The 1,057,635-nt window shown below is 50.9% G+C and overlaps 438 protein-coding genes across 438 annotated transcripts in view; 201 read left to right on the forward strand and 237 right to left on the reverse strand.

Annotated features, from left to right (window-relative positions):
- Positions 1 to 6,016: 6,016 nt before the first annotated feature.
- Positions 6,017 to 7,214, reverse strand: N7515_005912 (thioredoxin-like protein 1; the record flags this gene model as incomplete). Its single annotated transcript, XM_056666656.1, has 3 exons — positions 6,017 to 6,791; positions 6,890 to 7,037; positions 7,139 to 7,214. 3 exons carry the CDS (start codon positions 7,212 to 7,214, stop codon positions 6,017 to 6,019), a joined length of 999 nt encoding a protein of 332 aa, XP_056520252.1.
- Positions 7,215 to 8,146: 932 nt separating this feature from the next.
- On the reverse strand, positions 8,147 to 8,737 carry N7515_005913 (uncharacterized protein; the record flags this gene model as incomplete). The annotated part of the gene is made up of 1 exon (XM_056666657.1): positions 8,147 to 8,737. The coding sequence occupies one exon, from the start codon at positions 8,735 to 8,737 to the stop codon at positions 8,147 to 8,149; it is 591 nt and encodes a 196-aa protein (XP_056520253.1).
- A 681-nt stretch (positions 8,738 to 9,418) lies between these two features.
- Positions 9,419 to 10,573, reverse strand: N7515_005914 (peroxidase; the record flags this gene model as incomplete). The annotated part of the gene is made up of 2 exons (XM_056666658.1): positions 9,419 to 10,156; positions 10,217 to 10,573. 2 exons carry the CDS (start codon positions 10,571 to 10,573, stop codon positions 9,419 to 9,421), a joined length of 1,095 nt encoding a protein of 364 aa, XP_056520254.1.
- A 2,003-nt stretch (positions 10,574 to 12,576) lies between these two features.
- On the forward strand, positions 12,577 to 15,119 carry N7515_005915 (uncharacterized protein; the record flags this gene model as incomplete). Its single annotated transcript, XM_056666659.1, has 4 exons — positions 12,577 to 12,691; positions 12,750 to 12,766; positions 12,829 to 12,939; positions 12,999 to 15,119. The coding sequence occupies 4 exons, from the start codon at positions 12,577 to 12,579 to the stop codon at positions 15,117 to 15,119; spliced, it is 2,364 nt and encodes a 787-aa protein (XP_056520255.1).
- A 531-nt stretch (positions 15,120 to 15,650) lies between these two features.
- gpi10 (putative glycosylphosphatidylinositol-alpha 1,2 mannosyltransferase) lies at positions 15,651 to 18,204 on the reverse strand (the record flags this gene model as incomplete). Its single annotated transcript, XM_056666660.1, has 6 exons — positions 15,651 to 17,076; positions 17,130 to 17,276; positions 17,328 to 17,530; positions 17,605 to 17,835; positions 17,894 to 18,157; positions 18,202 to 18,204. 6 exons carry the CDS (start codon positions 18,202 to 18,204, stop codon positions 15,651 to 15,653), a joined length of 2,274 nt encoding a protein of 757 aa, XP_056520256.1.
- Positions 18,205 to 19,794: 1,590 nt separating this feature from the next.
- Positions 19,795 to 21,302, forward strand: car2 (ornithine-oxo-acid transaminase; the record flags this gene model as incomplete). Its single annotated transcript, XM_056666661.1, has 3 exons — positions 19,795 to 20,262; positions 20,353 to 21,054; positions 21,117 to 21,302. The coding sequence occupies 3 exons, from the start codon at positions 19,795 to 19,797 to the stop codon at positions 21,300 to 21,302; spliced, it is 1,356 nt and encodes a 451-aa protein (XP_056520257.1).
- An 809-nt stretch (positions 21,303 to 22,111) lies between these two features.
- On the reverse strand, positions 22,112 to 22,561 carry N7515_005918 (flavin-dependent quinone reductase; the record flags this gene model as incomplete). Its single annotated transcript, XM_056666662.1, has 1 exon — positions 22,112 to 22,561. The coding sequence occupies one exon, from the start codon at positions 22,559 to 22,561 to the stop codon at positions 22,112 to 22,114; it is 450 nt and encodes a 149-aa protein (XP_056520258.1).
- A 613-nt stretch (positions 22,562 to 23,174) lies between these two features.
- On the reverse strand, positions 23,175 to 23,918 carry N7515_005919 (uncharacterized protein; the record flags this gene model as incomplete). Its single annotated transcript, XM_056666663.1, has 1 exon — positions 23,175 to 23,918. The coding sequence occupies one exon, from the start codon at positions 23,916 to 23,918 to the stop codon at positions 23,175 to 23,177; it is 744 nt and encodes a 247-aa protein (XP_056520259.1).
- A 456-nt stretch (positions 23,919 to 24,374) lies between these two features.
- N7515_005920 (putative protein kinase) lies at positions 24,375 to 25,850 on the reverse strand (the record flags this gene model as incomplete). Its single annotated transcript, XM_056666664.1, has 5 exons — positions 24,375 to 24,553; positions 24,623 to 24,788; positions 24,841 to 25,142; positions 25,199 to 25,533; positions 25,606 to 25,850. The coding sequence occupies 5 exons, from the start codon at positions 25,848 to 25,850 to the stop codon at positions 24,375 to 24,377; spliced, it is 1,227 nt and encodes a 408-aa protein (XP_056520260.1).
- A 519-nt stretch (positions 25,851 to 26,369) lies between these two features.
- On the reverse strand, positions 26,370 to 26,916 carry N7515_005921 (uncharacterized protein; the record flags this gene model as incomplete). Its single annotated transcript, XM_056666665.1, has 3 exons — positions 26,370 to 26,423; positions 26,479 to 26,712; positions 26,788 to 26,916. The coding sequence occupies 3 exons, from the start codon at positions 26,914 to 26,916 to the stop codon at positions 26,370 to 26,372; spliced, it is 417 nt and encodes a 138-aa protein (XP_056520261.1).
- Positions 26,917 to 27,940: 1,024 nt separating this feature from the next.
- Positions 27,941 to 29,308, reverse strand: N7515_005922 (uncharacterized protein; the record flags this gene model as incomplete). Its single annotated transcript, XM_056666666.1, has 1 exon — positions 27,941 to 29,308. One exon carries the CDS (start codon positions 29,306 to 29,308, stop codon positions 27,941 to 27,943), a length of 1,368 nt encoding a protein of 455 aa, XP_056520262.1.
- Positions 29,309 to 29,585: 277 nt separating this feature from the next.
- Positions 29,586 to 29,825, forward strand: N7515_005923 (uncharacterized protein; the record flags this gene model as incomplete). Its single annotated transcript, XM_056666667.1, has 1 exon — positions 29,586 to 29,825. The coding sequence occupies one exon, from the start codon at positions 29,586 to 29,588 to the stop codon at positions 29,823 to 29,825; it is 240 nt and encodes a 79-aa protein (XP_056520263.1).
- A 65-nt stretch (positions 29,826 to 29,890) lies between these two features.
- On the forward strand, positions 29,891 to 30,430 carry N7515_005924 (uncharacterized protein; the record flags this gene model as incomplete). Its single annotated transcript, XM_056666668.1, has 1 exon — positions 29,891 to 30,430. One exon carries the CDS (start codon positions 29,891 to 29,893, stop codon positions 30,428 to 30,430), a length of 540 nt encoding a protein of 179 aa, XP_056520264.1.
- A 6-nt stretch (positions 30,431 to 30,436) lies between these two features.
- Positions 30,437 to 30,989, forward strand: N7515_005925 (uncharacterized protein; the record flags this gene model as incomplete). Its single annotated transcript, XM_056666669.1, has 2 exons — positions 30,437 to 30,618; positions 30,761 to 30,989. 2 exons carry the CDS (start codon positions 30,437 to 30,439, stop codon positions 30,987 to 30,989), a joined length of 411 nt encoding a protein of 136 aa, XP_056520265.1.
- Positions 30,990 to 32,015: 1,026 nt separating this feature from the next.
- On the forward strand, positions 32,016 to 33,593 carry N7515_005926 (transferase family protein; the record flags this gene model as incomplete). The annotated part of the gene is made up of 1 exon (XM_056666670.1): positions 32,016 to 33,593. One exon carries the CDS (start codon positions 32,016 to 32,018, stop codon positions 33,591 to 33,593), a length of 1,578 nt encoding a protein of 525 aa, XP_056520266.1.
- Positions 33,594 to 34,323: 730 nt separating this feature from the next.
- N7515_005927 (glycoside hydrolase family 47 protein) lies at positions 34,324 to 36,147 on the reverse strand (the record flags this gene model as incomplete). The annotated part of the gene is made up of 1 exon (XM_056666671.1): positions 34,324 to 36,147. The coding sequence occupies one exon, from the start codon at positions 36,145 to 36,147 to the stop codon at positions 34,324 to 34,326; it is 1,824 nt and encodes a 607-aa protein (XP_056520267.1).
- Positions 36,148 to 36,574: 427 nt separating this feature from the next.
- Positions 36,575 to 37,312, reverse strand: N7515_005928 (EXPERA domain-containing protein; the record flags this gene model as incomplete). Its single annotated transcript, XM_056666672.1, has 1 exon — positions 36,575 to 37,312. One exon carries the CDS (start codon positions 37,310 to 37,312, stop codon positions 36,575 to 36,577), a length of 738 nt encoding a protein of 245 aa, XP_056520268.1.
- A 1,070-nt stretch (positions 37,313 to 38,382) lies between these two features.
- Positions 38,383 to 41,797, forward strand: N7515_005929 (uncharacterized protein; the record flags this gene model as incomplete). Its single annotated transcript, XM_056666673.1, has 6 exons — positions 38,383 to 38,807; positions 38,864 to 39,611; positions 39,662 to 39,874; positions 39,923 to 40,280; positions 40,329 to 41,690; positions 41,742 to 41,797. 6 exons carry the CDS (start codon positions 38,383 to 38,385, stop codon positions 41,795 to 41,797), a joined length of 3,162 nt encoding a protein of 1,053 aa, XP_056520269.1.
- A 224-nt stretch (positions 41,798 to 42,021) lies between these two features.
- On the reverse strand, positions 42,022 to 44,145 carry N7515_005930 (uncharacterized protein; the record flags this gene model as incomplete). Its single annotated transcript, XM_056666674.1, has 5 exons — positions 42,022 to 42,802; positions 42,868 to 43,095; positions 43,144 to 43,625; positions 43,688 to 43,897; positions 43,954 to 44,145. 5 exons carry the CDS (start codon positions 44,143 to 44,145, stop codon positions 42,022 to 42,024), a joined length of 1,893 nt encoding a protein of 630 aa, XP_056520270.1.
- A 472-nt stretch (positions 44,146 to 44,617) lies between these two features.
- N7515_005931 (uncharacterized protein) lies at positions 44,618 to 48,370 on the reverse strand (the record flags this gene model as incomplete). The annotated part of the gene is made up of 1 exon (XM_056666675.1): positions 44,618 to 48,370. The coding sequence occupies one exon, from the start codon at positions 48,368 to 48,370 to the stop codon at positions 44,618 to 44,620; it is 3,753 nt and encodes a 1,250-aa protein (XP_056520271.1).
- A 1,271-nt stretch (positions 48,371 to 49,641) lies between these two features.
- N7515_005932 (uncharacterized protein) lies at positions 49,642 to 50,121 on the reverse strand (the record flags this gene model as incomplete). Its single annotated transcript, XM_056666676.1, has 1 exon — positions 49,642 to 50,121. One exon carries the CDS (start codon positions 50,119 to 50,121, stop codon positions 49,642 to 49,644), a length of 480 nt encoding a protein of 159 aa, XP_056520272.1.
- A 3,151-nt stretch (positions 50,122 to 53,272) lies between these two features.
- On the reverse strand, positions 53,273 to 53,899 carry N7515_005933 (uncharacterized protein; the record flags this gene model as incomplete). Its single annotated transcript, XM_056666677.1, has 1 exon — positions 53,273 to 53,899. The coding sequence occupies one exon, from the start codon at positions 53,897 to 53,899 to the stop codon at positions 53,273 to 53,275; it is 627 nt and encodes a 208-aa protein (XP_056520273.1).
- Positions 53,900 to 55,447: 1,548 nt separating this feature from the next.
- N7515_005934 (uncharacterized protein) lies at positions 55,448 to 56,099 on the reverse strand (the record flags this gene model as incomplete). The annotated part of the gene is made up of 2 exons (XM_056666678.1): positions 55,448 to 55,536; positions 55,703 to 56,099. 2 exons carry the CDS (start codon positions 56,097 to 56,099, stop codon positions 55,448 to 55,450), a joined length of 486 nt encoding a protein of 161 aa, XP_056520274.1.
- A 4,563-nt stretch (positions 56,100 to 60,662) lies between these two features.
- On the forward strand, positions 60,663 to 61,286 carry N7515_005935 (uncharacterized protein; the record flags this gene model as incomplete). The annotated part of the gene is made up of 1 exon (XM_056666679.1): positions 60,663 to 61,286. The coding sequence occupies one exon, from the start codon at positions 60,663 to 60,665 to the stop codon at positions 61,284 to 61,286; it is 624 nt and encodes a 207-aa protein (XP_056520275.1).
- Positions 61,287 to 61,707: 421 nt separating this feature from the next.
- N7515_005936 (mitochondrial 54S ribosomal protein mL60) lies at positions 61,708 to 62,197 on the reverse strand (the record flags this gene model as incomplete). The annotated part of the gene is made up of 3 exons (XM_056666680.1): positions 61,708 to 61,760; positions 61,855 to 62,085; positions 62,167 to 62,197. 3 exons carry the CDS (start codon positions 62,195 to 62,197, stop codon positions 61,708 to 61,710), a joined length of 315 nt encoding a protein of 104 aa, XP_056520276.1.
- A 977-nt stretch (positions 62,198 to 63,174) lies between these two features.
- On the forward strand, positions 63,175 to 63,966 carry N7515_005937 (tafazzin; the record flags this gene model as incomplete). Its single annotated transcript, XM_056666681.1, has 1 exon — positions 63,175 to 63,966. One exon carries the CDS (start codon positions 63,175 to 63,177, stop codon positions 63,964 to 63,966), a length of 792 nt encoding a protein of 263 aa, XP_056520277.1.
- A 730-nt stretch (positions 63,967 to 64,696) lies between these two features.
- On the forward strand, positions 64,697 to 66,325 carry N7515_005938 (uncharacterized protein; the record flags this gene model as incomplete). The annotated part of the gene is made up of 1 exon (XM_056666682.1): positions 64,697 to 66,325. One exon carries the CDS (start codon positions 64,697 to 64,699, stop codon positions 66,323 to 66,325), a length of 1,629 nt encoding a protein of 542 aa, XP_056520278.1.
- Positions 66,326 to 66,486: 161 nt separating this feature from the next.
- Positions 66,487 to 68,480, reverse strand: dbp9 (ATP-dependent DNA/RNA helicase; the record flags this gene model as incomplete). The annotated part of the gene is made up of 4 exons (XM_056666683.1): positions 66,487 to 67,564; positions 67,618 to 68,096; positions 68,157 to 68,233; positions 68,288 to 68,480. 4 exons carry the CDS (start codon positions 68,478 to 68,480, stop codon positions 66,487 to 66,489), a joined length of 1,827 nt encoding a protein of 608 aa, XP_056520279.1.
- A 322-nt stretch (positions 68,481 to 68,802) lies between these two features.
- N7515_005940 (uncharacterized protein) lies at positions 68,803 to 70,349 on the reverse strand (the record flags this gene model as incomplete). Its single annotated transcript, XM_056666684.1, has 7 exons — positions 68,803 to 69,100; positions 69,160 to 69,323; positions 69,387 to 69,427; positions 69,500 to 69,569; positions 69,624 to 70,092; positions 70,153 to 70,222; positions 70,280 to 70,349. 7 exons carry the CDS (start codon positions 70,347 to 70,349, stop codon positions 68,803 to 68,805), a joined length of 1,182 nt encoding a protein of 393 aa, XP_056520280.1.
- A 1,873-nt stretch (positions 70,350 to 72,222) lies between these two features.
- On the reverse strand, positions 72,223 to 73,389 carry N7515_005941 (uncharacterized protein; the record flags this gene model as incomplete). The annotated part of the gene is made up of 1 exon (XM_056666685.1): positions 72,223 to 73,389. The coding sequence occupies one exon, from the start codon at positions 73,387 to 73,389 to the stop codon at positions 72,223 to 72,225; it is 1,167 nt and encodes a 388-aa protein (XP_056520281.1).
- A 1,450-nt stretch (positions 73,390 to 74,839) lies between these two features.
- On the reverse strand, positions 74,840 to 76,783 carry N7515_005942 (uncharacterized protein; the record flags this gene model as incomplete). The annotated part of the gene is made up of 1 exon (XM_056666686.1): positions 74,840 to 76,783. The coding sequence occupies one exon, from the start codon at positions 76,781 to 76,783 to the stop codon at positions 74,840 to 74,842; it is 1,944 nt and encodes a 647-aa protein (XP_056520282.1).
- A 3,205-nt stretch (positions 76,784 to 79,988) lies between these two features.
- N7515_005943 (putative ABC transporter) lies at positions 79,989 to 82,298 on the reverse strand (the record flags this gene model as incomplete). Its single annotated transcript, XM_056666687.1, has 8 exons — positions 79,989 to 80,231; positions 80,308 to 80,585; positions 80,637 to 80,790; positions 80,846 to 80,925; positions 80,977 to 81,433; positions 81,488 to 81,746; positions 81,812 to 82,052; positions 82,112 to 82,298. 8 exons carry the CDS (start codon positions 82,296 to 82,298, stop codon positions 79,989 to 79,991), a joined length of 1,899 nt encoding a protein of 632 aa, XP_056520283.1.
- Positions 82,299 to 83,171: 873 nt separating this feature from the next.
- On the reverse strand, positions 83,172 to 85,454 carry N7515_005944 (arginine--tRNA ligase; the record flags this gene model as incomplete). The annotated part of the gene is made up of 3 exons (XM_056666688.1): positions 83,172 to 83,640; positions 83,708 to 85,002; positions 85,095 to 85,454. The coding sequence occupies 3 exons, from the start codon at positions 85,452 to 85,454 to the stop codon at positions 83,172 to 83,174; spliced, it is 2,124 nt and encodes a 707-aa protein (XP_056520284.1).
- A 644-nt stretch (positions 85,455 to 86,098) lies between these two features.
- N7515_005945 (phosphatidylinositol phosphate kinase family protein) lies at positions 86,099 to 87,179 on the forward strand (the record flags this gene model as incomplete). The annotated part of the gene is made up of 2 exons (XM_056666689.1): positions 86,099 to 86,371; positions 86,427 to 87,179. 2 exons carry the CDS (start codon positions 86,099 to 86,101, stop codon positions 87,177 to 87,179), a joined length of 1,026 nt encoding a protein of 341 aa, XP_056520285.1.
- Positions 87,180 to 87,607: 428 nt separating this feature from the next.
- N7515_005946 (cytochrome b5 reductase family protein) lies at positions 87,608 to 88,708 on the reverse strand (the record flags this gene model as incomplete). Its single annotated transcript, XM_056666690.1, has 4 exons — positions 87,608 to 87,757; positions 87,817 to 88,442; positions 88,512 to 88,645; positions 88,704 to 88,708. The coding sequence occupies 4 exons, from the start codon at positions 88,706 to 88,708 to the stop codon at positions 87,608 to 87,610; spliced, it is 915 nt and encodes a 304-aa protein (XP_056520286.1).
- A 239-nt stretch (positions 88,709 to 88,947) lies between these two features.
- Positions 88,948 to 89,701, forward strand: N7515_005947 (GIG1 family protein; the record flags this gene model as incomplete). The annotated part of the gene is made up of 2 exons (XM_056666691.1): positions 88,948 to 89,083; positions 89,154 to 89,701. The coding sequence occupies 2 exons, from the start codon at positions 88,948 to 88,950 to the stop codon at positions 89,699 to 89,701; spliced, it is 684 nt and encodes a 227-aa protein (XP_056520287.1).
- Positions 89,702 to 90,190: 489 nt separating this feature from the next.
- N7515_005948 (chromosome segregation protein SMC) lies at positions 90,191 to 94,015 on the reverse strand (the record flags this gene model as incomplete). The annotated part of the gene is made up of 5 exons (XM_056666692.1): positions 90,191 to 90,483; positions 90,539 to 92,436; positions 92,491 to 93,701; positions 93,752 to 93,911; positions 93,978 to 94,015. The coding sequence occupies 5 exons, from the start codon at positions 94,013 to 94,015 to the stop codon at positions 90,191 to 90,193; spliced, it is 3,600 nt and encodes a 1,199-aa protein (XP_056520288.1).
- Positions 94,016 to 94,335: 320 nt separating this feature from the next.
- On the forward strand, positions 94,336 to 96,033 carry N7515_005949 (serine/threonine-protein kinase RIO1; the record flags this gene model as incomplete). Its single annotated transcript, XM_056666693.1, has 1 exon — positions 94,336 to 96,033. One exon carries the CDS (start codon positions 94,336 to 94,338, stop codon positions 96,031 to 96,033), a length of 1,698 nt encoding a protein of 565 aa, XP_056520289.1.
- Positions 96,034 to 96,941: 908 nt separating this feature from the next.
- Positions 96,942 to 98,600, reverse strand: N7515_005950 (autophagy-related protein 17; the record flags this gene model as incomplete). The annotated part of the gene is made up of 1 exon (XM_056666694.1): positions 96,942 to 98,600. The coding sequence occupies one exon, from the start codon at positions 98,598 to 98,600 to the stop codon at positions 96,942 to 96,944; it is 1,659 nt and encodes a 552-aa protein (XP_056520290.1).
- Positions 98,601 to 99,734: 1,134 nt separating this feature from the next.
- On the forward strand, positions 99,735 to 101,753 carry N7515_005951 (F-box/WD repeat-containing protein; the record flags this gene model as incomplete). The annotated part of the gene is made up of 1 exon (XM_056666695.1): positions 99,735 to 101,753. One exon carries the CDS (start codon positions 99,735 to 99,737, stop codon positions 101,751 to 101,753), a length of 2,019 nt encoding a protein of 672 aa, XP_056520291.1.
- Positions 101,754 to 104,343: 2,590 nt separating this feature from the next.
- N7515_005952 (putative ubiquitin-specific protease UBP12) lies at positions 104,344 to 108,907 on the forward strand (the record flags this gene model as incomplete). The annotated part of the gene is made up of 4 exons (XM_056666696.1): positions 104,344 to 104,357; positions 104,421 to 106,270; positions 106,330 to 108,312; positions 108,372 to 108,907. The coding sequence occupies 4 exons, from the start codon at positions 104,344 to 104,346 to the stop codon at positions 108,905 to 108,907; spliced, it is 4,383 nt and encodes a 1,460-aa protein (XP_056520292.1).
- A 585-nt stretch (positions 108,908 to 109,492) lies between these two features.
- Positions 109,493 to 110,473, forward strand: N7515_005953 (uncharacterized protein; the record flags this gene model as incomplete). Its single annotated transcript, XM_056666697.1, has 1 exon — positions 109,493 to 110,473. The coding sequence occupies one exon, from the start codon at positions 109,493 to 109,495 to the stop codon at positions 110,471 to 110,473; it is 981 nt and encodes a 326-aa protein (XP_056520293.1).
- Positions 110,474 to 111,208: 735 nt separating this feature from the next.
- On the forward strand, positions 111,209 to 113,388 carry N7515_005954 (PX and BAR domain-containing protein; the record flags this gene model as incomplete). Its single annotated transcript, XM_056666698.1, has 6 exons — positions 111,209 to 111,302; positions 111,366 to 111,637; positions 111,688 to 111,954; positions 112,011 to 113,066; positions 113,125 to 113,238; positions 113,293 to 113,388. 6 exons carry the CDS (start codon positions 111,209 to 111,211, stop codon positions 113,386 to 113,388), a joined length of 1,899 nt encoding a protein of 632 aa, XP_056520294.1.
- An 861-nt stretch (positions 113,389 to 114,249) lies between these two features.
- N7515_005955 (putative endo-arabinanase) lies at positions 114,250 to 115,688 on the forward strand (the record flags this gene model as incomplete). The annotated part of the gene is made up of 4 exons (XM_056666699.1): positions 114,250 to 115,211; positions 115,273 to 115,451; positions 115,507 to 115,535; positions 115,626 to 115,688. 4 exons carry the CDS (start codon positions 114,250 to 114,252, stop codon positions 115,686 to 115,688), a joined length of 1,233 nt encoding a protein of 410 aa, XP_056520295.1.
- Positions 115,689 to 116,345: 657 nt separating this feature from the next.
- N7515_005956 (uncharacterized protein) lies at positions 116,346 to 117,287 on the reverse strand (the record flags this gene model as incomplete). The annotated part of the gene is made up of 1 exon (XM_056666700.1): positions 116,346 to 117,287. One exon carries the CDS (start codon positions 117,285 to 117,287, stop codon positions 116,346 to 116,348), a length of 942 nt encoding a protein of 313 aa, XP_056520296.1.
- A 919-nt stretch (positions 117,288 to 118,206) lies between these two features.
- N7515_005957 (Armadillo-like helical) lies at positions 118,207 to 123,518 on the reverse strand (the record flags this gene model as incomplete). The annotated part of the gene is made up of 8 exons (XM_056666701.1): positions 118,207 to 119,028; positions 119,090 to 119,718; positions 119,766 to 119,906; positions 119,960 to 121,014; positions 121,066 to 121,299; positions 121,350 to 122,328; positions 122,380 to 123,308; positions 123,367 to 123,518. The coding sequence occupies 8 exons, from the start codon at positions 123,516 to 123,518 to the stop codon at positions 118,207 to 118,209; spliced, it is 4,941 nt and encodes a 1,646-aa protein (XP_056520297.1).
- A 323-nt stretch (positions 123,519 to 123,841) lies between these two features.
- Positions 123,842 to 124,513, forward strand: N7515_005958 (protein transporter TIM23; the record flags this gene model as incomplete). Its single annotated transcript, XM_056666702.1, has 2 exons — positions 123,842 to 124,435; positions 124,490 to 124,513. The coding sequence occupies 2 exons, from the start codon at positions 123,842 to 123,844 to the stop codon at positions 124,511 to 124,513; spliced, it is 618 nt and encodes a 205-aa protein (XP_056520298.1).
- A 1,824-nt stretch (positions 124,514 to 126,337) lies between these two features.
- N7515_005959 (uncharacterized protein) lies at positions 126,338 to 127,564 on the reverse strand (the record flags this gene model as incomplete). The annotated part of the gene is made up of 5 exons (XM_056666703.1): positions 126,338 to 126,903; positions 126,975 to 127,079; positions 127,131 to 127,173; positions 127,222 to 127,333; positions 127,383 to 127,564. 5 exons carry the CDS (start codon positions 127,562 to 127,564, stop codon positions 126,338 to 126,340), a joined length of 1,008 nt encoding a protein of 335 aa, XP_056520299.1.
- A 2,807-nt stretch (positions 127,565 to 130,371) lies between these two features.
- N7515_005960 (putative protein kinase) lies at positions 130,372 to 132,365 on the forward strand (the record flags this gene model as incomplete). Its single annotated transcript, XM_056666704.1, has 2 exons — positions 130,372 to 131,755; positions 131,818 to 132,365. 2 exons carry the CDS (start codon positions 130,372 to 130,374, stop codon positions 132,363 to 132,365), a joined length of 1,932 nt encoding a protein of 643 aa, XP_056520300.1.
- Positions 132,366 to 133,331: 966 nt separating this feature from the next.
- N7515_005961 (oxidoreductase, short-chain dehydrogenase/reductase family) lies at positions 133,332 to 134,578 on the forward strand (the record flags this gene model as incomplete). The annotated part of the gene is made up of 7 exons (XM_056666705.1): positions 133,332 to 133,393; positions 133,454 to 133,573; positions 133,639 to 133,839; positions 133,897 to 134,061; positions 134,116 to 134,259; positions 134,326 to 134,480; positions 134,541 to 134,578. The coding sequence occupies 7 exons, from the start codon at positions 133,332 to 133,334 to the stop codon at positions 134,576 to 134,578; spliced, it is 885 nt and encodes a 294-aa protein (XP_056520301.1).
- A 1,008-nt stretch (positions 134,579 to 135,586) lies between these two features.
- N7515_005962 (J domain-containing protein) lies at positions 135,587 to 137,207 on the forward strand (the record flags this gene model as incomplete). The annotated part of the gene is made up of 2 exons (XM_056666706.1): positions 135,587 to 135,745; positions 135,813 to 137,207. The coding sequence occupies 2 exons, from the start codon at positions 135,587 to 135,589 to the stop codon at positions 137,205 to 137,207; spliced, it is 1,554 nt and encodes a 517-aa protein (XP_056520302.1).
- A 3,570-nt stretch (positions 137,208 to 140,777) lies between these two features.
- N7515_005963 (lipase family protein) lies at positions 140,778 to 142,542 on the forward strand (the record flags this gene model as incomplete). Its single annotated transcript, XM_056666707.1, has 3 exons — positions 140,778 to 141,306; positions 141,360 to 141,504; positions 141,561 to 142,542. 3 exons carry the CDS (start codon positions 140,778 to 140,780, stop codon positions 142,540 to 142,542), a joined length of 1,656 nt encoding a protein of 551 aa, XP_056520303.1.
- Positions 142,543 to 142,942: 400 nt separating this feature from the next.
- N7515_005964 (uncharacterized protein) lies at positions 142,943 to 143,236 on the forward strand (the record flags this gene model as incomplete). The annotated part of the gene is made up of 1 exon (XM_056666708.1): positions 142,943 to 143,236. One exon carries the CDS (start codon positions 142,943 to 142,945, stop codon positions 143,234 to 143,236), a length of 294 nt encoding a protein of 97 aa, XP_056520304.1.
- A 111-nt stretch (positions 143,237 to 143,347) lies between these two features.
- On the reverse strand, positions 143,348 to 144,456 carry N7515_005965 (lysophosphatidic acid acyltransferase LOA1; the record flags this gene model as incomplete). The annotated part of the gene is made up of 2 exons (XM_056666709.1): positions 143,348 to 144,363; positions 144,426 to 144,456. 2 exons carry the CDS (start codon positions 144,454 to 144,456, stop codon positions 143,348 to 143,350), a joined length of 1,047 nt encoding a protein of 348 aa, XP_056520305.1.
- Positions 144,457 to 144,849: 393 nt separating this feature from the next.
- Positions 144,850 to 146,649, reverse strand: N7515_005966 (putative MFS transporter; the record flags this gene model as incomplete). Its single annotated transcript, XM_056666710.1, has 3 exons — positions 144,850 to 145,882; positions 145,947 to 146,193; positions 146,247 to 146,649. The coding sequence occupies 3 exons, from the start codon at positions 146,647 to 146,649 to the stop codon at positions 144,850 to 144,852; spliced, it is 1,683 nt and encodes a 560-aa protein (XP_056520306.1).
- A 364-nt stretch (positions 146,650 to 147,013) lies between these two features.
- Positions 147,014 to 148,270, reverse strand: N7515_005967 (uncharacterized protein; the record flags this gene model as incomplete). The annotated part of the gene is made up of 1 exon (XM_056666711.1): positions 147,014 to 148,270. One exon carries the CDS (start codon positions 148,268 to 148,270, stop codon positions 147,014 to 147,016), a length of 1,257 nt encoding a protein of 418 aa, XP_056520307.1.
- A 472-nt stretch (positions 148,271 to 148,742) lies between these two features.
- nctA (negative cofactor 2 transcription regulator complex subunit BUR6) lies at positions 148,743 to 150,853 on the reverse strand (the record flags this gene model as incomplete). Its single annotated transcript, XM_056666712.1, has 3 exons — positions 148,743 to 149,398; positions 150,055 to 150,303; positions 150,394 to 150,853. 3 exons carry the CDS (start codon positions 150,851 to 150,853, stop codon positions 148,743 to 148,745), a joined length of 1,365 nt encoding a protein of 454 aa, XP_056520308.1.
- Positions 150,854 to 151,602: 749 nt separating this feature from the next.
- N7515_005969 (RING finger protein) lies at positions 151,603 to 154,436 on the forward strand (the record flags this gene model as incomplete). Its single annotated transcript, XM_056666713.1, has 6 exons — positions 151,603 to 151,643; positions 151,704 to 151,813; positions 151,880 to 152,265; positions 152,331 to 152,574; positions 152,630 to 153,416; positions 153,482 to 154,436. The coding sequence occupies 6 exons, from the start codon at positions 151,603 to 151,605 to the stop codon at positions 154,434 to 154,436; spliced, it is 2,523 nt and encodes an 840-aa protein (XP_056520309.1).
- Positions 154,437 to 155,037: 601 nt separating this feature from the next.
- Positions 155,038 to 155,923, reverse strand: N7515_005970 (uncharacterized protein; the record flags this gene model as incomplete). The annotated part of the gene is made up of 2 exons (XM_056666714.1): positions 155,038 to 155,715; positions 155,846 to 155,923. 2 exons carry the CDS (start codon positions 155,921 to 155,923, stop codon positions 155,038 to 155,040), a joined length of 756 nt encoding a protein of 251 aa, XP_056520310.1.
- Positions 155,924 to 156,401: 478 nt separating this feature from the next.
- On the reverse strand, positions 156,402 to 156,781 carry N7515_005971 (uncharacterized protein; the record flags this gene model as incomplete). The annotated part of the gene is made up of 3 exons (XM_056666715.1): positions 156,402 to 156,527; positions 156,579 to 156,609; positions 156,684 to 156,781. 3 exons carry the CDS (start codon positions 156,779 to 156,781, stop codon positions 156,402 to 156,404), a joined length of 255 nt encoding a protein of 84 aa, XP_056520311.1.
- A 2,261-nt stretch (positions 156,782 to 159,042) lies between these two features.
- N7515_005972 (uncharacterized protein) lies at positions 159,043 to 160,340 on the forward strand (the record flags this gene model as incomplete). Its single annotated transcript, XM_056666716.1, has 3 exons — positions 159,043 to 159,165; positions 159,233 to 159,578; positions 159,628 to 160,340. 3 exons carry the CDS (start codon positions 159,043 to 159,045, stop codon positions 160,338 to 160,340), a joined length of 1,182 nt encoding a protein of 393 aa, XP_056520312.1.
- A 562-nt stretch (positions 160,341 to 160,902) lies between these two features.
- On the reverse strand, positions 160,903 to 163,128 carry N7515_005973 (coronin; the record flags this gene model as incomplete). Its single annotated transcript, XM_056666717.1, has 9 exons — positions 160,903 to 161,082; positions 161,142 to 161,874; positions 161,925 to 162,386; positions 162,439 to 162,542; positions 162,593 to 162,641; positions 162,699 to 162,841; positions 162,909 to 162,968; positions 163,018 to 163,046; positions 163,095 to 163,128. 9 exons carry the CDS (start codon positions 163,126 to 163,128, stop codon positions 160,903 to 160,905), a joined length of 1,794 nt encoding a protein of 597 aa, XP_056520313.1.
- Positions 163,129 to 163,749: 621 nt separating this feature from the next.
- Positions 163,750 to 166,723, forward strand: N7515_005974 (putative kinesin family protein (KlpA); the record flags this gene model as incomplete). Its single annotated transcript, XM_056666718.1, has 4 exons — positions 163,750 to 163,767; positions 163,824 to 164,874; positions 164,929 to 166,493; positions 166,547 to 166,723. 4 exons carry the CDS (start codon positions 163,750 to 163,752, stop codon positions 166,721 to 166,723), a joined length of 2,811 nt encoding a protein of 936 aa, XP_056520314.1.
- A 257-nt stretch (positions 166,724 to 166,980) lies between these two features.
- On the reverse strand, positions 166,981 to 167,880 carry N7515_005975 (alpha/beta fold hydrolase; the record flags this gene model as incomplete). The annotated part of the gene is made up of 1 exon (XM_056666719.1): positions 166,981 to 167,880. The coding sequence occupies one exon, from the start codon at positions 167,878 to 167,880 to the stop codon at positions 166,981 to 166,983; it is 900 nt and encodes a 299-aa protein (XP_056520315.1).
- A 152-nt stretch (positions 167,881 to 168,032) lies between these two features.
- Positions 168,033 to 169,674, reverse strand: N7515_005976 (translation initiation factor eIF-2B subunit family protein; the record flags this gene model as incomplete). The annotated part of the gene is made up of 2 exons (XM_056666720.1): positions 168,033 to 169,494; positions 169,553 to 169,674. The coding sequence occupies 2 exons, from the start codon at positions 169,672 to 169,674 to the stop codon at positions 168,033 to 168,035; spliced, it is 1,584 nt and encodes a 527-aa protein (XP_056520316.1).
- A 306-nt stretch (positions 169,675 to 169,980) lies between these two features.
- On the forward strand, positions 169,981 to 170,558 carry N7515_005977 (GFA family protein; the record flags this gene model as incomplete). The annotated part of the gene is made up of 4 exons (XM_056666721.1): positions 169,981 to 170,088; positions 170,138 to 170,299; positions 170,354 to 170,474; positions 170,527 to 170,558. The coding sequence occupies 4 exons, from the start codon at positions 169,981 to 169,983 to the stop codon at positions 170,556 to 170,558; spliced, it is 423 nt and encodes a 140-aa protein (XP_056520317.1).
- Positions 170,559 to 170,620: 62 nt separating this feature from the next.
- N7515_005978 (phosphoribulokinase/uridine kinase family protein) lies at positions 170,621 to 171,331 on the reverse strand (the record flags this gene model as incomplete). Its single annotated transcript, XM_056666722.1, has 1 exon — positions 170,621 to 171,331. The coding sequence occupies one exon, from the start codon at positions 171,329 to 171,331 to the stop codon at positions 170,621 to 170,623; it is 711 nt and encodes a 236-aa protein (XP_056520318.1).
- Positions 171,332 to 172,882: 1,551 nt separating this feature from the next.
- N7515_005979 (uncharacterized protein) lies at positions 172,883 to 173,512 on the forward strand (the record flags this gene model as incomplete). Its single annotated transcript, XM_056666723.1, has 2 exons — positions 172,883 to 173,113; positions 173,171 to 173,512. 2 exons carry the CDS (start codon positions 172,883 to 172,885, stop codon positions 173,510 to 173,512), a joined length of 573 nt encoding a protein of 190 aa, XP_056520319.1.
- Positions 173,513 to 174,421: 909 nt separating this feature from the next.
- Positions 174,422 to 175,416, reverse strand: N7515_005980 (RTA1 domain-containing protein; the record flags this gene model as incomplete). The annotated part of the gene is made up of 3 exons (XM_056666724.1): positions 174,422 to 174,897; positions 174,963 to 175,211; positions 175,263 to 175,416. The coding sequence occupies 3 exons, from the start codon at positions 175,414 to 175,416 to the stop codon at positions 174,422 to 174,424; spliced, it is 879 nt and encodes a 292-aa protein (XP_056520320.1).
- A 751-nt stretch (positions 175,417 to 176,167) lies between these two features.
- On the forward strand, positions 176,168 to 177,166 carry N7515_005981 (RTA1 domain-containing protein; the record flags this gene model as incomplete). The annotated part of the gene is made up of 3 exons (XM_056666725.1): positions 176,168 to 176,315; positions 176,379 to 176,627; positions 176,697 to 177,166. 3 exons carry the CDS (start codon positions 176,168 to 176,170, stop codon positions 177,164 to 177,166), a joined length of 867 nt encoding a protein of 288 aa, XP_056520321.1.
- Positions 177,167 to 177,815: 649 nt separating this feature from the next.
- N7515_005982 (RNA-directed DNA polymerase from transposon X-element) lies at positions 177,816 to 178,286 on the reverse strand (the record flags this gene model as incomplete). The annotated part of the gene is made up of 1 exon (XM_056666726.1): positions 177,816 to 178,286. The coding sequence occupies one exon, from the start codon at positions 178,284 to 178,286 to the stop codon at positions 177,816 to 177,818; it is 471 nt and encodes a 156-aa protein (XP_056520322.1).
- A 2,672-nt stretch (positions 178,287 to 180,958) lies between these two features.
- On the forward strand, positions 180,959 to 182,761 carry eng2 (putative GPI anchored endo-1,3(4)-beta-glucanase; the record flags this gene model as incomplete). Its single annotated transcript, XM_056666727.1, has 1 exon — positions 180,959 to 182,761. The coding sequence occupies one exon, from the start codon at positions 180,959 to 180,961 to the stop codon at positions 182,759 to 182,761; it is 1,803 nt and encodes a 600-aa protein (XP_056520323.1).
- Positions 182,762 to 183,002: 241 nt separating this feature from the next.
- On the reverse strand, positions 183,003 to 186,315 carry N7515_005984 (uncharacterized protein; the record flags this gene model as incomplete). Its single annotated transcript, XM_056666728.1, has 4 exons — positions 183,003 to 184,133; positions 184,188 to 185,211; positions 185,264 to 186,003; positions 186,058 to 186,315. The coding sequence occupies 4 exons, from the start codon at positions 186,313 to 186,315 to the stop codon at positions 183,003 to 183,005; spliced, it is 3,153 nt and encodes a 1,050-aa protein (XP_056520324.1).
- Positions 186,316 to 188,343: 2,028 nt separating this feature from the next.
- On the reverse strand, positions 188,344 to 189,414 carry N7515_005985 (uncharacterized protein; the record flags this gene model as incomplete). The annotated part of the gene is made up of 1 exon (XM_056666729.1): positions 188,344 to 189,414. The coding sequence occupies one exon, from the start codon at positions 189,412 to 189,414 to the stop codon at positions 188,344 to 188,346; it is 1,071 nt and encodes a 356-aa protein (XP_056520325.1).
- Positions 189,415 to 189,998: 584 nt separating this feature from the next.
- N7515_005986 (uncharacterized protein) lies at positions 189,999 to 191,368 on the forward strand (the record flags this gene model as incomplete). The annotated part of the gene is made up of 4 exons (XM_056666730.1): positions 189,999 to 190,169; positions 190,217 to 190,352; positions 190,416 to 190,539; positions 190,606 to 191,368. The coding sequence occupies 4 exons, from the start codon at positions 189,999 to 190,001 to the stop codon at positions 191,366 to 191,368; spliced, it is 1,194 nt and encodes a 397-aa protein (XP_056520326.1).
- Positions 191,369 to 191,588: 220 nt separating this feature from the next.
- On the reverse strand, positions 191,589 to 193,753 carry N7515_005987 (putative glucokinase regulator family protein; the record flags this gene model as incomplete). Its single annotated transcript, XM_056666731.1, has 4 exons — positions 191,589 to 192,513; positions 192,568 to 192,962; positions 193,010 to 193,463; positions 193,521 to 193,753. The coding sequence occupies 4 exons, from the start codon at positions 193,751 to 193,753 to the stop codon at positions 191,589 to 191,591; spliced, it is 2,007 nt and encodes a 668-aa protein (XP_056520327.1).
- A 716-nt stretch (positions 193,754 to 194,469) lies between these two features.
- N7515_005988 (putative MFS transporter) lies at positions 194,470 to 196,011 on the forward strand (the record flags this gene model as incomplete). Its single annotated transcript, XM_056666732.1, has 3 exons — positions 194,470 to 194,613; positions 194,670 to 194,877; positions 194,936 to 196,011. 3 exons carry the CDS (start codon positions 194,470 to 194,472, stop codon positions 196,009 to 196,011), a joined length of 1,428 nt encoding a protein of 475 aa, XP_056520328.1.
- Positions 196,012 to 196,243: 232 nt separating this feature from the next.
- N7515_005989 (uncharacterized protein) lies at positions 196,244 to 196,987 on the reverse strand (the record flags this gene model as incomplete). Its single annotated transcript, XM_056666733.1, has 2 exons — positions 196,244 to 196,638; positions 196,708 to 196,987. The coding sequence occupies 2 exons, from the start codon at positions 196,985 to 196,987 to the stop codon at positions 196,244 to 196,246; spliced, it is 675 nt and encodes a 224-aa protein (XP_056520329.1).
- Positions 196,988 to 198,913: 1,926 nt separating this feature from the next.
- On the forward strand, positions 198,914 to 199,675 carry N7515_005990 (uncharacterized protein; the record flags this gene model as incomplete). Its single annotated transcript, XM_056666734.1, has 1 exon — positions 198,914 to 199,675. The coding sequence occupies one exon, from the start codon at positions 198,914 to 198,916 to the stop codon at positions 199,673 to 199,675; it is 762 nt and encodes a 253-aa protein (XP_056520330.1).
- A 736-nt stretch (positions 199,676 to 200,411) lies between these two features.
- On the forward strand, positions 200,412 to 204,316 carry N7515_005991 (DUF3433 domain-containing protein; the record flags this gene model as incomplete). The annotated part of the gene is made up of 3 exons (XM_056666735.1): positions 200,412 to 200,454; positions 200,498 to 202,363; positions 202,437 to 204,316. 3 exons carry the CDS (start codon positions 200,412 to 200,414, stop codon positions 204,314 to 204,316), a joined length of 3,789 nt encoding a protein of 1,262 aa, XP_056520331.1.
- A 256-nt stretch (positions 204,317 to 204,572) lies between these two features.
- Positions 204,573 to 205,751, reverse strand: N7515_005992 (ketopantoate reductase family protein; the record flags this gene model as incomplete). Its single annotated transcript, XM_056666736.1, has 5 exons — positions 204,573 to 205,145; positions 205,201 to 205,397; positions 205,451 to 205,505; positions 205,561 to 205,654; positions 205,711 to 205,751. 5 exons carry the CDS (start codon positions 205,749 to 205,751, stop codon positions 204,573 to 204,575), a joined length of 960 nt encoding a protein of 319 aa, XP_056520332.1.
- Positions 205,752 to 206,101: 350 nt separating this feature from the next.
- N7515_005993 (mandelate racemase/muconate lactonizing enzyme family protein) lies at positions 206,102 to 207,367 on the forward strand (the record flags this gene model as incomplete). Its single annotated transcript, XM_056666737.1, has 3 exons — positions 206,102 to 206,277; positions 206,333 to 206,554; positions 206,614 to 207,367. 3 exons carry the CDS (start codon positions 206,102 to 206,104, stop codon positions 207,365 to 207,367), a joined length of 1,152 nt encoding a protein of 383 aa, XP_056520333.1.
- A 592-nt stretch (positions 207,368 to 207,959) lies between these two features.
- Positions 207,960 to 208,661, forward strand: N7515_005994 (uncharacterized protein; the record flags this gene model as incomplete). The annotated part of the gene is made up of 2 exons (XM_056666738.1): positions 207,960 to 208,079; positions 208,128 to 208,661. 2 exons carry the CDS (start codon positions 207,960 to 207,962, stop codon positions 208,659 to 208,661), a joined length of 654 nt encoding a protein of 217 aa, XP_056520334.1.
- Positions 208,662 to 208,918: 257 nt separating this feature from the next.
- On the reverse strand, positions 208,919 to 210,953 carry N7515_005995 (glycoside hydrolase family 71 protein; the record flags this gene model as incomplete). The annotated part of the gene is made up of 5 exons (XM_056666739.1): positions 208,919 to 209,373; positions 209,430 to 209,887; positions 209,951 to 210,176; positions 210,226 to 210,757; positions 210,813 to 210,953. 5 exons carry the CDS (start codon positions 210,951 to 210,953, stop codon positions 208,919 to 208,921), a joined length of 1,812 nt encoding a protein of 603 aa, XP_056520335.1.
- Positions 210,954 to 213,178: 2,225 nt separating this feature from the next.
- On the reverse strand, positions 213,179 to 213,772 carry N7515_005996 (uncharacterized protein; the record flags this gene model as incomplete). The annotated part of the gene is made up of 1 exon (XM_056666740.1): positions 213,179 to 213,772. The coding sequence occupies one exon, from the start codon at positions 213,770 to 213,772 to the stop codon at positions 213,179 to 213,181; it is 594 nt and encodes a 197-aa protein (XP_056520336.1).
- A 540-nt stretch (positions 213,773 to 214,312) lies between these two features.
- N7515_005997 (Winged helix-turn-helix transcription repressor DNA-binding) lies at positions 214,313 to 214,528 on the reverse strand (the record flags this gene model as incomplete). Its single annotated transcript, XM_056666741.1, has 2 exons — positions 214,313 to 214,419; positions 214,453 to 214,528. 2 exons carry the CDS (start codon positions 214,526 to 214,528, stop codon positions 214,313 to 214,315), a joined length of 183 nt encoding a protein of 60 aa, XP_056520337.1.
- A 260-nt stretch (positions 214,529 to 214,788) lies between these two features.
- N7515_005998 (uncharacterized protein) lies at positions 214,789 to 215,508 on the reverse strand (the record flags this gene model as incomplete). Its single annotated transcript, XM_056666742.1, has 3 exons — positions 214,789 to 215,160; positions 215,227 to 215,322; positions 215,380 to 215,508. The coding sequence occupies 3 exons, from the start codon at positions 215,506 to 215,508 to the stop codon at positions 214,789 to 214,791; spliced, it is 597 nt and encodes a 198-aa protein (XP_056520338.1).
- A 1,150-nt stretch (positions 215,509 to 216,658) lies between these two features.
- N7515_005999 (CIA30 family protein) lies at positions 216,659 to 217,385 on the reverse strand (the record flags this gene model as incomplete). The annotated part of the gene is made up of 2 exons (XM_056666743.1): positions 216,659 to 216,845; positions 216,901 to 217,385. The coding sequence occupies 2 exons, from the start codon at positions 217,383 to 217,385 to the stop codon at positions 216,659 to 216,661; spliced, it is 672 nt and encodes a 223-aa protein (XP_056520339.1).
- Positions 217,386 to 217,709: 324 nt separating this feature from the next.
- Positions 217,710 to 219,569, reverse strand: N7515_006000 (MFS transporter; the record flags this gene model as incomplete). Its single annotated transcript, XM_056666744.1, has 4 exons — positions 217,710 to 217,956; positions 218,012 to 218,143; positions 218,203 to 219,189; positions 219,259 to 219,569. 4 exons carry the CDS (start codon positions 219,567 to 219,569, stop codon positions 217,710 to 217,712), a joined length of 1,677 nt encoding a protein of 558 aa, XP_056520340.1.
- Positions 219,570 to 220,279: 710 nt separating this feature from the next.
- On the reverse strand, positions 220,280 to 221,658 carry N7515_006001 (Pyridoxal phosphate-dependent transferase major region subdomain 1; the record flags this gene model as incomplete). Its single annotated transcript, XM_056666745.1, has 2 exons — positions 220,280 to 221,517; positions 221,565 to 221,658. 2 exons carry the CDS (start codon positions 221,656 to 221,658, stop codon positions 220,280 to 220,282), a joined length of 1,332 nt encoding a protein of 443 aa, XP_056520341.1.
- Positions 221,659 to 222,197: 539 nt separating this feature from the next.
- Positions 222,198 to 223,988, forward strand: N7515_006002 (Amino acid/polyamine transporter I; the record flags this gene model as incomplete). The annotated part of the gene is made up of 1 exon (XM_056666746.1): positions 222,198 to 223,988. One exon carries the CDS (start codon positions 222,198 to 222,200, stop codon positions 223,986 to 223,988), a length of 1,791 nt encoding a protein of 596 aa, XP_056520342.1.
- A 1,633-nt stretch (positions 223,989 to 225,621) lies between these two features.
- On the reverse strand, positions 225,622 to 226,716 carry N7515_006003 (uncharacterized protein; the record flags this gene model as incomplete). The annotated part of the gene is made up of 1 exon (XM_056666747.1): positions 225,622 to 226,716. The coding sequence occupies one exon, from the start codon at positions 226,714 to 226,716 to the stop codon at positions 225,622 to 225,624; it is 1,095 nt and encodes a 364-aa protein (XP_056520343.1).
- A 1,011-nt stretch (positions 226,717 to 227,727) lies between these two features.
- Positions 227,728 to 228,906, forward strand: N7515_006004 (uncharacterized protein; the record flags this gene model as incomplete). Its single annotated transcript, XM_056666748.1, has 1 exon — positions 227,728 to 228,906. The coding sequence occupies one exon, from the start codon at positions 227,728 to 227,730 to the stop codon at positions 228,904 to 228,906; it is 1,179 nt and encodes a 392-aa protein (XP_056520344.1).
- A 388-nt stretch (positions 228,907 to 229,294) lies between these two features.
- N7515_006005 (putative glycosyl hydrolase) lies at positions 229,295 to 232,041 on the reverse strand (the record flags this gene model as incomplete). The annotated part of the gene is made up of 2 exons (XM_056666749.1): positions 229,295 to 230,704; positions 230,764 to 232,041. 2 exons carry the CDS (start codon positions 232,039 to 232,041, stop codon positions 229,295 to 229,297), a joined length of 2,688 nt encoding a protein of 895 aa, XP_056520345.1.
- Positions 232,042 to 233,795: 1,754 nt separating this feature from the next.
- Positions 233,796 to 235,285, forward strand: N7515_006006 (glycoside hydrolase family 76 protein; the record flags this gene model as incomplete). Its single annotated transcript, XM_056666750.1, has 3 exons — positions 233,796 to 233,904; positions 233,960 to 234,663; positions 234,716 to 235,285. The coding sequence occupies 3 exons, from the start codon at positions 233,796 to 233,798 to the stop codon at positions 235,283 to 235,285; spliced, it is 1,383 nt and encodes a 460-aa protein (XP_056520346.1).
- A 499-nt stretch (positions 235,286 to 235,784) lies between these two features.
- N7515_006007 (zinc-dependent alcohol dehydrogenase) lies at positions 235,785 to 237,004 on the forward strand (the record flags this gene model as incomplete). The annotated part of the gene is made up of 3 exons (XM_056666751.1): positions 235,785 to 235,905; positions 235,967 to 236,257; positions 236,313 to 237,004. The coding sequence occupies 3 exons, from the start codon at positions 235,785 to 235,787 to the stop codon at positions 237,002 to 237,004; spliced, it is 1,104 nt and encodes a 367-aa protein (XP_056520347.1).
- Positions 237,005 to 238,237: 1,233 nt separating this feature from the next.
- N7515_006008 (glycoside hydrolase family 1 protein) lies at positions 238,238 to 240,104 on the forward strand (the record flags this gene model as incomplete). Its single annotated transcript, XM_056666752.1, has 4 exons — positions 238,238 to 238,435; positions 238,502 to 238,924; positions 238,984 to 239,124; positions 239,184 to 240,104. The coding sequence occupies 4 exons, from the start codon at positions 238,238 to 238,240 to the stop codon at positions 240,102 to 240,104; spliced, it is 1,683 nt and encodes a 560-aa protein (XP_056520348.1).
- Positions 240,105 to 240,294: 190 nt separating this feature from the next.
- On the reverse strand, positions 240,295 to 241,236 carry N7515_006009 (SDR family oxidoreductase; the record flags this gene model as incomplete). Its single annotated transcript, XM_056666753.1, has 4 exons — positions 240,295 to 240,480; positions 240,536 to 240,692; positions 240,756 to 240,863; positions 240,926 to 241,236. The coding sequence occupies 4 exons, from the start codon at positions 241,234 to 241,236 to the stop codon at positions 240,295 to 240,297; spliced, it is 762 nt and encodes a 253-aa protein (XP_056520349.1).
- Positions 241,237 to 241,885: 649 nt separating this feature from the next.
- Positions 241,886 to 243,931, forward strand: N7515_006010 (mediator of RNA polymerase II transcription subunit 17; the record flags this gene model as incomplete). The annotated part of the gene is made up of 3 exons (XM_056666754.1): positions 241,886 to 242,157; positions 242,214 to 242,599; positions 242,661 to 243,931. 3 exons carry the CDS (start codon positions 241,886 to 241,888, stop codon positions 243,929 to 243,931), a joined length of 1,929 nt encoding a protein of 642 aa, XP_056520350.1.
- A 415-nt stretch (positions 243,932 to 244,346) lies between these two features.
- N7515_006011 (NAD(P)/FAD-dependent oxidoreductase) lies at positions 244,347 to 245,968 on the reverse strand (the record flags this gene model as incomplete). Its single annotated transcript, XM_056666755.1, has 3 exons — positions 244,347 to 245,234; positions 245,310 to 245,854; positions 245,911 to 245,968. The coding sequence occupies 3 exons, from the start codon at positions 245,966 to 245,968 to the stop codon at positions 244,347 to 244,349; spliced, it is 1,491 nt and encodes a 496-aa protein (XP_056520351.1).
- Positions 245,969 to 246,649: 681 nt separating this feature from the next.
- On the forward strand, positions 246,650 to 246,988 carry N7515_006012 (uncharacterized protein; the record flags this gene model as incomplete). The annotated part of the gene is made up of 2 exons (XM_056666756.1): positions 246,650 to 246,764; positions 246,816 to 246,988. 2 exons carry the CDS (start codon positions 246,650 to 246,652, stop codon positions 246,986 to 246,988), a joined length of 288 nt encoding a protein of 95 aa, XP_056520352.1.
- A 255-nt stretch (positions 246,989 to 247,243) lies between these two features.
- On the reverse strand, positions 247,244 to 247,507 carry N7515_006013 (uncharacterized protein; the record flags this gene model as incomplete). Its single annotated transcript, XM_056666757.1, has 1 exon — positions 247,244 to 247,507. One exon carries the CDS (start codon positions 247,505 to 247,507, stop codon positions 247,244 to 247,246), a length of 264 nt encoding a protein of 87 aa, XP_056520353.1.
- Positions 247,508 to 248,287: 780 nt separating this feature from the next.
- N7515_006014 (ATP-dependent 6-phosphofructokinase) lies at positions 248,288 to 250,761 on the forward strand (the record flags this gene model as incomplete). Its single annotated transcript, XM_056666758.1, has 3 exons — positions 248,288 to 249,028; positions 249,088 to 249,549; positions 249,610 to 250,761. 3 exons carry the CDS (start codon positions 248,288 to 248,290, stop codon positions 250,759 to 250,761), a joined length of 2,355 nt encoding a protein of 784 aa, XP_056520354.1.
- A 602-nt stretch (positions 250,762 to 251,363) lies between these two features.
- Positions 251,364 to 252,942, reverse strand: isn1 (IMP 5'-nucleotidase ISN1; the record flags this gene model as incomplete). The annotated part of the gene is made up of 7 exons (XM_056666759.1): positions 251,364 to 251,456; positions 251,517 to 252,451; positions 252,515 to 252,662; positions 252,719 to 252,733; positions 252,786 to 252,806; positions 252,857 to 252,867; positions 252,933 to 252,942. 7 exons carry the CDS (start codon positions 252,940 to 252,942, stop codon positions 251,364 to 251,366), a joined length of 1,233 nt encoding a protein of 410 aa, XP_056520355.1.
- A 549-nt stretch (positions 252,943 to 253,491) lies between these two features.
- On the reverse strand, positions 253,492 to 253,888 carry N7515_006016 (uncharacterized protein; the record flags this gene model as incomplete). Its single annotated transcript, XM_056666760.1, has 2 exons — positions 253,492 to 253,671; positions 253,862 to 253,888. The coding sequence occupies 2 exons, from the start codon at positions 253,886 to 253,888 to the stop codon at positions 253,492 to 253,494; spliced, it is 207 nt and encodes a 68-aa protein (XP_056520356.1).
- Positions 253,889 to 254,429: 541 nt separating this feature from the next.
- Positions 254,430 to 256,331, reverse strand: N7515_006017 (uncharacterized protein; the record flags this gene model as incomplete). Its single annotated transcript, XM_056666761.1, has 1 exon — positions 254,430 to 256,331. One exon carries the CDS (start codon positions 256,329 to 256,331, stop codon positions 254,430 to 254,432), a length of 1,902 nt encoding a protein of 633 aa, XP_056520357.1.
- Positions 256,332 to 256,928: 597 nt separating this feature from the next.
- On the reverse strand, positions 256,929 to 257,918 carry N7515_006018 (uncharacterized protein; the record flags this gene model as incomplete). Its single annotated transcript, XM_056666762.1, has 1 exon — positions 256,929 to 257,918. The coding sequence occupies one exon, from the start codon at positions 257,916 to 257,918 to the stop codon at positions 256,929 to 256,931; it is 990 nt and encodes a 329-aa protein (XP_056520358.1).
- Positions 257,919 to 259,299: 1,381 nt separating this feature from the next.
- On the reverse strand, positions 259,300 to 261,087 carry N7515_006019 (fungal specific transcription factor domain-containing protein; the record flags this gene model as incomplete). Its single annotated transcript, XM_056666763.1, has 1 exon — positions 259,300 to 261,087. One exon carries the CDS (start codon positions 261,085 to 261,087, stop codon positions 259,300 to 259,302), a length of 1,788 nt encoding a protein of 595 aa, XP_056520359.1.
- A 1,575-nt stretch (positions 261,088 to 262,662) lies between these two features.
- N7515_006020 (uncharacterized protein) lies at positions 262,663 to 263,306 on the forward strand (the record flags this gene model as incomplete). The annotated part of the gene is given in 2 exon segments (XM_056666764.1): positions 262,663 to 263,145; positions 263,160 to 263,306. The coding sequence occupies 2 exon segments, from the start codon at positions 262,663 to 262,665 to the stop codon at positions 263,304 to 263,306; spliced, it is 630 nt and encodes a 209-aa protein (XP_056520360.1).
- A 206-nt stretch (positions 263,307 to 263,512) lies between these two features.
- On the reverse strand, positions 263,513 to 265,350 carry N7515_006021 (putative MFS quinate transporter; the record flags this gene model as incomplete). Its single annotated transcript, XM_056666765.1, has 4 exons — positions 263,513 to 264,592; positions 264,644 to 264,772; positions 264,823 to 265,012; positions 265,073 to 265,350. The coding sequence occupies 4 exons, from the start codon at positions 265,348 to 265,350 to the stop codon at positions 263,513 to 263,515; spliced, it is 1,677 nt and encodes a 558-aa protein (XP_056520361.1).
- Positions 265,351 to 266,637: 1,287 nt separating this feature from the next.
- Positions 266,638 to 268,366, reverse strand: N7515_006022 (uncharacterized protein; the record flags this gene model as incomplete). The annotated part of the gene is made up of 4 exons (XM_056666766.1): positions 266,638 to 267,056; positions 267,119 to 267,750; positions 267,805 to 268,045; positions 268,117 to 268,366. 4 exons carry the CDS (start codon positions 268,364 to 268,366, stop codon positions 266,638 to 266,640), a joined length of 1,542 nt encoding a protein of 513 aa, XP_056520362.1.
- A 1,592-nt stretch (positions 268,367 to 269,958) lies between these two features.
- N7515_006023 (uncharacterized protein) lies at positions 269,959 to 271,685 on the reverse strand (the record flags this gene model as incomplete). The annotated part of the gene is made up of 5 exons (XM_056666767.1): positions 269,959 to 270,377; positions 270,437 to 271,068; positions 271,122 to 271,362; positions 271,434 to 271,589; positions 271,649 to 271,685. The coding sequence occupies 5 exons, from the start codon at positions 271,683 to 271,685 to the stop codon at positions 269,959 to 269,961; spliced, it is 1,485 nt and encodes a 494-aa protein (XP_056520363.1).
- A 1,318-nt stretch (positions 271,686 to 273,003) lies between these two features.
- N7515_006024 (Zn(II)2Cys6 transcription factor) lies at positions 273,004 to 275,352 on the forward strand (the record flags this gene model as incomplete). The annotated part of the gene is made up of 6 exons (XM_056666768.1): positions 273,004 to 273,101; positions 273,156 to 273,914; positions 273,950 to 274,120; positions 274,179 to 274,477; positions 274,527 to 274,750; positions 274,801 to 275,352. The coding sequence occupies 6 exons, from the start codon at positions 273,004 to 273,006 to the stop codon at positions 275,350 to 275,352; spliced, it is 2,103 nt and encodes a 700-aa protein (XP_056520364.1).
- A 2,361-nt stretch (positions 275,353 to 277,713) lies between these two features.
- Positions 277,714 to 278,719, forward strand: N7515_006025 (5'/3'-nucleotidase SurE; the record flags this gene model as incomplete). The annotated part of the gene is made up of 3 exons (XM_056666769.1): positions 277,714 to 277,882; positions 277,943 to 278,037; positions 278,099 to 278,719. The coding sequence occupies 3 exons, from the start codon at positions 277,714 to 277,716 to the stop codon at positions 278,717 to 278,719; spliced, it is 885 nt and encodes a 294-aa protein (XP_056520365.1).
- A 203-nt stretch (positions 278,720 to 278,922) lies between these two features.
- On the reverse strand, positions 278,923 to 280,164 carry N7515_006026 (putative endo-1,4-beta-glucanase; the record flags this gene model as incomplete). Its single annotated transcript, XM_056666770.1, has 4 exons — positions 278,923 to 279,267; positions 279,326 to 279,500; positions 279,554 to 279,908; positions 279,963 to 280,164. The coding sequence occupies 4 exons, from the start codon at positions 280,162 to 280,164 to the stop codon at positions 278,923 to 278,925; spliced, it is 1,077 nt and encodes a 358-aa protein (XP_056520366.1).
- Positions 280,165 to 281,396: 1,232 nt separating this feature from the next.
- Positions 281,397 to 283,274, reverse strand: N7515_006027 (uncharacterized protein; the record flags this gene model as incomplete). The annotated part of the gene is made up of 5 exons (XM_056666771.1): positions 281,397 to 281,638; positions 281,692 to 281,903; positions 281,962 to 282,480; positions 282,537 to 282,814; positions 282,882 to 283,274. The coding sequence occupies 5 exons, from the start codon at positions 283,272 to 283,274 to the stop codon at positions 281,397 to 281,399; spliced, it is 1,644 nt and encodes a 547-aa protein (XP_056520367.1).
- A 670-nt stretch (positions 283,275 to 283,944) lies between these two features.
- On the forward strand, positions 283,945 to 285,048 carry N7515_006028 (glycoside hydrolase family 88/105 protein; the record flags this gene model as incomplete). The annotated part of the gene is made up of 1 exon (XM_056666772.1): positions 283,945 to 285,048. The coding sequence occupies one exon, from the start codon at positions 283,945 to 283,947 to the stop codon at positions 285,046 to 285,048; it is 1,104 nt and encodes a 367-aa protein (XP_056520368.1).
- Positions 285,049 to 285,181: 133 nt separating this feature from the next.
- Positions 285,182 to 286,784, reverse strand: N7515_006029 (amidohydrolase; the record flags this gene model as incomplete). Its single annotated transcript, XM_056666773.1, has 5 exons — positions 285,182 to 285,691; positions 285,752 to 285,806; positions 285,856 to 286,062; positions 286,112 to 286,356; positions 286,413 to 286,784. 5 exons carry the CDS (start codon positions 286,782 to 286,784, stop codon positions 285,182 to 285,184), a joined length of 1,389 nt encoding a protein of 462 aa, XP_056520369.1.
- A 358-nt stretch (positions 286,785 to 287,142) lies between these two features.
- N7515_006030 (aldehyde dehydrogenase family protein) lies at positions 287,143 to 288,649 on the reverse strand (the record flags this gene model as incomplete). The annotated part of the gene is made up of 2 exons (XM_056666774.1): positions 287,143 to 288,549; positions 288,608 to 288,649. 2 exons carry the CDS (start codon positions 288,647 to 288,649, stop codon positions 287,143 to 287,145), a joined length of 1,449 nt encoding a protein of 482 aa, XP_056520370.1.
- A 1,622-nt stretch (positions 288,650 to 290,271) lies between these two features.
- On the forward strand, positions 290,272 to 290,715 carry N7515_006031 (uncharacterized protein; the record flags this gene model as incomplete). The annotated part of the gene is made up of 2 exons (XM_056666775.1): positions 290,272 to 290,586; positions 290,650 to 290,715. 2 exons carry the CDS (start codon positions 290,272 to 290,274, stop codon positions 290,713 to 290,715), a joined length of 381 nt encoding a protein of 126 aa, XP_056520371.1.
- A 372-nt stretch (positions 290,716 to 291,087) lies between these two features.
- On the forward strand, positions 291,088 to 293,522 carry N7515_006032 (uncharacterized protein; the record flags this gene model as incomplete). The annotated part of the gene is made up of 5 exons (XM_056666776.1): positions 291,088 to 291,637; positions 291,710 to 291,957; positions 292,339 to 292,429; positions 292,520 to 292,574; positions 292,634 to 293,522. 5 exons carry the CDS (start codon positions 291,088 to 291,090, stop codon positions 293,520 to 293,522), a joined length of 1,833 nt encoding a protein of 610 aa, XP_056520372.1.
- A 212-nt stretch (positions 293,523 to 293,734) lies between these two features.
- N7515_006033 (putative RNA helicase/RNAse III) lies at positions 293,735 to 298,229 on the reverse strand (the record flags this gene model as incomplete). The annotated part of the gene is made up of 9 exons (XM_056666777.1): positions 293,735 to 296,246; positions 296,320 to 296,676; positions 296,737 to 297,286; positions 297,357 to 297,385; positions 297,436 to 297,583; positions 297,636 to 297,888; positions 297,941 to 297,992; positions 298,046 to 298,074; positions 298,128 to 298,229. The coding sequence occupies 9 exons, from the start codon at positions 298,227 to 298,229 to the stop codon at positions 293,735 to 293,737; spliced, it is 4,032 nt and encodes a 1,343-aa protein (XP_056520373.1).
- Positions 298,230 to 298,833: 604 nt separating this feature from the next.
- N7515_006034 (uncharacterized protein) lies at positions 298,834 to 300,845 on the reverse strand (the record flags this gene model as incomplete). The annotated part of the gene is made up of 7 exons (XM_056666778.1): positions 298,834 to 299,067; positions 299,132 to 299,373; positions 299,437 to 299,911; positions 299,961 to 300,172; positions 300,229 to 300,318; positions 300,370 to 300,613; positions 300,675 to 300,845. The coding sequence occupies 7 exons, from the start codon at positions 300,843 to 300,845 to the stop codon at positions 298,834 to 298,836; spliced, it is 1,668 nt and encodes a 555-aa protein (XP_056520374.1).
- Positions 300,846 to 302,968: 2,123 nt separating this feature from the next.
- cat2 (bifunctional catalase-peroxidase Cat2) lies at positions 302,969 to 305,375 on the forward strand (the record flags this gene model as incomplete). The annotated part of the gene is made up of 3 exons (XM_056666779.1): positions 302,969 to 303,398; positions 303,463 to 303,500; positions 303,558 to 305,375. 3 exons carry the CDS (start codon positions 302,969 to 302,971, stop codon positions 305,373 to 305,375), a joined length of 2,286 nt encoding a protein of 761 aa, XP_056520375.1.
- Positions 305,376 to 305,825: 450 nt separating this feature from the next.
- N7515_006036 (Monooxygenase FAD-binding) lies at positions 305,826 to 307,073 on the forward strand (the record flags this gene model as incomplete). The annotated part of the gene is made up of 1 exon (XM_056666780.1): positions 305,826 to 307,073. The coding sequence occupies one exon, from the start codon at positions 305,826 to 305,828 to the stop codon at positions 307,071 to 307,073; it is 1,248 nt and encodes a 415-aa protein (XP_056520376.1).
- A 1,089-nt stretch (positions 307,074 to 308,162) lies between these two features.
- Positions 308,163 to 309,242, forward strand: N7515_006037 (uncharacterized protein; the record flags this gene model as incomplete). Its single annotated transcript, XM_056666781.1, has 1 exon — positions 308,163 to 309,242. One exon carries the CDS (start codon positions 308,163 to 308,165, stop codon positions 309,240 to 309,242), a length of 1,080 nt encoding a protein of 359 aa, XP_056520377.1.
- Positions 309,243 to 310,044: 802 nt separating this feature from the next.
- Positions 310,045 to 314,455, reverse strand: fphA (putative sensor histidine kinase/response regulator; the record flags this gene model as incomplete). Its single annotated transcript, XM_056666782.1, has 3 exons — positions 310,045 to 311,898; positions 311,962 to 312,059; positions 312,121 to 314,455. The coding sequence occupies 3 exons, from the start codon at positions 314,453 to 314,455 to the stop codon at positions 310,045 to 310,047; spliced, it is 4,287 nt and encodes a 1,428-aa protein (XP_056520378.1).
- A 1,362-nt stretch (positions 314,456 to 315,817) lies between these two features.
- Positions 315,818 to 316,417, reverse strand: N7515_006039 (uncharacterized protein; the record flags this gene model as incomplete). The annotated part of the gene is made up of 1 exon (XM_056666783.1): positions 315,818 to 316,417. The coding sequence occupies one exon, from the start codon at positions 316,415 to 316,417 to the stop codon at positions 315,818 to 315,820; it is 600 nt and encodes a 199-aa protein (XP_056520379.1).
- A 590-nt stretch (positions 316,418 to 317,007) lies between these two features.
- Positions 317,008 to 318,003, reverse strand: N7515_006040 (uncharacterized protein; the record flags this gene model as incomplete). Its single annotated transcript, XM_056666784.1, has 1 exon — positions 317,008 to 318,003. One exon carries the CDS (start codon positions 318,001 to 318,003, stop codon positions 317,008 to 317,010), a length of 996 nt encoding a protein of 331 aa, XP_056520380.1.
- Positions 318,004 to 319,101: 1,098 nt separating this feature from the next.
- Positions 319,102 to 319,822, forward strand: N7515_006041 (uncharacterized protein; the record flags this gene model as incomplete). The annotated part of the gene is made up of 2 exons (XM_056666785.1): positions 319,102 to 319,336; positions 319,461 to 319,822. 2 exons carry the CDS (start codon positions 319,102 to 319,104, stop codon positions 319,820 to 319,822), a joined length of 597 nt encoding a protein of 198 aa, XP_056520381.1.
- A 621-nt stretch (positions 319,823 to 320,443) lies between these two features.
- Positions 320,444 to 321,731, reverse strand: N7515_006042 (uncharacterized protein; the record flags this gene model as incomplete). Its single annotated transcript, XM_056666786.1, has 4 exons — positions 320,444 to 320,941; positions 320,992 to 321,260; positions 321,447 to 321,462; positions 321,678 to 321,731. The coding sequence occupies 4 exons, from the start codon at positions 321,729 to 321,731 to the stop codon at positions 320,444 to 320,446; spliced, it is 837 nt and encodes a 278-aa protein (XP_056520382.1).
- A 797-nt stretch (positions 321,732 to 322,528) lies between these two features.
- On the reverse strand, positions 322,529 to 324,965 carry N7515_006043 (anoctamin family protein; the record flags this gene model as incomplete). The annotated part of the gene is made up of 5 exons (XM_056666787.1): positions 322,529 to 323,785; positions 323,838 to 324,269; positions 324,323 to 324,611; positions 324,678 to 324,831; positions 324,887 to 324,965. 5 exons carry the CDS (start codon positions 324,963 to 324,965, stop codon positions 322,529 to 322,531), a joined length of 2,211 nt encoding a protein of 736 aa, XP_056520383.1.
- A 460-nt stretch (positions 324,966 to 325,425) lies between these two features.
- Positions 325,426 to 326,022, reverse strand: N7515_006044 (GNAT family N-acetyltransferase; the record flags this gene model as incomplete). The annotated part of the gene is made up of 2 exons (XM_056666788.1): positions 325,426 to 325,910; positions 325,983 to 326,022. 2 exons carry the CDS (start codon positions 326,020 to 326,022, stop codon positions 325,426 to 325,428), a joined length of 525 nt encoding a protein of 174 aa, XP_056520384.1.
- Positions 326,023 to 326,478: 456 nt separating this feature from the next.
- On the reverse strand, positions 326,479 to 330,203 carry N7515_006045 (putative vesicle-mediated transport protein (Imh1); the record flags this gene model as incomplete). The annotated part of the gene is made up of 4 exons (XM_056666789.1): positions 326,479 to 326,521; positions 326,581 to 329,530; positions 329,583 to 330,006; positions 330,072 to 330,203. The coding sequence occupies 4 exons, from the start codon at positions 330,201 to 330,203 to the stop codon at positions 326,479 to 326,481; spliced, it is 3,549 nt and encodes a 1,182-aa protein (XP_056520385.1).
- Positions 330,204 to 331,310: 1,107 nt separating this feature from the next.
- Positions 331,311 to 335,929, forward strand: nte1 (lysophospholipase; the record flags this gene model as incomplete). The annotated part of the gene is made up of 2 exons (XM_056666790.1): positions 331,311 to 331,597; positions 331,660 to 335,929. The coding sequence occupies 2 exons, from the start codon at positions 331,311 to 331,313 to the stop codon at positions 335,927 to 335,929; spliced, it is 4,557 nt and encodes a 1,518-aa protein (XP_056520386.1).
- Positions 335,930 to 336,465: 536 nt separating this feature from the next.
- Positions 336,466 to 337,214, reverse strand: N7515_006047 (MARVEL domain-containing protein; the record flags this gene model as incomplete). Its single annotated transcript, XM_056666791.1, has 4 exons — positions 336,466 to 336,628; positions 336,702 to 336,824; positions 336,890 to 336,993; positions 337,068 to 337,214. 4 exons carry the CDS (start codon positions 337,212 to 337,214, stop codon positions 336,466 to 336,468), a joined length of 537 nt encoding a protein of 178 aa, XP_056520387.1.
- A 1,564-nt stretch (positions 337,215 to 338,778) lies between these two features.
- Positions 338,779 to 341,221, reverse strand: N7515_006048 (actin-related protein ARP5; the record flags this gene model as incomplete). Its single annotated transcript, XM_056666792.1, has 4 exons — positions 338,779 to 339,585; positions 339,652 to 340,592; positions 340,646 to 340,966; positions 341,026 to 341,221. 4 exons carry the CDS (start codon positions 341,219 to 341,221, stop codon positions 338,779 to 338,781), a joined length of 2,265 nt encoding a protein of 754 aa, XP_056520388.1.
- A 1,127-nt stretch (positions 341,222 to 342,348) lies between these two features.
- Positions 342,349 to 342,903, forward strand: N7515_006049 (uncharacterized protein; the record flags this gene model as incomplete). The annotated part of the gene is made up of 1 exon (XM_056666793.1): positions 342,349 to 342,903. The coding sequence occupies one exon, from the start codon at positions 342,349 to 342,351 to the stop codon at positions 342,901 to 342,903; it is 555 nt and encodes a 184-aa protein (XP_056520389.1).
- A 954-nt stretch (positions 342,904 to 343,857) lies between these two features.
- N7515_006050 (uncharacterized protein) lies at positions 343,858 to 344,554 on the forward strand (the record flags this gene model as incomplete). Its single annotated transcript, XM_056666794.1, has 5 exons — positions 343,858 to 343,888; positions 343,981 to 344,007; positions 344,077 to 344,125; positions 344,190 to 344,205; positions 344,258 to 344,554. The coding sequence occupies 5 exons, from the start codon at positions 343,858 to 343,860 to the stop codon at positions 344,552 to 344,554; spliced, it is 420 nt and encodes a 139-aa protein (XP_056520390.1).
- Positions 344,555 to 345,068: 514 nt separating this feature from the next.
- Positions 345,069 to 345,894, reverse strand: pfy1 (profilin; the record flags this gene model as incomplete). The annotated part of the gene is made up of 5 exons (XM_056666795.1): positions 345,069 to 345,200; positions 345,310 to 345,444; positions 345,533 to 345,617; positions 345,759 to 345,774; positions 345,867 to 345,894. The coding sequence occupies 5 exons, from the start codon at positions 345,892 to 345,894 to the stop codon at positions 345,069 to 345,071; spliced, it is 396 nt and encodes a 131-aa protein (XP_056520391.1).
- A 980-nt stretch (positions 345,895 to 346,874) lies between these two features.
- On the reverse strand, positions 346,875 to 347,384 carry N7515_006052 (uncharacterized protein; the record flags this gene model as incomplete). Its single annotated transcript, XM_056666796.1, has 1 exon — positions 346,875 to 347,384. The coding sequence occupies one exon, from the start codon at positions 347,382 to 347,384 to the stop codon at positions 346,875 to 346,877; it is 510 nt and encodes a 169-aa protein (XP_056520392.1).
- A 1,912-nt stretch (positions 347,385 to 349,296) lies between these two features.
- Positions 349,297 to 351,197, forward strand: N7515_006053 (uncharacterized protein; the record flags this gene model as incomplete). The annotated part of the gene is made up of 2 exons (XM_056666797.1): positions 349,297 to 350,118; positions 350,172 to 351,197. The coding sequence occupies 2 exons, from the start codon at positions 349,297 to 349,299 to the stop codon at positions 351,195 to 351,197; spliced, it is 1,848 nt and encodes a 615-aa protein (XP_056520393.1).
- Positions 351,198 to 351,476: 279 nt separating this feature from the next.
- On the reverse strand, positions 351,477 to 357,500 carry N7515_006054 (RNA helicase SLH1; the record flags this gene model as incomplete). The annotated part of the gene is made up of 1 exon (XM_056666798.1): positions 351,477 to 357,500. The coding sequence occupies one exon, from the start codon at positions 357,498 to 357,500 to the stop codon at positions 351,477 to 351,479; it is 6,024 nt and encodes a 2,007-aa protein (XP_056520394.1).
- A 426-nt stretch (positions 357,501 to 357,926) lies between these two features.
- N7515_006055 (palmitoyltransferase YKT6) lies at positions 357,927 to 358,850 on the forward strand (the record flags this gene model as incomplete). The annotated part of the gene is made up of 7 exons (XM_056666799.1): positions 357,927 to 357,947; positions 358,019 to 358,077; positions 358,135 to 358,158; positions 358,248 to 358,434; positions 358,496 to 358,618; positions 358,670 to 358,762; positions 358,815 to 358,850. 7 exons carry the CDS (start codon positions 357,927 to 357,929, stop codon positions 358,848 to 358,850), a joined length of 543 nt encoding a protein of 180 aa, XP_056520395.1.
- An 804-nt stretch (positions 358,851 to 359,654) lies between these two features.
- Positions 359,655 to 361,359, reverse strand: N7515_006056 (uncharacterized protein; the record flags this gene model as incomplete). Its single annotated transcript, XM_056666800.1, has 3 exons — positions 359,655 to 360,066; positions 360,125 to 361,093; positions 361,157 to 361,359. The coding sequence occupies 3 exons, from the start codon at positions 361,357 to 361,359 to the stop codon at positions 359,655 to 359,657; spliced, it is 1,584 nt and encodes a 527-aa protein (XP_056520396.1).
- Positions 361,360 to 362,281: 922 nt separating this feature from the next.
- Positions 362,282 to 363,730, reverse strand: N7515_006057 (uncharacterized protein; the record flags this gene model as incomplete). Its single annotated transcript, XM_056666801.1, has 1 exon — positions 362,282 to 363,730. The coding sequence occupies one exon, from the start codon at positions 363,728 to 363,730 to the stop codon at positions 362,282 to 362,284; it is 1,449 nt and encodes a 482-aa protein (XP_056520397.1).
- Positions 363,731 to 364,909: 1,179 nt separating this feature from the next.
- On the forward strand, positions 364,910 to 366,376 carry N7515_006058 (FAD-binding oxidoreductase; the record flags this gene model as incomplete). The annotated part of the gene is made up of 1 exon (XM_056666802.1): positions 364,910 to 366,376. The coding sequence occupies one exon, from the start codon at positions 364,910 to 364,912 to the stop codon at positions 366,374 to 366,376; it is 1,467 nt and encodes a 488-aa protein (XP_056520398.1).
- Positions 366,377 to 366,896: 520 nt separating this feature from the next.
- On the reverse strand, positions 366,897 to 367,301 carry N7515_006059 (uncharacterized protein; the record flags this gene model as incomplete). The annotated part of the gene is made up of 1 exon (XM_056666803.1): positions 366,897 to 367,301. The coding sequence occupies one exon, from the start codon at positions 367,299 to 367,301 to the stop codon at positions 366,897 to 366,899; it is 405 nt and encodes a 134-aa protein (XP_056520399.1).
- Positions 367,302 to 368,090: 789 nt separating this feature from the next.
- On the reverse strand, positions 368,091 to 370,431 carry N7515_006060 (sodium:solute symporter family protein; the record flags this gene model as incomplete). Its single annotated transcript, XM_056666804.1, has 4 exons — positions 368,091 to 369,398; positions 369,505 to 369,782; positions 369,832 to 370,093; positions 370,144 to 370,431. 4 exons carry the CDS (start codon positions 370,429 to 370,431, stop codon positions 368,091 to 368,093), a joined length of 2,136 nt encoding a protein of 711 aa, XP_056520400.1.
- A 689-nt stretch (positions 370,432 to 371,120) lies between these two features.
- On the forward strand, positions 371,121 to 372,569 carry N7515_006061 (LLM class flavin-dependent oxidoreductase; the record flags this gene model as incomplete). Its single annotated transcript, XM_056666805.1, has 1 exon — positions 371,121 to 372,569. The coding sequence occupies one exon, from the start codon at positions 371,121 to 371,123 to the stop codon at positions 372,567 to 372,569; it is 1,449 nt and encodes a 482-aa protein (XP_056520401.1).
- A 294-nt stretch (positions 372,570 to 372,863) lies between these two features.
- Positions 372,864 to 373,454, reverse strand: N7515_006062 (uncharacterized protein; the record flags this gene model as incomplete). The annotated part of the gene is made up of 2 exons (XM_056666806.1): positions 372,864 to 373,280; positions 373,338 to 373,454. The coding sequence occupies 2 exons, from the start codon at positions 373,452 to 373,454 to the stop codon at positions 372,864 to 372,866; spliced, it is 534 nt and encodes a 177-aa protein (XP_056520402.1).
- Positions 373,455 to 374,456: 1,002 nt separating this feature from the next.
- On the forward strand, positions 374,457 to 375,197 carry N7515_006063 (uncharacterized protein; the record flags this gene model as incomplete). Its single annotated transcript, XM_056666807.1, has 1 exon — positions 374,457 to 375,197. One exon carries the CDS (start codon positions 374,457 to 374,459, stop codon positions 375,195 to 375,197), a length of 741 nt encoding a protein of 246 aa, XP_056520403.1.
- A 593-nt stretch (positions 375,198 to 375,790) lies between these two features.
- On the reverse strand, positions 375,791 to 376,720 carry N7515_006064 (uncharacterized protein; the record flags this gene model as incomplete). Its single annotated transcript, XM_056666808.1, has 1 exon — positions 375,791 to 376,720. The coding sequence occupies one exon, from the start codon at positions 376,718 to 376,720 to the stop codon at positions 375,791 to 375,793; it is 930 nt and encodes a 309-aa protein (XP_056520404.1).
- Positions 376,721 to 377,056: 336 nt separating this feature from the next.
- N7515_006065 (zinc-binding alcohol dehydrogenase family protein) lies at positions 377,057 to 378,162 on the reverse strand (the record flags this gene model as incomplete). Its single annotated transcript, XM_056666809.1, has 2 exons — positions 377,057 to 377,757; positions 377,826 to 378,162. The coding sequence occupies 2 exons, from the start codon at positions 378,160 to 378,162 to the stop codon at positions 377,057 to 377,059; spliced, it is 1,038 nt and encodes a 345-aa protein (XP_056520405.1).
- Positions 378,163 to 378,642: 480 nt separating this feature from the next.
- N7515_006066 (Oxoglutarate/iron-dependent dioxygenase) lies at positions 378,643 to 379,788 on the forward strand (the record flags this gene model as incomplete). The annotated part of the gene is made up of 1 exon (XM_056666810.1): positions 378,643 to 379,788. One exon carries the CDS (start codon positions 378,643 to 378,645, stop codon positions 379,786 to 379,788), a length of 1,146 nt encoding a protein of 381 aa, XP_056520406.1.
- A 422-nt stretch (positions 379,789 to 380,210) lies between these two features.
- N7515_006067 (DUF3431 domain-containing protein) lies at positions 380,211 to 381,273 on the reverse strand (the record flags this gene model as incomplete). The annotated part of the gene is made up of 3 exons (XM_056666811.1): positions 380,211 to 380,271; positions 380,329 to 380,898; positions 380,960 to 381,273. 3 exons carry the CDS (start codon positions 381,271 to 381,273, stop codon positions 380,211 to 380,213), a joined length of 945 nt encoding a protein of 314 aa, XP_056520407.1.
- Positions 381,274 to 382,682: 1,409 nt separating this feature from the next.
- N7515_006068 (uncharacterized protein) lies at positions 382,683 to 384,491 on the reverse strand (the record flags this gene model as incomplete). The annotated part of the gene is made up of 3 exons (XM_056666812.1): positions 382,683 to 383,320; positions 383,379 to 384,383; positions 384,446 to 384,491. The coding sequence occupies 3 exons, from the start codon at positions 384,489 to 384,491 to the stop codon at positions 382,683 to 382,685; spliced, it is 1,689 nt and encodes a 562-aa protein (XP_056520408.1).
- Positions 384,492 to 385,448: 957 nt separating this feature from the next.
- Positions 385,449 to 386,680, reverse strand: N7515_006069 (Rab family GTPase; the record flags this gene model as incomplete). Its single annotated transcript, XM_056666813.1, has 2 exons — positions 385,449 to 386,132; positions 386,306 to 386,680. The coding sequence occupies 2 exons, from the start codon at positions 386,678 to 386,680 to the stop codon at positions 385,449 to 385,451; spliced, it is 1,059 nt and encodes a 352-aa protein (XP_056520409.1).
- Positions 386,681 to 387,713: 1,033 nt separating this feature from the next.
- Positions 387,714 to 389,393, reverse strand: N7515_006070 (putative MFS monosaccharide transporter; the record flags this gene model as incomplete). Its single annotated transcript, XM_056666814.1, has 3 exons — positions 387,714 to 387,766; positions 387,816 to 389,246; positions 389,300 to 389,393. The coding sequence occupies 3 exons, from the start codon at positions 389,391 to 389,393 to the stop codon at positions 387,714 to 387,716; spliced, it is 1,578 nt and encodes a 525-aa protein (XP_056520410.1).
- A 2,905-nt stretch (positions 389,394 to 392,298) lies between these two features.
- On the forward strand, positions 392,299 to 393,912 carry N7515_006071 (L-lactate dehydrogenase (cytochrome); the record flags this gene model as incomplete). The annotated part of the gene is made up of 3 exons (XM_056666815.1): positions 392,299 to 392,407; positions 392,470 to 392,783; positions 392,836 to 393,912. 3 exons carry the CDS (start codon positions 392,299 to 392,301, stop codon positions 393,910 to 393,912), a joined length of 1,500 nt encoding a protein of 499 aa, XP_056520411.1.
- Positions 393,913 to 394,246: 334 nt separating this feature from the next.
- N7515_006072 (metallophosphatase domain-containing protein) lies at positions 394,247 to 395,353 on the reverse strand (the record flags this gene model as incomplete). Its single annotated transcript, XM_056666816.1, has 1 exon — positions 394,247 to 395,353. The coding sequence occupies one exon, from the start codon at positions 395,351 to 395,353 to the stop codon at positions 394,247 to 394,249; it is 1,107 nt and encodes a 368-aa protein (XP_056520412.1).
- An 830-nt stretch (positions 395,354 to 396,183) lies between these two features.
- On the forward strand, positions 396,184 to 398,170 carry N7515_006073 (serine/threonine-protein kinase; the record flags this gene model as incomplete). Its single annotated transcript, XM_056666817.1, has 5 exons — positions 396,184 to 396,353; positions 396,411 to 397,231; positions 397,291 to 397,375; positions 397,444 to 397,681; positions 397,733 to 398,170. The coding sequence occupies 5 exons, from the start codon at positions 396,184 to 396,186 to the stop codon at positions 398,168 to 398,170; spliced, it is 1,752 nt and encodes a 583-aa protein (XP_056520413.1).
- Positions 398,171 to 398,730: 560 nt separating this feature from the next.
- On the reverse strand, positions 398,731 to 399,290 carry N7515_006074 (MGMT family protein; the record flags this gene model as incomplete). The annotated part of the gene is made up of 3 exons (XM_056666818.1): positions 398,731 to 398,947; positions 398,991 to 399,117; positions 399,176 to 399,290. 3 exons carry the CDS (start codon positions 399,288 to 399,290, stop codon positions 398,731 to 398,733), a joined length of 459 nt encoding a protein of 152 aa, XP_056520414.1.
- A 240-nt stretch (positions 399,291 to 399,530) lies between these two features.
- Positions 399,531 to 400,544, forward strand: cwc26 (putative cell cycle control protein (Cwf26); the record flags this gene model as incomplete). Its single annotated transcript, XM_056666819.1, has 1 exon — positions 399,531 to 400,544. The coding sequence occupies one exon, from the start codon at positions 399,531 to 399,533 to the stop codon at positions 400,542 to 400,544; it is 1,014 nt and encodes a 337-aa protein (XP_056520415.1).
- A 437-nt stretch (positions 400,545 to 400,981) lies between these two features.
- N7515_006076 (putative nuclear envelope protein Brr6) lies at positions 400,982 to 402,440 on the forward strand (the record flags this gene model as incomplete). Its single annotated transcript, XM_056666820.1, has 4 exons — positions 400,982 to 401,090; positions 401,163 to 401,745; positions 401,925 to 402,072; positions 402,126 to 402,440. 4 exons carry the CDS (start codon positions 400,982 to 400,984, stop codon positions 402,438 to 402,440), a joined length of 1,155 nt encoding a protein of 384 aa, XP_056520416.1.
- An 866-nt stretch (positions 402,441 to 403,306) lies between these two features.
- On the forward strand, positions 403,307 to 404,398 carry N7515_006077 (uncharacterized protein; the record flags this gene model as incomplete). Its single annotated transcript, XM_056666821.1, has 1 exon — positions 403,307 to 404,398. The coding sequence occupies one exon, from the start codon at positions 403,307 to 403,309 to the stop codon at positions 404,396 to 404,398; it is 1,092 nt and encodes a 363-aa protein (XP_056520417.1).
- A 782-nt stretch (positions 404,399 to 405,180) lies between these two features.
- N7515_006078 (trehalose-6-phosphate synthase) lies at positions 405,181 to 406,823 on the forward strand (the record flags this gene model as incomplete). The annotated part of the gene is made up of 5 exons (XM_056666822.1): positions 405,181 to 405,472; positions 405,516 to 405,885; positions 405,941 to 406,314; positions 406,361 to 406,703; positions 406,754 to 406,823. The coding sequence occupies 5 exons, from the start codon at positions 405,181 to 405,183 to the stop codon at positions 406,821 to 406,823; spliced, it is 1,449 nt and encodes a 482-aa protein (XP_056520418.1).
- A 3,128-nt stretch (positions 406,824 to 409,951) lies between these two features.
- N7515_006079 (amino acid permease) lies at positions 409,952 to 412,198 on the forward strand (the record flags this gene model as incomplete). Its single annotated transcript, XM_056666823.1, has 9 exons — positions 409,952 to 410,138; positions 410,191 to 410,302; positions 410,356 to 410,482; positions 410,539 to 410,696; positions 410,749 to 410,928; positions 410,983 to 411,077; positions 411,131 to 411,502; positions 411,552 to 411,927; positions 411,979 to 412,198. 9 exons carry the CDS (start codon positions 409,952 to 409,954, stop codon positions 412,196 to 412,198), a joined length of 1,827 nt encoding a protein of 608 aa, XP_056520419.1.
- A 712-nt stretch (positions 412,199 to 412,910) lies between these two features.
- On the forward strand, positions 412,911 to 413,350 carry N7515_006080 (extracellular guanyl-specific ribonuclease RntA; the record flags this gene model as incomplete). The annotated part of the gene is made up of 2 exons (XM_056666824.1): positions 412,911 to 412,925; positions 412,979 to 413,350. The coding sequence occupies 2 exons, from the start codon at positions 412,911 to 412,913 to the stop codon at positions 413,348 to 413,350; spliced, it is 387 nt and encodes a 128-aa protein (XP_056520420.1).
- A 1,953-nt stretch (positions 413,351 to 415,303) lies between these two features.
- On the reverse strand, positions 415,304 to 416,425 carry N7515_006081 (uncharacterized protein; the record flags this gene model as incomplete). Its single annotated transcript, XM_056666825.1, has 1 exon — positions 415,304 to 416,425. One exon carries the CDS (start codon positions 416,423 to 416,425, stop codon positions 415,304 to 415,306), a length of 1,122 nt encoding a protein of 373 aa, XP_056520421.1.
- A 1,056-nt stretch (positions 416,426 to 417,481) lies between these two features.
- Positions 417,482 to 418,585, forward strand: N7515_006082 (uncharacterized protein; the record flags this gene model as incomplete). The annotated part of the gene is made up of 2 exons (XM_056666826.1): positions 417,482 to 418,015; positions 418,085 to 418,585. 2 exons carry the CDS (start codon positions 417,482 to 417,484, stop codon positions 418,583 to 418,585), a joined length of 1,035 nt encoding a protein of 344 aa, XP_056520422.1.
- Positions 418,586 to 419,472: 887 nt separating this feature from the next.
- On the forward strand, positions 419,473 to 420,000 carry N7515_006083 (class I SAM-dependent methyltransferase; the record flags this gene model as incomplete). The annotated part of the gene is made up of 1 exon (XM_056666827.1): positions 419,473 to 420,000. The coding sequence occupies one exon, from the start codon at positions 419,473 to 419,475 to the stop codon at positions 419,998 to 420,000; it is 528 nt and encodes a 175-aa protein (XP_056520423.1).
- A 445-nt stretch (positions 420,001 to 420,445) lies between these two features.
- Positions 420,446 to 421,232, reverse strand: N7515_006084 (WW domain protein; the record flags this gene model as incomplete). Its single annotated transcript, XM_056666828.1, has 3 exons — positions 420,446 to 420,540; positions 420,624 to 420,810; positions 420,831 to 421,232. 3 exons carry the CDS (start codon positions 421,230 to 421,232, stop codon positions 420,446 to 420,448), a joined length of 684 nt encoding a protein of 227 aa, XP_056520424.1.
- A 1,397-nt stretch (positions 421,233 to 422,629) lies between these two features.
- On the reverse strand, positions 422,630 to 424,904 carry N7515_006085 (uncharacterized protein; the record flags this gene model as incomplete). The annotated part of the gene is made up of 3 exons (XM_056666829.1): positions 422,630 to 422,693; positions 422,754 to 422,940; positions 422,996 to 424,904. 3 exons carry the CDS (start codon positions 424,902 to 424,904, stop codon positions 422,630 to 422,632), a joined length of 2,160 nt encoding a protein of 719 aa, XP_056520425.1.
- A 4,281-nt stretch (positions 424,905 to 429,185) lies between these two features.
- On the forward strand, positions 429,186 to 431,624 carry N7515_006086 (anoctamin family protein; the record flags this gene model as incomplete). Its single annotated transcript, XM_056666830.1, has 4 exons — positions 429,186 to 429,279; positions 429,339 to 429,492; positions 429,559 to 429,853; positions 429,918 to 431,624. The coding sequence occupies 4 exons, from the start codon at positions 429,186 to 429,188 to the stop codon at positions 431,622 to 431,624; spliced, it is 2,250 nt and encodes a 749-aa protein (XP_056520426.1).
- A 739-nt stretch (positions 431,625 to 432,363) lies between these two features.
- N7515_006087 (uncharacterized protein) lies at positions 432,364 to 433,980 on the forward strand (the record flags this gene model as incomplete). The annotated part of the gene is made up of 1 exon (XM_056666831.1): positions 432,364 to 433,980. The coding sequence occupies one exon, from the start codon at positions 432,364 to 432,366 to the stop codon at positions 433,978 to 433,980; it is 1,617 nt and encodes a 538-aa protein (XP_056520427.1).
- A 394-nt stretch (positions 433,981 to 434,374) lies between these two features.
- N7515_006088 (nucleobase cation symporter-1 family protein) lies at positions 434,375 to 436,217 on the reverse strand (the record flags this gene model as incomplete). Its single annotated transcript, XM_056666832.1, has 3 exons — positions 434,375 to 435,862; positions 435,926 to 436,029; positions 436,091 to 436,217. 3 exons carry the CDS (start codon positions 436,215 to 436,217, stop codon positions 434,375 to 434,377), a joined length of 1,719 nt encoding a protein of 572 aa, XP_056520428.1.
- An 857-nt stretch (positions 436,218 to 437,074) lies between these two features.
- Positions 437,075 to 438,211, forward strand: N7515_006089 (TauD/TfdA family dioxygenase; the record flags this gene model as incomplete). Its single annotated transcript, XM_056666833.1, has 1 exon — positions 437,075 to 438,211. One exon carries the CDS (start codon positions 437,075 to 437,077, stop codon positions 438,209 to 438,211), a length of 1,137 nt encoding a protein of 378 aa, XP_056520429.1.
- A 1,406-nt stretch (positions 438,212 to 439,617) lies between these two features.
- On the reverse strand, positions 439,618 to 440,843 carry N7515_006090 (isocitrate lyase/PEP mutase family protein; the record flags this gene model as incomplete). The annotated part of the gene is made up of 6 exons (XM_056666834.1): positions 439,618 to 439,818; positions 439,874 to 439,948; positions 440,007 to 440,108; positions 440,169 to 440,295; positions 440,363 to 440,640; positions 440,694 to 440,843. The coding sequence occupies 6 exons, from the start codon at positions 440,841 to 440,843 to the stop codon at positions 439,618 to 439,620; spliced, it is 933 nt and encodes a 310-aa protein (XP_056520430.1).
- Positions 440,844 to 441,308: 465 nt separating this feature from the next.
- N7515_006091 (Zn(II)2Cys6 transcription factor) lies at positions 441,309 to 443,555 on the forward strand (the record flags this gene model as incomplete). The annotated part of the gene is made up of 4 exons (XM_056666835.1): positions 441,309 to 441,437; positions 441,497 to 441,591; positions 441,641 to 442,241; positions 442,308 to 443,555. The coding sequence occupies 4 exons, from the start codon at positions 441,309 to 441,311 to the stop codon at positions 443,553 to 443,555; spliced, it is 2,073 nt and encodes a 690-aa protein (XP_056520431.1).
- A 496-nt stretch (positions 443,556 to 444,051) lies between these two features.
- N7515_006092 (uncharacterized protein) lies at positions 444,052 to 445,178 on the reverse strand (the record flags this gene model as incomplete). Its single annotated transcript, XM_056666836.1, has 3 exons — positions 444,052 to 444,366; positions 444,433 to 445,000; positions 445,057 to 445,178. 3 exons carry the CDS (start codon positions 445,176 to 445,178, stop codon positions 444,052 to 444,054), a joined length of 1,005 nt encoding a protein of 334 aa, XP_056520432.1.
- Positions 445,179 to 445,615: 437 nt separating this feature from the next.
- N7515_006093 (Amidase) lies at positions 445,616 to 447,294 on the forward strand (the record flags this gene model as incomplete). Its single annotated transcript, XM_056666837.1, has 3 exons — positions 445,616 to 445,751; positions 445,817 to 446,817; positions 446,872 to 447,294. 3 exons carry the CDS (start codon positions 445,616 to 445,618, stop codon positions 447,292 to 447,294), a joined length of 1,560 nt encoding a protein of 519 aa, XP_056520433.1.
- A 448-nt stretch (positions 447,295 to 447,742) lies between these two features.
- Positions 447,743 to 447,925, reverse strand: N7515_006094 (uncharacterized protein; the record flags this gene model as incomplete). Its single annotated transcript, XM_056666838.1, has 1 exon — positions 447,743 to 447,925. The coding sequence occupies one exon, from the start codon at positions 447,923 to 447,925 to the stop codon at positions 447,743 to 447,745; it is 183 nt and encodes a 60-aa protein (XP_056520434.1).
- A 692-nt stretch (positions 447,926 to 448,617) lies between these two features.
- On the reverse strand, positions 448,618 to 451,122 carry N7515_006095 (threonine/serine exporter family protein; the record flags this gene model as incomplete). Its single annotated transcript, XM_056666839.1, has 1 exon — positions 448,618 to 451,122. The coding sequence occupies one exon, from the start codon at positions 451,120 to 451,122 to the stop codon at positions 448,618 to 448,620; it is 2,505 nt and encodes an 834-aa protein (XP_056520435.1).
- A 2,418-nt stretch (positions 451,123 to 453,540) lies between these two features.
- Positions 453,541 to 456,625, forward strand: N7515_006096 (glycoside hydrolase family 55 protein; the record flags this gene model as incomplete). The annotated part of the gene is made up of 3 exons (XM_056666840.1): positions 453,541 to 454,235; positions 454,289 to 454,937; positions 454,997 to 456,625. 3 exons carry the CDS (start codon positions 453,541 to 453,543, stop codon positions 456,623 to 456,625), a joined length of 2,973 nt encoding a protein of 990 aa, XP_056520436.1.
- A 1,224-nt stretch (positions 456,626 to 457,849) lies between these two features.
- Positions 457,850 to 458,335, forward strand: N7515_006097 (putative GPI anchored protein; the record flags this gene model as incomplete). The annotated part of the gene is made up of 1 exon (XM_056666841.1): positions 457,850 to 458,335. The coding sequence occupies one exon, from the start codon at positions 457,850 to 457,852 to the stop codon at positions 458,333 to 458,335; it is 486 nt and encodes a 161-aa protein (XP_056520437.1).
- Positions 458,336 to 458,692: 357 nt separating this feature from the next.
- On the reverse strand, positions 458,693 to 460,653 carry N7515_006098 (putative GABA permease (Uga4); the record flags this gene model as incomplete). The annotated part of the gene is made up of 6 exons (XM_056666842.1): positions 458,693 to 458,895; positions 458,970 to 459,971; positions 460,037 to 460,184; positions 460,239 to 460,286; positions 460,351 to 460,496; positions 460,563 to 460,653. 6 exons carry the CDS (start codon positions 460,651 to 460,653, stop codon positions 458,693 to 458,695), a joined length of 1,638 nt encoding a protein of 545 aa, XP_056520438.1.
- A 740-nt stretch (positions 460,654 to 461,393) lies between these two features.
- Positions 461,394 to 462,511, reverse strand: N7515_006099 (uncharacterized protein; the record flags this gene model as incomplete). Its single annotated transcript, XM_056666843.1, has 3 exons — positions 461,394 to 461,770; positions 461,829 to 462,129; positions 462,182 to 462,511. Coding segments are annotated over 3 exons (1,008 nt in total), but the record flags the coding sequence as incomplete, so codon positions are not given.
- A 1,378-nt stretch (positions 462,512 to 463,889) lies between these two features.
- On the forward strand, positions 463,890 to 465,149 carry fhpA (flavohemoprotein; the record flags this gene model as incomplete). Its single annotated transcript, XM_056666844.1, has 1 exon — positions 463,890 to 465,149. The coding sequence occupies one exon, from the start codon at positions 463,890 to 463,892 to the stop codon at positions 465,147 to 465,149; it is 1,260 nt and encodes a 419-aa protein (XP_056520440.1).
- Positions 465,150 to 466,111: 962 nt separating this feature from the next.
- N7515_006101 (uncharacterized protein) lies at positions 466,112 to 467,113 on the forward strand (the record flags this gene model as incomplete). Its single annotated transcript, XM_056666845.1, has 2 exons — positions 466,112 to 466,384; positions 466,442 to 467,113. The coding sequence occupies 2 exons, from the start codon at positions 466,112 to 466,114 to the stop codon at positions 467,111 to 467,113; spliced, it is 945 nt and encodes a 314-aa protein (XP_056520441.1).
- Positions 467,114 to 469,159: 2,046 nt separating this feature from the next.
- Positions 469,160 to 470,111, forward strand: N7515_006102 (basic helix-loop-helix domain-containing protein; the record flags this gene model as incomplete). The annotated part of the gene is made up of 3 exons (XM_056666846.1): positions 469,160 to 469,474; positions 469,528 to 469,537; positions 469,606 to 470,111. The coding sequence occupies 3 exons, from the start codon at positions 469,160 to 469,162 to the stop codon at positions 470,109 to 470,111; spliced, it is 831 nt and encodes a 276-aa protein (XP_056520442.1).
- A 2,487-nt stretch (positions 470,112 to 472,598) lies between these two features.
- Positions 472,599 to 474,301, forward strand: N7515_006103 (putative amino acid permease family protein; the record flags this gene model as incomplete). The annotated part of the gene is made up of 2 exons (XM_056666847.1): positions 472,599 to 472,761; positions 472,821 to 474,301. The coding sequence occupies 2 exons, from the start codon at positions 472,599 to 472,601 to the stop codon at positions 474,299 to 474,301; spliced, it is 1,644 nt and encodes a 547-aa protein (XP_056520443.1).
- A 1,506-nt stretch (positions 474,302 to 475,807) lies between these two features.
- N7515_006104 (S53 family peptidase) lies at positions 475,808 to 477,725 on the forward strand (the record flags this gene model as incomplete). The annotated part of the gene is made up of 3 exons (XM_056666848.1): positions 475,808 to 475,916; positions 475,971 to 476,941; positions 477,000 to 477,725. The coding sequence occupies 3 exons, from the start codon at positions 475,808 to 475,810 to the stop codon at positions 477,723 to 477,725; spliced, it is 1,806 nt and encodes a 601-aa protein (XP_056520444.1).
- Positions 477,726 to 477,935: 210 nt separating this feature from the next.
- N7515_006105 (uncharacterized protein) lies at positions 477,936 to 479,045 on the reverse strand (the record flags this gene model as incomplete). Its single annotated transcript, XM_056666849.1, has 4 exons — positions 477,936 to 478,351; positions 478,426 to 478,533; positions 478,617 to 478,929; positions 478,995 to 479,045. The coding sequence occupies 4 exons, from the start codon at positions 479,043 to 479,045 to the stop codon at positions 477,936 to 477,938; spliced, it is 888 nt and encodes a 295-aa protein (XP_056520445.1).
- Positions 479,046 to 479,645: 600 nt separating this feature from the next.
- N7515_006106 (uncharacterized protein) lies at positions 479,646 to 480,107 on the reverse strand (the record flags this gene model as incomplete). Its single annotated transcript, XM_056666850.1, has 1 exon — positions 479,646 to 480,107. One exon carries the CDS (start codon positions 480,105 to 480,107, stop codon positions 479,646 to 479,648), a length of 462 nt encoding a protein of 153 aa, XP_056520446.1.
- A 527-nt stretch (positions 480,108 to 480,634) lies between these two features.
- Positions 480,635 to 482,821, reverse strand: N7515_006107 (uncharacterized protein; the record flags this gene model as incomplete). Its single annotated transcript, XM_056666851.1, has 9 exons — positions 480,635 to 480,958; positions 481,019 to 481,104; positions 481,164 to 481,453; positions 481,540 to 481,595; positions 481,650 to 482,045; positions 482,102 to 482,179; positions 482,237 to 482,509; positions 482,563 to 482,615; positions 482,677 to 482,821. 9 exons carry the CDS (start codon positions 482,819 to 482,821, stop codon positions 480,635 to 480,637), a joined length of 1,701 nt encoding a protein of 566 aa, XP_056520447.1.
- A 1,944-nt stretch (positions 482,822 to 484,765) lies between these two features.
- N7515_006108 (uncharacterized protein) lies at positions 484,766 to 485,887 on the reverse strand (the record flags this gene model as incomplete). Its single annotated transcript, XM_056666852.1, has 1 exon — positions 484,766 to 485,887. One exon carries the CDS (start codon positions 485,885 to 485,887, stop codon positions 484,766 to 484,768), a length of 1,122 nt encoding a protein of 373 aa, XP_056520448.1.
- Positions 485,888 to 486,356: 469 nt separating this feature from the next.
- Positions 486,357 to 487,080, reverse strand: N7515_006109 (ankyrin repeat domain-containing protein; the record flags this gene model as incomplete). The annotated part of the gene is made up of 2 exons (XM_056666853.1): positions 486,357 to 486,654; positions 486,713 to 487,080. 2 exons carry the CDS (start codon positions 487,078 to 487,080, stop codon positions 486,357 to 486,359), a joined length of 666 nt encoding a protein of 221 aa, XP_056520449.1.
- Positions 487,081 to 487,624: 544 nt separating this feature from the next.
- On the reverse strand, positions 487,625 to 488,245 carry N7515_006110 (uncharacterized protein; the record flags this gene model as incomplete). The annotated part of the gene is made up of 1 exon (XM_056666854.1): positions 487,625 to 488,245. The coding sequence occupies one exon, from the start codon at positions 488,243 to 488,245 to the stop codon at positions 487,625 to 487,627; it is 621 nt and encodes a 206-aa protein (XP_056520450.1).
- A 47-nt stretch (positions 488,246 to 488,292) lies between these two features.
- Positions 488,293 to 488,635, reverse strand: N7515_006111 (uncharacterized protein; the record flags this gene model as incomplete). Its single annotated transcript, XM_056666855.1, has 2 exons — positions 488,293 to 488,494; positions 488,520 to 488,635. The coding sequence occupies 2 exons, from the start codon at positions 488,633 to 488,635 to the stop codon at positions 488,293 to 488,295; spliced, it is 318 nt and encodes a 105-aa protein (XP_056520451.1).
- Positions 488,636 to 489,638: 1,003 nt separating this feature from the next.
- phoD (phosphate:H+ symporter) lies at positions 489,639 to 491,416 on the reverse strand (the record flags this gene model as incomplete). Its single annotated transcript, XM_056666856.1, has 3 exons — positions 489,639 to 490,339; positions 490,389 to 490,879; positions 490,932 to 491,416. 3 exons carry the CDS (start codon positions 491,414 to 491,416, stop codon positions 489,639 to 489,641), a joined length of 1,677 nt encoding a protein of 558 aa, XP_056520452.1.
- Positions 491,417 to 492,411: 995 nt separating this feature from the next.
- Positions 492,412 to 493,874, reverse strand: N7515_006113 (SNG1 family protein; the record flags this gene model as incomplete). The annotated part of the gene is made up of 3 exons (XM_056666857.1): positions 492,412 to 492,560; positions 492,617 to 493,699; positions 493,757 to 493,874. 3 exons carry the CDS (start codon positions 493,872 to 493,874, stop codon positions 492,412 to 492,414), a joined length of 1,350 nt encoding a protein of 449 aa, XP_056520453.1.
- A 909-nt stretch (positions 493,875 to 494,783) lies between these two features.
- On the reverse strand, positions 494,784 to 495,155 carry N7515_006114 (uncharacterized protein; the record flags this gene model as incomplete). Its single annotated transcript, XM_056666858.1, has 1 exon — positions 494,784 to 495,155. One exon carries the CDS (start codon positions 495,153 to 495,155, stop codon positions 494,784 to 494,786), a length of 372 nt encoding a protein of 123 aa, XP_056520454.1.
- Positions 495,156 to 496,581: 1,426 nt separating this feature from the next.
- Positions 496,582 to 497,583, forward strand: N7515_006115 (PQ-loop repeat-containing protein; the record flags this gene model as incomplete). The annotated part of the gene is made up of 5 exons (XM_056666859.1): positions 496,582 to 496,626; positions 496,677 to 496,694; positions 496,754 to 496,957; positions 497,014 to 497,287; positions 497,339 to 497,583. 5 exons carry the CDS (start codon positions 496,582 to 496,584, stop codon positions 497,581 to 497,583), a joined length of 786 nt encoding a protein of 261 aa, XP_056520455.1.
- A 552-nt stretch (positions 497,584 to 498,135) lies between these two features.
- Positions 498,136 to 499,388, reverse strand: erg6 (sterol 24-C-methyltransferase; the record flags this gene model as incomplete). Its single annotated transcript, XM_056666860.1, has 3 exons — positions 498,136 to 499,030; positions 499,085 to 499,119; positions 499,179 to 499,388. The coding sequence occupies 3 exons, from the start codon at positions 499,386 to 499,388 to the stop codon at positions 498,136 to 498,138; spliced, it is 1,140 nt and encodes a 379-aa protein (XP_056520456.1).
- Positions 499,389 to 499,869: 481 nt separating this feature from the next.
- On the forward strand, positions 499,870 to 501,076 carry slt11 (Pre-mRNA-splicing factor ECM2; the record flags this gene model as incomplete). Its single annotated transcript, XM_056666861.1, has 2 exons — positions 499,870 to 500,007; positions 500,063 to 501,076. 2 exons carry the CDS (start codon positions 499,870 to 499,872, stop codon positions 501,074 to 501,076), a joined length of 1,152 nt encoding a protein of 383 aa, XP_056520457.1.
- A 327-nt stretch (positions 501,077 to 501,403) lies between these two features.
- Positions 501,404 to 501,898, reverse strand: N7515_006118 (LYR motif-containing protein; the record flags this gene model as incomplete). The annotated part of the gene is made up of 3 exons (XM_056666862.1): positions 501,404 to 501,498; positions 501,584 to 501,760; positions 501,823 to 501,898. 3 exons carry the CDS (start codon positions 501,896 to 501,898, stop codon positions 501,404 to 501,406), a joined length of 348 nt encoding a protein of 115 aa, XP_056520458.1.
- Positions 501,899 to 502,274: 376 nt separating this feature from the next.
- N7515_006119 (putative ribosome associated DnaJ chaperone Zuotin) lies at positions 502,275 to 503,728 on the forward strand (the record flags this gene model as incomplete). Its single annotated transcript, XM_056666863.1, has 3 exons — positions 502,275 to 502,427; positions 502,489 to 502,629; positions 502,682 to 503,728. The coding sequence occupies 3 exons, from the start codon at positions 502,275 to 502,277 to the stop codon at positions 503,726 to 503,728; spliced, it is 1,341 nt and encodes a 446-aa protein (XP_056520459.1).
- Positions 503,729 to 504,822: 1,094 nt separating this feature from the next.
- N7515_006120 (putative acid phosphatase) lies at positions 504,823 to 506,173 on the forward strand (the record flags this gene model as incomplete). The annotated part of the gene is made up of 3 exons (XM_056666864.1): positions 504,823 to 505,005; positions 505,058 to 506,080; positions 506,135 to 506,173. 3 exons carry the CDS (start codon positions 504,823 to 504,825, stop codon positions 506,171 to 506,173), a joined length of 1,245 nt encoding a protein of 414 aa, XP_056520460.1.
- A 924-nt stretch (positions 506,174 to 507,097) lies between these two features.
- On the reverse strand, positions 507,098 to 507,349 carry N7515_006121 (uncharacterized protein; the record flags this gene model as incomplete). The annotated part of the gene is made up of 1 exon (XM_056666865.1): positions 507,098 to 507,349. One exon carries the CDS (start codon positions 507,347 to 507,349, stop codon positions 507,098 to 507,100), a length of 252 nt encoding a protein of 83 aa, XP_056520461.1.
- A 2,022-nt stretch (positions 507,350 to 509,371) lies between these two features.
- Positions 509,372 to 510,985, forward strand: N7515_006122 (uncharacterized protein; the record flags this gene model as incomplete). The annotated part of the gene is made up of 1 exon (XM_056666866.1): positions 509,372 to 510,985. The coding sequence occupies one exon, from the start codon at positions 509,372 to 509,374 to the stop codon at positions 510,983 to 510,985; it is 1,614 nt and encodes a 537-aa protein (XP_056520462.1).
- An 841-nt stretch (positions 510,986 to 511,826) lies between these two features.
- N7515_006123 (MFS transporter) lies at positions 511,827 to 513,704 on the reverse strand (the record flags this gene model as incomplete). Its single annotated transcript, XM_056666867.1, has 3 exons — positions 511,827 to 512,834; positions 512,912 to 513,301; positions 513,351 to 513,704. 3 exons carry the CDS (start codon positions 513,702 to 513,704, stop codon positions 511,827 to 511,829), a joined length of 1,752 nt encoding a protein of 583 aa, XP_056520463.1.
- A 1,163-nt stretch (positions 513,705 to 514,867) lies between these two features.
- On the reverse strand, positions 514,868 to 516,940 carry N7515_006124 (catalase; the record flags this gene model as incomplete). The annotated part of the gene is made up of 7 exons (XM_056666868.1): positions 514,868 to 515,593; positions 515,649 to 515,916; positions 515,976 to 516,065; positions 516,118 to 516,242; positions 516,293 to 516,454; positions 516,509 to 516,567; positions 516,622 to 516,940. 7 exons carry the CDS (start codon positions 516,938 to 516,940, stop codon positions 514,868 to 514,870), a joined length of 1,749 nt encoding a protein of 582 aa, XP_056520464.1.
- A 1,094-nt stretch (positions 516,941 to 518,034) lies between these two features.
- On the forward strand, positions 518,035 to 520,482 carry N7515_006125 (aconitate hydratase ACO2; the record flags this gene model as incomplete). Its single annotated transcript, XM_056666869.1, has 3 exons — positions 518,035 to 518,079; positions 518,132 to 518,611; positions 518,632 to 520,482. 3 exons carry the CDS (start codon positions 518,035 to 518,037, stop codon positions 520,480 to 520,482), a joined length of 2,376 nt encoding a protein of 791 aa, XP_056520465.1.
- Positions 520,483 to 521,189: 707 nt separating this feature from the next.
- On the reverse strand, positions 521,190 to 523,519 carry crzA (putative C2H2 transcription factor Crz1; the record flags this gene model as incomplete). The annotated part of the gene is made up of 2 exons (XM_056666870.1): positions 521,190 to 522,205; positions 522,259 to 523,519. 2 exons carry the CDS (start codon positions 523,517 to 523,519, stop codon positions 521,190 to 521,192), a joined length of 2,277 nt encoding a protein of 758 aa, XP_056520466.1.
- A 970-nt stretch (positions 523,520 to 524,489) lies between these two features.
- On the reverse strand, positions 524,490 to 525,618 carry N7515_006127 (uncharacterized protein; the record flags this gene model as incomplete). The annotated part of the gene is made up of 2 exons (XM_056666871.1): positions 524,490 to 525,221; positions 525,289 to 525,618. 2 exons carry the CDS (start codon positions 525,616 to 525,618, stop codon positions 524,490 to 524,492), a joined length of 1,062 nt encoding a protein of 353 aa, XP_056520467.1.
- Positions 525,619 to 526,794: 1,176 nt separating this feature from the next.
- N7515_006128 (putative serine/threonine protein kinase) lies at positions 526,795 to 530,355 on the reverse strand (the record flags this gene model as incomplete). The annotated part of the gene is made up of 1 exon (XM_056666872.1): positions 526,795 to 530,355. One exon carries the CDS (start codon positions 530,353 to 530,355, stop codon positions 526,795 to 526,797), a length of 3,561 nt encoding a protein of 1,186 aa, XP_056520468.1.
- A 3,329-nt stretch (positions 530,356 to 533,684) lies between these two features.
- On the reverse strand, positions 533,685 to 534,179 carry N7515_006129 (GNAT family N-acetyltransferase; the record flags this gene model as incomplete). Its single annotated transcript, XM_056666873.1, has 1 exon — positions 533,685 to 534,179. One exon carries the CDS (start codon positions 534,177 to 534,179, stop codon positions 533,685 to 533,687), a length of 495 nt encoding a protein of 164 aa, XP_056520469.1.
- A 2,776-nt stretch (positions 534,180 to 536,955) lies between these two features.
- N7515_006130 (uncharacterized protein) lies at positions 536,956 to 539,784 on the forward strand (the record flags this gene model as incomplete). The annotated part of the gene is made up of 1 exon (XM_056666874.1): positions 536,956 to 539,784. One exon carries the CDS (start codon positions 536,956 to 536,958, stop codon positions 539,782 to 539,784), a length of 2,829 nt encoding a protein of 942 aa, XP_056520470.1.
- A 531-nt stretch (positions 539,785 to 540,315) lies between these two features.
- On the reverse strand, positions 540,316 to 541,662 carry N7515_006131 (bifunctional chorismate synthase/riboflavin reductase [NAD(P)H] ARO2; the record flags this gene model as incomplete). The annotated part of the gene is made up of 3 exons (XM_056666875.1): positions 540,316 to 541,148; positions 541,216 to 541,577; positions 541,628 to 541,662. 3 exons carry the CDS (start codon positions 541,660 to 541,662, stop codon positions 540,316 to 540,318), a joined length of 1,230 nt encoding a protein of 409 aa, XP_056520471.1.
- Positions 541,663 to 541,908: 246 nt separating this feature from the next.
- Positions 541,909 to 543,234, forward strand: N7515_006132 (putative lipoate--protein ligase; the record flags this gene model as incomplete). The annotated part of the gene is made up of 1 exon (XM_056666876.1): positions 541,909 to 543,234. One exon carries the CDS (start codon positions 541,909 to 541,911, stop codon positions 543,232 to 543,234), a length of 1,326 nt encoding a protein of 441 aa, XP_056520472.1.
- Positions 543,235 to 543,753: 519 nt separating this feature from the next.
- On the forward strand, positions 543,754 to 545,855 carry N7515_006133 (glycoside hydrolase family 154 protein; the record flags this gene model as incomplete). Its single annotated transcript, XM_056666877.1, has 3 exons — positions 543,754 to 544,235; positions 544,311 to 544,609; positions 544,696 to 545,855. 3 exons carry the CDS (start codon positions 543,754 to 543,756, stop codon positions 545,853 to 545,855), a joined length of 1,941 nt encoding a protein of 646 aa, XP_056520473.1.
- Positions 545,856 to 546,567: 712 nt separating this feature from the next.
- N7515_006134 (sugar porter family MFS transporter) lies at positions 546,568 to 548,611 on the forward strand (the record flags this gene model as incomplete). Its single annotated transcript, XM_056666878.1, has 8 exons — positions 546,568 to 546,663; positions 546,724 to 546,800; positions 546,863 to 547,087; positions 547,148 to 547,692; positions 547,746 to 547,753; positions 547,833 to 548,263; positions 548,326 to 548,399; positions 548,460 to 548,611. 8 exons carry the CDS (start codon positions 546,568 to 546,570, stop codon positions 548,609 to 548,611), a joined length of 1,608 nt encoding a protein of 535 aa, XP_056520474.1.
- Positions 548,612 to 549,091: 480 nt separating this feature from the next.
- On the reverse strand, positions 549,092 to 551,869 carry N7515_006135 (uncharacterized protein; the record flags this gene model as incomplete). The annotated part of the gene is made up of 3 exons (XM_056666879.1): positions 549,092 to 550,750; positions 550,801 to 551,693; positions 551,737 to 551,869. 3 exons carry the CDS (start codon positions 551,867 to 551,869, stop codon positions 549,092 to 549,094), a joined length of 2,685 nt encoding a protein of 894 aa, XP_056520475.1.
- Positions 551,870 to 552,167: 298 nt separating this feature from the next.
- On the forward strand, positions 552,168 to 553,043 carry N7515_006136 (glycosyltransferase family protein; the record flags this gene model as incomplete). The annotated part of the gene is made up of 2 exons (XM_056666880.1): positions 552,168 to 552,257; positions 552,312 to 553,043. The coding sequence occupies 2 exons, from the start codon at positions 552,168 to 552,170 to the stop codon at positions 553,041 to 553,043; spliced, it is 822 nt and encodes a 273-aa protein (XP_056520476.1).
- A 607-nt stretch (positions 553,044 to 553,650) lies between these two features.
- Positions 553,651 to 554,870, forward strand: N7515_006137 (SDR family NAD(P)-dependent oxidoreductase; the record flags this gene model as incomplete). The annotated part of the gene is made up of 9 exons (XM_056666881.1): positions 553,651 to 553,700; positions 553,765 to 553,909; positions 553,971 to 554,057; positions 554,107 to 554,277; positions 554,337 to 554,388; positions 554,447 to 554,535; positions 554,588 to 554,650; positions 554,710 to 554,788; positions 554,848 to 554,870. The coding sequence occupies 9 exons, from the start codon at positions 553,651 to 553,653 to the stop codon at positions 554,868 to 554,870; spliced, it is 759 nt and encodes a 252-aa protein (XP_056520477.1).
- A 68-nt stretch (positions 554,871 to 554,938) lies between these two features.
- On the reverse strand, positions 554,939 to 556,289 carry N7515_006138 (methionyl-tRNA formyltransferase; the record flags this gene model as incomplete). The annotated part of the gene is made up of 4 exons (XM_056666882.1): positions 554,939 to 555,671; positions 555,729 to 555,856; positions 555,904 to 555,974; positions 556,031 to 556,289. The coding sequence occupies 4 exons, from the start codon at positions 556,287 to 556,289 to the stop codon at positions 554,939 to 554,941; spliced, it is 1,191 nt and encodes a 396-aa protein (XP_056520478.1).
- Positions 556,290 to 556,610: 321 nt separating this feature from the next.
- Positions 556,611 to 559,167, forward strand: N7515_006139 (uncharacterized protein; the record flags this gene model as incomplete). The annotated part of the gene is made up of 4 exons (XM_056666883.1): positions 556,611 to 556,858; positions 556,914 to 557,007; positions 557,058 to 558,299; positions 558,352 to 559,167. 4 exons carry the CDS (start codon positions 556,611 to 556,613, stop codon positions 559,165 to 559,167), a joined length of 2,400 nt encoding a protein of 799 aa, XP_056520479.1.
- An 854-nt stretch (positions 559,168 to 560,021) lies between these two features.
- rho1 (Rho family GTPase RHO1) lies at positions 560,022 to 560,974 on the reverse strand (the record flags this gene model as incomplete). The annotated part of the gene is made up of 5 exons (XM_056666884.1): positions 560,022 to 560,186; positions 560,241 to 560,375; positions 560,463 to 560,660; positions 560,789 to 560,816; positions 560,907 to 560,974. The coding sequence occupies 5 exons, from the start codon at positions 560,972 to 560,974 to the stop codon at positions 560,022 to 560,024; spliced, it is 594 nt and encodes a 197-aa protein (XP_056520480.1).
- A 2,778-nt stretch (positions 560,975 to 563,752) lies between these two features.
- N7515_006141 (mitochondrial 54S ribosomal protein uL24m) lies at positions 563,753 to 564,925 on the forward strand (the record flags this gene model as incomplete). The annotated part of the gene is made up of 2 exons (XM_056666885.1): positions 563,753 to 564,169; positions 564,248 to 564,925. The coding sequence occupies 2 exons, from the start codon at positions 563,753 to 563,755 to the stop codon at positions 564,923 to 564,925; spliced, it is 1,095 nt and encodes a 364-aa protein (XP_056520481.1).
- A 288-nt stretch (positions 564,926 to 565,213) lies between these two features.
- rtt106 (putative negative regulator of DNA transposition (Rtt106)) lies at positions 565,214 to 566,821 on the forward strand (the record flags this gene model as incomplete). Its single annotated transcript, XM_056666886.1, has 4 exons — positions 565,214 to 565,316; positions 565,402 to 565,749; positions 565,809 to 566,165; positions 566,256 to 566,821. The coding sequence occupies 4 exons, from the start codon at positions 565,214 to 565,216 to the stop codon at positions 566,819 to 566,821; spliced, it is 1,374 nt and encodes a 457-aa protein (XP_056520482.1).
- A 1,319-nt stretch (positions 566,822 to 568,140) lies between these two features.
- N7515_006143 (casein kinase I) lies at positions 568,141 to 569,704 on the forward strand (the record flags this gene model as incomplete). Its single annotated transcript, XM_056666887.1, has 5 exons — positions 568,141 to 568,269; positions 568,325 to 568,394; positions 568,459 to 568,607; positions 568,660 to 569,065; positions 569,121 to 569,704. The coding sequence occupies 5 exons, from the start codon at positions 568,141 to 568,143 to the stop codon at positions 569,702 to 569,704; spliced, it is 1,338 nt and encodes a 445-aa protein (XP_056520483.1).
- A 7,954-nt stretch (positions 569,705 to 577,658) lies between these two features.
- Positions 577,659 to 578,732, forward strand: N7515_006144 (regulator of G-protein signaling domain-containing protein; the record flags this gene model as incomplete). Its single annotated transcript, XM_056666888.1, has 1 exon — positions 577,659 to 578,732. The coding sequence occupies one exon, from the start codon at positions 577,659 to 577,661 to the stop codon at positions 578,730 to 578,732; it is 1,074 nt and encodes a 357-aa protein (XP_056520484.1).
- A 1,064-nt stretch (positions 578,733 to 579,796) lies between these two features.
- N7515_006145 (RUS1 family protein) lies at positions 579,797 to 581,906 on the reverse strand (the record flags this gene model as incomplete). Its single annotated transcript, XM_056666889.1, has 6 exons — positions 579,797 to 580,534; positions 580,591 to 580,635; positions 580,708 to 581,048; positions 581,111 to 581,174; positions 581,371 to 581,460; positions 581,781 to 581,906. The coding sequence occupies 6 exons, from the start codon at positions 581,904 to 581,906 to the stop codon at positions 579,797 to 579,799; spliced, it is 1,404 nt and encodes a 467-aa protein (XP_056520485.1).
- A 764-nt stretch (positions 581,907 to 582,670) lies between these two features.
- Positions 582,671 to 583,093, reverse strand: N7515_006146 (alpha-ketoglutarate dehydrogenase subunit KGD4; the record flags this gene model as incomplete). Its single annotated transcript, XM_056666890.1, has 2 exons — positions 582,671 to 582,954; positions 583,018 to 583,093. 2 exons carry the CDS (start codon positions 583,091 to 583,093, stop codon positions 582,671 to 582,673), a joined length of 360 nt encoding a protein of 119 aa, XP_056520486.1.
- Positions 583,094 to 584,100: 1,007 nt separating this feature from the next.
- On the forward strand, positions 584,101 to 584,968 carry N7515_006147 (mediator of RNA polymerase II transcription subunit 18; the record flags this gene model as incomplete). Its single annotated transcript, XM_056666891.1, has 2 exons — positions 584,101 to 584,591; positions 584,650 to 584,968. 2 exons carry the CDS (start codon positions 584,101 to 584,103, stop codon positions 584,966 to 584,968), a joined length of 810 nt encoding a protein of 269 aa, XP_056520487.1.
- Positions 584,969 to 585,360: 392 nt separating this feature from the next.
- Positions 585,361 to 587,188, forward strand: N7515_006148 (putative DNA 3'-phosphatase Tpp1; the record flags this gene model as incomplete). Its single annotated transcript, XM_056666892.1, has 9 exons — positions 585,361 to 585,451; positions 585,505 to 585,662; positions 585,738 to 585,850; positions 585,909 to 586,214; positions 586,268 to 586,395; positions 586,498 to 586,634; positions 586,687 to 586,747; positions 586,818 to 586,963; positions 587,024 to 587,188. 9 exons carry the CDS (start codon positions 585,361 to 585,363, stop codon positions 587,186 to 587,188), a joined length of 1,305 nt encoding a protein of 434 aa, XP_056520488.1.
- Positions 587,189 to 588,654: 1,466 nt separating this feature from the next.
- N7515_006149 (uncharacterized protein) lies at positions 588,655 to 590,198 on the reverse strand (the record flags this gene model as incomplete). Its single annotated transcript, XM_056666893.1, has 2 exons — positions 588,655 to 589,850; positions 589,916 to 590,198. 2 exons carry the CDS (start codon positions 590,196 to 590,198, stop codon positions 588,655 to 588,657), a joined length of 1,479 nt encoding a protein of 492 aa, XP_056520489.1.
- A 1,344-nt stretch (positions 590,199 to 591,542) lies between these two features.
- Positions 591,543 to 591,868, reverse strand: N7515_006150 (uncharacterized protein; the record flags this gene model as incomplete). Its single annotated transcript, XM_056666894.1, has 2 exons — positions 591,543 to 591,695; positions 591,812 to 591,868. The coding sequence occupies 2 exons, from the start codon at positions 591,866 to 591,868 to the stop codon at positions 591,543 to 591,545; spliced, it is 210 nt and encodes a 69-aa protein (XP_056520490.1).
- A 792-nt stretch (positions 591,869 to 592,660) lies between these two features.
- N7515_006151 (putative NRPS-like enzyme) lies at positions 592,661 to 596,006 on the reverse strand (the record flags this gene model as incomplete). The annotated part of the gene is made up of 4 exons (XM_056666895.1): positions 592,661 to 593,053; positions 593,173 to 595,346; positions 595,397 to 595,664; positions 595,728 to 596,006. 4 exons carry the CDS (start codon positions 596,004 to 596,006, stop codon positions 592,661 to 592,663), a joined length of 3,114 nt encoding a protein of 1,037 aa, XP_056520491.1.
- Positions 596,007 to 597,640: 1,634 nt separating this feature from the next.
- Positions 597,641 to 598,966, forward strand: N7515_006152 (M20 family metallopeptidase; the record flags this gene model as incomplete). Its single annotated transcript, XM_056666896.1, has 1 exon — positions 597,641 to 598,966. The coding sequence occupies one exon, from the start codon at positions 597,641 to 597,643 to the stop codon at positions 598,964 to 598,966; it is 1,326 nt and encodes a 441-aa protein (XP_056520492.1).
- A 966-nt stretch (positions 598,967 to 599,932) lies between these two features.
- Positions 599,933 to 600,454, reverse strand: N7515_006153 (uncharacterized protein; the record flags this gene model as incomplete). The annotated part of the gene is made up of 1 exon (XM_056666897.1): positions 599,933 to 600,454. One exon carries the CDS (start codon positions 600,452 to 600,454, stop codon positions 599,933 to 599,935), a length of 522 nt encoding a protein of 173 aa, XP_056520493.1.
- A 119-nt stretch (positions 600,455 to 600,573) lies between these two features.
- N7515_006154 (uncharacterized protein) lies at positions 600,574 to 600,855 on the forward strand (the record flags this gene model as incomplete). Its single annotated transcript, XM_056666898.1, has 1 exon — positions 600,574 to 600,855. The coding sequence occupies one exon, from the start codon at positions 600,574 to 600,576 to the stop codon at positions 600,853 to 600,855; it is 282 nt and encodes a 93-aa protein (XP_056520494.1).
- A 400-nt stretch (positions 600,856 to 601,255) lies between these two features.
- N7515_006155 (glycoside hydrolase family 47 protein) lies at positions 601,256 to 603,422 on the reverse strand (the record flags this gene model as incomplete). Its single annotated transcript, XM_056666899.1, has 3 exons — positions 601,256 to 602,214; positions 602,270 to 602,914; positions 602,969 to 603,422. The coding sequence occupies 3 exons, from the start codon at positions 603,420 to 603,422 to the stop codon at positions 601,256 to 601,258; spliced, it is 2,058 nt and encodes a 685-aa protein (XP_056520495.1).
- An 816-nt stretch (positions 603,423 to 604,238) lies between these two features.
- rpt4 (proteasome regulatory particle base subunit RPT4) lies at positions 604,239 to 605,591 on the reverse strand (the record flags this gene model as incomplete). Its single annotated transcript, XM_056666900.1, has 4 exons — positions 604,239 to 604,359; positions 604,413 to 604,869; positions 604,932 to 605,318; positions 605,384 to 605,591. 4 exons carry the CDS (start codon positions 605,589 to 605,591, stop codon positions 604,239 to 604,241), a joined length of 1,173 nt encoding a protein of 390 aa, XP_056520496.1.
- Positions 605,592 to 607,466: 1,875 nt separating this feature from the next.
- On the forward strand, positions 607,467 to 608,981 carry aspf22 (enolase acuN; the record flags this gene model as incomplete). Its single annotated transcript, XM_056666901.1, has 4 exons — positions 607,467 to 607,590; positions 607,658 to 607,714; positions 607,790 to 608,129; positions 608,186 to 608,981. The coding sequence occupies 4 exons, from the start codon at positions 607,467 to 607,469 to the stop codon at positions 608,979 to 608,981; spliced, it is 1,317 nt and encodes a 438-aa protein (XP_056520497.1).
- A 386-nt stretch (positions 608,982 to 609,367) lies between these two features.
- Positions 609,368 to 610,321, forward strand: N7515_006158 (eukaryotic translation initiation factor 3 subunit J; the record flags this gene model as incomplete). Its single annotated transcript, XM_056666902.1, has 3 exons — positions 609,368 to 609,386; positions 609,482 to 609,558; positions 609,623 to 610,321. 3 exons carry the CDS (start codon positions 609,368 to 609,370, stop codon positions 610,319 to 610,321), a joined length of 795 nt encoding a protein of 264 aa, XP_056520498.1.
- Positions 610,322 to 610,513: 192 nt separating this feature from the next.
- Positions 610,514 to 611,065, forward strand: N7515_006159 (uncharacterized protein; the record flags this gene model as incomplete). Its single annotated transcript, XM_056666903.1, has 2 exons — positions 610,514 to 610,559; positions 610,674 to 611,065. The coding sequence occupies 2 exons, from the start codon at positions 610,514 to 610,516 to the stop codon at positions 611,063 to 611,065; spliced, it is 438 nt and encodes a 145-aa protein (XP_056520499.1).
- Positions 611,066 to 613,651: 2,586 nt separating this feature from the next.
- On the reverse strand, positions 613,652 to 614,880 carry N7515_006160 (14-3-3 adaptor artA-like protein; the record flags this gene model as incomplete). Its single annotated transcript, XM_056666904.1, has 7 exons — positions 613,652 to 614,029; positions 614,109 to 614,196; positions 614,262 to 614,536; positions 614,606 to 614,617; positions 614,677 to 614,696; positions 614,759 to 614,805; positions 614,867 to 614,880. The coding sequence occupies 7 exons, from the start codon at positions 614,878 to 614,880 to the stop codon at positions 613,652 to 613,654; spliced, it is 834 nt and encodes a 277-aa protein (XP_056520500.1).
- Positions 614,881 to 617,410: 2,530 nt separating this feature from the next.
- On the forward strand, positions 617,411 to 620,676 carry N7515_006161 (calcium-transporting ATPase; the record flags this gene model as incomplete). The annotated part of the gene is made up of 5 exons (XM_056666905.1): positions 617,411 to 617,528; positions 617,585 to 617,742; positions 617,823 to 620,138; positions 620,191 to 620,513; positions 620,571 to 620,676. 5 exons carry the CDS (start codon positions 617,411 to 617,413, stop codon positions 620,674 to 620,676), a joined length of 3,021 nt encoding a protein of 1,006 aa, XP_056520501.1.
- Positions 620,677 to 621,665: 989 nt separating this feature from the next.
- Positions 621,666 to 623,453, forward strand: N7515_006162 (putative l-fucose permease; the record flags this gene model as incomplete). The annotated part of the gene is made up of 6 exons (XM_056666906.1): positions 621,666 to 621,800; positions 621,852 to 621,952; positions 622,057 to 622,274; positions 622,361 to 622,705; positions 622,778 to 623,214; positions 623,280 to 623,453. The coding sequence occupies 6 exons, from the start codon at positions 621,666 to 621,668 to the stop codon at positions 623,451 to 623,453; spliced, it is 1,410 nt and encodes a 469-aa protein (XP_056520502.1).
- Positions 623,454 to 624,002: 549 nt separating this feature from the next.
- N7515_006163 (non-specific serine/threonine protein kinase) lies at positions 624,003 to 626,885 on the reverse strand (the record flags this gene model as incomplete). Its single annotated transcript, XM_056666907.1, has 5 exons — positions 624,003 to 626,302; positions 626,361 to 626,508; positions 626,559 to 626,676; positions 626,731 to 626,759; positions 626,835 to 626,885. The coding sequence occupies 5 exons, from the start codon at positions 626,883 to 626,885 to the stop codon at positions 624,003 to 624,005; spliced, it is 2,646 nt and encodes an 881-aa protein (XP_056520503.1).
- A 769-nt stretch (positions 626,886 to 627,654) lies between these two features.
- cdc43 (protein geranylgeranyltransferase type I subunit CDC43) lies at positions 627,655 to 629,086 on the reverse strand (the record flags this gene model as incomplete). The annotated part of the gene is made up of 4 exons (XM_056666908.1): positions 627,655 to 627,951; positions 628,000 to 628,334; positions 628,383 to 628,428; positions 628,490 to 629,086. The coding sequence occupies 4 exons, from the start codon at positions 629,084 to 629,086 to the stop codon at positions 627,655 to 627,657; spliced, it is 1,275 nt and encodes a 424-aa protein (XP_056520504.1).
- Positions 629,048 to 630,147, forward strand: N7515_006165 (uncharacterized protein; the record flags this gene model as incomplete). The annotated part of the gene is made up of 4 exons (XM_056666909.1): positions 629,048 to 629,081; positions 629,192 to 629,478; positions 629,579 to 630,001; positions 630,076 to 630,147. The coding sequence occupies 4 exons, from the start codon at positions 629,048 to 629,050 to the stop codon at positions 630,145 to 630,147; spliced, it is 816 nt and encodes a 271-aa protein (XP_056520505.1).
- A 242-nt stretch (positions 630,148 to 630,389) lies between these two features.
- Positions 630,390 to 631,105, reverse strand: N7515_006166 (CFEM domain-containing protein; the record flags this gene model as incomplete). Its single annotated transcript, XM_056666910.1, has 3 exons — positions 630,390 to 630,721; positions 630,821 to 630,950; positions 631,022 to 631,105. The coding sequence occupies 3 exons, from the start codon at positions 631,103 to 631,105 to the stop codon at positions 630,390 to 630,392; spliced, it is 546 nt and encodes a 181-aa protein (XP_056520506.1).
- A 558-nt stretch (positions 631,106 to 631,663) lies between these two features.
- Positions 631,664 to 632,263, reverse strand: N7515_006167 (nuclear transcription factor Y subunit beta; the record flags this gene model as incomplete). Its single annotated transcript, XM_056666911.1, has 1 exon — positions 631,664 to 632,263. The coding sequence occupies one exon, from the start codon at positions 632,261 to 632,263 to the stop codon at positions 631,664 to 631,666; it is 600 nt and encodes a 199-aa protein (XP_056520507.1).
- A 1,114-nt stretch (positions 632,264 to 633,377) lies between these two features.
- N7515_006168 (putative MFS transporter) lies at positions 633,378 to 635,407 on the forward strand (the record flags this gene model as incomplete). The annotated part of the gene is made up of 7 exons (XM_056666912.1): positions 633,378 to 633,420; positions 633,486 to 633,622; positions 633,697 to 634,086; positions 634,145 to 634,597; positions 634,646 to 635,054; positions 635,109 to 635,276; positions 635,337 to 635,407. The coding sequence occupies 7 exons, from the start codon at positions 633,378 to 633,380 to the stop codon at positions 635,405 to 635,407; spliced, it is 1,671 nt and encodes a 556-aa protein (XP_056520508.1).
- A 1,013-nt stretch (positions 635,408 to 636,420) lies between these two features.
- Positions 636,421 to 639,226, forward strand: N7515_006169 (uncharacterized protein; the record flags this gene model as incomplete). The annotated part of the gene is made up of 3 exons (XM_056666913.1): positions 636,421 to 636,469; positions 636,533 to 636,616; positions 636,684 to 639,226. The coding sequence occupies 3 exons, from the start codon at positions 636,421 to 636,423 to the stop codon at positions 639,224 to 639,226; spliced, it is 2,676 nt and encodes an 891-aa protein (XP_056520509.1).
- Positions 639,227 to 639,937: 711 nt separating this feature from the next.
- Positions 639,938 to 641,353, reverse strand: N7515_006170 (uncharacterized protein; the record flags this gene model as incomplete). Its single annotated transcript, XM_056666914.1, has 1 exon — positions 639,938 to 641,353. One exon carries the CDS (start codon positions 641,351 to 641,353, stop codon positions 639,938 to 639,940), a length of 1,416 nt encoding a protein of 471 aa, XP_056520510.1.
- A 384-nt stretch (positions 641,354 to 641,737) lies between these two features.
- Positions 641,738 to 644,584, reverse strand: N7515_006171 (uncharacterized protein; the record flags this gene model as incomplete). Its single annotated transcript, XM_056666915.1, has 2 exons — positions 641,738 to 644,242; positions 644,318 to 644,584. The coding sequence occupies 2 exons, from the start codon at positions 644,582 to 644,584 to the stop codon at positions 641,738 to 641,740; spliced, it is 2,772 nt and encodes a 923-aa protein (XP_056520511.1).
- Positions 644,585 to 645,136: 552 nt separating this feature from the next.
- Positions 645,137 to 648,087, forward strand: N7515_006172 (glycoside hydrolase family 35 protein; the record flags this gene model as incomplete). The annotated part of the gene is made up of 4 exons (XM_056666916.1): positions 645,137 to 645,371; positions 645,427 to 646,503; positions 646,572 to 647,070; positions 647,124 to 648,087. 4 exons carry the CDS (start codon positions 645,137 to 645,139, stop codon positions 648,085 to 648,087), a joined length of 2,775 nt encoding a protein of 924 aa, XP_056520512.1.
- A 585-nt stretch (positions 648,088 to 648,672) lies between these two features.
- Positions 648,673 to 649,652, forward strand: nscB (metallo-beta-lactamase type thioesterase nscB; the record flags this gene model as incomplete). Its single annotated transcript, XM_056666917.1, has 2 exons — positions 648,673 to 648,882; positions 648,957 to 649,652. 2 exons carry the CDS (start codon positions 648,673 to 648,675, stop codon positions 649,650 to 649,652), a joined length of 906 nt encoding a protein of 301 aa, XP_056520513.1.
- Positions 649,653 to 650,312: 660 nt separating this feature from the next.
- sha1 (putative calmodulin-binding protein Sha1) lies at positions 650,313 to 651,191 on the forward strand (the record flags this gene model as incomplete). Its single annotated transcript, XM_056666918.1, has 1 exon — positions 650,313 to 651,191. One exon carries the CDS (start codon positions 650,313 to 650,315, stop codon positions 651,189 to 651,191), a length of 879 nt encoding a protein of 292 aa, XP_056520514.1.
- A 423-nt stretch (positions 651,192 to 651,614) lies between these two features.
- Positions 651,615 to 652,834, forward strand: N7515_006175 (tyrosine-protein phosphatase; the record flags this gene model as incomplete). The annotated part of the gene is made up of 4 exons (XM_056666919.1): positions 651,615 to 651,721; positions 651,788 to 651,946; positions 652,020 to 652,241; positions 652,342 to 652,834. 4 exons carry the CDS (start codon positions 651,615 to 651,617, stop codon positions 652,832 to 652,834), a joined length of 981 nt encoding a protein of 326 aa, XP_056520515.1.
- A 2,106-nt stretch (positions 652,835 to 654,940) lies between these two features.
- N7515_006176 (Frag1/DRAM/Sfk1 family protein) lies at positions 654,941 to 655,765 on the reverse strand (the record flags this gene model as incomplete). The annotated part of the gene is made up of 3 exons (XM_056666920.1): positions 654,941 to 655,361; positions 655,418 to 655,687; positions 655,743 to 655,765. 3 exons carry the CDS (start codon positions 655,763 to 655,765, stop codon positions 654,941 to 654,943), a joined length of 714 nt encoding a protein of 237 aa, XP_056520516.1.
- A 1,350-nt stretch (positions 655,766 to 657,115) lies between these two features.
- Positions 657,116 to 658,318, reverse strand: N7515_006177 (uncharacterized protein; the record flags this gene model as incomplete). The annotated part of the gene is made up of 1 exon (XM_056666921.1): positions 657,116 to 658,318. The coding sequence occupies one exon, from the start codon at positions 658,316 to 658,318 to the stop codon at positions 657,116 to 657,118; it is 1,203 nt and encodes a 400-aa protein (XP_056520517.1).
- A 26-nt stretch (positions 658,319 to 658,344) lies between these two features.
- N7515_006178 (putative COPII vesicles protein Yip3) lies at positions 658,345 to 658,863 on the reverse strand (the record flags this gene model as incomplete). The annotated part of the gene is made up of 1 exon (XM_056666922.1): positions 658,345 to 658,863. The coding sequence occupies one exon, from the start codon at positions 658,861 to 658,863 to the stop codon at positions 658,345 to 658,347; it is 519 nt and encodes a 172-aa protein (XP_056520518.1).
- A 654-nt stretch (positions 658,864 to 659,517) lies between these two features.
- N7515_006179 (uncharacterized protein) lies at positions 659,518 to 660,875 on the forward strand (the record flags this gene model as incomplete). Its single annotated transcript, XM_056666923.1, has 3 exons — positions 659,518 to 659,587; positions 659,645 to 659,710; positions 659,788 to 660,875. 3 exons carry the CDS (start codon positions 659,518 to 659,520, stop codon positions 660,873 to 660,875), a joined length of 1,224 nt encoding a protein of 407 aa, XP_056520519.1.
- A 719-nt stretch (positions 660,876 to 661,594) lies between these two features.
- On the reverse strand, positions 661,595 to 662,116 carry N7515_006180 (uncharacterized protein; the record flags this gene model as incomplete). Its single annotated transcript, XM_056666924.1, has 1 exon — positions 661,595 to 662,116. The coding sequence occupies one exon, from the start codon at positions 662,114 to 662,116 to the stop codon at positions 661,595 to 661,597; it is 522 nt and encodes a 173-aa protein (XP_056520520.1).
- Positions 662,117 to 662,941: 825 nt separating this feature from the next.
- N7515_006181 (putative DnaJ chaperone (Caj1)) lies at positions 662,942 to 663,745 on the forward strand (the record flags this gene model as incomplete). Its single annotated transcript, XM_056666925.1, has 4 exons — positions 662,942 to 662,948; positions 663,007 to 663,018; positions 663,079 to 663,139; positions 663,190 to 663,745. The coding sequence occupies 4 exons, from the start codon at positions 662,942 to 662,944 to the stop codon at positions 663,743 to 663,745; spliced, it is 636 nt and encodes a 211-aa protein (XP_056520521.1).
- Positions 663,746 to 664,338: 593 nt separating this feature from the next.
- Positions 664,339 to 665,401, forward strand: sec53 (phosphomannomutase SEC53; the record flags this gene model as incomplete). Its single annotated transcript, XM_056666926.1, has 5 exons — positions 664,339 to 664,440; positions 664,496 to 664,558; positions 664,618 to 664,934; positions 665,017 to 665,091; positions 665,152 to 665,401. 5 exons carry the CDS (start codon positions 664,339 to 664,341, stop codon positions 665,399 to 665,401), a joined length of 807 nt encoding a protein of 268 aa, XP_056520522.1.
- Positions 665,402 to 665,740: 339 nt separating this feature from the next.
- On the forward strand, positions 665,741 to 666,795 carry N7515_006183 (CCDC90 family protein; the record flags this gene model as incomplete). Its single annotated transcript, XM_056666927.1, has 3 exons — positions 665,741 to 666,269; positions 666,341 to 666,674; positions 666,738 to 666,795. The coding sequence occupies 3 exons, from the start codon at positions 665,741 to 665,743 to the stop codon at positions 666,793 to 666,795; spliced, it is 921 nt and encodes a 306-aa protein (XP_056520523.1).
- Positions 666,796 to 667,493: 698 nt separating this feature from the next.
- On the forward strand, positions 667,494 to 669,389 carry N7515_006184 (uncharacterized protein; the record flags this gene model as incomplete). Its single annotated transcript, XM_056666928.1, has 2 exons — positions 667,494 to 667,731; positions 667,789 to 669,389. The coding sequence occupies 2 exons, from the start codon at positions 667,494 to 667,496 to the stop codon at positions 669,387 to 669,389; spliced, it is 1,839 nt and encodes a 612-aa protein (XP_056520524.1).
- A 61-nt stretch (positions 669,390 to 669,450) lies between these two features.
- On the reverse strand, positions 669,451 to 671,750 carry N7515_006185 (uncharacterized protein; the record flags this gene model as incomplete). The annotated part of the gene is made up of 8 exons (XM_056666929.1): positions 669,451 to 669,515; positions 669,605 to 669,846; positions 670,207 to 670,482; positions 670,548 to 670,961; positions 671,346 to 671,385; positions 671,436 to 671,484; positions 671,539 to 671,619; positions 671,685 to 671,750. 8 exons carry the CDS (start codon positions 671,748 to 671,750, stop codon positions 669,451 to 669,453), a joined length of 1,233 nt encoding a protein of 410 aa, XP_056520525.1.
- A 634-nt stretch (positions 671,751 to 672,384) lies between these two features.
- Positions 672,385 to 673,884, forward strand: N7515_006186 (BCS1 and AAA domain-containing protein; the record flags this gene model as incomplete). Its single annotated transcript, XM_056666930.1, has 1 exon — positions 672,385 to 673,884. One exon carries the CDS (start codon positions 672,385 to 672,387, stop codon positions 673,882 to 673,884), a length of 1,500 nt encoding a protein of 499 aa, XP_056520526.1.
- Positions 673,885 to 674,220: 336 nt separating this feature from the next.
- On the forward strand, positions 674,221 to 678,927 carry N7515_006187 (uncharacterized protein; the record flags this gene model as incomplete). The annotated part of the gene is made up of 5 exons (XM_056666931.1): positions 674,221 to 674,254; positions 674,325 to 674,509; positions 674,570 to 677,816; positions 677,873 to 678,330; positions 678,388 to 678,927. The coding sequence occupies 5 exons, from the start codon at positions 674,221 to 674,223 to the stop codon at positions 678,925 to 678,927; spliced, it is 4,464 nt and encodes a 1,487-aa protein (XP_056520527.1).
- A 444-nt stretch (positions 678,928 to 679,371) lies between these two features.
- On the forward strand, positions 679,372 to 685,166 carry N7515_006188 (ECM29 family proteasome component; the record flags this gene model as incomplete). The annotated part of the gene is made up of 3 exons (XM_056666932.1): positions 679,372 to 684,288; positions 684,416 to 684,689; positions 684,775 to 685,166. 3 exons carry the CDS (start codon positions 679,372 to 679,374, stop codon positions 685,164 to 685,166), a joined length of 5,583 nt encoding a protein of 1,860 aa, XP_056520528.1.
- A 1,742-nt stretch (positions 685,167 to 686,908) lies between these two features.
- N7515_006189 (uncharacterized protein) lies at positions 686,909 to 688,941 on the forward strand (the record flags this gene model as incomplete). Its single annotated transcript, XM_056666933.1, has 3 exons — positions 686,909 to 686,948; positions 687,008 to 687,645; positions 687,697 to 688,941. The coding sequence occupies 3 exons, from the start codon at positions 686,909 to 686,911 to the stop codon at positions 688,939 to 688,941; spliced, it is 1,923 nt and encodes a 640-aa protein (XP_056520529.1).
- Positions 688,942 to 689,605: 664 nt separating this feature from the next.
- Positions 689,606 to 693,467, forward strand: N7515_006190 (WW domain protein; the record flags this gene model as incomplete). The annotated part of the gene is made up of 3 exons (XM_056666934.1): positions 689,606 to 692,187; positions 692,250 to 692,856; positions 692,922 to 693,467. 3 exons carry the CDS (start codon positions 689,606 to 689,608, stop codon positions 693,465 to 693,467), a joined length of 3,735 nt encoding a protein of 1,244 aa, XP_056520530.1.
- Positions 693,468 to 693,840: 373 nt separating this feature from the next.
- On the reverse strand, positions 693,841 to 695,128 carry N7515_006191 (lipase family protein; the record flags this gene model as incomplete). The annotated part of the gene is made up of 2 exons (XM_056666935.1): positions 693,841 to 694,830; positions 694,907 to 695,128. 2 exons carry the CDS (start codon positions 695,126 to 695,128, stop codon positions 693,841 to 693,843), a joined length of 1,212 nt encoding a protein of 403 aa, XP_056520531.1.
- A 540-nt stretch (positions 695,129 to 695,668) lies between these two features.
- N7515_006192 (WD40 repeat domain-containing protein) lies at positions 695,669 to 696,928 on the reverse strand (the record flags this gene model as incomplete). The annotated part of the gene is made up of 4 exons (XM_056666936.1): positions 695,669 to 695,709; positions 695,765 to 696,002; positions 696,057 to 696,643; positions 696,706 to 696,928. The coding sequence occupies 4 exons, from the start codon at positions 696,926 to 696,928 to the stop codon at positions 695,669 to 695,671; spliced, it is 1,089 nt and encodes a 362-aa protein (XP_056520532.1).
- A 264-nt stretch (positions 696,929 to 697,192) lies between these two features.
- N7515_006193 (U2 snRNP complex subunit MSL1) lies at positions 697,193 to 697,868 on the forward strand (the record flags this gene model as incomplete). The annotated part of the gene is made up of 3 exons (XM_056666937.1): positions 697,193 to 697,266; positions 697,325 to 697,541; positions 697,599 to 697,868. The coding sequence occupies 3 exons, from the start codon at positions 697,193 to 697,195 to the stop codon at positions 697,866 to 697,868; spliced, it is 561 nt and encodes a 186-aa protein (XP_056520533.1).
- A 2,232-nt stretch (positions 697,869 to 700,100) lies between these two features.
- On the forward strand, positions 700,101 to 702,038 carry N7515_006194 (uncharacterized protein; the record flags this gene model as incomplete). Its single annotated transcript, XM_056666938.1, has 1 exon — positions 700,101 to 702,038. One exon carries the CDS (start codon positions 700,101 to 700,103, stop codon positions 702,036 to 702,038), a length of 1,938 nt encoding a protein of 645 aa, XP_056520534.1.
- A 741-nt stretch (positions 702,039 to 702,779) lies between these two features.
- On the reverse strand, positions 702,780 to 703,415 carry N7515_006195 (Hsp20/alpha crystallin family protein; the record flags this gene model as incomplete). The annotated part of the gene is made up of 1 exon (XM_056666939.1): positions 702,780 to 703,415. One exon carries the CDS (start codon positions 703,413 to 703,415, stop codon positions 702,780 to 702,782), a length of 636 nt encoding a protein of 211 aa, XP_056520535.1.
- A 743-nt stretch (positions 703,416 to 704,158) lies between these two features.
- On the reverse strand, positions 704,159 to 704,550 carry N7515_006196 (succinate dehydrogenase assembly factor 1; the record flags this gene model as incomplete). The annotated part of the gene is made up of 3 exons (XM_056666940.1): positions 704,159 to 704,282; positions 704,386 to 704,417; positions 704,470 to 704,550. 3 exons carry the CDS (start codon positions 704,548 to 704,550, stop codon positions 704,159 to 704,161), a joined length of 237 nt encoding a protein of 78 aa, XP_056520536.1.
- A 183-nt stretch (positions 704,551 to 704,733) lies between these two features.
- N7515_006197 (fumarylacetoacetate hydrolase family protein) lies at positions 704,734 to 705,726 on the forward strand (the record flags this gene model as incomplete). Its single annotated transcript, XM_056666941.1, has 3 exons — positions 704,734 to 704,748; positions 704,812 to 705,533; positions 705,594 to 705,726. The coding sequence occupies 3 exons, from the start codon at positions 704,734 to 704,736 to the stop codon at positions 705,724 to 705,726; spliced, it is 870 nt and encodes a 289-aa protein (XP_056520537.1).
- A 190-nt stretch (positions 705,727 to 705,916) lies between these two features.
- pre4 (proteasome core particle subunit beta 7) lies at positions 705,917 to 706,829 on the reverse strand (the record flags this gene model as incomplete). Its single annotated transcript, XM_056666942.1, has 3 exons — positions 705,917 to 706,521; positions 706,599 to 706,746; positions 706,800 to 706,829. 3 exons carry the CDS (start codon positions 706,827 to 706,829, stop codon positions 705,917 to 705,919), a joined length of 783 nt encoding a protein of 260 aa, XP_056520538.1.
- A 459-nt stretch (positions 706,830 to 707,288) lies between these two features.
- On the forward strand, positions 707,289 to 707,960 carry N7515_006199 (uncharacterized protein; the record flags this gene model as incomplete). Its single annotated transcript, XM_056666943.1, has 1 exon — positions 707,289 to 707,960. The coding sequence occupies one exon, from the start codon at positions 707,289 to 707,291 to the stop codon at positions 707,958 to 707,960; it is 672 nt and encodes a 223-aa protein (XP_056520539.1).
- A 401-nt stretch (positions 707,961 to 708,361) lies between these two features.
- Positions 708,362 to 709,145, reverse strand: N7515_006200 (HCNGP domain-containing protein; the record flags this gene model as incomplete). Its single annotated transcript, XM_056666944.1, has 3 exons — positions 708,362 to 708,906; positions 708,967 to 709,015; positions 709,071 to 709,145. The coding sequence occupies 3 exons, from the start codon at positions 709,143 to 709,145 to the stop codon at positions 708,362 to 708,364; spliced, it is 669 nt and encodes a 222-aa protein (XP_056520540.1).
- A 360-nt stretch (positions 709,146 to 709,505) lies between these two features.
- Positions 709,506 to 710,345, forward strand: prs3 (proteasome core particle subunit beta 6; the record flags this gene model as incomplete). The annotated part of the gene is made up of 2 exons (XM_056666945.1): positions 709,506 to 709,603; positions 709,658 to 710,345. 2 exons carry the CDS (start codon positions 709,506 to 709,508, stop codon positions 710,343 to 710,345), a joined length of 786 nt encoding a protein of 261 aa, XP_056520541.1.
- A 215-nt stretch (positions 710,346 to 710,560) lies between these two features.
- N7515_006202 (pre-rRNA-processing protein PNO1) lies at positions 710,561 to 711,439 on the reverse strand (the record flags this gene model as incomplete). Its single annotated transcript, XM_056666946.1, has 3 exons — positions 710,561 to 710,617; positions 710,673 to 711,313; positions 711,370 to 711,439. 3 exons carry the CDS (start codon positions 711,437 to 711,439, stop codon positions 710,561 to 710,563), a joined length of 768 nt encoding a protein of 255 aa, XP_056520542.1.
- A 268-nt stretch (positions 711,440 to 711,707) lies between these two features.
- On the forward strand, positions 711,708 to 713,902 carry N7515_006203 (mitochondrial distribution and morphology protein; the record flags this gene model as incomplete). Its single annotated transcript, XM_056666947.1, has 3 exons — positions 711,708 to 712,452; positions 712,507 to 713,708; positions 713,771 to 713,902. The coding sequence occupies 3 exons, from the start codon at positions 711,708 to 711,710 to the stop codon at positions 713,900 to 713,902; spliced, it is 2,079 nt and encodes a 692-aa protein (XP_056520543.1).
- Positions 713,903 to 714,801: 899 nt separating this feature from the next.
- On the forward strand, positions 714,802 to 718,934 carry N7515_006204 (GTPase-activating protein BEM3; the record flags this gene model as incomplete). Its single annotated transcript, XM_056666948.1, has 3 exons — positions 714,802 to 718,192; positions 718,246 to 718,854; positions 718,909 to 718,934. The coding sequence occupies 3 exons, from the start codon at positions 714,802 to 714,804 to the stop codon at positions 718,932 to 718,934; spliced, it is 4,026 nt and encodes a 1,341-aa protein (XP_056520544.1).
- Positions 718,935 to 719,377: 443 nt separating this feature from the next.
- On the reverse strand, positions 719,378 to 720,112 carry N7515_006205 (uncharacterized protein; the record flags this gene model as incomplete). The annotated part of the gene is made up of 2 exons (XM_056666949.1): positions 719,378 to 719,985; positions 720,043 to 720,112. 2 exons carry the CDS (start codon positions 720,110 to 720,112, stop codon positions 719,378 to 719,380), a joined length of 678 nt encoding a protein of 225 aa, XP_056520545.1.
- A 221-nt stretch (positions 720,113 to 720,333) lies between these two features.
- Positions 720,334 to 721,238, forward strand: N7515_006206 (18S rRNA methyltransferase BUD23; the record flags this gene model as incomplete). Its single annotated transcript, XM_056666950.1, has 2 exons — positions 720,334 to 720,356; positions 720,422 to 721,238. 2 exons carry the CDS (start codon positions 720,334 to 720,336, stop codon positions 721,236 to 721,238), a joined length of 840 nt encoding a protein of 279 aa, XP_056520546.1.
- A 501-nt stretch (positions 721,239 to 721,739) lies between these two features.
- On the reverse strand, positions 721,740 to 723,193 carry N7515_006207 (isocitrate dehydrogenase (NAD(+)) IDH1; the record flags this gene model as incomplete). The annotated part of the gene is made up of 5 exons (XM_056666951.1): positions 721,740 to 721,827; positions 721,905 to 722,808; positions 722,877 to 722,951; positions 723,014 to 723,071; positions 723,164 to 723,193. The coding sequence occupies 5 exons, from the start codon at positions 723,191 to 723,193 to the stop codon at positions 721,740 to 721,742; spliced, it is 1,155 nt and encodes a 384-aa protein (XP_056520547.1).
- A 767-nt stretch (positions 723,194 to 723,960) lies between these two features.
- N7515_006208 (mating alpha-pheromone PpgA) lies at positions 723,961 to 724,314 on the forward strand (the record flags this gene model as incomplete). Its single annotated transcript, XM_056666952.1, has 1 exon — positions 723,961 to 724,314. The coding sequence occupies one exon, from the start codon at positions 723,961 to 723,963 to the stop codon at positions 724,312 to 724,314; it is 354 nt and encodes a 117-aa protein (XP_056520548.1).
- A 700-nt stretch (positions 724,315 to 725,014) lies between these two features.
- Positions 725,015 to 725,806, reverse strand: N7515_006209 (uncharacterized protein; the record flags this gene model as incomplete). Its single annotated transcript, XM_056666953.1, has 1 exon — positions 725,015 to 725,806. One exon carries the CDS (start codon positions 725,804 to 725,806, stop codon positions 725,015 to 725,017), a length of 792 nt encoding a protein of 263 aa, XP_056520549.1.
- Positions 725,807 to 726,360: 554 nt separating this feature from the next.
- On the forward strand, positions 726,361 to 727,563 carry N7515_006210 (proteasome core particle subunit alpha 7; the record flags this gene model as incomplete). Its single annotated transcript, XM_056666954.1, has 5 exons — positions 726,361 to 726,363; positions 726,432 to 726,497; positions 726,567 to 726,725; positions 726,848 to 727,174; positions 727,237 to 727,563. The coding sequence occupies 5 exons, from the start codon at positions 726,361 to 726,363 to the stop codon at positions 727,561 to 727,563; spliced, it is 882 nt and encodes a 293-aa protein (XP_056520550.1).
- A 164-nt stretch (positions 727,564 to 727,727) lies between these two features.
- On the reverse strand, positions 727,728 to 728,443 carry N7515_006211 (lumazine synthase RIB4; the record flags this gene model as incomplete). Its single annotated transcript, XM_056666955.1, has 3 exons — positions 727,728 to 728,127; positions 728,183 to 728,348; positions 728,401 to 728,443. 3 exons carry the CDS (start codon positions 728,441 to 728,443, stop codon positions 727,728 to 727,730), a joined length of 609 nt encoding a protein of 202 aa, XP_056520551.1.
- A 359-nt stretch (positions 728,444 to 728,802) lies between these two features.
- Positions 728,803 to 731,130, reverse strand: gfa1 (glutamine--fructose-6-phosphate transaminase (isomerizing) GFA1; the record flags this gene model as incomplete). The annotated part of the gene is made up of 5 exons (XM_056666956.1): positions 728,803 to 729,023; positions 729,081 to 730,636; positions 730,711 to 730,942; positions 731,002 to 731,072; positions 731,126 to 731,130. 5 exons carry the CDS (start codon positions 731,128 to 731,130, stop codon positions 728,803 to 728,805), a joined length of 2,085 nt encoding a protein of 694 aa, XP_056520552.1.
- A 2,022-nt stretch (positions 731,131 to 733,152) lies between these two features.
- set1 (histone methyltransferase SET1) lies at positions 733,153 to 736,832 on the forward strand (the record flags this gene model as incomplete). Its single annotated transcript, XM_056666957.1, has 2 exons — positions 733,153 to 736,672; positions 736,729 to 736,832. The coding sequence occupies 2 exons, from the start codon at positions 733,153 to 733,155 to the stop codon at positions 736,830 to 736,832; spliced, it is 3,624 nt and encodes a 1,207-aa protein (XP_056520553.1).
- Positions 736,833 to 737,226: 394 nt separating this feature from the next.
- On the reverse strand, positions 737,227 to 737,767 carry N7515_006214 (RNA methylation protein TRM112; the record flags this gene model as incomplete). Its single annotated transcript, XM_056666958.1, has 3 exons — positions 737,227 to 737,231; positions 737,305 to 737,494; positions 737,582 to 737,767. The coding sequence occupies 3 exons, from the start codon at positions 737,765 to 737,767 to the stop codon at positions 737,227 to 737,229; spliced, it is 381 nt and encodes a 126-aa protein (XP_056520554.1).
- Positions 737,768 to 738,359: 592 nt separating this feature from the next.
- N7515_006215 (uncharacterized protein) lies at positions 738,360 to 739,286 on the reverse strand (the record flags this gene model as incomplete). Its single annotated transcript, XM_056666959.1, has 1 exon — positions 738,360 to 739,286. The coding sequence occupies one exon, from the start codon at positions 739,284 to 739,286 to the stop codon at positions 738,360 to 738,362; it is 927 nt and encodes a 308-aa protein (XP_056520555.1).
- A 643-nt stretch (positions 739,287 to 739,929) lies between these two features.
- N7515_006216 (U4/U6-U5 snRNP complex subunit LSM6) lies at positions 739,930 to 740,230 on the forward strand (the record flags this gene model as incomplete). The annotated part of the gene is made up of 2 exons (XM_056666960.1): positions 739,930 to 740,035; positions 740,088 to 740,230. The coding sequence occupies 2 exons, from the start codon at positions 739,930 to 739,932 to the stop codon at positions 740,228 to 740,230; spliced, it is 249 nt and encodes an 82-aa protein (XP_056520556.1).
- Positions 740,231 to 740,817: 587 nt separating this feature from the next.
- Positions 740,818 to 741,645, reverse strand: N7515_006217 (uncharacterized protein; the record flags this gene model as incomplete). The annotated part of the gene is made up of 2 exons (XM_056666961.1): positions 740,818 to 741,070; positions 741,332 to 741,645. 2 exons carry the CDS (start codon positions 741,643 to 741,645, stop codon positions 740,818 to 740,820), a joined length of 567 nt encoding a protein of 188 aa, XP_056520557.1.
- Positions 741,646 to 742,809: 1,164 nt separating this feature from the next.
- Positions 742,810 to 744,020, forward strand: N7515_006218 (S-methyl-5-thioribose-1-phosphate isomerase; the record flags this gene model as incomplete). The annotated part of the gene is made up of 2 exons (XM_056666962.1): positions 742,810 to 743,333; positions 743,393 to 744,020. The coding sequence occupies 2 exons, from the start codon at positions 742,810 to 742,812 to the stop codon at positions 744,018 to 744,020; spliced, it is 1,152 nt and encodes a 383-aa protein (XP_056520558.1).
- On the reverse strand, positions 743,984 to 744,407 carry N7515_006219 (uncharacterized protein; the record flags this gene model as incomplete). Its single annotated transcript, XM_056666963.1, has 3 exons — positions 743,984 to 744,188; positions 744,249 to 744,268; positions 744,372 to 744,407. The coding sequence occupies 3 exons, from the start codon at positions 744,405 to 744,407 to the stop codon at positions 743,984 to 743,986; spliced, it is 261 nt and encodes an 86-aa protein (XP_056520559.1).
- A 234-nt stretch (positions 744,408 to 744,641) lies between these two features.
- N7515_006220 (rRNA-processing FCF1 family protein) lies at positions 744,642 to 745,389 on the forward strand (the record flags this gene model as incomplete). The annotated part of the gene is made up of 4 exons (XM_056666964.1): positions 744,642 to 744,712; positions 744,768 to 744,830; positions 744,896 to 745,252; positions 745,308 to 745,389. 4 exons carry the CDS (start codon positions 744,642 to 744,644, stop codon positions 745,387 to 745,389), a joined length of 573 nt encoding a protein of 190 aa, XP_056520560.1.
- Positions 745,390 to 745,850: 461 nt separating this feature from the next.
- On the reverse strand, positions 745,851 to 747,164 carry N7515_006221 (uncharacterized protein; the record flags this gene model as incomplete). The annotated part of the gene is made up of 1 exon (XM_056666965.1): positions 745,851 to 747,164. The coding sequence occupies one exon, from the start codon at positions 747,162 to 747,164 to the stop codon at positions 745,851 to 745,853; it is 1,314 nt and encodes a 437-aa protein (XP_056520561.1).
- Positions 747,165 to 748,030: 866 nt separating this feature from the next.
- Positions 748,031 to 750,731, reverse strand: N7515_006222 (rRNA-processing protein UTP21; the record flags this gene model as incomplete). The annotated part of the gene is made up of 4 exons (XM_056666966.1): positions 748,031 to 748,636; positions 748,694 to 749,332; positions 749,388 to 749,645; positions 749,697 to 750,731. 4 exons carry the CDS (start codon positions 750,729 to 750,731, stop codon positions 748,031 to 748,033), a joined length of 2,538 nt encoding a protein of 845 aa, XP_056520562.1.
- A 1,366-nt stretch (positions 750,732 to 752,097) lies between these two features.
- Positions 752,098 to 756,046, forward strand: N7515_006223 (inositol polyphosphate kinase VIP1; the record flags this gene model as incomplete). The annotated part of the gene is made up of 3 exons (XM_056666967.1): positions 752,098 to 754,498; positions 754,566 to 755,880; positions 755,938 to 756,046. The coding sequence occupies 3 exons, from the start codon at positions 752,098 to 752,100 to the stop codon at positions 756,044 to 756,046; spliced, it is 3,825 nt and encodes a 1,274-aa protein (XP_056520563.1).
- A 560-nt stretch (positions 756,047 to 756,606) lies between these two features.
- On the forward strand, positions 756,607 to 757,929 carry N7515_006224 (diacylglycerol/lipid kinase family protein; the record flags this gene model as incomplete). Its single annotated transcript, XM_056666968.1, has 1 exon — positions 756,607 to 757,929. One exon carries the CDS (start codon positions 756,607 to 756,609, stop codon positions 757,927 to 757,929), a length of 1,323 nt encoding a protein of 440 aa, XP_056520564.1.
- An 81-nt stretch (positions 757,930 to 758,010) lies between these two features.
- On the forward strand, positions 758,011 to 761,277 carry N7515_006225 (lipase ROG1 family protein; the record flags this gene model as incomplete). The annotated part of the gene is made up of 3 exons (XM_056666969.1): positions 758,011 to 758,149; positions 758,214 to 758,370; positions 758,442 to 761,277. The coding sequence occupies 3 exons, from the start codon at positions 758,011 to 758,013 to the stop codon at positions 761,275 to 761,277; spliced, it is 3,132 nt and encodes a 1,043-aa protein (XP_056520565.1).
- Positions 761,278 to 761,408: 131 nt separating this feature from the next.
- Positions 761,409 to 762,393, reverse strand: N7515_006226 (inositol monophosphatase family protein; the record flags this gene model as incomplete). Its single annotated transcript, XM_056666970.1, has 3 exons — positions 761,409 to 762,087; positions 762,147 to 762,228; positions 762,276 to 762,393. 3 exons carry the CDS (start codon positions 762,391 to 762,393, stop codon positions 761,409 to 761,411), a joined length of 879 nt encoding a protein of 292 aa, XP_056520566.1.
- Positions 762,394 to 762,774: 381 nt separating this feature from the next.
- Positions 762,775 to 767,462, forward strand: N7515_006227 (Oligopeptide transporter OPT superfamily; the record flags this gene model as incomplete). The annotated part of the gene is made up of 11 exons (XM_056666971.1): positions 762,775 to 762,795; positions 762,844 to 762,889; positions 762,941 to 763,044; positions 763,095 to 763,208; positions 763,264 to 764,048; positions 764,202 to 765,001; positions 765,053 to 765,405; positions 765,455 to 765,814; positions 765,865 to 766,018; positions 766,065 to 766,563; positions 766,616 to 767,462. 11 exons carry the CDS (start codon positions 762,775 to 762,777, stop codon positions 767,460 to 767,462), a joined length of 4,083 nt encoding a protein of 1,360 aa, XP_056520567.1.
- A 645-nt stretch (positions 767,463 to 768,107) lies between these two features.
- Positions 768,108 to 770,347, forward strand: N7515_006228 (transcription factor IIF subunit TFG1; the record flags this gene model as incomplete). The annotated part of the gene is made up of 4 exons (XM_056666972.1): positions 768,108 to 769,445; positions 769,495 to 769,779; positions 769,830 to 770,058; positions 770,118 to 770,347. 4 exons carry the CDS (start codon positions 768,108 to 768,110, stop codon positions 770,345 to 770,347), a joined length of 2,082 nt encoding a protein of 693 aa, XP_056520568.1.
- Positions 770,348 to 770,786: 439 nt separating this feature from the next.
- Positions 770,787 to 776,469, reverse strand: N7515_006229 (trifunctional fatty acid synthase subunit FAS2; the record flags this gene model as incomplete). The annotated part of the gene is made up of 3 exons (XM_056666973.1): positions 770,787 to 770,897; positions 770,954 to 775,896; positions 775,950 to 776,469. The coding sequence occupies 3 exons, from the start codon at positions 776,467 to 776,469 to the stop codon at positions 770,787 to 770,789; spliced, it is 5,574 nt and encodes a 1,857-aa protein (XP_056520569.1).
- A 1,219-nt stretch (positions 776,470 to 777,688) lies between these two features.
- N7515_006230 (tetrafunctional fatty acid synthase subunit FAS1) lies at positions 777,689 to 783,937 on the forward strand (the record flags this gene model as incomplete). Its single annotated transcript, XM_056666974.1, has 1 exon — positions 777,689 to 783,937. One exon carries the CDS (start codon positions 777,689 to 777,691, stop codon positions 783,935 to 783,937), a length of 6,249 nt encoding a protein of 2,082 aa, XP_056520570.1.
- Positions 783,938 to 784,221: 284 nt separating this feature from the next.
- Positions 784,222 to 786,348, reverse strand: N7515_006231 (tRNA (guanine26-N2)-dimethyltransferase; the record flags this gene model as incomplete). Its single annotated transcript, XM_056666975.1, has 1 exon — positions 784,222 to 786,348. The coding sequence occupies one exon, from the start codon at positions 786,346 to 786,348 to the stop codon at positions 784,222 to 784,224; it is 2,127 nt and encodes a 708-aa protein (XP_056520571.1).
- A 365-nt stretch (positions 786,349 to 786,713) lies between these two features.
- On the reverse strand, positions 786,714 to 787,751 carry N7515_006232 (MCP1 family protein; the record flags this gene model as incomplete). Its single annotated transcript, XM_056666976.1, has 2 exons — positions 786,714 to 787,492; positions 787,553 to 787,751. The coding sequence occupies 2 exons, from the start codon at positions 787,749 to 787,751 to the stop codon at positions 786,714 to 786,716; spliced, it is 978 nt and encodes a 325-aa protein (XP_056520572.1).
- A 293-nt stretch (positions 787,752 to 788,044) lies between these two features.
- On the forward strand, positions 788,045 to 788,723 carry N7515_006233 (putative C2H2 finger domain protein; the record flags this gene model as incomplete). Its single annotated transcript, XM_056666977.1, has 3 exons — positions 788,045 to 788,053; positions 788,100 to 788,126; positions 788,178 to 788,723. The coding sequence occupies 3 exons, from the start codon at positions 788,045 to 788,047 to the stop codon at positions 788,721 to 788,723; spliced, it is 582 nt and encodes a 193-aa protein (XP_056520573.1).
- Positions 788,724 to 789,018: 295 nt separating this feature from the next.
- N7515_006234 (pyruvate dehydrogenase (acetyl-transferring) subunit E1 beta) lies at positions 789,019 to 790,337 on the reverse strand (the record flags this gene model as incomplete). The annotated part of the gene is made up of 4 exons (XM_056666978.1): positions 789,019 to 789,490; positions 789,543 to 789,829; positions 789,894 to 790,017; positions 790,090 to 790,337. The coding sequence occupies 4 exons, from the start codon at positions 790,335 to 790,337 to the stop codon at positions 789,019 to 789,021; spliced, it is 1,131 nt and encodes a 376-aa protein (XP_056520574.1).
- A 389-nt stretch (positions 790,338 to 790,726) lies between these two features.
- Positions 790,727 to 792,549, forward strand: N7515_006235 (metallophosphoesterase family protein; the record flags this gene model as incomplete). The annotated part of the gene is made up of 2 exons (XM_056666979.1): positions 790,727 to 790,881; positions 790,929 to 792,549. 2 exons carry the CDS (start codon positions 790,727 to 790,729, stop codon positions 792,547 to 792,549), a joined length of 1,776 nt encoding a protein of 591 aa, XP_056520575.1.
- Positions 792,550 to 792,675: 126 nt separating this feature from the next.
- On the reverse strand, positions 792,676 to 793,941 carry N7515_006236 (enoyl-[acyl-carrier-protein] reductase; the record flags this gene model as incomplete). Its single annotated transcript, XM_056666980.1, has 2 exons — positions 792,676 to 793,717; positions 793,769 to 793,941. The coding sequence occupies 2 exons, from the start codon at positions 793,939 to 793,941 to the stop codon at positions 792,676 to 792,678; spliced, it is 1,215 nt and encodes a 404-aa protein (XP_056520576.1).
- Positions 793,942 to 794,260: 319 nt separating this feature from the next.
- On the forward strand, positions 794,261 to 795,924 carry N7515_006237 (glutamyl-tRNA(Gln) amidotransferase subunit HER2; the record flags this gene model as incomplete). The annotated part of the gene is made up of 4 exons (XM_056666981.1): positions 794,261 to 794,396; positions 794,450 to 794,774; positions 794,824 to 794,999; positions 795,059 to 795,924. 4 exons carry the CDS (start codon positions 794,261 to 794,263, stop codon positions 795,922 to 795,924), a joined length of 1,503 nt encoding a protein of 500 aa, XP_056520577.1.
- A 115-nt stretch (positions 795,925 to 796,039) lies between these two features.
- On the reverse strand, positions 796,040 to 797,836 carry N7515_006238 (SPRY domain-containing protein; the record flags this gene model as incomplete). The annotated part of the gene is made up of 1 exon (XM_056666982.1): positions 796,040 to 797,836. One exon carries the CDS (start codon positions 797,834 to 797,836, stop codon positions 796,040 to 796,042), a length of 1,797 nt encoding a protein of 598 aa, XP_056520578.1.
- A 492-nt stretch (positions 797,837 to 798,328) lies between these two features.
- On the forward strand, positions 798,329 to 799,923 carry N7515_006239 (snoRNA-binding rRNA-processing protein ENP1; the record flags this gene model as incomplete). Its single annotated transcript, XM_056666983.1, has 3 exons — positions 798,329 to 798,700; positions 798,752 to 798,999; positions 799,053 to 799,923. 3 exons carry the CDS (start codon positions 798,329 to 798,331, stop codon positions 799,921 to 799,923), a joined length of 1,491 nt encoding a protein of 496 aa, XP_056520579.1.
- A 1,331-nt stretch (positions 799,924 to 801,254) lies between these two features.
- On the forward strand, positions 801,255 to 802,588 carry hacA (transcription factor HAC1; the record flags this gene model as incomplete). The annotated part of the gene is made up of 2 exons (XM_056666984.1): positions 801,255 to 801,454; positions 801,517 to 802,588. The coding sequence occupies 2 exons, from the start codon at positions 801,255 to 801,257 to the stop codon at positions 802,586 to 802,588; spliced, it is 1,272 nt and encodes a 423-aa protein (XP_056520580.1).
- A 319-nt stretch (positions 802,589 to 802,907) lies between these two features.
- Positions 802,908 to 803,625, forward strand: N7515_006241 (putative SNF7 family protein Fti1/Did2; the record flags this gene model as incomplete). Its single annotated transcript, XM_056666985.1, has 2 exons — positions 802,908 to 802,952; positions 803,041 to 803,625. 2 exons carry the CDS (start codon positions 802,908 to 802,910, stop codon positions 803,623 to 803,625), a joined length of 630 nt encoding a protein of 209 aa, XP_056520581.1.
- Positions 803,626 to 804,520: 895 nt separating this feature from the next.
- On the forward strand, positions 804,521 to 805,821 carry N7515_006242 (uncharacterized protein; the record flags this gene model as incomplete). Its single annotated transcript, XM_056666986.1, has 2 exons — positions 804,521 to 804,934; positions 804,997 to 805,821. The coding sequence occupies 2 exons, from the start codon at positions 804,521 to 804,523 to the stop codon at positions 805,819 to 805,821; spliced, it is 1,239 nt and encodes a 412-aa protein (XP_056520582.1).
- A 469-nt stretch (positions 805,822 to 806,290) lies between these two features.
- Positions 806,291 to 807,463, reverse strand: N7515_006243 (uncharacterized protein; the record flags this gene model as incomplete). The annotated part of the gene is made up of 2 exons (XM_056666987.1): positions 806,291 to 806,967; positions 807,094 to 807,463. 2 exons carry the CDS (start codon positions 807,461 to 807,463, stop codon positions 806,291 to 806,293), a joined length of 1,047 nt encoding a protein of 348 aa, XP_056520583.1.
- Positions 807,464 to 807,932: 469 nt separating this feature from the next.
- On the forward strand, positions 807,933 to 810,427 carry N7515_006244 (Zn(II)2Cys6 transcription factor; the record flags this gene model as incomplete). Its single annotated transcript, XM_056666988.1, has 7 exons — positions 807,933 to 808,120; positions 808,168 to 808,653; positions 808,707 to 809,231; positions 809,284 to 809,422; positions 809,468 to 809,544; positions 809,600 to 809,673; positions 809,730 to 810,427. 7 exons carry the CDS (start codon positions 807,933 to 807,935, stop codon positions 810,425 to 810,427), a joined length of 2,187 nt encoding a protein of 728 aa, XP_056520584.1.
- Positions 810,428 to 810,936: 509 nt separating this feature from the next.
- On the forward strand, positions 810,937 to 812,886 carry N7515_006245 (3-oxoacid CoA-transferase; the record flags this gene model as incomplete). The annotated part of the gene is made up of 7 exons (XM_056666989.1): positions 810,937 to 811,216; positions 811,268 to 811,552; positions 811,607 to 811,793; positions 811,847 to 812,222; positions 812,272 to 812,303; positions 812,362 to 812,701; positions 812,752 to 812,886. 7 exons carry the CDS (start codon positions 810,937 to 810,939, stop codon positions 812,884 to 812,886), a joined length of 1,635 nt encoding a protein of 544 aa, XP_056520585.1.
- A 429-nt stretch (positions 812,887 to 813,315) lies between these two features.
- On the reverse strand, positions 813,316 to 815,257 carry N7515_006246 (uncharacterized protein; the record flags this gene model as incomplete). The annotated part of the gene is made up of 10 exons (XM_056666990.1): positions 813,316 to 813,433; positions 813,484 to 813,568; positions 813,626 to 813,895; positions 813,951 to 814,047; positions 814,100 to 814,229; positions 814,282 to 814,412; positions 814,464 to 814,643; positions 814,699 to 814,873; positions 814,923 to 815,078; positions 815,130 to 815,257. 10 exons carry the CDS (start codon positions 815,255 to 815,257, stop codon positions 813,316 to 813,318), a joined length of 1,470 nt encoding a protein of 489 aa, XP_056520586.1.
- A 622-nt stretch (positions 815,258 to 815,879) lies between these two features.
- Positions 815,880 to 816,822, forward strand: N7515_006247 (uncharacterized protein; the record flags this gene model as incomplete). The annotated part of the gene is made up of 2 exons (XM_056666991.1): positions 815,880 to 816,083; positions 816,136 to 816,822. The coding sequence occupies 2 exons, from the start codon at positions 815,880 to 815,882 to the stop codon at positions 816,820 to 816,822; spliced, it is 891 nt and encodes a 296-aa protein (XP_056520587.1).
- Positions 816,823 to 817,385: 563 nt separating this feature from the next.
- Positions 817,386 to 818,012, forward strand: N7515_006248 (uncharacterized protein; the record flags this gene model as incomplete). Its single annotated transcript, XM_056666992.1, has 1 exon — positions 817,386 to 818,012. One exon carries the CDS (start codon positions 817,386 to 817,388, stop codon positions 818,010 to 818,012), a length of 627 nt encoding a protein of 208 aa, XP_056520588.1.
- A 400-nt stretch (positions 818,013 to 818,412) lies between these two features.
- N7515_006249 (putative cytochrome b5 reductase) lies at positions 818,413 to 819,892 on the reverse strand (the record flags this gene model as incomplete). The annotated part of the gene is made up of 2 exons (XM_056666993.1): positions 818,413 to 819,710; positions 819,763 to 819,892. The coding sequence occupies 2 exons, from the start codon at positions 819,890 to 819,892 to the stop codon at positions 818,413 to 818,415; spliced, it is 1,428 nt and encodes a 475-aa protein (XP_056520589.1).
- Positions 819,893 to 820,452: 560 nt separating this feature from the next.
- Positions 820,453 to 822,289, forward strand: N7515_006250 (cytochrome P450; the record flags this gene model as incomplete). The annotated part of the gene is made up of 3 exons (XM_056666994.1): positions 820,453 to 820,642; positions 820,693 to 821,529; positions 821,583 to 822,289. The coding sequence occupies 3 exons, from the start codon at positions 820,453 to 820,455 to the stop codon at positions 822,287 to 822,289; spliced, it is 1,734 nt and encodes a 577-aa protein (XP_056520590.1).
- Positions 822,290 to 822,535: 246 nt separating this feature from the next.
- On the forward strand, positions 822,536 to 824,079 carry N7515_006251 (putative MFS transporter; the record flags this gene model as incomplete). Its single annotated transcript, XM_056666995.1, has 4 exons — positions 822,536 to 822,927; positions 822,981 to 823,448; positions 823,498 to 823,639; positions 823,690 to 824,079. 4 exons carry the CDS (start codon positions 822,536 to 822,538, stop codon positions 824,077 to 824,079), a joined length of 1,392 nt encoding a protein of 463 aa, XP_056520591.1.
- A 376-nt stretch (positions 824,080 to 824,455) lies between these two features.
- Positions 824,456 to 825,343, reverse strand: N7515_006252 (uncharacterized protein; the record flags this gene model as incomplete). The annotated part of the gene is made up of 1 exon (XM_056666996.1): positions 824,456 to 825,343. One exon carries the CDS (start codon positions 825,341 to 825,343, stop codon positions 824,456 to 824,458), a length of 888 nt encoding a protein of 295 aa, XP_056520592.1.
- Positions 825,344 to 825,886: 543 nt separating this feature from the next.
- On the reverse strand, positions 825,887 to 827,158 carry N7515_006253 (uncharacterized protein; the record flags this gene model as incomplete). The annotated part of the gene is made up of 1 exon (XM_056666997.1): positions 825,887 to 827,158. The coding sequence occupies one exon, from the start codon at positions 827,156 to 827,158 to the stop codon at positions 825,887 to 825,889; it is 1,272 nt and encodes a 423-aa protein (XP_056520593.1).
- A 437-nt stretch (positions 827,159 to 827,595) lies between these two features.
- On the reverse strand, positions 827,596 to 829,183 carry N7515_006254 (dienelactone hydrolase; the record flags this gene model as incomplete). The annotated part of the gene is made up of 3 exons (XM_056666998.1): positions 827,596 to 828,377; positions 828,429 to 828,866; positions 828,934 to 829,183. 3 exons carry the CDS (start codon positions 829,181 to 829,183, stop codon positions 827,596 to 827,598), a joined length of 1,470 nt encoding a protein of 489 aa, XP_056520594.1.
- Positions 829,184 to 834,223: 5,040 nt separating this feature from the next.
- Positions 834,224 to 835,921, forward strand: N7515_006255 (F-box protein; the record flags this gene model as incomplete). Its single annotated transcript, XM_056666999.1, has 1 exon — positions 834,224 to 835,921. One exon carries the CDS (start codon positions 834,224 to 834,226, stop codon positions 835,919 to 835,921), a length of 1,698 nt encoding a protein of 565 aa, XP_056520595.1.
- A 595-nt stretch (positions 835,922 to 836,516) lies between these two features.
- N7515_006256 (uncharacterized protein) lies at positions 836,517 to 838,838 on the forward strand (the record flags this gene model as incomplete). The annotated part of the gene is made up of 1 exon (XM_056667000.1): positions 836,517 to 838,838. The coding sequence occupies one exon, from the start codon at positions 836,517 to 836,519 to the stop codon at positions 838,836 to 838,838; it is 2,322 nt and encodes a 773-aa protein (XP_056520596.1).
- An 810-nt stretch (positions 838,839 to 839,648) lies between these two features.
- N7515_006257 (serine hydrolase domain-containing protein) lies at positions 839,649 to 840,944 on the forward strand (the record flags this gene model as incomplete). Its single annotated transcript, XM_056667001.1, has 1 exon — positions 839,649 to 840,944. The coding sequence occupies one exon, from the start codon at positions 839,649 to 839,651 to the stop codon at positions 840,942 to 840,944; it is 1,296 nt and encodes a 431-aa protein (XP_056520597.1).
- A 187-nt stretch (positions 840,945 to 841,131) lies between these two features.
- N7515_006258 (uncharacterized protein) lies at positions 841,132 to 841,878 on the reverse strand (the record flags this gene model as incomplete). The annotated part of the gene is made up of 1 exon (XM_056667002.1): positions 841,132 to 841,878. One exon carries the CDS (start codon positions 841,876 to 841,878, stop codon positions 841,132 to 841,134), a length of 747 nt encoding a protein of 248 aa, XP_056520598.1.
- Positions 841,879 to 842,659: 781 nt separating this feature from the next.
- On the forward strand, positions 842,660 to 843,728 carry N7515_006259 (DUF1769 domain-containing protein; the record flags this gene model as incomplete). The annotated part of the gene is made up of 3 exons (XM_056667003.1): positions 842,660 to 842,825; positions 842,882 to 843,400; positions 843,466 to 843,728. The coding sequence occupies 3 exons, from the start codon at positions 842,660 to 842,662 to the stop codon at positions 843,726 to 843,728; spliced, it is 948 nt and encodes a 315-aa protein (XP_056520599.1).
- A 160-nt stretch (positions 843,729 to 843,888) lies between these two features.
- On the reverse strand, positions 843,889 to 845,167 carry lysB (homoisocitrate dehydrogenase lysB; the record flags this gene model as incomplete). The annotated part of the gene is made up of 4 exons (XM_056667004.1): positions 843,889 to 844,729; positions 844,793 to 844,962; positions 845,031 to 845,071; positions 845,137 to 845,167. The coding sequence occupies 4 exons, from the start codon at positions 845,165 to 845,167 to the stop codon at positions 843,889 to 843,891; spliced, it is 1,083 nt and encodes a 360-aa protein (XP_056520600.1).
- A 1,082-nt stretch (positions 845,168 to 846,249) lies between these two features.
- Positions 846,250 to 848,331, forward strand: N7515_006261 (uncharacterized protein; the record flags this gene model as incomplete). The annotated part of the gene is made up of 1 exon (XM_056667005.1): positions 846,250 to 848,331. One exon carries the CDS (start codon positions 846,250 to 846,252, stop codon positions 848,329 to 848,331), a length of 2,082 nt encoding a protein of 693 aa, XP_056520601.1.
- Positions 848,332 to 848,820: 489 nt separating this feature from the next.
- Positions 848,821 to 850,422, reverse strand: N7515_006262 (uncharacterized protein; the record flags this gene model as incomplete). Its single annotated transcript, XM_056667006.1, has 2 exons — positions 848,821 to 850,318; positions 850,385 to 850,422. The coding sequence occupies 2 exons, from the start codon at positions 850,420 to 850,422 to the stop codon at positions 848,821 to 848,823; spliced, it is 1,536 nt and encodes a 511-aa protein (XP_056520602.1).
- Positions 850,423 to 850,932: 510 nt separating this feature from the next.
- Positions 850,933 to 851,445, forward strand: N7515_006263 (mitochondrial 37S ribosomal protein uS8m; the record flags this gene model as incomplete). The annotated part of the gene is made up of 1 exon (XM_056667007.1): positions 850,933 to 851,445. One exon carries the CDS (start codon positions 850,933 to 850,935, stop codon positions 851,443 to 851,445), a length of 513 nt encoding a protein of 170 aa, XP_056520603.1.
- Positions 851,446 to 852,634: 1,189 nt separating this feature from the next.
- N7515_006264 (uncharacterized protein) lies at positions 852,635 to 853,430 on the forward strand (the record flags this gene model as incomplete). Its single annotated transcript, XM_056667008.1, has 2 exons — positions 852,635 to 852,727; positions 852,774 to 853,430. 2 exons carry the CDS (start codon positions 852,635 to 852,637, stop codon positions 853,428 to 853,430), a joined length of 750 nt encoding a protein of 249 aa, XP_056520604.1.
- A 207-nt stretch (positions 853,431 to 853,637) lies between these two features.
- Positions 853,638 to 854,823, forward strand: N7515_006265 (uncharacterized protein; the record flags this gene model as incomplete). Its single annotated transcript, XM_056667009.1, has 2 exons — positions 853,638 to 854,111; positions 854,194 to 854,823. 2 exons carry the CDS (start codon positions 853,638 to 853,640, stop codon positions 854,821 to 854,823), a joined length of 1,104 nt encoding a protein of 367 aa, XP_056520605.1.
- A 1,570-nt stretch (positions 854,824 to 856,393) lies between these two features.
- Positions 856,394 to 857,254, forward strand: N7515_006266 (uncharacterized protein; the record flags this gene model as incomplete). Its single annotated transcript, XM_056667010.1, has 1 exon — positions 856,394 to 857,254. The coding sequence occupies one exon, from the start codon at positions 856,394 to 856,396 to the stop codon at positions 857,252 to 857,254; it is 861 nt and encodes a 286-aa protein (XP_056520606.1).
- A 1,307-nt stretch (positions 857,255 to 858,561) lies between these two features.
- N7515_006267 (EF hand domain protein) lies at positions 858,562 to 861,924 on the reverse strand (the record flags this gene model as incomplete). Its single annotated transcript, XM_056667011.1, has 1 exon — positions 858,562 to 861,924. The coding sequence occupies one exon, from the start codon at positions 861,922 to 861,924 to the stop codon at positions 858,562 to 858,564; it is 3,363 nt and encodes a 1,120-aa protein (XP_056520607.1).
- Positions 861,925 to 862,547: 623 nt separating this feature from the next.
- On the reverse strand, positions 862,548 to 864,428 carry N7515_006268 (putative MFS multidrug transporter; the record flags this gene model as incomplete). Its single annotated transcript, XM_056667012.1, has 5 exons — positions 862,548 to 862,891; positions 862,943 to 863,616; positions 863,671 to 863,849; positions 863,907 to 864,164; positions 864,234 to 864,428. 5 exons carry the CDS (start codon positions 864,426 to 864,428, stop codon positions 862,548 to 862,550), a joined length of 1,650 nt encoding a protein of 549 aa, XP_056520608.1.
- A 419-nt stretch (positions 864,429 to 864,847) lies between these two features.
- Positions 864,848 to 866,163, reverse strand: N7515_006269 (methionine aminopeptidase MAP1; the record flags this gene model as incomplete). The annotated part of the gene is made up of 3 exons (XM_056667013.1): positions 864,848 to 865,492; positions 865,548 to 865,946; positions 866,029 to 866,163. The coding sequence occupies 3 exons, from the start codon at positions 866,161 to 866,163 to the stop codon at positions 864,848 to 864,850; spliced, it is 1,179 nt and encodes a 392-aa protein (XP_056520609.1).
- A 356-nt stretch (positions 866,164 to 866,519) lies between these two features.
- On the forward strand, positions 866,520 to 868,423 carry bna4 (kynurenine 3-monooxygenase; the record flags this gene model as incomplete). Its single annotated transcript, XM_056667014.1, has 3 exons — positions 866,520 to 866,634; positions 866,929 to 867,143; positions 867,218 to 868,423. The coding sequence occupies 3 exons, from the start codon at positions 866,520 to 866,522 to the stop codon at positions 868,421 to 868,423; spliced, it is 1,536 nt and encodes a 511-aa protein (XP_056520610.1).
- Positions 868,424 to 868,682: 259 nt separating this feature from the next.
- On the reverse strand, positions 868,683 to 870,521 carry N7515_006271 (WD40 repeat domain-containing protein; the record flags this gene model as incomplete). Its single annotated transcript, XM_056667015.1, has 2 exons — positions 868,683 to 870,317; positions 870,405 to 870,521. 2 exons carry the CDS (start codon positions 870,519 to 870,521, stop codon positions 868,683 to 868,685), a joined length of 1,752 nt encoding a protein of 583 aa, XP_056520611.1.
- Positions 870,522 to 871,267: 746 nt separating this feature from the next.
- On the reverse strand, positions 871,268 to 871,889 carry N7515_006272 (cornichon family protein; the record flags this gene model as incomplete). The annotated part of the gene is made up of 4 exons (XM_056667016.1): positions 871,268 to 871,360; positions 871,424 to 871,490; positions 871,548 to 871,703; positions 871,786 to 871,889. The coding sequence occupies 4 exons, from the start codon at positions 871,887 to 871,889 to the stop codon at positions 871,268 to 871,270; spliced, it is 420 nt and encodes a 139-aa protein (XP_056520612.1).
- Positions 871,890 to 872,701: 812 nt separating this feature from the next.
- N7515_006273 (putative ATP-dependent permease ADP1) lies at positions 872,702 to 876,036 on the reverse strand (the record flags this gene model as incomplete). The annotated part of the gene is made up of 2 exons (XM_056667017.1): positions 872,702 to 872,938; positions 872,992 to 876,036. The coding sequence occupies 2 exons, from the start codon at positions 876,034 to 876,036 to the stop codon at positions 872,702 to 872,704; spliced, it is 3,282 nt and encodes a 1,093-aa protein (XP_056520613.1).
- An 861-nt stretch (positions 876,037 to 876,897) lies between these two features.
- Positions 876,898 to 878,265, forward strand: N7515_006274 (putative aminotransferase; the record flags this gene model as incomplete). Its single annotated transcript, XM_056667018.1, has 3 exons — positions 876,898 to 876,930; positions 877,007 to 877,470; positions 877,530 to 878,265. 3 exons carry the CDS (start codon positions 876,898 to 876,900, stop codon positions 878,263 to 878,265), a joined length of 1,233 nt encoding a protein of 410 aa, XP_056520614.1.
- An 816-nt stretch (positions 878,266 to 879,081) lies between these two features.
- Positions 879,082 to 881,157, forward strand: N7515_006275 (uncharacterized protein; the record flags this gene model as incomplete). Its single annotated transcript, XM_056667019.1, has 3 exons — positions 879,082 to 879,094; positions 879,153 to 879,937; positions 879,994 to 881,157. The coding sequence occupies 3 exons, from the start codon at positions 879,082 to 879,084 to the stop codon at positions 881,155 to 881,157; spliced, it is 1,962 nt and encodes a 653-aa protein (XP_056520615.1).
- A 253-nt stretch (positions 881,158 to 881,410) lies between these two features.
- Positions 881,411 to 882,622, reverse strand: N7515_006276 (HNH endonuclease signature motif containing protein; the record flags this gene model as incomplete). Its single annotated transcript, XM_056667020.1, has 3 exons — positions 881,411 to 881,731; positions 881,785 to 882,230; positions 882,286 to 882,622. 3 exons carry the CDS (start codon positions 882,620 to 882,622, stop codon positions 881,411 to 881,413), a joined length of 1,104 nt encoding a protein of 367 aa, XP_056520616.1.
- A 1,284-nt stretch (positions 882,623 to 883,906) lies between these two features.
- Positions 883,907 to 884,943, reverse strand: N7515_006277 (aldo/keto reductase family protein; the record flags this gene model as incomplete). Its single annotated transcript, XM_056667021.1, has 2 exons — positions 883,907 to 884,581; positions 884,647 to 884,943. 2 exons carry the CDS (start codon positions 884,941 to 884,943, stop codon positions 883,907 to 883,909), a joined length of 972 nt encoding a protein of 323 aa, XP_056520617.1.
- A 1,583-nt stretch (positions 884,944 to 886,526) lies between these two features.
- N7515_006278 (hydroxyacyl-thioester dehydratase HTD2) lies at positions 886,527 to 887,670 on the forward strand (the record flags this gene model as incomplete). Its single annotated transcript, XM_056667022.1, has 2 exons — positions 886,527 to 887,131; positions 887,190 to 887,670. 2 exons carry the CDS (start codon positions 886,527 to 886,529, stop codon positions 887,668 to 887,670), a joined length of 1,086 nt encoding a protein of 361 aa, XP_056520618.1.
- A 292-nt stretch (positions 887,671 to 887,962) lies between these two features.
- N7515_006279 (putative C6 transcription factor) lies at positions 887,963 to 890,502 on the forward strand (the record flags this gene model as incomplete). The annotated part of the gene is made up of 6 exons (XM_056667023.1): positions 887,963 to 888,054; positions 888,103 to 888,466; positions 888,538 to 888,751; positions 888,804 to 890,075; positions 890,129 to 890,310; positions 890,362 to 890,502. 6 exons carry the CDS (start codon positions 887,963 to 887,965, stop codon positions 890,500 to 890,502), a joined length of 2,265 nt encoding a protein of 754 aa, XP_056520619.1.
- A 305-nt stretch (positions 890,503 to 890,807) lies between these two features.
- Positions 890,808 to 891,611, forward strand: N7515_006280 (ubiquinone-binding COQ10-like protein; the record flags this gene model as incomplete). Its single annotated transcript, XM_056667024.1, has 1 exon — positions 890,808 to 891,611. One exon carries the CDS (start codon positions 890,808 to 890,810, stop codon positions 891,609 to 891,611), a length of 804 nt encoding a protein of 267 aa, XP_056520620.1.
- Positions 891,612 to 891,852: 241 nt separating this feature from the next.
- On the reverse strand, positions 891,853 to 892,970 carry sod4 (mitochondrial 37S ribosomal protein mS42; the record flags this gene model as incomplete). Its single annotated transcript, XM_056667025.1, has 4 exons — positions 891,853 to 892,383; positions 892,447 to 892,571; positions 892,678 to 892,858; positions 892,911 to 892,970. The coding sequence occupies 4 exons, from the start codon at positions 892,968 to 892,970 to the stop codon at positions 891,853 to 891,855; spliced, it is 897 nt and encodes a 298-aa protein (XP_056520621.1).
- A 614-nt stretch (positions 892,971 to 893,584) lies between these two features.
- On the forward strand, positions 893,585 to 894,823 carry N7515_006282 (uncharacterized protein; the record flags this gene model as incomplete). The annotated part of the gene is made up of 1 exon (XM_056667026.1): positions 893,585 to 894,823. The coding sequence occupies one exon, from the start codon at positions 893,585 to 893,587 to the stop codon at positions 894,821 to 894,823; it is 1,239 nt and encodes a 412-aa protein (XP_056520622.1).
- Positions 894,824 to 895,116: 293 nt separating this feature from the next.
- PIG-S (GPI-anchored transamidase GPI17) lies at positions 895,117 to 896,866 on the reverse strand (the record flags this gene model as incomplete). The annotated part of the gene is made up of 2 exons (XM_056667027.1): positions 895,117 to 896,577; positions 896,630 to 896,866. 2 exons carry the CDS (start codon positions 896,864 to 896,866, stop codon positions 895,117 to 895,119), a joined length of 1,698 nt encoding a protein of 565 aa, XP_056520623.1.
- A 434-nt stretch (positions 896,867 to 897,300) lies between these two features.
- On the reverse strand, positions 897,301 to 898,054 carry N7515_006284 (uncharacterized protein; the record flags this gene model as incomplete). The annotated part of the gene is made up of 3 exons (XM_056667028.1): positions 897,301 to 897,342; positions 897,397 to 897,640; positions 897,699 to 898,054. The coding sequence occupies 3 exons, from the start codon at positions 898,052 to 898,054 to the stop codon at positions 897,301 to 897,303; spliced, it is 642 nt and encodes a 213-aa protein (XP_056520624.1).
- Positions 898,055 to 898,462: 408 nt separating this feature from the next.
- N7515_006285 (hemolysin III family protein) lies at positions 898,463 to 900,031 on the forward strand (the record flags this gene model as incomplete). Its single annotated transcript, XM_056667029.1, has 2 exons — positions 898,463 to 898,645; positions 898,712 to 900,031. The coding sequence occupies 2 exons, from the start codon at positions 898,463 to 898,465 to the stop codon at positions 900,029 to 900,031; spliced, it is 1,503 nt and encodes a 500-aa protein (XP_056520625.1).
- A 4,428-nt stretch (positions 900,032 to 904,459) lies between these two features.
- On the reverse strand, positions 904,460 to 907,138 carry N7515_006286 (uncharacterized protein; the record flags this gene model as incomplete). The annotated part of the gene is made up of 2 exons (XM_056667030.1): positions 904,460 to 906,144; positions 906,310 to 907,138. 2 exons carry the CDS (start codon positions 907,136 to 907,138, stop codon positions 904,460 to 904,462), a joined length of 2,514 nt encoding a protein of 837 aa, XP_056520626.1.
- Positions 907,139 to 907,619: 481 nt separating this feature from the next.
- Positions 907,620 to 908,768, reverse strand: N7515_006287 (tRNA(Thr) (cytosine(32)-N(3))-methyltransferase; the record flags this gene model as incomplete). Its single annotated transcript, XM_056667031.1, has 1 exon — positions 907,620 to 908,768. One exon carries the CDS (start codon positions 908,766 to 908,768, stop codon positions 907,620 to 907,622), a length of 1,149 nt encoding a protein of 382 aa, XP_056520627.1.
- A 993-nt stretch (positions 908,769 to 909,761) lies between these two features.
- On the forward strand, positions 909,762 to 910,445 carry N7515_006288 (uncharacterized protein; the record flags this gene model as incomplete). The annotated part of the gene is made up of 1 exon (XM_056667032.1): positions 909,762 to 910,445. The coding sequence occupies one exon, from the start codon at positions 909,762 to 909,764 to the stop codon at positions 910,443 to 910,445; it is 684 nt and encodes a 227-aa protein (XP_056520628.1).
- Positions 910,446 to 911,058: 613 nt separating this feature from the next.
- On the reverse strand, positions 911,059 to 912,646 carry N7515_006289 (Zn(II)2Cys6 transcription factor domain-containing protein; the record flags this gene model as incomplete). The annotated part of the gene is made up of 3 exons (XM_056667033.1): positions 911,059 to 911,919; positions 911,965 to 912,336; positions 912,389 to 912,646. Coding segments are annotated over 3 exons (1,491 nt in total), but the record flags the coding sequence as incomplete, so codon positions are not given.
- A 544-nt stretch (positions 912,647 to 913,190) lies between these two features.
- Positions 913,191 to 914,006, reverse strand: N7515_006290 (NudC domain-containing protein; the record flags this gene model as incomplete). The annotated part of the gene is made up of 3 exons (XM_056667034.1): positions 913,191 to 913,222; positions 913,328 to 913,649; positions 913,761 to 914,006. 3 exons carry the CDS (start codon positions 914,004 to 914,006, stop codon positions 913,191 to 913,193), a joined length of 600 nt encoding a protein of 199 aa, XP_056520630.1.
- Positions 914,007 to 915,226: 1,220 nt separating this feature from the next.
- N7515_006291 (uncharacterized protein) lies at positions 915,227 to 915,451 on the reverse strand (the record flags this gene model as incomplete). Its single annotated transcript, XM_056667035.1, has 2 exons — positions 915,227 to 915,270; positions 915,322 to 915,451. 2 exons carry the CDS (start codon positions 915,449 to 915,451, stop codon positions 915,227 to 915,229), a joined length of 174 nt encoding a protein of 57 aa, XP_056520631.1.
- A 2,443-nt stretch (positions 915,452 to 917,894) lies between these two features.
- Positions 917,895 to 920,489, reverse strand: N7515_006292 (uncharacterized protein; the record flags this gene model as incomplete). Its single annotated transcript, XM_056667036.1, has 1 exon — positions 917,895 to 920,489. One exon carries the CDS (start codon positions 920,487 to 920,489, stop codon positions 917,895 to 917,897), a length of 2,595 nt encoding a protein of 864 aa, XP_056520632.1.
- A 604-nt stretch (positions 920,490 to 921,093) lies between these two features.
- Positions 921,094 to 922,803, reverse strand: N7515_006293 (2-(3-amino-3-carboxypropyl)histidine synthase subunit 1/2; the record flags this gene model as incomplete). The annotated part of the gene is made up of 1 exon (XM_056667037.1): positions 921,094 to 922,803. One exon carries the CDS (start codon positions 922,801 to 922,803, stop codon positions 921,094 to 921,096), a length of 1,710 nt encoding a protein of 569 aa, XP_056520633.1.
- Positions 922,804 to 923,043: 240 nt separating this feature from the next.
- Positions 923,044 to 924,180, reverse strand: N7515_006294 (maleylacetate reductase; the record flags this gene model as incomplete). Its single annotated transcript, XM_056667038.1, has 2 exons — positions 923,044 to 923,591; positions 923,655 to 924,180. 2 exons carry the CDS (start codon positions 924,178 to 924,180, stop codon positions 923,044 to 923,046), a joined length of 1,074 nt encoding a protein of 357 aa, XP_056520634.1.
- A 478-nt stretch (positions 924,181 to 924,658) lies between these two features.
- Positions 924,659 to 925,957, reverse strand: N7515_006295 (WD40 repeat domain-containing protein; the record flags this gene model as incomplete). Its single annotated transcript, XM_056667039.1, has 2 exons — positions 924,659 to 925,520; positions 925,602 to 925,957. The coding sequence occupies 2 exons, from the start codon at positions 925,955 to 925,957 to the stop codon at positions 924,659 to 924,661; spliced, it is 1,218 nt and encodes a 405-aa protein (XP_056520635.1).
- Positions 925,958 to 926,413: 456 nt separating this feature from the next.
- N7515_006296 (glycoside hydrolase family 7 protein) lies at positions 926,414 to 927,902 on the reverse strand (the record flags this gene model as incomplete). The annotated part of the gene is made up of 3 exons (XM_056667040.1): positions 926,414 to 927,178; positions 927,244 to 927,627; positions 927,687 to 927,902. 3 exons carry the CDS (start codon positions 927,900 to 927,902, stop codon positions 926,414 to 926,416), a joined length of 1,365 nt encoding a protein of 454 aa, XP_056520636.1.
- A 2,694-nt stretch (positions 927,903 to 930,596) lies between these two features.
- On the forward strand, positions 930,597 to 931,874 carry N7515_006297 (alpha/beta hydrolase; the record flags this gene model as incomplete). The annotated part of the gene is made up of 2 exons (XM_056667041.1): positions 930,597 to 931,000; positions 931,061 to 931,874. The coding sequence occupies 2 exons, from the start codon at positions 930,597 to 930,599 to the stop codon at positions 931,872 to 931,874; spliced, it is 1,218 nt and encodes a 405-aa protein (XP_056520637.1).
- A 167-nt stretch (positions 931,875 to 932,041) lies between these two features.
- On the reverse strand, positions 932,042 to 932,344 carry N7515_006298 (uncharacterized protein; the record flags this gene model as incomplete). The annotated part of the gene is made up of 2 exons (XM_056667042.1): positions 932,042 to 932,255; positions 932,316 to 932,344. The coding sequence occupies 2 exons, from the start codon at positions 932,342 to 932,344 to the stop codon at positions 932,042 to 932,044; spliced, it is 243 nt and encodes an 80-aa protein (XP_056520638.1).
- Positions 932,345 to 935,562: 3,218 nt separating this feature from the next.
- On the reverse strand, positions 935,563 to 937,661 carry N7515_006299 (transient receptor potential ion channel family protein; the record flags this gene model as incomplete). The annotated part of the gene is made up of 2 exons (XM_056667043.1): positions 935,563 to 937,190; positions 937,277 to 937,661. 2 exons carry the CDS (start codon positions 937,659 to 937,661, stop codon positions 935,563 to 935,565), a joined length of 2,013 nt encoding a protein of 670 aa, XP_056520639.1.
- A 1,429-nt stretch (positions 937,662 to 939,090) lies between these two features.
- On the forward strand, positions 939,091 to 940,047 carry N7515_006300 (alpha/beta hydrolase; the record flags this gene model as incomplete). The annotated part of the gene is made up of 1 exon (XM_056667044.1): positions 939,091 to 940,047. The coding sequence occupies one exon, from the start codon at positions 939,091 to 939,093 to the stop codon at positions 940,045 to 940,047; it is 957 nt and encodes a 318-aa protein (XP_056520640.1).
- A 547-nt stretch (positions 940,048 to 940,594) lies between these two features.
- On the reverse strand, positions 940,595 to 942,427 carry N7515_006301 (sugar porter family MFS transporter; the record flags this gene model as incomplete). Its single annotated transcript, XM_056667045.1, has 4 exons — positions 940,595 to 940,975; positions 941,033 to 941,338; positions 941,410 to 941,814; positions 941,891 to 942,427. The coding sequence occupies 4 exons, from the start codon at positions 942,425 to 942,427 to the stop codon at positions 940,595 to 940,597; spliced, it is 1,629 nt and encodes a 542-aa protein (XP_056520641.1).
- Positions 942,428 to 944,446: 2,019 nt separating this feature from the next.
- On the forward strand, positions 944,447 to 946,354 carry N7515_006302 (uncharacterized protein; the record flags this gene model as incomplete). The annotated part of the gene is made up of 2 exons (XM_056667046.1): positions 944,447 to 945,068; positions 945,120 to 946,354. The coding sequence occupies 2 exons, from the start codon at positions 944,447 to 944,449 to the stop codon at positions 946,352 to 946,354; spliced, it is 1,857 nt and encodes a 618-aa protein (XP_056520642.1).
- A 235-nt stretch (positions 946,355 to 946,589) lies between these two features.
- N7515_006303 (uncharacterized protein) lies at positions 946,590 to 947,573 on the reverse strand (the record flags this gene model as incomplete). The annotated part of the gene is made up of 2 exons (XM_056667047.1): positions 946,590 to 947,433; positions 947,518 to 947,573. The coding sequence occupies 2 exons, from the start codon at positions 947,571 to 947,573 to the stop codon at positions 946,590 to 946,592; spliced, it is 900 nt and encodes a 299-aa protein (XP_056520643.1).
- Positions 947,574 to 949,254: 1,681 nt separating this feature from the next.
- On the reverse strand, positions 949,255 to 949,659 carry N7515_006304 (uncharacterized protein; the record flags this gene model as incomplete). The annotated part of the gene is made up of 2 exons (XM_056667048.1): positions 949,255 to 949,370; positions 949,440 to 949,659. 2 exons carry the CDS (start codon positions 949,657 to 949,659, stop codon positions 949,255 to 949,257), a joined length of 336 nt encoding a protein of 111 aa, XP_056520644.1.
- Positions 949,660 to 950,638: 979 nt separating this feature from the next.
- Positions 950,639 to 951,376, reverse strand: N7515_006305 (uncharacterized protein; the record flags this gene model as incomplete). Its single annotated transcript, XM_056667049.1, has 1 exon — positions 950,639 to 951,376. The coding sequence occupies one exon, from the start codon at positions 951,374 to 951,376 to the stop codon at positions 950,639 to 950,641; it is 738 nt and encodes a 245-aa protein (XP_056520645.1).
- A 1,202-nt stretch (positions 951,377 to 952,578) lies between these two features.
- On the forward strand, positions 952,579 to 954,216 carry N7515_006306 (FAD-dependent oxidoreductase; the record flags this gene model as incomplete). The annotated part of the gene is made up of 3 exons (XM_056667050.1): positions 952,579 to 953,731; positions 953,809 to 954,061; positions 954,120 to 954,216. 3 exons carry the CDS (start codon positions 952,579 to 952,581, stop codon positions 954,214 to 954,216), a joined length of 1,503 nt encoding a protein of 500 aa, XP_056520646.1.
- A 1,331-nt stretch (positions 954,217 to 955,547) lies between these two features.
- Positions 955,548 to 955,739, forward strand: N7515_006307 (uncharacterized protein; the record flags this gene model as incomplete). Its single annotated transcript, XM_056667051.1, has 1 exon — positions 955,548 to 955,739. One exon carries the CDS (start codon positions 955,548 to 955,550, stop codon positions 955,737 to 955,739), a length of 192 nt encoding a protein of 63 aa, XP_056520647.1.
- Positions 955,740 to 955,771: 32 nt separating this feature from the next.
- Positions 955,772 to 956,335, reverse strand: N7515_006308 (C6 zinc finger domain-containing protein; the record flags this gene model as incomplete). The annotated part of the gene is made up of 2 exons (XM_056667052.1): positions 955,772 to 955,944; positions 956,026 to 956,335. The coding sequence occupies 2 exons, from the start codon at positions 956,333 to 956,335 to the stop codon at positions 955,772 to 955,774; spliced, it is 483 nt and encodes a 160-aa protein (XP_056520648.1).
- A 1,331-nt stretch (positions 956,336 to 957,666) lies between these two features.
- On the forward strand, positions 957,667 to 958,074 carry N7515_006309 (cupin domain-containing protein; the record flags this gene model as incomplete). Its single annotated transcript, XM_056667053.1, has 1 exon — positions 957,667 to 958,074. One exon carries the CDS (start codon positions 957,667 to 957,669, stop codon positions 958,072 to 958,074), a length of 408 nt encoding a protein of 135 aa, XP_056520649.1.
- A 366-nt stretch (positions 958,075 to 958,440) lies between these two features.
- optD (uncharacterized protein) lies at positions 958,441 to 960,878 on the reverse strand (the record flags this gene model as incomplete). Its single annotated transcript, XM_056667054.1, has 3 exons — positions 958,441 to 958,736; positions 958,803 to 960,653; positions 960,716 to 960,878. 3 exons carry the CDS (start codon positions 960,876 to 960,878, stop codon positions 958,441 to 958,443), a joined length of 2,310 nt encoding a protein of 769 aa, XP_056520650.1.
- A 770-nt stretch (positions 960,879 to 961,648) lies between these two features.
- Positions 961,649 to 962,734, reverse strand: N7515_006311 (uncharacterized protein; the record flags this gene model as incomplete). The annotated part of the gene is made up of 2 exons (XM_056667055.1): positions 961,649 to 962,210; positions 962,382 to 962,734. The coding sequence occupies 2 exons, from the start codon at positions 962,732 to 962,734 to the stop codon at positions 961,649 to 961,651; spliced, it is 915 nt and encodes a 304-aa protein (XP_056520651.1).
- An 883-nt stretch (positions 962,735 to 963,617) lies between these two features.
- Positions 963,618 to 964,475, forward strand: N7515_006312 (type 1 glutamine amidotransferase; the record flags this gene model as incomplete). The annotated part of the gene is made up of 1 exon (XM_056667056.1): positions 963,618 to 964,475. The coding sequence occupies one exon, from the start codon at positions 963,618 to 963,620 to the stop codon at positions 964,473 to 964,475; it is 858 nt and encodes a 285-aa protein (XP_056520652.1).
- Positions 964,476 to 964,760: 285 nt separating this feature from the next.
- Positions 964,761 to 966,080, forward strand: N7515_006313 (sterol desaturase family protein; the record flags this gene model as incomplete). The annotated part of the gene is made up of 5 exons (XM_056667057.1): positions 964,761 to 964,791; positions 964,843 to 964,942; positions 965,036 to 965,276; positions 965,356 to 965,441; positions 965,522 to 966,080. The coding sequence occupies 5 exons, from the start codon at positions 964,761 to 964,763 to the stop codon at positions 966,078 to 966,080; spliced, it is 1,017 nt and encodes a 338-aa protein (XP_056520653.1).
- Positions 966,081 to 966,783: 703 nt separating this feature from the next.
- Positions 966,784 to 967,620, reverse strand: N7515_006314 (uncharacterized protein; the record flags this gene model as incomplete). Its single annotated transcript, XM_056667058.1, has 1 exon — positions 966,784 to 967,620. The coding sequence occupies one exon, from the start codon at positions 967,618 to 967,620 to the stop codon at positions 966,784 to 966,786; it is 837 nt and encodes a 278-aa protein (XP_056520654.1).
- A 1,347-nt stretch (positions 967,621 to 968,967) lies between these two features.
- On the reverse strand, positions 968,968 to 970,576 carry N7515_006315 (uncharacterized protein; the record flags this gene model as incomplete). The annotated part of the gene is made up of 2 exons (XM_056667059.1): positions 968,968 to 970,080; positions 970,124 to 970,576. The coding sequence occupies 2 exons, from the start codon at positions 970,574 to 970,576 to the stop codon at positions 968,968 to 968,970; spliced, it is 1,566 nt and encodes a 521-aa protein (XP_056520655.1).
- Positions 970,577 to 970,851: 275 nt separating this feature from the next.
- On the forward strand, positions 970,852 to 971,867 carry N7515_006316 (uncharacterized protein; the record flags this gene model as incomplete). The annotated part of the gene is made up of 2 exons (XM_056667060.1): positions 970,852 to 971,016; positions 971,076 to 971,867. 2 exons carry the CDS (start codon positions 970,852 to 970,854, stop codon positions 971,865 to 971,867), a joined length of 957 nt encoding a protein of 318 aa, XP_056520656.1.
- Positions 971,868 to 972,274: 407 nt separating this feature from the next.
- On the reverse strand, positions 972,275 to 972,688 carry N7515_006317 (uncharacterized protein; the record flags this gene model as incomplete). The annotated part of the gene is made up of 1 exon (XM_056667061.1): positions 972,275 to 972,688. One exon carries the CDS (start codon positions 972,686 to 972,688, stop codon positions 972,275 to 972,277), a length of 414 nt encoding a protein of 137 aa, XP_056520657.1.
- A 1,460-nt stretch (positions 972,689 to 974,148) lies between these two features.
- N7515_006318 (GNAT family N-acetyltransferase) lies at positions 974,149 to 975,062 on the forward strand (the record flags this gene model as incomplete). Its single annotated transcript, XM_056667062.1, has 3 exons — positions 974,149 to 974,265; positions 974,398 to 974,958; positions 975,024 to 975,062. The coding sequence occupies 3 exons, from the start codon at positions 974,149 to 974,151 to the stop codon at positions 975,060 to 975,062; spliced, it is 717 nt and encodes a 238-aa protein (XP_056520658.1).
- Positions 975,063 to 975,263: 201 nt separating this feature from the next.
- On the reverse strand, positions 975,264 to 976,899 carry zrfC (putative ZIP Zinc transporter; the record flags this gene model as incomplete). The annotated part of the gene is made up of 4 exons (XM_056667063.1): positions 975,264 to 976,049; positions 976,111 to 976,351; positions 976,411 to 976,614; positions 976,673 to 976,899. 4 exons carry the CDS (start codon positions 976,897 to 976,899, stop codon positions 975,264 to 975,266), a joined length of 1,458 nt encoding a protein of 485 aa, XP_056520659.1.
- Positions 976,900 to 977,575: 676 nt separating this feature from the next.
- aspf2 (major allergen Asp F2) lies at positions 977,576 to 978,578 on the forward strand (the record flags this gene model as incomplete). The annotated part of the gene is made up of 3 exons (XM_056667064.1): positions 977,576 to 977,966; positions 978,023 to 978,486; positions 978,537 to 978,578. 3 exons carry the CDS (start codon positions 977,576 to 977,578, stop codon positions 978,576 to 978,578), a joined length of 897 nt encoding a protein of 298 aa, XP_056520660.1.
- A 1,530-nt stretch (positions 978,579 to 980,108) lies between these two features.
- On the forward strand, positions 980,109 to 981,365 carry N7515_006321 (aminoglycoside phosphotransferase family protein; the record flags this gene model as incomplete). Its single annotated transcript, XM_056667065.1, has 1 exon — positions 980,109 to 981,365. The coding sequence occupies one exon, from the start codon at positions 980,109 to 980,111 to the stop codon at positions 981,363 to 981,365; it is 1,257 nt and encodes a 418-aa protein (XP_056520661.1).
- A 1,384-nt stretch (positions 981,366 to 982,749) lies between these two features.
- N7515_006322 (retrotransposon gag protein) lies at positions 982,750 to 984,096 on the reverse strand (the record flags this gene model as incomplete). The annotated part of the gene is made up of 1 exon (XM_056667066.1): positions 982,750 to 984,096. The coding sequence occupies one exon, from the start codon at positions 984,094 to 984,096 to the stop codon at positions 982,750 to 982,752; it is 1,347 nt and encodes a 448-aa protein (XP_056520662.1).
- Positions 984,097 to 986,988: 2,892 nt separating this feature from the next.
- On the reverse strand, positions 986,989 to 987,226 carry N7515_006323 (uncharacterized protein; the record flags this gene model as incomplete). The annotated part of the gene is made up of 2 exons (XM_056667067.1): positions 986,989 to 987,053; positions 987,076 to 987,226. 2 exons carry the CDS (start codon positions 987,224 to 987,226, stop codon positions 986,989 to 986,991), a joined length of 216 nt encoding a protein of 71 aa, XP_056520663.1.
- Positions 987,227 to 988,959: 1,733 nt separating this feature from the next.
- On the forward strand, positions 988,960 to 991,481 carry CweA (uncharacterized protein; the record flags this gene model as incomplete). The annotated part of the gene is made up of 2 exons (XM_056667068.1): positions 988,960 to 989,031; positions 989,082 to 991,481. The coding sequence occupies 2 exons, from the start codon at positions 988,960 to 988,962 to the stop codon at positions 991,479 to 991,481; spliced, it is 2,472 nt and encodes an 823-aa protein (XP_056520664.1).
- Positions 991,482 to 992,249: 768 nt separating this feature from the next.
- On the forward strand, positions 992,250 to 992,636 carry N7515_006325 (uncharacterized protein; the record flags this gene model as incomplete). Its single annotated transcript, XM_056667069.1, has 1 exon — positions 992,250 to 992,636. One exon carries the CDS (start codon positions 992,250 to 992,252, stop codon positions 992,634 to 992,636), a length of 387 nt encoding a protein of 128 aa, XP_056520665.1.
- A 205-nt stretch (positions 992,637 to 992,841) lies between these two features.
- On the reverse strand, positions 992,842 to 994,404 carry N7515_006326 (WD repeat protein; the record flags this gene model as incomplete). Its single annotated transcript, XM_056667070.1, has 3 exons — positions 992,842 to 994,060; positions 994,112 to 994,296; positions 994,369 to 994,404. 3 exons carry the CDS (start codon positions 994,402 to 994,404, stop codon positions 992,842 to 992,844), a joined length of 1,440 nt encoding a protein of 479 aa, XP_056520666.1.
- A 151-nt stretch (positions 994,405 to 994,555) lies between these two features.
- Positions 994,556 to 995,297, forward strand: N7515_006327 (uncharacterized protein; the record flags this gene model as incomplete). Its single annotated transcript, XM_056667071.1, has 2 exons — positions 994,556 to 994,682; positions 994,738 to 995,297. The coding sequence occupies 2 exons, from the start codon at positions 994,556 to 994,558 to the stop codon at positions 995,295 to 995,297; spliced, it is 687 nt and encodes a 228-aa protein (XP_056520667.1).
- Positions 995,298 to 995,933: 636 nt separating this feature from the next.
- Positions 995,934 to 996,896, reverse strand: N7515_006328 (putative FacC-like extracellular signaling protein; the record flags this gene model as incomplete). The annotated part of the gene is made up of 1 exon (XM_056667072.1): positions 995,934 to 996,896. One exon carries the CDS (start codon positions 996,894 to 996,896, stop codon positions 995,934 to 995,936), a length of 963 nt encoding a protein of 320 aa, XP_056520668.1.
- Positions 996,897 to 997,427: 531 nt separating this feature from the next.
- On the reverse strand, positions 997,428 to 998,158 carry N7515_006329 (uncharacterized protein; the record flags this gene model as incomplete). Its single annotated transcript, XM_056667073.1, has 2 exons — positions 997,428 to 997,976; positions 998,084 to 998,158. 2 exons carry the CDS (start codon positions 998,156 to 998,158, stop codon positions 997,428 to 997,430), a joined length of 624 nt encoding a protein of 207 aa, XP_056520669.1.
- A 779-nt stretch (positions 998,159 to 998,937) lies between these two features.
- N7515_006330 (phosphatase PAP2 family protein) lies at positions 998,938 to 1,000,550 on the reverse strand (the record flags this gene model as incomplete). The annotated part of the gene is made up of 4 exons (XM_056667074.1): positions 998,938 to 999,671; positions 999,832 to 1,000,322; positions 1,000,384 to 1,000,410; positions 1,000,465 to 1,000,550. 4 exons carry the CDS (start codon positions 1,000,548 to 1,000,550, stop codon positions 998,938 to 998,940), a joined length of 1,338 nt encoding a protein of 445 aa, XP_056520670.1.
- A 2,147-nt stretch (positions 1,000,551 to 1,002,697) lies between these two features.
- Positions 1,002,698 to 1,003,528, reverse strand: N7515_006331 (uncharacterized protein; the record flags this gene model as incomplete). The annotated part of the gene is made up of 1 exon (XM_056667075.1): positions 1,002,698 to 1,003,528. One exon carries the CDS (start codon positions 1,003,526 to 1,003,528, stop codon positions 1,002,698 to 1,002,700), a length of 831 nt encoding a protein of 276 aa, XP_056520671.1.
- A 1,656-nt stretch (positions 1,003,529 to 1,005,184) lies between these two features.
- On the reverse strand, positions 1,005,185 to 1,006,972 carry N7515_006332 (putative GPI anchored cell wall protein; the record flags this gene model as incomplete). Its single annotated transcript, XM_056667076.1, has 3 exons — positions 1,005,185 to 1,005,212; positions 1,005,266 to 1,006,679; positions 1,006,741 to 1,006,972. 3 exons carry the CDS (start codon positions 1,006,970 to 1,006,972, stop codon positions 1,005,185 to 1,005,187), a joined length of 1,674 nt encoding a protein of 557 aa, XP_056520672.1.
- Positions 1,006,973 to 1,009,700: 2,728 nt separating this feature from the next.
- N7515_006333 (uncharacterized protein) lies at positions 1,009,701 to 1,011,020 on the reverse strand (the record flags this gene model as incomplete). The annotated part of the gene is made up of 2 exons (XM_056667077.1): positions 1,009,701 to 1,010,906; positions 1,010,961 to 1,011,020. The coding sequence occupies 2 exons, from the start codon at positions 1,011,018 to 1,011,020 to the stop codon at positions 1,009,701 to 1,009,703; spliced, it is 1,266 nt and encodes a 421-aa protein (XP_056520673.1).
- A 3,253-nt stretch (positions 1,011,021 to 1,014,273) lies between these two features.
- N7515_006334 (glycoside hydrolase family 64 protein) lies at positions 1,014,274 to 1,015,536 on the forward strand (the record flags this gene model as incomplete). The annotated part of the gene is made up of 1 exon (XM_056667078.1): positions 1,014,274 to 1,015,536. The coding sequence occupies one exon, from the start codon at positions 1,014,274 to 1,014,276 to the stop codon at positions 1,015,534 to 1,015,536; it is 1,263 nt and encodes a 420-aa protein (XP_056520674.1).
- Positions 1,015,537 to 1,015,760: 224 nt separating this feature from the next.
- On the reverse strand, positions 1,015,761 to 1,016,587 carry N7515_006335 (alpha/beta hydrolase; the record flags this gene model as incomplete). Its single annotated transcript, XM_056667079.1, has 2 exons — positions 1,015,761 to 1,016,105; positions 1,016,189 to 1,016,587. 2 exons carry the CDS (start codon positions 1,016,585 to 1,016,587, stop codon positions 1,015,761 to 1,015,763), a joined length of 744 nt encoding a protein of 247 aa, XP_056520675.1.
- Positions 1,016,588 to 1,016,872: 285 nt separating this feature from the next.
- On the reverse strand, positions 1,016,873 to 1,021,169 carry N7515_006336 (ABC transporter ATP-binding protein; the record flags this gene model as incomplete). The annotated part of the gene is made up of 4 exons (XM_056667080.1): positions 1,016,873 to 1,017,930; positions 1,017,978 to 1,019,946; positions 1,020,006 to 1,020,669; positions 1,020,724 to 1,021,169. 4 exons carry the CDS (start codon positions 1,021,167 to 1,021,169, stop codon positions 1,016,873 to 1,016,875), a joined length of 4,137 nt encoding a protein of 1,378 aa, XP_056520676.1.
- An 803-nt stretch (positions 1,021,170 to 1,021,972) lies between these two features.
- On the reverse strand, positions 1,021,973 to 1,022,599 carry N7515_006337 (polysaccharide biosynthesis domain-containing protein; the record flags this gene model as incomplete). Its single annotated transcript, XM_056667081.1, has 4 exons — positions 1,021,973 to 1,022,030; positions 1,022,084 to 1,022,402; positions 1,022,474 to 1,022,498; positions 1,022,555 to 1,022,599. The coding sequence occupies 4 exons, from the start codon at positions 1,022,597 to 1,022,599 to the stop codon at positions 1,021,973 to 1,021,975; spliced, it is 447 nt and encodes a 148-aa protein (XP_056520677.1).
- A 427-nt stretch (positions 1,022,600 to 1,023,026) lies between these two features.
- Positions 1,023,027 to 1,024,762, reverse strand: N7515_006338 (synembryn; the record flags this gene model as incomplete). Its single annotated transcript, XM_056667082.1, has 7 exons — positions 1,023,027 to 1,023,126; positions 1,023,180 to 1,024,018; positions 1,024,070 to 1,024,189; positions 1,024,239 to 1,024,397; positions 1,024,459 to 1,024,535; positions 1,024,593 to 1,024,667; positions 1,024,735 to 1,024,762. 7 exons carry the CDS (start codon positions 1,024,760 to 1,024,762, stop codon positions 1,023,027 to 1,023,029), a joined length of 1,398 nt encoding a protein of 465 aa, XP_056520678.1.
- A 737-nt stretch (positions 1,024,763 to 1,025,499) lies between these two features.
- Positions 1,025,500 to 1,030,668, forward strand: N7515_006339 (uncharacterized protein; the record flags this gene model as incomplete). Its single annotated transcript, XM_056667083.1, has 1 exon — positions 1,025,500 to 1,030,668. One exon carries the CDS (start codon positions 1,025,500 to 1,025,502, stop codon positions 1,030,666 to 1,030,668), a length of 5,169 nt encoding a protein of 1,722 aa, XP_056520679.1.
- A 428-nt stretch (positions 1,030,669 to 1,031,096) lies between these two features.
- On the forward strand, positions 1,031,097 to 1,032,179 carry N7515_006340 (D-hexose-6-phosphate mutarotase; the record flags this gene model as incomplete). Its single annotated transcript, XM_056667084.1, has 3 exons — positions 1,031,097 to 1,031,339; positions 1,031,402 to 1,031,731; positions 1,031,796 to 1,032,179. 3 exons carry the CDS (start codon positions 1,031,097 to 1,031,099, stop codon positions 1,032,177 to 1,032,179), a joined length of 957 nt encoding a protein of 318 aa, XP_056520680.1.
- Positions 1,032,180 to 1,032,446: 267 nt separating this feature from the next.
- Positions 1,032,447 to 1,034,209, reverse strand: N7515_006341 (putative choline transport protein; the record flags this gene model as incomplete). Its single annotated transcript, XM_056667085.1, has 3 exons — positions 1,032,447 to 1,033,285; positions 1,033,344 to 1,033,972; positions 1,034,031 to 1,034,209. 3 exons carry the CDS (start codon positions 1,034,207 to 1,034,209, stop codon positions 1,032,447 to 1,032,449), a joined length of 1,647 nt encoding a protein of 548 aa, XP_056520681.1.
- Positions 1,034,210 to 1,037,847: 3,638 nt separating this feature from the next.
- Positions 1,037,848 to 1,039,255, forward strand: N7515_006342 (uncharacterized protein; the record flags this gene model as incomplete). Its single annotated transcript, XM_056667086.1, has 4 exons — positions 1,037,848 to 1,037,936; positions 1,037,988 to 1,038,031; positions 1,038,085 to 1,038,113; positions 1,038,164 to 1,039,255. The coding sequence occupies 4 exons, from the start codon at positions 1,037,848 to 1,037,850 to the stop codon at positions 1,039,253 to 1,039,255; spliced, it is 1,254 nt and encodes a 417-aa protein (XP_056520682.1).
- Positions 1,039,256 to 1,040,369: 1,114 nt separating this feature from the next.
- N7515_006343 (uncharacterized protein) lies at positions 1,040,370 to 1,041,377 on the reverse strand (the record flags this gene model as incomplete). The annotated part of the gene is made up of 1 exon (XM_056667087.1): positions 1,040,370 to 1,041,377. The coding sequence occupies one exon, from the start codon at positions 1,041,375 to 1,041,377 to the stop codon at positions 1,040,370 to 1,040,372; it is 1,008 nt and encodes a 335-aa protein (XP_056520683.1).
- A 1,731-nt stretch (positions 1,041,378 to 1,043,108) lies between these two features.
- On the forward strand, positions 1,043,109 to 1,045,093 carry N7515_006344 (putative MFS multidrug transporter; the record flags this gene model as incomplete). Its single annotated transcript, XM_056667088.1, has 3 exons — positions 1,043,109 to 1,043,827; positions 1,043,882 to 1,044,128; positions 1,044,191 to 1,045,093. The coding sequence occupies 3 exons, from the start codon at positions 1,043,109 to 1,043,111 to the stop codon at positions 1,045,091 to 1,045,093; spliced, it is 1,869 nt and encodes a 622-aa protein (XP_056520684.1).
- Positions 1,045,094 to 1,045,265: 172 nt separating this feature from the next.
- Positions 1,045,266 to 1,045,736, reverse strand: N7515_006345 (uncharacterized protein; the record flags this gene model as incomplete). Its single annotated transcript, XM_056667089.1, has 2 exons — positions 1,045,266 to 1,045,376; positions 1,045,434 to 1,045,736. The coding sequence occupies 2 exons, from the start codon at positions 1,045,734 to 1,045,736 to the stop codon at positions 1,045,266 to 1,045,268; spliced, it is 414 nt and encodes a 137-aa protein (XP_056520685.1).
- Positions 1,045,737 to 1,046,146: 410 nt separating this feature from the next.
- N7515_006346 (uncharacterized protein) lies at positions 1,046,147 to 1,046,857 on the reverse strand (the record flags this gene model as incomplete). Its single annotated transcript, XM_056667090.1, has 1 exon — positions 1,046,147 to 1,046,857. One exon carries the CDS (start codon positions 1,046,855 to 1,046,857, stop codon positions 1,046,147 to 1,046,149), a length of 711 nt encoding a protein of 236 aa, XP_056520686.1.
- A 1,066-nt stretch (positions 1,046,858 to 1,047,923) lies between these two features.
- On the forward strand, positions 1,047,924 to 1,049,587 carry N7515_006347 (3-deoxy-7-phosphoheptulonate synthase class II; the record flags this gene model as incomplete). The annotated part of the gene is made up of 6 exons (XM_056667091.1): positions 1,047,924 to 1,047,945; positions 1,048,008 to 1,048,117; positions 1,048,175 to 1,048,238; positions 1,048,296 to 1,048,388; positions 1,048,443 to 1,048,494; positions 1,048,552 to 1,049,587. The coding sequence occupies 6 exons, from the start codon at positions 1,047,924 to 1,047,926 to the stop codon at positions 1,049,585 to 1,049,587; spliced, it is 1,377 nt and encodes a 458-aa protein (XP_056520687.1).
- Positions 1,049,588 to 1,050,195: 608 nt separating this feature from the next.
- On the reverse strand, positions 1,050,196 to 1,054,998 carry N7515_006348 (uncharacterized protein; the record flags this gene model as incomplete). Its single annotated transcript, XM_056667092.1, has 3 exons — positions 1,050,196 to 1,050,754; positions 1,050,810 to 1,054,700; positions 1,054,760 to 1,054,998. The coding sequence occupies 3 exons, from the start codon at positions 1,054,996 to 1,054,998 to the stop codon at positions 1,050,196 to 1,050,198; spliced, it is 4,689 nt and encodes a 1,562-aa protein (XP_056520688.1).
- A 927-nt stretch (positions 1,054,999 to 1,055,925) lies between these two features.
- N7515_006349 (lysophospholipase family protein) overlaps positions 1,055,926 to 1,057,635 on the reverse strand; it is a gene marked incomplete at both ends in the record, with an annotated part of 2,106 nt that continues 396 nt past the window's right edge. The window contains 2 exons of the mRNA XM_056667093.1: positions 1,055,926 to 1,057,123; positions 1,057,178 to 1,057,635. The exon at positions 1,057,178 to 1,057,635 is cut by the window's right edge and continues 209 nt beyond it. Coding sequence (XP_056520689.1) covers positions 1,055,926 to 1,057,123; positions 1,057,178 to 1,057,635 — 1,656 coding nt within the window. The remainder of the gene's footprint in view (positions 1,057,124 to 1,057,177) is intronic.

Below are 1,057,635 nucleotides of genomic sequence, written 5' to 3' on the forward strand. Positions count from 1 at the left end.
CAAAAATCGACCTATCCATCTGTCATGGTTGACCCCGGACCCTGTGTATGCATAGCATTGGATTAGGTCTGTCCCGGGTGTGAGAGACCGAAAGGCACCCGCTGCAAGGGTTTGAGTAGCTGCATGTCGCAACAGCTCCGAAGGGCCGTTATGGGATCTCCCATGCATTGGTGGGCTTACTCGTCGAGTCCACACCGGGAATTTGACCAGACATAACCCCGGTCACAGGCTTTATCTATCCAACAAACCCACCTTCTGTAATCTACAATGCAGAGAATGAGGAACTCAATTGAAACGAAACGACGCCACCGGAGTGCGAGTTTTGGATAGATCAGACTGGATGAGACTTTGCATTCACGAATGTCACAAAGAGATGTGGAGCTATGGGCGGATCTCCAGGGAATCCGCGGCCGTCTGTTCTCCATACACTTTGCCTGCCAACGGCTCTTGGCAGAAGGTTTGTAGGGATTATCTGGGTATCGACTGGATTTGATCCTTCACATGGAAACGCCGAGGCTTTACTGCGGATTTTAAGGTGCAATGTCTCCGTACTTTGTACATACTTGAAAGACGAACTGCTTAATTTTGTATGGCGACTTCGAGGAGAACTCGGCTGTATTTCCACTACCGAGGACAAAATACCTAAACGAATTCAATTAATCAACTGAATCATCTACGACGCCATTGGGGAAAGGTCCATGATTTATTCCAACTCATTCCTTTCATGTCCCCAAGGATGGGGCAGGTCGAGTCGCCGACTCTCAAACCCAGCCACCCAGACCGACTATCTCCAAGATGCCCTTATCGCTGCCTCCATGCCCTATCACTCCTCGTCCGAAGGGGTTTAATGGCGTTATTAAACCCCGAATCCAAGTTCAACTTGGAGCCCGGAGACTGTGAAATGGACTTTCAACCCGTCCCCGAAGCCTAGTCGAGTCCATGTACATTGGTTCGGGCAGTTCGCCATGACGTATCCAAAGAAAAAAGGCCACGTTCTACAACCGTACTTAGCTCCGTACTTAGCTCTGAAGCTCAAGCCGCTAAAAAGAACCTAACGGAAAAGCATCTCGACGGCAACCTTATTGCGTATTGACATACACGCAGATCTCCAATCCCCCAAACCAACACTGGAATAGACTTGTGGGGGAGCATACCTCTAGTACCAGAGTGACTAGAGAGCTCTAATTTCCAAAAGGAAATGGTGCGATGCGCAACTCCGGGATTTGGGTTAGATTCGTAATTTGCCTCTATCGGGCCCTTCCGCACGTTGACAAGGCTAATTCTGAAACACCCTCCAGTTCACCTGTATCTGGGGCAGACTGGGGCACAGAACACGCGTTTTTGCCATTTTGGAGTCTGCGATTGGCACTAGTCTTGCGCCAGGTCTTGGCGTGGGACTTTTATTCGTTCTTTTTTTCCCCTTACCGAGCTTCGAGTTTCGAGATGGGACTCTGGACCCCACAACTGCCTTTTTGGGAACGTGGGATTATTGTCAATGGTTACAGGCTTTGCGGAGCTCATACTTTCGGGCACTTTTTGGTGTTGCCCTTTTTGTTTTCTTTCGCTGTGGACTTGCTTGGATTGGGAGGGCACTGGCCTCAAGATGGCCTGTTAGGGATATAGGTAACATGGGCGGGAGAATGGGATGCGTGGGGGTCCACAAGGAATATGCAGTACAGCGATCACTTTTGTGTGAACGTCTCTACGATAGTAAAGTGGCATTGTCGAGTAAAGTTCGAAGGTTGTAGACGGATCCTGTCAGATCGAACGTCAAGTTTCATATCTCGAACATGGTCTCAGTTCGGTTGTCTCATGCGACCGTTGCCATACTAGAGATGATACAGACTAGGGCTATCCGCGACAGCGAAACAGATCTAAGACGCTCGGACATTAGAAACACACTGCCACCACCTCTCTGTTGGTTTTGCGCACAGGACGCCTACTTCTACAACACGTTCCCTCAAACGGCGTCTTGGTCCGAACATCCAGTCAAGCAAATTTAATCTCAATCCCAAAGGTCCTCGGCGCACATGTCTCGGCCCAATCAGGTTACATTCGCTTTTCCACGGGTCAGAAAGCGAAATGCGGGGGAAATCTCGTTCTAACTCAGTTTCACAGCATCATCCGAAAGATATCGAGGTAAATCATCAATTTTACTGGTTCTGGGTATCAGTACGGCTCCATATTGTACTGTACCACTTTCTCATATTGCGCTATCTCTGTAACTGCTAACTACTCCGTACTCGGTAGCTAAATTACTCCCCGTATAGTCAATTATTGCACTTCGTAGGTACCAACATGTCTCCAATAGGAACCGGTGAATACGGTGAATACTCCGTACAGAAAGTCAATTCGCCACTAGCCTCGACTTAGCATACTGTGTACTACGCACGTGATTCAGATAAGTTCCCTCGGTATCCCCAATACTCCGGACTCCAGAAAATCACAATCCTGGAGCTCATTCACTGGCTACAACTCCCGAGAACACTAGACCAAGTATGTATTTAGTTCCTGATCGTCCATTAACCTTCAATTGATCAACAGTACTATGTATCACTACCTCTCCAGAGTTGAACTACACAAATCGAGATAGTTGCCATGGAGCTGGTGGTTAACGTTCCGATGAGCCCATCGACGCAATTGCAATACCTCCGTTTACCTACCTGGAACACCCGAAATTCCAACCGATAAGCGATCGCAATAGACGCGAACTAACCTTCGAAGCGAGCCAGAGGACCAACCTGGCTTGAAAGAACGTGAGCAGCAGTTCACTTCAGGCAAGATCTGCAGACTGCCGCCCATCGGACGAGACTCCACTCGTTATCATCTCGGGCTTCAATTCCCCATTCTCTCGCCTCCCACTATCCCAGATCCAGACAACGCAAAACTAACATAACCAATGGAACTTTCTCGATGCACGTTCTCAGTTCTCCCCGTGCCGCAATCTTCAGCGGAAGTTTGCTGTTCAAGCTCGAACTACTGTATCATTGAACGCCATTCAGGCATAGTGCGTGAACACCATCCCCACTCGAATCCACCGACGGAATGGATCGGCCTCCGGTGAGCCCGCAAATTAGAGCAAATCAGAACAAATGAAGGCTCCACGATCCTGCGAGAAAAAAATAATACAAGATAGCGTGTTGTTTGTGGAAGCATTGGAAAATGCGGAGATGCACTAATCAGCCCGTCGTGGAATCGAGATACATTAGGGCCGACGAATTCGTTCCTCTCACCAACCAGAGAGCTAAGTGCTTCTCAGTGCCGTTCTCTTTCATTCCTGTGGATGTTTAAGTTCAAATTCCATCGCACTAAACCCCAACTTCGACTTGGGCTACCCGATTCCTTGGCTCGGGGACCATTCCTCCAACACTGGACGCCGTCCAATTATCAGTCTGTTCCTGGGAGATAAAGTGGGTCGCGAGAGATATTGGAAGATCCTCCGACTTCGTATCTGTTCGGATATGAATCTGTGGTACGAATGGAGTCTGCCGTCCAAAGACTCTCCAGAATGCTGTGGACTGTGGTTCCCAAAGTCTTTATCTGATACAACCTTAGATGGTTTAAGTTCTGATGTCATTGGAAATCGATATGGCGGAATGCTCCCGAAGTTCATTGTTATCTCCATACTGTGTATTGTACGACATTCATCGTAAGTTGTAAAGATCATCCCCAGTGGCAACGAATCCATTAGTTAGTATCTGACGAGCCTGGCGATTATGTATTAGGGTCTTGCCCCGTAGGGAAAATAAATTCCGTACCTTGCATGCAAATTGTATTCGGATGTGCAAACCTTCTCCAGGAAGAACCGCGCACAGAGGGAATCCATGAAAATCGATCCCCACCGCGACTTCGCCAGAACCTCCCCAGTCCCCAGCAACCGCGCCAATTCCCATAGCCTACACCCCGAGTCCCCGACAAGCATAGCGCCTAACACAAAATATTACCCGGGGGCCCCGGGGCTATCAGGATCGACGGACGGCTCCATCTTCTCATAAGATAGCGTCTGCCAGCCCGCAGCTAAAAACCAAGGAAGTGGCTCTACCAACGTTCAACCCAGCCCGCTTCAATCTGAGATCGACCCGCGCGGTTAGTCTGTACGTAACGAAAATTTCAGATTTGCTTTCCTTCCGTTGATGGTGACAGATTCGGGGATATGGGTCTGGGGAGCGATATCGCGGTGGCTGGAGGGGCTCGGTTTCGTACCATGGTTTGACTTCGGAGACTGAAACCACCGACTGAACTGGGATGAAACCTGGCGATAGCATCGTTCAATTGAGGACTACAACATACATATGTCTTCGCGGAAACCGATAAAATTCAGCTCGTACTGATGTCTCGGCTTGTCCTGGCTTGAGTGTCATGGACCTTGGTCTGGCCAGCTGGACTTAGCCTGCCTCTTTCCAGTCTAGGATGCCACTTCACCGGTGGATACGGATACACCGTCTGGCTGCAGATGCCGTCGGTGCAACCCGCATCAGACGGTGCTTGCTTGTCTTGGGCTTGGCTGGAGCGGGTCGAAGTCTCTGCAACGGAACAACTGTTCCAAGACATCAGTCCATGGAGGACCTTAAGAGACAACGAGCTGCATCGTACGATGTGCGTGTTAGGCCAGGCCAATGCCGTTGAAACTGCCGTCTACCACCGTTCTTGCTGCCCAAAACCTCTCATGCCCACACATAACAATTGTCTTATGTTCACCGTGGAGCCCGAGCTTGGGTCTTGACAAGGCGCACGCGTACTTGGCGATGTTTCAATAATTTCTCGTGATCAAGGATATTTCGTGAAGTGGGTTTTACAGTGTCTGAGAAACATCGACGGCTCCAGCCAGATTTGATTACGCAAATACATGCGTGCGAAGAGCTCCTTCAGCTCTATCTACGGGTTGCAGGTGGGAAGCTTCGTGGCCATACAACTAATGATGGGCCACGAGACGGCCAAATGAGCATCCAACGACCAGCCGGTGCGGCTATCAGGGCGGAAGTGGTGCCATCCATCACAGCTCCGCCGGACCCTAGTGTTCGGATTCAATCGACAATTCTTGCCTCACAATCTTCGACATCATCTGATGTTGGTGTGGTTCAGCATGGCAGTGCTTCAGTCGGCCTTGGCCCCTTGTTTCTCCAACGAAGAGTTCGTGGACCAGCTACGTCCAATGGATGCACAGTTTGACACCGCATACGCAAAGCGCGATCAATATGCCTTCCCCGACCACAATAACAAATCTGCTCGAGAACTTGGATGCAAGAAACTTCAAAATCTCATCCCGTTGGTAATAGCCAGAGCTCGCCCTGCTTTTGCAGGCCCAGCCAACCCAGAACAAAGCAGAAATAAACAACATTGGCCTCAGGAATGGTGTAAGTGAGATCAATCTCCATAAGGAGTCATCCTCTTCCTATCATAGAATCCATATTTATCATCATCGACCATAATATGGAAGGAAAAAAAGAAAAGGAAGGAGAGGAGAAAAGGTCATGCAGTTGGAAAAAAAAAAAAAGCTCGCTTACATAACTTTTTCTGGAATCGGAAAAGTTTCTCTGTGCGCCGGATTCTTTCTGTTCGGAAAAAGGAAAGACCGATAGACAGCATAAAAAGGAAATCTCTTCCAGCACCTTTCCTCTTTTTTCTTTTCTTCTTCGTGCGGCGGCGCAACTCGATAACCCGTGTTGCCTGGACATCTACGGCCATTAGTCTGGCTTTCAGTGATGTACCCCAGGTGTCAGTTGCGCCACAGACGAAGGGAATTGCACATTGATTCTTACTTTATGGGTCTTTCTGATAACTCAAGGATGAGACCTTTTGGTTTGGGATCAAACATACTATTTTATACCACTATGGTTATTTAGTCTAGACACAAATTGAAATCTATGGACACTTGAAAACTTCTTGGTTATCATTGAGTATTGTAGCATTAAGCAACACAATATGCCAGTATCCACGCTCTGACAAAAATCTTTGATCATCAGGCCATTTGAAAGTAGTATCTCCCAAGGCTTATTTTCTCCAGTATCTATGCTGTTTACTCGCCAGGCTCGTCGCCAATCTTCTCCAACACGCCCATGGATCGGTTCGGGCCCGCCTCGCCAATAATGCGAACGCGGTCAACGCGCAACTTCTCGCTGTCCCCGTCCCCATCAACAAAGAACAAGACCAGCGAAGTCACGTTCTGGAAATTGACAAAACGCAGATTGACAGTCGCGGTCCCAGTTTTTGCGTCCCAGTCACCAGGCTTGATTTCCACCTTCTGCACGGGAGGGATACCATCCGCCTCGTCGAAACCAAGCACATGAGAAGTATTCTTATACAGGTGCAAGTTGCGAGGCCGCATGGGTGTCTCGTCATCGTCGGCGTCCGCATCCGAAGGAGGCAAGGAGGTAATTTGAATGGAATGAACCTTCAGCATCGAGTTGAATGGGATGTACAGCATCAGCTGCTCGTCGGTGTCGCTCTCAACCCAGTCAGCCTGGCCCGCGGCCTTTTCCTTGCCCTTGCCTGATAGTGCGGAAGGCTTCGGAGCGCTGAAAAGAGTACGAGGCTCCGCGGTAGCCGTGTCCCGGTTCAGCAGCTCCATCATCTTGAAGTCAACTTGGTCTGTGACGTCGCTGTAGCCCTTGGCCACTGTACCGCCGATCCAGTACTCGCCGGAGCCGCTTGCTTCGCCGGACCCTGCTGCGTCGTCGGATTGGCTTGCTTCGGAGGCGAGCTTCTGCACGACCTGGTTCAGCTGTGCGGGGTTGGCGCCCTTGACGCTTTGGTTCACGCGGCCATTCTTGAAGACGATGAAGGTCGGCATTCTAGAGGCAGTCGTTAGTTAACGGGTAGTGTAGACGAGTATGGGGGACCGGAGGTGTGGTCTGGGCTAGTTCTCAAAAATTTGGATCGATGGACGTACGCTGTAACGCCGTAAGCTTGCGCGAGGTCTTTTTGGTTGTCGACATTGATCTTGGTGAACGTGATTTGGTTCGGGCGGGAGAGCTGGGTCGCCAGCGCGTTATACGCAGGTGCGATAGCTTTGCATGGTCCACACCAGTCGGCGTAAACTATTCAGATACCCAGCAAAGGTCAGCGATAGCTCTGGTGCTTCGGAGGGGAAGACAGGGTCCCGGCGGGGCAGATTCGCGCCGCGGCGGCAGGTACTTACAGTCGGCGACAACAAGACGAGAGGAGGTGAGGAGAGAGGAGAATTGCTCCTTTGATGAGATCTCAACGACAGACATGATGAGGTTGGGAGGGGGAGAGGGGACGAGGGTAGAAGAGGAGCAAAATATGTGAGGTTGTGTTTTGCTACCTCCGAATATGTCATCAGCCCCTCCGGATAAGCAACCATATCAAACACGCTAGATAGAACGCATAGAATGCACCACTGCTATGTAATTGGTTCTTTGTTCGGTTTTGGCAACATTTTTACGTTCCTCGGCAGTTTAATATTTGTTCCGATGTATGGAACTGAATGTCTCAACAGCCGCTATTCCATGGCATCATTGTAGTGGAGGTCTCCAGTGCGATCGATATATATCCCGCTAGATTAGGTCCCACCTGCTGCCCGATTGCCATGGCGAAGCTCTGACCTCAGGTATGACGATGGATCTGAGTCCATTCTATCAGGTAGGTGCATTTAATCTTCTCAAGTCTTCATGTATCCAAGTCGTCAACTTAATGTAAGAGATAGTGGGCCAAGTAGCTACACGGGACAGCCATCTGTCTCTGCATTCTAATTTCTATGTACAAGGAGAAGCAATTCCGGACAGGTTGGCAAGAGACCAGAATCAAAATTACCGTGGAATGTCTGTATCGTGATACACCGAGAGGGAGACGGTACCCAGAGCGGCAACACTCCGTGGTATTGGGTCTTGGTTTGACTGCGTCGCAAGATCTGACAGTGTTGACATGCACAGTCCACAATCGAGTGATGGCGACACAGCATGCAATGCTGAGACCGAGCTCGGGACAAGCACAGTCAAGCGACAAAGACATTGAATGAGCCTTGCGCACCGTTGGCGCGCCTAAGCAGACCAATCCAGCCAGACATGGCGGCGCGGGGGTGTCATTGCACAGCGACAACACATAAACGCTGTACAGCTGGACGAGGAAATCAAGCCGAGGGAGAATGATCTCCAAGGAAGTAAAGACGACTCAGTAAGCCATCTCTTCAACCCTCGCCGGCATCCACGGCAAACAAAACCTTCAACCAGAGACTGCACCCACGACATCCGATGATAATCTCGCCATGCTCAGCCTCTCTCTCCAGATCCTCCTCATTGACCAGAAATCCCCGCTCGTCACCACACCGACACCCGCGGTACCAGCAATCGCCGGCTTCCGCCTCTTCACAGGCAAGATCCTCCAAATCCACAACCTCTAGCCCAGTATGGAAAACATCGCCGGTTTTCTCCCGCTCTGCAACCTTGAGCCTGTCTAAGCGAAGAGAGCGGTCATATTCAGCGCGAAGGACAGGGTCGGACAGGGTTTTGTAGGCGGTGGTGATCTGGTCGATGGTATACGGTTGTCGCGAGGTGTCGTCCGATCTGGCAAGGAAAGAATTCGGAGTAGATGTAGAGGTAGTCGGTCCGTTTAACCCAGTCTCCCGTGCGACGGCACCCGCCTTGTCAGGGTGGTGTTTGAGCAATGCTTTATGGTAGGAAAGCTTGATCTGCTGCTTCGAGAGGACCGTTGACGAAGACCCAGTGAAGGGCAGCGACAGGATTTCATAGAAATCAACACTGCAAGCCGTCCTCGTCATGTCGATGTACGATTCCCCCCCTCCTGTCCTGTCGGCGGTGTCTGGTTGGTTGCGCTGTTTTCGGTGACTCGAGTTTTCGACCGGCCAGTCGGTCACTCGGACGTACGCGCCAAGTTGCAGTGGTAACGCCCCGAAGGTTACAAAGAGGTCCAACCGCGCGCGTCCCAAGAAATAAGCGTGAGGATCCGAGGTCTGGGGGTACGGGGTAGCCAGAAAACGGGGTTGGGTGAACCTTGTGGGAAGTTCGCGATCACTTAAAATGGCGGGTCGCCCTCGCGCGCCACTTTTGAGTGGGAGCCTTCCGGACCCATGTTGATAACTCTGATAAGAGAGATTTGGTTAAACCCGTGCTTCTATTCTCCGCTCTCATTGTCTTTTTCATACTCTGATCATACACATCTCGTCTATCATGCGCTATGAGACTTGTTTATCCTGAAGCCACCCGATCAGCTTTGTCGAACCAACTCAGGGTCCCGACGGTTCCATGACTTCCAACCCGAGGCGATGTTTACTGTGTACATGATGCAATTACAGCAAGAGCTACACGTGCACGAGAATATGGAAGGAAATCTAATGTCTCATTTAAAAACAAAAAGGAATCTCAGTGAGTAATGACTCGGATATCAAGACAGCTATACGAAATGAAAGACACGAATACAAAGCAGCTTTTGAGCAATATCCTTACTCAGAAGCCTTGAAGACGAAGCGTTCCTCGGTCTGGAAAGGCACACCGAGCTCAAGGAGCTTGACAAAGACATCAGAGAACTCCTTGAAGAAGACCTCGCTGTCCTTGCCATAGCGCTCGACGTGCTTCTTGAAGGCCTTGTCCTTGATCAGAGCCATATCAGTGGGCAACATCATGAGAGTGGAAGTGGTCTTGTCAGTGAACTGAACAGGGCCGTTCCACTTCTTCTGGGTCCACTTCTCCTCAATAAGCAGACGGAAGAACTCGTTGCTGAACACAGTGGGGCTGAAGTTCCAGGGACCGTCGAAACCGGAGCGGTCAGTGTGGCAGCGGCCGAGGGCGTGGGCGCCAATCAGGGCAACCATCTCACGGTCATCAAAGCCCATGCGGGAGAAGATGTCGCGGATGTGACGGTGATCCTTGGCGGCATCGGGGAGACGGCCGTCGGGAGTGCAGGCGGCGACCTCCTTGTCAGCACGGCCGGGTCTCCAGGGAATGGTGGGTCCACCCAGCTCCTGGATGGCACAGGCACCAGCGAGAGTCCACAGATCGGAGTAGGTGATCCAGGGGAACTGTTCCTTGATGGGCTCGAGGAAGTCGCGGGCAGTCTTGAGACCAGCGTTGGCGCCGTGGTCGGACTCGGGGGCGAATCTCATGGTGGCACCGTTGCTGCCACCAGTGCCGGTCTCCTTGTCATAGGTACCGCTGGCGTGCCATGCGAGACGAACGAGGACCTATTGAAAGAGAACGTCTCAGCGATTGATCATAACATTGAACAGAACAATTGCACTTACGGGACCATAGCTGCCGTCATCATAGTCGGTCTCGTCTGCCAGACGCTTAGCAACAGCGTCGTACACCTTCTGGTAGTCGGCCTGGGTGGGGACGAAAGGGCCCTTGGGGGTCGATTCGCTGTTCAGGTACAAGTACGCGCCGCCAGCACCGAGGGCACCGAGACCGAGAGCCCAGATGGCAAAGGAAGAGCCGGACTTCTCAGAGCCAGCCTCTGAAGCATATCCGCGGCGAGAAGAAGCACGGAGACCGTTGGCGGGGATGGCGAAACGGGTGCTGCGCGCAGCAGGACGGAGAGAGGAGGTGACCGGAGTCGAGCGCAGGAAGGCGCGAGACGCATTTCGGGCAACGGAAGCCATTGTGAGAGAATGTACAAGTGTCTAACGGGGGGTGTACGAAGGGAAAGAAGGAATGTAGAGGTCAAGGTACAGGTACAGCTGGGGAGGAAAGGGAAAAACCGGGGGGCATTTGTACTTTGCCCGGACAACCCTGGGGCCAATACTTTCGGTACATCGTACAGAAGCAGATGGAATCATGGCCAATCAAGGGGGGGCGCATATGCCAATTACCTCGGCGTTTTCGAGCCATGTCCGCATATTGGTACACTACACCATCCAATCTGTCAGATCCCCAGACTTTCATTTCTCCGTGGTCTGCCTTATAGAATACTTGGAATTGTCGCAGTCATAAAGGGTTACCTCAAGCGGTCTTCTTACTTTTAATTGACCTGAAAATATAGTTCAACGCCCTCTATTCTTGTGTTTCCCGGCGTAAATTTGAAGTCCTCGGGGAAGAATTAATAACAGCTAAGCCCTGTTTGGTCAGTGATGACCCACTCTCCGGCTCGGCGCAGGGCTGCTGACAAGGCCGACCAGTCTGGCTCTTAAGGTCTGATAGCGGCAATTCAACACTGGGGATATGGGACACACATGTCTGGGCTAGATCTCTAGATCTGTAATCAAAAGCCAGATAAGCGATTGATACTGCGAGTTTGGGACTCTTATGTCTGATTCACTGGGATTGGTTCAAATATCCATGGTTTAGAATTTCGATCTCCAATGAGACAACAATGAGATAGATACCACGGAGTACTTCTTAAATCTTAAGGCTACGGTTGTCAATCTGTAATCGATGCTGCGTTGTATCTACATGCAGGGCATACCTGAAATGTGATAAGAACTTTCATGGAAGCCCTGCAATTTTCTCAACAGTTAACTAGGCCTTCATCTTGAGGCCGCATCTTCTCCTACGACATAAGACGTGTAGCCTGACAATGGACCAGAAACTACCATGGACGAGACTTGGAAAAGTGTTTGAAGCAAGAGAATTGAGAGAAATAAAATTGGTTTATTGGATGTCCGTCGTAAAAAAGTCCTGCAGTTCAATAGATGTGAACACCAGGGTGGAGTAGACGCAGCTCTGCTAAAAACTGTTTGGTTTTGATATTCCACGAACGAACGATTAAAAAATCACCCAAGAGACGTCGATGCCATGATTAGGCACCTCGCGGGTTATGTGGTTTGCAAGTTTGCTTCTAAAATCTGACTGTTGGTTACAAGTCATCGACAATCCCCGACATTAAAGGATTGGATGCTCGAAGTTCCAACACTCGAGGATTATGAAGGAAAAAGAAAGTGGGAAGTGAAAGGTTTTTATCTTCTGCTGCAGGGCACGTGAGTTGGCACTAGTGTGGTCACATGACCATGTCCTTTTGTATCCGAAAATTTCACGCATTTGGAGATTTTTCTTCTTTACACTTTTCCGAACGCATAATCAACCGCCAATTCCTCATTCATAGGATGGTTGGTCATATTGGCGTACTAGAAGATATTCCTGGCTATCATGATGACTTCTCGACGGCTCCGAAAGGCTTTCGGCCTCTAGGCGCATTGGTAGATGCGAGTCAATGGTGTCCGGACATGCCTACTATTTCCATTCAATAACTACATCAATATATCACTATCAAACAACTTGCTATTGTCTCTCTAAAGCATTGTAAGAACAGTACAAGCGCCTGTGTCTTCTAGACGCATTCTAGAAGACGGTTGCGGACCACTCAACATGGAGCTACCTATCGAATCACTCAGGAACGGGGAAGACACAGCATGAGGAAAGCTGTCTTCACCTTCACTCGACGAACGATTGCTTTTAATCTCCCAAATAGATCGTACTTAGTATATTCATACTCTACGCCACATCAGATTTCCCATTCGGCATGATCTGCCCCTCGGACGTCAACCCGTCAACCTGAACTTCTCCGCCCCCCCGGAAACTTGGATTCTTCCCCTATTTCACTCATTCTCTCTTTATATTTCCACTCCTTTTTTTGTATACATTCTTTTCTTGTAATTACATTTGCATCATGCCTACTGGCATTAGCAAGCGCCAGCAGGCGCGGAATGAGAAGACACTGGCGGAGCTGATCCGCACCGTTCCTGGCAATGACCGTTGTGCCGATTGCGATGCCTTGACCCCAGGTTCGTCTCCAGAGACCTCCACAATTGATCGCAACCACTAATCTTGATGTGATTATAGGATGGGCAAGCTGGAACGTACGTCCTCCCCTTATTTCGCCTTCGATCGGATCCAAAAACTGACTGCTCGTCTCCGACAGATGGGCATCTTCCTTTGCATGCGTTGCGCCGCACTACACCGAAAGCTGGGCACACATATTTCCAAGGTCAAGTCCTTGACTATGGATACGTGGACATCGGAGCAGGTTGATGTACGTGTGAATAGACTCCCTATACCAGCAGCGAACTGACAAGGTGGGCTTTCATATAGAACATGAAATCGCACGGCAACATTTTAATGAACAAGATGAACAACCCCCGGGGAATCAAGCCGGCAATTCCCACCGACGTTGACGAGGCCGATGCGTGTATGGAACGTTTCATACGCCAGAAGTATCAACACCGCTCATTGGAAAGTGGAAAGCCAAAGCCCCCGAGCAGGGAGGATTCGAGTTATTCAAACTACTCCAACCCTAGGCCCATGTCACCCCCGGAGTCAAGGAAGAGTGACATTAACATCTCACCTGAGGGATCTCCTCCCCCGCTCCCGCCAAAGTCTGGCAAGTTCTTCAAGTTCGGTCTGCGATCTTCATCCTCCACCTCGAACCTTCGTCGATTTGGTGGCAAGTCCAAGGCGCCTTCACCAGCCTCGGACAAGGGAACCTGGTCACCACCGCCACTGCCAACTAGGAGAACGACGGGTCTTGGTGCGCCTGTCGCCGATGTGACAACGAATTCTTTCGAAGCGAAAATGGCGGCCTTGCAGGACATGGGTTTCACCAATGACCGCCGAAATGAAATGGTTCTGAAGGGACTTCACGAGGATTTGGACCGAGCAGTTGAAACATTGGTCAGATTGGGAGAAGGGAGCAACCCTGTGTCGAGATCTAGGACCCCAGCCGGGACAAGCACAGCTGCACCCGCAGTGACCCCGAAACCCGAGACGCCCAAGAACCCATTCCCTGTGAAGACCGACAACACATTCCCCGAGGTCTCCAACAATCCATTTGACCGGGCAGTATCAAATCCCATCCCACAGCAATCGCAAACACAGCAGCCGCAGAACGCCTCGTACAATCCATTCGATCGACCAAACCCGACGCCGGCATCCGCACAGCCTTTGGAATCATCGTTCCAGAACCTGCAGGTTTCCCAGCCGTTGTTCCCTCACTCTACTGGTGGATATCCCAACCAGGCACGCTCCATTCAACAGTCTGCATATCAACAGCCCTATACGCCCCCACCTACGTCGACATTCTCACCAACTCCCTTTGTTTCGTCGCCTCAGCCATTGGACAACAGTTACAATCCCTTCGACCAGGCAGCGCCGCAGCCACAGGGTGGCTATGCTGGTCAGACATATCCCAACCCGAGTGCGCCGCAGACGAATCCCTTCTTTACCAGTGTGCCACAAAACCAGTCCATGCAGCCGCAACAACAGCAAATGACTCCCTCTATGCCTCAACGCGCGGATACCATGCCGGTCATGTCATCCGCCTCACCATTCGGTACCTCGCCATTTGCGTCCGCTCCTTCGTATCAAGGCCAGCAGCAACAGCAGCAGCAACAACAGTCAGCCAACGGTCTTGGATCTTATAATCCCTACAACCAGGGATCGACACAGAACGCCCCCCAGAACACAGGCGGCTACTCCAGCCAATTCCATTCCCACCTGCAACCGCAGCAGCCACTCACTCATCAGCCCACGGGCATGGATAAAAAAAGCATTCTTTCATTGTACAATATGGGATCTGCACAGTCTAATATCCCAACCATCCCCGAACACCCTCAACAACCCCAGCCCCCTGCGATGAACCCTTATTCCCAAACAAATAACCCATACCAAACCATATCTCAGCCTCAACAAGCTCCAAACTTCCAACAGCAGAGCCAGCCTCAGCAAGCAAACTTCCAAACCCAAACCCAGAACCAGCAACCTTTCCAACCGCAACCACAGCAAACCGCCGCCCAGCCCACAACATCCAACAACCCATTCTTCGGCACACCCTCAACAGGAACCAACACCGCCCCAACAGGCAGCGGCTCCGGTCTTGCCGCGCAAGCAGGCATCAGCCCGTACCAACAGCAACAATCCTCAGGACTAGGCATTACAAACAGCCAACCGACTGGACCCGCTCCAACTACTGCAACGAACAACAGTTCTCCATTTTCCGGAATGAGCAGTCCTCCGTTCACAGGAGCGAACAACCTCCCATTTGCAGGAGCCAACAGCTCCCCTTTTGCGGGAGGGAAGTCTCCGTTCTCGGGCCCGCCTCCTACAAACTCGTACCCGAGACCGCATATGAGTCAGCCGAGTATCGATGTCGGCGGGCTTCAGAATGGGCGGCATAGCCCTGATGCATTTGCTAGTTTGAGTGCCAGGCATGGTTGAAGTATATTCATGGGACTTGGTTTTTTCGGGTGATTTTTTTTTGGACTTTTGGAAATAGATAGACACAGCAATGTGATTATGGACAGGACTTTGCATTGTTCTATTATCTAGGTTGTCTTTTTGGCTTCTACCTACTGCCATGGATATAGAACCTAGGCGAAGATGTGAAGCTTGGTGTCACTTACGTGCATGCATGGAGTTATCTGACCTCATTGTCTAGATATCTCTTTCCTTGCTATTATATCACTGTACAGTTTGTTCTGTTGATCGTTCCTGTATACAAATGAACTCTTTGGTGTATTAGCGAGTCAAAATGGTACATAACCTTCGATTATTATTACATCAGAGCTTCTAAATGCATCACAGATAATTCCAGACAGATGACGAAGTGGTATAAGCAGTAAGAAAATGTGAAACGGCAGTGTATCCAAGAAGATAGGGACAAGATGGAAGGAACTGGGAGAAAGAACGTGTGAAGAAGGGAAGGTGAGAATCAATCAATCAAAAAAACATCGAGATAACCGCAATGTATCAAGACCAAAGCTCCGCTTCCGTAGGCCGCCTCTTACGACCCTGCAACCACCCAGGAACCCAATCCCCAACCCAAGAAGGGACCCAACTTGTTTTCCTCGGCGACAGCCTAGCCAGGAAATTCTCCCAACGCGAGCGGCGCCGCCAAGGCCAGTAAATGGACGATTTCGGTGCCGGGGCGAAAAACGACTGCACCGAGCGTTGCCACGACTGCAGCGTCGAGGTCGAAGGAGTCGAAGACCAAGGCATAGAAGAGACGAGGGCGTTCCATCCGCGCGTGGGGACGTGAGCCTCTTTCTTGAAGGATTCGACAATCCGATCAAATTGCCTGTCGCGAGATTGCTGCACTCGGCGCTGGGTCTCAGAGCGCCAGGAGTCTTGCTCGGAGGTGTCGAGACACCAGACTACGATGTCGCCGCGACGGCGCCAGTCGTCGTGCCAGGCAGTGTTGAAGGTGCGCCAGCATTCGCCGTAGGAGGAGCCGCGGAGGAGGGGACGGAGGGTTGGTTCGAGTTGGGCGAAGAAGATGAGGTAGTCGGGCCATTCGTGTTGGGCGGGTTGGTTGGGGGGCTTGGATAAGTGGGAGTAGGCGGGGGTGGAGTAGCTGGGTCTTCGGGGAAGATGGCGTAGTCCACCGGCCATGTTCTGGTGCAGGAATTGGGATGGGTCGTTGTAGAATTGGTCGGCTTCGTCGAGGTATAGGGCTTTTTGGGTTGCGTTGAGGTCGATTGGTGGCTCGCAGGAGAGGGCCCAGGCGTTTATTGATGGGTAGACTAGGTGGGAACGCCAGGGAGTACTGTGGCAAGGCATCAAGAAGCCTGCAGTGATGCCGGTCTCGGAGACTGTGTTTGATGCTTTGTTTGTTGGTGCCGAGTGGACGTTGTGTTGAACGCGGAGGTAGGAGAGAACACTAAGGGGTCCTGATGCATGGTAGACAGTGGTGTACACCGCAATAAACACGTTCACGAGCACGGCAAAAATGAGAATCAATCTGCGCGGGGTTTCACGTGGGTATGCCAGCGGATTGAAGGCTGGGTAGAAATATTGCACCAAAGGCGGCGCGGCTAGGATGTGCAGAGAGGGCAACAGTGGGTAAATGAAGCGCACCTCCTTGTGTGAGATCAAAGAGAGGACTAATGGCATTACGAGGCAGACTGTCGCCAATTGCACTCGGATTGCCACCTGTACTCTGTCACCCACCTGGGAGTGCGTAGTCAAGGTTCGGTATAAGCCCCAAACTGCAAAAGGCAACAGCGTGGTGAGTAAGAGCGGATAGCCCTGTGAGATGTAGTAGTGCCAGTCATTACTGCCATAGAAGACAGCCAGTGACTGCGCGATATTGAAGTACAAGAACCTGAGCGGCGGGAACGTCCAGAATCCATAGAACAGACGGTCCGCGATGGAAGATACTGCGAGGACTGCCGACCTGCCAGACCAAAAAGTCAGCTGGTCCTTTACTGTGAAATAAATACGACTTACCCGCAAACCACAGCGTCACCAATTAGGACTCTGCGCTGGGCCCAAGAAGTCCGAAGCCAAGCAAAACTGGCCAAAGTTATCCAAATGAGGAGATTAGTCGGCCGCAAGATGCACGCGAGCGCCGCCAGCGGCAGACATCGATGAAGGCTGCAATAAAGCGTCAGCGACTGCTACCATCAACTTGGGATCCAGTCATACCGAGATACCACCCTCCGATCAGAATCCGTGCCTCTCTTTTGACTGCCAGTGCCCTTGTCACGGCTACCGTCGGTTGTAGAGGCTACCGACCATTTCCATGGCCATAGCTCTAGGGCAACAATGGTAATCGTCGTCTCCGCACAGTTTGACAGCGTCCTAGTCGAGCAGAACCATTGCCAAGGATTCAGGACTGTCGCGGCCAGCTGTTGAACAATTAACACGAGCTCTTTCCCACCCACTCAAGGGCAAACATGATCCACAGCACAGAACCACATACCGTTGCCCATGATCCACGGGAATCGTTTCCATAGACGCGAATAGCGAGCTTCCAAGTGTAGAAATCGCCGATTGCCGCCACAACGGCTTGCGCTATCTTCGGAGCGGCAATCAGAAGCTCGGCGCGCGCGGCGGGGGAGACGTCGAGAGCGGAGGCGAAGAAATCAGCGGCTTTATAAAGAGCGGCGAAGAAGAGAGGATGTAGAGAGGATCGTAGTTGGTGTCGCCATTCCTAGAAGCAACGTGAGGTTAGACTAAGATATGTGTCGCACGCGATCGCATTCACTCACCCATGTCACCCAGGCCCCTTGGTCCTGACCGAACGCGGTCTGCCAAGCTGGTTCCAGTGACTGGAAGTATTCATCGGGTTGGAAAAAGGTCCGAAGGACGAAAGCGTTGACCAGACGAAAGGCGATGAGGTAGAGGAGGACCTTTCGAGTTGGTGGGGGGTCGTATTGAGGCGCGCGGCGACGTGGTGAACTAGGAGTACTAGGAGTAGACATGATCAAGGCTGAGATAGTTGCAGGTCCTTTTTCATTCCCTCGTACATTGCGCTCGAGGGCTCATAAAGACTGAGCTTGTAAGGGTGGGCGCATACCATGAACAAAGGAGAGGGCGCGGAAGAGGATCTCCCAACTCCGACGCGAAGGGGTTTGAGCTATTTCGACCTCGAGTCATGTGTTTTTATCTCATTCAAGTAGAAGGATTTATTTGATTTACTTGCTGAGGGTATAAATCAGATTCTCTTGAGTTACAAGTAAGTCTTAACTGCGTACTTGTCTATACTTGCATCTTGACATCATGTCTGACCTAGCTATCTTCCGTTTTAGTGTTCACCCCATGCCGCTTTTCTGCACGTGGCATAGCTCCATACTTAGTGAGACTTGGCCGGACATTCAGTCATCGAAACTGTTTCGGCTACTTCGATCTCCTTGTATATACACAAGCCGGCATTAATGATACTATAAAGAATGTCCGTAATCTCTCCCGACGTTCCTTGTCAGAAAACCCATAAGCCATAGAGAAGATAGAGCGGATGGCGCTTCACCCCCATGGAACGTAAATGCAGGCCGAGCAAGAATGAAAACGGAGGACTATCAAGGCAGTATCTTCATGATCTGTCATAGCAAGACTGGAAACATCTTGCATGTCGAGGAGCAAAGGCCGATGCGACAATGACAGATCATAAACATACTGCCCTGATAATCCTCACGTTTCATCCTTGCTGGGCCTGCATTTACATTCTATGTGGTGGAAGCGCCATACCCTTGGGATCTTGTGCAGGGCAGTGACCACTTCGTTCTGCTCGTATATTGCCTCAGATGGCTTCGTGTCCGGTAAGCGGCCGACCTGGCATTTTTCTCTTCCGGCGGTGCAGTCACTAGGTGATATATGGAGATTCGCACACGTGTTCTCGAGACGTTGCAGAGAGATATTGAAAAGTAATGGCAGAATATTGATATTGTCCGTCACATGACTCCTTGTTGCCAGTTCCAACAGAAGGCGTACCTGAACAAAATTGTCGAGTTGGTTGGTACTTGGTAAGTTAAGGGGCCCCGCCTTTTAACACAACAAGTGTGCGGATAACACATTTAACACAACCGAGTGATCACGTGATGGGACGGAGCATGAGCTCATAAAGCAGCATGAGCATCATAAAGCGGCGGCAGCCTACAGTAGAGGAAGGCCCGGGGAAGAGACTTTATCCTGTTATAGACAGTGGCCAGTGCATATTAATTCACGTCCTTCAATAACCGAACTATGACGTTGGATTTCTACCCTCTCCTTTGTACACGACCCTTGAGATGATCTGAATTAGACCAATAGTTCAATTCTTTTAAATGGCATAACCCTAGACAGCCTCACGAAGGAACGAATCAAAGCGAGTGGATATCTAAGTGAATGGGGACGTGCAGGTTAATCCTGCGTATAGGGAACAACATCGGCACGACCTGTACTTAGCGGACAAGAGGGTGATTGGGTCTAACACTTAACGGCATAGCTGGAAACTTTTCTCTTTTCCTCCTTACTTATAAGATGCTCTTCATTCTTTCTTCTTTCTTCTTAGAACTTTTTTCTCTAAACTTCTTCCTCAATTCCAAAATACATCTTCTCACTTCCTAAGTTCCCCCCGGTTGTCGATCCCGCTTCTTCCCCAATTTCCTTGAACTAGTGCTCCCCGCATTCCACCATGGCGACTAACGGGTCTTTCTCCCCCTATCACGCTGCCTCTTCGGCAGAGGCTATGGACTCTGAGAAGCAGTATGCTGCCCATAACTATCACCCCCTTCCTGTTGTCTTTGCCCGGGCTCAAGGCACTTCGGTCTGGGATCCCGAAGGCCGTCACTATCTTGACTTCCTCTCCGCCTACTCCGCCGTGAACCAAGGCCACTGCCACCCCAAATTGGTAGCCGCACTGGTAGACCAAGCTTCGCGGGTGACTCTGAGCTCCCGCGCATTTTACAACGATGTTTTCCCTCGCTTTGCTAAGTTCGTGACCGAGTACTTTGGCTTTGATATGGTTCTGCCCATGAACACCGGCGCCGAGGCTGTGGAGACCGGTATCAAGATTGCCCGCAAGTGGGGATACAAAGTGAAGGGTATCCCGGAAAATAAAGCCATCGTTTTGAGCGCAGAGAATAACTTCCATGGACGTACGGTAAGTGATTGTGACCCCCCTACTTCCCCTCCCCGTGACCCCCCTGTAACACCACATGGAGGTACATTAGTGGCTAACCCCTTGCATTAGTTCGCCGCCATCTCCCTATCTTCCGACCCCGAGTCACGCGAACACTACGGACCTTATCTGCCCGGTATCGGATGCACGATCCCGGGGACCGAGAAGCCCATTGCATACAACGATAAGGTTGCTCTACGCGAGGCATTCGAGGCTGCCGGCCCGAACCTGGCCGCTTTCCTCGTCGAACCCATCCAGGGCGAGGCAGGTATCGTGGTCCCAGACCCGGAGTACCTGCAGGAAGCCCGGGCACTCTGCGACAAGCACAATGTGCTGCTGATCTGCGACGAGATCCAGACTGGTATTGCACGCACCGGCAAACTGCTCTGCCACGAGTGGAGCGGAATCAAGCCTGACTTGGTCTTGCTCGGTAAGGCCATTTCGGGCGGTATGTACCCGGTCTCATGTGTGCTGGGAAGCAAGGACGTCATGCTCACGATCGAGCCTGGTACCCATGGCTCGACATACGGTGGAAACCCACTTGGCTGTGCGGTTGCCATTCGCGCTCTCGAAGTCGTGCAGGAGGAGAATATGGTCGAACGTGCGGAGGAGCTCGGTCACATCTTCCGGGATGGGCTGTTGGCTATTAAGAGCCCGCTCATCCAGACGGTGCGTGGAAAGGGCCTGCTCAATGCTATTGTCATCGACGAGTCCAAGACAAATGGACACACTGCTTGGGATTTGTGCATGTTGATGAAGGAGAAGGGATTGCTGGTATGTTTCCGAGAGCCCTGCTCGTCGACTTTGTTTCACGGATCACTGACTTACTTTACCAGGCCAAACCCACTCATCAAAACATTATCCGTCTTGCCCCTCCGCTCGTTATCACCGAGGAGGAGATTCAAAAGTCCCTTGAGATCATCAAGGAGGCTGTGGCAGAACTTCCGGGCCTCAAGGGCGCGTCTGAGGACCAAGTCATCCCTCCCCCAGAGAAAAAGGTCAAGATCACTCTTGAGAACTAGACGCCAGTTAAAAATTACCCGAATATCCAATCGTGGGGAGGTCTATTGCAACCGCAATCCCACAAGTCGCGGAAGGGAATCTACGGATTTGCATTTGTGCTACGGCAGCCGCATCTGGCTTCCAGGGAGCAGAATAAGCCTTGGAGATGGAAGCTCTGGCAATACGCTGTCCAAACTGACTGCCTCGGAGGAGAAAGAGGGAGGAAGAACAGCGGAGCTACCCCCGTATGTACTACTTGTGTCGCGATCTATTCATCCGTTCTAGGACCTGGGGTCCTGGTACCACGTGGTCCAACAGTTAGATGTAGGCATGAATAAAATCATATTCAATCTTATGACCTCATATAATGCCTTGTGCCTTCCACATGATCGTTCTTTCCCTAACTCTTTGGACTTCCAACTTCCAAGCCCTAAGCCATTGATCAGATGCCCAATTTAGGAAGCTACGACTCTCCCCCTCATTCCCCGCACACTGATAGCTATTACACAGGAGATTCTGTATCAGAGCTCCATCATCCATGAGCGGAAAAATCAGACACCATATTCCATCCAGTGTGGTTATGTACACGGTAGTCCCAGTATCTTACACAGAAAGCTTCACACCTTATCCAACTCACAAACCAACTCCATCCCCAAATTCCTCATCATCCCCTCAATCCCCGCCTCCCCCCACCCAACAAAATCCCTCTCATCCAACGGCACCTTCTCCTCCTCCTCCGACAAACCCCCAACCGGCAACCCCGTAAATTTAACCGGCAACGCAGGCGCCGTACCAACAACCCTCATCCGAAGCCCCGTCAAAACCCCCCTCAGATGTTCCGCCGCCTTCCCCCCCCCCTCCCCCCATAAGAGACAATCCCCGCCGGCTTCCCCTTCCACTCATGAAACAGATAATCCAGTGCATTCTTCAGACTCGCGGGAATACTCCAGTTATACTGCGGCGTGACAAAGATGAATGCGTCGTACTGGCGCACAAGCTCTGACCAGGCGCGCGTGTGCGCTTTGCTGTAGTGCGGCGTTGGGTCGGTTGCGGGTAGGCTGGCGGGGATGACGCTTTCGTCGTACAGGGGGAGTGATTGTTTTGCTAGGTCGAGTATTTCGAAGACTATGTGTCGCGGGTTTGTGTCGGGCGTTTCGAGCGGGGTTGTTGGTAGGGTTGGGTCGGTGGTGAGGACGTCATAGACGTATTGGGTTATTGTTGGGTTGAGGCGTGGGCGCCGGGTGCTGCTGGTTACGATGGCGATGCGTTTGGGTGGCATTCTACTTGGATTGCGGGTATTCCGTATTCGTGTGGGAATATGGGGGTTTGGAAGAATTGTAATGGTAAGGATGGTTTTCGTGACTTGGTGGTCCGGTAGTTGGAGCTCGGAGCTCGGCGGAGATAAGGAACCTAACTTATACTTTCATCGAGATCGAGTCTTAAATTGTGGGGAAATTTGAGTCATTCTGCGTCATTGTTGATTGTTTGGAAGGGTTTAGACTTGGTTGGTATATGTATCGCCTACTAGGTAGAAGAATATCCCTGTGTTGAGTAGTGCAGATCAATTGACATGATATCGTGCACAGGATCTATGCATTCGACCTCTTTTCTAGGTAGCCTGTTCTAAAAAGCCTGAGCATTAACGCAATATCCTCGTATCACCACAATGGAACTGTTATATTTTGAAGCTATAATTTCTCTGGCAGACTTGGACAACACTTGTCAACAGCCTAACAGGTTAGAGCCGGAGGACAGCGGATTGATGGAGATATCAAACACGCTTGGTCCATCTGGATCGAAATGGAGTAACAAAAATATAAGAGAGAGCCTTCCCGCCGTGAGGACACCCCCTTCCTCTTCCCTTCCAAGAAAACAACTGACTATACATCCAATCAAGCACAATTCATGAAACAATGAGTGAACCCCTGAGTGCCCAGAGCATCCAAAGCTGGATCCGGTCTCCTTAGCCAGTCAGCGAGCATATTGGTACAATGATCAACATGCTCCAGATCCCCAAGCATATTATCCAGACGATCACCACGCATATGAACATCATGACCTCTCCGCAAAAGATACAGACAATGAACCAAGTGCTCACGGGTAGCAGTCCAATAATGGCCAGGGTTATCGCCGACTTCAGTATAATCCTTCATCTGACGCGTAGCCGCCTCATCATAGTAATAGACGAACGGCTTGCCGTTGTTGAAATGCGCGAATTCGTGCGTGTAGTCATTCGGGCATTGTTTGTGCAGCCAGCAGCCGGCAAGAGGGTCGTAGGCGCACCCGAGCTTTCTGGCCTCTTCGGTCGAGTTCCCGCATGAGTACCTTACGCGTGGAGCGGGTGGTAGACACTGTCGCTGGCCCTTCATTGACGCGGGATAGGCCAGCGATGAAGATGATGAGTCTTTCATGACTAGGACTTGGCGGAAGGGTTCCACGGTGAGGGCTGCGATCACGGCGAGGACTAGGAGCATCACCACTGTGAGGAGGCCGGTGATGGTGATTGCTGCTAGGTTCCTCTTGAGGAATTGCTGGATTCCCTGACGAGGGGGTCGGTTCGTGACTGTGGTGTCGCTGTCGCCGTCAGCATCTACCCCCGAGACGGGCTCGTAGTCGCGGGTGAAAGGTTTGTCCATTCTGACAGAACTAACGAGTGACGATGGGAGGTGATTCTGTGAGATGGAGGAGGAGAGGGAAATCTCCTCCCCTGAAAAGATGTGTCGGTGGCATGATGCTTATTGAGGAACGGGATTGCAGTCTTATTCACGTCCGTGTTGAGACAAAGAGTCGACGAGGAGATGACCTCTATAGACAGTCCGGTCGGATATCAATAAGACCTGGACAGGATTAACCAATCATTATTTGATCAGAGGCTAGAGCCGGTTTCCGATGGATAGTCTGAAGATGAGTGGCGGGGATATAGTTGCCCGCAAGACAAAGAAAGCCAACCCGCCACAACCCGACCCCTTCCCAATTCCTCGGCTTTGGGTAACAAAGAAATGTTCACTGGAGACGTGATGCGGATTGACACGTCCTAGGGTTTGCTTGTGATGGTGGTGCAATCTGAAGGGCAGTTATTTATCTAACTCTGCTTATATCCGTATCCACTCGTCCTGTTCGAGTTCCTTAGCAGAGCTTCGCTTTTCCGGCTCCCATTGTAGCATTTTTCGCACTAGACGGAGAAACATCTCTTTGTCCTCTCCCTCGAGACTAGTCTCTCTTTGCTCGAGCGGGATGTGTTCTCCTACTAATTCTCCGGCGAGCAAATCGCCTAGAATAGCAGAAATCGTCAATAATTGACACTTCCTATGAATAGCAAAATGGTAGATAGATGAAGTACCTTTCTGTGAAAAGAACTTCTGGGTATGAACCCCCCTGGCAAGTAAGGTTGGCGGTGGCGGACCGAGTAGGCGTATCATTTCGGCGAGATGAGCCCGACTTCTATAGGTCTGAAACTCTGGGTCCTGGCCGCTAAACAGCGACCCTCCTTCGTAAAGGTTCCAAATCTGACAAGGTAAGTCTAGGCACCTTTTGTATCAGAAGTATCGGCTTTCTTACCACACATCCCACATTCCATATATCCACGCTATATGACCATGGAACTTGTAAGATCACTTCCGGTGCTCGATAAATATCCGGCTGAACGTCTTCCGAGTGCTCTTCGTCACCCACCACAGCCGAGCCAAAATCGCAGAGGATAGGCGCACCTACGTTTTTAGGCACTCTGAGATCGCGGGAGGTATATATTGTTCTTCCATCTAACTCCTTCCTAGGACAGGGGCTTTGGAGCTCGCTATCTTCAAAATCACTGAAAACGGAATCATCATCAATGCTGAACATAAGGTTATCTGCTTTGATATCTGATATATTGATAAGCAAATGATCGAGCTCAACACCAGGAAGAGGGGAACCGCACCAGTATGGATGATCTTGCATTCTGTATGCAGATAGTCTAGTGCAAGAAATAGACGATGAAGTGTCACTGCCAGTATTACTGTAGGTAATCTCTGTACTGGGTTGCGGTGTAGAAAAGCCAACATACTCTCCCACAGTGGAGGATGCACGAGACATCGATGTGTGTCTTCAGGCCCGCTGACGTCAAAGGAGTCCAGTAAAGATCTGACATATTTGCGACCTGGATGTCTCTTGGGAGCCCCTTCGATACGTTTGTATATCTTCAACTCGTCGTCTAGTTGCTGCCCCATCGATGTGGACTTGGTGAAAATCTTGAGAGCAACATAGCGACGATAGCTGTATTTTTAGTTAGCGAAGGAGCTGTGAGAAGTAAATGGAAATGTGAGGATGCCAGTGGTGTCCTCTTACTCCATGTCGCGTGCGAGCCAAACGGTTGAACTGGCTCCAAATCCCAGTTTTCCCACAACTTGGTACCGGTCCTTGAGTATTTCTCCGATTCGAGTAGGATAATACCGGCCCGCAATATAGCCCGGAATGGTTTCCTCCTCGATTGCTTGGCTTGTTGATATCTTGATGAAATTCTGATTGGTGAAGTTGAGAGGTGTCCATCTTCGTCCAAGCCGGGGCAAGGACCGAAGAAAAGACGCCAACATTTCCGACTCCGAGACGAGGGCCAGTTGTTGTGCTTTACGTTCGGAATAGGGTTGGGGAGCGGGTATCAGGACCTTAAGGGGTGGAGCTAAATGATCACAGCCGGGAGATCGACAGTCAGGTGATCACCTTCCACCCTCGAATGCGAGTGTAGAGCCACCAACAAGCGCTAGCTCGGCGCTTATGAATTGCTATTTTTAGATGCTGTACGTGAATACTATCATTTTTATGGCAACTTCGATTTTGGAGAGGCATGAACAACTAGTTAGCTCTATCAAGATCACCATTCGATGGCACATAGGCCGTGCCAACTGGCGAATTCTAACCAACTGGCGAACTCCAAGAGCCCAGCAACTGTGTACAAGTTTCAAATGTTCATCAACAAAATCACCTTTAATCAGAGTCACAGTCGCACCCAAAAATTCACAAACAGAAAAAAAGTCATGTACAGAGAGAATAAAAAAAGCAAATATACGAAGTCATCTCGAGACCAACTTCCAACCCAGAGCGGAGACCCACATCTAGACAACGAAGACAGTCTGGTTGAGAGATTCCAAAAATGCAAAAGGACCAGCCTGAAATCCAATTGTTAGCAACTGCACCTCACACAACCGTTGTGGATCTACTTACACCAACCAGAGCCGCATGAGCAACATTGATCTGACTCTTGCCGGCAGCAGCCGACGACGGCACCCTGACAGTGAAGTTCTCATAAGGGGGCTGGCTGCTCTCATGGTACACGGGCTTGAAAGGGCCACTGTAAAGGATTGTTCCGAGGACCTCATCTGCGTCTCTGCACGGCGAGGAAGCACATGAGGTAATACCGATTGCGACGCCCATTTCCTTGGAAGGGGTTAGGGAGTTCTGGATATTGGGTTAGTTTAACGAAGCGCGGTGATGATTGACATAGGCCATGTCTGCAGGTTGACTGGAACTTACGGGACGTTGGACTTGAACGACGACGTCCTTGCCGGAGTGGATTTTTTGGCCTGCGGTGGGGAGTCCGATCATGGCACGCTGGGCAAATGCAGAGACGATGAAGAGGGCGATGGAGATGAGGAACTTCATTTTGATTGTTGTCAAAATATCTTTATGGGTAAGGAGGAGGTTTTTAGAAGGGGAACAGGTTGTAGGGTAGTGAAATGCAAAATAATCTAAAATAGTTTGATGTCGATAGAAAGTTGTTAAGAGTGCGATGGGTCCATGGTATTTATGTTCTCAATGTTTGGATGGACCATCTGCACCTTTAGCCCTAGCAGCGAGCCCTTGGATCTACAATCATCGAAGCAGTATGAGTGGTCCAGGCTGTACAAGTCTCAGATACAGGATTAGAATTAATGCTAAGCCACGGATAGCCGCCTGACGCTAATGAAGATCGGGTAAGGTACGGTGTAGATCAGGCCAATTATTGTGGGGTCGCCTTGCAGATCAAACCTTCGATAAGCAAGCTGACTGGCTCCGGAGGTCTCACTTTGACCCTTGGGAACCTCGACCCTTGGAACCTCGGTCATGATTCCCTCTCGGTAGTCAGATTTGATCTCAAACCTGCCCAAACAGGTTGCCTTTTTGCCGATATTCGAAGGCCTATGTCTTGGGTGGTATGATGGCTCGGACCATCTAGACTGGCTGTCTGCCAACATTGAAAGTCCAATACAATCTTCAAGATAGAGTACTGCGTAATTCCTGGCGCAGTGAAACAAGGCCTCCCATTTCCATTTACCTAACCCCCTGAGGCTCTAGTTAGATGATGGTTAAAATAGATCGGACAATAGCAAATCACTGATGGAGCTTGCTGGTTTTTGATCCTTAAGGTTGCCCCACTGCCGGGGCCACTGGTAAGTGCCTTGAATCTTGACTGCGCTTATCCTCCGAAAAGTAGGAGGTACAAACTTGAGCTCGAGTCATTCAATCCTTATGAGTACTACAGCTACTGTGCGCGCATAAGTCATACTAGTTAACTTTCAGACTATTCATGCATTCAAAGTTATCAAGTGAGTGGTGAATTGGTGGGGAAAATATCATACATGCGAGGGCCAATGCTCAGCAAAGAAGATGACCCTCGTGGAAAAGGATGCCTCTCATGTCTGGGTTTTCATCTCTTCTTCCTGTCCTTCTGATGACTTCCACCCTTCTTTCTTCCATCCTTCTTGCTTTTATCCATTCTTTCAGTCTGCTTTGCGCTGGAATTTCGTGGAAGGAGCGGACAATCCTCCATAGAATGCTTGGTCAGAATGTGGTGAATAGGGCAGTAATACTTGAGTCCCCCCTCAGCGGGTGGTGCCTTGGTCTTCGCAGGTTGAGGATCCCATGTCGATGGAGGGTGGCCGAGTCGACGAGCCTCGTGTTTAAGAAAATCCCTGTATGTCTCTTCCATAACAGAAGCTGCCAAGGGTCTGTCCATGGGAACATGAAGGGAAGCTACCCACTCGCGAGCTGCAGGGTTGGCGGAGACGGCAGAGAGGAATTGGTTGAAGACAATGATGTCCGGGAGAGTTGAATATCCAAATACCAAACGCACCTCTCCGAGAGCTTCATGCCACCTAGTCAAGAATGTCTCCGGCAATATCGAAGCGCCGTAGGCAACCCGAGTCCAATCCGTGTATCGCCTATGAGCGATGTGACAAGGGCGCGTCGCGGTTTGATAGATATTGTGGGGGTCAATTGTAGTCGGATGAGTGGCAGCAAGGCCAGGGGGCGCTGCAGGGACCACATGCTGCGGGCCAACCGACCAAGAAGGAGAAACACCGCAAGGAACAGGGACAGTTGGCAGGGGAGGGGACGTATACTGCGGGCCGATCGGGGGAGCAGACGGAAGAGGGGGACGCAGATCATGAGTAGGTTTTGCTGGTGGTGGAGATGGTGCCAATGAGTCAGGGCTCTCCGGGTCGGGCGTCCATAGACGAGGGACCATTGCGTTAAAGTCAAGTTCACAAGTACCGATTTGGGAAAGCTCAACCTTGGGAGCTCTGGCTTGAGGGGCTCTGATGGGTGGAGCATCAACTTGAGCAGTTCTGGTCTGCTGGGTCAAAATGGGATACTGACCAGCACCATACTGAGTAGCCCCATACTGAGTGGCTCCATATTGCGAGGTGCCATGCTGAGAGGCGCCAATGTCAGTGCCATAGGCAGCATATCCTAGCTGTCGTGGCGCGAGGTGCGGAGACGACGAGTACACCAATGGAGTAGGGCCGATTGGCTGGGTATCGAGATATTGATAGCCATGATAAAGCCCAGGCGTTTGAGATTGAGGTTGCACAACGCATTGGGAGTCCATTGATGCAGATGGAATTCGAGAAGGGGCCAGACCAGGCGGATGAACCAGATGGCGCTGCGAGTGGGGTACGAATGGAGGAGGTAGGGTCCGAAGACCACGGGGGAATAATCGGGAGGAATTCCGGCGTGCCGGCATGTTTTGCACCAGCTCCTCTGGATGAGAATCTTCCCCGTGGGTTTGAGACATGGTGTTGTTTGGAAAGGTCTTCAAGGATTGCTGGTTGACCAGGTTAAATGTCAAGGGACTGAAGAGCTGCGAGATTGCGAGTTGAGCAACGATGAGGAAATGTGAGGCAAAGAGGGTGAAGGAAAGACAAGTAAACAAAACGTTTGAAATATCTGGTGCACGGGACTGTTTGCGTAGACCGCTCGGTCCTGTCTTTAGACGTATTGCCTATGCTCGTCCCCATACCAGCTCATAGAGTGAAGTCATGCGACATCGAAGCCCGACGCACACAGAAAGTATGCCACGCACTATTCCGCCAATATGTCCGGCCTATCGGTCCCAATGCCAGCACATCGTCACCAATAACCCAGTTAACGCCAGCATCGTTGTCGCTGCCAGCGACGTCGTCGCCAATAACCCGGTTAACGCCAACGTCATCGTCGCCAGCAATGTCTTTGGCACTAACAACGTCCACATCGACTTCCGCAAAACCGACGTCCGCAACCCTGATATCAACGTGAATGAGCTCGAGTTTTGACGCTCGAAGCTTGGCGTCTCGAAATCTTCCGCGTATTGGGCCCCGCACCTCCGGCGACACATCGGATGGCCCACCAACTCCTGAATGACTTGCCGCCCCCAAGCTCCAGTCCGATTGGAGAGCCAGGTCCCACCGTTCCCACCTCAGTCCATCGTGGTGCTGGTCAGTATCCCATTTTGACCCAGCAGACCAGAACTGCTCAAGTTGATGCTTCACCCATCAGAGCCCCTCAAGTCAGGGCTCCCAAGGTTGAGCTTCCCCAAATCGATACTTGTGCACTTGACTTTAACGCAATGGTCCCTCGTCTATGGACGCCTGGCCCGTTGAGCCCTCACTCATTGGCACCATCTCCACCACCGGCAGAACCTACTCATGATCTGCGTCCCCCTCTTCCGTCTGCTCCTCCGATCGGCCCGCAGCATACGTCGCCTCCCCTGGCAACTGCTCCTGTTTCTTGCGGTGTTTCTCCTTCTAGGTCGGTGGGCCCGCAGCATGTGGTCCCTGCAGCGCCACCTGGCCTTGCTGCCACTCATCCGACTACAATCGATCCCCACAATATCTATCAAACCGCGACGCGCCCTTGCCACATTGCTCATAGGCGATAGACGAAAATGTGGGGTCTACCCGTACCGCTGGTCCCGGGCTCGTGCCTGGTCCCGGAAACGACTCCAACGGACCGAGTGAGCACCCACGCCGCGCCAGGATCTCGAGGCCTTTCTATCATCTCCGCGAGTGGCTCAGTTGTCAATGACTTCCACTTGAGTCAGCGCCAACGCCGCCAAAGAACCATCTCGTGCTTCCCACCCACAACGAGCTGCAACAGTCCCCCGCCCCGGAGCACGATGACCATGGCCACGGATATCGTTTCTCTGGCTGCGCAAGTGGCACGGAATACTTCACTGATCAGGCCAGTTGCCGCATTGACTCCCTTTCAGTTCCTCACTCACCGAGGCCGACAACCCCAGTCTCTCGCCTGCTCTCCTTCGGTCCATGAGCTCATTCGAGGGGATGTATCCGGAATTCTTTGCTATGCGTACCGCTGATTGGGCCAGACAAATCGCGGAACAAGCCGAGGAAAACGCACAGGATGCCGCGGACTTTGAGCGTACTGACCAAACCCAGGACAGGGAGTCCAGCAACCAAGTACTGCGACACGGTACTTAGGCTGGGGAAAGAAGTGAGATCACGAAGCCCATTGCTGAATTTGAGACTCTGAAGGAGTTAGGCCGTTCCTGGTCCGTCCTTGATACCCGAGTCATGCGCGTTTCGTTCACCTATCGGTCTCAAATGGGACTTCGAATGGAAGTTCCTTATTCGCATCATGGTCGTTCTCGCAGGCAGTCAGTCGGCAATGGAAGTCTATTTCGATGATTCAAAAGCCCATCAGCATTTCCGTCACGTGGGTAGATGTAGACGACCAAAACAAGGCTTTGGCTTGGGGTGATGGTACTTTGATCAGTGTGAACGTGATGAACAACTTACTGTGTACGCTGTTGGGTAGGCATTGTGGCGAGAGCCTACTGCAGTGGAACAGGAGGGGAAAAGTGAGAGAGTTGTGTTTGGAAGAGTGATCAAACTCCCAAAATATTGAGATGCGAAGAGCGCGAAGGCGGTCTGAAGTCGCAGACAGGACCATGGGAGGACTGCAGATCATGAGATAGTACTACACAGTACACAGTACTAGTAGTCTAGTAGTCTAGTACTAGCGCGAAGTTGAAGCGCGTCACGTTTGCGGGGCTGCGGGGGCCGATAGCCCTGGGCGATGAGTGGATAACCTTCCAAAGTCTCCTTGGCAACCTCGTCCCGGAATAGGGTTATTCCGGTCACCCCCCTTGGCGCGTATCTTCGTTGTGTCTTCGGGGCAACCTCGACTCGAACATAAACCTATTATCTACAGGGCTAGCTGTACGGAGTACCATGAGGCATCTAATCTCAACCTCATTTCGGCCTTTTTAGATGCGTTCATTGCTTTGCCAACTTCATTCTACTTCCAGCAAAGTCCGACAAACTCAGCATTACCGCATCTGATTTCTAGCTGGACTTGGCGCGCGGCTGACCCACGATGACCCACGATGATCCACGATGACACACATTGACTCATGAGAATCTCAAAAGGATAAAAGCAGCAGGACGTGTCTAGTAAGACTTACAGAAAATTAATATACATATATACATTGCCAACATTGGAAGATGGCCACTATCGATTCTACAAGTACAAGGCTGCAACCAGCTCAACCCTCTACCCCCACATCAACACCCCTGTCCATCCTTGATGCCACAGTTGCACGGTTCACGCCAACAGGAGCAATTTGGTTCTTTGACCAGAAGCCTGCACACCTGGGCCAGAAGATCCTGCTCGAGCATTTGCAGAGTTCCTTCGCTGAGACTCTATCAAAATTTCCTCATTGGGCAGGCCAACTGCAATGGGCACCAGTCAATCCCAAAGGAAATCACACCGAACGGTTCAATCGCCCAGTGGTTGTATACGGAACCGACAACGACCCCGGTGTGGAATGGAGAGTGGTCGAACATCATCTCCGAGCAGATGAAATCATCCCCACAGCCGAAGAGCGGGCTTCATCTACCGCTGGTTCCCAGCCCAGAGCGTGGGTAGGCGATGACTTCAATCAGCAATCTTTTATATCGCCCAACCCATTGGCACTTGAGAATCTGCGCGACTATGCTGGTCTGCCGGGTATGCAGGTCCAAATAACACTTCTTCGGGGCGGGGGCTACGCCATCGGAATCAAGCTTGCGCACTGTCTAGCGGACGCGCAATCGTTGATGGTATTCGTGCATCTATGGGCATACAACAGCAAAAAGCAATTTGGTCATGAGTCCGGAACCCCACTGCTGGGCGAACCAGTGTTCGATCCCGCGTTGCTGGACAGCTGCGCTGCTGGTGACATAGACGGTCCCGAGCCCGACCAAGCCATCGTCCAAGCCGCGCACAAATTACCTTTACATCGATATAGCTGGTGGGATACTGCCGTCGAGGGTTACCCTGCATTTTGCATACCCACTACAGAGAACTCCAAACCACCACCCGAAATTCTCGAGCAAACGCGCGTTGCCCCGTCAGAGCCAGCACCCTGGCTTTCATGGGATCTCTCCCGACCGGTCAGCCACACGCTACTTCACTTCACCGGTACAGAGCTTCGCCAGTTCCAAGCCCATGCCCTCGAAAGTCCGGGGTGTCGACGTGACATCTCCCGACTGGACGCTCTACTGGCGCACATGTGGATATCGATCACGCGAGCACGCGGACTTACAGATTCCTCTGACCCTGTGTACCTCGACCTGAGTCTCGGGGCACGACAGCGTGTATCTCCCACTCTTCCGGATACCTTTATCGGATCACCACTGTTTCTAACTCACGTGGGCGGCCCCGCTGCCTTGACATGTAAGCAAACGCTCGGCGAGACAGCCAGTCGGATCCGCGAGACGATGAGTGGGTTCACGGCAGATGCTGTGGGTGCGATGCTGCATGATGCTGCGCATGAGGTATCGCCGCAGCGGCTGTGGCAGGCGTTCTTGGGATCACAGCATACGATTGTCACCTCGTGGTTGCGGTTGCGGCTGCATGAGGTTGACTTTGTGGGCGGGGCTAAGCCGCGGTATACCCATGCTGTTATGCCTAAGATGGATGGGTGTGTTCAGGTTATGGATAGCGCGATTGGAGATGGTGGTATGGATGTTGCGCTCTATCTAGATGGGGAAGCTACGAGGCGGTTGCTCGATGCAGGTGGTGACTGTCGTGGACCGTGACATAGGAGACTTGGTCCGTACGTGTATAATCCAACCTATTCGATGAAACATGCGGGGGTGGTAACTTGATTTGTGTCCACATATTCCTCACTATCTGCCATCTTCTCCGCTCATTCAAGCCAATGTATATACGAAGACGCATACGATATTATTCAGAGCACTCTACAGTTCCACCGTAGATCTCCTCCTCTCAGCTCCTTTGGTCTGATGATGTGCTAGGTGGTATCTGCTGATTCGAGCCGGCGGAGCCGTGTGCTCTGAGGCACACAGCCTTGGAGCGTTCCCCTCCTCACTAGTTAACTGTGAGATAGATGGTTCTTCACGAAGAACGCAACAAGCCAGTCAGATAAAGGGAGGTTGCAAGATAGACAAGTGGAATGAAGGCTTTGCTGAGGACTTCTGGAGTTCCCAATGGAAGCTTTTCAGCTCCAGGCATTTATCGAATCATCATCCTGTCTCTCGGCAGTGACTGTGTGATGATACATATGGATTTCCAAGGACCTTCTTGAAGGGGCAGAGATGGTTTGAGCTATTTGGATCGATCCCTTCTGAAATAATGTCAATACCTCGACTCCCGGAACACTTTGGCTAACCATAACGCCTTTCTGTGATACCATAAATCTCATACAATACAGCCATGAACGATCGTGCCACGCAGCCCAAACGCGTTCATGTATCAGAAAAGATAGAAAATCGAGAGCGGTACTCAAGGCTTCCCGATATGGGCATATCATTTTGCCTTTGGCCATCGCAACGGATGTCCTCCAGCATTGAAGACAAACTCATCCAGACTGATTAGTTCGGGAGAGCTGAACATGAGATAAAAATATTTGAGCGTCTGTGACATCCAAACGCTATCCATCGAGTCTTCAAGAACCGGCTGGCTGCCTTCAACCATAACATCCGTGATGGCTGCATTGCCATTCTGCGTCTGCGTGGCATTTTGCATTGCCTGAAAAATGTCCCAGGCTGTATCCAGTAGATCTTCACGGCCAGTAATGCGGTATAGGAAAAACATGCCCTCGATTGCTTCCGACCGTAGGTTGTATACAGTATCTCGTATGCCAGTAAAGCCCTTGGGCAGGTTATGGTCCTTGATAAAAGCGTCGACGCTGAGATACGGCTTACGTTCCGGCTCGAGACTGTATGCATTTTTCCAGACTTCTTGCTTCCAGAGGCGCTCGGTCCATGGACATTCTGCCTCCGAAGCACACGGAACCGCACTAAAGGCTTCGGGCATGATCCCCATCGGCGACACTTGGTGTGCCCAGATGCAGCCGTCGACCAACCTATGTGCAATGTCTCGGTGGATGGGAATGTTGAGTAGTGCACCTCCCAGGGCAAACATTCCACCCACAAAGCAAGATCCGTAATGCATCTGCGGCTCCAGCCATGTCCGCGGCATCTCTTTTTCTCTCTTGGTGGTTCGCACAGTACCAGTGAGGAGAACTCTTCTGCCCTCGGGATTCATTGGTCGAAAGACATTGTGACCTGCAGCTGCGAGCGTGACATTCTCATACATCTTGTGATACATAGACGTCTGACCACCTAGCAATGCGTGCGCTCCAGGTAATGACTTGTACAAAGAGTTGGCTTCGGCGCCCAATGAAAAGACATCGCCGTCAAAAAGCTCTGCCCTAGCGTTCACCCGTACAGGCCACAGACCTGCAAGCTGGGTGGCTTTCTGTTGCCTGTAGAATACATCCATGACTCGTTGGGCCGCGTCGAAGTATTTCGGATCACCAGTGATTTGGGATAGCCTTGTGAACTCCAAAATGAAAGAACCCAGCTCTCCGCTGAGAACACTCTCCTCTGCAAGCTGCTCTTCACGGCGAAGAGCCCTGTGTGGGTCCCAATGGATGATGGGCATCCTATTGGGTGTATCGAAGGCAGCGTAAAGCATATCCCCTAGTTCAATAGCCTTTCCCAGCAGTATCGGGTCAGCACTAAGATCGAATGCTGCCACAAGGCCTCCAAGTAACTGGATATTGACTTTATGCGTATTGATCACGGGCGACTTGGGTTTGTGAAATTTGATACGTGCAACCGCAGCCACGGCCTTCTTGAATTCATCGTGCATCCCCATAATCCACAAGGTGTCAAGATTGTCAACCAGTGTAGCGCCCCACCCGCCAAGTTCATTTCTGCGAGTGCCACTGATAGGTGCAAGCTCATCCGCCGCCCAAGCTAGCGACTGGTATGACTTCCAACATCGTCCGAATGCTTCTTTGACAGCTGATTGTCTGCTGGCTTGGCGCCCCAGTGTGGACTGGAATACCTTGGAGCTTGCCGACTGGACCTTAGGTAGCGTCTGGGGTAGCGCGCGTAAATTCTGGGATTCGGTGACTGGATACCGGACAGCCAGGTTTCTCCACCGAGTATTCGGGTAGATTTTACCCATCAGATTGGCATGTGTGGCATCCTGGACTCCGGATTTATGGGCCAAGGACGAGGTGGGTGGAAGGGCTTTTGGTGTGTGATGGTATCGGAAGAGCAGAAGCAACAGGAAAACTCCGAGGCATACGCCTAAAAGTTGACGTTGGCGCCGGCTCATGACGTTGTGTTACGAGTCCACCTGCATGTTCGATGTTGACGATGTCCTGATTGTTTTGGAGAGAAGTTGAGACGGTCAGAAGGCGACGTGTCACAGGAGTCACAAGGTTTCCCGCGAAGCTCTCTACACAACACTCATCAGCGTCCTCTTCAGCTCGAAGACCAACCATTCACTACCTCGTCGGAACCCATCTACGATGAACTCAGCCGTGCTCCGGGAAGGAAATTTCCGGTTTCTTCTATTACTCGCTTCAATTTCCAACGTTGTAATAAGAGGATTCCAATCATCATGATAACAGATATCTCAAATATGCAGGGAACTATTGAGGTTTCTCAAATGCACCGCAGTGTCCACATATGTCAACATAAATTCATCTGAATAGGTCCAAAAACACCAAATCTCAAAAGTTTCCCAGATATACAGAAAATCACTGGTTCTTGCGCTCATTGCGGGTCTCCGCTGCCACAAAGGCACCACGCAGCTCCTTAAACGCCTCCGACAAGACCCACAGAGGGATAAAGACCCAGAGGGTGTTGAAGAAGAACAAGTAGAGCCAGAGGTAGACTGGATCCTCGGTAGCCAGCGATGAGCTACCAGACAGCCACTCGGGCGCGAAGGTCATGAATCCGCCATATAATTCCGCCGTGGCGAGCGCAGTTGCAGCAAACCACAGAGTCGCCTTGAAACCACCACGGGACTTGGCACTGATCTTCTCATTGGAGGAACGGCACAGTAGATAACAGATGTAAATGGCAGCTGGGCCACCGAGGAAAACAGTCAACAACTCCAGCGAGATGACAGTCAAATCGGACCCACCCCAGCGGCGGTCCGCCTTTGCGTATTCCTGCCACAGGCGCGAGGTGGGCCTAGTTCCGTAGGCAGCGCCATAGACACGAGTCGGATCGTTGAGGAAGTATGGCTCTGGGGCATTGATGCCGGCTGCGACGGCGGCGTAGCTGAAGAAGCACTCGTAGAGGAAGGAGCCTTCCATGAAGAGGTGGGTGAGAGCATCGTAGGCGTGCCAGAAGAAGAGGATACGGTCACGTGTCTTGTGTGCTGGAATAAGTGCCTTGCTCAGAGCGTAGGCAATTGGCATGAAGGAGAGAGAGATTGCGATGCAGAGGACTGTTGGAGCATCCAGTGTGAAGGACGCGGTGGACGACATGGTGGATATGAGATGGAGGTCGAGTGTGGCGGGATGTGAGAGTAGACAAGCTTGAAGCTGTCTCGGCCTAGTAGGATTGATGGTTTTTATATGTGCCTCAGGCTTTGCAGCTCTGATTCACAGCTGGATGAGCTGTTTGATGAAGCTGTTTGACAGGGGAAAAGGAATTTGGGGGCAATCAATATTATTGCCTGCCTCAGGCACAAAGTGGGTCCCAGTGGGTCCGCGATATGTGATGAACAGCTTCATGCAGTCCGATTGCACTTCTATAATTACTTCAGGAGCTCTCCTTTGTCTCCCTTAACACAAGCTGTGTCACGCCCTTGCAGCCCATGACATATACAACGCTCGGTGCTTCAAATCAGGTACCTCAGCCTCCCTAATCTACCCTGACCGCGGAATGCGGGGGATAATTGGGCTACGAGTCTACGACACTACACCGGGTCCACAACCTGACCGCACTTCGGAGAGGCGAATATTATCAATATCGTTGCTATGATTGATTCGGCTCTTGTTTGTTACGATGTGCCCCAGTCGGATGTCCCTCCTACTCCTCAAACGCCACTCCTTAAAACGAAGTTCTTTGTTTGCTGTAGCACACACAGCCTAGTGATATTCAAACAAAGATAGGCCTGAAGACGCCTGTCTATATACATTCTCCACTCACGGTCATTTCTATTCTTGCTAGGGTTCAGCCAATAGCTTCACAGCCACTCTGTGTGCATGCTGTGTCATTGGCTGACTCGAGAAATGACCAAAGGCGGTTGGGCATGTCTATTCAATGGTCGATTCCACGCCAGCCTGGCATTGGCTGAGCTTTCTGGGCAAAATACCTTAGAGGCTGTCTTTTACATGGCTCCCTGGCCTTGCGAATGAACTGATCGTCGGTTGTTGTTGGTTGCTCAAGCAATGCTTTGTTATATTAATGCCGTCCCCTGTGTGGACCGTCTGAAAGGCATTCTGCTCTACCAGACTTCGTTATTACTACTGGGGAGGCTTTCTTTCCCTGACTATTTTGATCATACTTTCCAGTTTCACTCAAGTTTCTCGAGTTGATCCTGTTGTTGAACATGCCTTCAAGCTTGGGGATGGTGGATGTCCCGGCCCTCACCAAGGTGACATGGGACATACATAGCCAATGCCAACTTATGGCTAGGGGCGCTCCTAGTGGGTTCAAGAAGCTAGTCGCTGAGCTGGGCCTGTTGCAAGGCACTTTGCGGGCCTTAGCCGACAAGATGAACGCTAATACATCATTCTTCGAGGACATGGACGAAGGCCGAAGACAGACCCTCCAAAGATCACTCAGTGCTTGTTTTGCAACATTGCAACGACTGAGAGACATCCTTGTCCGGTTCAAAGGATCCGAAATGGGCGATGGAAAGGGCCTATGGCAAAAGATCAGATGGGTGACACAGCGGACCCACATTGAGGATATCAGATCCAAGGTCATGGTGCACAACTGCAATCTGAGCCTGTGTATGAGCACGATTGGGAAGTCAGTATTCCTCACTTGTCGCAAGTTAAACCACACGTTCTGACTGGTCCTTTTAGTGCCTCCCTTGCTCGTATAGAGAAGGCAATGGATAAGGCGATGAAAGAGGATGAGCAGATTGTTCTCAGTACAGAAGCATCGCCTGTTCGGGAAACAGACTCCGTCGTGTCGCCGATGAGCCCTAATGTCGTGGAGCTACCTGCCAACAACGAGGAAGACTGCGAGATTGATATAATCCAGGAAGTTCGCACCGGAATATCGGAGCTTCCCAGTAACAGAGACTCCGTGGGCAGCGGTAGCGAAGCCAAACACACGTCCACAGCCGCTGAATCGGTGATACCAGAATCTGATGTGTCAGTCTTTGACGGGTCCTCGCCAACTTCATGGCTGTCCTTGAATGCCTCGCCATCCTTGCCTGTAAAGAGTGGATACAATCATTCTAGAATGCGCAGTGAGCAGCTTCTCTTTGGCGGCTCAATCGACGGTCGGACATTCGATGGTGGAATATTGGCAAATGACTCTGATATGGAGGGGAAGGAAGTCATGACCCACTCAAGAGCCTACTCTGATACCGGCTGTGGTCATCCAAACGTGATGGAAGCTATGACATCCGCCATGCACCATTTGCGTGATGTCCGGCTCCAGGAGCAGATCTCGAGGCCAATCCGGTTTGAGCCACAGAACCGATTGCATAAACCAGCCGCCGAGATACTGAAAGCATTTGAGGCATCGGTGAATGATGAATTGCAAATAAGGAGATTGGTCACAAGAGACTGGCTTCGAGTGGCGACTTGGTGGTTATTAAAGGTGATATCCCCCGGAAATGCAGGTTGATAATTACTGATGATAAATCAAAGGCCCGCGCGACTCTGGCAAATTGCAACAGACACAACTACGTTAGTGCCCGTGGCAGTCTCAGTCCCTCGATGGAATCGATGTCAAGTGGCCATCAAGCCTATGTTGACCTCCTCAAAGCTTCGTATATTCTATATGAAGTTGTTCTGAAGCACGAAGCCTCCATTGCTTTTCTGGTTGATGAAGAGCACAAGTCAATAGTAGAACTTTCTGAGGTTGGTCTTTTCATTCCCATCCATCATTCTCTCACTCATTCTATCTAGAGTGTCAACGAGGAGCTCTCCCAATACACTTCTGTCGACATCCCCGATTCTTCGACCCTGATCGCTCAAACCCTTGCTATTTGGGAGCCCATGCAGCCAGAAGAAAGTCTGGATAGCGGCATCGATGACCTTGATCTCGATAATTTACGCTGGATTGCCGTCGACCAAGAGGATGCAGGGAGCGAACAGGAAAAGGTGCTCTATCGTACATTTGTCAACGCCGGCATAGGAGGTAAAAAATCTCGCATGCGCTCCAAGGCTGCTCCGTACATGCTATTACTAGCAACGCGGGAACGCGAAAGCGAGCCGAAGATCGTTCTCTGTAACCAAAGTGGTACACTCTGCCTTGAACGAAACTGTACGTGATGATACCGACATGCTGTTCCATGACACTGACAGATGATAGTCACACAAGATGATCTCCCGCCTCTCATGCAGCTATCAAATGCGAATCTGACTGGCTTTTCTGGCGCCCGAATTTCAGAGCCCGTTCCATTCAAGTTCCAGGACGTGAGCGTTTCGATCTCGTTCCAATTTGAAGCAGATCTTGCGCAATTCATCAACATTCCTGAAGCTTACTTCGGTGCCGTGTGGCAAAGGGAGCCGGTCGATACAGCAGAGTTTAGCGAAAGCGTCGTTTTCAAAAGCTCGGTGGATTTTTTCGAGCAACTGAACACGCCAACCATGAAACCACTAAACCCGCCTGTCATGGTCAGATCCTGCGAGGTGCGCATACTGGAACGCTCTTTCGGTGAGGCTTGGCGATCTATCCGACGCCTGGTCATCACCTCCTCCGCCGCGGAGAAGATACCGGGAACTATGGAATTCTTCATGCCTCTCAGTGGAGTCCAGGTCAACCGGGGGGATAAGTCCCGCCAGGTGCTACTGCAATGGTCCGACACGTGCCAAGCGCGCTCTGACAAGACAGATGGCAACTATAACACCTTGCACTCTTACATCTATGATGACACTGCTCCAAATATCGGTACCGGTATACAATTCCGCACATCTCAAGGAGCAAAGGATTTTGAAAAAGCCATATTGAAATTGAGCTTCCCTCCGGACTTCTCCTGGTCACAGCCCAGTACGTCAGGTCTCGTCTACGATGTCATAGATTCCGGCACCGAGCACAAGCGATACAAGGCTATAATGGTATTCCGCAACCGAACATCATGGCGATATTCAGAATTGTTTTTCATCTACCGCGATGCCGACTATACATATGACCACTCTTCAAGGAGCATTCAATTCCCGCGCATCTACTACACAGACTATATCTCAACCCACGTTGACCAGCTCTACCACCCAGAGACAGCCGTCACATTCTCGCACTGTGAAAAAAAGACCAGCCAGACTACTATCGAATTCAGCAACGACGCTACAGCCCGTTCCTTCCTCGGCTCTCTCTCGCCCCTGTATGAACTCCTCTACTCCCGACGTATCCAATCTCTGTCCACAAAGGGCAACTCGCTGCTCGGTCTTCAGAAATCCCGCAAAGGCACCGCCGAGATCCAACTATGGCGTCGTGGTTCGACCTTCCAGCTTGCCGCACGGTGGGATGACACGGTCCCGGATAGGTGGCTTACCATGGCTATTCCGTCGGAGTTCATTGACTCTTCAAAGGAGGATACTCGTGTCACTCTTCCGCGTCTACCGTATCTTCGGGGGATGACGCTTGATATGATGACTATTCTGGCTAGAAGCCCGAAGAATGTGAATGTCAAAAACAAGGAAGGGGCTATCTCGATCTCGTTTCAAGAGAGTAAAGGTCAGCCATTGTCTGTAATGATTTGGTGGTCGTGATACTAACAGACTATAGATCGTGAAGAATTTTTGGTCGTATTGCGAGGGCAGCCGTTGCCGAAATTCATGTAGTAGGCTTACATCTTCTTTTTTGAGTCATCGGTACATAATACACACCCTCCTCTCTCGTGCACGACTCTGATGATTCGCACTCGAGCCATCATGCCGCTATGAATGAATTGATTCCATACTGTCCACCGTATATAGGCTTATCACGCATGTTGATGTGTACTTGTGTGCTATCAAGATATCGATGATATACCTCCTCTTCAACACTGCTCAAGTAGTATCGCAAATCACCGACTCTCCCAAAACTGCGCATCCATAGCAACCAACCGATTGAACAACTGATTCCGGGACCTCATCCCAGTAAGATGATAAAACTGTTCCGGCTCATCACCACGAACAACCAACCCATCAGCCGCCTCCTTACTCCCAGCCGTCAACTCAACAATCAACTTCCCCTTCCAACCAAGTCCCTCCGTCTTCTTCAGCTCCTTGATCTCAGTAACAGGGATCTGGAAAAGCACAGAGCCCTTCTTCCGACTCTCGAGCCGAAGATCATCCAATCCACTGGACTGATACGTAGTAAAGTACAAGATAGGAGGCTCCTTCGACGAATCGATAACGGCCGCGCCTCTCTTACGCTCAAACTTTGCATCGAATTTCAAAGGCCCAAACGGCGTTGCCGCAAAGTGTCGCTGCTGCAGCATTCCGATCAGGTTCTTGGTATGTGCTGAACCGGCGATTGCCATTGCGCGGTCGAAGGCGATGTGGCCTTTGATTGCTGTTGCAATTGTGCGGCGGAAGAACTTGAGGAACTTGAAGATAAATTTCTTCTTCGGGGGGTTTGGTTCCAACGGGGTACCGTCGGAGTTTGTTGATTTGAGATCCGAGGAACCCTGTACACTGAGGTCTGTCGAGCTCCCTGTCTGGGTCTTTTTGCGGCGGATTGGCCATAACGGCCCGTCGTCGGAGGGCGATGGGGCGGGTGGTAGTGGTGAGGAGTTGATCTCGCCGATTCGGAGGAGTGTCAACGTTAGCTGCGCGTTGTTGGGAACGCCAGCTAGTAGGGTCCTATATCATGGGTAAGAGGGCGAGCGAGAAAACCATACATGGGGGAGGATGGGAGCTTTTCGTACTTCTGTAAGTCGAGATGGTCTTTCCAGTTTGGTACTTTGTTGTTCAGCAGATCTAAGGTGAAGGTGAAGATGGGATCGCCGAAGAATCCGAGTCCGACCGCGAATCCGACGAGCTTGATGATCAAGTAACTAGAGATGAATGGTGTCACGAGAGATATCACTGTGAAAATGCTTGCGAGGCGCAGTCTAGACGTAACCAGAAAGAATGGCGGAGTTGGGGAAAGGATGCTATCCCATCGTTAGCAATGCTTCCACGAGGATTGTAAATACACTCACTTGGCGAACTTCTCATAAATATCAGTGATATCGCTCAAAATGCGCAAAACGCTATCCGTTGCATGTGCAACCTTCTTTTTCATAGGCTTCTTGGTCTTGTCCTCGGGTGCATCGCCGGTTGGGGTTTCCGCGGCGGTCTCCGCGGCCTGTATGCCATCGGTAATGGCATGTCTGTCGGGACCTTCTTCAGTCACAGTTTGACCATACTTAGCCGCCGCGCTCTCCATGGCCACGGCGGCAAAGCTGTCAACGAGATTCTTGGCCTCTTGTTCAGCGGCTTCGCCCTTGTGATTCTCAGGGGCACCCGTCAGGCTATCTTCGGATTCAGTCTGTGCCCCTGTAACATTGCTTGCATTTGGATCTTTTGTCTTTGCAAGACCGGGGAATAGTAGTACTCGAACAGGCGGGACCATTATCAGGGCTACGACAAGACCCAATATAGTTGGGACTAAGAGGTCCACAGCCCAAGCAACAAAATAGCCCTGCAGAGTATTAACATATTGACATCTAGAATAAGATTCTCATGGCTGTGGCAGATACATACTGCGCAGAAAATCGTAGTCCGAGTCGGCTCCTTCCATGATCGCAGTCGAGTAATATGGCGGAAAAGCTCAGTCACGCCGACGACAACAGAGATATAAAACCTCTCAAGCGTCATGCGCATCTTCTCCGGTGGAAACTGCTCATTTTCCGTGCGGTTGAGATCTAGATTCAAGGAAGCGGTATCATGAACCGCTTTCACATGGTAGATTTGCTAGTCACATGTCAGCGATTGTTCTCGATATACCTGAGCAATGGGGCCAGCCTAACCTTATTAAATCGCCGGATCAGCATAAACAGATCCTCGTTTGACAGGCCCTGCGCAAGGGTCTCATCTACTACCCGCGACGATGCCTTCCATTGCGTGCCTGGCGGCCGTCTCGGACTCAGTGTCTGCAAAGGCCCGGTCTCCTCGGGGTCCTGGGCTGTATCATGTTCCTCATCATTAAACTCCCCCGGCATTTCTGATCCATGGCTCATCTTCTGTGGTTATTCTTGATATAACCACGCTGATGAGAGAAGCTTGGTATTGCTTACCAGTGGACGTCGAGCAACCCGAGAGTGTGGGGTAGATGACGTAATTCCTTGGCTATTTTTAAGCTTGAAAATTAAGCCGATCAGGCACAAAACAGGCACAAACAGGCCACGTGTAGAGGCTAAATACGAATACGAGTAGAAAGGTACGGAGTACTGTGTAGAATAACATCAATGCTTTATGTCTTAACTACACAGTACATGACGATTCTGACGGATAACGACAGTTCCTACGTCCGGTCACACACTAACGAGACTACTCTGTAAATGTAAATCTGTCCACTTATTACCACTTATTCATGAGCAGGCTGAGATTACCAGCTACATCCACAGCAGTTTGGACTTTGAACAGTCTCATATTTTCATAATACTAAGTAAAACAAGCATGAAGCCAACCGCACTATTCAGCTCCCACGTCTTCGGTCTGCAAGATCTTCATGTACTCAACGAAGTTCTTCTCCGCCGCGATCGACCAAGGCTTTTGTCCATGTACATTGGTTTGGTGTACCAGCTCGGGGGCTTTTTCCAAGAAAAGTGACATCGTTTCCTGAATTTCAAACGATCCAGACATACTGTGGGAGGCTTGAACATCCGCCAGGTAATGCAGTACGTTGTTTCCCTCGTTATCTACAGCACGCAGATCTGCACCGCGCTCGTACAGGGTCATAGCACGTGTAGGGTCATCTTCCTTCCACAGTGCCGGCCCAATCTTTCCACCACGAAGTGGATATGCCGGCACTGTGCAGGCATACGAGTCTGTCCCAATGTTACAGCTCGCCGCTGCCAGCAGCAGCGTTCTACCTGAAGGGTCGCGTCGTTCAAGATCGAGATCAGCTAGCTCTAGCCAGGGTTGAATGATGCCTCCGCCGGCGAAGATCTCGTGTAGAATAAGTTGGTTCTCATGGCAAGGCAAAAATGCATCAGCCCCACGTTCCATCAGGAACTTGATCATTCTGCAGGCATGGTCACGGCTGTTGGCTTCGTTGAAAGGCAGCATTGAGATATAGTGGATAGGACGCAGGACGGCTGTGGCGTCCCACACGATCTTTTGGACACGTTGTGTGTGCCAATGCTCCTGTTCATTGGATAGAACCGTGGTGTTGCAGTCCAGGTCCATCTCGAGGAGAGCGGAGACCACGTCGATGTTGAAGCTTGACAAGGCTTGGAACAGTTCCATGGGGTGGTCCTGATTTGGATACGCACCATACTCAATCAGTAGTTCGAATAGTTTGGTATCATGTGCCGACATGGCCAGCGGGGTATAGCCACATGTCGCGGTGATATTGGGATCAGCACCGGCCTCAAGCAATATTTGGGTAATTTCAAGCTGGCGGTGGCCGCCTAGCTCTCCCCGTGAGACTGCATTGCATAAGGGTGTCTTTCCTGTGACATTGCGTGCATTTGGATCGGCCCCATGTTGTAGAAGGTACCGAATGGCTGGCTCATACCACCAGTGTGTACCATGAGCCAGCTGGTGAAGGATTGTGTCACCCGGCTTGTAATGCCGTGCTAATGCCATCTTTGACTGGTAGTAAACCCTGGGTTTGTCGACCATATCCGGTTCGAATCTTATGTTGACATCCGCACCAAAAAGTTCGACCATAACCTGGATGACATCTAGGTTGGGCAGGTCTCGCTGACCAGCTGTCAAAAGATATGGCGTCAGCTTGCCACGTCGATGGTTGGTGGTGTCGTTTATCCAGTTTCCAGGCATCAAACTGCCAATTCGAGCAAAGAGCTCCGAGAATCCCCATCGCCCAAGAGACGTCATGATCGCTGGCATGGAGGATTTGTCCTCAATGAGAGCATAGCTCTTTTCCAGAACTTCTGCAACTTCGTGGTGGTAGCCACGCAGTATCATTGGGAGCACATTGGTCTCAGAGACGTACTTCTTGAACTCTTTCTCAAAAAGACCCGGAAGGTGCTGAGAGCGCAGCAGAAGACATTGTGTCTCAAGTGAGAGAATATCATTCGTACCCATATTCATCTCTCTTAATGATCTGTCCATCTCCACAGCCATTTCCTCATTCCCCTTGGAAACTGCATGGTACATGGGGCCCACGCCAAAACCCTCTTTGAATGCGAGAGCTCCATGAGACGCCATTGATCGCACTATTCGTCCCACTCCAATAGTCGCACTTTCGGACGTGATTTCTCCTTTCCAGCCCAAGCTTTTGGGATTCCCGCGCCTCCTTTTGTTGCCTGCCGTGGGCATTTTTGGCCGGCGATCATCATCTCCTAAAATTCCGGCCGCAGAATATGTGTTCATCATGTTTTCTTGATCGTCCGCAGCTTCCCAGAGCTGATCTTCCGTGATAGAGTCGGCACATGCATCTAGAGGAGTCCGATTATGCTTGTCCTCAATGCTGACATCTGCGCCATGTGCGAGGAGGAGCTTCACTGTCTCCAGTTGTCCGGAGCGGCAGGCGATATGCAATGGCGTTCTGCCATCTGTCGAGGTAGCATTGATCGTTGAACTCAGGTTGTCGGAGTCGTAGTGGTCTAACAACAGCCCGACCACGTTGCTTTGTCGCGCGGTTGACGCAATATGCAGCAGGTTACGGCCATCCTTTGTGCAAGTGGTGATATCGGCCCCGCGGGCGATCAGCTTGCCGGTCAGGAGCTCCGATACTGTGGCAGCAAGATGTATGGGACGTATTCCCTGGTAATCACTCGCGTTGAGAGATATATCAAGCCCCGCGTCCAAAAGAAGGTCGATAGCACATTTGCCTCCCTCTGCGAGAGCTGCGAATAAATTATCCGACGACTGACTGCACAGCATATGCAAAGGTGTACGACCTCGGAAGTTGGGAAGCGTCGGAGAGACTCCCAATGTGATCAGCTGTAACATGGACAAGAGAACCGTGTCTTCGCTGATGGTAGCAAAGTTCGCTGCAATACGATGCAGGAATGTGTCCCCTTCGTGATTGGCGAGATTCGGGTCCGCTCCAAGGGAAAGTAAGAACTCCAAGTTCTCAGGACGGAATGTATATGGCTCAACCAGATATGACAATGCGCCATTGCCCTTGTAGTCCTGTGCGTTGATGTCGGCTCCGCGACTGATTAGGCATTGAATGAGCTCGCGACCATTCCAGTCCAGGTGTCCACGCATGGTGTTCGTGAGAAGCGTGCCTCCACGAGAGTCTTTAGCCTCAATGTCTGCACCAGCTGCGCATAGAATGTCCAAAATTTTCGGCAGGGCCTCTCTGGATGCCTGAACCATGTGAATAGCCTGTCGTCCTTCGTGATTCCTATGGTTCGGGTCCACTCCGAGCTTCAACAGTTCCGCAACAGTCTTGTCCTCGAGACGGAACTTCGAGACTGCAACATGAAGCAGTGTGTTTCCTTTGCCATCGGTCATCGACCAATCCGAGACAAATGGACGGAACAACGAAAGATCGCCCAATTGGCATTTGGACGCAAAAGCATGTAAGGGAGTATGGCCATCTTCGCGGCGAACAATGTCCAGGCGGGCGCCATGCTCCATGAGCGCTTGAAACCACTCTGGATGGTCTAGAGGATGGTGGAAGAAATGCGCAGCCGTGCCTCCCCGGTCTTCTGCGATGTTCGGGTCTGCTCCATGTTGCAATAGGAAGGATATCAGAGGGACTTCGTTGTGTGCGGCGAGCAGAAGCGCAGTATTCCCGTGGGCGTCTCGTGCATTGATATCACACCCAGCATCTAGCAGCAACTGCATTAACTCTTCGTAGCGAGGCAGGTCATCGAGCTTCTGATATGGGCGCAGGCTGTCTACCACTCCATGGAGAGGTGTGAATGCTGGGAGTTTGTCTCGTCTATTTTTGGACCTGATCGTGACGTCTGCACCATTCTGAAGCAGAATTTTGACAATTTCCAACTCGGCCTTTGATGCGGCCACAAATAATGGCGTATTCCCGTCCGTTGTCGCGTTGACATCGCATCGCCCGGTCCCGAGAAGAGCCTCAACGATTTTACTTTTGCCTGATTGACAGGCTCGACACAGAGCCGCTGTCATATCTTCGGGGCCTGTCGTGGCAGCCAATTGGCGTACCTGATCCACATCTTCTGCATCAACTGCGGTGTGGATCGGTGGAAGAGGTGATCCATCCCGGGATTCATCGTCGTCCCCAAATACCCCAGGCATTGTACCACGGAGAGAAGCAAAGAAGTCCATGATGGCCGAAGAACTGTCGGGGGTCAAACTGGGCCGGCGCGATGTCTTAAATATCGCCTAGCTTTAGCCCCGATCTAGGCTCCCGTGGCCAAGGCACAAGCCACATCCTCGCACCATGACGAATGGGGCAGTTCTGCCTGGATTCGATACCACATGTTGATAGATTTTGAAGCGTGTTTTATTGAAGGCCCGGGCTGAAGGATGATTGCAGATTTCCTGATGTCTTAACATTGGATGTTTCGATGGACACACACCATGGGATGAAAAGTTGCATCCGCAACTCTCAACTTCGGACCGATATATATCTCCGAACTTGAGTTTATCTTTAGGTTGGAACGCCTCAACAGACAGAACCCACCTAATAGTCGGCATAACAGTTAATACAGATGTGAATAGAAATCTATGAATGCATCGAGACCGTTGGAAAATAAAAAATTATACGCTGCGCTGAGTAAAAACTGCCAGAAAATATCGGCAAAAAGCAAAAAGAAATCTCTCCCTCGGGGAATCGAACCCCGGTCTCCCGCGCTTATCGGTTTTAATGACAAGCGGAAATCATCACCACTAGACCAAGGAAGATAAGATGGCTGAGTTACTGCTCGGCCACTTGGCTGGTTGATGGACTATGTGGCCATTTCTGACAATATAAGCCAACTTTTAACGACACTACAAATTTATGAATCGGTGCTCGACCTAAGATGAAGAATATAATATGTAAGGCTTATCTGTACTGATGGAGTCGCCTCTGATACAAATAATTTATTGGTAAAGATATGAATTCACAACTAGTAGCTGAGGCTATTCCCAAGGTCCGTTCGCACATGAACGAGTTGGAAATAAAACCGCGCTTATCCATAGAAAGAGACAGGAACATTCAACACATTTCAAAATATAGGAACTAACGAAGCATTCAAGATCCCGAAGGCGTATGATAAGCGACCGGCGAGATCTCAAGTTCGGCGATCACGTACAGGGAGGCCAAAGAGTCAGGAGTCAAGTTGAAGATGAGGTAGATCAAAGACAACTGGGAATCCACATATAGTTATGTCAAAGAACTGCATCGAAACATTCCTGCGATGAAGCCCGCACCGGGCAGACCAGAGCCTTGAAGCAAAAAAGCTTCAACCGTGGCGAATCGAATTTCTGATTCTCGCCGAAGGGCTGGAATGGGCGGCATCATATGAGATGTAGTTATGCCGTGAACAGGCCAGAGTCGACCGCAAAGGAGTTCCAAAATTTGGTGGTATTCGAGATGGCAGAGGAGCAGGTATTCAGCTCTCCTTATCCTGGTTGCGGAGCCTGTCGAGGCTGCCACGGACAGTATCGCGAACACTGAAACCGCCGAATAGCCAGTCATTCGAATGGCGTCCATAGTGGTTGACGGTACCACTGTAGCGCTTGTAGTCACCGCTGTTACTGCGGGTCGGAGTGGGAGCACGCTTAATGTGGTCCTGCTTGGGGGATTGCGGCGAGGACATGCTTGGAGACATTTGGGTGGGGCTGGTTGAGGTGTAGCTTTGGTCCGGGAAGTATGAAGCGTCGGGATTGCTCCGTGGGATATCTCGAGGCTGCGACATTGTGTCCTGGTAGGGTCGTGGGATGTCGATTGGAGCAGGAGACTTGGATCGGAAAAGCTTTGAAAGTTTAGAGTGTTTCTTCTCCTGGGAGCACTGCGTAATGCGAGAAGTAATGGAGGTAGTTGATGTTTGGGAGAAAGATCTTTTAGGGTAGTCGTTGGATTGACTGTGCATCACTAGGATAGATATGAGTTGAAGATAAAAAGCGAAAACAAAGAGCCTGAGGAACGGGGTTATTTATGTTCCAGACATTGCACTCGACAGGTAGCCTCCCATCTCCTGTGATCGTCCTAGGGCCCGTAGGGCAAACCAATCAGAAGGCAGGAGGAAGCAGCTATGATGCAGTCGAACACGGACAAAGACATGCGAAAGGAGTAGCCTAGTGAAGGCACCCCCAATCAAACTCATGACACATGACTGTCAACCAACGGGAATCAACAAAACGAGCCCGAAGGTTCCACTGTTAAGGTTTAGCGTGATTCATGGGTGTGTCGGTGAGATTCCCTGGTTTGGAGCGCGGAAGTGCCCTATCGCCCGGCCTCCAGCCAATCAGAGACAATGTTTATCTTGGAGCCTCCTCGTCCCGCGTTTTGGACCCCGCAGATTCACCGCAACGTCTCGACGTCTGTGTGTTCCCATCTCCCATACTCGAACTGACACGTCGACACCTGGGCCATTCCATCGGCCCGAATGTGCATATACGCAGTACTGCGTACACAGTCATTCAGATATCCGGTCATTCCAGAACAACACATCCAACTCTCCAACGCCAAATACATACGGAGTACGGAGTACATTGAGTCCCTTCGTGGAATATGACTCCACTCGCACGCCCAAGTGGGTCACTCTAGTTGGCCAATGTCCGCGGGGCCAGGACAATAAGACAGCGGAATACGCATTCTTGTGAGACCAGCCCTACGTGTGCTCCCCGTTCATTTCTCTTCGCCAATCAAACACGTTCAAATAGCTTTCTAGCGTCCTTCTAGAATTCCGTGCTAACCGAGGGTCTCGGCACACATGTCTCAGTGAGTCACTTGGCCCCCACAAATCCGTCAGCCAAGGATACACGGCTGGAAGCAAGCTGTACACGCTGCACTCACGGCACGCCAGTTCCGATCAGGAATGGGTTGAGGGCTTGTGCAAACAAAACGCTTAAAATGTGATGTGTCGAATCGTCCTATCCCACAGGGCACTCGATTGGCTATGAGCCTATGGCGTAGCGGCATTACGCGTCCATTAACTACCCCGTTTCCCCCTCTTTCCCTTCTTCTCTTAGAATATACAGTCTCTACTCTCTACCATCTATTTCTCCAGACAATTGAATCAATCTCTTTCGTCTCATATATTCTTCTTCTTGTGTAGCAGAACTTCGACATCCCCCCGAATTTCTCTCTTTGCTGATTGCCGCCGAGTGTGTGTCTTATCACTGGTTTCAGGCGACTCAGCAGGACTCTTTCCTCCATCACAAAATATCCGAGTCTGACAGTAAATGTCGATGAAATGGATGAAATGGATCGAGGAGATCAGTGCATGGTAGTTGCGTGCTGTGACGTACTGCAAGCTGTTTCCCGTTAACGTCTCGTTCGCGTGGTGGACGCAGATCTTCGTTGCGGGTTCAACTGTAGATCTTTTGGAAATCCTCCGTGTCTCAAAGATACCGTCACAACACGCAACTACCACACACTGATATCCTCGATCCATTTCATTTCGATCCATTTCATCCACAGCTACCTTGGCCTGAATCAATTGACGTTTGCTTTGGAAGCGCAAACCCTGTCCACTTAACTGTGTACACAGAACCTAGCTGGTGATACCAACATCTTCTGACTTGTACTCGACCCTAAAACTACGCCATGATTCAATTGCAAACCACTGAACTTGTTCATCCGACTTACAATGCTGCTACGCGGCTACGCCTACGTCCGGATTTTCCTACCCTCAATTCGATCTGGTGCTTGCTTGGTTTTTTCTCCTCCCTCGACATCCATGGTCGAGCTTTCCCGGTCGCCTGCGGTGAGTCTCTTCCCGACGAAATTGACTCCGATTGACAGTCTCAATATCCCGTCGACAGGGTAATGTATTGCGAATATTCTCCTATATGTCATCCTGTCTTTCATTCTTCCTCTCAGAACCCCGAAGACAACCAGCATGGGAATGTCGCAGGACATCCTTCGACGTACTTTCGACGGTTGACTCGGTGACCGGCGCGCTGCTTCGAACGTGATCTCTTAATCTCCCATGACTTGACAGGCGCATGGAGCGTGTCCAGGACCGAGGATCGCGAACAACGTAGATCCATGGTCTGCAGCGAGTTCCCGCAATGGTTGGAATGCCTCAAAGCAGGAAACGATCACGACCAATATTATACTACCGAAGCTGAGTTGCTGGCCTTGTCTGAAGCTGGCAGGTCCCTTTTCATGCGGAGGTGACTTTTCGAAACAATCGATATCAATACTGGTCATCCTGTCTCCCTGCAGTTTGACAACAAGCAGACCATCGGCCTTGTTACTAAACAATTACCACAACTACGCACTAAGCTACGACACGTTGACATTCACAATCACTGGCTTCGTCAAGAAGTGCAAGCCGGGGTAATCCCCATGGGTATTTTAGGGTATTGTATACGATTCGATACCATGTCCATCCTTTTATTCCTGATACACCCCCTCCGCAAGATACATCAGGATTTGCTGCCAAATGAGTGGCTGATCTTCAATGTCTCTCATCTCATTGACAAGCTCAACTGAAGCTCAACCGTCCATTTGGCAGTCAAATACTCATGTATCTGGGAGAACTCCAACATTGAATAGTTCTATGAGGAATATCTGGTCTTCACTAGGCTATATACCAAGGCGTTGACACTGATATGGTAGCAACCGACGGATGCTCTTATTTACCGCAATGAACCGACTATAACGTCAACCACATTCCCGCAGACGAGAGTACAAGCCGGAGAGAAATGCCCGTTTACCTTGGTTCGTACTGACGAGATTATATCAGTGGACGTACTGGATCATCCTCTAAGACCTGGGTGTGACTAATGCCTGCCACCGCTTCCATCTCCACGGTCACGATGTCCACATCCTACCTAGCCGAAGTCTACGGACTACGAACTTGGACTCTATACCTTTTCTGCATCTACCCAACGAGCGTGATATCCATGCTGTGACCATCATCGGACCAGTGTATAATTTGATTTGTAGCTTGTCACCAAAGCGCAAAAGGAAAGACGCTCCGGCTTTTCGAAATCACTCATATCAAGCCAAATATAAAGCCAGACGCAAACCCAAACCAACCAACCATGAAACAAATAATAAAAGAGCAATCACTCCTCATGTTCCTTCACCGTCCAAAGCGCAGCACTCGGTTCCCTCCACGCCCGCGGCTGCTCAGAATGACGCCTCCGATGCCGTCTCTCGCTCAGAACGCTCGGAATCCTCGCGGCATCAACAACCTCCCCAGCTAGTCTATCTCCACCAGACCCCCCAACAAAGTCCTGTTTTATTCCCTGCAACATCACCCAACCACTGCCAGTAGCCACATAATTCCGACCTGACCCCGTAACCGAAGGCACACCAACCAGAGACCTCGACTTAATCATAGGCGGCCGACGTGTCAACCGCCGCAACACACCCCAATAAGCAATCCTAGTCTGCCCCGTCGACCCCGACAGAGCAATCTGGTCGGTTCCGGTTCGCGCCTTATTCGACCGAAACCAAAGCCGAGATACCCTCTTCGGTTGTCGGGTTAGTTCTGGCATCCCCATGTCGTCGCAGAGTAGCTCGTTTTGTCTGACGCTTGCAGCTGTCTGGAAGGACGGCGCGATGTAGCGCGCGGGACCGGCGTCTGGCTTTGAGACGTGGATATCTAGGTTGTGTGGCTGACGCATGCACAATTCTGAGCCGCAGTGCGGCCATGTGTGGTGTCTTCTGTGGTGGCGTTGTTGTGGCATTTCTTGGCTTAGCTGTCTAAGCGATGGAAGGCGCGAGGTTTGTATTTATTGGAGGAAACGATATGGGTAAAGGCTTTTATCCTGTCTCCATGATGTGCACGTAGGGGTTGGAGATGATGTCAATATCCGCTGTTCAGGTTAGAAATAGGATCGGAATGACTCGCGGGAAATGGCTTTATAAAGCCTCTTAGTACGGGCAAGGCTGGGCTATGCATTGCCAGACACCTTGCCCGGGTGACTGCTCGGATGAACCCTCATTTGCAGAAGGAGATGACCAAGGTATGTAAATTTTTGCAAGTCAGGGAGCTGGGAGGTGTGATTCGCTGTTTGGTTGATTAGTAGATCAAGGAGGAAACATAGCCGAGAGATGATAAGACACAGGAAGAAATCTGGTGCTAGTGCCCCTGTGCTGAGCTGCGGTCCACACCAATGATGAGAGCAAGTGATTCCTTTTAAGATATCATTCTGCACTAGATGATCTACAAGCGGGGGGAAAATGCAGGTGATCTATTAAACTGACTTAGCTGGTCACAGAGGACGGCCCGCATGTCCCATGACAGCTTGACGGGTCTGACCAATGATGGACCTTTGTACTTGAATCTATGATTTGGGCAATTTAGTAGCAAAATGGGCTCTGATATTATGTTTTCTGAAGTACCCCAAGCTTTTAATGATCGGTGAGGATTTGTAGCACTTTGAGTGCAAGTACTGCATACCTCGATTTGAGAGCGTTGTACATACTGCACGTAAGTACTCAATACTTAGTTATAGCTCTACATCCGGTCATAACTTCATACCTCAGGGTCTCATGTATAGAGTAACCACTGCCCATACTGTCGGGTGTATTCGGGAAAACAATCATAATGACTTCTTGCTAGGTCGATCTTCTACGCAGCACTAGAAGTACGTAAACCTATATGGAGCCTGCTCTAGCAGGACCAAATGGTCCAATGGAAATATATTGGAATAGCCGTTGGACCAAAGAAAGGCGTGTCATTCTCTAGATGATCGACGATATTTGTGTGCTAATTGCTTTGCTCAAAGACTGGGTATGTGGGTCTGGTGCCTGAACTCTGAAGACTTGCGGTTTCTCATTTGGGTAAAGAGAGTCGCGATATGCAACGTAATCTTCACGACTTCCCTCTGATAGAAGCATGGCAAGTCGTTTAAGCCGTCAAAGCCTGAAATAACCTTACTGACTCAAGATGGACTTTTATTGTCCGATAATTTCCTTGCCCCCGATCAGATCGATCCATCGTACGTACAATTTCTGGGCCTCGATCAACTGGTTAGGGTAAACGTTTCCCCGGTTGCTAGTTAGCGAAAAATATGGAATGGAGAAGAGAAAAGTGGACATGTACGGAGTAGCGGAAAAGGAATCCGGTTGTACTCCGCATTAGATTGCATTTCTCCAAGGAAACCTCGCTAACCTCCACTTTTCTTCTCGTATACCCAAGCCAACAAAATGCCCGACAACAACGCCGGAGAGCCCCTAGGAGAAAAAAAAAAAAAGGAAGATAAGCACAAAGAATACTGTTCATCTATCGATCATGCACGCTGCCAAGTCGCAATATCGGCTACAGAGATATCGAGATTCTCAGCCGTTAGCTGCTGGAGTCGAGCTACTTGGGTGGGACCTAGAGATTTGGACTGTCAGCGTAGTCCGAAACGGGACAGCGAGCGCCTGGGCATGAAGCTAAGAAGAAGAGAACCAGACAATAAAAGAGGGGCAGAACCAAACGGGTAAATGCGCGCAGAATCAGATGGACAGAAAAGAGGGAAAAGAAAAAGGGTTTGACCCACTTGGCCGTTGGGCAGTTGCACCGGCGTGCACATCGATAACCGCCGAATCCACAAACTCCTTGGTGACGACGCCATTTACCGAGGCTGCGCTGAGCATCACTCGCAGACGGTACTTTCCTGGCTGCGAGATGGTGAGCGGACTGAGTTTTGCGTATCCACTCATTGCATTTCCGGCTCGACTGCGCACGCTTGCAGTGAGACTGCCTCCGAGACCGACAGCGGCTGCCGTACCGGATTCGTTGCGGAGGGAGGCGCTGACGACGAGGTGCTGCACATTCTGAGCGGGTGCCCCGATTGGATTCACGGCGATGATTACTGGGAGTGTGAAAGGGACGTTGGGTTGGGCGGCCGTTGGAGGTGTGATATCGAAGGACAGTGTGAACTCGGGGCTAGCCATCTTCTTTGCTGGTTGACAGTTTGGTGCTTTGGGATGGTAGAGTCGGGCTGGAACGGTTTGTAATTCAAGGGTTTCACCACTCGAGGACTTGGACTGGTAAGTAATGGACGAGGTTGATTGAGAATGCAATTGAATAAGACCTCGAAAGATAAGAAACAAAAGATAGGGAGCCCGGTGAATCGGTGAAGATCAGGATGTTGTCTGAGAATGATGGAGACTGGACCAAGAGTCAACATGGCTGTAGCCAGAGCTTCATATACCTCGCGACACGCGCCGAGAACCAACAAACGTTTGATCCATAACCCAACTAGGCCGTGGCCCATGGATGGGGTCCGGGTCTATCGCCACAGTCCAGAAGTACGAGATTAGCTCCAGCGATGATCTGTGATCAGGAACCCGGGACGGCCAAGGCAACCACAATATCCTCCAGAACTACATTTGTGAGCTCAGTAGATAGAACTATCCCTCGGTATGGTGAATGATCCTTGCCGCAGCACGTTCTGGTAGAGAGAACCGCACAGTGGGGCAGATCATTGAATAGCTCAATGCTTCAAGCCTGTTTGGGAATGATCGATGGGTACGCGTCCTGGCAAAACAGTGTCGAGAGCAGGTAAGCGATCTGTGAGATCGACTATGCTTTTGCAGGAGATCTGGAGTTAGCGTTGGGATCGACCCCAGTGTTCCTTTACGACATGGGTCCGTCCCACTTTCCTACAAGTAAAGCTTCTGACTTGGTCCCTCTTCGCGCCAACTCAGATCGCCACGAGGGCCCCTAGGAAGACCTGACAAATGTGACAGGGAAACGGCTTGGCATGCATGAATACCGTTCATGTGCGGGGCTGGGATCGATATAAGTGGGGATACCGGACTCGCAAGGCTATGGGGTCATGATTTTGAGTGTCATCCTTTCATTTCAATAGTTCCGTGCACGGATCAAGCAGTGAAACCAGCCCATCATTGCGAGGTAACTACTCCGTATCGAGTCCTCAATTTTTGTCATTTGGCAACTGGTATTCTGGCCGACCCTTCCTTTTGGCTGTGGCGTGCACTAGTATGCAAGTATCTCATCACGGCTATGGTAGATTTGCTATGCAGTAGATCGAGGTGCCCATTTCAACTAAACCAAATTGAGACATGATCTCCGAGTCGGGTTAAGGGATAAGAGCAGACCGCAATGTCTCTTTTGCATGGTCTCACCCCTTCACACAGGAGCTGTAAGCCACACCCTAACGGTGAAGTGTGGCGCTCTACATAGGAGTTGAGTGGGCATCAAGTCACTGGAACACCGGGCCGGGATCTTCGACTGCAAACCCCGAAGCCCCATTATTTAAAGGAATCAGGATTCCGAAGCCCCATTGCAAACAACAAGGTTCCTTCCCCTTTCGAGAGATATTGAACTTTTCAGAAGTTCTTGTCGTAATGGGGCCCAATGGGCACTCAAGGGCCAGTGGGCCCCTAAAAGCCGGCGCTGGAGTAAAGAGTGAGACTCACTAGCCACATCTTGACAGCCTGCAGGTTCAGCCTCACCAGGTCAGGAGTCGAGACTCGACCCAGTTTAAGCAGGATCCTAGCGGAGATCCCAGGTGCGCGTGTTCGGTAAGATTCAGATCCGGGATGGACTCCAAAAGGAGAGTAAGCTTCGACTTTCGACCAAGATCCTGTGTGACCCGATTGCATCTTGTTTAAGGCTGGGCGATCGTCCCGCCGATCTCATCAATAACCTTGGAACTCAGATCGGTCTGTGCTCACGCCACTTCGGCCGAAATATTAAAAAATGCGAGGGAATGTCAGAAGATGCGGAAAAACGCGAGATTGGTTGATTTTGGAGAGCTGTGGATATTTTTCGTTAGTCGATCACGGAACTCCTGCAAGCACCCACAGAACCATGTGGCATCTCAAGTGATAGGAGGTGTCGTATCTGCGAAATCTGCGAACCAGGCATCTGCGGTCGAGCCTGACCAGAGGAGAAAGATCATCATGACGATAGTATGATAGAATGATGTATCCAGCATAGAGTCTGAATATGCAGATTCGGAGCCCAACAAAATGCAAAAGGAAGTCACGACCTTGTTTTGGGTTTCCCAAAGTCAATAGTGCACAGCCACTGTGTCAGCCGCAGGTGGCTTGGCGTGTGGCTCCTTTATGCTAGATCTGCAAGGAGTGGCTGCGGTGTGGCTGTGGATCTGTTTGTTTCCTAATCGGGTAAGTGACTTCCGATCGAGAGTACCCAGTACCAGTACCCTGGCACGAACACCGCTGATCCATTCAGCTTGATTTTTCCAATTGGCTCGGAGCTTGAATTATCATCCGACACCGACATGTGAAGATTTGGAATCGGATTATTGCGACTGACGAGTTCGACATGTCATTTTCAATCTCATTCTCTGATATCAAAGCCATCAGCATTGGGGGTTTGCAGTCTGGTTCCCAAGATGTTTTGCCACCAGAGACGGGATAAGGCATCTAGACTTCTCCAGGGCTTCTAATTGCATCTGGCAACAGCGGGATAGAGGCATAGGTCATCTGCCCAGATAATGGCCAGATTGACGTTCTAAGTCTTCTGACCTTCCTTCTCCGTTCGCCCCTCGAGATCTAGATCCACCTTCCTTCGCTGTTTTCTCCTTTCCTTCTTTACCTGGAAGCTTCCTTCTCATTCATGATTCCCAGTAAGACCGAGGAGAGTCTGTTATTGAGTCTACCTACTAGAGTTATGGAACCCGAAGAATTGCAGAACCACGAGGGCTATATAGTGACTTGTCGCCACAATTGGATTGGCAAATCCACCTTGATAGACACATTGGCAGATTCAAGTAACTTGTAGGCAAAATGATGTAAACAGATGATATCAAAGCAATGAATGGCAGGGAAGCCTCGATCGTAACCTGCTACTTCCTTGTTTCTCCGGCTTCCAACTCTTCGCTTGCACGCCACAAGACGAGAGTACAGACGACACGATATGCCATTCATTTTTAACTCTGGCGAGTATATTCAGGCTTCCACTTGATGGCGCCAGTGACTACTCGACAATATCACTCCCTCGCACCAGGCGTCCCTCATCACCCGAAACGACCACCGAACACACCAGTCAAAGTCGACAAGTCGATTGACCCAAAAGTATTTGGCGAGCTCCTAGCCGGAACGGTCATTATATTTATACTTGGAGTCTTGTTCTGGAAGATCGGCGGGTTCATCAGACGATTCAATCGAGCCAAGGTGCTGAGAGTCGGCAAAGACACTCGCATCCGATACGCACGCACATGGTATGGCTGGGTCACCCGAGCCACGCACGAGAGAAACAAGAGAGTAATCCGTGATTTCTTGGTTCGAGTCCGAGAGTTATTGCCGTGGCACTCTGCACAAGATGACTATAGTTGGATATGGTGGGATCCGGGCGACGTGGAGAAACAAAAGCGCCGCCGGCGGCCGAAAGGAATACTACGTTGGTTGCCAGAGTGCTTCAAGAGCTATGATGATTATCCGACTGCCGATGACATTTGGAATCCTTGTTCTCGAGTGAGGTGTCATGGAGCACTGGAAGACAGCATGTCAGCGCCTGAACCTATTCATGTACCGGATATCGTCCAGCACCAAGAGTCACCTGACAGGACGAGACCTAATACGACGGGGACAGTCGGGCCCCGGCCACCCACTATCATAAATAAGCCGGTCATCACTCGTTCGATTCTAGAAGAAATATTCAGGGACCCGTTACAGCCACATAACAGCAGCTCTAACCATATACCTCTGTTCAATTCTCGCGGGAATGCAGCAAGGCCCACCACGCGCGAACCGATGCCGTTCACGTATGTTCAATCCTTGCCAACTCGACAAAACCAGTCCTACCAACTACGAAAATCGATCCCGTGGTCGTATAGTGAGAGAGGCCAACCAATTCCATGCCAAATCCAATCTGTTCTGCGATTTGCGAGATCTCAGTGTGAGATAGCAAAGCCCAGCCGCTCAATTCGGATCAAGGAGTCAAAACAACTTCATCGATATGGTCATGGACGTAGATACCGTGGATGGTCAGCAAGGATGCAGATCGAGCGAGACCGAGCGCTCTGTGACAACATCGGTGATTCTTCCGGGCCTCCTGGGACGCCAATGACCGACTTGTTGGCCAGCTATATTTCTGACCCGGGCTCTTCTCTTCGTGGCGATTCGCGGCGGCAGAGAAACAGCACTGAAATTTGTTTGCGGATCTCTGAGGACAGAACATCTTTCAAATCCAGACTCATCGTTGGGAATCAGGTTCTGTTATCAAATGAACAACACATATATAGCAGGACGATCCAATGGTATTCAGCCCCAGCGAGGGGTCATTACCAGGGAAAAGACACAATCCCAAAGACAAGGCCAGCGTTGTATGATGAATGGCGATCCACATACGGCCCCAATCTTTCAGCCTCCTCTCGCCATGGAAAAAGGCCACGAACGGACGTTACTCGCTCTTCCGCAGAGAAAAGGAAGCTGAAAGGCAGGAATTCCGCGGATGACTTGAGTGATTGGGAGCTCAGAATGCTGGAAAGGCTTGATCGCAAATTGGTGTGGCTTTTTAACGAAATGACTCCTGGACAAAAGCCATATCATTTCGCCTTGCTTGCCAACCACTGGCTGAACAAAGAGACATGGCTCGTAATTGATCCCGTATCCAGGGTTTCTAACGATGCACGCCGCAAGTGGGGAGATCCCCGATTCAACGTTCCTTATCCATCGCCTGATTGGAGTCCTAGACCAAAGTATCCAGTTGCCAGACGCAAACGAGCGCAGAGACCTCGCATCGACTCCTGGCGGGCCGCAGTGAACAAGCAGAGAAAGATATCTGGGGTGCGAGATGCGATCCGCACCGTTACACTGTATGATGAGTCGGCTGAGGAACCACCTGATGGTCACATTGACCCTGGCTGCTGGGCTTTGCCAAAACCACCTCAAGGATTTGAGATGTCCACTGCACAGAAGAACGCCTGGTACGAAGGAGGTGCGGGCTGGCAAGAAACGCTTGAGGATTGGCAGCATGTCCATCGAGGGTACCGTGTTCAAAAAGCCCTCCACGAAGGCCGGGTCAATCGGGGCAAGCTGAAGGAAGTGGCGTCTCGAGTCAACAGATGCTGTCGTACTGCTTCGGGGAAGTTGATCCCAAACCATGATGCCAAAAAAAGAAAAGTCTCGAACCCCCTTGTCTCATGAATTCTATTCAACCGATCATTCCTCTGAACACCATTCCCTTGTTCCTCTCGTTGTTCCCTTCGCGCTCCTTCCTATAACCCAACAATGTCTTCGCACTCATTCAAAAGATCACCGAGATCTCATCACTTCTTGTGTCATACGCTCATTACCACAATATTCGTCCTACATATCATTAGTACATTCCACATACCCCGGCAAGAGCATGAAGGAGTATAGTCAAAATGCATTCAATTGAAAGCCTGATCTAAGCGCTGGGGTAATAATGGAAAATTGTAAGCCATCATCATCTTCAGATAGCCGCGCTGCAATTCCAAAAAGCCAAAACTCCGGTAGTCCATATGTTGTTTTTCGCTCCGACAACTCCCCCGCTGGAGTCGAGATTCGGATGTATAGTACATGCGCAGGGGAGAAAAAAATCCGCCTAGAAACCGGGAGGGTTGACACGTTGGCTGACACGAGTCCACTTGGGCAGCTCTGAAAGTGAAAAGAAGCGGTTAGTTCACCTGACCAGATGCAGTGATGACAAACGGTATCATCGTAAATTGACCAAGCAGGACTGGAAACATACTGTGAATGCTCTTCCGGTAGCTCTTCTCCTTCTTATCGAACAGAGTGTACTTGTCCTTGGGCAGCATTTCCTCCTCGCGCGGCATCTCCGCAAACCACCGGTTCACGGCCTTGGATGTCTGGCCATTGCGCTCGAGAGCGGCGCTGACAGTGTCGACGACCCGATCCACGGAGCGCAGGCGCTTGCGCTGTCGGGCCTTCTGGGGGGGAGGAGAGGCGCCACGGGGTCTTCCTGTTATTCGGAGGAATTGTCAGTTGAATGTTCGGAGAATACAGTGTATTAGTTGGCAGCAAGATACGCACCAGAGAAGACCGCCGAATAGTGCTTGGGTTGATTTGAACATTGCTGGTTGGTGTTGCTGTCAGGGTGTAGCCGGGGAGAAAATCATGCTCGGAGTCGGGAGTGTAGTTGGTCCGTGCGCGGGATATAGAAAAGCAACAGACGAAATGTTCGGTCTTATGGCCGAATAACTTAAGATATTAGGGCTTCTGAGGTAAGTGACCGAAGTATGGAAGTCAGTTGCATATATTGAGTATTCAATACTCATTTCAACAAATGCTGATTCGCTAGAGTGCTGATTTGGTCTATCTGGTTTAACCCCAACCAAAATCATGTGATTCCGAGAACCACGATTCCCAAGGACGCGACAAATTGACAATCTTCAAAAACTTCATTTGAGTCAATTGCACCTGGTTCTTGGTGAACAGTCACTTTCCCAAGCTTTTACTAGCTTGTGCAAAGCTCCTTCCTGTTCATGGATTGCGCATAGCACTCTTACCTAACCCATCATGGATTCGAGCGTAACAGCGGAATCCCCGTCCCTCCCTTGGAGGGCTCTCTCCAACGTTACGATATGGGGAGTGGCAGGCTTGTGTCGCGGTTTTCTTTCGGCTCTGTCTCATGCAGAGTGCCATGGAAAGGAAGCGTTCACGGAACTGTTGGACTCTCGCCGTGACGTTTCCCGACGGACGCGAGGATTGATTACAGGTATGCCATGACGAAGTACAGTACCAGACAGACCAATTGCTAAGATCTTTGTTTTGGATAGTTTCCAACCATATCAGCGTGTACGTGTCTCTAAAACTTCCAGATCGCGACAACCTATACTACAGACGTGGTGGCTGACATTGCCTCGGGATACTAGAATGGACGACCCAATAATATGGGGAATACTGCCTATGCGATTCTGGAACAAACGGTGGTCATTTGGAAGCCATGATATTTGCTATCAGACGAGGTATCTACAAGCCACGCTTGAAGCTTCCATTGATCGGGTTACTCACCGGAAATAATCACAGACCACTATCTCTGTTCTTCGCCATGGGACAAGTCCTACCCACTCACCGTTCCGCGCATTCTATCTTTGGTGGCTTAGCCCAGCCCGCTATGACCGAGGCTGTTCGCTTGTTATCGAAGGGTCCGTTCCCCGTTGACCACCACCGCGCCCTACCAGAAATGCAGCGTTGGAGCCTGCAGAACGTCTGCGTCGATCCTTTCTCGGACCTCGAAGTCGCGTACACAACCAACGGTCACGATGCGCACTTAGCACCTTCGGCATACTCCTGCAACTCGCATTCCTGGGTGCATATCTTCCCCGAAGGCAAGATCCACCAATCACCACGCAAGACCATGCGCTATTTCAAGTGGGGAATTGCGCGGCTCATCTTAGAACCCAAAGAGTGCCCGGATGTGGTTCCAATGTGGATTGAGGGCCTCGACGATGTCATGCATGAGAGTCGGGAATTCCCGCGTTTCCTTCCCAGGCCTGGCAAACGGATCAGCGTCACCTTTGGTTCAAAGGTGGAGTCTGATGCTGTATTTGGCGACATGCGCTCCCGGTGGCAGAAGCTGAAGGCGCGCATCGAAAAGAGCGATCCTAGTTCCCGAGATCTGCCCGTCGGTGTGCTCAGTGATGAGTTGTTGAATGATAAAGAAGCCGTCGAGCTGCGCAAGGAGGTCACTTTGAAGATCAGGAACCTTGTCTTGGATGTTCGCCGGTCGCGTGGATTGCCTGACGAGGATCCCAAGGAAGGCCTCGTTGAGACTTGGCTGGAAGAGGGCGCCAAGCGCGAGGGCCATATGAAGGACGATTCCTGGGTGCGGGATATCTAAGCCATTCAAAAATGTAAATAGATTGTACAGTATTGTATTGCATAGACTTGATTATGAGCAACAGTGAGCTATGAGCATGAACCTACGTTCCTATGTCTGTGTTGCTTGTCTACTCCTTTGAGTAAGTATTAGCACCACAAATGGGCTGTGGTCACTATCAACCAATCATTAAATTCAACTTGAATACATTCCGCTATCAACAAACCACAAGTTCGTTCATTTCAAGTACACCGTGGGTGACTCGATCGGAGCTAAACGCAGCAACGCGAGGACTCACTGGGGAAGTCTGGAAGGAAAATTCAGATTCACACACAAAGGAACCAACTGGTACCCATCGCATCTTGGGAACAGCAGTACTTGTAGTTACGTTACGCGCAAATTGGTTCCTTTGTGGGCAAATCCGAATTTGAGATCCGCATTGCTGCGTTTAGCATTCTTGGAGCGTAGAGAACGAAAGTCGACCGGTAGAACGTCGAAATCAAATGTGTATTTGACATCCGGTATTTCAGAAATGCGAGTGAGGGCGAGTTAAGGTCTGAGTATCCTACAGAGAATGAAAAGAGGAAACGTACGGAGTAAACAAAAAAAGACTTTAAAGCATGCATTGAGGCGGTGACAATAACCCAGCAGTACCAAGGCGGTAAACTGTGTTTATCATCAAATCTAGAGCGATAAGCGTCATAACGCGGGGCTTTCAACTCATTCCTTCAATTCCGCACTTCGGCCGCAGATGCCCAAAAAGCACCAGCGGTTTCACGCAAAGCCAGAAAGCCCCGCACATCACAGTCTCGCGCCATCTGTGTCTCGCCAGCATGGCGGGTCTGGAGTCCGGGGCACCGGCTCCGCGTCAACGACAGCATCAGTTAACGACCTGATCAGTCACCTTCGCCGTACGCAAATCCCCAGTCCATCCTCGGATGATCCTCCGAGATCTCAGAGCGCTCAGCGTTCGTTTGTCATTCCACGATCTGTTCATCCGTCGCTTAGAGGGCTACTCGAGCTCCCCGAAACTCGACCACCGCGACCTCGCCCCGGCGTTCGTCGCACTGTATTCGGTGTTCGCCCGTCTCGACCAACTGTTGGTCCTCCGCCGCCGGCGAGCTGGCTCACCCGGAGCAACGATGCGGCATCAGAGCAAGACTTGTGTGGGCGGACACCGGGGACCTCGGAAGAGAGTATTCACCGGCTGAATCGGCTTCAGAGGCCTATGTTCCCGGGCCGGAAGAGTCTGGTGCACATTTTGCTGAAATCGATGGCTTTGAATTGGTGCTGGCATGTTGAATATGACGGCCCGTTCCTGTCTCAACTTCCAAATCACATAAAGGAGCTGTTGATGAGTTACATAGCCGTTTACTCAAGAAACTCGTCTCTAGCGGGTCATATGAAAGGACTAAAGCCGATATTCCTGACCCAACGGGATGAGGACCAGCTGGCCAGGGACAACCCAGACTTTGACGAGTCGAGGGGCGTCAATGGCGATTTTAGAATTCGTCAATTAGACCTGGGAAATGCTCTGGGGAACTGGATAGGCCTTAGACAGCTCTCACACGAATTGACCCTCCACACAAGCCCAGCCGTGGGTGTTTCAAGCCATGAGATACAGGAGGACGTCCCAGCCTCATGGGATGAAGAAGTACGTGACATGGATGAGGAAGGCATGCCTGGTGATATCTCGAGTCCCTCAATACCTAGGGCTGTCACCCAGACCCTGCGGTTCCCCGAGCTGCGTGCCTTATCTCTAGCACACCCCAAGCCTAGTGCCGCCAGCTGGTCCGCTCTACTCAATCTCCTGGTACACCTACCAACACTTACCCATCTCTCACTTGCACACTGGCCTATGCCAACTCGGAATCCAAGCGCTGTCCGCACCCGCATTCGCGACCCGGTAAAGCCTCTCCTGACCTCAGATGCCTTTGATAACAATTGGGCCGAGGCTGCAAGTACCCTTCGCCAGCTGTCTCGCTCGACATACTGCCTGAAATGGTTAGATCTTGAGGGCTGCGGCGACTGGCTACCGGCTTTGAAATGGGTTGGGAAAGATCCAGATGGCACGCCGTACCGCCCTGAAACTGTTGGCCCAGAGTGGAATGGGTCATGGAGAGATGTTGAATGGCTCGGGATTGGCCCTGGGTTTTTCGATTTGACAGAACCGAACGATCCGTTTCATGTGTCGGAGCCAGAGACGGGTTCTTCTCTTCATGCACGTCACCTTCAAATTGCTCGAGATGTATCGAGGCATATTCGGCAAATAAGAAGCGGAAAGAAATGGCTTGAGTTTGATTTCGGACTAGGACTAGAACAGGTTGAACCTGAGATAGTTGTGCCTCCTGGTGGTCCAGCATTCTCGGTCTACCCGTGAGGTTATGCACCCATATACCAGGCAACAGGTGGGTGCCTGGTTTACAAACAATACATACAAGTAGACATAGACCAGAAAATGCAAATTGAAACTATTTTGATTCATATATGACTGTACAATGGTATCCGGACCAAAACGCCCGCAGAATTTAGACTATGTACCTATTTTTTCGACCGATTAAACGTCTTCAGGGGATCAACCTTTCCACCAGTCTTCCCACGAGCACGGTTGCGATCTCTGGCCTTGCGAATGCGATTCTGCTTCGACTTCGAGAACCCAACGTACCCGACATTCTCCTTCGAGATACCCTTACGCCCCTTGGTGGGCATCAAGTAATCAGGAACATGCTTGAGATGCGCCTGGACACGCGCAGCACGCAGCTCGCCGTCATGGCGCAACTGGCGCAACTCTTCGGGATTCTCCTCGAAATGGCGCTTGAGTTTCTCGCTCTTGATCAGTTCCTGGCGGATCTCACGTCCACGTGCTTCTTGCACTGCGAGTCTGGTCACCGAGCGCAGGGCATCGGTCATACGGTAGCGGAAGGCGTCGACTTGTTTCATCTCAAAGTGGTAAGGCTTGACTTCGTGGCCGAGTTTGGTTTGGCGCTTGATGATCTTGGCGAGAACGGTTTCGTCGTGCTTTGTGCTGGGGATGGAGGTGGGGCGATGCTTGCCGTGTTGATCGGCGGGGATGACGAAGGAGAGAGCCATTCCTGCTTTGCCGGCGCGGCCGGTACGTCCGATGCGGTGGGTGTAGGATTTGGAGCTGGTGGGGAGGTCGAAGTTGAGGACGCAGGCGACGTTTTGGAAATCGATGCCGCGGGCAATACTGTAGTCCTTCTCTTTGCTGGTCATCTTGCGGCGCTTCTGTGGTTGCTTCTTTTCCTTTCCTTCTTCGGCAACTGCCTCCTCGTCCTCGCTGCTTCCCATCTCTTCCTTGGCTTCTTCCTCTGCTTCCTTGGCCTCGCGTGTCTTCTTCTTAGACACACCGAGTACTTCTTGCTCGTCGGCTGCGACAATGATATCGTAAACGCCCTTGTTGAACTCTTCGACCACGTGGATTCGTGAATTGATAGGCAGTTCTGAGTTGAGGACACAGCTCTTCAAGCCGAACTGTTCGAGGAAGAGCTTGACACGGTAGCATCGGTCCACATCGGCCACGAAAATAATGACCTTGCCCTTGATAAGTTGTAATTTGAAGATGACGTAAGTAAGAAGGAATTTCTCGTCTTCGGCGCATCTGTTAGGCTTGAGTTAGCAATTGCTAGAGCGAAGCGCGGCAGAGTGTCTTACCGAACGATGAACTGGCTAACGCCGGCACCTTTCTCTTCCTTCTCCTCCAGCTTCAGGATCACAGGGTTCCGGCAGTACAAATCCTTCAATGTGTCCACCTCAGAAGTGAGTGTAGCACTCATCAAGAATGTCTGCGCTCCTCGCGGGATGGCCTTGGCAAGCGCATTGATTTCTTCATCGTATCCGTATGACAACACCAGGTCTGCTTCGTCGATAACCAAGTGGGTGATTTTGTCCAATGTCAAAGCGGAGTTGTTGACATTGCTGTAAACTCGGGTGGGGGTCGACACAACAATATCCGGGAAATCAGCCAGCATTGAGCGCTGAACTTCATCGGACACCTTCTGTGTCAAGTTGATGGATCGAATATCCTTTCCGCAGAAACTGGCGAAAGACGTGATGACTTTTTGAACCTGTTCTGCAAGCTCGCGCGTGGGGACAAGGATAAGAGCAGTTGTGGCTTTTGAAGAGGGGTCGGTCTGTTTGGGATTAGCTTCATCCTCATCAGATCGGAATAATAATTGCAAGAGGGCACGTACAGCCTTCTGTTGGAGGATGGCTTGCAGTATTGGGAGGACATAGGCGGCGGTTTTTCCAGAACCAGTTTTCGCACGGGCTGATTCTGTTAGCGATTGATTTCTGAGAATCTGTATGAATGTCCCTCACTCACCGAGAATATCCTTTCCTTCCAGCGCAAGTGGGATTGCCTTTGACTGTACAAGAGTGGGCTTGGTGAACTTTTCCTTGATCAGAGCTTGGCGCAATCGGGGGTCGAGATTAAGAGCTTCAAAGTCAAGTTCTCCCTCCTCAGCGGCAGGGGCCTCGGGGGATGGGACATCGTTTGCGTCCAACTTGCGTTTCATTGTGATTGTGATAAGACGTTTGCTTGATCGAGTCTTGGGAAGTTGAAACTTTTTTGGGAAATTTTGTCGGGCGGTGAGATTGTCCCGGGCGGTGAGTTTGAAAGATTTCAGGTTGACAGTAATTATGGATGCCTCAGGCGACCAATATTATGAACTACAGTCTACAATCAAGCTTCACTTCATTCAATGGCTGCCATGCAGTCCATGCTTGCTACGGAAACCTCTTGTCTAGTCTTGGGACTGATATGTGGATATTCTGATAATTTGAATTGAATAAATTAACATGGAAGTGTATACAAGAACCTCGTTGAGTCGCACTAAATCACAAAAACTCACTTCGAGCATATTCAAGGAATCTCAGTCTTGATGCTTCCGAGATCTTGCCTACAGGAAAGACTTTGACGTTGTGCTCGACAGTATAGATCTTGCCGAAGTTAACCCGAGACATACAATCCAGCTTCGAGTCGAACTTGGCCGGTACAACCTCCAAGGGCTCTTTCACCATCCGGGGCTCACCCCGCTGAACCCGGGGCTTATCGCCTCGCATATGAATAATAGCATGCTTGTTGCGGTCGATGCCGGCTTTAGCGACACCTTGTCCGCCGTAGGTAAGGACTGGTCTAAAAAGGGATCAGTATCTTATTGACACAAGCGAGGTCAACTGGATTCGGACACGTACACACACCAACAGCAGCCTCTCTGCTCTTTCACGACTATCATGCGGCGGATGCTACTGTATATGGGCTCTTGGAACTTGCCCTTGGTGAATGGACTTGCTTGGGCTTTCTCGCTGAGAATGGTTCCATTTGAGCCGGCATTTTCATGCCAGAGCATTGCGAAGACCTATGTAATATCGGTCATTAATATTGTTTCTGGGAACTGAGACGCTTGGAGATGTGAGCATACCTTGCCGACTTTGAAATACTTGCTGGCTTGTCTCGTATACCCTGATTGGAGGAATTAATTGATCAGTACATTGTGCCAACCATGCAGTGAAAATGTTTTCGTCTATTACTTACGAGGATCCAGCGTCTCACGATTGCAACCACTGCCAGTGATCACGTATGATGGCTCCAATGACGATTTTTGCTAGTTTCAAGTCAGTCAACTAACCAATATAATGGACAAAAGGCTAGTACTCACCACCTTCATCTCATACCTCTGACGTAGATCACCGGGAATGGGGTCATTTCGATGACTAGAACTGCTAGCCTTGTGGGCTAGCACCATTGCCGAGGCTGGCTGATCCGCAAGACTCTCGATGCTGATCTGCGACATGGACGCATCACTTGACTCACTTCTGGACGAGGATGTGGTATCGCTACCCTCGGATACGCTGGCGCGACCTGCTTTGCGCCCTGTTCGCTCTTGGAGGTAGATACCACTATCCACACGATGAACATTGGCGAGCTTCTGGTGCCCAGCATCTGGCAATCGGGAATTGCTTTCCCTTTGATCCTTGGGATACCCAGTGCTGTGACCCTGCCGGCCAGGCCGCTGTGCGTCTGGTCGACTTGCATGGCGGCCTACCCCGGGAAATGGGGCCCGATGTCCGTATGCATCGTTGGGCTTAGAGGATGTGGGTGTCGAGGGGCTTTGGCGCACCGGGATGCTATAGTCAAACACATTAGATCCCCGAACATTCTCACAATTAAAGAGTGGATCCAATTACCTCGAACCTTGAACTGTGGTCGCAGCGGTCCATGAGCCACCTGACTGGTCCCATGTATAATAGAGATTCCCTTCGATCCGAGTCAGCTATAGGGTATCCTCCTTGATATAGGGCTGTGATTACTCACCAGAGGAATCATTCAGAGACCGGATCCATCTGTTGTATTCAAGGTTGAATTCCTGGAGTGTCAGAGCCATGACTGTTACATATCTGTTATTCAAGATAAACCAGGAGAGATCAGATTGACACAGTCAAGGCCTTGGGGGAGGGCTCTATAAAGACTTTATCGGATTGCAATCCGGTTCAGGAACCAACAGTTATGTCTCGCGGCTCGGTCCGTCAATTGCCACATGTTGCTCCGAGCTCGATATGCATGGCGCGTATCCATGAATGAAGTTGGTTTATGTCAAGCGCCTACTCGCCGGAGTCGCGGGAGAGAGGTTTTGCAACTAGCACATGATCTGCCGGTCATCGGAGGATTCCAATAGATCCCCAGTTTGATGTGAACAAAATCTGCCCGTGCGTGATCTACATGGATTACAATGGGCGTACAGCTGCATTTCATGCGTCTGTGGGTGACCAACCAAACCACAAATTTGACACAAGCGCAGGCGCTAATTCACAGAGGAGATAGCGGAGAAATGGCCATTGGATGGATTTGAGCATCGAGTCTGTGATATCTTTCTCTCACAACACCCTTGGAAGAAGGGTCAGTTTACGAAGGGACAATGCCCCCTCGTTTTACTTCGAAAGTGTCCGGTTATCAACGGCATTGCCCTGGAGATTCAACTTTGATCACGTACCTGACAGGGTCCTGCTTACCAACACTTCTGTATGTTGGTACCTGCGTCCGTTCGTGCGAGATGTGATAGACGACTATACTGCAAGACTCATATAGTGACATCTCTGGCCAGGGGTCACACGGACTCACCCCATCGCGGGGCAGTTGGCTATATCAATCTGCATTATCATCGAAGCTCGTCACGATATCACTGATGTAGCCGCCAATCACCCCAGATTCCTTGACCAACAACAGAATTGAAGTCTGCCTTCCCAACTGTTGCATAAGTTCATGCGCTGCTCCATCTCCAAACCCATGGCAGGATGAGACACAATGTGATGGAAGAACATTGAGCTGCGCAACATCCGAGACTCTGCAACACGACCACGACCCCCACTTTCTTCAGAGGGTGCATTCCCAAAAGCAATATACACAGCGCCCAACTTTTGGCTCTGCTAGACCTGAGATAACAGATAATAGGGAAGGATAAACATGTCACGGGAAGCGAGCAGTGGCCCCCACGAAACCCATTGAGTTGGGAGGGTTATCAACTATCACATTCACCCGATTCATGTAGCACCCTTACCTGTTGACTCTCCCAAGTCTGCCCCGCTAATAAACCAACCAGTCGGCCTCACACTCCTGCGCCGCCCCCTGAGCCAATCCCCGTGATCAATGCCAAGGTGGCGTAACTTCTAAGGGGGAGCCCTATGCCTCAGCAAATCGCTATCGGATCCGAGAGATGCGGCACATGGTGCGGCACGTGGTACGGCAAAGACGGGTGCGAGGGAGACTATTTACGGACTGCATTGCGGAGCAACTAGAATCTCCTAACTATCGACAACCTACGCGCAGGACATTCTCGCAGCCGTCAATCGCACCATCGACAAGCTCCAACATGTCACTGTGTCCTATTTCGCCCTTGAGAACAAGAATAACGGACAGGAAAACGAATTGGCGCAGCAGGATTATAATTCCAACACGCGTCTGGAAAGGCTACAGGCCAATATCAAATCACAAAGTAACTCATTAGCGCAGCTCCAACTCATTGACTTGAACGATCCGCCTTGCTTCGAAATTCAGTCAATTCACATCATAATTCTGTTCATTATTTACATGATCCAAACAAGTTCCCATATTCATACCCGTAAGCCTATCGGCAGAAAGCCAGAAAGTATCGCTGATCCCATTTCCCAAAAAGAAATAAAAACACATTCAACATTCAAAACCAGATCCCAAACATCAAGTTGGACATATGATACGTCAGGGGTCCAAAACGCAGTCATAACTCAGGAGTACTCTGTCTCGCCCTCACTATCACTCAGACTATCACGGCGGCTTCTTCGTCCGTCGCGGCGGTATCCCTTCGTCAAGCCCGGAATCGGGTGCTTGTAACTCTTGGTACCAGAGTCCTCAGTGTCAACATTAGAGTACTGGTACTCAGCACGAGAGCCCACAGACGAGAGATCCAGCGGCTCCGTGAAGTGGCCGGGAGGCACGCGGCGCTCACGGTGCTTGCGGGGGCTGCTAGTACGCGACGACGGGGCGGATGGCGGAGCATGGGCACCACGCTCACGACGGCGGTTGTGGCGACGAGTGGATGGATCACGAATTCTTGGCTCTCCGGTGACTTGGCTGATGACATCCTCGCTGCCTTCAGTGAATGAAAACCCAGAGGGATCGCGACGCGGCTGATGACGTGGCTGCTCGTAGGCAAAGTCCTGCGATTGACTCATCTCACTCTGGTAATAGGTGGTAGGTGGCGCGGAAGTGTCGTAGTCGCTGCCGTGGTAAGTTCCGTCGGCTTCGCGGTTCATACCGCCAATGCGAGCAGGCTTCTCTTCCCGGTAGGCGCGCACATCGGCATCGTCTGCGCCTTCCCATTGCGCGTGCTTGTTGCGTTGTAGGAGCTTTTCTTTGGCGGTTTCTCTGAACCGCTTGCGTCGTGGTTTTTCGTTGGTAACGGTCGTCGCTGTTTCGGTGTAGGTTCCATCTGTGTACGAGTACCCGTCGTCTGTGTAGCCTTTGCCAACGACACTTCCGCCACCAAGTCGAGTACTCTTGGTGGCGTTACTCAGAGTCCGACCATCGGGTCCTTTTCGTCGTAGAACTGTGGATTTGTAGTCATCCCAGTCGCCCTTGCGCCAGACGAACCCGCCGTTCTTGGCCCAAAAGAAGAACCAGATTCCTCCCAACACAAAAACTAGTCCGATGATGGCGAACAAGGCCATCAGGCCTTGCATCTTGATGCTGTGTGGATCGACCGTGCCTTGGCCATAGGTTGGTTTATGGGATTTTGTTGTGGTCTCTGCGCGGGGCAAGAGGGTGCGGGTTATGAGATTCACGGAAGGCGTTGTGTCTGCGGTATCGTCAATGCCAGCATCCCGAACATAAAGCCCAGCAGCTGCGGATGCTGGAACGTCGGGTGAAGCATCGGTCGGCCAGACTGGAGGCATGATGAGATTAGAGTGGTCAAGAGCACGCGGCTCAAGACGAGACTCACTAGTTGAAAATTAGTACATCGGATGCCATCAACGTTGGGAATTCAGAGTCGTGAACTCACATTAAAGCAAGTAATCCGCACCAGATCTAGATAGAGATCGCCCTTTGACACGATGGAATGTGGTCGTGGAATGTGGGTAGAAAACGTGGAAGATGGGGCAGCACAGAGTCTAGATGGGTGTTAATAAAATATGAAGAATAAAGAGATGGGAAATCACCCACCAAGTTATGATCAGACGTAATTCCCTGTACGAAATTGAGGAGGTTGGAAGAGAGGCTGGGAACTGTGTTTACGCTGATCGTTGTCACGGGCAACCCGCTTACATCAACCCCCACACTGGCCCGGGGCCACCCGTGGATCCGTGGGTCGATCTAGTTATAAAAAGAGTTTTGTTACAACTTGAAATCAACGTCAACATATCTACAGCTGAAAGCATGGCGCATCAGAGATTGAGGTTCTTAGTGTATCAATTATTTCAAGATTTGAAGTTAACAAAAGCCTCCCGCTCAAGATAAGCTCTAATCAGCAGTCCTTCACAGTCAAAATCTGTGATCACGCCCAGACAGCTTGCGGGGTATCAAAACCAACAATCAGCAAAAGCAGAGAGGAAGCAAGTATCAAGACCAATGAATGCGGAAGCAGAAATAAAAAAGCAACCAAATTGCCAGGTTGAATGGGAACAATACAAAGCCAAGATATCCTACGAGGCACAGTCCATGAGGGACAACCAGAGACCAACAAAACACGTAAAGTCGTAGTAGATATGGCCAAAGAAAAAGATGACCCGTTGAGACATGACAAGTAAACAGACATGGGTATAATCTCTCTCCGCCACTCGGAATCGCGAACAAAGTAACCGGGAGAAAGACACAGGCCCAATGACAAGAAAGGCTATACATGAAACGCTGACAAAAAGGGAGACATCAGAAAGTAAAGCACATCAGACTTGTCATTCCAGGTCATCAGAATCGTACAATCATATCGCCATAACAGACAGATCAATAGGGCGTCGTGCCCGACCGTTTTGCCCAAGCACACAAAAAATATAAAAGAAAATCGAAACAGCAGTTGCAATTGAAATCACACACAAAAAGTCCTCCCAGTTAAGCAAGACCCGTGGGCAATAAGGCGGATCTAGACTTCACGACAAAGTCCAGCCTGTTCCAAAGTCGCCCAACGGTTTCTCACTTTAGGTAAAAATACCATCTTTTCTTTTGGGTTCCGGCCACAACCCGATCCTGAAGAGACCACCAAAGCAATCGAAACTTTTGACAAACGAACCAGGCCCAGCACAAATGGCTATGCAGACACAGAATAGAATCACAACAGATATACGTAACCAAAATGAAAAACGGAAAGAAACCGAAAATAAGCACAAGATCTAACGAGGTGGGAAAGCAAGATCAATGGTAGCGGGTACCTCCGTAGGCTGACTGGCTGTTTCGGCGAATAGATCGCTCCGACCGCCTGTCCTCCCGAGGACGCCGCACATCTTCAAGCTCCCGGCGGCTGGAGCCACCCGTATAATCAGAACCGGTGCCGTTCACATACTGCTTGGGAGGCCGCGGGCCGCCGATGTTCAATCGTACAGCCCCAGTCTGCCCAGACCGAATGTTAATAGACTTTCCAGCGACTGCTTCTTGTGTAAATCCAATTTGAAATCCGTTCAACGTAAGGGTCATGTTCTTGTCGTCTTCCTTCCGCGAGCCTGTGCCACTGCCATGGCTGCTCCGGCTTTTCTGGCTGCTGCTCTCGCTCCCGTTGCGGTGAGACGCTTTAGTAGGGAGCAAGGCCTCTGCAGAAAGAGGCAGTGCAGTAGCTGATGCTCGGCCAGAGCGAGCTGCCTGGTAGTCTTCAGCCTCGCGTTCGCGGTCTTCAAGGTCCACGCCGGCGTTGGATGGTTCATCGTAATAGTATTCGGTTGGCTTCCGCCGCCGCGAGCTCGCCACGGCCACCTGAGCAGACCGTCGATCGTCCTGGTAAGACGTAGATCGTCGGTGATCTCGTAGGCTGTGGGTTCTCTCCAGCTGTGGGGCGTCCCTTGACAGGCGACGATGTGCCCGATCCTGAACTACCGGCAAGGCCCCCGCAAGCTCGGACATATCCATGCGGTCTGCATCTCTGTCCATGCCTCGGTCCATCCCTCTGGATGGACGACGCTGCGAGTGAATTATACCGGCGGTTGTATGCACTTTGCGTGGTGGGTCTGGCCGCTCTGGCCGCGTTGCCTGGTGAATCTGCGGGGCAGTTCTGGGCTTGGGCCTGGGCTTGGCTCCCGGGGGTGGCATACGATAATAGTCCTCATCGTATTCCTGGTGCCTTGGGGGAGGTCGCTCGTGGGTATCCCGCGAAGAATAACGTTCCAGAGGCGGCTCATCCTCATGCCATGGGAAATAATCTCCGGAGTCCATCGGTGGAGGTGGTGGGGGCCCGTAGATCGAGGAAGACCGACGGCGTGACGATGGTTCCCGGGACTGGGATCGCTCTCGTGGATAATCCGAGGGAGGGTAATCCGAGACTGATGGTGCGTAGTAGGAGGAGGCTCCATATGGCGACGAGGAATACTGCTGCATGTATGCCGAGTTGGCGGGTGGAGGGCCATATTCATGCGGCTGGTACATCGGGGGCAGCATTGGAGAGCCCATTCCATGTGGCATCCCGTGAAAGCTCATGGGGCGTCCGTTTGAGTGGTAATTGTGATAGGAGTGGGAGCGACTCGGTCGACCAGAATGACTGACGTGGATGCTCTCTATGGCGCCGCCGGGATATCGAGCAGTGTGCGGGGACGAGGAGTATTCTGGGACGGGGGGTCGTGACGGTGGATAGTAGGAATAGTCACTTTGTCGATGATCAACCGGGGTGGATGAATGGTATTGAGTGGTGGCGTAGTCGTAGTAGTTGTCGTGATATTGGTGGGTGCGGGAAGGTTCTCGTCGATGAGACTTGGACGACGACCGGGGCACATGAGCATGATGGGCAGCGCCCGGATAGGCACCAACCATCGTCTCCTCCGGCAGTCTAGATCGTTCTTTGTCCTTTCGTTCTCTGGTCGAACTTTTCCTGGTGAGGTCGGAACGTCTGGGGGTGTCCAGCTTAAGAGGGATCGGTGGGCTCCTTCCGCCTGAAGGAGCAGATTGGGTGCTGTCAAGCGTAGCGGCGGTGCGACTAGAATAACCTGAGTCACTGGCGCCGTCGATCAGCGGCTCCTGGAATCTTTCCAACCTGGAGGATATTTTGGCAGCTGAATTGGCAGCAATATTGGCAGACAGCCTAGTGGCGGGTAGAGCAGCGTTGCGTTCTTCGTCGTAATCCTCGACGCAGGCAGGCCGGGGGCCCTTACTGGCCATTATGTGGGCTGCAAGGCGATCGGGTGTCTAACGTAAAAAAATAAAAAATCAGGGTTGGTCCCCTTCCGACAAGGGCGACGTGGGTGGCTCCCACAGGGCTCCAGAAGATGGTGGACTTACAGGAAGCTAATGGTCCTCTTTGACAATGAGTCAGAATAGATATTATTCTTGCCCCTCTCAACCCTGTTCTGGATCTGTTCGGAACGGGCTTCTCTTTTCTTCTCCCCAGTGCCCAACCCAAGCGGGCCACTCAGACAAGTAAGCGGACCTGCCGATCGCAGCGGGCGATGGCAGGCAACGGACAACCGGTTCTGTCAAGCGGATAGAGCAAGATGGTACTTTTCAGATCGCAATGTCTCCATCGAAATTGGTGGGAATGTCAGGCTAAGAGTCGGGCGGAAGCGTTGGGTCAAAGAAAGAGATGGAAAAAAAAGTCGAAAATGGCCTCTCTGGCAGACGATGAATGGTGGAGCGCACTGCAGGTGCAGAGGTTGGGTTGAGAATTTAAGGTCCTCTGCCTGACGGTCTTAGAACCCAGTGGGGAGAGTGGAGTCGATGGGCAGCGATAAAAAAAAGAAGTGAGGGGTCGTTCTGAGATATGGAATCTCGACAGAGAATGGGAGGAAGGTAGAGAGAAGCTCTAAGAAAGAGGGATCTAGAGAAAGAAAGAGAGAGAGAGGAAGAGAGGAAGAGAAAGAGTAAACACCCGAAGGTTAGCAAAAAAGAAATAAAAAAAACCTAGGGAAAAGGAAAAATCATAGGTCTCACGAAGAGGCTCTCGGTACCCAACGTAAAAGGGTAGAAAAAAAAAAAAGAACAAAGTGGGGGATAGCGTCATCCGTTTATCGATTTAGTCTCTTTAGAATTATGTATGGTACCTGGGAATACTTCGATTGTATGTATCTCTCTGCTTTTTCTGTGTACATACTTCCTTTTAAGCTCGGGACCCGCTGGAGGGGAAATCCTTGGTTTTGGCTACTGGGATCCATGGTTGGTCTCTCTGCTCTTATTCTTATTTTACTGTGTACTGTTGTTGTGTTACATCCTACTTTGGATTTACTTTGACTTCTTTTCTGTTTGTAGTTTTCTTTTTCTATCCCGTGTCTGAATTGGTTTTTGTGCTGGTTACCTATGTCGCATTCCTATTTCTCCCTAATACCTTTGAGTTGGTAACGCCCAACCATGTTTGCGGCCCAATGATCGCCTCCACCGTGAAGGGTCTTCCTTGTTAATTGAAAAAGGATGCCTCCCTCTGGCAAAATTCGGTTATTTCTTTCCCAAGGGGCAATTCTACTTCCTCTTTTCCTTGAACTGCTGTGTGTTCCTATTACCCTATTCTATACGTTGGTCAATGCAGGCAGGGCCTCAAATACAATGACAATGTATCTGGTACACACAAAAAGTCGGTGGGGATGACAGCCTGTAAACAGGCTACAACTCAACACTGCGAAAGTGACTCCTGCTCTTTTCATCTACTATGTAGGCAGACATCTGTATGTAGGAACGAGCAAGTCTAGCAGAATTGCCACTGTGGAGTGAGGCAGCTTTACTTTGCCGTGAATACCGCAGACGTCAAACGGCACTAGAGGCAAAAGAGGGACTGAGCACTGCATGGCATTCGTCGTCAGAGACCCCTCGTCCATGTGGCAGGCTATCTTTGGGCCTTTCCCTTCTCCGCGTGCAGCACATCTTTCGACCGTGACTCATACTGGTGAGAAACCTGGGAGCAGAATGTGCAATTGATTTACAGACGTTTACAGACGATGTATCTGTACAAGTTTATAAGTATTCTTATACATGGGCTAAGTATTGTTTTCACTGGTGGTGAACTATATAGCCGGAACCTTCTATCGGGAAGCACTGGTTAGATCGGTATGACTTGCAGCACGGACGGTCTATCACCTACCAGTGTGGAATCCTTCACATCCCTTGCGTCCTAAAATCCAGAAGTGTGTTGGATTGTCTTTTAGCACGTGCGGGGATAGTATCAGAACCAAGGCTGACACTAGAACAACCGTTGACTTCAGCTGTGCAATTTAGTCTATGATAACCAAATATCCCGACCATTTGATATCCTAAGCCGATCAAAATAGTAGCACGGGCCGTAGTGGATATTTCTCAAAGAGGCTGAAGAATATCACATTTAGGAAAAAGGCTCCGCTCCAAATGTAACTAAGGATCTCCATGCGGCTCCAGTAGCTCCAGTAATTGTGCCGTGTTCAAGATGTACAACGCACTAATGTATACATTTGACGGGCACGATCATAAACCTTAGCATCCAGTCTAGGAGTACTAGAATATGCTGTACGCATCGGGCCATATTTCAATTGTCGCATGGCAAATCCACTTCCAATAAGCTTTGCTCGCATATCCAGTTTACACGAGCACGCTCTCATGACAAGATTCAATGTCCTTGATTCATTGATTCCCCTCCCTCGGGATAATGGGAGACTAAATAAAGGTCAAAGACCTGCCCCCTTGCGTCGCTCTACAAGATGAGATCGGCTCTTTAAGGAAGAGCTGTTCACCGCTCTTTGGTGATTGCCGATAAATGCTACGGCGACAGTCATGAATGGAGAGAAATCAGCCCGAACCTATTGCATTATTGCATATTCGGATGAAGAGGCCACTGATGGAGCTTTGAGTGGGTATAGCGGGAAGAGAAGCGTCGGAAACATTATGGAAGTTTCGTATACATTCTGTGTACATGACCTGCATGTTGATCCTATTTCCCGATTTGGCTAGCTATGAGCTATGCTTTGCTAGGTAGTTGTATCCTGTAAATAGACGTTTTCTTGGGAGGTCGCTGTCGCCATATGCCTAGCTAGACCACGACCTCGGGACATGAGGTGAGTAATTCGAATCGTCTGGGGTGGTACAACAGACAATATCCATATAGCCAAGTATTCCTGTGATTGGCCTTTCGAGACTGGCATGTTACCTACTGGAATGCTAACCTTGCTAGGCTTAGGTTTAGTTATAGCGTCTGGTCAGAGTATCAGGCGCATTGTCGCTGTTCTCACGGATAAGACTTTCTGATATGACAATTGCAGCCTTCCAAGGAAATACTTTCTAGTTCCGTCTATCTGTTTATTTCTAGCCAATCTGATGTACAAAAGTTTTACTAGCATGTGTGCCCCCACTCCAATCCATGCCCATTATACTCAGGGAAGTCTCTCCAATGCTATAGCAGCCCTTCAGCCTGCTAAGTCTTGCGCACATAGAGAGCAATCCATCCCAAGAGTCGATACACCGCAATGATGCCCACCAGAATACCAACCCATTTGCCCGTCCGACCAGTGGGATATCCATACAACTCCAGCACCCCAGTTCCCTTGATAAGACACTGATCCGCCAACTCAGTATCATACATGCAATGACAGCCGGTACCGCAAGAGTAATTCCGCTGAGCAAATTCGTTCACCATCATACCCTGGAAGACATAAGCCTGTACCAACAACCGAATCCGTTAGCCATCAGTCTGACAAAAAGAAAAACTTGTGATCGAGGTGGGTCAGCCATACCTGGTAATTGATGTAGTGGAACACATATTTCCAGAACGGATTGAGGATAGTCGGGGGGACCAAAAACCCTCCGACGCTCATCCAGAGTCCATTCGCGAATGCGACAATCGCCAAGGAGATGACGAAGTTTGGGAATATCGATGTCACGAGGACGACTAGGGACTCGGCGCACACGAGGTCAAGGAATAGCCACATCATCCATGTGAAGAAGGCCTCTGCTGTCGGTTGGAAATTCGAGAGCCAGTATGACACGATAGAGAAGAGGAGGGATATCGCGACTTGGATCGGTTAGAGGGTGGACATGTGAGTGGGGAGGAGTGTGTACGTACATAGGAAGGGAAGTCCAATGAGGAAGTTCGAGACTATGAATGGGGTCGCACCATAGAGACCGTTGGCTCGCTCTTTCGTGAAGGTTGCGCGGTCTTCTAGGAACGCGGGTACGTATGCTACTGCCATGAAGGACATGAAAGCAGACCCAAAGAACTATATGCATGTCAGTTTTGGTATTCAGTGAATCTGGAATATAGGTTTCACTCACGATAGCGTTGATAAACGGCTGGATGTATTCCTGCGATGGATGTAGACGTAGCCACACTGTACCCATCATGATAGCCAGGCCTGTGACATATTAGCGCCTGCGAACTTTCAAGAATGCACGGTGAATCTTACCAAGATACATCACGATCCGGATTCCATAGGCGACGACATCGCGGTAGGACTTGATGAATGAGCGGTGCAGCAGAGCCGAGGTAACCGCAAGGGTACTGGCTCGAGCCCTTTGGCCCATAGAGTCCTTTTTCGCTGGTTTCTCCGCCGAGCTGACTCGCTCAGATACTTGTCTCGACACCGCGTTTGCCTCACCTGAGTCTTCCCAGGCAGACTGAATGGCACTGACTCGGTCGACAGCCAACTCCTTCGAATGGTTGAAATCAGAACTGACTATATCCAAGAGGAACTCAGCCGGGTTGGTGTTCGCCGCGATGGGATAACCGATGCCACCGAAGTAGCCCTCCACAGCTGGGATTGGTCCGAAATAGCATGTCTGTCCAGCCGAAAGAAGAAGTAGCTTATCAAAGAGCTGGAATGTCGTCGTCGACGGTTGGTGGATGCTCGCAATAATGATGAGCTGTTATGAAGATGGTTAGGATCAGCGTATAATATCATGCAGACATGGACGTACGTTATTGGCTTGTGCAAGCTCCTTCACATATGAGATCACCTCGTAACTAGCAGTTGAGTCCAGACCACTGGTAGGCTCATCCAGAAACAGAATACTCGGATTGGTGATGAGCTGACTAGCAACACTCACTCGCCGTTTCTGGCCACCACTAATACCCTTGCGAATGGGGGTGCCAACCAGGGTGTTCGCCTGTTTCTGAATACCGAATGCCTCCAGAAGTGTGCGGATTCGATCCATGCGCTCACGTTTCGATACCGTACTGTTTGAAAAGGGCAATAGTCAGTATCGGGTGGTGGTTGCGGCTCTGATTGTAACATGACATACCTGGGTAACGAGAGGTCCGCGGCGAACTTCAACGTCTCCTGCACCGTCAAAGAGCCTATCAATGCATCTTCCTGCTCCACATAGGAGGTCACCTGCTGGAAGGTCCGCGAGTCGATCTGTGTATCATTCACGTAGGTCTCCCCATAAACCTTCGCCCCAGATGATACAGCGCGTCGAGCGAGCACGTTAAGAAGTGTCGTCTTGCCACAGCCCGAAGGACCCATCAGAGCAACGAGCTCCCCTGTATACCGAGCATGAATAACAAACACTTGATATAGACTAAGGACAGGGATAACTCACCACCTTGCACATCGCCGCTGATGCCATTGAGCAAATCTCGTTGCTTTTTCGTCTCACGATCCTTGACAGTAACCGTCAAGCCCTGCCATGAGAAGTTCTGAACCGTGTGGTTCCTCAGAAACTGACCGCTGTCATTACGTTCCAGGTCCAGGGTCCTGGATACGTCCGAGGTTGAAGGGACGCTCATGATGCAAGATAATGTAGACGAATGATGAATACGAGAGAATTGGAATCCAGTCGACCCAGGTCCATGTTCGCGGGCTCAGGTTTTATAATTTCAATCAAATCCATACTCTATGCACGGGGACCACGTATCCCCGTTCGAGAAGGGTCTGCATTAGACCAGACCTACGGAGCTTACACATCCATCTTCAGACTCTGCACGGTGACCATCTGTGATGGACCTACGGCGATTACTTACCCCTGGCCGGGATCGACAAGTCACGGTGACCACCACCTACATCTGTTCGGAATATCAGTCCGAGGTCCCCGACAATGATAGATGCCGCCGGGAACCTTTTAAAGTTAGGGCTTTCGACCTTATCGAGGACAGAAAGTTGTAATTGGGCCCGGGCTGACGTCAGAAAATATGGTCCCCCCATGGTCCCCGGTCCCGAGGTCGCCGCCACGCATCGGACGAGTCTTGATAGATAGACATGTTCAATCGGCGATTGAAGATCAACCCAGAATGGGTGGCTTAGAACCACAGTGCCTGTCCTGGTTCCCCGTGAAGGTATGTGGATACACGTCAAGGCAAACCCCGATTCTCTCGGCTTGTCCCATTTTTCAGCTATGGCATTCTTCGGAAAAGCAACGAGAAAAAGGCAAAAAAAGGAAGAAAAAGAGAAGAAACCTGCAAGCTGAGGAAAACAAGCCCGGTGATAGTGATAGAAAAATCTTAAACCCATTTTATTTGTCCCGCTCTTGGCGCCGAATGCAACTAAAATAAAATCAAGGTATACCAGAGACACTACAGATGTGGTCTTTGAAGAATAAGTCCGAACGGACAGCACCACACCGGAAGGTGAAGAAACTAAAGAACATGAACCGTATTTACATACTAGAGGCATCCGGTTAGTGCGTGCATATTTTTGGGGATAAGGAGAAGTACTAACCGCTCAACGGGGCTGAGGCCGAGAACCCGCATGCCGTTGTTCAGGACCTGGCGAGCCGCGGCATAGAGAGCCATACGCGCCTGCTTGACATCGGGCTCGCTGCCAATAACCTTGAGCACATCGTAGCTAGAGCTCAGCATATGTGTCATGCGGAACAGGTAGCTGAGGACGGTGATCGGCTCGAGAGTCTTGGCGGTTTGCAAGAGTACATCGGGCCACTGGGCCAACAGACGGACAAGGTCAAGCGCATGCTGCTCGGTCAAGAGATCGAAGTTGGCGTTGACCAACTCGTTGACATCCAACTCGGACTTGCGAGCCATCGAGCACAGACGAGCGTGAGCGTACTGCAGGTATGGGCCGGTGTCACCCTCGAAGGATGTCATGGCATCAAGGTTGAAGTCATAGCCGTTAACACTGGAAGTGAACATATTAGTAAAGGTCCAACAAAACTACACGAGGAAAAGAAATAGTCGCCACATACCGCTTGCCAGTCATGTCTTGCACCATAACGGAGGTGATACCCAGAATGTCGGCAGTCTTCTCAGGATCCTCGACCTGAGCGTACTTCACCTCGTTCTTCTTCATGACCTCGTGCATCTTGTCACCAACATCACGCAAGATGTCATCCAAGAACTTGACGGTGCCCTTACGGGTGCTCATACCACGGACCATACCGAAGTTGATGTGCTGGCAGCGGGAAGCCAGGTCCTTGTGGCCCATAAGTTCGGTAACCTTGAAGAGCTGAGCAAGGTGGAGATCCTGCTGGGCAGCAACGACGTAGATCATCTTATCGAAGTGGTATTCCTGATCACGCTCAGTGATGGCACCGATATCGCGGGTCAGGTAAAGAGGAGTGCCATCCTTGCGGACAATGATAGCCTTGCCAAGCTTCTTGGCACCGTGCTTGGTGAAGTCCACAATCACAGCACCCTCGGACTGCTCGGAAACACCAGCCTTCTCCATAAGCTTGTAGGCCTCACTCATGCTCTCAGACTTGATTTGAGACTCGCCGGAGTAGACATCGAAGTCGATGTTGAGACGGGCATAAGTTTGCTTGTACTTCTCAATGCTGAGATCACGGAACTTGCGCCAGAGAGCAAGAGCCTCGGGGTCACTGTCCTCCATGCTCTTGAAGTAGCGACGGGCCTTCTCGTCCTCGCTCACATCCACAAGCTTGGCAAGCTGTGCCTCCAGATCAGTAACGTCCTCGCTCTTCTCCTTCTTCGCCTTGATCTGCTCCTTCAGCTCCTTGATCGGTCCCTCCTGCTCGCTGACCAGACGGTTGACCTTGACGTAGACATCGAACAGATGGTTGATAGGGTCCTTGACAAGAGCCTCCTCGTTACCGAAGTATTTGAAGCCGTTGGCCAGTAGACCGTACTGCTTACCCCAGTCACCCAGGTAGTTCATCTTAATCACATTCCACCCCATGACTGTGTAGATGTTTGCGAGGAAACCACCGATGATAGTACTGCGCAGGTGACCAGCGTGGAAGGGCTTGGCGATGTTGGGCGACGAGAACTCGATGATGATTTTCTTCTGGCCCTTTGAGGGGTCGGACGGGTCCTTTTGACCCTGGTTGCCATTCGTTCCATAGGCAGCCTTCTCCTTCAGGATACGACCAAGAACGGTGCTGGTCAATGGCTGGCGCTTGCAGAAGAATTGGAGATGAGGACCAAGCGCAACCGGGGGCTGAATGAGGTTGGACTCGGGGAACTTGGAGGCAAGCTCTTTAGCAAGCTCGATCGGGTTCTGTTTGATCTGAAGAGAGGCAACCTAATCACACCCACCAGGCATTGTTAGTTTTCAGGTCGTTATCATCGAGTGCAATATGCGAAGTGCGTAGCTTGGTATGCGCCGCCACGTACCGGCAATGAAAGATCACCCTGGTCCAAAGTCTTGGTCCATGCAATGCGCGAATAGATCTTCTGAGCATCAATGCCAGCGGCCTTGCCCAGCTCCACCGCGATATGCTCACGGTAGATGTCCATTGGGTTCAGTGTCGGGAAGCAGCCGGTGAACTGAGACGTCTGTGCCGTGGATTGGAGGGTGAGGGCCTCAACAGAGGCGGGGAGGGAAGCCGCGGACGCCATGATTGAGGAAAGTGATCGCGATTTACTAAAGGAGGCGCGAGGTATCAAAGACAAAGAGACCGAAGGTTTAGAGGGGCAACGCAACGGAGAAAAAAAGGCTGTGAACCGCCGGGCCCCGCTTAGACAATGACCCATAAAGAGGGGGAAATCGCTCGGTCTCTTTTTTTGCCCTTTTCATTTTCATTTTCTTATGGTGCTGCTCTGACTCAGAAGGCGGTGGGTCAGCGGTGAGTCACGTGGCTATATCAGATTACCAGATCTATGAACCATAGTTATGGGAATAGTTAATCCTTCTTATTGTTTGAGGATTATTGAAACGATTCTAGGTCTCAATACTTTCTGTATTCCTTTATTCATGGGGTAAAATGGCGAATAATTTTATTACAATAATCCTAGGTGATAACGAAACACTGCTTTTTATAGTTCCGCAACGGACATGAATCACATGATCTAGAATCTACACAGTAAGTCAGTTATATAGCCTGTTGACAATAATTCAATCCCGTATAGCAAGGCAGAAATGCGCTCTTAGAGCCGATCTCCTTCTACTCAGTATGTGAGTTCTCCCGAGATTGCCAAGATCAGATGCCTGTCATGTGCCGCATAACTAACGGGCCAATTGTAACTCACCATATCCTATGTGACGTCATCCCTCCCAACCTTATTCCTGAATTGATATCAAGATTCAAGTGCGTAGCTCCTTTGTTTATTCTCTTCGCATACTTGGAATTCAACACTTACTAACTACACAGTACTGTTACTGTCTGTCAGTACATGCAATGGGAGAAAGTAAACGGGAATTGGCCCTTACCAAATCCATTCAGTCTGCGTTGACGCGCGACTTGGACCGCTTCAGAAAGTCTTTCTTCGGAAGGCTTCTGGCTTTCTTCTCAGTACGCCGCATCAAGCTTACTCGTCATGAGAAGGAGCTTTTTGATCGACTCCGCCGGGATGTGTGGAAATTTGACCCCGACCAGTATCAAGGGAGCTTTCATACAACGAGGGGCAAGTCACCTTTGAAACCGGTGGGCGACCTAGGTTACTCAGGCTCGGTAAGCAATATGATGGAAAACAGTAACTCTACGACCACGCCCTAACAGTTGATAGACATTCTTCACAACTCTGGATGGTCATTTGCTCGTCAAAAGTCTACCACGGCACTTCGAATATTCGTTTTTCGAACATGACCTTCTTGAGCCCTACTTCGAGTACATGTCTCAGCACCCAGACTCATTACTAGTCTGGATAACGGACTACCTGATAGCTCCTTACACCACTCTTGGAACACTTTTAGGCTGGACTCCAGCTCATCACATCGTCATGGAGAACACTCTCTGCGGCAGAGACGATGATCCGGCTGCTCAACAATGGGAGACATACGACTTGAAACCGATTGATTACTTTGTTCCCGAACGAGATCTGATTCCCGATGCACTAGTGAGCGAGGGCACCCTCGACAGGCTGGCAGATAGCTTTAACGACAAACTCCATCTCCGGCGTGCAGACTATGAGGCATTCTGGCAAATGATCCAAGAAGATACAAAGTTCCTACGGGAGGCGAATGTGGTTGACTATTCGCTGTTTCTCGTACGAATACCGGCCTCTTCAAAGCCTGCGATTCGCGGGAGGTCAAGCCCTTGGCGAGCAGGGATGCCCTCTGCTGATGGTAAGTGGAAGTATCGTGTCGCGGTACTCGATTTCTTCTGGGCTCGACACAAACTCCAGCCGCAGGTGCTTTCTGGTGCTGTACAGACTTTCAATGTTGTTGGAAGACAAGGCCCTATGACTATTACTACGACGGCGAGGGAATATCGTGCGAACTTTCTCGCTATGATTTCGGAGATGATTGAAGTGCATTGAGTTCGGTAGTTATCCTTCTGTTGTGTATTGCTTATTGTTCAATCTATGCAAAGCAATGTGGTGCTCTTTCCTCTCTGCTAAGGAGTCAGGTTGCTAATTGGGAAGCCGAAAATGGTCCACGAACTCAGTGCTGTGGGTGATTCAATGGAATAGGTATGCGTAGTCTATCTAACATTGTTCATTGTTCTTCGAAAAGGGTATTAATTAGATCCAAACAGAGATATCACGCGTGCAAGCCCCGAGGAACGTCTTTAAATCCTTTGACATAGGCTGTTGTCTATAGACATATCTAACCAGGCCAATAATAAGTTATACACCAAAATATAAACGCTTCCGACCGAGACAAGGCAATTCTCCATGAGCAAAACTACACGGAAACATAGCGGAGGCCCGTGCGAAAACCACACTTTTCATTCGTAACAAATCCCTTAGAAGCAGAAGACCTGGTCCTCGAGCTTGCTGACAGGACGCGCCTTGGTGAATCCGAGAGACTCGGTGGCTTTCTTCATAGCGCTGATCATGGGAGGAGGGCCACACAGGAGGATCTTGACATCGGCAGCGGGTGCGGGGAGGCGCTCCTGTAGGAAAACTCTAATTAATACCGAGGTACCACAGCCAGGAACGTGAAAAAACATACCTTGATCATGTCGGGGGTGACGAAGCCGACACCGCCGGTCCAGCCCGCAGGGGGGTTGTTGAGAACGTAGTAGACGCGGAATCCGTCATCCTCCTTTTCCAACTGCTCGAGCTGATCACGGAGCAGGATGTCCTCAGGGTTGACGTTGGCGAAGATCAGGTCGACCTTGGTGGTGTCGTTGCCACCGTTGCGGGGACGGTTACGGATGATGGCCTTGATAACCTGCAGCATGGGGGTGATACCAGTGCCACCGGCGATCATACCGATGTGGCGACACATGTTGGGGGTGTAGACCATGGCGCCCTTGGGCCCGCGGACCTTCAATTTGTCGCCAATCTTCAGGGTGGTCAGGTACTTGGAGATGTTACCCTGGGGGTAAGCCTTGACGAGCAGATCGAAGTAGCCAGCCTCGTTGTCGGAGGAAATGGGAGTGTAAGAGCGGACAACCTCCTTGGGCTGACCCTCAATGGTAGCGGCGAGAGAGATGTGCTGACCGATGGGGAGGCCGAGGATATCGGTGGGACGGGGGAGGGCAAAACGGTAGATGGCGACATTGTGGGAGATCTCGTTCTTCTCCTTGAGGACGAAGTTCTGGAACTCGGTAGGGTTCAACACTTTGCGAGGCTCTGCGATCAAACACGGGGTCAGTTCAGTTCTTCGGGCTCTATCGCCACGCAGACAAAGATTTCACGCACTGTTGTTGAGGGCCAAGTAACCGGCCAGAAGACCAGCAACGGCGATCGCATAGGGGACAAATTCAGGCTTGACAGCGTAGACACCTGCGATGAGCAGGGCCGAGGGCACGAGGGCCTTGCCGATGTTGGCGAGACTTGGAAAGGGTTAGCCATTGGCCGAGATCGGAGAGTTGGGGAAGAACGTCAACTCACCTCATGATGACAGGACTATAATTGAACGAGAAAGGTCGAGTGTAAGGAAAGGAAAGAAAGAAGAGAAGAGCGAGATAAAAAAGAAGAGGGGACGGGCCTCGGGCGTTCCGCCCAATGGAAACACCCACTTTGGGGCCGATTTCCCCGACTTTTCGTGTTATCGCATGTTTACTCTTCATTTGAACGTCTTGAACTTGTCTGGCTATTCCCTTTTTAGGGTAAAAGAATAGAAATTCATTACAAAATGACTAAAACGACTAAAACGACTGAAATACCTACAATCCCTGCCTTCAATTTAACCGACCTGGACCGTAAACTCCTGGCCATGACCGACGAGGAGTTCGTCCACCATGACTGGGAAGAACTGAAAAGCATCATCGGTGAGTCTTATTGACACCATAACTCCCATCCGGTAACAAGGCCCCATCTCATCCCATACGTTCATAATAGCACGAAACGATCTCGGGGCACTCAAACGGAAGCCCTCCGATCTGCGCCGATACCTGGCCTGGACACAAGAGACCAAAGCCCAATATGGCTCGATCATGAATTACATTTGCCAGCGGCGATTACGGTGGGATTTACCGCAGAGCGGAACTAGCTCGGCGTTGGACAAGCAAAGCGGGCCTATGGCGGCTTTCAAGAACCCGCGTCCCTTTGCCGACCCGGAAGACTACAAGATCCTCCGCAATGACTGGCCATACGGTCTTACCCCGGGCATTTCACATCTCATCGTGTGGTTGCGTACGCCGATTCCCGTGAAATCTGGGGAAGGCCATTTGACTGAGGAATCGCGCGAAATGATCAATGAGTTTGTTCGAAGGACTTTCGTGGATAGGCTGGCCCAGGATCCTCACAGATTTCCGGATCCTGCCTCCCATGTGCTGTGGTTCAAGAATTGGGTTGGGTTGCAGAGTGTGAGGGCTTTGGAACATGTCCATATCTTGGTCCGCGATGTTCCTGAGGATATTCTCTTCGAGTGGTCGTCCGAACATTAGGTTATGGCTTATGCCCACCAGTTGGCCGGACGGCTTTGCCTCTTTCGTCAGGTTTCTATTTTTAGCGGCATCCAACATTGCATGAGATCAAGTCGTAGCGTTATATAGAGTCCCGGTCTTTAATCTTTATAGTCAGATACATCAAATGCTGCAATCCGTCTTTTGGAAACCGGGAGATGTGTTGGTGCGCTTGGTACGATTATCCCCACCCCCACCAAAACTCCGCTTTCAGCTCGTGGCTCGTGGCTCGTGGCCACCATGTGCTCTGGACCCATACTCAATCTTGATCCGTGCGTAGCTTGGAAGAGCCAGGCAACGTAGCAGCCCGGACAATTCTACGTCGAGGAGGTACACAGGTTTACGTTACAAAGATCATGATAGATAAAATAGCATAAAGAAGAAGTTAGGTATCAGAACACGCCAGCCAGCCTCTCCATAGAGGGAAGATTGAATACAATATACAAAAGAGAGCACACACGAGCAACGCAACTACGTCTTCTGCTCTTCCACGAACTTCAGAGCCTCTTCTCTTGAAACGACATCGATGGTACTGGCCTTCTGCCGGAAGCTTACACCGTAGCACTTCTCGGCCACATGCAACATCTCAGGTCGGAAGGTAGTGCAGATGAACTGTCCGTTGGTCGAGTCGGAGATAGACTTGAGCATCTGTGCAACAGCGGTACGATACTGCGCATCCAGATTGGCATCGATCTCATCGAACAAGTAGAAAGGCGCAGGATCACAAGCCTGGATGGCGAAGACGAGTGCGAGGGCACAAAGACCTATCGTAGGATGGTTAGCATGACATGATACACGGATCTAGGCTAGAATGCTTACTCTTTTGTCCACCACTCAGCTGTTGAATACGCTGCTGGTCATCGTGCTTGCTATTAAAGCTCACGCTGATGCCAACGCCGACGTAATTCTCGACACTTTGCCGAGCTTGCTCGTCGTCGGAGTCAACGTCGTCATCGGTCCGGGCAGCACGGTCGGTCTTTCGCTGAATGATAAGACGACCGCGACCGGCTGGAACAAGCTTTTCGAAGACGTTGTGGAACTCTTTAGAGACCTGCTTGAATGTCCGCTCAATGGCTTCATCTTTGCGTTGATCGAGAACAGCGATGAGGTCATCGATGGACTTTTGCGACGCATCCAGCTCGGACCGACGGGTTGTCAGAGTCTCACGTTGCTTGGTGAAACTGTTGTACTGTTCGAAAGCTTTCTTGTTGACATGAGAATACTTCTTGAGAGCCTCGTTTGTCTTGTGCAGCTTTTTGACAACAGTGTTGGAGTCGGTGTTTTGGTATTTGGTGAACGCTTCGTCCGGAAGGACTCCGAGGGCGCGAATGTTGGCTGCACATTCAGCACCCTGCTTGGTTAGTGCGGCCTTCTTTTGCATGCTCTTCTCCATACGGCGTTGGTGCTTCTCGATAGATCGAGCGAGCTCTTCGATCTCCCGCCGGGTCTCCGCGTTACGCTGTTGCAATCCCAAAACCCGAGCATTACCTTCCTCAATCGAAACGTCAACCTCCTTCAGCCGTGCATTCAGCTTCTCCAAAGCCTGACTAATGCGTTTCACCTCACGCTGTGTCTCCTTCAGGTTGCCCTGGACTTCCTCATCGGCAATGTCAAGGTCCCGGTTCAGGAGTTGATCAAGGCGAGGGTTGAGGTTCTCTCGAAGCTCAACTTCCAGCACCGATTTGCGTGCCTCCAGCTCGCTGCGCTGACTCGAAAGCTCTTGGTACTGGCGGCGCAGGTCTTGCACTGTGCTGCTCAAGGTCTCCAATTGAGCTTCCTCTTCCGTGGTGAGGGCTTTCTGGAAAGGCGATGATAATTCGGCCTGGAAAGCATTGACCTGATCATTCAATGCCGCAAGATTAGACTCCACATTCCGCAGAGCGCGTCGCTTGGCTTCGAGGTTGTCGTTCTTTTGTTGGAGAAGATCACGCTTGGCTCTCAACTCCTGTCGCAGAGGCCCACTGCTGTTCTGAACCTGATGCCTCTGTTGCTCGAGCTTTTGCAGTTCACCGACGGCCTTTGTGATCAGTTGGTCAAGTGCTTCCAACTCTTTTCGAATTTCTGTGCCCCGGTTTTTCTTAATTTCGTACTCATCTCGCCACTTTCCTAGACCCTTGACGGCTTCCAGTCGTGACTGACGGGAGTCATGGTAACCACCGGTAAGAGCACCACGCTTGTCTGACCGATCACCCTCGGGAGTGATAGCATTGACACCGTGACTGCGAGCGTATTGCGAGGCAACTTGCAGGTTAGGGCAAATGATGGTTTTGCCGAACACGTGCTGGAAGGCTCTCTCATATGCTGGGTCGTACTGCAACTTATCGATCATGGGGATTGTGTCACTAGCACGGGGCATGACCATCGGCCTAGTGCGAAGACGGTTTAGAGGCATGAAAGTCACACGGCCAGCCTTCTCCTTCTGCAGGTACTCGAGAACAGTTGTTGCAGTTTCATCGGTGTCGACAACGTAGTGGAAGAGACTCTGGCCAGCGGTTACTTCGACAGCGGTACGATACCTGTCGCTGACATCGAAAAGTTCAGCCAAAGTACCATAAACCCCTTCAAGGTTATGCTGGCGCACAATTCGGCGCACTGCAGCAATTCCGCGACTGGTGTTGTTATCCATCATGTGTGAGAGGTTGCGCTCCGCACGGTCCACCTCCTGGGATGCATTGGAAAGCACCGAGTCGAGCTTTGCCTCCTCTCTCCAGAGTTCCCTGTGAACATATTAGTGTCTGGTCTTGAACATAGGGATTCGAAGAAAAACTGACTTTCTCTGGTCCATTAAACGATCCCGTTCATCCTTAGCATCTTGAACTAGTTGATCTACCGAGTGCATTGTATCGCCTCGTCCATCGATCTGTTGGCGCAAGCGTTCAGTCTCCGGCTCCAAAGCAGCAATCTCGGCTTCCAGGTCCTTGATGTCGTCCTGGGTCTGGGAGATCACACTCTGCACCGTTTTGATAGAGCTTTGGCTTTCGCGGACTTCCAGGTTGAGCCACTTGTCTCGTTCGGACTGGTTTTTGAACCTTGAGTTCCGGCCCTGCTTTGCATACAGACGCTGACGCGATGTCTCGGCATCCATCAATTGCGACTTGGCAGTATCTTCCTGATCCTTCAAGGCATTGAAGCGCGGGAGGATCTCCTGGTATTCAGCCTCGCGCTCGGCAATAGCGGTTTGAACAGAGCTGAGGTCGGCGTCGTATCGTGACTTCAGTGCCTGAGCGGCAGCCTGATTGTCGGAAAGAGACTTGGCCTGCAATTCGTACTGAGCCAGAGTTTTGGATGCTTCACGGCGCTCATCCTCTAGTTGGGCCTTGTCAACCTTTAGGAACTCAATTTGTTGTCGGCATTCCGCGATCTCAGCATCAATCTGGGCCATGGCTTTCTCGCCTTCAACAAACTGATCACGATTGTTGTCGGCATCCTCAACTCCATTCTGTCGCCGCTCTTCGATCTCATTGAGAACCTTGCCGATTTCCTGTTGTTCGAGTGAGTAGATGGTGTATTCTAAACAGCGGCGTTCCTTGTCTTTCTCTTGGAAGCTTCGAAGCTCGTCCTTTTCTTCCTCAAGTTCGGCAAGTCGTTCATTGATGTAGTCCAGGAGTTCATCGATCTTCGCGCGTTTGCTATTGGTCTCGTTCATGATTTTCAGAGACTCCGATCGACGAGCTTCGTAGACCTGGGTACCGGCAACTTCCTTGAGTAGGACCAGACGCTCCGAATCCTTCATATTAGTCAAAGCAGTGACTCGACCTTGCGGGACAATATAGTAAGGATTGGATCGAGAGAAACCGGCCGACTCGAGCAAGTTCATAACATCGTTCTTGGTGGCATTTTTGCGATCGAGGGTGTATTCGTCCTTCTTGATGCCGATAGTACGACGGAGGACGACCTCAGGTTTGCCGGTAGGGAATCGATCGTCGGAGTTGTCGAAGATAATCTCCACGTAGGCGGACATCACAGCTGAACCGGAACCTTCCTACGTTGCGTCAATGAATCTGTACATCAGAGCAATGTCAAAACACGTACGTGCAAGAGGGCTTGTCGCTCCTCCCTTCCGAGGTGGGTATATGCATCGCTAAGAACGAAGCGGATGGCCGCAAAGAAGTTACTCTTGCCGGAACCATTGCGGCCAACAATAACGTTGTGTTTAGGGGAAAATGGCTCAATGACCGTTTGGTCCTTGTAGCTATATTGCATCCGGCGTCAGCTTTGTGTTCAACCCGGAGTAATCGAGAATAGTGATGTGGTATACCTCTTGAAGCCTTGGATAATGATCTGCTTGACATACATCTTGAGAACACACGCGCGACGCGAGAATCAATTAGAGCACCGCGGCACAACGCGCCTGGCGCAAGATGAGAGAGACGTATAATATGCCACAAGGATGAAAGCAAGTAGATCTCTCCAGTAATGAACAAATAATAGCCGAGGGGTATCGTGGGTGTGTTGCGAAACCGTGATTGACTACGCGAGGAACGAAATCAGCGCGTCTCGTTGGGCGCGGGGTTCTGCCGGGCGGTGACCCTATTTTTGGGTCACAGAAAAAAAAAGATTCCTTGAGGACGGCGAACGCATTCATATCTTCATTTTCTCAACATTGAAGTTCCAAAATGGCTTCAAACAGGGATATCATCCAGACACCTGGCATCGCCGATGGCATCGCGCCGTCGCACACTTACGTGCCCAACGAAGGCTACGTGAACACCGATAATGCAGACTCCGCTGAGGCGGGGCAATATCTGCCCGATGACCAGGAAGAGGATGAGGACGAGGAGTACTACGACGACATTTTCGACGAAGAATTGGATCGCGAAGACATTCTTTCATCCGATAACAGTGATCTTACCAAAGCCTACAACCGCCAACGCCGAATCAACGACCTCGCTGCCGATTCCAATGCGCCGAGATGGACCTACCCCAAAACGAACACCCAGAAGCCTACCGTGAATACATCTGCGTCCATCGATGACCAGGTCAAGTCTCTCACTCGTCATGCTGCGAAGATCAAGTTGGACGATCAGCAGGCTGGCATTTCAGGCCACAGCGGCAAGGGTGGAGATAAGGCAGACCGAGCCACGTCGGAACAAGTGCTGGATCCCCGTACGCGAATGCTTCTTCTACAGATGATCAACAGAGGCCTTGTATCTGAGATTCACGGATGTCTGTCGACCGGAAAGGAAGCCAACGTCTACCATGCCATGTCTATCTCGCAAGATGATGAGGAGGCTGCCCCGCTGCACCGTGCGATCAAGGTTTACAAGACTAGTATCCTGGTGTTCAAGGATCGCGATAAGTACGTGACTGGAGAGTTCCGTTTCCGTCAAGGATACAACAAGAGTAACAACCGCGCCATGGTCAAACTCTGGGCCGAGAAGGAGATGCGAAACCTGCGACGAATTTATGCTTCCGGCATTCCCTGCCCGGAGCCGATCTTCCTTCGTCTGCACGTTCTCGTCATGGGATTCATCGGTAGCTCTAAGGGTCTGGGCGCACCGCGCCTCAAGGATGTGGAATTCAATATCCCTGAACCCGAGACTCGCTGGCGTGCTCTGTATATGGAATTGCTGGGCTACATGCGTGTTATGTACCAGACCTGTCGTCTGGTGCACGCCGATCTTAGCGAGTACAACATCTTGTACCACAAGGAACGTCTCTATATCATCGATGTCAGTCAAAGTGTTGAGCACGACCACCCGCGCAGTCTGGAATTCTTGCGCATGGATATCAAGAACGTCAGCGACTTCTTCCGCCGAAAGAACGTAACGGTTCTCTCCGAGCGAACTGTGTACCAATTTATCATCTCCCCCGAAGGGCCGACTGATGTCACGGCTGGAAACGAGGAGATGACCAACGCAATTGAGAAGCTCCTCGTTGCCCGCGAGGAGGGTAACGATGAGCAGCACGAGGCAGAGGATGCCGACACTGCTGTGTTCCGTCAACAATATATTCCCCAGACACTAGAGCAAGTGTACGATGTCGAGCGTGATGTCGAACGCATTCGCGATGGCGAAGGTGCCGATCTGGTCTACGGAGATCTGCTGGCTAGCAAAAAGAAGCCCACCGATGTTGAGGAGGACTCTGAGTCCGATGCAAGCGGCGGTGTCTCAGTCTCAGGATCTGATTCGGATGAAGAAGAGATAGATCCATTCGCGCCCAAGCCGCCACGCGGAAAGCGTTTCGAAGACAAGGACTCCAAACGCGACCACAAGGCAAAGGTGAAGGAAGAGAAGCGTGAGAAGCGGGCGAACAAGATGCCGAAGCATCTGAAGAAGAAACTTATTTCTACATCTGCGAGAAAGAAGAGATGAGCTCGTCTATCTTTTTGGCCTTATCTTTCTTTGCATGTGCACGGGTTGAGAACTCTTTTATGTTCTTCTCAACGGCCCTGTTCCTTCCCAACTACGTGCCTTCCCTGTCGTTGCTGGTCGCAAGATCACAAGCTCGCTCAACAAAGAAAAATGGCACTATGGCTCAAGGTCCTTTCAGCCGAAAAACCATCTGTGTGGTCCACACTGATATCTACTCAGTGATCCTGAGCATGAGCGCCCTCGAAAAGCGGCGGCAGCCTAGATAGGAAAGGCTTCACCCGGCAGACATTGTCCTGTCTATATAGCTGCATGTACGGAAGGAGCATTGGGCATATGATACCTTGGTCCATACTTGATAAAATGGGAAAATACAGCGAATGAATATATGCGATGCAATGCGGACCGCCTACTAGGTAGATCCATGTAGCAATTCTTCCATTTAGATAGACTTCTATATGTTCATACCTAGAGGTGTTCACATGGAACTTATTTCAACAGTCAATATTGGTATAACATGGAACCTATCAGAGCTCTCTTTGGAAATCACCCCAATCCGTCCTCACCCCACGAATCCCCCACAAAGGCAGCCAACAGTGCGTACGTCGCCGAGTGAGTGAGAGTATGCATCTGGAGGCCGGCACCAAGCTGGGGAGTTATGAGATGAGTATGACAGAAGGTCAGACCTATTGGGTTTTCATCATTTAGGTTGCACGCCACGGACCAATATGTTAGTGAAAGGCGGCCCTTCAAAGGCCTCAGATCCAATTTGCATCATAATTACAAATGGCACGAGAATATGAGGACGAAGAGGCCAATCAGAACGCCAGGAACGCTGGGATAAGTATGGCGAATCAAGGGTATAGGAGAAAATGAAGAAATGCCAGCCTCTGACACGTGCACAGGAGGTATCAAGCCGGGTGAATTCCGGAGGCAGCCTTGTTTCGTGCTTTGACCCTTGCGTAAGCTTGCTCAATGAGGTCCCTTGGTAGGTCGGGAATATGTTCTCCTTTGGCACTATTGTCTGAGACACCCGCCTTGGCAAGCCGTGTGTACTCGTGCGAATCGGGTTCCTCCGCTGCATTGTCAGGATTACCATCTAGGTGACCCCCTGGGAGGCGGGAGAATTGCACCTGCATTGGCGCTAGGCCAACACCAGGCCATATGTCAGAAGGGAGGAAGTCGCCTTGCTCGACACGGAATGTTTCACGAGCAGCAGCATCTTCATCATGAAGCTGATCTAGTTTCTGCCGGGTGTCTCGAAGTACTTTCTCCACGCGTTGGCGGACATGACGCCGACGTGCTACCTCGAGAATGAGGCTATCATAAGCATTGAGGAAACCGTCGTATAGGGAGTGAAGATCAGAGAGTTCTGCAAGGCCAGACTGGATGCGGTCATTCTCCTCGTGCCAAACACGGGTGAAATTATGTGCCTGGGAAATGTAACGGGGTAGACGGGTTGAGGCGAGTGATGATAGGTGGGTGTGAACTTCTATAGTAGCCTTGGAGATGAACAGCAGCGTATCTCGTTGGGCCTGCACCTGTTCGAAGATGGATTCCATCTCATTGATCCGATCTTGAATTTCCATGACCACATCATCCGCTTCTGGGGCATCCTTGATAAGAACAGCCACCATCTCCTGGTATTCCGCGTCTGTCATTGGGTCAAGCGGGGCGTTCAAATTGGCGTTGATCTCTGCTCCGATATTTGGCATCCCATCATTGCTCCCATCTACCCCGGTGGGCATATCACCGGTGATAGACCGCGCAACTGCGCCTCCACCATCTGTGTGCTTCACCGCGGTAACACATAGATCGAAATGTCTCACAAGAGCCTCTAGCAAAACAGCCATCTCTTGAGCATGTGCCTCTAGTGATTGGATCTGACCCGGCATGGACGACAGGGCGAAAAGTCCGGAATCTGATGTAGAAGACGAGGAAGATGTGATCGACACCCGGGATGACGCCAACTTCGTGGCGGTGTGGTAGTGACGAAGCGACTGTCTGGTAGCTTGCAGTTCGTCATCAAATTCACGGTTTGACGTGTCCAATTCGGCTCTCGCCGCGTTAGTGCGGTCGATAGACGCTTTCAAAGAGGCGTGGAGCTCCTCAACGCCCCGCTCGTCAACAAAGTCATGCAACGTCTTCTGCTCTTCATCACCGGGTCTGAATGAACCGTGAACGATTGTCCCACGCAGCAGATCTAACGTGGTCTTGAGCCGAGCATCAGCATCATCCAGCTTTTTGAGGGCCACTGAGAACCCATCACGACCTCGGTATGATATTTGTTCGACCTCGGTACGGATGTCATATAAAAGCCGCAGCTGGCCACTCAAACCTCGCCGTAAGAAGCCTGTCCGCGAGCACACGACGACACTCTGCTCCAGGGCGGAGTGTGACGCAGTAACTATTTCGTTAGCTCGCCAGACATGGTTGATAGATGTCAGCGAGCGTTTGGCTCCCAGCAAATATGATATCAAAGTGTCAACCTGGGGCAATGACTTCTGGTCCCCGGAGTCTGGCCCGGTCTGAGGGCGAATAGACGACAGAGAGGACTGGGATGACGCCATCCTCAAATGCAATGAAGCCTGTTAATGAGCACCCGGAGTGAGATAAGAAGGATCAGAAGCTGACAAAGGGATGGTTTTATTTTCAGGTCGAGTTGAACGTGAGATTCCTACGAGGAAAGGGGTGATCACACCACTTTCACTTGGCAAAGCTCCAGAACACTTCAGTATAGGCCCTAGTTTTGGCTAATCCAGATTATCGGCATCGTGAACAAAAGTGAGGTTGTGAAGAGCTGGCAAAGATAAGGTTGAGCTGCGCTCCGCAAGGTAGATCAAGTAGAAGCACGAGCCCCAAGAGAGAAATGATTTGCGGCAGAAAGAGTAGTTGGAGAATGGCTCTTATCAGTACTCTCACTACTGATTATGGAGCCGTTCTCGGTCGAGAGCTTGGGTTAAACCCGGTGAGCCGTTCACTGGAGTTTATCGCCCTGATTGTGGTAACAAGCTGGGGGTAGTGGAGCTGTTAGATTAAGTGGCGGTGTGAGGAGCTGTTGAACAGAACTCGATCCATCAGAAAGTTATAAACTCCCCAATTTGACTCCAGTGAGATTCGACAAGGGCGAATTAGCCTGTAGGAAGCGCAGGAAAGGGTCTGGGTGATGTGCGAGAGGGCGGAGATGGCGCCATGCGGGTCAGTCACGTGCCTCACCGCCCGGATCACGAATTCGCCGCTCTGTCGCAGTTGCGCAATGGACCCCCAATCATCGATGGCGATATCTGCGACACATACGGATTGTGCAATTCTTTTCAATCGGTATTCCTCTCTATAAAAAAAACGACTCATCAGCCTCATCCGTACCTTCTTCTTCATCCTTGATGTCATTCTATATCCTCACTTGATCCCGTTGCATAATCTTTCTCTGAGGGTACTCAGATCTACAGCGTTTGATAACCGTCGCCCCTCCTCTCGACTTTCCGATTCTGGCCTATCTTCTCAGGCTCCTTCCTCATTGCGATCAACATTTTGACACCTTGCTTGTTCTGTTCCCTTTCATATACCGAGCCTACGCCGAGAACGACAGTTACGAGCCGACTGGCCCCCATCGCAGTGGAAAGACAGACGTGATTGTCACTCCGCCGAGCGACATCCTTCCTCCCCTCCTCCACATTGCGCAACGTCAAATAGAATCAGTCATCATGACTGATAAACCAGGATCCCCATATACCCAGCAGGGTGTGGTTGTGGCAAGTGCGGAGGTCGGTGCCAATGCCGACTCAAACCGCCCTCTGCCGCGCCAGGACAGCCGACTTCCGACACAAACTCTGGAAGAACTTGCGAGGCAAAATGTGGCACCATTTCTCGAAAAATATCAGCCGCGACAGTATGCGCCTTTGCGCTCGCAGATTCTGAGTCCATCCGAGCAGCGCCCGGCGAATGCCAGTTACTGCTACCGTCACCAGCCTGACAAAAAGTGCGGTAGACGCCAAGCCGATGAACAATCTATGACCCAGCTGCAGTCCGAGCTGAACATCCTCCCTCAAAGTGATCAACAGGGGATCGCCCATGTGTGGTCTCTCTTCTCTGCGGCCCCGGCAAAACAACGAACTCTCATGCTCCAGGGAATTTTGGCGCAGTGCTGCTTTCCCCAACTCTCCTACATCTCTGCCAGTGTCCGTGAACTCATCCGAATTGACTTCCTCGCTGCCCTCCCTCCAGAGCTATCATTCAAAATCCTTCGCTATCTCGACACGGCTTCATTGTGTCGCGCAGCTCAAGTTTCTCCTCGATGGAGAGCTCTCGCTGATGATGATGTGGTCTGGCACCGGATGTGCGAGCAGCATATTCGCCGAAAGTGCAACAAGTGTGGATGGGGTCTCCCTCTTTTAGACCGCAAGCGCTTGCGCGAAGCCAAGCGCGAGATTGAGTTGCGCGCGACTAACTGGGGAAATAACGAGCCTGCCGTTGGATCCAGTGAAGCCACTATCGTTGAATCCTGCTCCACCGTTGAACCTGCAGCGAATAACAAGCGCAAGATGGGATCCGACGACAAAGCCTTCGCCCTGGCAAAGCGCCATTGTACATCACCTCAATCACCTGAAGACGACGAAGGTTACTTCAAGACCCGCTATCGTCCCTGGAAAGAGGTCTACCGTGATCGATTCGTTGTCGGTATGAATTGGAAGCACAAACGGTGCTCTGTCAAAGTGTTCAAAGGACACAGAGACAGCGTCATGTGCCTCCAGTTTGAGGACAATATCCTGATGACTGGCTCATATGATGCTACTGTTAAGATTTGGGATACAGACACCGGTGAAGAGCTGCGGACTCTCAAAGGTCACCAAGCTGGAGTGCGGTGTCTTCAGTTTGATGACACGAAGCTAATCACTGGCAGTCTGGATCGCAGCATTAGAGTTTGGAACTGGCGCACAGGGGAATGTATCTCCAAGTACAATGGTCACGCCGAAGCAGTAATTGCTTTACACTTTGATTGTACTCTCCTCGCGTCTGCATCCGTCGATCGCACTGTCAAGATTTGGAACTTCAAGGACAAGTCCACCTTCGTTCTTCCTCATCCACAGGGGGTCAACGCTGTCAAAATCGACTCGATCTCGCGGACAGTCCTGACTGCTTGCGACGATGGTGCCGCTCGCTTGTGGGATCTGGATACAAAGACTTGCATTCGCGTCTTCCACAACCACATTGGAGCCGTCCAGCAAGTTGTGCCTTTGCCTCGGGAGATTGAACTCGAGAATCACCTCGCCGACTGTGAGAATGATCACGTCAGCACTTCTTCCCAAAACGGGGACAATATTCTAAGCACACTATCTCCACTTCTGGAGGCGAAGAGTCTCTCTCTTCAGCCCTCAGCATTCGGCCCCTCTTTCGACGAGGACGAAGGCCGCATGGAACCTCCGCGCTACATCATCACCAGTGGCGTGGATGCCACTATCCGATTGTGGGAAACGAGCACTGGAAGATGTCTTCGTACATTCTTTGGGCATCTGGAAGGCATCTGGGGTCTTTCTGCGGATACCTTGCGAATCGCCTCCGCTGGCATGGATCGCATGGTCAAGATCTGGGACCCCCGCGTGCCCACCTGCCAGGACACCTACGAAGGTCACAGTGCAGCCGTCAACTGCATTGGCCTTAGCGACAGCCGCTTCATCACAGGCGGTGATGACTACCAAGTCCGCATGTACGATTTCCGGGCCTAGTGTGGTCAGTATCTTTGTTCCCTCCCTCCTTTCCCTCTTTTCTCGTGCATGCCAAATACGCATTGTTCGACCATGATTCTTTTTTTTTCTTTTGCTCTTCATGATTGTGCAATACGGCGTTTGATTGCGGGCGCCCTTTACTTTACATACCTATTTGCATCTTCGGTCGATGGATGGATACCCTGGCGCATTCGGAAACAGTGGTGGTGTTACAAATATATGTTGGACTTGGAACAGGTTCCAACTAACTGCATTACAGGCGCCGCTGGATTTTACTTCTACGCAGTGGTCTGTCTTTGTACCTATACCTAAAGTACCTCTCTGTTTTCATAGGATCTTTAATGAATTTGAATGAACGAAAATCCTCTCCTACTTGACAGTCATCATGACGTAGGTAGTGTCTTTTTACGAAGCTCTACACGGCTACCTACTGTACTCCAGCTGTGTAGTTAGTGGCAGAACTGCGCCAGTGGGGTTACAGATCATAGGTTGCACCCTCCGCAGAAGTCCATAGAGGATGGGTGCGTTGGGTCACTATGGGTCACGAAGTTGGGTGATAGAAAAGAAGAAAAGGATGAAAGCGTTTAAGGAAAAAGACTTTTCTCCTACGTGCACGCATCCAACCCTAAATAGGAAGGCGCGACACTTGCACTTTCCTCGAAGAGGAAGACCTACAGCTACTTACCACGGAATGAAGACACGAGTTAACCTTGATTTCTCTAGTTTCTGAACAATTAAACCTTAAACTATCAATAGCCATGGATTCAAATAACTATCCAGCACATCACTGCACAATGCACATTGTATGGAGTAACAGTCACAAAGAAGACAGACAGCAATATGCTGCTTATGCCTAGCAGATGTAGAGCATCGGGCAAAACTCGTTGCGCTAGCTATTCCATCTAAGAAAGTCAAAGCGGACACATTAAGAGACAGAATACAAAGGCAGCAAGAATGAATCAACATTGTCTATCTTCACATAATCGTGCTCCAGCACAACATACTGCTTTCCTACGTAGTTCGCCCCCAATCCCTTGTACACATTTTAAGTTCGTTTTCTATCTCATTGTCATCCTTTTCATTTTGTCGTTGCTGGCCCTTGACATGGTCTCCCTCACGTCCTCTGACTTGGGTCCCAACTCCCAAGTCAATCCCCGAATCCTACCTGCTGGCTTTCATACAAGCGGCAACCCAGACTGGGAGTTGGCACATCAAGGGCTGCAGGGTATCTCCCAGCTTATTACACTCTGCTACAGTAATTCATAGTACTGAGATCTCGAACTAAAATGGCAATGTCTGATTACTTTCTTTTTCTCTTTTAGTCTTAAGTTATGACTTTCTCTTCTCATATAATGGTATCTAGCCCAGCATCTCTGGAGAGGCAGTCCATTCTTGCAATGAGACACGGAATTTTTACAATGAATTGTGTTATCTAATGAAGCCATTCTCTCCTGTAGCTTCTGTCAGAACCCGCACTCGGGGTTTACCAGACCATTCAGCCAACTGATGTTATTGCCGGAGTCGACTCAAACTGGGGAGGATTAAGCATATGACTTCAACCCTTATGCACATAAACAGGGGCCCGAAGGCAACCTATATGCTACATGTAATGTCCGGTGTGCGTGCATCGACTCCGCACACACACCTTCCGGTAGTTTCTTCAAAAGGGTTTGAGCCCTCATAGCTCCCCGTCTACTGTGCTTATCATCGTCAAGATGACTGACCGCAACGGAGGCGGGCACTCTCCTCCTACTTACGTTTTATCAGGGCGCGCCTTGATCAAACTGAAACACTCTCATTGGTCAACCCGTTCTATGCTACTTTCTAGTTTACCATCCAAACGTAACTTCCCTCGTCTATAATATCATCCCATCTTCTCACACCTCCTGCAAAACCCTATAGTCTGTCAATGTTCACGTCGAGGCCGTGGACTGTCAACTGACTTGTCATTGCATCTAGCCCAGCTAGTCTGGAGAAGCGGCAAATTCTAGCAATGAGCTATAATGTTCTAGCTTACAATAATCAATTGCTTTTCTGAATAGGGCTCTATTACCCATCTCAATTTATTCAGACTAATCTAGCTGTCTCGGTCATATGAAACAGTCAGTTCAACCACGCGAAGACCACATTTTCACTCGTGCATCAATTGATTGTTCTCATCAATAAGGCTCAATGAAACTAGAGTTGCTTGGTTGATTATGGACTTTCATGAATTGATTTTCCCTCATGCAACGGCATAGGTGGTTATGGGATGGCTAGAATAGAACGACAAACGACAATGAGAATAAACACCATCCCACCAACAGTACAGCTGGGATCTCCATTGAGATGCCAATACAAAGACAATAGCTATTGTCAATCAATCAGTCCCATTCACGAATGGCGCTCACTGCGCGAAATCCCACGAATAGCCCTACTTCTGGAGTATATAACCGTGCTGCATTCCTCCAATGTTCACACTTCTTCTTCTCCATAACACTTTCGATACTGCTTCAAGCTTGATAAGTTCAAACTATCAATCTTCAAAGTTGATACTTCGTTCTCGTCTCTCAATTCGCTGCTGTCTTCTCTGGTGCTGGTTCGCCGAGTAATGTATGTGCCTATGTGGATAGGGTTCCGTTCCGCTCGGAAAAAAGAAAAAAATTCCTAACTTGGATTTTCTGCCAGTCAAATTCCGATCACACATTCCTTTTACTTCCATCGAAAGGAAGTAAAGGGTGTTTGTTCTGATCCCATTTCCTTCTTTTTTTCCCGGTTGCCCCGAGCTGCTGCACGAGGTGCGCAGCTCATCGTCACGACGTCGTCTCCAAAGCGCCGAAAGATCTCGCCCGAACCCTGCATCAGCCCTGGCCGTCGGGCTCGACGTCAGGGCCGCTCTGAACCACCGTTTTCACGCCACGGTTCCTCATCGTCTCGTCGCTCAAAGAGTTTGTCGCTTTCCCCACCATCGTACGTTCCTGCGCATCTGCGGTTTCAGTCCGGAAGTCCGCCTGGCCGCTACCTGATCCCCGCAATCGCGACCTCCGATATGCCCTCCGACGCTCAAGCGGGCACACCTCCGAAGGATGGTCGCTCTCCTTCGCCAGGTGAAAAGCGCCCAGTGTCGGAGATCGTGGATTCGGATCCCGAAGGTGGGGTGAGCACAACTGCCTTCACTAGCAGCCTGCGCAACGGTGTCACTTCCCGCGCACACCACAAACATCAAGCATACCGTATTTATGGCAGTGATGGCGCAGATGACTATTCGCCTTCGGCCAATGAGGAGTCTGCACCGGGATCACCCAAACACGATGAAATCCCAACCGTGCATGAGCAGGTTGCGCAGGTGAATGCGCTGATGAAAGCGCCCTTGGAGAAAGGACAAAAGGGTTATGTGGTGTCCATGTTATGGCTGAAGCAAGTGCTTGCTCGCACTACGTCTCCTGCAGATCACGCACTCAAAGCATCTTTGGAGGCTGACATTGGTCCTGTCAGTAACCTGAACATCATGCTCGACACCGACCAAGCCCTCCCTGCCTTAAAAGATGAATGTGGCGAAAGATTTGTGCCGCTGCAACCTGATTTGCAAGATTCTGTTGACTTCAGGATTATTCCACAGGAGGGTTGGGAACTCATCAAGCAGTGGTATGGCATTGATGAAAACTCGCCAGTAATCATCAGGTATGCCCGCAACGTCAACCCAGCTGGCGAAGCTGAAAAAGTGGAATACGAGATCTATCCACCTGTTCACACAATTTTCAAATTATTCAACCCCGCGGCAGGCACCACACCGAGTGTTCTTAGAGAGCGCAACAAGTCGGCGGTGAGAATATTAACGAGCCGCTACGCGAACTTCCAGAAATGGCTGAAGGATGCCAAAGAACAGGCTGGCATCGATATGTCCACCAAGGTTCGAGTTTGGAACATCCTCCAACTCCCAAGCAGCACAAAGGCATCCGCCTCAACTAGTCCCGCTGTCTCCCGCACTCAGTCGCCAGCCCCTCCCTTCGCTCTTACCCCCAATCCAACCGATAAATTGCTTTTCGACTTGAACACCTTCCTCGAGCTCACGGAAGGTACTCACCGTGTGTCGCTAGGACACATCAAAGATCAAACGAATAATGCCAACTACAATGGTCATATGACCCTGGGTATCGCGGGCCTGGAAGCTGCCAGGTATCTCATTCTTGAGGAGCAGGTGGGCGGCCCCAAAGGTGGGGAATGGATATCTGAGGTTTCTGCCAAAACCCTCAAGAGCCTGGGTATTCCGGTCGTGCAGCCGGACAGTGACATCGCCCCCAAAGCCGCTGTTCGCAAACACCCTTCTCCCGAACTCCCTGCCGCTAAGGCTGCGACCAAGGCCTCAAATTCCAGCGGCACCCCTGAGTCGGAACCCGATCCAGTTAGGTCAATCATTACTCGAGGTCGGAAAAACGGAAAGGTTGTTGCGGGACTGAATAATTTAGGTAACACGTGTTACATGAATTCGGCCTTGCAGTGTGTTCGGAGCGTGGAGGAATTGTCTTACTACTTCCTCAGTATGTATTTGTCATGCTGGTTGGGTGCGAGGTCTTTCGGCGCTAACTGAAATTTGCAGGTAATCAATACAAACGACACCTAAACCCAGACAATGTGCTCTCGTGCGATGGTGTCATGGCGAAACAGTACGCCGAACTTCTCAAGGAGATGTTCCAACCAAACGGGGCTGCCAACCCAAAAGCGTTCAAGGGAGCCCTTGGTGTTTACCGTCGAGATTTCCGTGGTTACGGCCAGCAAGACAGCCAAGAATTTGTCATGTTCCTCCTGGACGCACTGTCCGAGGATCTTAGCCGTATTGTTGGCAAGAAGCCGACTACTACCGTCCCAGATTCAACGGATGAAATGATCAACGATCGCAAGGCCCTTGAAGCATTCGGCCAGACATGTTGGGATCTCTACGAGTCCCGCAACGCCTCTGTTATCACAGACCTGTTTGCCGGCATGTACAAGTCAACGTTGGTTTGTCACAGTTGTGAAAAGACCAGCATCATTATGGACCCTTTCACGATGGTGTCTGTGCCGGTTTCAGACGGTGCGGATTTCCGTGATCAATCAATCATCTTCTCGCCCCTCGATGGGCCACCCGTGAAATTGAACGTACGCCTCAATGTTCATGACACATTGAAGGCCTGGAAGGATTTTGTCGCCACGAAGATGGGTATTGAGGGGGAAAGAATTTTCGCGGCGGAGACTCATGATCACTCTTTCTGGCGCCATCTCACCACGGATAATGCTAGTTGGTCCAGCCTTCACATTAGTTCGAGTGATGTCGTTGTGTTCTTTGATTTGGGCCCTCTTCCGGCGTCCACACAATCCGCTGACTCAACCTCTGCTAAAGAGGATGGAATAATTGTGCCGATATTCCACCGCAGGCTTGTTCCGCAGGACGACAAAAGACCTCGTAAGCTTTTCGGCGCGCCGTCTCTAATCCGTCTCACTGCCGAAGAATCCCGGAGTCTTGAGAAGATTTACCACAAGATTCTGGGTCAGGTCAATAACATGACCACTCTTGATATCTATGATGTCGAGGAGAGCGCATCTGACGACTCGGAGACGGTTGTGACTAACGAGGATGATGTGCGCTCCGCAGATTCCTGTATCAAAACATCGTCTGTTGAAGGCGAAGACATTGTCAATGTTTCCGTGCAGAGCAGCGAAAATCCTAAGCCTGTCGAGGAAAACACATCCCAGCATCCTCTGTCTGGCAAGATCTCTGCCAACCTGTTGGCACTCTTCGTCTTGAAGGTTATGAGCACCACCGCTCATATTCCTGATGGACGTGACATAGATCGTACGAAAGACTACACCCCCCTTACCTCTCGGATGACCTCTCCACCGGCTTCTAGGAAGGTATGTGTGGTTCATCTTCGATTTCCTTCATTTCCGCTTGCTAACATCCGCCAGGGATCCGACAATTCGTCCAACGCGTCGGCAGATGCCAACAGTGGTGGCGACGATACGGATGACTCGGAATCCGGTTCCAGCATGCCGCTTCTTCGCCAAGGTGACGCCGTCTTGCTTGACTGGACCCCCGATGCCGTTGATGCCCTTTTCGGCGGCCGGGCACATGACCCCTCGGAGGTCCGAGGTCGCCTTACTACTCACAAGGACTCACCAAACCTCGACCTCACTCGCGTTAGAAAACAATGGCAGCTCAAGGGGCCAGTCTCTCTTGACCAATGCCTGGACTACTTCAGCAAAGAAGAAGTCCTTAGTGCAGGGGACAGCTGGTATTGTCCTCGGTGCAAGAAGCACGTATCCGTGACCAAAAAGTTGGAGCTGTGGAAAACGCCAGACATGCTAATCTTCCAACTCAAACGCTTCAGCGCTTCCGCAACCGGGAGCACCAACAAGATCAGAACACTAGTCGATTTCCCTCTCGAAGGACTGGATTTGAGCAATCGGGTCGTAGGACCTAACGACGGAAAGACTGCTGTTTACGATCTGATTGCCATCGACCGCCACCATGGTTCTCTGCATGGTGGCCATTACACAGCCTACATTAAGGACTTCATCTCGGGCAAGTGGCTTGTGGCTGATGGTTCGTTCTCCAATCCCCGTGTCTCCGACCAGCCAGTTCAATACTAACTCCTACCTCAGACAGCAGTATCCGTCATGTAAGAGAGGATAGGCTCGTCGACGAGAGTGCCTATCTGCTCTTTTACCGTCGTCGGTCCGATCGTCCACTTGGTAGCTCAGAACTGCGCGCGCTGGTCCAATCTTACCAAAAAAGCCCCGAAAGCGATGGTGAGAGTTCTGCTGGCTCCAGCAGCGCGGAGAGTTCCGCCGGCCCCAGCAGCCCCCGGCGTTCCCTGTCACCGTCATCCGATAGTAGCCAGACCGGAGCAGAACAGACTCCGCGAGTGAGCCGAGGGCAGGATTCCCTCGGCAACGATCTGTACTCTTCCTCGGAGGAGAGTTCTGAGAGCTCCGAAGAGGATGACGATGACAACGATGAGACAGAAGATTTGGAGACCACCAATGACGATTTGGAGACCACCAATGACGATTTGGGTAGCCAACGTTCGTCGGCTGAGCCCGTGGACGTTCAGCATGAGCTCACTCCTGGGCGGGAGGAGGATGAATCCTCCGATGAACTCCCTGTTGTTGAACTCCATGTTGAGGAGTCGGAGTAGGCTGGGGGCCAAAAAAAACTGTCTTTTTTTGTTCACTTGTTAATATCCTTATCAATCATGAAGTGAATGAAAGTTATTATTATTATCAAACTGACGTCCATGTAAGGGTAACCTAGGCCACGATCATCCTACTTCGCACATAACAGAAGGGTGTTAGACACCTCCTCAGGTCCCCTGCCTCTACCTTTCCTCTGAGAATATAGCGTAAAGAGCCATGTCAGATTCTCCACATCTCCAGCTAGGAACCCATATGCAGCATATCGTTGAAGGTGTCTGACTTCTTTGTGGCTGTTCATACAAAGTGCATTGATGCGGATATTTGTTGGATATGGATGGTTTAGTTACTTAGCAACTGAAGAACTCAAGGCCTTGGATTGATGTCAGATGATCCTATGATCCCGTGGTAAAAAGCTGTAGGTCTTCGTCTTCGAGGGAAAGTGTAGGTGTCGCGCCTTCCGTTTAGGGTTGGGTGCGTACACATAACAGAGAAATCTTGTTATTGCGACGGATTAATCCTTTCCGAGCTCCTCAATCTCGTATCTCCACGCACCATAAACACGTGAAGCCACGAACTACGTCATCGATATGTCTGACTGTATCAGTCCCAAGTGTTATGCCGACATTGCTCGGGAGAAATCTCCCAGTACTTCCGCTTCGCGCATCGAAAGCCCTGAAAACCGGTCGGGGAGCCCACGCGTCGACACCCACCGCGTCGTCACTGGCAGCGTTGGCAACGCCAACCGCGACGTCGTTGCCAACAACCCAATCAACGCCAGCCTCACCGACGTCAGCAGCACCAGTGCCGCGAACGCCAACGATGCCAACGCCGACGCGGACACCGACACCGACACCCGTCATATCACCGCGAGGGACCTCGAGCTTCTGTGGCTTGAGTCTGCGTGTGTCGTGATCTTCTGCGAGTTTGGCCACGAAGAATCCGTGTCATTTCGGAGGAGATACTATGCTGAAAATAATATCACACCTCCGAGCCCCTGTCCGATTAAAGAGCCTGATCCCACCGGGCCCCCCTCAGTCCATCCGCAACCTGGCGCCTTAGGTGAAAGCGAGATCAGCTCGCTTGACATTGGTCCCGAGATTGGGACTGACAATCCGCCCACACCGCCGTCTCTGCGCGGGTCCACTTTGACAAGTCTCTCCCACAACGTGGACTTTGCCCGTACCGCGGGACCTGAGCTCGTGTCTGGTCCCGGAGACGACTCCAACGGACCAAGTGAGCACCAACGCCTCGAGAGCGAGACCACTCTCGTGTTCCCCGCCCACGACGAGCTGCGCCAGCCTCCCGACCCGGAGCATGATGACCATGGTTGCGGAGATCGTTTCTCCGACTGCGAAAATGGCACTGAATATTTCAGTGAGGAGTCGAGCCGACGCATTTACTCGCTCTCAGTTCCAAACTCGCCCACGCCGAGAACCGCAGTGTCTCGCCCTGCTCTCTTTCGCTCCATGAGCTCATTCGGGGGCATGGATCCAGAATTTTTCGCCATGCGTACCGCTCATCAGACAAGACAAACCGGGGAACGAACGGAAAAGGAGTCCAGCAGCTAAGTACTGCGCCACAGTACTTAGAATGGGGGGGGGGAGGGGGGCGAAGAGAATCCAAGCCCGTTGTAGCATTTGAGACTCTGAGGTAATCAACTCCTTCCTGGTCCGGTCCTTGATATCCTCGTCATGCCCGTATTTTGCACCTATGATCTCAAGCGAGAATTCTAATGGAAGATTCCCCATCCCCCATCACATACATCATGATAGTTTTTGAGTGTCTTGTTATTTTTTCCGCTGTGAGCACGAAGTCCTCTGATGTATCATGTCCGCCTCACTTTCAAGCTAGCAGTGAGCTGGCTTCAGAGAATGTACTTTCCTTGACCCAGTTAGCAATGGATGTCAATTTCTATCTCCATGACTCAAAATCTCATTGGAAGAAGACTATGTCTGTCACGTAGCAAGGTGTAGACGACCAGAAACAAGACTTTGAATCTTTGACCTGAGTCCTGATGCTATGGTCAGAGTGAATGTATACTAACGTCGGAATGAGCCTTGGGACATCTTGATAGAAGTGCGTGGCCTCTCCGCGGCGGCGCATCGAGGTCTCGGCGTGGGAGAGAGGAGCGTGGGACAAGTACTAGTTACTAAGAGCGGCCAAGCCCCTTACATGACGTAATCGGTAACACCGCCTTGCACCAGCCACACCACGACTTCCCCCCCGCAGATCCCCAGGCACAGCTTCTCCAGCTCAGTTTCCGGCGCTGGAAAGTTGGCTTTGTCGAGCTGTTATCCTTCATCATGTGGAACGACGAAGATAACAATCCCTACGGGGCCTTTGATCAGCACCAGTCCGGCCTGTCCGACTCCCTACATTCAGCCGCACTCTCCCCTCGTGAGTATTCCGCGCGATTCTCACTTTAACGCTTCTGCCTTTTGAACCATCCTCTCACATCAGCTAGCCATGTACGAACAGGATTCCACCCCCCATCCAGCCGCGGTTCCACTAGTGGCCCTCCGGATTATATCACCAACCCCGAGGATCTCAGCGATCCCGAGGACGAGGCCGTGTATGGTGCCGCCAGTCGGCAATATCCTCGGAAGAGCGTCTATGACAGCCGCATTGAGCAGATACTCTATGAGAACCCAGAGATGCCAATCCTAATTACTGATGCTGGGAAGAACCATGAAGGCGGCGGAAGCTTCATAGTATACACTATCCGGACTGCGGTATGAGTATGGTGTCCGGCAGAGAACTGTGCAATACTGAGTGATGATAGGATCTGGAAGTACGCCGTCGGTATTCCGAATTCGCATCATTGCGTCAAACCCTGGTCAACCTGCATCCCACCTTGGTCATTCCGCCAATTCCCGAGAAGCACAGCATGGCGGACTATGCAGCCAAGCCCACGCGGGCCAAAGATGACGCTGCCATTATCGATCTTCGAAAACGTATGCTCAGTGTGTTCCTTAATCGGTGTAGGCGCATGAAGGAGGTGCGCGAGGACGGAGTGTGGTGGAGATTCCTAGATCCGAACGTGAGCTGGGTGAGTTCAAGTTAGACTGTGTTGATTTCTGATTTCAACAACTAACACTAGCTTAGAGTGAGGTCTTGAGCTCCCACCCCGCAGCATCCGTCCCAAAGAATAACCTTAAAGCGCCCCCTCTCGATCCCGCCAACCCCACCCCAGCTCATGGCTGGCTCCCGATTCCATCTGCGTCGGCAAAGCTCAAGCCCACTAGTGGGGTGACCACATCTACTGGAGCTGCGGCATCACCCACGTCGCCGAGCGAGACAGAACAACCCTCATTCCCAGGACCGGATGTCCTTGGGCGGTTCCCTCCCGAGTCGCGCAAACTCAGTGAGCAAGAATTGGATCCTTATTTCAATAACTTCGAAGCGTCTACCCGGGAGCTAGAGCTACTATTACAGGGAAATATTGAGAAAGTCAACCGACGGACTCTTTCGCATTTGTCTTCATTATCAGCGGATCTCATGGAGTTGGGTGCGCGTTACAACGGGTTTTCTCTATCTGAGCAATCACCCACGGTGGCTGCTGCTATTGAGCGGATTGGCCAGGCTGCGGATACCTCTTATATCGAGACCGAAGAATTATCCTCAGCCTTGAGCGCAAGCTTTGCAGAGCCCATGCGAGAGAGTGCCCAGTTTGCTAGTGTGGTTCGCGGAGTTCTCCGATACAGAGTGCTCAAACGAGTACAACAAGAAATGACTCGCGACGAGTTGTCGAAGAAAAAGACACTGTTAGACTCCCTTGAGCGCAGTGAAATCGAAGCCAGGCGCATCGAGCAGTATCTCAACCGTACCGGCTCCCAAACTGGCGGCACGAAGCCGCGGTCTCTGTCAACCTCATCAGCCGTTAGCAGCGAAAGTGGCGGTCACGGAGCCTCTGGTGACTCGGACTTCCCACCTACTCATGACAACCCTGTCAGCCCCTCGCCTTCGTCGTACGTCGGAGGATCCAAGAGGGCCGACCCGTTGACACCAGCTTCTCCGGCTCATCGGAAGTCGGCAAGCGGGAACTTCGTCACGAATAAGATATTCGGTCGCATCAGCCATGCTATTCACGGTTTTGCGGATGTGGACCCGGAACGCACGCGTCGGGACCAGATTGGAAAGACAAAAGAAAGCTTGATTCAGGTATGTAGACCGTGGAGTCGAAGTTTCAGATGTTCCCAGAACTAATCACGATGCTTAGTTGGAGCAAGCATTAGACGTTTCCGAGAAGGACGTCAAAGATGCCAGTGCAGGTGTTCTTCAGGATCTCAAACGCTTCCAGAAGGACAAAGAAGCTGATCTGCGGCGGTACATGGTATGCGGCCCCACATGGATTTCTCTCATTTCCAGGCTAATTGGAGGTATTTAGATCGCATATGCTCGTTGCCACTTGGACTGGGCGCGGAAGAATCTGGAGACATGGACCGAAGCCAAGGATGAAGTGGATAAGATCGTGGCTCGGTAGATTATATTCTTATCCTGATGTTTTTTTTTTTTTTTGCACAGGCTTGAGCCTGATTGAGCTCGGCGCTGGCGTTAAGCGGGATATCTTTTTACTGTTTCTTTGACTTGTTACTTAGCTGAACATCCCAACCCTGACATCTTCAATTTTACCCCTAGACGAGTCTAGGCCATTGAAAATAGAAAGTAGAAGCCCTAGAGAGCAAAATTGGTCAGCCCTAGAGGGTTACAGGCATAGTAAGACCTCTGCCCTAGGGGCCTTGCCAATGTCTCAGGGGAATGTCAAGAACAAGAAAGCCTGAGGACACCAAAATGTGTCAAACACGTCAAACCCGTTCCCATCAGCCTTGATAGGAGTCGCCGAGTCGCTATATTTTGAACACGGAAGCCAACCGCATTCTTCGAAGACTGACCCACCGGCCGATCCGTGCCGAAGGGGAAAAGTGGATAGATCGCCAGGAACTGCAACCGATCAACCTCAACACCACAGACACTCCTTGCTTGATGTCAAAGTTAGAGCCAACTTACAGCTCGCAGGGTTCTATGCAGTATCTATCTGCCTAATTGCTAGGAAGTCTGACAATTGGTGACATTCATTGATCCTCGTGCCATCCTTGTCGTTTCCATTGCGCCCAAGACCAACACTCTGTGTTACCGTGTATCTCTCGCAATACAAGGAACGATTCCCTGGCATTCCGTACCTTGCAGGCATATCCAATGATGTATCTCTCTGGGTGATAAGCAGTGGACCAAGCTGCATCCCTCTTGCCCCTCGGCGTGTTCCGCATCACCAACTCCACCCTGTCGGAGGGTGGCAACGCCGTGCGTCCACCGAAAACGATGAGTACCTGGATCCATTGCAAGGATGATCGTCAGGGCCGCTCACTTATCATGGTCGGGGGTGCCGCCTTCTGGGCACGACACTCGACCGTGGCTTCTTCGACCTTTCTGGCAACAAATCCCTCGACGCTGGATCAAGATGCTTGCTCTCCTCGGCTTATTGTGTTTCATCTCCGTTTGTCTCGGCTTGAGTATAAATCAAAGAGATCAAGCATTCGCAAATGGTCGAAAGCTGCAAGATCTCGGAAATGACCAGGCTGTGAGCCATTTCCCTCCTTCTCGGCAGACACATCAAACTACGCACGATCCTACAATCCTGCGCGTAGGAGATGAATATTATCTTTACCATGTCGGCGAACACATCTTCATCCACACGGCTCCCAGTATGGCTGGTCCATGGAAACGTGTCGGTACTCTTCTCGATGCCAACAGTGTGATCCCGAAGGGTGATCGTGCTGCACCCTGGGCCCCGACCGTGATCACCGTCGACGGTACATACTATTGCTATTACAGTGTTAGCAAAGCCGGTTGTCGCGACAGTGCCATTGGCGTGGCTACTTCCAACTCTCCCGGCCCGGGCAACTGGCACGATCACGGGATCGTCATCCAAACCGGCACGGGAAATGGATCGGATATCCACCCATACACCGTGTCAAATGCCATTGACCCCAGTACATTGATCACACCCGAAGGAGACGCCCTTTTGACATATGGAAGCTACTGGAACGGAATTTTCCAAATCCCGCTCGGCAAAGACCTCCTCTCGCCAAGAAGCACTACCGATCCCGACGCTCGCCAGTTGGCGTGGGAGCCGAAATCTCTCGGCATGCCGAACAGATTGGCAAACACCATCTGCGGCGACCCGACCGGTCCCCACGCCATCGAAGGCGCTTTCATCTCGTATAATGCCGGTTGGTATTATCTTTGGTATAGCCATGGGTTCTGCTGCAACCTAAAGGAAGACAACCTACCGCCTGCCGGTCAAGAGTAAGCACAAGTGCCTGTTTCCACCTGATAATACATTTGATCTCAACTCATACGAAAACAGATATTCCATTCGCGTCGGAAGATCCAATAGTCCCCGCGGCCCATTCACCGATAAATCAGGCACAGACCTCGTCAAAGGCGGCGGTGAACTCGTCTATGGCTCCAATGGAGATACCTACGCTCCCGGCGGGCAAGGTGTCCTCCGCGACGGCGATACCGACGTGCTTTACTACCACTATCGTGAGTTCCTGTATCCCCCAAATTATTCTTCAAATCAATACTGACCTCATCACAGTGAACAAGACCGTTGGCATCGCATTCCAGGTAAGCATCCACACCACTCCTGAGCACGCTTGTGGATTATCCCTTTCACTGTATCCGCGAATTTGATCCGACCTAATACGTTCCCTATAGGATGCTCTACTTGGCTTCAATCCTCTGAAATATGTCGATGGATGGCCTGTCGCTCAGGCTTGATCGCAATTCTCGCGTGTCTCATTCCTACCATTTCTTCGACTTCATCCGACCTTTATAGATCTTGAAGTTTGCATATATGCGCGCTGTCGTCTGTCGATATTTGATAGACCGTTTCTTTGTTTTCGTTTTTGAGGTCATTCGCACCTCATTGCTTATAAGTGTTCCTTGTTCTGTTGGAGTTTTGTCTATGCATTTTGTGGCGTACGGGCCTTGGAGTATACATTTATCTGTGCCTTGGGTTATGCTTGTCTGTCTATGGATGATGCGATTAGTGTGTTGCTAATATAGATAGTCGCGAATGCACATAATCTTCCAATACCTTCAGACAGGTTCCAACTCAATTTGAAGGTTTGAGCTAAGTATCATCATCAATCATGATTTCTCCACCACCGACAACCCTCATACCTCGTCGATATGATTCCCTCGATTCTCCCTCAGCCTTGATCTTAATTTTCTTTTCTTTTCATATCTGATGCAAGACCGTACCTGGGCAACTGTCTCATTGGAATAGAGTTTAAAATTGCATGGCATTTCATTAAGAAAACACGACGGTACAATAAATTCCAATACTAGGCTGTATAAGTCTGCATAGATGAACCCGGTGTTCGAGTAGATACTTTAACAAATACCTCATGTCAGCAGAATCATTCTCTGAATTCACCACCACTGTGGATCCTCTTTCCGGGCTGTATCGTTGTTATCTCCCCAGCCTGTATCGTAGTCGCCGCGGCCTACAGGCGAGGTCCTGTATGCGGGGCTTCGTCCACGGTAGCCGCGTTCCGGACTGCCATGATTTTCTCGGGCGCGAGAAGTCCCCATGGCTTCCGCCACCTGCTGCCTCAAGGATCCGTCTGTCTCCCACTTGGCATTCTCCTTCCACTTTGGCTCGTACCACTTCTCATCTGGATCCCTAGACGAGCTGCCCCAGCCGTGCTGTTTGTCTTCACCGTCGTCCCAGGCTCCCATAGCAGCAAGACCATAAGTAGACCCGGCGTCTGACTGTGCTCTCCCTGCTTGATCCGGTGATTTATCACAGTTGCTCCCTTTGCCCCATAGTAGCCCCGAACTTTCAGCGAGGCTTGGGGCTGGACTTGATCGATCCCACGGTGACTCCCACCCCACTCGCCGCGAGGACGCGTTGAGGGAGTTGGCTCTTTTGTTACGATTCTTCTTCGGCCGTAGGTTTGGTTCATCACCCCAGCCCTGATCACTGGCCTCATGCTCAGGGGAGGCTCTCTTGTAACGATCTTCCTTCAGCCATGGATTTGGTTCCTCATTACAGTCATTAGCGTGACTGTGGTGTTGGCCGTGCCATTGTCCTGTTATCCCGCCACCAGGGTGTCGTTCGTCTGGCCACGGTTGAGAGTTGGGCTGGTGCTCCTGGCCTTCATCATTCTTATTCTCTTTCTTGTTCTTCTGTTCTTTCCCTTTTTTGGTATTGTTGCTATTCCACTGCTGGTTCTCACTCTGCACGTTTTGTTGATTGTTTTCATTCTGCTCAATCTTCTCCATTTGCATCCGCCTTTTCTGTATTGCACGTTGCTTCCGTCGCTGCCGTTTCGATTCGGGGTTCGGCTGCTGGTTTGCCGTCCTAGGCATCTCAGGATTTGGCTGGCTTGGTTCTGGGTGTAGAGGCGTATATTCCTGGGTCACCCTGAATCTGGGCTGGCAGGGCCGTGTTCGCGGGTAATGTTGGCTCATGAAGCTAGGGTTCAGGCTTGACAGTGTTCGTCAGAGCCTTGGTACTTCCTATGTTTGGAATGCCGAGGGTGAACATACGCACGCATCGGATAGGATATTACCGGCTCCTTGTGACGGACCCATCCCCGGGCAGTGAAAGAGGTTCCAGAGATAGGATATTGGTGTCCATTCCTCGGCTCGTAGTTGGCTTCCTCACGGTCATGGTCCCTTCTGAGAAAGATTTGGGTTTGTTGATGCACCTTACTCAGATGTGATCGATACCAAATCCAATAGAGCCACCCACCGAGAGGAACAGCAAGGGAAACCATCAGGAGAACCGCGATAAGGATGTTGTTCTTCATGGTGGGACAAGCGTAGGAACGCAGTGGCTCGAGTTGATGGATCGGGATTGCGGGTTGTGCAGAATCAATGAGAGTGAGCACTGGAGGGATTGGAGATATGGGTGAATCACGTTGAGCCAAGTCAAGACGATATGGAGTTCAAACGAAGGTGGAGTATGAGGACTGTTGGACTCGAACGTCAACGATGAGATGTGTAATGACGTGGAATGAACGACAACACGTGGAACGTGATGGCTGAAGGATAAAAGAAGAACACAAAAGGAAGGAGAGAGGATGAAGAAGGAAGAAGGAAGGAAGGAAGGAAGGAAGGAAGAGATGACGAAAAAGAAACAACACACCAAAAGCAAAAAGGCAAGAGCGTGTAAGAAGAGGAAGGAGCGATGCAAATGGCGAAAGTTGCCAAAAGAGGAAAGTACATTGGAGTCTATTTGGCTACATACACTTGCTACTTATCTTGTATAACACCCGTAGAGATCTCACTTTTCCAATGCTGTCTGTATTCTCGACAGCCAATCCCCATGAACAGCTGATAGCCTACCAGCAGTCAGAAGAGATTGTAACAATTCCCGGAAAACCTCCGGCTCTATGGGAAGGCTCTCTGGTGCTGGGAGGTTCCTCGATCCCAGAGCAGATGAGATGACAATAACACGGAAACCGAGGGTGAATATCTCGGGTTTCGAGACCCAGCCAATGAGTCCATCTGATTCCGCCCCAGAACCGACCAAAGAACAGATATATGATAATCCATCGAAGGCCCAGGAGGCCATCTCGCGAATGGGGATCTGAGTGTGCATAGAGGGAGCTAGACGCAACAGAGCCCGAGACCAAAGTTCGACTTCGCGTACATCATCAATGAAGAGATTCTGTTTCTCCTCCACGAAGAGGACAGTGCTTTCCTGCCTATGCTCTGTGATTTGGTCTGACACAGAGATGAGGCGGCTTCGTTCGTCAGAGTCACTGATCCTTGATTCTTGGCCGGTCAAATACTTAAGCACGCGGTGCCCGAGAAGGGCAGATTCGAAGTAATTATCGATGACAAAGTCGGCAAGAAGGGCACCTGCATTGAGAGGTGCCAGGGCCACATCGGCATCCGGCGAGACAGAGGAGTGTGACAATACCCAAGAGGCGGTTGAGGCAGCAATGTCACGAATCTCATCATCGTCATCATTGAGCATATCATAAAGAGCGAGATATACATCTAGCAGCACCGTGTCCGTGCGTGGCTGGGCACCCGAGGGTCGAAGAGTCCGTGAGAAGCTACCGACGGATACGGCTGCGGCGAACCGGGTAGTGAATTCCTGAATGTCAAACACATTAGCCAGTCACAGGATTAACAAGTACAAGTGCCTTAGAACTCACTGTTTCTTCGCTCAAAGCTGAGCGCAGCTTGATAGTCCAAGTGTGGATATCGCCTTCGAATGAGGACGAAGATTCCTTAGCAGAGAAGCGGATAGCCAACAGACAGCCTCCAAGTCGGAGCTCAGCATCAGTTGCCTCTCGATTCCAGGTCGTGATATCTGTCTGGGGCTGGAAGCTATCTGAGATGGCCTCCCATGGAAGATCCATGCCTAACACAATATCGAATTGTGATGGTATCAAGACCTCCAGGATAGATGCGAGATTGGATGCAGCCATAGTCTTCACATCAGGTCGACAATCTCCCAAAACCATCGATGCATATAGCTCAGCCAACGGCTGTCTATACTTCTGACTTTCACCGAGTATGTCGTGGAGCTGCTCGGAGATCCAACGAGCGACATCAGCATCGAATTGGGCTACTCCAAGGTAAAAGGCTGAGAGCTGTTCCAACTGCTGGGATGCGAGCATTTTCAGTATCTTGCACCAAGCAAGAGCTCTTCTAAGTAGGGCAGAGGCGCGACTGATGCTTGAGAGATTCCAGCCTGCTTGAGATGCATCAAAAACAAATGATAAGATACCATCGAGGTCGTGTGCTTCAAACATCTCATTAACGAAGGAAATAACTTTGTCTACATATTGTTAGTCCAAAGCTCTGTTCAGGTTTCTGTGTGCTTACCTTCGCTCTGTGCTTGGATGGCTCGTTCCAGAGTGCCATTTATAATCTCAACCAACTCAGATGCCACAGATGGCGATTTGCCAACTCGGAACAAGACGTCTAGTATAAGACGCAGGCTCGCAAAAAGGTGATCAAGGTTTGCTGCCAATTTGTAAGTTCAGGTATAAATCGGAAGCCGTCCATATAACACTCACAAGTCCAAAATTCATCAGTCGTAAAGGAATACCGGCGAAGAGCATATCGCACGCATAAAGCAACACCATGGACGTAGTTCTCGGTAGTCCTGGAAGGGAGCAGAACGAGTTTCTGCAAAGCTTCAGGTATAGTTTGCCTGGTGAGTAGAGAGGCGTATACACGGGCCGCATGCTCCCTAACGCCCCAGACAGGGCTACTCAGGTGTTGAAGCACCAACTCACGCAGCATCTCATCAGTAGAATCGTCCAGGCTGGGAAGCTTGTCGCCAACTAGTTCCAGAGCAGGGAAGACGCGCTCGGTAATAATATCTGTACCCTCCGCTGCTTCGCCCTCTGTCTTTGCGAGCAGACCAGAAAGTAGCTCAAGCAGACCGGGATATTTGGCGAATGTGATTCTGGATCCCGGTTCCGATCCCGAGTTTCCTCCAAAGCCGGGCCCAGCGCCGGGAATGACACGACACATTTTTGTAAGCAGGGCACGGAACAACATCAATCCTGAATTTCGAAGGGCCCAAATTGGTGACCCAAGGCGCTCGGCAGATAGCGTCAAAGCCTTCATGATAAAGGGCTCGGTATGGGGGCCGAGTTTCGCGTTCGTGAAAATATCCTTCAGGCAGTTCATGGCATGAACCTGGGGTAGCTCCAGATATTGTCTTTCTTTGTCGTACTGTACAGGAAGGTAAGAGATTTCGTGGAGTTCATTTATGGCGTCGGTGAAAAAAGGTGTTCCAGGATCAGAGCCAACAATGCCAGTCACCATTGCAGGTATGCCAGCGGAGCGACGTGTAAGTTGGGATGCTGACTCAAATATAGTTGACTTGGCTTCCAGGTACCAAGTCCTAGGAAGTTCCCGGATTGATGGGTCCTTCGAGGAACTGCATCGTTGACAACATGTGGCAAACGTCTGTGAAACGTTGGTGAACGCACCGCGGTGGCGAAGTTCAGCCAACTGTGTGAAGCTTGCGCCTCCAATATTTGCAAAGTCGGCTCGGGTGAGTCCGTCGTTCCCGCTCGGTCCGTAGCTGGTATTCAACAGGGTCGCATGGAGTAGAAGACTGCTTTGATCAGCAAACGTGCCTTAATGTGAACGAAAGGTTTCGACATACCTTGATTCGCGAAGTGATCTCCAGGAATAAGACAGAGCATCCTTGGGACCCACATTCAGATCTTCTGTGGGCTCGTCAGAGTGACCTTCAGGTGAGTCAATGCACAGCAAGGGCTTTGCTTCCTTCCAGATCTTATCGCAAATGGCAACGATGCGATCATGCACAGACCTCCAGGCGGCAGAGTCCGATCCTTCGGATATCAAAGAGTGGAAATTTGGCATAAGCACAATGTATCTACATTTTTAATCAGTATAGTCTCGCGCATGAGGGCAAAATCTGCATACCTGAGACCGGACGTATATCCATGAAGTGGTGCCTCGCGCGTAACAGAGTTGAAAAGGCTCTTTGAATTTAGTAGACGTTCCTCGAGCTTGTGCAAGATTGTGTCGACTACCGAAGCCTTGGTTGTCCACCAATTGGGGGCCTGTTGACCCGAACGGGCTGGCAGCGCTGCGCAAAAGATGATGTGATAAAGACGAGCAACGGTGTCAGCATGGTCAGCTCTACTCGTGCTGCTTGCTAGATTTTCAGCTCGAACAATTGCATCCGTCAACCGCATGCCAACGGCCGACTGGTCATCAGTGTTATTCTCCAAACCATTGAGTAGTACCTCTCTAGGACACATGCTCAAGATTGAGAGCGAAGTGTGTCTGACTTCCTCGAATGGATCGAGCAGGAGATCGATCAACAAACGCAGTAGTTGAGTATCGAAGACTTCAACCTGAACTTTCCAATAATTCTCTGCCTCTGATTTTTGAAGCTTGAAGTCTATCCGTGGGTCGAGACCAGAGTCTAACAGAAGCTTCAAGGCCTTGAGAGCGGTGATATGGCGAGGGTATGAGGCTGCCAGACGCAAGTCGTGCCCCAACATCTTCAAGTAAGCACTCAAAAAGTCTTTGGTCTCAGTCTCGTTCCTGCTGTGACCCGAGCCTGGCTTGTTCGGGGTCTCTTTGGTTGTTGAAGTAGCGTCTTCGTCCTTCACGACTCCACCCTTGAGACGAACAAGGAATTTGCGTGTCAAGCTCAAAATCTCTCCTCGAGTGTGTGCATCAGATTCAGCATGCATAGATGGAAGACCACGAAGGATAGCCTTTGTTGCCCCCACTGTGAATGGCTTGATTGTGGAAAATGCCGTGATCAACAGCGAAAGAGCCGCGATGCGGATATTGGCTTCACTATGCAAGAGGAAATTGCCAATCACGTCGCTTTTTATGATCAGAACCTCATTCTTATCGAGCTTAGCTTTGCCGAAATTGAAGATATCTGCGGAAGTTAGCAAACTGCCGACGGATCTGGGTCGTCACAACAACTCACAATCTTCGTGAACCAAGTTGATCTTCTTGCCAATTTGCAACGCAGCGAAAAGAACCATATACTCAGCTTCGGGGGCATCGGTCATGTCACCTTTGAGAAGGCTCTTGACTGGAAGCGTGTTGAGGAAGATCTTGAATCCGTGGGGATCAACAGCGAACAGAGGTTGCAGGAGTCGATTGGAGAGATCTTCCAAAGTTTCCATGTTTTGCAGAACCATGCGTCTTACTGGAGTTACCCATATCGCTGACAGTTCATCAGGGGATGTCTCAGGTTTCAACTTCTGAAGCAAGATTGACAGTACGTTGCCAGCCGCCACAGCCATCGTTCTGTTGTTGGTTTGGATCAAAAGCCCGAGAACAAAGATCCTGACTGCTAGTTCGTTGGACAGATTGCCAGATGCCACGTCAACAGTGGGATCTGAACCGCCTGGGGACAAGTCTTCATGATCGTTGGCAAAACTTGTTGACCACTTTGCGTGGTTTTCCAAGAGCCATTGACGCATCGATGAGATAAACTCGCCGGGTAGTATAGCATCCTTCCTGATGAAAGATTCGAGGAATACCAGTGACGCCTTTAGTTGTGATTGGGGCTCACCAAGTACAATACTAGGTATTAAGGCTTCAATGACCGCAGTCTGCAAGGCTGTTCTGGTTGCGCCTTGGTGGTTTTTGGCTAGGATGGTAATGATTGAAAGCAAGAGTTTCTTAATGGGCTTTGGCTTGGCATCTTCATATCGATGCAGACAAACCTCAAATATTGACAGCCATGCTTCTTGTGACAGAATCAACTGCTTGGTCGCATCACATTGCGACTTGACAGCAGCATCAATAAAAGCAGAGGCCGCATTGCATGCCTCTGCAGAATGAGATGGCGAGATGGATGCTCTCGATAGCGTCTCTATCAATGACTGCCATACCCGAGTCACCTTCCTGTCAAGCGAGCTTATTAGATCAAATCCGTATGGCTTTGAAGATATACTGCACTTACTCAAACTCTTGGCATGTCAGTGTGAATTTCACCAATGGACCTTTGGCGATATCTCGGAGGGTTTTCTCCGACAGCAATTGTATGCTCTGCGCAAGGCCTTCCATTTCGTTTGATACAGATCCTTGGGCCTGGCATGGAACATCAACTGCCATAGCCTCAATCAATCACGCCGAATGATCTTGGATAACGGTCTGCAAGCAAGAATTCCCCGACGATTAATTTTCATGCTCCCCGCGATGCCTCAGGCGCCGATAAGAGTGGATCACCGTATCGGGAATAGCGTATATGATCCGGTCATACAATATTCCGAGGATCCCTGAAAGTCACGGGACCGAAGTTTTTGCTGTTCCGATGCCAGTGGAGCTGCGAACACAGGGTCATCACTTCTTCTCCAGTCATCCGCCCTTTCCCTCCTCCTTGGGTTACTGTAATTTTATCTCTTCTATCTTCTACCCTTTCCTTACTCCTTTTCACAATGTCGATCTGGGACTCCCTCGGCGGCCGCAAGCAAAAGCAAGGCCCCGATGCCTTCGACCCTTCATCCGCGCAAGATGCTACATCCTTCCTCTCCGAAGTCGCTATCCCCGATCCCACTCGCCTTCATCCCCTGGCTGGTCTGAACCAGGAAACTCTCGACTACCTCTCCCTCGAAGACTCCGCCCTTGACGAACTCCCGGGCTCCCGATCAGTGTTGCCATCCCGTGGATGGTCAGATGACCTTTGTTATGGCGCCGGCACTACCTATCTCACTGCACTCTGCCTTGGAGGCGCATGGGGATTCGTAGAAGGAATGAAAAAGACGCCACCATCGGCCGCACCAAAGATCCGTCTGAACACTGTACTTAACTCGGTTACCCGTCGCGGTCCGTTCCTTGGAAACTCGGCTGGTGTTGTGGCTATGGTTTACAACGGATTCAATTCCGCTATCGGATACGCGCGTGGCAAGCACGATGCGTCCAACAGCATCGTGGCTGGCGCATTGAGTGGCATGCTGTTCAAGAGCACACGTGGACTCAAGCCCATGATGATCTCTGGCGGCATTGTGGCTTCCATTGCAGGTGGCTGGGCTGTATGTACATTCCCGTGGTATGCTGTGTGACAATTGCTAACTCAGACTCTGCAGGTGACGCGAAAGGCTTTCTTCTAGATTCCTAGCATGGCCAGTTTCACATTACTCTACGCCTCGGTTATCCGATTCTCCATACCCTATACGCCATCCTTCAATGACAATGGCGGTTGACGATTAGCCGCCTTGCTCTGTCTTTTCACCTGCGATGTATTACAACTATTTTTTATTCCACCTGGATCTCTTCACTCCGGCGCTCAAGCATCATGTTTCGCATTTATGCGTGGGTTGGGATTGGGATGTGTAACTGGGTTTGTACTTTGTATTTCTTCCTTGTACATAGAAAAGTCTCTTGCATACCTGCGGTTTATTGACGGTACTTTTGCAAGTGTCTGTCAGTAACGTGTCTTAATGCTGCTAGTGACTTCAATAGACAATTTCTCCTACCTCCCACCCGTGCTCAATGGCTGATACCTCATTCATGACCCGCTCTTTTTCATATTTGCTTCAAACACGATAATAATTGGCAAGCCCAAGTTATTCCAGATGCCACAGAAAAAGAAACCCTGCGAGGGTAGGTCTTGGATCCATGGATGACGAGGTACCCCAAATCACCTGGACGTCCGGCGTTCCTCCTCCGTTCAACCGCACCAAATACCAACACCTCATGTTGCTTCATGGAGAATGGCTAATGCCCGCCGGGACAAATCATAAACTCGCCAATGGTCTCTCAATTCTGCCGAACAGCAGTTCCTCCTGAGTCGTAGGCGGCTGGAAACAGTCCGATTACTACCCGTCGATGATATGTTGGCAGCTGGATATTCATCGAAGTAATGGGTCAGCAGATACTCGAGACCATCAATTCCCTCCATGGCAAAAGTTGGTTAGGTTCGGTGGGACGACGGGCACAGACTTAACGGCATATGAAGCTGCCGATCGGAACGAAGCAAGATATAGCATTAGGTCATAGTCCCTCTTGAGATCCTGCATGGTCGTCCGGGCTGTCACTAGAATAATGTCATTATGCATCATTGTGTAACACCTGCTACCAATTATATCAAGTGCATCACCCTTCCCGGGGAAGGCTCAAAGCTTCGACTCTACGTAGTCGGGCCATATCATGGGATAAGGGGGAAAATGTCGACTCCGTGTAGCATGAACTAGTTGGAATACCAAGCGCATTTAATAGTCCGCCGATGGTGAACAATGAGAGGTTTCGTCCATGGCAGGTCCATGGGCTTGGTCGACACAAGGCGGACTACAGCCGGGGACGAAATCTATCGAACACTGAACAGAAAGGCAGGATTTGAGAGATCTGTCCGGATATCGGCACCTCGGCATTGAGACTTTAGAATTATTGAAGTTGGTGGACTTTTGACATAGAAGTGGAAAAATAGTACGACCTGCCAATGTAGATACCTGTTCGCATATCGACGCGGAAGTCAATCTTCAGTGAGGATCCCATTGAACCACAGTCGGCAAGAAAGGTGGTGGGAGCCAGTTTCACATTACACAGTATGTAGTATGTACATACTGAGTACTCTACGCCTCGGCTGGATTGATGCCCCATAGAAGCGGACGCTAAGGACGCCATGTGGAGCCAAAGTGGATACTGGGAGATCTTCTAACCTTGGAAGTGACGCTTCCCGTACACAGTATGGTGTACTGTACAGTACTCTGATGGCGATGGGATAAGGTTTAGAAGCTACATGTAGTCTTCGGTTTGAAGTTGCCATTTTGATTGGACGCCGGGAAGCCATTGGTACCTCCCAGTCTACCTATCATTATCCAGTCAACCATACTCCGCAAACGATACTCTTTAATAAATGTAGGTATCTTCGGGCATCGAGTCTCAAGTGGACACCTGGCCAATGGCCCAATACCTCCTAGGCCGTCGATGGTCCCTCACAGGATGGCTAGTGCATTGGGTGGGCTCCCGACGGCACCGGGGAAATTCAGGGGCGAGGAGGTAAGCAGAAAAGAATACTGCTTACTAGCCTTGCAAGCATCTGCCAACGCCTTCAAATCCCACAGCTCACCAAGAGGAATACCAAGCAGACTCAGACACCATTGGTGCAGCACGAGCTCGTGGCTAGGCTGCTCGACACCGTCGATAACTGGCGGCATGGCCTCGACAGCCATGTTATCGCTAACCACCGCAGCGAAATGCTGATTCCAAAGCCAGCGCGCCATTTCTTTAGTCCCTTCCAGCCCACACATGCTACGGGTGCTCATCGCAGCGCCCTGCTCCACGCCCGTCATCCGACCTAAGGTCTCAGTAACGCCGAATCGGATTAGGAGGATATCCCCGGGCCGGAAGCTCACCCCTTGCCATTCAGCCACATCTTCCAGCTCAAATGTCCCGATACGGTAACCGGAGAACTGGTCATATGTCTGGTGGTGAGCTTCGGCGTAACTTTTGAAGTCAAGGAGTACGCCTCGGCCTGTGACACAGCCGCGTTGGTGCCAATCTGAACTCTGCGTTAGCCTTTTCGGGATTGGTGGGTTTGCTTTTTCTTCAGATTGTTTGGGCTTCTCTCACGGTCTAATGTTGGGAGATCTCGAGCATCTTCCGGAGATTGAAATGCTCCAATTGTTGGCTTCGCTCCGTTGTAAGCGAGGCCAGTTGGGAGGTGCATGAAATGAGCTGTAGACCTGGTCAGTTTTGGCTTCAAATGTAAGACTCCGTTGGACGTACTGAAACTATCCCACTGGCTGCTGGCTTGGGTATTGAACTCGATCTGAGACTGAATTAGCTAGGAGCGTTAAGGACCAGACAGAGAAATAACCTCGTCATCAAAGCCAAAGTGGCAGCCAGATGCTGGGTCTTCCAGTTTCATGACATTATGGCAGAGGCTTTTTCGAAAGAAACTTGGTATTTTGATGCTTCCGATGGGCCAGCTAGCAGAATTAGCAATCAAATCTTGAAGTGCATTGGAAGGGCACTTACTTCAGTGAAATGGATAGGCCTTGGCGAACCTCCATAGCAGCATCTTTGACGACTTCCGGGGTAAGTAAATTGAGCGTTCCCAGAACATCCTTTTTTCCATCTTTGTCGAAAATACCCCAGGCACAGCCTTGTGGCATGCCCTCGACCGGAGGAAGGTCATCGAAATTTGGGATTGATGCCATGGTGGGATGGAAGATGGAAGAAAGTTGTTCGGCTGACTCGTAGAAGAATGCCCAAGGATGGCCCAAATAGGGAAGGAGCGCCAAGCTTTAATGGGCTGAGAGACTAGGATCGTCATTCGTCACAGCCCAAGTACCCGGTCGGTGGATTCTGGGGATACTGTCCGACAAAAGTACATGGAAGCAAGACAGAAGATTACTATCTCGTAGATCGCTAAGCTTGACATACATTGAATTTGAAAAAAAAACAACCAAGTCGCTTCTTATTTTGCCTACGTTTAATTGCCCCAGGCCACCTGGGCAGAATTCAGTGTTCCACCCAGGAAATTGAATGCTACACTGGGCTTCCAGTTCCACTTCTCAATTTCATCAGATAATCTCTCTGTAGAAATGAAGTCCGAGTTGATAAAAAGGTAGCTCTCACCCGGCAGTAGCTTACGCGGGATTCAAAACTAGACCTACAAAGTGTTACAATAAAGCCCTTGAGTGCTACGAGCGACGAAGATTCCATCGATTCCTTGACCTCATGCTCTGTTGTAGACCTCGGGACTTGCATTCATAGTAGCGATGATGATCCTATCTCGAGTTCGGCACTGTCACAGTTACTTGCGAGGGATTAATTAGAAGTCCCATGCCGAATGATGGGGCTTTACCTGTCATGCACATAGGCAAGCTGGTATGCTCAAAGGAGCAAAGAACATCGCAGACTAGGCTGAGCGTGTATACTGGCGGTGGGAGGTATCCATACAGGCTTCTGTAAGTCCTTCGAGTAGAAAGAAAGAACAAGCCAGGAGACTCTTCGTGGCGTTGTGAAGAGTAACGCCGGTGTATTCACTGAAGCCCGTTTGGCAAAGACCGAGCTGGTGACAACAAACCAGGCGGCAGGATCCCTCGATGGTAGCCTGCATAACAATAGACTGTACTCAAGAGCGGCATACGAGGTTTGTGACTCGATTTCCTGACTCAATGGGTGAAACACGTCCGCCACACGTACAGTAACTATGACCGGGACATTCGATTTTGTAATGTTATCATCAAACCATCAATTTCGAAGTTTTCGCTGCTTCCAGTGCCCAGAGTGGAGATTCCTGCGAAATATCCAAAGCCCGTTGATATCGATATGGTCAGTGTTCTCCGGCTCTCAAGCCCATGTTTACAAATAGCCGCGCTGCGGTCGGATCGTACACAGTATGCGGCTGCCTGATCCGCGGGGTATGTGCGAATACTTGAACCGGACGCTTGGTTCAGCCCGTAAAGACACATCTGTAAGATGTACGAAATGCGCAGTACAGTGATCATGTATGAGACAGGGCGGCCAGAAGCCGCCTATTTCAATTGTTAGATGGTCACCTGGTAAGCATTAAAGTTCAGGCCCAAGGGCTGTAGGCAACCACCACCCCCGGCACTCCGAAGCCTAGATGAATATCCAGTGCATGTCTTAGGCATCTGATGCGGATAGTGTTGGAGAGACCTCCATTATCCAATGGCCCCGGCATGGGTTGACTAGGTGCGGAACCCTACCCATGTTGGTCAAGGTCGGCGATATGGAGGGGTCATTTGAAGAGGGGTTGATGTGACGGGGCAGTTGATTAACCGGGAGAAGGGGATTCAACGGGACGGATCGGGGCCTGGGGCCGGAACTTTGGCAATGGTGGCATATTATGCTTGTTTCCAGTTCGTAATTGACAAGTCGAATGGAAGATGCAGCCCAGGTGTGCGAAAGCTCAAAATGAATCAGTGTCGTCATACAGTCGATCATGCCAAGCCCGGATTCACGCTACAGTACGCTTTGATTTTGGGTTAGAGGCCAAGGCCGCCACCGCGATAGCCTCCATGTGGGCTAAAATTAGGAATCGATATCAATATAGTATGGCGCACAGGATGCGGTTGGCCCCTGTGTGGCTGCAGGTAAGACGGTGGCTACGGTGGCAGGGAACTGCACTTCCAAGCCCCAGCCACCTGTGTATCATTCCCGAATGCCGAGGGCAAGAGTTAATGATAAGTGAAACATGTGGAGGATAGTTTTCGCAGCGTAACAACCGTAGAAAGATGCTTCGTTGTTGGACAGGATCTTGTAACATCAAATTTTGAACATGAAGCCTGAGGCCCCCACAAAAATTGCAGATGATATTCCTATCACCTTCCCCTTTGGGAACTACACTGGCAGCAAACGAAATGGGAAGCACAACATGAACACAGCATATGAGATAGATTCTGGGTAACATAAATTATCTAGATTGACCATCGGAGTACTCCGTACCTCCACAATACTTCGATGATTTAGACAATTCGAAGCATACTTAAACCCCTAGACATCTCCATATTCAACGATGTTACGGAGTATACTCAAGTATGTAAACACTGCGGGGAACACATGGGCGCTAACCATATGGGGATCATCAGCTGACTAGCTCTCCCACTGCCCAGTACCCCGAATATCCAGTGATCCTGGTTTTTTCCCTTTTTGCATCGCCCCCAGCCATGGCGCTTATATTTTATCTTTGCCGTTCGCGCTTTTGAGGTGAATTGTTCACCCTGGTACTTCGTTCCTCCCCCTTTCTTCCACTTCACCCTTGCTATTCGGCCGAGCCCATCGCCTCATATGCAGTCCCATCTTCACATAGATTGGTGAACGGGTCTTCCACGCTAAGGCCATTTTGGGTCTGGAGGATAAGTTGGGGCTTCTTATTTGCCAATATTATCCTGTGACTCTGACAACCGCCCCCCACACACCCCGGGGTAGAACTCACCACTCCCGACCTTCCGCTTGCGGCCGAGTCATCTTCATCCCAACATCTTCTCTATTCTCAATGACAGCCGAGTCCGGTCCACCGACAATGTCAACAATGACACAAGATGCAAGCGACCCGGAACATACAAAGAAAGAGGAGGTCAATGCGCCTCTTTCGGTAGACGACTCAATGCCTTCCCAACCTAGTTCTGTGTCGCTATTGCCGTCTCTGCAAATTCGCACCGACCTACCCAGCATCCGTCCTTCCAGCCCGCGAGATTTTGATTCTCATGCTTCCACCAGTCTGTCTGGAAGTTATCCGCGTCGTACCCCGAGTCTTCGTGCCCTCATCGCACCACCTATATCCAGTGCAGGCTCGTTATCCCCGGCTTCAATTATGTCCTCGCCCCAATTGACCGCGATGGGTGACATCACCCCATTACCATCGCCAATTGGAGGTGCCTCGCCGTGGCGCAATCACAATTTGCCATCGGTATCGCGTTCCTCGTCGATGTCGCGAAACGGATCAAGCCTTCGGTTGAGTGACTCGTCACAAATGCTGGAGCCCCCAGTCGCGTCCCGTTCGCGCGCCAAACCATACACGGGTATTGATAGCCATGGAGAAGAGTCACCCGTGCCCAACCGATATCGTCGCGACTCGCCTTCAAAACATTCTCATTCTCGGAATCGCAGTCTAAGTGACTACGTGCCTGCTGGCCGCGTCTCCGTCCCTCCCCGTCCGATCGCGGTATCTGGCAATGCCGGGCTTGGCATTGTATCCTCATCGAGCACAGATTCGAAGTCCAACGGGCTCCATCGCGAGCAGTATTTGGCGGTCCATCGGGGTATCACATTGCCGACCATACGCCCTCCCAGCCCGCCCCGCAGCAGTGGTAGTGGGTATACTGATAATGAGCCCGTCATTCGTCATCCCGCCCCCCTCACGACGCCTCAGGAGTTATATTCTGTCCGGTCTGTCCGCACGGAGCAAGCTAGGATCTACCAAAAGATCCGGACACTGGGCCAGGGCACGTTCAGTCAGGTCAGTCTCGCGGCACGTGTGGAGGCTATCCCCGAGATGCCTTTGTCGCCGGGCGGGAATGATGCCAGCGAATTCCATGGGTTCGTGAACAATCAGAAGTTGGTTGCCGTCAAGATCATTGAACATGGTCCCGCTGGAGGCGCGGATGAGAGCCGATTGGAGGTATCACTCAAGCGTGAAGTGGAAATCTTGAAGTCTATCAATCATCCGTCGTTGGTTCAACTGAAAGCATTTGGCAGTGATGAGAAGCGTTCATTGTTGGTTCTGGACTACTGTCCTGGGGGTGATTTGTTCGAGTTTGCTACATCAGGGGCTCATCATATGTGCCCGGGGTTGATCAGGCGTATATTTACGGAGTTAGTTGATGCCGTACGCTATTTGCATGCGCATTACATCGTTCACCGGGACATCAAGTTGGAGAGTAAGTCTGCTTTGGCTTTATTTTCGAAACTCTTGCAGTTGCCAAACTGATCGCTCCTTCAGATGTTTTGCTTACCATGCCCGCTCATGTCATGGATGATATAAAGGATTGGCGCACCCACGACCGCGCCGTTGTCACACTCAGCGACCTCGGTTTGTCGCGACGTATACCGGAACCGCCCGAGAGCCCACTTTTGCAAACTCGCTGTGGTAGCGAAGACTACGCGGCTCCTGAGATTCTGATGGGTCAGGCCTACGACGGGCGTGCTACTGATGCCTGGGCTCTCGGTGTCTTGCTTTATGCCATAATGGAGAACCGTCTACCCTTCGATGTTCTGCCCGGCACTCGCGGAGATCCAGCCAAGCTTCGTGCCCGCACCCCGCATCGTATCGCACGTTGCGAGTGGGCTTGGTATAGATATGCCGATGAGGATGAGGAATGGGATCATGAAAAGGGCAAAGACCTCGAGGGGGCCCGCGATTGCGTGGAAGGACTTCTGAAGCGCAACACGAAACGCAAGACCCTTGATGAGATTGCCGCCATGCAATGGGTGCGCGATGCCATCGATGTGCCCGGTGGTCTAAAACGAGGGGACAAAGAAGTGCCATAGAGCCGGTTTTTTATGCGCATCATTCCCTCGTATGTTTTGATTCTTTTTGACCTTTTACCCCCTAAACCCTTTCTTTCTCTTCTCTTAACCTGTCCTTTCGGACTTATATACCTTCCGCACTTGTCCTCTCTTTTATCATTATTCTTATTCACGACGCATGACGACTATCAAGTGCCATTCAATTGACAATAAGTCTTTTTCAGATACCACTCGACAGGGTGGCTGAAGGGCTATTTCTTAACTGCTGATTCGACGTCTTGCTAGTAACTACACTTAATGATGACATGCTGAGTTGAGGGCTACCTGAATGGGCCACTCTCAACGCACCCATTTTCTAAGCGTCTCGCTCACCCGCACTGTTACTGATATCACGTCTTGCGCCTTTCTTTTGGACTTGGCCGTGTGTAGTGCATCAGTCATCTCTCACCCGTACTCACCCTGAACTGAGCTGTTGCTCCAGCAGTTTCAATTGGATGGATTTGCAGGAATACAGACGGGCACTAGTAGTATGCAGTTCGGAAAGCACGGACGTCCTGTTCATGATGCATTGTTAGGGGGACCAGTATGAACTGTGGAAATGTTCGGCGTCTCGTGGCATTGAGGTCCTTTTTAATATACGGAGAGTGGGATATATCGATAAGCGACATAGTCGGTAATATCCTAGGAGGCTATGATACGGCGGTTTATGCCTGCCGTTATCGATCTAACCCGCATATGGAAATAAGCTGTGAACAGTGCCAAGATGCCGGGTGGATTATGATGTCATTCAGATCTACGTCGGGTCTGGCCATGCGCTAAACAAGCTCGAGTCAAAATGATAGCATGTTCAGGAAATGATTGACGCACGAATGACGATATGGCTCATGGAAACAATTGAATCGTATAAAGTACGCTGAGGTTCTGCAGTCAGAAAGAATTTCCATCCATACCCGCAACCGAGTGATATCCAATTGTACCCTTTCCAAAATGTCGTCGCAAGATAAACAATTCCAGCCGCCCAAGGCAGCACAGTCTCAACAATGGCCCGGGTAAGAGGGATCCAATTGCTAGATCAGAAAACATCTCGATCTAACCATTCTCCGCTATAGCCTTGAATCAGAGATGCAACCACCCAGCGAAGTCAGTAGACTGCAGGGAAGCGAAGGGCTTGTTGAATATGTTGGCGCAGGCAAGCTCAAGAATAAGAAGGTCCTTATCACTGGTGGCGAGTAAGTAGTGGATCATGATGGCATCGCGCGCATCTTTTCGATGATGTTCTCGCTAACCTTCAAAGCTCCGGTATTGGTCGTTCAGTCGCAGTGCTGATGGCCAGAGAAGGTGCCGACATCACTATCGTTTACCTACCACAAGAACAGAAGGATGCAGACCAGACAAAGAAGTTGGTAGAGGCCGAGAAGAGATCATGTCTACTTGTTCCTGGAGATCTAAGACAGCGTGACTTCTGTCAAAAGGCTGTCGAGGAACACATCAAGCAGTAAGTGCGGGTGGAATTTCTGCCCATCAAGAGACTAACCATATGGCGGCGCAACAGGTATAAAACACTCAATGTGCTCGTTAACAACGCCTCGAAACAATACACCTGCAAGGATTTCGTCGATATCGACCTCGACAAAGTCGAAGAGACCTTCCATTCGAACATTCTCCAGATGTTCGCAATCACGAAATTTGCCCTGCCGCATATGTCCAAGGGGGATTCGTATGTCTCTTCATTGTTTCGGTGAAAGGCTTCAACTGCTAACCTGTCTGCCAGGATCATCAACAACACCTCCGTAGTCGCATTCCGCGGTACAGCCGGTATGGTGGATTATGCCGCCACCAAGGGCGCAATTGTCGGCTTCACGAGAGCTCTAGCGCAGCAGCTCATGCCAAAGGGTATCCGGGTTAATGCCGTTGCGTAAGTGATGCCCGCGTGTACGATTTCTACTAGGTTTAAAATGCTGACGAACTTAATTCCAAACAGCCCCGGCGTCGTCTACACTCCCATCCAGGTTGATACAAAGCCTGCTGAAGGCATGGTTGATCTAGGGTCGGGCAAGCCCCTTGGTCGTCCCGGTCAAGCCAGTGAAATTGCCACCAGCTTTGTGTTCTTGGCTAGCCATGATTCCTCTTACTATTGTATGTGTTGCCCCTGTGATTGCCAATGATTCAGCCCGACTAACCATGATACAACGCTAGATGGCCAGATTCTGCACTGTTACCCCCTGGGCGATTAGAGTGTAATACTTATTGATCTTTTGAATACTTCCAAACTGAACTGAGAAAAGCATATACGACTTATCGATACACTATGTTTACGCAACAAATACGAGAGATGTAATCGGCCGCCTCCAACTCTGTAATCAGACAATTGGTTGTGTACTGCCGTTGTAGAAATGCATATCACGACTGCAGGCCCTTCCTACTGTAAACTGAACACGTATGGAATGTAGAGTCAAGGTTTCATGAGGTTTTTGGACCCGCTCGAGAGTACCATGGATAGAGTGAGGGAGTCAGGGGACACCTTCCTCTGAGGCTTCCTCTCAGTTGTCGAATAACAGACCAGCCAGGCTCGACGATATTGTAACTATCTTGTGACTCGGATCCATAGTATATATGTCTTTGTTTCGATGTGGCTGGGTGGCGGTATAAACTTCCTTTGTTGAGTTATTTGATAGATTCTTTGTTCTCCCCAACCTCTTCGTTCTCTTCGTTTGTCATTTCGGGTACCTTCTGAGACTTCGAACAGCACTGATGTAGCATGCTATACACCTGTACCTATCATGTAGATGTACATACAATAGCATCTATTGTCAACAGCATTGTCCCATTTGAGTAAAAGGTATTCATCAACATCCTCGAAACGAAGATTCCCTTCGCTCTATAAATTTCTTCTTCTATAAATCTCCCTTTCTTCTCCCCCTCGAGCTCTCTCTTCCTTTTCTTTCTCAACTATTTTTTCTTATTGTCTTATCATCTTCAGTCTGCTTTACTTGGTCTTCTCGACCACCTTTTCTTAAACATCAGTTCACATCGTTAGTCTGGTAAGTAGTAGTCACCTCAACAATGTTCGGTCCGACACCTTCCTTGTTTGTGAAGATACCTATTCCGAGTGCCCATTACATACTTGTCTTCTTCCATGACATCGCTCTCTCTTCTTTCACTTCGACATTCATATTGATCCAATACGCACATGCACATACACGAAACACTGACATCCATTATAGGACTTTCGTCACGGCGAAATGTCTACTCTCAAAGTAACCATCGACGCCTACGCTATCCTGGCTGTTCCACGCGATGCTAGCACTCAGGAAATCAACGCTGCCTACAAGCGTTTGGCCCTGAAAGCCCATCCTGACCATGCTGGAAACACCGAGGCAGCGAATGAGCAGTTCCGAGAGGTATGTCTCCAGCGGAATGAGATATTTCTCGGTTAAATTGGCATAGCTAACAAGCCATTGTCAACAGCTTAAGGAGGCTGTCGAGATTCTTCGTGACCCCCAGAGCCGGGACCGGCTTGATGCCCAGCTGAACGTACAAAGCAAGAGAGCGAGAGCTAGCGCTGCTGAAGAACATACGGCTTCCCACTGGACCAGTGCGGGACGTAATGATACACGGCGGGGAAAGAGAGAGTGGCGCTCTGAGCGCCAATCTGATCACCAATGGACCAACTACAGGGACAGCAACAACAATTTCACGCAGTTTGAATCGTACTTGCGCACCTACGGGGCCAGCTGTCACATGGACCCTAATTCGGCCGAATCCAAGGCCAAGCGTGCGCAATACAAAGCCGAGAATGAGCAGTGGGCGAGGGAATGGGCTGGCTTTGATGAAGAAGTTGAAAAGGCTCGGGAAGAGCTTCGCAAGGAGAAGATGCGTGCTCGCCACAATGAAGACGTCCGGACTCGCATGATGCGCGATATCCATATCATTAACAAGATGGTGGATAGACCTGATCCCTTGTTTGAAGATCTTGTGAGTCGGGTCGTAAGCAATGGCATTGACGAGATTGAAGCCAACAATGCCAAAAATGCCCGTCGCGGTGGAGATCACCGCCGTGAAGAGGCGTCGAGTACCTTCAATCCATCCGACATGTCTGACGACTTTGCCTACGTTCCTGGAAGCAGCTGGTATCCTGGTAATAACCGCATGCATTATTCTACTGCTCGCGGTGCCCCGTCCCCTCCTCGGAGCTCTACCAACTCTACAAGCTACTACTCAGCTGGCGAGTATTCCCCAGCTAGCAATGTCTCATCTGAGCGCCATGACTTTCCAACCGGCCGCAACTGGGGTGGCCACAGCTCTTCAGGCAGCTCCCCTACCAGCAGTACTTCGAGCAGGAGCTCGGCTCACTCGGATGTTCCTCCAACAACCTTCTCGGCCACTAATCCTCTCGGAAACAGTCCCGAGGCGTTCCGGGCTGCCTGCGAGAACATCAGCTCTATTGTCAAGGATGTGAGAGCTGCTGTTCTGTATCCGAATATCTCTCTGAACGTGGACCGCGAGTCGATCCGTCCTCTGGTCCCTTACTTCAATCAGAAGCTCGCCGATCCACTTGGACGCTACACCATGAAGGACTACGAGAGTGAGCTCAACGGAATTATGCTAGAGATGTACTCTGGCTGGCTCAACGATATCCGCCTTTCAATTCCGGGTGCCCGACCTATTCCGGCGGTTCGACTCGATCGGCGTGTGTGCCCCCACACTGGCATCTGGAAGAAAGAGTTCTGTCGCCCGATGTGCGAGGCCTGTGAGGCTTGGATGCCTCTGTTCACACTAACTTGCCAAACTTGCCATTTCAAAGCTTGCCTCAAATGCAAGTACGAGGTGGACGCGCTTGCTTGCTTGCACACTGGCATTTAAGTGTCTTTTTCACGGTTCTTTTTCAACTTTCTTGAGCTTCGATACTGTTAGCGCACTGCGCGGTTGAGTGTTTCTTCCAAGGTTTTAATCAGCTAGGATATTTTTGAAGGGGATTGATGTAGTCTAGCTACATGTATGTAGGTACTCCATCCAATCAACCCATTTCAGTTAAATTAAGTGCGTATGATGATATGTCCTTGTCGAGAATATAGCCATCTGACCGCGACAATGGCACATGTAGACAGTCTTCTTAACTCCATTTCTTTGTGTTCTTTGATCAAACTTCAACAAAGAGATGAAATAGCGTATCTGGGTGGGTTCGTTGCTGCCATTATATTCTGGCTCTTAATGCTTAATTCCCTGAGCACTTCCTCAGAATATAGCGCACAAAGGGTCATGTCAAATTCTCTACATCTCCTGCTAGGCAGTGTAGGTAGGCACCCATATGCAGCATATTGTTGAAGGTGTCCGACTTCTTTGTGGCTGTTCATACAAAGTGCATTGATGCGGATGTTTGCTGGAGCCTGGATATGGATCCATGGTTTGGTTACCTAGCCATCATAGAACTACACAGTAAAGGCATTGGATTCATGTCATATGATCCCGTGGTAAAAAGCTGTAGGTCTTCGTCTTTGAGGGAAAGTGCAAGTGAGTCGCGCCTTCCGTTTAGGGTTGGATGCGTGCGCATAACAGAGAAATCTTGTTATCGCCACGGTTCCTTCCTTTCCAGGCAGCTCAGACTCGTATCCCGACGCACCGTAAACAGGTAAAACCACTCACTTCGACATAAATATGTCGAACTCGATCAGTCCTTTTCACACCGACATTTCTCCCGACAAATCTCGCAGTACCTCTAACTCGCACGTCCAAGGCCCCCCAGAACGAGCCGGGCCATCCACGCGTCGACACCATCCGCGTCGACGTTGGTTCCGGCAATAAGACTGACACGCTGCAGTCTGCACACGCCGCCGTCTCTGCGCGGCCCCATGTTGGCGAGTCTCCCCCAAAATGTGGGCTTTACCCGTGCTCGTGTCTGGTCCCACAAATGACTCGAACGGACTGAGTGGGCACCGACGCTGCCAAAGCGAGACCACTCTCGTTTTCCCCACCTACTATGTAGGCTACTAGCCTACCGCCGCCTGGGTAAGCCCCCCCACCACCCCGGAGCACAATAGCCATGGTCGCGGAGATCGTTTCTCTAACTGTGCTAGATATTTTAGTGACGAGGCGAGTCGACGGATCTACTCCCTTTCGGCTCCAAATTGCCTTGAATTATCCTTCAATCAATCTGGACGGAACAGCCAGGAGACATTGTTGGTTCAACCCATCAATCTATGGTTTCTCTATCGCCTGGTCGCGGTTGTCGGCGTGGTCGAAATTCAAGGTCCCATCCAGAGGGCGAAGCGCCAACCTGAGGCCCCGAATGCTTACGAAATGGGTCATGTCGTTCTTCCATCCACGTTGGTAGATGAGGGTACTCAGGCTGGAGGCTCCAAATGCTTATGAAATGCGTCATGTCGTGCTTCCATCCACGTTGGTAGATGAGGGTACTCAGGTTGGAAGCTCCGCTAAAGAGTCTCTCGGTGACATGAATGGGGAAAGTGCGTTCCCGAAGCTCCTGTCAATATGAACAAGGTTGCTCAAATCCCGATGCATAAATTCGCGGGAAGCCGTACTGGGTGACTCCACCTAACACCGTCGAAGTGTGTTACCCTGCGCATCTGGAGTCTTCTAGGTGGACTATTTGCTTGAGTGCAACTACATTGCCCGCCGGGCAGTCTCCGGCAACTTCAGCTTTGAGTTGCGAGAGCTAGGCAGGAGAGTCTGTCTGCTGTGTGGCTGTTGCTGAGATAATCGTGGTCCGACTTGGATGTTGCTGCGTGCATTGAGCAAGATCCAGGTCAACAGGACATAATCGCCAACCTTTGCGCCGATCTAAAGCTCCACCACGATCTCCTCCAAAGCGGTCAGACTGAGACAGCCGTAGGTCGATGGAAGGGCATCCTGGCCCCCTGGATTTCTGGGACGCAATGGCGAAGGATCCATAAGCACACTACCCACTGCAGACCCCCCCTCTATCACCGAAACGGAGATCACCAATCACCCAGCATCCATGGATAGGGCGTACGCCGGCATCAGCCGGGATGCGTTTGCGCAGCTTGCGCCCAAGCCAAGCCGCCTTCCGCCCAAGGCTTCCAGGCCTATCGGGGCAGCTGTCTTTATAGGCCCCCCGGTTACCGAAGGCATGGGGCCGACAGCGCCGTCCCCCACTGCGGGATCACCTTGATCTCCTGGCAGTTTGACTTCCAATCTCGAAGGCCATGTTTCCTATCTACGTTACGGTCTAAGTTTATTTCTCCAGCTTTAGTATTCTAGTTAAATGATACAACAAGTTTTATCTCGTTTTTGATCGTGACAGTTGCTCCATACAGTGCAGTGATGTGCCGGATATCATTTGCTTGAAGCGGATTGATGATAGAGAGGTGAAGGTTGATTCATGTCATATGATCCTGTGATAAGTAGCTGTAGGTCTTCGTCTTCAAGGAAAAGTAAAAGTGTCGCGCCTTCCGATTTAGGGTTGGATGCGTGCACATAAAACACAGATCTTTTTCCTTCCACGCTTTCATCCTTCCTTCTTCCATCACCCCATCTTCGTAACCCGACGTCCGATCCACTTACAATCACGCACTTCTTCGTCAATACTGCGTAGGTCTGACCCCATCGATCGATCGATCGCAAGGCTCATTCCATCGGTGATCCGGAGAAATCCCCCAGCGCTTCCATACACACGCGACAAGGCCTACGCATCAGCCGGTCGTTGATGCTTCGGCGGCAATACCCCTATTAACGCCAACAGCGTTGCCACCATTACCGCGTTAACGCCGATGCATCGACGACCGGCTGATACGCAGATAAATAAATCAGAGTTTGTTGGGCGTGCGCATCCGAATCATTGGGAGATTTTTCCGCATCGGCGTCGGAATGAGCGGGATCGATAGGTCGGACATATTGATGAAGTAGTGCGTGGTTGTAAGTGGATGGAACTGAGAAACGGTTCATAAGAAAAGGAAGGTTGAGATGTGTGTACCTAACGCAAGGACGAGGCAGATGGATCATTGATGGGTTATTTTTTATCTTGTTCATATCTGGATGAATGTACACGGTGCACACAGTGATATCATTGGCCAGTTGATCGACAGCCCTGTCCAATCGCATGACGTCAAAACGCAACTCTCGCCATCTGCATATGCAGGAGCTTTCACATGCGAACAATATCATTCGAATCCTATTCGTCGTGAAAGCGCCCTAGACGAGGCAGTGCTGATGCCGGAGCCTATGGACGGGGGGCGGAGTTGGGTCGATCGCAAACCCGCATGACGGGGGCGAGTCCTACAAATCAGCATGTTTGACGGGATGAACCTGCATAATTTCTGCATCTTTGCAGTTTTGCGCATCAGCTTACAAGGACTGAGGGTTTTGCAATCTCAACTCTCAAGTTAGGAGTACAAGCTATGGCAAAGCCATATTACATTCAGGCACTCTGACAAACTGAGCTCGGGGTGTTACACAATGGCCTTTGGCCGCTCAAGCCGCTCGAGAAGACCGTCTTCTCCAACTCCCCCACCGAAACCACCACGTCCGAATCGGCCAGAGAGTGCATCGAGGATACCAAACAACCATGGCCGTCCACCATATGCTTTACCAGCCGGAGCATGCTCAGTCAATACATTTCATACTGCGCCGGCATTTGCCTATCCTCACAATGTAGCTGTGTCTATGGCTCACCTACCGCCCCAGCCAGCACCTCAATCGCCATATTCGTATCCAGGTCCCGCGGCAAGCAGTCTGTCACTATACCCCTCGGGTCCAGCACCAAAGCCTTCGAAGTGGAAGTCATGTACGAATTTAAACCAGTCGATGACCCATTTGGTGTCGCATACAGTCGAAAAGACCAATGCCACCATTCTAGACCTCCAGAAACTGGTAAACCAGAGTCTGGGCGGTGGTGCCAACGTCAATGAGGCTACGTCGCGGTTGTTAGATCAAGTCATCACCTCGATTGACCTTGGTTCCTTCTGTGGAAGAGAAAGTGAACTCAGTGAGTGGCACAGATCAGATCGTCTGTTTGAATGATACTAACCGGGCATCAAGTCGCTGCATGTACTGTTCCATCCAAGTCGGATGAGAAGAAAGACCGCCGGTCAGGGAAGAAACCGACCAAGTCCGTGGATTATTTCTCCAAGGTGTACCTCTACGCCAATTCGCGGTTACCGCCTCATCTACCGCCGCTGAGATTGTAAGCCCTTCTGCACTCGACGTGAATGTTGTTCGGCTCGCTGATCTCGCCCGCAGCTATCCTCCAACATACCCCCTCCTCCAACTTGCCGCCAAGTACTCGCGTCGAGTATACGACAAACCATCAGGACACGAACGACATTCATACGTGGACTCTGATTGGCGACAAGGCACCAAAGCCATGGTGGTCAAATCGCTACCAATCGACGACATGAACACGATCGTCTTCGCCATCCGAGGTACGCAGAGTTTCTTAGACTGGGCCGTGAACGTGAAGACCGCACCGACCTCCCCCGCCGGGTTTTTAGACGATCCATCCAACAGCTGCCACTCCGGCTTCCTATCTGTAGCCCGCAAGATGGTCGCAGCCGTTGCAGCCCGGCTACGCAGTCTTCTCGAAGAAGATCCCAGTCGAATGTCCTATTCTCTAGTCTTCACTGGCCACTCAGCAGGAGGTGCCGTCGCCAGCCTGCTATACCTACATCTCCTTTCCGAGTCGCCAGCCGTACAATCTGAACTTACGCATCTTCGCGGTTGCTTCAAACACATCCACTGTGTGACATTTGGTGCGCCTCCCATCTCTCTTCGTCCGCTACAGGCCTCTCCCACGGCTCAGAAATCAAAATCTGTATTCTTTGCATTCATCAACGAGGGTGACCCGGTATCGCGTGCTGACAAGGGCTATTTCCTGTCATTGCTCGACTTGTATGTCTCACCAGCACCGGGGTCGTTACTCACCTTGTACGATCGGAAACGTAAATCCGCTCCTAGGTATTGGAGAACTCCCTCGTCTCATCTGTCACTCGCGGGCCGGCTTATTCTTCTGCGTCCGCGAGATCAACTCAGTGGTCGGCCCGTGATTGTTGCACCACCTAATCAGGGTGGTCATCCTGCCCTGCCGCCATGGGAAAATGTGGATGCTTGCGGTATCACAGAGCCTCAGCTGCGAGGTGTGGTATTCGGTGATCCTGTCATGCATTTTATGGATCTATATGCTCATCGCATCGATGCTCTGGCCAGAGCCGCTTCGGGCAAATGACCATGTCATAGTTTTGCGTACAAAGTGTTTTCATGTTATTAGCCAGTCTTCGAATACCCAATTCCATTATGCTATTCACCGCGGCTCTGTGACTGCCGTCTTTCGAAACAATCCATTGTATTCCCTGAGTCAGAAGTCATGTCTTAGTGGTCAAAGAGACGAACTCAATGCAGCTTGGACTCACCAAAGAGACAAAGATATAGACCAAAGGCGAACTTCATTAGACCCAACAGATCCTTTGCATCTTCTCCGCTTGGTCCTTACTGCCATAGCCATAAAGACACCAGTATATAACCTCCACAACATCGCAGCCCACCTAATCCCTATAACTAGTCCCCTATCCCCAAATCCCACTACCAACTAACACTGACCCAAGAACAACAGCACCAAGACCGCTAAAATGTGCATACAGACCTACATCCGCTGGACGATGTGCGACTGCATCCACTTCGGACGCATAAACCGCTGCAAAGAGTTCGGCATCCCATACAACAGACGACAGCGCTGTACAAGGGAGATCCTACGGGTAATCAATATCGGCATTATCGGTATACCCGAAGACCGGCTGCAGGAGAAGGCCGGAATGTGCACGGAGTGCTCGGAGAAGTTGTATCGGGAGATGTGGGCGTTGCGGTGGGAATGGACTTCTCGGCAGAGTGAGGAGTGGTTGGCGGCGCAGAAGGGGAATTCTTGAAGGAGATTATGGATGTCAGACAGCTACAATATCGGCGAGAAAGAGGAGACACAGAACAATGTGCTCTGGTTAAAAATTCTAGAATACCGAAAGAAAAAATATTTATATCCATCACCATGTCCGACGACTCTGACTCCACGCACGAGAGAACTCCTGCTTCTCTTTCACTCCCAGTCCAACCCGCTTGACCCGACCCAAACGGGCCAACGATTCGGCCACGCTGTCCAGCAGTGCCTTCTCGCTTGCCGAGACCTGCTCTTGATCCAAGGTGTCCAGGTAATTGGTAGTGTAAGTCGATTTGTTCGATCGAGCAGGAGATGTATCCAGCACGGCCTGGCTGCTTGTGACACACTCCGCGATGCGCACCCGAATGCAATGAGTCGGCTTGCTAAGCAGCGTCCACAGCAAGCTCAAGTAACTCCCTGGGAGCGGGGTCACGATATCCATAGGGGTATAGCGCAGACTGACAGGGTAGATCTTGGTTTGGGGAGATACGCCGAGGAGTGATTTGCTCAGTGTCAGGATTCCGCGGCCGTTGGTGGTCGTGCACTCAGGGAACAGGACAATCGGTCTGTTGGGATACTGCTCGACCAGGGTCGAGACATCCACCATCCGGGAATTAGGAGCTGGCTGTGTGGATGGGACGGCGAAGGCGCGCAGAATAGCCTGGAATAGGGAGATGCGCTCGACCTGGCGGGTGTTGGGGTAGGAGGCGGTAAAGATCGGGTCGAAGATGGCGGCCAGGTATATAGCATCGATGGGTGAGGTGAAGGATGAGGCGATGACTGAGCCGGGTTGTGGAAGGCGTGCTTGTTGCTGTTTTAAAGACCTGCACCGAGCTGTTAGATCAGTGGGATGGGGTTTATTGGAAATATAGGGCTGTACGAACCCTTTGCGCACTCCGTCCACTTGGAGGTCAACCCACCAGATGCTGGGGACTCCGAGGATACACCATAGAGCTGCTTTTTTGCCCAGCGAACCGATGGGCAGCCATTGTAGGATCAGGAAGTAGCTAAGACTGACAAAGATCAAGAGCGGGAGGCGGAAACAAAACAAGAAGATACGGAGAGGGGCTTGAAGGCCGAGAGGTTCGGCGGGGATTGGAAGGAAGGGCGCGATGCCCGAGCCTGTGATATATTAGTATCCGTGAGCTTGGAGGGGTTGGATTTATCAGCGGCGGACAATGTACCTCGATCACGGAACTGAGAGTATCGCTCCATCTTTATATCGTAACTGATGGCTGGGGCAGAATGAGCTGTTGTGGGGACTGAAACGTAAAAACGCCATGCGCGAACCACGTTTCTTGCTGTTGGGGTGTGAACAGCACACTTTGCGACTCGAGGTCGGGGTAAAGTCGGAGTGCTGATGTTCAACTTGAGAGTCGACAGCTGTAGATCTTCACATGCGAAGGAACCTGGCACGTGATTTTGGCCTGAGGCGTCAAGGCTACATGCTGTTTACGCTGCTGCGTATGAGGATTTTATGGATCTATGAAGAGTAGCATAGTGTGACTGTTGACATATCTAATATACACAAGGACGGGCAGTAAGTAGAACACACGGCGCTCTAAATGCCCAAGAATCTATGAATAATATACAGAATCGAGGTTAAAATCACGCCCTACCATCCTCGTCATAATCCTCCACCACAACCGCTGGTGTCGGACTAGGAGGCAGTCTAAAAGACCAAATAGAAATGCCAACCAGACAGAACAGCGTACTGGTCAACATCCAAGCCAGGCCGATCCAAAATCCACCAAGACGCAACCCGATCTGGAACACAGTCGTGATGGACAAACTCGCAACCACATTTCCCACAGACTGGATGATCTCAATCGCAGTGAACAAACGAGCGGTCTCGTCGCGTTTGACCAGGGTGGTGATCAACGAACGAGTAAGGAAGACGAAGCCAGAACCTAAGCACTGAACGATCATGCTTGGGATTAGGGTTGCGACGGAAGGGGAAAGACCGATTCCAAGCGTGCCTAACGTAAGGCAGAATATACTGCGCCGCGCGAGCCAAAGGTCCTTCTCGGTTGATGAAAGTCGGGGGTTCAGAACTCGCTTCTTCAGGTACGGTAGGCCAAACAGGAAGAGCGGGATCGACACAAGTGGGCGACAAGCCACCAGGAAGTTGGACTGTGCCAGTGTCCATGCGTAACGTGTTGATATATATTGTGTTAAGAACCAGGATGAGCCACGGCTCAGGCGATAGACCAGGAATGCAGAGAGGAGAAGGAGCACGGGTTTTCGGCCAAGGATGAATAGGTAGGGCTTAAGATAGAAGCGGTAGTTGGCGCGGAATTTGGCCCGGAGGGATCGGTGGGAGTACGACGGAATACTCCATGACGGAGGCTTATCCTCGAAATCACCATTTATATCGGCTTCGTTCTGTTTGTGCAGATGAGTGGGTTCAGTGTCATTGGTCAGGTCTGACAATTCGACATGAGTTGGTCCTTCTTGCCGAGATGGTAGTGCATGCTTCGTTTCTGGTAGCAGCAATATGAGCATCATGCCAGCCATTATAATTATGAATCCGATCACCAATGGTACCCAGGGGTTCAGGGTCATCAGATAGGAACTGAAAGCACTCGTCACGAAATCAGCGCCCATAGATACGATGGCAAATTGAAAGAAGATGCCCGCTCTGTGCAATTGGTTAGTGCTGATAAGTTTTCCGACCCAATGCAGATTTCAGGTAAGTAGCTTACCTTTCTGCTTCGTTGGTTACATCGGCCATCATAGTCCAGATGATCGCAAACGACACCACAGGACCTCCCCCAAGCAACCAAGTCAAGGCAGTAAACCAGAGCGCGCGCAAGGGAAAGAAATCCGAAAACCACAGTATTACCAATGTCAACAGCGCATTCAACCCGAATCCGGGCAGAGACAAAGCGAGTGTAGATTTGCGCCCATGACGGTCCGCCAGCAGACCATATGGAATCGCCAAAAGAGCGCCTGCAAAACAGTCAGAAAAACAGAAACTACCCTGCGGATTCAGCTTAGCCTACTCAGTGTTCCATCAAAGAACATGTGGTACCCTTTGACGGCGGCCAGTTCAGCTTGCACCTCGCCGATCTTGCACATAGCCTCGGGAACTTGTCCGTCCGCGCCAATCTGAGTCGGATCGATAACCGCAAAATATTGGCGACAAGCAATAGACTCCATGATTCGCACCATGGGGCCGTCCAGGAACGCAAAGCCGACCTCCACGGCGAGGATCATGGAAAACAAGATGACCTTCAGGCGGAAGCTGATGGCGTCGGCCGAAACATTGGCCTCTGGGCGGCTGCCTATACTGGGCTTGGGGACATGCCGGTGGGTTTGGCCGGCTCCATTAGGGTCGGAGGAGTCGAGGAATGGGACATCCTCGCGGTCCTCGCGGTCGAGGGACTCATGGCGTACCGAGGCCATCACGTGTCATACCGTCAATTCGGAGTATATAGAGGATAGAGGGGAAACCCGATAGGGGGGATATAAATGAAGGTAATGTCAATTCATTGTGGAAATTGTAAAAGAAAGGAGAGTATTAAGTCTGACTTACGTGGTCTGGAGGGCCAAGTTGCCAATCGTCGCGAGCGGAGCCGACACGATGTCTTGGCGGGCTATTGTTCTTTGTCCAGGGGTTATTGGCGCGGGCTAGTCTTTTTATTCACTAGTGTTGCATGACATCCCTTGGAATGTTTTTTCATAGATTGTTCAGAACTTCATGTTAAGAGGAAATCAAGTATACTAATGGCTCTTTATATACTCTGTTTATGTACAAAAGACAACATCTTTAATTACAGTCATACCCTGCCTCCTCGAATAAGCTTCCTCGAACCTGTACCACCGCCGACAGCTCTAAGAGGAACTCATAAAGGATCACCACGTTCGTTAATACATGACCCAGGGTTGCAAATGGAGCATCGTCATCCTTGGCGTCTTCTGTGTTCGAGCCCTCTCCAGTTGAGGGTGGATCCGCGGATGCTGGCGGGAACGGAGTGGCAAGGCGCTGGCGAAGCGCCTCAGCAGCCACAGTCCGGGCATTTGAGGATCCACGCGAATCGGGGGGAATAGATAAACTATCCCGACCACGGGTGGAAGACACCGAGGGTGAATTGACCTGGTATGAAGAGCGGCCACGGGAAGCTGGGGTGGAGGGATCCGGTGAACCAGGATATGACGGCCGTGAGCGACTTCTTGAGGGCACTGGAGGCTCCGAAGGCTCCCGTGAGCGGTCCGGGGTCCGTGGGGAATTTTCTTGATGCAATAGTTCTCTTCGGGCAGCGACCAGTACCTCGAAGTCTGGAATCTCTCGTTGCCACTGCCGGACCTGGTCGACAAGTCGTTGGAGTGTCAAGGTCAAGGTGGGAGCAGCTGTAGCAGGCCAATTTGGGGCCTGGTAGGCCCTACTTCTATAATCAATCTCATCCTCGTTCTCTTCAGAGGACGGGGGGTCGTAATGGTTGGGATCAACCAACAACCATCCGTCCAAAGAGAATAGATGTGAAGATGCCAGACTCATAAACACGCCTGTCAATGCCAGATTGACGATAACACTGTTGGTAAAAAAGGTATCGAGGCATCCGAAGAGTGCCTGCACTAATGGGTCATCTTGCCGGAGCTGTAGTGGTAGGTGTAGGGTCTCATCTTCTTCATCCATTGAGGAAACGGGCAAACAAAGACGGGATTCCAGTACGCATGTCGCATCGGCAACATAGTTGTCATATGACTCATTCAGAGTAGGGTCATCGACCAACGATGTTGCCATGGCCAAAAGCTGCTCTAGCTCGGCATTCAAGGCGCCAACAGGACGCTGCTGAGCAGGTTGAGTGGGAATTGTATGGATGAGAGCTCGTGCAAATGGATGATGTCTCTGGAGAACGGTAGCTAGCAGGCGTAATGTAGCCAACACAGTTTGGCGGTTCGACGACTGGAGTCCCAGTAGAGCCAGATCGCGAAGGTTGAATAAGGATGGTGATGGCTTAGCCGCCTCGGAGGCCAACGCAGCCAGCACATTGAGCGATTTGCGTCGGCTCGCAGACATATCCATTTGCTCTTCCGGTTCAGGAGCTGATGCCAATAAGAAATGTAAGATCCGATGAACCAATTCTCCTTGCTCGATCGAATCGAGGATGCGACACATATACGTCAGCACGGCCGCCGTTGAGCCACCGGCGACATCTGATGATTCTAATAGAGATGGGTACCTAGGAAAGTCAATGATGAATCCATGTGAGATGTGCGAAGGTATACTCACAAAAGCTGCTCCAGAAACAGCACCTGAAAGTGGTCCAGCAAGGTGTCGTTCACTTCAGCGGATTTGCAATGGTCGATCGTGTCCTGCCAAAACAACAGATATGACATGAACGCATCCATTGCCTGGCCTAACTTTGGCTGCAAAGCGGTCTCTTGTTTGGCATGGTCGGACAAAACGATAATGTGAGGCACGTTCTCATCGGTCGGAGTAAATTCCAAGCTGGGTGTGATGAGTTCGGAGTTTCGAAATCGAAGAAGATTAGTACTCACTTTCCCAGTTGGCTGTAGAGCGCGCCCAATCCCGTGGCCATTAGTGTGGCCAAATCGCTCTCAATAAGCCACTTCTCTAGATTCTTAGACCGCGATGCGGTTTCAATGAGGTAGAGCAACCCCGTACGTGCAAAGTCGCCAGCACGTCCATCATGATGAACATAATCTACCAGCAAATAGAACAGAGGGAATTCGTCCTTCCTCGTAGCTCCTGCATATTCCGTCCCACTCGGCGCTTGAGAGTCACTGTCCTGGGCGACGGGTGTTCCCCGAGGCACGAACCAAGCAGGCAAGATAACAGGCTGAAGACGAATGTTGTTCGCAATCCCAAAGAGCAATTCGACGAGTCGACCCTCGACCTCAGTCGACTTCTTCTCGGCGCGACGAACCAGATCCACCAACGCGCGAGCGAACAATCGGTTATCCACGACTCCATCCACCTCCGCGTCGATCAAGGTATTAAAGAAAATGGTCGCCGAGCGGAGAAGTCCTTCATCGTAATATGAGAGAGCGAGCTTGGTCACTGTGACAAAGACCTGGGAAGACGCGGCGTAGGCGACACAGGGGTGCGGTGCGGGCCCGCGAGCTTCCTCGCTCAAGATCGAGTTGAGTCTTTCAATGTATGTCCGGGCGTGGATTACCGATTGCTCGCCTGATGGGGTATTTGTCGAACGCCATATTTGCTGGCAAATGAATTAGCTAAATGACCTCGTGGGGGCGGGCATGGTCGGTACCTGGAGTGCATTGCAGGCGCGCTTGAAGGCAGTCAGCCGTTCCGTGGGCGAGGTGGCCTTGGGGGGTTTCGATGGTGCGCGCGAACCGCCGATAAGACGAGACCACTGGAGTATATCAGTAGAGATCTAAAAAGGGGCAAAGAGTACATACAAAGTCCATTCTGCGAGGACAGCATGATATCACGGAGCGAGGGTAACGGGGTTGAGGGTGAGTGGAGACGGTGTTTATCGCGTTGATCGCCGCGTTCTATGTCACGATGTACAACTACGGACTGTCCCCGTCCCAATTTTTCTAAAAGACAATCTAATCTTATAAAATATTTACAATCTACACGTCCAATCTTTGACAAGGTAAATTGCCCCCCTGGTAGGCCGAGTATATTAATCAGCGGACCATGCGCCTCTAGGTCTCGAGGGACTCGAGCCCGGGAAATTCCAAAATATTCACAAATGCGCTCCAAGATCTGCCTCCCACTATTTAAACGCCTGAAAACCAAAGCCCAGAATTTCTATGCGCCCGATACCAATCCCATCTAACACGTCGTCAAATCGTTTATGGGTCGACCTCAATCACTCTCATCCTTTGGCCGCCGCCCGCCGCGCTTCCGGCGACCCTCATTCTGGTCGCTCCCATCATCTTCGTGTTTCCGACCAGCGGGTTGGTCAGGGACCTTTGCGATGATGTCTGCCAAGAAGTCAAGTACTTCATCCTTGGCAACGGCCTGTTTCAGATGCGAGGCCGTGACGCGTTTTGAATTACGGTCTCTGGCTTCCTGCGCCGCCTTTGTAACGAGAGATATCATGAAGAGCTCGAGGGCCTTGGCTATAGGTAGGAATGCGGTCAGCATATCTTGCAAGGCATTGGTGGGGATACGCCTGAAAGCGGGCGTAAACAAAGAAAGTCAATACGTACAGACAGCAATTGGTGTCACTTGAGCGACCTTGCCGACATCCTCATCGGCCTGCATAATGCGCTTGATACGTGCCACGGGAAACTTGGTCTTTACTTCAATCCCCGCACTAGTGGGTGCCGGCGGCAACTCTTGCATTTCTTGGTGTATCTCTGGTTTGATTGCAACTGGCGCCATAGCAATTGGCTCTGGCATTGGTTGAATGGCTTCGGGCATAGGCTCAGGGGCAGGAATATGTTCAGATTGAGCGAGTCGGCTTGAGCGGCGTGCCATATCCGAGTCTGGTTGATATGGTGGGACGTACTGCTGAGACACGCGACCGGGATTCGGGCGTTGGTATTGTTGGTACGAATTGAAGAATGGCGAAGTATACGAGGTGACCGGACTCGCAAGGATGTGAGGTTGTTGAGGAGGAGGAAGAGAGAAATCAGGAGAGCGAGGTCGATAGTTATCCTCTGTCATGATTCAAAAAGGAAAAAGAAAAAGAAAAAAAAAAAAAAAAATTATATAAGTGGAATCACGAAAAAAAAGGTGGTGGCCCAAGCTCCCTGGAGAGGAGAATCCAAGCCGACGACTCGGGCGCCGCCGTCCTTTTTAAATTCCGTCGGGGTTTTTTTCACTGTTTTTTTTTTTAATTCCATTTTTGGTACCCTTACGGAAACCAACATTTTAACATTTTTTGCCCTTTCCATCCGGTCACTCTCCTTGTTATTTGCATCACTTGGTAATTTTCTTTCCTTTCGGTTTTTGCTTGACATGGGCCATCTATATCTTCTATCTTGTCTTTAATCTCTCTTTCACCCCCATCTTCTCTGCCTACGCAGATGTAGTGAATTACTCTTCGTAGGTGATCTCACTCCCGCCCCCTAGGCACCCGTAGAAACACCCGATGACGATAGAACCAACGCGAGTTGAAGCAGATGAAACCATATGGTATCGCTGTTTCTTCAATGAACGTTTAAAATAACTTGATCTAATCTGAGGGTCTCATCCATCTACAATGTCCCTTGTTTGATTGTCCATACGTCATCCACTTATTGTTTGTTCCCTTTGCTCCGGACTGACCCTGGAACTCCGGCGAAATAGTTTCTCCGACCAAATTCAAGCATCGACCTCTACTCCGTACACAGTACGCTTTTAAGCGCCGGAGCTATGCCATCGCAGCCCTCAGCCTAATAAGGGATTTCTACTATTTCCAGCCTTCTTTAGCCATGGCGGCGGCCGATCCGCCCGGTCTCATGGACATCGCCAGGTGTGTATCCGCAAATTGATCCCGAATTTCGCAATGTCGGGGATACTGATCTTTTTCTAGCACCTTGGCTCAGGAGGATATACCCTTCAAGCTGCGCTGTGCGATGTGCAATAACCTAGCAGTGAATGCCTTCCGACTTCCTTGCTGCGACCAATCCATTTGCGAGACATGTATGTCCCAAACGAACTTTTTGCGCCTACGATCCAAGTGTTAGCTAACCTGGCTTTCTGCTCTAGGCCAAGCTTCCCTGTCCGAGACATGTCCCGTCTGCACACATACACCCGTCTCCCCAGACCTCTGCAAACCCAACAAAGCTCTCCGGACTACTCTCAAGGCCTTCCTCCGCACCGAGGAGAAGAAGCGGGAGAAGGACCGCCAGTCCGCAGCACCTTCAGCGACACCAGCGCCATCGGATACCACGCCCGCTGATACAAAGGCGCCTGTGCCGGATACTGCGCGCGATCAGAATGGGCCCGCAGCAGAGTCAACTCAGGAGACCGAGGCACCTCTCGCTGCGAAGCCAGGGCCTGAAGGGGTGGGACAAGATATATCGGCTGGGGATACGGCTGCAGAAAGCGACCAAGTGGGAGCCGTGCCAGACTCAGTTGATCAGCCTGCTCTGGTAAGTGCATTCTGCATTCTGCTACTTGCTACACTAAATATGTTCTTTGCTGACCGTATACATAGAATGACACCGGAGCTGATCCACTCCAGGGCACAGGCCCGGCCCTCGAGCCCGCGCCCGAAGACGCCGTGGCAAACGACTCTACGGTTAGCGCTGGACCTGCTCCATTCGCTCAGGAGTTTCCTGATCAATTCGGAAACAATCCTATGGCCCCGAATATGGCCGGCAACATGCCCGTGATGGGCTGGAACGGAAATGGCATGAATCCTTACATGGCCGGCATGTTCAATTACCCGAATACAATGGGTATGTTTTATGTTATTCAACTTCCTCTTTCACTCTTACTAACAATCCTACGCAGGCATGCCTATGGGAATGGGCCCGATGGCAAATCAGGGTATGATCGGTGACTACGGGATGAACATGGCTGGTATGGGCATGAACAATGGGATGAACTACGACGGGAGCATGTATGGATCCTTAGGATGGGATGCTTCCCAGCAAAACAACGTTATGTGGCAAGGCGGCCAGAATAAATTCAATCCAAATGCTTTTGCAAATGGCGGTCCTCCTTATGGAGGAGCAGTTGGGTCTAATATGTCTGCTTACCCTTCTCACTCCGGCTATCAGTCAGGTTACCACGGAGGGTACGGTCGAGGTGGATATCGGGGCCGAGGCCGTGGCCAGTTTTACGGCTCCGGTCGAGGCGGCTATGGGCCTATGCAAGGTCATTACCGCCAGGGAGCTAATCCGGCGTATGCCCACCAACCCCCAGCCGGTGTGGCTGGCGCTCCTGACGGTACTGCAGTTGATGCTCAAGGTAATGTTCCACCAAATGAGACTGCCCCAGACACAGGTGAAGGCGGTGCCGTCGTGTCGGGTAATCCAGAGGACATTTCAAAAGGCGATACAGAGCAACCGCAGGGAATTCCCACCATTGAGAGTCTTGATAGCAACGTACCGCCTGAACCTGGATATAACCCCATGAGTAATGGGTATGGACAATCCCGATTCGGCGGATTTGAACAACGGGGGCCTGGCGTGGAAGGCGCGCCAGCTGCCCCGCGTGCCATGCGGCAGGGACTACCAAACACCAGTGTCCTGCGCCAGCGCAACTTCCAGATCCACGGCCGGGCCAGTAGTGCTGGGTAAGACTTTCCTTTTTTGCATCTTATTTCCAGTCTTGGCGATACAGCATACTAATGTCCAGTAGTGAGCCCACTGAGCAAGCTCACGCAAGAGCCACATCCGCCGCCTTGTCCAGTCGTGCGCAACCTCCATCTCGATCTCCATCCCAGAATGGAGCTCCTCAAGCCCGCTCACCATCTGTTCATGGCCCTGAAGATGACCGTGACAGTCGGCGCGAAACAGACATCAAGCGCAAGGACCGGGTTGATGAACTACAGTCTGACGCCCGCACTCGATCTCCATCCCGCGCATCCTCTCGTCGGTCGTCACGGCGTAGACATCACGAAAGTGATCGAGAGCGAGACCAAAGGAGCGGTCACCGCTCCCAGCGTTCCCGTCGCCATCGCAGTCGTAGCCGCAGTACAACTCGGAACGAAGAAATCCGTCCCAAAGATCGATCGAACGGTAGGACCAAAGCGTCTTCCGAAGCCCCCGAGGCGCGCGACCTAGCAAGCCGAATCAGCAGCCGCTACCGCTCGAAGGAGCGAGCTAGCCGGCGCGAAGACGACAAATCACGAGACCATGACCACGACAGCCGACGCCGAGATCGTGACCGTGATCGAGACCGCCGTGACAGAAACCGCGAATCCGACCGTGACCGTCGCCGTGACGGCGAACGCGACAAAGACCGCGGTTCAGAGCGCGATCGGGACCGTCTCAGGGAGCATGGACGTGACCGGGGCGGTGACCGCAAGCGCTCGCGCCGCGATCGGTCCCCGTCTGCTAACGGCAGCGAGCATCCCCAAGCCCGTCGTGCGAAACACGGCGATGAGGACCGTAGCCGTGACACGAACGGCGTCAGGAGCACCGAGGCGGAGAAAGACCCTTACACCCTTGAGCGTGAAGCGCGCAATAAGGAGCGTCTTGAGCGCGAAAAACAACACCGTGAGAAGACGAAGTCTGGTCGGCGTCGCGATAGTCGACAGGACCGTGGTGTGGGCGGCCGTCGCATCAACTACAAGTACGAAGATGAACTTTGATCTGGGAGTCTGGTTTGCTTTCGGATGAAAAGTCATGGGAAACGGCGTTCAATGGGTATCTTTCAGATTTTCTTGCATCTCTCACTTTCTAAGGGCTGGCGTGTCTGCCTATTCAGCAATGTAGATATGGGATTTTGCATGGGCTATTTTATGTGCCCTTTAACTTTTGACACATGCAACGCCGAGTGATGGGAATGAAAAGGACGTATTCTCTACTCTATTGTGTGTGTAGCTTGCTTCAAGGACTCAATGAGTAACGTAAATCCGACTGCGTACCTATAAACGAACCTCCCCCGAGAGAAACGACGGGATCCATATGGAAGTGGGAGGTAATCAGTGCTCCGACGGGAGATTGAGGTGCAGTTGCGCTTCATATATGCTTGCAACTACACATGTTTCATCAGATCAGGCGACGGACGTAGGCTAGTATTAGTCCGTTGGATACAGGTCCTAACTAAATTGGATGTGAAAGAAGTAGACATAGCCTCGTGCTTTGTGTACTGTGTAGGTTCGTAAAGACTGAATACCAACCTGCGGCTTCCCTGCATGGCCCAAGACAAAACATACCACACCCATCGCCAGAAAGATACACGAGCCCATCTTAACCGGCAGTGGGATCCTCGCCTCCATCTCCCCATCTCTCGCCCTCCTTTTCCTTTTCCACAATCCGCAGCAATGAGTCAATCATTCCAAACGCCGTCCCATGACAAACAGAAACATCCCGCTCTCGCTCCCAAATATCCCTACAAGACCCAAGCAACTCCAAAATCGTTCTGCGCGCCCGGATCTGACACTTCTCACTATTCTCCGGGGAGTCCAAGGGGGATTGCGTCTGCACGAGGTGAAAGCAAACCGTGATGGCCGCGAGGAAGAAATCTTGCTGGAACAGCCGGGCGACGAAGGCAGTGCGGCCTGGTGGCGAATCTTCGGATATAGACAGTGATGAGGTATTCCTATCTGTATTCGTATCCCAGAGGTCGCGCTGGATGGAGAGGATGGAGAGGCTGCATTCGAGGGAGGACCAGTAGGAGACTGGGTAGCGGGTTAAGCCGTGGGGTTCCTGGTAGAGTTGGCTGTGGAGGGCTAGGAGGATGCGGCGGATGAAAACGTTGGTCATGACCCATTGGAAGGGATCAGTGTGTGAGATCTCGGAGCGGGTGGAAAGGAAGGAGTTATGGAAGTGATTGAGCAGTGCCTTGATCTGGCTATCGTACTTGATGACGAGGCTGTATGATAAGGAAATCTGGGGCGAGGTGGCCAACTCAAGGATTTTGAAGATCTGGGGGGATAGTCATATATTATTAAAGGGAAGAGGAAGTCTTTATGCTCTGTTGCACCAGAAAGGTCAGGTCCAGTGCCCAATATTGGCTCTGTGAGCAGGTCGCCAGATGGCGGAATCACCGGCATACCGGCTGCAACGTCTGTCGCAGGTCAAGAAGAATAACTGCTGCCCAGGCTTGTTGCGGCAGCTGGTACTTTCTGCACATGTCGGCGCATATTGGGCTGAAGGGGTCAAGTGTAATCCAATAGTGATGGCAAGCCGGACAATAAGGGCTGTTACGGGCCATAGTGCCGTGGACTCTATACAAACCGCGCCTCTTGTTTGCTTAAAGATGACAAACAGGCAGAGGGTCCGGATACTCGTCACATCTGGTCGGATCATGAAGGTGTGCGCTGCAAGAAAGCCTGTGCTGCATTGAACAAACGAGATGGGAGGGCCATGAAGCCGGTGTCTTGCCCAGCTGGCTGAGGCGGGTTATGTAACTGACAGCCTAGAGCGAGTATGGCGAAGAATAGTGCAAGCCATCCGTCATCTATAGCGCTTGGCCTGTCCCAGAAGGCGCCGAGTTCATCTCTAAAGGATGGTTGATGCAGAATTTGATGGGATGGTTCGATGATTTCAAGGTAATGCTTGATAAAGTGGTCTGCAATATCACGAGGAGGGATATAAGACAGCAGGGTTCGTCAAGTGGCATTATACAAGGGACCGCTGCTGCTGAAGAAGTTCTCCCTTGAAGAGAAGAACTGCTCTTGTTCAACATGTTGGTGGTGAATGCCAACCCAGCGATGATGTTTCAACAGATTCTCGATCTAGGAACAGTAATCAGCAGGTGGTGGTGATTAGAATCTGGACAAACATACGTTCTCGACGAGAACAGACCAATGAAACCCACTGTGATAGGCTTGTTTGTATAGAGGAACGAGTTTCGTCTCGCTCGCTAGGTCCATCGAGTGAGAGTCACATACATAGCGACACTCTTGTCCTCTATTAGCTCTGAGGCAGCGACTACACGGCTATTGACGGTCACACTTGACTTTTGGTTGCCGGCATCGGAGGCAGGCATTTGGTACACGATTTCGCCTCTGTATAGTTAGCCACGGAAACCAGCTTTGATGGCTTTAGATTGTACCTGTGGTGTTGGTAAGCCAACGCTCATAGGATGACTGGTCGGCTGTTCTTCAACAGGCTTCGGCAAGTTGCGTGTCTTCCTAGCCACCTCTAGCCTACGGTGGCGAACTGTTCTCTGCTGCGAATAACTGCATGGCTGACCCATCCGAACGCACCGCATACACCGAGGCCGGGACTTGTCACAACCATGGAAGCTTGGACACGCGACAGGCATCGCAGGCTTGGGTTGATAGACTACTTGAATCGGCCATTGCGATTCTTCGGGGTCGGAGATAGCTAGCAAGTGTTCGGATCGGCTACGCTGCGGGATCCTTTTATTGATTTGTTGTTGTTGTTGTTGTTGTTATATTTAACGTCCTGGCCCATCTCCGTGACCTCCCATGGGGTATGGGGACGTGCTAAGCTATGGTATTATGTACAGATAACCTAGTGCGTCCATAGAGAGCAACTCGTTCTTAAGAAAGATGTGGGGAGAGGCCCCGTCAGCTGCCTGTCCTTCCCCGACCTGTGGGATGGATGCAGGGTTTTTGCGCACGCTCGGTGCTGTGTCGTCGCCGTTAGGTACCGGCTTGTAGTTGTTTACGGGGTGTCGCCCGCTGGTTCGCGGCCCGTGGGCCAGTTCGTGAGTGTTAGGGATGGGGTGAGGGGGAGAGGGGGCGGAAAGCGAGTGGGTTCTACCCTGGCTTGCGCCCAGTGGCGGAGGGCCGCGTTGGCAGCATCCCTTTCCTACCGGGTGCAGATCCTGGCGTAGAATTTCGTCAGCTCAAGGAGCTGGGCAAACTCCTGTGGGCTCAGGGAGCGCAGGTAATCGACGGCCCCCTGCGTGTCCGTGGGCTGCGTCGGCGGCCTGGACGGCCACCTGTTGAACCGCGCCTTCGAGTGCCGGCAGAGGGCCAGATGCTTTGGGGTCTTGGTCCTGCCGCAGGAGCAGGTGAGCTTGGCGTCATCGTGGTTAAAGCGACGATGGTACCAGTCGAAGTCTCCGTGGGAAGACCGTAGCGCAAGCCACTTATGGAGGAGGGGCCGCCGTAAATCAAGCACTGGGAGAGGCTTCACCTCGTAGGTGTCGTCCCACCGCCTGTACCAAGTGGAGAGCTTCTCAGAGGCTTTATACCACCAGTGGAGACGCGCTTCTAGGCGGAGTTCTCGATATACCGACTTAATCCCGCTGATCGTGGGGGCAGACTGGGGGCCAGAAAAGCGGCCTCCGTGTCGTGCTCCCTCGTCAGCGAGTCGGTCGGCTGCTTCGTTGCCTTCGATGCCCATGTGCCCTGGCGACCACTTGACTTGGTGTTACGGGGTCCAGGTCCTACCTTAGGACCCCTCACATCTCATGACAGCGTTATCATCTCATGGCTCGGACTCTGGATGAGCATTCTACCTCGCCCAATCATTGGGCTCCACACATCATTGACTTGGACCCCGGATTGATCTTGGATTGGATCATCGGGCTTCCGTCATCTTGGTGTTGAGTTGAAGGCTACGGCACGTGACCGGCACGGAAGAACCACTCTTCCGTGCACTGGCCAAAACACCCTCTCTAGCCCCAAAAGCCGAATGGATTTTCTCTCTCTCTCTCTCTCTCTCTAGCCCCCTGACGGCTTCCAGTCAATCAATCGATCCAATACCCAAGATATATCCTGAATCCTACATCTGTAGAATCAACAGGTTATGAGTCCGGGTTCTGCTCATACCTCAATCAACCGCGATCTCTCACTAGTGTTGAACAGGGAGTATCTCCCTACTGGTTCGAGGAATGAAATAATCCAGGTGGTGAGGCCAGTGAGGACCGATGCTCCATGTCTCGAGGGGCGGCAGCTGACTGGCCTCACCACCTGGATTATTTCATTCCTCGAACCAGTAGGGAGATTCTCCCTGTTCAACACTAGTGAGAGATCGCGGTTGATTGATAAGAGACCCCCGATCATGCAGTCCGGGCCCTGGGAAAGACCAACAGGGGCCGTGGCAAGTCTGCGCCTTGGTGGACGCCAGAGTGCCGGGAGACTCACCGACTCTGTATTGATGTGATCATGTGGGTCAATTTTACATCAGCATCGGAGTGGATTCTGTCGGAGGTGTGCCCTAAAGCCGACTATACAGTCTATAATGATACCTAAGCATTCATCGCTATATATTCTTTACGTAGTCCTCCACGTGTAGTCGTATCCCTTGTAAGTTGTCATAACGTCCGAGGTCATGACATCCTCAATGCAGCCTCTATCCGCCCAGCTAACCGATGAGTTCCCTGAAGGTGGCTACGGCTGGGTATGCGTGGTCTCTGTATTCCTGATCAACGCTCATACCTGGGGTATCAATGGAGTATGTCTCCCCTTTGGCTGCAATTACTGATTAGCCCGTCTCAGGTCTGGATGCTAATTTTCAATAGGCATTCGGGGTCATTCTTTCATTCTACATTTCAGAAAACGAGTTCCCAGGCACCTCATTCCTCGTCTATGCAGCCGTAAGCGGCCTCAGCATCTCCTGCGCGCTATTGATCGCACCAATAGTCACATACCTCACTCCGGTCCTTCCCAATCGCACATTGATTATCCTAGGTGCCTTCCTCGTGTCCGCCTCTCTAATCGGCGCATCATTTACCACGCAAAGCTGGCAACTGTGGCTCAGCCAGGGCATCTGCTATCGACTCGGCATGGGCTGCCTCTTTATTAGCACAGTTGGCATAGCAAATGGCTGGTTCAAAGGGAGCCGTGGAATCGACAACGGCATTCCATGTAGCCGCAGGTTCCGGGACAGGTGGGCTTATATATTCTCTTGCAACAGACCGCATGATCGAACAGTTGGGCTTCCGCTGGGCGTTCCGTGTCCTCGGAATTGTCTCGCTCACTGTGAATCTCGTGGCTGGCCTGCTTGTTCGTGAGTTCCCAGGACTTCCACGCAACAAAGGCGGAGGCTTCGGGTGCGCCACCTTCCGACAGCCAACATTCATTCTATTTCTCACCTGGGGCTTCTTCGGCCTCTTCAGTTATGTCTCCATGCTATTCAGCCTAGCCAGCGACGCGCAGGCTTTAGGGCTGGATTCCAATACGGGGAGCATCGCTAGCGCGCTTCTTAATCTGGGCCAGGCGTTTGGGCGGCCGCTGGTGGGTGCGCTTAGCGACCGATTCGGGAGGATCAAGGTGCCCGCGATTGCGTGCGGGTTGTGTGGGCTACTGTGCTTGGTTTTCTGGCCGTTCGCGACGAGCCCCGGGGCGCTTTTTGCGTTCTCACTACTGGCTGGGCTGGGCGCAGGAACGGTGTGGGCAGCTGCTGCGTCAGTCGCGGCAGAATTGGTGGAGTTGCCCCGGGTTCCTGGGGCGTTGACGGTGCTTTGGTTGGTACTTGTTTTCCCGGGGACGGTGGCGGAGGTTGTCGCATTGCGATTGAGACAGCATGAGGGGAGTGAGGCTACGCGAGGAGGTTATCTGCCGGTGCAGATGTTTGTGGGTGCAGGGTATTTGGCTGCGGCGGCCGCACTAGGGGGGTTGCCCTGTTAAGCCCGGTTCTTGCCAAGAAAGAGAGACGAGGGACTGTAGTACTTGATACTGGATACTTGGCACCTTATTACGCGGCTTCATGGTATACCGGACTTAGTAACTACATCAATACGGCGAGGGCAACAGGAAAATGCAATACAAATGAACAGAACTGTCAAGAATCCATTCCACCTACCTATTCATTCCATGTGCCCGGACATCTTCCCAATAGTCCATGGAATGACTGAACATAGCCCGTGATTGACAATGGAAGCACATGGCTCTTTAGTTGATTGAAAGGTACCTAGGCTCTCGGCTCCAACCTAACATACGAGGGCCGGGGATACATCGCAGGTAAGATGCTTGGTTACTGAACAGACATGTTATCGAAGACTTGATTTTAAAGGGACAATGCATTGACAATTCCGCTAAAAGAAACAAAAAGACTTATTCACACATTGCACCTTTCCATATGTGAAACAACCTATGATACCAATATGGAGCACGACCTCCCAACGTACCTAGACAAAATGAGACTAACCTCATAGCAGTTTCCGGTGACCCAAAATAGAAATAGGAACATCTAATTCAGCTTGGCTTTTAATGCCTCGATCTCAGCGGTCAGCGTTTGCATTTGCTGGGCCTGAGATGCAATGGTCTTGGTCTGCTCAGCGATCAGGCTCTTGATCTCGTCGATGTCGCTCTTAGGAATGGAAGTGGGTGGTGAAGCGGATCCGGTAGCGGGAGAGGGGGCAATAGAGGACTGGGAGAGTTAGTGACTGAAATTTCACGAATGGAGTGACCGATGATAGGAAAACTTACAGTCACAGTAGGCTGAGGCTTGGCCTCAACCTCCTTTGGCCTTATGGGACTGCTGACTTTGGGAGAGGGTTGTTCCGCCGGGACAGATCGAGTGGGACGCTCGACGGGCTTGGGAACCTCCTCGAAGCTCGAATCGTCATCGTCTGACGCGCTGGCCTCCTCTTCACCATCGGCGAACTTGTTCACCATGGCGGCCATTGAAGCTCCCTGCTCCTTCATCGATGGGGCGGGGCGCGCAATAGGGGTGGGTTCTGCGACGGGTTCGGGGGCAGCCTTGGAGGGAGTAGGCTTAGGAGTCTCCTTGGGAGCCTCGACTGGCTTGGGTACCTCCTCGGCTTTGGGCGCAGGGGCATCGATGGAACCAGTCGGCCTGTCCTCCACTCCTGTCACCTCCTTGATACCCTCGCCCTCGAAGAGGCTGGCCATGGAGATCTTGGGAGGAAGAGCCTCCTTGCCATTCAGCCATTCGGATGAGGACATGGCTGGGGCGAGACCGGTGGTCGGCGGATAGATGTCGTCCTGGAAGGTCTCAGAGCGCCGGGGGACGATGAAGGAAACGGGTTCGATGTATTGATCATTGACGGTCTTGTAGGCACGAGCAACTTCGTTCTCGTGCATGTTCACGCCACGCTTGGGCATGAAGGCAACGCCGCGCTGGGGGTCTGCAGACTTGTGCTCGGAGAGGAACTCGAACTTGTCATTCTCAAGCTCAAAGTATCGGATGTTGCCGTCACTGCTGCGGGTTAGAAATGCAAAAGCAAGAAAGCTGGCCGTTTCACTCACCCTCGTCCAGCCAAGAACAGGCAGCTAGTTCCCTCGTCCCAGAAAGGCATGCAAACACCAGAGATGGAATCCAAGGTCTTGAAACCATTGACGGGTTCCCGCACGGCACGGATATCCCACAGCGCCAGCTGGCGGTCGCTCATCTTGGAGAAACCGGTAGTCGCAATGCGATCCCGCTCTCCCAACCATACAGCTCGGCTGTTCTTGGCACCGGTGTGGCCATTGGTCTCGTGTGCCGGACGCTCCTGTCGCACATCCCAGATGCGGAGCTTCTTGTCACGCGAGGTGGTGACCAATAGGGAGCCGTTGGCAGACCACGATTGCGACTGCACAATGTCGCCGATGTTCAGCGTAAGCTTCGGTGCGCCAGCTTCGATATCCCAGATCTTGACGGTATAATCGCCCGAGGCCGTGGCCAGCACGTTCTCTGCCGCGGGGTTGAAGAGCACGTGGCCGATCTTCCTGCAGGGAGGGGTAAGCGCGGAGCGATAACGATTTTCGTGGTCGAACTTACTTAGGGTGACCACTCAATTTGCCAATAGGCGCGAGATCTTGGATGTCGTCGGAGTTGACATCAGGCCGCACCGTGAAGTTCTCGGGGACTCGCCAGAGGAGCACCTGCAATCGGTCAGTCGCAACACCGATCGAAGTAGCTTGTGCCACTATACCTTTCCGTCATCAGATCCCGAGGCAATCAAGTCGTCATTGAAAGGATTCCTGTATGTTCTCAGAAAACTGTCCGTGCGAAGGCTGCCTAGTATTCGAATCACTTACCAGTCGGTGTCCAAAACGACGGCAGTGTGGCCGCGACACAATGGGATGCGCTCGGGCAGCTTGCCTCGTTCCTCGAGAGGGATAATCGCGAAGGCTCCACCACCACCTGCTTCCCAATTGACGGCGATGTGCTTCGGGTTGACCTAGATACACCGTCAGACCGGGTTCACCGGCTCAACCGTCAGGGGTGTCGCGAAAGGTAAGACGTACCTTGAGGAGATTGGTATCCCAGGCATTTCGGGAGACTCGAAGGTTATCGTAACATTGATCCTGCAAAGTCAGAATGATAGTCGAGAATCTAGGAGGTAGGCGGATTTACCTTTCTCGTCGATCGCCCAAAGACGTGGCCTGTATTGGTGAGCGGGAGGCGCAAGCGGGACTACAGACAGAACTCACGATATTTGGAGGAACGAACAAAACGGCCGGACATTGTGACCAAGTGTTCAAACGAAAAAGGGCAAACGAAATACTGAAGAAAGGAAAAAGGAGGAGAGGGACAAGTTTACGGGGTTGGAGAAGCTCAAGCAACGGGGCTACTGGGGCCGGTGTTTCGGGAATCCGAGTGGAGGCAGAGGTGCCCCACGAAATGCCGACCGCTTCAGCAATAAACTTGGGAACAAAGGCCTCGATCACGGGAATTGTTTAGTATTCTTGTATTCTACATAATCTGATCGTTTGGAGTAGACTTCTTCAATTCACTTGGAGCCATTCGTGCAGTGTATCAATCTGCTCACGTGACATTTTGCAATACCCCGTGGTAATACGAATACGAAGGTGTTAACTCCTTTCCTATTCCGGACTAGTCCCATATACCCGCCTGAGTCAGCAATTCTTTGTTTACTTTGCATTTCCGTCCCTCCAGAAACCAGTTTGCGATCATCTAAAGCTCCAACCCGGACCCTCCATTGGCATGTCATCTACTTGCTTCTTCTACAAGTCAGTCGCCAACGTTTAGACCTAGCGGCCAATACATACAGTGGCTGGACGTGAGCTCGTTATTCTCGCCCGGGTACTCTATTCGCCGGTAACCTGGCGATCAACACAACCAACGATGGAGGAGGAAAACGTGGTAAGCATCCCACATTGACCTCGCAGCACATGGGATCATAACTGACTCTTTTAAAGCCTAGAACCAGGTCATCTACTCGTATGCGCTTACCACAGGCTGGCGCTGGCCTACGCGAGATGAGTTCCGCGACAACCAACTCGCGCTCTGGCCTCATGCAGCCCGGTACAATCGCGAACAAGGCCATGAGCATGTCGCGTATGGAAGACCCAGAACCCATTGCGCATCATGAACTGACCTCGTCCGAAGCGACCCGTCCGAAAACCGCAAATCCGGAGACGAAGAGACCCGGATCCGTCAGCCGACAGGCTAGCACCACAACCACCACAACACGGACGCATACCCGCGGGAACTCATACGCATCATCGACCACAACCCGACCGACTGCACCTGCGACGCGCTCAATCACTGGTGGCTTTTCCTCCACTGTCGGCCCTGGCACCCGGCCACCGTCCGCTATGTCCCGCCCAGCATCGGCCATGTCTCGTCCTCAATCGTCCTTCAACAGTCGCAGACCCGTCGGCGCATCGATTCCTCGCGCAGCGAGCGCATTGGATACCCATATGGAAGACACGTCTCCCAGTATACTAGGAAAGCGAAAGGGTATGCCACAACTTTCTTTATCTCCTAGTCGTATTCCCTCTTGTCCATTTGCTCCCCCAGCACCGGACCATGATTGGGATGAACTCAGTGAATTTTCAGCACTCTCTGTATCGGAGAAGTCTGCCGCTAATGAGAGTTCTTCCAATCCATCATCTATCACCCTGTTGCCCAGTACCCCGTCTCGCAATGTGTCGAGTGCCACCACCCCAGGACCACCTGGTTATGTGCAGCGCTCATTCTCCTCTACGCTGTTTGCCACCCCTGCTTTACCCAACAGGACTCCATCAGCTTCTCCAAGGCGTTCTGCCAAGAAATCCTCTCATCCTGCGTTTTTGACCAAAGGTTCTTCGATCCGCAGTTTTAACAATAATACAGGACCAGAATGGGATCAAGAAACTCGCGAGAAGAACATAGAGGGGCTGATGCAAACGCTGATGGCCCAAATGAACCAGCATGGCGAACAAAGCTCCAGTCTGAAGGAAACCGTGGAGTTCTTCAAGGCAAGAGGTAAGTTGTGTTGGAGAAGAGCGACCTCCACATCATACTAATCATTATATCTAGCCACTGAACTCGAGCGCTCTCGCGACGAATTAAAGGAAAGCAACCTTATGCAGCGTGTGGAGCTGGACTCTCTGCGAAGCCAGTTGGAGACAGCGGAGCAGGCGCTCAAAGACGCCAAGCGAGATCAAGAGATCGCCATGGACGATCTCGAGCGGCGCCAGCGGATCGAAATGGATTCTGTCCAACAGAAAGGTGAAAGAGAAATTGTTTCTATTACTGCCCGGCACCAAGAGGAGATTAGCGATCTCAAACGACAGTTTGCCCGTGAAATTGAAGACGAGAAAGCAGCCAGAGTCAGAGCTCTTGGCCAACTAACTTCTCAGTCGGCACTGGACATCCAAAAATCCCAGATTGAATTGGAGCGCAAGGACCGGGAGATCGGAACAATGCGCGATGAGATACAAAGCCTGAAGGGGGCCCTGGATCGTGAACGGAGGAGTGTCCAGGAACTTAAACTCAACCTGGACACAACTGCAAGCAACAGCGTTACGCTGGAGTCCTCAATTCGTGCCCTCAAGGCGAGAATTGAGTTCCTTGAAAGTGGACGAGAGGAACAGTCCAAGTCCTTCGAGCGGTGCAATCAGCAAATGATGGATGCATTCGCCCAGACAGAAGAGATAAGGGAGAAGCTGCGCAGAGAAGAGACGCTGCGGCGCAAACTTCATAATCAGGTGCAGGAGCTCAAAGGCAACATCCGTGTCTTCTGCCGAGTTCGCCCTTCGCTCAAAAGTGAACCTGCTTCTGACCTCACTCTCATGCAATATCCAGATGAGGCCGACGATGCAAAGGAGATTAATATCCTCGGCCCTGAAGAGAAGAGCAGCCTCGGAACCGTCACCCGCAAGAACAACACATTTTCCTTTGATCGCGTCTTCAGCCCGTCCACTCAGAATGCCGAGGTTTTCGATGAGATCAGCCAGCTTGTTCAGAGTGCCCTGGACGGATATAATGTTTGCATTTTCTGTTATGGCCAGACCGGCAGTGGCAAGACGCACACAATGTCCTCGGCCGATGGCATGATTCCTCGAGCTGTTCACCAAATTTACGAGACCGCGCAAGGCCTGGAGGAGAAGGGTTGGCGGTACACCATGGCCGGCAACTTTGTCGAAGTCTACAACGAAAACCTCAATGACCTTTTGGGTAATCCAGACGAATTGGACAAGAAGAAGCATGAGATTCGTCATGACATGCAGCGGGGCAAGACCACCATCACGGACATCACAACCGTCAATTTGGACTCCCCCGAGATGGTTGAGTCTATTCTCAAGAATGCAGACGCCAACCGCTCTGTTGCCGCGACCAAGGCCAACGAGCGCTCATCTCGTTCTCACTCCGTATTCATTCTCAAGCTCACAGGCGAGAACCACATAACCGGCGAACGCAGCGAAGGTACACTGAACCTGGTCGACTTGGCCGGAAGTGAACGTCTGAGCCACAGTGGAGCGACCGGCGAGCGTCTGAAAGAGACTCAAAATATTAACCGTAGTCTGAGTTCACTGGGTGATGTGATCTCAGCTCTTGGACAAGGCAAAGATGGCGGTCATATCCCATACCGAAACAGCAAGGTTTGTCTTCCTTCTCAGCCTATTTCCTGTCACATTATTAACCAACTCTCTAGCTTACCTATCTGCTACAATTCTCTTTGGGCGGAAACTCCAAGACACTGATGTTTGTCATGGTCAGCCCGCTCCAGGCTCACATGTCGGAGACCCTGACCAGCTTGAAGTTCGCCACCAAAGTACACAACACCCACATCGGCACTGCGAAGCGACAAGCACGTGTTCGTGATTCCTGATTATGATGATATCTCTCCCCTTTCTTAATTGCATATATTGTGCTGTTTCTTTTCTTCTGCGATGGGTAGGGGTCTTTAACGATCCTGTCCTCTACCCTGGCGTCTCGTCCGGATCCTGGATATTTCCTTCTCTCAAACCCCTTTGGAGACATTTGGTCCTTCCCTAGCGTGTGATTTACTTGTATGGACATGCACAGTAGCAAGCTCTCAATGTTTCTATTCTGTTTGGATTACATTGCTAGAGATTATGGCTAGTTTTATTCCTTTTCAATGAATTTACGGATATCAAGTATCGTCTCATCCCTCTTCTCAATCCAAGGAAAATGCCCACAACCATCATAACAAATGAATTCCGCATCTGGAATTCCCTCCATCGTCTTTTCCGCAATCCCAATCCCACATATCATATCCTCCCTCCCAAATATCATAAGCGTCTTCGCCCTCACATTCCCCAATCCCTCAACCATCCCCCCGGACTTCCTATCACATCTCCCCTGAGCCTCATAACACCAAACCGACAACTTCTTTCTCCCAATACCTTTCAGTAACTCCGGTACATATCCCGGATCAAAGAAATACAAAGGCCACATAGCACGAACAGACTCCGTAAATTCCTCATCAGACCCAGTCTGTTTCCCGGACATACTATCCCACGCATCCTGGTATCGATCATCGATTCTAGTAGCTTGAATCTGTAATAATCTCTTATCTTGAACACCGACCAGCTGGTGGTCGAGTAGAATCAGCTTACACACTCGACTGGGATACATCTGCGCATATCCGAGTGCAATGGCTCCGCCGTTGGAATGGCCCAGTAGGACGGGGTATTGTGATAACTGAAGGTGCTGGCGTAGGTCTTCTAGGTCGGAGGCGAGATCTAGACTGCTCATTTGTGTTGAGGGTGGTTTGGTTGTGCCGGCTGTTCCGCGTGGGTGGAAGAAGATCACTGTGTTGTTGGTTTGGGGGTTCCAGAGATCGTGGAGGCCGTGTTGGAGGTAGGGAGATCCTAGGCCCCAGCCCGGACATTGTATTACTATTATGTTGTGTGGTTCTTGTGGTGATGGGATGGTTGGACGGTGGATCACATATTCGAATGTGAGGCCTTTTGCTGGCGCATGGAAGGTGTGGGTTCCTGGTTGGAGTACGGACGAGTGCATTTGGATACTGCACTTTTGAGAGTAGGATCGACATCGGAGTAATGTCAGGACTCAGTTGGTACATGAAGTCTACGACAATATCGAAGTGTGACGTCATACAGGAGAGGAAGAACCATTAGAGGATCGAAGTGGATTGTGATAGTTGTCGATAACTAAAGGTCACCGAAATATCTGTCCGTTTTCAACTTTACCTGTTGGGCCTTCTCTTGAATGGCAGTGGGGTCCAAAGTCCCCTCTTCACAGACAAATCCATCGATGAGTTCAGCCGGAACCCATTCGAAGTAGGCATTTTTGACTTGGACTGTATAGTTGACTTCATCCAGAAGAGACACCTTGGCACCTTCAACAAGGGTCTTCACCCCTTTAAGACCACCGTGCAGCCAGCAGCCTACAACTTCTTTGGGGTCATTCTCCTCGCGGCTATGATGGGTTTCCGCGCGAGGTTCTGCCACTTTCTCCAATTCACTGAGGACCAAGACTTTGCTGGTTGGACAGACATGCTTAGCACTAAGCACAGCTGGCAATGATCCGGTTTTGTTGCTGACTGAACCTAAGTGTGAGATTTCGTCTGCTCCAAGTAGGACAAAGTCTAGTCCCTTGCTGGCTAGCGCGGCAGATGCATCAGTGTGCAAGGTTAGTTCCAGCTGTCTCTTGGAAGACGGAGGGAATTTTGTCTGGAAGGCCGAGAGGATGGAAGATGCCATGTTGACACCTTCGCACAGTGGCCGGGACTCGAGCACCCGGATGTCCAGATTAGGAACCGGCAGGGATTCGAAGACATCTAGAATAGTATCCCGTATGGTGGAGCTGGCCGAGAATATGAGGATTGCGAGGGAGGGTGTAAGTGTCGACTCTGCTGTAGGCAGGAAGTTGGATTGGAGGTATGCCTCAAAGGATTGTTTGATGCGCAATGGCATCTCTTTCCGCTTGTAGATATGGTGATCGAGCAAGGTCAACAAGCGTTCCACTTTAGCACCACGGTCGAGATTCTGGGATATGATTTCTTCCATATCCGCCAGTAATCCCAGAAAAGCATTCAATGTAGCTGCTCCCATACTTTCCCGTCCATTCTTCCACAGATGCCATGCAGCCATGCGAGCAGTTTCCCACCATTTTGTATCGATATCGCCCTGCAACTGTGCAACGACGTCTCTGAAAGCCCTCAGCGCGATCGTAGTCATCTCGTGGGATCCGCTCTGGTGATCTGACCTCAGTTGTCCCATGCCTGCTATGAGTGCCTCGCTAGCGCTCTCGTTCATGTCATATTCAAACCAGACACGGCGCAAGCTATCTTGCAGATGTGGTACTCCACCTAGATTCTTCTCATCTTGAATGGTCTCAAGACTGTACCATTGCCAGCTTTCATGTTCCCAGTCAATTTGGATAGCTTGCTCTCCGCGACCACCCTCGTCGCCAGTTTTGAGTCGGAATAGAAATGGGAAGATAATCCATTCCCGTCCAACAGACGGGTCGCGGAAAGTATATGGCTTCCCTTGTCGCCACAGTTCAACTTCATCGACCGTGAGGGTCGTTTCTTCTTTGAGCTCGCGCCATGCTGCCGCCACTGCTGTTTCCTTGCTCCCTATGCTGCCTGAAATGGGAGCTAGACGATGCCTGGGAAGTCAATCAGTATGCAGATATTAGACAATGGCTGAGATTTGTGTGTACATACGGATATGTCCTGACCTTCTCGCTACGGCGAAACAGAGCGACTTTGAATTCTCCAGCGGTTGAGCAGATAAAGGAGGATACTACCGATCTCTCCTCTAACTTGCGCTCGCTTGAAGATGCCATATTTGGGGATAATGTTAATCGCCGGATATGGGAACTATGAACAGGTTGAAGTCGATCAGCAAACTTGGAGTTGGGGTTCGCCGCTGCCCGTCATCATCGCATCATCCTGCTTTGTTGGTTACCCACTGAATATTAATAATAAAGATTCATCCCCGTTGAACACTTTGAATATATTCATCACCACCTTAAGGCTTTAGGCTTATGACTACTCTCTTCCTTACGAAGCTATTCGCATTCAGGCCACTGACGTCACATATCACATTCACCCGAGTACCCCGAACAATATCAACATTTCAACCTCTCAAGATGCCCACTCACACAGGATCCTGCTTCTGTCGAAACATCGAATACGAGTTGCGACTCGATAAAGACGACGATGCTCGCACATCTGTCTGCCATTGCCGTAATTGCAAGGTATGCCACTGTGCTGGATCAACGGATTCTCTTGCTAACTGGCGAACAGAAAGCCTTCGGAACGAATTACGGCCTGACATCCAAAGTCCCAGTGAACGCATTCCATCTTACCAAAGGAACACCGAAGGAACATGTCGCGGATAATGGATCGGGATCGGCGATTCATCGGGAATTTTGTCAGAACTGCGGTAGCTTCATTCTAGAATACGGGGTATGTCAGGTCCACCAAACAAATGGCTTGGGGCGTTACTGAAAACATGAGCAGGACGCTGTCAAGGATCAATTCCGCTACATCTGTGTCGGGTCCTTAGATGACCCCGAAGCATTGCCTCCGAAGGGAGAGTTCTTCTGCAAGGATCGGGCGAGCTGGATGCCGGAAATTCCCAGTGAGTTCAGGACAGAAAGCTCGGTTATTGGACATCACTGACAAATATGCAGATGTCTTCCACAAGAAGGAAGTGAAGGAGTAAGCAACGAAATACCGAAACGACAAGTTTGCGGTCGTTCATTCACATAGTCTTAATCTTGTATCTTATGCACCATTCACATTCTTCACAACCATATCTGGAGGCAATAACTTCTCTCGAATCGAAACCCCATTCAAGAAATCATTGCTGTCCACCCGCCGATATCCATCTTCCAGCGTTTTCTCAATGCCAGCCCGTAGATGACGTTCAGCCAATCGGCACCTTGCTTCCAGCGGATCAGTATCAACAAACACTCGATAATCAACCAACTCCGCGAGCTCACGCCAGCCAGGATCATCAAGGAGTAGATAGTTGCCCTCGATGATAAGAATAGAGACATCGGGCGTGATAGCAATCCCATCTTCGACCGGATCCTTCACTTCATGGTCGAACGTCGGTGCGTAAATGACCTCTTCAGATGACCACTTTCCAGAATACGCATCTGCCAGAGGCGTCTCATCGGCCCAGGCACGCAGTCGACCGACAAAAGCCACAAACCGGCTCACGTCAAACGTCCACGGAGCACCGCGACGGACATACGCCTCTTTAGGATCGGGCAGTTGATTCAAAGCTGCCCGGGACAGATGGAAGCCATCCATGGACAGCAGGGCAGTGCGAGAGGTCGAGCTGTGGTTCAATTGACGCACTACTGCCTCGGCTGTCGTGGTCTTCCCTGAACCGGGGATGCCGGCGATGGCTACTAGGTAGCGGGATTTGGGATGAGCTGCGGCTTGGTTGCGGATGACATCCGCTAGTCGCCGGTACTCAGATTCCATCTGGGGGGTTCTAGTCAGTTTGTTTCATGTGAAGAGTTGTGGTTGGGATGTTTACCTTGGATCAATGACACATGGGAGATATCTTGCAGTGATGCAAACTCAACCACCACTTCGGCAAAATCAATTCATGTCGCGCCGCGAAAATCAAAGAGCAGCTGGAGCTAGATGTCAATTGAATGCTTGTGCAGGATCAACTTATGTATGTGTTGGTGGAGTATCGGGTCACAGTGTTCCGACGCAACTCTCTCGGTCTTGCGCCGACTCGGCGTTCTTCCTCAATCAGAGCTATGTACGGAGCTATGGTCTACGGGAGTCGATCAGTGTCCTTCTTGCTTGACGCCGATATCATTCGGAGCACATTTCTCCGGTGTTACATTGTTCATGGAATGGAGGTTGTACTTCCATCTTGGACCCTGACTGAATAAAGTGGGCTTCGATATATCCATTCTGTGTGGACTATTTCCATGTCATTGGCTATTTGAGCCATCATACCTATATGCGACGATGAATCTGAGATGAGATGCGATATGAAACGATCTAGATCAAGCGACGACGAGAGGAATACTCACACCGTGTGAGTCACACGGTCGCGTCTCTAGTCAAGACCTGACCAGAAATCGGTTCCAAATGGCTGACACTCGGCTTGTTCTTGCGGCGTTTCTGCTTAGGCTCCACATAGAAACATAAGAGCTGTTGCGACCAACAATAAGAGCACTGGGGCCTTGTATGGTCACAAGATACATAGTGATCACGACAAGTTTTGCAGTCGCCCGGACGGAGCTGATATGGCTTCTGCGCCAAATGCGGGGATTTAGCGCCCTCGAACGCCATGCCCCGCCATCCAGACCATAACCACTGCGAGACGCGACCGCAAAGCCCACGGGGTCTCTTCGCCTGGTGAGTAGATGTATCGCTAGGTGACTCGCCGTCGGCGGTGGGCATTTGGCTTGGTTCCCGTGGGAAATCCGGGTCTCTGTAGATCTCGTCAGAATCACCCTTGGGCCTTGGATGATCCACATGGTAGGCTCTCACTGGTAGTCCTGAGTCGTCATGGTGTGGTCTGCGTTCTCCGTTTACTGGAACTGCCACTGGAAGTATTGAATCATGGCAGCAGAAGTGGAGGTGAAGGTGAAGTGAGAACTAGGAAAGAAGCAAAGATTCGAGCTTCAGAGCAAACAAGTCATGCATCTCGCTTCTCGGACTCGCACAGTAGCAAATGATTTACCTTGATCACGCTATCCAACCAGGCAGCTTTAGAGGCTAGTCATGGGGGCCAAATAGGATGAGTGGCTGTCTTGGCCCTTCATGCTTTGAAATTATAGTGAGAGATGATCTTCCCTCAATCAGGAAAACGTCAGCCTCGTCAGGTGGCGTTCGGAGTTGTACAGATCGGAATCACGTTCCGCAAGATATCGTGGCGTGGAGAGTGGCCCAGAATGTCGTTATTATTGTGAACTTGCGCAACGTCATGATGGCTTCAGTGAAACAGAATACTCCTAAAAGAGAAAACAGATATTCGAGAGGAACTTCTCCCATAATAACCAAGCCAATATGGTCCGAGTAAGCGAGGCAATTGAAGACGATCATCGAAAGCTGGAGACTTACTACAACATTATCGTCAACTCCACAGACGAGGATGAGCAAACCCGTTATCAGAACCAGTTCACCTGGGAACTGGCTCGACACGCCGTCGCCGAAGAGCTGGTAGTCTTTCCAGCAATCGAGAAGTACGTCCCTGGAGGTTCAGCGAAGACCGACGACGACCGGCGCGAACATCACTCAGTGAGTGGTTGATCTTACCCCCTTCATAGGTTTCAATGGGATACTGATCTGGAGTAGATCAGAGAGATGCTCGATGTTTTCCAAGACCTGAATGCTTCTGACCCTAGTTTTATTCCTACTATTACCCTTTTGATGGAAGGTCTTGCTCGGCATATGCGAGACGAAGAAACGAACGATCTGGTGAGATTAGAGGAGTCGGTGACCTCCGAGGAGAGCGAGAAACTGGCTCAGTCTCTCAATCGCACCAAGATGTTCGTGCCCTCTCGCGCACATCCAAGTGATCCCGACAAGCCGATGTATGCGACTGCAGCTGGTCTACTTACCGCTCCCCTGGATCATCTGCAGGATATCTTTCGGAAGTGGCCAGAGGAGGACACCAATGAGCCGTGGATGGAGTAGATACTTGATGATAGAGGAATCTACGACGACGTACATATACAAAGGTCATTTCATTGGAACTAAATAATGGTAACAGGGTGTTCATTCCGCTACCCTGGATATTGTTCACGTTGACCGTGTTCTAGAAGCACATCTTTACTCTGATCATCCTTGTCGGAATCCCGCTTCGTCCTGGATAACCCCTAGTCAGCCACAGACTCCACGTTTCACCGATATTTTTCTCACCTTTCTGATTCTCTATTTTCACGGTCTTTATCATAATCCCTTGAAGCTGGAGGCTGACCCAGGCGATGTCGAGGTAGATCCCCGCCAAGCTCATCGTGAACAATATCTATCGCATGGTGCTTGGCCTGGGTAGACATTTTGGGGTTATGCACAATCCTATGGATGTCAATAACGTCGAACATGGAATCTGAGAGCTCGGAGTCTTACGATCCATAGCCACGCCTCGAGTTTACTTCGTCTTCGATAGAGAGATCATCGAGATCATTGCTGTCTCGTGTCCCAGACATTGCGCATTGACGTGGCTGATGAGAATAGAGCTTTCCCATAGAGAAAATCCTCGACCTCGCAAATATTGAAGACCTGCTACTGACTGTCAGGATAGACATCTTTGAAGAAGATAGAAATCACTGGAGAGGCGAAGTTATAGCGGCTCGAAGGACCGGGTTCGTAACGTCACACTACCATCACTATCGCCATCGGGCAGATGTCATGAGTGGAGCATCTCACCAAGACGTTAGAAAGCCCAGACTACACTATTCGGCTTGCTACAATATCCACGGAAGGTATCAGAAGCCAATCCCGAGCTTTAAGTCGAGAAGTATAGATAGGTCGCCACCAAAATTGAATCAGTAGGTGCCGAGAAAGATATTTCTATCGTATGCGATAACAGAGACTATGACATGCTCAATAAACATTGTTATATCTACCATGTCCCGTGTATCCAGTATATTGATCACGATTCAACATCTCCAGATCTGGGTCTTCCAGAGGTTTCTCATAGCCCGAAAGGATTCCGCTCGGATGGAACCAGTTGAAGAACAGACAACAAATGAACATCAGCATCGTATCGAAGACATAAATGAATGCCTCTTTGCTTTGGAGGAACCCGTCACTGCCCTGGACATATTCTGCCACTCTGTATATGGATCGGATCATCACCAGGGTGCTGGCGATATAGAGGACCATCATGTAGCGAGTCCAGCGAATTGAACTGTCTCCTACGGCATGCAGGGGTGTAGCTAACGTGCGGCGATGGAAGACCAAAGAGACAACAATGAAGAAGCCAAAAAATATGATCTGTACAAAGAGTCCGGCAACGATGATGTTGTTTCCGAGGTCGACTTTGGTCTTGTCCTTCGCTGTGGCTATGATACCGCCTCCTTGATGAACGGAGAAATATTAGTCTACTTTCATATGTCAAGATCAAACATGTGGTATAACATACCACCACTCTGCATCAGAAACGACAACACATCACCCGTCACAAATATCTTGGTTAACCATGATGGCCTGATAAGCGAACACGAGGCCCCGTTCAAGAGACGTATGATGCGGCCAAGGATCATGTATATAGAAGCAGCAAAGAACGCCGGTGCGAGAAGAAGCATCAAACTCTGGGCTATGTACGGCTTGGTCGTCCAATCCGGCGATTCCTCTGCGCTGACATACCGCGCTAGATATCCAAACGCTTCAACTTTGCAAGAATTAGCGTGATACTAGTAACGAGAATAGAGGGGGTACATACAGGAACCGCCGATGACGAAGGGTATGAAATACCAGGCTCGGCTTCGACCCAATTGCCAGAGGTGTATCGCAGTGGTGAGGCCGAAGACTGTTGCAAACGCGATTGCAGCTCCAGCCGATGGATCATAGTGGTACAGCTTGAATTCTTCAGTCATAGCGAGGTAGAATGGTTGCCAGAAGATCGAAACAAAGGGTTGGGCGATCACAGCTCGTGAGGTTGGAACAAGATATGTCGGCGACGCTGTTCAAGGTGTGAGATCTGGAATGACTCGTATTGTATTTCCCAGGAGAAAAGTGGCCTCGAGCTGCTCTACTTATAAGGTATGAAGAAAAAAACATATTCAAAATTTGATCGTTCCATGGAGCTAGGTCATTTCAACAATCGGCGCATTCTGTGTCGATATCTCTCTGCCTAGGATAGCTCCACAATTGGAGAGTCATTTGCAACGGTGGATGCTTATATGAAAAACTAAACTTGTTTGGTATAAGGATACGAGCATTTGAGAAGAGCGAGAGGTTCCACAATAGCTGTAATTCAGTCTCTACTCTCTCCACTACCTACTATGGGTCTTTCGTCCAATCAGAGGCGCCGTAGATCGCCCAAAAGAGGCAACAAAACGAGTACGAGGCCGGGAGGCCCTACTTTGCACTTGCGACTAGCACACCTGTACTTATTCGTAGCATATTTTGTCCTCAATCTCTGATCGACAGACTTTTCCGTGAAACTTCCTATATTGGAGCGAGGAACGAGATACGAGAAACACCAATAGTGGATCTGCAACAGGATAGGCATACACGAAAATCTCGACTAGAGAGGAAGATCTCTCTCAAGACCAGAATTATAAATGCCATACTCTGCCCTTAAAGATGGGTATCTTTTATTCTCCAACCCTTCCTCATTAAACAATGGCCTGGACATTCTACTACTATACCCCGTCCGGCCCAGCTGCGGGCATTTTCGTCGGGCTGTTTGGCTTAAGCACTGTCTTGCACTTCTACCAGCTTCTTCGAACGCGGACATGGTTCATGATTCCATTCTTAATTGGTGGAGCCAGTGAGTAATCTTCGCATCTTGAGAATGGGGTGGATGTTGTCTAACGTTATTACCTCTTGCCAGTGGAAACAATCGGTTACGTCGGTCGTCTATTATCATCGATCGAGGCGCCAGAGTACACGAAAGGTCCATACATCATGCAGAGCGCACTTATCTTAATTGCACCTGCATTTCTCGCAGCAAGTGTCTATATGACGCTCGGGCGAATTATCCATATGGTTGACGGGGAGAAGTGCTCCTTGATCAAACTAAGATGGTTGACCAAACTCTTTGTGACGGGCGATGTGTTGTCATTCCTGATGCAGGCTTCTGGTTAGTTTTTCCCATTTATTGCTCTACGTACATTATGGCGTCTACAATAGAAGGCTAATACTTTGGTAGGAGCTGGTCTCATGGTCAAGGACACGACGAACCCATCAACTGGCGAACACATCATCATCGGCGGTCTGTTCGTACAGATTATATTCTTCGGATTTTTCATCATCAGCGCAGTGATCTTTCAATATCGTATCACGAGGAGTCCCTCGGGGAGGTCTATTGAGCTGGCGAGTCTCTGGCGCCGGCATTTGACTGCATTGTACATCACCGGTGGCTTGATCCTGGTCCGATCGATCATTCGCGTCGTGGAGTATATTCAAGGGTATGACGGATACCTGATGAGAGAGGAAGTGTTTATATATGTTTTTGACGGCTTGATGATGTTTGTGGCGGTGCTGGTTCTTCACTATGTCCACCCGAGTGAGATTAACTGCCTCATTGGCCGCGGTGATCGATACTCTGAGAAGATTTTCAAGATGCGCAAGTTCGTTCCTGCGTCAGCACTGGAAATGAGTGAGCCGATACGAGCTTAGTACAACCCAGACCAGACATTTCGACTGCTGAATACGGGTACTCCAGATTCGCAGTTATGCCCGGGGGATCAGCTGGTTTCGTTGCCAGGGAAATGGCGTTGTTGGCTTCTCAGAGAGTGTTCCACCTGGTTTGGTACCAGATGCAACGGCTATATCACATTCATGATATATGAGGTGTTCAACTATGGTGTTTCCATCCCTTTGTGTCTCGGCGCGGGCGCGCTCTTTTTTTTTTTTTTTTTTCCTTCCCTTCTCCTTTTCCTTTGGTAGTGTACGGAGTAGTGTAAAAGGCCTGCCTACCTTGGGCAGGTCTCATGTACAACTCCGTCACCCTTAGTAGGGTGGCGAAGTCCCCTGGCGACAGACTCCTAAGATAAGCGAGGGCCTGTTCCCTCCCCGACGGGGGGGGTGGGCGGCCTCTTGGGCCATTCCAGGAACGTTCGCTGTGCCATATGGCACAGTGCGATATGTTCCGGTGTCTTGTTCCTGCCGCATTTGCAGGAGCAATTCGCGTCCTCGTTTTGAGGCGGCGATGGTACGATTGAAAGTCCCCGTGCGTGGAGCGGATGGCGAGCCAGCGGTGTAATACTGGTCTGGAGAGCTTGAGGTGACCAAGCTCTTTGACTTTGTACTCTAAGTGGTCTCCTCATCACAATGGGCCTTTCTGAACTGTCAGGAGGCAATAGATACCCGTGGAGTCGGCGTCCGCTGGGCGCCAGGCCACATGAGTATCGAAGGCAACGAAGCGTCGGACCGGCTCGCGGCAGCCGGCACATGGAACTGGACGGGCTTGAAGCGCTACTGAGAGCTTCCCCACGCTGGCCATCCACCACTCTTGCTGTTGCGCCTTCTTCATGTCGCGGAAAAGCGACCCAATGCCACTGACCGTTGGTAGCGCTTCAGGCCCGTCCAGTTCCATGTCCGCGCCGGCTGCCACGAGCCGATCCGACGCTTCGTCGCCTTCAATACTAATGTGGCCTGGCGCCCAGCGGACGCCGACTCCATGGGTATCTATTGCCTGCTGACAGTTCAGAAAGGCCCATTGTGATGAGGTGGGGGCGGTCTCTCGAATGCACCAGATCACCGAGGTGCTGTCAACGCATAGCCAGATTTTTGGCATGCATGCCTGGGCGGCGGCTAGTGCAATGGCATGTTCCAGTCCGCGCCACGCGCCGATGGCCTCCGCGTCGAATACATGGAGATGCTGCAGACTGCCCCGGCTCCAGGAGCGACTTGAGCTCCGCCCCTATAAAGGGCGTATCCGTAGCCGACCTTGTGTCGTGGCAGGCAGGATCGACTGCCAGTTAAGGAAGTCGAGCCTGCCTGACATGGACATACTAGTATGCAGTGACGGCTCGGAGCGGCGAGACCATGTAAAGCGAGCGAAATCAAGTTAATGTGAATATCATCATCATCGCCCCATAGTGACACGCGCCGCATCTAATCTGGTGTTTGATTCTGTGGCAAACCCTTCATCTTAGACACTAATATAGGAGCTACGCAGGTCACATAGTACCGAAGACATACACGGTAAGCATTGCCACCGACACTATTGCCATGTGGCAATGAACACAGAGGGAGTTACGGTCAGACCAAGAGACGGAAGCAGGGCACGGCAGGAGGCCACTGGGCGAGAAGCACCACCGTGCGAATGAACGTGCTACAGCTGCACTTGTTAAGGGACTGACGGGATGGTCCCCCACGGCAGAACTGGAATGGCCAGCGCCAAATCGGCCGCATTCACGTCGTGTACCCTCGTCATGGACTCATGGTGATGTCTATTAATGATTCCTTTGATACTCTGAGTGGTCTCCCCATGCGCGGTACCACGCTGAGAGCTTTTCCACGCTGGCCGTCGACACTCTTGCTGCTACGACTTCCCCATGTCCCGGAATGGGGAGCAATTCCATTGGCTGTTGGTTGAACATGACGGGCCTGAAGCGCAACCAATAGTCAGTTGCATTGGGTCGCTATTCCGCGACATGAGGAAGGCCCAGCAGCAAGAGCGGTGACCTTGACGATAGTGAGGAGCCGGCGAAAATAACAGACATCACCATGATGTGGATAAACGACGTGAATAGGGCGGATATGACGCTGGTCGTGCCACTTCTGCCGTCGGCATCCGCTTGGCTCTCTTGCCAAGGAGACCCCAGTCTCTTGGGCGTGTGGAAGGGTACTCGTCCTTGTTAGTGATGCGCTGGGCTTTCACAGCGGTCACCCTCACGTTTCCGGAGTCCACTCCATCGGGTCGTACACTTCATCTGCTGGGGGGTGACTCGTCGCGGTGCTTGGGAGGGCCGTCTAGGACTTACCCATCTCATCTGTTACACGCGGCAGGAAGCAACTGGTCGAGAAGCACCACCGTGCAAATAACGGTAAAGCAAAAGTGAGAGTGAAAAGAAGGGGTAGACGGCAGGAGCAGGGGCAAGCGGTCAACAAAACAGGCGAATGAGCGTACGGCGAAACTGGAGAAAAATTGAAGGGGTAGACGGCAGAACGGCCAGTAAGCGGTGAATAAGCGGTGAAAGGGAAGACGGACGAATGAGATCATTTCAAGGGCGCCCTCGATGCCTGAGGCATAATACATGTGCAAATTGTGTGAATTTTCAGCCAAGACGAGTTTGCAGTAGAAGAGAGGTTTATCTTCAATATCATACTGTAGTCTGTGTACAATGAGGTTTCCCTAATGATGATTTCCCTGCGTTGCGTTGTGCTGTTCACATTCCTCCGATCGGCCGGAATGCCCGAGACCCCCTGCAAAAGGCGGTGGATGTCCAACTCACCGCCCAGTTCTTTCAGCGAATCAGGGGGCAACCTGATTTGGTTTATAGATCTCGCAGAATTCTTGGATCATGTGATAAGGTCTGAGGGCACTGAGATAACGGAGATCAAGTGGGGATTAACTTAGCGTACGGAGTATTTGAACAACAAATGAGAACAACTCACTCTGGTTAAGCCTATCAAATCACAAATGCTACCTCTTCACAGAGTCTAGACTTTCTATGCGCCAAAAGACGCCAAGAGGAAGAGATTGACATGCTACTCAATAGGCTAAGCGGAGACCGCAGCCTCTCAGGGACCGCGTCAACTCCATAACATTGTCATCACGAGGAATGTGAGCATCAGGACAACGCGGGCCTCGCGATGAAGAAGACACCTCAATGAGATGCATTATGCATACATCTCTCTGTCCTTTTAGGTTGCCATTCATCGCGTTATGATTTATCTCTTTCAATCATGCTAATCCCCCTGTTTCACTGTTTGTTTGGCGTTGCGCCTCTAGCGGGCTTGCAGGTTTCAGGTTGACACGCACCCACTTATAACCGCCGTGACAGCGACTAATCGACCCTTTGTGTTGATCGACCTATCGTCGTCTGAAGAATGGATCTTCAAGGTGGACTTGAAGTCCTGGCCTAGAACGCCACGGGAATATTTGAGCAGCCTATCGCGGGACTTCATGACAAGATGGCAGTCAAAGGACTTAACCATCGGTGAATTTTCACTGGACGAACTGGTGGACCTAATGGATCCTCGGACTCCATTGCTGGATTTAGGATAAAGGAAACTGAGCTACGGGCGAACAAAAGATATTTGGGTCAAATACCTCCCACTGTTACTTCGACACGTTCGACACGATTCACATTCTTTTCTCCTTGTTGACAACTGGATTGTCAGTCTTTCTTTTCGTCATTTTTCAATATCAGTTGCATTCTGTCCCTTCCTCTTCTCATCTTTACCGTCTATACTACCGCCACCATAATCATCCGGTGTTATACGTTTCCCACAGACAAGATGGTTTCTTCGTCACGTTCATTGAGCGCTGGATCGCTCATGCTCGCTTTGTTAGCTTCTCCCGTGGCCGCTGCAAGTTACTCCCTGGTGGAGAACTGGCAAGGGAAGAATTTCCTGGATTACTTCAATTTCCACGTTGGCACCGACCCAACGCATGGTTTCGTCAACTATCTTGACAAGGAGTCTGCCGAACGCGCAGGTCTTGTCAAGCTCACCGATTCGGGCAGTGTATATCTAGGAGTCGACCATGTCACCAAGCTAGATCCCCACGGCAATAAGGGCCGTGACTCGGTGCGTATCGGCAGCAAGAAGTACTACGACAAGTCCTTGGTCATTGCCGATATTGCCCACATGCCTGGTAGTGTCTGCGGTACTTGGCCTGCCTTCTGGTCCGTTGGCAAGGAGTGGCCCCAGGACGGAGAGATTGATATCATTGAAGGTGTCAATCTGCAAGATCACAATGAAATTGTCATGCACACCGCCGGTACATGCAGTTTGACGGACACGGATATGACAGGTGTTGTCAACGCCACCGGTTGTGGTACGGATCTGGGCACCGTTGGCTGTGTAATTGAAGGTCAGCAAGGAAGCTACGGTACATCGTTCAACAAACAACAGGGTGGTGTGTATGCGCTCGAGTGGACCGCCGACTTCCTCAAGATCTGGTACTTCCCCCGGCACGCGATCCCACCTTCCATCACCGGCGGCAAGCCCGATGTCACCAAGTTCGGTACCCCGATGGCCTTGGTGGAAGAATCATGCGATGTTGCCAATGCATTCAAGGAACAGTCTTTCATTTTCGACGTTACCTTCTGCGGTGATTGGGCTGGCGGTGTCTTTGGTAGCTCGGGCTGCCCCATGACCGACACAGATTCCTTCCAGAGCTGCCACAATTATGTCGCCAACCATCCGGCAGAGTACGAACAGTCCTACTGGGAAATCAACTCGGTCAAGATCTACCAGGCCGGTGTGAAGGGTATTTCTTCTCCTGCTTCGGAGCCCAAGCCTGCTCACCCCAAACCCGCTGAACCCAAGCCTGCTACGACTGATGCTGCTCCTGCCAACACCCACCCTGAGACCCACGCCACTCACGCCACCCACCACACCGTGCTCTCAGTTTCTTCCAACGAAATTGGCACTGCTGCGATCATCCAGGGAATGCCTACAACGACAACTGCCCCTACAACCGCCCCTGCGACTGCTCATGGCCCCGAAGCTACTGCCGAAAACCTCAACACCCAAGCAGCGGAGCTACCTCCTCCCAAGAAGACTCGGACCGTAACCGCTGTCGTCACCGCAACAGAGACAATCTGTCCCATGGCCGAAGAGTCTTCTCTTCTTGCCGCCCACACTTCCGCAAAACCTATCCCAGCGCCGATCCACACGCACGTACAGGCACACCCCTCTGCAGCTCCTGTCGCCCCTCCCTCCGGCGTCGACGCTGTCCCAGCTAGCAATGATCAGGGTAGGGTAGACACCCACCCCCAGCCGGCTGCTCCTGTCGCTACGCATGGCACAGCCGTGCCAACTTCCGCGGCTGCCGAAGACTTCGGTAATTCATGGGCGGCGCCTCCTGCGACTCCCACTGCTGTGGTTTCCACGGTCCCATATGATGCCTCTAAGGCCTCTAAGGCCCTCATTCCTGCACCGACCAGTGTCTTGCCTGAGTCTGCCACGTCCGCTCCATCTCCGGTCTCCGTTCCTAGCGCTACATTTGGCCCTAGCTTCACCGGAGCCGCTGATCGGCTGTCGCTGAGCGTCTCTGCTCTCTTCTTTGGATTCTTTGTTGCTGTTCTGCTCTGAACAGGGGTGTTAATTGATTGGATTCTGTGTGCGAATTTGGCGTGGAATTTTGTGTCTTTTTCTTTGTATAGTTGGCCCTAGAGATGGCCGTAGACATCTGTGAGAGTCCCTTTGATGCAGTCGTCCTTCAAAAAGGAATACTTAGATAGTGGAATTGACCAAACAATCGTTCAATTTCTAAAGCCCAATATTTACAATCGCCTGTATACAAAAACTCCAGTGATCGAATTCAAATGCAATCTCAAGTCCACCTCTCCAACCAATCTCGCGCATAACATCCCAAAATCCCATCCTCAATAATCCTCAATCTCCCATCGCGCAAAGTCACACTATCCCTCTCAGCCTTCTCGGTAACAAACCTCTTGGGTCCCAAAGTCTTCCCCCCATACATAGTCTCATAATGCTGAATGAGTTTAACCGCCGGATTAACACCCTCCTCACCTCTCCCCTCACTCCTCCTTAGTCTCACCAACCACTCCTCAAAAGCAACAGTCTCAAAACAAAACCCACTTTCCCTCAGCTTAGCAAGCAAATCCTCCCACGCGAATTCCCTAGAATTCCACAAATTGAAAATCGAGTCATCAATCACATCACTCACAACCGAGCCAGACGCACAACTATACGTTTCCGGCTTAGTACATTTCGCCGCAATCTCCAGAACCGCCACTGCCAGCTTGTCAACGGGCAGCCAAGAGCAAGTCTGCGGCGACAATGCCGGCAACGCACCGAGCGTCAGCGCCGAGCGAATCATCAGCGGCAGTGCCTCGGAGTCATTCCAAAGCCCCCTTTTCGAGTGGCCCGAGACCTGTCCGATACGCAGGGAGTACGCTCTTGCGCCGATTTTTCGGGCGTTACTGACGATCCGTTCGCCGACCAGCTTGGACTGGCCGTAGCCCATGTAGGCGCTGTCTAGACTGAGTGGTTCTTCGGGGATGGATGGTGATTTGGAGGCAAGGGCTGTGGATATTGAGGAGCAGAACAGCAGGACGGCGGGCTCGCGTCTGTGGACTGAGAGGGAGAATTGGATTAAGTTGTGGAGGCCGTGGATGTGGGGGGAGAATTGGGGGAGGGGGAGGTTGAAGTTCACGGGCCAGGCTGTGTGGATTATTAGGGAGGTTGTTGTCAGCATATGCGTTATTGTGCTTTCGTCGAGAGAGAGGCCGAAGTCTGGTTCGTCGAGACGGCTGTTGAAGGCGTGGATTTTGGTTTTTTGGTCTGGGGAGATGTGGAGGTCCTTGGAAATGAGGGTGTCGAGGATTGCTTGCAGTGGGTTATCGCGTCGGGTGAGGCAGTAGACTGTTGTGATGGTGCTGTCGTTGAGGAGCTCATATAGGATGTGAGCGCCGATTGACCCTGTTGCTCCTGTCAACAGCTTTGGTGTGTTAGCGTTCTGTTTTGAGATTTGGGGAGAGGGTTGTTGACTTACCACGCTCTTCTGGGTTGAGGAGGTATGTGGTTGGGGGATATGTCTGTCGAAGAAGGAGTACTTCTCAATCATGGCTGTCATGAGAGATGTATCATTCGCGGGATTTTCAAGAATTTTCTCATCTTGCAATGCATAGATGGACCGAGCGAGTTGGGATATAGACCCCGTCCCAAATATGACGTTAGGGCCGGGTATCTGGTCAGAGCCGAACTTGAAATGCTGAAGAATGAGACGGCGGAAGTGTATCGCCTTCAGACTATCAACACCCTCGGTGAAGAAATCAGCGTCAACGCCAGAGATGGGTAGGTCAAGTTCTTGGTGGGCCAGTTGAAGAAGTACACGCTCAGTCTCAACAACGTTAAGCTCAAGGTTACCGGTGACATGTTCCTCTTTATTGTACAAGCTTTCAATGAGATCACCGTACTCCTGATACACCTGTGCCCGGATCATAGACCCTTTGTCTGTCCGAGGGAACTTGGCATCATGCGGCAAGATAGCGACCAGGTTGCGGGCAATTTGAGAAAATGCCTCTGCTCGGGAATTTGCTTCTTGGATAGTCGGCCAGACCAAATTAAGGTATTGGTTATCCGTTAGATGATCGGCTTGAGCGTCATGTGCTCGGAAGATCAGAAGCCCCGGAGCAGCCTTGCCCACTCCAACTACCACTGCATCATGGATCAAAGGGTGTTGTTTGATATGACCCTCGATAGGCAGTGGTAGAACCTTCTCGCCGTTGACGAGATTGATGCGGTCGTCCAGTCTTGACATGTATTTCCATCGTCCCGGAATGGTAGGATGAGGAGAGAAGACATCTTTGGAATGGAAGGATCCTGGTGGGTCATTGGAGTTCGAGGTCGTGAGCGCTGGATGACCAGCAAGATAAACACACTCGTAAAGTGAGTCTGACTCGGAGACAGGTTTCATCCAGATATATGGTAGGATATTGTCAAAGAATCGCAAATAGTTCCAATGAGGGTCACCTTTTGGACGGGATATTGACTCGGCAACGAGGCCAGCCTCAGTACTGAGTTTTATTAGACCTTGGAAACATCATCCATAGAAGCTGGTGTACTCACAGTCCGAATGAACCTCCAAAATGCACTCCTTCACTGACTAGGCGATCACCTAGCTCGTCGGGACATGGTGCACCTCCGTAGGTGACCAGCTTGCATTCCCGTAGAGCCCTTATGCCGCGAGGGTCATCGATCAAGATTTGAAGCATATATGGGACCGCTGCTACGGACTCCGGTCTCGCTTCTTCCAGAGCAGTGACAACGGAATCTGCGGTCAAGGGCAGGGCCGCATTCCACATGTAGGCGGTCTTTCTCATCCACATCGCTTGTAATGCGGTGGACAGTCCATGAAGGTGATACCATGGCAAGGGGTTAAATGTTGTGAGTCCGGGACCTCGCAGAGGATGTGTCATGAGGGCTTTATGCGTGAGGAACAGTGGTTTCGGGATGCCTGTTGATCCCGATGAATGAAGAATCAATGCAATCTTTGCTGGGCTCCGATTTTGATGTAGAACAAGGAACGATGACTCCGTCTTCTTGTATGACGAGCCCGAGAGCATTGGGCGGCAGCTCACTAATTTCCGGCGGAGAATCTCGCCCAACGTAGAGCGGGTGTTAGGGGAGTTGCCATAGATGATTGTCTCGCAGTTTACTGTTTCCAGCAATGATACGCACGCTTCGCCTGAAAGCCTTGGTGAAAGCATCATGACAGTGTAGCCTAGTCGGCTCAGGGCGAAAAATGTGACGACCATGTTAAGGTCTGATAGCGTGAGAAGTGCCACGATGGATCCATCTCGTGTTGGCTAGATAGAATTTGTTAGAACATCTGCAATCAATGGAGGTTTTTCCAGACTTACCTGCTTGAATCCGTCATCCATGAGCATTGTGACAGCCTGGTTGATCATGCTGTCCAAGTCTTGCCCGGTATAGTAATCATAAGAAGCTGGATCCTTCTCAGAACTAGGGTAGGCAAGAATTGGATGCTGAACAAAGTCCGCAGCCCGTAAGCGGATCAAGTCATCAAGGACTTGAAGCGGTCCAAACTTTCGAACCAACGGGTCGATGGTGCTGGAGGATCCAGCCTGTGATGTCTGGCCATCGCGTTGGATACCCATCGTGAGGAAAAGAGATGTATTTCCAGAATGAGGAGAAGAGTGCCACGGTAGCGGGATGCTTCTCGTATGGCATCGAGGATTAAGTACTCTTCCAGGAACCTACTGTGTATGTGCAAACCAACGCCCCTCCGATTGACCCTTGCTACCGAATTAGCCTGTACTGACTGCATTCGGGATGCCCGGGATGACAACGTCCTTCCGCATGAGGAACGATAGACATATCGAAACGAGTTCGGCCCAGTAGCAAACTGACTAGATCAGTTTCCATGCTGTGATGAACGTGCAGGTGTCAAGTTTCAGTCCCCGCGAATTGGACAGTTGGCGGCCCCGTGGATCCCGCGAACGTTCGGGAATAGTGCAATGCACTGCACAAGCAGCATTTCGAAGCGAAAAGCATTGATATGTTTGTGTGACCAACAAACGATCAGGTTCAAAGTGATTCAAAATTACATTCGCAAGTAAAAAATCCTGGAGTTGGTGTTGGTGACCAAGTCTGATCTACATCGGCTACGCAGTAGTTAATTGTGGCTTTCCCTCTACGCGCTAACTATTATTAACCGACATAGACACCTTTGTAGTCGCTGAAGATCTCACCTTTTTGGGGGTTCCTTATTTTCCCCTGTCATGCATTAGTTCGTGCATTATTCCCCATCTTCGGAGTGAAATTTGCATCGCGTCCAGCGGCAATGGTTACACTGCAGAGATGCCCGAGACAACCTCCACTCCAGTCGCAATGACAATGCGGTTGGAGGAAACTGGAGAGATCTCAAGCTGTCATCGGACAGCTTGACAGGCTTGTGATGCATGTTGCAAGTTGCAAACTTCAGTAGACAGCTTACTGTGATCTTCTCCCCTGTGAATGCATATCGCTGATTCCAAATCGAGGCACCCTCCGAGTCGAGTATCACTGCAAGTGTGACTGAGCACAGCAGCGAGCGTGAGACTGGGTCAGGCTGGATAGAGGGGTGTTATCTGTGCAGGCTACACAAATTGCAGTGTTCGAATATGCCCCGACCAGACGGTTGGTGTCGGGCTGGTTTCTAGGTACGGCAAAGATATTGTTCGCGAACTTCTTTTTCGCATGCCACCAAATCCCGCTCATCTTCTGATGGTACATTCTTCCAAAGGCTAGTCTAGGCCTATGAAGAGAGAAGCAAGGGTCCGGTCTCAACGGTTTCTCGCTGAAACCGATCGTAGTGGAGGACGCCCCTTCCAAGGTGAATACCAAGGGGTCACACCAATGAATGGTGCTAAAAGGAGGTATGCGTTAAACGTCAATGGACACATCAGAGGGGCCTAGGGCTGCAGACTGGGTCTTGGTATTCGGGTACCTTCCAAAGTTCCAACAATTTAGTTACTGGTATGGCTATCCAAGATCTGCATCGTTCCAGTTGGGACGGTTTCAGCGGCAGCGGGCCGGGACAAGTATCCGCGGCCTGGAATGTCTCCCCATATCTCATAGAGTTCCTAACCACTGCTATCTATATCGAAGTATGTAGAAGGCTTCTCGGGAACTGGGTCCGGGCCCGACCCAGGAATGCTGATCCGTTCGATCGGGCCTTGCCGCCCTAGCATGCCGATTCCCGTACCTGGATTTGGTAAATGCTTTGTGAAAGTTGACTATGTCGGGTGCTCTAAGACATAGTGAGTCTGGCAGCATTCCAGAGACACATTATTAGGATGCACGGGTAGTGTTCCGCTGAAGGCAGATTGACCCGGCGATATCCATTGCTCGGTACGTATGGGATAGGATGTCTCAATTATCGAGAACGGTGTAAGATATTCTTGCAAACCGACGATTTTGCATGCGAAACATTTTGATCGAGCTTAAGACCGACATAAGGAGGATGTATATTCTTGCAGACATCCATTGGACAAGACTTGTAGGCTATCGCAACACACAGGTATCGAAGCTGTCATTCCGCGTATCGGTCCAATGCATCTACCTTGAACCAAAAAGGTAGCAAAATAACCTTGAATTCCCGACACAGCAAAAATCCTGACGATCGCCGTTCATAGCCCTCAATCCTATATGGATTCCTTCTCCGGCTTTGCTTCGAGCAATTCCAGAACCCTTCCCCATGATCGACGAGCGCGGGCGGCATGTTGAATCGGCACAGCCGGGTCATCTTCCCCGGTAGTGCGTGAGAATACCTCCATACTGACCCAGCCGGTGTAGCCCAGGCCGTTGATGCAGGCATCCGTCACCTCTCGAATCGGAAGGTATCCGCCCCGTTCCTCCTCGCACGGAAACAGGCGAGCATTCCGCGACCAAGCTAGTAGCGTAGGGAGGCCCGGTGCATGAAGAAAGGGTGTTTGTGGGTCGACTCGTTCGCCATCGGCAAGCTGGACCATCATGACTCGGGCCGGATCGATTTCCTGCACAAGCCGATCCAACGATTCCCGCAGATCTTGATCTGCATTCGCAGGTAACCGTCCCGTCGGGTCCGTAGGGTTGGCCCACAAACGGGCTGCTATGTTGAAGGTATCCAAACAGATACCCAAATTGGGCCGGTTAGCCCGTTTGATCACATCCCAGGAGTCCTCCCACGTGTTGACGTATGTTCCCCAAGCCAAGGCCTCGTACGCTATCCGCACAGGGAATGCTACATCCGCGGCCTCAGCGAGATCAGCGGCCAGGAGTTCTCGGTCGCCGGTGATCTCGGACGCTTCGAGAAAGGATGATGGAATGAGGATAAAGAGTGAATCACCAAGAATTTTGGACAATTGCACCCAATGCTTGAGTTCATCGATCCGCTCTGAATGGCGTTCTCGGTCGATAAGACCTTCGTAGTGTCGGAAAGGTTGGAGGGCTAGAACAGAGAGACCGCGCTCGGCACACAGATCTCGGATGGTATGCGCTGCGTCAATCTCATAATCTCGATCGGTGCGGGGCACACAGTCAGTTGCTTGATCGCGGAGTACTTTGGCCAGCTGCGCTACATCATCGTGGAAAAGTTCAAGTCCCCCTTGGCCGTTGTGGGCGGCAGCATCAAGTTTAGCTGCAATGGGGTGTAAATGGGCGACTCCCAGACTGACAGTCGCAATGGCTGGCTTCCAACGCGGGCTCGCCTCGGACTTGGGGGCAGTTGAATGCATCAGCGCTAAAAACTAGTTGGTGATTGCTGACGCGAACCTAGTTGCCACTAGCGACGTCCATCACACTCTTTATAGAAATACAACCTGGTATCGCCATGGGTTTCCTGTTTTCGTGCTGATCATGCATCTTAGGGGTTGGCGTAGTAAAAGCAAATATCAGAAAAGTGGGTTAGTGGATGCAGAAACCGCAGATGGCCCGTATTGGAATTGTACACCGAGGGCCAAGGCTGTACATACATCCTGCTGATTTCGCTCGTCTCGATTTGTCCCTTCAAATACGGAACTTTCAGACGATGGGCCGGGAATGATTGCACAAGTTGCTAGAAGCGATATGCCCCGGCCGTCAGCTGCTTTCGGGGTAAGCATGCATGGATTGCATTCGTTGGAATGGATGCACCAACGCCCAGAAACAAGGTGATTTATTTACCTCGGCGGATGTTACAGTGGCCAAGAGACATGTCAAAGACATATAAGGTGGAATCGCGATACCGTCAAATGAGCCAGCTCTGTCATCCTGGGGCTGTGCTACACGAAAGATACATCTTCGTTCAACATCGGTGATACTTTCTTGAGCAGATGAAATCATGACGATCGTCACTCCCTTGTGCAGTTTGATCAGTCGCATCAGCCATATGGCTTTGGAGGAAGCTTCGGAGTCGTCTCCACAAGCCCACTTTGACTTATTGCGAATGATCGACCAGCTGAGGTCTGCTGTGGAAACGCCGACAGAGACCGTGTTGCGTCTAATTTACCAGGTAAGTAGCTCCAACTGAGTTGAGTTCAGACTCTAAACTGGCTGTAGCCTCCTCAAAATGCAGCATTGCGGATTGCCATTGATTTGGGCATTTTTGCTTTTCTTGTGGAAAAGCAGCATAGAGGAACGGGACTCTCGGCTGCTCAGCTGGCCAAGTACACAGGCGCCGAGCGTGACCTAATTGGTACATCTTTCTGCAGTGATAGTAGACCGTCACACACTGTGCTTTGGCTGACTTCAAGGGTAGTTCGACTGATGCGTGTCATGGCCTCTCTTGGGCTGTGCGCCACCCCAGCCCCCGAAGTCTATGTCGCCAATGAGAAGACCTCAGCACTCACTCAGCCGATTGGAAGAGACGGGATCCCCTGCATGTATGTTGGCGGTGTTGGCTGAGCCCCTGTATCTCTTCACAGAACACTCACCAGAACTTTGAACAGATATGATCTGACCTTTCCGACCTTGAGCAAGCTCCCGGAATATATGCGCTTCCACGAGTATGCCAATCCCCGGGACTACGCCCAGTCTCCCATGAAATGGGCCGTTGGTCAAAGCCAATTTGAATGGCTTTCAAGTCATCCCAACCAGCAGGAGCTGTTCAACTCCTATATGGCTAGCCGCCGGGAAGGTAAACCAATGTGGTACGATATATACCCCGTGGAGCGATTGCTTGGCCATGCAGTGCCATACAAGGACACAGTTTTCGTGGTCGACGTTGGCGGCAACCAGGGACACGATCTGAGCAAATTTCGAAGGGAATATGGTCATCTTCCAGGCAAATTGGTCCTACAAGACTTGCCTAACGTGGTGGAGGGAGTAGATGGTAAGGACGCAGGGATCGAGGTGATGGGGCACAGTTTCCTGGATCCTCAGCCTGTGATGGGTGCTCGCGTATACTACTTCCGTTCCATCTTCCACGACTGGGATGACCACATAAGTCGGAAGATCCTACGAAATACCGTATCCGCAATGGCACCGGACTATTCTCGGATTCTCATCGTGGATTTCGTACTGCCAGACGCCGCGACGCCCCTCATGCAGGCCTCATTGGACATTCAGATGATGAGTATAGGGGCTGGCATCGAACGATCGGAACAACAGTGGAGGGACCTCCTGTGTAGCGCCGGACTAGAAATCACGGGTATTTGGAACCAGAGTCCTGCCATGGAGTCAGTGATCGAAGCGGTCCCGAGGTTGAGATAGGTCGGACAGCGAGATGAATGAAGCAGATTAAGCGCTAGGGGCCAACAATATGAATGTCATGGATGTGATAGTTTTTCATGTGCACCTGGGTAGTAGTCAAACGAGACCAATTGTCATATCAACTAGTCTGGAGATTGGCATCGAGGAATAGATGAGAATGGGGGTAAAAGAGTTCAAGTGGGAAGAAGAAAGGAAAGATACAGAAAGAGCGGCCTAACAATCAACGACTCAGATACTTGGCCCCGACACCGGCTGCATCTTCAACCACCACTGTCCCTTGGAACAATAAATTGTGCGAGCTCAATTGTGCCTCCAAGGAGGCCCTGTACTTCGCATTCTTCATCAGTCCCCCAGCCAAGACTAACACAGTACCCTCTGATGGGTGATAGCCAGTGGATTGAGGATTCACCAAACGGCCGAGAGTCTCGCCCACTAATTTCTCTACCTGTGCATTCACAATACCCCCCGCGGTATTGGTTCCATCCATCAGTTCGAGAACCACAGGCGCAATACTGGCGATACGTGCCTTCACACTCCGAGAATAGTTCTGAGCAAGGATGTTGTTCAGTACGCTGGCGCTCTCGGAGACTTGACATCCCAATTTCTCTGCAACTGCCTTGGCGAGTTCGTCGCCTCCACTGGTGGTGAGACCTAGCGTTATGTCTTCGGAGACTGCAAGGGTGTGTTGGATGGCTTTCATGCCAATTGAGTAGCCGCCCCCTTCGTCCCCGAGCATGTGACCCCAGCCTCCAGAACGGGCAGAACGAGTGTATCTTTGCTGACCCTGAGACCAATCATACCTCATAGCAACACTTCCGGTACCCGCAATCAACACAAGGACAGATGGGGTACCTTGCGTTGTTGGAACTGCCGCGGTTAATTGATCAACGTCGTTGGTCAATCGGAAATTATTTTCCTCGGAAATACCGAATGCCTCGCGCAACTTGGGCGCCAGCACTTCCTCCAAGCCAGCCCGTTCTAGACCAGCCAGTCCAATCCACACAGAGGTGAAGCACGTTTGAAGATACGCTTTCCATGATGACTCCAACTGTTCCACGCCGCTTGGCAAGTGGTCTTTCATCGCAGACTTTGTTGCTTCAAGTAAAGTGTCAATAACACTATCAATGTTTCCGATGCTGTCGGTTCTATAGGAAGTCAGTATCACATGAACATTCGTTGACTGAAGAAAGAAGGCATACAGATTGCATGGACCAGCGGATCCCCGGCCCACGATACTGGTTCCTTCGGCCACCACAGCGGCACATTTTGTGCCACCGCCATCGATGCATAAGACGAATTTTCGGGTAGCTTTGGAGCTCATGGGATTCTGTTCGTTGGCCCTAGAGATGGGCTTAGAGATTACAGCCAGTGCCCTGGCCAAAACTCCACCAGCAGCCTCGAGGTAGCCTTGGCATGTCGCAACTGACTCTCCGCTTTCTGCAGCCAAGATAGCCAGCTTGACACTTCGGTTGCTTTTCGCCAAGAGCTCATCTAATTCCTCATCGGACGCGGAATGACACTTCGCACTCAGCCTCCGCAGGATATTCCGGGATCGCTGCTCGAGTTTCAGATTCGAGGCCACGAGATCAACCATCTTTATCGAAGTTAGCTATATTCCAGGAAGCAGGGAATATGACATACCATGTTTCCGTAGGTCTTTCCCGTGCGGATCATGGTGCCAGTACTGAGCATATTCAAGACTAGCTTCGTCACAGTGCCGGCCTTTAGCCGCGTGCTACCAGTGACCACTTCCGGTCCTGATATGGGTGCAATAAGAAAATCAGTATTACCCGAAGAGCCTATTGCGGACGGACTTGTGCAAACAACAGCGATTGTCAAACAGCCGATGCTCTTAGCAAAAGCGAGGCAACCCAGTACATATGGTGTCCGTCCTGAACTGGCAATTCCAATGATACTGTCGAGTTCAGGGTTAAGGTTCAGGGCTTTCATCTCTTCCTCGCCTGCTTTCTCGTTATCCTCAGCACCCTCTTGCGCTGATCTGATAGCAGCATCGCCGCCTGCAATGAGACCGACGAACTGTCCACGAGGTGCTGCGAATGTGGGGGGAATCTCCGATGCGTCCAAGACTCCAAGCCTAGATGATGATGTTTACTAGAGGCTCAATGTTAAACCACTAGTGGGAATAACTAACCTTCCACTGGTTCCAGCACCAACATAGATCACCCGGCCCCCTTGTCGAACCCGCGGGGTCAATGCGTCGATGGCGCCTGCAATCACGGGCAAGCAAGGAACAACTGTCTCTGCCACTTTCTGATCGTCCGCATTGATCACAGTACACATCTCCAGTGTCGACATGCGATCGATATGCACGGTTCGGGGATTGACCCCCTCCGTTTGGAGGTTGGCTAAACTGCCGAGATCCATTATGCAATTGGAGGCCACAAGTGACAAGCTTGCCAGGAGAATGCTGGTTAGGGATGAATTTTTTTATGCAAACGAATCACGGATCTCACACCACGCGAAAATTGGCGATTAAGAGGCTTTTTACACTAGCGCGAAGCGAGTTCGGTATCCATTCCACTTCACATTATGCCGGCAGAGTGCTTAGTTCGGCCCCCAAGGGTGCCGATACCGATGTGGCCCCCGCCATGATTTTTTTGTGTAAAGCCAAGAGCCAAGGCGAGATGTTACTCGGTAGAGTTACAATGGGGACTGAGGTACACTGTGGTAACTAGCGCGTGGCGGCGCGTTCTAGCATTGGCCCGGGCCCGGCTGACAAGCGACCGTATTGTGGAGTGGCTTTTCCCCCCCGGACTTCGTCCAATGTGGAGGTCTTTTCTCCTCGATAAAAAGGTAAAGATCTTCCTGATAACTGTCTCAACAATTCACTACCACGCCATGTGGGTTCCCCACATCGGATGCTACATACGAGTGGTGTAGTCGCTGAGACACCGCGATAAACCCATGGAATTTTTATGCTCGCGTGCAACCCAAGCCCCGTATCGCGTGGGGCCCCAGACTCGATTGTACCGTGGCCCACCCGTGATTAGAGAGCCCTGGGGAAATGTCGCCAACATAAGTTGAGATCGTCTCCCCTGGAAATTTCCAGAGGCCGATCATTCACTGGCACAGTGTTGAAGATGTCGACCGAATCAAGAATTGAAGCAGGGAATACCTCAGTGACTGGCTCTGACAATGGAAACCGTTCGACCTTGTGGAAGCTCTGGACCAATTCTTGGTTTCAGATCATCTTGATCAGTTTTATCTGCTTCTGCTGCCCGGGTGTGAGTATTGGATCGCGACAAATAGAGGCCTCCCAGTTTGGCTAACAGAGGAATAGATGTACAATGCCCTCAGTGGTCTGGGTGGTTCTGGCCAAGTCGACCAAACTGTGGCTGCAAATGCCAATGTCGCTCTTCTGTCTGCCACTGCTGGAACTGCTCTATTCGTGGTTGGCCCGATCTTTGACCGTGTTGGACCAAGAGTTTGTCTCTTGCTCGGAGGCTGGACCTATGCGTTGTATTCCGGCAGTCTGTTGTGTTTCAATTGTGAGTTTGTGGATGGCCCAGACCTGTTGTATGCAAAGCTGACGATGTCTCATCATAGCGACAAGCAACGGCGCGTTCGTTATTGCTGCCGGTGCGATTCTCGGTGTGGGTGCATCGTTCTTATGGGTTGCTCAGGGTGCGATCATGACAACCTATGTACCAGAGTCCCAAAAGGGGCGCGCAATTGCTGTCTTCTGGATCATCTTCAACCTGGGCGGTGGAGTTGGATCGCTCGCTAGCTTCGGCCTCAACTACGGCTCGACGACTGGAACCGTGAACGATGGAACATATATTGCCTTGCTCGTTATTATGGCCTTTGGGTGGCTCCTCGGTTCACTCATTTGCCCTCCGTCCTATGTTCGGGTGGCTGAGTTGCAAGTGACCCCAGAGAGCGAGAAGAATTGGCGCCAGATTGCTCGCCACTCTGTGAAGACTCTCTGCCACTGGCAGGTCTTGTGCATGCTACCCCTCTTCTTCTCAGCCAATGTGTTCTACTCCTATCAGCAGAACGCAGTGAACGGCATGAACTTTAACATCCGAACTCGTTCACTCAACGGTGCGCTCTATTGGATGGCACAGATGCTGGGTGGACTTGTTATGGGTTCCATCCTCGATATTCCGGGGCTTACCCGCCCTATGCGCGCTCGCGTCGCTTGGGTTTTCCTGTTGGTCACCGGAATGGCCATTTGGGGTGGGGGTTATGTGTTCCAGAAGTGGTCCGATGCCCGCTTGTTGCGAGGTTTCAAGCAGGACATCGATTACACCCAAGGCAGCATCTCTGTAGGCCCGATGTTCCTTTACATCTTTTATGGCGCATATGATGCGCTCTGGCAGTCGTACTGCTACTGGCTCATTGGTGCTCAATCCAACTCCCCGGCTGCGGCTGCCGTTTTGGTTGGAGCGTACAAGACCTTCCAGAGCACTGGAGGTGCCATGTCATGGCGTGTCAATGCCGTGGAGACGCCTGCCATGACCCAACTCGCTATGAACTGGGGTCTCTGCATCGGCTCGTTGATTATTGCCATCCCAACCGTTCTGGCGATCACTCTCACCAGCGAACCCGCACCATCCGCTACCGATGAAAAGGGATACCTAGAGTCAGAGGGGCCCCAGACAGAGGTGGTGAAGAGTTGAGGAGTTGATCATATGTTGCAGATAGATACACGCAATCGATAATAATGTACAATTTTCAATGAGAATCCCCTGGTGCCGATTGAGCCGAAACTTTAGGGTCGCTAGCGCGAGGACCGTATATAGGGATATCAGAAGGAAAATATACACGACAGGGCCCAATGGAAGATTCGGGGCTATTTGTATACCGGTAAATCCCGTTCGTCGGCAAGCAAGAGACCCTCCATACACTCCCTTACAAGACACACTTCTTCAGCACGGCGGTCTCCACCAGCAACTTGGTATATTGACGGTGTGCCCAAGCAATCTTGGCATCCATGGGTTGATCGGCCTTCCCGAGACCCTGGTAGAAGCAGCTCTTCAAGCTGAATTCAGCCACACCTTGTTCCCTCTTGACAACAGCGGCGATTTCGAAAAGACCATCAGAGGGGCGGACTTCCTGGATACGTGGGGAGTCACCGCAGCGGAGAACAATACGGTCTTCGCTCTTCTCGACGACTTCAAAGTGATCGGTGATGAGGGTGCCGACGTCGTACTTGTCTTCAAGCAAGTCCTTGCGGTCCCAGAGCTGGTTGGCTGTCTCGGGGCCACGGTACTTTCGCTCAAGGTAGGCTCGCTGGGGGATGTATCCTGCATGCCGGTAGACAATGGATTAGAGTGTGTTGTTATGAGGAGGATAGTATTTCCCAGTAAACTCACCCATACCACCCCAGACACCAGCACAGAAGGCCTCGACCAACTTGCCCTTCTCCTCCAGCAGAGAGGGCTGGATCTTATCTAGGGGAACTCGACGAACGCAGACATCATACATAGGCGGGTTGCGATTCGGGTTGAGCTTGTTGAAGAGGGCATGTTGGAAGATCGGGTCGGAGGAGTCCATGGGCACGAAAGTGGCATTGCGCGTCGCGCCCCAGAAGACACCGACCGAGGCGATGCCGCCTGCGACGGATGTCTTGACCAATTTGCTGATGAGACCCATGTTTGATGAGAGACGCGGACAAGGAGAGGAAGTGAGATGGTGATTAACGAGGAGGGACGACGGAGGTCTCGGGGAAGCTCCGACTGCCAAGACAAGTCGGGCTTGGGGGCCATGTCATCCGAGAGTCCATGGACCTTCCTTCAGCTGGACTGCTCCAGCCTTCAGAGCTGAATACTTCAGGCTGTGTTTCACCGACTTCGAGGGTTTTAATATTCTACTGCCAGTGCCTTTTGCGATCACTGTTTCCCGCAGTTTCCGAGCTTCGATACTCGTGCCAATTCCTGTGGCCTCGGCCCTCGTGATTTGATCACCTCATCACCTCACCCGGCACCCCAATGAGACTTCTCAAGTAACTATGCCCACTTTATGTTTAGTACTTTTGTTTGAGATGGTCTAGATTTTCACTTGGCGAGATAAGAGATAGGAAGAGATTCCTGACCTACCCCGAGGGGCCGAGAGGTGATAGAACGAGTGCAACATGTTAATTAGCTTTGACAATGTTTGCTTCTCTTTTCTTTTTGCCTGTCTCTGTATGCAATCAATCCCCTACCATTGGCCCATTACTTCCATTAGACTCAAGTCCCTCAGGGCCTCGACCGTTTGCGACATTATTGGCAAGAACCCACGGCCCCGGAATCCTTGCCTATTCATACCAGGTCGACCTGGGGGCAACCGCGTCAGTGCCTAATTTATGGGAGCTTACAAGGTAGTGACGAGATCGTAAGGTGTGCGCGGCCTATTCTTCGACTTGAGACTAAAACGACCGACAAAGAGATACATCCACAAGGATCCACGCAACGCTCAACTACGCCGGGCGCACATCTTGAGTCAAAGTTGGGGTCTAAACCGGACAAGGTAGCTCAGGGCTTAGTACGTTCTCTTGAAATTGAGCTTCAAAACTGAGACCGGCATTGTACTGAGTTGCGCTACGCCGAGGATGCCGAATGATGCCGAGTTCAAGGCCGCCCGATATGTGAACCTCGGAAAGCCCAGTCGGCAAATCGAGCGGAAATGGAGCCGAATATCCTTAGTGATGAACCGTTGAACGTAATTGCTCATAGCCTCAGAGGCGACCTCGGGAATCTCGTACACAACGGTGATCGGCGGGATCGTCAGTCTCCCGGATTTTCTGAAGTTCGTGAACTGCGAACCGTGGGAAAGACTTCATAACGCTCCAGATAAGCATTCTGGGAACTAACTGGTCTATGTTCTCTCCACATTCCAGAACCGTTCTTGCTCAGGTGGTCCCCACGGGGCTATTCCCAAATGCGGCTGTCAGTCTAAGTATTTCAGGTCCACGTGCACGCCACTCACACTTTATTGCTCAGACTTGAGTGTCATTCTCCACATATCGATCTTGTATCCATTAACTCTAAATGCCCGCGGGGTGACAACAATTTTGAGACTATCTCTACCGCTGGTCCAAATCCTCTTGGTACCATGGCTCTGCTTCAGGGCAGCCTCAATCCGGACAGGTGATCGACATGAACCAACGGTTATGATTTATCGCGCAGAGCTGAGATATGCCGAACCCTTCAGATATCAGGTTCAAACGATGACGAGATCGAAAGAGCGCCCTTGGTTGACGGATGAAGACCCTATTTTCAAGATAAGGAAATCGTGGGTACAGACATAGTCGCTACGGGCCTAGGGCACCGGCAATGAGATCTCTTGCCAGATGGAACACTCGGCTTTTGCTCCGAACGGTCGATGGCTTGTTGGAGCTCACGTTGGAGGTCAGCGCACGAGAAGATATAAAATCCCCTTCGTCTCCCTCTGTTCAATGATCTTCATCAAGCAGATCCGAGATCAGTTTGTACATCGATCTTCTTCTTTCTTCCATACAAATTTCCCTCGCTGTGCGAGCTATCGCTGATCAACAACACTTCATTGCTTTGGAGAATTCGTTCAACCATTCACTTCACCATGAAGACCTCTTTTGCCGCTCTCTCTCTCGCTCTTTCGGCCTCTGCCGCGGCTATTCCTTTTTCTAGCAGCAGTCATGCTGCCTCCAGCACTGGCCTGCCGTCATCTTCTAGCCCCAGCAACAGTTCTGTGAAGGGCGGGGAGGCGCTGACTACCCCGACAGACCTTCCATCCTTGGTCTCAGATGCGCAGTCGGTGGTTGCAGCTCTTGCTTCTGCTGGTGCTCAGAAGCGCGGCGAGGCCCTCTCAATCCCTACCGACCTTCCGTCGTTGGTTTCTGACGCTGAGTCGGCTGTCGCTGCGCTGGCCTCCGCTGGCGCCCAGAAGCGTGGTGAATCCCTATCAATTCCCACCGATCTCCCGTCTCTGGTCTCAGATGCCCAGTCCGTGGCTGCAGCTCTTTCTTCTGCCGGTGCTCAGAAGCGTGGCGAGGCCCTCTCCATCCCCACCGATCTACCTTCGCTGGTTTCTGACGCTGAGTCTGCTGCTGCTGCGCTGGCTTCCGCTGGTGCCCAGAAGCGCAGCGAGGCTGTGTCTATTCCCACCGATCTTCCATCTCTGTTGAAGGATTCCCAGTCTATTGGCAGTGCCATTGCCTCTGCTGGCGCTCAGAAACGCGCCGAGCAGACCCTGCCTTTCCTACCTCCCACTGGAACTCCCACTGCTCCATTCGGAACTGGCATGCCTACTCCTAGCACACTTTCCTCTCGCAAAGTCCTTTCTACTGGTGGGCCCTTGTTCACTGGAACCCCTTCGTCGTAAGGGCTTCTTTCTGAACGGTGATCACAGTAAGCCTGATCGTCATCGTTGTTTGTATGTATAGGTTATCCTTCTTTTTGTGGGCTTGTTGGAGATTCCAACATTGTACTGTTACTGTATAGTCGCTCGTTTAGATAGAATATATATACTTGATTTGAATTTGGTGATATGACGAAGGTAAACCTAGGTTGTAGGTACATGGAAAGGATCAATCGTAATTCCGCTCCATTGGGTGTGGTTCCGTGCATTATTGATTTTCCCCATCTCAACCCCCTACTCATGATAGATTGAAGCCCTAAATCTTGTTTGGAGGCCACCTGCAAGAATCATAACATGATGACCTCTCGCCTCAGTCAATTTCCCGCCTAGTTTCATTGTATACAAATGCCAAGACGAGACTACCGAGACGGAGAATCGACCAGTTGTTCCTAGTTCGCCCCACACGTGGGCACAGACCGTACACAGCACAGCCGCAAATTCGGTCCCCCTTCTGTTCCACTTTCGTCATGTTCAATATCCATTGCTTGGCCTTTGGTTCGTTCATTCTTTGCATCCCGGTTTTCGGGCTCTACTGAGCTGTCATTTTCCTCCCCGTTTGCATCTACATCTGTTCCTTGACCCTTGGTGAACCATGGCTCGTTTTGTTTGCGTCGAACATCTCCTGAACAGTTGAGACTTGAATTGGCAATGCCCTTCCATTATATCCACTATATTGTCCGCCCTTGGGGCCTCTTCCAGAATGTCTGATAGCGATGGGGCAAGGCGTTGGGCACAACTGATCGGTGAGTGGTGGCCTTCCATGACACACCCCCTAATCGGCATCAGCCGCTGGTTCTCACAGACTAGATGCTAACAAAAGATGGGAGACAGCTCGCCTTGCCCCCTTTCGATCGCTAACGCCCCGCGAACCCCGGAGTTGGCGCCCACTGGCTCTGCGCCCGCCGTACCTGATCTCCATTATATGTTTGATGTTGTCGATGCTTCTGGCTTTGGAAGCACTACGACAGTACAGCGACCGTGAAGGGGGGTTGTTATTCTTCGCCTACACGGAGGACATCTCTCCTGTACAATCTTTCCTCTATAACTACCTGCCTATAATCGTTGCCCTGGTGCTTGTCCTGGTGTGGACAGTCACAGATTTCGATGTCCTCCGCCTGGAACCATACTTCCAATTGTCCCGACCCGAGGGAGCGCCAGCGGCTGTCCTCTTCATCAACTATAACTTCGGCCAAACAATTCTCACCCCGATCAATGCCGCGCGTCGCCGCCATTGGGTAGTTCTTTGGATCTCATTTGTCACCCTTTCCATCCGAATCATACTCCCAGCTCTGCAAAGTACTGTTTTTGAGCTACGCGAGGTGGATGTGGTTGACCATGGAACCATAAAAAGCTGGCCTAATCTAGTGGATCTGAACACTCAAGCGAACTGGATGGCCACGCAGGCCAACAGCACTCTTGATTCTGTGCTGAGCGTGAGTGAGCAATTGCGACGGACCCGCTCCTCTAAATACGCCGTTGCGCCCGTGGAGATCCCCGACAGCGATCATAATGAGAACACGATTTGGACTCTGGATCAGACTTTGTATTGGGCGCAACTTTCATGTCAGAACATTTCCGTTGAAGATAAGCTCACAGTCGCTATCCACGATCGTCCGGACGCGGCGTTTCCTACCATCTCATGGAACGCTAGTGCCATCGACTTGAAAGATACCTACGGAGGCGCCACAAAATGCACTTTTGACTTTCGATACGACAGTGTCTTCTTCCATTCCACTGACTACTTGCAAGTACGGTATTGGGAGCCGGCGATCAGTGCTGCCGCTATGGAAGCATATCCAGACCGAACCCAAGCTTTCACGGAATTTAGCTGCGATCCATTCGATGTTTATGGCATGTTGATTGGGGTAAATGTGACCAGGCCTAACTCGACTGTTACCGAATACTCTGCATATGGTACTGCGTTTGCTTGTGATATCATTTACCACAAGGCGGAAGCTCGTGTCTCCATGCACTCTAACGGCTCCATCACCTCGATTGAGATCGAGCGAGGCAGCACCCGCGCTCTCACGTCGTCTGAATTCAACATTGATCACTTCCAGGCCCTGCTGTCTCAACGCGCTCCATACACAAGTGATATGTTGTTTATTCGTGAAAATTCTACCACGGGAGCTCGCACAATGACTGAACTCCCTATCATCAGCCAGGAGCTGGGAGATCTCCAGCCTGTGCTGGTGCTCGACACATCAACCGTCATGACAGAAGCCGAATTCGGATCCAAGATTGAGCGGGATGTGAAGCAATCGTTTGTACTCACCCTTGGTCGGCTGTTTGATCCGGAAAATCCTCCGACTGTCATAACCGCCATGCGCTCGTCAAATCAAGTCGCCATTGCAGTGGTCAGTTTTGCTGCCATCTGGTCAGAGTTCATTCTCGCCTTCGCCACCTTGACGGCGATGTACCTTCTTTATATGTATCGTTCGCGAGCATTGTTCCTTCAAAGCGACCCAGGGTCAATTGGTGCTATGTGTAGTATCGCCGCTGATATATTCCACCCTTCCAACATCCTTGCGGAGCCAGTGGCGGAGTTTCATCAATTTTCAACCCGTCAACTCCGTCGCATCTTCCGAAATGCTCGTTGTTACTGGAGGCAGGGCCCTTCGGGTAACAGACTGGAGATCCTCGCTGAAGACGGTTCGTGATAATCACCCCATGCCACTCCCATCCTGTCGTTGTATACGCAACTCATCGCTGACCTCACCACCAGGATCTCCTGTCAAGCTTGAAGGTCACCTCAAAACCCGCGCTGATCCGATGCCTCACTTTCTGATGATCCCTTTCTTTCTTATTGAGTTCTTAGCCTTAGCGGGTATTATCATTCTCATTGGACTTGTGGTCTCCTCTTTGCTTCGGGACGGCCGGTTCAATCATCTCACCCAATCTGATTCCAGTGCATTCCAAGTCGTCTTATCCTTCTTGCCTTCCGTGGTCGCTTCCTCCGTGGGATCTCTATGCACATCCATTCACCGCAACCTGACTATTTTGGAGCCTTGGGTCCACCTGCAACGGGGCAACGCCACGGCACGGACATCATTGTCACTGAACTATTCATCCCAGAGTCCGTTCGCTATTTTCATCAAATCCGTTCGTGACCGACATGTCTTATTGGGTCTCGTATCCGTCGCATGCGTTGTGAACATGGCCTTGACTGTGGTCGCGGGTGCGCTTTTTACCCAAAAAAGGACGACTTCGACGATGGACACGACGGATTTGACAATGAATTATAGTCAGTCCACTTTCCGACAAACGGATTTTGCCGCTCAATTTACCGAGTATGATTTGATACAAACCAGTATCACCAGCGGCGTGCCCATGCTGCCCTGGACCAGCCCAAATCAGTCCTTCGTTCCTATACTCGTGAATAATCGCCAGTCAGATGTGACTTACGCCGCCTCGACTCTTGGTGTTGGTACCGCGCTCGAGTGCGAGCCCCTTTCTTCCAAAGCTCTTGTCTATGATAAATCCGATGATAATCATCATTGGCGTTACAGAATGTTTGACAATCCGTCCATGGAATGCGACGCACGCATGCCAGCTTTGAAGAGCCGGGATGAAGGTATTGCGCTGTCTATTGAATTCTTGTCCCCGGACGAGAACAACGAATCGGATCTATGTCAGACATCGACCGTTCTGGTAGTCGGTCGTTGGAATTACCTACCGAACACCCCTATCACGGATGACAACACCGTCGCATTACATTGTGAGCCTCAAATGAGGTTACAAAATTATTCCATCATGTTTGACCAGAAGGGTCAGATAGGTTGGCATAAACCTGTCCCCGAGACGCTCATCACTCATGGAGCCATGTACGACAATGCGACCGTGAGTCTTGGTCAATTCAACAAAGTCTTTGCTGCTATCCCCAGCAACTATGTCGGCAATACCACCATGCAGAACGGCACATACAACATAACTTCCTACGACTGGGCTGGCTTCCTCGTTGCGCGTCTCTATAAGCGCGAAGACCCGGAATTTGATTCTTTAGATCCTGCTCTTCTGACCGACATGACTCAAACTGTATATCAATGGGTGTACAGCACCTACTTTTCCATTTGGCGCGACATTTACCTCGAGCCGCTGCCTCACCCGGTCCGGGCCACAAATGCGACAATCACCCGCAGTATGTGGTGCATGATTCCATCGGCTCCATCCCTTGCGATTGCTTTGGCGATCATTGCATTTGATACGGTAGTCGTGCTGTTGGTCTTCGGAACACGGCGCGGTCGCTTCCGTGGGCCACGAATGCCGCGCTCGATCGGGGCCATCATTCCTTGGATTTCGCATAGCCAAATGCTTCAAGATTTTACGGATACTCATCATTGGAGCAGTGCCCAACGACATGCTCACCTCGCATCTTTGAACAAACGTTATGGTTTCCGCATGTTCATGGGTGTCGATAATCGCTGGAGGTTTGCCGTTGATCAGGAGGATAACCGCATGCCTCCCGGTTCCCCCCTCACGAGCCCGGAATCGGAGATCGACAAGACAGTCGAAGTTGAGCTGCAGGAGATCCGAGGTTCGCCTCCCCGAGTCACGATTGATGTCCCTACCTATGTTACGACCTACTACTTTGGAGTATATACATGAGCTCAAGCGTTTTTCTTATCTTGGAGGTCCCTGATTGTGGATTTTTGAAGCAAGCTGGCCTTCGCTTAGTCCACTGGCATCTGGGATCTCGCTTTCGGCACGCTGTATAAAGGATCCTAAATTTTGGTATAATTTCCACATTACATTTATGTACACTCTTGTCTTCGAGTTATCTACAAGATATCACACCATGAACGTTATCATTGAGCTACTTAAGGCTTGACTCAAGCTGATCCAAATGCTGAGTACACCCCTTCTATTTCCCAGCCCTGAGACGACAATCAACCGCCCGCAAAAGAACGTAGAGCGTCTCCAAGAATGGAGCGGAAATACCGAGCTCTCTAGACTTCTTGAACGGGAAGCCCAGTATAACGTCAATCTCCAATGGTCGACCACATTTGCAATCCGTCTGCATGCTGCTTCCAATTCCTGGCATGGAATTGATCTTATCCATAAGCTCGTCAACCAGACTATCCTTTAGGGGCACGGCACAAGCACGCGCAACATTGATGACCTCCTGCATCAATTTGCGAGTGAACGGCTCCGCATCTTGAGAAGAATGCAACCAGGACTGTGTGTCCATCATCGTGAGTGTAGTTATAGAATTCCACGCCACGTTCCAGACAACCTTTTCCCAGCGCCGGATCTGGATATTCTCGAGAATCTGGAACTTGGTCTTGCCGTTACAAAACAATTCGGCAAATGTTTCAAGTCGCAGCTGCTCGATTTCGTAGCCGATGGTGGGGTTGTGGTATAGGCCGATTTGCGTATCTTCAGAGCTATGGTGCTCAACAACACCGGGGCTTGTTTGGTTGGCTCCCACCCACGTCTGTGCAAACGGGATGTCAGAACGTCGTCAAGCAGACGAAGTAAGAGAGACTCACCACACAGCTTATGATCGAGGCATGGGGGAAATACTTCCGGAAAGGTTCTTCGTTGCCAACGCCATTCTGTATGATCACAATGCTCGTGTTTTCGTCTACGGCTGGGTGTAACTGAGCTGCATGCTCGTCCTGATCGATTGCCTTGTTCGCGCACACTAAGTAATGGACCGGACCGACCTCCGCAACGGATTTCACCACTGGTTGAGCCGTTAACAACAATCTTCCAGGTCGGATCATGAGTCGCACATACCTCGGTAAGGGTGGAAAGTGTGCTCGCCGTGGATCTCGCTCTTGATGGTAATGCCCTGCAGATTGCCAATGTCAATACCCGTGTGGTCTATTCTTGGATTTAAAACTCACATTGGCTCGGACAGCCTCATAGTTCGACCGTGCTACGACGGTAAGTCGCACCCGCTCGGTGCGGGATAGGATGAAGGCATAGAAGGAGCCGATCCTAGTAATGTTACTATGAGGTCTCTTGTGTGCAAACTGCAAAGGGGCCAAACTCACGCTCCTAGCCCGTAAACTAGGACATCGATTGAATCGGACATTTTGTGACTTGAGATGACTCTCGGGTACCTGACGGAGCTTATCCTTATGCTTTTCGAGGCCCCACAACTCCCCACCTCGGAGAAGTCGCCGCGTGGGGGTGGCGCTTAATGAGAAGTGGGGGGTGTGGCAGTGCGTTCATAGATGGATTTCATCATAACATTGGGATGTATGAAACCACTTAACCGCCCGGAGTTTTGCCGACCCTCCATGACATTTGATAATGTGGGTGGGGGTGGGGTTTGGTAACGATTTCCCCGCGCACCTTTGAATACGACTTGAACATCCTTCGGGCTGTTTATTCTGAAACGCTTCTGTTGTATCATTGCTCCATATCACTCTGATTTATACGATGGTGAAGATCAAGTCCATCGAGTACTTCCGCGTTAAGCCTCGCTGGCTGTTCGTCAAGATCACTGATGAAGAGGACAGCTTTGGTTGGGGAGAGGCCACATTAGAAGGGCACTCTCTAGCTGTCGAGGGTGCGCTGGATGAGATCATCACTCGTATCGTGGGACAAGAAGCCGAGTATGTCCAAATCATCCTGTACAATGCAACGAAAACGGGCTAACTACGATTGAAGCGACATCAACCACATCTGGCAACTCATTTGGCGTCTCGGTTTCTACCGTGGTGGGCCTGTCTTCGGATCGGCTCAATCCGGTATCGATATTGCCTTGTGGGATCTAAAGGGGCGGAGGCTGGGTGTCCCTGTGCACCAGCTTATTGGCGGGAAGGTGCGCCAGAAGGTGCAGGTCTATGCCTGGATTGGAGGCGACCGACCAAGCGATGTCGAGGCTGCAGCGTAAGCTCCACGGAAGGAGCGAGGTAAACAATGTATTTTTCTAACAACTGGAATAACAGGAAGGAGCGAATCGCCCAAGGCCTGAAGTGTATCAAGATGAACGCTACCGAAGATGTCAACTGGCTCGACTCACCCGCCGTTTTGCAATCATGCGTGGAGAGATTGAAGACCGTGAAGGCGCTGGGTCTTGATGCTGGTCTTGACTTCCACGGTCGTTTGCATAAACCAATGGCCAAGCAGCTGGCCAAGGCGTTGGAGCCTTATCAGCCTCTTTTCATCGAGGAGCCCCTACTGTGCGAGCACCCAGAAGCACTCAAGCAGCTTTCCGAGCACACAACAATCCCGATCGCATTCGGCGAGCGTCTGTACAACAGATGGGAAGTTAAAAGATTCCTGGAAGACTCTTCCGTGGATGTTCTACAGCCCGACCTTGCCCACGCTGGAGGTATCTCCGAGGTCATGCGTATCGCCAACATGGCCGAAGCCTACGACGTTGCAATCGCTCCCCATTGCCCCCTCGGCCCTATTGCACTGGCTGCGTCGCTTCAAGTGGCTGTCTCAGTACCCAACTTTGTCATCCAGGAGATGTCGCTGGGCATGCACTACAATATAGAGGCTGGAGACATCGATCTGAACACCTACTTGGTGGATACGTCTGTGTTTGATATTACGGATGGGTATGTGAACGCCACTTCCAAGCCCGGTCTGGGAATTGAGATCGATGAGCAACTAGTGCGGAAGATCAGCAAGGAGACGCAACCTTGGCAGCCGAAGGAGTTTTACGGACCAGATGGGTCCATTCGGGAATGGTAATCATGACATGTATCCCATGGATACATGACCCAACCGCGGGCCTGCGGGTGCCGAGTTGCAGACGTGTGTTTAGCAAGCAGGTTCCCGTCAACTGACGAGTGGCGAGCCACCAGCCAACTGGCTAGCCTTCCGCCAACTGGCAAGGCTATATTCCTACGAATTTCTCCAATCCCACAACTACAACATGTATGTAAAGCGAGCTAAATCGGATTATCAAATTAAGACTTTACGCTGAATGTCGTAAGCGAGCACGATCGAGCTTCCAGCCACGAAGATATGAAATATGCGGGAAGTTCGTCTCATACTCGCCAGTTGACTGACACTCTTGGGTCCAGGTTGTCGTGACATATAAGTTTCATCATGGTGGAGGTGCAATCCTCTCCGCAAACTATTTCCGGATCACAACGGACGTGTCTCTATGGTAATAGCGTCGTCATATTAGCCCGATATGTGTGGAATTGGCATCCAAATCCAATGGCATGGTATGAACCGAAGTCCTGAACATCTCTGCCCGGTGACTACCAAATATTTCCCTTGTCTTGCATTGAACTAGTCCTTTTCTTCTACATAAGACCTATATACCGGTACAGAAATGACCTGGATAACTCTCCTTATATTGGCATCTCTGAGTCTCGCCGCAGACGACCGTATCATTTCTCTGTGGATTCCAAACACCGATCCTCAACCCTTAGCCGGTTCTATCGTTGCAGAGGTGTGTACGCACGAGACAATCAGCATACATCCAATTAACTCTCAGCAGCAAGCAGGAACCACGACATACAGCATCAATTGCCCGCCTGGCATTGATTACAATAATTGTGGAATGGGCCCTGGCCTATTTCTGACAACAGCCCAGAGCAGCGTGGAGTATTTGATAAGTGAGGGAAAGGACGATGTGTACGTTCCCACGGCCCTTCGTTATCCCATGACTTGGAGATCAGAGCCGATCACTCATGCTGGAACCAGCTACAATCATGTCGTCTGTACTTCAACCGATATTACCGGTGGGCTACGCACCTGCACAGCTACTGTTACCGGGAAATCGGCCAAGATGCCGGGCACCAGTAGCACGACTCTCAGTCAGGGCCAGGCGACGCCGTTGCCAGTGAGGATTACTTCCGGCGCTGCTAAGACTAAGTCAGAGGCTACATCCCCCGCTATGGCCGGTGCGACTGCGACTCCTACTCCTACTGCTGGAACCAGCGATGGGGTAGGTGGTCAATCTGGAAGGCTGGAGCTTACTATCCTTGTCTTGGCGTGTGTTGCTGTTCAGGCGCTGGCGGAATCGTTGTGACCAGAGAGCTGTGCTACAATCATATCATTGAACGAGGTAGTACACCGGTATTTGATATTATTGTGTTCCATATTCAAGCGAGAGTCGGGGGTGAAATTGTCACTAAAGAGCCTTGTACAAGACATGATCCTTCACACTGGAACAGTTCAGACCATAAACCCAAGATTATACTCAGACCACACGACACGCTGTAGGTGGACAATAGCCATGGTCGCACGCATAGCTGCAGAGACCGAGATATGAATCATCCTCCCCTATTAGAGGAGCTCCGTGAGTGCCTGTTGATGGTGGAGGTGGGACGGGTTTGCCGTATGCGGTGCAGGTACAGGGCCCCGGTGGGCAATATCCGTAGTTGCAGCAGAAGGCGCAGAGCCCAACGTAGTTGCCGGGTCCTGTGCCTGCAATGCAGGTACCACCTCCGCCGCCGCCGCCACCACCACCACCCCCTGGGGTACCTGAAGGTGGAGGAGGGGAACTTGACGGTGGAGGAGGGGAACTTGACGGTGGAGGGGGGATTTTGATGGTGGACTAGGGGAGCTTGTTGGCGGAGGAGGCGAACTTGAAGGCGGAGGAGGAGACTTTGAAGGTGGAGGGGGTGGATGACGACCCAACGAGGGAGTTGGTCGACACGAATCGTTCCGCAGACCTTGTGTAAAGGCGGAAAGTCCATCTGGCAGGAGAGGATCGTTGAAACCTTCCGGAAGGGTCCCGACTAGACAGAGAACATGAGAAGTGAATCCTATGCAGTGGACGCCTCAATGCACTTACCGTATGCGTTGAAGTTATACAAACCGCACACGCATCCGTTGATGATGTCCTTCAAGCTTGTTCCTGACAAAACACTCTGTCCATTGCGAGTAACTGTAAACCTCTGCGAGCCAACTCCCATCGGAACCGCCTTGGCACTTGCTCCCGCTGGCGCGTCATAGTTATACACATAGTCACCGCTGTGTACTTCAATGCTGGCCGGAGATGTGAGTAAAGAGACCACAAAGACAGAATCACTCATCGTCTGCCATCCATCTGGGCGACCTATGAAATAGTTTCCGCTCCCGTTGTTTGCTGGTCCCATGCAGGTATCCGTGGCGTCGCAGTCTACACCGCGCGGTGCCGGCCGATACCAGTAGACCAACTCGTCTGAGGTGATATATCTGTTTGGAGACGACTCGCCAGCCTTGAACGCGGCTATATACGGCTTGGAGATGTCGAGCCATCCATCGTGGGGCCTATTTCAGTTGAGTCAGTTGGAGAATCCCCAATCTCATGACACGAGATGACGGTATCCTCACATGTCATTAACCCATTTCGAGGCTCCGTCATCAGTATGAGGGGAGTTCAAAGGGCCGATATAATGACTTTCGCCGTAGTCATTCCACGTGATAATCTCGACGAATCGGGGTTTCATGGCAAGAATTTCATTCCATCGATCATACCAGAGGAGATCAGATGGGAAGTTCCAATTCTTGCTGTAAGAAACCTCAGACCCGAAGTGCGTGAAGAACCACGGGGAAGCAGCTGGTCAGAGTCAGTCGGGTGAAATTGATATCAGGTAGCTGGAACTCACGAGCAACATAAGCTTTTCCATTCAGAGCATTGATATATTCTCGATCACCGTCCGCCACAGAAATATTATGACCTGGGGTTGGAGCTTTGTTATTCCCATTGTTGGGCCAAGCCATCCAATTCAGAAGACCGTCCACTTGGGCGATATTCGTCCCCTGCGAAGGGTGGAAGTTCGGCGCAAAGAAGATGGATCTTCCCACTGCAGCGCGCAACGCTGCAACGTTTAGTTCATCACCGGCAAACGAAGAAACAAAGACTTTATCATCGACAATGAGCTGAGCGGGCCTGCTAGCATACTGGGCGATCTTCTGGCCAATAGCGCTAGTCTGATCAGTATGGTACCAATTGAAGTCGAATGATAAGAAGACTTTCATATCATTGTTGGCAGCAGAGTCATAAGCAAATTGAAGCTGCTGGTCAGTGTAGGGGTCTACACCAATGTTCAGAGCAAATGCATCAATCCCGAGAGATTTGGCACGTCGCATGTCGTCATCATAGTCCGATGCACTGTGTCTGTTGCTGGTTATGCCAATCTTCCAATCGATTAGTACAGTTCACCAAGCATGGTCATGCGGGAGTTCAGCTTACCATGAAATGCGCAAAGACAAGTCGATCTCCGGAGGACTGTCTTTTGGCAGCGCGGAGGTCATGGCTCACAGCAGATACCTCATGGGATATCAAAGATAGCGAGGCAAGCACACAAAGAATGAGACCTTTGATATTCGGCATGGCTCAAAATTCTTTCCTCTTCCATTCGAGTCAATTCTTGGATTTGGATACTTGACAGCTGGTCTAACACCAATCTTCGTCTGCTTTATACACCTCTCAGCTCCCCGAATCTTGGCTCAGCCTTTGCGCAGCTGACCTAATAGGAAACGAGCCTGACGTTTCCTGGATCCGATTGACGGCTTGACTCCGAAGATTCACGTGGATGGCAGAGGCAATTTTCGTGACAATATTCTTCGATTTGAGAATGCAATGTCCACGAGATCAGAATTGACGAAATTGTGTCTGTTCGCCTCCGCTTAAGTAGATGGTGGCGGCCCAATACTTCAGTGGTAGCCAGAGGCCTTCAAATTCAAATTTATTTGCCGATGATCATGCGGAATGACTTTGCAAGCATCGGAGCAGACCTGAATTGAGATGAAGGAGTCAGCGCCGAGCAAGCACGCTACCTTGATGCTATTGCAATGCTGGTTGGATGGTGCCTCCATAGTGCTTAGGCGCCTGTCGAGCGGTTAGTCGAACTACTTGATTCGCAGATACTCCTTCACTCTTTGGTCCACACCAGCGAGCATATTACGCAAGAGCCACTCACGATGACATCCGTCCTGAGGTAGCCAAGGCCATTTCATTCCCCGTGAACGTCGGAAGGCAAGCTACAGATCCCGCGAACCTTAACTCATCGGCATGATATAGCCCTAGACTTATCGGAATTACATAACCTTCCGAATGTAACCTTCCACTAGAAGTTATGTCTTTATGCAAATTCGCGGGGATGCGGAGTGCCCAGACTACGCTATTCTACGACTGCCGACTTGCATCGGTCTTTGCCTCAGTTTGTCACGGCTACGCCACCGGTATCACGGCCAAGGGGAATATTGAGCGCTTACAGGACCACCATATTGGACTATGTGATGCTTTTAACTCAGGTACCTACTTTCGAGAGCCGGAAGCATGAGCCAAACCTGACATTCCCGGTATTGTTCACATAAAAGCTTGATCAGATGCTATAACCTGGATTTGTCCACCAATCGGCACTGGGCGGTATATCGAATCACAATATAAAAGACATTTGAGCATATGCAATTGCTGTACAAAGGCGATATTACCATATTGATGGATGACACGTGCCTCATACGCGGGGCTTCCAGCAACAGGATCCTATGTAGCACCAACTGGCGAATCGTACAACCAAAGACTTCGCCAGTTGACAAGATCAGCATTGCCCCTTTTTGATGACTTTGGCAAAACCTAACTTCATCGGAACGTAATTAAGGACTGGGTGCCTGAGTGGTGTAAATTAGGGCCCGAAATGTGATCGGAACTCAGTTCAAATGCGGATATAGTCGGTAGCTTCCGAAATGGTTGATTATTGTAGTCGGCTGATGGAACTTCACGCAAAGCCCTTGTTAAAGCAGCAGTCTTGCGATGTTCCCCGCCGTATATCATGTGGATGTACACAGCATCGCCGTGTTGCCGAGGTATCAACTGAACTGAGCGAAATCGGTCCACGGCTTGATGAGTTATGTGAAGGGGTAGCAAGCACGTGCCTTGTTCACTAAAGTGGTAATCCCCAGACTCTTTCTGAAACAATGCGACTTGCTTCCGAGATTAGGTGGTACTCGGCCAGTATATGCAGTCTTGTTTGTCCTTGAGAGGTCCCTCGAAAAGACCAAGACTATCCCATGGGATCAGAATCATGACCTGATATGTCAGGCAACAACACAAGTTCCCAGGGCAGTACGGAGTAGATTCGAGTGTCTCGCCTGCATTCGGGATACATCATCGCAACAGAAACACTTTCAGACCATAGACAATGACATGATTTAGTGTTCAATGCCAATGGCCATAAAAGTGTCGAGCGAGGTATCGAGTGAGCCTTATGGAGAACCCGCCAGTTGACGGCGTGAAGTCTGCTGAAAACCAATCCAATCTACCACGCAGGTCTTCGAGAAGCTGTGTGAGAGAACACGAGAGCTCTAAGAACTAGATCACTTCTCTCTCACTTCTCTCTCACTTCTCTCTCACTTCTCTCTCACTTCTCTCTCACTTCTCTCTCACTTCTCTCTCACTTCTCTCTCACTTCTCTCTCACTTCTCTCTCACTTCTCTCTCACTCAACCACTGCAACTGCTTTCTTCCCACCACAACTCTCTTCCATCCCTTCATTTGCCACAACATGTGGGCCTTGGTATTTGCCTTTTGGGCACTGCAGTGCGCCCTGGGTAACACTCACCCATATGCCGCTGAGACTGCTCTGTCAATTTCAACTTCAGTGGTATGTGCCGAGGGACTGTGTGCTGTACTGAGCTCCAACACGGGTATCCAGCCATACCGGAAGCATGAATACGGAAAAATTCTCCAAGCTCGAGATACCACCGCAGGAGCTGAGTCGCCTGCATCGACTGCGTCCGCAACTGCTGAGACTACACCAGATGCATCCATATCGGAGCCTTCTACCATCAACACTGTGGTGACAAGCATGAGCTCCACGTCCGAGACAACAACTGCCATCACCAGTACCAGCACTAGCGCCGTCTCGACCTCTTCCATCACCGAGTCGACCACCGAATCCACCAGCTCAGAGTCGACCACCTCCCAATTGACAAGCTCCAGCTCAGGAACGACCAGCTTCGAATCCACAAGCTCAGAAGCGACTAGCTCCGAATCGACCACTCTCACTACTACAAGCCTTGAGTCAACCAGTTCGGAGTCTCCCAGCCCCTCGGAACAGACTACAAGTTCGCCCACCAGCACCAGCTTCTCAAGTGCGACACCAACAGGTATGACCCCCGCGGAGCTGCAGAGTGAGTATTGCCTCCACATTGCCAAGAGCGAAAAGCTACAACTTGCTGACAATTCTCAGAATGGAATCACGACGGTAACATAGGAGCCATAGTATTCGGTTCGGTTGTCGTCGCTCTTTTTATCGGCGTTATCATCGGCAACTGCGTGCGTGAGAAAGCAAAGGAAAGACGGTTTGCAGCCCGAGAACTGTTAAAGTCGAAGAATACGTCGTCTTCTACACTTCCTCTAGCCTTACAGAGCGGTTCTGCAGCCAACCTTCTTCCGGAACGACCTTATACTGTGATCGAACATAATGCCCGAGCGAGTCCCAGCCCGACACGAAGTGTTCCATCCTCGGTGTACCGTAGCCCCCGTTCCTCGAGAACTTCATTACCCCGAAGGGAACGACCACCAAGTCGGGTTCGGGAGTGGCAAGCAACCGTCCAGGATGATATTCCCATGGTCCGAATGAATAGCCGGGGATCTATCCGATGTTGAAACTATCTCGCGATTATCAACGGGTAAAATTCATACAATTCTCATCTTAATATCCGATCGGAACATCCTGATCTGGTGTCACTATTTCAGCTTCGCTTCAATAATACCATACCCATCGCCAGGTGGCGCCCAGAACTTGATAACCTGAAACCCAGCTCCTGGTCCATTGAGACTGGGATCGTTCCATACTATTACAGAAAATCATCATTTGCGAATCGTACATGGCAGGCAGCATAGCCCATCGCGGTCTGTCAGCACAAACTCCTCGAGGATCAGCTTCGAGTATCCCCGTTTCATTGCGCTAGCCAGCTGCGTAAGAATAATATGATTATCCTTGTCAGACCAATCGTGTAGTACACATTTCGTATAATAGATACGAGCGCCTGTAACATACGTAAGTGACTCTGCTGCGCATCTGCCTGGTTGAATGATGGCTGTCTACGAAGCATTTGCTAGCCTAGATATACGTGGAGTGGTACGAAAAGATAATAAGATGAAGGGCGGTCCCGCCAGCGGGAACCAGCCCAAATTCTACCTACTGCACATCATTCAGTCTCTCACCACATCATCCAGAAGAATTGTTGCACATGCCCCCAAAACGAGGAATGCCCCTCTGGTTGGTTCTGGTCTCCCTCGTCGCTTACCTCCTCCACACGGGCATCCTCAACACAGGCATCCTCCACACAGGCATCCTCCAACGCATCTACCGCGGTCTCCTCACACAAGGGAGACGGAAAGTATTGGAAGGGAGGCGGTTCAGACCCCGGACGATACTTGGGCTGGAATATACTGCCGCTATGGTGCTTGGCTATCAGCTTCTGGCAGTATGCAAGATCTTCGCTAATCTTGCGTTCCCATTCCTGCAAGCCGCGGTAGGTTACCAGCAACTCGTGCAGGTTTGCAAAAGCCGGTCTGCGCTTCTTTGCTGGCTGTATAGAGGTCAGCATTTGAATGGGGGGTCAGGTACTTCGGATTAGGATCAAGCTATAACATACCCTCGGAGAAGGAGTACCGTCGGAGTCACGTTTCCTTTTCTTCTTCCCAAGTCCAACAGGCTGCAGTGGCACCGAGGGCAGCGATGGCACCAATGCCTGCTATATCAATTAGTTAGTAGGTAGGGAGTAGGGACTATCTGAGTCGGTGCTTACCATCTGCGTATGCCATCTTTCGCCTGTGTAGACGAGAATGTCGTCGTCGAGGACATCGACGAAGTCCTCGTCGGAGTCCTCGTCGATGGTCTTGCGGTCTTCTTCGAACACTTGGTTGGTGGGCTCCATGGTGAAGATTGGTAGAGATGTATGGTGATAGATAGAAAAGGTGACAGTGAGGATGCGAGATTTAAGAAGGAATGAGGACAGTTTGGAGATGTTAAATAGCTTTTCAAGTAGGAGAGAGGCAGCAAACACTAATTGTGTGAATAGCCATGGTGCTCATTGTACCCATCAGGCAACCATCGATGCTATTGACAGAATAATATCTTACTCATGGTTTAAGTGTAGGTGTACCGCATGAATTACCTACACAGTAGCCGGCATTTATTCAATACACTGAATCCTATACATTGAATTCTATTCAAGGACTCATTTGGAGGGGAGACTCAGCTGTAACTAAATGGGACCTCCCTATACGTCTCCAATTGTCTAATTTGTCTATTGTCTATACAAACCGCGCAATATCAGGGTCCAAACGAGCATCATTTGGCGCGCACTCAGAAACATGGCGTGAACTTGCCAGTCTCAATATTGACCGTATTCCAGATCTTCGGGTGACGGAACTAGAAAGCGCCTGACGCATTTCAGGATTTCCAATCTTCAGCTGCGCCAGAATCCTCGCCACAGGCAAATAAAGGACGCAAATATTACCATCTTCAATCTTCACCGAGATGCCAATCGCCCCCTTGGCTCCAAGGCATCTTGTCTGCTCTCACTCCCTCACACCGGTTCCATAACATCCATCTGCCCCAAGCTTCTCAATCAACAGGCCCTTCAATGCAGTCATGAGGACAGTGCGGCCCGGCCCTGCCCGGCCCCTGGGCTGCGGAAAACCTATGGCCGGATTTTGCGGATAGCTTGCCAGTTGGCTGGAGGCTTGCCAGTTGGCGGAAAGCCTAGCCAAGCATGCGTCTGGAAATTGGCACCCACAAGTGAATACTGACAACCGGACAGAAGATGTTTGTTGATATTTTTCCTGGAAAGGTACCTTACACATCTCCTGTTCACCTTTCGTATAGAGTTAACACTACCTACCGTAAGTTACAGGCACACGCTTAAAGTGTTAACTGATATATCTCTCGCGGGGCCCGGGGTTGGGTCTTGTCCGTACCTAAGGTAGGTAGATGGGACTGACCTAATGATGGCTGGCATGAGTCATTTGATAGATGTCGACCATGCAAGCACACTTTGATATTGAATATCAAATATCATGAATTCAGAACAATGCGCAACAGCCTGAGAACCAGCTTCTGTTCTCTGTAGTTTCGTAAGAACCATCCGCCTTCTCGTTGCCCCAATCCGTGGACCCATTTCCTGAGGCAGGGTTATCAAGGTAACTCTCACGGAACAATCCAATCGAGTGAACCTCCAAACAGAAATACCCTTTTTGTTCCCCGAAGAAGCTACACAATTAGCACCCTTCTCTCAATCCTCATGCTCACTGAATACAAGACATACCTTCGAATCATAATGCGGAATCTCCTCACATGCGACAAATCCAATGGCCTCGCATTTTCAACCGGCTTTCCACGGTATGTCGGCTTCAATTCCTTCCACGGCACATGCACCGTGTGTCCAGTCTCTTTGATGCAGAAATCATATTCCCACACAAGAGCACTTTGCTCCCGACCATCTGACCGCCGTTCGGGGATTTCATCCGTCAGGGAGAAAGTATACCGCTTTCCGTCCGACTTGCCGACGCACAACACGATGCCGTCCTGTCCGGTGAGATCCCATGTCTCGTCGTCGCCAACTGTGCGTTGAGAGGCAAATCCGGCACCGCCGAGGGTCTCAATGTCGAGGTGGCCGCGGAACAGCACACCTTGATCGGTGGACACAAGCTCCGAGACTGATGATCCGCCACGGACGCGGTCGTCAGAGGCCGTCCAGCAATAGAGGTCCCAACGCGGTCCGAAAAGTAGTTGCTTATTGGAATATTCCATCGTGAGCTAAAGCTTTGTATGGTGAATTGGTTGAGAATCTCGGTAGCAGGTTGGATCGAATCGAGGGATTGCGGTATCATGATACTATCATCGCGATCGATCGGCTCGGCTGATCGCCCTATGACGTCATTGCGTCGACATCGTTTTGTGGCCTGACAAAACAGGTAGAAAGCCAGCCCTGGAGGAACCGCCAACTGGTGAAAGTCCACTTAGTGCTACCCATATCTACCTAAGCTGTTGATGTTTACATCTCCGTGGATTTGTCTTGATATTCGAAATAAAATTGGGGTATATTGCATTATAAACAGAAAAGGTCTATCAATTTTAGACATCATACGCTTTCTTTTCAACGTCATACACCGGCGAGCATGCCAGTTTACTTCTTGCTCGCAGCCATGGACCGTATATCTTGAACAGAACGGGGATAGGAATCATCAGGACAGCGATGCATCCAAGCATCGTGCCTGCCCATTGCACCCCCAGGTTCTCCATCATTTGACGGGAGAAAAGTGGGAAGGAGCAGCCGATGGCCGAGCGTAGGATTGTGTTTGCGGCAATAGTTGAGGCAGCCCTATAGAACTGGTCAGTCAATCATCCCATGTTGTAAATGTGCGAGGTCATCTTACAATGAAGGATAGCAGTCAACGATGTAATTGAAACACTGCAAAAAGATCAAGAAGATACCCGCTCCAGTGAGAACACCTGAGGCTACAGGAGCCATCCAGTGAATAGATGAAGTGTATCCGGTCCAACCAAACCTGTCGAGTATTAGCTGATATGTCCTCGACCACATTGAACAATATGAGAGATAGCTCACCAAAACATCCCACCGGCAAATGTCACAGCGCCCACAATTGCCGGCGAAAGGCGCCATTCGGGAATAGGTTTATCGTCATTGGCAGCCAGCTTCAGTCTGTATGCACTCTGGATCATGAGAATGTAAACACCACCAAGAAGTTCGCCGATGATAATGCCAATGAAGGCAAGCCCACCCACACCCATGTTCATGCCGTAAACGCCCTGGAAGACAACCGGGTAGGCGCCCAATAGAGCATACATAAGCCCATACACAAAGGCGATGTACAGCGATACCAGAAGCAGAATGGGCTCAGTGACCAACATCACAATAGGTCGAGCAAAGTTGTTGCGAAGAAGTTCTGCGAGTTCCACTTCCACCTCATCCTGTTTCGCATGGATGCCCCAATTGCGAGTCTGTCGGCGCAAAGTGGCTGCCTTGCGGACAAGGATGACAGGAGCATAGGTCTCGTCGAGGAAGAGGACAATCAGGCCAAAGCCCAAGAAGACCATGAATGCAGAGATATACATCGTCCATCGCCAGCCCAGCTCGCTTTCAGCAATGAATCCGCCAACGAATGGCGCTGCGAAGGGCCCGATGAAGACGGCCATGCAGAAGATTGACATGATAACGCCACGTTGCGCATTGTTGAATAAGTCTGCGAAGACCGCTGGAACAATTGAAATTGGACTGGCCGCGAACAGGCCAGCGAAGAATCGACAGATCATGATGGTCTGTATGTCTTTGGCAACAGCACATGAAATGGTGAAGATGCCGCAGCCAAAGATTCCAAGAGACAGCGGCCAGCGCCTGCCGATCAACTCTGAGCCTGGTGCCCAAATCGTCGGCCCCGCGGCGAATCCAAGAACATATAGTGTCACTCCAAGGGATCCAACTTCGCTGCTTATGTTAAATTCCTGGCTTACACCAGAAATAGCGGCCGCGAAGACGGCACTAGTGAACGATCCAGCAAAAGTACCATAGCAGAGGATGCAGACTAGAAATGTTCTGGTGCACTGTTAGAAGCTTGTGCCTAGGTTGATATCGAGCATCAAAAGCCAATGGAGATGAACATACCGTCTCGTCGTAGACCAGTTGTATGGATGTAAAGGGTCATTGGCTCCATCAAATTCCACCACGTAGTCTTCAGAATCCGGGAGCAGAGGTGGATAGTCTTTGTTGGCGCCCATTGCAAGCCATCGGTCTCGGGGTTCAGGCCCTCTTGTAGAGCCTACAGTTGTCTTTTGTTGCAGTCGATATGTGTTGATACGCGTAAGCTCGAGTGTGTCGACATGGTCGATCGTCTCATCCGATTGATCGCTGCGAGAGTCACTGGAATATTCGTGGTCTGGTTCATATTTGTCCGGGTGTTGAGTGTGATAATCCATTGTGTGTTGTCATGGCAATCTTTTTCAAGCAGCTTGAGAAGTTTTGGATGGATATACACCTGTCTGAGCGAGGAAGGCCACCCAGAGGTATATGTCCCTCTTGAAATCGGCGAATCCATCATAATTTTTCATCCTAGTCTCCAGTCTTTCGGCCCAACCCACCAGCTCCATCCAAAAATGGGCCCTGATTCTATCAGAATGACCACATTCATGGCCAAGAATCGTCCTTGAAAGCTCCATACTTTTCCGCTGCGGCTTAGCTTTTATATCAAGGTCCACCTTTCAGCCACAGTGCCCTGACAGCAAAAGATGAGAACCAATCAAAGATTGGGTCGTGCTCGGGTATGGTCGGAAATGTGGCTTGGATTAGCTAATAAAACTTTCTGCCGAGGGCAACCGAGCATAGCCGTCATCAAGTTTGTCTCAGGTGGAAGAAAACTCTTCTAGTGTAGAAACATAGTACGCTTTTGATAGAACAGGAATTGGTGATCATACACAATTCGGGATACTCACCCGACTCGGTGAACCATGTCTAGATCTGACCGGACACGCCACATGAAGCCGATAGAACGTATGCCCGCGCCATGCCGAAGCCGTCGGAGAGGGTCTCGGGCCGGGACGACCGCTTGGTACACTGGGGGGCAATTGATATTTCTAAACTCCATTATTTCTGTTGTGGATATTTCATGAGGATGTGTCCCTCATCTTTCTTATTCCTGTATCTTCTCACAGAGCTCTTTCAATGTCCAGCCCGCCCATTCGAAGTCGCTGGCCTCGAGGTAAATTTGCGCACTTAATCGAACCCACCAAGAACCTTGAAATGGAAACACTGGCATGAATGTCCTGTAGGATTGAATCATGGTCTGCTGCATCCACTCGGTCACAGTTGTAGGCGAGCCATCTAGCCCCTTGACCAGGCTGTCTTCTCCCGAAGTGGGTTTCCTGATAGGAAGAAGGATATTGACCATACAGCAGTTTGTCAAGGTATGTGCAGTGTTGTCCAGAATTCTGGTTCCCAGAATATCTGCGACTCTCTGTCCACCTTTACGGGACAAGTCCATGCAGTAATGTCGAATCGCGGTTTCGCCTCCACATACCTCCTCCCTCCATTTCAGAGCTTCAGGTACTGCCAAGTAGGCGAAGTTGTCGGTCGTTCCAACAAATTCGAAATTGGAAACGAAGTCCGTCTTTCCTGGCCCCACTGTCCCATTTGATGTGGACCCAGACCCTTCCCCCTGCGACCGAGCTTTGAACCCATGGCTAGTTGGTAGAGTGCTTCGGATCATAGCTTGGTTTCGCTCAGGGACGTATAGCACGGCACATCCACGAGGTGCGAACAGCCACTTATGGCAATTGCTGACGAAAAAGTCCGGGTCCAGCGATGACAGATACAGGTCAATTTGCCCAACCCCGTGCGCAGCATCAATCAAACTCAGTACACCTTCTGCTCGACAGAGGGCCGTGAGCTCCTCAAATGGAAGCCGAATTCCCGGGTTCGAAGCTATGGTGTCAAATATAGCGATGCGTGGGCGAAAGCCTTCCCTGCGTGAAGTCTTGATGGCTTCTCGATACGCGGAGACCATCTCGGAGTCTTCAACTGGATGTGTCAAGCCAATCTGTCTGGTGCGAACTCTGCCATTGCTGGCTTCACAAACATTTGTAGCCATATTGCGACATGCCCCATATATCACATCCAATTGGAGAATCTCGTCTTTTCCGTCATCGCTCCATACCATATTCCGCAGGATGGTGTCAACTCCAGTGCTGGCGTTCGGGACGAAGACAATGGTGGACTCAGGCACCCGAAGCCAGCCACTCATCGCAGCCCGGGATTCATCCAGAACTTTAGGAAAGCGATATTTGATGAAAGGGCATGGGTTTGTCTCGCATTCTTCGCGTAGTTCATTCACCTTCCTGCGGATGGCGATTGGCGATGCTCCAAATGACCCTGGTGTTGTGAGCAGCCATTCTGGCGGGGAAACAGGCAATGCTTACCATGATTTAAGTTTCGATAATCAGGTGGGAAAGAAAAATGCCGAAGCATTTCATGGCCGAATGGTGTGCGCTCATAATGGTTGCGAGGTGACATGTTATCGCACGGTTCCTGGGCTTCAGTTGAATCGGACCTTGAGAAGTGTCCTTGTCTGGGTCCTAGGTCGTAGAACCTCAACTTATCCAACGTGACTCAACGTGGCTCAACGTTCTTCCCCTCATGATCCACTTTAAGTCTCGTTTTTTTTGTGGCCTCGATGCTACCGAAGAATACAACTCCGGCAACGCGTAAACGCGTACAAGGCTCGGGCTCGGGCCCCTGCGAGATCTCGGACTTACCCCGCGATACGAGAAATCCGCAGATCAGCGACTGAATAAGATATGGGCAGGAATGATATTGGCGTACTATTGGTGGAATCAATTTAATGCCTGCCGACATCCGGACTGCGTTATCGGCCATGTTAACAGTGCTCAGAGATATGCACTCCGCATCTCAACCCCACACGTTCTGTATAACCGGGGGCTAAATCTACTCCGTTGACTACAATGTACCCATTTGACAGCCAACGACTGCCGTCTCACTTCTTACCTTCACCAACCTAGGTATCCCGATGTACCTGACATCGTCATCTGAACATGGCGACACATATTGAACCCGACAACGACATCGAAAGAGTCAACGATGGGTATCCTGAACAACCCGAATTTCTGAAAGCAGACAGGGCACCCATTGACACAGGCACCTTGCAACGACGCCTGAAGTCAAGACACATTCAGTTCCTTGCTCTCTCTGGCGCTATTGGTACAGGCCTTTTCGTGAGTACAGGCCAGGTACTTTCGCTGGCTGGCCCCTTGTCTGCGGTACTTGCGTACCTTATCACAGGCTTCAATCTGTACGCAGTGATCAACAGCATGGGTGAAATGGCAACATGGCTTCCCATACCTGGTGCTGTCCCAGTATATGCATCCCGGTTTGTTGATGAAGCCCTGGGTTTCACTCTGGGCTGGAACTACTGGTATCAGTTTGCCATTGGCGTCCCTATCGAAATCAGCGCAGCTGCTCTAGTGATCGAGTACTGGCCCAACGGTATCTCCCCCGTCGTTTGGATCACCATCCTCTATGTCGTCATCTTTGCCGTCAACTGCCTTCCCGTGCGAGTTTATGGCGAAGTCGAATTCGTCCTAGGGTCGATCAAGCTCACAACCATTGTGGGCTTGATGCTGCTCATGTTCATCATCACACTTGGCGGCGCGCCAACGCACGATCGCATCGGATTCCGCTACTGGCAGCATCCGGGTCCTATGAATACGTACCTGAAAGAGGGGGATCTCGGTCGCTTTCTCGCCTTTTGGAAAGTCTTCATCCAGGCAACGTTCAGCTACGGGGGCAGCGAAATGGTGGTCGTTGCAGCAGGCGAGACTGAAAACCCGCGGCGCAATATCCCAAAGGCCGTGCGTCGTGTCTTTTGGCGCATTGCCATCTTCTATGTTGGCAGCGTCTTCCTTGTCGGTCTATGCGTTTCGTCTCGAGATGGCCGGTTGCTGAATGCTATTGCCTCAGGGGCGGCAGGCGTAGGGGCAAGTCCTTTTGTGATTGCGATCGAGAATGGAGGCATTCGCATACTGCCCTCCATCATCAACGCCGTCGTACTCACATCAGCAACATCTGCTGGTATCTCATTTTTCTATGCGTCGACACGAATCCTTTATTCGACGGCATTGGATGGAAAGGCACCGCGGGTGCTCCGCTTCGAGAGATTCGGTGTGCCATATGCCTGTGTTGCCGTGACTGCCGCGTTGAGCCTGCTGATTTATCTCAACGTCTCGTCAAGCTCGGCCGAAGTGTTTTTCTGGATTAGCAACCTCAGCTCTGTAAGCACTCTGATCGTGTGGACCTCAATCTGTGCAACCTATATTCGTTTCTACCAAGGGCTGAAACATCACGGCATCTCACGATCCTCTCTTCCGTTTAAATCACCTTTTCAACCTTTCATGGCATACTTTGCTATAGTCTTTTCCACGACTGTGGCATTTTTCAATGGCTTTGACGCTTTCTTCCCAGGCCATTTCACCGCCAAGGCCTTCATCCCGCCTTATATTGACATTCCCATTTTTGCTTCCCTTTTCTTGGGATACAAATTTGCCAAAGGAACAAGTTTTGTCAAGAAGGACGATATGGATTTCTGGTCTGGCAAAGAAGAGGCCGATCAACTGGAATCCACGTGGGTTGAGCCTAAGCCTCGCAACTTTCTTGGTAAGTCCATTCCCTCTATACTCTGCTCTGGTCGTCTGACGATGATGCTTATGACGTTTTTGGTTTTTCAGAGCGAATGTGGTTTTGGATTGCGTGATTCGAAAGAAACCGTTTGGCCCGGGCTGGAGCATCCCTTTGTGATGCGGGCAATTTGCGTCCAAATCCCGCTCTGAAAGCGTATTTCGACTGAGATATCCCCTGAGTCCGAACATGATAATAGAGACCTAGGGAACACCGTCTGACCGTCATACCCTGGCAATTGTGACATTATATGTTCCATTCAAATATGTCAGTGTATGTACAGCCATACAGTTCCAGGTAGACAAACTGTCGAGGAATATGGGTAGTAGAAATACGCTAGACTAGATACGGCTTAGCGGTTTGTGTAAGCGAGACGCACGTGTCCTCGCCTCCGCTCGGTAACTAATTTTTGTTTACATTTCCTCTTTTCATTCTCTGTAGGTGGTTACGCGCGCTACTTCTCCCGCATCTCATACTCAAACCTTCACCCCCTCGTCCTCACTAGTCACTCGCGTCTCTTTGCCCTGCGTCTTCAAGAATGGATACTCAGGTAGGTTATCTTTTGCACTAAGTGCAATAGCAGCCGTGCAAATGATGAATTTCATGTCAACAAGCAAGGGAAGCGGGACAAAACTTGCAGTGACTGAGAGAATGTCTTCGAATGACGCTTGCAAGTTTTGTTCCGCTTCCCTTGTTTGTTGATTTGAATTTCATCCATTGCGGTTTTTTGGACGGTTTTTACTGTGGAGTCACAGTACGGGGTTTGGCCGCTCTTAGTCCCACGCTCCACGCTCTCCCACACCGAGACCTCGTAACACGATGGGCGGCGAAGAGGAATCACGCACCTCTATCAAGGTATCCCACGGTTCATTCCGACGTTGGCCTGGAGGTCCTTAGGTCTAGGAGTCTAGTGCTAGTATTTTGGATGCGCACAATGAAAATGGCGTGGCAGCACTCCGGATTGACAATTAATATGCTATCTTAACACATCGATTGCGTTCCTCAGACTCACAATCTTCGAGTGAATCTTTACTGTTCCTCCCGCAGAGTTCCTTCCTGGATACTGTCGGTATATATTCCACTGTGACTTGGCGGCTTCCCTTCTTGCGTGCCGCTCGGCGTTGTGGGAAGCCGTTAGCCGCCAAGTCACAGTGGAATATACCTATACCGACAGACAGTCTGTCTAGTATATAAAATAAGTCAATCTAGGACCAGCTTTGGGTCCTCGTTAAGTCCATCTATTTCACTGAGCGCGGAGTCAAGTACGAAGAGAGATGTCTCTACGTAGCGATCTCACCGGGATAGATGGTCATTATTATGTACCTCCTAGGTAAGAATGCTGTATTCATTCGGGCCTCATATGTGATTACCTTGTCGCCACAATACCCCACAATACTGCCTATCAACTCTTACTATGTCCGCCTAACAGCGCAAGTTGCTAATGTACAAGGTGTGCCGGTTATACATTCACTCGAGTACATGTGTCCCGACAAGTCAAGGGAAGTACATTGCTCTCCAGTGGAGTCAGCCCACTGCCAGCTTGCGAGTGAGGCGGACACCAAAGGGACTTCATGCTGATAGCTAATAGGAAGGCACTTAAATCGACCATTATGTGATGAAGGACTTTCATTGATATTCTCTCTTGACAGCGATAGGTACACAAAAGCGCAAGACACCGGTATCGAAAACGGACCAGGGAGGCCTTGATTCCCTCAGAGTCTCAAATGCTGGAACGGGCTTCGTTATCCCTCTTCTTCCCACAGTTTAAGTACCGTGGCGCGGTACTTAGTTGCTGGATTCTTTTTCCCTGGCTCGCTCCGCAATTTGACTTAGCCGATGAGTGGTACACAGAGCAAAAAATTCCGGTTCCATTCCCCCGAAGGAGCTCATGGACCGAAAGAGAGCAGGCCGAGAAACTGCGGTTATTGCCTTGGGCGAGCCACGGGAGTGCGGGGCCGAAAGGGAGTAGACGCGGCGGCTCGATTCATCTACGAAATATTCTGTCCCATTTTCGCAGTCAGAGAAACGATCTCCGTGACCATGGCCAATCTGCTCCGGGCCCGGGGACTGCCACAGCTCGTCGTGGGTGGGACGCACGAGATTGGTCTCCTTCTGACGGCGTTGGCGCTGACTGAAGTGGGGACCACTGACGACTGAGCCACTTGTGGAGGTGATAACAACAGACTCGAGGGCCTCGGCGCGGAGTTGGTGCTGACTCACTCTGTCGGAGTCATTTTCGGGGCCAGGCACGAGCCCGGGTCCAGCGGTACCGGCAAGCCCCACACGATGAAGACTTGCCAAAGTCGCGTTGCGCAGGCTCAGCTGCGGGGGCAGATTGGTAGTCTGAATGCAGGGACCTAGGTCAAGCGAGCTGATCTCGCTTTCATCCAAGACAACAGGTCGCGGATGGACTGAGGGCGGTGCAGTGGGACCAGGTTCTCCAATTGGACTGAAGCTTGGGTCTTGGAAGTTATCCAGACATTGATTGCTTATTTGATGTATCTCAGGAGGTGCTGGGCCCAACGCGCGGATTATTTCAAGACGCAAAGCTGCGAGTGTCAGAAGGTCGCGTTCAGTCGCGGTGATATGGGAGTTTTGGACGTCGGCATTGCGGAAGTCGGTACCGACGTCGTTGGTCTCCGCGACACTGGTGCTGGTAATGTCGTTGTCGACGGCGTTAGAGCCAACGACGTTGCTGGCGGTGACGACAACGTTGGCATGAACCGGGTCCGGGTTATTGGTATTGGCGACTACGTCGCTGGCGGCGACAAGGCGGCTGGTGTCGCGCTGGGAGCTTCCGACATTTGCATCCAAAGTACTCAAGGGAGATTCCTCCCGGTCAACTTTGGAGTCAACCTTCGGACCGATAAGATCAGACATAGTAATGAAGGAGTGCGTGGCCACACGTGTTTATGGTGCGTGGTGATACGGATTGAGTGTTGATAAGGACGATAGCGTGGAAGTAAGAAATTTTCTCTCTTAAATACACGCACTCGACCCTATTGGAAGGCGCGACACCTGCACTTTCCCTCGAAGACGATTTCCCTCGAAGACGACGACCTACAGCTTTTTACCACGGAATTTTGTGACATAAATCCAAGGTCTTGAGTTCTAAGGTTCTCCAGTTGCTAGGTAACCAAACCATTCATATCTAACAAATATCCGCATCAATGGATGCACTTTGTATGGAGTAACAGCCACAAAGAAGACGGACTACAATATGCTGCCTATGCATGCCTAGCAGATGTAGAGAATCCGACGGATTTCGTTATTTAGGTTCGTTGCACTATATTATAAGGGGTTGAATACATTACAAGTCAGAATGAAAAGGCAGCACGCATGAATCAACGTTGACTATCTTCACATAGTTGCAGAACTAGCCTGAGGCCGGTTCACTTGTAATCGCTATGACAACTGCACACTTTTCCCGGTGTCACCATTCTGAATACAAGGAGCGGTTGTGTAACACCCTTGTTTTATGTGTGCATAGAATGGTCGTGGCCCTACTCTTACATCCATGCCCGTACGTCGGTTTCTGTCAGCAATGCCTGAGGTCGGCAAAGAATATGAGGGTCAAATGCATCCGCTTTGATTATGAGGTCGGTAAGGACCAGGTATTCAAATTGATGCCTGCGTGTGCCACAGCACACGCTCATAGTCAATATCACATGTACTTCGCTATGGAGGAGGTACCTTTTTTTAAGTACTACTGCGTATAGATTCCCCCTCATTCCGGCTTATTCCCAGGTGAGGGGTAACCAAAAGTCTTTTCACACGTGAAAATCCGGGGAAGGTAACTTATTTCTCCACTTTCTCCACCTTTTTCCAGATCCTACAGACCCATTTCGACAGACAAACACAGATGTAAATATTCAGAACTATTCATTAATAATGAGAGCGACTTCATTGCCTCCTTTCTCTTCACTTCCAGTTGAGCTGGTCGAGTCGATCACAACTCTCCTCGATGCAGATGGTCTATTGGGCCTACGTTTAGTCTGCCGCGACCTCCAGAAAAAAACATTCCACCACTTTGCTCAGCGTTTCTTCTCCTCCATCAAGACCGACCTCTCCTACGAAAGCCTGAATCGCATAAGTGCACTTTCTCGGAATGTCGCATTGTGCCCTTACGTGCAAAGTTTAGCCTTCGTGCTTCAGAACGGAGTCGGTCGCGGCTTAGTCTGGAACCGTCATCCATGGGGTCCCATATCTGCTCCCCTGGAGGTTGAAGCCATCCGAAGCCTGCGAGATAATCTGATCCAGAACTTGACTAACTGTCGTTCGTTTTTTATTTTCTGTCGATACCCAGAGGGCCATCCGGAGATGAGCCATGTTACTGTCACGGATGCTGTCGCCATATTTTTTGCCCTCGTCGTCGATGCCGGTCTACCAGTCTCGTCATTTCATCTCATCTATGCAAATAAATATTCCCGCACATTGATGATGGATATGCGTCGTCTCCCCAAGCTCCTATATCGCCAACCGCAGTTCAAACATGTGTGGAGCAATCTACAAAAACTCTCTCTGGAGCAGTATCTCACTTTGGAGAACTTCGGTTTCCTGCTTGAGCTGGTTCTCAGCGCCCCCAATCTCCAGACACTTTTGTTGAATCTTGGCTCCCACGACCTAGCGGCTGAATTCATGCATGAGCTGGCTGAAACCGCCTCCTTCTCCAAACTGCGTGAACTTGCGTTTTTCCGAACAACCATGCGGGCTGCTGATCTCCATAAACTACTCGGTAATGTCCGCCCGAACTTGATTTCACTCACATTGTATCATGTCTCGCTGGCGCCGGGAAATGACTGGGCCCCGTTACTCAAAGAGCTTGGTCAAGGGTTCTTGGCTTTGCAGAGTATCTCGTTATATTATTTGTGGGCAAGCACGCCTGCTAAGGGTGTCCTGAACTTCCCGGACATTAAACAAAGGTCTACATTATGTGCTTCGAAAGGCCAGCATTTCAACATCTTGTACTCCGAAGACATTAAGAGTCCCACTGTCCTTGGGGTGGAGTATACCGGGGCGAGGATGTCATATATGCTGAGCCTGTTGCACAGACCGACTGAATGTGCTTGATTTGATGTACACCCTGGATTGCATTCTTCATGAATTTTGTCTCACCCTCATATGTATCGGTTTTTATCACCTTTCTTTTCCCTTCAATTGTTTAACAGATGATCTCTCTATGGTAATCTATTTCAATCTGATTATGTCTCAGGGATACTCATGATGGTAAATTTGAATTCATTGAGTATCTTCATATGGATTGAGGAGAACAATACATACAATTCAAATGATGCCAAGCGATCAGGACACACGTTCTTCAAGCTTCGGTTGTAGTATAGATATTAGCCTTGGGATATGAGGTTCCAGATATCAGACACGCTCTATATACAGGAGGTAGCAACAATCGCATGTCCTCGAATCACAGGAGCAAATTGCAGGTCCTTAACTTGTTTCTCACTCATTTGTGTATTTCCAGGCTCATCTTTTTCACATTTCTTCCTGTGATCTCGATCAAAGATCGCTGGATATCCTCGGGGAAAGCGACAGTCACGCGAACCTTCTCTTTCGGCCAGAGAGTCACGTAGTTGTCGGACCAATAAACAGGGGCTATGTCTTGCTGGCTGAGTGCATTGACAGCGTTAAGCCGAATGAAAACTGCTGGGCTCGAGGATTGATTTTCAAGCACGACCTCGGCGTGAGTCAATCCATCTCCTGACGGCGTCTTCAAAACATTCACCGAAGCTTTCAGAGTAGCCGTATTCAATTCCTTCAGCTTGGTGTAGTCGACAAACTTGGCGACTGGTGTGTAGAACCAATCGGACTCGGACCAATCCAATTCATCAATGGTAGGAGAAAGCCAGTACACATTCCGACTGAGGACCTCTTCTGTCTTGGAATCGGTGAGGATAAGACGGAGGAAAGCGATATCTTTGATCTGATCCACGGCACCAAGCGAAGTCACCACCTTGGAGGAAAGCGGGTTTGTAGTGGCCTTGACTTTCTCACTGGAGATTTTCCTGCCATTGCCATCAATCAAATCAACCAAGATCTGCCGATCGCCTTTCTTTTCAAGTGAATGGTTAATCAACCAAACACTTTGGTTCTCATAGTCATAAGCAACGTGTTCCAGGCGCGCTCCAACCTTGGTGCCATAGTAAGCTCCCATCGGGCTGAGATAGTAGTCAAACAGCTGCCAGTGCAGATTTGGCCAGGCACCATTCAACATCCAATAGATAAGTCCTGTGGCTGGTCGACTGGCATTTTGTTGCGTTGAGTAAGCCTCAAATTGGGCTCGGGTAGCCTCATAATCTGCCATTTGAGTCTTGATGATGTAGTCCTCCAGACTAGCTGGCTTCCCGTAGCGAGCAAAGAGAGCCTTGTTGTAAATGGAACGGTCGTAGAATTGTGAATCATATCGGGACATGTGATACAGTTTCGCATCTGGTTCCTTCCACAGGGTGTCGAGGTCAGCATCGGACATGAATTTCTTCAGGCTGCCCATCTCCGGAGTTCCAACTCCAGCACCCAGTTCGGAGCCAAAGCCAAATGCTGCTCCCTGTTGGTCGTTGTACCAGTAGTTCGGAGGTACCCAGTCGTATGGGCCGTCCATTTTCATCCCGGATGGTCCAAGGGCCTTGGGATATCCACGCTTGCTGGCGGACGCAATGATCGGATTAGGCCAATCCATAGCTTTGAGAGCATCCAGGTAGACCTCCGTCGCTTTGTTATTTGGCCAGTAGTCTGATCCGACCAGAAATCCAAGCATCGACGCATGGCTTTGCATCATCTCTGCCTCGTGTAGCATCGCAGCTCCTGCAATCGGATAATCCGATTCACTCCATTTGACGCCGTTGGCATCATGATTGTACTAAACACATCTGAGTTTTAGCGGTGGGCAAGGACATTTGATGAACTCTCGAGACGTACCTCCCACGCTTCCCATTTATCACAGCACTCCCATCCGGCCAGAACCATCAATCCCATCTGATCGGCGAGGTCATAAAGTTCAGGGTGCTCCTGGTTTCCCTCCAAGCGCACAGTGTTGAGACCCATGTCTAGCATGTATCTGAACATTGTCCGAACTTTTTCAACGTCAAATCGTAGGAAGATATCCGGTCCATACCCGGCTCCAATGACCTGGAAGCGCTCGCCATTGACAAAGAATTCGGTGTCATTAAAGCGATTCAAGTTAGATGACACATGACGAATGCCGAACTGTCGACGATTTGAGCTATCCGACACGGTCTTTCGAGGTTCCTGCATGATGGCATCGGCCTGTACTGTATACAAAGGCTGCTCACCCCAAGTTGCAGGCCACCAAATAGCAGGATTGGGAATTGTCACATTCAAGGCGACCGTTTCTTTCCCGTTTGAAGTCAAAGCGAACGCCTCATTGAATTGGGCAACTTCATGACCATCTGGTCCTGTGATAGTGCCGCTTACCACGACCCGGTGGTCTATGGATTCATGGTTGATCAAGTCAGTTCGCAAAGTGACCTTCACCGGCTCATTTTTGGGGGCAGCAAAATTATGGATGATGCGAAGTGGTGACATTGAGACCGCTCCGGTCTGAGCAAGGTCTACGTGCCGCCAGACCCCGGTACCATTGTCTGCTGGGTAGGGATTCCAGTCCACGAACCCCATGGCAAAATCGCGAAGATAGTTTGTCGGATAAGCACGAATGAGAAGGCAATTTGCGCCTTTCTTGACATGGTCGGTCAAGTCGTACTGATTGCCGCCATAGGAGCCTTGCTGCTGGTCGCTTTTCGTGACGAGCACCCCATTCAGATAGATATCTGCCTTGGATGTAATTCCGTGGGTTTTGAGGGTGAAGTATTGGCCAGTTGCTGGGTTTAATGTAAACTCTTCGCGGTAAAGCCATGGCTTGTCGAAGATCGAGGGATTGGCGACAGATTCCATATTGTCTGAGAAGAACACATCCGTCTCGTTGTATACCCCGTTCTCGATGAGTCCAGCCATGACAGTGCCCCGGGCACCGACCCTGTACCATGATGAGATATCTGCCCCCGGAGCGGATAATGCAGTCATGTTGTCTGGTACTCTGGTCACTGACTGAAGATGCCACCCTGGGATAATCGCAACGTCGCCAGCAGAGGCGACAAGGAACTCTGAACTGACAGTTGCTGCAAAAGCATTGGCACATATTGCCAGTGCTGCCGACAGTCTCCCCATATTCCCTCGCATGGTAGAAGTTGTTTTCTGCCTTTGTGAGATACACGGAGAGATACCGACAGCAAATCTGCTCCGGTATATTTATATTTATTGTGAGAAAACCACTGTAATGGCTCAAAGGGCCTGTATCCGAACAAAAAATAGTGGCGGGGTTGTGTACAGACCCTACGGACCTAGGGGATCAGACTGAGTCACTGCGTCAAGGTTGATACAACCGTGGGATGTGTATGTAGTTCCGCATCATGTCCGACGATCTTTTGGGGCATATAACTAGGCCATGGCAACTTCCGTAAACCTGCGGATTTCGCCGATGCTGCTTTGATGGTCGGAGACTCGGAGTCAGTCCCCAACAAGGCGGCTGCAGCACTTGGCTGTCCGCACTATTGGCGATCGTCGGGACGACATTTGATTCCGACGGGGAATGAAGTAGTTGACCATTTTCCTATTCTGGCCTTGTTTATCAGGTTAGTAGTATGGTCAAATATTTATATTGAGCTCTTCCTGTAAAATTGTTTGAATGTTTGTTAAGTTTGCACTTTTCATTGCAAGACGTCGCAAACGCCAACTGGTTAATGCCGGATAAACCAGGCAGAGAACTCAGGCTGCAACTTTAGAGTTCAGGCCACATAATCAGGAACAAGGATAATCAGGCAACAAGGCAGACACACCTATTTGTCCTCCTTCTCATTATTGAGCAAACAAACTACTTGTACTCCGTACACCCTAACTTAACTAGACCTTCAGAGACTCGCATGTGTCTCCTCTGTTCAGGATTGAGTTGTCCTTTGGGGAGGTCGATATTACATAGCCTCCCTAGGGGTTTACCCCTGCGGTATGCCGAGACCTTGGAAGCTCTAACTAGCCCCTAGGCTGGACGCGAACCTCTTCAACGCAGTTGAGCCTGGGCACAGAGTCACCTGTTACTTTTTAAGCTGGAAGGAACCCTACAATCTGATTGTATCGCTTCAGTGTACCGGTCAGCACAAAGACAAGCAACAAGGCGCGGGCCCCTACTGAACAGGGGCACAGGTTACAACATCGGAATGCGGCGATCGTTGCATCGCGGTCGTTTGCGGCCTTGAACCATCCTGCCCACACCCTTTATCCACTGCCTCCTCTAATCAGCTAAACCCTCGTCTGATTCGTTGGCCCCTGTTAACTGATCAACTTGATCTGTTTGACAGCTGCTCCGGAATGCCACGCCGATGGCTCATTGTGGAGCGCCAACAAGATGGACCATGGAAATGCCGGGCTTCCGTTGCACCTTCGTGGTTTCATTGATCTATTTTGGGTAGAATGATCTTGTATCTGTGGAACTCATGCTTAATGCATTCGAGAATTGAAGATGCCTTCGTTCAATGCCCCCTACAGGAGCTGCGATAAAGGTTTAGGGAACCACGCCTTGTTACCATGCCAGTGCTCCTGAGGCAGTTGGAATGTGGTCTCCGATCCACATACACACTCAATTCTCTTTCCCATCTCTGTCTCTTGCAGGCCCTGACGTTCTCTAGGGTTCTCTTTCGTCTTTCTATAACCCATCCCGCTAAAGGTTGGGGAACTCTTCATTATATCACGTCGCCTGAAACTCGAAATTGAGTTATTTCGTACGCGATTCCCGAACCAGGGACAATTGAATCACTTTGCAGAAATTCGGCCGCCTTGGTTTCCCATCTTTGTGAAATTCGGGGTCAGCAGTTCAGCTTTGGGCCAATCTTGAAGGTCATTCCCGCGCTTCTAGCGTCGGGGGCTTCCGTGCATAAGTCGCTATGCGCGTGCTGAAATACACATCGCAGCCATCATGGATGGGTCTACTGGCTGCGGCTCTACTGGGCACTTCGACCGTGCAAGCAATAGAGCTTGATCTTGAGGATGGAGGTTAGTATTTCAGGTTACAGTGCCACCATGCATACTGACTAACTCGTTACCAAAGATTCCATCAAAAAGGCCGCTAGACAAGTCGCCACCAATATGATGAGCTATTACACCGGTATGAATCCTGGCGACAACCCAGGCAACCTGCCAGATCCGTACTACTGGTGGGAGGCCGGTGCCATGTTCAACGCACTCATTGACTATTGGTTCTACACGGGCGACGATACTTGGAATGACATCACGATACAAGGTATGCTCTGGCAGGCCGGAGAGAACAAAGCATTCATGCCGAACAATCAAACCCAAACGGAAGGAAACGACGACCAAGTTTTCTGGGGCTTCGCTGCCATGTCTGCCGCGGAGAGAAACTTCCCTAATCCTCCTGAAGACCAGCCCCAGTGGCTAGAAATGGCGCAGGCTGTTTTCAACACACAAGCCCCCCGTTGGGATGATACATCGTGCGGTGGTGGCTTGCGTTGGCAGATATTCACGTGGAACAATGGCTACAATTATAAGAACACCATCTCTACCGGTGGGTTCTTCAACCTTGCTTCTCGTCTGGCAAGATATACCCACAACGCGACGTACCAAGAATGGGCTGAAAAGGCCTGGGACTGGACTGCCGATGTTGGATTCATGACCCCCGAATATCGTTTCTGGGACGGTGCCAGTCTCCTCACAGACTGCAAACCGATCAACCAGATTGAGTGGACTTACAATGCCGGAGTATACTTGCTGGGCGCAGCCAATATGTATAATTTGGTAAGCAAACTTAAGTCCGGAAGCCTCAAACAATATCTGACACCGTAAACAGACCGAAGATCCCAAATGGAAGAAGCGCACCGAGAGAATCGTCGAATCTTCAAGCATTTTCTTCTCCCACGACCCACCCGACGTGATGTTCGAGCGAGCATGCGAGTCAGTCAATACCTGCATGGTCGACCAGCGCTCGTTCAAGGGATATCTCGCTCGCTGGATGGCCCAAACCGCCCAAATGGCCCCCTCCGTAGCTGACACACTGATGAAACGACTCAAAGCTTCTGCCCGCGCAGCTGCCAAGACTTGTACCGGAGGTGTCAACGGCAACGTATGCGGTATGAAGTGGACAGATCAGAAATGGGACAAAACGAAGGACTTCGGGCAACAGATGGCTACTCTCGAAGTTATCCAGGCTAATCTCATTAACCGGGTGTCATCGCCAGTCACCAAGGATGACGGCGGGACGAGCAAAGGAAATCCAAACGCAGGATCCAAACCCCCTGAGACGATTCCGCCCGGTCTCGAACGCCGCATAAATACGGGTGACAAAGCTGGGGCGGGTATTCTGACGGTGCTGATGATGGTCCTCATTGCTGGAACATGCGGGTGGATGGTTTGGGAATGAAGTTGTTTTCTTTTCTTTTAGCCATGATGCTGCTCTTATTTATGCATTTCTTTTTGTTGTGCTATGGAGTATATCATGCGCTGTGATTCTTTTTACATTAATTTCAAGGCGTGACTGGCATTTTGTGTGAATAATCTATTCAATTTGACATATTATCCTCGCGCTCAGTTGCCCTATTTTCAAGCCTCCCCAATGATCTTCCAAGATTGTCAGTTCGGATAACCGGAGGCAGTGCGGAGTTACTGATTACTGATATACTACAATCCTTAGTGCATCCCCGCATCTTCATGCTAATCCAATCCAAGATGAACGGGACAAACTTGGAAGAAGGAGGGGTTGCACTGGCGATGACTTTCCCCAGCATGCTGCCTCGGTCTGACTCCGGCTACCCATTTTCATGCATTGCATATACTGTGCATCATCCAGCTATTCAATTTAAGATACAAGTTCTCGGCTCATACCTCATCATCACCAACTCGTCAAAAGAAAAACAATCAACATGGGCTCAATCACTGATATCCCTCAATTCGAGATCCCCACTCACTGTAAAGCAGGAGTGGTAGTCAACGAAGGTCCTAATTTCCATGTCGAGGTACAGACGGTGCCTGTACCAGTTCCAGGTAACCCCATTCCCAATTCCCGGGTCATACAATATCACAGCTACTAACTCTTCTCATATAGGCCCCGACGATATCTTGATCAAGCTGAATTGCACAGGCCTTTGCTCATCCGACATCCACTTGATGCAAAATGACTTAGGGACCCCGCCCATGTCCGCGTTCGGGGTGCGGTCCCCAGGACACGAAGGTGCTGGTGTAGTAGTGAAAGTGGGGGCGAACGTGAAGAACTTCAAACTAGGCGACAGAGCCGGCATCAAACCGATTATGGATACATGCGGATCCTGTGAGCTTTGCTGGGATGACAAGGAGACGTACTGCAAGGCGGCAATTCACACTGGTCTGATGACGGCAGGTAAGGGCAACCAACCTTTATGTATTGTTATGGGCCAACTGGCTAATTGTAATAGGAACCTACCAACAATACTTGGTATCACCGGCGCGGTATGCATCACCAATTCCAGATGGAATACCCGACGAAATCGCAGCGCCCATTATGTGCAGCGCGAGCACTATCTACAGGTCCCTACTTGAGTCCAATCTTCGGTCGGGGGCTTGGGTTGTTTTCCCAGGCGGTGGTGGCGGCGTGGGCATTCAAGGTGTACAGCTCGCCAAAGCGATGGGCATGCGTCCTATCGTGGTGGACACGGGAGCGTCGAAGCAGAAGTTGGCTATTGAGATGGGAGCAGAGGCCTTTGTGGATTTCAAGGAAGTCGAGGACTCCGCTAAGGCTGTTATTGACATTGCCGATGGGGTTGGCGCTCATGGAGTCGTCGTGACTGCTCCTGCTGCATACAAGACTGCGGTTTCGTTTATTGGACAGCGCATTGGGAGTATTATCATGTGCATTGGTCTTCCGGCTGCGGGATCCACGACTTTGGGCACTGATCCTTGTGAGTATTGCTTCAAGAATCTTACTATCAAGGGCACCCTGGTTGGTAGCCGAAGGGATACTGCTATGGCGCTTGATTTCGCTCGTCGGGGTAAATTGCAGCAGATCAGCGAAGTGTACCCGTTGAATCGCATGCCGGAGGCTGTGGAGAAACTGCGGAGGGGGGAAGTTTCTGGGCGTATTGTGATTGATTTCAACAGGGAGGAGTGAACAAGGCTCCCTTGGAACTACTACTATATCTCCCCGTCCAGTGTCTACGAGGTCGTTTGCATTGTGATGGTTCTTTGCGAAGAGAAGAAATTTGCATAACTAACCCCGCACCAATTGAGCGCACAATAAAATGAAAAACCAAAAAAGGAATTGCTCACACTCGGAATCGAACCGAGGATCTCATCATTACTAGTGATGCGCTTTACCGCTAAGCCATGCGAGCTGATTGGAAGGAACTGCCAGTATTAGGTATATCAGTCAAAGGCGGTGAAATAACTGCAAAACTCTATAATCGAGTCCCCACCCTCGGCAGAGACTCGAAAGCAAAAGTGCAAAAAGACATGGACTCGCGGGGAATCGAACCCCGGACCACTCCCATGCTAAGGGAGTATTATACCACTAAACCACAAGCCCAATTGGATGAAGGAGGCTTCTCTATTTGTATACAAGAGCGTATAGGACATTATGCGAACGGAAGTGCTATGTTCAATGTACGTTCCCGCCCCAACGAAATGGAATTTGTTCTTCCGAAGCGCGAATACTGTGAGGCAAGGGATCGTCACGATAATTCCTCTAGCAGGATAAGGCCCCCACTTGGTGTGAAGAACTTAGAAGAAGACTCTTCACTGCCTAAATGCGTTCTCCGCGTTTACGAGATGAGGGGCCCCAGGGGACAATGCGGAGAACCAGGGAATTGCCAGGGGTGATGCAACCAGACACTGCAACTTCGTCGGTACAAGCCGCGTTTTGGTGACGATCAATGACCTTTGGTGGGTTAGTCCGAAGACTAAGTGGCATTGGGCGTATCACAGTTGAGGGTCCTCCATATTAGGGTTGACGCCATACATGTGCTGTTTCCATGGACCGACAATGAGCTGCTCCATAATGGGGCCGGCAATTCGCCGATGTCTCTGCTTTGACACCTGAGGAAACTTATTTATTCAGGAACGAGCCCGGCTGGTCATAACAAGATCAACTTTTGGCATTTTTGTTTGCAATGCGAGGATTGATTGGTCTTACCGCGTTGGCTGCGGCCGCGCAGGCACAGGAGGTATATCTGACGACAACCGGTGATTCCGCACGACCACAATGTACAGGGCACTCGAATATGAAGCCAAGTTACCACTTCCAGCCCTTCTCGTATACACTGAACGAGACAGTTCGGTATGTAATATGTACACGAAGAGCTGAATCCCACGCCTTTCTAATCCATATATAAGATATGCAACGTCGATGCCATCCCCAACAAAAACACAGAAATTTGGCCCGGTGTATACAGATGCTGTCAAACATCTGACTACCAGCTTGTCAACGTCGACTTGGGGAAGTTGGCTTCCGGGGCAAACCGAGATCAGTGCCACTGACACGGACGACCCATATGGGCAAGCCGCGTGGTCTTCAATGTGGTTACAGGCGGACCTTCACAACTATGTATGTTTCCAAACTTCCACAAAAAGCACAACATTCGAGGGAAAGAACTGAAGCTCACTTTATCAGACTACCACCGGGTTGTTCTCAACCACTGTCAGTCCCACCCCCGTGCCTAGCAGTGAGCTGGTCTTGCCACCGCCGGATTATTTTGGACCCACCGATTGCTACACATTCCCCAAGGACTTTGTGTTTGGTGTAGCAGGAAGCGCTGCTCAAATTGAAGGCGCGATCGGTCTAGAAGGTCGGAGCCCCTCGTTGCTGGAGAAATTGGTATCAGACAGTCAGCCTAAGGACTATGTCACCAACGAGAACTACTTCTTGTACAAGCAAGATATCCAGCGGCTGGCAGCGATGGGTGTGGAGTATTACAGCTTTACAATCCCCTGGACACGCATTTTGCCGTTTGTTCATCCGGGGACTCCTGTTAACCAACAGGCCATCGATCATTATGATGACTTGATTGACACGATTCTTGAGGCGGGAATGAAGGTCAGTACTAAATCATCTTCCTATGCCTATCTTGCTCTAAATACTGACAACCGTCCCAGCCAGTCGTCACGATGCTGCATTTCGATAGCCCATTGATGTTTGTCGCTGATGACGACATGAAGAGACGCCCCGATATTGGCTACAACAATGCGGGCTATCAGAATGAAACCTTTGTTGACGCATTTGTCAACTACGGCAAGGTATGTTCTCCATGCATGCATGATCGATCGGCGTACAAGACTGATATGGTACTTCGCAGGTTTTGCTTTCGCATTATGCAGACCGAGTCCCTATTTGGGTGACCTTCAATGAGCCCCTACTCTATGCTTTCAATTTCAAAGGCGTTGACCATGTCGTCAAGGCACATGCTCAGGTCTATCGCTTCTACCGCGACACGCTCAAGGCCACCGGAAAAATGGGTATCAAATTCAACGACAACTTTGGAGTGCCCAAAGATCCGAAAAACGCCAGCCATGTCCTGGCAGCTGATCGCTTCCAAGAGATGCAGCTGGGTATCTTCGGCAACCCAATCTTCTTGGGAAAGCAGTACCCGGAATCCGTGTTGAAAACACTCCCCGGAGCAAAGCCATTGAGTAAAGCCGAACTGAAATACATCGGTAAAACATCCGACTTCTTCGGCGTCGACCCGTACACCGCTACGGTTGTATCGCCGCCTGACGAAGGTATCGATGCTTGTGCTGCCAGTGAACCAGGGTCGAATTCGCTTCTCCCCTACTGCGTCACGCAAGAATGGACAAATGTCCATGGATGGAATATTGGTTATCGCTCTGGATCTTACGTGTATATCACGCCGACACATTTCCGGGAGTATCTCTTCTACCTCTGGAATACTTTCAAAAGCCCAGTATTTGTGTCAGAGTTTGGCTTCCCGGTATATGGGGAGTCGACGAAGGAAGCGCTCTCTGATCAACTTTTCGACTCACCACGCAGTGTGTATTATCTTTCTTTCATGTCTGAGATTCTCAAGTCGATATATGAAGACGGTGTGCATGTTATGGGAGCGCTGGCTTGGAGTTTCGTTGACAACTGGGAGTTTGGTGACTACTCGCAACAATTTGGTATCCAAGCTGTCAATCGCACGACCCAGCAGCGGTACTACAAGAAGAGCTTCTTTGATTTGGTGGACTTTGTCAGGACTCGGCAGCATAAGAAAAACTGAAGTGGCGAGCGGCTTTGTTTGCATGTGATCGATCTTGTCTTAGAACGTTGGGTTGATGGCGGAGAATGGGATTAGATATCCCACAACCCACCCACTCTTGCATTTGTGACCATTCCTTCCTGGCAAAGAATAGGACTTCGTACGCAAGATATCACAATTGAAGTTTCGATTGATATGATAATCGTATGTATCACCATGGAATCTCTTCGCCATCATATTGATCTGCGCCCTCTGGCGCCTCCCATCCGGGAACATGTATGTTCAGGAATTTTCCATTCTGCTTCGGCGTTGCCTTTTGTATGATTTCTACTGCCTTTTCAGCACCCGTTTCAACTGAAAGATGAGCCCGACGACCACCCAGATCAGTGCGAAGCCACTTTCCTGTTAGCGAAGCTGTAAAGAACGGAAAGGAACCGGAAATCTTGACTCACACCAGGACTAATCGCAAGAAAAGTAAAGCCCTCGTCCGCATATTGCTGGGCATATTGCACAGTGAGCATATTCAATGCTGCCTTCGAGATCTTATATGCCGGGGTAGGCAGGGGTCGGAACGCATTGGCCATAGCTACAGAGCCAAGGGTCGTCGATCTTGCGCTGGTTAGCTTCTCAAACAGTATGACCACGCCCATGCGACAATGATGCACTTCTCACATATTTATTACTGTTTTTTTCTCGCCCTTGCGAAGAAGAGGCAGAAAAGCGCGCGACACTAGATGAGGCGCCGTGACGTTCACATTCAAGACCTCGTTTAGATTGTCCCTATTAAAGTCAGTAACTATATCAAAACGCTATGAGCGAATCAGCGAAAGCACCCAACATACATTCCTTCCAACCCCGTTGGAGACCAGTCTGTCACTCCGGCATTGTTGACTAGATAGTCGAGCCCTTTACCTTGCAGTTGGCGCTCTACTACGCCAACGGCCTTTTTCACACTGGATTCATCGGTGACGTCTAGTTTCACCATTTGCACTCGTCCTGATGAGGCGCTGGCAATCTCGTTGATTTGAGCGGAATTGTCTCGGCGAGCGGTGGCGATGATGGTTCCCACTTCGGACTTTGGCAGGCTTGCTAGGCGCGTTATCAGTGCTAATCCGAGACCCCGGGAGGAGCCGGTCACTAGATATGAGGCCATTGCTGGATTGCGGAAGTATGGCAGGTGATTGTGAAGTCTGATTGGCGATATACTGGGTAAATAAGAGGATTCTAGATGTTCTGGCAATTGCGTGGAGAAGAGGTTGAAGGTGGGATGTCCTGGGAATAGCGGAGACGCGTAGATCAACACAGCAGTTCGCTGCCGTGATTTGATACAATCAGTTCCATGGAAGCCCATCAATATACCTCCACGCCTGTTATCTATTCAATGGAGATTTATTGCATTTTATGCTGATACCTAGGTTCTTCCATCGAAAACTGTGAGACGACGTTCGGACTGGAGTGGACCCGGGGGAGTAAGGTATATATCTTGCACGTTATGGAGGATATTTGAACGTTTCGATTCTAACAGTCCAAGTTACCTACACATTCTATGATTCGATGCTTTTTTTCATAATTACCATTTCATACAGAAACCAACTTCTCACTAGATCAACAATCAAAGAGGAAGAAATCAAGCCTTGGTATTTCGTCTACTTACAGCACGGAGATCACGTGCTTTTACGTCACCGGATCGAACCCGTGAGGTGAGTCGTCCTTCTACTACTGCTCTGCTTTTAAGCCAATCTTTTCATTCACCTCCCAAGCTAGCGGCCACAGTGGGGTGGACTGTCCGGTGAATTGTCACCATGGCTGACTCCTTCACTCTGCCTTTGCGCCATATCCACGAGAAGCGTGAGCGTCCAGATACCCTTCCCGTGGAGATCGCGCAAATCAACAGCCAGTGGGGCTCCTTTCGCGATGTGAACGAAGAGGTCCTTCGCCAAAAGATGGCCGAGGAGGCAGATAAAGATGGAGTGAGCGAGGAAGATGAGAGTGATGAAGATGCGACCGATCTCGACTCGACAGAGCGCTTGGAACAATTGTACAAGCGGCGCACCGAGATCACCGAGTTCGCCATGTGAGTCCAATCGCTTTGAGATGGACTCTTGAATATACAAACTGATGACCTTCTAGGAAAGCTCACATGGAGACCTTGTTCGCCCTCGATTTTGTATCTCTCTTGCTATCCAAACAGCTCCCCCGCCAGGCCGAGACCTCCATTTCGCCCTACCTCAAGCAAATTGCGCCCCTTGGCTCCCTCCATGCCGAAGTCGTGAACCCTCCCCCAAAACCGGCATCGGCTGCCAAAGACATATCGGTGGTATCGAGAGGATGGCGGATCCAAAATTTCAAGGCGGCCGCCAACAAGCTTCTGCAGGCTGCGTCCAGACTTGAAACCGAGGTCGCGGCGGAGACCCGATATTGGAATGAGGTATTGGCTATCAAGGATAAAGGGTGGGGGATTTGCCGTTCACCCCGTAATGGGCGAAATTTGGCCGTGCAATATGGGTTCCTCGAATGTAAGCGCATGCCGTGGCATGGACACCACACGAATCATCTTCTAATCAAATTTGAATACAGCCACCCCAATTTTCCGCGACCGAGGCCTTGCCCCCCTTCACCGAGCGCAAGATGGAAGTTTACACTTGGACGAAGGAGTGGTACCCTCCAAAGCCAGTTATGTCCGTGTGCGGGTGATACAAGATGGTCGACTGGTGGGTTACTCTAAACCGACCCGCTCGGCCTTGGATGGCGGAGACACCATTGAGAGTCGCATTCGACAAGCCCGTGATACTCTATTCGAAGAAGAGCTGTTCCATGAGCTTGTCCGGGAAGCCCGAGCGATTGCGAGCTTTGGCGTGACGACTCGTGAGAATCTCATAGAAGTCCCTGGTTCCGACGACCTTGAGATCCTACTGGATCTGGTGGATGCCGATGAAGTGCAACCCGAAGATGGCATCACGCGGCAAGGAACTACTCTTGCACAGGGGATAGGTCATGCGATCGGGATTTTGTTGGCGTATGCCCACCGCCAGAACCTGCGCCGTCGATCTCAAATCCCGCCCCCCTTAACCCCTAAAAAGCCATCTATTCCCGAGTATCAACTGATTCGGCCGGTTTTAACTTATATCAAGCACATTTCCGATGTACGCTGGGTGCAATCATTATTGAAGGACCTTTTCGGTGTTTTGCAATCTGCAAAGTTGAACCCTCCAGCGTACACCACAAAGTCTTTCTCCATAGGAAAGCAGGCCCCAGCCGCTCATCTTCCAGCTGTAGAGGCCTTCGTTGGACAATTCCTCGCTCCCTTTGAGTCCACATTTAGTGGGAAGATTTTGACCCCTCGTGGCTCTTTCTCGATCGCAGTCCGCACCAGCCTTTCCTCACCACCATTTGGGACTAGCTTCAACGTGTCATTCAATAGTCCCATGTATCCGGACTTCAAGTCTCCTGGCCATGTTTCTCAAAGACAGGAAGTGGAAGCCGCTATCACACATCTCTTGTTGCTTGACGTGGTCTTCGCCATTGCGTCCAACGAACCGGCCAAACCCAAGGACGACAGAGATGCCCAAGCGAATCGCGCCTGGGACCCGATCTACCCTCAACATGGTGAACTTTTGCTTTCCCCCTCCTCTCCCAATTCCTTTAAACGGAGAAAGATGAAGGTTGCTCTTTCCCGCGATGAGTTGTCCGTCGAGGTCTACAAAGTCCACTGTATCGATGGTACCGGACGCGGAAATCGGGAAAAACGCGATACAAAGTCAACACCGTCTACTTGGTCATCGTCCGCTGCATCACCGGACCAGCCTTCTTTGATGGAGTTCGTGACCACCGAGTTGTCCCGTTCCTGACCTACGGCCGATTGGTGCCGAGCCGAACCACTCCACTCCAGCCCACCTTAGGCCGATATTCGGTTGCCGACTTTCATCAAATGGGCTTGTGGTTTAGTGGTATAATACTCCCTTAGCATGGGAGTGGTCCGGGGTTCGATTCCCCGCGAGTCCATGTCTTTTTGTTTCCCAAGCTTTTTTATTGCTTCAAATGAAAGCCATGGTGATAGCTCGCGAGGTGAAGCGGGTCCGTGATTGAAAAAAAAAAAAAAAAAAAAAAAAACACTTCAGTTTTGGCAAACATGTGAACATAGACAGAGAACTCCGATACCCTTCATTCGAATGACAGTTAGTCAAGCTGAAAATCGAAATGCAATATCTTCTATTAGCACAAAGTCTCATACACATACCGACGGCGAGCGTGCATAACTATCATTCATAGCTTCGACTTCAAGGCATTGATGGCCCCAGGAACCGTCAGCGTCTCCCGGAGTCTCTCTTCACCCAGTCCGTACGCAATTGGAAGCCAACTACTAACATCTTCACCCAGAATCATCAAACCCAATGCCTCCCCACTCATCAAACTATTCGCCATGCCATACCCATTGAAGCCAGCAGCAATCCACTCCCCCTCGCCCTCCCGACCCGTCAGCGACGAAGGCAGCCGGCCGACCAGCGGAAGACCATCAGCAGAATACCCCATAATCCCACTCCACGAACTAACCAATCGCCAGGACCTATCATCCTTACCAAAGAAACGCGGGAGAGCATTCTCGAGATGTGCAACTGACTCTTCCGCGACGAAGCTATCGTCACCGGAAACCGAATATTCAAGGGGTGCATTCTCGCCGCCGAAGTAGAAATACCCGGTCTTAGCACTTTGTGCTAGATAGAAGAGTCCGTAGCCGAGCCGTTTGGTCTCCGGGTTGTACGTGGGAGGGTAGTGGAAGCCCCACGAGATAGTCGATCCCTGGTTTGAGACGGCGTTATGTGCGTCTTGGACTGTCATTGTTCCTTTGAAGGGGTGGATGAGCCCTCTTAGATCAGGGAGGAGATGGCCGCTGTATCCGTTCGTGCAGTGGACTACTGTCCCTGCTCGGAGTGGGCCGCGAGAGGTGTGCAGTGTATACGCGTAAGTGCTAGCAGTGGGTGAAGCAGATGGGGATAGATGCTCGATGGTGTTGACGGGGGTGTGTGTCTCGATTGTCAGTCGGTTGGGGTATCTTTCTAGCAGTGCTGCGAATACTTTGGTGACGAGACGGTATGGCCAGACTGTTCCAGCAGGAAGTAGGGCTCCGCCGGAGGATCCATGGATGCCGTATTTCTATAGAGAAGGAATGAATATGTCTGTCCCGGGGTGGTATACACATAAAAGAGAGTGCACGATAAACTGACTCACCTCCACCACAGTATCAGCATCCAAAATCGTATACAATCCCTTCTTATCGGGATGATCTCGTTCCAGCCGAGCAATGCTTTTCTTAAAGTCGTCAAACTTCCCCTGCGTCAGAAACACTCGCAGTTTCTGCAACCGCTGCATCTCGCTCAACTCCACAGCATCATATTCTTCAATCAACTCCTGCATCTTTTCCAGATTGCGGAACGTGAAGTCCACAATTTTACCCGCCGTCTCGGCCCCGTGAGTCTCGGCCAGATTCATATATTGCTCCCCGGCATTGGCAGCCATTTGCCCGCCATTGCGTCCAGTTGCGCCAGAACAGAGCGTGCGGGCTTCCAATACGGTCACTGTGGCACTAGGATGCCGTTCTAGGAGAGTCTTGGCTACTGCTAGACCAGTGATTCCGGAGCCGATGATGGCGAAGTCGCGGTCTGTTGGAAGATTTGGGGATTGGGTGTTGGCGAGAGCATGTGGGATTTGTTGCCAGTAGGATTCGGTGGGTTTTGGTCGTGGTAGGCCTGGATCTCTTGTGACCAGTTTTGAGACTGGAATTTGTTAGATTTCATTCTGAATATGGTGTCGTTGAGGGGCCAAGTGTGACGGTATGTAGGCTCATCGGCATGGGTTCGATAATGGTTACCTAAATCATTTGGCGCCATGGCAAGATCGAGTGACAGGGTCTGAAGTATTTAAGGATAAAATCGATACTTCTACCACAGTACTACAGGGAAAGACCTGAGTGTATACAAGCTGCCAGATCTCGTGCGGGGTATCTTCGTTATCTCCCCGGGTAGACCTGCCTCATTGGAGACCTTTTGCTTATGTGTATGGACATAATGTAGAACATCTTATTGTCCATATTGGCATCTTTGATTTCGTCTGATTTCCATACTTCGAGTGAGCTATCCAGGGCAATGCTAAGCATCGACCTCCACATTCCTCCGTCTGACCACGAGGGTTGGAAAATGTAATATTAACGAGCCACGAGACTCTTCTCGGCTCTGACTGCATTGAGCTGCTCATTCCCCGTCCATACATCTAGCATCAAGACCCGAGACTGAGAGTGATTTGATAGGAGATCAACAAGAATCTTGCCAGACTTGGACATGAGGAATGTGAATGGCGTAGATACATTCCGAAGAAGCATTCCACACCAACTTCCCAGGAACAAGCTTCAAGATTTTCAGGTGAAGTCTACGTAGTCAGGGATGCGAATGCTCGTCATGTGTGACCACATCACAGTGTTTATTTACGAGGTATGAACTCAATATAATAGTTCAACAGTTTCCACCTTCCGACGTAGTCTCTCTCCCTGCATCTCAAACTTTGGATACATCACAATGAAGTCCTGTTCAATCATCCTTACATTTTTCGCGCTCGCAACAACCGGCCTGGCAGCAAAGACGTGCACGCCTAGCTTTGATTATTGCGCTGATGTCCTGATCAAGGACAAAGGTACTTGAGACAACGTCAATTCTCGCTGCGCTGAGCTGACTGGAGAAATAGGATTCACCGAAGCCGATCTCAACGACGTGTTGAAGGGTTCAGACCTGGAGGGCAAGGACCTCAAGAATATCCTCTTCCATTGCAAGAACCCTGGCGATGTTGGACATGCCAAGCTTTGCGAGGGTGGATGCAAAGACCCAACGACCGAGGGTAGCCATTCGTGCTCAGCGTAAGCTACAGGTGATTCCGATCTTCGATTCCAAATCCAAGCTGACAATGCAGGAATTAGATAATTCATGCTCGTTGTTGAACACCCGCGACACCACTTATACCTTTAATAGAGATCTTTGGCTCGACCGTAGTCACGCTCGTTAGCATTCTCATCAATTGTTAATACAATCGAGAAAGATGAAGTTAGTTCTTCAGAGTCGCTACCACGATGTAGACAGTCTTAAAAAAGAGTCGGATCAACACCAAGACTGCTGTACTTAGTGCTTGAAGAATTCACTTGTTCTGATCATATGGCCATCGGCGACTGAAGCCATCCGTGGAGCCTTTCTTGTACGCGAGAAGTCGGCCAAGAACTGCAGACACAACATATCGGTGTCAACAACGTGGCTCGGGAGGAACATAAGTCGTGGCACGGTGCCACTGGCACCTGACAGAAGTGCTGCGGTTGTCCTTTCCATGCGTAGGATGCTTTGCCAGTAAGAAAGCTCCAGGACAATCATGTCACCATGTGTTATGACCATTGTCTGGGCACTCAGTTGACGGCAACTATCGGAGTAAGCACAATGTAGTGGTGCTCCTCTCATCCGGTTCTTTAGGCGACACAGGCATTACTGGTCAGACCACTTTCTCCAAAGGTGGTTACACCCACTCGTCGGCCTGAGACTGGATGTCAATTGGCTAGCCACAGTAGTGTATATTGAAGGAGAACGCCAATCAATTGTATGAGGAAGGATCATGACCACCAACCGTAATGTCCCGAGAATAACAACTTTAACAAGATACGGAGTAAGCAGAACCGAGGAAGATGTCATCATCCAAACAAGTCCAGACAAACAAAACAAACAGAGCAAGTCCATTGACGTCAAGCAGATCCTCACCGCCGGCACTAAACCTGAATTGACCAAGCGGTGACATAGCTCTTGCAGCCCAAATTGTAGAACAACGCAGGTACCACGAAGGTATTGAGCTCGTCTAGAACATCAGACCAGTCTGAAATCATCTGAGACTCTTCACAAAGTATTTTAGAAGATCCTCCGTCGCGTTCACCACTTGAATTTTCCACTTTACACCAAGCTGATCCTTTAGCTTCACGCGTTTCGTCAGTGACGCAAAGCACCCACTTTCTGCCCACTTTCTCTCACCGGATTGGGTTCGACCCCTCCATATCCCACCTGCACTTAATTGGAGGCTCTACAACGCTTATCGGCTGCTTTTTTTCCTGCGTGTTTCCTTCAATCTATTTTCATTTTATTCTGATTGTCGACCTGTACTTCCGGGTTGAAAGCTTCAATTGATACAAGATGGACCCCATCAAGGTTCCCATTCAACCAGCTAAGAGACGTCGCATTGGTGTTCTCACCTCTGGTGGAGATGCCCCCGGTATGAACGGCGCTGTGCGCGCCGTTGTCCGTATGGCAATTCACTGCGACTGCGAAGCCTACGCCATTTTCGAAGGATATGAGGGATTGGTAGCTGGTGGTAACATGATCCGTCAGCTGCACTGGGAAGATGTCCGCGGCTGGTTGTCCCGTGGTGGTACCTTGATTGGCTCTGCCCGCAGCAAGGGATTCCGCGAGCGTGCCGGCCGTATGAGGGCGGCGAAGAACATGGTCTTGCGCGGTATCGATGCATTGGTCGTCTGCGGTGGTGATGGTAGTTTGACTGGTGCTGATGTCTTCCGTGCGGAGTGGCCCAGTTTGCTGGCAGACCTCGTTTCCGCAGGGGAGTTGTCCGCTAGCCAGGTGGAGCCGTACAAGGTGCTGAACATCGTCGGTCTGGTGGGTTCAATTGACAATGATATGTCCGGGACAGATGCCACTATCGGCTGCTTCTCATCCTTGACCCGCATCTGTGATGCCGTCGACGATGTCTTCGATACTGCATTCTCTCACCAGCGTGGCTTCGTCATTGAGGTGATGGGCCGGCACTGTGGATGGCTCGCTCTGATGTCTGCCATTAGTACTGGTGCAGACTGGCTGTTCCTCCCTGAGATGCCTCCGAAGGATGGCTGGGAAGATCATATGTGTTCCGTAATCACAAAGGTGGGTTATCCAAGCCTCATTGTATGCACTTGCTTTGGCTGACTTCTGCTATTTTACAGAACCGAACCGAACGAGGCAAGCGCCGTACCATCGTTATCGTCGCCGAGGGAGCCCAAGATCGCCAATTGAACAAGGTCTCTAGCTCGAAGATTAAGGATATTCTCACTGACCGGCTTGGCTTGGACACTCGAGTTACCATCTTGGGCCACACCCAGCGTGGCGGTCCAGCATGCGCCTACGACCGCTGGCTGTCAACCCTACAAGGTGTGGAGGCTGTTCGCGCTGTGCTGGAAATGTCGCCTCAGTCCCCTTCGCCGGTTATCACCATCCGTGAGAATAAGATCATGCGTACCCCTCTGATGGAGGCGGTCCAAGCCACCAAAGATGTCGCCGCGAAGATCGATACCAAAGACTTCGAGGGCGCCATGAAACTCCGTGATCCCGAATTCAAAGAGCACTACAGAGCATACTTGAATACCGCGACCCCAGAGCACCCGAAGCTGAGTCTTCCCGAAGGCAAGGTAGGAGACAACCCGGGCTGTTCGAACTCTTAAGATTCCCCACTTACTTACTACTCACAGAGAATGCGGATTGCTATCATCCACGTCGGTGCCCCAGCTGGTGGTATGAACCAAGCAACTCGTGCCGCCGTTGCATACTGTCTCACCCGTGGCCACACACCGCTGGCCATTCACAACGGTTTCCCCGGATTGTGCCGTCACCACGCCGACCAGCCGGTTAGCTCAGTTCGTGAAGTGACTTGGCTGGAAGCCGATAGCTGGGTCAACGAGGGTGGTTCAGATATTGGAACTAACCGCAGCTTGCCGTCTGTTGATATGGAGACCACTGCCAAGTGCTTTGAGCTTTACAAGTTCGATGCTTTGTTTGTTGTTGGTGGATTTGAGGCTTTCACCGCCGTCAGCGAACTGCGCCAGGCTCGCGCGAAGTATGAAGCCTTCAAGATTCCGCTCATTGTGCTCCCAGCCACCATCTCTAACAACGTCCCCGGAACCGAGTACTCTCTGGGCAGCGACACCTGCCTGAACACCCTCATTGACTTCTGCGATGCCATCCGGCAATCCGCATCGTCTTCCCGTCGCCGAGTGTTCGTGATCGAGACTCAGGGTGGCAAGTCTGGATACATTGCGACAACGGCTGGCCTTGCTGTCGGTGCTGTGGCAGTTTACATTCCCGAGGAGGGTATCGATATTAAGATGCTCTCACGCGATATCGACTTCCTTCGTGATAACTTCCTCCGCGACAAAGGTGCTAACCGTGCGGGTAAGATCATCCTGCGCAACGAAACTGCTTCGGCCACATACACCACTCAGGTAATTGCCGACATCATCAAGGAGGAGGCCAATGGCCGCTTCGAGTCTCGTTCTGCTGTTCCAGGTCACTTCCAGCAAGGTGGAAAGCCCTCGCCCATGGACCGTGTCCGTGCTCTGCGTATGGCTATCCGGTGTATGGAGCACATTGAAGGATATGCGGGTAAGAGCCGTGCGCAGGTCGCTGACGACCCTCTCTCGTCCTCTGTCATTGGTATCAAGGGCTCACAGGTCCTGTTCTCGCCCATGGGCGGTGAGACTGGATTGGAAGCTACCGAGACTGATTGGGTGCGTCGTCGCCCCAAGTCCGAGTTCTGGCTTGAGCTACAGGATGTCGTCAATGTTCTGTCTGGACGCTCCCACGCCAGCCAAAACGAGACATGGTCTTGCTATGAAAGTACGTAAATTGTCGACAACCCGAGTTTTGCTTGTTCACCCTGTTTTATCACCTGCGACGTCCCCCATTGGACCCTTTGACGACCTTCCCATGGACTATTCACCCCTGGACCCCTTCGAAGCGAGTGTTAACCGTGTCTCCCTCACCTTTCAGATCCTGCGACAGTCCGATCCGTCCCTTCGGTTCCCAGTTCTCCCTGAACTGGGTTCAATCCATAAAGATTTAGCCTCTTCCCAACCAATTGTGGAAATTAGCCAATAATGCACGATATCCTTGATATTTGTTGCAACATTGGTCGGCGAGCCATCTGCTACCTTGAGATGCCGATGTCTATGGTGCTGGACGTCCGTTACGCTTTGTATGATGCTATGCAACTAGTCCAGACTTTAGAGGACATTTATGCCTGGGAGTTCGGGTGCTCTTGATTTCCCTTGACGCTTTTCTATCATGTAGATAGAATGATGAAATTCCATTATTTAAGAACAGAACAATGCAAGTAAATGTTATCGTAATATTGGGAGATGTCGCCCAGTACCTAGATTGCACCAACCAAATCAGGCCCACGAAAGTCTCCAAGAATCGATGATGCTTTCCAAATGACTACCAATGGCTACTCCGGGTTGACCGTTTTCTCCAACTCATCGAGTAGGTCCACCGTCTCAGCCGGGCTTGCGATCCAGGCAGTCGTGGATGCAAGACGTGCCTAAGAAGATAAAGTTAGTATAAAGTCCAAGAAAACCATACAGCCAGCCATCAGTCCCACCTTAAAGTCATTAGCACCAGCCGACAAGAACTGATCACCAACATGAAGCGTCTTAGCCGGATCAATACCCCCAAAGTAGCGCTGACAAGCACGCACACCCCAAGACTTATCACCAATATCCACAAAGACATCATTCCCACCATTAAAAGCACAGAAAGGCAGACGCGACCCAACAGCCGACCGTTGCACCGTATTCTGCACCACCAGAACGGTCTCTTCCAACTGCTCCCGATTAATCCTAACCCCATTAACCGGGTAAACACCAACAGCACGATCCTTCCTTAGGACCGCAGCCGGCAGATTAAGATTCGAAGCACAAGCCCGTAAAGCCGACTCAGCAATATCAAGCAGCTGGGTAATATCATCCTCACTCCAAGCCTGCATCTCATCCAGCAACCACTCCTTGCGCGGCACATAGGCCAGTCTAGCCGTCGAGGTAGGATCAAACCGGAACAGGAAGTTACTCTCGCCGCCCATGACAATCAGACCTTGCTTCTGGTCCTCAGTGAGGTCAGTTGACCCGTGGATAGCCTCGAGCAGACCCTGGAGTCGCTCGTAGTACTTCGGGGCCTCGGTGTAACCCGCCGCCGTCACGATGCCCACCTTACGGTCCTGCTGCAGGAGACGCAGGATACGGGGGATGACTGGGTTATCAGCCATGAGACAGGCGCCGTCATCGTAGAGTGTCACGTCTCCATCGAACGTGACTAGTTTCACGTCGCTGGAGCGGACGAGGCCGATGACCTGGGCGGAGTTGAGGATTAGTCGGATATCGTTGAATGAGGGCGCGACGAAGCGTCGTCGGCTGATGAATCGCTGCTGGTCTTGGTATTTGAATGCATCTTCCAGGTACAGCTGGGTGAAGAAGGTGCCGACGGTCGGCACGAGGAGGTTGAGTTTGGATTTGCCTGGGGCATTGCGTTCGTGGTGTTGGACTTGCCAAACGTATTAGGTGGCGATCGCATGCATGATTTTTTAATTTTTGACGAAATACTTACTGTGATCGATTACCAGTCGCTCTACATCTCGCATGATCTCTGCATAGCGGACGTGGGTGTCGGCGGCGACGGACTTCAGCCCTTCGCTATGTTCCTGGTAGATTGCGGTGGGCTGGGAATGCAGGACAAAGGGGACGGCTAGCAGGCCCTGGAGGGGTAACCGTTAGTGTTGGCCACCACACCTTGTTTGAACCGACTACGTACTTTGATCCATTCAATCTGATATCTGTTAGCCTCTAGAATACCCTTTGAAGCGGGTGAAGTGACTTACAAGTTGATCCCGACGATGGGTCTGTAATGCGGAGTTAGTGAGGGCCGGCTAAGACCGAGGGGTAGTCGTACCTTGAGGGCATCTAGAATCAAGTTAGCCACAGAAATTAAGCATGGGAGTAAGATGACGTGCACTCTACTCTATAACGGGTTGTCATGATTTGTGAAGAAGTACTGTCGCTACTGTGTATAGGTCAAGTAGATGTCGATGGGATGATCTGGCCCCTGGCTGGTTTAGTGGCGCACGTCCCTTGTGAGTGGGTGCGCTTAAATATTATATCCCAAGCCGCCTAAGCGCCTTGCTAGCCGCCATCGTGATGGACTGTTTCAGGACTCGTCATGTGAATGCTCAAGGAATGTCCAAAGATGAATTATTGTAATTAGGCGTTGGAAGCTGCAGTCACCGACTCAGTGCATAGAGGAGCCTATCAACAACGATAGAGACCGACACTTCCATTATTGAAGAGTGGCAAGGTTGCCAAAGATGGCGTTTCTAAGAAACCCCCAAAGAAGACTGGAAGCTCGAAAAGAGTCTCCAACTTTACCACGGAGAAGAAAGCCATGCTGATCGGTCATAATATCGACGTGAAGGCCGCCGGCCTGAGAAATGTAATTTAATAGGAAACTCTGGGGCACCAGAGTTTTCCTCATTCTATCGACAGAAGAAGTCACTGCGCACACTCTCCCAGAACCCAGGGAAATGTAATTCAACGGGGAGGCTCTGGGGCATCGGCGGCCATTCGATATAGCCTCAGGCCGGCGGCCTTCACATCGATACCATGACCGATCAGCATGCTTCTTCTGCGTCTTAAAGTTGGAGACTCTTTCGAGCTTCCAGTCTTCTTGGGGGGTTTCTTAGAAACGCCGTCTTTGGCAACCTTGCCACTCTTCAATAATGGAGGAAAACTCTGGTGCGGATACGCTCGCCGGAAATGATGGATGGATGGATGGTTCCAAGGTGGAGTGAGGGATGGAAGGGATGGAAGATGGGAAGTTGAAGGAGAGAAAAAAAAGGGAAAGTTGGGGAGGGAGATTATATAGATTGGTGGTTTCCTATTCAGGAAGGCACGTACTTACACCAGTGGGAAGGGACAACCCACCCATCATATGATCTCCTCAATGGAAATTCACCCACGTACTTAACTATGACTTGTATTCTTCAAGCCTCTGAGAGAATATTCACAGTGCCATGTACCACTACAGATATGATGTACTACTATGTACTATGATCAGTATTGAATATTTCATATTTTCATTATCCTTGCTAATTCCAGCACAGAAACATAAGAATAAAACTGTATGTATGCCATCGAGGGTCCCACGGCAACACTTGCTTTTACAAGCGGGGGGACGGCACATTTAAGACATAAGATAGAGGGGGGAGGAATAAGGACTGAACGGCTGCCATCCTGTATGCCATCGAGGGTCCCACGGCAGCATTTGCTTTTACAAGCGGGGGGACGGCACATTTAAGACATAAGATAGAGGGGGGGAGGAATAAGGACTGAACGGCTGCCATCCTGTCTGACATCGAAGGGGTCCCCCGGCAGCACCTGCTTCGACAAGCTAGACAAGCGGGGGGACAACACTTCCACAACGGCGGGACAGAACGGGGGCCAACAGGGCCAGAGACTCCTGACAAGACCTAATGTTTGGAGGCCTTCGAGGTCTTGGAGGTCTTCGTGGCCTTCGAGGCCTTGGAGACCTTTGAGTCCTTGGAGACCTTGGAGTCCTTCGAAACCTTGGAGTCCTTCGAGGCCTTGGAGTCCTTCGAGACCTTGGAGGCCTTGGAGACCTTTGAGTCCTTGAAGACCTTGGAGTCCTTCGAAACCTTGGAGTCCTTCGAAACCTTGGAGTCCTTCGAAACCTTGGAGTCCTTCGAGACCTTGGAGTCCTTAGCCTGGCCTTCTGGCTTGAGAATCAGCTTCAACCGCCGCTGCACCTTGGCCTCCTTGGGCTTGGTGGCAGCAGCGGGAGGGACGTCGGCAGCGGAAGCAGAAGACTTGGCCTGAGTCTCGGTGGTAGGAGGGGCGGAAGGACCGGTAAGAGAGAGTTTGAGGGAAGCGGCCTTACGGCGCTGTGACTTGCGTCCACCAGCCTCAGGGGCAGTGGCAGCAGCAGCAGCAGCAGCAGGCTCGGGAGCGGCACCCGTGGCAGCAGCAACAGTGGCAGCGGCGACGGCAGCATTCTTGGCGGGAGATGTGACGGTGGTCGGACGGGTCTTTCGGGAACGGGTCTTCTTGGTAATTTTTGAAGGGGCATGTGAACGCATTCGGGCCTTCTCCTTTGCCACGTCCTCAATGACGAACGGGGCTCGACCGGTTGGGACATTACAGTCTCCCATGAGCGGGGGAAACCTGTAGGTATGGGCAGCCTCGGCCTGCTGGTTGCTTCGGGCGTACACGGGGGGGAAGGGAAGGTTCTCGCTGCCGTAGGTGTGGGGTGGGTAATAAGGGTGGTATTGCTCAGGGGCGAGGATCACCTCCTCGTCGTCGCAGTTGACATACCCTGTGTCGACCCAGCCATCGCCGAGCATCTTTGGCTCGGACTCTTTGTAGAATATCGTCTTCAGTGAGGGGTAGGTGGTTGGACGGAAGGTGTGGGGGCCGGATGGGGTTGGTAGAATAGGGGGAGGGGACAGCACGAAAGATGACGCCCCAGATTTGGTAACGTCGCGAGAAGAAGAAGAGGAAACGAAGGGGTCTGGGAGAGGCATAGAAGAAGAGGAAAAGGTAGTAGTTGAAGGTTCTTGCTCGACCATGCTGGTGTCGTCGGCGACATCGTCGGCGACATCATCGACTGCCATGTCATTTCCGGCGAGCGCATCCGCACCGGCGTTTTCCTCATTTTGTCGAGAGAAGAAGTCTCTCCGCACACTCTCCCAGAACCCAGGGAAATGTAATTGGATGGGGAAGTGGGGGGCATCCGCGGCCATTCGATATAGCCTCAGACCGGCGGCCTTCACATCGATCCCATGACCGATCAGCATTGCCTTCTGAGTGGTGAGGTTGGAGACTCTTTTCGAGCTTCCAGTCTTCTTGGGAAGTTTCTTAGAAACTCCATCTTTGGCAACCTTGCCACTCTTCACAGCCTTCTTGGCCACAGGGTCAGCGACGGTGCGTCCCGCTTGATTCTCTCTGCGAGCTTCAATGGCCTTCATGCTCCCATCACGGATACGGGTTGACTGCCGCATTTCGGTGGCGCTGGTGGAAGGCGATTGGCTGATGTGAACTGTGGAAAGGCGAGATGGACGAGACTGGAAGGTTCGTCGACGCGAAGACGGTGTTTCCGGAGAATTAACACGTGAATTAGAAGTTGAGGTAGGCGAAGGAGGAGTTGGAGTAACAGAAGTAGAAAGTTTTGGGGTGTAGAAACAAATGTTGATAGAACTGTCAGAGGAGGAGGGAGATGAAAGGTTGGAAGTTTTGGTGGGCTGCAAGCTCTCATTTGAACTTTTTGAGGGGACCCGTGGGGATCGCCTAGAAGGTGCCAATGTTGTCTTGTCAATGCGTGCAGGCATCAACTTACGCTGGCCCTTCGGAGGCATTGTGAATTAGAGCTAAATGACCCGAATTGTCAGCCACCCTATTCAATGATTATTCAGGTGAATACAATAGCCATCAATAAGAGCAATTGGGCAATACAAATAATAGACTAATTATTGTCCCCATCAATGCAGCTATTGTGGCAATATATGGGGTTGTTCTCAGCAGGGCAAGCGACGTCAGAAGACCGCAGTGCGCGGAAGGGAGAAGTTCGGGTTTAGGGCCCAACGTAAACGTGTAGGACTCACGGTTTGAGGGATGTACCCTTCCACTCTTATGCCTAAATAGTTTATAGACTGCCTTTTGTGACCTAGGCGCAGGCCAGAGGCGTATTTGTGGCGGAGAAGGCGAAGTCAAGTGATGGAGGATGCCCCGGTGCTGCAGAAAAGAAATTAGGGCTACGCTGATCGGCGCTTATCGGCTACACATGGGCGACGAATCGGACCACTATGACATAGGCTCACCGCTCTAGTCACCGCCTTTTGATTATCGTTTCACTGGCAGCTTTTCTTTTGTGCAAAGGGATCAGGGGCCACAAGAAGGGAATGAATGAACGCAACCACCAGAGGGGAATGAATGAATGATATCCCGGCATGATCCTAATCAGACTTCTCCATGATCAAGACTGGATGCTTGCCTTTGACCTTGAGTATCTCTCCGCCCACTTCGAGAACCATCTTCCATTTTAGCTCGTACGTTCGCTTGATATTATAAGTGATGAATGTCGGAACTTCGTGAAACTGGAATTGATCATGCTGGAGTTTCAGATTGAGCTCGTGTCCTAAATTTAGAGGACTCGACTTGTCGTCAATCGGTAAGGTCAAAGGTCTGCCATAAGATGATGAATGCTTGTCGAAAGGAGTTGCTTCGAATTGAGCTTCACATTGAATTCCGTCATTTCTCTGCTTTGACTTCTTTGGCGTTGAATATTCTGCCAAAATAGTCTTTGTCTTGAAGTGCTCTTCGCGCACGACTGTAGCCGCCCCCACGGTGCCTGTGGCGAAGGCTATAATACTCGTCGTCGATCGGATAGCAAGAGCGAAACTGTTTACGTTAACAGTCTGGGGCACGCCTGCAATGCATTCGTTCGTATCCGCCCATTGCGGCATAGCCCGTATCTCGAATGGAATGGGATACGGGCTGCCTTTTTGAAGAACCGAAGCTATGCTGGTTTCTAGGCAGAATGTAAGACGAGGAGCTCCAGAAACACCTAGGAGCTTAGCGATCTGCTGTCTTGTGGAAATTCTGGCAGTTTCCACAGTAGGAGTCAGACGAGGAGAGGTAACCGTGTAAGGATGTCGGGAATGTAGATTGACATCGAAATCAGTTATCGGGAAAGGAGATGATTCACATCGAAGCTGAACTGGCAACCGAGCCATGGCGAACTTGGAGGAGTCAGGAGTCGTCATTGTAGCCTCCAAATAGTACTCAACAACTGCAAAGCTGCGACATGAGCCAGCAGTGCTGTTGGCCAGGTCAAATGACGGTGGAAGAGCATGCTGGTTGGCGCAGGGTAGGGGCAGGTATGATGCCTTCCCAAATGGATGCAATCCCAAAAAGCTTGGATCAGGATGCTTGGGTATATTCATTTCGAAGGGCCACTTATGTTCGTCTGGATCGAATCTTTGGATATGTAAGGCTCCATTGAAAAGCTCATTCCGAACTCCATCCGGACCGAACAAGTCTAGGCTGCTATAACATGAGGAATCACGGCTGAAGAATTCTGTGCTGCACCTTCCATGGAAGCTAATGCTGATCCTCGTTTCAGTGCCAACCCAAGGCGAGATTCGAGACACATAGCCAGTAATTCTTTGGCCGGGGAGGGATGATGTAGCCGAGTCCAGGTGGATTGAAAGATCAGGACTGTTACAGGCCAGAATTCTCGCCATTACGTCGCAACTGTTCAAACGCAGTGGCCTGCCAATTCGAGTGCTTCTGAGACCGCACGAATGTATTGATAATGTAATGGCTATCCAAGGTTATGATGGACGATGTAGACATTGACTGGCAGTAGGCGACGTAGTTAAGCGTAATGTGCACTCGAGGGGAGCGGATAGTCTTTATACGTAAAATGGCAGCATTAAATTACATGAAGGCGAAGTTGACATGCCCCGTATAGGTACGAATACAACTGCCCGCGACACATGACAAGCAGACAGAGTATGCCAAGGTATCGGATAGGTGTATCGGGAAGACACAGACACGATCCCGACGTATCGGAGTTGATATATCGCAAGACGTAATTGATACGTACTGGTTTGAGATTGATAGGCCGTTAGTCGGATAGCTACCTATCGTTGCAACATCGGTTAAGTGACAATATCGCTGCATTCTGTTGGTCAAAGTTGGTATGTATTGAGCCAGAATGAATATGCAGTTGATCGGAATAGATGGATATGTGGTAGGTTGGAATGAATATGCAGTTGGTCGGAACTCGGAATAGATATAGCCAATTATTGACATGCAGGACATCGGAGTACTTAAGGTATTGTCTCGGAGCTACACGTGTTGGAGCTACACTCAGGCCATGTGGAGTTCTTGATCGAGTGAGACCCACTTATGTAGGGTATCCCGTGGGACCGAAGTTCGAACCCAATTTGGAGTGCATACTGCATACTCTGCATAGTGACAGTCGATCTTATACCTTTCTCACAAAATCCCAGATATGTGTTTAAATATCGTCCTCAATCCAATCAATAAACGCATTACAAATGCCTCCATTACACCAGATTCAGTGCTGTTACCATTGCGCAAAGCTTAGTTAATTGCGGTCCGGTGGAAGTTGTCAGATTGGGATATGCTGGGATGAGGCCTTCCTAGGCCATAAACAGGAACCTTGGTTTTTGATGGGGTCTAGTGGTCATTATTTCCCATAGAAGTTTCTAGCAGGTCTCTCGTTCAGAGGCGAGTTTAGTGACCAGGATGGTGTCACCCGTCTGCTCTATCACTGTTGTACTTACGCCGCAGATACTACAGTATCCAATCCTGGCCATCGATGTTCTCCAGCCACAGCCTGAATGCATGATCTGGACCTGAAACAGGAGCACTCATCTCATAGTTGAAATCATCCGTCATCAAATAACCATCTGGCACATGTGTGTTGTGAATCATACCGTTAGTGAAAGCGTTTGTACCGAGCTGCTGTGTTGACATAGAAGCAACATGGCAATGTGGATCCGCGGTATTCGGAGGGCTCAGGATCTTATCAAGGACTCGAGAAATCAGTTTTCGGCCCTTTTCGCAAAGTTCTCTATCTCCAAACACTGGGTCCAAGTCGCTCAGCTTATTTGTGAAGACACACAGATCTTGGATTGTCCTGCTTCGAGGTAGAAGCGGCTCGTTAGGATACACTGGGAGCTGTTCCTGCTTTAGGAGTTCTATCGCCAATATAACCGCACTGCGTAGTCCATGTACCGCTAGGAAGTAGATGGAAGATGTTGCTGCCGACATTTCGACACGTTTATACAGTCGCAGCACGTCACTCAGGATTGTCTGTGCCGTGTTCATTAATCCTGCGGGGCCTGCACCCGCTTTGCGCATGAGTACGCGGTGAAGCAGAAGTGAATTCGCCTGAGGACCTTGACGAATGATGTTTTGAAAGTGTAGCTGGATGACCTTCTGTGTCTCGAGCCCGAAAGTCCCATCTCTTAAATTCAACATAACTTGCGGAAGAGTTGCCCAATGTTCCTCCGTTTTGCGTTGAATAACGTCCGCATTTTGCCGCACCTCTTCTGGTGTGAAGTTCCCTAATGAAAGCTCGAGAATGTTCTCTCTTCTTGTCATAAAGCTGATAGAAGACCTTATCCAAGAGAGATGGCGTATCTCTCCATCTCGATTGTAACCCTGTTCATCCAGACTAGCAATGGTGACCGCTAGCTCCTGCGGATCTTCCGAAAACAACTGCGAGTCTGTCAGGTCTAGCGGCGGATCCAAGTTCATATAACGATGCGAGAGCCGTGGTGGACGGCCCAGAAATGTGGATATGCTAATCTCTGTTGCGTAGACCACCGCTCGAAGTCGTTTACGCAGTTCAGCGAGGAAATAAGGAACTTGACTATCGGCTTTGATCTCCTGGTGAAGGCCCATTGCAACGAGGGCGCTATTCACTTCGGCACCAATACAGTACGTTGTATAACAAGCTTCTCCCTTGGTATATTTGGTGATGTCGTAGTGCTCCAAAAGGGCCCAGATGAACGCATCATCCAAAGCACCGTATTCTCGGCAAAATCCGATACATACTTCTGCAGCTTCGGTCATATGGTTCAACAATGATTTGCGATCCATGTTGAACTCCTGGAAAAACGGATCCGATGAATTTGATACCATTGCATATGTCCCCACGTAGTTGGCGATCATGGCGATTACTCCCCAGCGAATATGTTCACCTGTGGCAGAGTAAATCCACTGCCTTGCTGTGGTGGTGCCATCAAACACCTGTGGTGTCGCTGTGTTCTCACAGAGCAAATGACATAGCTGCCGTATCTGCTCAGGGTGTTGAGTTGACAATATCTCGCCATGAGCGAACCACAATTGTGATAGCCATTGTCTCACGATGAACTCGCCACAGTGAATATGGATACATTCAATAGATTGGAAAAACAAGTCGATGCCGCGATCTATCATTGCCCTGTTCTGCAAGAGGGAGAGAACCTGGCAACCGCGGGCAATTCTTTCACTCGAAATAGGTTTCTCCTGGACAGCCGTGGCTCGTTCCAGGCCAGTGGAAGTTATACCGAGTTGCGTCAAATCCTCTGTCATGATGGATGTGAGTGAGGTAAAGCCAAGGAACCCGTGCTTGCCCGGCCAGGTTTCGGAAAAATCAGATAATGGCGGTGCCGACCCTGCGCGATGTGGTGGTGCATAACTCGCTCTGTGGTTGTGTCCCGAAGTGGTAACAGCCTCGGTTTGATCGCCTCCGCGAGGTTGCCCAATTGAGGGGCGAGAGACGGCGCTGCTCAGCCGTGGTGGCGTCCGGACGCTTGGTACTGCTGCCGCGATCGTGGAGGCTTCTTGACGGTGCTGGTAAGACAGTCTAGGTTAGTGGGACCTATAAAGCCATACTACATTAAGATACGGATGAAATGGGTGTTTTCTTACACGCGTAAGAGGGTTCGGGTGATAGTAGCATTCGTCAACCCGCCGTCTCCTTACACATCTACCGCAAGGTATGCTGTGATCGCACGCAACTTTCGACTTTCGGCATGGTTCGCAGGACTGCATCTTGTGATTTCGGCGGTATTTAGCAATAAGAACTTGATCTGTACGTTGCACTCGTGTCGACCGCCTGCCTGTCCCCATCTCGACGGTACGAGCACGGAGAAGAGCAGTATTGGAAATAACCTTGACAAGGTGCTACAGAAGTAACACAAAGAACAGACTGAGAGCGAGCCTCAGAATGAGATTTCTCATTTCTCACACATTGAATAATAGGAAGTTGGAATCAGCACTGATTAATAACCTTCTGTTCTTAGGAAGAAGGGAGCTCTGGGGCCCTGTGGCAGACTTTAGGGGCTATCTTTCACCGCCTCGCGGCCTCGCCTCGCTATAAACCCCCAAAAAGGCTTAGTTAGTATCTGTCGGAGTACTGCTCAGGGGGTCATACTAGTGCACCAGTGATATGGTTTGGGCGTTTGGCCCTCTAGGGCGGGACGGCAGAATCGTTAATTTTCTGCCAGGCAGAATTAGCCAATCAGCTTTCTGTCAACAGCCGGTGGGTATCATCGCCCGTAGTTTGTGGCCGGTGGGTGACTCACCCGCTCGGTCTCACCGTCTCACGATATTCAACTTCAACTTCGAACACATTCTGTCATGATTCTGACTCATTTCTTGGATTTATTGGCTTCGTACTTGACGATAGACCGCATGGAAAATGATGATGGGATTGAACGGAGCTTCTTTCCAGATTGAGACCCCGGATCTTACTAGTGGCTGGATCTGGGCCCTTTCTCGTACTGTTTTGCTTACCATTGGCCTCTCCAGAGTGGCTCGAAATGTTGAGGCCTATACAAGGCATCATGATTTACGAAAGCCCCATAGGATGGCTCACGAATCACGGTGACTCTGAATGTTCACAACTGCCATGATTCCGGGGAAATTGCTTGTCTTTTGCAAACCTTAACCATCTAATGCGGCAATGCCCGAGAGCGCTCGCTGCACAGGACGAGAAGTATAAATAGCTGCTACAGGAACAGTTTCTAGACAAGCATTGAGAAAGTACAATAAAACCTTCCATTGAAGTGCAAACAGCCTTCCTCAAATATCCAAATCTCACCAGCGAGAGTACCATCCCATTCAATGATCACAGTATCTATACAAACACCCACCTCATCAATCATGCTACCATCCAATCCCAACGACACTCCACCAGCATATACACCATCCCCGGAATACACTTCCAATGAAAAACCACAATCCACCCTCCTCCTCACCCCAGAATCCACCAAACCCGGCCTCGCCACATCATCATCTCTCCTCCGCGGCCTGCAAGTCCCATCCCGCTCCAGGGCCTGCACATCCGGCTTCGACTATCCAGACGAACTAGCCCACTACAATATCTCACCAGAGCAATGGAGCCAATTCACGCAGGTCGTCTGTGACGAAGCCAAACTCTCACGCCAGCAATGGTCCACCGTTATCGGCAAAAGTCTAGGGACAATGGCAGTCGGTGGGCTGATGGTTGGTCTGCTCGGCGCTATTCCGGCTATCTTTATTGGACGGCTAGCGAAAAGTCGAGAGGAGCAGAGGAATCTTATTTACGCGTTGGCGGGGGCGGGGGGGGAGGCTCTTGCGAGGCATATTTCCGGGTGGAATGAGAGGGTTTTTCGTCCGAGGGGGTTTTGATTAGGGTTGATTTGCCGGATGAGGATTTGGAGGATTTGGAGGGTATGGATGTTTGGGGTGGTAGGAAGGGTCGAGAGAAGGCGAAGCGTAAGGCGAGGATTGTGATTATTCCGCTTGATGGGTCGAGTGATTTATGAGGAAGTTTTGGGGGAAGGTGGTTAAAGAGTTCGGATAAAAGTCGTAGTTAGTTATGTTTAAATGGAAGACTATAACCTAGGTATTAGCAGGATATAGTTAGAAATAATCCTAATTCAAAAAAATATTGTACATCCATCATTTATTCATTATCTGAGAAACATTCGTATCAAAAGCAGGAAATAGTAGCTATTGGACTAGCCACAGCTCAAACTCTGCTAGTTGAGTTCTGTCTCTCAACATGTTCAGCAGCTCCATGAGCCTGCATCTCAACCTCCATCTTCTCATTGACAACCTGATCCCGCTCATCGGCATCCTGGTTACCATACCGACCAATCTTATACCAAGGCAAAGCAAACAGACGGTCCATACTCTCCAGGGAGCGACCACTTGTCTCGGGGATACTGAACCAGACCCAGACACCACCGACAACGGTAATAGCAGCGAAGCACCAGAAAGTACCCTTAGGATCAATTCCACCCTGGGCCACGGGGAGAAGCATATTAGGAACCGCACGGGCATTGCCATACTGGTTGGCAAAGTGAAGAGTCATAGCCATGGAAGTGCAAAGCGCGCGGATACGCAGCGGGAAGAGCTCAGCAGTGAGAAGGTACTGCATCGAGTTCCAGCCGAGCGCCCAGCCAAAGCCCGACAGGTAAATCATTGCAATTGCGCCTTCACTGGCGCCCTTCTTGTTCGCTGGTAGCACGAAGCTGTCAACGACACCCATTTCGGGAACGGCGGTTAAGAAGCCGGCGATATAGAGCATGGCGATTCCCTGTAAGGTAATGCCGAGGAGGAGGGCTCGCTTGCGGCCGATTACGTCGACCAGGAATAGCGCGCAGAGAATTGCGGCGACCAGCTTGATGATTCCGAAGACGGCTGTGACCAGAAGGGATTCGTTGTTGCCGGTGATTCCGAGGAGCTTGAAAAGGTCTGGTGCGTAGACGGTGATACTGCCGGCACCGGACCACTGCGAGAGAAGCTGCGCCATGAATGTCAGGTAGACTCGGTAGAGATTGGAAGGGACCAGGAAGGTTTCCTTGATGACGCCTATTGGGCCGGAACCCATTGTTGCTTCCATCTCGGCTTCGTGGGAGACTTGGATTGCGGAGAATTCGCGGACGACGTATTCGTCGTCGGCGGATAGGCCACGGAGTCTTGAGAGAACGGTGATGGCCCGTTCGTGCTGACCGCGCTTGACGAGATATCGGGGGGATTCATACTGGATGAATGAGAGAAGGAAGATGAGGCCGGCGAACATGATGTGGAGACTGGTGGGAACGAGCTGTGTGCTGTTAGTACAGAATTAGATTGTTTTAGGATATTGGATCCATACCCATCGGTTGTGAGTGGCGTCGCCGAGATTGAGCTCGCAGCCATAGTTGGCGAAATATGCAAGCACAATACCCAGATAGACGAAGCCTGTGAAGACACAGGTACAGAGACCACGGATCGAAGCAGGAGCCTGTTCCGAGTTAGTTCATGTATTGTTGAATCGAATGAGGATCAACTGACAATTTCAGCAAGGTATACCGGAGCCACGACGACAGTCTGGCCAACACCCAGTCCCGCAATAAAGCGACCGGCATACACAGCGCCCAGGCTGCCGCCATTCCCCATGAAAATAGCGATTCCAAGGATCCAGAGCACACAAAGCTGGCGAGTTGCCCAGAGACGGCCGATGCGATCACATACTAAGAAGGCACTGAACAATCATCGAGTTAGCAATGTGAGGCCCGATCAAACTCAAGGTCTAAAAACCCACAAAAGTGCACCTGCAACAGATCCAATCTGGACCATGGCAGTGACATTTCCCTTGATATTGGTCTGTTCCACCTCGCTGTACGATTCGTAGTTGATGTATTTTTGGAAATCCTTAGAATTGAAAGCACCTGAAATCAAGCCCTCATCGACACCTCGGGCAGCGCCCATCAGACCAAAAGAGACAACTGCAAACCATAGCCGCCAGTTGAAGACCTCCTTGGGCTCGCCGAGGTCCTTGAGGCGGAAGATATTGACTGGTTTCTTAGCTCCGCCGGCCATAGTGGGCAACACTCAAGAACTTGAATGCGAGAGTAAAGTCAGAGCGAGACAAGCAATCAAGAGCAAACATTCAGGCTAGAGCAGCGCAAGGTCTTTATAGCTTCTAACATCCTAGGCGACCCCATGCGGGGAATCTGGGGAGTCGGAAATGTCCGACCGAGAGAACCTGGGGCATTTGTGTTTCTTGCAGGTCCATTCCGATCGACCCAAGATATTTCCCGTTACGGGCCAAATGAGCCGTGGAATGGCCATCGGCCAAGCTCCGGGGTTAGACTAAGGCCGGGGAGAGAAATGCCAAGAGAGCTTGGGTCTCGCCAGTTCCCCACAATTCTCCCGTTTGATGGCGTTCTCTTTTTCTTGCTGCATCACGAGGTCACCTGCAGATATGGACACATTCACTTGCTACCCTGAAAATAAGGCTGCTCTATTGCGTTGCCACAGGCTACAGCTTAAGCTTGTGCGACTCCCTCGGGAGGTTTTTATCTGCCTTACGCTGTCCTTTGTCCTACCAGCAAAGTTTGACTGTGTTTCGGAACTCGTCCGAAGACAAAAGCAAACTTACCTGGACCCTACAGGGATCAGGGCGACCAACTAAATGTCCGCATCTTTAACGCGGGGCCGAAAAACGGGCCCCGACACATCCTTCAATGACTGATACGCAGTCGCTGGTTGGTCCATTATCGCCGTTGTTGGCCTGAAGGGGAAATGATGGACCGTCAGTTGGCGTGGGGTGTGGGATGCGCTTTGATACTGGGCCGATCGGTCGGCTCGATCCGGTGAGTGTTCGGACTCTATCTGCCTTCCTTGTCTTTGTATGGATGGTGTAGCCGAGGACACTGTACCGAGAAGGCTGGTACTAGGGCTAATATTCTCCGAGTTGTGGTGAGGCATATCTGGGAAGTCTGGCTTTGATTGTATGGCAATGTACTTCGTCATTAAACTCTAACAGCTAGGATCCGGAAACATGTCGCGCAGTTATAGAGGATTTCATCCGTTGATCGGAGGAAGAATTGTTATGTTCCATCCAAGGTATGATGGTTTGTAGGTAACAGCGGAGGGACATCGGCGGAAGGATTATCGGGGTGTATCTCGCTATTCCGGAGCCGCTATGGAGACTGATACCTTCACGGATCTTCAATTACGAATGATTTGCCCGAGAATCGGAAGATGATACATGAATTGAACGTTCGAGACCAAAGCTAGCTTGCTCCGGTGCGGAGATGACATTTCGGAAGATTATAAACAAGATCCAACACGGAAATAGTGGAGACAGAACACAGAGCCAGGCTAGGGACGCCAGCGGAACCCAGGGTTGCGCCAGTCTAGATCCTGAACCTGCTGTAGTGAAAGCCCCGCCAAGGCGCTGCGGACATCGATACGCGCACGGCGCCGATTGTCCCATGTTATATAGGCCCACAGGGCGGCTCCGAGGATGAGCGTTGTGCTCGAAGTTGCCAAGTTGAGCCCATTCCCAATGTGGTAATTGGGCCCATCAGACGGCAAGAACGACCAGGTGCTGATGAGCCCTCCGATGTTTCCAAACATGACCACCGTTCCAATAGCCGACGATCTTGCGGTGTCGGAGATCACGTTCGCCGATGCGTGTGCCGTGCACAGGGCGCCGAAGGAGAAGGCTCCGCTAGCGATAATAAAGGTGGCTCCGTACCGGACCATGCTGTCTTCACTTGCTAGGAACATGATATAACCTACATAAACACCACTGGTTAGCATAGGGTCTGGGATATGTTTGCACAAGAGCTAAACTTACCAATCATCATGAGCGGCGGACTAATAATGAAGAAGATCAAGCGATGATCGAACCGCCAGCTAAGGAATGGGAATAGCACAGCGACAAACGCGCCGACGACATACGGCGGCACCGTGTGCAACTGTTGAGAGACCACAGAGGCGTTGGGGTAGATGGTCTGGACAATGGTAGGTGCAAAGAACCCAAGACCCTGGACGGTGATGTTGTTCAACAAGAAGATAACTGCTGTAGGGATTGTCACAGGACTGAAAATGCCGCGCAATGTCTTGGCTAAGTCGAGTTTGTCAAGCACCTCCGTTGCAGCAAGACGTTCGGATTTGACACGGGCAACGGCCAGATCCTTTTCTTCCTGTGTGAGCCACTTGGCCGTCTGCGGTCGGTCGGTAACGGTGAAAAATCCTATGACAGCTATTCCAATTGTGACGATGCCTTCTATCGCGAAGATCATACGCCAGGTACGGAGGGAGCCGAAGTGGTCGAGCTTGAGAATCCCCGAAGCTAGGAGGCCACCGAATGCTCCTGCAAGAGGAGCCATGACGATGAATAACGCCAGATGGAAGGCCAGTTCACTCCGTCGGTACCAACGTGAGAGGTAGTAGGCGATTCCAGGTAAGAGTCCTGCTTCAAAGACGCTAGATGAGAGCTGTCAGCAGTGCCTTAAGCTTTGCGAAATCTCGGAAACGCACCCCAGAAGGAACCGGACACCAGCTACACTGTTGAAATCATGAACAAAAGCAGTGGCAACTGAACAGATTCCGAATCCCAATGTAATTCCCGGAAGCCACCATCCCGGCCCAACCCATTTACACATGAGGTTGCTCGGGATCTCAAAAACAACGTATGAGATGAAGAAAATCGAAAGCACAGCATTGTAATCATAGTTGACCAGCCCTAGGTCTGTATCGAAACCGGCCAGTTTGGCGTTACCTATCGCAGAGCAGGATTGTTAGTCTTTGGGACTAGATACGCGAAGAGGAGAGGAAAATTGGTATACGCACCAATATTAGCTCGATCGATGAAACAAAACAGATACATCACCGCGACAGTGGGGACGATGTAGAGGTCAATCTTTAGTCGTAGTCGTGATTCCGCCGCCTTGTCAAATTCAACCAAAGGCCGTCCATTTTCATCTGTCGCCAGATGTCCCCTTTCTGCTGCAGCGTGGGCGAAGCCCCCCACATCTTCTTTGTGGAGTGAGACCTCCTTATCATCATCGATGGGTGTGGTGCCCTTCTCGGTGTCGGCCATGACCGACGATCGTATGACTGCACAGTTGACCCGGGATCGGGAGGAGGGATCAGGTCTGAAATTATAAGTCCTTGCAGAAGACCGGGTTCTACGAAGACTCAATTGGGTTGGCCTGTGTATCTTATAGCCATTGAGACCAATAACGTCCTCGGCTCTTCCAAGGACAGGGTCCGGGGTTGCGGGGAACCAACGCATACAGGCCGATGGTCACGGCTGTTTCTGTATCAGTTGCTGGCCAGCATTTGCCGCTGCCAAGGGAAGACATTTAGCCTGATATGGCGATGATCAAACACTTGACGTTCAGGACTAGTTATACAGTGTCAGTTATCTAAGTAATGACTGTTGTACACGACCAGAAGGGTTCAAGCATCGCGAGTTCCATCTTGCAATCCCCTTGGATCTGTTTCTTCCAATTCAGCGTCGATTAACTAGTAGGCAGTAGATCGTATGCTGACTGGGCGCAGACCACGTTAGCAAGAAAACAGAGGGCGCAAAGGGTATTTCTTGCCAAGTGTTAGAGAACTGGAGATCTGAGGCGAAGTTAGGCCAATGACAGGCACATAGGCTTCGGAAGTTCCCCCACACTGGGGGCCCATCTGGGGATTTCCCCGGACTTGTGGATCTTTGGACCTCGGTTTAGTCTTTTTAATTGATCTCTGGGGCGCTTGGCGGGCTCGTATAGCCCGTAGGAAATGCCGAGTTTATCATCCGGCCTGCATCTGGGCGTTCATAAGACTAGCCACAAGAGCTAAAATTCATCAAGCGTTGTGTTGAGCAATGACGCCAAGATTTCAGCCAATGAAGTCGGGACAACACTCTAGCGCCTAGAAGGTCGAGCTCATCGGACAGACCGGAGGCTATAATCAGTCTAGTCCAGCGGTCAAGCATAATAAGCATCCGATGCTGTCACCTGTCAGTGTTCGGGCAGGCAGTTTGAGCAGCGGTCCGAAAGGGTGACGGGAAAGTTGCGGGGTCGAATGTTGGAGCCTTGATCATAAGGCAGCAGTCATGTGAGTTACGGTTAATCCCGGTGGAGATTGGCGTTTATGGCTCAGAGATGGCCATGACCTGTCAAACACAGAGAACCGAGGAAAATGAATGTGACTTTGACCAGCCCATACATGCACAACCAGAATGATTGCCTAGGCGATCATGCCCCGGGTGCAAGAATCTGATGACAACGTATAACGTGACTCGGATATAAACGAGTCGGATTAAGGGGATGAATCGCACAAGAGGCTGTCCAGAATGTCGTGCTGCATTGTCGATGTCCGAAGTATTAGATAATTATAAAGCGAAACCTGGTAAGAGACTTGGAAATTCGAGAACGGCAGAACGCTATCCTGGGACCGGCGGACCGCTTTGGAGACTGACCTTCACGGATCTTTAAGTACGAATGATGTGCCCGAGAGTTGGAGGATGAAACATGAATGCACTGAATTTTCGAGACCAAAGCTAGCTTGCTCAAGTGCGGAGATGTCATTTTGGAAGATTGATGATGTACTGTGTATTCATTGCCTGATGTAGTTTCAGAAGACTATCAACAAGATCCAACACGGAAATAATTAGTGGAGACAGAACAGACAGCCAGACTAAGGACGCCAGCGGAATCCAGGGTTGCGCCAGTCGAGATCCTGGATCTGCTGCAGGGAAAGTCCCGCCAAGGCGCTATGGACATCGACACGTGCACGGCGCCGGTTGTCCCATGCTATATAAGCCCACAGGCCGGCTCCGAGAATGAGAATTGTGCTCGAAGTTGCCAAGTTGAGCCCATTCCCAATGTGGTAATTGGGCTTATCGAACGGCAAGAACGACCAAGTGCTGATGAGACCTCCAATGTTTCCTAACATGACCACCGTGCCAATGGCCGATGATCGTGCGGTGTCGGAAATCACATTCGCCGATGCGTGTGCCGTGCACAGGGCACCGAAGGAGAAGGCTCCACTAGCGATGATAAAGGTGGCTCCGTACCGTACCATGCCGTCTTCGCTTGCTAGGAACATGATATAGCCTAGACGAACCTTGATTAGCACAGGGACAGGGGTAGGTTTGCACAAGAGTTGAACTTACCAATCATCATGAGCGGTGCGCTAATAACGAAGAAGATCAAGCGATGATCGAATCGCCAGCTGAGGAATGGGAAAAGCACAGTGAAGAACGCTCCGACGACATACGGAGGCACCGTGTGCAATTGTTGAGAGATCACAGACGCGTTGGGGTAGATGGTCTGGACAATGGTAGGTGCGAAGAAACCCAAACCCTGAACAGTAATGTTGTTCAACAAGAAGATGAATGATGTCGTGATTGTCACAGGACTGAAAATGCCGCGCAATGTCTTGGCTAAGTCGAGTTTGTCAAGCACCTCCGTCGTACCAACACGTTCGGATTTGACACGGGCAACGGCTAGATCCTTTTCTTCCTGTGTGAGCCATTTGGCCGTCTGCGGTCGATCGGTAAGGGTGAAAAAGCCCACGACACCTATGATAATCGTGACAATGCCTTCTATCGCGAAGATCATACGCCAGGTGCGGAGGGAACCGAAGTGGTCGAGCTTGAGAATCCCCGAAGCTAGGAGGCCACCGAATGCTCCTGCGAGCGGAGCCATGACGATATACAACGACAGACGGAAGGTAAGTTCACTCCGTCGGTACCAACGTGAGAGGTAGTATGCGATTCCAGGTAGAAGTCCTGCCTCAAACAGACTAGATGAGAGCTGTCAGCATTGGCTTCATCTTGTGAAATCTCGTAAACGCACCCCAGAAGGAATCGGACACCAGCTACACTGTTGAAATCAGTGACGAAAGCAGTGGCAACTGAACAGATACCAAATCCCAATGTGATCCCCGGAAGCCACCATCCCGGCCCAATCCATTTACACAAGACGTTGCTCGGGATCTCAAAAATGATGTATGAGATGAAGAAAATCGAAAGCACAGCATTGTAATCATAGTTGACCAGCCCTAGGTCTGTATCGAAACCGGCCAGTTTGGCGTTACCTATCGCAGAGCAGGATTGTTAGTCTTTGGGACTAGATACGCGAAGAGGAGAGGAAAATTGGTATACGCACCAATATTAGCTCGATCGATGAAACAAAACAGATACATCACCGCGACAGTGGGGACGATGTAGAGGTCAATCTTTAGTCGTAGTCGTGATTCCGCCGCCTTGTCAAATTCAACCAAAGGCCGTCCATTTTCATCTGTCGCCAGATGTCCCCTTTCTGCTGCAGCATGGGCGAAGCCCCCACATCTTCTTTGTGGAGTGAGCTCCCCTTATCATCACCGATGGGAGTGGTGGTCCCTCTCTCGGTGTCGGCCATGATCGACGAACGTATATCTGCACAATTGACCGGGGTTGGAAGGAGGGGTCAGGTCTGAAGTGGTCAGGCCTTGCAGATGACAGGGGTCTACAATTGGGTTGGCTTTTGTATCTTATACCCAGTGGGGGAATAACGTCCTCGGTTCGTCCGGGGTTGCGGGGAAGCAATCCATTCCAGGTCCATGGTCGCGGCTGTTTCTGTATCAGCTGCTGGATGATTTGCCGCTGCCAAGGGAAGACATTGCGCCTGAAATTGGCAGTGGCCAAGCACTTGGCGTTCGGGACTCGACTGTCACAGTTATCAAAGTGATCACTGGTTTACAAGACCAGAACGGTTCAAGCATCGTAAGCTCCATTGTGCATTACCCTTCGATCTGTTTCTTCCTTTTCAGCGCCAGCTCCCTGCGACTAACTGGTAGGGAATAGAACCATATGCTGACTGGGTGCAGACCACGTTGGAAAGGAAACAAAGGGCGCAAAGTATATTTCTTGCCAAGCGTCTGAGGACTCGAGATCTGAGGAGAAGTCAGGCCAATGACAAGCACACGGCGTTGAAGGTTCTCCACACACGGCGCCGAAATCAGATTTCCCCGGACTTGCGGATCTTTGGGACCTCGGGGTAGCCTTCTAAATTGATCTCTGGGGAGGTTGCCGAGGCCATAGCCCGTATGAAATGCCGATTTTCTCATCCGGCCTGCATCTGGGCGTAGATAAGACCAGCCACAAGAGCTAAAATCTGGTCGGCAATGGCGCCAAGATTTCAGACAATGAAGTCGGGCCAACAGCTCTAGCGCTTAGAAGGTAAAATGCGCGAGAAGGAGGTTGAGCTCATTGGACAGACCGGAGGCTGTTATGGCTGTAACCAATCTAGTCAGCGCGATATGCATGCTGTCCATCCAGCGTTCGGACAGTTTGAGCAGTGACCCGAGGGATACATCTGTGTCAAGTGTCGACGCGCGGGAAAGTGTGTGGAGCCGGCGTCGGTCCGCGTCGGATGTTGAAGCCTTGTTCATAAGGCATCAGTCATGTGACGGATCGTTCTAGTGAGGAACTGAGGATTGGTGTTTATGGCTCAGAGATGGCCCCGCCCTGTCATATATACGGAACCGAGGAAAATGAATGTGATGTTGACCAGCCCATACATGCACAACCAGCATGATTGCCTAGGTGATCAGGAACTGCCCTAGAAAGACTCCGATGATGTCATTATCATATCACGTGACTCGGATATAGACGGGTTATTTCTCGGATTAAGCGGATGAATCGCACAAGAGGTGAATCCCGTGTGAATCCCGTGTAAATCCCGTGTCGCGCCGTCGATGTCCGAAGTATCAGATAAAGCGAAACCTGGTTGGAGGATTTCTCGCGCATGCGAAGAATGTCGCAGGCGTAAAATCAAATGCAATGGGCTGACCCCGTGAGAGTCTACATGGCATCCATTGAACAATTTCTTATGCTAATTTAAATTCAGGTGCAAAACATGCTATATGCGCAACACACCCTGCGTCTTTAGGGATTACATTCGCAATCGGCGTAAGAAGCATGAGCTTGATGGAGCCAGCCAGATTGGCTCCCCTCGTCGGGGTTCCCCGAATAGAGCTCCATCATCGGCGCAGCGCACATCCTCTGTGATGAATGACTTCCCAAATAGTGTGTCTGCGACACACATGGCCTCCCCATCATGTCGGATGCAGCTATACTATGGACCCACGTCGCATTTCTCTCTTATGCAGCACATATACCGAGACCTTGTGTCTAATCCTACTGCCCAGCCTGAACCTTCTGGTGGAGTTGAGGAAGCAGGAGCTGGTTTGGATTTGTTTAGCTTTCGTCGGATCTTCTTTGGTACCCCTGACTCCCTTGAGAGCAACAAGAATCTCGGGACTGGAGATTTATCTATGATGTTTCTCCCGTACGACCTGGCTAAACAATTTCTTTCGCGATATCTTTCCAGCCTGTATCATATGCTGCCACATCGCCCTAAGCTATACTACGAAGAGTGTCTGGATCGACTGTACAGCCCTCGTCCTACGGACCGTCTTGACACTCCCACCCAAGCCATTATACTTCTCGCCATGGCTATTGCGGCGATTGGAACAGAACAATTCGCTTGGGGCGATATACTGTTTGAGCGAGTCAAGGCTTCTTTGAGCGCATTTGATGATGTGGTGAATGTCCAAATGATCCAAATTGCATTGCTCATGATAAGTGATTCTCCATCCGATATTCTGTACCTGAACTAACATATTGTGGTCTATACGGCAGCTATCAAAACGAACAAGGTCGGCCCAACTCGGCATTTCTGCACTTGGGCACTGCTTCGCGCAAAGCCTTATCAGCCGGTCTGCATAAGGACGTTCCCGCTGGGGGCGACCAAAATTCAGAAAGCATTGAAGAGCGACGAGTAACCTTCTGGTCTCTCTATATCTACGAAACGTGCGTATGCCATTCCAGATCGATCGTTGTTTGAATCTTTCGCTAACATATTGAATAGTTGGTTTTGCTTCCATGCAGGCCGTCCCAGCTCCCTATCCTTGAAAGATGTTGCCATCGAGTATGCGCGGGACCCATTCATTTGCTTACTAGTGCAGCTTTGTAAGACCATCACCCGCTCGACCGAGCAAATATATGGCCAACGGCATGAGTCTTTGCTGCATATGTGGAAAGTCGCTCGGTCTATCGCGGACGATCTCCGTGGTCATGAAGCCTATCTGCGACAGGCTCTGGGGTTTGGTCTTGACGACCGCATCCAGGGGGGTTCTCTGGGGGTTAGACAAGCAATATTCATTACCTGTAAGTCCCGGTGCTTGGTGCATTCTAGCTCCGCTCTGACATGACTTAGTATACAACCACACCCTGCTTCTCACGTTTCGCCCATTCCTGATATTCCGCGGCCATTTGCAGCGCGAGAGAAATATATTGCTCAACCAGTCTAGGACTGATGCACCGCATCACCCCAGAGAAACGCCTTCTTGGCTTAACGAAGCCTGCAGCCATGCAATCACCACCGCCCAAAAAACAATCCGCCATCTTTGTGAGGCTTCAAGAGTCAATGATCTTGTTCGAGTAAGAAACATCATATCCTATCCCAAAATAGTCTGCTAACAGTGTCATAGGAATTGCGATACCATGGGTATTTCTTGGGTAGTTCCTCGTTCACTCTAATCTACGAGATCGTCCATAGTCCGAATGTCGCCCCAGTCTATCTGCCATGGGTTTATGCTTCTTTGCAGACCATGATGACCATGCGAACTGGTGACCCGATTACAAGCACAATTTCAGCCATGCAGACCGTGCTCCGGAAGATCAATCCATCTTACGAGTGGTCACCATATCCGGCGCCAACTGGCGAAAATATTCCGAGCTTAGCAGGAACAACCACTCAGCCAGCCTTCCCTCACGATCCCAGGAATCGGTCATTGCTCAATAGCCCCGATATTCTAGAGAACCCGCCGCTGGAGACTCAGTCTGGCCAACCAACATCTCCCTGGAACCTTCCACAACTAGGCAATCTGGCTACCCCCGACGCTTGGGGCTCCCTGGCCTCTGGAGAAGACTTGCTTGATTTCACACAGTCTGATATGGGTTGGGATTTCGATTTCTCTACCATGGACTTGGAGGCGTTCTTCTCGATTCATCAATCAAATGATGCTCAGGTCGTTTTATAAGCGCTTGGAACCCAAGGGGCTTGTGGAATAGACGGCGGCCCCTAATATTCCTTGAAATCAGGAGCTCCCCGGATCAGGCTTTTAGTGAGAAGAGTACCATCGGATTCTTTTTGTTCTGCGTCGGCTGATTCGATATGTGCAAGTAAAATTACATGCGAAATTATGGATCTTATCGCGAATAATCTCTAAGGGCGGGTATCATTGATCATTACACGGCAAGAAGGCACTGCGTCGCGTTAGCTCGCCAGTTGGCCCACATGATTAGACCGGCTAGCTCGCCAGTTGACCCGAAGGTCTCGTACTTCTATCTGAGATATAGACAAGCTCGGTAATGGGACCGACGGGAGACGGGTTCTGGAAGAGAGTAGGGACGACTCCACCCAAGCCCTAGGGAGAACGTGCTACCCCAAACCTAGTGAAGAAAGTGTTGACATTGATCGATGTCATGATGAATCCAGATGGAGTAGCATCTGGAGCAGAAGATTTGCTTGTCTTATCCGATCTGTCTGGGGTCCTCCAAGACTGAGTTTAAGGAAGACAAACTTCAGCCTGTGTACGGACCCCAGACAGATCGGATAAGACAAGCAAATCTCTCTGCTCCAGATGCTACTCCATCTGGATTCATCATGACATCGATCAATGTCAACCCCCCCCCCCCCCCCCCCCCCCCGCCCGAGCTCATAACCTGTTGAGGCTACGAAATTAGTGGCATCGGAAGAAGAGGGAAGAAGAAACTGATCTCATGGACTATGGAAAGCAGGCTGTATTTATGCCTGCTAGAGCAAATAGGACAAACAATGGACGAGAGGTCTGAGGCTGTAAACACAGAGACACATCACATGACATCCTATGTATGTCAACAGAAAGGAGTAATACCGAGGCACTCATATAAGAGGACGGTCGAATTGATCCAGGTCTTGGGATTTAAGAGCGGCGCTCAGCCTCGCCCATTAACTACGGGAAGGCGTTAGTTAACTAGGGTAAGGAGTGCCCTTACCTCAGCATGCTCAGACGGAACGTGCTTCGCTGGGTGATGCTCACATGACCTACCTAACCGAATTTCTTTCCCCTGAGATCCCTCGCCTGCTTCATTATTGCCTTGCGGTTAGATCAAACCACAGGCCTTTGGCATATCACCAGAGATAAGCCATCGCATAACCACGACCCATCGCCGCCGTCAACCCATCCTACACAACGGGCCCTCGAGCTTAAGCGAAAGCAGCCTAAGATTGACCAGGCGATGGAAACTTGGTCTCTCAACGCAGCAGATTCTTATCATCCTGCATAAGGAAGATCCGGACACCGCTATTAACCCGAAGATGTCGCCGAAGAATTGCAATGCTACTTTTCCGTGGCCATAATGGCATGTTATAGCAGTTGGTTTTGTAAGTTGAGTTCATGGAGATAAGTTGATAACTCGATGTCGCCGAGGCATATCTCCATGGACTCAACCTACAAAACCAACTGCTATAACATGCCATTACTCGCCATGGTTGGTTTCACACCTATCAGGCAGTCCTTCCATATCGGGTTTTGCCTTTATGCGTGATGAACTTGAGGGGACATACGAGGTGATGCTAAATTGTTTAGCCGAAGTATACGAGGCCGAGGATCAGCAAGGCCACATCATGCAACAGTCCACGTTGTGGAGTATCAGAAACGTGACCTTTCCCACGCACATCTCTTACTGTGGCTTGAGAATGGTACTCCGTAGACGCTTTGCTATTCTTCCTGGATTGAAGAGGTAGTCTGTGCTGAACTTCCCGATCATTCATGGTTGTCCCTGTAGGCCACATTCCGCCATGGTCTTCCCGGGATAGGCTAGGCCTTGATGGATATAATACAGAGCCAGATCCTGGTGGGGCATATCGAGGAGTTCTCCTACGATAGGACATAGGTCTCGCTCTGAGGCCGAATTCGAGGAACACAGTGGGCAGATGAGGCCAGGCGGATGTGTTCGACGAGGTGGTCGCGCACATAAAGACGGATTGTCAATGAACTTATGTAGTGCAACGATTACTACCGTACATCACAACGTTTTCGTCCTACCGACAAGGGGAGGCAGACCGCGCGCTCGCGGTCGCAAAACCTTGTCTTTACTTTGTTTGCATATGCATAGAAGATAAAATTTCCCGAATTTTGCACGCCTATGAGTTACGACCGTGGCCGATCCATGGATTTCAATTCGCCGATCGGTTTCGTATTCGAACCGAGCCGTTAGTGTTGCGAAGACAGCTCCATAGCTAAGGGATCGACAACAACGCGTGTATGCACCGGCCCGTGCCATCCGGGAATAGGTACAAAAGCGACATTTAATCCTGGGCTTGAACGGCCATTTGATGACCCTCGAACACCTCGATCATGCGGTTTCACCTTGCATTATTCCCCCTCGCTGCAAGCGCAGTGAACATCATCTCATCGAATGATGATGGCTGGGCGGAAGCGAACCTCCGCGCTCTGTTTGAGTCGCTCGGAGGCGCAGGGCACTCGGTTGTAGTGTCTGCCCCCGCAGAAAACCAGAGCGGCATGGGTGTGTTATGCATTTATGCATTTATCGACAGTCAAACACTTCATTAACATCTTGATATAGGGTCAAAACAAGGAACCCCGACCCCCTTGACCGGCCCGTGCGAGTTCAACAGCTGCCCAGCTGGTAGCCCGGCAATAGGATTTAATGCTTCGGAGGTCAGTATCAATACCCGCTTTCGCCAGTCGCTGCAGAGCTGCAGCTAACCTTCTGAAAAAGCCGCGACTCGGTTGGGTAAACAGCTACCCAGCGACGTCGATGAAAGAGGGCATAAACGGTCGCGCCCCGCAGTTCTTCAACGGGCGTCCGGATCTCGCCGTCGCCGGCCCAAACGTCGGCAACAACATTGGCTTCGCAGTCTATCTCTCCGGCACAGTCGGCGCTACCGTCTACGCTGCTCAAGCTGGAATCCCCGCGATCGCCTTTTCCGGTGCCTCCGGTTCGCAGACGGCATGGAACGTCTCGCGGCCCCACTACAGCAATGTTTATGCCGATTTGGCAACTAATTTAACTAACCAGCTCGTTGCTGCTGGGACGCCATACTTACCCAACAGCATCTGGCTGAATGTTAACTTTGGCGCTGTGTCGGATAGCGCGTGTACGAAACCGGAGGAATTTTCTTTCGTGTTGTCTCGCATTCACGTCGCGATTCCGTTTATTACCCCGGATGATGTGACTACGTGTGGTCGTTCCAGGTTGCCGACTGAGTTTGAGGTGTTGCTAACGCCTGGGTGCCATGCGAGTATCTCGGTCGGGATGGCCGATACGAAAGGCGATGCCAATGCGACGACGCAGGGGATTGTTCTAAAGAAACTCGACAGTTTGCTGAGTTGTCTTTAGACTGGGGCGAAAACGCCGTTGGCCACAGAATTATGTAGATAATAACTTCAAGATCCCCAATGAATCACATGGCTTACACCGATATACTTGAGAAAGCAGGACGTTTCAACACACAATGTCATTCGCTGCGAATACCTCCAACCTATCCAGCATCCAGAATCCAGCATCAGGGTCACATCGGCCTCGAATAACTTATAAACAACTCAAACACCAGTTGGGACACACTGGGAGTAATAAGGGTTCAGGGAAGAACAGGCCGCACCCGACGCACAGGCCGTTGGTGCTGTCCAACCGTTACCACCGCACTGTCCATAGACAGTCTGAGTGGCTCCACCGCCACCGGCAGCAGTAGTCGTGGTCTTCGTAGTAGTCGTTGTCTTGGTGCTAGTGGTTGGAACAGTGATCAGTGTAGTTGAGGTGCTCTTGGTGGTTGAGCCTGTGGGAGCTGCACCGCCGGCCCCTGTCACTGGCGTGCCCGATGCTGTGATTGCCGAGGTGGCTTGTTTGATTGAGACAGCGCCGCTGTAAAGGGTAGGTCCTGGGACGACCTGATAGAAACGATATTAGCAAAGAGGAAGAAATGAGGGGAGACTTGGAATCACTCACATAGGTTGACAGTGACTGGTAGATGTCGATGAGAATGCCGGGATCCGTCGACTTGTACAAGCTCGTACCCACGACGCCAGCGGGCTTGTCTGTTCCCGAGCCGGTGATTTGAAGGTTGAAGCATTGGGGGTAGTTCTGAGCCCCGCCTGCACTGCCTGCACTGTGGAGTGCAATCCTTTACCACTGGGTTAGAGTCGGGTTTCTAGAAGCCAGGCAGGAAAAACGTACAGTTCGTGTCTCATGACATAGTTTCCGGGGGCAATAGTGGGAGGAATCTCGACCATCCATCCCGAGCCCTGGGCGATGAGCTCATCATCCGCCCAGGTGCCAGGGGGAGTTGAGTCATCAATCAATCCGACGCCGTCGATCTTGAAGAATTCGAGCTTGGTCTTGTCGACAGTCTCGCAGCCACCCGTGCCGCAATTGGCGAGGTAGGTAACGATAGGTCCATGATGCGACGAAGGCCACTCTGGGGTCCATTGGAGGAAGACCTTATCACCCGCAGCTACCACTGCGTGGCCTTTGGCGTTGGTGGCCTCTTTATGGCAGATGATATCCGTGGATCCATACTCATCTGGCCCGACTGAGTTAGACAGGGGTACATCGGCAATATATGAAAGACCAGAGCTGCACATACCTGGAGTAATGAAACCATTGGAAGTGTTTGGGGTGCCCCATGCGATCACCGTTGGGGGTGTAGCCATGTAAGGGTAGCTGCCGATATCCCATCCGGCATAGGATACGCCATTGATCACCACATTCGAGATGTGACCATGGGCTGCAACAATGGTGGAGAAGAGAGCAGGGCCCAGAAGCCGATAGATTGCATTTGCACTCATTGTAACAGATAAGATCTGACTGAGCTTTGATTCCAAAGATCCGTCAGGCAAGATGTGGAAGGACAGAAGGTTTCAGCTTGTCGCTTTTTTCGGTGATGGGAGCAGACAATGGTCATACTTATAGTCCGCAAGACCAGCATGGTCTGTTTTGCCCTGATGTATGTCCCTGCTAATATCACTGGAAACCTGGGCCGAGGCTCTTGCAACGGCATGAAATGAAGCCAATCGGATATATGAAGCTGAATTTAGCAAAAATAGAGTGGTAATTCTGCACGGGGACCGCTACGGGGAGTAAGCCACCAGGCCCAAAGTTGCAACGCCACAAGCGCATGTCGCGCTGCACTCCGTGTCGAGATCGTTCAGGATACGAATCCACCAAGAGGAAAAGAAAGATGAAAGAGGGTGAAGAGTCACATGAACCAATTCTTGTTCCAAATCTGACACATTGGCCTCGCTGGAGTCTCAAGAGGCGCCCTTGGCGCTCTCCTGCAGCGGGCAGTTGAACCGGTGTGGAGTGCTCAAGTAGTACTCAGTCTTTGCCTTTTTGTCGAAGCTAGTAGCTAGACATCTCTGGTTAGTTGATGTGTGTTAAATGGAAGCAGATGGGCATGTAAAAGATGAGACTAGAACTTTCTCCGATCGGATGATCTAGGTTGACAAGGGACACAAGATCAATCATCAATCGAGATGGAACGGCTACGAAGCGCCAAGACGGATGCAATGGCCGTCATCCAGACGACGACTCCGTGAAGGTGTCTCTAGTTCGATCTTGTCATGCTGAAAACAGAAGAATGATTTGCCTCGGCCTACGGCTCGGCCTTATTGATTCCGTTAATCCCCTTGCATGGATGAGCTTGAGATCCATGTTTATGCACCTGCACAAGATCGGTACGGAGTAGATCAGAATGAATACAAGGATATTCCCTGTTGCCCCATGGGGTTTATAAACGGTGACAAATGCGGGGATGAGTTCGCGCAGGCGCAGATCCAAGTCCCGATTGCAATTACATACAGGAGATCAGTTCCAATTGCAGTATCTCAACAGGATAATCGCAATGCCTGGAAAAGAACTATGTGCAATCCAGACCTTCGAAAAGAATTTTTGCGTGTAAAAAATCGACCAAAGATTGTCAGCGACGCAATTATAGTCAGGGTTGAGATCATTAACATAATTGGAATCAACATAAAACACCATACAACATAGACCAATCAGAATGACCATATAGGGGTATCTAGTAGACGTAGCGGAAGTTCAAGTTCTCGCGATCTGTCTTGTCCTCGAATGCATGAACAAGACTCGGGTCGGCTGCACTGAGCCCTGCCTCAGCTACGATTTTGTCCTTCTTTGCGTTCTCGCGCTTGAGGTGGAAGCGGAGATAGATGACAGCGAGAATCATACAGATGTAGCACGCCAGGTGGACACTCCAGGCAATGTGGTACCGTGGGGCATCTTTATCAAGGAAGACTTGAGGGCCTTTCCATTTGTTAGCGGGGATATGTCTTAACGAAAGAACATGAAAAACTCACCGATAGCGTTGCCAGTAGCCCATGAAACGAATGTCGCTGCGACTACAGTGGCCTTCTTGGTCTGGCCGGCGATATTTCGTGACACCATGGACAAAGTGAGCGTTTGCGCTGACCAGAATGACATTGTGATGTAGTAACTGATGAGAAGTCCCACTTTCGTAGCTAAAGTGGTATTCTCGACTGTCATGAGGACGATTGTTCCAATGAGAGACCTGGAAAGTATTAGCGTGGTTTGCGTGTGCAAGGTTGGTGAAGAGCGGAGATACATACGGAATGATGAAGCACAACATCACGATCGTGTTCTGTTTGAATCTGTTTACCAGCCATGCAGATGACAAAAGGACTGCAATAATATAGACACCAAGAACCATAGCCAGCAACTGAGTTTGCAGAACGGTGAAGTCAAAGCTCGAAATGACAATTCCGAAGAAGGCACCCAGGCCGCTGGTGGGAAGTGTAGTGAACACCTGAACAGCACAATAGCACCACATCTGGGGATCGCTGAATGCCTCCCACATTTGGTATGACCGGAACTTCCTGTTCTGGATACCTGTCTGGTTGGCACGGAGTCGCTCGACCATAAGGCGTTTGTCTTCCTCGCTGAAACACTTCGCACGCATGGGCGAATCCGGCATCCACCAAATGACGAAGAGTCCCCAGAAAACAGAGATGACTCCATAGGTCATGAACAATGCTTGCCAGGACTTAAGTACCTTGTCACCCCCAATCAGGGTGAAGCAGTATGCCAACAGGCCACCGACAATCTGCTGCGCACCGTTCATCATGTACCTATATTGTCATCAGACCGATGTGCTTTCCTTCGAACGAAACAGAGGTTCACATACCAGTATGTCACCGTTGCAGCCTGTTCCTCTCTCCTATACCACATCGACGAAAGAGTCACGAAAATAGGTTGACAGCATGCTTCGAATATACCCAACAGCGTACGAACAGCCACTAATCCAGCGAAGTTGTGGCAGGCTGCATGAAGTGCCAAAACCGTACCCCAGAGGCAGATGTTGATGCCCAGGTACTTTCCGATTGGGACTCTTTGGATGATCCAATTTGTTGGATACTCGACAATGAGAACAGCGATGTAGATACACGTGGTTAACCAGGAATACTATTGATACGGCAAGAGTCAGCATGCCGAGCAAAGAGTAATTGGAATCGATGTAGGTCCTGCATACCTTTTGCCCATCCTCCAGGTTCGCATCTGTTTTGATTCCCATAATGGCAGAGAACGACATAGTTCCCTTGTCCAGTGCCTGCAGGAAATAGGTGATGATCATGATCACGAGCACACGGCGATCGATCAGATTTTTGAGACGTTTATCAGTAGCCTCGTCGATTGCCACCTGAGAATGAGCAGCATATGCTCGGACTTCTTTGTCGACACGGCTAACATCCATGTTGTCCTTGGAGAGATCATCGGGGGCTGAGATGGCCTGTTCGACGTGCGAAATGTCTTGCTTGCTCTCATACTCTCCCGTGTCAACCCTTTGGTGTTGTTGCGGTATCTCAATGGCTTCCTCGACGGGCACTGCCGCAATCTCCGGCTGGGGATCGTCTTTGCCGGCCATTGTCGCAAATGAAAGGAGGTTGGTGCAAGAACGTAGTTTTGCACAGCCGCCAGAAGAGAGGGAACGGAAGGGAAAGGGGGCGATCACTAGGTCTTATATTATCCCAGGCCTTTCGAGTCAGGAGCATGCACGCGGCCCGCCTTCAAAACCACTCGAGGCAGATGGAAGATCATTAACCGAGTGCAAGTGCCATGTGGCTTGACATTAACAGCCCGTACCCATTGAACTGGGAGTCAAAACTGTGCAGCAAGTCCAGCCTGTCCAGTAGTCTGCTTCGTCTTGATCTCTTCCTTCCCCGGTTTTCTTGGCAAAGGAGGAGACAGCACGCTAGCGGCTGGCTATTTCCCCAGGCGGGGGAGTCCGGGGATGCACTAGCCCGAGGGTTGGGAGCCACCAAGTTAGTTACTGCAGTGGGCCTGAATGAATGCAATTTTGCATGTCTCTCCTTTAACTCTCGGGCGTCATTCACCCGAGTCACGCTTAGTCCGGCGGGGGACACTTTGTGGCGTCTTCCTTCAGACCTTATTTGTGGAAGATTTCTTAGCTATCTTGGCTGCATCGAGGAGCTTTGAGGGAGTCGCGACATAATATTGTTTTGTTCTCCGGACAAAAATCGAGAAGTGAAGAACTTCATTCGCCGATTATCGACAATCGCTCTTCCAACATCACAATGTCCTCCGCTAAGCCCACGGGCCCCGAACTTCACACGGCCATCAATCTGCTAATCAATAACCTGGTCAACATCAAAGATGAGACAGGAAATTTTTTAATGCCGCTCGCTGATGGTCGCATCATCGACACCAAGTCATGGCACGGTTGGGAGTGGACACACGGAATTGGACTGTACGGCGTGTGGAAATACTATGAGATGACAGGCGACGAGAAATTGTTGCGCATCATCGAAGATTGGTTCGCAGCACGCTTTGCTGAAGGAGGCACTACCAAGAACATCAACACGATGGCGGCGTTTTTGACACTGGCATATGTCTACGAGAAGACCGGAAATCCCACCTATCTGCCGTGGCTCGATGCCTGGGCTGAGTGGGCGATGCACGACCTTCCGCGCACGCGCTACGGTGGCATGCAGCACATAACATATCTCACAGAGAACTACCAGCAGCTCTGGGACGACACTCTGATGATGACAGTCATGCCGCTTGCAAAGATCGGGAAGCTTCTGAACAGACCCCACTATATTGAAGAAGCAAAGAGGCAATTCCTCATCCACATCAAGTATCTCTTCGACGCGAAAAGCGGCCTCTGGTTCCACGGCTGGACTTTCGAGGATGGTGGACACAATTTTGCAAATGCGCGCTGGGCGCGTGGTAACAGCTGGGTCACCATTGTCATCCCCGAGATCATCGAGTTGCTCGAGCTCCAGCCAAACGATCCCATTCGCCTGCACCTGATTGATACCCTAGAGGCGCAGTGTGAGGCTCTTCAGCGTCTGCAGTCGGAATCTGGCGCGTGGCACACCCTACTTGACCATCCAGACTCCTACCTGGAGGCTTCTGCGACCGCGGGATTTGCCTATGGCATCCTCAAGGCGGCCCGGAAACGATACATTGGTGCCCAGTACCGACCCGTCGCTGAGAAAGCCATCGCTGCGGTGTTGGGGTACGTGGATGAACAGGGTGAACTGCAGAATACCAGCTTTGGCACAGGGATGGGTGATTCTCTTGACTTTTACAAGAAGATTCCATTGACCTCGATGCCTTATGGACAGGCCATGGCCATCATGGCTTTGGGTGAAGCGCTGCGTGATCTGCTATGAGCATCTCACATCTTGATGGCTCAAATAGCGATGTTATGTGGAATAATCTGGATTATAGACGTGTACATAGCCCAATTTACTGCATAGATGGTGTTCATAAATAAAACGCACAACTCGATTACGCCGTCACCCATCACTCAACTGGCCAACGGCCCTCAACTTTCTTGGCCAACCCAGCCCTTTCCACAACTTCCTTGCTTCTCTTCTGTGCTTCACTCACTATTTCTTCCTCGTCCATCGTCAAGAGTGCCCCGTTTCGGACAACAATCTTGCCGTTCACCACAACAACATCGACATCCCGCGCTGTTGCGGTATAAACAACCGCGCTGACGGGGTTGAACCAAGGCTGAGTGTGAATCCCGCGAACATCAAGAGCCACAAAGTCAGCCTTCTTTCCAACCTCCAGGCTACCGATCTGGCTATCCAAGCCCAACGCTTTGGCACCATTTACCGTAGCCATTTCCAGCACGCTTTCAGCAGGGACCACGGTAGGGTTCTGTGAAATGCCTTTGTGAATAATAGCGGCAAGCTTCATCTCCTGTAGCAGATCACAGGTGTTATTACACGGGGCGCCATCGGTACCTAGACCGATGTTGACTCCAGCAGTTTGGAGATCAGGAACCCTGCAGGTTCCAGAGGCGAGCTAGGAATCATTGATTTCACTTAGCGGTCAGAACCATAGAGTATGATGGTCACAACTTACCTTGGCATTGGACGTCGGGCAATGGGCGACATGCGTCCCGGAAGCAGAGAGCAGCCTTCAGATGCGTTAGCCTTTTGCAGCAGCCCAAATGCTCAGCAACTCACTTGATATCCGAGTCGTCCAAATGAACCATATGAGCAAGGACTGTGGATTCGCCTAGCAGTCCAACCGAATCACAGTAGGACATCGGGGTATGCGAGACCGAGGCGAAAAAGTCACGATCGGCTTGGACCTCAGCGCAATGCATGGTAATCGGTATACCCCTTTCTCTGGAAATAGCAGTCATTTCCTTATAAAGTCCATCCGATACACTAATAATTTATTAGCAAGCGACCTCATGCACACAGTGTCATTTCATACCCTCCAGGGGTCCTGGCACCAAACCAGACTCTGATCCTGTCATCGGCCGCACCATTCCACTTCTCCCACATCTGAACAGTCCCAAGCAATGAGGTTTCCCGATTCTCCACGAGACCGGGATGCATAGCCCACGCATCATCTTTGGCATATTTCGCAATATCCATGACGATCTTGCCTAGACAACCACGGATCCCACTCTCTTCAACAGCGCGACAAAGCCCATCGAAGCCATATCGATCTGCGAACTGCACATCTATCAGCATGAAGTGAGGAGGCCTGATTTCCCAAGGGATTACCATACCATGCTTTCCAAAAAGCAGGTAGTCCCTGACTTGAGCATCTCTCCGATACTCAGTCGTGCTGCAGCATACCCATCTTCCGCCGTGAAATTCCCCTGGAGAACCCAGATTCTCTCACATAGCCATGATACGAGCTCCAGGTCATCTGCTGTGCCTCGCAGCAGGGTCTGGGCTGTGTGCATGTGGGTTGAGATCAACCCGGGTATGATAATTCGGCCTGAGAGATCGCACTCCTCGTTGGTGGCATACTTCTCTTTGAGGGTGTTTGTCTTTCCAATATCTGCGATTGAATCGTTGATGACTCGGATGGCTCCGTCAGTGATGATGCGGCGGGAAGCATCCACTGTCACAATAGTGGCATGAGTGTACAGCATGGTGGATCTAGTGGTTGGTCTGACGTGATGATCTAGTCTTCTTACCGGTGTTGGGTCCTAGTAATTGGAAATTCCGCCGGGAAGGCCCTGGCGTTATATGCACCAGATAACACAATATCCACTGAGCGGGACGAACCCTGCAGCGGAGCCGGCCGATGTACGAGATGATGCGCATTGAGGGGCATGTTCATTGGCATGTGATAAGATAACGAGATACATAAATTTACGGATTTGCATAATTTTAGGTAAAGACATAGGATCGGGGAGTGGAGACATCCGATCGTTACGGGCATGGTGGAGACGGCGTTGAAACTGAGCATTGCGGGGTTGTTCCTCTTGATACTGAACTAACTAAGAACTAGGGACTCATCTTCAGCCACTGAGTCTGCGAATTGCAGTATCCAAGGAGCCCAGTAAGTCCCCATTCCACCCCCATGCCACTGTTTTTGTGACCACCATATGGCACATTCGGCAACACATCGAAGTGGCTGTTCACCCACACGATGCCCGACTCGAGTTGATCTGCGATGCGCTTTGCGCGCCCAAAGTCCTTGCTCCAGACAGAAGAGCCCAATCCGGTCTCAAGTGCATTCGCACGCGCAATGACATCGTCCTCATCGGACCATTTCATGACCGGTAGGATAGGCGCAAAAGGCTCTTCTTGCACCACCCGCGATGTCTCTGGGGGGTTGTCGATGATAGTCGGGTGGATGTAGTATCCGGTGGAATCCTGAATCGAGCCACCAAGAGCAGCCTTCAAGTTCTCAGTCGAGATGCTGCTGAACAAGTCTTTAGCCTTGTCAAACTGCATTTGGTTCTGAACGGGCCCGAAGAAGGTATCTGCGTCAGTGCCCGCGCCGACTTTCAGAGTCTTCACAAACGCGACCAACTTTTCCAGGAACTGATCGTAGATCTTCTCATGAACATATAGCCGTTTGATCATCATGCAGATCTGCGAGCTGCAGAGGTACGAGAGAATTCCAATCTTGGGAATAATGGCGTCAATGTCAACATCGTCGCAGATGATCGCCGGGTCATTGCCACCCAACTCAAGCGTCACTCGCTTGAGAGTCTTAGCACACGAAGCCATAACCCGCTTTCCGGTGAGAGTAGATCCAGTAAAGCTGATCTTATCAATCTCAGGGTGCTCAGTGAACATCGGGCCAAGAGTGTCATCACCACTCAGGCACTGTACCACGCCTGGAGGGAAGAACTTGGCTGCAAGCTCAACCAGCTTCAATCCACAGTAAGGAGTAAACGGAGATGGCTTGACGATCACAGTGTTTCCAGTGTACACGGCAGAGGCTATCTTACCCACGGCCAAAAGGACGGGGAAGTTCCAGGGCACGATGGCTCCTACCACGCCGAGAGGTGTATGGCGTTGAACGATCATTCTTTCCGTGGTTGATTCAAGAATCTTGTCGGCAATCTCAATCGAGCTCAGGCCGCGCACCCACATACCTGCCATTCCAACCTCCACGGATGATTGAGTCAATGGCTTTCCTTGTTCCATCGTGAGGGTTTGTGCGAATCCATCGGCATTGGCGTCAAGTGCATCGGCATAGGCATGCAAGGCCTTGCGTCGCTCTTCAAATGAAGTTTTAGACCAGCCTTTGAAAGCAGCTCGAGCTGCCGCAACGGCATTGTCGACATCTTTCTGGGTCGAAACGGGTACCGGTGGATTAGGCTTCGTGTTGGCAGGGTTGATTCCAGTCCGGGTTTCCGATGTCGTGGTCAACTGATTGTTGATCACATTGCTATATGTCTGTCCAATTGGGTGTGAGTCTTGGTTTTCGATTGTGAAAGGATTGAGAGGGACTCACGGAGAAGTCCAATGTTTGTCCGGTTGCAGTGGTTTTAGTCATATTGAGAACCTCCGAGTTTCAATTGACACAGGGTGTGCAGTCTGGAAGAGTATCCCCCGGAGCCCTGGGTGGGAGCCACCGATTTATAAGATTTCATTGAGAAGGAGCTGCAGGTAGTCATCCCCATGTGCCATCGGCTGAGGAATCGAATCCTTGGGCTTCAGCCGCAGACTGCAGAATGTGTCTCGATGATAAGACATATCATTCGCCAGATCGCCTTCTTGGATGCATATTCCGTGGCATATTTGCTTTCCCCCGCGATCTAGCGCAGATTCTCAATAGTTTCGGCTTGGCACAGGTGAGGGGTATCGGGATCTCCGTACTTTTGCTGCGGGGCCTCAAATCTGAGCTGAAGAACGTGTCGAAACTCGAAACCCAAAATTCGTTGGGTACCGCAAAAGCCGCAGGATTCGAGCGTCGTATTTGAGTACTTTGCGAGGACCCACAAGACTAGGTTCCCAAACGCAGCTGGCTAGAAGCAGCTATTTATCGATAGTGCAGATCAGGGCCCAGGCCAGAGAGTTTGCATGTTCATTCAGTCTTTGAGGTCTCAACACCTAGGCCTCTCAGGTGATCCTGAGTTCCATGTACCCTACTGACTCACGTTAACTGGTTTTTGAAATGGGAGGCTGACGTTCATAAAGATGCTGAGAACATCGAAAGAAGCTTCACTGAGCAAAGCTCCGAGACAGCTAGATCAGTGTGTCATCAAGTCGTGAGATCACACAGTCCGCAAGCAGCGAACTTTTGTTGAATTGCAACCTGCGGAGAGACAGCTTGTTGAACTGGCGAAGACTGTTGTTCCGGAGAAGGGGTTGAATCAGCTGATCTAGCTGTCTCGGAGCTTTGCTCAGTAAAGCTTTTTTCGATATTCTCAGCATCTTTATGAACGTCATCCATGCTCCCTTTTATCAATACGATCTGCATACATTGTTTCTTCATCCTGAATTCAGTCAATTCACACTGCATCATATTTCCATGAGTATCTCAGCATCTAACTGAGGCAGAGATGTTGAGGTATGGATATTGCCGTTCAGTTCCGCCTTGGGACCTCTCTGCCTCAGGTTGGAATCTGGAGCACAGACCTGTAGCAACGAGTGACGTCATTCTATGTGAAGACAAATCGTCACGGGTCAACAACAAACTGGGCACGTTGCACAATCTGTATTTCACCCCATCAAGGTATTGTTCCTTTTGTCATCATCCAGACGTAGGGTTAATATAAACCCCTACCCTTATTGGGGGTCCACGCGCGCAAGCAACCAATAGCACGCGTTGTTATTCTGGGTAGATTTCTTGACGTGTGGCTTGTGCGACTTGCGCGAGCTAACTGGAGAGCGTTTAGAAAGATCGTCCTTCGGATGACGTGCCGGCTGAGCGCCTCTTCGTCAACATCCAATATCATTCTATGGGCGAAGACAATGCGATGGCGTACCGTTGTTCAGCCCATATCGGAATGAACAAAGGCAGTGGACAAACACATCACCTCGCTACTGCCTATTTAAAGACCTTGATTTCCCGTTCACCATTCAAATCTATATCAAGTCACTCAATACAAATCATACTACCTACAACATCTTAAACCAAACTCCAATCCAGACAACCCTCGTCAATCTATCACAATGTTTCACCGACGCCGCCCTGCTACTACAGTCACTCGCACCACCAAGCCCACTCTGATGACCAGACTCAAGGGCCGAAATGCGAAATCACGCACTGTCAAAACCACAACTACAACACACCCGACAGTCACTGCTTCAGGTACCCGCCATACCGGCCGTACGGGTCCTACTGGGGGCAGCCGATTCAGCACTCGGAGACACCATGGGGCCACCACTGCCACTCACACTCGCCGGCGCAAGCCCAGCCTTGGCGACAAACTCTCCGGTGCCATGTTGAGGCTGAAAGGAAGCCTGACTCATCGACCTGCTGTCAAGGTAAGGACACCATACCTCTAGTATGAGTATGACTCGGATTTCCAGCTAACACTTTCTCACAAGGCTGCTGGAACCCGCCGCATGCACGGCACTGATGGACGTGGGAGCCGTCTGCACCGTGTCTACTAAATGATACCCTGTACACTATCACGAGTTATGATTGATGTTTAATCTTTTGCTTTTCGCGTCGGTCGTTGTTGGAAATATGGTTATTTGCAATTGTACTATGATTAACCTTGGAAGAGCCTTGAAATTACATCCTTTCGCCATCCAGAAATACGTAGATTCAGACACTTGTAGAACTCGCTACCGTTGTTCTAAGTTTCAAGTGGTGTACCCCAGATATGAGAGGCAAAGGCAGAACCGACCTCCTGTCGATGCCTGTGGACCGGGCCGGTGACCGATAACGTGCCCCACACAAGATTTCGCATAAGTGCGGGACTTCCCCAAGTTACTCCAGGTCAAACCAACAACACAGCATCACCCAATCATATCTATAAAATGCCGTCCCTTCAAGAGAGCAAATTGGCCTTTATCGGCGGTGGCAACATGGCCTCCGCCATCATTGGCGGCCTAGTCAGCAAAGGCGTCAACAAGCAAAACATCTGCGTCTCCGAGCCGTGGGATGTCAACCGCGAAAAGATTGCCGCTCTCGGAGTGCGCACCACCACCTCCAACGTCGAGGCTGGCGGTGATGCCGATCTGATAATTATCGCCGTCAAGCCCCAAGTCACCAAGGGTGTGTGCGAGGAGCTCGGCAACGCCTGGTCCCCGCGCGAGACTCTACCCGTTGTCGTTAGCATCGCTGCTGGTATCACTCTTGACAGCTTGAAGGGATGGTTGAAGACGAGCGACGGACGTACAGCGCACACTGTTCGCGTGATGCCTAACACTCCCGCCCTTGTTGGTGAGGGTGCTTCTGGTGTCTTCGCTAGCGCTGATGTGACGTCTGCCGAGAAAGAGCTTGTCAATGCTATGCTTGGGAGCGTTAGCAAGGCTTCCGAGTGGGTCGACCGTGAGGAATTGCTTGATGTTGTCACCGGATTGTCTGGTAAGCTTCCTTTCTGAAAGTCTGAGAGCCATGCGGCATTTCATCAACGTTGTATTAATCTGGCCTGAACAGGATCTGGACCCGCCTACTTCTTTGCCATGGTTGAGCATTTGGTTGCAAGTGCCACTGCTCTTGGTCTTCCCGAAGAGCAAGCCAAGCGTCTGGCTACGCAGACTTGTCTCGGTGCTGGCAAAATGCTGGTTGAGAGCTCCGACAGCCCGACTCAACTGCGTAAGAACGTCACCAGCCCCAATGGTACTACGCATGCTGCTCTCCAGACCTTTGAAGCTCTCAACTTTAAGGAGATCACAGACAAGGCTGTCAAGGCTGCTACTTCCCGGGCTGCTGAGCTTGGAGAAACTCTTGCCAAGGCATAGAGGTCAGACCAATAGAATAAGTAAATTGAGTGATGACCAAAGTGTCCATTCACTTCAAAATGAATACGAATGATACATTTTACTAGAGACATTCTACATCTTTCACGTAGTAACTGGATGTTGGTGTGTACTTGGTCGAGGACTTCCAAGATTAGAGCGAAGTGGCCCGTGCACATCACCGTCCTTACAGCTCATCGGTCAAGCTGTCAAGCTTCTCCGCAGTTCCCAGGCAGACCATGTCGAAGCAATAATGGTGTCTTTCTGGCCCTGGAAGGTGAGTTAGCATATTATTGATTCCTCGCTACTCTCACTAACCCCTCCTAGGGCGACGACAACTCTGCAGCTTCATTCGAGAAGACCTTGTCCACGCTGTCCACCAAGATCACCCAAGACACCACGCGACTCGACCAACAACGTCAGTCCTCGCGGCGATTCAAGGCGCTCTGGACCCTCTATTCAACATTCGCCTACCTATTCTACTCCATCATTCTCGCTCTGATTCTAGGATGGGAGAGCTGGGGAGTCAAAGAATATGCCGCCGTCGCGGGCGGGCCAGTCCTGTACGTTGCCTTACGTCACATACTTGAGACAACACTAACATTTCGTTTGTCTGCCACAGGATATTCGGCGTGCGTAAAACCAGCTCCAAAATCTTCGACTACCGAATTTCCCGCATTCAACGCCGCCTCGACGACTACCACAAACAGCGCGAGGAGACCATCGAGAAGCTCAAGGTCGCAACCAAGTACAACTCCACCCAGCAACTACTCGAGAAGTACGGCGGCGAGTCTCCCAAGCCCTCACCAAACCCCAAGGGGCAGGACACCGAGAAGCGCAAACCCACGCAGCAGCCACAGTTCGTGGCCCGCACCGGTCTCCCACCGCCGCCCACAGCCAATATCCGCCGTCCGCCCTCCGCACCGAAAACGCCCAACAACCCGCCATCCCCGTCTCCTCTCCTCGAGCTGGGCCCGCAAACGCCACAGCAACCCGCCTCCATTCCGCCTCCTTTCCCGCCCCAACCTGCTACCGAGCAATCCAACTTTGCACCGAATGCATTCCCGCAGAACGGCGAATACATCGAACAGGCACACTGGTATGACCGTCTATTGGACGTGCTGCTGGGAGAAGATGAAACCCAGCCTCGGAACAGGATGGTTATGATTTGCAGCCAGTGCCGTCTTGTGAACGGCCAGGCTCCCCCTGGAATCAAGACACCGGAAGAGCTGGGCCGCTGGCGTTGCGGGAGCTGTGGAGCTTGGAATGGTGTGGAGAGCGAGGCAACGAAGATTCTCAGTAGTCTCCGCCAGGATGCGGTGCCAGCTGCGGGTGCTTCGGAGCCTATGTCGAGTGAGGATGCGGATGCCCCGTCTTCGGAGGGTATGGAGGAGGGTGTGATGGTATCGAGTGAGGAGGAACAAGTGGCTTCAGGTAGCTCTGAGGCGGAGGGTCAGACGGAGGGAGAATCCAGTCCCGAGCCTCTGCGGCGGTCTACGCGCAACAGATAGGGATGCAGGGCAACGGAGTGAATTAGGTCCAACTACTGTATTTTCGAAAGGCAATTGGATACATTGCTGTTTAGGGTATTCAAGGTGTTCAATCAAATGATCTTTCATTTCAAAACTATCGTTGGTATCTTAAGAGAAACAAAAGCGAGCAAGTGAAACCGAGATGCTAAAAATCCCTGAGAGCCGGAGCTCCCAATCCAGTCTTACCGAGATCACTGTGGCGGCTGAGGCTTCTGCGGCGGCTGAGGCTTCTGTGGTGGGTTCATCTTGTAGTATTCAATGGCTGCATTGGCAACCTTGACCTCGGCCTCCTCAGCGGAAGCACAGCCCTCCACAGCCGCAATCTCGACCTTATTTACCACCGCCGAACACCGGTATGTAGCGGGGACGCCCTTGACCTCGATCCTCTTGCGTCTGAACACCAACGTGCCCACACCCTTTACCATGTCCTGGGCGATGTTGCGCGGGTGCACGACATTGACCCCGTCGGCGACGGCTCGCTGGATGTACCAGACTAGTCCGATTCGCTCAACAAATGCATGGCACACATCAAGGTCACCGCCGGAATCGACGAAAATCGCGCCTATGATGCTTTCAACGATGTCCGACATGAACTTGTCGGGTCGGAGACGAGTGAAGAGTTCCCACGGGTACTGGTCTCCGTGTTTCAGGGCATGGTCGATCTCAACGCGAAGTGCTTCATGGCGTTCGAGACATGCTGTGCGAGCGATCTCGATACTCGGACCATGTGACCGGAGGAAACGCCACAGATAGATCCGATCGCAGAGGGGGACGGTATAGCTGCCCCTGCGGGAGGATTGAGGGACGTAGGTTGGTTCATCGGGGGCCCTGAGCTCCATGCAGAAGAACGCGAGAAGATTTGCATTGACAACGGAATGTTTCAGCAGCGTCATTGGACCTTGGTCCATTTCGACAGGGTGGGCTGCTATCACTGCCATCACGACCATGTCGAGAACAGCATCGCCGAGGAACTCGAGGCGTTGGTAGGATTGTGTTGTCATGTCGTACTCGCAGGATGCGTGCGTGAGCGCTTCTGTCAATAGTCTCGGTTCTTTGAATGTGTAGCCCAGCAGACCAGCTAATCTGTGGGGGTTGATGAGGCCGCTCGCGGCACCTCCAGGCGGGATCATGGTGGATGAGATGTCGCTTGTGAACATATTGATCTCCGGTAAAAAGCGATGAAGACAGGCCTGTGCCTTTCGGATACCGCCGTCTATGTATGCGGCGCCAATAAGAGACTCAACGACGTCTGCCAGGACCTTGATGGATAGCTTTCTCGTGGCTGTGGATGGCTCCATCTTGTTTCTGATCAAAGGTGCAGTCCATCTGCGGGGCGTGAAGCGGCTTGTGAGAATGAAGGCATCGATGCCGTTATCCAGAGCTGAGCGGGCAAGGCGAGAGTTCTGAATGAGCTTATCGCGACTTTCTGACAAATACCCTTCATGCCAAGTGGTGTTCTGCAGGAAGAGCTGGCAACTGACGGTAAACTTTAGCACAGAATCACCAAAGAACTCGAATCTTTGGTAATTCGTCCGCGCCTGTGCGATGGGAGCGCTGATGGCCGTGATGACATGACAAATGTTTTGGATCCCGACGCCTTTCAAAACCGTATCGTTTAACCGGTGCGCAACCAGTGATGCCTCCAGTCGATCGAGAATGGCGGATACGAAGAGTCCAAAGACAGCCTGCTTCGCTGGGAGTTTATCGACGGTACACGCCGCAGCAGGAATAGAGTGAGCCTTCTTCAGGGTCTCTCCCTCTCCATCTTCAGCTGCTGCCAAGGAACGGATTTGCAGTAAGTTCCGTCGACGCGGCAGGGGCGAACACTCGATCTCAATAGGTGACGATTTTGAGACGTTTGCTGGAACAATCCAGCGGTTGAATGTGCGGGGCTCGCCGTATTTGGAGTGGTCACGAACTATACCCACTGGCGGCAAATTTGGGTCCCGCAAGTATACATCCATTGCGGGCTCGTTCCCTTCATATCGAGCAAGCCACTCCCCCAGTTGCTCGTGGGGGATATCGGGGACAAAGAGAGTGACGAAGTCGCGCTCCTCTCCCAGTCGGCGCGAGCTAGGGGCCTGTAGATACAGGGCAGTGGTTCGTTCCATTTGCCGTAATGTCTCCACTGGCGCCACAAAATCCGTTATTTGCGGTTCGAAGGTGAGATTCAATGTCGTCTCGGGGTCCCAATAAAGAGGAATGGGATCCGGCAAGGGCGTCATCCTTGGCAAAATCATGGATATGGCAAAGTCATTATCCACATGGCCATGTCTGTAGATATTGAGGCGAGTTTGACAAAGTTGACCTGAGGCCCGGCCTTGGGCGAGGTCCACATATGGATCGTACTGCTCAGCACCATCCACAATGGCTGGAAGATTCGTTTGTTCTGTAAACCTTAACTCTGGCTTTCTTGTCAGTGGCAGGAGATTGTCGTTGACCAATCCATAGGCATACAAAGCTTTGTATGCCTGGAAGGCGGTCTCCTTTCTGGCAGCTTGCTCTGTGCGCCACCAAGATTTGCCGGCGGTTCGTCGAACCGTAGGATGCACAGAGTTTGGCAAAATCACCTCACCTCGAATCAAACCGGCGGTGTTTTCTTCGAAGCCAAACATTGGCCTGTTGTCGGAATAATCGGCCTTTGGCAGGACAGCGCAAAAGTGAAGTAAATGCTGCATTGCGTCGTCAGCGGTTAACAGAGCACTGTGAGAGAGTGTCAGTCCATAATTCATCAGAAGTCAAATCGCAATTTGAATTCAGGTCGAGATTGCCTTACTTGGTCTTATCCACCCAGAGTGACTCTTTCACGCTCTCATCGACTGCTTCAAGATCTAAGGCCGCGCGCTGATGTCGCTCGTCATCCTGGTAAGCCTTGACCATGGCGTCTTCAAGATTCTGCCACTTCTGGAGCCCGATTTCCTCGTCCCCACTTGAGATCATCACCACGTAGGTCGATTCTCTGTGGCGAGCACGACCACGCCGCTGAATGAAGGACTTCAGGTTGGCGGGCTTGTCATAGCATATTACCAAGCTGCACGCGCTGATGCCAATACCTTCTTCAAGAACATCGGTTGCAACTATGAGATTCTTGCGACCCGCCTTGAACTCCTCCAGAGTATCGCGTTGCATATCCCTGTGAAGTAAGTCGCCAAGACAACCCTTGCGGCTTCTATCGCTCGACCAACCAACATACGCGGCGCACTGGAAGCGATCCCTGGTTCTGGGATGTTGGGATAAGAGGCGAGCCAGGACGCTGACAGTTGCCCTTTGCTTGGCGAATATGAGCCCGGAGAAATCAGGCCTGTCCAACTTCTCCAATCTGTCGAGAAGCACTCCGACCTTGGTCGAAATGTGCGTATTCTCTTCAATTAGATCAGAGGTGGGCATTTCGAGCAGTAGCTCCAATAGGTAAACCCTTTCCATGCGGTCCATGTGTGACATGTCCGGGGTATCCTGAATTGAACGTTGAAGCTGATCAATCGAAGCGCCAATAAAGTAGTCTGCGGCCCAACCTCCTAGCTCCTCATATATGTGCCAACTGCGAGCTAGAAAGGTCTTTAACTGCTCGCTGCAGAAGGTTTTTCCTGTTTCGATTGTCATCTGCAGCTCCGCAGTCTTTCCCCGTGCCCGCAGTGACTCGACCCACGGGTCATCCTCGATCTGATATGAGGCACAACAGCTCATGAGGGGGGGGGAGTAGCCGGCTCTCCCTGCCGGATCCCTCTTCTTGGAAATGAGGGTAGCTGACACGCTCCAGATGGGGACGATGTGTTTGCTCTAACAGCTCGGTGCGATGCACCCGTGGTGTCTTACACACAGCGTGTAAGTTGCCTTCAATCAATCTAGGGGGCATTGTCAGCGGTTGCCAAAAGTGGGTTGTCAGTCAACTAACTGAAGTTCTTTCGCGCTTGATCGGACCACTGGACTAGCAGTGAGACCCAAGATGCGAGGTACAGCGTCTGGACCTAACGTCGACAGGGCATGGTTGTAGTGGTTCTGCATGATCTTATTCGCTGGGTGACCACGCGTGCAGTGATGGGCTATAAAGTATATTAGTCCGAAGTTGGAGATGTAACAAGACGTGTCACGTACCCTCATCAAAGATCAGAAGAGCAAGTCGAGACATTTTGACAAATCCATGACTCAAAGCATCCGCAAGGACGGCGTATGTAGAAACAACGACCCGAACATCTTTGAGAACTTTGTCCCAGGTATTCTGATCGGTCCAACGATCAACATTATCAAGGCCCGTTAAAACTTTGGTCTTGACCGAGAGGATCTGGCTAGAGACGACCTCATGTTGTTGTAGACACAATGCCACAGTCGGGGCAAGAAACCACATGATCTGTCACGCATATAAGCCAGAGTAAATACCAATAATAGATAGGCTCAATCACCTTATCTCCAGAAGCACTGCTTTCAAGCTCGGCGATGATCCGCAGGATGGCACTGTGAAGGTTAGGGAAAGCGCCGACGATGATAGGTCAAAGGTTATCACGAACATATGAGTCTTGCCACTCCCAGTATCCATCTAAATACTGTTAATATTGTAAAAATGTTAAACATAATTTGGAAAGGACATACCGCCACGATAATGTTTTCTTGGCGGCTAGCTTCTAGCATTTCGAGCTGATATCCGCGCGGTCGATAGGCACAGCCATCGCTGCCCACCGTGGCTGATTCCATCGTCAACGATCAATCTCAATGAGAGATAAATTGCTGCGGTGGATGAAAAAAAAAAAAAGAACGACGATGACAAGAGTGAGAGAAAGAGATGCTCGTCGATTGTCGATTGTCGCTTTTCTGCATCGGTGGGGGGAATGGGCTACGGCCCCACACCGGTCACCGAACCAATCAACGATCGGCCTCATGTTTGTCTACTTCGGCCAGGAGTTCGGCCTGAGGACCTCCCTCAATCAAAAGTTCTATTACCCTGTTGGAGCCTAACCAGTCTCGTGATGCCCGGCTATGCAGGCGCAGCTGAGGCGCTGCCGCGCTTCTCCCCGGAAGCCGGAACCCGTGTCCCGTACTCCCGATTATGCTCCGCAAAAAGTGAGGCTGGTTCACAAAGAGCGGGAGCACCAGCCTATTACACATAAGCCAAACAATACCTTCCTCCCATATATCCTCTCACTTTGCTAATCACGGGCATCCTCTCTATCTTCAATCTTCCTTGTTATTTGCCCCAATGCCCATCGTGCATCTTCTTACATCTCTCAATATATGATACATATTCCGATGCGGGACGATTGGTTCCTATCCCACGCACGATAGCTGAAATATTGCCACACTACCATAATTGAACATAAGTGAAAAATCTCCTCCATGCCGGCTGTTTGTAGTATGTGTCCAGCATGTTAATCTCATGAACAGACAACGGACGTCGACCAGTCTTCAGGTCTGCTGTTTTTGGATCCCTCAAGGGAGTCCTGTGAATTATCTTGTATCCGATAGTGAAGCCGGCGATTATCAGAAATCCGAGCATATACTGAAAGAAATTTGACGCACTGAAGCCAGACCCACCCTTGATGAATGTTAGCCATGGGACCCTTTGAAAGCAAACAGTAAAGGATAGTGAATGGCCTTACCACTTGTTCAATGCCCGAGAGGATACAGCAAACCAACAGGAATACAGAGATAAGCGTAAGCCATGCTGGTGCAAGTGGCCAGCAAGATGATCTCCAAGCGTAAATCTCGGTGAAAAGCGGGTCATGTTGTGCCTCCAGTGCACCGTGGAAGCGCCAATTGACGAAGGACATAATAATCCAGTTGGTGAAGAAGGAAGCGCTAGTGATCGAGATCAACCAGTTCAGAACGGTGAGGCCACCAGCTGTGTTATGTCATTAGTCATTTTTATCAATCATAACTAGGTCAAGACTTCGAAGTGGCTTACCAGCAAGTTGGATGTAAGACAAAACAACAGCGACGACACATGTGATGATCAATGCCAATCGTGGACGTCCCTTGGAATCCACCTTAGCAAGGCGTTCCCAGATGAGATTCTGATGGGCCATAGTCCTCAGCACTCTAGACGAGAGATAAACACTCTCAGCAGAAATTGCGACAACACCACAAATCATTCCGGCGTTCAAGATTGAAGCTATCCCGGGGATGCCAGAATCCTGAACTGCGATGATAAAGGGCGAGGCGGCAACACCGCTACCTCCTAGGAGACGATCGTCGTCCGACGGGACCAAGATTGTGATGAACACAACACTGACCACGTAGATGAAGTTGACCCGGAACGGCACAAGCTTTGTGGCATGAGCCATCGAGTATCGCGGGCTTTCGGCTTCTCCTCCCATGATCCCAATGAATACCTGATCACCAACAGCCCAGACCGCAAGGAGTGCGCAATTTGCAAATCCCTATGATTGTAAGTAAAACAACTTAAAGATTAGAATCGGTTTAAGGTACCGTGAAGCCATTCAGAAATGGAGGAAGTGTAGTCCAGGTGTCTCCATGATGGACGTAGCCGCTGGGTCCAGCACCCAGAACGAGGGCTAGGGAAAGTAAAATGATGATGAGGAATATCACAATCTTGATGAGCGATGTTGCATATTCAAACCAAGCAAACACTTTGTTCGGCAGAGCGAATATCGTTAGACAAGCGACCAAGAATATTGTAACTAGAAATATTTAGAAACATCATCCCAATTCCAAGGCCATAAGTGTGTCTGCTTACTCGACGCGGCTAATGGCAAGGATCCCCCAGCCCAATACTGAACCAAAACATTGAAAAATCCTGCTTCAGAGGCAACAATAGCCGTCCATCCTGCTTTGGTTAGCACAAGAGACTGTGTCTTTATCGGATTTAACCACATACCAAGCCACTCGGCAAATCCTGCGCCAAAAGCCAGGGCCGGGTCAACCCAACGATCTACATAGTCGATATAATTCCCAGAAACCGGGAATGCAATTGTCATCTCCGAGAGCGACTGCAGGGCAGCCCAAACACAAGTGCACACCATAGTGTAGGCAATAATCATGTTACCCGGCCCACCGATGGCTAGGGCTTTGCCGGTAGCGATGAAGACACCACTTCCGATGTTGGAGCCTAAAGAAATAATCTTACTAGATTGTTAGACGCTTGTAATACACAGTGTCTCATATCTTCTAGTGGATTCTCACATGGACCTGACGAGGTGAGAAGGACCGATGGAATTGACCATTTCTGGTCTCTTCGATCTCTCCTAGTTCTGCTTTACCTGTGCTTGATATCGACCCGCGGCCGCTAGTCTCGTCTTTGACTATCTCATTCTCGTGTCTGCACGCCTTAGGAGACGTGTCGAAGTCGGGCATAGCTGCGAAAAGCCTCGTTGCATTCCTATTCTCCAAGGGAAATTGGGAGGATTAAATCCTTAGCAACATCAAAATAGTCAGAACTAATGAATCCCTATTGAATTACTACGGGAATATTGCTCGATTTATACAGAGGACTGATACAGACGAACCCCCTTGGATGACCACACCCCCTTTGGATACTGACACCCCATCCCCTGCCTGGAATGTAGTTAATTTTTGCCTTGGTCTGTCAAAGGTCATTGAGAAAATTGGTGACTGGCTCCAGCCTCTACCTAACCAATGATACGTTCATGGCTACGTGCCATTCAGCAACTTATCCACCGCCACATTCGAGGGGGGATATGATGTGGCGATTCCCGAGTGTTACCTATTCTGCAGCATAGTTGGCAAAGCTGGACTATATAACTTCTGTTTCCACCCAAGGGATTCACCACGCCGAAGACTCCATGCAGATACTAGGACATCACGGGCTCGGACTAGTAGTTCCTACAATAAAATGCGGATTCCACGCTGCTCTCTCAACAGCCAGTCAGTCAAGACCGGGCTCATCTTTCACTAGAATGTGACCATATTCCTTCTTCGCGTTCGTGGTCCCGCATAATGCATCTCAAGGAACGCAAGAGAAGATCACAGAATATGTCATTGATAACGGCCTGATGTTTCTTGCATCAGTACGGTAAGTAGCTTTGGCTGCGGCGTCTTGGCATATAAAAGTTTGTGTACCTTCCATCCATGGAATGTTGTGTCGGAACCACTTTCCTATCCAGGTTTGGTGGGCCTCAATCGGTGCTCGGATCGCATCTTTATCACAACCACTCCCGAGGCCCTTCCCGGCGATCCTATGGAAATCTCAAAGTGACAGCAACATACGGAGCAGATTCCCTATCTATCCCAATCTAATATGTTCTGCAAGAACAATGAGCATAGAGCACGACGCGGAAACGGCCAGCGAGATCTCCACCTTGCGATACCCAGTCGCTGGAGCTCAACATTGTTTCCCTCGGTGACTATACTGTGGAGCCGACAAAATATTTCTCATGTTGCTGGCGGGCCACCCAGCAGGACGAAAATATCGGTTCACCTGTGTACGTCAATGAACCGATTCAAGATCGGTCGAGTAGCTGGGCTATTGTCTAGCTATAATCCGATGTGAAGTATATTACAAGATTGAAAGAGAGTCCGGTCTCGGGAGCCCGTCCCGCGGAAAACAGAAGAAGCGGCTAGCCTTATCGGGCAAATGTATCCGAGGCCAAGGTAGGTTGTAGATACACCGTCAGGAGGTCTTTGGGGTAAATTAGATAGTATCATGCTCTTCATATGACTACCTGCGGAGAACATTGGCCCCTCATTAATATTTAGATTACTTGAATTGTTGATTTGAATGTATGGATTTCTTGAACTGATTGGGGAATATTGGAGGCCTTGAGTATTGACCAGTCCGATGCTGTAAAGTGGGTGGGGACAGCTGGAGTGTTGACACATGTGGCCCGTGTGGGGTAATCACCGCCTTCCGGCCATTGAAGGCTCCAGAGGCTGGAGGTCGATTCTGCCATTTACATAATCAAAATCTCGTCCCGAGGTCAACTTCCATGGGCCATGGGCCAGACCATTGGATTCGAAATCAACATCAAATCGAGATCAGGTACTGAATATAGTGGTATTCATAATGGCAGCTCTTTTCAACATCTAGAAATGGCCATTTTGTCAGCGTCCAATGTAAATTCAGATCGTCACCGGAAAGATCGGAATTCAGCGAGTCTCGGCGTGTTCCGCCGATAATTAATTCTATTTCTTCACGAGCTGGGGATTCATCTTCCCCGCACGCTCGGATGAGCAATGGCCAATAATAGCCTCGAGAATGTCGAGTTCGCGTCATTTGATTCGTCCCAACGCCTTTGCAATGGACATTTTAAACTAGCATAGCATCTAAATCTGCTTATGCATTGCGTGACCCATCATTGGATCGAGCGGGTGCTACCTTTTAAACTGCGGGGTGGTCGCTGTCTGACCCCCTTTTCTTCTCTGTTCTCTTCATTCTCGCACTCCCTGTTTTTCTTTTCAAAACATAACAGATTATATATTCATCATGGGTGAATGTCCCGTTGTACACACGAAGAGCAATGTTGCTGGCAGTGGCACCCGGTATGCTCCCCGAGCTGACCTGGCGCATCGGAGTTTCCATGTCATCTCGTATTCATTTGCGTTTAGATGCTGACTTTTATTCTAGCAACACTGACTGGTGGCCCGATAACTTGAAGTTGAGCATCCTTCGCCAGCACACCGAATCCACCAATCCTCAAAATAAGGACTTCGATTATGCGGCGGCGTTCAAGACCCTCGACTACTTCGGCCTTAAGAAAGATATCGAGGCCCTTATGACTGACTCGCAAGAGTGGTGGCCTGCTGACTTTGGTCACTATGGTGGTCTTTTCGTCCGAATGGCCTGGCACAGCGCTGGAACATACCGTGTCTTCGATGGTCGCGGTGGTGGTGGTCAGGGCCAACAGCGCTTCGCTCCATTGAACTCGTGGCCTGATAATGTCTCTCTTGGTAAATGAAGACCAAGCATTGAATTGGTGATTGGATGATGCTGATATCCATCTTCTTGTTATAGATAAGGCACGTCGATTGCTTTGGCCTATTAAGCAGAAGGTAAGCCTTGATATGCCCTAATGAATCTCACCTCTCAGGACTAATGGAAATGATCAGTATGGCAACAAGATCTCATGGGCAGATCTCCTGCTTCTGACCGGTAACGTTGCCCTGGAGTCAATGGGCTTCAAGACCTTTGGCTTTGCCGGTGGTCGTCCCGATGTCTGGGAAGCCGACGAGTCAGTGTACTGGGGAAGTGAGAACGTCTGGTTCACTAATAATGCTCGCTATGCGGCCCACAGCAAAGAAGATGAGGCCAAGCAGGCCGATATCAAGACTCGTGACCTCGAGGACCCGCTGGCCGCGGTCATCATGGGTCTGATTTATGTCAACCCCGAGGGTCCCGATGGCAACCCTGACCCCATTGCTGCTGCCAGGGATATCCGTGTCACTTTTGGCCGCATGGCTATGAATGACGAAGAGACCGTCGCCTTGATTGCGGGTGGTCACACTTTCGGAAAGACACACGGCGCCGCCCCCGCTGATAATGTCGGAAAGGAGCCGGAAGGTGCTGATATCGAATCACAAGGTCTTGGCTGGCACAACAAGCACGGCTCTGGAGTCGGCACCCACGCCATCACCAGTGGCTTGGAGGTCACATGGACCAAGACTCCCACCAAGTGGAGCAACCAGTTCTTCGAGTACCTCTTCAAGTACGATTGGGAGTTGACCAAGAGTCCCGCTGGTGCCAACCAGTGGGTGGCCAAGAATGCCGAGGAGATCATTCCCGATGCCTTCGACCCAAGCAAGAAGCACCGTCCTCAGATGCTGACCACTGATCTTTCTCTGCGCTTCGACCCCGAGTATGAGAAGATCTCCCGTCGATTCCTTGCGAACCCCGATCAGTTTGCCGATGCTTTCGCCCGTGCCTGGTTCAAGCTGCTGCACCGTGACATGGGTCCCCGTTCTCGCTGGTTGGGTCCTGAGGTTCCCAAGGAGGTCCTCCTCTGGGAGGATCCCATCCCTGCTCCCACTTTCGCTCTGATTGACAACGGCGACATTATCGCCCTGAAGAATGAGATCCTCGCCACCGGCATTGAGCCCACCAAGTTCATTTCCACTGCCTGGGCCTCAGCGTCCACCTTCCGTGGCGGTGACAAGCGCGGAGGCGCCAACGGTGCTCACATCCGTCTTGCTCCCCAGAAGGACTGGGATGTCAACAACCCTGCCCAGCTGAAGGAAGTTATTGGCACGTTAGAGACCATCCAAAGCCGCTTCAACGCCGCTCAAAACGGTAACAAGCGTGTCTCGGTGGCCGATCTGATCGTGCTTGCTGGTACCGCTGCTCTCGAAAAGTCCGCTGGTATCCCCGTTCCCTTCACCCCTGGTCGCAACGACGCTACCCAGGAGCAGACCGACGTCGAGTCCTTCAACTGGCTCAGGCCTGTGGCCGATGGCTTCCGCAACTACGGAAAGTCCAGTCATCGCGTGCGCACTGAGCACCTCCTCATTGACAAGGCGCAGCAGCTGACCCTCTCCGCCCCTGAGATGGCCGTTCTGATCGGTGGTCTGCGTTCCCTCAACGCCAACTGGGATGGATCCAGCCACGGTGTCTTCACCTCCCGCCCTGGCCAGCTGAGCAACGATTACTTCGTTAACTTACTCGATATGAACACTGTCTGGAAGCCCACCGGCCCTGACAGCGACTACTTCGAGGGTGTCGACCGCAAGACTGGCGCCAAGAAGTGGACTGCTACCCGTGTGGATTTGATCTTCGGTCACCACGCCGAGCTGCGTGCGCTTTCTGAGTTGTACGCCAGCGCTGATGCCCAGGACAAGTTCAAGAAAGATTTCGTGGCTGCGTGGGACAAGATCATGAATTTGGATCGGTATGATATCCCTTACATTTCTGCGACCGGCCGTCCTCGTCTGTGAACTTCCCGATAATTACGGTACTTTGTCTAGTTGTTACCATAGCTGAATAAGATTCCCGATTTATGCTTATTGCTTAAATGAACGAGTACTACTACAACTTATAGAGACCCCGATGACGTGTCGGAGAAATTGGGGTTCATTCGCTGGACAGCCTTTGTTCCACTATGTCGCCAAGCTCCCGCCACCCCCTCAGGAGGCCAGGGGGGTACCAGGGGGTACCAGGGGGGAATGCAAATACCCACTGTCCAGACTTCCCAAAAGAGCTAACTATTTCTCTCTAGGTAAATCCGATCCCTGGAAGCTCAGTGCACCCCGAGCAATATGCCGAGCTATTTCGTTAAATCCGATTCAATGATGTAGCTTGTTGTGTCACCGAATATTCAGAGCCAGGCTGGCAATGAATAAAAACCTGCTTCCCTGCTGTTGCCTTCCCTCAATTTACCCAACAAAATGGCTCCTCAAGTTCTGAAAGTCCTCATATGCGGCGGAGGGATTGCAGGCCCAGCCCTGGCCTACTGGCTCGCCCAACTCGGCCACAAAGTCATCGTTGTCGAACGCTTCCCAACTGTGAGAGCGACAGGAGCTCAGGTCGATATCCGCGGACAGGGGATCACGGCCATCAAGCGCATGGGACTCCACGAGGCTATTCGCAGCAAGCTCGTCGATGAAGCCGGCGTGTCGATCGTCAACTCAAGGGGCAAGACCAAAGCCACGATTCTCGCCAACAAGTCCGGCAAGGGCGCATCGTCGCTGAGCTCTGAATATGAGATTATGCGCGGAGATCTTGTGCGCATCTTACATGAAGCTACGGAAGGCGAAGTGAAGTATATTTTCGGCAAAACGGTGGACAGCTTTAAGGAGCACGGAGATCAGGTCGTCGCGTACTTCTCCGATGGCTCATCGGACACATTTGATATGCTCGTTGGCGCCGATGGACAGGGCTCTCGTGTCAGAAGGAACATTCAGCCAGTTGCTGCCCCGAGTGAATATCACAACCTTGGGGTTCACATGGCCTATTGCTTCATCCCAAGGATCGAGAGCGACCCGATAGGCATGTGCAGGGCATATCTTTGTCCCGGTCGCCGGATGATCATGACCAGAACCCACAATGAGAAAGAGACACAGATCTACTTCATCCTGCTATCTGACTCTGAAGAACTACGCGCCGTCCCCAAGCTTCCAATCCAGCAACAAAAGAAGGCTTGGGCCAATATGTTCCATGATGCAGGGTGGCAGAGCGAGCGTTTTATCAAAGAAATGCAAACCACAGACAATTGGTTTTGCCAAGACGTCGTCCAAGTCAAAACCGACACCTGGCACTCTGGTCGGGTTGTTTTGCTCGGCGATGCGGCACACTGCCCTTCTCCTCTGACCGGCATGGGGACAACCAGCAGCCTCGTCGGAGCCTATGTTCTAGCTGGAGAGATTTCTCGCAGCCAAGACCTCACCCAGGCATTTGAAAATTATCACAAAATCATGCAACCGTATGTCGACGAGATTCAACAGCTCAACACTGGGTGGTTGCGATGGGTAATGGCTAAGTCGCAGGGTGTGATAGCCATCATTCATTTCCTTGTGGGACTGGCTTGCTTCCTTCGCATACCCCAGCTAATCGCGCGGCTCTCGAATGACTGGGATGGAGACTGGAAGCTACCTGATTATCCTGAACTGGATGTTGATCAGGCAGAGAAGCGATAGGAGTTGGGACGGGATTGGCTATCATCATGTGATGGCACGAGATGCAGACGATCACAACGGTCAACCTTGCCAAATACAGCTGATCTACAGGTCCAATTCCAAATCCTGAGCTTATAGGAGGTTCTGTCTAATCACATATCCTCTCACCGTTTCTCCCCACATCAATTATACATGTCACCTGTCATTTTAAGTGCTAATGTTATACATTTTTTAATAAGTGGATTGCCTTTATTTATTCCTTACATGCTACAACAAGTCCACTGTAGCTGCGACAAGATCCCCTAAATGACTTCATTATGCATATTATGCACATAAGCATTGAAGCATAAAATGACGCTTTGACCATCTTTTGCCCCCTGCCCTAACTTTCACCATCAACTGTCAACCTACATCAACTTATCGTTCTCCTCTTTCAGCTCATTGTTCAACATTTTGTCAACGTTCTCAGTTCAACCATGAACTGCAAGCTCTTGAGTTTTCGAAGCGCGGTCTGGGCTCACACCCTTGAGCGCCACTCGCCAGCAAATGTGATCAGCGCACAGAACCCGAGATGAGTTTCTTTGTTTGACATCCCGAGAATCCCTGTTTGGCGCACCGATAGCCTCTCGAGTATTCCAATTCGTCTGACTCGTCCAATAAGCTCAACCCAACATTAAGAAGAAAGGGAGTCCCCGGGGTTGGTAGATGGTCCCCGATTCCCCATACTCCCCAAATATCAGCTGCCCCCAATGGCGCTGGGATGGTCCCGACGATTATCAGGTCTAAAGGGCCGGGATATCTGGACCAGATCCCCGTGTTCTAGCCATATTGAACCGCTAATCGCGTTGGCTCTTTCAAATCCATTGAGTCATGACTCGCCATTGGCATGGTAACCTCGAAACAAGTGGCTAACCCGACTTTATCCCGCTGTCGTACCCACTGAGATTGAGGGGCTCAAGACGATCGCCCCCCTCTGCCTTGACTGATTACCACATTAAGGCAAGCTAGTTAGGGTTTGGTGTCTGGACTATATTCCATATCCATATATCACTTCTCATTTCCCTCCGGTTGAATTTTCCGCATGGCCACCCATTCCCTTCACACCACGCCATGGATACCATAATGAGCAACCTCCCTCCGGAGGTCAGCGCCATCCTAGTGAAGAACCTCACGATACTCCAGATCGTGGCAATGTTCTCCATCGGCGCGTGGAACTCAATAGAAGTCATAATCGGCGTCTTCGAACGCTTCCGAAAATACCGCGGTCTATACTTCTGGTCCATGCAAATCGCCGCCTGGGGCATCCTCCTCCACGCCATCCCAGCCCAAATACGCTATCTCCAAACAGCCCCCAATCTCCCCATGTCCATCCCCTTCATCATAGGCTGGATTTGCATGGTATCCGGCCAAGCCCTCGTCCTCTACTCCCGCCTCCACCTAGTCGTCCAAGACGTCCGCCACATCCGCTGGGTACTATGGATGATAATCACCAACTTCCTCATCCTCCACGTTCCCATGACAGTCCTCTTCTACCACCTCGACCACCAGACCTGCCGTAAACCAGCAGCCACCTTCGACCGCATCCAAGTAAGCGGCTTCGCAATCCAGGATACCGTCATCTGCGCCATCTACGTGCGCGAAGCACTCCGCGCTCTCAAACCAGTCTTCGAATCAAGAGACCCGCAGGGCAGAAGAATAATCTACCAACTCATCTTCGTCAACTTATTCGGCATCCTCCTCGACGCCCTCGTCATCATCGCCGAGCTAAAAATGCACTACATCGCCGTCAGCTTCAAAACCGTCGCCTACAGCGTCAAGCTGAAACTCGAGTTCCATGTCCTCACACAGCTACAAGAGTTAACCCGCACATACCCTTGTGCGTTGTGTCGAGGCGAGGATGCCACTCCGCGTGAATCGACGGATCTTAATATCCACGATATGATATCTAGTAGACCGGTGCTGAGGGGCCCTGATGCACAGGCTGCAGCTAGTTCGGGGGGCACGGTTTGTCCGGCGGCGGTTCATTTGACTTCCGGGCGGAGTAGTGCGTATGATTTTCATGAGGCGCTGCGGGAGACGACGTCGACGGCTGTTGATTCTGTGGAGATGCAGAGGGATGCCAGGCCTCTCATGCGCTCGACTGATACACAGTCTACGATTGAGATGACCTTGCTTGATTCACCTAAGTAGGTGGGTGGGTCGGTTTGGATCTTTTTTGCATGCATGATTGTACATAAAAGATGAACTCTTGACTCGAACGTAGTCGGGTCATCGTGGGCGGTTTCCTGTTTCTGCTACTTTATACCCCCGTCGTTATAGACACGCCTGTTATTGCTCTTATTGAAACTTGGAAGTTAATTTACTTATTTAATTTGATATCGGTTTGTTGCCTATACCTAAAACATTTGCGCATTCGTCGGATATACTGGAAGGTTGGATAGGTAGTGATATTCGAATTTATTCGTATCTTCCACGGAACTGCCCATAGAAGGCACAGCAAAGGATCAAGCCTTATAACACGGCAAGGGAAACACATGAATATGAGATATGAATGTATAAGAAAAATATTGAGATGGGTATCCGTATTCTCTCAAAGGTAATCACAATAAACGCCGAGTGGGATGAGACCCGACAGACCCGACAGACCCAATCCATCTATTCAGGGCTTGTGTATGCAAACAAAGGGAAAAGAAAAACAAAACATGTCATGTAGATACCCGTTACAAAGAAACTGGTCATATCCATCAGGATCAGATAAGTTCCATAAAGATTGAAGAACTCGGGGCGCATAGAAAGGGATAAAAAAAGGCGCTGCTTGCCAAAATACCGCGGTGTTTGACAAGACAGGTCCGAAATGGGTAATAGACAGGACAAAACTCCGTCGTAGAAGCCGGCATGAGGGCGGATACCGGCAGAAGAAGTAACTGAGCGGGGAGATGCCCAAACGGACAGGAGAGGCGTGGGTTCCTTTGTCTGTGCACCATCAAGCCATCTACTGAGCGAAGAACCAACCGCCGTTCTCCCATTCGCCAGGCTTGTACGCAGTTTCAGCTCGAGCAGCAGGGGTTGTGAGTCCCGAGAGCATGACGTTCAGCCTAGCGAACGGAATAGGTTTCATGACCCAGCCATCGAAACCTGTTTCAATGTAGGTCTCTCGTTCTTTCTCCAGCAAAGACGCAGAGACGGCGAAGATAGGGACACGGTCGTTGTGAATGGCTTTGTCGGAAAGCGCGGCTTTCGGGGTCTTAGATTCGAAATCACGGATCATCCGAGTAGCAGACATGCCATCGACAACCGGCATCTGGAGATCCATCAAGACGACGTCGAAGTTTTTGGTCGCTGAAGCAAAAGCAGTCGCACATTCTTCGCCGTTGCCGGTAAGTTTTACTGTGTGTCCAAGCTTGGTCAAGCGCTTGTGCATGATTTTGCTGTTGACTGGATCGTCCTCTGCTACTAGCACGTTCAGCAGTTCATAGCCAGTCACTGAAGGAGCAGTGGTAGGGCAGGTGGATGCCGGAGGCCCGGTAGAAGGGACGTTGGATGGCTCTGCGACGGTCTCAGGGACCCGTGGGAAGTAGGATCGGTCTTGAGCGGTCTGGGCATTGGGTGATTTGATACTCGCTGACCTCTGGGACACTCTCACGGCACTCAATGGTACACCGGAGTCCTTAACGTTCTCTAGACCCGGGGAAGGCGATGTCGTCTTCGGCTGTAATGTGAGGGCTGGAGGGTGGGTGACTGTGGCAAGGCTGGAACGGGGATCGCATCCAGTCGATGCTCGCTTCAGGCTGGACGCTGATGGTGATGTAACCGGCATGGAGTTGCTACCAACACTGGGCGGACTTGAAAGTCTCGCTTGTTTCGGGTGCGAACTACCTTGGTTGATGCTTTTCTTGTTCAAGGCTGGTTCCTGTATAGCGCTAATGAGTCGATCGGCCTCGCTTTTTCCGCTGTTCCCACTATGGGAGCTACCGGGAGACCGAATACTCTCTGCACTTTTGCGGCGGGTATCCCGATTCTCGTACGGCCCACCAACCAAGGTGAATTCCTTATCTGATATCATCGGTGTCGATGGCACGGGAGAATTTGCAGCAGCGATGTGAGCTGAATCATCTTCCGATGAAGCTCCTTCAGGTACCCGAAACTGCAAAAAGATTTTGAAGCGGCTGCCTTTCCCTTCTTCGCTTCGAACACCTAGCTGCCCGTGCATATTGCGGACAATCCTTGCGGCAAGCGCAAGGCCTAACCCCAGCACGCGGGGTTTCGCCGATTTGGCCGAGGGCGTTTCTGGTTGTGCATCCTCTTCTTCTCCAGGGTAGTAACTCTCGTCGGTGGAAACTTGTTCCAATTCCTGGAAAAGCGCCTCCAGCTTATCATGTGACATTCCCACCCCAGTGTCGACCACCATCATCTCGACTCCAACATGGCCTGGTAGAGTCTGGTTGGCAGAGCGCCACATCTCAGTCGTGACTGCCCCGGATTCGGTATTCTGTATGGCATTCGAAATGACATTTGAAAGAACCTGTCGCACGCGACGTTGGTCACCGAGAACTAGATTAGGAATTCCCGGGTGCACCGAGATAGTGTATGAAATATCCTTGCGCTTCGCCTCGCCAGACAACATCTGAGCTGCTTCCTTGAAAGTTTCTTCAAGGTCGAAACTTTCGTCTTTGATGAGCTCCTGGCCCTTTTCGGTATTTGTCAAGTCAAGCAGGTCGTTGATAACGTAGATCAGAGATTTGGAAGCTGAATGAGACTTGGTCAAACTATCACGAGTGTCCTCATCCAGGGCACCCTCGAGCGCAATCTCGAGATAATTGATGATTGCATTGAGCGGCGTTCGAACCTGGAAACATTTTCAGGTTAGTTTGCCGATTAGAGATGGGGCAGAGGAGAGCCAAATACGTACCTCATGAGCCGAATTGGCGAGAAGTAGGCGGGTTAATTGTGAATTTTGCATTGCAGCCTCTTTCTGGCGCCAGACTTTGATAAATTTGCCGTAGACGACTGCGAGCCAAGTTAGCTGCCGAGATTGACCATATCGATGATTAGCGCAGGATATACTTACGACATAGAACCGCCGCTGTCTCCACGTCAGTCTCTGTCCATTCCCGACTCTGGGAGAGCACCGTCTCCCGCCACGCCGCGAAACTTTGGCGCGGCTCAAGATAGCCTGCTGTTTCTTTGCGCTTGGCGATTTCATATGGATTTCCAGCCCATGAGATTTCCGTGAGCTGCCCACGTCGGAAGAACACAATGAAGTCACTTCCACCAGTGGAAAGCGGCACATAAAGCAGACCCGAGATAATCTTGAGTCCTGGAGGATAATGCAAATCAGGGAAATCCTTGACGATATCGTGTGAGGCAAGTACTGAGCTCAGCTGACGAATGCGAAGGAACTCAAGTAGCACGAGTACTTCTTGCGAAGCTGAACTATCGCCCAGGATCTTGGTCTCATCCCTGATTGACAAAACTCCGTAATCTGCATCGAAAAGTTGTAGCAAGTCATCTGAAGAGGCGATAATGTAGCCTGACGGGTTGGCCTCTGTTGGGACGGTATTGATGAGCTTCCGAGCTTGCAAACGAGAGGCGTATGAAAGTCGTTCGATATTTCTTGACACAGTGTCCCCAAGTAATCGGCACATCTTTCGTATGGGAAACGACACGCGCATTCCGGCAGATCCATAGCTGTGACATGAGATCAAGCCCCACAGGTCGTTGAAAGCATTAACACTGATGGACATCGAAGAGCGAACTTTCATGTGTGCCAGATACTTGACGTGAATCGGGGACATCGCCCTCAAATATGAGTGCGTCATGTCCAGAGGAGTTTCGAGATCTTCCAGCGTCCGACAAACCAGCCGAGATGTGACTTGTTCCCTGTCGTACAACAAACGGACCTTGTTGATCTTGTACAGTTCTCGTGCTTGTGCGGGAATGTCCGCAGCAGGGAAATGGAGACCCTTGTAAAGGTCCATTGTGATAGTGGGGTCAACCAGTTCGGCGACCACCAGGCCATTCCACGCGCTATCAAATTGATATATCATAACCCTATGGAACCCGGTAAGTTCCTTTACCAAACCTGCGGTAGTTTTCAAAAGCATATCGAGATCTGTTGCCCGTCCAAGTTGCTCCTGAATTTGGGTCAAGATGGAGAATACTTCCATACTTGCCGCCTTGCCTTTCCTCCTCCGAGCATTGCGAAGGACACGCAGAGGTTGGCTGATGTTGATTGTTGACGAAGCCAATTGTTCTGCGGTGGGCGTCAGTCCCAAAGTGCTGTTGTCGAAAGGATCTGCAGGAGATGCTGGGGTACCCTGCCCAGCAACATTCAATGGATTGATCTCGTCGTCCTCCAATTCGAATTCACATATAATCAAGTCTTTTTGCGTTGGGCAGACATGAGTGGCGCACCAGAATCGACGACACTCTCCGGTGGGGGTGCGCGTTGACAAGGAAAATACTTCCGGCCCGTCAACGGATGGATCATAGGCATCATCCCGAACAAAGTCCAGGTGATCAAGCAAGGTGTCTGCCTGCTCTTCGCTTAGAATATCGCAGAAGTTTTCTAATTCGAAGAGTTCCTTTGGCGAGTAATCGAAGAAAGTGGCCGAATTCTCGCTCACAATCCGGACCACTAGTTGATTTGGCTGCTCCTCTCTCAGCGCAACGATAACTCCGAAGCTCTGGATCGCACCGGGGATTCTGATGGGCTCGTCTTCGCAATATTGGAATGCCTCGCCATCTCGCCCTGTTATGACCGCGTGGCCATTCTCTGTCACGACATGCTTGAAGCGAGAAGTCATGTGACCATCTTCGTTGTTCCGGGGTTCAGCTTGCGATTGTGGATGAACAGTCGACCCTGCACTAGACTGGCTGCCGTCCGGGGCAGGTTTGGCGTATATTTCCGGGTGCTGAACGACCTGCGACGCCATCGAATGCGATGCGAGCTCCGTCTTATCATTAGTGGCGTAAGTTTCATGTCGTGGGATATCGGTGGGAACTGTAGGACCGGCGTCTTCAGGGTCGGGGTGAGGTTGGGGGTGTGATTTTGCCTGCGATTGCAGTTGATTCCAGGTCTGTTCGTCGATGAATGAATAGTGCCGAGCTCCCTCCCGCGTTGGTGATACCGCCGTTCGTGCCTGTGACGGGGGTTCGTGCCGCGCAGTAGTAGGAGGATCGACCGAAAGAACCGAGCGGATAGGGAATACTCGGTCGGTCACATCAAAGCCGGTACTAGGCGGCTGCTGGCGTTCATTGTATGTAACCGAGTGCGACCGATCCCTGCCCTCTGGTTTCTTTCCCACCGACTCCGGAGAATCCACTCGGGGGGAGGTCGAAACACTTTCGCACCTTCTTCGCTGTGTTCCCATCCCGGTATCCTCGGCCATCTCTGATGCCATTACGGCGAGTAAAAAGTGTGGAAGCGTGAACCGCCTCAGTTGCGACCAAGAGCGAATAAGGGGTTTGGTGAATATGTGCGTAAAGAGACTGGTCGGACAGGTCGCTGGTCTGCGTAGCTCGTACCAGGTTCGCTCCGGAGAGGAAATAGGAGGGAGGACCGAAGGTTGGAAAGAAGAATCATCCGTCGTTTAAGGATGTCCGCGATGTCAAATAAGGCCACAGAGGCCACGCCCACAATCACAACTGTACAAGACAAACTTCAGGAATAGACTCAATCGTCGGATCAAAGTGAACCTTTCCAAACGGGCTCATCGAGGGCTTGGGCCCGGCCGGGCAGCACAGGAACACTTTAGATCAAGTTCGAAGCAGAACTATCAGAGGCAATATGAGTGGACGAATCTCCGGGTTGAAAGAATGATTCCGGTAAGAATGATCAAGCGCGATGACCTGGATCTGAAAAGGACAGAGGTTAAAGGTTTACGGAGAGAAAAGGTGGAGATGATAAGAGGGCCTGTATGGAGGGGCAGGCGGAGAGAGGAAGGCGGTTAAAGGCCAATAGTAAAAGAGAAGCAAACCTGCCAAACGGCCCAGTCACCTTGAAAACAGTAATAATAATCGCGCTGTCACTTCGCAAAAAAGGCTTTCCCCAATCTTATTGGTGCTGGTCATTTAGCGCCTTGGAGCTCCCGAGGTCGTGGGCCCCGCTGCTTGGGCCTTGGAAGGTACAAGGACGGGGTGCGCACTTTACAATACGGGACAACCGGCCGAGTCCTTCTCTATATGCACGTAGAAAAAGATTGTATTATTACATAAATACCTGTAATTCCACGTACTTGACGTCATTGCAAGCTTAGTGATGCAGTAAATTTTCCGCAACATGCCCGGCCCCACTCCGGAAGGCGGTAAAATCGGTGTTGCTGAGACTTCTGCTCTGCGTCACCTGAAACTTCTAGTACGTACTGTGTACTACATATGTAGTTCCCTACTAAGCCACATGAAGTGGCCACCACTTACAACATCATGTACAGCATACTTAGTCCGGTATCGCAGTGACAGGGACTCTGCAGAAGCTATGCCGAGGTATCAGGCATCCGAAACATGATTCTGGAAAACTCGTGGACCAACTCAAACCATGGAAGATAATGGAAACTGTCAATTCCACGGACTTTAAACTTATGCGATATCTGAGTCCTGCAATTTCAGCTCCACAACAGTCTAACTCAGTATGGAATAGGACAGTAGGAGTTCAACGGTAATAATGAACTAAGTGGGGCGCCATACGATTCTGCATGGAGCAACAGTATTTACAGTGCGCCTGCAAAACATCTTCAAATGGATACGATAAATCCAAATTGTATCCTTTACGATCCAGCATAAGCCGAAATTCCAAATAAAGCTGCCGCGTGGGCCTGGATAGGTCTCTGATCCAAGTATATCCGCATCTCAACAATCTGCAGATCCGACTCCTCGCTCCCCTCCAAATCAAGAATGTTGAACTCGCGAACTCGAACAGCGAATTGATCCGGGTCTGTTTTGAAGATCGTTTCTGAAGTCGCCTCGAACATGACCGTGCGCTTCATTTGGATTTCCCCGGCTAGCGGTGCATAGAGCTGGCCTCTTTGTGCGGTTTCCTCGTCCGGGGCTGCCCTGCTGTATGATGTGTAGACAGGCCCCTTGTCCTTCCCTAGATCAATGTCCCAAGCTAGATGGACATGGTGATGGAATTGGGCGAGATGTTGGCTGCGTACTTCAAGCAGGGGAACTGCCTGGCTTGCAGCCGTCGGGGGACTGCTGCCGATGAGGATCGGGGCGCCGGGGGTGAAGAAGGGGGTAATGCGGTCTACGTCTGGATTCAAGGAGTCGAGCGCTGGTAGGAAACGTCGCAGGAATTTGAGACCTGGTGAAGCAGCCTCCGGGATGGACTCGTACGGGCCGTGGTGAACCAAGACGGTACCTTCCATGCTGCATTGATTACGAAAGGTACAGGTCGATCTCTATCTTCTGAACCCCGTCGAGGAGTGGTCTGAGTCTTTCTCATTGGTGATATGTCATGACGACGTAATATTGTTAACCAGGTACCTAATTACATCATGCGGCTGAATAGAAGAGGAATTGAGCAGAGAGAGATTGCATGGATTGGTCATGGTTGCCGGCATAGATCGGGCTCAAAGATCTGGCTGATATGAACATCGCAGTCCGTGGATGGATGGTGGACGCGGCGAATATTTGCACGAGGGCTGGTTTAGATCACATATACTGTACAACGAGCAGGAGTGACAAGGTGGCTGTTCAAGCGTCACACTGGGGTGTAGGAATGGTGGGGCATCGACTCGTCGATATGTACGAACAAATATTCGTTTGCGCAAGGAAGAGGGACCCAGCGTGCTGGAGGCTGGTGAGGGGGCTCACGCGTCGCTCCTTGGGTTACCGTCCTTGTGAGGAACAGGTAAAGCAGAATGTGTTTTGCGTCACAAAATCTGCTTGGTCACGCTTGCGAACTTGATAGCCCGCAAGTCTATTTAGAAGTGGAACTCATGATTACCGGTCGAACTCAAGGTGGAGTCCGGCTGTCGTCATCGGTCGACTGTGTAGATGGGCGAATTCTGCGCTCCGAGATAGGCAAGCTCTCCACGGACATTGTATTCCAGCCCCTTCGTCCTTTAGAACGCGATTCCAGAGGAATTGCATGAGTGACGTCCGACGTAAACTGAGTCGGATCCACGAAGCCAGGGTATTCCTCGTGTTCAGAGGAAGTAGGTTGTGATCGTGATCGATGGTTCTGCACAAGGGTGACTAGTTTCCCCAGCACGGCGAATTCAAGCTTCAACTTGATGCTGTAGACCATGGACTTCAACGTGGTCTGCAATGCGTAGAACCCAATGTATTCTGTAACAAGTAGGCAGATATCGAGCAAGACGATGACCAGATTGATAGCCAGCAACTCATACATGATTCGGGTCCGACGGCTGCCCCTTTCTGGCATCAAGCTCAGCAGCCTCACAGTCTCAGTGATGTAAATTCCTGAGATGGCAAATTCTTGAGCGCAGAACCAGGCCAGTTGCAACCGCTCCATGACATTGTATCCGCGAATCACTGGCGGCGAGGGAGCGTATGCGGTATAGAAAGTAAGAACTGTCGTCGGTATCAGAAGAATGACAGCGTCGACGAAGATGAGCCAGCGCACGAAGCGAAGGACTTTGTTGCTATTCACCACCAGATGTAGACGGGAGTACAGGACCACGGATTGGCCCGGAACCATGACATAGAAGCCAATGGTGGAAATAGTCAAAGAGACCCATACTGGTGCCAGAGAGAAAAGTTCCAGCAGGTAGCCAATGGCGTGGGGTACGACTCCAAGGACAACTGAGAGGAGGAGCGACCAAAAGTACAGACCACGATAGGTTGTAAAGGTCAAAAACAACAAGATGAACAATTCGACAGCGTTGTACAATGCAATGGAGGTGAAAACAATCATCAGTGTCCGCACGGCCACGTTGCTGCCATGGTACCCATGGATCCCGTCGGGAGGTTCGGACAGATTTGTCATTGTCTGGTACGTCGTTTCAACCAGGTCTGGTTATGAGAGATTGTAATAGCCGTAAAAGGGCAATGGTTTCATGCCCCGCTATAACCCCGGTACGCGTTGCTTCAATTGTACCAGCTCCGCGGCCATAATTGTATAGTTGTGTTAGATGCGAGAAATCATTTGCGTAAATGGTGTATGTAGTGAATCGACAAGTTTCAAATTCGAGCTCGAGAAAGGCCAAGAGGACTCAATGTATTCAGCGCTCGGTTTGAAGTCGGTTATAGGAAGGCTCCCGAGGTCTGAGGTCTGATCGTCGCAAGTTCGGTTGCCGAAGAATGCGGATCCAACTGTAGAGCTTCTGAGACCGGCGATGAGGTCGGAGACCGTAAGTAACGAATGAAGGGAAGTGAGAACCACGACTAATAGTCAAAGCAGGAGTGAGTTGAGCTGCGTAGTTGAGATTTGAAAAGAAGGGAGAAAATTAAACCATGCGCCTCCCCCGTCGCCCCCCGGATATGCCAAGCTAAGCCGAGAAAGGAACCTGAGAACCTTGGAACCGCCACACGTGAACTTTAGTTTTTCTTTTCTTTTTTTCTCGTACTTTTTGTCCTCGGGTTTTTCTATCATTGGTTGTTTGAGACAAAACGCGTTTAGGCTTCGGGATAAATTGGAAAAATTGGGGAAATTAATGGAATCTGACCAAATATATGAAGTTGATTTTTGCCAAGATTACCAATCTAACTTGGCTCTCTCGTATTGCTCTCCTTCATGGTGGTGGCTATATTGAATAAGTCGCTACATTTTCCCTAGATGCAACCGTGATTGCACTTCGACTTCAAAACAAGTTCTTAGATATCGCAATTGTCGAGGAATCTTCAGGCGTTTGCGCTAATCTGCTCCCGGCCGACTGGGACGATTGGAATGTGATCTCATGCATAATTGGCGAAGGGCCACTTGCGGGGAACTCCGAAACAACCGTGCGTCTGTTTGCTTTCCAACGATCGCGTTTAGGAACACGGTCTCGTGACTTGAGAGTTGAGAGTGCATTGTACGATATTCAGCTTACATTGTACTTATCCTTACTATGACCTACACCTGGTTCAATTGACAATAAGAACAATGTCGCGTACATCTCTCCGGCCCGCCTGTGCCCAAGATCTCCCCGCCCTTGCAGACTTGGCTGCGCAGGCCATGCTGGAGGATGAACTCTTTGCCCACATCTGCCCGCACCGGTATGAGCATTATTCGGACTTCCGCTATGGCTTTCTCCGTCGCCTGAAGAAGCGACTCGTGACTCCGGGGTATGTGATGATAGTCGCGGTGGAGAATGAGGGCCCTCATAGCGAGCTCATCCGTGGGTACGCTGTCTGGGAGAGAATCGGCACTATGAACGTACAGCAGCTCAAGGATACCTGGATGCATAGCGAGTATCCCTTGCTTTTTCTATCGAAAATAATGTCACCTGACATTTTCTTCAGCTCTAGAGCGAAAACTTCTAGATTTAGAAGATCGCTATCTTGCGCTGGTCTACCCCGATCGCAGCGTAGATCCCCACCGGCTTGAACATTACACAGCGTCTCTCGTGGACTGTTTCCCCTTTTCCAAGTATCCAGAACTTTGGTTTCTTGCAACCGTTGCGGTGGATCCGGGGTCTCAACGACGTGGCATCGGTCGGCAATTAGTGCAATGGGGCCTGCACCAGGCACTGGATGAGAAAGTACCAGTGGGGTTGGAAGCCAGTGTCAAAGGCACTGCGCTCTATGAGAAGTTGGGATTCCAACGCGTCAACACAGTCGAGCTAATTCCGGGCCTTCCCATTCGAGCCATGCTCTACGAGTAGGGTTTCGCTCTATAAACAAGCTCCTCCCTAATGGAATGATGGACGTCACATCGCAGCCGCATCCTGGCGTATTGAACCCTCACATTGAAGATATATGGATTCCATGTGGGCATTCTACACATATCGGAAACCCATGCCTTAGGACCCTGGTACCTAAGGTAGACTTGGAATTGTCAGAAATTACGCTATGACTTAGGTATACATCCATGTTTCAAATTATAGATCTAATGGTCCATGGAGATGCATAGTGACAGATACGAATTCCATTGACGATCCTATCGAATGAGTAATAAGGATCACTTATCATTCCATCCATCTGCCCTGCCAGAACGGAAATACAGGTCGAAAAATTATCAAAACGCCTCCGAGTCGCGAAAACGGGAAGATTAAAACCAGATACCGCGCGCCACGCACCATTAGGAAAGAGGCAAATGTGATAAGCAGAGCAGAGAAGAGAAAGCATGAAGCAGAACCCAGGAAACGACGAAAGAAAAATAGCGAATGTAGTCAAGCGACGCGTAAAACCGAAGCTGGGTAAAACACGAAGAAAGAATGAAAAGACATAGACGCGGGTATCGAAAGTTGATCGCAGAACGTAGGCAATCAGAACGCGTGATGAAATCATGGCAATCCGTTCCCCATAGGCATAACATGCTCCTGCTTGGTCACGCCATCATTCACATCACCCTGGTTATCATCTGTACGCACACGCTTGGTTTGTTGAAGGTTGTTATTGAGGAAGCTTGTGTCGTCAGGGTGCTTGCGCATGCCTAGTGTCGCAGCAGCAATTCGGTTGAGAGAGTTCATATCATCAGTGACATTAGGGTGCTGGCCCTGAGGGACAGCGGCAGGAACCGAGCCTGAGGGACTGGTGTTATGGACACCGGCAGATGCAAGCGCCATCTCGGCGGTGCGGGGCTGTGTCAAGTCGATGTTGGCTGGCAGGTCAGGGACATCGCCTTGAGCTTCGAGGAGGCGAGATTGCAGGTTGATGATATACTCGCGCAGCTGATAGTTCTCACCCGCCAGGATCCTTACTTGGTCTTTGAGGGGATCGATGCTCTTGTTCTCTTCCTCCAGCTTGCGGATATAGGTTTCCTTGCGCTGGCGGAATGCGCGCTTTGATAGCAGTCAGCAGGATATCACCTACAGGAGTCAACAATACATACCTGGGCAGCGCGGTTCTGTGCAGCTCGCTTGGATGTGGACAGCTCGCGCTTGCCATAGCTTTTACTGCCTCCATCGGATGGAGGAGACCCTTGTTGGGGTTGGGTGGGAGTCTGCGGGGCGCCGAGCATGGCACCCGAGATGGCAGGGTCAATGTTTGGTTGATCACGAGGGCTAGCACTGCTGGGCTGCAGGTGCTGCTGCTGGCCTGGAGCGCCCTGGGTGCGAGCACCCAGGTGGTGCTGTGCAGCTAGAAGCTGGTCATGAAGGACTATAAAACGACATGGTTAGCAACGGAGAACAGTGCAGGTGTGACGCGCAGCCCTAAGGTGTTCGTCTAGGTGAGATGATGGCCATGGGGGTGCGGTAGTTTCTAAACTCAGGACCCAAAAACTTTTGGGACCTCGCACCCCGATTCACTCGATCTTCACCCCAAGACTGGTTTACAATCACATACCCTGGTCTGCGTGGTCCTATGGTGAGATGTTAGTATCACTCATGGCAAATAAGACAATGTAGGGTTTGGGGTGAGGGGCCAAAACATGGGGGCGACTCGACGCGTCGAAAGATTACCCCCGTTCCTGATACTTGGGACGACGCGACAGCGTAGCTGCAAGGCCATCGTATCGAGTGTATTCAAAGCGGGATATAGATCTGATGACAAACGCGTTCATTGTAAGCTGCTTACCTGAGCAGAAGTCTGCATGTTTGGATGCGGCGCTGGCGCCAGTGCAGGCTGCATCGATTAGGGGGAAAGTGGATGAGGTAGGGATTAGAGTAGTGGCTTGACGCGACCTCTTAATTCCGACCAGAATTGAGAGTACAGTGTGCTTTCTTTGCTGATATCGAGATGCAGCTCAATGAGGTAAGCAGTCACAGATCCGATGCTGTAAGCAGGTTGATGCTGACCGAGCGGAGGAGAAGAAGGATTACTTAAGGATTCTGAGTCAGAATTTGGGGGCGATCGCTGATTTATGTAGGGCGGTAACCGAAGCGCGAGCCCGCAATTGGGAGGCGGTATGCCCGGGCGGTGGGAGTAGTTACCACCGCGATGTACAATGTACAACACCGCGCACGATGTCCTTGGTTCGATCTCAGATATTGTAGCTCTGATTTGCTTCAGCTACATTGCTACAATGTAATAATGCGTTGTCTTTTGCATCAAATCGCACTATCTTGTCGTACTTGTGAAATTGCCTATGTTTATCGCCGACCGTGTACCGCATGCATCTGGGGGCGGAGCGGGTGCACTAACTTCCGATAGAGTCAGCAGAGTCAGCATGACGTCATGATTGCTGCCTATCATATCGCTGACAGAAGGCAATAACCCTGGATCACCTAGAAGATGTATAGGTACACAAATAGGTGCCGGACACGGACAAGCATTAGACTCAGCTAAAGCCTTGATCGAACCCAGATTATGGTGAATGAGTATATACCGAAAGAGCACGTTCAAGTTCTACAATCTCGTAACCTCATAACCGCTGTCAGCTCCTCCTGACCACCCATAACATCGTGACTCCGCGTCACTCAGGAGAACTACTGCTGCTTCTTCTCACTGCTCTTGATGGGTTGTGCTTGGATAATCCCGGCCCCAATCTTTGCTGACTCCGTCCATCCCCGCTGATGCATCCAGAAACGGGTTGCCGGGTCGGCACCACGCAAGGACGTCTGCCGCGCATCATCTTCAAGAGACCTGCGTGAAATCCCAGGTGGCTCGGCCATGGGGACGACATCATCTTCATCCTTGTCCTCATCCGCCTCCGCTGTTGTAGTCGACTCGAGGTAGCGCTTGCGCATGAGATAACGCTCAGCGCGCTCCTTGCGGGAATTAGGAGGCTCGATTCGAGCCATACCAGCTCGAACCGCGTACCGCACAATGAGATATAGATGTTCAGAGAAGAAGATGGTCAGAAGTAGAGCCCAGCCTTTGATATCTGTCGGCTCGCCATTGGGCCCATGCTGGGAGTTGCCGCTGAACATGTACAACAGTGCAGCGCTGGTGATGCTTCCGACCCAGGAAAGGAATCCCAAGCTATCGAGCCAGGGTCCAATAGTGTCGGTCCGTAGTGGCACAGGTCGGCGGAACTCCATGCAGATCTTAAAGAAGTCTGACCGCAGCTCGATCCAGTTGTTCACAAAGAATGAGAGAGGAACAAGTGGCCATGTGGGAGAGAAAAGGGCCAAGTATCCAAACTGAATACACATCTCACGTAGGTCATCGGTCACATCGTACTCGGAAAGCTCGACCTCGTTGCGCACACGCGCGAGGAACTGGACTTCCTCGGCTGGGTCATCAAAGGACCGAACGGGTCTCTCGGGTGATTCTTTGTCGCCGTTTCCATCCATCTTGCCGTTGCGTTCCTTGTTGTACTTCTTATATTTACGAAGTGCGTGCTGTTTGATATAAGGCACGATAGTCTCCATGGCGAAACCAACGATCTGGGCAGTGACAGTGAAGTAAACAACCTGGTTTCGCAAGCGGGCCGGGTCGATTTGGAAGTTTGATCGCTTTGCGACGGCATGTTCCTTCGATACGAAAGGCCGAACTGTCAACTGGAAGACATCAAGATAGGGGACGATTCGACTGGCGAAGGGCACGTAGACAAAGGCCGTCAGGAAGATGGGCATATAAGACGTGATGAAGTTGATAACAAAGACCTTTTGGGTCAGTGCTACGTCGTACCCATCGCTTGTCTCGTGGTTCTCGTAGTCATTGAGCTTCGTGGCGATAGATGTCAAGATAGCACTCATGGTTGGTACAAACGCCGATACAAGAATGGTTGGAATGAAGACCTGGATGGTAATGGTAAGCTTTGGGACCATCGGGATTGGGGGATCGTCATACCAAGTATGTCTTCAGAGGGCCATTGTAAAGCTCGGAGATGAAGATCTCAATGGCAAAACAAGTCGCAATGATGGTACCCAGAGCAATTGCCGCCAGCAAGGCGAAGGGAATCTGGAGTAACTGCCGTTGCATGCGCTTGGTTGCTGGAAAGACACCGCGCATCTCACCAGTACCCTCATCGCAGACCACCTTTTCAGGCTTGAACTCTCGTCTTTCAGTGTGGACGGCCGAAACATTCTTAGTCTGCCATCTGCAACTCAGATCAACCTCCTGGCGCTTCCAGTATTCCACGAAGATTATACACCAAAGGCAGTTGACGACTGTATAGATGATTGAATATCCACCCAAAAGGAACCAACATGAAAATCCAAAAGCAGCGGGGAAAATCAAAAATCGGAAGTATGACTGCAGAAATGAGAAGTAAAATCCAACCTATCATCGAGTTAGCCATGAACCACCAAAATGATGAGCAATGCTGCACATACACTTTCTCCGAACTTGTTTCGAATCTGGTCCAAGTCGTCATCGGAAAGGAAGGTCTTGGAGCTCCAATCCCGCATCCACGTTTTATTGGTCTCGATATCGTGTAGGGGGAAGATAGCGGTGACATTCTTCCATTCACCATGGTTGGGTGTGATTGCAGCGCCGCCCTCTTCCTTGGGTAATGTAATCATGTGATGGATCACACGCAAGCGCTCAGCCTCCGTCTGAGGCTCAGATGAGTTAGAAGGCGTCGGTTCAGCATGGCGGATTCCATAGAGCCAGTCGCGCACTCTGTAGATACACAAAGAGGGGGAGATCAGCATGGGCGCAATCTCAAAGAACGACATCATCACTCACCGCGACCGATAGACAGCCCGTTTCAATCGCTTTTCTGAAGCTTTCACAAATACAAGCAAAGATGTCTCATCGCCCTGTCGGACCTCTGCCTGAAGACCAACCTCGGCTAGTGATTGGAGCAGCTTCTCAAGCTGCCCAATTGCTTGCGCTTGGTCTGCCATCGTCAGAATGTGGCCCCGCAACCCACATGGGAGAGCTCTGTAACATACCTACGTCTCCGAAGCTGTAGCGGATAACATAGTCCACATGGAGGTTACACTCCTGGATATTATCTGGAATTGTGGCCATTTCTGGGGGGTTGAAAGAGGAAAGAAAGTGGAATCGACAAATCGAGATGATCTGCGGGTCGATGCCGTCACCTCGCGCTAGAGAGGGCGCCAAGAGGGTGCCAACAGGGATCAGACTGCATTTACACAGTCAAACACTTGGAAATGTACGGAGTACATTCGAAACACTATATTAATGACGTGGAATACAGCTGGAGGCGTATCTTCTGTCGTCAAATTCATATCTCATTTGCCAAGTAGAATAATGAGCGATAGCTTTTTGAAGTTAACATATACTGTCGACGATGCCAATGCTGCACTTATTTAGCCCAATTTCGCGTAATCGATCGGCGATGAATCTTCCACGAGAGATCAGCCTAATCTGATCGTCCCAGCCCCTTTTTGTACGGAGTACGGCGTAGGATCTTGCACCACATTTATAAAGCCCTATCCCGTATCCCAGTCACCAAAGCACCTTTCCCCTATGCACCCTCCGCCAAACGAGTCAACGCGTCCCCGTCCACCATCATCTTCAACCACTCATCCATACCCCGCGCACCAATCTTCTCATAGAACTTGATACTAGGCTCATTCCATGTGAGCACGCTCCACTCCAAACGCCGACCCGAAACCTCAAGCACCTGCTTCGCAAGGAATTTGAGCAGCTTCAAGCCGTACCCATTACCGCGCGCGCTGGGCTGCACATACAAATCCTCGAGATAGATACCCGGGGCAGAGCGCCATGTCGAATAATTGTAGAAGTACAGGGCCATGCCGACGGGGACCGGGTTTGGAGTCTCCGAGGTCGGGGGCGGGGTGATGAGAGCCGTGTACACGGAGCCGCGCTTTGGCGGGGTATCGGGGAAGGAGAGGGTTGCTAGCAGGGACTCTTCGGTGGCTTCGACTTCATGTAGAGCTTTTTCGTAGTCGGCTAGCTCGCAGATGAATTGGAGGATAATGGGGACATCTATCTAGTGTGAGTAACGTTCGTGCTGCTGCAGTAGTTCGTTTAGAGGCGCAATTGGGGTCATGCACTTACCCTCGGGCGTCGCGAGACGAATGGTAGGTTGGTCGGCCATGGTTTTGGAGAGAGGATGCAAGTAATCGATAAAAGAATCAAAAGCTTGGAGGCTTTTTCTTATGAGATCTTTTGTACTGCGGCTACTGCCTACTTGCTAGCGCAGGCCTAATTTCGGCTAAGCTTCGTGAATATGTCCACTATGCCGGATTAGGCAATATTGCCGACATTTTCTTGATGTTTAGTGATCGACTTCCATGGTTTACTAAAGTCAAGCTTCAACGAATCAACACCGTTCAATACTCCAATGCTATTCAAGTCATCTGAATTGGTCTGAGGTGAAGAGGTGGTGACAATGGCTGGTGCATTTGACTCCCTGGATTCGACTCCAATCATCGAGACTGGCTATGCATCAAAACGCTAGCCTTGAATCACAAACACCACATATCTCTACAAAACGGTATATTACATAGGAAGGAAGCCTCAGTATGTGGTGAAAAGCTTATGGGTGCCCTAGTTACTTGGACATGATTGCCGACATCCACTTTTGCTCATCGGTTCTGCTTTCGTTAGTCACTGTCGCAGGGCCACGGAGCAGGAAGGAGATTAGAAAACTCACCGGTCGAAATGGAGCAACATGCCAAGGACAGGAATTAGCTGCTTCTGGTTGGCCTTGTCCTTCTGTTCCAAAAACTGGAGAAGAACATTCTTCAAGTACATGTAATCGACAGAGGCATTGCTGGGTGGGCCCACCGGGGTCTCGCTTCTGCCAGGCGATGCCACGGCCCGCCGAGAGCCTGAATCCATGGACGACCGCGAGGATTGTCGACCGCTCGGTGAACCACGCAAACGGACGTCCTCTCCAAGGGTCTTGTGAGATCTCCGGAGTTTCTCCAGCCGGTTGTTTGTCTCTTCAACTGAGCGGCGAAGCTCTGATCTTTCCTTCTCGAGATCACGGACCTGCTTTTCGCTTTCGTCAAGTGCGTCGCGTAGCCCGGCCATAGCCTGTCGAATCTCGGCCACCTCCTGGGATGACTTTTCAGCGACTGACTCGAGCTCATCGCGGCGACGGCGCCAGTCCTTTTGAGACTGTTCAAGCTCCTCCTTGTCCTGTTCTGCGGTGCGCAAAGCGCGCTCTGCTTCACGAACCTTGATCTTGAGTTCTTCCACTTCGCGAGCACGGCGTCGGCCTTGAGTGCTGGCTTCATCTTCGGCACGATCTCGCTCTTCAATGGCAGCCTCCATGCGTTCCTTGAAGTCCCGCACCTTGGACTCCGAACGACCCTCGATATCACTGAGCAGGCGGCGCATGGTCTCGCCTTCGCGTGTTCGCTCGCTCAGCAAACGGTGAGCGTCAGCCATTTCTTCCTCGAGGCTGTCGCATCGCTCACGAGCCTCTTTCATCTGCATTGCAAGTTCCGCGCTCTGGTCGCGCATGCTGTTCATCAGACTCTGAGCGCTGCTGTACTGGGCTGTCTTTAGCTGGACCTCATCTCGGAGGCTTCCAACCTCGCTCGTCAGCCGGGAGATTTCTTCCTCCAACTCCCGGTTCTTGACGCGGAGCCCCTTCAGCGCCTCTTGGGACTTGGATAGGTCGCTAGCGGTCTTGTCCCTGGCATTGACAGCGTCTTGCCTCTTGCTCTCGGCAGAACGCAGGTTAGACTGGGCAACAGCGAGACTCTCCTCGGTCTTCAATCTGCTGTCCGTCTCCTGCCGGATCTTCTTGTTGAGATTGCCCACTTCTGTGTCACGTTCTGAGATCTGGGCCGTGGCTGACTTCAATTCAGCACGTAGATCCTCATGCTTGCCCTCCAGGGCCTTCAACTCGGAGACCTTGCTGGTGAGGGTTTCCTTTAAGGTCTTCAACTCCGAGGACTCAGCCCGCAGGCTGCGCAGCTCCGGCTGAATCTTCTGGAGAGTCTCACGGAGGTCTGTGAGGTCTTTGAAACGAGTGGCAGCCAGCTGCTGGGCAGCGGAAAGATCGGTCTCCAAGGTAACTGAGCGGGTCTTGAGGTTATCAAACTCCTCCTTGAGAGAGATGCGGTCCTTCTCCGAGTCGGCTGAGGTAGAAGCATTGTTGGTGCGAAGATCCACCAGTTCCTTCTCGAGCTTGCTGATAGTTCCTTCAATTGCAGATTTCTCTGCTGTAAGCTCCTTGATCTTCTCCTTGGCTGTTACATGATCTTGTCCCAAGCTGACAAGGTCGTCGCGCAAGGATTCGATCTCCTCCTTCAAATCATCTTCGCCCTTTAGTTTAGAACTGAGACGCTCAATCGCGGCCTCTTTGTCGGACAGTTGATGTGTAAGGGTTTCAATCTTTTGCTTGAGTTCATCCAGTTCCGTGGCTGGAACCAACGTCTCACCGGGCGCCTGCTCGGTAGTAGCTGTATCGACCGGCTTCGGAGTTTCCTCTGCCTTGCCACCCTTCTTCTTTTTCCTGTTCTTCTTTTTTCCTGCACTGCTGCCACCGCCAGTAGCTTGAGCAGATTGTGTCTCCTCTTGGGCGGGAGCAGGAGTAGGAGTGGGATCTTCCTTGGCCGGTGTCAGGCTTTGGATAACCTCGCTGAAATCGGCTTTATCACCGGCGAATATCTTCTCCTTCACAGATATCCAAGCAGTATTTTCCTTCAATTTCTCATCCACAAGGTCGAACATGCCCTGGACTTTAGCTGAGCCTTCAGTTTTCTCCTTGATTTCGGTCCTTAGGTCCGAGACGGTAGATTCAGTGTCTTTAAGTTGAGACCGAAGACTGTCAACTAAGCCTTGAAGCACAGTAAGCTTTTGCTCGTCGGACTTCTTCCCTTCCATGGCCGCTTCCAACTGAGCAGCGACGTCTGAATCAGATCCAGCTTTCTCGGAGTTCTGCTTCTGGAGTTTCTCAATTTCCTCGTTCTTCTCCTTGAGTTGTGATTTAAGTTTCTCGACCTCAGAGGCTGTTGATTCGAGCGAGGAGCCTGCAGTTGCTAGCTTTTCCTTCAGGTCATCGACCTCAGCCTTCCTGGAGGTTTGTAAAGTTTCAATCTCACTATCGAGCTTGTCTTTGGTTTCGCGTAACTCAACAAGCTCGCGGGTGGCTGTCTCCAGGTTCTGCACCATACCTTCGGTCGACTCGCGAGTAACAAGGATATCCCCCTTCAGCTTCTCGACTTCGATTTTGAGGCTATCGACCTCTTCTTGCTTCCCCTTAAGCTCGCTTTCCAAGCGGGGAACTTCCTTGTCAAACGAGAAGAACTCCTCACTCGTCTCTTCCCCAGTTTCGTCTGCTTCCTTCTTTGTTTCGGTCTTTGTCTCCGGTTGGGTGTCCTTCTTGAGGCCCGTCAGCTCATCGAGGGCGTCCTTTGTGGCCTGCTGTGCTTCTTCGAACTTCTTTCTGAAGTCTTCTCTTTCTCCGGTGACACGCTTCAGCTCTTCCATGACCATGTCGCTCTTCAGGGTCGTCTGACTGAGGTATTCCGTGAATGCTTTTGGTTCCGCGATCGAGGTAAGCGGTGTATTCTCGCGCAGGGCAGCTTCAAAGGGCTCAATGGAGAGGACGCGCGAGTGCGCGGAGCGATAAGCCTTGAGTAATTCTACATGCTCAGTCAGTCTCGGGCTCTGCAGTCTGGCTAGACAGTCGCATACCATGATATCTAGATTCCAATTTATCTAGTCGTCGAAGTTTCGCACGAACATCCGGCGGGAGCACAGTCGGGGTCTCCTTAGCTTCCGTTTCCTGTGACGTCGCTTTCTCGGACGTTTCCGCCGTCTGACCTTCCGCCATCTCCGCTGTCTCTCCTTCGCCTACCTCCGAGGATGCTTCGGGTTTGTCTGTGTTAGGAGTTCCGGGTTTGCTAGATTCATCGTCGTCACCGATGGCGAACTCAGCCTCGAACTCCTTAGGGTCGGGTCCTCTCACGGGGATGCCGGTGTTGCGAGAGCGCCGACTAGGGGATTGATTGCGAGCGGTTGGACGGCGATTGGAACCGGAGCGAGATATGTTATCTTGGGCGGACTTTTGGCGGGCTTGTTCCTCTGCAATGCGAGAGTCGATGGCGTCGCGAAGCCGCTGAAAGAAGTGATTAGTATGCCAGGCGCATAGCGAGTAAGCGAAAGACATCAAGGGATAGATACCTGAAACATCGCCGCGGTTCTCAGAACCCAAGCGACAAGAAAATAAAAGAGCGCAAGACCGCTGGCACAAGTGTTTACCAAGAACAGAAAGAAAATGAGCAACTGGCCACGGGGCGGAGTGAGGGGGAGCATTGGTCCCAGGCAGGAGCCAAGGCGGAACTGCCATGTGGAAGGTCGATTTCGGGCGGTATGTGTACCTGAACTTGTTCATTTTCGTACTCAACAATCATGTCGACGGTTAACTGGCTAACTAGTTTGTGCTTATTTTTGTTGTTTTGTTAGGTTTTTTACCTCTTAGAAGGTAGGATGATGGTTTACTGGTACAATTTCCTAGAATGTATGTCCCAACCTTGCGTCTGGTCCCGACTTAGGTTGGAACTATATATAAGTGCCTTAGGTAGACATTCCGACATGCTGGGCAGTGGGCAGTATATACCAGATGGAATAAGCACCTAGGTACCTATCGATTAACAGAAACAAGTGGAAGACAGTCTAGGTGACAGCCCGATAGACATGCAAACCTAGGGTTCATGGATAGGTGGTGATCTTGGAATGGGACAGGATAAGGTTGATATCCAACGGCATTATCTTGTGAATTTATGGAAAGCTCTATTATGCATATGGTTCCACGGGTCTGTAGGTAGGAACTAGTGGCATAGAAGGCATAGGTACAATCTAATAGAGTTCAAACTTCAAGGCACAAGCCGGGCTGCCTCCAGATTTTGGATGTCTTTGACACACGTGCGTGCCTATCCGCGTAGTATGTTCCTTCCTATGCTTCCGGTATGTAGAAGGTTGTAAACAGCCATGACATCACAGGACTTGAGCTATATTACCACAGCCATTAGTTCGTTAGGCTGATATATGTTAACTGCAATAGTATCAATATTGGAATATACGCTCTGTACACAGTAATTCAAAACAATAGCTGGAGAAAGACCACCAACGGTAGTAACATACCGCCCGCGGGCGCCTCGGTCCGCAAGGTAACAAGGTTCTGCACCTCCCCTCCCAGAACCTTGGAAGTTCCTCCGACGACCCTCAACTTCTCCCCCAAGGCTCCTCCCCCTCTCAACTCCCATGAGCGCTCCCGCACAATTCCGAGGGCGTTGATCGGTCAGGCCTAAAGGGCCCCACGGTTGGGTTCATTTCACGAAGACTAAGCCTGAGTTAGTCTTAGTCTCAGCCCTTGGGAACAAAGCGGAGCTCTTCCAATTCTTGTCCCTAACAAGGCCCACGATGGCTGGCCTAGCCCCATCTCTGGCCCTCAGCCTAACGGCTCCAACTTCTTCAACCTCGATCCTTCCAGTCGCTTCTACGATATCTCTCTCCCACCTCTCACCCCCGCCTTTTCCACCAGCTCCTTCAACCATGGCGGGGTGGATCGGATGGGTGTTTACCTTCGTCTTTTCCACCATTCCAAGCGTCCTCTACTGGGTCATTACCTTTACAACCATTACATTGCCCACATGGCTCTTCACGCTCTTCTCTATGAGCTTGACGTTCACCATGAATTTTACCACCTTGTAGGTCTTGGTCTGAGCTGGATGTCGTGAAAACCACGTAGCTGATCAGATAACTTCCTTAGAATGTTGATATTATTGGCCCTGGTATCGACCGTTGGCTGGTTCATCCGCTATCGGTTCCTGAATATGTACAGTCGCCTGCCTCCGGAGCCCCAACGCAAAGAAGCCCAGATCGATCTGTTCCCCGATGTCCAGGAAGGCGATTCAAAGCCAGGACTTGCCAACTATTTGGATGAATTCCTCAGTGCGATTAAAGTCTTCGGATACCTTGAACGGCCCGTTTTCCACGAGCTCACTCGGACGATGCAGACCAGAAAGCTGATTGCGGGAGAAACGCTCATGCTAGAAGAGGAGAAAGGCTTTTGCATGGTTGTGGACGGGTTGGTCCAGATCTTCGTGAAGTCCTCACGGGAAAGGAAATCAAACTCCCAGGAGAGCCTGTATATGGACGATGAGTCCTCAGACGAGGAGGAGCGTCACACCCACCACCGACAAGGCTATCAGCTGCTCACCGAGGTCAAGAATGGTGCTTCCATGTCCTCTCTGTTCTCTATCCTCCAGTTATTCACTGAAGATATCGAGCTGCGGAACTCGCAGAGCCATGGTTCCAGTGTATCCAGCCCCATTGGGGGCCAGAGTCCCGTGCCTGATGCCGTCCCCATCAGCCCCGACACCGGTGTTTTCAACAGCCCCAGGTCCACTATGAGAGATGACAGTGGGTACTTTGCTAATCGTGAACCCGGTGATTCTGAACCGTTACCCCCAGTGCCTCTGTTGCACCTCGGAGAGAGCCACACTATTCCCAGCGCGGACCAAATACCACCATCGGAGAGTAAAGAGAAAGCCCAAGCCCCAAAGGGCCACAAATCCCACACGAAACGTCGCAAGTCGGTACATCCCGATATTGTGGCGCGGGCTACAGTGGACACGACTATTGCTATCATCCCAGCGAGCGCATTCCGCCGCTTGACCAGAACCTACCCACGGGCAACATCACACATTGTTCAGGTCATCCTGACACGTCTCCAGCGGGTTACATTCGCCACAGCGGATTCCTACCTGGGCCTGAGTAAGGAAGTGCTGGGAATAGAGCGTCAAATGTCTAGATATACCTCTTGGGACCTCCCAAACAATCTTCGAGGAGGCGCTTTAGACCGCTTGAAAGATAAATTCATGCGGGAGCGAGATCGATTGGGCCCGGAGGAAACCGGGAAAGGCATCGCGCTTCACAATCCTTCTGCTGGCCGTAGGCGGCGCTCGAACAGCACTCTCAGAAAAGAAGCCGTTTTGCAAGCGAAGTTGGCCAATGACCGTTCTCCTCCACAACCAACCCCACTAAGATCACCTTCGACGTCCCATGACAGGGACACGGTGGGTGTAAGCCCTGGTGATCTACTGTCGACCATACAGCTCTCCCGATTCGGACCGCGGTATGAGCATTTGGCAACTAGGATCCAGACGCCGCTTACCGAAAGGGAACAACCTTCATTCTTACCCGCTGCACTGGACCACCGGCCCTCAACCTTCCAGCGCAAGGAGTCACTTGACGAGGACAGTATCTTCCGCGAGTCAATATTAGACTGTATCATGAATGGCATTGGTCTCAATGAAGCCACACGTGATACACCACGCAAGAGTAGCAACTCCGGCGACGCCTCACCAAGACTTCTCTCTTTCGATAATCGCCGTCACAAGGCGGTATTCTCCAATGCCTTCGGCTTCATTGACCCTTATGAGGGATCAGGAGACGGCGAAAGCGAATCGATGATGTCCATGTCGGTGACGAGCGCAGGGGGGACTTCACCTATCACCAACCTACGGGAAGAGCTGCGTCATGACATAGAGGTAGTCTACTTCCCGCAGGGCTCAGTTCTTGTGGAACAAGGTGAGCGCCATCCAGGTCTCTACTACGTAATCGATGGTTTCTTGGATGTGGGCGTTCCTGCGAATGAGCACGACGAGACCCTCATCGGATCATCCCATGGATCTGCCACGCAGGCGCAAGAAGAGTTGTTCCCCAAGCTGAGACGCACCGCCACATCATCATCGCGCGTTGCTGGTACACCAGGCGGCAGCGACGGTCGACGGAAGACCCAATCCCGTAGATCGCTCTATCTCATCAAGCCTGGTGGCATCCAGGGCTACGTAGGTGCGCTTGCATCGTACCCCTCATACACCGATGTTGTGGCCAAGACGGACGTTTACGTCGGCTTCCTTCCTCGTGCTTCACTCGAGAGAATTGCAGACAGACACCCGGCTGCTCTATTGACACTGGCAAAGCGGTTGACTAGGCTTCTGCCACGGCTGTTGCTCCACATCGATTTCGCACTCGAGTGGGTACAGGTCAGCGCAGGACAAGTGATATATCACCAAGGAGATGAGAGCGATGCCATCTACATTGTTCTGAATGGCCGTCTGAGGTCTGTCCTTGAGGGATCAAACGGCAAGGTGACTGTCATTGGGGAGCACGGCCAGGGCGAGAGTGTTGGCGAACTCGAGGTCATGACCGAATCCACAAGACCATGTACCTTGCATGCTATTCGAGAGACGGAGTTAGCAAAATTCCCTCGGTCTCTTTTCAACAGCCTCGCACAAGAGCATCCTGGAATTACCATTCAGGTTTCCAAGCTCATTGCCCAGCGAATGCGTGATTTGGTCGAGCACCCGCTGTCGGAAAAGGGCATCGAACAAGGACATGCTGCTGGTGTCCAGACTGCAACCTCAACTCTCAACCTTCGCACCGTGGCAATTCTTCCAGTCATGGCTGGCGTCCCGGTCGTGGAGTTCGGGAACAGACTTATGCAGGCGTTGCACCAAACTGGTGTGACGAGAGGTGTGACATCGCTCAACCAAGCGGCGATTTTGAACCACCTAGGTCGCCATGCTTTCAGTAAGATGGGCAAACTTAAGCTCTCCCAGTATCTGGCCGATCTTGAGGAAAAGTATAGCATGGTGCTGTATATCGCTGATACAAGCGTGAACGCACCATGGACCCAGACCTGCATTGCCCAAGCTGACTCTATCCTGTTGGTTGGTCTTGCGGAGTCTTCACCCAGAGTCGGGGAGTACGAACGATTCCTACTGGGCATGAAGACTACAGCCCGCAAAGAACTCGTTCTTTTGCACGCGGAACGGTACTGTCCACCTGGCCTCACTCGGGAATGGCTCAAGAACCGGATGTGGATCAACGGGGGCCACCACCACATCCAAATGGCTTTCCGGTCCGACGACTCACCTTCGCACCCACCAAGTAAGAAGTTCGGTACTGTGCTCAAACAACGTGTGCAAATCCTCCAAGCCGAGATCCAGAAGTATACGTCTCGGCGTGCACAGCAAACCCCACTCTATTCCCCGCAAACACCATTCAAGGGAGACTTCCATCGCCTGGCTCGGCGGTTGTGCGGCAAGTCAGTGGGTCTGGTACTGGGCGGAGGCGGGGCTCGTGGCATTGCGCACGTCGGTGTCATCAAAGCGCTCGAAGAGGCCGGAATCCCAGTCGACATCATCGGTGGCACCTCGATCGGCTCGTTCATTGGAGCTCTGTACGCGCGTGACGCTGATGTTGTCCCCATGTACGGCCGAGCCAAGAAGTTCGCCGGGCGCATGGGCAGCATGTGGCGGTTTGCTTTGGACTTGACCTATCCCACTGTCTCCTACACCACGGGCCATGAGTTCAACCGCGGGATCTTCAAGACATTCGGAGACAGCCAGATCGAAGATTTCTGGCTGGAATTCTACTGCAACACAACCAACATCAGCCGATCCCGCATTGAGTATCACTCGTCTGGCTACGTCTGGCGGTACGTCCGCGCCTCGATGACGCTGGCTGGCCTGATCCCTCCTATCTGCGACGAAGGCAGCATGCTCCTGGACGGTGGCTACATTGACAATCTCACTGTGGCGCACATGAGAAGTCTCGGAGCGGATATCATCTTTGCTGTGGACGTTGGGTCTATCGACGACACAACGCCCCAGGGATTCGGAGACTCGCTGTCGGGATTCTGGTCGGTGTTCAATCGATGGAACCCCTTCTCCTCGCTGCCAAATCCACCTACACTCTCTGAAATTCAAGCACGACTGGCCTATGTCTCATCGATCGACAATCTTGAGCGCGCAAAGAACCTGCCCGGCTGTTTGTATATGCGCCCTCCCATCGATCCATACGGGACCCTCGAGTTTGGCAAGTTCGACGAGATTTACCAAGTTGGTTACAAATATGGGAAAGAGTTCCTGGAGCGTTTGAAGAATGAGGGCTCGCTGCCTATTCCGGAGGAAAACGAGGAAAAGCGCAAGCTGCAGCGGACAATGGCTCCCCGCCGCGCGAGTATTTAACGGTCCAACGTTTGGGAATGCGGCAGTTGAAGCTGCTTGCGATTCACTTTGTCCTACTATCTTTGCGCGATACCGATCGAGCTTTTAGCGATCTGTACTCACATCGACTGTATTCTATGCATGTACACGAAATAGAAATAGAACCCAGCCTCACTGGGAGTGACTGTGTATGTTTCATTGGACCCAGACGGTATAATAAATAGGATGGAAGGTATCTGTTCATGCACATTTACAGCATGTGGTCATAAGTCTATTAAAATGATAGATGATAGCTAGTAAAAGTTATTGAAAAGAAAGAATCTGCTCAACATGGGCCGGATATTCCCACAGTAGCCAGACATCCCAACCTCAATCTCAATCACCAATCCATATGTGCAATCCAAAACCCCCTATAAAAACCCAACCTCAAATCACAATAGAAGAAATAAACGGACGACCCACGGGGTAGAAGACACAAGCCTAGATTACAGGCATAGTCATGAACAACATAGTGGACTTCATACGTCCACACCCAACATCACACCACCAAGATTCACTCAAACAGTGCCGGCAGGGGCAGCAGTAGGCGCATCCAGCGGAACACGGCTTCCAGTCTCGACCTTGTGCTCCTCAGAAACAGGATGCTGGACAGTGTTGTTCTCCCTGCGATAGGCCCAGAGGGCAGCGACTTCCAGGAACATGCCAATGAAAGTGAAGATGCTGGAGTAGGAGGCAGATTAGCATTGGTACAAACTATTGATTACAATATCCGTGATAATGAGGGCAAACATACAAAGCGAGGAAGATGAAGGATTCATTGGCCCTCTTATAGCGGCAGTGGACACCGACAGGTTGGGAGATGTAGCAGCGGTTTGTGCTGTAGTCTTGGGCGGCGAAGATGAAGGCTGTGAGCCAGCTGGAATTGATGTTAGGATTACTCTTCTTTCGATGGAGGTTGGTAATGGTTAGGGTTAGACATACAGGTATGAGAAGATGACATCGATTGCCAGGACGAATCTGCTCAATGCCGTTGGCAGGAATGGTGATATAAAGGCTGGCAGGAAGAAGAGGACTGAGAGGACGGCCTGGGAGTTGTGTTAGATACTGAAGCTCTGTGATGGTTGCATTTATAGTCCATGACAGGAAGTGAAGAACATACGATGACTTCCTGGAAGATTATGTGCTGGCCACGGGGACCACGGTGAATAAAGAAAGAGGTCAGGCCCATAACGATCACGGCACTCATCCATTGCAGGGTACGAGTGGCCAGCTGCAGAGGGCGAGCGATGGTTGTTGAGAAGATCATTTTGATAGTGAAGAGGACGAAGTATACCCGAAGCTGGGGAGGTTGGATATGATAACCGTGGAAAGGAGGCGAAAGTGAAGTATTACGGGGCTATGAGATAATTGAGATCGAGAGGATAGAAAGAGAAGTATAAGCGAGTGAAATGAAGGAATGCAATTCCACAGAGGAGTAGAAGACAAGCCTTTATATCTCGGGGGATACCCCAACATATCCAACTAACATGCTAAAGCAACAACAAGTACAAACAAGACTAGCGTGATGTACAAGGTTCATCAAGACCAGGCAAGGATGAGTTCCCCAGATGCGTCATGATGGCCTCTGCATGAAGTCAGAGTCTTTTCTGGGCCAGATCCCAACTTGGTGTCAAAGACAACGATTGGCTTTTCACTCTCTCTACTTTCTACACTTCTGGTTTGTGTAGCTATTCAAGTTCTACCACTTCAATTCCCTAGACTATACAACATCACGAACACCCCGTGGGCAGCTTACTCGGGAAGATCAGCAATGTCATGTTTTTGACACGCAAGGAGATCAATTCACTCATAAACCGAATGTCAAAACAAACAACAAACTTACCCGGCAGCTGTCGCGAAGATCATCTAACGTCTTGAGCATCTCATGAGGTTGCCTTCAAGGGATACAGAGTATACAGAGTAATAGGTAGATCACACCACTGATGCATAACCACCGAAATGCATAACAGACTATCTTGTATACAATCTGCATCACCCAATAGCGGGGGTTCTCCCTGCCTGTGATCGACGGTGATCTTCAGCCTTATCCTTCCTCCCCTTAGCTAGGGTTACTTCAATATCCCTTTGCTGGAAGCGCCGACTTGAACCGCGCTTTCAAGATACTATTCATCTTGGAGTGGATTGCCATTCAGAGCCATTACCTGAAGTCATCGTGTAACGAGTGTAGACCTTCCGTGCAACGTGGTGAACCTCGACTGACGTTGTGGATAGACCGGTCTGCAACGGTGTTCCGACTTAGCCGAAAACAAAAGGACCCGCGGAGTTGACTGTTGCTCTGTGTAATTTGAAGATCCCAGGATGGTAATGAGATTCCATCTGGACTGGGGTTTGGCTTCTGTTCCAAGGTTGTTGACCAGTTGATAACGGGATTTCTCACCAGGGCCTGAAGGTGTACAATTGTCTCGGTCCCCAACTTTGAAACATTTATCCCCATACTCGAAGTAAGGAGTGTGTCTTACTCTGGGGAAAATAATTCAATCCCTTACTAGACAGGACGGGACGCAAAGAGACTCAATAGCTTAGCTGTGCAGAGATAGCCCTACCAACAGCCCTGATCGTCCTGCTTCCAAGGTTGACTGCTTTTGTCACTGATCGGATAACGCCTCCAGCTGTTAGCCGAAGGACAAGACAGACTCGTTTGATATGTTGATGTTCATTTCAACTAGATGATACGATAGTAAACATGTCATATTTCGCTTGCGGTCATACATAGATTCTTGCAGTATAAGAGAAACAGCCCAATTCCACGCCAAATAAACTATGGGACTCCAGTGCGCCCAAGCAAGTATCTCCAGATCTTGCCGTTTTTATCACCATGTAGCATTGCCAAGGTCATGCTCCTTCAGATACTCGCTGCCCTTCTCCAAATATTCCTGCCGCGTGACCGAGGATCGGGCAAAGTCACCACCAGAAGCCCACTGTGCCGCGCCCTTCCAGGCATCAAAGACCGGATCCGACGCCTTGCGCACATTCAAGAGAGCATCGATAGGTAGGAACCCGCGGACTTCCTGGCGGAAGCGTTCGTCGAAACCAGTGAATAGAGTATTTCCTCCAGTCAAGAACACATCCTTCAGAAGACGGGCCTGATCTGCCGGGTTGGTATAGCGTTGATTAATGATATCAGCTGCCATCTCGATCAGACCAGCTTGGTCAACCCCGGCAATGGACGGCTTAAACACGACCTCGGGAACACGGATGCGCTCCACGTTCAGATGGAGCTGGTGTGCTTCGCGCTGGCTCTCCGGGTCGAAAGGCCAAGGGCCACGAAGGAAGGCGTGCACCAGACTCTTCTTCCAGTCGGACTGTGCGGCGAGAGTGTGGCTCTCGCTGAATTCGGGATCGTACTCGAGAAGCTCTTTCTCTACAGCATCGAGCATTCCGTTCAGATCCTCCTCCTCTTCGTCGTCACTGGCCTCGCCAACAGCTACGGTGCGGTAGACACCCCAGTCGTCGTCATTAGCACCGAAGTCGTCCTCATCTCCACCACGGCGGCGTTTCTTGGGACCATCGGATGCCAGGTTGGCTAGCGTCTTCATACGCATCTGACTGGCCAGGGATTTACGGTTTCCGAGGTCAGCTGTGAAGCGGTCACGGTCTTTGATCCGTTGGAGGATGGCCTAGAAAACATCAAATGTCAGCAAAAGAGTGTAAGAGGGAGGGTGTAGGCAATAGAAACAACATACCTGGCGGTTGTTACGACGTTTCGAGATCCAAGTTTCGAAATCGTTCTCGCGCGTCTCGCGATCTATCCGCTCTTCTTCCTCAACCCGAGCCTTTTCACGTTCCTTCTCTTCTTTGGCACGAAGTCTGGCGTCCACATTGGACTTCATGAGGCGTTGGTGTCGTTTTTCTTTTAGACCGGCCTCATCCAGCTGGTCATCTGGGATATCAAGCAAGGGGAACGTCATTTCCTCAGGCTGCTCCTCAGTTTCTTCAATACCCAAGTCCTTGTTGCGCGAGCGTTTGATAGACTTCTCTAGCTCCCGAATCAACCTCTCCAGCGCAGCCTCGTCCTTGAGATCCTCAGCTTCTAGAATGCGACGGACTTCCTTCTTGGTCTCGTTGGCCAGAGTTTGTTGTAAATCTTTCCAATACTCTAACTCTTGCTCCTTCTTCACTAGTTTCTCAAGCCGCATTTTTGCGGCCTGTTCTTGTAGGCGACGTCCGCTCTCCTTCTTGCGCTCCGCAATGCGCGCAAGCTCTTCCTCCGTCTTTTCCTGAATGATGTGTTCCGTAAACGGGTATTGAATGACGCGATCGCGGTCCTCCAGGCCGGACCAGTCGAGGAATCCGTTCAACTCACGATCGTAGTCTTGGGAGACGTAACAGTGGTTATGAACCAACTCCTCCATATGTGCATCCGTCAACCGAGTCGGGAATGTTGGATATTTGAGCTTCATAAGCTTCATCAGGTATTCGGCGCTTTGCAGACCACCCCAGTTGAGGCGAGAAGTGTTGGAGAACATAGGTTTCGAGTTCAGGACCGGAATGATATGAGTAGACGTATGCGACGAATCCACAATCAGACCATCTGTCCCACCATTATAGCGATATGAGAAGAGCGAATCGATACCGTAGGCCACCGACGGAGCGGAATAGCATTCAAAGAGGATCTCATTCATCACTGAAGGAAGGTTAGCATCTATCGTCCTGGCACTAGGTCCGCCTGATACTCACTCTTCCTTGAATATGGCATATTAGCGATTGGCTCGGTCATCAAGATCGGGCGCCCGACGCCTCCGTTCGCACCCTCCACGCCGAGCTTGAGAAACAGATAGTCCAAAACGCCTTCCATGACATCCCAGTTACCGACAACACTGGACCCGGGATCGAAGCCATTGCGCAGCTGTCCCCTCGTTGTCGCATCAACGTAGGCGTCGTATCCGATAAATTGGCACTGGCGATTGAGCTTGCGATCACGGTATCGACTCATGACCGGGGGTATGGCGAATCGGGGGTTTTTATCAAAGGACCAACCGGCCTTGACGAGATGGGAACCTGCGCTCAGAGAACATGTATCAGCGAGCTGTACTCTGAATCTATATTAAGCTGCTTACCATTGTCAATGACGATGGCACTTGTGTCGGGATGGGCCTGGCTCTGCTGCCACCCCTCGGGTTGTGGAGGGTGGTAGCCCTTGAAGGGAAAGTCTTGTACAGTATGGAGTTGTGGAGGAGGTTTCTCAGTTCGTTGCTCATTGGCATTGGCTGCAATGCGGCCAGGTAGGAGGGTTTGCACGGAGGTAATCGTCATGGCGGGCTGCGCTCCGGAAAGCAGGAGCTATTAGGTGGAGAGCGGTGTGGATAGCGAGGATGGCTCACTGCATGGCAGGGGCGAAGGACGTTGGGATAGGAGTGTAAAGGGAAGGACCGAAGGAAACCGCAGTGGAGGAAGGACCGCGGTTTGACGAGGCAAACGACACAAACGCGGTTGATGAGGTTTGGCGGAGTCGGACCGCCAAGAATGGAGGCTATCAACTATCACTCTATCGCTGGAACAGACATTTACAATGGACATCACGACGGTGCTATTTGAATGACTATTGTGGTTGAAAAATGGTATCATTGGCCTATTGAACTGCTCGTCCATTCATTGCTCATTATTGGGATGGTTGTCTTTAAGATGGGTCTTGGAGGTTCTCGGTGGCTATAGGGAATGAGCTGTGAATCCCATTGATATATGATAATTGTATCAGACATACCTTCGAGGTGGAACAGAACATTGGATTGGTAGTTCTTAAACATCTGAGCCACAAGCTCAACGTTCATATTCTGGATGTTGACTTCCTAGAGGTGTGTGAATACCATGGCCGTAGGAATGAGCAGGGAAAGAGACATCGCACCTGAAGACCTTTGTTCATGACCATGATCGCCTCATTGAGTTTCTCCTATGCAAAAAGTGAGCAATGTATACTTCCTCTCTAGGCCTATAGCTTCACATACAACATTGGTGATGATGCGGGATAGCAGCACTGACTGCTGATGCTCGTGGGGGCTTTCCTAGAAGCAAGTCAGCATGTCAGCTTCTAGCAAGGTAGCACCGTAGAGACCATGTAGAAGTATACCACATACCATGGCTGAAGATGGAGATATGTTGCTTGGTGACTGACGTGCGAGTGTTTGTTTGCACTTTGGATAGGCTGTGATCACGTGACGCTATACAGACTTCCCGGAGCTTGGGAGAACAATCACGACAACTTCTATTCAGGAATTACGCGTCAGACTCATTCAAGTGCTTCGTATTATATTCACAGATATATCATTCTCGGATTACATTTCCTTGACCATACCCCCTCCACCCACAGCCAAGTTTCGCGACAGTTGCTTCTCCGCCACAACCTCGCAATTGTCCAGATCAAGGGCTAGATCATAACCAATACCATGCCTCCACCAACTCCCGCCAACGATGAAGCTCACCAGCAGCTACTGAACAGCCTGGACATATCACATGTCCCCAAGCCTTTCCGCAACCCACACTGGAAACCCTCCCAGCGCCGCAACAAGAACCTCAAGCAGATCATCTCAGAAGCCTCACGGAAGGAGGCATCGGTCATGGCGACTCAGGCAAACTCCGGCGCAACTACACCAGGTACTAGCGCTGTTACTGATGGCACACGAACTCCCGCGGAAGGGGCTGCACCCAACCTCTCCCAGGCAACCCAGAACCTATCAACCCTCGTCTTGGAGAAGAATGCCCGGGCAACGTTCGCGACCGGACCGGCTGTCACCTACACGAATATCGAATCGGCACCGTCGTTCAACCCCGCCTACAAACATCGCTATTGCGACATCACCGGCCTAGATGGACCATATACCGACCCCAAGACCCGCTTGCGATACCACGACAAGGAAATCTTCAAGGTGATCCGGAGTCTGGCACAAGGTGTGCCGGAGAACTACCTGGAAGCTCGCGGAGCGCACACCATCTTGAAGTAGATGAGTCAATGGCATACTTTACTCAATTCCGAAACGAACTATTATACGAGAATGGGGTATGTCATACAGCAACGATGCGCAAAGAGGGAAACAAGCTAATATGGATTCAACTAGACACATATACGAATCATGTACGACCAACACAGTCAAGCCCTTTCCACCCCACCATGCCCCTTTCGAGACAGGCTCAAGAAAGCGCTCCGGCTTATTCGTGATCAATGAGTCATTCTCCGCCTGGTGTGCATAAGCACTCGACTATTACCGACACCCCATGGAACAGGGAACCAGTTACAGAATCCGAGGAGACTGTCGTCGCGGCGTAACATGTACGTAATGCACATGGGGGGAAATATGAAGAGGAAGCACCAGGACTATCGGCCAAATAGGTGCTGTTCAGTCGAGAGATCTCAATGCCATGGCAGAGTTAGCAAGTCCGAAATGCAATAGCATGACGTAGAACAATTGGTAAGATCACATCATTAATGACCTTGGCAATTGTCCACTCCAGAGCTGAATTGGAACAGAATCTTCGGTAGAGTCGAAGAGGAAAAGGTCGGTGCGTGATATAAAGACTTTGGCATCACCGCCTACCATTCTGGAGTTGGCGTAGTTTATCCGGCAGAATTGTGATTTTACTCCGTAGATCGCCCGCGTCCATGTTTACAGTGTGCCTTGGGGACTTTTCTCATCTGTAAATTCTTGTCAGGCGATACTTTCCGCAATCCCTAATTCATTGTTGCAGAAATAACCTTCATAATTCCTGCCCCGAACAGCCCTATTACCAAGCCCGACCCCTACTTTGCCGCCGCCTTCCTCCAGTGGCTCCTTGCCCTAGCAATCCCACGACCCGTTCCTTCCCAAGAGCAACACAAAAAGTGTCGCATACCGATAACTGCTACCTTGAACACATCTCAAAGCCGAATATTACCAACGCACAATCCGAAATAAACAAATATGCCTAGCATGTGGTTGACAGAGAACCAGAGTCAGTCGCATTCCTCCGGATAGCTACAATGTCGACTGCTACGGCAGTACGCACACAGCAATTGTTATAACAAACGCTAATCTACATTACAGAGATCGGTGTGATTTTCTGCTCAGCTGGTATGTGGTTCCCAGCATCAAACCACCAATTGCTACACCGAGAACTGACCATGTTTGCGGGGTGATTAGGAGGCTTGTTCCTACTTGGAGGAGTGGTGATGTTCTTTGACCGGTCATTGTATGTGGAGCACTCTTATTTCGCATTGTGTTCAGGGAACCAGATACTAACATATGCTCGGCAGACTCGCCATGGGAAACGTACGCTGCTCATACTTGATTACCACCCGTGACTGCAACTAACATTGCGCAGATTCTCTTCCTTATCGGCCTGACCTTGATCATCGGTGTCCAGAAGACTATGGTTTTCTTCACGCGCCCACAAAAGCTCAAGGGCACTGCTGCTTTTGCCGCTGGTATCCTCCTTATCCTCTTCCGCTGGCCCTTGACTGGATTCTTGATCGAACTATACGGCTTGTTTATTTTGTTTGGCGACTTCCTTGTGACAATTGGTTCTTTCGCGGGTAACATCCCCGTGGTAGGGCCTTATATCCAGCGTGGGCTGGAAATCCTCGCTGGCGGGAGGAGCAATGCTGAGCTTCCTGTATGAGTTTACAGGACTCAGGAACCGGCGATGGATGTTCCTGACGATCCTTCGGAAGTATCGTCATCTCTGGGATACGTTGTGTATGCCTGTGGTATGCGCTGCAAACCCCGAGGGTTGGACATGTCCAAGTACGCTGCGCAAGTGACATGATGACCTCGGGACACGATCTCTCTACGGCCTTCGGCTTTATGTAATTAATAATGACCCTCAAGTATCGATCCTTCCAGCGTTGAGACCAGGGCCGGCGATCAGTTAATATGCAAGTTAGAATAGACCAATTACATTGTGCATCATACAATCCAGTTCGCATCCTCATGCTGTGCATTGGGAACCACGTCTGCATCAGCGTGGCCCATCGAGGTAAAAGAGATCCAGTCACAAAAGCGAGAAAAGAAGCAAACGCGAATCATCACGCTGGCCTCAAGAGGAAAATAGTCGAGTGCTCCATGGTTCCCTATTCTTCACACACCCCTCAACTCATCACATCATTTAGTTATCATTGCATAATTTTCCAAATCTACCGGGGGTTGTTGAGGTAGTCGACGAGGTTCTCGACAACGGTGGCGGCGTTGGTGGTCTGGACAGCCTCGCTGTGGTGGCCGATGATGGTGCAAGAGGAGGCACGGGCAACGATGACACCCTCCTTACCCTGTATCACAAGCCAAAATACATTAGAACAGATTCTGCTATCACGTCGATATATCCTCCGGATGTGCATAACGGATGCATCGGTAGAAATATGGAATCAGGTCGCCTACCTTCTTGCCGTATAGAGAGCGCTCGTCGGCCTTAATAGTGACGAACTTCTCGCCGCAAACGGAAAAGCCATTGGCGAAAGCCTGGTCGCTAGAGGTGTAGGCGGTGATCAAAGAGTTGATCTCCTCCTGGGAGAGCTATATTCCGACAGACAGCAATGTTAGTGACTGTATCGAAGTCGGTGACCCCCGCCCCCGCACGAGAAAAACAATAGGCGAGGCTTACCGCGAAGCCGGGTGAGGAGGCCTCAACGCCGGAGAAGTCGGCGGCGAGAATGCCAACCTTGTCGAATTGACCCGAGCCCATCAGGCTGTAGAAGAGAAGCTTGTCAGTATGCGCGCGCTGAACATGGTGGGCAGAACGAGGCCATGGCTAGGTGGCTTGGTTGGCTTGGTATGGATGGTAACATTGAGAGGAGATATGTCATGGCCGAGGAGGGGTGGTTATGTACCTGGAGTCGACATAGCCTTCAGGGAAATAGAAGCGTTAGCGGAGGAGCCAAAGAAGCAAGGGTCCGACTGTTGCAGATTGCAGGCTGCAGACTATTGGGAATTCATACTTTGCCAGATTGCTGAGTGCTCGCCCATGATGACAGTGAAGAAGTTGAGAGGATAACGCTGGAGATGGTTAGAGACAAGGATTGAAGAATCAGTCGAAGGAAAAAGGAAGATACCTTTTGAATGTACAGGGAAAAGGAGAGCTTGTGGGAGAAGAGAAGAGTAGTGGGGGGTAGGGGAGAGGTGTTGTGGCGGTCGGGAGAGGACCCCACCAGATGACGATCCAACCGTTTCGGCAACAGAAACACCCTGCAAGAGATTCATACCTATCTGCTCGTTGGGCTTATTGTTCGTTTAAAACACTTGTCTAATACTTGTAACTAGTTCTCTATTCTTGTATGTGATGCTATAGAACTGGTGTATAGGCTTGGGAGAGGTACATGATGATCTGTACAAACCATCGCAAAGTAGTGGACAATCTCCAGCTTCACGACAACTTGAGTCTTTGAATATTCTCAACAACAGACTAGTATGCAGTAGTACACAGTAGAAGCCGTGCAAAGTACGACCTCGGGAAGCAGTCGGGATGACATACATGTAGCTATCGTACCGGATTTTCCCTGGCGTGTGGGGCTTTCCTATTGAATCCGCCGCTTTTATGAGGGTGCTCAGGCTCACCGAGTACTGAGTAGATGTCAGCACGGCGTCAGTTCAGTCACGTGTAGAATGACTGATGCTCAGTGTCCAATCAGTGAGCAGCACTGATCCCACCGCAGACTATCCAGAAAGGACTACACAGTACGGACTACGGAGTAGTAGTTACAGGGTTCATTTATTGTGAAAGTCAGTTCGTTGATAGCATTGATGATTGCTGCTGGCCTCATGGCTTGGACTTGGAGCACTCAGCACTACATATTATCAAGGAAATACGCCATGACAAAGGCAGAAAGGAGCGGAGAACCATCAAAATGAATCAGCTGCTCTAGACATGAACTCGGATCTCTCCAACGGCAACCATAACCCAGCCATCTCAAGCGACAAGCAGTAATGTGGAGACCGGAGAGAACACCTTAAGAAATATCAGGCGTATCGATGACGGGGAGAGTCAACACACGAGGCTTGGTCCGGTCGTCAAGCAAAGGTAGTGGCTTTCCCGCATGCAAATCATGCATCTTCGCAAGCCACTCTGCCACCGCCTGGTCTTCAAGGCAGAATCTGAAAATTCTGGGCGCTTTGGATAGGCTAAGAATATAGACAGGAACCTTGGTTAGACACTTATGAGCAGTATCATAGTCATAGTCGACATTGTTGAGGTCGAGGAAGAAAAACGAGGTGCGACCTTCATACTTGCTCGCAGCAACCCAGCGAGTTACAGTGTCTGGGCGCCAAGTAGCCACGGCACTTCTGACTTCTGCGACAATTGGTTCGATTGATGCCATAAACTCGGACTGATCAAGAATGCTGTTGGGTGTGTCGCCAGCGATCCTGATTGGTGGAATCGGTGTTGAAGAGGGATATGAGTCCAGGAAGTCCCTCATAACCCCACGAATCTGCCAAATGATTGAAGCACGATCCTCCATGTCGAATAGGTCGACAATCTATGGTAATGACGCTGGAAGCCGAGCGATGCGGTGTTGGAACCAAGCAGATGGATAAAGTGTCAAGAGTGTGTTGTTGGCAAAGTAAATGGATAACACCAAACGCAAAGGTTTCGAACAAATACAGGGACAGGCGGATGTACAAAAGGATCTTAATACTGCCAAAAGACTGTATCATATGATATGAGGTTGGTCAATAGAGGGGCATGTTTGTTCACTATCCTGGTCCATGTTTGCCTCTCAGACGATTTCACAGTTAGGAAAGAAGTTCTCCTGGGCCAAATATCACCTCACTTTCAGCTTATTGATGTAGATGTACTGTGGTTCGCTTCCATTACCTTGGGAACCATATCCTTGCTCGACATTCTTTCCAGACTGGCTTTGGTTCAATGATCTAGGCGTTCCGAAGCAGCTCTTCGCGAAATCAGCAAGATCTAGGTACCACTTGAAGAACTGTTGGTATGCCAGGCCATCTTACCGATATCAGTAAGATTTGGGGCGGGACGAATTGACTTCAAGTCGCTCACCTGTGGCTTTCTTCTTCGGACAGAGCGTTCAGATGATGATCAGTGACAGTGAGCAGATCGACCTCTGATCTACTTCCGAGTACATCACGTTTATTGTGCAATGGCCCCTGATCAAGTCAAGTCAGGGTACTCAGAGTCTCAGGGACGTGCTCAGATTCACTCAGTGATTGAAAAGCGGCAGGAGGTGACTGGTGAGCACTCACAGTAAAACGGAAAGGTAACGGTCTCGAGTGGAAGGCATTATCCGGTGTTTAACATCCTCTATCAGCCAGCTCATTCATGTACCGTCGATCTTCGCGATGGCTGCCTGGGAGCCTGGGAGCCTGGGGGCCTGAGAGTCGTTGAGTTACGGCCTTACGGGCCCCAATTTCCCCCACCGGCAGGCAAGTTGAGTCTAAGCTTGAAGAAGAAACAAACAGAAAACAAACAGACGGAAGACTTTTCCTTTATCTGACCGTTTATGCTGACTCTGTTTCGCCTCTCATTCAACATGGGACACCTGACCAACCGGCAGATAAGTTATCAGACATGCGATTGGCGATGAAGACGGCCTTGGCATCACATCGCATTGGCGACTGAGACGAGGTGTCGCAAAGAATTTGATCGACCGTGCACAGGTCAGGATGCAAACTTCCTTTTCCGATAACTGCTTGCGTACATCACGACAGCAATATCCTATGTTGTACAGCTGATTCACCCCCCTGATTCAGGGTCAAAACGCCCCTGTCTCAGCTTTTGTGTCGGTGAAACACGCCTCCTGCATGGCTTAAGCCGATGCGGAGCCCTCGTTGGCCCCTGTCCAACGTGGAAGCGAGTTAATCAATCTGCGACCGAAGCGCTCATTCGCCCTGCAAAAAATAAGCATCTCACTCGGTGTCCATATTAGCGCTGGGATACCCCTCCACATTCAAAAACAGAATTTGTTGCGATGGCCGGACTCCGTTCGTTTCGTTTCTCAGGGTCTCGTTGGCCCAGTTCAGCCCCGGACTAGACCTGTGCGCACACCTGGTAGATATGGGATGGCGGGGACAGTGGATATTGGCCCAATCTGGGCTCTAGAAATTGACGAGACAATTAATGACCACTCTCCAGCCCGTACTTGTCTCATTCCCGGAGCCCAGTTGTTGATTGCTCCACTATCGCCGGCGTTGGCACTAATTCCTTTGCTTTCATTAATATCGGAGTGTTGTCTCGCCATTCAATTTTCGTTTCGTTTTCTTTTGATTCTGTTTGGTCTGCCGGAAGAATACTCTCTTCTCTTGTCAGCCAAGCTCTTATGTGAATATCATTATCTTCTATTTCTACCTGCGAGTCTTCCAAGGCGCCAACACCATACAGGAGGAGTTCGACTTCTGTACGAGTAAAAGATGGCAGGAGGTATAACAGCAGTCCAATCTCGCACCAAGCATCAGGAGACCATCTCCTTTCCTATCATGACCTATACCGATGAATTGCCGCGGAATGGCCTTGACACTGTCAACGATGCCTCACAACATCCATCGGAACCCGCAATGATTGGACAGTGGGATTTCAGCCAACCTCCTGCAGGAGATGGATGGATTAGAAAGCCACCACCAGGTCAAGGTGCAACATTCGACTTTCGTCTGACTGCACCACCAGACGAGGCCATTCAGCCTAGCCACCCCCGTACCCCCGCGGAGCAACATATGATTGGCATTGCACTGGGTAGTCCCAGCATGGTGCAAAAGGAGGAGACACTACCACCACCTAGATTCAACGTATCTATCCTCGAAACAGAAAAGGACTTGGCCCGAAAGCCGAGCAAGTGGAAGAAAATTGGAGGACTCTTCAAGACGAAGAATGCATTCACATCGCTTCCAGTTGTCGCACAAGAGAGCAACTTGAAGTCCCAAAGCAACGAAAGAAGTCGACCAAGGAAGCAGCCCAAGAGTAGAGAGAGCATCGATTCGACGGAAGAGTGGCCAAGACTTGAAATCGATCCACCCCAGATGCGTGGCCACCGGTATCGGAATGATTCGCTAAGTGGTAGCAAGGCATCTAAGGACCAGACGAGCACTCAGGGCCTAATGCTGAGTGTCGATATCCCGAACATTCAAATGGAACGATACAGCGTCCTGTTCAGCAATGTCGTCAACAAAACTGAAAGGCCCTCACTGCTGGCCAGGAGAGCCAAGACGTTGGACAAGCTTTGTGTCCCAGAACCCAATGTATAATCACCGGCCGATTGAATCCTGGACATGAAACTGACTACGTGGAATAGAACTTTCTGAAATCGCCCGCACGCCCAGTGCCCCAACGAAGAGCAACATCACCAGCACGAACCAGTTTTACATTATTTCCAAATTCACATTCTTCGAAAGCAGCCCAAATACTTGGCACACAGAATTTCTCCCGTGGGCCGCGCCCATTAGCCAGGGCAAACACCCTACCTATCGACAGCCCGTCCAGCGTACCCCCGAAACAGGCCCAGCAGGCTGCGGCCGCGCACAATGTTTCTTCTTTCGAGTCACCCGTGATTCCAAAGGTTTTCATCGATCGTACCAGTACCCCGAGGTCATCTAGTAGCTATGACAAGCCTCTTCCTCCAATTAAACCAGAGCAGCCTGCTCGACAACACCAGAGGGTTCCACAACAAACGAACAATCCATCCCCTCAAAAGGTCCGGCCGCAGCAAAGTGCGCAAGCACAAAAAATAGTTACAGCAAAGCCAGCTACCCATCCACGGAACCCACCTCTCCAGCCGAGAACAGATTCACTGCCACGAACAACAGAAACAAAGCCTCATGGCCCTTTCCTAATAAAGAACACCTCACACCACCAACCCAACCAAAGACCGGACCACCCAAAAGTCAGCCATGCAGTACGAGCAGGTCTCACAGTCGACACCCGAAACAAACCAAAACCACCCGCAAAAGACACACCACCTACCAGCGCATCTCCAAGCCCACCATCAAAAATATATCCGACCCAAGACAATATCGATCAAATCACCTCCCCATTATCAGCCTTTACGGACCCTACATCCGGTGTATCGCCATCGGATTCTATCCAAGAGCTTTCGCCCACGCCTACACATCTAATCCCGAAGATCGAGGTCTCAACCGCCCGGTCGATCTCTGTTTCGCGGGCAACGCGGCAGATGCTCGTTCCTATCGGTGGACGGATCGATTATCTGGACTCGCAGGAGCGGCTTGTGCAGAGGAGGCCGCTTGTGCCAATGGTTGTTGATGCTCAGCGGGGACATCGGCCTGGTGTTTCGCAGGAGCTGCGGATAGAGTGTTTGTGATCTCATATATTTCGAATCATTGGGTGTTTCAAGGTTATTCTTTGAGGGGTTTTTTTCTGTTTCATACTTGATTCCCCTTTGCCACATAACATACCGTGTTCATACTTTCTTTTCTCTGGCTTAGATATTTATTCTAATCTATGATGGCGGGAACACCTATGAGAATGGGTTTAAGCGTTGCAGAAGTGCTTTCTATTTCCATATTTGTAAGGTGGAGTCCACCTGATGCATCAGATACACAGTAAATGAACTCACGGCGAATGGCCCGGGAAACTGCTCTCAGGCTTTCGTAGGGATACTGGACTCGGCCACTGTTACAGTCTGCGACTCGACCTCAGTATCGAGTTTCACCTCTACGTTGGGGATATTCCATGTCATCCCGACGTACGAATCACTGATGACTCTGATATTCACCCGAGCCGTGCCGGTGGTCGTGGACTGTGCAAGCAATCCCTCGGGGAATTTGACGTTGGATAGAACGGTCAACAGCCCGTCCTTCTTATCCTTGTCAGCCCTACTAGAACCAGCGCCGCCGTTGCCCCTGCCCCTTCCATTGCCATTGCGGTTAGACGCCGGTGGCCACGAGACACGCTTCAGACCAAGTAGTTCGCCATCCGCACCATTAGGAAGCGCACTGCAGACAACCAAGAAGAACCCCTCGGTTTGTGGCTTAGGGAACCTGGGCGCGTAGACCCTGCATTCCGGAGTAGTGGGTTGATTACGGCGTGTAAGAGACACAGCCACGCCCTTAGCAGAGACACTGGCAACCGAGACCGAAAGCTGAGGCAGTTGGGCAGCGATGCGAGCAAAACTTGGAGGAAGGTTCAACTTCTTGACCAAGGCAGCAACTGCACCAGTAGACTGCGATGAAAGTGAGACAAGGGTTTTCGGAAGGCCACTGGGAGGGTTCTCAGCGGGAACACCTGGCAGAATCGACAACGGATGGTCCTCAGGCCAGCGGGCTGACTTGATGCATTGGAGTAGAGTCATCAACATCTCGCATGCAGGAAGATACCCGAGTTCAGCCATGACGTCGATCGATGCCTGGATGATACGAATGCCTTGATCGAGTACAGACGTCTGATCACCGACGTAATCGGCGATTGGAAGGTCGATTCGCGACATGTATGCCTGGAGGAGGAGGAATGCCTTTGTATGTGGGTCCCAGAGGGGTACATCGCCCATGCACTCAATCGAGAGCGGTAGGTTCTGGGCTAGCTCGGCATTGATCAAGTCTTCGTTGTGTCGGACAGGTAGTTCATTGAACTCGGTTGCAGAACACATCCAGCTCAAGACATCGTGGAAGTTCGGGTCACGTTTAGCGTGTGACATGACATATCGAATGGTCTTGTGCGACAGGTAGTAGTAACTCATGATCTTGCCGAAGGGAGTGGAGTTAACCTCTCCAGTCGCCGAATCCACGAGAACACAAGATGACTCCGCCAAGTCGTTCAGTGACTTTCCAACCAACTCCACCATGAACTCTTGAGCTTGGGCCTGGGCTGTAATGGTGTTCTGCTCATCGGCGGAGATTTCCAACCCATAGTATGATGGGTTCTTGTGCAATCGACGGAAGAAGAATGTCCAGGTCAAGTAGTCTAATGCATCTTGTTGCGTTCCAATTGTTCCGGCGGATACCTCAGCGCCAAGATGGTTGTCGAGAACCTTGTGGAGTGTTGATTCAACGGGGAAACCAGTATGGAGGAAGTGCTTGTAGAAAGCCTTCTTCGAGTCCTGGGTGAAGATACGAGCAATGCCAGATGTATCGAACTGGGGGCGACCAGCACGACCGAGCATTTGCAAAACATCAGTCAAGTCCATGTCACGATAACCTTCAATTTTAGCATCGAAGAACTGTGTGCCCTTCACCACCACGAGATGGGCTGGAAGGTTAACACCCCACGCAAGAGTACTGGTTGCCACGAGGATTTGGATCTTGTTGTTGGCGAAGAGTTCCTCTGCCAGTTGACGATCGGATTCCACCAAACCAGCATGATGCAATCCAATACCGAAGTTGAGAGCTTCTCTAAGGGCATCATCCTTGACTCGCGCAAGGTTCAACTCAAGATCTTCTTCAGACATCCGTACGAACCTACGAGGATTGTCCTCCATGCCACAGTAATTGATCAAATCCTTGGCAGTCAGACGGGTTTGTCGACGGGAGGCAACAAAGACAATGACGGGCTTCTCCGGGGAGTGGTTCTTGATCGCGAGGAAAGTTGGGCGATTCATAGATTGCATCAAAGGACAGAAGCCACGCTGCTCCGGGAAACCATCGATGAAGATCTCGAGGGGAACCGGGCGGACCGAGTGACGGAAGTTATACAAACCCTCCTTGACACCAAGCCAGTTGGCGAGATCAGAAGCATTGGCGCAGGCCGTAGACATGCCCATAAGTCGAACAGACCCCTTAGATTGAGAGGCAATGTAGTTCATTCGGGAAACAATGATTTCCAAAATGGGACCTCGGTCACTGCCGAGCAAGTGGATCTCGTCAATAATCACGAGGCTCACTTTCCTGACGTAGTCACGAGTCTGCCAACTACGTGAGATACCGTCCCATTTCTCAGGCGTGGTAATAATGATGTCGGCATCACGAATTGTCCGTGTGTCAGGCGTATTGTCACCAGTCAACTCCACAAGCTTCAAACCCATTTGCCTGGTGAGGCGTTTGCGCCAATCTTGAACTCGCTCACGGACCAAGGCCTTCATAGGCGCAATATAGACGACCTTGGAACCGGGCTTCTCTCGGAAGGCCCACCACATCGCGAGCTCACATGCAATGGTCTTTCCGCTACCTGTGGGAGATCCAAGAAGGACGTTGGCTGGTGTGTGATACAGCAGGTGGAAGATCTGCGTTTGCATGGGATTGAAGAATTGGAAACGTTGTCCGTATATCTCCTCCAGGATCGGGTTCTTGAGAGCCGTTATAGGTAGCGGCTGGAGATTGAGCAGATCGGTATACACACTTTCAGTGTCGGGGCGAATTAGATGCTGGAAGGAAACCGGGCTAACGGTCTCAGCACCCAACCAGCGATCAGAGATCACGCGGATATAAATTTGGCTAGGAAGCGGATCAGACAGCGGGATGGTGAAGTTGAGCTCATGATCATCATAGAGCTTCTTCCGGCTGAGGATGAAATACTCGTGGTGATATATTTCAGATGTTTCCGAATTCTCCACCCAGACCCAGAAGGACTCGGAGGCTCCGTGGTGGCGGTCATTCCAGGTGAACTCCGGGTAGATAGAAAGGCGAATACGAAGCACGTCGCGGTTGAGCGGAGCAATCTCAGATTCAACGCTGAGGGTCGGGAAGTTGTCCAGAAGCTTGGACAATGTGTTGCCCATGCGGTGATTATGGACAAGCTGACCAATCTCCGCAGGCTCCATTTCTTTCATCGACTCAATGGAAGTAGCCGGCAGCTTTTCGTCGAGATTCCGCAGGACCGGCTGGGGTAAGTCGAACTGCCGGAAGGGGTGATCAAATGGCCAAATTTGTTTCTCGATTGATTTGCAAAGAGACAACAGGACCTGACACTGATAGCCCCAACGTCTGTTCAGTGCAATCATGAAGAGTGCACGGCAGATACGTGCCGCGTTCTGAGCAACATATCCAGTATCAGAGGCTAAAGCAAAGTCCTCGATCTTCGCGCGAGAAATGTAGGATTGCAACAAGAGGTTTGTCTTTGCATGGGGCGTGTCATTTCCTCCAGCAACTTCCGTCTGCGCCACTTCTTCGCGCAGGCGTTGAAGCTCCTTAGACTCGCTGTCTCTCGACTGGATGTTGTCGAATTCTCCACTCATACTGATCATCTTCAGCACGTCTGCCTCACCAGATCGAGGACGCATCATGTCGTTGAAGATCTCGATACTGGTTTGCAAAACGTAATATTGACTGGCAATGCGACCAACATCCTTGGCTTTCAGATCCTCCGTCTTCTCATTGAAGATAATCATCTGGCTCTTTTGTAGCACCCGCGCTGCCTGTATGATCAACAGCCTCCGCCTTTGGACCAACATTGGGTCATCGCGTAGCTCGGCAAACTCGATTCCATAGTTTCTCGGCTCGCGCTTCATGCGCACGAAGAGGTACGAGTAGCCTAGCCATTGCACGGCTTCTGGAACAGAAGTGACCGTACCAAGCGCGATTTCAGCATTCAAGTTATCCACTAGTCGAGCGGAGAAGCGCGACTCGATGGGCTGTTGTGCTGTCACTGCGGAAAGGTAGTGGTTTAACTTGTCATGAGTGGTGACAATGAAACCGATACCGGTGTCCTGGAATTGTGGACGACCTGCACGACCGAAGATTTGCATGACGTCGAGAATACTCAGGTCGATGAATTTTCCTTCTTGGGGGTTGTATAACTGAGTTCCTTTGATAACTACCGCGGCTGCAGGAAGGTTGACACCCCATGCCAAAGTCGCAGTACAGCAAAGCACCTTAATAAGGCCCTCCGAAAACATTCGCTCCATCAAGTTGCGATCACTGCGGCTCATTCCGGCATGATGTGTCCCGAACCCACTGGTAAAGAGGTCTCGCAATTCTCGTGCACGCGCATGCTTCATGTCACGAAGACCGTTGGAGTAGCCCTCATGGTCATGGCAGCTGAACAGATCCTCACGGCCCTCCTCGGCTGCTAGTTGTTTGAGCATTCTGGCAGTCATAACAGTATCTTTGCGCGAGTGGACAAATACCATGACTTGATGGCCTCTTTCCATCATATCGCGAACCTTTTCATAAGCGACAAGGTCAATATTGTCCCGAGATTGTTTGGACCCGGCTTTCCCTTTGACACCGATGAAGTGCTGCTCAAGAGGCACTGGTCGGAATGATTGGTCAAAGAAGAACATGCCGGCCATCTTGTTCACTTTCAAGAAGTCCGCTACATCAGTATAGTTCGGAAGGGTGGCAGATAGACCAACAATACGAATCAGGGACTGCGTGCTTTCTACCTGTCGCTGGGTTCGAGCGACCAGTGATTCGATGACTGCTCCTCGTTCATCGTGCAGCATGTGGACCTCATCAATGATGAGTAGACGGACTTTCTGAACAAGCTCGGTGTCTCCAGTACTTTTGCGTGTCACGACATCCCATTTTTCAGGGGTCGTAACAATGATCTGTGTCGCCACAATCTCCTTCTTGGTCAACTGCATATCACCAGTCAATTCGCGGACCTTGATACCCAACCAGGCTAAACGCTTTCCCAGTTTTTCCGTCACCTCAGCGGCCAGAGCCTTCATAGGAGCAACATAAACAATCTTGAAGTCGTCAACCTGGACAGTGAACTCGGTCGCCTCTGGATTCTCCAGTGGATTTGGAGAAGTGTTCTTTCCGACAGCGTTGAGGATTGTCAACATGGCGGCATCCGTCTTACCCGCACCAGTGGGTGCGCAAATGAGCATATTCTCATTGGTTTTGTAGGCGACGTCGTAAAGCAAGCTCTGCATTCGATTGAGGCTTTTGTACCCCTTGAAGGTACCCCGACAAAGGCCATCCAGATCCGCAATCTCCACTAACTTTCGGCCCTTTCCAAGTATGCCAACCTTCGATGCCGGGATTGCGAATTCGGTGTACTTCGGTTCTTCAATCTGCTCGCTACCCAGAGGCAACCCGTATTTCTTTCCGCTGGCGGAGAGTGTATTGCCAGAGGTGTGTTGTTTGAAAACGTGCGGGTATGAAGGCTCCGCTCGGGTCTGTGCTGGCATTAACGCCGCGCTCTTATGTTCGAAGTCGCGCTGTTGTAGAGCACGTTCTCTCTCTGCTCGTGTCTGGAGTCTACCAGCCATGAGACCATCTGTCTGAGACTCCAGATTAGAGCCCTTGTCTGAAAGAATATCTCCTCGGTGAGCGATAAGCTCGATCACCAGATCCAAGTCGTCGAACCCGACGATCTCGGCCAAAGACATTTGTAGCTCCTCGTCGTTGCTGTCGGCAGCTAGGGTGGCGACTATCTGCTGAGCAAGCTCTGCCGCATCCATGCTTGAGTTTCGCATAGCCAAGTCCTGGCACTTATCTTCCAGCCAAAACCGGTTGTAGGGTGATCCGTGTGTGAGATGAAGGCCGTCAGCTTCGAGAAGGTCGTCCAAGTCGTCTGAAGTTTCATCGTCGGAGCTGATGATATCCCATACATCATCGACTGTTCCGGGAGAAGAGTAATCATCGTCAATGTCCAACTCGATATCGCTCCCGTAGCTCATCGATTCTTGAGGAAGGTCCTTGGGTAGTTTCAGATCGGCGATGGCCTGCCGCATGGCTGCCAGTTGCGAGAGCCATTGCGACTCGGTAGCCGCGATAGTATCCATTTCTGGCTGATGGACCGTTTGGTTCACCTAACTGTGACTTTCAAATAAAAGCCCAAAGCAAGGTCCCTCAGAAAATGAGGGGGATAAAGACTGACCAAATGTAGTCATAGGGCAGGCCCGCAGGGCTCGGTCGGTCGCATGACAAGAGCGGTGTACAGCTCCTGCCTCAGGCGACCCGGCCCGAGGGTCGATGCGCATCATTGTTATCGGCCCCAGTTCAAAACTCAGGAGCCTGTTTCAGACTCAGCACTTCTTACATTGCTTCGCCACTTCAGCTGATTCTACAGTCGACTTTCTACTTTACAGCAGTTTCCTGATTCTGCGAGACCAGAACACTCCCCCCATAGGCACTTACTGCTACATAACGCCCCGCTACCCCCGACACTTACTTGCCCCCTTGTCCTCTTGCGGAAATCACGCTTCACCATGAAGATTCTTTATATGGGTGTACGTATAACGGAATCGTTGTTGCAACCGAACATATGCTTGGATGTGATACTCATACAACTGCCCCGTAGGTGTTCCGAAACGACACTCAGCCAGCTCTCCAGCTATGCGGGGAAAAGGACCTTAGCAGGTAGGAGTCCCGTATGAACCCTGCAACCAACTGAACCCCTTGGCTAAATATCTATAGCTTTTCTCGCTTCACCCGTCAGAAGTATGTTCATCGACCCTCCCCATCGACCCTCCCCATCGACCCTCCCCCGGGCCTCAACGATCAGTTCACTGACCGCATTTGCCCTACAGCTACGATGAATTCTTGATGCTTTTCACCAAAACAGTCGCCGAACGAACCAAGCCCGGCCAACGACAGGATATTGAAGAGAAAGCCTACACATTCCACGCCTATGGCCGGACAGAGGGTGTTGCCGGTGTTATAGTCACAGATGGGGACTACCCTGCCCTGGTGGCCCACCAGCTTTTGAGCAAGATCGTGGATGAGTTCCTGGCCAAGCACCCCCCGCACCGCCTTCTCCGACCCTTCTTTGCGCGAGAATGCATGCCCTCTACCGCAACTCAAGGAATATATCATCAAGTACCAGGATCCGGGCCAGGCCGACAGCATTATGAAGATCCAGCAGGAGCTTGATGAGACCAAGATTGTCCTTCACAAGACGGTATGTATTCTTGATTGATATGGCCATATTCCTGGTGCTAACGAGTTCTAGATCGAGAGTGTCCTGGAGCGAGGCGAGAAGATTGATTCCCTTGTTCAGAAGAGTGATGGCCTCTCAGCTCAGAGCAAGATGTTCTATACCCAGGTATGTTCTTTTAGTGCTGCATGTCTGAATCTTTCTAACCCATTGATTTTAGGCCAAGAAGCAAAACTCCTGCTGTGTTGTGATGTAAACTGTTAATAACACTACATGGTGTATTTCGTCATGACTGTCTGTATCTGAATTTGACTTTACTTGTCGAATCACTTACCGACCGGATGCATTTTACTTATTTTCGTTCTTCTCTGTCGATGTTTACCCTCCCTATATGAATATTGTTCTATCGGGAGAAAGTCTGATGATTGCCTTAATCCACCTCAATGATCTGCTAATTTCCATAACTTGTGTCTTTTCAAATTGTTCCAATGAGAACGTCACGGGAAGCTACCTAGGATCACTGTAAGTCTGTATTATTCCGTTTTCAGTCATACCGTGGTTTGTCCGGGCTGATCATCACGTACAGCAGAAGCTACCTGCAAGTAGCCCTGACGAAGCAAAGCGGATGAACCGAGCTCGAAGACCGTTCCGTTGTTGATTGTCAAACGACCACCTCGTTGACGATTATTTCTCCGGACTTATGACCCCCTAAGTACTTCAACAGTGATAGATTACTGTACTTGCATGTACATGTACCCGTCCCTGTGCTAGTTACATGGATGTCAGGCACATACTAGTGAACTCGCACGCTAGCCTGAATAGGAAGCCGGGGGACCCACGTGGAGATAACCTTAAAATATGCCAACAATCCATGGACACAACAGTATGATGTCGAAAGCTATTAGCTAGCAGGCTATACGGGGGTATCGGTACGACCGTCGACATGCACCCGTCACACTTCTGTATGAAAAAGCAAAAACTCCAGGAGCCATATATTTGATAAGAAATCTGGTAATCAAATGTGCCAGGTTCGTATATCTAGCAGTTGAGTGTAAATGCCTCATGCCTTCGTTGGATCATTAGAGTCATCTTTCTCGCTCGCAAGAGTCGCATCACTATTCCAACCTTTGAAAGCACGAGTGCGCAACTTCAAGGCAAACATGCGGTCAATCTCCATTGCTGTTCGACCCTTCATCTCTGGGATAGACAGCCAAACGAGACCGAAGGCAACAGCAGCGAATCCTGCCATCACGAACCCAGTCTTCGCCCTCAGGTTTCCCTCATCAGAGTTATAGATATAAGGCAGAATGACGGCGAACACCGCGGTGCCAATGCCGCTGGTGAACCATCCAATACCTTGGCTCTTTGCACGGAGTTGCAGCGATGAGGCCTCGGCAGCAACGACATGCGATGCAGGCCAGGATCCTAAGCCTGAGACCATGACGATAACCATCATGGTAACCGCGGTATACCTAGTATCAAGTCAAATCATCATTCGATGGGCTTTCCAAGGAGGAGATAGTATCTTACCAAATTGTGACAGTTCCTGTGAAGATTCCGGCGATTCCCATGGCAAACCACAGCACCATCACAATACCCAGCGTAAGCAAAATCAGGAACCTCCTGCCGAAAGCATTCAACGCCCACAGACTGACAACATTTGCGATCAAGCCAAGTCCAATTCCCAGAATCAAGAAAATCAAACTGTTAGACGAGCCCATGCCAACTACCTGCATGAAATACGAAGCATTCGACAGCAGCTGCAGCCCAAACATCTGCGGGATAATATTTGCAAAAGCCACAATCAACGTTCTCCGCGTATTGACTCCCTTGAAACAATCAGCATACGTATGACTCGCTCTCTCCTCATCTTCCGCTAAAATAGAAGCCTGTAACTCGTCAATAACAACTTGTGGGTCGACATCTTTCGTATCAAGCTTCTTCTGCTCTTTAAGAGCCGTGTCCGCTCGCCCTTTCCTCAACAGCCATGTCGGACTCTCCGGCAAAAACGCCGCCAGGACAAACGGAAGAACCGAGAATGGCCACTGCGAGGCAAAGCAAATCCGATATGATTGTGCACCCTCGTGCTTAAGCGATGTGAATACCACAATCGACCCAACAAGCTGCCCAAGCAGTGTGAAAATTGGATAGAAGGCGATAATCGGTCCCCGAAGAACAACAGGCAAGACCTCGGACATGTACGTCTGTGTCACACACAGCAGAATGCCGATACAGATACCCTGAAACAGCTTACCCGCGAAGAACACGCCTCGACGGGTTTCCATTCCGTCCGGCAGATCGGAGATGTAGCAGATCGCGACCGCAATTGTGGATAGGAAACTGCCTATAGCTAGTGTCAGGCGGCGCCCGCCTCGATCTTGATAGTATCCACCGAGGATGGAGCCGATCATCAGGCCGATGCAACTGGATACGTTCCAGAGGGAAAGCCACATAGAAGGAATGATGTATTTTCCATTGAGTTCCTGACCGAAAACGAGTCTGTTTCACGTGTTAGTGGCGATGGACTTGGTTTGGTTTTGCCGGGGGTTGGGGGAGGTGTACTGGAATTGAGGCATGGCAGCCACTGTTCCCACAATGACTAGGTCATATCCGTAGAGGAGAATTGCGGAGCTCAGGGCGACACAGTAACCCACGATTCGGGGGAATTTCCTGATCGACTCCCATAGTGGAATATGGGTGGTTTTTCCGTGCGAATCGACATTCTCGACAAAATCTGAGCTGGTTTCTCTATCTTTGTGATCCATAGTGAAAAGAGATATGAAGCAGAGGAAGGAAAGGACGTCTTTATGCGGAGTTCTTTATGGATGACTGCTATTACAGAGCAGACAAAGAAATCCCCATACTAGCCACAAAGGGGGTGGGACCGTGGGACAGGGAGCACTATTAAATGTTAAGATCTGCCCTAGGTCCCATACAATCTCTAGGCCAAACCTGAATATCACTGATTCACTTACTCGAAGCGAAGCTCCCATTGGGAATTCCAGTATGCACTGACCGCAGTGTGGGTGCCACCGACAGGGGTAGCTGAGTGTTTCTTCATCCTATTTGGGGGTGAGACACACCCCCGCACAATTGCCAAGTGATCTGCTTGGAACACAGTACGGAGCACTCCGTACTATGACCTCGACAATGCTATGTAGAGGGAGGAATGGCCCCTGGTTGTCCCGCTTTTAGCAAGGAGTCGTAATCATGTGCCTGTCTTGCGTGCCTAAACTAAGGGACAATACGAGTTGACTAGTATAGCACCGAAGCCACAAGCCACGCAGATACTATGGATTGACCTCCAGATACAGACTGAGACCGCCGAGAAGCTCAATAATATGGACGGAATGGGATTCAATTCTTGACAAGGGGATTTGGCAACAGAACTACACTGCGAGAATCACCTAGTGTATGTAGGATGGCGACATTTACAGGGAAGCGTTGTTGGCGAGCCGGACGCTCTTCTGTTCTTATTCCATCAGGGTTTCCGTTACTTAGCGTGCTACACGGTGGCCTATCGCAGAGAGCGCACACGCTTGAGGATCAAGGGCCTCGGGAGAACAAAGAAGTGGTTCAGTGGAAAATAGGAAATGGTACATGATACATCACATCACGAGGCAAGCTAGTTAAATTAGCGCCATCAAGCACATTGTGGAGTCCGTTGGCACAGACTGACACTAAGGTCTAATGATCCTTATTCTGCTCTCTCAATGAACCCAACTCGATCGAGTTAGATCCCGACCGAACCTTCCTTCTCTTCTCCAGATCCTCTAGATGCTTCTTCAGAGTCGAGATCTCCTTTTCCAGCTCAGCAGTTGAAGCAAGCCGATACTTCAATTTCAGAATTGCGGAGGAAAGCACAAGCAGTCCTAGAGACGCAGGGTACGCCCATTGACCAACTTGGCGTGGACTCTCCTGCTCTGGCCCGTCGTTCCAAATTTGGATCTCGATCCAGACCACAAACGCAATGATAGTAAAGGGGCTGACTATCAGGCTAAACAGAATTCCAAACAGAATCGCTGCATCTACAAACAAATGCAAAAAGGCCCTGAGAGACTGTCGGCAGAACATAGACCCCACCCTACGCCAGATGGAGGGCTTTCCGTTTCCCTGTCTGGCTTCCTCGTCGTCATTGTATATATGGGACGGATTCACTGCAGCAGCGAATTCATCTTTAAAGCTTTTCCAGACGTTCTTCCGCTCTCTCCAGAGGACCACGATCTGCGCCGATGGGATCCGAGATCTGTAAGGGAGGAATCGGTAAGTCAAGAGAAGGACATTGAGAATCAAGCAAATGATGATGAGACTGTAGATGTATCGCTTTGAGTAGAGAATTTTATCAAGGAAGCCATGGATGCTAGTAACGTCAAAGTCCCCTTCTTCACTGACAGAATGCAAGGAAGTTGGTTGTCGCAAGATTTGACTTGAATTGAAACACGGATTGAAGCATATGTCTCCCAGTTGATTCCATCGTGTGATATTCGAGAATATCTCCCAAACACTATCGTTCCAATTAGATGTCCTCCAAGAAGATTGCCAGCCGTCATTGGTAGTGTCTGCGAAAGGCGGGAGTTCAGGAAAGCAAAACATGTACTGAGACGGTATATTAGGTCTTCGTGCAGCATAGATCAGAGCAGAAATGGTGCCCGCCAGCATTAGAGCATGCCAGAGATAAAACAGAAGGTTGCGCGCTGAATCGTGGGTCAAAATGCGAGACGCAGATTGTAGGGGCAGAAAGACCAGATAGCCGGTGACGACGATAGCGAGAACAGCATCTGCATCAAGCTCAAGTGAAGCAGGTGAGATTATCAGTTGGTCCGTCTCGGTGACCAAGGAAGGAAATGCGCCGTGCAAGCTGGAGTTGGCCGACAGAAACGGGATAGTGACGGGTCCGGGATCTTGAGGCTTCTGGCGACTGGAAACCATGATAAAGGCTTGGATTGCCGCTGTTCCTGCATATGTCGCGGCAGCTCCTAGGAAGACGTCCATGATCCATCCCGTCCATCTTGTAAGGCAACTCGCAAGCAGGAGCGCATAGAATAGGTATCGAGGACATGAGTTGTAGATGGTACTGATAGGATAGTAGCAGTATGTCTCCTGGGCGATGAACAAGGGAGAGCTTGAGGCATCCATTTGGGAAATACCCGAGCAAGAGAGTGGCTAAAGAGATCAGAGAAGGAGACAAACTGGAGAGCCCATGAACACATCCATTCCAGTCCTTGAGCTCTGGCAACGTTTGCTTCCTGAATTGTTATGCTGAAGCCTCAGCGCTGAAGCCTGAGGCTTTTGCTTTGAGTATTGTCAGTGTTGACGTCATCCACAAACCACACATAACGTTATCGTTCAACTCCATTTCCAACTACAATTTGTGTGTGATAAGAGAATATGCTTTTGATGAAAAATGTATATACCTTAACATGTCTCACGCTCACGGAGATGAAGTATTGCATGGTAGTGGCCTGGATCAAATTCAAAAATGATAAGCGATTGTGGCAGGGCATACACGGGGGCGGCGCGTGAGGCGGGTCTTGAGCGCGCTCCCAGGCCAGCAGTACATAACACAAGTGATCTCGGTTTTAAGCTTCGGTTCCCTCAATTTCGAAGTACTCGTTGAGTATCATGACCTACATGAGGCATGTATCCTAATCGTATAGGTACCAGCCTGGAATCCTTGACTCTACAACAATGTACGCATCACCCCTGCTAGTGCTCAGTTTGGAGGCTTGGAGCCATGGAAAGAATACGGGGAACGGGTTGTGCGCCCCACGCACGGTCCACCCCACGGGCCCCACAATTCGTGAACCGAGGTTCTTCACTCATTCAGTGAGAATATGCTCGTGCTTATTGCTCAGTTATGCTTATTCTATGCTTGTAGGGAGTACCTAGAAAACAATACGTTATGTTTCGATAGTTCGGCACAATTTCCCCAGACCGAGATCTGTAAATTCTCCCTTTGGCACGTCGGCCCCACTGAATGCTATTTCAGAAGAACTTCGGGCATTCTCCGCTTCCTGAATATGTCTGAGGTCCAATCTCCCAGACTTATGAAGGTCCGTTGATCCGCATTCCATACTGTGGTAGAGTAGAGGATCTTCCTTTCCATAGCTTTTTTAGGCTCAACTGGAGCTCCGCCGCTATCGTATTCCCGCCGTTTATCGTATTCACATCGTATAACTATCCCGCGGCGCCATATACAAAATTTCGGACACGTAGAAAAAGGGAGACCATAAGTATGCGCTCAACCTCGTAGCTCGAATTAGACGTCTCAATTGATCGCTCGTGAGAAATTCGCGGGGATATAGCATATCCATCATGCTATCTTTCGCCTTGGCCTTGGTTGGCATTCTGGCACCAGTTGGCTCATACGCCAGCGACCCAGGTCCATCCGCTTGCGCCAACATTACATCCCAACTTGGATCTTCGAAGGTTGTCAATAACAGGTTCAGTCTGAAGTACCACGAGAGCACTGAGTATTGGAGTACGCCCCAGGGTGACCATAAACCGGCCTGCATTGTCTATCCCACAACCTCAAAGGATGTCTCGACAATCCTTCAGTCCGTCCGGGCGGCCGACAGCCGGTTCGCGGTGAAAGGAGGAGGACACAATCCCAACGATTTCTTCTCGTCTACCGACAAGGGAGTACTTATTGACTTGAGCAAGCTCAACAAGAAATCATATGACTCGGAGACAACGCTGGCAACATACGAGCCCGGTGGTGTGTTTGGCAATATCTACGAATACTTCGAGCAATTCAACCGCACAGTAGTTGGTGCTCGACTCTCGGGAGTCGGAACCGGATTGGCCCTAGGTGGTGGCATGAGCTACCTGTCTCCCCAGTACGGCATGGCCTGCGATTCATTCAGAGAGCTGGAGATTGTCCTTCCCAATGGCACTATCGTGACAGCTTCTAACACCACCAATACCGACCTGTTCTTTGCCTCGCGGGGCGGCGGCGGCAATGCCTACGGTATTGTGACCAAATACACAGTCCAGAGTCGCCCAATTGGCGAATTCTGGTCCGGAAACCTCATCTACGCCTTCCCTCAGAAGGATACCGTCGCTGACGCCATTGGCGATTTCATCCAATACAACACCGACCCCAAAGCAGCCATCATCGGAACCTATGAGAAGCTGCCCACCCCAGATATAAACCTGAACCTCGATGAGATAATCATCATGTTCCTCGTCTACGACGGGCCCGACCCCGGCACTGCCTTCGATAACTTCACCAGCATCCCCCACCTCCTCGACACCTCCAAAATCAGATCATACCCGGAAGTTGTCGACATGCCCATTCCGGTCGCGACCGAGATTTCACGCGGAAACAACATCTTCCGCGTTGGCGTGCATTACGCCGATAACGACGAGTACAAATTTGCTCTGGACAAGTGGCGCGCCTGGGGCGAGGAGCACAAGGGCAAATACCTTCTTCTCTCGCTCGATTACCAGCCCGTTCCCAAGAGCTTGACTGATGCCAGCAAGGCCCAGGGTGGAAACGCCATGGACATGCCAGATGGCCCGTGGTTCTGGTTGAACTATCTGCTTACTACGCCGCCTGGGATGAGTAAGACCGCTGTTGATGCTGTGCGGTCGAGCTTCAGAGATATGGTTGAGTCGACGGGTAATGCGGAAGGTCTTCCGCTGTTCATTAATGATGCGAGCGCTGATCAGCATCCTCTGTCGACCTTCTCTACCTATTCCAGGCTGCAGGAGATTAAGCAGAAGTACGACCCGGATAACTTCTTTGCTGATAAGACAGGTGGTTGGTCATTTGAGTAAATGTGGTATGATTGAGCATGACACGATGCATTTGTATCTCTTGCCGAGGCGCGAGGGGAGGATGAGACTGTCAATATGGGACCACTTGTACATACATTACCATGGAATATACCTATAGTGTTAATGAATAATAATTGGCGGATGCAATAACGAGGAGCTCTGAATAAAAACTCGTCATTGTCTCCTAGTCTTCCATAGTGTCATTCAACACATCATCCAGATTCCCGGCTCTAGCCAACTGGTCAACGGAGGGCCTCATCATCCGCAATCAGGATATGTAGTTAGCAAAGTCAGAATTACGTGGTCTAAAGTTAATATACTGTAGTAGAAAATAAATGGGTAGAACTTATTCCATTGAGCTATCTAAAGTTTGTGATGTAGGCATAGAACTCCTGAGTGTAGACGTAGAATCCGTCTCCGTTTTCGAGTCCGTCTTGATATTCAAGCTCCTTTAGAATACATCATATTCACAACCCACCAGACGATCCCCATCCCCACTCTAATTCACCACTTCAACCATCTAACGAGGACCAAAAAGCACGTCTCGATCAAGCCACGCCTTCCCAGCCCTAACCTGCCCAATCCACAACAGCACCAGCCGAGAGGCCTCAGCCTGGCTCTCTGCGTAAGAATCCGAAATCCTACAAGGAATCGACAGACACCTAGGTCTAATACAATGCTGTGCCCGAGGACCGACAACGGCGTTCGCCATCTTGATATGTGTAAGCACGAACCGCAGCAGGCTCTCGTCCTCGAGGTCATTCAGGCTCGCATCCAGTTCTACAGTCAGCCATAAAGCGTCCGAGTCTGCCACTTCATAGATAATGCCCTCACTGGACTCCCAGGGACAGAGACCGGGGTTGCGGTCTGCTGTCGACGCATCGGTCAATATGGGCCACTGGTGGAAGGGTGTGGGGTTTGACATGTTGATGTTAGGTTGGTAGGTAGTTGATGGTTTGGATTGTACGATGTAGAGTTGCTTTTGTGGTTGTGATGATGGAGACTTGGACTCGGGGATACTAGGTTGTTTTATATGCTGGTTGAGGTATGTACCTGGGAGACTACATGGACATAGAACAATACCTAGTCAATGTTCTCTATGCGCTTTCATTGCGACAATGGCCGTTTATACCTATAGTTAGTCTTTTCTTCGACTGTCTTTGAGGTGAGCTTGTTTTGTATTTAATGAATAACATGGAGTTCTTTCAGGTTGCTTCCGTCCAGTGCTTTGTTACCTGGTTCTGTCCTTGTCCGCATAATGACTGCATTAGTTACCCAGAGGTAACCTAGGTAGTACCTACTCGGAGTATTGTTTGCTAACCTTAATCATTCCGTACCTTTACGACATAGATACTTACATGGGGATACATATTCATACGGATACTATACAGATGGGAAACGATGGAGAAAGTTCTGTATGTATTGAAGTGGTCGAAGGTGACATAGTATTGGGATCGAACCCGAATACGCACCATGCAGGTTCAGCGGAGCCGAGGAAGCGGCCTCCGTGCGCCAATTGTTGTAAACAATGCTAGGTATACATGGAGAGCAGTCGGTGAATAAAAGGCTCTCCCATACTCTGGCATGGGTGCCGAGTTCTAGACGCGTTTCGCGAGCTTCACGCCAACTGGCAAGTCCTCCGCCAACTGGCTAGGCTATACCCCCACGAGGGAATAGAAGGAAAGTTTAAAGTCTAACTCTAATGTTGAACCGTTTAATTTTGTTTTCCTCCTCCCAAATACTTTTTCGAGGTCTTCCAGATACCCCTCGCACCAGTCTCGATGTCCCGCCAGCCGTCATAAAGAGGGAAAATGACAACAGCTCCAAATGCAGCGAACTGCCAGAAGATAGCAACAACAACCCACCCGGCAAAGAATGATTTGGTGAAGATATAGTCGCGATAGAGTGGTAGCGGCCAAGCAACGAACGTGATCAGCACAATCGCAGCGAACATATACCAAGCAATTTTGAGCCAACGATAGAGCTCTTTCAGCGTCGCCTCGTCGAAAGGATGCTGGATATCATTGAGACTGATCTCATCGACGGACTTTCGCACAACCGCCGTCGTGTGTTCCTTCTCGCTGGGACGTTCAACTCGCTCCAGATCGCTGCTGATACTTTCAGGTAGACTGTTGGAAACATGCTTCACTGACCCAGTGATGCTCTTCAAGCCGCTTCCCTCGTCCTTCTCACTTGCATCGAGTGTGCTTGCATCTGAGGAGGCAATCTCAGCTTGGTCTGACAGCTCGATTCGGAGGAAAATCCTCCAGTCAAACTTGTATGGCTTGTACAGGGATAGGACAACGGAGTAGATAGCAGGAGAGAAGAAAGACGCGATGGCAGCATACAGCGCCGGGTAGTTGTTTGTAGTGGTTGTAATGTTGATGTGACCATACATGGAATGGGTTGTGGTTAACCAGACAGTGAGACCCGTGAAGAAGCCAAGCACTGGAGCGACAATTGCAGCTAGTCGGGTCTGCCGAGACCAGAAGAGAGTGAGAATCATAGGTATGATTCCCGGACACGAGATGATGGGTCGCAAATAGCCGATCCATGTCATGTTTGCTCCTCCATAATTTAGAGCGATTGAAATGCCCGTGATGAAAACTCCGTGGATAACAACGGTCAGGTGGCTGACGCGCACAAGTTGCTTGTCGGTAACCTTGGGGTTGAAGTATGTCTTGTAGATGTCATAGGACAAGATACTGCTGACGGCAATCATCGAGGAAGAGACGGTGCTAGTCAGGGCCATGAACAGGAGGATGAAGAATCCAACAATGCCTTTATCTCCGATGAGTGCCTTGATGGTGTATGGCATTACCATACCCGAACTGACTTCAGTGGCTGTGAGCACACCGGGATAGGTTGGGAAAATCGGGGTATCGTGAATTGCCCTCGTTGCCAAACCAATGACAGTGCCCAGACCCCAGGGAATGCCGAAGACAGCCAGTGCAGCGATGTTGTAGCCTGGCACGGTGGCCTTGACCTCGGTAGCGAAAGACTTTTGCCAGAACGCAGTGTCCTATTGATCAGACGTTAGCTTTAGAGATCATCATCAGTCTGGGTTTATTCTACCCCAGTGGGAATTGTTCGCATTGCCTCAAAGGTCACATATGGATTCGGCTTACCATAACGACAAGTGCGAGATTACCAAATTTGAGAATCAAGCCCCAGATAATTGCCTCCTTGGACTTGAATGTAAGAAGTGAGCCTTGGTAGTTACCGGGAATCAGATTATCGCCAGCTGCGGCCATAACCTTCTCCCACAAACCCCCCAACCCACCGATCGCCGAGTTTGTCAAAATAGCAATTGTGAAATAGATTATCAGGATCAGGGCAATGGCCGTGTGCAAAAAGTCCGTAAGAAATGTCGCCTTCAAGCCACCAACAGCTGTGTAAAGGACCACTTTACAACAGTTAGCTCTGATTTCTTATTGAATGTCCATGAAACTCACCTCCAATGGGGACTAAAATGGTTGCTGCAACATAGTGCATACCGGAAACACCATGAATGAGCTGCGACCCCGTCATAATCATAGAGGCACAGCCAAAGACATTGTTGACCAGATTGAGTACAATGAACACCAGATGTCCAATCTTGCCGTAGCGCATGCGCACCACCTCAAGGGATGTATGAGCATACGGGACTCGAATTTTGGCCATGACACCGAGAGCAGCCATCAATGCAATCTGGAAACATAATCCAGATCCCCACCACTATCTCTTCGTCAGTCGGGTACAGGGTCCATCAATATAAGAGCACATACCAAAGGAACTGCAAGACCATATCTGTAAGTCATAGCTGCGCATAGAACTGTTTCATTAATCCACATCCAGGAGCTGAACACTGCAGATGCACATAAACCTTTTCCAACAGAGCGATTGGCGACCATGAACATTTCCGACTTTCCGGAATCTTCAGCCAGATACGCTTTTTGGATTTTGACGGCTATCAAGATAACACCGCAGAACAACACGCTGAGGCCAATGAGTAGGCCATAGGCCGCCCCCTGAGGGATCAGGGCCAACTTGGTCGTATCTACCGCGTTCGACATGCCTGGATGGTCCCCGAAAAGCCATGTCCAAGGGCGCAGAGCGCGACATATTTATTATCTCCAGGGTCAGACATCTTCCATCAAGACTCAGCTTGCTGACTTCACTTAGATAGGAATTGACTTTCATTCTCTGACGAATGGCGCAACCAGGGTTGACTTGTAGTGGTTATATCTCACGTCGTCCCTGTCTATGATTGCGTTATACGGAACAAGCAGGACAAGGCGCGACTAAGAGTTCTGGGCGCTTGGCCATTTGTAGAAGGTCAAATGAATACTAACGGGCCCCACGAGAGGTGTTGCGAATAGTTTGCGAAAATGAGGGGATTGTGGTTGGGATGGCGTGCCCTCACTCTGAAATGGCGAGAACTCAACTTGCAATCGCGAAAAACACCCCTGCACTCCACACGTTCCCCAGAGATCTCCGCTGTCGGCCGATAATTTGCAGATAACATACAAAATAACCAGAGATAGCGAATCATAGAGGACGACAAAAATGTATCCGATGAGCTTGGAAGACCAAGACTAGACTTGGCTCTGAAGGGTGCGATGGTGACATGGCTTGGCGCCAGTATAGTTCGACTTTCGGGCATACAAGAGTGGCGCTTTTCCCATCTGTAGCTCAGCACTCAGTCTTTACATCGCAACACCTTTCCAGACCCGCCGTAATCTCAAGGTACTTCCAGCACAAAATGAGTGACAATACAACAACCTCTGCGAAGAAGCAGATCATTCTCAATGCTTTCGTGATGAATACCCCCGGCCATTTGGCCCCCGGGCAATGGAGACACCCCAGAAACAAGACGGACCAGTACAAATCATTATCATTCTGGACCGATCTAGCCCAACTTCTGGACAAAGCCGGTTTCCATGCGATGTTCATTGCCGATACTCTTGGTGCATACGATGTGTACAAGGGCCCTAGCAATGTCGTTCCCGCATTGGCATCAGGCGCGCAATATCCCGTCAACGACCCGCTGTACCTTGTCCCGGCCATGTCCGCCGTCACAAAGAACCTCATCTTCGGTATCACGGCCAGTGTGACATACGAGAAACCATATTCGCTCGCACGTCGACTCACGACTGTCGACCACCTGAGCGAGGGCCGAGTAGCATGGAACATTGTCACCTCTTACTTGGACAGCGCCGCCAAGAACCACGGCTTGAACGAACAGATTGATCACGACGAGCGGTACGCCATCGCAGATGAGTACCTCGAGGTACTTTACAAGCTCTGGGAAGGAAGTTTCCGAGACGATGCCGTCCTGGCCGACCGAGAAAGTGGAGTATACATTGCCGCCGACGGTGTGCGAGAAATCAACCACAAAGGGAAATACTTCCAAGTCCCCGGTCCACACTTTTGTGAGCCATCGCCCCAGCGCACGCCGTTCCTCTTCCAAGCTGGCGTGTCGGAAGCCGGTGGACAGTTTGGCGGGAAACATGGTGAAGCAATCTTCATTGGGGGTGTAACTCCCGAAAACACTCGCCCGGTGGTGGACAATATCCGAAGGGTTGCGGCAGAGAACGGACGTGACCCCAATCACATCAAAATCATAATTGGTATCAACGTGATTGTCGCAGCGACAGATGAAGAGGCATGGGCAAAGCGGGAGGATTATCTCCAATATGCCGATGACGAAGGTTGTCTAGCTTTGTTCGGCGGATGGACTGGAATCGACCTGTCGGGATATTCCGACGACGAGGACTTGCGTTTCAGTGACTCTCCCCGAGTTCAGTCCATCGTTCGGCGGTTTTCTTCCACCGTGCCTGGTACGGATAATCTGCCGTGGACTAAGCGACGAATTGTGGAGTACATCAGTGTGGGTGGACTGCAGGCCAAGGTTGTTGGCAGCCCTACGACAGTTGCAGATGAGTTGGAAAAATGGGTGGAAATTTCCGGCGTGGATGGTTTCAACCTTGCTCATATTGTGAATCCGGGAACATTCGAGGATATCATTGAGTTCTTGTTGCCTGAGTTGCGCCGAAGAGGTATCTTCCGAGGAGAGACCGAGAAACAGGGTGCGACAGCCCGCGAAGTGTTCATTGGATCAAAGCGTTTGCCAGAAGATCACCCTGGAAGCCAGTACAAGTGGCGCGCAGGGGAGAGGATCCCAAAATATCAACAGACCAGCGACGAATAGGTACGATGTATATAGTTCTCTATGATACGGTTGGAACACGCGAGGGTCCTCCACTACGAGTTCTTGCAGCATGGGAGTGGACCAGATGTGTAGACTAGACTTGTGACATTCAAACTAGATTGATAGCGTCCAAATACAAAGGTATTGTTCCATTGTAGCAAACTGGGCATAGTGAGCGGATTTGTAGTATAGGTAGAGACCCCTTCACGCAATCACTCAGCCCAAGAACATCCAAGGTTTCTTTTACGGACTAAATTCAACGCTCGGAGTCCGAGTATAAACCTCAGTGCCAGTTTATTTCCCATCGGGACATTGCAAGAAACCGCCCCTCACCGCACCCTCATGGGTCATCAAGCCACAGTAGTAGACCAACGGGTGACCATCAACACCTTGCGCCTGGCCATCGTAGTAAAACACGACGCGCTCCTTCCCGTAATTCTTATTGCTCTTGCCACCGTTGTAAGGCCCGTTCTTGACGAGCGGATACTCCTTTCGGTTGTCGTCGTGCTCCGGGCAGTGAGCAGGGAAGTGCAGCTTCACACCCTTGCTGTCATCATTATCGAACGGGTGCGGGTAGTTCTTCTTGCCTCGCGTCTCAGGAGGGTCTAGCATGCCCAGGTTCACGGCGTGCTGCGCGGCAAGGTAGATATCGTGTCCGTCATAAGTGTTCTTGCCGCACTTGATGGACGCAGAGGGGTTGGGGCCATCCCACTACAAGAAATATCAGTCAGAATGGGAAGGTTCCAATTCGATTGAGGGACGGCGTACGTCAATGGGTGCATTGGAAGGTTCCGCACGCTCTTGAAGATTAGCAAAGTCATCGGCTGGAAGGGCCGAGGTGAGGCTCAAGAAGAGGATGGAGGCTGTTGCCAATGTGAACTTCATTGTTGCGGTTGGACGATTAGAGTATAAAAGATTGCTGGAGGATTGTAGTTGAACTGTTGATGCTAAGATGAGGTCTGAGTGCTTGCTGTTAGATTTTAGAGCCGGCAAAGACTCTTTTATGCCATTGATGGAGTCACCTAGGCTTCACCAAGGCTGACTGAGAGCCTTGCACTAGCAGGGACGGACATACAGAATCTACTTGTTGAAGCGTCGATTGGCACACGGAGGAAGCTGAGATTGCACGACAATTGGGGGCAATGCTACATCATGATGCAATGATCTACTTGGTTGGAGGCCTTTGAGTAGGCCTGTTAGTAGTGGAATCCTTTAAACCAGGAAAGCTCGCTTTGCATACATGCGACTAGGGCACGTGCTCCAAAGCAAGCTTGAAGCGGAAGACAATGACATTGCCTACTCTCACTGTGAGAAGAAAGTCTCCATTTCCCTCGCAACTGCGTATAGAATAGAGCAATTGGAGTGTCGAAATTCCAATGTTGGTGGAGCTGGGTATGGGATGAAAGCTACTCTAAAGCCCTGTAAATCGTATTGCATATAGCATTTGGCAACTCTCGTCTTTCGGACCCTGCACATTGACATCGTTCATTGTATACAAGGCTGAGAGGATTCTATAGGGGGCCGTCAGCCTTGAGACCAAAAATGGCCCCATCCTTTATGCGGCTGAATTGTCAACCCCGGTTGATCGGCAGATCAGTCATGATGGGCGGCCTTATGATGTCACTGTACAGGGGTATTGTTGCTACAGGACATTAAGCTGCGCCTCAATCGATATCAGGGTACTAGTTGTGTCACTTGTGTGAGTCTTTGGACTTTTGCTGCCCAGTTGCCACTATTGAAAGTTCCCGATATTGCGACCACTCCGCACTTTCTTTTCTCGAACATAACTCAACTATCACATTCTTCGTCCCCGCAGCGTAGCGACTGCTCATCTCTCAAACACTCAAAGTCCCAAAATTTATTCCTTCAAGAGCCCTCTTTGTCATCATGAACACCAACATTCAAGAAATGACATGCAAATCGATCGAGCTCGACGGCTTTGGCTCCGCCGCCGATGACGCTTGGTTCGACCAACATACTGCACCCATGGACGGCGAAGAAGAGACCGGGGTGCATCCGCATCAAGCTGCGGCTCTCAAAGCGTACCTCAAAGGCGACTCCAAGCCATCCGAGACAGCTGCCGCCCTGACCAAGCCACACGACTCCGAGAAAAAGACCGACCTTCGAGACCGCATAGTGGGCATACTTGAAGACGCACTTTTTGAGCTGCCTCAAAGCCACACACCCGCTCTTGTCGACCTGCTCAAAGAACTTAGCCAACTGCCAGACGAAGAGGACGGTGAACCTGTCTGGAAAGGTCTCAAAAGTTTCGGCCATTCATGGGCAGATGGATGGAAGCAAAGCCACTGGCGCAAAGCGTTAGCAACGCGGGATCCAGCCACAAGAGCGAAGAGGCGTGAGGCTCACGTGCACCAGGCCTTTGTGGAGGCGTCTTGTGCAATGGCTGCTCCGGGACCGAATGCAGAAGATGGTCTTTTGCCACTAAGCTGGGGCTATGAGTGCATCTCCGAAGCGCTCGAATGCCAAGATGCATTGTGGGACTTCGAGGTACCTGCTGCCGCAGTGTGGATCAAGGTAGCTGGAGAAAGACTCAGAGAGGGCGCGAAGAAAGGTGAGAAGTCCTGGGCGTTGGAGAGAGAGGGAGGCTTTGGGCGGCGGGGCCGATGAGCATGGATCGGTGGAACTTCTGGTTGCAAAGACTCGAGGAGATTGAGAAGATTGGCAAGGTCATCTCGTCAACGGCGAGTGAAGGTCTACGGGATGCTCGAGCCCAGTCTAAGGAGTAGTTGATTACTATGCCTAAACACTTAGCGTTAGAGTAGCAGTCTGGATTTCAACTTTGCTTCCAGACAGCCTTGATGGCAAATTGAACAGGTGTTAGACTTATGCCCTGAAAGTCGTTGATAAAGTCAGATTCTAGCTAACAGGCTAGAAGACCGATTATAAGATTACACATTGCCCATCCCATGACTCTCAAGTATTAGTTGACACGGTGAGCCGGGCACTTGATGTCGAATTGAGGCAAGCAACAATTTAGTATATCGAGCTTTGAGCTATTCTCGCTGGAAGGATTTATTCGCGAATGAAGAAATAAATTTGTCTGAAGGTCTAAACTAGCTAGTAGTTAGCTACCGAACGTACATATAGTTTTGGGCCAAGTACATCCACCTATGTGACCGCGGGCCTGAGCTAAGGCAAAGACCTAATATAATACATTGTCTCATGGGACCTTAAGGAGCGCACAGCTAGGACTTCGTTTCTCACCAACGTCCTCGTCCTCGTCCTCGTTCCGCTGATCCCTCGAGGCGTTTCACATATTCATTCCCATCTTCATCCTGAATCGTCCCATAGCCGCCATCGTAAACTGGAATCCATCCATCGGGGTAATCCGGGCACAGCATACACATGGTGTTCCGATTAAAATCCAAATAGAGACTCCATAAGGCAATGAGTTGCACCCTCATAAATCCGCGGTAAGAAGCGGAGTCGTACTTCTCTTCGGGGTTATACCACCCATCAATTACTCCAAGAAACCCATGTTTTTCATCCTCGACAATTGATTTTAGTGATTTCTCATAAATCACAAGGCAAGAGGCAAGACGAGGAATATCGGGCCATCCCGTTTGGTTGAGCTTACGCAGATATTCGACGAAATGACTGCGGATTTGTGGAATGCTGGCAGTATTCCAACGATGAGGGTCAGAAATAATCACGTCTTTGTGTGATTTAACCATCAATTGTTCAACGCGGGATTCATTGCCCCTGGCTTCAGACATGACCCCCACTTTCAGCCTTTCAGCGATTCTTTCTAGCACAATTGGCCACAGCTCTTCAGATTCAGGCGTATAGACTGTTCGATAGATAATGAAGCCCCAAGGAAGATTGCATGGGAAGAATTGGGTTAAGACCTGATGGGAAGGACGACGAGCCGCATTCTTGAACCATGGCTCTTGCTCATATTTCGAAAAGGCCTCTTCAGTGAGTTCAGGGTGATGCCAGCGTTGTGACCAAGCTGGGTGATGATAGAACTTCTCATGATCTAATTCCTCAACCTGATCGTTGGGGTCGGGGTTGTTGCCCGAGGCAGCGTCTGATGTGGATGAAGTCGTTTGTGGAAAGTGATACACCACGAAATATCCAAAAAGAAGGAGTAGAGAAAGGTAGTAAATTAAGGAAATGGTGAGTGACATTTTGCCTCCACGCAAAGCTAGGTGAAAGAGATCAAGTGGGAAGGGCGAACGGGCCCCCACCCCCGCACTACCGCTTTCCCCCATGGAAGTACTGTAAACAGTTCGACTTTCCGCCTGCTTTTTACGGGATAGGCGAAGCTGAGCGTCGCAGTTAAATCCCAAGACCATCGGGCACCGGTAGACCTCGTTATGCTCTTCCTTCTTATGCCACTGGATATGTACCTATACGTCTCGATCTAACACTTCCCGATTTGGATGGCAAGAAAAATATGTTTGTTCATGAAGCATCCTCGAGGAACGTTATGTCCGTTAACGAGAGACCATATCAAGTTTAATCTACTGCTGAAGTCCCTCGGTCTCGGCAATTCTGAAGACATACTTCACCGCAGAGGCCTTGCCAGCCTCGAGATCCTTGAGAGCACCCTCAACAGCACCAAGTCCACCCTTTCTGACTTCGTATGGGTGGCCCGAGAACCAGCCCTGTGCCAAACCTCTACCAATGAACTGGAAGAAAGCAGCACCAAACTCCTTATCGCCAAGAGTCTGGCCCTCGGCGGGTGGTGCATGGACACTTCCAACCATAGTTCTGCGGATCTCGATATCCTCGTATGACCCATAGTCTGTCCAGGGCAAGACGACAGTAATCGCACCGGGTGTGTCAAGAACGGCACTGAGGTTGAGGTAACTTCCTTTCTCGGAAACGGCATCGTAGGCGTCGTGCACGGGAATTCCGTTAGCAGCTTTTCTGATGCCCGCGCGAACAGCCTCATCGCCTTCACGGTAATCGATAATCGTGTCGCCCTTCTCTCTGCTGATCAGAGTCTCGACGAAGGGGGCGCCCTTTCCGGCGACAGCAATGATGGGGTGGATGTTCGACAATTGGGCGAACTTTATGGCGAAAGCGCCGACTGCCGAGGCGCCGCCGTAGACCACCAGCGGGGTCGGCTTATCAGCCGGAAGCCAGGGAAGAGGCAGTTTCAGCCGTTGGAACAAGCCCAACGCGGCAGTCATTGCAGCGAGAGGGATGGTTGCGGCCTCTGTTGAATAGGGTTAGTTTCATATACTAGTAATACTACTAAAGCGATTGCCATAGGGGACGACATACCTTCGAAGCTGGTCTTCTCGGTCAGATGGAAAGTAGTGTGTTCCCAAGCAATGGCGTATTCGCCATAGCTTCCGTTCGGGCTGAGCATCTCGTGAAAGGCGGCTACCTTGTCTCCTTTGCGGAAATTCACAACACCTTCGCCGATTGCTTCCACATACCCGGCGATATCGTCACCCTGGTTCAAGATGCGGTCTGGCTCCCACTTCGGGAGCTTCCAGTCCTTTGGGTTTGTGCCGGACACTATTACTCTGATGAGGACCTGGCCGGGTTGAGGAGTGGGAATTTCCACATCACGGATGATGGCCGTAAGGGTCTGGTCGATGATAGCTTCTTTCATTTTGATTCTTTGAATGAATGGTGTGAATGTGCCGAGGGAAGGATTGAACTGGACGGAAGTATTTATGCATACTGCGTAGTACTGGTTAAACTGGATCAACCCACCAAGTGCCGGGTGGATCTACATTCTACGTTGATTTCTAATATCGGGACTCGGGAAGTGGGCACAGCCCGAGATCGAATTGAAGTTATCTACGGAGTAGACCCTTTTGACATGGAAATGATGTCACACGCACGAGGTGATATCGCACGAATGAGACGCAATGAAAAATGCACAACGTGCATAAATCGAGACGTATAGACTGGAGACGTATAGATCGAGAAGTTTAGATCGAGACGTACCTATAGATCGGGATCGAACGACGAAATGACATCACCGCCAATGAATCTGAAGATTCCCCAATTCGCGACGCGCAAACGGAGACCGCACTTTCAATCATCTCACACCCAATCCCTAATGCGCAGGAGTTTGCATCTTACAATGGCAAAACGCACCCTCGACGCATTCTTCAAACCATCCGCACCACCACCAAAACGTCCCAAAACCTCCTCCGAACCCACCACCTCCAACTCCACAACCTCCCCAGAACCCCCAAACATCCCAACCGAAGACCCAAAGCCCCCAAGCCAACACCCAAGCTACCCATTCCCAATCCCCCAACTCCCCAGCCACATCTCCATCGCCCTCGAACACGCAACACCCGCAACCCAACCCAAGAAAACAACCAACCAACCACACCTAGACCTCCTCACCTTCCAACCCTACATCGCCCGACAAACCTCAACAGCCCTCTTCACCTTCCTCCTCCAATCCCTCCCCTTCTACCGCGTAACCTACAAGATCCGACGCGGACCCACAGAAACCCAAATCAACACGCCACGCTTTACAACCGTCTTCGGCGTCGACTCAACATCCACATTCGCGCAAACAGACACTTCCTCTCCCCTGGGGCTTCTAGAAACGCATACCAACAATCCAGTCCCGAAAACAAAATACCAATGCGTTCCACGCCCAATACCCGCCTGTCTGGATCTGCTGCGTCGAACAGTCGAAAAGGCAAATACAGATAGCAAAGGGCGAACCCCGGGGTACAATTTCTGTCTTGTGAATTACTACGCCAGCGGCGAGGACAGTATCGCCTTCCACTCTGATGACGAGCGGTTTCTAGGTGCGCAGCCGAATATTGCCTCGTTGTCGCTGGGTGGGGAGCGGGATTTTCTGATGAAGCATAAGCCTTTTGTGGACACTGGTGTTTCTAATGGGGCTGGTGCTGCAGGGACCCGGGTGAGTGGTACGCGTGTTACCGGGGTCAGTGGTACGGTTTCAGGTGGGGGATTGGATGGGTCTGCTACGACGCCGGTGCAGCAGATTAAGATGAAGCTGGGGTCGGGGGATATGGTTGTTATGCGGGGAGAGACACAGGCGAATTGGTTGCATAGTATTCCTAAGCGGAAGGGGAGGGCTGGGGAGATGACGAGGGGGAGGATTAATATTACGTTTAGGAGGGCTGTTGTGCCTGGTGGGACGGATAATTATTATCGGTATAATGTTGGGAGTGGAGGGATGTATCGGTGGGATGAGGTTGCGAGGAAGATGGTCTTGCAGGATGATGGGAAGACGTGCTGAAGGTACATGTAGAAGCTACGCGAGGTTCAGTTTGGTATGGGAACAATGGTAACGCCGGTATATGATTGGAAGGAGATAAAAGGTGAATCAGATAAAATGTACATGGGTGCCGCAGCACGAAAGTAAGTGGTCTCATGCTCGTGGGTTGGATGTGCAACGCGAGTCGAGGAGACGAATGATATCGCTGAGGTCGGTGAAAGCCAGGCGGCCAAAGTTCGGTCGTTCAATGTACAGGTCACCCCGACGGAAAAATAGACATTCGAAGCAAGTCATCATGTGGCGTGGGCACTGTGTCCGTTCAGTAGCCATGACAGTACCCCCATAGGGGGAATTCCAGCCTGTGCTGGGTAATAAAGAGTATCGTATGTGAGATACAGAGTGGGATAAGTACTCGTTAAGTGGAAGCAAAATGTAAGCAATGATCACTGGAAGATAACTTCCTCGCCGTACACGTCTCCGTAGCATTGGTACATATCCGGGCAGCTGTGAATAGTAGGTTAGCGGATATCCAAAATGGAAAGACTCGAGAAATCAACATACAAGACAGGATCCTTGCCAAAGATAATGTGCCAGGTGTATTCCATAATATTTGAGGTGGCCTCATCTGCCAGGTCATTGTTCATCACCCAGTCGTACATGCGCTGGTAATCACTGAGAGGTCGCTTGAGGACCTGCTCTCGGGAAACGGCGAACTGGGAGCAACACGGCGCGGCAACCTCACGCGGGACGGGATCATTCGGGAACAGCGCTTTCCAAGCAGTCGCGTAATGTGCCTCGCCGGGGCTTTCGGGGATGGGAGGTTGACGGAACGGTTGAATAGCAACGGGGCATCCCGGGCTCAATTGGCAGCGCAAGCTGACGAAACCTGCCTCTTTCACGAAATCTTTGCGCAATGCGCGCACTGAGTCCACGTTGCTGAATTCCATCGTGTCGATGTGCCAACCGGCGATCATGCCGTCGCGGTGACTGTGTAGGAAAACGACCACGTCGGGGAGTTCATTGTAGTGGTCGACGATGTATTGGAGGTAGGGGAGAGATTCGCGACCCTTGTTCTTTGGGGTGTGCATCGGGGCATTAACATCGTCCACGGTGTAAATTATGCTGCGCCATCTGGAGATAACCGGTTAGCCTTGGTTCTCGTCTGGTCAGGAGCTCAACCGAGTCTACTCACTCTGACAGCTCTGCTGAGACCCAGGCGGTGTTTTCTTCCTTCCGCTTGGCCATTACAATGGCACCTGAATTGGGGACCACAATGTCGGTGTTATGGTAGACCAGGGCCGGCTTATTGTCCGATGCTACGCGCCATTTGCGCCGACCGCCGGTATCTTGGTTGTGTTTGGGATGTAAATTTGCGCGGAATGAACCTGTGTCGAAGTGCCATAGATCTTTAAGTGAATCGCCCTCGGTCTTGAAATTGCGCTTGAGCAGGATAAAGCCCAGGACAATGAGTGCGGCAGCCACACCGATACGTAGTGACAACCTCATCGCATCACGAGTTTATCGAATTCGAGGGAGAGAGGGGTATAGGGGGGAGGAAAAGAGGAGAAGAGAAAGTGAGGTGAGAAAAAGCCAGAGTCTCAGATGAACTGGGGCACGCAATCTTAGAAAAGTAATAAGCACCGCCCCATGTGGAGGCCGGAATTGGAAGGATATCGTCGCGCGATAAGGCTTCACGCAAGATGACGAAGGTGCCGAGTCAAGGGATATGAGTTCGGGGAGTACACGGGAGTTTACTTCGAGAAGAAATGGAAGGGATCAATTGAGAGACGGAAGGGTCCTGGGCAGAAAATGAGTCCCCAAAATGAAATTAAATTGAATTTTTAAAAAAAATGCGAGAAAAAAAGAAAAAGGCAAAGAGAGACATAAGAATTGCGCTTTCCTCAATTGGGTATGGTGGGCCTGTCTCCGGTGATCGATTGAGCCCCGCCGATTGGCCAAATTTAATGTTCTCGGCCTATCTGCAGGAAGCTTGAGATGTCGAGTGCTCTTACCCTGGGGATTTTCAGGGGTTGACAAGGTACTTACCTTCGGTGTTTACATGTATGCATGAAGTATATCACTCTTGTGGTTTATCTTGTACATGTAGACTCTATTTGATCTCCCCACCAGCTGAGTGAGATGGCAGTGGGCACAGAGTCACAGACATAAATCGTAGCTCAGAAGTATGTCTCCACTCTGAGCCAGTAAAAGTGATCTGACCATAGAACTATCCGATCTTCGTTTTCTCTTCTTTTCCTGTGACAAATGATTGAGCTGAACGTTGCCTTAACTAACTAACTAGATGGGCGTTTGGCAAAGTTTACTACATTTAGCCAATAATTTCCCGCTTTACACCTGGCACCTGCATTCCTTTGAACTTTTAAGGTTTTTAACCTCACGGCTATGACCATTCGACCGAATCCCAACAACTGGTTTTACACCCAGCATAAGACTGGCTGTCATAGACTCAAGGTCCACAGGCCATACATACCACATGGCTTTAGTCAGGGGATCAATTTTTCTACAACCGATAAAGATGGGCAATTACTATTGAACTCCTACATGGATATACGTACTTGTACGTTGCGATATTTCCCCGACGTCACATACCAGCAAGGGAGCTGCCACACTCTAATGTTTCGCATTTGCAGATCTCACGCAGGGGACACGCAGATGATTACCCGTTAGATCTCTCAAAACACTAATGTCACCACACATGGTTACAGAACCCTACAGATCAAACAAAAACCGATAGATAAAAAGAAAAGAAAAATCTGATACAGTAATATGTCCTACATATAGAGTACAAACGCCGGTCAACGCCGATCCAACCCGGGTATGAGTGAGTGAGACTGTATGGCCAAATGCTGAGATGCAAGACAATCAGCCCCAAAATAGAAGAAAACCAAGACAAATCAGCCGTTTCGGGCCGGCGGAATATTTACATCAAAATACTCCGAATCATGTGCCACCCGTCCAATAATACACTTCGTGCTCGGCAAAACAGCCAACGTCCCCCCCTCAACTTCCCAATGCTGCTCCGCTAAATGCGCCATGAACGTATCCAAATTCCCAAAGACCTGCGTGGAACCCTGTGCCATCGCACAGCAAAAGACGCAGCAGAATGCCCCGCGCGGAGTATTCGGAGAGAAATGTGCCGCCGAGTCTCGCTTGCACGGCACGTGGGATTTCGCCAAGAATTCATATCGGTACCGGACGCCGGTGCGTTTGTGCGTGCGGATGCTATCTTCGAACTGTGGGTTGTGGCTGGAGCTTTTGCCTGGGGCTAGTGGTGCTTCGAAGGCGCACTTGGCGCACCGCAGCCACGACCGTTGCGTGTAATACCCTGTTCCGGGCTCCCGGTAGATTTTGAATCCGCCGAAGCCGGCGTGGACTTTCCAGGCGCCTTTGCAGAAGCCGAGATAGTTGTTTGTTTTGCTCGGTGGCCAGAGGGGACGGATGGCTTTGTGGGGTGGATCGGTGCTGCTTGTGGTTGATGGGTTCGAGCGAGTGGAGTCTGTTGAGGCGATCGAGGGGGCGGAGAGAGGAGCTGCTGCGAAGTTGGTTGGATGGAGAGATGGGGGAGAGATGATGGTTCGTGTCTACTCTACTATAAGCATCTGTTGAGGCAATGGTAGGTGCGGAAATGGGGTTATTGTGGAGCTGGGAGAGGTGATGGTTCGTTTCTTTATTGTAAGCAGAATCATTCTCGTCGTCCGAGTCAGGTGCCCATGGGTTTCCCGACAACTCGTCGTGGGGGAACAGGCTCAGTCGTGGCACTGGTTCACGTTTCGGTGTGGCGGGCCTGACATCGAGCTCGGGAATTGGCTCTGGCGACGACGGCCACAGTGTCTGGACCCGGTTTTGTTGGAAGAATCCGGACTCGCGATCGGGCGCGGACGAAGGGGATGCAAAAGACGGTGTACTCTCGCGACTCGGTCGATGATGCAGCCTATCGCTCATATTATTCATGACAGAGCCAAAGCCAGATGACCATCGCCGACGTGTTGGACTCCAGTGTTCGGGCTCTCTTGGCCTCTCAAATGCCTCCGTCGGTGACACACAGATCTCCTCTCGTATAAGGCCGCGCGTGGCAAAAGGGTACCCGCTGGACGATGGTCCGGCAGGTGGCAAGTATGCGTCTGGAGAATGGGGGAAATACCCATGGCCAAACAGCTCTTCATGGCGATACGTGGGGTCAATGGACATTGAAAAGAAAGTCGGAACAGGCGACGGCCTCGCAAGCCGCTGATACAGATCCCCCAGGACAACGAGGGTCCGAACACGGCCCTGCTCCGACTCGATCTGCAATGCCATCAGGTCCAGGGTTGTGCCTCGTTCCTGTGCCTCCCGCAGGTGTTTGAGCATAGCGCCCTGCAGTTTGATAATGATATCTTTCATCTGCTCGCGAGCGATCGAGTCACCGTCATCATACTCTTTATATCGCGGGCCAAGCTCTTGGCGATATTGGTGGAACCGAGACTCGATCTCATGGGGGCTGCGACGTAGGGACCATTCTAGCTCCCGATCAGACTGATCGGACTGTCGTCGTTTTTCGCGGTACTTCTTCCTGATAGCTTGGAACATGCGGGTTCCATCGCTATAGGCGGAGACGACTGTTTGTGGAATATTGTGATTAATTCTACATATCGATACTAGAGGGAGGATGGGATCCTACCAGCTGCCACGCAGGCTACTACCGCGATCACCTCCGCCCCTGACATGGCGAGTGAGATGCCACTTGGAATATACTGGACTGAAGGGGTGGAACACGAGTAAGTCTGTCCGATTCGGGATTAAATATAAGTAGTAGAGATAATGCGCTGTCACTTGCAATTCAGATGGGTTGGCGCTGAATGAAGGGGCACCAACGACAGGGGAGAAAAGACGAAGTGCCCAGCAAAGGGACACAGCTTGGTATGGCAGAAGCGTGGAAAACGGAAAAGGCGGGCTCTAAGGTGTGACACAGACATATTAGACATAGCCTGGTTTGAAATCGACAGGTACTTTGATAGCAAAAGCACAGGCCAGCCAATGGAAAAGGCATAATTTCCCGTATAAGCGAGATGAGGGGTTGGAGGCTGAGTGATAGGGGATTGCCCAATCTGGTGACCCGTTGACCCAGGACTACCCATTGAATACCCGTATCGTGTACCCTGTTGGGCGTATGTATACACGAAACCATTCTGGCCCAGGATATGTCGGCTTTTCGATATGTGGAAGAATAGGCAAGTAAATCAGTGGAACATCGATCCGATCTGATCGACCCCGGATGAAGATCGGATCCACTATCTCCACAAGTGTCATTGGATCCTGAATTGTATACTTCTGCGAATCGTCAACATCCTTCATATGTCAATATGGCTGCCTTCGAAGGCAAAGTCAAGTTTTGAGCTTGGTGCCTTTGTATGAAGCGCTCCGGAGATAACCCCGGTGTTAACGAACCGGACCATGTGAATCCATGCAATGCATAACATTCTTCAAAGCTGTAAGTGATACGAAGAAACCCATGGATTGGATCGAATAATCAGTACGGGTGAAATTCAGGGCCTCATCTAACTCGTAAATACATCAGGCATAACTTACATAACAAATCAAAAAAGCAACGCCAACCTGCTGAATGCAAAGATGAAAAAACAGAAAACACGTCAACCAGAACAATCAGAACAACCACCATCGAATCAACAACATCGCCCCTTATTCCTCGCCGAATGCATAACCTCCTCATTAGCGCCCTCGACATTAACCCCGGGCGTCGCAAGCCCCAACCAACTCCTCCTTTTATCCCCAACCCCCAACCTAAAGCTTCCCGTCCCCTCCACAAATCCCGGGCTAAAAGGACCAATACTCCCATTCCCCATCGGCGTCCCCGCAATCGACATAGCCAACTCCGTATCTCGTCGATTCCGCTGCTCAACCAGCTTCCGCGTGATAACCCTAAAAACCTCATCAATCCCCTCCCCGTCCCGCGCACTAATTTCATGACAACAATCCCACCCGATCTCCTGGCCCCAGAACGCAGAGCTGCGCTTTGAGTCTGGGCTTTGCAGTGCTGCGGCACTAGCATTCGAGGCGCTGCCTCCGCTGCTGCCGAAGACGGAAGATCCGAATCCTAGCCCGCCCATTCCGGCGGTTGCGGTTGGGGGTGGTGTTGATGCTTGGGTTGGGTAGAGTTGTTCCGCGACGTAGGCGATTGTCCGTTCGAAGGGGACGCGGCGGTGGGAGGGGTCATCGGCGACTATATCGGATTTTGTGCCGACGACGTGGATTATTAGGGAGTCTGAGCCGTCCGAGTTGGGGGTTATGTTTTTGCGGAGTTCGCGGAGCCAGCCGGCCATTTCTTGAAAACTGTTTTCGTCGGTTATCTAGGAGATTCTGTTAGTGATTTTGTCCTTTTAGGTTGTTTTGTCTTGGGTTGGTGCATATATGGAAAAAGAAAAGGTACAGGGCGGGGGACATGATTAGACGGAAATATCCCGAGGTCACGACTCGCGATGCGGCACGGGCGTGTGGAAATGTGGGGATGCAATGCACTGACATCATAGCAGAGGAGAACGGCCTGCGCTCCTCTGTAATAAAGGCGCGACATGCTACGGAACCTCTCCTGTCCGGCTGTATCCCATATTTGCAGCCGGACGATGGTATCAGAGGTGGAATCGAGGACGCGCTTTGTGACAAACGACGCGCCGATGGTTGACGGCGCTGCGGGGTTAAATGTGTTTCTGCAGTATCTCTCCACGAGCGCAGTTTTGCCCACCCCTGTGGTTGTGGAGGTTAGAAGATTGTTCTGGGGTCTGGGTTCGTCCCAGGTTCTTGGGTTATATGGAACCTTGGTCCCTTGTCCTCCGTACTTTGGGTAGAACGTACCTTGTGCGCCGAGGACAACAATCTTAGCCTCCAAACTTGAGCTCATGTTTCCCCGAGGTTAAGGAGGCGGGAGTAAGCAGGTTGGATTCGCATGATATATTCGCAAAACAGTATGCGAAAGTCTATCCGACACGATAGGAAAGCTATATAAGATCAAAGGAGGTAGATGTGAGAGAAGTTGGAATGAAAGGCAATAAAGAAGGATAATTAATTGGGGCGGAATCAGCCGATCGCTTGCTTCCTGTTCACGGGTCACCTGCACGTGGTGAACATGGCAAAGATCAGACTCGAAATAGAAAGTGAGAAAAGTAAGGGGAAAAGTTCAATATATGAATCATACTCGGTGGTTAACCTTGGAAGTACCTACGTTATGGAGCCCCAACCTGATCTTCAAGGCAGATACGTCGGAATTCTCCATCTCCGACAACCAACCTTGTTCACATCGTCCATACTTAGACTCTGTCCTCTGACTCAATGTTCACTTCAGTCTTGTATCTCGCGTTATTAGTCTGAGCATTATTGTTTGTTTACTTCAATACTTCAAGCTCTGACTGCAAATGGTCCCCTTGCTCTGAACTGATCAGCCTTCAAATGCAAGGCAGCACCCTCGCATGAGTCAATATGAAACGCAGCCCGGGGTAGGCACGTTAGACGTTGAGGCGTCAGCATATGCAGCAAATAGAATACAATCATGGCGAAATAAGATCCACATAAAATACGACTTACAGGTCGAGTAATGATTTTCAATATAAGGCGGCTATATTGAATTCTTAATTGTATCGTGCAAAGCGCACGTACATGTAGCCGATGACTCCTAAAATCCGACCGGACCTCTTTGCGAAGGTCGTTTAACAAAGGCATGGATCATCGAAAGATAACAGCACTCTCCAGGCCAGAAATGAGAATGGGTATATAAGAAGAAGAAAATGAAAAAGACACAAAAGAAAATTGCCAAAGTGAAATTGTATTCACTCGGATCATGTATAGAGAATAGCACAACCATAACCTTGAGAAATGGCAGCGCACAGCGCTGTCACGCCGTGGACTAAGATAGCCCCTTGTGTATTTAGTGTCCGACTCTAGGAGCGACTGTCGTAGTTCTCGGCCTCCTCGTGCACCCCCCTTGCCATCACTAGAGGTGCTGGTAGGGGTTCCCTTCTCAGCGGCATTCTCGATATCACCTTGACGGCGACTGGACTCGAAACCGTACTCGGCAGCCTTGGCCTCAATCTCCTCATCAGTAAGCTTAGGCAGGTCACGGGCAGCCTTGACATAGCTGATATTTTCGCAATAACCCTTGGCAAAGATGAGATCAATCTCCTCTAGACTGCGGCCTGCGGTCTCGGGGTAGAATAGGATCATGGGGGGAATGAAGATGAAGTTCATCACGGCGAAGAATAGGTAAGTGCCCCAGGAGATACTCTCAATCATGACCGGGGTGATCATAACAACAGTGAAGTTGAACAGCCAGTTAGAGCAAGTCGAGACGGCATTGGCCTTGGCACGAGTACGGAGAGGCGAGATTTCGGCGGGATACAACCAGGGAAGGGGCAGAATGGATGCACCGAAGAAGGACATGTAGAGGAAAAGACCGAAAACAGCACCCTTCGCAGGTCCGGGTGAGTCGGGGATCAGACAGGCGAAGACAATGACCATAGAAATCATCTGGCCAGTCATACCACCGATGAAGAGCTTGCGACGGCCGATCTTCTCAATGAAGAACCAGGAGAATGTAGCGAAGATGGCATAAACAATCATGTTGATGCCACCAATGAGCATGGACATGAACTCGGTCTGGCCGAGAGACTTCTTCAGCAGGACAGGCAGGTAATAAATCACAGCGTTGCAGCCAGACAATTGCTGGGCAATCTGAGACGAAGAACCGATCAGCATACGGCGCAGGTGCTGGGTCTTGCCACCAGTAAGAAGATCGGAGTAGCCAGCGCCTTCGGCAACCCCAGCAGCCTCGATGGACTCGATAACAAGCTGCTTCTGGATCTGAGTCTCGTGGGCGTCGATCTCATAGCCACCAAGGGCAGCAAGCACGAACTCACCCTCTTGTACCTTACCCTTGGAGATGAGGTAGCGAGGTGAGTCTGGCAGGTAGTACATGCCGATGATGATGATGGCACCAAAGAAGATCTGGAAGCCGATGGGGAAACGCCAGATAAGGTCATCAGGGCCATAGGAGGCACCGAAGTCGATCCAGTAGGCGACCATTGTACCGATGGCGATGATACCACCTTCTATACAGATGAGGAGACCACGGTTGGAGGAGCGCGAACACTCGGCCTGATAAGTTGGAATGGTGGAAGTGTTCATTCCGTTGCCGATACCAGTGATGATACGGCCGACGAAAAATTGAGCGGTACCTCCATGGCCCTTAACACCAGCAATTTGAATGATGACGCCGATGATCATGACCGCAGCACCGTGCATAATCATGAGGCGACGACCCAGCTTGTCACCAGCAAACAGTGCGTACATGGCACCGACCAGACAACCAAGCTCGTAGATGGCGGTCACCAAGGCCTGCATGGTGGAGTCGTCATCGACGAGGGGCATGAACTTGCCGAAGGCGTCTGAATCGATGATACCAGACATGACACCCTCTATGATCCATTAGCAATCTGACCATCTGCACAATTAGGAAGAGTATACTCACGATCATATCCGAAAAGAAGGAAACCCATGGTAGCGATGGTCGACACCATCAGCCCCAAGGGCCTGCCGGACATGCCACAATATGTCGGCGCCATAACGAATCAAACAGATGAAGATATAACCAGATCTATACAAGTCCCGAAGGGATGTAGTCCCAGTGTCAACACGTGGGGAATGAATGGAATGGCTGGGTGGTAATAGAGGCACGCAGAGAAAGGAGAGAAATGAGAGAAAGGAGGAGAAACGCCTTAGGAGGAAGGGGGGTGGAGGGGATAGGGAGTTATTTCAATGCCTCTTTCTCCAACGGAGTCGACGAAAGTGGCAAGGAGATGCATCGTGGGGCGAATCTCTTCATGATATTTCCCCCATGCGTGTTGAGCCGAAGCATCGGGACAAAACAATGCAATCGAATCAAATAATCTGATCATTTATTGTAACTAAATAATCGAAGCCGACAGCGTCACCCGATTGAGGCATCCGCCCCACCCATATTGGTAGTTCCGTAGGTTAAACGAATCACCATGTCGTTCATGCGGAGACGTCCAGCCGAAAGCATCAATTATGGCGTGCTAAGCATTTTAGCGTTCCACACTTCAACAGTTTGCGACTCGAATGACATCAATTTTAAAACTTTTTATTCTTCTGTTATTGTTTCTTGTTTTCGATGGAGGATGCTAAGCATTGATGTTCATGATTGGCGTCCATCCTAGTGGATCTGCTCTTAGTTCAGTCACAGTGCGCGTTCAGGATCCGCCCCCGACTGACCAAACATAAAATCTCACGAGATGGATGGTACCCAGAAATTGGTGTACTCCGGACAATGTCGTCCATACAATACTTTTGAAAGGGGAAACCAACGAGAATATGCCAGAACAGCAAGGGCGAAACCTAGCCCTACCAATAGGCAAATAGGCCTTCCTGTGTGAAACAATTGAGGAAGCCCTGGCGACAATCTCAATAGTCGCAGCATACTCCGTAATTCCAGATTGTCCGATCAGCGGCATTGCGCACGCACACGGCAAACTGCGACTAGGGCTGTTGCCATACCACCGCGCCTTTCAATAGGGAAACTAGAATCGAGAATCGCATGCGAATTGTGCATTCACTCGCCAAGCCCGATCCCGTTGCTTCTCGGCGTTGCAGAAAATCAAAACGGGACTCGGGAAGCCGTTGTCCATCCCGATGATACTCGGCGACGGACACGGTGAGAAATGTGTCCGTTAAAGGACTAGTGGCGCGCTAAAAGGATCGGACGTAGATCGCCATCGTGACTTACTCGTTAGAGCATCCAGCGCATAACACCTCTCCCTTGCTCGGACGATCGAGTATTTTATTTTTCTTTGCTTGGATCAACTTCCCCTTTCCTGTGGCCCGTGGAATATCCTATCAGGCTATCTAGGGTATGGGTGACACTCGCCCATGGGCCATGCGTTCGATTTACGCCGTATATCGATTCAAGGCTGCAGCATCGTCCGATCTGAGACATATGTAAACTTCCATAGCAAAGCAGTGGTTCCACGGATCAACACAGGACAAGCATTTGGGCCAAGACACAAGACCGTAGATCCGTGTTTTAGTTTGCTCTTTCTGGCGGTTGCTTCTTTTTCAGCCCGAAATACTACATGTGATTAGAGGACACGAATTGTATGAAGTTTGATGCATTTCCCTTCAACTATGTACTCAAGACATGACACACGTCAAGTTCCAACGGGGCGCGGCCGGGGATGCTCGTGCATGAACCATTGTCTCAGAATCTTCCATCTCGGACTTTATGCTGAAAAGCCTCGCCCGGTATCCGCAATGATAGGTATCGGCGGACCACATTTGACGTTTTCTGGAACTGCAGGACGACTGACTCGGAACAGTCAAAGCGAAACGCACACTATTAGGTTGCGACCCACGAAGTACATCACCTAGGCACTTTCAGGTTGCCAAATACTAAAATGCAGCTTCTCTTACCGTGGGACGGCATGTTCGATTTTTGAAATACCGATCAAGTCTCTTGATAGCAGTATGAGTCCTACGATGCCGTGTCATTGAATTTTGACCAGTAAGCATTGGTGGCGACACGGACAGAACGGGCGATTTATCCCCCCAGGGCCCCAAGCGTGTACAAAGTGGCCAATCCATAATACCAGTGGCGGCCACGAGGCAACAAAGGCGGTTCGTGCGACCCAGAGAGAGCCCACGTTATCAACTCAGGATTGACCTACATCAGGTATTGAGGTAAATCGTTGCATTGTCTGTGCCCTTCGAGTTATGCTAATTGACTAGTTACTAGTTGATTCAATACAATCCTCAAGATTTAACTAGAATTTGAGTGTCTCCAGGTGTCCCTATCACCATGTGTACGGATGTGACTGATAGAGATGAGTTCGATAGGAAGGTTCGGCCCTCCTATGACGTCAGGTTCGTCATACTCGTGCCTGGGTCTCACGTGGATGCCCCAGGCAACTCGCTCTTCCTGCCCCATCAGTTTCTCACATTCCTTGTCGGAATGTAGGGCTGCACTGAAGATCTATGCCATGGATTGTGCTCAGTGACGGCCTTCTAGAGTATTCCTGAATGCAGCCAAACAACGATAAAGATACCCCGGTGGAAGACCGGGAGTGCGTGATGTGATTGGAGCATAATGCGTTCGTTGCTACTGGCCGGTAAGAACAGGACGTGACCGAGGTTCGATGACGATCATGAATCGACCTCTTAGATCGCTCGGAATGGACTTGGTCATCTTCGAAAAATCGACGCCACTTAGCTACTGTAGTAACTGCCGTTCACTTGAATATCGGCTTAACTCCGTACTGAGGTAGCCGAAAGCACCATAATGTGAATGAATAGTCGGACGAGTCGGCCGAGAGACTCCCCTATCGCTCCCCGCAACTTTTCATCCCCGGACGCAGTTATCCCGAGGGCCCACTCGGATTTTCCCAGCTTTGAATGACTTCCTTTCCTTTCTCTTTCCTCTGCAATAGACTGTACTCTAAACTCATCGCATTGAAAATGAGCATAGACAAACTTACAGGCGCTAAGGTCGCCGAGCACAACTCCAAAGACTCATGCTGGGTCATTGTACACGGCAAAGCCTATGATGTGACCGAATTCCTCCCCGGTATGAACATTCCCAACTTCCCGTTCGTCTGCTGTCTAGCAATTCTCTCTAACAAAACCCAGAACACCCCGGTGGTCAGAAAATCATTCTCAAATATGCGGGCAAAGATGCGACCGAAGAGTTCGACCCAATCCACCCGCCTGATACCCTGGACAAGTACCTGGACAAGTCAAAGCACTTGGGTGAGGTAGACATGGCTACCGTCGAGCAAGAAGAAAAGGCTTTCGACCCGGAGGAGAATGACCGCCTAGAGCGCATCTCCCGTATGCCCTCGCTCGCAGCATGCTACAACTTGATGGACTTCGAGGCAGTGGCTCGCCAGGTCATGAAGAAGACGGCGTGGGCGTACTACTCCAGCGGAGCAGATGACGAAATTGTAAGTTGCATTCGCATCTAACAAATCGGGATATCCATTAACATCCAATCAGACAATGCGCGAGAACCACGCAGCCTTCCACAAGATCTGGTTCCGGCCACGAATTCTCGTCGACGTCGAGCACATCGACATGAGCACAACAATGCTCGGCACAAAGTGCTCAATCCCATTCTACGTGACCGCCACCGCACTGGGCAAGCTCGGCCACCCAGAAGGCGAAGTGGTCCTCACAAAGGCTGCGCACCAACACAACGTAGTGCAGATGATCCCCACCCTCGCCTCATGCTCCTTCGACGAGATCGTCGACGCCAAGCAAGGCGACCAAGTCCAATGGCTACAGCTCTACGTCAACAAGGACCGCGAAATCACCCGCAAGATTGTCGAGCACGCCGAAAAGCGCGGCTGCAAGGGTCTCTTCATCACCGTCGATGCACCGCAACTCGGCCGCCGCGAGAAGGACATGCGCTCCAAGTTCTCCGACCCCGGCTCGAACGTTCAAGGCACCGGCGATGATATCGATCGCTCGCAGGGTGCCGCCCGGGCCATCTCCTCATTCATCGACCCCGCACTCTCGTGGAAGGATATCCCTTGGTTCAAGTCTATCACACGCATGCCGGTCGTGCTGAAGGGCGTACAGTGCGTTGAAGACGTCCTGCGCGCCGTCGAGGCAGGCTGCGACGGTGTTGTCTTGTCCAACCACGGAGGTCGCCAGCTCGACACTTCGCGGTCCGGTATCGAGGTGTTGGCTGAAGTCATGCCTGCGCTCCGTGAGCGCGGCTGGGAAAAGCGCATCGAGGTCTTCGTGGACGGTGGTGTGCGTCGTGCAACGGATATTATCAAGGCTCTGTGTCTCGGTGCGAAGGGTGTCGGTATTGGACGGCCTTTCCTGTTTGCCATGTCGGCTTATGGGCTTGAAGGTGTGGACCGTGCTATGCAGCTGCTTAAGGATGAGATGGAGATGAACATGCGGTTGATTGGTGCTGCTTCTGTTGAGGAGCTCAATCCTAGTCTGGTTGATACCCGCGGGTTGATGGGTGGACACTCTGGCAATGCGCCTTATGATACCCTTGGACTTGGTGCTTATGATCCCCTCGAGGCACCGCGTTTCAACGAGAAGCCCAAGTTGTAGTTTAGTGTGGAAGTGTTGATATTTCATTGTTTGCTGGGAGTGTCCGTGTCGGTCTGCAGGATGGTATCGTCTGGGCATATGAACATTGAATCCACGTACATGTCTATACCCATGCAAAATGTACAAATTGGGTTTTTTTTCTCAGATCAAGCTTTTCTTTGTATTATAGACTATGGCTGCCCTTCGGTCCAGTGTCTCGGGGAGCAACACTCGCGAGAACCCGCCTCTTGATATGGGTTGACCCCCCTAACTAGGGCCTCAATATAACGTAGTATTATAAACAACGATCGCAACGCAAGCTATTCACACTGGCCACGGGAAGAAAAGACGAATCTCATAGATAAAAGACCCTCGGCTTATTCCCCAGTCGCCCACTATCACGATACATGCAAGCAGCATTAACCATCCACCCACCACCAAGATTCTCTCCACCCCAAACATGGGCCCATACAACGCCCAATATCCCATATCCAACAACCCGCGCTGCGTCAATCCAGGCAGTTAAATCGAACATATCACGCAGGAAGCCCGCAAGCGACGAGAGGCGACTGTAGCGTGCGCGTGACCGGCGCGAAGCACAGAGCCGTTCCCAAGCTCTCTGGGCTTCGTCCCAGAAGACAGGTTCCTGGCCGGCAGATTCATGGACGTGGCCGAAGACGTGAAGGGCGGGACGGACACGCCATGATTCTGCTAGTAGGTTCGGACACCCTGTTGAGTAGACGGGGGACAGGTCGAGGTGGGACTGGGGCGGGGTATGGGTGACAAGGATGTCGGTTTCTGGCGGCACGGTGCCGGACCAGGCGTCGTGGTGAGGGGGGTATGTGAAGGCGTGCTCGGGGCCGAAGGGGACGATGGCTGGGACTTGGGGGGCGCCGTAGATTGTCAGGGAGCGCGCGCGGGGGCTGTTGAGGGGTGTTGTGGATGAGGGTGCGGATGTATCGGGGAAGGACAGCGTGACGGCTGAGTGTTGGAGGTAATGGATGTCGCCCCAGTCGATGCGGGACGGCCCGTTGAGCTCGTGAAGGGAGTGGATGGATGCTGACGAGGAAGAGACTCCTGCGAAGGGGGAACCTGGGTCTTCGCGGTCCTCGTCTAGTCGTGACCGGATGTCGAAGTAGCTGTCGTGGTTCCCTCCGATGGCGACCTTGTATGGATGAGGGAGGCTGCGGAGCCAGTCGACGGAGGCTTGGATTTCGCGTGCTGAGCCATCGTTGCTGAGGTCGCCGGCGTGGATGAGGAGGTCGCCGTCAGGTACCTCTGGCCATTCGTGGGTGTGGGTATCGGAGATGCAGACTACCCGGATTGGTTGGGTGTCTGGCGGTGGGAGCCGAGGAGGACCACGTAGACGGAGTAAGACCTGGTGTACTGGGTAGAGTAAGGCCACCAAGGGAGATGCGACAAAGTAGTCGGGGATCGGGCGGCGATTGAAGGGATTGGCCATAGTTGGGGAGGAGGCCAAAGTTGGAGTCCGAGGTTCCAAGTGAATGTTGCGAATCCACCGAGATTAAAGGCTTACCCCAAGCGTGGGGATCGTGACATCAGGACTGCAGTCGATCTTTGTCGGATTTATTTCAAATTTTGGGTATATTTGAGGTGAATATAGTCCAGGATAGGATCAAAAAGCAAAGAGACATAATCATAAGAACATTCAATCACATGGTCACTTAGGTCACTGTATCAGCATCAACGTCTCAGCTTTGTAGCGCGTACTTCTCATGTGCTTGTGTTTTGCCCTTAGATGAATGTACGAGCGACCTTCTCTTCTTCTTTCTTCATTGCTGTCCGTTAAGTGTTATATAGTCGTCTACTCATCTGCTCATCTGCCCTTTCTAGGCTATTTATTGTCTATCTCGATGCGTCGATATTTGCCACCACGACGTTGTGGCTGCTTGCGGAAGACCATCCCACCCCTCTATCGATCTTAATCTTGAGCATCATCTTCTTTCCTCCGACATCGTGAGCTGATTTTTACCCGCTAAATCTTGTGGGCTTGCGATCGGATCGTCGTTCTGGACCATCACTTTGGCCCTTCGTGCCTTACCCGCCATTTCCATCACCGAGTTCTTGGTTTTTTTCCCTTTCTTCACAATCTTCCTCATCAACGACTTCGAATTCACATATACCTATCTCCATATTTCCCGCCCTGTCTCTACTTCAGAGTGAAACAGGTGTACATCTTAGACCCTCCATCCACCGCCTCGAAGTTCCGCTGGAGCCAACCAAAAGCCAGTGTGCCCCGCCTCTCAGCTTGACCTCCCAAATCTCCACACCATGGAGGGAGTCGATCTTACCCAGGCGATGCTCAACAAAGGCAAACAAATGGCAAACGTCGCTGGTTCAACTGCCAATGGCAATGGTGGCAAGAAGAGAAGAAAGGGAACCGACTTGAAGCCTATCGTCACTAACGAAGGAAACCCTGCGCCCGGCGCACCCACAGACTCGTATGTATTGCAATGCTTCTGACAGTGATTTCAGTACTAACATACTCTCTACGATAGTACTGGCGCTGTTCCACAGTCAAACCCTAAAGCATCCGCGTCGCGCTCATCTTCCTCATCATCCGGCGAAGAAATGGAGGCTACTGCGGAAGAGGAGGATTCTGAAGATTACTGCAAGGGTGGATACCACCCCGTCGCTGTGGGCGAAGCTTACAATAACGGTCGCTATATCATCGTGCGCAAGCTCGGTTGGGGTCACTTCTCTACAGTGTGGCTGTCGCGGGATACAACCACCAACAAACACGTTGCGCTAAAGGTGGTGCGCTCCGCCGCACACTACACGGAAACTGCGATCGATGAAATTAAGCTCCTCAACAAAATCGTTCAAGCGAAGCCCTCTCACCCTGGTCGGAAGCATGTGGTTAGTCTGTTGGACTCATTCGAGCACAAGGGACCCAACGGTGTCCATGTTTGTATGGTGTTCGAGGTGCTCGGCGAGAATCTGCTGGGTCTTATCAAGCGTTGGAACCACCGCGGTATTCCCATACCGCTGGTGAAGCAAATCACGAAACAAGTGCTGTTGGGTTTAGATTATCTCCACCGCGAGTGCGGGATCATCCACACAGATCTCAAGCCGGAGAATGTCTTGATTGAGATTGGAGATGTCGAGCAAATTGTTAAGGCGCATGTGAAGGAGGAAGCTAAGAAAGAAGCCAAGGAGAAAGAGGATAATCGGAATGGGCGACGACGACGACGCACACTGATCACAGGAAGCCAGCCGCTTCCCAGTCCGCTCAACACCAGCTTCAATGGTTTCGATTTCAAACACAGCTCCTCCAACTCGCATAGTAGTCTCAGCCAGATCGTTAACGAATCTGCAGGTGAGTCCCTTTTGGAGGCATTTTACACCACGAACATGCATGATCTAACCCCTCTCCAGCATCTACTGCAGAGACCCCATCTATGAAAGAGCTCCTGGGCGTGAAGGAAGAAGAGCAGAAGCAGAATCAGCGAGAGAAGACCGCGTACGTGACTCCCTATCATCCTGGGTTGGGTTTCATGATGAGCGCTCGAGCTAACAATCTACATTTAGTGATCTGTTGGAGCGAGAGGTTTCTGGAATTTCTCTTGACAAAGGATCCTCTAGCAAATCAGTAGAAGAGGAAATCGACGCCAGTATCATTTCTGTCAAGATTGCGGACTTGGGCAATGCTTGCTGGGTCGGTCATCACTTTACCAATGACATTCAGACTCGCCAATACCGCTCCCCCGAAGTCATTTTGGGTTCCAAATGGGGCGCAAGTACCGATGTCTGGAGTATGGCATGCATGGTAAGTGACGTGTGCCCCCCACGGCTGAGTGAAAAAAAGCTAACTGTTCAGGTCTTCGAACTCATTACTGGAGATTACCTCTTTGATCCCCAATCAGGTACCAAGTACGGCAAAGATGATGATCACATTGCCCAAATAATTGAACTGCTCGGTCCCTTCCCCAAGTCACTCTGCTTGTCCGGAAAATGGTCCCAAGAAATCTTCAACCGCAAGGGCGAATTGCGCAACATTCATCGACTCCGTCACTGGGCCTTGCCCGACGTCCTGCGAGAAAAATACCACTACTCGATGGAGGAAAGCATGCGTATCAGTGAACTTTTACTGCCGATGCTGGATCTCTCGCCTGAGAAGCGCGCCAACGCAGGCGGCATGTCAGCCCACGAGTGGATGAAGGATACTCCTGGTATGGATGGAATAGATCTGGGCATACCTCCTGGAACACGCGGCGAGGGGATCGAGGGCTGGGCTAGTGAGGTCAAGAAGCGATGAAGGTGACTTTTATCGTGACCTTTCATTTGTTCTCTTTCCCTAGCCTGGATGGGAAAATCCCTCGGGTTCTTAGTGCGGACATGCCCTTATGGCGATGATGTGAGTTAATGATCTTTTTCCTCCTTCCATTTACGGATTGACGCTGGTCGGCTGTTGTCTTTTACTATTCCTTCCTCGATGTCTTCTTTTGTCCTATTCTGGTAGTTGGAAGGTGTTTTCGCCGTGTTCGTATGGAAAGCCTCTGCCTTTCGCCCCTGAAGTCTGATCCTCCTCCATGTCATACCTCTCCGATAGACTGGTCGTTTCTCCTCCATGCTCACATTTCAATGGGATGGTTCTCTAGTCTCTTGTCTCCTAGTCTATGAAGTCAACTTTGTCTTTAGATCCCGCTATTAGACGGAGTTATGACCAATGGCATGTGTGTCCCAATGCCCATACCACAGATTTGAATCACTATGTACGCTTTGAGGCAATGAAAAGTCAACCGTAATCAGAATAGGAAGTTAGGTTGTACACAGATCAAAACATAGATTGTTCTGCATCCTCATGCTCATGTTTACCTATTCATCCCTTCCCTCGCTCGGTAGCTGGCTAGGAAACCACCCATAGCGAGAGAAGTCAACATAAATTTCGCCCATGCTGTCTCTGGTAACTTCGACGCCTTCCAGCGCGAGAGCTTCAGCCTGACGCTCGGCGCTCCCGGGTCCACTGGTATTGGCGTCAGCCAAAACATGCCCATGGACGTAGAAACGACCGACTCGAGTCAGAAGAATGGTACTAGTGGACATGAGACTAGATCATACGCCCAAATGGAACTTACCGATGTGATATCATGCCTTTGGAATTGATCACCCGCTGCCACGGTACAGTACTTGCGTTGAAATGGGCACCAGACTCTGCGGACGGAAGGGACTTGAGACACACACCGACTTGGCGTGGGCGCTGAGCTGTATTCGAAGGCTTATGGTTAGTATGTCTAAGACACTAACCGAGGGACATCCGTACGTTCACCGAGTAGGCGTGCGATATGACCATAAGAAGTCACTTTCCCCCGGGGGACTTCTTGGATAGCCCCGTAAACCGCGTTCGCCCACCACTCGGCTTCTTCCGAGCGTGGCATTGTTGTGAAATAACGAGTTCGATGAATAAAGGTTAGCTATGCATGAAAATTTCAATAATGCGCTTTACATGGTTAAATTGAAGCCAAGTCGCGTTCACGCATTGCTCACACTTGCAAGGCGCCAGTCACCATACTGTACAGTTCGGACAAACCTTATTCCGACATTGATAAATCGCTGAGCTCGACTTGCACCATCTACGTTGTTATACATCCCACATACCCCCACAGCTAACCGGAACCATGCCCGGCTCACTTGCTGAATATCTAGCAAAGAACTATCTTACTGCAGATCCAGCTATCGAGCGACCAAAGAAGAAGCGCAAGAAGACCAAAGCCATCGACACCGCAAGCTCCGGCCTCATCATTGCCGACGATGACCCACCGGACATCCGCTCCACGTTAGGAGTTCAGAATCAGGACGATGAGGATAGACCCTACTTCGAGACATCAGCCAACACAGCAGAATTCCGCCGCACCAAGAAGTCAAACTGGAAGACGATCGGAGGACCCGCGCCCGGTCAAGGCGGAAGTGAACAAGCAGCCGCCGATGCAATCCTCGCCGATGCAGCCGCCGAACGAGCCGCTCAGCAAGATGCCGATGACGACGAAGCGCCTATGATAGAAGATGAGGACGACGGCGCAGGACGCATGGAGTCCGGAGCCCGAGCAGGCCTCCAAACAGCAGCCCAGACCGCCGCGATGGTGAAAGCCCAAGAAAAGCGACGCAAAGCCGAAGAAGCACAGTTCCGGGACCCCGCCGCAGCGAAAGAAAAGACACAAGAAACCATTTATCGAGACGCATCTGGTCGAATCATCAATGTAGCCATGAAACGCGCCGAAGCCCGGCGGGCGGAAGAAGAAAAGCGCGTTCAAGAAGAAAAAGCACGCGAGGCCCTCATGGGTGATGTGCAGCTGAAGCAGCGCGAGGCGCGACGACAGGAATTACAAGATATCAAGGCCATGCCGGTTGCCCGCACGATCGAAGACGAGGATATAAATGAGGAGATGCGGGCGCGTGATCGGTGGAATGATCCTGCTGCAGAGTTCCTGACTGCCCGTCGCGAGAAGGGTGCTAGTATGACAGGACGGCCGCTCTATCAGGGTGCCTTCCAGCCGAATCGGTATGGGATTCGGCCGGGACATCGGTGGGATGGGGTGGACCGTGGAAATGGGTTTGAGAAGGATTGGTTCGCAGCGCGGAATAAGAAGAGTCGGCTTGCGACTTTGGAATACCAGTGGCAGATGGATGAGTAGGTGGCTTGTTATGCTCTCTGTCCCAGTGTCTGTCCATCTTGTTTAATACCCATATGGGGTGCTGGCCGCCCAACGAAATGATTCTGCCATATTGATGCCCATTCTTACGCATTGTAATGTCTTCATGTACAACATACCATGTACTGTGTAGAGATCTACATCTAGTGCGTGTTATCATTAGCCGATGTCAAAACTTTGGTTTGGCCTGGTTTTGTAGTGATTTTGCTTTGGGCAATAGGCCATACTACAAAATAATTTATAGATCAGAGTCCGTACTGTGTGAAGCATTAGGAAGCGTAGAAGCGGATATTGCCATCTCGGAGATAAAGGGTTGCCAAGGTTGCTACGGGATTCTGGATGTTTACCCCAAACAAAAACTTCCCGCCCTTTAAACCATCATCCTCCACCCACTACAGATTCATTCTTTGATCGCCACGATGGACAAGCGCACGGGAGAAAGTCCAATGGACTTCGAATGGCAAACAAGAGCCCCCGGCGATGTTACTTCGCCCTTCTACCAGATTGGAGCGCAACATGACAAGAAACGTTCGTATGCCCCGATAGGCTAGGAGCTGAACGAGGACACCTGCCATCTCCAGCCCTCTAACAATCTTACAGGAGCACATAGTGTATTTGATTCTCCCCAAAAGCCAACGCTACCCTCCCTCCGTGAACCAAACTCGCAGCCCTTCCTCTTCTCACAGCCTCAACAACAACCCGCACCATTATCACCAAAAGCCAGATTTGGCCAACCTGCTTTCCAAACGCCGCGCAAGTTAGAAGTGGATTTCTCATCGGGCGCAGAAAACATGTCATCCCCAGAATACGCAGATAACGAGGATACACCCGAGCAGCAATCCAAGCCAGGGAGGGGAACCTCTGGGGTATTCAACTTTCACGGCCGGAACCCGCAGAGTCCAGGGCGAGGCGAGATCCCGCGCTTGACTCATCATTCGAACGCAGCTTTGCACCGCATACAAAAGAAACGACGCAGAGACAAGGAACTCGGTCGAAAAATACGAGTCGACACCGACGACGACAGCGACCCAGACCGGCCAAGCAGTAGGGAGGGGAAACCGGTGAAAGCCACGAAACAAGGGAAGGGTCAACAGGGCGAGGATGGTCCTTCGCGCATGTCTACTTGGTCTGAGTTCTTCAGCATGCTGGAAGCACATCCGAATGTCCCCGCCATTATCTCATGGTGGGCCCAGTTGGGGGTCAACCTGTCTCTGTTTTCTCTCGCTGTATATGTGGTCTTCGGATTTGTGTCGGCCATCCGGGGGAGTTCGAGCAGGCTGCGCAAGAGATGTCAGATACAATCCTGGCCGACATGGCTGTCTGCACAAAAAGCTACGTGGATAACGATTGCGGACGCCCCAGTCGAGCGCCGGCTCTTGAGACCATCTGCGAGAACTGGGAACGATGCATGAACCGCGATCCGGCGAAGGTTGGCCGCGCCAAGGTCTCGGCGCATACGATGGCCATCATCATCAACAGCTTCATTGATCCCATCAGTTGGAAGGCAATTGTGAGTTTCTCTGCGCAGTTATAATTCAACATACCTACTGACACGTACCCTAGCTGTTCTTCCTTGCAACTATATCCACCGTCACCGTTGTTAGCAACTGGTCCTTCCGCTCATTCAGACATCGTTACCAGCAACAACACTACGCACAACCACCTCAGACCCAGCCCATGCACCCTCAGCTGCAACACAACCCTTCCTTCGGGTATTACGGACAATCAGACCCTCGGCAAACCCAGGCCGTCTATAACGAGAAACAAGACCAGCCCCTGATGCTCGAGAACCGGGCGATGGACTTTGTGACCGAGCGCAGCCGTGAGCGCGAGCAACAGCTCCGGACCCCAAGCCCAACTAAGCGTAGATTCGCATAAGTGGCGGCTCGTTATATGGACTGGGTCTGGTCGGCGTATTTGTTTATTTGGCAGCATAACCAGCGCGGATTGCTGTTTGAAGGGGATCTGGATTAAATTGGTACTGGTGTTTTATTTCATACCATCATCATGGTGTTTTCATTTCTTGTATGTGATTTTTAAGGTTCTTTTCGGGCGGCTAGTATATGAGTTTCTCGGCTGTCCTTTGATATTCAGTTACTGGGTTCACTTGCTGTAGATCTTGTTCGGAATCCAGAGCGCTTATTTTGTACTTTGATCTAGGCATCTTTCCTCTCCAAACCTATACTCAGATCGAGCTTTAATCTGTGGAAGGAAGGTTCAATCATCAGGACTAGACCGTCAATAATGTGTCTCTTATCATCTTATGTTAGCGGCCTACTCCTGGGCTGTCCATCTGTGGTTCGCCCGCCGATGCCGAGTCGGCGAACTTACCGGGCCGGGGGCACTCGGCCATCGGCCATCGGCCGCTGTGGGACTTTTTGTCACGGCATCACCCGATGTAAGACTTGCTTCCGTGGAATATCTCATCACTGATCAGATATGTAGTCCAGAGCAGGACCCTCATTCGTTGGCCTCTCCTGCTAAACTCAATCGCAGTTCCTAAGGACGGCAATGGAGGTGGCTCTGATCTTGACACTCGGCGAATTGTTGACTCGTTCAAATGCATGTCGGGCAGCACGCGTCTATTTGATATTGGCCGAGCTCATGAAAATTTCATGTTGATATTGCACAGTTCCTGAAAGGACTTATATATTTCCACCGTATGCCGTTACTGTCCATTTACATAGAAAACTTCATCATCAAATCTCCTTTTGTTCTTCTCTGCTTCTGCATAGCCTCGCATAATGCACCACGAATCCCAAATCAACCCAACAACGTGTCCAGAGGGCGGGCTCACCGGCTACCTAGTCGTGGGAGGCAGTTTCAGCGCTATAATGGGTGGCCTCGGCCTAATGAACAGCATCGGCATCTACCAAGCCTGGATCTCAACACACCAACTATCAGCGCACAGCGCAGGCCAAATAGGATGGATCTTCGGAATTTACAATTTCCTCGTGTTCTTCTGCGGTATCCAAATCGGGCCAATATTTGACATCAAAGGTCCGAGGCTACTTATGTGGCTTGGCACAAGCCTACTCGTCCTCACTTTCATCCTCATGGGCTTCTGCGAGGAATACTGGCACTTCTTCGTTGTAATTGGCATCCTGGGAGGAATGGGAACTTCTTTCATCTTTATTGTGCCTGTTGCCAGCATCGGGCACTTCTTCTTCAAGCGCCGCGGGGCCGCAACAGGTCTCGCCTTGGCTGGGGGCAGTATTGGTGGTGTCGTCTTTCCTTTGGTACTGCTGAATCTCGCGCCACGTATCGGGTTCGCCTGGGCTAGTCGGGTCATAGGGTTGATCACGTTGGTACTCTTGGTCATCGGGTGTCTTCTTGTGCGAGCGAATGCTCCCCCTAAGGTCTTGTCGTCGCCTTCTTTGAAGGTTTTTCTTCCTGACCTCACGATTCTCAAAGATTCTGTTCTAGCACTTACCACACTGGGTGTGTTTTTTATTGAGTGGGGATTTTTCATTCCGCTCGAGTACATTGTCTCGTACTCAATTGCCAGTGGCATGTCACCTCGTCTGTCGTATTTGATGGTTGTGTTTCTGAATGCGGGATCTTTCCCTGGTCGTTGGCTTCCAGGGATCATTGCTGATCGTATTGGTCGGTTCAATACATTGATTCTGACAAACATTCTTTGTTTGGTCTCGGTATTGGGTATCTGGATGCCCGCCGATGGCAACGTTGTCGCCACTGTGATATTCTCAACTGTGTTCGGATTTGCCAGTGGGAGTAATATCAGTCTCGTGCCGGTCTGTGTAGGAGAACTGTGTCCTGTCGAAAACTATGGGAGATATTACACCACTGTGTATACTATTGTCAGTTTTGGGTAAGTCTCTCTCTCATTGCACATTCCTTTGTTAATCCATGTGTGGCTAACGTATTGCTTTGTTAGAGCATTGACTGGCGTTCCCATTGCCGGGGAGATCATTCATCGCTGCCAAGGACAGTACTGGGGGCTGATTGCTTTTGCTGGATGTGCATATGCAGCTGGACTTAGCTGCTTCATTGTTGTTAGATTGCTCCAAATCAAAAGAGGCAAATCTGGACAGAAGGTAGAGGCGTCGGTGTTTAGCCCTGACATGCCTATGACGAAACATACCGAGCAGCCAAAGTGTACCTGACTTAGATACAATAAAAAGAATACAAGATACATTGTCAGAATATACCTATGAGGTCAAGAATCCCTTTCCTTAATGACTTAGCATCCATTAGGTTGTAACTATGGAACATGTAGGGGCAACTACTTGGCATTTGACCTCACTCGCCTCTTTGTACCTGAATCCTGCGAGGTGGTAGGCCGATCAGCCCCATCAGATCGAGCTCATGGGGCTCAAGTAAGTTCTATGGTAGGTCTAATGCTAGTCCAGTCTTGTCTGGACTCAGGAACAGGAACGACAAAGTGAAAAACAGGGGGCAAACGTTGTTGTTGCCATCCATACTGACGTAAATTTGCCATTTGCCATTTCTGCGGCAATGTATAACTCTCGGTGCCTCCGTACATATTCATTGTATTAAAGCAAAGACAGACGGCCGTTTTGTGTCACTTGAGTTCTTTAAGATTTGTTTTGGCCTCAGCACTGAAGATATATAAACACCACAGCGGACATTCAGGATGAGCTCAACCAACAACGGCAAACGGAACCTCATCATCGTTTCAAATCGCCTGCCGGTGTCTGTAAAGAGGGTCAATGACAAGTTTGAGTCCATAATCTCAAGTGGTGGTCTGGTGACTTCCCTTTCCGGACTGACCAAGTCCACCCAGTTCCAATGGTTTGGCTGGCCAGGCATTGAAGTCAGAGATTCAAAGGATCGTGCGGATGTGGAAAAGAGCTTGGAAGAGCACAATGCTGTTCCCATATTCCTCGACAGCACCCTGGCGCATGAACACTATAATGGGTTCTCAAGTAAGTGCCCTGCCCTAACGACATAACCCATGCTAACCTCTAGACCGCATCCTCTGGCCCATTCTTCATTACCAGTCTGGTGTAACTTTTGACGATGGTCCATGGCAAGCATATAGACGGGTAAATGAGCTGTTCGCAGATGCAGTTGTGGACAGTGCAGAGTCTGGAACGCTGATCTGGGTTCACGATTATCACCTCATGTTGTTGCCCGAGCTTCTCCGCGACCGGCTCAAGCAGCGCGGTAAATCATGCCCTATCGGCTTCTCCCTCCACACACCGTTCCCAGCGAAGGACTTTTGGAGGAACCTTCCTGTAAGAACACATCTTATCGAGGGCTTGCTCTCCAGTGACTTGATTGGATTTCACACGGACGAGTATAAACAAAATTTCATCGACACCTGCGGTAGTCTCGTGTGAGTGTTAGCCCTATTCCTCACATACAACCCGCACCAATTAACACCACGCTAGTGATGCACGCACCGAGATTCCCAACCAAATCCAGTATAAAAAGCGTCTTATCTGCGTCGGAAAATTCGTTGTTGGTATTGATCCCCAAAAGTTCACTGACACTTTGCAAAAGCCCGAGGTTCAAGAGCGAATTCGAAGCCTCAAGGAGCGCTACAAAGGCGTCAAGGTAATTGTAGGCGTCGATCGACTGGACCACATCAAGGGTCTCACCCAGAAGCTCAATGGCTTCGACGCTTTCCTCGATGACCACCCGGAGCTGCAAAATAAGGTGGTCCTGATTCAAATTGCCGTGCCAAGCCGCGAAGATGTAAAGGAGTACAAGGAGCTTGAAACGGAACTGTGCACATTGGCTGGAAAGATCAATGGCAAGCATGGTAAGTCTCCTTGTGCAAATACCAGACAGATATACTGACCAGCCAGCCACCCCTGAGGGTACTCCGCTGCTGTACATGCATCGCTCGGTCCCATTCAACGAATTGACGGCGTTGTACTCTGTAGCCGATGTATGCCTCCTAACCTCTACCCGAGACGGAATGAATCTCGTTGCGTTCGAGTACGTGGCCTGCCAGCAAAATCGCCACGGCGTCCTCGTTCTCTCGGAGTTTGCTGGTGCAGCGTCGTTCATGACGAATGGTAGCATCCCCTTCCATCCTGCCAATAAGACACAGATGTCCGAGGCACTTTACAAGGCGTTGAATCTGCCAGAGGACGAGCGTAGGGCAAAACACGAGCATCTCCATCACTTTATCAATGCTAACACGAGGTTCGAAATCCTGTTTCTGTCTGGTTATCATCAGCTGCTGACCCTTGCAGTGCGAAATGGGGCGAAACCTTCATTGAAAAGCTGTCTGCTCGTTGCAGACGGCCAGAAGACCCATGTTGATCTTCGATTGTTGTTGAGGTGACTGCATAGCGAGACTCGAGCACCGGAAATAGAAAGCTGCCAGCGATGCCATAGGAAATCAACTTGGTTCGATTTGCAAATTTCCGGGGGAAGTCGTAAGCTCTCATTGAAGAACGAACGAAGCTTGGAAAGGAGTCTTTTAGATAGCTCCATATGAGAGACCACGTGAACCTCTCTACACCCAGGTATTCACTACTTGAAGCTCGAATCCCAGCAGCCTTGCACCAGCTAGATTTCATCCGTTCAACTTCGTATACGGCTTGGTCGATGGTCTCACTATAAGTTTACGGGATGGTAGATAGATAGAGCCTCATAGGCGTGCGGGAACCTCCCCAGTAGCGTGCAGCCTTTTCCATGGGTGAGTCTTGTATACTTCAGCAGTTTTAGTGCGGCGCTAAGTCCTCGTCAACCAATCATCGTTGGAATCGATCCTACCATTTCGAGGTTATCCAGCACGTGTCGAGGAGGAGTATAAATAATCACTCACTTGGCTCAGCATCTCTTCCTACTCTCCTTTGTAATCTATCTTTCTACAGGACTTCGACTTGAAGGTCCTCACAGTCCCTCAACACTGAATGCTATGTGTGCTTGACCTCGATGGCATCGATGCATGTTATACCTTGGTGAGTCGTCTATGTTGATGGATCATTTACTTCGATGGTCCGGCAGCCCATTGCGGTCGTTGGTCTCTTCACATGGCTCATGTACTAATGATGTTGGGAGTAGCTCAGTTGACCATACCCTACACAACACCCCCCGAGACACGACATAGCTTTGAGTGCCACTGCCATATCATTCTTGCGATGAATACTGACTTGGTGCACTTAGAATCCAATCTGAGAATAACGTTTGGGCAATCTAATTTTCCTCATCCTTGATATTGTTATCTTCATCCGAGACACGGCTGTCGACGCTCAATTATTCTCTGTGAGTCTGCGGCACTCGCGAGAACTTCACCCTTCTCCTACCTACCCTTGTCCTGATCACCTTGATGCCAATCATCGGGCTCCGGAAAGCTAAGTGATTAATGTATGGCATTGACGACCTCTCATACCCCTTCCCTTTGATTTGCTCATGGCCGATGATGACAGTCGATAAGGGACCTGAAAGACACTTCTTGATGCAAAAATGCTTCGCTGAGACCGCCTCTTGAGCACTCCACGTTTCTCCTACCCTTCCTCTTGTCAAGTCGATACTAATCACCAGGCTCGCGATATTTAGTGTCGATTTATGGCATTGACAGCCTCTCATACCCCTTCCCTTTGATTTGCTCAAGGTCAATGATGAAAGTTGATAAAAGTTGATAGGGGCTGAAAGACACTTCTTGATGCAAAAATACTCCGCTGAGACCTCCGCCTGAGCACTTCCCTCCTTCCAATTCCCCTTTACATCATGAACTTCGTGCGCCGTACTGGTGGCTTGCAGATTGATCTGGCTGAGTACCTTGAGTGCTTGCTGTCCTCCCAATCTTCCTTGTCCTGATGGTAATGGACCTGGTGGTGATTATTGCAATTTCCGGCATCTGGTCTTTGCTGTTACTTGACGTGCCAATGTGAGCCACCAACCCAACATTCTCGTATGCGTTGCACATTTCCTGCCCTTTCCCATGCCCTTTCCCACACTGAAGCTGCATATGGCTTTCGTGATAGCCTCTGAGGTTGTGCTTAATGTTGCTGACTTCGCTATAATAGCTTCAGCGAGGTTATCGTAATGGTTTGATGGCAGCTCTACGTCCAACAAGACCAACCAACAACGAGAAGATAAGCAAGAACTAGCTGGCGGGATAAAGGCGGAGCGACGAAAGGTGTTCTACACAAACTAGCGAGTAGATGACTACTGCACAGCAGTTCGGTGGTCTGTCTGATCAGATTGTCTGTTCGCTAGTTCGTGTAAAACACCTCTCGTTTCTCCGCCTCTATCGCGCCAGCTAGTTCTTGCGTTCCTTCTCGTTGTTGGGGGTTTCTTGTCGGAGGTAGAGCTCATCAATCCATTGTTGATAACCTCGCTGAAGCTATGTCGTATTTGGTCTGCTTCCGCGAAGTGCTTAACATATTAGGGGTGGAATTGAATCAATCCGGATTCGAAATAAATTTCCGGTGTCAGTATTCTCATTCGAAATTGGGCGCATAGGGTACCTAATTGGCTGACGCCCTCAAACAATATATTCCATCGTGACAGGTAACTAGACACCAACCCCGGGCCGCAAACCCGGCGAGAGATAGGTAATGGAACCACCCAAGGGAACACTTCAAGCGTGTACCTGTCAGTACCTACCTATTAAATGAATAAGAAAAGTGAACTGGACATCTACGTGTACAGTACCTTCTCAAATAAAATATCAAGAAGAATCTTCTGTCCAGTTGTCAGCATCCACTGGTGGGTGCGAGCTCCAGACGAGACGAGTGTTTAGTTTAGCAGGCTTTCCGTCAACTGGCAAGCCTTCCGCCCACTGGTAACCTAGCCTTCCGCCAACTGGTAAGCCTTAGAATTGCGCCAACAATCCCACTGCGACACGTGCCTGCGTGCCCGCGTCTGATCTGGTGTTGAATTCTGTGGCAAAAGATATCAATTTTTCAATTTTGGCATTTCGCTCACAAAATTCTTAATCTCATCAACCTCGAGCTCAGCGTATCTAGGTAGCGCGGTACTGTTAAGATCCCGTACTGTGGGTATGAATTGGAAACCTGACATGACAACTAGTTAGTTGTCATAGTGGTCTTTTTGGTTAACGCCTGGACTTATGTTAGGTAGGTGGTGTCAGGCCCACATGCCGTAACAGATACCTAAAGACCTCGAGCTGTCGCGTCTCAGGTCTTTTAACTATCGCAACCCAATTTCACCAATTGCGCCATCATGAAAAGCCTCCACCGCCCCACATGATCGTCACTGACGCCGCACCCGTGGCATATCACGACATCGGCAGCAAATGAATGAAGAGCTTAATTCCTGCAGAAATGAACGGTCGCGCAATATGGCCATGATGGCTCCAAGTGAGGAAACTGCACCATGTGGCGTCGCGTGGAAATCAGAACAGAAAATCACAACACAAATTCCGCACCCCCCTTGATCGCTTCGACCTCTGTCCTTGACTCACGTGTTCTATCGACATGTTAGACAAAACGGATTCCAGCGCCGTTACCTACAGAGGCGCTATTCACGATGTCGATGGGGACATGAAAAATATCTCATCGGGGGAATCAAGTCCAGCAGATGAAGAGACAGCGAGGGATCCCATGGCTGCCCCATTGAAGCGGCAGCTCAAGTCCAGGCATCTGCAGATGATCGCGATTGGAGGTAAGTGGGCGCTCGCATCTACTTGGACAGTTTTGTTGACCATAACTCTCAGGTATTATCGGACCTGGTCTGCTCGTGAGCTCCGGAAATGCCTTGCACGAGGGTGGGCCTGCGGGAGCTTTGATTAGTTTTTCGCTGGTCGGTATTATCGTCTTCTTCGTCATGTAAACAGCGCACCCGCTCTTCGGCTTTTGGGGGGTGATTCTGACATATATAGGCAATCGCTGGGCGAGATGGCTACTTTGATACCTGTGACTGGGTCCTTCACTGAGTATGCGGGGCGCTTTATTGATGACTCTCTTGCATTTGCGTTGGGTTGGGCCTATTGGTACTTATGGGTTACTGTTCGTCTAGGTATCTCATAGATCTCTGTTGGTTGTTTGCTAAGATAGAACTGCAGGTTCTCGCAAATGAGTACAACGCTATATCACTAGTCATTGGATATTGGACGGATGCCGTTCCCCAATGGGGGTGGATTTTGATCTTCTGGGTGATGTTTCTTACGCTATCGAATCTGGGAATCCTGGCTTATGGCGAGATGGAGTTTTGGCTCTCACTGTAAGTCCGCTGTGCTTGATTTCTGGACATACGGATTACTGACAAAGTCCAGTATCAAGGTATTGGCCTTGGTTGTCTATTTCATCCTCGCGATTATTATCAGCGCAGGCGGAATTGGACCACGCGCTACTGGCTTCAAATATTGGCACAATCCCGGAGGGTTTGCAGATTCGATCAATGGTGTTGCGAAAACCTTTGTTGTTGCTGGAACTTTGTACGCTGGAACGGAGATGTAGGTTTCAATCCTAGTGCTACTTGGGAATCGCGGAGACTGACCTTGAGTCAGGGTCGGCATCACAGCCGGAGAGTCTAAGAATCCCTCGAAAGCAGTACCAAAGGCCATCAGACAGGTCTTTTGGCGTATATTGATATTCTATGTCGGTGAGTACATGGCACTGGGAAATAAAAGTGAAGTGCTGTTAACGCATCACTAGGTACCATATTCTTCATTGGGATGCTCATTCCGTGGAATGACGACAGGCTGTTGGGCTCGACTTCAAAAACAGCCAGCTCCCCCTTGACAATCTCACTCGAGGATGCCGGAATCCTCCCCGCTGCCCACCTCATCAATGCCTTGATCGTGATCAGTGTTATTTCCGCAGGAAATAGCTCCCTATACGTGGCATCGAGAACAGTGCTTTTCATGTCCCGTAATGGGAAAGCTCCCAAGTTCATTGGCCGGACAAATCGCCTCGGCGTCCCATGGGCCGGATTGGTATTCACCAATGTCTTCGCATGCATTGTGTTCCTGGGACAGTCGTCCAGTGCCGGGAGGGTCTACTCCGCATTGATTACTCTTTCTGGAGGTGGGTTTCTTGTCCTGGAGATACTGTTTCGGTCGCTAATGAACTATAGTGTCTACCTTTATTGTCTGGTCAGTGATCGGAATAGCGCATATAAGATTCCGCAAAGCCCTGGTCGTGCAAGGTGAAGACCCGTCGAAATTACCATACAAGGCGCTTTTCTATCCGTGGGGTACATATCTCTCGCTGGCAGCCAATGTCTTCCTCGTTTTCTTCCAGGGATATACTTGCTTCCTCAATCCGTTTAGCTCGACGGACTTTGTGATCAACTATATTCTGATCCCAGTGTTCGTGCTATTTGTGATTATATACAAGTTCTGGAACAAGACTCGGCTGGTCAAGTTGGAGGAAATGGATATTTGGACTGGTCGCAGGGACCACGTGGATGTTGAGGAGACTCAGACCGCGAAGAAACCGCGGAAGTGGTGGTCGCGTATTTATTCCGTTGTTATAGGATAAGTTGTCTACTGCAGTGATAGTAGTCCGATTACGAATAATTTGAAGCTGCCTTTCGATAATGAAACCCTGGCTGTTATCGAATTGGACATAATCTACTCCACGGAGAAGATGGCCGAAGCTGGCAAGGTGCGATGGACAACAGACGAAGACAAAGAGATCTGGTCAGCACGCAGCGGGCCGGGCACGATAGTCCCAGAGATCTGCACGGAAACCGTCGGTACCGTCGGGGCGGGAGTGTAGATGAGGGGAAAGGGAGATACGCAGAGTACAAAGCACCATTGTCCGATGTCTCTTATCTACCACCTACTAGATTATTTTCGAGCCACGTGAAGAAGAAACCCTCAAACGTGACTGTTTACATAGAACAAACATTCAAATGCCCGGCAGTTCGATGTCCAACTCCACATATGTCTATGTCAAATATACCATCAAATCAACATCGTGCCCTAGTATTGGATTGCTGATTGGCCCGATAAAGAGGGGAGACCCCTGCTCATCTGAGGTGCATGAAGAACAGCCCCCGCCTGCCGATCACCTTCTCGGAGCGGACGCATCTCCAGCAATTCGGAGTCTATGCACCACTCAATTCTTCACGGTGACACAAATCAACCAATCAGTTCCTCATTGTACCTCACTTCCCCTTCTATTCTTTCTATACTTCGAAACCGCAGATCGGTGTATGTTCCTGATTCGGCATGGTACTTAAGTCCTGACCTCTTGGGCGTGCAACACTCCTTCGCGGCTTTGCCAATAAACACCATGAAGGCTAGATACACAGAATGTAACATCGAGCCCGATAGCGAGTAGCTGCTCCTCACCTCGCGGCGACCCCAATATGTGAGACGTCTATTTAAACAGTGATATTCCCCCGGCCAAATATGAAGTCCTCAAGCCCAGCACCAGTCCAATCCCTCAAGTGGCCTGATCAATTCCCCCCAAAACTTCCCGCAAAATGCAGTACACTAAGGTATCACCTCCCCCATCAAGACTTACCAACATCATGCACTGACATGAGACCAGATCCTGGTCGCGGCCACCCTCTTCCTATCCAGTGCGCTCGCGGCACCCCTGGACGTCGAAGCTCGCGCATGTGCCTACACCTGCGGATCCGTCTGCTATACTAGCAGTGCCGTTAGCGCCGCCCAAGCTGCTGGATACAAGCTCTACAAGGCCGGCGATGATGCCAATGATTACCCCCACGTCTACAACAACTACGAAGGTTTCGATTTCTCCGTGCCGAAGACCTACTACGAGTTCCCTATCATGTCAAGTGGAAATGTTTACACTGGTGGTTCGCCTGGTGCGGACCGTGTTATCTTCAACACTAATGACCAGCTCGCCGGTGTTATTACCCACACTGGTGCTAGTGGTAATAACTTTGTGTCATGTTAGATTTTGCTGGATTGGAATTGATCATGGTATATGGGTTGGAAGTCTTTGTAGATATGAGGACTAGCTTGTTTGAATCCTGAAGAGAGAAATCAAGTCGATACTTTCAATTGATGTTCATGTAGCAGGAGACAGTAGACGGGAGTATATGATGTTGGAGAAATTCTTATCATGTAGACAGAAAGAGTAAGCTGTCAACATGCTGTGTAGTTCTCCGTCATTTTTGGTACTTAGAGGCAAACAACAATCGACACCCGCACATCTGCGAGAATGTGGGAACTTGTCGTCGTCGGGGTTGGATACCGGGGGTGGAGGGGGGGATAGTATGTAAATAAATATTTAGTCACACAGCACAATTCACAAGAACGCATCTTCAAATGTCGAAAACATCAAGAAGAAGATCATTGTTGAAGTTCTAGCAGTAGCGAGAGCACATTAGCTTCTCGCCCAATCCGAGATTGAAAGGTGTTGTCTGTTCGGAACTTGGGATATTTGGATGCGATCCCAGCCAGCTAGGGCGGGAGAAGAGAGTGAAACTTTTCAAAGAGAGGGGAGGAAGTTGAGAGGAATCCAACAGGGGCACGGGCTTTATACCAAGTGTCACGAGTGCGGGGTCACGTTTCATGGTGTGGACGCGAAACCCGAGTCTTCGGTTTTTTTTGCAATATTATAGGAACCTCGGGTTTCAGCATACTCTGAGCATAGATTAATCTAAACGGCTTCAGGTTCGCCACTATTGGTCTGACATATGATACTATCCTAGGGCCTACAGGGTGTTCAAATGGTACCCTAAATAGTACGTACACCTAGAACCTTGTAGTTGCTTGTAAGGGGAAGAGCCTAAGAGGTATAACATATCGCGGCTTCCGCAAGCGTGTCTTTCAATGCGTCCCATGCTTCACGGCAGTCCTTGTCAAAATCGGCACTGGATCTGTGTTTACGACGCGAGGGGGGTTGTCGAGGTCTGATGACGAGCTGTCCGGGTCGCTCGGCTCTTCTCGTCTTGGTTTATCTGTCCTTGGCGTAACACCCGCTGTGTTCGGTCGCATTAGCATCCAGTAGCTAGCCTTAGACAATACACATCACTTCATATCTCTTCCCTTTACAGTTGGTAGCATTCTCTGGTCGACCAGGAGGCCCTGCTGTTCGACCAGAGAATGCTACCAACTGTAAGGGGAAGAGATCTGAAGTGATGCGTATTGTGACTTCATTTCGCGGGTGTAGTTGGATGCCTTGTATGTAATAACCGTGGATGTTGCAGTACACTGATCAGAATATCGTTTCTGATGTTTGTGCTGGTGCCAACTGGAGGTGGGGTTTTCGACATATCTCTCGCCGGAGGAGTCATCGTGTTCGGGTTGGAACCAGAGGTTTGTTCGCCATCACATCTCGGACCGAGAGCGACATGCCAGTTCTTTGAAGAAAAGAGTGCACTCAAACTAGAACAACAAATATGAAGAGGAAAGAAGAAGAGAACCTCAAGACGAGAAAGGAGTCCGTCAAGAAACTTTTCAACTCACCTCTCGTCATAGGGTTCGGACTCAACAACCGTCACGTCATTCGTCACACCCATAAGAACAATGCCATTTGCTGCTAAACCTCTTTAGGAACCTTGAAACAGGTACTACTGTGAAGAAAGTCTGCGACTAGGCCTATTTAGGGTCTGAACCATCCATTAAAACCTTCGAGCCTTGGAATGTTAGCTTCCGAAACTTGACGTTTAAGTCTGAATATCCGAATTTGGCAAAAGCACTTTTCTGTCGCTCGTGGCCTGAACTCTGGTCAGGCACGACACTGACAGGGGAAGCATCTGCATGCCTGTAGGGGAAGGTCACACCTCACCACTACAATATCTAGCAGAAAATATAATAAAGATATAAAAAGAAAACGAACGAACGAAAAACAAATGCAAAGTGTAGCGGTATGTCGCCGCCTTCTTCCAGTTCCGACTTCAACTTAGTCCTCGATTTCCTCGCGGCGACGTTTGCGAGTAGAGGAAGCAGAGGTACTGCTGGTAGTCTGCTCACCTCGCTTCAGGATCTCATCATTAATGGACCTGAGGTCACGCTCAAGTTGTTCTTGGGTTTCTTTGACAACAAAGTTGACAGCGTTCTGAAGCCACCTGGACACTTCGTTCCATTGTTCGTGCGTGAGAACGCTAGTGTCAATAGACTTGAGCAGATGAGAAAGAAAGGAGATATTGTCAGAGCCTTGAGAAGAAGTCGTCCAGTGAGCGGAGATTGTGATTGAGCCCTGGCTGACGATTGCCGAAAGAACGCGGGCAGCGTTATCGAAAGATTGCCTTGTAACTTCCTCACCCCTAGCGCGCGTTGACAACTGGCGGAGGTGGAATAACATGACTGCGGCATTGTGTCTGTTCTGGTGCTGGGCATCCGTATAACCAACATCTCCTTTTACCTCGAGGGTGAAACATGGAAAAAGCATATCTGTAGTACAGCTAATGGGTGCAGCGACGTCGCCAAGGTCGTAAAGCGCCAATTTGTACCGGTAGAAGTTTTCCCTTCGGAGGCCAACAGTGATATCCGGGTACGGGGGCGGTATGTTTTTGATTGATATGCCTTGAGCATCGGAGGAGGGTAAGGGGAGGCGACACTCGCTCACAAATTGGGCCTCCACAGCAGCATGTGTACTTGGATTTGTCATGATTACAGCTAGTTTCATGAGAGGGGGCACCACGACCGTTTGGATTGTTGCTTCATTGCCCGGGACGCGTAAACATTCTAAAAAGGATGCGATAGTATCTGCGTGGAGGGCTGTGGTGCCTTTACGCCTCTCGAGTACCTTGGTCATTCGGTCTAACCAAGGCGGGCTATCCTTTGATTCGATTATGCCTCTCATCTCAAGCTCGACGGGGTAGATTCTGGATTTATACGTGACATTTGAAGCTCCAGATTTGGCTGACCCAACAGAACCTGGTGATTGCGGTTGCAGCGGATTTGCAAATGTGACAGATGGTCGCTCTGGCGTAGCTGGCGTGGACGCCGACTTCAACGATGATCTCCTAGTATTGTGGCCTTCGCCAGTGGCGGGATCAGGAGTAGAAGGTTTATCAGACATGATTGACGAGGTTAGTGTTGCGGGAATTTCAACGTCTTGAAGGAAACGGAGGAGAAGATAATTATCTTCAGCCTCACTAGGGTGTGCTTCTGTCATGGCGGCAGCGACGAAGCAGAGGAGGAAATCGCGCGTACAGTTAGGTTAGAGCGTAGGGATGGAAAGTCCGGATCGTTTGTAAAGAGGACATAACGTCCATGGAAATGGCGTTGAGGGAAACCACTTCCTAAATCAAATCACTGAAAGTACTTTCCATGAGAGAAGCAGGAACTAGAGAAAAAGCAGGATGTTAGTCGCGTTGGTCTGGACCTCAGCCCGGTGATCTTGCTCGCTTATTTAATGTAGACACCTAAGATAAACTGGTCAGTATGATGCCAGGCGGTACCTGTGCGAGGTATTCGCTAAGGCTGAGTGGCTGCAATTTGGTCTGTAGGTAGATTTGGACCTTTGGTCCATATAATACAGTATGTGCAAATCTGCAGTTTCCTCTGGCCTCGATACCTGTGCTCCTTGTAAGCACAAGGGTTGCCATGAATGTGAGCTGCGATTGATATTATGAAGGGCTTTTTTAAGGGGCGGTGAGTTTCATCTACTGTGCTACATGGTAACACAAACAGGGCTAACGAGTATTAGTGCTGTATACACTCAGCGTCGATTGGTAGCTATGGTGAAGTGGAGGCAGTGAAGCCGACGGCGAGCAAATAGGCCTATATTTAGGTTTCCTGGGTTCCTACATATGTGGATTGAGGATTTCATGTTTGTCAATCTGCATCCGGGCCTACCGCCTGGCCACATTCAGACTGCCAGCTTGTGTGTGATTCATTGGCTTCTTGTCTTAGATTAGTCTCTCCTTCCTGTTTTAACTTAGCTTTCGTCGGGCACTTAGGGGTTAAAATCCCCTTCGTCCACGCATTCCTTCTATCTGAAATCAAGTCATCTCTCTATATCCGTTTGGCCTTCCTTGCAAAGCTGTCATATGTCCTCATCCTCATAAGTTTCCCCTATCCATAGTGGGTTCTTCTTCTGCCTAGTCCACCAATTTCACGGCATATTATCACCATGCAAGGATTCTACACTCAGTCTATTACCTGGGAATTGGACTACAATTTGGAGAGCGAAATCACTCTTTCCGTCCGCCATAGGAACGCTGCCTTTCGCATCTGCTACGATCCACAGATCCTCGCCGCCTCTTCTTCTGTCTTGGAACAGCATCGCAAGTTTTACAACGTCCTATATAAGGATGATCCAGATGGAGAATCCCGTGAAGTGGTGGAACGTCGCAGAAAGCCGTTTGAGGAGCTTATGACTCAGATGGCCCTTAATCAAATGGAGTCAACGTGCAATCTGCATAGCTATCTCTACCCGCCGTGGTTCATTCTCGAGGCAGGGGTAGCTGAGAGCAGCAGCCACATTCAGCCACATTTCAGGGTGGCCCTCTCGCGACAGGAGTTCTCACCTCCGGGTGAATATGTGAACAACGAGTCCCTTAAAGGGCACCTATCTCTGCTACTTAACTCGAAACTCAACAAATACTCGTCTCGTCAAGTGCAGGTTCTGGATCAAACATCGCATTTGGTCCCATCTAAGGTCCTTGTGGATGATGATGAGTACTTCTTCAAACCTTAGGTGTCAGGTCGAGTGCATGGATACCACGAGCTACAGGCACGCAGCAAGATACTTGCGGACGCTGAGGCAAGCCCGCCACTTCTTGCTGATATACGCATCTGTCACCTTCACGGTCTGATTATCGACAACGACGAGGATGTTCTTCAACACTATCCTCTCGACAGCGATGAAGAGTACCACCCTGGGACACGTTTGGTCGGACTACTTCTCACCTATATCGAGAATAAAGGCACTCTGGAGGATTTGGCGCCTTGGTCCGACTGTACAAATGAGGATCGGCTTCGCTGGTCTACGCAAATACAAAACTACGTTAAATGTTTGCATGCGGCAGACGTTGTTTGGGGTGACACTAAGCCTGAGAATGTCTTGGTTGATACGAAGGGCGATGCCTGGCTCATTGATTTTGGCGGCAGTTATACCCGGGGCTGGGTTGACGAGGATAAGCAGGAAACTGTGGAAGGAGACCTGCAGGGTGTGCAAAGGATTAATGATTGGCTCCATGAATGGTCCCGCCAGCCTGTTACTCGTATTAGGTGAAGCAGTGAGAGAGGAATGATGAGGGAGGAGTGCGATGGTGATAGAGGGGATAAAGGGACTTGTGACGGTAAGGGTGAGGGTATGGGCCGTTTAATAGAGAAAGAGACAAGGAGCGAGTAATGAGGGGATTGCCTAATGTCAGGAGTGCTTCATAATAAATCCGAATATTGACCTTTGCAAGCACAGAAGTAGGATTAAACGGTATCAATCCTGTAGCTTTGAAGATACTTTTTATCGAGGTATCTTTGGATGGCTTATTATGAGCTTCTGGATATGCCGCAAGGGAAGTCAAGTTTATCGATATGCACGCTTTAGGGGGGCAAAATAGGCCACAGCAAGTGGCTGGAGTAAATGCGATGAATTCGCTGGCATGCAAAGTGGTATAATGTTGTTTTCAGTGCAGGTTTGATCGAATTGAGCCGTTAAATGACTACCATTGCCATCAAGGACTAGTAGTCGATATTTGCTCTGAGTCGTTGCTGACCAACGTTGATGCCCAAATCGGGTAATTGTGAAGCTATTCATCCCTCCATCAGGGACTGTTTTGGAGGACTGAGGGAGTGTGTCGAATGCTGTGGATATAACTAGTTGGCAATTGGATTTCACAGCAGTGATATCTTTCGTATCTCACGAGACAATAGCGATGATAATAATACGGACATCGCCTTTTGCAGTTTTGCCAACCCTTGAGTAGCCGAGGACCGCATAGTAGAAGATGGCGTTGGACGTAAACGAGCGGAAGCCCGACAGGGCTGAAGATCGCCACGGAATTTCCACGGGGCAGATGCCCCGCAGCTATAAAAAGACCCCGCGGCCCGCCCATTGACGAACCCTCCGCGGTCACTTCCAACCAAAACAAATCCAAATCTCACCAGTCCACCTCGACAATGACTCAGATCTACACAACCGACCACTCCGCGTCAGTTCTACGCACCCACAGCTGGCGCACAGTCACCAACTCCGCCCCTTACCTCCTCCCCCACCTGAAGCCAGACATGAAAATCCTCGACGTCGGCTGCGGCCCAGGCTCAATAACCATTTCGCTAGCAAAGCTTGTTCCGGACGGCCACGTTACAGGGGTGGAATACGTCCCAGATCCACTAGAAGGCGCGCGAGCTCTAGCGCAAGCTGAAGGCGTGTCGAATATCACTTTTCAAGAGGGGAATATCCATGCCTTGCCGTTTGAAGACAATACGTTCGATGTTGTGCATGTGCATCAGGTTCTGCAGCATATTGCAGACCCGATTCATGCGCTGAGCGAGATGCGGAGGGTTGCGAAGGAGGGGGGTATTGTTGCTTGTCGCGAGTCTGCGGAGTTGAGCTGGTATCCTGACTCTGTGGGGATTTCTAAGTGGCGGGAGGTCACAGAGTTGATGCAGCGTGCTAAGGGGGAAGTCCACATCCTGGGAGGATGATTCACGTTTGGGCTAGGGAGGCGGGTTTTGAGACTGGGAGGGTGAGGAAGAGTGCGGGGGCTTGGTGTTTTGCCAGTGATGAGGAGAGGAGATATTGGGGTGGGTCTATGGAGGAGAGGGCTAGGTCCTCTGGGTTTGCGAAGGGTGCCGTTGAAGAGGGCTTTGCGGAGGAAGGGGACTTGGAGGTCATTGCGAGGGGGTGGAGGGAATTTGTTCAGGACGAGAATGCATGGTTTGGTCTATTGCATGGGGAGATCTTATGTTGGAAGTAAATATGGCGGACCATTGGCTAGTTATAGGTAGTATTGGGTTTACTTCCTAGTACCGAGTATTGAAGGATACCAGGGATGTTGTAACAATGTAAAAGCTTCACAGAACGGAATTTCTTGCTCATGAAGAACAAGCATGTCGCCTTAGGAAAATCGTCGGCCATCAACGAAAGGGATTACCAGCCACCGTCACTCCCCGCGTCCTCATACGCCTGATCTTCACGACCTTCCTCGTAAGCTTCCTCGACGTCAGAAGACGAAGCGGAATCTTCTGATAAGTTCATTAGTATCAAATATTCAACGGCCACTGGATTCGCCTGTCAAAGCGGAGGAGAGAGAGTACTGTGTACATACCGTCAAGCTCGTGAGCAATCACCGCGCCAGCAATACCACCAACAGCCAAGCCAGCAGCACCAGCAGCGAGGTACTTCCCGGTATCACTGCTCTTCTTCGCAGGCTGGGATTGATCTTGGTAGTAATCCTGGCCGCGGGTATCGTAAGACCCAGGAGGCGGGCCGGGAGGAGGGGCATAGTAGCCACCCTGGGGCTCGGGGGAGGAACGCTGCGCGAGCCATCCTCATAGCCAGTGTAGCCAGGCTGTTGGTAAGGCTGTTCCCACTGCGAGCGACCAGTGGCCTGCTCTACATAGAATGCCCGGCGCATACTGGGCTCCCATTCCTGGACCCAACCCTGAGGCAATGGAGGGGGAGGGCCTGGAGGGGGCCGAGCCTGAGGTGGGGGCGCGCTGTATGGGCCTCGTTCGTATGCCGGGCGGCCGGGGTCGTAGCGAGGCTGGTCATATGCAGGACGCTCGTAGGGGGGTTGGTCTGAGGGTGGACGGGCGTAAGGATCTGAGGGGGGACGAGCGTAAGGGTCTGAAGGTGGGCGTCCGTAGGGATCATATGGAGGACGGTCTGGGGGAGGGCGGGCGTAGGGGTCGCCGTAAGGTGGAGCGTAGGACATGATGGGTGAGGATGAGGTGTAGAGACTAAAATGATAGGTAGAGAGCTGGTGGAGAGTAGACGAGAGGGGAGATGGGCTTTTATGGGAAGGAACAAGAGAACACCTTCGTACACCATCACCTTCCGCCCAGAACCGAAATAGATACTCCACAATATGTCTGACGCTAGACTTTATGACCCCCCACTACAAGGCTGTCCGTTAGCGCCCACTTTGCTGTCAACTTCCAACTAGGCAGATGCAATATGGAGCGCCCTACGAACCCCTGACTCCCGCGTACATCGTACATTGTACATCGCACGTCGTCAGATTGACAATCCCGGCGCCTGACAGGGCTGTCCAGTTAAATGTCCAATATGGAGGACGCCAATGGTCTAGTGTGTCACGCTTCGCCATATCGGATATCGTAGAGGGGTTGCATTGCAGATGGCAGATCAGCGCTGAAGGGGTTGGTTTCAAGTTCGGAACGGCCAGCTCCACTCGGGAGCTTGACTATTTGTTTCCAAGGTTCGGCGTCTCGGACGATTTTCATCATTGAAGGGGTTCGTGGCGTATTCCGTACACAACGTACACAATGCACTGTCAATTATTGAGGGGAAACAGAGAAATAGGGGCTAATGCCCACAGTGGAGCAATCTCCAGGGATAATCAAGATGGAGCATTGAGGCATTAACAAAGGAATCTTCCTGTTGTGCGCCATGTGGAGCCAGTATGTGGCTCAGGCTCCCGAAATGCGGCGGACACAGCCACTCGCCGTCTCACACGTGGCTGGTGGATATATGGATGTCGGGGCTAGATCAACAACTCCGGGAGTGGTGTGCTCCGACAAAGGCCGTACTAATTCATAGGCGCTTGCAATTCGGTTGTAAATAGGACCAGAAGGGCGCTACATTGCGTGGCTACCTGCTGTAGGTCGCGCGACCTGAGACTACAAATGGCCGATTTCTATGCGCCAAGGCATCCAAGCCATGAGGTGGGGAGATAGCAAGAATACTAACACTATCACTTCATGGCGTCACATTATTACTCGACAGGAGGGAGTCGAATTCTTAGCTGGTTGTCGCAGGCTCACAGCAGAACTGAGACGGGGCCAGGATGAGTTACAATACAGTTTCATTACCGTGTGCGGAGACCTGCAGATGGTACTCAAGCTGGAATCATCCGTAGGCTGACGCTAGCTACGTGTGTATCCCGAGTCGGCTCAAGGCCTTGTAAGTATGCTCTTTAGTGAATGCGAGAGAAAAGCCGTTTGGGCTTATTAGATAAGTTATGTAGTCGACCACTAATTGGTGATAACGCGAGCAATTGGCAATCAAAGACGGCCAAGTAGCACGCCCTGTTTATGACTGTGGACGGAAGTCGGATATTGAACTCAACATAGGATCACTGCAGCCACGAGACTACGCCCCTGAGCCGGCAATCGCACTGGACTGGCCATCGCCGGGGTAGAAGAACGCGGATAGTCTGATAGAACGGTTAGAACATGGTTGCAAACAACCTGAGAGGATGGATGAGAAAGCTTACGCAATGATAACGTAGGCTGCCACAAGGAGGACACCCTCGAGGTAGTTACTCCTGCCGTCCAGGACAAGGAAGTTGACGACGAATGTGGTCACGAAGAGACAAATGGTCTCAAAGAGCGTGAAATACAAGGACATGTCCTTGTCCATGCACCAGCCCAGGATAACGACCAATGGTGTGACAAAGATAGCTGTCGGTATGAGTGGTTAGAAGGTGTACAGAAGCCAGAAGGAACCTAGACATACCAATCTGAATACTACTACCCACAGAAACACCAATGGACAGATCCATCTTGTTCTTAGTGGCGACAGTAACGGCAGTGACGTGCTCAGCCGCATTACCAACGATTGGCAGAATAATGAGACCAATGAAGGCCTCGCTGACATTCGAACTTGCGATCATTTCCGGAATGGCGTCAACCAGGAACTCGGCACAAACCGCAACCAGGGCAGTGGAGAGAAGCAGCATAACAACCGCAGCAGTGCGAGACATTACAGGTTCCGGGGTCTGAGCATCTGTCTCCGGGGGCGCAACAACATTTGGCACAGCGATGCGCGAAGCACCACGGGCGAACTGCACTGCGTTTCCGACCGGCGGACGACTAGTAGGTGCGGGTAGTGAGTTGCTGCGAGCGATATTTGGACGCGAGGCAGTTGTTCCCATACGGGGTGAATTCGCGGGTGACTGGGAGCTAAAGACGGTGTTGGAGAGCAGGGATGCAATAGGTTCAAAGGGCAATCGGCGTTTCTGCGGATCATCTCCAGTGCCTGCAACAGCCGACAAGTTAGGGGCTGTCGGGAAACCTGCGATGGATGGACGTTGACTGGTTGATGGACCAGCCTCTTGGGGTGCCCCAATCCGAGCCTTCCTCTCGTCCTTTTCAGCCTTCCTGTCTTCTTTTTCAGCCTTGCGCTTCTTTCGATCCCGTCTCCTGGACTTTTTGCTGGCTTTGGAATCCACGCGACCCAGAGCTGAGCCGAAATCGCGAGATCGAACTGCATCGTCATCAGCGTCGTAACGAATCTCGTCGAGTTCAATCGCATGTTCATTGCTGTCAATGGAATTGGGGATAGAGCTCTGGTTTTCGTTGGAGGCGGATGCCACGGCCTTTTTCTGGAACGAGCTTCGAGATGTCGTTCCCTTGGAGCTTGTACTTGATTTGCGATGTCTGCGATATTTCATTGCTCTCTTGATCCGCTTGGCAGTCGTCCAGGATGTAGTCGTGTCATCTGACTCCTCACTGGAGCTAGAGGAGGAATCCGAAGAGCTGTTCATGAACTCTGCCAGAACGCCGGGGTGGGACTCCTCGTCGATGATAGCTTGGGGAATACTCGCGTAGAGATAGGAGTGGGTTCTTAGCTGGAAAACGATGTATAGAATATACACCAAGAGCAGGACTACACTGGTACCACGGCTGACTTTGAGCGTCTCGCGATCGGCGTTAGCGCTATCCGACCATGAGGCGTGGAAAGCAGTGGGAATGAGGAGACTCATTACACTCAAACTGAGCAGACAAGCACTCATTTGGGTAACGGTGCTGTTGTAGATCTGTTCCTGGAAGCGAAGACCACCAGACAGGAACGCCATGCCCATAATCAGCAGCAAATTGGCAAGAATGGAGCCAAGAAGAGAGGCTTGGACAATGCGAATCTCGTTCTTGACAAGTGCAATGATGAAGATAATCAACTCTACTGCGTTTCCGAAGGTGACGTTGATCAGGGCTCCGATGGTATCACCAAGACGGCTTGCGACACTCTCCGTAGCATGACTGAGTAGTCCGGCCAGCGGGATGACGGCCACCGCGTTCAGCGCGAAGATGATGGCTGGGTCGAGGCCAGCAGCCTCGACCGCAATACCGGCTGGAACAAAGATGAGCAGCACATTGATCCAGCTGTGGCAGATCGCATTCTTCGTATGTTGGTAGAAGCGCCCGCTACCATTGCGCATACGGCTCAGAAGTTCCGGCTTAGAATCGGTTTCCGTGACAGACCCTGGAGCAGGGTCTTCGGCGGGCGCATTCACTTGTCCATCTTGGGTGTATTTTTCAATAGGTTCGGGGTTGGCGACCTGCCGGGAAGGGGTATGAGCTGGCAGGTCGCGAGAGGACGCGTGAGCTTTCGCCCACGATTGAACACGGTCTGGAGAAAATGGCATTGTCAGTCAGATTCAAATATAAGGCTGAGATAAGCTCTGGGCACAGCCAAGAGCTACAGCTATCTATGAGCCGGCGCTGGAAGTGTCGACATCACTTACGCATGTATTTCCGAAAAAAACCACTGATGAAACAAGGCAACTAGCCTTCGATGAGAGAATATTGTGAATGAAAGAGTGAAAAAGAGCGAAATTAATCACAGTAGGAGTTTTGACAGACTAGGGGGGACGGGTCAGACTTATTTGAGAGCTTGGCGGCGTGATGATTTCCCGACGCCACACTTCCAAGGATCCATTATCTCACCTTCAACGATTGTCTTAAGCGCAGGTGTCTTCGGCGCAGGCTAAAACCAACGTGGAACTAAAAGTATTTATGCAGATGGTTTTGTATTTAAGAATGCGGATCAGCACCAGTGACAACAATATGTGCAAAACATTCTCAGCCTCGCGTTGCTCTTCGTAATCCCCCCTAGGATGATGTCAATATTAAGGCTACTCCGACCAACATGTAACATGTCGCCTGGCACAACATACACATCGTCGTCCAAAACTACGTCCCCAAGACAAATGACGCATTCTCTTCCCGTGTATCAACTCATGATTCTCATCCCTATGGATGCCAAGGGTGCGGGTTCTGCCACGGCGGGTAATTCGGGGCCATGCAGCCAACCAAGTTCGTTGGCCAATAATCGTCCAGATCGACAGCCTGGCTATGGGTGTGGATTTCATTTCCATCGGCACATGAGTCTTGTTTTCTTCTTTATTGCCATCGATCGGGTCTTGAACCTGGATGACTCGAGTCTAACGGAAATATTCTCCCAGACCACTTCGCCCCGATATCAAGATCTCCGCTTTTCTGGAAAGACCCCAACACCCGATCAATGAGATTGTTGAGATTGGGACCAGCTTTCCAGAATGACCAAAAATAGGGGTTAGTGTTACCCTTGAGTTCGGGTGCTCGTCACACGCTAAATCGACCGCGCGCCGCAGCTCTTCTAGACTGTCTATGCGTTGTACGCTGTCTGCGTACACTGTCGTGCTTCGCTAATAGTCAATGATGATTGATGAGGTCATGTCAAATCTCAAATCGTCCAATCGGCTAAACATTTATCTGAAACCCCAAGAAAGCGCGTATCTTACTCGCTTTGAAGGCTGAAAATGTGCTGCGCCTCTCGGGCGGAGGAATCGCGAGAACGAAGCCGCGTTGAGCCCCACTTCCCGTAAGTACTGTGGCTGTGTCACTGGCCATTGCCACCATTTGTCTCGATGGATGGATATGATCCAAACATTCTATTCAGTGACTCACAGACGCCAACATGATAGCCCGCCATCAGATCCGGGGTGGCATCATTATTCATTCGGCAGCCCACTGCCCTTAGGCATTTCTTTGTCCTCCATTATTAATAGCATGCAGTCTATACTGCGGGGACAATGTGCTACATAGTATTCGGCATATTGGGCATTTGTCCTCTTAGCAGTGCTCAAGTATGCTGCCACGTAGTGGATTTGGATCTTCTGGATTTGGTTCAATCTCGCCTCTCTGAACCTACCACATTACGATAACATTGGACCCAAAGAAGAGGCTCATGTCTGGACGATTGTGCCTTTTGTTATGACCTATGCGCTGGTTGTCGTGCCTTTGAAGCAGTCTTTGATGACTGTGAAGAGGACCATAGTTTGTTCCAACTATATCATCGACTCAGTGAGCGAGGGTCTGAGTACCGAAGATATCCATGTGAGAATACCTGGGTCCGCGATTGCATCTTGAATCTGACGAGCATGAACAACATTAAATGAGTTTTCCACCGAAACGGGTGTTAGCCCTACCCGCTTACCCACCTCAGACCTGGCACAGTAGGAGCGAGGATTAACCCTGGAGCGGAATAGTGGCAATGAAAGTCAAAGAAACCAGCCTCAGAGTATCAATGGAGCGATGGAAGGGAAAATAACTTTTCAGCCAGGCCCGGTCCGGACATGGAACAAGAAACTTCTACCTCACCAGGGTGCTTCAGTGTACACCGTGTTAATCTCCCGGGCTACACTACAACCTAAGTGGAAGGTAGGGTACGCTACTCGATCTGCATCATACCTACATGCAGAGTTTATGCTAGCATAGATAGTTACCGACATATAGGACGTCACGTAGATAGGTATATCATAGGTTATCTGGACTGAGCCCGGTGAAACATGAAATAAATGAAGGCACAGCCCGGCATGGGATATGTATCCGGCGTGGAAAGGCCTCTCATGGATAGGTGGAATGCACAGAAAAGTAATATACAACGCGAACGCCATTTCGCCCTCGTACAATTGCATCCAGGACATTGGACAACAAAATAATGGAAGCAATTCATCCGCTTTTAGGGTACATCCCAGAACACCCCTACAAGACTGTGGTTGGTTGCTGCATAACAGCAGCAAACCTTGGAATCAGATAGAAAAGGAGAACGCCAATGTGCCGCGTGTAACAACGCTTTTGAAGAGACTCATGAGCATCTACAACGTCAGTGATCAGTTTCAAGCTAGCATATTGAACGTGACCTTACCAAACGCGCAACGTGATACTTTGATTCAATTTTTCATCTCGGACCGAGGCTCGAACCCTTGTTCTCGGTCAAGCCTGTACGGCTTGCTTAGTCGCGGATACACCAGGACAAAGAATACGATGACCGCTAATAGTATAAGCAAGGTGGGAAGGAACATGAAGATAAAGAGAAAGAGGCTCAACCCGAGGGTGAGATTCTGCCCACGTAGTAAACGACGGGCCATGATCTCAATGAGCGAATACATATGGTAGCCAAGGCCCAACCTAGTACGTAGATGACTGGTTCAGTCAATTAGAAGAGCCAGGAAAGGCGTACGATGGATGTAGAGGAAAGTGATCGACTGAGTGGAAGTCAATATATCTTGAAAATGATCTCATTGCTCATGCATCTGTTCGCGCATGCTGCCCCATTTATGGACTTCGAACAAGGGACGATGGAAGCGCCGGATATAAAGGCAGCGCCATTCCCAAAATCGCGGTGCCACAGTCTCAAAAACCGTCGCCGGCTGTGGGTGTAAATGCTGATGCCTATGCAATTGGGCGGGGAATTCACTGCTATGGATCCAGTCAAGGACTCAAGTTTTTTTTCAAAACCTCCACAATCCACTCTTGGCGCAAATATGAAATCGAATGAAGTTTCACCGCCCATTGTAAGCAGATCTCCAATGGAAATGTGGATATTCAAAAATCAGACTGACGCGAAGGCAGGAAATCTAATCTTGGCCAAGTTCCCTGGGGCGCCGAGGCTCGGCAGGCCGTTGCACCCAGGCAGCAACATTTTTCTCAACAATTTCCCCTGTCTAGGGAGAACCTTCGTGTAATTGCCTTTGAATATTAAGCTCATCAAGCAATGAAAGATTCCGTATGGGCATTTGCTGGCAATTATTAGTAGAGCTCGTTTGGCCTGTTTCATTAGGTTCATTATTGGCTGGCCGCGTCGCCAATAAATTCATTCTTTTACCCCAACGCCAGTAACCCAGGGGCCGGAGCCCGCTCCGGTGCCCAGCCCAGCCCTATTGAGGTGCCAACATTTTCCAATCCCGGGACTGCACGCGCCCGTAGTGGATCCAGCCCTGTGCAGTCATCCCTTTGTGGCAGCGACACCTTCGGGGTCTGCGAGTGAGCTGCAGCTGCAGGTGTTCGATCCAGCCATTCGAGCATGGGCTTCAAATGTCAAATTTTGCAGGGCCAGAGCACGGGGATTTTCCGATTGACAGGCAAGGGGTAGGGCAGAGAATTGGCGATCGGAATCTGCCGCTTCTCATTCGGTGGCAAACATGATCGGCGCGCAATAAAACCTCCCCGTAGGGCTGAGGATTGACTAGTGGGGTTGACTTGTCACTTGCAGGCTTGCAGCCTTAGACAAAGCCAAATCATTGCAGGGATCAGAACGAGGATATATGCACTGGGGAACGCAATTGTGTAACCGTGATCGCTCCTCGGAGAAGAGAGGGGGTTGACTAAGTAGACATCAGATTAAGGAGAGAAAAAGGGGAAGAGAGAGAAGTTGGTGATCCGCAGCGGACTGGGCGGGTAAAGATGATGCGGATGTTGGCATTTTCCCCCTGTTGAGTGGAACCAACAATGGTATCACGGGCTCCGTACATACAGTAGTACCAAAATACTAACAAATCCCCCACATTCCCTTTCCAATATACTCAAACTTCCACCGCCTCAACCTCGACCTTTCACCACTCCAGCTGCACACTCTCTTAACAAGCCACCCTGAGCTTCCCGATATGTCATGGCTTGCGGGGTATGGTAAGAGCGACCACGATGATTACGACAACCTGGGTGTGGATTGGGTTCTGCAATATGAGTTCGGCGACATCGGTAAATGACGTGCTTGCGCCGGACATCCTTGACTCCCGACATATACTGACAATCTACAGATCAAGAGCAAGCTATTACAGAGTTTCGAATGCTCATTAGCGACTTGAAGGAAGCCGGTCTTCGGGTCCAAGTGCGGCATGGACACAGTGCAGCACTCTTGGTCTGCATCCGAGTTCCGCGAGATCACCTAGGGAATTTGGTACATCAGTCCAGGTAGGTGATATGGAAGAGATGCTCGAATGGTTGAAGCAGATTCGAGCATGAACTGACTCACGGCAGAATAAAGGATTGGTTGTTCGGAATTACCCATACTTTACCGGAGGGCGATGAAACTACTATCGCCGATGCCGAGTCACCATCCGAAGAGATCCGATCAGTCTACCATGCTGTTACATGGCAAAAGAAGTTAGGCGGCGCAGGAATCACACCGGGGTTCGGGAAATGGAAGAATGTGACCGCCTCTTTTCCCTTACATGACCAGGAGGCCTGTTCCCGGATGCTACGTCAATGGAATCGGAAGACTATATTGACTGCCAAAGATCTCGATGAAATTCGAGCACTTTTCGGAGAGAAGGTATTGGTCCGGCTTGAGCGACCTCCGGGTAGCTCTATTGACACATTGTGCTGATTGTGTCTAGGTTGCTTTCTACTACGCCTTTATTCATTCGTATTCGCTATTCCTCACGGTGCCTGCTGGCTTGGGCATTCTCGGATGGCTATATCTAGGTCCGTATTCGATCACATATGGAGCCGTACTATGCACGTCGTGTATTGTGTTCGTCGAGTACTGGAAGATTCGGGAGGCCGATTTAAGTCAGCGTTGGGACGTCAAGGGTGTTGGGCGGTTGAAAGTGAATCGCAAGCAGTATGTATGGGAGAAAGAGGTCAAAGACCCAATCAGCGGTGAGGTGCGGCATATTTTCCCTGGTTGGAAGCAGTTCTCACGGCAGATGCTCTTGCTTCCCTTCGCATCTGTCGCGAGCGTCGCGCTCGGAGCTCTGATTGTTGCATCTTTCGCATCAGAGGTGTTCATATCCGAGGTGTACGATGGCCCATTCAAGGGGTACCTTGAGTTCGTACCGACTGTCCTCTTTTCGCTATCTTTGCCCGCCATTACCTCATTCCTCACGAGGATTGCAACTCGCCTGACCGACTACGAGAACTACCGAACTCAAGATCAATATGATCTCGCTCAGACTCAGAAGACCTTTGTCATGAACTCTATCACCTCCTTTCTCCCTACAATGTTGACTGCATTTGTGTACGTTCCATTTGGTAGACAAATTGTCCCATACTTGCACATCTTCCAGGCCCTAGGGCAGAAGACCAACCTCGCCGTCCACACCAAGGAGTTTGAGGTTGATGTCGCACGCTTCCAGCAGGAAGTGATCTACCTCTCAATGACGGCGCAAGTACTCAGTTTCGGCGAGGAGGTTATTTTGCCATATGTGAAGCATGTCTTGCGACAGAAATGGCAGAACTATCAGAAACGCAAGGCAGGAATGGATCACAGGCGGACGACTTCCGTGGCCACGGATCTGTTCCTGATTGACCCGCCCGAGGAGGTGGCTTTTATGACAAGACTGCGTAGCGAGGCTGGTGCAGAGGAATACCATGTCGAGGATGACACCATGGAGATGTGTGTTCAGTTCGGCTATCTGGCACTATTTGGAGTTGCCTGGCCGCTCGTCCCGCTAGGTTTCCTACTGAACAACTGGCTTGAGTTGCGGGGTGACTTCTTCAAACTCACGCTGGAATGCCAGCGACCACCACCGATTCGGTCCGATTCCATTGGACCTTGTCTCCTGGGTTTGGACTTCTTGGCTTGGCTGGGAACCTTATCTACAGCCGCCGTCGTGCACATTTACCGGGGGCCCATCGCCGAGGTAAGGCTCTCTTCCTTGCTATTGACGGTGTTTATTGCCGAGCAGGTCTACCTAGGCATGCGATTTACCGCCTCGGTGGCTTTGGAGAAGATCTACTCAGACACTATTCGGAGGGAAGAGGCTCGTCGGTACGCTGTGCGGAGAAATTATCTGGCTGCGAGCTTGGCGAGAAACTCTTCCCCGAAATCCTGCTCCCAGGGCTCGCCTAATGGACGGACCCGTCACCGAGTGCGGTTCAACGAACGAGTCAACGTCTACAGCGCGACTGAAAATGAAGAAACTTATGAAGGTACTCCTTCTCCAACCAGGGAGCAACCGGAGGATGATGTGCTCCGGGGTTCCGACCGTGAGGCTCAGTTCTGGGGGGCACATTCGGGCGATATGGCGGAGGCCGGCGTCAAGCTAATTCGAGCATTGAGCACACCCGAACCAGGGAATGTATCTTACAAAGAAGCATGAGCAGTAGGTACTAGAGTTATGCCACATTCATCAAGAGGAATTTCAAACTTCCTACGTTCCATGTTGCTTCCTGTCAGACTGGGATACACTGGGATAAGGCCTCCCTAGGCCATAAACAGGAACCTTGGTTTTTGATGTGGTCTAGTGGTAATTAATTCCCATACTTCCCCCTGGTCCCTTGCAGAATATAGTTAAATGTTCAGGGTTGGAAGTCACTTCTGTAGGTCCCTTCAAAGACTACTTAGTCAGGGGTTACATTAATACTATTATGTAAAACAGTAAAAGCAGAAAGCCAGAAAGTCTGACTCCTGATGACAACTTTGTTAAAAAACGATCGGACAGCCGGGTAGACATCCGTCTGGCAAATGTGGTAAGTGTTGCTGCCTGGCAGCACCTATGTACCTACTGCAAGGGGTGTTCTGAACTGGTACGGTTATTTTCAGTTACGTACATTGGACGGCAAAGGTTTCCGGTAGGCTGTAGCTATTTCTAGCTCATCACGTGCTCAGCCCTACAGGGCGATGCCAAGCCGGATGTGCCTTAAGGTCCGGCAGTTTACCCGCTGGGAGCCACTTGTGCCATTTTGTCTTTGACAACTCATTGTTCATCGTTTGAAGCTCAGCTCTTGCTCCAATCGTATTCCAGTCGTGTCCATCACTGAGTTTTTGTTCTGAGTACTGGTATTAGTGAAGTCATGTGAACTGTTCCTCTCTATGATTCCTCACATCTTATCACGGAAATGGGTGATGCACACGGGACCAGCGACACCATCGTCGCTCCCCCTTCCCAACTTCACAAAGTCCAAAAAATCATCAGAGCCAAATTCATGGAGATCATTCGACTCCAACGGCCAAGCCGCCCATCACCGTCTATTCCGATATTCCCGTGCGAAGCCAGTGACATCACATCCCAGAACTCCGAGCCGACAACCACCAACCAAGTTGTGCTATTGCAGAAGCGTGAGCAGGGTGACACCAGCGAGATCACGTCACAAGAATCCCTGCAGATAACCAACGACCGATTGACGCTGTTACGGAAGCATGGCGAAGGAAACACCAGCGACATCACACTACAGGAGGCCGCCCAGCCAATCAACGATCAAGTGACGCTCGTTAATAAGCGTGGCCGATTCAGACTGCACCATCAACAGCAATACAAAAACAGCTTGCTTGCTGGCGTTGGATACCTTGAGCTTGCCAACGCTGGCGACTTCGCTGCAAATGTCTGGAATGAGATTCCTGTTCCGAAGTTTGCAGCGGTATTGATGGGACTGGGTGGCATACTTGCTTTGGGGATGGTAGTCGTTGCTGTGCGTGACCTTCTACTGAGCTGGAAAAACATCAAGCTCCTGCGGGTGGAAAGGGCTCATCTACAAAGCCTCCAGGAATCACACAAGAATGACACGGAGATGGTTCAGCTCATTGAAAATCGCCTTGGAGTTGGGGCACGTGAGATTGGCACTGAGCTGGTGGACCGCCTCGTGATGGACGCATTCATGGGATTTGGCTCGCTATTGGTCGGCATTGGCACTCTGATGGCCATCGGTGGCGCCAATCCCCGCGTCTACAAAACCAGCAATCTGCTTTCTGGGTACATCGGGAATGGTCTAGCTGCTGCCTTTGGTGTAGCAAATGCCGTTTGGTCGGGATATCTTGTCCGTCGGTTTCATTTGCACCATGCCGCCGTCTTTGCCCTGGAGACAAATGATACAATCCGTCGTCGCCTGCATACACGTTTCCGTCGTTTCCAATGGCATGCTGGGATCAATGGTGTAAATGGTCTTGTGGCTGGTGCCGCTTCAATGGTCACAGCCGAGCGCTGGTGGGGATATGTTGTGTTAATCCCGTGTATCATCATCCTGATTGTGTGCAACTACTTCTGGCGGAAGAAGCTGGGCTATGACCGCCCACTTGTCGGACTTACAAGGTCAATTGAGAAACAGTCAACGCTGCTCTTTGAAGAGTTGCAACAAGTGATCATGATGCAGAGTACTTTCGCTGAGCTGGAACCCTCCCTGCCACAAGCGCAATTCCGACGCGATTATTTGGATTCAATCCTTCGCCTGATTGTCGATAACAACATGTTTGAATCATTCTGCGAGTCTCTCGCCCATGATAAACGCACTCAGCCCTTGTTCAACAAGCTTCAATGCTTGAGTCTTTGTCCTCAGCAAATCACCATCTCCCACCAGGCCATCTTCTGGCTCCCCACCACCGATTTGATCATCGTTCTGCAGCATGCGCAGATATTTTTGCAAAGAGAGGGTGTGGCCATTCTCATATACCGTGAAAGATACCTGCTTGAACTCCTGGGTTACGCTATCTGGCAGGATCACCAAAAGGCCGCCACTGCGTGAAGGACAGCTTTGCCTGCTCGATGCGTTCGTGGCTTGACAATTCCCCCTTATTCCAATTTTTAACTGTTATGCTTTCATCATGTCTTACCTGCACGGTTTTTTGGATTGGATTGCGGGTAGATTGCCGCCAACTGGTGAATAGTCACCAGCTGGCAGACTTTTCCATGTATATGTGACTGGCATTGCAGGGTTGCACGCCTATTCTACGAAGAGTACATGTAGCTTAGATCCCAATTATTCAACTTGGTATGAATACACCAAAAATAATCTGATCGGAAACCGCAACAGAGACAAGCGTGTAAATAATGTAACTAACTTGCATTTGGCTTGTACTGGCGCAGAATCTAAGGACATAGATCAGGCATTCGGGTTGTGGGTTTCTGTCTGTCTAAGGTTATACATAAATCTCTTTTTCCGATGTGATCGCAGAATCCTTTTCTGTATCACCATTGATCCCAGTGATAGCGCCGTGACTAATCCGGATAGTATCAACGCTCTCACCCTCGAAGAAACCCTCAGAAGCTGCCATATATTCGAATGTCTTGGGCATGTCCCGGCCGCTCTCAGGATACATTGGCACAGGGAAGATCAGGCAGGCGAGATAGTAGACCAATGATCCAACGAGGAAGCTCAACAAGAATCCAAGCTTGTACATGTCCTTGCTAGCCTGGTTTGTGAGGCTAGGTTCCAAAGCACCAGCGACACCATGGATAACGAATGCGGTACCGGCGAGCCAGGCAACAATGGCGCGCAAGTTCCATCCCTTCCAGTATGAGTAAGGAGAGTCCGCATCACGGTTGTAGAGCGACGGGACGTGCAGGTTACCACGACGAACGAGCCAGTAGTCAACCACCATGATACCACAGATGGGCATCAAAAAGACGGCGTATGAGGACAGGAAGGTCAGGAAACTTTTGGCATCGGCGATAATCTTCCAGGGGAACAGTAGAGGACCCAAAAGACCACAAATGACCTGTCCACGGACAATGTTGATAAAGCGTGGCAGGAGACCCGTCATGTCAGCGCCCGCAGGGAGCGCGTTGGTGCCGGCATTAGAGGCCAGGATAGCGAGCACCATGCCCAAACAAGCGAATAGAACACCAGCACGAGCACCAGGTCCCCAGTAGGTTGTCAGGATTGCGTTGTAGAGATCCCACACATTCCAGTAAGACGTGCCCAGGAATCCCTGGGTGGCACTGGTAGTTCCGGCACTGAGGAACATGATCAGGATCTTGCTGACGAAGATTCCCAAGATCTGGGACCAGGTGGCTTGCGACGGTCTTTTAGCATATCGCGCAATATCAGGCTGATTGATCAGAATCGGACACAGAGCAGCGCAGATAGAGTTGATAGCCGAAATCATGGGCCAGATCAGTTGCGCGCCTGACAGCACTGCCTGGCCTTCGAAGTGGAAGCTACCGAGGGAGCCGTGATTTTGGTGAACGGCCCAGCCGAGGACGGCGATCAGAGCAACAGTGCTGTAGAACGCCTTGACGACGAAGATGTGTCTCAGAACGACGGGGTGCACAAACATCAAAGACATCTGGAAGAACCAGAAGATGAAGAAGGCCAGAAGATTTGCGCTGGTGATGCCTGCATCGGCCGGAAGATGATTGGGAATGCTTTCCCATGCCGAGCCAAAGATACACCGCAGCACGATGGCCATCAACATTCCACCGTAGTAGAGGTTTGTGGAGAAGTAGATGACGGCCACTGCACCACGGATGAAAATGAAGAATTTGGAGCCTCGTGGACCTCCGGCTGATGTTGCAATGACCGGGAATCCGACATGGTATTGCGTGGCACCGCGAGAGTTGAGAACGACAATAATGGAAAGGAAGATAGAGCCTATCACCGCGGCAATAAGGGTGTGCCACCACGTCTGGGATTTTCATTAGCATGACCGGACACTTGCCAATCGCTTCAAAAGGACCGATTGACTCACCAGGCCAATGGTGGCTAGAGAGGCACCGAGATTATAACTTGTCGGCGAGAAAGATGTCGTAAGATAGTATGTGAAGAAGTGAATCCATGCCCATGACCGCCGCTCTGTCACGATTCATTAGCATCTCGTTCGGTCCTTAGAAGAGTCTTTGGGCCAGCGACTTACCGGGTTCTGTTGGAAGTAAATCCTCATTATAAGTTGCATTCTCTCCGTCAACCTCTTTCGTTTCAATGGCCTTAATGAAGGCCTCTCGCGAGGAGAACGCTTGCTTGACCCGTGATGCCCAAGTCATTGTGATAGAAAGAATATATGAACAACCACCAGAATTCCTGACAAGCAAAAAGACGTGGCGATGAGTTGAGATTTATGCAAGTGCCCAGCGAAATTTCCCAAGTTTTAGAGCTGGTGGCTTGCCGTTCTGCTGATAAAGAGTTGAGTTAGTTCAAAGCCCGCGTGCGGTCTTGGTGATAAGTTATCAAAGGGGCCTGTAGGCGATGAACCATGAGCAATTACCAAGACCCTGTTCATTCTCCAAGCAAATCCTTTCAGTAATGATGTACATAATAAATTAGAAGAGATACCAAAGGCTAATTCGCGCGAGAGATCCAATCACTTCCTGTCTAAAAATATGGGGAAAGATAGCCAAATGGCGGGGGGATTTGCGCTCGTCCATGATAATTGGCCGTTGGGGCAATTGGGGAAGTTGTTAGACGCGAAGTGGATGTTGGGCATTGGGGGCCGTAGCCGTAGGGTCTCGACCCCGGACCCTCCGATAAACTCTAAGTGCCTGCTCAGTTTGCACCTTCCGCTCTGGACCATCCGAGATGGACCCACCGGGCCGAAGGGACGGAGCATCCGACAATTTCACCAAAATTCCCAGGGAAACGTCCATGCGTCGCATGACTGATGTTAGTGAGACCTTGGCATTGCTGGTGTCCCGGATAGACTATGGTAGGTCTTTGCCGGTCATAAAGACCTCGAGACGGCGTTGATGGACTTATAAGAAAGCCAACTGAAGAACAAACGGCACAACAGCATCTACCAGATCTATATTCACAATCACACTTCTTTGGAATTGCCCATCGAAGCTACGGTTTTGTCTTTCCATTTGCAAATCCTTCACAACTTCGTCCTTCACTTTCCATCAAGATGTCAATTGGCGAGAAACCCCAGGCTTGGAAGACGCAAGACGTTGAGCGCGATGATTCGTGGATCTTGCGTCTGACCCCCGAGCAAATTGAAGGCTTCAACACAGCACTTGCCTATGCCAAGGAGCACCCCAAGCCTCTTCTTGAGATGACCCAAGCCGACTATCCACTTCCCGAGGTCTCCAAGAAGGCACTTGAGGCAGCCATTGGCACCACCCAAGGCCGCTGGGGCATGTGCCTCGTCAAGGGCTTCCCAGTCAATGACTGGACTGAGGCCGAAATGCGCGTCGCTTACTGGGGAATGGGACTCTACATGGGCGTCGGTCGGACCCAGAACCGCGCCAGCGAAGTGATCAACGACGTTCGCGATGCCGGCGGCAGCTACAAGGTCAAGGGCGGCCGTGGATACAACACCAACGCCGGTCTCGACTTCCACCAGGACTCTGCCGACGTTGTTGCCCTGTTGTGCCGTCGCACTGCCAAGGAGGGCGGTACATCCAAGGTGATGAGCAGCATTGCCTTGCACGATAAGGTTGCCGAAGCGCGTCCTGACCTGCTGCCCGTTCTTGAGGCCAACAACTGGTTCCACAGCTTCCAGAATGCCCAGGATGCCACCCAGCCTCCTTACTATCGCTGCCCGCTCATGGGGAAGAGCGGTGCTTACTTCTGTGCCCGCACAAACCGCAAGAACACTGTTGCCGCGCAGCGGGATTTCCCCGAGGTGCCGCGCCTTACGCCCCAGCAGGAAGAGGCACTTGATTTCTTGGATACTATCATGCCTTCCGATGAGTTCTGCTACACTATGGAGCTTGAGCGTGGTGATATGCAGCTTCTGAACAGCTTTGTTACGCTACACTCGCGCACACCGTTTGAGGACTATGATCTTCCGGATGAGAAGCGTCATCTCATGCGTCTCTGGCTCTCTATTCCTTCTTCTCAGCCACTACCCGCTGAGTTTGCCGAGTACTGGGGTGATTCTAGGGCGGGCGCTGTCCGTGGTGGTGTCCGAGGGAGTGCCATAACTGACGACTTCTTGAGATATGAGAAGCGTCAAGCCGAGGCTATGGGCATGCCTTGCAGGGGCTTCAGTCCGATTGTGACGAAGGAAGAGATGAGCAAGATCGTGGGTATGGCTTGATGTATATACCCCAATGATGTATGACCTAATTGTACTTCCATTGGTTTTCGTTTCAACCTAGGTAGTAGGTACCTACCTAGGGTGTTTTTTTTGATTATGTCTAGGTTCTAGGTTGCTTTGTCCTGTCCAGGTAGTCTATTATATAGTTTCTGTGGGAAATAATACAGGCTATCCCGGTTTTACCACTAGACCGCAACAAAAACCAAGTTCCAGTTTGTTGAATTCAGCCAGAAATTCCTGGATAAATGAGGCGGCGATGCCAACTGGAGCCAGGAGCCTATGTTTCCCCAAGGCTCTAGCAACCGCCATTCGGTCAATTGCAGGACTGTCGAAGCAGGGTCGGTCCTGTGTGCGGAACGGCACTAGTATGTTCCGGACAAGACAAGTGGAAAAAAAGCAACTGTTAGCAAAACAACGAAACGAGCCTCTCTCATTGAATCATGAGATCTCGACAACAACGTCGGATTTCATCTCAAAACTTGGCCTACTGCATCTTCTTCACCTCCGTCACATTTCGCACCATCAACCATACCTAAGTTAAGATCTTCGAGATCGAAGTGTCCGCGGTCGACCCAAGATCGCGGGGAAGACACAACCGATGACCGTCCACGTCGCACCAACCACGTACATGAAAATGGCTGCAAAGCCTGGCGCTCATGATCCAAAATTTGAGACCAAACTCAGATAATGGCTTCAGACTTCACCCTCGAGCCTCCTCTAACATCAAGCTCAATACCTGTCATGTTCAGGAGCCGGATTGCAATTGGAACAGCACCATTCTCTTGGATAATCAGGCGGCAGCTCTAGTTCTTTAACCCAGCGAGTCTTTCAGAAATGGGTTAAAGAGCCAGAGCTGCCGCCTGGTTAACCAAGAGAATCGTGCTGTTCCAATTGCAATCCGGCTCTTGAGGCAGACACGAGCGTCAATGAAGTCCCAGATAGCCCGCGGGAGCTCTGCACGTCTGTCGACGTTGATCTTACGCGGCGGCTTCTTTTTAAACACTGCTCTCGATACCAACGTGTCCATATCCATGACTCGGGTAGGGGAACTTGACAGAGACTTATCTGACGGTAAGCTGCCAGATGAGAGGAAGATATTGCTGCCAGAGTCATTCTCTGAGATCACTGGATCACTGGATCACTGATGAGGAAATTTGGTCGTACTCCCGTGGCCCCCTTCTGCCACAATCGCGGAGACTTGCGCAGGCCATAAAGAGCCTTTAGGAGCCTCCAGCGGCGAACGACTCCGTCAGCAAATACCTTCCTCTCATCTGGCAGCTTACCGTCAGTGCGTCTCTGTCTAGTTGCCCCCCCCCTAATCATGGACAAGACTATCTGGACACAAGCAGAACCTATACAAATTCCCAGTTATATGAGATTTTATTCCTTAGGTTTGACTATACACCTTACGCGCCGTTTGCAAATGATACACCTCCAGCCAGCCGATCGATTTCCATCTCTCTTTGCAGCCCCATGACATTAAAGAAACCCTTAGGATCCAGACCCTGTGCCTGCGCATCGTCCTGTCCAGTTTCCATAAGGAACTTATAAGCGCGCCTAATGGTGTGAAGAACTGACTTCCCGGCAGCACCGGGGTAGATAGCCAGCTGCTGTTGCATTAGTAAAAGGTCGACAAGAAGAATTGAATAACTAGCAACGGACCTTGACTCCCCACTCGCCCAACTGTTCGGGTGAGAACCACGGCGTCTTGCCGTTTGAGACCAGGTTCACCATCAGCTGAATCAGGTCAGTATGTTCTGCAACACAGGGGGCAATGAACCGGTGGTCGACTCACAGGCATCGGTGCCAGAACCTTGACCGCATTCTTGATCTGTTCTTCTGTCTCAATAGCCTCTAAGAAGCCCATATCGGCGCCACATTCCCGTGCCGCAATGAGCTGAGCGAGATGATCAGTTATACTTCTGGCTGCTAGATTTCGTTTGACCTCCGAACTTACTCTATCAAGAGCAGCCTGGTATCCCTCAACAGCCAGCGCATCCGTTCGCGCAATGATAACTATATCACTGCCACCATAGATAGCATCCCGACCAATTACGCAGGCGCGGATTCTTGTTTTCCAAGTCCTGTCACGTGAAGTTAGTACCCGATACGATATGACTTGTTCGCGGCGGATCCAAACAAGCAACATACTCAATGTCGACGACCGCCTTTCCCTTCAAGTGGCCACATCGCTTATTAGACATTTGATCTTCAATGTGGAAGCCGGCGATTCCACAAGAATCATATGTCTGCACCATGCGAGCGATGTTTGGCGGTGACCCGAACCCGACATCTGCATCTGCGATGAGAGGGATGCGAGGATCGATATTTGCGATCATTTGCCCATTCTGTGCAAAGTCGTTCAGCGACGCAAAAGCAAGATCTGCCTTTCCAAGACGTGCGGCCGTAGTCATAGAGCCGCCCATGTACTGTTTCCGGGTCAGTGAAGCCGTCCCGGGAAGGAATCCACGATGAAGCTTACCATCACTTCGAAGCCTTGTTCTATAGCAAGGCGCGCGCAAAGACCATCATACACTCCCGGCGCCTGGATACAGATGCCCGGTTGTGAGAGGAGCTTGCGCAAGCGCGTTGCTGGCTTCAGCTGCTGCTCTCCGGTGATTCTGGATTCCATCTTTTGGTTTCTGTTGTGATTGAAAGATAACTCGTGCTATAATATCCCAGGATATCTACAGCAGGTATCTGGAATAATAGCTGCTCATAACTAGTCTTAACAAATTTTAGTTACTACTCCGTAACCCGAACTCCGATGTTCGTCGGAACCTCCGACTGCCCGCATTTCAGAATCCACCACCTCGAATGCACATGGAAGCTTGAGATGGGATGAGCCAATTACAATAGCCAAGTTATGATAGCTAAAATAAAACGAGGTAAATCCCGGAAATGTACGCAAAAGCGTCCGCCACCGAAATAAAGTGGAGATGCGACGAGATGCTTTTCAAACTTCCTAAAATGGATTGGCCTACAGAGCGGGGTGGAAGGTTGTGTGGGGTTCGGACCCCCCCCGATACTGAGCTCGCATGAATCCCATCTTACGGACCCTCCGTTTTCCTTGCATCTACGCTTCCCCAAACTAGGCATGAACATCTCTGGAGTAGTTCCACCTGGGGAACCCCGGTCTCCTAGGACGGCGGGGCCTGCTAGCCAGAGCCGCAAACGCGGGATGGGACGGACAGCTTGTTCGCGATGCAAGACCAGAAAGCAGAAGGTATGTGAAACCGGAATTTCCTGATAATGAACATTCTGGAAATTGATAATCCCGGTTAGTGTGATGGCCAACTGCCCGTCTGTTCAAATTGCACAAAGTCCGGAGCGACCTGCGACCTGCAAAATGTCCGGGGCGAGGATTTGGTTGTCGCAAAGTAAGTTCATGCATTCATATTGAACAAATTTAGTCTGACATTAACTAAGATACATTCGTGCACTGGAAAATAAAGTGGCTGAACTCGAGATTCAACTCCAGCAACACCAGTCTCCGCAGGCGCAGGCTGAAAACCCCGATGCGAGTGCTTCTTCGCGTGGGACGCCGGGGCAGATCAACATCGGTGATGTAGCAAATTCACTATGTCTCTCCCTCCCCGATACATCTTCGGGGATGGACTTCTCCCAGTTTGCACTTCATCTTGCCCTTAATCTTGGAGATGTCTCCCAAGACTCGGCGCGGAGGAAGGTGACGACTGGTCTCTCGGAGGCGCAGGAGGGCTCCCCGAGTTCAGAAGTATACCCCTTCACAAATGGCATAGAGAACCGCGACGGCAGCGGGCCGCCGTCTGATGAATTGGGTGTGAGACTGATTGAGACATACTCAGAGAGAGTCGATTCAAGATACCCCTTTCTCGATCTAGAAGAGGTCTTAGAATGGCACCGGAACAGAGAAAGCTTCTCCCATCTTGGTCCTGAGTCGTTGACAGCGAGCCAGCAATTTGGATTGTTCAAACTGTACCTCGTATATGCTGTTGGGTCTGGCCTACTCAGTTTGACCGAGAAGGAGGCGTCTCTACCAGCGCCGGAGGTCAGTAACACCGCTTATGGCTTTGATGCGGAATATCTCTCTGAATCCAGCTAACCACCGTAACAGACGTTCTATATGACAGCGATACACCATATATCCTCAGCACGAGAGCCACGATCACTAGAAAACATCGAAGCCATGGTCCTTCTCGTTATATTCCACCTCCGCTCATCAATAAGCCAAGAGCTATGGTATCTCATCGGATTTGCCATGCGTACCTGCATCCACCTAGGACTATACCTATCACGGAGCGAAGCCGACCTCCCTTTCGCGGTTATTCAAAAGCGCCGGAAGTTATTCTGGACCGTCTACTCTCTAGAGCGCAACATATCCATCGCACTCGGGTACCCAGTCAGTCTCCCCGATCGCCTGATCGACGTGGAGATGCCGACCGTGATACAAGCGGACGACCACAAATTACAGCAAGTCATACACCTGTTCCAGCTCAGAAGAATCGAGTCCCGCATTCACCATTCCCAATACCGCAATGATCGCACATTACAGCAGCTTCTCCCTAAGGTTCGCGGCTATTACCAAGAACTGCAAGAATGGAAAGAGAGTCTACTGGCATCGGTAGGCGCAGAGAACGATCGTAATCCAGACTACTTACTACTCCACTACCACCGAGCCATCCGTCTCCTCATGCAACCTTTCCTATCCATCCTGCCGAGCTCCGATCCATATTTCAAAGCTTGCTTGGAGTCCGCCGGTCAGATCTGCCAACTCCACAAAAAACTCCATCAGAACGCGGCTTATGGACATAGCTTCATCGCCGTGCAGACTGTCTTCGTTTCCGGCATCATGATGTTATATTGTCTATGGACCCACGAGAATGTCTGGAGTGTGCGACTGAGCAACAATATCCGAGCTTGCTCCAGCGTACTCTTCGTCATGGGCGAGAGGACTCCCTGGGTACGTCGGTACCGCGATGCATTCGAGGCCTTGGTGAGCATAACTATGGAGAGACTGGAAACGCGACAAGAGTGTGAGGCTCGGGATATTGCTAGCATTATGCAGGATGTTCCGATGCAGGATACGAGTGTCCCGTCATTTCAGCAGCCACCTATGACTCGAGATAGGGGTGTCTCAAATGGCGAGTTTCCGGCGATGGCTGGCCCTGGGCTGGCTCAGGGTGAGCCTATGCCGCCTGCATTGCAGGTCTTGCAGGATAGGTGGATGGAATTTGATACGTTAGCGGTTGTGAATGAACTGGTCACTTGGGTGGATCCTAACACTCCCTCGGCTGAAACGCCTTGGATGCCGGGTTTCGGTGGCTTTGCGGATACCAGTTGGGAGGGTTGGCAGCTACCATAAGTCATAACCAGGAAGATATTATAACAAGATAGTGAACTGTGATGGGATTAATAATGATTACGATGGTGCTTCTGGATTTATTTGTTCAAGAATGGAAGGTAATTCGATTAGTAGCAGATTGAAGTCGCGAAGTTCCAGATGCGTTTAGCGCGTCAACTGGCAAGCTTTTCCGCCAACTGGCGAAACCTTCCGCCAACTGGCAAGCCTATGTCTCTACGAATTGCCCCGGCAATCCCACTGCGGCACATACCGTGTCTGATCTGGGATTTATTCTATGGCAAAATCTCGGCATCAAGTTTTCAATGTTAGTTTACAAACTGCTTAATCTCACCGACCTCGAACTCAGCGATACCTAGGTGATCGTACAAGAAAGTTGGGTGTACACGTCCATGAGTGAATAATGTATACATACTAAATGTGACGCTATCAGGATCCTTATTCGACTTATAGGTTCCACAGCAAAATCCACCTGATTATACCTATGTTGTGTATGTACTTATTCCTGCTTCCTGGCATCATCAACCCATTTCCTATTCGGTTGATAAGGGAACGTAGACCGGAAATGCTTCGCAATCTCCCGCCGGGTAGTCACCCAGACGCCAGGCTTAGAGGCGACATATTCCATAAATTTGCGAAGGGCCTCGCATCGGCCGGGTTTACCAATAATGCGCGTGTGCAAGGGGATGTTCATCATCTTGCCGCCCTCGCGGTACAACATGTCGAACGTGTTCTTGAGGTAATTCTCATAGCTCTCGCCCACACTCGAGCCGAAACCGGGAGACATGTGGAATTTGCCGTCATTGCAGTCATACTAGCCAACGCTATTAGTATAACCGGTCCAGTATACTCGTGGGAGGATCCGCAAAGATGGACTTACATTGTATGGGATCAGCAGCATGCCCTCACGTTCATTCTCAGGCAGCTGGTCCTCCCATGGCAGGTCAAGCCAGTAAGGAACATCATCATTGTAGCACTCCGATGACCAAAGGAACTCTTCGCCTAGTTCCTTCCACACTTCAGGGAACAGGTGATGTGTTTGTGGGGTTCCGCGACCAAAGTAGGCTCCCACTGGCATTTCGCCGCTGACCTCCTTGATCAGCAACAGACTCTGCTTCACATATTCCTTATCCTCATCGAGATTGAAGTCCCAAAAGTCCTTCCACCGCAAGCCATGGGTAGCGATCTCGTGTCCATCGCGTACCAAGGCTTTGGCAAATGTGGGGTTCTTCTTCAGGGCTACGGCGACAGCGTAGGTTGTGAAGTTCCAGCCGAACTCCTTGAACAAGCGCATCAGTCGCCATGAGGCTACACGACTGCCGTATTCAAAATCGTGTTCAGCATTGAGGTAGCGTGCATTCTCACGGTGTCCACCGGATGCGCCTTTCTCCCAGAGGTATGGCTCTGAGATGCTGTCGCCGTCCAGGATACAGCGCTCGCCTCCCTCTCTGATTCAATTAGCCTGGTGGACATACGAGTAATTAGTAAGGGAAGAGAGTCTTACTCATAATTCAACACAAAGGAAACAGCGATGCGGGCGCCACTGGGCCACTTTGCGTCAAAGCCTTCTTCGCCGTAACCCTCGAAGTCTCGGGGAACTTGATACTTTGGATCGATGTGGACCATTTTGGAGTGATGTGACAGTGTATGATAAACCTGGAAGGAGAAATTGGGGCGAACTTCATGGAAAACTACCTCTGAGATAAATGAACCATTGCCCTAGGGACCTTCCTTATCTCGGCTGATCTCCGATATCATGCGGGGTCGGACTTTCCGTCGGAGGCTCCGACGCGCAACAGGTACGAGAATGTGGGGAAGGCCAACAGCCGCGGCTTTCTAGAGCGAGCAAAATGGCGCTAGCGAATTAGCTCCTGATTTCGCCGGGATCTGGTCGAACAAGCCCCACCTTTTAGCCGGGGCAGCTTATCATCCAGGCCCTAATTGGACCGCGATGTTGGGGGCGCAATTCTTAGCCACGATAAGGATTTGACACCATGTTGTTTGTACGAGCGTGTGGATGATACAAAGATGGCATTAGCATCGTGGGTTGATTAACAACAATCATGGCGCCTACTCGAGAGGAAGTGCTCGCATTGGCGAAAGAATTGTCATTTGAGATCCCAGAGCATGAGCTAGAGGACTATGAAGCGCTTCTTGCACGCACACAAAACACATTCGAGCTGGTGGCTGCAATGGATGGTGAGTCATAACTGAGCTTGATATAGATCCCACCTGGATATCAATTTGCTAACAGCGCGGGGCAGACTACCAACCCGAACCCGACCAAACTACCAGCCGCAGGCAAAATATCCATTTCCCCAAACCCGAAGCCAATCGCCTCGGAGGATGGGCCTGGCGCTTCGAATTGTCCTCCGATTCACCGAGCTCAAATTCCCTTCAAGGGAGGACCCTCTGCCTGAAAGACAATATCTGCGTCGCCGGCGTGCCGTGTCTGCTTGGCACTGATACCTTTCGCGACTGGGTCCCGCACACCGACGCGACAGTTGTAACGCGCATCATCGATGCCGGTGGCATCATCACCGGCAAAGCCGTATGCGAGAACTTGTCGCGTGGAGCTGTCAGCTCGACCGCAGCAACGGGCCCGGTGCACAATCCTTACGCACGAGGATACTCCGTGGGAGGCAGCAGCTCGGGCACAGCGGCACTGGTGGCTAGCGGGGCAACGGATATGGGCATCGGGTGCGACCAGGGAGGGAGTATCCGCATCCCCGCGGCTCTGACTGGGCTATATGGATTCAAGCCAACCGCGGGGTTGGTACCGTACACGGGTATTGCGAGTAATGATGCGAGCTTGGATTATGCTGGGCCAATAACTGCCACTTGTTTGGATAATGCGGTGTTGTTGGAGGCAATTGCCGGGGCTGATGGGTTGGATGATCGTTGCGGACCGGGTATTCCTTTCCCTGGAGATGTGCCCCAATACTCGCGCCTGTTGACTGAAAGTGCTGCGGCTGGGATTAAGGGCCTGAAGATAGGCGTCTTAAGAGAAGGGCTGCCGGCCCAGGTCGATCCAAATATAGAAGCGAAGTTCCGAGACGCGGTTAGTGTCTTTGAAAACCTGGGTGCTATCGTGCAGGAAGTCAGCATCCCTCTTCATTTGCACGGCAGATCTGTGTATTCGGTGGTCAGCAAGATGGGAAATCATATGGGGATGATGGGGCAAGCAACTGGTCGACGACAAGTCATGTTGACTGATCTGTTTGAAAAGAAGGGCCTTCCCTACACGCCCGAAGTGGTCAACAAGGTAAGTCCATATTCCTGGGTGACTGGTTTTCTTTTGCTGATTGTTTTGTTCCAGATGAGTGTCATGAGCAAGGAAGCCCTTCTTAGCGGCGAGTTCGCCTGGCAGCGATATGGAACCGTATATCCCAAAGCTGTAAACATTATGCGGAAGCTGAAAGACCTATATGACGATGTTTTGTCGTCAGTGGACGTTATAGTCATGCCCACGACTCTTCTGCCTGCAAACCGGCTTCCGGATGCAGATGCGAGGCCGGTAGTCCAGATGGAAGCAGCGAAGGGAATGACCGAGAACACGTGCCAGTTCAACGCGACTGGGCATCCAGCGCTGGCTATGCCAATTGGGTTTGTGCCGGCGAGGGATTATAACAGCATCTCGTTGCCTGCCAGTATGCAGATTGTGGGCAAATGGCACCATGAGCTGACGATCTTGCAGGTTGCACATGCATGGGAGCAAAGTATCAATTGGAAGGAATTCTGAAATATGATAGCATGATTTGATCAGAAGTGATGTGTAACTGCATTAGGTAGATACTACTTGTATAGAATACACGATGCAGATCAGACATGAGTACCCATTTCACCAAGAAAGCTAGTGCTGTCAAGCGCTCTACAAGATAGCAGCCAAGCAGAGGTGGCCGATGGAATAGTTCGAGATGAGTTGTTCTCATCCGCGTATGAATTTGAAATGCAATAGCATTGAGGAGATGCTAGTTGTGAAGTAATATGTACATGTTGTAGATAAAGACCAAATTCTCCTCACATGGGCTGCATATCCCCTCTCACATTGCTCCGGGAGCTGGTCGGATGCGCGACGAAGTTGGCTGTGGTCGGTGGAGAGTGGCCTAAGTGTCGTGGTATATCGCGTTAGAAAGGAAAGCCTAGATATTATGCGAGTACGGAGCTCACCTGTTCACAGTGCAGGCCTATTATGGCCGAATGAGGGTATCGGCGGGTCCGTACCGGTCTATTGCCCTCGCCGTGTAGTAGTTGCCGACGAGGAACAATGTGCAAAAGCCTGTATTAGCCGCGAAGTTGCCAATCTTTGTGGGTAGTTTTGCACGCATCTTCGGTTTAGCGAAGAGTGCTTTTTTGGGTAGGGCGAACGGCATTGTGGTGTTGGTTGTGCTGGTTGTGATGGTAGGGATGGGAGAGAATGTTTATCGAAGAGTGCGTAAAATGGGAAGTTCGTCGTGGGTCGAGGATTCTGGTTGGTAAAACTACGTGAAATGATCATAAGACATGTTCTGAGAACGCTGTCGGATCGTTTGACGGGACCCTATGCCCCGTCGCCCAAATAGGAAATCTTATAATCCGGGGCTGGGCGGGTCCAAGTGCAGTTCCTTTACGCTTTGTTACGAGCCAGAAGTAAAGGGAACTGAAAATATGAGTCATATGACTTGTTTCCTGTGCTGAGAACTAAAGTAACAGAACTGGAGAGGGAAAGATGAAATAAGAGCTGGGCAGGACTCCTCTTAACGTTCTTCTTTCATGCTCCCTCCTTCCCTAACTATTGTTTGCACTCATTTCCATATCCATCGGGTAATTCCCAACCATCTAAGCAACTGTGAAACCTATGGTTTTGTTGGAATGTTGACTGCCAACGAGGATCACTCATGATTCATGACACCCTGGAGAGGATGTAGATGCCGCTAAAGATACATTGTTTACGATCGTTAATAACACGATGCTATGTAACACTTCATTATCTTGGAATAGGTTGTGGCTATCTCACACACCCACATATGAACATGATGCCGGGAAAGGATCTCTACCGGCATACAGCAACATAGCATCAGACAGGCTAGAAGCTGAACAAACCGCTTCGCGCTTTGCCGTAAGGGTAAACCACCAGTGCAGAAATGAATAAACCAATGGTAATGCCAATAGCAACCTGAATCATGCCAAATCCCAAATTGAACACAGAACTGCTAGAACTCAATCCAGCCCCGGGCTCTGAGCTCGCAGCACCGGATGCAATATTCTGACGAATTTCATCCGCAGATTGGACACCCGAGATGAGAGAGCCGGTCGCAGCGAGACCAGAAGGGACCAGAATGAAAATGCCAGGCAAGATAGCGGTCGCGGCATGGCCATGCCACAGTCGACTGTATAAGTTGCCCATAATGCCGATAACAAATGCGCCGACGGTATTCGCTACCTGGGAGTTCGATCCCAGTTTCTTCGTGCTGAAGTAATTGCTGATGTAACCTGAAAGGGCAATCACGCTCATAGGAGGTAGCTGTTTCCACTTTCCTTGGTTGATGATCAGTAACCAGACAGTCATCACTGCGACAAATGGAAAGCGCTGGGCGTAAGGATTCTGGAAGGCGCCCTTGGGAGGGCAAGAGGTGTCCGACACGGCATTGGCATCCATCAATCCGTAGATGGTTGTGCCTACGGTGATTCCGTAGCCAATGAACAAAGAGAAGAGAAGAGCGTACACCATGCGAATCGATCCTGCGATGATCTGGTGCGATTGTAGTTCCAGGCTACTACACAAGACAAGAAACCCGGGCAATATCAATGCAATAGAGGCTTGCGCGATAGCGGAGAAGCAAAATATGTAGTCTGGCTTGCCGTTCACGACCCCGCGGGAAATGCTGCCGAAGGCTCGGGCTAGAAAGGATGTGACCACGGTCGATGTCACTTCGAAAACATTCGAATATAATACCGAGCGAGGTGCGGCGACATGTTGCATTAGGCCGACTAGAATGCCATTCAGGAAAATGATCGGCATGTCGATGGGTCTGGCGTTGAAAGCAAAGGGTCCCACCGTTGCCGTGGCCAGCCCATACACTAAAACGACGATGTATACAGGAAACCGAGGTTTTTTCTCCATGATATAATCGAGCTCCTGGACCGCCTCTTCAATGCCCATCACGTCGTGAATCACATTCTTGTAAATGAGATGGGTATCTGATAGGCGGGCCAGATCCACGCCCTGCGCCACGCGAACCAGCTTGACCTCCGTCGTACGGGTAGATGAGTCGTCGAAGGACATGATCATACAGCCTGGTAGATACAAGTACTGACTGTCGACCTCCAAGACCTTCGCGGTCATCTGCATGTATTCTTCGAGTCTATGTGTCGGTGCACCGAAAAGCATCAAGCATCTGCAGAGCTGCATGATATATCGCTGCCGACAAATGATCTCGGCGATATGTACCGTCACTCGAATCTCGTCCTCGAGGCGCATCCTCTGCCCCCCAGCAGAAGCACCAACCTCTTGGCTGCGGCGCTGTGAGGCTTGTGACAGGACTTCGCTGGAAACAGGGGTGCTTGCACCACTGAAGGCATCCGCGGTCCCACCGATCAGGGTTGTTGTGGACGTGTTCTGGGGCCTTTTATACCATTTTACTGGCTTTGGTCTTTTGGGCTTCTCGGTCTCGGTGCTGCGGGACGTGTCAGAAGAATCGGTTGACGGGCGACGCTGATTTTGAGCACCTTGTTGTTCTCCTTGTCCTTGTTGAGCAGCGTTTAGTTTCAAGAGCTGCGACAGGACACCTCCGCCACCATCGCGATAGTTCAGGTTTCCACTTTCATTTACATCTGGTTTGAAATCGGTTCCAGCGTAGGGATACGGCTTCCCTCGACCTTTCCGGCGTTTGTGTGATTGGTCTTCTGTCAAATCGCGCACCATGCGATGAGCCTCGGAACTTGTTCCTTTCTGCTGTTGCTGCTTCTCTTTGACACTTTTGTGCTTGTTATCGGTCATGTCGGAGAGAGCAGCTGCACCGCCTGTCGCCCAGTCTGGGTGATATTTCCCCGCAGATAAGTCGTCTCCTTCGGTCTGGGGGCGGCCCAGGCGATCACCGAACTCCGCTGCCTTCTGTCGCCAACTGTGGGCCATGTGCCGCCATTTATCTTTTGTACTTCGCTGCTCCGGTGTCTGAGCCTCCTCTTGCTTCTCTTTTTCCTGATCTTTTCGCGCATACTGGTCCTTCCTCTCGATGCCTTCCTCGCGTTCGTCTTCGCCTGGCTGTTGCTCGCGATCTTTCAGTGGCGTATCGGTGATATCGGCGGTCTCATGTGAATATGGCATTGTCGGCCGATGGGGCAGCCGTTGAGACATAGCGTGCTCCCATTCATCTTTGACACTTTCTTTCGGCGGCTCACGGGGAACATTTTGCAGGGAAGTCTTCGAGGATTGAAATCGAACACGGGGTGGTGACCGATCTCGTGGTGATCGATCTTGCGGTGAGCGCTCTTGTGGAGTGTTTTGAGGTGTCTCCAGCCCATCTCTGGGAGAGCTTGTATTTTCCTGGTCCGAGTCATTGTTGAAGCTGTTGGGAGATCCTGCCGGCATGAAGACGACGGGGGGATTTCACTGCTTCGCCAACGTCTACCCTTAAACGGCGTTGAGAGATGGAATTGATAGATCGATTTCTTTTTCTTTCTGAACAGTTAAAGCCAGTGAAAAGTTATGAATTGCATCAGCCATTGCATTTTCGGGACTAGTATGTCCAATTGAGCCAATATTCGCTATAATGAGCTCACTGGAACGTCGCCGCGGTATAACTACGAACCACGGTCGCCAATTTGCAGAGATATCAATGTCAGATACCTCGACAAGTGTAAACAATTACTAGCTGAACGGAAATCAGAGCCATCCCACCAGTCATGAGAGTTGTGTGTAGTTTCGCCTCCTCGGAAATCTATCCCACGCCAGTCTGGAACTTGAAGGACCGTTGCCACCAACAAATTTGCTGGCAGTCGGCAAACGTTTCCTACGTGCAGGTGATGCTATATTTTTCTAATCGACTGAATATTCAAGACTTGAGACTCGGGCTCTCGAATTTCTAGCATAGCTAGATGTGAATACACTATTACTGAGGATAACACGTCCTCTACTAGGGCTAGATCTGGCCAATTTTCGAAGACTACGGAGTACCTTGCTTGAAATTCCTTATGAACCTTACTTAGGTTACAGGTATAAGTAGAATAGTAGATAACTAGATATTGCAATCACAACCTACCTTCCTTGGAAATCCTCCATGGAAGCTTGAAAGGTAGGTAGGTTAGGAACTTAGGTCCATGGAACCTGCCCGGATAAGATGCTTTCTGTTGAATTCAGCCAGAAGTTTCTGGATGAATGAGGCGGCGATACCAAGCCTACGCTTTGCTAAGGCTTGCTTAGTCATTATTGTGCGACCAGATCGTCAAAAGTCAGACTTTGTTTGTTGTCTTTAGCTAGTTAGACAAATTGGCTATCGTGAAGCCCTACACACGTTTCGTCAGACAATTCATTTTCTTCTTCCGCTTGTGAGCCACATCCGTCATCCTCCCATATCGAATAGATCAAGGTTACATTTGCTAAATTGTTGCTTGCCTCAATTTAACACTTCCCAGTTCTGAGGTGTTCGATGCCATAGTTGAGGGCCGATATATATCCCGTCAACTCCCGTCTAAAACCCAAACAATCTCGATGCCCACCCCCACACAGAACTTCGGAAATTATTCAATATGTGATTCATAGCAAGGAATTCATTGCATTGTCTTTAGAAATAAAATAAAACGGGTGGTTGTGGTCCCTGGGTCCAAATATCACTGCCAACTTTGATTCTCAGCAACAGGACCTGACCTAAGTCGGAGCCCGTCCACGGACTACGTCCATCGGAATGGCAGGTGATTTGGCGAGCTCCAAGAGTCCAATGTTCCAGACTAGGTATGTATGGATCTCATTCATCCTTCATGGCTTGGCCTAGCTCTCGTTGTTATGCAGTAACCGTTGGTATGTGGACCAAAGGCATAACCTCTTCGCGGCAATGCAAGGGGTGACGTGTGACAACCTGCTGGCGCCGACATAGAACCGGTTACCATGTGCTTTAAACCGGGATATTGATGGAAGAGATGTCAAATGGTGCAATTGGTCGGTTTTATTGGCCCTTGTACTACATACTGCATGTCGAATTAGGGTTCATGCACGACAGCGGACAAGGTGCAGAGAGTTCAGACATCGCTTCTGAACATTACATCTGTTTTGTGCTATATCAGAATATTCAAAGACCCGGTCGCAATGATTCGTATATTGAAAGCCCGTGGGGAATTGAGTTGGGCGATCAAGCGAAGGCACATATAGGGTGGTGAGGTCCTGGTATGGACTGTCTCGACTACTGCAGCTTGAAGTATGCCTATTCAAGGCTTTGCAATATCTAATCAAGTACCAAGGTTTCACAGGTATATGATTTGGCAATTTCTAAACCTGATCGATATACTCAAGGCCATGGATGAGGTTCATATCCCAAGGCTGCATCAATAGCCCCTCGATCATGAAGCTGCGAGAACACTCGATTGACTTGACTTGTACGTGCTTGGGTTACATGTACTATCAGAACCCATTTCCATTTAGTTACGGAGTACTCCGTACCACACAAAAGATATGCAAGAGAACCCTTTGGGTGCCTGCATGAAACGACTAACTAGCCTGGACGACACGTTCTCAAAGCGCAGATACTGCAAGGGGCAACAGGGGCGCTGATCGCAATGGCGCTAGTTGAAGCCAAGTTGCGCCAAGTGGGTGGGACATGTAGGAAAACCGGAGGGAACGAATAGCGAAACATTCCTCTCACAGCCTTGGAACCTGTCTGTTTGAGCATACCAGGATGGTCCGCATGGTAACTGTCGGAACCCCGAAAATCGGGGAAGGGGTTATTTTTATTAACCATTTACCCTCCATTGTCGACTTTGTATCTTCTTCCGGTCGAGGTTGAGGCGAAGACTGAATATGAGGGGCCTCTCATCTTTGATTGCTGTGACAGCTGTTGTTTCGACTGCATCGGGTGCTATTGTCCCTATACACACTGGCGAATGTTTATCACACGCACATGCATCATCAGCTGCCGATACGAGACCGTCTTATTATTATGGCGTTCCAATCGACTGGGCGCTTGAATCGTCACTGGCGGGCTTAATAGGGCCACCGGCAACTGCTACTGTGCATCAGAATCTACAAAGTTCGCCTCCATCGGGCAAGTCGAGCGCTCTGTCGAAGGCAACAAGGTCTGCATCGACGGGAGATGGCATTTTGGCAAAGACAACTGGGGCATCGTTACCATCGCATGCGACAACTGAGCACACCTCCGAAACCTCAACAATTGCGCGGGTTACTTTGTCAAATGTGGAAAGCTCCGCGTCGATGGCGACCAAAGCTACTACCACTACCTCGCCGAAGGTTGCTACGACCAAAGCGCGGAACAATTTGGTCACCACGAAGAGCCGAACATCCAGTACCCATACTACCTCGCCGCATCCAACCACTGTGAAAACGAGACCCAGTAGCTTAACCAAAACGCGTACTTCGCTGGGAACCTCGGACCATTCAACGAGATCGAGCACTTTATCAACCAAAGCAAGTACATCGTCACGGAGATCCACCGTTTCAACCAAGCCCCATCTTGCATTGGTCAATCCAACCTCATCGTATGTGTGAATCAAGCTTTCAACATGTTGTTTGTGCTAATAATCGTCCACAGGCCAAATATCCACAAATCTCACTCACCGGTCACTAAGACCTGTGAGGCCCCTTCCACTAAGTCCCCCGAGACCTACTGGTTGGACGAGCAGGACCACAATCTACAAGGAGCGGGCTTCGCACCTTATGCCAAAACCTCGCTCTACCCCGTGTATCGCAATGTGATGGACTACTCCGTGGTCAATGATGGCACCGGCGACCAAACACCGAAACTGCAGAAGGCTATCGACGATGATGGAGTCGGCGGCAGCCGTAAAGGCCAGGGTGTCACACGCTATCCAGCCCAGGTTTATCTCCCAGGGGGCGAGTATCAGCTCAAATCTACCCTCAATCTGACTGTCGGGACCATTCTTGTCGGCAACCCATTGAACCCACCCGTCATCAAAGCTGCACGGGGTTTCGTCGGCGACTATCTTGTCATGGGATATGATTCGCATAACGGCAACCCAGAGACCAGCTTTGCAACCCTCATGAAGAACGTGATTCTGGATACTACAGCTCTCAACGGTGACCGTCATTTCACCGCCCTCCAATGGGGAGTTGCACAGGGGTCAGGTCTGACGAATGTGAAAATCCGCATGCCGACCCAGTCAACTGGTCATATTGGAATCAATGTCATTGCCGGGTCAACAGTCGCTGTTACGGATGTGGTAAGTACTCCCAACACGAACTCGATAAAAAAGAAAGCGCGACCCTAACATAATCTCAGAGTATCTTTGGCGGAGCGGTTGGAATCGAGAATTCCAATCAACAGGTCAACTTCAAGAACATCTATTTCCAGGGTTGTGGAATAGGTTTCAAGGCCACTGGTGGCTGGACGGTACTTTTACAGCAGGCCACCTTTGATGGCTGTGGCACGGGCATCGACATGACCGGCAACGGCCTGGGCAGCATGGTGCTCCTTGATTCAACTGCCGCCAATACTGGCCCGGTGATCAAATTCTATGACTCGTCCAAGGATTCTGGAGCTCAGAATAGCCAGTTCCTGATCCAGAACCTCCACCACGACACCGGTAACGCTATTGCAGTGGACAACAAGGGCAATGTAGTGCTGGCTGCCACTCCTCATGTCGATACATGGGTCTGGGGGACTGTCGTTCCAGAGCACTACGAGACTGGCGCAAGCTGGGCCACGAAACGGCCCTCGGCATTGCTTTTGGGAGACAAGTACTTCACCAAGGCGCAGCCCACTTACGAGGAGTACAGCACATCATCTATCGTCAATGTCAAGCTTGTATCCGAGCACGTGGTCAAAGGCGATGGTAAAACCGACGACACCAACAGCCTCAACGCTATTTTGGCTGAGAATGCCAAGACCTGCAAGATCACTTACATCCCCTTCGGTGTGTATCGAGTCTCGGACACTATCTTCGTTCCGGTTGGAACCCGCATTGTCGGAGAAGCGTGGTCTGTGATCTCTGCATACGGTGATAAGTTCAAGGACTCGGGCAACCCAAGACCCGTCATTCAACTTGGTAATCCAGGGGATGTTGGTGTGATTGAGATCCAAGACATGCGGTTCTCCGTCGGCGAGATTTTGCCAGGTGCCAAAATCATTGAGATCAACGCCGCAGGGAACGAACCCGGCGATGTAGGCCTCTGGAACACGATGGCCATGGTGGGCGGGACCGCAGACACCAGCATTGCCACTGCTTGCACGTCGCAAGACCCCAAGGACTGCATGGCTGCTTTTATGGTTATGCACTTGACCGAGACATCCTCTGCGTACATTGAAAACTTCTGGGGCTGGACGGCCGACCACAACCTCGACAGCGAATCAATTCTCACCATTATATCCACTGGACGCGGTATCTTGGTTGAATCCACCAAGGGCACCTGGCTGACAGGTACGGGCTCCGAGCATCATTGGCTGTATAACTACAACTTCCACAACGCCTCGAACGTCTTTGCCGGACTACTCCAAACCGAAACCCCATACATGCAGGGCGAGGGTGAGTACCAGAACGCACCGGCGCCCTGGACAGCTCTTGCCAAATATGGGGACCCCGATTTCTCGTGGTGTGCCGCCAACGACCAAAAGTGCCGCGCTGCGCTAGCCACCAATGTCGACGGCGGATCCAACATTGCCCTCTACAATTCAGCGGCCTGGGCCTTCTTCGACGGGTACTGGAATGGTCTATACAATGAGCCTTGCAACGGGAACTGCCAGTCCAACATGATGCGAGTCACGAATAACCCTCAGAATCTGGTTTGGTACTCCATCAGCACCCGAATGACGGACGTCATGGTGCTCGATGGGAAGACTAACCCCCGTCAAGCGGACCACAAAGGTGGATGGGAAGCCATCATCCAGGTGTATGGGCAGTTTACGGCCTGATCTTTCGGCGTATTGTTTTTATTGCATCAGTGGACATATGCATTCTGTAGTAATTTAGCACATTTAATTATTAATGAAAATTATTCATGAACAATGGAAAATACTTCACTTCCAAGGTTCCACCCATGTCATGTTAGGCAGTAGAATTCCTTCGAATGTCTTCTTCATGACGTCCACGGAACCATTCCCGCTTCTTCCATTTTCCCTGTTTCTTCGGTGCCACTGCACGTGATCCTTGACTGCCTCAGGCATGAAGTCTTGGCAGGCCCCCCGGCAACAGAGCCTAGATCCAATCAAAAACATTGAAAGGTCTCCACCCTTCGACCGCCCTACGCAATATGAGAGCTACTGTAGCCACATCCGCCAACGCGTCATCGCTTCTTGGCTCTCCGTCCAACAGCAAACACGACAAGGGTCCATCCCTGGAACTTGTGCAATGGGGATGTTTCATTGTTCAAGCAGTGACGAATAACCCAGGTTGGTTCGTCCAGAACAGAAATAGTTTTGGCCCCCTGATACGATGTACATCAATGATCAAGCTATCCGAAAGCCTCAATAGGCCGTTGATCAGAGATCTTCCCCGGTGGACCACCAAAGCCACCCCTGAGTAGCAAATTACATCTTATGCCTGTGGCGGGTGGATCAGAACCAAGGTTCCCGCCGGGAATTGAGTCGTAGGACGGGAAGTTCCGAAGGACTACAGATTCACCGTTGATGGCTGTGTACTGCACTGCCTACAAAGCAAGAAGCAAAGCTAATGCAAGAAGGATGGCGCGTTCAGCATAAGCTAACAGGGAGGAGTTGCAACCTGGGGAAAGCACCAGAAGGCGTCCACACGGCCCCATTGCACTACGCCTTGGTTACGAAGTGGATCCCGGGATATGACGATGAAATTGCCTTAAACCGTATAGCGGGATCCCCGATCCAATTTTCCTGACCCTCTATCCCTGAATTTGAGCCTGCGATCGACAGTACTCCGTAGGAAATGGCACGCTCACAAGGCTGAGGTCATGTCGCCACTGCGGCCCTCGGCTGCCCAGTTACAGCGCAATCAAACTCCGACGTTACTATTCATAGCGGGTAATGCTGCCTCATGGATCGGATATAAAAGGAGTGGATTTTCCCCCAGATTACCAGCTTTCTAATTATCAATTCCCAAAACTTGCCTCATCTACCAAAAAAGCTTTCACTCAACCACTTCTTTCTTCTCTCCACACATTCAAAATGAAGTTCACTCTCATCTCCTCCGCCCTTTTCCTGGCCACTGCTGCCATGGCCGACGGCGGTTTGGCCGACGCCGCTTCCGACGTTGAGAACGTATACTCCACCGTCGCCAACGGCGCCACAGGTGTCGGTGGTGACATCGCCTCCAAGGTCACCTCCCTCGGCGATGCAGTCAGCACCGGTGGTGCCGGAGCCGTCTCCTCCATCCGCAGCGATGCCTCATCTCTCGGTTCCTCTGCTGCCAGCGAGGCCAGCTCCCTGGCCTCGTCTATCACTAGCCGCGTTGCCACCGAGGTCTCTGCCCAGACTACCCTGACCAACTCCGATGGCTCGGCCACCGCTACCCAGTCTACCACCAGCACTTTCACCACCACCGGTTCTGCTTCCGCCTCCCCTACTGGTAACGGCGCTTTCGCTCGTCCCACAGCTGTCGGTGCCGCTGCTGCTGGTATGGCTGGTCTCCTCGGAGTCATGGTTGCCCTGTAAGGGATTTGAATATCTATATTGAACCTGGGAGTTTGGATCCCAGTCATAATATCCGATACGGCTACTCTTTCATGACTCTCCTTTAATTGTTTAATTACGCCTTCTTGTCACTCGCATCTGGGGAAAGTGGTTTGAGACCGGCGTTCTCTTTGAACTTGTACATATCCCCATGGCTGTATAACCTACATTCGGTACATCTCAATCAAGCCAAATTTTGAACCATGACAGCTATGTCTTTGTAAACAGTAAACGCTCAGCACATGCCTCTGATCAAACACGAGAAATCCTCTAGGTAATGGTATGTCCGCGCATGCAATTTGCAGCACCCAGGAACGATGTACTCACGGATAGGGATGATTATTCCTTCTTACGACCAGTCGTGACAGGTTGATTGGTATGTCTGTCATTGGAACCCGCAGCACCAAGAGAAGTGACAGACGCACTCCCATCAACTGTGGTCAGGGGCCCAGTATACCAGTGCCGAGCAAAGACGAAATAATACACCATACAACCGATCCACACGAATCCGTTGATGACAATAGTGTAATTCATATTGGAAGCTGCGGTCAAAAATCAGTCAGCCATTGCAATCGAGCATTTGGCAAGTAACAACTCCCAATAGCCAAATACTTACGAGTTGGGCTAGGCCCCTCCGTCGGAAACATCGACAGAACAACACCGAAGAGAAGATATACAACGGCCACCCAGGCAATAATCCTGCTGAAACGACCAGTATAGAACTCCCCCGGTGTGAACAGTTCACCCCAGGTCAAGCGACAGAATATCGGTGTGCCCCATGAGAGATAGTTACTCGCAACGAACAACGAGAACAGTGCATTCGCAGCAGCCGGGTCGATCAGACACAACAAGCCCAGGAGAATGGCAACCGTAACTAAACCACCGATCATGCGCACTGGCTGGAACGGGATGCGCTTACTGACATGGCGGAAGAACCTGGAGAAAGGAAGTGCGCCATCGCGGGAGAAAGCCCAAGCTTGTCGGGATGCCGCGACGATCAAGCTGAGACCGATGAAGAACTGGGTAATGCAGAGGACAGCCATGAAAGCCAACGCACCCTTTCTACCCAATGTATCATAGAAGATCTGAGCCATGGGCTGCCCGAACTGCGTATTGATTGTTGCGCTAACGTCTGGATTCATGGTGGCTGCGATAACGGACAGCACTAAGAACCCGAGAATAAATGCAGAACTCGCTGACCAGATGATCCCCAGTGGGACGGCTTTTGCGGCGTGCAGGGCTTCTTCGCTCATGTGCACGCATGAGTCGAAAGACCCGATGGACCATATTGGAGCGAGCCATGCGAGCATGAATGCCCAGCCGGCTGGCCAGGTGGTTGTATTGTCAATATGAGTGTAAACGTACTGGGCAGAGTTGAGTGTTCCACCTCGTGTTATCCTACCGACTGGCAAAGCGATTACCGTTGCGATGACCAGGGCGACGTTGATGTATATGCACAATGTCTGGATTCTCGGCATAAGCTGTCCAGCCAGAGAGCCGCAAAGTCCGTGTAATAGGATCACGCCGACGTAGACGGAATAGATGATCCCACGCGAGGCGGACCATCCATCTCCCCGTGAGATGGAGACACAGGAAAGTATCATGAGCGCGAGGGTATCTACACAGCAACAAGTAAAGGTAAGTACTGCCATCGTGAACCTGGGACAGTGAAACTATACTCACAATCAACTGAACACATGCCCCCGATCAAACCCAGTGTATTGCTATATCCGATCAGGAAACTCAATGGTCTCTTCCATTTCTCCGCAGCAAGAAAATGCGTCCACCAATACAATCCACCAGCAGTAGGCATAGCGGACGCAAGATCGGCCTAAAGATTATCAGTGCGGTCTTCAACAGGCCCGACGGAGGAGTAAGAGTATACCATTGCGAGCCCAACCAACAGAATAAACAAGCTCGCTGTAAACCATCCCTATATCACGAACGCGTCAACCGAAGCCCCCGTATCTAGACTCCAGGGTAACGAATCCCCATACCCAGACCATGCCGACCGGCCCAGCAGGAAGCGAGAACGAGAGCGTCGATGCAATCGAGGGTACCAGGCCCATGATGCTGAATGCTATCGCGAAAATCTGCAGCGTCGAATACTGCCGATGAAGTTCCTGCTTGTATCCCAATTGCGCTGGATGGCCATGGTATTAGCGACTGGGAATCTGCCGCAGATGAGAGACGGAACGGACGTTCGTACCCAGCAATTGGACATCCTCGCGGGCATTCGCGTTGGCGGCATCCGACGCGACGGCTTCGGGGTCAACGGGTTTCGGGTCTGTCGCAGACATGATTGGTGTGGGTTTGGTGTGGTCGGCCAGACATTGCAGTGCAGTCAGCTTTAAGTTGGTTGATTGCTCTCGAAGGGGGTTTCCTGCAGGAGATGATGGCATATGCAGTGTATCCTGGACTGCAGGTGGCCCTTGCATCTGTATGCATTATTGCAGAGTCCTGTTCAGCCTCGTCTCGCTGGTACCGGGAATGCTGGCCAGGTGGCGCTACCTATGATTGTGTTCACGGTCAAGTTGGGGCGGTTGAGGCACAAGCTATGTCGACATGTATTGTGTAGCAGACTCGACTATAATCCTTGATCACATATCCAGATTCTCATCGCGGAATGTGTTGACGTACGACGGATATTTCAAATTAAGCAGTGAGCCTTGCATGGACCGAATTCAGGGCTTGATTGGGGGAAACTGTGGATTCTTTGATCGATTCAACTATTACTGCTAGTCATTCAACTCCCGAGTCGTTCACTCACATTAATGCGAAGTCATCACCAAAAGTCGCCCAAGATGCACGCAAACCTTGAAATCGTCCTCACCCCTCCGATTAAGATATTAGGTTTCGGCCATGCATGTACTGACACTTTCAAAAAACCTCCCAACTATACATATAAGATGTAGTGACAACGTTCGCTAAACTTCCCCAGATGGGCCCGGTGCCGACTATCCATGACATTGGAGGCTCAAACCTGCTGTTCCGGAGAAATTTTCGGTTCTGGAGCCATTTCCCGACTGTAAGACTGACCCATGTGACCCTCGGTTGGAACCTGCTGTTCTGGAGCCATTTCGCGACTGTAAGACGGACCCATGTAGCCCTGGTTTGGGACCTGCTGTCCCGGGCCCACTTCCCGACTGTAAGCCGTGTGAACCTGGTCGGCGGCAGTGCTATCCGAGGCAGCTGTCGACTCCTTTCGAAGCCGACATTCCCACTCGTTATAATCCTGGCCAGGATTGATCCGCTCCCAGCGCACGAAACGGAGCAGGTGATAAAAGCCGGAGGCCAGAAGCGACCCGAGGAAAGGGCCGACCCAATAGATCCAGTGATATCCTGGGAACGAGCGATTGATAACATCAGGTCCAAGGGAACGAGCAGGGTTGAGGGATCCTCCGGTAAAGAAATCACCTGCAGTAAATGGTCAGCTGCGGTCTTTCTGATCGGGACGCATACGACTGTTACGTACCAACCAGTTCAGCAACAAAGAACGACAAGCCGATTCCCACCGGCGCCAGATAGGTGGACTTGTGCTTAACCACTGCCAGCATGATTATGACAATCACCAGCTGCGCAGTCAGGAACATCTCAATGAAGAGTCCTTGCGAGATTGATGTGCCGCCGCCGAGGCGAGTCGCACAGTTCAGCGGGCCCGGGAATAGGGCACTCACTACGCCCGCCGCAGCAATGCCACCGACTAACTGAGCAGGGAAGACGCATAATCCCCGGAGAACGGGCATGCCACCGGTGAGGCATAGGGCCAGGGTGACCTAGTAAATGTCAGCTGCTGATATTACAATTCTGTGGCTACCACATTCATACCGCTGGATTGAAGAGACCACCAGTGACACGGAAGAATGCCCAGACGTTCACAGTTAACGCGAAACCAAAGCAAAGCGCCGAGTACATCAGGTTCGACGTATTGGGCGGGGCGTCAGGCTCCGGCTTCGGTGTATTGGACACCTGAGTACCAGCGAAGGAGAAGAACAGAAACAGGAAGGTCCCTACAAACTCGCCCATCACACAGAGCAAGTTGTACCGCATTTTGTCTGGAAGCTGCAACATAGGCAGCTGCTGGCTCCGGCCGCCGCCCGAACCCGGCTCCCCGCCTAGGGTAGATCCATCGGGCGAAGAGCGTTTCTTGAACAGCATTGTAGATGGGAATAGAGCACGCGCGCAGTGGTCAGTGGAATTCAAAAGTTGAGCGAACAATGTCCATAGCGGCGGATCCCCTCAGAATATAAGCATCTCGGTTCTTGTCTGCTCTTCATCGCTGGGGGGCTTTGTCTCAGGGTGCATTTTTATATCATAGACGTCACCACTGTTGCTGAATATCCATTCTTGTCGAGACTGCGGAGGATAGATTGTCTCCCACTGGACGGGCATAGGAAGTAGAGTTGAAGGGATCTCTGTTGGGTTTGGTTTGGGTGGAGTCGAGATCGTTGGAACCCGTGGACGGCTGTCATCCGAACATCCGGAGACTGGCGGCAATTGTCCAGAGTCCAGACCCCCTCTCAATGTGTCGTTCATAATAAATGGTCCAATCAATGGTACTTATCGTCTCAATTGACTTTTCTGCAGAATGAAAGTGATTGGGCTAGGGTGCAAGGGACACCAGATCGGTTGAGGTCTCAACAGTGTTGCAGTCAGTGATAATGCAGTGTTCTAGGATTTGACAGATCGGACATCGCCGCTGTAACCTGTTCATCGCTCGACATCTTAAATTCCTCTGTTCCCTTGGTCATCGGCTCGTCCGAGAATCCGTTGAGAACCGAGGATTGGAATAGAATGAGATCTCGGGAAGGGTCAATGAACATGCGAAGTTCCAGCCAAAGTCCCGTGATTAGGCTAAGAGTAATGATTTTCATGCCAAGACCCGGCTACGATGAAAAGTAATGACTCAGGTTTGATTGGAAGATTGAAGACATCCACACCTTAGCTCCGGCATGTCCATTGTCTTCCTAAATATTCTCGCTGTCGGACTAGTCACCAGGTGACTACTGTAGGTTAGCCCATTGATGGCACCTAGTTGTGTGGCGGGATGATCTCCATGGTATTCCATGATCGGCACGATTTGACACATTAAAACGAAGTAGTTGCGAGGTATTGGAGAAAAGGCATCACGAATGCTTCAAGTCATGCGGTTACTGAAGGGAGTGAGAGGTACCAAAAGAAGTCCATTGGGATCATAGACTTCCAGGTAGCACGAAATTCGGAGAATAAATGCTGGTCGAAAATTTTGAGCCGAGATATTTCCTTCCAACACAACATCGTCCTCCGCGGAGATGTGATGTCTTACGCACGAAAATAACCATAGATCACACCAGGTACCCTCTTGGCTTTTCGGGATTCCAGGGCACTTTTACGTGTTAGCAACCTGGTGGGATAAATAGCCCTGAAGCCAACGAAATCAATCCGATTCACCATTCTTCTTATCTGCAACCGGTTGCTCCTACTTATATCCGCATTTTTTCGCTCCCAAAGAGGACCAGAAACCATCTGTTATATACAAACCAAAAAATCCTTCATCATGGGTTCCATTGCAAACATGACATCAGACCAGATCGGACTGATCAAAGCCACGGTGCCGGTTCTCGTGGAACATGGCAACACCATCACGACCGTCTTCTACCGCAACCTACTCGCCGCCCACCCGGACCTGAACACCGTTTTCAACACTTCAAACCAGGTCAACGGTCACCAGTCTCGTGCTCTGGCCGGTGCACTCTACGCATATGCGTCGCACATCGACGATCTCGGCGCCCTGAGCTCCGCGGTTGAATTGATCTGCAACAAACATGCATCTCTGTATATCCAGCCCGACCACTACAAGCTCGTCGGCCAATTCCTCCTCGAAGCCATGGGTGAGGTACTGGGCGCGGCATTGACCCCTGAGATCCACGACGCATGGGCCGCAGCCTACTGGCAGCTCGCAGATATCATGATCGGCCGCGAGAAGCAAATCTACGACCAGAGCGAGGGCTGGACCCACTGGCGCGACTTCAAAATCGTCAACAAGGTCAAGGAATCCGAGGAGATCACCTCCCTCCATCTCGCCCCTGTCGACGGAAAGCCACTGCCGGCCTTCCAACCCGGCCAGTACATCTCCGTCCAGACATACGTTCCAGCTCTGAAGTACCCGCAGGCGAGACAGTACTCCCTGAGCGACCAGCCCAAGCCAGACTACTACCGCATCAGTGTGAAGAGAGAACTGGGCCTCAACCCAGCCGAGCCAGGCGCAACCGCCAACCCGGGTTACCTCTCGAATGTGCTGCATGATACTTTCAACGTCGGTGACACTCTCCAAGTATCCCACCCCTGTGGCGACTTCTTCCTCTCACCGGGTGATTCTCAAAGCGCCCATCCGATCGTGCTGGTCTCCGCCGGCGTCGGTTTGACGCCGCTCACCTCCATCCTGAACACCTTGACTTCGCAGTCGTCGTCATCCCGCAAACTGCATTTCATTCACGGTGCACGTTCATCGGGCGCCCGTGCTTTCAAGGACCATATTTCCGCGCTTCCAAAGGATTTCCCCTCTCTCCGCGCGACATTCTTCACGAGTCACCCCTCAGAGGCTGATACGGAAGGCGTGGATTATGATCATGTCGGTCGGGTGGACTTGAGCAAGCTGGCGGACCAGGATTTGTTCTTGGATGATGCTAAGACCGAGTACTATATCTGCGGACCGGATAAGTTCATGACTGACATGGAGTCGAGTCTCAAAGCGAAGGGCGTGAGTGCCGACCGCATTAAGATGGAACTGTTTGGAACTGGAGGTGTTCCCCACTAGCTTTTTCATTTCTTCTTTTTATTTCGTTGATACCTCACCATGAATCTGGTCTGGTTTGGTGTTTGAACTGAACATCTCATCTCTATGTACAATATCCCAATATACAATTCAAGCATTCAAGAAGTCCCAACCAACAGGATATCGACGGTTCGGTCCGCATTGCAGACAAGGGTCGGGATACCCTACTCGATGGATATACAAAGGACGAATTTGAAGCTCCCCTTTCTTGCAGAAGATGCGGCAGACCGGCCGTTGAAATCTCGAAGCCGCAAATGTCCAGGACTTCTGCAAGAAAGAGAAGGACCTTTCTCTTCCGTCACAGTGTCGCCGTCGCAGTATTCTTTCCGCGCGCAGAAGTCCTAGGGGAGGGGGGGGGGGGAGGGGCTTAGTTCCGGGCGCGCCTTAGAAGATAAGAAAGCACATGAACAGATACGCTCCTTATCTTGAACTCAGTCTGCTTCCGCTGGTAAGCCAACGCCGTATTCTTCGGCTTCGATGCGCGAATCGTCGTCAGAACACTTTGCGAGTTGGCGCGTAGTTCCGCGTGGTTCGCGACGTTGATCGCTCATCGCTGCACGGTCGCCGGCTCGCCGCCATGATGTTTAATCAGGTAGGGGAGAAAATTCGCGAGAGAGGAGAAGGAGATTTCTAGTGGGCCTACCACCCTTCAAATAGAAATACTAACAACCACTACATCTCATTGGACATGTAGTCATGTAGTGATGAATGTCAATGATGACTTCAACGAAGGTAACGGCAGTTCAGCCGCGATCGTCGAGGCCCACTCGGTAGGCGCTGGACAGGTTGGAATCCCGACCTCCATTAATAAGCACATTGGCCGTGGAAGGTTCCAAGATCGACAGTCGAAGTGGCTGGCAATGTCGATATAAAGATGAAGGCATCTCCCATGATGGACCACTCAATCAACAACCAACAAGCCCACATAACCCTCATCCCATATCATGATGACCTCTAAGACCCCCAAGATCGGCATCTTCCCCGCCTCCGGTGGTCTCGGATCAAGCATTGTGAACCACCTAACGAAACTGGTCACCCCATCCGACCTCATTTTGATCGCGCGACACCCTGCGAAACTCGACAGCCTCAGCCAAGCAGGCGCCACGGTAAGAAGGGCAGACTATGACGAGCCCTCAACCTTAGAAACTGCCTTTGACGGCGTGGACACTCTAATGTTGATTTCCTATGCGTCATTCGAAATCGAGCACCGAGTCAAGGTAAGTAAAGCACTGCAAGCAATTCATCACCCAGACCCCCAAGCTAATATCGCTCAGGCCCACCGTCTCGCCATCGACGCAGCCCTCAAATCCGGCGTCAAGCACATCTTCTACTCCTCCCTCGGTTTCGGCAGTGGTCTCAGCGACCAAAGCGTCGCCCACGTAATGGGCGCACACCTCGAAACAGAGAAATACCTTCAATCCCTCGAAGGAAGGGTAACTCACACCTCTATCCGCGAGGGCATCTACTCCGAGTCCTTCCCCATCTACACAGCTTGGTTCGATCCGCAGAACCCAGCAGACGAGATTACCATCCCGCACCCCGGGACCGGTCCGGGTGTTGCGTGGGTGAAGCGCGATGAACTGGGCGAGGCTACGGCTAAATTGATTGCCTCTTATGTCGATGCTCCTGGCAGCTTCGCGTATCTGAACAAGACGGTGCTGCTGTCTGGAGGGCGGGAGATTTCTTTAGCGGAGACGGTGGAGATCCTTGGTCGAGCCGTTGGGAAATCGTTTAAGATAAGGGAGATTTCGGTTGATGAGTATATGGGGCTTCCTCAGATCGGGGATAAACACACTTATCATGGTGTTGATCTCTCGCGGGAGTGGACGACGGCTTGGGAGGCTATTCGCCGGGGTGAGACAGCCGTTGTGTCGCCGGCTTTGGGGGAGATTTTGGGGAGACAGCCGGAGAGGTATGAGGATACTATCAAGGCGATGATTGGGTGAGGTTTTGGTGTTGGCATAGTGGAGGTGTTTGGACATACATAGCTGTAGAGCCTGAACTGTCTGCATAGCTGCTCAATTCAGTTGTACAAATTCTCAGCATGCAGGCTACGGTTACTCCCGTCCCGTCTCGGATTCCTGCAGCGATATTTCTTTTTTTAACGAAAGGATCCTTGCCGATGGAGATCCGGCCGCCGGAAACCGACCGCGGGAGTCACCCGTAGTACCCATCGAGGCAAGATCCGTGAATTAGTGCATCTGACAGGTTTAGCGCCCGTTATTGCCCCGCTGCGACTGGGTGGACTGCCCCTCGCCGGGCCTCGAGTATCTTGGAACATGCCATGGCACAGGTGACAGGGGTAACAGCCCGTAGCCTGCAGCAGACCGTTAGGTGTCCACTGTGCAGGGTCTAGACAGCTCGCAGCTGTCACTGAATAGACCATGGTTTAAGTTGTGATGTATCTAGCGTCAAGACCTCACGAGAAAGGACTAACATGCTCATCTTTAGAAGTGCACTTCGGGCGACATACAACATAGTTTAACAATGCAAACATTCATTTCAGAGCTCCGGTTTAGAGTTCTATAGGAAACGTCACCTCGGAACCGGGAAACCTACCGCCGGGGAGTGTAGGAGACGGCCCTCGTGCCATAATAGCCAAATGGTTGACCGAACGCTAAACTTGTACGTTGCTTCCGGCTGCAATTCGTGAGAAATCAGTTTGTCACAAGGGACGTGATGAATTCGATGGACATCGCATCGAGGACAAAGGAACGAGAAACATCCGAGTCACCCCACTAGGCACTTTATGTCTCATCGTAGACTTTGCCATAAACGGTAGTGCAGAAAATGACATCCTTGGCGAAGGTATGTGACGGTATCCGCGGATGAGGGCGTCAGGGGGCAGATTTCTACTGTGTATAGCGCTGTATTCAGCAGATGTATCAGATTCGTAGTGTCATGTTCAATTACTCAATTTCGCAAATCGCAATTGACTCCGTGTTGGCACATTTTTGACGTGTGACGTGTCTATTATGTTCGGCATATGTAATTACTTCTCTTCACTCCCGAGGTCATATAGTTAATGGGATATCGAGTACAACGGCTGCTGGAATCCCCAGGGTGAGCAGCTTGTGAAGAATCAGCATAAAGTCTTTACCGGTTGGGTAAAATCTATTCCAGAATGCGAGAAGCCAATCCCCAGGTTTGAGTAAGATGCGGATTCATTAAGCGCTTGCTTGTGGTGGACGTGGCTCGCTCTATGAGGAACGTGGCGTTGGAAGGAAAGGTGATGGGTTGACCAAGCCGGTTTAGGTTCATTCTATTGACATTGCCCTGAAGGTGTAATAAGATTTCTCAAGCGAGAGGTTCATAGTTGGTCATAATTGTGCGCCTGGTACACTTCTGAGAAGACAAAGAGTCTGGTCTCATTCTACCTACGCCCTAGAGGAAAGAAGGATATCGAGTAAAATACAACCTGGTACGAGAAAGATATTTCCATGCAAAAGTGGAGGAAGTACGAAGTACACAAAAATGGCATAAATAGTGTCGGATCCGACATTCGGCCGGCAAAGGCTTGGCAAAGGCCCAGCCCACCGGTTTCTACCTTTTCCACACATCATCGCTTCACACTGGGGACAACCGGAACAATCTTGTCGGAGCCGGCAAGTGAGAAAGGGATCTTAGTATGGTTTGTCCTCGGTTTGATCAATGATTCGACCGAGCAGTATGGCAAGTACGCAAGTGGAAGGCTAGGGCCATCGAAGATGCGCAACGGCTGTGGAAGACCTGACATCACAGATCCATTTCGGGCTTCGTACACAGGCGTAATACTTCCTTCCGGATCACCTTAGTACCCCTGTGTCTTGCCGGGGAACGGGTCTCTTATAAATTCGCTACGGCCGAAACCCATTTCCTCTTTCCATATTCTCAATCGCTTATAGTTGCATGACCCGCCTCATCTTGTTATAGTATTTCTCAACTTACTATACCCCTCCCCTGCCTACCCAACAGCCTCTGACGCCAACGTATGATTATTCAAGATGTGCATCATGGCTTGCAACCCATCCAATGAGCTTTCCGGTCTGTCAATGGATCAGGGAACCTACCTTAGTCAACAACTCAGTCCTCAGTCCCGACCAGCCGACTTCTTCGACAGGGCTGACCCCCTCGCTGCCAACTGGAGCTATAACAACGCCATCGATATGTTTGCTCTTGACCCTGCTGATATGGAGCCCGTGTCATTCGATTTCCCCGACAGTTTGACGGATGTCGAACCGAAGAGCATGTTCAGTGATCCATTCGCTACCTCCGGGGTTAGCGGGTTCACTATGCCGATATGCGAAGAGGAAACTCCAGTATCATCAGTAGGACTCTCCTTCCACCTTTCAAAGATAGCTTGAAGCTAACATTCCTCGAGGAATTCGACAGTGACGATCAAACATGGCGGTCTGCCGCCGCACGCGAATCAATCGACTCGAATGCATTCGAGTTCCAGTCGACAAACCAACCTTCGGACTTCACTTCTCCCCCCAAGCACAATCCCAGACACAGACTCAATCATCATCGACAGAATGGTCATCCACCCCATACATGAAAGATGAAGAGACTCTTGCTTCCCAGCCATCAAAAATAAACCCCACATCTCGCAAGACCCGCAGTTTCTCCCGGGACTCAAACCACTCCTCAACAAGCAGCCAGGATCCTCAGACGCGGAACGCAGCCAAGCGAGCCGCTCACAACGTCATCGAGAAACGCTATCGCACCAACATGAATGCCAAATTCGTTTCTTTGGAGCAGGCAATCTCGCCTTCAGGTGTTCGGAAACCCTCCAAGCTTGGCACAGGCTCTCTCAAAAAGTCCGAGATCCTCACCAATGCCCTCGCCTATATCGATAGCATCCAACAGGAAAATCAGGCCCTGCACCGGGAACTTGCTTTGCTGAAGCAGAACATGATGTCGAGCGGGATGTGGCACCCTGGAAAGAATCCCCGACTGTCATGATGCCACTGTGATCTGGCGCTGTCTGTCGATGTCCTCTTTCTTTTCATGACCGTGACGATCGTTGTATTGTAAGAGTAGCCGGGAAACTGGACCTGGTTGGCGTTCATCTTTGTCATTGATATATTGCTCTCCATTCTTATTTTGTCGCAGCGGCGGAGGCGTCATGGTGCTGTGTTGTTCAGGCTGGAGCAAAGCCCTGTCTTCTCTTCCAGACATGGTTCGATATAAGCCTCATGGTGACCACAAAAGTGTCAATGTGATTTGTGATTCCCCCACGCGTACGTGATCTTCTCCATGATAGTATCCTAAAACGTTATACAATTGCCATGACTCAAATGATTCACCTTGCTTGATCCTTCTCGTGCGCTGAATGTGTCCGCGTGTGGTATGATCCCGCGGTATATATGCCTGCCATGTAAGTTGGAAGTCCTGTTCAGTCCTACTTCCATTTGCTTGATTCACTGTTCCTTCGTTAAGATGATCAATATCCCCCGACTAATTTTGGATACGAGTAGCCCCACAATTGAACCTCAACATCTGTGACAACTTTGCAGCTCGGAACATTCGCGATAGCGCCGAGGTCCAGTTGCTTCCAACGATATGATCGAAAGGACGTCATGAGTCGAAGATGAGGTAGGCCAACTCGTTGCGGCCTATGTCATGAACTCATGGCCCCCACGTGGTGAGGGGGGATGAATCGAGGACGCATAGGAGACTGGCAATAGGTCGAACATGGACAGTGAGGAGCACAAGCTCTTCCACCCTCGAGATCTTAGATCTTACACTTCGTCATCGGCAACTCGGCAACTTAGAAAGCTGCGCTAGTCATGACAGGGTGGCAGAACCAGAAGGTTCCTAGAAACCACTAACCACTGATCAGCACTGTGCCCCTATCAGGTATGCATGCGCAATGCATTGGTAGCCGCACTCCGCCGTGCCTTAACACCAGTTGCTCAGTTGACCGCTCTGAACTCACACAGCGATACGTTTCCATCAGCTGCTTCAGACTCGACGCAATAGCGCTCCCCGGCTTATCCCAACCATCGCGCATGTCAGATGGATTTAAACACGAAGGTCACAGCCTTCCAACGAGACCTACCCATCTGATCTGAAAGCAAAGTCATGCTCGGTCACCTCCACAAAGGGAAGGAGCAGGAGACACAACATATGCCCGATATACGGCGCGGTGGGCCAATGACAGACAGGCTGCGATAGCTGCTTACAGCGCTGCTGAACTGAGGAGACTCTCCAACCCGAGCTAAATACTAGTTCTCATTATCTCATTACGAAGCACCAAGTGAAGAAGTGGACCCTTAGGGCACCATTCCTACCTGGAGCTTAACATTGCTGCCTCGGTGCAATATGCATTTCGTGGCGTCTTTTTCTTTTCTTGCCATGACAAGACTATCACCAAAGAGGAAGTTTCATAGCCACACACGGGCGCTAACCGCTCATCACCAACCTCCGAACGATCAACTTTGTATCTCGAGTCCACATTTGACATCACAATGACTTTCGAGAAGCGGTTGCTATCAGGCATTGTGGGATTGTCTCCACCGATTGGTCCTTTCGAGGTATCTTGAGAGAGAGATATGCGATTTTGGAATTTCCATTATGGGTTCAATTTCCTCACAACTGTTCTTGGATATGAGGCACATAATCAAAGTGTGTCAGAGCCGCGCTCTAAAACGCCTATCGCGATGCTTATCTGTCGCGCATGTACTTGCCGTTTTGGGCCAGCCCTCGCCACTGATGATTGCAGGACTTGTCGCTGCCATTGATCTTGATATCGCGGACATACCTATTGCCTAACTGCCATTGAGCTAATTACATTCTTCAATCCCTCAATTGGATACACTTCATATTCATGGAATATCCCTGTGCATCATTCCGAATCGATGCCTAGACGGTGAGAGCCCTTGTGGCGGTGGCTAACACGACCATGTAGTTACTTGCGTAACGGCGACAAAGTATATTCGTAAAAGAACGACTCAAAATTTAACTATTTCCAGGTTCGAGATCAGAATTTGGAGTTAAAAGTCAATTAAAGCCTTAAGTTTTAACTACTCCGTACCCCGGTTTCTTATCTGTGCAACACTTATGGCCCACAGAAGGAGGTCCTCCCGAGGCCCCCGCAAAACCGAAAGAAACCAAAATCCCGCGAAGATCGTTTCTATTATCCAACTCCTGCCAACTCCATGACCAATCGATCTGATACAACCCCCAACTTTAACACCAGGTCTGCCCTGTAATTGGTCACTCTGTTATTCCCCAGCTTTATCTGAACCCCCCGTACTCACCTTCCTTGGTGTACGTTGAACGAGGTCCGTGAGGGGAAACGACAGCGGCCGACCCCGGATTCAAGCTATATAGAAATCACTCGTCCTCCCCTATCCCTGTCATTTTGTTGATGGTCAGAAAATGGGCGCATCTCCTTCTATCCTGCCCATTGAATTGATATACATTACCGGCTGAAATCTCCCTGGCATGGATCTGGAGTCCAATTCACCACCTCTTAAGCCGCCGCTGACGGACCAGAACGTGCAAGATGTGCAAGATGCGCAGGATCTCGCTGCCCTCGGCCATTCCCAGGCCCTGACGCGCAAATTCGATATGTGGAGTATGCTAGCGCTGGCATTTTGCGTGCTAGGTATGTTTCCCGCTCTTTGCCCATACTCATCAAGTGTGCGTGCTGACTCGCTGTCTTAGGAACCTACTCGACCTTCGCCCAGGATCTCAGCAGTGGACTGACCAATGGTGGTTCCATCACAATTCTTTGGGGCCTGGTGCTGGTCACGGCGTGCAACCTATGTGTTGCGCTCTCGCTGGGCGAGTTGACCAGCAGCATGCCCACGGCTCTCGGTCAGGCTTACTGGGTGTATCGTCTGTGGAGCACCCCACTTGGTCGATTTGTTTCGTACATGTGTGCATGGATCAATACATTTGGATGGTGGACCTTGACTGCGTCGCAGGTCGCCTTCATGACTGAATTTCTTCTCGGCATGAAGACAATGTTCCAACCCGACTGGAGTGGAGTCGACAAGGGCTGGCTGAACTTTGTCGTATATATCGGTGTTGTTCTTGCTTTTACGGTGATCAACATCGTCAGTTGCCGCAGGGAAAAGATCCTTCCATGGCTGAACAACTTCGTCGGCGTGTGGTTCTTTGGGCTGTTTATAGTCCTCTCCCTCGTGCTGCTGATCTCGGTCGGGACTAAGGCCGACCTATCCTTCCAACCCGCTTCGTTCGCTTTCGGTGAATGGATGAATGAAACCGGTTGGAGCGACGGTGTCGTTTGGTTCACCGGATTGGTGCAGGCAGCATATGGTCTGACTGCGTTTGACTCGGTCATCCATATGGTCGAGGAAATTCCTGCACCCCGGAAGAACGCCCCCAGAGTCATCTGGATGGCTGTTCTATTCGGTGCCGTGACGGGATTCATCTTCATGGTGGTCTGTCTTTTCTGCATCCAAGACGTGGAGGCAGTCGTCGGCGCCGACCTGCCATTCATCGAGCTCATGATTGAGACTGTCGGGTTGAAAGGTGCTGCTGTACTGATTGCGCTGTTTATCTTCAACGGCATGGGCCAGGGCATTAGTATTCTCACGACAGCCTCCCGATTGAGCTGGGGATTCGCTCGCGACGGCGGACTTCCTTTCAGTAAATACTTCTCCCACGTCGATCCTGTGTGGCAAGTTCCCGTCCGAGCCCTTTGGGGCCAGGGCATCGTCATCGGCATCGTCGGCATCCTATACCTGTTCGCCAACACCGTGCTCGAGGCGATTCTTAGTGTCAGCACGATCGCCTTGACTGTCTCCTACGCGATGCCCATCCTGGCCTTGCTCATCACCGGGCGCGAGAAATTGCCCCCGGGTCCATTCAAGCTCGGTCGCTTTGGACCCTGGTTGAACTGGGTCAGTATTGTCTACTGTGTCATCACCACTATCTTCTTCCTGTTCCCCGGCAGTCCGAACCCGAAGGGAAGTGATATGAACTTCGCCATTGCTGTCTTCGGTGTTATGTTGGTGATCGCTATTGCCTTTTGGTTTATCCAAGGCAGCCGGACTTATCTTCAGACTGAAGATGCCATCGCATCAATGGTCTACGCCCACCATCTGGAGATGAATGAGCCAGGTGTTGATGAGCCTGTGCCCGCAATTCAAGCTCCTGTTGTTGTTAATGAGAAGTGATTTTGTAACTATGGTCTTGCATAGAAGAATTTCCGGTTTTGGACCGGGTCAGAGGAATCATTTTGGTATATATCGACATGTCTAGATCTTTAATCAAAAAGTCGAAGTTTGAAATTTTTGACAATACCTCGAAATTATCTCATTTAGCCTGATGACTTTCATTCAAGTGGGCATCAACCACATGTACCTTCAGAGATTGCGGTCACAGGAGACGGATAATTTGTCTCTCCCCATCTTCCATCTCTCTCCACCATCTTGCATCTTGGCCCACAAGAGTGATACTATGCTAATCCAGATGAATCAATGCAGTCAGATCGGAAGAAACGGGAACTATGATCTCGGCCCTTGATAAGTGTCACCTGCAAGAGCCTGCAGGCAGCAGGCGATGCACAGAGTACCCCTCGTCATCACGCATTCTTGCCTAACCCTGTGGCCCCAAAGTCAAGGATGACGCTGCAGCGCTCAGCAATGGCTAAATATCGGTATGATCAGCCCCGTCATGTGTACTGCCGTTTGTCAAGTGCCTGGGAGATCTGGCCATGACACATCCGGAATTTACCCAGGCCGTCCCAGCCTCCGGCGCTCCGCACAATGCAAACGAGATTTATGCACAGCTGGTGTTTTTTCCGGGTTACGGCATCGGGCCAGCACAGCTAGACGCCACAGACAGCCATAGTGCAGCCTTCTATGCTTGTCTGTCTTCGATGGGGTAGCCTTATTGGCTAACAAATCGCACAACACTACATGATCACCATGCCAACTAACCCCTTCGAGGGCTTGGCAGGAACAGTTAATCGGGGTTTGAACAACTTTCAATACATCTGGCCAGCCAATATCGATAGATTTGATCTGGGTACAGATCACCTGTGGGCTTGAGTTGAACCAGATCTAAAACAAGATCTTAATTCTTCAATGGCCAGGTCAATCGGCCACCATTGATCGAGCGCCCCTGACGCCTCGCATTCTTGTTCAACCGTAGTGGGTCAACCCCTGCCGATCTTCAGTTGCACCCCGACGCGCGCCCGACCGGTGTCACAATGGGATAGACAGTCTTTCCTCCATACCGATAGCATCACAGACAATTCTCCGCTCTTTCGAACGGGGAAGATTGAAGACCGTCGGACCTGTCACTGCAAACCGCCAGCTTGCTTCGCAAGGTCCACATCCAGCTGCTGCCCACAACCGATCTGGAACAGCTTCGTCCAAACAAAACGAACAGCATCCGCAACAAGCTCCACAACAACAGTGGAGCTCATCTTGTACCTAGGCAGTGAGGTGAAACTCGGACACAAGCTCCCGCCCTGCTAAGCCTGAGTTATCTTAGACTCTTCATCAAGCATTCTTGATCTCCCCACCAATGCAACCATAATAAATACCACACACTTCACGGTCTTTACCCCTCCTTTGGATCTGATCGCCGCGTGCCAATATTTATAGTCTCGTCGCTCGCTGTCTGAAGGGCCCGACCGGTGTTTGGTAGGGTTTCCTGATATCCCTCTTTCTATCATGCGTGTATCTCTATTTAACCGTGGAGCATTGTCGCTCGCGGTCGTGTCGCTTCTTGCCTCCACTGCTGCGGCTGATGTATTCGAGAGCCTATCTGCTGTTCCTCAAGGTGAGTCGCTGGTGTTTCAAATCAAACCGCGGTTTCGGAGTTAATCAATCATAGGATGGAGATATTCCCGTACACCACGCCCCGATCAGCCATTGAAGCTGCAAATTGCCCTAGCACAGGGTGATGCTCCTGGTTTCGAAGCGGCGGTGCTGGAGATGTCCACACCCGATCATCCCACCTATGGAAAGCACTTCAACACCCACGAGGAGATGAAGCGGATGCTCCAGCCGAGCTCCGAGTCCGCAGACTCAGTCCGTGACTGGCTCGAAAGCGCTGGTATCACCAGAATTGAGCAGGATGCCGACTGGATGACCATCCATACCACCGTGGAGGCGGCAAATGAGCTGCTGGCAGCTAATTTCCAGTTCTACGTGAACAGTGTTAAGCACATTGAGCGTCTTCGCACACTCAGGTACTCCATTCCCAACAAGCTCATGTCACACATCAACATGATTCAGCCCACCACTCGTTTCGGCCAGCTGCGCGCCAACCGTGCTATCTTGCACAGCCAGATCAAGGAGAAGGACGAGGCCTTCCGCTCAAACGCGATGTCTAGTTCCCCTGACTGCAACAGCATTATCACTCCCCAGTGTCTCAAGGATATGTACAACGTTGGCGACTACAAGGCCGATGACAGCATCGGCAACAAGGTCGCCTTTGTCAGCTACCTGGAGCAATATGCCAGATACTCCGACCTGGAGCTCTTTGAGAAGAACATCGCACCCTTCGCTAAGGGTCAAAACTTCTCCGTCATCCAGTACAACGGTGGCCTCAATGACCAGACCTCAACTGCTGACAGTAGCGAGGCGAACTTGGATTTGCAGTACATCGTTGGAGTCAGCTCTCCTGTCCCTGTAACCGAGTTCAGCGTCGGTGGTCGCGGTGAACTGGTCCCCGATCTGGACCAGCCCGACCCTAACGACGTCAACAACGAGCCATACCTGGAGTTCCTCCAGAATGTTCTCAAAATGGATCAGAAAGACCTCCCCCAGGTTATCTCCACTTCTTACGGCGAGGATGAGCAGGTATGATTCCCCCTTTTTTCTTCGTGACCTCATCAAAAACCTAACATAATCTCCACAGAGCGTTCCCGAGAAATACGCCCGCTCCGTCTGCAACCTATTTGCTCAGCTCGGCAGCCGCGGTGTATCCGTGATCTTCTCCTCTGGCGATTCCGGCGTCGGCGCCGCTTGCATGACCAACGACGGCAGAAACGCAACTCACTTCCCACCCCAATTCCCAGCAGCCTGTCCGTGGGTGACATCCGTCGGAGCCACCACTCACACCGCCCCCGAGAAAGCCGTGTACTTCTCATCCGGCGGCTTCTCCGATCTCTGGGAACGCCCCGAGTGGCAAGAGCAAGCCGTGAGCTCGTACCTCGAGACTCTGGGCAACCAATGGTCTGGACTTTTCAACCCCAAGGGCCGCGCTTTCCCCGACGTCACCGCCCAAGGCCAAAACTTCGCTATCTACACGCGAGGCTCCTTGACGAGTGTCGACGGCACATCTGCCTCGGCACCTGCTTTCGCTGGCATCATCGCTCTCCTCAATGACGCCCGCATCAAGGCTGGCAAGGCCCCTATGGGTTTCCTCAACCCGTGGCTGTACTCGGCTGGCCGTGACGGCTTGAAGGACATTGTTGATGGCGCTAGCACCGGCTGTGATGGCAAGGGTCGCTTTGGCGGTCCTAAGAACGGTGGGCCTACTGTTCCGTACGCTAGCTGGAACGCTACTAAGGGCTGGGACCCTGTTTCTGGTCTTGGTTCGCCTAACTTTGGTGTTATGCGCAAGCTTGCGAATGCCGAGTAGGTCGCCCTGCTTGCTAAGACGGTGTTTTGCTCAGTGTCAGATCAATAATTCTTCTGGTTTGTATGCTTTTCATCTAGATACATATAGACTATGTCTCCTATATCTGCAAATATAATCATTTACGATTGTGTCTTTGATATTTCGGTATATAGGCACTATGTACGGAGTACCTGTCTATTCACAGGCATACCTAGCTTCCAAGAAACTATCTCACTCCTTGAAGACCGGCTCCGACTGCTCAATCTCCTCCTTACTCGGACACCATTTATCCTGCAAAGCCTTATCAAGACTCAATGAATACACATCCTTCGGCCACCACTCACCCCAACTAGTCAAAAAGATCTGCTCCGGATCAGCCGGGAATTCCTCCGTCGTCACCGCGCGCAGAATGTTCTGCGCACCCTCCGGCACTGTCTTGGCATCCGGCATATCCATACTAAGTCCCATGCTCGAATGCTGCGCGAGCTTGGTATTAGGAATGAGACCGGGCGAAACAGCCACAACACGACAATCCGGCAGATTACGACGCCAGTAGTGCGCTCCCAGGAGCTGCACGAATTTCGATCCGCTGTATACCACGCGTGCCTCTGCGCCGGAGTTGGCTTTTAGGTCGCTGTCGAGGTTGTCTATGAGATATCAGTATACCGTACGCAGTGATAATACAGGCTGGAGTTGGGTGGTAAGGGAGAGGGGGACATACTTGTATCTCCACCTCTAATATTCCGAATCGCACCAGAAGAGACGATGACAATTCGCGACCGCGAAGTCGTCAATGTCTCAGCGAATTGGTGGGTTAGGTAATGCTGAGCTGTTTTTCCCACAGTTTAATATAATTAGCTCGACCGCTTCTTTCCAGTTTCCTCTGTGGTAAACTTGAGATCGGAGAAATACCTAGATGATTAACAACAGCAGCATCACACCACTTCGAACCATGCGGCCCCGGTCCCTCGGCTGACGAAGCCAGACCCGCAACGAGGAACAAGTAGTTCAATGGTTTCTGGCCCAGCTCGGTGAGAGCTTGTTTGGCGAAGGATTGCACGCTTTTCAGGTTTAGGAGGTCCAGTGGTAGGATTGAGACGCTGTGCTTTGATGTGTCGAAGTTTAGATCTTTGTATGCCAGGCGCGTCTTCTCTGTGTCTCGCGCGCCCAGGATGAAGCGGTAGGGTTGGGTTTGTTGGAGGAGTTGTTTGATTGCTTCGAAGCCCTGGAGAGATGTTAGATTGGTGGGAGATAATGAGATTTGATTGTCTCGCGGAGGTTGTGTAGTACCAGGCCAGACGAGGTGCCTGTTGCGATGACGGTTTTGGCGATTGAGGACATTTTGTGGATGTTATTATGTTTTTCTTTTGGTCTGATATGATTGATTGAAATACTTAATACTGGCTGCACTGGCAACTGGCAAGTGTGAAGTGAAGTGTCTCTCGTTCAGTCGGAGCAAGTTGAGGATCGGGGTAAACTCGACCACGTCATATGTACCCAGTGATCCCGGTGTACCGGTGATAAGTTATCGGCTTATCGCCGATCGGTGTCTGCCTGTCCGGTGATAACTTATCACCGATCGGTTGTGAAAGTCACGTGAAGAAGGGAAAGAAGCAAATGTGAAGCGATTCCTCATTGGTCGATCACATGAAGATGCTCTTAATGCAGGACTTGCGTACAATAGCTGAGTTAGTTAATATTATTATTTGAACGTAAAGTCGTAAAGAAGCTGAACAAGCCCCTTCTTAATGCCATTATGCCAATATATAGTAACATTATCCTACACTCAAAGATAGTTAGTTACCCATGGCCATATTATGTAAAGTAAAAGAAAATGCACAATCACCGCTTATTCGCCGTAGGGAGTATAAAAAAAGAATCACAAGGAACCCCCAATGAATTCCCCCTCAAAATCACCGAAGACTCAAGAGTCAATCCCATTCAAAGCATAGCCATAAAAGCCGACCCGAAAAGCAGCGCAACAAGCCCAAGCCCCGACTTAGAAACCGACTTGCCAACAGCCGCATTATCCGTCGAGGTCGAAGTAGCCGCCGACTCGGTAGCAGTGCCAGTGCCAGTACCAGTACCCGAGGAAGTCCTGGAAGCAGTGGAAGTGGCAGTCGCAGTAGCATTGAGCGCTGCGTTACAGAAGACGTCGTGGTAGTTGCCGCTCTTGCTGGTGAGACAGGACTGCAGTTTATTGACGTCCTGGCCCTGGGCGAGACAGTAGATGCCGCAGTCGTTGTCGTATTTGGTGGGTTTGGTCTTGCAGCAGGTGTCCATGACTTCGGTCATGTTGCCGCTGACTACGACGGCGCAGGCGGCGTCGGTGGTGGGGATTTGCCAGACGGAGCCGCCGCAGGCGGTGCTGCTTGGGCTCATTGAGGTTGTTGTTGTGGACATTTTGGTGGTTGTTGTGGTGTGGATGTAGGGTATGGTTGAGGTTTGCTTGTTTTCTGTAGGCGAGGGGTTGGAATAGATATGTGAGAGAGAAGAGATCAAAGAGGAGAAGGAGGGAATTAAAAAGAACTGAATCAAAGGAAGTTTTCGAGTTCTTGTTTCTTGTTAGAAAGGTGAGACATGACTGCCTAACGTTGAATGTGACTGGTCCTCTTGTGAAGTCTTGGCCCACTCTTTTCTATACATAGTGAGCTGAAAAACTTTGTATCTTGGCTTTTCCCTCTTTTTGGAAATTTCTCCCATGTTCTATTGTCTGACAGGTCGAGTGTATGCGATCGGATGCATGTGACAAGTATCAAGTAAAATTTGTATGAATGGTATATCTACCTCGTAGGCAAGGAAGTAAGTAATATCGAGATTATACAGTTAAAATAAAAACACTACCTCTGCCGAATCGGACCTGTAAACTGACGGAAGATGCAATCTCTTCCACACTATTGAAACAAGGCTCAAGACCGACCGGTATTCCTTTACTCCTTAGAAGCAGGAGCAGCAGCCTCAGTGTGCTGCGACACCTCGCCGTGCTTCTCATCAACGGGCTCCTCCACACCGACAAGGGCAAGAAGACCGATCTCTCTTTCGATGCGGGCCTTGCGTCCAGTATCGGCAGCGGCGAGACCAACGGATCCGAACAATTCATCCATCTCCTCGAGGGTGCGACCCTTAGTCTCGGGGACAAGGAAGATGACATAGAACACAGCGATGGTAGTGATGGCTCCGAAGAAGATGAAAGCACCGAAGTTGCTGGTCTGGAGGAAAGGAGAGGTGGCGGTACCGACGGCGAAGTTGTTCAGCTGCAAAAGGAAACCGAGTTAGAAACTTCCAACCACACGGGGATGTATATCGCTACTTACCCAGTTACTGGAACCACCAATACTGACACCCTTGGCACGCATGCTGAGCGGGAATACCTCGGAAGTAACAATCCATGCAACAGGTCCTGCAGTGAAACGATGGTCAGCAGTTGTCTTTTATCCCGCGAGAGAACCTTGCACGTACCCCATGAATAGGCGAAGTTGATGATGAAAATCCAGACAAAGGCGATGGCAACCCATCCGGCGGCTTTGTGCTCGTCAAAGGTATGCTGGTAAGCACCGATGATACCTGCAACGATGAAGTGGCAGGAAGCCATTCCGATGGCACCGGCAATCAGGATCTTCTTACGTCCGACCTTGTCGACCCAGAGGACGGCAGGGATGGTGAAGACGAATTCGAAGATACCAACGACACCGGTGGCGAGGAGAGCGATAGTGTTGCCGCCGAGGTTCATGTCCTTGAAGATGAAGGGACTGTCGAGGATGTCAGCGGGCATACTCGAGAATTGAACGCGATCGACCATGTGTGTCTATCTCTTCCGCAAGGGTGGTGAACTCACGCGTAGTAGTTAATAGCGTTGATACCATTCCATTGTTGGAAAACCATGATCATGCACTATTATATCGTCAGCAATTGTCATGGCAGATACACGTTGAAGGTGAAACATACGGCAGTTGCAGTGCGCTTGAAGAGAGACTTATCAGTGATCAAGGACATATAGTCATACACTCCGATCTTGAAATTGCTGGAGAATGAGCCATCCTGCAAGTGGGGGTACTTCTCGGCAGCAGTCTCGCGCTCGAAGAGGTACAAGCTCTTGATTTCAAGGTGCTCAATGCGAACAAGCAGGTCGTCAGTGCTTGCGCCACGCAGGCGGGCGAGCGTCTGCAGGCACTCTTCCTCACGGCCGGTATTCATCAGATGACGTGGGGACTGAGGCATGAACAGCATCATACCAACGGCCAAGATGACAGCGGGCAGGATTTGAATGCAAACAGGGACCAACCAGGCGGCGTCAGACTGGGTTGACCCCGTTCCACCAATATAGTTTGTTCCATAACCAATCTAGAAACGTTAGGACACGGAAGTTTCGCAGGGGAAAAGAAAATTGCATGACATACCCAGAAGGAGACCATGATTCCAAATGTGATAGCGAGTTGCTGGACGGCAACCAGCGAGCCACGGATTTCTGGCGGAGCCTTTGATACCCGTTAGCATCTTGTAATTTTCATGTTCGGGGCCTCTGGATCACTCACCAGCTCAGCGTTATACAGAGGTACAACCATACTCAAACTACCGACACCAAGACCGGTCACGAAGCGACCTCCAAACACATAGTCGGGACTCTGGGTGCAAGCCTGGACAATAACACCAACGCAGAAGACAGCCACGGCAACCAAAACAGTAAGACGACGGCCAAGTGCATCGGCGAGATATCCGTTTGCCAGCGTTCCAACCCAGGCACCAAGTTCGAGGATCGATGTGAGCATACCCTGTTTAATACCGGTCTCTTTGGCGTAATCTTGAGTCTGTGGGAAGACGGTCAGCGGCGCACGACGATATATTCAAGCTAAAAACGTACAGCTTTCTGGAATGCCGGCATTGTCAAGACCTGGGCGAACATTCCCTGGTTATCTGTACGAAGCTAGTCAGTCTCGGATTGTCGGGGAGCATCGCTATCATTTTGTCGACTTACATCCATACACCAAACCTCCCAGCGACGCGAAAAGACCAATGGCTGTGGTCTTCTTGTTACTGAGCAGACCGCTGATGCCATTCTTGCCAGAGAGCTCAGCGCGCTTGGCCGAAATGGCCGACTCTCCCGCGAGGACAGCCACCATTGTGTATTGTGATAGGGACCAACAAAAAGGAGTGAGGGTATTACACGCCTGGACTCCGGACGGGGCAAAAGGTATCGATCGGTAGCAAAATCCGGAGAAATGCCTGCGCGTCTTACCTCCTGACCGGGGATCTGCGAGTATTTATTTATCCCGGTAGCTACGGATAATCAGCTCCAAGCGACCCGAGTTTGCCGGGCAACATTAGCCCCATGGGGTCTTCGAATTTGAAACTTGGGGTCATAGACTAGCAAGCCCGGTCAGCCCATAATAGCCAAGCTTCGTGGCGTGTCCTCATCTCCCGTTGGACAGTTTCGGCTCTGCAATGAGACGGGAAAGGCTCGACTAGCGTGGCTTGGGCTGCACTACCGTCAGTGGTCACGATTGGGCTTGCTTATGGGCCGTGCGCGACCACGAGCGTTCCAAGTCGCAGGATTTAGCCGGTGGTGCTTGGCCAAGGTTTCTGAAAGGTGGATAAATGGGGTTTCCTGGTGGTAGAACCAGTGGACCAATCACTGGTTGTCTTCCAAGTGGTCAAATTAATTTCCTTACTCTTTTCTTTCACTATTGGATCCTTCAATTCAGCCGGGGACATTGTAGAAGTCGATATCTGCCGCTGGTGAAAAGGGAGATTGCTTCGGGTAGGAACTCGGGTATCGTGAGTGGAGACCCGGGGTCCCCACGCCTTTGAAAACCTGGAGATGAACCTTCTCCCGGATGCCGGTGAGCGTAAACGGCACAACATTTCTGGGGAAATTTATCTTGACATCTGATGTCTGCTGGAACTCCGAACCACAGCCCGTCCTAACGAGAGAATTCGAGGAAATTCTATGTCTTCCTAGAATATCGCTCATTTCCCCACAAGCCGAGCCCCCGAGTACTTTCCGAAGCGGTTGAATTGATCGATTTAGCCGGTCTAACCCTCGTGGCCTCGACCTTGAACTCAATGCGACCCACCACTAAGCTGCCAGGCTTCGACCGGGGTGTGGGTAACTATGGAAGCGACCTCCTAAATGGGTTGGAACACCGAATCCGGAGTAGCCGGGGAATTTTGCGGGTAAACGGGCATGGAGTGTACCAATCATGATTCATCATTGTAGATGCTTCGCATACTTCGCTTGGCGGAGATTATTCTCGATCGTTCTCGTCGTGTTGAGCACATGACATACGATCTGTTCGATATCAATTTCGCATACCTTTTTCGTTAGACAGTGAGTCATTGATTAGAAACATTTTGAACGGTGGATGTGAATGATGAGATGTCATGTGCCGTGATCAAGGATTCAAGGTTGCCCCTGCCCCTGCCCCTTTCGTGTGTTCTATGGGACTGTAACGAAAAAACCAGGGCATAGACGGGCACGTGGCCCAGCATTTTCGACATAGAGCAACTGTTGGGCTTAGAATTCGTCTATGTTTTTGACTAGGCCGGGTTCGTTTATAGTTTACCACCTGATTGCTTGAAGTTGATAACCCTCTCGGCTTCTCTAGTTCCTCTTGGCACGGGATACACGGGCTACTACCACTACCCTGATCTACGGAGTAGTCTGCCGTGGAATAATATCTTCCGAGAGTTTCAGTACTCCAACCATAGTCAAATCTCAACACCTGAGACTCCAGACAACCCCAAATACCAGTGTCCCGTCAATAACAAGCACTTATTGAGCATGACTTCCCTCCTAAGGTGAAGATAAGCCCATCAACACTACTGAAAGTCCCAATCGGCAGGTTCCCACTACTTAACCCTCCCCCTAAACCTGGAAGTTACTTCTAGTCGCACGATAAGCCTGGTCATGTCCTAGTAGTATCTTAATCATAATGTTCAATCAAATTTCCACTTGTAAGAACTATCCAGAAAGCATTGAACAAGTTCCGAGCCCCAGATAAATGGAACACAGTCAAACTCCATACCTAGAAATCCTGTCCCCAGTGTTCTAACAGAACGGGCGATCAGATATCCAGAATATTCTTCACACATGGAACCGCGCTCCAACGATTTTGAGCTTCGACAGCCTTCAAAAGTTCAAGTTCGATCCTCTCCCTGCCAATAGCATCAAAATGCTTTCGTAATTCTAATACCGCTTTATCCCCAGCTTGCTCTTTCCCATCGCCAGGAATCGCTCCACTCAGCATGTCATCCGTTGATGCAAGATGATCATACACCTCCCATCTCACCCAGACCCGCGTGTTCGCTTCAATCCGCGCCCGCAAGTACGATGACCACAATTCAGATTCTCTATCCATGTTTCCATGAAAGGAACGGGGGAGAACACGCAGCGAGTTCGCGTGCGCATTTGCGAACCGCGGACCCTGCCATCCCTTCCAGTGACAAAGTTGCACGGCTGTGTTCAACAGTTCCCCACCGACGCCGCAGCTCCGGAAAGCCGATTGGACTGTCCATGCTCGAATGAAGGCCTCGTAGGTCTTGGTCTTGGCGGTTGAGTGGGCCGATGCATGGGTATCTGGGTTGTCGACACGGCTGACAGTGCTCAAGACTAGGGCGCCGATGATGCGCTTTTTGAAGCGGTAGACCAGCACGAATGTTCCTCCGTTCTCTGAGGGTAAGGCGGGGTCGGTCTGCTCATTGTCACGGTTTGCTTCGCTGCTCGGATCATGCCCGTAAAGCCATTTGAGAGTACCGACTCCGGTAGCCTCGTCGAGGTATCCGTCTACCAGGCGCTTGAGGATGAGTAGAACCATTGAGAGTGCGGTAGCGGCCTGCACGATGGTATAAAGCCAGCTAGATGGGTCTTCGTAAATAGCCTTGTTTGCCAAGAGAATGATAGCTGCAATGGGGACGAGGAAGAGTGTGTGGAAGATGAGATGTTTAGCGACTTGCTGGCGCTGCTGGGCGACGGAGGCAGCGATGAGCTTCAATGCGGCCACGATCTCGGAGTCCTCGGTTGCTAGGTTGAGGCATGGCGGGAGGGGTATGGGTGGCTCCAAGACGTGTGTCTTGATGGTTGGAAACGCGTCGTCGTCGTTGGCTTTAGCCTGATCAATGTTTGTTTTGTTCAGTTTTGCGGTGGTCATGTCATCCGGAGGATGAGGAGTTTCAACCACACGCGCCATTTTATATGGGTGTTGTGGAAGGCGAAATAGTACAGGATAAAGCTGGTGTGTCTGCGAGAAGAAATAGCAAAGTGAGAGACAGGTGATGAGCTGATCGGTGCAGGAAGGTGAACAAGTAAAGCCAGGAGGAAAATGGCAGGTACACAAGAGATGTTGGCGAACCCTATGACCACTTCCCACGCAATCTAACTACCAGATACTTACTAAAACTTAAGTCCGGGCCCATATCTAGTGTCTCAGTATTTCCAGTCGCACGGTATAAGCCCGGTGAAAATGAGTTCATAATCTTCTGAGTATACGAGATGGTGAAATTCCAAACTACAGCTACACGGACGCTGTTTTTTCTACAGATTAGCCTATTGTCACATTCGTGTTGATTATTCTCGTTCCCAGCTGCCTAGCTATTTGAATCGATCGATCATTTTCGGACGTACTTGAAAGAAGATAGGTTATAGTGTTGTGATTTGTCTCAATTCATTCCTATCTTCAATGTCGGGCCATCCTGACACATTGTCGCGTTCAAAGGGGCACCTCTTTCGACGAGCAGGGAAATGACATCTTCAACCTCCTCGTCTCGACAAACGGCATACTGAAGAAGTTGTCCTTTCCCCACATCCCCTCCACGGTCTAGCAGTAGTTCGATGACACTCAGAGGTGCATTTCGAACAGCATAGGACAACGGGGTGCAGTCTACCTCGCATCGCGTATTCGGGTTCGCACCATGTTGCAGAAACCAACTGGTCATCTCGGCGTCTGTTACCGCGAAGCTAAAACAATAGATCTCTTGTCATTGGATTGTCTTTTCGGGTAGCGGAACCAACATACCAAAGTACAGGAGGTATTAAAACATCAACTGGCTCATTTATGTCCCATCCAGCTCCGAGAAAACATTCGAGAACGCGCTTCGCCTTGCATAATGTTGCCTTTCGAGCAAAAGAAGGCTTTATCAGGAAGCCATGAGAGAGAAGTGTTGAAACGAATTCGACTCGGTCAAGTTGAATTGCTTCCATCATCACATCGTGAAGGTCCGCTACATCGAGAATCTCAGAGTACATCGCCTTCTGAAATCCTTGGATATTATTATCGGCGCACAAAGAACGCAATTTCTCAATTATGGCTGTTGCCGTTCCACAAGGAATAGGGAACCCGCCACGGTTGGTGAGTTCCGCTTCTGGGAGAAGCCGGATATCCATAGGGGAGGAAGAAGACTTTAGTATTGTGCTGGGTTGGTCGTAGGGCTAGTAGGAAAATAGAGCGACCTCGATAAGATAATGGGGCAACCCGGTCGCTTAAATACCCATTACGTCGGCCGGCAACTGCAGTCAGCCTGCATAGAAGCTTGTCGTTGGGTGCTATGAAATTCTATTTAAGACCACAAGCAACCCCTCTCTTATTCACTCCTATGTACCAAGGTCATGTAAGTACCTAACAATATACATGATGACGATCTTCAGGCCATACTCGAAAGCAATTTCATTGGAACCTATGGATACTCAACCTTTCGTTATACCTACCTGTCTCTAACAAAAGTCGAAACCTACCTTATATACTACCTAAAATTGCCGGCTCAATTCCATCAGGGAATACACAAGGTTCCCGACAGGTAGGTATCAACCATCAACCAACTCTTCTAACACAAATCAAAGTTCTTTAATCACCTAGGGAGAATGACATACCTGGTAAGCGTTGATATCTCAGCAGCCACAGGAGCTAAGCTACGCCGCAACTCTGAGCACATCAGCCGGTCCTTCCAATCTCAAAAACCATGCACAGCGAGTTATCCTCACTCCAAGTTAGGATCCGAGAGATTGGTCTTGTACCTCTCTGGAAACAAGACAAGACGAAATAGGCCACCGTTTTGCCGATTGCTGTGCCGAGTATCTCCTGGTACTCGGGAGTACCATGTGACCAGACCTGGGGGTTTTCGTCGGCTTCCACGGTTGCGAATTCTATGCCTCTGCTGGGATAGTGTACATTCATGACAAGTGGTGCCGTCTCTGCATTGACGACACCCATGAAGGCAATGTTTTCCAAAGTGTCGATGGCGTAATCTTGTTGGTAGAAAGCCCTAATGATTTCATTGCAATGAGGGCCATTGCGCCTATGTATTAAGTGACAACCAATGAAGCCATCTCCAATCGTCATCTGATAACTGTTCATATCTGGCAATCTACCGACTGCGAAATTTGCGCCATACCGGTGTATACGCATATACCGGAAGTGGTCACCATTGTCCGAGCTCGGGAGACCCATCATTATGCGCGCTGTCTCTGGAAGTTCATCAACGGAGCTCACCTGTTCGTCTTCGGTGACAGTGAAATTATCGTTCGGGTTTCTGTTGTTGATCAGCTGGTCCATTGTTAGAGTTGCTTGGGCAACAGCACAGCCTTCGGCGTTGGGGTCATCTATCCACCTTTGAAGTTCAGCTCCTCTTCTTCGGTATCCTGCAATCTGTTCGTCCGAAGGTATTTCTTCCAAATCATCTTCCATGTCCTCACCTCCATGCCCTCTTCTGAGATGTTCTCTTCTGAGGTGCCCTCCTCTGAGGTACCCTCCTCTGAGATGTCTTCCTCTGGGATGTGAATCATCAGTTTCTCCTGGGATGTACTCCTCTGAGATGTTCTCTTCTGACATGTACTCGTCTGAGGAACCATCAGTTTGAGCTGGCCCTGTCCCTAGGAGCTCATCTTCAGACTCACCGGAGCTGCCCCCGCAGGTACACGGCACACTGTGGCAAACGCAAGCCATTGTTATGGTCGATTTCAGATATGGATATAGTGTAGTATGTGGAGTAGTATTGCAAGACTAAAAGCAACGTCGGTAAGTATAATATGGTGTGCTGTTGTTCTGGTAGATGAAGTTAAACTGGAGAACAAGAGACGTACGGGCACAGGCCTGGTTATATAGCTTTTCCGATTGCTTCGAATGACCCCTAGTCCTTGAAAAGATGAGAGAGCCCAAAATAGATTTAGCTATCATCGGCGCAGGTAGGACAAAGATACCGAACAATGGCTTCAAGTGTATAAAGTAGGATGTCAAGGACAAAGGACAAGCATATCATCAAGTTCGAGGACTGAAAGAGAAGAATAAAGGCACTGCTAACAAATACCATTGTGGTCCACGCCGATGTAAGCCCTATCAAAGAACCTTAGAAGGTTGAGAAAACTACTACACTACTTTGTACACTGACAAGGTGCTTCGAGTGACAATGCAATGTTCTATTGTTGACATCAAACCTAGCTATTTGTGTAGATAAAATTACAAAGAACTGGCCAAGACACTCGGTTATAATTTAATTAGCGTAGCATAGATCTCAGATAGTCTTCGATCTCTTTGATCTTACTGTGTAAAAGACAACCAGCCCATACTGGGAGATCGGAACCCTAAGTGTACGTGATGGTAGGGGGAAGGAGAGCCTACGGCTTTAGGGGACCACATACACAGTGACAAGACCAAGTACGTTAAGCGTAAATTCCACACTACAGCTACACGAGAAGACCATAAAGGGAAATATCATTTGATTAGCTATTCAAGTGCATCTGCGTAAACAGAATGGACATGTTGCAGTGAGAGTCACTGCCCACAGATTAAGATTACGTGGATACATGGCACCATTTGCAAGCTTACGAAAAAAGAAAGAAACAGAGCCCCCACCTCTGATATCAGATCACATATCACTGATATCGACCCACACCGAAGGAAGAAGAACCTCCTGTTCACGGTGCCTCTGTCTGAAAGCCTTGCAATGCTTCTAGACAGTGGTGCTGGTCATGGCAGTCGGGGTAGTAGAAGTAATGGCCGCAACTGCATCATGCTTGGTGTCGTCCGAGGCCACCGAGTACCGGGCAGAAGGATGGTCAGACTCGCCAGAGAGGGCTTCAAGGGTTTGGCGCTTGGTCTCCGGAATCAGCCAGGTAGTGAAGAAACCACAGAGCATGAACAAGGAGAAAATTTGCATAACATGGTTCAGCCACGGCGACTCATCGGGCTTCTTTGCACCTCGATGAACGAGGGGACCGAAGACACACTGGGCGATGATGGCGCCGACCTTGCCAGACGCAGCACTGATGCCGTGACAGGTGGATCGATAACGGGTCGGAAAGCACTCGCCCGGGACAATGAAGGTAGTTGCATTGGGGCCAAAGTTAAAGAAGAACTGGGCTACGACATAGAGAGCCAACAACCCATGGTGAGTGTGCTTCAGGTTGTCGTAGCCGAATCCAATTGCCACAAATAGGATTGTCAAGACGGCAAACCCAACGAGTTGGATAGTCTTGCGTCCGAGAGTATCAACCGTTGCAACGGTAACCCAGTATCCAGGGATCGCACCAGCACAGATCAAGATGAGGTTTCCCACGGCGTTGCGGTAGAAGATCTCATAGACGTTCTTTCCTCCAGTCCATCCGATAGCCGCGAGAATCACAGAGTTGTTCAAACCAAGACCGTAAAAGGCTCAAGAAAGGTTAGCTCACGGGCAGAGTGGATGGGTTGGGAAACATACCAACATCAAGGAAGAACCAGGATGCAGCAGTACCAAGAAGAACTTTTCCGTGTTTCCATTGAGAGTAGTGACGCCAGAAATCAGACCAGGTAGCCTTGGGCTGAAACTCAATATTCCGCATATGATTGGGACGCTGGACTAAATCAAGAGATTCTTCACTCAGACCCTTCAAATAGGCACGGACATCTTCGTCTGCTTTGACCAAATCATGGGCAACGTCAAAGGTGAAGCGGGGGGTCTCCGGGATAGTGAGCCGATAATACAGTGCAAAGCAGGCTGGAACGGCTCCAAATCCAATAACAACACGCCACATCTTGTCGACGGCAAGCTGGCAAACACCGGTACAGTGAGCAACATCTTTGGCATTTTGGAGGGATTCCTTGAAGCCAGCTGTGACAATCAGGGCGACGACAGCTGCAGCAAACTGGCCAAAGCCCTGCATTGCAAAGACAGCTCCCATCATGGCACCCCGCCACTTGGTAGTAGCAAACCTAGGCAGTCAATTAGCAATCAACGCTTCCGATATGTGGAGGACGCACTCACTCCGCAGTAATGACAGACGAGAGTGGATAGTCACCCCCAATGCCTAGACCCATGACAACGCGCCAGAACACCAGAAGACCAGTGATTGAAATGGCACGGGAGTCAGAGGCCAAAGCCTGAGCTAGCACAGAAAGAATGATGACCATGAGCTCAATTCCATACATGCGACGGCGGCCAATGCGATCTGCGAGCCAGCCGAAAAAGAGTTGTCCGATCACAGTACCGCCAGAGGTGGCAACCTTGATGGCAGTGTCGGAGCTGGAGGGGATTTTACCCGGGCCATGGCTTGCACCCTGCCAGTAGACAACACCCAGCATGCTCACTGCCAAATTAATGGCAAAGATATCGTATGAGTCAGTGAAGAAGCCAACTCCGGCAACGACAACAGTGCGAAGGTGAAACCAGCTGAAGGAAGCGCTATCAACCTGAGCAAGTGCGCGACGGCGACATTCATAGGCATCTTGCAGCAAGGTAGGCTCGGACATTGGGCTCATAGTAGCGAAGCGCACACGAATCACCTCGTGAGCGGAAATCGTGTTCTAAATGCTGGCCGCGTTAGTCCATCTTCCAGGATGATTGTAAAGTAGAAAGTATGAGATGGGTCACAGTACGAAAATGGGTCAGTCTTCGAATGGAGACTCTTTGAGAGGGCGAACAGTTCGGGTCTGCCAGCGAGATTCCGGGGGTGATGGGAGAAGAAAGAAGGAGAGAGAAAGAAGAAACCGACCAGTGACTGCGCGTTTAATAAATACTCCAGTGTTTCCAGGAGTAAGCCGGTGATATATCATGACAGTTACACCCCATGGAATAAGTATGTCCGACAGGTACCTGAAGCATACGCTATACTCATGGGGCTGAGAAGTACCTGCATGACCGGCAGGTGCGGCTGGACAATCGAGCAAGCGAGCGTTGAAACATTCTGTTCAGGCCAATTAGAGATTGGGAATTGAGCACATGGGGGGTTGGAAGAATCAACAGATTCACGGAAGGGACGAACAGCTAAGCCATGGTTAGGGTTACAAGGCAAGTACGTATAGATTAATCATAGGTTGTAGACTACCCGTGGACTGTGCTTCGAACTTACAGGTTCACCTGTTCAGTGACTAGTAAACCATCCACTGGGCTGCTTGAATGCCCCCAGATGTCATGCATGCATCACGGATGCCCTTATGTTCCTATAGGTATACTTCACACATCTGTCCAGGAAGTAAAAAGCCGCTGACATCCGGGCCCAAGTATCATGATAAATTCAACCCTCAATCACATATAGCCAGCATTCCCCAACGGGCTGAGGCTTCAAATTTATCTCTGCGAACTTCCACTTTATTTGGTCCATTCCATGATTAGGTTCTTTGTTGAGGTATATAGAAGAGTTGAGATGTACACTAATAGAAGATAGCAATTGGAACACCAAACTCCCATTTACATACCGACCGAACCAGCCACTACCCATAGACACATTATTAGCCACGCCCTCAGGCTATATTCCTCGCTTCATTTTCCACTGCATGATGAAAGTCGCAAATGGGAAGAACGCCAACGAGACCGCAATCCAGATAAACAAAATCGCAAAGTCCAATCCAATGCGCGAATGAGTATCGAACAAGATCGTCCGCAATGCCTCAACAACTAGCGAGAAAGTCAGATCAACCACAAACATGAAAGGGAAAGATAGATATACTTACTGCGATGCAACGGCCAAGCATATCCCCACGCATAAAACCCTGGCGCCAGGTCAATAGCATAGAAGGCGGTAGCAACGTTCGTGATAACCCAGAAAATCAAGAAGAAAGAGCTCCAGGGGAACCCAAGAACCATGGCCATATTCTCACATGGGAATCCCAGCGCAGCCATACCCACCCAGTTTAGCATCCAGAAAACAACAAACGAGCCATGGCCATAGGCATTGGGATTATTTGCTGGCATGACTTCTGACGCGGGGTCATTGCTGAATGGGATCCGGAAGGCCAGAGATACCAGGGAATAAAAGAGCGAGAGAAAGAAGTATGCCAATATACTCGACACAATGCGCCAAATCATCAAATGCGGTATCTTCAGCGGCGGTCTGACATCGGGTTTCATAAACCGAGCATGGACTGGCATCAGGAATGGGAAGTTGAAGAATGAAATAATGATTAGGTAGATTAGACCGATTGTCACGGCAGGTGCAGCGACAGCTGGGCCAAACGGACGGAGGTCGATGGTTGTGAAGCCAATGCCTGGGTTAATCGCCTGCGGGGCTGCATTTGACAGGTTTGTGTCTGATGAGACTAGCTGACGAGCCCACTGCGGACCGAAGTCTGCCACCACCAGGCCCTGGAAGACTGCAAGCTCAGGGAGGATATAGGTGAAATAAGATGTTTCATCACGGGCGGAGATGATCACCGTCTGGACTGCGCCCGTTGGATCGTACGTCGCATTGCCGCTAGAGACAGCATGTCGGAGCAAGCTAGTTGCATTGGGTTGGACTACCACAGCAGCATATGCATGCTCATCGTAGATGCCCTGACGCACGGCCCAAGGATCATAGTCGAAGTCGGCGGGAGACTTGATAATGTAGCCGAGGTTAATACCGTCAGATTGGAGGATCTGGTTGGCGACATTGATGACCGACGGGCCGACTACAGGGTCGCTTTCTTTGTAGGGGTCAACTTGGCCGTCAAAGTCGACGATCCAGACTTTGAGTGCGGGGAAGTTGCTTTCTGTGCCATACTGTGATCCCCAGAAGATAGATAGTACGCAAAACACAAAGAGGCATAAAATGAACACTGTCGAGCGAATTTAGGGCCTATCCCTTGCATTCCGCGATCAAGCTTTTCACTTACAGGTGCGAGTCCAGTGATAGAACACTTGCTTCCGAACCTCCTTGAGGGACGGATGGAAGAATGACACAGCCGCGGGTGGGCTATCGTCATCTATTATTGACTCTCCTTTTGTCGCCATGATTGAAAGTCGTGAAGGTGGTGAACAGCTATGGAATACAGCAAGTAGCCTGTAGGCTGATATTACATCCGCCAGGAGTCCGCTTCCGGCGTCATACTTCCCCTCGGGATGTGTCCATTTTAGGAAATTCCTGCCTTAACTCCGAGCACGGCTTTGATGATTTGCCACCTAGCTGAGCATCAGTTGGACTATGAAGCTGGAAAGTCTCTGACGCTTTCTAGAGTCTAGACATCCATTGTGTAATGTCGGTCTCCAATGGACCAGTTTGCCGATAACCATCAGGCACATAGAGTCCCCAGCAAGCTGGGGGGATTTATTCCCGTCGCGTTCACCAATAAGAAGTCCTCAAATTTCCTGCGCATGTGGCGTGAACTCATCACACCCATAACACCCGTGTGTATCAAATTACGCGCCATTGCGCGTCTCCGTTTCATTAGGGCAAACCAACCTTGTAATTGCAGGCGCTGGTGCGTATGTGTGCCGTGATTGATTGGCATCCAAATGTGGTGTCGGATATGTGCCACATGGTACCGGGTATTGTTTGACCCATTTGATGTCGCAATGGATACGCCCTCAAGTGGACGCAAACCGCCCGTTCCACGTTCATAACCCGCAGACCACAGCGATCGCCGCAGAGTGACAAGCCGTGGATCAATGATCCAATCAAAAACATTATAGCCATGGCGTGCAAAGATTTGACAATCGTAAATTCATTCCATTAATCTATATTGTGGTGGGTATCATTAAAAAGTCTATACAGCAATCTCCGTCTACCAAAGACCCAAAGCGGTATCTGGTAGACATCCAAAAAAACAAAGTTCGCCCGGAATGCAAGAGCAACGCAGATTATCAGCTTTTCAAACAGGGCTGATTGACACAGTGATGTCGAAAGAAGGCATGGCAAGTGTTTTACTCGCAGGTAACTTGGTATGAACCGTAGCGACGTCGTGCTTCAGGCACGCGACAGGTGTGGGCAGCGGTGACTTGCGCAGCGACATCGGAGAGCTCCTCTGCGTCGCACATGGTGTTGTCAAAGAACTCGATGCGACATCCTTGAGCGATAGTGTTCAGTGTGTATGCGGAGGCGACACTGTGAAGGTCGGCGCGACAGCCAGTGCTGCCAGATCCGGCGTGGGGGTCACCGATTGTCCCATTGCATGAGGGTGACGGGAAGAGGGTGAAGGACCATTGTACGTCGCGGCCGATGAGAGGGAAGGCGGAGGATAGGTTGACGAATAGGATAGCGGCCAGGAGGCACACGCGGAGGGTGGTAGAGAACATGGCGGTGGTGAGAAAACGAGTGTGGACTATCGCAGCTGATAAGGCAGAGAGTTGGATAGAAGACAAAGCGAAGCGCAAACAGAAACGATAGAATAGCGGGGGTTCTAGCTTTTTAAAAAGGTTTGAAAATCTGACAGGGGAAAGTGTTTAATTTAAATAAGGTGCTGAATTTGGGGCCGAATGGCCGATCCATTTTAGGAGATTCCGTGGTTGATGTTTTCAGAGATAAGATGCTTGGCAGTGCCCATTGCGTGTACGTCAACAGTCTCCCCTCTTTCCCAGCCATGCACATATCCTCCCCTCTTTCTCCACTCAAAACAATCAAATACTCCAACTCCTACTGTGTACTACTCCATAGTCTGTACTCCGTACTCCGTATGTATAATGACAATGTGAGCGGAATACCCCGACAACGGCCAAACGGTTTTCCTAATGATATCATCCCGCACAGATGCTCTAAGCTGATTTGGGGAAAAGGTGGGGGCACGGGGCCTCACGACTTACGCAGACGCATACGTAAACTCCAGGAACCCAGGAACCCTCCATTGAATTTTCAAATCTGCCGAGTCCTGATCATTATCGTCGGTTCATCGGTTGGGATAATTGTTCTATTTCGGGCCATGTGGCGACCTTCATGAGCTTAATATATTCTGGTGGCTGAACGTGAAAATTCTGGTGTTGCAGGTGGCAACCATATGGCTGATCGACACTCGAATCTTCCTTCGATCGGCGGAGGATTCTTCTACCCCTTCGATCAATCCAGGGAGGGGCGTTTGATCTCAAATTCCTTTTATTTTGAGACTCCGAATGTTTCATATTCAACGGACTCGGTGATTCGGAGGCTGTCAGAACCTTACTGTGGTCCCCAGGTGGTTTCGCTAGTTACCACCACTCTCAGATCGATTCAGCGAATCAGGGTTTAAATTCCGATCGGCATCGATTCTTATCGGTGGCAGTCTAGACTCACTATGCAATTTAAACGTCAACCGTCATGAACTATTCATAATCACCAATTCTCCCTCGCCTATTAACTATTGCTTATGAGTCTATCCCACTCAAAGTTGTACACAGTATGGAAAATGCGAAAGCCATTCCCAAATCGGAGGTCGCTTTTTGCATGCATAATTCGATATCGCAATGACCGACTTCTTATGGTGGACTTCATAGAACACACGTGCCCCCTCGAAGCCGAGAAACTATTCCAGCATATCTGTGGCACATCCGTAAGATGCAATAGCATTACCGTCGACACAACATCAGTTGGAAGAATGATTCGAGCTCATGGCCTTTAAAGTCCAGTAGACCAATGAAAGCCTAAGAAAGCGGATCCACATCTGCGGGCGCGGATTCTTATCAGATGCATCATGATTCATGCATGTCAAGCCCAACTTCGATTTCTCCCTTGGGCCTTGAGTTAACATTGCAAATGGACAACCGGGTAGCAGAAAATGTCCTCGGTACTCTAGGCGCAGTCCGTTTCCCCCTCCTCTGAAGACTACTCAAACTAACCATGCTGCTTAGGTCTGCTGGTCCATCCAAGTAAGCGATCGCCAACGCCCCTTAGTAACTCCGTAGTTCGTACTAATTCCACCGTCCAGCTACTTCCCCAAATAATCATAAACTACAGGAGACATGACACCGAAGGGCTACAAGGGTCAATGATGCTCCTCTGGGCCGTTGCAGGAGTTCCTCTCGGAGTGTACAATATCGTCGAAGAATTCAACATTGCATTAAGGATCCAACCTCAGATCCTGACGACTCTCAGCCTCCTTACCTGGGCCCAGTGTCTCTACTATGGAAAGGTGATCTCTTCCCTATCACCATGCAACCTGAGGCTCGTAAACTCACCATGATCCAGAAATACCGAATCGTGAAATGTTGCGTCGCTGTCACCTCGCTTCTCCTGCTCTTAGGTGGGATTGAAGCCGGACTAATTTTTGGCTTGAGGGCTGCTAAAAACCGCGGACTGGAATGGCCTCTTATTCTGATGGCTGTTTTGAGTGCATCTCTCCTTGCTGCGGGTGTATTGAGACACTACTGGGACATCTATGTCCACCGGACTGTTCGGGGAATCAGTTTCATCTTTGTTGGGATTGATGCGGCTGGGGATTTATTTTCTCTTGTGTCTGTTTGTAGGTCAACTGGTTTCTCGCGGAGGTGATCAGGAACTAACGTGTGTGCAGTGTTTGGACCCCCGATTGACGTCCTCGGGATCGTAATCTACGGGACGGAACTGACACTTTGGATCGGCATATTTATCTGTGGTGCGGTGTATAATCTCCGGCCTTGGATTAAAGAACACTGCAGGCAGGATATTAATGTCGCAGACCCGCTGTCGCTGCATCCAATGCCCTCGTCGACTTCTGTGTTCAGAACCGCTTCTGGATCTCGAGTTATGGAAAGGAGGCCATGGCACAATTCTTCATGAGTCAGTTGACCAAAGAATTTCTAGAGCTTGCATGTGTATACTAAACAGAGATGACATCTTTCGTTCCCGATTTGGTTTCAGTCTGACCGAATGAAGACTATGTACTCATGTCCGGTCGTCTTCTAGTGTCTATCTTGATCAAGGGCAGAATATGGCAGACCAAAGTAAGTTGCAACGAGCTCAGTAATAGGTAATACTGCGTTGGTGGGTTGTGAATAGTTACAACACGTCAAGGCCCGGAAACATACCAATGCATTGCTCGTTATTCTTGACTCAATGACCATTACATAGATATCTTGACAGGTAAAAGAAACAGAGAAGAACAATTAATGAACGCCATCGATTAGGAGAAAGCGGCACGCGGCTCGTTCTCTACCAACATAGGGCTAGATTCGAGCCAAGAACAAACTCCCTGGTGAGATGCGGAAGGTAACGTGAAAAAATAAAGCGCGAAGAGACAAGGAAAAATATGATGGGCACCAGGGATGAGCTGCACGCTTTGGGGGTAATATTTTACACAGAAAAACCACAAACACCGTTGTTCCGTAACATTTACTCGGGCTTCTTGCCGACCATGAGGTACATGGGGGTGAAGAGGTTCTTCTGGGCACCCTCAACCAGACAGTCAGCAGCCAAGGCCAAGCTGTCAGCAGTCTTTTGGGAACCCTTAGGGAAGAGACCGATCTTCTCACCCGCGCCGACAAAACGGTGGGCAATGCCGCGGCCCCACCAGGTCATGCGGGCGATGGTGAAGAAATCCCAAGCCGAAGCCATGTGCTTGAAAGAGCCCGCCAGCGGGTAGTACCAGGGAATGGCATCGGGACGAGCAGCGAGATCCTCGTGGTGCTTCAATGTGAAGCCAGCGTTCTTCATGGCCTCGAGACCCTCGGAGATGCGGACCATGTTGGAGATACCGTCACCCTGCTCGATACCGAGACGAATGCGACGGTGTTCGGGGTCATCGTTGTTGTACTCGTCGGTCATGAGCCACTCGTACACAGCGAAGGTACCACCGGGCTTCAGGACACGGAAGATCTCGCTGTAGACACCGACCAGCTCGGGGGCGTGAACGGTAGCCTCAATAGCATACACGGCATCGAAGGTGTTGTCGGGGAAGTTCATTTGCATGAAATCGCCCTTGACGAAGGCCATCTTGTCTGAGAGACCCTGCTTCTCGGCGTAGTGGGTGGCGCGGTCGATTTGGTAGTCGTTGTTGTTCAATCCAGTGACGTGAGCACCTGTGAACTTGACCATCTCGCGGGCGGGACCACCGACACCACAGCCAACATCCAGAACCTTCATGTCCTCCGTGATACCAGCCTGGAGGGCAAGGTAGTGTTCGTGGCGGGCAATGGCCTGGTGGAAAGGCTCACCGTAGGCGAAGCGGCAGAAGTGGAAGGAGGAGCCCCATCCGTACTCGTAGAAGTCGGTCGCCAGGTTGTAGTAGCTGTAAATTATTAGTCTAAGAAGCGCCGATCGAGGGGTATGTTTCGGAACTTACTGTCGGGTCAAGGTAGCATATTCAGCCTTGCGAGCCTATCACACATAGTTCGTTAGCGATAAATCTCATTTGGCTCGAGTGTGTACCACCATACCTCACGGGTCTCGGCTGTCTCAGTGACGGCATCCTTGTTATCCCAGTGCTTGAAGTACTCGTCGACAGCAGCCTTCTGCGCAGCGGCGTCCTTTTGGCGCAAGGCAGTGAGACCACCCTGGGCCTTAGCCGATTTGCCGTGCATGGCCTTGTTGAAGGCAGCATCACGCTCCTTGTCCTCACGTTCCAATGACAATATAGAAGGAGCCATGTTGAAGAATGAGTCGCAAAAGATTAAAAGGGGTAGATTGTTGAAGGAGTAATAGAGGGTCAATTAAAGACGATGTATACCAAATGAACTGGATATACCGCAAATTAGAAGTGAAGAGAGTGAAGCGAATGAATTGCGACTGGAGGAGCAGAAAGAAAGGGGAAATAAATAAGAGTCGAACCCCAAGCAACTTTTTGACAATCTGGAGTCCGGAACCAATCAGGGGTTTGTTCCGAGCGACTAGATCGTTCGCCCAGGGGGAATTTTCTGGAGTGGCCACACTTCTCTCGTATTTTCATTTTTCCGAGCGGGTCACCGGAGGCTGCTGCTCCCGAGAGAAAAGAGAAGGGTGGCCTGACCGGGAGCTGAGCCACGTAGCACGTGACTATTGAGCCACAATAGCCACCCGGGACACGCCACTTCTATCGATCTTGATAATCCGAGCTCTCTCACTTCTCGGATCAGCTTCATACTATCCGTCATGCCTCCACAGATCAAGCATGATCTTAACCGCTCCGGCTGGGAGTCGACTGATTTCCCATCCGTTTGCGAGAACTGCCTTCCCGAGAATCCGTACGTGCAGATGATTAAGGAAGACCATGGCGCAGAATGCAAGATTGTAAGTCATAATTTGGACCCTAAAGCTCAGCTATGATCGAATACTGACTATTTAGTGCACGCGCCCCTTCACTGTCTTCCGCTGGAAAGCCGATCGGACTTCTCGTCAGAAGCGATCCATCATTTGTCTGACTTGCGCGCGCCTGAAGAACTGCTGTCAGTGCTGCATGCTGGATCTTTCGTTCGGTCTTCCCATCGTCGTCCGTGATGCCGCCCTTAAGATGGTCGCCCCTGGACCTGAGAGTTCCATCAACCGCGAGTACTATGCGCAGAATAACGAAAAGGAGATCGAAGAAGGCCGTGGTGCAATCGAAGAATACGAGAAAACAGACGACAAGGCTCGCGAGCTGTTGCGCCGCCTCGCAAACAGTGAGCCATATTACCGCAAGCCTCGACGGATCGAAGCACCTGCCGAAGGGGAGGAACGTGAGGAATCTACATCAACAGACCAACCACGAACAAACAGCCGCTATGGAAACGGGCCAGGTCCGATTCGCACGAGTGAAAGCCGCACCGGCAACCGACTGCCAGGCCGTGGGGGGCGAGGTGGTGGCCGAGGTGGCCGCCCATTCCCCAGTACCACTCAATTGCCTCCTTCGCCTGCGGATATTCTGCCACCTTCAGACCCCAACATCACTTCGTTGTTCATTACAGGTGTTGAAGACGATCTCCCTGAACATGCACTACGCACATTCTTCAGTGAATTCGGCCAGCTTCGGTCGCTGATCTGCTCTCACCGCTCCCACTGCGCATTCATCAACTATGTCAATCGCGCGGATGCCGAAACCGCCGCACACCACTGTCAAGGCAAGGCCATTATCCAGGGCTGCCCTCTGCGCGTTCGCTGGGGAAAGCCCAAGCCCTTGGATAACTTGGACCGAGAGGAGAGGATGAATAATGCCCGCGAGGGCCGCCAGGCCGTGGGGTCAGTCAACAAGGGCAAACAGCCAGATCGACGAGCTATTGCGGGCGCGGGAGACAATGCTACCCAGGAGAAGGCTCAAGCTCACGTTGTTGCACCTCCGCCCGGATCAGGCGAAGTTCAGTACGCCAGTCTGAATGGCGATTAAACAATGGTTGCGCGGAATTATTATCAAACAAATTGAGACTGCATGTAATCTAGGATTCGGAGCGGGCGTTATCATGGATTGGGATTATTCTATGCCGTTTTATGTACTTCAATCGAAAATACCCCAGAGACGCCAATGAATAGAAGAGTCGGGTATCTTATAATACAAGTCCAGTCACTGCTTTAGCTTGATGTACCATTCCGCAGGCCGTAGGTTCAACGCAGGCACAGGCCCGGCTTTAACCTCGAATTCAGCTGACATTTTTGGCTTGGAGTTGACTGGGCGATTTGCTCAGACTCAACTGAGCGTCATGATAATTGGACCCAATCATGAAGAGCAAGCCTTGTGAATCTTCACATCCTTCTCGCCGACTTTGATAGAGTCGTTGTCGCCGCGTTCGATCTGGTCGTGGATATTGAGTTCTGTAAAAATGGTCTCTCGTCAGCTCACAACTCATAACAACAGCGAGCCTGCGTAGGGAATAGGAGTCCTAAACCAATGACATACCCCACTTAGCAGATTCATCTCCCTGCGGCCTTGAGCCCTGGACGATGTTGTGGCGCAAGATGTTGGCAACCTCGATCGCATGGTTGATTTGCATGCCAGTGTCGACGCCCGGGCGACGATTCTTGTCGAAGTTTTTGCGAGCTTCTTGGCGAGCAGCAGTCAGGACTGGGAGATCGTCTAGAACAGACATTAGTATAAGGGAGAGAATCACTTCGCTGGAGGGAGTTTGCTGCACTAACTATGGAAGACAATACGGGTGGACCGAAGAAGCTGACGATACGCGCTCTTAGCGGCAGCAGCAGTGGACGAGGCCATGATGAGATCGAAATTTGCAAAGTATAGATGAAGTATGCAGGGAAAGGTTGAATAGCACGGCTCGGAGACGGCCGCTGTAGATGCGGAGGTATAAGAGTGTTTTAGGTGGTAGCGCAGATGCAGTGAGATATATTGTGTAATCTGTTGGTATGAAAGAGAATAGCAATCGACTCGACCAAGATTTCGGCTGTACAACGAAGATAACAAGAGGCAAGACCAAGAGCCATCGCCAATCTTGACATCTTCGAACATCACACCTGTGATTGGCCGATGAGGCGGGTATTCGGGGCAGAAAAAAACCGGCAGGCAAAAAAATCCATCGCGGGACCAAACGCTCTCCACACACAACTTGGTATCTTCACCAACATCATATACAATGGCTACTGCTCAAGTTGTCGACATTTCCCTCCCTTCCTTGCCTCAGGGCTGGACTAGTGAGAAGGACTTCAAGATTTTGGGATCTCTCTCCGGTGCCACCAAGCGTAACGTGGAGCCCGTTGGCCCGCACTTCCTCGCTCACGCTCGCCGAGTAGGTTTCACCAAAGGATTTTTGTCTATTCTTCATTTCCTCGGAACTAACACTCCCACAGTCCCGCCACAACCGCACTTTCTCCGAGGATGAGCGCCTCCAGGCTCAGAACAACGTCAAGAAGACTGAGACTGAGGAAGATGATGATATCTCCGAGGATGAGGACCCTATGATGCTTGCCCGTGAGGCCAAGGACTGGAAGGTCAGTTATCTAATACCCATCTTCCTTTTTACTCCATTCTGACCCTCAACAGAGCCAAGATCACTACGCCGTTCTCGGTCTGAGCAAGTACCGCTACCGCGCTACTCCCGAGCAGATCAAGCGGGCCCACCGCAAGAAGGTTCTGCGTCACCACCCCGATAAGAAGGCCGCTCAGGGCAAGAGCGACGAGAACGACAGTTTCTTCAAGTGTATCCAGAAGGCCACCGACCTTCTTTTGGACCCTACTCGCCGCCGCCAGTTCGATTCCGTCGATGAGAACGCCGAGGTTGAGCCCCCCACCAAGAAGCTCAGCGGCAGCAAGTTCTACAAGGCCTGGCACCCCGTTTTCGTCGCCGAGGGTCGCTTCTCCAACAAGCAGCCCGTCCCCGAACTCGGAGACGAGAACAGCACCCAGGAGCACGTCGAGACTTTCTACAACTTCTGGTACAACTTCGACAGCTGGAGGACTTTCGAGTACCTCGATGAGGACGTTCCCGATGATGGAGAGAGCCGTGACCAGAAGCGTCACGTCGAAAAGAAGAACGCCAACGCTCGTCGCAAGCGCAAGACCGAGGATACCGTCCGTCTGCGTGAGCTCGTTGACGAGTGTCTCTCCTCCGATGAGCGTATCAAGAAGTTCCGCCAGCAGGCCCGTGCTGGCAAGGATGCTAAGCGTCTTGCCAAGGAGGAGGAGATCCGTCGCCAGAAGGAGGAGAAGGAGAAGGCTAAGGCCGACGAGGAGAAGCGCAAGAAGGAGGCTGAGGAGGCCGCCAAGGCTGAGCGCGAGAAGAGCAAGAAGGCCAAGGAGGCCGCTAAGAACGCTGCCAAGAAGAACAAGCGTATCCTCAAGGGATCCGTCAAGGAGGTTAACTACTTCGCCGCCGGCGGTGATGCCTCCGCCACCGAGATCGACAATGTCCTCAGTGATGTCGACCTCATCATGGGCAAGATCGACGTTGACGAGCTCGCCGTGCTGGCTGAGAAGCTTACCATTGCCGGTACTGACGGTGCTGCCGTTAAGTCTGCTTGGACTGGTGAGGCTCAGCGCCTTGTCGATGCTGGCAAGCTCAAGGCCGGCGAGACCAAGGTCTTCGCTTAGGTCGCCTTGTCTACGAGATAGATGAAGGGTAGTATAGGCTGCCTTGATCATGACTATTTACGCCACATAGAGTAGAAAAAATGCATGACTCTTGTTTATCCTAAGGCATAGACACAATCGGGTGCTGGACTGGTAGAGCTTCTGAGGTAACCAAAAGTCAACTCCAAGGACAATCCAGAATTCAACGAACTGACAGATACCACCTGGCTTAGTCCACGGGACCCAAGGGTATATGACACGCGTAATGGAACCTGTAGATATTGAAGTGGTCTAGGCCAGAATGTCTCCTGGTAAGGCGCTTCAGAACGGGCCCAAAGAGCCAAACTGAATCGCAGATGTCCTGAGATTGTCGGGAGACCACCGGTGGCATTCTCAACTTATATACAGCAGTACCATGCCCGGGCATGCCGGCTAAATACCTTAGCATCATACCGGTGCCCTGGTCCCTACGCACCTCAGCCCCGTGTATGCTGAATGCTTATTCCAGTGATTAGCCTCGGAAAACTCTTGGGAGACTTGGCTTGCGAATGTGCCGAGCAGCTTCTCAAAGTAAAATTCGGTGTACCTGAAATCCACCTCTAATATATCACATAATTGCACCTACACCACTGAGCCAAGCACAATGGCGAAAGCGACAAGTTGTGTGGTCAGAGTCCGTCAGGCACTTCTTCAATGTGTAGCCAGTTAGGGCTTGGCGGGCAAGAACGTGCAGGAAAGTAAAGGGCCCCCATGGAATTACCCCGCCCAAAGTTCCCCACCAACCGGTATCCGTCCAATTAAACACATCATGGCTGCGAGTCTAATCCATCTCAGTGTAACTCAACTACCGACTGACTCCGTCGGACAAAAAGCCTGCAAGATACGCTCAATCCCCGCGATCCCAACGTGGTAGTAACAGGAATGCAGCCCTGAAGCTACATACTGTGTATGCCCGGGCGGATTTGGCCGCCTTGCTGATCGGCCTACCAGCCGGTGAGGGGAATGTCACGCCCCTCACAGCTCCAGTACACAGTATATAAGATCAGGTGTGCATCGCCTGATCTGCTCATTAATTCCCTTTCTCATCGCAGCTACATATCCCCGCGACCTTGGAAATGTTCACCAAGCAGACTCTTCTCGCGTTGATCGGGACTCTGGCCCTGGCCAACGCTTCTGATCAGAAACCAACTCAGGCGGAGATTGATGCTGCACGGGCGAAGGTCCTGCCCTACTCGCCTGTATCTAATGTCAAGGGTCTGGCCTTCAACCGGTTTGTAAATATCTGGCTCGAGAACACCGTGAGTCACCCCTTGCATACACGACAATGACCACGTGCTCATCCCTTTGCAGGACTTTGAAACCACTGCTGCGGACTCCAGCATGTCCAAGCTGGCCAAGGAAGGTATCCTCTTGAACAACTACTTCGCTGTCACCCACCCCTCGGAGCCGAACTACTGCATGTCCGCTGGCGGTGATGCCTTTGGCATGGACGATGATGATTACAACAGAGTCCCCGCCAATGTCTCAACCATCGCGGATCTGTTCGACACCAAACACATCGCCTGGGGCGAGTATCAAGAGGACATGCCATATGCTGGCTACCTGGGCGAGCGATACCCGCAGAGCGGCCCGAATCAGTATGTGCGCAAGCACAACCCGCTGATTCTGTACGATTCGGTCACAAATGACGCCGTGCGCCCGCGCCAAATTAAGAATTTCACCACCTTCTACGAGGATCTGGAGCACCAGCGCTTGCCCCAGCACATGTTCATCACCCCGAACATGACCAACGATGCCCACGACAGCGACATCCACGTGGCCGGTAGCTGGGTGGACCGCTTCTTGTCTCCCTTGCTGGAGAACAAGTACTTCACCAAAGACACCTTGGTGCTTGTGACCTTCGACGAGGCGGGCAACTATACCCGCCCTAACCGGGTCTATAGTTACTTGCTTGGTGGTGCTGTCCCCAAGCACCTAAAGGGTACCAGCGATGATACCTTCTACACCCACTATTCAATCATCGCCTCTTTGTCCGCCAACTGGGGCCTTCCCTCGCTCGGCCGATGGGACTGCGGCGCCAACCTGCTAAAACTCGTTGCGGATAAGACCGGCTACGTCAACTGGGAGGTTGATCTTGACAACGTCTTTATTAACCAGACTTATCCTGGTCCACTCTCCAGTGGTGATCTTTCGGAGTTCAGCCCCGTGTGGCCGGTCCCTGCTACCGAGGGCGCTTGCTCTGCTGGTCATGGAATTGTTGATATTGTGAAGAAGACGTGGGACGGTCTCAAGCCTACCTACAACTACACAAGCCCTGTGCCGTATGACGCGGTGTCTGGAAACAACGTTGGTATCAAGTACCACCGTACTCTGGTATGAATATCTCGCTCTTCTCTTCCTGGTGACCTGATACTAATAGATGAATAGAAGCACGGCGAGAAAGAGTCTGGTGTTACTGGCCAGTGAGACTGGTAACCCATGTGGTTGTTGCACTGTGGCTAATGCTTCAGCTATGAGCCCGCAAATGTGTCCTTGTCAAAGCTCGCTCGAGGGCCGTTTGGATATCTGGTTTGTTCAAAAGGAGGTTCTGCGATCATTTTAAATCCATCATTATGGATAAATGCTGTTTTCCGTTTCCTCGGTGTATATACAGCCTGCCTTGTCGATGAGCACTGGCCACGATGGTCACCGAGATACTATACCCCACAATTTTGAATATATATCGCTCGACTGGGTTTCTCAACCTTCCATCAAGGATGATGTATCTGAATCAAAGATCGCTCACGTAGAAGGAGTCCATTCCATCCGCGAAGGTCTCTATAGAGCGTCAAGCACACTACACCAAGTACCATAGGTAGGTAGCAGGAGCTTCTAGCAATCTCAACCTCCACAGGTAGGCACGAGATAGGTACCTACCTTAGTAGTCAGACTCGATAATTAGTTCGCTTAAGTACAATGCATGTATCTAGGCAGGTAGGTAACCTGGAAGGTTGTAACCTAAGTGGTAGTAACTGTGGAAATATGTACGGCGGGGAGTAGCATTGAAACATAACTAGCCCGAAGCCTGTCAAACTCAGCCCTATCGCGCAACAGTCCACAGCATCAGTGATACAACCTTCCCCACACGTCTCATGATATCTCCGCAATAACGACACCTTTTGTCCGCCAGATCACCCTAACAAATACTAGAACAACCCAAGCAGCGCAGAGAAAAGCTGACTCCTATTTAACCTTCCGGGCCGCATCGTGCCAGACATAGGAATAGGATTCAGCCCCTCGCCACATGGCGCCATGACCCAAGGTTTCAACCATGCCCATACGGAAAAATATTCCCCGAGGATTCCACGAGGAACTCGAGGGGAACGCCAAGACGGACTTCCAGAGCGCCACTCACGGCAACGCCAGGCGGCCAGGCTCTAACATGACGTCCAGTGGCTGCCGCTTTGATCCTGTGGCTTCCGCTTTGACGGCCTTGCCGTTGAAGATCTGCAAGCCGTGCCCGTCGCCGTCTGTGCTAGCAATAACGGAATGTATAGCGAGCAGGCTCCTTCGCAGGGGTTGTCGGCTATTGTGTCGGGCACAGAACTCCAAGACCAACCCTTGTCTATACGGAGAACGTACGGAGTACACTTCCGAAGCCATTACCGCCAAAAGCGCGTGTGCCTTTTCCCAGTGGGGAAAGTTGGGAGTAATTGGCTCGTGATAGCGTTAATTTGCAGCAAACTAATCCTGCGACGCAGGTAATCTACGATGTCTAACATACGGAACATTATTCGTCCAATGGGAGGAAGGTTTAATCTAGTTATGGATGGTACATGTTAGTAGTAAGTACCTGCGCAGTTCCACATGCTGTGAATCCAGACGCAGTTGCTCGAGTTCATTACGAGAGCCGAACTCGCGTTTCGCGTATGTCCGACAACGCCCGCACGACGGCTGTCGCCAAGGAGAAAGGATTTTACGAGGATTCAAGACGGTAGGGTGCTATAACGCTATTCCGTATCCGTCTGGGTTTTTAAATTGTTTACCCGGGGTCGTGCGACGGATGTGGGCCCCCTATTTTCGCGATCTCATCTCACATCTGGTGAACGTCCATCATGGTTTGGCCAAGTGGTGGCCAAGTGGTGGCCAAGTGGCCAAGTAATGAACTCCGTGGCGGAGGTCGCCTTGTCATTGCTTGTTGATAGGAGAGTTTGGGGAAATTTCTTGGAAAGACTTGGTTAAAGCCAAGTGACGGTAAGCAAATACGCGTGCGAAGGAAGCGTCCAAATTCAAATTTGCACTTAAAGAGATGATCATTCCTGACTATGGAAGTCGTTTCGCGGAGGGACCCACTGCTGTCTTTTTCTACTTCTGTCTGTGTTGGATTTTTTTCGACTTCGCCAAGTGGTTAAACGTCTCAGTTGTGCCCACGGACTTGTCTTGTCCGAACCCTCGGTTCGGAAGATTAAATCCTCCAGGTAAATTATCGCGACTGTGAGCATAGGGCTAAGAACTCTAAAGCCAATATCGACATGGATATGCTTCAAGGTTCAAATGATCCTGGACGCAGTAAGCGCAGGAAACGGGCACCCGTGGACGCCTTGGAACTTTTGTAGGCATCTGGACGCCTCGACCTACCTCCAGCATATGCGTCTCTCAATCGAGTGTTCCAATCCCGCAGACCTCGCAATAAACGCCGGAGTCCGTCGATCATTGCTCAGGACGGTATCCCAACACCACCCCGGGAAATTAATGTACGGAGTACGGCTAAACCGCTACATAACCGAGCTTCGGATAGGGCGAACGTCGGGGTAGGTGAAAGAGAGAAAAAGGAAACTGTAACGAGAGATCGTGAGTAGGTCAGATTTCGGGTTGACCAGTCAGTCCCCGAAGTTCGCCAAAGAAGAAATGGAACGGGCTTAACCCAATTCTGGCTGACCAATGAAGTCAATGAATCAGATTAACTTGAAAGGAAAAACCACGGCCCCTGGGGCCCTGACCCACTTCACCCAAAACCTCCCACTCTTTCTATACCCCGTGGAGTAAAAAAAGAAATTAAAACAATAAAACAAATAAAACCATTAATAATAAACGGAAAGTAATATTAAAACAGAAATAAAAACAAAAAGAAAGAAAATGGAGGGTCGGATAAGATTCCTGTTCCAGCCAGACTAATCGATGCCTGTCGACGCCTCAAGCCATTCAGGGATTAGCCTTATCCACTCTTCACAAAACCCATCAACAATGAAGACATAGAGGAAAGCCTCCTACGTCTCGAGAGGTATATCACCGCAAACCTTTGTGATTTCCTGTTGGCAGATATTGGTCCACGGCCAAGTCTCCCGAGCCGCATGGTACTTGGCGAAACCCACGAGAGTTGAGCTTGTCTCATCCCCGCAACTCCACTAATATCGGGCAGCCCCTCGTCCCTTGTTGGCCGCCGGGGTCGAACTCGGCCCCCACGGCGGGTCGCGCGACTTGCCTCTACAACATTGTACCCAGCGCCGCCGATGTCACGCCAAAGTTTCCACTCCCTCTTGGCACATGCTAAGCAAACATGGGGCCCCTAAACATGCGAATGCATATAAGGTACAGGCACATCCCCCAGGTGTCTGAGCTTTCTCTTCTTTCTTCTCCATGTTGCTTTGGACCTATCCTCTCTTCATCTCATAGAGGACCTTCATCATGTGGACCACAACCTCCGGCCTGAGGGGCAAGAAGCTCCATCTCGCCATTACCTTCACCTCCGTTGTTGGATTCTCACTCTTTGGTTATGATCAGGGTCTGATGTCCGGTATCATCTCCGGCGACCAGTTCACTAAGGAGTTCCCGCCTCTCTACGGTGACTCCGAGCACGTCGCCGTCCTGCGTGGTGCCGTCACAGCCTGTTACGAACTCGGATGCTTCTTCGGTGCTATCTTCACTCTCGTTTGGGGCCAGAAAATTGGCCGCACCCCCCTTCTCGTCGCCGGCGGTCTCCTCATGATTCTCGGCACTGTCATTTCCACTGCTGCCTTCGGTCCTCACTGGGGTCTCGGTCAGTTCGTCGTTGGACGTGTTATCTCCGGTCTTGGAAACGGCATGGACACTGCTACCATCCCCGTGTGGCAGTCTGAATGTTCCAAGGCTCACAACCGTGGTTTCCTCGTCTGCTTCGAGGGTGCCATTATTGCCGTCGGTACCTTCATTGCCTACTGGCTCGATTTCGGTCTTTCCTACGTCGACAGCTCCGTCCAGTGGCGGTTCCCCGTCGCCTTCCAGATCGTCTTCGCCATCGCTGTCACCGTTGGTGGACTTATGTTGCCCGAATCTCCTCGTTGGTTCGTCATGCAGGGTCATGACCAGGAGGCCCTTGAGGTTCTGGCTTCACTCAACGGCAGTGCTGTCGATGCCGAGGATGTACTCGAGGATTACAACCTGATGAAAGCTGATCTCAACGCCCTTCAGGGCATCGAGGCTAACAGCAGCTGGAAGATCCTGTTCACTGGAGGTAAGACCCAGAACTTCCAGCGTCTCATGATTGGATGCTCTGGTCAGTTCTTCCAGCAGTTCACTGGTTGCAACGCTGCCATTTACTACTCCACCCTGCTGTTCCAGCAGAACTTGCACATGACTGGCAAGCTTCCCCTCGTTCTGGGTGGTGTCTTCGCTACCGTCTACGCCCTCTCCACCATCCCCTCCTTCTTCATGATTGAGAAGGTCGGTCGTCGCAACCTGTTCTTGATCGGCTTCCTCGGCCAGGGTCTCAGTTTCATCATCACCATGGGCTGCCTCATCAAGTCGAACGAACAGAACTCCAAGGGTGCCGTCGTCGGTATCTTCTTGTTCATCATCTTCTTCGCCTTTACTACGCTGCCTCTCCCCTGGATCTACCCTCCCGAGATCAACCCCCTCCGCACCCGTACCAAGGCCGCCTCCGCTTCCACCTGCACCAACTGGATCACCAACTTCGCCGTCGTCATGTTCACCCCCGTCTTCTCTAACCAGTCCGACTGGGGTATCTACCTGTTCTTCGCGCTGGTCAACTTCGTCGCCATTCCCTTCGCCTGGTTCTTCTACTGTGAGACCGCCGGCCGTGACCTCGAGGAGGTGGACATTATCTTCGCCAAGGCCCACGTTGAGAAGAAATGGCCCTACAAGGTTGCCCAGGAGCTGCCCAAGCTCACCGTTGCCCAGATCACACAGATGCAGAACGAGCTCGGTCTGGAGGCTCCTGACCACCAGATGGCAGTTCAGGCCGAGAAGGCTGAGAAGGCTATGAGCAGCGGCAGCGGCAGTGAGACCAAGCACTCTGACTAAATTGTCTCGTGCCATTGGTGATTCTCAATTGATGTCGACTGAGTTGTGTTCGCGGTGCGAATCGGATATAATGTTTTGTCTCGGATCTCATATATTATGTGACCATAGATTCTCTATACCCCCCCCCCCCGGTCCGAAAGCAGGCAGACTAGTATGTCAATAGTCTGTCTGACTCTCCTTTCTTTTTCTTTTTCTCTAACTATATTCTCCATTGATAAATAAATATTTTGACTCACATATCTCTCTCTCCTCACATAGATTGTAATCTGCACGGTTGAGCATGGAATAATTCCTTTCACGCTGGGCGCTATCATGTCAGCCCTGTTGCCCTGTAGCCCTGGAGTCAGCCTTGGTAATATTCCATCCTGACATCCTCCAAAAAGCCCTACTTAACCTACGGAGTACAATATCAACCATAGGCTCCATAGCGCTACATCCACATCCCCATTTATTGTCTCCATACCAGTTAGGAACTCAACAACCCCTGTCGATCACAGACGATCGATAGAACCAGAGAGCAGTCTAGACACGCATTTCCAACCGGGAAGACCCTAGTCAGCATGTGATTGAATATGAAATACCTGCATAGAAGTATTACTGTATTTCAATCAATCCAGGGGTCAAAAGAAAGAAAGCCAATTCTAAACACGATATTTCTAATGCGCCTGAGACCGCAGTAGCCGAGGTCGAGGTCTAATTCATAACACATACACACATGCCGAAGCATGCACAAGTCTTCGCCAAAGCTTCTTAATTTGTACCGTAATATTTTCAGATTATTTATTAGGATCAAATGTCTCTACACTGTACGTCTATACAAAATAGCCCGACACCTGTAGTACTATCCCGCCGCATAAGTACTCTTCTTCCTCAACGTCTCCCCAAACCTCCACATCAACACCGGCGCCAAAGCCCCAATCACCACAGCCACAAACGCCAGTACACTATTCCCCCACCCATACCCCAGCGCCGAATACATATACGGGGCGAAAAGCGGGAACCCGAAACCAGCCAGCGATCTCAGGAACGACCCCGCCGCAAGCGCACTCGCCGCATACCGCGCGTACGTATCAACCATATACGTCTGAATACACTGGAAAGCGACGATATTGCCCGCGCCAAAGAGCACGGCACCGATATTCGGCGCAATCCAATGAACCCGATACTGGGCCGTCCAGCCGTAGATAAATAGACCCGAGGGAATGAGAAAGGCACCGACGAAGAGCAGCGGGACACGGAACTCGGGTTTTCCGACGCCGCCGTTGCGCGCTTTGAGACGGCGGTAGATGCGGTCGTTTAGCGGGGCGCAGATCTGGCTGCCGAGGAAGAAGCCCAGACCTAGGGAGATGTAGTTGAGTCCGCCTATGCCGGTTGATTCGTTGTAGTAGGCTGCGCTGGTCCAGAGGGTTGGGAAGGTCGAGAGGACGAGGTACATTATGCCGTAGATGTAGGCCATGAAGAGGGCGAGGGCTTGCACGATTGGTTGGGTGAAGAGGAGGCGGAAGGGGCGGACTAGTGCGCTGCGGATGACTTGCGGTAGGGTTCTGTTTTGGCGTTCGGTTTCGGTTTGGTAGGTTTCGTCGTTGGTTTCTTTTCGTAGGCGTGCGGCGCGTGCGCGCAGGAGGACGGGGCCGTAGCTTTCGCGGAGGAATAAGAGGCCCATTGCTTGGATTAGGGCGTCGGCGATGGAGGTGGAGTAGAAGACCCAGCGCCAGCTTGTGTGTTCTGCTATGAAGCCGCCGGCGATTGGGCCCATGGCTGGACCGAGGAGGGGGGCCAGACTGTAGATTGCGATTCCTTTGCCGCGCTCTTCGGGGCGGAAACAGTCTGATAGGACGCCGCCGCCGATCTGGATGTCGGTTGGTTAGATATAGGTTTCTTCTTTTCTACTTTGATAGATCGGTTTTAGGGCTTGGCTAAGCTTACTGCGAGTGGGGCACTGCCTCCTAGTCCAGAGAAGAATCGGCAGACGATCAATTGGACTTTAGTTTGAGAAACGGCGCATCCAATGTTGAAGACCAGGAAAAAGAGGTTGGCAAGTTGCAGGACGATGGTTCGCCCGTAGACCTCTGATAATGGTCCGAGGAATAACGGACCTACTGCATAGGCTAGAACGAAGACTGAAAGCATAAGTTGCGAGACAACCTGATCGGTGACGTGCAAATCAGCTGCGAGCTCCTTTAATGCCGGTGCAACCATTGAAGAAGAGACGGGTGAGATGAATGTGAACAATGACACGGTGATAACGGCCGCCCATTTCTTCTTGTAACTCCAGTTCTTTGGATTCTCAGGGTCGTCTGGACCATCCCATGTTACCTGTTCCTAGTCAGTACTCGAGCACTAGAGCTAGAAGACAAGGGCCTACCAATTTCGGATCGGCATGAGACCGATTCGACTTGCCCGTCCGGGTTTTCTCCAACTCAGGTCGTGAAGGACCTGCATTCTCCAGATCCAGGTCGCGCTCATTCACAGTCCCATCTCTCACTTCTTGGACGGGTGTGGCAGCATCCTTATGTTCGCCATCGCTGTGGTATACTGACTGGTCATTCATGTGTCGTCCCGAATAAACCCGATCCAACTGATGCAGTCCTGGATTCGACGAAGATCTGAGTCTTGTCCCCGTACCAGCCAAGCTCTGGGATCGATCAGACTCGGAGTCCGAACTGGATGTCGACATCGACTGTGACCCGGACAGACCAGTCTCTTTATGTTCCGACATGATGATCAATGTCTATGATCCCGTCGAACCAGACGACAAGCAGAACCAAAATAATTATCCGAGCATGGAAATTGGATTTGCTATATACAAAACCAACTCAGGTACGCCAGGTACGAAAGACTGGGTCAAGAAGAAAAATCAAGCTTCCAAAGTGGGGAACCTGTTTATTAACATTTTCAACGAGAACGGCAATCGTTAACGACAAAGCGTATTCTTATCACCGCCAACTGTCCCATGAGCAATTCATTCAAGCATAGCCATTGGCTGCTGCCAGCCTGCTGCTCCCAAGGCCACTTGGGCTCCTCCTGGCCACCTCTGGCCACCTCTGGCCAGACCCCATCTGCGCTCTTTGACACGAATCAATTTGAATATGGCGGCATGGGCCGTCTCCTTTTTGTCCATTCAGACGATTCGAATGGAACAAAAGTGGCTCCGGTTGCAGCCCTGAGGAGTCACGGAACGGGTTCTCGGCACAACGGTCACGTGCCAATCGCGATCGACACTGGTACCTGCCGTATCGGGATCTTGGTCCAGGGCTATCCCGGAATCTGATGTGTTTGTCTACCCGGTACCGGGATCAGTATGGGAGATACACAGGGAGAAAAGTATTGTCTCATCCCATTGCTATTGACAAGGACCTAGAGAGAAGAGAGGGAAGAGAAAGGAGGAAAGAGAAGACTCTCCGTCACTTAACTCCGTGACTAACTCCGTAGCTACAGTGGATTCAAGATTGGGTGCCGACTGCTGTCACGTGGGGCATAGACCCCTCGACAGCTTGTGATTGGCTGGTTGTTCCTCGTGGAGTCGTTGGTTCGTTCGCTAAGCTTTTCCCGGCTCCACCTGCTCCTGTTGACTCCGTACTACATACAGATCAAGTTCACGATGCATCAGATCTATCTCAATGGGCCTTTGCTAAGTCATTGACGACTCGACAAATCCTGGAAGCCGAAGATGGTCTATCACCGTCGATGGATCCATCGTATACCTGCTCATGCTGCCATGCAAGAAGAGCTTATCCTTCAGTGTTTCAATTCGGCTATTCGATTAGATTCCAGTCCGAATAACCAAGCGCTACGCTGTTTACTGCTTGTGAAATGTTTCAATAGAAAAAATGATGGCAATTTGGTACGATACCTGCTAACATTATTAAGACATCCCCAAGCCTAAGAATTGTAGACCTTTCCCACCGGACACTTCCCAACCAACTTATCCGTCTTCGCACTGGGACAGAATTTCTGCTCCTTGCCCATCTTCTCAGCCTCCTTCGAAGTCTTTTCCACCTCGTCGAAAGTAAACGATGGCTTCGGCAACAGCTCGAACACACCCTTGGCATACTGAGGGGACACTCGGAATAGCTGTGCCAGGTATTTCACCTGGATCTGGGGGTAGTCCACTTTCTTCAATGCAGCGGCGGTATTCGCGTGGAGATGGCTTCGGGCCTTGCTGTCCATCACCTTCTCATACAGCATGCGAGGCTGCTCGTACTCGGTGGGGCTGCCTTCGTGCCAGAAGTGCGACTTACGGCTCACCGTATTATCGGCAACCTGGTACGGAGCTTCGGCGGCATCAGGACGGAACTTGTTCACGAAGCTGTTTGGTGCATACTGCGGGTTGCCGGCGTGGTTTGCGTCTGCTCTCATTTGGCCGTCGAAGTTCAAGGAGGAGTATGAAGAGGCCATGAATGGGCAATTCACGGGCACTTGATGCCAATTGACTCCAATACGGTGGAGTTGGGCATCACGGTAGAAGAAGGTACGGAACTGAAGGAGAGGGTCTGGGCTGTCTTCGATTCCCGGGACCATGCTGCCCGGGGAAAACGCAGCTTGCTCCACGTCTCTGTGGAAGTTCTCAGGGTTACGGTTCAACACCAGCTTGCCGAATTCGTGCAACTGAACAACACCTCTATCAGCAAATGAAATGACTAGTTAGGGCTAAAGATCTTACCGGGAACTTATTCTTTGGCCACACCTTGGTGACGTCGAAGGGGTCGAAGCCAAGCTTATCAGCATCAGCTTCATCCGGCTGCATGATCTGGACATGTGCAGTCCAGGTAATCTCTTCGCCGTTCTCAATGGCCTTCCAGAGGTCACGCTTTGAGTAATCAGGATCTTCACCGCTGAGTCTCATTGCTTCGTCGGCAGTGAACTGTTTCTGGCCATGGTTGGCGAGGAAGTGGTATTTGATATACACGAACTCGCCATTCTTGTTGACCCTGTTACGAGGCATGTCAGCAGTGCTTTGATGGGAAAGGTATTTGCGCAAGGCCCGCACCATTTAAAGGTATGGCATCCGTATCCGTGGTTATGTCTCCATCCCTGGGGAGTACCATGGTCACTGAAGAACATCATTCCTGCATGGTTACTATACGCGCGTTAGAATCCTTGTTTGATCTGCTTTCGAGCGTGCTTCTTACCCCTCTGGCGTGTGGGCAAGGAGATCGAACAGAGAATTGTGGTCAAGCAAGAAGTTCTGCGGGTTGCGGTACTGAGAGCGGATCACATCCGGCCCCTGGATGGGATCGCGGCAAAAGAACACAGGCTTGAAAGAATCAGCAGCTGAGCCTAACGAGAAAGAACAGAGACACGTACGAAGTTCAAGCCAACGATATCATAGTTGCCCTCTCCTGTGTAGAACTTGACGGCAAATCCACGAGGGTTTCTAGCCAGATCGGGAAACTCGCGACCCAAGGTGACTGTTGAGAAACGTGTGAACACGGGAGTTCTGAGGCCAACGCTTTTCAGAAAGTCGGCCTGGTACTTTGATCAGAATTGTTTTGGCACTGGCATAGGTCACTCGAAACCAACCTTGCAATACGGAGTAACATCTTTAGTGACCTCGAAATACCCGAATGCTCCACTGCCACCTGGAAGAAGGTCAGACACGAGTGAGTCTGAGGTATTATCCACAGTTGGCTTACAAGGATGAACCATTCTCTCCAGATTCTTGGAACGGTTGAAGTGCTGCTGTTTCTGGAATAGGTGAATATCAGAAGCCACAGGGATGCCTCCGACAGTCTTGCTGTGTGCTCCATCTGGGAAGGGAATGCCTTCGTTGCTTGTGAAGTATGGACCATCATCCACCCTTTTGCCAGCGCCTTGCACACCGGTTATTTTTGCAGCTGTTCTCGCAGGGCCATCGTTGGCTCCTTGGAAGAGTGAGGACAGCTGCATAGCCCTTGGGTCGATCCCCACAGAGCCAACTGCCTCCCCTAGAGCTTGCAGTGGGTGAGCAGCCATGATGAAATGATTTGTATAAACTATGTTTGATATCACAAGAGTATGGGAGTGGTAGATTCTGGGGAATTGATGGGAGATGCTATGGCTTTTAAGTTGCTCCTCGAAGCAACAAAATGTTTGTTATGCGCCGAGACTTGGACAAGAGCCAACGAAAACTTGAAATTTGTGCATTGTTTCCAGGTTAAATAAACTGGAAGTAGGCATAGGGTCCAGAACCCAGGGTGACCATATTTCTCGTCATTCTCACATCACCAATGGCTTTCGCAGCAAATTATGTGCATGGTTTGGACCAATTGTATAGGAGAAATTACAGATCAAGAGAAATAACATCCTCTAATAGGAGAAGGTTGGACCGTTGAAGTTTGGTAGATGCCGAGGGAGTTGGATAGCCTCAATATCGGGAGTCGGGACTCCGGGAGTTCTAACTTCTTAGTCGATTACGAGACCCTCTGTGAGATGAGTGGAGCAATCTCCTTTGCAAAGAGCTGCAGTCTAGACTCTACACAGTAGAAAAGCAGTTCCCACCAGTGAACGTGTTTAGCTGAACAGAAGGTCACTGTCATGATGACATAAACTCATACCATTTTCCTGGAAGGTTGGAAAGTTTCCAAGGTTTCTGAGCTTTCTCCAGCTCAGCCCATTCTGAGGACAAAATATCCCATCAGAAAGTTCTGCATAAAACATGCATCTATGAATCCTAGGTGTTAGTGAACAATGAAGATCATTACCTCCAGGGCTGGCCTTCCAACGTCCTGGATGATACATCAGGCGATATGTCAACATAGATGCCCTAAGTCTCTTCCCATGGTTTCTGTATACTAGTCACATCAGTCTGTCATTCATTCGAATCATTCCAACTATTTCCATATTCATTCGCCCATTCACATACAGCCCAAAGTATGCCTGTCTGGTACAGTACATCTCTATATGCCTCAGGCAGAAACTTCCCCACATAATACACTGCCAAGGCTCGATCTTCCGAAATCGGCGCCAACACCGGCCAATCAGATTGGATGCATAATAACAGCCCGGAGAAGAAAAAAAAAGGGACCATCATCTTCTTCTTCCCCAGTTTTACCAACACAACTGTGAAGATGGTGAGCCAACTAGTTTGGCAGCGGGCCTCCGCAACTCGTGGAGTGAGTGAAGCAATTTCCATGGCCCAATCCCTCAGACTAACCCTCTCAATAGATGGCCACACGACTCTCCACACAACGGCTTTTCGCCCGTGGCCTAGCCACCGAGTCCTCCTCCTCCCGCATGCCCCCGTACCCCAAACTCGTCCGCAACCTCGAACAGGTCCGTCGAGTGCTTGGCTCCGAGCGCGCTCTCACCCTCGCCGAAAAGATCCTCTACGCGCATCTGGACAATGCCGAGGAGTCATTGCTCACCGGAACCAACAATGGTCGCGACGTCCGAGGCAAGGCCAACCTGAAGCTGAAGCCTGACCGCGTCGCCATGCAGGATGCCTCAGCCCAGATGGCCTTGCTCCAATTCATGTCCTGTGGTCTTCCTTCGACTGCCGTCCCTGCCAGTATCCACTGCGACCACATGATCGTCGGTGAGCGCGGTGCCGATACCGATCTGCCGGCATCGATCCAGGGTAATCGCGAGGTGTTCGACTTCTTGGAGAGCGCCGCCAAGCGCTATGGTATCGAGTTCTGGCCCCCGGTGCAGGCATTATCCACCAGAGCGTGCTGGAGAACTACGCCGCCCCTGGATTGATGATGCTGGGCACTGACAGCCACACTCCTAACGCAGGTGGTCTGGGTGCGATTGCTATTGGTGTCGGTGGTGCCGATGCTGTCGATGCGCTTGTCGACGCTCCTTGGGAGCTCAAGGCTCCCAAGGTCCTCGGTGTGCGCCTCGAGGGCAAGCTCAGCGGTTGGGCTTCCCCCAAGGATATCATCCTGTCCTTGGCTGGCAAGCTGACCGTGCGTGGTGGTACCGGCTATGTCGTTGAATACCACGGTCCTGGTGTCGAAACTCTCAGCTGCACCGGTATGGCTACCTGCTGTAACATGGGTGCCGAGGTCGGTGCTACCACCTCAATCTTCCCCTTCTCGCCTAGCATGGTTCCCTACCTGCAATCGACCCACCGCGGCCACGTCGCCGAGGCTGCAGCTGAGGTCGCCGCTGCTGGCCCCTCCAGCTTGCTCGCCGCCGACTCCAAGGCCGAGTACGACCAGCTGGTCACGATCAACCTCTCCGAGCTCGAGCCGCACATCAACGGTCCCTTCACTCCCGACTTCTCGGTGCCGCTGTCCCGCTTCGCCGATACCGTCCGCGAGAAAAACTGGCCCGAGACCTTCGGTGCCGGCCTCATCGGCAGCTGCACCAACTCCTCGTACGAAGACATGACCCGTGCCGAGGATCTCGTCAAGCAAGCCACCGCCGCCGGTCTCAAGCCGAAGGCAGATTTCTTCATCACCCCCGGCAGTGAACAGATCCGCGCCACTCTCGACCGCGACCAGACTCTCAACACCTTCTCCGAAGCCGGCGGCACCGTCCTCGCCAACGCCTGCGGCCCCTGCATCGGCCAATGGAAGCGCACCGACGGCGTCCCCAAAGGCGAAGAAAACGCCATCTTCACCTCCTACAACCGCAACTTCCCCGGCCGCAACGACGGCAACCGCAAAACAATGAACTTCCTCGCCTCCCCGGAACTCGTCACCGCCCTCGCCTACTCCGGCAGCACAACCTTCAACCCCATGACCGACTCCCTCACCGCACCGGACGGCTCAACCTTCAAGTTCCAGCCCCCCAAGGGCTACGACCTCCCCAGCGCCGGCTTCGAAGAAGGAAACCCCAACTTCCTCCCCACAGCCGCCACCCCAGACCCCAGCAGCGAAGTCATCGTCTCCCCGACCTCCGACCGTCTCGCCCTCCTCGAGCCCTTCGCCCCCTTCCCCAAAGCCGACCTCTCCGGCCTCCAGGTCCTCTACAAGGTCAAAGGCCAGTGCACAACAGACACCATCTCCGCCGCCGGCCCCTGGCTCAAATACAAGGGCCACCTGCCCAACATCTCCGCCAACACGCTCATCGGCGCCGTCAACGCCGCTACCGGCGAGACAAACGTCGCCTACGACGAAGCCGGCAAGCAATACGGTATTCCCGAGCTCGCCGAATCATGGAAGCAGCGCGGTATCGAGTGGCTCGTCGTTGCGGAGGATAACTACGGCGAGGGCTCGGCCCGCGAACACGCCGCGCTGCAGCCGCGGTACCTCGGTGGTCGTGTGATTGTTTCTAAGAGTTTTGCTCGTATCCACGAGACGAATCTTAAGAAGCAGGGTGTTGTCCCGCTTACGTTCGCTAATCGTGAGGACTATGATCGTATCGATGCTTGTGATAAGGTTGATACCGTTGGTCTTTATGATGTCCTGCAGGCTGGTGGACAGGGTGAGATTCAGTTGAGGGTTACTAAGCACAAGACTGGGGAGCAGTTTGCGATTCCGGTTCAGCATACTCTTAGCAAGGATCAGTGTGGTTTCATTCTTGCTGGTAGTGCTTTGAACTTGTTGGCGAAGAAGGCGAATGCTTAGATGAGGAGAGAATTTGTGCATCACTTCAAAAGTGGGTTTATATAGATCCGGTGTTGATGTTTATATCCAATCGCCCTTTCGTGGCGTTTTGTTTCAAGATTTGTTTGTCGACTAGATGATATCCAATGTGATCTGTATTCTACTGTTCCTTTGTTCACGAGTAAATAGAAGTAGTAGGTACCTAGTGCCACCTGAGGTGGAAGCTGATAGCCGTCGAGTCATTCGATTGATCGCAATTCATTCAGCACATGCCATGGTATATTTCGAAGATGGTATGGATGTGGTGTCAAAACATGAAACAAAGAGAAAAGAACCAAGATGGACATGAACTGGATATAGTGGTTCGTCAAAAAAAGCATCGTAATGCCTGGTCCTGGCTATGCAGGAAACCAAAGGAGAATGAGAATAATAATCAAAAGAGCCTAAGAACATGAGCACCAAGATCTAGACAAAACAGAAGAAAAAAATGTGAACACCCTAAAACAATCATATCCTGATTGCTGAGCTTCAGTAGATGTCTTCGGACATCTCCGAGTAAATATGAACGCCAACAAGCCTTTCTATGTAGGCGAAAGAAGTGAAAAAAATACTGGCTTCATGCGGATGCAGATGCATCATGCAAGACCCTTTTTAGATCTTCAAACGGGAATGGAATGGGAGAGAAAAAAGAAAGAGGAAGTAGGCAGCGACAGACCTTGGAATGTTCATCAACCACCCCACTTTTGATCAGAATACCCAGGATCCCCCGGATTGACCCCTAGCATCTGACCAGGGCTATTGACGTACATATTCCCTTGGTTGCTGCCATACCCACTCATCCCCGAATCATCCTCGTCAAAGCCAAACTCCCCACCAGAGCTAGCATCAAAACTACTCCGCCCACCAATATCACTCGGCTCATCACCACCAGCCGCAATTTGATCCCACTGCAACGTCTGCAAAGCAGGGTACTGAGCGAGCAGCGCAGCAGGCAAAACGAAGTTGCCCGTGGATTGCCCATCCATGTCGGGCATATTGGGCATAACGAGCGGCTGCGGAACCGGCTGGAGATGACCGGAGGGTGATTGTTGCTGTTGCTGCTGGTGCTTGAGTAAGACGCGTTCGCGTTCTTGGGTTTCTTCGTCTAGAAGAGGCTTGATGCAGACCCGGCCGGCTTCGGAGCGGAAGTGGCGGCCCAGAGCGTCCGCACGAGCGAAGCGGCGGCCGCATCCCCATTGGCCGCTTCGCGCGAGCTCGCCTCGGCAGACGAATTTCTTCTCGCCGGAGTGAAGGCCTTCGTGGCGTTTGCGATCGTGTTGGCGGGCGAATGCTTTGCCGCAGACTGTGCATACGAATGGTCTTTCGTCGGTGTGGGTGCGGAGGTGGGAGCGTAGGTTGTAGGCGCGAGTAAATCGCTTGGGACATAGGTCGCATTGGAAGGTGGCTGGGTGTTTTTGGATTCGTTTCGACTCTCCGGGAGCTGCTCCAGGTCGCTGCGGGTCAGCGAGATCGAGGATGTAATTGCGATTCTCGATCGACGAGGTTGAAAGGCGTCGGTTGGATCGGGAAGGCGATGCATTTCGCGAACCGGGGTTGCTGCGCGAGTGCGAGCTAATCGATCCGACGGGCGACAATGATCGTGGGGTGGCAGATGCGTGGGGCTCCAGGCTCGACGTTGAGGTTGCGGGAGAGCGTGGGCGAGAAGCAGGGTGGTAAGGATCAGATTTGCTACGCACACGGGATCCTGTATTGGGTTAACGTCAGTCCAGTCCCGTTCTATGGCGGCTCATCACTTACGCATAGCGGGAGGGCTCAATGAGTCGAAATCGGCAGCCTCTTTAGATAGGTCGAAGGTTGGATTTCGCAACGGCGGGGCAAACTCAACATTGATCGATGGAGGAGCCATCTGAGAAGCCTGACCAATGTCGCCTGGGATATTGTTCATTTGGCCCATGCCCATCATGTCCTCCTGGGACATTCCATACATATCTGTTGGCGCCGAAGGGAATTGCGTAAGGTAAGAATTGTTTGGCACCATCTCACCTCCCTGTTGTGGCATTAACCGTGGCGAGATATACGGGCTGTGAAGCGGGCTAATGCCCTGCTGTTGCTGCTGCTCTGACAATGTGAACGACTCCATCCCTAATCCAGTGTCGTAGAGGCTTGGATCGCTTTGGGGAGCCAAAGAAGGCGATGCATTGTTCTCGATGCCGTCGAACTCGTGTTGCGACAAGTAAGGGGAGTGATTGGCCGACGATACCTCAGACACTTCCGATGGAGCGCGCCGATGGCCTTGGAAGGAAACATTGTTCATAACCGACTGCCATTCTGCGTTTGGCTGGGCGGTCAGGTACGCTGCCGTGGCCGGGTCAAGCGAAGCGTGTCGTGAATGCTGGGGGGTGTAGTATGTGCCCGGTGTGGATCCTGGAGGGGAGAGAGGGCCAGGCGAGTGCTGCTGATCTTGCGAGGATGGATGGGAAGAGGGTGAGGGATTAGAGATGGGGCTGACCAGATCAGCCGGGTTGATCGCTTGGTTCATTGACTGGCGCTGATGCATCTGCGGGTCCATCAACAATGAAGAGTCGTACTCCGACGCAGAGCCGCTGTTGGGGCTGTGATTCTGGTAAAGAGAGAAGTCCAGTTCCGGCTGATTTGAGTGGAGCATATTCGAGAAGTTCTCGTCGCCCTGCATCGGCCTGAGTCCTGTCGCGGACTGTTCCAGCTGACTGACCAAGCTTGTCTCGAATGACTGCGATATGGGAATATTGTTCGTATTTATGTTTGAAGGGTAACCCTGATCCGTCGGCGCGGATAATGTGTGTGTCGAGGGTGTCTCGGGGAGATAGTTGGCGTATCCATATGCCTCAGCGCCACCAATGCCGCCGTTGGGAATCTGGAAGGAGGGGTTTGTGGGATACGCCGACATGGCGGGGTTCATTCCTATTTCACCAGCGTTGGGATCATGATATTGCTGGCCGTGGGGCAAAGGGCTCACGCTCCGATGTTCAAGATCCCCTGGGGAATGAGCCGAGCCCAGGTTCTGGTCGTGCGAGGCCATAGTCGCGAATGCGCGAGGGTGAGGCTCGTGGGTGAGCGCCGAACAGAAGTTGTGATCACCGGTGAGGGAATGAAGCAGGGAGCCAGGGGTAGCGCAGGGGTTTGGCGAAAGGATCAGATTAGGCGAACAAATCTGTCAGGGTCGTAAGCGCCTGATAACGTGGGGAGAGGGCGTCTGCTGATGTAGTGGGATGTCATTCGCAAGGGTCCAAGATCGAGGGTGTTCGGGTACGCGAATGAGCCACTGGGCCAGTGTCAGCGGTCGCAAGACTGCCTCATCTTTGAAAGCAATGATACCTTGGGGTTTGACCAGAGGTCCGCAATGTGATGGTACAAACTACAATGTGAGGAGGAGCTGAAGGTTAGGCCGATTTCACGTGCGCAAGGCGGTCTAGGTCGACCACGTCTGTATAGCGACGTAGGGTTTCATATATGTTTTATATCATAAAGGTCTCCTGTGTGGGGTTGTTCGAAGAGGAAAAAGAAAGAGTCTCCGGCCCACGGGCCACCTCTTCTCTCTTCCTCTCTCAAGTATTACGGAGTAGTGTATTCAGTTACTGGTGTACAAGTTCTCTACCGAACCCCAAATGGGGCTCCCCACATTTACATCATGTGTATCAGATCCCTGATAACAGATAAATCCTATTTTTATTCTTCCAGCAATCCATCTAGTAAAGTGCTGCCTACTCGTACATGTATGAAGTTAACTACACAAAGTATGAGGCAGTTGGTCTTGCTCTTCCCGGAGGGGCTTGAAGAAGGACTTGGCTTTAAAGTTTTGCACAGCCACCCAGCTGGACCCCGGGGCACTAGTCCTATTCTGGTAATCGGGATATAAACTAGGTATCGGTAAGGCTCATTTACAGTCTGCCTTGGGGCTCAGGACGACGTTTGCTGCCTAACCTCATCTCTTGTATCCATGTTAGGGCTAAATATCGATTGCCCACTAACATGATCGGCACAAATCATGTCTACAAATTCCCCAACGTACTCAAACTGGCCCTAGCCCGATCGTCCGACCAAGCAAAAAGCAAATTATCCTCGCAACTACTCCCAAGTCCACCATTATCAACCCAAGCAGGCTCCCAATAATAAACCCCCAGTCCACCCTCAACACTCTGCACTGCATCACCAAGCCTCTGCAGGAAAGTCTGCTGCCCGACCACCGAGAATGGAATACCCTTAAGATCCTCCGGGAACGCATACGCCGGACTGGAACAAGAAAACGGCCAGTTCGTCTCAACAACGAGCGTCTGTTTCCCGTACGTGGCGTACAGATTTGCGAGACTCGTCTTCAACGACGCGAGCGTCGCGCTTGAGTCGTAGAACGGGTAGAAGGAGACGCCGATGTAGTCGAAGTCCGAGGATACGAGCTCAGAACCGGATGCTAGCACTTGATCGTAGAAATATGACTGGTCGGACCAGCTCCAGCCGTTGTCGAGGTGGATCATGATTTTAGGGATTGTGGGGAGATTGGAGTCTTTTACGCCCCAGGCGCCGGAGTGTAGGATTCTGGCAATGTTGCTGTAGCTACTTGTTTTGCCGAGGGGCCAGAGGAGTCCGTTGCGGATCTCGTTGCCGATTGAGATTATGTCGACGTCGAGTTTGTTTGCTGCGAATGTGTTGCATACTTCCAGCGTATAGTTGTAGACTTGCCAGGTTAGGGTGTCGATATCTGTTGTGGACCAGTCGGAAGGTGTACCCTGGGAAATGGGTTGGTCAGTTGGGGTTGAACGAGTGTTAAGAGCCTGTATATCTGCCGTTTCTTACCTGTTTACTCGGATCGGCCCATGTATCGCTCAAATGCAGGTCGAGGTAAGTGCCCATTCCCTGGGCCTGTACCCTCTTCGCAAGTTCGACGTTATAGTCCAGATCATATGTTCCATCGCTGGGGTTTACCCAGATACGTTGGCGAATGGAGTTGACACCGCTAGCTGCGATGATGGCTTCTAGCTTTTCCGAGGTGCCGTCGGTGTTCTTGTATGAGACCCCCGCATCTTCTTCAACAAGAAGAGAAGAAATATCAGCGCCGCGATATGTCAGAGCAGATGTTGGGCCGAAGAGCTGCACAGCAGCTAACAAGAGATAGGGAAGCATCATGGACTATACCATTGACTGGGGTAGGAGATCAGGAGACACAAGTCGCGGAAATCACGTCTTTGTCCTTTCTACTTAGCTTTCCTAGGGATCTTTCTGGTGCACAGTCTGTCTCCGATTCCTCCGCACAGTTTACCCTTCGAGTCTTGCAGAAACCCCGAGGGGTAATTACCCTCCCATTTACCCGCCGCTGTAGATCAAAAGTAGAAATTTCTCCGGAGACAACCTGGCTTGCTTGGTTCAATCCTCCGTCTTGAAATGGGAAGTGGGACGGGACTCCGAGGCACTGTGCAGCACATACTGTCATATTATGCATTTCATGCAGGAGACCCCCTTAGAAACGAAAAAACGAAGTTGGCTAGCTAAGCCTAGCTTGAGGAAATTCATACCGCTTCGCAGCTTTTCCAATTTAGCACTGGAGTGGTCATACGCCATGACCATGGCATGCATTTAGGGCTAACGGAACTTATTATTGGTGGAAGTAGGGGTTCTTCAAGCAAAAGGTCTATATTCATTTTCTACAGGATCAAGAATAATAACATGTTCTTCTCAGAAAGAGAGGGGGGATATATCGGAAGTCCCAAACCCCATGATATCGCATTTCTTCATCACGCGCTAACACATCTCGCCTCCCAGCATCGTATGAGCCATGTCGAGCTTTCTCGAATATAACCGCAGAGATATTTCCCCGAAAACGCAGCCGCCCATTTTGACAAGATCAACATTACATACAATCATAAAAAGTCGATGCCCCGTATCCATGCAACAAGACCAGGAAAATCGAACAGCAAAACAGAAACAGTGCAGGAGATCCTCTGCCCCGTATATTCATAGTCACACTCGGCGAAGAGAATAAAGATATGCAGACGTGGTCGACTGGAGGGGCAAGAGTAGCGATGAAGGTCCCCGCGAGTTTGTATATGTACAGACTGTGAAAAATGTATGAAGCAAACTTTCCAGATGTCAACCTGCCGGAAACCGGGATGGAAAGAGAATGGTAAAGTAATAAAAATTGGTGTACAGCGACCCCACTAGATGGGATAATAAGCGTCGAGGTCGGAAGAGGTGAGAGGTGGAGGTAAGAGTTGTAGAGGTGACGGGTAATGTGTTGTGTAAAGACCATGGCGCGTTAAAAGGAGAAGGGGTAGTCGAATAGGGCTGGTCGGGACCGGCCACTTCTCAGTTCGACAGTTGCGACGGGGCATCTGCTGCCGCTGCCTTGAGAGGCGGCTTGCGTTTCCCAATCACAAGGCCTTCATCTTCCGACTCATCGTCGTCTTCGTCCTCGTCGTCGCAGTAGTACCTCGACTCATCCTCTTCGGACGATCGCGGTGAGCTTGGGCGAGGGGGTTTGACGGTTTCACCAGTGCGGAGCATAGACGGTACTTCTTCCAAACCCTTGTCATTGACCGAGTGACCATCGCCGGAGAGGGAGGAGGCATTCGAGATGACCGACGGAATGCTGGGGTGAGAGGCACTTTGGGACATGCCACTGGTATAGTCGTCGGCAGAGGAGGACGAGATAGTGGCCGGGGTAGAGGTGATTAGCCCATTGTTGGTATGCTCAGCGGGGCAGCCATGATTAGTAGGCGGAGAAATAGGTGGTAGGAGGAGCGATTCGGTCGAGTACATCGCATAGTCCACTCTGAGTGTACCGCCTTCGTTTGCGTCGATGTCGCTTCGTCTGCGGCGCAGGAGTGCATCCCTCGTGAGATTGAATGATTCTGCCGGAGAGGTGCTCTCAAACTGTGAAGATCGGTGGCGCCGATGTGCGTGAATGGGGTCCAATTGCCGAGGAGCAGGGTGCTCGTCTTCATGCCAGAGTCCAGCTGTTCGCACTTGGCCCTGAGCAGATGCGTTGCTGATAGCGATGCTAGGTTCGGCAGAGCGTCGTTCTCCATCTGCTTGCAGGGATCCTGGCTTGCCAGAAGGGGACGTGCACCGACTACGACTGCCTCGTGATCCGCGGCGGGTAGCTCCGCTGAACAAACTACCAAAGTTCGTCTGTCCTAGGGCCTCAATGATGGAAGAATGAACACCCGACCGGGGCCGTACTGTCGTTGGAACATCGAAACTGGATTGCCTGACCGTCTTGGAGGACTCTGCTGTGGACATGGACGACTTTGCGCGACGAGGATGGCCAGGACGGGATGCCACGGTCGGAGGTGTCGCGGCGGGCTTGGGAGGAACAGCGATGTTGGCAACGGCAGGTTGCGCTGCATCGAAATACGATTGCCAATCCCCTTCGTCAACCGGGCTCGCAGTAACGCTTTGGGCGAGCGGGTGTCCGTGAGTACCGAACTTGAGTGGCCGGAAGAAATCCTCCTCTCTGAAGCTGGACCGACGACTGTCGTGGGATGTTTTCCCGAATGTGTTGTGGCTCGAGGAAGAGGAAAGGGTTTCGGTAGACATTGTGGTACTCGTCGTGCGCTTGCGGGGCTCCTTGTCCTTGGATCGACTGCCGAACCACTTGGCGACATTTGATCGAACACGTTGAATGAAGGGAACCTTGCTAACGGCGCTTGTGACTTCCTCGTTGGAGACCTCAATGCGCTTACCCTTGCTTTGGTAACCAGGGTCGCTCTCTTCAATCCAGACGCGAGGATTAGGCAGGCCGTGAAGGGTCCAAGGGTGGTGCTTGATCTCCTTGAGAGTAATTCTCCTGACTGGATCCTTGGTCAACAGACGTCTAAGCAGGTCGTAAAGCTCATCGTCGATGTCCTCGTAAACAAGCTCATCATCATTTCTCAGATTCCACTGGTTGGAGTCCGGTGAATCATCCATCACAGGGACAAGGCGCTTCCGTGGAATAAAGACTTCCTTCTTCACAATAGTCTGGAACATGCTGTATTCGTCGTCCGAAACGAACGGCAATCGACCGAAGATCATTCCGTACAATGTGACACCGAGTGACCAAACGTCGATCGCACCGGTGATCTTGGGGATCGAGCCGATAGTTTCCACAAAGTCATCGCCGGTGTAACATAATTCGGGGGCGTAGAAAGCTGGTGTGCCAACAGTCTTGGACAATTCACGGGCATCGTCTAGCTCGGTCGCATCGCTCTCACCCACCTGCTCTTCTTCCTCGTCACGCATCGGTCGGCCAAGGTAGGAAACTCCGAAGTCGGATATCTTCACTCGATGATTGCTAGTAACAAGTAGATTGGCCGGCTTGATGTCACGGTGTATGATTCCTTGATAATGGAGGTATTCCAGACCAAGAACTGAGTCCCGAAAGGCGCTGCGAGTTTCATCAATGGTGAGACAAGGAACGTATGCCATGTCGTCGCCCTCTGCAGACCACTCAGGCTCAGAAGGGGTGTGCCCAAAACTGCTGGAGGTGGTACTAAAGCGGCGTTCGAATGGGTAGTCTGAATAGGCGCCGTACATGCTACCCTCAACGGCACCGAGGGATGCATCGTGGGCGGAGGACGGGCTGGATTCGTCTATTACTGCAATAGACCGGCTAATCGATCTCCTGATGGGAAGGCCGGTCTCGTCGTCCTCCTCATCTGAAGACTCGGCACCGTGCTCCAAACTCCAACCCGGGATAGGCCCTTTCTGGGCATCGGCGGCTTGTGCTTCGATCCGCTCGCGGGCCTTCTCCCGTTGTCGCCGTAAATGCTGAGCAGTTCGGATGAATTGATGACTCTCTTCCAGAAACGCGGGAGTGTCTGGTATCCCGCTCTTTTCCCGCTCAAGACGAAGTTTGTCGACATGGACGATTTCTCGTAGACCCTTCTTGCGCCAGACAATCTCGCCATTTTCGACATATTCCAGCACAATGTACACCTTTTGCCGATTCGGATCGTCGATCACTTCGAGCAAGCTGACCACATTCGGATGCCGCGCCTTCTTCAGAATAGCAACCTCCTTCTTCACTTTGTCTTCCGGGTTGCCTAATTTGCCCAATCGGCGGCGTGTGGAGTAGCGCTGGACGATTTTGATGGCAACTTTCTGCTTGGTTGTAATATGCTGGCCTAGTTTCACTTTACCATGTTCGCCCCGACCTAGCTCCTCAAGAATCTCGTACTGATTGATGGTTTTGTTTCCCGTAACCGTATCGCGGTCCACTTCGGCGGTGTGGGTTTCCTTTGGCGGTTGCAAATGTGATGGGTGGAGGAGCGAGCTTCCCGTGGAGACATCATCGTCAGATACGGAGGGAGTTGCGCGAGGGTATCTCATGGAGAAGAGCCCCGGGCTCGAAACCGGGGTGTTGCCCGCGGTACGGACACCGCGAGCATAGGAGTGGCGAGGCAAAGGATCTGGTTGTGTCGGGCGGTATTGCCAGGTGGGGTGCACCTGCGACTGGAGGGAGGCATAGGATTGATCGGGATAAACGGGGAATTGGTGATCCGATTGTCTCGAAGCTCGTCGAGGGCTCCTCCCCAAGCTTCCATTTTCCGAGCGAGCATCGACCACGATATCTTCGTTGAGAGCTTGTAGTGAGCTGGTTGACGAGCGATTGGAGGGGGTTCGGGCACCGTAGAGACCCGGAAAGGCCTGGCGGAAGGTTGCCGTTGCTTCTGACACATCGGTAATAACGGGTAGGGGTTCCGTACATGATTTCGACCGAGGTAGAGTTAGTAGGAATTCGGGTTGGTCGTTCGAAGCAGGCGATGATTGTGATGATTCTTCGGACCCGCTCGTTTCCTGGTTGGAATTTTCTGAGACATGGTCATTCCGAGCCAGCTGATCCGGATCCTCCAGACCGGCTTGCGAGGATCGAATTTCTGTCATTCTCCTCCTGTCTTCTCTTCTGAAATTTATCTCAAAGACTCTAGGAAAGCGGGACAGCTGTGCCAAGAGTGCAGTTGAGCATCCTAATTCACCATCCTCCAATAGTCACACTTGTGGTTTCTCCAATAATTGATTCAAGGTGAGCTGACGAGAAGCCCTGTTGACACGCAGGAATGGACCAGCATTACTTTCGTGAGGTTCAAGACGTGGGACGATCACTGTTCAGCGGAAACCGTGTACCGGACAGCGGATTGTCGCTAGGGGTGGAGGACACGAGGTAGACCTGCTACAGCACGAGGATTCGAACGATGCCACATCCACACGTGGAGATAAATGCAGTCGAAAAAAAGGAATGCCGTTGTAGTAGGGTGCTATAAATAATTCGGAGTTAGGCTCATTGGAAGGGCCCAGTTCCTCGGGATCGAGGGGAGCGAGATCGGCTTCGATCAGAAATTGTCGTACCAAATGTGTTCAAAGGAAAGGCAAGACAGCCAAGTAGCTGTTTCTTGAACAAAAAAGAGAAGCAAAAAAAGAGGTCGAGATAGGGACCGAGACCGAGACAAGAGGGGAGTTGGAAGAGGTGAAGGGGGAGGTTGGGTGGGTAATAGGGCAGAGCGATGATCGGATGCCAAGAATGGAATAGAATCAGCCAACGCAAGTCGATCGTCGAGGCCTGGCGTTTTAGTGGAAAATAAAAATTATGGTTGGGGAAAAAAAAGAGTATTAAGATACTTTGGGTAGCAACGCGATTTGATATAAACTCTGTCAACACTTCTATCAAATTTCACCAATCTTACGATACGTAGTGGGGCTGTCAAAATGGCTTCATCTGAAATCCTTGGTACTACATGAATTGCTTGCAGATACAAAGAATTTAGCCTCAGGTCTTTGATATCTCTTCTGAACACATAGATTAGATATACCAAATGTTCTAACTACTTGCTATCTACATATCACTTCATGATCGTTTGTGTTGTCTACATGATGTTTTCCTTAAGTGGCGGATCCGCCGCCACAGTGTCATTACGTCGAAGACTCAAGCACAGCCTACAAACAACATTTCAAGAAAGAATTGACAATTTCCATGGATCCGACTCTCGATAGACAGGTATGAGATAGAATGTAAAGATTAGGGAGATCTTCTTAGAACAGTTGCCAAGTCAGAAGGGGCCATGGTTGCCCAGCTGGTGATGATTTCCTATCTCCATTATCTCGGAAGTCGATATCTTCGGCTCCGAAGGGATGAATGATCCGTACAAATTCCTATTATGCCTCGAGGTTGCTTTACATTCAAAGCCAAGACGGCGCAAATAAAATTAATCTCTGGCCCTGTGCCTTTTTGCCTACATTTGTATCCCACCAATGGTAGCAAATGCGCACTTCCCATTTCAAACTTAACTTCTGCCACCCGAACTGCTGGAGACCCAAAATCGACGGGGACCTACCGCCATTAATATCCCGTAGTTTTCTGGTAGTTTTCTGGTTTCTGGTTTTCACGATGAGCTGTGACCACGCCAAGAGGTCAACCATCGTAAGTGGTGCCCAGGTTATGTTTGCAGGGATTCTTTTTAGTGACGTTCGTGCGAAGACCAGGGTAAGGCAAAATGGATGGTTGTCCATGGATACCTAGGTCTTCCCTTTCCTCTCCTTCTCTTTCCCATTTCAGTGTGAATATACTCGAGAAACCCTTAGTCTGACCTTCATTCCTATGACAACTACATATATTGCAGGTAAGATGTAAGACTAGACTAGAATACCCCAGTCTCCGGGAGGCGTTCTGCAAGAAGCTGTTTGGAGGAGCCAAGAGCCAACAGCCCAAATGCCCGTGGGATATCAAATGCCACGTCCGTGCGGCGTCCGTGCGCTATAATCGACGTCATATAGGGGTCTGGCCCCCGAATTAGCCTTCATTTTCCTTCGAGTCTTTAACCCGCTATCTAACTATCGCCTCGTTTTGGAAGGCTTACAAGGTTAGAGCTCGGCAACTTGTCTACCACTTAGCGAGGGTATCCAATCAACACAACCAAAATTATACGAAGGCGTGTACACTAGTTATATGCACGGATGAATTAGCCGCTCGAGTTCTCACTTCTCTACGTGGCGTGTAATCTTCAACCATTCCTTGTCGGTAATTTGCGGGCTTATGGATTAAAGTTCGCTATCTCACAAAATGCGCGATCTCGGGATATCATAATCAGCGTCAATGTAAGACTTGGATTTGATTATTCAGACAAGTCATCCCGCCGTTGCGGGGGAACAGTGGCGAAAGAAACGAAAACAGAAGCTAAAAAGACTAGACAAGGATTGTCGCGGGGTTTAATGAGTATCCCTAATTAGGAACGGTGTACTGTGTAACTACCTCAGGCACATTGGTTAACTAGCCTCAATTTGGTTGAACTAGCTCACTAGTCCAGTAGTAAATAGTAAGACTCTTGGGACCTACACCCCAAGTATGCAACCGACTGTTTAGAGTAGACGCTGAAGCATGGAGACCAAATCAGCAGCGATTCCCTGATACTCGCCAATAACTGTCATCTTATTGCTGCGGTATATTGAACCTTGTCGAGACGGGTGAGAATGTCCATCGCTACCAAGAGCCAAGAATAATGAACCCCCGCAGTGGAAGATCGGCTTCGACATCCGACACAGTCTTCCCTGCAGCCATTCCCGTCTCCCAGAGCCGGCCCCGATGCATGTAAATTGAAACCAAGCTAATCCTATCCAAGGCTCCGAGGCAGCCACTGCATGGCGGCATGGGTGACCGTCAGGGGAGTGGTTGGTTACACCCCCGACGGTTACAAGAATAACAATCTTATTCTGCATGCATGTCCTTTTCTGATTCTGACATTTCTTTCACATCCAGCCTGAAAACGTTTCTTTTTCCTGCCATCCGAGACGCATGTACATTCTGTCCCCGAGCCCCTCCTGCACCAAGAAAGGGACCAATGCACACGAGACAGGCATGGCTTCTGCCACCAATCATGGCCAGGATCAACAGAGAGGAATTGTCGGGATATCAACAGGGGGGGGGGGGGCATATGTTAGCTCCTGATGCCCAGGATCTGTTTGCACTTTCCGGTCATAACCTAGTAGTGTAAGCCGGAATAAAGGATGATGGAAAGTGGCTGTGAGTCTCTCAATGGAGGTTAAAGGTTAGCTGCCAGTGACAGTGCATGTGCATACCTAAGATGGAATAACTATATCGCCTGATAGGTATAGATATGTACATGGATGCTTGTAGGTATGCTATATTGAGGGTTTGGTGACGAGGCTCGTAGCCTCGTACTGAATCCAGGGCTCCAACAGTCGGAGGCTGCCCGGCAGCCCGATCAGCGAAGCTTCTTGCAGAAATAGACACGTTCCAATCCATCCTCTACTCTTCGATCTATTTCCATAAACCCCAGTCTCGCATAGAACCCAATATTCTCGAACATTTTCACATTCGTGAACAACGTTACACTAGGAAGTCCGTGCTTTTGAGCTTCCATTTCCGCGTAGTGAATCATATGAACTCCGTAGCCTCGACCCTGTGCTGTCGGATCGACCACTACGTTGTCGACTTTGAGGGAGTTTGTCTCCTCGTCCTTGTAATAGGTAATTGAGCCTAGGGTCCGCTTGTCGTCTCTGAGAACGAGAACTTCACGTGTGCGGATCACTTGATACCAGTCTTCTGACATGGGGCCTGGTGGTTTGCCAATGCGCTCAATGTATTTTGAATAGGCGGCATCGACCATCGCTTTGATGGCGGGTATGTCTTCAACTGTAGCTTTGTGAAGTGCGAGCTTGCTTTTGGATGGAGAATTCGAGTGGATGATTGTCATCATGACGAGAGGAGACAGTGTATTGTGTTGGACTTCCTTTTCGAGCAGGACATTCGGTAGTAATCGGTACTGTCACCTGTGACCTGTGACACTTGGCGTTCGCTGGAGATTCTGCTGTAGGTGGGGGCTGTCAGGTGACAACCAACACCTGCTAGTTGATCGTTGTTTTCATTCCGAATTTAGCTCTCTCCTTCCTCTGTGCAATGGCAGGTGCTGTCGAGGATGACGGCAAGGTAGCTGCAGATACCCATCGACGAAGTTAATGTTTACACTCTAGCCTTGGAAAGAATAACCCACGTGTGCCTGGCTACCTGCGGCCTGCCAGTATGCGTCAATCCATGTTGTACATCATACAGATGTACGCATGCATCTATCCACAGTAGTAATGATGGTGTAATCCACCTGGGCACAGATAAAAGCTTATAGGATGCCACCCGCGGCTTCCTTCTCAGTTACCCGGAGGTTTAAGTTCACGGATTCATGACTCCATCTACACCTCTTTCCAATCCATCCTGCGGAGACCGGTATGTCCTCTAGAGCCAATATCCAGATCAAGCAAATGAAGACTGTAATCGTCGACAAGTCAGCTGACCTACGGTCCTTCCATGGTTGAAGGTCAACCCTATTCATGCATCCATCTCTCATGGCACATGTCTGTCATACCTTCCTCATCTCTACAGCATCTGGAACCTGCCGTTGACTGTTTACTGTTTCTCCAACCGACTCTCCACCAATATCATGTCGCTCAACGCTCTTTCGCCTCCACCATAACTGCGAGTACTACATGCAACGTTTCAGACAGTCATCGAAACGGCAACGAGCGTCGAGCATCTGGTCTTTCTCAGGCTAAGCCCTCAGAACTCAGAACAACTTTTCAATGATCATCAGACTTGGCGGTATCAACTCTTCTTATCCTTTCTAATTTTAAGGTGACACAGAAAGTGTGCGTCATACCTGGACTATAACTCGACTTCATGATCAGCGGATTCCTGGAAAGTTCACTCTGCAACTTGATACCCTGGACCCCAACGAAGTTGGGAACGTACCGCAGGATGCAAGTCGGGCGGTACGTGGGAAAGAAGGGGATCAGGTTTTCATACCCATTACCAGTTAGCCGTCCAGGATAGATGATGAAAGCCCTCGCTTCATCGCTGGAGTGCACATCCGTTGAGCTGAGACTACTGCAGTCTGCGCGCAAGATTTACGATGATAAGATCATTATGCTTCTCTGAAATGCGCCTCTTCCAATTCAGTATCCAGGAATTTATGCGTGTCTCATGACCTCAGTATTGGGAATCATACGATAAGCCAAATTTGCCTCGTCTTGGGTCAGTCTTTGGTTTGGGTTTGACTGCGCATTTGATATACATGCCCAATTAGGGCTAGTGCCAAACACGGAAGGGGATTAGCGCAAAGAGCCCTATCATTCTCCAGCATGGCGGCTACAGTACTCCCCTCTGTAGGTCTGCGTCAGAGAAAGATTAATGCTCCATAAGAATCCCGAATCATCCAATATCCATTGGTGTTTTTCCCGTAGCTCCTCATTCTGCCCTGACTGTATATACAAGCAGCGAGAGGGTTCACGGCTTTTCCCTTCTTGTGAATCTTGTCTGTGATTTGAGCCCAGCTTGGCGGACGTGACACATGTCCTGGTTCCTTATTTTGTCTTCGACTCAAGCTGAATTTACAATCTGACCGGACACACACGGATGCTGGGCACCCGTGGACCTGTTCAATGTTGTGCGTGCTGTGTATATGCAGGCACGCTGCAATGTGTGTGTACAACTGCCCCGTGAACCCGTCCACAGAGGCACAGATCTCATCTCGATCAACATGTGATAAAAGAAGCCAAAGCCCACTACTCCGTAACCCTCTTTACTTGGTTATATTTGCTTTTTCTTTTGCCTCCGTTCTGTCCTTAAGATTCAGACTGCCGAAAGCCGGCAACAGACGATGCTAACCGCTGGTCAGCACAGACAGTTCGTCGCTGCACCTATCGCTAGATTTGTCGTGTTCTAGTTATGTGCCTTCAATAAGCGGTTTGGCTATGTTGTCAGTGCACCATCTGACAGCTGCAATATGATAGAATGTGGGCCAGACATAGTGGAGCCTGTCAGTTCCATCGTGATATCTTAACATGTCTCGTATTAATGCGAACTACACAAAGAACCGAACAAAATCACACGGCTTGGTTGTCCTGCCAACATTGGAGCTTATACTGGAGGAACCATGGTTCACGCCGTATTGTAAGATCTTCATTGAGACAAATAATAGAATTTGGTGGATTTGATGAATTCGGCAATTTGTGATGTTTTGAGTAGAGAGACAGCCGTAGTAAATTATTTCATAGCCCATAAAGAATGCGCTTGCCTAGTGCTTAGGGTTAACGGGTAATATGCGTTGCTTGGGGAATCTGTAGGGAAATCAAGCGTTGCCGGGCAACGTTGTTGATCGCGCGTCGATCTGGATCTCGGCAATCTATTTAGTTTGCTCTCTCTTTGTTTAGCGTCAGCAAATAAAGTAGGCAATAAAGTAGATCTAGATGATTGGTCTATGTAACGGGGAAAAGAAGCGTGATCGGACTCAGACACTTGTTGACAGATCACGAATTCTGGACCATCTTTAGCTCTTAACTCTTATTTCTTTCTCTGTTCGCTGTCGCGTTGGAAGACACCTGTCACTTTAGCCAACTTAGACCCTCTAACTACTGCGTACCGCGTGGCGCGCCATGCTCGTCGCCGATCCTGGAATGTATCCCTGCTTCTGAATGTCTCAGATCATGAGCATGAAGCATCGAAAGGCATTGCTGGCGCTTCTTGCGCTCTTCGACCCATCCTCCGCCATTCCATACCCCACCTCCTCCGTTTTCCTATCTGCGCAACACAATAACTCCCTCGCATACATCCTCCAACCTAGCGCGTCTGGGGAAACCGAGTTTCTCTCCCTCAACTTGTCCAGCAGTATCGATACCCACAATCTGTCATACAACACTTTGCTGAAAAGTACGCCGTTTCACAATGACGAGCAGAACTCAAGTTTTATTCCGGCAGTCGATGACCAAGGCCGCATCACAGTCTACACAGGCAATTGCCATAGCGTATCCGATGACCCGATATTATGGAAATTCCAGCCCGACAGCGCCAATGCAGACGGCAATGGGACTTGGAATAAAGCCCCAGTGATCGCCCGCGATACAGAGGCTGCTCCAAATTATCTGGCGGCGGGGTTCACCTTCTCGTCATCCAGCAACCCCGGGGAAAGCGCCATGTACGTTTTTGGCGGAATGTGTCCATTCAAGAACAGCACAGACAGCACCTGGGTCTCGGCAGCAAATTACTCCCAGTCGATGGTTATGTTAGGCCCACATCCATACTACAGCACCAAGCACCGTGCGACCATTACCGGTACTCGCGCAACACCTATCGCAGAGGCTGGCATGGCCGTCGTACCACTCCCGCCTAGCTATACTGTGGGATCAAAGTTGAAGCAGCAGGACTTTCTGTTCATTGGTGGTCACACCAGAGAGGCATTCCTGAACATGTCACAACTGGCGGTCTTCTCGCTCCCGCAGCAGAGTTGGAGCTTTGTTTCCGCGGTCTCAGATTCGGAGCTGAGGACTGAGCTGGCTGTGAGGGATGTGGCACCCGTCGAGCCGCGCTCTGGCCACACTGCTGTTCTATCAGAAGATGGAACTAAAGTGTACGTGGTTGGGGGTTGGGTTGGGAATGAGACTGTCCCTGCAGATCCGCAATTTGCAGTTTTGGATCTCGCAGAAGGCTTGGGGGGAGCGAATGATTGGACTTGGATGACACCCTCCTCCGAAGGATTAGGCATTCCCGAAGGTGCTGGCATTTTTGGACATGGGGCCGCGATGCTCCCTGGGGGTGTGATGATGATCCATGGAGGTTACAGCATCCCAAAGTCTTCCTCGAAAAGGGCCTCGATGACTGCACAGTCGAACTCGCAGGTCCATCTTTACAATGTAACATCCAACAGTTGGATCACGTCGTACCGCAACCCTGCTGCCAAATCCTCAATTGCGCCCGCCACCCACAACCATAAGCTTTCCTCATCCCAGAAAGCTGGAATAGGGGTTTCACTGGGCATTGGATTGCCTGCTATCATTGTTATCGCTTTGTGCACATGGAACTACCATCGAAAGCGCCGCGTCAAAAGCAAGCGAGACTCACAGCTGCGGGAACTTGCTCTGGGAGCGGAACGCGCTCACTTCTGGGATCAAGGGGATCAGGCCCAAGCAAGCAGCATTCGCAGCTCTAGAATGAGCGAGAAGAGGGGCGCATCTGGTTACTACAGGTCGACAAATCGCGGACAGGCGACGCCATCCGGCTGGAACGATCAAGGCGAAGCCGCAGCAGAGAGGACTGAACTGCTCGGGGATCAGTCCAGTCCGGTCAAGAACAGCCGACCTCCTGTGATGCCTCCCGTGAACCGGCGGGTGTCGTCTCGAAGGGGCGATGCTGTCAGCGATATCTCCCCAATTTATGAGCGCGAGGAAGATGACGCAGGCTTCCAAGACCGTCTCATGGCCACCGTCCCACGAAGCGAAGAGACTACGACAGGAGGGCCTGAAGACTCGTTTGCAAATACCCCCTACGCAACTCCTCGGAGTACCATCTTTGGCGTTGGCCTGGGTCCGTTCTACAGCCGGCGAAAGGATATTGATTCTGTGGAACCGGAGTTCGTGCCAAAGAGCGAACGGACAACTACTGACTTGTCAGACCGCTCAGCCTACTCCTTTGAGCCCTCCCAGCCTGCGGGAAGAGTTCTCCAAACAAGAGCCATGTTTGCAGACCGACCCTTGAGTTGGGGCAGCGGGCGCCAATCACTGGAATATCAGGCTGAAGCTTCAGCACCCAGCGTCCCAGATGGCAGAGCGCCCTCAGAAACGTCAGTCTCAGCAGACTCCTTTTCAACTGCCCCGTCGAAGCTGTCCCATCGTCAATCGGAGAATGAGTCCCTACTGTTTGATGCATTCGACCCACTTACACCTCTGACCCCCATCGAGCCTTCATCGCCCTCCAAATTACCCCGAGAATCGAAGCCCAAAGCCTCTGACTGGGTAATGAACACCATGCGCCGGGCCCTGACATTGTCTCGCCACAGCCCCGACGACAAACCAGATCTTAGTTTCGGCGATGCCAAAACAGCGCATCGTGCCTCCGGCATTGACCGTCGCAGCACCATTCTCGAGTCTGGCCAACAAACCCCAGGCTCAGGCTCAGGCATCAGCTCACCGCGTCGAGCTGTCAGCGCTTCGGCCGAATTATTCCGCCGCAAGCAGGGCGCCAAAGATTGGAACGCGCGCAAGAGGGCCTCAGAGAACGTCTTCGACACTGGCCCGTCCACGTACGATGATATCTTCGTCGGTGCACCTGGATACCTGGGTAACGACGTTGGCGACGACGACGACGAGGCTGATGTCCATGACTGGGACGTTGAGGGCGCTGCCGCGGGCCGGCGAGTCCAGGTGGCTTTCACGGTTCCAAAGGAGAGGCTTCGTGTTGTCAATGCCACTGCTGGTGATATGGATGGTATCTCCGAGCGCTCTGTCAGTGGGGGAAATGGGAATCGGAGAGTTAGCCACTAGACTTGGGATCTGGGAGGTTGCTCTTCCGGCTAACCCTGCATCCTTCTTTCAATTCTTGCTTGTATTTGTGTGTGCAGATGTCCTTTTGGTTGGACTTTGGAGACTTTTGTCTACCCGTTTCTCGCTGGAGTCTTTGCCCTGTTGGGCCACGATTTTTGTTTTTCTGGCGGGATTGCTGCCTGTCGTTTTGATATCCATGCCCGTGATGCTTTGTTGCGGGGAGATGAATGCCCTTGATGAATTGACGTGCCCTGGTTCCCTTTTTGATTGTTGCACGGCTGTGATTGCTAGAACACAACATAGCGCCCAGTGAGCCTAAAAGGAAATCTCTTGATTACGGTCCGATACATGACTACTCGTGACCCGACGTTCTTACATGTAGAAAGAAGACTTGGAAAGAATTTGGCATCTATATAAGTAATTCGTAGCTCCATGATACATCAGAAAGACATGAACACAGATGGTGACACTCTCAAAGACGCTTGCGTATGACATTTTTCGCATATTTTTGCTTATCCTCTAAACTAAACCCTAAGCCGAGGGAGTTGCTTTGGGGTCGCTGGCAGGCCTAGTAGGGATAGTCTGCGGCAACGGAGGGAGCAAGTTCTTCGCGTTCTCACGGGCATACTGAGCCATGAGGGCATCAATAATGACCAGCGACGACATAGCCTCAACGATAGGCACAGCGCGAGGAGTAACACAAGGATCATGACGACCCTTCGCCTCCAACGTACCCTCCTCGCCATCATAAGTAGCAGTCGTCTGCGCCTGTCCGATGGTAGCAGCGGGCTTGAACGCGACACGGAAGTAGATCGAAGCGCCATTGGAGATACCGCCCTGGATACCGCCGGAGTTGTTAGTTTTGGTCTTGAGACGCGGAGCGTCAGGCCCGGTGCCTTCCGAGACGATGAAGGGGTCGTTGTGGATGGAGCCGGGGACTTCGCAGCCGCCGAAACCGGAGCCGATCTCGAAGCCCTTTGTTGCGGGGATGCTGAGCATGGCGTGCGCGAGCTTGGCTTCCAGCTTGTCGAAGCAGGGTTCGCCGAGTCCGACGGGCACGTTGCGGATGACGCATGTTACGGTTCCGCCGATGCTGTCGTGGTTGTCGCGGAAGTGCTCGATGACTTTGGTCATGCGTGCCGCGGCATCGGTCTCCGGGCAGCGGATGGGGGCGTAGGAGTCGACGGTTTTCCGGTCGATTGTCTCGAGGAGCTTGAGGAATTCCGGGTTTGTGGAGGCGGAGGGGTGTTCGGGGGTAGGGGGGAAGAGGTGCTCGTTGCCGACGGAAGAGACGAAGGCGACGATTTCGACGTTATGCGATAGGCGCAGGTACTTTTCGGCGATAGCGCCGGCGGCGACGCGGCCTGTGAGGGTTGTGTTAGTGGAAATTGGGTTTCTTTTTAGGTCGTAGGGTTTGTGAGGGTGTCATACCAATGGTCTCACGGGCACTGCTGCGACCACCGCCGCTGCTGGCCTTGACGCCGTACTTCTCGAGGTAGGTGAAGTCAGCATGGCTGGGGCGGGGGTACAGGTCCATTGTGCTGCCGCCGTAGTCCTTGGGACGCTGGTCCTCGTTGCGAACAATCATGCCAATTGGTGTGCCCAGAGTGACGCCGAATTCTGTGCCGGATTGGATTTCGACTCGGTCCTTCTCGTCCCGCGGGGTAGTCAGGGCGCTCTGGCCGGGGCGACGGCGGGTCATTTGGGGCTGGATGTCGGCCTCAGTGAGTTCCATGCCTGGAGGGCATCCGTCGACAATGCAGCCGACAGAGCGGCAGTGCGACTCGCCATAACTGAGTGGATGTCAGTCACGATGGTTGTTGTAAGAAAGTGGGCTACTTACGTGGTGACGCGGAAATGCTCACCCCACGTTGACATGATGGGCGTTCGAAGATGTTCGTTAGGTAGAGAAAGAGAGCAGTAAGCTTATTGACAAGACTTCAATGCCAATTAAACGAACAGAACACGTAGCCAAGAAGACAAAAGGACGAGAAGGATCGCATGTGAGAAATAAGATTAGAAAATCGACTCATCGCAGGAATTCCTATCTGGGACTAGCGCAACCGACTATCGGCCCTGATAACTTCTGTGAGGCGATCAACAACTTCGTCCATTTTTGTTCCAATGCTAGCCCTTCGACGCCCTTCGTCCCGACTCTGGTCTAGCTCGAAGTATGGCTGGGCTCGTCATAACTCATCATACCCTGTTCAGCAGTTTGCCGAGCTCGCCCGCCGTCCATCCTCTTTACACCAAATCTACCAATCACTATCAACAGATCCCTACGTGAACCTCTCGATCGAGCACTTCCTACTAGAAAATGCCCCCGCAGAGTCCAGCATATTGTTCCTCTACGCAAATCGCCCATGTGTAGTTATTGGACGCAACCAAAACCCATGGCTTGAAACGGATCTCCGCGCCCTTCATAATGACCGCAGGAACGGCACAGCCGGAGACGACGAAGCTGTGTTCGTGCGGCGGCGATCGGGTGGTGGGGCTGTCTTTCACGATGAAGGAAATTTGAACTACAGCGTTATATGTCCGCGGACTTCATTTACGCGCGACAAGCATGCCGAGATGGTGGTGCGCGCTCTTCATCAGGTCGGGGCTACGAATACTAGCGTCAATGAGCGGCACGACATTGTCATGGCCCGGGCCGAGGGAATGCAAAATGATCCCGATGAGCCTCTGACACGTAAGGTTTCCGGATCTGCGTTTAAGCTTACTCGACACCGAGCCCTTCATCACGGCACTTGCCTGCTCGATTCTCCCAATATTCATGATCTTGGTCGGTACTTGCGATCGTCTGCACGCTGCTATATACAAGCCAAGGGCGTTGAAAGTGTCCGTTCTCCCGTCGGGAATGTCTCGGCCGCATTGGCCGACTCGTTCTTTTCGATGGAGGGTGTAATTCAAAGTATCATCGAGCAGTTTGCCCGGCTCTACAACGTACATCCTGATGCTGTCCTCAGGGCTCAGCGTGCCCATGCCAACGAACCTGAAGTCTTTGCTGGAGATTCTTGGGTCGCTGGTACAGTGGGAGAAGTGCAGGGTGAGCTAGAGCCAGCCATTGGGAAGGGGATTGATGAGTTGCGCTCTCTAGAATGGAAGTATACCCAAACGCCTCGGTTTACCTTTTCAACATACCCCATTGAAGAAGACCCTCGTGAACGCCCGCCATTACCTTCCTCGCTTCCGTCGAGTACTCGTGCCTTTCTCCGCTTCCAACACGGCGCTGTCGTTGAAAGCCACATCTCCGTCTCACCTGATGAGTCCACTGCGTCCGATCAAGCCAGTCGCGTTCATGCAGCACTGAACGGACAGAAGCTCCACGAAATCACCTTGGCGCGATGGTCCGAAATCCTCCAGCAGGGACTTGGCGGGACGCAGGAGGTTGACGATGCTCTGGTGAAAGAGCTGGCCCGATTTTTGGGTGGCCTCTTAGGAGGTTGAGCGCCCAATTGGGTAATGTCATGCGAGTCGTGGCGTGTATAAGTATTTAATGCTCTGGACCCTATGTAAAATAATCTCGTGATATCCTATGGCGCAACAGCCACAGACATTATTGGCTGCTTTGCTTGTCATTGCCATTGGTGGATGATAATTTCTCCACCTGTCAGCATCTCAACAAATACAGACAGCCTATCTGGGTAGGGCTAACCTGCTCTCACTGATGATCTCCCCGCGTCGCGTCGACCGGCTAAATCCAAACCTCACGCTGCTGTTATCTCAGAAGCAAACACTCCAGCTGGTTAGATCGGCATTCTCGGCGACATTCGACTTGCACCAAAATGGCCATCGCCTTCGTTATTCGTCGACATAATCGGGCAGACGCCGACCCCGAGCCTATTTACTAGAAATTTAATATCCGGCGATCAAGCCGATGACAACATTCATATAAATATAATCGGCCCCCCGAAACACTCCCATTGCAGCGCGAACATTTCACACCTACAGCCCTGACGATTCACAATGTCCATCCACGCCAACGGCCGAACCCCCGCGCAGGCCTTTAGCAAATCTCCCTTCCTCACCAGATCGGACCTCCAAGATGCATGCCGTGCCATTCTCGATCCACTAGTACCCCTCTTCACACCAGGTGGTTCACGCGTCAAAGTAGGCACATCTACGACTCGCTTCGACGAAGCCGGCGCCCAAATCGAGGGGTATGCCCGCCCACTATGGGGTTTGGCATCTCTACTGGGCGGCGGGTATGACTACCCCGAGGCCGAACGCTGGCGCCAGGGAATAATCAGCGGGACTGACCCTGAACACGCGGAATTCTGGGGTCATATCGAGGATTCAGATCAGCGAATGGTTGAGATGTGCCCGATCGGGTTTGCGCTCGCTGTTGCGCCTCATGTCTTCTGGGATCCATTGACAGAGAAACAAAGGGCCAACGTTGGTAACTGGTTGGCAAGTATCAATGCGCGCGAGATGCCGAATACGAATTGGTATGTTGTATCTTGAATTGCTTTTCTGGGTCGATGGATGGACAGGTTGGCTAACTCTGGCTGTGATGATTGCAGGCTGTGGTTCCGCGTCTTCGCAAACTTGGGACTAAGAAAGAATGGAGCAGAGTATTCTCTATCTCGCATTGAAGCTGATATGGACCATTTGGACACCTTCCATGTTGGCGGGGGATGGAGTAATGACGGCCCCAAGAGCCATCATCAAATGGACTATTACTCGGGTTCATTCGCGATTCAGTTCTTGCAGCTTCTTTACTCGAAGCTAGCGGGAGACTTTGATCCTGAGCGCGCTGAGCGCTATCGTCAGCGGGCGCGAGAGTTCGCTAAGGATTTTGTGCACTACTTCGACCGTAACGGTACGTCCTCGGCGGTTCTTTTGATATGATAATTTCCTCTTCTCGGAGGATGTGACATGGTGCTGACAGTCCCGTCTATCAAATAGGCAGTGCCATTCCTTTCGGACGCTCGATGACATACCGATTCGCCATGGTTGGATTTTGGGGCGCATTGGGCTTCGCAGACGTCGACCTCCCAGAGCCACTGACATGGGGTGTCGTGAGAGGAATCCTTCTCCGCCATTTCCGCTGGTGGTCTACACAGGAGGATATGTTCAACAACGATGGCACACTCAGCCTCGGATACTCTTATGCCAACATGTACTTGACAGAGAACTACAATTCCCCCGGGTCGCCATACTGGTGTTGTCTCTCATTCACACCACTGGCCCTACCGGAGACACATCCCTTCTGGTCCGCACCCGAGGAACCCTACCCGAGCTCCTCTTTACCTGAAGTGGTGGCACTGAAGTATCCCAAACACATTGCCATCCGTCGCGGTGGGCATTCGTTCCTGTTGTCGTCCGGCCAAGCATGCCACTACCCCCTCAAAGCGACGCAGGCCAAGTATGGCAAGTTCGCATACAGTTCTGCCTTTGGATATTCGGTTCCGACAGGTGGTTACCAGCTGGAACAGCACGCTCCAGACAGTATGCTCGCATTGTCAGACGACGGTGGCGACATCTGGCAGACTAGAAGACTGGCCCTTGATGCACGTTTCGAACAACCTGAGCCCAATGGCCTACCTGTCCTTGTCTCTGGCTGGAAGCCATTCCCAGACGTTGATATAGAGACTATTCTCATTCCCCCCACAGAGGAGAATGAGAACTGGCATCTGCGCGCCCACCGCGTGCGCACCGGTCGCGCTTTGCAGACATCTGAGGGTGCCTTTGCTATTTATGGATGTCGCAGCGATAACGGTCGAATTCTGGGCCCTATGACTGGGGACGATACCGAGGGGTCTATGCATGATAGCCGGAGTGGATTGGTGGTTTCATCGGCTGGGGCTGTCGGTATTGTTGAGCTTCAATCGGGTACTGAACGGGCTGGGCGGATTGTTCTCGCCGACCCTAATTCGAATATTATCCATGGACGAACACTTTTGCCGTCGCTGTCCATGGACCTGGCGGCTGGTCAGGAATGCTGGTTCGTGTCGGCCATCTGTGCAGTACCCGATCATCAACGGGATTGGAAGGCTGCCTGGGGAAACAAGCCTGTTATTCCGAAGTGGCTACAGAGCAGGATCGATGGCACAGCTTCGGTTTGAGCGCAGATAGTCCAATTGCCATGACATGATATTTCAAATACAACGAGATATTTTGCTTGATAGACCACAAACAGTTAACGAATCGAACCATGGAACGCTGAATGTTAGACCCTCCAATCTTGGAAAAGCTTGTCTGTATTAGGACTAGCCCGTAGATTAGCCTCCAGTTAGAGTTTCTCCGCAGTCCGGGGTAAGATCAACAGCCGACAACTTCCCCTCATCAGCTTCGGCTAAACGTTGCAATAAGCATCCTAATCTCCTATTAGCCAAACTTCATGTCCGGGGTAAATTAGCCCATGCTACCCCAGAAGTACACCCCCACACGCCTCCCGAGTCATAGGTCAGATTCTTGGCCTAACTCAAAGGCTCTAACCATGTGAGCAGGAGTACACCCCTGCATCCCGTGTCCTATCTTGCTTCGGATTCGTGGATATACTCGTTCATGTCCGTTCGCCTTATTTTGCTTCTCGAATTCTTCCCATAGGCCGCTCGGTGGCCAGCCTAGACAACGGGGCTTGAAGGCGCACCTCCCATAGGTGTGGAGTGCTTGACTATTTTGTTCGTTTAGAGGAATATCAGTAACCGACGGTATCTAGAATCTTAGCTTCATCCTGAGCTGGTCTCAGATTATTGCTTTTATAAGCTGGCCCACTCCCCTCCTCGTAGTTAGTCAAGATTTTCTTGATTTGACTTACTTTGGTTACTATTCAAGATGTCGTGGCTTCTAAGAAAGGTCGTTCACAATGATGCAATGAAAGAGGATCCTAAGGAGATCTATGGATGGAGAGTGTTTCTGCTTGCTTGCTCGGTCAGTATCTACGGGCAACATTGATAGGGGTAGGAGTACAGTGTTAACTCTTCTTTACAGGCATGCTTTGGCGGAATGCTTTTCGGCATGGACTCCGGTATCATTGGTGGAGTTCTCACTATGCCAGGATTCAAAGCGTGAGACTCCATTCCCGGACGAATTGTCGTCTGGCTTGTATTGACCAGTGTCATCAATATAGGACATACGGGCTCGAGAACATCTCCGATGTCGCCGCAGCGAATTTATCCGCCAACATCGTCTCAACACTCCAAGCAGGCTGCTTCTTCGGAGCCCTGTGCGCCTCCCCCATCGCTGAGAAATGGGGTAGAAGAATGGCCTTGATTTTCGCCGCAGTCGTGGCTATCGTCGGCATTGTCATGCAAACTGCAGCCAGTGGCCACCTCGAGGTCATGTACATCGGACGGTGAGACAGATATGCCATTGCCTCTCGTTAAAACGCAGTTAAATCTAATGTACCCTTCAGAGTAATCTGCGGCTTTGGAGTCGGCGCCGCCTCCATGATCAACCCCCTCTACGTCGCCGAGAACGCACCCCGTGCCATCCGCGGTGGCCTAACAGGTCTATACCAGCTCTTCATCACAATGGGCATCATGCTCGCATTCTGGATCAACTACGGCTCACTCCTCAACATCACCGGTCCCGCAATGTACATCGTTCCTCTGGCCATGCAAGGCCTCCCTGCAGTTCTCCTCTTGTTGGGGATGTTGCTGTGCAACGAGTCCCCCCGCTGGCTGGCCAGACAAGACCGGTGGGAAGAGGCCCGCGCAACGCTCGCCACAGTCCGCCACCTACCCGCTGACCACCCTTATGTCGAGGAGGAATTCCAGGCTATTGCTACACAGCTCGAACAGGAGCGTGCTCTTGTCGGCGGGTCTAGCTTCTGGGACTTGATGAGGGAGATGTGGCTTATTCCCGGCAATCGCAAGCGTGCGATCATTTCTATCGTCCTCATGATTTGCCAGCAGATGACTGGAACTAACGCTATCAACTACTATGCGCCTCAAATTTGTATGTTGATCTCCTCGTGACCCCTATTATTGAAATCCGCTAACAAGTCGCAGTCAAAAATGTGAGCACGAAGCCCTAACCCCAATCTCCAACCCAATTTACAGAAAGAAAAGCAAATACTGACCATGTTCAATATCTAGCTCGGTGTCACCGGTAACGCAACCAATCTCTTCGCAACAGGAGTCTACGGCATCGTCAAGATGGTTGGCTGTGGCGTGTTCCTACTCTTCGTCGCCGACTCCCTAGGTCGTCGCCGCTCCCTCCTATGGACATCCATCGCACAGGGTCTAGCCATGCTCTACATCGGTCTATACGTCCGTATCGCGCCACCAGTCGCGGGTGCACCCGTCATCCCTGCCGGCTACGTTGCGCTCGTGTGCATCTTCCTGTTCGCAGCGTTCTTCCAGTTCGGCTGGGGTCCCGTTTGCTGGATTTACGTCTCCGAGATCCCGACTGCCAGACTTCGCTCGCTGAACGTCGCTTTTGGTGCTGCTACGCAGTGGCTGTTTAACTTTGTTGTTGCCAGGGCTGTGCCGAATATGTTGGCTACTGTTGGTCCTAATGGTTATGGGTGAGTCTTTTGTGGGCTGGTGGGTGAAATCTGAGTTATGGGTTTGCTGACTGGTTGAGCAGAACTTATATTATTTTCGCTTGCTTCTGTTTCTCTATGGGTGTCTTTGTTTGGTTCTTTATTCCCGAGACCAAGGGTATGTTGATTTCCGATGGCAGTGCGCTGTTGTGTTCTTTTGCTAATGGTGTTCCTATAGGTCTCTCGCTTGAGAAGATGGATGAGCTCTTTGGTGTTACGCAGCTGCTTGAGCAGAAGAATGCTGATGAGGAGCGTGCGGGCTCTACTGCAGGTGGCAAGGAACCCTTGGATAAGACCTTCCACACCCACGTTGAGAGGGTAGCTGAGTAGGAAGGGACCTAGACATGAATCATTTGCTTAGGATGTTTATACGTGGAATTTCAATCGAATGCTACAAGTGTTTCACCAGATAGATAATTTGATTCGAGATAGTATCACATCGGTCGTCGTAATTTCATATGCATCATCAAGTAGCTGGGTTGACCAACCCTCGCAAAGGATATGTACGGCGGTCCCAACACCCACTTGGGACCGCTAAATCAAATATAAAACAAAAGAATTCGCATGCGCTATAAGCCCGCTTGAAACAACACCTGCAGGCCAAAATTGTCGAGAAAAAGGAATGAATGATATAGGCTGTCAACGCCTTGGTGAGGGCCCATTCAGGGTTTGGGGAAGATGAAATCAGTCTGACAACGTATTGATGGGTGGCGATTTGATCGGCAACAGTGAGGAGCATAGGATCCAGCGGTATGCCGAACACAAGCGGAACAGCTTTCATGAATGAACCACTTGAGGACAAGACACCAATCACCGAATATAGCTTGTTGGGCGACGACTAGAAAGTCCCTGCTGGGTTTGGCTGCGAGTCATGCGACGGGGAGTAGGGTCATCATCCAAGCTTAGCCCACCCATGCCTGATCCGAGTCCGGCTCGCCGGGGTGAATTAAAGGTATTGGAACCTAACCCGGAGCCGAGCCCATACCGAATGTTGTGATTTGTGAAATTTGTGCGAGTGGTCGTAGTTGTGGCTACAGTGTCGTTATCGGAGTCTTGTTCATAATCAGACCCGGGCTCGAATTGCTTGAGAGTTTCCATGGTGAAACTATGCGGGCTTTTGTCTTGGTTGAATGAATTTTGACTGGCGGTGGGGAATGAATGGACCGTTCGAGATGAGGCAAGTCCATACTGTGGCACGGAAGGTAACGCAGATGAGAAACTGGAGGCCCCGTCGGTATCACCAAATGAGAGTGGAGGAGCAGATAATTGCGACTCGAACGATCGGTGCATAGGTGGACTCTTGGTTCGAGGCTCGGGCGTAGAGCTGGTCGATGATTGTTGTCCGGACCAGTCAATGGCACCCGGTGGACTATAATGCGGTTGCGGCGGCGATGATACTGTTCCTGACTGCGACTGGCTTTCTGACCTGGCCTTGTTGTAGAAGGAGAGCACATTCAGAGTCTCTTGGACAGCCATGAAAATCAAGAGGAACTTGCCGTAACGATCAAAGTAGTCCCGGTTATACGAAACAGTTGGCAAATGTGCCCCCATGTGAACGGCGGCAGCGAGTTCGGTAATAGAAATCAGTATCTCCATCCCATTCCATTGCCCAATGGGTCGTTTTACCATGCTGATCAAAGCAAACCCTGCAACAAGGCTTGCAACGCCTAGAGCAGAGATCTCCACGTAATTGCCAGGGAGCAAGACTTGGTGATTCTGGGAGAAGGTCCAGGCACTGATAAAGCTCACTAGCAAGCCTAGTCGGAGCCATCCATAAAATAGATAGTTCTGGGTTGTAACGTCACTCGCAGAGCCCTGAGTTTGTCCTGCTTGAGACCAGCCAGTCCCCTGGGCAGCATCAGGCTGCAAATTGAAGGCACGATCAAACAATGTTTCCAGCCCCGTGGATGTGTCCTGATCTTGGGGAGGGAAGAACTTTGGATCCTTGAAAACAGGTTCCGCGTCGGCACGCGTCTGCCATCGGTTTTGTGACTGTGTGGGGCTGCGGTGGAACGGATTGGGTTGGACCACTTGCTCAATGGGCTTCGTCGAAGTAGGAGTGCGAAGCTTCCACGCGGGAGGTGTTGGGGCTGCTGGAATCTGCCCCTGAAATGGATGCGGACCGTCAAGCACAGATGGCTGATCTCGCCGCGTGATGGTCGGTCGGAGGTTATGAGTAATGGAAGGGGACCAGTCCATGCCATCATTGTCGGCATAATTAGAAACAACAGTGGGTGGCTGCTCAGCAGGCGACTGTGATTGAGGCTGAGCTAGTTTACCAATCGGAAATCGTTGGTGCAGCCCACTAGCATTTGCGTCTGATACGCCGCCGGACGTTGCAGTTCGAGGTGACTCGGGAACTGAAGAAGACGATTTGGGACTTTGGAATTGAGTCTCCCAACTGTTATCCGACCAGTTGACGAGTGGACGATTGGAGTAGCTGACAATGTATCGAGAAAAAGAAACCGACTAATTGAGTCAGCGCATGTAGCATCCATGAAGGGGAAAAGGTTACCTACCAGGATAATGAAGATTATCATCGAACCATGTAGGGCTGGAAGCAGGCTGGGTCTCACCCCACTAGCAGATGGATCCTTAAGTACTGCCCAAAAAACACATCGCGCTACGATGACGATAAGTTGGGTTTCGTAGTACTCTGCAAGTCCTTGGAACTTGCCGGGCATTCCGTCTATCTTCATGCGCAGCTTCGGATTCCACCAAAGCGAAAGCACACCTGCCACCAGGGCCAGACCCGCAGTTGGTGCTAAGTCAGGCGAGCAAACGCTGGCAATTCGCCGCATACGGATGAAATGGTTGATACACGACATCACAGAGTCAGGCGGCTCAGAAGGTTGTTCAGCGGGGAGCGAATCAACATCGAGACTTTGCCCAGTCGGAGAAAGAGTGGCCACACTGTTCAGGTTCCATGCAAGCTGGCCAGCAATACTAGCCCAGTATGCAAGTGAACCGGCAACAAGCAGCAAGCTTCTCCAGCTCCGATACCTCGCCTTTCGTGATTCTCGATTTGCCCGAGTTTGATCCATCATGCGCCTTAAGTGGTCTGCTTTCGCTTCGTATGCAGCTTTTCGAATGCGAGATTTCACAAGAGGTTCGCAGGACTCGCAGACTTGAGGGTATCGATCCTCCAAGCTCTTGCGGAACTGTTCATAGCCTCGTTCGTATTCGATATCGGAGGGATCATCGGACGGGGGAAAGTAGGAAGCCAAAGAGCTTGTAAATAAATGTTGGTTGCGAGCACATTTTGCGCAAAATGATTGGGATCCGCTGAAGTCCGTAGATTCAAAGGGTGGATTTGATGCGCCGGAGGCGTAGATTTCAGCGTTGGTGACCACAGCTGGTGGATCTGTAATTTCTCCATTCTTCTCCATCAGAAGGGACGACATTAGCAAAGCTTCAAAGGGCAGGTATTAATGCACAAAAGGTCACAAATTAACTGACCTCATCGAAAAAGTTGTCAGCCTCACAGTGTTCGCATCGGAAATTGCAAATAGGTCCTCCGCGGTGAGAACGAGCGGACCGTTTCCCGCAATAAAAGCATTTCAAACGCTTAGAGAATAGAGAAGCCATGGCATAGTAACATGGGAGGGAAACGCAGACAGCGTGGGTGTAAACAAGGGAGAAGTTGCGGATGCCAACGAGTGAAAATAAAACGGTCGAGCTTGCACGTGCGGGGGACGTGTACCGCGAGTCCGCGACTCCAATTTATCTGATCTGCAACTCTCGACTGTCCCTCACTGCCATTGTGGCCGAGATCCTTTCCTTTCTTCCTTTTGATTTCCAGGACATTCTCTCTCTCCTTACAACAATGTCACACTAAGAGCCTCGGGCTGTCTCACCGAACTCGGAGCCTGATCAACGGCCCAAGATGCATCTATCTTTTAGTCTTACGGTGTCCTGGGACTTTGTCTTAACATGTTGCATTCTAGCGATTGTACTTGCAGTCCTCATTCTCTTCGTGGGTGCTCCTCGTCTATACCATCGAATCTATACTGGCTAACTCCTGTCCCAGATAATCCTCCTCTCCCTCGCGATCTCCCAAAACACCATTGTTCCTAAATGCCGCCCAAAAGGATCACCTACCCACCTGCTCGTGGTCCTTGGGAGTGGTGGTCATACAGCTGAGATGTTCTACATGCTTGATCGTATGGAGCTTGACCCCCACATCTACACGTATCGGACATACCTTGTTAGCTCCGGAGATGACTTCAGCGCTGGCAAAGCGAAAGAGTTCGAGGATCAGCACGTACAGAAACTGCAGAGCCATACTGAGAACGACCGGTACAGCATTGTCACAGTGCCTCGTGCCCGGCGGGTCCATCAATCTTATCTGACCGCGCCATTCTCGACACTCCAGTGCTTCTGGGTCTGCCTGTGTGTTCTTCGTGGACTTCACCCTGATCAAAAGCTTCCCGAGGAGTATACTTCTCCTTATCCGGACTTGATTCTCACAAACGGCCCCGCTACAGCTGTCTGCGTCGTGGCGGCTGCTAAAATCATCCGCTTCTTCCTTTGTCTGAATAGACTTGGTGCCTTATGTCTGGGTCTGCAAGTCAACTCGACGGTGCCAAAGCTGCGCACTGTCTACGTTGAATCATGGGCTCGGGTGAACTCGCTCAGTGTCTCCGGCGTATTACTGTTGCCATTGGTCGACCGCTTTCTAGTTCAATGGCCTGCTCAGGCCGGACGGCGGGCCTGGTGGGGGATGAAGAGAACCCAATATGCAGGGTGGCTGGTGATTTGAGCGCTGTGTATCCTCGTGGGCTTTCTCAGGCCCACAGCTGTGATCTTGAGCTCCGATATCTGCGGATATGATACCCAATTGAATCTAGCTAATGGGTAGATGCCTCATGTAGGTACCTTGGAATTGAGTTATTTGCCAAGCTGGACTTTCTGTTTCTCGTAGTCTGCCATGATTTCTCTCTCTATACCAAAGCTGCACATTATGCCAAGCATCTGGAATCAATGCGTAGGCTGCTATGAATCATTGCGCCATTGAGGAGCTCAAGCTCGAAATTCCGACCCCACAACGAGCTGTGCACTCCATACCATGGCCCCGAGCTGGTTGTCTCAATGTCCGAGACAGTTCTACACAGATGAATTAGTCCTATCAGTCGCATCTAGATAGTATAATCAAACGTTCTAGGCCCTATCAAACGATTGTACCTGCCTCGCTATCTGCCTGATCCACTCGCAACGAACTCCGCACATCTTCCAACTACCCCGCATCGGGTAAAGCAAGGTAGATCGGTGTTCCTCGGCCCTCAACTGCTTTAACATTCTGTTTTTCTTCTTTTTGAAGCATAAGAGCTGTTCCAATCGCAGTGGTATACCATATTACACTACTCAAAATGCCTTGCTCTTTGTCAGGTCGCAATGTTTTGATTACTGGTGGCTCCCGGTAAGACAGACTTCAGTTGGAGCACACTGCCATACTCAACCAAGCTAACGTCGTAATGCAATAGAGGACTGGGTGCTATTTCCGCCGAGAAGTTCGCCGCTGAGGGAAGCAACGTCGCCATCAACTATGTCTCCAGCAAGGATGTCGCAGAGAAGCTTGCTGCCGATCTCGCAAGCAAATATGGTGTGAAAACAGTGGCTATTCAAGGTGTATGTTCTCCCTTGACTGAACGCCGGTCCTTTTCATCCACTGACAAGGTTCTGTGAACAGGATGCAGGTATCAAGGAAGACTGTTTCAATGCCGTCAAAGCCACAATTGAGAAGTTCGGCGGCTTGGATATCATTATCTCCAACGCTGTAGGTTGGAATGTCATAAGACGAGTGATAATCGCTAATCTATGAAAAGGGGTGGACAAAAATAACCAATTTCGCCGATCTCGATGCCATGGACGACGATGACTGGGACAAGTGCTGGTCTGTCAATGTCAAGAGCAGCTTCTATTTGTTCAAGGCAGCTTTGCCCACATTCAATGCGAATCCAGAGGGTGGCGTTTTCCTTATCACAGCATCAACTGCGGTAAGCATGGCTCGGCTCATGTGTTGGACGACGGTGGATGCTGATCCTCACTCTCCCAGGGCGTCACAGCAAGCGGCAGCAGTTTGCCTTATGCGGTGTCGAAAGCAGCATGTACGATACCATCCCTGTGAAATGCATTCGTTGACTGGGCCACTGACACAATATCCAGTAATCCATCTCATGAGGTGTCTTGCTAAGAGCCAAGGCTCGAAAGTCCGCATCAATGCCATCCTTCCTGGTCTCTTGCTCACCGATTGGGTAAGTGACTTGTACTTGACGGCAGTATTGGTATAAGCTGACGAAATCCCAGGGTCAACGCTTTGCTCCCGAGTTGATTGAGGGTTGGACAAATGCTACCGCCCTCAAGCGTGCAGTAAGAACTCCCACTCCACCCCCTCAGGTTCCTCCGCGTACTGACAAATCCTGCTATAGCCTGAGGTGGAGGACTGCGCCGACATGTTCGTCACGCTCGCCAAGAATACTTCTATAACCGGACAGACCGTTCAAATTGGTAAGGAACCCTCACTCTCCTAGACAATTGTTGTTTGATTCGCGACTGACAATCTTTAGATTCTGGCTTTGCGATCTGCTAGAAGTGAGCGGGTATCATTTGGGCTAAAGCACAGGATAAAGTACAAATCACTCTGTACATAGGTCATATTTATACAAGAGGATTGCGGAAGGGAGTCAGATCCCGGCCTTCATAATGGAATGCTCGATCAGCAAACATGCGAGCTTTGATAGCGGCTCTCAACCCTTCTGCATCTTGTTCGCCTTCCACTTTCATCCGATTGATACGCAAAACCTTCCCATCGGCAGTAAACACGTAGAGTTGCCGTGTTTTCTTGGGCTCGACGGGGTGAGAGGCGTTGGTGAACGGCAGACCAGGGAGGACTGAGAATGAATCACACCCCTTTGGTGGATCGACTTCCTCGGTATTAGTGAAAATGACTCGTTTTTGTTGGAATTTGAGAGGTCCATCTGCGGCATTGGATGAGCAGAGGGCTTTGCTCCAGAGAGGTCCAATCACTCGGTTACGTCGCTTGATCTCCGTCAAAGTCCAGTTCGTCCAGTCGATGTGCCGGTCCTCTGGGGTGATCTTGGGAGCGTGGCTTGCCTCCCCTGTTTGTTCAGTACCTGCAACTGATACTGGGGGAACGAATAGCCCCTTATCAATGGTTTCCACAAGCATTTGTGCTCCTTTCTGTGCAAGGAAGCTCTCCAACTCGGGAACGGTACAGGACTCCGGCTCGGGGATCTCAAGCCCGGGAGCTGGTGTTTGTGCTAAGATGACTCCATGATCGAATTTTTTTGGGTGCAAGGTCTGAACCGTCACGCCAGTGGTGGTGTGACCGGCGAGAAGAGTGTGATGAATCGGTGCAGCACCGCGGAAACTAAACAATCAGATCAACCATCTTATTCTTCAATTTGAGTAAGCACTAGCCACATACGCTGGTAGTATCGAGGGGTGCACGTTCATGCCCCCATACTTGAGGCCATTTAATATGCGCGGCGGAACAAAAAGTCCAAATGAGACAGCAATGATCAAGTTTATGTCTCCGTTCGGGGAAGCCGGAGGCTAGCAGAGTCAGCGAGAACACCAATTGGGCTTTGATTTGCTATTACCGTCCATCCAGTAAAGGTGTCAATCTCATGGACCGGGAGGGAGAGAGCAGATGCGGCCGCCTTAATCGGGACTATAGGAAATAGATCAGGAACCATGGCCTTCCAAGGAAGCGCAAAGCGAAGATACCTTCTCGGATCTGCCTCAATCCCCTTCCAACTCTCTTTCCAGGTCTACACACCACATCAATTGAAGAAATACGCTCGGGGTTCTTGAAATGATAAGCATGGAGAGCTTTCAAGTGAGCGATACTGAATTCATCGGATCCGCAAAAGAGGATGCGGAGCGGGTCAGATGCCTTGGTGGCATACGACCTGAACGCAATTCCTCGACAGACAAGAGACCTCTTGCAGAGTCGTAGACTTCCAGGACCAGGAATAATCCACATGTTTCTGGTGGGTATCTGCAACAAGCTGCAAAGTCCCGTTGAAGCTTCCCCAATCATGATAGCTCTTATCGTGGAGCTCACGTGAACCAAGTAAAATGGTGACCGCCTTAGTTTACTTGTCTCCTATTGGATACTTTAATGCTACCGCCCTTTTCTGCCCTGAATTTTGGGCATGATTGTCAATAAGCCAAGCATGGTGGCTACCGTCGGCCGTAGTGATGCCAACATCCCCTCGAATGCCGCCGCGAGCTCATCTGTCTCTCGACCTTTACCCTGCTAATACCTGTCTAATGCGAACTTCAAACACCATCCGATTATGCGATGCCTGAAAGCGACTATGATTGCGTGATACCAGCCCAACTTTCATACCTTGCCATCTATAACCCAACTCTCGGAGCTACCGATGAGACGGTAGCGGACCAGATCGTATTCCACACCTCGAGATCGAGCCATGCGCGGCTCACCAATGAATCCGCGGCAGAAGATGGCGCAAACAAAAGCCTTGAAGATGAGGAGAATGAGAAGTTACGCCAAATAGGCCTGGCGCAGGGCATGGTCAACTTTGCTAGGTGGGCATATCTGCACCCCCGCAGATGGACTAATCTCATCGCGCTTGGTGTATAGTAACTTTTCCGCTGGGAAGACGCTGGAATATGTCGAAACACAGAAAGCCCGAGTCATTCTGCTTGAGTTGGAGAAGGACTGGTGGATAGTTGCCGTAAGTGGCTGATGCATATCGCAGAGATTCTGAAGCTCATGTCAAGCCAGTCAATCGACCTGACTCGATTACCCGCCGATCCAGCTCAAAAGTCCACAGACTCTCCGGCATTCCAATATTCATCGCGAGAGATGGGGCCGCCGGCTTTGATGATCCAGCAATTACGTCGGGCGCATTCGCAGTTCCTTCTGCAGCATGACTTCACGTTGGACAGTCTGCTCAGTCGAGTTGGCAGGCCCACATTTTGCCGTTTCCTTGATCAATTCTGGGAGAAGTTTGCTTGGGATTGGGAAATACAGTTGACCGGAAACCCAATCGTCGAGATATACAATGGTATCAAGCTCTCCGCTGGGGGAGAATTGGGGATCGGCGTAGGGGAGGAAGAGTGGGGCAGCGGGGAAAGAGAAGTACTTGAAGACTTTGTGACAAGGACAGAGGGCTTGGTGGATTTGGTCGTCTCCAGGTTTGGCGATCCGTCCAAACATCTTGAGGGATCCCCGGCTTCAGAAAGGTCAAACGAACAAAGCCAATGGCTTGGGGCAGATAACGATCCCCGCCCATCCGACGGGGTAGTGTTCTCTGGCGTCGGGGCTCTTTCTCGACATTCATTGTCTCACATTTCGCACTGGATGGAACGCATCTATCGGTTTGGTGATGCGGCATATGGGGTTGGGCGAGACCCAACCTCGCTGCGTCGTCGTAAGCGCCGAAAGCAGCGTGGTGGGCAAGCTTCACTGGATACCCATCAGCCATCAACGCCGGATCGCAGTCTTACACCGGGAATACCTCGTCCGTTGGTGATGGCAGCACCCCAGCCACTTCCAGCAGTAGGCACGGATAATAAGGCAGAGTCAAGCAATGAGCCGCCAGAAAAGACCGATAATGCGACTTTTCCGACAGAGACTGTCATGAAATATCTCACTCTTGGATATGGTTCCTCTTGGAGTTTCTCTCCAAAGTCGGGATCCACGCCGTCTGCTGGCCGTTCTACCCCAACACAAGATGAACCTAATCCGAATATATCAGCCCCGAAGAGTCGACCTTCCAGTGCTGTGCAATCGCCGCCGGCTGACGGAGACCGTCAGGACACCACCAGTAATCAACCGTCTGGTCGTTTCGTTCTGGGGCCTCGCGATGATCTCGAGATACTGGATGATATCGAAGAGGGAAGCCCAAAGCCCAACTCTGAGCGCGCCACTCCCAAGACGCGGATAGTGCATAGGTCTCTATATGTTCAACTGGGGGGTGCACCAGACGGGGCCCTCAAAAGGTTACAAGTGGTGATCTATGTGGTACGTCTCTATCTCATCCTGTGCAAAACAACTAGCTAATATGTGGCATCAGTATCAACCATTCATGTTCACATTCCTCTTCGAGCCTGAAACACCAGCATTATCATCTCCATCCCTCTACTCAAGCATCCATCATCAACTCGGGCCCCTCCAGAAACCCCTCCTATCCTCAACATCTCCAGCAACGGCCGCTTCGCGAATCGCCATGTCCGAGACCTCAACGGACCCCAGCAAACGGTTCTCTACACAAACACAGCCAATATACGACCTAGTCTACGACCCACAACACCTAACCATCCGCTCCTCTATCCCAAATATCCCCAGTCTAGCCATCACCCCAAACTCTCCCGACCTCTCAACCCGCTCCCCCTCAATCTCCCCCTCTCCATCCCCATCCCCACAACCATGGTCCCGCCTCGAGAGCGTAGCAATCCACCACCGCCTCCTATCAACATACACAGACACGCGCGCCCGCCCCCAAGAGCTCGAACGCACAAGCAAAACCCACCGCGGGTGGTGGGTCGTCTGGGTCCGCATTCCTCACAACAAGACACCAACCGCGCTTTCCGTCGCCTCTTCATCCGTCGCGTTGTCATCAATGGCAAACGATGAACACGCGGGAGAGGCTCGGTCACGGTGCCCCCCTCCGCCGCGCGAGGCTTTCCTTGTCCGCAAGGCGAGCGATTACACCTCCGCTAGCCATGGTCGAGTCAGTAGTGGTACTCGCTTCTTCCGGGATCTTGGCGGTGCGTCATCTTCTGCTGGATTGGGGTCTTCCGGTGCAGAAATGGTTCCGTCGAAGCTTGTTGAAGGGCTTGGGATGGATGCTAGGCGGTATATTGAGGGTTTGCTGAGTTTGAATCAGTAGTGCCAATGTGGTTGGGCTATATCCTACATACCTAATGCATGTGATTTGTACAGATATGAGTACCTAGACACCTGGCTTACCTATGCCATAGTTAGTACCATCTTAAGTAGGTAACAGCCCTAATATGGGCTTGGAGATTGTACGGCTGCTCTGTATTGCAAGCCACATACAGCCCGAATTACTATGAAGAAATACACCTAGGCAGCTATATTAGGTATTAGGCATACATGCTACAGGATTACACGGTACCTATCGAATGGAGATAAACAATATCATGCATTAGCTGTAGAAAGGAACAAATGTAATAAAGGAGAGAGAGAAAACAATAAAGCCAAAAGCTCTTCGCGTATGGGGAGATAAACGGCAGGGACAAGAATCTATGACACAGGGGGAACTCGACCAGGGAAGGCGAGTCACGTTGATCACTTTGCACGGAAGGTGCTACACTGAATGGCTTCTCCTCCTCAACTCATGATCCTTCCCATTTCTGAGTTGGGTCTTTTTCGGTTTTATATTTGCCACTCCAACGCGGCAGTTTTGACATTTGGTAACTCACGATGTCGAAACGCGGAGAGGAAAGAAAAAGTAAAGCCCACAGGGTTATGATGAAGACAACGCCTCCCTAGACAAATTCTGCAAAATAAAGGCAAAAGAAAAACACAGGGTCGACCAGCTGAATTGTGGGGAGAACTCCACTACTCGGGTGCCCGGATTCGATATTATCCACAATCTCGCATGCAGGCCATGAAGCTCTCCTCCTTTCCTGAGGAAAACGTCACCAATCGGTCGCTGTGGAGAGGCTCTCATCCATAAGATCTTCGCCTGAGCCAGACAACTTCAGCAACTGGCTTAGTTTACAGAATCAGGCAGCCGCCCTTCTTGCGGCCTCCCTTGCCCTTGACAGCCTTCAAGAGGGCAGCACGGGTGGCAGCCTCGAAGACCTCGCGGACACCCTCATTGGTGCGGGCCGAGCACTCAAGGTACTTGTAGGCACCGATCTTCTTGCGGACTTCCTCACCCTATAGAGACACATTAATCCCTGTTGGAACTGATCATGAGGAAGGAGAACGTACCTGTTCTGTCGAAACGGGGCGCTGTGAGGTCTTGGCAAGCTCGTCGATAGTCTTGCGGTCATCACGAAGATCCTTCTTGCAACCAACAAGAATGATGGGGAGACCCTGGCAGAAGTGCAGGACCTCGGAGATCCACTATTGTACCAAGTTAGCAAAGTCGGCCCAGATTGTACCCAATATCACGTTGCATCGAAATTTCCGATCAATCAGATAGGCACCCACCTTCTCCTGGACGTTGTCGAGCGAGTCGGGCGAGTCGACCGCGAAACAGATCAGAATGACATGTGAATCGGGGTATGAAAGAGGACGGAGACGGTCGTAATCTTCCTGGCCAGCAGTATCCCAAAGAGCAAGCTCGACGTGCTTGTTATCAACCTCAACATCGGCGACGTAGTTCTCGAAAACGGTGGGGACGTAGACCTGACGAAATCAGAGTCAGATAAGAGTTCTTAAATTTTGCTTTTTGGGTCGATGTTGTTGTATGCTCCATAATCAGGGACAGAGTATAGAACCGAGATCAGAGGGTCGGGGGCTATGATAGAGCTTACCTCGGGGAAGGTGCCCTTTGAGAACACACTGGACTTCAGTCAGATCACCGGATCGAACAAAGTGAACGCTGGGCGCGCAGACGCGCCCCCGAAAAAGGGGCCCAAAAGTGACACTCACATAAGCAGACAGGTCTTACCGCAGGCACCATCACCGACGATAACGAGCTTGCGACGGATCTCAGCCATCTTGATAAGGAACAAGTCAGTATAGGGGCAAAGAAACAAGAACGAGCCAGAAGACCCGGCAAATCCACAATATTGTATCCAGTATCAAGAATATACTCGGGCGTGAAGGGACATCAAGGAAATATTATCGAAGAGAAGGGGACAATTTGAGCCCCCTCCTCCTTGGGGAGAGGAAAAGGGTGATCCCTAACGGTGTTCGAGGGCGCAACGGTGTCGTACCTTTAATGTGATAGATCAGCTGGTGCTGACTGCAATATCTTGAGAGATAATGGAAAGATGAATGTGTTATTTCCGATGGAAAACGATGAGAAAATGACGATGGATTGATGATTTGAAGGTGGAGGAGAGAAAGATAGAAGACCAGGCCAGACAACAGTGGGCGGTGGCAGTATTACGGTATTTGTTGTTGGCCGTTGGTGTACGGTATTGTGGATTTTCCCCCCTCCCTCTGTCAGTGGAGGAATCACCGGGCCAAAGTCCTAAGTATCGAATTGCGCATGTGCCCGCATTAAAGGTACATACGGACAGAATACGCTGGGTGGTATCTGTACACAGTATTTGGTAAATGTTTTACGTCTCCAGTCTCCGTACTTCGTGCTAACACTCTACGATGAGCTAACTTAGCTACCCATGTGTACCCCCTGAGTTTCAGGCTATCTTGTTTCTATTGTGGCTTATCCCTTCTTCCCTTCTGCGAAGAAAAGGGTGGAAAAGAGGAAATGCACACAGCCCTAGGTATGTGTGGCTAAGACCAGAAAAACTGCTCCATATGCAAGACAAAGCTCCACTCTTGTCTCTTTGTTGACACACAGCCCACACAGCCACGGTGGCTGTGTAACCTGCGATCATGCCATGCCATGGTCCATGGCACAGTTGGCACTAAAGACATCGGATATCACGTTCATGGCCCCCTGAATTATTTCTGATTATGTCTGCCCTACTTCAGTCTTCAGTGACAGTGAATCAGTGATGGTCACCCTAAACCGTATACATAATTTGGCTTTCAGAGCAACACTTGCAATCTCGGATGAATCCCTAGACATTGGCTTTACTAGCTCCATCAACTAGGCCTCTCTGAAAACCGGGATTGTTGTAGGCTCTCAGTCGGTCCAAAATTCACTTCTGAACTTCGAATCAACGGCCGAAATCTCTTACGGCATTCCAGTCTCCGTTATGGGTTGAAACTTATGTATAAATATGGGCTAGTATCACTTGCTTGATTCCATACATTCGACTATTTGCATGTCGATTTGCAATGTTTGTACTTGTACGGAGTAGTATCCCTACCGGGATCTCCAAGTTTCCTCTCCATTGTGGGCAGCCCTGGAGGACTCCTAGGTGGCTGTGCTGATAACCTTTTGGTCAAAATGCTTGACTCGGACCTTTCGGCTGTCCAATGACGATCACTTCGAGGCTACGTACTATACACCTCAGTAGCGGACGCAGTAGACGCCTGTACCTCTGTCTGGGAGACTGTCCTTTCTGATGTTGATCTGCTCCTGTGCGGTCGGCGGTCCTCTACATGCTTTGGGTACGTAATCGGTCATATTGAAATATCCATGAGATCATTCACATACTGTATCCATTAGTATTGCACTGCGTACTGTGTGCTGCTGATGCCCCAATCGGGCCGGGGCCAATCCCGGTGCTCCTAACTCCATGCACCAGCTGACTCCAAGAAGTCGTGTTGTTAGTTCGAGAAGCCACCTAGAGCATGGAATTTTGGATTTCTGATCCAAAGCGTCAAACCTGACAATCAAACTCACTCACCCCTTAGTTACGCTAACTAACAGTTACCTAGGTTTCGAGCTTTACATTAGTCATGACTTCACATTCTTGAAGCCGCTGTTCTGAGAGTGGAATTGTGATATCGCTAGCTCCAATGATGGCGTGGTTGCCTAAAAATAGCAAACAGGGGCCAAGTCCTTAGCTTCGCGTCCATCATAAATTCGATTCTGAGGCTTGAGAACGAAATAGTTAGTTAGAAACCTGAACTTAACTAGATCATGTTGTTCAATGTTGACATGGTCCTGTCTCGACCTCGACCTGCCAGAGACGGTTGGTGAACTTCCATCACACGGAACTGTGATATATATCCACATTAGATCTTCTTCTATAGGTAGGTACCTTTGCAGGTTTTTATCTTCCTAGGCTATCCTAAAATATGAACGGCTCTTAAGTATGGCTGCAGTTTGGCAATCCAACCGCAAGAGCTTGCATTCAAGCGGGTGGATGTCGAACCCGTAGAACCCCGATCATGGTGTGCTCTGCGCAGCTCTCCAGTGGAAGTTGCCTGTTGATCCCACGCTGGTTCCACCGCTCGGTGGATTGCTTTCTCACTAAACGAGGGGCCAACAAGCTGAAAGTCAGGTATGGCTAACTGGAAAGATGGAAGAGCTGCCCATATCGGATTAATGATTTAAGTTCGAAATGGTGTCGACTATAAAGTAGTCAACTTTCGTTACGGAGTAGTGTTGCCGACGTCTGTTAAACCTGGTGTGTCCGCTCTTCAGAATCCTCTTTCCGTAGATTTATCCTCATTGAGCCATTCCGGAAGCCCACACCCCTCATAGTTAGAATTCAATCACAAATGAGAGATATGACATTGTTAAACTGAGTGACATCCCAGTGTGTGGTTACCCTCAGGCGCGATTATGTGCTGACTAACGCATACCATCAAGATCACGTGGCTCGACGGACCTTCAATTTTCGATCCGCGAACCGGGGATTCCAGGCCATAAGACAACATCTGGCCATTGCTGGACCACAACGCCAAATATGCAGAGAGTCATCCAACGGACGGCTTCGGCGCGGAAGCAGGCCATACGCAGAACCAACAAAATCCACGAACGACAGGAATTGTTGGACCGCGTCGGAATTCGACGAGCGCGGAAGGACTATGGCGGCACACTTTCTAGCCAGTTTCAAGCAGCACGAAAAGCCCGCTGGGAGGATTGGGAGAAGGGGCCTCTTGCTCCAATGCGAGACTCCGGTTTGGAACAAACTACATATGGTGGTCAGGGAGGCAACCTTTTGCATCCTCCGGCCCTCCCTAAGCACGAACAACGCAGACACGTTCTTTTCGCCGAGGGTGACCGGGTCTGTGTTATGCGAGGACGGGATCAGGGAAAAATCAGCGTGATCCAGCAGGTCAACCGCGCTAGCGAGACTGTTCTTATCAAAGATGTCAACATGGTATGTTCACGGCTCAATCGTTCATCTTCCCCTTCCCCTACTTACTGGGACAATACGCTGACCGTCTTTCTCAATTAGGGCGATGTAATCATTCCCGAATGGGCCAAAGATCGAGCGGGTATGCAAGGTGACACTGCACCGCAGCCCTTCCCTGTGTCCTTCGACGATATCCGACACGTCATTCCAGTGCAAGACACCGAGACTGGAAAGACACAACAAGTCATTGTCCAGCATGCCTATGCCGCTGGGCCGTACACCGAGCGAGGGGAACACAGCAAGCTCCCACGATACACTCGCTACGTCTCCGGGATGGACATCGAAATTCCTTGGCCGCTGGAGGAAGAGCCTGTCATCACCGACGGCGCAATGGACACAACACGAATGGCGGCTGAGACCATCACATTTACACCCACATTAGCGCAGCCACCCATGCCCTCGAGCGTCATTGATGAGCTGCGCAACAAATACTCGAGATTCCGCACTCGACACGACCCAGAATACCTGAAAGCAAAGATGATGGAGGATTATCGCACCGAATACAGAGAAACGGTTTCAATGATGACACCGAAGACAGAGGCCAAGAACATGAAGATCGCCCAATGGGCGGAACAGAACAAGGCTAAAGTGGAGGCAGGATTGACCCAGGCTTCCCTCAACTTCATTGCCAAACACCTGGAGACTCACGCTATCCCTGCCTCTTCCAAGCAGCGAAAGACGGCCAAGAAGTCGAAGTCAAAGTCCAAGCAAGCTGCTTGATTGGGCGGAGAAGATAGAACGACAGAGGGGGGTTATTGGGTCCTGTAGCATTGTGTACAAACCACTGTATTCTAGTATCGGAGCTTTTGCATTTATTCATATATCTATTGTCCGACAGAGCTCGTTGAAATCTCATTCAAAACATAATTCCAATGGCCGTCATTGGTCTCGAGTTAGGGTTGTGGATGCGGATACTTCGGGTCCGCCCTTGAATTTATTTGCCCCCAATTCTCCGACCTGCAACTACCTGCACTGCTGTTCTTCTGAACCTAAGCAGTCGCATTAAACATGGGCTTTGCCCCGATCAATCCCAAGGGTGTACCCATCGCCGCCATCGAGGAAGCATTCGCGACAGACTCCTCGTTGAAAAAGCGAATCTACGACGCGATCGGTGCGTAGCCAACAGCGCGCCCACATCCCCATTCAATGGCCTCGTCGACTCCTACTAACCATCGCCTATCGGTATTCTCGTTTAGACGTAACACCTCAGCACCGATCTGTATTCGAAGATATTGCGAAATATACCTCCAGCCTGCTGGCCAGGACTGCTCACACTACCCTCCCTTCACGGTCCCCAGTCGTCGCTGATGGCCCGGCCGCTAAAAAGCGCAAGCTCCAGAATGGAGACTCCGGGGAGACTGCGCAGGCGTCAGTCAACCTGAAGGATGGCAATGCGCCACTTTCATTCTACGTTCAAGATGTTTCGTTCTCTACGCCGCAGAGAAAGAAACTCACGCTTGAGATCACTGCTGGGCACACGTACCTTCGGGCAAGGAATCAGACCACGAAAGAGATTGAATTTGGGGTTTCCATGGATAAGATCCGTGAGTTTAAGTCTTTTTCCCAAATAATTGATAGACGCTAACACGTATGCTACGATTAGGACATGCACTTTGTCTTCCCGTGCCCGAAAAGACACAGAAACAATTCAACTTCTGTATCATTCCCGAGTTTGCGGACGGCATCAACCCCCCGCCGGAGGGAACGGCAGTTGCCGAACCTATGGTGTTTACGATATCCGATGGTCCAGCGAAAGCTGCATTCTCAGGGGATGGGCAACAGCTCGGTCAGGGTCCCGGCGAGACAGCCGAGGCATTGCTTCGCAAGATTCTTAACGAACATATGCCACACACTAATGTTGTGCGCCCCGATGACAAACAGTTTGTCAGTGCCACACCTGAAGCGCACCGGAAGGGTGACAAGGCATACCATGTTAAGGCATTCCGTGGCAGCAAAGAAGGTATGTGATATCCCTATCTCTGTTTGATCGGGGTCAACAAGGACTTCAATTTGGTTGTGCTCGTATTAACATCATTGTCACTTTTGCTAGGCTACCTGTTCCTTCTTTCCACGGGTATCCTATTCGCCTTCAAGAAACCGCTTCTGTTCTTTTCGTTCGCGACCATTGACTCTGTCTCCTATACATCCGTCCTACAACGGACCTTCAATCTCAACATTATGGCTCGACCAGCAAACAGCTCCGAAGGAGACGTCCAGGAATTCGAATTCTCTATGGTTGACCAGGCTGATTTCTCCGGGATTGACAGCTATATCAAGCGGCATGGTCTACAGGACGCTAGTCTCGCAGAGGCACGGCGTGCCAAGGTCTACAATGTGAATAAAGCCGGAGGAGAGGAGGCAGCGGCTTCCACTGCTGAGGCTGCCGAAGGAGACGAAAGCGAGCTTCAAAAGGCCCAGCGGGAGCTTGAAGACCGAGAGGATGAAGAGGAAGAGGACTACGACCCCGGTAGTGACGATAGCGATGGCAGCGGGTCCAGCAGTGAAGAGGATGATGGCGAGGACGACGACAACGCCGAGCAAGACAGTGATGAGGACATGAATCTGGTCAGGGATGAACTTGGGAGCGAAGCCGAGGATGTTTCTGAAGACAATTAGCTCGCAATCGCCATGCTTTGAATCGTCCGGTCACGATGTGGTCTGCTATATAATGTTTAACGGTGCGGGACTAGAGGGCCGAATGCACTTTCTCTGCGTTGGTCTGCTTTATCTAGGAGACATGTCACATTCGAAGGACAGTTAGATATGCATCAAAACGCAGAGGTCAATTCCTAGCGATCGACACTAAGACAGCTTAGGTTCCTGCCAAGACGGTAATATTACCGCATTAAAGCGCATTCCAGACCGAGTCCAGACGGGAACTCCCCTGAGAAGGAAAAATTCGATTCGGGGTCAGAGCCCGAACTGCCTAGATAAACCGATTTCTCGGATGATGTGTGTGATGCTGTAGAGAGTACATCCTAGCCGACATTCACTCCTGGATGTTTTCGGTGCCTGGTTTCCTTATGCAGGGTTAAGCTGCCTCGGAAGCGCCGAGGTCTGAGCTAGGCAGGGTAATTATACAGATCTGAATTGATGTAGTAGATACGAGATACTGATAATACGGGAATTCGATGAGTTTGCCGACACATTGAATCAGAAGGCGTTTATTGTGTAAAAGAACAAGAGTCTAGAGAGTCCGGGGAGAGAAACAACGGAGACTGGGCACTTTCCCCCCAACATACAAAATTACCATACACTCTCAATACATCAGTGACCGCCAGTGACCGCCGGTTCCTCCACACACCGTCCCAGGGGCGCATTTTACCAATACAAACCCAATACCCTCTCCTTGTCTGGTGCACCTTCTCTCTTTCTTCTTCTCCATCTCCCTCCTCCCCTCCCCCTTCTCTGGTCCTCTGGTCATTTCCTTGAACTGCTCGGTGCAGATTGTACTCGCAGTAGGCCGAGTACTCTGCTGGCTTGTCTCTCTTCTCTACCCCTTTTCTTTGTACCTCCCAACGGTCGACCCCCCCCAGCTCATCTTCGACCGCCGAAGGGCTCTCAGTGCCTCAATTCCTACTCAACACTTGCCAATTGTCTGTATTTGACTACCGCGGCTTTATACGTTGCCCTATCTTCTCCGATCATCGATTGTACATCCCATCTGCCTGTCTGTCATTGCCGTCACTGGTACACCGAATATTGCGCAGATCAATAGATCCCGTTGAGTCTATTATAGCTGCCCCGGTCGGAAAAACCAAAACATCCCCGTGGTGTATGTGAGACCCTTTAACACTGCTGCCATCAATGGCCGACTTCGTATGTGCTGACTCCGCCCAGTGATAGCATCAATCACGTGTTCACGTCCCTGAAGCCCATTTTCCCCCGTATTCTGAGGTTTCATTTCCCCGGCTCCGGCTCTCACTTCCGCATCCATGGCCTCCTCTTCATCGAACGTAGTGGGTGTCCACTACCGCGTGGGCAAGAAAATTGGTGAGGGATCATTTGGTGTCATCTTTGAGGGCACCAACCTCCTGAACAACCAGCAGGTCGCCATCAAATTCGTAAGTTGCCTTTCTCCCTTCCTGCCGACGACCTCCCGGGCTGACCCAAAACAAGGAACCCCGGAAAAGTGATGCACCCCAACTCCGCGATGAGTATCGGACATACAAGATTCTGGTCGGATGCCGTAAGTGTTCAAAATCGAGGGAGAGGTGATATTGTGTCCGCGCTCTTTGCTAACTTCACGCCAGCCGGCATTCCAAATGTCTACTACTTCGGACAGGAGGGCCTGCACAACATCCTCGTGATTGATCTTCTCGGGCCTTCCCTCGAGGATCTGTTCGATCACTGCAACCGCCGATTCACCACGAAGACCGTTGTGATGGTAGCCAAGCAGATGGTGCGTGTTTCAGCTGGAAGTCACCACTGGCCCATGACTAACATTATTACAGCTTTCGCGCGTTCAAACGATTCACGAAAAGAACCTTATCTACCGGGACATCAAGCCTGACAACTTCCTTATTGGTCGACCATCAACCAAGGCTGCCAATGTCATTCACGTCGTTGATTTCGGCATGGCTAAGCAATACCGTGACCCCAAAACCAAGCAGCACATTCCGTACCGCGAGCGTAAATCATTGTCAGGTACTGCTCGTTATATGAGTATCAACACCCATCTGGGTCGAGAGCAGTCTCGACGTGATGATCTTGAAGCTCTCGGTCATGTGTTCATGTACTTCTTGAGGGGAGGCCTTCCATGGCAGGGCCTGAAGGCTGCTACCAACAAGCAGAAGTACGAGAAGATTGGAGAGAAGAAGCAAACAACGGCAATCAAAGACCTCTGCGATAGCTATCCTGGTATGTCGTTTCGTGCTTGCCCAAAACCTTGTTCATTGGCTAATCACTCTGCCAGAAGAGTTCAACAAGTACTTGAGCTACGTGCGCAATCTCGGGTTCGAGGACACTCCCGACTACGATTACCTCCGTGACATCTTAACACAGGCTCTTAAAAACGCCGGTGAGGTGGAGGACGGCGAATACGATTGGATGAAGCTCAACAACGGACGCGGCTGGGACTACAAGTCCTATTCATCTCAGGCACATCTGCACAACCAGCACGTAAGTTCGTCCGGCCGGGACTTGCATGCCAGGGAGCTCCGCAACAGCCAACGTCCTGGCGTGACAGCCGACCGTTTAAACGCCGCGCAGCCCCCGCCTCCCTCTCCGGCAGCAAAAGTTGGAGCTGGGAAGACACGCGAGCGAACAAGCGCCGGCGGCATGCCGCCTAAACGTCAAAGCGGGGGGTTGGAGGCATCGACTCCGGCCGCATCAACCCAGGCACAGTTCCAGAACTCCAATGCTCACCTTCCCGGTCGCATCGGAAGTCCAGGGAATCCAGGACTGAATAATCAGCAGGGTCCCGGCACCCCTGGTGCGAATGACTCGCAACCTACTTTCACGCAGAAGTTGATGAAGGCTCTCTGCTGCGGTAGGTGATACGGCTATATGCATCCATCACTTGCACGCTCAGCTCATCTCAGAAATTCAGGTTGATTCAAGTCAAATGAAGGGATGGCGCCTTTAGACCTACCGCGCCACGCTTTGACCGCTGCTTCCTGCCCTTACTGTCAAGTGAATGGCCCAAGAGGTCGGCATGGGATTTGGTGTTTATTCTCATTTTCTTCTCGTTTACTTTCACCTCTCGCTCCTTTCTTGTCTCGTGTTCAAGTGGTCAGCGCCGCTTCGTCGAGCAAGAATCGTGCTTCTTGGCCTGTCTCCTTTCGGCCCTACTCCTTTCTGTCCCATATGCCCCTTCAGCCTACACACTTTTGACTATGGGCACGAACAACCTTTCTCTCATTGATGTTACGTCTCATCACTCTTTCATGGTGTTTCGGGTTGGAACGGCGAACTTTTGAGATTTTGTCTTGTCTTCGATTGCATTCCTCGTCTCGTCACTATATCCGGCGTACATCGTTTAATACGATCTCTTGGTCTTTCAAATGGGCAAAAGCTCAGCGGTTGATCCACTTGACGCGTCTGTTGTCCTGCGACCTTGCCCGAAGGCGGGCTCGGAGAATAATCGACTTGGGTCAATGATAACAATCCGTGCGCGCGGATTGCAGGCTTGCTCACTCAAACCCGTCCGAGAACGAATCGGAGTGCAATCAAAACACGTTGCACATTCGGCGATTCTTGCCTTTGTCTCTGGGACATTGCCCTCGACTTCATTTCACCTTGTTGATTAACGGACGGGTTATTGTGTGCTTTGCTTCCTCTAGCCCGTCCGTCTGTCATTAATGCCATTTCCGATTCTGTCTGCATCCGGGCAAAAGGGTTTCCTTTCCACTGCATGGTTCTGCAAGCAGAACCTAGAGGAAGAGCATATTGCATATATCCCCGCCCCCTTCCCCGTTCTTCATCCGTTTGCTCTGCCCTTCTTGTTGCTCTGAATATCTATTGTTTATGTCTATAATCGTCTTTGTTGTTTACTTTGTTTTGGTCTTTTCTTGCTCTGTTTCAGAAGCGAGTCCTTGTTACTGGTAGTTGTGGCATAAGATAGCATTTTCCTCTTTCCCCGTTTGGTTTGATTGTTACTGGTCTTTCGCGACTATTCGTATAGCATATAAATTCATTGTAGCAAGAGCTGTTGCATTCATGGATCCTGGCTTCGAGGTTAGTCTGTTGTCATCGTCGCTCTCGTGGAGGATAGGTATGTTGCGCATGAACTATATAGTCTATCGGCAAATGGCAATGAGCATACCTATTTTTCTGATGCCACTATTTACCCCGGGGCGAATCTGGAGTCACAGGGGCAGCCGGGCTGTTCTAGCTATGCTGCTTGGTGGTCCTAATTCTTTTGTCGATCATAGCATAGCATATTGACAGGGCTGCAAGATTGAGAGACGTATTGCGAAGAGTAAAGCTTGGAAACCATGCCAAGGAGACATCTATGGAGGTTGATTTTAAGATTGTAGGTATTCTGAAGAAATATTGTCATGGTTCATCACAACCCAGAGACACACTCTATCAATGTAAGGCCCAGGATAGACCAAGGTAGATGCAAGTCCTTCCCGAACAGGAAGTCGTCAGACCACGTAGACAGCTCAACATCTCATTCTTCTCCCAACTTGTACTTAATCGATATAGGTTTCTCGCCACAGGCAACAATTAAACCCTGGAAGGTGGTAAGTTAAGTAAAGTATAACTAACTAGTTACTTATCTGGCAAGTAACACAACCGCCACTTCTTCACTGACCCTGCAAACATAGGCCCATGCCTTCCCGAATCGGCATTTGACAGCGCTCAGCCACAACGTCTCTGCAATTCTATATCGAGGTAGGGTACACATCGTACGACGCTAATGCAAGGGTCTCCAGTCAGTGGCATGTCATAGAATGACGTACCTACGCAACAAAATCACTGAGAAGGCAGAGTAGTCAGGAGACATGATGTCGCCTCGAGACATGCACATTAAGCACATCCCAGACAATGACTTGTCCTCTAGGATAGTACAGTGTAAGTAGTTATCCATCCAAGTACTAAGTACGCGTGTGTACGCAAAGCAAGAGCACCTCGACATCGGCATCTCCACCTTGAGACTAGTCAACATGTGAACTTGAATGATCATCAACCCATTCCCCAGACTCTGCAGATCCAAACTCTAAAGTATACTCTTGCAAAGGTAACCAATTTCGGCATCCCTGCAGCTCTAAACCGAATAGACCCTTCGGGGTCCAAGCAGACAGGCTACAGGAAGTAGACTAACCACATCCTATCCCATGACACCACCAACACCACCAACACCACCAGGACACCAATAAGCAAGGCTTCTCTCATCCCGCCGTACTTTATACATACCTTAACAACAAGTACCCAATGATCTTTGGAGCCACCCACACAGGGTTACTCATTAAGTTTAGGTTTCCTTCCCAAGGTTAGAATGCAGTAGCTTTCTGGGCACCAATGAGAACGTGTGAACAGTCCAATACGGCCTATCAGTCACCAGCCAAAACACTAAACCCTCCAGCTCTTATCTGCATGTACGCGTTAGCATCCTGGGGCCGTTAACTCCGAACCATGTGGACGTCACCTAGTTCGTGAACGGTTCGGCCAGAAACTTGGCCTTGACACCGCGAGCTTAGGTATGAAACTTTGCGTGCTATAGTTAGAAGCTGTTCGTAATGTGTGTACGTTCTAGTATTACCGTAGACATTCCTACATAGCATTGGATTTGTAGTTTTGTACGTAGCGGAAGCTGCGGAAAGAGAAATGGAAGGAATGAATTGCTCTCGACAAGTGCACGTCTGCGGCCTGCGCCAACTGCGCTAATGCATTCCCCGCATTTGAGAACCTTGGCGTGGCTAGGCTAGTACGGCTAGGCTGGAAGGGAACTCCTTCTAGGCAGGGATGTTCTTTTCTTTTTCCATTTGTCTTTCTGTGTTGGCCATTTGACGCATGGACTGGGCTGACGGCTTATGCGGGGGCGGGTTGCGTGGTGTGATTGGGCTGGGGTCTTCCATGCTCGAGTATGGAGCCGTTTGGGATTGGATAATGGGCTGGTGAGGGGGTGTTATTGCTGTAGCTCGCAAAGATACGATGCATGAGAATGGGGTTGGGGGAGGGTACGTACATGGAAGCTACTGATTATTGCTTTTTGTTCGTTTCTACAAGTGAATCTATTCAGCTCTACATGTGATATATGTACATGTAATCGAAGGCCATAAATCAGCCAAACCCCAGTATATGCTCCCCAGTCATCTATTGGGCCAGGATACAATCTTCCAGGCCAGCCCTGAAACAGCCCTCCCTCCCCATTCTCCTGCAACCTAGAGTGCCGAGACCGGAGGATTTCAGATAAAGCAACGGGATCAACACCCGAGTAGCAAGTTAGCGCCTCGAATTAGCTTATCTCAGGATTCAAAGAAATGGGGTTAAGAAGATTGACTTTAGCGCCTAAGCTTACTGTTCTAGATCAAATTCCGAATTACTGCAGTCAAATTGATTCAGATCCACACAAAATAATAAGATCTCCATCTCAACACTTTCTTACAGAGAATAAAATACCTCAACCATGCCCAAGCCTAACACCAGTTTCACGTAGCGCCAGGAGACAAGCGAAATCCACAAAGCCACAAACAACCCCACAACCCCACAAGACCTCGAAGCCCAGAAGCAAACTGCAGGTCCAGAATTGACTCGATCTCGATCACTCCAATTCATTCAAAATTCACGTCTAAATCAAGATTTGGTTAAACGCAGTGGATCCAAAATGATATCATCCGCGGCTTCTGCCGTCTGATCGACTACGCTGTTCTGTTTCCAGTGTCATTTCCGTGTTTTTCGCTCTCTTAGCGCTGTTTAGCGCAAGAACATCCCAGATTTGACCCATGGTCCACCGGTCTGGACCGATCCTCTTTTCCTGTCCTGTGATCATCCCGTGCTGATCATCTTCTGCAACTTTGTTTCTTGCCTTGTCACTGGCAGGTCGTCTATCGCAGCGGTTTTACTCCTTGGTGTGGTTTAGTCTCAGCTGCATGTCATGTCATGGGGGAAGAGTACAGCCGTGCATATCACAGGGCTAAAGTGAAGATTTCAGGGGTAGATTCTCGCTTGGTGGCTTCAGCTTTAGTGACTGTGCGGAGATGAGATGCACAGACGGGCTCGGATATCGTCGGCTGTTTTGGTTGGATCGTGGAATGAGCTATGTTTGTCTCCGTAGTAGTGTACTCAATTCGTAACCCTGCGAGCTGACCTTGCGAGCTAACTATACACCCCATGGAGATACCTAGAATTGTCAAGGATCGTGCAGACCCGACTATCAGTGGAAACATGCAACGCGTCAATACATTGAAGCGTCCCCTTGGTCCATGCTGTAGGTGCTGCCAAACATCCTGGTGACAATCCTTGAACCTATCTGCAGGCATAGCTTTCTCTTTCCGCTTTGGTCCCTGGTTGCTTTTGCTCACTGTGCTCGAAAACGAGGATTCCAGAGGAGGTTGTGTAGGGCCTATATTCATTGTTGCTACGGTCTTGACCTTATTTATGGCTGGGGGTATTGTCAATGTCAGCTTCCAGGCTTCTGTACTCCACATCTTGAGGCTCCGTTCGGGCTACTGCCACTCTGGAATCATTGTAGTATTCAATTGTGACTGGGTTGTATACATCCAGCACGAACGTTGGAAAGAGCTCTCATGGAACCAAATATGGAACACATTCTAGACTAACTATGTAGTCTGGCTCCAAAGCTAAGACAATTGGGCTGCCACGGCAAGGGCGCATGGTTCATGTCCGTTTGTGGGGATAAATCTTGGCATGTCTCTGTCTATTTACTAGTATTGGGAAATGGGGAGAATGGTGAGTCTTTGCATTCCCCCTCAATGCACAGTCAGTATTGTTTTCAGTGCTGCGTCTGTGGGTGCAGATCTCTTCGCTTGTGAGTCGTGGTTGGGGTTTTGACAGGTGGAAGGTCTGGGGGATGTCCGTGGGGGATATTGTCTGGGCAGTTCATGTCGCTTAAGTTTAGTGCGCATCTTGCCGAGATACTATTGGGCTTAGTGCTGCATTGGCGTAAGGCCTACTCTATCCATGACGATGGGTTGTCCTCTCTGTGATTCTAGTCTCCATGCTAGTACTAGTGAAAGCTCTTTTCGTCTGTGCTCGATCGAACGTTAGGTACAACCTTGCCGGTGCTACTTTCATTTTAGATCCATCTACTCCGTAGATAGCCTTAGATACCATAAAGCCGATATACGAAGTTCAATGACCCGTCTATTACATATTCTCTCAATAACCGATTATTTCTCACTATCTTCAAACCAGGAGATTGATCGTTCTAACATGTTCTGGCCTCGATACGCAGATGTAGTTAAAAGTCAGCATCTAGACAGGTCTACAGACGTCCTCCGGGACTTCCAAATACAAAGTCCAAGTGCAATGATAGGCCGAGCCAAGCTTCTGCGAACCAAGTTAAACGGCAACCTTATCCCAAATCGGGGTGCAATTCAAATACTAGTCGGGACTCGGGCTTCGATCATGCGATCTCACGAGTCATGCCCCCGGCCTCTCCGCCTGATTGCTAATAGTCGACAATGGGATGACAGTCTCTTATCGTATCCGCAGTAGCGCAGATATGGATCTACCGGAGAACCATCAAGCCTCCGGAAAGGTTATCCAGGTCACGTGCCTGGATCTCGGCTCCGATCTGTGTTACGGAGTATCTACTCCGTAGTTGCCTACAAGTCGTCCGTATCGAGATGATAATTCTATATCGAGTACACAGTATGATAGTTCCATGACTCTCGAGTATCGGCAGTAGAAGCCATTGTTCGGCCGGAGACTCGGAAAAAAAAGGGAAGGGCGCACAATGTAAGTCAAGACAACGGCCCCCATGCCAACTGTGAGGGATGGTGTAGTTTGTCTTGGCGTGCATATAAGTCTCTGCTGCATGTTCTGTGTGCGAAGACTCGTGAGACAATCAATAGATAATGCAACAGGAAGTGGCAACCGACGGAAGAAAATTCTGATTCCATGGATAATAATGGGCTGGGCAAGTCCGTCAGGGGTGACCGAATCATCATTCGCTGGTCTACATACAGGTTTGGTGGAGTTGTAGTTAATCTTTTTTTCCAAGGTTTACGGATGTGGCGATCGTGTGGATAGGGCAGAACGGTGAACCTAAGGACTAAGGTGCTTCGGCGGAGTTTTCTAGAATTCTGGAAGGACGCCGCAATTCCGGGTGCGGTCACACTGTTACGAAATTGTGTACGGAGTACTCCGTACGAAGTACAACTTTGCTTCAGATGTTGATGTACATGGGAGTGAGTACCCAGGTAGCATTGAGAGAAATCTCTGTCTTTACATATTGTTGATTCCGACGGAGTCTATTTCCATTCCACCAGTGACGGTGTATGTACAACGTGAGAGATTTTCTATGTGCTTGGATCTCCCAAATAATTTGCCTCCACAAGTTTAAAGCCTCAGATTGTTAGTAGTACGAAAGGAAGTAGACTGTTGCCGCCAATCCCTGTGCAATATCCAAGACGCGTCCACGAGTCCCGAGTATGTTCCATATGTACTTGCCTCAATTAGGGAGACATGAAGCTTGTACGACGCGCATTCCAGAGGATGTGGTACAAAATGATCTCCCTACAATTCAACCGGGGTTATTCAACCGGGGTTTAGAAACATGATCGACAGGGCTACCTTATGTGAAAAAGCTAAGAACAAACTCAAGGTTTTGTCCGAAAATAATTTGATATCTTTGAGTTTATTCCAGGTGACAGGGGAGGTTTTAGATGACGTGCAAGACAAGGCCTTCGATATGCAAGGGAGAGAAGAATGCAGTCACACAGCCTTATCGGTAATCTATCGGTATGAAGCCAGTCACTATCTTGTAAATAACACAGAACCGTGGGACGAGGATTGACATTCCGGTCTCGGATGGCGTGCTAGCGGCCATCGGGCGATACCAGATCGAGAATTCGGAATGATTCGTTATCGCTGATAAAGGCAAGATACAGACATAAGAGGAGAATTAACTAGCACTACTCCGTAGTTGGCGGAATACAAAGGATTCCTCGTCTTTCCCTGGTTGAGTTCAGGGGGAAGAAAACTCGAATTCGCCACGTTGGGCGCATTGGTAGTTTTCCAGAACCCGTGGAAGCTTACACGTATGACTTCTGGAAGGATTGTGGAGTGGTCAAAACAAGGATGTAAACTATGGATCTCATGGGTAGGCACGGAGGCCCGCAGGGAGTTCCATAATAATGGGGAGACGGGCTGCTACGAAGTGCTCTTCATTTTGTAGCCAGATTATTTCTCTCTGTATGTTCTGCTACGCTGTACGGAGTACCTCTGTTGATGATGTACATTTTTCCCAATATCCCTTGCAGATCTCCAGCGCCTGTTCAAACGTGAGAGTTCGGCGTGTCGCCACAAAAGACTGAGTCTCAACCAATCAGAAAATGCCAATGATGAAAATCGATCCATAATCCTAATCGAGTAATAAAAAGAAAAAAATGAAAAAGAAAAAATGAAAAGAAAAATTCCAAAATATGACATCTTATCGAAAAAAGAATCCACTTGGGCACAGAAACTATTTTAGCGTCTCCACTCGAACTTACTGAGCGTGCCCCCCGTAAGGATTAGCCAAGGTATCGTCATGAATGATTCCAGAACCCGCCCTGTGCCCTTTTCTTCTTCTGCTTCTTTAGTACGGTGATTTCCGCTCCTCTTTAGTCGTTCTTTCCCTTAATGTTTTTCATTTGAGACCCTTGGAACACGCCATAGATTACTCTCATACCCTTGACCGCTCTCTCCCCGTCGCAATCCTCCTATGCCTGTATCCCGATAACCCGCCGTTCTTTCACAATCTGGAGTCTCGTTTCACACGCAGGGGACGTCCGGTGAGAAAAAGCCGATTAAGGGTCCCCGACGCACACTCTACGCTATGCTTAAAAAGAAGACGTTGGCCCCGTCTCTCTTCTTCCGGCATCATACTCCGACAGCCACCCCCGAATTGTCCCCCACCTCCTCAGACAGCGACTCCGAAGAGGATATGGAATCCTCTGGCTCCCGACCGGTCAGCCTGGCCATTTCGTCGGGGGCCCTCTCCATGCGCCCGACACTCGACGAGGTCCTGGCTAATATCGCTCCGCCGCCATACACCTTGAGCGCCTTCATGGCCTATCTCTCTCAAAACCACTGTCTCGAGACCTTAGAATTCACCCTGGAGGCCAACCGCTACCGGGAATCCTATTTCGCTCTGGTCGACCGACTCGGTCCCGCCGCTTTGGACTCCGAATGCCCCGAAACACAACATCTCCGAATGCTCTGGCAGCGTCTATTGACCGCATACATCTTCCCCGGGTCGCCTCGCGAGATCAACTTGTCGAGCGAAGTCCGAGATGCGCTGCTCCAGTACACGGACGTGAGCGTGCCGCCCCCGCCCGAGACGTTAGATTCTGCTGTCAAACGCATACACGAATTGATGGAGGAATCGATCTTCTTTCCCTTCGTCAATAGCCACACCACCTCTCCTTCTATGGCTCCCTGCACCGAACCCTTCATGGACCCTGTCGACCTCATGAATCTGTCATCGACCAGCTTGGACGAGAATCCCATAAAAAAGGTCCGGTCGCGCGTGTCGAAACGCATTTCCCCGCAGTCGTCAACAAAGGACCTTCCCGCCACGGGTCATTGCCGCTCCACCATGTCGCTTGGCACCGTGCATGCCCTTGGCAAACGGTCTTCCGGTGCCCTCCTCAGCCCCAGCGGCGAGTCGGCATCTTGCTCTCTGACCGATGACTCTGGCTCCAGTCCTACCGCGGAGGAGCCAATGACACCGCCCACCACTCCGCCTGCCAGTGAGCCGCATCTGCCTATTCAAAGCCCGAGGCTCCGCACCGAGAACCCGTGGAAGAAGATGGGCATGAAGCTTGGCTTTAAGAAGCGGTCTACTGGTGGCAGCAATGGCAGCAATGGTGGCCCTCGCGATCCCAAGGTTCTTGGTATGGACGACTAAGCATCTCTACTTTCCTACTTTCCAACTTTCCAACTTTCCAACTCTTGTCGACACACGGGAACCTACAAAACATACCTCTTCGTCTCGCATAACGACACCCATGACACTTTCAACGACACTTCTCACCTCAGACCTTGCATGAAATACCGAAATGCATCATTCCACGACTTGATTCCAACTTTTGTCGAGCGTTTATATTGGCGGTGTATGAAAGCACGATGCATCAAAGCATATGAAACTGGCGTTTTTTCTTTTTTTGTTTTCTTTCCAATGTCTCCAGCGGAGCATTTCTTCCACATCTTCATGTGTCACTTGTTTTCATTGCTTGTTCTCCGGCGACGGCATCACGGGAAAAGAAACCCTATATATCATATCATGCTCTCATCTATAGATTGGATGGGGACCTGTCTCAGGTCCTCTGGACACGGCGTTTTGTCGAGACATCGTCTTGGTCTCATCTTTCATCTCCTAGCGAGATCATTTTTCCTCGAAATCAATAGACTTGATACCCCCTCTCCATTACATTTTTATCTTCAAACATTAAATCAAGTAACTAGGTGACAACTGTAGTGATCCCCACACACAAGCACTTGACAGCTCGGAAGCTCCTGCATACAGGATACAACGGCAGTTACATGTATGCAGTTTCAACGGCCAGGATAATTTCAAACCCACCAGCCTGAAAACAAGTTTAACTCGACCTATACATGTATCCCCACAGTCCACTGCTGGGCATCTCTCCGATACCTATGTCGCAAATATACCCGTCAAGCAGCCATCCGGGTTATGTATCTGTCTCCCACCCGAAACATTATGTAGCTTCATCTAGACCCCCGGAGAATCCTGTCACACACGTCGGACACCTACACCTACATCGGAGAACCCCGACGGAGCCATCCGTAGACTTCAGAGAGTAGCACAGAGTGCACACGTAACCCCCGGTGATGCATGGCAGCGACAATATGACGGACTGGGGTATATTTGTGCCCGCACCTCAATACTGCACTGTACCAAGGTTAAGCCTGAAGACGAGGATACATACAGAAGGAAGCGCAGTATATAAACTAGCTATGGATTCTCCTACCACCCCTCGTCTCCAACGCCGCGATATCAAGATTCCATCCTGCACCCCGCAGTCCAACTAGATACCCCTCGAAGCGGGACCCGGCGGTAAGAAGACGCAGACTCTGTTGAATGGACGGTAAAGCCTCTGCAGGTCTGTCTTGCAGACTCAGGATTCGCGCAGCTAGCAAGGCATGAGCCCATGCTTTTAGCTGGCTGGGTACGGAGCAGCCTCGTTTCAGCAGAATGACGGCGTTCCACTTATGACAGGAAACTGGGGTTGACGGTGAGAGATGGAGTATGTACTCTTCGTCCGTGAAGAGAGACACGAGGGCCTCGAAGTGAGTACTGGATTCGTGCAGGAAAGTAGACATCGACACGCCTATCTGTGCGGAGCCGAGATGGTGGGTTCTCGAGGATGAGGGTTGTGTCCATTGTAAAGCGCCGTCGCGGTGGAAGATGTGTTCTTGTTTGGAGACTTGTTCTGGGGTGAGGATCGTTGGGTTCTTTGTGTTGGTGGCTGTGGCTTCGCTTTGGTCGGAGGTTAGATACGAATTTAGATGTTCGTCTGAGGAGAATAGTGTTGAGAATGTGATGTTTGCGCGCTGTCGGTTTAGACTTGTCATTTGGACTGCGCGGACGGCGAAGTAGTTCGTGCTTAGATGCAGTGCTAGGAGGGTTAGGAGGATGAGCCAGGTTGTGGTGAAGTTGGTTACGTGGGAAATTACTACTGATCCGACCTGTTTGTAGTAAGTAGTGAGATTTCGTGGATGGTCAGGGTATTGGGGGGACTTACAAGCATGCCGAAAAGCGAGATGATAGTCTCTTGGGATGAGTCTTTCTACACGTAGAAATGACGGGTTAGCTGTGCCGATTGCGTGCCGTAATGCAAAGCAGCACGAATAATACTTACGGCATTAAGCTCCGCCAAATTCCCCGAGCGTGCAAAATGGGCGCTCAAGCTCGCCTTCGAACTACCCCCTGCAACACCGCAGAGAGCTCTCAGGACACCCGCCGTGCTGAGAATAGTCACTCGCATCGGTCCCGCGGGGACGCCTGGCGAGAGACAGTCGAGGATCATGGCGATGTCGTTGAAGACGTCTGCTGCCAGTCGGTAAGTTTTGCATTCTGGCTCGAGAGCTGTGCCGACGCGGTGGGCGAAGAGGATTGTTGCGAGACGGCCTGAAATGTCTTGCAAGATATGGAGGAGTAGTGCGGAGGTTGGAGAGGCGTTGGCGTTGCCGACACCAACTCCTGTGGATTGCTTCAATGTCAGTTGCCTGTCTGTTATGGTTGGATTTGGATGTAATATGAACCTTGGAGAACTGCCCTGGAGGAGAGTAGGCCGGCGATTGAGCTGCAGAAGGCTTGGAGGGAGTCCTGAACAGGTCGGTTCCGTTAGATCCTTGCTCCGGATGTTCCTGGATGTCTACATGCGGGTTTTCCAACACTGCATGATTTATGCTTACGAAAATTTGATATCTGTTGTGGAAGTCAGCATCTTTGTATACCATTCGATTGATGGGTTGAACAAGCCCATGGCTGCATTGACTCACGGAAGGTAGTCATCGCTGACACTCTGTGGATATCCTGAAGGAAGGAAAATATCACTCAGCGAGCTGATGAGAGGCTTTGTTGACCATGATGAGATAGATGGAGAAGGTTCCTGCTATGTGTCAGTGATATCTCTCGCGGCTTCGGTGCAGAAACATTGCAAGTCTTTCTGGGCTATGCAAGCACATTGATCAAGCTCGGGAGAGTCATGATTCGAGTCCAACACATCATGGATTGTCGATGGGAGGTGAGATAGCTATATCCAGTTGAAACAAAGCACGTTTGTCTCCCATAATACAGACCGATGTCCTTTAGGCCCACTATGGGTTGAGTGCCCTGAAGTTGGACTCGGATGGGAACATGCAGGTCGGAATACATGCCCAGACTCCAGTGCAAGGATCCAAGGAACAGAAGTCAAGAAACGACACTCACTATCTTGTCTACTCGCGCAGGGGATGTCTTCGAACGAGGGGAAAAGACATAAGTTGCCGTGGGATTCCCAGCCTCGTCAGTCTCGCGAAAGGCGACCCTGTTCGCGTCAGTAATATTAGAGGGCATGTTTAGCCAATCAAATATCCAGAAGAAAGGGAATGTAGGCTGTTGAAGTCGTCCAGAATCCAGATGGGGTTGGAGTGGGCACGTGAGACCACGTTATCCCTGGCTTTTAATGCGAAGGCTACATGCATAGTCCAATGTAGATAGCCCTAATCCGATATCACGGAAATGTATGCATGTGGTCTATAGGCCAGCATATTATGCGTCTACCAGGAAAGCTTGAAACATCGTACATCGAGAATTTGATTCTCTATTGGAATAGTGCTCCCAGAGCCTATGAAACCCCTCACAAAATCCACCACCATAATCTATGTGTAGAAAGCACACGACTCAGCTTTTCCGACATCAAGACGATCCAGCTGCATGTTGCACATGGAAATAGAACACCGAAAAGAAAATTCAACCACCAGCGCCGGGTACAACAGAACACCAAAAGAAAAAAGAGCGGCAAAGATTCACCGCTAGAGAAAGAAGCCCCTGCAAATGGCCTCCGACCAGAAGACAAGGAAAAAGGTATAAAACGAGAATTTTGGGTCTGAAAACTCTCGGAAACGAGTGATCCACCATCGGATCTGTCACTTGCCCTGGGCGACCGCGACGGCATTGCCCACGGTCGGCCAGAGCCAACGTCGTGACCGCGTTTCACAAGCTGCGGACTCGAGCGTCTCAAGACTCGAGTCCGCTCATCACGCAACATTCATGAGAAGTATCATGCCCCGTTACACATGCATTTTCAGAAACTTTTATATTTCGCCGAGACGAAATGCTTATGCGAAGAGGCTGGCACCGCCAGTCTCAATGGCATCAATCTCAGCCTGGGTCCAGGGGAGACGGCCAAAGCGGGCGGGAAGCTCAGCGCGGTCGAAGAACTCGCCCTCCTGGGGCTTGACGGGGCCGAGAGCCGCACCAGGGCGGCCGCCGATGCTGCTGCTGGAGTGGGAGCGACCGAGCGGACCGTGCTGCTGAGCCTTGACGCGGTAGGTAGCGAAAGAGTCAGGGAGAGTGCCGGTGGGAGAGGCGGGGTGGACGCGAGGAGAGTGGTCGATAGACTCTGGAACACGAGGTTAGCTTTGAGGGCTCAGGAATTTTCGGAGTCGATTGAATCATCACGTACTAGGGACAGATCGCTTGCCAACGAAGCGGATGAGAGGGGTGCGAGTAGCACTGCAGAGGACGGAGGTGACACGCATTGTGGTGGTTGTGATGCGGGTTGTGAAGGTGGGAGATTGGTAAGATCAATTTGACACGAGGTGTGGGAAATTGAACGGGTCCGGTTGTATCCGACCCGACCGTAAGGCGAGTTGCAATTAAGGGAGTGGTTGGTTTGATTGGGGTGAAAATTGGTATGAATGAGTATAGTACGGCGAGGATATAAAAGTGAGAGACGATGGGGAATTAAGAAGTAGGATGGGATGAGGAGGGGAAGGGAAAGAGAGAGGAGAAGAAGAAGATAAGAAATAGGGTTACCGTTTTGGGATGAGCGGGTTCGGAGCCGGGAGCCTATAAAATTTGGCGTTTGTCTTTTTTGTACACTTTGCATATTTTGTACACCTTGTACACGGTAGAATCGAGTACAACAGTGTCACGCCATTGCTACATACACAAACTAGTACACAGTACACACCACCGCGGACTCCTCATCCCGATTCATCTCCTTGGCACATGGCGGAACTCCTTCTCCAATTCCCCGCTTGAAGCCATCTTGAATTTGCTCCGATCTTTCCCCAAGTCGGTGGACCGGTGAACCATTTTCTGTGCCTGACTAAATAGTCCTCTACGCTGAAGCTCCAGCCCGCCAATCACTATCCTCTTGAACTATTTCTTCATCTTGTTTCACAGCTTAACACCCCGCAATCGGAGGCAAAAGGTGTGACTGGAGAACATCCTGACAGCGCCCCCCGACATTACCCCCGGAATTGATCTACAATCTCACATTCACAAGCCCATCACAAGCAGATCACAAGCCCCAATCGGTAATTTCCTTGCCGAGAAAACAAGCCCTGGGGACAGCAAAAAGATCAAATAAGCCTCCCATTAGCAGACGCTATTATCAATAGCACAGACACATCAAAATTCGATCTCTGATAAGGCGCGAAATACGCCACCGAGGAGCTTGGACCCTGACTAACCCACACATTCCGGCTTCACCCGCTACCTGGTACCTTGTCCATCGTACAATATTGAAACATCAGGCAATATGCACGAGCAGTCGCTTTTCGCCTCGGTCCCGGTTCATCAACATCATGAACTTCTTCAGCAGCTCGCTGGATTGACGGCCATGCAGCCCCGCCACTGCTTAGAGCGGCGGTTGATCTTCAAAGCCTTCCGCAAACCTGGCCTGGCGGGGCGCACTGGAGCCAGTCAGGACCTCCAGCAGGGGGACCTGCAGCGGTTGAATAAGATGCTCAATGGAAACTTGTACTACACTCAAGTGATTGGTTCGGTCTCCGAACAAGATTTCGGGTCCACTGCCCAAATCGATCAGGATACTCAGATGGCCGGCACGGACAACGCAGAGCGGGATGGTTCTCCATCTTCATCTTATGACTATGAACGTCAATCTTGGAGGCTGGAGTTCCGGGATATCCCTGAAGCCGGGACACGGTCAGCGGTCACGTCACGTTTCATGTCGAGCGCGGCCCTGCCGCGGGGGGATGTCGTGCAAGCTATGAATGCGTGGGGCTACAAGTGAGTGGCGCCATCGAATCAATATCATGATCATAGGCACTAACGCGGTTTGCTCTAGCTTCGTCACTGAGTATGTCGTCGAGGGTGATATGTTTGTCCACAATGGCATTGCTATTTTCTTGCATCGCGTACTGCACTACCCTGATGGCGGTGACTCGAACTTGCCTCGACAGCAGCTGCCTGCTCTGAAGGATATGACTCTGCTAGAGAAGAGCGGAAGCTATGTTCTTCAGGCCTTCATCATTGTCCAGGACGGTAGCAACCAGGAGACCATGAAGACTGCCTCGCAGCATCTCTTCGGGCTACGGGAGCAATTGAAGCCCGCGGTTCTCTTGGAACAGGCAGACCGCTTGTCACTTGATACGCGGGCGAAGTAGGACACTTCTGTCGGTTCGTTCGGACATGGCGACCACAATATCCTTGGTGTCAGACGAACCCGCAAGAGGTACGACGTTGATAGACGCCTCACACATATTTTATTTCGGGCAAAATAACTGAAGATACCCATCATAGCAATCGATTTAAACGAACGTTTTTCTCTTTTCAAACTCGTAGTCCTAAGTCACCTCGTTCTGTATTGTACTGGTCCATCGTCAATGACCACTTTGAGTGACCTAGAACATGTGACTTCGTGATTCATCCCGCGTTCCCGACGCGTGGACTGCAGACCTCAAATCCAACTACGACTCGTCAAAAGCCGATCGAATCACTAACTGCACATTGAATATATAAATTCCTAACGACGTTTTCCCTCACTCGCACCGCCAGAATGGCCGAGGGGGTAGCCAAAAGGAGTGCCTCCCCCAACCAAGCCATCTCTCCACCACCACTTCGCCGCAAGGTTGAATCGACGATAACGAGTGAGTCTATTCTCGCCGCTGGATTTCTACACCCGCTGATACCTCTTGATTAGAGAAATCGGCGGCAAATTTCTTCACCCCCGCCTCGCAAAAGAAACCCGCCCCGATCACATGGCGGGTCATCGGCACGAGTGTCGTTATCGGAAAACAGACGACGGGCCAGCCAATTCCGCCCACCGATAAACAGCGCCGGATCGCTGGCTTTGACTTGGTCAGTGGCCGAAACCGAAGACGATGGCAGTCAGCGTCGAAACGAAAAGATCGCCTTGCTGACGGCGACATATAGGATTCAACTTTGATTAAGACCAAATCGGGCAATGTCTTCCCCAAATCTGCCACTGATTGGCAATGGTGGAATACCAAGGTCCCTGGGCGGCTCAGGGAATTACATTCGGAAGGGTTTGTTCATGATTGGAGTGGAGGATCGGTTGATTCGCTTTAGCTCACTCTATCGCAGGTATCAAGTTGTGATTTTCTCAAACCAAAAGAGAATAAGTGTCCAAAAGGATATTAAAGGTGGAAAAACGGAATCGAAAAGTCTGTCAAACTTCAAAGAAAAACTCACGGCCGTTATGACGGAACTGGGTTTCCCGCTCAGTGTTTACGCGGCGACGACAGACCCTGAATATCGGAAACCCCGTCTTGGAATGTGGCGCGAGTTCCTTGATGACTACGACCTTGATGTCGCGGGCGTTGACCTGCCGGCATCGATTTTCGTCGGTGATGCGGCTGGAAGGCCGGGTGATCATTCGGCTGTGGACCGGTAAGAGTTCTATAGCTGTCGCATGTTGTGGCAGGATCTGATTTTGCTCATAGGGGACTTGCTACCAACATCGGTATGCCGTTCAAGACCCCCGAGGAATTCTTCCTTGGGCAGACCACGGAGCCTGCGCCGAAGCTTTTCGAGCCTATGTCCTTTGTCAAGCCAGATCTTGAAGAACCAGGTATGTATCTAGAATTTGGTTATTTCATTACATGCGGAATCAGAATTGCCTTCCCAGCAAGACACCAGACTTTGGCAATTTATTGACAGATTTTCGTCATAGCCAAACCGTTCACTCGCAAGTATCCACTGGAACTTGTTATTTTCTGTGGCAGCCCAGGTGCCGGGAAGTCTACATTCTACTGGAATCACCTTCAGCCTCTAGACTATGAACGAGTAAACCAAGATATCTTAAAGACGGTACGTCGCCCACTCCGCACTGACGACGACACCTAGCGCTAACGAACAACAGCGCCCGAAGTGCCTCAAGGTTGCTCGCGAGCACTTGGAGGCCAAAAGATCCGTGGCAGTCGGTAAGTCATTGCTGCCTTTCGCTGTACCTTCATCTGCACATTTAGACCAAACTAACCCCGGACCCCATAGACAACACCAATGCCGACCCAGAAGCACGAGCCCATTGGACATCTCTCGCAAAAGAGTTCAAAATTCCCATCCGCTGTGTCCATTTCATCTCCACGCCAGAGCTATGCCGACACAACAACGCCGTCCGAGCATCTAACAAAGAACTGGTATGTATCTTTAATAGACCCCCAACCCCAAAGTCGTCGTTGCATTCTCATCCCACTCAGAACCCCGAATCCCGAACCTCGCTCCCTGGCATCGCCTTCGGGGACTTCGCCCGCCGCTACCGCGCACCAACGCTGGACGAAGGCTTCGACGATATCATCCCCGTCGAGTTCACGTTCCGCGGCAGCGAAGAAGCGAAGAGGCTTTGGAGCCAGCATTGGGTCTGAGGGTGTCACGGCTATGTAGTATCGCTCGACTCGTCTGCACCCAAGCCCTGTAGCTTATGCTCATCATCATCTTCATTGACGCTACTTCTGCAGACTTGAAGCTGAAACAACACTCGTATTCCCTGGCGGGCTTCGCCTGTCATAGACGGATGTTGAACTCGACTGCGTCAAGGCGTGTTCCTTGTGCCGTAATCTGAGAGACCCTGTCCAGCATCCTCGGCTCTTCCGTAGCTGGGGCTTGGATTGCGGAATGACTTATATTAGATATTGACTAGATCCTATAGTTGAGTTCATTATCGTCGAAGGCCATGTACTTCTATGGATCTACGCCTCCTGGCATCCATTGGCACATGTTCCTCGTAGACTTCCTACAAAGCACACAAGTCGCCAGATTCACAATACCATCTACACTCGGCCGGTAACTAGCTACTGTCGGTTTCCCTCTAGTCAGATGTAATGAAATATGACTCACAGCCTAAGAGTCAGCACATGCCCAAGACAAGGCATGCCCTCAATGACATGTCTTAACTCAATCGAACCATACTAGTCTATACAAGTGCTTGTTTAGTACCAGAGTCCCACATCAACTTCTTTACTGCGATGAATATTCAATAATTTGTAATAGATAAGGTACAGTATGTATACACCTACCTAAATAAGGTCAAATGGCGGTATCTTCACAACGTGGCCCTGACCCACATCACCAAGTCACCCGCTTCATTCCCATTGTACATGTGACTCATAGCGCCCTACTTTGCGGCATTATTGCTTACTGTAGGTACTGTGAATTCTATTATGCACTGCGTCAACCTCTAGCATTACGGAAGTACTGTGTATGCACACGTGTGTCCATGTATCTATCCATTGTGGAGAATGTCTAGTCTACCTAAGACGGGGTTTCTGAGGAAAGAATTGTAACTGTCGGGCATGTAAGGTTTGTGTATAGTATATACATATGGAAAATCCGTATATTCGGATGCTTTTGGGTAGATGCAAAGTCTATAGGTACAACGGCAGGTAGGCTTGGTGTATGGGGTATATAGTATAGTTCAAACAAGCGACAAGACAAAAGGAGAGGATGGGTGGTGGACCCAGTCGGTGGAAGTTGAATTCTCCTTTTTTTTTCCTTTCTTGTTGTTGGCTGCGGTGGCTTGCGAGGGAGCGAGACAAGACACCAGAAAGAAAAGAAAGAAAAAAGAACAGAGAAACCAAGACCACGAAAGTAAATTCGGTAGAGACGAAGGAGAGGCATGACTCGGAGCGAGAACAGTAGTCGCTTTGTCCGAATCGTGAGGTCATGAATCATTAACGAGTCCAAGGGAAAAGAAGATGAAAGAGAGACATTAATCGTGATGCGGGCGAGAAGACAGATGCACGCGGGGAATATTCTATCGTCGTTATCGTTGCAGAGCGCTTCAAAGATGTGGAAATGGAGGAAATCGAAAGGGAAAAAAGGCAGACACGGTCTAAGGTCGAGAAACCAAGTCCTGGAAAAAGCGGAAGAAACTCCTCTTCTTCTCGGAGCGACAAGGGCCTGGAATCTCCGTAGCTGGCGCAACACTCATCGGACCAACGATATCCTCATCTCCCATCTCAGGAAACTTGTCGTTGTCATGTAGACGGGGAATGCAGACTTGTCGGCACGGGTTGATATTGGACTGTGTGAGAGTAAGAGCCACACCGTCGTCGGCATTCAGTTGGCTGAGCATGGCCTCGTGCTGCGTGGCCCACTCGCGGTTGATGGATTCCCATTTTTCGATAGTGAGCTTGTAGATGTTCGAGGTGACACCGTAGTGTTCGCCAGTGCGGACGAGGTGCTTGGCAAAGTTAGACCGCGCAATGTCCCAGTCCGCGCGCACCTGCTGGAAATTCCCAATGTCGCAGACCACAGGCACGTATGGCTCGGGTGTGATGTTGAAGTTGGCGTGGCCGAGTTTGTTGGCCCATTCGTCGTTGGGGTCGGACAGGACGAGGGGAGTTGCATCGCCTGAGACTGTGCGCACGGTGCTGGCCCGAGGTCGGTTGAAAGAGGCCACGGAGGGCTTGGAGGAGAGCGGAGGTGAGGGGAGAACTCCCATGAATCGCGGGTCGGAGGTCACGTTGTAGTTGCAGGGTAACTGTTCGCTCACGTCGGCGACGGAAGGCGACTGCAGTGGTGACTGGACGCGGGAGGCTGCGACGCTTGTTGGGTCGTCCCCCATGAATGGGGGCAGGAGGGGAGTTGTCGCTTGCTGTACGTCGTTGTCGTCCTGGCTGAAACTGTTCGTCCGCGTGATATCGATTGGGCGGACGCCGGCCTCGCTGAGGCGTTCCTCGAAGATCGTTCGTGCAGGAGAAGGCGGGATAGAGTCGGATCGGCTCATGGGAGTGACAATGGGACTGGCCAAGGCAGAGGAGGCGGCTGAGTTGGCGCGCATTCGCAACTCATCCGGGAAAATATCGGATTCGCCACCACCGGAGGATCGTTTAGTCTTCCATCGAGCTGACATGGTCGATATATGCGAATTGATCCGTGAGACGCCTTTCAGCGAGACACTGTCTGAGCGTCTCTTCTTCGGTGATGGGGCAGTCTCCATTCCAGTATCGCTCAGATCGTAGTCATCTGAGTTGTGGACTGGTGAAAAATATGATCCTTCTGTACACATGTCATGATCAAAGTGCTCTGTAGGGTAGGTTAGCAACCATATACCACCGGAAAATCTGCGCATGCGCTGGAATGACACATACGGAAATAGTGATCTTCTATTGAGTCACGCGTGCAATCCTCTTCCTTAACCTCGGTCAAATGACTCCGACTAGGACAGTCCATGGAATTTCCCAGGCCTGTTGAAGAGACAAGAGATGACACAGAGCTGGAGACACGGTTGTGGCCGGTGACAGAGAACAAAGAAACGGCAGGCGAAGCCGGCGCAGAGGTATTAATAGTCAATGGGGAGCGCGGCTGGCGCAGAGGTGAATCCGCGTCGAGACTCCCTCGTGGCGCATCGAGCATTCGAGACAGTTTGTACATTGTCACAGGGTGAGCGTCGCTGAGGGACGTCGGGGAGGCTGGTATATAGGTGGGGAGGGTTGCAGATCAGCATTGGATGTGAGGGGCGGCCACAAGATAAAGAGAGACAGCGCTCGATTTCGAGCAAGTCCTGCCCTAAATGCCTTTGGGCGGGAAACGACGTGGCGGTGTGATAGAGAACAGAGTCGATAGAGACTACTAAATAGTCCGGGAGACGCGGGAACTGAAGCCTAGGGCCAGTTAGCATTCGATGAATCTCAAGGAACCGATGCAATCGAATGATTTCTGTCCAGGTTGGAAACGGCGGCCAAAAATACACCTCTAACAGCGGAAAACAGAAACAGAGAACGAATCCCACCGAGCGACGTGGACCAAACAAGTTGACCAGACCAGCTGGCTGGGCAGAAATGGATTCGCGGGGGGATTCTTTTCTTGCTTACAATCGGCAAACGGACTGCTGGAGCGAACAGGGAGATCCTGGTAATACAAAGGTTTGACCTCTTGCCTGTTGTCCCTTTTCGTTCTGGACTTTGTATGTTGTAGGGAAAGAGAGAGAGGATAGAGAGAAATGAGCAACAAAGGACCCTCTAGACTTTCTACGCTTCCATCAGATTCGCATCCATTGGAAAAAAGGTGACTAACCTTCAGGCCAATGAAGTTAAGTTGCCGATCGGTTCCAAATTCTGCTCCGTCAGTTCCGATGGTTGACACGATCGATACCGTGGTACTAAGCAGTCTGGAATTGTTCTTTTGTCAATTAATTAATAAATTTATTTATTTCCCTTTCTCTAAATCTGTTTAACTGTCTAGTCCATAAATACTACAATACAATATCAATCAACCCTCAAATACAATTGTTCGATTGTTTCTCAAACCAACCTCAACGGCTACACAGATCTGCTGTGTAGCCCCATGTTTTACCGATTGCAATCCTTCCGGGACCCTTTTCTCGATTAGGTCTATTCTTGTGTGTGCGATCGGCAACATCTAGACTGAAGTGGATTCAATAGGAAGCCATTATGATGACATTTTTCCTCCAGTCGCTTACTGCTGATTCGCCATTCAAGTGGGGAAAAGTCTAAAAGATATTGGACACGTCCTGTCCTTGGCCCATAAATCTTATTGTTGTGTTGGATATCAGGTGTAGTGTGTAGTATCTACAACACACGGACAACGGCAATGCTAGTACGTTTGTCACAATCGACTGTTCAGTTCTGTTTACTTGATCATCGTCATCTGGCCCAGATCGCCGATCTTCAATTGACAACTGACAACCTGGAAAAAACATACTCATCCCCAATTCTACATCCATTCACACGGGCTGGTGCATCCACCCGTTTGAATTCAGAGCTCCGACGACGCTGAGTAACCGCGGACAAGGTCCCGTCCCGTAGACGTCAGAACTTTGTCCGAAATATGACGAGCAGGTCGCACGGCCATTCCTGGAGGGGTTACCAGTTCGAAAATCTGTCTGGCGCCTTCGTAGTTAGGGCGGTGCTAGCCGGGTATAATAGAATAGTGCTGTCCTACGCATCATACCTCTGTGAACTCCGAATGAGACCTAGGCTGGACTTCGGAGCACTACAACATACAAACACACACTTACAACATACTGCGTAGTCAGTGATACTGGGCGTAGAGAGAAGCATCCATCCAATCACGGTAAACATCGGTTATCTCACACCCATACACAGAGACACAGGAAGAAATAGGAACAGATGCCATACTCTTCCATTCTCTGGCACCAGACGTCAGATCCACATGGCCAACCCAAAATTTCAACGTTCTTCGGGGATTCGGGGAACATTCTTTGTTCCATGGTGATTGGAGGGTTATTTCTGCCTGAGGCGGAGAGGGTAAATGCAGTCCCGTACCAGGTTTGGGGCCTTTTTCCCGGCTCAAGTCCCTTGGACGAGGGTGAGGCGTTGGTTCTTGGCACAGTGACCGGGATTATCGTGAAAAAAAAAATCTGTTGTAGATAGGTCACTTTCTGTCTCCGGTTTTTCTTCTTTTGCCTCTCCTACAAAGTACCTCCTTCAGCTGAGAATCAATTCTGTTGATATATCACCTGCTTTCTATTCTAGACTTTGCCCCTGGAGATCTTCGATCGCATCTCTCGCTAGAAGCATCCCTGCAGCTCACTAGAACAGAGCAGGAACTGTGATGCACCTCGAAATGGCATAGTGGAAGTGTGAAAACTCGGTTGGCCAATTATATGTACTCGGTTGGAGGTTAAGCGAAAACCTAATCGCGTGGGATTTCCGAGATAAGCAACCTAATCAGGAAGGCAATCCGCCCGCTGGTTACTAGCTATGTCATAACCAAGAAACCTGTCTGACTGGAACCGCATGGCAAAAGGCATGGCAAATCACATGGCAAGTATTCAATGCGCGAGCTACTGTAGAACAATTTAGATGGATGTGTCTGCTATGAGACGCTATATAACATAAAAATCAAGTAGATCAAAACTGCCATTGCTGTAGCCAATTTGCCATCAGCGCGGCAGAAATAGGCCCCAGCGCTCGCATGCTGACACTCGCCTCTCTCGCCCGACGGACATCCAGCGCCACCGACAAGGCACCGCCCTCATCTTGCAGTGCACGGTAGAAATCAAGCAGCTTGAGCGCAGGTTTTGAGGCAATATCCGCGCTGCTGGGATTGGGTATACTTTCTAGCTCAGAAACCCACGCCGATAACGCCACTGGCTCGACCTCATACTTGCTTTGAACAGCGGGAATCAACGATGACCAAGGTGCCACTTCCGGATTCGTGAGATGGAATACCGCACACAATGGCTCGGGGGAGCTGCTATGACGTGTGTTGACAATCTCCACTATGATGTGGGATAAAGTATCCTAGATGAAGTAAATCAGAAAATGATCAGCGGTAAGTCTCGGGTGATAGGAATTGGTCAATGGTGCAGAGCAGCATAGTGCGCAGTTCGTATTCGGGGGTTCTTGTCGGGGGTTCTTACCACTGGTACCCAATCGACCGCGGTCGAGCCCAAGCTATTGGGTATTTTACCCATCGTTTTCGAGGTCGCGATGATCGTTGGCAGCCATTCCTGCGGATTCCATAGTCCGCTTGCGCTAGTCGGTCCTGCGATCTGTCCGACGCGATACACCGTTGTCGGAACCTGGGACCGTCGCGATGCCTCTAGACAGATGCGCTCGGCGACGTGCTTGGATTCACCGTAGCCTTGTGGGAGAACCGCTGCACAGTCCTCCAATGGTACTTCTGGCACCGAAGATCCCATTTCAGGGGTCCAGGCTCCCACCGTGCTGATGGAGGAAATGAAGTGAAGGTGGGCATTGTGCCGGCTGCTCAAGCTGAAATCGACGAAGCGTCGCACGCCTTGGATGTGAGTGTCCTCGAAGGAATCGACGGAATGATTGAAGTCGACTTTCCAGGCGTTGTGGATGATGGTGTCAACTGAGCCAAGTAGTTCTTGGTATTTGGATTCGCTCAGTCCGAATCGTGGTTCTCCAAATGAAGCTTGCAGAAATTCGACCTTGTCTGTCCAGTCATTCGCGCCAAGATGCAATTCTTTCTGTTCGAAGCTCTTTCTCTGTCGTGATTCGGCGGGCGAACGATTCAAGCAGTAGACTTTGGCGATTCCTTTGCTACTCAGCAACGTATGCAGTAGATAGGTTCCCAGTGAACCAGTTGATCCAGTCAGGATCACCGTTGAAGGCGAAGGCAATCCGCCTTGAGGTTTGGCTTCCCGTGCTGGCAGATCCGAAGTGTACTTCTCCACTAGAGTCTGGATCTTCTCCGCTCGCGGGACACCAGCTTGTACTTCCCCATTCAGGATGTTCATCACGACCTGCGACAATCGCTCAACTGTCGGGTTGACATAGATGGTTTGGGCGTCGGTGGTCGCTGTCGTCACATCCGGCCGTCGCAGTTGGATACTCTTCTGCAATATCTGAGAGACCTGGATGGTCATCAGAGAATCAAGCCCGGCAGAGTAAAAATCGTCAGTGTCTGCAATATCCGACTTTCCCAGGACGCGAGCAATAATCTGGCGAGTGTACGCTGTAACACTCTCGTTGTCCAAGGTCTCTGGTAGAGGGTCCAAGTCATCCTCGAGGTCCTTGGCATAGATTGCATCGATCTCCTTCTCAAACTCTCGAAGAACCGCTCGACGCTGTACGGTGCCTTTGGGGGTCCTCTTGAAAGGCTTCGACTTCGGTGCGACACCGATCTTGTTCTTCATCACCCGACCATGAGCAGCGATGGTCTGGTTGGCCGCTTGTACAGCCGGCCAGATTTCCTCAATGAGGGCCTTCTCGTCCATACCCGAGGCCCCATCACTTGGCTCAACGAGCAACGCAGCCTGGAACCGGGATTGACCAACCACGACTGCCCTTGCAACCAGTGGGTGTCCTTCAATGATGACCTCCATCTCAACAGGATTGAACTTCTCGCCGTTGCTGAGGACAGTCACATCATCCTTACGCCCATAGAACTTCCACAAACGTGGATTCGTCGGGTGTCTGGTATAGAGATCGTTGGTCGGATACACATTGATGTCAGGGAACGTATGGAAGATGCCTTTGAAGTCGCGAGCGTTTTCCTGCCGAGGAATGACCAATTCAAAGATACCATCACCGACTTCTTGCATGTCCACGCCGTAGGCTTCACTCCAATCGAAGTAGCCCCAGTCGGCAGGATCTTCCGGTACCAACGATGCAATCCAGCCGATTTCGCTGGTCCCGATGACCGTCACAATCTGGGTATACTTTCGCAGTCGATCCCCAATCTCTGGGGAGAGAGATGCGCCGCCGTAGTATATCGCCTTGAGATTCTTCAGACAGGCTAGTGCTTCGTCGGAGTAGCTCATGTCTTCCAGGAGCGAGGGAGGACACATCGCGCCTGTGGGCCGGCCAGTGCGCAAAATCTCCACCATGTAGTCGACGGATATGGGCTTGTCTGGGCCGAGCATGACAGGCACCCCGAACCATACCGAGTATATGTAACCTAGCAGTCCCATGAGATGGAAACTCGGCGCCAGTGCCAGCATCGTGTCTTCTTGGCCCAGATTGTAGAATACAGCTGGTTGCCGACCTTCCGGCACCGCGAGATGCGCGCTAGCTTCGAAAGTCATCATAAAGCCATTGGTGAGATGTACGGGCTTTGGCAGGCCTGTGGCAGGAATTAGCGCGGGTTTCAGAGCTCTCGTTCATGAGACTTACCGGTCGTTCCAGAGCTATGAATTATGCAAATTGTGTCGTCCTCGGCCTCGGCATAAGACTTGGAGTACGGATAATGCCGCAGACCACTCTCATCACTGAAGATCGTCTCTACCGACGGGAGTTGGAAGAGGTTCAAGCCGGGAACAAGTGCCTGGATGCCCGAAACCAGTGCCTGGCGCTCCTCGCTGAAGAAGAACTTGGTGCAGTTTGTCACTTTCAGTAGATGAACATGGGCTTCGTCCGCGTTCCTGGGTGAAGGCAGAAAGGCCTATCGACTTCTGTCAGCTAGGTGCTCTCACTTTGACTTCAACGGATGCTTTCAGTTTCTTACCTGGTATCCAGTCTTTTGGCAAGCAAGCAAAAATATAAAATAACGAATATCATTGCCTCCCATGTAAGCCAATGTTTCCCGAGAGGTTGCGGGTCCGATAGTGCTTTCGATCCACCAAGACATGGCATTCACAGCCTGCGCCAGGTCCTTTATCGAAATCTCTCGGAAGCCATTGCTCGTTTCCGATCCCTGTGGAATGACTGCAAAGCGTTGGCTGGGAGTTGCCGCAGCACGGCTATCAACTGTTGTTGCCAGCAGCCTCTTCACGTGGGACTCCATGGTCTAGAGATAGGTTATAGGTGAATTGATGTCTATTTGGATTCAAGTAACGAAAAGAATAGTGCGATGTGTTTGGATCATCCATTGGAAGAGGGCACCATTCTTTATATAGTTCAAAACATTCCAAACTTTACATAAAAGCAATTAAGCAAAGACCGAAGGCCGAAGACCCGATTGTTACCAACCCAGTCAGAGAGAAGGCAAGTGGGATGGAGTTTGCAGATCACCCTTACTGGGTACTCATAAGGCATAAGCACCTGATATATGGAGAGTTATACTTTTCAGCCCCACTTGGCAAAGCTTACTTCCGCCCAATCCAGCATTATGGGCCCTTGTGCTGACTTTGGGCTTCACAACTACTGCACCCCGTGCCCTATGTACGTCAATCAACTGCCGGACTACGGAGGTAATATGAGGGAATAACATCTAATGAAGCGGATTTCGTGCTTAACTGTGCACTCTACCATTTGTGCTCTGATTTACAATCTTCTAATGTCGACGTTCCTGTGTATCCGAATATGCCTAACTAGGGATATCCATAAGCTTTGTGGCGTCATGAGCCGAGAGCCGAAATGTATACACGTAGATATGTTCTAGGTAGGAGGTACTCTGGATCCAGATGGATTTATAATTCATTTATCCATATGGACGTGATAAGAGAGATGTCTCGGGCGAGATCATTCATGAAGTATCCATGTGGAGGGTTTGCTGTAGCCAATTGAACCAAATGAACCTAGCAAGGGGACAACTTCAACCCCGGACAACTGCGTATTCAGATCCAACCTAAAAGGCTAAATGTCTATCTGAAGATGATTAGATCATGCGGGTCCTATTTTTAGGGCCCGAACAACGAATATAGATAGGTTCATGCTATTCCGATGACGGTATTCGTTACGAATATATGCAATTAGACATTTTGCATGAATGTCTTAAAATCTATACCTCTGTGAAGGGAAAGAAGGAGGACTGGATATTGTATGGTCGGGTGGCATTTGGTATGGCCTCTGTCAATCCCCAGCTGCTCGGCTTCCGTGCCGAGTCCCTTGTCCATCACGTCATGGAACCTGGGGGAGCTGTAATGGACTTGTCCTCCCACGTGAACTTCCACATCGCCACTGGTGTGAACGGCGGAACGTCTAAACGGTTGGGGATAAAGATTAAAGACCTTGGACAGTTGGAATTCATGGGGTCCGGGGGTAGTTCTGGATCTGTTCAAGATTCACTAGGTTACTGTCCGTGGACAAACAAACTGCACGTGATATACTTTCTCTTATTGGGTGGGAGTTGGCCTTGGCCTTGCGAATACGAATATTCGTAGACGTCTGTGAATATCTCACAATGTTATGGAATAATGAATATGTCTTCGTGCAGAGTGCAGAGTGCAGACCCCTTCCTATTTTCCAATAGCCTATGCCATGTACGAAACTCATAACTAATGAGTGTGCTCCGACCTCCAAGTGTAACCATCTCCAATCCACGTGATCGTATACTATCGGTCAACTTTCCGACCTCGGACTCCAACTGCCGAGTTCACCCCAAACACATTTCGGCTCTTGGGCGTTGAAGTTGCTCAATTGCTTTTGATACAAAAAGCTTTAGCTTGGTTCCTACAGGAACATATCTGCCCATCCGACATGAAGTTCTCCTATATCACGGCTGCGGCCATTATCGCCGGCGTCAAGGCTTCTCCGCACCCCGCACTCGAGCAGCAACAGCTCCTGAGCGTGCCATCTCAATCTGCGCCATCTGCGCCCAGCTACAGCCAAACAAGCCTAGACGATATAATCCGCGATTCACCTCTTCTCTCCCTCCACCGCGACCTAGTCAAGATTGAATCGATCTCCGGCAATGAACACGATGTCGGCAACTTCGTCGCCCAGTACCTCGAAGCCCGGGACTTCACCGTGGTAAAGCAAGAAGTGCCCCAAGTAAAGGGCAAAGAAGCCACCAAACCGCGTTACAACATCTACGCAACTCCAACGTCCTCCACAGAACCCCCCTCAATCCTCCTCACAAGCCACATCGACACCGTGCCTCCCTTCATCCCATACTCCGTGCACGAAGCCGAACCCTCCACCACTACAGAACGAGAGAACATCATCCTCTCCGGCCGCGGCTCAGTCGACGCAAAAGGCAGCGTCGCCGCCCAAATCTTCGCAACCCTCGAAACCCTCGCCAAAAATCCAAACGCGAACCTCGGCCTCCTCTTCGTCGTCGGCGAAGAAATCGGCGGCGACGGCATGAAAGTCTTCTCCGACTCACCCCTCAACCCGAAATCATCCCTCAAAACCGTCATCTTCGGCGAGCCAACGGAAGCAGCCCTCGTTGCGGGCCACAAGGGCATGCTCGGCTTCAAGGTTCTCGCCCACGGCACAGCCGCGCACTCCGGCTACCCCTGGCTCGGAAAAAGCGCCGTCTCGGCCATCCTGCCTGCACTGTCGCGCGTCGATGTTCTCGGCAACACGCCTGTCGAAAAGGGCGGGTTGCCTGCTTCGCCGAAGTACGGGCCGACGACGCTGAATATCGGTGTTATTCGGGCTGGTGTTGCGACTAATGTCGTTCCTAAGGAGGCGTGGGCTGATGTCGCTGTGAGGTTGGCGGCTGGGACGCCGGCTGAGGCGAGAGAGATTATTCAGCGGGCTGTTGATAGTGCTGTTGAGGGCCAGGAGGCTAAGGTTGTTTTGGACTTTACTTCGCATAATGAGTCTTATCCTCCGCAGGATTTGGATGTTGATGTTGATGGGTTTGAGGTTACGACTGTTAATTATGGGACTGATGTGCCGAATTTGGATGTCAGGGCTGGGGTTAAGAGGTACTTGTATGGGCCTGGTAGTATCTTTGTTGCCCATGGTGATCATGAGGCTTTGAATGTTCGGGAGATTGAGGATGCTGTGGTGGGTTACAAGAGGTTGATTGAGGCTGCGCTGGAGAGGGAGGAGAAGGGTGAGGTTGGTGTATGAGTGATACATGTCTCTTGCATCCATCTTATCCTGACAAATATGGTATCAACCTGTACCTATTGCCCTGTCAAACATGGGATCTAGTCTTGCACATATACATGTCTAGGTAGCTATTGCATCCATATAGGCGTCCAAAAGAAGGAAAACTCACAGAGCACTAGAGACTATTTACGCTACTAGGCTGCTACACTGAGACATCCAGGGTGAGCAATAACTGACATGGCTCTTAGCTCTAGTTATACTAGCAGCGTCAATATAACATGATAAGAGATACTTAATCATGACTACCTACGGACTGAAACTGGCTTTTAAAAAGAAGTGGATGAAGCTAACACTCAGCAATTGAGGCTGGGGCCACCTGGTAACAGATAAAGAAAACACCAAATTCATCGATTTCGATGAATATTTGAAGTCAGAAGCCCACCGATACCCACCGGGCACCGACAAGCCTCACATTGTACACTCACGAGAAGTCAGGGGCTGGAGAGGGTGTTTTGGCATGTGCACGGAAGAGTGATTCTTCCGTGCCGGTCACATGCCGTAGCCCACAAGTACTGTGTACAACACAACACAAGGGCCACATTTTTATCTCAGCATGCTCAGACCGGAGTACAACCAGGACACGCACCCGGAAGATTATGTGCGGGTTCAGTTGATGCTTCATCACCCCTTCGAGAAAGACACAGATTTGTTAACCATCGATGAACAAGTTTTCCCGACCTTTAGGAGCACCTTCGCGTACTGTGTGCTAACCACCACGACCACGAGGACGACCACTACGGCAATGGGGACGTCGCAGACGAACCGGAGGATCTGTACGATGAACCTATCCAAGGTCAGGACGACGGCCCAAAACGGTCTTGGGAGGATTTTGCAGCACGGTACACGTACGGACGGCGTAACGAAGTGCCCCTGGGACCGGCGCCAGCGTCAGTAGTGACTTACAACGAGACTGTACACATGGCACTACTGCTCGTTCAGGCTGTCGGGATGAGCGGCGGAGGTAATGACAAGATCTGCTGGGTGCTCGGTTCTGAAGCCTTTCCAGAAATCCGGCTCGGGCGCACAGCGTCCAAGATGTGCAGCCCAATCGTTCGTTACGTCCACATCGTGCCAACCAAGTGCTTCCGTGTCGTCCACGACGTCGGTGTGGTCTTCTCGGTCAGGTAACGGTGCTGCAAAGGCCCCCCAAGACCCTATTGGGCCGTTGTCTTGGGTAGGTTCATCGTACAGATCCTCCGGTTCGTCTGAGACGTCCCCATTTCCGTAGTGGTCGTCCTCGTGGTCGGAGTGGTTAGCACGACAGTACGCAAAGGCAGCCCTGAATGTCAAGATAACTTGTTCGTCTATGGTTAATAGATATGTCTCTCTCTTGAAGGGGTGATGAAGCATCAGCCGAACGCGAGCATAATCCTCCGGGTGCGTGTCCGGGTTGTCCTCCGGCCAGTAGGACAAAATCCTGTCCCGCGCCAGGAGCGCCCTGTACATCTTTCCAAAACAGGCGGCGGTTGAACTTCGGAACCGGGACCGTCTCCGTGAGGTGGAATCTTCAATTCTGCGCATCCTGGCCTCCAATAGCAACCCCGGAGCTGCGAGAGCCGATGATGATGTTGCGGGAAATCTGGCCAACGAGTTTTTGTCTCGATCGGCTGTCGTATCATGGTCCAGGAGAATATCTGGACGGAACGCGGCTCGTCATTGGCACCTTTGCAACGATCCGGGATATCATCTGGTCGGCTACGGATGTGGATCCGTTGCACACTCGCCCCGGCGCTCTTATCGTGACAGTCGATGGATACACTGGGCCGGCCTGGAAGACGGACGACCAGGGCCGCGCGTTACTCCCAATCCTGCCCGTTACGCGCACGTCCCTGATCGATGGGCCCTAATCTCGCAGCTCTGGGGTTGCTATTGGAGGCCAGGGTGCGCAGAATTGAAGATTCCACCTCACGGAGACGGTCAACCCAGCTCCCCGTAAATCTTGCGTACGCCATAACCGTACACAAGTCCCAGAGCGTGATCTTCGATCGCGCCGTTCTCGACATCAGCGACAAGAATTTACCATGGGTTTGTCTGCATTAATGATTGGTCGGTTCACCAGGCCTTGGATGTGAAATACCAATTTGTTCTATCACCATACGAGGTGGATTCTATTACAATAAGTCGACCATGTACAACAAGATTGATATACAAGTATATGAGTGCGAAGAAGCACGAACTCGCTGTGCATGAAGCAAGTAATGGTCATCAAAAGCCCCAACCAAGGCTCTATCAAGCATTAGTGCCCAACTACTGCCTGGGTGCTCTCTCCCACCCAGTCTTCAGATCACCAGTAGGCTTGAACCGCGGGAAAGGATGAGCTTCAGTATTGAAAACATGATCCTCCAAGGAGATGAAATCGCGATCCGAGAACAATAAGTAGAAATACTTCAGCGTCTCAGCCATCCAGTAGCTCTCCATGTTATCGCGCTTGTACGGAGGGACCGCATCGGCATTACCGAGAGACGTAAAGCCCTTGATGCGGAAGACAGGCTCTGTACTCGTTGATGTCGGAATGCGGGATGTGCTCTTCTTCTCAACCACTGCCGTGTGTTTGACGAACGATTTGAAAATCGTCCATCCCCATTCTCGGTAGATGTCGTCGCCAGTGATGCGGTAGAGGTAGAAGAGCGATTCGATAGTTTCGGGCCGTTGAAGGTTGTGGCGGTCGTTGCGGTGGATGTCGATGTCCTTGCGCCAGGGCGCAGAGGAGTCGCTTGTTGGTTCTATGGGTTGAGAGATGCCGCGCAGGACCTCGGGCTTGGAGGCGTGACTGGGGTTCGTAGCTGGGTCCGGATATTTATCTGCCATCATGACGGGTGGCGAGTCGAGGACGAAATGGGAGATCTCGGCTGCGAGGCCGGTTGCCGTTGCCTGGTGCATTGCCCAGCAAGTCTTCATCAGTTCTCTGGCCATGAGGATTTCCTCTTCCTGCTGTTGAGTCCAGTCCGCGGACTTTCGGGCTTGGGACAAGGGCTGGCCGCCAGTGGCGCCGAGCGCGAGTGTTCCGGGCATAAAGCAGACTAGGTGGTCCATTCTGGGTGAAAGTTCTTGGTCTAAGCCCTGGGGCCGCTCGCCGATGACCATCAGCTGGGAGTTCTTCGTGAACGAGATCAGATGCTTGCGGATGCCTTGCAATGCCTCATCCCACATCTTTTTGTAAACGGGCTCTTGTTCCGAGGTCTGCAAGTACTGCTTGATAAGATATTCTAGACAAAGTCAGCAGTCAGCTTGGAGGGACCTAAGACTGAGCTTCCAACATACCATAGTACGAGTCGGCCTTGTTCCCCAGACGAATGCTGTCTCCCTTGAATTTACCAGTATCAGGGTGAATGGCAGGCCGGACAAGGCCATCCTGCGGCTTTTGCAAGTCGACCAGCTGCATCGTTTTCTCCACCACTTTCCAATACTCCGCCTCGCCGGTCAGTTTAGCCAAGTATTTGAATTCAAGCTGCAGCGAGCCAGCCTCAGAAATGGACGTAGCGCCCTCGTCGAAATGTACCACAACCCCAGCCGACGTGTTGAGATTCACGTTCGACCACGGAACACCGCTTGGAGACTCGAAGGCACCAAGAAGCCGCTCCGCGAGATCAGCCGCTTTCTCGATGTACAAGTCTTCACCAGCAGCACCGACGTCATCATCGTTGAGCGGTGCCAAATCGGGGTACTTGGTTGACAGATAGTGTGCAGACAATAACCCACCCAACATGCGGATAGTTGTCTCAAACGTGTTCACTTCGCGGTCCTGGTCATATTGCAACGAGGTTGAAATCCATTGCCGAGCGCGGTGGACCTTGGAGGTCAGATTCATGATCATCAATGTGTCCAGCGAGTCAACGATCATCCAGCCTAGGCCACCGCTTGTGTCTTCCTGGTTGATGTTCGACACTGGGCGATACTGATCGTATCCTAAATCATGGCATCAGCACTGCCATAGTACAAAAGGCTGTTGGATCTACCTACCCCATGCGTTCTTCTCATACCCTTCCCAACTGACGATGAAGGCGTCCCGCACTTTCTCTCGTCTCGCCGTCCAGTCAGACAGGTCTCCGGAAGATTTCCCTTCTTCCAATGTCTGAGCCCACTTCCACAGTTCTACCCCCTTGTCATTTGATTGTAGCCCTGACCATGTCGGGAGATAGAAGGTATACCACAAAACAAATAACACCGTACATACACCCAGCAGATTCAGGAATGGCCTCCATCTCCTTCGAGGACCTGTGCGCCGCGGCGCAAAGAATGGTTTATCTTTGTACAAGGGTAATGTGTGGTCTTTCTCGAAATAACTGTTTACTTTGTTCGATAGGGGGATGGGTTGGTTCGATAGTCCGTAGCCGCGGAGTCCTGTGCGAGGGTTGCCATAATAGCCGTCTTGTTGCGCGGGCGCGAAAGGGCTGCGTGATGGCTTGTACGCCATTGTGCTATTCGATCACTTCTCTTGCGCTGCGCCGTGGGGGAGAATTTCTGCCGGTCTTGCGATTACTGACTGCGCCACATAGGAAGAACGAGGATGTTGGGGCGTAATCGGTGTATTAGTTATTGCGTAGTCTTCGCCAATGTTCACATTCGAAGTTCGTTTGCGGATCTGCTATTCAGACAAGTGTCAGGCCTAGTTGTCTTCAGGGCGAGGAACCCCCGTCGAAGAGGGTCCACGGGTACCTAGAACACTTACCAATACACACTTGCAGTGCGCTTTTTGGTACTTGGATCTCGGTCGCGGGATAATATCAATTGCAAGGTTGGAGAGAAGAGCAACGCGCCTACACTGAAGTTGGGAGATTGATGATCTGGTTAGTAAACAGTTTCTCTGCGGAGGTGCGGAGCGCGGAGGTTATTCCCGTCCTCAAATGTTTCAATTCGAAGGCGGAAAAAAGCCAGAGATCTCGAGCATAAACCAAACTTGCTGGAAATGCCTGGCAATAACGTGGCAAGGGCGTAGGGGTTTTACTTGAAGGAAGCTGGGGAAGTGGAGAGCCGTTAGACAATCCGCAAATCACATGCCTTTGCACGCGTAACTGTTCTATCACAGTACACCCAAGACGTCTACGACGTAGCTCATTGGAAATCGACCATATTCTTGGTGACTTTACTATTCTTTTTAGGAAAACACCTGTCCACTTTGCAGACCCAGACTGGCCCAAGAGTATAATAGATTGAAATGCATAGCATTAGCGCTTCAAGATAGAGATCTAAACTTGCACTAGAAGTGGGCCACGAGGCAAGGTAGATACAATTACAGCTTCTGATATTCAAGCTTACCCTCCAGCTTCTTCGACTCTGCCACCTTCCGTACCGCCTTGTTGAAATCGTCCTGGCTGATAGCATCACGGTAATCTCTGATCGCAAACAAACCACTATTATAGAGTTAGCCAACAGATTCATGGTATCAAGACAGAGAGTCACTTACGCTTCAGTGACCACGTTTCGAAGATCAGCACCGTTGAAACCATCACTCATCTTGACCACACTCTCAAAGTCGATATCACCCTCTTTTGAGACGCCGCTCGTGTGAATCTTCAAGATCTCCAGACGACCGACCTCGTTAGGAAGGGCAATCTCAATCTTGCGGTCCAGACGACCGGCACGCAACAGCGCAGGGTCCAATGTATCGGGTCGGTTGGTGGCCATGATGATCTTCGTCTTTCCGAGGTAATCGAAACCGTCGAGTTGGTTCAGCAATTCCATGAGCGTCCGCTGAATTTCTCTGTCTGCCGATGTGCCCTCCGAGAAACGTCGTCCACCGATGGCATCGATCTCGTCCATGAAAATAATGCAGGGCTCGTTTTCCTTGGCGTATCCGAACATCTCTCGAATCAATCGAGCCGATTCACCGATATATTTATCAACGATGGCCGAGGATACGACTAATAAGAGAAGATTGGTCAGAGATATGCAGGGAAGCGTAGACGCACAAGGTTGAACTCACCTTTCAAGAAGTTTGTATCCAACGAACTGGCCACTGCTCGTGCAAGCAGCGTCTTACCCGTACCCGGAGGACCGTAGAGCAGTACACCCTTTGGAGGCTTGATTCCAACTCTGAGGAAGAGCTCTGGGTTCTTCAGAGGCAGTTCGATGACTTCACGCAGCTCTCTGATCTGTTCGTTCAGACCACCGATACCCGCAAAGTTGACCGACCCAGGATCTTCCAGAGACATGTTGTACACCATAGGATCAACTTCGCGGGGTAGCATCCGCATGATGGTGAGTGTTGTCATATCCAAGGCCACACGTGTACCTTGCTTCATCTTGGACTTATCCACCTTCGAACGACAACCGACCACATATCGAGGGCCTGATGACGCCTTGACAATGACTACAGATGGGTCAGTTTCCTGATGCAGACCCTTGGGTCGAAAGGGTTGGGATTTGGATGCTTACATCGCTCTTCGTCAAGCTGCTTCAACACCTCGCCGATGATCTGACCAACACTTTGTAGTGCCTTGATGTTGTCCTCGGAAACGTCAAACTCTCTTTGAAGGTCCTTGATTCCCAGACGAAGATCCTTCAATTTGGCCTCCCATTCTCGTAGCTCGAGCAAGCTCCTTTTATATTGCTCAAGCGCCTGGGTGCGCTCCGGGTCGCTCATGATGAAGGACGGTGGAAGAACGATGGATCCACCAAGTGTGGACGAGCGGGATGGTAACCAAAGAGAAGACGTAGCTCCGATAAGTGATTCGGTTTTCGTGTAGGGTCGTGGATGCGAAATGGATGAATATCGTGATTGAACCGAGCACGGCGCCTTGCCTGGGGAGCTTCCAGCTTCCAGCGCGGCGTCCGTGAGATGGTCATGTGACCTGGACTTATCTTATGTCATGCACTTGGTCATCAATTGACACCTCAGGCCGAATATTTGCACAGTTTGAACCTGACTCCTGAGGCACTGTGTTGATGAACGAGCCGCAGAGTCATCTATGCTTGCATAGAAAGATGGACTGTAAGATGAGCATAATGTAGCAAGTCGAGTCCTAATTGTATTTTTTTTTTCAAAAAATGTGGACTGGGGGTGAACAATCGAGTCTAAATTAAGTATCGGATTCTCCGCCAATTTCCTTCCAGGATAGCTTAGAAGAGCTCTAGAGTCTAGTATTTCCTTCCGCTTCCCTTTAACAAGCACGCTGCACATATTGTTTTCACCCAGTAGTCAGTACTGCGTATGGCTAGTCGACCTTGAGATGGTTTCATAAAAGTGGTCAAGGGTGCTTCGGCCCTAAGTTCTTAGGGTGCACCGGATCCGAATATCTTTTCCCGAAGATCAATCCGATCCTCAATAACGGCCCGCTTGGCGCAGTGGTAGTCGCGCATCACTTGTACTTTCCTGACAAGGTCATGATGAGGTCCCTGGTTCAATCCCGGGAGTGGGCTATTTTTTTGTCTTTCCTCTGTATTCTGAGGAATGAATACACCCACCAGATTTGACCTGTCCTTGACTTGTTTGTTTTTCTACCACCCAGTATGGAGCACGGAGTAGTGAGATAGGTCCTATCGATTCATAGCTGGGCTATGACGTGGCGCCGACACGGAAGATCAAAAGCCCGGAACAGTGTCCGAGGACCTGACTGACACCTTGAAAATGAGGCGTAAACTGCTGTCTCCGTCACCCGAAGTCAGTGGAATGCTCCAGAGCTACAACATACGCAAGAGGAAGTGAACACCTCAACCTGCGAATACAACTCGATTGCATAGACTGTAACATTGGACCTGCATGATACTCCCCAAGTGATTTCTACTGTCTTAACACAGACTGTCTAGTTAATTAGGCCATGGAGGGGTATGCGAGGGGTAAGACAAACATATCTGTATCTCTAGTATGGCCCTAATGACCGTGGAATCATCGGGAGGACGGGATGCCATCATCTTGAATAATATCTTCCGAGGGACGGGAGATCTCGTAGCTATGGAGGCCGCATACGGACGGATCAACCAGCAATAGATGGAGCACAGCCGTGGAGCCCCACCGTCACATTGGAAAGAATCGGAGCAAGCATGAGCAATTCCCGGGGGTGAATGGGGAAATGGTATTTAAATAGTCGGGTATCTCCGTATATTTGCATTTTGATTTCTTTTTAAGTTGTTTACATTTGATTCAAACAAGGTGAGTAAACTCTCCTAACATCTTATCCATGGATACCCCGCCCATCACTCTACCCCTCCATGATTGAAGGTACTTAGTACTACTCCGTACCAAGTACTAAATATCCCATATCCCTACCTCCTACTAGTCTTCTGGAAAGACATAGAATTACACCCAACCAAGACTCCCGGTGATCATAAGAGTTGGTCGAATTGCCCCTCTGATTGAGCTCCAAGCAAATCATATCTTTCTTCCCTTCCCACCCAATCTCTTTCGGTCATCGGTGAACCTCCCCCCGCCGTTTAGTCACCTACTGCTTTTGCCATATATCAGCCCAGATCCTCTTTTACTCCTTTCTTACTGACTCAAACAATCAGTTCCAATTTCAAAATGCCTATCTCTAAGATCCACGCCCGTTCCGTCTACGACTCTCGCGGCAACCCCACCGTTGAGGTGGACGTTGTCACCGAGACCGGCCTTCACCGCGCCATTGTGCCCTCCGGTGCTTCCACTGGTAAGTCCTCCCAGAGCTGTTGGACAGGAATTGAAAACAGGACTAGCTTGCTGACATTGATTCCTAGGCCAACACGAGGCCGTTGAGCTCCGCGACGGTGACAAGACCAAGTGGCTCGGCAAGGGTATGTGAATGAATACCTCCAGCTTAAAAGATATATAACGAGGAACTGAACGCTAATATCTCCCGTGTTAACTAGGTGTCCTCAATGCCGTCAAGAACGTCAACGACATCATTGGCCCCGCCCTCATCAAGGAGAACATTGACGTCAAGGACCAGGCCAAGGTTGACGAGTTCCTGAACAAGCTCGATGGAACTGCCAACAAGGGCAAGCTCGGTGCCAACGCCATCCTCGGTGTCTCCCTGGCCATTGCCAAGGCTGCTGCCGCTGAGAAGGGTGTTCCCCTCTACGCTCACATCTCCGACCTTGCCGGAACCAAGAAGCCCTACGTCCTGCCCGTCCCCTTCCAGAACGTTCTGAACGGTGGCTCCCACGCCGGTGGCCGTCTTGCCTTCCAGGAGTTCATGATTGTTCCTTCGTAAGTCCTATCTTGCTTTGAGATGCGCCACAACAAGGGTACTGACGAAATAATAGCGCTGCTCCCTCCTTCTCTGAGGGTCTCCGCCAGGGTGCTGAGGTCTACCACAAGCTCAAGGCTCTCGCCAAGAAGAAGTACGGCCAGTCCGCTGGTAACGTCGGTGATGAGGGTGGTGTCGCTCCTGATATCCAGACTGCCGAGGAGGCTCTTGACCTCATCACCGAGGCCATCGAGCAGGCCGGTTACACTGGCCAGATGAAGATCGCCATGGACGTTGCCTCCAGCGAGTTCTACAAGGTCGATGCCAAGAAGTACGATCTTGACTTCAAGAACCCCGACAGCGACCCCTCCAAGTGGCTCACCTACGAGCAGCTTGCCGACCTCTACAAGTCCCTCGCTGCCAAGTACCCCATTGTTTCCATTGAGGATCCCTTCGCCGAGGACGACTGGGAGGCCTGGAGCTACTTCTACAAGACCTCCGACTTCCAGATTGTCGGTGATGATCTGACTGTCACCAACCCTCTGCGCATCAAGAAGGCCATCGAGCTCAAGTCCTGCAACGCTCTTCTGCTCAAGGTCAACCAGATTGGTACCTTGACCGAGTCTATCCAGGCTGCCAAGGACTCCTACGCCGATGGCTGGGGTGTCATGGTCTCCCACCGCTCCGGTGAGACTGAGGATGTCACCATTGCTGATATCGCCGTTGGTCTCCGCGCCGGCCAGATCAAGACCGGTGCCCCTGCCCGTTCCGAGCGTCTGGCCAAGCTCAACCAGATCCTCCGTATCGAGGAGGAGCTCGGTTCCAACGCTATCTACGCTGGCGAGAACTTCCGCACTTCTGTCAACCTGTAAATGCAGTTTGACAGCATATATCGGGCCTAATAAGGGCTTGGCAAAAATGATGGTTCGCTGATTCACGGAGCCATCGCCCATGATGATTATGAATTTAATAGGATCTTTTTGGAATGAAAAGCAATTTCATCTACTTCAAAATATGCAGCACTACATAAAGGTAGAGCGTAATTATAGATCGAAGTAGATCGAACCCATCGGGCATACAATGCCCGAGATCACGTGCCATCCCACTTTAGGGACAATGAGTGTCCCACATAAAATTTGTCTCGCCCCTCCATCCTGCGGCTGGGTCCGACTGTTGGCTTGTTCTCTTGGTCTTGCCGTGTAGTGCATTACATTCCTTCGTTCTTTCCTTATTATCAACAAATTTTATAATTTCCATAATGCCGCCTTCGAAGTGGGGTATGTTATCTTTCCAAGCCTTCTAGAGTGGTCGCCACAGTCATTCGGCGCATCCATCAGGTCTTTGCAACTGCTAAATCTTTGAACCCATACAGATGAGGAAGAGGAGAGCGCCTCGCCTCCCCCTGTTGTCGTACCCCGCCGCCGTTTCGACGACGAAGAGGAAGAGGATGTAAGACGACTCGCCGTCAATCCCTCCGATGAGTCCAGTAGACTAACTTATCTTGAACGATTAGGTCCTCGACTCATGGGATGCCGCCGAAGACTCCGAGGTAGAGCGCGAGAAGGCCAAGAAGGCCGCCGAAGCTGAGGCCAAGGCCAAGGCACTCGCCGCCGCCAACAAGAAGAGCAAGGCCCAGCGGATAGAGGAGCTCCGGGAACAGCGCCGACGACTCGAGGGATCCGATGCATCCGACAGCGAGGACGAGGCTGAGCGTCGCGCTCGCCTGCGCCGGACCGAGCAGGAGGCCGATCTCGCCCACGCCGCGGATCTGCTCGGCGAAGTCGACCTCAAGCGCAACAAGGGTGCCCCCAAGGCTGTCGTTGTCACCGATGCACGCGATCCCACTAACGCCATCGATCTGTCCGCCATGCCGCTGTTCAAGCCTGTCACCAAGGACCAGTTCAACCGTCTCACCGAGATCCTTCTGCCGCTCCTCACTCCACACTCCAAGAAACCCCACTACACGCTTTGGGCACAGGACTTCACTCGCAAGCTTGTGAAGGAGTTGCCTAGCGTTGAGATCAAGAAGATCGCTAGTGCCCTCACTACCGCTTCTAACGAGAAGATGCGCGAGGAGCGCGCTGCCGACAAGGGCAACAAGAAGACTAAGGCGGCCAAGACTAAGATCTCGCTGAATGCCAGCCGTGATGTTCACCAGGATAGCACCAACTACGATGGCGACGACGGTCTTGGTGATGATGACTTTATGTAAATATGATCACGGGCCTCACGACTGGTCTCCGAATTGTTTCCCCATTGCCTTACCTTGGAATTTATCCTTGAAAATACGCATTCCGAAGGAAAAGCTACAACTTCTTCCCCACCCCCCCCCCATGTATCTGCAGATGCTTTTGCTGGGTCCATCTATCTTATCCCCCTTCCTTATTTCGCCATAAATCTCACCATGTACATCCTCTTATCCGCTTCCATCCCTGAAATCCTGAGCACAAGTAACTCATAGACCCAATCCATTCCGATCATTATATGACTTCACATCCAGATGATCCACCATAACCAACCTCCCTAGCTCATCAAAATCATTACATATTAACATTACTCAACAGTCAACACACGCTTTACTCTTAACCACCGACCTAACACCCCGACTCTTATTCAAAATCCCAAGGTGTCTAGCCTCCTGCTCAATATCCCTCACACTCCTCCCAAGCCCCAGATACCCCTCATCATCCAACGCAAACAAAGCCTCCTGAACCCAAACGCGGCAACAAAGCCTCTCCCAAAACCGAACCGAATACAGCGCCAACGGAACAAGCGCCAGCCGCCTCGCCAGCGCAGCGTGCAGGACAGGCTCGACAACGCCAATCTGCAGCGCCAGCACCACCCGCGTGCTGCTCGCTATATCATTCACAGCTTCGCTTTTGCATTCCCAGGTACTCGGGTTCGCTTCGTTGGTTATTGGAAAGTTCGTCCTGTGTTGACTGTTGCGGCGAGGTAGAGCTGCCAGTCGAAGTGGCAGCTGCCGCCTAGATCGAGGAGGAGGATGTAGAGGGCGTGGGGTTCGAGTGCGAGGGGTTGGGGAATTGACATTGCTAATGGATGTTGGATCTGGTTGTGTTGGATTAGATCACGCTTTATATCGTTGTGGATTTCGCGGGTGCAAGAGTGAAGAGTGATATCCTGCTCGATGGGTATCTTTGTGAATTGTGGCCGTGAACTCCCATTTATATCAGTCCTTGGGGCTTGTTCGTTTCTGTGAGCGTGGAACTGATCGGGGTATAGTATGGGGTGCGTTTTTTTGCCCTCACATATCCCCATTTTTTCGATATATCCCGATAGCATGGACTTAATATAGGGGAGGGTGCCATATCGAAGCTTCCTAGACAAGATTCGAATATGTACTTATGTGTGATCCTTGCAGCTGTCAGATGTCTGGTTGCGTGAGAAGCGTAGATCGAGCTTGATATTGCCCTGCTGCCCTGCACGTTTTTTCTGCAATGAACCAGGGTTCCCTGGCTTGGTCATGTGGCAGTGTTTACCTGCCTGTCTGTAGACTTCCAGTGTAAGCATCTATCCCAATTCTCTTGTATTGAATATGTCGAAAGTAGACCTGTCACTTTCACTCCAAGAGAGACAGACCACTAACCCGATGAAGAGCTGAAGAGCCGTCCGGTTATAGCTGAAATAACCTCTCATTGCATATCTGAAAGAACATCCAATCAGCAGCCAGGTCCGATTGAAACCCGATCTTCTCTGTCAAAAAGATCGCCAACAGCAGCCTGCATCTATCCCAGCGATTGCCAAGAACCAAGGCAAGCAAACAAGACCCTTAAGGGCCCTGTGCCCATGTATGAGACTCCGAGATCAAACCATACCAGATTGTCAGCCCGGCTGAGTCGAATGATACCGGATCTCCAATTGCTCGAGGCAGCGAATGGTAACCGCTGGCTACCCTCAACCAGCTTCGCCTACGAAGACAAGACATGCATCAGGGCTGCTGCTTCCCGGTCTATACTTACGAATCTCTGACAAACAAGCCCAGTATCCATCCTGACCTATCTTTATAGTTCGACAGCCTACATCTTGCTGAACGGGTCGGAATCGATGGGTTGGATCCCAGTGCAGAGTCCAATACATGACAAGCACCATGGGATCCGGACAGTCGTATATCATATTGAACAATAGGAAGACATGGACTATAGACGGAGTGATCTAGGTCAATATCAAGCTCTTGACAAGATGTGTTTAGTCAGTAGTCACATCCATCCCTATATAGTTGTCTCCTCAAATCCCCGTATACTGCCAAATAAACCAAGAAACGACAGAAACAAAACCCACCCTAGACCCGTCCGCTCCAAGAACATAGCGCAACCTTAACCGCGATAGCCTTCGACACACGCAATAAACCGGAAACCACCCGCGAACCCCAGTCACCACAGGTCCACAGGGAAATCTCAGGGATCAATCATCACCAGTCCAAAACCAATAGCAAGTTCAACCACAGCAACACACCACTTCAACACTACAAGCCACCATACGCCAACACTGCCGTTGTCATCCTCGTGGCGCCTCCCCGGTCTTTTCTATCATGCCCCCATATTGCAGCGTGCATTGCATGGCCATTGCGTTGCCCAGCTGCCATATCCGTACCTGTGCCCGGGCCTCCTCCGTGGCGCTGGTATGTGCGGATTCAATTGGTTGGTTTCTTTTTGCTTAGCGGGGTGTTGTGTTCAGGTGTTTCTGTCTTGGCCCTTGGGAGGGTCGATGGGGGTTTTGGTTAGGCTGATAGAGAGTTGAGTAAGGCAGATAGCTGGTGGAGGAACCGGCAGAGCCTCGATTTTCCTGGGCCCAAGGGGAGAGTGGTTCACGATGCTTTTGGTTTGGCTTCGGCTCTGGGGAAGATAGTATGTATTGTGTGTGACTATGGGGTATCGCGTAGCGTACACTTAGATATTTGAAATTGTCCGTTGTGTTGATGGCTTGCTGGGAGTATATAGAGAGTTTGCTATCGTTCGACTGCAACGTAACTCGGATTTGAGACTATGGTATGTAGGCAATCCTTGGACGGGATGGGTTGAGAACAGTATGCGTTGGTCGACTTCCGAGAGTTCCCTATAGAAATTACATGCTCAAATACTTAGAAGTGCTATTCGGCTATGTATCAGGACGTTGCAGACTACAGGCAATCCCCGCCAGGACTACTTTACTCTGAAATGGGATACTTCAGCAACAGATACGTTTAAGGGGAATCATTGGCTACGAAAGCAACCCATCCAGGGTGCATATCAGGCAAAGAATTTCCGAATGGAATGGAAAATAAACACATTGAAACGTGCTGGAGTGGGAATAGAGGCAATAAAAGAGAGAGCAAATACCACTCAGCCCCTTTTCCGCTCAGTCAACCGAATATCAAACTCCGCCGGCCGACCCACACGGTACAGAAGACGCGCAAGATATCTGCCGGTCCAACCCAGTGCTGCGGTGAAAAGAAAGAAGCGATTTGCATGACCACGTCCAGGAATAAATGCGAACGCCCACCCTACCAAACGGCATACGGCTCGTCGCGACCCGTAATGTTGCTCCTTTAGGATTCGGTCTCGGCGGGCTTGGCCTCCTCGGGCTTCTCCTCGGGAGCAGCGGCCTCAGCGGAGACAGCGGCAGGGGCAGTGGTCTCATCCTCAGCCTTCTCCTCCTTGGGAGCACCCTCCTCGTTGCCCTCAGACGAGGTCCAGAGAGTCAGGTTGTCACGCAGCAACTGCATGATCAAGGTGCTGTCGCGGTAGCTTTCCTCGGAGAGCGAGTCGAGCTCTGCAATAGCATCATCGAAGGCCTGCTTGGCAAGGTGGCAGGCACGATCAGGCGAGTTGAGGATCTCGTAGTAGAAGACGGAGAAGTTCAGGGCGAGACCCAGGCGGATGGGGTGAGTGGGAGTGAGCTCGGACTGGGCAACATCGGTGGCGTTCTGTGACAGGATCAGCAACTGTTGACCGAAGTGTGGAGAGAATGCGCAAAGTGAATGGCATATTAGAAAGGGGCATTACCTTGTAGGCCTCGTGAGCGGCGGTGGCGGCACTCTTGCGCTTAGGGCCGGAAGCGAACTCAGCGAGGTAGCGGTGGTAGTCACCCTTCCTATTTGCAAGATTAGCACAGGCTACAAGCCGAAGTGCTCATGGTTTGAGCCGAGCGCAACCCACATCTTGTAGTAGAAGACCTTGGACTCTCCAGTCTCGGCCTTGGGGATGAGAGCCTGGTCGAGAACATCAAGCACATCCTGGCAGACCTGCTCCAACTCGGTTTCAATCTTCTGGCGGTAATCGCGGATGATGCCGACGTGCTCCTCGGAGCCCTTGTTTTCCTCCTTCTGCTCGATGGAGGAAATGATGCGCCAGGAGGCACGGCGGGTGCCGACCACGTTCTTGTAGGCAACAGAGAGCAGGTTACGCTCATCGACAGTAAGCTCACCGCCAATCTATGATGTTTGTTAATCGCGAATACTTCCAAAGAAATTCGTAGAAGATGGGGAATTATGGTGTCATACGTTGGCGACTTCCTGTTCATTGATTAGCACGGATACTCCAACAGTAAACAACACGAGGGACTGCGACGAACCTTCATGTAAGTGACCATTTCTGTGACGCGAAGAATGAGAGGTCAGTATACACGTCCAACCGAGCGGCGCAAGTTGACTTACCATCGTAGCGCTCAGCCTGCTCGCAGAGCCGTGCGAGGAACGTCTTGCTGGTGAGGGGTCAGTTATGTCAGGCGATGTTTACGTGAACTGGGGCGATGATATCCATACTTCTCACGCTGCATGGTGACAAAGACGTGTTAGCCAAGTTCTTTCCAACAAAATTTCCAGATGGAGGGTGAGCTTAGATGAGGATGGGAATGTGGGATCCATGCGATGGCGGTGACAACGCAGCGGCTGATAGAGGGGTGGGACGGCAACATACCTCAGAACCCATGGTGAAAATTGAATCGAGATGGGCGGTTAGAACTAGAAATTTAAAAGAGTAGATAGGAAGCACGAGATGCAGAAGAAGAAGATGGGTAGAGACGACCAAGTGGGGGGGGGGAAGAGAGATGGAGTGAAGTGAGTTGGGGAGATTTGGATCACAACAACAATACGCTGTTGTCTTGTACCAGGTACTTAGCGCTTCTTGTTGTGGGCCTACTTTGTGTATGTACTCTGGTACTTAGACCGCGGCCCAGTATTGAGATTACCGTCGATCCCCCCTGATACGTAATTAATTTAGCAGGGCGGGGTATAGTTGACCGTATTCATTACGTCTTCTCCTTCCTTTGCACGTGGATTTTGCCAATCTGACACAATATTGACGGTTGTTTATGCGCCTACAATATATACTCCTCTTCACCTCTAGGTACACAGATATCTTACATATCGACCTAGCTTGTCAATTCATTCGAGCGACTCCGACCTATCATCCAGTATCCGCTAGGGTCACGTTGATTCAATCTTGGATATGGTACTGCTAGTGTAGCTGTTATTCCTGATTGTCTCCCCGAGACCCCGTCCCATGTGTGGATTTGACATAGAAGATCTAGCCTGATGTACATGTAAGAGTTTGAAGATGATTGATATACGAATATCCATTATCCTTGGGAAATCCCAAACAACCGTACCTACCCATTCAAGAGGTAGCCAATCAGCCGATACGGAGGTGTCACAAGTATCACGACATTCTCTTCCAGTCGCCGGGAGCACCATTCTGGTTGATAAGAAGTAAAACATGCTGTTTGAAATCAAAATCACTGCAAGTAGGTTTGAGGCTTAATTATGCGTCGGCAGTTGAATATGTGTCCTGCTGGTAAGCCCACAAGCATGCCGGTCTATGTGGCCAGGGTCCATTGCTACAGCTGACAGTATTGCGGCTGCTCCTTGAAAGGATGCTCCGATGAGACCTAAAATGGAATCTAGCCTGGAGTGTGGTCAAGCTTCGTCACGAAATCCTCCCGTCATGAACACCCGCATAGGTTCTAGCATATGTGTGCGGTGACACCAGGGATATATATACCCACCTAGGTCCTCCATTCTAGGTAGGTACCCGGGCTTCCAACTTTTGATCGGCCTAGGTATGAAGACATCGATACAAAAGCAAACCGAGCGATCTAGGTACCAAGGTACACGTCTCCCGCCTGAAGAACCTATGCCCGGCGGGCTCCAGTGTGTACATATCTTGGTACGTGGTCCGGGCTTACCTATCAGTGACCAGGAGTCCAGGACTTGGTAGCAGCACTTCTCATTTTAGGTTTTATTAGCAGATGCATGATCAGATCCTACTGGTATATTCCGAGTTCTCTTCAATATGACCGCGACGAAGAAATGGCTCGATGACCACAGGACTGAGGGGGCGAATATGGACTACCACCTGCATGTGCCTCAAGATACTCGTGATCTGTTGAGCTGGACAACTCTTGATCCATCTATGATGCGTCAAGGACTTTGTTGCATCAGCCCTATGCAAGGGTATATTAGCGTGGGGTTGGAAATCGTCTACTATCTGACGCATCTAACAGGGACAGTGCTTTAGCCCCGGAGATCTATACCCCAGAAGCAAGGCAATCGCCAACTACCACTAGCTACAGTTTGTAGATGAGGCTAGACCAAACACTTTCACACGATAGGAACCCAGCAAAAATCAGACAGTACCTGGTTGTATACATTTGGAGCCATGGACATGCCCCAAAGCCATCGGAAAATATACGGGGCAAGCCACGTAGAACAACTTGGAAGGTTCAGGATTCATTCCGGCGGTGTCTGGGGCCCGAGTTGCCAAGAGAGGAGATTACCCACAGGTACCATCCGATAGGCAAAAATGATGTAGCCTAGGGACGCCCCATATCTTGAATGAGTTTAATAGCTGTGACGTTGGAGGAGACCAAGTAAAGAGATTGATTTGGAGTTCTGAAACGAGAGGTATCTAGTAGAGATTCAATGGGCACAAATGTATTCCTAGCAAAACAAGGTGAATTCACCAGGGGAAAAGAAGTGGAGGAGACTTGAGCCTCGTTGGTAAGCTCAGCCCTGTCCGGATTACTCAGCCCGTTATCAATGAGAACACGTTGTCTGGACTCTCCCCACTGGCTATGTAGGAGGTTCCCCATTCGGTATCTTCAATTTCTTGGAAGTTCTTCTGGTCTCTTCTTATATCGCCTTTTCCCCTCTGCAGCTTCATTCTCTTTCCGACGCCTTACACCAGGCATGTATCTAATTTAAGAAGCACCTCATTTCCTATTTCCCTTGTTTACCCCAACTTTTTCTTATCATATTTACGGCTTTTAAAACTGATCGTGCTCATTGCCGTTGAGCCTGCCTGCGATCATGGAGAACGCCTTTCTCCGTACTCCAGCTGAGCTGCTGGAGCACTTCAAGGTGTCTGAACAGACCGGTCTGTCCGAGAACGCGGTGCTGAAATCCAGACAGCAGCATGGACCAAACGGTTAGTCGATCTGCCGAATGACGCGATTGATAGCACTGACACCTGCCCTCTGATAGCTCTTGCTGAAGAACCCCCTACCCCCATGTGGGAGCTTATTCTGGAACAATTCAAGGACCAATTGGTTCTCATCCTTCTTGGTTCGGCCGCCGTGTCTTTTGTGCTCGCCCTCTTTGAAGAGAGTGACGACTGGACTGCATTCGTGGACCCCGCTGTCGTATGTGTTTAGCCTTTTTGAGCATCGTCTGCATTTCTAGGTGTTCGGTTTTACTAACTGACGCGTGTCCTATCTAACAGATCCTCACAATCCTCATCCTCAATGCCGTCGTTGGAGTGACCCAAGAAAGTAGCGCGGAAAAGGCAATTGCAGCTCTCCAGGAATACTCAGCCAACGAGGCCAAGGTTTTACGTGATGGTATGACGCGCAAGGTTAAGGCTGAAGAGCTGGTCCCCGGAGATGTGATCCATATTGCTGTCGGCGACCGTGTTCCGGCTGACTGCCGACTACTCGCCATTCACAGCAACAGCTTCCGTGTCGACCAGGCTATCCTGACCGGCGAGAGTGAAAGTGTTTCAAAGGACATCCATGCGATCAAAGATGAACAGGCGGTCAAGCAGGACCAGGTCAACATGCTTTTCTCTGGAACTACGGTTGTCAACGGTCACGCTACGGCTCTCGTCGTGTTGACCGGTGGCTCGACTGCCATTGGAGATATCCATGAGAGCATTGCTTCTCAGATTTCCGAGCCCACACCCCTGAAGAAGAAGCTGAACGACTTCGGTGACATGCTTGCCAAGGTTATCACTGTCATCTGTGTCCTGGTTTGGGTTATCAACTACGAAAACTTCAACGATCCCGCTTTCGGTGGCTGGACGAAGGGTGCTATCTACTATTTGAAGATTGCTGTCTCGCTTGGTGTGGCCGCTATTCCCGAGGGTCTTGCAGTGGTCATCACTACTTGCCTGGCTCTTGGTACTCGCAAGATGGCCCAGAAGAACGCCGTTGTCCGCTCTCTCCCCTCCGTCGAAACTCTGGGCAGCTGCAGCGTCATTTGCTCCGACAAGACCGGTACTTTGACTACCAATCAGATGAGTGTCGAGAAGATTGTTTACCTGAATGACGCTGGAAATGGCTTGGAGGAAATTGATGTCGAAGGCACTACCTTCACCCCTGAGGGAAAGCTCACTCGCGGTGGTAAGGTCGTTGAAAACCTGGCTGTCTCTTCGTCCACCATCAGACAACTGGCCGAAGTCACTGCGCGTTGTAATGCTGCGACCATCGCCCACGATCCCAAGAGCGGAGTCTTCTCCAGCATCGGCGAACCCACCGAAGGCGCCCTGCGTGTTCTGGTTGAAAAGATTGGATCCTCCGATGCCACGTTCAACCAGAAGCTCTACAGCCTTCCTGCATCCGAAAGGCTGCATGCCGCCAGTGCTCACTACGAGTCCCGTCTTCCTCTCAAGGCTACCTATGAGTTCTCCCGCGATCGTAAGAGCATGTCTGTCCTCGTCGGCGAGGGCCAGGACCAGAAGCTGCTGGTCAAGGGAGCGCCTGAAAGCATCCTGGATCGCTGCTCGTACGTCATTCAGGGCGCCAATGGATCGCGCGTTCCTGTGACCAAGAACCACCTGAAGCTTCTCTCCGAGGAGGTTGTCGAGTATGGTAACCGCGGTCTACGTGTAATGGCTATCGCAAGCGTTGACAATGTCTCTGGTAACCCTCTTCTCAAGACCGCTACCACCAGCGAGGACTATGCGAAGTTGGAACAGAACATGACTCTTATTGGTCTCGTTGGAATGTTGGACCCCCCTCGTCCTGAGGTCGCCGATTCTATCAAGAAGTGCCACGCCGCCGGAATTCGTGTGATTGTCATCACTGGTGATAACCGCAACACCGCTGAGTCCATCTGTCGCTCAATTGGTGTGTTCGGCGTTGACGAGGATCTCACTGGCAAGAGCTTCACCGGTCGTGAATTTGACTCCCTCAGCGAATCTGAACAGCTGAAGGCTGTCCAGACAGCTTCTCTCTTCTCCCGCACCGAGCCCAGCCACAAGTCTAAGCTCGTTGATCTCCTTCAGTCTCTGAACCACGTTGTTGCCATGACTGGTGACGGTGTCAACGACGCTCCGGCTCTCAAGAAATCTGACATTGGTGTAGCCATGGGTACCGGAACCGACGTTGCCAAGATGGCTGCGGATATGGTTTTGGCCGATGACAACTTCGCTACCATCACCACCGCCGTCGAAGAAGGCCGCTCCATCTACAGCAACACTCAGCAGTTCATCCGTTACCTGATTTCTTCCAACATCGGCGAGGTCGTCTCTATCTTCCTGACTGCCGCTCTTGGCATGCCCGAGGCTCTTGTTCCTGTTCAGCTTTTGTGGGTTAACCTCGTTACCGATGGTCTGCCCGCCACTGCTCTGTCCTTCAACCCACCGGACCACGATGTCATGAACCGCCCTCCCCGCCGTCGCGATGAGGCACTTGTCGGTGGCTGGTTGTTCTTCCGCTACATGGTGATCGGCATTTACGTTGGTGCTGCCACCGTCTTTGGCTATGTCTGGTGGTTTGTCTACAACCCCGAGGGTCCTGGCATCTCTTTCTGGCAATTGGTAAGTTTCAGCTTTCCCAGTCGTCTACGACGAGTCACTAACATGGCCCTAGTCTCACTACCACAAGTGTGGTGCTCAATTCCCCGAGATTGGTTGCGAGATGTTCAGCAACGACATGGGCAAGGCCGCCTCCACTGTGTCCCTTTCCATCCTCGTGGTGATTGAGATGTTGAACGCTATGAACGCACTCTCCTCCAGCGAATCCCTCTTCACTTTCTTCCTGAACAACAACCCTATGCTTGTCTACGCCATCACTCTGTCTATGCTTCTTCACTTCGCCATCCTCTACATTCCCTTCCTCCAGAGTCTGTTCTCGATCTTGCCTTTGAACTGGAACGAGTGGCAGGCAGTGTTGGTTATTAGTGCACCTGTGATGTAAGTGACTGTTTTCCCATTCAGCCTTGAAAGAACGACTGCTAACACCTGTTCTAGCTTGATTGATGAAATCCTCAAGTTCGCTGAGCGTCAGCTCTACAACACCAAAGCCGTCAACCCCGTCCACCAGAACGGCATTGCCGGCAAGCCCAAGATGGCTTAGAGAAAACGGTGTATTGGCAAGAGCCTTTCACCACGTCACATCAGGGACTACTGTCTAGGCAGATGCTAGAGCATACAGATAGAGCTGTGTTGTACCAGATTGCTTGAATAATGGCCACGCACTGAATTTGAGAGTGCTGGGACTTATTATGACTTGCTATTATGCCTATAGATCAAAGACCCGAATGAAAGATTTGACATTCGACTGTTCTCCAAACCCAGCAGGACGGCTTCTAATTTGTAGAAACAAGCTTTCCCCGGCTTGAACCTACCACACAGCCCCGTGCCGGGGCCGTGCGCCTCACCCGGTCTCAGCCCCTGATTTCCATGTCTCCCCTGGAGGGCAGTAATTCCTTTCCAATGAGTTGGAATGTTGCGTGACATGGTTCAGCTCTGATTGGCGGGACAACTAACATACTTCTAGAATTGTTGTGACTTTCTGTGGCTTAAGGGTACTGTACCCTGGAATAACTAGATGATGTTTACTGCCAGCCACTAACTAGTCAAAGCCAGACCAGCCACATAATCTAGGATCATTACTTCCCAATAAGGACAGTCCTCGGGTAAAATGCAGGGTAACATTCCAGCAACGGGCAACATTACCCCGAAAGACCACCGGAATGGCTTCCCGCATCAACCAAGAGAATAAGCGTCAAAACAACCTACCATGACGCCACTTTAGCCGTGTCTGAGGGGAAGAGGGGGCACAGGAGCAGGTCAGACGCTAAGTTTCAAACAAACTTCGCTATGATCCTCGGGTCAATGACTGCCTCGCAGCTGCTTATTGGTTGTAGCTCCTTTCTCCCCAGGGATCGTCCGTTGGATTTCCCCGGACTGGGGCAAAGTGTGGAGTTGCGGAGAGAGAGAGAGAGGAAGTCATGCTTTCGTTGAAATATGGGATTGTTTTCTTTTTTTTTCCTATCTACTCTTCCTTCTTCTTCTTTCCTTCGTGTCTTGTTCCCCGTGCTTGCTTTGGTATAGCCTCTCATCATGGGTATCAAGCAATTCATCAAGAACCGATCCGGGTTGCGCGTGGATAATCGTGCTACTACCTCCGCGGCTACGCTGACTCTCCGCCAGAGTTTGTGGCCATTGACTCTGGTTACGATCTTGTTCTTCTTATGGGTGGGTTCTGTGTGATTCATCGATAATCCATTGTACTAAGACTTCAATTAGGGCTTTGCCTATGGTTTGTTGGATACACTCAATAGTCATTTCCAGAAGACATTGCATATCACTCGGGGCCGTTCATCTGGTCTTCAAGCTGCATACTTCGGGTATGTACCTACCCGACCCCCCCCCACGGACATCCTTGACATGCATCCAAGAAATCAAGAAGAAACCCCAAAGTATGGAACTCGAAATATCTAACAAAACACAGCGCATACCCTCTAGCCTCCCTCGGCTATGCAAACTGGATCCTCCGCCACTACGGTTACAAAGCCGTCTTCATCTTCGGTCTATGCCTGTATGGCATCGGAGCCTTATGCATGTGGCCAGCCGGATTACACCAATCCTTCGGTGGCTTCTGCGGTGCAACCTTCGTGATCGGCTCGGGACTAGGATCCCTGGAGACAGCGGCTAATCCCTACCTAACCGGTAAGGCAACAATGAAAACCTCACAGGGAACTCTGTATACTCTGTACACTTTGTACAACGACATACTAATCTTCACATCCATCCAGTCTGCGGTCCACCCCGCTACTCAGAAATCAGAATCAACTTCGCCCAGGCCTTCAATGCCATCGGCACAGTCGTCGGCCCCGTCCTAGGCTCATACGTCTTCTTCACCGAGACAAAGGACGATGTCTCCGCCCTGCAGCGCGTGCAATGGGTCTACCTAGCAATCGGTATCTTCGTCTTCTGTCTCGCGTTTGTATTCTTCATCTCCAATATTCCCGAAGTCACGGACGAGGACATGGCGTTCCAAGTGGCGCAGACACATGTCGATGAACAGGACAAGCCTTTCTGGAAACAGTACAAGCTGTTCCATGCGACACTGGCGCAATTTACCTACACTGGGGCACAGGGTATGTTATCTACCTACCTCTTTCGCCCATCCCATGAAATTCGAAAACCAACTAACAAAATATCCAACATAGTCGCCATCGCCGGCTACTTCATCAACTATATCAGGGATACATGGGCCGGCACACCAGACGCCACATCGGCCAAATACCTCGCCGGTGCACAGGGCGCATTCGCCGTAGGCCGATTCCTCGGCGCAGGCATAATGAAGTTCGTACGAGCACGCTGGGTCTTCCTAGTCTACCTCTCATGCACGGTAGCATTCCTGGCGGCATCAGTGACGCAGAAGAAACAAAACGGACTTGCAATGCTGGTTTTAACACTGTTCTTCGAGTCTGTGTGTTTCCCGACGATTATGGCACTGGGCATCCGGGGCCTGGGTCGCCATTATAAGCGTGGCTCTGGGTTCATCGTTGGTGGTGTTTGTGGTGGCGCGATTGTACCGCCGATTCTGGGTCATGTTGCTGATATGCGCAATAATACCGGATTTGCGTATATCGTTCCGACTATGGTATGTTCCTCTGTCTTTGATTCTGAGTGAGTGGTTTGGTGTTGATGAGGCTAATATGAGTATAGTTCATGGTCGTTGCGTGGACGTATGCTGTTGCTGTGAACTTCGTTCCGGCGTATACTATTACGGTTGATAAGGTCGGCAAGAGTACTGTTGGTCTTGAGCATGATATCAAGGATGAGGAGGCTGTTGTGGAGACTCACCACGTGGAGAAGCACCAAGCTACTCATGTGGAGTGATGGGGATTGTTTTCGCTTATATTTCAACGTCTTCATGGGTAATGGTTAATGGATAAGCGGGTGTTGGGTTATGTTTTAATCCTCTAGGATTTTGCTCTTATAGAGATACTCAAATGACATGCAGTGCTTCTATCTTCACAATATATGACGTCCAATACCGTAAAGATAATCATGGAATCAGAATCAGGGGTCAGGGATATCATTGGTGACGCATTTATGCAAATATTCTGTTTCTGGTCAAGTCCAGCGAATGATATGAGACAGCATTCTATATGAGACAGGGAAATGTTGGGTGAGAATCAAGCGAGGGTCGAGTCGTGAATATCTGGGGAATGTGTGTAAACAAAGCGCTTCGTGGGAACAAGGAGAACATAAAGGAAATAGCAGATTGAGAGAAGGGCATTGGCCCAAAGGATTCAAGGGACAGTCCAAGGAAATCGCAAACAACAGTGGGGGTATAAAAAGGTCTATGGTCTAAGAAATAAAAAGGGGATGTGAACAAAGCGAATGGCCGAGCGCAATGAGGGCAAAGCACTGTCGGATGGCCAATCATTCAGCCATGCCGATGTTGTGGGTGGTATCAGTCGGTGAGCGCAAAGAAGATGAGCGCGGAGGACGAAGAGGACTGCTTTCAATGTTTGGAGTAGGAGAAAAGGGTGTCTTGTCCGAGGGACGACCTGTCTCTGACTCGACTGAAGCTCTGGGAGTCTCGCCTTTAGGCTGGTCGTCAGGAATGACTTCACCTGGAGTGACAAGGTCGTCGAACTCGTCGACTTCTTCGATTTCTTCTTCGATGCCCGCATCATCTTCCTCTTCTTCGATGATTTGGCTCTTCCGTGCAGCAGGTCGTCCCGTCCCGATATCCGAAACGCCGGCATTTGGCTGATTGGGCAAAGGGGAATTGACGGCCCCGCCGGAAACCATCAAGTTGGAGGTATGGATCATAGGGCCTTTGAATAGAGATCTCTTGCGCCTGGCGAACACCAGACTTGAAGAGGGCGAATAGAGCAAAGGTGCAGGCGCCGCTTCATTGAAAGACGAGGACATCTGACCAGCTTGGTGGCCGGTGTCTTGAGGTGCTCCACCTGGCCCTCTTACCAGCCGGATATTGCTCGGGAAGCGGGAAGAAGCGCCTGGCGTGGTAGGCAGGACTTTGATAGATGAATTGGGCGACTTGGAGGCCCTGCCAGTAGGTGTCGAGATAGTATCTACACTGTTGGACGATACCGAAGAGGCCTTGGAGTGAGCGCGAGTGTGGTGAATGCTACGGATTGAGGACACCGAGGAGGATGTTGATTTGCGTCCTCGGAGCCCGACTGATGACCGTCGATAGGATCCGCGCGGTGTAATTGGTGATGGCGAAAGTGAGTTCCGGTGACTAGTGTGACTCGTGTTTAGTGCCCGCGGCTGGCGAGGGTAGGAGTGCCGATTTTGGGGGTATGAGGCACTGCTAGGAGCAAGGCTGCTAGCATTAGAGATTCGTTTGACCTGAGTCGGTGTCGCGACATCTTCACCGGCAGTCTCACTAACGGGAGATGACAAGGGTGCGGGTTTCTTCCCAGTATCCTGACTCTTCGCTGGGCTCAACTTTTCAGAGAGGTACTTGCGCGAGCTTGTTGATTTGGCGTGGGGAGAGCGAGCTCTCTTCGCAGACTCTACGAACCAGTGTTTGAGAGATGCTAGTTGGCTGAGTATCGGATAATGATGGCGACGAGTAGTGCGACGGCGGAAGAGACCATGATGCTGCGTCAGCTCCGGTTGTGATGCGCTGACATGCAGCATACTGGGTCGTGATCTACGCCTGTCTTTTGGTGGGGGAATTGGGCGGCGTCGTGTTGAATTGTGAGACCGAATAGAATCCTTATCCAGCGGCAGTGGTGGTGTCGTACGATCAACTGGGAACACAGGAAGCGGTTCCGGGAGCGCAGGAAGTTCTGGCACTGCTAGTTGAGAGGGCAAGCTCCGTCTGTCGCGTCTCCCACGATCCTGCAGACCAGGGCTCGATTGTCCTTCTTCTGCAACCTCCATTAACGCGGACGATCGCTTCTCTAGACGACTGCTTGCAGCGCTCAGACGACGAAGATTCTTTGCCTCGGCGTCGCGCTCACGACGCTTGCGCTCTCTCTTTGCTTCCTTCCGTTGCTCCTTTTCAATCAACAGAGCCCACCAGCCAGCTAGTGGATCGCATCGCTGAGCCAAAACATTTTCAATCACCTCGTCGATATTGACACCAGCACTTTTCATCCGCTGCAGGGTAGTCTTCTCCAATGGGGTCGTGAATGGCGACGGTCTGGGGATTTTCAAGATTGCAAGCTGTTCTGGAGCATGCTCCGCAAGGAAAGGGTGAGCCAGGATCTCGTCCAGACTGGGCCGAATCAATGGCCGTTTGGACAACAGTAGGTTGATCAGAGCCTTGGCATCATCTGTGAACTTCTCGTTGTAAATCGGCTCCTCCGACAAGATTCGTTTCTTGGTGACTTGGTCATCGTCATCGTCATACGGCAGTTCGCCTGCCAAAAGGGCGTAGAGAATGATCCCCAAGCTCCACACATCCACCTTCTCGCCCGCGTATTTCTCCCCCTTGAGCATCTCGGGTGCACTGTAGCATATCGTCCCACAGAATGTCTGAAGGTAGCTAGCCTTCCCCTCATATTCGCGCGTGAAACCAAAATCACATAATTTCACGTTCTCGTTTTTGTCGAGCAAGATGTTCTCCAATTTCAAGTCACGATGAACACAGTATTTACTGTGGACGTAAGCAACTGCTCCCACCAATTGAGTAAATATCCGCTTCACTTTCTCCACCGGTAGTGGGCCATGTCGGAGAAGGTAATTGTAGAGTTCGTCGCCTATAACCAGCCGGTCAGTACTGATCCCCGCGTCTCTGCGAAGCGCATGCCAACTTACCGGGACAATACTCTAACACCAGCCAAACCAGGTTCTCTGTTACCACCACTTCGTATAGTCGTGCGATATGAGGATGAAGGAATTGGCGATGGTGATGTATCTCACGTGCGAGATTGTTGTCTTCTTTGCTTGACGATTTCAGCACCACCTGGCGACTGATCAGTATTGCCTCTGAGTCCATGTTTTTTCGGCGCTTACCTTCGAGCCATTGGTGAGCTTGTGCGACGCGAGGTAGACCTTGCCGAAGGATCCCTTGCCAATAAGCCTCCCCAATGTATAATTCCCTACACTTCGAAGATCCTTGGAGGAGAACTCTCTGTGAAGTACCGCATTAGCGTTATAGGTGTAGATCGGGGGCGAGACCACTCACTCGAGTAGTTCATTGTAGGAGTTCGCAAGCTGTAGTTGAAGCCGAGTTAGCCCATATATCCAGACTCCGCGCAAGGAAAGTAACGGGAGTGTCGCATGACGCACCTTCTCCTTCTGTTTTTGGCTTTGAACCCCCGCTCTTGTTCGGGGCGGCATGTGTTATAATCGCCAGGTCTTGGGAGATCTCTGCGCGTCAAAATGTTGGGGACCGGGGGAGGGAGGTTGGTGTCGGGTGCCATTCAAAGACGAGCGTGGAGAAAGGATGTCCGGGTGTGGAGACTGGTGTATGTTCTAGAAAGGGGGAATAGAAATCTAAGAATAGAGAAGAGTGAGGAAGGAAAATCGCATACAAGCATGGGGCCATGGGGAAATTTCCAAGACGTCAACGGGAACGTGGACCGTGTGGAGAAGTCTCGGGACTCGAAACTCCCTTTTTCCTTTCTTTCAACTGTCACTCTCGTATCTCTACTTAAGTCTCTTAAGAAGTACCCATATATCTATACGGATACAATATACTCTCACTTGGAGTTGGATATCTTATGTCTATGCTATCCCTTATGCATCTTACGGGAAATTAACCCCCTGGACTCACTGTGGACTGTGGAAATTTGATGATCCACACCTCTTCCTCTTACCTACTCTCTCATAGTTTCTTGCATGGTTTCTCTACGGGAATTCAAGAAACTTGCTTGAAATCAAATGAAATTGATCGAACCAATAGGTATGAGGTTCTGTGCTGTTACTGCCTACATGTAATCATCAACCTGATACATCCCTTGTGGGAAACGTACACCAAGGCACTAATTAATTTAGTCAATTCCACCAATTGGCTGATGCACGTTGAGGCCAAATTGAAAGAATGGCTGAACAACCATCGTCATACGCGGTATTATGCATGGGTATTATATGCATGGTATTATATACTTCATTGCCACCAAGGCAGCGATTCAAGATGTCGGACTGTGCGCTCACTAGAGCCCATCGTGGGATCGACAGGGCTAAGTCCCGCCTCACCTTGGAAGGCCAAGGATACCATGCCAAAGTACGAGTGAAGAAGATCTAGAGTTTCGGTCAGCAACATGTTGTTGTTGTCAGCAGCAGATTCAGCCTTACCAGGAGGGTCCCCGGGCCCCTTTCCAAACCCACCGACAATATGTTGGGTTTTTTCAAGCAAATATCGACGATTGCGAACTTCGTCGACCACGTAGTAGTGATCCAACATCTAGCATCCACATTAGTCGACATTCAGTACTTTTCAGGGTTCACTTACCACCAGTGTTGCTCCATTCCAGAATGAATAACATGTATCTGCGTACTTATTGCACCGGCCATTGAAGCCGGCGCATGTTGTGTTGGCTTCCAGTGATTGCACACTGGGCAGCCCGCGGACTCTGTCAGCGATAGAACCTGTCTCTGGCATCTCAGGCTCTTTGTCATCCTCTTCCTCATCAGGTTCCTCGAGCTCGGCTGTCTGCCTTGAAGCTAACCATGCAATCAAAGCCTCAAACTGCCTAGAGCCTGCCGATAGCAGCGGCACTGATTTCGTATCATTGGATGTGCGGCGCAAGAAGTCCAACGAACTTATCGCGCAATATGTATGTCCACCTGCAAATTGTTAGGAGATTCGGGTAGAGCAGAGTGCGAAATACGAACTATGCGATTCACAAAAGGGGGACTCAGCCATGCCACCATCGTACGTCTGTCGCGCCAGACTGTAAGTATTCCAACCGCAGACGATGGCTTAGAAAGCCTCCACATACCTGGCACGCCTCAATAAAAGTAACCAAGCCCGACACATTAATATCCGGTACGCCCTCAAGCCCAGTCGCGTTTCGCCCGCGGAGGATGTACCGTATGCCCGCAGCACAACAGCAATACCGCAAATCGCGAGCTCCCCCTACATTCCCCCCAAGACCGACAATTTCACCGAAGCTTCCATCCGCACGCTGGGCGGTAGGAAGCCATTCAAGACATTCTCGCCGTTTTACACGGGATAGGTCGTCTCCGAGGACCAGCAAGTTGACCAGCGCAAAGAACGTTGCCGGCACATTAGCCGGATCCCAGATTTCATTATCCTTGTTTCGCTTCTCTGGGCCAAAATCTGTGCCTGGGAAGCCGCGGAATCCGCCCGAGGGCACCTGGCAGTGGTAGAGCCAGTCAATGTAGCCTTGTCTCTCTTCCGGTGTGGTTTTGCTTTGCAAGACGCCGAGCACGTCCAATCCAGAGAGGGTCAGGTAGGCCAGAAGCATGCGATTGGAATCATTTGAAGTGTAGGCGGAGGGCAGGAAGGTCTTCAGGCATCGGAGGTAGTATTTGACATGGCGCTCAGTATTGAAGGATGGATCTGGGTCGGTCATTGCGTAGGATGCTCGGTCGAGATACTAATAGGAACTAGCTTTCATTCCCAGTGGTAATACAATTCGAACCAGCATCAACTCGTAAGTCAGATCCAATCGTCACAGCGTTGTGTTGGTGGGGGGTAATCTCGACCGGAGCTGTTTTTTCCCCACATGCCCTGGCGGCCAAAAAAAAGCACTCGGACCAATTCTCCAAGTTTCCGCCTGGCTTGGCTTCTTCTCATCAACAACCATCGAGCCATTACTGCATCAAAATGGTTCTCATATCATCCAAGACCCTCATCCAGGCACATGCCGTGTTCCTGATCGTGATCGCCGGCTACCTAGTCAAGAACCCCGAGGTGATCACCGACTGTGACTTAGTCTTTATGATGGGCGAAGCCCTGAAGATTGTACGTCCCGCACCAACATCCCAAATTGAAGTCCAGTCTCTCTGGCAATTTGGCATTGAACCAACCTAGAGTCGAATTATTCGCTAACGTCCCGCTGCAGGATTTCCCATCCCTGTCAAGCCCGCAACAATCCCCTTTCACTTTCTGTGCCATCCTCCTCTTCGTCGAGGCCGTCATTGACCTCGTCCTGCTGTCCAACATCCCATTCCACGAAGCCCTTGACGAAGCATTGCCCTACATTCGGCCCCTGCGAAACGGCAATCTCCCCGCGGAGGACCTCCAGGTTCTCGAGCGCTTGCCCGAATATATCACTAAGTCCTTGACTGTTTACTGGAGCGTGTGGATTGGAGTTGCCGCGTGTCGCTTCGCTGTATATGCTGGAATTGCATTCTTCATTTATCAGACGAGGGGTGCACACCTGGTCTCGTCTTATACCAGCGCTGTCGCGATTGGAGGTTTGGATCGCCTCAAGAACCGCGTGGTTTTCAGCTATGCTTTCTTTGAGATGATGTTCTGGTTCTGGGTAAGCGATTACGGCCTTATCGACTCGTTCGAATCTTTTCTGGGAGATCGTCATGCTAATACACTGCGCTACAGAATTTCGCTACTCTCCGCGAGGAACGCCAGGAACGCCTGACCAAGTTGCTGGAAGATACACGCAACCTTTGAGCCTTCGACCGTGGCCTCTATATACCTTTCTACTAGTGTGTTAACATAAATATTCCACTTTGGCATTAGAATTTTTGCATTCACGCATCCTGTGTACCTAATCAATCAAGAGTATGGTAACTACAATTGATGCAGCGCATTAGAGTTTCGATATCCAGTTTCCGTATTCTCATTCATTTCCTCATCATGAAGACATCTCAGCGGCGCTAAAAATGTCTCCTTCAAATGGCCCAGCTCATGCTTTAGATCAGCATGGCAAACGCCGCCGCAGCGCCCGCAGCAGCCACGAGAGAGTCCTTGTGGGGCATTGCAGCCATGGCAGTGCTAGTCGCGCCAACAGTAGAGGTCGAAACGAGCAAGGTACCGGTGGAGGTCGTGGTGCCAGTGTGGGTGCCCGTGACAGTAGTCGAACCGTCAGTCTTAGTCGCAGCAGTCACGGTGCCGGTCTTGGTGGTAGTCTCGGTCGAGCTGGAACCGGAGCCAGTGCTGGAGTTTGAGTTCGGGCAGACCACTTCCTCGGGCAGATCGGTCACGCCTCCACGGGCACAGATGGACTTGGCGGCCTTGATGGTAGCTGCATTGAGAAAAGATACGTTAGCTCGGTATATGGTTATTGTATGCTGATTGTGCCCATTTGCATATTCGCCTAAGGGTGGAGCTGGGTATCACATACTCTCCTGGTCTTCCTTGGAGCACTCATGAGCGACGCAGCAAGTGACTTCAGTGAGGAAGGACTTGGCTTCGCAAATGCACTTGATATCAAGGCCGCAGTCCTTGGGAATTGCACCTGTAGCGCAGAATTTCTAGGTATCAGGTTTGGTTAGTATGCGTGAACTGTGGGACAGCCTTCTGTGTTGGAAATGAGTGTACATACCGAGCAACCGGGTAGATCACCCAGGCCTTGAGCAGCAGCAGTGGTCAGCAGAGCTGCCAGAACGGTAATGACGATGAACTTCATGTTTGCAGATGTGAGGCGGATGGTTGAAGTAGGTAAGTTGCAGCAGGGAGAGGAAGCTTATATTTATGTGAGACGTAGGTTTGTTTGTCCGGCCATGATGCCGGTCGTGGGTAATACGGAAGGTACCTTCCATAGACAGATCAAAAATACGCTGATACCAGGGTGACCAGGGTCAATTGTCTCCCAGTCGTCGCTTCCAATCACTCACCCTGTACTGTGTATTTATTTCCCCGCAATCTTCCCTTTTTGGCTGTACGGGCGGGTCTCCACAAAATTAGATTTAGCGTATTTTGGAAGATATTCAATTAAAATTTAGAACTCCAAGGTATCATCATACATAGGGGGTATTTGACCACGCCTTGACTGCCTTCTATCAGGCCTACTCAACAAAGCAGCCGAGACACCAGCGCGAGAAAACAAAGGAAAACAAAAATGCGAGACCACAGACGCCCAGTCTCTTCCTCTCACTGTATCTATACTGTCTGCGATATCCATTCACAACATGCGCCTTCTCTCGAGAGTAGCTGTCGTCCTCCAGCCATACCCATCATAGATGACTTAGTATGATTCACCACCAGCACCATTGTGAGACTGGCCGGTCATGGGTGGATAGCCATAGGCAGCAGCATCTTGCCCATGCTCAAGATCGGGATTCAACATCTGATTTGCGCCTTCAGTCTGGGCCAATCCGGCTCCACCAGGCCCACCAGCCGTGTAGCTCGCGCTGGGGGGTCTTTGGTTGTCACCACGGGCAGACTGGGTTTCACGGTACTTGGACAAATAGATCTTGAGAGCTTCAGCGTAGTTCTCAAAACCAAGCGACGTCATCGCAAACAAGATATCTTCGCCATTGACTGTCTTGCGTTTCTCTTGCTGGCATTTCTCCGAGGCTTCACTGGTGATAAATGAGATGAACTCGCTCACGCATTCCTGCAAGCACTCTTTTGCTTCTTTAGCGATTTTTGCGTTGTCTGGCAGCGCTAGCTTCATGATCCGTGCCACGTTGGCAATTGGGAGCCATCGGTCCTGCTCCTTCACCTCGAACTCGCCTTGGTGCCCGTGCACATCCTGCTGGTCTTTGTCTGCCTGTTCTTGCTCTTCTCCTGATTGCACCTCGTGGTCGAGTTCGGGGTCTTTTGAAGGGGAGGCTGATGACATGGTTATGTGTGGGTTGGTACGGAGTAGTGGATTTGGTTTGGCGTCAATGCTTTTGCTTCGCGTGTGAGCTTCGTAGGAGCCGTGGTGGAGCGTCGGTTCGGTGGCGGAATGTTGCCCAACAGTGCGGGATAGAGCTCTGCAGATCGAGATATGGACTCTGGTGGATAACGCGACCACACTGAAATAGTTGCTTTGACAGTTATGTGCTTTATAAAGTGTTATCTAGCTCAGGACGTCAGTGAAGACGATGTGACATTGCTTATCACATGACGTATTTAGTCACGTGTTGAGTGGATGGTCCTCAGAGATTTGTAGAGTTTGCATACTCTTGGCGCCTTAGGCCGAACTTGCCAAGGAATCAGTTAGGGCGGCGCGACAAAGCACAAGGTTGTTTGTTCCTGGACCTGCGCACAAGATAAGTTGGTGCCCTGTTTACACCACGAGAATCCTGGAGCCACTCTCGTCACCCTATTGAATATTTCCGATTTTCCGTCTGAGCTGCAGAATACCTGCTATATGTATGCACATCGGCGGCCTGAGCGTCCACTCAAATCCTCAAGCCTCAATGTGATACCTCGGCCTAAGCGCCCATAGTCATACCTCAGGAACCACTAGGTTGCCGGATTCTCAGTGGCTCAACTTCCCCGCATTCAGGTAGTACATCGACGTATCTGCTGAACTGCAAGTCTGCAAATATTTATGACAGGTAATTTCAGGTTGGCTGTAAGACAGCTGTAAAACAAGCGTCACACAGTACCGAGGACAATATTCGGCTGTCATACTACAATAACTTCCCAACGACGTTAAATGGGGACACTGCAGAACACCTTCTCAAGTTACATGTTGACCCAACTGTGTGCGGGATTTGTCTTGTCCAGGTTTCGTCTCAGATTTGAGACCTGAATTGTCAGTGGAAGCGAAGGGAGACAAGCTCCATTACTTGTAGACTTATATTCGTTCCTGACCTTGCAAGGATTACCAGAATAAGGTACCTTCCAATACAAGATTTGGATGGCCAAAGTTTATTTTGCTATGAACTGCGAAGACCCCTCTTGACCCTACATCGTCTTCAACCCCCGGGGCCCCAACTTGTCATTACTAACTGGTTGCAGTCATGGGCCTTGGAGTCCTGGATACGAAGTCCACGCATGTCCCAGGTACAACTATCAGCCCTTTGCTCTCGTCAGATGATAGATCTAACCTTGCTCATCATTTCACTCAGGCACATCCGATATATACGAGCAGGACAACAATGTGAACGACCGGCTTCCCAATACATCAGGCCTCAAATGCGACTGGTCGGGAAATCAGCCCATTATCCTTGTCCCACAACCAAGCGATGACCCGAACGATCCGTTGGTATGTCTTCCGAAGAATCATACCAAGCACCCCATTTCCTACAAGCTAGGAGCTGACCAAACCGGCTCCATCAGAACTGGCCTTTATGGCGACGCGATGTAATCCTCGCAATTCTCTCCTTCGTGACCATCCTATGTACCGCCCTGAGCTCCATTCTAGCCGCGAACACTGCCACCATTGCAGACTATGAGGAAATAACATACACGGCAGCCGCATTGTTGACCGGCTATCACCTGTGCGGTGTCGGCGTAGCGGGTATTTTCATTGTACCAACCGCTCGAGTCTGGGGTAAACGCCATCTGTTCCTGATCGGACATGTCTTGATGATTATCAGTTGCATCTGGTCGGGCGTCAGTGGCAAGAACGTGAATAGTCTTTTGTGGTCGCGTATTTTCCAGGGTGTTGCATTGGCACCGTTCGAGGGGTTGGTGAATGCCTGTGTAGGAGATCTGTATTTTGTCCATGTAAGTTCCATGGCTTTCTTTCCAATCGTAAAATCTCACGAGGTTGACGAAAACAAAGGAACGAGGCAAGCGTATGGCTGTGTCTAATGTTGCTCTATTCGGCGCAGCCTTTCTCACTCCTGTCATTGTTGGCAAGGTCACCAAGTCTATGGGATGGCAATGGTCTTTCTACTTTGTGGCAATATTCCTAGGCGCTTCACTGCCGTTTATGTTTTTCTTTGTGCCTGAAACTGCTTTCCGGCGCGCTGATCACTTGAACACGGATTTTAAGAGTACCAGTGGCCGCGAAGAGTCCTCGCTCAGTGGAGCTTCTAATGAAGAGACTAAGGAGCTGACATCAAACCCAAGGTTGAGTGGACCTTCGAGGACCACTCAAGCCGCGACAATAATCCCCGAGAAGGACTCTTTTGCTAAAACGCTCAGGCTCTTCAATGGAAGGAAGACAGACGAGAGCTTCTTCAAGCTGCTTCTCCGTCCTTTTCCTTTGTTTCTGCATCCCGGAATCCTTTGGGTAAGCAAAACAAATCGAATCTAGTTTCAGACACTGATCCTTGCACAGGGCTGCTTGATCCAAGGTGTTGTGATTGGCTGGGCGGTATTCGTTGGTGTCGTTCTGGCAATTGTGTTCCTCGGACCTCCCATGTGGTTTCAGGAAGACAAGACCGGATACCTTTACACAGGCGCCTTCATTGGTTCTATTGTGGGTCTCGTTCTGTCTGGTCTCTTCACCGAATTCATGACCAGATTGATGATCCGATTCAACCATGGCAGATATGAGCCTGAGTTCCGTATATTACTGGTGATACCGCAGCTTATCTTCTGCGGCATCGGATTATATGGTTTCGGGTGGACCGCGAATGATGTTGTCCGCTATGGCTGGCTATTGCCGGACGTCTTCTTCGCATTCCTGATCGTCGGCATGGTTATGGGGGCGGTTGCGGGATCTCTCTATATTGTCGATGCCCATCGTATGTAACTTACCAGGCTTGCCTGTGGATTGATGTGATTGCTGACGATACTAGGAGAGATGGCCATCGAGGCTTTTACGTGCATGATAATTTTCAAGAACATGTTCAGCTTTGTCCTGACCTTCTACGCCTATGACTGGTTTGCCCATGGAGGCATTAAGCATACCATGGTTATAATTGGTAGCATCCAAGTGGGAATCTGCCTGTTGAGTATTCCCATGTGTAAGTGTGCTAGGTCTACATGAGTTGGTGGTTTCTCTCCTCAAGACTAACCGGTTATAGATGTTTTCGGGAAATGGAACCGCTCTTTCTTTGCGCGTCATGATATCCTCGAGATGCTTCATCTCCGTTAATCTACTAATAATGTCGGACTATCCCATCAGCTCAGAGATGGACCTATATCGGGCAAATTATAGGACATGAGATATAGCGCAAGCATGTACTTATGGGTCTTTATGCATGGCACACGTTCCCGAGACCAAACGCAGGAAACCTGCTTCTGCCACCAAGCACTCTCTTTTCTAGAAGGCAAAGACGTGGGACTTTTACAAGGGCGAAGCTTGCAAAAAGACAAACACAATCATCCCGACCAAGCCTGGGTGCTGGCGAATTTTTTTGTGTCCGAGTCGGGGTGAGAAGGCGGTGATTCGGAGCGTTGAGACGGATTGGCGATAGTACGGGGCCACGGGTACTTCTTCGATGTAACCTATTTTGGGCCCCACGAGCTGATCGCTACTCTAGTGAGCAGTGTTATCGTCATATCACTGCCATATGGCCCATCTCCATCTACAGACTTCGACCCGGCTACTTGTTACAATACTTCATATGACATAGCACAATGTAGATATTGAGAAGGCAGAGCCCAAAGTCACCTACATCCAAAGACTCTAAAAATATGTGCCAAACGAGTCCACTTTAAGATCATCCAAGCCGTAATGCCGATATCTAGCGATGATCTGGATATCTGGATTTAAGCATATAAAGTTGTGAAGAGAAGAAGATCAGAATGTGGAGGATCAGCGCGTCGATCAGGGTTCCCTGCGAGTCTCCACGTCACCGAAGAAGATGGAGAAGCTCCGCTGATCAAATGCGGACTATCTTTTTCTTGATCTCCACTTTGAGCTCTCAATAGCTCTGGATAAGCTCTGGATGAACTCCAGTTTTTTTACAACCTAAATCAACCCTAAAACGATGATGCAATGGCTTTCCAAACGCCGATCTTCCGTTACAGTCGACGTCACGGGGATGAAAGAAGCTTTCCGGACTTCCATTCCATCTCTCTCTAAATTTCACTCTGCTCTTTCCCTACCTTTCTTTTTGAACAAAATATCTTATCTTTCATCTAAGGACACACTTATTTTGAACAATGGCAACTGCGCAGTTGCCTGCGGGTCGATCCCGGCTAGCAGATGATGGTAAGATGATCGTCATTTAACAATCTCACACTAGAATGGGCTAACCTCACGTGCACCAAACAGCTGCGACAGCTGCCCTCTACGTTACGCACCCTGAACGCAAGACCTCTATTTCAAACCCACCTGCAAACAATACGCAGTATTTCAGTGAGTATTTATCTTTCAAGGATGCACCTGGAAATGGAACCCACGGCTGACAAGGTGTCTGCAATAGACCCACGCGCGGTCGGCGGTACCCCAAGCCTCAGCCACGCCTCCGCAGCGTCCGCCCTCGCACACGCAAATCACAAGCCCGTTGAAATATGGCGGCCCCCGAATAGGCAACCAGCTGCTGAGAAGGCGGCATTACGTGTGAAGGACTTTACTCCGCCTCAGATACCCCAACCCACCAGCCAGTACAGCGCAGAGGGGCTTGGAGCTGCCAAGATCGCCGTTCGCGAACAGAGAGCGTCGGTAGGCCAGGCTGAAGCTGCCAACCTCGAGAGCCGTCGTAGTTCTGTCGATCGCTTTCACCACACCGCTGTTGGCGGCAACCCGCAGGACAAGGCACTCATGGCCGCGACAGGCGCTTACACTTCTTCGCGAAAGAGAGCCGACTCGGCACCTAGTGATGCAGGGGTTGCCCCCATTTCACCACATGCTCGTTCAGCCGCAGGGGCGTCGCGATATGGTCGCGTGGAAGAAGAGGGTCCCCTTGACCACTTGGACCCTGCGATGGAAGCAAGCAGAATCCAACACACTCTTCATACTAACGCGAAGATGTATACCTCAACACCACCCATTCAAAGTGAAGTCGAAGAACAAAACAACAGGAACTCGATGCGCGCCGCAGCAATCTCAATGGCAAAAGACATGTACAAAGTCACGGGAAATGAAACACCGCCTACTCCTAGTGGAGTAGACCCCGCCATTCTCGCAGCTCAACACGGCCAGAGTCAGCTGGGATACCGCAAGACAGTCTCCGCTGCGGATGGATCTGCCGTCCGGCGTGCGATCGCGCTGCAAGAGGCAGCACAGAAGCGAGCCAACGAGAAGCTCGCGCGTATGCAGGATGAGAACGTTGAATACCAGCAATACTATGGCACCGCACCTCAGCCGCAGCCGCAGCGGTTGCGCTTGGTCGGCCGCCGCAAAAGAACATCGAGCGATGCAGATGGTTCCCAGATTGATGCGGAGCAGTCACGGCAGATCCGGAGCCAAATGACTAGTCTCCGAACCAAGATGGACCAAGTTGATTCGAAACGGACGAGGGATCGCGAATTACTCATGCAGGCTGCCCGCCGGAATGTGGACCAGACGATCCAAGACATGGAAGCCCGAGTATACGCGGACACCGGCCGCGCTCCACCTTCCGTGCAGAGCCAGTGGGATGAAGTTGCCCGGGAGCGCGTGCGACGGGAAGCAGAGAGTCTCGAAACAGCCAGCACACAGGGTAATCGAGTCAATATTGGCGGCCAGAAGTATATGGACATGGCCGACGTCGACGCTATCGCGCGCGAGCGGCTTCAGCCTTCCCTCGATGAGATCACAGAGAACGCCGAACTACGGAGGGCCCAGGAGCTTGAGGCTCGCCTGGATGCGGAGGAGCAGCAAAGACGTGCTGATGTGGAGCGTCAACGCGAAGCTGAGGTGCGAGAATTGGAAAAGCAAGAAAGCAAAGGTTGGTTGCCCTATCTCTTCTTTCACGGAGAACATTTGACTCATGAACTAGGCACAGGCAAGCGTGAACGCAAATCCGAGAGCAAGCTCCCGAAGCTTTTCTTGTGGGCGAAGAAGGGCAAACGAGATCGCGCGGATAAATCTGAGGCTGATACAACTCAATCAGCCTTGCCCGTTGCTCAGGAACCTACGGAGGACCAGGCCACGGCCACTGCCACGGACAATGATGTATCGAGAGATACAATTCCAGAGGAGGCGTCCAAAGAGGAGTCTATAGAGGAGTCTCCCCAAGCGGAGACGGCGAATACCGAGACCCCAGTTGCAGCCGCTGTCTCAGCCCCAGAAGCGGCGAATACCGAGACTCCAGTTGCAGCCGTTGTCTCAGCCCCAGAAGTTGAAACCCCAAAGCCCGTGGAAGACAACGTACCTGCAGCAATCCCACGCCGGCCCACCCGAAGACAGACTGATCCACAGGTAGAACAACGAGAATCCATCATAGATTCAGGGCCTACACCCGTGCGTTATTTCACGCCGCCTGTGACAAGCCCGCGCGCGGACTCGAAGCTCAAAACCTGGTTCCGTGATCGTCTCGTTCGCCGCTCCAGTGGTCCGGTCCCTGTCTATCCTCATCAGCCTGGCCCGGACTACAGCTCAGACAGCGAACCTGCCTTCCAAGGCGGAGCTGCCCTCAACCGCGATGAATCCCGCAGCGCAGCGCTGAGCTCGCACCCTTTGGAAAGCAACGGGCCTACCCAGACACACAATCGGTCGTCGAGCTACTACAGCAATGACTTAGACGTCAACCATGACAATGCTGGAGAGTCTGTCCAAGAGTCTGCGAAGCAAAATGGCAACGGCAGGAAAAGGGACCGTTTCCGCAAGACATTCCTCAGGACTGTCTCCCGTAGCTCCGATGAGGATATGCCAAATGGTGACTCGCGTCGCAACTCGACGGTTCCATCGTTCTCCAAGGATACCGCTGGGACTGATAAGAATAGTCTGCGAGAGAGTGCCGCCGACCAGGGCCTTCCATTGCCGCCGAATCTTGGTGAGACCATGAACACAAAAAGAGAATCGAGGTTCTCTGAGGATCTGTGATCAAACTCTCGAACGTTGATATGTATGTCTATTTGAATCCTTGACTTTCGATGTATTGTTTTTCATTTTGGGGGGATTTACAGGCGATCTAACTGGCGCTTGTTGGTGGAATCGGATATTAGGAGGATATACGGAGTTGGATATGGCTTCTCTCTAATTGCTAGCTACCTCTAGCTTCAGGTGCTTCCTACATATCGAATAATGAAATTATCGCTGCACTGACTTTTCACTCCAAGTTCCACATCATCTAGGTGACTACCTAGGTGCGACGCCAGCTCGGGCTGTTTCACGGGTAAGCCATTAAGGTCCGTCCCCTTGACGCCCGTTTGACGTCTATCTCCAGAGAAAGACAGCATATCAAGCACTTTGCAGAAGCACTTTGATGAGTTACGGGCTTCCATCTCCAAAGTACTTCGGCACCTAGTTTCGGCAAAAGGCAGCTTCTGCCCCGGGGTATATATTCTATCATCTTTGCTCCGGACGGTATAGACTGGATGAGTTAGACATTCCATCCTGCTGCTCTTGAGTCGAGAGTCCGTTATTGCCAGATGGTGAAGGTGCCGCAGTAGGGAACGTTGTTGAGCCATGCTTCCTGCTTTGGGTGCATACTTACGAATTTCATGTTCTCGTTGAGAAGAGCCGTTGGAGCTTCTGTTTTTGTCTGTTACTTAGCTCGCGGTTATTTATTCAATGTGTTTAATTGCCTGCTTGCTACTCAAAACCCCAGTCAGTCTTGGACAGCCCCCATTCTTCGCACAACATCCCCAACCACTTGGAAGCAGAGACCGCCTCCTGGCCCCCATCGTCAGTCTTCATGACGACTATATCTTTACATGCATATAAATACTGCTCCATCGTACATGGCGGTAACTCGTACCAGTCATGTGTTCCGCTGCAAACAAAGGCTCGACCTGCTTCGCTGAATTGCAGTTTGCTCCAGCAAGCGTCGCACAAACCAACATTGTAGCAATACTTGCACGCATGCAAGCCATTGTCATTATCCCAGGGTAGATCACAGTTTGTGCAGGAAAATCCCCACCAGTGGGATCTCTCATGCTTTGTAAAAATCTGTTCTATCTTGCGATACTTGATGGCCCGCTGGCTATCCACCGCTTCCAATTCAGTTGCAAGTCTGCTCACCTCTGCCCAGACATACTGGAGATCGTACCAGGGTCGATCTTCTGGTCGACATGCCTTTGGATTTCTTTGGTAATTTTCGTACTTCATGAGGAGGTCTGCGGTGATTGAGGGCTCTTCTTCGGCAAGAAGCTCTTTAAGTATCGTGGTATTGAACCGCATCTTGGAATAAAGCAATGCGGCTCGCTGTGCATTCTCATAATCACCAGTGTGGCATAACAGGGTACGCAGCATAGTGAACCCGTCTCCATCGTTCTGGACATCGCTGTCAACCAGGATGTTGAATGCTTCGACCATGTCGGCGCGAAAGAGACCACGGGCCATGCCCTTCTGTCCCTTGGACATGTACAGTGATGCAAGAGTCGACCTCGCATCATTTGCGGCGTGGTCATCCTCGTGGAGCTGCCGCAATCTCTCGGCGGCTATCTCTGACTCTTCTCCATTCGATTGCATGGCAGTCTCAAGGTACAGTATACTGAGACGGGCAACGGCACTTTGTTTGACGAATAGGCGCTCCTCGCCTCTTGAAGCGACTTCATCCCAGTCGTGAATTAGCTCCAAGCACTCTCGCAAATGACGTGTGGCAGTGGCTGACATCTCAATTGAGTCTCTGCGGAGATAGTACTCAGCGCTGCCCTGGAGCAGCAGCAAATTTGAAAGCTCATTGATTTTGCCCGCTTTTCTTGCGGTTTCAATCGCCGCCTCCATCCCGTCTTGAAAGGTTGCCCACAATTCCGGGTCGGAGAAGACCAGAGAGAAGACTGCCTTGAAAACGGACAGCATGTGACTTTCATCACCATTACTCACGGCGGTCGCCAGCAATGCCACCACCATGGTTGAGTCTTTGCCGGGAAGCTTCTTGGTAAGAGCCTTCTGGATGATTGATCGCGCTTCGTCCTCCTGTTTACTGGCAACATATTGCTGGAGCCTTCCATAAAGAATGTCCACATCGTCTCCGTCTAACTTGGAAGCTTCTTCCCAATACCTCATGGCAATTGTTGTGCCTGTCGCCAGATTTCCTAGAGATTTAAAGACATCTCGCAGCTGCTCTTTGATCAAGGGCTCTTGAGCTTGGAGAATTGCCGCAGCCTATCGTGTCTTGTTAGATAACGGTCTATTCTGCGTAGGATGTGTGACGTTCGTACCTTCTCATAGTGCTGTCTTGCAGCAAACTGTTCATCATACACGGCATAGGTGGCGCCCAACCGGACGTGCCATATGTAGTCTGAGTCGGTGGTCCCCAGAGTCTTCCTGCACCAATGCTCGGCTTTCGCAACTCTTTCGCGCCTGGAGTCATTTTCGTTAATGGTAATCTGCACGTTGCTTTCATCCAACATCCGCGTTTCCTCGGCTACAAGAGTCCGATCGTGATGTTCAGATTTGTTGCCCTGCACTCAAGGATATATAAGTACTAGAAAACGGAGTGCTTAGGGATTTTGTCCAACGGGTGCTTACCAAGGATAGAAATGCCTCGATCCAGGTGTAGGCGTCGACAGCGTCACCCTCGGTTTCCCGCAGCCACTTCCGGGCGACCATGGTCATTACTGGAGCCAATAACCCCGAGTTGGGATCTTTGTCTCTCTTCAACTCTGCCAGCCATCGTTTGTCGCGAGGTCCAAGAGTAGCGATTGCCACGGGGTCATCCAGCCACCTCCAGTAGGTTTCGAGATGGACAATATCACAGTACCGTCTTGCTCCCCATCGAAATAGTTCCCAGTTTCGCTCAATCAAATCCCCGTCAGTGAACATACTATAGACATGCGACCCAATGAAATGCTTATCTGCGGGCAGGAGTTCGTCTAATCCGGCCACCTCAGACAGGACTTCCAGATGGCTTGAGAGACTGATCATCAAATACCACCCGATTGCCTTGCCTCTTTCACCGACAACTGGTTTGAGGAAGAAGGCAAAGGCCCTCTTGACAATCTCTAGGTGAGCGTCAGCTTTGTACACGTGGATCTTCCGTTGAACTGTGTTTGCCTGCTCGGACATCCGGGCGAACGCAAATCCACCAAGGAATGAATATTGATTCAGGTCCCAGAAGAAACGCTGAACCATCTGGAGGTCTCCGTTGGTGATGCTGATCGTAGCCGTTATCTTCGGGTCATCTGGTGAATTCCGAGGCCGGTCACGCTGAACAACCACGCAGTCCTCCACATGCTCTTTTAATGCAAGGGACTTCCCGTTGATGGGCGATATCAAGGTGAAGATTTTCGAGTATTTTCCGGTGATCTTTTGATCAAGTGGCTGCAGCGATACAGTATTAAAGCGGAGGAACAGGGCCGCTGCCAGTTCCTCCAGGGTTATGAACGATCCTGCAGCCACAGCCCAGATTAGGATTTCATTTATCTCATCGATCTCTCGGGGCTTGAGCATTGCCTCCATTGTTTTGAGATCTGACCGCACGAGCTCCCGTGGATCCGTATCCGACTCATGCAACGTCTGGTTCAGCTCTTCTTCGGTGCCGCCTGAGGCAATGATCACCTTAACTTTGCGGAGGTCTTGCTGGATCGTTGCATAGGAATGGTTGGAGCGCGTCAGGAGCCTTTCCTCAACCATTCTTCTGCGTCGCCGCGAGTCTTCGTCTGCTCCTTGGAAGAGAGCCGCGCCCTTTAGCTCCTCCGCGATGAATGTTTTGATGTCGCCCCCATTGTACTTTGTGATATCGATGGTCCGCGTCCGAGAAGGGAGGAACTGGACCTTCTGGAATGCCCCTGCTTCGCCGCTGACAAGCAATCTGACATGGCTGGACCTGCCTTCATCGCTTGGTTGGATCGCCCTCAGAAGTCGCTCCCGGTCTCCAGTACTGAGCGTGCCAAAAGAGTCAAGAAGGATGTAATGCGTCGTGTTCTTGGATGGCATTCCGACTCCCAACGTAGCCCAGAGGTCTGCGCAACTCGCATCTCTGAAGTACTTCTCACTCCTTCCGATGTCATTCAATGCACTAGAAACACGTCTCGCGTAGACCAAATCCTGCTCAGCGAGCTGGACGCATATTGACTTTATCGCTGTCTCCAACTGTTGCCTGTCGTTGTCTCTGTCCATTCTATCAACCATGGAGAAGTGATAATATCCGATTAAACTGCGCTCGGCTGTGGTCCCTATATTTGCAGATCTGATCTCCTGGGCAATCGCAGAGACCAGGAAGGATTTGCCTGTTCCAGGTTCACCGGTCAGCATGAGGAGAAAATCTGCATCACTGTTTCTATCCATCCAATGATTATATTCATCAAGTTGGTTCAACCATTTCCCGCTATTTTTCAGGGCGCGCTTCCACATTCTATCACGGGCGTCATGGATCGCAGCTATCTCGTCCTCTTTCTGTCCAAGCTTTGCTCTGATGGTAGCCAGAATTCTCTTCCGCTCATCATCCACTTTGCGCTTGTGCTCTGCTTCCACGAGCCCTGATACGTCGCTTTTGATGGCCTTTGTATTCGCATTGACCTCAAGGGTGGTTTCCTTCATGAATCGAACATGCTGGCCTGTTTCCACTGCAGCCTCCAGGGTCAGGGTCGCTTGGAGATTCAGCTGGTCGTGCGTGAGTTTCTTAAAGTGCGCCAAATCGCCCTGAACCGACCCGTCGTCCAAGAGGATACGTTTGGTATTGCGCTTGAAGCTCTTCCAGCGGCCCTCGTTATGAATATTGATGCAATCGGCGCAAAGGTCCACAAAACTCGTCATCACCTGGTCGATAGACAGCCGCAGAGACTCGTCAATCTGCGCGCTTTCGTCCATCCGCTCGTAGATCCGAAACTGGGCCAAGGCCGGTCCGACCTCTGAAAAGACGGCGTCGATCTCGCTATGAAAACCATGGACTTTTTTGGGAATTTCCAGCAGAAAGGAAAGAGCATTGAAACATAGTCCTGCAGGTGCGAAGACCTGGGAGACAAAAGATTAGAAACTCACGTAATTCCACGTGTTGGGACATGTTTATCCAAGCTGATCACCACTTACCATTGACGCACCTTCGGACACGATACCGCCTAGGAGCTGGATGCAGCTAACTATCTGAAATCCCACCTCCTTAGCCTTCGCAACATCTTTGCTATCTTCACGGGTGGCATAATGAGCGTCAAGAAGTTGTCGCAAATCCTGAGGCCCCCGAGAGACGCCATCGAGCCTTTCGCCTGTTCGTTGCTGAAATCGAACTATGGTTTTTTCCCAGATCTCTCTGACAGAGATGGGGCTGGGGTCGCTAATTCCTTTTGGCTCAGAGGTCATCGTGTAGGTGTTTCAACTTGGCAAGCTCACTCCAGGACGGAATTACAACTCCATGTCGGGGTTTAGTCTGTCCTTATATGCCCCATGGGTCATGGCCCACCTGGTCAAGAAGCTGACCGATCATCGATACAATTTCCAAAGACGCTCAACCCGCTTTGCGGCTGGTCATTGAGGCTGACTCAGACTGAAGACACGTCACACTGTCACCGCGGATGTCGATATTTATAGGCTGTTCACGACTGTGCAAACGCGTCACTGACATTTGTTGTGTTTAGGGTTCAATGGGTGCAATTGAGGACTCTGTTTACTCTCAGGGATTGGCCGCTTTACTCCGGCGGGGATCGTGAGATTCCCCCGCGTTTCAACAATCCTCGACATCCTGCAAGATAGCCTAACCCTAACGCAGTATTGATCTCCGTCACATACAAAACATCCACCAATCCCAGTTGCACGGCAGTTCCACGGGGTATCTCTATCGCGAAGGACCGAGACCCGGTGAGAGTATATGAAGGAGTATTCCAAGATGAGGCCTACCCCATGTAGCGACCCACAATGCGTCTCCTTTCGCTTTTCCTCGTCTTCCTGGGACTGCTGCCGGGCTACTTCGTCTCGGCAACGGACAATGGAAAGACCACCGATGTGACATGGGACCAATACAGTCTCTCTGTCAAGGGAGAAAGGATATATGTATTTTCCGGAGAATTCCACTACCAACGACTCCCCGTGCCCGAGCTGTGGCTGGACGTGTTTCAGAAACTACGTTCAAATGGGTTCAATGCGGTATCCAGTGAGTAAAATCGACAAGATCGGTGAACTGCACTAATGCCCGTCGGATTGACTAGTCTACTTCTTCTGGAGCTTCCACTCCGCCTCCGAAGATACCTTCGACTTCGAGAGCGGCGCCCATGACGTCCAGCACGTGTTTGATTACGCTAAGCAGGCCGGTCTGTATGTGATCGCGCGCGCTGGTCCATACTGCAATGCTGAAACCTCCGCTGGCGGCTTTGCACTGTGGGCCTCTAATGGTCAAATGGGCAAAACGCGTACCAGCGCAAGCTCATACTATGACCGGTGGTATCCGTGGATCCAGAAAATCGGAAAAATCATCGCCGCAAACCAAATCACTAATGGCGGGCCGGTGATTCTCAATCAACATGAGAATGAGTTGCAGGAGGGCCATCATGATGCCAACGATACTGTTGTCAAGTACATGGAACAAATCAAAGATGCCTTCAATGAGGCGGGCATCGTTGTCCCGAGCTCCCATAATGAGAAGGGGATGCGCTCAATGAGCTGGTCAACTGACTACCAGGACGTCGGTGGTGCTGTCAACGTCTACGGTCTGGACTCCTATCCTGGTGGTCTGTCTTGTACCAATCCAGACACCGGGTTCAATCTGGTTCGCACTTACTACCAATGGTTCCAGAACTACTCGAGCTCGCAACCCGAATACCTTCCAGAGTTTGAGGGCGGCTGGTTCTCTCCCTGGGGAGGGACGTTCTATGATCAATGTTCGAGTGAGCTTTCGCCTGAATTCGCCGACGTCTACTATAAAAACAATATCGGGTCGAGAGTCACATTGCAGAACATCTACATGGTGATGGGGGCGACTTCTTGGGGTCAGAGCGCTGCTCCGGTTGTCTACACATCGTATGATTACTCTGCACCCATGCGCGAGACCCGCGAGATACGGGACAAGCTCAAGCAGACTAAGCTGATCGGCTTGTTTACTCGTGTCTCGTCTGGTCTTCTGCAGACGGAAATGGAAGGGAACGGAACGGGATATACCAGTGACCCCAGCATCTACACTTGGGCGTTGCGAAATCCGGAAATTAAAGCCGGCTTCTATGTTCTCGCGCACTCTACCAGCTCTTCTCGCGCTGTGACTACTACCTCACTAAACATCAACACCACCGTTGGTAGGTACTTCTAATATCTGATGGGCAGCAGTGGCTACAGTCGTGTGCTAACCGGAATTATTTGAAAGGGGCTATCACAGTTCCCGACATCGAGCTGGCCGGCCGCCAAAGCAAGATTATAGTCACTGACTATCACATCGGAAAGGGGTCGAGCTTACTCTATTCAACGGCTGAGGTTTTGACCTACGCCACGCTCGACGTGAATGTCATTGTGTTCTACCTGAATATCGACCAAAAAGGTGAATTTGTTTTCAAAGATGCACCACTTTTGACTTTCAAGGTGTACGGCAACTCCAAGGTGAAGTCCTCTGCATCGGCACATGGCACCAAATACACCTATACTCAAGGGGACGGCACCACAGTGGTCAAGTTCTCCAACGGCGTGCTCGTCTATCTTCTCGACAAGGAGACAGCCTGGAACTTCTTTGCAGTGCCGACCACTTCCAATCCCACTGTGTCTCCAAGTGAGCAGATCATTGCGCTTGGGCCATATCTCGTGCGCACAGCGACTGTCCACGGTGATACCGTCAGTCTTGTCGGTGATAATGCAAATCGGACTTCTCTTGAGTGAGTATGATTGCATCTTGCAAGGGTTATGCCCAGCTAATGTCTATTCTTAGGGTCTACACGGGAGATTCCAAGGTGAAGAAGATCAAGTGGAATGGCAAAAACATCCCGACTAAAAAGACAGCCTATGGCAGTTTGATCGGATCGGCTCCAGGAGCGGAAGATGCTAAGATCTCACTACCAGCTCTACGATCCTGGAAAGCGCAAGACACTCTCCCGGAGATCCAGGCGGACTACGATGATTCTCGCTGGACGGTGTGCAACAAGACAACCTCGGCCAACTCTGTAGCACCACTCACGCTCCCGGTGCTTTACTCCGGCGACTATGGCTATCACGCCGGAACCAAAATCTACCGTGGACGGTTCGACGGAGTAACCGCCACGGGCGCCAATCTCACCGTTCAAAACGGCGTAGCTGCCGGCTGGGCCGCCTGGCTAAACGGCGTCTACGTCGGCGGAGTAATTGGTGATCCCGCCCTCGCAGCGACATCTGCAGAGCTTGTCTTCGACCGTTCCACTCTGCAAGGGCACGATAATGTCCTGACAGTCGTTATGGATTACACAGGCCACGATGAGGCCAATGTATCCCCCAACGGCGCACAAAACCCACGCGGGATCCTCGGCGCCACACTTGAGAATGGCAGTTTCACATCCTGGCGCATCCAAGGCAACGCCGGAGGCGAAGCCAACATCGACCCCGTACGCGGACCCATGAACGAAGGAGGTCTCTACGGAGAGCGTCTCGGCTGGCATCTGCCGGGATACAAAGCGCCCCACACAGCCAGATCCGACAGCCCGCTCGACGGAGTCTCTGGTGCAGCAGGTAGATTCTACACGACGACATTCAAGCTCGACTTGGACGCCGACCTGGATGTCCCGATTGGGCTGCAATTGGACGCGGATGCTGATACACCTGCAGTAGTCCAGATCTTTATGAACGGGTACCAGTTCGGTCATTATTTGCCCCATCTCGGCCCGCAGAGTAGATTCCCTTTCCCGCCGGGGGGTGATCAATAATCGTGGGGAGAATACTTTGGCGATTAGTCTGTGGGCGCTCACGGACAAAGGGGCGAAGTTGAGTCAGGTGGATCTTGTTACATATGGGGCTTATCGCTCTGGGTTCGACTTTGATCAGAATTGGTCTTATTTGCAGCCGCGATGGGAGGATAATCGTCGACAATATGCGTGATGTATGGACTAATGTCGATGTTGGACAAGGGGGGGGGGGATTGTTTGCACAGCACAAGGTAACGATATTGTGGGACTGAATCACTCTCCGTGACGCTTAGGTCTATCCTTAGTATTACAGCAATGTCTCCTATTATTAACGCTACGCCTTATACTCCGTACCTAGATCCAGGCAGGTTATGGATGGTGGGTGATTGGGGCAGGTTACTCCGTGGAGTACGCAGTAGAAGGTGGAGAAGTGGTGGGGCTCACCCTGGTGGACCGGGCTAGTCAGCTGAATACTACGGCCTGGTATATCAGGCAGCCATGCATGTGTCTGCGTGTGCTCACCAAATTCAAGGACTTTCAGTTCCAACACTGCTTACTCAAGTCGCAAAAGCCTATCGGGTTATCTAGAGTCAATCACACAAGAAAATGTCCCCTCCGAAAGTGTGGATGCAGCCAAGTTGGCAGGAATATCTATCTGCCCAGACCGCTGGACTGCCATATCTCCCCGCTGTCGCGGAACTCAGCACAGAGGTGGTGCGCATACTCGGTGGAAACCCAGGAGATATGCAACTACAAGGGACCAATACATACCTAGTTGGACGTGGCCAGAAACGCATTTTGATAGATACTGGACAAGTGAGTGACTCCGGCCACCCCAATTTGGTACTTTCCAGTGAGTCGGCGACTAAAGCAGCTAACCATGTCAACAGGGATGTCCAATCTGGCTCACTACACTGGTCAACTATCTTGACCAACACCATTTGAGCATTTCCGAGGTCCTGCTGACTCACTGGCATCACGATCATACCGGTGGTCTCCCGGCCCTACTAGCTCAGTATCCGCATCTGGCCACAGCAGTCTACAAGGCCCATCCAGACCAGGGCCAACAGTCAATTCGCAATGGACAGACTTTTACCGCTGAAGGAAGCACGCTACGAGCCTTGTTCACGCCTGGACATAGTCAAGACCACATGTGCTTTGTCTTGGAGGAAAGCGGTGCCATGTTCACAGGTGATAATGTGCTTGGACATGGAAGCAGTGTTGTGCTGGAAGACCTGGGACGATACATGAAAAGTCTGCAAGTCATGGCCCAAAGTGCGCGCAATGAAGAGATAATAGTTGGATACCCAGGGCATGGTGCCGTGATTGACGACCTACCAGCCAAACTCATCGTCTGGAGCAGACACTGGGAATTACGAGAAAAGAAGGTTCTGTCGGCTTTTATCGGGGGTAACAGCATGGCTAGACCAGCGTTGACGACACGAGAGATTATCATATACCTTTACGGGCCTGAGATGGAGGCGATGGCGGGACCGTTTATAGCTCAGGTTCTGGCGAAATTGGCCGACGAGGGCAAGGTTGGGTTGGCTGGCGCAGGGCAAGAGAAGAAGTGGTTTTTGTTGTAGACTAACTTTGTCAATTGATCAATTGAAGTATATTAGACTAATGCATATGACTGAATTTCGTCAATCTGTCGTCCGACATGTTTTGGCTATCAGTACAGAGTTAAGAGTAGGCATGATTCAACTCAACTCCCTAAGTGGCTAAGCTGACCCATCCAGGGCCTTCCAGGCAGTTCCAGGCTTCTTTCCGAATAGGACTGGGGACTCTTTCCTCGCAATCACGGGATGTTTTCTAAGGTATGAGATCGGGAGCTGAAGCCATGTGTCTAAGCTATCGTAGAATAAACATTAGCCCAATCGGGTTAGGCCCTACCCGCGGGCCGAGCATCAACCAACTTCACGTGTTGACCCCCACATGTTGCCCTGGACAACCCGTCCACAGGTCAACATGGGTCTCGTAGCAATCGAGTGTTCCAGACACGCGATTCTCCATCTATCAGACTATCATCTCCATTAATTTGACCCGCCACTGTACCATCGCCTGAGCTTGTTGATAACACCAAGGCCTCACCCCGCGTCTTCCCCGCATCGGATTCCATCCCTTGATTGATTTCACCGCTTCTCCGCAACAACAATTCCAACATATTTCCTCGCTTTCAAGACAATTGGGCTAGCTTTCATCTCAGTATGAAATCTCACGTCTTATCAGGGCGTTTCGACATCATGCCTGGTCTCCACGACGAAGGTCCGACTCCGCGCTCGTCGAGGCAGGAGCTTTCAAGGCGATGTGATGTAATATACGTTCCGTCTGATGACTCTACTCCCATCAGCTTCATGCATCTTTACAGTTCACCGAAGCGGCAAATCAGAGACACCGTTGGACATATCCCAGGTGATTCTGAGATCAACACCTTCAGATCGCAACGTGCTAGACGCCAGGTACAAAAGCCGTTGGCAGGATCTACTCCCAGAGCTCCGCTTCAGCAAAATTTCAAGGTTGCCCAGCCAATGGCGATAACAGTTGATGTCCCTGGAACAGGTGACGGCAAAGAAAACGTTCCTCCTGGATTTTCCGTCATCACCAGCAACAACAAAAGCAAATCAGAATGTCATTCAACGGCGTCCAGGATGGCCCGTCCAGTCCTGCAAACCACCAGTCTCAGAGCATGCATGACAACCAAGTCAAAAGAAGCCCAACCAGAGTCACTGAAGCGAGTAGCTCTAGATGTGACTCGAGGTCGCCAGAGTCCCCAAAAAGAAGTCACCGAAAAGTTTGAACATTCACCACCTGCTGGGAATCCCTTGGCCTCTGCCTTAAACCGTGCCTGCTCCGCGGTCGTTATTCAACGGGCATGGCGATCATTTACAGAACGACGAAATAAGCACGTGTGCGGTATCGCCACGGCCAGGGTGAAGTTTGCATGTGAGGTGATTACTCGATGGTGGCGTGGTGTGAAAGCCTGTAAGCTGCGAGGGCAGAAACAGATGGCCGAGCTGGCAGGGAGCACCGAACAGATGACCCGCCGCAAACCTGCTTCTCAGCGACGTTCCGCTCGCCAGGGGAATCAGGGCTCTGGCCGTCGGGGCATTCGACGCCTCTAAAGGGCCTTTCTTTCTCATTTCTCTCGCTTTCACTTCTTTCTCATGTCTTTTTTGTATGTACGAAATGATACCCCTGGTCCCCTGCCACCATTATAAGAAACAAACTCCCATCTTATTTTGTCTAGTAATCAATCTCATCCTGAAGTCTCTACGGAGTACACTCTACTTATTGTGTAATTCTTGGTTAAACCTTGTTTTGACATGACGCTATGACCTTGGGGCTAGATCGTCCCTGACCCACTCGGCAGTACTCCGCGTTACGCGTAAGTACCCAGGCCCCCGAGCGGTGAAGCTCCGGCTCGCTGCCCAAAGTTACGGGTAGAAAGACGGGCCCGTATCTGGCGTCAAAGATAGTCTGATAGTAAACATCTTGATTTCGCTTCTTCTACCTTTCCCCATATTCGATAATCTCTAATATACAATATGTCACGACACAACAGCGTCGATCTAGACTCGCCCGATCGCCCCTTCGACAACATCATCAACTTCCGCGATATCGGCAGGTCGATAAATCAATTCTGTCGCAAAGAGTGAGTCAAGATAGCACCTCTAATCCGTGCAACTCAACTAACGATCACGTAGAATCCTAAAAGAAGGCGTGTTCTTCCGCAGTGCAAGGGTACTGCCAACCCCGTCCAGAAAGAAACAAAGAGAGAGGAGCTAATAAAATCCCAGCTCGACGATGCCTCAGAACGCGATAAACGGCGTCTGGCCGAAGAACTCAACATCTACACCGTCATCGACCTCCGCTCACAGTACGTCCACTACTTGAATCTCAAACCCACGAAATAGAGGAGAAGAAAAAGAGAAAAAGACTAATCCTAGCAGAACAGAACACCAAATGGCCACGCGCAAACGCCGCAGCGAAATCGCCAACTCACTAGATTCCTCCTCATCAGACTCATCAACAGACCTCACTGAAGCTCCCGTCCCCTCAAATCCAGAAGAACACCTCCTCGACATCCCGAACTCACAACGCGCCCTGATAAGTCTAACGGGCAAAGGCTTCGAGCGTGCATTATTATCAAAGCTAGACTGGTTCACTTATATGTACGTTCCTCTTAACCCAGATACTTCATCAAACGATGATGATGATGCCCTGTCATATTTCCAAAATAATAACCAAAAACTAACCCCAATCCAATTCCAGAAAAGTAATAACTCTTGCAACAACCGGCTACCGCAGCGACGCCATCCGACTAATCTGCAGCACCGTAATGCTCCCCCGGGGCCTAACAGGCCTAGCACAAGACACGCTAGAATCAAGCACGGCCGAGATGCGTTCTGTTTTTGAGATCCTGGCGCGCGAGGAGTCATACCCGGTGCTTGTGCATTGTACGCAGGGGAAGGATAGGACGGGGCTGGTGGTTTTATTGGTGCTTTTGTTGGTGGGGATGGTGCCGACGGATGCGATGGTTGATGATTATTCGCGCTCGGAGGGGGAGCTGGTGTCGGAGTTTGAGGAGAGGTTGGAGGAGATTAGGGCTATTGGACTTGATGAGGAGTATACGAGGTGTCCGGATGGGTTTGTGGAAAAGACGGTGGGGTTTTTGGAGAGGTTTGGGGGTGTTAGGGGGTATTTGGAGAGGATTGGGATTGGGTTGGAGTTGCAGGAGAGGATTAGGGGGATGTTGCTTGTTTGATTCTTTTCTTTCTTCCCTTTTGCAGGTGCTTGGATACTTGGATATATGGTGATACCTATGGACGTCGGACGATGTATATACGCAGTATATGATAATGACCCTGGGATGCATACGCATAAGGAATATGAACTCGATGCATTGATGATTAATGGTGGAGGATAGTGCTTCGGTTTCGATATTAGGTATTGGGTCTACGGTAGCACCTAGGAGAATGAATTCAGTATTGTCGTTGTACACTTGAGATTTGTATAAAGAAAGTGAATATTCAAGACCGTATAGTATCCCCCATCTAACGGTGTATGCCCATTTCGCCACGACGCTGTCGCTTTTATACATACCCATGGTGTTATGCACGCTGATATCAGCCCACGTAACTTCCTCATGGCCGACGACCTATCGATCAAACTCTGCGACTTTGCTGGATCAGCCATCGGGGACTTGCGGTCATTGGCTGAGGAGGAGGACCGGTACCGAATTTCCCCACTGTCCCCACGAACTTTCAAGACCGACTTGTTTGCACTGGGCTGTCTGATCTATGAGATCTCTACTGGGAGCCGACCGTATGACGAGATCGAAGATATCGACGAAGTGGAAAGCCTTTACAATGCACGGATATTTCCAAATATTGATGGTCTCAAACACCAAAGCATCATCTACAAATGTTAGGCTTCCCAGTACTCTGAACCGAGCCAACTTCGGGGCGATTTCAGCCATTATATGCGCCCAGAACGTTGCCGAGAAACGCCTGTTACTCTGTGGGAGTGCTTAAGGTCAACTCTACGCGAGAAGCCATCTATTACAACTGAGGTAGGTATCATAGGTTTCGGTTTTGTCTGCGTTTGGGTCAATCGGAGACGAAAGTAGTCGTGAGAATGTGGTAACCTTTCGCATTTCCTGCTTGCATGTATTATAAGTCACTCGTCCGCGTACGCGGCTGAATTTGAACCATTTGAAACTTGATTTGATCATCTAAAGGTACTTGGATGGTAATTTGCTTCCTGAGCGTGTTTTATATGGGAGTACAACGACGCTTAACCAGAACGCTTTCGAGCTGCTCAATCCGCAATCAATTCCATAGGGCTGAGGGCACATTATCGTTAGACGGCAGAGGAATCTGTGTCTAGTTTGCCGTTCGATCCCGTGGTTCTCCTTCTTGAAAATTCAAGCCCTGTCCGTTTCAAAATTAGAAAACAGAGAAATCTCGGTCGATTCCTGGACACTCACACTCTTCAACTCTCTGGCATATAATTTCCCGTGCAGGCTTCCAAAAAGCCTTCAGATCTCCACCTGGTACAGGTTTTGAGAAATCGACTTCGATCACCTGAAGTCTTCCTTTGTCACGATTCAGTAGTTCCAGGTCTGACATATTCTCCCCCCTCATATTGGTGAATGCGACAAACTCCCGATTCCGGACTCGAACAGAATTCAGCCACTTAAGCTGTTGCTCATCGCCAAAAAGGGCTTTCGATAGGGCCTTGCCGATGAAGAACCAGAAAGGCCAAGGTTTGTCGGGATCATAACCGAGGCCCGCGCAACACTGCATGATTGAGTCCAGCCTTTTATCAGAGAGTCTTCAAGATAGACCCAATTAACATTTGGAAAGTCGAATGACTGATAATATGAGGGCCAAAGTACCTTCCACTTACTGGACGACAACGTGACTGATGTCTGATGTCTTCAAATTCCGAAACCGGTCCTCAACAGTTAGGTCTACTGTGGGGACTGGGGCAATGATAGCCCTATCATCTGGGAGTGTCTCGTCCATATATCGCTCTAAGAGGGATCAGCTTTTGGTAATGATCAAGAAGATATAAGTATTTCAGTCAACTATCACGATAAAACCACAGAGAGTCAATATGGTCGACCCAATAGGACACGAACATATAAGTACGTCAATCAAAACATCGTAGGAGGCTGACAGGCTGTCAAAGGTACCCACGTGACAAAATGATTTAGAGCTATTCCTAAAACAGTATATATAGGGAAATTCACAGGTCCCAATATTACAAACAAAATGAATCCGTAGACAGGTATCAAATCAGCAATCAAAGCAAATGGTGTATTAGATGACATTCACATCGTCACATCATAAGTAACGGCAGAGGATTAAACCCGCTGACCGCGGTAGAAGCCAGTAGTCGGACCACTCGAGTCATGGGTCAACGGCTCTTCAATGGAGACAGCCTGCTCCTCTCCGCGGAAGCCATTCTGGCTCATCAAGTACTTCTCGCCTTGGGGCACGTGGTTGCGGGTGCGAACGGAAGGTAAAAGGTCAACAATGAAGGAGACCACATAGCCGGTAAAGACGAAAGCAATCGTCCACTCGAGAATAGCGCCGGGATTCTGCTTCGACACATCGTTGCTGCGCGTGCAGATACCAAAGCCGATTGCCAGTCCGACTTCGATGATGATGAAAGCGAGCTTGATGAAGAAGCTGGTGAACAGAACACGGTGCTCGCGACGATAGAAGATTCCAATGCGGAGGTACTCGGCGCAAATCAAGACGGCGCTAACGACGTAGCCGGCACTGGAGGGGATCTATTAGTTATGTACAGGCTGCAGATATGAATAGACAGAACTCACAGGAAGAGGGCGAGGAACCCATCGTGCAGCTTCGGGTGGCGCGCGGTATCGAAGATGGAGAGCAGGATCAAACCGGCAGCACCGGCGATGGCGAAGAAAATCGAAAGAACCGCACAAGCCTTGTCGAGCTTGCCCTTGTTCGGAGCTAACTGGTTCGAGTGGCGGAGCCATCGCTCTGATAGGAAGGCCAAATCGAGAAAGACGACTGTGACAACGCTACCTGCGATGAAAAGCGGCTTCAAGCGCGCTGCGCCGACGTCGGAAATGTACCTGCAAGGCTTCAATTAGCGTGCGTGAGGGAGCAGACGATAGGGAGGAGACATACGCTATGCTTTGTCCTTTGTCCATACTGGGGTATACGGGCCTCCCGTCTTGGACCCAGCTGACCAGCATGGCGATCAGCATTGCTAGGGCATGGTTAGCTGCAGTTCAGATCGAAATGTGCAGTCCGGAGGTGCCCTTACCAAGCCACATGCATGCTGATATCAGTGGGAACATCCAAAATGATACAATCCACATCTTTGCGACTTTGTACTGTGTTGCAAGCAGCAAGACCGGGTCAAATGCGATGAAGCTATATGGGACCTCCTATGCCGATTGCCGAGACTCCAGACAGTGGGATATCGGATCGAATGAATGAGGGTAACTGGCTAAAAAAAAGTCCAGTGCAAGCGGATCTACAAGATCTCGACGTTAGTCGCAACTCCACGCGATGCGATGGCCTAGAGCGAGAGGTCTTCTAGGCTCAGCCGGTTGCGAAAAGAGAGACTCACCAGTTTTTAAATTATGTTACTATGTACAGAATTCCACGGGAAAGTAGCATTCCACACCCAACAATCGGCCAAACAAAAAAAACGAGTCAAGCGGCAGTGTGGCGCTTAGATGGCAAACCAAGGGATGTAATCGCAGTTGGGTAGGACGATGAAGCGCCGAGGAGCGGTATATCCAGGAGGTGACTAGATAACGAAAGAAAAAGCAGACGTCCGACGACAAAGAGAGAAAAAGGAAAATAAGAATTGAACCAGTTCAACAAGCCCGACAGAGGCAGTTATGTAACTGATGAGATTATTGATTTCGACGTCATCGCCTGCCAAGGCAGACCACTCTGCGCGTCCCCACCCATCTTCTGGTCCTATCCGCAGCACTAATGATCTACAATTTCTACTATCGATAAACACTATGCCATATGCGTGCTCCTCACTGCCATCATTTCCGTCCTAAGATTATCTATTCATGAGACCGTACCGCGTATAAAAACGTTAATGCCTGTTGTCCAGCCACTAGTTAAGATCGGGAGCGGGTGGCTGAGGACTTGGCAAAGTCAGATTGGCTTACGCACATGGCGAGCAATGAGCATCCTTGGTTCTGGTCTAAACCTATCCGTGGTTGCGGGAGAAGGCATCCATGGATGTTCTAAGGTACACGTTAGCACGCCAGCCACGAGATATCCACCTGATAATGATCACCAAGCTCCACTAAGATCTAGAATGCCCTACTAGATATGGCCTACCAACTTGAAGCCTGGCCAGGATGAAAAGCCAATTGTATTGTGTATGTGCTTGACTCAGAAAGCTGGTCTACTAAAAATATAACGCCCGTCGTGTGACCGCCACGATGAAATTAAAAACAGTAAAGCAGAAAAAAGACCGAGACAGAAAGGAATTTTTGGGGATATCAAAGCCACGAGGATGGACTTCTTCACCGACTGGTCCGTTTGCGAGCACCACCTCGACCCCCAGACACAGTTCGCCGTCGTGGAACTGCAACTGGCGCGGCTGGTCGCTCCGCCACCTTGGTCACCTTGACTATTTGCACTTCATCCTCTGAACTGCTCTCCGATTCTTCTTCACTGGACGACCCCGACTCTGATTCGGCAGACACTGAAGCTGGAGCTGCGGCAGCAGCTGCGGCTGTGTCTTGGGCCTGCGTTGTGCCTTGGGATGGGCGTTTACCCTGGGGAGATTGCTGGGCTTGATATGGAGCACCTGAAGGATAGCTCATTCGACCATGCAGTCCCGCTCTAAGATCGGTGGGAAGCTGCGGTTGGTAAGGCGCTGGTTCTCCATATGGGCTCATTTGCATTTGATTGTAGTAGGAGGGAGCCCATTGAGGATCGTCAGGCAGCGGCCGTTGGTACATAGGCGGTTGCTGCAACGTCTGCGGCCGGCCATTGGGAGCGAAGCGTTCAGGAGGGTATTGCGGGTAGGGAGGCCGAAGTGGTGAATTGGATTGCTGCGGACGAAGCGATTGCGTTGTCGGAGTCCGGGGGCGGCCAGTAGCGGAGGATGAACTAGAGGGCCGGCCAGGCCCTCCCGCACTCCCACGAGCCCAGGTGCTGAATGGGTCGGGCGCAAAAGGCGGATACGCGGCGGATTGTTCTGGCGGAAAACCTGCCGCGCTTCGTCTCGACGATGGCCGCGACGACGCCTTTGGGGGATTGGCGCCTTGCTTTGGGCGCCGGGTCCCACCTAAATTGTCCACTTGTTGGCGCTTACGCTCCAAAGCATCCAGCTCCCGTTTTGATAACCGAACATTCTTCTTCCCCAACATTTGTGCACGGCGAATCCGCTCCAGCGCTTGGTCCACCAACTGATCCTCCTTGTCCCGCATGGCCAACTGCATCGCATAGGCCACCGTGCTATCCCCTTGATCGTATAAATCGAAGTCTCCCCCATCCGCCGATTCAGAATCATCCGACAGATCCACATATTCCGCAGGTCGCCTACGTGGCCCGCGCCCTTCATAGTCCAGCCCTCTCGTGTATCGACCACCCCGTATTAAGTCCCGCCCATATCCATCCTCGTCACTATCAACCTCCTCCACTCGTGCCTCGCCCCACGCCGCGCGTCCCCTAGTATTTCTCCCCATTCGTGCCCCTGGTGGTCTTCCCCATGGGGGCATATCGTAAGGAGCTCGCGGTCGACCACCTAAACCGCCTCCTCGGAAAAAGCATTCTCGATAGGTTTATCCAGTAAAGCGGCGTGGCCGAAGACGGTCACGCCGGTAGCGCCGATCAACCACAGGGCAGTCGTGAGGGGGGAGGCCCAGAGGCCGACGGGGACGGCGATGATGAGCAGTCCCGTGTAGAGCTGCGAAGTGGTGAAGCGCGAGAAGCCCAGATCCAGATCGCGACCTTGCAGTTTGTTGATTCCATAGAGACCTGCGGTCACGAAGATCATGTCGAACAGTAGCGCCAAATTTGTCAGCAGACTGTAGATGCTGAGCATCACAAACACGACCGCATAGTTGCTGGAGAAGTAGGACAAATTGTAGTTGACTCGGCTCTGGGCCTCGGCGAAGTTGGCGGGCTTGGACAGGCGCTTAATGTCGAGGAACTCGGAGATTGGGCGCAGATTGGAGAAACGCGTGCTCAACGAGGTGCTGCGGATGTTGTTGAAGCGATCGCCGAAACGCGAAGTGATCATGTCGATTGGGATGGAGACCATTTTGAAGATTGGTAAAGATGAAGGGGTGAGGAGGTGGGAAAAGTAGTGAGGGATTGAAGGTTTGCAAGGGAGTAAAATGTGATAGAGAGGAAAGAGAGAGAGAGACTGTGGCTGACACGTCGTAAGGCAGTCGCCGTTTTTTTTGGCTTTGCCCCTTTCGGTTTTAGTCAGAGCACGGCTGTTTCAGTGTGGCAGTACTAGATGATCACAAGAATCCTCTCAATAGTTAGAAGCCAAGTAACCCTTTAACGACAATTGTCGGGAAATAGTTATTGGCCGAACTAATAATAGACATGGACCCTCAGTTCCTGGCCATCTTCTGGGTGCGGAAATCGTTTTCGACACCCCGGATGGAGACACCCATATGGGAGAAAAGTAGAACTACCTACATTTACAAGATAGAACATAGGTCTATATATACCTAGACATAGTCGAAATACAATATGATCTCACACATGAAAAATGAGTAATATGCAGAAATAACTTCATCAACTCGATTGGGCCACGTTTGGGTTCTCTGCAGTAACTTCGCCAGCTGCCCGACCGCCCTTTTCCTGCAACATGTCCTCCACTAGCCAACACTCGCTCATTCGTTCATTTCAATAGCCAACTTTTGCGTCTTCTGGCTTCCGCGGCATTGACCGCTCCACAATCATGAAGCCATTTGCTCTGTTCCTCTCGCTGTTTGTCTTTTTCGGCCTCGTTGCTGCCTGGTCTAAAGAAGGTACTATTTACCCCCGATGCTCCTGAAACCCCCATACTCACCACTTAAATCGAACAGATTATGAGATCTTTGGTCTACGCGATGAGGTGGCTGCACATGAAGGTGCTAACGTGACCTTCTACGGTACGTAAATTTTTAATTGGGAATACCAGAGTCCCCTCCGTAAGGATACATATCTAACAATACTCGGACTACTGCAGACCTCCTCGAGATCCGTCCCAATGCCAATCAAGAGCAGATCACCAAGGCTTACCGCAAGAAATCGCGAACCATCCACCCGGACAAGGTGAAGCGTGCCTTTATCGCCAACTACGCCAAGGATAAGAGCAAGGCCAAGTCCCACGGGGGTGTCAATGTCAACAAGGGTCCCACCCAGCGTGAAATTGACGCTGCCGTCAAGGACGCCGATGCTCGCTCAGCCCGTCTCAATCTGGTAGCCAACGTCCTCCGCGGCCCCGGTCGTGAGCGTTACGACCACTTCCTCAAGAACGGCTTCCCCCTGTGGAAAGGTACCGGATACTACTACTCGCGCTTCCGCCCCGGTCTGGGCTCCGTGATGGTGGGATTGTTTTTGGTTTTCGGCGGCGGTGCTCACTACGCTGCCCTGATCCTCGGCTGGAAGCGCCAGCGTGAGTTTGTCGACCGCTACATTCGCCAGGCCCGCAGGGCTGCCTGGGGCGATGAAATGGGTGTTCGCGGTATCCCTGGAATTGACTCTACGGCTGCCGCGCCTGCGCCTGCCCCCGAAGCCAGCGAGGGTGGTGCCATGGCCGTGAACCGTCGACAGAAGCGCATGATGGACAGGGAGAACAAGAAGGATAAGAAGGGAGGAGGTCGCGCAAGTTCTCGTAATTCGGGAACCTCCACTCCCACTGAGCAGACTGCCAGCACTGGCGAGCGAAAGCGCGTTGTTGCGGAGAATGGCAAGACTCTGATTGTTGATTCCATCGGTAACGTGTTTTTGGAAGAGCAGAACGAGGATGGCGAACGCCAGGAGTTCTTGCTCGACATTGATCAGATTGAACGCCCCACTCTGCGTCAGACAATGCTTTTCAAGCTTCCCATCTGGTGCTTTAACCGGACAGTTGGCCGAGTGTTGGGAACTCCCGCCGAGGAGGAGTCTGATTCCGATGAGGCGGAGGAGCCCTGGTTGAGGAGGCCGAGACCACTGCTACATCGAAGTCCCGCCCTCGGAAGCGTGGAAAGCGCTCCCAGCGATCATGATTCGGAGATATACCTGACGGGTACTTGCACCCCGGGCGTTGGTTATTGCTTTCTCGGCTTTTAATCAAAAGTACAAAAGTTGGCTTTACTATAGAATCTCTGTTTGGAGTTTATATTGGCCTTGCCTAGGCAAACACAAAATTGTATACATATTCCCCTTGAATAATCTGAAACGTTGGCCTAAGCTATGCAGATATGCTCCGTGTCTCCTTGTCATCACTATCACAGTCTACTCTGTAAACAAGTCCACATTGGCGGGGTTGCTAGCCAACTGTGCACTTGCGGGTCCATCGCATACGTGGCACTGCACCCGCATGGATAGTCTGCCAGTCACGAGAATAGCTGCAACTACTGCGTCAAATGTGACCTTGAGCGGGCTTGTGACAAGGCCAGTGCACTTCCTGCAAGCTGCACACTTTACTGCTAGTGCAATGGGCAGTTGTCCCAGCGTCAGATTCACCAGCTTGGGCACCAACACTTGACAACTGAATATAAGGAAGAAGATGTCCCATTCCCGCGGACCCGCTTTGAGACTCGGTATGGTTTTATTGCGTAAACAAAGCCGCAGCTTTTTCACGAAGATTGATTCTATCGAATTACAGGCAAGCGACCGAGTTCATGATAGAAGAGGCAACGTTCAGCAACAGAAACTGAGTATCAGAAACAAGGAAACAAAGGCAAAAGACAGTCGGTGTATCATTATCGTTATGTGCTGAATCTCGGCAGAGCATGGAAAAAACATGGGAATAAAGACGCAACTTGAGCGCCCTAGCCAGGAGAAGCCTACGCAAACATCTTGGCAATGTTCATCAAGCTGCTAATGTTCTCAGACATCCCCCTACCAGCTCCAAACTCGCCTGCTCGAGCCTTCGAGCTACCACCGAGGGCGCTGGTAATAGCATGCGGCAAGCGAATACCAATCATAGCAAACAGCCTGGGCAGAACGCCGCTGGTCAGGAGAGGAATGATGACCATCATGAAAACCTTCATCGGATGACGACGGGCCCAGCGATAGATGTCACGGAAGAGACGCTTGATATCGCGAATCATGCGCTGCACAAATCCCTCACGGGGTCTGGCTCGTCGCGACGAGGATGAGAACGAGGAGAACACAGATGGGCTCGATCGTCCTCCGGTTCGTGAACCGCCTAGTCCGCCAAAGAAGGAGGGTGCCGAGTGTCGTGTGTGGTGGGTGGAGTAGGCTTTGCTGCGTGTGCTGCGTCCGCTGTGCGTGCTGGATGCCGGCGACCGTTTGCGCACGAATCCCGAGGAGGAAATGGTCGATCGACCGTCAAACCAACCCATTGTGCTAGTGTGGTGAAGCTGATTACGGGTAGGGCTTTGTGCGCTTTGAGGCGGTCAGACAGATCTCTTCTGATCTGAGAAAGCCTAGAGGGGTGATGGCTAGCAAAGGAACTGTGGTGAGATTGGTACACAGAATGACTTCCGGGGTGCGTTGTCAAACAATGTCCCTGGTAATCAATCGCACCTGAATCTTCTCCTTTTTTTGCGCTTCTGTGTGGCAATTGAAAGAATTGAAAGAGACAAATGCAAGTCAGCCACTAGCTGCTGCGGAGATGCGCAATCTGTGGTCTAGGCCGAGATGTGGACTGGCTTGGTGGATTTCCAATGCAAGCAATGGTTTTGACAGCTCACACGATGGAGAACCTGGAGACGAGGAGATTGTGATAGCAGAATCTGTGTCCAAGGCGAATCTGAGGGGATCTTCGGATAGGTTGGACAGTGGCCCCTGACGGGATAAAGTGGCTGGGGGGTTCGGCCGCTGAACTTAGTTTCGAACTGCATTTTGCCTGAGACAAATTACACCGTGCCGAGATCTCACCCTAGAGTACGGAGTACATACAAAAGCAATCCACCTTATGCATGAACATTGCCTTCATACTGCTAAAGTCTAGAAAACGATGAAGGATATACAAACTTGTGGATATAGTTTCCAAATTAAAAGTTGCCAATTAAACAGGTCAACCATGGATTCAAGTTCATGCCTCAGGCGGCATCTACGTCACTGCATGTGATGGCTTTCCATCACTCGACCTGATTCTTGACGAAAGTCCTTCCACAATATTGCCAGTCGCAGTGTCTATTTGAGATTGCCAAACAAGAGTGAATATGTCGAGTATGTATTATGCCTCCCCTATCCCTGCAAAACTGAAGATTTACTGATCCTCGCGCAGAACCCGATTTCTGTAAGACGTCATCCAAGGACCAAGATCCAAGATGCAATTACCCTATCTAACACAAATCAGACAAGATCCTGAATATCGCACAAGATGCGACCCAACAACAAATTCGCAATGCCTATAAGAGGTAAGCACACCACATCCTGCCCCAAAACAAGTCACTAACCAAGCCCACAGGGAATCGCTGAAATCCCACCCCGATCGAGTCCCCGCCGACTCACCCGAGAGACCTGCGCGCACACGAAAGTTCCAGGACATCAACGATGCCTACTACACACTATCAGACCCTGCACGCCGGCGAGAGTACGACGCCACCCGCGCATACGAGGAAGAGGAAGCAGAAGAGGAAGTACCACCGACTGCCGGTAGCTTCCCTTGGTCGAGCTTTGGATTCGGCGGAGACCGCGAGCACCGTGACAGCGACCAGTTTGGGTCTGTGTTTGAAGAGATGTTGCGCGAAGAAGGTCTCGCCGAGGATAGAGATGGAGGGTCTCGTCCAACCGGTCGGTTCTGGGCACTGGTTGGCGGAGCTAGCGGTGGTGCCTTGGGCTTTATTGTTGGCAATTTGCCTGGTGCGCTGGCTGGCGCTGTTGCGGGTAATCGTATCGGTGCAGTTCGCGATGCTAAGGGCAAAAGTGTCTATGAGGTTTTCTTGGACCTTCCAACGCCGGATCGGACGCGACTCTTGAGTGAGCTTGCAGCTAAGGTGTTCCGGTCTACTATGGGGCAGTGAGGGCTTGCAGCTTGCTTTGCGGTTTGGGCGTTTAGGAATTGGGGACTGGTTTTCACTAGCTTCGGCATGAATGATGAATTGGGTTGAGGTATGACGTTCAGATAGTAATTATTCGTGGCTATAGGCCGCAAAGCACAGGTTGATGTGCATTACCTAGCTACAGAGCAAATACTGCGTACATAGAATTGTTGTACCAATGCATGTATCTTCTTTTTATCTCGTAGAATACCCCTCCGATAAGTTATCGATAACAGCCACAGAGTCCGGTCTCGATATCAATGCAGCACAACATGGTGTAAACTTCGGACGGTATTCGGTGTACTCCGTACATCTATCATCTATGTAGGGCTAAGGGGAATAGGGGATTGATCTCAATTTTGAGTCATTTGCCTCATGACCTTTCTCACAAAATGAGTGAGACAGACCAGGTGGCCTTCCAAGGTTCTCTCCGCTTCTGGACCCAACGCTTAGCGCTAAGCTCCCTCCCTCACCGCTTGCGGCCAAAATAAGGCCCAGTCTATATTTACCCCCAAGTTGCTCGCGATTTTTCCTGCGCCAAATCCTCTGACACTCAATTGTTGCAACTATCCAAAATGACTGAAGCTGCCAGTGTTTACCCCTCCTTGGTGGACCGTCCCATCAAGAACACGATTGTCCTGTTCGATGTTGATGAGACTCTCACCCCCGCCAGACGAGTATGTTACAATGAGAGCCGGACGCTTTGCCCATGCTAATATGCGTCAATTGCAGCATGCCTCACCGGAGATGCTCGAGTTGCTCTCTCGATTGCGACACAAGTGCGCCATCGGATTTGTTTGTCCACCCCCCAATGAATTCAGTCATACCGTTCCTAACTTCGTAATGTGTTCCAGGTTGGCGGCTCGAACCTTGTGAAGCAGCAAGAACAACTTGGCTCGCCTACAATCGACGTCACTACACTTTTTGACTTCTGTTTCTCCGAGAACGGCCTGACCGCATACCGCCTTGGCAAGCAGCTCGCCAGCAACAACTTCATTCAGTGGCTTGGGGAGGACAAGTACCAAGCGCTGGTCAACTTCGTTCTTAAGTACATTGCCAACACCAATTTGCCTCGCAAGCGCGGTACTTTCATTGAGTTCCGGAATGGAATGGTCAATATCAGCCCCGTTGGACGTGCTGCTAGCGTTGAAGAGCGCGACGAGTTCGAAGCGTATGTCCGGACGCTTTTATTCCATTTTGGCCACTACTTTGATGTGGTTATGGTCTGGAATACTGGCTGACTTGCGGTATAGTTTCGATAAGATCCACAACATCAGAAAGACTCTGGTGGAGTCCTTGAAGAAGGAGTTCCCAGACTACGGCCTCACGTAAGTACATATACGGCGATATCGACGTTCCAACATCGGGCTAATCCAATGCCAACACAGATATTCTATCGGCGGTCAAATCTCTTTCGATGTCTTCCCCACCGGCTGGGACAAGACCTACTGCCTGCAACACGTCGAGGCCGAGAAGGACATTTCGGGTATCGAATACACCACTATCCACTTCTTCGGCGACAAAACCTCCGTTGGAGGAAACGATTATGAGATTTACGAAGACCCTCGCACCATTGGACACTCCGTTGACGGCCCTCAAGACACTATCAATCAGTTGAAGAAGCTGTTTGACCTGTAGAGCTCTTCCGCGGATTAGCCCCCAAGAAGATCGGATTGATCGTCGATAACCGCGAACGGGCATGGATTTGTGATAGCGTTTACATGCGAATTTGATTCGGACCATTGAGAATGAATCCAGTCCGAGATAGACTAATACATAATCCTCTTGCATGAAATAGGAATATTGTACAAGTAGGATCATGGCAATCTGGTGCCGGGAAACTGGAAGCGTCCTTTAGTCATCCCGGCCCTTTCCCGATCCAAGTCCGTGATCCCGGAATCTTCCAAGGTTTCCCTTCTGCCTCCAGGCTTCTCAACTTTCGAATCCCATACAACATCCTTGCCCACTGTCCCGGACATGGCGCCTCAAAAATCTGTCGCAGAGGTTCCGCGCAACCTCATTCCCCGTCTGACTTGGAACAGCTCCTCGTCGCGCCCGTTCGTCACCGTCACTCATTGTCCCGCAATTACAACAAGCCAAACACGACCAGTCCTCCAAGGCAATACACCACTGAAACGACAACTCCTTTCCCAGAGCCTATCTACTCAGTCTTCTCGGCTCATCTCCACATCACCCCGGGAGTTAATATCCGCCTACCTCGTTTCCCGAAATATCTCTATAACGACCCCGGCAACGCCAACGACACCCCGCGGCAATCCCATCCGACATAATGGTGTATACGTTGCTACGTTCCACCCTGCTCGCCGCGCCTTCCATGCGACCACAGTCCGACCCCGTGACCATCACTTCGATACCCTGAAATTCGTAAAGCGTCTGCAGGAAGAGGGCTTCAGCGAGGAGCAGTCCGTGGCCATGATGCGAGTTTTGAATGATGTCATTCAAGAATCTATCCAGAACCTGACAAGGACGATGGTCCTGCGAGAAGGTATGTGATGGTGATTCCTGGACACTATTTGTGTTATGTCTGCCAGAGAGCTAATGTGAATGCTTTATTAGACTCGGAGAGATCGACCTATACACAAAAGGTGGACTTTGCCAAATTGCGCTCCGAACTACTCAATGCCGATTCGACTGAGGCGCAATTGACTCGGTCATCACATGAGAAGATCGCGGCAGATCTTGCTAAACTCAACTCACGACTCCGGGATGAGATCGGCCGAACACAAGCCTCGGTGCGGTTGGATCTTAACCTTGAAAAGGGACGGATACGTGAGGAAGCCAATGGTCAAGAAATGCGCATCAAAGAGACCGAAACGCGAATTGAACAGGAGGTCGCAGGGTTGAGAGAACGAGTTGAAGCTGTCAAGTTCTCCACCCTACAATGGCTCATGTATGAACCCCGAACTGAGACCTTGTTAACCCCGAGCATATACTAATACCTTCTTTTCTTTAGGGGTGTCTGTACTGGTACTGCTGCTCTTATTCTTGGTGCCTGGCGCCTGTTTATGTGAAATTTGGGAACAAACCCCCATTTGCATTGGATATGGAGCGATTCGTCATTTTGCTTGCTTTAGACTTGAGTGTCTCCGCTTTTTCTTGTACAGATACTACTATGTAAACTCCCTGCTGTTTGTATTGGTCTCGACAATACCAATTGCTTGGTCACTATCAAAATGTAATTTATCGGACTTATAGTTCCGAATAGACCTCTTCTTGTGCCACCTACCTACTGCCCGTGTACTACTATGGATGCGGGACACACTTGGAAGGTTCCCCTCATGCATCTTATCTTCAGGGGCACATCTTCATGTTGCATCACAGCAAAGAGCCACTTAGCCCCTGCTAGCCTGAAACTGAATCGCAATAGTTACCTATCTGGACCGGATTAGAGCACGCTAACATGCTAGTCTTCTCACTTATCTCCGCTGACCCCAAGTCTGCCATGGGGTATTGCTTAACCCCATTGCTTGCATGTTTCTTCATCTTCCTTCCGCTATGGCTGGCGGTTTCAAGGTATAAGTTGCTCAAGTCATCTCGAAAGCATTGCAGTCGATCTTCAGATTCGCCAGTTGATCAAGAATCACCGAAGTCTTGGGAGACTTGCCCAACTACTAAGACTGTCTGGTCTAATCATCACTGCGATTCGAAATCAAACTTGAACCCCGGCGATCAGAACGGAATCAAGTCAAGTTTGACACTGCGGGTAACAATGTTGTCGTTGGGCATATGTGGACTGTTACTCTTCGGGCAACTGGCTTCCTCGCTTCAGAGTGGGTTGCAGTCTCTTGCTCGCTCTTCGACCCCCGCACCCATCGCGACTGGCTTGCAGGATGTTTCCCAGGTCTATCAGTCAGTGCCGTTGGATTCCTGTGAAAATGACAACTGCGGTGTCAAGACCCTGCTCATGGATCATGTCTTCGGATCAAGCTATGGAGCACCGTTTGTTGGTAAGAGGTGATATCAAGTGGTACTTCGACTTATTGTCTAATTTTTCACCATTTTAGGCAATTATGTTCCCCCGGATTGTGACTTTGATACCGTGAGAATCAATCTCACAGTGACTTCTCGGGGAAAGCAGTATGACCGGCTGGCAGTCATGTACCTTGGAGACAGTGAAGTATTCCGGACTTCAACAGCCGAACCAACGAACAACGGCATTGTCTGGAGCTATGTCAAAGACATGTCGCAGTATACCTCGTTGTGGAAAAGCCCCCAGAAATTGATATTCGACTTGGGAAACATCATCAACGATATTTACACAGGTCCCTTCAATGCCACGTTGACGGCGCACTTCACTCAAGAGCAGAACGTAAGGACCCCGGATACCATTCTTCCAATCTCTGCCAAGAGGTCAGCGTCAAATTCTTCGAGCGCCTTCCAATTCCCTGCGGACAATACAACTGTCTTGTATACGATTCCTGCTGCGGCATCGCGGGCTGTTGTATCCATATCGGCATGTGGACAATCGGAAGAAGAGTTCTGGTGGTCGAATGTCTTCTCTGAGGATACACAACGGTTTGAAAGTACCGTCGGTGCGCTGTATGGGTACACACCTTTTCGTGAAATTCAACTCTATATTGATGGGATACTTGCTGGGGTTGTCTGGCCGTTTCCTATTATTTTCACAGGCGGCGTGGCTCCAGGATACTGGCGTCCGATTGTTGGTATTGATGCCTTTGATCTTCGGCAGCCGGAGATCGATATCTCCCCATTCCTCCCAATGCTCCAAGATGGCAAACGACATTCATTTGAGATTCGGGTGACCGGTCTCAATGTCTCAGATGATGGGAGTGTCACGCTCGCAGGCACCGTGGGATCATATTGGGTGGTCACGGGAAATATCTTCTTATATCTGGATGATGACATCTCGACCAATGAAGCGACTCTCATTCGAGATAACAACAGACCCAAGGTAGAAGCCCCTCCGCCAGAGTTCAGTGTCAATCGGAACCTCGTTCTCAACGAGACTGGGGGAAGCGATTCCTTGTCGTATTCAGTGAGCGTCAAGAGGACTTTCAGTGCAACTTCATCTTCGTACTCGTGGTCTCAGACCTTGTCCTTCTCCAACCGCGGTTTACTCAACCAGCAAGGGTACAGCCAGGTCAACACACAGCGTACGACTGGTAACAACATCATCATGGAGCTGGGGGATACACCTGTCTCGAATAGTGTTGAATTTGAATACCCTTTGCTTGTGAATGCAACTTACGGAATCACATCGAATGGAATGACAATCGACTCATGGATGAAGAGAGGTCTCACCTTTGAGAGCACAGGTGGGCTGGGCGTCTCCACTTACACCTTGGCCTCGGGGCCGGCTTCTCTGCACACGGTTCAGTCTGGGGCAGCAAAGTATAAGTCGGTCACTGGCGGTAGCTCAAGCTCTTGGGGTGACACGGTCGATGAGTTCGAGAGCCGGATGTATGGGCGATCATATCATCGATCGGTTCACGCAGTCAATGGTACTATCGTATCTGACACGGATCATAAAGGAAGGGTTGTGCCTTCTCTCTTGCGAGATCACGGTGACTCGGGTAGAGAGAGTGTGAGGGCGATACTTGGGAAGGGACCGGGAACACCTCCCAGGCAAGGTCGTGGGGCATAGAATAAATGGTATATGTATATGCTAGGTATCCGAAGTCATATTCATATTCAGTCAAGTTACGTCAAGAGAAGTAGGAGATCCGGGGTTCCAGCGCGTTCGTGGAGTTGCCAGCCTGTTCGGGGATCACTGCGGCGGTTACCTAGGAGCCGGCGCTCATGAGGGGGGCGAGGATTGCCGATTTTTTGTCAAATGCTCGCGATTGCATGATGGCTTACAAATACGCGTGACGAGAAAAGGTTCTCCGTAAGGTGAGGGCTCTTTGATATGGCCGTAAGCTGTGAGGAAAGCCGAAGACCACTTAGATGGGTTATCGAAATCGAGGTTCACAAAGTCGTGAACTTGGATGCGAAAGTTGTGGCGAGACTCGGGGAGTGGTGACAAGTATATCACGTCGTACTCTTTGTCGTTTCGGTGGTCGAGGATATCTTGCTTGATGTGATCGATGAAGTAGATCTCACTTGTGCCGGTTATTAGACGTGGCATTATGCAAGATGTGAGGCTGAGAGAATCTGATGTAGCAGACTAACAGTATGGCCAGGGAAAGATGGAAAGATTGATGAGTAGAGAGGCAGATGAGGGGGAATTGTGTGAACTTATACGACCAAGGTGGCAAATATGTGCTGTTCGTTTGACAAGGATGACTCGATTGAAAGAAGAACTTGTCATGATTTCACAGCAATTCTGTAAAGGTAGCTTCTTCCTCAAATGTACAGTCATGATTTCTGTCATCGTTAAATGTTACATGTATATGTCAGGTATCCGAAGTTATCTTCAGTCAAGTTTCAAGGAAGTACGAGGTCGTTCACTTCTCGTCTACCTTTCCAATGTGCCGAAATCAGCCCCAAAGGAGTTAACCGCCAACACAGTGGCAGTAGCGTAATCCCCGTCATGACTGATTGAAAGTTGCGCGACTTGTTTTCTCAGCATTTGGTGTCCTCCATCCCCATTCTCCTTACTCTCTGCTTTTAGTGGCGGCGGCGCATGAACCACCAGCACTGGCTTTTTCCTCCCTGGCAATGTCAACACCTCAGCCTGATGCCACCCAAGACGATGAGGAGACAATGCCTTCATAGCCGCCTCTTTGGCCGCAAACCTAGTAGTTTTCAGCTCGCTTTTCCTCATATGGCTTCTGCATCCTCAATATGGTTGGCGCCTTACCGACCAGCTACCCACTTCGAGAACCCCAAAAGTTCTCGCTCGTATTTATCGCACCGCACATCATTATCAACCCCAGAGCCATGATCATCGGTCTGATTTTCTTCGATCTGTGCCCGAGCTGGCATCGTCCGCCTCAATCGTAAGACTGCCTGATACCGCTCTTGGAAACCGGGCAGCTCTGTTGGACTGAAGATTTTTCGACTGAATCTGGTAACGTGCTCTTCATTCTCGTTGGATAGAATTCGCTGGATTCTGGGGACGTGGCATATGTCGGTGCCGACGCTTAGTGGATATGGGAAGGGTAGGACGTCTGTCAAGGACATCTTGCATACAGCCCGGTAATGGTTCCGAACTTCCGGTAGATGGGGATTGCTTAGGGTGAGGTTTGTTGGGAGACAGAGCGGTATTTGCATGCTGCTGCGTTATTAAGTGATATTAACTCTTTGGTCGCATTTTGTAGTTCCTTCTGTCGCTTTTCTGATTTGGGAATATGTAAGGAGCGAATATGGGGCCCGACGATATCCCGAGGTTACGAGGTGAATTTGAGGGATCGTCGTCTATGAATTTGATATCGGATCTATGAGGATCGATCTATGAAGATCTTTGTCAATAGTTATGCAGGACCCACAAGCTGCTCGTATCTACTGTACTACTACTGTACTTCGTCTTCAGCTCTCTCAGTCTCGTACCTAATGATCTTCGTGATTGGGCCCTGCGCTAGGTATGTATGTGTTCTCCATTGTCAATGCATATTGGGAGCATTCTATTGAACATTGACTGTTCTTTTACTACAAGTACTAGCGCTGGTGACTTTGGATATATTCAACCGCCTCCCGGACTAAATAGAATGAGCATAGTCCACATCCCATGTGCGTTGAATGAACTTACCAGTAGTGATTTGCTGTGCATCTTCATCCGGGATCTCCATATTAAATTCCTGTATATGTGATCAGCATAGGAGAAGATAGGTAGTGGTAACCGAACACCGTACCTCTTCCAGGGCGATGATGATCTCTACGAGATCAAGGGAATCAGCTCCGAGATCATCCACGAACCTGTCATCGTCCCCAATCTGGAGAGGGTGAGTATATTGCTGTGGCGAGGGTAGGAAGAAATGTATATTGTATATGGATGTACCTGTTCCACTGGGATACCAAGTTGCTCAGAGACAACACTTCTAACTCTTTGGTCGATGCGTGGCATTTTGACTATAGAACTGTGTAGCGGTTGAGTGGGAAAGGGCTGGGAAAGGTAGTAAGAAAGTCAAGTCGTAGGCATGGGTACTGGATTTTAAATAGCGTTCATGGTTCTCGAGCGATGCAAGACTGTGGACTGTATTTCGGATCTATGACGAGAATTTGAGATGTAAGGGTCTCCGCCATAACGTTTACTTCTTCACTTTCTCGATAGTGGCTGTAGATCTTCATGTGGACGCTGCACTATTGGCTAATAGTTATTAAGCGGATACTATATACTTGAGTTCATTGGGTCTGATTCATACACTAGTCCACTGCACTGTGACTAGTCGGAGATCCACTCCACTTAACGTAGTCCACTCAGTCCACTTAGTCCAAGATACCCAAGCTATGTACAGACCAGCTACGCCACCATCGGCCTGTCACGCAGAATTGCAGATACGTACAGAGTACGGAGTACCCTGCCTATTACGTGGCCCAATCAAACCCTGCAATGCAGTGGCGTCTGCGCTCAGATGCCCCTACAGGTTTGACACATTCGTGGCGGTAATTTGGCGGTGCACCACAGCAGGGTGCATATCATGGAGGCTGAAGTCAATTCTAACTCCAGGCATGTCAGATCTGTACCATATTGCATCAAGATGTTCATGTCCACCGGTCTCCCAGTGCCTAGTGGAGTCCATTCCTTCGTGGACCTGGTCCGCCAAAGTCTGAACTTAGACATCCTCGTCCTCGCGAACATTTGGATTCTCGCGACCGGTGCTATCACTTCGATCCGCTTAGCCGGAAACATCTTACACAGTTTTGCCGAAAAGACATGCTTGTCAACGGTGCACGTGAAGCAAGACGATCCTCTCTACGAAGAGATCGTCCTTTGGATGAACGACCATGCATTCAAGCGTCGCAATTTCCGCTCTGTCTTAGCACAAACCTCCAAAAGCTCTGACGACACAGCAATAACCCGGTCCTTGCCTGAAAAACTTGATGCTGATAAGCTGGTCAGCTACAAAGGAGTTGAAGACGACTCGTCTGTGGAGCTGAAGCCTTTCCACGGATCACGTCTTTTTCGCTTCAAGCGAAGCTGGATCCTTTTCAGCCATGCGGCGAACAACCATGAAAACATCAGCCGCTATCCACAAATCGAGGTTAGGCCTCAGCTGAAGTTGCAGTGCATAAGCCTTTCACTCTCACCGATCAAGGATTTCCTCGACGAAGTCCGTGCGTACAGTCGCAAAGTGTCCGTGTCCAACATAACGGTCTACCGCACTAGGACTAACTCCCGGGAAGTCATCCGATGGAGCCCAGTTGCTTCGAGACCATCCAGAGACATCAGGACTGTCATCCTCGATAAGCACAAGAAGAAGACTATCCTGCGAGATATTAACGAGTACCTTCATCCGCATACAAGGCAATGGTATGCCAACCATGGCATCCCGTATCGACGTGGATATCTGTTCTCCGGGCCTCCCGGCACCGGCAAGACAAGCCTTGCCTCCGCAATCGCTGGTGTTTTCGGTCTGGACATATACGTATTGAGTCTGCTAGATCCAACTGTGACAGAATCACAGTTCATCAGGCTGTTTTCGGAGGTGCCCACACGGTGCGTGGTACTGTTAGAAGACATCGATGCCGCAGGGTTGAACAGAGGCAATATCGTGCCTACCAAGTCCAGATCTGCGGCTGCGCAGTCTTCGCCGGAACCCACAGCAGTGGCACCAAGCACGACTGCGGTATCTCTCTCTGGATTGCTGAACGCAATTGATGGCATATCATCCCATGAAGGTCGCATATTGATCATGACGACTAACGCGCCGCAAAGTCTGGATCGCGCACTGATTCGACCAGGCCGTGTGGACTTACATATTCAATTCGAGCTTCCGTCTCACGAAGAGCTGAGAAGCCTTTTCCTGAACATGTACAGTGATATATCCCAGAATCTTGCAGATCACGCAGAAGAAGAAAAGCAGCGACCAGCAGGCCTGGATGACCTTGCGATGCGTTTTGCAGAGCTCCTGCCAGAGAGGCGGTTTAGCCTTGCAGAAGTACAAGGCTTTCTTTTGCAGTATAAGCGGTGCCCGGAAGAGGCGTGTGAGAATGTTAGCAGCTGGGTCAAGGAAATGGAAGTTGAGGAACGCGGGTGATTTGAGTTCGTGATTCAAGGATAGTGAGCAGATGGGTGTGACGAGAAATTGCGTAAAGATAGAGAAGGAGGCAGTGACTGTCTAGTTAGAGAAATGGTAACATATCCTGGGCCTCGCAGGAAACAGTAAGTATACCTAGACAAATGCAATTGTAGGTGTTCATTCGGAGAGAGGTTCATAGATCGTAGGTGGAGCCGAAAGTCCCGTTTAACCGGAATTTAACCGCTTATCTTATCTGCGCGTGATTCCTACGATAAGAGAATCGCCCCAACTCAGGCCGCATTTCGCCCTCATCTCCCTCCCCATTGTGGCGACAGCATAGGTTCCTTGTCCAGAATGGGTGTCGTGGTGGAAGAACTCGCGCTGCCTGGTAAGCTTTTCTTGTTTCACAGGACTTTAGACACGAGCGAAGCACGGACAAACTGACAATCTCTTTCTAGACTCAGTCCTCCGGCCTCTACGCGACAAACTCCAAAAGTTCGATATATCGAATCCCGACGAACGTCCGGCCAAGCGGCGCAAGACTGTGAGAGGTGGATCAAGGAGCCTGACTACAGAAAATGGAGTATCGGCAACAGGCATACCTCTAGGATATATTCCCCTGGCACGGTTAACACTGCGCATGGTATGACCCGACTACTCTACCGCATTCGAGCGAAGACTGACCCGTGACCTTCCTCTGCAGAAACCATCGGAGAAAAGCATATCCAAGCCCGAAGAGACCTATAGACCGAACCTGTCAACCCTTCAAACCCCAGTTATCATAGATTTTCGAAGCGTTTCATCGCCCGACGAAGAAGTTAACAACCAGCCACGATTGAACTTGGCTGATGGCGAGGCCGATCTTCTGTCACCAGTAATATCTCGACTCAATGGGGAGGAATTGATACTATATACTTGCCAGGATTCGCGATTGCTGGATGTCCTTGCGCAACTTCGGCGCGCTAGCAGACTTGCTCATGTGGATCGCTTCTTCAACCAGGTGCCCACAGCCTGCTACCAAGCCCATCTTTCTGCCTCGTTAGATGATGACACTGTTGTCCTCAATACGGTTGTTCTGTGGAAAGATTCGATAGAAGCTCCAGATCTTAACCGCTTAGGGGAAGCAGATCTTGAAGCTTTTACGACGTACGTCCTGCAGGAACGATGTGTTCCTCCCCCAAGTTCAGCCGGGCCTCGCGAATATCGGAACAGGATGTTGGGGACCCCCCGAGAATGGCCTACTCGTGAATTTTACAACAATGTTCACGTTCCCCGGGCCGAAGAAAGTGCTGCGGAAAATCTTCGATGTCCTGCCCTTGAATGTAAGCTGTTTCCATTCCAGGCAAGAGCGGTTTGCTGGCTCTTGCAGAGGGAAGGGATGGAAATCCGACAGAACGGCGAGGTTGTGCCGATGAAGGAGATTTGTAAAAGTGACCTTCCGGCATCTTTCCATCCCAGGGAAGATGCCGATGGACGGACGTACTACTTCAGCCAACTGTTTATGGTCCTGACAAGGGACCTTTCCCAGTGGTATGATGCCGGACATCATTTGAAAGGCGGAATTCTTGCAGAGGAAATGGGTCTAGGCAAAACGGTCGAAATGATGGCATTAATAAGTCTGAATAAGCGAAAAACGCCGCTCAAGACTGATCCAGATGGATTGATACCCACCGGTGCCACCTTGATTATCACACCACCCGCGATCCTTGAGCAGTGGAAACAAGAACTGAAGGAGCATGCTCCTACGCTGCGTGTTCACCATTACACTGGTATCAAACGCGGACAAGAAGAGTCCGATGAAATGATTGTCGGCGAGCTTGCCGAGTTTGATGTAGTACTAACCACCTACAATGTGATCGCCAAAGAAATCCACTACGCTGGCGCGCATCCACAGCGGAGTTTACGGCATGAAAAGCGATTTGAGCAAAGAAAAACCCCGCTGGTTCGCCTTTCGTGGTGGCGTGTATGTCTGGACGAGGCACAGATGGTTGAAAGTGGAGTCAGCAATGCAGCTAAAGTCGCTCGTCTGATTCCTCGAGAGATCGCCTGGGCTGTGACTGGTACTCCGCTGCGCAGGAACATAGACGATCTGTTTGGTCTTCTTCTCTTCCTCCATTATGAGCCTTACTGCTTTTCATCCTCTTTATGGAAAAGGTTGTGCTCATGTTTCGGACCGGTCCTAGCGAAGATTATCAACCAAATCACCCTTCGGCACAGCAAAAGCCAATTACTTGATGAGCTTCGTTTGCCGCCCCAAAAACGCATTGTGATAACTACACCCTTCACAGCTGTGGAAGAACAGCATTATAAGCAGCTTTTTGAGGAAATGTGCGAACAGTGCGGGTTGAACGAATCAGGGGGACCTCTTCGAGCCGATTGGAACCCCGAAGATCCTGCAATTATAGAAAAGATGCGCACCTGGTTGACAAGACTTCGTCAGACCTGTCTTCATCCAGAGGTTAGCGGAAGCAATCGTCGAGCGCTACGCATGACCGGTGGTCCATTGCGGACTGTGGACCAAGTTCTGGAAGTCATGATTGATACCAACGTGGCCGCCATTCGTGCAGAAGAGCGGTCTCTCCTTCTCTCTCAACTTCGACGAGGTCAGCTTCTAGAGAATGCAAGACGCCGCCAAGAAGCCCTCGCTCTGTGGCAAAACGCATTGAATTATGCCACTGAGCTAGTCAATGAAACCAGAGAACAATTGCGTCTAATTAAAGCCAATGATGCTGTCAATGACAGGAATGGGACAATCGAACATCTCGACAAAATGTCTGATGAGGATGCCGAAGAGGCGGACAAGAACAGTCGGCTCGGCCAATGCCGACTGAGGCTTCGAGCTGCACTCGAGGTCCAGCACATTGCAGTATTCTTCACTGCAAACGCATATTACCAAATCAAGAGTGATACAAATCTCACACAGCCAGACTCAGATGAGTACAAAGCGCTCGAGAAACGCGAAGAAGATGGCTATGAAGCTGCGAAAGTCATTCGCAAGGAGATGTTGACGGAGATCTCCCGAAAGGTTGAGCAGTCCATGCAAAGAATCAAGACCAAAGCACGAGATAAGCAGTTCACAATCATCCCGCAAATGAAACCACATTTGTACAGCAGAGGTGTGGAGTCATACCATTTGCTCAACAAATTCGAAGACTTGTGTACGGCTCTCAACAAACATGCCGAGCAATACAAGGAATGGCGGGATGTCATGGCCAAGTTGGTTTCACAGTCACTTATTGACCAGGAGGAAGACGCAGAACTGGAAGGTAATGAGTATGAGCGGTCCACGAAACATCAGGATGAAATGTATGTTTACATGGAGGCTTTGCGTTCCATGTATGCCGACCGTCATGATGCTCTCACCGGTCAAAAGAACCAGCTGATCTCTCACGAAGTCAAAATGGGCATCATCCAGGCTCAGAAAGGCGAAGGGCCCTCTCCGGAACTCTTTCTCAAGATCATGAACACTCGCAGTGAGCTTATGCCTGATCCTACTCTGGGATCGCTACGCAGCATCGTTGGCGAGCTGCGCAGTCTCGTGACATCGCTAGACTGGCAAGCCAGCGCGGGCAATTCGCGTGCTCGTGCTGAACATGAGATGGTTGAATTGGTCTTAAAGAATGCCGGTCGAATGGTGGCCGAGCAACTCAAAGTATCGTCAAGTTTGCAGAGAGAAGTCGAGATGTTCCGCGATACTATGAACAGCCGCTTGGAGTATTATCGTCACTTGCAGCAGATTTCGGACACAGTGGCCCCATATGACGAGGAAAGTGTAGGCAAGCCGCTGGACGAGAAGGCCTTCGCGTTGAAGCTCGAACAAGAGGAAATTCTTGAGGCGAAGATCGCTTCTCTCAAGAGCAAAGCAAGATATCTCCTTCATTTGAAGGACGACACTACTTCCGACAGTAGCTCTCGAACATGCATTATCTGCCAGTCCACCATTGAAATTGGTAAGTGTCACCTTCTCTGTATTTCATCATCAAGTCTCGGACTGACCTTGATATAGGCGTATTGACCGTGTGTGGCCACAAGTACTGCAGCGGGTGTTTGCGGCTATGGTGGGCTGCACACCGGAATTGTCCAATGTGCAAAAGGTCTCTGTCGCGCAAGGATTTCCATCAGATCACATACAAGCCCCAGGATCTAGTTGCACAAGAGGAAACGTCACACATCAGACCGGACCATGAGGGTCATTCCCAAAATGCCATCTATAGCGATATAAGCTCGGGTCATCTCAATGAGATCAAGAAAGTCGAATTGCATGGCTCTTACGGAACGAAGGTTGATACTCTGGCCCGACACGTCTTATGGTTACGCGAACACGACCCTGGTGCAAAATCCATCATATTTTCACAATACGGAGCCTTCCTTGAGATATTGCAGGCGGCATTCTCTAGCTTTGGAATCATCAGCACCGGTATTGACTCTTTAGATGGCATCGAGAGGTTCAAAAAAGACCCAGCGGTATGCAATTTGAATTCCCTGCTTTCCTGAAATCATGCACTAACCAACTATCTCCAGGTCGAATGCTTTTTGTTGCACGGGAAAGCACAATCATCCGGGTTGAATTTGATCAACGCAACCCATGTCTTCCTATGCGAGCCGCTCATCAATACTGCAATCGAGCTACAGGCCATCGCTCGAGTCCATCGTATCGGCCAACATCGACCAACGACGGTGTGGATGTACCTTGTTTCCGACACAGTCGAAGAGTCCATATATGAGCTCTCAGTGACCCGACGCCTGGCTCACATCATCGAGAAAGAGAAGGACAAGAAAGCGGTCGCTCTATTGACTCCTGCTGACGGCGGTGATGTTAGCGAGGCGGCTATTGAATCTGCAAATTCCATGGAAATGCAAGATGCTACTCTGATGAACTTGATGCAGCGTGGCTTAGGTGGAGGAGAGGTGGTGAAGAAGGATGACCTGTGGCAGTGTCTCTTTGGAAACACCATCCGGAAAAATGGCAATGATCATTCAGCCGAGAAAGAGAGGGAAGTCGGTTTATTCTTGAGGGGTGAAGCTGCTGAGCAGCGAAGGGAAAATGGGAACCGGCACTGATTGTCACAGTATATACACTATTTAGTTGGATATATCGCTACTTAAGAAATATGCCAGGTGTTTTGCTAATGAGGTCGCTACATAGTAACCACCGAAGACTCTCGAGAGCCTAAATTTTAGGGAAATATGCACTTTCGACTGTTCCACCTTCCGGGCCACAAGTCCTGCCCGGAAGTCACCAGTTGACTCCATTCACTTGGCAGGTACAGATTGTGGCGGGGATGCCAAGAAATGACTAATCGGTTGACTAATCCATAGTGGAGCCGCGGCGGCGGAGGACGATGTCGCCAGGGCCAGATAGAGGAGCTCACCTGAACGATGACGTGAGTGTGGTTGCCTATATCATTTCAGAATCTCGCGATATTTGCGAATTGTTATTGTGCTTTTGTTGGTCTTTCGTGTTCAATGCTTCACTAGAGCCGTCCTCTGCAAATTATTCTCATCATGGCGGACCCTCAGAGCCCCGAAGCTCGCGAGTTGAGCCTGATAGGGAAGGTGGAATTCAGAATTGCAATGGCAGACTCAGATGAGAAATTGCAGTCATTACTAGGGACATACCTGGCCCCTTTATTGCTGAAGCTCGGGTCCGACAGCGTGGAAGTGCGTAACAAGATTATCTCGGTCTGCCAGCATATCAACACTCGTGTTAAAGCCCCCACTGTTCAGCTGCCCGTGGCAGCCTTGTTGAAGCAGTTCAAGGAACAGAACTCTCAGCTGATCAGGCATTTTGATCTCATATATGCTCAGCAAGGCATTGATCGACTTGGCTCCGCAGCCAGAGTCGAGATCCTGCTACCCTTGCTCCAGGGTATCTCGAAGATCGGAACGTCGCCCACTCAGGGTGCTATCGTGTTTAATCTTGTATTGCGTCTTTTGCCGCTACTCAAACTCCCAGTGAGAGGCAGTGAGGAGGACCGCCGTTTGAAAGAGCATCTCGGACTCTCAGATGATGATTCTAAATTCCTGTCCTTTTGGCTGGCGAAATTGCTACTTCTGACCCCTGGTCCCAAGGAAACTGTGACGTGCCCCGGTCTCTCCCCAGACGAGTATGCATTTTTGAATAAGGGTGCCCCTGCGAACGAGACTTGGAACCCTTCGAAGGATGGCGGCTTGAACCTGACTGAGACGAAAGTCACCGCCCTGAGATTCATCGGCAGTGGTGCTTTTGAGGATTCTCAACGCTTCCTGCCTTCACTTATTGCTTCTGCGGATCCCAACTCTCGTCTGGCTGATCTGGGCGATGAAACTCTCAAGCGGTTTACTGCGGATATCGACAATCCCGATGTCGTGAATGAGCTGTATGAGCTGTATTTCGGCGGTTCGTCGCCTGATGGTGCTCCTCCGGCGCGGCCGCCACTCCAAGTGAAGCTCCTTACATATCTGGGAAAATCCATCAAAGCTACTGCGGACCCGCAGCGGATCATGAGGCTCATTGAGGATGGCCTCCTATCCGATACCGCTAGATCAGCTCAGGGGTTGCAAGCGTCAAAACTAAGGACCCAAATTTTTACATTCACCACGTGGGTAGTTCGTATGGGCGCAGCTTCTGATCTCAAGCAAATCGCCCCTAAACTCATCGCAGGGCTGAGGGACTTCATTCAATCTCAAGGATGGCCCAGTCCGGCAGCTAGTGGGCAGAGATTGCCCACAACAGACCTTAGCTTGCGCGGGCTCGCCTACGAATGTATCGGTATCATGGTCCCCAAAGTCGACTTTGTGTCACAGGCCGATACAGTAGAGAACTTTGAATTTGACCTGGTCCGATGGCTCTTTGGTTCGCTAGGAGCAGACGACTCTGGTCCTGGGATTTTCGTGAGCATTGATCAGGCGCTGGGAAGTATCCTGAATTCCTCTTTGAACAGCCACGATAAAACCTTCCAGGACCAGCTTCGGCCATTCTTGGTTCATCAGATGAGCATGCAACCTGGTGATATTGACCCCGACACAGGCTACCGAGCTGTTCGAGGAGTCCAGTATGCCGCAGTGCGGTTTGCCAATCGGTTCCTGCCATTCGGCGATGTGGTCGCCCGTTGGATCGACTTGATGGCCATTGCAAGGGGCCCAGAACGGCAACAGGAGGTCGTCGAGGAAGGAAAGAAGGGCCTCCACCCTTATTGGTACCGACTACTGAATCCCACTGAGGACGGGAAACGCTCCACTTCAGCGGCAGCGCCGGTACAGGATGAATCTTGGTTTGAATTCCCGAAGTTCGATGCGGCTACTCGTTTCCTGCTTGGGCCTGGAGGGCAAGAGGAACTCATGAACGTTCAGGCACAGTCCGCTTCGCAACTCCTGTCTGGCCCCTACAAAGGTTCCTTCGTGCCTGCCATCTCGTTCCTCCGAAACATGTTGCTCTGGGAGGCATTCTCTGCCTCGGGAGTCACTGCGGACTTGGAGCAAGATTGGGACTACAAGCTTGAGGTTCTCCTTTCTACCAGCGTTGAAGCTCGCTCAGCCGTGAGACGGTACATCCGTGAGTCCGCAAAGGAGTCGGTGTTGTCGTTTTTGTCTGGCACCCTCGAAGGCCTTGTAAGCGGCGGGCGCGAAGGACTACGGCAATGCGGTGTTCGTTTTGTGGAAATCTGCTCGCTAGCTCCCAATGACGTTGTTGAGCATTTGCTTCCGCGTGCAAAGTCCTTGATGGAGCCTATTTGCAGCAACAATCAGGATAATCAGGGCATCACTGCACGCGCTTTTGGAATTCTGACTTCGCATCCGGGTTTTCCAGAAGAGCAACTGAAGAGTTTCGTTGCTCAGCTAGCGGGTACCATTCAGTCATGGAATAGTGCTGTCGGTGAAGAAGTCATGCGCGTCCGTGGGGCGATTTTGGCGCTCTCGTATTTACTGAGTCGACTTGCGTACCGAGGTCTTGTGGACCCAATTCCAGAAGCACAGGGCAAACAGTTCATTGAGACTCTCTTTGATATTCTGGATGTTGCTCGGGACACTCTGTTACAGAGAACCGCACAAGAAGCCATTGGACAGCTCAGTTTGTCTGGTGTTCTTTCTCTTGACATCATCAACGAAGATGGCTGGAAAAAGATACAGGAAAAGCTATCGAAGGATGCTAAGACCGAGAATCGGATTCCTATCATCTGTTTAGGATTGTTAACTTTGACCTTCTCCCGGTCTGGCTCTGACACTACCTTGTTCAACGACTTCCTGAATTCACTTTACAGTCTACATGAAATCCGCAGTCCTGAAGTTCAGTTCACTGTGGGCGAGGCCATATGCAATGTCGCAGTTGGATGGGATTCCAGAGCTCTCATTCAAGATTTCGACGTCGATGCGGAATTCCCCGGTTCAGACGTCCCGCGCTCAGTGTTTGCAACTATATGTGACAAGGTTATTGCGGATTGCATCTCGCCTAAGCCATCTCTGCGGAAGGCGTCTGCAATCTGGCTGCTGTCGCTAGTCAAGAACTGCGGGCACATGCAGGAAATGCAAGGGCGACTGCGCAAATGCCAAGCTACTTTCAGCAGCCTCCTCGGAAACCGGGACGAGGTGGTGCAGGAGACTGGAGCGCACGGACTCAGCCTTGTTTATGAAATCGGCGACCAATCCCTCAAGGACGATCTGGTTCAAGATCTGGTCGAGTCATTCACCTCGACCGGTCCAAATCTCGGAGGGGGCAAGATAGAAGCTGACACACAGCTATTCGAACCTGGGGCGCTCCCTACTGGTGAGGGGTCGTCCGTCAACACCTACAAGGATATCATGAACTTGGCCGCCGAGGCGGGTGACCCGACTCTCGTTTACCGCTTCATGTCGTTGGCTTCAAACAATGCCATTTGGACGAATCGTGCTGCATTTGGCCGCTTTGGCATCAGCAGCATCTTTTCTGATTCTAGCGTTGACGGATATCTGGCGAAGAACCCTAAGATCTACCCTAAGCTGTTCCGTTACCGGTTCGATCCGAACCCGAATGTGCAACGGTCCATGAACACTATCTGGCAAGCCCTCGTCAAGGATCCGACTGTTGTGGTCGATACACACTTTGACGATATCATGCAGGATCTGCTCAAGAGTATCCTAGCGGGCCGGGAATGGCGTGTTCGGCAAGCGAGTTGCGCTGCCGTAGCAGACTTGATTCATGGTCGCCGTCCAGAGAAATACTCCCAATACCTGGACGAGATCTACAGCAAAGCCTTCAAGCTACTGGACGATATTAAGGAGTCTGTCCGCACCGCTGCTTTGAAGCTGTGCCAAACCATCACCAATTCGGTCATCCGCACACTCGAGACAAGTGGCACGGAGAAACGCGCAGGCACTCTACTTCAAAGTGCTATTCCATTCCTTCTGAGCGATAAGGGGTTGGACTCGAGTGTGGAAGAAGTACAAGGGTATGCCATTGGCGCTCTTATCTCCATGATCAAAAAGAGCCCTGGCAGCTTGCTCCGCCCACATGTTCCCAATATGCTGGAGAAGTTCCTCAGTGCTCTCAGCTCCTTGGAGCCCCAGGCTGTCAACTACGTCCACCTTAATGCCGACAAATACGGTCTCACCGGTCAAGAGATTGACAAAATGCGCCTGTCCAGCATCCGCTCATCTCCCATGATGGAGGTCATTGAGCGGTATTTGATCGATAACTTGGATGAAAGCAACCTTGACGAACTAGCCCAGAGACTTGAAGATGTGCTGCGGTCGGCCGTAGGCCTGCCATCGAAGGTAGGCTGCAGTCGCGTTCTGGCGCTGCTCAGCATGAAAACCCTGGTCTTCCGTCCGTACGCAGATCGATTCATCCAAATCCTTACCAAGTACGTGGTGGACCGAAACGAGACTGTCAGCGCTTCCTACTGTTCATCCATGGGCTATCTGCTGCGGCTGGCGTCGGACGATCGGGTCCTCAAGACCCTTGATTTTGCCAAGAATCTTTATCTGACAGCCGAAGATGCCACGCCGCGGGTGATCTCTGGGGAGATCCTGTACTCGGCGTCCAAACTGTCCAACGACCGGTTTATGGCATTTGCGACAAGCGCCTTGCCATTTGTGTTTGTCTGTAAGCACGATGGCGACGAACACGTGAGAGAGCAGTTTGAGAAAACGTGGCAAGATAACGTCGGTGGTTCGCGTGCTGTGACGATGTACATCCGCGAGATAGTGGGTCTTGTTTCGGACAATTTGGACTCTCCTCGCTGGGCTATCAAGCACACGGCCGCACGGGCAATCGCGCGAGCAGTGCTGTCACTGGACGCAGAGATTGACCTCGCGACGGCTGAATTGGTTTGGCCGGTATTGGAGCGCGCCCTGGCGGGGAAGACCTGGGATGGGAAAGAAGTGGTGCTGAAGGCACTAGTGAAATTTAGTAGCCAAGCTCAGAAGCTGTGGCAAGCCAAGCCGGAGTTGCGTAACCTGCTGAAGGTAAGTGTGGGCTGATATCCCCGCCACTTTTTCCCATTATGATCCTAGTGTTTGGGGATGATGATTATTATATTACGAGGAGTCGTTGACGCAGATAAGCTATGGAAATGATGCTAACGCATGTCAGACGATTACGGTTCGCGAAGCGAAGCGAGCTAACGCGCTGTACCGGCCACATGGATTACGAGCCATGGGCGAGATCGCGCAGGTACGCCAGGACCTTAACTTCATGCCGGACGCATTGAATGTTATTCCTGGTGTGGTTGACGAAATGGTGGGAGAAGACGAAGACAAGATGGAGATAGATTCCAAAAATGGGCCCGGCTCGATCCAGGACGACACCCTTACCGCATGTGTCCAATGCCTCCTGCAATGTTTCAACCCCACCGACTCGAACCAAGGTCAGTCCATCAACGCCCTCCCAAATGCCGAGAGTGCCCCGCGGGAAACCCCCCTAGCGTCATGCCTTGCTAACACTAACCACAGCGCTGGGAGGATACGTAGAACAGATGACTGGTCCGTTGGCGCAGGTTTTCCAGCACGGTGGACGACAGGTCGTCAGCACGGGCTACGAAGAGCTCCGGGCGTTCTTTACCCGAGTGGATCAGTGGAGCGTTTCACCGGATGCCTCCGGTGAACAAGTCGGAAGCGCGTTGACTGCTCTCGCAGACAAGATTCTCACAAATGAGCTGGATGGGTCTGTCGAATCTATCCGCAAGGGTCGCGCAGAGGCAATTCTGGCGTACCTGAAACTGTGTCCGCATGCCCAAGCGGGTGTGCCTGACTCACTTCTGACGAGTGTGCGAGAGTGGAGAGCCAGTGAACGATCGCAAGCGGTTCAACGTGTGCTAGATGAGGCCCTGACACTCCCGAATTAAGAATTCCACGTGGTTGATCGACCCCCGGCAACTGTCTGGGGTCGATCATGAATCATGAGTGTATTTTTTATGAATTATTTTTCATTTTTCTAGCTCTAGTCTCTATAGCCTACTGTGTATTAAGTTCAACGTATTATGCAGATACGATTCGAAATCGAGCCAATCGGACCAAGTGAAAAGCTTCAGGGTAAACACTAAACAGCTGGAATTCGATAGCCTGCCAGCCCTGCCTTGAAAGTTGTCTCACGCCACTCGCTTAATCCTCGGCCATGTCCGTGGGAATGCGGAGGGTTAAACTGTGATCTCTTCGCTTCTGGTTGATCCAGACCGGGGGCCCGGGCCGATCGAGACTCTCTTTTTCCTTCCTTCCTTTTCCCCAGACACCTAAAACATTCCTCGGCTCCGATAAAAGGCCTTGTTTTTTTTCCTCTTCCTATTGACGCTTCAGCCCCTTGACTCGTTCTCCTCTTCACCGAGCTATCTTTGGTTTTCCCTTCCCCTAGTTCCCCTTAGTCTCCCGGGGATAGCCTCTTCTTTTGATCAGGACTGATCACAATCTACTAGTACTCCGTAAACAGTACACTAACCTACTCTTTTTATTTTCTTTTTTTCTCCCACATGGTTGGCATCTGCGTGCCATCTCGGGCATTTCTATTTATTTTTATCTCCATCCTTTGTCCTGTTTGGTTTCCTTTCCCTTTTTTTTGGTATTTTCTAGTATTTTTAGTACTTTTAGTATTTTTGGGTTGCTTTTGTTCCTTCTAGCTCCATTCACTTCCTCTGCCCTGAATGGGATTGTATAGTATTGCACTCTCTAGTGAGTCCTAGTCCCTAGTCTTTCTCTAGCTCGTTCTCGGTCTTGAGTCTTGACTGCTCTCGATATTGATTAAACTATTATTATTTACCTGCATTCCTTCAATTTTTTTTTCCGCCACCCGTCAAGAGCTGCGCCATGAACCATCTGCCTTCACTGCAGATTGGCATTTTTCTATGAACACAACAGTCTTTTCCCCACTGTAATCACCTCATTCCTTATTTACCCTTTATTTTGCCTCTCCCGCTCTCTTCATTTCTTCTCTTCTTAGACCTCATTAGACTATAATCTATATCGTCGGTAAGTGTGTCACTCCCTTTTCCTCCGTCAATCGCTGACCTTCCAACAGCATCGGCCCTTATGACCGTAACCAGTCTTGTAATGCAAAACCGAAGGAGCAAAGCCTCTGGGAAACCTCCATTGCGATTGCCCATCATCGCTCCCAAGGAAGATCTTTTTGCAGACGCTTTTGCCAAATCCGAAAAGACGTTAGTTGCTCCACCGCGCATCCGCCTACCTCCGCGGTCTCGCACTGGTTGCTGGTAAGTGATCGTCTCTATGATCGTCTCTATAAAATTCCGATTTGGATCTAAGCTCACGCATTGTTCTAGGACATGTCGAGTGAGTTTCTTTGTGTTCCCCCTGATGGATTTCGAACCTCAGTTGAGCTAATTGACTTTTTTTTTTCTTTTGGCAGAGTCGAAAGGGTAAGTGGACTTGACAATTGCCGCTTCAATTCCCGTGGCTGACAATACATTCTCTAGTCAAATGTGATGAAGGACATCCGCAATGCAATGTATGCATTCCTTGCATCATACTCATTTCCACACACTGACGCTTTCTCTAGCAATGTACACGTCTAGGCCATACTTGCGATTACCGCCCACGGCTGGCCTTTCGCGATGACACGCCTCGTATCATGGGCCGAATGGCCGATGTCAAGACAAACGGCCATGTCGTTTGGGATCGTAAGCATACGTATCTTTCTGAGATTTAGGGCCAATTCATAGTACTAACTCTAACGTAGTTACCTCGCCGAGTTCCAATGACGAGAGATCCGAATATTTCTCTCTCGCCGACCCCCTGCCGCCCTTTTCCTTGCTTACCTCGGACGAGGAGCGGGAAAGGAAAGCCGAGGCGGTTAGTCCCGGCACGTACCATGTCGTTATGACGCCCGACAGTTTCTCCTCACTGCCAGAATATGCAGATGATACCGAGAGATCTAGATCAAAGCCCGCCAGCGAGTGTAGGATCTCTGCAACCAATAGCCCCGGTGCACCTAATAGCGAGCGCAGTGTAACAGAGGATCCGAACGTGGTGATTCTGAAGACCTTCGAGGATGTCAATCGGCGCTCATCTTCCACCGGGAAGCTGTCGAGGATCTCTCCGACCTCCGAGATTTCAGATCCATTCGGCAACTTGTCCCTCTCCCCGGGCTTCACTGCGCTTCCTTCGCCAGATGTCAAATTAGAGCCGATGACCTTCCTGGATCCGCGTCTTGATCAGCAAAGCCAAGATTCTAAGCTCTTTTCCCACTTCCGTCATGTGGTGTGGAGGCAGTTGTTCCCTCACGACCATCGATTGGATGATTCGTCTGGATCTGATAGCCATTTCATGACACTCAGCATGGACTTCTTGGAGCAGGAAGCCATCCATTTCCCTCCTGTAAGTGCCAATCCTCAATTGATTCATATTTGTGCTAATCCACCTTCCCAGCTTTCCCATGCTATGATGGCTGTATCCGCCCTTAGTCTCTCGCACAGCGGCACAGGTCACAATGTCGATGCGCTACAATACTATCAGCAAGCTTTCCCTTCACTTCAAGTCAGCCTACGGAACAACGACGATCTCGTGTCCGACGGGCTATTTCTCACCCACTTCCTGCTTCTGATCTATGAGGTAAAGGTTCATAGTTTGAGCTTCTCTGGCCTACGTACTAACCTCCCTCAGGTCGCCGCTGCTGAGCCACATGGCTCAAACCTCTGGTCTCACCACATCTCTCGACTCCTTCACATCGCATTCCTTCGCCGGGCCAAGTATGGCCGGGAACCCCACCCATTCATCCTCTGGTGGGTGTGCCACATCGACTTGTACGCTTTGTTCAGTGGCGCAGGAACGGGCGAGTTCGTACAGGCTGTCATCGAACATCAGATGCTCCCTGGGTCTGGAAGTCTTCTCTATCCCTCTGCTCCAGAAGGCTACAGTGTGATCTACCCCGACGAGCACGAGAGCTTACCGGTCATCATGCGCTTATACCACGACACATTCCGACTGGCCGCTCAACTCGGCCTCTTGGCTATACGACTCCGCCACGATAAACAGAACCTACCATACGAAGAGTTCAGTCAGAGATTACAAGAGTTATATGACCTGCGTCAGGCGTTCGGGCCGTTGTGGGAGTCTCCCGATGTTGCCTTCTTGCATCAACACCAGGACAGTCTCCCTCGGCGGTCTCGGGAAATCATGCAGCAGGTCAGTGTTTTTTTCCCTTTCCTTTCTCATTCCCCTGATCTATCGCACAAGCTAACCCCCTTCCAGTCAGCGACATTATACCACGCCTGTCAACTCTTCTCCTACAGCAGCATGTGGCCCGGGCAACGCGGCGAGTCCGAGTTCTCCCAAGATGGAGAAATCGACCACCACGCAACCGAGATCCTGCGCTTGGCCGAGCGCACCGCACACACCCGCCGGGCCGATCGACATTTCCTAGTGTTCCCGTTGTTCCTGGCAGGTGCTACGGCGTCAGCCAGCGGACTGAAAATGATGGCTATGGAATTGATGACGAGCATGGAAGACGAGGAAGACGGGTTGGGCCGTAATACTGCAACGACACGTGCTATTCTGCAGGTTGTCTACGAGCGACAGTTGGAGCGACTCATGCGTGTGGGTCGTACTTCTGATGTTGATTGGTCTGATCTCATGGCTCAGGAGGGTCTTCAGATGGTCAATTTCGGGTTTTGATTGGACTGCTATTATTGCAGTGGTCAGTGGAGTTGGTGAGATTTTGATTCTTCTAAAGCATGGGCGCATATGAGGGTGGGCATATTTGGTTTTTTTTTTTGTTTTTTTCTCGTTTTGGTTTATGTTAGCACCTGCATGATTGACGATGTATACGGGTTGTATGTATAGAAACGAATGTTTGGAACCTCTTTCTTGGATCCATGGAAATGCCCGGGCCGTTGGTTGGAATTGGCAAAATGTAAACAATACACGCGTTTACTCCTACTTGATGCCTAATTGGATGGTGTATTTAAGTAACTCCTAAGTCTCCTATAAATCCAGGCCCCAAGGCAGAAATTGTGATCATTCTCGTCACCTGCGGGGTCGGCGTCTCGCCAACTTGGCGCCTTCAACTCCTGAAAATAGATCTCCTGATCGTTTCTTCGTATCTTTTCTTTTTCACTTCAGACTCTCACATCCCTAAAACGGACGTAAATCAATCCATGTCTATGAATAGATGAAAAGATTCTTCCATTCCCACCCCCGCATTCACCTGCCCCTCATCCGCGAAACTTCCAACGATCATCGCGCTTATCTCCCGTGATTGGTACCTTGAACATACTCTGCAGCCGAATTCTGTCTTCTGCAGCTTCAACCAACAGCCCCAATTTCCGTAGTCGGTGCCATGAGTGCTGGCAGCAGTCGCGCCCTTCACCCGGAGGAGCTATTCCTCGGCGACGGCCCTGGCCGACAAGAATCGCCAGTTATCGGCCCTCTGCGCATCAACAAACGGGACTCGTCATCGCCAGCATCGGCCGCAGGCTCCAGTCCCCCACCAAACGGCCCGCTGCCCTACCCCGACGACCGTCAACATCCCCAGATACGCACTTCAAACCCCAACGACCGATACAACGACAACATCAGATACGGGTCTCCGCCAGCTGGTCCTGGCTCCGGCTCTATCAGTCCAAATGAATACCCACCTGTGCTCCGGCCGCGAGACGGGCGCGAACCCCGAGTCGCAACGTTAGCCGAGCGCAGAGGTGCTGCCCCTAAGCCGCTACCCGAATCGCCCGGTCCGGACGCACCAGATCGCGACGCATTAGCTGCTAGACAATATCCTCGTCCGCCGACAGGTCCAGTCCCGGGCCCCCCAGAGGCTGCTCCCACAGAGACAAATCAATATGATTATCGTCAGCAATACTACCCGCCTCCCCAACGCCAAAGTTCGACCTCTGCGGCCCGGCCCCCGTCCAGTCTCCAGGCCCCACAGGGCCCGCTCAGCCGTATCAGTTCCACTTCCACTACCCGCGCTCAGCGTGGCTCGCCCCCGCCGCCGGAAACTCCCATCGTTGGACCCGGCCAGCAGCCTGGTTCTGATATTGAGGCTAGATATGCTGCGGCTGGTATTGCTGGCACTGGAACCTTGCAGGGAATCCAATCGCATAATGTTGCGGCGCAGAGACGCGCCGAGCAATACTCGGGCCAGCATCCGACGGCTTTCCAGCAGCCTCCGCAGCAGCAGCAGCAGCAGCGGCCGTGGACGCCTACGGAGCAGCCTGGCTCTCAGCCTCATGGTCCTCCTACGGTCTATCAGGGTGGTGAGGTAGTCGGCTCCAATAACCAACCTTCGGCTTCGCATCCTGGGCAATATGGTAGCCCGCCACCTCAGGTGCACCCTGGTCAATACAGCAGTCCGCCACCTCAGGTTCACCCTGGGCAGTATGGTAGCCCGCCGCCCCAGGTTCATCCTGGCCAATATGGTACCCCACCACTCCAGGCTCATCCAAGCCAATACAGTGGTTCTCCGTCCCAGGCCCACCCTGCCGCTGTACCGCAGCCCCAACAGCAGCAGCAGCACGAACAGCCTGGGAGAGTTGGTCCGAGCGCGTTGGAACAAGACATGGAGCGGATGCGTCTCAGCTCCTCTCCCCCGCCCGCCTACTCGAGTGTATCCGGTCCATCCCCTTCGAATAGATATCCCACTGAGAAGCCAACCCCTGCTGGAGCTGCCGCAATGGCGCACCCAGCCCTTGCGAATCAACCCCCTCCTGCTGTCAACTCACCTTCCCCTGCACCGGCAGCCTCGGCACAGGACCATCCTGCCTTCGCAAATGACCCGAGGCAGCAGCAAATGGGGCAATCCCTACAGGCCTCTACTGCGAATGCCAGTGACTTGTCCGGTTTCCACCAGCAGACCATTCAGGTGACTTCTCCCGGGCCCTCTGGGGCAACTCCGGCATCTCCACCTCCTCTCCCCGAAGGATGGATTGCACACATGGACCCGAGCTCCGGACAGTACTATTATATCCACCTACCTACGCAGTCGACTCAGTGGGAGTTCCCGAAAGGACCTACTCCACTAAACCTCAACGACACCCCCTTGTCTCCAGTGAACAGTGTGTACAGCGCCCATCCACTGAGTTCTCCAGGACTCTCAGCCTTTGGAAAGCCACTTGCATCCCCGGGTGTGCCTTTGACCCCTGGATTCGAAAGCCTCCAGTCACCTATAGTCTCTGGCTTCTCTGGACCTCCTCCGAGTAGTGGAATGGATCTATACAAAACCACTCCAACCAATGGTGTTTACTTTGGTCCTTACCTGCGCTATACCAATATGGATCTCGAGCGGGGCATCTGGATGGGATCCATCCTGCTCGTGACAGATGCCGCCCAGCCACCCACCATTCACATGCACCAGAGTGTGGACTTGTCTCCCAACCCAAGGCAGTTGAAGGCAATTGACATTGCAGCCCATCAGCGCTGGACATTCTACAAGTACGAGATTGACCTGCAGATGGACGACGCGGGCCCTGCCAAATGGACCTACGCCATCACTTCACACCTTGGCTGCACTCGTTACGAGTTCCTCGTCGCTGGCCGACACGAGACCAACTGGCGGTTCATCGCTACCTCTGGAAATGACTTCTCGCTCAACGTCAATGCTAACGAGCGGGCTCGTGTTGGCGGTGTCGGCTACATGTGGAAGGATATAATGCAAAAGCATAATGAAATTGGAGGCTTCCACGCCCAATTATGTCTGGGTGGCCAGATCTATGCAGACCGCATGTGGAAGGAGATTCCATCGCTCAAGCAGTGGTTGACGATCAGCGGGAAGGAGGCTCGAAAGAACGCTCCTTGGACGGCAGCTAACCAGCAGGATGTTTCCCACGCATACTTCCATTACTACACCAGCCACTTCGACCAACCCCACATCAGGGAGTCCTTTGCACAGATCCCTTATGTCTGCCAGATCGATGATCATGACATGTGAGTCTTCTAAGTCGACCCTGCAAACATTCACCCAGTCTTGCTAATAGATGCCGATGTAGCTTCGATGGGTTCGGTTCGTATCCCGACCACATGCAATTCTCAAACATGTTCAAGAACATCGGCCGCATCGGTATCGAGATGTACCTCCTCTTCCAGCACCACACAACCCTCGACATCCTCCGCAACGTGAACAACGACACAGACCTCTTCACAATCACCGGCACAGGCTGGCACTTCGTCAAATACTTAGGTCCAGGCGTAGTCGTCGTCGGGCCCGACTGCCGCTCAGAACGGAACCCGCACCAGGTCATGGCCGGTCCAACCTACCAAGGTCTCTTCCCGAAGATTGCAATGCTCCCACCCAGCGTCCAACACTGTCTCTGGATGGTTGCCGTACCGCTCATCTACCCCCGTCTGGAAACAGCCGAGCACATCGTCCAAACCGTGGCAACGGGGAAGCGCGCCGTGACTGGCGCTTACAATGTCCTAGGCAAGGTTACCAGTTCTGTAGCTGGAGTCGTAGGTGCCAAAGACTTTGTCGGCTCTGGCTTTGACTCTGTTAAGCGAGCTGTAGGCAAATCTGGATTAATGGGTGGAATCTTAAGTCCATTCGGCGAGTTCAGCTCCATGGATGAGCTACGCGACCAATGGACGCACGAGTCAAAGGTAATACCCCTACCCCCGTCTATTCCTTATCCTACCATCTTTACCTTTACTAATTCCCAAACCAGGACCTGGAAAGAACATACCTAATCCGCACCCTCCAAGGAATCTCCCACCAAAAATCCCTCCGCATGACCTTCCTCTCCGGCGCCGTCAACCTCTGCGGCGCCGGTCTAGTCCACGACCCCTCAAACCCCACCGACCACAAAACAATGTACCAACTAATCTCCTCCTCCGTCGTCAACACCCCTCCCCCCTCGTACATAGTCAAACTCCTGCACAGCCACAGCAAGCCCCTGTACGTGCCCGCCAACGGGCACAGATCCTCCGCCCAGCCCAGCGACACCAAGGAGGATATGATGGAGATCTTCCAGACGGATGTTAACGGGCAGGCGCGCGAGTATCGCAAGCTTATGGCGAGACGCAACTATGTTGCTATTGTGGCTTACGATCCCGAGGCTATTAGTGCTATTAATGCCTATGGCCAGGTTACGCCCGGTGGGCATAGTAAGTTGAGTTTGGCGGCGGATTTTATGGTGCAGGGCGAGGGGCAGCAGGGGAGTGTTGTTAAGTTTGGGCCGGTTATTGTGCCTTGTTTGGAGCATGGGAGGTAGATTGGGATAGGCTATAGCCGTGAGGGTGAAGTTGAGGAGATTGGGGGTTTCTTGCATATCTTTTATTTGTTTTTGTTTGATATTGAATTTGGCGTGTTGATATTCATTTCAATGTTGGTTTCTTTTTGGTCTTCTGGCCTGTACATGTCTTGTTTGTGATAATGAGACGAAACTATCTGCTGTTCTGACGAGCTTTATGGAATGTTGCCTAGCTTTAGGGTTACAGGTAGAGATGTAAAGTACTAGACGTCTCGAAGACCAAAGGTTGCATAGTTAAGACCTGAAACTATCACTCGGGGTATCCACTGAAAAAAAAAAACATGTCAACCCTAACCTAAAGACCCAGCCAACGCCAGCAATGAAAACATTTCGTCTATCCAGTTGGATCCCCTCCAGGTACACAAAGCCCAATCCGCCAGAAATAATCACGATGAGCATAAAACAGCTCCCAAAGCCGATATCTCGCCGGTATAAGCGACCAATTCAACCTAACAAGCTCCAATCCATCCTCCCTATCTCCATCTCCCATACCACACCCAGCAACATCCCTACCATCCTCCAAAACAACCTGTCCCCCATCCCCAGACTTCCCACCAGACTCTCGACACCCCTCCATCCCAAAAGCCCCAGAAACCCCTAAATCACGTAACAACCCCCTCAAACCCTCCCCAGCCCCCTTTCCAGCAATACACCCAGGATCGTAATCCCCTTTACACAACCGCACATCCTCCAACTCAGGCGGCAACCCAGCCTTCTCAATAAAAATCTCACCCGCATGAGCCGCATACCCCCACTCCCGCAACGGGAGCAGAGGAACCGGATCATCGACATGCGTGACGCGCCGGAACCGTCCACTATCGACCGCGACACCGTCGAGCAGTCCGAACTGTTCATTGAAGAAGGCCACGAATGCTTCATTTCCCACCATCGGTTCGCCGAACGTTGTGACGAGCGGATCAAAGCCTTTTAAGCGCATTTCAAGGGCTGCGAGGGCTGCGACTGCGCCGCCGAGAGAGTGGCCGACCAGCGTGATTTCGTAGTCTGGGTGCTTTTGACGTATGGCTGTGAGGTGGGGGAGGATGGTTTTACGCGTGTTGAGCCAGGAGCTTAGGAAGCCTGCGTGGACGGTGCAGTTCTTACATCGTGGGGATGTGGTGGGGTTTAGATCTTGGGGATCTTGGGGATTTGCGTCTTCGTCGCCGGTGTAGGGGATGTAGGCTTGCGGTATCGCGGATAGGTCGATTATTGTATTTGTTATTGAGTAGGTGCCGCGGAAGGCTATTATTATTCGTTTCCGGGAGGGGAAGTGGGAGAGAGCTATGTAGCCGCAGGAGTCGGAGAGGAGGATTCCTGTGTTCCAGGTCTGTGGATGTTAGTTTATTCGCTTATTCGTGGGTTTGGTTTTTGATGGGATGGATGGGACGGAAGGTGGTGCTTACGGTTACTAGTTCCAGGTCTGGGAATTCGATGCATCGACTTAGACATTCGAAGGGCTTTTGGACTCCTGTTGTGCCGACGCAGTAGGAAATGTCCACGAGGCGGGATAACTCTTCTAGGGAGGTGAATAGATTGGTGGAGACATGGTTTGTTTCATTCTGGGCTATTGTAGGCCTCAGGAAATGGGTGTATAAAAGTAAAAGAATGAGGAAGATACTAGTCATGACTGGACATGCTAGCTTCGGTATAAAGGAATGTGGAGGTTCATCTCTAGAGAAAAGAAAGAATGAGAGAAGAGGAGGAAACAAGGCCGTGTGATGTGGAGATGCCCGTGACTGAAATCCGGGGTAACTTTAATTATGTCATTGATCTCTTTCCTCATTGGACGATCGTAGATCTCTTTTTGCTATGACGGGAGATACTTTCAGGTTGTTATAGAAATGATCCTTACACGTATTCCAGGTAGTCTAGCCGTCTACTGCGTATTAGTCGCCGTCGGACCCTTCGTTATAAGCCAAAAGATAATCATGACAGTCTATCATAGAGTGAATCAACCCGACGTCAAGTCCTCACCGACATGCTTGTTGATGGCGTCTCCCTTGGAATGAGAGATCAGGCGATGTTATCTAGCCTCTAGACACACGGGAATTACCAATATTGCATTATGAACTGTCGCGAGGGACTGAAGTTACTCAAAAAAATCTGTTCAAATACTATATGCAGGCTGGTCATCGGATAGAGTCAGCAGTGAAGGGTAGTCCCAATCAGGCGGACCAAATGACAACACGACCGTCGACACCGCTCGCTATAACGATATGTTAGTTTCTCGTGATTTCAAAATGCTAAGAGGATGATCTTACTGCTGAAAGACTTCACAACTCCACCGGCTTCCTCGTGGGCTCGGATGGTGTGAACGGTGTTCTGGTGAGTAGACTTGAGCTTGGTATCTGCCTGGGCCTGGCCCTTCAGGTCCATCTGCCGGAACATATTCAAAGCAGACTCCTCGCGGGCTCCGCCGACTTCACCAGCCTTCTTCTCCAAAGAACCGGCGAGTTGCCAGCCATTCTCGTCGCCGCGGAAACGGAAGGGCTCACAATCCTACATGAGGTTAGCGCAAGACAATGAATTACTATAAAACAGAATAAGACTCACATGTCCAGCCGCAATAATCTCGGTTTCGCCATTCCAGATGAGACTGTTAAGCGGCAGCAGGCGGGTAGCGATGTTCAACATCGCGCGCGGGGGCTGCTCCGGAGCGCTGGGGTAGACGACGGTCACACTGCTGTCATGTCCAGTGAATGCGAGGACGTTGCCACTGGGCGAGAAGGCAATTCCCTGGATCCAACCTGCAGTATCATTCAGATATTCGCCGCAAATAGTGTTGAAGGGGAGACGCTCTCCCCATGCACTAGGCTCCGGGCGGGCGTCAATGCCCTTGATGAAGCTTGAGAACACTCGCGCGTGGGAATCGGTCGATCCGGCTGCCAGCAGAACGGAATTCGGGTGCCATGCCAGAGTTGTAATGGTACTGCGAATGGGCTTCTTCAGGTGCTTGGAAATCCACCAGTCGTTCTCCTCCTCGAAGTAGCAGACAGCGATCACGCGAGCGCCAGAGCCAACAGCGAACTTCTGCTCCGAAGGAGACCAGCGCACGAAGGTCGCTGCACGGTTTATTCGGAGGAGGACCAGCGTGGGCTTCCATCCAGTGGGGGTCTGCTCCCAAACGTAGGCATTGCGGTCTATAGAGCGGACAGCTGTCAGAGAGAATACATGGTAGAGAAATACCAATGCCAAATCATACCTTGCGAGCAAGTAACAATTCGGCCACTGTTGGGAGCAATATCGACACTGGTTACGAGCTTCTCGTGGCCCTTGAGTTCATCGCTCAGCGTGAACTTGTTGCCTGATTGTTGATACAGCTCCACATTGTTCTCCCGAGCGACAGCAAGTGTCTTCTTGTCGGAGGAAAAGGAGTGGTCTGCAATTGGGGCATGAAAGAGGTGGTGAACCTGAGGAGCGGCCATATTGAAAACTAAAACGACAGGAGGATCTCTCTACCGTCGTTGTGTACTTGGTTCATTGCGGAATTGAGGGGAGCTGGCCCGCGATGACGGGGGTTGCTGTGCTGAGTAAGACCATCACATGACCTCAAGCTACTTTCGTGTCGAGGTTTTGAGATGCTATCGACACCGCGATTGAGCTTCATATTCCCACACACCGCGACAACTATCCCTTGCCAACCCCAAGACCGCTTATTCCACGTCGCTCACAATCTAACAATCTAAGTAATGGCTACCAAATCACTGCCAGCCCGTGGAGGCACTGACAGCAAGGCCATTTCTACTGGTGCTCCTAACCAGACGTGAGCTTTCCTTTCTGGGTGCAATTGACTGTCGCGGATCGTCGCTAAAACTTCCCAGGCTTTACTGCACGAATCTGCCCGACAAGAAGATTACGAAACATGATTTGCGGACCTCACTTTACGCCCTGTTCTCCACATACGGAACCGTTCTCGACGTCGTAGCCATGAAAACCGAAAAGATGCGAGGCCAGGCTCATATCGTGTTCAAGGATGTCCAAGCCAGTACGCAGGCGATGCGGGCTTTACAAGGATTTGAGTTCTTTGGGAAACAAATGGTACGTGCACATTGCCCTCCTTTCTCGGCAACGCTTGCTCAAACAATGGATATGTAGAAAATCGTCTATGCAAAAGGGTCGTCACACGTCATTGCTAAGCTACGCGGGACATACGTTGCGCCAGTTGATGCTGGCCCAGCTCCAGTGTCGACAGATCTCCAAAAGTCTATCTTCAGTGGCCCTCCGGGTGCACTCCCCGCACGACCCGCAGCCGATACCGGTGCGGAGGGCCACGGTGTGAAGCGAACCCGTGAAGAAAGTGACGAGGAAGCGCCCATGGACGAGGATAGCGACGTACCTATGGAGGCTTCCTCCGACGAGGAGTAGATTTCAATGACACTACTGGTGGGGAGTGAGAGAAGCCTTGAAGTCCTCACTGAAATTTTCTCATTTCTCGGCTTTCCAGCATATGCACAAACATGGGCTGGTACTGTGTTAAGCAAAAAACTCGCGTGGTACGTGCAGGTTCACGCAATGACCTACCACGCCGAGCCAGATGAGAAGGTATGAGCTGGGGGCGACGCTCTGTGTTCCAGCAATACGCGCCATGGCTTCCGCGGTGTTACACGGGTGGACGAAAAACGCCGGGGCACCAGTGTCAGGATGGTACTACGAGAAAGAAGAAAAAAAGAAGACATGAGCTCTTGTCACGAGGGTCTGAGAGATGCACCTACGCCCATACTAATCCCACCGATTACCCCCACACTCTTCAATTGCTGCCTGTACTGTTCCGGCACGACATACTGGTAGACCTCGTCTAGTCCGAGTGGGCCGTGGCTGTGCCACCTCGGGCTGAAGTACAAGACAGGGACCTGATATGTGGGGGATAGCAAGATGTCATAGTCGATCTGTAAGCTGGTTTGGAGGTTGGGACGAACGAGAGCTTCCTGCGGTGAAGGGTCAGGACCAGTGGACACGTCCCTCGAGGGGCTAGAAGTCTGCAGACCGGATCCTCGTCTTCCTGTGAATCTTCAAGCTCGGCCAACGACGTGGCTTCTAATGGGTTGGGGACATCGACAATTTTTGTTATTCTGAGGCCAGTTCCATCTGGCTAGTTTCGTTCAAGCCATCGCATTAGTCTTCATTCTCGGAAATAAAATCCTAGGAACCAGATATAAAAGCATAAACTTAAGATTTCAGGGTTCATGCACGATAAAGAAAGGGATACCTTTGTGAGCAGTCGAATGGCGGACCAGCCAATATCTTGGGCCGAAGTGCATTGATCAACCAGAGCTTGACATGCATTCACGAACTCCGATTGCGCCAGAAAAGGAAATGTAGAGCAATACGCCATGCGGCTGGGGCCTAGGCGGGGGGGCCGGGGACTGTCAACTACAGTACACTAACTGCCGGTTGCAGAAGGCTCAGCTGTCGATGCGGTGTGGCCGGGGTACGGGTTTCGCAACAGAGAGCACTTGACCTTGAAACTGTCACTGTACACGCGTCAAAGGAAACAATGACAAAACAAAATAAAATAAAATCCACAATGGTTGTAATGTAATGGGGTAAAATGACCTGTGGACGATTGCGGTGGTCCGGATATAGAGAGAGAAGTTGTTTAGGTGGAGAGGAAACAATGGAGTTGTAGGGATACCAATTGTGGGGAGAAGTATCTGGTACCTAAATAATGTATGTTGTAGCATAGTTTGATGAAGTACTCAGTACCTTCCCGGTTGCGGCAGAAGGGAGGCGGTAAGGCGGTACCCTCCTCCCCCTGTCCCGCGTGATGTTTTTCTTGTTCTTCCTTGTTCTGCATGCAGACTCTGAGGTTTCGATGGAGCTGTTGGAAGTGGATTCAGGAATTGTGGCGAGAACGGTTGCGTCTTGTTCTTTTGTTTCTAGCCGTTTATTTGCATATACTTCGTTTGTCTGTTCCTGCTCTCCACTTTCTTATGTATATCGTGTGTTTCCCCCTTCTTCACTACTGTAGCAATATCCCCGCAAATTTCTTACTTTGGGGCTTCTTTTTTTTTGTCTTGTTTTGTTTTGTCTATAATCTTTGATGTCGATCCAACTGTCTCGTTGATCTACCCCTGGGTCTGGCACCTCATCCCGTGAAATCGAGATCTTCCTGAACAATCCTGCTTAACCTGGAGAAGAGCCGGGGGCTTCCAAGATCATTGGATTTGACGTAACCTCAATTCCAGCGAGCTCCCCCGTCTTTCCATCGCTCCAGACCAACCGATTTTCACCTCGCACCCAACTTGAAACACGGGCCTCCTCCTAATTTCCCGTCTCTTGGGAAACCCTTGAGCCTCCAATCGCTCAATTCCAAACCCGGCCGTTGCACAAGCTTGGGGCCCGGATTGCATCCTCCGGCAATCAGGGCGTGGCTTGACGTCAACCGTCCGGGGTCCGATCTTATCAGGAGAAGTCGATCTAAACATTGGAAAGATCATAGCTAGGTCACCCCATTGTTGTGCGAGGGACAGTGCTCACCAGCCTGTCACCAAGCCCTTACCCCCAAATTGTATATCATTCTGGCCATATTCCATGCGCATGCTTGAATTCAGTCAGAGCTTTTGAATCTACCTGCATTGTATTTGGAGGTTCAGCGTCATGGGCAACTCTCAATCTGCTGCAGCCAAAGATGAGATCCGCCGCTCCAATCGCCTTTCAAAGCCTCTGACGAAGAAATTTAATGCCTACCGAAGCTCTCAGCGTCCTGAAACAGATCCAACGACCAGCCCTGAGCTAATAGGATGGCAAAATCCTTGGGTTCAGCAAAATGCCTCTATACCTGCCACACCTGCGGAGAAACGCGGCAGTTACCCCAAGAGAGCAGAAATCCCTCCAACGCTTTTTGAGACAGACTCGTCTGAAGAGACTTCCGCTGAGGAGCGCGCTTTTACGTTTGATCAGATTTCCACGCCGCGCCATCTGTCTGGCCCAACCGTGTTGACGGCAAGCTCTTCGAGGAGGACATCCTACCAGTCGGAAAGATGGGATCCAGCTTCCCCGGCATCTTCCATTTATGAACAGCCACTAAGACGGGCCAGTTCGACTCGGGTTGGGTTACAGAGGCACAGTAGCGTTGTCTATGAAACCCATATCGGGGACGCAACCTCATCCAACACCCACTTTTTGGTTGGCAACCAGCGGTTTTCACTAACACGTCGTCGATCGCTCTTAACACGACCTGGAGTTGCCACAAGACGTACAGCAAGCACACTTCGACGCGTTCCATCTCCAATTGGAGAACCCGAATGCCCGATCGAGGATCCAACCGAGTCGACTGTTCTGCATTGGCCATTGCCTTCGACGCTGCAGCTCCCACCCCCAGCACGACCAACGAGCCCGACGGATGCCCGCTACACCCAGCTTGGGGCCCTCAAACTAGGATCCTTGCGTGTTGTCAATGGCTCGGCATCTCCATGTCCGAGCGAGCGTATTCCTTTGCCCTCCGTTTCAGGTCCCGGACTTGGCCTTGAGAATGTGGACGTGGTGAAAGTTACGAGGCCCAGCAGGGCTTCCACACTGGAGATTCCAGTCTTACCCGACCTGAAGAAATCCGACGATCTCCCAGGCAGTCCATTCTCCTTTGAGAAGTCTCCCGTCCTCGCCACCCCATCTCGAACCAAGTCCTTGTTCCCTCCGGATTCAGACGACGAAGGAATCGTTCTCTGCGATGATACCAGAATCCAGCTCGAGAAAGGTGTTCCGGACGCCGATCTAGCCCGGAGCGTGTCTCATTCCCTCAACAAGTCCGACAGTGGCTACAGTTCTGCCACCTCGGTCCACTCCATACAGCGAAGCCGGACCCAAAGTTCCACCGGCTCACAAACATCCGGTTCATGTGCTACAGACAGCTCAAAGAACGCCAGCATCTCCAACGGGTCGCTTTCAAACCGACCAGGCGACAAGGTGCAACGTCATTTGAGCCTCCAGTCAACGCCGGAGAACTACTCGAGACCATATCCATCTGCTACTCGCTGGTACGATCCCAGCGACCCGAGTCCCCTCACCCCTTTGCGCTCGCGTCGGTCAACACTGTGTGCACCACGGTACACCGAGTATCCCGCACGCGAATCCATCCTCGGCGTCGATTACACAGCCGGGCTCGCTCTACCATGCCAGAACCAGCAGGGCTTGACTAGGGGTCCGTTCTATGGAGATCGTCTATCATTGGGGTCATCCGACATTGTGTCAACTGAGGCCTCTTCTCTGACAGAGGTACATCTCAAATGCGAACAGGCGGTTACGGAAAGCAAAGAGCGGCTTCGCAGGTCCGCTTCTGAATATGGTTTCCGTGCAGAGTGCGAGATTCACCGCTCGCGCTCTAGAAGTCGACTGGGAAGTCGCATCTGGACCATGAAGCCGGGGGTCGATGCTCCCCCACTGCCCACTATTACCTCCCCGGGTTACTTGCAGGATGACCTTGACCTTGATGTCGAGCTGGAACCTGAACCGATACGAGGCCGGCCTCGAAGCCGGAGCAACGACCCCCGCCGTCGTAGGTTGACAAAATCGCGGCCCCAATCTGATTTGTTCATATGACCCCATCTTTTTTTGTGTGTTTTTATCTCTTTTTTCCTCTTGCTTTTGCTATACTGTCTAATGTTGTTTTTATGGAGTCTACAAAAGTTCATGGTGCCGCGTTCTGTTTGACGGAGTTATGGGCATATGGAGTGTTGTCAGGTATACCCTTTTGGCATTCGAACTGGAATTGGCGTGAATTAGCAATTTTCCACAGATCCAAGGACTGTGCAGGGCGTCTTTTCTTACCATATGCTAGTGTTTTTTTTCCCATATGCTACCTTTTTTACCATATGCTAACTGGTGTCTTTGTTTCATTTCAGGGTCTCACTTAGCTGGACATTTAGTGTAGCCCAAATGCATGCCACTCCCGATAGGGAATCTGATCTCATCTTTCGGCTATTACTTCCTGTGAGATCTTCACCGTACCTACTGTGTAAGTGTGGCTGTGAACGATATACGATATGCCATATACTATACATCGCAAGGTTCCCGAGTCAAGCAAGGGGGCTCTATAGACGCAGGGTCAGTGTGGCTGGCCTACGGTCTAGTCTACAACGACAATCATAATGCAGATGCATATTACCTGTCTACAGCTGGGATCCAGAAGTTCTATCAAATGCGTAATTTCAATTCATTATAAATTCAGATCGTCATAACTAGTACAAGCATGCAGCATAGAAACAAAAGGGCAAATCCCATCCCGCAATCCCAATGCAAATCAAAAATCCCACGAGAAAAGATAATCAAAGAATCAAAGAATCAAAGAATGCGAATCTTCTTCGGCGTAGGCGTAGCCTCCTTAGGAACAACAACGGACAGAATCCCATTCTTCAAGCTCGCCCGGACATTATCCTGATCCACGCGCGCCGTAAAGCTAAAAGTGCGCTGGAAGTCACCAGTGGAGCGTTCCGCAGCCCAATAGTGCGGCTCATCCTTCTCTGCCTGAGCCTGGCCCGAAGCAGCGGTGTCGACACTGCCGGCCGAGCTACCGGTAGTGGACTCTGCATCTTCGTCTTCGACAGTGGGCTGGTGCCAGCCTGCAGGAGAAGAGCTGCGGCTGGAGGATGGGGTGGCGTTGTCCTCGTTGTTGTAGTTGCGCTCTGTGTGGCCCTTGATTACGAGGGTGTGGGCGTCGGTGAACTCAATCTCGATTTGGCTTTGGTCCACGCCTGGCAGCTCGCCGTCTAGGTAGTAGGCGTCTGTGAGTTCGCGTACGTCGAAGGCGGGCATGAAGGAGCGTGGGGCTGGAGGGGCTTGGAGCTTGGGGCACCCGCGAGAGGATTTGGTGTTGTTGCGGCGGGGCTTGTAGTACTCCTGAGTCTCCTGGGGTGTGGACTCGTAGTCGTTGAGGAGTTGGAGGAGGGGGGTGAGGCTGGGTTGGGCGAAGAAGGCCATTGTTGGTGGTTTTGATGGAGAGTTTGAGAGAGGGTTTGTTTGAAATAGGTTGAGTGGCTTGAGTGGCTTGAGTGGCTTGAGATCTGAGAGATGCTTTCTGATGATTGAATTGTGTTCTTTTGGCCTGCTATGTCTGCTATTTTATATTCTTTCTGTTGCTTAATGTTGCTGGTTAGAGTTGGTTGCTTATACTTCGGGTGGAAACATCCAGAAACTTGTGGCGCAGTCCACAAGCCGCTAGCAGCATTAAGAATCAACCACCTCATTATGGAATCATCTACACAGTAACAAATGCACTTTCTAGATTATTGTAGAACATTTACTACTACTCACTAATTCAGGTGAGATTGGTCATTGTGACTTGCTGACTCGCTGAGTCAACTATCGCCGACTCAAAGAGAATACATAGACCAGAATCACCTGCAATAGAGTCATTACTAATGGTAGGCAATTATCCAACATTGACCAACAACTACAAGTTATGATAGTTATACTTATACAGAGTGTCTATGTTACAGATAGCAAAGAGAAAAGTTAAAGCCACAAGAGGTCAGCCACATGGGCACGCCTTGAAGGTAAATGTTTGTCTCTCCCTCAGGCTATACCCCAGAGGTCAGCGATCGAGAAGCTCCGATCCTGTTCAATGTGAGATTTTGAAGATAAGATGCTTCATCCCAAAGGCCTAAGACATACAAGATAAGCCCTTCAGGTGTCCAAAGAGCAAGGATTTTTAGCCCGTCCGCTCATCGGATATTGCGAATTCCCGGGTCAGCATATAGCTCGAGCTGCCGATTGCCTTTGCGCAAAAGATACTCGATGGCGCTAAAGTCTTTCTTATTCACAGCCAGATGCTTCTGAAACTCCGACCTACGCGCCCATGTCAGCCGAACTGGAATACTAAGAGACGATGACGTCGGGGGAAACAAAGCAAAAGCAAAAGGGAAAAAGGGCAGGCAAATTGAATACCTACCGAGCATATTTTTTGAAGTTGATCCTCGCATCCTAGAAGCACGTCAATTAGAGGAAACGTCGGATATGAAGGGATTCCACCTACCTCAGGTTTATTCCGGATCTCTCGGAGACATTTCCGATACAGAGACAGGACGTCCCTCTGCAGACCAGAAAGCCGCGCCATTGCTATCAAAGTGAAGGAAAGATGTGAATCATTGGTGGAGCTAAATGAGGTAGCTCCGGTTTCCCGGTTGAACTGGGGAAAGTGTCCACGACTCCACGGGGGCTTTACCGGCCGAGAGTGCCCAGAGATCGAGTTCCCCGAACTTCCCATTTCCCCATACTCCATATTTCATTCACATCCACAATGGCTACCTTCACTGTGAGTATTGAATGGCATTGATATAGGTCTATCGCGTGAAACATATACTAATCTCTTTCATAGCGTCTTATCCGCTTCCTGGCCAAAGATGGCCAAGTCTACTACGGCGATGCTCTTCTCCCATCCGGAGTGAGCGATATCGCCAAGACCACCAAAGCCAAGATCATTCAAGGCGACATCTTCGGCCAGCACCGGGTCACCGACAAAGTCGCAGATGTTCGAATGCTCCTCTCGCCCCTAGCCCGCAAGGACATCGGCACAGTCCGCTGCCTGGGTCTGAACTATGAGCAGCATGCCAAGGAGTCCAACATGCCCATTCCCAAGTATCCGATTTTGTTCTACAAGCCCATCACCTCCATTGCTGGGCCTACAGATGACATCCCTGTGCCCAAGATCGCACAGGAGTTCGAAGGGCTGGATTACGAGTGTGAGCTTGTCGCCATTATCGGGAAGGAGGCGAGTAACGTTCCCGAGAGTAAGGCTCTGGATTATGTCCTGGGCTATGCTGTTGGTAACGATGTCTCCCACCGGGATTGGCAGATCAAGTTGGGTGGTGGGCAGTGGAGCTTGGGTAAGGGTTTCGATGGTTGGGCGCCTTTCGGTCCTGGCATTGTTTCGCCCAAAGTGATTGCGGATCCTAATGCTTTGAATATCTCGACCAAGTTGAATGGGAAGACGGTTCAGGCTTCTTCTACGAAGGATATGATCTTTGGTGTGGCTAAGACTATCGCCTTCCTTTCTCAGGGCACTACGCTGTTGCCCGGAGATATGATCTTCACTGGGACGTGAGTATTCCCCGATGAGCAGACACATGGGTAGTTCAGTCTGAACTAATTATTTCATAGACCCCAGGGTGTGGGCATGGGCCGCAAGCCTGCTTTGTGGCTGAAGGATGGCGATGAGGTCGAGGTTGCGCTTGAAGGCGTCGGGTCCTGTGTTAACAGGGTCGTCTTCGAGAAGCCTGCCTCCAAGCTGTAGATACTAGATTCTTTGTGGACCTCCATATAATGTCCAAAAGGGCTCACGCGGTAGGTACGGGTTTTAGTTTGGTGTATATAACTGAATGCACAGTTTGGTCGCAATTGATCATTGGTCATTGGATTTGAGCCCTATCTTTGTATCGACCCCGTGTGCATTACATGTAAAAAAAAAGAAGATATAATTGGATCTAAACAGTCTGGGCACCGTACCCCTTGATCCTCTCGGCAAAGGCCCAGCTCTGACCCTGAATCTGCTCATCCTCCTTCAGATCAATGCCATCCTTGGTGACCACGGCTATCGAGTACTTATCGATACTCCGTGCATCGCGGTAAAACAGAACCTTCAAGCAATCCTTCAAGGCCTGAACGGCATCTTCCTGGCTGATCTCTTCAAGGGGCATACCCTCGGGGAACTTGCGACGCAGGATCGGGACCGCCAGATGAGCACCAAAGCCCGTAGCCAAGTGAGGAGCCGAGAATGTCGTTCCCAGCAAATCCGCCGAGCTCAGGAACGGCTCCCCCTCCCCGTCGAAGCCTGCAACGAGAACGTGGTTCCACAGCGGGTTGAACTCGGAGCGTCGTTTGTAGAAGACCTTTGCAAGGTAGGTGTGCAGGTTCTTGGCGTTGAGCATGTTGCCGCGGGGCGAGTAGTTCTCGTTGATATCCATGGATGCGAGTAGACGGTCGAGATATTGCATGTCGGAAACGTCACCGCCAAAACCAACAATTGCTTTATCGCCGAAAGTACGCAGACGCTTCACGTCGGAGAATCGGGCCAGGGATCCGTATGAAGCTGTACAAGTCCATAGCATGTTAGATGGGGTAATGCTGCGAAAAGAGACATGAAAGTGGATAGGTGGAATAACCTACCCAGGTTATCGGTAGCGATAGCAACTCCGCCATTAAATTTGACTCCCACCACGGACGTTCCGGTCACTGCGGGCGATGAGGTATGAGCCTTGGGACCTGTGGTCTGCAGATATGAGTGGTCGTAGGCTCCGTAGACGTCGTTTCGGGGCTGGACAGATAGTTAGCAACGGAGCGCGGTCTGGGAAACTTCGTGCCACCTACGCGGCCCCAGGCTTCAGGGAAGTGGTTCATGATGAATGGGAGTGAGGGTTTCAAATGGAGCTCTGAGCAGGGAGATAAATTTCAGGGGAGAAGAAGGAAAGGCAAAAGATGAAGAGCACAGTAAAGCGATGACGATAGATGGGGAGCTACCTTAGGCAGTCGAGCTGACGGAGAGCTCTCGGCTGACTAAGTTTCGCGGGTTCGGCTGCTCTTTCTAAGGTTGACCCAGGCCATCAACTACTTTGCATACAAATATTCGGAGGAAATGAAGATAATCAAATTACCATGGTATACTAGGCTTCTGACTGCTCTTGGGCCTCAATTTTGGCCCATTGTCTCTTCGCGTGATCGCTGTCCCGTCCAAGAGTCTCATTGGTAGAATTTCTCGCTTCTAAGTTTAGAGCACGATAAATACGAGGTTGTGCTCTCAGCAGCTTTCTCTTCTGCCTGACAATCTATGACTCCAACTACTTCCAAGGTTCTATATTCATGTCTTCCCGGAGTTCGACTCGTTCCGGATCAGATGCATCCGTGCCTCCCATTGACGACAATGGCCCTTCGCGTGCGTATAACATTCTGAGACCGATGTTGCACCGGCACTATGACATTAAATCGGCCGACGACCAGCCTCTATTCTATGGCGAAGTGTCAGAGTTCACTCCCAGCAAGCCAGACCTTATTCTCTATGCCGGTGCCAACGGCCAAGCACCAGTTGTGGCCGTCTCCAAATTCCAGAAGATGTCCGGAAGCTGCAAACTAGGCCTTGGGGACCCGGACGATATCAACAGTGTGAAATGGGAGGACATGACCAGAGAGGTCATCTATAAATCGAGATACCGCATCGAAACGACGATTCAACACCAATTTGCTCGGACTGAGGGCGAAAGGCGTTCTTTCTTGTGGAAGCGAACGCGCAGTGTTGGTGTTGACGACTCGGCACCCTCCAAATGGACCACGCAGAACTACAAACTGGTGGACGAGCAAACCGAGCAGATTGTGGCTGTTTTTACAGGCACGAAAAGACCGGGAAAAGTCGGGAAACTTCAGATCAGGGCGGAATACGGAACGGATTTTGATCGAATGGTTTTGATTTCCTGTCTGAGTCTCTGTGAGAAGGCGAGGCGGCGTAGACACGGTGCAGGCAGTGGCGGCGGCGGCTAAAGAAACATGTCCCAAGTCCCGAGCACAGCAAGGCACAGGGTCAAAGTGCATTATGTCAATGTCGATTCGTTGAGTTTGTTGGTATTCTTCTCAAGAGTCTCAAGGGAGTTCCTGGAGACACCACGAAAGTCTCTCAGAGTATATACGGGGTCTCCAAGTTCGTCCACCGATAGAGCAATGGTTCTCTTCAAACGAAGTGGCATGAACAGTAGCTTCCTTGTCGTATGGGTGATGTAGCGTTCCACTGAAGGCCGAAAGCATTTATATATAGCTTAGGCGCTGGAGCCGCCCTTTTGGAGTCAGTCTTCCCCGAAGGGAATGATGCGCCCAGCTTCACTTGGCTTTGCCCATGGGGGTTTAGCATACTCCAGGGTCTTGTTGGTTCATTGTCGAATGACCCTTCAGGCAGACCCGGCGACAAAATCAACCGAAGTCCGTTGGCCCGACGCCTTTTTCTCTTCTAGGTTCTTGCGGCGTTGTTGTTGTGTCCTCAATAGCTCCTCCTTGAATCCCCATTCGGGTAGATTGGACGGATTCCACAGTTCGGCCGGCAACGACGTATCATATTGCGATTGTTCATCGACCCCGGCATGTTCCATCAGCTTCAGCAGCAAGCTTGGGTTTCTAAGAGATGATGAACTAGCAAGTTTCGAGTTGAAGTGTACACCTTGCTTTTTGATGTTTAGGAAATGCTCAAAGTTCGCATTCACAGCTGGGTTTGGAGATCCGGGAGGCGACGGTGGGATGTCTAGATTGGGAACCGGAGGAAGCGTAAGATCTTGGATCAGAGCTCGGGAAGCCGAGAAGGGAGATGTGCGTCCATTTGTCGAATCCTTGTCCTCGGAGGGCATCATCTCCATAGATGCGGGGCCAAGGACAGGTCCATTTGCTTCGGTGGGAGCAGAAGACGGTGCTATATCAGACTGTTTTCCGATGGGGTTTTGAACTGGACAAAGTGTCAGTAACATCTCTGGGGCTCAATACTAGCTTCCGGAGACTATCTTACCTTCATTCTGGCCAGGTTGTGAGGATTCAGGTAGTATATCCTTTTGCGGCTGTCATCCGGAGTTAGCCTGTCTTTGAGGCGATGCTTTTGAGATCCAAAGATACCTGGGAGTCTAGAGGAGGAGCCTTGCGCTCTACCTCGTCCTCGCTGCTGCTTTCATATTCACCTAGACCAAGCATGACGTTGCAGTCCGTGTCTAGCTATCGGCGTCCAAGAGCGGATAGAGACCAGGGGCACACGATATGAAGAAGGAAATGGATCACAATTTGTCTTCTCAATCAGAGTATACCTCAGTTAAATGTTTAAGACTGAGCGTCGAGAACAATGCACCGTCGAGATAGCCTTCAAGGGCTGGAGCTTGGGTACTTCTTAGTCATCAGAAGGCACCTACCGCCGCGTCAGACGGCCAGCTTCTTGCCCGGGTGCTATCCATCTTCCAGACCTCACAATCCCGAGAATCTTTGCATTCGACACCTTTTACCTTCTCCCTCAAGTTGTACTTGTGATAAATTAGACTCTATCAGCTTCAGCCCTCCAAAATGACGTCGCTCATGGGTAACCAGTCTCGTGGTGAGACTATCGGATACTCCTTCTCCGAGCCAACGTCCGCTAATGTCAAACAACATTCCTTCTACCCGTAAGAGATCGCTTGGTCACATTGAGCAGGAATATGAACTGACGATGATACTAGTTACACCGACAACGGCGGCTCCACCCTCGGCATCACCGGCTCTGATTTCGCTATCCTCGCCGGAGATACTCGTTCCACATCAGGCTACAATATCAACTCTCGCATGGTTCCGAAGGTCTTCAGAATTGGCGGTGACGATGAGACAGGCGAGGGAGCTCAGGTCCTTCTCTCCGTTGTCGGTTTCGCCGCCGACGGCAATGCTCTCAAGGAAAAGCTGGACACCATGGTGAAGATGTACAAGTACAAGCACGGGAAACCCATGTCAGTCTCAGCATGTGCACAGCGATTGTCGACCATTCTGTACGAGAAGCGATTCTTCCCGTACTACGTGCATGCTATCCTGGCTGGCCTGGATGAGGAAGGCGTCGGTGCTTTGTACAGCTACGACCCGGTGGGCTCTTACGAGCGTGAACAGTGCCGCGCTGCCGGTGCAGCATCCAGCTTGATCATGCCTTTCTTGGACAACCAAGTCAACTTCAAGAACCAATATATCCCTGGAAGCGGAGCAGGCCATGCCCTTGAAGCCGTCAAGGCTGAGCCTCTGCCCAAGGACACAGTCAAGCAGCTTGTACGGGATGCCTTTACAAGTGCTGTGGAGAGACATATCGAGGTTGGTGATGGTTTGCAAATGATGATTATTACGAAGGAGGGCATTGAGGAAGTGTTCATTCCTCTGAAGCAAGATTAGAGTGCAGGGCGTGAGAAAGCATGGCCTGGGCACCGAGTGCGGACTCTTCTATTGATCGTTTGGTCACAAACATAATTGAAATGACTTGAAATTTCCATGAACTGATATCTTTACGTTGTACGTCGTCATGGCCTATTATCATAAAAATAGAAGACAGGGTAAAAACCGATGCACCTAAACGCCTACACCATGCCGGAGATAAATGAGTCGCGGGATCAGAAGCGTTCCTTCATACGTGAGGCAACAGTGCGAAGATTGCCATATACCTTGCCCTGTTTTTATGTTAGCGGCAATTCCTTTTGGGAAGTTATAGAAGTCAAAACTTACCGGAGGGCTACCCAAAATCAAACTGACAATTGCCTCCCGGGCAATGTGAATGTTCTTGAATCCACCGAGAATGTGAATCTTCTGGTCTGCAAGTACCACTCGTGTGCGGCTGGCATTTTCGATCGCGAACTTGGTCTTTCCGTCCTTGCCTGCAATACGTCCAATGGCACGACCGAGATGCTCTCCGTTCAAAGTCTTGACATCCTTGATCTCGAAAGTCTCAATGTACAGATCATCAAGTCGAAGCAGGGCAATCGCATCATCAATATCAAAGCCCAGAGTGAAGGCCTTGACGAAATCAGCGCCTTTCTGCAAAGCTCCCACGTCGGTGGTAAACTTGGAGGTTCGCAATTCGACAGATCGGGTCTTGATGTTCATGCGCACTTGCAATCTGAGGTGTTCGACGATAGGAGGACAGATTTTGGCCCAGTTCGCTTTGAGGGGCGTCATACGGTGCGGTGGGACGGGCACCTTTCGTGATTCGATCCGATATGCGGCAGCGACGTCCTTGGCCGGGGTGAAGACCGGGCGGCCTTCCTCATCGATGCGCATTTCGGTGTCCTCCGCAGACTCGGCAACGGGGTTAATCGGGGCGCCTTCAGTCGTGGCTTGAGCATCGATCAAAATCTCATCATCTTGATCTATTGCATGTCAGATATGAAGAATGGGAATATCGTAGATCAGACCGAGTACAAACCATGAGCGATATTCTCAGGCCGAGATTCGATGGCCTGTTCAGACTGGCGAAGAGCTGTAGGTGCCGACATTTTGTTGTGTTGAAGAGAAAGCGATGGATTTTTATTTTTTCATAAAATCTGTTATCGCAAAATTTAATCAGTTCCCCCTCACAAAATGAAGTGTGGGCGGAAGGGATGCAAACAAGACAAACATGGCATGATTTCATCTTTGGTTCTTCCAACTCTCACAGCTTCCAAGCTTCCCCGTCAACAAGCACAACTATCTTCGACCGCGTCCGTCTTTTGCTTCGGATCATACATCAAATTTCTCATTCAAATACAGGATGTAATGACAAACATGTCTGCCAATTTGGGACGCCGGCTGTATGCCCATATATGGGATACAGCAAATCCATTCTTTGCTCGCATTCGAATAAATCGCATATCGGTTCCGGAAGTCTCTAGCTCGAGATCCATACTCGATTCATTTAGTGTCAATCACTCACGACGTATTTCGACGATTTCTAAGAAACCTGCCCACCTCACTAAAAGATTTGCTTCTGGCGGCTTCTTCGTTATCAGCGCTTCACACACCTCCACTACCGCGGAACCTACAGCCTGCATCATCCCCCCTCGACAGATTGCCGCTCAAGTATGGAAGCGAGCTCTACATACTCGAAATGATGACCGACGTGGGGAGGGGACTCCGGGAGATGCTGAGAAGCACGACGAGAATGACCACTCCCCGAAATTCGGCCAATCTGGGAAGGATACATCCACCACGAACTCATCACAGCCCAAGCCGCCCAAAGATCCTGGACCGGCGGCAGCACACAATCGCCACTTGATGGACCGCTTACCACATATGCCTCATCTACATCGGCCATCCAAAGAAGAGCTTCTTGCTGCAGCAACTGGGTTCTGGTCTCGCTTGAAAGTACGATTCAAATGGTTTTCCATAAGAAGTGTTCGTCCTTTCAATTTGGATGAGATAACTGCTCTATTTTCATGGGTTTTGCTGGGTCACATCGTCTGGGTCGTTGTAGGAACTACAACTTTCTTCTCACTCCTGATCCTTGCGATCAACACCGTTTTCGCTCAAGGTACGTCACAAACAATTCTTGCGGTGGTATCTCATTATTAATTTGCTTCTCAAGAAACCCTGGCAGGATGGGTGGGCAACTACCTCACCAAGTCATCTGGGGTTAAAGTTGTCTTTGAGTCTGCAATTGTGCCTAAGTGGAGAAATGGCGTGATCACCTTCAAGAATGTCTTCGTTTCTAAACGCCCCGGGCAAGGCACAGGTCATGTCAGCAAAGGCTCATCGAAGTCTGCAGCAGCCGCGGCCGCAGCTCGAGGTAAAACTGGATCGGAGGATGCGCTGGCAGTATCTGATGAAGAAGAAGATACTAACTATACACAATTCGACTTGTCGATCGAGACAGTCAACGTCACGCTATCATTCACCAAGTGGCTCAACGGCAAGGGCCCGCTTCATGATGTTGAGGTGAAAGGCATTCGGGGTGTTGTCGACCGTCGCCATGTTTATTGGCCCGAAGAGGATCTGGATCCCAAATCCTACCGACATGAACATCACCCCGGAGACTTTGAAATCGACTCTTTCAAAATGCACGACCTGCTCGTCACTGTTTACCAACCGGACAACTTCCGACCCTTCTCCGTCAGCATCTTCTCTTGTGACCTCCCTCAGTTGCGGAAACAGTGGCTCTTCTATGATTTCCTCTCCGCCAACATGATGTCCGGATCATATGATAACTCTTTGTTTACGATTCATGCTCGTCAAACCCATGGATTTACGGGTATACGGCAGGATACTGAAGCAGAAGACGAAGGCAAGCACAGCCCGTGGAAGAAGCACAACAGAATTCGGGTCGACGGGCTTAATGTCGATCATCTCAACCGCGGTGTGCAAGGCCCATTCTCGTGGATTCACGAGGGGACCGTGGATATCGTCGCCGATATCATGTTCCCCGCAGAAAACGATGAAAGCTTGGCTAAGGTGATGGCCGATTTCTATGATCGGCTAGAAGCTACCGTTACCTCGAATCGTTATCCAGAGCCTATGTCTTCGGACCCTAATGGAGAATCAGAGACTGAAGATCGGCGATTTATTGCCATGGATTTGCGCGTGCATCTTAACAACGTTCGGGCTGTCGTGCCTATCTTTACTCGGGACCTCTCTTACATCAACAACGCTCTGATCCGTCCTATCGTGGCCTACATCAACTCCAAGCGCACTTTTATTCCTATCAATTGCCGCTTGGTCAAGCGTGTTGGAGACTTCGACGGAAGTTGGACCATCTTCGACAGTAGTCTGATGGATGACCTGTCAGCCGCCGTGAGTACCCTTCCCATTAATACTTGTACTGCAAGCAACGAACATTACTGATCATGATACAGACCTATGACGCGTTCGCCCGAGATGTTGTGGACGATCAAGCCCGCAAGCGTCGGTTCAAGAAGGTTGGATTTTGGTCCCTTCAGCTGGCCGCGCAGGCTATTTTCATGGGCATGGCTGGCAATATCGCCTAATTGTACTTTTATGTACTTCATCTGACTGGCGTTCTTTCATCTGGTGATTTGTATTATAGTCATTGCGGTCGCATTTACGGGAGTCTTGGGTTATTTTACACATCTCATTCAACTCCATAGAATTCATGTGATTGCTCTATTCGGAGACCCCATGTGTGTCACATGTATACCCATGTGCTTACTCTTATCCCCATTCGAATCAAAGACTCTCTTCCCTTTCACTCTCTATCACTCTTCGGCCTGGATACTCTGTCTTGTTCCACTGCAGTGGTTGCGCCGAACGCTGGGACGGGATTGTACTACAATAGAAACCCTGCCTCGTGTAGTTAATTTCCTCGGACCAAGGTGATATAGTAGAGAGAAGAAAGTAGAAATAAATAAAATAACAAAAAGATATATAAAGAGGCGTATATCGACATTATGTACATAATGTGATTACCTCTATAGGCAAACTCCGAGAGACAGAAGGGATCAGTTCTGCATACCAAAGCTCATTAAACTCCCCCAAGTGACCCCAACCTTTTCTTGTCTTCTTCTAACTTCTTCAAAAGTACTGAATTGACCAAGTCCAGTACTGACAACTATTATTCCCTTCATTTTTATTGTTATCGTTAATTCTATCTCTTCTTCTCTTCAGCTCCAACCCCCTTTTCCCCTCCCCACTTCACTTTTCCCAAGCTCTACTCTCCCCTACTATCTCTCTGCGCCCAGGGGACTGTCTAGGGTTTCTACTTTCTAGGTTTCTTTTCTTTCCAATCGGTTCGCAAGCCCCCTTTTCTCTCTCTGGCGCTTAAGCTTCAGCTTCCGGGGTTCCGCGTTCTCGCCCCCTCTTGGGCCTTCGCCTCGTGTCGCCCCCCCGAACGTGACCCCTCTGATGAGTCTCGACCCCTGCTCTAGCCATGTCGCAAGCTCCGCGAGGGAATGATGAAAGCTCGGCGACTTCATCTAAGAACCAAACCAGCTACCAATCCATCAACAGCGGCCTCATTCCTCGCGACTATTTAGCACGATCCGACCAACCGCGCTCCGGGCCCGCTGGTGGTTCCCGACAGATCACCCCCTCTCCGTTGCAGACGAGTTTCCTGCCTCAGTCATACCGTGTGGACAGTCCCGCGTCGACCCAGAGCCCCCTATCCCCGAGATCGAGCAACAACACTCCTCCTTCCCAGACGTCACCAATAACTCGCGTGGCCAATGCTACATTTCCTGCGCCACCCTCTAGCATCGGTCACAGCCTGTCGCAGACACCCGAGACGGCAGAGCCAGAATCAATGAATGTCGACGCCCGGCCTGGCGAGAGCAATATGTCGAGAACAAACCGTGCGCCGGAGCCCGATCGATCTGCTACTTCATCCGTCAGTTCCGTTCACTCGATGCCAGATCGCCCACCGCATCGTGTCATGCCTCGCACCTCGTCGATTGACTCTGCTATCTCTTCCCTGTCTTCCAACTCTCAGAGATCGGCTTTTGATGTTAACTCTTTGAGTCCAAACGACATTAACAACCTAATCAACGCCGCTGGATCTGCCGAGGCTGTTATCATGCACCTCTTGAAAGAGAAACACCAATCCGCCTCTCAGAATACGCAACTGTGGAAATTGGTGGACAAACAAAGGACGTTAATCCTCGGCCTCAACAAGGACCTTGAGCGTGCCTTGCAAGAGAAGGAGAAGTACAAAAAGAAGCTGAAGGAACTACAAGATGCTCCGCCAGTACCGGCGGCCGCATCGCGCAGTGATAAGGAGACAGGGTCGCAGAAAGACGATCAACCATCGATCATTCCATCTCCTGAAACCTCCCGGCGGGGCTTTGAAGATACCACCAGTCCGGTTTCTGCCACAGATATCCCATCTCCCATCGGAGACGGAAAGAGCAGGTTGCCACACCCAGGTCGCAAACCACCGCCTGCGCCTCTGACTCTGCGACAGCCACAGGCACAAGCAGACGCCAACAAAAGGACATCATCAGACTCTGGTTCCGATTATGGCGATACCCAGGAAGCGAATGAGACCCCGGGTATGGACCGTGGGCGGAGAAAGACAAGAGAACAAGACGACAAGGATCGTGAAGCTGCACTGCAGAAAGATGGGCTTGAATCTACTGGTTCGGTAGGAGCAACCCAGGCAGCCAACTCCCATAGCTCGCGGGACACGGCAATGTCTAGCCCAGAAACGGTTCCCGGGGAGCTCTCCACGAGATCACCACCGAATGTAGGTGACTCCGGTTCCCTGGGATCACTTTTGGGCTCTCGGCCCCCCCCTGCGTCGTCATTCAATGGGCGCTCTATCGCTACCATGCCCATGAGCCCTGGACTGCCACTAAGCCCGAGGCCGGAAGATCGACCTATGGGTTCTCCCATGCCTCGCATGCCACGCGACTTTTCCGGTTCCATGGCAGCTGGCTATCAGCCCCCGAATTTGCCTTCATCGCCAAGGATGGCCAACCAGCCTATGGGCTTCGCTCCCATCCCTTCGAATGGACGGCCCAGTGGTCCTCTCCCGTCAATCGATCCCTCTGTAATGATTGACAGCCCGAGATCCGCACATTTCACCGACAACCGAATTTATCAAGGGCTGATGTCTGATGAATATCCTGGCCTGCTTCTGCCCCCGAATGCGCTCCCCTTGGTTCAAGTCAGAGTATCTTCATCGCGGCTTCGACCTTCCAGGAACAGTTATATGGCGTCCAAGCCCCTAGACGAGGAACCTGTCTTTACTCTCAGTGTGATTTCCCGCTCAGAGATGTCAGAACTGTGGCGAGTTGAAAAGATCATCGGATCTTTGCCTCAGCTAGATCAAAAAGTCCGACAGTCTTCCGCTTTCCCCGTCAAATTGCCAGATAGAAATATCTTCAATGGCCATTCTCCTGCTAAGGTTGACCTGAGACGTGCTGCACTGAATGCATACTTCGATGGACTCTTGGATACACCAATGGACGAAAAAGCCGCATTGGCCATCTGCCAGTTCTTGACAAATGATGCTATTGAGCCTCGAGATGACGAGACAAGTCTACTGAAGGGTCATGCTCAGGCGAAGCCCGATATGCCTCGTGGACCAGATGGAAAGCCACAAAAAGAAGGTTACTTGACTAAACGAGGCAAGAACTTTGGTGGCTGGAAAGCAAGATATTTCGTTCTCACTGGACCTGAACTGAGGTACTACGAATCTCCAGGGGGCGCACACATGGGTACGATCAAACTTCATCGTGCGCAGATAGGCAAACAGTCGCCAAAATCTGCCGATCAGGGCGCTTCGTCTTCCGGGGTGGAAGATGACTCCGACAACCAGTATCGCCATGCATTCTTGATTTTGGAACCCAAGAAAAAGGATTCCTCGGCACTCGTGCGACACGTTCTTTGCGCCGAGAGCGACGAAGAGCGCGACACCTGGGTCGATGCTCTCATGGAATACGTCGAGAGCGCCTCCTCTGAGAATGAGGGACGTGGCAGCGTATCTTCCAAGGGCCAGCCTCAGTCTCAAGATGAATCCCAACTCCAACAAAAGCCACCGCAATCTGCGACCGAGGCTAAGTCTAAATTCAACAACGGAACTAAGAAGTCTGGACGTGGAGTTGACAGCCCCGAACAAGACTCGGTAAGTTCCGTGCAGGGTTTCAGCTTTGATGACGCGGTGCAAGCCGACCCTCCAACTATCGGTTCCACCCTCGAACAAGCACCTCGATCTCCCCGACTTCCAGCTGCCATGTCTACGGAGTTCAGAGAACTGGCCATGTCTTCTCCCGAGCAAGGATTACAATCCCCCAGAATGATATCTAGGCCCACGAACGGTGCAGTCATCCAGGATGTGGAGGCCTGGGGTAACAAGGCAAAGACATCGACGAAGGAGAAGAAACGCAGTATCTGGGGTTTCCGAACCAGATCCTCTTTTGACCTTGCCGCTCAAGCCCAGACCAGCGAGACATCAACAGCAACCAACGTTGAGAGAACGGGGCCCGTCCGACCTGTCTTCGGTATCCCCTTGGCCGAGGCCGTACAAGATTGTGCACCGCCAGGTATTGACGTCGAACTGCCGGCAGTGGTTTATCGCTGTATCGAATATCTCCATGCCAAGGAAGCAGCCTTGGAGGAAGGTATCTTCCGCCTAAGCGGTTCCAATGTGGTGATCAAAGCTTTGAAGGAACGTTTCAACACTGAAGGCGATGTTGATTTCGTGTCTGGTGATCAGTATTATGACATCCATGCCGTGGCTTCTCTCTTCAAACAGTACCTTCGAGAGCTTCCAACCACCGTATTGACTCGGGAGCTTCATCTGGACTTCCTTCGCGTTCTCGGTATGTACTGATCGGGTGTTCTGTTCTATTCCACGACTAACCTGATCGAACAGAACTCGACGACCGCCAAAAGAAGGTGCTAGCTTTCAATTCTCTGGTGCACAGACTGCCGAGGCCTAATCTAGCCTTGCTTCGGGCTCTATCGCAGTTCTTGATTGAGATTGTCAATAATTCTGATGTGAACAAGATGACCGTCAGGAACGTGGGCATTGTCTTTGCGCCAACACTGAACATTCCAGCGCCGGTCTTCTCAATGTTCCTCACAGACTATGACAGCATCTTTGGCGATACCGACTCGAACTATGCCAAGCCTGGTACGGAGCTGACAGTCGAAAATACTCTTTCCCCCGACGATATTCGATCCCCGCGTCACCAAATGTTCTCGGATATACCTACTCCTTCGTACCAGCAGACTTCCTTCCGGAATACTGATATGAACGGTCCTTCTGAGGGAACCGGAAACCACTACGACACTGGCTTTATCCCAATGCAACCTAGCTATGACCAACCAACTTCGTCCCGGCATGAGCAGTATAACCAACCTCCGGGCCCGGGTGCCTCTGCTCCGTATTCTTCTTTGAATGGCATGCTGGTGCCTGGCTCGGAAGATACTCGCTCGGCGAAGACGAAGCGACGGGAGAGTTCCATGCTGTTTATGGACGGTGAGTCCTAGGAAATTGATCGTTCTCACAAGCTATGCTGATTATTCTTCCCAGATCCTTCTTTCTACCAGGGCAAGTGAAGTACGATTCGCCTTCCCATTGTTCCTTTCTTCTTACTCCCAATTTCTTCTGGATGCCCAGAAACATTACGACTTGCACGACTGCAGAATGACGGCTTCACTTGGCAACAGCCATCAGAGTCGCGAGGGAATGTTTAATGATAATTGTAATCAAGATGACACCTAATTTGATGGCTTCCCCATCTTGATGTTGAAAGTTCCCATGCCATGGTCAGCATTGACCGTCGTTATACCCCTTTCTTTCTTTTCTTCAGTTTTCCTCTATTTTCCCCCATCAGCGCCTCCACTCGGACTCTATGCCATATTGATGATCTGCTCTTATTTGTCTCAGAAGCTTGCGGTTGGGTCTGGTGGCACGCTTAGGCGATTTAGTTTTACATTTTACACGATTGGTGGCCGAATACAAATCTCATTCTATTATATATGCTACATCGTTCACTCATTCAGAATCGTCTTGTCCTTTCTCCTCTCCAGAGACCCATAAGTTCGCCAGTTTCACTTGTCCAATCTCGCACACCATCCACCAAAGCTTTAGCCATCCCCTTGTTTTTAGACTTGCCATCAGAGGGACCCAAGCTATCACGTTCGCCAGTAACATGCTCAGAGCCCATGGTAGGCAAGACATTCTCTCCCGCGCTCAGACTGACAAACAGAGCGAACGGAACTAGCCAAACGCAAAGACCAAAGTATGAAGCCACTTCGCTGAAAGACGGCATATTCTCATAATCGACCCCATACGGGTTTCGCCAGTTATCCGACGGAGGCAGAGGCTTAGAGAAGTGTCGGAACCATAGCCAATGGTTGAGACCGACTAGAACGCAGGAGAGGATGAAGAGAGGATCGGATAATTTGACGACGGGAAATCGGCGCAGGTTGCTGGCGTAGACCAAATGCGAAACAATGCTCAGCAGCGATAGTGGCACAGGGAAACGGTCGAATATCATAAGCATAACCTGAACTGTGACGATGCCGTAGATCAGACGGCTCAACAGGCGGCGAGCAAGGACTGTATGTTCCTCGACGAGTTCGGATAGGTAGTAGAGTCCCGAGGCTGGAGCAAGTCAGTTTCTTTGTTTATTGACGTCCGCAAGTATTCCATATTCCATACCAATGGCCAAGGTGAGAAATGCAAACCCGACAACCACACCCAAATATCCAACTAGCGGTAGAATCCACATTGCGTCGAGTATAGTCAGAGCTTGTCAAGCATAGGGTTGGAAAATAGATGCAGAGGCAAGCAAGCCTCCGAGAGAGAGGAAAAGACTCGAGAAGATGCAATCGGAGAAACGTGGACGTTTTGGGAGTACCCGATGCCTCAGGCAGCACCGCCCCAAAAATTAATTTATGGAATTTTCCCCAAAACTTCAACTTGCCCGCAAACTCGCTACCACCACACAACATGTCGCGCCCCGAAGATATCCTGTATGACACTCCGTCACAGCCTTACACAGCCTTACATCAAAAACTAACACATCCAAAACCCCCAGCCCTCCCGACCTCTTCTACAACGACAATGAATCGCGAAAGTATACAAAATCCTCGCGAATCCGCAACATCCAGGCGAACATGACCAGCCGAGCCCTGGAACTCCTCGACCTAAAATCCCCCTCCCTAATCCTCGATCTCGGCTGCGGCTCGGGGCTATCAGGCGAAATGCTCTCGGAAGTCCCACCCTCAGAAGGCGGGCCACACACCTGGATCGGCATGGACATATCACCGAGCATGCTAGACGTCGCGCTCCAACGCGACGTAGAAGGCGACCTCTTCCTCGCGGACATCGGGCAAGGCGTCCCCTTCCGACCGGGCACATTCGACGCGGCAATCAGCATCAGTGCGATCCAATGGCTGTGCAACGCAGAAACGAGCGACGTAACCGCCGAAGGTCGTTTAAAGCGCTTTTTCGAGGGTCTCTATGCGAGTCTGCGTCGCGGTGGGCGGGCGGTCTGTCAGTTCTATCCTAAGAATGATGTGCAGCGCAGTATGATCAGTGGGGCTGCTATCAAAGCCGGCTTTGGGGCCGGTATCCTCGAGGATGACCCTGGCACTAAGAGCAGCAAGTTGTATCTGGTGCTGACTGTTGGTGGTGGTGGGTTGACGGGGGATATTACGGGTGTTGTGAATGGGATGGATGATGTTAGTGTTTTGGATGCTAGGCGCAAGGCGTCGGAGATCAATAATGCTAGGGCTCCGAGGAAGGGTGATAAGGCTTGGATTTTGAGGAAGAAGGAGCAGATGGAGAGGAAGGGTAAGGTTGTTAAGGCTTCGTCGAAATATACTGGCCGCAAGCGACGGATCGCTTTCTGATTTGTCTCTGTTTTACGAAGTGTTTTTGTGTTATGATTGACTTGCCGCTCGAAAGGCAGGAGGGGAATGGCCTGGTTGGCAAACAAAAGTTGTTTCCTCTTAGAATTGAGCCCCATTCTGTGTATCTGAATGGGGAACATGATCAAAAGTCAAGGGATGTCCGTGGCTTCACAGCAAGTCCGACTCAAAGTCCGTGGCATCCTCATTCTAGGGCTGAAGAGTTGACCTCTTCTCGCCTTCTGGGCACCCTATGAACTAAGCCCGAAGATATATGGCCATCTGATGTTTATACCCAAAATTCTAATGCAATGAATGTTATGATCACAAAAGAAATGTTGTCTATTGCTATAACAGGGACGTTTCGAGCTAAAAATGAAAGAAAGATAATACATCAATGAGGACCACACCGACCGATTCACGGTATGCATAGTACATTTCCAAAATCAGGAGGCAGCATCCTCAATCGTAGCGGGAGGTATATTGGAGCGGAGATTCCAAAATTTACAGAGAAGCCTCCATCTTGTCCAAAACAGCCCGGGTGAACTCGTGAGTGGTAGCCTGACCACCCATATCGCGGGTCCGAGTGTGGCTACAAAGAAAGTTAGCAATCTGGCCTTGACTTTGTCTGGCCTTGACTTTGGGGGCCTTTATACGGAGAAAACTCACCCTTCACCGATCACATCGTAGACAGCCTTGGAGATGCGGTTGGCGTGGTCATCAAGACCAAGATGGCGCAGGAGCATGGCGCCGGACAGAATCAAGGCACTGGGGTTGGCCTGGTCCTTGCCCTTAATATCGAGGCCGACGTGACGGCAGCCGGGCTCGAAGACGGCAACGTCACGGCCCATGTTGCAACCGGGAACAACACCGGGTCCACCAACGAGAGCAGCGCCCACGTTGGACAGAATACCACCGTAAAGGTTAGGCATGACCATCACGTCGAACTGCTGAGGACGGGAGACAGCCTGCATGGAGGCGTTGTCCACAATCATGTCGTTCACCTCCAGGGTGGGGTAGTTCTCAGCGACCTTGTGGAATGTGTTGCGGAAGAGACCATCAGCCAGCTTCATGATGTTAGCCTTGTGAATGCAAGTGACCTTCTTGCGGTTGTTGGCCAGAGCGAAGCTGAAAGCGAACTTGGCGATGCGCTCGGACTTGGCACGGGTGATGATCTTCAGGGATTCGACGACGCCCTGGACGGACTGGTGCTCGAGACCGGAGTACTCTCCCTCGGTGTTCTCACGGATGATGCAGAGGTCGACATTCTTGTGACGAGTCTCGTAACCGGGGATGTTCTTGATCAGAGAGATGGAGGCGTAGATGTCCAGCTCCTGACGCAGGGCGACGTTGAAGGACTGGTGGCCTGAGCGCTCCACAGGGGTGTGGAGGATACCCTTGAGACCGAGCTTGTTGCGCTTGAGGGAAGCGAGCGATTCACGGAAAAGCTCCTCGGAGTGCTTGTTGCCGCTGTCCACACCGGAAACGTCGACCTGCTCCCACTCGATGGGCACGTTGTCGGCCTTGAAGATGGTCTTGACAGACTCAGCAACCTCAGCACCGATACCGTCACCTTATCCAATGTTAGTCAAAACCAAGCGCAATGTAGAGAGAGACAGGCGCAAAAAGTGTGTCGCATACCGGGAATGAGAGTCACGGTGTACTTGCCACCATACTTGGTAGGCTTGAAGATGTCGGACTGGATGCTAGCGAAGGCTGGGTTGCGAAAGTTAGTTGGAAACTCCGGGCGGAGGTGTCAAGGATAATCAATGGCGTACATCTAGCGGGAATAGAGCGAGCGACAGAGGGAGCTGCGGAAGTGCTGCGGAGCAGAGTCTATAGGGAGGGATTAGTGATGAGCTCTCAATTGGGGGGCGTCAAAAGGGCGGAAATGCGAAACCGAAAAATCAGGAAAAAGAAAAACTTACCCGAGCGGGCTGTGCCGTTCTGGAGAACATCTTGTGAATTCCGAGGTTGGTTTAAACAAAGACGAAGATTTCGTGGGAGGGGTTGGAAAAGGATCAGAGGGAAAACGGGAAAAAAAGACTCCGGATGGGCTCGGCATCGAACTGTGGTTAGCGCCGGCCCGATCTTATCTGGTTGCGCGTGGATATCAAAACAATGAAAAGCCGCCTATTCAGACTTTCTTCACTCTTCTTCATTTCTACTTCGATCAAGTCAACTTCTTTATGTTTCCTTATTGACAGCCTGTTTTGGGTCTTGATCTTCTAGCTTCCAGGTCCGTGATCAACTCAAACAAAAGAACGTGAATTAATTAGACTCCCAGTTTCATATGTCTTGGCGGAAACGCCCAATATCTTGTCAAAGCAACTTGAAGATGGCTTGCCCTAGCCCTTGCCAATTGAGACCTCAAGTCACTGATAGGGTGGTAACCTGACACCGCTCAATAAGATTCCTATTGAGAACCGAACTTCCATCAGCACCTCAATTAGCCCTAGGGTGGAATCAACAAAGCCCTATTCAGAATCATGTCTCTATTCAGAGCCGAGTTCTTCTAATTCGCGAGGAAGCTACTCGACTCTCTATTACGACGCAGCTATTGAGCCAGTCATGGTACCTGATCTTGATGGGTATATAAACCTCGATGAAGTTCGCCATCTGGGTTCTTTTCTCCAGACATCTCAATCATCGAGCTCTCTCAGTCTCTGTCCTTCGCTCTTCAAACCAACTTGCCAAACTTCCGGTTTTACCACCTCCAATCAACATGAAGTTCTCCTCCGTTCTTGTCGCCCTCGCGGCCGCCGGTGCCGTCCAGGCCGCCCCATCCCCGCAACAAGCAGGTCTTCCCACCACGGTTCCCAAGTGGTGTGGTCACATCGGCCAGGGCTGCAAGCGAACCGTCGAGTCCCACAACGAGTTCAAGCGCTCCGCCAGTGCTCTCGCTGAGGCCATGGCTTACACCGTGCCCACCTCCGTTTCGAAGTGGTGTGGCCACGTCGGACAGGGCTGCTACAAGGCCAAGCGTGCCGCCGATGCTGTCGAGGAGGTCAAGCGCACCACCGACAACCTTGCCGTCGCCATGGCTGACCTTGAGGATGATGCTGGTTTCGAAGAGTAAATGTACGTTCATGGTTCTATGTATTCGATGCATGGGTACAGACTGACTTGTCTAGTTTTTTATTTACTTTGAGATCGTTGGTGCAAGACATCTCGATAGAGTATGCTTGACACTCTAGTCCATAACACCTTCGACTCTATTTCGGTACAGAATCACCCAGGAAAAGCCAGGTGGGCATGTGATGGGGTGTTTTCGGAGAATCCCAATGGCGATCACTCTTTTATCTTTACCATTGGTATAGCATTGATTTCAGCTTGAATCGGCATTTCCATGAATTGTGGGGTTGATGGATCATCATCTAAGAGATATGTATCTACCTAGAGTCGAGAAACGCAATGTTTTACCAGTAGAATCCTATACAATGGTCAAGCACTACAAGAGCTAGGGTTGCGTCAGACATAGGTATGACATTCAAGGTTACCTAAAGAGCTCCATGGCATCGTCTTTTCACAGAGTCCACGCGGATTCGTGTATTTCAGAAGAGCATACCGAACAGAAACAAAGCAGCAAGCGTAGTGTCATGTACTTGGAAACTACGTTATCACGCCCGATGGTTCCACGTCTGGTTGGACTGGAGTAGGTACTTAATTTGACTTGTCATGAAGGGCTGTATTCTGAATTAGGAGCCCTAGAACGACAGCCCATGCCGGTTATCTATACCCGACTTCAACATAATCCATTGAATATATTCCCTAACTATCTAGTAGCGGTACACACCACAGCTAGGGTAATACCTCATCGTCTCTTCAAAAGCACCATACTGTGATTCCACAGGCCCCGCCTTGGCCAATTCCCACCAACCCTGTCCCTGATACACAGGATCTTTCGAGCCCATATAGGTCTCCCCAGTAGTAGGCTCCGTGGGAATATGAGCCGCCTGCTTAGGAACCGACCGGTACCCGGACACCATGTACGGCTCGGCATACTCATTCCCATCGCCCCCAGCATCCATAGTAGAATCATCTATAGCAGAATCATTCACACTAGCCTCATTCCCTAACTGCGAGTACAGCAGCCACGTCTGTATCAACCGCTGTCTCTGTTCCGCACCAGCATTCTCAAACAGTCCACACTGCTCCGGGGTAAGGGTACTCGGGTCCAGACCGTGATATCTCAGTACATCGACGCTTGACGGCTGCTCCGCGACTCTTTGAGCAGACTGGTAGAGCTGCGTGATGCTGTATGCGGGAGGCGCAGGCTCTTGAGGGGGGATGGTCATGGACATGGACTCTATATTGGCGGGATGCAGCTGTGCCATACTCATTTGTCTATCAAACAGTGCTGCTAGTTCGTCTTGCATTTTCGAGTCGCTTTCAGAAGCAGACAGGCCGCACTGTATATAGATGCTCCTGGTCAGGATTCCTTGGGACAGGATGAAGAATGCAGAAACTACCTGTTTACAGTGGGGGTTCTCGATGAAGGCTGCCAGGGCGTTGGAGATATCGGAGACATGACCACAGTGCGGGCACTGATGCAATATCGACGAAGACATGGCGGGGTTGGATATGTAGATGGAAGGACAAACTGGGAAAGTTGGAACTCTCGAGTCTCGACTTTGTACACTGTAGAACTGAAGATAGGAAGTGAACTGGGATGTTTCGTCTTTTTTTTTTCTTTTCTAAAGGTCAGAGGGGCAAGGATGCCCAAATGCTTGATTGGGCTGCAGCCCGAGCCACTAATGGCGATGTTCAGATGTTATACTGCGTAACGGGCCTATTAGACGCCTGATAGGGTTGGGTACTTGATTGGTACCCACTAGAACAGCAGTGGAGACAGGAAAAGTGCAAGTACCAACCAGGTACTGCAAGATCATGTGACTGGGAGCTCTGCCAGGCAACCCCGTGACGCGACAGCGTCACTGCTTTAGTGTCTACGAACCTCCGTTAATCATCCCCAGAGCTTCCAGCCTCACGTTACCTATCCACCTATCTCCGACCTGGTCATCTCCTTCCATATCCTGTCAATTATTTAGACCAGCTCTTTCTCGATTGCCTGGCCCGCCCAGACTGACCTTGAACCTCACCGAATCGCATTCTCACCAAAATCATGGTCAGTCAGCTTCCGATCGACCAATTCGATCTATTACAATCCTCCGGTCTAACATCTCACCTCTCTAGACGTCAATCGGCACAGGCTACGATCTCTCCAACTCGGTGTTCTCGCCAGACGGCCGGAATTTCCAGGTAATACGCCAATCCCGCTCATGAAAGAGCTACAGACCCACGTTCCAAGCTGCTGACCACACCATCTAGGTCGAGTACGCCGTCAAGGCAGTTGAGAACGGCGGCACCGCCATCGGCATCAGATGCAAGGATGGCGTAGTGTTGGCAGTGGAAAAGATCGTCACGAGCAAGCTCCTAAAGGCAGGGGCGAACAAGAGAATCGCATCAGTCGATCGCCATGTTGGAATCGTAAGAATACCCTTATCCTCCTCTCCACATCGCCTTCCCCGAACGGATGACCCTTGCCGCAAACCGCACCGTCGGGTGTTTCAAAGTTGCTAGTTGCTGACCTGCGTTTTTTTACTCTAAAGGTATCCGCTGGACTGGTTCCCGATGGCCGTCACTTCGTTTCCAGAGCTAGGGATGAGGCTTCTTCGTGGAGAAGCACATACAAAGGTCCCATTCCGACCTCCGCGCTTGCCAATCGTCTCGGTGGGTACGTGCAGGCGTACACACTTTACTCCAGCGTACGGCCGTTTGGCATAACTGCTATTGTCGGCGGGTGGGATAGCGAGGCGGAGCTTCCTGTCGATGGACAGGTCGGCACCGGACCCAAGTCTGGCTCTGGTGGAAAGGTTGAGGGTGCCAAAGCCGGTGGACCTGGCCTATACATGATTGAGCCCAGTGGACTGTATTGGGTATGTTGTGTCTATTGTGTGGCGTGTGGTTGAATGTGTCGTGCTAATATGGAGTTTTACAGGGCTACTACGGCGCTGCTACCGGTAAGGGCCGACAGACCGCCAAAGCCGAGCTGGAGAAACTAGACCTGAGCGCGGGCAATCTCTCTTTGGTAGATGGTGTCAAGGAGGCGGCTCGCATTATCTATGTTGCTCACGAAGATAGCAAGGACAAGGACTTTGAGCTAGAGATGACGTGGATCAGCTCTGTCGACGGACCGACCAAGGGTCGTCACGAGGAAGTGCCCAAGGAGCTCTTCGATGAAGCAGAGAAAGCAGCGAAGCAGTCTATGGTGGGCGATGACGAGGAAGAGGAAGAGAAGACTCAAGGCGAACAGATGGAAGAGTGAAATATTTAATAGATTATGCTCCCAAAGGTTTATGCTCAGCCTGTTTTTCCTTTCTTTACTCCAATCTACCAATGAACAGCCTGTTCGAGTAACCAAAAAACACGTATGAGGGTTAAATCGTAGCCCTAGATACAAAAAAACACACATACCATGCAAAACAGAACCTAAAGAATCTTCCCCTCAGCCCACTCCTTCCTCTTCAATCCCAATTCAACAGCAGCACTCCCCCAGTCTTCACCATGATTATGCATCCCACTGCTCCCCAGCCCAGCACGCTCCAACCCCTGCTCCTCAGTAAGAACAGTCAACAAGCCAAAGATAACCGGAACACCAGAATCAAGCTGCACACGCATCAGACCGTGGCTGACAGCGTCGGCAATATATTCAAAGTGCATTGTCGCGCCCTTGATCAGAACGCCAATGGCAATGATCGCATCGAAGGGCTGCTTGGGGCTGCTTGCCGTCGTTGAGCCGGAGAGGTCGGTCGTCGACGATGAGAGCAGGTCTGTTGCGCTGGCTCCTTCGCCGGAAGAGTTGGCTTGGAGCTGCGAGGCGGAGTAGAGGCTGTAAAGAAGTGTTAGATGGGTTGGAGATGGTGTGTGGGAAGGTTTGGGCTTACCGTTGCACGGCGAGGGGTAGCTCGTAGCTGCCTGGGACGGTCTGGACGGTGATGTTGTCCTCGGACACGCCGGCGAGAAGAAGGTTCTTCTTGGCTCCTGCTACGAGTGAATCGATGATCACAGTGTTCCATCTGGCGTGCACAATTGCGACTCGAAGGCCAGAGCCTGTGAAGACTCGGTTAGCTGGGTGGTTTCAAGGGTTGGTGGATGTCCTTACCATCGAGGGTCTGCGCAGCACCGGGGCCTTTAATAGTAGTCATTTTGGAGAATAGCAGTGGTCAGAGGAATACAATATGGATTTGCGGAATAATTGAGCTTCGAACGAGTGTTATGAACCAAAAAGAGCTCGAGGGGCGAAAACCATCGGTCCCGCATTTGGCGGGGGAAGGCGGAATGTGATCACCGAACGCGGCAATTCAGCGCCGAGGCTCCAACAGTTTGTTTACTGTGTACCTAGTTTCAGTCTATACAGCCTCGAAGTAATACATTCCAGAAATCATGGTTAATTGGTTATTAAAAACAAAGCGAGGTTCCATTTCTCGCGGCTAAAACACCTTAAAAATAAAAAGATGACCGGATCATGATAATCGTCTAACCGAGCCCCAACCAAAACACACATTTACTCGACGGTAACCGACTTGGCCAAGTTACGAGGGAAATCGACATTCAGTCCCTCGCCGACGGCAAGCCAGTAGGAGATCAGCTGCAATGGGATGACATTGAGCAGACCCTGGAGGCAATCCACAGTCTTGGGCACGACGATCTTCTCGGTCAGTGCGGACGAGAACTCGGGGTCGTCAGGGTTGCAAATCACAATGGGGCGGCCGCCACGAGCAATGACTAGTGAAAAGTTAGTGTCATGGACAGATATAGAATGTTCAATCATAGGAAACTTACCTTGCTGGTAGGCGTTCAAGGACTTTGTGAAGAGGTTGTCGCGGGTGAGAATCATAATGATGGGGAGGTTCTCGTCAACAAGTGCCAAAACACCGTGCTTCAATTCACCGGACATGACAGCCTCGCAGTGAAGGTATGAGATTTCCTTAATTTTCAGGGCACCCTCAAGGGCAGTGGGGAACTGGGCACCACGACCCAGCAGGAGCAAACTCTTCTGGTCCTTGAAGAACTTGGCGCACAACTCCTTAATCGGATCGTTGAGCTTCAAGATCTGCTTGAACTGCTCGGAAATCTGTCCAAGACCCTCCATGATCTCCTCGCGTCTCTTCTGCTTGGAGGCCCGATCTTCACTCAAAGACAAAGCAAACATAACCATAGCCACGAACTGCGACGTATACGCCTTGGTCGAGGCCACACCGATCTCAGGACCAGCGTTAATGTGCACACCGCAGTGGGTGAGGAGGGAGATGGAGGAGCCGACGACGTTGACACAGCCAACAGTCAGGGCGCCACGCTCCAGACAGTAGCGAAGAGCCATGAGGGAATCAGCGGTCTCTCCGGACTGGGAGACAAACACACAGGTGTCATCACGGAACACAGGAGCCTGTCGGTCGAGGAAGTCGGAGGCGAGTTCAACGGCGATGGGGATCTCGGTGAGCTCTTCGAAGATACCGCGCACAGCCATGCAAGAGTGGTAACTAGTACCGCAGGCAATGAAGATGATACGTCGGCAGCGACGAATGGTCGAGATGTACTGACGAAGACCACCAAGGGTAACCTTCTTGTTGACCACGTCCAGGCGACCTCTCATAGTGTTGACGACAGACTCGGGCTGCTCGAAAATCTCCTTCTGCATGAAGTGATCGAACTTACCCTTCATGATCTCCTGCAACTCGAGTTCAATGGTCTGAATGGCACGGACGTTGGAGGTGCCATCATCCTTGGTCAGACGGTGGATGTTGAGCTGTCCCTCGTGAATGTGAGCAATGTCATCATCCTCCAAGTAGAGCACCTTCTTGGTGTGCTCCACGATGGCAGATGGGTCGGAAGAAAGGAAGAATTCGGCGGGTTGGGGAATGCCGTCGTCGGACAGGAATGCCCGGGACTGAGAGCGGTGCAGCAACGACTTGTCGGGAGGGGCAAGGAGGCTTGTGGCAGACTTCTTGGCTGCCACATTCTGGGAGGCCTGCTCCGCGGAAAGGACACCATCTTCGGAATATTCAACATCCACGAAATCCACCTTCATCTTCTTGGAGGTCTTCACACCGATGACCAGGGGCGAACCCTTACGGGCAGCAATGACCTCGTGGGGGTAGTGAACGGACTTGAGGAGCAATCCGAAGGCACCCTCGAGTTCCTTAATGACGGCCTTGGCCAGGACTGTGAATTCGATATCGGGGTGTTGGTCGTAAAGGTACTTGGCAAGCTTGGCAATGCACTCGGTGTCGGTCTCGGTCTCAAATTTGAAGCCCTTGCTCTCCAACAGAGCCTTCAATTCCTTATAGTTGGTGATGATACCATTGTGAACGACGGAGAACTCCCAGGTGGGGTCGGAGCTATTAATATCATCCCAATCAGCATCACAATATCTCAATAGTTGTGTTCAGCCCAGCCAATGGAGAAAACTTACCGGTGGGGGTGGCAGTTCTGACGAGAAGGGGTTCCGTGGGTAGCCCAACGGGTGTGAGAGATACCGGCATGAGACTCAAAGGTCTTGGTCATGTCGTAGTCGCTGGCCTCAATGAGTTCCTTCAACTTGGCGACCTTGCCAACCTCCTTGAATGCACAGACTTCGTTCTTCTTGTTGCCATCCACGGCCATACCGGCGGAATCATAACCACGGTACTCCAATCTTGAGAGGCCTATCAGGGAATAACGGTGAGCAAGAAGCGGATTCGAACCAATGAGAATGTCAACTCACCATTGAGCAGAGTATCAATGATGAACCGGCGGTCCTTCTCGACGAGGTAGTTGATGTAACCGAAGATTCCACTGGAAGCCTGTAAGTAATCCGATCATTGAAAAACAAGGCAAAAACAACTTACCACATGATGGGCAAAAAAGAAAAGAGGGGGAATATGCAGATGCAAAAACAATGGTGATCACAGATTCACAAAGAGATGAGGTTCAAGGGTAAACGAATGAAGCGGAGAGGGGAAAGAGAATAGAGGAGATGCAAGGGAAGACAAGGAACAGTGGTTTTGTATTTATAGAGGGGAGGGGCAGATGGAGGAAGGAGCCATGTGATTATTATTAGCTCTTTCCTTGTGCAAGCTTTCATCCAATGAGGCAACGGAGATGCTCGGACCAACTTGGTTCCCAGGGGAATCGATGTCTCACCTTTTACGGTTTGGTAAGACAATTGACATCTTTATTGTTTTTTTTAGAACTTTTAGTAGCTTAACTTGAGGATTTAGAGGAAGATCATGACGACTAGTAAAAGTGATAGTGTTCATGATAGTATGGAGTACATCAAATAGTACTCTGTTTATTTTTTTGTAATTTTTTGTTATTTTTTCTTCATTCTCTATTTTGCTTGGCAGCCCAGACTTGAGGTGCTTAGTTACCCAGGACCTTGTTACATATCGTTATGGTGTTATGGTGGGTTTTCTCATCTTCGGCACTGGTTTCCTTCTTTCGGTTCTTAATCGGGGCCACCCGCCACGAGGCGAGACAAGAATGAGGCGGAGCTCGGAAGAGGAAAGAAAAAAAAGAAAAATGATTCAATATAGAAGGATCAATTCTATAATTATATCTTCTAGTGGCCCGGGACATTCCTTAGTGGGAGGGTCCCCTGAAAAAGGAACCTTGGGAAAGGTTCGACAGATGTTCCACGCTTCTGCAGCCATCTAAGCAATTTTCAGGCCCCTGGAGAGGCTCACTATCGCCGACTCTACGATGTACTTATTGTTTGACATACACTCTGTCTTCTTGCTGTTGACTATTCTATGTCTTTTTGGCGAGATCCTCTACACAATAGTTAGGCTAAATGGAGGACTACTCTCTACTCTATCCGTACTCCGTACCTACAACGCTATTGCCTGCTTCTGCACCTAAGCACATCGAACATTGGAGGCCAATATAGACTCTGCATAATGTTGTATGCGATACGTGGATACCTATGTACTCTTTCTTTTGCCTTGTACGGAGCGTCGGAGTACATCCAGCAAACTCGACCTTTGGTGATTCCAAGGTTGATAAAGCACGGGAGCAGGGAAGGCACCACGGGCCATGCTTTACCAGTGAGCTTAAATATGTCTCATCTTGTTGTGCATGCATTGATGTATGCTTAATGCTAGGTACCTACTCTATATCCATTGAGCATACTAGTCCAAGCATAACTAATAGATCACTCCATGGATGCTTTGTTCTCAATAAGACCTACCAATGACCTCAGACTCATCACCAGGCTACAACCAACCCTATTCTCAATCGTGAATGAATGAAATGAAAATGCAAGACCAAACCAATTCCCAATGAGTGATGAATATACTTATTAGGTACCTTGTCCACCAATGTAATTAACGTGACTGGCTTGGTCACGGTGAGGTCACCTGTGTCCTTTCATGGGGAAAAAAGAAGAAAAAAAAAAAGACCGGACTGCTTAATCATTCATGTCCAAATGACGGGGTAATTGAATTTCAACTTCATGTTGCCTATTCAACTTTACGATTGAATGTGATTCTTCTATTCCCCTTACTACCTGAGTTGTATCCCTTGAAGCGTGAACGTTGAAAGTCCCGCGGTCCCACCATTCCACTTCCTTCCGCTCGATCGCGTCTTAGCCTCCTGCAAACTCTTGACTTCGCGTGTAAAGCTGGCACCTCAAGTCTCACCGGGCTCCTGACCTTTCGCATACCATTCTTTTCCTATCTTCTTCTGATCTCTCAGATCCGTTTATTTCTACAAGTCGACATCAACACCTCCCCCATAACTCGAACATTTTAATTTCTTTGATTCTGCCGCGAGGACCTTCTCGGTCGCATCAGTTCGCAATAGCCGAATCACCCACGGTCAAGGATGCTGCTTTCTGATCGCGCCACGGTTTCTGGCGTGTAGCCAACCTCTCACAATGTCACGCGCTTCGGCTGGCTTTGCAGACTTCTTCCCGACCGCCCCGTCGGTCATTCAGCAGAAGCGCTTCAAGACACAGGAACGACGAGGGAAATCACAGGCGGAGGACCAACGTTCCGAAGCACCGAAGTTTCCCTTGTCTACTGCCTCTGGCGCACCCGCGACCGTCGAGAAGCCTCTCAAATTCGATATAACGGACGGGGCAGAAACTCGCACTCCACCGGTCAAGGAGCGTGAATCAACCACCTCCGCCAAGCCAAAAAGTGAGGAGGATAGGACCGGGCCACCTCCACCACCGGCAGCAAACTCCGTTCCATCACAAATTGACACACTAACGCCGGTCACCAATGCGGAGTCATCGCCCCCTTGCAAAGAAATTAGTCCATCACAGTTGAAGACCGCAGGCGAAGCTTCCCCGGGTTTATCTTCTAGGCCGAAAACCGAGACTACCAAATCCTCAATCACTCCAATTCACGCCCCTCCGACACCCCAGTCGCAGACAAGGCTTGTTGAGCTCCGCGTCACAGGCTGCAAGGTTGTGTATGACCCCGATTTGGACAGGCGAACCTCGTCGAAGGAAAAGAAGAAAAAGCTCGAGTATGTGGATATCCTGAATAACAGTCAAGCCGATGCTCCTCCCGATCCCCGTCGCGCGATCGCCAATTATACCCGTGGCTCCGGCTGCAAGCAGAAGACGAAATACCGACCCGCACCCTATACTTTGAAGCCATGGTCATACGATGCGGCAACGAGCATTGGTCCCGGGCCTCCGGTTCAGGTCGTGGTAACTGGGTTCGATCCGTTAACCCCAATCGCCCCGATCAGCGCGCTGTTCTCGAGTTTTGGAGATATTGCCGAAATCAAAAACCGCACAGATCCCATCACCGGTCGGTTTCTGGGGATCTGCTCTATCAAATACAAAGACAGCACCTCAGGCCGGGTGATTGGTTCGGGCTCAGCATCCAGCGCTGCCCGACGTGCGTACATCGAATGCAAAAAGGAACAACGCATTGGCACACGCAGGATCAGGGTCGAGTTGGATCGCGATGGTATCGTTTCGGATCGGATGGCCGCCAAAGCAGCCGAGTCGCAACGGCTGGCTTCCAAGATTAATCTTCCGCCCGTTGTTGAACCAAAACCGGAGTTGCAAATTAAGAAGAGCGAACCGCCACCCACTGCGCCCAAGGGTCCCTCCGGCAGGTCGTCCCTACGCCCGGGAGTTGTCATTCCCGAAGGACCAAGGGCCACTGCGCGAACTCCTGTCATACCATCGTTGGTCGAGGAAACACCCATCTTGAGTCAGATCAAACGCGAGCCGTATATATTCATTGCACATTGTTACGTCCCGGTTCTCAGCACGACAGTTCCTCATCTGAGAAAGAGGCTCAGACTCTTCGCCTACAAGCAAATTCGATGTGACAAAACCGGTTACTACATCATTTTCGAGAATTCGCGCCGCGGCGAGCAGGAGACCGAGCGCTGCTATCGAGTATGCCACATGCAACCATTGTTCACCTATATCATGAACATGGAAAGCAATCCTTACGGCAACCCAAACTACCAGCGAAGCCCAAGTCCCGAGCGCCTTCGGACCGAACGACGAAAACAGGCGGAGAAAGACCGGACAAAAAAGGAGGCGGAATTGGATATCGAGGAGGAGAAAAAGCAGCGCGCACTTGATTTGGATCCGTGCCGAGAGGTGTTGTCTATCATCATTCGCGATTTGAGAGACAAGCTGCTCGAGGACGTCAAATCGCGTATCGCCGCTCCGGCTTTGTACGACTATTTGGAGCCGAGTAAACATGCGGCCAAACGGGAAAAGTTGGGTATTTCGGACCCTGAAGGTACGAAACAATCTGTCTTCCGGTTTGACAGTAGCTCGAGTACGCCTGGCTCTCGTGGTGAATTGTCTGGTGGACGAGACCCTCTCAAATCGTCCGGTCTGAATATTCTTGCTCTTCCTCGTATTCGGAAAGCCCATGGTCTTGACCGTGCGGGTGCCGCCTTCCTCGACGAACGGCGCAGGCAACCACTACGGAAAAAGGAAGTTCGGCCCTTGTACCATCGCTTGCAGCAGTTGCATGACGACGAAGATTCGGATGACGACCAGCGCACTCCTGCTGCCCGGGATGTTGACGAGCGAGAGAGCCGTCCCCTTAGTCGCGCGAGCTCAACTTCTTCGCATGACGAACAGGATGGAGGGTATCAGTCAGAGGATTTAGACTCATCTCGGGAAGGTGAAGAGCGTGATCGTCAAGCCGGAGATGATCTGCACGTCGCGAACGAAATCTCCGATGAGCTTGAAGTGTCTCCCAGGGGCAAGAGAAAACGACTCAGTGGAGACGATGAAGCACGAAAGCGGCAGCGGCAGGACGATGAACTATTTGGCATCGACTCCGAAATCATCGCAGGGGATGAGGATGTCAAGAAGGAGTTGCAGATGCCCACGACGGTGCAGGACGAAATTGCAGGAGATGGCGACAAGGTCCCAACGCACGACCAACCCGCAGACGAACTCACCGGAGATGTCACCCACAAACATCCTGAGGATGATGATCTCTCAGTCAGCGAAGCGAGCAAGGCCGAGTCTATTGATGAGCCGAGAACTGAGATCGATTGGGGCGTATCCAAGGATGAGCCTCGCGCCACTGTCGAGGACGATGAGAATATCGTTCTTGATCTGGATGGCTGGCAAAACTTGGTCAAAGATGACGAGGACTTGCGATTCTTGCGAGAGGTTCTACAGGACCAGTCAGAATCTGATATCGTAAATCTTGCTGCTTGGGGCTGGAAACAAAAGGAGATCAAAGCCCTCAACGGTCTGGAAAGCGGTACTGGCCAGGACGCTGTCAGTATCTCCGGCTATTATGTGCCGAATCCCACAGGTGCTGCCCGGACGGAAGGTCAGAAGAGGATCAAGGAGGCTGAAAAGTCCAAGTACCTACCTCATCGGATCAAAGTCCAGAAGGCCCGCGAAGAGCGTGAAGCGAATGCCAAGGCAGACCCTCAAGCGGCAGCAGCTGAAGCTGCCAGAATCGCAGCCGCGAAGACCATCTCGAAGTCGACGTCTCGATCGACGCGAGTCAACAATCGCCGACTCATCGCCGACATCAATGCGCAGAAACAGGCCCTTCCCACGGCGAGTGGCGACGGGGACGTTCTTCGCTTCAATCAACTCAAGAAGCGAAAAAAGCCTGTGCGCTTCGCTCGTTCCGCTATCCACAACTGGGGTTTGTATGCCGAGGAGAATATCACAGCAAATGACATGATCATCGAGTATGTCGGTGAGAAAGTGCGACAGCAGGTTGCGGACATGAGAGAGAGACGATACCTCAAGAGCGGGATTGGCAGCAGTTACCTCTTCAGAATTGATGAGAACACCGTCATTGATGCCACGAAGAGAGGAGGAATTGCGCGATTCATCAATCACAGCTGCACACCCAACTGCACTGCTAAGATCATTAAGGTCGATGGTAGCAAACGAATTGTGATTTATGCGCTCAGGGATATCGAAAGAGGTTTGTGAACTGCCCTCACTCATATGACAACACAATATGCTAACATTATCTATCAGATGAGGAGTTAACGTACGACTACAAATTCGAGCGCGAGTGGGGCAGTGACGACCGAATTCCCTGCCTCTGTGGTTCAACGGGCTGCAAGGGCTTCCTCAATTAATATCATGGTCAAAATCTATCTAGCGAGGTCATTGGGGAGGTATATTGACTCCCATCTACCGGGTGGCGTTCAATCGGACTGGCGTTCTCAGGGTGGGAGCATTGAAGCCTGTTTCAAGGGCGATCGTGATTTCATAAACTACCAGTATCTTGTACAATATCAACAATTCTAGAAAGAATTTCGCCAGTCTTCTCTAAAACCATGGTCCGGGACCAAAATTGACATGGAAAACAATATTAGAGCGTAGAAGACTGATACCCTTGTCACCGCATAGCTCGATTTTCACGAGAAGTAAAAGAGAGGAAAGAAATCGGTCCTCGACAACCGGTCTCTGTCCCGGGGGGGTATCAATTTGCGTAGCAATTGGGGGTGAAAAGCGCATAGAATTGTGTATTCAAACTAAAGCACAGCAACATTAGCAAAACTCGACTCCCAAATCAACACGCATTTGAAAGAACGAAGATCAACTTACCAAGATGACTAGGAAGAAGGAAATTCGCAATCCCCTCCTTAATAGAGTACTGATGCCCACAGTTCGCACAAGCCAACTTGCCCTCCGTCACATGCGTCTCCAGTAGTAGCCTATGCAAGTCCTTCAACGTCTGCTCGTCCTCCAGCTTATCACCCTCCGGTTTCGATTCCGGGAGAGTAGGGAATCCAAGCTATTTTCTCTCCGTCAGCTTATCTCTTTTTTGCTATTCCTTATCTGGGATTGTGATTGCAGGTGACAGGCTAGGGTTATGTCCTACCTCGTTGGCGGTGGTGCATAGGGCAGGCCAGTCGATGCGGGGGAGGATGTTGCGGATGAATTCGGGCTGGAACTCTAGTTCTTCTTGCTCTAGTTCGGCGTCGTGGAAGTGTAGGGGGAATGAGGCGGGGGAGGTCTTGCAGTCCTTTACGGCGCATGTCACGAAGTTGGCGGTGAGGACTTTCATTGTGGGTGGTTTGGGGGGCGGCTTTCGAGGATTGGTTGGTATAGGTCTGATATAAGGGTCTTGGAGGTTTCGATTGGTATGCAAGTAATGGTCTGGTCTCGAGAGAATGGTAGGATATAATGCTTTGAACGTTGTCGGCCCCTCCAGAAGGAAGAAAAAATAGAGCCCCACAGCTTATCGGATATCATGTGATCGATATGGATATCCACCATATTGGGCGGTCTGGGTTGGAATGTAGTATGTATGAGGCTCATTATTTTATATTCTCGCTAGAAGCTGTTAGCTTTGACTAGCTGCTAATTACTATATAAATTCATTCCTTCATTTGATCAGGACATCCACCAGATCTAGATTATCAATGTCATAGTCGCCAAGACATGAATCGGGTTTTAGTTTGTCTCCATCAAACTCGAGGGAGATATCACGATCCACAGAGATCTGCTGTTTGTCCCGGAAAGCAGATATGAGCCTTGAGATCAGCGTTGTCTGCCTTGCTTTGATTTTGAAATCGTCCAATCCAGGACTTCTGAGAACGAGTTTCATTGGCTCGCCCCGGTCGTCGGGAATTTGGGACACTTCAGGAGATTCGTTATTATCGGGCGAAGTGATTTGCCGATTCGGAAGGGGGTGCATCCGTAACCGCTTCTATATGTATACGCAGCTCGTCCTGGCTGTCCTGGCTGTCATCCTCGAGGTCGATAATGGACGACGAGCCTTTCACAGCCTGCGCCCCTAGACTTCTGCACGTTGTCACGTCGAATAAACGTCGGCCCTTCCAGGTCAGATAGACTGATGATTGAATTTCTGGTGAAAAATTCTGCCGATTGCACCATGCTATCCGCACGTCTCCGAGACTTTGTGACATTTTCCGCTGGACGAGTAATGGTTTCGTGTTTGAAATGTCGGAGGAGATTATGATCTGAACAACAGGGTCATTCGCGGGAGGAGGAGTCGGTTTGACAGGTTGGGGACTCCGTATTACCGGTTTAACCGCCTGGACTGTCGGTGCCGGAAGAGATTGAGGGCTTTGGGTTTTCGGTTCATCCACCAGGACAATCGGTGATTTGACAGGCAAGGAAATTTGTTTCACCGGGGATTTGGGTTTTGGTGGTAACGTGTACAGTTGCTTTTCTGGGCCGTGTTGTGGGCTGGCCTGATATTGATTGACTGGCGCGGGTGAAAAATCACGCGCTGAGCTTGGGGCCTCTTGTGGCTTTGCTAGCACACTTTTGTCGCCATCTGTCTCGAGATCTCTATCCTGAGCCTTATCACTATCTTCATGCTCCTTCTTGGTCTCATCGGATAACCGAGGCCGTTTCTTTGGATTCGCGTCTTCTGACAGTTCTGGATCTTTGGGCTTTGGATCTTTGGGGGGCGTTGAAGCTTTCGGCTTTCGATGTGCTTCTCGGGTTGCAGCGACGATGTCAGAATATGTGTTTTTTGAGCGTCGATAGAATTCAGTTCCCGCCTCTTCTACGTTCTTCGTTGCCCACTCTGGTCTTTTGAAGAAGGAGCTCATTCTGACTTCCAGGGCCGAGGTTTATCGAGTCCAAAGAACACCAAGTGTGTTATATTGATTCAACGGGTGTTCCAAAGTGGCGTGAAGCACTGGATATCGTCAGAAATAGTTAGTGGATGAGTATAAAGGGCGACGGTGTGCATCATTCGAGGACCGAGGTGATACCGTGATAGTAGTAGTCCGCGTGGGCACGCGCATATTTCCAGACTCGTCGGATATCATCCGGCCCACCGCCTACTGTAAGCGATCTGGCGTGTCTACGGAGTAACTCGAGGAGCTTCGTCGCTAGAAAGCACTCCGCCAGTGCAGTTTCCTTTTTAGAAGCATACGAGCTTCATTGGCTGACCGCTGAACTGCATGATCTACAGTGTACATTTGAAATCTTCCCATTAGCTGCAGAACAAACAAAACCATTTAATTTCATGGCCGTAATACCGGCAGAATATAAAGGCGGCGTCTGATTTGAGTTCCACCCCGCGTGCTCTCACACTAATCCACCTCACCACCCTCACCGCCTTCCTGGTCACTCACACCCTCATCCCTCCGCCAGCTTTGAGACACAACGTCACTTGGTATGTCCTCCTGATCTAGTTTACTTTTGCTCTGTCTGACGTTTAACAGGCTTTGAAAATACAGGACCGATATGGAGAACAGTGCCCCCACCGAAGGGAAAGACCCCTCAGTCTTTCTGAGTGAGATCATCGGCGCGCCTGTGATCGTGAAATTGAACTCCGGCGTTGTCTACAAGGGTATGTGCTTCAGTCCCGAATATATGCACAATTGGTGCTAACTTCCAGTCAGGCGAACTGCAATCGGTTGACGGATACATGAACATTGCCCTCGAAAAGGCCGAGGAATTCGTGAACGGAAAACTGCGACGAAACTACGGCGATGCTTTCGTTCGAGGAAACAATGGTAGGTCTATCCTTTTTTCGCCGGTTTGATTTGCAAGTGATATGAATGGTTTTCTGACTGGAGCTATAGTTCTTTACATCTCTTCTAGTTGATCCGGGAATCGATTGCTATCAACTGAGCTCGCTCATCTACGATAACTTGCAATTGAACCGGGAAGACATCTTTTGAATACCACTGCTATGTTATTGGTATACTTCTGGCTATGAAACCCGGATACAATGCCGGGTAGCGACATACCGAACCTTCTCGTGACACAGTTGAAGATAACTGCGAGCTTGGGAACATTAATGCTACATAGCTGGCCGCCATGACCTTTTTTTTCGCTTCTTCGTTTGCCATTTTGGTGGAGTTCATAACAGCGCTGGTGGTTCACTTGTTTGCCGGGTGACTTGGTCATGTTTCCTGTCTATGCGACGATTTGTCGTTCACCCCATTTGATTGCCGCCAAGTACCTGGCATAGCAATACTATCATTTCCATTCAGGGCGATTTATACTGGTACTTACGGCGCATAGACTGCGGTTGAAAGATCTTGTACTATGGGGTTAAGGTACATCTGGGAATTAGATGATGGCCTAATATAGTTCAGCGTTGAGTCCCATTAAACCAGCTCTTATCTATCGATCCTGGGCCGACACTTCTTCTGCCGAAAGGACTACCGCTAAAATCAGGCTTGCGAACTCCTCGACATGCTTGTACTTGTTCATCCTCCACGGTCCCCGGTTACTGTCCTCGTCGGTCCCGGTGCTTGGTCTAAAGAGGGTCCGCCTCGTTGCTAGGCCTTTCATACGAAGCAGGAAATCCGGGTCTTGGTAATCGGAACGGCCGTCGGGACATAGCTCCTCATCGCCCTGGGACACTAGAAACACCCTAAGCAACAAATAAGCACTTGATTTGTCGAGATGTATGATCGCAAAGTAAATCAACTTACCGGCTCTTTGTTAGGCGGGCCTTGGGAGGCGGCATGAAAGCGGCCATATACTCCGCGGCCTTGCGTCAGAATACATTGGGGGCGTGGTTTTTGTCTGACATTCGCTTCCAAGATCAGTTTCGGTGGGATGGCGAATTCGAGTACAGAATCTCGACGAGCATGCATTCGTCCCCGCAAGTTTCGGTTACGCCTCCTGTTACCTCTGCTGCTCCGACTCCACGGTGGGATTCCGGAACTTTGCAACGAGGCTGGCGCGCTGAGGTGTCCATGTGGCCTGCACATTTGGGTGCCACATACAGATTGCCACGAGGGAGGAAACATTAACAAGTGAGGCATTGATGTTTCCCTCGTTGGTGTTTCTCAGGCCGTCATGCTTGAGTTCTTCGTCGAAGAACTTGCTCACCTCGCGCTGTTGGTAGTTGAAATCTCGAAAATCCCTATATCGACGGTAGGCGATGTCGGGCCCTCTAGGAGGTTGACATATTGCTGAAATGTGACGAGTGTAGCTGGCCATTTGGGAGCCTGGTATGGCAAAACTGACCAATGCCAAGTTTGTTCACAACGTGAGCGTCAGGCGCTCCATATCCCACAGGACCTTCAGTAGAAGATACTGGTTGTGATCAATCTTAAGCCCCGGAAGCTACCTGGCTCGCTGATGAACCGCATGCGCCGAGACTCGGAGCTTTTGGGCCTCCATGTTTCGCCGTTGTCATGTCTGTGTGACCGCCTCATCTGGCTCGAGGGTTTTCTTTCGGGGTTCCATGACCTAGGTAGGGATGGGTATAATCATGATGACGATGATGATGAGGACGATGTTCTCATTAACCCGCTTTGGCTCGCTTTGGCTCGCTTTATATATATGCTGCTATGTGGGAATGGCGCTCCAGGGTCTGCTCCTTTGACGACTCGAAGAAATCAGGTGGTGCATCGCCAGGTCGTGATCACCCTTTATGCAGGACTCGATGTGCGATGTCGGCTGTGAAGAGACGCACCGGAGAGAGGGGGATAGAAAGTTGTGGTGGGAGAAAAGAAGGGAGGGTGGTGGGTTGAGGAGAAGGGAAGAAATGAGAATAAGGACTTGGTGTTTTGGAAGGTGCGATCAGTGATCACAGTATCATCAAGGGAAGTCTCGACTCTCACTTCCCTCCCAGGCAGGAGCAAGGTAGACTTGCTACACCACCGCTCTTACCATTCGATCAGATCTCTCGATCTAACGTCCTTGCTTTTGAAAGATAGCTGCAAACAAGACATAAAAATTAAAAAAATAGAAGTCAAACGTACTAGTAGGGCCATATTATTTCCAACAAATGATTGCAGACAGACAACCTTATGCAATAGTTACCGTGCTTGCCTGGGGCTTTAGGCCTATTCCAGCCTCAACCAAAGCATCGTGCCCTGTGTATGTGAGGAGACTGGCCAGTCAACTGTCAAGATCCAAGATAATTGATAAAGTTAAAAGCTGCAGAACCCAAATTCCTACCACTCAAGGTTTTGTATAGACAAGACATTGTTTGCTCTTTCTACACAGTAAGATAACGGCCCTCTCCTCCTCGGATATAGCCCGGAGATAATCACTGATTAGGTAAACAGTTCCGTCCCCGCGGCCGCGGGGCAACAAGATTCTTTTTCTTGCGGGCTGACACGGGGCTCTGGAACACTTGACAATCACGCCGCAAAGATGTTACAAGCAATCAAGTACTCCAAGGGCAACCTTGAGATCCTGGATCAATTACAGCTTCCATTTATCGAAACATTCATTCCCGTGCGAACGACAGAAGATGGATGGCACGCAATCAAAGACATGAAAGTTCGAGGCGCGCCTGCTATTGCAATCGTAGCAATGCTTTCTCTAGCCTCCGAACTTACATCTGCCATCGAGACTGGCAAGCTTGCACAAGGGGCGGAAGAGGTGTGCCAATACATTACAGAGAAGCTTGCATATCTTGTGACGAGTAGGCCAACTGCCGTCAACCTCGCCGATGCTGCGCGCAAGTTGGAAGCCGTGGTGGTCGCTCGCACGAAAACGTCGGGATCACAGGGCTGCGAAGTCGCAGATGCCTTCATCCAGGCTGCGGAGGATATGATGGGAAGTGATCTGCAGGACAACCAGAGGATCGGGCACAATGGTGCAGAATGGATCGCGACTCATGCGGCTAAGCCAGGGAGCTCTGAAGTTGCTGTGTTGACGCACTGCAACACTGGGTGAGTCCGCAATTACCTGCGCGATAAGCTGCATGGTTTGACTGACGCTGAATCGCTAGGTCTCTCGCCACTTCTGGATACGGGACGGCATTGGGTGTGGTTCGTTCGCTGGCCTCGAAGAACATCCTGCGACACGCTTATTGCACAGAGACTAGGCCCTATAACCAGGGATCTCGCCTTACAGCCTTCGAATTGGTTCACGACAAGATTCCAGCTACACTCATCACAGACTCTATGGCAGCTGCGCTGCTCGCGGATAAGAATGTGGGCGTGAACGCAATTGTGGTGGGAGCTGATAGGGTAGCAGCCAACGGTGACACGGCCAACAAAATCGGCACATACGCGCTGGCTGTATTGGCAAAGTACCACGGTGTCAAATTCCTCGTCGCAGCACCACGCACAACCATTGATATGGCCACAAAATCCGGGGACGACATCATCATTGAGCAACGTCCGGCATCCGAGGTGACCAGCATCAAGGGTCCCCGCGGGGGATCTACGACTACCGATAAGGTGGAGATCGAAACTGTGAAAATCGCCGCACCAGGGATCAATGTTTGGAACCCAGCATTTGACATCACTCCGGCGAGTTTGATAGATGGTATTATCACAGAGATCGGGGTTATGGAGAAGGGATCCGATGGCCAATTTCACTTGGGTGGATTATTTGACGAGTCCACTGTTTGATTGTCTGGTTGATTAGGACCTGTCCCATTCGCAGCTCTGGCTTCTGTTGCAGCTTCCATTGCAGCAATATGTTCCTTCTCAAAGGATTGCATGCGTTCATCGAGTGCATTCATTTTGGCTTCAATTTCATTGAGATGTTGTTCCAAGGCCGTTGCAGTCAGTTCACCCCTATACGTATAATGTAAATATGTGAATCTATACATGTCCTCTCAGGTTAGGCTCACGTACTTTGCAACAGCAGCAAATGCCTGTGTCATGAGTTAGCTAGTCAAACGGTAGAGAGGGACGTTGTCAAGCAGGGTAGTCCAGGGAATTCGATGCTATCTGTAGACAATTGATGAAGGCCCTTACCTTTTGAAGGTCAAGGTCTGGACTTGGATTGGACATTATGAGCGTTTCACAGCGCTGGATGGTTATGTACACAGTATGTCGTCTGAAGGAGAGGATTTGTACATCAAAGCGGACCGAGAGGTTGTCCGTCCCCGCTTTGCCCGGGGGCGGCATGACATTTTAGTCAGCAATCTGAGCCTAAGGCCTCCGGACCGACCTGATAGATTTCCCGATAAGAAAAAAAATCGGCCTTCTTCACCATAACCAGATCGCCACTCATAAATCGTCATCATGGGTGTTCAGAAAAAGACTCGCAAGTTTGCGCTGGCCAAGCGAGCTATCTCCATGCGCGATAATCGCCTGTACGTCGCAAATCCCCAACACAGTCCGGCCATGAGTCGCTAACAATGGTGATAGGAAGCAAAACCAAGAAAAGCCAGATAAAGCCAAAGCCGCAAAGGATGATCTTGTCAGAGAAGCGTAAGTGCTACTCGTATGTTTTGAGGACAAAGAGACATACTCACAACTTCGCTTCTAGTCCCCAGGCTCCTTCGTCAATGTTCTTCCAATTCAACACAGCCCTTGCCCCCCCCATACTCTGTGCTGGTCGATACCAATTTCCTTTCCCACACCATTCAGCACAAACTCGAGGTGATCCCAAGCATGTTGGATTGTTTGTATGCCAAATGTATACCGATCATCACAGATTGTGTACTTGCCGAGTTGGAAAAACTCGGCCCGAAATACCGACTTGCCCTGCGTGTAGCCAAAGACCCTCGATTTGAGCGAGTCAAGTGCGATCACAAGGGAACCTATGCAGATGACTGTCTAGTTGACCGCGTCATCAAGCACCGTGTCTACATCATCGCTACAAACGATCGTGATCTCAAGAGACGCATTCGGTATGTTATCTTCGACCCAATCGCCTCTGTCCCATCATCTAACCACTCATAATAGCAAGATTCCCGGTGCACCCATCATGAGTGTCGCTCGTGGAAAATATGTGATTGAACGACTTCCTGATGCCCCCGAAAAATGAGCGACCTGCTTGAACGATTCCTTGTTGCACAATACCCGCCAATCGTCTGTCATCACTGCGATTGTACACATGACTCGAAGATTGGCACCCACATATGTATTATTCTCCTTCTTTACCAGAAAGGCTCAACAACGACACTGCAGACTATGTCCCCCCTCCCAGGGACCTTAAAAGCAACCGGTCGCGGTTGGCAGGACCAGAGAACATTGTCAACCGGCCGTACGGTGGCATTGAGTACCAGCATCATCTTTCCTCCAAAGCTCGTCTCAGTGTTCTGAATTTTGCGCCTATGAATGATTTGATGGACCCGAACACAACATGTTGGGCAATAGTGAGGCATTGATGCAAATGTGTCTCACAAAACATCACGGACCCGTAGCTTTTTACCCTAGGGCCCGGTGACCGCGCTCTATTCCATAGGTCACAATGCATTTGGCTTGCAGTGTACATTTATATTCTCCTCATTTGTATGTTTTTAACAATTGACGAACCGCAATCCGGACAAATTGAGTATCGGCAAAGCTCTGAGCTATTCTTTGTCGCGACATCATTATGCATAATGGAGGTAAACTTGCAAGAAGTGGCCTAGGTTCCTCCAAGTCATCGTCAGGAGCCGCGACATCTAGTAGCTGTTTCAGTATTCGTAAAGAATACAATACAGCCTGCATCTGAGCAAGAAGGTGTATGTCCGGCCATTGGGTAGTTTGAAGCATACGACCCAATGTTAGAAAGCTCTGCAACTGCTTCGCACTCGGAAGTGTGGTTGTGCTAGATTCATCCCGATAGATCTCGGACAGAGCGAACAAATACCAGAATGTTTCCGCCGCCAGGCCATTGCCAAAAGTAGTTTGCGCATGGGCAAGACGTGCCTGGAGGAGCTCCAAGTCGGAGGCAACGGTCTTTGCTCCGCTTAAAGCGATTTCCTCGGCCACAACCCTGCCACCTCTGCGAACGAACTCATGCACGACAACGAATCGATTGGCAGCAGGGCGAGAATTGTTCAGAAAGGAATAGCCAAGGCTCCTGTATGTTCGGCCTTGCTCCCAGGCACATCGTCTGGAAGAGTCTTCATTGAGCACTCCGAGATAGATGTGCGCTTGTTCGCCCGAGCAGTAGATATCGGAAAGTTCATACTGCCAGAAGAGCTCCGATACCCTCGGATCCAAGGGTCGAGCTGAATACCCTGCCCTGCATATCGCTTCGAACTCTGTAGTCTCGTGTTGATATTCTCGAAGAAATTCCCGGTATTCAGACGAATCCTCGGTTGCCCTAGTGCCGTCCTTGGACTTGCGAGTGAGCTCAGCAAGACTTAGTTGAGCGTTATTTAGCAATTCGTAAGCAAGCCACTGAACACTTGTGATCCCCAATCGGCGCGAGATTTCACGTGGGCAAATTCTCATTCCGCGAATATCTGGCTCAGCCGGATCCCATATCCCTGAGGATGTTTGCACGGTGTCAAGAAATACAACCGCGCCATCCGGGCCAAGATCGTGGAGCATGAGATCCGAGTCGTCCGTCAACACTGCACAACCGGTGAGTCTGGCGACACGAGCGCACTCAACATCGGCTTCTCCGGGAACCATGATGGTGATATCCGCCCAGGGATAGTCACTATGGGCGGCAAGGCAGCTGATATCATCGTCAACCTCCTTTCGCAGCTGTTCCTTGTTCCATCGGCTGCGCAAATCCTCGAAGACCGCTGGTACCATGAAAGGGTTCTCTGGAAGGCCTCTACGTCGACGAGGCAAGACTCGACTACACCAGACCTGTCCCATATTGGCCGGAATCACATCGCGGCATTTGGGTGATGCAGGAAGAGGCAGGCTCCGTCGAGCCACTTCTAATCGTTGTCGTAGCTTTTCAATCCTGTCAAGACGAGTTTTGCGTTTGAAGATGGGCAGAGCACCATCAAAGCATATCTTATGTCTGAGACACGGAAAGAAGGAAAAAGATATCAGGACCGTATATAGCATTGTTTCAAACCCATTTGAGGTGGCTTACATTTCAACTCCTAGTCGGCTCAATTGGAGGAGATAGCTGCATACTCCACGGCTGATCTCGTCGCAGGTCGGTTGATAGTCAAGGACATCACTGTCCGGATCCATCCAACCAAGTAGTCGACGGTGGATGTGGTATACTAGACTGGGCCCATCGATGACAACAGATTGAACGCACGGAAGCGCCTGTTCGTCTGTCTTTCCGCCCAGCGAGACATTTTCGGCATACGGAAGAAGACGCCTCGTCAATTGAGGAATTCCCATGGCCAATGTGCGTGCAAAGTTTCGACTGTCCGTTGTCGGGTGGATTTAGTGGTGGAAAAGAAATTGCATTAGTCAGGAATTGAAGCCCGGCAGCCCTGCAGGTGGGCCTTTCCAACGACTACGACTCTCCATTTGGTCCGGTATAACTGATCTTTAAAGAGGTTGAAAGTCTGAACTAAGAGTGCGTGAAAGGGCGGAAAGGGAGAAGAGGAGGTCTGAAGACGACACGCCAGATAGTACCTGCAGGCTTTTCTGGGGTACGTACATCGAATTCGAACTATGTATAAACAACCGCATGTATTGACTGGATGCAACAAGCATGAAAGAAATGAAAAAAAAGGCTCTACCGTCATAAAACAATATCAAGCCGTATATACACACTACCGGGCGGATCGCAAGAATCCAACCACTCCGCGACAGTAGCCGACCAGCTCAGCCAAGCGCTTTCCCTCCTGTTGTTGCTCACGAGACCAAATTGCGAGAGCCTCTTGCAAGAGGCGGTACTCAGGCTCATCACGAGAACTGAGAGCCACAGTATCGGCATGAATCTTCAAGAAGACCGCCATCCAGGCATTCACAAGCTCAAAGTCTCTCTTTGACTTGAGACGACTCGTCAGGGCAATAACGAAGTCGGACAACTCAGAGTGCCCGTCACGCACCCGAGGATCCAGCGAGCGGATCTCGAGATCAGCTTTGGCCGGAGGCAAAGACTTGAGGTGGTCGATAAATGAGTCGAAGTTGCCGGATTTATGCCCGGATGCCAATGACCGAGTAAACAGAGATTGGGCGGTGGGATCTCCACCAGCTTGCAACTTGGAAATTCGCAGCCTTTCGGCCTCGGCGCTTTGGGCCACCGATGCCGCATCAGTGACCTCGTCGCCGGACGCTTGCTTGGCGGACTCCGGACCACTGGACCCGAGGAGAGAAGGAAGGAAGAATGGAGCCTTCTCCGGTGCCTTGGGGGCTTCCTTGGGTCGGTTACGTTCCTGTTTGGAAGTGTCAGTTAAGCAATTTGAAGCCGGGCTAAACAAGAAGAAACTTACCCGAATAGAGTCTAGGTGAACCAATGCTTGCCACCTGCTTTTGGGTACAAGACTCAGAGTCATCATATCGTGTTGTAGTTGTTCTGTGGCCAGCACGGGGCCTTCTGCCTCGTCTTCCTCGGCAACTTCTGCGAAAGCTGCTTCGATAAGACCAGCACCGCCTTCTCCTGACGTTGCCGGGAGACCAACGTTCTCAATCACATTCTCATCGAGATTTTTTGTTGAGATAGGCATGAAAAGACTGCGGTTGCTCCAAAGACTGATACCAATGGCGCCGGCGTGCGCGGTGGCAAGGAATTCACCAGTTGAGGACATGGCCAAAGCGACACACGTGCTTGACACTCGGAAAATGTCGATTAGATGGCCGGTGGGAAGATCCCATACGCGCACCACCGAGTCCATCGAGGCAGCCACAATCCACCGTCCGTCATTGGAGAAGATGAAGTCATTGACCTGGCCAACACATCCCCAAAATTCACGAACGAGCTTTCTGGTTTCGAGGTCAATCACGCGGATAGAGAGGTCGTCACAGCTAAAAGCGACCAATTCGCTCGCCTTGTTATAGCGAAGACCAGTGATGGCCGCCATTGGATGCCAGTCTAGTTCGTCGAGGAACTTTCCGGAGAGGAGGTCCCAAAACTGTATAAAATATGTCAATTTGCAGGCACACGAAGAGAAGAGCTGATGGGTTTACCTTGACTTTGCCATCTAAGCCACAGCTGACAACAGTACGGTTCAAGCTGTCAATCATCAAGCCGGTGACGGCTTTGGTGTGTTTTGTGGCCGCAGCCGCCGCCGCCAATACCGAGGCATTGGATTTGCTGGTGCGGGAAGCTGGAGGGCGGGCTGGGAAACTTTGTCGATGTTGACCTGACTGCATGTTGAACATGTCGATAGAACCTCCAGCTGATCCGATGACAGCGAAAGTTCCACAGTGTGAGACCGCCACACTCTGTCACAGGAATTAGCATTCGTTTAGGCGACCGATGTGCAGGATACGTACCTTGACTTCTGTTCCATCGCTCGTCGCAAATGCCCAACGACCTGCCTTCTTTTTACCCCAGAACCAAGTACGTGCGAACTTGTCGCCCCGATGACCAGTAACCACGCTTTCCCAACCTGTCGCATTGGAAGCATCCGCGTTGGTTACCGTCGGGTTCGACCAGATGGGACCAGAGGTGGTGACTCCCATTCCACCATCACGATTGAGACTGCAGGCAATACAAGTGACCTCGGGAGCTTTGAGGTCCTCGATTGCCATTGTATCCAAGTTGTTCGATGCCCCGGCCTTTTTAGACTTGCTTTCCACGTTACCCTGAGAAATCTCGGTATGCTGGCTATCTTTGCGCAGACTAAGCCCCCAAAGACTGGAATCCTTGCTTGCACTGAGCAGCCACTTGCCACCGGACTCAGACCCATCCGACGACGTAGGTAGGAAATCAAGAGCGCTGACGGCAGCGGAGTGTCCATTTCTTCTGTGAAGGGGTCTTGGAATGGGCGAGAATGGGGTTGCATCGAAGATCCAAGTCTTGAGGGAATTGTCATCGCCAGATGACACAAGCACCGGCTGTCCGTCCAAAAACTCGACACGGTTGGCACCCATTGCCTTTTCGCCGCTCGACATTTGATGGGCTCCACGAAGAATGCCGGCAATGCGGCCGCCGTTGTTCAAATCCCAAAGTGTAATATCGCCGCTACCATTCGATGCTGTGGCCATAACACCTGAGCTGCGACCATCGTGGCCGGCACCCAAACCGTCGCTTCGGAAAGTTATAGACGTCACTGGGAGACCGCGGGATGATGCGTTCTTAAGAGACAAGATGAGCTGGCCAGAATTCACATTCTGAATTGCCAATGCACCGTTCTTGTAGGCAATGGCAACAAGCGATAAAGCAGGGGTGGGCTGAATCGCAGTGACAGGCCCAGTATCTGCCGACAAAGCAGGCAAGGTGTGAAGTAGTTTTCCACTGCGAAGGTTCCAGATATCAACCGCTCCGTCTGATCGTCCAACAAACATCTTGTTCAGATAGGTCGGCATGTTGCACATTACGCCAGAGTATATCTGCTCGCTAGAGGATCCCCGAATAGGTTGGGGGCGTAGACTAGCATAATGCTCGTAGGTGCCTGTTCTCCAGACCTCGATGCCCCCGGCCCAGCAACCGACTATCCATGAACCAAATACCACCAAGTTCTTGATGGGGCCCTTCAGGTCGGTGGGACCCTCTAGGACTGCGATTCTCTTTCCACGCTTGAAGACCCAAATGCCTCCAGGAGACTGCGGCCGCAGATAGCCCCAAGCTGCGAATACTTTATCCTGCCACGCGCATGTTGCCGTAATGATCTCCGGTGTTTGCGGTCGTGTCAGAAAGATGAGGTTCAAACCCCGGCGTAAATCGTAAGTCTGCAGCGAGTGTCCCACCGAGGTTGTGATTTGAAAGGTTGCTTTACCCAGGCGCACGGATGTAAAAGGAACGGGTGTTGGTGATACCAATCCTAGTGTCTTTACGAAGACAAGTCAGTCTCAAAGTAGTCAAACACACATCCAACTATACTTACTCGGAAGGGAGCAAAGATCTTAGAGCCTCGTGTTCCAGCCTTAGCACCTTGCGATACGCGTTTCTGCCTCTTCGCAAGAGGCAGATCGAAATTGTCGTTTGCCAAAGCAGGCATAGTATCGAAGGTCACACCTGCGACTGAAATATAGCAGGACTAGAAGCGAACTCAGAGTACCTAGCGTTTTAGGTGAAGATTCGCTTCGGACTTGTCAATCAAGTCTGTCAGGTGGTTCCCTCTGGATGCTGCATCTTTTTTTTTCCGCTGTTTTTTTTCTGCCCCGCCTTTGCCCTGCAGGCACTAGACCGCCTTCATCTGGGGAATGTACCTTTCTGGGCTGTATAAACGACCTTCATATCTTCAGAACTTCTGACATTATTTGGTGAACAGGGTGAAATTGGGTATTCAATTGGCTGATTCAAGCTAAATAGATTCAAATGTGTAGTATGTCTACTATACTTCTATATCACCACAGTATCTCATAATCAATTGTTCTGAAGGATTAACATGTGAAGTATTCAATACCTCCACAACAAGTACCAGCCTGGATATGATTTGTGCACTTCTAGGTCTGTTATGCCGTAGAAAATGTACAAGAATACCCAATGATGTGAATACCTTCACAGTACACACGCATGTGCTATTTATCCTGTCAGTCCGATCATGAGTGAAGGAATAAAACTGGACCCATGAGCGTCATCTCTTCTCCGCCTGTGCAAATGCGGAAGACCCAGTCTTTGCTAATTATGGAGAGCTCCCGGGCTTTCAGCTTTTCTCTTCAAACTACCTGAAATCGTTTCCTCACTCTTATTCCATGCTCGGATCAGATTTCTGACTTACATTCTTCTCTCATGGAAGCCACTGAGCACAGCAATGGCCCTTCTGCCGCACCCTTGAGACCTACAGAAGCCCACTTTTCGTCGCCTCCCGATATCGATTCCGAAGACAACGATCATACCCCCACAGAACCTGTCCATGAATCTGCAATGGCACCACCCCAGACGGTGCAACATGCAAAGTCCAATCCAGCCCAATTCGCAAAGGTCGATGCCGATACTCGCCCCACCGGTCGAATCGGACAATCTGCAAGGCACGCAAGCCACGCAACCAGAAGGTTCAGCGGAAGCACAGCTGCCAGTACCGCTGCAAGCTCTATTAGTGAAGTGGAGACTGGCGCTCTAAAACCATGGAGGATCGGAGTTTGTGCTTTGGATGTGAAGGCACGCAGCAAACCGAGCCAAAATATTTTGACTCGGCTCCAATCGAAGGGTGATTTCGAAGTGATAGTCTTTGGAGACAAGGTCATTCTTGATGAAGCAGTGGAGAATTGGCCCGTCTGTGACTTTTTGATCGCTTTCTTTTCCGATGGATTCCCCTTGGATAAAGCCATCGCGTACGCTAAGCTACGAAAGCCACTCTGCGTCAACGACCTGCCTATGCAAAAGGTTCTATGGGATCGCCGACTCTGCTTGAAAATTCTAGATCATATGGGCGTCCCCACCCCGAAGCGACTGGAAGTGAACCGTGATGGTGGTCCGGTTCTAGAATCCCCAGAACTAGGCCAACATATCTATCGGCTGACTGGTGTGAAGCTTGAAGGCCCAAGTAATGGAGTGGGTGGTGGGGCTCCTCGAACGCAAAGTGTCTCAATGTCTGAAGACGGTGAGGCCTTGATCGTTGATGGCAAAGTCTTCAGAAAGCCCTTTGTTGAGAAACCTGTTAACGGCGAGGACCATAACATTCACATCTACTTCCCCAACGATCAGCAGTACGGCGGCGGTGGAAGAAGGCTATTTCGAAAAGTCGGCAACAAGAGCTCGGAATATGACCCTAAGCTCACTGTTCCAAGATCCATTACCGAAAGTGATACAAGTTACCTTTACGAACAATTCCTCAGGGTCGACAATGCTGAAGATGTCAAAGCTTACACCGTTGGGCCAGACTTCTGCCACGCAGAGACGCGCAAATCCCCCGTGGTTGACGGTCTTGTCCGGCGCAATACTCACGGGAAAGAAATACGATACATCACGAAACTTGGCAAGGAGGAAGCGATCATCGCATCAAAGATCTCAAATGGATTCGGCCAAAGAATCTGTGGATTTGACATGCTTCGTGTCGGTGATAAAAGCTATGTTATCGACGTCAACGGCTGGAGCTTCGTTAAGGACAACAATGATTACTACGACAAGTGTGCCAACATTCTTAGAGATATCTTTTTGGCGGAGACGCGCAAATGCGAAGCTGCCTCGGAACCATCCGCACCGCCATCGCCAGAGGGTCCATCTAGAAGGAACACAGTGGGATCTCATCGGCAGGCCTTTAAGGAACTGTTGAAGTCCCCTAGTGCTTCCAGGCTTCACAACCAAAGCCAAAAGTCCACTGATATTTCAGAGGCAGCCACTCCGTCAATGGTGTCATCCGGTGTAGAGAGCGCTGATGTTGGCGCTGCTCTTAGCAAGTTGAATTCTCGGGAAGGCCACTCCACCCCTCGTGGATATAGTCCATCGAACTCGAAGTCCCCGGCCCTTTCACTCCAGCACGCCAATGAGGAAGCCCTGCCGCCCCTTCCTGCTTCCAAGCACTCTTGGAAGCTCAAAGGAATGGTGGCAGTGATCCGACACGCAGATCGAACTCCGAAGCAGAAGTTCAAATTCACCTTCCACTCTCAGCCCTTTGTGAACCTATTGAAGGGTCATCAAGAGGAGATAGTGATCAAGGGGGAGGCTGCGTTGGCCAGTGTGTCTGATGCCGTCAAGGTGGCTATGGAGAACGAGCTCGAAGACATGGACAAGCTCAAGTTGCTGCGTACATCTCTAGAGAAGAAGGGCGGTTGGCCTGGGACCAAAGTGCAGATCAAGCCTATGTTCCGGAAACGAACTCCCGAGGAAATGGGAGAACGGGCCCCAACGGCAACTTTATCTTCAGTGCCTGAGGGCACGCTCAATGAAGAGCCGCTTCCGCCTTTGCCAAGTGACGGCCAGACAACGGAGAACGAAGATCTACGCAGACTACTGTCACGAAGTGATTCCATTTCAGATGCAACCTTTTCTCGGTTCTCTGCCGCTGAGAATGACCTGATCCTCGATAAACTACAGCTTGTGATCAAGTGGGGTGGCGAGCCCACACATGCCGCACGTTATCAATCCCAGGATCTCGGACTTAACATGCGAGATGATCTCAAACTGATGAATAAGGAGGCTTTGAATAACGTCCGTCTATTTACTAGTTCAGAACGTAGAGTGAGCACCAGTGGTAAGTTCTTTGCCTTATCGGATTGTCCTTCGACGCGGTTCAAATCAGACTAACGGCTTTATTTTAGCACAAATCTGGGCTTGCTCATTCTTGGATCAGAAAGATTTGCCCGAAGACTTGATACAAGTCCGGAAAGATTTGCTGGACGATTCAAATGCCGCCAAGGACGTCATGGACAAAGTCAAGAAGAAGCTCAAATTGCTTTTGCGAGAAGGGTCAGCGCCTTCACAATTTGCTTGGCCCAAGGACAGCAATATACCAGAGCCTTCTGTTGTCCTTGCTACAGTAGTTGAGCTCATGAAGTTCCATCGGAGCGTCATGCGACACAACTTTGAGCAACTCAATTGCTCCGATCACATCCCACCGACTTCCAATGACCCTGAAACCCAGAGCCAGCCAGCTGCTACGGACCGGCTGGATCACCCCGATATATCAGACATACAGGGCCGCTGGTGCGCGGGTGAAGATCCTCGACTCTTCAAGGAACGATGGGAGAAACTCTTTGCAGAGTTCTGTGATACGGAGAAGGTTGACCCGAGCAAGCTCTCCGAACTTTATGATAGTATGAAATTCGATGCACTCCACAACAGGCAGTTCTTGGAGTGGGTTTTCATGCCACCGGACAGTACCGATGATGAGGAAGAGGTTCCAGGACGCAAGAGCACTGTGGACGGAAACCTTGAACAGGAAGTCGGAAGCGACAAACTTGAAGAGCGTGCTGAGAGCCAAACTTTTGCTCATCGCTTCGGGTTGAGAAAACGGCTTCATGCGCTCGAGGCGCTACCACATCTTCGAGCACTCGATGATTCATACGATCATTACTTCAAGCTTTTCCCCGGCGCTAAATCCTCCAAGTCCAAGATGGACGAGCGGCTTTCGAAGCTTCGGGAACTGTACAAGCTGGCCAAGGTTTTGTTTGACTATGTGACGCCTCAGGAATACGGCATCACCGACAGCGAGAAACTGGAAATTGGTCTGTTGACCTCTCTGCCCCTTCTTCAAGAAATTGTTCGTGATTTAGAAGAGGTGCAGGCTTCACAGGATGCCAAATCCTTCTTCTATTTCACCAAGGAATCCCACATCTACACGCTCTTGAACTGCATCTTGGAAGGTGGAATTCAAACCAAGATAGCCAGGAGTGCCATCCCTGAACTCGACTATCTCTCTCAGATTTGCTTTGAACTATATGAGGCTCGGGACAGCGAATCCGACTCCTACTCATACTCCATCCGCATCTCGGTCAGCCCCGGATGTCACGCCTTTGACCCGCTTGACGTGCAACTCGATTCCCGTCACGCCATCGGCTGTGCCCCACGACGAAGCTTGACGGCTCACCAGGATTGGAAGGAGGTCATTGAGACCCTGAAAGCAAAATTTGATACGTAAGTTTCCTTGTGTCCTCGACTTGTTGGACCATTTTACTAATCACCTGCATACAGAGTTAAACTACCCAAGACCTTCATTGCGGTAAACCTAAGCGACAAGCATACCTCTCATGATGAGAAATCGCCATCTGCATCACGTGGCATCTCCCCGACTCAATATTAAGTGCCTGGATATGTGTCTCCCACTTGGGATACTTCGGCTCAGATTGGCTCTCGCTGTCGTTCCGATGTATGATGTATGATGTAGCAAATACAATCTAGAAAGACGAATGATTATGATTTGCATTGGCCATACATCTTCGATGCGTATAATTGACACCGCTTGACATACTTGGAATCGCATCTGGATGCAGGTCCATCCAGCAAGTCTACAACTGTCCACTGTTGCCCGCGTGTGAAGCCGCTAAATATATGGATGCCCTCACGGACCGGGCTTCGGCCCAGTTGAACTTGTAGGTAGGTAGATAACGACGGGAGGTCCCTGTACTAGTAGGAAACGAATAGATGGAACTTCATTGTCTTTCAACGGTACCTAGGTACTAACCTAGATGTAATATCACACCTAGGTCTCCCCCTGGCCTGCAGCCCGTGATTGTGCTCTATCGCCGATAAAATCCAATCGCTCACTTAAAGTCCGTTGTAAGCCGACCCCGCTACTGTCACGGATTTTCTTCCAACATTAAAATTCTTACCTGTGGAATTCACCCAAGAAACACACAGAAGATGTCCGGCCCTTTGGCTGTCGATGTAATTGGCAGCACCTTGAAATACACATCTCACACAGGCGCTGAGTGCTCGATCGACTTCAATGACATCCTCTGCGTGTTGTCCAGTGGACCTACGTATCACGTCTTATTCTTCCAAAACTTCAACCCGGAAGACCCTACGTCTGAGGATTTCGTCTTGAAGAAGATCAATATTGCAACCTTACCTGCAGCACTACGTCCATTTTTATCCACGATTCCTAGCCACCTTCGACATGAAGATACGCCCATCGTACAGGTTGTGGTATCTACAGGATCAGGAACGGGAAGAGCCAAGACAGTCTTTGAGAACGCTGTGCGGCCATTCCTCACATATATTGGGCTAGAGAAAGTCGAGGTCCATGAAACGAACTCGGCGCAAACGATCATCGAACTGACGCAATCGAATTTCTTGGAGCGTGCTCAAAATGGTGTCCCTCAAACCATCATACTCCTGAGTGGTGATGGGGGTCTTATTGACATCCTCGAAGGTTTCTACAAATCCAAAATGACGATTGGTGTATCTCCCATTCTTGCACTAATCCCCTGTGGGACGGGAAACGCCATGGCAAGTTCTATCGGATTACGGTCTGGTCCAGTGCCAGGTCTTTCCACGCTACTCCGAGGCAACCCATCTCCTATACCGGTCTTTGCGGCCAAGTTTTCGCCTGGCAGTCGCCTAGTCATCGATGAAGGTCGTCAGCGAGCCGATATCGATGCCGATGGTTCCCATACATTATACGGTGCCGTTGTTGCGAGCTGGGGGTTCCATGCCGCATTAGTTGCGGACAGTGACACATTCGAATATCGCAAATTTGGAAGCGATCGATTCAAAATGGCTGCAAATGAACTACTTTATCCTGCGGATGGCACTGCGTCTCACAAATTCAGAGGAAAACTCACAGCATCTACGTCAGATGGTCCCAATGGGGCTCGCCGCGAAGTAGCAGTGGGAGGGCTTGAGCACATGTATGCGCTTGCTACAATGGTCCCGCGACTTGAAAAGGACTTCCTGATTTCCCCAGACTCGGTGCCTCTGAGTGGAAATATGAGACTCATCCACTTCGGGCCAATGTCATCGGACAGCGCGATGAATTTGATGACTCTGGCATATCAGGGGGGTCGACATGTGACGGAAGATACGGTCTCTTATATCGATATTGAACAGCTCCGAATCGATTTTCAAGAAGACGAGGAGAGGTGGCGACGCGTCTGTATTGATGGAAAGATCGTGGCTGTTGAGAAAGGTGGATGGGTGGACATTTGTAAAGAGGCTGGCCGCTTACTGAACTTGATCAACTAGACAATAGACAGGTAGACAGGTAGACAGATGTTAGAGTAGACTTCAAAGTGTGGCAGACCTCGGGGGTTCATAAAGCCGAATATGAATGTCGATAAGGGGAATTTGATCATGTGTTTCCCGCTCATCTCACCGGCGATTGACCCCATAATCCGACATCTCATTTCCCGCATCTGGGATGCGCCAGCAAATGTCATTACCAGCTCCGATACAGCGCTCTGGAGTCATTCGACTATAATGGAACTGCCCATCAGTACCGATGCTGATCACTGCGCGCACGTATTCAGCCTCTCAGACCCTAGACCTCGGTGCAGCACCCCCAACTGAAAGGTCGCGATTTCATACATTCTCCGGGTGGCGGACAAGTCCTCTCGAGTTGAAAGAAGTGACCAACATGCTGTTACTACATCAAGTCGGCAGTGTTCGCGTTGGAGAAGTCGTTCGGTGAGTCTCACCCCTCAAGTTCGGAGCCCCTTCCATCTGAAGTCTTCAACGCTAATCCTCCCCGGGCTCAGTTACACGATTACATACACACCAGCGGCCGACCCAATCCTGCCCATTCCTTCGGATCTCCATGTGAGGGTGAAGAACACATCTGCCATCCCTTTGCGTGCCGCATACCTGCATGGCCCGTACACGCTATACGCCGCTTGCTACCCCTCACAGTTCGATCCCAACACGAAGTACGAGCGAGAGGATGTCGAGGGTACACCCCAGTATGAGCCCTACCTTAAAGCCGGAGGCGGTTGGGACGCTACCATCACCGTGCCGGCCGAAGCGCAAAAGCTTGGCTCTTTGGGTCAAGGTGGGCCGGAAAGTGGACAAAGTATCACCTGGATCGTCGAGATATCGTCCCAAGTGATATTCTCTGCTAGTGCAGCGGTTGGTTTCGAGCTTTTGGTGGGACGCGATGCAAAATCGCTGGCATATTTCTCGGGTGGTGCTTGGAGCAGCCAAAGCGGACCTCCGGGAAAGCTGCAAGATCATTGGACACCTGAAACGAGAGGTAGCCAGGTACTTGCCTCTAAAGGTGTATACTCGAGAGCAATTGCTCTTCGCATAGATGATACCGCAAGTTTATGGAATTCCCCACCATTGCAATCGGCGGAGCAAGCGGCCAAAAATCCCGAACCAGAGGGTCAGGATACGCAGCCTCTGCCTGCTCATGAAGGACCGGAGGACAATACGGAAGCTTCAAAGAAAAGTATCAAGAAGAAAAAGGTCCATCTGGTCTTATTGACACATGGGTTGCACAGTAATCTCGGTACAGATATGCTCTATTTGAAAGAAAGCATTGATGCAGCCATGAGAAAACCTCGAGAAAAGACAACACACTCTGAGATGGAACAGGATAAGCAGTCAACCGATGACCTTGACGATGCCGACGATGAACAGGTCATCGTCCGAGGGTTCTCTGGTAATGCCGTTCGCACTGAGCGTGGAATTCAATACCTTGGCAAAAGACTGGCCAAATACGTCCTACTCCTCACATATCCCGATCAACCATATTTCCCTCTGAAGGGCGCGAAGTCGAACCCGTTCACTCGGCCATTCAGTCCTCGCAAGGACCGAGATGACACCTCTCATTCAGCTGAATCGGCCGCCCACGAAATCCCGGGTGATGGTCATGCATATCAAATTACCAGCATTAGTTTTATTGGACATTCCCTTGGAGGTCTGATTCAGACCTATGCCATTGCATATATCCAAAAGCACTCGCCTGAATTCTTCGAGAAGATCCGACCTGTCAACTTTATCGCTCTCGCAAGCCCTTTTCTTGGTCTCAGCAATGAGAACCCAATGTATGTTCGATTTGCTCTTGACTTTGGTCTAGTCGGTCGTACTGGCCAGGATCTCGGCCTGAGCTGGACGGCACCGAAAGTTCGGAGTGGCTGGGGTGCTATCATTGCTGGAAAAGGCGAATCTGCAAAAAACCCTGGTAATTCGGATCCAGGTTCCAAGCCGCTTTTACGGATTCTCCCTTGTGGTCCTGCCCACGAGGTTCTTAAGAAGTTCCAGCATCGCACATTGTACTCCAATGTGGTAAACGATGGGATTGTTCCTTTGCGGACGTCTTGTCTTCTGTTCCTTGACTGGAGAGGTTTGGATCGTGTTGAGAAGGCAAGGAGGGACAATGGGCTTGTCGGAACTATGGCCGAATGGGGTTGGGCAGAGTTGACAGGCGCCAATTCTAAATCCCCGCGATTCTGTCGCTCGGGCGATGATCCGCTCGTGAACAGTACTCAGCACAGTGAGTCTGAGGTTCCCCAGAGACAGGGCAACAACTTGGACCAGACCACTTCCCCGAGACCGGGACAGTTCCTGGTACAGAATCGCATTCCAGAGGGTGAAGTGTTGACAGGAAGTGCCCCCCTCGGTCCGTTGGACAGCTTTATGTCACTATTTCGCCCAAAAGAAGGCAAGGCACCGCCTAGCGGCAAGAATGCTAAGATTTACAAGCGTAGCCAGACCTTAGCCTCTTTTGAGACTGGGGACGATAATGGCGCCGACAAAGGGCCAGTCACCCATGACCAGTCCTCAAATGAGCACGAAAGGGTGCACACGCCTCCGAAAACGACCTTTTTCGAGTCTGCGGGAGACTTGCTAATGCCACCTCTACCACCCCCAGAGTTCATTCTGGACCCTGCCTCGCGACCTCGAACAATCTTCCATGATCGTATTTATCATCCCGGGGATATACCACCGCCTTCTCCGGTAAAGCGACGCACATTCGCATTTAGTTCGCCACAGAAACAGCAATCACAATCGGCACCCAATCAGCATCCCCCTGCTAGCATAGCGGGCAGTGAGAGTGGCCTCAAGGTCGAGGAAAAGATTGCGCGAGCCTACCACCGTGATCTATCTTGGCGCAAGGTTCTTGTGCGACTTGAACCAGACGCACACAACAACATTATTGTGAGACGCATGTTCACGAACGCTTACGGCTGGCCTGTTGTGAAACACTTGGTTGATACGCATTTCAGCCACGTGCCCACTTTGGACGTGGACGATTCTCATAAACAAGGTGTGGAGAGGGCCAAGCCTCCAAATGTCGGCCCGACTAGTTCGGGTGATGAAGTTGAGGGACAGTCCGGTGCTGCCCAGACACTTTCCGTGGGGGATAACGACAACTTGCCTGAAGTATCGCCGCTTCAGATATCGGACGATCAATCGTCTGGTCAGGCCGACCCTTTCTCGACCGAATACGAATCTCGGATCAGCACTGGCGAAAGAATCTGCGTGTCGAGGCAGGATTCCGCGCGATGGACTGATCGTGAGATTGACGAGGATGACAGCGGGTCCGGCTTCGAAGAGGAAACTAACGCTGGTTTCCGTTGGGCTCAAGAATGACGGACCTCGCTGTTATTGTACATACTGCCCAGTTTCTTTAGACATATACCCTGTAATCATGTGAAATAGTTGTAATTGATCGTCTCTTTCTGTCGTTGATATGGGTTTTCATTCAATGTATCGTTTCATGATCAATACTTCAATTCCCCTTGAACATAGCTCCAAAACTCCTCCACCAGCTCCTTTTGTCCAGCTCCATCTGGAGAACCTCGAACTGCAAGGTACTTCCGTCCATCCAGACGAGCATCCCAAACTCCCCGGTTACCATCTGCCATGATGCCCCCCGCCTCGGAAAGGATAACCCATCCAGCACAGACATCCCAGGCCCAGCATCCACCCTCCCAATAAAGATCCAACGTGCCCTCAGCCACGGCACATAGATTCAACGCGGCAGAGCCTATGCTCCGCATCGCGCGCACCATAGCCCCGCCATTTTCCTTCGACTGGCCCAACTTCTCATACGTCCGAACTTTGGTCTCCCAATTATTCCCGCTGCGATCCGAACCCCATTCCACACAAATGACAGCATTGGCTAATCCGGATAGAGGCTCAACATCGGCACCTTTCAATGGTAGTCGAATTTCGCGATTCAGGAAAGCACCTTGGCCTTTGATGGCGGAGTAAAGAGCTTTCGTGGAGGGATTGTACACCACCCCAACCGTCGGTATGCGTCCAACGGCGAATCCGAGCGAAACGCAGGCAAAGGGGAAGCCATGCACGAAGTTTATCGTGCCATCGATGGGGTCTACGACGAAGGTGGGGGCATCGGTCAATGGGCGTGTTGGGTCGTATGTTTCTTCGCCGTGGAACCTATGTTTTTCTCACAGATTAGGGGTCATGCCAGCAAACAAGAGAGAGAAAAGACATACTCGTAATGCGGATACTTCTCTCTCAGAGACGTTGAGATCATGTTCTCGACTGCCTTGTCATATTCCGTCACGAGATCGGCGCCTACAGAGATCAGCTACACTCTTCTGTCTTCGGCTGTAGACACGAACTATTCAGTTTGGATCCAGTGCCATTGGTTTCTGGAAGCGCATTGTTTATGATGTCGCCGGCCTTGAAAGCCAATGACACGAGGAAATCATGGATCTCGTTGAGGTTTGGGGCCTCCATAGTGAAATGATCGAGAAGACTTGTTGTAGGTTCAGGAGGGCAAAAGACGGAGTTGGATCTCGGCCCTATGAAGACCGGCCCAGCGCTAGAGGCAGGGGTCAATTCCATTTATCTACTTCATACGTGTCGCCAATCGCCATAACACATTAGGGCTTCAGTAGAACTGTTAGTTGATTAACTAAATACAGCTACAAATCGCATGCCTATGTATAACTTCCTACACAGTAATAGTCCGAGATCTGTCATTATAAATCGCAGTATCTCCGCGTTTCCAGTGACGTCGAAGTACCCCCACTTCCGCGGGAAAAAAAAATCTTTGGGATCCCACTCATAGTTGACATTACAACCATTGTACACCCTCTCAGCCCTTTCACCCCCAAGATGCCGACCGAACTCGAAGAAGTATGTACATGCGAATCTACACCATTCACTCAACTCACATCTCTCTAGCTGGTGGAATTCCTGCACCATGGCAACACTCAGATCAGACAGATTGGTATGCCAAACCTCTTTCATGCTTACAAGCCCATCTAACACATATCCAAAGCCGTCGAAAACCTTGTTGGCTTCTCCACAGCCCAGCCTGAGCTCTTCAAGCGCCACCAACTACTTCCCATCCGCGATTTGAAGCTTCTGGCTCGCGATTACAGCGTGCGTTCTCCCAAGACCTCGCAAAGGACCCTCCGACTGATCTTCCCTAGCCAATTGCGAAAAATGCATTAACCATGCTGGTCAACTTATCGGGCGACGAAGAGGTGTTAAAACTACTCGCCGAGGATGACAAGTTTGTTGAGACCTTGCTTGTGAAATTGACCGTGAGTACTCCTTCAATCCCAACTCATCCAGTCTACTAAACTGTTGGTATACTAGAACCCCAAAGAGCCCAATGCCGACGAAGTGGCCATGCTTTTGGCCAATCTCGTCAAATCCGAAACCTTACACAAACTACTCACCCTCAAGCGCAAGGCCCCCGAATCCGTATCTACTTCCGAGAACGTGATCGACCAGATGATGGACTGCTTCGTCAAGGGCGCCGAGGGTGATCTCAATAAGCACGCCAATTATGATTACCTGTCGTATCTGTTTGCCGATCTTTCCCAGACCGAACAGGGCCGGGCCTATTTCACCGAACGCCAGGATTACGATGGAGTGGTCCCAATCACCAAGCTGACAGTGTTCACGGAGCACCGAAGCGTTATTCGGAGGAAGGGTGTTGCATCTACAATCAAAAATGTGGCCTTCGAGGTCGAAAAGCACCCAATGCTCTTCGCCGAGGATGGGGCCAATCTCTTGCCTTACTTATTGCTCCCGCTTGCGGGGCCAGAGGAATTGTCTGATGAAGACTCGGCAGATATGCTTCCTGATCTCCAGCTGTTGCCACCGGATAAGCAACGAGACAGCGACAACACCATCATTACCACCCATCTCGAAACCCTGCTTCTCCTAACCACAACCAAGGAGGGCCGCGAGACGATGCGAGCAGTCAAGGTTTATCCTCTGATTCGCGAAACCCATTTGCATGTTGAAGACGAGAATGTACAAGAAGCATGTGACCGATTAGTGCAGGTCCTGATGCGAGACGAGGAAGGCGAGGGCGAAGGGGAGCAGCCTCAAATTGAGGCACCCAAGAACGAGGACGAGGAGGTCGTAGAACTGTTTTAAGCGATTGATACCAATTCCATTGTATATAAGTTTCGTATACAATTTACGATCAAAATCTCCTGACAATAATTGTACAGTTGGAAAGGAACATCAATGTGCCGATGTCGGTGGGGCCAATGCCACCATAGAATTAGTTCCGTCACTAGCTCCGCGATTTTCTTCTCGAATTCCTCAAATGCACAACAGCTCAAGCTACTGCACGCCCTAACCCGAAATACTCTTAGGTATTTCGTCGCCCCACCCACCACGCCAACGGATAATATTCCACTGCGGACGCGGAAGCTGTCTTGTCCCTCGAGCCCGAGGCACAAGAAGCTTCCCGCTGAACCGGATCGAATTGATCCCGATTTCGATGGCGACAATGGAAACTACAACACAGATATCGATAAACTACCGCCCGACGTGAACCCCGATACAGGGATTGTTCGGCATTTTCCGAGCTTCATGTCGCGTGCCCCTCTTCTCCCCTCGCCGCCCGCACTGGGGTCCTCGTACGGAGCATTGCAAAGCCCAGACACAGATTCAGACGGAGAATCTCCCGTGTACCACGATATTATTGAGGGACTACCACGCAGGAGCTTTGAATATGGCACTGGAAGCTCGAGTAATGGCCCACGGACCAGGAGACAGTCACATTCATCTGGCAGGCGGCGGAACAGTACATATGCAGAGAGTCGCAATCGTCGGCCTTCATCCGCTGCCTCCGATGTGGGGATGGGCGCCGATTCGAAGTACTCGTTTGCTACTGGGTTAGCGGTACCGGGCCATCCGGTGATGCAGGAGACACCGGTGTCTTCTCCGTACATGACTAGTGACGATGAGGAGGACGTTGACATCGATGATGAGGATTCAAAATCTTCGGACGAGGATCCCCCAGATAATTCACCGTATGCCCAAGTACGAGCTTCGGTCCCGGCAACGGATAACGTCTCCCTGTCTATCAACAGTACGCATTTTTTCTTCTTTTTTTGCTTGGATTGAATCTAACATGTTTCAGCACCTCGAATGTGGATCCTATCTCTCCTATTTTCTTTGACAGGATCGGCAGCCAATCTTTTCTTTTCTTTGCGCTATCCCAGTGTAGCCATCACTCCCATCATTGCTCTTGTTCTAGTCCATCCATTGGGCAAATTTTGGGATGTGCTTTTCAAGCAGACAGGCGACCCGGTTGAAGTTTTTGAGAATGGAACCCTTCACCACCGAGAATATCTTTACGAGATCGATGCCTCTCCAATTCCATTTCCATCTCGAGTTAGACTCTGGTTCGCCCAGGGCCGTTGGAACGAGAAGGAGCATGCTTGCGTCTATATCAGCAGCAATGTTTCATTCGGGTTCGCTTTCGCAACTGATGTTAGACCGCCGAGCCCTTCCATTCCATTACAGAGCTAATTAAAGGCAGGTTATCGTCGAGCAACATAAATTCTACAAGCAGGATGTCCCAATCCTGTATCAGCTGCTACTCATCATATCCACTCAAGTATTGGGGTATGCATTTGCGGGTCTGACCAGACGATTCCTCGTGCGCCCATCCGCCATGATCTGGCCTGGAACCTTGATGTCTACCGCAATGTTCTCTACAATGCACAAGTCTGTCAACAAAAAGGCAAACGGGTGGAGCATTTCCCGTTATAGATTCTTCATCATTGTGTGGGCAGGAGCATTTCTCTGGTATTTCGTGCCGGGGCTGTTAATGCCGGCACTCAGTTATTTCAACGTGATTACCTGGTTTGCACCTAAAAATGTTGTTATTTCGAACTTGGTGAGACCTCAAAGGCCCTTTATAATCCTGCCTTGACTAACTCTACTCAGTTTGGTGTCGCCTCCGGTTTGGGAATGTTCCCTTTGACCTTTGATTGGGCTCAGATCGCCTATATTGGCTCCCCGTTACTCACGCCCTGGTGGGCCGCAGCTAATATTGTGACGGGACTGGTAATCGTCATGTGGGCCGTTGCGCCAATACTCTGTGAGTTCTTAATTGCCATCTTCTTTGACTTGTGCTGATTGGAAAGACTACAAAAATGTTCTTTTCTCCGCATATATGCCCATAGTTTCGACGGCGGTGTTTGACAATACTGGAAAACCCTACAAAGTGAGCCGGATATTGACACCGGACTACTTGTTCGATCAGAAAGCCTATGAAGACTATTCACCAGTCTATCTTCCAATTACATATGTACTGTCTTATGGGGTTCAGTTTGCTGCTTTGACTTCGCTTGTCACCCACACGGTCTGCTGGTATGGGAAAGACATCTGGCAACAGACTCGAAAGGCCTTCGAAGAAAGACGAGATGTGCCAGCCATGGAGACGTACCAGCCCCTTCGTGGAAATAGCACAAGCCGACAGAGTCATGACATTCCGGAGACAAATCACCACCAGAGTCAAGACATTCCATTGGGAGGGGAGGATGTTCATTGTCGCTTGATGAGGCGCTACAAGGACGCCCCCATTGCGTGGTATCTTATTGTGCTCATTTCCACGCTCGCTATCGCAACCTTCACGGTGGAATAGTACGTGCTTCCTCCTTCATACTCTTGATACCAGCTGACCGTATCCCGAAAGTTATCCGACACACCTACCTTGGTATGGGCTACTCCTAGCTCTTGGCATTACATGTGTATTTTTCATCCCAGTGGGAATCATAATGGCCATCACCAATCAACATAGCAGTCTCTACCTGATTTGCCAACTGCTCTGTGGCATTGTGTTTCCGGGAAGGCCTATGGCCAACATGATTTTCGTGACCTACTCATACATCAGCTCTGCACAAGGGATCAAATTCTCCTCTGACCTCAAGCTTGGTCACTACATGAAGATCCCCCCACGGATTTTGTTTGGCGTCCAAATGACGGCGACCTTGGTATCAAGTCTAACCCAGATTGGTGTGCTGAACTGGATGTTCACTTACATCCCGGGTATATGCACTGCCGAAGCCTTGAATGGGTTCAATTGCCCCATTGCTCGAGTCCATTTCAACGGCAGCGTTCTCTGGGGAGTTGTCGGCCCCCAGCGTTTCTTTGGCCCAGGAGGACTCTATCGGCCGCTTGTATGGGCTTTCCTGGTGGGAGCGGTAGCCCCTCTCGCCACATGGCTCCTGGGTAGGAACAACAAGAAAAGCTTTTGGCGTTTGGTCAACTTCCCCATCTTGTTTGGCAGTCTCAGCTGGATACCCCCTGCAACCGGGCTCAACTTTTCCATCTGGGCCGTTGTATGTCTCGTATTCAACTATGTGATCCGGCGAAAGAGAACAGCCTGGTGGGAAAAGTATGCAATGACCTTGTCAGCTGCCCTGGACTCTGGGTTGGCATTTGCAGTTGTCGTTGTCTTCTTTGCTTTCATCTATCCAGGTTGGGTTGATGGCTTCAAATGGTGGGGGACTGAAATCTACAAACAGGTGAGTACCACATGATCATATGGTCATTTGGTGCATGCTAACTGCTTCAAGGGTTGTGATTGGGTTGCTTGTCCATACAAACAGCTAGAACCAGGCCAGAGATTTGGCGTATAGATCAGCACTAGGAATGCACGAAACATCATTCAAGATATCACTAATAGTCGTATGGATTTGTCAGTTGCCTGCAGCCTGGCGCATTCTCAATTTGAAGTTAGTAGGAATAGAGCTTGAAATCTACTGCCTTTGTTGTTGATACCGTATGACTCCACCTATTGCCTAATTCACGGGAAATTGAACATTGTAAGGGACTGGGGTCGTAGAAGACGCAGCGTAGTTGAACTGTTGTGTAACTACAACTGAACGGCAAGTGGTAATCCCCCAGACGCACAGACCACATGTGCCGAAGATCAGCCGATGTCACGTGAATAACAAACGGGCCGGGTAAACATCTGCTCCGTAGCCGCCCGTCATACCTCCGGACCTCTGCCACCAGCTCTTTCAAAGGTGACTTTTCCATCTCTCACCTTTCTGTTGTTTTGCACCCTGCTGGCTTTTTTTGTTTCCAAACAACGCAGACGACCCTGGCATAGCGCTTATCTTTACTGCGATTTTCGCATCGCCCTTTGTCCATCGGACAGCTCTTTCATCTACGGCGACAACATGTCGACTCCAACCAATTCAACAAATGCGAGAACTCCAACCGGGCCAAATGGCGCACCACTGAAAATCATGCGCCGTCCAAGGGCAGCTGACCCTTTGGTTCGACCGAAACGCAGGCCCGCTCCTAAACCCGCCGGCGCCACACCTGCTGGCAATGGGACCGCGACGAAGACTCTTCCTACGCGCCCGCAGATGGCAAACCCCCATTCGGTATTCCAATCTGACCGACCTATGATTGAAATTGCAAACAACAACATGTCGGCGAACGGATTCAGCGGTCCCTTGCTCAGTGACAAGTACTTTGATTATCCGGTGGTCACAACCAAGCGAGCTTTGATGGAGGGACTGAAGCACCACGTCGCGCGATTTGCCTCGAAGAAGAATGTCGACCCACGTGATGAATCGCAATTCACGAGACCAGTTCGACTTCACCGTCGCGACCCACGCGCGCGCATACATGATCCACAAGCGGGACGGGCTGACGAGGATGGTCAGCCGATGGATGAAGCCGAGCGTGAGGCCTTTGATGCTCGGAAGGCGGCACGTGAGAAAGAGCGCGCTCAGAATCTTTCGCAAATCGCTCCGGCCATTGGTTCGACCTCGAAACGACCAAATGCGCCGAAGCAGAAGACACAGCAAGTTTTCAAATCGGACATGACCCCCGAAGAGATTGCGAGAGCACGCATTAAGTACGAAGAGGCTTTGCCATGGCACCTGGAGGATTTCGACAACCGCCACACTTGGGTTGGAAATTACGAAGCGGCTCTGTCTGAGACACATGCCGTCTTTGTCCTTGAGGGTGGAAAGATGCGAATGATTCCGGCGGAGAAGTGGTACAAGTTCACTGCCAAGAGTAATTTCAAGGCTTTGACAATCGAGGAAGCGGAGAAATTCATGGCCAAGAGAGTCAAAGATCCTCGATGGTTCATGGAGAAGCAGCAGCAACTGGAGCAAGAAAAAGAGTTGGCTGCCTATGCCAAGCAGCGCAAAGTCTACGCCGGAAAACAAGGCCTGCAGGCTGGAAAGGGCGAGGGACTAGAGGCTACCGAGATGGATTTCGAAGAGGATCGATTTGCGGACGACGAAGAGCACGATGACCTCTTTATTGAAGATGAAGAGCAAAAAGATGCCGAAAAGAGAATCAAAGAGGACCAGCTCAAGGCGAACGTGTTCGATCTCAAGGATGAGAAGGAGTATGAGTTAGAAGAACTGCGAGAGAAACGGGAACGAGAGGCTCGACGTGTGTTGGGCAAGGGTGTGCGCAAGGCTCTGAAGAGGAGAGAACGAAATTATGATTACAGCAGTGGCTCGGATGTCAATCCGTACACAGACGAAGAGGTAATTGTTCTCAACTTTTACGGCGAATCCAAGCACTAACATTGAACAGAGCTCTGATGACAGTGAAACCGAACGAGCCAAGGAGGAGGAACGCAAGAAGGCAGAAGAAGAAAAGAACCAAAAAGAAGCAGCCGCCAAGGGAACACTCACTCCCTCCGGGCGACCAAAGCACACAGACGCCTTTAAGAAATCCTCTGCCGGATCGCGGAAGAGGCCTGGATCACCCAACGCCTCTGATGCCAGCGGTACTGATACCTCGCGTAAGAAGGCCAAGGGCATGCATCTCACCACCTCCCAACCCCCATCACGTCCAATGTCTCCATCGGCCATGCAGGTATGTATCAAGACTTCCTTTGATTTAACGACACAACTAATTCCACCCAGACAAGCAAGAAACGTGTTCGAAACATTCCCGGTGGCGCTGGTTCTGGCAGCGACGTCGAGACAGGCGTAGGATCTGGAGCGGAGATGGCCGAGGGCGGCAAGGTCAAGAAATTGAAGCTCAACCCCCCTGGTTCAATTTCTCGTGGTGGTACTCCGCAAGGATCTCGCGCCGCCAGTCCTTTGCCACGACCTTCCGGAAGCCGTGCCAGCAGCCCCGAAGGCCCCAGAGGTGAGTTTCCTTGCTACCATTGTCCTTGGAATCAAAAGATTAACAAATTACATTTGCAGGCCTCCGTGTGTCTACTCCCATCTCCGGACCTCAGACATTCCCCACCGCTGGGGAAATCCATGCTGCTATTCCAGCATGTGGTATTACTAGCAGTGAATTGTTGAAGGTTTTCCGTCCTCGTATTGGCGAGTCGAAGGAGAATCATCGCAGGTTCATTGCCATTGTCAAGGATGTTAGCGTTTATGGAAAGGAGGATCGCATGTTGCGACCTGGTCCCTGGAAGGGTTGAGCTACGGAGGAGGAGGTTGAAGACTAATTTTCATATGTTCTGTGTATTTCCTATCCAATGCCCACAATGTCAGAGTACATATCAGGATCGCCAGCCTCAGTTGCTGACCTTTAGCCCCCATTCCCCCTTAGGATGTGGGTGCTAACGTTCACCTAGCAACTACGGAGTATCAAATCCACATTCAGCTTAAGAATCAAATACTTAGGTTCGTTGCTTCATCCAAGTTGTCCACATGAGATTTACATTTGTCTAGCGAAGAAAGTCCGAATAAATGTCATTACTCCCATTATCAACACTATAAACACAACCAGGAGACGAAGCTGGCCCGGAATAGATCTAAAACATATAAAACATAATCACAATCATTACGCCTCAAACCCAAGAGGGAATCTAGTCTCTCAAGATCTATATGCGAATACACAAAGAAAAATCCAGTCACTCAGAACCGCGACACAGCAACGGCGACAGCTTGGGAGTCGCTGTGGCTGATGCTAACACTGACTTGCTTGACACCGGCTTCCTTGGCGGCAGCGGCGGCAGAACCATGGAGCTAAGAGATATATGTTAGCGTTGTTATCGGAACTTGAAAAACAATCATGCACTTACGTTCACGACCGGAGCGCCATTGGCATCAACTCCAATCTCAATATCCTTCAGAGCGGCGCCGGCGCCCTTGCTGCTGACACCCAGGGACTTGAAGACCGCTTCTTTGGCGCTCCAGCGGCCCGCGAACGAGGACTGCGGGGAGGCGGCCTTGCGGCAGTAGTCCTGCTCGCTTTGGGTGAAGTTGCGCTCGACGAAAGTCTCGTTCTCGATGTTGACGGCATCGATCTGCTCGACGTCCACACCGATCTTGGAGTTCTCAGACGCATTGGCCTTGGCGAGGGACTCGACGGTCATCCGAGTGCTCTCAGACTCCTTTATTTCAGGGGCAGTGGCCGAGTACTTGAGCTCAGAGGTCTTCTTGTCGACGGAGACACGGTAGTCGGGGTTCAGGAAGACCTTGCTCTGGATCTCGTCCTCGTAGGGAGCCTTGCTCTTGGCGACGAAGATGCTGTTGTTGATCAGGCCGTTGTGGAAGTAGCGGTAAGCCTTCTTCTGGCGGGCCTCGACCTTGGTCTTGTAGGCCTGGTACTGGGCCTGGTCAAGAGTGGCGTACAGGTACTTGGGGTGGATACCGATGACCTGAGCACCCTTCTGACCGAAACCGAAGGAGGTGAGAGAGAAGGCCTTGACGCCGTCAGTCTGGATGCTGCGACTAGGGTAGACGATGTAGTCAAACTTCTCCATGACCTTGTCGACGTTATCGGCGTTGCGGTTGCCGGGCACGAGACCGCTGTCCATGACTTGCAAACAGCCGTTGAACATCCAGGCACCGGCGGCACCCTTGGGGTGACCGGTGAGGTACTTCTGGAAGATACCCATGACTGCATTGCCCTTGGAGCGACCGAGGTGCTTCATCTGTTGGCAGATGACATCGGATTCGTTCTTGTCGTTGGCAACAGTCGAGGTACCGTGGAAAGATGCAACGTCAATGTCGTCGACTGTGAGACCCCAGGTAGCCAGGGCACCACGGAGAGGAGCAATGCGTGAATCCTGCTTCCAGAAGTTGTTGCCCAGACTGTACTGAGCATCCTTCTCCTGGCGGATGGCTTCGCGCTCAATGTGCTGAGCACGCTCCTGCAAGTACTCTGCCTCGTTGAAGGTATCGTCGCTCTGAGCCTTCACAGCCTCGGCCTCCTCCTGGAGGTAGAGAAGCTCGGATTCTTGCCATTCCTTGATCTGCTTCCTGCGAAGCTCCAATTGACGGCGACGGTACTTGATATCCAACAGAGGGGACGGGAACTTGCCGGGGTTCTCGCGGGCGGTGGTCAGGACACCCTGGCCAGGAGCGGGAACGGACCGTCCAATCTTGTCAGTGGCGGTCGTGGTCAAAGCAATGATGCCGTGGATGGGCACACCCATATCAAGGGCAAGCTGGGCAGACATGATGAGTTGCATACCGCAACCCTGGGACTCCATGAAGCCACCACGAGTCGTGGTGGTTGGGCGAGACATCTCTTGCGGGGTACGGCCGTGGGCGAACTCGTCCTCGGCGTTGCTGGTAGCCTTCATGTTGGCGAACTCGTAAGAGCCCTCCTCCTGGAAGTCATCGAAGCCACCAACAAAGCAGACACGTGCCTTGCCCTCGACAATAGTCTCGTAGCCAATGTCGACCGACTCGACAGCTGTGGCGCAAGCACCAACGGGAGTCTTGATAGGACCGGTAGACGACAACAACAACATGTTGACCCAGGCGGACATAGTGTTGATGAAGGACTCCTGCAAGATATCCTTCTGCACCGGCTTATCCAAGTAGCGATCCTTGTACATACCGCGCAAGGCGTGAGTACCACCAATACCTGAGCCAACGCAGTTGCCGACCTCGGAGAGGTGGACATACTTGTAGAACTCGTACGGGTCGGTGATACCAGCGGACAGCATAGACTCAGCAGTGCAGACCAGGACATACAGCGTCACAGGATCCACCTGTTCAATGATGTCGTCGGGGATACCGTAGCGACTGGCATCCCAGCCAGTGGGGACCTGACCGGCGACGAGGCGATCGAACTGCAGCGCCTTGGGAACGAGCATAGTGGCGCCCTTGCGAAGACGGACGGTGTACTCTCCAGAGTCAGGGATCTCGAAGATCTCAACCTTGTCTCCATGCTCACGCTTGAACTCCTCGGCTGTCTCCTTGGAAGCCTCAAAGGGTTCGAGGTCCTCCTGGATGACGATCTCCTGGAGGAGCTGCTTCTTCTTAGGGTCGTATCCCTTGAACAGCTCAGGCTCGATGAGACGGATACCAGTGTGCTCCAAGATGTGCTTCTCGTACTTGGACTTGATATCCTTGTCATCAACGGGGTCACCGGACTTAGCATCAACCCAGCCAGAGTAGGCCTTGCCCTTGAGGGGACCATTGTGGTGCTTGATCAGACCCATGATCCACGCCATCTCGACGCAGCCTTCCAGCGAGAACTTGCCCTTGGACTCCATCTCCCATCGAGTACGAGCGTTACCCCAGGGGCCGACTTCGGAGAAACCAGTGACAACGACAACCTTGTCCAGGTTGACCATGCCCTTGAGAGACTCATTGAGGGGCTTGACTTCCTCCCAGTCAGGCAACTTGGGGAATTCGAACTTGATGTTGGCACGAGGCTCGGCAACAACCTTCTTGTATAAGACTCCACTGTCTTCGCCGTTGACGACCTTGTGCTCGATGGCGGTTTCCTTGATGACGGCCTGGCGGACATCGCTGGTCTCCATGATGTCAGTGCGAAGTTTGGTCATCAGTCCCTTGAGGTCCGGAATGAACTGAAGACCACCGTTAAGATCGGCAAAGACGGGGTCGAGCTGGCAGAGGTTGACAATGGCGGGAGACATCAGGCCGAGAAGGTTGAAAGCCATCTCTTGCTGGGAGAATGTACGGACGCCCAGTTTCTCAACGCCCTCGGCGACCATGTTGTTACCGCTCATCAGACCAGTACCACGGGTCCAGCCAATGACTGCACCGCAAATTGTAAGGTAGTGGCCCCAGTTCTCCGAGTACCAGCGGTTGAAGAGGGTCTCCAGAGCAAGCTTCGACTCGGAGTACAAGCCATCGTTGCCGAAAGTGCCGTGATTGGGCGAGAGGGGCAGAATAACCTGAGCCGGCCGAGTCTCAAAGCCATTGGCTTGCTTGTGGGTCTTGACCGAGCCCAAAAGACGGAGAAGGTTGGTCAACATGATACGATGAGCCAGCTCGGACTTAGAGTCAATAGAGTCGATCTCGCGACCGTTCTCCGGGATGGCAGCGAAGGGAACGATGAAGTCCAAGTCCCAGCCGAGTCCCTTCTTGGTGTCATAGATATAATCAACCAAAGCCTCCACATCCTGCTTGCTGCCCTGGTTGAACGGTACGACCACAAGCTGGGAACCACGAGCACCGAAACGGGCATACATAGCCTGATAGTACTCGGTTACCTCGCGGGAGAAGCGGCTGGTAGTGACAACAACCTTGGCACCACCACTGATCAGACCCTGGAGGACCTCAGCACCGATGGAACCAGCACCGGCACCGGTCATCAGAACGTTCTTGCCCTGGAAGCTAAGACCATTCTTGGCAGCCGATTCCAAAACATTGAGGTAGGTGCCAGTCAGCTTCTTGTTGTAGTCCCAGCCGTGATCGGTCTTCTTCTTCAGGTGCAAGAAAGGAATGGTCTCCATCTTGCCAGGGCGGGTGGCAGCAGTAGTAGAACGTTTGGCAGAACTACGACCGCCCTTCTTGCTGTGGCCATTCTCCTGGGGAATGATTTGGCTCTCATTCATGCCAAGAGCGTGGATAACATCCTTGTAAAGAGCATCAAACTGGATTTGGGATGACTTGGAAAGACGATGTTGCTTGCGAATGAGCTTGTAAACACTCTTCAGGTCATTCTGAACCTTGGTGCGGTTGCTGTACTCGGAAATCGGGCCTCCCTCAGCCATGTGCTTCACGTAATGCTCGAGCTTGCGAGCGCTGGTTCGGGGGGCCTCCTTGTAGGCAATGTTGCCACGGGCATCAATAGTGGTTTGGGGACCAGTAGGCACAGCAACATCCTTGTAGACCGGAGCCACTTCCAATACGTCGCGACAGTTCTCAATGAGCTGCTGTCCGAGTTCCTTGGCAAGCTGGTAGGTCTCTCCGCGCTCGGTTGGGCAATTGTCGATGTGATACTGCATGAAGTCCAAGAGCAGAGGGTTGGAACGATTCATGATGCGAATGCACTGGCTGACGATTTCGCGGTCCACCACCTGCAAACGTCCAAAGATAATATCGTAATACATGCTCAGGGCATCCTGGCGAGCCCAGTTCCATGAGGAATCATAGACACGGGCTTTGAGGGGATTGAATGCTGGCTCAATACCCGAGGCGTAGAAGTCGCCATGCTCTGCTTGCCACAAATCCAGCTGAGCTTGCAGCGCGTTCTGGGTCTCCTTCGAGGTCACATATGCCTTTTCACCACCGCGGAGGTCCATCTTGAGGTACCGGGCAATGATCTCAAGCTGCTGTTTGAATAGAGCCCGCTGATCCTTGGTCAGGGCCTCGATGGCTGCAGGATCCATCATCATGCCACCGCCACCAGCACCGCTGTCACCGCCGGCAACCGGTGCTGCGAGGTTAACGCCTGCGCTGGCAGCATATTTGTTGGTCACGTCGTCCAAATAGGCCTTGGCATCCGCTTCCGCGCCAAGACGAGCAGCCGGTTCCATGGTCAGGGCAAGCAAAAGCACACCATCCTGGCGGCCGGATCCCAAACCCCACCGACTCTCCAGATATTTTCTAACGGAAGTGATGTTGAAGCCACCGGGCATTTTGGAGGAGACCATTCTAGCGATAAGCGAGGCCGACTGCTTGCCGAGTTGGCCATTGAACGTCGCCTGCATGGCAGCGCCCAACTCGTCGAGGGGAACATCCTCGGGCTTCTCGGGCGTGGAGCCGAATTCCTTGCCTAGATCACCCAGAATTTCATTCTGTAAAGTGGACTTGCCTGTTCACAGGTTAGATTGGATACTTGATAGAAATGAGGGTGTCTGTACTTACCGCCAACAAGATCCTTGATAGCCTTTGACAATGGCACGTCTGAGAGGCCCTTCTTCAATTTCTGAGCAACCAATGTCCGCAGAATATCGACTGCTGTGACGGGGACATCCTCCACTGAGGCAGCAGGGCCTGCACTTGGGGGTGGTGCAGGAGCTCCAGCTGCAGGAGCGGCAGCCGGTGCTGCCGCAGGGGCAGCTGAAGAAGTAGGCTCCGCAGCGGCTTCGGGTTCTTCCTCCACGGGGTCGACATCATAGTAAATTTCCTTGGCATCCTTATTATAGCAGAGAATCTGGCGCTGAACCGAAGTAGCAGCATCGTAGGCCTCGTACTTGGAGGCTAGCGTCCGTCGTGCCATTGTTCCAAGGGTATCTGCGGGACCGATCTCAACAATGCGCTCGGTGCGCTGTTCGGCGAGGATCACATCTTGGGTTTCGATCCATCGGACGGGGGAGGCGAATTGGTAGGCAAGCAACTCCACCAACAAGGTGTGGGAGAGCTCTTGTTCAACTTCCGGACGCATGATGGAAGTGAATGGGTATCAATTGATTATTAAAGAAGGTCGAGATTCAGGACAAATGTCCAGAGTTGCGGGCGCGACAAAAGTCGTTATGGAAATGCCCGGAGGAAAAGGAATGAGTAGAGGTGGGGAGGGCGGACTTCGAAGAGAATGGGGAAGAATTAAAGAATAAGGAGTCAATCCTAGAATCAAAAGATATCAGTCAAAAGTCCCCAAGACAATTGAATTGGGTTCCAGAAAGAAGAAGGGAAAAAAAAGGTGGGAATGGAGATACATGGGGTATCAAATAATACCGGATCGTAATTTTCCCCTACCAAGATAGAGCCAAAAAAAGAATTTAAGGATGAAAAATCAAAAAAAAAAGCCACTCACCTCAGACGCAACGTGGAAATTTGCAATGAAGGGGAAGGAGAAGAATAATAATCAGAAATCTCTCAATAAATCAAGTCCGTTACAATTTGCGAGATTCGGAGGAATGGGGAGGGAAAAGGTCAAATTTGGTGAGGCCGTTGGGGTCCCAGAGCTTCGGCCGGATCTGACACTAAAGGGGAGATGCGCAGTGTCGGGCGGATCATCTGTCAAGCTACATATTTGGTTAGGGGCGTAAAGCTTCCAAAGGAGAAATCCCCGTCCCAACACCCGATTACAAATACCAATGAACATGCAATGTCGAGAGTTTCAGAGATGAAAAATCATAGATTTGCAGAATTGAGGGACTACTACTAGTAGTTAGTATGCTGTGCCACTCGTAAATTTCAAATACAGTTTTCAAAGTTACAAGGTACCATATCGTAATCCTCAACGGGTTCAACCCAGTCTGAACCCATTGGGGCGGGTCTACTATTGCGCTAAACCTCTTTGGGCTGTCTACAGTTCAACCAGCGGATCTTTTTTTCCTCTCTTTTCCTTTGCTATCCCCTTCAAGGCTGTCCAATTGCTTTGGCCCTCTTTCTTCTATTTTATATGTACATCTGTTGAAATTGTGGTCTCTTCTTTTGCCCTTTACTTTCTTTATTCACTTGATAATACCCCTCCCTAAATCACTCCTCAAGACCTTCTAGAGCCCCGGTCTTCTAGTGAGTTTCGGTCCCCGCCAGACTTTTAACAATTGCTCGAAAACTAACATCTCCAGGAAAACCCTCTCCTCCAATATTAGGGTTCCTCCGGTCTTCAGCCTCTCATTTTCTCTTCTATTCATTCTTCTATAAAGAGAGTCCACATCATGTTCGGCACGTCGACTGGTCCCCAGACCGGTATCAATACCCCTCGATCCTCTCAGTCCCTCCGCCCTCTCATCCTTTCGCATGGCTCCCTCGAGTTCTCATTCCTCGTTCCTACTTCGCTTCACTTTCATGCATCGCAGTTGAAAGACAGCTTCACTGCCTCCCTACCGGAGCCTACAGACGAATTGGCCCAAGATGATGAGCCTTCATCAGTGACCGAATTGGTCGCACGTTACATCGGCCATGTGGCCCACGAACTCGATGAGGAAGATGATGCACAGGGTAGCTTTATGGATGTGTTGAAACTCGTTATGAATGAATTTGAGCGTGCCTTCATGCGCGGCAATGATGTTCACGCCGTGGCAGCTGCGCTCCCCGGCATCGTCGATAAGAAGAACCAGGTCGTCCAGGCCTATTACGCGGGGCGAGCTGCGGCGGGCCGGCCCACCAAGCCCTATGACTCGGCCTTGTTCCGTGCAGCATCCGATGAGGCTGCGGGTATCTACTCTGTGTTCGGTGGTCAGGGCAACATTGAGGAGTATTTTGATGAATTGCGCAGCATCTACACTACGTACCCTTCATTTGTCGAAGATCTCATCACCTCATCCGCCGAATTGCTTGAATCGCTCTCCCACGAGCCCGAGGCTAGCAAGCTCTACCCCAAGGGGTTGGATATCATGCAATGGCTCCAAGACCGGGACGCACAGCCCGATATCGATTATCTGGTTTCCGCTCCCGTCAGTCTGCCATTGATTGGATTGGTCCAGCTGGCCCATTACACGGTTACCTGCAAAGTGCTGGGTCGCCAGCCTGGTGATATCCTAGAACGATTCCTTGGTACCACAGGTCACTCTCAGGGAGTGGTAACAGCCGCCGCCATTGCTACCGCTACTAGCTGGGAGTCCTTTGCCACAGCCGCCCGGAATGCTCTGACCATGCTGTTCTGGATTGGTCTGCGCAGTCAGCAGGCCTATCCCCGCACCTCTATCGCCCCCTCTGTTCTCCAGGACTCGATTGAGAATGGCGAAGGGAGCCCCACCCCCATGTTGTCCATCCGTGACCTTTCGCTTTCCGCCGTTCAGGAGCACATTGATGCAACAAACCAACATTTGCCCGAGGATCGCCACATTGCTATCTCGCTGGTGAACAGTGCTCGCAACTTTGTGGTTACTGGTCCCCCCATCTCGCTTTACGGTCTCAATGTTCGGTTGCGCAAAGTCAAAGCCCCCACTGGACTCGACCAGAACCGTGTGCCTTTCACCCAGCGCAAGGTTCGCTTTGTCAACCGCTTCCTTCCCATCACTGCTCCCTTCCACAGCCAGTATTTGGAGTCTGCCTACGATCACATTCTCGAGGATTTGGAGGATGTTGTTGAGATCTCCGCCAAGTCTCTGGAGATCCCTGTCTTCCATACAAAGACTGGAGAGGACCTGCGTCAACTAGGCGACAAGGACATTGTGCCCTCATTGGTTCGCATGATCACTCATGATGCGGTTAACTGGGAGCAAGCCACCGTCTTCCCCCGTGCAACTCACATCTTGGACTTCGGACCGGGTGGCATCTCTGGTCTCGGCGTTCTGACCAACAGGAACAAGGATGGCACTGGTGTTCGAGTCATTCTCGCTGGTGAGATGGACGGTACCAACGCAGAGGTTGGCTACAAGCCGGAACTCTTTGATCGTGACGAGGATTCCGTCAAGTTTGCTGTAGACTGGGTCAAGGAACATGGCCCTCGTCTCACAAAGACTTCCTCTGGCCAAATCTATGTTGACACCAAGATGAGTCGCCTGTTGGGTATCCCTCCCGTCATGGTCGCTGGTATGACACCCACTACCGTTGCCTGGGACTTTGTGGCTGCCACTATGAACGCTGGCTATCACATCGAGCTGGGTGGTGGTGGCTACTACAACGCCAAGACAATGACCGAGGCCATCACAAAGATTGAGAAGACGATCCCGCCCGGTCGCGGTATCACCATCAACCTGATCTACGTCAATCCCCGTGCGATGGCCTGGCAGATTCCGTTGATTGGTCGTTTGCGCTCCGAGGGCGTGCCGATTGAAGGTCTGACCATCGGTGCCGGTGTACCATCTATTGAAGTTGCCAATGAATACATCGAAACCCTCGGTATCAAGCACATTGCCTTCAAGCCCGGCTCCGTCGATGCGATTCAGCAGGTCATCAATATCGCCAAGGCTAACCCCAAGTTCCCTGTCATCCTTCAGTGGACTGGTGGCCGTGGTGGTGGTCACCACTCCTTCGAGGACTTCCACCAGCCTGTGCTCCAGATGTACAGCCGTATCCGCAAGCAGGACAACATCGTGCTTGTTGCTGGCAGTGGCTTCGGTGGCTCGGAGGACACTTACCCCTACCTTTCTGGTGCTTGGTCCGCCAAGTATGGCTATCCTCCTATGCCTTTTGACGGCTGTCTCTTTGGATCTCGTATGATGATCGCCAAGGAGGCACACACATCTTACAATGCCAAGAAGGCGATCGCCGATGCTCCCGGTGTGGACGATGAGGAATGGGAGAAGACCTACCAGAAGCCAACCGGTGGTATCATCACTGTTCTCTCTGAAATGGGTGAGCCTATCCACAAGCTGGCAACTCGCGGTGTGCTGTTTTGGCAGGAGATGGATCAAAAGATCTTCAAGCTGGACAAGGCCAAGCGTCTTCCTGAGCTGAAGAAGCAGCGCAATTACATCATCAAGAAGCTGAATGATGACTTCCACAAGGTCTGGTTCGGTCGCAATGCTGCGGGTCAGACTGTGGATCTTGAGGACATGACTTATGCTGAGGTTGTTCACCGCATGGTCGATCTCATGTACATCAAGCACGAGTCGCGATGGATCGATCCTTCTCTGCAGCGCTTGACCGGTGACTTCCTCCGTCGTGTTGAGGAGCGTTTCACAACTGCTGAGGGCCAGGCATCGCATCTCCAAAGTTACTCGGACCTTGACACTCCTTACCCAGCTGTTGACAACATTTTGGCTGCTTACCCTGAGGCTGCCAATCAGCTCATCAACGCACAGGATGTGCAGCACTTCCTGCTGCTCTGCCAGAGACGCGGTCAGAAGCCCGTTCCCTTCGTCCCTGTTCTGGATGAGAACTTTGAGTTCTTCTTCAAGAAGGATTCTCTGTGGCAAAGTGAGGACCTTGAGGCCGTTGTTGACCAGGACGTTGGCCGTACCTGTATTCTTCAGGGCCCCATGGCTGCCCGTTTCTCGAATATCATTGATGAGCCCGTTAAGGACATTCTTGATGGTGTTCACCAGGGACACATCGCTGGCCTTCTGCGTGATGTCTACGGTGGCGATAGTTCCAAGATCCCTGTCATTGAGTACTTTGGTGGGCAGCTCATGAACACTAGCGAGGAGGAGTTCGACGGCTTGGTTATCTCGGAAGAGCCTCTCAAGACCAGCTTCCGTTTGTCTTCAACCGGACCCCTGCCAGACTTGGACCGCTGGCTCGGTCTTCTCGCCGGCAATGTCTACTCCTGGAGACACGCTCTCTTCCTGGCCGATGTCTATGTTCAGGGCCACCGCTTCCAGACCAACCCCATGAAGCGGATCGTGGCCCCCACCGCAGGCATGTATGTGGAAGTATCCAATCCCAACGATCCTTCGAAGACTGTCATCAGTGTGCGTGAACCCTACCAGTCTGGCAAGCTGGTCAAGACTGTCGAGGCCAAGATGAACCAGAACGGGCAGATCAGCTTGACCTTGTTTGAGGGACGCACTGCTGAGAACGGTGTGGTGCCTTTGAACTTCTTGTTCACCTACCACCCAGAGACTGGATACGCCCCCATCCGCGAGGTCATGGATGACCGCAACGATCGGATCAAGGAGTTCTACTACCGGATCTGGTTCGGCAACAAGGACGTGCCCTTTGACACACCCACTACCGCTACCTTCAGCGGTGGCCAAAAGACCATCACTTCCCAGGATGTTGCCGACTTTGTTCATGCAGTTGGCAACACTGGTGAGGCCTTCGTTGATCGTCCTGGCAAGGAAGTCTTCGCCCCCATGGACTTCGCCATCGTTGCCGGCTGGCAGGCAATCACCAAGCCCATCTTCCCTCGCACCATCGACGGAGATCTGCTGAAGCTTGTTCACTTGTCTAACGGGTTCCAAATGGTGCCCGGTGCCGAGCCCCTCAAGGTGGGTGATGTCCTGGACACCACCGCCCAGATCAACTCCGTCATCAACCAGGATTCCGGCAAGATGGTAGAGGTTTGCGGCACCATCAAGCGAGACAACAAAGCCATCATGCATGTGACCAGTCAGTTCCTCTACCGCGGTGCCTACACCGACTTTGAGAACACCTTCCAGCGCAAGGATGAGGTGCCCATGCAGGTTCACCTCGCCACCAGCCGGGATGTCGCCATCCTCCGCTCCAAGGAATGGTTCCGCATGGATGACTCTGACACCGAGCTACTCGGTCAGACTTTGACCTTCCGATTGCAGAGTTTGATCCGTTTCAAGGACTCCACAGTCTTCAGCAACGTCCAGACGGTTGGACAAGCTCTTCTTGAGCTTCCCACCAAGGAGGTCATCCAAGTCGCCTCTGTTGAATATGAGGCTGGTGACTCTCACGGTAACCCCGTCATTGACTATCTGCAACGTAATGGTACTTCCATTGAACAGCCTGTCTACTTCGAGAACCCGATCCCGCTCAGTGGCAAGACTGCTTTGGAATTGCGTGCCCCGGCCTCCAACGAGACCTATGCTCGCGTGTCTGGTGATTACAACCCCATCCACGTGTCCCGGGTCTTCTCCAGCTACGCCAATCTTCCTGGCACCATTACACATGGCATGTACAGCAGTGCCGCTGTTCGCAGCCTTGTCGAGACCTGGGCCGCCGAGAACAACATCGGCCGTGTTCGCGGCTTCCAAGTCTCGCTGGTCGGCATGGTTCTACCGAACGACATGATCACTGTCAAGCTGCAGCATGTCGGTATGATCGCCGGTCGCAAGATTATCAAGGTTGAAGCCAGCAACAAGGAGACAGAAGAGAAGGTCTTGCAGGGTGAGGCAGAGGTTGAGCAGCCAGTCACTTCCTACGTTTTCACTGGCCAAGGCTCCCAGGAGCAAGGCATGGGTATGGAGCTGTATGGCTCCAGTCCCGTGGCCCAGGAGGTCTGGGACCGGGCTGATCGTCACTTCATTGAGAACTATGGTCTTTCTATCATCGACATCGTCAAGAACAACCCCAAGGAGCTGACAGTCTACTTTGGTGGTCCTCGGGGTAAGGCCATTCGTGAGAACTACATGGCAATGACCTTCGAGTCGGTCAACGCAGACGGCTCGATCAAATCTGAGAAGATCTTCAAGGAGGTTGATGAGAACACTGCCTCGTACACCTACCGCTCTCCCACTGGTCTCCTTTCCGCCACCCAGTTCACTCAGCCAGCCTTGACCCTGATGGAGAAGGCCAGCTTCGAGGACATGCGCGCCAAGGGTCTGGTTCAGCGGGACAGCAGCTTCGCTGGACACTCTCTTGGTGAATACTCGGCTCTGGCCGCTCTGGCCGACGTTATGCCCATTGAGAGCTTGGTTTCCGTCGTCTTCTACCGCGGTCTGACCATGCAAGTCGCTGTCGAGCGTGACGCACAGGGTCGCTCCAACTACTCCATGTGCGCTGTCAACCCCAGCCGTATCTCCAAGACTTTCAACGAGCCGGCGTTGCAGTATGTCGTTGAGAACATCTCAGAGACTACCGGGTGGCTGCTGGAGATTGTCAACTACAACGTTGCCAACATGCAATACGTTGCTGCCGGTGACCTCCGCGCTCTCGACTGTCTCACCAACCTGCTGAACTTCCTGAAGGCTCAGAACATTGACATCCCTGCTCTCATGGAGAGCATGTCTCTCGAAGATGTCAAGGAACACCTCGTCAGCATCATTCAGGAATGTGTGAAGCAGACCGAGGCCAAGCCCCGTCCTATCGTCCTGGAGCGTGGTTTCGCTACCATTCCCCTCAAGGGTATCGACGTGCCCTTCCACAGCACCTTCTTGCGCTCTGGTGTCAAGCCCTTCCGTTCTTTCTTGCTGAAGAAAATCAACAAGACTACCATCGATCCCAGCAAGTTGATCGGCAAGTACATTCCCAATGTCACGGCCCGTCCCTTCGAGATCACCAAGGAATACTTCGAGGACGTGTACAGACTTACCAACTCGCCCCGCATTGCCTCCATCTTGGCCAACTGGGACAAGTACGAAGAGGGCAACGAGAATGTTGCCAAATAATTTAATCATCCCTATTGATCTGTTCATAATGTATTTCTGATAGAGTTTCCTTGTCGTTTCATGGGCCATTATGTGAGATATCCTCAAAGCCTTGGAGTTATATGTGCATCTGCATGTTTTTGTGTTTACAGCTTAGATTATTATATTTTCATTTCAGTTTCATCAGTTCAGTTCGATAGGTATCTTGTACACACTAAATACCTAGATAAATTGACTCAAGCTACTGTACAATAGTCATATTCCAAAGCTTTTCTAAACTTGAATGAAGTAAGTATAACTAATCATTATCGTCCAGCACGGTTCAGAGGTCCCCAGTTAGCCCGCGGATTGAGCTGGTAGCGCACAAGTCGCTTAGTGCTATGCGCAGCAGAAACCTGACGGCCTAGAGCCTCGTCGAACTCCACCTTGAGGGCACTGGGATGAGCCCGGTTAGACGCTTGCGGCTGTGTAGTAGCCGGTGCATTGTCAGGTGCAGGCTGGGGCTCAGCCTCCGGACGTGAAGGCTCCGAAGGACCAGAAGGAGCAGCAGTTTGCCACGAGGTCCGAGAACCAGATCGATACAAAGCCGCTTCGACCTTAGTGACCAAGTCACTAACATCTCGACCAGCCTCGACGGCAGACATGAGTTCCTTCTTGAGAAGCGACAACCATTGGTCTTCGTCGCCTAGTTTGCGCAGGTTGTCACGGCTCTTGGCCATGATCGCTGCGCCGGGTGTTCCAGGCTTCAATGAAGATTCCTTGATGGGAGCTCGCTGACGTATCCACTCGCGCATAATCTCCCAGATCACCTCCCAGGGGGCATCGGTGCGAACGGAATTGGGCTTGGTGTGGCTGCGAGTAGAGCGATAGCCGAGATGGGCGATAGCGCCGCGGAACTCGTCGATTGGGATGGTAGTGCTGTGCACGACCTTTGCGAGAGAACTGAGGGAGAAGTAGAAGGGGTATTTTTCTTGAGCGGCGACGTCCATTCGCGGAATTATGGCGGGGTATTCGGCATCTTGCTGGTTCTTTGTGTTTGATGCCGGTTGTTTCGGGGTGGATATCTCGGATTGAGATGGTGCAAGGTCCAGGTCCTCTTCAAGGGCTGTGGTTAACATGCCCTCGATCCTAGCACATGTCTGGTATGTGTCGGGGTCGGCTCCGGGAAGCATGTCCAGGATTTTCTGGATGAAATGAGGATTGTGTAGCGGGCCAGCCCACATGGGGCCTGCAAGATGTGTTTTTGAGCCGCAATGTTCGCACTGCGGTCCGACTGTTGGCCCTTTGTTTATGCCGTGGTGGTGAATGGGGTTTCCTCTGCGGTCGAGTTTGGCTTTTGTTGACCCGATGGTCTGTGTTGACCATGCTCCGCACCCTGAGTCGCAGTTGTAGACGAGCATTGTGTTGCCCGCGTTGAACTTGACCTGTGCCGGGGAACGATGGACCCGAACAAAGACGCGAGCGTAGAAGTCGATAGACAGAGACAGCAATGGCTCGATGGCTACGCCGTATTTGGATGCGGACATGGCAAGTGAATTCAGGATCAATCTTAGACCACCTTCGTGGGAGTGGGAGCCTTTGATGGGGATACCGCCGTACAAAGAGAAGGCCTTTTCCGAATAGCCCGTTGAGGCCCAGACACCGGCATCGGTGCAAGTAACACATAGAAGGGCGCCATCCTTAGCTGCTTGCACTGCAGCATCCAGGAATGGAGATGCTGTGCCGTATGGGTCCAAATCAATTACATCGAACTTGCTCGCGTTGTCGAGCCCATACATGTAGACCCGAGCATCGGCCAAGTTTGGTTGAATTGTCTCGATGTTGTTATAGGCAATGTTTGTCTTCATGGATTTGATAGCCGATTCTGACAGGTCATTGGCCACGACTTTTGTGACAAATGGGAGCTCCGAGGCATAGCGAAGAGCTCGCAACCCTGTGGCAGAAAGAGCATCGAGGACAGTGAAAGACGGTACAGGGTCTGCTTGTTCAGGCTTGGCTTCTGGCTGAGGTGCTTGCTCGACTGGGGGAGGTTGTGCTAGCTCAGTATCCACCTCGGCGTCTCCCTTTTGTTCGGTGCCCGGGGCAGGTCTCGGGTTCTCAGTCTGGTCGTCTTCGCGCTTCCGCTTCTTTTCCCCATTGCCTGCCCGCTTCTTTATCTTCTGGGCCGCTTTCTGCTTCCTCAAGTCGATGATGTGTTCCCCATGCGCACGAATGGCTAGTACACTCAGGTCGCGATTGAATTGTTGAATTGGGTTGTAGAAAACCGATTGCACTTGGTCGTCGCTTTTGAGATCTTTCTTCGTTCCCTTGGAAGCGGCTTCTTGGGAAGGTGGGTTGAGAATTTTCGCCAATCCCTCTTTGACAACATTGTATTTGACTCCCTGGTATTCTACCAGATCGCTCTGCGGTGTCTCGCTCTGCGGTGTCGCCATGGCTCTAGAGGTGGAAAGCACTCGGATGCAAGATCGAACCGGAGTAAAGATTGGAGTAGAGATTGGGTGGGGCGATTGGGCGATAATGGTGACAGCAAAACCTCGCTTAGCGCATCTTGTTGCTGATCCAAGTATCAACGAGGTGTTCATGGACAGTTTCTTTCAAAAGCCGAGTGTCGCAAGAGACGTTGAATGCGACAGAAAAAGATTCGACGCACAGACCACCAAAATACAGTACGCAGGATTACATTGATCTGTACGCAGTATGTAATCTATAAGCATAGGTTGGTTGAATATCTTTCCATATTTGCATTAAATATTAGGTCTAAATAGTCTAAATAGTATATACGTTCTTTTGAAGATCCTCACAGCCACTGCCCAATGATCGGAACCTGGCTGTACATCTCATTCCAGCCCTTGGCCTCCCATCCGGCGCCTTCGCCGGCACGTCCGACAACGCCGAGAGCACCAGCAAGCCAGACAGCCGCACCAGCAGCCGCGAGTCCGTTAACAACCCACCACATCTTGCGCTGTCTCCTCGACCTTGCTTCCGAGTGATCAATGTATGCACCCAAGGCGCCTTTTTGGCTACGTTCCTTGCGCGCTGTGGTCACTCTCCACCCCATCCAAGTCGTCCAACCGCCAACAAAGTGCCAGACACTGGCAGTGACGAAAAAGAAATAGAAGATATTCCAGAACATGGAACTCCGAGCAAAGCCATGTGCAACATAGCCCAGTCCCACGCCAGAGCTTCCACCTTCAACGAGCACCGGCGTGATGCGGTTGACCAGCGCATGGACCCCAATCAGCGGCGCGACGAAATAACCGGTGCGTGCCTGCAAGGACATCCGAGGCCAGAAATACAATGTCTGTCGCTGCTCGCGAGTCTCGGCGCCGTACAATCGCGCTCTACGCGATGCGCGAATGTTGCGGAGAGCAATTCCAGAGGCAATATGCGCAAGTATGGGAATCGTCAAGACAAGGTGCTCGAGGCCGGGAGCTTGGTAGACAGGTCGCGTGAGCAAGAGGTAGGATTCACTTGCGGGCACGGAGCGAGTAACGAGTGGAATAAGCGAGGTGTTGGCGAGATGTAGGATGAAGAATGCGGTAGGCGGGTAGGTCGAGTACTTTTGGATACCGGTCACTAGAAGGGCCGTTGTGGTTAGAAGTCAGAAGCCAAACTTTTTTTCGTCGCTTGACGTACGCCATGAGTCCCAACGATGGCCGCTGAGGCCAAGCTTCGGAATAGAAAGGCCAGCTCCATGTGTTGGGGAGGCAGCCCTGGGGAAGTATCCTGCGCTCTCAATGTCCGTGATATCATCGACAGGCGATGGATCTAGTTCTTGCAACGATATGACCGACTTGGTCTCGATCTCCTCCAATTTGGGAGTCTCGGAAGGCATCGTGGGTCTTTTGGGTTTTCACGAAAGAGGGAATAAGAAATGAAATTCGTAAGAAAAGAGACTCGTCAAGCATGCATCTACATAATAGGATGGGAATCACAAGGAGAAAACAAGGAATCGTTGGCGCAGGCCGCAGAGGATCTCGCCGAGTTACGAAAATCCCGTGACTGTGATAGGCCAATTTGTTGCAGTAGTTCAAGGTGGGAAAGTGCCGCCTGAGTTCTCAGGCGGCTAAAGTTTCCGCCATCCTGACCTCCCTCCATCTCCCGCCCACGCTCAACTGTAACAATACAATGGCTCCGGTATGCTCTTTTAGCGCAAGTATGATGACATAGCTAACAAACACAGCGTGGCTCGACTAATCCTGCTCCCAGGGTAATTATCTAGTCCTCCACTCCTACCAATCGCAAAAACTAACCCATCCAGACCGAGTCTGCGCGGTCTGCGCTCAGCGCTTTCAGCTGCACCCTATGCAATAAATCCTACTCACGACATCCGGAGTACGAAGCGCATATCGGCTCATACGATCATCAGCACAGAAAGCGGTTTCAGGATCTCAAACAGCTATCGCGCGATCCAAACGCCGCCGAGAAGAACCGTCGAGCAGAACGTAAAGCTAATGCGGATGCTGGTCTCAAGACCATCGAGGTTGCTGGAGGCAGTACGGCGCCAAGCGCTGGAAAGTCGGGCTTCAAGAAGGGAGGCTTCAAAAGCTCGTTTGCTGCTGTCAAGGCCCCAGGAGTCCAGAAGGCTCCGGTCAAGAGGAAGAATGTTTTAGGAGACGACGAGGATGATGTCGATCCAACCCCTCCACCGGAGACCGCATCCGAGGTCGGTAAAACACAAAAGAATGAAGAGGACGTGGAAAGCGACACCGATGGAGAGTATGGTTCAGAAGGATATTATGATCCTCGTCGGCCAACAGATTGTTTTCCCGAGTGTGCTGCTCAACGTGCGCAAGTTGCTACTTGATGGACCATGTCATGCGGGAAACTTGTATCGGCTCTTGAGAGCATAATGAAGTTACGGATTTTGCCTTGTTTCCAATGACTTAGCCAGGATTGAAGTTCTATCTAAAGTCACTTTAGGTGTAATTACACTGGACCTGCTTTTAATGTAATGGTACATGCTTTCCAAAAAAATCTGTATAATGGGTGGGCAACAAAAAACCGGACATAAAACAAAGACATAAAATGGAACAGATGAAAGGGTACTAGGCACATGGCTATATTATTGCAAGCTCCTCTCTCCAACCTCGTTCATTAGCTTACAGACGCAGAAGCTTGGCGGCCTGGGTGACGATAGTGTCCTCCTGGGGGAAAGCCATGCCCTCGAGACCAGCTGCGTAAGGAGTAGGGACCTCAGCGCCGGTGACACGGACGGCAGGGGCAGTCAGGTAGTCGAAGCCGTACTCCATGGACAGAGCCAGGATTTCAGATGAGACACCGAACATGGGGTAGCCAGACTCGACGACCATGATGCGGCCGGTCTTCTTGAGGGAGGCAATGATCGTCTCGACATCCAGGGGCTTGACAGAGCGCAGGTTGATAACCTCAGCGTCGACGCCGTACTTCTGCTTGAGCTCGGCGGCGGCGGTCAGGGACTGGCCGACGCAGCGAGACAGGGAAACGATAGTGAGGTCCTTTCCGGGGCGCTCGATCTTGGCCTTGCCGATGGGCAGGACGAAATCGTTCTTCTGGGCGGCCTCGCTCATGGGGAAAGACTGGCCGTACATAAGCCTATTTTGTGTTAGTCTCTGCAGCGAGAAAGGTCGAGTGTGGGGAATCTTACTCGTTCTCCAGAACGACCACAGGGTTGGGGTCACGAATAGCAGCCTTCAGCAGACCCTTGGCATCCTCGGAGCTCCAAGGGGAGACAACCTTCAGACCGGGAATGCTGCCGTACCAGGCGGAGTAATCCTGGGAGTGCTGAGCGGCGACACCAGCGGCAAAGCCGTTAGGACCGCGGAAAGTGACATTGCAAGGCTGAATACCACCGGACATGTAGTGAGTCTTGGCGGCAGAGTTGATAATCTGATCGATGGCCTGCATGGCGAAGTTGAAGGTCATGAACTCGCACTAGATTACAAATCCGATTAGCACTGGATTGCGCAGCGGGCCACTCCTGGGCGAAAAAACTCACAATAGGGTGCAGACCAGCAAGAGCAGCACCAACAGCGAGACCACAGAAGCCGGCCTCTGTGATAGGAGTATCAATAACCCGCTTGGGACCGAAGCGGTCGAGCAGGCCCCTCGTCACCTTGTATCTATAGAGACAGAAGGTTAGCATCAGATTCAGAATCGCAAAGCAGCCAGTTGGATCTCAAAGGACTTCTTACGCTCCGTTGTACTGTGCGACCTCCTCACCCAGAATGAAGGTCTTCTGGTTGAGTTCCAACTCCTCGGCCAAGGCCTCGTTCAAGGCATCGCGAACAGTGACCTCCTTGGTACCGTTCTCTGTGGCATATCCGCGGCGGTAAATTGAGGGAGCGCAGGCAGTCTGACGGAGGTTGGAGCGCAAAGCAGTGGAAGCAAGGCGCGAAGAGAACAGACGAGCTGTTGGGCGGAAAAGTCGGGGAGCTGCCATTGCGGAAATGTGGCTGATCAAGTGGATTAAGGAAGTAAAGGCCAAGAAAATAGAATTCAATTGAGGATCGCAGACCAAACCGGACCGCAAAGGCAACTGAAACAAAGTATGGGAGAGTAATAAAGCGAATGTCTAGGAAAACTCGCCGTTCGAATAATCTTTTGAGATGCAAATCCAAAGATGTTGGGCCACACGTGACCTTCCCAGGGTCCCAGCTCACCGGTACCAAAACCGTAAACATACTCGGAAAGAGCTTCCAATCCCTTGAACAATAATCTATCTTGGCACGTTACTTGATACCTAATTATCATTTCAATACCTCTACATACATAGCTAGATATTGGAGACTCTGGTCTTTTCTTGAGTTCAATCTTTACGGCGGAAGGGTGATGTTGTCCCTGCTCTGGCTACTTCCGTCGGCGCTCGCCGCTCAACCCTCCGCGCCCGACCCTATCTCCGCTCCGCTGCGCGATCTCGATTTCGGGCAACTCAATTTCCTTCATACTACCGATACTCATGGCTGGCTGGCTGGTCATCTGCAGGAGTATGCTCTGCACCCTGCTAGGGCTTGAGTTGCGCTAATCGTCGCAGGCCTTCCTACTCCGCAGACTGGGGAGACTATATCTCGTTTGCCACGCGCATGCGGGAAAAGGCCGAATCGCAAGGTCAAGACTTACTCGTCATAGACACAGGGGATCGAGTCGAGGGAAATGGTTTATACGACTCATCTGAGCCCAAGGGCGTCTATCTCTCGGACATCCTGCGGCACCAGCACATTGACTTGCTGACGTCGGGAAACCACGAACTATACAAGCAAAATACATCAGAGGCTGAGCTTCTTGTCACTGCTCCTAATTTCCGAGGCAACTATCTGGCTTCGAATATTGATATCATCCACCCCTCCACCAAGGAGCTTGTGCCTCTGGCCCCGCGGTTCAAGAAGTTTACTACTAAGAATCAAGGCATCCGCATAGTAGCTTTTGGCTTTCTTTTTGATTTCACTGGAAACTACAACAACACTGTGGTCCACAAAGTATCCTCTACTATCAAAGAAGACTGGTTCCAAGAAGCGATTCGGGATAAGGAGGTTGACCTGTTCTTGGTGATCGGCCATGTGCCTGTTCATTCGCCAGAGTATCGAGCGATCTTCAAAGAGATCCGAAGCATTCGTTGGGATACTCCCATTCAATTCTTTGGTGGTCACCAACACGTACGTGACTATGCGCAGTACGACTCCAAATCATTTGGCCTAGCGAGTGGCCGATTCATGGAAACTGTTGGCTTCATGTCAATCGATGGCCTCGCCAGCAAGACCAGCCATCAGTCTGCTGCTGGACCTGTCTTTAAGCGCAGGTACATTGACAACAACCTGTTTTCTTACTATCATCATACCGAGCTTGACCAAGACACTTTCCCAACCGAGAAAGGCCTCAATGTATCTCGATTGATCGCCAAAGCACGGGCCGATCTGCGGTTAGACCAGATTCATGGATGTGCTCCTCATGATCTCTGGATGTCACGAGTCCAGTACCCAGATCCAAGCAGCATATACACCTGGCTCGAGACGCAGGTCTTGCACGATGTGAAGGATGAGTCTCGTGTAGACACGCCTGCGCTTGTCATCGTCAACACAGGCGCCATCAGATTCGATATCTTCCAGGGGCCTTTCACCCAGGACTCGACTTTCATTGTATCGCCTTTTACCAGCGGCTTCCGTTATGTGAAAGATGTCCCATATGAGAAGGCAAGACTCATTGTTGATATTCTGAATCATCAACCTCAGATCTTGTCTACGGACGAATCTTCTTCTTCCACAACACTTGCCCCCTTGGAGCAACTTGCATACAAGGAGGATGTAATTGTCCAAAATCGGCCTTCCTTCGCTGAGCAAATACCTATGTCAGGTCCGGCACTTGTGCCCGGATACACGACAAAGGATGATGCAGGCACCGATGGTGATGATACAATCCATTCGCCCATCACTTTCTACCGGGTGCCAAATTGTATTCGAGCCCTCATATCTGCTAATGCATCCGAGGCGCCGGAGACGGTGGATTTGGTCTACATTGACTTTATCGAAAAATACGTGGCAATGGCTGCTAAATTCGCTAGTCTCAATGTTGACTTTGCAAAGGAAAGCGATGTGTACATGCCGCACCTGTCTTTCACGAACCTGATCCTGGACTGGGTGAAGAAGCACTGGAAGTGTTGACAGGGGTTCAGTTACAATTGTCGAACATTGGCTCTAGATTCCCAACTATTGTACCATTTTCCATGAGGCACGAGGATCACGCAGTAATTAACAAAATTCCCGTCATATAATACACTAGTTGGTCATCTAGTCAGTACCAGTGAAGGTGAACACACCCTTCCCACTGCGGTAGCCGCCCAAAGTGCCTTGTACACTCTCTGCCAACGCGGGGCCCTCGGACTCCCAGTTCCACTCAACGTTCTCCACAGGGATATCCTTGAACTTGCCAGAGCGAGTCATCTGAAGCACATCCTTGATGGTGCTTTCTTTCTGCTCTGGGTTCTTGTCACCCCATCTGCTGACCCAGAATCCGTCGAACGAGAGGTTCTTAAAGATCAACAGTCCCGAGGGCAGCGCAACAGGCTGCTTGGACATGGCTCCGTAGGTCACCATGTGCGAATCGGGAGCCAGAGTCTTTGCCATGGCAGTGGCGTTCTTTCCACCGACGCAGTTCAACGCCAGACGAATGGGTTCCCGGCCCTGACGGGTGAACTCGTGAACCATATCCCGGAAGTTGCCGGTAAGCATCTCCTCCTCGGTGATGACGACCGTAGCTCCTAGGTCTTTAAGTTCCTTCTTCAGAGCCTCGGTCTCCTCAGGCGTCTTACGCTGACGGATGACATTGAGGGTCTTGATACCCCACTCACGTCCCAGCTGAATAGCAGCTCGGCCGACACCACTGTTGGCGCCGTTCTGAATCACCCATTCCTCACCGGCGCGCATCCAGTCCCATTCACAGAAATCGCGGAGCATACGGTATGCAGTAACGGGGTTGACACTGACAGTGCCCACCTGCAGCGGCGTCAAGCCCTCCTTGTTCTCAATTTTGATCAATTGGGACTCTTCCATCTGCGCGTGAGTACGCCAGGTACCCCGGCCTGTGCGCTTCATAATGACCCAGTCGCCTTTGCTGAGGTTCTTTACGCCTGCACCGACGGACTCCACCTCGAACGCGCCTTCGTTACCGCCAACTGCGGCGGGCTCGGTGTTTCCTAGCGCGGTCTGGAAAGGAGGTTTGCTGGGGTAGACTCCTTGGATCTGGTTCACGTCGGCCGGGTTCATCGGCGCAGTCAACAGGCGCAAATTCACCTGGGTTGCGTGCGGTGCAGAAATTGAGTGCTTGTGCAGGCTAAGTTGTGGTCATTAGCCTTGCTCCTTTTCAGTGAAGCTAGTCACTTACCGCAAGACATCCTTGGGCTCGCCATATTTGGAGTAAATGAGAGCCTTGGCTTGTGTGTAGCCGTAGACAGAGACGAATCGCCGACCGAGCGGAGCTTTGGCAAGCTGTGGTACAGCTCGAGCTGGGGTCGCGCCAGCTCGGGTAGCCGTTCTTAGTACACTTCGTGAGAACATATTTGGTGGGTGAGTGAGAAGAGGAGAAGAGGAAGTCGAGCAAATCCGGATGACGTCGGGGCTTTAGCTCGGCCCGAAGGAACTGCTCTTTACATCGACAAATGCTAACGTTACAGTTCGTAAATCATTGTTGTATCTGGGAATATCGACGTTTACATTCAGAATTTCGTATTATTCCCTCTTATCGACCTCTATGTACAGTATTTCTCCGTGTATCAGAGGTCAATGAGGGCGCATAGTGTAGCCATGTAGAAATCAGCACAGATGCGGGAAACCTCTCCGCCTGGTTCTCTTTACTTCCACACCCACACTCGTTCAAATGTCCCTATTGCGCGAAGCTGAGAGATGCGTCGCTAATCAGTATGCACACAATTTCAACGCATTCATAACCCCGCTGTCGCGTACCGGGTCATGGCAGGACCGTGTCAGAGAAGCAGATGCGCGCAGGGAAGAGGGTAACAACATCCCAACTCCAGTCTCTACATTCCGAATTAACTGACATTGCCAGGAAACCCCAAGTCCCCTGTGGATGGTCGCCTGATATCCATCAAAGACAACATCTGCACACGCGAACTTCCGACGACATGCGCTTCGAAGATCCTGGATAAATTCACGAGTCCGTTCAATGCCACAGTTGTCGATCAATTAGAGGCCGCCGGGGCCATTGTCGCGGGAAAGACAAATCTGGATGAATTTGGGATGGGCTCCAACTCTATCAATTCACATTTCGGTCCTGTCAGGAACCCTCGTCGAGATTCCAGCGGGGAGGACGTCTCGGCCGGCGGCAGCTCCGGTGGAAGCGCTGCCTCAGTTGCCGCAGACCAATGCTTTGCGTGAGCGGACATTCAACGCCGGCGCGGCCTGATTTGCTGACTCTTGCAGTTCAATAGGGACGGATACCGGAGGATCGGTCAGACTGCCAGCTGCGTACACCGGGACAGTGGGATTCAAACCGTCCTACGGACTCATCTCACGATGGGGGGTGGTGGCATATGCCAATTCTCTAGATACAGTGGGTATAATTGGGAAAACTGCGGGCAACGTGCGAGACATCTTCAGTAAGTCTTGGACAACTCAACCTTGTCTTATGGCAACCATGCTGACGGCCTACATGTAGATATCCTCAACCTACATGACCAGCGTGATCCTACCAGCCTGTCAATACCATCCCGCTCTCGAATCCAAGCCGCCATCGAATCACCACAATTGGCATCGCGGCTGAATTCAGCCCCTCTTCGCATCGGTGTGCCAAAGGAGTACAATGTTTCCGAGCTTACCTCCTCAGTGCGACGGGCTTGGGCGCTTTCCCTAGCACACCTCAAAAAGCAAGGACACACCGTCCACTCCGTCTCTCTACCCGATACAAAGCACGCACTATCTACCTACTACGTCTTAGGACCTGCCGAGGCCTCTTCAAACCTGGCCAAATTTGACGGAGTGCGTTACGGGTCTCGCGCCGAAGGTCCAGATGGCGACGGAAAGCCTGACGGGTATCTATATTCAAATACCCGTGGCCAAGGGTTCGGGCAAGAAGTGAAAAGACGTATCGTTCTAGGAACATTTACCTTGAGCGCCGGTGAGTTCGACAACTATTTCATCCAAGCACAACGGGTGCGTCGTCTGGTCCAGCAAGACTTCAATGCGGTCTTTGCGGCTAAACACCCCCTGGAGGTGGAGCACACAGACAAGCTCATAAGAGAACATGACGTCGATGTCATTATATGTCCTACGGCTCCCTCATCCCCGTCACGACTGAAGGACCTGATGAGCAAATCTGCGGACAAGTCACCTCTGGATCCATATGTCGGAGACGTGTTCACTGTTCCCGCCAGTCTGGCTGGTTTGCCTGCAATCTCGGTTCCCGTCACAGTGCCTGGGGAAGAAGGCGCTGAACTGGCAGGGATTCAGGTCATTGGCCAATATGGAGACGACCAGTTGGTCCTGAAGGTGGGAGAGATGTTGGAGGGAAAGAGCTTTGACTAGTCAGCATGTTTACGAATATGAGATGTACATCATTTATAGAATCGGAAAATGGTATCAATATTCTTCCAAGCCAAAAGCTAAAAGCCTCCATATTTCGTTATCCCGTGAAATATTGCTAGGTCATCTCGACATCGCCATCGGCCTGCACTTCAACATTGGGAGTACCAGCTGTCTCAACGCTCATCGCATCTTCGAGGGCGTGATTCCCAACATCCCCAGCAGCGGGTGTCGCACGATTGCTATTGGCAGCAGAATCAGATGCGCCAACCGTGCCAGGAGTGTGCGCAAGTGCAGAATCAAGCGCCGCGCCGACACCACCCTTCAACACTTCTGCTCCACCCACAGCTCCAGCACCGTCCAGCTCAGTGTTGTTATTGATGACGTCGCCGTCAATGCCGCCCCAGGTGAACATTGCTTCTACCTCGTCCACAATATCGGCCAACACATCTTCGACAATCTGATCGTTGAACCGCTCGCCCATAGGGCGAATTGGCTCTCCAGTTTCAGTCTGCTCGGGCGGGCCAACCCACCACGGCCCCTCAAAGCGACATTCGACAGCGCCGCCGCCATAACAACTCACAGCTGGATAATAACCGATCATGCCGTCGTCGGCATTCTCGCGCTCGCCAATACCAAGATTGTTTGTGCCGTTGGCGAGACGACTGGCGGGCGGCAGGAAGGCGTAAAGTTCTTTGAAGGGCGTACCCATTTTAACGCCATTCTTGAAAATGGTGATACTGGATCCGGGAAGTGTGCGCAGTGTAGCGTCCTCGCTATTGAAAGGAGATGGCGGACCAAATGTCGGTGTTTCCTTGAGATTGAAGGCATAGTCTCGGAGATGTTTCGTTGAAAAGACGTTAGATTGCTGCCAGCAAAAGTCCGACTTGTAGTGAAAAGGGATCCGATCTCGGATGATGTTGGTTGCTGCTGGAGGCTGCGGTGAATTGTCATTATCGGTAGGATCGTAAGTGCCCTCGACAATTTTTCTGTGAAGAGAAAGTGGTGGAAGAGTGATGAGCATGCCAATGACATCTCCTTCATTGATAGCCTCCCCCTTGGGGAAGAAGAACTCGCATCGCATGCGATTGACGACTTCACCGTTCACATCTCGAATTCCGTAACCGTAGCAATCCACACCAACATTCACGTCGAGGTCGGCTTCCCGTCGAGCAAATCCAATACGGACATGGCCGCGGGGTGAAGTTGTAGGTCTGCCATTTTGAGGTGCCTGTGGATCATTGACTATGCCGCTAATTACACGAGCTTCGTAGTAGTATGTCCCCTCCCGAGCACATACATTGGCGCGGGCAGTATGCCACGCATCACTGGTGGTAACCGCAGTAGCGCTCTCTGAGAATGATATGGCAGCAGGCGAATCCTCGAAGCTGAAGCGCGTATGATACGGTTGAACGTCTGTCTGTCGATATTTGATATGAGGAAAACCTGGGTCCGCGATCGCATAGCTGTAACGGAACCCATTCTTGTTGGTGAGTTTATCGACAACCTCGTAGAAATCCCAGCTCTGGCCCAAAACGTCCGATGTCTTGCGGGTAACGCGATTCAATTGGCGTGGTTGTGGAGGGAAACGATCGGAGTCGTGTGGTTCTGCGAGCAGCAGCGGACGGAGGATGCGTAGTTTGGAGCTGGGTATGGCCGTACTGGGTCCAGCTGTGGCTCTTTTTTTCGGTGGCGGTGCATTTTCAGTATCTAGTCCTTTGGCTTCACGCTTTTTGCGACTATCTCGTTTATTGCGTTTGGCTCGACCGTCGCCTTGCGCGGACGGGGCTGGAGAAGATCGTGGGTTCAGATCGGTGAATTGCGCATTGAGTAAAGGCCCGTTATTTGGAGGAAGGGTGGGGGAGTTGATGTTGGACGATGGAGCTGATGACCCTGGAGCCTGTCCAGATGCCATGTTGCGGAACTGATGTGTATCCTGAGTTGAATCTTAACGCGCAAGTTAGTTGAGCAACATCTAACTACTGTGAAAGTGGTCTCCACTTTGCATCTGTGAAGTGATAGAGGTCCTTACTCAGTCCGAAGCTCGTATGTATGCGATCAAGCTGCCCTGGGGTGTGATTTGTAGAGACTCCAAGAACTGTAGCTTTTGCCGACTGAATCCTTGTGATATGATAAGTGCGACCAGTTTTACTGATCAGTTGCAACCTTCCTTTCGTCTGCCGTGGACGAGAATCTCCTTGAGAATCTCCGGAGGCGGTCAAGGATTCATTGCAGAAAAGCTGTGGAGAGGGCCAGGCGGTATGCAGGACAGGCGGTAAGAAGATTGGGGGGCACCGCCGCACCGCCAGGCAGAAAAAAAAAATGACCACACAATTTGATCGTTCGTGAGCACTTCGATAAGCCAGCCCAAACCACCCGTGGAAGTTTAGCAGAAAAACTATTCGCCATGCCGAAGGTATCCAGCTCCCGTGCTGCCGCCGCAGCACGCAGACACAACCCGCTCGCTGAAGATATCACTTCTGCGGGGCATCTTCGGACACAGAGCAGCAAGAAAGGCAAAAGCAAAGCAAATGCAAACGACGAAGATGCCGAAGATGGACAGCGCTATATCGATGCGAAGATGTCGCGCAAGATTCTACAGATCGGGCAGGAACTGGCCGACGAGGATGCAGCCGAACAACTCAAGAACTCAGCACAGCCCAAATCGAATGGTGCATTTGAATTCGATACCCGATTTGAGGATGAGGCCGAGCCTTTTTCCGACGACGAGGGAAATTTCGAGGCCGATGATTGGGTTGATGACGAAGTTGAGCAAGTTGTAAGGGTTTCGATCAATGGATGGTGGGATTGCTTCTAACGTCTTTATAAGGAGGTCGACCCCAATGATCTAGATATGTTCAACAAATTCATGCCCCACGATGAAGACCCTATATTCCACCCCAAGGACCCCAGTTCCGCTGGTCCCACCAACCTTGCCGATTTGATTCTTGAGAAGATCGCTGAGCACGAGGCGAAGCAGTCAGGCGAGGCTGGCCCATATGGTCAATACATCCAAGGTGGTGGTATTCCCGAAGATGCAGTCCAGATTCCCGCCAAGGCCGTGGAAGTATATGAGAAGTATGTTCTCTCGCAAAGTATTTGTCGTGAGGTGACAAGCTAACGCGCTACAGGGTCGGCATGATTCTCTCACGTTACAAGTCTGGCCCGCTCCCCAAGCCCGTCAAGATCCTTCCCTCAGTACCCAACTGGCAGACCATCCTGGATATCACCCGTCCCGAGTCATGGACTGGAAACGCCGTCTACGCTGTAACCCGTATTTTCATTTCGGCCAAGCCTCATATTGCTCAGGAGTTCGTCAACATGGTGCTTCTGGAGCGTGTGCGCGAAGAAATTCACTCGACCAAGAAATTGAACGTTCACACATACAACGCCCTGCGCAAGGCGCTGTACAAGCCCGCATGCTTTTTCAAGGGACTTCTGTTCCCGCTCGTGTCAACCGGCACTTGCACCCTGCGCGAAGCCCACATTGTCTCCTCTGTGATCGCCCGTGTCTCTGTGCCCGTGCTGCACTCCGCAGCTGCCCTGCTCCGCATGTGTGATCTCGCCGCGGAACAGTCGTTGACCTCAATTGAAAGCACCGGTGCCGTCAACATGTTCATTCGAGTCTTCCTGGAGAAGAAGTATGCCTTGCCGTATAAGGTTGTTGATGCTCTGGTGTTCCACTTCCTCCGCTTCCGCGCTGTCGATCCTTCCGAGGATGCCATGAACGACGGTCCCTCTGGCCTAGGGTCGAAGGCATACAAACTGCCCGTTCTTTGGCACCAGTCTCTTCTGGTTTTCGCCCAGCGCTACCGTAACGACATCACCGAAGACCAGCGTGAGGCGCTTCTCGATCTGCTCCTTGTCCGTGGACACAAGGACATTGGACCTGAGGTTCGACGTGAATTGCTTGCTGGCCGAGGACGCGGTGTGGTAGTCCCTGACCCCGAGGCTCAAAACGCTCTCGATGCTGGCGACGACACGATGGATGTCACCATGTAGATCGATTGTTGATCATATTTGCCTACGATCTTGTCATGAGCACGTTTCTATGGGTTGGCGTTTTTTGTCTTTGAGGGACTGCATATAATTCCCCTGGTGTCGAAGGTGTCCAAAATGGGATGTCAGCATACAGTCTATTGAATTGAGATTTGAGGGTATATTTTTGAGAGTGGCAATCAATACTCCGTACAACATCCGCATAGGTCGTAGCCCACATGCAACCGATAGGAGTCACTCCTATCAATCCTACCCGATAGGAGGGGTAAGTAGGCACGAGTACGGAGCACGGAGTATACGGAGTACGACCTCATGCACCGGCTGAGGGGCTCAGCCTAAACTGCATGATTCTGCCGTGTTCGAAGTAGTTCGGTGAGTGTCTCCGAAATGATTTCCGCCAATCTAGATGCGGCAATGGACCCCCTTGTCCACGGACCACAATTACGATCACGGAGTGGCATTCTCAGACTCAGGGGCACGGAGAATAAGCGGGGGCGGGTAGCCTTGACCTACGCAGCGCCCACAGTGATTGGCGTCTAGAGCATTCACCGGGCTATCCTAATCGCCCTTCGCTTCGAATTCAGGAGAGGACGTTATTGTGTACCCACTTTCTGGATAGTTCGAGACCCAGGGCGATTGATGTGATTTTGTACCATTATTGTACGGAGTATTGTGGGACGGATAAGAAAAGTAACGTAATTGCGACAGATCCAGGCTGACTGAAGTCAGATGTATCTCGTATTACCTGAGGAATCAAGAGCTGAACTGACTGCATTTAATCCACAGCAAGTGTAATTCTTAATCTACAAATAGACATCGGAGACATCGGGGGGGGGGGGCAATAAAGTGGGTTGTCAGAAACACAAAGGTATCCGGCAAATCATAATTGGCTCCCGTAAGAGGCTAAACCATGGAATGCAGGGGGAAATGAACGTAATTTTACGTGTCTCGTTACAAGGAACTCAGCCCCTTTGGGGTACTCGGCAACACATAGTGGAAGATATGGTGGAACTTGTACCCTGACGTTACGTGTGCTGACGGCCCCCTGTGTTTCCCCCTCCCCCCGGCCATCCCTTTCAGACCACGCTGGCCTCTACTTAAACCTCATATCCGCCCACTTCCATTTGCAAACAGAACAGTTGTCCTTTCCATTCTTTCTCTCTTTGCTGACTCACCCTCTGACTCAATATTGCCTTCCCCGGAGTCTGGTCTCCGGTGCCGATCGTGATGATAACGTGGCCTCTGTGATTTGAACCTCTTTTCACAAAAGTCATTCTAAGTCTATACTTCATAACTTGTTACATTCACGTCCGGCACCGTTGATCTTATTCACCATGGCGGATACCATCAACCCCTTGGATACTCTACCTGCCTCACCATCCCCAGAGATGTACACAATTTCCCCCGCAGATACCTCATTAGAGTCTCCTGAACCAGAGGAGATCAAGAGAGAAGATGACGAGAAGAGGCCAACAAAGAAGAGAAAGTCTTGGGGACAAGAACTCCCAACCCCTAAAACCAACCTCCCTCCAAGGTATGTTGCTCTTTGAGAAGAAAATCCCACAACATGAATCCCGCTAACGTTGGATTTCTTAGAAAACGCGCAAAGACAGATGATGAGAAAGAGCAACGCCGGATAGAACGGGTTCTCCGTAACCGCGCTGCCGCTCAAACATCACGCGAACGCAAGCGCCTGGAAATGGAAAAGCTCGAGACCGAAAAGATCCGGATGGAGCAACAGAACCAGTTCTTGATCCAGCGTCTAGCGCAGATGGAGACGGAAAACAACCGCCTGAGCCAACAGGTGGCCAAGCTCTCCGCCGAGGTCCGTGGATCTCGCAGCGTGACTCCCAAAGCCAGTTCGCCTGCCATCGAATCCCCCACCCTTACGCCTACGCTCTTCAAACAAGAAGGCGACGAACTTCCTATGGAACGGATCCCTTTCCCTACTCCCTCCGTTACCGATTACTCTCCCACTCTCAAGCCTTCCACTCTGGCTGAGGCCTCCGACGTGACACAACATCCTGCAGCGGTGTTGTGTGACCTGCAGTGTCCGTCGCCGGCCTCGAAGGAGCAGGAAGCGCTCTACCCCTCTTCGACCTTTCCGAACCTCAAGCTAGCAATGACGTTGCAGCTCCTCTTTCTGACGATGACTTCCGCCGCCTGTTCAACGGTGATTCACCCGCTGAGCCAAATTCTTCTTTCCCTGAAGACGGGTTTGCCTTTGACGTTCTCGACGGAGGAGATCTATCAGCATTTCCCTTTGATTCTATGGTTGATTTCGACCCCGAGTCTGTCGTCCTCGAAGGCGTCCAACCGACCGGTCTTTCGGATGAGACTTCTTACCAGACTGCTAGCTTGCAGCCCAGCCTTGGCGCGTCCACTTCGCGATGCGACGGGCAGAGCATTGCAGCTAGCGGTTAGTGAGACTTTCTCCCCGCAGACCTGGTCGGCTGGTGCCCCAGAGGCTCGACCGAGTTGGGAGTTGTTGTTAACCATGGCGTGGGCAATTGATAGTCTCAGCCTGTCGCAACGACACCAGCGGGGGAATTCTACGATATCTGGTCGGCGACGCAGTAACGGAAAGGTGCATCGGGGTAAACGGAGTTTCCGGAGTTCTAGCGCCAGCAAAGCTCTTTCATCTTTGCTCATGGGCAAACAGCGCTGAGGGTTTCCTTTTTTCCATTTTTTGGCTGTATTATATTACTTCTCAAGACGCAAAATTGACTGGCTCATCTTGCATTGAATTCGATATCCATATACTCCGTAGTAGAGCGTAGGCTGCCCCAGAGTAGTGTACTTCTGATCGGTAAATTGAGCGATCTAAGCTCGTTAACTACGAAGTAGACGTGGCTGTGATCCTAAATTAGGGCCGACGCTAGGAATGGGCCTGAATGCGGTCAGTGACGTTGCCACGCGCCAAACCCCAAAACATATCTGCCTTCCACACAACTTCTACAGTCAACATCCTCCTCCTAACCGACATCATGGTTCGCAAAGATCCAATCTTCGAAGCCCGCACAAATGTTAAGGTGAGTCTGCAGCCCACCCCTCCGCTTCCCCTCTTCTCCTCGCGGCCTGCCCCCACCTAGGTGGCCACACCCACTAATCTTATCTCAGCTGCACTCCAACAGACTCAAGAAAGAAGCCGTCCGGGCCGAAGCAACCTATAAATCGGAGAAAGCCAAAGCCGACAAGGCGATGAAAAACCGCGAGTTCCAAATCGCCCGCATCCACGCCGCCTCCGCCGTCCGCGAAAAGCGACGCCAAGTAACGCTCAAGTCGGAAGCCGCCCGCGCCGACGTAATCATCAACGAACTCAAAGCCGCCCAAAGCACGCGCGACACATCCCGGACGCTGGCGATGGCATCGCGGGGCCTGGACGCTGCCTCGCGGAGCGTCAATCTGGAACACCTCGTCTCACACGCTAACAACTTCCTGGCGCGGTCGGAGGACTTTAAGATTGCTAGCAGTGCGATCGAGGACGTTGCGCAGGGTATCTCGATGCAGGAATATGGCGCGGAGGGCGAGACTGAGGTTGATCGGCTTATGGAACAACTGGCGGATGATGCGGGTGTTGATATGCGGATGAACTTGGAGGCAGATGCTGCGCCTAAGGAAGATGTTAAGGAGCCTAAGCAGGCTGATGCGGAGGTTGAGGATGGATTGGGCGCGAGGTTGCGCGCCTTGAGGGCTGCTAATTAGGTGGCTTTGATGCGATTTTGAGACATTATCGGTATGGAGTACTGGTGGGTGGATTTACAGTGTCAATCCCCCACACATATTCATTGCGATTGCGCTTTGCAACATTGATGATCCACGACGTTACGCTTGTACTTTTCTCTTGTTTTATTGGTGACTAGGCGGACACACAGAAGAAGGCGCATTGTCCTTTGGAAATCAAGATCTTGTTGGCGAATTTACGTTTTCTCTCCAGTCTAAGACTGCAAAGGCCTGGAGGCTGGTTTATTTTGATCTCGACCTGTCTAAAGACTAGATAGGCAATGAAGTCGCCTCTCATAGACGTCGTTGCTCGCACCCAAACTCGTCGGCTTCGCTATACGTCTGTTTGCTCGCTTATATCCGAGGCGGTCAACAGTCTCGGGTGAATCGGTAAAGGGCTAGATAGCGATAGCGTCTTCGGCTTCGGATAACACGGGACTAACGGAGTATGTAGGTCACCACTTGGACTGGTGATAATCCGGGCCCTATGCAGATTGCAGGCTAAGCATGAAGTTCTCTGTTTAAGCGATATGGGGCTCAAAAGGTGAGTGATGAAAGAAAAGAGGAAAAGAGGCAAAGGCAAACACTGAGGCTCGAGCTAAGAAAAAAACACATCCACTTTTTGCTCTAATTGAGAGACCTCACCAATCACACAGCCTGGTCTATACTCTAATGTCGGCAATTTCCACCAAAACTGCTACGAACCAGTATGAACATGGCTTTGGCGAAAAAACCGCCCCAAGAAACGCCCCAAAAAATAAGGGTCTTCCAACTGGCGCTATCTAGCTAGTCTTTTTCCTTTTTGCCAATTTGTTAAAACCATGGCGAGCGCCTCATTTCCGACTGTTTCCTCTCTAAACTTCCAGGGCCACTCAAGATGGCACCTTTACACTCGTTTATTCTGTTCTTGTCATTCGTTTTGAGCCCACTCGTTTTGGCCGCCCCTTGGATTGTGACTGATGTCTATGAGCAAAATGTCGTGACAGATTACTATGGCAGATCTGTCACTAATGTCGATAACATATCACCCACTGCGACTTTGCCAGCCGAGGCCCTGTCAACCATTACTTCCACCAACACCTACGAGGATTACACCGTCATCCAGAAATTGTATCCCACTGGCTATGGCGTTGAGCGGGGCTACGAGTACAACTATCTTACCCTCGATACGGATGGGGCCTATCACACGACTGTCTACAAGGTCAACCTGACTTTCTCCGCCCCGACGGCCTGCTCTACTCAATGGACCACCACAACTGCCGTCCAGCTCACTCCCCCTCTGAGATCCGGGGTTTGTTGCCCCGCGCGACTGCAGAAAGCTCTACTTCCGTGGACAACAGCCAACCATTCCAGCCCACCACCTACATCTACGAGGTGGTGTACGTGGAGCCCACCCAAGTACCCAGCAGCGACTTGAGCTCACTGAAATACTGGAACGCTCCTACGAGTTTGTACACTGGCCCCAATTGCAAACCCTCAGTCGGCAGCTCTTCAGACGGCACTTACTCTAGCTACCCTCCGGACTCTGGCTACACTCCCGATTACCCCTACAGCGGGTACTACGGCAACTACTGGGGCGACGACGGCAACTGGTTCACCAGCAAATGGGGCCTGGACATCGGAATCTCCCCCTTGGCACTGACACTGATCATCTCGCTGGGCTGGATCGGCCTCGTCTTCATCTTCGGCATGATCGAGGCTTGGGTCCGATTCCGTCGTCTCATGACCGGCTGGCAGACACGTCGTGGACTGCCCCTGTTCTGGGCATTCATCTTGCTCCCTTTCTCCCTCTTCTTCTTGTTCTGTTTCCGCAAGGGCTACCGCGCTCGCAGCAAGGAGGATGCCGCGATCCTCCGGAAAAAGTGGAATGCCATGAGTTTCTGGACAAAATTGCGCTTGTACTTCGCTTGGGGTTTCCGCTTCAAGTACCCGACTGTCTTGGGTCCCGCCCCTCCCCACGTCAAGGCGAGCAAGAGGCCCGATCAGTCCGGTCCGCGCTTGTTAGAACCCACGCCGCCGGGAACTGCTACTCCTTCGCCGGCTGGATCGCAGGCACATATTCCAACTACTGGCCCGGAGATGGGCGAGGCGTCCAACTCGCGCGCCCATCCTGTTGCAGCTCCGGTGGCGTCTGGAGCTCTGTCAGGCCATGATGAGGAGATTGGTCACGCTCGCTGATCATGGAGCGAGGGACCCCCATTGAATATATCATTGTTTGCTGTGCTCGGGTTGGAGATATATAATTGGAACCATCTGTGATTTACGTGAAAACCAACGATCTGCTGTTTTAGCAGCGTTCATTCCATTAGTTATTAAAGCTTAATTGATACCACTGGCTCACTCCCCGACTCCATTATTCGATCAAAAGTTCTATTGCTAGGTAGATGCTCCCGTACATATAACCTAATCTCTACTATCTCCAACGAGAGCCCCGCCGCCGTCAATCCTACTAAGGTATTAGGTAGGTAATTGGTTGGTCGGGATATATCCCATAATCGGGCTTGAACATGGATATGATCGGTACCTAGAGCTCACACCTACACCTTGTCGGGCTCCATGTCGGTAGCACATGTTATGGTCCAGTCCCAGACAGTTCAAAGGCCGCCAATTCTGGTTCAGTGCTGTGCGTAGGTAGGGGTTTCAAGGTCTAGCCCTCGCCTTCCTCACCTTCCTCACCTTCCTCACTTTCCGGTCCTTCTTGTTCTTTCGGTGCACGCTGTATACATAATTCAAATGCAGCTCTTCCCTTCCAGTATAGTCTTTGACCAGTTTGGGATTCATTCCAAGCATAGGCATGTAATTTATAGCGCCATCGATCCAAGCTAGATGGTCCGCTCGCCACTTCCGGCCGCACTAACCGAGTGCTGTCGAAATCATAACCGGGAAGTGGCAGGGGAAAATGTTTCCTGACAAGGCTCTGTTTCAGCTCAGCATAAAGTGACGCGATCTCTTGGTTAGGAGTCATGGCGTTGGAAATTGTCGGCGGCAAACATTGTCGGATTGTTTCGACGACGTTTTCCCATCCATGATCTGTTTTCTGCCACACAGAACGTAGCAGCTTCACATTTCTTGGACCGATACCGACAAGAAACACAGAAAGCCCTCCAACGGACTCGAACATGAATTTATTCCGAGTATAAAAGACCTCTCGCGCCTCGTTATAGACCTTGCGGCTTACAGGCATAATCGCCATGAGGTTATTGGGTGGATTGCGTTGCAGCCAAAGCCCATCTCGACGTGGATCGACGTATCCGTGGCCAATAGAGTACTCAAACTGTATTTCTTCGTAGCAAAATAAGTGCTGGTATATCAATAGACGCACTTCTGACGTTCCACACATAGCAAGTTAGTACTTAAGCAGTGAATTCTAGATGAAAGCTCGACGCAATGCCTCATGTGGCATGCGACAGGCAAAACACAGGATGAACAAGACACAGAGGAAGGACATACCAGTGGGAAGGCCGAGAAAATTGAACTTCTTCTCCTCAATGATGGCCAATTTCTCGTCAAATGGTAGCATCCACTTATCCCGATTCCCACGAGTTGGTTGTTTACGTCGCATAGTATCATTCAAACCGCAATGCTGATAGTGGATGACATGTTTCTGAAAGTCCCCACGAGATTCTAATATCTTCGAGCAAGTCCAGCATTGATAACTGCGCTGGTTCGGGTGGAGAACGTTTTGGACCTCCAACAAGTAGTGTTTTCCGTCGACAGGAAGTCTCCATTCGGTAATGTATTGTTTCAGGTGTTTGCTAAGAGCTGTCTTATTGACGTAGCGCTTGTCGCAGAAAGGGCACCAGCCAGCTTGCTTGGCCATTTGTGAGAACTGGGTGTCTTTACAAATTGAGTCTCTGGTGGTGGTTGCCAAACGGACGTTGAAGGACGTTGTATGTGCTCACATGATATTGTCAACAAACAAAGAGGGTTGTACGCAGTACTTCTGCCAATGCACAAAACCTTCTCATAAAGCCCATAAAAAAAATCTTAGGCAACCGATGAAAAAGAAGAGGACTAGGGAATGGAAAAGGCAAAAAAGAAATCTCAGGATTGGTTTTTAGGAATAGCCGAACGCGGGGGTCGAACCCGCAGCCTTAAGATTAAGAGTCTTACGCTCTACCGATTGAGCTAGCCCGGCCGGGCTGTTATATGGAGCCATAATTTAATGCTACATAAGCAAAACCATCGCGGGGCCCCACTCGCACTTGCCTCCGCATCTTACATCCATTGCCCAGATCTACCCCAAACTCCCCTGGCCTATCCATGCCCCATGGCCTACAACCTCACTCATGGATATCGAGTCGGCAGACTCCACTTCCAGCTCACATGGAAAACAAGCTGCCTGCTTAACCTGCCGACGAAGCAAAATCCGCTGCAACCGTCTGGTAGGCGAGACTAGTTGTGAGAAATGCAAGCAAATAAGTGTGGAGTGTATTGTTCCCAACCACCACTTGGGTCGACAAAAGGGTGTTAAAAAGTAAGTAAAATTACAACTTGGCGAAGAATGCACTGACTCTTTCATAGCAAGCGCAAAGGCCTGGAAAAAGCAATACATCAGATCGAGCAGGCAATAAAGCGGCCTAGAGCCGACTCCTCGAGCGACACTGATGCCCATAAAGCCATATTAAGTCTACAGGAGCTCCTCAGCCAAGTACAGGGTGACTCGACGCAGACTGAGGATGGCTTTCCAGAGGTGGCAGATCGCCCGCGCATGTCACCTCCCAATGATAATCATGCGGAGGAGAGTCTCAACCTTGATGACGCAGAAAATCCTCTTCAGTTGCTTGCTAGAGCTTCGGATCTTCAACTTTCACCGACCGAGGTGCGGCGTGCCCCAAGATCTCCGCTATCGGGGACTCCTGCGGGCTTTCTCCAGAGCCCCATTACTGGGGAACCGAGCGCGAAGGCATTTTTCATTCCAACGAGAGCCCACCTGGATGTTGGACCAGATGTCGATCCAGTCGACCTGGGGTTAGTAACCTTTGATGAGGCGGAGTCCTTGTTCTCGTTGTGGGTATCTCGATTCTTACCATGCAATATTTATACGTATCTGACAGATTTAGCTTCTATCAAAACCTCGCACACACTAGATGGGGCCTCGACCCTGCAGTACACAACGCATCCTTCGTGCGGTCACAGTCGGCATTTCTTTTCACCTCAATCATGGCTGGTGCAGCTCTATTCTTGCCCTCTACTGCTGCTTTGTCCAAAAGACTATCGAGACACTCCAAGGAGCTCGCTCAGCGGGTGATGACGCATCGCCATAGGTCTGTTGAGATTGTCCTGGCTTTTATGGTGAACGTTCCATGGATGCCTCCTGGCGATAGTCTGGGGGATGACGATACTTGCTCTTATATTGCTATGGCTCTTACTGTCGCTCTAGATCTATCTTTGAATAAGATTGTTTCGCCCTCTTCGAGTTTCGATCAAAGCCTTTTGAATCGCCTGGCGCGAGCAGAATGCATTGATGCGAAGAGAGCGCTACACATGGACGGATTCGACGACATTGATCCGTCTTCGGAGTGGGGCCTTCGACTCCTACGAAGACGCGAAAGGGCCTGGATTGCGCTATTTGTGGTCGAGAGAGGGTGAGTTGACCCCCTGGTAGCACCTGTGGACCCTGTTCTCTAACTTTGTCAGCGTCTGTCTTGCCCGTGGACGGAGCTATACGGTGCCTTCAACAACACTCGTCGATAACTGCGATCGCTGGCATCTATCCAGCATCGCAGATCTGCGTGATGGTCCTATGAATTCCATGGCAGTTCTTCGAAGGGATCTTGTATGTGGATTCCCATGTTACTCTGTGTCAATCTGACAGGTCTAGGATGGACTCGTTCGGCAAGTCAAATCAAGCTGTGATAATTATCGCATTGTCGATACCGGCTCGGAAGCCGCTCAGTCGTATGCTACAGGATTATGTTGGACATGTATGATCTGTCTGCTGACCATTCTATAGGATAAAGAAAACCATTGAAACGTTTTATGACCGGTGGTATGCAACGTGGGCGTTATCAATTGGCGAAGGAGAAAGTGAGAAGACCATATGCAAAATGCCTTCGCTAAACACCAAACACTGACCTCTGTAGTACGCTCCCTGCCCCCATATGTCGAAATTCTTGTCAAACACACTCAACTATCCACCTATGGTGGTGTCATCAACCACCCGACAGCCCCAATTGAAGTCAAGCGCTTTTTCCGTGCTGCAGGTCTATCGTCCGCATTGAACGTTTTGCGAGCAGCTATACAAGGCGAATCCAGACTAAAATCAATGCCAAACAATACCGTCATAATGATCTCCTTCGCCGCATGCTCCGCACTAAGCCTCAGCATAACGCCCGGTGACAGCAGATCCAGCCTGGCACCCAGCGTCCGAAATCTCATCGAAGAGACTGCCGGTGTCCTAGAGAGAATCGGTGCAACGCCAAGTCACCGGAATGGCACATCTGTGCTTTACGGGAGGTTCCTGCGCGAATTGATCCGACGAGCACCAGCCTTGCCTCCACAAACACGAAGTGATCTTAACAAGATCCGTCAACCTGAGCCGGCGTTCTCATCTGCATGTCTGGGTGATGTTCCGTTAGCACTGCCACAGGCTTTACCGCCTGAGGATCTTTGGTTCGAGCCGTTGCATTTCTCTGCTATGTCTGATAATCAGATTGTTGATGCGGTCAACCGCGCTGGTACCGCGTTTGGCGAGTCGATACCGGATGTGCCGCTTGATACTATGCTTAATTGGGATTGGCTTGACTTTGCGAACTCGGACTTCAATTTCAATCTTGGATGACATTGGATGGCAAGGCCGCAAGAGTTTCATATACCCCTTGTTCCTTCTCTTGCGTTTACCGGGTTAACAGGTTAGGCTTTCGTCTTCGGGCCTTGGTATTATAAGCTTGCATATTTTTCCAATGAGTTATCAGACATTCTTATCTGGATTTACATATTCTTGACGCTGGATCTTTCACTTGCAACTTATCACGCGATGTAGGTGGTTTGTAATTTCCCTTGATCCGGGACTAGAAGCAATGTGAGGGTACCGAGGTGTTACTGGGTCGGTTTAAGAAGTATCCGACGGTATATCGCGGGCTCATACTTTTGATGATTTGATCCTTCTGATGATTGTAGTGGAGGGTTCGCAGTATTATAGAGAGCCATGACATCAGAGCCCTCTCCCCGGTGCGGCCTCGGCACGGCATCCAGAAGTAGCCCCGAGCAGCAACCTTCAACATCTTTTAAATGCGAAATGATCGCATTTCGCTCCGAATTTGTTTTTTTGCCCCTGTACAATTCATAACTATGGCAGCTCTAAGGATCTCAGCCTTGACTTTGTCGCGCAAAGCGCTGACTACCTGTGGGCCACGACTCTCTCTCGGAGTCCGCGCCAGCGTGCGCCCCTTGCAAGCATGCGCTACCATCCCATCTTTAAAATACTCCACATCTGCGCCAGTACAATCTCCCGCGCCCAAGCTTGAGCGTGGCGGCTCAAAGCTTTTCAAAGATGCAGACGCCGCTGTCGCCGACATCAAGAGTGGATCGACAATCCTGAGTTCAGGGTTTGGTCTTTGCGGGGTTGCAGGTACGTGGAGGAGTAAAGCGCTCTGGATTTCATGGCACTAAAACGCAGCAGAAACTCTCATTAATGCTATGCACCGCCGAGGCGCCGAACAATTACACTCTTTGACAGCTATTTCGAACAATGCCGGCGTGGCGGGCAAGGGAGGCCTTTCTACACTTACGAAGAACGGCCAGGTCGGTCGTCTGATCCTTTCATACCTTGGGAACAACAAAGAGTTAGAGAAGAAATACTTGACGGGGAGAATTGCTATCGAGCTTTGTCCGCAAGGGACTTTGGCTGAGCGGCTGCGAGCCGGAGGCGCTGGGATTCCGGCTTTTTTTACGCCGACGGGAGTTCGTATGTATACATCCCTTTCTAATTGCCGATGTGTTCCTCGCTGACAGTGTCAAGACACGTTTATCCAGGAGGGAAAGATCCCTGTTCGCATGGATGAGTCTGGTAAAGTCCTGGAGACTGGAAAGCCACGGGAGACCCGAGAGTTCAATGGCAAGACATATCTCATGGAAGAGGCCATAACCGGCGACGTGGCTATTCTCAGAGCCTGGAAAGCGGATGAGGCTGGTAATTGCGTGTTCCGGTGAGTTTATTGTTGTATCTAGCAGGAGTAGATGGATCCTGACAAATCGTTAGATACACCACCAAAGCATTTGGCCCTATCATGGCCAAAGCAGCGACGCTGACTATTGTGGAGGCTGAGAACATCGTCCCGGTTGGATCGATAGACCCGAATGACGTCGATTTACCGGGCATTTTCGTGGATCGCATTGTGCCGAGCACGGCCGAGAAACAAATTGAGATCAAGAAGCTACGCTCGGAGGAAAGTGCGACTGGGTCAGCAGGAGATGCGGCTCAGATTCAAAGAGAGCGCATTGGGCGTCGTGCGGCGAAGGAGCTCAAGCCGGGATACTATGTTAACCTGGGCGTTGGTATTCCCACGTTGGCACCATCTTTCTTGCCGAAGGAGGTTAAGGTCTGGATTCAATCGGAGAATGGGATCTTGGGAATGGTAAGCTCTATATTACTCCATTTATGCGAGACAAATCTAACTGGTTTAGGGCGACTATCCCACCGAAGAAGAACTGGATGCGTAAGTTGTCCTAAACATGGCACATGCCAAATAAGTTATAACTTCTAACACATACCAGCGACATCATCAACGCTGGAAAAGAGACAGTGACATTGGTCCCTGGAGCCGCCACATTCGACAGCACCGAGTCATTCGGCATGATCCGCGGAGGCCACGTAGACGTGTCTATTCTCGGTGCGTTGCAAGTCAGTGCTAACGGGGATCTGGCCAACTACATGATTCCCGGAAAGGTGTTTAAGGGTATGGGCGGAGCAATGGATTTGATTTCCAATCCGGATAAAACCAAGATTGTGGTTGCTACAAGCCATACGGCGAAAGATGGGAGTCCGAAGATCGTACAGAAATGTAGCCTTCCGTTGACTGGTGCTAATGTTGTTAGCACTATCATCACAGACCTGGTAAGTGAGATGGCTCGTTTGGGTAAACGCAGAGTCTAACTTGAGTACAGTGTGTCTTCCAGGTGGATCGAGCTACTGGAAAGCTTACGCTGACGGAGCTTGCACCGGGTGTTGAAGTTGAGGAGGTGCAGAGTAAGACGGATGCTGAGTTTAGCATCGCTGCGGAGCTTGAGATTATGGAGTAGATAGAGCTGCATCACCTTGTTGTGTTTAAGCGTTAGCCTATGTTATATCTAGTTAGGGCTTTTCATCTAGAATCCTATGAATTCCATGTATTATCTCTGAAGGTGCCAGAGTGATCCCTTTGAAATACCCCTTTAGGAAATTCCTGCTGCCTTTCTGTCTTTACGACTCGGCTTTAAATGGGATCCCTCTATTCTTCTTATTCGATCAAGCCGATCCCGTTCTGATCAACTGGATCAAGGGTCACAATCAGGGCTCCCTGTTTTCACTCAGAACTTCACTCGACAGTTATAATGACCTGTCTACACTCCAAGGTATGGGCTATAACCTCAACAACAGGTTACGAGCCCGATTCCTTGTTAGATAAAACATCCACCACAGTCACCAGTGTTGTCTGAATAATACAATCATATTGCAAACTATATCATAACTCATAGAACCATCATAAAGTCCGGGTTCCGGTCGTCGTTATATCCTGTGTACTTATCATACTTTCCATTCTTCTTGTCTCGGTTGATCTTCGCACAATAGAGCACGTTAAACAAAATCCTATGTGAATTAGCGGCGGTCTATAGGCGACAAACAGAGACATCACTCACATAAACCATGCAAAAACTAGCAATCCAAGAATGATAGTGTGTCCGCGATGGAAAAGCGGCCCATCACGAGCTGGGTAGTTGAAGGCTATAGTTTTAAAGGTTAGAGAAATTACCAAACATTATCAGAAGTTCAAGAACTTACTCGCAACAAATCCTCCAGCATTTGCAATAGCCAGCTGCACCGCCGAGGTCGTAGCTCTCTTATAATGTCCCGCAGAGTTGTTCGACAACCACACAAGGATACACGGAACACTAGCGTATTGACCAGTAGCCATAAGGAAGGTCATGCCATATTGTATGTGAGGAGAGTCAATGTTGGCAATTACTGCATATCCAACGATAGCGACTGGGAGAGTGAAGAGCATGATCACACCTCGAAGACGATAGTGATCCGAGATAATGGCAACAATGACTGGTGATGGTCAGTGATTGTTCAAAATTGCCTGAAACAATGAGATGAGACAAACCTGTAAACACAGATGCAACAGCATAAGGTATCACAGACCAAAGCTGAACTGCATTGGCATCTTTGGCGAATCCGAGCTCTTTGATAATTGTTGGCAGCTAGAAAATGTTAGCGGCTTTCAGATAGACTTAATGTTATAGAAAATCATACAAACAAGCCAAAGGAGTAAAGCCCGGAGAGAATGCCAAAGTACGCCGAGGCAGAGAGCCAGACTTGTACATTCAGCACACCTCGGCGTACTTCAGACCACTTGAATGATTCTGCTTCAGATGCCAAGCTCCTGTACAAATTTAAATTAGCCAAGCTTTCACAGTCTTGGCAGAAAAGCTTACCCGTCCAACGATGGAGGATTGTCAAGTCGAAGTCTGTCCCGTCCGAATTTCTTTTCCTCTTCAGTCAAAAAGGACGCAGTCTCCAAACTATTTGGCAGGATGAAGTAGCTCAGAACACCACCAACAAATGTCTGAGATATGGTTAGGCAAGGAAATGTTCTGATGACAAGACAATCACTTACCATTAGCCCCTCAATAATCAAGATCCACCGCCAACCCACTAGGCCTCCTCGGGGTCCGATTTCGGCTAATCCACGAGCGAGCAGACCTCCGAATGCACCGGAGAGAGAAGCAGCTGTGTAGAACAAGCCAATTCGCAAAGCCAAGTCGCCTCGTCGATAGAAGGCAGACAGGTACAAAACCTTTTTACGTCTGTTAGCTACAGCCAATATCAGATCGGAGCACTGAGAAACTTACCATTCCAGGGAGAAGACCTCCCTCTGCAATACCCAACAAGGCTCGTACGGCAGTGAAACCAGCAAAGTTCTGTACAAACCCAAGGCACATGGTAATAATGCCCCAAATAGCAGTCAAAAACGGCAGCCAAATCTTCGGCGAGGCTTTCTTGAGTACCAGATTACTCGGAAGCTCGCTGTTATCGAATTAGATTTTGGTTCGGGTGGACAGGACACATAACCCACCTGCAAATATAAGTGAGATAGAACACAGCCAAGCCAATATCGTACTGATGGTCTGTCATTGAAAGGTCCTTCTCCAAGCCCAGAATTTTCAGATTTCCAACAGCCGTGCGATCTAGAAAGCTGAGCAAGAAAAGCATAGCTAGTGTAGGAAGAAGGCTGATGAGTGTTAGCAGGCTATGCGCGAAAGTGCCATCTGTCAAGACCAACCGTATGTCCAGCTTCAACAGTACTCTCCGAGTCAACTTCTGTTGCTGCGCGTGGTCTCCATATTGACCGAGTGCAACTGAGTCTGACGATGACTCTTCCACCTCTGTGCCTTTTGATTTGGTTTCCATGGTGAATTGGGACGTTGCTGGACTAGGGCGACGTGTTGAGTGAAACAAGGAGAAAAAGAAGGGGAATGCAAAGATAAACCCCACAGACGAGTGAGTGAGATTATTTCGGCTGTTACTTCTGGGCCCGAGCTTCTTTTAGCTCCAGCTACGCCCATTGAACAGGGAAGCTTTGCTGATCCTCTGGGGAGAAAGGGTTCCAACTGGGGAGGTACCCATAATCAGCTCCAGTCCGGCTCCAGGGGCCAGGGCTGGGATATCGATTACATAATCGAGTTGACACCAAAAGCTCCCTAGTCGCCCTGGTCAGGTTTGAAGCACCTATCTGGTACCATTGCGATATGCTACAGTCTCTTGATTTTACATCGTGGTCTTTTTAAGGTTAGAAAAGTTGAGAGTCAAAATTGCCTCCGAATGTCGCCCCAACGAGCTGGAATCCTTTCCCCGCACTCCCCAGATCTGGAAAGCGTCCCCACCTGTTTTGGGAACTGTATTGTTACAGAAAAGCATGGGTTGTATTACTGTAATATTACTGCCTTTTCCCAGTATCGGTGCCCACTTCTGAGGCCCGACAATGTGGCTCCCAAACCTCGGGAACAAGACTTGGACTCCATAACCATCTTTAATGGCAAGACTCCCACACTCGGAGCAAAAAAGCTCGTCATCAAACATGTCTAAACTTTCAAATAACCTCAAGGCATTAATCAACGCCCCTGCGGCCCGGCCATCCACGGTGCCCGCACCTGCAAATATAACCTCGGTCTACCGAAAGATCCAAGAGACCGCGCAATCCAAACAGATCTCGCAGCCATCATGGGTCGCACTATCAGTAGCTATCACCGCCCGATTGAGATTGAATGTTAAATTAACGATGATGCCAGACCGCAGCCACAATGACCATGAACTCCCCCGAGTCCCTCACAGCGCTCTACGAACTAGCCAGCTCTAGCACCAGCTCCGACAAACAAGTTGCGACCGCCGAGCTCATGCGCGAGGTCGGATTGAAGTGTATCAGCTTCAACGGCATCCCTCGCACCATCAACTGCCTCAACGCCTTCAAGGCCAGCCTCCCGGATTCCATCGGCAGCCAACTCTCCCGCACCCCCACTCGCGCGCCAACCCCGGAGAACATTATGGCCATCAGTGCGCGCGGGCACGCTCTCTGGGACTCTATCTATCGACCATTCGAGAAGAAGCTGTATAACAAATTGGCCGACTCGCATCCCGACTTGCCGGTGCAGATTCTGCACAGCAATTACGGCGCCCTGTTGTCCGATCCGGAGCGTGCCACTGGTGCATCTGCCGGCCGCATTTTGACGTCTATTGTTGCTGTGGCATGCTTGCGCGCTCAGTCGGGGGTGGCTCCGCAGGTCATTTCGCACATCTTTGGGTTGCGGAAGGCGCTTGATGATGGGTCGTGGGTGAATGATGTGGAGAGCGAGGAGACGGCGCGGTGGTTGGCTAGCGATGAGGGAAACACGTGGATTTTGAATAGTGTCGACGCCATTGTCGAGGCTATCAGCCAGGGCACTGGGTCGAATTTTGCTCCTCCGCGGGCAAAGCTGTAGCTCATAGATGTCATATACTCATATCTCACACGTGGGTTCGCTTCAAGGTCGAAGTCCTTTTGCTAATTAGTTCGTGCGGAGTCACAATATTGCATACTCGATGTACTTCGCACATGACTCGATTTAAGTTAAAGCTGCATGCTCGTCGGGATATGGAACGGTCGGCACCCTTAAAAGTATCATTGACAAGTGATAAAAGGCTTATCGTCCCACCTCCTTGTAGTGCACTGCATTGGCGGGAAAATTGATGCAATCGTTCGTCTCGTTTCTTCGCTGATCAGAACCCCCGCGCCAAGCGGCCGTGAGCTGGCACCACTACTTGTGAGCACTTCTGCCAATCGCTGCAACATACCAGTAAAAGTGCAGCGTAAGCTGCATAATCAAGTCAGGAGATACCATTGGCACCAATTCGATTGCATTTATCGCATGTACTAGGAGTTCATTTTAATCCGCTCATGCATCTCCTACGTGGACTGGGCCCGAGCGAAAAAGGAACGTTGTACATCGTCATGGCAATCTCAATCTCATGAACTTGTCAGTTCAGTCAATGCCGATAGCGGGCCATGGCACCTGCGATTCGCAAGGTCATCCAGACCATTATCCAGCCTGATGCCACTTCTGTGTCAGTCATTGATCTGGGGAATACCAAGCGCTGGTCAACTCTGAGCTTAGTCGAATCCCCAGTGTCTACTCCGACCACGCCGATCGTCCAGTTCGACAAAGCAAAACCCCCAGTTGGGAGTTATCCTACAAGAAGCACTGGACTGTCGGCTACAGACAAAGGCGTGATAGCAGGGTGTGCTATTAGTGTTGTTGTTGTTCTTCTGCTGCTCTTGTGCTGGTGTTACCTCCGCCCTTCGCCGTGGTCCTTCCGATCGTTACGTCCCAAAGTACCATCCGTACCGAAAGATCCTCCTCCAGAAACCACACCTGCGGATCCCGCTCCTGCTGACAACCCGTCAAAGAAAAAGAAAACCGTTACTATATCGGCAGATCTCCCTCGATACTTTGGCAAGTCGACCATCTCGCCTCTTGTGCGATACTCAACGGAGTTCACCTCGGTGACTGGATTAGAGATCAGAGAAGGAAGATCTGGACCGATTCGTTTTATGATTCGACAACGGGACAGACCGAGGAGAAAGCGGCGCCGGAGACACCGAAGCAAAGTCAAAGGTCCTGAGGATGGATGATGTGGGTGGGTTGGGGTCTGGGAGCTCTTGGGAGTTGGGACAGCAGGTCATAATTCGGTTCTTTCTCTTTTAATCTTCCTTTTTATGTACATTACACTATCACTATACATACGTGTCGCATTTCTTATGTCGGATTCATACCTCGGCCCAGGGACAGGAAGATAAGCTCCGCCAGTCAAAGACTCGGGAAATCAGCAACTCGGGATCAAGTGGAGTCTCGGGCAAATCTTGCCCTTCCCGAGACATTAGGCTTTCTTGCTTTTCTTCTTCATTTTCTTATTTGGGATCGGGAATGAGGACGCATTTGGCTTAGAGCTATGGAGTCGCAGTCCCATCAACTCAACAGATTGAATAAAGTTGGATCAACGTGAACCTCGGTATTGCTACATTAGGCAACTGGCTAGAAACAAAAGATCTGATCCGTCATCTTGGCGACCACCCCTGGCTTCGAAAATCCCATCGCAACCAAAGTCTTTTTCGTCGCATTGACCATGCCAGGCGGCCCACATAGCATCACCTTAGTGTCTGGCGATGGAGCAGGCAGCTGTTCCGTCAGAACCGCCTGATCCACATATCCCGTTCCAAAGGCCCAGCCCTCCGGCGCAGAGTCCAGCATGTACCACAGCTTGAAGTTCTTGGGATACAGTCGCGCGAATCGTTCAAGCTCCTCTCGCAGAAGAATATCCGACTCGCTGCGATTCGCGTAGATCAGACTAACTTCTGTCGTGTCGGTATCGTTCTCGCAGATTGCCCGGATGAGCTGGTACATCGGTGTGATACCTGTGCCTCCGGCCACCATACCGATCTTGCGGCACAGGCCCTTTTTGTAGCGCATCGATCCCTTGGGACCGCGCAACTCGACTTCGTCGCCCACGGTCAAATTAGCCAGATATTTCCCGCTCAATAAGCCATCCGGATAGCATTTGATCACGAGTTCAAGACGACCCAGGTCGAGGTTGTTGGAGGTGGGCGTGTATGAACGAGTGACAGTCGTTCCATCGATGTCCGCCCTGATCGCGACGTGCTGCCCAATAGGCAGACCTAAGACATCCGTTGCAGTTGGAAGAGCGAATACGAAGCGGTAGACGTTCGTTGCTAGCTCGGTCTTTTCGATGAGACGCAGGCGTTGATAATGTTGCGGCTCAAGGAAACCCCGAGTCAGATGCGGATCGATACGAACTGCCTTCTTCGCTACCCTATGAGGTGGGTATCGCATGAAACCAGAGTCAATCACGGTGAACTTGTTGATCTGGCGAGCTGCCATAACTCCGAGGACCGTGGAGATGGCGGAGGCAGCTAGGAAGCCGTTGACGAAGCCACCATGAGGAAAGCGTATACTCTTCAGCTGGCGTGGGATCAGCTGAGAGACAGCTCCCAGGCCGCTCGTGAGATAGTTGTTTTGGTTCAAAATGTAGAAGACTGGGATCAATCCACCCACAGCACAGGCGATCTTCTTGACGGTTGACGAGGAGGAAGCGGGCTCTTCAGGTGCTTTTTGAGACACCACACGCACTGTCTTGGGTCGAACGTACTGCTGGGCATCTTTCAGAGTCCCCACAAGGTATTGCTGCATAATCTCGCGGGCATCTTCGGAGTGCCCGATATCCTCATAGGCTGCTGTGGCATCAGTGCCGGCTACCTCGAGGAGGGCATCGGCGCCGCCGGGATGGTCTTGGAGATAGTTGGTGAGATCAAAGGCTGTCGAATGTTAGCCCATCACGAGATTACAGTCATTTTCTTGACGTTTTACCTTGTCCATGAATGACCATCCAGCAATCACCTTTGGTGTTGTGTGTTGCAACATCTTTCAATGTATACTCTGGCAACCCGACATGGGTCTTCCACTCGGCCTTGAGCTCTTTTGTTTCCGGGACGGACATTGTGTAGAATGGACTATTATGCAGCAGAACGAACCTTGATCAAGCAGGACCGAGTCTGGTTTAATATCGTAGAAGATATCGGGGCATCGGAATTCTCGAAAGAGTAATCCACTCAGCACCAGCTCCGTTCCGATATGTGCATAAATCGAGAAGCCACTACGGAGTAGCAGCCGAGGATCTGCAATAACTGGCAGTCTGGCAGCACTCTGGCTGCTCTGGCACCTCGCAAAAAAAGGAGAAAAGGACAAATTAGGTAGTTGGTAGAGACGATCATCTAGCTTCGGTGGGTCCAGGGCACAGTTGCGCCGGCTAGCCGGCGCCATCGGCCACGGTGAACCCGAAACAACAAGCACCTCTTAGGCTCTTAGGTACTTGAGTCTACTTTACCCGAAATTGCAGTGGAGCCCAAGTCAAACACATACAAAGTACCGAGGCTTCCAGAAATATGCATCTACACTTTACAATTATGAATCGAAAGAGATCGGGATTAGGCACTTTCCTGAATAGTGGAGTCGACAATGCAGTTCCAAAATCGCTCAGATAACAAGATCCTTTTATAAATGTTCTCAGACCCCTCAAGAGAAACTCAGACAACACCTCGACCTCCTACGCGAAAGATGGTTGCTCAACACTTTTACTTGCTGGGTGAAGCTGTCACCTCAGCTCGACCCATCGAGGTAGAGACGACAGTCGACTTCCAAGGACTTCAGCTCCTCGTCGCTGGCCAGTTCGCCATTGTCGAGCCGAATGGTAAGTCCCTGTCTCATTGCCTCTGAATTGATTCTGAGTTTTGGAAAAAGGCATTGGATTCCAGTCAGACGAGTCGATCTTGTCCACCCTCTCGGAAATCCTTGCCACCGAAGAGCCCATTGCCATTTCAATAGACGGCAAGGCAGTTCGGGAGATCCCCGGTCCCAAAGGATTGCCATTTGTGGGCAACTACTTCGAGATCTACCCCGATCATTTGGGGAACCATCAGCGCCTATTTGAGCAATATGGACCCATTATTCAAACAACCAACATGGGCAGGAAAGTGTACCACACCAACGATCCTGAGCTATCGGCCATCGTGTTTGCCGAATCTGATTTCTTCACCAAGAAAATCAACGAGGCACACCCTCTCTACCCGATCAAGAATCAACAAGCCGGTGTATTCCTGGGCGACACCGACACCCCTGAATGGCGTGCGGCTCACAAATTCCTTCCACCAGCGCTGGGACCGAAAGCAGTGCGCCACTATGCACCCACCATGCAAGAAACCGTCGAAGATGCATTTAGTGTATTCGACGAGCTAGACGAGCGTGGCGAGGCGTGGAATGTTTATCCTTACATGCTCAAACTCGGTTCTCAGGCCGTTGGAAAGCTGGTGCTTGGTATGGATTTCAAGCATTTCTCCGCCGTGGACGCACCACCCCACGAACTTGTCTACCGCATCGCCGAGTCATTAGAGCTGAACAAGAAGGTGACCGCTCGTGGTGATTGGTACGCTAAGTTGCCCTTCGGAGACCCGAAACGTTTGCGGGACGCTCGTCATCGAATCATGGAAATGGTGAGCGAGTCGATTGCAAATGCTTCCCGCAATGGAGTTGAAGACCTCCCGCTGCAGGATGCTGCATTGCAGGCGTCTAATATGATCGGTGAGTAAGCTGGGGAAACACTCGAAAAAAAGGAGGTGCTGATCCATGGACAGATTATATCATTCGCGCCACCGATAATAAAGGAGAGAAGCTGCCAAAAACGAGTCTGATGGAGGCGTTAGTAGTAGCCACCGGAGCTGGATTCACTACCACAAGCTCGTTGCTGTCGTGGCTGCTATATTCAGTAGTCAACTATCCTGGTATGCAGGAAAGACTCTTACAGGAGCTGATTGATAACGACATCGATGCCGATACTCCGATGACTGCGGATCTGACTGATCGTCTGACATTTTTGGACAAATTCATCAAAGAGACTCAGCGCCGCCATAACCCCTCATACCAGCCTGCACGTACTGCCAAGGTGGATATGATTCTACCGGGTGGATACAAGCTCCCCGAAGATTCAATCATCATTCCGGCCCTTCACCACGTACACAATAACCCAGCAGTCTGGTCTAACCCAGCCCGATTTGAGCCAGATCGTTGGGACACGGCAGAAGTCAAGAACCGACACAAGGCTGCGTATATCCCCTTCGCTGCCGGTCCACGTATGTGTATTGGATTCAACTTCGCATTGCAGGAGGTCAAGGTTTTCTTGCCCAAATTGCTGTACCGGTACAAGTTCACGAAAGAGAATGATGGGCCGGTCGAGTATGATCCCATGTTCCAGTTGATCCGTCCTACCAACTTGTATGTACGGGCGGAACGACGGGTGAAATGGCCTCCCAAGACTGAAACTGTGGAGAGAGCGCAGTTGTGATGAACGGGAGTATCGTCCTATTTCTCTTCCATGTACATAAATGTCAAATGAACAAATGTTCCCATCCACGTGATAGGACCACTAAACCTTACTTCCAGCCACTTTCAGCCACCAGCCACATCCCAAGAAAGCTTAGCTCCGGCATGAACCCCGTTACCCCCGTCCCGAGCTCGGAGTTAAAGATCGGCTATTACTTGCGTGATTCATAATGGAATTGTTCTCTTTCCAACCTACCCCGTACTGACCATGGAGAATCTTTCGCGGTTTGAGCGGTCCCTGGCCAATGTTCTTGATGAGCTGGGCCTCACCACCATGTGGCGGTCGTCGCTCGACGTGAAGCTTCTCTGCGCCCAGCGTTTCGTCCGCCTTTTCGCGTACGGCGGGTCCACTTTGATTCTGGCATCGTACCTGTCAGCCATAGGGATCTCCGACGACCGCATTGGGTTGTTCATGACACTCACACTGGTCGGGGATGTGGTGATCAGCTTCTTCCTGACTCTATTTGCCGATTCCATGGGTCGCAAGGTTGTCTTGTCGCTCGGATCGATTTTGATGGCTGGCAGTGGAATTATCTTTGCCCTCTTTGGGAATTACTGGATTCTGTTGGCGGCTGCAGTGCTCGGTGTCATTAGTCCTAGGTTTGTTCGATTACTCTGATGTGTCGCTTTTCTGGACAAAGCTAATGTCGCAGTGGAAATGAAATCGGTCCTTTCCGAGCCATTGAGGAATCCACTCTGGCCCATCTCACCCCCAATGAGTGCCTGAGCGATGTATATGCTTGGTATTCGTTGATTGGAACTGCCGGCTCTGCCATTGGCATGCTTGTATGTGGTTGGATCATCAACTCACTAGAATCCATCCACGGTTGGGCATTTATTCCCGCTTGTCGCATCATCTTCTTTGTATATGCTGGCGTTGGCATCGTCAAGCTCATTCTTACTCTGGGTCTGAGCGGTACGGTAGAAGCTCAGAAAGAAGAGCCTCAAGAGCAGAGCTCTGAGACTCAATCGCTGCTGGCACGACCAACTGAACAGAACGCCGAGCGGAGCCCAAAGAAGAGGAGTTTATTCCCGTCTATCGAGAAGGATTTGTGGTCGCTGGTCATCCGCCTGTTCATTCTATTTGGAATAGACTCTTTCGCATCCGGACTGGCTTCATTGTGAGTGTGATACTTGGTCTTGTCGACTACAAAATGCTGATCTGTCCAGGTCCTGGATGACCTATTACTTTAAGGGCAAGTTCAATCTTCCCGAGGGAGAACTCGGCACTATATTCTTTACCACGAACATTATTTCCGCGGCATCCATGCTAGTGGCCTCGTCGCTCGCTAAGCGCATCGGCAATGTCAAGGTATGATATTATTGACTTGGACAGTTGGGCAACTTCTAACATTCTAATAGACTATGGTCTTCACTCATCTTCCATCGGCTATTTGCCTGGCTCTAATATCCATTCCTTCGAGCCTACCTCTATCATTGACTTTCTTGGTTCTGCGAGCCTGCTCTCAGAACATGGATGTGGCGCCTCGCTCCGCATTCCTTGCTGCAGCTCTCCCCGCAGACAAGCGCACTGCAATCATGGGTTCGGTCAACGTTGTCAAGACTACCACTCAGAGCTTGGGACCCCTATTGACCGGTATTCTGTCTCGCAATGGCCATTTCGGTGTATCCTTCATCATTGCAGGATGCTTAAAGGTGGGCTATGATCTTGGCATGCTGTTCACCTTTGCGGGAAAAGAGGCTGCCAATCGCAAACGGTCCACACAAGAAAACGATGAAGAGACAAGTTAGAATAGCCACTTGCAGATGTTCAGTAGTACTCATTCACAAAGACGCTGTACGCACATACAGGAGGCCGATGGATGGGTTCACATTGGAGTTCTAGATTATGGGAAGGCCTGGGAAAACCTCGAATTCATCAAGAAGCAAGGCTAGTCACTGGAGAGATCGTGAGAGAAAACTGCAACCTTAAAGCGGTTCAAATGCCTAGCGGAGAGCTGCGATAGGGAGTCTCTGCAAATTATGCCTCACCGTTCATTGCTTCATTACTAGTGCGAGGTTTTCAAGTCTTGAATAACGCTGTTATTGACTTTTGATTGACATAGTATACACAGGTGATTCAATTTCATCAAACATGACTGGGAGGCTATACAGTTCACAGACCACTTCAAACCAGACGGGCAACCCGGCTACGCAAAACCGCCAGTCGCCGACGCGTCGTCACAGTGCGATTGCCCGGCATAGTACCGTTCTTGAACGGCCCAGGCTGCATGTGATGAGTCCCATTATGCTTCGCAGAGACGATAGTCGACGTCTTATTCTTCAACAGCTCCATGATCTGGTGAACGATGCGATCACTCTCCGCATGACCGGCACTGTCAACACGACTTTCCTGTTCAGGCTCACGCTGGTTCTGCGTAGCCTGAGACGAATGCCACGAGTCAGCGTCCGATCCAGGTGTCTGGATATTATTGATGTCCTCGACGGTAGTCTGCTTCTCAGTGCGCACAGGCTGATCAGGCTGGTTGGTAGGAAGAGATTGCTGAGTGTCTGCTTGTTTCAGCGCCTCTTCGCTCGGAGTATGATCATTGGCACTGGTAACGGGACTGTCACTGTCGCAAACAAGATTCACCCAGACCTGGGTGTAAGCGGCAAACTGGCGCGGCTCGCACTGGCTAACTTCAACGCCGTTCCGAATCTCTTGGCTGATCAGGGGCGGATCAATGCATTCTGGGACCTCGTGCACGGTGATATTGCAGCCGCTGCCGCCTTCCAGGAAGGGGAGGTCGTGGTTATGGGAAAGAAGCTCTGCGTCGACGGAGATGGCGCTGACGAGCCTGTGCTCGTAAGAGGGGACGGCGAAGTTCTTGCAGCTGCCCACTTCGATGTCTTGGGATGGGCCGGATTCTCTATAGTTTTCGTACGTGTCGAGCTTGGTGAATGGTTCGCCAGGACAGTTTGGATAGAAGTGTGTCCAGATTCTTGCGACGCTTTGTGCATAAGCTGTGCTTGATAGCAAGGATAGGGAGAGAAGTTGTGTGGTGAGTGGATGCATTGTTGCTTGAGTTTCGGGTACGTGACTTATTGAGTTGAACAGTCAGGTCAGATTGGGTGATCAGAAAGCCAAGTCCACGACCATATCTTGCTCTTCTTATATAGGCGGTTCGACCCTTTACATTTCATCATTGCTGCTATATCGCGGTAATAGGATGGCGGGGAAGAATGACTGGAATGGCTCTGGTGCTTGACATGAAACGCTTCTCAAAGCTAAACACTCTCCCAGCGTCATACTTAGGGGCTGGCAAGTGTCATAAATGAACTCCTGTCCTTGACAGATCGGATCATTGGCTCACCGCACATTCCAGTCTCAAAGGGTCCATCACATGTCGATCTAGGATCGTGTGTGGAATGTGGGCAATCCCTATACATGCCGATGGTCGGCTTTTCGCCTCTCAGAAGGCTTGGAAATGCTTGGCAACTCTCTAACACGTCGAACTATGTACTTCCCAGCCGTTGAACGTCGCAAGGTCAAGAGGGTTGGAGATGATGATGTGTGCGATTGGTTGCCATTCCCTGATGATGACTTGGTCCAAGCCAACTAGTAGCACTTCTTCTCAACAGGATGTTTCTGTAAACTCTCATACCACTGGATCGTAGACCCTATCATGAAAGCCCACGAGCCCCAAAAAGTGGCAAGAGTTGCTTGATACTCAACGCCAGAGTGAGCACTCGCTGGCCCTAATGCACCACAAAGAGTAAACCCTATCCCGCCAATAAAATTCCAGGCGCCGACATGCCATCCCAGGACATGCCAAGAAGGAATATACCACTTTGTCTGCGTCTCAAGAGTAAACAGCAGCCCACTCAGCATGAACCCCGTTCCACCAACGATCTGAGGCGCCCAGTAGACACCATCAACAAGGCCATGACTCATATGATCAAAGATACCGGGGAGACCAGTCAACCCAGCAATCCAGAAGACCGTCGCACTGAGTAACTGAATGAAAGAAGCTAAAAAGCCCAATTCACGAAGATAATGCGTCCGCAATTCCGACCACGATGGAACCCATCGGAAGGATCTGCCATCTGGCGACGAAGTGATATACCCGCCAGTTTCATGACCCGGATGCTCGGCACCATCAGTGACATGAGAAAGCCTCCCCCGTAGCAGATGCTCCCGATTCGCATGATGATGCTCACACTTCGACATACTCGGTCTTAGCTCCTTCTTCGCATCTTGGCGCCACCCTTCGTCCTCAGCTTTCGAAAGGACAGTCTCAAGCGCCCAGCCAAAACAGCCAGTTTGATTTGCATTCACAGCCTCGAGAAACAAGAACACACTCCCGATTTCGAAAATAGTTGCACCGACAAAGGCCGTAACACCACCTCCGATTGGTGATTCGCCGTGGAACTCGGTCTTCGGACTTGCAAGCGGTAACCACACGAAAAATGCATTGATGATCCAAATCGCGGACCCAAGAGTGAACGTCGTCGCTACTAGGTAGGATACATCCCAATAAGGTGCGTAGCTGAACATCCGGAGAATGCCCTTGGCTACGGCTGGGCCGGATCGTGTAAGTGGTGGCGCCGTGACCCCTGTTTCACGGGGTGAGACCGCAGGATCAACTCGAAGGGCATGTCGGCCTTTTCTGTTGTCGCGCGATCGCCAAAGACGATTAATTTGCGGGGTGGCAGGAATCTGTCCTCGGGGTTCTCCATTTGGCTCATGGGCTGCCCGGTACTGGGTCGGTTCGTAATGTGCCGATGTCGGGTTGAGAAAGGACACGGGGCCTGTTACATGTGATTCTTTCAGATGGAAGTCTGGATGGATCGGAGGTTTGTGGCCTGGCTGGAAATGGGAATGCCGCATCCTTTACTGCATAACCGTAGGCCAAGTCTGAGGGTTGCTGCGTTGCATGTCCCATACATGTCACAGAAATAGATGGAAATAGGTAGGCGAATTGACGTCAGTGCTAAAAGCAGCATGGTTCCCCATAAAGTGTCACGCGGCTTTGACTTTGTTCCAAGGTTCTTTAATTAACTAGTTCGAAGCTAACTTAATTCTTGCAACATCTGGCCAAAAGTACATGTCGCATTCATCATATATTCCAGAACAGTGACAAGGACCAAGGTGAAACAAAAGACATCCACAGGTACAACATTACTCATTATCAGAAAACAGTCGTCCAAAATATAAGACAATGACTCCAAACTCGGCTTGTCCGCGTAAATCATCATGTCACTCTCAGCAAAGGCTACAGCAACGTCCTCGTGATCGTCACGACAGAGAGAAGTAGAAGTGATCAGTCAAGTCTGCTCAGACTTGGGTTGAGCACCAGACTCTGTCTCCGTCTCAGCGCCATCCTCCACATATGCAGCTGAAGATACTTCCGTCGCCGTGCGCTGCAGACCCGCAGGTTTTGCCTCCTGGACTGTCTTGCCCTTGTTCCGGCTCCTATCCGGCAAGGACTGTTCCGCCTCACTCTTCAGGTCAGCACCAGACTCTTCGCCGACCTGTGAAGCACGCGAGCTCCGGTTCAGGTTTCTTCTCGCTCGCGCACGGGCGCGACGAATCATTTTGTTATGGTAATCTACCTGCTCAACTTCTGTATCCTCGTGGAGGATGCGACGAGCAGCTTCCCGCCCGACAACTGGCAATCGGTCGACACCCTGGACTCCGGGTGGCAACAGCTTGGGGTCTAGAAGACCAACTTGGACGAGGACGCTGGCTTGGTCCCAATAAACGTGTTCGGAGTAAAGACGCCCAGCGCGCAAGCTTACAATACTGACTAAGATGATCTCGACTCGCTTGTTCGTCGCTGGGACGCCCGGGAGCATCCACGGAACCTCTTGTGTGTGCTCAAAGCTCACGTACAGCTCGTCCACAATGCGATCGGGTCCTGTGGTGCGTGATAGCAGCCGGAGGCGCATGGACGGAGGCAGCTTGCCGATGAAGTACTGCTCATAGAATTGGCGCAGTGGCTTTTTCCCGATTCCGCCACTGATAGTCGGCGTATAAGTGACTCCGGGGGTCTTGTGTTGGACATAAGCGTCCATCGTCTTTTTGATGTCCGACGAGAAAAATTTGGCTAGAGGAAATTAGCCTGCCGTTCCTATATCAACTTTTGATGGTAACTTACCCTCCACATGCTGCTCTAACCGCTGCTCGAAATCCGGATCCCGCGAATAGCCCTTTCGCAAGACTTTCAAAGTCCGCGTAAAGGCCAGACTCGCCGACAAGTGATCATATTCCTCCAAGTCCGTCTCTGCGAACCCAGGCACAGCATTATCGTATGTGAACGCTGGATAGGCCAGATCCAGCCGCTCTCCAGTCCCGATACCAGCGTTGATAGGCCGTGTCTGGCGGCGCTTCTTCCCCTGTATTCCGAGTGCGACGGGCTGTACAAGAACATCCACGCTGTCACCTGCCAAGTGCACCAGGACCTGGAGCGAAAGGGGGAATCGCGATCGCGTGTCGGGGATCAGGCTGGGGTAGTAGGCAACCAGAGCGCATAGTCGACTAGCATTGACGGAATTTATATAGTAATCAAGACAATAGTCTGCAGCGTCACCGTAGGCTGAGAATCTCACATTTAGTTATATACTTCAAATGCTAAAGAGACCGTCGGGAAATTTTGCACATACCGATCACTGCGTAATTTTCGCCTACCCCGAGACCCTCCTTCACGGACTGCAGCCGGCGACCGTATTCTTTCCCTCCATTATTGAATGGCAGGTAGACCACGTCGAATCCTTCGTCTTGCCAGCTCTTGATAATCTCCATGTCGAAGTCGTCGGACTCGGCTGTGATGCATAATCGTGCATTGTTGTTGCCGTTATTGTAAAGAAACCCACCGCCGTTGAGGCCAGGAGCACTGATCGATATGTTTGCCATTGCGCTGCTTATTTTGGTGATGTTCGAACTCATGTACTGGTGTGATGACTGTATTTAGGGCAACTGGGCCTGCGGATTATGTTGGTCTCAGATGGCTAGAGTAAAAGAGCTCAGATCAAAAGATGCGATACGAAGAACACAAGGGGGTGTGCGCAGAACAGATAAAAGAGTTGGTCATGTCCGACAATGAACATAGTAACTCCAGTATAACGGGTCCGACGTCATTGGCGTTGGTTGCCAGTACGTCATCGCACCTTTTTTTATATTAAGTCTTGGCGAATTACGAAGTACACCGTGGACGATGATTGGGCTTTTACTCAGGACATTTGTACATTTATGTGCAGTTTATTCTCATTACTTCTCAAACTGACTTGTATTCTTTCTCTTCTGTAAATTCTAGCACTAAACCAACAGTGCTACTTTCTCATGCCCTGGGCAGAGTCTGCGTTCCTGTTATGTCATGTACTCATTGACATCAGGATCCATGGATCCATCAAGCCCAATTTCCGCTCTCAAAGAAAGAAGATCTGAAGGAAGTTGGTCGACCTAACAACAATACACCCGACAGTATGTACACAGAAAAAGATGTACCTTGTGGCAAAATGTGAATATGGGTACTTAATGTTACTTAGCCAGGTATCGAGTGAGGGGCCTGTGCAATCTATGTGAAACAGCTTCTGACGAATCAAATTCCAAATATCAATAGTTGCAGTTCTGGTTACCGGTACTTAGGTCTGTTGTATGCAGGTGTATAACAATAACATGCCATGGCATCTTGTCATGGTGCACCATGACTGAATGCCATGACACCAGGTGGTGGAAGGTTCCTATGGTAGGTAGCCTGAGTTTGGAAGTCCTTGGAGTTGAAGAGTCATTGTGGTTGGATGGTGCCTGAGGTGGGATGGGAATGATAAAAAAAAGGACCTAAGAGATGGATGTCACATGTGTAGGACTGTAGGAGGAAAAGAAAAAGAGAGAGAGAAGATGGAGAGAAGGCCATGACCATTCAGTGCCAGACCTGCAGACAAACCTTCCTCCAGGCGGCCCCTGGGGCCCTGCGTAAGTATGTACTAAGTAAATCCACATTGATCTCTAATCCGAGCAAACCTCGGTGCTTCCATTGGATTGTTCCACCGGGCAGTATACCTTATATAACTCTTTTGCTAACCGATCGCATACAGCCTGCTCGAGCACGCCTCCAACAAGCACAAGGGTCTCGCTGATTGCTTCCCCGGTGTCAGCGCATAGGACAACAACCCCTACGGAATCGAAACCAATCTTCATTACGATACCACGGGTTAGCATGGCTTCCGGAGTTTTGATCGAAAGCAAATATATCTAGGAAATGCCCGAATTTTGGAGAGTGGACATTCTGCGTAGACAACTACGTATAGGTAGTGAATGCAGCAGCATATATAGTCTTCAATACGTGGTCAACCTAACGCTAACTGTTCTGTGTCTATATCATTTTGCGCTGTGTCTTGCAGTAAGAATAGAATGGGTTGTCCGTGACGAACATTGGTATAAATTACGAGATACTGAAGGAATTAGATATGATTCTCTCATCTTTGGTGCCAGGAATCCCATGGAGTCTAACATGGTGACATAGGCATATTATAAGCAGGAGTCGGCTGAATATCCATGAGGTGGTTGACCTGGGTCTATGGCTTATCAAGTGATTTGCAACTTGGGAAAGAGCGTTCGTTTTAGTATATCCTTCCCGTTCAGGAAGGTACCTCGACGCAAATGATATAAAATGATATAAATAAGTGTCTCATCCTCTCTCATCCTCTCTCATCCTCTCTCATCCTCTCTCATCCTCTCTCATCCCCTCTCATCCTCTCTCATCCTCTCTCGTCCTCTCTCATCCTCTGTCATCCTCTGTCATCCTCTGTCATCCTCTCTCATCCTCTGTCATCCTCTCTCATCCTCTGTCATCCTCTCTCATCCTCTCTCATCCTCTCTCATCCTCTCTCATCCTCTCTCATCCTCTCTCATCCTCCCTCAACTCCGCCTACCCACGCATATCTTCTCGACCATAACCAGCCTTACCGTGGCGGGCCTCACGGCTTCAGGGCAATCGGAAGGTTGGATATGGTAAACTCGTTCCCTCAACCACGTCCACTTAACCCCCTTCGCTCAACTCCCTCCGCTCAACGACTCCGTCTAGTCACATTCGATTCACTATATCCAGCCTTGCCGTGGCGGGCCTCACGGCTTCAGGGCAATCGGAAGGTCGGATATAGTAAACTCATTCTGACAACCAAGTCCGCTCAATCAATTCTGTCTAGTAACACACTCGCTCCACTATGTTCAGCCTTGCCGTGAATCATGGACCCGGGTCCTTCCTGTCTGCCCCAAGTCTTTACAAGTCTTTGCATCTCTAACATGCAACCATTTAACATCATCACCGCTCACCTTGGCCTCACTGTTCACCGCGCCCATCATCCGTGAATTCTATCAGCCAACCACTATGCAACCATGAGCCTTACTTGGGGAAAGTCCGCACAAGAGGCGTGCTCCTGCTCATTGTCAGCCCATTCAACAAAAGACCCCGATCGTTAGGTCTTTCCAATTGACCGACCATAGAGCCCCTGCCACTACACACTCTCTATCTTAAACCACTCGCCGTCATCCACGACGAAAAGATCATCCTGACCGACCTGACGAGTCTTCTTCTCACCTCCGCGATCTGCCACAAAACACCTCCTTCCCGTTGCAGTCCTTTCAACTTGCCAATGCATCCATCAAGACTACATATCCTCTTCCCAAATGACGCTTTCTTTCCTACAATCCCTTTGCCTACCAAAGGTTTCTCTGTCTTGTTCTCCATCTTGATTTTCAAAATCATACAACAGTCGCCACACCATGCCATGCCATCTACCACGTCGTATATCCATCACAGTGAATCCACATCAAACCAACCAGCATTCATCATAAATTCCACTCACCGCACGCAAATCACCCAATGGGTCTTTCCATGCTGCAATTACTTCTTTCCACCTGCTATAATCTTTCTACTTGCCCAGGCACCATCCACCGCTCCATATGGCCATATCAATCAATGCATCTCATCACAACCATTCTTCCAACCTTGTTGTCCATTCACTGCAACCACCCAGCCTCCACCATACAGCGTGACGGCCATGGCAACATCTACAACAAATGTTTGAGGGCCAGCCGTGTTGGCCTTCTCTTGCAAACCACTCAGCGTTCACTGAGAACTTTGCCATCAAACTTAAAACTACATAGACCATTCAGCGTCTATCATAACGACCATGGCTTGAATTCCCTACAACCTACGAATCGTGACTCTTCCTATTTGGTTATGCATCATGCATTCATCAGATCTCCATGGCAATCATGACATTTGTCCACCACAGACCACTCAGCGTCACCATGACAACCATGAGTAAATCCATTACAAATTACGCATCCCGAGACTCTCTGCCTTACCAGTCGATTATGGTATGCATCATACTCGCGACAATGAGAATATGAAACATCTACCGCGGACCACTCAGTCGCTAATGTGGCAGCAATTCACCATATGCCCCCATTTTGCTCTCAATCACCTCTTCAGTCATCGTCCATTGTCAGGCATTGTGAATTCTTGCACTGAACCAGAATCGAGAGATAGCTGGATCCAGCTTTTCAGTCACACGGCCCTTTACCCGCTTCCATCTTCGGAGCCAATGTCATGATCCATCAGTGTTATCTGATATTTCTATCGAGACGCTCGGTCCGTCTGTTCTACGAGGCTCTGACAGCCAATACGCAACAGTCATAGCAGCTTTGAACAATGATTGTTGAAGCAAACACACAAATGATCACTATGAGGCCCAGTGGCTCGGCAGATATGAGATCATATATCGCTATTCCAGGTCTAAGAAAGGGAAACAACAATCATCTAACCTATCCATGGCCTCGACTGTGCTGTTTCGGCGACTCTTGAAAGGAATGCACTTAAATAGTCCAGGCCTCCCAGCGATGGTATCAATTTTCTACACATCGCGCCGGAGAGATATGCGGTCTTACGTCTTACTTCATCACGTCAATACACTTGACATACGGGTTCACGCTTGCGGATGCGAGGTATTCATACCTTTGGCTGAGCTCGAATCAAGTGACGACTCCTTCCATCCTGAACGAGGAGAAGCGTGGATTGTGCCTTCCTTATTGGAGATAAATTCTACTTGGATGAGAAGGAGCGTGTAGGTACCAGCATGTGTATAGTAGTGTTCCTTCTAATGAAACGCATGAACAAAAATATTGTGTCCAGTTGCCAGTATCCACTGGTGGGTGCCGAGTTCCAGACGCGTATTTAGCGAGCTTGCCGTCAACTGGCAAGCCTCCCGCCAACTGGCAAGGCTATATTCCGACGAATTGCCCCAATAAACCCACAGTGACAGTATGTATGTAAAGCGAGCTAAATCGGGTTAATAAGAACATCATTATCCTCATCCCACAGCGACACGTTCTGCGTCTGCTCCGGTGTTTAATCGTTTAATTCTATGGCAAAAAGTATCAATTTTTCAAGGTTGGTTCACATTGAAACTGCTTAATCCATCTCTGAGCACCGACCTCGCACTCAGCGGTACGGTGCCGCCCGCCGGTACCTAGGTGGCGCGCTCAATACCTGCCAAAAACATATGTGTGAACATTGAATACTAATAGCGCTTTGATCGAGCTACACACATCCAGGTTGATGTGGGCCTTGAACATCCACGCGAGCCTCGAGGTTGGGGGAATAGGGCACAACCCATTCATTACCAATGGTCACGGTAACGCCAGGTACGAGGTGGACGTATTCGATCTGCCTAGCGGCCGGACGAAGCTTATGATAACATTTATCGAGCTTCCGCAGAAGAACAGGGCAGGTTTGAAGAGACAGATTGTTGCTGGGCGTTAGCGAAGCACCCATGTGATAAGGGGGGTCGCGTCTCACGTGATCGAAATCTTGCGCATGCGGCATAACTAGCCTAACGGACGCCAAAGTCCCTCGTGAATGATATGGGTCTAACGCTCGGCAATCATATTATGGCTGATACCAGTACTAGTCCCCCCGCGCTACCCCTGGAGCTCTGGGGCTGCATTGACTCACATCTATCCAATGCCGACATAAAGTCCTTGCGTCTGACATGTAAGCAATTCAACAATACAGTGTTTCTTCGACTCAATCGTGTTTTCTTATCCGCCAACCCCCTCAACATAGAGGTCTTCCGCAACATTGCATCACACGACAAGTTCCGCCATCAGGTCAACGAGATTATCTGGGATGAGGCGCGCTTGCAACGGGGTCCAAAACGAACATCCGACCCTGATGAGGGGCATGAATTGCTCTCTGACGAAGATGAACCCGATAACAACAGAGAATGGGCTGCGGCATACGACCCGGAATACAGAGAGGAAATTATCAAGCTCCATGAGACTGAAGAGGGAGATAGGTGTCCCAGATGGTTCAAAAACGCTTGCGAGGAAAATTCTTGGGTTCAGAAATGGCAGGACATTCGTGATGCGGGCAGGTCCGACCATATCGCGCGCCGAGAACAGGTTCGCGCTCAGCTGTCGCTGGGGGAGTGCTGGCAACATTATCTGGAGTTGCTGCGTCAACAGAAGGATGTTCTTGCCGGTCAGAGTGATTTGGAAGCGTTTGCATTCGGCGTTAGGCAGTTTCCTGCCCTGAAGAGAGTTACTATCACACCTGCAGCCCACGGCACTCCCATCACCCCGCTTTACCCGACCCCTATGATTCGTGTTTTCCCGGAAGGTTTCAATTACCCTATTCCTCGTGGTTGGCTATACGATAGAGATGATACGATGCCTACTGCATATTTATGGAATCACTACCCGGAACTTAGAGGTCGGTACCGCGGGTTCCGTGCGGCAATGCGTGTCCTCGCCAACGAACCCAACTCTGTTTCTGAGCTGGTGATGACTTCTAACTCTGTCCCCACGGGGATCAACTGCACAATCTTCGACAATTCCTGGGTGCCTCCCGATGCGTACAGCAATTTCTCTACCGTGCTTAAGAAGCCGGGCTTCCGTCGTCTGGATATTGCCTTGCTTGTTAGTGGTCAAAATGAGGATGACCTCGAATCATGCTGGCGATCTCTGCTTAACGGGCGTCTGCGCCGGGCACTTGGTGAAGCAAAAGAAATGGAAGAGTTCAGGCTGCATACAACATTTGATAGAACTCTCTACGCCTGGTTCGAATGGCCTTTGATCCCATTACAGAGCATTGTGCCTGTGGAACAATGGTCGAAACTGCGCCATTTCGAACTCTCCGGCTTTCTTATCTCACAGGATGATTGTGTCTCTTTCCTCAAGACGCTACCAGAATCCGTTCGCTCCATTGAACTTAGTATGCTGTACTTCCATGACGATGGAAACTGGTGTAGTATGCTTGAAGAAATCAGGCGGATGGTATCAGAGGGCACGTTGTGGGGAGACCGAGATGCGAGATCAAGACCCAAAATTACCATCGGTGTGCCAATCGATGGGGATAGCATACTAGGCATAGGGAGCCATGCATATGGACACGGTGTATGGATTGAGAAGGAGGTAGAGGATTTCATCTACGGTGAAGGAGGAAATCCCTTTAAGGAGCATCGTCCCGAAGGATCCCCTAGGCCTAGCATCCACCTTGGAGTTGGTGTGATAAGGGGGGCATTCGAGCCCGATTTTGAGGATGCACATGACCAATGGGCACTTGAGTATTATTCACTTAGGTATTGACCCCATATGCCTATGTTTGATACAGTTGGATATTTGTAAAGAAGAATTATGACCCCAATGAATAGTTACTGATTCGAACATGTGCGTAAGGGCCCATGACTCCATTGTCGGCCCATTTAGTTTTTTTTAGTTTGACGGGAGTATAAACTAGATTGAATAAGTTCTTCCATCTGTGAATGCATTTTATGTTTTAGCCTCGTTTACGCTCATGAGTCAATAGTCGTCTTGTAACAATCAATGTACATGGTCATGGACTGATGATATATACCGATGGTCTCGATAACTATGCGCATGCGTCAAACCGTGACTTCACTGTTATATCACGTGGCACAAGAATGGCCAAGGCTGTCACCTGATCTCCCAAAGAAGCATTTTGTTTACCATCACCTGAAGACACGCGCCTGCGCGCCTGCTGCCTGTAGCCCCACTAACTTTGTTTGTTTACACCCTAGCTTGTGATCTATAGAATCTGTTTATAAACACTTATCCCTATATCCAATGGATAGCTAACTCCCATATCTTATTTTTGTGTAACCCCAGGTTCATCAAGCATTGTTCTATCCTTAACTTGGCCTCGATAAACTTGTTGTTCATTATGGAAACCACTCGGTCGGGAAGAAAACGAAAGAGCTCTCTCTTAAACCCAAATCATTCTCCAGTCTCACATCGAACTAGACAGAGCCTGGCAGCGGTCGCAGCAGATGCTGGTCCCAGTCCACCAGAATCAGTCTCTGTCACACCCAAGAGATCCAGAAAGAAAGTTCGGTTTTCCGACCCCGGACCTCGTTTGCTGCATGATGCAGACGTCAGCTCGACCGGTCTGACCCCGGCGATGCGTCGTACATCGTTCGAATCAAGGTCCGGGGACCGCACACCTAACCGCAAGGCCCGACGCAGGTCTACACCAACGCCACGTTTCCAGCGCCTGTATGACCCAGAGGAGCCATTTGATGAGACATGCACCGAGCGAAGAGTTCAATTCACTCCGCTGCGCCAAATCCTGGATACGCGTACGCAGAGGAGGATTCGACGAATTGGATTGAGCGATGAAGTCAATGACATTGAGCGCGAAAAGCGTGAGGCGAGCAACATGGAGAAAACCTTGCGAGCATTGCTTCAGGAGCGAGATTCCCTAAGAATCGAACTAAGTGCGATGAAGCAGAGCGGCACAGCATTGGAAGATCAAAACTCGCTCGCTGAATCTTACTGGATGACACCCGCAACACCCAGATCCTGCGAGGATGTATCAGTAGCTTCCAGTGACAGGCTGCAAAGTGTTGCACCCTCATTGGACAGCAATGAAGATACCTTCACATTCAACGACAGTGCCGTCATTGTATCTAGCTCTCCCGATCTTCGTGGTAATCAGGGTCGTAACCCTCCAATCACCGCCAGCTTGATGGTATGCGACGAACCCCAAACACCCGTTTCCAGCACTGGGACGCGGGATTCAAATGGTACGGATCAAGCCGAGGTCCACTCTCTGACCCTTGATCTGGAGGCTGCCAGGCGAGAAAAGAGAAACCTATTCGATGCATGTCGGTCGCGCATCTCTGGGTTCAACCAACCTGGAATAAATCACCTCTTCCGTCATTCGTCTCCTCCCTCAGATTTCTTCGATGACATTCTAGGCCTTCTAGAAAACGCCCTGTCTCGTGCTTCAGATGCCACTGAGGTCCTTGAAAGAGTCACTCAGGAGTGCTCTAACCTGGGATTCTCCGGAGACAGCATCATTGAGGTGATATCTGATATGCGCAGCCACTTCCGTACAGCACGTCTTGAGCTTGAGCGTGCTCTTCCTGGAGAAACTGCCAATACCAGCCTCGAGAACGGCAAAGCAACCCTAGGTGCACTAGTCAGGCGCGTCGAGTCATTGGCAAAAGAGCTGGACACAGAGCGTAACTACCACCACGGCTCGCTCGATCGTGAAAGGGCTCTGCGAGGGCAATTTGACGCTTTACTGCATCGATATGAGACAACTGCCAGCAAAATCGAAACCCTCGAGAATACGATTACATCTTCTGCGGGCGATATGCTCCACACACGGATGCGAATGCAAGACCTCGAGCGTGAAGGTCACGAACAGGCAGTCGGGATTGATAGATTGAACACAGCCCTTGACAAGTATCGTGATGAAGTGAAGGGTCTCGAAAACCTCGTCAACAATTATGAAAAGGAGAATTCTGCTATGAAAGAGGACTACGCCCGGCAAATATCCAAACTCAGAAAGCAAGTGGCACATGAACGTTCAAAGCGATGTTCGGCCGAAGCCTCTGCTTCTGAAGCTGATACCCGCATTCGGGAGTTGGAGGAAGCAGTCCAGCACAACCGGACACGGGCTTGCGACTTGATCGCTCAGGTGGAGCTCCTTGAAAAGGAACGTCAAAGAGCGATGGAGATTCTTGATCAATACAACAGTGAGCTTCGAGGCCACGAAGAAGAAACTGGGACACTGAATGTTCGCATCGGCGACCTCACCACTTCATTGGATGACGCGAAATGTGAGGTGCAACGTCTTCAGCTACTCAATAAGGGTCTTGAGCAGGAGCTCCAACTGGAAAATGAAGCTCGCAATGAGCTTCTGGACAAGTGGGCTGCAGATCAGGCGCGGTCATTCGCACATATGAAAGAGACGATCAACTCAGAACGTCGCAGAGCCAAAGTTCGCGCAGCTAATTGGGAACTGAGATCCGACGATTTGATGTCAGACGGCACTAGCATAATGGGCGCGAGCGAACCTATTACTCCCGTTAGCATGACTCGATTCGTTGATGTCGAAGTTGGCCGGGGCAAGGACCGGCGGCGGGTGGACAGTGGAATCGGCTTTCTAGCTGACGAAGTCCTGAAAGACAATGACCTTTCGATTATCGGGGCCGATCTCGGCTCTGATTATGCGCTCCCGTCAGATTTGGTCTAATTCTTGTATATAACACTCTCGTTCTTTATTTTCCTTTGTTTCGCTCTACTTTGTTGTTCCGTTGGAGAACTGCGGTCCATATTTGACTTGTCAACCTGTACATATGCTCATATACTGCGTACGCACCCGATTTTCCATGGCGTTTGGGGCTTTCCTATTTGATCTGTCGCCGTTTCATCAGCTTGATGCAGTAATTCATGCAGAAACTGGGTCCAGATGTAGTCCAAATGGGTTAATTGCGGTTTATTTTTAGAAAATCCGGGGCAGGTCCGGCGGGGCGTAGGGCTGGGCACCTCCTTAACTAGGTCCTCACTCCTCGGGTTAACCGTTAGACGAACCCTCTATTTTCCTACCACGGGTCGTTGTCATGATTTCGCGTCGATAAGTTCGTTTTCGTAGTCAGTTCGTTTTTCGATTCGTTCGTGTTCGCGTTCGTGTTCGTTTTCGTTTTCGTGGAAATTATGGGAGTGGAGTGTGATCCCATGGATGGGACTGAGTGAGTCAAACAGTTAAACAAACAGTGCAAAAAGAAGGAAGATGGAAACCATCTCCAGGGCTACCGTAGTTACTGAAGAAGCTTATCTGTCTCTGGTAGAGATATGAGCTGTGCCTGCTAAACGTTTAACGTTTGTATGCGGGGTTACCCCATATCCAGGGCCCAGGGGCAGATCTTATCCAAATGAAAATGGTTAATGGAACCGTTACCATTTCAAGTCGCATTGGATCCATTATCCCCAGATAAGGGGGAAGCAAGATCAGATTTGTTTTCATGATGGGCAATTTACTTGAGTGTTCCCCCCGGACACAAACATGCGACTTACAGTTGCCGCCATTTGCCTCGTTGCGAGCTCCGGCACGCTCTGTTGCGCGACCGACCGAGTGCTCAAGCATGGATCTCCGGAGTCGGTGGGACTACTTGCCCAGCCTCTTCACCAGCTGCCCCCGAACTTGACACAGTATACTCATCCTGCCAATTATGGGTCCGCTTCGCACAATGAGGTTCACCCAATCCAGCCGGGAGGCACTGTTGTTATCGGCCATCAGTCCACGATTGTGAGCTCCTTCGCCTTCGGAAATGCGAGTCTGTATGCAGACTCCAATGGTACATTATTGCCTGCCCATGAATGGATCCCGGCAAAAATGGACACAATCTACGATATGGCCAGTCTGACCAAAGTATTCACGGCGGTGGCCGTATTGCGTGCCATTGATGAGGGCAAGCTAAGTTTGGACAAGTCCGTCGCATCGTATATTCCCGACTTCGCAATCAATGGAAAGGACAACATCACAGTCTTGATGCTATTGACGCACACGAGTGGTTTCCCTCCTGATCCTCTGCCTGGACTGTATGACCCAAGCTACACAACCATGCAGCAGCGTGTCGATGCTATCATCAAGCATGAGCTTGTAGATGCCCCAGGATCTACGTACACATACTCTGACTTGAACTTCATGAATTTGCGCTTCTTGGTAGAGAAAGTCACCAACACACCATTCGACGAGTATGTTCATTTATATACCAGCGAGCTTGGCATGACCAGCACGTTCTTCAACAAAGGAAACAACCAGTCCCCTTCGTTTCACTATTTTGCGCGCATGGCACCGACAGAGTACCAAATTGAAGTTCTGGGAGACTCCGAGCCGCAACGGCCCCAGCCAGTGCGGGGGACCGTCCATGACGAGAACGCCTGGGCTCTGAATGGCGTAAGCGGACACGCCGGTCTCTTTTCTACTGCCGGAGACGTGGCGATTTTCTGCCAAATGATTTTGAACAACGGCACATACGGCGGCACGAAGATCCTGAAACCGGAGACTGTGGACTTGATGTTCACGAATTTTAATACCGCGTTCCCTGGAAATGAGCACAGTGTTGGGTTTGAGCTCAATCAGAGCTATTTCTCCGGTCCCATGGCCAATTTGCTTGCCGGCGGCCACACGGGCTTCACTGGGACTACGCTTGTTGTTGATCGTGCGTCGGATACTTTTATGGTCATGTTGGCTCATCGGGTGCATGCGAATCGGAACTGGTCGAGTAACAATATCATTCGAGAGGCTGTTGGGTATTGGGTTGCTCGCTCGCTTGGTCGGGATGTTGCCTTTCCTTGATAGGATATGGATTTGTGCCCGAAGATGTACTTAGGCCTACTATCGGACAATTGTATATGCAACAAAGTCTAGAAAACTCTCAATTATCTCAACGTCTATGTATCATATAGATGAATGTAAGTGGTATCTCCATATTGTCAAAATAAAATCACCTTCAAAGAAAGGTTCATACAGCTTGCGAAGCCTTCTAGCTAGCCATATCCTTGGGCATCGGCTCAATATGCTGTTTATGCCCTGGTCGAGCAAAGACGGCACCAAAGAAATTGAAAATGCTATTAGCCCGAAGCATCATGCAATAGAACAGCGTTATCCCCGTAACCATAATCTCTTCTTGTGCAGCTCTACTTTCTGCTTTGGGCCCAATGAACTCGATCTTGCCGACCTTAGTGAGGGCCCAGCAATTGGCAGCGAACCTCGCCACAGGCATCTGCTGCTCATCGACACAAACAAAGTCCCAAGACTTGAACCCGCAATCGCTGGTCCATGTCATTGTGACTGGAGAGTCGGTGTCAGAGAAGTTGAGTGAGCGGTGGGTGTAGACCGTTTTCCAGCGCTTCTGAGCTAGGAGGTGGGCCTTCTGTCCGTGTAGCTCGTAGTCGGCGTTGATGGAGACCGCATTGATCATTCCGCTTCCAATGACTTCTTCGCTTGGATTTCGCTTGAAGACTAAGGTGGCTGCGTATTTGGTGAAAACATTGAATGGGAAGTGGATTGTGTATAGAGGGTCTGAGCCAGGCTTGTTGGCGTCAGAGACCATGCCTTTCCATTTCTTCCAGGTGAAGTCGACGGTAAATGCAGGACCATTTGCTGGGGGTTTGATTGATTGGGAGGTGTCGGATGTATTCAGTGTGTTTGAATCGTCTGATTCAAAAGGATTCATGGAAGTAGGAAGGGTTTGGTTGGTAATGGTTTGGTGGGCTTCGGTGGAAGTCATTGTGAGTCACTGAGTGTTGTTTGGCATAGCTTGAGTCGATGTTCACTGACACTGTACTCACTCAGGAGGAAGCTTGACCTACTTATACCTCCGTAGCCCATGTCGAAATCCACAAGAGACAAAAAGAAACTGAGGCGCATATTCTTGGCGTCTCCACCTTTTATGGTTTGATAACCCCGGGGACTAACCGCTTTGGGTGCTATGCACCGCTCAACCAATCAACGTAAATTTGGGGGATTTACAGGTCATGATGTCATTCCAGGCGTCTCGAACCAAGGGCCAGATGAACAGGACGGAGTGGGTGCATTCACTTGGGAGAGCCATGGTAGAAACATTCTTAGATAGGGACAAGGATATAATTAGAATCCAAGATAGGGCATCGGTATCGCGGCATCAGGTGTCTAGACTATCCGGGGTATTTCGTCTGATTTGTTTGATAGGCTGCGCCACTTCTGCTGACGAAAATCAACTTCTTCGCGAAAGAATAAGACAAGACCCCAGTGAGCCCAATGTAGTGATGGTACACAAGGCCCAGAAGCCGTTGTTGGCTAGACTGTACACCTAATGTGGTGAGGAATCGATACTGTTTTGAGGCTGAGTTGCCTCCAAAGATTATCGAGATACTTGATTTAGTTAATGGGCCTCCAGTTGATGACGTTGTCAGGCGTCAAGCCTACAGAACTTTAGATTTGCCCACAGATATAAAACACCTCTAGCAACAACTTGTCACAACACATTCTACATTCAAACTCACTTGATCACTTCACAGTTATCTCCAATCATGATAGCCAAGGAAATAAAGCCCAACCAGCGCCGCTTGAAGGTAACAGCAGGCCCAGACTACAACCTCAAGACCCATCAAGTGGTCCCCGTGAACGGTGAAACAATCCGAATTGAAAACGAGCACGCAATCATCAGTCTCTGCGTAAAGATCAAAGACTACACAGGTGATACTCTCCCCTCCCACAGCTCCATCCAGAGCGCCTAGCTCATAAAAGAATAGGCTATCCAGAGAACTCACCCTCCACAAGTCCATATTTCGACGACCCTCTGCACAACAGAGACCTATATTCCATTTGCTTCTCAATAACCTTCAAAGAACCGGTAAACGGAAACAACCTATACTTCGGCAATGATTTCGACCACCCAATCCGCGACATCCTACCTCCAGGCTTCAATGCAGCCCTGCGCTTTGTCAAATGGGCCCTCGATCCAGGTCTAGACGGAGATGTATACGCTGACCAGCCGTACCTCTACAGCCCGGCATTAGCTTCATGGGATATCTTCCGGATTGGGGACAAGATGCGGAAATCCGACGAGGTGCCAACGCTCCATGACGAGGTCATTGAAGAAGGCGCTTACAGCGAAGAAGCTGCCGAGACGCGAAAGCGGTTTAATATTCCCGATACGGTCGACGGCCGCAGGAAGCATTTCCAGGATGAGGCGCATCGAAAGGAGTTCGAGTTTGAGCCGGGGAGGATGTATGTTGCCGACTTTGGCAATCCTTATTTGGCACTCAATGGTGAGTGGATGCGCATCGCCTTTTTTGCCCTTTTTTGACATCCTTGGCTGACTGGAGTTTTGTAGACTTCTCTGTTCGCCTTCCTGGGTTTACTCTCAATGTCATGAAGTACGTGGGTAAAAATAATCATGAACTGCGGTATACGCTCAAGGACATGTCCAACGGGCGGGTGTATCTTGCCGTCGTGTTCTCAGCGGTTCTTTGTGAAAATGAGATAAAAGAGGATTATCGCGAACAGAGGAATGGCAAGGATGATAATCTAGGAAAGTTTGAGTGGGAAGCAGGACCATCATCTGGTGCCGTGAGTGACAGAGATTCTTCGTCGTGAGGGACTTGAGCCTCAGTTAGAGACCAGTTCGACACCCATTGTTAATACCTAATATCTTTTACTCTCACTTACAGTTCTCAGTGCGTACAAAAAATACACCTAGAAATTGATTTCATCTCCGCGCTCATTTGCGAATTTTGGCTTATGTACAAGTTTTGTTTTACAGTCTCTTGAGAACATCGTCCAAGACCTGCTGAGTGGTGGCCTTTCCGCCCATATCGGGGGTAAGGAACTGGGCAGCATCGAGGTTACCATCGACAGCAGCGTAGATCTGGGCAGCAGCCTTCTCCTCGCCGAGGAACTCGAGCATCAGAGCGACACTGCGGATAGTAGCGATGGGGTTGGAGATACCCTTGCCCTCAATGTCAGGGGCACTGCCGTGGCAGGGCTCACCGATAGCGAAGTTATCACCAACATTGGCACTGGGGACGAGACCCAAGCTACCAACAAGGGCAGCAGCACCATCGGAGAGAATATCACCGTAGAGGTTAGGGGCAACAATGACATCGTAGAACTCAGGCTGGCGAAAGAGCTTATAGACCATGGAGTCGACAATCTGCTCCTCAACGAAGACGGAGGAGAATTTCTCAGCGGCAAGGGCTCGGCGCGCGGTCTCACGGAAGAGACCATCGGTCTGGGAGAGCACGTTCGACTTGTGGGTGATGGTGACCATGGGCTGGTCACGGGTGGGGTTGGCAGAACCGTTGCGGATGTTCTGGCGGCGGAGGGCAATCTCACCGGCGATGTTGGAGATGCGGAAGGAGGCGCGCTCGGAGATGCGCTTGATAGCCTCGGCAACCTTGCCTTCGGGGGTCTCGGTGGTGCGCTCCTCCTTCACGTACAGGTCCTCGGTGTTTTCACGGACGATGACCAAGTCAATCGGCTTGCCGTTGCTGTTTCCGGCGGTGGTCTTGACGGGACGGACATTGGCGTACAGGTCGAGCTTCTTGCGGAGAGCAACAATGGGCGACGAGTAACCGGCGACCTTGGTGCTGGGGGAGCTTGAGATTGGCAGCGATGGTCAGTCGAGACTCGGTGAAGGATATCAGGGAGATTGTGCTTACCTGACGGCACCGAAGAGAGCACCGTCACACTCGTTCTTCAGGGTCTCAACGGTCTTGTCGGGCAGAGCGGTTCCAGTCTTCTGGAATGTGCCGTAGCCGGCCTCGAGGTCGACGAAGCTGAATTTGAGGTTCAGGGATGAGGGGAGGGACTCGAGGATGCGACGGCCAGCCTATTTTCCATGAGCAACATTCAATTAGCGAATTGGCTCGTCTTTCTAGTCTTGGAGGAGCTACCCACCGGGATAACCTCCCGTCCGATACCATCTCCGGGAATGAGACCTATAAAGTCCGGCCATGTCAGTCAATTGCCGAGCCACAAGATCGGAAGACATGGGCCATTGTACCAATGCGAAGTGTTCGGGCAGCGGCAGCCATTTTGTTGGACTTTTCGTAGAATTGCTTCCTGGACTCGACATTTCGCCGTCATCGGAGCTTTGCATTTTGTTGCGGATTCGGATGATTGTTGATCCGCTATGACTCCGGAGAAGCGGCCAATTCGATCCACTACCTATGCTAGGCGGAGGATATCTATGTCTGGCCTCGAAATCTTACTGCGTAGTTATGGACGTTCAACCTTATTGGCATCCAGGTGAAACAGCGCCTATTGTATACAGTAAGGAATATGGTGCTGTGTATTTCTGAATCGCATGGGTATGACCGTATGAATTGAGATCAGATTGCATTGCCCTTCTCATCTGTATATGGCCATGTCCGTCTACAATGGATGCTGCTCATCCCGACGCTGAATACCCCGCACTAGTCAACAATGCGATACATGCCTTCGCTCTCGGTTGTGACTCGTGAGAAAGACAAAAGTCACACCACATAAGTTTTGCCATGGCAACAAAAGTAGATCGTGAACCGTGGAACATCAAAGTTCGGCTGTGTTTACATCCCTGCCTCAGGCATAAAGCGCCCCTTTCTCCTACTGTGTACTGTGTACGGAGACAAATGCCTAAAGACCAACTTTCAAGCTTCCCAGGGGCCTTTCAGTACATGTACGGTGAGATGATAAAGACCCCATGAGTACTAAATCACGGGGCCTTGTCACAAATCAATGAAAAAGCCCCTGAAAGGCTGAAACTCCAGGGGGAGGTCTCAGAGGAGGATCTGTAGGGGGTCCCAAGTACAACGTAAGGTGTCTATTGGATACGCTAGTCTGACTAGCTTGACTGACTAGCGCGGATCTACGTAATAATAGTTTCTCAATCGTCCTTCTTCACGACTGCTGTCCTCAATTGTTGTCTCATTCTAATTCTCCAATCTCAGTTTTTGACGCGTTTGAGCCCAGCCTTTCTGGGAACATGCAGTCAGATCTGCCGCTATCCGATTGAACCACTGCACAATTCCTTTAGATCCGATTTCAGGAGCACCCCCTGTGCTCGGCAGACGCGTCTCTCAATTCCCCTCGATTGCGTATGCCCATCGTTCGACTGATCTACTGTCTGTGAGCGACAATGCCCGATAACAACCCTCATCACCCTGGGGTGCGCAGCTTGTTAGCCAAATTCGAAGGCCAGAGCCCTATTGCCTCCCCGCCTTCTCGGGGCCGATCTCCCGCTGCGTCAGATTCGTCCGGAACAACTCGACAACTGTCCAAGGTTCGAGCAAGCTTTGTCACTGTGGACGGTGTCATTCAATCAAATCCTGCTTCGCCGTTGAGGAAAACAAGCGGACGCAGCGACAGTCCGGGGATATTTGGACCGAAGATCAATTCGGGCGATGTGGATTCGGGCCGACAGAGTACGGTTTCTCCTACCCCTGTCAGTCGCCTAGACCACATGCAGAACGCGACTATGGCACAGATAATGGCGGAGGGTCGGCCGAACACCGAGACCAAGGCGGAACCGAATTACAGCAGCGCCAAACCCACAACTCGCGCTGAGACCACATCTCAGCTGCGAGGCACCTCACCAAAGCAACCCGAGGATCCCTCCAAGGAATCTAAGTCTGCAAACTCCATCAATGCCTCACACCAGCCAGATTCACCAGGAACGGTTAAGAAGAAGCCTTCGTCTGTTGGCTCTAGCCGCAATGCAGCAAGCAAGCATGTGCCAGCTACTGCTGCTTCTGCTGCTGCGAAACCTAACGCCAGCACTAAAAGTTTGAAACCCACGGCTCGCGAAGTGGCCAAAGAGCGTGCCAACTCTCTAACCCACAAACCGAGCCGTGTCTCGCTAGCTGCCAAGACAACGGCACGGCCAACACGCGGCTCAACACCTGCACAAGACACTTCGAAGCCCTCCGTCGCTGGTGCGACTAACAAGGCAGGAACCAAATCTCCACCCAAATCTACTCGTGGTGCACCCACCCAGGCATCTGCTGCTAGGCTGGGAAGCACAGGTGCTTCGAGCACACGCACTACTAGCAACACATCAACCCTTACTAGGAAACCTTCCACCCTCAAGAGCGCAACTGGTGGTCAACAGCGGGCAACTACTCCCACTGCTAGTGTTCGCAGACAATCCTCTCGCCCTTCGCTGCCCGCTCAGACAACCAATGATTCAACCACTAAGCCAGTCAATGAGAGCTTCCTTGCGAGAATGATGCGGCCGACTGCCAGCTCTGCCAACAAATTCCAGTCCCAGGAGAAGGCCGATACAAAGCCCGTCAGCAAAGCGGTCTCTGCGTCCAAGGCTCCTCGACCATCAATCGGGAAAGTACCCGAGCGCACAGCCTCCCAGGTGAAGCCTAAGAGCAACACCCTCCGGCCTCAGAACCAAAAATTCCAAGCTCTGCGCAAGGAACACGCGCCACAAAAAGATGGACCTAAGGCTCCCGAGAAGAGACAAGAGAGCGAGAAGGAGAATATTGTGGAGGTGGAGGGAACCCCAGCCAGTCCAGAGGAGCCTGCTACGGTGAAATCTAACCCAATTGGCGCCGTGGAACAGCCCGAGGCTCCTTCCAAGCCGGTGGAAGAGGTCATTGCCCCTGCTCAGGTAGAGGAGCCTGCTTCGGAAGTTGCCGTCGACTCTATTGAGCCGGAGGAGAAGTCGATTGAGGTTCCTCCGCCGATCGTCGAGGAGACTGTGGCTGAAATCTCACCTGAGCCAGTCTCGGTCGAAGACGCCACGGAGACGTCGCTGACTGAGCAGAGTGATGTTAATGAAACCCCGGTTTCAGTCAAGGCTGACGCGGATTCTTCCGTTGAGGCGTCCGCTGAGCCCGTCGCTGAGCCCGTCGAGGAAGAGAAGGCTGCTGAATCTACCACCACAACCGAAGATGCTGCCGCGGAGCCTGTGGCAACCTCGAACCAGACAGCAGTCGATGAAGTGGATATTGCTGTTAAGGACGATATCTCGGCCCCTGAACCGCAGGTGCTCGAGAACCCGGAGGGGACTGAGGCCCAGCCTGAGGCTGCCGAAAAAGACGACGATGTCCCCCTGAAAGAGGTTGTCGTTCCTGATATGACAGAGATCGCAGAGGAAAAGCCCTCGGTTGTCAAGTCCACTGAGCCGGCTGCCACTGATGCGAACTCCTCAGCTGAGGCGGAGTCAAGCAACGTTGCTATCGACATCGCCAATCTGGCACTGAACTAAGCGCTGTTGATCACCAATTCAGTCTATCTGTTGACTTTGCCTATCAACGCTTCTGGTAAATCTTGGATCAAGCTTTCAATCTTCTGTGTGGTCATATCCTTCTTTCTATTCTATGTCACCAAGCGTGAGCTCCTTTTTTTCGTTCTTACGATGCTTGCACTCGGCCTCTTCGACCCTCCATCCTGGGGGTGTCTTTTCCTCTATGCTAGCATTTTTCACATTTGTCAGTGTTTGGGGCTTCATTACTTTTCTAATTTCCTCTTGCATTCTCTGTACTAAATTTATGAGCATATTATTCCAGCGCTTAGGGGCATTGTCAATCTACATAGCATCTTGATTCATCAATGAAGCGGGGCTGAAAGCTTTCATACCAATCAGTTTATGTGCAATGAACATTTCATTTACCCTCGTGGGCTAAACAATACTCGTACCTTGATATCCATGCCTATGGTAATGCTCAATGGATGGCCTTGTGGAATGATGGAATACTTAAAGCTTTCTCTCAAGCTTCTTCAAGAACCTATTCATACCACTCTCCAACCGCTCCGTCCGTTCCTCCAGTTTCCTCGGCCGCTGCGCAGGATCCTTCATAGCCTTCTGGGCATATTTCTGATAATGAGATCCAGCCTCCACCTCAGTAGGCCGATACACCTGGCTATGGATATCATACTCAGAACCGGCACGCTGATGTTGCTGATGCGGCGCCTGGGTCTGGTCGTAGGAGTAATTGGAGAATCCGCCTACCGGCACGGGCACCCCAGCCTGATGCTGAGGCGGCGGCTGAACAGGGACAGCGCCACCACCATAAGCCTGCTGATCATACAGATGGGCGTTAGGGTCCTGCGGCGGCGGAGCAAAGGACATCGATCCCTGTCGGCTCGTGGTGTACTGCTGGGCTGCTTGTCCACCCATGAATGGTTGCGAGTATGGAGAAACAGGCTGTCCAGGAGGACTGCTGAGCGAGGATCGGGCAGTGGAGAAGGAGGCCGAATGCTGTAGACCCGCGCTGGGTGGCGGAGATGCGTATGATGCTGCGACTGGAGGGCCCGCGTATTGCAGTCCCGGTGTTGAAGGGGGCGGTGATGCAAACCCGCCTATGCCGGGTACACCTCCGGGGACTTGTTGCTGTAGCGTATACGGGACACCGTTGTCGGCTGCCAATGCGGCTGCGAGACCGGTACCGCCCGCGCCATCCTCTGGTGGCGGGGTCTTCTCGCGGTATTGTATTGGCTCTGGGGCGGCGGGGGCAGCTGGATTGTATGGGAGTGGGGCGAAGCTGGCTGCATCTTTCTTTTCCTCGGCGGGGGGAGGAGCGGCCCGTGACTGATTGTCGACTGGAGCGCTGCTGGGAGGTGGTGGGGGAAAGCTGCTGGTTGGTGGGGGTCCCTGGACGACTGGTTCTGCTGTGTTGGTGGGGTCAGATCGTGAGTTGGGTGTTTGGCCATTTTGATAAGCTGGATCTGAGACTGCGATGCTTTCCAGTTGCTGGACTACAGAGCTCATGGGTTGCTGGGGTTGTGTAGCTGCTTCGCGGTCTGTTTCAATTTGATTCTTTGATAGAAGACGGATGGCAGCGTCTAGGAACTCGTTTGCGTCATCTTGGGCCCAGAAGTAGATGTCCAAGGTATGCAAACGGGGGTAAGTGCGGAGATCCTTAGGATCGCTGCGTGGATCTCCATTGTGCAGGCGCCAGTCTTGCTGGAGGGTATCTTGTGGATATTGTTGTTGCTGGGGTGAGCCCGCATGTGCGTCGACTGTCAGTGTGCAGAGAGTGGGGAATTGAGCGGAGTGTCGTATATGAACATTGCTCAGTCCTCCACAAAATGCATCTTGCTCTGGAGATCCAGGGTTATTGGCTATCTCTATCCGAGCCTTGTTCTGAACCGCATCATGGTAGATATACACATAAGAGCCTTTGTCAAAGCGATGGTGGTATGGTGAAGGACGTCGGGTCGGCTCTGTGAAGTAGTAGTGAATATCCGCGAAACTATTTTCGCTGTTAGATTAAGAGGATCGCCTCATATGGACCTGCGGGGAAGTCAGTCCAACTCACACAGTCACAATGCGCTCTTCACTCGCTAATGGTGGCATGATTGTCGAGTTGAGTTGAAGTACGATACTGGTATATAACGACAGCCAGAAGAGAGAAGAGAAAGAGGAGACTTACAATTGTACGTCAATATTTATACCTTGCACTGAGGGGTATTCAATAGCCTGTGAGACGCCAGCTTCAACCGCCATGCAGACTTGGGCGCTTAGAGTCTTGGATGTGATGTGATGAGATGGTACTAGTGACCTGCATGTCACATCTCTCCACTATGGGCGGGAAAGTACCGGGTACCTGGACAAGACCGCGACCCGGAAACACAGTTTATCCGAAAATTTCCATCCCAGATCGCATCTCCGGTGCTTCAACACCTCCTGCCGTGCTTTTGCTTCCCCCAGGTTACAGTCCATTGTGGTCACATTCGGTCCTCCTTTGTGCGCATCCGAATTCTCTGTTTTCCTCTCCTTTCGGATTCCGATCAACCCTGCACCACCACTCTTCTCCCTCCGAACCGCCGCCGGTAGGGCTTAATTGCTGCCATCGCGAAATCAAAAATGTCTCTCGTCAATCTTTCCGCCGTTTGCGCCCACTTGAACAATGCCACCAAGGCTCGCCTCGGTCTCACTTCCATTCCCAACAGCAACCTCCACCTGAAGCTCTCCCTCGCCCTCCAGCACTCCGGCTACATCTCCTCCGTTGTCCGCGGAGGCCCTACTCCTCCCCCAGCCCATGCCATCCTCGGAATTCCCGCGGTCAACGATAGATTTGAAGGCATTGAGCAAGTAACGCGCGATAACGTCTCATCAAGGCGGCTGTGGCTCGGCCTGAAGTACTGGCAGAACGAATCGGTCCTGGGAAAGATCAAGATGGTCAGCAAGCCCACCCGACGGGTCTACATTGATGTGGAAGGGCTGCGCCGAGTTGTGCGTGGCGAGGACTCTGGGTACGTCGCAGGGATTCGCTCGCCCGGCGAGAGTCTGTATCTCTCTACGGACCGTGGAATTCTGGAAGCTCGCGAGTGTGTTGAGAAAAAGCTTGGTGGACTGGCTCTGTGCCGTGTGCTATAAGTCGATTGTTGTTAGCATCTGGCTGCCCGGGTTGGGGGAGTAGAGCTATCCCCGTTGGGGTTTTTATCTTTTTTCGTTTTGCATTTACTTTGGAGTTTGTCGGTTAGTCGCAGCGCTTTCTCTTGTCGAGATTAGACTTTTTGTGACTGTTGGGATAATACCTTGGTCAAGGATCTGTATATTAGATGTCTGCGTATCTCGCATTATGTGTGCTCTGCTGGTGATTGTGCAGCTGTCCTCAATGTGACACAGTGTATAGATTATGACTTGAATATGTCCATACTCCCCTTCCGTGTTTTGGCAGCAGCCCTGAGCGCTTTTATATCTAACCTAGGGTCATGTCTACTTGGCTATTGAAGCATTTATATGGCCAAGACAGACAATTTGGCAATCAACCATGATCATATCACAACACAAGCATTGGCTTGTCTTGTAGGGTTGTCTGTCAATCGAAAGGCACGCATGCCAGGACCTACCATACTATACTTACCCTTTATCTATGCAGGTGCTCTTAGGCGCTTACTGGATTTACGTCTATTTGCTTGTTTGCTCTTGCTGACAAGTACACTATACTCTCCAGTCGAAACGGTCCTCTAGTCCTCCTCCACTGAAAGATAGATCTGAGTCCCATAGAGATATCTCGGGCAGCTTGGATATCTCCTTGGATATTGCTGGAGACTCGACCCATGGAGACTTCGGAATTAATATCCAGTGTCGTTTCAAAGGAGCACTCTCCAATAACAAAACAGACTCGGAAACGACGGATTCTACATCTCACAAAGTCGAAAAAATCGAGATCGGAATTGACTATGAAGTAGTTAGTCCTCATGAAGGAAGACACAACTAAAATTGGACTAGTTAGTTCCTGGGTGCAGACTACACGGAGAAAGTGACTGTCAGTCTGTCACCGAGATGTCTCGCTGAGAATGTACTGCATTTTCTTCTTTGTTTCGACGTTTGATATTCAAACTTCATAAGACGGACCGAGGCGGTTGACGGGTGACGGGTAAACGCGTTCCCACGCCCAGCGCGTAACCATTTCCCTTTATCTTTCTCTTCCAATTCGTGTTTGTTTTTAATTCACTCTACCAAATGTTTCTCTAATTCTACATCCCACTGACTATCTTGTCTGTGGAGGAAATTTGACCACTGACACTCTCCCGAAATCTCGTTGAAGTGCCCAGCAACAATGGTAACGGCTAAACGTGCGCGATCCAACACTGTTGGAGATGCCCATACCAACCCGGCTTCAGATGAAGTCATCGAAATTCCAAAGCCGAAAGTGTCGGCAGAAGAAATCGCCCTGCGCATCAACCAACTTGACTCAGTCTGTCGCCACTATCCTTCGGCTGGCAGCCGAAACCCACCCCGACGTCCTGGGGAAGATAGACAATGCCATTCACGTTATCCAAGAAAGGGAGCGAAAGCGCGTCGTCAACTTCGATCATCTTTCGAGTTCAGTCTGGAAGGAGATCAATATCACGTACAGGTCCATGCGTGGTGGACAGCAGTACGATATCGCATTTGATGTCGCGCAGTCAGTCGTTGAAACCATCCAATCGATTACACGACAGTGTGGGCCTTTAACAAACCCCCAGACGCGCCTCAATGGACTCTCTGTGCTGCGCAAGATTGGAAAAACGATCGCGCTTTCTTCTACTGATACACTGGGCCATGAGGTGCAAAAGACCTTCCAATACGACGCCTCTCTTGTGGAAGGGATGTTGGACATCCTCTGGAACATGGAAGAAGAGGAAATTGAAGCGATCAGAAACGATGCTTCGGCTCCTAATTCTCTGTTGTCAAAACTGGAGGAACTGGAAGTATTGTCCCGTGATTATTGCATCCATCCAGGCTTCGAGCAAGTGTTGAGTACGTTGGATGGAGCTGGCGATGAAAACGATGAAGACGGTGAAGACGATGAAATTGATGAAAATGATGAAAACGATGAAAACGAGGAAGACTTGGAGGAAATCCATGAATAGGATTACCACCATTCAGAGGAGGCATCATTATTCTTCATCCTCATACGGCCCATTTCGACCTCAGTTAACTGGATGGAGGTATTTGTTTGAAGCATAGCCTAGATGTATTTTGTTGTAACTCATGACCACACTTTAACTTTCGGTCACGTAGTTGTGATGCTGCACTTCCCCCAACATCGAACGCTCCTTCTTACAACCACTTTCGCAATGACGAATTCTCCAACAGTTCTTGTATCTGGCGGCACTGGCTTCGTTGGCTCGGCCATAGTGCGAGCTCTTACAGAAAAGCATCCGGACTTTATCATCGCCATCATCGACCAAAATCCCCCACGGCCCGAGCACGTCCTGCCAGAGAAGACGCGGTATATGCGGGTGGACTTAACTTCTGTTGAGGCTTTGAACAAAGCCTTTGAGGCCATCAACCCAGATGTAGTTGTCCACGCTGCTGGGATGATTCCAGGCCTAGCTGAGCGGTGGAGTCGCCGACTAGAACCAGAGGTGTGGAAGATCAACTTTGAGGGCACACGGAATATGCTGGAGGCATCTCAGCGGAGTGGGGTTAAAGCTTTCATATACACAAGCACTTGTTGCGTGGTGATTGACGATACAACAACCCCTCACCCGAACATCAATGAAGAATGGCCTCCGTCGCCCCGGTCGACTATATATGGGCAGTCAAAGGTTGAAACCACCAATCCTTATCGGTAGCATTCTCATGCCTTATTGCAAATTAGATACTGATACACTGCGGTATGTTGTCTAGGCTGCTGCCGAAACACTCGTACTCAGGGCTTCGAGTAGCACAATGGCGACGTGTGCCCTCCGGCCATCGGTGCTTTGCGGACCAGGTGATTGCCAACTGTTACCGTCTATTCACTCATGCATCGTCGAACACAAAACCGGATTTGTGATTGGCAACGGCTTCAACTTGTGGGATATCACCTACGTGGGCAATGCCGCGGATGCCCACGTCCTTGCCATAGAGAATTTGTTATCATGCCGCACAGCTGCTGGTAGTGTCTTTTTCATACAGAACAACGAACCTATTGCCTTTCGAGACTTTTGCCTGGCGGTCTGGGCACACTTTGGACACATCCCGTCTTTCGAGGTCCGTATTCCAGAGTGTATGGCCTACTTCGTGGGGCTGGCGTGTGAAGCGGTCACCTGGGTGACGGGAACGACGACCACACTAAGCCGTGGCAGTGTCCGAGATGCATGTGCCATTCGATATGCTAGTGGTAATAAAGCTAAGGAGGTTTTGGGGTACGAGGCTCGCATCGGTATCGAAGAAGCTATCCGTTTGAGTTGCGACGTAAGCAGACATCAGTCTCCCCAAATTCTTCTTGGCATACTCACCCAAGAAACCAGGACTATGCTTCTCGCCAAGGGATAAGACTGCCGTCTTCTGAAAATAAAGGCCAGCAGGAAACGTAAACTGCCTCGTCGATAGAGCTCCACATAGGGTTTGCGGCACCCCTGGAGATCGCCTTGGATTATTGATACTACCCTGAACATACTGCGACCCTTATTATTGTGGCTTGAAAGGCGTATACTTGTGTTAAAAGTTCATGTGTGTATCAAATTCCCATGACTCAGGGTGTTTTGATAACAATAACCACCAGCGAGTCCACCTGAACGGATATTGGGCCTCCGCTTGGGCTGCAACGGCAGCATTTGCGCCATCAGAACAGATGAGCTCTCCACTCGGAGGAACTTTGCTAATAGAGTTTCTCTTTGTTTTAATCAGAAAGGTCTATGCGGCTTATTGCATTGGGCCTCGAAATAACCCGAGTGCCCAACGCATATTAACTGACTATCAGTCAGGGGTTTTCCATCTCGCCTCAGTCTCAGCTCATGTTGACCTACCTTCCATGGCCTTCGAGGGCGCAGATCTCATCTTCTGGCTATGCATTTGGGTATCCATAGGCCAGCCATCCTTGCATTTCCTACCCAACGTTCGCCTTGCTGCCCAAGGCTTTACCTCGATCCCGGTGTGAGGGTGGTGGAGAACCCAGAATCTTGGAGTATTCTTCCCTCGTTTGTGACGATTGAGGCTTTTGGATCACAATTTGATCGACCTCCCCGGTGATGATCCCACACATTGAAGCGTTTCACGGCGCCTCGGCTGCCAACGAGCTCTGCACACCGGTTCAACAATTGATCGATCGAGATCTTCAACGTATGCAGTGCGCAACATAGATGTGTCCTTTCATACTGTGCCATTGGCTATCAAGATCAACAATGCCCAGGCAACGAAGGTCTCCTCTTCTTAGATTCCATCTCCACAAACGCCACCGGCGTGAACCCATACCTGGCGCGGCTCTCAGTCCACTTGCACAGCCGTTCCATAAACATTAGCAGGCTACAGCTCTTCTCATCAGGTACACATACCAATGTGCTCGGCCCGGTTAAATGGGATTTCGACTGAACTATAATACCTGCCCATTGCTCAATTTCGTGGATTCATTCGCTTGACAACACTCTCCTTATTATTTTGGATATCGTTGTTATCACGCCGTGGTATAGCCGTGTGTCACTTTATCCATGCTCCCTGTCCTTCCTCATCCATTGGCGGCTGGCTCGGTTCAACCATTCCCAACGTCCGCAGGCCCCGGTTCTTGTGCAAGCTCTGTCAATCCTAGATTGGATACTTGGTCTCATTCTAGGTTAGCAACCTCGACATCCTCAGTTCCTTTTCTGTCTCTGTCCCTAGTAAAGTCGAATGGAGGCTCACAATCCGCAGCAGTATCATGGCTCAACATCCCATGTATGGACCTCCAGTGTCCTCTCCGGTGGTCTATCAACAAAGGTATTACTCGATCATCGTCCATTTGAGAGATTACTCCCAGGCTATCATTCATCAAAATAATGTGTTTTCGTTCCTTCTGCTAAGTGATTAAAGGCCACCATCTACTCCTCGCGGATATAGCTACAGAGATGACCGTCAAACGCCCCAGGTGCCGATGGACTTTGACCACCAGCCACATTACCACGGAGCACCAGCTCCTCTGGATGGCCACAACCGCATGATGAGCTCGCCCATGGGACGTTTATCTTACCCTCCAGCCGGGCAGCCACTCCTATCACCCAGGACCCATGAATGGAGCCACCCAAACCACATGCCCCGTGAAATCCCAAGGCGAGACCACGGAACAATGAATCCCCCGGAAAGCCCGGAGTACTTGATGGAAAGAAACATCCATAGTGGGCGTGCCGATGAGAATTCCAGAGGAGCCCTGCACTACCACTCCCAGAGACGGACATCCAACCGTGATGAATTTGATGGCCCCCATCAGTTCCTGGAGCCACCTTCTCCACAGGACATTGCAGCCCAGGAAAAAGAGCTTCCCCAGCTCCCCACTAACCTAGACGCCGGCGAGCAAGACAGCATTCTCCACAAGGTCAACGACCGCCTATCACGGTGTGCCTATGATTTCATCGCAAAGTACCAGTTCCGCGTTCCTCTCGAGCAGGATAAAAGACCCGTGAAAGTTCCCTCCGATCGCGAGTGGACTGAATGGGTCCACCTCTTGAAGCGTCTGGCTACTACCCGCCGCATCCCAGCGCACCTCTTGTACAACCGGCAAATCAAGCAGCTCATCACTGTCCTGGAGAACTCCTTGGAGATGCGCCATGCTGCCAAGCATCAGTCCAGGCCGGTCAAGGATGACCGTAACGTGCTGCAGCTTATCTCGGCGGGTATACAGGTCGCGAAGATCCTGAGGGACTCTACCGCCATGCACTTTCTCGATTGTCTCTATGTGGACACCGAGAAGCTGATTCTTGAGCGACGGGGTCGGCGGGTGAGGTTCGCGGGTCATTGAATCCCACTGGATACCTAGAGAATGGCCGTCTTTGAGGTCCCTGCGGTTGGAGGCCTCTGTTTTGCTTTGTCTTCCCGTGGAAGCTCAGTCCGCTGGATTTTGTTTTCATTTCGTCCCGTCCACGGTCCGGGAGCATGCCCCTATGCACTCTGAATGCCGATGGAAGATTGTACCCCAGGCCTCAGTAATTCCCAATCAGGACGAGCTCCCAGCATATGTGTACCTCAGTTTTCCGCGGGCGGAACACTGCAAATTGCCAGGAAATTCACTGTGACCTGCAACATCAATCGGCTTGTACACTGTCCTTGCCTCTGCCCGGGTGTCAGCATAGTCATGATGTTATATCCGATGCCCAGATCTATATCCCAGTGGCAATTCTATCATATAGCGGTGGTTTGTTTGATTCACTTCGTTCCATTGATTCCTTTTATTTTTCAATAGCTTCCAAGGTTGGCGTTCGGGTTGGATGTCTCGATATATTTTACGCTGCTCCCGCTGCCTATGTTTTCTATGTAGAACTGACAAAACCACACTACCTTGGACGACTCCGGGTTACTTCCATCTCACTTCTAAATTATGTTGTTCTTCATTTGTACTCAATGAGAGCATGTCCGTGTTAACGTCTCTAATTCTACTCGTTGAGTGGTTCTCTGGGAAGCGATCATGTTCTGCTAATATCCGGTGCATCCAGGCTGCATTTACCAGACGTGCACTGCGAATAGCCCCCCGACTTTACAGAAGACTAACCCCCATCCATTGACACATTTAATCTGTGCTGAAAAACACCTCACGAAAAAGAAACATGCCCGGACAGCCACAGTGGATATTATCAAGACGCAAAAAATGATAGTTTCCCTGGGAATCGAACCCAGAACCTTTCCGGAACATATGCGAAGTCGCACTTGTTAACGGAAAATCATAACCGCTAGACCAGGAAACTACTCGGCCACATGGGCCAATTGATGGAAAGACCGGACGTTTTTGAGTTATAAGCGGAAAGTAAGAAAATATAGACCATCAAGACTGATTTCACAGGGGTGGGAAGGAACATAATGACCATATCTCCTCATACAGCCCAAACTATGTAATCGGAGTTAAAATTTCAGCAAGACAACCTAAGGCTCAGACATAAAGGTAGTAATAGAGATCCATTTCATCATATCTCAAGTCTCAGCTAGGAAAACTCCAGTTAAAAACCTTGATTGATTTTGATAGAGTATGAAACCGTACGGACACAGAGCAACTCCAAAAGTCCCGCTAAAGTACATCGATAAAATACACCTAGACCAAGTCTAGGACGAGCCTTTTCAAAAGCTAGCCAACTCAATCCAACTAGACACGAATGTCAGTCGACGGCCCCGATCAGCAGCCATGCGACGCGAGAACTCTTCAAAGTTAAGTCTTGCACCGTTGCCGCCGCGTTGCTTGGCTTCACGCTCTACCTGATCGAGATAGGCCCAGCGGGCCAGAGTCTGGAGCGAAGGCCGACGCGGGGCCGGTGTTTCCGTTTCCGCAGCCTGGTCCTCGACCCGGCGAGGGGCCGGAAGTGGCTGCATAGGAGAGGGAGGAAGCTTAGGGGCTGTAGTTTCAGCATCTGGGAAGGAGTGAGGAGAGGTTGGCGGAAGAGATGAAATGTCGGGTTGGAGTTGAAGTTGAACGGGGAAATCGGGAATGTTGCTGTTGGCTAGTGACTCGCTCGGACTAGATTCGGTTTCAACCGATGCTTCTGGGGCTGTCACGATTGACTGCGGAAGGGAAGACACGAGGCAAGGGGTTTCTGTGTCAGGACGATGGTGTGGGAGGGTTGGATCGTAGTAAGATGTATCGTCTTGGACTCTAGCTTCAGACACTTGTGAGACAGTGAGACTGTCCTCGTGATCGGAGGCGAAGGACGCCGTGTCCGATTCTTCAAAGGGATGCGCTTGTCCAAGTCCGGTATCACTCGCTGGATCTGCGAGATGAGTCGGCTGCACATCGTCATCCGAGGCGATGGCCTCGGGCGATGGAGAAACTAGCTCTCGCCGGGTGTCAGCGGGTGCTAGAACTGGGCTCGCAATTGCATAACCAGCGCGCTGTAACAGATCATCGAGTGGCTGTTCGCTGATGATACCCTCTAGTTCCTCCTCAGGAGGAGCATTTATCTTCGGTGAGGACTTCGAGGGAACCTCCGCCCTTGCGACAGCGAGTTCGATTTCGCGGGCCCAGATCTTGCGATCAGCCCGTGTACGATAAACCTCCATCAAAAGGTCTTCTCTCGGCTTGAAGAGAATATCAAGAAGCTCGTTGAAACCTTGCTGGGTGACCTGATACAGGATTTCCTTCCCAACGTCTCTTTCGGCTTCTGGGATTTCAAAGCCACCCCATCGTTCGCCCACGGGAATACTTCGCGACGAGGTTGATGGGTTGGACCGCATGTCGTAGTCGTCTTCGTCGTTGAGATCATCCTGGAATCGCACTTTGGACGAAGACCGCGAACGAGGAGAGAGCGGGTGAAATTCCGGCTCGTCGTCATCGCTATAGCCATCGATGGCTGGATCGCGCTCGTAGCCCTCCGGAGTAGTGGCACCATCTTCTTCATCTGTGTAGAAAGCTCGCCGTCTCCAACGCTCGTCAATTCCACGCCGACGAGCGTCGAGAATTCGCCTCTGATCATCCTCCCGCATTCTGCGGTAGACAGCATCGGCAACGCGAGCCTGCTCAATTGGATCCGTGATGTCTTGAGGAGGAACATAGATGCCAAGGGCTTCAATGATATCTTCCTCAAGAACATGTTCAGCTGGGGGCCAAGTGCCGCTGGCAACTGATGAACTCGACTGGTCCGATTCACTGGTCTCGCTAGCACCGTCTTCAACATTTTCGTCGTTTTCATTTTGAGCATCTTCTCCGGCGTCAGACTGGCGGGGAAGAGTGTCGCCGGGGGCCAGGCGTGATGTAGTTGAGAACACTGGCCGGTGCCGGCCAAATTGTGCCCTGACAGCGGCATCACCCACAACCGCATGCCGATCAGCAGTATCATCGCCGTCCTGTCGCAGAACCCCTTCATTATCGACAATCACCATGTCTCCCTCGGCATTCATGCCCTTGCCCTCGGCTGTGCGAGAGCGCTCACCCTGGGGAATATTACTAGTAAACGCAGCACTGATGGGCTGACTTCCAAGAACAACATTGCGGGGGACGTTTTCCGAGTAATCATCCTCCATGCCAGCAATTATGTCTCTGGTAAGCTCTCGGCTCAGCGCATAGTATGCCCTGAAGACCCGAAGGAAGTCCTTGCGCTCGACGAAACCATCTCCATCGATATCATAACCACGGAATACGCGTCGCAGCCTTTCGTCATTAGTTGTATTGTTGAGACTGGCCAAGCCTTTCAAAAACTCTTCGAATCCGATGAGGTTGTCACCATTGGTGTCGTAAAACGCGAACATTCGGTCGTAAATGAGACTGGGAGGCGGCGGCCGGATCGATGTATTAGGTACAAAGCATCGGTCGAATGTTTTGCGATCGATGGCCATATGCAACTTGTTCGGGTCATCCGCCCACTCGTAGTTGGCCAAACAGCGGAACTGATCCCAGAGTGCATCAAGCTCTGTGTTCTCAAAATTGCACTCTTTCATCAGACGATTGGCAAGAGGTCGTGGAAGACTGCGCGGGAGAGCTGCAGGCTTCCCTGGATACCATACAGGCTGGGGTTGACGAGGATTCCCTAAGAATGGGGCTGGAATCCGAACCTTGTAGAATAAATGCGTCTTGATGTGGACTTGCATGGCCTCGCACGTCTCACACAGATCGTAATCAATGCAATTGGCACATCGGTATCTGATGCCCTGAATGGGCATGGCGCCACAGCTGTTGCAGGTGACTCCACGGTGGATGTAGCCGTCTCTTCGGGCCTGATCCTCGGCGATGTAATAGAGCAAGTTGAGGAGGTTTTGACCTCCCTGGTTGGAAGGACCGTTATTACCGTCACGCCACGAGAAGACACTCTGATCGTCCACCGTTTCTCCACCGTCGACGTTTTGCGGCGTCCCAGATACGTCTGGAAAGGTAGAGGTTGACAGGGTGACTCGTTCACCATTCTGTCGTCGGCGACGCAGATCGTCCCCGTAGTTTACATCTGCGTTAAACCGGATCAGAGCCCTTTCAATGCCAGCTCGGGATATACCCCGGCGTTGGAGTTGCTCCGTCAAGTATATCCGTTCTGGTGAATCCTCCGGGAGAATGTGCGCTGAGGGAAAATCAAGCGCAAGGAACGATTCAAGAAATGTATCCTCCATCATTTCCCGCATGCGCTCTGCATGGGCAGGCGGAACACCAACTTCCTGCATCAGCTGGTCGCGGGTTGCGAGGAGCGATGGAAGAAGACCGCTCTCCACGCGACGCCCATCCTCCGTCTCAATACGAAACGTCCCGTAGACACCATTCTGGCGCTCTAGTTGTTCAAGGTGGGCGATGGCTCGGAAGGATGGTGTATTAGCAACTCGAAGCTCCTCGGCCTCTGTTGGTCTGCTGCGGCGCACAGCATTTCGACGTCGGAGGGGAGTTGAAGATGGTTGTGCAGTGACGCTGCTGTGAACATAAAGGATTGCATAAGCAGCAGCAACACCAGTGAAGAGGTAAAGGATAGGTCGATATCGTGCGAGTGAGACCGGTCCGGAGCGTGAGTCGGACATGGCGGAGGTTGGAGAGGATGTAGAGCGAGCGGAAGCTGCACGAAGAATGTCAGGAGCACAGGGCGTAGATCATTCTGATCGCCGCTCAACAAGAGAGACAAGTCAGAGCTGCAAAAAGAAAAATCCAATACCCATTAGAAAGTGTCGCAAATCAGGTCAGTCAACTGATAAGATGACAGTTGAAATGTCCACGGGTCCGGGTTCACACGCCCGCCGGATGACACCTTACTAAGCCACAACTTGCAGGGGTGCCTACCTGGGCAATCGCCCCGGGGCGGGCCCAGGCCCCGGCAAGCCCGAGCCTGGGCCTAGTGGAGGACTCACACCGCGATCCCCCCATCCCGCCCACAGGCTACAGCGATGCTACTAGAGATCTAAGCCCTCTACATGTGCTAACTACATTGATCCATGCCTGCACTTTCGCCATATTCTTGAATGATCTCTGTATTGATTCTCATGACGCGTCATATAGTCATAGTTATTTCCCCCCAGTCTCCAGACATGTAGGGGCGAGGGCGAGACTTATCTAGTGATCTAATGCCCAATGCAGAATGCAAAGTAACTTCCACTGAAGTTGTACTACTTACAGAACACATTCCTATGTCCTTGTAGAGCTCTGTTTGTTAGCGGCTGAGTTTGCTTTCCCGGATAAAGCAGCTGCTGAACAAGGAGAAGAATACCACAACAGCCAAAAAGGCGAAACCCTTGTTGGTAGACCAACCATAGGAACCTCGGACAATACTGGCAGTTGCTGGATCGAGGGTCTTGATAAAGTCGAGACTTTCTCGCACTTTCTCGACGATTTGGTCGATATTTTTGCTGTCACGCAGGCCTAATCTCAATCGATCACGTAGCAATTGCTGAACAACAGTTGATGCGAGAGAGAGACCGATCACGGAGCCCAATGAGCGGAACAGATACGAGCAAGCAGTGACAACCGCCTGATCTTCGTAAGTAGAATTTGAGACTGGTGAACGTCAGCGTAAAGGACTCTGGGAGAAATCAAGTGGAAACTCACTCAAACCGATCAAGGTGGAGGTGACCCCAATACCATTGCCAAATCCTGCCAATACCATTCCGCAGATCATCGGGACAGTGCTGGCTACCACGCCCCCGGAGAAGAGGTATACGCAAAATACACCGGTTGTCAGGAAGGTATACGCAGCGATCGTGAGCCAGTAATACTTGCCATATCGCCTCATATACAGCCCTGCAAGCAGAGAGCCAGTTACACCAGCTATGATGCCTGGCAATAAGCGCACTCCCGCAGTGGTGGCCGAAACACCGTCCACTGCCTGGAAGTACAGCGGAATGTAGAAAAGGGCAGCAAGCCATCCTCCAAAGCTGAAGAAGTTGCAACCGTAGCAAGCAACGGACGTACGATTGAAGATGATGCGACCAGGTGCAAAGGGCTCGACTGCCACATACGTCTCAACAAGGATAAAGACCACGAACAAGACAGCCGAGACACTCAGTGAGGCAATCGTCAAGGGCATCTTCCATGAGACATTACTGCCACGGTCGAGACCAACCAAGAAGGCCAGAACAGCGCCAACAAGGACCACGGCGCCGAGGAAGTCAATGCGACGCAGCTTGGTCTTCCAGTTGGCGCTTTCACGAACAGGCAGTTTGAGGAAGAAGGACACGGAAATAGATGCAACAATGCAGAGAGGGAACTGCGCTAGGAAAGCCCTATAGAAGTATGTCAGATGGTGTAAGGAGATGGGAGTCTTGCATCATTCATACCAGCGCCAGCCGATGTAGTCGGCGAGAATGCCACCCATTGGTGCACCAATACCGGAACCCATGGCATAGATGAGATTGATAATACCCTGCCATAAGCCTCGATCGCGAAGGGGAACGATATCACTCATCAAAATGCTGACGACTGTGGTCATACCGCCACCGCCTATTCCTTGGAAGACCTATGAAACCCCAAATCAGCATTCCCATTGCAGCCCGAGATCATGTGTTTAACATACGCGAGCAGCAATCAGATCATTGATATTCCGCGCCAGGCCACAACCTAAGCAGCCAAGACCGAAGATTGCATACGCAAAGAGCAGACATGGCTTGCGGCCAAAGATATCACTCAGCTTGCCATATAGAGGTTGGAAAGACGTCAAAGTCAAGAAGTAAGAAGTAGCGATCCAGCTGGTCAAATTGAGAGCCTTAAGATCACTGCCAATCTGACCATAACTGGCCATAACAATAGTTTGGTCTACTGCCGACAGGAAGATCTACATAATCAGTTAGCCATAATCCTGATTCCCCTCAAATATCATTAAATCTGAACTGGGGATCCATACTCCAAGCGAGACTGCAGGCACAATATACTTGATTTGCTTCTGCGCATCAGGAAACGGCTGTTTGACTTGCTCCTCGGTCTCAGCTGGATCCCCTGATTCCACATGGTGCGGAGAAATCGTGCCATTGGACACAGCGTCGGCAGAGGCGGACCCAAGCAACGGGGAGGTCTCGGTAGGAGATGTCTCTGGAGCCATTGCCGAGACTTGTGTGTGTCGCCAGATCGCTCCAGGTTATCTTGAAGTCAAAATGAACTTGACTCAACGCCCACAGGGAAGGAAAAGAAAGCGGAGACTGAGAGCATCCATCTGGAGTCCCCCGGACCCCCACTCTCCCCTCCCCCCAACAAGCAAACTAAGCCTCTCGCGTGCCGATTAAGCGGCGGGGAAACCCGACTTACCAGATTCGGCCAATAACAAGTCTTCACTCGGACTTAGACCGCCTATATGTTCGCTACATATGACAACGTCGGCACTCTTGACAAATATCATAGTTCTACTGGTTTGATACGATTGGACGCAATTACATGCATGAGCGGTCGTGATTTTGTGCTGTCAAGTTGGTATCTAATTTAGATGCAAGTCTTTCCAATCAGTTGACTCCCATTTCCCTGGAACTATACCGTCGCAGGCATAGGGACAGGCCCACCAGGGGAGTCTGGCAGGCGGGCAGTAAGAACCTCAACACCGTCCTCGGTGACAAGAAGGGTGTGCTCAAATTGGGCGGACAGAGATCCATCTTGGGTGGTGCTGGTCCAGTCGTCGGGCCAAGTGCGGTCACGGTGGGTACCGATGTTGATCATCGGTTCAATGGTGAAGCACATACCGGGCTTGGCGGTGCCCACTGCCTTGTTCTTAGCGTAGTGAGGAATGTTAGGCGCACAGTGGAACAGCTGGTTGATGCCGTGGCCACAGTAGCTCTTGACGACGCTACAATTGCGGGTCTTGGCGTGTTTTTCAATGACATTGCCGGGATCACGGAACAGCATGCCAGGCTTGACTATGTCAATTGACTTATTCAAACATTCACGAGAGGTTTCCACCACTCGTACGGCGTCGGGATTTGCAAGCGCCTTGTCTCCAACGTAGTAGGTCTCGTTGATATCGCCGTGGAATCCCTTGTGATACAGCGTGACATCGATATTAACAATGTCCCCATCCTGCAAAGGCCGTTGATCGGGGATGCCGTGGCAGATAGTCTCGTTGACCGAGGTACACACGGACTTGGGGAAGTTCATATAGTTCAGCGGTGAGGGGTAAGACTAGGTTCATATATCAGTATAACAGTCTGGTTGTTGGAGGGAAACCTTGTCGCACATCACGCTCTATACAAGCCTTGTGGACAACCTCGTCGATGTAGTCCGTCGTTACACCAGGCTTCAATTCACGTGCAGCAATATCCAAGACCTCACGAGCCAGTCGGCAAACCTTACGCATGCCCTCTTGTTCTTCCTTGTTCAGAATGGTGATGTTGTGGCGGCCGAGAAGTTTCTGTTCGGAGCGGGGGATACCATCACGGGCATAGTCCGGGTGCGGGATCGTCTTAGGCACCGTGCGCTTGGCGGAAAGAGGGTAAACGGGCCTCAAAGTGCCGGTGTAAGGGAAGCTTGGGTACGGATTGAAGGTTCCGGTGGCTGGATCTGGTTCAGAAACTACCTTCGGGGTAAAATAATTGGTGAGGAAATTACTCTTTTTGTGAATGGCCTTGTGTTCGTTCTGAAAGTAGACGGTCAGCACTTGGGACATCACATAGAAAGGCGCAAATATTGCGCTTCTTCAGTCTGATAGGAGATCCTACCCAGCTACGCTTGAAACAGTCCTGCGAACAGAAGAAGCTGTCTGTGCCGCTCTTCAGGCATGTTGGACATTGTAGGGTGCCTGCGTCGTTGGGGCAGTCCACACCCCGACATTTGCGAGTGGTAACTTCCGTCATACTGAGAGAGTGGAAGTAAAAGAGATATATGAAGAATGGGACTGAGACTATGTACTCCCAAAATCCACTATGAGAGTGGATTGAATGATGGAAGCCCAAATCTTCAAGAAAATCCCCACTGCAAGGCGATAGGGAGCTAGACTATATTCGGACTAGCGTTAAGGCAGTTATTCAGATATCTTTCAGCCTGAGGCAGTAAGGCAACAACAGAAGTGACTAATGTCGATTCGTCCACCGGGTTCTGCAGAGCTTAATTAGGGACAGGCCGATCTCGCTGCACGTGATGACGACTTACTCCCGTGTTTTCAACGCCGCGCTGACTTTACTTTAGCCATTGACCCGTTGCACGATCGTTGATGGCTATTCCGAGGCAGAAAGTGGTCGTTGTAGGTGCTGGCCCGGTGGGGGCCTTGGCAGCACTGTACGCCGCTTCAAGAGGCGACGAGGTCGAAGTGTATGAACTCCGCGGAGGTATGTTCCGTTGCTTTGTGTGACCTATGACCCTTGATCCTTTTTGATCCCCTGAAGTACAATGTGTTTGTGGGAGTACGCGTCATGGGCGGTATCTGGCCCATGTAAAGGACTGAAAAGTGAAGGTCCCTGCACGGTCCTTAGTTTAGCCCTTCAATTCTGGCGAAATGGGCCCAGATGATCACATATGGCCGACTGCGATATCTCAATGACTCCCCTGCAATCGTTTTGGCACAGCTATATTGCGTTACGAATTCTTCCGAACTAACGCCAATGTTTCCCGCGCATCCGTAGATCTCCGAGACCCTACAACCGTGCCGTTGAACTTTACTAAGTCTATCAACTTGGCACTGTCGGAACGTGGGATTACATCCATGAGACACTCTGGTCGAGATGGCCTGATCAACAACGTTCTGCACGGAGCGATCCCCATGCATGGGCGGATGATCCACGGCCGAGACCGAGGAGATCTGTGGGAAGCTGCACAAGCTTATGACGTTCACGGCCGGGTATGCACCGATCATATGCTTGGCAGTCGATATTGAGATTTACCCTGCAGATCATAGCTAACGACTATTGCCAGGCTATCAATGCTATCGACCGAGGTACTCTAAACAATGCCCTCCTCGATGAGCTAGAGAAAACCCCCAACGTCAAGCTCTTCTTCAACCACAAGTTGACCGGTGCCGACTTTCGCACCAACAAGGCTTGGTTTGAGCGAAGAATCCCCGGTGAAACCCCCGTCCCCGATGATGTGGGTGTAGCCGGTCGAGTGCCGGAGATCGAAGTCTCCTTCGACTTCCTCATCGGCGCCGATGGGGCCCACTCCGCCTCGCGGTTCCACATGATGAAGTTCGCTCGAGTCGATTACCAGCAAGAGTACATCGACACTCTCTGGTGCGAGTTCCGCATCCCGCCCACCGAAGACGGCAATTTCCGCATCTCCCCAAACCACCTGCACATCTGGCCGGGGCGCGAGTTCATGTTCATCGCGCTACCATCAGCGGATAAATCGTTCACCTGCACCTTGTTCGCGCCGTCCGCGCACTACACCTGCCTAGAGACCTCGACACAGGATCTACACGAATTCTTCGACGAACATTTCCCCGGCGTGTGTCCAGAGCTGATCGACCCCGCAGCGTTAAGCGAGCAATTCGCGACGAACCCCCACCTCCCACTTATCAGCATCAAGTGCAAGCCGCACAATTTCAACGCTAGCGTGGTCATCCTCGGCGATGCAGCTCACGCAGTCCTTCCTTTCTACGGACAGGGATTGAACGCCGGACTCGAGGATGTCCGTGTTCTTTTTGAGAAACTTGACAGCCAGGGAGTCTACGACCCTAACTCCAGCATCTACACACGCGGTCTTAAACGTCAGGCTGCCTTCCAAGCCTATACTGACCAGCGCTGCGCGGACACTCATGCTATCAACGATCTTTCCAAGGAGAATTATTTGGAGATGCGTGCGGGAGTCAAGTCACCGCTGTACAAATTACGCAAGACGATCGAAGAGACGATCGACCGCCATTTCCCGTCCTTCGGCTGGCAAACGCAGTATGCTCGTGTTAGCTTTAGCAATCAGAGATATTCGGAGGTCGTTCGGGCCGTTCAGAACCAAAGCCAGGTGCTTGGTCTTGGCTTGAGTGGGGCTTTGGTTGCTCTCGTTGGTTCTATATCAATTTTGATGTGGAAGTACCCTCGATACCTGTCGCCGGTAGCTTTGGTTCGGGGCTGGAGACATTTGGCTTGTGTTGGGCTGAGGGCCATTCGGAATTTCATGCACAGATAGATACACCGGGCCTGGTGGGCGGGATCAATTGGAGTCTGGAGATCTTATGGTGATATCCTTGATGTTTGGTAGAGATCTACTTCAGCTACTTATTTGCATGTGCATAGCAACTACTGCGTGTCCTGAAACTAGAGGATTTCAGTGGATGTAATACCAACAAGAATCGAACGCATGGAAAGATATCCAAATGCGGAAAGGAAGAAACAGCCTCTTTGTTTTCTGCCTGACTATAAAAAGGTCGAATAACGACAGAAATCCTTTAATCCCAATACCTAATAGCACCATCCAAACCACCAGTAACAACCTTACTCGATTCCTGAGGATGCCAGTCCAAACAAGTAACGGCACCACCCTCCTTCCCACCAGCCTGAATCTTGTGATACATTTTGCCAGTCTTCCAGTCCCAGAAGCAAACAAAGCCACCGCTGTCACCCGAGACCAGGAACTGCCCATCAGGCGAGATCTTGAGATCGACAGCGTATCCGGAGGTATTATGCCCAACGAAGCGCTTCTTTCTATTTTGGCGGAACTTGTCTGTAGCCCCGTAGACGACAACCTGGTTGTCACCTGATTGGAAAGCGACATACTTGCCATTTGGATGGGGTGCCGCACGTGTGAGTGCGAACATGTATGGCTCTGCGATGAACTTGATAGGGACGGGGATGCCGTATTCCCAAGCGCGCAGGGACTTGTCATCTGACGTGGAGATAAAGCGGCGATTATCATCGACGAAAGTAAGAGTGTTGACAGCTGCCAGATGGTGATCGTATTCCTGGACCAGCTCGCCAGACCTGGTGTCGAATTGGACGATTTTCTTGTCGGACATACCAGCCAGGAACTCGTGCGAGTGATCGGCGCCAGGGTTGAAGCGGACGACGTGTGGTGTCTTTCCTGTAGAGAACCGGCCAAGGCATTTGCCGTATTCGGTATCCCAGAGCTTGATCTGTCGGTCGTATGAACTGGTGAGGAAAGTCTTCCCCGATGGATGGAAGTCTGTGTCGGAAATTGCTTTGCTGTGGCCCGAGAAGGTCCGCAGGAGCTCCCGAGAATGATACACGTCCCAGAGTTTGGCCTTTCCGTCGGCTGCGGCTGAAAGCAGCAAGTGGCCAGAGTTGGGGATGAACCGAAGAGAAGTGATTGGTTTGGTGTGCGATTTCCACGTTTGCACAAGCTTTTTGGGCACGTAGTTCTTGGTGGTGCCGGGCTCCTTGCGCAAATCGATATCCAGATCCTGGGGCACGTGCATGTACGTCCGGCCCTGGTAGTCGTACTGCTCTGTGCCGTGGAACTCGGTGGTCTCTTGCTTGGAGAAGCCACCCTCGTAGGCTGTGGCCTCCTTGCTCATGGCCGGCATGGGCGTCGCGGTAGTCAAAGTCTCATCTTCTTCTTCTACATATTCCTCGTCACTCCCAAGCGGACGCTCTTCACCTTCGGCAACCTCCACATAATCATATTCTTGATCATTCTGGTATTTCGCCCAGGGTCCCAGGTATGCACCGTCACCTTCCACAACACTGGAGTCGCCCTTCTTTTGCCGCTTCGTCCGCCAGTTTGCAGACGCGCTCTTAGTGGGCTTCATCTGCACAATATCCCGGCCGCCATATTGAGCCACGTTATCGAGGTTTCCAACGAATTCGTCCGGTCGTGTCGGGTTGCGTGTGTATCCTAGACTTTGAAATGTGCGATGTTGCGCAGCAAACGTGGACTCGCTGATAGCCGCTTCTTCAGCAAATCCAGTAGGGACATTCTTTCGCTTGATACCGTTTCCTGGACCCGCTGATTTGAACGGGTTCACGGGTCCGTGAGAGGGCCGCGTGAGATCATCGTATGTAGCATTGAAGGTGAGGGCTTTTGACGAGGCGTTGGCGAGGGTCATCTGCATATGCGCTTGGTCCTATGGGGTTGTTAGTCTTATCTGTTCGTAATAGCTCAGGTTCGAGGACCATTCGAAGCCAGAGGAGAGTGATCGGGGGGACCAAACCTCTGTATTGACTTCCGGCGCAGCAACGACCTTGGTTGCAGTGGGCAGTGAAGACTTGGGTACAGCTGTGGCGTCGTCATCGCTGGAGTCATAATTGACCCCTAATAAGGCGGACATGATGATTGTTCTGAGAGGAGTAAGAATGCGCAACCTTCGGAATGGCCCTCTGCAACAAAGCCGGGGTAGGGAGTGGTTGATGAATCGTAGGTGGTGAAGATGGGGAATTTTACGGGCGCCGGGAGACCCCCGACACGAAGACCGCGGGCATCTGGGCGGCCACCACAGCTCTAGAGCTGTCAGCCCCATGATAGCTCCACCAGCTCGTCAGTCCTGCTAACTATTCTCTGGTTAACTACTATTTGTTACAGTGTCCAAAATCTTTGAAACCAGTTAAATATCCGAAACCTTGGGTATCGTACGCTCTTCATTGCCATTCGCACGGTATATACAACTCAACAGGCCGAAAAACACGACAAGATTAACACAGAAGAGGAATAAAAGACAAGGCAAATGATAGAAAAAGAAGTCAAACCACCGCGAGTCAATCATACAATATCCCAGATCAATCCAGTTCATGCATCCAGCTCAAGATGTTCCAAGTTGCCTACTACTTCTCGCTGCACCCACAAGACTGAAAGAATTCGTTGCTCATCCATAGTCATGGCCTCTCAGAAGACAGGAAAGGAACCGGGTCGATATACCAATGTAGGGTATAGCGGCGTTTCTCGGGGTCATAGTCATGGTTGATGGCTGTGTGATACACCGAGAAGTGATTTAAGAGCCCATGACAACCACTCATTGACCGGCACCTCGATCTAGCCAAGATCGCCATGACGCATCGCATGTTCTGTCTTTGTACGCAGTCAGTGGCCCTCATCGCGGATCAAGGCAACAATCATGCTGTAGAGGTAGAAGAAGAACATGAGGAGGTGGAAGCCGAGTTTGATGAACGATTCCTATAGAAAGATTTTAAGTCAGTCAGGGGAGCTGCAGAGTGTGAACCAGAACATTAAACCGACCTTCTTGTGAACGTTCAACTTGCGGAAAATCTCGGTCGCATCCAAAAGGTGCTGGTTCTCGTAGATCCTGTTCGTGAGTTAGCCGTGTGCTTGAAGCTTGCGACTCAGATAGCTCCCAACATACTTCTTGGCGTTGAACAACACGAGAGGAAGGTTCAACACGATAGCGAGCCAGTACCCGTTGATCACAAAGAGGAAGGTCAGGAAAGCGTGGACGGCGGCTTCAGGGATGATGTAGGCGTTCAGGCGGTTGCAGAGGTCGATTGGGTTGATGTAATCGCTAGAAAAAGGGGAAATATCAGCTTCTATTCGGCTCTCGCATAAACCAGGCGCATATTGCCGTAGACAACAGGAAGACTCACCATTCGAGATCACTGTACATAATCGTGAAGAAGACCTGGAGGAAGAGGTTGACGGCGTTGATCAACACCGACAACAGGTACAGCCATGCTTCGCCGGACATCATGGATGCGATTTTGACGTTGCGTCACGTATGAATGGAAATTAAGGCGATTGCTAAATGGAGGGTATGAGTGAATTGTTCGCGACGGGTGGTTGAGGTCAAGACGGGTTGAAGCCGGAATTGGAGATGTTTGTGGGGGGTTCGGGACCCAAGGGAAGCCAGAGGAACCACGCAGAGTCCTTGGTGGGGTTCAGAGCTCACTCACATGTAAGTTGATACTCAAAATCAGTGGAGACGGTGGAGAGGATGAGCTGGGAGACCTGGTAAAGGGAGTAGGAATAGGGAGAGAAACGAAAGCTGTGAGAGAGGAGTTCCGATTAGCGAACTCACCTGAACAGGCCGGCGGTGTCGAGGGCTGGTCATCATTAGCGCAACCCGCAAACGGGGCAGTACGGACTACATGGACTACACCTCCCAACTCGAGTTAATTTGCCATGGCTATTGCCTTAGCATTCTGCTAGTAATTTACTGAATTACTAAGGTACATCTTTGAATACAAACGAGCTTTGTACTGTGTAGCTGCCAGCTGAAGACGTTGAACACGTGCCTTAGCAATGGTGCGATACACAGCCTAGGCCTGATAGACTCAGTTGTACGGAGTACAGCTACTTCGTTGTTAACGGCAATGAAAGCTGTCACCTGTGATCAAGAAAATTACTCTATAAACAGACTGACCAACTTGGCGATGCCTGCAACGCTCGTAACATTGTTTGATACCGATCACGCAACCCGGAATAACCATAGAATGACCATCAGTCCATAAAGAAACGCTCCTCAATGGTACAAAACCGTATAAAAAACACAAAGCTATTCACTTATCGTTTCTCAACAAGTAAGAAATGCATTGCACTGTATGCAATGATGATGAAAGCCCCAGAAATCACAGCCAATCCAATAACATCGCTCCAGTAGGCCTGGGTATCAAAGCCAAATGCACTCAAGATTGAAGCACCGGGTACTTCAATGTCCAACCCGTACTTGTGATCAATCAAGGTGAGGAAAGTCACTTCATTTACAATCAAGGCCTCGAAGCCGTAGTGGAAGATGGACAGCTGGTGCAATTGTCAGTAAAAGAAACATAATCGAGGTTCAAGAGAAGACTCACCGTCTGTAGCCACAATGCTGACTGGGGAATCGCATCGTGATTCAGCAGGAGACCAGCGAAGAGCAAGCTGAAAAGCATCACCAAACTGCCGATAAGGTTGGCGACTCCGCCATCCCGGAAGATAATGCCAATGAAGAGACAAATGTTCGCCGCTGCAAGATTGAACAGCACCAAAACAAGCAAGAAGCGGAAGAACTCAGGCCAGGCCGGAATTAGACCTGTCATTGGATAGACAATGATGCCCATGATGATGGGAGGGATCAGCCGTAGAGGAACGATGTCGAAAACGACCTTGGAAGCAAAGTATGTGACGGGATGGTAGTAACCGTTGGCGCGCTCACGTACGAACAATAGTCGCTCCGTGGAGAACACATTGAGACTAGTTAGGGTGCTGAACCCAAATAGCGCCAAGACGAAGAAGAAGAGGCCAAGACGATTCTGGAAGCCCTTGATGTCGTCGGTGAGGCCATAGAAGAGGTATCCGGACAGAACCGCAAGCAAGATGGCAATTGCATAGTGAGTGAGCATGAGCATCGGGTTTCGGTAGAGGTTACGCCATGTCCGCTGAGACAGGATAATGAATTGACGGGCCAGACCGACTCGAGCATAGCCCTTGGGCTTTGCCACAGTATCTGACAGCATAGGGAAGTTCGGCGAGCCGTTCGCAGCTTGAGCATTCTGAACGGCGGCGGAAATTTCGTCCTGCACAGAATGGCAAACGTCTGAATCAGCATAGCTAGCCACCAAAATATCAAGATCACTCTGGCCAGATGCGGGAGGCGGGAGCTGATCAGGATCATCAAGGATCTGAGGAGGAACATTGCCCTGTTGACGAGAAAGACGCAGCCATTGTTCATGATTCTCAGCTGCATCCAACGTAGCACTCTCATCGTCTGTCTTTGGCGTGACCGGACGATCATTGTGTTGCTTCCGAGAGTAAAGTTGGCGATCTTGACGCTGTTTCAAGGAAACGCGACGTTTGTTCTTGGGTCTCCGAGTCGCCTCTGCACCGCTTGAATTCTCTTCAGCGCTCCGGATTGACGAGCTGGTGATGGACTTGACGGCCCTCAGGCTGCTTGATGCAGTCTTAGGTGGGCCGCCGGTGTACCCGTCTGTTGATGATGCTACTTCGTCCGAATATGAGGTGTGGGCGGCACCGGCATGCATCGTGAGGTCGACAAGGTAATCCGCAATGTTGAATCCCGGTGGGCACGAATAGCCCACATTATCGAAATACTGCTGACAGGACGAGAAGGGGCCAGAATACACAATGCGTCCAGCCGCAAGAAGGACCAGTCGGTCGAATAGGGCAACAATGTTCGAGCGTGGCTGGTGGATGGTGAAAATTACAGTGCGGTTGTAAGTTTTCGCCAGCGTTACCAGACATTCAACAACGTTGAACGCATTGTAAGCATCCAGTCCGCTGGTGGGCTCGTCCAGGAACAGAATACTAGGACTAGTAACCAGCTCGCAAGCAATCCCAACGCGCCGCTTCTCTCCGCCGGAGATACCACGGCCACTTCCTTCCTCCGATCCAATCATTTGATCTCTGATATGATGAATACCGAGTTGCTTTTCAACCTCCGAGACCCTTTGCTCTTTAGCTGCCCGGCTCATGTCCCGTGGAAGCCTGAGCAGGGCACTCGTCAGAATGGTTTCGTGTACTGTCAAGGTGGCAAGCATGGTGTCTTCTTGGTCCACGAAGCCGACCATGCTTCTGAAGTCATTATCATCAATTTGTTCCCCGTTGACATAGAATTGACCGTTTACAGAGCCACGCTTGTTCTTTCGAGCCAGGATATCGAGGAACGATGTTTTGCCGGCACCGGATGCACCCATGATAGCTGTTATTTGCCCCGGCATGGATGCTCCTTGGAGATTAGAAAGAATTTCTTTCCCGTTCAATTTGTAGGACACATTGTCCCAGTACAAAGCCGCGGGGCGATGGTCTGCCAGAAGTCTGGAAGCTTCGTCGTCCGAATCATCTGAGAGAGCCAAACGAAGATAGCCTCGGCGCGCAGCACGACGAGACAAATACCAGACCAGCAGAATGACAGCAACGACAAACAGCGAGCTCCCTGCAATCACGCCGGCGATGAGTGGAGTGTTGATTTTCTTCACAGGGCGCTCGTATCCCGGTACATCCGTCTTGTACATGCATTCTCCGGAATCGCATGACAAGAAGATACTGGGGTCTCCAAAGACGCCCGAAATCAGCCCATTCATTTGCGGCTCGGAAAAAACGCTCTTGGAACCTTCCAGTGTGGATTTAGTGTCAAAAGTAGCAGGTCCCTTGATCGCCTGGTCAAGGAAGTCACTCAGATCGATAGATCCATTCTCGCCGCAGAGAAAGCGGCCTGGAATGCATTTGCACTGCAGGTGCTCACACTTATAGTGGGTGTTGTTGGAGTTGTAGTCCGTTTCCATATCCCATTTGCAGGTGTCTAGGGCGCAATAAAATGATTCCTTTTGATCCACCCAAAACTGGAAACTACAGGTCTCATCCTCGGCTTCGCAGGAGAATGTCACTTGGGGTTTGCGGCCATCAAGCTGTTTCAAGATGGCACGGTTGGTCACATCACACATTTGGAAATTCTCCTTAACAGTGACACCCTGCTTGTGACATACACCCCCTTCGCCTTCCGGCATCATTGCATTGCATGCATCATCGGAATCGCAGACATTGCAGTTGATGCCTTTCCAGCCATCCTTGCACTGACAAGTCTTGGCATCACGCTGCGGTCGCTTCAAGCCGTCGGCCAGCGAACCGCAAAGAGGAACTGAGCAGTCATCGCCTCCGAATCCGGGAGGACAGGCACATTTGCCATTGTAGTTGTTGCAGTCGGCAAAATGAGTACAATTGTAGTTATCCAGTTGGCAGTTGAAGCAAGCTGGACACTCGGGGCATCCAGGTGGGCGATCATCGAAAAGGGAATAGGTTCGTGTAGCGAGGTTCACGTCGGAGAATTCCGTCCATGCTGCAGCGAGTCCCAGTAAGGGAGTCAATGTGAGAAACGAAACGTAAATTGCGCCAGTCAAGCGCATCGTGTTGAAAAGAGGCAACAGCCTGGCTCGGGTATGGAACAATACCGACCACCAAGCAAGGAACGCGGAAGCCGACCGCTGAACTGATTAGAGTGAGGTCAGACTGAAGCCTATGATCGAAGTAAAGGGGACGGATATAGAAGTTTGGTCAAAGGATAAGAGGCGGAGAGCGGAGAGAAGATGACATGGCCCGTGGCCCCCAGACGATGACGCGGGCGGAGAAGGGAGAGGCTGGGCTGCTGCATGGCCGCCAGGAACCCGTAGGATAGGCAGGTGACACACGTGGACAATAGTTTATCCACAAGCTTTAACCTTCAATTAGCTTTTACAATATCATTATTAGACTAGATATCTCCTCATTGAAGACGAATCTGAAGAGTTTATTATTGTCACCCTCATCTCCAACTTCGTTCTGTCTTACTGTGTATGCGGGGAACGAGACAGCTAATCTTGGCAAATTGACGCCTTAGGCCCCAATCCTGGCAAACCATCGACAACAATCCATATGTGCACGTAGCACGAATATGATGCGAGTGTACGAAGTTCGGACTTCGAGGTTACATGGCATGCATCCTAATAGCAATATGCATGATATTTGCCGGTCATGTCCAATTGGATATCCGATCTCGCTAACTACTATGTAGTACTCCGTAGTGAAGTCACCACGTGACATAACAAATAGAGCCAATCAAACACTCCCTTGAGCCCCACTCATCGGTCCCTTTAAGAGGGGCAGACAAGAGACCACCACTCCTGAATCCGGGGCAGCTTCTAGGCTTGAGATATTTAATTCAGTCTAGAAACCTCGCTACTATCTATTATCCTATCTACCTCCCTCGTTGTTATATAGTCTCTCGCGCCATGGTGAAAATCGAAGCCTTCGCAGTTGAACAGGTACATCCCCGCATTATTCCATGGCTCGGTGGTGTTTCTGTTCCTTGTGCTGCAATGATCGCTAATCGACTGGTAGTGGATGGACAAGTATGAGACCACTGCCAAGTACAATATCGCCGAAACCTGCTGCGCGTCCATCTCCGTTGACGATCTTCGCGCCCTGTCCGACGACAAAGAGTTCAACCCTCTAGCCGAGCTACAATCGGCCAAACTCACGTATGGGGCAATCCGTGGTTCCGACAAATTACGAGGTACATTGTCGAGACTGTACTCGGTGAGGGCACCAACGGAGTTGCCGAAGGACAATATTTTGATCACCGCTGGCGCAATCCAAGCGAACTTCTTGCTGTTGTATACATTGGTTGGCCCCGGGGACCATGTCATCTGCCACTATCCAACATATCAGCAACTCTACTCCGTGCCTGAATCAGTGGGGGCTGAAGTCAGCTTGTGGAAGTCCAAAGAGACAGACGGATGGCAGCTAGATATTGAAGAGCTGAAAAGCCTGATCCGTCCGAACACGAAGCTGATCATTATAAAGTGGGTATTGCTAGGTTCTGATAACTGGATATATTTTCTAACCATCATGCTTGCTATAGCAATCCCCAAAACCCAACCGGAGCCGTTATCCCCCGCCAGACCCTCCAGGAATTGGTAGATATTGCCCGCGAAAAATCCATCATAATTCACTCCGATGAAGTCTATCGCCCACTTTTCCACAACATCAGCCCGGCGGACCCGAAGTTTCCGCCCACGCTTCTTTCCATGGGATATGAACACACCGTGGTGACAGGATCGCTATCTAAAGCATATAGCTTGGCGGGCTTGCGAGTGGGCTGGATTGCGTCGCGGGATAGTTCGATTATCGAGTCTGTTGCAAGTGCGCGCGACTACACAACTATTTCGGTTGGGCAACTCGACGATGCCATCGCGAGTTTTGCGTTGGCTCCAGATTGCATCCACAATCTTCTCAAGCGAAACATCGACCTGGCCCGGACGAATCTTGCCATTTTGGAGAAGTTCATTGAGGATCACCGATGGGCGTGTGATTGGGTCAAGCCCCAAGCAGGTACCACTGCGTTTGTGCGGTTCAACAAGATGGGAAAGCCCATCAACGACGTCGCTTTCTGCGAAATGCTTCAGGAACGCACTGGTGTCATGTTCGTCCCGGGAAGCCTTTGTTTTGGAGGCGGAGAGGACTTCAAAGGCTATGTTCGCATCGGGTACGTCAATGAAACCGAGGTTCTGCAGCAGGGCTTGGATGCCTTGCGAAAGTTCATGGAAGATGATTATGATGATGTTCCAGCGGTGAAGAAGTCCTCTGCACAAAAATAACGAGTGCCTTGCAGCGTGTAAATGGAATGGACTCGACTTGCATTGCTTCTCGGGACATACTATAGCATACTATAACATAACAGTCTTCTCGACGGTAGCTTGCACATCAATGGTTAATTTGTTTCTGCATGAGTATAAAAGCTGGCTATGAGGATCCACTCGATGTCGGCAGAAGTGGATGCTCCAAGGGCTGTGGTCGCCGATGCATCTCAGGGATCCCGAATGCAAACTCGTGGGCTTTACTCTCCGAATAGAGTGCGGGGTGACGATCTTCAGAAATAAGCCGAGCCCATGTGAAGCCGCGAACGACAATTTTCAACTGCATATCGCAGGCCCTGCATTTTGTGATATTAAGATACATAACACATGAGTTGATTGAGATTCACCTTAATCAATGAATGTAGCCACTTTCATGTTTCAAGAAAGAAGTATACATTGAGTGGGACTCTTGAGTCTTTGTTTGTTGGTTAGCTCGGGGTCGGGGGTCGGCGCATCCGTTGCCGAGGCACGTTACCATCATCCTCTTCAAGTTGCATGTATACTCCTCACCGTGTCGGACCTGTCGGTAGCACACATCTTCGACTGGAGCAGGGTGACTTCACTCTTGACTTTGGTCAGTGTCATACTCTGTGTCACTCCTATCGTCGGTCCCTAATACAGCCGAGGTGTCAGCTTAACAAACCCTATAACACTGTTCCTTCTCCCAAAGCTACATTCGAAGCCGTGATACCAGGGTCGTGCAATCTTGTCATCTGCATAGCTATCATATCATTATATCCCTGAGGAGAATTGCTAGTTGATCTTTTTTGGGCCATCATGCCTCTGCCAGGTAAGTTATGACGTATGATGTGGATGAATACTTGTCTAACAAGCTCGTGGCTTCATAGATATTCCTTTGAGTCTTGCGATCCCGGCCGTGGCGACTACACTCGCATATCTGAATGCAAAATGGTCACTTTCATATGATTTGAAACTCGTCAAGGGAGGATTGAAGACGTCCATGAAATCCCACTTCGCCGAACGTGGCGACCGCTTGAATCTCTTCTACATACTAGAAGCCCACGCGCTCAATCCTAAAACTGCCAACAACCAATTCATTGTCTACAATGGCCAGACGACCACCTTCCACGAAGCCTATATCATGGTTCTCCGCTATGGAGCCTGGTTCAAAAAAGTCCACGGCGTCCAGCGCAAGGAGATTGTCGCAATCGACTTCATGAACTCATCCACTTTCATCTTCATGGTGATGGGCCTTTGGAGTATTGGGGCAGTCCCTGCATTTATCAACTATAACCTGACGGGCAAGCCGCTTACCCACTCCATTCGCACCTCGACTGCAAGGCTTCTCGTGGTTGACGAAGAAGTCCGCCCCTGCTTCCCAGCAGAACAGGAGGAGATTCTAACTTCTCCGGCCTTCCGTGATGGCAAGGGACCCATCGAGATAGTCTATCATACACCGGAGGTGGAAGCCCAGGTATTGGGAATGGAACCTACGCGAGAGGACGACGCAGTCCGAAGTGGCGCGATCGCTCGCGACATGGCCATCTTGATTTACACAAGTGGGACCACTGGGCTTCCTAAGCCTGCCATTGTCAGCTGGAGAAAGTGCTGGTTTGGTAGTTTGTTTAGTCAGGACTGGATGGGCATTACCCCGTCCGACAGATTCTTCACGGTAAATTCCACTTGACACTTTAGACTTTGATACCCTCCAGGCTAACAATTGGCTAGTGTATGCCTCTCTACCACAGCTCCGCTTCAGTGCTTGGTTTCGTCACTTGTTTGATGAGTGGAGCGACCCTGATCATTGGGCGCAAATTCTCTGCGCGTAATTTCATCAAAGAGGCTCGCGATAATAATGCTACGATCATCCAATATGTGGGCGAGACCCTGCGCTATATCCTGGGCGCAGCTCCCGAGATCGACCCGGTAACTGGCGAGGACCTTGATAAGAAGCACAACATCCGTCTGGCCTTCGGAAACGGACTGCGGCCTGATATCTGGAATCGCGTCAAGGAGCGCTTTAACATTCCCACGATCGCTGAGTTTTATGCCGCCACCGAAGGCACTGCGGGCTCCTGGAATATCTCGTCAAATGACTTCTCCGCGGGTGCCATCGGCCGAAACGGCGCCATAGGAAATTTCCTCCTTGGTCGTTCGACTGCCATTGTGGATGTCGACCACGAGACCCAAGAACCGTGGCGCGACCCGAAGACCGGCCTTTGCAAGAAGGTCCCCCGGGGTGATCCCGGTGAGTTGCTGTTTGCCCTCGATGCAGCGGATCCCAGAGCTGCTTTCCAGGGTTACTTCCAGAACGACAAGGCGACAGAAGGCAAGATCATTCGCGATGTGGTCAAGAAGGGCGACGCCTATTTCCGGACCGGCGACATGGTTCGATGGGACACAGATGGTCGCTGGTTCTTCTCTGACCGAATAGGCGATACCTTCAGGTGGAAGAGTGAGAATGTTTCCACCAATGAGGTTGCCGAGGTTCTGGGTTCACATCCCGAGGTGCACGAAGCGAATGTCTATGGCGTTGCTCTTCCCAATCATGACGGCCGTGCCGGATGCGCAACCATCATCTTTAACCAGCAGATAGCAAACGGTAGCCTTTCTGAGGCCGCACTAGAGCCTTCAAGCGAGGTACTCAACAGCTTGGCTACACATGCTATCCAGAACTTGCCCCGCTTCGCGATCCCGCTGTTCTTGCGAGTTGCACCTGAGGTGCAGTCGACGGGTAACAACAAGCAGATGAAGCATATTCTCCGCACCGAGGGCGTGGACCCAGCTCGTGTCTCGAGTAAGGATCGGCTGTACTGGCTGCAGGGCAACTCCTACGTTCCCTTCGGACAGAAAGAGTGGGAACAGTTGAACGGTGGTCAAGTGCGACTCTGAATCCTCTACTTCCTTTGTATTTATCCCTCCCTCTGTCTTCTATGACTTGACCTCTTATATCTCTATCACTCGTCTGTCATATAACCAATGCCCTTTGAAGTCTTAGATACCCTGGCAGCCTTCAATTCAACACACGCATGTAGGGTCGGTGGTTTAGCATCACTGCCTGTGACCAAGTATTCACTTACATAGCGACAATACACAATCATAAGGGGGCCCTGACAAGGAGTACAGATTCCCTATCTATCGATAGTTATGTTGTGTAATAAAAGGTTTCTCCCCATAGCGCGATATCCAGCAGACTAGCGAGATCGGTCGAGCCGTCCTCTCTCACAACAGCGCACCCAGAGCCTCTCAACTCTTCCCAGTCCTGAATGTGTCGTTCAATGGTCTCTCCCATAGCAGATGCATTGAAAATTTCGCACATTCTCCAATGCGCATCGAGAATTGCGGGGCTTGGAATCTCATACTCTGTGTTTGGCACAAATCGGACGCGCCGATCGGAGGGAATGGCGGCGATGTCAGCGGGGGGATAGCGCTTGTATGTCTTCACCTCGTACTCATTTTTGATGCCCTGATAAGAAGAGTGAGCATAAATGGTTTCATGGTAGATCATTGCCTACTTACGGTAGGCTTCAAGGCAATTGTGAATTTGCCAAACTGGGTATGCACCGAGTCTCGAAGAGTGATCCCATTGCGAAGAGTGTTGATCTCCTCCACTGAAAGATTTTGGCGTAGCGTAGGGAAACACTTATACAGTACAGTCCAGGTGCTTGATATATCTCTTGGCGCTCCGGACACTCCTTGCCAAGAGGCAAACGCAAAAGGTATTATGTGAGTCCCCTCAGTCGGGCCATAGAAAACGTTTTCTGGTTCCCCTTCGTGCTCCCATCGATCGGTGTTCAGTTGACCCGTTATCACACAGCGATAATTGTCCCGCAGTTGGAGCTGTGCCGCGAACGAAGGGTCACGCCTTTCCGGTTGATCGAGGGTGGAGGCAACTGTATCGACGTGCTCCTGGCGCTTTGAATGAGGACTTTCCACAACAGAGGGTGTTTTTGATCGGGATTTCACTATCTAGCAATATTAAGAAAAGTCAACGGATACTTTTGAACGGAACGTACTTACTCGGTGCAGCAAGTCCGGTGAAAAGATTCAGGAAAACATCGTATAGCTGTCGGTCGGAGCTTGTCTCAATCACATCCCTCGCAAGTGAGGTTCTGCCGGCCTCTGGTAGCCACGTGAGAAATGCATTCAAGCCGCTTTTCAACAGCGTATCGTAGCGAAGAGACTGATTTTTATAACCCTGGATCTTGGCCCGGGCGTCTTTCTCTAAGCTGGGCAGTGGGTCCGCAGTGTCTGTGGAGAGTGTTGACAGTCCGCGGGGTACTGTGGGTGGGGGGTGCTGTGGGCAGGGGTGCTCTTGCTGCGGCTCGACGTATAGCTCGTTGGGTACGCGCCACATTGGAAGGAGAAGCTGATCGATTTCGCTTTGCCATTTCGGAAAGGGGCGTATTGCATAGACTTGATAGACCCGAAGTGAAGAAGATCTGCAGAACGTGTATCTTAGCGGGGATCGGGTGGTCCGTGGGTCGAACTACCGGCCCCACTTCTATTGTTTACACAGTTGCTCGAACTGACTTCAAAGCTGGGAATTGCTTATTGTTCCTGGGAGGAAGGTCAATGTCATGCCCAGAGTGCCTTCTCCCAATACCTGACTTGTCATGTGATTTGTTTGCGGGTTTGAAAGTCACACCGGAAGTCAAAGATCTCCTAAGAATTTCGGAGTATTTGACTGTGGGATCTCATCATCTCACCGCGCCCACATCGGCCGGTGGATGACGCCAGTCCTTTTTTGATGGGATAATGGGGGCGATTTAGAGAGATGGAGCACGTGATGAAACTAACCTGTCGCATTTTATTGATGTAACTTACTCAGTTTGCTCAATCCTCCACACTGATCGCCTGCGAGCGAATCAGATCGCTCATATGATAATCAGTGAGTGTGCAAGTCCAGCGTCAACATCAGGACCGGTGCTGGGCGGGTGCAGAATAGAGGTGTTAACGTTACAGGGCAGTTGGCGGTCAAGGGGAGGCTGGACGTCGAAAGTTACGGGTGGAAAGAGGCCCATTTTTGGCCTCCAAAGCGGTCATTTAAATTACTCATTTTCGGCGTCAATCCCACAGGTCCTCATATTCTAGTTGTAAACAAAGTTAAGCCCGTGCACATAGCTAAAGACTAGCTCATGACGTAGATGCAACCTTGCGTGGGCCTTTGAATTTGATGAGAGCATTTGCCTAAGCTGGACCATATTCAAAGCAAGGCAATAATAGTATGTATGAGTATCTCCAGGCAAGAGCATTCCTCAATAGGCTTGAGGGAAGCTTCCATGGAAGGAACGATAGATTGGTAATCAAATGGAAGGATTCCAAAGTTAGGCACCTTGGCTGTACCTTGGCATACTACTTGGCCTTGGGCCCTTGGCTAGTTCCCGAGTGCCCGTGACCTTTTGAGGTACACTACACCGGGCATCATTCATAGCCACACACCCTGGTAAGATTGGAAAGATAATTTGATCAGTCCGACGTGATCCTCCGAGGCGGTTTCAATGGAAATTGGAAACTGCAAAGATTGTCTAAAGCTAAAACATCTTATTGGTCTCTTAATAATTAGATCTAAGGTACATCTTCATGCAGCGCCAGCATACATCCTTCCCGGTCTCTTTCTCCCCTTCGATCCGACTATGTCTCACTGATTGAGAGCGTTGAAGTTATCCAAAGGAGAATCAGCCTCAACAACCTTCCACACCTGCTCAACCTGAGCGACGATCTCCGCACTAAGAGGACCCTTGCTCAATCCCTCAAAAGTCTGATTGAGTTGCTCAACAGTACGCGAGCCGAAGATCACGCCATCCCCAAACTTTCCATCCAAAATTGAATGGTGCACCACCCACCGATATGCCAGTTCAGCCTTCGGGATACCAGTCTCCGTGGAGATCTTTTCCCACAGCTTCAAGCCTTCCAGCATGGTCGGCTTATTGTAAAGCGCATGGTACAGCTTACCGATGTGAGATTCCGGATCCCATCGACCCTCGCCGCCTGCGACCAATTTCTCGACGTCTTTGGTCAGGAAGCCTCCAGCGATGGGCGAATAAGCATAGAAAGAGATGTTATGCTTCCGCAGCGTCGGGAAAAGCTCTGTCTCAACTTTGCGTGCAACAGCAGAGTAATTACCCTGGTAGACGCTGGGCAGAACGTAGTTTTTCTCGCGGCAGATGCGGACTACCTCATCGACCTCCGAGGCCAGGTAGTTGGACAGGCCGAAGCGCTTGAATTTCCCAGCCTGGTGCGCGGCGTTGACAGCCGCGAGCAAGTCTTCGAGTGGGACTCTTCGGTCTGGGGCATGGATATAGTAGACGTCGAGCTAGAAACGCGTTCAGCGAACTGGTCCTTATGGAATCCATTTACGCCTGATGGTCATTGGCTTACCTGATCAGTTTGAAGGAGACTCAAACTCGTGCCCAGGACTGTGTTAAAAGTCTCCTGTACAGAGTTTTCGGGTTCCGGACCAAACCCGCCAGGGTACTTTGTATCGATGGCAAAGCGTCCGGCGGCGTGAGTTTCTCCCAGCCGTTTCTCGGAACTGGCATAGATTGTGGCAGTGTCGATGGACTTGATGCCTTTCGCGTGCAGAATATCGAGGAGGTCCTGAATGGATTTAAGGGTCGGGAACTCGGCCTCGTTCATGATGGAGCCTCCGCCCCAGATGAGATTAACAGGAGCCATAGTTGATTTTCGAAATTGGAAATTTTTTGAACAAGTGACAGAAGAGCACGAGACAGATGCGAATGAGCAGCTACCTATTGGGTTCAATGATCTTTGGGATTCTGGATAGGATCAAACAGCCTGCCAGACGACCCCATATATACTGCTGGACTACACATACTGCTGGACTACACATACTGCTGGACTACACATACTGCTGGATATCTATCGCACAATTGTCTTTGATTTTCAATAGCGAAGTCCGAACCTCCGAGATCCTGAGGTAGTAAACCTTGGGAGGATTATCAATCAGAGAATCTCCCAGAATTCGCTATCAGTTTCGTGCGGCAGCCCCGTATATGGACCAGAAGTGGCGCTTTTGTGGATCATCGCATCATGAACTTATGGCGCCAAGTCCCAACGGCCCAACAGTCAAATTTACCTTTACTAGCGGAGCCCTGCATGATCCAAAGCGTTGCAAAAGGTTGATTGTTGAGCAATTTCCATATCTGGAACGGGGAGTATACAACTCTTGCGGTATCAGCACAACTGCCAATGTATTCACATGCGCAGCCACCATAAGCGAGCGGCCATTCGAATCCTGCCGCCGGCACAATTTTCACTTATGAGAGACCTATCGAAGAACGCTTATGCCTTGGCTGACTTGGCTAGGACCTTGATGGTAGATACTGCGTGGGGGTAGCTTACTGTGGACGCTGGACGCGATAAAAGGCGGAAGGGGAAATCTAACCTTAAATAGCATACCTGTCGACATTTTCTCGCTAGTCGCACGACTCGGACTACTTTCCAAGGAGTACTCTGTGTGGTGGGCTTTATTTTGGGTGACAGACAGCCCCAGCATGGGTACTTGACAAGACCAACGAGAACGATCGAGGTTATGCGCTTGGCGCGATTACACAATGTAACTAAAAATGGTGCACCTAACTAGTCGCTTTGAAGCACTGAGGTACACTGAGGGTCTAGCCAGTCATTGTTCCAGGAAGCGGCGTAGCGGCGTTTAGGATAGGCCGGGCGGATAGGGGTTAGCCCGGTGCCCGAGAGGGCGCCCCGACCTGCATCCTAGTCCACATAAGAGACTTGGAAGGCTGCAACGGGAGTAAGAGCTTCAATCAATCAATCACGCAAGCCGCCATCTCCAAAACTGTCAAAGCACATAGTAAATGCAACAAAATAATTATTACTTGAGGACACCTGGCTGGGATACACCTTAGCAGATATTCACCCAAAATAGTTATCAACTTATCATTGATGGAGATTGGATCGGTCTTTTGACTCTTTTCTCCACTCCTTAGGGGGAAACGCACTTGGAATGAGATTAAGGGATGAGGACTTCACCAGATGGCCTCCTTCATTCATGGCCTTGTAGTCCCAAATAAAGTTATTTTCAACAGCTAGCATATATTAAGGGGATCCAGTCAATGGACTTTACCGAGGTGATAGCCCGTGGGCTACCAATAAAGCCGACTCGGGAACCTTGGAAGCATATCGGCTTCCCCGCACAAATTTGGAGACGGCTTCTACACTGTAGTCTGTGTATGGCTTCGTGTTTCTCCTCTGCTGTGTATACATCCAAATCAGGAATCATGCCTTCCACTTTATCCTTACTAGCACATATGCGCCCGTGCATGCGACCGCAAGGAGTCCGACCCAGCGCAATTCGCAGTTTCAGCATTTCTCAGCGTCTCCGCTCTCCAGATGCATCCTCGGTAGCCTCGTCATTCCTATCGCGGTTCCAGACCCTAGGACCGCAAACCCGTACACAAACGATAGACGCGAACCAGCTTCAACTTCTTAGCCTCACTATCAACCGCCCAACTCTCTTCCCGGGGGCCCCCTCGCTCTCCAATGGCGCATCCGCCCCGCAAACCGGGGTCCCCGTGCCGCCGGGCTACCATCTCGCGTATTTCACGCCCGCATTCATGGAAAGCGAACTCGGGGCTGACGGTACCGATGCTTCGTACAATCCCGATGCGCCATTCACGCGACGCATGTGGGCAGGCGGCGAGGTACTGTGGCCGCGCGTGGATGGGGAACCCAATCCCTTGAGGGTAGGGCAGCAGGTGCAAGAGACGACACGGGTGCTGAGCGCCGAGGCCAAAGTTGTGAAGAAGACCGGCGAAGATATGATTGTGGTTGGAGTAGAGAAGGAATTTGCCAACGAGTACGGCGTGTCGATTATTGACCGACGGTCCGGCCTCCTTCCTTCAAGAATCGGGTAGACCCAAACTTACTGACAACGTCTATAGCAACTGGGTGTTCCGTAAAGCACTACCTGTTCCATCAGCATCCACACCCTCCGGCACTCCTTCCTCATCAACGTCCCACATCGCAACTCAGAATGCTACCTCCTCCCTCATCTCCACCGAGGGGAACACCCACACACGGACGCTGGTGCAAACACCTGTGACGCTCTTCCGTTTTTCGGCTCTGACATTCAACGCTCATAAGATTCACTACTCGCTGCCTTGGGCGCGGGATGTAGAAGGACACAAGGATATTGTTGTACACGGTCCGTTGAATCTGATCTCCATTCTGGACCTTTGGCGTGATACCCGCCAAAATGTTGCCGATCCTACCTTGGTTGTTCCGGAGCGTATCTCTTACCGGGCAACAAGCCCGCTGTATGCCGGGGAGGAGTATCGAATTGTGCTCGAGGAGGGTGAGGGGACGAAGGTGCAAATCATTGGACCTGGAGGAATGGTCCATATGAAGGCTGAAATTCACTGAACATGGCACAAATAAGCAATATATATCCATATATATATATATATATATATATATATATTTCATTGATATGTAGAAAGAAAAGGATCGAGTTAAAATCAAATAACCATACTATATCAACGTAGTCTTCTAACCAGTTCTGGTTCAGAGTAACATCACTAAGCCTTGTTAGTGGGATGTAGATCCCCCCATGATCGGCCACTCGGCCGCTTTTTTTCCCCTTTGACATCAAAACTGCAAAGCTCTCGGCCTCCTGAACAATAACTTCGCATCCATTGCTCGATAAAATACGAAAATGGATGAACCCCTGGACCCCGCTATGGAGTCATCCGCCCCCAAAAAACGAACACGAGTGCAATTTTCGTGCACCGCGTGCAGATATCGCAAGTAAGCCGATCTGACGGGCCTTGTATATCAGCTACTGATCAGCTACAGATTAAAATGCTGCCGCAACTATCCATGTGGTAATTGCAAGAAGCGAGGTGAGGCAGCATCGTGTACGTATGTCGGTCGTGGGCCTCGAGGCAAGGCTCAGCATGGGCGCTCCAGTCCGACTCTGGTCCAGGACCGCTTACACCACCTTGAAAATCTGGTGATGTCCCTTGCACAGAAGCAGAGGCCTAATGGAGAGACCTATCCCGCGATTCAACCGCAGAACAGGCTCGCTTATGCGACGCCTTCGCCATGTGATTCTGACCGGGATTCTGCGTTGACCCCTGTTGATACGGGTACGCTGGTGGTGAAGGATGAGGGAACGAGTTATATTGACAGTGCAAACTGGCGCGCTATCTTGGAAGAGGTTCGTTTTGATCTGATCATCTGCGCACTTGAAACATTCTGGATCACGCTGACGGTTTCTCCATTGTGAAGATTGATGGTGTGAAGGAATATCTGGACGCTAACGGAGAAGTTTCCGACGAGGAAGACATTGTTGAGACTGACCCGTATGATGAATCGTCGCCAATTCTGCTTCTTGGAGGTGGCAGTTCAGTGAGCAAAGAAGAGATGCTTATGGATATCCCTCCTCGGTCAATAGCCGATCGCCTGGTCTCTCGCTTTCTCAAGACGTCTGAGCCTTCACGAGGTATGGGGATTCTCATTGGAAACTAGACTCACTAATACTAATAAGGCGGCAGTTACAATACATGTTCCTACGTTCCAAAAAGAGTATGAGGAGTTCTGGGTTCGCCCGGCAGACAAATCGTTTACCTGGCTATCTCTCCTATATTCGATCATGGCTTTGTCTGTCTCTATATACCATCGAAGTGCTGAGCCATTGCCGCTCAGCATGAGGGCTCCGATCACTTCATGGGCCATATTCCGGAAAAGATCTTCACAGTGTCTTATCCGAGCAAACTATTTGACCCCAGGTCGATACAAAGGAGAAGCACTCTTCCTTTATTCACTCACCGAGTTTTATCGGAACCAAGATGCGCAAATTGGAGTATCCTACCTACTCGGGATTACCATTCGCCTGACTATGCGTATGGGTTACCATCGTGATCCGCGTCATTACCCAATGCTGTCGGCCTTGGAAGGGGAAATGCGGCGACGTCTCTGGGCCTTGCTCGTTCAACTCGACACGCTGATCTCGTTCCAAGCCGGTGTACCTCGAACAATCCAGCCCTGGCAATATGACACCGAGCTGCCTGGTAATCTGTTGGATACCGACTTCGACGAGGATTCCACTCAATTGCCACCCGAGAGGCCAAAGGATGAACGGACAGATTGTTCGTATACAAAAGCCAAGTCTCACATCATGAAAGTCTTCGGCCACATAACAGACCTAGCATTCTCTAGGGAGCACACATCATACGACGAGATCTTGGAAATTGACCGTCGTTTGGAGGCCGCACATGATCTGGTCCCTTCGTTCTTGCGAATTCGACCCATGACGCAGTGTATCGCAGACCCAGCAGAACTTATCATGCGACGTTTCACTTTGGAACTTCTGTATCAGAAAGCACGTATGGTACTACATCGCCGGTATATCGCTGAGACCAATACCAAGTTTGCATACTCACGATCAGTTTGCCTGGCCGCAGCCCGCGAAGCACTTCAATACCACACAGATATCTGGGTCGAGTCCATGCCAGGTGGTCAATTATATGCGGAAAGATTCTTCCTCAACTCCCTTCAAAACTCGGACTTTTTGCTATCAGCGATGATCCTCTGCCTCGAGCTCTCCCAGGATGCCGATCGTGGCGAGTCTGCACGCCTTACGACCCAAGAACGCGCAGACTTCTTACTTCTCTTGGAAACTACACATCGCATTTTCATGGAAGCTCGACACCGCTCGGTGGATACGCAACGAGCAGTGACTGCCCTGACTATCATGCTCAAGCGGGTCAAGGCCGGTAACATCCAATATCCGAACTCGAGTGCTGGACAATCAGCATCCATGAGTGGTAAGCTCTACCCGCCTCCCTTCTCAGAAGATTGCACTGACAAAATCCTCCAGATGACATTCCACTTCAACCGACTAGCCAAGCAGTCCCCGATCAGCCACCATACACGATGTACACTCCCTATGTTGGTGAGGTGCAGCCCACAGTACCTGACCCTGACCCCAGCCAGGCGCCATCATACAATTCCCTGGAGGTCATTGAAGATATGCTTGATGTACCTGCTCAACTTGACTGGGTAAGTAACTTTGGGCTATGCTTTGGACTGAGATTAACCACTCTTATGTAGCATCTGTACGACAGTCGCATCTCAGGGGTCGGAATGGCCAACAACAACGCCTGGTATACCGATGGCCCAGCGACTCCGGCATATGGATTTGGCCTGTACCCTCCTGGTGTATCTTCCAAGGGATCAATAGGGTTGCAATGATGGACGAATGTAGACCCCATGCATATGGTTGGGATTATTATGTACAATTTAATCCATGCATATGGGGACTAGACACATATTTCACAATACCAAGAAAATAATCAGAGGATACCTTATTGAAAAAAAATCAACGGTTATGCTTGATCTATGAGACTATGACTTTGCTAGATCGCACTTCCAAGTTACCAGCCGAGGCGGGCCGCAACTAAACCTTCTTTTTTTTCCCTATCTTCTACCAGCAATCCAGCATACATTCAAACCTTACCAACCTGTCACCTGGACATAACTCCCTCACATCACCCTCAATGCGACCTTTCCGCACAATACGACTCCCAAGTCGCCCAACCCCCATCCCCCAGCGCCTGGAGGATATAAAGCCAATCACCCACCTCGCAATCACTCGACCAATAACCACAACCACAAAACAACGACCAACTCTCCCCCGCTCACACCCAACCTACAAAGGCCCTCACACTCCTACACGCTCCTTCGGCCTCCCAGACCTATCCACCTTCCTCCCCAAAACCAACAACTCCAACAACCCCCGGAACCGCGTCCTAACAGCCACCCGCAACCTCCCCTACAACCCAGCACTACTCTACAAAGTAATCGCCTCCGTCGAATCCTACAGCGAATTCCTCCCCTTCCTGACAGCCTCGACTGTCACAGCACGCGATCCGGAAACAGGGTATCCCACGCAAGCGTTCCTGACAGTCGGGTACGGTCCGCTCAGCGAGACGTTCACGTCGCGTGTGATCTGTGATGTGGAGAAGCTGACTGTGGAAGCGAAGAGCGGCGCAGAGTATGCGGGGGAGGTACAAGCTGGGGGCGCGGTTGGCCAGGGTAGTAGGAAGAGTGCTTCTGGGTTAAGTGGGTTCTTCCCCGGTGCGGATGAGGGTCTGTTTGAGTACCTGACTACGAGGTGGGAGCTTGTGCCTCTTGCGTCTGCTGGTGGTAAGCCGTTGACTAAGGTTAATTTGGAGGTGAGGTTTGAGTTTCGGTCTGAGATGCATGCTACGCTTATGAGTGCTGTTGAGGGGAAGATGGCTGGGGTTATGATTGAGGCTTTTGAGAAGAGGATACGGGATGTTGAGGGGAAAGGGCTGTGATGTGTGATTTGGGGTTCATTGTATATTAGGGGAATTTGGTTATTGTATTTAGACAATTTCTGTTAGATCTGCATCTTCTCGACTACTGTGTAATAGAAGGGGAGCAGCGGGAGCATCGCCAATTCAATTCTATTGTATGGATCGCTGTACATGCTCAATCAGAGGCCTGTGAGGATGAGGACCAAAAAAAAACAAATCATAAAAACACATATAATACAGATTATCCGACACAGAAATCAGCTTAAAGCATGCTCATGCTCCGTTGGCGGTTAATGGAGCTTCGCGAATGCTTCATCGAACCAACCGCATTGTAGTTATCGAAAACAACATCCCAGTTAATGCGATCCCACCAGCGCTCCAAGTACTCGTCCTTGCCAGCAATACCGTAATCCATCATCCACGCGTGCTCCCAGGTGTTCACACAGAGAATGGGCTGCACATCGACGGCACCGGGTGCCAGGCTCTTCTGGTTCTGAGCGTGGGCGCCCATCGCACCGGCGAACTGGTTACCGAGCGGGGTCTCCGGGGTGTGGGTGGCCAGGTCGACGGGTTGCCGCCGGGAGTGGGCGGCTGGGTAGGGTGAGCCGGCGCTGTAGGTGCAGAAGATGTGCATCAAGCCTTCGCGCTCGAGGTTCTTGGCGAGCCACACGAAGCCCGGACCGAACATTGAGCTTGCGGTGGCCAGGAAGTCCAACTTCAAGGATTCGACGGAAGAGCAGGTGTCGATGATGTCGCTGGCGAACTTATCGGGGATAGCGGTGGCTGTGGGAGACTGGGTGGAGTGGGCTAGTTAGCGCTTGGATGGTTATTGTATAAAGGAGTTTGGGTTACTAACCAAGCAGTTGAAGAAGAAGTGGTTGTTGTGAGCCATTGAGGCGTAATTGAACACCGAGGCCATCTCCGGACGCTTAGAGTACTTGACCAGCAATTCTCCGGGTTTGGCATCCGCGTCGACGGTGTCTATTCGAATGTTAGATGGTTCCGTAGGCCAGAGTACTCCATTGTTCGAGTGAAGTCGATTTCGAATCGGATTTGTCGTTCCGCAGAGTCGGAGTGCCGGGCTCACCTTGTGTCAACAAATTGAGTTTGTCAACGAGCAGAGCCTGGTATTGGGTCCAGGCAAAGTCGAATGCCTCCGGGGACATGAGTTCTGGGACACCATTTTCCTTGTAATAGGCGTCATGCTGCAATTGGGGAATGCGATGAATAGCACGGGTCTGGAAGCGTGAGAAGGCGGATGTAGGTTTCTGGAAACGCGGGTCAGTCAAGGCGAATCGAGCCGGAGAAACCAAATCTCACAGGGGAGAAAGCGGACGCTGCGCGCAAGGCGCTCTGCGGCCGGACAAATCGACTGAACATGACGAGAGGCACTGTGAATGGTCGGGTTAATCGTGCAGAGCTTCGACGTCGAAGAAATTCCCTCCCGGCGTGTTGCTCGATTAGGATTAGTTTGGATTATGTAACCAGGCCCACATAACAACCAATCACGTCGTCTGAATCTACTTCATCTCTTAGCGCCGACTCATCTGCAGTGTCTGCGTCTTTATCCAATCATCCTCCTGTCTTGCCTGGTCCAAGATGGTTGTTGTATGACAGATTTGTGACTTAGCGCCCATACGGCTACTATTGCCATCATGCGGTCGACCATGAAACAGTCCGGTACCTATTTTAGGACTGCAGCGCGTGCAAGATGTATGAACTCTTTGTTTGCAAGACTCTTATGGCAGCGCTTTCATTGAAGAATGGCAGATCCTGGCTCTTTCACAGTCTTTTGTTTCAGACGGAAGTCAATGCCCTTGTTTATTGACTGGTGATCTGCTCCTGATCTTCCTCCAGTGTTGGTTTTTCTACTTACACCTTAGCTCGTGCTATCCAAAGACCAAGGAGTATCACTATCTTCCCGGAAAGTCCCTTCTAGGATCAGCTAAGAGGCACCTCGATCTTTCTTCGCGATATCCTCCGCACCGCCAAGTATGGCGAGGTCAACTGCTGGTACCAGCGGACGGCCTTCCATTCTGCTACTCTTAACCCTGGTGGCCAGCATCAGACCCGGACAAGCATTTGACTCAATCGGTCTTCTTCCCAGATCAGATACATGTCCTTCTACATATACTCGCTGCAGCAGTACGAAACTCCCAAATGACTTCTGTTGTCCTTCAGGCTCCACCTGCATCAGTCTAGACGAGGCAAGCTCCGCCATCTGCTGTCCTGCCGGTGAAGTCTGTGACTACATAACGCCGATTACATGTGACATCCAGCGACAAAATGCCACCCTCTATCCCGAGAGTGCCATCAAGACACTGCGTCTGAGCGACAGTCTTCCCAAGTGCGGCGATGCGTGCTGCCCATTCGGCTACAGCTGTCAAGGCGGCAACACCTGTGCTCTGATTGAAAAGGCATCGACAACATCAACAGCCACTGGATCTGGCTCCTCTACCTCCACGACATCGCCATCTACAACGACAACCGGCGGCTCTACGACTCCGCTGACAACAATCACGCCCGTGTCATCGTCATCATCCGAAAAATCCACACTTCCCACTGCGTCCGCAGGTCACCTCGCCACCTCATGTCCCTCCTTCCCAGGCGGCGCTGTGGCAGCAGGATTCTTCCCAGGAGCCGTTTTTGGAGCTGTCGCTGCTCTCTTAATATCTCTCTGTCTCAGACGCCGTGCTCGCAAAAACGAGACTGAAATCCAAGAGGGCAGATCCAGGCCTCACTGGTCTCAACGCTCTTCATCAGGGACATTATTGGGCATATCAAACCCCATCCCTCAAGATGATACTTCCTACCGTACCGACTTTCTCCGCAGCCCGCCGCGAGCCAGACGCTCTTCGATGGGAGGACGTTCCACTCGTTCGATGATCCACCGCACCGGCACCAGAGTGCGAAGTCTGTTCTCCGGATATCCAAGGCAGGATCCAAGACTAGATGGGGATATACCGCCGGTTCCCATGCCACCGGACCCAATTACTCCGCCGCGGCAGCGTCAGCAGAGCACGGAAAGCATCAAGGTGTATTCGCCGCCTGGGGTGTATTCACAGTCTCGTAATGCCCTGGGGCCTGAGCCATACCCGAGGACTGCGGCCAGACCTGAGACTACATTTTCCGACTTGATGAATGTCGCTGGAATTCCCCAGGGCAGAAAGGGGGCCCCCTATCCGACTGGTGAGGAATTCCGAGAAAATCCGTTCAGGGATCCTGGACGTTAAATTGTTGGAGGTGGACGAGCTGGATTGCTTGGGGCTCTTTCTAAGGGTTCCCTCTAGCTGTAACAACATAGTAATGCTTGTATTGTTTCCTATGTTTCACTTGTTTTTATCGCTTAGATGGTTAAATTTCCACTTAGTTAGTTAGTTAATTCGAGCTACTTTCTATACTTCAATCCCCTCTGAGAAGAGTCAAATCAGTTTATCTACAGTTACCCAGGCAAAACACAGAACCCAACAAAAACAATTTCAAATTCAATGGTATATTGGTAGAATACACTGACAAAAAGGCTAATCTACGAGGCCTTCGCCTTACGTTTAGCTGCAATTCTCTTGAGCTCTCTGAGCAACCCAACAACAAGGGGGACACCAATGGGCCCCAGAAGTGGCAAGTATACAGCCACCTTGTGCTCATCCGGGAAATAGACCTGACCGACCATACTCTTCTCAAAGAAGCTGCGCTCAGCCTCCGTCTCCGCAACCCGGGCACTGGCCAGCGCAGCGCCAAAACGGCCCTCTCGCAGATGGGAGCAAGTGGCAGTCAGATGGGAAAGAGTGGTGGAAACGGAGGTAGCCACAGTGGCGGGAATAGGAATAGAAGGCAGAGACTCGGTGAGACGGGCAAGAGAACCCATCGTCGACGAGGCAGAGAGCAACAAAGTGGCTGCACGAATGCGGATAGACGTCTGGAGACGGAGGGGAAGGGAGGCTGGAGTACTTGGAGTGCCGAGAAGAGTGAGTAGTTGATGAGAGAAGGTCATGAAGGCAGGCCCCAAAGAGCCCAGTGAGAGATGGGCAGGATTAGACCGACTACCTTGCTCGTCGTTGGAGAGCGGTGGATTAAGGAGGAACACTCCACCCCATTGAGGGACTATCCAACTAGAGGCACTGTTTTCCTTGACGACAAGTGGAGATTGTGAGGGATCTGGGACATATAGAATGAAGTTGATCGTCGGACCAGTGCCAATGCTTGGGTTCAGTGGCCACTCGGCAGCATTGACGAAGGCGCTTAGACCCTCCTTCTTTAGGGTCCAAACTGCCTCGGATTCATCATACTCGGGTTTCGGTGCAGTAGGTGCGAAGTTTGCATAGAGCTGCACCTGCGTGTCGACCGTGAAGTTGCTGATAGGAGACAATGCCTGCAAGAGAGGGGAGACATATTCGTTCACTGCTGCCTCAATATCCCACGAGGAAGGCTCAGCTCCTGGAGTGAAGAGTGAAAAGGAGAGATGGTAGGTTTCAGCGTATTTCATCGATCGGCGCAGTCTTCGGCTGATATCTTCAGCAAGTTGTGGGGAAGTCGAAGCAAGCCTAGCGGTGTCTCCAGACAATATGTGTGCTATAGTAGCTTTCTCCTCGCCGTACAATTGCTGTAGCTCCGCCGCAATAAAGGTCGAGAGGGGAGAGTTGGAGGAAGAAGATACTGGGATCTGGCTCGGCGGGTAGAAAACATCGAGCTGCGTAGTAGCTGCGTGGAGCTCGGATCGAGGGCTCGCCAGGCCCTCCTGGGGTAATAAGCGAACGGTCAGTGCAGTGTCCGGTGTCTCTCTTGCGGCATAGTTGACATGTTCCGAGCTGTCTTGTCCAGTATGATCTCCTGTCGTGTCATTGGCCAACTTGAGCCGAAGGTGATGAGCTGCGAACTCGTTGAGGTCATCGAGAGTATGTTGTGTCGTGCGAAGGAGGTGCTGCGCCTCAATATATGGCAATGAAGGCGTCGAAAGGTGGATTTCCAGAGGGAAAACTGGTCGGCATGTCTGTCAAGATCGTCAACATCTGACCCCAATGCCAAAGGTCCGCAAGCCGTACCTTGCCATCAGCCCAATGCACCATCTCCTCAAGCGGGAGAGAGGCCCTGTAAATTGACGTTGTCTTCCACCATATCGGGAACCCAAGGAATATAATCACAGCCCAAAATGCTGCTATCACTCGAAATCGCGTTTGGACAGCAGCTGGAGTCTCTGGGGGCGGAACGCGGCTAACGCTGGTTTGGGGGTCGACTTGAGAAGCCAGAGGAGACTCCTGGTCTCCTGTTTTAGTCGTCATAGTCGGGACATGCTTTGCGTTAACCAGAACGAAGGGTGTGAATGGTCGGTCGAGTGTTGACGGGGGGAAGTTGACAGCCGGGCGGACTGCGGGAGAACCATCAACACAATGGACTCGCGGAGTTATGGGACGAGAGTCAACTATAACGCGGCAATTGGACCCTACACATTGATTTATTTCCCATGTCTATTGATCTAATATCCGACTGTTTACTGTCTTTGTATCCTACGAGTGAATTTCCCGCAAAACGCATCTAATCTGGCTTCTTCAAGGGATTACCACAGGCGCAAAAGAAGCCCTGAATGGAGGCCGAATTGTCATTATCGACTAGAAGTCATTTAAAATCATGAAAACAGGGGTATCGTGACCAGTAACGCCCATCCGAGCAATCATAGGCCAGTGGGCCTCAATCGCTGTAACTCCATATGCATAACCTAGTATTCTTTCTCGAAAATCTTCTGGATCGGTTTCGCAGCCTAGATGTCTGTTAGCGAGTCTGTTGTATTGCAGGCTTTGTAACGGCAACATACATCGATGAACTTTTCGAGGTCTTGATCGAGATTGGCAAGATCGTTCTTTCTTTTCTTGTTCTCCGCGATCAACGCCTGCTTGCGCTTCAACAGCTCCTGCCGCGCCTGTTCCAATTTCTCTCGTTCGGCATGCTCATGTTCGATGCGAGCGATCATGAGGTCATGTTCGCTGGAATCGCGGTGTTCGGGATGAAGCTCCAGGAACTCTTCCACCGGGGTCAAAGGAAGGGATAGATATTTGTGGCTATCGCAGCAAAACGTCAGCTCGTCGCTCTAAAAGGCCCGAAACCAATTCCACATACTCATAGGCCTCGCAAGCCGCAATCTCACCGGTCAGATGCCTCTGTTCATAATACAAGTTCTGAAGCTGGAGATGCAGCCGGTCGATTTCTTGCCGTGCCTCCGCAGTGGACTGCTTAGTATCGCGTACGCGAATGACGGCATCTCGATTCTGCCCGCGGAGTTGGGCTAATAGTGAAAATAGAAGTTTTTGTTGTTTTGAGGCGGCTAAGGATAGTTCCTGGAGCTTGGCGGGATCGTTGGGAAGGGCATCGGGATTCAGGATAGTGAGCAACTGATGACACCGGGCTAGAGTCTCGGCGCTAGTTTGGAGAACTGGTAGGAGGGATTCATCGGCGACGATCTCACTGATGGCCATTTTGTGTGGGTGGAAAGGATCGGACAGAAGGGTGGCGAGGAAGAAAATAAAAAAGGTCGGAATGACGTGGGGATGTTGAGGCGGGATTGGATCAATCAGGCGGTAATACGGAGTAGCCACATGTGTGCCTCGGAGTGTGGTTGGGGGCCTTTTTTGTCTGGCAAGCCACTATTTTTTGCCTATTTACATCTTCCCCTCCCCTGTTATCTCCTTCTCTTCTATTCCCCGCGCTCTTAAGACTCTTGACTCTTGACTCCATTCACTCCTTTCACTCCCTTTGTCTGATCATTTCTCGGGATCCTTCCCCACCCTTGCCTCTCAACGCTTATCACACCTCAACACTTATCACTCCAGTTTTTCACTCTGTATGGCATTCGATTGAGGACTGGTGAAATCTTAACTACATCTATGGCTTGCGGCGCTACTTCAATGGCGGTGGAATCTTCTACCGAAGCAGAGGCGTTTGCCTCTGCTACTGCGCTCCCTAACGAGGATACTGGTTTTCTCCGTGATCGGCGGCGCAGACATTCATTCCACGCTTCCAGAAAACTCTCGTGCGATTATCAAGATGCGGATGCAGTCTTCATCAGGGTGTGTACTTGACTTCATGTGTCTATCATGGAATATCTCTGGACATAGTTTCTAACCCACTTCCAGGTCGAACTCTTCTTAGCCGAACTGGAACGTCGAATGCAATGGCTTGAGGAATACCGGAGATCTCATATGGTGCAGATCGACACTAGTTTGAAACGAGGATATGCTACTCTCGAGGCCGTGAGGGACCAATGCTCTCTCGCCTCGGATGAGCTGATGGGCAGTGGCAAGAAGCGGGCCAGAATTCTAGTCGAAACCCTCGAAGATGGATACAACGAGGTTCTGGTGACAAAAGAGACTTTGGAACAAAAGGCGCAAGCCGGGGTCCGGTTAATGGAGTCATTTCTGTCCGAGCTCGAGCACCGAGTACATGCGGTTCGCGATCGCGGGATCTACGGTACATTGGATGATGGATGGAAAGCCATGGACTCAAAATTGGTTTCTGCCCGAGAAATCGTCGACGAGGGCATGGAACGTGCCCGCCGTACTCGTGACTCACTCCGAGTCACAGTCGAAGAAGCTATTCGACTAGCCCAGGAAAAGCGATTGATCAACTACCATGAACTGCCTCACCCATGGCGAGTCAATCCACATATCATCAAAGGTTACCGATTCACCACTTCCAAGGTGGAATGTGTCTCGTCGGTCTTTGCATACTCGAACGAGATGTTCAACATTTGGTCCCACATGATCGGCCTCGTCATCGTTCTTGCTATCGCCTTTTACTTCTACCCGTTGCACACCAATTTCTCACTGAGCTCAAAGTCCGACATCACAATTGCTGCTGTTTTCTTCTTTGCTGCATGCAAGTGCCTGGTCTGCAGTACCATCTGGCACACCATGAACAGTATCGCCTCACAGTCATTGATGGAAAGATTCGCCTGCGTGGATTACACTGGAATCTCCATGCTGGTCGCTGCCTCGATTGTGACCACTGAATACACCGCGTTCTACTGCGAACCCATTTCTCGATGGACGTACATTATACTCACCATGTCACTGGGTATCGGTGGCATTATCCTCCCATGGCACCCTACGTTTAACCGCCACGACATGGCTTGGGCTCGCGTGGGCTTCTTCGTCACCCTCGCCGCCACTGGTTTCTCGCCTATCGCCCAGCTTTCTTACACGCGAGGCTTCTCATGGACGATGTATTTCTACGCTCCTATTGTGAAGAGCATGGTGGTCTACTTTGTCGGTGCCCTTATCTACGCTTCCAAAATCCCCGAGCGCTGGAAGCCGGGTTTCTTCGACTATGTCGGCGGCAGCCACAATATTTGGCATATAGCTGTCTTGGGTGGCATCTTTTTCCATTACCACGCCATGCAGGACCTGTTCGCGGGGGCTTTCATTCGAGCCCAGGGCGAGTGCCCGTCCCTGTGATCAGGCTTCCAACGTACTGCTGTACATTTCTTCGCTCATGAGCAAGTCTCATGAGGTACATGTTCTCATTATTCAACATTTCGCGATTAGATGTTTAGACTCGCGGATTACTGCAGGTCACGACTTGCCCTGGCTCCTTGATGAAATTTCACACCTGCCTTCCTCACGGGAGCCACACGGTTGGTACCTGTCTTGCCTGCATGCATGGAGTTGTTGAGCCTTTTTTTCTTTCAATCATCAGAGCAATGGTCTGTACAGAACCCCATTGTCTCTTGTTTCCTGTGACACTACTAGGTATAGATGCACTGTGCACATATCTGAATGTTCCATACACTTTTGTTGCATTGCTTCTCCGGGAACATACGCCCTGTGGGCTGGATCACCTTTGCCGATATTCGGCTAGAACATATAGAGAGTTTGACACAAATTCCAATCTTCCCTACCACAGGTTCCTGTCATTCTGCTTATACTATTATTTACAGAAGATATCGTTATCCAGGTATAAAAGGTCTACTCAAGGTATGGTGAGATTACCACCAACTAGTATCTAGGTACCGCCTGGCTAGAATACCGTCAGGTCCCTTGCCTGCCTAGGTCCAGGCATAAGTAAAGAATGAATCCAAGTCTATCATACATAATTTTACCCCAGAAGTGACTTGGAAAAGCTCTTGGCTGGGACTATCCACGTGAAGGACGCATACAATGATACAAAGTGTCAAGATTACGTCCACCTTAGAATGTTCTTACTACTTAGTACTTTGTGCTCCGTACATAAGAAGCGCTCATAGTAGTTATGTCGAGCCGGTCGATCCTTAATGCCTGGGAGATTCGGACATTGGGATAATCATGTCTACTCCTATTATCATTGACCCTGGTCGACCCAGTTCAATACTCGGCCGATAAACACAAAGTCTGAATTTTATCCCAAAGTCACTCAAGGGATTGTAGAGACCACAGTAGTAAGTATAGTAGGCGAGACGGCTGTGTGATACTAGGGCCATCATAATTGGGAAGTGAGGCAGTAGGTGAAGACGACGCGGTGACTGACATGGCCGTAGCCTGTAGGCATAGGTTCTGCAGACACAAGATAGGCACGACCATGGCGATATTGTCCTCTGCCAGGAGCATGATGCCCTGGGTTCCCCAGTTGCGGCTCGGAGTTGACATGGAAATATCTTTATCCTCTGTAAAGATATGTTAAAAAATACGCCTGTCCTCAGTATGGAAGTCAAACTGCCAGGAGATCAAGGTGATCCCGCAGTGGGGGACGGCGCTGTCGGCCCTATGCCTTCAGTAACCGGGGCGCCTATATAGACAGCTGCCCGGATAGGCCTGGAAGCCTTGGGCGGAAGGCGGCTTGGCTTGGGCGCAAGCTGGGCAAACGCATCCCGGCTGATGCCGGCGTACGCCCTATCCTTCGCCATTCCGTCCCAGAAATCCAAGATGACCTTCCATCGACCTGCGGCTGTCTCAGTCTGGCCGCTTTGGAGGAGATCGTGGTGCAGCTTCAGATGGGCGCAAATGTTGGCGAATATGTCTAAGTAGAATTAGCAATGGCGAAGCTTATCTCAGATGAAAAGATGAACGAGAAACGTACTCCGACAATAATTTTGTCCGCCGACAGTGGATCTTTCAAAATCCAGAATTCGTTTACACCAGGAGAAACACTCAAGGAATGCGGTGGGAGTAAAGTGGGCGTGGAACCATTGAGCTAATTGCTCGATGTCGGTGAGGCTTCCACAGAGGGAACACCTCCTGCGGATCTGGGTCTTGCCCAATGCACGCAGCAACGGGCTACCTTGCAAGACAGCTAACTGCTAAAGACATCCGATCCGAGTTCTTCGATTTCCTTGTCCACCTTGACCTTCTTGAAGTCGAAGGTGCAACTTCACTCGAGCCGGATACCAGTCACTGTCCACATCACGGTGCTTCGCGCAGACTGCTTGCAAGAAACTGCCTGAACTTCCTGTCGTAGAAAGTGATACCGGACTGCAATATGCTCTGTGCGTGCATGGTACTCCGGATTTTTGGCAAGAGCAACTGCACCAGTGTTGTCCGCGTGAATGGTGACAGGCTTGTTTAGCAATGCGTGTTGTGATTGGTGCATACGAAGCTCCGTAAGAAGCAGGATAAGCCACCTCGCTTCTTGTGTAGCGAGAGCTTGTGCGATATATTCGGATTGTGTAGAGGACAACGCAACATAAGCTTGCTTTTTCGAGGCCCGGGAGATAGGGGCTCCAGCATGACAAGTGAAGCATTGACAAGTTCCTCATTGTTACCGCAGGCCCTCTCCTTTTTTGTAGGCCCCGGATTTGGTAACCGAAACAGCCGTTGCTGTTGCTCGTAAGGGAGCCAAAAAATCCCAAGATCAGCGGTGTTCTTTGGCGGGAACGCTTTGTCAATTGGGTCCAGATAGTTGCCGCATTCTTGGATGCCTCTCTAACACATTCCGACTCTGACTGGACGCTCTCAACGAGGGTCGATCCGCTCAGATTTTCCTCACTTAGGTGGGATCAGACCGTATTCTCATTTCACGCCCACTGTGAGGTGAGGCTTGGTCATGCTCAGGTAATCATCAGCTTTGCGAAACTGGGCATCTATTCCCAGCTTCGTTTGAACATTCCTTCTGTCGGCTGAGGGAACCTTCGGCCAGATTGTTCTCAGTAGCAGAAATTCTTCTTCAACTACCTTAGAGCCTGACATGAGTGGGCCTCTGGTGTGAACGCTCCTCGTCCTCAATTTGACCCCTGCTCTCCGGGCTACTTTTCATTCCTTAACGTCCAAGGGGATCTGGGTCGGCTGGTTTGAGGACATCTTCGAAAAGTTGGATGTTGTTGCTGTAGGGTTGACAGTTGCTGGTTGCGCGGGGAAAAGAGAGGGTGTCCGGGAGAAACGAGGGGAGAATGACTTCAGTTCATCTCACGTCTGCTAGGCACGACGTGACTTTCCCCTTCCCTTTTTGGAAGGACCGTGAATGTGACGATGAAGGTTATCAGAAACAAACCGATTCCTTTGTCTAAAACAACAAGACTGGGGAGAAAGGAAAAGAGAAAAGAAACAGGAGGAAGAAAGAGATAAAGAGCACTATAGCCAGTTCCTCCCATCATGTGACAACGTAGTCCTTCCCTCACAGTCCTAGTTCCATGTGCTCTCGTCACAGTGAAGGGTTCTTTCCCATGAAGGTTCTCTCCCTACATCCCTCATCCCTCTGCAATCAACTGTCTTGCCCCATTATCGAAATACAACAACGACAGAAACTTAGCTCAAAGCCTGCGACGCATGCCGTCATCCCCAGTCAACAGAGGTTGAGAGCGAGGCCTCCGTGCGTGCTAATACTATTGACACTGCTGCAAATCACGTCGCACCGGAGGGCCCCCTGCGTACCAATACCATTGATCATACCGAAAATCCTGTCGCACCGGACGAGGCCCGGACTCGCCAGTGCACTTGCTGCGGCGGCATTCACCCGCTATCCGCTTTCATCGACCCTTCACGGCGCCCCGAGCCCTTCACGAACTGTGTCACATGCAGACCGCATATCCGTCGAGTCCCCCCGCCAGCCCGTACGAGTATGCAGTCCTGCTCCAGATGTCATGATCAGCTTCCTATAGCCCAGAGCGATGAGTGACTGTCCCGCTCTGCGAGACAATGAAGAGCCTTGCAGAAGCGGCAGGCTTGCTCCATACGGCCAAGATCATGTCTCCGCGCGGTGCCATGGCGGTACTGGGAGCGAAATGCAACGGGCGTCGCCACGGCGGGTCGGCAACGGGGACACAACTTGAACGGCTGGCGGCGGCGCGCCAGGTCGATAGATTGGGCTATAGGAAGCTGAGCACCACAATTGGAGCAGGACTGCATACCGGTACAGGCTGGCGGGTATGCGGTCTGCATGTGGCACAGTTAGTGAATGGCTCGGGGCGCCGTGAATAGTCGATGAAAGCGGATAGCTGGTGAATGCCGTCGCAGCAAGTGCACTGGCGAGTCCTGGCCTCGTCCGGCGCGACTTGATTTTCAGCAGTATCAATAGTATTGGCACGCACGGGGGCCTCGCTCTCGACCTGTCTTGACTGAGGATGACGGCATCCGTGGCAGGATTTGAGCTGTACGTTTCTGTTGTCGAGGAACGCAGTCAGGGGTCGTTTGCTACAGCACCGGCTACAGTGCTTGGTAGACAAACGGGGCGTTTAGATCGGCGGCGGAAGGCTAACGCAGTGGTGTTGGACGGGAGGTAGGATTCGACATGGCAAGAGGCTGTAGATTTGAGATGGAAGCAACGCGTGAACAGGTAAACAAAGCCAGGTCCCAAAAGGGGGTCTGCAGTTTTCGCGCTGCCAATGATAACGCGAGAGAAAAAGACCAACGAATGGAAAGGCGGGAAATTGACGCATAGCGGGCCAGGCTAAACCAGCATAAGCAACAGGGGCAAAGTCATAGTAACTGGTCCAGTAAAGTGTGGACCTGGCTCTCAGCCATGATGCGGACGCCGATGCAGCGTTCCCTCTCTACCTCCACGACCAGTCCCTCCCCAGTGGAAAGATCAGTCTCTGGCGAGGCGTAGTCTGCACTCCTCTCAGTTGCAGCTGAAGTCAAGCGCCTCAACACCTCGTCAATCGGACTCACCCCCGGTGAGAGCTCCATCGATGACGGAGTACTGGGTGGGCTCGGTCTAGTCAAAGCTGAAACCAAATTCCTCTCTACCTCCTCGAGCCGTTTCTCCCACGTGGCAATATGAGTCTCTGGCACGGTTTCGCGCAGGAAGTCGGTCAGCCCGCCGACCACCTCGACTGAACTAGAGACCGGGGGCGGCGGTCTTTGTTGTTCTTGTGGTTGTTGTTGCTTCGCGGCAGCCTCTGGAGAGGGTCGACGGATTCTGATGAAAGAGTATTGTAAGAAGGCGCCGTCGTCGCTTAATCGGCCACGACGGTCTCGTCGATCCATAAGAACCACCCAGCTCCCGGGGATGATCTCCCCGAGTCGGACTCGGGACGGGTCGTCGGGGGCTAGCTCGTCGTCGAAAAATCCAGCGGGGATTGGCCTGACACCCAATTGATCTGGCCATGACTGGAGCGGCGGTGGCCGCGGCGGTGGCCCCCGGGGCGGCGACGGGGGGTCGTCGTTGTTGTTGTTGTCGTCCTCGTCGAGGGAAGCGAGTGACGAGAACGCCCCATGATATGCAACTCGCAAGATGGTCTTGTCGGGATCCGAATCCGGACCTAAGGACCGGAGATATACCAGGAATCGGACAGCGAAGCTCTCGGCGTTTAACCCAGTATTATCCATAGAGTAGTAGCCGCTGTACCCGGGACGATCAGGGTGGGCGACGTGGTGGCCTGCAGCTGCGTCTCGGACATCTTCGCCCCGGGAGCTGACAAATGTGAACAGATGGATCATGGGAACGACTTGAGCGCCCGAGATCAAGCTAGAACCCAAATTCGTCGTCGAGGATATTGCTCGAAATTGGCGGCCGCGTAAACCGTTTAACAAAGCGGAGGTCGAATGGATGGTTCTCAGCCGGAGCGACTCCAAGTCTTCTCCTGATGCCCTCGGCCACAGCCGCAGCAGCTGCGAGCAGAGACGAGCGGAGGCATCGTCGCTGTTCCGGTCTGGCTGCTGCAAGAAGCAGAGCTGTTGAAGGGCTGTGGACTGTGCCAGGGCCGCGGCGAGATCACCAAGGTCTGATTCTCCATCTTCCTCATCTCCCACCAGCTGGAACAGATTGACGCAGAGGCTGAGCGCAGTCGCACCTTGAAGTTCATCCGATGCAATGGCGGCCGCGATCACGCGAGGCGGCAAGTTTCCAAACACCACCCAGTTGAGGTGACGGCATCCAGCGTATGCCGCGCGCAGCACATGACTGGAGATCTGGGAGGAGCCGAGCCTCTCTGGCACCTCTTCGAGCCGCTGCCGCAGCAGCTCGCGGAACTGGGCAAGTACTTGAAGGTTGGCGAGTGCTTCTTTCTCGGGAGGACCGGAGGCGGACTCCTGGGTGAGAACAAGCAGATCATCAATGATGCGGACCATGCCTACGGGGTCATTTTGCGGCGGTTGGTCTACCATGGTGTAGCCTACCATTTCAGGTGAGGATTGGGTAGCGATCTTTGAACGTCTGAAGTCTGTTGGAGAGATTAGCAAATGTGATCGAGATGGGTTCACCTGGAATAGCGCCAGAGATCACCTTCTGAAGATGTTCGAGCCGGATCCTCCAGCTCTGGTGGCCAGATATCTACCATTATTTCCCCTGTCAGCACCTGCAAAATCATCCGGGTGAACAGACGTACAATCCAAAGCTACCGCATCAGCCAGCGGCCTCTCCTCTAGTTTGAGGATGCAAGACGCCTCTTCCCGGCCCGACCAGTAGTAATACTTCGATACCCACTGCGAGATTGGCAACAGCTCTCGAGGCCGTGGGCTCACAAGCACAACATCGGGCTCCTTTTCCGGCTGGGGGTCTTCGACATGATCCCAGCCGATCATCTCGCCGCGGTAACTAACCTCAGCCATATAGTTCACGGGGAACGCAACGATGCCGTACTTGACGCCGCTGTCGAGGTCGGAAATGTCGAGAATAACCAGGCCATACTCAGTGCAGTCGGCCCGGAACAGCGTCGATAGCGGCTGAAACTGGACGTCGCCGGAGCGGGTGCGGTTGTCGCGAGTATCCCGCAACAACGCCAGCAAAACACACGTCGCGGTGAAGGGAAACTTGCTGGGCGCATCATCCCGCCACGGCAGTGGGGGTTGTTGTTGCCCTGGCTCCCGCCACTTGTACCAGGGCACGAACGGGGGCTGCGCGGTGTCAGGCACGCTGGGTCGCTCATGAATCGGAGGCTCGTGGCCCTGAGACCGACGATACCAGTCCTCCGCGAGCGCCCTCTCGGCCTCCAGCGGCGCGCGGTTCGCGGGATCAGAGAGGATTTCGGTCAGTGCAAGGATGTCGGTCACCATACAGTGCACTCGTCCCCAGGATATCTGTGGGGTGTATTCGTCGTGGTGCTGGCGGTAGGCCACGGCCAGGGAGCGGCTGGCGCCGCCGGGACCGACATTGGCGACGACGGCGAAGAGGAAAGAGCGAGGGGTTGTGGAGTAGAGAGTCGTGTATCCCAGCATAATAATGCATTCCTTGAGCAGTTGGTGAGGGGGGATATAAAAAAGAGAAAAAGCCAGCAAAAGAGGGGCTGGCCTTGGCCAAGAGAACTGTTAATTATGTCTTCCCAGCTCCAATTGGCAGATTCTATGGCATTTTCTAGTCTTTGCGTACATTCATAATGCCATAATGGAGGCATTGTCCGATATCCAACTCGGTTTGGGCCATTCCCTTGATCTCTAGGTAAGAGTGCTGCCCCAATTGTTCCCGTTGAAATCATCCAGACAGCGTTATATATTGAACTCAGCGTGATGGGTATTTGAAATAGATACAAAGAAAGGCTTTTGAGACAATGCAGGGCGAGTACCACGGAATCGGGATTGCACAGTGTGGAAGTCTGGTGCCACCGGGTCTATTGGGAGATAGTGAAGAATCTCCCTTCTGCTGAGGGATTTAGGTGGAGGTCAATAGTAATGTGCGATGACCACCTGATCGAGTGCATGTTCATTGCGTTCCCTCGGCGACAGCTCCACCACGCTTCCGGAAGTTGCCCTGCATCCAGCAACGGTACATCTTTTGCTTTGTCCCGCGGTTGACAATCAACCGCCGGTCGGCTCCCATGTTAAGGACCTCGAATGCTCCGGCATCCCTTGCCAACTGTTTGGCCTCTGTAGATTGCTCCTCCGACTGGGCTTGATCTTCATTGTGCTCGGACTTCTCTCCAGAAGCATGCTCATCACCAATGGGAATCTGCAAGCCATTCTCTGCGCTCCAGGTGCCCCACATGTCAACAAGCTGGTCCTTTTCGAAGAAATAAACGCGCGTGCCATCGCCTCGAATATAGAAATTCTCAGCCATATACCGGCCCTTCTTGAACCGCACCTGGGCAAGATCGCCGCGGCCGTAATCGCGGAATAGCACACGACCACCGGGCTTTAAGAGACGATAGACGTTGCGAATTGCATGGTCCCATTGGTTGGGCGCCAGAGCAGAGAAGATGAAGATCATGATCACAACGTCGACTGAACCTTCCGTGAGACCTGGCGGGAGAGAGTCGCCGTTTTCACCGGGCACAGCGGCTGCATCCCAGACATCGGCAGACATGTATTTCTCATTATAGTGTTCGCTCTCTCGCATGACCTTCACCGCGTACTTGGAGAAATCGCAGGCATGGACTTTCAGGTGCTCGTTCTCGTTGTTGGCTAGCAATGGGAACGCAGTGTTGCCGGCTCCGGCGCCAACTTCCAAAACAACCTGGGGACCGGCCTCTTTCTGAGTCACTTCGGCCAGAATAGGGAATTCTTGGCGCAGCCATTTGCGGTCCTTGAAGAAGTTGGAGGTGTTATTTTTATAGAATAGGTCCCACCATTTGGCGGGATCGCTGTTGAATCGGTTCCGGTCGAAGTCCGATACTCGGGTTTCACGCTGTTTCGCATACTGGGTCTCGGCAAAGGCCTTGAACTCGTCATCCGGCTCGACGTGGTCCCAGGCGTTGAACTCAAATACATCGTCTCCTTTTTCGAGGTATCGCGAGCCGAATTGGAAGGGGTCGGTCCGTTTCATGTTGTTCGAGGGATCGTGGGACCGATGGGGAGGAACCTGGGGAGGTTCGACATTCTGGGTCACTTGCTCGATGCTGAGATCAACCGTCATGATGAATTCGGGTGAATCTCTGCCTCTGCGATATGTGAGTATTTGTTATCCGAAGAAGTGATCGTCAAGGCGGGGAGAACAAAAAAAATTCCAAGCGGCAACACGATTGGCGGGGAGACTCTATCACATGACTCTAAACTGCCCACATACTTTCTTGCCCCTCGCTCCGCTTTCTGTATCGCCCAATCATGGTTTGTAGAGGTTTACCGCCTTTGTTATCATTGATCTTATCGCTTATCTATTGTCAACCTGAGGTTGTGGAAGAACGCTGAAGGTGTACGATAATCCGAGAAAAGTTAATGCTTCAGTGGTAGTAAGCCGACACCTAGCCATTCTTTGCATAATTATTAGCGAAGGATCAAACTGCATCGAACCTAGACAGCAGATACGCAGTAGTTTTCAGAAAGGGAAAAAAAGACAAAAAGATAACAGGCCCGAGCCGCGGATTGAACGCGGGACCTCGCGCAATTATGCTCAGGTTTTGAATACCCTAAGCGCGAATCATACCACTAGACCACCCGGGCTGTTGTTGTGAAAGGTCATTAGATTAATGTTACATTAGCCAATTCAACCAGTAACCTGACAGGAATTCTCACTCAGGCACCGTGTCTCAGCCAATTAGAGTTTCTAGGAATTTGGATGCCTGCGGGTGCCTGCGGGTGCCTCGTACTGTCAGCTCGCATCTGGCCTTTCTTTCACCCCTCATTTTCCTCCCTTCTCTGTATCAGCATATTTCTTTAGACTCTTTAAGCTTCATATCTGATTTTCTGTGTCTTTGTCAGTTCAGGGCTGGGGCATATCAACGCAAGTGGGGTTTACAACCCACGATCGGCGTTTTGAGGCTCAATAGCTGAAGTGCTGCAGACATCCACAGTAGAGTGCTTGTTGTCTGGCATTTCTGCTACGGACTCTACAAGACGACTTTATCTCACGAGAAACGAATCTCCCAATTTTGGACGCTGTCAACTAGAGTCCAACTTACTCCATTGAATCATGTCCTTCCTCTCAGCATTGTGCGGGTGCTTTTCCCGAGAGACCGTCGTCGAAAAGCCCTCAAGGGGCCCTACATTCCCAGAATCAATGACCCAAAGATCCCATGCGAACGGCCTTCAGACAGGCCGATTCATGCTCTCGGAGACAGGCGAATTCATCCGCCCAGCAGCCCCCGCAACCGGGGGCCACGAGCACGGGCCCCCGCCTGACTCGGAGAATGGGGGCTATGCGAGCGTGGTCCCGCTCCCGCAGTACACAGCCCGTCCGATGAGCCTCCACGAGAAGACTCTGGAAGCCCATATGCGTGATCCATCCATATCGTCTGAATACCAGAACTCTTACCCCCAGGACGAAAAAAATGCCAGTCGTTACGACGAAGGATCCACGTCCGATAGTCGTTACGATGAAGAAGTCACGTCCGATAGTTCATCCGCTGTTTCCTTTCCAAGCAGTTATGGCAATACATCGACTGCAACGAGGGAAACTCCACCGCCGCCGTACTCCCCTCGTCACTCTTCTATGCTGTGTCGGTCCCGGTCGATGTCTATTTCCTCGGCCATGGCGGTGATCATTCATCCGCCGCCTGCTGCCCGTTTGAGCGGTTCGCAGACGGGGCCTACGTACTCTGATGAGGATGATCGGTCCATTCGTCGTCATAGGCGGGTTTCCTGGGGGAGTCGGTGATTTGCGTCGTCTCAGATGAGGATTTGATTGCTTACGCTGTCAGTGAATATGTTGTTCTCGCGTTTTTTTCATTTTCCATCCTACCTAGGCGATCTGGAATCGCCTTTTCATTGCTCTTTTTTTCCTATTACTATTGTTTCATTGCCCTCTCTTCTTTCATCGCATATTTGGATTTCTGTTTCAAAGCACATGACGCGACGATGGATCGAATGTTTACGACATGACTGGGATTTGGTGCGGAAAAGGGCATACTTTGGGATAGTTTTGGATACTTAATATTGACCTGCACATGGACAGCCCAGCACATCGTGCAGTGCACATAATCGCTTGCTGGGGATGGACACAGTCTCAAGAGAATGGCACGGACATTCTCGAACACATGGCACTTGCATCCTAGCGGATACATAGCATTATTATCATTCTACAGTCGAACATGAATATAAACTTGCTATTTCTGGACCACTACTGCCCGAACATCTCCCTGTGGATCGAAGCCGCCCGTCATACACATGGATGCAGGTAAAAACAGCCTCGGAAGAACAAGGTTATAAGAAGGGTATGACCGCAACAACCTAACTACATATAGTCCTCGATACTGTAACGCAAATCAAGATCAATCCAGCTCAAGCACCCTAGCCCCCTTCCCATGCCTAAGTACACACCCACAACAGGATGCCGGAAACTCCAACAACCTCAAAACCAGCGGATCACCACTCTCCTCCAGGAACATACATATAGCCGTACACTCCGACCTCACCCTAACCTCCGCCCACCACTCCCCAGCAAAACACATAAGCCCAAGCCACCAAGCCAACAAAACCAGCGCCGGGACCTCCTTCCTCTCCAAACACTCATAAAACGGACCCTCCAACCTCCCCATCCAAGTATTATAAGCCTTGAAACTGCCCGCACACCGCTCAAGCGGCAACAACCCCATAAGCATGCGCAATGGCCAAAGAAACGGATTCGACTCGACAGTCGAGTCCTCTGTCACGCCACAAAGATCCGCCAAATCCGGATCAAGACCTACACGACCCGGCCGCGAGTCCTCAAAGTCCGCCTGTGCATTCCGGGACTCGTTGAAGACGCTCCACCATATACTCTGGTGCAGCCAGGGGGCTGTGTGCGCGAGCAGGTAGCGGAGGCCTGTTTGGATGCGGAGCCAGGTTAGGGCTGTGTGGTCTGTGGTGAAGACGAAGGAAGCGGCGGGGTTGAAGATCTCTTGGTGGAAGGAGTGCATGCTTATTAGCATGCAGGCGGTGTAGAGTTTATCGGTGTTGTGGCGGGTTATCTTGGTTACTTCGGTTGAGTATTGGGTTATTGCTCTTTGCCAGTGGTAGGCTTCTGCTAGGCGGTAGTCTTTGTTGTCTGGGAGGTGGGCGCAGAGGTGTGTTGTTGATGCGGCTATTATGGCGTGCATGAGGAAGGGGGTCTGGGGGAAGGTTGGTCTTTGTGAGTGGTGGTTTCTTTCGAGCTATAGGGACTAGGTGGCAGGATGCAGGGAAGGGATGGGGCTTACTTCGAAGGCAAGTTTGACCATTTTGTCCATGACTATACGGACATTATGTTGGGGTTCGGTTGTGAATGCTGGGCCTCTGTGGAAATGATGTAGTGCTTCTATAGTGCGCATTGATGCAGAGGTGTCTCTCAGTTTCCTTGGTAGCTGGGTACTGGTAGGGGAGGCTGGTAGCAGCAATTCATTCAACTTCTCTGCTACCATCATTAGGGACATTGAAGATGCCAGGGAGTCAATTGATATTAGCCCGGGGTGGGTTTTGATGAAGTCGGCGACGATGTTGGTTGTTTTTGGAGCTCGGACAGGCCGGTCCGAGTAATCACACTCGACGCCATATTTCTGGCATCGAAGACAACACGGCTTCGTTTCATCGCACTTGATCACTCGTCAGCAGAGGGATGCTTTAGACTCGGGGAATACAAAATACCTTGACTCTTCGTTGCTTACAGTTCACGCAGCCGACACGTGATTTCCGGTGGGATCGGCGGGAATGATAGACGTGCTCAGTTGGTTCCCCAGATCCATGCGGTGTGGCATGTTTCGGTCTGTAGTTCGGAACCCGGAAGACCTTGTTCTGTCCCTGCATGGGCCTGGCCGGGTTCGAGTGCTGGGTCTGGAGTTTAGGCTGCATCGTGTTTATTCGTCTTACAGGGTATGAACCAAATCTGGGAACCTCCCGGTGATAACCTATATAATCGAGAATACGTCGAGAGGTGTATGGTTAAGCGGTTCTCTGGGTGGCATATAAAGGCATCAGGATGTCGATTTGTGAGTTTGCCCAGCGAAGCCCCAAGCTATGTGCTAGGCCGGGCGTGGAGGCTCAAACAGGTGGAACTGCGCCCTGTTGGGTGTAGTTACCTTGAATCACTATCATTTGTCCAGTCAGAATGAAGAAGTGGTGACGGAGGAGACGGGGAGACGGCAGCGCGAAGGTAAGTAGATCATCTCTCGTCAAACAAACGCTAGTCCAAATTAGGAAATTCTCGTATTCATCGCTTGGCAGAACGATCAGAGAAGCAAGAGAAGTTGACACGTGAATTGAATATAAAGATGTCTATCTCGAAGGAAATATTAACCTGAAAGTTCAAATGCATTCTCGGAAAGGGCCGAGAAACGCCATGTAATTCGTCATTCGTTGAGGTTCATCCACCAATGCTTTTTGCTCATTCTCCATCACCAGTTCTTTTGCACGGAGGACATGAGGCTGTCGTGGGACGTTGGTATTGACTTTAACCCATCTTAGCGTTGGAGAAGTCCATCTCTGGAGGATTCAAGGTTAGCAACAGGTACACCAAAGGAACGTGTGAGTATCTCCAGAGGCTTGGCGAAGTGGCCAAGAGAAAGGGAAAGAAGGACAGCAACTCACCAGGGTGCTCAGCCTGGAACTTCTTTAACAGCTCCATCTTCCGTTGCTCGTCACTGCTGGGGCCGCCCATTTCCTTCTGCCGCTGATCATACATCATCTTCTCGACCATGGCGCGAGTGGGGCCATCCAGATCGCTCAAGCTGGAGTTTTCTGGCGTGATCTTCGTAACATCGATCTTGGGCGCAGTGGTCACGACATGAGGCCACCATTCGACCTTGTTTACCTTGTCGAGGTGAATAGTGATTTCCTTGCCGGGTGGGGTGGGGGTGGTCTCGAGGGTCCAGGACGATTCATCGACAAGGATAGCATGGGGAAAGTCGCCCTACAGAATAAATTTGGATGATTAGCTGCTGCTTGGTACTTCCTCCAGGCAATATGCACAACCCACGGTGGGCTCCCGGGGATGAGTAGGCAGATAGGGGAAAAGGCATACCTCAATGAGGGGTTCTTGTCCCTTGATTGCGACGCGAATCTTGTTCTTGGCCAACACCACATCCAAATCGCGACCCTTGATATTACTGGGGATCGGTGCCGTCACTTCCACATCACGAATGGTCTGTGTCCACTTGTAGGGCAGCTGAGCCTGCTCCGCATCCTCGCGGGCCTTGCGCTCTTGGTTCTCACGTTCACGTTCGGCTATGTCGGCTGGGGAGGGGTTTTGGTCGAGATCAGCAGACATGATGGGCAGCACGTCAGAGAGATAAATATAAAGTCGGTCAGAGAGAGTTGAGCGGGTGGGAACAAAGTATTCCGTGAGAGCCAAGCAACCAAGCAAACGCTCGGAATGGAAAAATGTGGGGACCTTGGCTTTTCTCCGTTGGCGCATTTACCGCCTGCCTAACCGCCTCGGACTCTCACCGCGACGCCTCTTATTACAAGGATACGGAGTCATATATTCCTTTGAAGATCATAGATAATACATTTAACTGCATGGCTTGACAGGGGTATTTAGTATGGAGCATCGGTAGGTTGCAAGAGTCTGAGTCATCCACAGTAACTTCCGAACCGGCCATTTGAGCGCCTCCGATAGTGACCGCGGAAGTCACATCATGATCCAGAGCTGGGAATATCCCGGGGAGGAGCACACTAGGCTTGTACTAGCACGAACTCTGATTTTAGCGAGTCAGTCCGATTAAAGGGTTCACCATCGTTTTGATGCATACCAACAACGTCACTACAGAAGCGGAGAATAGGAGATGAACCGCAAAGGCATTCAAATAGAACCTATGTAGTAACTCCGATATTATTGTGTCAATATATCCGAGAAAACGTGGGGGGGACATTCGGCTAAGGCGTGAAATGACAAAGGCAAGTAGCCCAAGAAGCACACCGCTCATAAGCACAGTGGCATTGTGAGCGACGATTTCGAGGGGCCTGAAGTTGTTAGGATAAGCCATATCCTGCCGCTTTGGAACGTACAAGGATGATTGAACCAGTCGTTAGCTGCAGCCATGACATGCATAGGCGATTCGGGATGAAAGTGATAGGCAATGCAAGTGCAGTGTTGGTGTTAGATGTGTACGCTAGGAGAAGGCTAACTGGACGGGAAAGTGCAGAGGTCCCCTGTCGAGGCTCTCTTTCCAAAACTGGAAAGTTGCTCTCTTAGGGACATCTACATACTGTAGATATACCAAAGGTGGTTAAGAAAAACATGATATTCTCAAAACGTAGGTTACCTTGCAACAAAGCGAACGACTGAAGATGAACTTCAAGGTATAATCAATCCCCGAATAAAAATAAAAGACATCTCTAAATCTCATAGCCCTCGATCCTTTCATCAACACCCTCGTTCATGCATGAAAAAGCAAACACCAAAATGTCAGTTCCCAATAACTCCTCGGCTTGCATAGGCCACCTCAAGTGAAAAAAAGTGGCCAATTGGAAAAAAATGGGCGTCGATCAACGCTGCGAGGTTTGATTTGACCTTCCCGCCTGCTCATTCTCTATGATAGCTGTCAGATTTGTCCTGTGCATATGTCAGAAGAGCAACTCACCTCGGATCTTGTCGATCTGTCTCCCTGTTTCTTGGAGCATCTGGTCCCATTTCTTCTGATACTCCTCGACGCTCATGGGTTGAGCCTCCGGCTTCTCTTTGGTCTCCTGGGTTGTCTTGACTTTGTCCATTTTGAATGTGATGACTGGAATGGGGGATGGTTGAGGAGAGAGTTGGGATGTGTAGAAGAAGGCAGTTCTTTGATCCGAAGGGTTGAAGCGAGGAGTCTGTGTTTGAGTTTCAAATAGATGAGCGATAGCTGAAGGCTTTATAAGTAGAACAGTTGGAGAAAGGAGGATTTTGAATTTAATCAAAATTAAAAAGCCTTAAAAAGCCTTAAAAAGCCTTAAAAAGCCTTAAAAAGCCTTAAAAAGCCTTAAAAAGCCTTAAAAAGCCTGTTTGCATTTTACAGATCGAAAATCACCAAAATAGAAAAAAAATTTAGAAATTATCCAAATGTTTGCTTCGGAAACAGACCGGTCACGCGTTTAAAGATCAAGGAACGCGTTCACCGACATCTTGGGTTGTAGCCTAAATGGCACGGGAAAACGGACCGCTCAACCTTGCGCAGAAGTAGGGTAGGAAGGGTAGGAACGATAGAAGGGTACAAGGAAGGGCAAGGAAGGGTAAGGAATAGGGTAAATAATGAAATGGTGAGATCTCCCTCAATATTGAACGTATCTCATTGGTGTGGCTGTTTGTGACCGGTGCACTGGGGATTCAAGATGAACCTCAACGTCACCCCCACTCCTCATTTTTTTTTTTTTTTTTCACCCATTTCCATTTTACTTCTCCTTGTCTAACCCCCTTGAGAGAATGGGTAACCATCGTCCCACCACAGGTACGAATTGACAGATTGACTGGTATGATGTCAGGAACGGGATCTAGCGCCATCGTACTTTTGGTTCCCAGTTTCCACCATTCCCAGAAAATCCTTAGCTTCTTCCCCCGGGCTAATAGGATGGCTTCCAGCCCACCTCCCGAAGTACTCCCGCACCCAATCGGGGGGTTTGGGGTCTACATCCGCGGCGATCTGATATCTCAGGGCAGTCTACTAAGGGGATAAGGGGTGGAATGATTGATACGTACCATTCGGAAAAGAATGGAAATTAAAATAAAAAGGGGCAACCGGGGAAGCGGGTAAAATTGGATTTATTCTTTATTATTTTTCATGGATGATCGCCCGATCCACTCCACCCGGGTTGATACTTCTGAGATCTATGTAGCGTAGATATAGTTATTATCTACCTCACTATCCAGAAGAGCTAACTCTCCAATTCCATTAATCCCAGTAAGCTCATCTTTACATCGCATCGAGCCACAAACAAACAGGGATGGATTGTAAGATCCCGAGGACCTTGGAAAAACATAAAATGAGTACATAGGAAATACCACACGGACCTCGATCACTCAATCACAGAGCCCGACAATGCATTCACCGCCCAGAAGAGCCCCGGGAAGGCTTGTCACTTGAGGAATCCCACGCGGTTTGCATACGCTAGCGTTAATTGCATAGCCGTTGGTCTTGACCGCATCATTCTGTCCAGATACGACCCGACACGTACATACCGTTTGGGGGTTGGACCTGCTTTGCTCATGTCAGATGATGAAACCACTAGCCTGCGCCTGGACCTTGAACAACCCTGGAATATTACAGTTCGTTATACTTCAGAGATATTGAGTTCGCGGATCAGAACGTGGGGGGTCATTCTCATTTGCGGTACCGGGCCTGTGTTACTTCTTAAGGTTGTTGTCCCGCTGCCGAGAACCTTGGAAGCTGGCATCCGACGATCCTTTGATATGCGCTAGTCTAATCTGACGGTATAGATATTGTCTTGTTGCAACCCATGTGGTGCATTATTACTGGCCATGATATGTTTTGTTCAGGCCGCTTAGGTGTGGCGTTACAAGTTGTCTCTACAACCTGGGATGAACTGGGGTTGGTGAACTGATCTCACGGAGGTATCATCATTGGCCCAGGGCAAGATGGATGAGAACTAGAGCGTAAGGAGCAGGAGATAAGAACAATAGCTGAGTCCTTTTGGGACATACCCCTCACTAGATGATCAACAAGTGCAGTACAGATGTCCACTCGGCTATTTCACGTTCATCCCCATCCACGTTAGGACATCAAGCCCGATAAAGGATGAACGCAAGCAGAAAAATAACGGAAAAAAAGACCCAAGAAACATGAAACCCTGGCGTGGTGCCTGCATTAATTGGCCAGCGATGTCATCGATGCAGTGAGTAGTTCCCATGGAACCGCCGGGTAGATGTAGCGTCCCTTCCCATCTGCAGCACCAGCCCGGTTTGCAAGGAGAGGGGTTGAACAGCAGAAGCAAAGAGAAGCAGTGCGCACTGCGCCGATTCACTTCGCTTGGTAGAACGCCGAGTAAAAGCACCACGGGATTGAGCCCGCTGGCTGTAATTGCCTCGACAAAATAAACACTCTGAATAAAATATTAGATGATTTCCCTTTGACGCCATGATATGAGATCGCTCAAGAAACTGAAACAAAGAAAAGACATGGAAATCGCAAAGATAAAAAGGGAAAATAGTGAGCAACATCTCAGACTACTGGGAGTCCTCAGTCAACCACTCCATGTCATCAGGCTCAAGGTGCGAGAAGGATGCTTCCGCTGCTGCATGGTCTTCTCTGAAAGGGTCGGCAATCTGGTCAGCCAATCCGGGATCGACGGGGACCATAGACCGCGAGGGCGGAGGACTGCGCGGTTCAATGCGGTCAAAGAACTCGCCTACATACTCAGCCGCTTCATCAGCCAATTTGAGCAACAGACTGGCTTCGATCGCCTGCAATTGTTCTCTCCATTGGCGGTCACGCAGCGCCTCTTCCTGACGACGATGGCACATGGTGTCACGTTTGTCTGCCACGCAATTGGGGCACATGTAGTGCTCGGAGCAATACGAGCATTTACAGGGCGGATGCGCATCGATGCATTCGACGCAAACATACACCTTGCAGCCATTGCATTCTAGGAGATTGCTGGGGCACCGGGGACGTGGGTCTCTGATACTGATTCTAGGATCGCTTATTCCGGTGAAAGGATCGGATTCTGGGGGACAGAAGAAGGATTGACACCCTTGCCACTTTAGGGGTTCGAGGGTTGGTGAATCAAAGAACGTAGAGGATGAGGATGACGGAGGACAGGAAGGGTCGGGTGTTGGGGCCACAAAGGAGCGACTTGGGTGGTTGAGGAAAGAGACAATATTTCTCTCGACTAGGATGTCTTGCCGCGAGTCATCAATGATACTCATATTCATCGGGTCAAGAGGCTGTTGGCTTCTGAATGGTAGGTCGTGTGGGGGACCTTGACCGGAGGCGAGTGACTCAGCCAGGTGCAATGCGAGTCGGTGCTGAATATTCTGCTTTTCTGACTCGAGGTCTCGGTAGCCGCATATCCGTAAGCGAAGCCCACGAAGGTCATGCTCAATACAGAGGGACTTCGAGCAGCTCCTGCAGTGCACCTTCCATTGTGGGGAATCGTAACATCCTTGGCACAGATTGCGCGGGCATGGTGAGACTTGTCGATTAGGCGGTCCTAGCAGCCATTTCATCATTGCCAGATGACCCGTCTCGAGCGAGTAGTCTGGCTTGCTTGGATCACCATATGCGTACGTGGGGAATGTCTTGCTCCATCCACTGACGGTATACTCCAGGTTCTCCCAACCTTGCCCACGAGGCAAAGGCACAGCTCGAACCTGGTCCACCTCTCGATTTTGAGACCCAATGCTGATGCCGCCTCCACCAGAAAAATCGGGCTTGGTGCAGCACCAGTGGAAATTGAGTATAGGGGGTGGATCCATTCCCCCGGTGCCCTGGGGTGGAGTGGTACCCACCGGGAATGCCACGGGATCCTGCATCGAACCCGGAGAGTGCGTCGCCCCAGGCGCCCACCAGAAGGAATCTGGCGCGGGCTGGTTGTTCCCAGAAGAAAAAGACGATGATGCGCATTTGTGAAGGTACGGGCGTTCATGGGCACAGCTTGCGCAAAGTGTCTTGCGGCACCCGACACAATGCATCAAGACGCTGCAATGTTCACATCGCTCCGTTATGTCGTCTAGACAGTTATCACAGCGAATTCCGTCAACAAAATGGGTATGACTCCGACGGAGATGGGCGGGTGTCATTTTGCCTTCTCCCCAGTCGTTGCTGTCGCCGGTTCCTAACGCCTCCCCGTAACATCCAGTCTCACGGGTTTCCCACAGCTTAGCGTCACATATGCCCGTTGAATTGGTCGTGGAGTCGATTGGGCCGATCCAGTTCCTAGATCTCCACAGTCTATCAAAGACGACCCAGACCTCCGGCGCTGCTACTCCCTGTGGGAATCTCGACTTGACGTAGGCGGCCCTGCGAGCGCATCTACCGGCCGGGGTGGTGCACCAAGCGGTGTCAGTCCAAATCCCCAGCTTGTGGCAGACGTTGACAAGTTCGTGAGTCGACTCTGCGTCAGCATCTTTCCGCAGCAATGAAGATGACAGATATGGGCGTCTTCGATGGTGGCGACATCGGTAGGCGTAGAGACTCTTCAAAGCGAGTCGTTTCATCCCAGGAGAGCTGCTGTTGCTTCCCACGTCAATGTCACATTGCAGTGCAAACATGGTCAGAAATGGAACGATATGATATTTTAGAGAAACATTCTTGCAGCCCCGAATAGAGAGATGCACGAGCGTCTCCCGGCGGGCATGCAGCACGGTCGAAATCAGGTTCTCCCCCGAAATAGCCGTGTTGTCCAGCTCTATGCTCTTCAGGCACGCACTGAACGGGACCACCACGTTCATCAAGAACATATCCAGGGCATACGGTCGAGATTGACGTGCGGGAACAGACTCAGGGAGGTTTGAACCGGGATTTGAAGGGTTTGGAAGAGTGCCCGAAGGCAAGGGTAGACGGAACGAGAGTGACATCCATGCGGTCGGATATGATCGAAGGAACGTGCGTAGGTAACTTGAAGAGTGGTAGAGCTTTATTATTGAGTCGGTCGGGATCTGGAGTAGGAGAGACTCGAGTATGGGTGCGTTGGTCGTTATCACTTGTTCAAAGGTTGAGAGTCTTCGTTCTTCTGGTTCCCTCTGGACGAGAGGGACCGGCAAGCTTTCCAGCATCTGGTGCGATGCGGGAATCTCACCAGCACCGTCTCCATGAGCCATGGTGCTGGAGTATTCAATCCAGACCCTGAGCGACGAGTGAAAGGTTCCGAATTCTAGGTCGACGATCGAGGTGACGCGAGGTCGCGAGCTCGGCGGCTAGAGACGCGGCACATGATAAGATGACTTGAAGACCATCCAAACGAGGGGGCAGGTCGCCCAGAACTTAAGCCACGATGCAAGGCGATCAGATGTGAACAGTCGATAATTGATAAGCTGGGCTTGCAAGGGCTAGCGAATTGGGGTATCTGAAGGGGGAGCGAGGGGAGGAAGGGAGAGGGGTATTAAAAGAGGGGAAGGATGAAATCCCCGGAGCGAAAGTAAAGAAAGTCACAGATATGATGCCCCAGCGACTGCGCAAATTGTAGCAAAAGAAAGAAGAGCGAGACAGAAAGAGAATAAGAAAGAAGACGGAGCGCGAGTCGGCGAGACAACGCGAGACGTGATATCCGGATGCGCCCGTTAATTAGGACAGTGTCATGTGATGGACGTCAAACCCCGGATTTTGATGTGCGCGCTTCATATGAATCTCTGAGGAAAATAGAATGCATTGATCGCTGAATGATCCTGAATCTTATTGCAAATGGTTTCTATACTACCATGTGAATTAATGTTTGTCAGCTGTATCGCCTACAGTGTAGCCCCTCGCAATACCCTTGCGCCCTTCCTTGACCAAGGTACTATCCTCCGGGTCTTCCTCGTCATATTTGATATCAAAGTCGCTCCCCAGACCTTTCCATGTCCGTTGCGACCGCAAAAATTCTGCGCCTGGTGACACGGCTCCGCCGATCATAGCTAGGTCGCCCTTAGCTCGCCGCGCCAGTGCTCTAGCAGCGGATGGGCCGGACGTGGATGATCCATCAACCTGAGAAGCGCGGGGCGCGGGGTTCCGCATTGGACGAGAGTGTGAGACGTATCGACCAGTGCGGAAGTCGAATTCGGGCGGTGCCGACTCAGGCTCTGACATGTCGTCCTCTTCGGACATGGTTGCGCCATTGGAGGTCTCCGGGTCATCTTCTTCTCCCTTGGCCTCCTGAGCCGGCGCATCAAGGACTGCTTGGAAATCACTTTGCCATGCTCCTGTCCACACCCGATCTGCGTCGTTTTTCAGAGCCAACTCCAATTCAAACGGAGTGATCACTGGCTTCCAGAAATCCTTGCTATCCACCAAAGAGCTTTCCCAGCAGCCAATGACCACCCAGCCACCAATCTCACTGAAATTGGCTACTTTGGCAGCATTCAACTTGCCAACTACGAACATGTAGCTCTTCTTGCCGGCTTCGGCAATGCGCTCCTTGACATGTTCCACAATATGCAGGTAGTTCTTGACACTCAGTGTGTTGATTAAGATACCCCAGATAGGCACAGTCGTCAGAGAGGCCAGTGTTCCATAGCGGCGTCGCAAAACTGCAGCAGTAGACGCAGGCAATGGCTTAACGTCCTCGTTTGATAGGTCATTGGTGGGATAAATATGGATCGCAGCAACGCGGGATGCGAGGGTCATCAGGAGAGCCGTTGGTGGATCGGAAATGTGGAACAACTGCCAATCGGACAGCGTTTCAGGGGCCTCTTGAACCGACTCGGGGACTGTACGATTGGGAATTGATGATGAGGGCTCATGCACAATTTCCGTCGCATATAAGTTGGTGTATCCCTCTTCGACCAGGCGAGTATATACAGTGGGAACGTGATCGGCGAAAGTGACATCGGCTGCGAGAATCACTTTGGTTGTTGTGTCAGGATAAGTGGCCTGGAAAGCTCGTACCACGGGCTCTAGGGGTAGGTTCTTATGTGTGAAGACATAGATCACCGGTAGCCGTGCCGTTGGCGAAAGACACGACCTCCCGTAATGCACTACCACGTCTGCGTCCACATGCTCCGCGGCCACTTCGTCAACGCAGCAGGTCCCGTAAGATGTATCAGCCAAAATGGTCAATCGAGCTGGCGCAGAGCTCGGTGTCTCCTCCACCTGGAGCCCAGATACCGCATGAGCCAGGCTATCGTTGGCGCTGCTAGCATCGGCCTGGTTCGAAGGTTGTGTATCGTTGGCGCTGTTTTCCTCGCACTCGAGGCCACGGCTGAGCAATTGAAATACCCGCGGGGCATCGGGGAGCATATCATCTGGGAACTGGAGAGCAATGCGCTTGTACCGTGCTTGGCGAATTTCCTTCAAGGTGCGCTCGATATCGTATGTAATGGAAAGTTCATCGTCGGACACTGCGATTGTCGGGTCTCGCGAGGCCACAGGGTCGATTTCCTCGAGGATACGATCATCAGCTGTAGACAGCACAGGGGCGGACTTCATTTCAGACCCCATTTTGAGATTAGGAGGGGAAAGAGGTTGGGTTGAGACAAGGATGAGAATTTGGCAGAAAGGGTTGGAGAAAAAAAAAGCACCCCACTTCACCCCGCCCTCGATAACGGAGATTACGAGACAGCCCATTGGTAGACAACAAAACAACTTTCTGATAATTAAACATTACTACTTACATTTAGAAGTTCAAGATTTGAAGTCATTCAGGTAGTATGTTATGGCGCTGGTGTACAACGGGGATATCTACAAGTCTGCCCGTGCCTCCTCTCCGGCCCAGACTCTGCGAAGCAATTCGCGAATTGGAGCACGCTCAATAGGACGAGGGTTCCAATAGGGTCTGGTCAACGCCAGGTCGGCCGCTTTATCGATATCCTCCTCCTTCATTCCAAAGTCCTTCGCAGCGCGTTTGACATTGAGCTTAGACAAGAGAACGTTAAGGCCATGGATTGCGTCGCCATTGCTGTCTGGAAAAGCGCGAGCCAACTTCTCCATGGCGTCAGGGATATAAGGTGCATTGTAGGAGAGTGCATGGGGAAGAACAGCGGTATGGATTTCGGCATGAGGAAGATTGAAGCTGCCACCAAGCGTATGGCACAACTTGTGGTGGATAGCCATATCTACACCGGCCAGGCACGATCCGCAGAGCCAGGCGCCCTTTTGAACAATGGACCGGCCGTGTTCATGGGCAGGGTTCTCAAGAATCAACGGAAGACCGTTCACAAGATAACCGATTCCATCCATGGCCTTCGTACTGATATCGTCATTAGCCTGGCGAGAGTAGAGCGCCTCGACTATTCGGCAATACATTAGATTCGTATCCAAACTATAGATACTTACTTATCAAGCGCACTTACCGGCATGAGCAATCGCATTGACACCGCTCGTGGCAGATACAGCTGCCGGAACCGTCATTGTAAGGCTAGAGTCGTAGATCACCGTGTCGGGCAAGATCTTGGGACCAGAGCGAGTCTTCTTAATTCCATCCTCAGTCTCACCGAGAATTGGAGTCACTTCACTCCCGGAATAGGTAGTCGGGATACAGATATGCGGCAGTCCAGTGCGAACGCTGATCGCCTTCCCGAGGCCAACTGTAGTTCCGCCTCCGATGGAGATGAGCGAGTCCGCTCCTTGGGCTTTCGCATATTCAACGGCCTTGTCTGTGACGTGCGTTGGAGTGTGCATAGTCGCCTCACTAAATATTCCGGCAATCTGCCCATTGAGAGTTTCCTTGACCTTCTCAGCCAGGTCCACCCGCCGTGATGTCGAGAGCACCAGAGGGGCCTTCAGCTTCATGCGAGCGATTGCACCTGGCAATGCTCGTTGCAGGGCATCGAAGATGGCAGTTCCATGCTTGGACGGGTTGGACTCGACGGTGTTCATTTTCGGGAATACTCCGAGAGACAACAACGACGTCGTCAATATTAGACTGATACTCACAGACCTCCGTCCGAAATGACCCGACGAGATTTAGTTAAGTTACCATGCGGCGCCTCCCCAGTTATGTAATGGTGGCTCATGAATCATTAGTTAGTTAGTTAACCTAGTTAGTAGCGGGGTTGGCAATGCGGAGAGTCCGAGAGATTCCCCACTGCACGCTATTTATTGACAGTTGCCAATATCCTTTAATGCTTCACAACAGATCTTGGCCATGAGGGGGTTCTTGATCTCCTTTTACTAGGCTTCAAAAACCCAGACCCTCATAATGTGGCTCTGCATTATGCTTGACAACCTTGATGGATACTGTTCTTCCATATGAGATACCAACGCCCGACGCTATGTACACTTCTTGCGCCCTTCTAGTTTCGAGCAAACGAATAGATTTGCAGATGTGGGTATCAGATAAGTGAGTATCAAGACATTAGTCGAGGTCATGGAAGGCCATGACATGCTGTCCACCACTAAGGTCCTTGCCCTTGGACTTCTTGCGCTTCTTGCGCTCTCTGGGATCCTCCCGACGTTCCTCTTCGCTTTCATCGGAATCTCTACCGTCGTCGCTATCATCCATGTTTTCATCGCCAGATCCCTCCCCGACATTGTCTGCAGCCTCGTGCCAAACCTTGACAGTTTGTCCGCCGCCAGAGATCATGCGACCTTCCACGTCGAAGCCCAAGCCCACGACACCATCAATTTCATCATGTACAACCTGACCAATGATTTGGTTGGATCCGATGCGCACAAACTTCACTTTTCCGCTTCCGAGACCTGCCACAACGACCTTGCCCAAGTAGTCAGGAGCGACCGTCAATGCTTCAACGGCGTCTCCGCCATCAGCACCACGGTCGACATAGATCCGCTCATCCTGGTCATCCCACGCGCCCTTCTCCCACAGAGTGAGGATACCACTGGCTCCACCGACGATCACCTTTTCGCCTCGACTGGTTCCACTGGACGGCAAGCCACCCATATAAACCGAGCTTACCAATTCCTCCTCCTGATTCTCGCTGCGCACCAGGACACCTCTGCGTAGATCCGTCACGGCCAGAGTTGTTCCGCCAGTCGTGACCCACTGCTTGCTGAAACCTGACGTGCTGGTCTCAGAAGCCGGAAGAGGGGTAAGAGAGGAGATATAGTCGTCGTGTGGGTGGTGCGACTGCTCAGGCCGCGCAGACACCTTCGAGTAGGGAATGCGGAGATCGTATAGGTGTAGAGCGCTCGAGTCGGTACCGAGGAGGAGAGTTTGAGGGGAGAGAGCATGAATCATGGTTGGCGCATCAATAGAGCTATATGACGCCAGGAGGAACCAGTCAGCCAATGCAACGCCCAGAATTGCAATGCCTCATAATTCGCAGGAGCATCCTTACCCGTTCTTCTCAAGAGGGATTGCAATCTTATTGTGCACTTGACCAGTCTCTGTGTTTGCAGCCTTCACCAGACCATCTGTACCGGCTGAGTAGAGTGATTTCCCGTCGATACCGAACCCTATGGTGCGGCAACTGCCCTTGTGTCGTCGGGTTCTCCACATTGTGTCGATATGGCCCTTCCCGGTCAGGGCTGAAGAGCTAGAAGCATCCTCGTCATCTTCAGCCTCTAGAGAAGGCAATCGGAATGTTTGAACATGACCAGAGGCCAAACCGACAGAAACTACCGGCTCCTCGGGGTGGATAGCCTGCGCGAACACGTCCGAGGAGAGCGGGAGTGTGCAGACCGTGTCCAACATGGTTGCAAATTGTGACAGAAATAACACAAAAGGCGTAGGCTATAATGACTCTAGCACCAAGGCAGATTGACAAATCTCTGAAGTAATGAAATTGAAGCAAAAGAATCGATGTCGAAGCTGAAGCTTCGGAGCCGGCCTTTTTTTTCTGCCGATGATCTTCCGACCGCCTTCTCTACTGGCTAAAGAGGGTTCAGACTTCAGAGCTCAACTTCTCAGATCTGCAAATGGACTCAATTTATGACCGACTATCACTCTGGTTCTAATAAAGCAAGACAAGCAAAAATCAAGAATACAGATAACTTTCAAACAAAGAGATCATTTGTATTGATCACATCTTTCTTCCAGAACAGACATTCGCTGCTACTAGCTCGAGGGATTCATGCAGCTTGGAGGTTGCATTCCAGCAACCCAGCCTCAGTCAGGCGCAGCCAGGGTCAGCAAGTGCCATTTTGACACTTAGGAAGAGTAGGTGGAGCCAATGGGGCCGACCTTGATGTTGGAGAAGGTCACCTTGGCGGAGCCAGACTCAGACTCAACAGTGGCTGGGTCGCCAGAGGTTGTGGCGCATGAGCCGCGAGCAACACCAGGGGTGGATGGATCGGCATCAACGGGGTAGGCCTCGCTGTCCAACCAGAGCATGTTGGAGTTGTGGTCATCCCACAAGCTCATGACAAGAACCATACCCTGCTCCAAGCCCTTGCCCATGCCAGAGAGACCACCGTGCTGGGAGAAGATATCCTCATCGCCGAATGTAGTCTTCTGTGCGGAGCAGAAGTCCGTGGTGATAGAGTCTCCGGTAATACCGCTGATCTCAGAGGCGGAGTTAGCAATGACCTGTCCGTTCTGAACGTAGACACGTCGGATCTCGCTGAGGCTGCCAGTGTCGGTGCCATCGCTGGTAACGAACTGAGTGACGACGGTGATCTTAGAGCCGGTGTCGACCATGCTGCCCGGTCCGAAGAACGAGTCGTTGCCCAGGCGGTAGGAGTTGAAGTCACATCCATCGGGATCGCAGGTGCCTGCGTAGCGGTCGGAGGAGTAAGTTCCACCGCAGGTGTCACCCTCGCACCTGGTGAGTTCCTGGTCGTCGCAAGGGTGAGGGGTGAAGGCGGTGGAAATGCTGTTGGCCTCCCAAATATCCATCTCAGGACAGCAAGCTCCGTACTGGCCCACACCAGCGTTCTGGTCATTCTCGGAAGGCTCCCAGCCCTCCACGTTGGCCTATATCGTATGAGAGTCAGCTTAATCCCAGGTTTTCTGAATTGACTGAGTGTTCCAAGTCTTACCTCGCCGTTGATGAACTTCAGGTCGCGAGGGCACTGAGAATCACAGTAACCAGTTCCATACTTGGCGCCGGCCTTGTTGCCCTCATACTTCGACATGCCACCGTCCGCATCCATGTTGACGAAGTACAGGGCTCCGTTGAGTCCGCAAGGCAGCTGGGAGACATCCACATCGAAGGTGAACTCCTGGTTGAGCAGCTTGAACATCTGGTAGTTCTCATCGTCCTCCATCAGGAACACGCGAGAGCCAACGTTGGCGCCAGTGACGAAGGTCAAGCTGAGAGCGTCACCGGAGGTGGTGATGCCGTACGTGCCGGAATAGTCTGCGCCGTCGAGAGCACAGTTTTCGGCGCAAGTCTGGTCATCGGGGCAGAGAGACGTATCCCACTGTTTTCACGGATGCAGTCAGTATACGTTACAATGTCATCGTTGTAGGGATACCCTACCTCGTTGCCAGTGTAGCAGTTGTCATAACCATCGACGGAGTGAAGCCAGCGCCAGTTAGCATCAATGACCACAGATCCCTGCTGGTCAGTGCAGCTGCCTCCATCACTGCACTTTTGCCAGGACAAAGAGGGATGGGTCTCAGCTGTCGATGTGCCAGCTTGCTGGGCACGAGCTGCCGCCGCCAGGGCGGAGAAAAGGAGCGCACGCTGATACATTGCTCGTAATGCGGAGATGTCGGATTGCAATGTGTTTCTGCTTTGTTGTCTGACCTGCGATTGATGAAGAAAAGGCTTTCGAGATGGTGGTCGATCTTTATATGTGTTTCTTCAAGCATGGCTCTAGGCCATAGCCATGCGAGGCTTGGCCAAAGACCTTCTGCATATCGAGTTCACTTGGCGGACCATCAGGCCGTCGCCAAACTGGAATGGACACAGAGTCCGACACGATCAGTCAGTGATGAATTCCATACTGGGTGGACGTCCTGTGCCGTACATCGATTTGACAGTGGACCCGGCGCCTGAATAAGGAAGGGAATGATCGTCGCTGGACAGCGGTTGTCATTGTCTCCTGAAAGAGCTTGACGGAGACGGACTAGATGAACAGGGTTAGATTGTTTCAACATCCGTGAGTACGGAGAGTTCCCCGATCCAGTTCTGTCGAATGCTGTATAATATCCGGGGAACTCAATTGTGCAGGGAGTACTGGTGACTGCAGATTGATGCCCTTTTCGGTGTGTTGCCTGTCGATCTTCTAGTTAAGACACGAACAGGACGGATACTTACTGGGTGATGAGATTCAAATATGCCCTAAAGCATTATGAGACGTGAGATTGTGCGGTCCAATGTCGCCAAGAGCGCCGCTACATGGGATGGCCGCCACGGCGCTCTTTCACTTACATCAAACTACCGGATGGCTTTCTGGCTTGTTTTGTGCAAGCCCAACCTGCGAGGCGTGCTGCCGCGCTAAGCCCCGGAGAAATTTTCTGCAGACTCAACAGGCATCGTTTCAGCCCGAAGCCAGGGTAATACTGTGAAGAGAGAACTTCCATCAATGATGGCTCAGTTGTGGGACTCGGTAGTGAGTCCGTAGTGACTTCATACTGTTCCCTCTCATTACTCCTGCAGTCTGGAATCTGACATCCTTGCTACTTTAGAACCATCGTCATTTCCAGGGCTGCGTAGACGCACTTTACGTAACTGAGGCTCTAACTACCTGCTTCTATAGACCCTTCCGGCAATAGAACGCGTCGCTACCTCTCATCAGTCACTACGACCGTTTATAACTACTTGAATTGGGATAGAGTCCAGATGGATCACAACTAATTAAGAGCGCCAAGATGTGACTTGAAAAGTGGTACAGCTCATTGGATGGAGGATGGACAACTCAATTCGAAGCTCTTGAGTTGACGACGGTTAAGTGAAGGACATGTCCTGAATATTGACTAGCACTGCCGATCCCTCCGCGGGGTCTATGAGTAGTTCCGGGGATCTTGCAGGATAGAGAGATTGAACCCTGACAGCCTGGCAAAACGGAAGTTTCGGCTCTCTCCGGATCTGGGGATTATGTCGCAGTCGGTCTGGCGGGCACATCAACGCCTACACACATGTTTGGATGGAATCCCTCTTGTAGGAATACAGCTCTGACGACCGGAGAAAATGGTCATCATGCGTCCTCGTACTCGCTGCCTACACTGGCAGTCTCGTGTAGAAAATCTGGGGATATAGTGGATTAAGGTTACATCTGCGCAAGTTAATTTGTGCAGAATTACGAAGCGCAACTTGCCAGATTCGACACGGTCATCATGTGAGCCAAGGGAATAGTTAATTACCTGTGCGGACAATAGCTCCTGTGTAGAAAGACCCCGCGTTGACTGAAACCGAAGCCGAAGCCCCGAATATGAAAAGTGGATGTTATGAAACCAGTAATGTGTCTGCTTGTCATTGAACTGCCCTGGATTAGCTTATGCGCAGCACAAAGTATGACTCTCGGAGAGTCTGTCAAGTGAAGATGCGGATCAATTCCTATTGCGATGATACTCCTGCAGCGCCAAGTTTATGCGTCTGGTCGCCGGTTGCTTTAGCCTAAATGTAGGGTTGTATTGATGCGGAGTAAAGACCTGTGCCTGCGAGTGAAGGAAGTGCTGCTGTCCTGATAATAGTACTGCTTCCTGAAGAAGTCGCAGTGAGAAAGATGCAATTATGGAAAGATGCTTGAAGGTAGATGCATTCGAGTAATCTCATATGCGCTAAAGAGGAAAGGAGAAAAGAGAAGGAAATTAGCTATCTGTGGGAGAGTAGCGGTCACATGACTGCTGACAGCAATCAACTACATGCATGATGCATGTACCAGCGAGAGACACAGAACTGAAAGAACAGACTCTCGTTGGTAGGTCGCGAGACGAAGTATGGAAGACTGAAGCGCAAGTCAAAGCGGATAATGTGTCCGGAGAAACAGCCCCGTGTCTGGAGGGAAGGAAGCAGTCAAAAAAAGCTAAAGAGATTCACGTATATCCACGATGAAGGGTCGAAAATTTTTCCTGTCAGGCCAGGATGATATTGAACATGTATGATGTTGGATAAGTCCGAGGTCAACAGATGTCACGAAGGTTCGCGTTCACGCGTCGCGTACCTGAGATCGGAATCCTGGAAAGTTCTTATCTTCGTTATCTTATCTTATCAGCCACATGGCGTCGGATAAGTGCGGTCAGGGCAAGTGCCTCGGTTTCAGCCCTGGGACACTGCCACGGTGCCACCCACCAGATCACTTCCTACCAACTAGCTCCCTGTCTTTCCTCGTTCACCAAGCCTTACGTCAGGTCAACTCAAGCTCAATCGAGACACTTCGTATCAACTCCCCCCGCAGCCTTCACCGAGTTCGGTCGTTCCAGGGGTAACACCGCAGTCGCAACCATGGCCTTGTACAACCAAACCGTGGATTTCCTCTCCGAAACCTTCTCGAACAACCGGACCCATCTTCCCATCCTGGCTACCGCTGGAGCCTCATTTACACTTGGCTTGCTTGCTCGATCGCTTCTCCCCCAAAAGGAACCCCTCCCTCTCCTCGTCTCGCCTCGAACAACAGTTCTACCCGAGATATCCGAGTCAAAGAATCACGAGCTGCCACTCCCGCCTGATGTTCTCCCCGGTGCACGCGATGTCGATAGTCCATATGGGTCGATGCGAGTATACGAATGGGGCCCCGAAGATGGACCTAAAGTGTTATTCGTGCACGGCATAACCACGCCGTGTATTGCGCTCGGCGGGTTGGCCCATGCGCTGGTCGATCGCGGCTGTCGTGTGATGTTATTCGATCTGTAGGTAACAACACACATTGCGATACTGGGGTTTGATTTGCTAATAGGGAATCAAACCAGGTTCGGACGAGGATATTCCGACTGCCCAGCGGATCTGCCACAGGACATCCGCTTGTTCTCGACACAAATCCTGCTCGCTTTGGCATCATCGCCTATTTCTTGGACAGGTGCTGAGTCAGGTAAATTCTGTCTTGTTGGATACTCTCTGGGCGGCGGTATTGCCGCTGGCTTTGCGTCCTATCTTCCTCAGCTCACTTCGTCGGTGGTGCTCCTGGCGCCCTCGGGCTTGATCCGCGACTCGCAGATCAGTTTCCAGACTAGACTTCTCTACTCCAAGGGACTTGTACCGGAGAATATTCTAGGATATCTGGTTAGTCGTCGATTGAAAGCTGGTCCGTTGGTCACTCCCAAATTCAAGAGCCCCAAGCTCAATGCCTCGTCTGCGCTGACGGAGGAACTGCCTTCGCAAAACGCTGCGGACGTCCAAATATTGTCTCGGAAATACCCCGATATCAGTGTTCCGTCTGCAGTGGCGTGGCAGGTAAATCATCATACAGGGTTTGTGCACGCGTTCATGTCTAGCATGCGTTATGGTCCAATCCTGCGAGAACGCCAATGGAACACTTGGGCTCGTCTGGGCGAGTATCTGACCGCACAGAACAATGCTACCAGTAGCGGAGAGAGGAAGCCATCAGACAACAAAGTGCACATTCTGTGCGGCAACACAGATTCGATCATTGTCAAGAGTGAGCTTGTTCCAGATGCCACGGCTGCCCTGGGTGGTAATGTTGTCTTCAAATTCTACGAAGCGGGACATGAGTTCCCTAGTACCAAGTACGAGGAAGTTGCAGCTTACATTGCTGAGCTTTTGTGATCCAGAAGCTTCGCAAACTCCATGCAGCTTCTGGCGGAAGGTTCGAGGTATTCACATTCGTTACTCCTGTTTTACATCTGATACCTAGTTAGACATATGCAGTACACACTATCTATAGAATGCGAGTTTTTGTTGATGATTTCTTTTATTCTTTTTGCTTTCCTTTGCTAATTCCTTGCTCTCATGATCTCGTCCATAGCATCGAGTTGGCTTGACAGTCTCGTGAGATGCGCTGATCTGTCTGACATCCGCGCACTGGCAAAGTATGTGCCTTCGGAGGCTGGTGCTTGTGCGAATCGCTCAATGCTACTGTATTTGCTTCCCGGTACTTGGCTGATGTTGCCTTTGCTCAAAGGGCTAGCACTGGTGCTGTTTGAGGCGCTGAATGAAGGGTGCTTAGTCAGTGAAGGCAAAGAGCAATTGAGATCTGAATACACTCACTTTTTCGTTGTTGGCTCGGGGATAGACATTGTGTGTGGTTGGAGGTAGCTCTGAGACTCTGATGATGTCCAATGGAATCGAAGAGTGAAGCTTGACTGGAAGATGTTCTCGTGGAAAGAGAAAGGATTGGATGGATAATGCGATGCTTCGAGAGCGAGGTATGACGGCGTGATGTTTCGAGAGCAAGGTATGACTTTGGCCCTGGCAAGATGGAACGTTGTGAAATGGGCTAATGGCTTGATGTTTCGATAATGACGAGGATATAGCTGAGCGGGAGCTCCTATATATACACTGCAGGTCGGAGGCTATGCATGCACACGACATGCTTTCGCATCCAGGCACGCGAGCTTGAGAGGTGCCTCATGGCCCACATGGGCAATCCGAGCTAGACGGAAGAAGGAATGAGGGAGAGGATCTTCAGTTCGCAAGAGCATAGACTCCACCTGCCATGGGTCTGTGACGGGACATTTCGACCCTTCAGCTCAACGCTCGCCAAGAACCAGCTGCAGTCCGCATGAACCATGCCGTGTCTGGAATTCCGTTAGCGGGCGAACCCGAGCCTCCGTAGGCAAAAAGCACATGCCCGCACAGCCCACCTATGCAAAACAAGCGACGCGGCTGCCATCATTGGCTGGAGAGCACAAAGCTAGGACCAAGAGGCAGGTACCATATGCAGGAAGGTGCGTAGACGGGGACCCGCTTTTCACAGTCATCCAGAGCGTAAATATAAACATTCTTCGTCGGCACATGGCCAACCACATGTTTCAGGTCGGGAGGTAACCAGACTCGGTAAGTACACCGTGGAATGAAGCGAGGGGGAAAAGCAAAAAAGCAAATTCGAAATGTGCTGCAAACAGATCCGATTCTCAATAGGGTCAAACAAGGGACGAGATCATGATCCCTATGGGGAGGGCTGGTCGGTACGTCATTTCACGAGAGTCTAGAGCTCTCTTGAAACGAAAGGGATCATGAAACAGGAAGGTCTATCATCCTTGGCGGCAAATGCGCTTCGCAACGCCCGGCATCCCCGCGTGGTATGACTACGAAACAACCCAGCCTGAAACAACCCTGGAATGTCGGGGGCCAACGTGGTCGATCACATGGAGCTTCATGCAGTGGGCCAGGGGCTTGATCTTAATGTGGCTAGAAGGAGAGAAACCCAAATCAAACAAGGCTTACGATGCTGCATTCCCCGGGCCACGCGCAGCTGTGACATATTTCCTTCATTTCCCATTTTCGACATCGAACCTGTAGATCTCTCAACGGCGATGTCGGCCGCAATCGCTGCATGGCAGTCTGAGATCAATACTGAGATTGAACGTCGAGGTTTCCATACCAGCCACGCCTGGCCTTCCCTGCATACTGCTCCCAGCTATTCTGCACTGCCATCATCGCAGTGACAAGAATGCTCGCATCTTGGCGTACGAAGACTGAGGATCTTCGACACTCAACTGCCTTGTTTCAGAAAGCTCCAAATGACCTATTTGTAGCGTGCCTGAGGGAAGGGGGTGCACGTGGATTGCCTTGTTCATCAAACCGAATGTGATGAGTCTAGAAGCTGGATTGGGTCTAGGTCCCTAGGAAGGAAATAGCGTCACTAAGAGCTGACTCTAGCTCTATTCACTGATTACATGTTTTTAGCCCCAATGGAACGGCTGTTTACGAGATAGAGCAATCTCCCACGGACCTGTGGCTGAAAACAACTAGATTGAATAAGACTACATCCTAGAATCCAGCATCTCCAAGAATCGTCTCAGACAGAATCAACGGAGTATTGTCCATGGCCTTGCGGACCGTCAACCGTCGTATACTAGCGAAGTATGCAGCTTGAAGTTATAAAAAGCTTGCTTTCCTTGTTTGATTTCCAATTTCCGGCTACAATGTTCAAGCCACAGCCATATGGTCAGTGTTTCAGATAATAAGGTTGCTTTTCCGAGATAATGCCTCCATTCTTCCTAAGCGAGCTATGTTAAACGAGCCCCTTATGCAAGGCACATCAAGCTGGAATTCCAACCTTATCTCCATACGCCAAACGTCGATCATCTAAACCCGAATGCCTTTAAGTACATGTAGATCATTGTTCGTCTCACGTGAGCCCCCTGTTCATGAATCATGTACACTACTCTTTCCAGCCATTAACCCTCGAAGTGTTCACTGGATTATTCTTCCACTCATTGTATCATTGTATTATACTTTCTTCCTCATTTCCCCAATTTCCCCCAAATCAATTACCCCTGCAACCTACATGAACTAGATCAACCGTTTAATCTCCCCTGGAATCTACCTGTCACAAAAGCTAAAGCAGGCACCAACAGAGAACTAATTCACAGAAGAGGAAGCGATCGACACCTCAGATCGTCCGAACGTTTGACCCATGGGGCCGGGGCCATGCCAGGACCAGGTCTCAGTCTGAAACACAACCCAAATTTGAACTGTATCCACTGTAGCTGTCGGCTTATATAGATGCCGCGAGTGCAGCTGCTTAACTAGTTGCCGTCGCAACCGGTGCTCCTGACACAGCCGTGCCACGCGGAGTAGCGAGGCGAAGCCTGAAACAGGATTTACATAGTTTAGCTGTTCCTGCCATGCGGCTTGAACGGGGACCTACATGTGCAGTGCAGTTCCCTGTAAGGCCGATCTGTTTTATCGGTGCGGTTACCTGCGTTATCGTGATGCAGGTCTTGAGCACCTCTAGATGTCATTTAGCACTCGAGATCAAGATGGCTTCGATGAAGGGATTACATACCTCGGGCTCGAGTTCGGGTACACAGTTTTGTTGGGTCACTGGCGGTAATGTAGCCCTGCATTTGGATCTCATTTCGGTAAAATTCGGTAATTATTGATAGGGCAGCGCATCATTGACAAATCTATGCTCTATGTTGATGTCAAATACGACAGCTCCAAAGTTGGTTGGATCAAGGGATGGCAACACAGCCACATCCCTGGGAGTCTTAGGGCTTACATCTCCTGCATAGTAAATTCATGAAGTTAGGTACAGAGCCCAAATAACCGACAAGGATGGAAGAAAGCCTGAAATATACAAGAGAATGGCCAATGTAATATGACTACCACGGAATTTTTGAGTTCAAGCAAAAGGAGATAAGTATTGACCCAATTCCTGGGCACATAGAAAGTCTGGAGATATGTACACAGTCACCCAAAACACCAAGCGCCTAACATAAAAAGCAAAGAGAAATGACGCTTCAAAATTTTCAAATCACGAGCCTGAAATAAAGGGAAATTGGCCTTACGACAGTGGTCGTACACGTTCATAGCTGGTATTGGTAGGGAAGAGTGGCAGCGAAGGGTCCACAACATCATTGTATGGCCTTCTAGCTGCCATGGACACGTCTTCGTCACTTGGCGGCGCAGTAGCGACACGCGGCGGATAGGAATGCCCTTCCGTGTCTTCCTCTCCTCTTGCGATCTTCTCGAGAGACGACAACTCAGTTGTAGCGGGGGTGCGAGACCAACGGAACGAGTTACGGTCATCGGCGAGAGGTCGGTACTTAGTGTCCGGAGTCTTGGAGAAGATGGCGTAGAACATGCCGACGAGGAGATAGATCAGAAGAATGAGGGTGAAGACCGCGTTCAAGATAAAGAAGATGACGCCCAGAATGCCGGTCATGAGATCGGGTTGGTCGAAGACGTCCGAGAAGACCAGTAGGAAGATCGTGTTGAGCGTGGTGATCACTGTCGCCGTGATTGCTACAACGTTGGCCGCCTTGCTCATGAACGGCTTGATGATAGCTGTCGCGAGCATCATGATCAGTTCCAGGATAAGGAGAACGATCGACTGTGCAACCGGTGAGGGCTGGGCAAAGGCGATGACCATGCCCTTGACAATGGTGTAGACCATACTTGGAACAAGGAAGAAGTAGACCGGGGCGCGGTAATAGATGTACAGGAACCCCCATTGGTTCAGGGTCGCAGGGTCCGAATAGAGCGTGTATGCAGCCGTATTGTGCTGCTGCTTCGAACGGAGCGCGCGCTGGAACACCTTGAATGCGGCGAAGGCTAAGACAGCGGTCGTCACGAGCCACATCGTGATGGCTAGGACCACTTCGGCGGCGGAGTCCCGTCGAGTCAGTTCCCAGAGACACAGAATACACATCTGGGGATATCCAATGCATGCCAATCGGAAGAAAGTATTTCGCAGAATCATCTTCCAGTCGGCAGCGACACCGATGGCGCTATTCAGTTTAGGATACGCCGTCTGCTTCTTGGCTAGAACTTTTCGGATCAGCAGGAAGATACCGACGCAAATGATGACGATCGTAGTGACGAAGTAGAAGAATAGGTATCCCGTCATGAAGATATTCGAAACTTCAATGGAATCGCGAATCCCGACCCGTTCAATTCCGCGAAGAATGATTTGTCTTCCTTTTTCGGCAGCTCTGCGATGGAGTACGCCGGACCGCTTCTGCAAGACGAGAGACATCGTTCTCGATGCTAACATGATTGATGAGGGAGTACCCCCGGTGGCACGTTGAAACCAAGTCGCAATCGTCTGTAGGGCGTTCGACCGGACAATTCCCAAGCTCCATTGCATATTCTGCGTCCACGCCTGCACAAAGGGTGGCATTCTGACTGAGGTCATGCCAACCATTGCCTGTGCCTGAATGAATCCAAGGAAGGCAAGCGATCGGAAAGCAAGGTGGACTGCTGTATTCGAATGGCCGAGAAGCGAAATCACCGTGGAGGTGACAAGACCTAGACCCGTTATGACGGCGAGTGCCCACGCGACACCCGACTGGTAAACTGATTTGCCATTCGTAATCCGCGTCTCCAAACAGGTAATTTGTTGACCTCCATTTTTGTATTTGAGTCGCAGACGGATCACAGCATCGATGTCGGGGATGGTATAAGCGACGGCTATGACGTAGTGTTAGTAAGAGCACGTTCTCGGATACCTCGGGATCGGCGAAGGATCGGTGCAAAAATTCATGGGAGAAACGTACATGGGATTTGTGAGACCACCTTGTCACCGAGTGTCTGAGAGATGGTGGGAATTTCCAGTTCAATGGCTTTCATAGGACAGAAAACGGACAAATCGAGACTGCACGGATCGAACGTCTTCGTGAGCGCTTTATATCCGTATACCAAGAGATCCACGTCGATGAAGACGTCCCCGGCCACTTCAGAGAAGCCATCGAAGTCAATGCTGATCGAGTTATTGCTCGGTGTGAAGATTGCTTTGAAGTTGTTCACGGTCACTTGGTGGCTGTTGCTGCCGGAACATTGTGTCAGCCCGCTGGCTTGGAGGAGATTCTCTGCTTCCACGAGCTGGAGGCCCTGAAGAAGAATCAGGAGGAGGGCCCCGAAACAGGTGCCATTCAAGTGCATGGCGAACAAAACGAGTGAGTTGCAAAAGAGAGAAGTTAAAGAGTGGTAAGTTTTCTCTTTTTTTCTTTCCTTGGTTTCTGATATCATCGACTTGGGCACAACTCCACAGTACGACGTAAGCGCGAAGGTGGAGCCAAGCGATCGCCAAGAGGGTCGTGCAGTGAAACACTCTCAGGCAACCACAATTACGATTGATTGGATTACTTATTCTCGGTAAAACTGACTTAGAATTCTAATTGTATCTGAAACTACAACCATCGTGATCAATGAATTTCGATTAGAGGTACATCTATCAATGATTCAAACCTTTGTCTCAACACTGCCCCAGCCACCCAACCTCCACAGCTCCACACGATCACGTCGATGCCAGTGGAGAAAAGTCATGGCTTATCCGCCACAGGAATTACGCAGATGCAACATCGAGGGGTCTTCCGCCGCCACCGGTCAGCGTTGCCAAATTGCTCTCCGCAAGCGGCCTTTGCTGAGACAAGCAATCTCTCGTCCCAGACCAGGGTCTTGAGTTCCCTGGGTTGCTCAATTCAGGTACATCGTGATAATATTCGCCGGAACCCTTAGCTTCGAGTTTATACGAGATAGCGTTCGTCCGGGTCTGCTGCTTCCGTGGACTAGATCAATGGGGCGATCATTTCCATTTTGGAGATAAAGAAAAGATCGGATCATCGGATGCTTCCTCTAAATTTAGAACTGCCGAGACTAAACCTCATTGGTCACTATGACCCCACCATGCTCAACAGATCTCATATGTGGAAATCCACTTCACCGAGATCGGGATCTGGAGTTCAGTATAAAAGCTGTCTTTTTAGAAATTGAACTAAGCACATATATATTCAGGAGTTTCCCCAAGGCTCCTCCATGTCTGCAGGATTGGTATTCTGTGTTTTCCCTGACACTGATGGGCCCAGATCCAACCGATCGGACCGACCGACTGACCGCCCTTGCAGGACTTCAACTTGAGTGAACAAATGTTGCAAGATACACCACGGCAACCCCAGCAAATCCCCTCACATAAGTTTATATACTTCGAATGTGCTGGAGACATTCAAACCTATGGTACTCATTGTCAATTAACTCATTTGCCTGGGTTCTATCGTCTTGTCACGACATGTCGAGCTGATGCTGATCTATACCATCCTTGGTTCGTGCAAGGTGTTAATGACGTAGTCAAAAGCCACAACCCTGGATTCAAGTATGAAATGACAGAATTGACAGCGATTTAGATCAGGGGGCGATCGAGATCATATTCGACGACGTAGGTCAAATCTTCTGTGAAAGGGATACGTTTAAATAGCAATATGTCACCCATCTCCACCATGAGACTCGTCTATGCATATGATCCATTCAGGCTTTCACCAAGCATATCAGAGATCGCTAAGCAACAATCCTAAACAACATACATGCTGTCATTCCAATGGGTGTAAAGTACGGCTGTCACAAATGTGTCGCCTCCTTTCTCCGTCTCCTCGTCAAGCCCAGACTCCACCTGGACCCCAAACCCGATGAAGTAGCCCTCATCCCCGCTCGAGACGCGGGCCGCACAATCACCGCTCATATCTACAAGCCAAGCATCCAAGGTCCAACCCCAGTCGTGATCAACTTCTGCGGCAGCGGGTTCGTCCTAGGGACCTTCGGCGGCGACGACGAATACTGCCGCTTCGTCGCCGACAAAGCAAACTACACCGTCATCGACGTGCAGTACCGCCTCGCACCCGAAAATCCCTTCCCAGCCGCCTTCCACGATGCCGAAGACGTAATAACCTGGGTACGCTCACAACCAGAGCGCTTCGACCTATCGCTACTATCCCTATCAGGATTCAGCGCAGGCGCCAACATCGCACTTACCGTCTCATCGTCCTCTGAACTTTTTCTCCAAGCGGAAGGAAAGAACATCTTCAATTCCGTCATTTCCTTCTACGGGCCCATGGACATGTCCCTTCCAACACCCAAGAAGCCGCAGGCGGACCCCTCGAACTGGATCATGCGTCATATATTCCCAACTTTCTCGCACTTGTGTCATAAGTGTCTTAATATGGGGCGAGTTGATCCGACGGATCCCATGTTGTCGCCTATACTCGCAGATCCGAGTACTTTCCCGGCTAACACGCTGATTATTACTGCGGCGCAGGATCCGTTTGCGATTGAGGCGGAGAAGTTCTCTGACAAGTTGAACAATACTGATGGGAAGTATTCGATTTGTCGGAGGATGGAGGATTGTGCTCATGGGTGGGATAAGGAGGCGGTTGATGGTACTCCGCAGTGTGAGGCAAAAATGGAGGCCTATGAGCTTGCTGTCGCGATGTTGCGGCGAAATGCTGGTGCAGGGGAAAATGATAGCACTGTGCAGGACGGGCGTGTTGATTCATTTTAGAGTTCTCTCGTTTGATACCCTAGATTGCGTCTGTTAATATATTGTAGCTCAAGAAGCTGAGGAGTCATGTATTGTGTGTGATGATTCTGATGGATTAGGCGATCCTTGTCTCTGGAAATGAACACCGGCGGGAAGGTGTGTCATGGATGACAGGGGTTTGCAGATCAGATGGGAGTAGTCCAATGGGGCGGAACAGAGGGATGTGCCAAGGAGGTTCTTATATCACATGACGGCCTTGACAGGGAGGGATCTATCAATTCAATTCTCCCGCCTCATCTCCCACTTGCCCTCTTGGTCTTCTCATTCCTCTTCCTTCTCCGCCCTTGATAATGAGTTATAGTGTTACGCTCTTTCTGAACTTTGAAATGGATCTGATTCGAGATCTATCCATGAAATCAATCTAGAAGTTTCGAAACATAGAACTCCTGAAATGTCATATCAATATATGCAAGAATATATGCAACGTCTATATACCCTGGCCATCCGTACGAATTCGATCAATCAAACATCTATACCTTCACTCGCAGCTGTGACCCAGCTATATTGTTCATTTATGCGCTTCTCCGTCACCAGAAGCAAGCGAAACCGCCCCAGAACGCTCTTCATAGTAAGAAGTCTCCTTGACATCGTGGCGGAACTGCTCTTCCTCCTCTGCAAGAGCCGCCTTGAGCATTTCATTTGCTCTCCAGACGGGCTTGCAATCGAACAACCGATCGACCTTTTCAAGAGGGATACCACTGGTCTCCGGGATGAGCAAGAAGGCAAAGAAGAATGCCAGGAACGACAGCGCAGCGAAGAAAAAGTACACTCCATAGTGCATCGTGGCGAACATTTGCTCGGTGAAGCGGGAGACGAGGAAGTTGAAGAGCCAGTTGCTGGCAGTAGTGGCGGCCTGCGCCAGTGAACGGAAGTTGGGGTCAAAGAATTCCTGGTACATTGTTAGAACAAGAACGACCAACCCCGAAACAAAAGGGTTATGGCTTACAGAGTTAATGACCCAAGGAGTACCGTTCCAGGTAGGAGTATAAATGGCAGTCCAAAGGTAGAAGAAGAAGACAGCTGCGATGCCTCCGCCATTTAGAGATGCGTTGGGGTTGTCTTCGGGTTTAACGACGCAGATGTAAGCACCGATGATCCACATGCAAATCGATCCAGTCACGGCACCAATGAGAAGCAGCTTCCGTCTTCCGAATTGGTCGACGAGGAATAAGAGCCACACGAAGGTCATGATTGCCTTGATTACACCGAAGATACCGGTCATCAGATTGACTGTGTTGGGGTCGATGCCAATCTAAAGCTTGGGTTAGTATCATCGCTTCTCTGGGGCTTTGTTTGGCATGAATCGGAGAGGCGTAACCATACCGATTTGAAAATTGTGGGTGAGTAGTAGTTGATAGCGTTGATTCCAGACCCATTCTGCCAGAAGAAGAGCATACAGCCTAGCACGAGACGGTACATGACGCTCTTATTAGTAGCGAGAGCCTGGAACGGCTTCCAGAAGCCAATTCCAATTGAAGCCTTCTGACATTCAAGGGCCTGGTCGATGGCAGCCACTTCTTCTGTCATGTAGATGTCATCGGCATCCAATTGGCGAATCCAGCAGAGGTTCTCCATTGCTTCGCGCCGCCGGTCCTTGAGAAACAGCCAACGGGGAGACTCCTTGATCCAAAGGGCGCCGATGAACAGCAAACCGGATGGAACGAGCTGGATAGCGAAGGGGATAATCCATTGCTGATGATCTTGAGGCATGTGTTGTTCAACCCCGTACTTTTATATGCCTGTGTTAGCTCAACTGCAAAAACAGCACCGCAGCACATCAAGGCGGAGGATCAACGAGACTCACATTAATCCAGAAACCCAGCATTCCACCAATCTGCCAACCAAGCTCATACAGACCAACGAGTCGTCCCCGAATCGCCGGAGGTGACAGCTCAGACAGATAAATGGGGATGATATTTGAGGCGACGCCAGTACCAAGACCGGACAACACACGACCAGCATAGAGAATACCCAGTCCACGGGCACTATTAGCGCCGAGCTGCAATCCAGACCCAAGGAAGAAAATAGCGGCCGCAACAGCCAAACTCCATTTGCGGCCGATAAAGTGGCCGAGGGCGTATGTGCCCAGGGCTCCGAAGAAAGCACCGGCGATAAAAAGTGAGACAATGTTTTCGCTGATTAGATTCCTTTGTGGGGTAGACATCTCATCGAGGCCGAACTCTCGCATGAAAGAGTTGAGGGTAATCGTTGTACCGATGAAGGCACTGGTATAACCGATCATATTGGAACCGCATGATGCAATGATGGCGAGTGCGTATATGCGCCAGTTATAGACGGATTTGGGTGTTGGCCGGTCCTCCGCAAGGGTCAGGATGCCCATGATTGTTGAGATGACAATCAGGTATCACGGAGGTTAAATGTCGAAATTTTCAAGGGGAAGAAGAGATGCTACTCGCAAAAGAACTGAGCAAAGAAGGATCGAGAGATGGTGGAATCAGCCTCGAAATAATAGCTCCTCTTCGAATGAATGTGTGGAAATTCCCCGACCAAATGCTCTCCACAAACCCACGTCGCCTAATTCCCCATATGGGGCAATATGGTTAAGCATGAGGAAATGGTACAGCATGGACAATAGCTTCAAGTCCGCAGTGAACAATTTTGGCATCGGCCGGGGTAGCGTTCTCCCGGAAAGATTCAGCCGGACAACAAGCTTACCCAAGCTTTATTCGCATCCATAACTAAAAGGAATATCAAACACGGAACCCTAATTCCAGGGCACTTGGCACTTGCTCGATGATTTTCGAACAGCTTCGAGATCTCAGATTGATACAATTGTTGCATGGGGTCTACACCAGTGGAGAATACGCAAAAACAAGATGTCACGTACTTTGTAGAATTGCAAAATACTATTTATGCGTTTAGCCGTCCAAGAATGTAGGTACGGGGACGCTGGCGAGGATCATCTCCATGGACAGTTGTCTTTCTCTCCGGTTCGGACGAACTTCTTTTCGCGCACACAGGGTAGATTCAGGCAGTGCGGAGAGACTGGCACAGCGAAGTTCCGCTTGCTTAATGATCTTCGAGATGACTTCCACTGTCATGCTGGCAGAGTTGCGCTGAAGATTCGCTCATCCACCGGGAAGAACCCTTAACCACATGTGGAGCCGAGTATTTGCCGATATCCGATTCGGGAAGGTTGGTACAGTCCCGAAAAACGGGGTGCACCGGGATGTGCGGTCGTCGTGTTGTATGCTGCCGATTGAAGAGCCGAAAGTAAGCCTATTACATATAACGTTCCGCCGGTGTTTTAAGCAATCATTGGTTCCGTAGTGTAATGGTCATCACCCTGGTTTCTGATACCAGTAATCCCGGTTCGATCCCGGGCGGGACCTCTTCTTTTATCAAAGCACCGGTAACTCAGTGGTAGAGTGTAAGATTGCAAATCTTGAAGTCCCGTGTTCAATCCACGGTCGGTGCTTTCTTTTTTTCCCCATTGCGGGGTGTGCGATGATTTACTAAGGTAGACGCTGCCATCGGGATGTTGGCAGCTGCCGTGCATAACGCATAGTCGAGATGAGGCTACGATCGCAGCGATGTTTCAATGCCGAGTAGCCAGCTGCGATGCCGAGATGCAACGACGGCTGATCCTGTGGATGAAGATGAACACTCTAAGGAAGAAAGTACAAAAATTTTGAGGTAACTATTCGGTCAACTTAGATAAATTTGGAGATGATCGATTCGTAGAGTTACTACTAGAGGCATCTTTGACCCACTTTTGAGCTTTCTCACTGTGTGAAAAATGGATTTATCCCAGGTCAGGTATATTCTCGATCTCCGCCTAAGCGGCCCAAGCCATTACGCATAACGCTTAAAGGCAACATAAAGCGGCTCAGGCTGGGCAGGTGCAGATGTTCGCGTAGGCGGAGGGAATCTGGAAAAGAATGCCGAGAGGATAACACCGAGCCTCCTTTGTAGCGGAACTATAATCTATTGGAGGCTGTGATCAATCACACTTATCCACGTAAACATACGCGAAATCGCGAATGGATAGCGACTTGCTTTCCTCCGCAAAGACTGGGTATTGTGCTACAGATGGATACATGTAAATTAAGGCTTCGGGAATGGTCCGGCTAGTGGGTTAACTCTACCAGGTACCAAGTTACCAACCCCGCTTTATTCCAAAGTGGTATCCATCCATGGATGCACCTCAGCTACCTCCGGGTAAATGCAGCGGAACTACCCCGAATACAGCGTGTCAACAAGTGGGGCTGTGTGACCAAAGCTGAGCAGTGAGGGGTATGATCTGACCTCCCTCCAGGGCTGTTCTTGTAGTACTTATCCCTCATCTGTGTTCCTCCCTACCCCCGTTTACAAACATCTGATATCATACCAAGAAACCATGGCAAATGCTGAAGCTGTGCCCTCGCGAGAGCGAGTGGTCCCGGGATCCTGCAACATTCCGCTTGGTGAATTTCCCGAGACCATGTCTGGATCTCCTTTCAACCCAGACATCCTTGCGGACCAAACCATTGAGCGGCTTAACGAAGGTCTAGCAATCGCGGACAAGGAAGCGATTTCCGTGCTCTTTCTGAAGGACAGCTACTGGCGTGACCATTTATGCTATTCATGGGACTTTCATACTCGCGAGGGGGCTCAGGCAATCGCTACCTTTGTCACTGAGGCACCACCTAGCAAAATCGAGATCGACCGATCATCTGCCCTGAAATCTCCCCATAGGGCTGCCATCGACGGTTTTGGTGATGTCTTTGGTATTGAGTTCTTCATTAAGGTTACTACGGACAATGGACAGGGAGATGGCGTAATACGACTGGCAGAACAGAATGGCGAGTGGAAGATTTTCACCGTCTTCACTTCACTGGTTGAGGTGAAGGGCCATGCGCAGAAGCTCGAAAGACCATTTGGTGTCCGCCATGGCGAGCAGCAGGGCAGAAAGAACTGGAAAGATCGGCGCAACGATGAGATCAACTTCGTAGAAAAGGAACCTACAGTCTTGGTAGTTGGTAAGTGACCATTATCCCAGTCGAGGACGGATGTTGACTCCATACTCGCAGGTGCTGGTCAGGGTGGCTTGGGTGCCGCTGCGCGTCTAAAGGTACTCGGGGTCGATACTCTCGTTATCGACAGAGAAGTGAGAGTCGGAGACAACTGGCGCAACAGATACCACCAGCTCGTCCTCCACGATCCAGTATGGTATGATCATATGCCATACTTGCCCTTCCCGTCCGATTGGCCAATCTACACACCCAAGGATAAGCTGGCGGATTTTTTCGAAACATATGTGCAATTCCGCGAACTCAATGTCTGGACTCAGACCGAGATCAAGTCATCTTCCTGGGACGAGAGCAAAAAGCAATGGATGGTTGTTCTTGAGCGTCAGACGGAAAGCGGAACCGAGACACGCACCTTTCACCCACGCCATGTCATTCAAGCTACCGGTCACTCTGGAAAGAAAAACTTGCCTGAATTCAAAGGAATGGGAACCTTCAAGGGGGATCGCATGTGCCACAGCGCAGAATTCCCTGGTGCGAATCCTGAATCCAAGGGAAAGAAGGCGATTGTCGTTGGTTCGTGCAACTCGGCACATGATATCGCCCAAGATTTCGTCGAGAAAGGGTACGATGTCACTATGGTGCAACGGAGCTCTACCTGCGTCGTGTCGTCAGAGTCCACATTGAAAATCAGCTTCAAAGGGCTTTATGACGGGACCGGTCCCCCTACCGAAGATGCCGATCTTTATTTGACGAGCATTCCGTTGCGCCTATTCAAAGCACAACAGGTCAAAACCACTAAGCTCATCTGCCAGAATGATGCACAGACCATCGAGGGACTGGAAAAGGCAGGCTTCAAGGTTGACATGGGATCTGCGGACAGTGGTCTCTTGTTCAAATACTACCAACGCGGAGGCGGCTACTATATTGACGTCGGCGGCAGCCAGCTCATCATTGATGGGAAGATTAAGGTGAAGCAAGGCCAGGAGATAAGTGAGGTACTTCCGCATGGCTTGCGCTTCGCGGATGGTTCAGAGCTTGAGGCGGATGAGATTGTGTTTGCAACCGGATATCAGAATATGAGAACAGAGACTCGGGTGATATTTGGCGACGAAGTAGCTGATCGCGTGGGTGACGTCTGGGGTCTTGACAATGAAGGCGAGATGCGGACTATCTGGCGACGTAGCGGTCACCCTGGCTTCTGGTTCATGGGCGGGAACCTTGCTCTCAGCAGATACTATTCGCGTTTGTTGGCCTTGCAGATCAAAGCACTCGAAACGGGCTTGACTACCTGGTAGATGATGTGAAGTGTGGTGTGTCTATGAGGCTATGATAGCCCCTATTCCGTCCCAGTAGGGATCTTTAGCGCGAGCACTACCTTTGTTTATTGAATTAGCACATTTCTATTGGATTACAGTTAGCCAGACACATTCGGAGGACATATGCGGGCTTCCACTACAGCAGCTGCGGGTCAATAGCACCCAAGCATTCTACAAAACGTAGTCCTGATTTATTTGAACAATTATTGAAGGCTCAACCCAACCACCTTTCTTGGGAAGCCACGGAGACACCTAACGTCAACACAAGGGTATATAGCCAAGTCTCCAAATCCACAGAGTCCGTGCTTCCAGCAGAAACAGGATTCATCAACGCCAAGCAAGTCCGAAGATGTTCCAAGACCGAGCTCTTCCGTACAGTAATCTCAAACCCGCCCCGATTCATAGTCGCAATCCGACTCTTCCGCCGCGCTTTACGATCAATCGCCACAAGCACGAAGTGTTCGTTCTCTGGAGTCCCCGGTTGTCCATTTTCTCTGGTAGATATAGTTCGTTTCTCCCACTGCATGATCATCCGGTGCTGCTCGGAGCCGGTCGTATGTCGCTCAGTTTTGATAAGAAATCTGTAGCATGACGTGCTCTGACCGGATCCTGCCGAGCCAGCACTGGCCTGCCAGATGCATCGTGTATGACGGAAGTGAATTGCCATGGTGGGATTGTCGTTGTTGGATGAGTTACACATTGCAGCGACGATGTCTTTTTCTTGGGCGTTGCCATCACTGCTTGACTGTGTAGTGTTGTCTTTCAAGTGCCCTTGTTGTTGCTTTAAATCGCTGGTCATATACGGTTCGTTGAGCGTTGCGTAGATGTCTTTCGCGCCGAGTTTTGGTCGTTGCGGAAATTCTCTTGTCAATTTTGATTTCCGCAGTGGTGGCTGCCATATTTCCAGTACTGGCACTGGTCTGTGATTCGGGGGCAATTGTTGCACTTGAAGAAGTAGTTTCGGGCTGAGACGAAGCCGTTGACTTGATTTTGGAGGTGGTCGAGCTATCTGGAACTTCGCATGGATTTTGGTACTGAGTGGTTCACTTGGTGTTCTACTGGGGGAGTGAATTAGACATGGATCTATGTAGAATCACTGAACCAATGTGATCTTCCTCAATCCCCGAACCCTCTATACATACCGTTCTTCGCTTGATGTGTCGCTCCCATAATTTGTGACGTTATCTGGGGACTCCATGATGAATTCATGCAGATTCTTGTGTGTCCTAGCAAACAGAAGTCAAGTATGTAGAAAAGCAAAGAGAAGCAACGGTGAGCTGAAAATTCTCAAAGGAATGTCTTCGGAATAAATAGTGAGCTTAGCTGAGCCCTGCGGCCGTACTCGTATCCACCATGTGCAAGTGGGGAACAGGAATGGCCTCGGGGGACGGGGTCCGATTCCACTGTAGGAAACGTGTACGAATACGGTCGACATACCTAGCCTGAGGCTAGCGCGATATTCATTTCTGCTGCCTATGTTTCACGCGTGGGGACAAGCTTCCTAGCTGCATGTATGCCTTTACCTCGCAATATTTACGACAGAGAACTGATTCGAAACCATGAGTATCTGCCAGAATCCCAAGATCCGAGAGTAGATGATCGACAGAGGCTCCGATTGTTAGTGTGCGAGGTTCGTGGCAGCCCCCTGGGGGCCAATGCACACAGCCTCAGGGCTTCAACGATTGAGATGGCGATGCGACTGTGTTCTCCCCCTGATCGCCCACATGATATTTAGTGATGAGATTCTCCAGTGACCTCACCATGTTAAATCATCTCATCTCGGAACCCGTTTGAAACAGCACAATCACTGCCAAGAGGCCGAACCAGGTAACCAGGTTGCTCTATTAAAAGACCTCGGTGGTTCGGGGCGCGGGATTTGCATGAAAGTGGGTCCAAGGCTCAAAGTTTTTCCGACGATCTACTCGGGGCACCAGGGCGGCCAGGCGGCCAAGGCTGACAGAAAGTAGACTGCAGCCGTGAAGGCTTTTTATCATAGCAATGGTTGGGCAGACATGTCTACAATCTTCCTGTCTCTGATTGGTCATGACTCATTTGGAGCCGAGTTTATGATCGCTTTCACAATCCTACAACTACGTTACCAGGCTCACCTCGACGGGTCGACCAGCGGCTCAGGGCTGAACCCCCCGTGACGCTAAACTAGATCCTAGGAATCTTACGTGCATGAATAAAATAAACAGGCGGGCGTTTCTTACAGCCGGCTCAGGGTTCGGCCGTTATAACCGTTGGCGAAAGAGTCAGAACGACTGTCATGGGAAAGGCGCACATGATGTGAAACGTTGGACTCGCTCACTTGGACCGGCTAGTAGACTAATGCCTTCATGATCTGGTGAGGAGTCTGTATACTCGAGATTAGGATACAGCAAGAAGTTGCAGCGAACAGTTACCGAGTATTATCTCATGAAGTTGAATAGCCAATGTTTTAGAGGCTTTTGCGCAACGGTGGAAAGTCATAGATTGGTAAAATTGGAATAGTATTCCTTGGTTATCATCGAAGATGCCTTGAATATCAGATACATATGTCAGCGAGTAGGCTGTAGAGCAACAAGTCCAAGATCGCTTGGGCACGAGTCCAGGGCCACCAAACCATGAATTTCATAAAAAGGTGAAGCGAACGCCTAGATCCTTGAGACCGACCGAGTCCAATTGCTCCGAGGAATGTACCTGGTGTCTGAAACCAGACAGACCGGTCTACGTCGCAATTCTTTGTGTAACCCATTGTCGCTGTAACTCCGTGTAACGCCATTTCCGCCGCGTAACAATCATTGTGAGACGCTAGTAGCTACATCCGGTTCAGCAGACGCCCATTGTCGATTTGTATTCATGAGGCTTTTGACAGAAGGAGAGGATATGAAGCCAATTTATGAGCTTCCTGTGTCTTTCGGGGTTGTGTTTGTGGTTGTGTTTGTGGTTGTGTTTGTGTTCGTGTCTTCGGTATAGGTGTGGGGGCGATAGTTGCCAGGCCCCGCATGGGGATCTGTTGATCAGGTCATCGGTTAGCGGCCCGGGAAAGATCAGCCGATCGAGAAATTAACGAGGAACATACACCGAGGGTCCATATCCCTTCCCGCCCAAGACACTTGTCTCAAATGCTCAAAGCCGCGTGCTCGTACCTCGGCCATGTACAGCTTCTGCTCGTAACCCGGACTGTAAGGCATCTCTCCCTCGGCTGGATTGTAGTGTTTGAAGAGCGATGCTCCCAATGCAGTTACGGCGAGACATGCGACAAGGACGATGACAATGATGGCTGAGTTGGAGATCCCCATATTGGAATAGATTCGAAGAGATAACAACTCGTGTCGGGGAAGTTGATGTTGGTGGCGTCTCAAAAGTAAGTTGAGTCGTCAATATTGGCTCAGCGCATGGTTGGAGAAGAGGCCTCCGCGATCGGGTAGGTGTAGATTCCTCGCGATGTGACAAGATGAAGAAGCAGCTGGAAAACGAGTGAGAGAGACGAGTCACACAAAACAGGTTAAAAGAGAGGAGTATGCAGATGACAGAAGGGGAAGAGAGAGAGAGAGAGAAAGAAGGCGGGAAAGAAAGAATCAAAATCAAGAGCTTACGACAGTCACGATACCTCAGATTTGCAATCTGATCTGTGCTGCCTGAATTGTACATTTCAAAGGACAAATCCCATTGGTCAATCAACGGGTTGGCAACCTTGGAAACATACAACTCTTTTTTGTGTTTTTGATCTGTCACCAATCATCGTCTCCTATTGCGTGCACGCTTCTTAAAATAGCACTTTTGCAGGAACATTAACGTTACGAGGATATTGAGTACATTTAATTCCTAATAGGCAAGGCTATCTAATTATCTCAGAATTCAATAAGGAAACAACCTAAGAAGAAAACAAAGCAAACCTAGTAGAACACCCGGATACGCCCGGGGAACAAAGGCCAAGAGCCCAAGACAAGTTGGTACTGGACAGCACAGGTCGAGACCCGAGACCTGTAGATTCCCTAGAAAGCACATTGGCTCATCTTTATATATTTTATACTGTCTACTACCAGGCGAGAAATCAGGGAAGTAGTATTCAATTTGTGGATTGCTAAGTGCTTGAAAGAGAGGTCTAAACTACGTAGAATAAGCTCAAATGAAAGATCAATGTCGCATCTAATTGAATCCCAACTGAACAGGAAACTGCAAGTGTCATAGCAGACTGCGTACAATGAGATTGTCAGGTTCCCAAAGAATATCATGTATAGGTTGGGAGGGAAAATGTTGGTCCTGCAGTTAATCAGATCAAGAAAAATTCCAGCCGTCAGCATCCTCGATATCAAACCGTAGGTTATATGCACTGTAGTCTTCGCCAATCCGGATGTTCATGATTCGTGCAATACGCTTCACCCCCTGGCCATATGCACCCAAGATCAAGGCACCCACCATCTTACCAATAGGAGTACCGAGAATACCACAGAACTCAGCCGAAGGAGCCTCCCAAGTGCACTCCTCCTTAAGTGAAAGGAAGAGTCCCCGAGACTCGTACAGATGGTTGAGGAAGGGTCTAGTTTCTTTCTCCACAATAGTAGTCACAACAACATACTTCAAGCTTGCGAGATCAAAGTTCATCTCATAGAAAGCCTTGGCATACTCGGACATGTGTGGATCTGTACTTCCCCGGTCTCTCTTGATATTGTCAATGAAGATCACACCTGGTCCAGTCCGCCCAATCCAGCACGCATAGGATCCGAGGAACTTGATGATTGACTGATTATAATAACTAGGTCCCTGGCTGAGACTTTCGTCAACTGCCAGGCCATCAAATGGCAGCCCAACACTCTGGGCCCAGAGAGCCCAATCATCAGCTAGATAAAAAGGATCGGAGTTAATATACCACTCCTGATCGCTGATAACGCTTTTGTTATCAGGGATAGTGAGCGAGCTTCTAAGGATCGGACATCCGGGTTCATTGGCATCTTCCATCCAGCGTCGCAATCTGTCTCCGTGCGGTTCATATTCCTTGGGGTATGTAAGGGCCATTGGAACAAAGCGACTCCAAAGTCGTCGATCTGGCTAAATAGGGGGATATACAAGTTGCTTTCAAGGCCAATGGTCTGTTGTATCTTGGAGGATGACTTTGTTGGTGTGTTCTTCTCTTGTTGCGGGAGTTAACGGATGAAGAGACTCGGGCGACTACATACTATGCTTATATAGTTCCCGCTGATCCATTAAGCACGAGAGGCAACAAAGAGTTCAAACAATGCCGCTATGTTGCAAGTACCAGTAAAAGAGAACAACCAGTCTTTAGCAAGAACAAAGAGTCAAAAATGAAAGACTAAATTAGTACATTGACAGACCAACTAACTCGAATTGGCCAGAACAAAGCTACGGAGGTCAACATACTTACCATACTGCCTTCATCTGCTTGCTCTTCAAGTTGTCAAAGGCTCAAAGCTTAACTAGCCTGTTCTGCTTGTAGCTTCATCAACCTCTTAGCATCGAGTGATTGACATCCTGCCTTCTTGCCATCAACCCGCGCTTGCTTATCTCACGGCCCCGGAGTTCAACACAAACCACATCTGCGTTCTGCTTTCTATATATCCATTCAATAGTTAGCGTATTGCATGTATATATTATCGTAGTATTTTACCAAGTACATACGACCATAGGGTGTGGAAAACAGGGCTTCCCGTCCGCTCAGCCGTACTTAAGCCACACGCCGGTGAGTTAGTAGTTGGGTGGGTGACCACCAGCGAATCCTCACTGTTGTATGTTTTTTTTTTTCATCCTCCTTATGATAGGAGAATTTACGTGCTTTGAAGCTGCATTGTCGCAATGCCCATAGCCCGAAGCCTGTACGGAGTAGTCGCTACTTCTATGAGCAGTAACCGCTTATCCTACAACCCTTAACTACTGTGGTATATTGATTCAAGTAACAGAATCCGTTTGAGATAGAAGGAAATGCCTGCAACAGTATGTCACTGACGAATTCCCCTCTACCAACGAGTGCCTCACAGAGGACTTGGAAGTCCAGGAGCTTCTTGCACGTGCCATATCACGTGGCTTCACACGCGAATATTTTCGGGTGTAATCACGGGACTATCCTGCCTAGGCAACCAAGTTCTGTGCCGTCCCATACCTTAACTAATAAATGCAGCAAATTACTTATAGTTTTATACAGGGTCAAATAATTCTTCGATCTAAATTGATGTGATTTTTTTTGGATTTCCAAGTATCAACCCATGGCCGACAGACCAGCTCCGTATACCATAGCCATCATCGGCGGTGGCGTCGCGGGTCCCGTCCTCGCCCTGACAATACTCTCTAACCCCGTCCTCAAGGAGCGCTACAAACCCGTGATATACGAGCGCCTTGCGTGCCCCAAACCAAGCGCATTTCCTGACTTAAAGAGCCACGGAGAAAACGAATCCACCCACGCTCCTAGCGCTGCGACGTATGCAGCTGGCGCCGCTGTTGCCCTGACCTCCAACGCCCTCTACCCCCTGTATAGCCTGGGGCTAAGGGAGTCGCTGGACTCTATTAGCTCTGAAACGGCACGAATCAAGATCTGGCGCGCCTGGGACACCGGGAAGCATAAGTACTGCCAACAGTTGAACAATCCGAACTGGCAGGAGGACTTGGGGACGAACCTCCGGGTTGTAGAGAGGGCGGGGCTGCAGCGCGTCATTCTTGATAGGGTGCAGGAGTTAGGCGGGGAAGTGATTTGGGAGAGGAAGGTTACTGATGTGAAGAGTGCCACTGGAGGGGGTGTTAAGGTGTGCTTTGAGGGAGGGACGCACGCCGAAGCGAATCTTGTTGTTGGTGCGGATGGGGGATGGTCGGTTGTGAGAAGGCATATCATGGCGACAGCAGCAGCAGCAGACGGCGGGCAGGGTGCTGATAGATGGAAGCCTGAGTTTGCATACGCAGATGGGATTTACGGTGTTTCCAAACCCATGGACAGGGCCCGCTCGACTGAATCTGAAGAAGATATGCAAGACGGAGACACTCATTGGGTTCTCCTCGACTCAGGCACCGCATCAACATGGGCTCTGCCTGGCGGCAGGCAGTTCTGGTCTATTTCTTTCCCTTCCAACCTTCCGCCTAAGAGGATGACAGCTGCTGAGCACCTGCAGAAACAGAAAGTGGATAAGGCCTATGGTGCGGACTTAATACTAGGTGGATATGACCTGCAAGAGACGCGGGGGATTCTGAAGAGGCACGAGAATGCCTTTCATCCTATTGCGGGGAATTTTGAGGAGTTGTATAAGAGGAGTGAGAGGATTGTTAGAGCCCCTCTGTGGTATCATGCTTGGGAGGAGAGTGAGATTGGTGGGAAGAACATCGTTGTGATCGGAGACGCTTCACGATTGATGCTGCCGACGAGCGGCCAAGGTTAGTCTTACCTTATTTTTGCTTTCACCAAGTTCCATCTTTGAAGAGGAGAGTGATAGTCATTGACACATTCACAGGAGCGGGATTCGCCATCGAAGATGCCACCGTTTTGGCTAATGAACTACTGAATAACCCGCCCTCGTTGGAGAATGGCAGCTTAGATTTCTCTGGAGCGATTGAGGCGTATGCCCAAGCTAGGGTTCCAAGGTCGAGGAGCATGACCAAGCAGAGTTATTGGACAGGTCAGCTAGGGCTGGGAGCTCGCTGGTGGTGGCGGTGGTTAAGAGACTTTGCGACCACGTATATGCCCCTTGGAGGCGATTCGAAAGCGTTAGTCAATCTGATCCTAGTGACAAATGCGTTGAAGATCGCGGCTAATTTATCGTAGGAAGACAGACAAGAAACCGAAGGATCCGATGGGCTGGCTATATGAGGTACGGTATAAGGTTGAACTGAGAGAAAAACAGAACAATCTGAAAGTTTAATACGAAAGTATCGAAGCTGAGGAAAGAAAGAAGAAAAGATCCAAGAGCGTGGGGACGCGTTCTGATAAACACGCTCGCACTCTCTGCCTTGTTTGCACATGTGACATCCCAACTCTCACTTAGGATCCCCAAGCTCTGTCCAAGTCACACTACTGTCCCATTTCTGCTGTACTCGTAACAGCCGGTCGGCATGGATTGGTATCGAACACGCATCTCTTGCCTCATGATCAGTCTTTCGGTATAATTGCCGTCACGGGCCGTCAGTTCCCAGTAGGCCTCAGAACGTCCCCTGCTACTGTCTCTTGTACTGCAGTCCTCCCATCATAGGTCCTCCCTGTTAGGTCACCGTCAAAGGAGGATGCTGGGCCCCGAGGAACGATGACATTTTCTTCCTATACCAGGCTGCTCAGCTTGCTCAGCTTGTTCAGCCTGCTCGGTCTGGGTGCAAGGCTCAGTCTTACTAGGGAGGAGAGTGTCAGGATAAGGAAGGTTTCATCATGCATAGCCCCTAACTCAGCTTCAAACGCAGCTATCTCAGTGTTGATGGGGAATGGCCCGAATGACCCGAATGCCAAGCATTCGGGCGAGGAACTCTAATTGCGCGACTCAAAATTAATTGCTTAGGTATCTCGGGCTAAAATGAGAGTGGCTTTAGTTTTGACCGGAATATCTAGGGAAAACTGTAGCCCCTGTGGTAGGTAGCCGAGGTAGGCAGCCATTGATATATGCAGACAAAGGTTGCTGCCTGGTCGCAACTCGCAATACAAGGATAGTACTAGAAAATCCATCCATATCATATTTATCATGCCGCAACAGGAAAGATGAAATATGGAGGTCACAAATGAATCAATTTTTAACCCAAAGCTCATTAAGCAATTAATAGCACCGAATGAATCCCATTTTGAAACCCTCAGAACCGAAATAATAATATCCGCGCCGCCATACGCTGATTCAGCACAAGCAAAGAAAAGGAGAGAAGAAGGCTAAGCACCGCGAAAGAACAGACCAGGCCAAGTAGCAGAGAACAAGCAATAGTCGACGGTAGTACAAATCTCCCCGGATTAAACCGAGAAGCCGAATCGAATCCGTCGAGATTCACTCCAGATTGAAACTGGGAATATGCTCGTAAGAGCCCTTCTTGGCGAAGGTGACCGGGGAGGGAGGCGGCGCGGGAGATGTTCTGGGACATTGTGTCGAAGGAGGGGGAGATGGCGGTTGCGGGTTTGGTTGAAACGGTGGCCATTTTGATTATTTTTGGATTGATAGAGGAGAATCAGAGAAGTATTGAGAGGATTTGATGTTTTTGGGTTTTGCGTGGATTGATGGAGATGATGGTTGTTGGAGACTGGGTGATGGTGGTTGATGCTTTTAAGAAGATAGAAGAAGAGGATGGGATGATCGACAGCCTCGGCTGGGGATTGTCATATGACTTCTGGTTTTTGCTTGGAGCTGAGATTGAAGTCAGTGACGGAGCAGAAACGGGCAGCACATTCCCAGTTGCCCCACAAACACCTCCCCTGTAAAGCCCCGGTGGTGCATCACGATATCCATCCACTCAAGTACCTAGCGCAACCATACCTAGCTCCAAAAGTTCCATGGCAGGTGCGGTTATGTCGAGAGAAGTACGTCGCTTCGGTGGCTCCCCAACGGCACGAATCCCGCGGTCATGGACGAAATCCACGGCGATTGCGGCTTCTCCAAGCGCCTCCAGTGCAAGCACCGTGGGGACTGCGAAATATAAGTATATAGTTCTAGGTACGTAGGTAATTTAGGTAGCATCACCAAGATATGCATCGCCGAGAAAAACACCTACACTTTCCACAATACTGCCAGCGCTGCCGTCATTCACGCGTTGTTCAATACTCCCATCGTCCCCGATCTGCGTTAAAGCTCCCAGTGGATCTGCAATTAGGTTCCCAGCCTTATCCCGGTTGTCAAACACTGCCTTGGCCATGAGTCTCATCTCAAGAGACCATTTGTTAGCCTCCGGCCACACTCCTTCAAACACCCGCAGGATGCCGAGAAATAACCGCACACGGTCTCGTGCATGTGCGTAGTCAGTGCCGCGGAGGAGCGACTCGCAAGCAGACATGTGCGTCGCCATGGCCATAGACCCCATGCACAGTCGAGTTGCGGGTGCAGGTACTGTGAGTAAGTCGATAAATGCGATGGCCGCACGAATAGCCTCATGTGTGTGTTTTTCATGATGCCTTTCTCCAGGGGCACATACCTCTGTTGGGAGAGGCGGAGCGTATTGGAGCAGATAAACTCCATCGCGCTGTAGTGAAGGTGAGACCTAGTCACCTAGGCCTGTGCAGGTGTGTCGCAACACTATGTTTTGTTAGCCGGTCTTGACGTGTTGCAACAAGGTTTTTCTTGAGGAGACTTGGGTATTAATAAGTAGCCGGCGATGCTGCGACGGTTCAAGCTGGTGATAATGGTATGGTGATCGCGCATGTTTTGTCTAGGCAATTTGTCGGCCAGATGTTAATCCGAGTGCCGAGAAGGCTATGTACATACAAGCTACAGTACGCAACGATGGACAGAACAGTGATTGGAGAAGAGGAGGCAGAAAAGGGAGAAAAAGGAAAGCGGTAGAAAGGGGCCGCAAAATACTGATTGGTGCAGACAGAAAATTGGGAGTATGATTGGAGTAGAAGGGTGGTGGAGCATGTTCGCTAAGTATTCTTATTCTTATGATTCTTATGATGGCCTTCCCCGCAGTGTCGGGTCGGCTTAACTCGCACGGACCAGCACTCATCACCAATTAACTCAACCACTCAAATACACAGTAAGGCCCGGGAGTGGGGCAGGTGTCCAAACTTATGGACCGTCACTGTATGGGCAAAACTTTGGAATCTCAGTTCGCTTTTGCTCTCCGCCTGCCCCGTAGCCCGAGGCTCCGATATGTGAGTCGTTCCTAGTGCTTTTTCGGCTATGCCTATAGGCTATCGCTATGCCTATAGGCTATCGCTATGCCTATAGGCTATCGCTATGCCTATAGGCTATCGCTATGCATAGGCTATCGCAGAACGAACCGCAAGGAAGTTGGCCCCACTGGCCGCCTCATGATTGTGGCCTTTGTGGGTCGCCCACGGGAGGTGCAACCCAGACTTCGGGTCGTACTCTTCGATCCCGAGTCCCCGACCCGGTGTACCCGACCCGGTGCTCACGCTGCGAAGCTGCAACGCTAACACGACCGAAGACGGTAGCAATGAAAGTCGTCTGAAATTCCGACCCGAATCGAATTACTAAGTCAAGTCAACGGCTCAACGCCAGCCTCTGAGAAGCATATAAATACATTGGCGTGCCACCTTTCCAATACCTACTCATACTCAAACATCGACAACTGGATATACCTATTTGCAACAAAATGTCAAGCCCACGAATTATTCCTGACCCTGCCCCATATGACCGAAGGCGAGTCTTGTCATTTCGTGCCTCATAAATATGCAACACACTAACCTGGGCTGCTTCAGGCGACCTCTCACGGTACCTTCACTCATTTACCAAAACAAGCTCCCTAACTGCCCGGGTAAATCCCAGGTTGGTCTCATCGTGGACTTTCCTCCAAACGCCGCTACGCCCCCACATCGTCACGCCGGAGCATCTGTCTCGGCCTACGTGCTGAAAGGCACCATCATCAACAAGATGAATGACGAACCAACGCGCGTCATCGAAGCTGGAGGGACCTTCTTTGAGGCCCCAGGATGCCACCATAAAATAAGTGACAACTACAGCAATTCTGAACCGGCTCAGCTGCTCGTGAGTTTGGTAGTGGACACGGAGGTGCTTGAGAAGGGCGGTCCCGCAGCGTTGACTGTGATTGACCCCGAGTACAGGGACATCCTTGGGTAGGGCAGAGTTCAGTCGATGGCATTTGATCGCTGGGACAAGCCCGCTACCGACATCAAAACCTTAGCAGCCGCTGGTTAGAACACATCCTCCAGAGTCCTTCAGAAATTGCACATCTTTCTCTCCAGTTTTCCACCTGTCAGTTGCAGATAATATTAGGAAGTATTTAAGCCAGAAGATTCACTTTGACTTCTTATCTACTTGAGCTGCTCAAGGTATCATTCTGATAAATATTGATCCCTTTAGTCTGAGAAGACATACTGCACTCAACCGATTAGTGCTCTCACTCGGATTATCCGAGATTACCCAATACGTGAAAGCCTGTATATGGATTATGATGCATGCAGTATTGAACAGACCTAGCTGGCCTCAACTCCACGTTCCATTGGTAGGCCCGAAATATCCAACATCGGGCATCGACATGTATGGTACACCCTGGGCATCTGCAGTATTCAGATACACATTATTCCCCCACCAATCAGGGAAAGTCGCACCAGGGTATGAGATGCAAAAGAAAATGACAATGCCACTGAGTGCAAGACCTGTATCAAGTGCAGCCGCCAAGATATAATTGTACTTAGTCCACCACGCAAAGAACCAGCGCTTAATGAAGTGATTGAAGGCGAAGTTGACCAGCGCCCAGCTGGAATAGTTGATTCCGGTGGCTAAAGGTCTTCGAGTTAGCGATCAAAAGAAAAGTAAAAAGAGGCCCTTACAGCTGCGGGACATACCAGGTGGAACGTTATAAGTTCCGACAAAAATGAGTGGCCAGTTGATATACTTCCAAAACTGCCGTCTGGTATAACGGTAGAGGAGGAAAGTCACAACTGGAGCGATAGCACCAATCCAGAAGAAATGCAACAGAGGAGAGTAGATCTTTCCTGCGGAGTAGAGCCGACCAGGCCCAACAAGACCCCAGATAACAGAGGACGAATACACTGTCCGGCCATTCGGACAAGTAAAGCCACTCGCCTGGTCGGATTCGCAAATCCCCGAAATATTACCGAGCATCCACAGTGTGACACCCGCCTGGGTGAGTGCTCCCAGGATAGTGGCTACACCCTGCGCCATGAAGCAGGTACGTGGCGGCACTTTCAGATAGTGAGCCAATTTCATATCCATAGCAAAGTAAACGCCTTGTCCCACGACATCCGTCGAAATTATCTTGAATATCATATTCGCGAGTGGCTTTCCTTCGAACATATAGCCACCAATGAACTCAGCCAAAACATTCAGCTGATTCGCGTCCACGTTCGTAATGCCCTGTACGATACCACAGGGAATCATATACACAACCGGGATGAGCAAAGCTAGAAACACGCCGTAAACTGGAAGTTTAGTCTCATAGACTTCGACTAGGGCGATGGCCATTGCCATGATAACCACGATGATGCCAGCGTACCAGTACCACGGTGTACGGCGATACGAGGCACGGATGAGCCGAGCATGAATATCGAGTTTATTCCGGCCTCTGAGAGCAGCCCACAAGTCGCGACTATGCCACAGGGCGATGTGTGATAGTACCGAGGTGATGGCAGCAAATGAAAGTCCGTATACGAAGGCAAAGGTTGCGCTCAGGTATGGAGGTGAGTACTTTCGGTAAGCCGCCGTATCCAGGGTATTATCCGTAGAAATGACTCGAGCGGTGTCGTATAGGGCGCCCATGTTATCGTACACGTCGGCTGTCATGAGTGGGAGATAAGCCGTAAACCAGGTATTGGTGTAGTAGAGGGCTGGTGTGACAATCCAGTAGAAAAACGCGAAGCCAGCGAAGACATTCAACGCAGCCCATGATGGTGATAGGAGAGGGTTGGTGTTGTAGGCGATCTGGCTCCAGTCGAAGGTAATTGGACTCAGACCGAGACCTGTTTGCATGCCGAAGAGATGGTTGACAATGACGTTCTTTGGTGCAATCCAGCAAACCCAAGTGAAATATGAGAGTGCGGTGAACATAAGGCCGGGGAAGAAGTACCAGACAAAGGCACCAGTCATAACGTATAAGAAGAATCGGAGACGGGTTATGCGCCACCCGTCTGCGATAGAGTTTGCTCGTGAATGCAACGTCTCTAGCATAGCACAGTTGGATAATACACCTGGCCAGATGATGCGAGCCGGTTCGACGAGCCATGGAGCTGCAAGGCCTGCGACGCCAAATCCAAGAAGTTGTGCGACGAGAACTATGAGCACGTAGAAGCCCGGTTTGAGATTAAAATTGTAGAAGTTCTTGCTGGCCGCTTGGATGATGTTCGTCGCGTCCGCTGAAGCATATCCAAAAGACACATTGCTCATAATAACGATAAGTGCGTGTTCTTTGATATTAAAGGACCTGTCTGGGTTGATAACGAACGTGCCCAAAGGCCCGAGTCGGATGGATGTCAGGGGGAGGGTCTTCGCCAGGAACACACCCATCGGATAGGCAAGTAGCTCTGCTACTAGAGCCACAATATGAACCGACGGATACCGCAGCGAAAAGAATTGGTTGATTCCGGATCCGAGGACAGTGAAAACAATTCCTAGCAGCCACATCCGCACAGTGTTGACTGGCATACCGGGGTCATCTGTCTCGGGGACGACAGCCCTAACTGTGTAACTGTTAGTCCATTACCATAGATGAGCTGTGAGCTACACAGGCACCTTTACACACCTTCAGGGAATGGGGAGCGGTGCGAATCATAGCTAAGCTCTTCATTTTTAAATTCGTCGTCTTTCTCTAGATTGAGATCGTCCAAGCGGCCTTCGACTACCTCTTCATCCGCTCCGACGAGCGCAGGTTTGATTGCGTCGGTATCTGGCTCTTTGGAGTACATGGTATAGATATTGCGGAGCTCGCGTCGTTGCACTCCTGGGGAGAAAATAAGACTGGTTAGGCACGTATGAATACCTTTTTCCCCATGGCTGATTTAATTAGTTATAACCGGCGCGAATCTACCCCGACGTGAGGGGAAACAGAGATAAGGCAGTCCGACGGTTGATTGCCCAGTGGATCAGCCCAACTTAGCTTAGCTTTGCTCAAGATAGCTTGAGATAGCCTAAGAAAGCTTAGGATAGGTAGATCAGCCCCCAATTTCGTGTGCTGCAATTGCCTTCCCACTTTTGATTCGGGTAGCGATGATTATGGGGCTGTAAGACATTGCCCTTGTAAAGGGGTATATAAGTGCGAAGAGAACCTACAAGAGCCCTCTAAATTCAGTTAGATGTTCAAACGTTATCCTATGAAAGCCAGAAGGGGTTAGCCTGTGTACTTTAGTAAGGTTACACTCAACGGTTGAAAGATAGGGCAAGTGATAAGAATGACCGTTGAGGCCGAGCCAGGATCCTATTCTTGACATCTCTTCGGGTTCATTACTCCGTACTTTGACGCCATTAGTTAGTCTCAAGATAACCCGGAGATCTTTATTTTATTATAGTATCATTAGTTACAGCGCCCCGTTCCTCAGAAAAACTCGTTCTATAGCGGTGACCCACGTTCCTCGCCCCGACCCGTGGGCTTCTCGCGGAGTTGTGCCGGCGGGCTGGTTTCCATCCCTTTGCGAGTGTCTCGGCGCAGGCGCGCTCTTGAACTGAACGAATTAATTATCTAATATTTGGTGTACCACCCTTTAGCAACACGCAGGGCCTCCAAACGCCTAGGCATGCTGAGAATTAGACTATCAATTTTAGCCTGATCCAACGCAGCCCATGCAGCCTTTAAACACTCTTTGAAGTACTGCCACTCTGCCTCAGATTGACCCATGCCAATCAGCTCTGGAAACATACTAAACACCTTCAGTTTTAACATGCGCCACACCGGCTCAATGGGGTTCATATCAGGCGAGTGTGCCGGCCAGTCGACCACCTCGATACCGTGCGATTCAAACCACGATTTCGCGATATCGGCTGTATGGATTCTCGCGTTATCTTGCTGGAAGATAGTGCCGGGGGTATAGTGTGGAACTAGACCCTCATCAAGCGCATCGATGTAAGATCTCGCGGTGTAGCCGTTCCTCGCCGCCGATGGATCACGCTCCATGATCACTAGATCTGAGCGGCCACCTAGCCAGATAGCCGCCCAAACCATCTGTGATATATCCCGTACGTGAGGCACAATGTTCACAAGATCACGTCTGTAGGCCTCAGAGGATAACCGCCACACCCAATTGCTACCAGAACCGATAGTTTTGGAGTGCCTTTCGACGGAACATTCATCCGAAAATATCCACGTCTCCCACGCTTAAAACCGGCGATATTTCAAGGCAAAATTGTAGCGCTTGCGCGCTCCAGAGGGTGTTAAAGGTATTCGGTTCCTCGAACGTCGTTTCCGAAGCCCGTACCTGATGAGAATCGACCGAATGGTCGATTTGGATGGCGGATTGGGTAGCTGCGAGCGAAGCGCGTGGTAGCTCCAATTAGGGTGCCGGCGAGCTAATCGATAGATCTGGCATTCAGCGCGACGGCTAATCTTTACAGGGCACCCGCTGCGAGGTAGGGATTTGACCGCGTTATGTTGCTTGAAGCGATTGAGGGTGTCGTAAATTGTGCTGCGCGCGCAGCCGAATTCGCTCGCAAGTTCAGTAGGCTTGTGGCCGTCCTCATGCTTGGATATGATAGCAGCGCGCTGCTCAGGCGATAGCTCCGCATTTGGTCTCCTATTGCCACTAATAACGGTGCCAAAAGAGCGTTCCATGGTTGTGTAGGACAAAAAATAGAAGTGGGGGTTGGGACGCGTTCTATAAAAACGCGCTAAAAATTAGCGGGTGTCGGGAAACTTTTTGAACGTAATGTACTAATCCCAATAGCATACGCGTGGAATGTAGAGTGTAGAGCCTAAATCCAAGAGGATAACATACTCGAAGTGGAGTGAGCAGAGGTGTTCTCTGCAATGTGGGGGAATTGTCGTTGTTGACGTCGGGAGCTGGCTTTGGATGCCGATTCTATGTTTTGCACGCTCGATAGAGACGTTCAGAGGAGATATTGAGTGCGACAAGAAGCACCCATCAAGGGTCTAAGAACAAACGAAGATAATAGATTGTCAAATGAATACAGAGTGCAATTGTTAGACGTGAAGACGCGATGGAAAAGAGGGGTGAGAGAGGAGTGAGAACAAATAGGCAGACACCGGCTTTCACCGCTCAAACTCGACAGCGGCCAGACTCTCTGCCGAGCACATGTGACATAGTAGAAGTGTTACCAAAAGCAGTGGCCAAGCTACATAGAACATGAATACAGCCTTCAATCATCAATGTAATGTTCAATTGGATATCCGCATGGCTGTGTACAGACACCAACTGACCACGGTCCCAATTAATGATGTACTGTGTACTCCGTAGGCCCCGACAATAATCTGGCAGGCTGATGAAGCATCCCAATCGGGTTAGCGTGGCAGGATTCTGAGGATTCGGCAGAATCATAGGCGGTGGTCTGAGGAAACCGAGGTAAAGTACAATTGGTTAGAAGACGACGGAGAGCGTCACAATGACGTATTTACTTGGCAATCGTCTTGCTCCCATTAGTCGCGGATTTTCCGCTAGGAAAGACCATGGACCATACTTACCAAATGAGCACGCAACATGGATCAGACCTACTGTGATAAGCCGACCCAATCGGCACCTGTTGTACGCCTTATGGTCCTCGAGACCGACAAGCCTCACCCAGACACGTACTCGGAGCGTGGCTCCTTTGGCCGGATTGTACATCATCACTTTTCTAAGGCTGGAGCCGCCCATCACCCGCCTCTGGGCGTAGAGACAGATCAAGTCTTTGTCGTGTCCGAACAAGGTGGCCATATCCCAGCCGTGCAAGATTTCGACCGCTTTGACGGGTTGCTCATTACGGGGAGCGTCTACGATGCCCACGGGAACAACGAATGGATCCTGAAGCTGCTGGAGCTCCTTAAGACACTCTGGATTAAGCGCCCCGACTTCCGCTTTTTGGGAGTCTGCTTCGGCCACCAGCTCCTCGCCCGCCTCCTCGGCGGCTCTGTCAGGCCTGCGCCCTCGCAAGACTGGGAGCTCGGTCACTCTCGTATCATGCTCACACCCGTCGGCCAGCGCCTCTTCCGAACGCGCGATGACCACATCCATCTGCACCAGATGCACCAGGATCAAGTCGTCTCGGTGCCCACAGCTGCGTCCGCGGGACCCGACATGCTCTCCGCGGACACCGAGATCGCGTGCTGGGGCCGTAGTGAGCATACACCTGTTCAGGGCCTGTACATCCCGAACCGGCTATTCACTACGCAGGCACATCTTGCGTTTGACGAGGACATGGTGAGACGTCAGATCCAGATCAGGGTGGATAGCGGCGGGATCAAGGACCTCGAGCATGCGGATCGGGCGGCCGAGACAGCGCATCTGGAGCACGATGGCGTCGAGGTTGCCAAGGCTATACTGCGGATTTTCGTGTATGACGACGATGGAACAGACTAGGATCACGGTTGTGAACGGCACCTGCGGAAACTGTTGGCCCTGGCAGATTTTGCAAATACTGTAATCACCAGTGCTGCTTTCGATCACTCGGAGCAGGCCATTCCCGAAGTGGTGGTACCGGGAGCCGGAACACAAAAGCCATCAGCACCGCAATGGTCAGGCCACAGATGGGCCAATACGGCCCGATAGCCATCCGAGCCCCACCAAACTGGATAATGCGCATTTGCCCGCCTGTGGTTGGCTGCCTGGAACCCCCTTGCAAAGGAACATATCGGCTATAACTGTATGTTCAATTTAGCAGGATTACGATTCAATAGTAGGGAATGCAACTACTGTACACTACATAGCGCATGGTATTCTCGCCCAGATCCTATCTTTTTTTACTACCCTCTTCACAAAATAGTCTTCCTTCTCTCCCGCAGCCTCTGCTTCTTCTCTCTTATTCAAGACCTGCTAGGAACCACAATGTCTGTGTCTCCTCTTTTTGTACCCCCCAATCCTGGGTGGTTGAATTATACTCTTTTGTGGGATTTGTCGCATACTGACCTGTTTTCTCCTAGGAATTCTACCGTGCTGCCCCCCGGCACCTATTGGGGCCAGTATCAGGATATCACCGAATCCAATCCCCACCTGAGCGTGGCAGAGAGATTGTGGGCCGCATGGTATGCGTGGCTGCAGAATGATGTCCTGGCCACCGGCATCATGTCCTTCGTCATCCACGAGTTGTTCTACTTCGGCCGCTCTCTTCCGTGGATCTTCATCGATAGCTTGGGTTTCTTCAAGGGATACAAGATTCAAAGTGTAAGTGGCAAGCCTAACACCTGGCACTAGCCGAAATAAACCCAGTTCCAGCGCCATCGAAACTAACATTCTGCTTCAGAGCAAAGTACCTTCATTACGCGAGCAATGGGATTGCGCCAAATTTGTGCTTCTGAGCCACTTCACCGTCGAACTTCCTCAAATCTGGTATTTTCCTCCCTCGACGGAGTGGTATTCTACCCGACGTTTGCCTCTCGGGCCCGATTGAGTAGTAACGGCTCTTGTAGGCTTTTCCACCCGATGGCCCAGTTCTGCGGTCTATCAACATCGATTCCTTTTCCGTCTCTCTGGACTATGACATATCAGATTGCAATATTTTTCGTGATGGAGGACACTTGGCACTATTTTATCCACCGAGCTCTTCATTGGGGTCCACTCTACAAGGCTATTCACAAAGTTCACCATCAGTATTCCGCACCATTTGGTTTGGCCGCCGAATATGCTTCTCCTATTGAAGTGATGATTCTCGGCTTCGGGACTGTCAGCTGCCCGATCCTCTGGTGTGCTTTCACCGGTAACCTGCATATTCTCACTATGTATACCTGGATTGTGTTGCGCTTGTTCCAGGCTATCGATGCCCACAGTGGCTACGAATTTCCTTGGAGTCTTCACCATTTCTTGCCTTTCTGGGCTGGTGCTGATCATCACGACCTCCACCATGAGAAATTCATTGGGAACTACGCAAGCAGCTTCCGCTGGTGGGACTACCTCCTTGACACCGAATACACTCCGGATGCCCTGAAGCGCCGAAGAGGGAAAAAGGTGGAGGCAAAGAAGACACAATGACCTGAACGTTAGCAATGACGGTCTGCCTATTTTCTCTTCAATTTGGGCGTTGGCTCTTTCTGGAGCTATTTTACCTGATAGATGATAGCCTTTCTTATGGTACTGTCAAGGGTTGATTTACCATGACTACCTAAACTTACCTATTCTTGAAATTAATTGCTGTTCTAAACTATACGTAACAAATAGTTAACTATAATTTTAACGCTATTGATCGCACTACCTAACTAGCTACTGCTGAGTTCGAGTTCGATGAGATTATGCAGTTGCATTGTGAACCAACCTCTGAAAAATTGATACCTTTTGCCATAGAATTACACACTAGAGCACGTGTCGCTGTGGGATGATGATGATAGTAATGTTCTCATTGACACAATTTAGCTCGCGCTATATACATGCTGTCACTGTGGGCTTATTGGGGCAATTTGTAGGGATAGACTTGCCAGTTGGCTGGAGGCTCGCCAGTTGACGGAAAGCTCGCTAAACACGCGTCTGGGATTTGGCACCCACGAGTGGATTGAATACAGTCAACTGGACAGAATATTCTGTTCATATTTTATTTACAAGGCACTGTACACCTGCCCTGTTCACCTTTTGTAATTTGCATATAGATAAAACTTACGCGTACATGCTAGGTCCACGTCTTGGGTGGTTCATGTCTCACCGGGCCTGCAAAATCTTGTCCTTTGTATGTCAACACTATCAATCAGCGAGAGGATAGTCTTAGATTACACAAATCTGTCCAAAACGCCTTGGCATCTTCATACGCCTCGCCGTGTACGCCTAAGCGCTCCTGGAGCAACTTTTTCCATTCGACATCCATATCTGTAAACCCGAAAGAGGCCGAAACATACTCGTACCAAATCGGGTGAAAGGCAGCGTATTCCCAGTCGAGTATACCGACGACCCTTCCGTCATGGACCATGATATTCCCCAGATTGAGATCGCAATGAGTGAGCACATAGGGCTCACATTTTGGCAGGCGCTGCTTCAAGTTCTCTAAAACTTGTTGAGGGAGGTGGTGAAGATTAAGGGCCAGGGCATCCCAAAGCTCTTGGTCGGAATGAAACGGTCCGCGGGGCTCAAGGTCGAAAAATAGTAAGCCTGGATAGCATGTGCTTTGATCGATACACTGAATGGAAGTTGAGGTGACGGACCGAAGCTGCTTTCGGATTTTGACGACTTGATCCGCGATATCTGTTTTCTGGTGCACTGACAGAGAAGGCCATGCCTCCTCAAGCGTTTGACCATCTATACGTTCAGTCAAAACGAAGTATCGCCCATCGCGATCGACCCAGTCACGTATAACCTTTGGGACTGGGACGTCGGTATATGTCGCCAGATAGTTCAATGTTTTGACTTCTATTTTCGCTTTTGAACCCTCGTCCGGCCGATCTTTCAGAATCACATCTGAACCGATGGACCAGACGCCCCTTGTAGATGCGCCGTAGAAGAGTTTGAGGTGGCTAGTATAATGACACTGTTTTTCTTTGTCAAGTGTCCACCCGCAGGCGTTACAACTCTTGTCGACTGGTTCACCCATTGCGGATAAGTTGTGGAAGTGAGACTGTTGAGACTTGAGACCAGTTTGTTGCTACGGCAGTATGCGTGGGTCCGTGCATAACGTCCCCTTTTATAACATAATGCTCCGCCTTCAGGAGAATCCTGTCGCCTATTCTAACGCTCTATCTGAAAGCAAACGGCCATCACTACGCTTCATGGAGAAAGCAAACCAGGCTGTGTCCGACGCCCTTGAAGGTGAGCTAATAGGCACGATTAGCGACTAGCGGGCTAAATCGCCCGGACTCACCAGCAGGCGCGTGTCAGATGGCAGGAGACGTGATACTCATGCCAGCAGGAAATAGTCATAGTACATAGCACAATTGTTGAACCCCGCCCGCCAATAGGGTAACTTAGCGGGTACACCTCATGTGGAGCCCACCGCCCTCTCATTGGCCAGCGCATTCCCTCCGTGCTCAGAGCCTCTTTATGTGGTTGGAGTTGGCTCAGTCAGGCCGGGAAAAGTTGGGTTTACAGAAGTTGGGTTTGTTCCTGCCCTCGATCATCATATCATGTGTCAACCCATCCGGTTTATGCTAATGCCACGTCAACTTGTGCAGGTGGATTAATGACGTTCACAGGGAGACTAGCGCCTGCAGATGACACGAGCGTACGTAAAATCCATTGGCTCAGTGGCACGTTCATGGGAGGCACAGTTCCCCCCCCTCCCCCGGCCCTTAGCACAGCCATCTAAATAGTTAGACTCGGTCCAGGAATCCAGAGGTCTATTGGATTCGATCATTCCATAGATATCATACGTGGCACTTGAGCGGCGGTACGAGCCCTGTCGCCGTCTGACTGCATACGACTTTCCCAACACTGTTGAATCTAGGTTAGTCCAGACCCGATGAAACTACAGACTGGAGAGATATTTTATTGTACTGCAAATGGGTATAAAGAGATCAAACCGCTCATCAGAGAATACTTGAGCTCTTGTTCGCTGAACTTCATATAGTCTCTTCCAGCCACCTCTTGTGATCTCTTCTGGTTCGGTACGAATAGCAATTCGAGGTACGCTTCTTAGGTTACAGTTATAGGAGATATGAGGGGGGAAAGTTCCATGCTAACACTGCTGCGGGAAATGGCGGATCGCCGGTCGGACTCATCTTATAATGCTACCATCGAAGAAGCGCAAGTGGGCATTAAAGCCGACCCCAAAACCCTCAACCAACTTTCTTCTTCAGGAAAAGCCGCCCAGAATAGAAGAGTCCAAAATGCACTGGCGTCTCTCGACACTGCAGCAAGAGATCTGCAAGCTCGCGAAAATGCTCAGGGTAGCAGTGGGAATGGACAAACTCAGCAACATGGTGCAGCAGGAAGATGATTGGCATTATTGATACACACGCTGGTCCGCGGGAGACTGTTCAAAGGCTTTGAGAAGATGATGATCATATTTTTCTTTGTCTTTCACTTTTTGTTGGATGAATTTGGCGGCATGGGTAGTCCAGTATTCCATGGTGATCCGGAAAAATGCTGCGTCGTTTATATGATCCCTTGAGAATCGTGGTTGTATGTGGTCGTAAAAAATTCGGAAGAGCCCAGTCGGGCTATCAAGTGCAAGGGCGTACCAGAACGTGCCTTTGTTCCACCCTTCCTGGAGTATGGAGTAGAGTTGCCCGCTGGACTGGTGAGGGTGTTCTAGCATCTGTTCTGTGAAAGCTCGCATGAATTCCTTGTGGAGGTCCTCGTATTCGCCAAGACTAATACCATCGACGGGTTGGTTTGTCAACCAATACGGAGGATGAATCATTTCTGCTGGACGAGAGCAGGCCCATTCGAGGTCAACTAGGCACGTTATGTTCCACCTATCATCGACAAAAATATTGCTTTGGTGTAGGTCTGTAAAGCTCATGAAAAAAGGGCCGCGGCGAAGGTCAGGGCGGAAGAATATGTGTCGAACAGCTCTCATCACTGTCAGAGCAGCCATCTGGAATAAAGAGTCTTGGACGTCATTGACCGCATTAGCTTGGTGATGGAGGCGGCTCTCATGGTAAGCAAGGATGTCATTGGTGTAAGCATCAACGGTAGAATAGGTAAATCCACGAGGGATATCCACTGGAATATGCTCGTTTTCAAGCCCCTGAATCTCAAGGGTAAGCGGACGGTTCCGTAGTTTTAAAAACCCTTTCTCGTCCACAATGAAAGAACCAATCTTCGGTAGAGGAGTACGCGCAACAGCCAGCATGATATCAGACAAGCTTCGGAAGAGGTTCGCTCGTAATTGGGGATTGTGCCGTCCTTGGTCCCACGATTCAGACAGCATTTTGCCTCGAGAGGTATCAATGTATTCGATCAGGAGATATCCAACTCCTAGTGACTCTCTCAACGTGCTCTTGTGAACGACATACTCGGACGGGATTGGGTACCCAAGGAACTTTAAAACGTAGCGACGGAAGGATTCGAATAAACGAGAGACGAAAGGCAGATTGTTGAGAGAGGTAAACTAATTCTTAGCGGAAGCCGGCCAGAAAAGGTGGTTCACTTACCTTCTGTCCTGTTGATAACCCGTACCCATGCAGGCGGGGGATAAGGACTTCTGGGCAGTGGTGCTGGAGCCAGGAATAAGTGCCAACTTCGCATCGGATCTTCTCATCAGCGTTTCCCGTGCTGACGTTTTCTCCCACCCTATGTGGTAGAGGGAGACGGAGAAGAAAACTGGGATCCTGTTTGTTATCAACATAGATTGGGATGCAAACATTAAATGTTCCAGAGAGCCACTCCCTTGGATCACTAACGTGGTAGCGTGTCGAACCCAAATTGAGATGGTGTGCCACCACGGCTTCAATGATATGGCTCTTTTGGAGTAAGCCTTGCAAATATCTATCCTGCTGGTCCGGATATGTCAATGCGTGTAAGACATTTGTTTCGAGTTCTTTTGCTGCAGAATATGTAATCTCTCCATGGAGAAGACGGCGCGTCAGCTTCGTGGAAGCCAACATTGGGCGGTGAAATTGATGTAAGTAAGGGCGAAATTGATGTTAAACAAATAAAAAAGAAAGACGATAGGGGTTTGATCTGATTTTGAGAGCAGGCATGGGATCCCCTTTTCGCAGTCCGCCAAGGATCGACATCACGTGCAGGGGAGCTAACCCGCGACCAGCCCAACGTAGACCTACCTCATGATTACACAACTATCTCCACCATCTAGTTACCTAGTTCCGCAGTCCATACGCCGTTTATCAGTCTCCACACATTCTGGATATCTGCTCATATTATGGCAGCTTCTTCCTCAAGCTCCAGCATCGCATCGTCGGGGCCATCGGGGGTCTTCTCGGCAGCGACAAAGTCAGAGACTTTAAGACTCGCCGGTACTGAATGTTGGGCCTGCTCAACAAGAATGCCAGATATCTGCCAGGTCGTGCTTAACCATGATCCACAGGTTACTCCGGACTATCCTGACTTTTTGAACGATAAGCTAATCAGCCCCATTCTGTCCAGATTCCAGTATGGGAACAGATAGGCCTATTCACATTCAACTTTAAGACCACACACAACTCGATTCCCCTCTGTGGAGCCTGCCATACAGAGTTTGATATGCCTCTCGACCCTGGATACGTCTTTTTTCCAACAGATATACAGTACTTCATTGATTTCGAGAGTCAGGATCGTTCTCGGCGAGCGCGAATTGCGACGGAAACTAGGATTCCTATGTCGTCTCTCTCACGGCAGGTACCAACGAATGAGGAGTATAAGCAACATGGAATTGACAAGAAAATGATCTTACCTACCGCGGTTGGTGGCCGATACAGCCGTGTGTTCTTGAAACAATTCCTACACAATGGCGAAATTCCGGGAATCGAGAAACAATACTCAAGTCCAAAAGAATGGCACGGTGCCCCCATTGCGTCCATTCGCCGTGCCTTCGCAGCTCTTGGAAGCCCTCGTTTCTTTCTCATTGTGGATCCTAAAATTCGAAACATGCTTGAAGAGCTGCGACGACTTTATTTCAGTGATCATGACCTTCCCCCTGAGCAAGCTTCTCTGCGTGTCGTGTATCGACCACAAGCCGAGACAAGCCAAAAGCATCAGCTGGAAGTCTCTAGCAATGGTGAGTCGGGGCCTGTGAAGGCCAAGGGTGAGGCTACTGGTCAGACTGGAATACCCGAATCAACAGAATTGTGCGGCGAATATACCGAGTGGGTGTTGGGACCCGGATTTACTACGAATGATGTCGTCAGGCGATATGAGCCCGTCTTTTCCTCACTTGACTCTTATTCTCCTACGGAGTAATACTCGGATTTTCCTTTCTTTTGCTTGACTGTGCTGTTGGCTATTCCCTTACCCCTCGCTCCCGTCTTTCGTGCTTGACTGACTGGGTATATCGCTAACCAACCCTCTATTGTTAATACCTCATGAAGGCTACTAGGATCCTGGGATCGATGAGTATCTTTCATTGGAAAGTGTAAAATAGATCCGCTGATGAACACCGAGCAGAATATTCAAATCTTCTACATCGCTATTTCTAATGGTCCGTCAATAAAGGGTAGAGCGCGCGGTTGCGGCGCTGGCGAATTCAAGGCGATTGAATCCAGTTCCTGTAGCAAGCTATGAGCATTTCGAAATCCTGGAACTGATCAAACTGGTTGCCCTATGCGCAATCTCCGCCTCCGCCAAAACCGGCACTATATCTCTCTATACTATCGGTGACGATTACGACGCCTATTCTGACGCTCAAACTCTTCCTCGTCCGAGATCTCCTCAATTATAGGGTCCCACTTCTCAGGTTTCTGCAGAGCGGTGGGGATGCAGCTAATGAGATCATCAGCCACGTCTCTGTCAGTTTCGCGGTCATTATGCTTGTTAAGGATTCTGATCGCGACTGGCAATAGAAGCTCGAAATTACGACAAAGACGTTCGAACTGATGATCACGTTCAATAACGGCACTGGAGATGCCGATGGATGTTTCACCAGCGATCTCCTCTAGCGTTTCAATCACATCCTTCCGGCGATGCGGTCCATGACGAAGGTAGTAGATTGCATCGTGCACGCATTGCAAAATGTGAATACGCCGCTTATTATAGGGGTCATGAGCTAGTACGGGATGAGACATCGTGGGCGAATGAGACAGGTACCCTTGGGAGGGGATGATGCTGACTTGTTGCGACAGATGAGGGCTTGGCACAGCCGGGACTATATCAACTGAAGGGCGTGTGTTGAGAGCGATTTGACCAGTGAGACACAGGAATGAGATGAACAAAGTCTGGTTAGGTCGTCTTCCAAGATTGAATGATAGATATCACTGGTATGATTGAATGATGACTTGGGAAAGCAATGTGATCGGAGGTATTTATGTCTTCTCGCTTGACAATGTCCCAACTGCCTGACAAGCTCTGGAAGAAAGGCCTTACGCTTCAACAAAGAGTCTCAGAGATCCATAGATGTTTATCCAAGCACATCGGATCCCTAATCATGCTTTATAGCACGAGAAAGAAACCACCCTGCCTTTGCTCCTATTCTTAAAGCACCAATTATATTCTAGCAAATGATGAACGGAAAGAGACAACAGGCATGTGCACTTTGTCTGATAGAGTCGACTCGACCAACAAAGGGAGGAAGACACAAAGGGCAGGAGTTGGCCATTGCTGAACCAAGATCTGGCAGCATTACCCTACCTGAGCACCAGACAAAGGGTTTATATACTGTGTAGAAAACTGCCCCACAGCGTCCCACGGTCCCTTTGAGGCTTTGGTATCTAAAGGTATCTAAATTAATAAATTGGCCCTACGAGAGCTTGAGTGGCATTTACCTTCACAGCCCACACTCCACTACGTTGTTGACATCTCGATGTGACCAGCATGTGACAAGTCTTATCATGATAACAGCGATAACACCGATATGCTCCACATTTAGCCGCCCCGTGCCGCAACAACCTGCCCTATTAGGATTGGCCTCCCCACATGATCCAATACGCGCCTTTGGCCCCCCGCATCCAAAGCGCATATGAGATCAGTGCACCAAATGAATTGTGCTGAAATCAAGTCTCTACACTGAATCTATGTAGATGGTCATGTGAACTCTCGTTAGACCCCTCCTTCTGCGGCTACTGCGGGATCTAGAAAAAAGTGAGAATTATGGAAGGCCGTGTAACACCTGCACAGTGTGTGCTGTACCGGTTGGAGCTGCCTAATAAGGCTAGCAAGATAGGCGGAGGATAAGAGAGAGGGTCAGGTGGATCGCCCAGTCCTACGGAGTATATGAACCCCGTCCTCCGGGACCTGGAGATACTTTCAACTCATCGTCACCTGGATTCCTGACACCCTTTTACTGAACAAACACTTCATCTGCTCTCCTGTTTTCTCCTCAACTCGTGGACCATCACCACCTCAATTATACTTAGATGGCGGTTGTCTCTCACTGTCCCCAACGGCTTCATTGTCATTCTTATACTATATCTCTGTCTCAAGCTATTCGCCGAGCTAGTAGAAAAAGTACCCGGATATCTAAACCCGTTCGCTGAATCCGAGTGTCGCTGTTCGCAAAAACTGTAGTGACAAGCCCGAAACAAGAGCAATGTCAATCGAAATCGTCCCCTTGACTCAAGCCGATATACCTAGCGCTGTAGACTGCGTGCAAAAAGCATTTGCCGACGATCCTTACTTTCGCTGGGTATTTGATGATCCATCAAAGGTACGAGAGTTCTTGTCCTGCAAAGCTGTGAAGTTTTTGTTGCGGCTCCAAAAAAAAGAACCCAACATGAAAAGATCAATTCACGCGGCGGTTATAGTGGTTATAGAATCAACAATTGACGGAATCTGATAGTTCAATATCCAACGAAATGCAGCCTCTCTCGCCGATCATCTCCGATACGGTATCAGCTGTGGCTGCCCCATCTCTGTCGCCAAAGTTACTCGCGCCGCAAATGAAACCAAGAGCGACAACGAGATTCGCCTCCCAGCCGGTACCGTGGTCGGTGTCGCCTGGTGGTATTCACCACAAGCGCCGTCCCTGCCGCAAACCTGGTCCGTGTGGGCTCAGGATTGGCTCCTCTCCTTCCGCCAGCTCATGAACAATATCCGCTTCTTTGGCCGCGGCGGTCTGAATGTGCACCGCTATTGGATTTGGAAGGAAGTGCAGAAAACCGCACATGATGCGATCTGGCAGGACCCTCGGGGGTATTACTTCTGCAACGTTGTCGGTGTCAGCTCGCAGGCGCGCGGTATGGGCGTGGGCAAGAAGCTCATGCAAACTGTCATGGAGAAGGCAGATCGGGAGAATATGCCGTGCTACCTCGAGAGCTCCAAGGGGTATCCCAATGTGGGTATCTATGAGAGAATGGGGTTTGAGTTGGTCAAGGAGATTGAATGCGTCGATGAAGGGGACGTATGCAAGGTACCAAATTCATTCTCGCTAGAATCCTCGAACTGGATTACTGACTTTATTTTCAGCTCTATTGCATGACTCGCAACCCGAAGACCAAAGAATAAGAATCCAGTGATTAGATTATTCCGAGTCATGCTATTCGTGGCTTCAGATTTGCCGGGAGCTTAATATGAGATACACGATTTTGTTAGGTAGTCCAATCCTATGCACTTATGTTTGTGGACCAGTTCATCGACTCGTCTAGATTGGATAGCCTCAAGGTATTACCTCTACCTCGTTTAACTGTTATTATATTACTTCCATGATTAAGCCCATTTACCCAGCAGTCCCATCAACACCAGTCCAGTGATCAAAGATACACCACCAGTCAAAACTCTTCCTATGTTTGCATGCAACATCTCACCTCCCTCAATAACCCAGTCGCGCGCCCACATATCCACGACCCCAACCCACACGAGAATGCCTGCAGAGAGCGCATCCAGTGTGCCCAGTGCAATCAAAGTGCTTCTCGCGTTACCGTTAAAGCTGTGGAGGACGCCAAGCCCGATAGCCATACCAACTGGTGTGATCAAGGCGAATGCTGCTGCCATACCAGCCTTGGAAGGGAATATGGCTCCTGGAAGTGTTGCAATACGAGCGCCGAGTGCCAATCCTTCAAAGAACTGATGAAACACAATCACGACCAAAAGAGTCTTGTAGAAGGAGTCGCCAGCGACGACCAGGGTCAGACCGATCAAAATACTGTGGAAGAGAACACCCGCTTCCATGACAAGGACGGAGAATTTGCTGTTGGGTCCGGTGGGATCGGAGCCGTGGCTGTGCCCGAGGCAGGCCAGTGTGGGCTGTTGCTGCTGGTTCTGAGGGTAGCCGTCATGTCCCTTATGTGGTGCTTGCTGGGAATCGGACGACTCGGACGGCGTGGTATCCGCAGCAATGCTCTTCTTGTTGCGAGCAACTATGACCCTGTGGCCGACGAATTCCAACAAAAACGCAAGGAATATGCCAGCCATGACTACCGCGGAGGTAGTCGCTTCATACTCGAGCTCCCCCAGGCAATCGTTGGTAAACATGAGGTTTGCATGTGTGTACAGCTGGTAAGAGCGGTTAGCAGGTGGTATAATCGTTGCCTCTCCCGGTACAAGGGCCACTCACATGAATAAAAGCCGTGGCGATGATGATGCCGGTTCCGAACTGTTTAATGACAGTTGAGACCACCCCATTGATGGAGGCATTTGGAAGTTTCATCAACAGGATTGGGGCAAAAACACCAATTGCACTAGTTGCGAGGACAACAAATAGAGTGCCAATGCGCAGAGGCACGTCATAGTCTCTTGCTTTGCTGCCGCACGATGCCTCACTATGTCCCTTTGATTCACCTTCCCCGACGCAGTGTCTGGACAAATGTCAGAAATGTTTAACTTGGGAAAAAACACTATCGAGCCATCGACTCACTCTACACCGGCATGGAAATGGCAGTTTTGTTTGGCTCCGCTTGAGGATTCCTCGTGCTCATGTTCGTCGTGCCCGTGTTCATCGTGCCCATGTTCATTGTGCTCATGTTCATCGTGTCCACTGTGATTGTGTTCACTCTCGGTCCCCGTTGCCGTTTCTTCTTCTTGAATCAGGACATCGTTTCCATCTGAATCCACACAATATCTTCAAGCCTTGTGCGTGAGTACTATATCGTTACTGATGCGCATGTAAGGGGACTCACGATTCACTTCCATGGGAGTGACACCCAGTATACTGTGCTGGTACTCCTGTTGTGGGGGTGGATGTGGCCGAGACCAAAACTTCATGACCATCGCCATCAATACAGTAAATGCTTGACCCGTGGCTATGACAGCCAGTGACAGATGAAGTCTGTGCCGATGTCGTTGGGCTGGCGGCATATACCCCGGCAATGCCTAGTGACACAAGGAAGGGTCTGGAAATGAGCATGGTGAAGCTGTTATTCTACCCAATTGCGAATATGAAGAGAATAATCCTAATTGCGATTGATGCGAAAAAGCTGTCATGAGCGAAGAACTTTTTTCACTGGCAGCATCTGGGCCGAGCCCTCTCTTATGAACCGTTATATGGGGAGAACCTCATACGTGAGGATCTAACCCGCAAGGTTCTCAATGCCAAGTGAAGGACCCTGCCAGCTATCTGCCAAGAGCGGGTCTAAATGTCAAATCCAGATATTTTCCGGACGAGACCGCGTCGTGTGCAACTGTTCTTCCCTCAAGGTACTCCCGCTTGAGCCTCTTGGCGACCCTCCGCCGAGCCTTTCTCTTGGCATCAATCAGGGCTTTCGTTCTGATTGCTGAACAGAAACATAACCTCCATGGGAAAAGCGAGAGAAGAAGCTATCAAGGTCCCCTCTTGGCAGATTGCATCAGCCATGTATCAAGCAAGTCGGAGGCATTATCCCGCTTCTTGTGAGATTCTCTGCAAAAATAGCAATGATGGACACCGAAGCCATACTTGGCAATCAGTTGAAGTTAAGATCACATTGTGTATAGCAGCCCTGAAAAGTTTCTTTAGCAATAGATATAAAAGCTGCCACTGCTGTTTATTGGGATCTGATTTCATGATTCCATAGGTTCCAAGCCGTTTGCCTCAATCACACAAGATGCTTTTACTCAAGCTCCTTCTTTCTTCTGCAGCATTTGCTACTGCTCTTCCCACTCCTGACGACTCCGAGAGCAATCATTCCCAGCCTTTTTCTTGGGAGGGACTTGCACCTTGGAATGCCGGCGCTGTGAACCAATTCCCCATTCACTCAAGCTGTAATGCAACACAGCGTCGCCAGATTGAACTAGGTCTCAATGAGACCATTACTCTTGCTGAACACGCCAAAGACCACATTTTGAGATGGAGAAACGAGAGTGAGATCTACCGGAAGTATTTCGGTGATCGTCCCTCCATGGAAGCAATCGGCGCATTCGATATCGTCGTCAACGGCGACAAGAAAGACATCTTGTTCCGATGTGACAACCCGGATGGGAACTGCGAGATTGAAGGTACGTGCCCATGTCCGACATTTTGATACACTTGACGGAAAATCTCATTTGCATAGGTTATGCCGGACACTGGCGGGGCGAAAATGCTACGGACGAGACAGTCATCTGCAACTTGAGCTACCAAACCCGTCGCTCTCTCTCAACAATGTGCAGCCTAGGATACACAGTCTCAGAGTCAGAGACAAATACCTTCTGGGCTGCGGATCTTCTGCACCGCTTGTACCACGTTCCCGCAATTGGACAGAACTGGATCGACCATTTTGCAGACGGTTATGAAGAAGTCATCGACCAGGCGAAGAAAAACGCAACACTGTCAACACACGATTCGGAGACCCTTCAGTACTTTGCGTTGGAGGTGTACGCATACGACATTGCCGTCCCGGGGACTGGGTGTTCGGGTGTCCAGAATGAGCATTCCCATGACCATGCTGATCATACAACATCCGAGGCTACGAATATTCAGCCGACTCCTACGGCAACCAGTAGCGATGCTCCTTCGACGACTTCCGAAGTACCTGCCGTGAGTGCTAGATAAGATCCCGCGTGATGACACAAGACTGAATCAAATAGAACTGCCATACGCACGACGGAGGCGAGCTTCACTGCACTTGAGTGTCCATGCACTTGCCAGGTGAAGCGCCTGTCCGGCCAATTAAAGTAGCAATTGGGCGGCAACATCATAAGTAGGCCCGGGGGCAGGAATCTTGCTACTCCCGTTTTTTGCGGCCTAGTGGGGAAAGGGTCGACTGACTGGAATCAGGAAATAGTAGGTAGAGGCTCCGTACGCTTTAGTTAGTCAGTGGGAAGGTTATGTAATTGAATGAATCCCCGCATACTTAAGCACTGCTCCGCTTGCCATACCGCCTGTACAGCACCATATGCTATTCTAGACTTCAGTGGAATGGGTGAGGTGATTCGGAGGCTGGGCTTGGGAATCCAAAAAGGGACAGACTGCGGACCTAGCTGTTGTTTCCACCACCGCTAGCTAGTCCTATATGGTAAGCGCCCTTATTTCTACATGATATTGATTGCTGATTATAACGGCCCACGGGGCTTTGTCTCTCTCCACAAGATGGTAGGAATTCAGGGCTCCGGGCTAAGGACATCGCCAATTTCAAGCGTAGGACTCAAGATCTGCCTGTACTGTGGTGCGGCCACCCAAGGACTTATCCTGAGTCCTACGCTTGAGATTGGTATATCCTTAGGCCGGAGCCTCGAATCCCTGCCGTCTTCTTGGGCAGATAGACGAAGCCCCGTTATAATCAGCGGGCTTGCGATACCCAGGCGTATTTGGCTCTGTATGACGTTCCGGTTCTCGCGAAGTTCCTGCTGGCGGTGGCGTATATGCGTAGTTACGGGGTAAGGATGGTGGTGATCCTTCACTTCATACCGCCATCTACAATCGCCACTGCTAAGCCGTAGTGTGGCCCGGAACGGGCACTCAGTAGAGCGGGTATAGGCCGTCCTTACTATCGCACCCCGATCTCGTACACCGGGCTCCGCGAGCAGTGTAGATGGGTAGGCTTATCCCTTGCAAACCGCTTGATTGTAATTGCGTGGCCGATCTTTGGCAGACGCGTTGATGGACTGCATAGCCTCATCGCGAGTGCCGAAACCAAGGGCTTCTGCAGGCATGGGAGAGGCATGGGAGAGGCATGGGAGAGGCATGGGAGAGGCATGGGAGAGGCATGGGAGAGGCATGGGAGAGGCATGGGAGAGGCATGGGAGAGGCATGGGAGAGGCCTGGGTAGACATGGGAGACAGATAATTCAAAATGAAAGAGGTGCAAAGAGCAAGCTGTACTCCGTACGGAGTACACAGTACTCAATAAGGGGTTGGAATTAGTGCGATCACGTGGATAAGGGCCAGTAGACAAAAGTGCGCACTAATAGCAACGCGGAAACGACAGATAGGGGCAGTCCCATCCAAAAACCGGGCAGAATTTTGGATCATGTGATAAGGTCTTATCTGAGCCCGATCCATAAGGCCCCATATCATGAGCAATACACACGGAGTACACCTCAATACTCTCTACATACACCTCATTCTCTGATTTTACTGCTTGAGCTCCCGCCCCGGCCGCCCGACGCCCGTCATTCTCGCTTGACCATCAACTTTCATGTTGCAACCAAAACTATCATCATGACCATGGAGACAGCTGATCCTTCCGCTATACAGCGCAATCGAGACCTTATGAGAGAATTTGAAAGGGCGCTCGAGATAAATCCGGCAGTCAACTTGAAGGCTCTCATTCCTGATTCTTATGTTCAAACCCATGTCGATGCACAATCACAACGTCCAGAGACAGCTACAGCTGAGCTCAATCGAAGGACTCTCGATGAGATTCAGTGCTTCCTGAGAGATAATCCTGAGGTGGACTTGCTTTCAATTTTTCCTCCAGACTATTCTCGTCGGCGGGGATTCGCAGCCCAAATCAGTGAAGGAATGGCAGGGTCTGGTAGGAAGGAACTACCGAAACCTCCAGACTTTCGGACACGTCTCGATGCTGCGGAGACAGCTGAAATCATCTTCCCACTTTCGAATGATGTGACTGCCTTGCTGGCAGCATTCTCGGATGCTTCTAATGGGTATATTGGTACAGAGCAGTCGCTTCTCTCAGCAATACGGCGGTTGCTTTGGGAATCCAAAATACTATGGGAAAGTCCGATACGGGGAATCGTCGTTCAATGCAATGATGACATTGTCGCAAAAGTCATCGGGACGAACGGCGACTACACAGAGTATACGGCTTTACGATACCTTGCAGAACAGATTCCTGAAATACCTGCTCCTAGGCCCTATGGCATGATCGTGTTTGGGTCTTTTTGCATGATTTTCATGTCCTATATTCCGTCCATGACATTGACTGAGGCATGGCCGAGTCTCTCGCACGAACAGAAGATTTCCGTGCAGCATCAACTAGATGACATCTTCAGGAGGTTGAGGACTGTTCGTAGGGGAGATGGTCACTCTCTTGGGGGGGTCGGTGGCGAAGGAGTGAAGGGACACGAACCCAATACAACCGTCAGCACAGCTGCTGAATTTGAGGATTTCAGATACTCCGCCCCCCATCACGGCAGCACTACATACGCCAATTTCCTTCGCTCTTTTCTCACAGATCCAGTTCAAGGTTCGGTCTTCACTCATGGTGATGTCAGACAAGATAATATCTTAGTGAAGCTGAATCAAGACAATGTCTGGATTGTCACTGGAATCATTGATTGGGAAGACAGTGGATTCTATCCAGAGTATCATGAATGTACTGAATTGACGAGAACAATGAGTCTGACGGAGGAAGACGATTGGTATCTCTACTTGCCGGCGAGTATCTCCCCGCTGCAATTTCCGATACGTTGGCTGGTTGATCGACTTTTTGATATCCATATCAAAACCACCTGATTTTTATGTATGTATGAAGCTAACAGGATTAGACTCAAGCGTGGCGGCTGTTGTCGCCCGTAATGTCTGCTCTCTTCTTCCTACACTGTATTATAGGTAGGTACCGCTGAGTTCAAGGTCGATGAGATTAAGCAGTTTGTGAACCAACCTCGAAAAATTGATACCTTTGCCATAGAACTAAACACCAGATCAGAGCGACACGTGTCGCTGTGGGATAATGATGATGATGTTCTCATTAACCCGATTTAGCTCGCTTTACATACGGGTAAATCGTAGGAATATAACCTTGCCAGTTGGCGGACACGCGTCTGGAACTCCGCACCCACCTACGTCCCGGGTATTCCGTCGACATGTACGTGCTCACTAGCTAGTCCCTCAGGTACACGCTTCAAGTGTTACTTGGATGATTTAGTTATCTCTCGAAGGGCCGTAGACCCGGGGCTGGGTCTTGCACTGTGTATACCCCTTGTTTACTTAGGTTCTTTTTTTCCCCTGTCTAATTCTTCTTCAAACTTCAACGCAAGGAAGTCTTTTACTTACTCTCAAATGTGCTCAACACGATGCTCAGTCACCTTAAATTGACCACGGCTTTCCTCGGTTGGTTCTTGTGATTTGAAAGACCAAAGAGATTGGGCGCTTGCGCTCAAGAAGTCAAATCAGGGAGGTGTAGGAGTGCATTCTTCGTGATATGGCTATCTGCCGACTATGGTAGCCCCCTCTTCCCCTTCTTGGGGACCAGCTAATCTTGTGATGTCGGTCGTACCTAGCGCGCTCGCTCTGGCCCGGTAGTCACGGTACTGAAATGCTTGAGGGTGTCCGCCATATTGAAATGGAGGGGGCCATCATTTGTTAATATATCGCCAAACTCCCATCAATGTCGTCAACGCAATCTTGGAGCAGACCCGCATTGTGCCACGTGAGGTCAGCATACCCTGCCTCTCACAGTCACGAGCACCTGCCGCCCTCGTCCCTTTGTCCGTGCTGCGAGGATCTCTTCCACTTGCCATTCCTCCTCGTTATCCACTTCTACGGTGGGTGTTGCGTGTCATTCATAACTTGTGTTGAGACTACAGGCTCGGAAAACTGGAGGGAGAAAGTTGTATTGTATTGGGAAATGAGCAAACTCCGAACTATCAAACTATCCCGATGGGTCGTTACCTGATCCCTAAGCCACCAATCACGTGTGAGGTATTGGCGTTTCGAGGACTGTATACCTTGCTTGCAGCCAGTCTAGTTTCTTTAAGTAGCTTCGTATCCGTGGGTTCTTGAGGTTCAGACACACTTTGTCGCCGGGTTGGGAAGCCATAGCGTACGAGGGACCACGGCTCGGGGCCTCTCGGGGTTCTTCAACCGTGGCAGCGGCGATGCGATCCCCCCGCGTAGGCTAACGAGCCGGGTCACGGGCGACCTTCAGAGGGCATTGGTTCAGCCAGCAGCCGTCACGCCCACAGCGCAGGCAGCGGCCTTCGGCGCGCCGTTGGTCAATCACTTCCTTGGGAACCCACTTGGCCCTCTTCCCAACAAGGTCCCGATCTTCGGGGCGCGTGGAAGGGTATCCATCCTTGCTGGTAATACCTTGGGGCCTCGCAGCAGTGACACTCCCGTTCCTGGATGTCCAATTCAGCGGGTTGTGCACCTCCTCAGCTGCGGTATCATCTCCCCCGGTACTGGGGAGGGGCGTACGTGGCTTGTCCAAGCCCAACAGCTCCATGTCAGTATCTATCTGCCTGAGGCTGGTGATTATGTCACGGAACGAGTCCGGAATACCTCGCTGCACAAGTGCGGTCTTCATCGTGCTATTCAGCATGTTGAGGAGTATCGCTCGTTTGGCATTATTAGGCCAATCCATGGCACCAGCATCCGCAAATTGACACTCGAGTGTCGGCAGGAATTCCGGGAAGGGTACTTCTTCGCCCTGGCGGAGGCTTAGGAGGCGTTGGACGGCCCGGGCAGTGAAGTCCGGCTCGCCGTAGATACGCTCGAGGTACAGGATGAGATCCAGCGGGCCCCATGTGTCACGGTTCTCGCGAACGAGCGTCGCCACGCTTTTCAAAGCATCATTCTTCAGGTGGGCGAAGACGTAGCAGAGCTGCACCTTGGGGCCGCCGAGGGCAGCCCTGTCAACTTCCAGTTTAATTTCCATCGTGATGCGCCAGGTACGCCAATCGGAGCGCCGGCCCCCGAAGAGAGGAGGGTCCGGTAGACATGCGCGGGGGCGACGAGGCGGAAGTGGGACCTGACCTCCAGCAGAGGCAGGAAGGTCAGCAGCGGCAGGGAGGTCAGCAGCGGCAGGGAGGTCAGCAGCGGCAGGGAGGTCAGCAGCGGCAGGGAGGTCAGCAGCGGCAGGGAGGTCAGCAGCGGCAGGGAGGTCGGCAGCGGCGTGCTGCTGTGGGGGGCCGTCTGTCACGTCGGGGTGTGCATGGGCAGCGGAGGCGGCTCTGTGGACTGTCTGTTGGCGCTGAAGCAGGGCTTCTAGCTTCTCCACGCGTGCATTCAGGGCGGCAACGAGTTGTTGCGACGCCTCGGCATTGGCGGCGGCTTGTTCTTGCAAAGCGGTTCGGTTCTGATTGGCAAGACGCTCAACAAGCAAGTCTTCAAGCTGCTGCATGCGTGCGTTCTGGGCGGCAGCTTGTTCTTTCAAAGCGGCCTCGTTCTGGTTGGAAAGACGCTTAACAAGTTCGTCGAACCACGGGGGTAGCGCGGGTGGCTCGGGTCTGACTGAAAACCCCATACGAGTAGGATTCCCAAAGTTCGCATAGAGTTAGATTTCCCGGGCTCGATTCTGCCGAACGCATCACGCATGATAGGCTCCTGATTTTCGGCAGGTTGCTCGGGTTCGATTCTGCCTAACAGATCACGCATAGTAGGCTTCTGAATGTCGGCAGGCCTGGGTTTGTCCGTCAAGTGGTCCAGCTCTGAATGGTTCATTCGGCAGTTCCGGTAATAAGGTTGCTCGAAGAAGGGGGAAAATGAAGCCTTTGATATGTGAAGGGTTGAAGCCAAACTTGATCCAATTCAGCTAGGCCAGGTGCAATCTACTGTGTAGTTATCAAAGGGAAGCTTCAAGAAACATGAACTAAAGTTGGCAGAGCGGGGAAAGTGGAAATCGTGTAAATATGCACGTGACCCTAGTCGGTCCCGGGGTCGGGCCGAGGCTCCCGACTCCCGCCTCCCTGGCCTGTTACAGCCTTACAGGTAACTACTACTAAACCTTGAAATTGTGCAGTAGTAATTCATAGATGCGCGCTTTTACGCGGTATTGTGTAGTATTCGCTTGTCTTGATGCAGAGGCCCGAGATACCTAGTTTCGCGCCAATGATTACCTACACAGTAGTAGTACTACTGTGTCATTTATCAAGGATCATGCTGTTTTTCCTAGAGGCTTCGAATGATCTGGGTTCAGTACTTAAATTTAAATAGATGAGGGCTTGATCTAACGTTAGCCCAGGCGGGTAGTACTAGGTAATATCATATCCATCTAAGGTGATAACCTGGAAGGTAGGTTTAGGTGCTAGATAATGTTGGTAGAAACTGTTCTATGTACCTGCCCGTGGGCCTAGGTATGGATGAAAATATATATTCCCCATGTTCCTGGATACATAGGTCCACCTGATGGACCAGATTCACTTACAGCCACGGGCAGTCAACAGCTCAATAACTGAATTTGAGCATTAAGAGATATCTTCATCATTCATGGCTAGGCGTCTGTACGGTCGCAAAATGCGATTATGCGGGTTTGGGGTGGGTAGGAGATCTACAACTCATGGCCTTATTTTGCGGGTATGGGCGACGAGGAGCAAAGTGCTACCTGGTTGCGGGTTTGCGGCAGCCTATCAATGACAAAGAGGATCCATTACGTTTAATCTGCGCATGTGAATAGATATGAGTCGGATGCCTCGACTTTCTGCTAACTAACTAGCGCAAATATAGTTATCAAACATCTTATGCTGTAACCTAGTATGTGTTCAATGAATCAATTTGATGTACGAGCGACTACGATGGGCCATTCCTCAAGTTCAAGTTCGGGGTACGGTACTAATTGCCTAGTACCGGGCTTAGGCTCGGAAGGTTGTGGCTTTGAACACGACGTGAACGAACTGGGGATTTTGTGGTTTTATGCCGATGAAGACATCTCTACTTTGGATGGAGATCTGTACTCGAATGGGATGATGCAATGCGCGACATAGCTCGAGCCGCCGGCCGCCAATCCTTAACAGATAGAGGCATACCCAGAGATCTGGAAAGTCGAGGACTCGAGGTATTTTGCGGATGCCTCGAAAAGCCGTCTCATTCAAACGCGAGCTACATTGGCATCTTGAGTTGGGAGAGAGGCGGATTTTGTCCAATTAGAACTCAAAAGTAGAAATTGTCCAATTTGCAGCCGTGGGGAATTGTCTAAAGTCATAACCTATTGGCTTGTAGCGGGAGCGGTTGATTCGAGATGGCATCGAGTTATGAAAGTCTGTGCATAGTACATCTGCCGAGACAGACTGACCGAGGCACTGATTGGAGACCTGATGTGTCCCTGTTGCTGCATTGTTCAACCTACCAACGACTCTGAATGTATGCATATTGTAACACAAAAATATCCCGATGTCCCGTAGGAGGATTGTCATATGCGAGGGCGCGATCCGCATATCGATGTGGGTACAGGGTTACAGACACAGCCTATGGAGATGCGATTTAGAACAGGGGCCTGCAGGGTCAACAGACAAGAATGTCATTGAAGCAATGATTTACCAACAGCAAGGTTGCTTTGCTGCACGAAATTACAATTGGCATCGCGAAGGGCCTGAGAATGCTGGTCAAGGCACGATATCCCAATCAAGGGATGAAAACCACCACTTGAGCAAATAGGGAGCCTTACATCCCCAAGAGAACAGTTCATTTGTTCTAAAGGGGTGTCTTGAATGTAGGGACTGGAAATTCTTTTGTTCCAGAGACTCGAAACTGCAGCTGAAGTGAAGCTGCCCCAAAACCAACCAGGCCCGCTTCGATCTCAGAGAACGACTATTCCAACACAAATCTATACGAACATTGATCCAACTGGCACAAATCTGCCTGTACACTATCTTTATTCAATATATATCTCTTACCGTGATCACGAACCCGAGTGATGAGACTGCCGCGGTCCGCCTGGGCTTGGAGTGCATTCCAGGTTGACACGGCATTGTTTATGTACGGCGGTGTCTCGACCGTCGCCATCCCCGTCGAGGCCATTACAACACAGGCACCCAAGACCAAAGAAACACGCCCTCTACAACGATCCAAATCCAAGCGAGAAAGCCTGAAGAGGTCACTGTCCAAGATCTTCTGATTTGGGAACCACCCACCCTCCCTTCCTAGCCCCGTTGGGACGTCGCGATGAGTTTACATGGACTTGGCGTGATTGGGGCCCAAGTGGCGGCATCAATCAAGAGCAATGACCAGAAAAGCCCTGCCACGCCAAAGATCGCCTCCCCACGCTGTTCTATCACATCTTCACCTGGGGCTCACAGTTGCGACTTCGATCCAACAATCGGTGCCAAGCCATGCTCACCTTTCTATCGTCACGGAAGTCCCACAATCTCATATGAGCAACTGACGTACGAAACCAAGAACGCCAATCGGAGTCAAAGTCACCTCAGAGATCTCGAAAACGCGGGACCATATGCAGCGTGCCGAACGGATAGTCCACGAAGGTCCAAGCTATGGGAAGAGGAGAACAAACCAGTCCCATGGCTGCAGTCTTTGACCAGCAGACAACTGATGGCATTGAAGGCAGTCGTGGCGATCGTGACGGTGGGGACTATGATTGCAATTGCCTTGGGAATCACGGCGGCGGTTGGAGGATCGGCTTGGAAAACCAGTGCTGAGGACATGGCAGGTAGAGAATAGGTGAGACCTTTGCCTCTCTTTGATAACGAAATTGGATCGACCGCTAATAGGTTTGAAGATTCCAGTCATCCCTATCGCCTATGATTCGAAATGAACGGCAGGCTGACAGGCTATTCATTGCGATCCACACTAAGACCTCGTGCCGAATGTGGTGGACCGTGGGTGCAGTGTATCCATTTTGGTTCCGTTTGCAGGCGTTGCTGAGGGCTGGCGCTTGGGCGCTGGCATTTTTTATGCATGGATCGCAGTTATCCCCTTGTTTACATCTGTGACGCACCACATTCAGCCTGTGAGAAGAAAGCAGAGCGGTGCCGTGGGTTAGTAATACCTAATCAATGTCTTGTGGCCATGCTAGAATCGGAGCTTTGTATATGACTTAGGCTGTGTCGTTCATCAAGAAAAGAGACGCAACAAGTCAACTCGTGGGTGATCTGTTTTCGCGCCTTAGATTCCAGGCTGTAGCGTAGCAGGACCGGACCGACTTCGGGACCGAAGGAAGAATTGTTGACCCGGTTCCGTGACCCACAAGCGGTATAAAACACCGCAAACTTTTTTGCTCCCCTTCTTCTTTTTCTTTTCTTTTTCATCGAAAAAAAGCAACTGAGCCCGCCACGACCATCGTTCTGTCTTCACGACAAAACCCACGGCGATGTGTTGCCTTCGGTCTTTCGGGACTGATCGGCTCAGGAGATAGATGTTCCCCGATAGGAAGTTCGTTTCCCCTCTGTGTTCTCTTCAGTGAGAGCGGTGGGATTTGAATGTCGAAGACGGGATACATTCCTTCGCCTCAACTCTTCTTTGCAGTTGAGCGCATGTAGATATCCAAGCACTGATGTGTGTTATGTCCAAATAGGTTGATACCAGAAGCGCTCGAGGAGTACCCGGAAACTGGATCTCGCGCGGCGTAACTCAGCATAAATGTCAATTCAACTCCCATTACCATCCATTAATCATTCTCTCAACGTACGCATTCCTTTTACTCAACGACATCGGGAACTCCACTAGCATCGACATGACCTTTGAGGGGTGCGATTGAGCTGGTCTCCGTTATTTACGTACTGACATCACTGAGAATTTGGCTTGGCGGGTGGAGGCTCAGCCTGCCGCGGCCAAAAAAAGGTGAACGAAGGAGGGCATTCCCAAGATCGACCATACTTCAGTCTCTTTGAGAAAAGACCGACAGGGCCATCAATGGCATTACCCCCGGACCAGTCGTGTGAATCCATAAAGTGAAATATTCAATTGAGCCAAGGGGCTTGCTTGGCTGGCGAAAACCCGTCTGTGAATGCCGCGACTCCTTGTGATCGACCCGCGTCCTGGATTTCCTGGAATGCGGCAGCACCACCTTTCCCACGATGACAGAGAAGAGGGGTACCTTTCGGGCAGGTTCGAGCAGCGCCTCGTTTCTTCCTGGTAGTGTTTTTCATTCTCGGCGACATTCTGATGGGGGTACCCGCGCCGTCATCCCACGTCGAGACCCAGCTCTTGTTGATGCATCGACATTCCTGCCCACTTCTTGGCCCAGTGTTCTTGAATGCAAAGAACTACTAAAGGTCTGCACATCTCCTGATGCTGGATCGCTACTCGTTCGTTCAAGGGAGAATATTCGATCTATCGAGCCATTCTTTCATATGCTCCCGTAGCACTCGCTTCCAGTCACTCTTTTAACTCCCACGGACAAAAGCATATACAGTAATATCTACCAACTACCGCGATCATGAAGGGATTCATTGGAGGATTCCCCGTGGCACTGCTGGCAGTCGCTGCCCAGGCCAAGTATGCTGAGCGCGTACGTCGAAATCCAGTCTTTGGAGAGATGCAAGCTAACGCAATGTACAGCACGGCGATGGTTTCTACCCCCAGGCTGGTGGCACCGCCATTGGCGGCCCCTCGGGCAATGACGACGACGGTGGTTTCGTCAGTCCCTACTCTGTCAACATCAAGACGGACACCCAGGTGAATGAGTGGAACCAGGATGACCACCACATTGATATCAAGCACAAGAATGTGTACCACGGACCTTTCGGCAAGCGTGGTGCCCCAGTAGGAGGCACTGCCATCGGCGGCCCCTCAGGTAACGACGAGGGCCAGTCTTTCGATATGCCGATAACTGGTATCTTCAACACCCAGGTCAACGACTTCAACAAGGATGACCACTCGATCGAGGTCAAGCACAAGGATGTGCACCCTGCACCCTACTTCGGCCCACCTCATGGTGGCCACCGCGGTCCTGCTGGGCCTGACGGGTTTGAGAAGCGCTTCGGCCCTCACCCAGGTGGTACCGCCATTGGTGGCCCCGGAGGCGGCTCCCACCGCCCCCATGGTCCTGAGTACTTCCGTCCTGCTCCCCAGGGTGGAACTGCGATCGGTGGGCCATCCGGAAACGATGGTGGCCAGAGCTTCAGCGCTCCCATCACCATTGTCACCACCACCGGCATCGACGAGCACAATGAGGATGACCACTCCATTAAACTGAAGCATGAGGATGTTTATGTTCCTCCCCACCACGGTCACTTCCGACGCTCGGAGAACTTTGGCCCGCCGCATCAGGGCGGTCCTCCCCACGGCGGTCCTCATGGCGGTCCTCCTCCTGGTGCCCACTTTGAGCCTCACCCGGAATCTCACTACGAGCCTCACACCAGTTCTCACTTCGAGCCTCACCCGGAGCCTCATTATGAGTCTCACTCAGAGCCTCACTATGAAAACCACCCCGAGCCTCACGTCGAGAACCACCCCGAGCCCCACTTCGCTCCCCACTACAGCCCTCACTACGAGCCGCACTACGAGCCTCACACTTCGCTCGAGAACGAGATCACGTCGCTTAAGAACGTGAACAATGGACCTGCCGCGGGCAGCATCAAATTCGGTCGCCGTGGTGGCCCTCCTGGGCCCCACTTTGAGCCTCACCCGGAGTCTCACTACGCGCCTCACACCGAGTCCCACTTTGAGCCTCACCCGGAGCCGCACTATCAGACTCACTCCGAGCCTCACTATGAGAACCACCCTGAGCCTCACATCCATAACCACCCGGAGCCCCACTATGAGCCTCACTACAGCCCTCACTACGAGCCTCACTATGAGCCCCACCACTCCTTGAAGAATGAGATCACAGCCCTCGAGGATGTCAATAACGGCCCCTCTGCCGGTAGCATCCAGTTCGGTCGCCGTGGATTCCCTGCCCCTCCAGCTGGTCACTTCGAGCCTCACCCGGAGTCTCACTTTGAGCCTCACACCGAGTCTCACATCGAGCCTCACCCGGAGCCGCACTATGAGTCTCACTCCGAGCCTCACTTCGAGAACCACCCTGAGCCTCACGTCGAGAACCACCCCGAACCCCACTTCGAGCCCCACTACAGCCCAAGCTACGCGCCTCACTACGCGCCGCACACATCGGTCGACACCGAGTTCACCGCGCTCCACGGTGTCAACAACGGCCCTGCCGTGGGAAGCGTTCCATTTGCTCGTCGTGCCTTCGCACCTACCCGTGAGACCTCCGGTGGTGGCGGTGGCACCGCCATTGGTGGTCCCTCCGGCGATGATGAAGGGACTTCCTTCTCAGCCCCCACCAATGTGGACGTTGACACTGGAGTGAATGAGCACAATGAGGACGACCACTCCATTGAGGCCGAGTACGAACATGTTCACGCTCCCGAGGACCACCACGAGTCTTACTACCAGGCCCCCAAGGAAGCCCCTTCCGCTGGCTTTACCCCACAGGAGGAGTCTACCGCCCGTGAGAACCACGTCGATACTCCCCAGTGCGCTGCCCAGGTGCACGAGGTTGTCCGCACTGTGACCAAGACCCAGTACAAGACCGCCGAGGCCACCCGTGTGGTGTACCAGTCCGCTCCTGTCAGTGAGAGCAGCGCTGTGGTTTTGGATCCCAACATGCTGTACGCCCCCTCGGCTTCCGCACCTATTCCCTCCGCTGTCCGCTCGGAGTACAGCTACGCCTCCCAGCGTCCTCACGGCCAGGCCCCCTCTTACTCCATGATCGCTGTTCACGTGCCCATGGCTACCCCCGCCTCTTCCGGAGCCTACTCCATGGCTACTCCCTCCAACAGCATGGGTAAGATGATGCCCAGCGGTGTCTCCCCTCAGCACCTTGCTTCGCCTTCTTCTTCCGCGCATGCATCTGCTTCCCACGGAGTCATGTTCACTGGTGATGCCGCTCGTCTCTCTGGTGGTATTGTCTCCGCTGCTGCTGCTGTCATGGGTGTCCTTGCCTTCATCATCTAAATTGATGATAAGTCCTGAACCCCAATGGCGGTGTCCCAGTATTTTCTTGTCACTCATTCTGGGTTATGTGCCTTCTTCCTTCACCCATGTGGTTTGTCGTACGCTTTTGTACTTTATGTTCCCCATCTGACATTTAATTACTTGTATTGTCTTCATGTTTCTCAGTATTCCAATTTGAAACAATTCAACTTCTATCTCATTTCAAGCTCCGTGACCTATTCCTCCAGTAGCAAGCAGTACACATACCTCGGGAGGTCAATTCCTTGTTTGACTTGGCCTCAATCGTAGACAGCCTCTTATTTGTGGTTCGTGGTCCCGAACATCTAGGCTCCGGTGGGGCGAACCCTAACTTACCAGCAACGTCAAGTCAAAAGTTGTCAGTCGGTTGGATCACCACGATTTTCAACGCTAATGATAGCAAACCCCACATAAATTCAAGTTTATAACCTTCAATCTGCGCGATTGCAAGTGTTCGACATCTTGCACCCTTGTTCTTTGTGGGTAGCATCGAGAACCAATCAAGGATGCTGTGATATCATTGCCCATCATCCCCAGACACACATCCAACGTTGTGACATCAGTCCCAGTAGATCAAGGCGAAGTCATCTAGAACGAAATATAAGAGACCAGTCTGGTCGACTCCAGTTCAAGCACATCACAACCTCCTACCTAACTGATTTTCTCCATTTACTACTCTGCATCTCTCAAGTCCGACCGGACATCATCTCAATCTTCCAAAGTTCAACAATTACAATCGCCTCCTTCACAATGGTTGGACAAGACCCTCACCAAGGCGGTAGCCTTTCTGAAATGGCCGCCCAAGGCACAAACATCCCCAACGACGCGGGCAAAATGAACACCATTCCCTCAGTACCCCGTCCAGACCAGCGTGCCGACCACTTCGGCTTCGACAACGCCGGCATTGCAGAGCCGTCAGCAGCAATGGCCGCCGACAACACCACCGACATGCCACGCTCGACCCGCGACATCGGCCAGAGTGGCGAAGTCATCAGCGGGACTGGGAACTCTATGCCGGCCGGCATTGAGTCCAAGCATAACTACATGGGCACGAACCACCACGCTGGCCACGGTGATACTCGCGGCTTCAAGCATGCCAAGTATGAGCGAAGTGAATATGAGCGCTACCAGTCGTAGAGGGTCCCTGGTCAGTTGTGGCGAATTCGCCACGCGCAATACGCAGGGTGATGCACTGGCGTGACGTTCCAGTGTTTCGATAAGATAGTTGTGTGCTTTTGGCGCCGCTATCCAGTGTATGATGTTATGAATGTGTAAAACAATCCAATGCTACTCGAATGATATTACAAGGCTTCCATGCGTAGAGGAATTCTTAATATACCGTCTATCCTCGTAGGCTGGACTGATCAGGCCGAAGAAAACCATGGTAGATCTCGTCAAGAACATCCCGCTTCCTCTTGCGATCCGCTTGGGCTGCTTCTTCTGTTTCGCTCGGTTCGCCGTCTGGGTCATGAGACACCCAGGCCCTGATCGTTCCATCGCCGTGCGCAGAAAACAGCTCGATTCCCCCTCCAGAGGCACCATTACCTCGCCAGACGAGATCGTTGATACGCGCAGCGCTCAAAGCACTCGACCGGCCCCGAACATGCTGTGACCCGGCCATGAGACCCGGGACCCGAAGACGCTTGATGAATGTCCCCTCACGCAGCCCGAACATGAAAATCTCTCCACGATCATCCTGCTCATTGAAGTTCGGCCACAGCAACGTCTCGTTCCCTGGACTCATGGCGCCTCTTGGCACAATCAACGGTACCCGTTCAGCCAGGTGCGAGGAAGAGGCATTGCGGACGCGAGGACCGAAATGAACTAGAGTGTTGGCGCCTGTCGCAGAGTCCCAGACTCGGATCCGTGAGTCTTGTCCGGTTGTTACGATGTGGCTGCCAGTAGATGTCCATCGGACTCCAGTCACGGGCCCGTTATGGGCACGAGCACTTCGAGAAAATGCTGCGCGGCTCTCAAATGAGGCGGGTACTGGCCCTGTCCCCGGAGCCACCAGTCCTACTGGATCGTCCATATCTAAGGTCGCGATGGCTGAATTATGACCTCCGCGACGGACATCAAATATGATCACCCGATTGTCCACTGAAGCAGAAGCCAAGAGATACGGTCGGTGAGGCGCCCATGCTACCGATAACACTGCGCCATTGTGGCCTGGGAGTCCTTGCGTCGACAATCCAGACCGCAAGTCCACTAGCCGGACTGATCGGTCAGATGTGCCTACTGCGACGAGTAGTGTAGACCCAGGCTTGGAGGAGAATGAGTGCGAGTATGGTGTACAATCGAGACTGAATGTATGTACAGGGATGATAGCTGGGGGTTGTAGCGCCGACAGTTTCAACGTACCATCATGTGCCGTCGAAAAGATTGTTGATGGGACTGGATCAAATGGGTATATTGAAAGCGAGGTAATCGCATGTGTATGCGCGTCAACGTGAGAAGATTTGCTGACAGACGCACAAGACTGATGAACATGTTCAGCTTCTGAGCCTCTTGATTCAAGGTCCCAAAGATGAATCGATGGATCGGCACCTCCAGATATCATACTACAGTCCAAGTTAGATTGATAATGGAATGCAAAGGGGTGTGACACGCACTATCGGCCTTCGAATTGATCAATAGCCAAGCAGTTCACCCCAGACTTATGAGCGAACACATCTGCAATAGCACCTAGCTCTTGATCGAGGGGCGCCACATCTTCGGACCGTTCTGTTGGCGCGGCTTTGCGGCTGGAGAACCGTATGCCCGGAGCCGGCTCAAGGTTGTGAACTAGCCGGGTTGTCTGAGCAACATGAAAGTCATTTGGTGTTATAGACCCGAGAGCTCTGTTAAGAAGGTAGGAATTCATTCATACATCGGCGCTGGTGTACATGGGATAATCTGGCAGCATTCCGCGGCGATGATGCTATGCTCCTCCGGATTAACAATATGCCGGCGCATTTGTTGAATCCGAAGATCTTCTTCCCTCACCATCCACAGTCTGTTGTGCATCACTCTTCGATTTGCCAAACCTTGATTGGTCTTCCTGGCAAACTTGAAGTATGTCTGCTGCCAGTCAACTCGACTCAGATGAAGACAATTTTGTCGAGCCAGCCGAAGATGAGCAGGAACCGCCGGTCGATAAGCGTTTGAGGCACAGCCACGCCAACGTCTACGATGCGGTAGCTGGTAGGTTTCCTGGTATACCTGATTTTCTCACTTGGGTGATACTAACTGGGGCTAGGTCGCGTCAATCGCCGTGGTATCGGCATACGCCGGCTAGATGCCTCTCAATACCGTGATACGACTTCGTCAACCGCCCGAAGTTTACGCCCCGAGGAGCTTCTCTTTCGTCGGCATAACAAGCCTGTCGAATCAATCGAGGACCAAAATTACTTTGCGCACGAGACTTTACCATCTGATAAGGCTCTGCCGAGCTCCGAGCTCCTTGAGACGATACATGCGTACGCGGCCGATTATTACCAATACGCCACAGCAGATAACGGCAAAGATGACATACAAACCATGGACGAGACGGCATTGCTTGCAATGGGGATTCTAATCGAAGAGATGGCCAAAGAAGAACTAGGCGAGACAGGGGATCTGGCTTTAGTTGAAGGACACGAGCTGTCGGAGGAAGAGGATGCGAAGACCGGTGGCGAGAGCGATACCACAACCCAATCAGCCACGCGAGTTGCACGGAGGAAACGCGCCAATAGCGGTGTCCGGAAAGGATCAAAACGACGCAAATTGGCTCGTTCTAGCTCTGCTATAACGGATTTGGATACCGAGGGTGACGACTGATGTCAATCTTGTGACACGCCGTGAGGATATTCCTGTGAGACATCACGTCTATGTACCCCAAGTTATTTGGGGGCTCTTGATATATGTGGCTGTATCAGGCTAGCTACACGCGATTGTGCGAATCTTTGGTCAAGCCCTTTGAAGGCTAGTCGGGCCATTCCATGGGGTGCGGTGACAGCCACGCTGCACATTTCACCCGAACATGCCGAACCGATTGACCCACGCTGGGATTAAGCCGATCAGCGATGAAATGGCGGGTGGTTTTAGCAACAGATCCGCCAGTTCAGGTACTTTCTCGGCAGACCCCAGGGCTCGAAACCGGCCAATTCCGAGCCAACTCGAGTCAAAAGTCAAGCTGAGCCTACATATCTACTTGCGGATTAGAGGCATCTCATCCAACAGCTATTTGACGATGGCCCGACCAAAGATTCTTGCGCTATAAATGAGATGGGTTCGTCTCCGAAGTCTAGAAGGAAGCTATAAATTGCAAGAACGCTAAATAGCCATCGGCGGCTCACCGCAAACTATCCCGCCATAATGTCAATGGAATCTGGTGCAGTGTTGATGAGACGAGTCAATGGACGGTCTCTCTTGGTATACACAGTCCTTCCACTGTCTCGAGTGAGAAGTTATGCACTAAACTAGCGCATTCTTGTAGAACAAGTTTGATCGCCGATCACCTGGATCACCCGAAGCGAATCCCAAGAAAAGCCGGACTTCCCCACCTGCAGTTTTATAAATGGCCAATCCTTCGGGTTCACGGAATTTCAGTGTCGAACCAGCCTTTGTCAGGGTAGGACCCTGGACGACAGCGCCAGTATTCATGTTCACAGTGGTTATATCAGAGTTAACCTTCCCACCGCTGGCATCGTACGAGGTGCCGTACAACAAGTAGATGTATTGCCCATAAGCTGCGTAGCCCTGGAAAGTGGGGGATGCCGTCTTCAACGACGGATGCTTGAAATTGGCCAGAGGAGTGGAGAAGTCTCCATCAGTTGCCTTATCCAAATCGAACACAGCAATGTGCTTGCTCCCGCTGAGCTGAGCACGGACAATGAGACGGTTATTCACCGGATCGATGGAGCAAGTATGCTCAGTGGCTCCACTGATGGGCGTATACTTCTTGAGGGATGAGGAGGATGAGGATAGGGTAGTTCCGCTGGCAAACTTGAACCGCGCGAGTTTCTTGCCATATCCGTTACCGTTGGCCTCGACTTCCGTCCACAGGTAAGAGGACGAGCCGACTGCTTGGACGCCGAAAGAAACACCGTGCCCGAAGCCGGTAAGATGCATGTATCCCACATAGTTGCCGTCGAAGTCAAGTTGGGTAATGCATAGGTCCCCTGCTTTCTCGGAGGACCCGTCACGTCGCTGCGCGACAAATAGTCGGCGATTGGTGTTGTCAAATGCAAAGCCTTGCTGGACGGTCACATCGTGTAGGGACTTGCTGCGGAAGAGATCGTAGGATGGTTTCGACAGATCGAAGCGTTTAGAGGTAGGTATCGTTGCTTGCACGTGCTGGATATTGCATACCAAAAAGATCAATGCAAGGAGGAGAGTAGCGGGGCGGAGAGAGCCCCAGCACTTCAAGGGGGTCATGGTGAAGATGTCACAGATATCGGCTATAGAAAGTAGGGGAGATCGAGTCTGATGTAGTATTTATGGTGAGGAGGGCTCCGAGAGATCTGCGGGAGATACGAAGAGACAGGCTGATCCTGCCCACAATCGGTGCTTAGCTTCTCGTATTGAGGCTAACAATAGTTTCAGGTCAACTGGAGATGCAACCTTGAGATATCATACCTCGGACAAGCCTTGTGTTCGGTCAAATCCTCTATTTCGGTGAATCTGCTACTGAGCATTAGGTAAGGAAACAGCTCACCAGCCTAAGTGAGAAATAACGAATAGATATGATTAGAAGACAACCCAAGGCTCGAGAAAATCGTTCTTATCAACACATAAACCACATCTGACATGATATCATCACAGTATTCATTCAATGCCTGAACCCATTTCGAGGTCCTCATCCCTGAAAGAAAACATCCCAATCCGTGACTCATCAAGGCATATGGACTTCATAAACTCATAAGCACGCCCATAAAAGCAAAGAGAAAGAAAATTATAAACCACAGATCAAACAACATAATTCGCAGGTCTGCGACTAGAACTGCGGTGACGAGAGTGGTGCGAGCCAGAACCATGTCCACGACGACTCGAATGACTGCGTCTCCTCACAGTAGTCTCCTTAACAACAGCCGGACGATGCGAGTGGTGCAAGAACAATGCCAACAGCCCAGTCCAGAAGAAAAACACCGCTTCCATGATACCGAACGCGAACGAGGCCTTGAGCATGGAACAAGTCTTCTTGACATCCAGTGCGAGCGGATTATCTGTGATCCGCCCATAGGAGCCAAACGGACCCAGTGAGACCCAGACAGAGCCACCGCGCCAGCTGACGCAGTCTGCTTTGGCGATGAAGCGGAGTTGGTAGACGCTTGCGACGAAGGCGCCGAAGAAGAGCATGTCGACGAAGGCGACGAAGATTGCGGAGCGCTTCGTTGTTGAGAAGCGGATCAGCGTGTCGACGGCCCAGAAAATCGCGATGGTGCTGACGATAAACAGGACCAGGATGTAGGCTGGTGTTAGCTGGTTTGCTTTTAGGTAGCCGTCGACGAAGTAGGCCTGTGTTGCGAATAATGTTTTGTCAGTGGGGGTCTCTTGAGGCGCAATTGTTGCGAAACGTTGGATCATTGCTGATCGGACTGGTTGACAACGTGGTGAGGACATACCAGCATGCCAATGATCGGGATCAGGAAGACGATCTCGACCATGCGGTTGAAGATGAAGAAGACACTGCCAATCATCTTGCCGGTTCAGGGAAAGTTTCGGTCTGAGATGTTTGGAATGTGCGACTTTCCCCTTGGGATATGTCAAATGTACTGTGTACAATCGTCCACCGTCAGCACCGGCGAAGAAGCTCACGCAGTTGCGATTAAGTTGCAGGATGCACGATGTCGAAGATATACAGATGCAGGACACAAAAAGAAAAGGATGAAGCAAGGCACATAAGAGGGGGGAAATAGAAAAAAAAGCTGTCTCCAGCATCATCTTAGGCTGATGAGGAGGCTGGGCGACTCACGATGCGGGATGGAGGTGGCTGGGGCTACAGGGGGCCCCAGTGTTGGTCTCGAGACTGTTGTTTCATTGATCAATTTCGGCAGATGCATGAGCCGTCACTACACTACTCTATGACCTGCATTTAATTGATCTGTTTCCATACAAAGAGTGTTGTCGAGGGCATACTCCATACATACATTTGGAGCGTGTTGTCAAGCCAACCACAGTGAAGTGGAGCTCAAACTAAACTCCACTGGACTTTATCCTGAGTTGATCCCACCAAAGTACTTTTTAATGAACTAACTACACAGTAATTGCATGAAATGTTATGAAATGCCTGCTCATTGGTCTCGGTAGTCGGCAATAAATGCATGTTCTGCCGTTTTAAACGCCCTGCCCATTATCATACATGGAGTCACGTGTCATCCGTCTAAACCATGAGTTTGTCAAAATGATACCCAAGCAAATGATGCCGCCAATCGCTCCGGAATAATTTGTAATCGTCAATGCATCGCGTTAGTCACCACTAGATGGCCTGGCCAGGCATACCCGTCAACGGGCGCCCGGGGCCTGCCATTGCATCGATGGGACTCCGGGGAGCATGAAGTCCCACGTCAGCAGTCAACGGTTGCGTCTGGGATACGTAGGCAGTACTAGAGCCATACTGAGGAGTTTGGTGGCCGGCACTGCGGCTCTGCCCCGTACTATAGCCCTGTCCCATCTCGTACCCATCGGTGACGTCGTCCTCGCTGGAAGACCAATTCCCTCCATCAGCATCATGGTCATGTGGGCGACGATTGTACATGTTGGATGCATAGGGGTTAGAGTTGAGGTATGGAGAAGCGTTTGGGCTAACGCGTTCTGAGATGGGGAGTTCGGGTTGATTCATGCGCTCGTTTTCCGTATTACGGAGAGCAGTCGAGCTTTCGCCACTGGAATTGACGAGCCGAGCGGCATTTGGCATGGAAGGGTCGGTACCCCAGGTTCTGATTGGGTAGGCGCGGCCTTTGCGCCAGGCTTCGCTGAGCGGTGGGAAGTACTGGCGGTATGCGACGAAGGCACAGGCGATTCCCAGCATGGACCCGGTGATCACGTCGAAGGGGTGGTGGCGCGCATCCATAATACGCGACACGGCTACGAGTGTCGCTGCAAGGATCGGAACTGTGACGAGAAGGGCTTTCCAGGCCTCGCCGCGGTTGTCCATGATGTGTAGCTTTCCACCTAACCAGAGCGATGTGTAGAAGAGACCGGCGAAAGAGGCTATCATATCGAGAGTGTTAGTAACAAGGATGGCGGTAAAGCACAGGAGGATCATGAATGGTCATCAAGAACGGGGTTACGCACAACTGCTGTGGCCTAGAAGAAATAAACAAATTAGCACTTGGCGCCTATACAAAGTCATCAGACATATATCACTTACCGGATGGCCACGATCGGAATCCATCTTTAAGCAACGCCGGATCGCCGGTACAGATAGAGGAGTTCGACAATCCAGGAAAAAGGTCCTTGCTGCCATCGCGCGGTTGGCAACGATCGATGATGTCGGGTCTCGGCTTCCCACATGCGTTCTTCAGCGCCTGTGTGATCACAAAAGCTAGACCCTGGGCTAGCAACAAGCCGAGAACACCACAGTTTAGCTCCCACAGTCTGTCCTTCCAGCGATGTGGACCTCTCAGCTTCCGCTTCCCAGACACCGCGTCCTGCGGCTTGTTGTGCGAGAATAAGCCGTCGATGAATAGGGTGTAGACGAGGATAAGAGCGATCGGAAATGCACCGGAAATGCAAAGGGCATAAGGGATCGGAATTCGTTCGTGTACGGCGTAGGGATACTGGATGGAGGTGTTGGTGAGGGAGAAATGCTGATGATACGGCTCGATCGAGTCGAGGATCCAGAAGCCGACAACGCAGGCACTATTTCGGGTTAGGCCAAGATTAGTCGCGAGCCCAAAGAGGGTTAGGAGGGATGCGGTACATAATGATCACATAGTCGAAGATGTAGCTGAATGAATGTTAGTCCAGGATAGCGGGAACCGGGGAAAGTCGAGCTACCCACGAAACAATAACACGCGGGCGGAGCCGCCGCTTGGAGAATGGAAGTTTTGCGGGGATCGCCATGTTCACTTTCTTCCTCCGAAACATCAGTGAAAGAAGAAGAAATCCAAGATGAATCCCATGAACGATCTCGCCGTGATAAAGAAAGGCCGGTGTGGACTTATAAAACACCTCTGCCTAAGCGCATAATCATTGCTTGGCACCAACAGCGGCAATCCCAGGCACCTTCTCTTTCTTCTGCTAAACTTAAAGGCACTGATCATCATATGATTGGCGCCTGGGATTGTCGATTGTCACTCAAAGTGGCTGAGTAGATGCTTCAGATGTAGCACAAAGTAGCAATGTACCTACTACCGGACAATGTAAGCCCTGCGCTACTGTGTAACCAGTACCGAGTACTTGGCTGGGCTGTTCCAGCCCAGAACATTAGTGCAGATCTCCATTTCCCCTGAACCCTCTCCACATCCATTATTGCGGGTGTGTCCACGGAGTCCTGTCAATACTCATGACAGACGGCATCATTAGTTTCTGCCTAGTTTCTGATATATAAACAGAATCAGGGTTGGAGAATGAGGCTTTCCGCTTCCAGCAACATACATTTCCCTCTGCAGAATTAACAATGTCATTGACTTCTGACCAACACCATCTGGGCGGCAAGTTGAGCTCGGCGTCTGTGACAAGCCTTCGTTTGATCGATTCCTCATTCAGCAATTGTAGTCCGTGTGAAGTGTGTTTCGTTGAAGCATAACGGTACAAGTAACAAGGTCGAGATCAGGCCAGGTGGCATATACGCTCTACTTGCCTGGCACGCATATTGGAAAGACAAAAGGAGCTAGGAGGGGCTGTCTCTGATTCTGCAGAGGGTAGCGTATTTGATCACTGAATATTTTACACGGGTCGAGAGCCTTGCTGTTGCTGGACAACCACTTATCTCTTCATAAGACCAAAGCGGTTACAAAATATCAACCAAATTCGATATGGGGTAGTGGTTAACCTGGCGGATTTTCAGTTTCTCCTTTCGAGGATCATGTGTACTCCGCAGCCCCGGGTTCGATTCCCGGTATCGAAGTTCTTTTTTGATGCGCATCTATTCATTGTTTTTGCTTTGTTTGTTTCCTGTGCGCGTGAAAATCGCATCCTTGGAATGATGAAGAGCGATGGCCTCTAATTCTCTTGCCTATCAAGTTAGACCTACCTATCCTGGAAAGCGCCCGCTGTTCCAGGCCACGAACCATGTAGCAGTAGTACCTAACTGGAGCTTATAAGTTATCTGGCCCATCTTGCATTTCAAATCCGTCTATACGCAGTACCTAATATATAGCTGTCATCATACCTATTTCTCTCTCCAACTTCCATTGCAACATCAGATCCAGCACGAACACACGCTTATTTCTGCCCTGGCTTATCTCTCGATTTCCTACCTCAGAAGTGGCACCATTCGAGTTCAGCCACTAGGGCATGACCCGTGTGTTCCCTTGCGACTCGATGCCAGATTCGCAAGACCTCATCGCTTGGTCTAAATGATTTGAGGGCACTCTCACTGGTCCATACCGATGATGATACCGTCCATCTCGCATTCGCCACTACGTTCTTCACCTTATACAGAAACTTGATTTGAGGTCGGTGCAAATGGTCCTCCGATGGGAAGATTCCACGTCGGTGCGAAATGTCCAGTAACATGGAATTTAGTTTAGGCATCTGAAGAGCAGCCTTGCCAGCTGATAGAAAAAATTGGTTGAACAATTCATGCACGAATTCGGTTCGGAATTGTCTGCGCTTGCGGTCCTCTGGAGGATCCCAATTCGGATGGGTGACATCCAGAGTATCATAGTAGTCGCCAATAGACTCATTACCATCTGAATCATAAAAGGGCTCCTCGGCGTCATCGTCCCGTTCAAACATCCATTTCCCACATGGCGTGGCTGGTAAGTAATATAGGCGCATGTCAGTTAGATGTGGCCAAAAGGGAGGTTCAGGGTTATCACGATTCAACGGCCAGAAAAGTTCTTTTCCCAAGACACATCGGTGCCCACTCATCACTGTTAATTGTTGGGAAAATTCTCGTAGACGCGAGCTTAGAGGATCCGTGGTTCCCTCTGCCGTTGAAGCCGCTGGAGAATATGTTTCATCTCGTGGGAGTGAATAGGCGAACCCAAAATCGAGATCGCGTATAGTAACAGGTAAAAACTGAATAGAGTCCGCAAATTCTATATTGATTATTAGTATACACCCACTTATTCGGGCATCTTCCTGGGATCTGTATCTGGCATACCATTTCGTCGACGTTCTCTTGCTTGGGGATCCCATTTGCCGATATCATTCAATTCAAGGCGCAGATCGTGTAATCGAGGCAACTTCGACGCGATGAGACAACTGGAGGCTGGTTCGATTTTCCTATATCCTATCTGCTCCCACCCAACCTCATCAGCTCCCAGAATGTCAAGACTGGTGATTATCGGGACAGCACGGCATTGAGCACCGACGGCTTCCTCGTTGAATTGGAGATACGATCTTTCGAGTCGCTTGGCCCAGAGGTGTTCAAATTCGAGATCCCACCCAGGATGCTTCTTTATCTCGCGACCATGGATACGAAGATGGACACGAAGATGGACACGAAGATCGCTGGGGGACTCCGCCCTGATCAAAAGACTGATGCCCGCTTCGGTGACCGGCCATTCGGATAGAGTATTGAATAGTGACTGAATTGAAGCGGTAAAAACTTTGCTGTTTCGCTGATTCTCCTCTTCAGTTTCGTACCGTACGCGAGCCTCGGCATCGAACGACTCGAGCTCCACGATGAGATTGATTTTCCGTATATGGCTTCTTCTTTGGCTCCATGATAACTGGTCCCATGGAAATTGTGTGAACTCTGCTAGTCGCTTGTTTGTGTTGATATTGATGGTTGAAAAGGTTCGCCTCTCGATAATTGCCTGCCAGTTGCGGTTGATAGTGGCATATTGGGCCAAATTGGTGTTCTGAGTGACAGATGGGGGAACGTTGATTTTCTCGGCAATAATGAACTCCAACACAATGTCTATCAACTCCGGTGGTAGTGGAAAGCCCATGACTTCAAGATGCGGAATGGCTAAAAGGCAAGAAAAATCCAGGTGGCCGATAACTCCGTGTTTCGGTACGATTTGGCGAAGGCTCCACTGCTCCAAAGCAAAGGCAGATAAGCCAAGATAAGGATCGATTCCTGGTTCTGTAGACTGTAGAGGCTGTATCCTAACAACACTTAACTCATTTTGGCTACGTTCCTCTCTCGCAATTATCCCTTCCATTCTTCAACCATCAAGACCTAGTGCTTTGAGACCGGTCAGTATACAGCAAGATACTAGAAGAGCATGCTGGAAGACTGGAACACGCCCCTTCCCAAGGTTCCATGATCTAGTGGTATGACGACACATTGTGGTGAACGCTGTGACGAGCACATGGATGATGGAACTAGGACTGAGAGGGTTGTCACATGATGGGAGGAACTGGCTGTAGTGCTTTTTATCTCTTTCTTCCTCTTGTTTCTTTTCTCTTTTTTTCTCAGTCTTGTTGTTTTGGCTAAAGGAGTCGATTTGTTTCTGATAACCTTCATCGTAACAAACACTCCATCCCAACACAAGCTCTTGATCACCGCATCTCCTGCTCAACTCTTCCCCTCACTTGCCTCGCACTTCTGTATTTTTCACCATGTCTGCCCTTCCGTAACTCCCCCAATCCCTTCATCGCAAACTGTGATGTCTGCGAACAAGTTCAAGATACAGCCCCAGTTTGAGGAGGCTGTTCGGACTTTTATTCCACGACGTGACGAGCTTCCATCAGCTCGTGATTACGGAAGCGCCCCCAGACTGGGAGGACTACATCTGGGACGTCGAGGAGGATCTCGAACACGGGCCTGTGAGCGGATGAAAGAGTACCAAGGGAGAATGGCAGGGGTACAACTTAGTGTACACCATCATCCTTTATTTGACTCAATGCTTTCATTCTGACGGGATACTCGCTGTATTGGCCGGAGAGACAGGACTCGGTGACACGCTTCGACCTAAAGGCGTGTATGATACTGGCATCTTTGGCGGAAGAACGTGTCGTGACCCAGGCGAACTGCGATGTCGATGAACGAGAGACGCCACTCCCAAGTCACCATAACTCCTCAAGCTGCAATTCCACCCGCCTCAGACCGTGCAGCGCTTCGCGAGACAGCGTGATGGCGTAAGCGGCTGACCTCTAGAGGGAAGTTCTCGTTCGGGTCGCGCGGAGGCTGGACAGGGTACAGATCGCGACTTCGAATGTTAAGGGGCTGAGGCGGGACGGCGGGTCACCAGCTGGCATTGGGAAAATTGTCTCTGTCTGCGTGCATGTCGGGATTCCTTCATGGTTGAGTCTCCAGTCTTCGAGGACTCCTCTCACCCTAGTCTCAAAACTTCTCATCCATATCACCCGCGCTCGCCCTGGAGTGCCGCTTGGGTGCTGGAGGCATATTGAGTATTGACTGTGCAGAATATGTGGCTTAAGTACGGCTGAGCAGGAATGAAAACAGTGCTTTGAATACAATTAAATCTATCGACGAAAAATGTATTGAGTGGGTACCAAAACACGGTGTGTTGGGGCGCTTGGTACGATTATTGACATTGTAAGGAACTTTACATGGCATGAAGTATAGCCAAACCACATGTTCAGGGTCATTCAAAGTCCAGAGTCATTTAATGTGACAGCGCATGAAATGCGTTGATTTAACAGGTGGTAATGAACAGTCCGAGGCTGAAAAGAGTTGTTAGCAGATATACAGGGAGCAGAGAAGGCAAAAGACTTACGGAGAGGGGTTCCAGTCCTGGAAGAAATTGAGGTCGGTGCTGCCAGCATTCTTCATCTCGTAGGAGACAGCCTCACCAGCCGGACAGTCGAACGTAGAGACAACATAAGAGTTCCCCGGGGAGACAGAGATAGTGCCAAGGTCCTGGGAGACAGAGGGAACGTTCTTGAAACTTGTCGATTGCTGGGCAACGGCGGTGAGCTTGGCGAAGTCAATCTTGCCATCACCGCTCAAGCTGTACGATGAAGTCTCAAGGTCCTTGAGTTCAGGGAACAGGAACACGAGACTGCAGGTCTTTCCGGAGTCGGAGGCGGGGATATCGAAATTGAACACTGATGAGATGGTCGAGGTCACAGTGCCATTCATCGAAGTGCCGGGAGCAGCGTCGGGGGAAGACGAGTCGACTGGGATGATCAGGTGGGGGATCTCATACTCGCCCGACTCCAGAGTAGTTGGACAGGCGGCGCTGGCAGACTCGGTGGCGGAGGGAGTAGGAGAGGCAGAGCTGGCAGGGACCGATCCACTTGAGGATCTGATGGGTTGCGAACTAGCACCGTTGGCTCCGGTGGAAGACCGGACAGGAGTAGACGAAACCGGGACAGATGAAACCGAGGCAGACGAAACCGGGACAGAAGAAGCCGAGGCCGATCTGGTAGAGACGGCACCACCACCGCCGACTAGCGGACCAGAAGTACTAGCTGTACCGGCAGGTTGTGTACCAACACCGCTACCGGTGGAGGGTGCGGAAGCCGAGCCGCCAGTGGGAGTGGTAAGACCACCCCCAGCAGCGGGAGCAGACACACTGCTAGACTGGGAGGGCATCAAGCCGCCGCCGCCGCCGCCAGAGGGAGCGGGGGCAGCAGTGGAGGGTTTGATTCCAACGCCGCCAGATGGAGCAGGCATACTGCCCAGGGGCTTCGCCCCACCGGTGGCTCCCTCGCCGCTAGGAACAGAGGTTTGTGCCCCAGGGGCCGATGATCCAACAGCGCCAGGAACACCGGGAGCGCCAGAAGCAGTGCAGCTGCAGTCGGTAACAGTGACGGTGCTCACGACAGTTTGAGGCGAGCCGGGCAAAGTAGAGCCAGTGGCTCCAGAGGGAGCAGGAACACCTCCAGTTCCCGCAGCTGCGCTAGGGGATGATACACTGGAGGAAGAAGGTGCCGCAGCAGAAGATGACGCGCCGTTGCCGGAAATAGAGCCCGAGTGTGAGCAAGCGTCCGCGCTCAATTTCACTTTCACGCAGCCGGTGACATCCTTCTTGTTAGGGTGGGTATAGACATTCAGACCTCCATTCTGGCCTGTAGCGCAGGCGACAAAGTCTTTGTTGCCGTTGTGCTCGAGCTCGCCCTTGGAGCTGATAGAGAAGCCCGGGGTAGAAGGCGAGCCCTCATCACACTGGAATTGAGTGGTAGGCGCTGTTATACAGTCAGACTCTTCCTTCCATAGACAAATAACTTGGAATTGAGGGATACTCACGGGTCAAAATGCATCCACGGCCGTTGGCGTCGGTGATCTCGCCCTTGGGATTGATGCAGTACTGGGCAGGCGACAACTTGTTATCACCGATGCGGTTCTGGCCATCGTCCAGCTGGCCAAGCTTGCCGGAGGCACCGCCGGAGGATGTGAGATGGAAGCAGCAGCTGTCAGTACGACTGACAAGGGCATTGGTGCCAGCAGCCAATGCCGCTAGGGCAATGAAGCTCTTCATCGTCGTTGATATGTGGTGATTGTAACGAATGATACCGCTTGCTAAAATATCCTCAACGATTCAATGATGTTCTTGATATACCCCAGTGGAATATCGTGCCAGGTGCGGTTTTAGCGGAAGTAACTGAGGCCAGGGGAAGGATTTCTTTATAACAAGCGGTGGATTCAAGCTCCAGCATTCCGAATCAAGGATATACTACAGCATGAATGACCGGCAAAAGACCCCGAAAGCACAAGGTCAACAAAAATAGAACAACTGTATGCTGCCAGTCTTTCATGCCATTGACCGTCCATGAGACCCACTGGAGGACCAATGCCTTGGTCTCGGAAAGTAGACAGTCGTAGGTCCGAACCAGCCGGAGTGAAATGCGCGGCAGATTCAACGTCATTTTCAGATGGAGATGCCTTTCTTTGTGATGTGGAGTTGAGATGGATAAAGAAGCCATGCAGGGTCTCCTCTCAGAAGCCGGGTATGAAGATATGGACAATGTCACTGGTCGAGGATGAGTATAATGTGGGTCATCCTTCTCCAAGACCAACCCAGGTACAGATGGTCCAGGCAACTCGATTGTGGCAACATCTAGTCTTCCATGGATCACCTTCTCATTATGACCCCCGATTGGCTCAGAGGTTCAACTTTTGGATGGAACAGATAAAAATGCAGCCTCTTCCGCAGTAGACCACGGGAGCACGCAACTTTCATTGTATACAACCGATCTTACCAGGTGGTCGGGAGTATGTAGGTCAAGGTATTAGATGCAATCTCTTGCCAAATGCATTTCAAGATCTTAATAGTGGGTGTCTTTTAGTACTAAGAAAATGAGCACTGGGTCTTATTCAACTCCAAACAAAGCAAACAGCAGACCACACATAACAACATGCTGTAGGACCAGACTATGTGCTTACTGGAAATGACTGCTGATCTCCAAACAAAGTCCTTATCCCAGGGCTTAGTGGTGGGGCCATGATAAGGCTGTCACCTATGAGACCTGCATCATTGTATCACACACGGCATAGTTAATATAGTTGAACGAGCATCAAACAAGGCAGAGAGAACTTTTGTATGTACGCATCGCAGAAAACATTGCGCCGACATCTTTGATGGGAAATGGAATTTGGAAAAATTCAAACAAAGAGATTGGATCGGATCGCTCGAAGAGCCCGCACTCCGTACCCGCACTCAATCATCATTGTACAAGGGAGTGGGCCCTAATTTGCGCTGACGGCCAACAATAGTCCAACGGCCAATTGATGTTACAGTATTTCAACCACGGGCACCCAAATTAATCATTCCAACAAACCTGCGAGGGACCACGTCATATCTGTCAGTTGGCTGTTTACATAGCACCCTTATGTACACCTCCCAGTAGGATATAACATACATCATAGTTACCCCATAGCTCTCATTGCGGAGATGATAGTCCATGTCGCTGGAACGCGCGTCAAGCACTACTCCGTAGATCCATCTAAAATAAGACCACCATTTGATGTTCTACTTTAGAATGCACCTTTATTGACCGATTGTAGTAGAACACAATAGATGGTACACTGCATCGTGGTCTGTACAACATGAACTGGTCTGACACCGGGAGCTCGCACAGCGATGTAGTGTGGCTGCGCAGGGACAAATTATCTCCAGGAACCTACCAGTCTCACACTGACCGATCGAACAATTTGAAAGCCACAGCCTCTTCACAGAACTGGTTCTATTACATTGTGGATAGGGAGATGATATTTTCCAGTAGTCCCAGGTTGACATCACGTTACTAAATTAATCCTTCCATTAACCCGATATAGAATAACTAGCAAAGCCGTTAGATCGATCGCCAGAATGCCCACCAAGATGCAGCATGTCATGTCGATCTCCATGGGACCAACTAGCCAGATAAGGAAGTGTGGTTGTTGTGCCGACCTCAGGGCTACCGCATACGACACAGGATCTATGCTGCGTTGTAGAACAAAAAGAAAATGACAAGGCATATGATGATAGGTATGCTTGACAGAAGGTGAAATCAGGGACTAGCGTCATAATCTGTGGACTTTCAAGTCCCACTATACAGATGCCGACACCCGATCTGATCACTAACTGCCGTACATAGAAGCATAAACCGGATTGATGTGAGGTGTCCACCTCGACCAGACTTGAAGCCAGGTACCGGGTCCACATTGTGATCGGACGCCTGCCAGACAGAGGTAACCTAGAGCACGTCGTAGGACGTCAATTGAGGAAATTTCGGTGTTTCCGCATATCGGATCTGTTATGCCTGTACGCGTTTCAGATCGCATACCAGCATTCGTTGGAGCTGGACGTAGGTTTTAGCGGAGTGGCTTCCCACCGCTGATTCCGACGCACTGTGCCGGTGTCTTCCGAAGGTCCACGATGCCCACTGTGGACTTGGGCATGATGGTGTGACTGCTACAGGTACTGGCTGTGTCCATTTCTCACGTACGTGTATATCGATGGTATATTGTAGATATAGGTAGCTATAAGAAGCACTCCACGATGGGTAGATAAAATCAAGATTGTTTGCTGCACCAGAACTCGTTACGCCTTGCTAGCCAGAACATGATAATAAAGATAAAAATAAAGAAAAGCACTGTTGGGAGACAAGCGACAAAAGCGAGTGACGACGAAGAACCAGGGTCCGAAGGAAGATGCTAATACAGGTCGTGAATCGTGGTCGTATGTAACGATAGGTTATAGGGTGCTCTGAGTGGGTGATGCCGTCTTATGAAGTCTCGGTTGTAGTATGCGCCGGCCCTCTCGGCGTTGGGAAGCCCTGGTTATACTGCGATTGGGTCGGGGTCACGGGGGAAACAGGCATGGAATTCGGCAAATTGACGTGGATAGAAGGTAAGCGGTTGATAGTTGGTAGTTGCCGGCTGTGATCGGTTTGCCCCGTGACAGGACTTTGATACGCAGGAGCATCGCCCCATTCCAGTTGATCGTACTCTGGAGGTGGAGGTATATTAAGCATTCCCAAATCCCCGTCATCGCCTTGCGAAACCGGTCGACTTGATCCGTGTGTCGTGGTTGGAGCGAGAGATAATGGTTCAAGCTCCCCGCCGAGGCTGGATTGACTCACGATCGACGAAGCGACAGAGCGACCGCGCGAGTCGAGGCTGGATGGTTCAAAGGATGGTGCGGAGAAGCTGCCAGCGTCACCTTGCAGCAGCGGTCGGCGATCGGAATCGTGCGTGTCAGAATTGTGCGAGTCGGCTCGAAGTCGCGAGCCATCGTGGCGAACATGGCCAATTTCCGCATAGCTGACACTGGAGACGCGACGTCCTCGCTCCCGCGATCGATGTTCAGCTAGAGCGGCGGCTGTGTCTATCTCGATATCGGCGGCACCGTTGGTTCCTGCCCGGCGGCGTCGCGCCCGGTCGCGCGCTTCGGCGTTGAGCTCCTCGAGACGTGCGAAATCTCCACGCTCCCGGGCTTCTTGTCGTTCCCGACGGCGGGCTTCGCGATCGGCAAGTGCCTGTCGGCGCTGCAGACGGATCTGATATAGCGAATCCATTTGTTCCTCCCGACGAGCTTCCTGCTCTTCCGTGGTCTCCGGGTATTCCACCACCATGTCCATTCCCGCGCGTTCCCCTTCGCGCGCGATGACTTGTTCGGTCGGCTTGGGGCTGAGGGAATAGGAGGGCAGGGTCATGATAGACCGAATGGATGTTTCACGGCGGACATCAGCGGTTTGCATTTCCGGTGCTGCCGCAGCTCCAGCGGCTCCGGGATACGAGGTGTCTTGTCCATTTGCCGTTTGGTTCGGGACCTGGCCGTACGAGGCACTTCCTGGGGACCACTTTTGCCATTTTTGCTTGAGGAACTTTCCCGGGAGGTATTTTGGTGCGTATTGACGTTGTCGGAGATACCGGAATAGAAAGTAGGTGCTCACGCAAACTGCGATCGCGAAGATTATGGAGACAGCAATCTAAATGGGAGAGTCAGGGGGGAACACAATGCTGACGGAGCGGAGATAACCTACAATGATGAATATCTTGTCCTTAGTCCTTTGGCCATCTGAACGTTTCTGTGGAATATACATGGCGGACCATCAACTTCCCCGAGAATTCCTGGAAGGCATGGAATGAAACTCCCCGGATCTTCGAGGAATGAGAGAAAAGACAAAGGCCGTCAGGCGTCCGAGACACAAAAAGGCTTCTAGGCTGCTATTATTATACGCTGTACGCCAAGAATTAATACGCTGGCCGTGGATCCCGGTGGAGGCTGGGGGCCTGGGGCACATCTTTGCTTCTTCCTTCAATCAAATCGTCTCCTTTGTGAATATTACGGAGTAAGTTCTGCGTTGATCTTCTCTGAGATCACAGATCGTCGATTGTCTACAAATCAGCACATTCAATATTATCTTGAGACTTGTTTCCCCAGCAATTGTTGTCTTCGTCGCACAAGAAAACATTGAATAGCAGTTTCAACCCTTTTCACCATCAAATCTGAAACCAAGACTGACCTCATTATTGAGTTTCGATCGCCCGTGGGAGATGAACTGCACGAGTCCCTTCACTTGGCAGTAAGGGCTTGAAGATCTGACATGGGCACAAAAATAGATGCGCCCTTGCGTTCGAACCTTCATGGTAAAACGGGAGCTCGTGTCGCTTCATTCACCCACGATCGCAAGTCTAATCTCCAAGTGCTAGTTCTTCAACTCTTCAACACAATGGAATCCCCCCTTCCGACATTTCCGCCAACCTCGGCCCGCTCCGTCAATAGTAACTCGGCCGGTGAAGCTTGAGATTGAGACATCGCTCCCTTTCGACTCGCCCTACCATCCCACATTGCCCCTTCTTTCCAATGCAGCCTGAATGGACGAATAGGCACCGAATATACCGGACCGTCTGTACCAACTTGTCTCGGTTGTCCGACAGAAGGTGGATCTTGCCTTGAACGGTGGTCCGGTCGTACAGGCCATCTCACAAGGCCTCGAGACATAACCCGGCGGGGCGGCTTCCAATTGCCCATGCGCACTGCACTGGTGGGGAAAAGACCCTCAATACCGTTTCTCTGGAACATATATGTAGCCCCGCTGTTCACCCCTCGCAGAATAGGCTACTCAAATAGGTACGCAAGATCTGGAAACCAGGTCAAGCCAATGCTAACAATAGTACTTAGCACAACAAACGATGGTCCCTGCTTGAACCGCTGCGTCTGACAAGCACTTGGTGGTACTTGCGTCGATGTAGACCGTGGTGGCTCATGGACTAGCGTGCTCTGCAAAGGAAATGTGCTGTGCAGGTGCTTGTCTGTGTTTTCCAGCAAATTGGCATGATGCCATTTCAGGCAATTGTGTGCTTGGTCCTCAATGTGGGTCATCTGGGAGCTCGGAACACGACACGGAGTTCGGAGTTGTCAGTTCTGGCTGTAAATCGGCCTCGCATGATAACAAAACATTAGTCCGCGGCTGATAGAGCGAGATACCCGCTGATGTCAAGTCAGTAGCCCTCAAAGATGAGTGTATAACTAGCAAAGATTGAAAGTTAATCCTGGGCGCGCCGACCCAACCTGGAGAGCAAAGTATAGGCTGCTCATTTGCATCCGTCAAGACCCTTGTCACTATGTCAGTAGAGACCTATAATCGGAGTTCTCGGCAGATTAGGCTCTCAGTGTGACTGTCATGAGGATGAGTGATGTTGGTCCCTGACTCGGTTCTCGAATCGTCTTCGTCGTACAGACACCAACTTTATAGACCGCCAGGTGGGGGTCTTTAGAGAGTTCTAGACATAACGCTGTCTAGGTAGTTAACTCTTTGGAATGTCTTGAACCTTTATATGGATCGGAGTATCAACTCGCATCGACGGATGACGATACTTATATGGTCCACGGCCCACAAAAGGTTTGCCTTGAGAGAAACAGGCACAGACAAAAGTACGCCATTTGCGATTGTCTCTCTCTCTCTTTTGCTGCTTTAGTATATTGCGACAGGGACATGTGACCGGAGTTCAGGGTAGGTGTGGAATATCGTCCCCATTATCTGGTTTCTGGGTCATTTGGAAATCCACGACAGAGGGAGCCTAGGTACGACATTAATGATCCCGTCGGGCTTGATCTTTTGCTCCGTGCCCAGATACAGAGCTCAAGTAGCATTAGGCCTAACTACATTTCGCTATATCCTGCCCGGAGATATCATTGACAGCATTTCAGCAAAACAAACGACAAAACTCCCAGCTCGGACAAAAGACATCCGCTCTCTCTCGACTATCTCTTCAGCATGTCAAGTACATACGTGAGCTAATATGTGTGAATCTTGGTAGTGTTGATCAGTTGACCTACTAAGTAGAAGCTACAGGGATCCCCAGGACTAGGTTGTCAGCATCTGGTCATCTCGAACGGCAATTCAGTCTCGCCTTCCAACCACCGCGTGATAGTAGACCAACCCCTCTCTATCAAAGGGTCACTTGTAGAGATTAAACTATCTTAAGAGTTAGTCCAAAATATATGCGCGACATGGTTCAGACTCGAAGTGGGGTCGTTGTGCGTCGCGACGCTCTTCAGCCTCAGGACCCTCGGTCTCGAGGACTCATTAGCATGGCGTGTGACTGAAGACGAGAACAAGAAAACAAGAAACATCTACTTCCAGATCGCAAAATCTTGAATTGCGAGAGTGGCGCAGACTTCGACGCATATTCAACGCTGATATGAGCCAGGGAAGGTATAGGAAGAGACAGCCTGACGCTGACCGAATGGCCAATGCTCATCATTCATGCATCCCCGGCCGAGGTGATGATGCATATTCACGATTCGGCATTCTCAACGGCAGATACTGGACAAGCCTTTTACAGACCATGGGGGCTCGTCATCATGATTGACTCGAACCTGGCGCCCCGCACGAAGAGGGCAAGATCGACCCTGACCCCTGAGAATAGGATCACCTGCAGACGCAACATGATTGCCTCGTCCTGCAGCGTTTCCCAGATCGAGTTTAGCATCCATTGAGGTTGATATCAGATATTGTTCTCGACCAAGATGGACATGTTCCTCGGCTTAAACGCGTGGCCCCGCCCAATGGGGACAACGCCGCGAGAAGCCATATTGAGGTCATCGCCACGCTTCATCACAGGATCTTATCATCCTGCCCTACTTGAAGCCACGAGGTTAACAAAGCTTCAACAATAGAGAGTTGAGATGAACATATATTAAGGGCCCTATTGCAAGCTGGAATATGACACTTTCAGCGCCCCCTCTCATCGGCAGTGTGGATCTTGACACGACTTTCTTATTGGGCATCAGCACCAGTTATCTCAAGACTTCATCTTCAACCCACTAAACAACCGACATCAATTAAAATGGCGACATTGAATTTCGCCTTGAGAAACAACACCAGTTCCAGCCAGGTCTATGCCTACATCACCGGCCGGGCACTGGATAACAACAGTGCGCTGTTCCTCTTGCGATCAGATGGCAGGACAGCCTACTACCCAACCTCGCCGTCTAACATTCTGAGCAATCTGGCCTACGACTGTGCAATTCCGCTAGGTAGTCCTGGCAATACCACTACCATTACCATCCCGCATCTTGCCGGTGCTCGGTTGTGGTTCTCGCAGGACAGCAAATTGACCTTCTTTCTGAACCCGGGTCCTGCTCTCGTCGAGCCCTCGGTTTCTAACACATCAGACGCCAACTACAATCTGAACTGGGCCTTCTGCGAGTTTACCTGGAACGACTACCAGCTCTACGCCAACCTCAGCTATGTCGACTTCGTATCAATGCCAATCGCCATGTCGCTGACCAATACATCTGGCGCCACTCAAACCGTCCGGGGTCTACCAGCCAACGGTCTCGAACAGGTCTGCAACGCGCTCAAAGAGCAACATCAAAGGGACAATGCCGGCTGGGACCAGCTGGTAATCCAGAAGAATGGTGTCAATCTGCGCGCATTGTCTCCAAACACGGGCCGCACTCTGAATAACTCCCTGTTCAACGGTTATTACGAACCCTATGTAAACCAAGTCTGGTCTTACTACGAGAACAGCAGCAACAATATCTTGACGGTCAACACGCAGGCGGCTGCCGGTGACGTTACTGCCAAGACAGCTTCCGACACGATGTACTTCTCCGTCCCAGGTATTTCCTACACCAAGCCGTCTACCGGGGACATCTTCAGCAACAGCAGTGGGCCCTTTGCTCCCTCGGGAAATGGCACCAAAGATGCCATCACGGCACGTCTGGCTGCTGCTTTCAACCGCTCCACCTTGTTGATCAATGGCAGGCAGCCGAATGGCGAGAATGTCTCTGACTATTACCGCAACTCCGTGACAAACCACTACTCGCGCATCTGCCACTCTGTGAGCCTTGATGCACGGGGATATGCCTTCCCCTATGACGATGTTGCGCCGAACGGTGGTGCCGACCAGTCTGGTAGTGTCTATGATGGCAGCCCAAGGCTTTTGACTGTTACCATTGGTGGCGGAGCTAATCAATCTGTCATGAAGTCTGATGCTGAGGAACAGTCACCTCTAGTTCCGCAACCAACAGAGGAGCCGCAGACTCAGCACGAAGTTAAGAAGCCGAGTCGGTTCCAGAGACTTGTGGACAAGTTTTCCCACTGAAACTAGTCCTGGACAAGCACATATGTGTTTTGATAACTTCTGCGTTATTCCTTCGTATGTCATGAACCGCTTGTGTATATACGTTATGCTGCTTTCATTCGCACTCGTCTTTTGGATTCCGTTGGAGATATGGGCCTGGCAATATGATTAGGGGATTCAACATGATATTGTGTTTTTGTCAGATTGCACCGAATACGGCCTGCATTGTGAATGACATTTATTCCCTATGATGATTCTGATTCCCCAGCATGCTTCCTAATATAAGCCACTACCTGGTCCGGCACAACCAACCACGGCGTATGTCCAGTGTTGATATTCTCAGTTTCAATCTGCGCCCCATTCCGTCTTGCCCGCTCCACCAGCACCCGCTGAACAGGGAAAGGAATCGCGCAATCCCCCTCCGTCAAAAGATAACTAGAATTGATACTCATATACGCCGCCCCAGTAGCAGGCGCATTCTGCGTAGCCCAAGAATGAGGCTTGAGAAGCTTAACCCACTCCGCTCCATCGGGGACATCCCCGAAGAACAAAAGCAGTGGATCGCTAGTCGTCACAGTTCCATTCTCTTCCTAGAATCAATGTAAGCATTCACAAACATTCATCAAAAAAGGCCTCGCAATATCTAATTTGCAAGTATCGGTAAATAACTTACATCGCGCACATACCACGGTGGCGCCATCCCACCAAACGCGTCGATCAACCCCTCCCCAACGCGCGGCAAGAAGGCGGCGATGAAGATGAGTTTCACCACGCCGCCTTTCTGTCCGGCTGCTTCGCGCTCGGTCTTGCTTAGGCCCTCTAAGGCGCTGCTCACTGGTAGTCCGGCCCAGTCGTGCGCGACGATAATGATGTCATTACTGGCATCTGCTTCTTGCTGCGCGATTGATCGCACCGCGTCAATGTCGGATTGGAGATCGACGACTGTGCTGGCTTGCTCGATGGAGGGAAAGTTGATGGTGTGGCATGTGTAGTTGGCGAGCTGTTTGATGATTGGGTTGAATATGGTGGGTGGGTACCATGCGCCCGGTGCGAAGATTAGAGTCGGTGGCATTTTTTCTCTTTCTCCCTTCTGTGGAAATCGTTGGTATTTTGAGATTACTCTGGTTGAGAAGAAGGGAATTGATGGAGGCGCTTTCTGTGAGGCGTTGCAGGGGGTGGATATCAACGCCAAGAAATTGGAGATGTTGATCCGATTCCTGGCACACTTTTACCACCATCATAGTCTCATAGATGCAACAGATGGAACAGTTTCATGACAACACTACAATCAAGTTAAATAGGGAAGATTTAAGAAACCAAAAGCCACGTGGAATATATGAACAGAATAACAGATGATTTAATCGACTTCAGGATCCCTAAGTAAAGCATTCAACTTCCCACCCGGCAAATTCACCAGTTGACGATATGGACCATCCTCAACAACAACCCCCTGATCAAGAAGAACGACATGACCCGCAATCTCAATCATTTCCTTTGCATGCGTGATAATAATGACCGTAAGCTCCTTCCGCACCGCCACCAATTTCCTTACCGTCTGGCGCACAACCTCCGCGCCAGCCGGATCCAGACTCGAAGTAGCTTCGTCGAGAATCAAAATTTGTGGCCGGCGTAAAAGCGCCCGTGCAATGACGATGCGCTGTTTTTGTCCACCCGAAAGACCAACACCGCCATCTCCAACGACCGTATTGTAGCCAGCAGGGAGGGAAGAGATGAAGTCGTCAATTCCCGCCCCTTGAGCGGCGATACGCACACTGTGAGATGTAGCAAGAGATGAGTGTCGGTCGAGGCCGTAGGTGATGTTTTCGTGTATGGTGCCTGGGAAAATAGTTGGCTGCTGGGATACGATGGATATTTGCGAGCGCAGGGTTGGCACGTGCAAGCGTAGGATATCTGCGCCGCCGAGTGTCACTGTCGGTCGGCCTATTTCGGAGACTGGGGCTTCGTAGAGGGCTAGAAGTAGTGATGCAATGGTGGATTTTCCTGATCCAGATCGTCCTACAAGTGCCGTGCAGGAATTGGCAGGGATTGATATTGAAACGTTCTTTAAGACTGTCGTTTCTGGTCGTGAGGGATATCGGAAATTCAGGTTCGTGAGCTTGATTGGGGTAAGATTGGAGAGTGTCAGGCTGCCTATGTGCTCGTGGGATGCATTTTGTGGCAGCCTTGCGAGACGAATAAGTTGCGTCGCTATCTCTCGAGAGGAGTTGATCTGGGGAACTGTGGAAAAGGTAAGTCCGATGTTTCTTAAGAGTGTTGCAGGAGCATACGAACTCCAGGAGAGAATTTGGGCCGCATATCCAATGCTGAATAGGAGCATTGAAAACACCATCATCACATCGTTCACGTTGAACTCGCCTGATGCTGCAAGTACCGCTCCGTAATAGAAGATCAAGGCTGAAAAGAGTCAGAATGTCAGTCGCTAAGAGGAATATAACGCTTACCAGTTGAAAATATGACAGTTGATTCCACCATACCAAACAGCATGCCCGTGTATATGGCGCGCTTCAGCCCCAAATACAAGCACCGCGCAATGACATTGGCATGTTTCCGATGGAAATGACCTTCCAATGTCAACGTCCTCACAGTACGGATTTCCGAAAAAGTCTCAGTAAAGACATCCGCGGCCATACTGTTCACATGGTTACATCGCCTTTCCCACAATCCATTCGTTCCCTCGAAGCCCCGGGTGATAATGTATATCACCGGTCCACAGGAAAGAGCAACGAGTGTTAGTTTCCAGCAAACTATGAAGCTCCAGATAATCGCCATAACGGTAATTGCAGCAGCGACGACCACGAACCCGGCGAAACGGCCGAGCAAGTTTCGCATGTCTTCGCCGTTCTGGTCGAGGGAGATTGTGAGTCGCAGAGATGCGTTGGCATCTTTTTCGAACCAGGCTCGTGGCTGGTCGAGGATGCGTTCGAACGCAGTCTTCCTGAAGGAGTTCATCCAGGCCTCGGCGCATAGCTCTAGGAAATAATGCATGAAATAGGATGCAAGACCGTCTCCGAATGAGACACCCAGTACGGCAAGTGACCATGTCATTGTCAAATGTTCACTGTTTGATCCGGCGTAGAAGGTTCCGAACAGTTGCGACAAGCAGAATGAGAATATCGGAGTTGCACTTGCATGGGCTATTGCTGCTGCAAATCCTAGGAAAAGAATTATCCGCTGCTTAAGGGTCAAAGTTGGATATATGGTACCCATAATGTGGGAGAGCGGAGTCATATCCTCTTTGGGCGCTTGCTGCTTTTTCGGTCTATCTCGGCGTCGATGGGGCCTACTGCGGCGTTGTGAATGTGACCGATCCAGAGGGGTAACTTCCTGAGGCCATCCGTCGGAGTTTGATACTTCACCACTGAGATGACCCATTTCGAGTTCCTCCGTAGGAACATGGATAGATACGGCGTCCTGGCCTTTCTGCTGGTGTGGTGTGTCTGCCGTGAAGGACACGCGTCGGCCCCAATCTCGCAACGGCAATCCCGGGAACTCTCCATCCCTGACCACATATTCGGAATTCCTTCTTGAAGTCAAGTCCAGAGACGCGGAGCGAAAGCTAAGCGGAATGTGGCCATGAGCCCAGGATGTCCTGGCGCGATGATGGCCCAGCAGAGCCATTGGGGGCCATAAGCCCTCTAAATTCTCAGATAACGAGTTGTCCACTGGGAGATCCATCCGAGGCTTGGTTCCCAGTCCATCGTCGACCCTTGCAGGAAAATACTTCTCGCTGCCAGGGCTGGCTTCAACCGCATATCTGTAGCCTGACTTTGCGATTGAACCTTGTTCGAGGATGTAGAGGTAGTCTTGGTCCTGGATGTGCGACATGTCATGGGTGATGATTATCGTAGTCTTTCCTTTCCTCCACTCGCGGATTGCTTTCATCACTGCAACCCGGTTGGTGTGATCTAGAGCACTAGTTGGCTCATCCAAGATTAGTATTGGGCTGTCGCGTAGCTTTGCTCTGGCGATGGCAACGCGCTGCCTTTGACCTCCACTCAAGAAGCTTCCACCTGGGCCAACGCAAGTATTGATTCCGTTTGGGAGACCGTCGATGGTGTTTCCGAGCTGGGCCAGGTCAATTGGATCTTGTACATCTTGCATGGTCACAGACTCATGATCCTGTCGACCGAAGGCGATATTCGTGAGTACAGACTCATTGAATAGGACACTCCTTTGCTCTAGAAGAGTAATGTTGTTGCGAATCCACTTGATGTCGAGATCTTCGATTGGATTGTTATCGATGAGGATCTCGCCTGAGTTTGGCAAGTAGAACCGCATCAGCAATTGGCTCAGAGTGCTTTTGCCAGAGCCACTCTTCCCTATCACGAATGTCGTTTCCCCGGCAGGGAAGAAAAAGCTTGACGGTTTGAGAACGCATTGGTCTGGCTGACTGGGATATGAAAATGAAACCTTTATGGGCTTTTGTTAGTGCTCGGGTTATAGCGAAGACTAGGAAAAGAGTGACTCACGTTCTTGATCTCGATATCACCTTCACAGTGCTGCGGATAACTAGCCCCCTTCGCCTCATTCCTAGCCTTGTCTGCTTTCCGGCTCTGGATGATTGATTTCAGGGCAATACCAGCGACCTTGCCCTTTTCCATCACAATCATCTGTGGCAGGATTTGCTCGATAGATTGAGCTGCAGTTAAGCAGGCCCAAAACGTTCTGAGAACCTCTCCCGACGTAAGTGTTCCGGCACGGGCAAGAGAGCTACCATACCAAAACCCCTGGACAAACATAGCGAACATCATCCACCGAATAAATGCGATTTGCAAGGAGTTCAACCGAGCTTGTCGAAGATAGTGGGTGGCGGACTTTTCGATGCGCTCAGCGAAGCTCCGATGCTCAAAGGCTTGTCCATTGAGACATTTGACCGTATCGATATTGGTAATGGCATTGTTGGCAACCTTAGATGCCTCCGTAAGCTCCTCTTGTTGTGCTGTGATGCTGTATTTCATTCTTGAAGCAAGGAATGCAATGATGGAGGAAAACACGGGGATGCCGGCAAGTGTTACAAGAGAGAGCCTCCATGATGTGTAGAAGCCCAGCCCGAGCGAAGCGAGTGAGCGACACGAGTATTGCAGTACAAGTCCGAGTGGCTGTGATGTTGCCATCTGCATTTCATGTATGTGCCTGGAGAGAGTCCTGTTAGAGAAAGACGCACCGGAATTTCAATATCAAACCCACGCTTGTATCCCCGTCAGCAATGCGCCAGAGCCCTCACTTTTAGCTTCAAACCACTCAACGTCGTGTTTTAGCAGCTCTAAGAACACCTTGCTGCGAATATTAGAGGCCTGCATCTCACCGAATGCAACAAACGTGGCAAAGTATGCACCATTCAGGAACCAACCCGCCGCGCCCAAACCTATCATTCCGAAACAATTCGTGAGGATGTGGCTGCGAAGCCCTTGTGCATCTGTCAGATGAGCTCCGAAAGAATTGAACGCGTCGAAAACATTGCCGAGGAAGATTGCAAGTGCTGGCGTCACGCAACTAGCAGCGATGGCGAAGATGGACCCGAATATGAGAGTCGGCAGGTGTCGCCGAGTCGTGAATTCGAATAGCGAGCTCCAACCTGGATGCTTTTCCTTGATGGTGTCACTCCGTTTGAAGATTCTCCATATGGTCCACATGTTTGGCGCAATGGTTGAAAGTTACGTGAAAGACTTGGGTTGGCTCGAAGATACTTCTGTTGACGTGCCGTAGTATCACAACAGTGAGGTGAGAGTTTTACCTAGAGATCAGCAGAAGATAGCCATGGTCGAGTCATTATGTTCCAGGAAATGATTCATTCACAAAAAGAACAATACTAAAAAACTTCCGAACGGGGTAACATTGAAGGGGGGCGAGAACAAAGAGCCCGATCTATTGCTCCGACATTGTAAGCAGGAACATGGAATGATTCTATCACGCATCGGCCTTTCCTTTGAAACAACACACACAACCCTCACTTCATCTGGGCAGAAGACGAAGGTTTGCCCACCGGCCAAATGAGAGTAAATCAGACCTACCGAATGAGTGGTATCCCGTCGATGGCGACCATCTCCAACTATGATTTCGCAAGCCAACCAGCTAATAATGTGTATACCAGCAATTCGGTGAAACAGACAATAAACCATTGAGAGTAACATTTATTCTGGGTATATTTCGGGTCCAATGTTCAACAGCTGCCCAACTCTCGGCAGACAGCCTATCTACATTTAGGTCGCGATCGATGAGATGGTTCGATGGTTATCAGTACCACAAATATCTGGGGTATGATCAAGATTCTATCGTGTGTTGATTGAACGCGGACCATGATACACCAAGCCTCTCAGATCCATATCGCAATCTCAAGGTCGTTCATCATCCGCGCCACATTGTATGGCGTCGGCGAATCAGACCGGATGTGGAACGCTCCTCGATTGAAAGAACAGCAATAAAGCATGCTCTATAATCAAGAGCTGGCCTTCTGGGCCTTCTCGTAAATCCAATCGTTCAGACCAGCGCGGTTTCTAGAAGATTCTGTCAGATTCTATGCGCTCAACCAATTCCACTCGCCACTCACCTGGCAATCTCAATAGCGTAGAACTGCATGCGCACGCCGAAGATGGTGGTGTCCTGGTCATACTCGGCGTCCGCGCGGGTGCGAATGATTGTGCCGAAATTGAAGTCCTCGACCTTCTCCCACTGCATCATCCAATTCCGCCACTTCTCCTTGCCGGCCTTGCTCTTCATCTCATCCTCGGAAAGAGTTGCGGCGGGGTCGAAATCGGGGAATGCCTCCTTAAAAGACTCGTAGATCTCGTTGTCTTGCTTGGTCAAGCGGAGCTGCGAACCCTTGACCTTTTCCAAAATGGCCCAATATGTCATGAGATGTTCAACCGCTAGGGATAGAATGTCAGTATAATGGTCTTGCCTGAGAATTGACTTGAAATGTGGTCGACGTGCGACTGACCTTTGACAGCGAATTGCTTCTCCATCTGTTGCGACTGTTAGCGATCAAGGATCTTCACAAGGCCGTATGGAAGGGTCGTACATCTTCGAGGTTCTCCGCCTCCTCGGGGTTGAATGCTTTCGACATGTTGGCGCTTGTATGAATAGGACAACGGTGATATGACGAGTGGGGAGAAGGTCAAGTGGGCTGATGTGTTAATGCCCCGCGCATAATTTTTTTGACGGGCGGAGAGCCTGGTCGCCGCCTCCGCCCTGCACAACGTCATTCCGCCCGCCAAGGGATGCATAAACACTACCCACCCCCAGCTCAACTATACTGAAGTATTGTAGAATCTTAATGCGCATGAATTTCAGCATTGGACCAAGCAGAAGTCATCCCATTTATTCATTTAAGCAATAGATGGATGCCAGCATCCCTACAGATTTACTAAAGGGTATGGTCGTACATCGTGCAGCATGCTGTGAGAGGCCAAAGAAGAAAATCAACCCCAACGAACTCCAGCAATCGATGATAAGGAAGTCGCTAATAGCCGCAATAACCGCATTAATGACGCTCAGTCGCTATCGGCATCATCCGATAGTTCTTCGAACCTCCCCTCGTGGAGAGCCTTGGTCACGGGGTTTTCAACATTGATGAGACCATTGGCTCTCGCTCTGTCACGACACTTGTCAGCAGTGGCACTCAATAGGCCTGACGGTATACATACCTCTCGAACAGCACAAAGAGTCTCTCTGCCTCACGCTCCTTCTCCTCCATCGTCATAGGGGGACCCGTATCCTGTGGCTCAGCGGCCCACCGTTGCCCAGTGATCGGGTTGCGAGCTGTTTCAGGGTCCTCGTTGACTGCATACTTTTCACTTGCGCTCTTTGGCATCTCAATGCCCCGTGCCGCCAAGAAACCAGCAGCAAAGCCATAGCCAATGTTTTTAGTGAATTTCTCAGCATCCTTACCCGACAGCACAAACATCAGTTCGGAGATTGTAACTTTGAGGTCGGCAAAGTGGCTTGTTGAGAGTTTTAGTAGTTTTGAGGAAAGCGTGTCAGACTGGCCAATGGGCACGCTGCCGTCGCCTTCAGGCAAAAGAAGGTGCTGCATCTTTTCGCGGGGCGCATCGGGTGCCACTTCGTACATTGCGATGAGTGAATATAGTAATGGGATAGCCTTGGAATTCAGCTCCTCGGTGCTATACGAAGAAACTGCCTGGTCCAAAATCTTGATCAATCTCTCCACGTTGCAGTTCTGGTCAAATGTCGGGAAAAGGGGGCTGCTCTCGAAAGCCTTGCCTTTCTTTTCCTCCAAGTCAAGAATAGACAACGCATTGAGCAAATAGCCCACAAGCCCATCCAGGGGCTTTGCCGGGATATCAATGCGGCTGATGATTTTCAAGATGTGGGAGATAGAGGGGGAGAAGTGAACGGCGAGATCAGAAAAAATCTTGGAGATGTTGTATATCAACTTCAATGTGTCTGTCAGTGCCAATTCGTCCATCTGTGACAAAGGCTTCCTTCCTGACTTGGGAAACTGGTCTGCGTGACGGCTCAGTTGCTACGTGGATTAGCACATCTGGTCATCCTTGACTTTGTCCAATCCACTCACATAGTTGACGTTGTCTGCAAGTGCATGTGTCGTGATCAAGTCTTTGAAGTCCAGCGTGGTGTCATAGGTTGCGTAGAACAATATACGACTGGTGATCATTTCGTCTTCCGATTCATCAGTCTACGGGTCATTAGCCCTTGACTCGACAGTTTGTCTCCTGCGGGCGCACCTTGAGCTTCTCTGCTAGCTTTCCACTGTATCCCGTGTCGACAAAATTCTGACGCATTCTGGGAACAAGCAGAAGCGCATTTGCAACACAGCGCAAGGCCGCTCGTCGCACGTCATGAGTCTCTCCCTCAACTCCATAGCGTACCAAAACATTCATGCCCTAGAAAATATGAGAACCAATTGTATTCCTCGGTGGGCAGCTTCAATTGTTGTGCGCGTACATTCTGTGAATAAATCGGTTCTGCGTTGGCGGGGCTCGTGCCATGTTGTCGGAGCTGTAGGAGGGTTTGGACTCTGTCTAATGAGTAAGGGTTAGAGTTGATTCATTATAGGTGGGTTGTCACATCCGGCATACCAGCTGTCGAGAGGTTGCTCTCTTTTAGGTCGTCTTCAAGACGATTTAGCAGCTGCGTGACCTGCTCTAGCTTCGCTGTATCCTCAAAATTGGGTCAGTCCATATTTCGCTGCGTTGGAGTAGTTCAATTGCCCCGACGCACCCGATCCTTGCGTCTGAAGAAACGCCATGCTGATCTGACCTCGGACCGAATCGAGGGCTGCACGTGAAATGTCGCTGATGTCTCGTGCTGAAGCAAAATTTCCGACTCGCGCAGAAGAGTAAGGGCAGGACTGCAGCTTTGCTCGGTGGTTATTGACGAAGGAATGAAAGAAAGGAAAAGCAGTGACGCGGGGAAGTGAGGCGCAACTCGTGATGATCGATTGAGCAACACCCCACTTCAGGTGAGCTCCTCCAGCTTGGCAAATCCTCCGTGTAGCAATGGTGTAGCTTTAGCCTGGCGAACGTTTCCTTACTCCATACAATCCCCGGCTTCATCTCCAATACATCGTAGACGCGGACCCCTGTAAATTTTGTGCTCGCGCGCGCCACAGAGGTACCTGAAGAGTGTGGCGCTGAACTGTAACTGCCTCAACTACTGAGTATTGTACGCTATGTACTGCTGTATACGGACTAACTATGGCCAGAGATTGAAAAATTGCGTATAGAACCTTGGACTCATCAAAGCTGCGACCACAATTCGCAATAATAGTCCGCGTATTGGTGCCTCGTCGCCTCAGGCGGTGACACTTTACGCGCATCGCGGCGCGTCGGAAGCTGAACTTAGTTTTCTCAGGTTTCGATCAGGTGGCTTCTTGAATCCTACTCATCATTTCAACGGATCATGGACAGGGCCTGAATCGTATCCCTTTCAGCAATGATCTATGATACTGGCTCCTTTGTCTCATTCCCGCATTTTCTCTAAATCATGGTGGAGATGATCTCTGCTCGTCCGCCTACACCCCCAAGAACAGCTTCGCGCATCGTGATTGACAACACCGAGTCGCCTCTGCCTGTTCAAACGCCCAAGGAATCGCCGTTCTCGACGTTGGGATCGGTTGGAGCCGGCCCCTCCAGTCGAAGCTCGAAGAAAGTGAACTTCTCGCCATGGCCCAAGTTCATCAAACCGCCGTCCTTTACTAGTGCCTTGACGTCGGCCCCCGACACGAACAACACCCCTTCATCCACGGAATCCAAGCCTACGAAATCGATTTTGAAAGCTACCCAGTCACCAATCCCCGTTTGGTCCCCCAATGTCGATACATTCACCGCCGAATCGCTCGCCATGCTGCTCGAATCAGTCATCCAACAACTGGCTGGCGAGTCCATCAGTTCTCGCCTCGATGCCTACATGCAGTTCTTTGGCGCATTGCGCACATATGACGGTCTTCCAGCTGGTCAGGAGATCGCTGACAAGCTCAATTTGATCACCGAGTTCATTCAGCGAGATGTAAGCCGGGATCTTGCAGACGGCCTCCCTCTTGACACAAACCTTGCCAATCAAGCTCTCAAGTTATCGGCTGCTTTTGTTTGGCACGCGCAGATCTCGACACAGCTCTCGGAGGAGTTCAAAGTATTCCTGATAGACCACTCCATCTCTTGTCTTTATGAGGCCAAGGTACCCAAATCCGTTTTGACGCACTACATGTCCATACTCTCCACTCAAAATTTCGGCCCCAAAGTTATGACTACTGCGCGGGTTACCCGTCTCCTGGCTGTGCTGCAAGACATTACCAAGAAAATCAGTGGCAATGCAATCGTTTCCTACCGATTGAACATCTACCAACGACTGATGGGCCAAGCTAAGTCGACTTTCATCTCACAAGCAAGCTTGTGGGTTGAACATTTGATATTTGGATTGCTTCACCATTTGAAGGACACCAGGTCAAAAGCGATCGCCTTTGGTTTTCAGGTGACCATGGAAGCCGGTCCGAACCCAATACTGTCGAAAAACATCCGTGATCTCTTCGACCGGCCACTAGACCACGACCGAAAACTTGTGACGGAGGTTCGTGAACGCATGACTCGCATGATGCCATCTGTGGAGAGCGGTGTGCACATCCCCCAGATTTGGAGCATTATCGTTCTGTTTCTCCGAAGCAAAAGATGGAGTCTAGAGCAATGGGACCATTTCAGAGAATGGGTTCTAGTTCTCCAAAAATGCTTTAACTGCAGTGAACCGGCAATCAAAGCACAGGCTATTCTCGGATGGAATCGTTTTGTCTTTGCTGTCAGCCCCAACGAATCGACGAGTCGTTCTCTGCTCAAAATGCTGGGAAAACCGGTGTTATCTCAATTCGACCGCAAGAAGACAGACAAGTTAGGGTTACCCCCCTCTCCGTTGGCTTTGGCCAGTTATTGTAACTTACTATACTACACCTTCCGCCCTTCGGCTTCTTTTCGACATCTGGATATCATATGGGAGGAATATGTGGCTACTCCGTCTGCGGGCATTTTCTCATCAGCTCCAGTTCTCAGCGACTCCCTCGCGCGCATATTGACAAACTTGCTGTGGAGCGCCCAGCCCAAGCTCTGGACAGAAAATCGCATCAATGAGTCCACCAAGATAGAAGCGGAGGAACTTCCTGCGGCCGATAGCAGATGGGTTCGATCGAGAATCACTCCAATCCTGAGGGTCTTTGAGCATGTTTTCAAAGCTTCGGTCTGGGATGATGACGCAGTGGGCCAGTCCCACGTGGCATTGGCCTGGACGAGTCTGTCCAATGCTCTATCGCTTGCCTCTAGCAAAGAGATCACTCCCTCTGGCGAATCAATGCAAGCTGCTGCCAGCGTTTGGGGTTTATTGCGTCGCGTCTGGGCCACGGGGCCTTCCTCTTTGAACGCCGAGACAATAGATCTTTTCTTCGGGAGGTTCCAGTTCTTATCCACGACAATGATTGTTTCCATTGGGGGTATTCCATTTACAGAAAAGCTTCTCTTGAGAAATGCGGAGGAAGCCGCGAATACTCCCGCAAACCCGCACCCAAACACGTCCCCGGAAAGCCCCATCATCCACATGCTTCGACTCATCAGTAGCACCGCAGTTCCAATATCACCAAACCAATCCTACCTACGGCTAGCTTTGGGTAGTATCGAAGCTGCATGCAACGGCAAAGTGACCCGTGGTTCCCGTCTCGAGCTTCTTCAACAATGTGGGGAATTGAGCGCTACGAGCCCCAGCGGCAGTCCCTGTGCACCTCACCTGTCGGCAATGGTTTGGAGTGCCACTGCTCAGGCAGCCGCAAACGCTTTACAGTCTTTCCCTATCGAGTCTGCACGTGAGCGCGATGGCTCTGTGTCTCGAGACTATGAAAATATCATCAAGATTTTGTCGTTCGGCCTTTCGTTCGCCTCCTCTTTCCAGGAGTGGTCTCATTTGCTTGACTCATTTGTTCGCGTGGTTCGCACAGAAAAGGGAAACCAAGCTGTCGCCATAACGATTGTGGAACCCATGGCCGAACGCTTAATGCATGTTTCTGCTGCCGAGACATATCTGCCCTCAACTTCACTCCTTGGTCACTCCCTCTCTATCCCTTTTCTGCAAGGTTCTGGGCTAGGGGTTGATCGTGATGGCACCCGGTCAGGCGATAATCATATTTTCCCTCACAAACTTCTCGAGTCGATTGCCCAGACACTGCAAGGTGCATACGAAGACTTCCACTCATCAACTGCCCACGGTCTTGCCGAATTCATCGAGGGACTGACTTCTTTCCTGGGTTCTGGTATTGCGCAGTTCCAATGCCAAGTTCTTGAGTCTTTGCAATTGTCACTGGGTCTGTGGTTGAAAGATGAATCTCGCAAAATCAATCTCGATTGCGGTGTTGACAGCAGGATACTGACAGCGTGTCGTGCTCTCTCGTCGGCCACGCTCAATATCCTGCAAACCGCGGTGTCCCATGATTTCCCCTCTTTAGTGAAATTCGAACACATTCTCTGTGCGGGCTTGGAGTCCTCGCACATGTCGACAACCAAGAGATATGTCGAGCTTTGGGCTATGACATTTGCTCCACTGGCTTTTGTCAGTCCAACCGCCATCCTACAGGCTGTGCAAATTTCCGAGTCTCGAGTTCAGAGTGCAACGTTACCTGTGCAAGGGGGTGATCAGGCCATGGGGATGTCGGCTCGGCCCATTTCACCGGACGCAGTTGATCATCCGGCTCAAGCTCAAGACACCCAGCTTTCCTCGCCGGTAAGGCAGATCCAAGATTCCATGGACTTCAAGGCGTCTACGCGGTTGAATGAGCCCCAGTTACCAGACACCTTCCCGCAGCCCACGGATGCGCAGATCGTTGATGGTGTTTCTGCATCATACAAGCCCAGAGATCACCGTGAAATATTTTCGATGATTGAGTCTATTCAATCATCGTCACCGGCCAGTACACCACGGAAGTTAGGTTTTGATACGCCTACTCAGTTACGCAAAATACATGGGGATCCTCTTGCCGAAATTCCTCTGACGCCGACCCTCGCCCCTACTGAGAATGACGAAGGATTCATTGGCTCATCTCCCACGCCTGGAACCCGAGACCCGACACCTGCCACGAAATCCAAGGCCCTCACCTTGAATCAACCTCATGGAGGCCTGGAAATTGATCCTCCATCCTCTCCGCCTGAAATCCACTCACGGAGCCCCAGCCCTCGCAAATCCCTCACGAAGAGTGCACGGAGGAGGGCGGCGAAGGCAAAAAAGGCTCTTGCGAGTAATCAGTCAACAGTGAACAGCCCAGCTACTTCCCGCCTCGCTACAGAAAACACAGACACTCCTATGACTGAGGCTCATGATCAAGACCGCAAAAATTCCGACGTTACACCTCGAGCAGAGGGAACAACACCCAGTCGCGGTCTACGGTCTGCGCTCGGAGAAGACCGCCCTACGACAGAGCCTACTTCAGCACTGGGTGACCCTGACAAGACGCCAGTCCAACAGCCTACTCGCAAGAACAAGTCGATCTCAAACTCAAGTTCCAAGAAGAAACGAAATCAAGGCCATTCAAAGCCTGGCGACGATCAACCTGAACAAGCCATTCCGACACCCCCCGACAATATTCCGGATAGTGTCATGGACTCAAGTGAGGAGACCGAGTCGCAAATCGCATCTCAGCTTGGACTGGATTTGGAACTAGCTGTGGACAGGAGGGGTTCCGCAGACCGAGCACAGCCAGCCGAGAAATCACCCATGAAGAAGAGAAAGCGAGACGAGGATGCTCCTTCGTCAAATAGAACAGACAGGCGCCGGTCGATGCGACTCTCCGCCTTCAAAGATGGGGATGATGTCGACTCATCACAGCCCATTGATTCACACTCGCAATCTGTCAATTCTCAGCCCGTCTCTCCGGCTAAATCATTGTCGCCGACTATGACTCGCCGATCCACCCGCAGTTCCCAACGAAAAGAGGCCGATGATGCATCTGCAGACTCGCTCCCTGCAACTCAGGGATCTGCTGCACCAGAGCCTACACAGGAAGCTGAGACCCCGCGACCGTCAAAACGACCTCGCAAATCGCTGCGTCTGGATGACCAGTCCAATCCCAATTCCACGGTCAACACCCCTCAAAGTGTCGCTCGAGGAACGCGCTCCCGCAAAACGCGGTCTCAGCAACCTGTGGTGGAAGTTCAACCAGCAATCCCAAGTACTGTATCCGAAGACCATAGCGATAGCAACCACTTCCCATCTCAGCCCGATCTTGACATCGGCATTGTGCCTGAGAGCGTCAATACAGAAGACCGGGCGGAGCAGAACATCCCTCTTGTCTCTACCGAAGAAGCAACTCCCACTCCTGGTTCCGAGATGGAGAAACTGGTCGGAGAGGCGATTAAACCAGATCTTGAAATGGATCTCGAGGTGGATGCTCCACAGCAATCCAGCGACAAAGTCGAGCAAAACACAAATGTTTCCACGACGGGCACCCAAACCCAAGAAACGCCCCCCGAAATAGACATCAGCGAAGAAGGCGTCACCAATTCTCTGGAGAAAATCCTGAGTGAAATGAAACTGGCGTCAATTGGCCCCAAAGCTTTCCGCGAAATCGATGATCTTCTTTTCAAACTTCGTTGCGAAGCGCAGAATGCATCGATGCGACACAATACTTCAGCATAGCGAATGGCGTTTAGAGCGAGACCCCTTGGGCACGACATTTTTTGACATTGAACAGCTTCTAATTATTCCCCACCTGCATCCTATGTGTCTTCATAACTTGACACACAGCGCGTTTGTCATTGTCTGGGAATGCTTGGACCCGGGCCTCTTCACTTTTGATGTAACTTTTATTATTCTTTCTACGGGGTTTCTGCGTGCATAATAACAACATTGGACATGACAATCGTGAGAATCAAAATAATCCAGACGTAGACAGATAGTCCACTCTCCTTCGACGCATGGGTGAGGCTGGCGTCAATATAACAGTGGGGCGGTAGGGGCGCGATAAGATCGCCCCGCGCCATGACTTCAACGTGAAACACCAGTCAGCCCCATTTCTTCCTCTTCCAACACACCTACACACCCCCAATTCCCTACTCAATAACATCATGGACCGATCCAAGAAGCCTTCTGCTATCGGAGTGGGAGCTTCCCTCCCACAACCTTCTCTGTCCATCAAGGACAACGTTATCGAAGCGTCCTTGCCCACCGGTCAGTCAGTTGCTGTGAACTTGTACGGCGCTACTGTGACCTCCTGGAAGGTCAATGGCAAGGAGCACCTGTTTGTCAGTGAGAAGGCCCATCTCGATGGCTCCAAACCTATCCGTGGTGGCATTCCGCTGGTGTTCCCGGTATGTGAAATCCTACTCTCCGCTATTCGACCTACAGCTAAGCGCCCTGCTTCGATCTCCAGGTCTTCGGTCCCCCGCCTCAGAACCACGACACCTCCAGCCTCCCACAACATGGCTTCGCACGGAACTCCAACTGGGAGTTCTTGGGCAAGTCCGCTTTTGAAGCGCCCGGAAGCAATAGCGACCAGAGCCATATGAACGTCAAATTGGATTTCGGACTGTCACACTCCATGTTGACCGATGAGTTCCGTCAGATGTGGCCACATGAATTTGGTCTGGTATACAGTGTTACGCTCACGAAGGATACATTAGAGACGGCATTGCAGGTTCGCAATGATGGTCAGAAGAACTTCGAGTTCCAGGTTCTGATGCACACCTACCTCAAGGTTGCGGTATGTTATGACACTGCAGCTTTACGTTTCATTCTGTCCCACTGACCTGAGATTCTACATATAGGATATCTCTGACGTCCGTGTGAAGGGTCTTGAATCAAAGACCTACATCGATAAGACTCTCCAGGCGACTTCTCACACCGAATCGTCCCCTGCATTGGCGATCACACAAGAAACTGACCGCGTTTACCAAAATCTTGACCCCGCTGTTCCAGTTATTGTCGCATCTGCCGATGACAAGCCTCTGTTCTCCATCACTCGGGAGGCTTTGTCTGATGTTGTTGTTTGGAACCCATGGATTGAAAAGGCCAAGGGGATGGCTGACTTTGGCCCTGATGAGGCTTACAAGAACATGATTTGTGTGGAGGCTGGCTCAGTCTCTGGCTGGCAGACCCTCGAGGCTGGAGATACCTGGGAGGGAGGACAAAGCATTCAAGCACGTCTGTGAAGAGGAGATACCTTGTCACTTCTAGTGAGCTCCATGATAGTTATGACCTTAAAACACTATTCCCAGAATTTCTACTGAACGGCCAAGTGGCCATGTCAGATCTTCATTCTTTTTCGAATGTAGGCCTTGAAGACTGCGTATTTGACACATAAATCAACGTCATATTCATCAAGCGTTCCAAAGTGATACATGTTCTGTCCAGATCAAATAATATCAACAACCAAAAATCCTCCGTATACCTGCCAATTTGCCCGTTTCTCATTATCGTCAAACATTTTCCTGACCTTGGGGCTGACCATCCACCGTATCAATGAATGACCGACGACCTTCCTTACCCTCCTGGAAAGCAGCCAACCGCTCAGCAGCCTCAAAGCTATACTGCGGCCCATGATATTGCCGCCTTCCACGGAAGAGCCACCACAAAGCAGTGAGAGCCATCAGCCCCACAGTTATCACACTGGTATAGTTCATATTCTGAACCGTCACTGGCAAGACGAAGGGGAAACAGAAGAAAACCACAGTAACAGCAATATACATGAGAGAAACCAGATTAACCAGCATCCCAAGGTTCTGACCCATATAAAACGGCCCAGGAACCATATTCCGCCGACCAGACAGAACATGCGGAAGTATAGCTCCAAAATACGACAACGAGCTAAGCACAATAAACGACGAGATCAGCGCTTGGAACGCCGTCGTGCTTCCAATGTATATACACCCCAGACAAGTGACGAGCCCGCTCATTGCGACCGTCGCACGTACAGGGCAGTTCAATGTCGGGTGGACTTGGGCGAAATAGCTCGAAAAGGGCGTTGCGTTGTCACGCGCTAGACTCCACCACATTCGGCCGCCCGTCACGAATGTCCCGATCAGGGTTGGGAAGGTTGCGAGGAAGAGCACGGCGATCAGAGCGATGGCGCCTGCGTTTGAGCCTGTTGCTTGGCGGTAGATTTCGGCAGTGGGGAAGAAGCCGATGCTGCTTTGGAAGACGGCGTCGAGGTCTTGGATAGAGTAGAAGAGGGCGATCAGGTAGACGAATGATGTCACGAAGGCTGTGAGCATCTGCAGCATTATGCCTTGCGGTACCTTGATCTCGGGCTTGGGCACTGCATAATGTGTTATTCGGTGTTCTCAACAACTTTTCTTTCTAATGGCCGACGTTACCTTCTTCTGATAGATGGCTGATACAGTCTGGGACTCCAACGGCGAATGCAGCATTCAACAGCCCAGTCATGAAACACACTCCATCGGACCAGCCGCCTGTGTTGTTATGGTACTCGGTCCAGACCTGCGCATTGCTGGCATGCTTCTTCGGTAGCACCGTGAGAACCACCACAGTCGTGACCAGCCCGCACATCGAGAGAATGAGGGCAACGCGGTTGATGAGAGGGATAAACCGGTTCCCCATGCACACAATACCACAGCAGGTCCAATTGACGATCTGGAACACAATAAATACTTGCCAGGATTGCCACTTTATTGTTGGATTGTTGAGAAGATACATGGCCACGCCCTCATTTCCCAGCATGGAACTCATCGAGGACGCAGACAACAACCACGCGCAAGCATTCAAGTAGCCTGTAAAGAATCCCGCCGTCTTCCCGCGACTGCGGCTTAGTACTGACGACCAGTAGTACACACCTCCGGCAGAGGGCATAGACGAGGCGAGCTCGGCAAGGGAAGCAGAGATGGTCGTATAAAAGATGCTGACCAGGATGAGACCGTACAATACCGCCATCGGACCGCCATTCTGGAGCGCCGCAACAATGGTACCTCCTGTTGCAGCCCAGGAACTTTCGGCATGTTAGTTCGATAGAAGTGCGGTTCGAGCAAGCCTCAAGTTTTCCTTACTTTGCAATGACAATCCCCAGACTGGTCAAACTCCATAATCCGAAGTTCCTCGACAGCTCTTGCTTATGACCCAGTGCAGTCTCCAGCCTTACTGCGTCGATTGCTGTATCCTTTTTCGGAGGTTTTTCATTCTCCCGACAGATTTGCCGAGCAAACACTACCATTTTGTCGTCTGTCATTGAGGATGTTGCAGCTAAGATTCAACAATGGGATTGAGCCATAATAATATGGAAGACGGAGAGAATAAAAAGGAGATACGCCACACCACTAGGTTCAGGGCACACAGAGAGAATCAGGCGTGTCGCATCCCCCGGAATGTGAGATGCGAGGGCCGATGTAGCCGATGCCTCATGGCAACCACGTGTGATACAGTACATACATGGAATGGAAAGGTTTAATTGAGCTTGGCCTCCAATTTTCCGACAGGTATGCTGCTTTCTTGATTTGGTAGAGAATTGTCGAGCTAGATGTTGCTATTGGCCATAAGTCTTGCAATCTGCTGAGACGATTCAGGATAGAACTCGCGCTAAACTGCTCAACACTTTCTGATACAGTATTCCCCTCTGATTGGACTTGTCAGAACTCTTTCTCTTGGGACCTTCCCTAAATGTTAAATGTGTTGATACACCGCAGGCTAAGCAAGGGGTTCGCGGCACAAATCCCGGCTTTAGGGTTAGCCGGGCGTCGATCGGGCGATCCGATGGGCTGGTTTTTGAGAACATCCAGGCCAACGGCAGATCCATGTTCGAGATCATGAATTTGACTTCTTAAATTGTGTTTCCGAACTGTACTGCCTATCTTCCGTCTTCTAATGTCAAGGACTTTCTGCACGACATCCAATTCGCCTGCGCCATGCATGTAATCGCGATCCCCTTGATGGCCCACATGGCCTCATGTGGTCCGTGTGAATCAGAATGGTGATCGATCAATTTGCAATGACGGCGCCCAGACTTGTACATGTCATTGATGTAGTAACTATATTGTCGTTGTTTGACAAACAATGCCAGAGATAACCTTCTATCTCCGAAACTTCATCTTGAATGTTGGTCGCGAACCAACTGGCGAACCAACTGGCGAGTACGACAGGCACACTCGCCAGTTGGTTCCACACTGCAATTACCACGAGCGCAAACTGGCGGGTACACATACTAGCAACCTTTGCACAAGCGGAGCTCAATTATTTTAGTTTTTGTCCTGAGTGCTCAATATCCTTCTGATATCTTCAATCATTTGTAAATTGGCTGAGACAGCACTCTATGGGTCCACAAGTTGAGCCAAGTCACAACCTTAAGACTATCTTGTCCGAGGTATAGCCAAGTAGATGGCTGGGTAGATGGCTGGGCAGATGGCTGGGCAGATGTCCTCCAGGCCAACGCGCTCAAACTTTCAGGACACTGGAATTGCAGTATCACCTCACCCGGTCGTAAGGAAGTTTAGCAACGCATTTCCATGACTGATCTCGAGTGATAGAAGTTTTCAAGATGAACGCCACTGGGTAGGTCAGAAAGAAGTGTCTCTGGTGAGGTTTAGCTTCTGAGATACCAACAGTGTTGAAGAGAGTTGTGAATGAGTCCAAGCGGCCGAGAACCAAGCGAAGTCAGGCAGAGCATTTTATGTGGTGGATGTGAACCTACAGCACGTTATGGCTCATGGATGAATCAGGATGGCAACCAAGCAGGTTCAATGATACGGTACAGGCAAAGTCAGAGAGCTGGTCTGATTTCAGATGCAGGTCAGGTGAATATGAGGGGGATGTGATATCGGCGCTAACAAGGTCAAGCACGATGGCAGCTTCCCTTAACCGAGGCTCACATACTGTGTAGTACGCATGTTCGGCTAACTAGCACTTTCCATTCTCTTCTTCTCTTTTCAGTTTGCGCATCTGTTGGGCCCTAGCGATCATAATATACCAGTAACGATTTGTGAAGAGCCTCTTATTACTCTCAATCAAGTTACTTCGATTTGTTGCTTCCTACGGTCTTCTTGGCATTGTCTTTCCTACCGTGCACATAGAGAATCTGCAACAGGATGAAAGAGCTGACACCGGGGAAGAGACACCCGTGAGTTGGAGAGTTGTAGCGTGAATACCAATACCAATGACGAGCTTCACTCAAAAGTTGTTGTACTGGCACAGGCGGCAATGCCCTTGTTGCGTCGGGGAACTATCGCTGCTGGTCTGAACAAATCCAATGTGTGAATGAGCATGTTGAGGCATTGCCGGACAACTCTGTTGAGCTGAGCACTCGACGTGATCCCACAATCGCTCGGGTAACTCCCGCTGTTTTGTCAAGACTGCCAGCCAGCTATTCAGCTATGCAGAGAGTGCTGGTCCGTTGGGTCGAAGAAGATCGGATTCTAAAATGTGTCCAAAATACATGCGCTTATTACCTAGGCCCATAGTTACAGCAAGAAAGCTCTTTGCGGGATCAGGACCTGCGGTGAAGGGAGACTGAAGAGCCAAGCTGGCGATATGCTTCAATATGATATGCCTCTACTGCAGCACTTCTACAGGTGTATAAGTGGGAGACTGTCAGATTCCTCAGCGAGCCATCGGCCTTATGGGGCAACCGCTAAACGCACAAGTGGTACATCCCTTGCTGCTTCACTTAACCATAAACGCTCTTCATCTGGTCAGCTCAGAGTCCACGAAGTCGCCTCGGACACTCAAAAGCCTCAGTGAAAGTTTCACTGAGACTTCCTCGGCTAACATGTATGAATGGAGGATAACAGCCTTGTGTTTCTACTCTCAAACGAATCACATCAAACCTCACTATGAGCTGCTCTTTGATTGCAACCCAGCCATTAGAATTTCAAGATGATGCACGAAGACGATTTAAACTTCGACAAAGGCGCAGTTGAATCGTGAGAGGTACTGTGTAGTTGTCGGCCCTACGGAGTATATAAGTTCGAATGAGTCTATTTTCGTCAGGGATCATATCTGGGCATGAACTATTGTTGCGGGCCAGGATCGTCTTGCAGATCAACCTTCCGAACCCTCCAATCAGATAAATCTCACGCATCTTACTCCATACTTATCCACAAATAAATGTGATCTGTCAGCCCGATTGCTGCTTCCCGTCTTCCAAGTCGGCGGAGATCACAAAGCTATCGGCACCGTGCATACGGGGGAGTTCGACCGCATTACACAGTAATTATCCAAATTATGAGGGCGATCGCGTCCATCCAAACGTGCTTATTCTTGGTTACACCGACCTCGCTTAAAACTGTCCTATTGCAGATATCGCGCATACTTCCTGCGTCACAGCTTGCACTACACTGGACAATCGCCCAACTCGCCATAACCTACTCAGCCTCCGAGCAGAAGGCCTCTGAGACAAAATGGCGGAATGTGATGCATTATGGCTCTTTTACCAAGACGATCAACATTCCAATCCGAACTGCCATTCATCGAGTTGGCGCTTCAAGGCGATCCCTTGCATTTGCGCCCCCATTCTTCCTTGCTTGTCAGTAAACTCAAGCCCAGCTCCGACATTTCGAGGCCAAGACTCATGGCAGCACTTTCCTCGCTTAGCAGCATTAGAATCTGGCCACGGGTTTTTGACTTTGGTCCTTATCAATGAAAAGATGAAATGATCGCTCTCGTCGGTGCAGTAACCTGCCCTTGATACATCCTTATAGATCTGCTCAGATGGCTGGTACTATACAAAGCATGGAAACAGCTCACTACACTCACTGATGATTCTAGTCAGAACGCCTCAATAACTAGATCGTTCTGTCAACATACATGGAAGACAAAGCTTGAGTCTTGCTGAGAACTTGAGGTTTCGTTGGAGTGAGGCTTGCTGTGTATATCAAGATGGGGGATGCGTCGCCCACACCTCAACAGCTCTTCACAGAAGCAATTGTATTCTGGTCCATTGCTCTCGTTATCTATATCGGTCGAATGTAAGTTTGCATCCAAAGTACGGAGACGGCGTGATACTAACTGGAACAAAGCGTGTCTCGAATCATCGCCAATGGATCATTCAAGCGTTTGTTCGGTAATACTCCTCGACTCTTTTGCTTTGGATTGTGCTAATCATTCGCTTTGTAGTGGATGACTATGTCATGACTGCGACTTTTGTAAGTGTCATCATTGAGAATCGATTGACTGCTCCCGACTGACGGACTAGAAGGCGATTTATACCACACTCCTAGTGCTCATTCAAATATCCGCCCGCTATGCCACAAACCTCATGGACCCGAAGGACTACGACGAGGTGTTGGCAGACCCCAAGCAAGTCAGCGATCGGATCTATGGAAGCAAAATCGTGATCGGACTGGAGCAATGCATGTTGATCTCGACTTGGGGGGTCAAGATATGCATGCTGATGCTCTATTGGCGAATCACCCAAAATCTCAAATCGAACCTCTACATCAAGATCCTTGCCGTTTACATCGCCGTCGGATTTGTCGTCATAGAAGTCACTTACTACGGGGTCTACTGCCGGCCATTCTCACAATACTGGGCTATGCCCGTGACCAACATGCAATGCGCAACATACCAACACTACTCAATCACCCAAGCCGTCTTCAACATCTCCTCCGATGCAGTCATGTTTGCTATCCCAATTCCTCTCCTCATCAGAGCCCAGCTCAAGAGCCGCAGAAAGGTCGTCCTCATTGGCGTCATGAGTTTGGGATTGTTCACCATCATCGCTGCCATCCTCAACAAATATTTCAACTTCGCCTCCCCGCTCACAACAACCTACCAAATCTGGTACATCCGTGAAGCCAGCACTGCCGTTTATGTTGCCAATCTCATGTGCTGGTGGCCACTACTGCGCAAGCTCTTCGGTCTCAAGGCCTTCCAGTACAACAGCAACCGTGGTCAGCGGAACAACAACAACCAAAACAAGGACAGCAATGGCTATTACTCTTCCACCTCGCAATCTCGTCCTTCATTTTCTTTCCCTCGCTCTTGGAAACCGCCTTGTCGTCGAGGAAACAAACCAGCCCCTCGCGAGTATAGCGATGCCCAGCGTTCCAGTACCGAGGCCATTAACAAACCAAACGAGGAGTCCATGAACGATATGTATCGTGCCGAGGCTGTTCCGCTGGAAGAGTGGACGACAGGCGGGGCTGATGCTTCAGCAACGCGAGGCCCGCTCAAGTCGATGGGGAAACATCCAAAGACGCATGAGTTCCATCAGGAGGACATCATGGATTCGGAGGAAGGATATGATACACAGTTTGACCGGAAACATGCACACTCCCCTTGTTGATGATATACTGGCCCAGTGTCTGCCGCTTCTTGCTTGTAAACGTCAGGCGCTATATTCTATTGGATTTCTGCTGTCCCTTTGGTGGCTTTCTGATATTCTGTCTTACACCGGTAGTCAAGCGTGCCATCTCTCATCCTTTTCCTCGTCAATGAGACTTTCCATCCGATGTTGATATCGCACCTCTAACGTGACCTGCAAATAACATTGAACCAAACCCCATTTCCATAGGTAGGTTGTGAGTTCCTAGTAGGTAGACGAAGATCATGAGGACCCATGGATCCTCATAGGTAGATGTCTGCAGTGGAAGCGCAAAGGGGATCTGTGCCTTATTTACTGTGAGAGAAGATCACACATCGGAAAGTACTTTTCAATTTCTGTACATGAACTATGAGGCACAGATACAACCACATCCTCGGCTCGGTCTCACCACACGTCCCTGCTGTCTTCCGCACGTTCACAGACAGAGACGTTCGATCGATCGAGTTTGGCGACGGTACCCACCAGCCACCTACGATTGATTCTCATGTCAGCTCACAGACACATCCGATATAGGAAAGATACTTACCCCCGTCACCATCCAATTGAGCCTCCCCACGCTCTGTTGCCTTCCGCATATTCACAGACAGAGACGTTCAATTGGTCCGACCTGCAGCAGCGACACCCACCAGCTACCTGTATTCATTCCAGTCAGCTCACAGAAGCATCAGATATAGGCAAGATACTCACCCCCGTCACCATCGAATTGAGCCTCCCCACGCTCTGTTGCCTTCCGCATGTTCACAGACAGAGACGTTCAATGGGTCCGACCCGCAGCAGCGACACCCACCAACCACCTACAATTGTTTCTCATGTCAGCTCACGGAAGCATCAGACATAGGAAAGATACTTACCCCTGTCGCCACACAATCAAGCCACCACACGTTCTGCTGCCTTCCGCACAATCACAGACAGAAACTCTCGCCTTCGATCCTAAATAGAAGTTAAAGGGCAAAAGCCCAAAGCAAACGGCAAAAGCCTCGGAACAAGAACAAAAAACAACAAAAAACAGGAACAAAAGGGAGTTGAAATCATGCCTTACCTTGTGGACGAGGAAGTGGACCCTGGGAACTGGCTATCAGGATCGGGTACATGCCCCAACAATGAGAAGGAACGCAAGTACGACTGGCAAGGCTGGCGCAAGTCTTAGGAAGATGAACGCCAGCACAAACAAGGCCCAACTAAGGTGGCTGGACCAGGTGTGGACCATGGGCCCAACCTGGACGTGGGTCTGGACGACCACACGTGAATGCCCAGCCTCAGAAGGAGAGTTGGTTGTGGATGGCGCAGCCAAGGACTTGGGTACAGGCGTTAGGGGCAATGTACCGGATGACCCATCTAGATCGGGCAGGGCTTCCACCAGCGCAGCCAAGTCGAAGGCGCTACCAGTAGCCTCCAGATCAGGGAGTGCATGCTGCAGCGCTGACATATCGAAGGTGTGGCTCTCAGGAAGCGCACTTGTCAATCTCGACATGTCAAAAGCCGGAGCATGTGAACCGTCCATGGCAGGTTCAATGGTTGAGCCCTGACGGATGGTCTCTGGCAGTGGTCCGCACTTAGCTGTCGCTAGTGGTTGCCCACGGAAGGAAGTCGCCGCATCACTGGAACAATCGGCTGCCGGCGTAGCCTGGGAACCTTCCGAGGAAGGTTCGAACCGGTGAGAACGTGGTTCAGTGGCATACGCACCACCGAAACTACCAGGACGTCGCACGTGCGGCCGAGCAGAGCGTGCTTTGCGCCTTTGGCGTTTCGGTTTCAGGTTCTGGCTGGGGAACCGATTGTTGATGATTGACCGATGCGGCGAATAATTGATCAAGTCCTTCCGCCACTTGTCTTCAGCCACCCTCCCGAGGAGCGGGGTGCTCTCACGCCAGCAACGCGGGGGGAGGTTACGGGCTGGAATCACTCGCACCTGAGCGAGGTCCACATCATCCGCGAAGTGGACAGACTTCCGGACGAATGGCTCATCAGATGGGAGCTCCTCCAGGTCCTCATCCACATTGACAAGGCAGGACTTCAGAGGTGGGGGAGCGTCGCAGCAGCGGGGCATGAGGTGAGCGGGGGGAGGAAGATAGGTGAAGTACATTATGAAGAATGATATGAAGTATTGCAGTTGCTTTGTAATATCAGATGCTATGAAGCAAATGAGAAAAAGCCAGTGGCAATGGAGAGAGGAGAAAGGAGAAAAGAAGCAAAGATTCAGAGGAAATGGGGGAATAAATATTGTTTGGGACCGTCCATGGCGACGAGCAACTAAACAGGAAGGCACAGCAAACTGAAGTTATACCAAGGCAGGTGCGGTGGTGGCCATGGAAACGCCATGGAGAGTGATTACGGTAAGGAAACTACGACTTCGCCAGGGCAGGAACCATCAGATATTGGAACATCTATATTAAGTAAACACGAAACTTGGTATACGAGCTAGATGTGAGGGTACCCATGTACATGCCATGAAAAACAGTGACTAGGTTAAGGAAACAGAGAGGTCTTCACCTGGGCAGAAACATCTACATGGCTGAGGAATGAAGAAGTTAGACAACCTACCAAGGTGTGAGGGTGGCCACGGTAACGAAGTAGTCACGACAAGGAAACACGAAGGTATGGCGTCTCCGGGCAGGAATATCTTAGATCTATGGATTGATTGAGTAGGTAAACAACAAGGTAGTTATACAGAGTACTAGGTTGGGTGGCCATGGATACTGAGTGATTAGGGCAACGACGAAAGGGAACTACAACTTCACCAGGGCAGAAACAACTCAAACATCCATATGATTGCACTGCTGCATACATGTAGTCGAGGGGGACATGAGGTCCGAGAGGGCATTGAATCAGATTCCACAAGGCGTGAGAGTCAGGGCTAGATGTGTTGTGTTGAAGGCTACGGCATGTGACCGGCACAGAAGAACCACTCTTCCGTGCACTGGCCAAAACACCCTAGCCCCCTGACGGCTTCTAGTTGATCAATCCATCCAATACACAAGATATATCCTGAATCCTACATCTGCAGAATCAATAAGATGATGGTTATGACCCAATACAACCGAACGACTGCTACTCGATGCTCATAGGAGCTAGTACTTATCCCAGGTTGGTACAAGCATGGCGGTATGGCAGATTTCCAGAGAAAGCGGTATTCAAGAGTAGCCAACTATCATCTACTGTAGCCACGAAGGGTAGGTACAGTTGCCCGTATGATGCCATCCGTGATTTACACAGTATCGAAAAAATATAAAGAATAAAAAATAAAAAGATGTGCGCCGACCGGGATTCGAACCCGGGCCGCCACCTGGCAACCATAAAATCATGGGAGGGAGGCATCGTAACCACTTGACCATCGGCGCGATCTTACACTATTTCCTGGGGTATCTTCCCTATATTCACCCAATTTATGTGTCTTCAACAAGACGAATATAAACATCCTCAACGAATCTGACGGATCGCCCAGGTCGAGAGGTGAAATTTCCAAGGTTGATTATGACAGCTTAAAATATGAAGACCCTCCTCATGCCAATATGTAAGGGTATGGATTAGAATAAGTGCTTTTCCTTGTCGACTGAGTATCTTGTTGCTGTGATGGGCCCCAAATCCTCCTTACTCGGGAGTCGGCAAGATCTCCGCATTGACGCGCCATACTCGGTGAAATAGTGTGATGCCGATTTTTCACCTCTACCTTCCCCCATCCAACAAGTATCCGGTCTGTTGTCAGACTAGTAAAATCCCGCGAGAATCCTAAACTTAAGCTCATCGGCTGTGTTGTACGGTCGGCATCCCCGCAACCCTCCTCGCGTGACATCCTCCCGAACCGGGATCTCTGTTGATGCGGTCTTCCCCGCCCCAGCATTCCGGCCAAGACCGCCACCAGATATCAGAAGATGTCCATAACACGTCTCTGGATACCTCTGAATTGACAGGTTATTATACAGACTTGTCAAGTTCCGATAGCGACAGCGATCTGGGGAGCGATGGTGCCCCAGCTCTGGAAGGCGTCTCTCAGCAGAGAAGGAGACTAGAAACCGCGCCGCTGATAACCAGTCACCGACATATTCCCTCTGGTGATCGCGATGATAGCAATCACGATGATAACGACATGCTCAAACCGGATGGAGAGGACGAGGAGAAACCAGTGACATGGAGCTCACTACCGAAGAAGGGCCAACTGGCGATCCTGACCTTCGCGCGGCTGTCGGAGCCGTTGACTCAGACTTCGCTGCAGGCATACATGTTCTATCAGTTGAAATCATTTGATCCATCTTTGCCGGACTCAAAGATCTCGGAGCAGGCGGGTATCCTCCAGGGCTGTTTTACAGCTGCGCAGTTCATCACGGCTGTTTGGTGGGGCCGGCTGGCTGATGCCGACTGGATGGGGCGCAAGAGAGTGCTTTTGATCGGATTGATGGGCACTTGTTTGTCTTGTATAGGTTTTGGGTTCTCCCGGTCTTTTGCGACGGCCATGGTCTTTCGGACTCTAGGTGGAGTATTAAACAGCAATATAGGAGTGATGAGGACGTTGATTGCGGAGATCATAGCCGAGAAAAGGTAAGCCGATTACTACTTACAGTTGTATTACCTATTCTCTAACTGATCGTTCAGGTTTCAATCCCGAGCATTCTTGCTCCTGCCTATGTGCTTTAATATCGGTGTCATCATCGGCCCAATCCTGGGAGGCACCTTGGCCGACCCCGTCAACGGCTTTCCGCAGATCTTTGGCCCGGGATCTTTGCTTGGGGGTAAAGAAGGTGTCTGGTGGATGCAGCACTGGCCATATGCATTGCCAAACGTGTTAAGTGCAATGTTCATATTGGCTTCCTTCTTGGCAGTATTCTTCGGTCTCGATGAGGTGAGATCATTTCTGTCCAGATTGGTCATCCTCATATCCCTGCTAACGAATAATCCATCCAGACCCATGAAGTCGCACGTTATAGAAAGGACTGGGGTCGCCAATTGGGCAAGCGGCTTACAAGAGCTCTAACCCGAAAACACCGACACTACCGTCCACTCCCACGCTCCAGCAACGACGGCTCCGTCTATCTGGATGGTAGCGTCGGTACCTTGTCTACACCATCAACTCCAACCCGTTCTCGCGTGCATTCCCGACCGCCCAAAAGATCAAAGGTGCGTCAGATCTGGACGCGCAACATCCTTTTGACTCTGTTCGTTCACTTCCTGCTCGCCTTCCACACGAGCGCTTTCAACTCCATGACGTTCGTGTTCTTGCCCGCCCCCCGTGCCCCAGAGGGCTCTCAGCAAGGCCTTTTCCATTTCGGCGGAGGACTGGGTCTTCCATCCTCGCGGGTCGGCCTCGCGACCGCCATCATTGGGTTCATTGGACTGCCGCTCCAAATTTTCCTCTACCCGGCGGTCCAGGCGAAACTCGGCACCCTCACGTCGTTCCGAGTCTTCCTACCATTTTCGCAGATCGCCTATGTGTTGATGCCCTTCCTTGTTATTCTGCCTCGCATAACATGGATTGTTTGGCCCTCCTTTACTTTCGTCATCACCTTGCAGGTTATCTCGCGGACATTCATTCTACCTGCTGCTATCATTCTGGTCAACAACTGTGTCACGGATCCATCTATCCTAGGTACGGTTCACGGAGTGGCTCAGAGTATCTCTAGCGCAGCTCGGACACTGGGGCCATTCCTCGGTGGCTGGGGGTTGGGTCTGGGTCTTGAATACAATATGGTTGGGGCCGTCTGGTGGGCGCTGGCTGTTGAAGCTTTGATTGGTTGGTTTATGTTGTGGAGTATCGATGAAGGTAAAGGGATCGAGCGTAAAGGGGACGATGTGGAAGACGAGGAATGATATATTGGGTCGGGTCGTGATAATGGATATGGTACACTTGCACACTACGCCATAGACACCCAGCTGGCAAGCGACTCCTAACACGTATATAAACAAGTTGCGTTATCATTCGACTCATTCAAGTCTTGCATCATAAAATCATAAGCCAGCCATGGCGGGAGTAATCTCGGCCTTAACCAAGCACAGGTGGCGCAACAAACGCCTTTATCGCCCTCGTAGCATCTCCATCATGAGCCTTGAGCAACTCCGTGGCCTTTGTCTTACTTAAATCCAGCTGGTCAACCTAACGGGGTTGTTGGCGAATGCATCGGAAAGAAACTCATTCAATTCAGCAACATACCAGTAGTGTGATATCAGCCTGAGCAACCTTAACCGCCTTCTTTCTAACCTGATCACCAATCGACCCGGCCGCCTGCTTTCCGGCTGAGTTCTGTCCAGCTGTTATCTCAAGCCTACTCATAGCTTTTCCTAATGCCTCCTGGTCTCCAGTAATCTGTGCGCCCGCAGGGGTGCCTTCCGTAGTGATCTCATTTGTGTTGAGGGAGGAGAGGGCGGCGGCGGCTTTGCGGTCCTCCGCGTTCGAGGGGTGAGCTTGATCCACGGCGCCTGGGTCGGCTGTTGCGGATGGTATCGGATCAGACATATCTGCGTTATTGGTCTGCGGTGGGAGATGGAGTTGGCGTTAATTGAGACGTGTTGATGCTGGTGTTGACAACACGACGTCACTGATAAGCCCCGGGGTCTTTTTTAACATACGGTAGTTAGGCGATGACGTAATTGTTTGTTCAGGTGATCGAACGGGGGTAAATAATGTAATTGTTGTCCACTGACGACGGTGCGACTTCTCCTTCCATGCAATCCTCTAAATGAACGACAGCAACAGGGCATGAGATAGCACAACCACCCATTCTACGCAACTATTGTTGGTCTGTAGATCCACTGCACTTTTAAAAGAATTGGAATATTTTGGATTCTATTATGCACAAGAAGTATAATATCAACCTAATGAGTCAGGTATAAACAATGACAAACGTATAGAAATGAAGAAATGCTCTACAGGGCAAGAGCAAGCGCCAAGATACCAGCTGCGCCAGCAACACCCATGGCAACGGCGCCAGTGGGAGCAGGAGCACCACCGGTGGACTCTGTAGAAGAGGGGGAAGGTGTTGCAGTGCTAGAGACGACGATGGTGGATGAAGCTGTAGTAGTCTCAACAGCAGTGGAAGAAACCTGGCTAGAAGAAGCCTCGGTGGAAGACTCGCTGGAAGGAGTCTCAGTAGAAGAAGCAGAAGTCTCGCGAGCAGCAGTCTGGCTGCCAGAGCCAGTCTCGATGGGACTGCTGCCAGCGGTCTTGGTTGGGCTGCTCTCAGCAGTTGCCGATGCATCGGCAAAACCGCCCACAAAGTCTGCGGTAGCCCATGCCTTGACGCTGCTTGGCAAAGCATTGTACCAAGCAGGGAGTGTTCCAGCAGCAATGTCGCTCATGATTGAGTCGCGGGAGGCCGGGTCCAAGATATCGCTGTACCATGAAGCCGGGATGGCTGTGGCCATGACAGCGATGATGGAGGGAGGAATATCGCCGAGCAGGTCAGCGCCGTAGTCGCCGTAGTCGCCGTAATAGGCGTCATCGTAATCGAAGTCATCGTAGTTATCGTAGTCCGAAGATGTGATTTCGGAGTTCGACTCTGTGGGTGTGGAGTCCGCAGTAGGGACCGCCAGGGCTGTGGTAGCCAGGAAGAGAGCAGTGAGGAACTTGTACTGCATTATAGCGGTTCGAAGAGTATAGGATGTGGAGAGGTGAAGAGAAATTGACGGGAAAAAGCGAACGGAACGAACATGCTGACTCCTGAATACCTTAAGTATGTTTCCTTAGGAGCCGAGAACCCAAAATAAAAATCCAATTGAGGCTCTTGAGCCGTGGAGGGGCCCTTGGTTGCCTGCCTTAGCGCAAACCGAGCCAAATCCAACGCACTCACGCTAACCGCAGATGGCCACGCTACGGATAGTTCCGAGACCTGGCCAATCGCGGCTGGCGAGGCTCGCCTGCTCGGCCCGATCAGCTCAAGGTTCTCGCCGCTAGGCGTCCCATATCCTCGTGTTTTTCCACATTGGATACAGTGGACGCCATGGCTTAGGCTAACTCGTGTTCCGGTCAGCATTGAAATTACGTCCCATTTTGACTTGACCCCTTTCCTCTGCTTCCGTGGTCCGACTTATTATTAAATAGCCCTGCAGGAATATAAGTTTAGTCCGGGGTTATGGTAACTGCCCGCGAGTTCACATACACGTTCTACATATGCGTTTTACAGTAACCTCCTTGGTGTTGACGCACAGAGATCATGACTTTACTCATCCTGGAAAATTTCCCCACAGATCAGAACCTTATCGTCGTAAGTCGTTAGGTCTAGCTTCAGAGACCTACGTGTACAATTTTTCCATGTCACAAACTGTAAAGCTTTGGTATGACAATGCCATTGTCCACAGGTCCACTTTTACGATCTGAGCAGACAGGCAGTTGTGGCCTGAGGAAGCAAGCCTTTCCGCCTAGTAAATAAGGTATGTATCTAATGAGTCATCTGATTTCCGCAAATAAGCGCCCGCCTTGGCGTTTGCCGAGGTCACGTCCACTCAAACTTTAGATTTCTTTGTTTGATACTCGAGTCTTTGATACTTATTCGGCCCAAGTGCACTTCTAGGGAGACTGCTTGATCAATTCTTGTCACCACACGTCGAGACATTCCTGCCTGTATCTCTCTGTTGTTGATTCCAGTGAGGACCATCCCTTCCGGCGATCATTTAAAATACCCCCACCTTGAGGGATCAATTCGCCATGGCTGAATGGAGCCCTAGTTGTAAGAAGCAAATAATTCAAACCGTCGACCTAACCAATTCGATATCACTAACCATCTCATAGCTTGGATGCAAAAGCCCATCAAGCAAGACGTCGTCTACGAAAATGCCCAAGGCTTGAAGGATTCACTAGAGAAGCTACAGAAGCTTCCTCCTCTTGTGACCCCGCAAGAGGTATGTCTTCTTCACTCCGACACACGATGTCAGATCTCATCCTCACCTGCATCATAGATCATCAGGCTCAAAAAGAATCTCCGAAATGTCGCATTGGGCAAAGCATTCGTTTTGCAAGGTGGTATGTTGGACTAAAACATCCATAAAACGAGATATGTCGGACTCATGTTATTCCTAGGCGACTGCGCCGAGCTTTTCGATTACTGCAATCAGGAAATGATCGAAGCCAAGGTCAAGCTCTTGCTGCAAATGAGCTTGGTTCTCATCTGGGGTATGATATAACCCCACCAAAAGCAAAGAAGCTCCCAACTAATTCACCAATTAGGTGCCAACAAGCCCGTAATCCGCATTGCTCGGATCGCAGGCCAGTTCGCCAAGTAAGGAACTCCACCAGTCGATCGAACTCATCATCACAAATCTAACATCAACCCCAGGCCACGCTCAAGTCCAACAGAAACCGTGAACGGGGTTGAAATGCCCTCTTTCCGCGGCGACAACATCAACGGCTTCGCAGCCGACCCCATCTCCCGCCAACCAGACCCATCCCGTCTAGTCTCAGCCTACTTCCACTCCGCAGCAACCCTAAACTACCTCCGCGCCTCCCTCTCCTCAGGCCTAGCAGACCTGCACTCCCCTCTAGACTGGGGCCTCGGCCACGTAAAAACCCCCTCAATCAAAGAGCAATACACCAAAACCGTGACCGCAGTAAAAGATGCTCTACGGTTCATGCACACAGTCGGAATCGACAAAGACCGCGGCTTCGAAACAGCCGACATCTTCACCAGCCACGAAGGCCTCTCCCTAGAATACGAGCAGACTCTCACCCGTCTCCTCCGCCACCCCGTCGAACCAGGAAGCGGCGCAACCGCCGGATTAGGCTACTACGCGACATCCAGCCACTTCCTCTGGATCGGGGATCGCACGCGCCAGCTCGGCGGTGCGCACGTCGAGTTCTTCCGCGGAATCGCCAATCCCATCGGTATCAAGATCGGTCCCACCATGGCCCCCGAGGAGCTGGTACAGCTGCTTGACGTTGTGAACCCGGATCGCGAGGTCGGCAAAGTGACCCTGATCTCGCGGTATGGAGCGGCCAAGATCGCTCAGTTCCTGCCGGCTCATATCGCCGCTGTGCAGGCTTCCGGCCATATTCCTGTCTGGCAGTGTGATCCTATGCATGGCAATGGGCAGAGTACACCGTCCGGTGTGAAGACTCGTCACTTTACGGATATTTTGTCCGAGTTGAAGCAGGCGTTGGAGATTCATCGCGCGGCCGGCTCGTTCCTTGGTGGTATGCATCTTGAACTTACTGGCGAGGCTGTTACTGAGTGTGTGGGTGGTGCGGGTGGCTTGACTGAGGAGGGGCTTGGAGAGCGCTATACGACTTTCTGTGACCCGCGCTTAAATGAGAAGCAGGCTTTGGAGTTGGCGTTCTTGGTTGCTGGGTTCTACCGTGAGGAGTCGCAGGATTAGCCTTCTTATTGCCATGATTTGGACGAAACTTCGTTGGTATCATATACGGATTTCAATACGACATGTCCGATTTTCGAAGCAACTAGAGATGTTCGGCTATTTCTTTGAATCAAAAGTTCATGTGTTGCAATTTCTCAAAGATCAATAACTTGGAATATGTTCCTAATAACTGCGCTGGTTTCGAAATATTCGTCATCTAAGACAGCCTGGTGTTTGCTCAAGGATACAACATTTACAATAGGAGATGGGACTTAGGGACTAGTATTGATGATTTGGTATGGCAATCATAGAAGAGGATTCAGCACCAAAATGGACTATTCTACTTTGGCAAAGCGGCTACAAGCGGAGAACGGACAAGGCTGGCCATTATGAGACATCTGAGCGTCTACCCTGAGCACGTAACTGTTTTCAGCACCCAATTTACCGTCACCTAGCGTTGTGGTGTAATATGCATGCAGATGTACTGGGATTGAATAGTTTAAACTGAGATATGCACAAAAACAATTCAATTGATCAGCTCGCCACGAGAAAAGCAAAACAGATAGTCCCCATATTTACAGTGACCGGGTATGAATGTACAAAATCAAATAAAACACGATTAAACCAAATCATGGAGCAAGCGGGCTACCAACGGCAGGCTTGTAAACAAGGCTCTTACGGCGTGCAGCCTCCATGCGGAACCGACGCTGACGCCTCGATTCTTCATCATCCCCCTCATCAGACAGACGACCAGTAGGCCTAGAACTCGGGAAAAGACCCCGATTTGTCTGTTTCGGCGGGCAAGACTGCTGCACAAGCTTGGATCGATTTCCAAGGAAGGCGGGAGTAGCAGGGGACATGCCAATGGCATCCAGATTGGCAAAGTTGTACCCTGGAGTAGCGGGGAATTTGTAACTATCAGCAGATATTTGTTGTGGGGGTGTAGCCGGTTGCTTGTGAGTTGGAGGTGTGATCTTTCGGAAACCCTCGACGGCGCCTGGGTTGACACCACTGCGACGTCGACCGGCAGATGGAGCGGGTGACTCGGAAACGCGCACGAGCGTGCCGTTCACGTTGCTTAGTGCGCGAGGCTCCATGCTCTTGCGGCGCTTGGCGCCTCCGCGTGGGACAATGGAGCTGTCAACCGCGTAGGGAGTTTCGTCGAGCCATTGGTTCTCGCGTTCGCAGCTAGAACGAAGATGTTAGAAATACAAATTGAATGAATATAGGAATGGAAACTTACTCGAGGACCCAGCCGACTCCAACACATTTAACCAGGCCAGCTGCCTTCTTCACCTTCTCCAGAGTTCGAAGACCACCATCCTTGTACACGACGTGGGTGATGCCAACCCTGAAATCCTTGAGCTCCGGACCATCAGATGGTGAGAGACTGGAACGGGGGTTCCAAGACCAGGATTTCACGCAACGGGCACCCATTTGCTGCAAAAGCTCCACAAAGATACCCGAGGCATCCTCGCCCTCGGTGGTGTGGACATCCACATGCACGACCGCGCCATGCAAAGCCTTTTGTTCAGCGGGCAGGCTACGACGAGGCTTTTTAGCCGGGCTGGCTGCACTCGGTGAAGCCATCACGGGTGCCTTCCCACTACTACGTCGAGCCGTGATGGAGCGTCGTTTGGGTGTTGGGCTTTTGCTCGCCCGTGGAACCTTCCGGGAGGGAGTCAGAACAGGGGCATTGTCCTTGAGCGTCATGAAGGCTGGTTTGCGAACACGGGGGGAAGAACGAGTAGGAGAGGTACTCGACAGGGACAGACCTCTCTTGCGCGACAGTTTGAGAGGCGATACGTCGCCTTCGGCTTTCAAAGGCACTTTTGATACCGTGTGGATAGTGCGAAGTTCGTCGCGGTGAACTTTCATTGGGGTCGACGGGGCAATTGCAGGGCCGTGGTTTTCCTTGTCTTCGATTGCATCAAGCTCGTTGTTTCGTTCTTGCGGGGCTTGGGAAGCAAGAGCATGCTCCAGATCGTTCGAACCCGAATCAGGATCCTCGAAGATATCCGTGCTTCTGCAGGGCAATTCTATTATTTGATTGCCCTCGTAAATTGAAGACCGCCGTGAAGTTTGCTCATGCTCAGGGCTCATCCCAGCCACGTCACTTTGTGGCTGGAGTGGCAATTCAGCAAACAAAGATGGAGTGTTCAACAGTGGGCTTCTTGACAGATCGGGATAGGAAACACCACCGGAGTCTTTTGGAGTTTCAGTGTTGGTGCGGTCCAAGGGTCCTACCAACGAGAAAACACCACGGCGACGCGGCCGGAGTGATCTAGCCTGAGAAGGGGTATCCTGTTCCCACCGGCTAAATTTCTGTGCCAACGGCGTGAAGCCTAAGCTACGCTTGGCAGGAGATTGGTGCTGGTCGACAAGGCTGGGAGTGTTGGAGAGACTCGGTGCCATCAACGCAGGGCTGTTGAACTGAGTGCTTGGCGTCGGGCTATTTGCTTCATGCAGGGGCATGTCAATGTTATCATTCTTGGCATTCTTGGCATCGAGAGTGGATCCAGTGTCATTCTCGATGTTGGCTGGGCGATTCAAGAACAAGGGCGTTGATTCACCGACTGCGGGACTCAGCAGTGGCGAAGGGATTGCTTGCTCTCCTTGGAGCGGACTCGCGATATCCTCCACGTGAATGTTCTCAAGTGGCGGAGCAAATTGGGAGTGGATTGTAGAAAGCTCAGACTTGATGGGTGTAGGCTCGGTGTCTTCCACCTCGATGTTATCGCTCATGACTTGGTCCTCTTCCTGGGGGTCTTTCATAGCGTCATCTTGGCCTTCGCCTTCGCCTTCATTTTCCAGTGAATAATTCGAAGCAGCTGGCGATTGGGTCTCCTCCTTGTAAGCAAACTTAAATGGCGACACTGGAGGCGAAACAAGTTCCTCCATTTGTGTTTGAGTCCCCATTTCCGCCATCGTGGGCTCTGGCGTTGATTCTTGGAGTCGGGATCCAGTAGTGAGGTCATAAAGCTCTTCATTCTCAATCTCCTTCTCCAGCTCGGCCAGTTCTTCTTCGGGGTCATTCATGTCCTCCATCACTGAATCTGTTGTCTGGGCCGTTGCTTCATGCGAGTCATCCCCTGCGACGTGCGCATCTTCCATGGCATCAAAGCAGATTGTTTCAAGCTCTTCGTACTCATAATCAGCCTCATCTTGGATGTATTTGTCTGTCTCGGACTCCGAGGCTTCCTGTAGTTGTTCGTCACAGAAAGTTTTTGCAGCAGTGTGAGCATCTTCCATAGCATCGAAGCAAATAGTATCAGCCTCTTCGTATTCAAGGTGGTCGTGTTCCTCCGTGTCCTCAGGATCTCCGTCGGCTTCGGAGTATTCCTGGAGGTCTCGCCCATAAGGGTCTTGCTGAGGCATATTGGCACCTTCCATAGTATCGAAGCAAACAGTATCAATCTCATCATATTCAGGTTGGTCGTGTTCTTCCAGTTCTTCCGTCTCTTCAGAATCTTCGTCGACTTCAGAGTATTCCTGAGGAGCTTGCTCATAAGGGGCTTGAGCCATATTGGCATCTTCCATGACATCGAAGCAAATGGTTTCAAGCTCTTCATCCCCAGTCTGAAGTTGTTCGTTCTCATACTCTTCGGGACCTGAGTCCCCCTCGGCTTCAGTCTCAGCCTCAACCTCCGCACACAGATCATCGGCATTTAGTTCGTCCTCTGAACATTGGGCTGCTTCGGTAGCCACGTCATCTCCCCGCTCAGGAGGGCTCGATGATGACTTTCCATTAAAAGACAGCTCAATTCCGAAGATGTCTCGAGCCACATCTTCGACCATTTCAGTGTCCCTCTGGAAATCAGTCTCGTCAAAGTGGCTTTCCCTTGGCGAAGCAATAGGGCTGGTCGTTTCATCGAGCTCAACTGATTCGGTCGGAGTCCTATCATTGTCGGTTGGTTTGGGCTCACTGACTGATGCACGGGCTGAAAACATTGAGCTTTTGAATGGCGAGGCTATCCTCTTAGCAGGGCTTTGAAACAAAGGGGTTCGAGCCGGGGCTGCTGCCGTAGAAGCCTTGAACGGCGACTGCGAGAAAGAAGCGCCTAATAACCCTTTCTTCGGTGACATCTTCAGCGGAGAAGGGCGTCCAGGTGTGAAATCAGGGGCGGAAATCGGGTTCACGCTGTCCTGGAAAAGGGAAACCCCGCGATTAGGGGTCTCTTTGATGGAGAATCGGAATGGTGATGATTGCGGTGGCCTTCTAGCAGGGCTAGACATGAACATAGAGTCGCTGAAAACAACTGAATTGCCAGGTGGAAGAGCGAGATGGCCGTGGTCTGCGATTGTGGTCTGGCTGCGGTTGGGAGTGAAATTGATCTTCCTGACTGGAGAATTGAGGCCAACGCCTTCTGATCCGTGTTTGGGGGTTGGTAGTTTCGGCTCGCCATTCTCGTCTACAAAGCTGGTAGCCTTCTTGGGGGTAAAGTTGATCTTCCGCACGGGAGAGCTCAGTCCGGCGGTCCCTAGCCCATGTTTCACGGGCGAGTGAACAAGCAGTTTGACGGATTGCTTAGTGTCATCCTTGATTGTGTTCAGTTCATCGTCTTCTGAATCGGAGCTTGCGTATGCCGACAATGTCTTGGCCACTTGCTTGGCCTTCTTAGGGGACAACGGTTGAGGCGCAGCCTTCTTCGCCGCCGGCTTTCTTCCGCGAGTAGTTGTAGCCGCCTTGCGGACGGGGGTCGCCGCAAGACCGGTCTTGCCAGCACCTGCACCATTAGCGGCTACCCGCCTACGGCCAGCAGGGGGAACCTCGGGCTCGGTGTCCTCGGCGTCAGAACCAGCAACGTCTTGGAATTTCACTGTCTTCTTCTTAGCGGGTCCACGCAGAAGATTCGATCGCATGGTGGTCGAATTAGTCGCAATTTTGATGGTATTCGGTTTCGTCTCAGTCGTATCAGCAGCTGCTCGCGTCCGCCTGCTCGATGCCGCCGTTTCACGAGTCGCGGGGGCCTTGGCTGTTGTACCCGCTCTTGGTCGTCCCCTGGGCTTAGGCGCAACCTCAGGCTTGGACGCGGTAGCTTCTGTTGGAAGTGGGTTCTTCCTGGGTCTTCCGACGCGCTTCTTTGGCGGCTCTTGTTGTGCTAGCTGCTCTTTGCTGTCATTGTGTTGGCCTCTTGACTCGTCGGTCGTAGGCGCTGAAGAAGCCTTCTTTCCTCGAGCTGTCGCGGCCACTTTTGGCTTGGTAGCTGGACGCCCGGGGGTCGCCCGCTAGGTTTCGTCGGTTTCGTTGTGATGAAGCCCAGTTCATCATCGGAGTCCGCATCGGTATCGAGAGCGGGGGTTGCGGTCCGTGGTGCGGGTGTCACTTTTCGAGGTGCTTTCTTCTTTGCCTCGGTCGCAGCTGTGGATTTGGTCGATGGCCGTCCCGCCCGTTTCGCGGGGGACTGAGGGATCACCGCAGCGCGCGCCATGCTGATGTTTTTGCGCGTTGTGTGTTGTGTGGTTGTCGCAGTCAGTTTTGGTAAGCGGCGCTCATGGCGGGTTCAATCGGTCAGAGAAAAAATCTTGGCCCGAAAACTGTCGTCGCAGGTTACCGGGGGTTGTCGAATGGTTGCATGAAAATGAAGCATGGATAAGCAAATCATCACTGTGGAGGTGGAGGTCGATCCGAGGTTGATTGTTGTCGCGCGTCTCCATGGCAACGCACGTGACTTTGTCTACACAATTCAAAACAACCAATAACTAGTACAACACAGTGAGTTACAATGAGCCTTAGAAGAGAGTAAAGAGACTTATTTGTATGTAATCTTTGAATTATCTGTAGTTATATGCCACCGGTTACTTAGAGTGACTCAGGATATGCAGTTAGTAAAATCAACATGGAGATCACCCCCAGTAATGACCAGGCAGTGCCAAGGCATAAATATGCACCAAGAGGCAGACAGCAGACCCATCAGGAGCTTGACTTTGTAACTTGTTGAATCTATGTGATATTGGGACAGAAGCTTGATAGAATTCACGCAGGACAAGTTGTTTGGAACTGATATACAACCCCATGTATCAACCATACGAAGTAGACATCAGGCACGTCATCAATATTTGAATTCCCAAGGTAGAGTGTCAATACGAAGGTTATCATCACCAATGGTGTATCACGTAGCCCATGAGCGAATAATGGAATGACGCATTATGCATGACTACGGATGGATACAGGACAATACAGGACACCCAGAGATCTAGAAGAGAAAAGGACACGACGATGGCCTGATGACACCTCGACCGTGCCCGGAGAAAGGATATAATATGACAAGAAAGAAAAAAAAATCTCATAGATCAAGATCAAAATGCTTGAATTTGGCATGAAAAGAAAGAAGAAAGACTGAAACCTCCATCTTACACTACACAAAGCTGAGAATCGTCACGGCGGAAGCAACGATCGTGGACAGCACAGTAGGAAGACTTGCGGAGGCAGCACTATCAGCCAGGAAGAAACTGGGCTCGTAGTTGTGGGGTGTGGTGGAGTTCACAGTGCCATTCCAGCAGTAGCGATCGAAGCACCGGTTGCAGATATCCGGGAGGGTGGTTCCCGTACGCTCGAAGGAGCGGCTAAGCACAGCGCAGCCAACGCACGACGACCAGTCGGCGTCGAGGGTACTGTTACCCATGGTGGCGACCTCGTAACCGTTGAGGATGATGTTGTCGCGCTGCTGGTCGTCGGTAGACAGCTGGAAGGTTGAAACGTTGGAGTGGAAGGTGTAAGGGGCATTGGGGATGTACACAACCAGAGGCGCAGGTCCGGTCAGGTTGGAGGTGTCACAGCCGAAGAAAGTCGGACGGGTGTTGAGTCCCAAGTTAACGAAGGTGTTCTGATCTGGAACGGCGGGGAAGACGGTGCCGTTGCCGATTCCAGTGCTGTTCAAGCTGCGCTCGTAGGTCGCAACGAGGGAGGTGCCGTTGGGCCAGAAGTATGTGGTGTCTGCCGAGGAATCGACAGCGAAGATGACGTCGACATGGCGCTCGGGCTGGATGAGAGGGTGGAGGGGGAGGTTCTGCAAATCTTCGCCTCCGTCGACGACATCCAGTGCTGTCTGGTCAGCATACGGCGAGGATTCTTTGTTGTATTGGTAGAATGGGTTAGGGTCGTAGACGGCGATGTCGTCTTGCGACTTGTCTAGCTCGGAGAAGATGTTGTTGAAAACGCTTTTGATGAAGTCGGGGAGGGTGGTGGTGTTGATCTGGAGGAGGAACTGATTGAACAAAGTGGAGGAAGTTCCAATCACGAAGCCAGCACTGTCGAAGCCAGCGATGCAGCTCTCATTTTTAGGAAGAAGCCCCCCCTCGAACCGAGAGCCCAGGTACTTAAGCGGGACGAAACCAAAGATTGTAGGATCAAAGGTGCCAAACTCCCACGGGTTGAACTCATAGACGGTCGAATTGCTGCCAACCACCAGCTCATCGGGATTGCGTCCATCTGCAACAACCAGCGGCATGGGATAGTTTCCATCTTGGAAATCGGCGGTGTCGGCGATGGACGACCAGGTGTAGCTGATACCACCACCGGTAGCATTGAACATTTGATAGGCCAGAGCGCGGCCCCTATACCCAAGTCAGCAAGCATGCCTTCAGCCCCCACGAACAAGAACCACGTACCAAATATCAGTGAGTGAAGTCTCAAAGCCGGCCTTCTTCTTCGCGTCGACAGCCTCAGCTAGATCCTTATAATAGCTGGCGGAGTCCAAAAGCTGGATACCACCGGTATCAGGGCCCTTGATGATCGAGTTCCCAAACTGCCATACGGCGCCTGCCTTATGCGTCTGCAGCTTATCGATTGTGGTGAAGTTGTTGATAAAGATTGAACCCAGCAACCAGCTGCCCCCACTCAAGCCAGCAATATAGGTAGCGGACTGCAGCAGACCACCCAAATGCCCAGCGGTCGACGCATTGAACGACCGGCTGTCGAAAGCCTTGACCGCACCGGCGCCGTTCATCAGCGCACGGTATCCGCCGCCGGACAGGGCAATGCCGACATTGGGAAGGTTTGACGAGTTCCCGGAGTGTTTGTCGAGATACCCAACCACGTCAAAATCGCCGACGTTCACATGGCCGAA

This window comes from Penicillium bovifimosum (assembly GCF_028826915.1).
Source record: "Penicillium bovifimosum strain IBT 22155 chromosome Unknown utg000005l_segment0_segment0, whole genome shotgun sequence".
NCBI lineage: Eukaryota > Fungi > Ascomycota > Eurotiomycetes > Eurotiales > Aspergillaceae > Penicillium > Penicillium bovifimosum.